General features: G+C 37.3%; 2 protein-coding genes, 3 long non-coding RNA genes and 1 pseudogene across 6 annotated transcripts; 1 reads left to right on the top strand and 5 right to left on the bottom strand.

Moving 5' to 3' along the window:
* The first annotated feature begins 210,177 nt into the window (after positions 1-210,177).
* On the top strand, positions 210,178-849,857 carry LSAMP (limbic system associated membrane protein). Of its 2 annotated transcripts, XM_012463960.2 has the most exons (9): positions 210,178-210,830; positions 556,199-556,431; positions 620,840-620,965; positions 799,796-799,930; positions 810,250-810,370; positions 810,834-810,982; positions 818,627-818,662; positions 835,262-835,294; positions 841,865-849,857. In XM_012463960.2, exons 1-9 carry the CDS (start codon positions 210,676-210,678, stop codon positions 841,960-841,962), a joined length of 1,086 nt encoding a protein of 361 aa, XP_012319383.1. In that variant the 5' UTR covers positions 210,178-210,675; the 3' UTR covers positions 841,963-849,857. The 2 variants fall into 2 exon arrangements, with proteins under 2 accessions (XP_012319383.1, XP_012319384.1); XM_012463961.2 differs by lacking the exons at positions 818,627-818,662; positions 835,262-835,294 and having other exon boundaries at positions 210,179-210,830.
* On the bottom strand, positions 280,556-282,656 carry LOC135274161 (uncharacterized). The gene is made up of 3 exons (XR_010341944.1): positions 282,557-282,656; positions 282,322-282,449; positions 280,556-280,777 (listed from the first exon to the last, which is right to left on the bottom strand). It is a non-coding gene; the product is annotated as an uncharacterized LOC135274161 (long non-coding RNA).
* LOC105725041 (small ribosomal subunit protein bS18m-like) lies at positions 460,840-461,274 on the bottom strand (annotated as a pseudogene).
* LOC135274219 (uncharacterized) lies at positions 496,312-500,880 on the bottom strand. Its single transcript, XR_010342001.1, has 2 exons — positions 498,432-500,880; positions 496,312-497,632 (listed from the first exon to the last, which is right to left on the bottom strand). It is a non-coding gene; the product is annotated as an uncharacterized LOC135274219 (long non-coding RNA).
* On the bottom strand, positions 500,887-841,863 carry LOC105725042 (uncharacterized). Its single transcript, XR_001109193.2, has 3 exons — positions 841,748-841,863; positions 575,714-575,909; positions 500,887-502,733 (listed from the first exon to the last, which is right to left on the bottom strand). It is a non-coding gene; the product is annotated as an uncharacterized LOC105725042 (long non-coding RNA).
* Positions 849,858-899,790: 49,933 nt separating the features above from the next.
* GAP43 (growth associated protein 43) lies at positions 899,791-999,068 on the bottom strand. The gene is made up of 3 exons (XM_021668752.2): positions 998,708-999,068; positions 945,348-945,948; positions 899,791-900,479 (listed from the first exon to the last, which is right to left on the bottom strand). The coding sequence occupies exons 1-3, from the start codon at positions 998,735-998,737 to the stop codon at positions 900,391-900,393; spliced, it is 720 nt and encodes a 239-aa protein (XP_021524427.2). The 5' UTR covers positions 998,738-999,068; the 3' UTR covers positions 899,791-900,390.
* Between the last annotated feature and the right edge of the window lie 154,365 nt (positions 999,069-1,153,433).

Genomic DNA, 1,153,433 nt, shown 5'->3' with positions numbered 1-1,153,433 from the left:
TCTATATTGGGGTTTTATTACAAAGACATGATTGATTAAACTCAGTCTCTAGCCTCTGCCTGGAGTTCAGGCTAGTCCAAAATCCCAACTCTGTCATCACATGTTTTATCTATCTGATGACCAGTCCCCTATTGAAGCTATCTGGGGGCCTACCATGAATCTCATTGTAAACTTAGGTGTGAGCCAAAGGGCTCGTGAATAACCAAGATACTGCTATCGTTAGTTTTTGAAGCTGTGTGCCAGGAACCCAGAACAAAGACCAGAGGAATTTTTAAGTAGACAATAATGTGAAATCTGGATGGGAATCTTGAACGTTGTGCAGCTATAAGAGTGCTATTGTTTTAAACCAGAAAACGAAGGCTCAGGTTTTCTACTTAGCTCACCATGGGTCAAAAACATTTGTGGTGGAAATAGAAATGGTACTACAACACAGGCTCTATGGCTGCCTGCTGTGTACTCTGATCCTCATGTCTCTTTGTATATTAGCTTGCAGCGAAATGCCCTCCTGAAGCTATCTCTATAATATGCATTTTTAAGACAGCTAATTTGAAATTAAGCACAAAACAGTTCAACATCGGGTAGGGTCTTCCTGTTTCCTCTCTCCTTTTCTATGCAGCAGACTGAAGCTCCTTACCTCATGAAAATTAAGAGATGACTTCTTAAGAGTGAACATTTTGAAGTATATGTAATGCATGTTTTGGGAGGACAGGGCACCCCAACATTTTGTCGAGAAGAGTTACATTTTTAAATGATCGTAACAGTTTTTCCCACTTCCTGTAATCTGCTGTACTTAATCCAAACCAGTAACTTCTATATACAAACCTACATGATGGTTTGATTTTCAAGAGGATATATAGAAAATGGCTTGTCTGTGATGATGGACTGTTCAAAGCTATTTCATCTTTCCCTTCATCCTTCAAGGGAGAAAAACCAACACTTTCCATTTTCTGGGAATTCATCAATTCTACAATACCAGTGTCTAGATGAAAATCATACTTAGTTTGCCCTTTGTAGACTTAGCTCTCTAGTCCCAAATAAGAAAAAATTCTTCCTCTCTCTGCTGATTCAACTGCAGGAGACACTTATAAACCACTTTCGTTGTTTGCTTTTGCAAACACATGTGGCCGTATTTACACATTATCAGGATTATGAAGTTCCTAGTGATAATTTATGGTTGCAGATAATTGTGGCTTAGATTCAAGGCCTATTTTGGCTTGATTTCAATTGTTTAAAATCAAGCCTGCCCTCATACAGACACTAAGCCTTCTTGTTTCTCTTCATTACCCATTCAGTTTTTTCCTTCTACTTTTCATCATCCCAGATATTTAAAGATATTTATATAGTGACAGATTTTAGCTTTTGCTATTATAAAGACATCAAAATCTTCCATTCTTATTTATCCTATATATGACTACTTACTTTTTAAAAATGAATATCACCAATCATGTCATTTTTTCCTCAAAAACTTTTATGGTCTCCCATTACCCTCCATTAATTTTAAACTGAAGTACAAATTTAGCTTGGCTTTCAAGGTCTGTCATAACAAAATTTCTTTCTAGTATACGATTCCTTCCATATATGTTTGGTCTGCTTCCAATTGGGTCTGTAAAGTATTTTCTGTATTCCTGTCAATGTTTTACAAATTGCTTCTGTTATTTCCATTTTTTTAAAATAACATTTCTTCAAATGATAAAATTTTGTCGTCTTGAAGATCTAACTCAAATGCCGTCTATGCCAGAAAATCATTCATTTCGTTCCTCTGACCTTTCTTTTTTCTTTCTATGGACAACAGACTTTTATTGATAAACCACCATATGTCAGGTACAGCAGTAGTTGCTGGAAATTCAATGGTGATTAATTTGGGAATAGGAGCCTCCCACCTCCAGAAATTTTAAAGCTCAGATAGAGGAGACAGAGCAATACCACAAAGTATAAAGAATAACGAAGGAAATACAGGGTTCTATGGGGACACATAAAAAGGGAACTTGGACCAGTCTTGAGCAATGAAAGGATTCTAAGAAAAAGTAATAACTTTGCCAAAACTAGAATAAGAATTTACCACATGCCAGGATAGGGAATAAGGAAGAGGGAGGAAGGCTCCATGCAGATGGAAAACATGTGTTAAGGCCCAAAGGCGAGAAAAGCCACAGTGTATTTGAGGAATACACATAATTTCCAAATAATCAAAGCCTAAGATGAATGAAAGAAGTGATGAAAGCTGGCAGTGGGAGGAAGGTAGGCGATTATTTCAGTTGCTTTTGAACAATAGTGGGAAAGTTTATTCAATAGATAATTGGATTTACAGGTCAAGAAAAAAGATTCAGTTAAAAAATTTTGTATTTGAGGATCTTCCATATATTGTTGGTCACTAAATAACTTGAGTGAGTGTGGATATCACTCAAGATGAGTATGCACAAATGAGACCCTAAAACAATCCTGAAGAATGCATTGGCGTTTAAGGAATGGTGAGGTAGTCTAAAGAATGGCCAGATAACTGGGGGAAACGCCAGAAGAATCTGATAGCATATCAGCGAGACACAAGGCAAGGCTGGGCAAGAATCAGATGCTCCTAAGAAGTTATGTAAGAAGAGAAATGAGATATGCCCAATGGATTTAACCAGAACAAAATCACTGGGAGCTCTGAAACAGAAAGCATCTTCAACCAAGCCTTGAGTTGAGATGAGATTGGAAAATAAATGGTAACATTGCAAGTGAGAACTGTTACAAGAAGACTGGCTGCAAAGGGGTGGGAAGAAAGACAATGGTAGCAAAGTTAAATATGGGTTGAGAGAAGGATGTTTTACATTACAAAGGAAATAATATGTTTGGTCAGTCCAGAGGAAGGTACAGAAGAAAGATGAGCAATACAGGAGAGGGATAAACTCTTATTAAGTAGGTCTATGGAAAGAAAGCAAAGCACAGCAAAGGATTACTTTACTCTTAGACAAGAGACTAATTACTTATTTGTAGCCAACAGGAGAAGCAGAAAGTTAGGTGTGGATTTCTCATAATGTGCAGGTTTGTGGGAAAGCGAGTTGGGAAAAATCCCGGCCTGATGACTTACCCTCTTTCCCAATTTCCATTATATTTGACTTGCAGCTTCTTTCAGCACTTACTGCATTATCTCATAGGTTTCTGGTTTACTCATCCTGTCTCAACCAGACTATAGATCAGTGCCGTCCAGGAAAATTTGAATGCAAGTCACAAATGCAAGCCCCATATGTAATTTTAAATTTTATAGTAGTCACATTAAGAAAAACTGAAAAAGAAAAGTAATGTATTTTATTTAACCAACATAACCAAAATAAAATAATTTTAACACATTCTTAAAGTTATTTATGTGCCCCCTAACAATGTTTTGGTCAATGACAGACCATGTATACAACAGTGGTCCCATAAGATTATAATGGAGTTCAACATGTTTGTGGCCTAGTGATGTGGTAGCTATCATGATGTGGCAGCACAGCACACTACTCATGCCTTTGTGGTGATGCTGGTATAAGCAAATCTACTGTGCCGCCTGTCTCATAAAAAAGTATAGCACATACAATTCTGTTTAGTACATAATACTACATAATTATAAGTGACTATGATAGTTATTTACTATAGTATATTCTAAAATATTATTTTCGAGTGCACTCCTTCTACTTATGTAAAAGTTAACTGTAAAAGGGCCTCAGTCAGGTCCTTCAGGAGGTATTCCAGAAGAAGGCATTTTATCATAGGAGCTGACAGCACCATGTGTCTTATGGCCCCTGAAAACTTCCAGCAGGACAAGATGTGGAGGTGGAAAACAGTGATATTGATGATCCTGACCCTGTGTAGGCCTAAGCTAATGTGTGTCTTCATTTTTAACAAAAAAACTTAAGAAAAATTGAATAGGAAACGCTTACAGAATAAGCATATAAGAAAGAAAATGTTTGTACAGCTATACATTATGTTTGTGTTTTATGCTTAGTGTTTTAAGAGTTAAAAAGTTTTTTAAAAATTAAAAGTTTATAAAGTAAACAAGTTACAGTAATCTAAGGGTAATTTATTAGGAAGAAAGAAAATGTTTAAACTTTAATGTACTCTAAGTGCACAGTGTTTATAAAGTCTTCAGTGGTAAATAGTAGAATCCTAGGCCTTCACGTTCACTCATCACTCACACCCAGCACAATTTCCAGGCCTGCAAGCTCCATTCATGGTAAGGACTCTATAAAGGTATGCCATTTTTGTCTTTTATGCTGTATTTTTATGGTATTTTTTCTATGTTTGAATACTCAAATACTTAACATTGTGTTACAATTGCCTACAGTATTCAGTACAGTAATATGCTGTACAAGTTTGTAGCCTAGAGCAATAGGCTACATCATACAGCCTAGATGTATAGTAGGCTGTACCGTCTAGGTTTGTGTAAGTACACGCTATGATGTTCACACAATGACAAAATGCCTCACAACACATTTCTCAGAATGTACTTGCGTTGTTAAGCAATGCATGACTGTATATTTAATCGATCCAATAAATGCAGATCAGAAATATCTACATAGTGTTTGTCAGCTTAGTGCTGGAAAAGTTATTTTTTGTTTCTTCTTCAAAGACCTTTGGGAAACTGAGCTTATTTTAACAAACAAAACTGATGCAATGTTAATTTGAGCAGCCTAGATGGGATTAGGAAGCAACCTGACCGAATCAGTCAGTTGTTCTAGCTTAGGCTTTCCAATGTCTGCCTTTCCAAAAGAGATTCTGATTCAATGAATATAAATTAATACAAAATGCATCTTATTTGATATTAGAGGAATTTGTCTTCTCTGAAGTAAACTGTACCATCTCCCTGACAGGTGCAAGATCTGAAAGACCTGGGGAGGGGTTTCAGGTTCCTCATCATTGGCTAACCATACCCATGAAGCAAATAAACATCAGAGTTTCCGCTCCAACAGTCCTTTCACAAATAGGCTACTTTTGCTTAAAGATATATCCTTTGGTAGTGTCTCTGTGCTACATGAATGAATGAATCATGGGGTTACAGAATATTATAGTTGGAAGTGACCTTGGAGATCATCTTATTAGTACTTCTACACTCTCCTCTCCCCAAATTCTTATAAGTGAGAAAGTCATCATAATATCACATTTATTTTCCTGATATCAAAAGCAGAATTGAGACCTGGCATAAGACATTCCTTAGAAAACATTTTCTTTAAAAGTGCGGCCCCCACCAGACAGAATGCATGTTACACCTTACAGGATAATTCTTACAAATGTGGCTTATATATTTGCAACTGATTTTTAAAAATTACTCTGCTGTAATCTTAGCACTTAGGGAGGTAAAGATGTGAGGATCCCTTGAACCCAGGAGTTTGAGACTAGCCTGGAAATATAGTGACCCTGTCTACACAATTTTTAAAAAATTAGTTGGGTGTGTTGGTTGCACACCTGTGGTCCCTGCTACTCAGGAGGCTGAGGAAGGGCAATTGCTTTAGCTAGGGAGGTCAAGGCTACAGTGAGCTGTGATTGCCCCAGGGCACACCCTGTCTCCCTTTCTCTCTCTCACACACACACACAAAATCACTGCACATATTCTGTTTCTCTAAATAGTTAAGTTTTATGTATTCTTGAAGCATAAAATGTGTCCCTTTAAATGGATTCTCCCGTTTCTTTTAAATTTCCTAAAATAAAAAGATTCCCGCTATGTATGGACTTCTTTGTCAGTTCCTGCCACTGTACTCCCAGCTGTGGCTACTGAAGAGCTCCTAGCAGATTGCTCAGCTTTGCCTAATGCCTGAATCATTAAGATTCAGGCCTGGTGGTATATTAGAAACTAATTCTCCACCAGCAGGAATAAGAAAATTAGTCTGTAGCCCTATGCCAGGTGTCTCTTTTCTCCCAAGGACGACATCAGCATCAAGCTAAGCTTTCTTTATTTGGCCACCCTCCCCCGTCTTCCCTCTGCATTTCTATTCCATTCTTCTGAGCTGCCTGCCCTCCTGGGCCCCTTGTAATAAATCTTAACCACAAGCTAAGTTTTCTAGGGCTCTCCCCTGCTTCCCGCTCCCGTGAGTCTCTTCCTCCAGGGTGTAGTTCCTACTCTTCGCATCCTCGGCTGCTGGCTGTGGCTCTGCTTCAATCCCCATGGAACTCCCTAACAGCATGGCTCAGTTCCCTCACCCAATGTCAGGTACTAAACCAATCCCTGTTTGACCTTTCTTGCTTCTCTTCCCTTAAAGCAGATCTTTTGGAAACCAGATGTAGCCTGGAGGATTCACTGTGTCACACTAGATCCAGTGATTTTAACTTTAGACCCTCTTCCCCTTGAGTTATAACATATACCCTAGGATTATTCTTTCTAGCCTTTATTTTATTGTTTCCAGATAGCTTCTTTCTTTCCGCTATTATGCTGCAGGGCACAGCTCGGGCTGAAGTTATGCAGAGTATCAGATTCTAGCAATTTTTCAGAAGCAGAATAAGAAATACTTGTTTGTATTATAATATAGTATCTCATTTCAGTTATCCCTAGGAGTCTTTCTGCAAGGTTATTATACTTTTATTATCTTTGATGGCTGCCTTACCAAGAAAAATTAAACATCTGTCTAATTTTAAACATCTAGTTTAAAAGGCACTATCAAAACTTTGGCTATGGTATAGAGGCCCATAAAGCTGAGAAAAGAGATTCTAATATTTTGAGTTCTGTTTTTGCAGAAAATCACAGATACTCAAGTTAGTTCTGTAAGAATGGAAACCCATGCCATATAATGCTATATAGCATCATTGATTTTTTTTTTTTTTTTTGCTTTCATGTATTTTTGCTTTTTGATGCTAAGAAGAAACTCATATAAAGACAGAGCTATTTAGGTACAGATATCTTTATTAGGAATATGCATACTAAAACACACCCTGGCTCCATATATTAGCCTGCAGAGACTTCATCATATATTAGGCTGCAGCAAAAAATGCATTTATATAGCCGTCTTGAAAATTGTCAGACAATATATCACTCCAAGGCTTGTCACATAGAGTAAAACATTAAGAAGAATATTTATGGGGTTTTTGTGCTATCCTAGCATTACAAATCCAATAAATCATTCTGCAGCATGTACCCCTCTTTCCTCTCTGCCTTTGTAAAAGCTGTGCAGCCTAATAGATGGTTAGAACTTGGGAAGTCACAAGCCTGATGGAATCCTGAACTGGATGGTGGTGATTTAACTGCCATCCTGCCTGATGTCAATCCCTAGCCTGTGAGCACCAAACTGACGTTCCCCCTGTGTACACTTTGCACACACTTTGCAGGAAATTAAAACTAGTTCGGTAGGGGAAAATGACTGCATAATTTTAAAAGGCTTTCTAATTCCCAAATAGCACTAGAAAGCTGCAAATTAAAAACATATCAAGCGGTAGTCACATCTTTGACAAAGTACTGACACCGAGAAGTTAGACGTATCACGCTAGCAGTTTGGGTTTGGGAAGTGCTACTAAGTAAGTAGCCTATCTTATAGCAGCTGGAAAGTTCTGCCCTTTCTGGGGCTTTTCCGGTCTGTGTTGATTCTTGTGTCAGGCTCCATACCACTCTTGGTGAATGCTTAGAAGTCTAAAAGTCAGCAGCTTTCATTCTGGCAGACCCTACAGAAAAGGGGGGGGATATGAAATAGTGAATAAGATTCTATATGTGATTTCTCTTTTTTTCTAGGTGTGATTTATAACAGTCTATGTGGGCAACATTGTTGACTTACCATTCAAAGGCACCTTTACTGTGTTTTAATTTTCAACTTGGATACATTGTACAGTGCGGCTGGGTACTGAGTGAGCCTGAAGTACTAATGAATTCAGAACTTAGAAGTAAAAGAAAAGGAAATGGAGTTGGGTTTTGAGTGTCATTAATATTCAGTTCAGAGCTTTCACAGTGGGGACCCTGGCCAACATGACAGGCAGATATGAGGGGCAGCTACAAATTCAGGAGGGGAGGGTGCTATCCAGGTACCTACCTTCATCTGTATTTCATCTCTGTGCATTAGGCCTTGCAAAAGGGAAAATGGCAAGAACCTCTAGGCTTTTCTTATTCTTCTTCCCTGTTTAGTTCTTCATTTATACAGAGACAAGGATGGATGTTCTCTTGTTTACAAATCTCATATCTTCTTTTTAGGGTTGCTAGGATAGCAGATACAGAATTCAAAACAAAACCCACCAAAAGACTGAAGGAAAGAAAGAAATTAATTCCATAGGTAAAAGTTGACTAAATATGACACAAATATTTACTCCATTTTACTCTATTGTTTAAGGAAGCCACACCTAATTATATAGCATTTTTCTGTAATGTTATAAACATTGTGAAATCTGAAATATAGATTTGCAATAAGGACATATTCTGATCTATAATTCAGTGTAGTGAGCCTGATCAACAGTGACATGACTGCATGATAATTGTTTCTGCATTTTTAAATGCCAGATAATATGCTTCCTTGCTAAGTTAAAACACATTCCGTAGCTGTTCAATTTTTTCCTGATTAAAGGCATTTTTTTAAGTGCCTTGTGTTTCAATCCAAATTTACAACTTGATCTAAGCTTCTTTAGATCAAATTACAAATTTATATAAGTGAGTATTAATATAAAATTTATCAACATTTACCTTAAAAAACAAATTGGCCCATATTTTGCATATGAAATATAAAAGTTAAAATAATCCGGATTTTCATGCATTTACTAATTTGTATATTACCCACAAGTGCCACAAAAATGGAAGGAGTGGGTATGTTATGTAGGAAGAGAGCTAAAGATAAAAGATCATAATTCAGGGCCTCCCAATCCATTTGTGATCTCACTGAAATTATTTGACTTTCTGAGTATTTATAAAATAGAGATCTGATAACAACACTCAGTACTAGTACTCCTGAATAATTACACAAAATTATATAAAGAACCTGGCTAATCTATAGCTCCAAATATTTCATAACACTGTCTTCGCTGACTCTTCATCTGCTCTGTGAGGTTCTTGGAAACAAGCATCATGGTCATATAGTCCGGGCACCTATAGTGACTGCCATATAGTAGTCACTTGATGAGAATTATTGGATCAACGAATGAGAGCTCATTGGCTCTGTTGTCATAACTAAGATCGGAAACTTTTTTAATACTACATGTGATCCAGGTGACCTTGAGTAAGTTACTCAACCTCATTGTACGTTGGTTTTAGCATCAAGAAAAAAAAGAGGAGCCTCCCCGTACTTCTTATGGTAATAGTGAACTTTAAATAAAAGTAATTTACGTTAAAAGAGATGGCACACTTTCACGGCTCAAAACATGGAACTTCTTTTCTCACTCCCACCCTTTACATGGCTATCATACAGATTGGAATTCAAGTCTTATGTAAGAAAAACTTGGTAATACATGGCTCTTTGGTCTTTCCAGTATATAGTCTTTCTTTCTTTCTGTGTAAAAGTGTGAAGAGAATTTGCCTGGGAACAGGAAATGTCAATAGTCAGAAAAGAAAGAGGGAAGAACAAATAAAAACATGTTGACTTGGCCTTTGGAAATTCCATAAATCAAAGGTGCTGGCTTTCCTACCACTGATTTAAAATACCCATATAAGACTAAGTTGAGAAGCAGATGTCTGTCCCTGACTGCTCTGCCTCTTCCACGCTACCAGTTCTCTCACTTTATTGGTCAGGTTCTTGACTTCCCCACGGAACTACAGGCTCCTTCCAGTATACCTTGCTGGGGCTTCCTGCTTAGCCCTTCCTTTTTCCTGTTTTCTGATTAAACCCTTATTAAACACTATCCAGTACTTCAGGCCTCTACTCTTCTTTGCTAATCTGATAAATTCATCTCTACCAGGGAAGATATAAAGCACACTACGATTTAATCAAGTTAAGTTTCTGTTTCGGTGTTACTGTTTGTAGAGAACATGCCAGGCTTTTGATGAAATGTTTTTGGCTGGTGCTTCTTAGGTCACATAAAACCACAGATTTTGTGCTTCTTGGTGCTGACACTTGAATCTTGACAGTGGTTGATGGGAGCATTGCGCCTTCGAAAAGCTAAAAAACTCTAGAAAGGACATTCTTTCTCATTCAAAATGAAAATAACTTTATTCACTGTTTTCTGGCTATTAAAGCAATCTACACACATACTATATTAGTGGGGATTACGTATAGGGGAAAAAAGTACAATCTTTTATAAGACGCTTCTCTACTCTTAACATTTTGGAATATATATTTTTAGTATTTTTCTCTGCTAATGTAGAAGAAAACTGGATCATATCATATTTTACTCTGTCTTTTTTAGTAAACAATATGTTATGGAAAGATTTTAATGTCAATAAAGATAAACCTACGTGATGATTTTTAATGACTACATAGAATTCTATTGCCTGTTGTCTTACTCTGTTCAGGCTACTATAACAAAATCCCATAAGCTGGGTAGCTTATAAACAGTAGAAATTTATTTCTCACAGTTCTGAGTCCTGGGAAGTCCAAGATGAAGGCACTGACAGATTCAGTGTCTGATGAAGGCTTGCTTTCTGGTTCATAGGCAGGACCTTCTCACTGTGTCCTCACATGGGGGTGGTGGGAATGCATGCGGGGTCTCTCTCTTGCCTTTTTTTTTTTTTATAAGGACTATAATCCCTTTTATGAATGCTCCCTCCCCATGACCTAGTCATCTCCCATTGCCTCACCTCTTAACACCATCACCTTCGGGGTTTGGACTTCAACATATGAATTTTGAAGAAACATAAACATTCAGACCATAGCAGGTATTACTATCAATGCTTGCTTAACCATTTCCTTACTAAAGAGCATTGTGGTTGTTTTCAGTTTTTTGTCCTTGTAAACCACACCTATGAACTTTGTTAAAAATACAACTTTGATATTAATCTGATTGCACTATGATAGATAATTATGAATGATATTCTTAGTGATTTGTTTAATATAACAGAATATATATTTAGATTTATGATTTATTTTACCAGATTGTCCTTTCAAGTGTTTGAGCCATTTATCCTTTCCACTAAAGAGAATGCCCAATGGATCTAATCACTAATACACATGCACACAGACACACACACACAAAACACACACACAAGATAATAACCAAACACCTTTTAGTGTTTATATAAAATGCTTTCACATTTACTGAACGATTTGACCCTTATAACTATCATTTGAAGTAGGTAGGGAAGGTAATATCTAGTTTTTATAGTTGACTAAGGCAGCCTAGCATGTTCACTTCCTTGATAGTCTAACGAGTGTTGCTTTCAGGATATTTTCATCATCATCTCTTCGTGGAGTGCCTTAGTTTGTTTTGTGAAGCTATAACAAAACACCTGAGATAAGGTAACTTATGAAGAAAAAATTCTCTCCTACAGTTCTGGAGGCTGGAAAGTCCAACATCAAGGAGCCTTCTTGCTGCATCATCAAAAGGGCAAGTGAGAGAGGAAGGAAAAGGGGGCCAAACTTTTACCTTATAACAAACCCACTTCTAAAACAATGGTATTAATTCATTAACTCTGCCCTTGTGACCTAAGCACCTTTCATTAGACCCCACCTCCCAGCACTGTTGCTTTGGAGATTACATTTTTGACACATTCAAACCATAGCATGGAAGGAAGATAATATTTTACTGTATGTAAAGTATAGATTCAATATTTTGAAAATTCCTGGTCTCTGCTAAAAGAAAATAACTGGTGCCAATTGGCTTTTAATTTGCTTATAATTTTAACTAGCTCCTTGGATTTCACTATGTATAGGAATCCTCTTAGCCTCTCATTTTAAAAAGCTACCTATTTTGGTAAAAGTAATACCAAATCACTAAGGCTGGTACTGATAAGATACAGTGCCACTCTGCCTCTGAGACCCACCTGCCATATGGATTTTCTTACTAATAATGCTGCCATTTCAATAATGCCCATGAGGCTTGATTTCTCTTAATACATTGGTCCTAGCCTTTCATTTAATATATGTAACATAGCTGAGAGAAGTCTGTAGTATATAAACAATACACTACTAAAAAAAATCAACAGAGGATGATTGTTTTGTTTCTGTTGTGTGCCGTTGTAGGCACTTGTGAATCTAATGTAAATCATGGATTATCTTAATGATTAAACTACACATAAACAGTACTGCAAAACATTTTGTATATTAGTAAATAAAATTGATGAACTCTCTAGAGTCCACACATGGACCGTAAATATCAATCTGAAATTCTTTGCTGAGATAAATCTGATTTGAAAACCTGTATCTGACTCTCTTAGTTTATTGTTGATTTATTCATAATATTTGTTCCTTCTTGAATCTTTCTGTATCTTAGTAGCCAGTACTACATCCCTATGCACCAAGACACTCTACAATACAGAGGAAGAGGGGCCAACCTCATTACTACCTAACTCCAGGTCCCTTTCCCAATAGTTTACAGTTTCCCTCCTGACCTCACCTATCAACCAATGCCCAAGTTCCACCAAACATCAGAAAAAGAGCTTATGTGTCTATACAACACAACCATCATAGCACACACACAACAAGAAGAGATAAACCCATACAGAGCTTAGCCGGGGAAGACCTTCCATTTCTACTCTTGTTTTCTGTTTTCTTCAACCTTTTTCTAAAGTTTGATGTTTCCTTTTTGTTTGCTGAAAGAAAGAGTTTAAAGTTCTATATTATTTGTAGTCTAAGAAATTCTATAACTTGAAAAAGCTCTTTTTTCCTTTTTCATAGAAACAGTTGCTAGGAAACACTGGCTAAACAGCTATAAATCAATAAGCCTGTGGTCTAGTGTTCCCTGGTAGTAGAGGTATAGTGTATCCTTCTGCAGCAGAGAATATACTAGAGAGAACTGAGCAATCTACTCAGAGACAAGATCTAGTTTTAGCAGAGGATGAGAAAGAATGAGAGAGAACAGAATAACAAAGATTATTTTCTGAAACACTGAGATGATATTAAAAACTGGAATTTGATACAGAACTTGAGAGTTAAAATTCAAAGAGAGAAATGGTTTCTCTTATTTTCTGAAATACCGAGATGATATTAAAAACTGGAATTTGATACAGAACTTGAGAGTTAAAATTCAAAGAGAGAAATGGTTTTCTGCAAAATCAAGTTAAAAAAAAAAATAAGGGGATGAATAAGGTTTTCAGTTTAGGACATTGTGTCAGAATGCTGTGTGGTTGTGCAAATTGCAGTGATTTAAGAGTGAATGCCTCTGTCTGAATGAATGGTAATTTAGTAGAACAGTTATCCTTAATTTTCCGCTATTTAGTGGTGCTTGGACTGTGGGTTCCCCTGTTAGTGCTCAGTAGCTCCAGGGCTAAGCTAAAGTAAGGCTTCACCTTCACCTTTGTATGATTTGAGAAGCAATGAAAGGACTATGCTAGTTATCATTGCTTTTTCATTGTTGGTCACTCATTCTGCCTATGACTGAGTTTCCTCAATTATTAATTTGTTTCCTTGTCTATTAAAAGACTGTGACATGTGAAGCGTACACTGTTTGGAAGGAAGGAAGGAGGGAATAAAGGAGGGAGGGAGGGAGGAAGAAAGGAAGGAAAGGAAGGAGTGAGGGAGGAAGGGAAACAGGAAAGGAAGGAAGAAGGGAGAGAGGAAGGAAGAGAGGGATGGAGGGAGGGAGTGAGGGAAGAAGGAAGGAAGGACAGAGGGAGGGAGGGAGCGAGGGAAGAAGGAAGGAAGGGAAGGGGGAAGGAGAGAGGGAGGGAAGGGGGAAGGAAAGAGGGAGGGAGGAAGGAAGGAAGGAAGAAAGAGAGGGAAGGAGGAAGGGAAAAGGAAGGAGGGAAGGAAGGAAGGAAACGACTCTCTGGTGAAGCATAATACTTCAGTTGTATCAGTACATACCTCAGAGGAATTAATTGCTGCAGTCTGAGCCGGGAACTGAGTAGGATGAATATTTGGGAAAGGGTTGAGACCTGAGTTGGGAAATAGGTGAATTACTTCAGCAATTTTACCAGAGGTCAATCAGGGCACACCTCTAAGGATTATATGAACTCTGAGAAGCAAAAAAGGAAATTAAAATATCCATTTTTGGAGGCCAATTTGGGCTGTTCACTTATTTCAGGGAAGAATTAGTGTTCCATAACTCTGATTTCCATGAGCACATTTCATCTCAGTGGCCCCTAGATATTAGTGTTTTTAAAACCTTATGCTTTCTTAGCAGTTTACGGTCTTGAATAACACCTTTTCCAAATCTGTACCAGAGAAAGCCCCATCACCATACAATTAATAATGACCAAAGCATTTTCTCCATCATCTCAGTACAAAGGGTGACTGCTTTGTCCTTTTAGTGTATGTTCAATGACAGTTCATAAAAGCCTTGGCTTGCTGCCCCCCAGGTGACCTCAGAACCAGGCCTTACTTAACCCTTAGCTCCAGGAAATCTTCATGTTCCCCTGTAGGATTAGGTGACAGAGTGACAGCCTAAGTGTTTTAACCTTGGAGAAAGCTGGAATTTAGTCATGACTATGCTCTAACATTTTAACTTTGACAGCTCATTTCCCCTATTTGAGACTTAGTTGCTTCATCTGTAACAAGGAGAATTCATTTATCCTTATTAAGCGTAGCTTCTGAAAAACCTACTTTGCATGGGGCACTGTGAGCCTAGATAATTTTTAACTCCCTTTTTGATCTCTTATCCTCCAGCTTTGTTTTTCAGCCGCAGCCCAGGGCAGGACTCATCGTTGGGTACATTTTGCTAAAGATGTTCATGATATGTATCCAATCAAAATATTCTTTCTTACCCAACGAGTACTACAGGCTCTATATGCAGTCTTCTCAGATACTGAATTTTTCTCTATGTGATTTCCAGTTTCCCTTCTCATTAGTTGCTACTAGAAGCTCTATTTCTTGCTGTCCTTCCTCTGCTTAAACAAACACTTTGGTCTGGCCCTTGGCCCTGAGTTCTTGAGATCTGCATCCTGTTTTCTCTGTACATCGGTCAGAGTCTTGATTCCTGAACAACCACTCTTCCGATAATCCACCCGACCTCACTTCTGTACCCCAGATTGGCTCCGCTGAACATAGTTGATGCTGGCTTTCCCTCAGCAGAATGATGCTGTCACGTTCCATTCCATGTTCTGACAGAACTCTGATTAAATACACCAACCAAAAAATAAAATATGTTTATGGCAGATCTTCGGGCAAATATAGCATATTTGGTTTTTTGTTTTTGTTTTTGTTGTTGCTTGTCTTAGTAGAAATGCTAAACAAATACTTCCTGTTGTAAGTGGTAACAAACCGAAAGGGAAATAAGTGCCACGTTCCTGTTGTTTCATTATCCCCTTTTCTGTTTCCCTCTATTTTTGATTCTGTGTCAATTATTTGTGTATTGTCCTCGTTCCTTCCAAGCACTGGCTCTCTTTGGAGCTTTGGTTTTAGAAACATGCACACATATATATGCAATTAAATGCAGGCTTTGACTTTTCGCCTGGGAAACTGGAAGGATAAGGTGAGCTAAGCTTTTAATTACAAGTACCCATTCTGGGAGGCAGGGAGTTTGAGCTTCTGACAGCTACCACTGCTCAGACTAATCCCATCTTTCAGGGAAGGAAAATAAAAAGCTCACATGTATCTATCTACAAAAATGTTGACTTAATATATTTGACATTTTAAAAAATATTTGCTACAGTAAATACTGCTTTAAAACCAGCAAAAATATTATTATTGTTGTTAAATTGAAGGCTTTATGTAGCTATGTTTCTTTGATTCCTCTTAGGTTACTCTATCTGTGTTATGTTTAAAGTGATTCTTGATACACAGAATCTAGTATTCTGCACTTTTATAACTGCTTTCATCCGGAGCCCCAAATCGCTTTACAAATACTAATTACTGTGGTCTAATGTCACTGGAAATTGTTTAATATGCTCCAAAGAGGTTAAACACTTTAAATCCCGATTTACAAATTAAAAAATAGAATGTGGAAAAGTTAAGTTGCATTTGGGGATTTAAATAGGGTTTTGGTTGAAACAACTGGAAGTGACAGCTGTCAACCCAGTCCCCCAGTCCTTGAACTCATTTGATATCTTACACTTCTTGAATTATTATACATGTAGAAAGACAGGTTGCCACTGTGAATTCAGACACTGAAGACGTCTTTTCCTCCAAATAATACATAACACCTAAAAGTATTACTGTAGAGTAGTGGCATCTTCCCAGGCCAAAATTTAAAATATTTTTTTCTTAATATAAGTCATTTTTTAAAACCAAGGATTGTAGTAAGTGAAATTATTTTTCCCCCTTTTCAGCAATTTCTAGCTATCCACCGACCAGATTCAATTTTGTAAATATTAAAAAAAGATACATATTTGATGCATAGGTATGTTTGTGTGCATGCATGCACATACCTATATATACATATATATCACATATACATATACACACACAGAATAAAACAAACAAAAATTACTTCCATGTAAGATCTTGATATAATGCCCAAGCAGATGAAAGTCTCTTGTATGTCATGTTAATATGAATCAATATATTTCTAGTGTTACCTTCTTATCTCTAAAGGCTCGTCTGTATGTAGAGTTTTGTTGAAGCAGCAGGAAGCAAAATCTACACATGAGCTCATAGCCTAACTTCATTTCATTATTATCTTACTGTATTTTCTTCTCAAAAACTATTAAGCTAGAAAAAAAAAAAAAAACAACTATTGTCCTAGAGGAACCTCATTGACAAGACTGCAAGTAGGCATCCGTAGACTAGAAAGTATGTCTGATGAATGAGGCTGAACTTAGTATACATAATAGATGTGATATGGTTTGGCTGTCTCATCTTGAATTATAATCCCCGTAACCCCCATGTGTCATGGATGGTACCAGGTGGAGGTAATTGAATCACTGGGGCAGTTTCCCCATGCTGTTCTCATGATAGTGAGTCTCATGAGAGCTGATGGTTTTCTAAGTATCTGGCATTTAGCCTGCTTGCACTTCTCCTTTCTACTGCCCTGTGAAGAAGGTGCCTTTCTTCCCCTTTGCTTTCTGTTATGATTATAAGTTTCCTGAGGCCTTCCTAGCCATGTGGAATGGTGAGCCAATTAAACCTATTTCCTTTATAAATTACCCAGTCTTGAGTATTTCCTTATAGCAATGTGACCACAGGCTAATACAGATGGTCAGAATTGTATTAGAACTTTCATAGGCGTGAGGTAAATAGGTGTGATATCAGGCGATATTAGACTTGATATTTGGAGAGTGAGAGTAAGAATATGCAATATGTTATGCTGTGTATTGATAGGGAAATTAAAAGACTAACATTGGCACAAGTGAATTCTTATTGGGGTTGCAAAGATGCCTTGCCAATATAACAAGGAAGTATTGCATCATTTCCTCCTAAGCTCCATCCTAAAATGTTGGACCCTTGGTGTCTGAATCCAAGAAACATATTTTCCTACCTGAATGGAAATCAGTGTATTTAGATGACTTCTTTGGAAATAGGGATGTTATATAGAATAGATATGCATTGGTGAATGGGAGAAGCCAATAAAATATTTTATTTAACTACCAGAAACTCTTTGTGCTTGTCAAATTATTGTAGCAATTTTATTCCTATTCACAACCCCTACTTAGACTACTTAGCGTTTCTTTTTCTTTATTTTAAAATCCTCCCAAATATTCCCCAATTATAATCTAGTATCTCTCCACCAATAATAATTTCCCTTAAAACTTAATTTTGGTTAAAAGTTTATCTTGAATTTTCTGATCTCAAATTACACATGTGAAGTACCATTCTCTAAAGGAACCAGTTCCTACCATAGTCCAACATTAGAAAGTCTCTAAAAGTTTTGCTCAATTCCACGTTAGGTTTTGTCACATAATTATAGGCAAAGATGTCCTTAGATCTGGACCTTGTAGACTCTCAGATTCAGGTTTCTTCAGTTCTATGTGGTAATTGGATAATTTGGACATAGGTAATGTATGAGGATTGAGGTGAGTTTGAGCTATATAATACTTACATCTATATTTATATACCTGCATCTGTATGTGGTTATCTGTATTACATGAGTTAATTGATATGAATCACATAAAGGAGTTCCTAGATCATGCCAGCTACAAGGGTTAGCTGTTGCTGCTGTTGATGTTACTTTTGTTTTGTTTGTTGTTTTGGTTGTAGGGGTTATGAACTAAGATTTGAAGAAAGATGGGAGTCTTCATAGCTAGAAACTCTTAGATTGGAACATCACACACTGAAAGTCATTCTAACAAACTCTTCCCCAAACAAGAGTGCTTTAACTCACTAAAGGCTGGTATCTTTCACCCTAGAGCCCTCCTCTGTGATTGACAGCCCTATTTCTGATGCTATCTCTGGGGAAGGAGCTGAAAACCATTTAGATTGTGAACCATTGTGTCAGACCTTCTATTCACCCATGAACAAGCACTCTTTATGGAGGATGGGTTTTTGGTCTGGCCTGGTATTATTAGGACTCATAGGATAAACTACAAGGAGATATTTTAGTGTCCCTGGGCTTTTCCTTTGGCTTGATGAAGCCCAAAGAAATCTCACAAGCTGGCCCTAGAGATTCTGATACTGCCTACTAGTTGTTGATCAACATGAAAGAAGGCTTATACCTAGAGTTAACCAGCGTTCTGATTGGTGTAATTAAAAAGTGAAATTACATCTTGCTTGGAACTAAGCTTTGTACCAGAATAAACTCTGAGTCATACTCCATAGCCCGGGGTTATCATCTGTTATCACACATGTGAGTAACCTCTCCATCTTGTCACTGCCTATGCACCATCTTCTCTAATTTCTCTCATCACTGCAGGTTATCTCTTCACTCTCCTTCCCCAAAATGCTACCTCTCTCAATGTATTCTAGATTCACATCCCACTTCTGCGGGTCTCCGTCTGGTGCTGATGTATTAAATATAGACTTCCTTGTTCTGGTCTTCATTTAGTAAAATGTTTATTTAACACCTCCCCTTTAAAGTATTTTCTCATTCATAAATCTATGCATGCAAAATAGTCTTAATGCCTCCTATGTGACTAGCAGTTTATACTATCTGTTCCCATCATCGTTTATCCTAAGAGCATGTACTGTTAAGTCAGATTACTTCAGTCAAATTCATCAAATCTCCACAAATTAATAATGTTGCATGCTGTTTAGATCATGGGCTTTGAAATCAGTCTGATCTGGCTTCATGTCCCTTTTCTAACTTGCTGATTGGGTGAATTTGGGTGGTTATTTAACCTCTTTGACTCTTTCTTTCATTGTTTATAAAATGGTGATATTGATAACAATGTAAAGAATTGCCATGGGAATAAAAAATAATGGTATATGTTATTTTGTTTTGGTCATAAATATTTGATTAATAATGAGGCACTTCTTTGGATTGTATCTAAAATGATATTATCAATAATTGCTCCATTCCATGTACAATCAATTTTGAAGTGTACAATGGATTTTCACATTTTTTTAATCTTATTTTGTCTTTAGAAAATATTCATCTGGTAGATTTATATTATCTCCATATTTTCAAATAAAAATTAAGTCTCATAAAGACTAGGTAACTGCCTCATCCTCATTCTAATTTGACTTGCTGAAGCAGAACTCAAACCCGGATAATCTCACTTCAAGTTCAGAGTTCTTTCTAATCTTTTCACTGCTATTCTTACTGCTAGTCACATAGGAGGTATTAAGACTATTTTGCATGCATAGATTTATGAATGAGAAAATACTTTAAAGGGGAGGTGTTAAATAAACATTTTGCTAAATGAAGACCAGAACAAGGAAGTCTATATTTAATACATCAGCACCAGACGGAGACCCGCAGAAGGGGGATGTGAATCTAGAATACATTGAGAGAGGTAGCATTTTGGGGAAGGAGAGGTTACAAATGCCCTGGAATGGAAATCCTTCACCAAGCTTGAAGCAGAAGATGCTGACCAGCAAATTCTGAAAATGTCATATTATTAAAATGTGAGCAGATAGATAATAAAGCAACAAATAACAAACAAAAAGATCCCAATGGTATATGTAAGGTTCTTGGCACATAGCTAGTAATTGAGTAAATGAGGTGAATATGCAAAATACTTATTATAATATTTTGGCATTCATGAGCATTCAGTACATCTCAGCTATTACTAATATTTCCTTCTTAGCCCTTTCTCCTTCCCTCAATCCCTTCCGCTAGCTCTCCTTCCCTTTTTTAGGCTCTTTGGGATAGAATAATAGAATAATTTATGATTGCTGATTTCCTGCTGTTGGGAGTGGGAAGGAGTCTGAGGTGAAAAAGAGTCAAGAAGTGGAAAGATGAGAAATATAAGGAAAGTATTATGATAATTCTTAGTAGGGAAAAATCGATTCTGACTAGGGAGTGGAGTGTCAAAGAACGCTTAACATAGAAGGTATTATTTGAACTGGCTCTTGAATGACTAAAACTGATTGCTTAATGATAAAAAGAAACAAGAGAAAGCCAGGAAATGTGATCACAGTCAAACATATTTGACCTGCTATAACTTGTCAGGTAATAAGGGAGAGGTGAGCAAAATAAAAACTGTGTCTTGAGACTCTAAAATAAGCATTTCTTCAGAAAAATTTGATTAGGTATTATTTTACTGTTTTTCTCTTGACTTCAGAAAAGACCTCGTAGTGAGTAAGAAGAGGACAAGCAGTTAAATTCATATTTTTGTTGTTTTAAGGCAGTTATAAAATCTGTAATGTAATAGATTTTGCTCCCAAGAGGCAAATTTTTCGGAGTCTGAGATAAAGGGGTACTTCGTGGCTTTATTTTGGAGGCACCCTACCCACCAACCCATACCACATAAAACATCCATCTACATCTAATACGTTTGTTGAATCATAAATAAAAATTACAATGAAAGTCTAAGCATTTCTTTGAATACCAACCATGATTAACTAGTAGTAGTTTTGGTTTTTTTGAGACATTTAAAAAAAATTCTTCTTGACATGCAGTTGCTTGTGCTTACACACATGTCATTTCAAAGAGCATTACAAGAGCCAGAACAGTTGGTGTTAGACTTAGATGAGAGATTAGCAAGACTCCATTCCAGGAAGATCATTATAGTGATCACTTGTCACTTGTCATTACATATACATCTTACTGGTCTTGCTTCAGTTTCAGTTTAGACTTAACTTACACTTGAAAAATCATTCTTTATCGTCTTCTTTTCTTCTAGAATTCACTGGATTCATCTGACTGGCTGCCAATTTACTCTGGCTATTCTGTTACCCGCCTTCGGGCTCTTTTTTATTCCCTTCCCTAAAGCCAAAAGAAATAATTTTTTTATATTTACGTATAAGAATCAATAGCACACACATATGATATTGTGTTTAACAGGATGTCTCAAATGAAGCAATACATAAACAAGGTACTTGGGACACCACAGATTGAGTAAAGTATTGTTGGAATCCCCCTAAAGATGTTTGTGTTTGTAGAATGTTTAGAAATTTCATAATCAATCATGGCAAAAGTCCTCTTTTTCCAAGTTTATACTGAACTTTGGGATAAAACTCTAACCTCACTAATATCTTAGGGAATGAATGTTGTCCTATATTAATCAACGTTCTCCAGAGCAACAGAAACATAGGCTATATAGAGATATATAAAAATAAATTTATTATGAGAGATTGGCTCATGCAATTATAGAGGCTGAGAAGTCCCATGGTCTGCTGTCTGCAGGCTCTGGAGGCCCCGGAGGCTGGTGGTGTATTTCCAGTCCAAGCCTGAAGGCCTGATAACCAGAAGGACCAATAATCTTAAGTCCCAATATAGGAAGTGGGGAGGGGCTCAAGAAGAGATAATTCACTATTACTTCATCTTTTTGTTCTGTTTGGGCCCTCAGTGAGCTGGATGATCTTGGTGAGTATGATTTGTTTTACTTGTTCTACCAATTCAAATGCTGATCTCTCATGGAAACACTCTCACAGACACACCCAGAAACAATGTTTTACCAGCTATCTGGACATCTTTAGCTTAGTCAAGCTGACATATAAAATTAACCATCACATGTCCTATTCCTTTTTCAATGATATTTCCTTGCTCCATCCTATTTATATCTTTTAAAAAATATGTATTGTTGCCATGACCTAAAAACAATCTCTTTCTTTGCTATTATTTACTAGCTTATCTCCCATGTGACTATATGACTGCTCCTGATGTACACATTCAGCGCTTATTGGAACTTTGGCCTTTAAACAAGCTATAGTAGGAAAAAAAATATATCTGTATTCAATACAAAGCTCTATGTTGAACATATAGAGATGTCAGTGCCCATTGAATAAATAAATGAGTAAATGAATGAAAATAGCCAGAAATGCCAGATAAAAGGTAAAGTAGAATGATAGTAGATTATGTACTCTTTCTGTAATCCTTTATGCATACTATAGAACAATAACACTTGTTGGGGTGCATTTCTGTGAGAAAACTGCAAAAGCATTTTGACTAATACATTAGTGAATTAGCTTACAGACATAGGAAGAAACCCAGTATTTCAGACCAAAAATGGCTAAACTGCTGATGACCACTGAGTTTACTTGCAAAGTTGATACAGAATACTTCACATTGAAGCACAACTAGCATTGCCTTCACTACTCCTTAGAAATATTTTATGCCCCAAATTTATAACTGGACTCTCACTTTGAGATACACCCCCAGTTCCCTAGATACTTCTTTGAGAAAGAACATATTCTTTCATAAATTTCTGCAATAAAAAGTTTTCTGCACTTTTTTGCAAAGTTACCTATAATTCCATCTTTCAGTTAAGGAAATGTTCCCTGTTGAAAATATTAAGAGAAGTGGCATTAGCTTCCATTATCAGATCTTAATAGCTTAGGTGGGATCTATTCATCATAACCTGGGATTTCATTCTACCAAAGGAGAAAGGAGACATAAACTTTAGTGGGTTGACACGTTATAAAAAAAAAAAAAAAAAAAAAAAAAAGTAGATTGAGTGTAATATATGCAGGTAGAAATGGGCCAGGGTTTTAGACTTGGAAGTAGGTCTAACAACCTGGCAATGTAAACTCAGAGTTGATTGGTATAGGGGATGGATGGGTTTGGTGACCAGATAAGTAAAGAAGGAACCAAAATAGTGTTTTAAACAGAAAGGTTGTGATAAGGATGCCCATTTTGTTTAGGGCAGGACAGAAATACTTTCCTGAGGTGAATTACACTTGTACTATACATATTAATAAGATAAATACATTCTTACCTGCAATGGATAGCTTGTTGAAAATGAATAATATCTTCTTCTAAGCAGTAATTTCTACTGATTTACTATTAAGATGGCATTCCTGAATAACCATGATTTGTGTCCTACATGACAAATAATCTTTCCTTTTGGTCTGTAAGAATATACATAGAACTCAATGGTAGAGTCAAATAGAGCAGAACTGACTTCTGAGATTTTTAAAGTTCTTTACTAATATTTAATACTTTCTCTAATTAGGATAAACTTTGCACTCTTTTTCAGCTCAAGTTATTTTTCTTAATATGTTCTACCAACCTGCAAATGAAGCATTTTAAATTATGTTAGTAATAATTTTACTATACTGTGAAAATTTTGCCATTACTTAGATGTCAAAAGATTTGACATCTTGGTATTTATTGAACACCAGTATATACGTAGGCATTGGCTAAAACACAAGCCTCATAATTTACCGGCTTTAAGTAGGCAGAAGTGAAGACTGCATAATAGTCTGTTTATTTTATGGTACTTAATTATAGTGTAACTACAGAAGAGAAGAGCTCCATTAAGCAATTCTTTCTTAACGTATGAATGACTGCACTTGTAAAGGTATTATGATTCTTACTTGATCACTCAAAAAATAGTAAGAATTTTTTTTAATTCCAGCGCGATTATATGTGGGTAGTTTACACTTTTTGGTTCCAATCACATTCCACTTATACCCTAAGAGTTTCCTAAGGCCTGGTGCGGTGGCTCACACCCGTAATCCCAGCACTTTGGGAGGCCGAGGTGGGCAGATTGCAAGGTCAGGAGTTTGAGACCAGCCTAGCCAACATGATGAAACCCTGTGTCTACTAAAAATACAAAAACTAGCCAGATGTGGTGGTCTGTGCCTGTAATCCCAGCTACTTGGGAGGCTGAGGCAGGAGAGTCACTTGAACCTGGGAGGCGGAGGTTGCAGTGAGCCGAGATTGTGCCACTGCACTCTAGCCTGGGTGACAGAGCAAGATTCTGTCTCAAAAAACAAAGAGTTTCCTTATCTTTTTCAGTATCTTGAATGTACACACTGCTTTCAACAGAGACTGTTATTGCCCTGACTTTTCATGACTACTCCTCTCTTCTTAACCAGCCCTCCACCCTCCACTCAGTATTATTTTATTCTCCCCCATGCTCAAACACGTGTTTTCTCCTTGTACTTATTTATAGCTTTCATGGCTAATTTTCCCAGGGCTCTATCCTTTGATTAATAACATCCAAGCTCAAGACTAAGAAACCCATAAGGATAGGAGTTTCTGTTTCAAATCTTTCCCCATTCCTTTTTCCTCAGATTAGGCTATACTTCTTTCATTTATTCTAAATTAAACTTCTCCTCAGGAATGGATTTTACGAGACTTTCTCTGCTTTCTAAATCCTAAATCTACCTTCTCTTCCAAATCTGTAAGCCAAGTGTTACTTGTCAGTTCATTGATTCTGGCTTGAAAGTCAGGAAAAGCAAAAGCTACCTACCAGATGACTTACTTGTTCCACTCTCTCACTTTGGGGAAAAAAGACAAATTCTGTGTCAGATTTTTTTTTAGAGTAGTACTTTTCCTAGGGATAAAGACTTGTAAAGAATGTGATCTTCTTAGAAGAATTATGCCACATCAGAAGGTGCCTTCAAGTGTGGTTTTTGAAGTGCTTATAAAGCATGTCCTAGAACTTTTTCTCATCACAGTTCACAACGAAAATAACAATCCAATCTATGGCCCTAGCTAAAGTAGATTAGTTATGAAAACATCAATAGCAACTTAAGGAAAGATGGTCTTACCTAAAAGGAGGTTCCATTGGCCAAGATCCCAGAAATAGCTGCAGGTTTATTGTTATATTTATTAAATGAGATCCTGCAACTGCAGGTCAGAACTGTGTCAGGCATATAGAAGGCACTCATTAAATGTTAGTCCCCTTTCTCCCTTTCACATTTGTGGCTGTTCTATGTGATCAGTTTCCTTTTTCTCTCTCTATGTACATATGTATTTGTACTTAAAATCTACCTGAATATTTGTTTGTAAAATTTAATAATTATCTTTAAAATCTGAGGACATTTAATGACCTGCATATGGCATATAATGTGACTTTATGAATTTTGAACTTAAAAGTAAGAATCAGCACCTTGCAACCTAGATTGCATAATGAAATGTGTAATGGGAAGTGGTAAATCTCATGTATTCAGGTCCTAGAATGCACATTTTTAGTAACATTTTTTACTTGAGAAACTAGTGGACATAGACCTTTCTTCTCCATGCTTTTTGACTGTAGAATATAGGACAGCCACAAGTAGAGTTTATGTTGTTAGCATAACACTTGGCAGGTCACCCACCCCTCTTTTTTGGTAAGCTTTAAACTGTTCAAAATGGTGTGTTTCAGTGACTACCTCTTGCCTCCTACTATATCTGCAAGATTTCTAATCCACTCCTTACAATTTTTGGTCTCATTATTATTTTTGGTTGTTGAATAAATTAGAAGAATATGAAAGAATCATTTCTGTTTAAGTGGTTTCACAGCATTTCTTTAAAATGTTTTTACAATAGCCTTTACCTTCTTTCTCAAATTCCAGTTTCATATCTATCATCTTCCTTAGAGTCTTTCTTTTAATCTCTGTCTTTGCTTTGCCTAATTATTTTGCCCATTCTGAAGTACAACTGAGGTGAAGGGAATATACTTATTGCTAAATTCTGAAAGAAAAAAGAGGGGTTAACTATAACAATTATAATTTAATTTGGATAATTAAATTAGTATGATTATTTATAAAGGAAAGTCCCACATAGACTTAAATGTACTTTCTCTTCAGATACAAAATGTTTTATTTCATTAAAATTAGCATTATTATATAATCACTTTATGAACATGAAAAAAGCTTGAATGTATTAGAAAATAAAACACCTTCCCTCAGTAGTCGTGCATGCTTTACTACTTCGTCATTCATTAGGATACAATTAACAGGGCTTTCAATAATATTGAACACAACCACATGCAAGGCTTTGATGGACTGATGTGTTTCTCCATCTAGAATAGTTGTAAATGTGTATGAGTTTAGTTTATTCAAACCTTTAGGATGTGACTACCTGAGTCACAGACCTTTGCAGAATTTTAGCTGTTCTATTATTAATTTCATATTACATAGTTGCTTATATTTTTATATACTCATTTTGTTCCTTGGCTATAAGTTTTATTGTTTTCAGATTTCATAATGAATTATCTCTATAAAATAATGTTTACCCAATAAATATTTACTAGGAGCTTATTATATACATGTTTTAGTTTGGGCTGCTATAACAAAGTACTGTAGACCGAGTGGCTCACAAATAATAGAAATTTATTCATCATAGTCCAAGACGCTGTAAAGTGTAAGCTCAAGCTGCCAGCAAGTCAGGTCTGATGAGGATCCACTTTGTTTTTTGCAGATAGCCATCTTCTCGTTGTATTCCTACATGGTGAAGAACAGAGAGAGAGAAAGCAAGTTCTCTTGTGTCTCGTTATTATTATTATTATTTTTTTTATTTTTTTTATTTTTTATTTTTTTTTTTTTTTTTTGAGGCGGAGTTTCGCTCTTGATACCCAGGCTGGAGCGCAATGGCGCGATCTCGGCTCACCGCAATCTCCGCCTCCTGGGTTCAGGCAATTCTCCTGCCTCAGCCTCCTGAGTAGCTGGGATTACAGGCACGCGCCACCGTGCCCAGCTAATTTTTTGTATTAGTAGAGACGGGGTTTCACCATGTTGACCAGGATGGTCTCGATCTCTTGACCTCGTGATCCACCCGCCTCGGCCTCCCAAAGTGCTGGGATTACAGGCTTGAGCCACCGCGCCCGGCCTTATTATTATTTTTTTTTGAGACAGAGTCACAACTTGTTGACCAGGCTGGAGTGCAGTAGCAGGATCTTGGCTCACTGCAGCCTCCATTTCCCAGGTTTAAGTGATTCTCCTGCCTCAGCCTCCTGAGTAGCTGGGTCTGCAGGCCATACTGCCACTCCCAGTTAATTTTTGGGTTTTTTTTGTTTTTTGTTTTTTTTTTTGAGACGGAGTTTCGCTCTTGTTACCCAGGCTGGAGTGCAATGGCGCGATCTCGGCTCACCGCAACCTCTGCCTCCTGGGTTCAGGCAATTCTCCTGCCTCGGCCTCCTGAGTAGCTGGGATTACAGGCACGCGTCACCGTGCCCAGCTAATTTTTTGTATTTTTAGTAGAGACAGGGTTTCACCATGTTGACCGGGATGGTCTCGATCTCTTGACCTCGTGATCCACCCGCCTCGGCCTCCCAAAGTGCTGGGATTACAGGCGTGAGCCACCGCGCCCGGCCTTAATTTTTGTATTTTTAGTAGAGACAGGGTTTCACTATCAGGCTGGTCTCAACTCCTGACCTCAATTGATACGCCTGCCTTGGCCTCCCAAAGTGCTGGGATTATAGGCTTTCTTGTATCTTTTTGTAAGGGCACCCATCCCATTCATGAGAGCTCCATCTTGATTATCTAATTACATCCCAAAGTCCTGTTCTAATAAGCCCTTATTCAACTTAGTGGAGATACTTGGTACAGAATAAATAGTTACATTTTATAGTTAAGTTGTGTGGCGTTAAGTGCTGCAGAGAAAAACAGATCGGTTAAGGGGAATAGAATGGTGGGTGATGTTGTATGTGTGTAAATTCAGGTGTGTAGGCATGTGAATTTGCATCCATGTGTACATGTGTGGGGTTATTTTTTAGTAGGTTTGGTAGGAGAGGTTTCATAAGATGACATTTTGGTAGACACTAAAGGAAGTAGTAGAGCAAATTATGAAACTCTAGTGGACTTTCCAGGGGAGGGGAACAGAAGATACAAAGAGTGACTTCATTTGGCATATTCAAGGAACAGAAGGAAGGCCAGTTTGGCTGGAACAGAATAAAGGAAGGAATAGGGATATGTACTCCCGGCAGAGATGAGGTCTGAAAGTAACAGATCAGTGGGGAGGGATGAAAGATCATGTTTAGACTTTGAAAGCTTTTGTAAAAATAATGATTTTCTTATAGAACTGACATGATTTGGCTTGCATTTTTATTGTATTTCTTTTTAATTTTTGAAGTATAATTGATGAACAATAAAATATACTGGTCTTAAATGATCAGGTCTAAAATTCTTGACAATTATGTGTTTCTGTACACCATGTGATGACCATCCAGAACAAGATATAGAACATTTTCATCACACCAGAAAATTTCCTTAGGCCTTTCCTATTCATCTCCTCCCTTTTTCTGTTCTTAAGCTTTATATAAATGGAACGATGTAGTATGTACTCTTTTGTGTCTGGCATCTTTTGTGGAACATATGTTTATGAAATTCGTCCTTGTTTTTACATAAATTAACAGTTCATTTCTTTTTATTGTTGTGTAGTATTCTAATGTTAATTTGTTTATATTTTCATGTATTCATTTTCCTGTTGGTGGTTGGTAGATATTTGAGTGCTTTTGAGTTTGAAGCTGTTATAAATAAGGCTGCCATGATGTCTTTTTGAGAACATACGTTTTTAATTCTTTTGAGTATTTACTTAGCTGTCATGCTGGGTCATAGGGTAGATGTATGTTCAACTTCATAGCTAAATGCTAAATAGTTCTTCAAAGGAGTTGTGTCATTTTAAACACCCACCAGCATTGTAAAAAGTTGTGGTTGCTCTCTACTAGTATTACTTTGCTTTTTTTTTTTTTTTAAACCTTAGCCACATATGTCACACAGGTGGGCGTAAATGGCTTTTGTTGTTTTAATTTGTGTTTCTTTAATAGCTAATGCTAATGCACGCCTTTGCTGTGCTTACTGACCACTCGGATGTCTTCCTTTGTGATGCACCTGTTCAAATTTTTGTCCATATTATAAATGAGTAGACGGTCTTTGTATTGTTGATTTGCAGAAGTTTTTTATGTATTCTCCTGAGAAGTGCTGTTTTCAGGCGTATGTAGTACAAGTACCTTTTCCCAGTGTATAGGTTTTCCCTATTAAATTTTTTAAAAGAGTCTGTTGAAGAGCAGAAATTTCTGCTTTTGAAGAAATTTATCATTTTTGTTCTGTTTGTTTCAGTAGTACTTGTGCCCTGTTTAATCAAATTTCACAAGGTTTTAAAGCTACTCTTCTCTGTTTTCTTCTAGAAACTTTGTATTGTTAGCTTTTATATGTAGATTTATGATCTATCTCAAATTAATTTTTGTATATTAAGTTAGGAAAAGATTGAGGATTTTTATCCTATGTAGCTATCCATATGTTAAAAAAGATTTCTTTTTCTTTATTGCATTGGCTCAGTGATTTGATTGACTGTTAATTGACCGTGTATACGTTACATGTTACAAATATCACTTGTTCCTGTCTTGACAACATACTGTGGTAGGCACATCAAGAAGAGAAACAGGTTACCATTAAACGGCTATTAAAATAATCCCAATGATAGGCTTGGACAACAGTGACAGCAAATCTAATTTCAGATATACTTTTAAGGTAAACTAAGGAGATTTACTCATAGATTTGATGTGGTTTTGAGAGAAGAGGAGACATCAAGACTGGCTCCAAGTTTTCAGGCTAGACTGTCTTGTAGAAAGCTGAAGGGGTGAAGTTGTTATTTATTGAGATGAGGAAGACAGCATATAATAGATTTGAAGGGCAAAATTTGGAGATTGTATGTGTATCCATACACACATACACACATATTTGGTCTCCAACTGGAGAAATAATCATTACATCCTTTTTTTTTAAAGCCATATATGATTTGTTCATTAGGTGATTTTACTTGTATTTCCTCTAGTCTTCACTTGGAGATTTTTATGGAAACCTAGATTCACAAATTTAAATGTCTCCTAGGTATTTCCACTTAGAATGCACTCAAGTACCTCCAGATCACCATTTTAAAACTAAACGTAACAACTTGCCCCCAGTATATTGTCCCCCCAACATTCTTTCCACAATTATTTTCATGGCAAGATAACGTTCTAAGACAAACAAAAACGGTGCAGTCAATCCAGATGTTTCCCTTTCTCTTGCTGTCATTTCTAAGTCTATTTGCCAAGCCCTAGCAAGCTATATATTAAAAATATAACAGAAACCCACTTTCATTTATATCTCTTTTGTAGGTATTGCCTAAGCATTTTTGAGACCACATTCATAAAAATTTCTATTAAGCTGTAGCCCCAGGTTTTTGCTCCCTAACGAAATCTGGCTTCATTGTGTGGATGTTAATACAGCACATGTTGGTTGACATGGATTCAATTCTGGCTTAGGTTGGAATCACATTTCTGCCTTTTCCAGTCTATGAAATCTCAGTCAGATTAGGAAGTATCTCTGTGAAATGATGGTAACATTGGCAATGATATCATAGAATTTGTTGGTAGATTGAACTGGTTGGAAAGTATAAAGTGCTTTAGTGCTTGGCACAGGGTACTCAATAGATGCTAACTCTTTCTTGCCTCTGTTTTTATTATTTCTAATAAAACCATGAACTCCCCCTTTAAATTCAGGCTCATCAGTTCCCTTGTATCACTTGTATTATTTGTTGAACTAACCTCCTATCTGGCCTCCCTGACACCAGGTAGCAAACTCTTGTTAGTGATTTTATTTTTCCTCTAAAATGAGAACTCGTTTAATTTCTTCAGCAAGTTTAAAATCCTGCTATGAATCCCACATTACCTGTACAGTAAATGTTCCTATTAAGAATGAGGCATTTATAACATTCCCTTGCTATCCTTCTCTCTTCCTAGTCCTTTATCCCCTCCAGTCTCATTTCCTATTGCTTCCTCCAGTCACAACGGTTAGTTTCCACTCAGGTACTGACACGTGCCCTGTTTGCCTCTCCAACCTTCTTTCTTATGGTGACAAACAATTGTTTCTTTTTCAAGATTGTCTTTCAAGACTTTGTGAATTTTCTTTGTCTAACAAACCAACATAGATATGCTTTCCTTCATGTTTTCTTTCTTCGTATCCTCCAAATGACTCTACCACAGCATAGAAAGGTAAAGTATTATTAAGAGTTGGCACCAGAGTTTGGTTCACACATAATCTTTATTCAAAAAAGCAAAAAACAAACAAACAAAAAAACCAAACTTAGTAAGTTACTCTCATTAGAAGTAGAAACATTGAGTGTCTAGATGTCAGTAGGAACCCAAGTAACAGAGTCAGTAAAGTTTCTCTGTGTGAGAAGCTGGAGTTTTATTTTAAACTGGGTCCTACAAGAAAGAGGGGAAAAGTTAGTGAGTGTGAGATTAAGGAGTTTCTAGATGATGGCCCAGTGGACATACACGTGTATAGAGGAGTTTGAAGGCCATTTATGTACAGATCTGCTAAATGTTTACCCTCTCCTCTGCCTGCTCCTGACATCTTCAAGAAATGTTTCTGCATGCTGTCTTGTGTACACGATAGGTATGTTGGAGGGAGTTGGGGAAGAGTTCGGGAAGCATCAAGGAAGGGCTGAATTTCACAGCAAGGACAATGTGTCAAGGGTCCAGATGAGAGGAAGTGTACGGAGAGGAAGGTTTGTATTTAGAGCAAAGGTATGAAGGTTCTTGCTGATAGCTTGGTTACAAGAGCAGACTCTCCTGCTACTTCTTTACCTAATTAAATTTCTCACATTCACCTCTCAACCTAAATGTTTCTTCCTCAGGAAAGCGGGCTCTGACCCTGGGTTAGATTAACTTCCTTGGTTCCAAGATCTTTTGACACTATGTATTACAGAGCTAGAGTCCTTAGTTTAAGGTAGTATTCCTCCCAGAGGCAATTTGCAGTGTTTGAACCATCTTTATTACCACTGCAGGGCATGGAGACAGGGGTGCTACTTGCATCTAGTAGGGTGGAGTACAGCAATGCTGCTAAATATCCTAAAATTTACAAAGAATTATTCAGTTCAGTATGTCAATAGTTTTGAAGTTGTGAAGCCCTAGTACAGAGTCTAATATAATTATATATGTATATAGTTCCCCACTAGACTCTGATCTCTGTAAGGAAAGATTTAGGCAGTTAGTCAACTAAGGCATTCTCATTGCCTCAGCTACTGAGTGGCACATAGTACATGCTCAGTTAAAAGCTGGTTGATTGAATGATTGATTGCCATTATATTTGTTTATTCATGTGTCTGTTTTGCACTAGATTTCACTCTTCCTGAAGCCACAACAAGTATCTTTTCATCAATGAGACAGTACCATGAAGCATAGTTTCTAATACACAGTAGATGGATTAGAATATTTTTTCAGTAAATAAAAAATTATACAAGTTCTGTGTGGTTTTCAATAGAAGAAAATGCAAGGTTAACACATTCTCTCTTTACTTTTCCAAAATTCTCTTCAAATCCAATTTTTTTGCATTCCCAAGCCAAGAAAACTTGGCCACAGGAATAATTTTTCTATGGTGATAATTAGTCCAAGACTGAAAACATTGTTTTAAGGCAGAAAATTAAAAAAAAAAATTATCTGTAAAATAATGACTTTTTCAGCCTAATTCTTTCAGGTCTAAATAATAGAAGGGGGTGGTATTTTAAATATCAGAAAAGGAAGCTGCCTCCCTTGGCGATCTTTTGCATGTTCTTAAAGAATTCATAATCTAGGAAGAAGGTAGAGATGTAAACAAACCATCATAATGCAATGAGAAAGAGGAGAGGCTATGTCATTGGGATCTCATTGCCTGAAATAGTGCTTGCTTCCAGTAAGTACTTGCCAGATGAATTTGAAAGTAGCTGGCATAAGCCTGACAATAATAAGGTTCAATAAATAACCACATTCACTTTTCTCCTAATGGGGAAAAACTTGATGTATTCAGGATTCGTTTTGTGTGTGTGTTTTCTGTTTTCTTAACACTTCTACGAGATCTTTCACAAAGGATCTGACTGTATTCGCTGAGGGATCAAGGAATCTCTATTTTATGTTTGCTGAGGCTCAGTCTAAATTTGGGGGATGAGGGACAGTGAGGGAAAAAGAACTTTCACTGGTTTTGTCTCTATTCTTACAGATACACACTACCCTCTGTCCAAACTGGACCAACTGTAATTCCCAGATCCTATTTCATGGGGTTTCATCCGTATGCCTGTGTTTCCTTCTCATGAAATAGCTTTCTTTTCTGTAACCAAAACAAAAACAAAAACATGCTCAACTCTTCATATCCAGCCTAAAACAGCCTAAAAGCCTCTTCCAGTATAAAGCCTCACCTGTTCAACCAGTAGCTTGTTCCTTCCTGACATATCAATAGCACTGTTTTGTTTTGTTTTTTTGCTGTACCACTCATGGCACATAATGCCAGCTATCTTGAATTCTATGATCTGAGTACCTACCTATCCTGTCCAATCAGGTGAGGGGACCCTCTCCAGTGCAAGGGGTTTGGGCTTTGAGTCATATAAATTTGGGGTCTCAGGATGGTTATTTATCCTTCAGAAAACTATATAGTTTAATTTAGATTTACTTTCTTCATCTGCAAAAGGGACATAATAATGTGCAACATTGAATCAAATATTATTTAAAAGGTACCTAGTGTAGTGACAGGATATGTTAAAATCTCAATAAATTTTACTGTTCTATTGTGTCTTTGTCACTAGATTATAAGCTTCTAGATTCTTTTTTTTCTCAGTTTGGAGCAGAATATAACAAAATCAGTATGTAATATCTTTAAAGTTTTCTAAAGAACTGTTTTAGATTTACAGAAAAATTGCAAAGAAAGTTCCCTCTTACTTCCCACTATGTTTTGCATATAATTAATGTTACCTTAGTATGATACATTTGTCACAATTAACAGACCGATATCGACGAGTTATTAAATTCATACTTCATTCATATTTTCTTAGCTTTCCTCTAATGTTCTTTTTCTCCTTCAAAATCCCATCTACAGTTCAGTACATTCAATCATACCTTTTCAGGCTCCTCTTGGTTGTGACAGTTTTTCGGATATTCCCCTTTTTGATTAGTTTGTTTCTTTTGAGAATTATTGGTCAGTATTTTGCAAAATCTCCCTTAACTGGAATTTGTCTGATTTTTCTTATGATTAAACTGAGGTTATGTATTTCTGAGAGGAGGATTACAGAAGTCAAGGGGATTTTTCATCATAATGTCGAGGGCACATATTATCAGTGACTTATCAGTGTTATTGTTGACCTTGGCTGAGGTAGTATTTGTCATGTTTCTGCATTGCAAGGTGACTGTTTTCGCTCCCTTTTTCATATTGTATTCTTTCTGAAGGATGTCACAATCTACAGCCCACATTTTAAATATGGGGAGTTGTGATCCACCTCCTGGAGGGTAAAGTATCGAAATATTATTTGGAATTGTTCTGCATAGAGGATTTTAAGGTTCTACCAGAAAAGCAGAACTAATACGATATATGCAGACAGACAGACAGATAGACAGACAGACATGGCTTGTGTGATTATGGGAGCTGGCAAGTCTCAAACTTGTGTAGGACAGGCAGGCATGCTGGAAATTCTTATTACTAGAAATAAGAGTGTTCTCATACTGGAAATACTACAGCCCAGGGAGTCCAAAATTAGAATTTCTCCTTGTTCTAGGAAACCTCAGTTTTTCTTTTAAGATACTTCAACTCATTGAATGAGACCATCGAGATTATCAAGGATAATCTCCTAAGTGAAAGTAATTCTTACTCCTTTATTGATCATCAACTGATTGTAAATATTAACTACATCTACAACATAGCTTCACAGCAACACCTAGATTAGTGTTTAATTGAATAAGTAGGCACTATGGCCAAACCAAGCTAAACATCAACTGACCATTATAGTCTCTTCTCTCTGTTTATGCAATTGCTTATTTATATCACTGTGAACTCACAGTTACTTACTTTTTACTTCAGCTTACAAACCAACATTACTTTATTTTGCTGCTCAAATTGTTCCAGCTTTGAACTCCTTCACTTGGCTATGGTGTCCCTTTAAAATAATCCCCCCCTTTTCTCTCTCTCTCTCTCTCTCTCTCTCTGTGTGTGTGTGTGTGTGTGTATGTGTGTATATTTAGCATGTCTTCACTTTGTAGCACTACGAGATGCTTCAGGCGTATTTTATATATGTCCTGGATAAATGAATTAGCTATTTATCCCAAGTCCCAGGTTCCCTTTATTGCAAAGTAGTATTAGAAAACAAGATTTCAGTGTCACATGTGCCTGTCATTATAAAGTACCCTATTTCTCTTCTTTCTTTCTTTCCTTTTTTTGTTTAGATAGAGTCTCACTCTGTTGCCTAGGCCGGGATTCAGTGGTGCAATCTTGGCTCACTGCAACGTCTTTCTCCTGGGTTGAAGTGATTCTCCTGCCTCAGCCTCCATAGTAGCTGGGATTACAGGTGTGTGCAATCATGCCCAGCTAATTATTTTTTTTTGTATTTTTTGTAGAGACGAGAATTCACCTTGTTAGCCAGGATGGTCTCGATCTCCTAACCTAGTGATCTGCCCACCTTGGCCTCCCAAAGTGCTGGGATTATGGGCATGAGCCACTGTACCTGGACAGAGTACCCTATTTCTAATCCTCTCAACTCACAGGACAAAAAGTATATGTGAGTCCACTTGCTAACCAACATATATACATGATATGGTTTGGCTGTGTCCCCACCCAAATCTCATCTTGAAATCCAGTGTGTCATGGGAGAGACCCAATGGGAAGTAATTGAATCATGGGGGCAGGTCTTTCCCATGCTGTTCTTGTGATAGTGAATAAGTCTCACAAGATCTGACAGTTTTATAAGGGGGAGATTCCTTGTACAAGCTCTCTCTCTTTGCTTGCTGCCATCCATGTAAGATGTGACTTGCTCCTACTGGCCTTCCACTATGATTCTGAGGCCTCCCCAGCCACGTGGAACTGTAAGTCCATTAAACCTTTTTGTCTTCCCAGTCTCAGGTATGTCTTTATCAGCAGTGTGAAAATGGACTAATACAATACACATACCTATAAATATTTCTTTATGCCTCCAACTCTAATATATTGCTACAGTGAATCATCCTAGACTCTTATTTGTGACTATCTGTAGACTCTTACTCCAACAGTAAGAAACCTGGCTTCTACCATCTGCCATCCATTTATTTACTTTCATTTTCACTATACATATATAGTGGTTTGAGAATTACTAACCTGTCCCCTCATGGGAAGCAGCTTTATCAACTTCCAGGGTTACTTAGATCATTATGTTTCCTCCCTACCCTCTTCAATGAGGTAGTTTTATACAGACAGGCTATAACACAGTTAGATTTTTTCATTTTCTATGTTCCGTTCTGCTTTTCTCAATCTCAGAAGTAATTTTTTAAAAAATTTGCAAACATTAAGATTCACTTTGAATTTTAACAAATTTAAAATATGTATCCAGCATTACAGTATCATAAAATATAGTTCCACTATTCTGAAAACATCCATGCTTTACCTATTCACATGCCACTGAATCCATAGCACTGCCAATCATTTTAAAGTCTTTATAGTTTGCCTTTTCCATAGTGTCATATAACTGGAATTAGACAATATGTAGCCTTTCAGACAGATGTCTTTTACTTAGCAATATGGGTTTAGGGTTCATCCATGTCTTCATATAACTTGATCACTCATTTCTCTTTTATCACTAAACAATATTCCCTTGTGTGAATATGCCACAATTTTATTATCTATTTACCACTGAAGCAACATCTCATTGTTTGGTGCTTTTAGCACAGTTAAGTCTTGATCAATAAAAGAATGGAGTGTGGTACTGAATGAGAAAGACAGTGTCTTCAGCCTTGAAATTAAAAAAAAAAAAAGGAAAAAACCTAACTTCTTTAATTTATTTCAACTCCAACTTCTCTGATGCTGCTGCTTCTTTGCCTACCCCATGCCCACTTAACCGGGAATTCATTTCTACTACTTATCTGAGAGGATTGTAGCTTTTGCAGCAAAAAGGATATTTCACAGAACTATTAGGTGTAGTTTGAATTGAATCGGAACCCCCCCAAAACAAAGCTGCATTATCATTTTATTTGCCCTGAAAAATAAAGCCTATTAAACATAAAAAGGAAAAACAACCCATACATAGAGCCATCATAAATAATCACAAAAGGACTAAAACGATTACATTTTTCTTCAGATACTACAGTTAATATTACCTATTTCAGGGCTCTCATGGATAAGGATTTTAAGGTAGACAAGATGTCAGGTGAATAGGAAGTAAAGTATGTGGAGATGATTTTTATATCAAACATTTACCTTTAATAGCACATTGACAGAAGATGCATATGCAATGCTATTTATTTTTTTTTTCAATTCTGTTCTCAGAGACCCTCAAAATTTCTCCAAATTGGATTGCAACACCCCTTATATCTTGGAAACAGGAATTGCTTTGGGACACCATCTCTGAAACAGGAAAAAAAAAATACACTATCCTCACTGAAGCATGTCAATTCCAAGGCTGATTTATATTCCAAATTGAGTTGTTTTGCCTCTCTTAGCTTTCCTTTGAATCTTTTTCCAAACCATAATCTGTAGACAACTGTTCTCCCACGTACCTGTGGTTAGGGCATTGTGAGACAGATTTGCCTTTATTCCATATTAAATGCAAAAATTACTTTAATGCAGTAGTGAAGTAAAAGTGCTGTAGGCACTCTAGAAAATAAAAGCCAGAAATTTCTAACTTAATGGTCCTGGAGAAGAAAAATCTAAGTTTCATTGTGTATCCTATGCATATCACAATGTATGTTTGACATCAAGCTGAAAGATAAATAAGATAAGCCACTTTCATCTTACTACTTATTATGAAGGGTTAGAAAAATATATTCAGGACAAGCTGGGGTCTTCTTACTTTTTCCCCTGTTTTGTTCTTGTGTATTTTTCTGGGCAGGAAGTTCTAAAGTCAGATTTCTGAGATGATCTCAGGATGAGGGCAGAGAAGAGAACTAAACTCAAATGTACCACTTAGCTATACTTTCAGTAATGTAAGTTTGTTTGAGACAGAGTCTTGCTCTGTCTCCCAGGCTAGAGTGCAGTGGCAAGATCTTGACTTATTGCAATCTCCTCCGCCTCTCAGGTTCAAGCATTTCTGCCTCAGCCTCCTGAGTAGCTGGGACTACAGATGATGCCACCATGTTCAACTAATTTTTGTACTTATAGTAGAGATGGGATTTCACCGTATTGTCCAGGATGGTCTCAATCTCTTGACCTTGTGATCTGCCTTCCTTGGTCTCCCAAAGTGCTGGGATTATAGGCATGAGCCACCATGCCCAGCCATCCACCTGGTTTTTGAACTAAAATTGTTTAATATTTTTTAATTATTAAAAAAAACTTTCATTTAATCAATAATTTTTTTTTTTGAGATGGAGTCTTGTTCTGTCACCCAGGCTGGAGTGCCTATGGTGCAATCTCAGCTCACTGCAACCTCTGCCTCCTGGGATCAAGTGATTCTGGTGCCTTAGCCTCTTGAGTAGTTAAGATTACAGATGTATGCCACCACACCCGACTAATTTTTGTATTTTTATTAGAGATGGGGTTTCACCATGTTGGCTAGGACAGTCTCAAACTCCTGACCTCAAGTGATCTGCTCACCTTGGCCACCCAAGGTGCTAGGATTACAGGTGTGAGCCACCACCCCAGGCCAAATAAATATTTATGGAAAGCCTACTTTGCCAATAGAATGCTGATAAATTCTGAAGAGATACCGACAGATTAAGAAGATAGATCAGATTAATTATCTATTTGGAGAAAATAGATTTATAAGACATGAACAGGCCAGGTGCAGTAGCTCACGCCTGTAATCCCAGCACTTTGAGAGGCTGAGGCGGGTGGATCACAAAGTCAGGAGATGGAGACCATCCTGGCTAACACAGTAAAACCCCATCTCTACTAAAAATACAAAAACCCAGGCGTGGTGGCATGTGCCTGTAGTCCCAGCTACTCGGGATGCTGAGGCAGGAGTATCGCTTGACCTCGGGAGGTGGAGGTTGCAGTCAGCCGAGATTGTGTCACTGCACTCCAGCCTGGGGCACAGAGAAAAACTCCATCTAAAAAAAAAAAAAAGACATTAACAACAAGACAGTATACAATTAAGTACTTGATAAGTGGTATAGACCTGTTGTTCCTATAAAAGAAGCACTGGTAGCATTGTGTGAGAAAATAGAATCTCCTGAAATTGCTGGTACAGTTTGAATGTCATAAGAACTCAGAAAAGAAAAAGAGAGAAAAAGAGCTTGCACACTGTGGAGCCAGAGTATTTCCAAAAAGACATCAAATAGAATAGAGAGAGGAAGTGAAGCAAGATGACTGAATAGAACCCTCCAGCCATCTTCTCCCCGCAGGAATACCAAATTGAACAACTATCCATGCCAGAAAGCACCTTCATAAGAACCAAAACATCAAGTGAGCAATTAAAGTAACTGTTTCAACATAATATCGAGGAATGAGGGATTGAAGAGGATACGAAAGACAGTCTTGCATCATCTACATCAACCTCCCCTAACCCCAGGCAGGGCTGCATGTAGAGAGAATCTGTGTGCCTGGGGGAGGGAGAGTGAAGTGAGTGTATTGGCTTTGCATTAGGACTCAGCGTTGCTCTGTCATGGCAGAACATAACAGAGGACAGAATTCTTCCAGCACCCATGGAGACAGCATTTAAACCAGCCCTTAGCCGTAAGAATTCTCAGCACCAGCAAAAGTAATCTGAGTCCTGGCTGGTAATACCACAGGCTGGCTCTACCACAGTGGCCTGGCACCCAGAAAAAAATTTCAGTGGTAATCAGTCCACAGGGATTGCAGTCCTTGGGCAAGCCCTGGTGTAGCACTGGTCTCAGAGGCAGTGGACTGACTTCGCGTATGCACAACCCAGTGCAACATCAGCTGTGTCAGTCAAGAAAGTGCCTGCATCAAGGCAGTGCAGCTTAGGGAGAGTATTTTTCCACTTGAGGAAAGGAAAGGGAAGGGTATAGAAGGCTTTATGTTGCAACTTGGGTACCAGGTCTAACGCTATAAAATAAAGCACAAAGCAGTTTCTAAAATCCCTGTTTCCAAGCCTTAGCACTTGGACAGCATTTCTAGACCCATCCTGGGCCAGAAGGGAATCTACTGCCCTGAAGGGATTGATCATCTGCTGAATAAAAAGCCTTTAGCCTTGAATAAATATCAGCAGTAGCCAGGCAGTACTCACCATGAGCCTTGGGTGAGACCCAGTCCTGTGCTGTCTTCAGGTTTGACCCAGCATAGAGCCAGCTGTGGTGACCATGGGAGAGCTCATGTTACTTCTGCCTAAACTCTAGGCAGCCCAGCATAGAGAGAGACCTCTTATAATTAGGAGAAGGAGAGACAAGAGAGCTAGAGACTTTGCCTGATAACTCAGAGAATTGTCCCTTATCTCACCAAAGTTCATCAAGGAAGTCTGCCAGAGTCACAGCATTCCTGGGTTTAGGGTACCCTCCCTAGTGCTAATAAGGTTTGGCATCCACAGGCTTTTACATCACAACACTCAATCCTGTTTGAATATGTGGAAAGCCCTCTCAAGAATGACAGGTACGAATAAGTCCAGACTGCAAAGATTGCAATAAACACCTAACTCTTCAATGGTTAGACATGGATCAACATTCACAAGCATCAAGAACATCCAGGAAAATGTGACCTTGCCATATGGACTAAATAAGTCACCGGTGACTAATCCTGGAGTGATAAAGATATGTGATCTTTCAGAGTGGGAATTCAAAATAGCTATCTTGAGGAAGCTCAAAGAACTTCAAGATAACACAGAGATGGAATTCAGAATTCTATCAGGAAAATTTAACAAAGAGATTGAATTAAAATAAAAATCCCAGAGAAATTCAGGAGCTGAAAAATTTAATTGACCAAATGAAAAATACACCAGATTCTCCCAAGTGCAGAATTGATGAGCAGAAGGAAGTATTAATGAACCTGAAGACAGGCTATATAAAAATTCACAGAGGAGAAAAAAGTCAAAAAGAATAAAGTATACCTACAAGATCTAGAAAATAGTCTTAAAAGGGAAAATCTAAAAATTACGTATCTTTTTTTTTTTTTTTTAAGATGGGGTTTCACCATGATGGCCAGGCTTGTTTTGAACTCCTGACCTCAGGTGATTCACCCACCTCAGCCTCCCAAAGTGCTAGGATTACAGGCGTGAACCACCGCGCCCAGCTAAAATTACACATCTTAAGGCAGAAATAGATTAGGATGGAAAGTTAAATCAAAAAAATAATAACAGAAAACTTTTTAAACCAAGAGAAATATATGAATATTCAGGTACAAGAAGGTTATAGAACACCAGAAAGATTCAACCCAAATAAGAGGACAGCATAATAATCAAACTCTCAAGGCATATAATAATCAAACCCTCCAAGCTCAAAGATAAATAAAGGATCCTAAAAGCAGCAAGAGAAAAGCTAAAAGCAGCATATAAGGGAGCTCAGGTAGGTCTGGCAGCAGACTTCTCAGCAGAAACCTTATACGCCAGGGAAGACTGGAATAACATATTCAAAGTACTAAAGAAAAAAAATTCTTCCAACTTAGCATATTACATCCAGAAAAAATATGTTTAAAGCATGAAGAAGAAATAAAGACTTTCCCAGACAATCAAAAGCTGAGGGATTTTGTCAACTAGACTATATTACAAGAAATGCTAAAGGGAGTTCTTGATTGGAAAGAAAAGAACATTAATGAACCATGAGAAATCATCTGAAGGTGTAAAATTTACTGGTAATAGTAAGTACACAGAAAAATACAGAATGGTCTAGCACTGTAATTGCAGCATGTAAACCCTTTGTATATTTTGTAGGAAGTATAAAAAATAAACAACTTTCTAAGAGAGAGACAATATAAAAAGATATAAATCGAAAAAACAAGTCAAAAGCCAAGGGGAATGGAGTTGAAATTTAGTGAGTATTTTTTTGGTGGTGGTGGTGGTTGTTTTTTACCTTTCTCATTGCTTGTTTGTTTTTTCTTTGTAATCAGAGCGAAGCTGTCATTAGTTTAAAATAATTGGTTATAATATGTTATTTGCAAGCCTCGTGATGACCACAAAAGAAATACCTATAATATAGATGCAAAATTATAAAGTTAGAAATTAAACCATGCTCCTGGAGAAAATCACTTTTACACAAAGGAAGACAAACAAAAGAGAGGAACAGAGGACCAACAAAACAATGAGAAAGCAAATAACAAAATGGCAATAGTAAGTCTATATCTATCAATAATAGCATTAAATACAAATGGACAAAATTCTTCAATCAAAACAGAGTGGTGAATACATAAAAATATATATATATAGTGCCTACAAGAAACTACTTTTTCTGTAAAGATATACATAGACTGAAAATAAGGAGATGGTAAAAGATATTCCATGCAAATGAAAAATAGAAAAGAGCAAAAGTGACTATATTATATTAGACAAAATAGATTTAAAGACAAAAATGATAAAAAGAGACAAAAAGATCATTATGTAATGATAAAGGGGTCAATTTAGCAAGAAGATAAAACAGTTTTACATATATGTGGATCCAATGTTGGGGCAAGCAGATACATAAAGTAAATATTATTAGTGCTAAAGAGAGAGACAGACCCAAATATAGTACTAGCTGGGGACTTCAGCACCCCTAACAGCATTGGACTAATCATTTAGACAGAAAAAGCAATGAAGAAACATCAGACTAAACCTGTATTATAGACCAAAGGGACTTAATAGCCATTTATGGAACATTTCATTGACCAGCTGCAGAATACACATTCTTCTCCTCAGCTCATGGGACATTCTTAAGGGAAGATCATGTGTTAGGACACAAAATAAGTTTCAATTTTTTTTCTAATCGAAATCATATCAAGTATCTTTTCTGACCACAGTTAAATACAACTAGAAATGAATAACAAGAGAAACTCTGGAAACTACAAACACATGGGAAATAAACGATATGCTCCTGAATGACCACTCTGTCAATGAAAAAATTAAAAAGGAAATTTATTATGTTTGGAAACAAATGAAAACAGAAACATAGTATACCAAAACTTGTGGGATACAGCAAAAGCAGGGAAGCTTATAGCAATAAATGCATACATTAAAAAAGTAGAAAAACTTTCAATAGACAACAATGTGTCATAAAGAGCTATAGAAGCAAGAGCAAACCAAACCCAAAATTAGTAGAAGAAAAGAAATAATAAAGATCAGAGCATAAATAAATAAAATTTAAACTAAAAAAGTACAAAAGAGCAAAAAAAGTTGGTTTTTTGAGTTGATAAACAAAACCAACAAACCTTTAGCCAGACTAAGAAAAAAAGAAAAGAACTAACTAAAGTAAGAGATGAAAAAGTAGACAACTGATACCGCAGAAATTCAAAGGATTATTAAAGACTATTATGAGTCAATACATAAATAAATGCAGTTAAACTGGAAAACTTAGAAGAAATGAATAAATTCCTAGACATATACAACCTACCAAGTTTGAATAATGAAAAAATCCAAAACTTGAACAGACCAATAACAAGTAACAAGATTGAATCAGTAGTAGAAATTTTTCCATCGAAGAAAAACCCGAGACCTGATGGCTTCACTGCAGAATTCTACCAACCATTTAATGAAGAACCATTACCAATCCTACTCAAACTATTCTAAATCTATTCTATGAAGCCAGTATTGCCTCCATACCAAAACAAGACAAAGACACAACAACAACAACAAAAGAAAACTGCAAGTCAATATCTCTGATGAACACACATGCAAAAATCTTCAAGAAAATGTTAGCAAACCACATTCAACAACACATTAAATATATCATTCATCATGACCAAGTGGGATTCATCCCAGGGATTTGAGGGTGATTAGTATATGCAAATAAATCAATGTGATACATTATATCAATAGAATGAAGGATAAAAAACATATGATTAAAAATTCAACATCCCTTCATGATAAAAACTCTAAAAAAAATAAAGAGAACACAGCTCAACAATATAAAAGCAATATACAACACATAGACAGCTAGTATTATACTAAATGGGGAAAAACTTAAAGCCCTTTCTTTAAAGTTTGAAACAAAAAGAATATCCACTTTCACCACTTTTATTCAACATAGTACTTGAAGTCCTAGTCAGAGCAATTACACAAGAAAAGGAAATAAAGAGCATTCAAATTGAAAAATATTAAATGTTACAATGCTTATACTACCCAAGCAATCTATAGATTCAAGGCAATCCCTATCAAACTACCAATGAGATTTCTCAAATTTTTTAAAATTCTAAAATTTATATGGAACCACACATGACTCAGAATATTTAAAAGTATCCTGAGAAACAAGAACAAAGCTGGAGGAATCACATTACCTGACTTCAAGTTATGCCGTAGAGCCATAGTAACCAAAACAGCAGGGTACTGACACAGAAACAGACATGTAGACCAATAGAACAAAATAGAAAATACAGAAATAAATGCATAATTTACATTTAACTCATTTTTGACAAAGATGCTAAGAACATACACTGGGAAAAGGGCAGTCTCTTCAATAAATTGTGCTGGGAAAACTTAATGTCCATATCAAAAAAGTTTCATGGTGAAACTATACCCCTGTTTTTCACCATGTACAAAAATCAAAATGGATTAATGACATAAATCTAAGACCTGAAACTATAAAACTACTAGAAGAAAACTTTGGAGAGACAACACAGTACCTGAATGTACAACTTTTTGGCTTCCCTAGACCACATTGGAAGGAGAATAATTGTCTTGGGCCATGCATAAAATACACTAACAATAGCTGATGAGCTAAAAAAAAAAAACAAAGATTCATGAAAATTTTTATGGTATTCTCCAACACAGATAAGCAAAAACGTCCTCCCTTCCAAAGTGTTGGACACCCTTGATCCAGTACATTGGTCTAGGCAAAGATTTCTTGAGTAAAACCTCAAAAGCATGGGCAACAAAAACAAAATGGAGAAATGGGATCACATCAATCTAAAAATGCTTCTACACAGCAAAAGATACAATCAATGAAGTGAATAGATAACCCATAGAATAGGAGAAAATATTTGTAAACTACCCAAGGAATTAATGCCCGGAATATATAAAGAGCTCAAACCACTCAGTAGGTAAAAAAAAAAAAAAAATAGTAATAATAATCCAATTTGAAAATGGGCAAAAGATCTGAATAGACATTTCCTAAACGAAGACATACAAATGGCCAATGATATGCAAAAATAATGCTCAATAGCACTAATCAGAGAAATGCAAATCAAAACTACCATGATTATCATTTCATCCCAATTAAATGGCTACTATCCAAAAAGACAGCCGATAACGAATGCTGGCAAGGATCTGGAGAGAGGCAGACCCTTTTATACACTATTGGTGAGAAAGCAAATTTGGTATAGCCACTGTAGAGAACAGTATACAGAGGTTCCTCAAAAAACTAACAGTAGACCTACGATATGATCCAGTAATCCCACCGCTGGGTATATGTCCAAAAGAAAAAAAAATTGTAATATTGAAGAGATATTTGCACTCCTGTAATTATTACAGCACTATTCACAATAGCCAAGATATTGAGGTAACCTAAGTGTCCATCAATGGATGAATGGATTAAAAAAATGTCGTGCATACACACAATGTAATATTATTCAGCCAAAAAGCAAGAATAGAATACTGTCATTTGCAGCGACATGGATAGAACTAGAGGACATTAAGTGAAATAAGCTGAGCACAGAAAGAAAAAGTTTACATGTTGTCACTCGAATGTGGGAACTAAAGAAAAAGAAATATAATTTATGGAGATAGAATAGGATGATGGTTACCAGAGGCCAGCAGGGTAGTTGGGAGGGAGGTGATGAAGAGGAGATATTTAGTGGGTAAAAAAATACAGGTAGATAGACTGAATAAGATTTAGTATTTAGTAGCACAATAGGGCAACCATAGTTAAAAATAAATTATCGTGTATTTTAAAATAGTGAGATTGGAGTGCCCCTAACACAAAGAAATGATAAGTGCTTGAGGAGATGAATACCCCAGTAACCCTGATTTAATCATTAGACATTGCATGTCTGTATAAAAACATCACCTGTACCCCATAAATATGTATACCTGTTATGTATCCATAATAATTAAAAATAAAAAGACATCAAGTGGGGGCAATTAAATCATAGGTTTTGATTAACTTTTGCTACATAAGAAAACATACCAAAACTATTGGTTTAAAACTAACTTATTTAGTTCATAAGTTTGTGGATGGCCGAGTCTAGGCTGCTACTGCTGATTTCTACAGGGTCCTCCATGCATGTGTGGGCATCATGGTGGTTGGCTGTTGGCTGGTAATTCAGGATGGCCTCGTTCACATGTCCAGTGATTTCTGCAGTCAGATGGAACACTCCTCCAGTATACTAGATTGGGCTCATTAACACAGTGTTCTCAAGGTTCCAAGTATAGCAGGAGTGGGCAAGTCCTAATGCAGAACTACTTTTCAAGTCTCTGCTTGATATGCGTGATATTATTCCATGAGCCAAGGCTAATTGAAAAGTAAAATGGAGAGACAGATGCCATACTTTGATTAGAGGAGCTATAGATTGACCTTGCAAAGTATCATTCATGTGAGAATGGGAAAAAAATATATGGCCATGTTTCTGAATGTACCAAAATATATAAAGCAGTGAGCAAAGATATAGTTGTGGTAGAGTTGAGTTTATGTTGAAAAGAAGTGGAGAAATATAGTCAGGTGTCCTTGATTGAGCTACTGAAGGGATTTTGTCAGGGGAGAGAGGAGGTGGTTAAATTAGCAGTTTATTATCTAAAAGTTGGATTTAGGGTAAGTTGGAAGAGAGAGAATATCAGGAAACACTCAATGTGTGTGAAAGCAGCTAACAGTAGCACACACAGTCACTGGCAAATCCCAAATATTTGTTTTACGGAAAGGTAAGGCAAGGAAATCAGTAACTAGAGAAAGTTGTGAATAGATTTTGAGTTTGTTTTTTTTTTTAATGAAAGAAAATAAGTAGATGAGATCCTCTTAATAAGAGAGCTCATTTTGGAAAGATTTAACTTACAAATCGCTTTCATATCTTAGTCTGAATCTACATGTAAGGTAGTAAGGACATGTCGTATGTTAATGGCATAAATGTGTGTTTTTTTAACTGTCAGGTGTGATAAGTAATTTAGAATGAATTATTGGGTTACTTTGATTATTGATGAATTTGTGGGTTAAGGGTGATAGTAAAAGGAAATAAAAATAACTTTAAGGTTTCAATTCTTGGTGAGAAGAAGACTAGTAATATGTTAACAGATATAGAGAAGGAAGGAAGAATCTAGTCTGAAGGAAAGTCTTGTTTGGACACATTAAGTAGATGGCATTGTATCCCATTCATCATGTTCAGTACAATATTGAATATGTGGGTGCAAAGCTTGAGACAGGGCCAGGAATATATGGATAAACATATATTCTGTTCATCTTCCAGATAGAGGTGATCAGAAAGTGTAATAATTGGATGAATTGTCTGAGACAGCATATACAGAGAAAAACACAGGGTGTTTTTTGATACAAACCTTAAAGGATGATCATTAGGGGTACAAAATAGTAAAGAAATCAGAAAAAGATAAGAGCAGAGAAAAGAGTGATTAAAGAATTGGGGGTCAAGGGGGATAATATAATGTCAGCATAAATTAGGAAACATTTCAAAATTTTCTGGGGGTTTTGGTTTTTTAAAATCGGAAGTATTGGAAAGCGGGAGTTAAATTGTGTTGTTTCATAGGACCAATGATAACAAACCAAAGAGGTTGGCATGAGGTCGTCAGCAATGCCAATGAGCAGTCTAGAAAGATGAGGAGAATGATAGTAATAATTGCAGTGGAAGATAATTAAGGCCAAACTCTCAGTTGCCAGATGCTTCCTTGCATCAAGGAGAAGAGCAAACCATGAAATCCTCTGTGTTTTGGCTGATCAACAAGGCTTACCATTGCACCATTTGATACAAAGAAATTGGACATTCGAAGATTGAAGTTAAGAAAGTTATCTGACCTTGGCAGATAAAGTGTGAAGAGTCAACCCATTTTCTTCATTAATTTTGTTCTCACTTTTGGCTTTTTTTTTTTTTTTGAGACGGAGTTTCGCTCTTGTTACCCAGGCTGGAGAGCAATGGCGCGATCTCGGCTCACCACAACCTCTGCCTCCTGGGTTCAGGCAAGTCTCCTGCCTCAGCCTTCTGAGTAGCTGGGATTACAGGCACTCGCCACCATGCCCAGCTAATTTTTTGTATTTTTAGTAGAGACAGGGTTTCACCATGTTGACCAGGATGGTCTCGATCTGTTGACCTCGTGATCCACCCGCCTTGGCCTCCCAAAGTGCTGGGATTCACTTTTGGCTTTTTATAATGATGCAGAAGTTTATTTCCCAGTGTGTGTGTCCAGTGTTTGCTCAGCCATTTGTTGATTATAATTTATAGTGGAAACAAACTGACATTGCATTGTGGTCATTGTGAACAGGGTTGCCTAGAGTTGTGCAGCATAAAATGTGTGACCATTTGCAGCACCTTACGGTGGAAGGGAATTATTCTGAATGACTTATACTCTAATGCGGGGAAAAGACAGATGGAAAGTAGAAAAACACAGGCATTGTATTTTTTTCCCAGATTTTTATTTTGAAAGGTAAGGCAAATGGATCAGTGACTCAGGAGACTTGTAATGAGATTTTGAGAAGTTTTTGTTTAGAGGAGAGTGTAAGTAGATGAGGTCCTCTCAAAGAGAGCTCATGTTGGGACAGGTAGATGACAAAGTGGAAAAACCAAATACACAGGTCTCCCAAATGCCAGAATATTCAGCTTGCATATCATCAATAGGTTGCATAGAAACTTGAGAGATAGTAACATCTTCAGGAGAATTTAGAAGAGTGAGGGAAGCAGTTAGGGGATGCTTTGGAGCAAAATAATTACTTTATTTTTTCTTAAGAGTTACACATAAGTAAAATAGCATAAATTTATCTGATCTGCTTAGCCAAGGTAAATATTCTGAGATGAAGAAAATCTGTGTTATATGCCCTTCAGATTTATTTTGCAATTTATTTTTGGATTTCCAGGGACATTTTTGTAAGTTGAGTATTATTCACATGAATTCTGATTTTTCATTCTGGTAATGTAAGAAAACTTAAGTACACATATTATATAAAACTCAACTGTTACTTAAAATAAATTTACACTAATCAATGTCAAGAATATTGTCTTAGTATGTTCTTATACTTCTAATTAAAATTAAATGATATAAGTTAAGTATGTCATATTCTTGTTGGCTTAATTTGAGAAGCCAAGTTGTCTTTGAATTGATATGAGCATATCAATGGCTAATCAGTTTAAAAAGCAATCATTACTAAACGTATTTATGGTAACTTAATTATTATACAGTAGTGCCATGTCAAGTGTGAAAAAGCATTAAAATATACTAGGATGTGTCAACAGGCAATGTCAGAAAATGCAACGGACTAAGAACCCATTAAACTTTATATTTTTAAGCACTTTACTTGGACAGATCATCAAATCTCAGTGATAACTTGCAAAATATGCAAATTAGTAATATTGCACTTCCAGGCAAGCCATGACATATTCTTGGCCTATTTGCACATTCACTGTATTCAGCACAACTTACCATCAGGGTTGTTGTTGTCGAGTACAGATTCTAGAGCCTCTCATCTGAAATTCTGGTGATCTTATGGGCAGGTGGTAAAAACTACATTGTCTATTTAAGCAATATCATCTAGAGCTATCTTACTTCATTGCAGTGTTTTATACTTTATAACGTAGCCTAGTTCATTGAGCAAGCTTGTCATAGAAAACAGTCAAACTTTGTGCATGAAAGAATGGAAAGGCAAATGGTAAACCAAAGTTTCAGAATTTTAAGACTTATTAGCATTGCCAGGAAAGATTGGATCTGAGTTAGAAGCTGAAGTGGTAGCTCTGTGGGCAATAAAGGAAAGAAGGACATTTCTATGGAGGTATGGGAGTAATGCAAGTGTTACAATCTTGCCAATGCACCATAATGTAGCAGCCTTGCATTGTGAGGTATCACCTGGAGGTGTGTCTCACGACCAAGAGAACTAAGGTATATGGACACAGAGGATGAGGTTGGAGTGAAAGTTTAATAAGTGAAAGAAAGGTCTCTGCAGCAGAGAGGGGGCCTGAATGGGTTGCTGTTTTTATAGATGAATGCAAAGACTTTTATAAAAAAAAAAAAAAAACTTGTGAGGACTGGGTGTCTCATTTGCATAAGGCACAAATTTCTGGTAGCTCCACCCCATCCTCCTAGTGTGTATGTGGGCTCTTTCTTAGCTTGAGTTACTCTGTGTTGCTTTGTTCCCCTGACTGTGCATGTATTAGGGAACAAAATTTTCCATTGCAGGCATGCCTGGGCAAGTCACCTGTGTACCCTTTCTTATCCATGTGGCTGTGGTATGTCTTAGGCAAGCTCCTCTATGCAATTTCCCTTATCTGTACCTGTGGCTTGATATTTTAGGCTGTTCATTTGTTTGAAAGAATTCTACCTAGGACCCACCCTAACTGCCTGCCTGACCGATTTCTTCCTTTCTCCTCTCTCACAAGGTGCCTACTTCAGAGTTCTGAAATAATGTTATTATCAGAAATCAAAAACATATTGATGGCAGGAAGCCAACTCTTAGGGATGTTTCTACAGCTGTCAGTTCTATCCATCTCTCACTATGTCTGATATAAGCACATATATGCTATACACACACACGTGCACACACACACACATTCTCTCTGTCTCTCTGTCTCTCTCTCTCTCTCTCTCTCTCTCTCTCTCTCTCTCTCTCTCTGTCTCTCTCTCTGTCTCTGTCTCTCCCGGCCCCCTACCCCCAGGTATACACATATCCTCTTTCATGGTTAGAGACTATAAAATAAACATTGTTGCTACCCTTATCTCTTCACCACCCCCTCCCCAAATTCTTCTGCTGAGCTTTTATTATGAACTCTATTCCAAAAGCTAGATGGAAGAGAAAATTGTCTGCTGTTAAATGGAATCTTTGTCTCCTATTTTTAAGCAAAGGTAGAAAAGGAAATAAATGCAGTCTGTTTTTTGAGTCATTCTTTTCTGACAGTCTGTGAACCTTATTGGTAACAACAGCTGTGTCTTGAGGGCTGTATTTTTTGCATCTATTCTTTCCATAGCTTCTATAAGAGATATTTCTTTTTATTTCCATCTTAATTAAAATGGAGCTTTAAAAATGAGAGAGGAGTGAGGAAAAAGTAAAAGCAAAAATTAATTTTAGTAAGAGGATAGATTTAAAAAATAGAGGAAGATAAATCGACTTGGCCAGAGAAGCAAAAATCAGAACACATGGTGATTGGGATAGCCAAAAAAATAAAATATGAAGATTTGCAAGCTTCGGCCAAAGGCTACAAAACAAATCTACCTGATACAGGTTTGGTTTTTTTTTTGTTTGTTTGTTTGTTTTAAGACAGTCTGGCTCTGTCACCCAGGCTGAAGTGCAGTGGTGCAATCTCGGCTCACTGCAACCTCTGCCTCCTGGGTTCAAGTGATTCTCCTGCCTCAGCCTCCTGAGTAGCTGGAATTACAAGCACATGCCACCACACCTGGCAATTTTTTGTTGTTGTTGTTTGGTATTTTTAGTAGAGTCAGGGTTTCACATGTTGGTCAGTCTGGTCTCGAACTCTGGACCTTGTGATCTGCCTGACTCGGCCTTCCAAAGTGTTGGAATTACAGGCGTGAGCCACTGAACCTGGCCCCTCATACAGGTTTTTTAGTTTTCAAGTCTCAATTGCTCCTACATTCACTCAGAAGCTTTAGTATCCCTTTTTATTTTCCTAAAGAAAAGAACAACCTCTTGATGGATTGATTGATTGCTGTGATAATTGCATTCCAAATGCAAAGCCCTCTTTTCCCAAGTTAGCGGGAAGTAGGGCCATGGCCATGCAAATAGCTTGGGGATAGCTGGCTTCTAGTCAAAGATATTTCGGGTCAAAGTTAAACTCCCCAGTCTCCTGAAAACATAGAATTTATACCTTCTCACCTCTGCATGCTTTTCTTTGAGAAAAGATGCACAATTCTGTTTGTGTGTGCTCACAGAACTTATAACACCTAAGAGTTTAACTTATCACGGATTCCCTCCTTGATTCTGAAATATTTTTAAAATTCAGGCTTATAAAACATTGTCAGGGAGAAGACATATTAGTCAATTCTAATAAATTACTTAAAACAAATAGAAAGGGAGTGGTGAGAGTACAATCAACACCACGGTGTAAATGGTCTTGCCCTTTGTGTTACTTGGTAAACATGAAACTGATGATATCTCACATCATATATACACAATATAATATCCATATGAATATTACTGTTGAAAAGCATAACTAAATAGGTGAAGAGAAAAGCATTCAGCTAAGTTCAAAGAAAATATGTTCTGGAAACTGGAGGATATTATAAATATTTCTTTTAATATTTTATATAGGCAATGTAAGAAAAGAGTATAGGCAGCTAGATATTGAAAGCTGTTGGCAAAAGAGCTCTGAATTCTCCTTGCTAAATTCCTAATAAATCAGATTTCATAGAAAATTATTTTTTTTCTCCTACCCTAATAATCTGGATTTTTGTGTTTTGTCCTTTTAACAAAATAAGACTTTCATCCAAAGGGAAACAAGTTGATCTTAAATTTTTAGGTTCATTGGAATCCATCTCTGAAAGGAGCTACACTGTCTCTCAGATCAAAAGTAGAACATAAAATTCATGCTGGCTCATTACAACCCTAGATTTTTCAAGCCCCATCTGTAATGATGACAAGTAGTAATCAATGTGATTGCAATGTGCACTTAATGCTTTTGCATGTGGCGTGGTTTGGAGACACTGGAAATACTTCAAGATTGCTTTGAACTGTAAGATTTCAGACTGTATCACTGTTTTTGTTACACAATGTAATCGAAAGGGGTGATGATCTAGGTAGGAGAGGAGAAGCTAGCAATGTGACTTTTTCCCCCATTGTGGGCTTTTTGGGTTTCAGCAGCCCAACACTCTTAGTCCCTAATATGATTCCCAAAGATACCGAACATAAGCCACACCACTATCTAGTGTTAGCACCCAGAGATGATACAACCAGAAAATGTTTCCTTTTGGGAAGCCTCAGAGGATCCCAATTACTCTGAATCAAGAGAGAAGTCAGTCAGGCTTGAAGTAAGGGGCTTGCATTTAAAATCAGCAGAGAAGGAAAAGTGTGATGAACAGATAAAGTTTCTTGGCTTGTCAGAGCTGCTGAAAACTATTACTGTCAAACTTACCACCTCCTTTCAGCCCCTCCTTCTCTTTTACGGTATCTATAGGAAATGCAGTCAGATTCATTCCTCTTCATCTTCCTGCAAGAGCGTGAGGTCACTTATTGACATTCTCTAAATTTCAACTCAAGAAGTTATTTTTCAGGACAGGATCCTAAAGAAGCCCCTATGTCTCTCCTCATTCAGAATTAAAACTCAGGAGGTGCTTCTCAGAGAGCAGAAAAGAAGAAATGCCTACAGCTGTGTTTGCTGCCAAACGACTTAATGAAAGATTGCAGGAGCCACAGCCTCTTTAATTGAGTTTCAGCTTATTTCACACATGGGAGTCCAGTTGTCACAAGGGAATTATAAACAGATGCATTGCCCTTCATGGCTCTGGAGGCCACTGGAGTGGAGGGTGGAAAGAGCATTATTCACAAAGATTGTCCATGCCTCCTTAGGAAGGGTCAGATGGCAGGAGTCCTTGAGCATGAAGTTAACATTTCTAGGATGCTTTTGACAGTCTAGCTAGTCAAATACTGCTCATTCTTTAAACATTCTTATCTCCCCCTAGTGGTTGCAGTAAAAAAAATGTATAGAAATGCTGAGTAAATAATTTTATCCTTACCTTGTAAAACCAGCAACCCATCTGGATCCTTAACAGACTTTAATCTCTTTGGTCAAGAAGCTTTATTATTGATTATGTTTTTTGGTTTTGTAAAATAATTTTTAATTGTTTAATTATAATTAAAAAAACATATAACACAGAATTTACCATCGTAACCATTTTTAAGCATACAGTTCAGTATTGTTAAGTATATTCATATTACTATGCAATGGATGTCCAGAACTTCATCCTACAAGTCCGAAACTTCATACCCATTGAACAATAACTGTATTTTTCCTTCTGCCCCTATTTCCTGGCTACTTTCTGTTTTTATGAGTTCGATTGCTTTAAATATCTCATGCAAGTATAATCATGCAGTATTTGTGTTCTGTGATTTTACTTAACTAGTTGATAAGTAGCTACTACTTACCTAGCATTAATTCCACAAAGATTGAGTTTTTGCATTCTAACTACTACAGTAAGTCCTGAGAAATAAGTTTCACCTCTTATGAAACTTACAATCTAGTGGAAAAAATTCATATCTGAATAGTGACTGCAATACAATCTAATATAAACTATAATGACATATGCACATATAGTAATATCGCTGTTATTAATAATCTTAATTTTTCTCACTAAAATTCTTTTCACCCATGTTTCTAGTACCAGATCAAAAATTTTTATTTCCATGTTCTTGCCAGAGGTTTTATACCCTGAAAATTAAGATCATATTTAAATTCTTGTATTTAAAAATGCAAAGGTTACTTTTTATTTTCCACACTTTGTGCATCAATTTATATTACCTTAAGTCATAAGTATTGTCACCTTTTATTTTTAGAGAATCGTATGAAAAGTCCCCTTTCCACCCTTTTTTTCTCCTTTATCTGTCAGTTCTGTGGTTCTCTGACATTGTATAATCTTTCTTCTTCATCGTTATGAGATTTCAGTATAAAGACCACTCAGTCATATCCAGAGGACTTCTGCCAGACATTCTTCCCAACTCTGTGAAATGTATTGTTTATTTCAAAAAATCCATATTTTTGGTATCAAAAGTTGCCTTTTGATATTTTTAAACACCCACATAACAATCTTGACTTTGAATATCTGCATTCAAAAATATCTTCCAAAGCAATAATCTTTAAAATTAGATAAAGATTCTAATTGTACTTTTATAATTTCTACTCAGGTTTTTAAAAATCAAAAAATTGGAGTTCTTTAATGAACTCTAAATATCATTGGCATCAGTGCTCCCATTTTGAAAATAAAAATGAAGCCTGGATATAGGAAATGATTTGTACAAGGTCAAAGTCGTTAAATATACATTTTAGAATTTTTTTTCTGGTTCAATTATTTTTTCTCATTTGAATCAACAGAAGTGGATAGCAAAGTTTGATGAGTCTTGTGAGGCAAAGCATCACCTTTGGATAAATGCTCTGGGAAAATAACAAACCTCTCAATCAGCCTTGTCAATCTGTAAAAAAAGACACTTCTATAAGTTACTGTTCTGTCTTCCTCCTAAGGTCTGTAATAAGATGCCTTGAATTTATTAGTGCCTATAAATTCTTCATTATATAATGTGGCTCATGGGAAGTAGCTGCTTCTCTAACTACTGTGGGAAGAGACACATAATAGCTTTATGTTAGGTGAGACAGATTTCTTTTCTCCCTTTTGTCTGTGTCATGTCCCTCCTCTAAAACACTCTAAATCTCCTTTACCCATTCATGCATTCATTCCACAAGTGATCATTGAGCTCCTAATGCATTCCAGATACTTTATTTGGCACTAGACATAAAAGAGTGAATAAGATAGACTTGGTCTCTACCTTCAAGTCTCTGCTTTCAGAACAGTCTAACAAGACTATTATTTGTCTTTTCTACCTGTATTGTTTCTTATAGGTAACCTAGGAATACTTTGTTTTTTAAATAAGTGAGAGGGTAAAGAAATATTCCTCATGCTTTTTTCGTATTCGCAAACATAGAAACAGCTCGTGCAAGAAAACTAATGTAATAGAAATACCCTATAACACCAAAATCAGTTCCTTGTTTATTCTCAATTGGAAATTTTATTTTTTATTTTTATTTATTTTTATGAGACTGAGTCTTGCTCTGTCGCCCAGGCTGGAGTACAGTGGTGTTATCTCAGCTCACTGAAGCCTCTGCCTCATGGGTTCAAGTGATTCTCCTGCCTCAGCCTGCCGAGTAGCTGGGATTACGGACACATGCCACATGCCCAGCCAGTTTTTGTATTTTTAGTAGAGACTGGGTTTTGCCATGTTGGCCATGCTGGTCTCGAACTCCTGACCTCAGGTGACCCACCCAACTCAGCCTCCAAAAGTGCTTGGATTACAGGCATGAGCCACCGTGCCCAACAGCAAGATAAATATTGAACTGAAGTTCTCTATTGTTGGCTCACACCTGTAATTGGAACACTTTGGGAGGCAGAGGTGGGAGGATCACCTGAGGTCAGGAGTTCAAGACCAGCTTGGCCAACATGGTGAAACCCCATCTGTACTAAAAATTTTAAAAAAATTAGCTAGGCGTGGTGGTGGGCGCCTGTTATCCCAGCTACTCAGAAGGCTGAGGCAGAAGAGTTGCTGGAACCCAGGAGGTGGAGGTTGCAGTGAGCCGAGATTAAGCCACTGCACTCCAGCCTGGGCAACCAAACTGAGACTTTATCTCAAAAAAAAAAAAAAGTTCTCTATTGTTAAAATTACCAATGTGAAGGTCAACTATGTTTCTTCTTGGGAGTGAGGGGAGGAGGTCCCCTCCTATGCTTGTTTACTTGTGGAGTGCTTACGTGTTCAATAGCCCATAAATTATTAACATGGTCCGTAGGTAAAATAATATGTCTATCTAGCCAACCACTATGTATCCACTGTTTCTAAAACAACCTTGGAACTTAGCAAATATTAATAAATACTGTAGAATAAGTGAAAAAAAGGAATGAATGAACTTCAGGAAAATACTGGTTGTTTGCTTCCTGGTCCTTTTTCTTTTTTATTCCTTATTTTTGGAAACTGCCCGTTAACCTGAAAAGGGTGAGTAATCAGATTTAATTTCATGAACCACCTTGTTAAGGAAAAATGATTTTGAGGAGTCTTTCTGAAAAATTCAATAATGTTTCTCCTACATTCTAGTACTTTCTTTTCTACTCACCTTCTTTTCCCTAGGCAACTGCCATCCTAGGAGTCCTGACATGTGCCCAACCTGAGGGAGCCCACCTGGAGGCATCTCAGCAAAGTTTGTTTTAGGGCAGGGGCTGGAATGGGGGCTGTTATCATTACAAAGTGAAGTTTGGTTTCGTATAGCTGCCACCCACAGTCCAGTACATATTCTCACTTTGTGCTTCATTTCTCTGCCTGGATGGTGGACTAGTTTAGAGAGAGCATGAGGAAATAAAGAAAGAAGTATATTGGATTAAAATTTTTTTCATTTAGTAATTACTACACTGCAACAAACAGAACTGGGTCTGAGTGAATGCTGACATCTAATTTTCAGGTTTTGAATTGCTTGGGGAAAAAGCAGATCTCACTGTTTTCATCTACTAACTTTTCACTGTGAGGTAATTATGCAGAACAGAGTATGGTCTTGGGCAGTGTTTAACACAGGCAGGTCATAACTAGACAGAAAATGGACCCTTGCTTTTAGAATAGGAATAATTAAAGGTAAACAATCTTGCAGAAGCAGTGGTGATGTCATTTAACAGACATACCCTTGCAGGGAATTGCCTGCTTGAAAGGCTCGCATTTTACCACACTAGGGCATTCATAAACACAACACGGTTTGGAAGCAAAGCCTCTCTTATCTAATGCTTTGTCCCATTGTTGGAGGTACATTTCCATCTCCATGAGCAAGACCATGCTTTATGAGCATTTTGTGAGTTATTATTTCACGTGCATGTTTTTCTCAGATTCCGAATGAACAAAAACACTGGGAAAATGGAAATGGAAATGAAAAGTAGCATGGAGTCATGGAACTGAAATTTTAAGGCTGTGAGAAGTTTCAGTGACCACATTTTAATTTCTTTTTAATGCATTGCAAAGTATTAGACAAAAAGTACAATATAGAGGGACAGCCCCGCAATACTGCCAGAATGGAAGACAGCGACCACAAATCCATCTGTCTTCAGAATCACCGTCGCTTCAGACAAACTGGCTAGAATTTCAGGGATTTCTATGGACAACTATTATCAAGTCTGATAACAAGAATAGTTCACAGAACTGAGGAAAGTGCTATATTTATGACTAGTTTTATTATACTGAAATAAAGTAACTTAGAACCACCCAAAGGAAAAGATGCTGAGAGGGTTCAAAATGCAAAGTTTACATTGTCCTCAGGAAAATACTTTCATCCCAGCACTGATGTGTGACAGTATGCAAGAAATACTGTCAAACAGTGAAGTTCACCTGAGCTTTGGTTTCCAGAATTTTTGGGGGATGGGGGTGATAATCACATAGGCATGATTATTTGAATTACTGCCCATGTGGGTGAACTCAGTACCCAGCCTCCCACCCCCATGCCCTGAACTCTCCAACCCTTTAATCATGTGGCTGATCTTTCTGACATGGCCTAACCTCAACTTGAGCCATCTCATTAGTATAAACTTTCTAGGCATCCACCATGAGTTCCCAGGTTAGCATAAACTATTGGGTATGATTGAGGGGCCTGCCATCAATAACAAAGACACACCTGTCTTTCAGGAAATAACAAGGGTTTAGAGGCTGCCTCCCAAGAGCAAGGGTAATGAATAGATTTCTATTTTAGATGAGCCCATATTTCTACTACATACATGCAAGCCAAGATTGCTAATTTGCTTTAAGGAATTCAAATAAGTTAGAGGAAAGAACTGAATCTCGGGGAATACCTCTTGGCTTCTTATCAGAATTTTTTTTCCCTACTGCCCAAAATTATTACTAGGATGTTAAATTTACTCCATATCAGTTGCTACAGGAAAGTATCCTGAAAAATACACAATTTATAAGACAATGATGGGATGATTCTTGATTTTAGACCTGTCAGACTTCATTTGCATACAATGACCTCATCCAGGTTTGAGGGGGAGCCTAATAATCAGGACAAATCTGTTAGTAAAGAGACAGGGATAATGAGTGGAGAAGTAGAAGATAAGTGGGCTTTCTCCTTGGGAGTACAAGAACAACAACACAGATTTGGGGGAAGATTAAAAAAGAGGTAGTACAGGAAATTAGAGGAGATTTAGCTTTAATGAACCTAACAAGATTTTGAGCGAGTGTAGTTGAAAATGACATTAGAGTTAAGTAACTAGATAGAAGACTTGAGAATTTAAGAATAGTTCAATTAGAAGTTTCTTTATCTTGTGTCTTTATTCATTGACTGTAGTCAATGGGTAATCTTAAAAATCCTTGCATCATAGAAGAAGATCTTTCATCCTATTCAAAAGTAGGTTACTATAAAAGCACATACTTTTCATGCTATATTTTGTGTAAGAACAAAGGGCAAATAAGAAAACACAAACACATCTGCTTATTTTTACAAAAGAAATACTATAGCTGTAAACTGAACAACGAAAGAAATTGTCCATAAGGCATTTTCAGTAGAAACAGAATGTAAGGGATAAAGGAGAAAGACGCTTCTTTGAGTATAATTTTTGGTATAGTTTTAACTTTTGGAAACTTACATTCTACATATTCAAAACTAAAAATTAAGAATAGGAAGAAGAAAACCAATGACTAGCTACAAACAGAAACAATGTCCACTGTCGTTTAAATGAATGGCATAAGGACATTTAGAAAAAAAAAGCAATAATGTAAATGCTTTAAGATTATTATATAATTATCAACGTGTACTTTACATATGATAAAATTATCATTTTTCCCTTATTTATTTTATTTAGTTCGTGTATAATTTACTTCGTACAGCATTCGTAAGGGAGATAGAAAATAGATTAAAAGAAGTGGCAATAGCAAGTCATTCTGTAAGACATACCAACTAAAATAATATGTTTAAATTGGTCTTTAAATTTTTTGTGGTATTTCAAAAATTACGATTTGTCCTAGATTTCTCAGGGCAATGATTGTTTCAAATAGCTTATTACATGGTACGAGTATTTTCTCTATGTTTAGACTTGGACAATTGATTACCATAAGCATACTTTATTCATTTAATAATAAAATGAGTTGTTTGGAGAACCATGATTTGTGAATGGCTGCTTTTCTACGAGTGTTGGTTTAGTCAGCATGAGCTGTTATAACAAAATTCCGCAACTGGGTGGCTAAAACAACAGACATTTATTTCTCACAGTTTTGGAGTCTTTGAAATCTAAGATTAAGGTGCCTGCTGATTTGGTTCCTGGTGAGGGTCCCCTTCCTGGCTTACAGGCAGCCATCTTCTTGCTGTGTCCTCACAAGGCAGGGAGAGAGAAAAGCTGAGGACAAGCTCTCTGCTCTCTCAGGACAGCACTAATCCTATTATGAGCATCTCACCCTGAATGACTTCTTCTAAACTTAAATAATCTCTAAACCCCCACCTTCTAATACAATCATATTTGGGTTTGGTGCTTCAACATATGAATTGTGGGGGACATTCACATTTAGTCCATAACAAGTGTCTACAACTGTGTTTTAAATACAGTCTTTTGACTGTATATCCTCAATCTAGAGGGAAAACTGCAAACCATATTCTTTTTATGTTGTGTAGATTTTTGTTTTTGATAAGGATATAACAACTCTTAAAGTACTTTGTGTGCATTGTAGGACTCATAAAATATATATTGATAAATGTGATGATGCTGAAAATCATTGTTTTTACTGTGATGAAAGGGAAGTTAGAATAAAGGAAGGCAAGGAAGAGCACTATGGAATTATATTGGAATGGGAGATATCAATAGAAACATACATTTCCTGTGTCCCCTAAAAGGGCAAGATACAATAACATCTCAGGAAGAATGAGCATACTTGATGTAAAGATGTCGGTTTCTAAGTGTCATTCTTCACTAAATGAAACCAGCAATAATTGAAGATATGATTAATACCGTGACTGGGGCAGAGAAGGTGAAGCAGGATATTTCCCTGACCCCTTCTTAAGACTTGTGACAAGGGTGCCTCCTTTCCTCAGCCCAGTGCTCTCAACTCCTTGAGGGAGGGAGCAGCTGAGTGAATGAGTACAGGAACTCGAATCAGCCGCTTCAGTGCTGATGAGATTAAACTCCACTTGGATTTGCTGCATTCCACCCTTCATGGGAGGGAGCATGCAGGTGAGTGGGTGCAGGAACTGGAGCAGCCACTTTAGGGCACCAGCAGTAGCAAACTCTGTGCAGGCCGTGTGGAAGCATCCAGGCAGGGGTGCCTGCGACTCTTGAGGCTCCTAAGAGCATGTTATGGTGCTCTTTTAGCTCTGCCTCCCATGGACAGCTTAAGTGTTAACAGTTCAGTGGGCTTTTTGCTTTTCTGTGTGAGGCAGCAGCCCTCTACCAGCAAGGGCAAAGGTCCAGGGGCCAGTGTAACAGCCTTTTGTATCTGCATTTGTGGCTCCCGACCTCTTGCTTGGCATCCAGGAAAAATGAGGTCTCATGAACAAATGAAGGATGGTAAATAAGGGAGATTATATTGTGGATTAAAGTGACTCTGAGACAGAACAGGAGCTGAAAAGTGGATGGGGCAGGTACATAATCTTCCCCTGAAGTCCAGCCTTCTCCAGCTAGATTCTTCTCCAAAGTTACGCTGTAAAGCAGTCCCTCTGAAGTCAAGCTGCTGCTTCTTTCCATTGTCTAGCTGTAATCCCATCTATTGGCTGAGTCTGGGGTATTGGCACAGGGTGGAGTGGAGCAGGGGCATGGGTGGTTTAGAAGAAGGCAACATTCGAGTGGGGAAACAGAAATACAAGTTCTCACTTTGGGCCACAGTTTCAACCTTTTTGGCCTGAGGGTGGGGTTTCACCAGGGTCCTGTCCTTTTCTACCTAGAATTTCTCTGCCCCCTGTTCCTATCAGAAGTATGAGTCTGGAACAGTATATTGTTCAGGAAGTACTCTAAACAAAAACAGAAACAAAAACCCAAACAAATACACGGAAAAACAAAAATCCTAAAGAACTGCGTTAAAGGACACAGAAGCTAGCTTGCATGCATCTAGGTAATATCTGCATCAGAAATTAAGGAGTATAATGGGTTAAAACACAGAGAGTAATGAGTTCATCAGTGCGTACTAATAAACAACAAACAAATCAATAAATGGGGAAAAGGGGAAGACTCTTCCTAACAGTAGAATGACAACTGATAAATGTGAAAAGAATAGTGGAACTGGAAAAACATCATTTTGCAACCATCACAGAACAAATTGCTATAGGCAAGAATCATTCATGGAGACTAAGTCTAGGAAGAAACGTTTGGCAGATTGCTTATTAGCTGCAAGGGAGGGAAATACTTATTATACAGTGGAGAAACTGGACAACACTTTGACCTGGAATCCAAATTAACATCACTAATAACTGGGGATGGATAAGATGCCTTCAGATTTGGTACCATAGAGAGAATGTATGACTTATGTCATATCCCACCTGGGCATATATTACTTGAATAGAATTAAAAGGAAATATCAGATGTGACAACTAAATGCAATGAATGACCATGAACTGCTGGATCTTATACTAAAGAGAAAAAAAGTGCTATGAAGGGCAGAACTGGGTCATTTGACAAAATTAGTAGATAGGATGTAGATTAGGCAATCATTGTATCAAAGTTAAATTTCTTGAATTTGAAATGTATATATGTATAAGTATATATATTTAATATTATATATATTTTAATATTAAGTTATATAACTTAATGACAAAAAGAACAATGGTTAGCAAAACAATACAAATTGATTAAACTGGGAAAGGGTGTACAGAAGTCCTCTATACTAATTGAGCAACTATTACAAGTTTGAAATTGTTTCAAAATTAGAATTAAAAAAAGAATGGACTTTTATGAATTCTTTACTATTCAAGAGAATGCCCCAGGAAAATAAAGAAGGGGCTAAATTTCCAAGGAATGAGTCCTTAAATTCTTGACTTGCAGCAAGGTAGATGAGGATTTCTTTTTTTTTTTTTTTCTTTAAAGATTCCTGTTTGGATGAACCTCTGAAATCACTTCTTTTCACATTAGATGGGCTGCCTTTTGTTTTCTTGTCTCTCATTTCCTTTTTTATTCCTTTTAGCACAGTGATCGTGGGCATGTGTGTGCTTCCCCATTTGTTACCCCTGAATTATTATAGTCCAGTGGAGGACCCTGGAAGACCATGCGGGTACAAATGCCTCATAGCTTGAGCAGATTCCCAGGTCATTCCTTCTTTAGTGGCTCTTTTTCCTTTCAGCCCCAAATCCATTTTTTTACTCAGTGTAAGAAACCAGATGGCTCTCTGGGCCTCCAAGGAGCCTCCACTCTAGTGAGATCTCACTTTACATCTTGTATGGATAACGAGGATTAACAATCCTGACCAGCCAAATTATATATTGCCTTGCATTTGTGATGCTGCCAGCAGCTAAGATAACTTTAGGGATTTCATTTTATTTACTCTGTCAAGGTCTCTGAAAGGTAGATGTGGGACATGTCCCACAAGCTTCTCTCTTCAAGAGAATCAGTTGGTGCCCAGATGTATATTATGTGCACTATTTACCAATCTGGCAAAGCCTCTTCAGAAAAGAGACATTTTATTCTGTTTGATGGCAGAGTTTTCCTCTGAAAAGTCCTTTTTGAAGATACAAGATAATTTTAAAAAGCCATTCCAAATATTATTTTGTATCCATCTCAGGTCACCATCAGTGTAATACCCCATAGCACCTATTGGAGTCTTCATATGTACATAGGACTTCTAGGGTGTGACTGTGTGTCTGTCTGTCTGTGTGTGTGTGTGTGTGTGTGTGTGTGTGTATTTATGTTATAAGTGTCCCAGAAATGATTTAAAAATGATTACTCTTTGAGAAAGATGATGCGATTTTGAAATACATATAACTCTTGCTTTGGGTTTTGCAGAGGTTAGATGTCTGCAAATGCTGCAAAATTGTAGGGCTGAGAAGAACCTGAGATACTGCCACATCTGGTACATTTCATTCTAGCAGGCTTCTTTAAAAAGTAATCCATGAAGATTACACTATTTATTATTCTAGAGATTAAGGAGACAGTGAGAATGCAATGTGGAAAGGAAAGTCATTACCAGTATCAATGAGTATGTTTCATCTTAACAACTACTTTTTTTTTTTTTTCTATATATCTCATTGGGGACCTCAAGCATTGTTACTCAAATCATTTATTCTTCAATTTGATCATAATGTATTAAGAGTGTTGATTTTTCTTTCTGTCCCCTTTGACTCCACTTCCTTTTTCACTTTTTCTTCAGCCTGATTCTACTGCCATGTGTTTTTTCTTCTCAAACCCTTTGAGTGTTGTTTGAGAATATATTATCCTAAACCAACTCCTTTCCTTCTTTCAGATTTAAGCCTGAGTCTTTGAGTCTGACCCTAAGATTTAGTTTTTCTTTCTCAATTGTTAGTTAAGAAAGATATAACAAGAATGCTGTGATCTTGGAGTAATTTCAAGCCTTTCATTTCTAAAGTTATTAAGCATAGTCATTTTAATAGGACTTCAACATGGTAGTTCTTAAACATTTTCCCTTGTGGGTTATGCTGTGATTTTTTTATTTCTTATTTTGTGGACTCAAAATTTTCCATTGAGATTTGTGAAATGAATGAGTATGGAATGTTTATTGATGGTGTTCAAAAGCTAATCTCTCCATAATGCAGTGCACTGCTACCAAGAGAATACAGAAGCCTGGGTTCTGGGATTTTTGTAGGCAAAAATAATTGAGAGACAGAATTTAGTACCGTTACCCACTTAACTTTTCTTTACATAGCATAGCATTACATACAGCCAGTCTAAAACTGTAATGATTCAGGGAAATTGTTGCTTTATCAGTGCTAGATGTTGAACCAGTTTGCTACTACATTTTACAAATATTTACTGAGCACTAAAATTATGAGACATTGTTTTGGCTAGCAATCTAGATGTGGGATATATAGTGGTCAATGTAACACTGCCCTCACTAAGCTTATATGACATAGAAAAGGACAAATAAAATATACTGGCAAACAGACAATGAATAGGGTAGCTTTAGGGAGTTAGAAATTCTCTGAAGAAAAACAACAGAAGGAGATATATATGAAAGTGACATGGTGGGGTAGGGTGGAGCTGTGGTTAGATTTGGTATTCAGGGAAAGCCTCTTGGAGAAAATATCTTCTGAATTGAGTCCTGGATACTAAGGGGCCTGCCACTGAGATAGTGTGAGTATAGACACAAAGGTCTTAAAGCTAGAAAGAAGTTGATGCATTTGAAGAACACAAAAGAAGATGAGGGTACAGAGGGCAGGCAGCAGGAAGGGTAAGTGGCAGGAGATGATGTCAGGACAGAAGGCAAGGATATTGGACATGGTAGGCCAAGATGAGGAATTCACCATGTGTGATCATATGCTTATTTTGAATCCATAACTAGCAGATACATTGGAAGAGGGGAGGTAATTGAATAAAATGGATGAAGCAAGGTGAGTTACTGATCTAAGAGAATAGCTGTACTAATAAGCCATAGGACAATCTTCGTTTTTGGTAGGCCCTTTACCTGAAACCTCCAGAGCTACATGTGAGGAATTGTGAGTTTTTTTTTAAAGAAGGATGGGCTGTGGTTTAAAACGTCATGTCATTTTTTTGAGCTCTAGATGGCCCTCCTACAGGCTGGGATCCAACAGCCCAGCCTACCCTAACACCCAAAGGGTGTATGTTAGATGGATATCCATTATCCTTTTTTTAAATTATCACAGGATGACATTTCCTGAAGCTTTCTTAGAGTAAAAAGGATTTATTTAAATAAAATTTCATTCATCATGCTTTTGGAAGAGAAAAGTGGTAATGATGATCCTAAATAGAAACTAATACAAAATTTCATCTGTATTTGGTTCCTAATTATATGATATATTGATTTGGCATCAGGTTTTACCTCTTCATCATTTAGTAGCTGCAAAACACTGGCCAAGTTGCTTAACCTCTCTAAGACTCATTTTCCTCTTCTGCATAACTAGGATAATAATACTCACCTGACAGTATTGTTGAGAGAATTATATTAAACAAGATAATATATGCAAAGCACGTAGGACAATGCCTGTTACCTAGTGACCACTGTGCATAGTTACAGAAGTTAGCAACAATAACCATTCATATTTGCATAATGTTTAAATTTTACAAAACACTTTCACGTACATTATTGCCATTTGATGCTTACAATAATTCTGTGAGGCTATATTACACAACTTTATGCAGCTTTATGTAGTCAAAGCTGATTTTGATATAAATTCCTACAGCTAAATCTATTAGAAAAAAGGAGATAAAGGAGGCAAGAATAAGGGCCTAGAAGCCAACTAAGTCTTAAAGAGGAAAGTTAGTAAAGGCTTCAGTTTTACAAAAATCTACAAACTGATGTTTTATATGTGAATCATGAAATGGTTAATCCATTGTGTACGTTTATTAAAATGTCAATGCAATATCTTTTACTGTGTTGGAGAAATCATGTTAAAAATTCATAGCCAAATTGTATTGTGAATTAGATTCACATACCAGTCATTAAGTGATGCAGATGATATGGTATATTCTGTTTTAGACTTAGTTCTCTGACATGAAGCCAGTTCTGGGAAGCAGCATGGCCACTCTTCATCAGATACGTGGCTATGTAAATGCTTTACGCAGAAATGGAAGATCTCCTACCTACTTCACGTGGCAGGGAGATCTGGGGTGACATCACCAGTAGAAATGCCTCATTAACGTGCTTCTGTGCAGTACATGTGGTACTTATAAGAAGCCCTGTAAGTGGTTAAGCATTCAAACTGGGATTTGGCTAATGCTCTAGAATATTCCTTCTCTGGCCCAACTGTTTTCTCTCTTAGGGTAGGAATAGGGCCAAGTAGAGCAGAAGTGGCACTAACTGGATGGATGGGGGAACGCCTGCCACTGAAATACTTCCCTGTGTGTTGCAGCTGTGTCATCTTCATTCTCATCATCCTACCTTCAGGCATTCTCTATCTTTTATTCAAGTAATATGACTCTACAAAAGAGATACTATCCTTGACAGCCTTGTCATGCCTTCAGGTCAATGTCAGACACACAGAGGTCACTGACTTACAAAGGAAAATCTATATTTTGCACTCCCTCAGGCAAAATACAGGACTGGAATGGCTCAGTAAGCTACCTTTATGTTTCTTTCTAGCCTGAGTTAACTGTAGGCAAAACTGTAAAATAGTTGAAATCTGAGGTTGATCTTTGTTTTCTACTTTTCTATTGTGCATTTCTCTTGTTTAGACTTTCTCCTGTTACTTAGGACCTATACTGTGCCAGACACCGTGGGGAAGATTATACCAAAGTACAGAGAATTTTACGACATACTCTTGCTCCAGAGGAACTTTTGTGACCTAAATAGCTAATGGTGACATTTCTAACCTGATAGCATCTGAGAAGGAAGGCCAGTTTAGGATGGGGAAGTAGTCTCCAAATTATATGTAGCTGAGAGTCACCCAATCTGCCTGTGAGTCAGATGAGCACACTAAAAGTAAGAAATGACTATAAATGACTTCACCTGTAATGATTTGTTTTTTGGATAAGCCATTGCATTGACACATCATACTGAATGTCCCCAAATCATTGCTTGTCTCTGGAATAAAACACAGGTAGTAAAAACCAGGAATCATGATTTAAAACTCTCTGCGCCGGGCGCGGTGGCTCAAGCCTGTAATCCCAGCACTTTGGGAGGCCGAGGCGGGTGGATCACGAGGTCAAGAGATCGAGACCATCCTGGTCAACATAGTGAAACCCCGTCTCTACTAATACAAAAAATTAGCTGGGCATGGTGGCGCGTGCCTGTAATCCCAGCTACTCAGGAGGCTGAGGCAGGAGAATTGCTTGAACCCAGGAGGCGGAGGTTGCGGTGAGCCGAGATCGCGCCATTGCACTCCAGACTGGGTATCAAGAGCGAAACTCCGTCTCAAAAAAAAAAAAAAAAAAAAAAAAAAAAAAAAAAACTCTCTGCATATAGCAGAGGTACCTCATTACAGTAGCTGACTGCTGTTCACAATAAATGATTTTTAATAACTGTTGATAGTTTTGGTTACAAATGCTAGAAAATTATAATTTGCTGTACCTCAGCTTGATTTATTTATTATATTTATATAAACTGGCTCTCCAAACTTCTACCTAGAATTCAATAATGTCGTTAACTTTTCTAGTAACAAATAATAGCCAAAAAGAAAAAAATACTGGGAAATGACATAGAGAACATGGAAAAATATTTTTAGCTCAAGGTATAAATGAAATGGAGAGTCAACAGTGTTTTCAGTAGATATCCAATAAACAGAGGATTCACACATAGAAAAGGTCACACTGCTGAAAAGAGCATAAAACACCAAGACTCTTAGAGACAACTCAGAGCTCTAATTAACAAGATTGTCCCCCACCACTCAAACACACACACACAAACACATACCCCTGCATAGACCAAGCTCTCTTATTTTAGCCAATTTGACATGACCTTATGACACTTACAGGTTTGGAGAAGAAAAACTTTCTACTTGTGGTATTGAAGTCTGGAATATGTTCCTTTTATTACTTCTTTTTGACACATATACAGTATATTAAAGAGAAAAAGCTAGTTGGAACTAGAAAATTTGAGCTTGAGTTTCATGTAGCCATTTATTCGCTGTCCTTTAAAACAATGCTTGTCCTCTCTCACCCTTAGTTTGTTTTACTTAGAAATAGAGGCTAATTAAAGGTTGTATCAAATAAGCAATCCTCAACTATGCAATGTGTATCAGAAAACTCAGCTCAAAACTATAACTCAAGTGGTCATATAGTTATAATGGGTTTAAATGGAATGAGCTTCAGAAGCTGTTTTGTGGTCATAATGGCTGACATTGTTTTCTTTCACCTGGTGATTAGAGACTTTAGTTGTGCTTTTAATCAGAATGGAAGAAAGTCAAGTCCGTGTGTCAGTTTAATGTGTTCAACTGCAAGTCAGAGAATACTCATTCATTTTGTAGTAATTTTTAAAATAAAGGTTTTTTTTTTCTTATAAATCGGGAAGGCTAGATATAGGAGGCTGTAGCTCTTGCCTCTATATCTCCTTGCTGCCAGTTCTATCATCTCTGCAGTATTCTTTGGCTTTCCTTTATGAGTGTAAAATGGTGTCCTCAACCCTCCATATCAAGTTCCATTCAAGGTGGAAAGAATTACAGGGGTACGTGCCAGCATGAGCAACAGAGAGAGACCCTATCTCTAACAAGAAAAAAAAAAAAGAGTGGACGGGAATTGCAGGGTATGATAACTACTTTTTCTAATGAATCTATCAAATACAGAGATACTTCTTTTCTTTCATCAGTAAATCAAAAGCTTTCCCAGAAAACTACAGCAAATATTCACTTCTACCCATTGATTACAGTAAAGTACTGTGGCCACGTCTTGGTGCAAAGGGGAGCAAAAATAGAAAGTTTTTACCTAAGTACAATATTGCTCTGAATTTAATTTGGGATTTTTAGCTAAATAAATAAATAAATAAATAAAAGTGGGGTGGGGGAATTTGGGCAGCTGATTTTATGTATCTGTCATAAACTAAAGCCTCAATGAAATAATTTAAAATCGAGTAATTTTCCTTAATCAGGCACCAGTATTTTTGTTACATTGATAGTTTAGTCACCAACATCTGGTGGCAGATTCAGGTGTGAATTTCTATTTACCCAAATATATCAGTTCCCAGACAGGATGACTGCATTTGGTGTTAAACTGGCTTTTCTCATTAGATACTCTCATTGAGGAATATTTAGCTTCATGGAACAGAAACCATCCAAATCATGTTTTTTTCTGATACGTCTGTAACTATAAAATCAGCAAATAAGAAGAACCAGACCAGCAAGGTATGACTTGTGCACACATCTCAGTTTACCAACAGTAGCTATTTAGTAGTTGTATCTAGATGAATTATAAATGGCGAAAGCACTGCAATTAACAACTAGGACTCTCATGTAGGCAGCTGATCTCAGTTGCGTCTGTAAATATGACAGGAACTGGTATTGTGCTTCTTGTAGGTTTGAAGAGAGAAATACAAGCTAACTTGTGTGCATAAAGACCTTCTGCTCATTTGATAATGGTAATAGAGTCATACCCTTTATATCTCATTGTATTTACCCATGAGCATAACAACTGCTATGTGTATCCATAGTGGCAAATGCAGTAGCATCATCTATATGGTTAGTATACAGCACTTGCAGGGCAAGAATTCTGCCCTAGTTTCATGATTTAAAAGGTGATTGAGGAAGAGCTAATATATAAAGGAGAGAACAGCCTGGAGGAAAAGTAGTGCATAGAGTGACATTTAAAACAAGAAAAATGATCTATCTATATTAGCAAAGGCCTAGAATGTATTTCTTTAGTTTCTTTTCTCATCAGTCTTCTTGGGCGTAAGTGTAGAATGGTGAGAGTAACATTAGATGCAGCTTGACCTATGGAATTACAAAGAAGTTAGGCTACATATGTGCACTTTGAGACTTCTTGGTAAGGAACATAGACATGCATGACCCTACCTGTCTCAAAACATTTAGGATTAAATATCAATTTTAAAAAACTACGTATTTGTTTCTATGGACATTGAACCATCCCTTAGCACCTTGATTCATGAGTAGGAAAAAGATGTCAGATTTTTCCAGAAGCTGAAGGCACTTAATATTAGAACAATTTTACATTTTGTATTGTAATCAGCAAGACCAAAACAATATCTGACTGTCTTGGTGGAGGGCATTAATTCAGTTGAGATCATGTCCAGTACTGGATATTTGGTAAATTTGGGTTAGCATCCTCGTAGATTTCTGTAGGCCATCACCGATCAGAAAGCCATAGGATAACAGAATGCTATTTGTTCCAGTTTAGTATGTGACTTTCCAAAAACTCCAAATGCAGGAAAATGGATTAAAATCAACTCTATTAATTTGCTTTAAGGTTCAGGAACATTTAGTAGATATATAAAACTATAGTTTTCATACAAGCTGGGTTGCTCCAAAAAACTCACCAAGACCGCTTGATGGGTTTTCATCCAGCACTGTTGATGCCTTGCCTGCCTTGTCCTCATAATTGGTAAAGTGGAAGACAGACACAATAGACATATTAGTATGCTAGTATTTACAGCATTGCACTGCAAGCCGTGAGAAGTTTAAAGGACAGCACCAGAACACATACCCTGTGTGAAATCTTTTAAGCTCAAGAAGAATGTAAACATTATAAACCCTTGAGACATTTCACCAGGGATATCTGTAGACAAAAGACTTCTTTAGTAGTGCCTATACACCAGAACATGAAAATATGCAGACTACTTCAGTGTACAACTAAAAACAAGGAGGTTGTACATTTACCTCCGTAAGAGAAAACCAGTCTAAAGTATAGTTTCCATTTGGGTTGTAAAACTAGGCTGAGCCTTGGATGGTGATAAACTGATTGATCGTGGCCAGTAATGTGAAATGTGATTTTTTTGCCTGTCAACCATCACTTCTTTGAGAAATCATTATGCTCCATTCTCTCATAACCCCTGCTTACCCATGTAAACCCAGGAGTTGGTATTTGACTCAAAATTAGTCAATTAGAATAACTTAATGCCCTACCCCAGTCACAGTGATTGATTCAGATGTCATGTGACCTGGCTTGATGTCTGATGTTTCAGAGTCCTCACCAGGACATTTACGAAAGCTGTGAGGTGAAAATATGTCCTGGAGCTGCATGTAACAACCTTTCACTCTACATGGAAGAATAATGAGCCTAAGAATGAAGCCAATGTAGACAAAAGCTGAGAGATGGCGTAGTGGGGTGGGAGAAGAGAGAAAATGAGAGACTATGAATCATTTCAAAAGCTGCAACCAACTGGAGTTGATCCTGAATCCATCTTTAGGGTTTTAATGCCAAGATTTATTTAAAGCTATTTTGAGTGGGGATTCTCTCACTTGAAATTACAGGTATGCTGTCAAATACACAAAATTGAAAGCTCAATGAATTCCAAAAATTGGCTTATCTTTTAAAAGGTTTTTAGAACACAGCCAAAATGCCATATAGTATATATGGCATTTAGCAGGAATCCAGACCTGCTAAATGTGTCACACCTGAGTCTTTACATGATCTCATCATTGTTACTATGCCATACCTGCAGCAGCCTCCGACTTCATTAGCACCATGCTCTGAGATAACTGACAGGAGAACACTTCATGGCAATTTAAACTCAGGGCCTAACACAGTGTTAACACTACCCAGGGAAATAAATACTCAGCAAGAGTGAGCAGAACTATATCTGTAGTTGGAGGTTGCGATTACTTTTGTGAGAAACGCTGAAAGCCGAAGCTATTTTGCAGAAAAAAATGCAATGGGCCTGAGTTTAGTGCTCACAATTTATGTGCTTCACTGAAATTTTTCAGTGTTTCCTGGTTCAAGGCAGGAAATGGTCCTATGTTTATGCCAAGAATATACATTTGAGAGGAGTGGATCTTTTCTGGAGTTTTTCTTTGCTTGGAGCCTAAAATTTAATCCTGTACCACTGCTTCTCTACCTTCTACTTTTCACCATAAGCTGTGTGGAGTGCAGAGACTTAATGTATAAATAGCCTGAGATAAATGCGAATCTTGAATTGTGACTACAAAACAAAGCCTAAGGAAAAACACATCTACTTAGTTGAAAAAAGATGACTATCAGTGCTTATCTGTCAAAGCTCTTAACTAAAAAGCTACAGGCCAAAAAAAAAAAACACTGCAGATCAGAGGTTAAAATATTTTTCACATCAGGTTCTTTTTGCACCTAGCTACTTTTTAGGCATTAGTCCATCGTTTTTTGTTTTGTTTTGTTTTGTTTTTGTTTTTGTTTTTCCTTAATAAGCATGTTATGAGGCTCATTTGGAGACTAGAGTCCTGTACACATTGGCTTTGTAACAGCTCCTTGAGAGAATCAATCACAGATACTCTCTAGTTTTAACCTCAGAGCATGGGGTGGGCTTAGTTAAGTGTGCCTACTGTCAATATTTCTCCTCCAAACATAACGCATAGTACACGCTCCAAGTCCTAACTGGGTAATTTGAGTCAATACTTAGAAAAGTGAGAGAAGGAAAATCTCACGTTACACTTTATAACCATTGCTGTTTAACACTTACATGAAAAGCTTTATGGTGATCACACCTTTAGCGCATTTTACTTACACGGGAATGGCTGAAGGTGATTTATTTCTATTATAGTGTATTCCCCATGGAAAAAAGTAAATGTCATCGGCCTATGTATTAAAGTTTCATGCTCTGTATGATTGTGGGGCTAGTGGTGAGGGAAAGAGAGTATGCTGGTCTGTGGTATTCTCGATCACAATTGCTGTAGAGTTTGTACATTCTTGTTTGGCAAAAACAGATAATATCACCACTGTTTTTTTTCTTATAATATATACATGCATATATTCTATGTGTGTATGGAATAAAAGATTTGAGGGAGTATTTAGCAAGCTATTTTAGATAGCTGTAATATACTCAACTCTGCACAGGTAACTGGAGAGTCAGTTAGGAGTCTAGAGACTCCTAACAAAGGACTTAGCAGTCCTTTGCCTGCAGTCAGTGTCATCTTTTAGGGCATCATCTTGATTGGCTCCCAGAATCAGGACATCTTTGTCTACGTTATTCTTCTTGGATTTTCCCAAAGGGAAGCTGGTGGTGCAATTGGCAAAGCAATGTAATGTTTGTGGTGTCTCCATTTGTACTCCAGGGGACTCTTGTCTCTAGGGGAACTCCAAGGAAGCAGGAAGCCAGGGATTCCAGTGCCAACAGGGATGTCGAAACACAGATCTAAACCCTAGAGTTACGAGGAGAACTCAGTGTCTGCTCAGAAAAAACTCTAATTGGACTCTTCAGGACATCTCCAAGGACCTCACTGAATCTAGTAATATTCAAGGATTTGCTTGAAATCTTGCATTTAAAACAGCAGTTGACCCATTAAAAAGTGGACAAAGGACAAGAACAGACACAGCTCAAAAGAAGAAAGCAGCCAACAAACACATGAAAAAATGCTTAACATCATTAATCATTAGAGAAAGACAGATCAAAACCTCAATGAGATACTCTGTCTCACCAGTCAAATGGCTAATATTAAAAAGTTAAAGAATAACAAGTGTTGGTGAGGATAGAGAGAAAAGGGAATGTTTATATGCTGTTCGGTGGGAATGTAAATTAGTTCAACCTCTGTGGAAAGCAGTTTGGAGATTTCTCAAAGAGCTAAAAATGTAACTACCATTTAACCCAGCAATCCCATTACTGGGTATATACCCAAAGGAATATAAATTTTCTGTCATAAAGATACATGCATATGTATGTTCACTGTAGCACTATTTATAATAGCAAAGACATGGAATCAACCTAGGTGCTCATCAATGGTAGACTGGATGAAGAAAATATAGTACCTGTACATCATGGACTAGTACACAGTCATAAAAAACAATGAAAGCATGTTCATTGCAGTAATATGGATACAGCTGGAGGATATTATCCTGAGCTAATTAACACAGAAACAGAAAATCAAATATTGTATATTCTCACTTAAAAGTGAGAGCAAAATCTTGGGTTCACACAGACATAAAGGTGAGAGCAGTAGACATTGGAGATTCCAAAAGGAAGGAGGAAGGGAGGGCAGCAAGGGCTAAAAAACTTCCTGGTGAGAACTATGTTTAGTGTCTCAGCGATGGGATCAGTAGAAGCCCAAATCTCAGCATCACACAATATACCCTTGTAACAGACCTGCACATATACACCCTCAATCTAAAATAAAAATGGAAATTTAAAACGAATGTATACACAAATAAAACAGCAGTTGGATAGTCCCACAGATCTGGGATTGTTGCAAACCATGAATCAGAATTTATTCTAGTTTTATTGTATAAGTTGAGTATCCCTAATCTGAAAATCTAAATTCTGGAGCATTTTGAACACCAACATGATACTCAAAGGAAATGCTCACTGGAGCATTTTGGGTTTCAGATTTTTGGAGAAGGGTAGCTGAGCCAACATAATAGAGATATTCAAAAATCAGACAAAATCCAAAATCGGAAACACTTCTAGTCCCAAGCATTTTGAATAAGACATACTCAACCAGTATTTGTAAAAGGTATTTGAGACAATATGCTAGGCCAGTTTCACAGTGGCCTTTGTCACAATAAGCAAGGTGTGGATTATAAATGTACTGTTTAAAGTCACTATGAATTAGGCGAGGTATTCATTTCTTGATCTTTAACTTGTCCTTTTAAAGAAATCTGGTATAGAAGAAAGAGCTGGAATGTAACTTAGGAGTCAGAAACACTGGAGTTCAGTCCTTCCAAACATAATCACTGTGTAATGAGCCAGTCACGTAATTTTCTGAGTCTGTTTCCCTTTCAAGTAAAAAATAAGAAAATTTACATTTGAGCTTGTGTTAAGTGTCAGACATTGTGATGACCAAATATTTTGCATTCATTTTATTGAGTTTTGTTACAGCCCCATGAGGTAAGCATTATCATTGTTCCTAGTACACAGATAGGGCACTGAAACCCTGAAAGGTTAAATTTTTCACAAAGGAAGGAAGTGACTAAAAAGAGATTTAAACCCAGAAAAATTGGACTTGAGACATTTTTGCTAATTATTACACTTCTGATACTATACGTTTCTTTACTGGATGGTCATAAACAGAAACTTTTTAAAGTGTACATGAAAACACATTGTAAACTGGAAGGTAATATGGAGGTATGGTCATTATATTATTCAATCATATCTAGAATTCCTGTTCCTTGTACCTCCTCATTGATTGTTTACTCTTCCCTCGCTTGCCTGAACTCCTATTGCAGTAACTCATTCCAAATGTTTCTAACCCCTTTCCATTAATGTTTGCTTATTCTAATTCCTTGCAGTTCCATTCCTGATGGAAGCCTAGCAAAATGTTTTCTATGCTCAGTATATTGGTAGTCCCTGACATACCAAATACATTTATTTTTCAGGTTAACATACTCACATTTTAAGAGATAGTGCCTGGTAGCCTCCCAATACCTCCATAAAAAAAAAACTTTATATTGGATGACATGGTAAGCCTAAGGAGGAACTTACCTTTAAGTGAGTGTGGTTATTCCATAAACTTTTCATGGAGAAGTCAGTTCTGTGAGCCAGGGCCTTCCTGGGTCTGGCCTGTAAATCATTTGCATCAAATTCATCCAGCATGCATGATCAAAATTCAGACTCTCAGGCCCCACTTTGAGAATTTGATTCAGTTACTCTAACGAGGGCCTTAGTTGAATCTTACACACACTATAGTTTAATGCCAACTGCTCTAGAGTTAATTATAGATCCCACTCTGTAATCTCTTACAGACTATTTAATACATTAATAGGTATTTCCCATGAGGGATGTCAGGGCCAGTTTGCTCAAAAGAGTGTTGACTGTCAAGGATAATCATTATAGGAAAAAGTGTGTGTGCATCTTGCATGATGGAGTAGATAAGTTGTGCAATGTATAGAAACGATCCATTCATTTAAAAGGTTGCTTTCCTAGTTGAGGTCAAATGACATTTAGAGTTGGTTTGCATAGCATCCTATTTGGAATGAACCAGTAATGCAAACCCAACTGTTCTGTGTAGCCGCATGTGAGGTAGATGACTGGTCAATTCATTTGCAGCTTTGTTTTGAAAAATTTTAATTTTCCCTGGGAAAATTTTAATAAATGTACAGAGATATTTATTTTTTAAAGATGTGATTTTTTATCCTCCCCCTGTGCAGCACATGACAGACATGAAATGAAAGAAGCCTTCCTCTAGGTCTGACGAGATTCACGAGCAGTGAGCAGGAGTAGAGGGGTTATTGAAGCAGTGTCGCTCTGACACGGTACTGAGTTGTAACATAGGAGCTTTTCCTGTGACTAAAAGGATAGAAAAAAAATCAACCGTCCAGGAACATTGAGGTCTACTGAACCATGTACTCTAAGTAGCCGAAAAAATCTCAAGTCTCTCACTTCAAAGGTGTTGGAAAACTTTCAAGTGCAAATGCTAGAGAGCTAGGACCCAGAGTTGAAAGAGAAGATCATGGTTTTTGTTTTTATTTTCAAAGGAGAATAGTGTCTTCTGGAATCACGATGAGTACATTATTTTGAGTGGAGGGTAGTTTTTATTTAAGGGCCTCTGAAACCAAGACAAAATATATAAAGACGATTGTGACACTAGAAAGCACTCTTGTTCCCAAGGGTCTGTCAATCATCATATTCCGTGCCCATTCTCCCCCAGCTGTATAAATTGGCCCCAGGGTACAGTATTTGACAGAGAAAGCTTCAGTCTCAGAATATTTCTCTCAACCCAATTTTTCTTAAAATTGGTCTGACTGTTAAGTTAGAAGACAGAAAATATAACCTTAGTGAGGGAGATACATTCACAGGGACATCTGCCAATCAAAGTAACTACATTTCCACAGACAAGTCTGCTGTCCATAACATGCTGAAATAAATGCCTATGTCCATAGAAGAACATCTGAACATCAAATTTTGGAGACTGTTAGCAGATGAGTTCATGGGATTGCTATAGGTTCCTTTGTTTGAATGAATTGGAGGCTACTTCCTGGAGCCCCGACTCATAGAATTGTAAAGGTTACACTGAGTTACAAAAACAAAGGGAATAATATCGTGGGTCAGTGGCTACACTAGTAAATCATTTATTTACAGAGGCTTACTACAAAAACCCCTTAAAATCCCATAAAATATAAATACTGTAAAATAGTTCACAGCTTTTGGAAATCTGTGCATAGACTTGATTCTCTGCTAATGGATGTACTTGGGTAGCTTAGGAGTTTTAGCAACTCCTTCCTCTTGGTGGCTGCACATACAAAGGGGACACTGTTGTCTCTTGTGGTTGGTGTTCTGAATAAAATCAGCATGTCTTCAGGAACAATTGAAAATAGAAATCGGTTATTAAAAATGAGTTGTTCAAATTCCCGAATGAATTACCTTAGAAATGGTTATTTAAAAACCATTTGTCATGATCTGACACAGCCTCTTGTCAAGGTTTATTTGCTATCAATGTTATTAGAATTTTTTTTGTGCTTTTTTTCCCATTAAGCTGTAAAGGTATTTTAAGACTTTATTATTTGTAAAATATGCCTATGCTGTTTTACTGGATTTTCAGCAGTTTATTTCCAATTTTTTTTTTTTGCATATGGCTTCAGGAGAGTCTATATTCCCCCATTACTGTCTACAGGACAGTGTCTCATTTCTTTCTATTAACTATCTCATTAGTAGTTAGGACAGCAGGACTCATATCTGAGAGATGCATCAAAGAGAATCTTTCATTTACTCATTCAACAAGATTTTATGTAGTTTCTAATACACGCCAAGCACAATTTTGGACATAGAAGTAAAACTGTGATCCAGAAGACAAAGTTCCTCCTCTTAGGGAGCTGACTTTCTAATTGAAGAAGAAAATAAACAAATTATTTCATATATAGTATACCTACCTGTAAGGAAGGAGAAATAATCTCTTCTTCTATCCATCATAGGTTCCCCAGCTGGGCCCCTGGAAATAAAATTGACCAAAGACATATTCATACGAGAAAAGCAGAATTTTATTAACTTGAGCGTTGTACTTTCAAGTGGGAGTGCTCAGAGACGTGTAACTCAAAGTAGTGGTTAGAACTTGTTTGTATGTATTTTCTTAGGCTATAACAAGCAAAAAGGGGATTGGGGCTTCAAGTCATAGGAAGGTGATCAAGACAAGTCTGGAGCATTGAGTATACCTGGACTTAAAGATGGGGACAATGGACACAGGGGACTCCTAGAGGGGTTAGAGAAAGAGGGGGTGAGGACCAAAAAACTACCTGTGGGATCTGGGTGATGGGATTATTCATGCATCAAACCTCAGTCACATGAAATTTACCCATGTAACGAACCTGCACATGTATCCCTGAGCCTAAAATAAAAGTTGGAAATAAAGTCTGGTGAACAAGAGTTTTTAAATAAGTTTTATTGTGCAAATTTAAGTTTCTCCACTGATAAAAGCTAAGATCCCTCCTTTCCCTGGTAAAGAAGAGGGAGACACCGCTACAATTGGGTTTTTAAAAATTAAATATAACTTTTATTTACAAATGGAAAACTTGGACCCTGTTTTAGAGCTTTTCTTGAGTCTGCTGGTTCTCAATGACCTTTAGCTCAAAATAATCTATATGCCCAGGAGGTATATTTTGGAGTGGCACAACCTGTTACTGTTCGTACATCTGGGTGACATGAAGAAAAATAAAGTGGGCAAAAAGGGCATGCTGCAGAAAGAAACAGGTAGTGCTAAATTGTTACATTTCATTAAACCAAAGACATCAACAATTGCAAATATGTAACTATATTAAATACCAACTAAAAGAAGAGCTTCCAATTCTAATAGTAAAATGTCACCAATCCTAAGATGCATCCAATTCTCAGAGATGTTAAACAGTAAAAAAGATCATCTTAAAATATTAATCAAAGAAACATGAGTTGTCAGGAAGGCTTTACTGACAAAGTGATATTTAAGTACAGAAAGTGATATTAAGTAGAGAACTCGAGAAAAATGGATAGTGAGAGATGTATGATTATTGGAGGAAGTGCATTTTGAGCAGGGGGACCAGTAGGTACAAAGTGCCTGAGGTGGAAACATACTTGGAATTCTTTTTTTATTGTATTTTAGGTTTTGGGGTACATGTGAAGAACATGCAAGATTGTTGCTTAGGTACACACGTGACAGTGTGATTTGCTGCCTTCCTCCCCTTCACCTATATCTGGCATTTCTCCCCATGATATCTCTCCCCCACTCCCCACCCCATGCTGTCCCCTCCACTGTTTCCCCCCAACAGACCCTAGTGTGTAGTGCTCCCCTCCCTGTGTCCATGTGTTCTCATTGTTCAACACCCGCCTATGAGTGAGAACATGCGGTGTTTGATTTTCTGTTCTTGTGTCAGTTTGCTGAGAATGATGGTTTCCCTGTCCCTACAAAGGACACGAACTCATCGTTTTTGATGGCTGCATAATATTCCATGGTGTGTATGTGCCACATTTTCCCTGTCCAGTCTATCATCGATGGGCATTTGGGTTGGTTCCAGTCTTTGCTATTGTAAACTGTGCTGCAATGAACATTCGTGTGTATGTGTCCTTATAGTAGAATGATTTATAATCCTTTGGATATATACCCAGTAATGGGATTGCTGGGTCAAATGGAATTTCTATTTCTAGGTCCTTGAGGAATCGCCACACTGTCTTCCACAATGGTTGAACTAATTTACACTCCCACCAACGGTGTAAAAGTGTTCCTATTTCTCCACATCCTCTCCCGCATCTGTTGTCTCCAGATTTTTTAATGATTGCCATTTTAACTGGCGTGAGATGGTATCTCAATGTAGTTTTGATTTGCATTTCTCTAATGACCAGTGATGATGAGCATTTTTTCATATGTTTGTTGGCCTCATGTATGTCTTCTTTTGTAAAGTGTCTGTTCATATCCTTCACCCACTTTTGAATGGGCTTGTTTGTTTTTTTCTTGTAAATCTACCTTAGTTCGTGGTAAACTCTGGATATCAGCCCTTTGTCAGATAGGAATTCTTATGTTGGAGGAACAGCAAGTGGGCTGGTATAGCTGAAAGGAATGGACAAAGAGCAGACTCTGCAGGGCCTTCTAAACCGTGGTAAGGAGTTTAGATTTTACTTTGAGTGACAAGGAAAGACAGAAGAGGCCTTGAGTAGATGACGAAGACACAATCTGATCTGATTTAGAATGTCAAAGAATCGCTCTGGCTTCTCTCCACTCTGAAAAGTAGACAATAGGGGACAAATGATGAAAGCAGAACAGCAAGGTTAGAAGCTGTTGAACCAATTCATACAAGAGATGATGGTGATTTTGTGGGTTGGGAGCTAGCAGGGAATTTGCTGATAAATGGGAGATTATTAGTGAATTTGAGAATCTGTATATAACCAAATATTTTCAAAAGGGTGTACTATTCTTTAGGAATCCCAAATTTGTTATGCAATTGAGTGGAGACTCCAAGATACTCTTCAGATACCCCAAAAAAAAAAAAAATGAAATTAAAGAAAAAATCCCAGTGAAAAAAGTAACATTTAGATATCAGAAGATGTCAATGGCCAGGACCTTTGATGGAGAAGCTCAGAGGGATTACCCATTTGGGCATAGATGCTAGCTTTAAACTCTGGATTAAGAAGTAGAATTTCTTTGGAGCATAAGACTAGCCTGTGTGTCTAAGCAGAGAATGTATTGCTGAAAAATTAAACTAGTTGAAATTGGATGAGAAAAAAAAGCCCTGACAATCTGTGAACCTAATATCTTCATCCAAACAAGCTGATGGTCTCAGTCCACATTATATTTTATGAATTCTTCTTGGTAAATCTATCTACTTACCTATTTTTATAATTTTTTAAAAATAATATGTCACTTAGTAAAATTTCACCTCCTTATTACCAAAAACTGAGGGATAATAGTAAATGAGTGAAAGAAATTTTAACTTTGGGGTGCACATGCCTGGGCTTGAATGTGAGGGCTGCAACCTCCTGTTTACCTGGACTTTGGACATTTACTTACCTTCTCTGAACTTTCAGCATAATCTTCTGAGGCTAGTAATATTCTCATAGCATTTTTGTAAGAGGTAAAAGAAATGACATAGTTTTGACTTCCAGAACCACAAGTAACGTGTAGTAAGTTTTTAATAAATAGGTATCATCATAAAGGTCTAAGTATATAAAGAAGAATGTAATGCCCTGAAGACCAACTCGGTAGCAGCAGCCATACTCCCAGATAGAGGACTAAGGAAATCAACTGGTCTCCTACAGACAGACAAACCTAATTTAAAAATGAAAAGAAGAAAGATTTCAAGTCTTGGCTCTTTTCACATCTGGGTTTTCTTCCTCTCACAATGCCTTCCATGTACTGGACTTGTATGATAATGTTGGCTCTCCTTAATCTGAAGTCTCCCTTGAGTTCTGCTTCTCACTAGGATATCAGAATTAGCCAGTTAGAGTCTGCTGAGTTGATTAGGTGAGCAGGTGGAAAACTTAGAGAAATAATAGAACACTTGCTATTGTGGGACATTTAGGGGATTTCTTCAGTGGTAAACTGGAAAGAATTGTGCACATTGAGTGGACATCTCAGAGAATCCTGCTGAATTAGGCTGTGTTAAATCTGTTGAACTAAACTGTTTGAATTTAGTTTGGTGTCTCTCCTATTCTGTCTTTGACTCTTGCTTTCTCCTTCTGTTGCCTGTGTAAAGCATCATCCAGTTCCTCTCATGCCTCTCTCTCCCTTTCATTTTCCATCTGTTTGTCTCTCACTTTTCCCCACATTGGTTTGTCTCTATGCCTCCCTATGGCACCTTTCACCAGAGATCCTTGGAGCTCAACATAGTTGTTACTCAGTGGGCTCTACAGAGCACTCATCAGGTTTTTTTTTATCAAAGGACAAGTCCCTGCTGCCCTTCACTAACTTGTAGCAAGTGATCATGCTATTCCTAATTAGTTTAAGGCAGCAGGGAGCTAAGTGTTCCCTTAGTCAATATAGTGGTAAACTCCTTTTATTATGTTCACAGGTTCACACTCTGCTCTTAAAAGAACTTATTCTTGCTAACTTCTTGGCTGATTACCGCCCTGCCTGTAATCCATTCTTATGGCAGGAAAGGTGCTGTCAAGGCACCTCCAGGCAAAGTGGGATAATACAGTGTTTTTTGACACCTTTCAGTGTGAGCTCTGGCTTTCTTAAGTAATGGAGACAGCCTGCATCATTATTTTTAAGGAGAAAGATGTCACTGTATGGCTGAGTTTGTGTTCACTAATGTGCAGATTTGGGAGGCCATCATTTTCTATTTTCCTCGGATGCATTGTCAAGAGATGGATAGAGCAGAGTGGGCTCTGCTTCACATTCAGTGCTACAGGGACTTAAACAATGTGGCATTCTACAAAGGCTACAATTTACAAACAGTGTGTTCATATCCACCTATGCATTTGTTAGGCTGTAGTTAACACCTGAATGCATTGTGAATGAGTATTAGAAATATTCATGAGAAATACTAAGTGCAGGAAACACATTTCAGAAATCTCTCCATTCCTATGAAAATTCTTCGTGTTCTTGATATTACGGAGGCAAATATGCACAGCAAAAACATTATCTTGTTCCATAAAGTCCAATTATCAATTAACACCTTCTAGTTCTACCTGAACAACATACATCTTAGGATACTGCCAGCAACAACATACAGATTTTTCTACCAGTACTCAGTATACTGTGGGTGTACAGTAAATATAAAGCTACTGCTGAGGTAATTGAAAGATAAAAGGAAATTTTGTAGAATTGATTAACTGACAGTACTTATCATGACCATAATGATTCTTTTAGATTAATCACAACACACACACACACACACCCTCCCCGAAATTCTCCTTTTTCTTTTCTACTTAATCCTCCTCCTCCTCCTCCCCTCCTCCTCCTCCTCCCTCTTCCTCCCCCATCTTCCTTTTCATTCTGGGAATAAGAATACTCCTCCTCTCCCAACCTCCTCTTCTTCCTCTTCCAAACAGTCCTTCAACTCCTTTTCTAATGGCTTCTTTCCCTTGGTCCTTTAATATTTATTCTCCAATAAATTATTTCAAATGAAAAATTTAGGGTTGCCTTAATAACTTCTTTTTTAAAAAATATATTTTATTGCACTATAGATTCTGGGGTACACCTGCAGAACATGCAGGATTGTTGCATAGGTACATACATGGCGATGTGATTTGCTGCCTCCATCCCCATCACCTATATCTGGCATTTCTCCCCATGTTATCCCTCCCAAACTCCCTACCCCCAGCTGTCCCTTCCCTAGTCCCCCACAACAGACCCCACTGGGTGATGCTCGCCTCCCTGTGTCCATGTGTTCTCATTGTGCAACACCCACCTATGAGTGAGAACATGTGGTGTTTGGTTTTCCGTTGTTGTATCAGTTTGCTGAGAATGATGGTTTCCAGGTTCATCCATGTCCCTACAAAGGACAGGAACTCATCGTTTTTTATGGTTGTATAGTATTCCATGGTGTATATGTGCCACATTTTCCTTGTTCATTCTATCATCTATAGGCATTTGGGTTGGATCCAGATCTTTGCTATTGTAAATAGTGCTGCAATGAAATACGTGTGCATGCGTATTTATAATAGAATGATTTATAATCCTTTGGATATATAGACAGTAATGGGATTTCTGGGTCAAATGGAATTTCTATTTCTAGGTCCTTGAGGAATCGTGACACTGTCTTCCACAATGGTTGAACTAGTTTACCCTCCCACCAACAGTGTAAAAGTGTTCCTATTTCTCCACATCCTCCCCAGCATCTATTGTCTCCAGATTTTTTAATGATTGTCATTCTAACTGGCGTGAGATGGTATCTCAATGTGGTTTTGATTAGCATTTCTCTAATGACCAGAGATGATGAGCATTTTTTCATATGTTTGTTGGCCTCATATATGTCTTCTTTTGAAAAGTGTCTGTTCATATCCTTTCCCACTTTTGAATGGGTTTTTTTTCTTGTAAATCTGTTTTAGTTCTTTGTAGATTCTGGATATTAGCCCTTTGTCAGATGGGTAGATTGCAAACATTTTTTCCCATTCTGTTGGTTGCCAGTTCACTCTAATGATTGTTTCTTTTACTGTGGAGAAGCTCTGGAGTTTAATTAGATCCCATTTGTCTATTTTGGCTCTGGTTGTCAATGCTTTCGGTGTTTTAGTCATGAAGTCCTTGCCTATGCCTATGTCCTGAATGGTTTTGCCTAGGTTTCCTTCTAGGGTTTTTATGGTGTTAGGTCTTATGTTTAAGTCTTTAATCCATCTATAGTTAATTTTACTGTACAGTGTCAGGAAGGGGTCCAGTTTCTGCTTTCTGCACATTGCTAGCCAGTTTTCCCAACACCATTTATTAAACAGGGAATCCTTTCCCCATTGCTTGTTTTTGTTATGTTTGTCAAAGATCAGATGGTTGTAGATGTGTGGCGTTGCCTCTGAGGCCTCTGTTCTGTTCCATTGGTCTATATCTCTGTTTTGGTACCATTACCATGCTGTTTTTATTACTGTAGCCTTGTCGTATAGTTTGAAGTCAGGTAACATGATACCTCCAGCTTTGTTCTTTTTGCTTATAATTGACTTTGTTATACAGGCTCTCTTTTGGTTCTATATGAAGTTTAAGGTGGTTTTTTCAAATTCTGTGAAGAGGGTCATAGTTAGCTTAATGGGGATAGCATAGAATCTATAAATTACTTTGGGCAGTATGGCCATTTTCACATTATTGATTCTTGCTAACCATGAGCATGGAATATTTCTCCATCTGTTTGTGTCCTCTCTTATTTCCTTGAGCAGTGATTTGTAGTTCTACTTGAAGAGGTCCTTTACATCCTCTGTTAGTTGTATTCCTAGGTATTTTATTCTCTTTGTAGCAATTGTGAATGGCAGTTTATTCTTGATTTGGCTTTCTTTAAGTCTGTTATTGATGTATAGGAATGCTTGTGATTTCTGCATATTGATTTTGTATCCTGAGACTTTGCTGAAGCTGCTTATCAGTTTCAGGAGATTTTGGGCTGAGATGATGGGGACTTCTAAATACACAATCATGTCATCTGCAAATAGAGACAATTTGATTTCCTCTTTTCCTAATTGAATACCCTTTATTTCTTTTTCTTGCCTGATTGCTCTGGCTAGAACTTCCAATACTATATTGAGTCGGAGGGGTGATAGAGGACATCCTTTTCTAGTGCCAGATTTCAAAGAGAATGCTTCCAGTTTTTGCCCATTCAGTATGATATTGGCTATGGGTTTGTCATAAATAGCTTCTATTATTTTGAGATAAGTTCTGTCAATACCTACTTTATTGAGAGTTTTTAGCATAAAGCGCTGTTGAATTTTGTCAAAGGCCCTCTCTGCATCTATTGAGATAATCATATGGTTTTTGTCTTTGGATTTGCTTATATGGTGGGTTATGTTTATAGATGTGCACATGTTGAACCAGCCTTGCATCCCTGGGATGAAGCCTACTTGATCATGATGAATAAGCTTTTTGATGTGCTGTTGCAATACTTCAATAAAAGTGTTTTATTGAAAATTTTTGCATCTATCTTCATCATGGATATTGACCTGACCTTTTCTTTTCTTGTTGAGTATCTGCCTGGTTTTGGTATAAGGATGATGTTGGTCTCATAAAATGATTTGGGAAGGATTCTCTTTTTTTGGATTGTTTGGAATAGTTGCAGAAGGAGTGGTACCAGCTCCTCTTTGTATGTCTGGTAGAATTCAGCTGTGAACCCATCTGGACCTGGGCTTTTGTTGATTGGTAGGCTATTAATTGCTACTTCAACTTCAGCCCTTGTTATTGGTCTATTCAGGGTTTTGACTTCTTCCTGGTTTTGGCTTGGGAGGGTGCAAGTGTCCAGGAATTTATGCATTTCTTCCAGGTTTACTGGTTTATATGCATGGAGTTGTCTGTAGTAATCTCTGATGGTAGTTTGTGTTTCTGTGAAATCTGTGGTGATATCCTCTTTATCGTTTCTTATTGCATCTATTTGATTCTTCTCTCTTCTTTTTTATTAATCTGGCTAGTAGTCTATTTTGTTGATCTTTTCAAAAAACCAGCTCCTGGATTTATTAATTTTTTGAAGGGTTTTTTGTATCTCTCCTTCAGTTCTGCTCTGACTTAATTATATCTTGTCTTCTGCTGGCTTTTCAGATTTTTTGATCTTGCCCCTCTAGCTCTTTCAATTTTGATGATAGAGTGTTGATTTTAGATCTTTCCTCATTTTTCATGTGAGCATTTATTGCTATAAATTTTCCTCTAGACACTGCTTTAAATGTGTCCCGGAGATTCTGGTACATTTTGTCTTCATTCTCATTGGTTTCAAAGAACATCTTTATTTCTGCCTTCATTTCATTGTTTATCTAGTCAACATTCAAGAGCCAGTTGTTCAGTTTCTATGAAGCTGTGTGGTTCTGAGTTAGTTTCTGAATTCTGAGTTCTAACTTGATTGCACTGTGGTCTAATAGACTGTTATGATTTCCGTTCTTTTGCATTTGCTGAGGAGTGATTTACTTCCAATTATGTGGTCAATTTTAGAGTAGGTATGATGTGGTGCTGAGAAGAATGTATATTCTGTGGATTTGGGGTGGAGAGTTCTGTAAATGTCTATTAGGTTTGCTTGGTCCAGGTCTGAATTCAAGTCCTGGATATCCTTGTTAATTTTCTGTTTCGATCTGTCTAATATTGACAGTGGAGTGTTAAAGTCTCCCACTATTATCATGTGGGAGTCTAAGTCTCTTTGTAAGTCCTTAAGAACTTGCTTTATGTATCTGGGTGCTCCTGTATTGGGTGTGTATATCTTTAGGATTGTAAGCTCTTCTTGTTGCATTGATCCTTTTACCATTATGTAATGTCCTACTTTGTCTCTTTTGATCTTTGTTGGTTTAAAGTCTATTTTATCAGAGACTAGGATTGCAACTCTTGCTTTTTTTCTGTTTTCTATTTACTTGGAAAATCTTCCTCCATCCCTTTATTTTGAGCATATGTATATCCTTGCACATGATATGGGTTTCCTAGATACAGCACACTGATGGGTTTTGACTTTTTATCCAATTTGCCAGTCTGTGTCTTGTGATTGGAGCATTTAGCCCATTTACATTTAAGGTTAATATTGTTACATGTGAATTTGATCCTGCCATTTTGATGCTAGCTGGTTGTTTTGCCCGTTAGTTGATGCAGTTTCTTCATTGTGTCCATTCCCTTTACCATTTGGTACATTTTTGGAGTGGCTGGTACTGGTTGTTCTTTCTATGTTTAGTGCTTCTTTCAGGAGCTCTTGTAAGGCAGGCCTGGTGGCGAGGAAATTGTTTGCTCAGCAATTGTTTGTTCATAAAGGATTTTATTTCTCCTTCGCTTATGAAGCTTAGTTTGGCTGGATATGAAATTCTAGGTTGAAAGTTCTTTTCTTTAAGGATGTTGAATAGTGGCCCCCACTCTCTTCTGGCTTATAGGGTTTCTGCTGAGAGATCTGCTGTGAGTCTGATGGGCTTCCCTTTGTGGGTAACCCAACCTTTCTCTCTGGCTGCCCTTAGCATTTTTTCCTTCATTTCAACCCTGGTGAATCTGACGATTATGTGCCTTGGGGTTGCTCTTCTTGAGGAATATCTTTGTGGTGTTCTCTGTATTTCCTGGACTTGAATATTGCTAGGTTGGGGAGGTTTTCCTGGGTAATATCCTGAAGAGTATCTTCCAGCTTGGATTCATTCTCTCCATCACATGCAGGTCTTTTCACATAATTTCATATTTCTTGGAGGCTTTGTTCATTTCTTTTTACTCCTTTTTCTCTGATCTTGCCTTCTCGTTTTATTTCATCGAGTTGATCTTCAGTCTCTGATATCCTTTCTTCTGCTTGGTCGATTCGGCTATTGAAACTCGTGTATGCTTCTCGAAGTTCTCATGTTGTGTTTTTCAGCTCCATCAATTCATATATATTCTTCTCTAAGCTGTTTATTCTCGTTAGCATTTTGTCAAACCTTTTTTCAAGGTTCTTAGTTTCTTTGATTGGGTTAGAACATGTTCTTTTAGCTCAGAGAAGTTTGTTATTACCCACTTTCTGAAGCCTGTTTTAGTCAATTCATCAGACTCATTCTCCATCTAGCCTTGTTCCCTTGGCAGTGAGGAGTTGTGACCCCTTGGAGGAGGAGAGGTGTTCTGGTTTTGGGTATTTTCATCTTTTTTGCACTGGTTTCTTCCCGTCTTTGTGGATTTATCTACCTGTGGTCTTTGTAGTTGGTGACTTTTGGATGGGGTCTCTGTGTGGACTTTCTTTTTGTTGCTGATGAAGTTATTTCTGTTTTTTAGTTTTCCTTCTAACAGTCAGGCTCCTCTGCTATAGGACTGCTGGAGGTCCACTCCAGACCCTGCTTGCCTGCGATGACTGTAGAACAGTAAGGGTTGCTGCCCGTTTCTTCTTCTGTTATCTTTGTCCCAGAAGGATAGCTGCCAGATGTCAGCCTGAGCTCTCCTTTATGAGGTGTCTCTTTGGATATACGGGGGTTGGGGAGCTGCTTGAAGAGACAGTCTGTCCCTTATAGGAGCTCATGGGCTGAGCTGTGAGCTCTGTTTTTCCATTTAGGGCTGCTGGGCAGGTATGTTTAAGTCTGCTGCAGCGGAACTCATAATTGCCTTTTTCCTGGGAAGGTGGGGCTTTATTTATAAGTTCCTGATGTGCTGCTGCCTTTTTCAGAGATGCCCTGCCCAGTGAGGTAGCCTAGTCACAGTCTGCCAGCAGAGGCGTTGCTGAGCTGCTGTGGGCTCTGCCCAGCTGCTGTGTGAACTTCCTTGTGGTTTTGTTTATAGAGGTATAGTTAGAACTACCTTGGTAATGGCGATCTGCCTCAGTAATAGTGGCCTGTCTCAGTAATGGCAGACTGCCTTGGTAATGGTGGAGTGCCTCTTTAATGACAGACTGCCTTGGTAATGGTGGACTGCCTCAGTAATGGCGGACTACCTCAGTAATGACAGACGCCCTTCCCCCTACAGAGCTGGACTGTTCTGGGTCCAGCTGTACTTGCTGTAAAACTCTCAATCCAGAGCATTTCAGATTGCTAGTCTTCGTGGGGGTGGGACTCGTTGAGCCAGATCACCTGGCTCCCTGTTTCAGCCCCCTTTTTTTCAGTCAAAGGGGCGACTCCATCTCCCTGTTGTTCCAGGAGCCAGTTGAAATGGCCGCCCAGATTCGTGTGAATTTTTGTGTGGAGGCTCGCTGCACCAGCTGAAACAGCCATGCTGGAGACTCGTGGCACTTTTTTTGCCCAGGAAGCTTCTGGTCTGTGGACAGTAAAAATTCATTTGGAAATGCAGTGATCACTCACCCTCTGCATTCTCACTAGGAACTGGACTCCAGAGCTATTCCTATTCAGTCATCTTCCACAGGGACCTCCTGCCTTAATAACTTCTAATCAGTCACTTGGCCATTCCCTTGCCAAATCTCTCAACCTCAGCTCTGTTTCTAAATCTTACAGTTTCTGTCTTAGCTTTGGTGTCCAACCACTTTGAGTTGTTGACCTGCCATCAGTCTTTCACACATACTCTTATTCATCCTTCGTACAACTTCCAGACAATCTTTTCTTTGCTCTCCTATTCCAATTTACCAGTGTGGTTCCGAAATGCCTAATGAGTCATATTTCAGCTCCAAGCCCAGAATTCAAGACTTTCTGTTGACTGCCCACACCATTCTTTCCCAGTAGCATGATATGTTAGCCTAATCCTTTGTGTATCTCTATTGTGCCAAGTCCAGTTGCCTTGCATGCTCTCCTACCATCAACTCATTTCCTTCATGGCATTTTGGAGCACTTTGCACAGATTGTCCTGTGGTATACTGCCAATTAATGCTTCATTTCCTTATGAGTGGTTCAAACTTCTCATTTTCCTGGAAGTGTTTCTGGGGATTTTTATATCTTTATGAGTATTCTACATAGTTTCACTTTACGTATCAACATTTCTGGTAGCGTGCTTTCATTTGTTGCTTTGTTACCTGGCAGTCTTTCTGAAGGAATGTATGATTTCTGTTTCCTGTTTAATTATAAACTAATGCTTATCACTGACCTTGCTTACAAGATGTTTTGCATTTTGCTATTCTTGATAAAGAATTATATACAAAATAGACATAGATGAGTGTTTCTTAACTAATTCTTCTCTTCCTTATTTAAGTCTTGTATTGCTGTTTCTTTCCACATAGGTGTAAAACATATCTCCAGTTAGATTTTTTAACCTATCAGTTGTGTATTTTTTAGCCTTTTTAGAGTTCTGCATCCATTGAGTAATCAAAATTTTCTTGACAAACTAAAATAATGAAATTAACTATGATTTTATCATTATTAACAAAAAGGCTTATTGCTTTTTCATTACTACTTCTGCAGTTGATCTTGCTATGCTTTCCAATTTGTTTGAAGTATTATCTTTAAAGAAAAGTTGTAAGCCTCTTTAGCAAAAGAATTTTGACTTCTGTCTGTTTTGGTTTTGTTTTGTTTTCTGTTTAATACAGAACACTGAAAAAGTTGAGCTGGAAAGCTATTAGATGCTAAGTAATAACTTGCTGAATAACCTTAATGAAAACAAGGCTGTCTTTTGTTTTGCTAGTCAATGACATGACACAGTCAGCATTTAGAAGCTTGGATTTTGAAGCAAAACTGTCTGAGTCTGAATTTGAACTCTATCCCGTTAAACTGTGTGACTTGGCCAAGTTACTAAACCTTTCTGTTTCTCAGCTCATAGACTTGTAATATGTAAATCACAGTAATGCTCACCTCACAAGGATGTTGTAGAGATTAAATTGAGTCACTATATATAAAACATTTATTTTATTTTATTTTTAAAAAACCTGGTTGTGTAACAATTGCTAAAATGTGTTTGCTAACATCTTGTCCCCAAGCACTGTATTCTAGTAGGGTAGTTCTCAACTTTATTTTAATCTTTGATGGCTGGGACAATCAAACTCTACTTTGGATTTTTTTCTTATGAATAAACATTGTAAAGAAATAACAGCATTAATAGGGCCTTGTGCCCTTTTTTTTCTGTAGAATGCTATTAATGATTGATCTGATCCTGTTAACATAAGCAGATCTAGGAATGGTAGTCAATAAAATGACAAAAATAAATAGTGCAATCAAATAAGACCTTCAGAGAACATACAAAACATAGACCTATAAAGCATAAATGTAACTAGTGTTTAAATTGCCACTCCAGTATTCTGACCTCTTGACAAGAAGGATTTGTAAAGAGGGACATTGACATTTTCTGGATGATGGCTTTGCAGAGAAGTGCTTTTTTAGAGTTATCCTTGGGAAATTATACTTCGAACTTATGCCCTGACTAGCTGGATCATGCATGATATATTTGCCCTCAGCCCGGAATCCCTTTTTCCTCCCATAACCGTCTTAAGTCTCCACCCACCAGGCAGAATCTTATTTATATTTCAAAACTGAACTCAGGTGTAATTTTTTAAATTTTTTGTCCCTCCACCTTTACCCGCACCCCCCCAAAAAAATAAATCAGTTCTTAAAACTGTTTCTATTACATACCCATGTTCCTACCATTGTATTTATTACCCATATTCTAATTTATTTGTTTACATGCCTGTCTTCTTTGACGTAGTTACTTTATGGACTGGACTTTAATAAGTTCTCTATACCAAGTTTCCAGCCCAGTTTCTAGTACATTATACCTGTCTGTTCCAGTGTTTTTGTTTTGCTTTTCTTTGTTTATTGATGTTTTTAAGTCATTTATAAAAATATTGTTCGGTTGTTGGATGGGGAATCAAATAAAAAGCACCAAGAGCATGAATCCTGTAGTGACAAGAAAAACTCTAACAATCAGTTAGAGCAGAAAGTGAGAACTTACAAAGATCCTACAAATGAAGCATGTCTTCTGGAAGATACATGTAAAACTCTTTAGTATTGTCTGCTGCCTGTAAAACAAGTTGGAATGACATAAACAAACAAAAAAAATTCAACAGTATTTGCTCACATAAAACTAAAGGCTTAAAAGCAGAAGTCATAAAGAGCAGAATAGGAAAAGTGTCCAGGGTCCAGGTTATGGGGTGGAGGGGAGGAGGTGGTGGTGATATAGGATGCGCTTTAGGATCAGATGAATTTGGTTTCTAATTCCAGTTCAGCAACTAATATGGCTTTAGAAAGTTAAAATATCCTCGGGTGTGGTGGCACGTACCTGTAATCCCAGCTACTTGGGAGGCTGAGGCAGGAGGATCGCCTGAACCTAAGAGTTCTCTATGGCGATCTGGTGTTCGTACTAAGTTGGTCATCAATATGGTGACCTCCTGGAGCAGGGAACCACCAGGTTGCCTAAGGAGGGGTGAGCCATCCCAGGTTGGAAACCGAGCAGGTCAAAGCTCATGCACTGATCAGAAAGTTAAATTATCTTTTCTTAACCTCAGTTTCCTCATGTGGAAAATGAAACCTACCTCTGAGTGCTGCTATGAAGTTTAAATGCTTGGCATAAATAACCACCGCTGGATAAATGTTAATTATTATCATCATTAAAGCAGATAAAATATAGGTTCATTAGTGGAAGTAGTGTAATAATGAAACTGTTATCTTAATAGTTCGATTTCACAAAATTTTTGAGAATAAGATCCATAGAACCTTGTTAAGTGATATCCAAATAGAGGTGCTACTAGAAATGTATTATTTGATATCCATATACTTATAGAACCAGTTTATTTTCTGATTGTATACCAATTTATTGTTGCATATAGCTTGTACTTTTTAAAAGGTAGTTTCTTTATTACAGAAAAGATTAATTTTGGTACAGTTAGTTCAGAGTACAATGAAATAATGATGAGCTATCCTTGTAACTGAATTAATTATATGAAGTATATGTCTTCTGTTTTGAGGTTTTCTATAATTAAGTATTTGATTAGGTTCTGGGTTCATAGCTCATCCATATTTTAAAAGAAAAGGTTGCATTTAAGCAACATCAGTCTTCCCACTGCTAGTGGATAAACATGGTGAACTAACTGCTAAGTGAACACAGACCAAGCAACTAGTGTTAGTTTCATGTATGATTAAAGATTTGAAGCCTCCCTCAAGATATCTAGCACTGAATGCCCCTCTTAAAGTTAAGACTACTGAGTTATACCATAAATTCAGAAAATGTTGGACACAAGATTTATTTGTATTCCTCTCTTTTCCCAACAGAGCCCCTCAAAATAAATAAAAATGATGCTTTTGAAAAGTTCAGGCATTTCCTCATGCCAAGAGAAGTAGAATTGGCATTTGAAATTTTAACAACAAGGCTACTTCTAAGGAAAGATAATTTAACATTGTAACCTGCTTTTATGAACAGTCTTATATCAGTAAGTTCAAGGGACTGGCAACTGAACAAAAACAGAGCAAAATCCTTGTATCTTCTGTCATATTAAATTCCATTAAAATAAGACTAACTACAAGCCTGATTTTGGAGACCTGATTAACAGATATAGAAAATAGTCTATATCTGTTATGAAGATCCTCTTCCACCCAATGTGAGATTAGAATCTTAAACAGTACTTAATATGACTGTATATTATTTTTACATCAGATTGTTAATTGTATGTTTCTTTATAGTACTCCTCTGTGGTAGGTTTTACTTCCATTTTCAGAAAAAAAAATAAAAATAAATAGTAAATTTTTCAAAATCATAGGTGAACTGAGGCACAGAGAAGACTTAATGGGCAATATCAGATTGACCACTGAAACTTTGTAAGTTTGCTAGTTATTAGCTACAATATAATTCTTAAAATATACAGAAAACATGCTAACATAGAGAAGGATTAGGACATATTTAAAAGCTTGAAAGTTCCCTTAATAATGAAGTTCTTAATGGACACATTCATTTAGACATTTCTCTCTCCTCCTTTTTTATTTGCCACCTCCTACCATTTCTTAATTACAAATGACTTTCAAACAAAGTTTCTCTCAGAAGAGGAAGAGGCTGTGCCTCTCACAGTACTCATCTGCTTATATACATACTGTTGTAGTTTGACAGCTCAGTCAATTAATCATTACCAGGCTCCTCCTGGCACTGACACACAGGGCTCTTTCACTTGGCAGAAGACAAAAAGAAAACAAAATATATAAAGATGAGGCAAAAAAACCCACAAAAGTTTTAGTAGATTAATGCTTCATTTGCACTTACCTCTATCTCACTCACTTATGAATGGAATAAGCTAAGATTTCTGACTAAAACTTCCCACTGATATAAAAATACTAAAACCACCTTAAAATGTAATAATGTAGTAATACCTCTTATTTCTAATACAGTGCTCATATTGAAAGACTACAAAGCAGTTTAATGATTTTCAAAATAAACACTATTTCTCACTAGTCCTTTTGTGTATAACGTTAAATATGTTTGACAGTCACCATGAGGATTCTGAAATAGAACTTATGCCCATGCTTCCTATTCTGGTTTTCTTAAGATTGATTATACCTCACTTTCGAGCTCACCAGAGATAATTTCTATTTCTTGGAAGTAATGAACAAATTCTCCCACAGGAAATAGTTAAGGGTAAGGTTCCAATTTCCTCCAATATTTAGGGGGAATCTTGAAAACTCCAAAAGTATGGTATAGGTAATGGTAATCTTTGAGCTAAAATTAATCTGCTAGAAATGCCCCATGCTAACAACCACTATAAAGATAGACTGCCTTCAGGATAGATGGTGTTACAGATGGAGAAGCTCTTTCCATATGGGACTTGGGTGGCCCATTGGAGTCAACATGAATGACACTCCAGGGGTCATCCAGCAGGAAGTAAATATGAATCTTAATAACTCCTCCTAAATTCATTCTTATTCTGTGTTTGAATATTGTTGCTGGACCAAAACAGATATCAGAGTTCTTGTAATGGCCTAGTTCACTCTGAAGTTGGTTTTATAGAGTAGGTAGTGCAGATCCTAGAACTGAGGAAAAAGCAGGAGCCCCGCTTCTTCATTTTGGCACTATGCCAAATCCTTAACAGAGCAGAAGTATTTCAGTGATTATCGCCACCTTTAACAGGCACAGGACACTTTGCATCTCTGTCCATGGTCCTGAAGCAAAAACAGACAAACCATGCAATTTTAGATTTCCATAATAGAGTGAAAACACTGTTTAACAAAAATGTTTTGTAACAGAAGTCTTCAAATTGGTCTAGAGATGTTTAGCAGAGAATGAGGGGAAAAGTAAAGTTCCAATAGATGCAAATTTAGCAGATTAACTTGACATGTATTTAGAACAGGTACTCAGTTGAATACACCATTCAGTGTTAGCTTCTAAATTTATAAAAATACATTTAAAATAAAAGGAAGATAGTACAAGCATCATGTGATTTCTTGAATATTCAAAGTATATCTGTTAGAAAACCTGACAACTTTACTAATTGAGATGTGCAGATTTTACACTGTTTATTAGGTTGACTTAAGAACAAAAAAGAGAAAAATGGTTTTGCTATTTTATAATTGCACTCAGAATATTTAGTGATACTTGGATTGCGAAACTTAATTTAAAATATTCAGGTGATTCCAACTGCTATACCAGTGGTAAGGATCCATGGATTCTGCAGCAGAAATGTTTAATGCATCAATTTAAATCAGTTCTGTTCTTTATGGGAAGGGAAAATAAAATATTCTCCTAGAGGGCTGCTAAAGAGAAAAGTGCATCCTTCTGCCACCTGTCGGGTATTCCGATAAAGCTGAGATTGTAGCTGCTTCATCTTTAAATGAGCACTGACTAAATTGTGTTTCCTACTGTGTGGATTTCCAAAGCACATTTTTTAAATAGTGTTTTTTCTCTCTCTTTGAAACCTACCTACCACTCTTTCTCTTGTCATGTTAAAGAATTACTATAGATGAAAACATAAGAAGAATCTATATAGGAACATAGGGAAGGAATTAAATGTCTCCAAAACAACTACGCTTTTTTGTTCGTTTCATTTTTATTTCTTTAATTTTTTTTCTTTTCAGTGCTGACTTTCATTAGCCTCAGGGTTGGAGTGGATTTGAACACAGGGCTTCTATTTATCACTAAAGCCACTGGCAATGTGTGAAAGACGAAGGGTCCCAGATACTCTCTTACTATTCTGGAAAAATCTAAATCTTCCAAAAATGTCGTAATATTTCTAAATAATCCTAAAAAATATTTGAAAAGGAAAAAATTCTAACAGCAAAATATTGTTGGAGGATATTGACATTATTCTATATCGCCCTATAGAGAAATGTTACGTGGCTTGTTTGAGGATTTCAAGACATTGATACCGTTATTTGGCTTATGTCTTAGAGAAATTTACACACTTTATGTATGCAAAATTTAGAAGGAAAACTACTTTTTTTTTAATAAAAATTTAATCTGGAATGAGTCTGTGCCCATCCTTCTTTTGAGTTTATCCATTCAAACACAAATAATAGAGAGATGCTTTTAAAAACTTAAAAGCTAAATTTTATGCCGTTAGTTCATGAAACACTTTGGTATATGTTATTTCTTTGGTGACTTGTGATCACTTTTCACGTAGTCTACAACAATTTCAAAATAATCGAAATACTGCTGTATTAGTAGTCAGGGTTCCCTAGGGGAACAGAACTAATAGGATATAGTTATGTATTATATATATCCTACATATTATATATATCCTATATATAGGATATATCCCTTATAGGTATGAGAATTTATTGAGTATTAACTTACACAGTCACAAGGTCCCACAATAAGCTCTCTGTAGGCTTGAGGAGGAGAACCAGTTTGAGTCTTAAAACTGAAGAACTTGGAGTCCAGTGTTTGAGGGCAGGAAGTATCCATCACAGAGAAAAACTTGACATCCAATGATTTAGGGCAGGAACCGTCCAGCATAGGAGAAGTATGTAGGCTGGGAAGCTAGGCCAGTCTCACCTTTTCATGTTTTTCTGCCTGTTTATATTTGCTGGCAGCTGATTAGATTGGGCCTGTCTGATTAAGAGTGGGTCTGCATTCCCCAGCCCCCTGACTCAAATGTTAATTTCCTTTGATAACACCCTCAAAGACACACCCAGGGTCAATACTTTGCATCCTTCAGTCCAATCAAGGTGACACTTAGTATTAACCAACACAACTGCTTTTATTGATTGTTATTGAGTTTGAGTTATTTTGACTTCTCTTTTCCCACCCATTATGTTTAATCCATTCACTGACAACTGCTATTTCTCTGCCTGTGCCATCATTTTCCCTTCTGTCTCCATAAAGGAGGTACTCACTACCAGAATCCTGAATTTTTGCAATGACCCTGAAACACCTTTCTCTCACTTTTCTATGTGGCCTTAAATGTATCCTGCTTCCCAGAGTTAAAAGCATTTATAGAACACTATTTTGATGATAATTCGCTTTCTCTTAAAATGTTTAGGGATATTCTTCTTTTTTTGTAAACTGTTTTAACATGACTTCTGAAACCTAGATTTATGTAACAACTATCTGTTTTCCCAGTCTTTCATTATGTTAATCATTCACATGCATTCATTCCTTTGAATAGAATGTTCTATGGGTGATCTACCGAACATTTTGTTCTTACCCCTGCCTTTGGGAACTCTACTCATGGTATGCTCAGGCTTGGATTCCCTGCCCCTCTCCCTTCACCAATAAACATTAAACATAAGCTCCTAGCACTCATTTTTGTCTTTCATGAGGCCTACTCTTGCCACAACTTCACAGGGTAATCTCATAGCCAATGCCTTTATCATTCATTCTGTCAGCAATTTCCCCCCTTAGATTATTATACAAGTATTTCTCCCTGAGTATCATCTAAACTAAAACCTCTCCAGCATTACTATTTATCTTGCATTCTCTAATCATCCAGCAAAGTGCTAGGGTTGCGGGAGAAATGTATGCTTAGACACATAAGCATAAATGCATTGATAGATGAAAATGTTTGATAATGAGATACTCTAATTTTCATTAATATAAAATGTTCCAAATAACTGTATTCACTGTTTAGGTGTTAAGCATTCAAAACAGTGAATCAGTAGTAGGGATAGGAATTTTGGCTAATTGTAGCTTTAAGGTAACAAAACTGATACTGGTTTATATCTGGGCTCTCTACTTGTTTTAATATTGTTTAGCAAGCTGTTATACTCTGTTTAAGCTCCCCATTACAGTATTTTTCTAATAAATGTTTTCTACTGTTTCTTTCCTTTATGCCATTTCTGAACCATTTCAAGCTATAGTGGTAGTAAATTACTTTGGTCTGATCATTATATGCCCTATTCATGACTACCTCAGCACTGTGTTTTATTTCATTTCATTATATAGCCTGAAACATCTAAACCTTTCACTACTGCCCCAACCTGTAAGTCAACCTTTAAATATAAACCTAAAAATTGTCTTTGTCAAAGAAGACACTAGAATTCATGAAACTCCTTCTTTACTAATGCTTGGATAGAAATCATAAAAAGTCACCATTTTATACCTACCTCCATTACTATTTGAATAAATAACAATTTTCTAGTTTCAAAATGGGGCATAAAGTGGAAATATACAATGATGCAGTGACTGAAAAACTTTAATTGTTCTTCTAAAAGTTATACATGGAATTACATATGACCAAATAATTCTACTCTTAAGTATTTGACCATAATTGAAAATAGGTTTTCAAGTAATTGTACATAAATGTTCATGGAGTCATTAGTCACGATATCCACAAAGTGAAAACCACCTGAATGTCCATAAATGGGTGAATGAATAAGCAAAATGTGTATATCTAGATAATGGAATATTATTTAGCCACAAAAAGGAACAAAACACTGATTTGTACATGCTACAACATGGATAAACCTAGGGGAAAGAAGCCAGTCACCAAAGACCACATATTTTGTAATTCCATTCACATAAAATATACAGAATAGGCAAATATAGACAGACAGAAAGTAGATGATTGCTTCCTTAATGCTGGAGGCAGGGAATAGGAAACAAAGGATAGCTAAAAGGGTACAGGATCTTTGTGGTGATGAGATGTTGTAAAATTCACTATGGTGACTATTGCTCATATCTATGCGTATACTAAAATGATTGAATTTTACATTTTAAATGGGTGGATTAAACTATTTAATAAATTGATCTTAGCATTTTCTTTTTAGTTAAATGATCATCTACACTGAGACGTGTATTTATAGATAATGGAAGCGTAAAAAAAAAATGCACAAGCCAATTTCAGTGCTTCTTCCTGACATCCTAATCTCATTGGAAAGAAAGAGAAGGAGCTGTTCCTGAAGAGGGGATTGCATTAAAGGCTATGGTTTCTATCCAATTCAGGGCAGCACTAATGTCAGTGCTAACTAACAGTAACTTTAAGTTAATGTTAAAGAAGCCAAGAGTCCTCAGAGAGGTAAATTCTTTCACTAGAAGTCAGAGGAAAGACAGGAAGTCTGGGAGAAGGTCCAAGGCAGGTATCATAGCACTAGCATGTGCCAACTGTGTGTATAATTACCTTAAATTTTGTGGGAGTCAGCAGATCCTCCTTTTTCTTATGTGGTCAACTGGAACTAGTCAGATTTTTATTGCCAGGGGACAGCATTTGAGTGTCAAATAACCTAATCATTTGGAGGCTGAGCATATGTTTAAGAGTGCTGGATGCAGAAGGCTCTGAAGATTGTAGCATCCTAGGTAAAAACAAAAAAATCATTAGACCTTTTAAAACAAATACCATGAATGCTGAAATCTAAATTATTGTGTTTAAGAAATTGTTTTTAATTCCTCTATATGATGTCCTGTTAGACAGCTTTGTATAGAGAGTTCATAGCCTTTATTTTGGGAAATGATCTAAGAATCAAGAGAGAATCACATTACTTAAGAAGATGAGGACTGTGAGTAGGCAAGTTTTAGGGACTATTGACCAAAACTTTGCAGTATTGTTCATGCCTTCCTGGCTTCCACCCTGATTTATCTCATTTTCACTAATGTACAGAATGATTGTTCTAAAAATAAATCTCACATGTCCAGGAAAATGGTCATAAATGATATCTGGGGCTGCAACTTTTGTCTGATAATTCTTTCCTTTGAATCCATTCCAAAACATAAAAAATAAGGAAATTATAAATGCAAACACCACCTGTCATCAGTTGGAAACCATCTCTTCCTACTACCAGAGGCTTTCTGTGAAAGAAAAAAAAATTCTCTACATTACACTTTTTTTAAAAAAGTAAAGGAATTAGGGAAGAGTAATGTTTGAGAGCTCCAGATTCTGATTAACTTAGCTAATTTCCCACTGTTGCTTACTAAATTGGATTGTTAATATAAAGGCCAATGAATTTTGTAATAACTATAGTAGAATATAGCCCACAAGTGGCATGACTTTCCTCCTTTCACCTACCCAATTTAGAGTGAAAATATTAGGCCACTGGAGAAGAGACTTTCTGAATAAATGTTTTAAAATGCTATCATTTTCAATATAAAAACCAAAAATTTCTAATAATATAGGCAAAATATATCATCTGGATTGTATACTAGTCTTATATTACTAGTAGCCTTGATGGCATGTACATAGACCTGCATCTTGTAAATTAAAAATAAGAGCAAATGTATACCCAGGGCAGTTGGCACCAAACATTGCCCTGCTCACAAGTGCTGTCTATCGTAGAAACTTTTAAAAACCATAGACGCGTATACACATGCATGGCATACATTTTCAAATCTATCTCTTTTTTCTGTTTTTCTTGCTTTCTTTGTTTCTCCTCTAATATTCTACCACTTCCCTTACTCTTGATATATTTAATATAATGCTGATATATTAGGAAGAATTCAAATGCCATGCTGCATTCTGGTAAATGTTTGTGATTAGCCACAGTCACTCATTTATACCCCTTCGGATATTTTTACATACCTCACTATGAAGTAGTTCCTGTGTGTGTATGTGTTTCTTGGCAGTCATAGCATATGGCATTGTAAAATCACTGGTTTGACAAATGACTGTATATTTCTCTTGGGCAAAATTTTTTTAAAAGTGCCCACATTCATTCTCCTTCCATCTTCCATCTCCTTCTCCACACACTGTGCCCTATTGAGTGGTGTCTTTGATTGGAGTACATGAACCAGAAAAGAAAAATGGGCTCCTGCTGTAAAGAAGAAAATCCCATTGATAATTCTTGGGTTGTTAACTCACTTACCTGGAAATGGCTCAACAAGGCGTGGTATTAAAAAGAATGTTGGATTTTTTTTCCTGTGCTTCCCAAGCAAAGGATTAGAAAACACTAAGTTTCTGTAATTATAAGTAAAACTGTTAAAGTTTGCCTAGACTGAGATTAAATCAGGAGCATAAAATATAATCAGGTCCCGGCATAAATTAGCCATAGTCAGCTAACTGAGAAATATGCCAACAGGCTGAGAGATATTTGATTCTTCTTTTATCTTAATTTTTTTTTCTATTTTTATTTTTTTCTCATTGTTAAGTCTTATAAATGTATACATTTCATCGCCCACTGCTGGTTTTCTTCAGAAGTAAATAATTTGTTACAAGTCTTCTATAATAAGAGAAATTTGTTATCACTTGCTTTTTATTTTACCAAACCCCCGAGTCCACAAAATTAATTCTTCCTTTCTATTCACTGTAGAAGAAAAGGCAGTATAATGTACAGCTTTGTTTTACAAGCGATCAAATCTTTTTCTATAGTGGTGACAACATGAAACTATGCATGGAACTATGTATCACTTCTTCCTACAAAGAAAGTTGTTCTATGTTCAAGACAGACTCCAATGGGTGTGAATGGCACTGCCAAACTGGTCATACAGATTAGGTCTTTATCATAAATTCATAAGGTTGCTTTTTAAGGGCATTATATAAGTACTTGAAGTGTGTTTTACGCTGTTTTCTGACCTTGGAATGCAAACTTAGGACTAACACTCATATGGATCAAACTTGATATTCACAAAAGAAGTATCTCATGATTTTAAATTGTAAGCATCTTGCCCAACACCTCTCCTTGGGCCTGCCATCCCTGCCCCACTGCATATTGAAAGTAATGGGAACAGTAAAATGCTTAGGGATAAGTGTGAATTCCTAGGCTGTAGATACCTACATGGTATCATCTACCCTGGGTTGGATGGATGACAGTTGGAGTCTAATCACTTCCTGGATAGACAAGAGCAGAACCATCGACTTCTACTAGGAAACAACTCCTGGAGTGCTGGGAGCCATCTTTGCATTCTCATCATGCAGAGCACAAATACGTTTGTTGAATTTAAAGTGATATACTGAAATTTAAGAAAATTTAAGAGGCCTTTTATCTCCTTTCTTACTCTTCTTTTTCCTCAGAGCTCAGGGTGAAATGCTGTTGACATTTTTTTGATGGAAATGTGATTGGATGTTATGTAAACTTTAGTGTGTTCCTTATCTTAGAAGACTAAATTAGTGCCAGACATAAACATGAGTTAGCGCATAATAGTGGATTAGATTTCTGATAAAAAGAAAGCCCCAAAGAGTGGAGCAAAAAAGATAATGATCTTGGACTACTGCAGTGGAGGCTGAAGCAGCTGGCAGGCAAAGTGGTTGGGGAAAAAGAAGATAACTATGAAGACCTTGAATGCCCATGGGGAGAAAGCCTGGCTGCAAGGGAGCAGGAAAAACAGATGTGACCTACTTTTTAATTATACCTCAATAAGGTATCCTGGGGCCTTAGTTTTGGGATCATATATATGTAAGCCTTTCCTTGAGTCATTTTATACCTAATATTTACTCAAACATTTTATAATAAAATACTCAAATTTCTATATTTATATAAACATATCTACCCACATACATATGAATGGTTCAAATTTATTTTCTTTGAATAGGTAAGGTTTTGTCTGAGAATGAATGATAATATCAAGAGAAACAATTCTCGATTAGAAAAGAATTCTTCATATACAAACAAAATGATTCACAGTCAAGATCAGCCATTTCAGGCCAGACACTACATAAACTTAGATAAATACCCAAATCAATCAACTAAACCATCTCCTATACTTGGAGTCTGAAGGAAAAATGTGGTTCTTTAATAGACCTTGAGACTTTAACATTAAAAAAATGTTTTTAGTTCTGTTGCCAGTTACTTGGCATTTTTAACCTTAGAGCAAAGACACAAGCCTATTTTCATATTGTTCAGAGAGCTAACTATGGGCATATAGCTGTTCCACAAACATTGAGTGACTAATGTATGTAGGGCACTTAATGCTCTCAATATACCCTTGAATCGCATAAATTTCTTGCTCTAGAAGCTCAAACAATTAGAAGATAGATGTATAGACATATGTATAAGTTAATGACAACAGTAAGTTTATGTACCATGTTTGCTGTGTGCCAGTTTCTGTTCTTATATATTCTCATTCAGTCCTCAGAGAGGCCCTATGAAGAGGCAACAATATTATCCTAGTTCACAGATAAGAAACACAGAAAGATTAACTTGTTCAAAGTTACACAGCTATTAAATAATAGAGTGAGAATGTGCACCTAGGCAGTTTAGCTTCTGAGTTGGTAATTTTAACCACAATTTCACGATAGAAAAATGTGGGACTTTAAATGAATGAAATTGTTAGGAGTAAGTAAAATATAAGGAGAAATAAAACTGAGTTTGTTCTTTAAAAATATGTAAATAAGAGGGTCAGGTAGAGAGGAAAAAGTTAAGGATGTACATTTCAAGCAGAGGTATTTTTGCTAATAATTTCTTATTTTACGAACCAGGGCTTCTATATAATAGATTTGGCTACTTGTATTCAATTAACTACACTTCAATTAAGAATAAGGAAAAATATTGTTTTCCTAATATACCATGCTTAAATAAATTGGCCACTGTTACAGAGTGAGGAAATAAATAGTCTGGCTGATCAATTCCACATGGTGGAGTAGGGTAGGCCATTACTAATTTGATGTAATATAGAGCTGATAAGAAAACATCTACCTGATGTAAAATATTTCCACTACCACTCTACTTAGGCCTTGATGTTACACTATTTAAGGCAGAAGATGTTATCTGGAAGGAATAAGCCCTTTGATGATCAACACATTAGCTCACATTAGTTTTATCAGTTCCCTAGCAAACGGCCGAAGGCTAGGCAAGTGAGGCAGAGGATAAGTATGTTCTGACTGGTAAAATTTAGGAGGAGAAGAAAACAGTGGGAAAAGGGCCTCTCTGTGGGAGCTGTAGTAGACGGAAATGGGCAACGGCGCTGCGTCAGAGGAAGTGGCAAGGGCATTACTGAAGTATTAGTTTTGTAATCAAATGTACTCAAATGCCCATGAGTGTTGACCTTGGTAATACAGTTTCAAAAGTTAAGAAATAAATTTTTTCCTTCTTGTGAGTGAGGAGCTGGGACAATCATCTACAACCTGAAGGGGCAGGATGGGAGGAAACAAACAAATCCTGGGCTACAAATGTCTTCCTTGACTGATCATATGTCGAGTAGAGAGTGTCTGAAAATGTTAGAGCTTAGAGGTCATCCAGTTCCCTCCACTGGGTGTCAGGCTTGAGATCCAGGGGTTACCCTGTCAGTTCAGTTGTCCCCACAATGTATGGTGTAACCTCCATATGTTTTGCTATCCTTGATATCCTTGATGGAATAGGTCACCTTATCTGCTGCCAGACGTTATCCTACAAACTCTGATCATCTTCTCGAGAGCATAATACACCTTGCAGAAACATGCTGACACTGAGTGGGGTAGGTGCCTCAGTTCATTCTCCCCTCTTCCATGAATGAAGAATGTCTTTCCCTTTCACGGCTTTACTTCCTCTCAAAAAGAGATACAGGGAACCAAAGAAGATATATGGTGAAGGATGCCAGAGTCAGCAAATAAAAATAAAGGATGTCCAGTTAAATTTTAATTTCAGATAGTAGTACTTTGGGGGCATGAGTATATCTCATGCAAGATTTAAGACATAACTGATGCCAAAAATAATTTGGATTCATCTGAAATTCAAATGTAACTGAATGCCCTGTATTTTATCTGGCAGTCCTCCCTATATATGGCAAAGTAGAAATAACATAGGCCTTGGTGTTTAACAGAACAAGAATTTCATTCCCTGCTTTGCTACCTAGCAGGTGTGTGCGTTTAAAGAAAGTACTTAGTCTCTCTGAGCCTATTTCCTTCCTTGAATAATGAAAATAATATTAATATCTATCATAGGGTTGGTGAGAGTATTAAATAAGCTAATATATGAACTGTATGGTGGAATGTCTGCAAATTGAAGTTGATAAATGATGGCTCCATCTGGAACACAGCAGCTTTCAGAGGGTCCTATGAAAACTGATAACAGTTATTATGGATGGAATTTAGTTCTCTAATTTTCTAAAAGTGTTTTTATTGTCTAGATGCATGATCAATGTTTAATTTTTATGTAAACTTCAATATGTTTTAAATTTCTGAAAGACAGGGGTTGTTTTTATGTAATATATTTCATAATTGAATAGAGAAAGCTATCAAGGCTGACGTTTCTTTGCAAATCTCTAAAAAGTTGCTTGTTGTACTCCTCTGTTTCATTGCCAAAGCTGTACAGTAACTCTGCCAATTGCCACTATCCCTTTATATCCTATTAGTTCAAGTGAATTCTGCAGTACTACTTTCTGCCTGTGCGTTCTCTTTGTGTGTGTCTCTCTCTCTTTATCTGTCTTTCCTTCACATACACACACACACACACACACACACACACACAGAGAGAGAGAGAGAGAGAGACAGAGAGAGAGAGAGCGCACGCGCAAGAGAGAGAGACACTTACCTGCTCTTGTCTAAGAAAAAAAAATCCCATTTATCTGTTTCAGAAAGAATAGAGTAGGTATTCTAGAGATTTTTTAAAAATGTATTTTCTATTTAGAGAGGAGAAAGAGAACGAAAGAAGAAGAGAGATAACCCCCAAGAAAGTCAAACTATCTATTTATTTAGTTATGTGTTTTGGGTTGCATTTTGCATTAATCACTGCCACACACAGGAGCCCTGCAATTTATTATTGGTGATAAGTGTGGACAGTAGCTATTATTTTCTCTCCCTGTTCTAAAATGTGGCATAGTGGGACACTTAGATTTATGGAACATGCATTATTCAAAACTCTAGTTCTGGGATGGCTCAGCAGGAAGACTCTCAGCTATTTCCATAACCCTTTTTCAAAATTCCTCCTCTCTTGCTTTCTTCGTTTCCATATCATGGTGTCAGAAATCGCTCAAAACTCAGAAGTGGGAGAATTCATCATGGAACTGTTTCACTCCAGCATCTTTCACAAAGGGGAATGAGTAGGAACTCCCTATTCTACAAAATCCACAGAAAACCTTAAAGGAAGCAAGTAGATTTTTATTGGTAGCAAAGAGATGAGCACCTAATACTCTAGGAGATTCCTTAGGTGTTAGAGACCCACATGATACAGATAATTTCCTCCCAAACTTGAGTATGCTTGTGCTGATAATTATTTATCATCAGTCATGTTCAGATACATATTTTACTCAATATTCTAGGGTTATATATGTGCAAGATACCTGAAAGGAAGAAAAACAAATTAGAAATTTGAGAATGGTCATCAATAAAAATAAAAAGTAGAAAATATATCCGCCTATATATATTAACACTGATACATGTAAAGTGAATGAATGTACAAATGTAAACCATTTAGAATTGTCAAAGTAAAATACAATTGCTACTAGTAACAATCATCACTGTATGTGGACACTTTTATGGGTGGTTCTATATAAGTGTGAATAAGGCATAATTTAAAAATATTCAGCTGGGGCCAGGCGTGGTGGCTCACACCTGTAATTCCAGCACTTTGGGAGGCCGAGGCGGGTGGATCAAGAGGTCAAGAGATCGAGACCATCCTGGTCAACATGGTGAAACTCTGTCTCTACTAAAAATACAAAAAATTAGCTGAGTATGGTGGTGCATGCCTGTAATCCCAGCTACTCAGGAGGCTGAGGCAGGAGAATTACCTGAACCCAGGAGGCGGGGGTTGCGGTGAGCCAAGATAGCACCATTGCACTCCAGCCTGGGTAACAAGAGTGAAACTCCTTCTCAGAAAAAAAAAAAAAAAAAAAATTCAGCATGTTGATTCAGCATAAGAAATCTCTCTGAAAATGCCTCTGGACTAATAGGAGAGGTGTAAGCTGTAAGCTCTAACAAGGGTGAGTTGGGATACCTGCCAATGGGAGAAGATTGAAAATGGCATTTTGATGTCATGGTAACCTAAAAAGAATCAATAGGACAGTGTAATCCTTGGCTAAAAGCAACAGAGAAGAGACAGATAATACAGGGGTGTGGTTAGCAGCCTCAATTCAAAATAACTACTCTATAGTTGTAATCCTATTTGAAAATTATTTCTCTAGTTTTCAAATGGCTAGTTCTCTACTCCCTTTCTTTGGATGTGTGAGACTTCTGTTCTTTAGTTCCTAAATGCTCAACTTTGTGCCATCATAGGTACTCTGTTGTGTTTGTGTATGACAGATAACCATGTATGGATGCCTACTATATGTGATCCATTCTGCTCTATATTTTAAAAATATTTAAGATCATAGTGAATTTCATAACATTCTGAAAAAGTTTTTCTTAATATTCCCATTTTAGAGATGCAGAAAAGGTGGGGAAAAGTTTGGTTGCTGAATTCTTAAGGAATTTCTCAATATTGATAAATTTGTTTCTCAACATTACAAGAGAGAGTATGACTTTGGTTCACAGAAAATAGCAATTAACTAAGAGTTAATACTGTGATTTACTGCAATTCCCTTAGCTAGAGGATTCGGGAAACAACTCAGCAATGAAAGTACTATACAAGGGATTCGAGTTGCAGCTACTGGACCTCCCTCTCCAGGCCTACTTCAGTATAGCACAGTGGTTAAAGACTGGGAGCAGACTACTTAGGTCTTAATCCCAGTCATGACTTGCATGTATGGTCTTGAGCAGGTTACCCAAGTGGGAAGAGTGATAGTCGTTATGTCATGGGCTTGTTGTAAAGAGTAAATGAGTGAATAACGATATAGTACTTAAAGCAGTGGCTGACACATAGCGAATGCTGTGTAACTGTTAGTTATTTTAGTTACCTGCACTCTTGTATTCTGAGCTGTTTGAGACTGCAACATGATTTTTTTCCCCTGCTAGGAATAAACAGAGATGTTTAACCAAGAGCAAGGCTCTGCTAAGTTGTGGTGGAGAGGTAATACATTACCTTGGCTCTCCACTCCTGTCTTCTCAGGCTAGTTCACAGTTTTCTAGGAAAAGTAGGAATGACAATTCAGACCATTTGAATATCTTATGATTCTAATTGGAGAGAATGAGAATATGCAATCAGATTTCAAATAGTCAATGTCACCCCTTTCGTGGTAACTTTCTGAAAAGAGCCTCTTCCCAAAATGGCGACTTTTTCCTTCATGGTCCTTCATGGCTTATCATATTGTAGAATATTTTGCTCAGTAGGGTGAGAAGCAGTCTTAAAACAGCACTCCTTTCTTCATTTCTTTGTTTACTTGATAGGTTCGCGTGTGGGGGTGGTTTGGGGAAAATGAGGATTGCTAGGAAAAAAGAGGAAACAGGACAATAGTGTTTAGAAAAAGTCAACTCAGTTTTTCCATGTTTGTTTTAGAATTCCAGGTGAGACTAAGACCTCTGGGGTCAATATTGGGTTGAGGAAGGTGATCAAAATAGTGGACTGAGGAACCTGCAGAAAACTCAAGAGAAATTACCATTTGGCCTATGAGCTATTTAAGAATAAGTTTAAATTAACTTTAAAGCATGAATTCAACTTTTCAGTTACTAAAGAAATAAAAGGATAGGCTAGACAAAGCCATGTTTTTATAATATTCCTTCTATATATTTTTTGTTAATACTAAATACATGTACATTGATGTATGTCTAAAATTTATCTCTATCTCAACACCCAGATATAACCAATCTTAACATTTTTGTGTATAGTTTCTCACCTTTTTCTATGCATATATGCAGTGGTGCTATTAATACTGTTTAATCAGTATGGAAATATAAATTAATATATAAAGTATATGGTATATATTTATATATACCATTGAATAAATTTAGAAAATATGGTGGAATTTAAATTTTGGGGATTGATAGATCATATATTATAAATCTGCTTACCAAGCAACATAAGCTATGGTATAAGTTTTTCATTAACTCATTCTTAATAATTTCCAAATAAGTGAATTTTTAGAGATAACTACTGTACTCTGCTCTATCACCTATGGCCTTTTATTTGATGTTTCTATTGACAAGGAAATGATGATCCAATGTTCATCATGATTTGACATAGCAAACCCTATCAAATTATCCCAGTAATGTTTCTGTTAAAGTGATAGTCATTGGATGATTGCAGTCCCAATTAAAGGCTTTCTCTTAATTTCTATTATATTGTCAATAACACTTAATCTGTTTTCAGCTTCTGTTCAAATAGACAGGACAGTAAAGGCATTCTAGCCCTGAACATATTTCCTGATATTTTAAAAGTATAGTAAATACCTTGATTATTGAGTGATTCACAAATACCTTTTATTGGAAAGATATATTTGAATTGATGGAACTTACTTTTTTTATTCCATCAAGAAGTAGTACAGTAAGACAATAAAAATAGATCTTTCATTAGGCTTCTTGGACTAAAATTCTTTCTCTGCTACTTAAATTTTAAATAATTCTCTATGCCTCAGTTTCCTTACCCAAAATATGACAGTATTAATTGAATTTATAGTACTGAAGTGAATGTATTGTAAAACAGGTGCCTATAAAGTATATTTTATATTAGACTGGCTCTAAGGTTATACATAAAATTAATGTTAATATCCATGACAATCAAGCATTTGATGATTTATCTTAAGGTCTTATTAAATAGAGGTAAACTGTCCCATCAAATTGATATTACATTCAACAGGATGGAAAAATGGATACTTCCACATGAGGCTTCCACTTGTCTCCAATGGAGTAGATACTCATATGTCCCATCTATCCCCTTCAGCCTTCTTCCTATCTTTAGATTGTTGTCCATTCCATCAGAGCCTGAAATATTAGGCTCTGATTTATGTTAGTGGCAGCTCCCATTATTCCTTCTTTTTTCCCCCTTGACTTTTCCAGATGCAAAGTATTTCAATTTTATTTTATTTTATTTATTTATTTTGAGATGAGTCTCACACTGTTGCCCAGGCTGGAGTGCAATGTTGTGATCTCAGCTCACTGCAACCTCTGCTTCCCAAGTTCAAGTTATTCTCCTGCCTCAGCCTCCTGAGTAGCTGGGATTACAGGTACGCACCACCAGGCCTGGATGATTTTTGTATTTTAGTAGAGATGGGATTTCCCCATGTTGGCCAGGCTTGTCTCGAACTCCTGACCTCAAGTGATCCACCCACCTTGGCGTCCCAAAGTGCTGGGATTACAAGCATGAGCCATGGCACCTGGCCCCAGACCCGAGGTATTTCAGAAATGGGCCAGTTGAGTATCAAACACATGTCCACTAGGACATTCATTAGCCACCTCCAGGAGAGCTGGAGCTATCATCAACAGCTGGCTGGCTGGTGGGTGAGAGATTAACATGTAACAGTGTGACTCCCTGGGGTGCATGCCTAGGGCTCCTAGGCTAGGCTCCATTGGTCCTTAAGGATATGGCATTTGAGAACCTCGGGACAGTGTTTATCTGCTCACCTGTATAGCAGATTCACTATATATTAAAAGCTGCTAACACTTATTGGTGTGCTTGTTGAAAATTACCCATGTGCCAATGTATATATAAGTTCTCATGCTTCTATTAATATTTAACAGCATATGGTAAACATTTTATGCAAAGCCACTCTTTAATAGAAAAACATCCTGAATAAAATTTAAGACTTCTCTAAGTCTCTTCATTCCTCTTGAGAGTCATGGATTTAGTCTTAAGAATGAGGGGGTGTCTTATATCAGAGAAGTTATCAAAATATTTTGAAAAAGGTATTTTTAAATTTTCTATTCTCAAATGTATCAATAACACTATTTTGAGATTTAAAGACTTACTAGAACCTTATGTCTACTTGGAAGGAAGTCTGAACAATAGACATTGCAGAAAACACCATGCTAACAAAACGATTAGCAAAAATGTTGAAAAAAAAATTCTGTGAACTCTGTCTCTTTAAAGTGTTGTGTTTTTCATAGTTCCCTTGGTTTATATTTGATTTTTAAATAGGGGGATACTGTCACAGACTGGACTTATGGAATGCAAATGTTGTACTATATCATCCATTTACTTCCTGCTCATTGGTCATGAATATGGATGACATTTACTCCTGTAATTAAAATATAGTCTAGCAATTTACACCTGAATTCAATTACAGCCTTAAAATAGGTTTTCCACTGAGACCTTTTAAAGTAACTTAGAGTTATTTTGTTCGCATGCTGAGTAATAATACTGGCAAAGTCTTGGTCCAACACTCCTCCAGTTCTCTTGCTGTCACCCAAAGGCACTCCTAAATGCTTCTTTCCATGTTTCAGATTCATTAATGACAGTTTGATTATATATTTGCTTGGTGGACATCTAGTCTACTTCTAAACTCATGAATATAAGCAAAATATACTTGTTTCTATATTTTTATACCACTTTTGACATCCTTTTGTTCTGATGCTTGTCACTTTGTGACTTGTTTTTCTGTTTCTTACCTTCACTAAAATATATGGTTCTAGAGAACAGATATTTATCTAATTCATGTTGCTACCTCTGTATTTAGCATAGTGGCTTATGCATAGAAGATGTTTAAAAATGAATTGGTATATAACTAAACAAGCAAGGAATGCTATAAGAACTTCTACAGAGGATAAAACTATGAATTATTATCTCAGATTATTTTGGATTATAGTTTTAAAAAGAGATAAAGAGGTACACTTAGAAGAATATAATTGTCTTCAATTACAATTGCTTAAAAATGTGAAGGATGTATTCTAAATACCTATAACTCCCTCCTAAAAACACTTTATAAATCTGTCATTTATACTTTTACCTAAACCCTTCTCCATCTGTGTTTTCTAGAGTAGTAAGCTGCAATGTTTATTTTATAAAGCTACTTCAAGCCTCACAAGGTGTCCTCTGTTTTATTATATGGGAATTATGTAGGTAAGATCCCTTTTATCTGATCCATAACATTTATTGGTTTAGGGTTCATATCTCTCAGCCACCTCATTGTGGTAGTGTGAAGAGCTCCTCCAGCTGTGGTCTGCCATCACCCTGCATGCACATCACTGCCCGCTTTAATTCCCTTGGCAGTTTTAACCACCCAGGTTTGTATTTTATTTCTTTTAAAAAGTGACAAAATAAGGTATGCCATTTTAAGAGAGAAAAAATTGTGATTTTGTCATAAGTAAAATGATGATACAAATTTTATTTATAACCCTTTTCCCAATGAACATCATCTTCTTTTTATCTTTTTATTCTATGGAAATGTTAGTTCAGGTTTCCCAAATATTAATCAAGACAGGATATAACATCCTTTCTAGGTTGTACCTTTTAGGTATACCCTTAATGAAAGGCCCACAATATACTTCTGAAGATTTTTTATAAAGGTATTTGAACATGGTCAAGTAGGAGCCATTTATTAGCTACTCGTGTGTGTGTGTGTGTGTGTGTGTGTGTGTGTGTACATTTAAATGTACATTGAAAAATGTATAAAAACTAAACCTGAAGTTTTAGTGTTCATCTCATTTTCCAAAACCTAAAAACAGTAGTTGAAACAGGACACAACAAACATAAATGGGTAAATCCATCAAACTTTTCCACCCAAATATATACAGGTTGAGTATTTCTTACCTGCAGTGCTTAGGACCAGATGTGTTTTAGAATTCAGATCTTTTGCTAAAAAATTTTGGAATATTTGCATATATATAATGAGATTTCCTGGGGATGGGACCTAAGTCTAAGCATGAAATGCATTTGTTTCTCATATGCCTTATACACACAGTCTGATGGTAATTTTATATAACATTTTTAATAATTTTGTGCATAAAACAAAATTTGTATTAAGTACTTATGTGTAGAATGTTCACCTTGTGGTATTATGTCAGTGATCAAGAGCTGTAGATTTTGGAGTATTTTGAAATTTTGACTTTTTCAATTCGGGTTGTTCAACCTGTGTTGACTGGTTTGATTTCTATCTTTACCTACTGTCTTAGTCCATTTGTGCTGCTGTAATGAAATACCATGGACCGAGTAATCTATTAGCAGTAAAAATGTATTTCTAACAGTTTCGGATGCTGAGAAATCCAGATCAAGGTGGTGGCAGATTCGGTATCTAGTAAGAATCTACTTACTGTGTCCTCACATGTTGGAAGGAGCAAATGCTGTGTCCTCACATGGTAAAAGGTGGAGGAGCAAAAGGGGGTCTAAGCTAGTTCCCTCCAGCCCCTTGATAAGTCACTAATCCTTTCATGAGGGCTGAGGCCTCATGACAATCATTTCTCAAAAGGCTCCACCTCTTAATGCCACCACAACAGTAATAAACTTCTGACACGTGAATTATGGGGGACATTCAGACCATGGCACTTACATTTGCCTCCTGTCATTATTGGCCTATATTTTGTTAATGTTGTCAACAACTTTTTAACTAGCAATTATCATAAGATACTTTTTACAAAGATCTATAGAAATAGCTTCTAATGATTTTTCTTTAGTCATATTTATTCACCTTTTTTAAAAAACCATACCTAATTAATGACCACATACCTTCATTAACTTTTACTTATTCAGTAATCCTACACATCAATACTTCAATAGATAATACATTTGGGATCTCTTTCTCTTTCTTTCTTTTCCTCCCTCCCTCTTCTCTCTGTCTCTCTTTTTAATTAGAACTAGAAGGGATATTTTAGAATTAAAAGTAGTAGTATGACCGTAGCAAGAAAAAGAATTTAGAGAAATAATAGTAGTAGTATAATAATAACCAGCCTCTGTTGTATTTTATCTTTGTGTTCATAATTTAAAGTGCCTCCAAAGTACTTTAAATATATTTTGTGATTTAATCCTCTCGACAGCCTCACTGAAGCCCAGAGAGGTTGAATAACTTGGCCATGGTCTCTTAGCTAGTTAATAGTGGAGTCAGTATTCCAACCCAGAGAGTCTGGCTTCAGAGGTTGGCATGTAAATTTTGGTGACCATAGCTCTCAACTCTTTTTATTTTTTTGTGTGGTGGAATTCAGAGTGTGCTATTTACACAGATGTCTTTGAATGAGACAAGAGTTCATTTTTTATCCCCAGAGAAGAAGTGAGTCACTTAATACTATTTTTACTTTTGTTCCGGGATGATTGAGTTCCAAAGAAATGTCTCCGTATGACAAATTTTTAATGGCTCAATTTATAATGCAGTTGTCATAATGTATTAGTTATAATATTTGTCATAACAGGATGTTTTATTTTTTCACTATTTTTTACTAAACAACATATGAAAAAACTAAAAAACCTGAACATAAAGAATATTTTCATTATGCCTCCTTTTGGGTGTTTGTAGTTATGTACCTTGAATATTTTACCCTAATTTTGAGATTCCTGTCAAGGTAACTTGTATACAACAGTTATCAAGGAAGCTTTTTAAGAATGAAGGAGTTATCTGAACTTCTTGCACACCTCAATGAAATTCACAGTTTTGAAAATTCATCTCTTTTGCCTTCTCATATGACACTGTTGTTGCAACATTAATTTTATCGTAAGTTTACATTTACTTTGGAAAACTTTTTTAAAAAAGATAGCAGTCAGATAGATGATATGGATTCAAAGCTCATGGCTATTAGCTGGGTGATATTGGATAATCACTCATTTTCCACCAGACTAAGTTCCTTCATCTTTTCTTCATGAATGGTAATAGTTACTATTTAAGAGGACCTCTAAAAGAACAAAATCATATAATACATGTGAAGTGCTAAACACACTGTCCATACATAGCAGGCATGACATTAATATAGTATGACATAGACTGATCTTGAGAAATTATTAACAATGACTGTTTTCAGACTCAATTACTTAATCTTTTGCCTCATAGTATGCTCTTAAAATACAATTTTATTGACCAAACTTATGTAGTGCTGAACTTAAATATCTTCTCTGATATGGCCTTATTTTGGTATGTGTATCAGTTCATTGATCAGAAGCTTCTTGTAGAAAATATATTTCTGAGGACCATCAGGTTTTTGATAGATGTGTTTATTTTTGATGAGTAAGAGTAAAAGAAAATGGTAAAACATATTGTCCATAAGATAAAATAAATGTATTCCTGAGCCCTGGGTTTTCCCATGAAGAATCTGTTGCCATGGAGGATCTGCTCCCATTCACTTCCACACTGTCTGTGAACACACCAATTCTGCCATGCTCCTTTGAGACTGAGGGGCTGTCATCATCATTCTGATACGTGCATAATTACACATAATATGTGTCCAATCTGCCAGTCTAAATGTGGAGAGCTGACATCCTGGCTTGCTTATGCATGTATTGCAGCCAGTCCTCTAAACCCTGTGGCTCCCTTCGGCACAGCTATTGAGTAATCTTTAGGTCAGAATTAGATGTACAAAAAGAATGGGGACATAAGGAAAAGGAACAGTTACACTGGGGTCTTGGCTGTGATTTTTTTTTTTTTTTTTGAGATGGAGTTTTGTTCTTATTGCCCAGACTCGAGTGTAATGGTGCAGTCCCGGCTAGTGCAACCTCCGCCTCCCAGGTTCAAGCAGTTCTCCTGCCTCAACCTCCTAAGTAGCTGGGATTATAGGTGTGTGCCACCACACCCAGGTAATTTTTTTCCTATTTTTAGTAGAGACGAGGTTTCACCATGTTGGCCAAGCCAGTCTTGAACTCCTGACCTCAGGTGATCTGCCCGCCTCAGCCTCCCAAAGTGCTAGAATTACAGGTGTGAGCCACCACACCTGGCCTTAGCTCTGATTTAAGCTCCAGTGTTCAGGAAACTACAAGATATAGCTGGTAAAGATTACGCTTTTTCCATTTTTGAGTCAAAATAATCATAAAGATGTTGAGACATTACTTGGCAGAAAGCATTATAAGAATATAGTGGAAGCAAAAAGTGAACATTTGCTGGATTCTTATAATGTTCTAGATAATGAGCAAGGTATTTAAATACATCATCACATTTAAGTCTCAGAACAGTCTTACAGAGCAGGTAGCATTTGATCCATTTTGGAGACGACACTTACGGCACAGAGATGTTAAGTAGCTCACCAAAATACATTTAGTTGAAATCTGAAAAAAGCAAAACAAAAAATATTTCTGATTCTAAAGCCCATGAGTGTTTTTAGTGCATAGCAGTGCCTCATCAGGAATTCTGTGTCAGTATTTAAGGAAATAATTAAAGTCCCTAAAGAAGATACAGGGAGAAACTATAAATTTCAATTCTTTAGATCTCTCTAGGGTCCCAGCAGAATCAGGTTACAACTGCATTCCTTCCACTACAGTCCTGAGGGGTTAGTCTGTGAGTCATGATAAAAGGGAAAGGAAATGGTTGAGTGGTGGATAGGAAAGAAATTTGGTCCACTTGACCTTGTGTTGAAAGTTCTCACCTTGAAGTTGTCCCAAGTCTGCCTGAATAACGAGGGCTGTCATGAGGGAGACTGATAAAGACTGAAAGTCTGACACTGACAACAATAACATTTCATCATTGGTAAAAATGTTCCACAAGGGGCTGATAATATACCCAGGGATCATGCATGACTTATTCACATAATGGCAGTGGCTCCTATTCAGAATAGCTTCTGAAGACAATGGAATATGGGCTGGCAAAGCGTTTCCGCTCCATCAGTAAAGACATCTTTGTCCAGGAGAGAAGCTGATGAAATAACATTACTCGAATCTTTTCTTTTTTTGTGTGTCAAAGGTGGAAGGATGAAAGTTTAAGGCAAGATTTAATGGTCTCATGTACTTTTATGTGAAATATGGAATTTGGTGGTTCTTCTGTATATTGGGACATGAAATAGACTTTTAAAAAAAGAAGCAAGAAGAAGATAAAGGTAATTTGGTGTTCTAGAATTGATTGTACAGGGGATACCCACTTACATCTCAGGCCCTGTGTGATATCCTGTGATATCATTAGCATAACGACCTGTAGGTCTTGTAGAGTTCAAGTACGCCATGCAAAAGACATTTTATCTGAAGAGTTTGCTTTACTTTAAACTTCGTGGAAAAGCCACAGATATAGTGGCTTAGCTTTATTCACTTGTTCAGTATGCATCTAAACAACCAGACAGTGGTGTAGAGAAATGAGTACTTCTTTTACTGTGGGTAGAAATGTTAATTGGTATAATTATTTTTTAAGCAATTAAAATATACTTATTAAAATATAAAACTTGTTTTATTTAGAAAGTCACATTACATAACATTCTCACAGAAATAGTCATAAAAGCACATGAAGACTTATATATACATGTGATTTTCTATTTTTGCAAAATACGTACTTACATAGGTATAATTTTTGTGTAATTGCACATGTATATACACACGTACACATACATGCACATAAACATTTTCTTTCCAGCACTCATCACAATGGTCAAAATTGTGTATAAACCTAATTAACAGGAAATTAAGCTATGTAAATTAGTTCAGCCATTATGGAAAGCAGTTTGGCCATTCCTGAAAGAACTTAAAACTGAATTACTATTTGACACAGAAATCCCATTATTGGGTATATGCACAAAGGAATGTAAATCATTCTACCATAAAGGCACATTATAGATGCAAATATATGTGTATGTTTACTGCAGCACTATTCACAATAGCAAAGACATGAAATCATTGTAAGTGCCCAACAATGGTAGAGTGGATAAAGAAAATGTTTTGCATATCCACCATGGAATACTAGACAACCATAAAAACAAATGAGATCATGTCCTTTGTAGCAGTGTGGACAGAGCTGGAGGCCATTATCCTAAGCAAAGTAAAGGAAGAACAGAAAACCAAATACCACATGTTCTCACTTACAAGTGGGAGCTAAACATCGAGTACATATGGACATAGATAATAGAACAACAGACCAGGGCCTACGAGGGTGGAGGGAGGGAGGAAGGTAAGGATTGAGAAACTATCTATGGGGTACTATGTTTATTACCTTGGTGATGAAATAATCTGTATATCAAACCCCCATGACATGCAATTTACCTGTATAATAAACCTGCACGTTTGCCTGAACCTAAAATAAAAGTTAAAAAAAAGTAAATTAGATACATATAATAGGATACTAAACAACTGTTATAAAGAGTAAGAAAAGTCTATGCCCAGATACAGATAAGTTTCCAAAACATGTTTAAACCAAAAAAAAAAAAAAAGCAAACTTGCTGGAGGCACAGTCTTATTTCATTCTGTAAAACTTGAAAAAGAAGAAATGTCTGTTTCCCAAAAACAGGAAATTTATAGAAAAAAAGGGGTAAATAGAAGATAATTATTCATGAAATTATAGGGGATTTTAAATATTCTCCACTGGACGCTTCTGTATCATCTTATTTTTCATTATATGTATATTTATATCTATATCTTTATAATCATAAAAATAGATATTTATTTGTGAAAAGCTTTAGAGTAAACAAAGAAAAAAGAGCAGCAATCTAGGCCTAGAGAAGCTTTTAAAGCTAGTCGTTGTGGCAGATGTATATGGATAATAGTATCAGGGTCTCCAGTGTGTACTAAAGAAAACACCGTAACACCTCAAAAGCACAGGTCAAAAATACCTGGGATTTAGTGTTCTTTGACATTTCCCAGCTCTCTCTAAATAAATTTCTGAGTGTCTTCATAATTCTTTATCCTCTTCTGTTTTTGCCGGCTGGTGTTCTTACTTGGCTCTTGATGGATCAGAGGATAAGTAGAAAAAGATCCCTTGTAAGAACAAAGTAACACTCAACAGTAGAAGAAAAGCCATTGAAGGTTTTGACGTCTGTAGCCCAGATTGAGGGAGGTAGGGGTTGATGCCACTTTATATTTTTAGGTAAATTATGAAAAATATTCTCAGCAATGCCTATGAGATGGTAGGTGACCAAGGTTGTTAAAATAAAGGATGTCTCTGATATCCTTTCTTCTGCTTGATCTATTCGGCTACTGAAACTTGTGTATGCTTCCTGAAGTTCTTGTGCTGTGTTTTTCAGCTCCATCAGTTGTCTATGTTCTTCTCTAAGCTGTTTATTCTAGTTAGCATTTCTTCTAACCTTTTTTCAAGGTTTTTAGTTTCTTTGCATTGGGATAGAACATGTTCCTTTAACTCAGATGTTTGTTATTACCCACCTTCTGAAGCCTGCTTCTGTCAGTTTATCAAATTCGTTCTCCATCCAACTTTGTCCCCTTGCTGGTGAGGAGTTGTGATCTCATGGTGGGGGAGAGTCGTTCTGGTTTTTGATAGTTTCATTCTTCTTGCACTGGTTTCTTCCCATCTTCTTGGATTTATATAGTTTTGATCTCAGGTAGCTTCTTGGGGAGGTGGCCTTTCTTTTGTCTGCCTGCAGAGGGGCTGCTGGGCTGCCACTGATTCAGTGGAGCTCCTGCGTCTTTTATTCACTCAGGAAAATTAGGCTGGGTGCTGTAACGGCGGCTTCCCCTCCCCCTGCTGAGCTGGATCATTCCTGGTTGCTCTCCAACTGATGTTCTGGATGCGAAACTCTGCAGTGAGAATTTTTTAGCCTGCTGGGCTTTGTGCGGGAGGAACCCGTCCTGCTGTATGGGCTGTTTCCCTGCTTTCAATTCCCCTTCTTTCTAGGGGGCGGATAGCTCTGTCCAGCCAGCTTTCCGGCTTTCAAGTCAGCCAGTGTTTCCGCCTAGACCTATTTTAAGAGCCCCAGCGCTGTCCTAAGTTGCTCTTCTGACCTGTTCAGGCAGCTCACTAAGGCTTTTCACCCCGGCGAAGATCTCCTGCTCTGTGGATTGTAGAGGGCTTGGGTGGAGCACTGTATCTGATGCGAAGCCCCAGAGTGGGAGATCCCTTGGTCCTCTGGGCAATTGCACACACCTCCTTGGTGGGGCAGTGCCCCACCTTGCCTCAACTTGCCCTATTTGATTTATATCCACTGTCCAACCAGACCCACAAAATGAACCTGGTACCTCGTTTGGATCTGTGGAGACCACTCGGCTTCTGCGTCTCTCTTGCTGGGAGCTACTTTCTGGAGCTGCCTCTTATTTGGCCATCTTGGGATCCCCCTAAGTGCAAGTTTCCCTTTGCTCACTTTTTAATGGGCCTGTTTGTTTTTTGCTTGTTACTTTAAGTTGTCTTATTTATTTTGATTTATTTATTTTGAACTTTGTCAGATTCATAATTTGCAAAAATATTCTCCCATTCTGTAGGTTTTCTGTTTACTCTGTTGATAGTTTATTTTGTTATACAGAAGCTCTTTAGTTTAATTCGGTCCCATTTGTCAATTTTTTTCTTGCAATTGCTTTTGATGTCTTTGCCACAGAAACTTTGCCATAGTCAATGTCCAGAAAGGTATCTCCTAGGCTCTCTTCCAAGATTTTTATTGTCTTAGGTTTTACATTTAAGTATTTGATTCATCTTGAGTTGATTTTTGTATGTGGTGTAAAAAAGAGGCCCAGTTTTAATCTTACTCATATGGCTAGCTAGTTATCTCAGCACCATTTATTGAATAGAGAGTACTTTCCCCATTGTTTGTTTTTGTTGACTTTGTCTAAGATCAAATGGTTAAGCTGGGTGCGGTGGCTCACACCTGTAATCCTAGCACTTTGGGAGGCTGAGGTAGGTGGATCACCTGAGGTCAGGAGTTCAAGACCAGCCTGGCCATCATGGTGAAACCCCATCTTTAAAATAAAATAAAATAAAATAAAATAAAATAAAATAAAATAAAACGATCAAATCGTTGTTGGTATGTGGTTTTACTTCTGGCTCTTTAGTCTTTTCCACTGGTCTACATGCCTATTTTTATACCAGTACTATACTGTTTTGGTTACTATAGCCTTGAAGTATAGTTTGACGTCAGGTAACGTGATGCCTCTCAGTTTGTTCATTTTGCTTAGGATTGCTTTGGCTATTCTAGCTCTCTTGTGATTCCATATAAATTTTAAAATATATTTTTTTCTAATTCTGTAAATAATGTCAGTAGTTTGATAGATATAGCTTTAAATCAGTGAATTGCTTTGGACAGTATGGCCATTGTAACAATACTCTTCCATTCTTGAACATGGAATGTTTTTTTCATTTATTTGTGTCAGTTCTTATTTCTTTTAGGAATGTTTTGGCAATATTGATGTAGAAATTTTTCACCTCCCTGGTTAGTGTATTCTTGGGAATTTTATTTCTATTGTGGCTATTGTGAATAAGATTGCATCTTGATTTGGCTCTCAGTTTGGACACTGTTGGTGTATAGAAATGCTAATGATTTTGTGCATTGATTTTTGTATCCTGAAACTTTGATGAAGTTGTTTATCATCTGAAGGAGCTTTCGAGCAGATACTATGGGGTTTTCAAAGTATGGAATATTATTTTCTGCAACAGATGTAGGTTTGTTTTCTTCTCTTCTGCGTTGGATGCCTTTTACTTATTTTTTTTTCTCTTGCCTGATTGTTCTGTTTAGAACTTCCAGTAGTATGTTGAGTATGAGCGGGAAGGGTAAGTATCCTTGTCTTCTTCTGATTCTCAAGGGGAATGCTTCCAGCTTTTGCTTATTCAGTATAATGTAGGCTGTGGGTTTTTCATGAATGGCTGTTACTATTTTAAAGTGTGTTCCTTTGCTGCCTAGTTTGTTGAGGATTTTTCACATGAAGGGATGTTGAATGTTAAAGAAAGACTTTTCTGCATCCATTTAAATGCCCATGTGGTTTTTGTTCCTAGTTTTGCTTATTTGATGAATCACTGTTACTGACTTTTTGTTTATGTTGAACCAACCTTGCATTCCAGAGACAAAGCCTACTCAATCTTGGTGGATTAGCTTTCTGATGTCCCACTGGATTTGGTTAGCTGTTATTTTGTTGAGGATTATTCTAGATATGTTAATCAAAGACATTGGCCTGAAGTTTTCTTTTTTGTTGTTTTCCTGGCATGTCTTGGTGTCAGCGTGATATTGGCCTCATAGAATGACAGGGAGGAGTCCCTCTCCCTTAATATTTTTTGGAATTGTTTCAGTAGGAATGGTACTAGCACTTCTTAATACATTTGACTATCAGTCCCTCTGGTCCTGGGCTCTTTTTGGTTGGTATGCTTTTTATTGCTGATTTGCTTTTGGAACTTGTTGGTCTGTTCAGGGAGTCAGTGTTTCTCTGGTTCAATCTCAGAGGGTTGTATAGATCCAGAAATATATTCATTTCTTGTAGGTTTTCTAGTCTTTGTGCATAGAGGTGCTCAGAATAGTCTCTGAGAGATCTTTGTATTTCTTTGAGGTCAGTGGTTATGTCTCCTTTGCCATTTCTGATTCTGTGCTTATTTAGATCTTCTCTTTCTTTCTTTATTGGTATAGCTAGTGATATGCCTTATTTATTCTTTCAAATAGTCACAACCTGGATTGTTTTATCCTTTGGATGATTTTGATGTCTCAGTTTCACTCAGTTCTACTCTGATTTTGGTTATTTCTTGTCCCACTAGCTTTGAGGTTGGTTTCCTATTTTTTTAATAGTTCTTTTAAGTTTGATGTTACATTGTTAATTTGAGATCATTATAACTTTTTGATGTGGGCATTTAACATTGTAAGCTTTTTTTTCCTTAACACGGCTTTAGCTATGTCCCAGAGAATCTGATATATCTGTTTCCTCATTAGTTTCAAATAATTTCTTGACTTTGGCATTAATTTCATTGTTTATTATAAAATCATTCCAGAGAAAGTTGCTTGATTTCCATGCAATTGTATGGTTTTAAGCAATATTCTTACTGATTTTTATTTTTATTGTGCTGTGCTCAGAGAGTATGCTTGATATGATTTCAGCTTTTTATTGAATTTGCCAAGAATTGTTTTATTGTCATTTGTCTGCTCAATTTCAGAATATATGCCATGTGCAGATGAGAATAATGTATACTCTGTTGTTTTGGGGTGGAGAGTTCTGTAGATGTCTGTTAGGGCTATTTAGCCAAATGTAGGCTAAGGTCTTGAATATATTTGTTTTCTGCCTCAGTAATCTTTCTAGTACCATCAGTGGGGTGTTGAAGTCTCCCACTATTATTGTGTGGTTATCCAAGTCTCTCATAGGTCTCTGAGATCTTGTTTTATGAATCAGGGTGCTAATGTGTTGGGTAAACACATATTTAGTAGAGTGAAGTTATTTTTTGTTGTTGGAAGAAACCATTTACCATTATATAATGCTCTCCTTTGTCTTTTTTGACCGTTATTTGTTTAAGGTCCACTTTGTCTGAAATTAGAATAGCAACCCTACTTTTTTCTATTTCTACTCCATCTCTTTGCTTTGAGCCTATGGGTGTCATTGCATGTCAGATGAGTGTGTTGGAGACAGAATATGTCATTGCATGTCAGATGAGTGTGTTGAAAACAGAATACAGTTGGGTCTTGCTTTCTTTTCTAACTTGCCACTCTGTGCCTTTTAACTGGGTCATTTAGCCCATTTACATTTAAGGTTAACAACGTTGATACGTGTGCATTTGATCCTGTCATCATGTTAGCTGGTTATGATCCAGACATGATTTTGTTGTTGCTATATAGTGTCAATGGTCTATATATTTAAGTATATTTTTGTGGTGCCCAGTAATGGTCTTTCATTTCCATATTTAGCATTCACTTGAGGACCTCTTTCTTGTAAGGTAGGACTGTTGGTAATGAATTCCTTTAACATTTGCTTGTCTGAAAAGGAGCTTATTTCTCCTTTGTTTATGAAGCCAAGTGGAGTTGGGGAGAGATAGCATGAGGAGAAATGCCAGATATAGGTGAAGGGGAGGAAGGCAGCAAATCACACTGCCACGTGTGTACCTATGCAACAATCTTGCATGTTCTTCACATGTACCCCAAAACCTAAAACACAATAAAAAATTCTTTATGGCAATTTATTTTCTTTAAGAATGCCGAATATAGTCCCCAGTTTCTTCTGGCTTGTAGGGTTTCTGACCTTCTTGTAAGGTATGCTGTTAGCCTGATGGGGTTTCCTTTGTAGGTGACCTGCTTCTTCTCACTACCTGCATCTAATATTTTTTCTTTTATTTTGATTCTGGAGAATCTGAGGACTATGTGTCTTGGGAGTGATTCTATTGTATAGTATCTAAATGCATTTCCTGCATTTGAATGTTGGCCCCTCTAGTGAGGTTGGAGAAAATTTCCCGGACAGTATGCTCAAATGTGTTTTCCAAGTTCCTTGCTTTCTCTTTCTCTCTTTCAGGGATGCCAGTGAGTTATAGATTTGGTCTCTTTACATAATCCCATAATTTTCAGATTTTGTTCATTCTGTTTTATTCATTTTTAAAATTTTTATCTGACTAATTCAGAAACCATTCTTCAGGTTCTGAGAGTCTTTCCTCAGCTTGATCTATTCTGCTAATACTTGTGATTGTATTATGACATTCTTATAGTCAGTTTTCAGCTGTATTAGATCAATTTGGTTCTTTCTTAAAAAGGTCATTTTATCTTTAAGCCTCTGTATCATTTTATTGTGTTTCTTTAATTCTGTGAATTGGGTTTTGACTTTCTCCTGAATCATTCCTATCCATATTCTGACTTCTATGTCTGTCATTTCAGCCATTTTAGCCTGGTTAAAAATCATTGCTGGGGAACTAATATAGTCATTTGTAGGTAAGAAGGCACCGTGGCCTTTTGAGTTGTCAGACTTCTTTCATTGGTTCTTTCTCATCTTTGTGGGCTAATACTTCTTTTGTCTTAGAAGTTGCTGTCCTTTGAATTTTTAAAAATCTTTTTGATGCAGTCTGGTTTTTGATTGTGGTATAAGATGGGTTCAGGTGACTGGTTTCATTTCTGGAAGATTTTAGGGGGTCAAGGTTAAACTTAGCACTCCTGGGCTATATGCTATACTCTGGGTGACTGGTAAAGAAACCCAAGCTTTGTTCCATGGCCCCTTAAGGTTACAGATCTGCTGTGTGAGAGGTGCTGAGGTGTTCCCATTTCACTGGTCACAACATTATGGTAGGGGGTGCATGTGAAAATGCTTAGCTGGGGTGGTGGTAGTTGGATCTATGCTTGCTCATATGTGCCTGATGCCACAATGCGTTAGGGTGCCCATGTGTCAGCTGGGGCAGGTCATTTGTGGGAGTAGGGCAGTGGCACTCCTGCATGTTCTTGCACTAGTGATGGTGGTGGTGGTGCAGTAGAGTTGGGGAGCTGATGAGGGCAGAGTTAACAGTGTTTGCACTGGCAGCAGTAGGTTGGTGGGAGGCCTGTGTGTCAGCAGGTGTGGGGCTATGGGGTGCACTTAGACCATCATTGGTAGAGTGACAGGATGTGCATGCACATGTGCACTGGCTTGAGAGGGGAGGCAAGATCTGCCTATGCTTGTATGCTGGCAAAGCAGTGGCAGGGGAGGTCATGGGCAAGTTCATGCTGACAGAGTAATGGGTGGAGGCTGTAGGAGGGGCAGGCTGCAGATGGATTTTTGTGTGTTGGCTGGGGCTGGTCTTCTGGAGCTCTCCAATGGTCATGTCTGGCTTGCTGGTGAAGGAGTTATGATGCATGACCCATTAAGCACCCTGGCTAGGCATTTATGGCTGTGCTGCAAGCAGGGATGGCCAGAGAGGCCAGCAGAAAGAGGATCATTAAGATCAGACTGGCCCTGTCCCACAGGCAAGACCACTCTGTTATGTCAAGGTCTTAGAGTCACCCAAAGGCCAAAGCTCCTAGAGGAGCATGGTGAGCCCTGAAGAATGGGAATCCCTGGCCATGCCCCTCTACAGCCATTCCACAGCAAAACCTCTGGGCTTTACACAGACTGGAGTCATGTTCCTAACACCTCTCCAAGCAGCTTTTCCTGCCAGCTCAAGTGTCCTTGAGGGTTGTGGAGTCTCCTGCTGCTAGGATTCCAGACATCTGTGGTGAGAGCAGGCCACTTCTCATCTTGTCAACTCACTCCTTCCCCAGGAGTTACCTGAGGCCAGCAATGAGTCCCAGTGCTTGGCAGCCCCATGCAGTGTTCCCAACTTCCTCCCCCTTCAGCCCAGTGTCTGATTTCTGCCTCCATCCACTCCCAATGCCTTCCCACTGTTCTGCATGGAGTCTGCCCGTCTTCCTGATGTCCCAGCCTCTGCATAGGAGATGTTTCTCTTGGCTGCATCCAGTAAGTCATCTTGGCTCCCATCAGAATTTTTATATTTATGAGTGATATTAACCTCTAAGTTTCTTCATTCATTATGTCTTTGTTAGGTTTTAGCATTGGGTTTATGTTGGCCTCAGAAAACAACTTGACAGTGTTTATTCCATCTCTATTTTCTGAAAAATTATGTGAAAGTCTTATACTTTGCTATATATTTTCTTCCTAAAATCTTTGATACAATTCACTAGTGAAACTAGTTATATATGAGTTTTTTTAGGAAAGATTTTTGAGATTAAATTGAATGTTTTTAATTTTTGAGATAATTAAATTTCCTTAATAGCTAGAAAACTATTCATGTTTTCTTTTTTCTTGTGTTAATTTATATTTTTCAAATGTACTTTTCAATATATTTTTCCGCTTAATCCAAAATAATGAATTTGTTGTTCTTGATAATTACCATGTTGTTAATGTCTTTTTTATGATTATAGGATTTTTATTGGTAGCCTCTTCTTTATTGCTGACGTTGATGATATGGGTTCTCTTTGTTTTTCTTATTTCACCTACAGATAAAACCAAGTTCTATCATAATTTTTGAACAGCCAAATTTTGATATCGATAAACATTTTCTGTATTATCTGTTTTCTCTTTCACTGATTTCTGCTCTTATTTAAATTTTTTTTTTTTTTTTTTTTTTTTTTTTTGCTACTTCTACTTACCTTAGGCTAATTTGTTCTTTTTTTGATTTTTCAGTGTGGACATATAGGTCATTTATTTTAGATCATTTTAGGTTTTGTTTGTAAAATATATATTTAAAGCTATAAATTTTCCTTTAAGTAGTGCTTTATATGCCTTTCACAAATTTTCATATGTTTTCATTTTATTACCACTTGGTTCAATGTATAATCATGCATCACTTAACAATTGGGATACATTTTGAGAAATGCATCATTAGGAGATTTCATCCTTGGGCAAACATCACAGAATGTACTTACACAACTCTAGATACTATAGCCTGTTTAACCCACGTAGGCTATGTGTTATAGCCCTATTGCTCCAAAGCAACTAACCTGTACATCATGTTATTGTACTTAATACTATAGTCAATTACACAACAGTGGTAAATATTTGTATACCTACACATAGGAAAAGTATAGTAAAAATATGGTATTAAAATTCTATGGGACTACCATCATATATATGGTTTATTGTTGCAGAAATGTAGTTATATGTGGTACATGACTATATTTTCAATTTATCTGATGATTTCTTCTTTGATCTATGATATTATTAATTTGCAGATAATTGAAGTGTCCTTGATGTCTAATAGACTTTTTATTTAATTCCAGTGTATTCAGAAAATATTCATAGTATATATTTGTGTATCTTTTAAATGTCTTGAAATCTGTTTTATAGCCCAACATAAAGTCTATCTTAATGAATATACCAAGTAAACTTGAAAAAAGATGTGTATTACAAAGTTGTTATATGAATATTTATTTATTTTTGAGACGGAATCTCACCCTGTTGCCAGGTTGGAGTGCAGTGGCACAATCTCATTTCACTGCAATTTCTGCCTCCGGGGTTCAAGGGATTCTCCTGCCTCGGCCTCCTGAGTAGCTGGGACTACAGGTGTGCACCACCACACCCAGCTAATTTTTGTATTTTTAGTAGAGACATTTCACCATGTTGGCCAGGATGGTCTTGATCTGTTCACTTCATGATCTGCCTGCCTCAGCCTCCCAAAGTGCTAAGATTACAGGTGTGAGCCATCATGCCCGGCCTATATAAACATTTATTATATAAATTTGACTTGGATAAAGACGGTTGATAGGACTTTTTACATCTTTTATGCATTTAATAATTTAATCTTTTTTATTAAATTTAATAATTTAATTTTAGCCTTATTTTACTTTTTGCATGGTATATATTTTTCAACCATTTCTTTGAACCTATTTTTAAGTTTATATTTGAAGCATGTCTCTTATAGGCAGCATCTTGTTGGGTCTTACTTATTTATTCACTCTGATAATCTATGATTTTCAATTAAAGCATTTAACTTATGAACATTTAATGTAATTATTGATATAGTTAGATTTAGCCTTGCCATTTTAAAATTTGTTTTCTGATTGGCATTTTCATCTATTTTTGTTTTCCCTTTTCTACTTTACACCTTTCTTGGATGATTTGATTATTTTTATATTACATTGTAATTTATCTATTGGCTTTTGGTTATATCTTTGTATTATTGTTTTAGTGGTGTGTGTGTGCGTGTGTGTGTGTATTTTTCATTACAGCACTGGTTCTGCAGACAGTTCTTTTTTATACATACACATGTGTTTCTTATGTGCATATGCATCACTATAATGTGTGTATATATGTGTTTACTTAGAGTTAATACTACATTACTATAAAGTGTGAAAATATTGGCAACACAAAGGGTGATGCCTCAGTCTTTTATTGTATAGCTGTCATTTATAAAGTATATCTGTATACATCTATAATGTACATTTATACACTTCAAAACATCAATCTTATAATGTTTGATATAAGTAATCATACGTATTTTAAAGAACATAAAAGGAAAATAGTATTTTATATCTATTCCCATGTTTATTGGCCATTTCTGATGCTCTGCATTAGTTTCTGAAGTTACCAGTTGTTTTTGCGTCATTTTCCTCAGTTTGAAAAACTTCATTCAGCATTTATTATAGAAAAGGTCTGCCTTCATCAAATTGCCTTCATGTTTTTCTCTTTTTATAAAATATGCTTATTTTACCTTCATTCCTAAAAGATATTTTCATTGAAAAAAGTTTAATTTGACAGGAATTTTGTTGTTTTTGTTTAATTCTTTCAGTATATTAGGCATGTTTTTTCATTGTCTTCTGGCCTCCATTGTTTCTCAAATAAAACCATTAAATCTGTGTTTACTGAAAATATTATTACCTTACACAAGATGTAAATTGCCTTTAACTTCTAAGATATTATTACTTAGCTTTCATTTTCGTCAGTTTGATTGTAATGTACTTACACATAGTTTTTTTTAAAAAAATTATCTTTTGTGAGGTTAACTTAATTTATGGATTTATGGCTTTTACACAATTAGGAAGGCTTGGACAGTTATTAATTCAATTATATTTTTTACCCTTATGTCTTTCTCTCAGGCTGAGATTGCAATTCCAGTTTTAACCCTTTACCTGTTTGCCCCCAAAATACTCACTAGCAGTACTTGTCGCTGCACCATTTACATGGAGACAATTTTGCCACAAAATATCCTGCTTGTATTATTTCAGTGGTAGAAATTGCAATTATGTTTGCACAAACCTAATACTTTTCACAATGCTCTAGTATAGGGACTTTGGAAAGAAAAGGCATCCTTCTATTTATAGTATTCTGTTTTTAGTACTGTTATCTTCATTTACAAAATATAATAAATCTCAATTACTGAAAATATCAGATCCTAGAAAATACTGCATCATTCCCGAACATTGTTGGCTGGAGATTCATTTGATGAATCCAATTTTTCTGAAATAGATGATTCAGACAATTCTGATGTTAGTTCTTTTTAGAAATAACTTCAAGAACAGTTTTTTATATTTTATTTTCACATTGAAAATCAGTCAGATTTTCTTCAGCCTCTAAGAACGTTTTTATGTAAAACTAAATGAGCCCTGGCAGCAAGCTGTATCTTTTTTTTCCTAAACAGTAAAAGGTTAAAATCTTTTGATAATGTCCCCCCCCAGATTTTTAATTTTTTTTCTCTGTTTATGATAGATCATTTCTATTGCTCTATTTTCACGTGCACTCTTTACTCTTTTGACTATCATTTATGAGATTGAGTCATATTTTTCTTTTTATCTGTATGCTGAGTAATTTTAAATGTGGTGTGTATGTTCTGGGTTTTGCTATAATCCTGTGGAAAATGTTGAGATTTTTGTTTTTGTAGGAATTAATCTTAATGTTAAGATCATACATTTGGCTTAATTTTCAGTGTTCATGCCTCGGCTTAGTTATCTTAGACTTGCTTGTGTTGTTCCATGTTGGTCCACATGTGTGTGGGTCATGGTCTAGGCTAAGACTTGTGCAGGTTCCTACATAGAACTTGAGAGTTCCCTCTGCCTGTCCTGATTCTTCCAGGATTTCCTCCCGATTCTCCACTGCTCAGGTTCTCTCCTGTGGTTTCTCTGGACAGAAGGTGTGCAGGTTCTTCATTAGAACATTGGTTGTCAATGTACCTCCTTATGGAATGGGGCCTCTTTCTGAGTCAGAGCTATGAGGGGGAATGAAAGAAAAGAAGACTCAGCCCATGCAGGTTGCCTCTTGTATTAGTCCATTCTCATACTGCTGATAAAGACATACTGACACTGGGTAATTTATAAAGAAAAAGAAGTTTAACTGACTCATCGTTACACATGGCTGGGGAAGCCTCACAATCATGGTGCAAAGCAAAAGGCACATCCTACGTGGAGGCAGACAAAAGGGAGAATGAGAGTCGAGCAAAAGAGATTTCCCCTTATAAAACCATCAGATTGTGTGAGACTTTTATTCACTACTATGAGAACAGTATGGGGCAAACTGCCCCCATGATTCAATTATCTCCCACCAGGTCCCTCCTACAACATGTGGGAATTATGGGAGCTGTCATTAAAGGTGAGATTTGGGTAGCAACACAGCCGAACCACATCACCTCTCCAAGGTTTATTTTTTATTCATATTCTGCCTGATTTTGACTAATATTTGAGTCCTCAGATGTTGGAATCTTTGTATTGTTTCCTCAGAAGTTTTTATTTGTAATAATGAGTGCTCCAGATGAACAGTAGGTGTTTTATGCCACTATAATGGAACCTGAACACCCTGGTTTAATCTGTCCTGCAACTCACTAATTTGTTATTGGGTAAATCATCTAATTTCTCTAAGCCTTGATTTTATCACTTCAAAATGTGGATAACAAATCCACCATTTATGAAGATTAAATGAAGTACTGTGTATCAATGCCCCGCAGGTTTAGGCACACAGTTCTCTTGTTCCACTCCTTAATTTTCAGATCTGTGAAAGGCTATTTCCTTGAGTTAAACTAGAACTCCCAATTGGGTCCTTCAGAGAGCTGAATTGTTAAGACTCCTTCCCAGTAAGGCATTACTTTTCTAAATCAGGTCTGGTATGGACTCTACTATATTAGAGGAAAACTCTCTGCTCTTTTCTACATAAACATACTTAATCTAGATGTTTATATCTTTGTAGTGAAAATTAGCAAGAAATAAAATATTAGAGTTGGAGGGAGTTAGGGAACCCTTCAATATAATCCTTAAAGAGAGATTGTTTGACTTTGCTAAAGTCACAAACTGAACTTCATCTCCACTTACTACTCAAACTCCTTTGTCTTTTTTTTTTAAATGAGTTTTTATGTACTCATTTTGAGATATTAAAGGGAGGAGACCACTTCCACACTTTCACTTCAGTTCTTTAAAATTGTTAAGAGCTTATTATTAAATTTTATCAAGGCCTCCAGATGCTAAATAAATGTAAAAACTCAGGAGAAAATGTTCTGCCCAATGTGAATATCTAATAATTAACCAAATGATATTTGACAGTTTGCCTAAAAAAGGATCCTGTTATCTATTTTGGAATGTATCAGAATCAGATGTATATTTAACTTATTGAAATGCAGCAAACCCTGTTTTCACGGAAAGGTCACATTCCCTTCCTAGACACTCAGAAGTGATATTGGCAGAACAGATCTCCTTCTCACTAAAATCCTGTGCTATAGTTTTGAGTTTTTGTGATTATCAGTTTTGGACTCTAAGACTTTCCAAATGAAGACTATGATGTAGTTTTGGCTGTAGGTATAATTAACAGCTTTATACAACCTTTCTACATCCAAGTGCCATGTCAGAGGCTTATGGAGGATAATAATTTGTGATGAGGCTCCAAGGCTTATGGTGAGGTTTTAAATCTATTTTTGTGCAAACAAGGGTGGGGACAGTTTTTGTATCTGTACCAACCACACAGATGTTGAAAGGGGATTATCAATTATTACTCTGGCAGGACGATATCATTTCAAACACAGTCATGGGCAACACAGTTCAGGCAATAAATATTTCTGCTTTAAAGACTTCGCCTCCCCAAATTTTGGGCTAAGAGAGATAATATTGGGTGCTATCAATATAATAATGTAGGTCACATAAGATTTTACCTCACATCCTAGCTGTGGCACTAATCTTATTTTTGTGTCTTTGCTTGTCATTCTTCCAGTTAGTCGGCAAGCTCCTTGAAGGTAGAAAGCATGTTCCTCTTTGATCGTCTTCGACACTGTCCTCATAATGTAACTTAATGCCTGACACAAATTAGGCTGTCATCTGGGTGCAGTGGTGCATGCTTGTAATCTCAGCACTTTGGGAGGCTGAAGCACGTCAATCACCTGAAGTCAGGAGTTCATGAGCAGCCCGACTAACGTGGTGAAACGCCGTCTCTACTAAATAAAGAAGTTTAGCTGGGTGTGGTGGCACATGTGTGTAACCTGAGCTACTTGGGAGGCTGAAACAGGAGAATTGCTTGTACCCAGGAGGCAGAGGTTGCAGTGATCTGAGATGGCACAATTGCACTCCAGCCTGGGAAACAAGAGAGAAACTCCGTCTCAAAAAAAAAAATTAGGCTGTCATATTTTTTGAGTGAATTATAAAATGACAACAAAAGGCTACAATTAATACATAATTGTTGAATTATCCTCTGAGCCTTTTTGTTGATTTACACCCAGTCTCACTTTTAAAATGATATGGAGAAATTTACACACTTGGATACCAATAGAAAATAAATATATTTTTAAGTAGGGAAAGAGGAAAATGGGTACAAAGATGGAGCAAAGGGTAAGGAGACAAAAATATATAAAATACTATCGTGTATATTTGTTAAATATGGGCCCATTTTTTACTATGTATTTTCTACATGCCAAAACAAAATAAAACAGCAACACTGTAGCTGATGTTGCCAGTGCCCTGCCATGTTGCCTAAACGTTTCTGTGTGTTCCTGACAACATTCAGGTAACTTGGGATCATCTGTGCTTAGGATTATTTCCTCAAGAACTTATGAAAGAAGATGGAAGTACTGAGAACTTATCATACCAGAGGAACTTCATTCAAAGACTTGTCTATTCCCCCACCACTTGGCAATGACCATTCTAGGGCATCTTTTTTCTGTCATTTCCCAGAGTTTCTCTGTGGGACCGAGACTCCATGGCTCACTCTGCTAGTGTTTTTCATCTTATCTTTCACTGATTGCACCACCTCTCCACTTCATGGCCCTTCCCAAATAAACAACTTTTACTTTAATCCTTGTCTCAGAGTGTGCCTCTGGGAAAAGCCAAACTAATACAGATATATAAATCAAAATGGGATTCTAAATATAACGAGTATAAAATAAATCATATTGGCAGGAATAATTTTTTTCTGGAAATAAAAGCTTTTTTCATGGATACACATAGAGTGGGGCACTGAACAGTTTGTAAAACATCTTTGATGACATTGATCAGGCAGTATCTGTCTCCTCTGCTCATGATGGCCTTTGACTCTTAAAAGAAACTGAGGAAGGAAAAAGAACGTTTTGTCCAGCTGCGGAAAGCAGAAAGCAAAGCTCACGTCTCTTTATTCGGGATTCTTTATAGATTAGGCTTCAGATTGTTCTATTAGTGGTCACTTGACTGTCATTGCATTTTCGAGCCAATCATGACTTGCTTTTGTCACTTTACTCATTAGAAGGCTGCTATTCGTTAGCTACTTTGTTACAGTTTTGGCTGACAAGCTGCTCACTTTCCAACTCTCTCCACACATTTGGTGTCACATATTTTTCTTGTAAATTTATCTTTTAAAATAAAATTGTCATGCATGATTCCTGTAGAGATGAGCAGACTTTGTTTTCTCCTGGAGAAGAAAAGAAACAATAAAAGAAAGGATGATGTGCTGACGCATCGAATCCTTAAGCCAGACACTTCACTAATATAGCTGGAAGTTTTTGATCAGGAGTCTGATGGACAGTGCTCATCCATGTCTCTTTGCTGCCCTTGGACACTACGAGTTGTCGTTGTCTCCTGAGTACTTCCTGTACAATTCTGTCAAGTAACTATACTTAACTTCTTTTATACTCCTGTTTCCTTTGCCATTTCCTAATTATTCAATAAAAAATAGAAAAGCATCATGCCAGGAGAGTGAGAGTTAACAAAGAATTAAATGAAGTGAGAGATTCAGGCCATGCTTAGACATCTGAAAATAAGCAGATTGTACCATAGTTGGTCTAGTCATTTTAGCTTCTTTGATAGCTTGTTCAGCACACAGTAGTCTATCTGTGATTAATTGTTTGGCTACCACTTGCTAATATGGCAAGATAAAAAAAAATCAACTCTAAAGCTGCAGATTAGGCATGTCATGTAGACTTAGCAAAAATTTGGATTTATAGACTCAAGATAAAATATTTTGCTGAATAATTAACTGTTGACTAATCAGTGCAAACCACCAGTGTGGAAAATTTAGCTTTTCTCAAAAACGACCACCCTCTTTCCTCTCTTCTTCCCAGCAATCCTCCTTTTTATATGTCTGAATATGAGCTATCCAAATATGTGCTATTCAAATGTGTGCTATCTGAATACATGCTATCTTTGGTAGGAACCAAAGCTGTCAGTTTGTTTATATATGGTAGACACTATAACTAAATGTTAATGGAAAAAAAATAGCAGCTGCTTCTGTCTAATTTAGGTAAGGCACTATTATTCTGGGTCTTAGAAGAGTAGATTAAAAGAATGTAGGTCCCTGGTGCAGAGGTCAATACAGTGCCAGAGAGAAGGACTATTATTGAGAATTTTATTAATAATAAACATTCACTGAAAACTCATTTAGTGCTAAACTATCTACTAAGTCCCTTTATGCCATTTCTTGTTTAATTCTCACAACAATTCTCAGGTAAAAATCATAACTGCACTTATTTTACAAATGAGAGAATTGAGGCAGAGAAATTAAATATTTTACATATTATTAGGCATTCTCCGTGCTAGGCATTCAAAGAATGCCTAATAATATCTAACTGTTGAATCTTTGATCTCGTTTTAGGAAAGACTTTGTATTGTTAAATCACTTTATTTCAGAGAAGAAGAAATAAAGAGGTAATTCATTTGTAAATATAAATAAGTATTATTTATGGAGCACCATGTGCCAGGCACCAGTCCAGCTCTTTGGTAGTGACAGCAATCCCTGCCCTCACAGAGGTTGAAGGGTTGTCTTCTCTATCCGGCAGAACAGAACAACCTCATTGACAAGCAAGAGACTTCAGTCTGTGACTTTCAGAGCCTTCCTGAAAATCAAACTGATATTTCAAAGAGATTAAAAACTGAAGGGAACATATAATATTCCCTCAAAGCTGAGACTTCAGATTTAATGAAGGCTGTATCAGAGAGATATGTCTCAGATATCAAATTACATTTATTTAGTCCAGCACAGCTTAATAAATCACAGCCACATTTAATAAATATTTATCTTGTTTTAATCATCATTTGGTGTGTTTCAGTGGTCTCATCTCTCTAAACAGTTCACTTCAATATTTATTTGATATGATTTCTATTTCTAAATTAATCTATACATCTTTATTTTTATCACTCAAATTCCCTTTGCTCACTTCTGTGAGATTTAATTAAGATCCTTTTTTCTTCTAATTTTTAAATATAAATTTCTACATTTTTACAATTAAATCATCGAGTAACATAATTTTGGTATGGATGTCCTATAGGGCAATAACAAATTGCAGGCATAGCATTAATTATTGCTGGATAAGGAAATTCATCTTAGGTGAAGTTATTTTATAATAATTATGCCTCCTGATATAGAAAAGGTTATATAAAGTTATATAGAAAAAAATACAATCGATAATATTATTTTCTATTTGTATTTGATACAGTTCCTAGGTTTTAATTGGTAAATGACAAATGAAATATTAAACAATTTCAAAAACTGTCATCATCCTAGAGGTCAAACTAAGAGTATATTAAGATTCAACTTCTCACATTTTCCTGAATTCCAATCTGGTTGAGAGCTTTATTGTTATTATTATTTTATAATAATAAAATGTATTGGGTTTTCATTACATGTAGAGCACTGAATTTGTATTAGGAGTATCTAGAAGATGAGTAGCTGTTGAAAAGTGAAACCAGATTGTTGTAAATCACCCTGTTTGCATTAGCTACATAAGCTCCTTGAGGACAATCTTGAATCAACTCTGTATTTTTCCATGGCCAAGAGTATTAGATGAAGGTATTAATAAATAGTTTTCAAATGAACAATAAATGAATTATTTGGTCAATGAATACAGTAGAGAATCCTGATCACCTTTAATAACCCTTTTCCAAACTTCCCTAGATTTAGAATTACAAGTTTAAAATATGAGATTTATTTGTTACTTGAATTTTTTGGTGTGGAGAAACATAGCCAGTGATTTTAAGGATACTTGCTTCTTATTACAGCCTACAGAATAGCCATCCTCTTCTCAGAGGCAATACCTGAGAGTAGTGACAAACTACTATTTCGTACGTTTAGACATTGTTCAAGGTTTTGTTGATACTATAGTAAGCAAACCAAAATGAATCTTCTTAAAGAGTTTATGGGGTTTTAAATAAAAGTCGGATGGTAAAAGCCGTTATCAATTAAAAATAAGGTAGGACAAGAGACAGAGAGAGGAAGGAGGTAGCACATCTGAAATGAGATGTTCGGGGAAGGGCTTCCTTATGTTATTTAAATGGAGACCTGAAGAAAGCCAAGAAGCAGGCCATTCAAGATACCTGGGGGAAGACTTTTCATAAACAGAAAATAGTGAGTAAAAATGGTTTCAGGCAGAAGGCAAAGAGTAGCAATGAGGCTAGTGTGTCCGAAAGAGAGTAAATAAAAGAAAATTAATAGGCGATTAGGTCAAAGAGTAGTATGAGGTAGATAATGTAAGACTTTGTCTGAAATTGGAAGCCAATGGGTAGTTTTAAGCAGAGTGGTAAGACCTGACATATATTTAAAGGATTATGGATTTGCTGAGTGGAGAATAGACTGTGCTAGAGAATTCAGTATGAAAGGAGAAAGGCTAGTTGAGATCATCGCAGTTGTCCAGACAAAATAAGATAATAGCTTTGACCATGTTTGTAGGCATTTTAGTTGTAAGAAATCATCTGTTTTTGACATATTTTGAAGAAAAAAGACAACATGGTGTGTGCATGGGTTGAATATAGGGTGTAGGAGAAAAAGATGAGTCTAGAATCACATTATGGTTTTTCACATGAGCAACCAGAGTAATGGATAAATTATTTACTGAGATGGGAAAAGCCAGAGACAAATCTGGCTCAGCAGTGGCAGAAGTTGAAATTCAGAGTTCTCTTTGTGATGTTACTTTTGAAATGCCTTGTTAGACTCTCATGTAAAGACATTAATTAGGCACCTATAGGATTCTGTATAAAGAAAAAGGTGCTGTGTGGAGATACACATTTGGAGTCCATTAGCATAAAGGTGGCATGTAAGGGACTGGAAGAGATTACCTGAAAATTAAGTACAGATAGAGAAGTGATACAAAACTGGGCTCTGAATTATGGAGTTATAGAAGTCACACATAGAATGATGAAATTTGATTAATATGAAACAATCAGAATTCTAACAAAACAACACTAGAGAAATGAAATATAGACTTTGTATTTTGAAAACCAAGTCACAATCAATCCAGTAATGTATTTTTCTTCAAAGGTAAAGCATTGGAATAAACTGCCATCGTTTAAGGTCTCACCCAGCCAATTAGGCTATTAATCTTCCCTTAAAATTCTACCTATACAGGCTCCTTTCACATTTTTTCTCTGCACTTGAGTCCCAAGTATTGTTAAGATGAGCTAAAATCAGAACTCTTCCTGAGATAGTGCAATCATTGATACCACTAGGTCCAAAATCAGATATAAGGTAGACCTTTATTATGCAGCCTATCATTGATGGTTTGAGAAACATGGCTCTTGGTTGTTCATACTACTCTTGAGGTGGGGCCTTGATTGCTGGCAGGGTCAAGAAACCCCTGTCCTCACAGCATCTTCTTCCTCCTAAGGTAGTGAATGCATTCCTTTAAGTGTATGAATGGGAGAAACAAGTCTCTGACTTTTCTCTTTTGTTCCTATAGGAAGAGAGACCTTGTAAGAATTACATATAGCCCAAATTATTGACTGTATTTCCTGGTTTTATTAAGAAAGAACATGTAAAAATAAGCTATTGGAATTGAATTCAACATAGAGAAGACTGTCATGACGAGATGATACCATGCTGAAATACGTTATATATGTTATCATTTTCTAAAAATGTTAAGCATTTGAAGAAGTAGTTGGGCTCCATGTTTTTTCTACTAGACTTTCAAAAACACAAGTATTTCCATTTTAGAAATGTTGTAGGCATAATTTGGATTAAAGAGCAGTGACCATCCTAAATTAACATCTTCAAAATTCTCATATAATACATGATTTTTTTTTTAAAAAAAGTGTTTCCTTAGACAGATTAACTTCATTCACCATCAATATGTCATAATCTTTCTCCTTTCATTGTATTTTCCAGATGACTGAGAAAACAATAAAGATATGCCTTGTATAAAGAATAAGAAGGAAAAAACACAGCAAAGAAAGCACACAACAGAATAAACCAAGTTAAACAAATAGATTTTCTTTCATGTTATGAGAATCAAACAGCTCTCTCTTTATCATAGCAGGTAGGGAGAATAGAGATCTCTGTGGGTAATTACCTGCTCTGTTGTCTTCTAAATCTAGATACAATCAGCTCTAGTCTTTGTCTGTTACAGTGCAAAACGAAAATAAAGTTACAATTTCTAAGGTACTTAGGATACAAAAAAGCTACAGATTAAAATGTTGGAAGCATGCTCAGAAGCAGACAGAATATTGTAGAATATTTCACCATGCATCAGTGATGAAATAACAGTGTTGCTCTATTTGATTCTAAATCATAAAAGTGTAGCTAGTCAAAGACAGATCTATATTATGAAGAAAGTATTTCATTACTTGAGACAAATGCCAATGGCTACAGAAAGCTTGTCTGCCAGGATTTCAGATACTGTGAATCCACCTCAAAATTGTGCAATTTTATTACAAGAAAAACACATACACTAAGGCAGATTTTCATTGCTCCTCACCCCTCTTGTTTATGGTTACATTTGGTAAGCAATGAGAGCTATTTTAATCCTGTGGTTCTCTCTTCTTTTTTGCATCTCTAAGAAAGTTTTTCTTCTCCATTACTTACTGCATCTGTGTTCCACTAAGAACTTACAAAGAACAAATAATAAGGATTTACTATGTTTGTTGCACCTCATTCTCATTTTAGTTTTCATGGTATGTCATCCTACTCTTTGACTGTCAAGACCAACATCACAGAATTTGCAAAATGTATCAAGGAATCATAGGCTTGTCCTACAATGAATCATTAACTAACACAACAGAATTACCTTTATCTCCTCCAAGTATTCTGGGCATGAAGTAGAGCCACTAAAAATCTTAGTAACACATTAGCTTTGTAGCTCAATCTATCCCCATTTTGTAGTCTTTGAATTACACAATTGGAAAGAGCAGAGCCTCTTGGTGTCATAGAAGAGTCTAGATGGAGAGACTACTGTTTGTTCAATATCATGGGTAGAAAGAGTTTATCACTAAAATGTTTCACCATAGTTATCTCTACCTTTTCTATTTTCTTTCAATTTACTATCTATATATTTATTCATCTGTCTTTTTCCATCTATCTGTATATACCTACTGACCTAGCCACCTATCATCTATGCTGTGGAGTATGGACATAGGTTTGAGAGCTCAGAAAATTCAGCATGACTTTTGGGGCAGGATCTATAGAGGTAGGGCAACAGAATTCCTGCAGATTCTACCTTAGGATCCCGTGTGTTTGAGTGTGGGCATCATATATATATGTGTGTGTATATATATGTATATGTATATGTTTATATATATGTTTATGTGTGTGTGTGTGTGTGTGTATAAACTTTAGCTTTTCTTCAGCATCTTTACTCAATGTGAGGTTCAAGACTTCCACTATCAGAAGTATTTCACGTAACTCTGTGGTATAAGTCTCCCTAGAAGTCTTAAGATCTTGGACAGTTTAGGTGACACCACCATTAACAGCAGAGCTTGTATCCTATACTCACCCCACCCCCGACTCTTCAATCAATCATAATCCTTTCCCTCCACCCCAGCTTAAATCTAAAAGTTCTTTCTCTTTTAGGAGAAACATAAATCAAATATAAATGACTATAAAGTGCAGAAGTATTTTAAAAAGGGAACGATGAAGGACAAGTACAAGTACAGTTGAAAAGTTATCAAGTTTTGCTTATTTTTTCTATATTTAATATTTTAACTCATGTAAAATCAAGATGACAAAGCAAATTTGATGTAATTAATACTCTGAAATGTATTTATCAAAAGTTGTAGAATATATTGCCTATCAAAATAGAGTATTTTACAAAGAAACTGACAGTTCTTTTTGTAAGGTAGTTGAAAAAGTCATGTAATAAGCAAAGGTTAATACAGTAATATTATATTTTTATGATTTCCATTAGTATGTGAAGGACTTAGAATAATCACAGGAGAACATAATGATTTTTTAGTATTAAAAATAGTGTTTTCATTAACTTGTACCAAACAGAAAGTTTCCTGATTCTAGACTAAGAAACAATTGTAACCAATTTTTCATTGACTTATGTCTCCTTGTAGCCAAGGCTGAAATATCTTCAGAAGTGCCCAACAAAGTACGTGACATTTAGCTGATCTTTTGGTCATAACTGTGGAATGACTGGTTTCTATGAATTGAGTTGCTTCCTCCCTAGCTCACAAATTGTGCTGATATAGAACATGCCCATGGTTCCTTATGGTCAGTGGAGCAATGTCTTTCACATAATATCACATACACGTTCTGCCTCAATTCTCCCAGTTTACTGGGAATTACTTATGGCACAAGTGGAGCATCTAATCTTACATAAAAGAAAATAAAATTCGAGGAAGCTAACTGTGGAGAGAGACCTCTAGACAGGGTGCCTGAGTTTCCCTTTACTAAGCACAGTTCCAACTCTGAAGTTCTATGGTAAGGCTCATTCTGTACATACATTAAGGATTCAAGACTTTCTGTCAACCAAATTTTAGGGTTTTTTTGTTTGTTTATTTTTCAATGAATAGTTAACAAAACAACCTACTGTTATTTATAATCAGCCTTTGACCTTATGTAATATTTGATGAATAGGAAAACATATTTTGTCAGAAATGCATACTCTAGTTTATAAGTTTGTTGAACTTTATCAACTAATTGTGTTGTTAATTCTTGAGGATTCAGAAACAGCAAATAATTCAAATATCTTTAGGAAATAGTAATTTTGATTGCTTTTTGTTAATTTTTTTTTCAAAGTTAGCCACAATCTCATGACCATGTATTACTTAAATTGTTTTCTTTCAGATGAGATGTAAAGCCAAATACTATAACACGTTTATTTTTGTAAAATAAATGCATCTGAACTATCTGAATTATTTATTCTACTCAAAAGTAGTGAATTCATTTTCTTGGTCCCTTTTTATGAAGAAAATTAAATAATGTGTAATAGTACAATAAAAGTCTTACCCACTATTATTATTATTTGCTTATGAGAGGGAAAGGCAAATTACAGTTTATGGGCCAAATCTGGCTGGCCACCTGATTTTGTAAATAAAGTTATTTTTTTAACGCAGCCATGTCGATTCATGTACATATCATCCATAGCTACTTGTGTGCTCCCACAGGAGAGTTGAATAGTTGGAACTTTACTACAAAGTCAAAAATATTTACTATCTGAACCTTTACAAAACTGGTTCCTGAGCTCTGGCTTAAGCTATGATTCAATGGGTAGGTAGCCTTTATATATATTTCCCACTGTTTTCTGGTCTGATATCCTGGTCAGAAGATGATATTCTTGATACTTCATAAGCAGTAATCTGAAATCCTTATCAAATTTTCAAATGTCATGACATATGTATTGAAAAAGTATTTTCCTTGACTCCAACATTATTATGCAAAGTCAGCTTGTACATTTCTAACAAAATGATTTATTAATGTGTATTTTGTCCTTATTTCCATGAGGATATATTATTTACCTGTAGTTGTCTTTTCCTCCCCGTTTTCTATTCTTTCCATAGCATTTAAATAAGATGTGTGTGTCTGTGTGTGTGTGAGTGTGTCTACTGTCTATTAGATGAAAAAAATTTTTCTTAACTTTTCATGCATTGGCCTCTTCACTTGTCCTGGAAACTATCTCTATTTTTATTCCATAGCAGAATACCTTCATAGGAGATCATTCAGGATTTCACTGCTATTACTATGTGTTATCATCTTCTATTTTGCTCCTTTCTTCAATTCACAGCCACTTTCTTTTTCTATGTCACACTTGTTCTTCCCCAATGTAGTGATATATACCCTTTGCATACTTAATTCCAGTTGAGTAAAAGAGATGCAACATAGCAATGCAGATCTGTGAGCAAATCGTCCTGTAGTTTTCTTGGACTTCACATTTTTCTCTTAAGTGGTCTCTGACATTTTGACTTCTATTAATTGTTATTAACAAACTTTCTCAATTTAAAAGAGCCCTAAAAACAAAGTATAATGTTGGCCACTACCATAATATTAACCACTGCTAATATCAAGCCAGTTCCAACTTGACCTATCACTGAATAATCTGACACTAATGATAAGCCTAAGAAATCTAATATATGGCGAATGAGGTAGCAAAATCTATAGCAGTAATTACAAAGAAACACTTAGAAATGTCTCAAATAGAGGATTATAAGCTTTTTAAGGGCAAGAAGCTTATATTTAAATTCTTTCTGATTCTCCACTAAGTTCACTGTTTAACAAGAATGAAATAAGTGCTAAAAGCTGACTAATGTGGTGTGGATGTCCTGTAGGAAATTACGTCTTTCTCAGTAGCTGCATAACAGAAGTTAAAAATGTTATTTTGAGTCCGTTGTAACTGCTGTTGACTACTCACTCATTCCCTGTTCCACCACTGTGGTTATCTTGCATATTTCATTGTAAGACAGTCAATTAATCATTAGCTTTTCTGATCTTTAATGACACACACACAGAGAAATTAAGCAATTTTAAATTTGTCTTCTTATAGAAGAGTATACCATTACAGGTAAAATCAGTTGTGGAGCAAGACAAATATAACATGAAGACTGAGTGTATGAAATACTCTTGAAATCATAATAAAGATGTACCAAAAAATAGAAAGAAAAATTTCCATTTGGTCACAGTCAGATAAAACATTTCATTACACTGTCATATGAGTCATATAGCATTCATTTCACGGACATCTAAAGTCAGAATCACTAGGGCAATATGAGAAGTAGACGGCATATTTGTATATAACAGTTTTAACCACCCCATGAAAGCATTCATTTTAAGGTATCTGCTGTCATAGGTTTTAATTCTACAACAGAGGAATGGACACAGATTTTTGTTCTTTGGAGTGTCTCCCACTCAATTCACCTCCAACTCTTAACTAAATACTTAATGGCTACTTTGTGTCAGATACTGTCTTAGGCACATTCATTTATTCAGTATAGGTTTATGAAGTCTCTTGTGTAATTTTCAAGGGTTAAATATGAGAAATGAAAGTCCCTACTCTCAAATAACTTGTAATCCTTTTGAAGAAATAAGACAGATGCATTGAGTAAGAAGTGTGGGAAAAGGTAGTATGTGAAAAATATTGTTCAGATTTTATAATCAATAAATTTTGACAGCAACAAAAACTGAACTAGAGAGAAATTACCTGTAGCTGTAGGAATCTGAGGCAGTCCAGGAGGAGAGGACACCTGACCTCTATTAGTGAAGACCTAATAATAATAACAAATAAGTTCATGAAGGTGAGGGGAGAGACTATAAGAGAAGAAAAAGATGCTGAAAAAGGGAGTTGGATCAAGCAGGTGACTAAGAACTCCCATTTTATCTGTGTTATATACTTTTAAATTTGCTAGCAAGTGTGATGAAAAGTAGGGAAAATAATGCAGGAGAACCCATAGATAAGAGACAATATTATATAGTAGGAAATTTATTACTTGCAAAAAAAATCTTGGCAAAAATCACTTTTCTAATTTTAAAATGCTTTTTGGTATAATCTTTGGAACTCTATGACATTTAAAAAAATTTTATATCACCAAATACGTATGGTGTGTGTGTGTGTGTGTGTGTGTGTGTGTATGTGTATGTATGTATATATCCACAAAATTTTATGTATTTAAAATTTTTGAACTTAATGAAGTTGGATATACACTTAAAATTTTTAAAGTTGTTACAATTTTAGACATAATAAACTGACAGGTTTTCTATTAAGTTAGTTTTGAGAAGAATAATGTATTTTTTCTGTAAATGTATTTAGTTAGCTAATGTCTAAGGTTCATTACATATTATAATGGTGGTTATTAGATTATCAATTTAAATAAGTGATGATTGAAAATATACAGATCTTTTTGTTTGTCTCAGATGTGTTAGGCTTCATTAAGTAGCTTCCAAATCAGCCTTGATTGTTTTCCATACATTAGTTCTTCAATAAAAATGCTGCTATTCTAGTTGAAGTTTCTCTACTATCCCAACTTTACAATCCTAATGAATCTCTCCTTGGAGACATATCCTTCTGTGCCCTATCTTAAACACAATCAGTTCACTTACAGTATATACATATTTTTTGAGACACAGTCTCATTCTGTTGTCCAGGCTGGAATACAGCGATATGATCATAGCTCTCGGCAGCCTTGGTACCTGGGGCTCAAGCAATCCTCAGGTTCCCAAGTTGCTAGGACTACAGGCCACATGTCACCATGACCAGCTATTTTTGTTTTTTCAGTAGAGATGAGGTCTTTCTATATTGCCAGTTGGGTCTGAACATGAGCCACCATACGCAGCCCATTTGCAGCACACTTTAATGCATAGCACATGAAATAATGTTGGTACAGAGGGCCCAGGTTTTAACTGCAGAGAAATTAAGATAGACTTTTTTTCCTGGGATCTTGCTTTGGTGATGGCTTCCTTCTACACTTGACTCTTTTTCCTGCTTTCGGGTGACTCCTAGTTGTTTTTGGTATGTGTTAGGCCGTTCTTGCATTGCTATAAAGAAATACCCAAGACTGGTTTATTTATAAGTAAAGAAGTTTAATTGGCTCACAGTTCTGAAGGCCATACTGGAAGCAGGGCACTGGCATCTGGTTCTGGGGAGGTCTTAGGAAGCTTTTTCTCATGGCCTGTGGTGAAGCAAGAGCAGGCATTTCACATGGCAAAATAGAAGCAGGGGAGGGGAAAAGGGAGGAGGTTCCACATACTTTTAAACAACCAGATATTGTAAAAACTCACTCACTCTGGTGAGGACACCACCAAGCCATGAAGGATCTGCCCCTATAACCCAAACACCTGCCACCAGGCCCCACCTCCACCACTAGGAATTACATCTCAACATGAGATTTGGAGGAGACATCCAGACTGTATCACAGTAGGTTTTAGAAATGTTTAGAAGCCTTCCTTCTTTGATTATGGGCACACTCTGTCCTGATTTAATGTCCCTTTCTTCCTGTTCATGGTACCATATCTGGCTTCAGGGCCTCATTGATCCCCCTACTTATCCTAGACAGTGTGTGCAAAAATAAAGTTTTCCTAGCATTTAACTAAACTAAGATTAAACTTTACTTGATTTTTTTTAAAGTTTAAATAAAAATAAAATATAAGAGCAATAGGTGGATTTTAAAAAACAGAGATTTCAGAACTGACTCACTAGCTAAAAATGGACTTTGCTTGGCTTGGTTTAGGAAGCTGCTAATTTCTCTAACCTCAAATATAAGATAATCCCATGTGGAGGCATACACACTTAACTGAAATACTCAAACAGCTACCCAAAGCCTCATTGGTTTAACAAAGATTTTTATCTTCAGGCTCTCTCATAAGCTATTTTGTATTTTTATTTAGAGGCAGAGATCCCAGGGTTATTCTTTTCATACTAGGCTAGGTTGAAGTTTGTGCTGTTTGGCTGGCCTTAACCTTATTGATCTTTATTTCTCAAACACCAAAATATCTGCTCCCCTGTGTTTCTCTATACTTGGAAACTCGACCCAATTTCCCAACTCATTGCTCTTTTTTTCCATCTGATTTACCTTCCAAAATGCATACCAACCTGCTGATGGAACTGGTCCTGCTCTCTGGGGTAGTGATTTGTCCATAAAAGCCCTCTGAGCTTCCTGGTGGAACAACTTCCTTTCTTGGGGGTAAGTCCCCCTCACATCACCTTTCTATGTTTCCTGCACCTTCTCCATAACTAAGTTCCTATTTAATACATGAAATTTGGCTTATTGACTCCTAAGAACCAGATACTAAAGGAAAGATGCAGAACTAATGTGTGGTGCCTGCCTTCAAGGTGCTTATACTCTAATTGGAGGGATTACTATATATTTACATCATCGTTTTTTCTGGCCACAAAAACACATGTTTTTGTGTTCTATCAAAACAGTGTCTGTATCCTTGTTTATTTGCAAAGCAGAAATGATTAACATTTTTTTTTTGTCCAGTTAGTCATTAGGTGTTTCTTGGCTCAGATTACTAGATTACTTCTCCTGGTTCTCTTTGCTGAATCTACCCTTATTTAGATGGTATGATGGTACAGCATCCCATCACTGTAGATATACAGTATCAAAACTATTTTAAACCCAGACTCTAGGTCCTAGAGAAATAGTGAAAGTCAAATGTTTCTATGAAAAGAAAAGAAAGGTCATGAAAAGGAGGTCCATGAAATAACCAATCAAACTTTAATATGCTTATATGTTAAACTATTGACTACTTTTGCAGAGGGAGGGGGAAAATGCCATAATATGAAATTGAACTCATAAAATGGCTTTGTTGTTACTGAAAGTTTTTAAACATTGTTCCCTTTCTACAATAGTCAAAACTTTCACTCATGGCCCATGAAAGCAAACTTATAAATATGAGAAGTTTGCCTGTTCACTCTGATGATAGTTTCTTTTGCTGTGCAGAAGCTCTTTAATTACATCCCAGTTGTCAATTTTAGCTTTTGTTGCAATTGCTTTTGGCAATCTCATCATAAAATCTTTGCCCATGCCTATGTCCTAAATGGTATTGTCTAAGTTTTCTTCTAGGATTTTTATGCTTTTGAGTTTTACATTTAAGCTTTAATCTATCTCGAGTTAATTTTTGTATAAGGTTAGGAAGGGGTCCTGTTTCAGTTTTCTGGATATGGCTAGTCAGTTTTCCCAGCACTATTTATTAAATAGGGAATCCTTTCCCCATTGCTTGTTTTTGTTGAAGATCAGATGGTTGTAGATGTGTAGTCTTATTTCTGGAAGAAAATTTTTGCAATCTATCCATCTGACAAAGGTCTAATATCCAGATTTTACAAGGAACTTAAACAAATTTACAAGAAAAAGAAAACCCCATCGAAAAGTGGACAAATGATATGAACAGACACTTCTCAAAAGAAGGTATTTATTACGCCAACAAACATAGAAAGAAAGGCTAATCATTCACTGATCAGATTACAGAAATGCAAATCAAAACGACAATAAAATACTATCTCATGCCAGTCAGAATGGTGATTCTTAAAAGTCAAGAAACAACAAATGCTGGCAAGATTATGGAGAAATAAGAAGGCTTTTACATTGTTGGCAGGAATGTAAATTAGTTCAACCATTGTAGAAGACAGTGTGGCGATTCTTCCAGGATACAGAACCAGAAAGAAATAGAAATTATCATAAAATCTTTATGATAAAGATATGTGTATATATCTTTATAACAGAATAATTTATATTCTTTTGGAGTATGATGCTGGCATTGATTAATAAGTATGGTTATGAGGTGTTGAGCATCTAGCAGGTACCAAGCCCTGTACTAAAGAATATAAATTACTCTGTTATAAAGATACACATGTATGTTTATTGCAGCACTATTCACATGGAACCAACCGCAATGCCCATCAGTGATAGACTAGATAAAGAAAATGTGGTTACATATATACCATGGAATACTATGCAGCTATGAAAAGGAATGAGATCATGTCCTTTGCAGGGACATGGATGAAGCTGGAAGCCATCATCCTCAGAAAAGTAACACATTAACAGAAAACCAAACACTGCATGTTCTCACTCATAAGTGGGAGCTGAACGATGAGAACACATGGACACAGGGAGGGGAACAACACACACCGGGGTCTTTCGGTAGGGGTAGGGATGAGGGGAGGGAGAGAATCAGGACAAATAGCTAATGCTTGTGGGGTCTAAAACCTAGATGACAGGTTGATAGACACAGCAAACCACCATGGCACATGTATACCTATGTAACAAACCTGCAGGTTCTGCACATGTATCTCAGAACTTAAAGTTAAAAAATAAAAATAAATAAATAGTAAAAAGAAATATGACGTTTTATATTTGAGTTGTCATTTCTAACCCAGAGGTTGATAGTGCTTTTATTTTTTTCAAGAGTCACCTTTATTTTCTATAAAATATTATAATCTCAATATTATATTTACATTTCATACCTATGTTAAGAGGGCATAAGGTACCAACACACCTTTTATGCAAATAGTATAAAAATGTACAGAGTGTGTTTTGTTTTCAAATGTTGACTCATATGCTCCCTGCTTCAAATAGTAAGGACATGCAGATACATGAGAAGTACAGTTCTTTAACCTTAGCATCTTGACTCCAGCAGGCATCTTCCTTCTTTTAGGAGGTAGAAGCCAATGGTATCTCTTTCTGTTTAACAATATGTAACCACAAATTTGCATTCTTTCAGAATATAGTATTGCTCTTACATGTTGGTATCTATGTATTGAAGATTTGGCGAGTATTTAGTAATATTAAGGAATCAACACAAGTCTTTTCTTTTGTAGTCCTTTTAGATGTCATATCAAATTTCACAGAAGTTCTTAGCATGCAGGTATTTTAGCACCAACTTTTTAGTACTATTCATGGTTTGTTAATTGGATTTAAGATTTTGTGGCCAAGTCCCCTGCTCCCTTTCTTGCTCATAACTAATGTTTCTTTATGTTCAATGTGTTTGAAAGGCCTATTTTTTGTTCCAATGCCTAAAAAATAAATCTTAGCTAGCTTACCCAGAGAATATACAGTAATGCATGGTTGTTAAAGGCATGGGTTTGGAAGACACACATATCTTGGTCACATATCTTAGAGCAACAGTGAATTTTCAATCAAATCTGTACCTTAGTCAAGTTAGCTGACCTCTTCAGGTTCTTCCTTAATAGCACCAATCCACAGGTTTATTGGTTACATTAAACGAGACTGTCCTTGCAAAACACTTAGTACAGGGCCTGGTACCTGCTAAATGCTCAATACCTCATAACTATACTTATTAATCATAGCCAGCATCGTACTCCGAAAGCATGCTCCTCACAGCCCTTCTGTACTACCTAAAATTTCCTCTTCATAATAATTTTAAGATTGAGATACTGACTCTAGCTAGAAAGGCATTAAACAGGAAAGCAACATTACCCACTTAGTGTAGTCCGATTTGTTAAATTAGCTGATTTTACTTCCGTTTCATATATAACCACAAAAAAAAAAAAAAATGGAAGGGATAGACTGATAAAAAAAGATGAGGTTGAAGGATATAGAAAGTCTAGAACTTGAAGTAAGGAATCATGTGTGTGAGAACAGCACTTGGGGGAAGTACAGCAATTAAATTCTGGAAGCCCAGCAAGACCAGGTGCCTGGAGTGCAGAGTTAGACTTTCCTTCCTATTTTTTACTCCCTCTATGTCTCCTGAAATCCAGATAATATTGTCTTATTCAAAATATTCTCATATGAAACATAGGAGATATGATGTTTCTAAATTATAGTAAAATTTACTCAGTGTATCAGCAGCAATAATCACTTTGAATTTAACAAAACGTAAACATGTTATTATGTTAACTTTAATAGTTATTGTTTTTATGTTATAGTTGACAAAATAAAGTTTAGAGAATTGTCTTCTAAGTTCCCAGGAATAAGTAGTATACTTTGGACAACATAGGCCCTAAAATTAGAGAGACTTATACATAACTGTGGCTCAGCCATACACTTGCAATACAACCCAGTGATATTGAAACTGAGTCTCAGCAGCCTCTTACTACAAAAAATTGACAGTGTAGTTTTTCCCTTGCAGAGTTTTTATGAAACCATGTCTATGAAAACCCAAGTATGTACATGAAAAGATGTAGCACAGTGCATGATATATTATGCCTACTTAATGCCATTTTCCATCTGCATATTACGTTCCATACTGTTTTTGATTATTCCATGGAAAGATGGACCATTGTTTAATCCTTTGTACTCCCGAGTTGAGAAAAGAGCTGACCCTCTTATATCCTTATCTAAATTCTGTACTGTCTTCCTACTTTGTTCTGTCATCCATCCATCTATTCCCTTACTTACTCATTCATTCATTATTTTGAAATTTACTGAAGTGCATTATATTCTGCTTTCTTTATCATTTTCTTTTTTCAGTCAAAATATTTTAACTTTAAAAAAGTGGCTATGAGTATGAGAAGATTCTGATTCCCAAAGTCCTGGGACTTCCTATCACTACCACAATATTTGGCTGCAAGTACACATTTTCTATATTAAAGATGGTCCTTCTTGGAAATACTGTAAAAAATAGGCAAGCCATCAATGGATATTTTCTGCTTTCAACACTTAATAAGAAAGATAACCCAACTAGAGGGGGATATATAATAAAGAGGCCATGTTAGACTGCAATAGCAGACATCCAGTTTTCAGTAGTTTAATATTATAACCGTTTATTCCATGCCTGAGTAGGTACTCAGGTCAGCAGAAAAATTCTACCCCAAGTGGTCCTTAAGGGATGCCAGTTTCTTCTTTCTTGTTTCATCATCTTATAGAGCCATATGATAATAATCTGCAGCCAGAGAAAGAATAAAAAGCAATCGTGGAGGATATATACACACTTCAGAATAGCCTTGGTCTGAGAGCTATGCACTCATATATACTCATGCCCATTGTCAAGACATAGTCATACAGACACACTTAATTAGTTACAAGGGGAGGTGTTGAGCCAGAAACCTACTTCTGGAGGAGAAAGCATAATAGGATGCAGTAGACAGTGAGAGATCTCTGCCACAGTGTATTAAAGAGAAACTATTTCTATTGTATTTTTGTTTATTCTAAAACACTAACTTGCTAGTCTATTAGTACATAGACTAGTATCATTTGCTAAAGAATCCCTCAAGGATTAGTAATTAAAATTCTGTCTCTTCCCATACACATAACACATTATTTGGGAGTGTGGGTGGCATTAGTTGTAGAAGGGGGGTAATCTTTCTTGGTCTGATTTTAAATAACAGACCTAATTTAGTGCAGCACCAGCAAAGTATTCAATTAAAATCACATTATTAAAATAAAAATTAATGTTCTGTTGCTGAACTGCTTGGCTGAATGCACCAATTAAAAGTTTTCTTATCTTCCCGACCCCCTCTCCAATCTCTTTGGGAGAAAGAAGAGGCATAAACACAAATGCACACACAACTTTCTGACTAAATAAACTGAATTGAATATAAACTTTGTTCCTCAAATACTGTAATCGTACAATTACCTGTGGTGTTTAAGACATGTGTAATGTGACAAATAAAATAAAAAACCCACAGTGCGAATACTTTACTAAAATGAGCATAGCATCTACCTTCTCATACTTAAAAAAACTAGTTTTTGAAACTATATTTAACCTTAATTGTCTTTCTCTTCTTGTCTTCTTAGAATAATTTGAGATGTTGCCAGAAATAGTTGGAAATGGTTGGGGCTGGGAAGTCAGGGTAATACTGTGGAAAATCCTTGATTTTAGACTGTGGCCTGTAATTTTAAATTCAGTTTTTGTTCTCCTTCAAGTAGCCAATAGACCAGGAAAGACATCATCCTAGAACCCAGATGTCTTAAGCAAGTTTTGGACTCTATATGTGCGGATAGATCTTCTATATCCTCTTTGGCTACTATCAAATAGTTTCCTATCACATGCTATTTTTCCTTACTTTTTAAAATTTTTCACTCTTTTCTTGTAAGACATTCTTGTCCAGAGACTCTTGATATCACTTAAATGTAAATGGGCTATAACAGTCCCCTTTCGCCCCTTGAGAGCCCTACTACAGTGGATATGCTATAGCATTCATCCACCTCCAGGCAATTTCTTTCTTGTCAAGATCTCTTTGTGGATATAAGCAATACAGGGTCTTGTAAAGCAACATGTTCTTCAGTTTGATACAACTGCTATCTATTTTCCTTCTTCTTTCAGCCGTTTGATTTTTCAGGGAGTTAGCTTTTCTATTTTAATGAAAAAATCTGCAAACTTATTTGTAAAGCTTTGAATTCATTTGAACATTGATCGTACCTTCACTATTTTTCCAATACTGTGTGACACTGAAAATACATGGATCACAGCAACTACTGTCAAGATGGAAAGTGGCTTTCCTATTTTTGTGCATTTGTACATCTGATTATGTTTTGTAAACTACACTAAAGTCAAATGTCTCTTGTTTTAAAAGCACTCATCCTCCAGAAACAAAATGGACAGAATGCTAATAATTGTTTTTAAAATGCAACAAGTAGAGTTATTACTAATCTCAATTTTAAAATTGATCCCTTTGATGTCTCTGTGTGATGGGGCAACAAGAAATGAGAAGTAGACATTTAAAATGTACCAAAATGCCAGAAACTGACATCTCTCAGTATTGGCATTTTGCCACATTGGGTTTTAGAAAAAAAATCAGGAAATGCTGTCTGGAAAGATCCAACAATATTATCCATAAACATAGGTGAATTCACATCATGTATACATACCCAACACATTCACACCTGAGTATGAGGACATCTGCATATAAAGACACAGGACACATTCACACACTCCACGTAAAAAGTAATTGGGGGAAATGAAACTAAGTAGAGGAAGAGACTGTCTGGATAGTCTTGAGGTCATATTATGAAGCTGCTCTATTTTTCCAATATTTTGAAATTGTTCAGATACCTCCTGGATAGTGGTTTTAATCAAGACCACATACTGAAGAACGTAGTCCCTCATTCTAGGAAATGTATGCATTTGTTGAAGAAGTATGGGAAGATGGAGAGCCATGAAAACATGCTTAAGATTATGACTTGAAATGCCTGCAGGACAAGCTAATTTAGAGAAAGAGTTCCTTGTCTCCAGGAACTCTGTCCATGGTTAATTCTTCATCTCATGTGAACACACACTGTCCGTCATTTTCACAAAAGCAACATGCATCTGATACTAATGAGTCTCAGTTCATGTTTTTCTGTATCTGTTTATTCATGTGGTTACTAACAGGAAATTGGTCAATGCCTGAAGGCAGTTCATGAAGTTCTTGCCTGGTCATTTCAAGGAGCAATATTCTTTGTTACAAGACGCTACAAAGCCACCAGAGGCCAGGAATACTTTCTGATAAGTTTCTCCACCATCTGAGACACCTTTTAATTCTTAAGCAAACTTGCCTGTCCCTAACCAATTTTACCCAACATGTGGTTTCTTTAGTTGGTCTTTTGTAGACAGGTAAACAACACCTTTCTCAGGAGGTGGCTCAATTTTTTAACTCAAAATTAATCGAATTACCTTAAATGAATGTCCTTTATTCTCTCTTCCAGGTGAAATTTAAAGAGAGAAACTTTATACAAAGCTTTATTTTTATATGTGATTTCTATAAGACTGTGGTTAAACAATAATTGTTTGGAAAAATAAAAAGTCTATGTGAACAGATTCTTTTCCCAGTGGGAATGAACTCCAAATATCAGGGAGAGAAATGACCTAGAATCTTGAAAATCTGAAACATTCCCAGGAGGAGGCAGCCTCTCAAGCTTAGCATAGCTTCTCACCCCTGAGAAGTGTACTGTATTGAAATAGGTCAGCATGTGGAGAGATATTAAAGAGATGTTATCTGCCCTCTGAATCATGTCATTAAGTGCTTTATTTTCCCCTAGAAATTGAGGAAAGCAAAACCTCATTAAAGCAAATCAGGCCCAAATTTACAAGCATGTTTTGACTCTCTTTCAATGCATTCAGCCTTGAACTCAGATTCTGATTACGAGGATAACAGAAATGGGCAAAGGGAAATCTGAATGCACCTGCCATCTTCTATTTGGTAATATTTTTCCTATACCTCAGATATCTATGTCTTCCCTATACATAATACTTGAGTAAATGTTGCCTGGAATACATTAGAACTTGAGTTTCAGGAACCACTTTCAAGGATCTTACAGTCAGAAAAGAGCAAGAAAAAATGCTTATAATGTCTACATTTAATTTGAAGAAATAGTCAAATTATAAATTATAGTTATGATTATAATTTGACTATTCAGCCTGTGACCTCAGAACTATCTCATTTAAGTCTGACAAAAACCTTCTGGTGGTTTGCTGTCAATCTTTGCTGTTCCTGGGTTTTTAGAAGCATCACCTTGATCACTGTCTTCATTGTCACGTGAAGTGAATCTGTCCAAATTTCCCCTTTTTATAAGGACTTCAGTTACATGGGATTAGAGTTCACCCTAATGACCTCAACTTTATTTAACTAATTACCTCTTTAATGCTCTCCCTTTTCCCAAATAAGTTCACATCTGAGGTACTGGAAGTTAGGGCTTCTGCATACTAAATTTCAAGGTTTATATTTTAACTCATAACACTGCCCCAATATTTACCCAGTGCTCTATTTATGGCCGGCTCTGATTTCCTTAGCCACCACCGAATCCTACATTCTTATACCTTTGTTACGTTATGTGGTATCTGGTGACCTCTGAATACTAGCAGGAATTTGGGAAATGAAAGCAGTTAGTGTGGATCCCAGGGTAAGTCAAGTCTGAGAGTTCCCATCCAAGTAATTGCATCACAGATTAGGTTCCAGCGGGGAGCAGAGAGAGAGGTGTAGTCACAATTATTTGGAAAGGAGAGCTTTGCAAAATTCAGCTTCTTTTTGGTTTGCCTTTTAATTACAAACTTGATCCTTTGGGCACTATGGCTATGTCTACAAAGGCCCAGCCTAATCATATAGGATGAAACACAGCTGAATAGTGGAGCTGAAACCAAGAAAAATGTCATTAAGTCCTTCCAAATGTCATTAAGACAATATTTTGGATCAAATCAGATGATTAAATGTTTCCTTCCTGCATCTGGAACAAAAGAGCAAAATATAACTTATCAGTGTCTCTTTGAGTAACCATGCAATTCTACAAACACATTACTTTACCCACGTAACCCATTATAGGGCATTCACAATAACATTTTGGCTTTATCACGGCTACAAATTTGACCTGTTAAATCAAAGAGATATTTTTAGTTTTGGTAGATGCTACTGTGACTGTGTTTAAGAATCACTTTGTCCTTTTACATTTGAACCATTTTTAAAGGTTAAGAAAAGAAAAACCAATTTTCTCGCCAAGATGTAGAAAACATTTGAAAAGATTGTATTGTGGCTTGTAACTAAGTTGTACAAATTTGCTGTGATCCCTATTCAAAAAAATTCATTCAACATTTACTATTAATTAAAAGGAGAGAGAATCTTTTAAAATGCCAAAGAAATGAAAAATAGAGAAGGAAATGAGACCTTTATCTCCAGGTAAGTATATTGAGATCAAAAGCAAAAAGTCAAAAGTTTGTAGATAATTGGTAGAGAACAAGGACTAACTACACTTTTAACTACTTTTCAAATTCTAACCTCCAAGCTCCAACATTAGCTATATAACTGTGGAAAATTCTTAAAATTTCAGGAGAGCTGACTCAAGCCTATTCCTGACCCACTGATAGGCAGTCACTAACATTGTTGGTAAAATATAAAGAAGGAACTAACTTGTGAACATAATATGCAAAGCTAAGCCTATATTTTGAGATAATATCTTGGCTTCAGACTCCATCAACATCATTTATTCCATAAGCACCGATTGCTTTGTTCAGTTACCCAATTCTTTATTAAATTTAGTTGAATTTGGTCTACAATACAGTTTGGGAGATTTTAACATTTGCTGTCAGAGATTTAAGGTGTTACCATGACAGAGACATGAAAAGTTGGCAACACAGGCAGAAAGGGGTAGTGGCCTTTAAGGCTTTTTTTCAAAAGAAACCAGGCTAATAATATTGAAAAATGATGGGTCTATGCCAAAATACAGTAGATTTTAAAATACTGGCCCTATATCCTGTGGCTTTGCTAAATTCCCTTATTAGCTCCAGTAGTTTAGTTTTGATTATTTTGGACTGTCTATGTACACAATCATGTCATATACAAATAAGGACCATTTTACTTGAAAAAAAAAAAATAATGGGTCTATGAAGAGGACTAGGATTGGGAAAATGACAAAGAACAGAGAGAATTTTCACAGGACAACACAGGGAAGAAGTCTCAGAGGAATGCAAAATGTGACATCAAGGGGCTTTATTGCTCTAAGTTTGAAACATGTTTTATACGTTCAGTTAAAAATGAAAAGATGAGAAGAGTATCATTTTTCAGTATGGTTACAGAAAAGTAAATAAGTCATCCCTTTTTTGTTTCCAAATGAGTACATTGTGCTATATTTCCCTTAAGCAGCAAAGGGGTTGTTTAAAGTTTAAAATTCTGTATTTGGAATTTTCTTGAAGAATACAGATGGGCTCTTCAGCAGTCAGTTAAAACTTTTCAATCACAAGAGAAAAGGAAGAAAATAAGGAGGAATTCAGAACTGGTAAAATGCCAAGAGGAAGATGAGTACAAGGAGGTGAATATTATCCAAAGGCATCTTTCAGGCAGGAAAAAGTCATGCCCTTTAAACAATTTCCCAAAACTTTTTTTTTACACCAATATCCACTATCTTAAAATAATTCTTACCAATTATTAAAGGTTGTTTTGGACAAGTTTTGTATCTTTTCAATAAAAATGTATTATCTTATATGGTATTTTTTGCTCAGAACTCAAATTCTTTAACCTCTATTTTCTTTATTATTCTCATCTGTGAAATCTAGATAATGCTAGTAACTAGCTCTTAGAGCAGTGTATATCAAAATTGTTACTTTTAAGAAACTTCAAGCATGAAAAATACTCCTTGAGAAGTACCTGTATTTCTGACAATAAAATAATTACTTCTTATATAAATTAAATAAGCCAAAAATATTGCCACTTTATTCTAAATGGAATAAAAGTGTGTGTATGTGTGTGCGCAATCACACTTTTATATTCTAATGTTTTGGGGGGATGCTGTGAAGATAATTTTAAATTTCATGAAATATCTTATTAAAATGATTTTATAACTATTATTTTCTGTGTATGTTAAAGGCTATTTTAGAATGTGGTGTATATCAAAGCTAGTTTGGAAACGTCCCATAGTAGTATGATACTAATAGAAGTGTAAGGTAAGGATACAGATACGTACAGAAGCATACACATTTTCTCTCTCATATACATATATACATCAAATACTATCTAGTAGAATACACCACTAAAAAAAGTATTTTTTACATTTTAATGTGTTTTGGTATATATATATATATGTGTGTATACATTGTACTATAGTTTTATATATAAATATATATACTTAAATATATATAAATATATATATTTTTGGCCGAGCGCGGTGGCTCACTCCTGTAATCCCAGCACTTTGGGAGGCCGAGGCGGGTGGATCACGAGGTCAAGAAATCGAGACCATCCTGGTCAACATGGTGAAACCCCGTCTCTACTAAAAATACAAAAAATTAGCTGGGCATGGTGGTGCGTGCCTGTAATCCCAGCTACTCAGGAGGCTGAGGCAGGAGAATTGCCTGAACCCAGGAGGCGGAGGTTGCGATGAGCTGAGATCGCGCCATTGCACTCCAGCCTGGGTAACAACAGCGAAACTCCGTCTCAAAAAAAAATAAAAATAAAAATAAAATATATATATATATACATATATATATTTAAACAAAGTGGAGAAATTGACTTTTTTTGAATGGCAAAATAACTTTGAGATAGAACTTTATATTTTGAGTATCTTAAGACAAGAACTAGATATTACTCGTCCTGCATACTCCCTGGCTCATATGTATTTATGAATGGATGAATGAATAAATAAATAACTCAGTAAATCAATAAGTGAATACATGAATAGGAGAATGAAAGGCAAGACGTTAAAAGCTGAAAACCACAAAAGGAACAGAGTAGTGACCACACCTGTCATTCCTTTCTCACCAGTTGTTTTCCTTTTGCTAGTTAGACGGGGAGATCCTGGGGAGATATATTTTTAGAATGCTGAGAGACTATTTATTAAGCAGGTAACACCTATCTGTTAAAAGACGGCAGTGGTAGTTGGCAGCCTTGAGAGAAGCTTTGTGTACTTTAATACCTTGAATCGGAAGACCACTGAAAAACAAATCTAAACACACATTCACAGACCAAATTTAAAGGTTGCAAAAGGACTTATTAAAGAAGAATAATTATACTTGAAATTATTTTTAATATGTCCTAGACTATGAGATTTAAGATGGTAGGAAAACTCTTCACCATTCTATCCTTAGCACCTAGTCTATACCTTGCAAATACTATTTGTGCTTTAATAAGATTTTGCTGAATGAATCTATGAAATAATTAATATATTGGAAAGAGATGTTAAGAATGAAGCAAAACTAGTTAAGTGTAGAGGCTGATAGAGAAAAGAACTGGTATTAAATTAAAAATTGCTTAAAAAGAAAGGAAAGACATTGCATGGATATGAAGAAAGGGTGAGAAGAAGGGATTACAGAGTCTTAAACAGAAAGTGAACGGCATGGGAGACAAGTTTGTTTAAAGGTTTGGTAATACTGAGTGTGAGTATATTTTCTCTAATGAAAAAATGTTTAAGCAATCTGGGAGAAAAATGAAATTTAAAAAATTACAACAAATGCAAGTTATGTATTATGTTTCTCTGCAGACCTCATAAAAGAGCAATTTACTCTTGCATGTACTCTAAATGTTTATGAGAGAATGGTTTATGGGCATACTGATTTTTTAGATTTCCTTCCCATCTCTGACTCTTGACTAATTCGCTTAAAAATAAAAAGTTTCTACACTTGGAAAACTGAAAAGGTCTTTCTATGACTGGGGCTTTTTGAATTGAAGCTGGGGGTTCTGGCTTGATTACTCTGTCTCAGAATTAAAATAATTGAAAAGCTCATTAAAAAGGCAATTAGATTTCAAATAAAGGCAAGACTAGTTACACCTAAGTTTCTTCAAAATGCAGTAAGCCTGTTAGTTTCTTGGCTTAACTCACCAAAAATTAGTCAGTGGAGGTGCCATAGAACATCAGGTGATTGCAGGTATTATATTAGGGCCAAAAAAATTAGGGCTGTCTCCTTCTATGATGAACAATTTCCCCCCAGGTTTATTGCTTGATAGAAAATGGTTGTTATTATCCTTATTTTATATAATAAGAATAAAAACAAGATATAAGGCTTAAAAGATACTAAACTGTTGTCCTTGTTTAGTAAATTAGGACATTAAGGAGAAATACAGAACTGTGATTCAGGAAACTACTCAGGGACAGAAATGTGAAGAAAACTGAAGACTCCTGACTCCTTTGTAACACTTTTTTTACTCTATGATGTACTATTTAAAAAGATAGTTGATAATGTTGATTATAAAAGAGAAAGATGGAGTTGAAGTCTAAGTCCTTGAAGAGCCTAGAAAAGGACATTTATTGGATATTCTAGTCTCATGAAAGCAAAGTCTTGTAACATCACTGTATTTACAGTTGTTTGCACAGAATCTGGCACTTGGTAGGTGCTCAATATATATTTATTTTTAATTGAGGCATAATTTTGATACAATGACATGTACAGATTTTGAGTATTCAGTTTGATAAATTTTAGCAATGTTATGTATGCATGTAGCCACGTACAGAATACAAATATTCCGTATATGAGTTTTTGTCAGCTATCTGTGTTAGAAAGAATTTTTCCATTCTGTGGCATGCCTATTCTTTTTCTTAATGATGTTATCTACACTACCCCAGAAAATTTCTTCATGCCCCTTTTAGGTCAAATTCCCCTTCATTCTGCCCACTCACAGTAGACCACTTTCTGGTTTCTTTCTTTTTATTTAACTTTTATTTTAGGTTTGGGGGTTCATATGAAGGTTGTTACATAGGTAAACAGGTGTCACAGGAGTTTGTTGTACATATTATTTTATCACCTAGGTATCAAGGACAATACCCAATAGTTATCTTTTCTGGTCCTCTTCATCTTCCTACCCAACCTCCATCAAGTAGACACCAGTGTCTGTTGCTTCCTTCTTTGTGTTCATAAGTTCTTGTCATTTAGATCCCACTTACAAGTAAGAACATATGGTATTTATTTTTCAGTTCCTGTGATAGTTTGCTAAGGATGATAGCCTCCAGCTCCATCCAAGTTTCCGCAAAAGACATGATCTTGTTTTTTTTATGGCTGCATAGTATTCCATGATGTATATGTACCACATTTCCTTTATCCAATGAAAATGGATAGACATTTAGGTTAATTCTATGTTTTTGCTATAGTGACTAGGGCTACAGTAAACATTTCCATGCATATGTATTTATGGTAAAATAATTTATATTTGTCTGAGTATATACCCAGTAATGAGATTACTTGGTTGAATGGTAGTTCTGCTTTTAGGTCTTTGAAGAATTGCCATATTCCTTTTTGCAATTACTGAACTAATTTAAACTCCCACCAGCAGTTTTTAAGTGTTCTCTTTCCTTAGCAACCTCACCAGCATCTGTTATTTTTGACTTTTTAACATTTTGACTGATGTGAGATGGTATCTCATTGTGGTTTGGATTTGAATTTCTCTAATAATCGGTGACATTGTGCTTTTTTTCTTAATGTTTATTGGCCACATGTGCATCTTCTTTTGAGAACTGTCTGATCATGGCCATTAGCCACTTTTTAATGGAGTTGTTTTTCTCTTGTAAATTTGTTTAAGTTCTGTATAGAAGCTGGATATTAGAACTTTGTAAGATAGCATTGTTTGCAAAAATTTTCTCTCATTCTGTAGGTTGTCTGTTTACTCTGTTGGTAGTTTCTCTTCCTTGGCAAAAGCTCTTAAGTTTAATTAGATCCAACTTGTCAATTTTCGCTTTTGTTGTGGTTGCTTCTAGTGTCTTTTCATAAAATCTTTATCCAGCAAGGTATTGCCTAGGTTGTCTTCCACAGTTCTTATAATTTTGGGCTTTACATTTAAATATTTAATCCCTTTTGAGTTGATTTTTGTATATGGTGTGAGGAAGTGAATCCAGTTTCAGTGTTCTGCATATGGCTAGCCAGTTATCCTAGTACCATTTATTGAAAAGGGAATTTTATCCCCATTGCTTGTTTTTTCAATTTTGTCCAAGATCAAATGGTCATAGATGTATGGCCTTATTTCTTGGCTCTTTATTCTATCCCATTGGTCTATGTGACTATTTTTGTACCAGTACAACACTGTTTCGATTACTGTAGCCTTGTAGTATAGTTTGAAGTCAAGTAATGTGATGCCTCCAGCTTTGTTCTTTTTGTTTAGGATTGCCTTGGCTATTCAAGCTCTTGTTAGTTCCATATGAATTTTAAAATAGTTTTTTTCTAATTCTGTAAAGAATATCTTTGGTAATTTGATAGAAATAGCATTGAATCTGTAAATTGTTTTGGGCAGTATAACCATTTTCATAATACTGATTTTTCCTATCCACGAGCATGGAATGTTTTTCCATTTATGTCTTCTCTCATTTATTTGAGCAATGTTTTATGATTCTCATTTTAGAAATCTTTCACCTCCCTGACTAGCTGTATTCCTAGGTATTTTATTATTTTTGTATTTAATCTCATTTGTGAATGAGATTGCCTTTCTGATTTGGCTCTCAGTTTGGCTGTTGTTGGTATATTAAAATGCTAAAAATGCTAAGGACTTTTGTGTGTTGATTTTGTATCCTGCAACTTTGCTGAAGTTGCTTATCAGATCAAGGAGGTTTTGGGCCCAACTGTGGGATTTTCTAGGTATAGAATCATGTTGTCTGCAAAAAGAGATAATTTGACTTTATCTCTTCCTATTTAGATGTCTTTTAGTTCTTTCTCTTGCTTTATTGTTCTGGCTAGGACTTCCAATACATAATGAATAAGAGTGATGAGAGGTCATCCTTGTCTTGTGCCAGTTTTCAAAAAGAATGATTCCAGCCTTTGTTCTTTCAGTGTAATGTTTGCTGTATGTCTTTCATAGATGGCTTTGATAAATTTGAGGTATGTTCCTTTAATACCTAGTTTGTTGAGAGTTTTAAACATAAAGAGGTGTTAAATTTTATTGAAAGCCATTAGCAATCTATTGAGATAATCAAGAGGTTTTTGTTTTTAGTTCTGTTTAAGTGATGAATCACATTTATTGATTTGCATATGTTGAACCAACCTTGTATCCCATGGATGAAGCCTTGATCACGGTGGATGAGCTTTTTGATATGCTGTTGGATTTGTTTTGCAAGTATTTTGTTGAGGATTTTTGCATGGATGTTCATCAGAGAAATTGGACAAAAGTTGTCTTTTTTTGTTGTATCTCTGTCGGATTTTGGTGTCAAATGCTGGCCTCATAGAATGATTTGAGGAGACTAATAATTTCTGTAGAAATGGTACCAGCTCTTCTTTGCATACCTTGTAGAGAAGTTGGCTGTGAAGCAATCAGATCCCAAGAAGTTTTTTTGTTGGTAGGCTATTCATTAATGATTCAATTTTGGAGCTTGTTATTGGTGTTCAGGAAATCAACTTCTCCTGGCTGAGTCTTGGGAGGATGTATGTGTCCAAAAATGTATCCATTTCTTCTATATTTTCTTCTGGGTTTGTGTGCATAGAGGTATTTGTAGCAGTTTCTGATGATTGTTTTTATTTCTGTGGGGTCAGTAATATTTCTGTGGGGTCAGTAAATGATAAAAGGAATGTTAATTCCTTTTATCACTTTCTAATTGTGTTTATTTAGATCTTCTCTCTTTGCTTCTTTGTCTAAGTAGTTGGCTATTTTATTTATTTATTTATTTATTCAGAAAATCAATTTCTGAATTTGTTGACCTTTTGAATGTTTTTTGTGCCTTAATTTCCTTCAGTTCAGCTCGATTTTTGTTATTTTCTTATCCTGTGCTAGCTTTGAAGTTGACTTGTGCTTAGTTCTCTAATTTTTTCAGCTGTGAAGTTGTTAATTTGAGATCTTTCTAGTGTTTTGATGTGGGAATTTAGTGCTATGAATTTCCCTCCTAACAATGCCTTAGCTGTGTCCCAGAGATTCTAGTTGTTGTATCTTTGTTGTCATTATTTTCAAAGAACATCTCGATTTATACCTTAATTTTATTATTTACCCAAAAGTCATTCAGGAGCATGTTGTTTAATTTCCATGTAGTTTCATGGTTTTGAGAAATTTTCATAGTCTTCTATTTTTATTGCATTGTGGTCTGAGAGTGTATTTGGTATGATTTTGGTTCTTTTACATTTGATAAGGATTATTTTATGTTCAATTACATGGTTATTTGTAGAGTATGTATCATATGTCAGTAAAAATTATGTATATTCTGTTGTTTTGTGGTGGAAAGTTCTGTAAAGGTCTATCAGATTCATTTGGTCCAATATTGAGTTCAGGTTCTAAATATCTTTGTGAATTTCCTACCTCAGTGATCTGTCTGATACTGTCAGTGGAGTGTTAAAGTCTCTCACTATTTTGTGTGGGAGTCTAAGTTTCTTTGTAGATCTCTAAGAACTTGCCTTAGGAATCTGGGTGCTCTTGTGCTGGTGCATATATATTTAGGATAGTTAGGTCTTTGTGTTGAAATTGAACCCTTTACCATTATGTAATGCCCATCTTTTCTTTGCTTTTTTTTTTTTTAATCTTTGATGGTTTGAAATCTGTTTTGTCTGAAATCAGGATTGCCCGCCACCCCACCTCCTTGCCACTGCTTTTTTATGTTTTCCATTTATTTGGTAGATGTTCTTCAGTTGCTTGAGCCTATGAGTGTCATTATGTGTGAGACAGGTCTCTTGAAGATAGCATACCATTTCATCTTGCTTTTTTATCCAGTTTGCCACTCTGTGCCTTTGAAGTGGGGCTTTTAGCCTGTTTACATTCAATGTTAATATTTATATGTTTGGATTTATCTTGTCATTGTGTTGTTAGCTGGTTATTATGCTGGCTTGTTTGTGTGATTGCTTTATAGTGTCAATGGCTTGTGTATTTAAGTGTGTTTTTATACTAGCTGGTAGCTGTCTTTCCTTTCCATATTTCCTTTCAAGATCTCTTGTAAAGCAGGTCTGATGGTAACAAACTATCTCAAGGTTTGTTTATCCAAAAAAGATTTTATTTCTTCTTCGCTTAGGAAGCTTAGTGTGACTGGATATGAAATTCTTGGTTGAGAGCCTTCCAAGTAGCTGGGGTTGCAGGCACATGCCACCATGTCCAGCAATTTTTTATATTTTTAGTAGAGATAGATTTTCACATGTTGGCCAGGCTGGTCTCGAACTACGGACCTCAGGTTATCTGCCCATCTCGGCCTTCCAAAGTGCTGGGATTACAAGGGTGAGCCATTATGCTCCCCTAATGATTTTTTTTTTCTTTTATAATGTTGAATATAGGGCCCCAATCTCTTCTAGTTTGTAGGGTTTCTTCTGAGAGGTCTACTGTTAGGCTGATGGTGTTCTTTTTGTAAGTGACCTGCCTTTTCTGTCTAGCTGCCTTTAGCATTCTTTCTTTCATTTCATTTGTGGAAAATCTGATGATTATTTGACTTAGGGATGATCTTCTTGTGTAGAATCTTGCAAGAGTTGTCTGTGTTTCCTGAATGTGACTGTTGTCCTCTCTAGCAAGGCTGGGGAAGATTTCATAAGTGATATCCAGAAATATGTTTTCCAAGTTGTTTGCTTTCTCCCTCTCCCTTTTAGAAATGCCAATCATTCATAGATTCGGCCTCTTTACATAATCCCATACTACTAGGAGGTTTTATTCTTACTTTTTCTTTCTTTCTTTCTGTCTAATTTCAGAGAACCTGTCTTCAAGTTCTGAGTTTCTTTTTTCAGCTTTCTCTGTTCTGCTGTTAATACATGTGATTGCATTGTGAAATTGTTGTATTATTCAGCTCTGTCAGACCCGTTATGTTCTCTTTTATACTGGCTATTTTGTCCTTCAGCTTGTGTCACTTTATTGTGATTCTTTCTTTGGATTGAGTTTTGCTATCTTCCTGAATTTTGATGATCTTTGTTTCTATCCATATTCTGAATTCTATTTCTGTTATTCCAGCCAGTTCAGCCTAGTTAAATAAAACTCTTGTTGGAGAATTGGTGCAGTCATTAAGAGAACATATGACACTCAGGCTGTTTAAATAACCAGAGTTCTTGTGTTAGTTCTCTCTCATCTCTGCATGTGGATGTTCCCTTAACTGCAGTGTAGGTTGAATACAGTCAATAGACTTCTTTTCTGGGTAGTTTTTATTGGGTCAAGGCTTTGTACAGTATCTTTATTTGAAGCTGACTTCTTGTCTCTGCTTTCAGAGGGAAGTATGTTGGTTAGGTATTTTGCTGTTGAGGCTTTGGGTATGATCCAGCAGGTGGCACTTAGGCTTATCGGTTAGTTGGTGGAGTCTTGCTTGGTTGTGTGGCTTCCCTGTGTTTCCTTGCAGTTATAGCCATGTTCTCTCTAAATGGTCAGAAAGTGCAGATTACTCTCTTTGTTGAGTGCTGGATGTAGACTCTGACTTGACGCTCCTGGGCTGCCCACTGAATCTCTGGGGCATCCTCAGCATTTATGTTTCTTCTCTAACTTGGAGGCAGCAGAGTAAAGGATCTTACTAGGGGTAGTGACCAAGGGTTGTTTGCTTGTCCCCTGTGGACTTCACTCCAGAGAAATGAAGATCAGCACTCAGGGCAATCAGCCCAGGGTGGAGGGTCTGCGCTGTGGGCCCAAGCCAGGGGGTTCCTATCTGGTGACAAGCATTTCAAAGTGTTTTGGACCTGAAGGAGATGAACTGGCCTCCTCTCCTTAGGTCAGCTGCAGCTTGTAGGTGTGAATGGGGCAATTTGGGTCTTTGATCCTTCATTAGTCCAAGGGTGACAAGAGCATTTCCACTGCAGAGGGAGTGGCAGAGAGGCTTTCAGTTGCCCCTAGAGGCTCTGTCCACGGAGTTGCCAAGTTGCTGCTGGCTCAATAGCTCTGGTGAGGACTGGCAGGAGGCCCAGGCCATAGGACCTGCCCTGTAAGGAGATATGGGAATGGGTACCTGCATGAAAGTCTGGTCACTTTTCCATAGAGCTGCTGCCATATATGGGGCCTGCTCCAGTCTCTAGTCACCTCAGATTTTCCAGTATCTGGAGGTATCACTGGTGAAGGCTACAAAACAGCAAAGATGGCAGCCTATCCCTCCCTCTGGGAGTTTTGTCCCAGGGAGATATGGGGTTGTTCCTGGCCCAAAGACACCCATAGGAAGTGGCTGGAGACCCCAGTTGGAAGGTCCCACCCAGTGAAGAGAAACACAGTTGGGAACCTGCTTAAAAAAGGAGTTTGGCCACATTTTGATAGAGCAGCTGTGCTGTGTCCATTTCAACTTCAGTCGCCTCAGACACTTCTAAGCCCAAAGGCAGGAACAGCAAAAATGGTGTCATATCCCTCCCTCTAGGAGCTCTGTCCAAGGGAGGTTCCAAATATCTGTCAGCCAGAGAACACCAAGGGAGGTAATTAAAAAAATGTCCTTGGTTAGTCCTAGTGTGAGTGCCTGGATGTTTCAGTTGAAGGTGTTGTATCTACATGCCCCTTCTGTTCCTCTCTATGAGAGCCACACACACTAGCTACTTCTAGTTGTCCATCCTGGCCACCTCATTGTTTTCACCATAAATTAATTTTGTCTTTTCTTGGGAGTTATATAAATAAACTAAATGAGCAAATACATTTTTTATTTGCTGTTTCTTTTGTTCCTCATGTTTTTGAAATTTGTTCATGTTATTGCTTTTATCAGTAGTTTCTCTCTTTATATTATACAGTAGCATTATATTTTGTGACTATTACATTTTGCTGATTTATTCTCCTGTTGATGAATATTTGTGTTATTTACTTTTGGGGACAATTATGACTCTAAAGGTTGCTAAAACATTCTTTTATAAAATGTTTTTTTTAACATTTTGAGCACATGTTCATCCACATATTGGCCATTTGTATTTCTTCTTTGTGAAGTACCTGCCTAATTCTTTTGCCTATTTCATAATCAGGTTGCATTTTTATTATTGATATGTAGGAATTCTCTATATATTCTGGATATAATTTATTTTCAAATATAGGTACTATGAAAACTTTCTCATGTTTTTTGCCTATTGGTTTTCTTGAAAGATGTTTCTTTTAGTGAGCAGCACATTTCAATTTTGATGAATGTCATTTTTCTTTATTTTAGGGTTGCTGATTCTGTACCCTTTTGAAAACTCTTTTCCTGCTCCCAAATTTACAAACATATTATTCTTATTTTTCTTCTATGCATCATGGTGCCAATTTTTATATTTAGGTCTAAGATTTATCTAATTTTAAAAATCTGAAATATAAGGGTTGAGTTGTTCCAGCACCATTTACTAAAAAGACTTTTCTTTCCTTCATTAAATGAACTCAATGCCTTGTCTGAAGATTAGTTGACACTATACGTATTGTCTATTTCTGGACTCTATTCTCCTCCACCAATCCATATACTATGTGATTAAGCTAATTATTATACTGTCTTACTCCTTATAGGCTTATAGTAAGTCTTGAAGTTAGGTACTGTTAAATCTTCTTAATTAAAATATTTATGTGATTTTGGCTTTTCTAGATCCTTCATATTTACACCTGAATTTTAGAATCAGCTTGCCAATGACTTCAAAATGGGCTGTTTGCAACATAATAGATATTATATTGAATATATAGGTTGATTTGGGGAGAACAGACAACTTTAAAACATTATATTTTGTCAATGAACACAAGCATGGGTCTTCATTTATTTGAGTTATTTAAATTTCTCAGCAATGTTTTATAGTTTTTGCTGTGAAAATCTTGCATATTTTCAATAAATTATTGCCTGTATATTTAATATTCTTTGACGGCATTGTAAATGATGTTTTAAATTTTGTTTTCTATTTTCTTTTGCTGTTTGTATCTCAAACTGCCCTTGATTTCTGTGACTTAACTTTGAGTCCTGAAGTCTCACTAAATGTACTTATGTTCTTGTCTTTTTATAGATTCCATGTGATTTTCTACATATATAATAATTTTACCTACAAATAATACAGTTCTAATCTTCCTTTTAAAGCTATAAGCTTTTTATAAACTTTTCCTGTCTTATTGCACAAGAGGGAAACTACAGGAAAATATGAAGCATAAATGATGAACCAAGATGATTTTCTTTGTTTAGGAGAGAAAAAAGTATAAAATATTTTACAATTAAAAATGTTAGCTATAGGGTTTTTGAGATGTTTTTTATTAGGTTGAAAAGGGTTCCTTCTATTCTTAATTTGCTGAGTTTTTATTCAGAATGTATATTCCATTTTGTCAGATGTTATTTTCTACATCAATTGAGATGATTATATGCCTTTTCTCCTTTATTCTAACGTATGGTGAATTACTTTAATTGCAATTTCAAAATGTTCAAACACATTTGCATACCTGTGATAAAATCCATCTGTTCAGGATGCATCACTCTGTGTGTATGTGTGTGTTGGGGGGGAGGGGGGTGTGTGTGTGTGTATGTGTGTGTATATACCCTCAATTTGTCTCTATGTTGTTAAAGACTTTGCATCAGTGATGATAATATATACTGGTCTATGTGTTTTTCTCATAATATCTTTGCCAGGTTTTAGCATCAGACTTATACTGGCCATACAAAAAAGATAGAATAGTTTTAGAAATAATTTGTGTAGAGTTGGGATTGTTCATTATTTCAATATTTTATAAAATTTCAGTAAAGTCATCTGAGCCTTGAGTAACTTTGTAGGAAGCTATTTAGTATGAACTCAATTCCTTTTGTAATTATGGGGTTATTTAGCTATGCTATTATTTATGTCACTTTAGATAAGTGTGCTGTTCATACTTGTGGTCCACTTCATCAAACTTGTGGACTGTATTGGCATGAAATTGTTTATTATTATTATTATTATTTCCTGTAGAATCTCTGGTGATGTCCCCTTCTTGTTCTTGATGTTGGCAATTTGTATTTTCTCTCTTTTCTTTTGATCACCTTTGCTAGAAGTTCATCAAGTTTATTAATTTTTTTAATGATCACACTTTTGACATTTTGATTTTGGATTGCTTGTTTTATATCTCATTGATTTCTGCTTTTGTCTTCATTGATTCCTTTTTTACATGTACTTTGGATTAATTCACTCAGCTTTATCTAGATTCTTTTTTTTTCCTTTTTTTTTTTTTTTTTTTATTGCATTTTAGGTTTTGGGGTACATGTGAAAAACATGCAAGGTTGTTGCTTAGGTGCATACGTGGCAGTGTGATTTGCTGCCTTCCTCCCCTTCACCCATATCTGGCATTTCTCCCCATGCTATCCCTCCCCAATTCCCCACCCCCCCGCTGTCCCCCCCACTCCCCCACAACAGACCCCCATGTATAGTGCTCCCCTCCCTGTGTCCATGTGTTCTCCTTGTTCAACACCCGCCTATGAGTGAGAACATGTGGTGTTTGATTTTGTGTTCTTGTGTCAGTTTGCTGAGAATGATGTTTTCCAGGTTCATCCATGTCCCTACAAAGGACGCGAACTCCTCGTTTTTAATGGCTGCATAATATTCCATGGTGTATATGTGCCACATTTTTCCTGTCCAGTCTATCATCGATGGGCATTTGGGTTGGTTCCAGGTCTTTGCTATTGTAAACTGTGCTGCAATGAACATTCGTGTGCATGTGTCCTTATAGTAGAACGATTTATAATCCTTTGGATATATGCCCAGTAATGGGATTGCTGGGTCAAATGGAATTTCTATTTCTAGGTCCTTGAGGAATCGCCACACTGTTTTCCACAATGGTTGAACTAATTTACACTCCCACCAACAGTGTAAAAGTGTTCCTATTTCTCCACATCCTCTCCAGCATCTGTTGTCTCCAGATTTTTTAATGATTGCCATTCTAACTGGTGTGAGATGGTATCTCAATGTAGTTTTGATTTGCATTTCTCTAATGGCCAGTGATGATGAGCATTTTTTCATATGCTTGTTGGCCTCATGTATGTCTTCTTTTGTAAAGTATCTGTTCATGTCCTTCGCCCACTTTTGAATGGGCTTGTTTGTTTTTTTCTTGTAAATCTTTTTTAGCTCGTTGTAAATTCTGGATATCAGCCCTTTGTCAGATGGGTAGGCTGCAAAAATTTTTTCCCATTCTGTTGGTTGCCGATTCACTCTATTGACTGTTTCTTTTGCTGTGCAGAAGCTGTGGAGTTTGATTAGGTCCCATTTGTCTATTTTGGCTTTTGTTGCCAATGCTTTTGGTGTTTTGGTCATGAAGTCCTTGCCTACGCCTATGTCCTGAATGGTTTTGCCTAGGTTTCCTTCTAGTGTTTTTATGGTGTTAGGTCTTATGTTTAAGTCTTTAATCCATCTGGAGTCAATTTTAGTGTAAGGTGTCAGGAAGGGGTCCATTTTCTGCTTTCTGCATATGGCTAGCCAGTTTTCCCAACACCACTTATTGAACAGGGAATCCTTTCCCCATTGCTTGTTTTTATCAGGTTTGTCAAAGATCAGGTGGTTGTAGATATGTTGTGTTGCCTCCGATGCCTCTGTTCTGTTCCATTGGTCTATATCTCTGTTTTGGTACCAGTACCATGCTGTTTTGATTACTGTAGCCTTGTAGTAGAGTTTGATGTCTGGTAGTGTGATGCCTCCTGCTTTGTTCTTTTTGCTTAGAATTGACTTGGCTATGCGGGCTCTCTTTTGGTTCCATATGAAGTTTAAGGTGGTTTTTTCCAGTTCTGTGAAGAAGGTCATTGGTAGCTTGATGGGGATAGCATTGAATCTGTATATTACTTTGGGCAGTATGGCCATTTTCACGATATTAATTCTTCCTAACCATGAACATGGAATGTTTCTCCATCTGTTTGTGTCCTCTCTTATTTCGTTGAGCAGTGATTTGTAGTTCTCCTTGAAGAGGTCCTTTACATTCCTTGTTAGTTGTATTCCTAGGTATTTTATTCTCTTTGTAGCGATTGTGAATGGCAGTTCGTTCTTGATTTGGCTCTCTTTAAGTCTGTTATTGGTGTATAGGAACGCTTGTGATTTTTGCACATTGATTTTGTATCCTGAGACTTTGCTGAAGTTGCTTATCAGTTTCAGGAGCTTTTGGGCTGAGATGAGGGGGTCTTCTAGATATACAATCATGTCGTCTGCAAATAGAGACAATTTGACTTCCTCCTTTCCTAATTGAATACCCTTTATTTCTTTTTCTTGCCTGATTGCTCTGGCTAGAACTTCCAGTACTATATTGAATAGGAGTGGTGAGAGAGGGCATCCTTGTCTAGTGCCAGATTTCAAAGGGAATGCTTCCAGTTTTTGCCCGTTCAGTATGATATTGGCTGTCGGTTTGTCGTAAATAGCTTTTATTATTTTGAGATACGTTCCATCGATACCTAGTTTATTGAGGGTTTTTAGCATAAAGGGCTGTTGAATTTTGTCGAAGGCCTTCTCTGCATCAATTGAGATAATCATGTGATTTTTATCTTTGGTTCTGTTTATGTGGTGAATTACATTTATAGACTTGCGTATATTGAACCAGCCTTGCATCCCCGGGATGAATCCTACTTGATCATGGTGGATAAGCTTTTTGATGTGCTGTTGTAATCGGCTTGCCATTATTTTATTGAAGATTTTTGCATCTATGTTCATCATGGATATTGGCCTGTAGTTTTCTTTTCTTGTTGAGTCTCTGCCAGGTTTTGGTATTAGGATGATGTTGGTCTCATAAAATGATTTGGGAAGGATTCCCTCTTTTTGGATTATTTGGAATAGTTTCAGTAGGAATGGTATCAGTTCCTCTTTGTATGTCTGGTAGAATTCGGCTGTGAACCCATCTGGGCCTGGGCTTTTTTTGGGTGGTAGGCTCTTAATTGCTGCCTCGACTTCAGACCTTGTTATTGGTCTATTCAGGGTTTCGACTTCTTCCTGGTTTAGGCTTGGCAGGAGGCAGCTGTCCAGGAATTTATCCATTTCCTCCAGGTTTTCTAATTTATGTGCATAGAGTTGCTTGTAATAATCTCTGATGATGGTTTGAATTTCTGTGGAATCTGTGGTGATATCGCCTTTGTCATTTTTTATTGCATCTATTTGGTTATTCTCTCTTTTCTTTTTTATTAGTCTGGCTAGTGGTCTGTCTATTTTGTTGATCTTTTCAAAAAACCAGCTCCTGGATTTATTGATTTTTTGAAGGGTTTTTCGTGTCTCTATCTCCTTCAATTCTGCTTTGATCTTAGTTATTTCTTGTCTTCTGCTAGGTTTTGAGTTTTTTTGATCTTGCTCCTCTAGCTCTTTCAATTTTGACGATAGGGTGTCAATTTTAGATCTCTCCTTTCTTCTCATGTGGGCACTTATTGCTATATATTTTCCTCTAGAGACTGCTTTAAATGTGTCCCAGAGATTCTGGTATGTGGTGTCTTCATTCTCGTTGGTTTCGAAGAACGTCTTTATTTCTGCCTTCATTTCATTGTTTATCCAGTCAACATTCAGGAGAAAGTTGTTCATTTTCCATGAGGCTGTGCGGTTCTGGGTTGGTTTCTGAATTCTGAGTTCTAACTTGATTGCACTGTGGTCTGAGAGACTGTTTGTTATGGTTTCCGTTCTTTTGCATTTGCTGAGGAGTGATTTACTTCCAATTATGTGGTCAATTTTAGAGTAGGTGTGATGTGGTGCTGAGAAGAATGTATATTCTGTGGATTTGGGGTGGAGAGTTCTGTAAATGTCTATTAGGTTTGCTTGTTCCAGGTCTGAGTTCAAGTCCTGGATATCCTTGTTAATTTTCTGTCTCGTTGATCTGTCTAATATTGACAGTGGTGTGTTGAAGTCTCCCACTATTATTGTGTGGGAGTCTAAGTCTCTTTGTAAGTCTTTAAGAACTTGCCTTATGTATCTGGGTGCTCCTGTATTAGGTGCATACATATTTAGGATCGTTAGCTCTTCTTGCTGCATTGATCCTTTTACCATTATGTAATGTCCTTCTTTGTCTCTTTTGATCTTTGTTGCTTTAAAGTCTATTTTATCAGAGATGAGAATTGCAACTCCTGCTTTTTTTTGCTCTCCATTTGCTTGGTAAATCTTCCTCCATCCCTTTATTTTGAGCCTTTGTGTATCCTTGCATGCGAGATGGGTTTCCTGGATACAGCACACTGATGGGTTTTGGCTTTTTATCCAATTTGCCAGTCTGTGTCTTTTGATTGGGGCATTTAGTCCGTTTACATTTAGGGTTAATATTGTTATGTGTGAATTCAATCCTGTCATTTTGGTGCTAGGTGGCTGTTTTGCCCTTTGGTTGATGCAGATTCTTCATTGTGTTGATGCTCTTTACCTTTTCGTGTGTTTTTGGAGTGGCTGGTACTGGTTGTTCTTTTCTATGTGTAGTGCCTCCTTCAGGAGCTCTTGTAGAGCTGGTCTGGTGGTGATGAACTCTCTGAGTTCTTGCTTGTTCACAAAGGATTTTATTTTTCCTTCACTTATGAAGCTTAGTTTGGCTGGATACGAAATTCTGGGTTGAAAGTTCTTTTCCTTAAGGATGTTGAATATCGGCCCCCACTCTCTTCTGGCCTGTAGGGTTTCTGCTGAGAGATCTGCAGTGAGTCTGATGGGCTTCCCTTTGTGGGTAACCCGACCTTTCTCTCTGGCTGCCCTTAGTATTTTCTCCTTCATTTCAACCCTGGTGAATCTGATGATTATGTGTCTTGGGGTTGCTCTTCTAGAGGAGTATCTTTGTGGTGTTCTCTGTATTTCCTGGACTTGAATCTCGGCCTGCCTTGTTAGGTTGGGGAAGTTTTCCTGGATAATATCCTGAAGAGTATTTTCCAGCTTGGATGCATTCTCTTCGTCACATTCAGGTACACCTATCAAACGTAGATTAGGTCTTTTCACATAGTCCCATATTTCTTGTTGACTTTGTTCATTCCTTTTTACCCTGTTTTCTCTAATCTTGCCTTCTCGTTTTATTTCATTGAGTTGATCTTCGACCTCTGATATCCTTTCTTCTGCTTGGTCAATTCGGCTGTTGAAACTTGTGCATGCTTCACGAAGTTCTCGTGTTGTGTTTTTCAGCTCCATCAATTCGCTCATATTCCTCTCTAAGTTGTCCATTCTTGTTAGCATTTCGTCAAGTCTTTTTTCAAGGTTCTTAGTTTCTTTGCATTGGGTTAGAACATGTTCTTTTAGCTCACGGAAGTTTCTTATTATCCACTTTCTGAAAGCTGATTCTGTCATTTCATCACACTCATTCTCCGTCCAGTCTTGTTCCCTTGCTGGTGGGGAGTTGTGATCCCTTGTAGGAGGAGAAGTGTTCTGGTTTTGGGTGTTTTCATCCTTTTTGCGCTGGTTTCTTCCCATCTTTGTGGATTTTTCCACCTGCTGACTTTGTAGTTGTTGTCTTTCTGATTTTGGTAATTTTAAGTCTGCTGTGGCAGAACTCATAAACCCCCTGCTCTTCCCCTGAGGTGTTCTGTCCCAGGGAGTTACTGTTTTCTGATGTTCCCCTGTGCGGTTGCTGTTTTCCCTGCCCACAAGGTGGCAGCCTAGTCACACTCAGGTTGCAGAGGCTTCGCTAAGCTGCTGTGGGCTCCACCCAGCTTCCGTGTGAACTTCTGGGTGTAGTTAGAACTGCTTCCGCTATGTTGGCCCGCCCCTGTAGTGACGGAGTCTCTGTAGTGGCGGATTGCCTTGGTAGAGAACAGCAGGGTGCCTATGGAGAATGCCCCTCCTCCACAGAGCTGGACCGTCCCGGTTTCAGTTGTGTTTCAGGTCTTCTTGCTGGGTAAGAGGGGACACCGTCTCATCCGATCTGCCTCCGGAGCCGCTGCGTTGGCTAAAGCCGCGGCTCTGAGATTCGTGGCGCTGGCCTGGCTCCCCGTTTCAGCTCCCCTTGCTGGCTTATAGGGGACTCAGACTCTCTCACTTTATACAGTGAGCCGTTGCCTCAGGGTGCCGGCCCAGCGGCTGCGCCGTTCAAGCCAGCGGCGCCAGCGGCGCTGGCGACCCGTGTGGCTTCTCTGCGTGTGAATCTCCTGTTCTGTGGGCAGTAAAAATCAGTCTGGAAATACGGCGTCCACTCACCCTCTGTGCTTTCTCTCGGAGCTGCATTCCCGAGTTCCTCCTAAGCGGCCATCTTGGATCTCCAATCGCTTTATCTAGATTCTTAAGGTAGAAACTTTGATCATTTATTTCTAATATAACCATTTCAAACCGTAAACTTCCCTCTAGCGTACCTTTAACTGAATTCCACAAATATTGATCACTTTTTATTATTTCCTAATATTTTCTAATTTCCCTTGTTAATTCTTCATTGACTCATAGATTATTTAGAAATTTTTAGTTAAATTTCAGATATTTGAGGAATTTCTCTCTATATATATTTTTATTAATTTCTAATTTGATACAATTTTTGTCCAGATAATATATTCTTTATTATTTTAATCCTTTAATATTTTGAGAATTTTTTATGTCCTGGTGTGTAGTCTGTTATGGTTAATCATTTATGCACACATGCAAAGACTATGTACAGTTGCTACTATAGTGTTATGCACACACAGTTGTTTAGTAATATGTTCTATAAGATCTCTGATTATAAAGGTAGATTGTCTGTGTCTCCATATGGTCTATCAGGTTTTGCCCTACATATTTTGAAATCCTATTTCGGATGAATATGTACTTAGAATTGTTAAGACTTGCTGATGAATCAATTTTCAAAATTATAAAATTTTCTTTTTCTGTAGTGATGTTCTTTGTATTGAAGTCCGTTTTGTGTGATATTAATATAGCCACACCAGACTTTTTAGTCTAATTGTAAAAATGGTATATTTAACACAACAAATAATGATCTAAACATTAATATTTTTTAATCTTAGTGTTTAAGTGGCTTATTTTTATTTTTTGTTGTTCATTTTTCTTTATTCCTTTTTCTCTGTTCCTTTTATATGTATTTATTTATCTTTAATTTTAGTTTGAGGGGTATATGTGCAGAATTGTTATATAGGTAAACATGTGTCACGAGGGTTTGTAGTACAGATTATTTCATCAATCAGGTCCTAAGCCTAGTACCCAATAGTTATATTTTTCTGATAGTCTCCTTCCTCCCACCCTCCATCCTCAAGTAGCCCCAGTGTGTATTGTTTTCCTGTTTGTGTTCATGTGTTCGCATTTAGTTTCCACTTATAAGTGAGAACATGCAGTATTTGATTTTCTGTTCCTGCATTAGTTTGCTAAGGCTAATGGTGTCTTGTTCCACCAAAAGACATTATCTCATTCTTTTTATAGCAGCATAGTATTTCATATTGTATATGTACCACATTTTCTTTATCCATTCGGCTATTGGTAGGCATTTAGGCTGATTCCATGTCTTTGCTATTGTGAATACTGCTGCAATTAATGGAAATATGCATGTGTCTTCATGATATAATACTTTATATTTCTTTGGGTATATACCCAATAAAAGAATTGCTGGGTCAAATGGTATTTCTAGTTTTAGCTTTTTGAGGAATCAACACACTGCTTTCCACAGTGTTTGAACTAATTTACACTCCCACCAACAGCGTATAAGGTTTTCTTTTACTACAATCTGGTCAGACTCTGTTAATTTTTGACTTTTTAGTAATAGCCATTCTGACTAGTGTGAGATGGTATCTCATTGTGGTTTTGATTTGCATTTCTCCAATGATCAACATATTGAACTTTTTCTCATATGCTTCTTATCCACATGCATGTCTTCTTTTGAAAAGTGTCTGTTCATTTCCTTTGCCCATGTTTAATGGGGTTGTTTGTTTTTCCTTGCAAATTTGTTTAAGTTCTTTACAGATGCTGCATGTTAGAACTTTGTCAGATGCATATTTTGCAAAAATTTTCTCCCATTCTATAGGTTGTCCATTTACACTGTTGATAGTAATGGTTTATTTTGCAGGATAGAAGATTTTGAGCTTAATTAGATCCCACTTGTCAATTTTTGCTTTTGCTGTGATTGTTTTTGGCATCTTCATCATGAAATTTTTGCCCATTCCTACATCGAGAATGATATTACCTAGCTGGTCTACCAGGGATTTCATAGTTTAGGGTTTTACATTTAAGTCTTTAATGGATCTTGAGTTGATTTTTGTATACAGTATAAGGAACAAGTCCAATTTTAATCTTTTGCATACAGCTAGCCAGTTATCCCAACACCAGGTATGGAATAGTGAGTCTTTTCCTGATTGCTTGTTTTTGCCAGCTTTGTCAAAAATCAAAAGGTTGTAGATGTGGAACTTAATTTCTGGGCTCTTTATTCTGTTCCACTGGTCGATGTGTCTGTTTTTGTACCAGTACCATGCTGTTTTGTTACTGTAGCACTGTAGTGTAGTTTGAAGTTGGGTAACATGATGCCTCTAGCTTTGTTTTATTTGCTTAGGATTGCCTTGCTATTCAGGTTATTTTGGGGTTCCATATGAATTTTAAAATAGTTTTTATCTACTTCTTTGAAACATGTCATTGATAATTTGATAGGAATAACATTAAATCTGTAAATGGCTTTGGGTAATATGGCTGTTTTAATGATACTGGTTTCTCCTATCCATGAACATGCAATGTTTGTCTATTTGTTTGTGTTGTCTGTGATTTCTTTGAGCAGTGTTTTTGTAAATTCTCATTTTAGAGACCTTTTACCTCCCTAGCTAGCTCTATTCTTAGGTGTTTTATTATTTTTGTGGCATTTATGAATGGGATTATGCTCCTGATTTGGCTCTCTGCTTGGATGTTGTTGTATAGAAATGCTAATGCTTTTTGATTTGTTGACTTTGTATCCTGAAAGTTTGCTAAAGTTGTTTATCAGATCAAGCAGCTTTTGGGCAGAGACTATGTGGTTTTCTAGATCTAGAATGATGTCTTCTACAAACAGATAGTTTGACTTCTTATCTTCCTATTTGAATGTCCTTTTTTTCTCTTGCCTGATTGCTTTGGCCAGTACTTTCAATACTATGTTGAATAGGAGTGATGAGAGAGGGTACCCTTGTCTTGTGCCAGTTCTCAGTGGGAATCCTTCCAGTCTTTGCCCATTCAGTGTGATGTTGGCTCTATGTTTGTCATAGATGGTCTTATTATTTTGAGATATATTACTTCAATGGCTAGTTTATTGAGAGTTTTTAACATGAAATGATGTTGAATTTTATTAAAAGCCTTTCTGCATCTATTGAGATCATCATGTGGTTTTTGTCTTTAGTTTTGTTTACGTGGTGAATCACATTTGTTAATTTGTTTATGTTGAACAAACCTTGAATCCCAGTGAAAAGGCCTATGATCATGATAGATTAACTTTGTGATGTGCTGCTGGATTCAGTTTGCAACTGTTTTGCTGAGGATTTTTGCATCAGTGTTCATCAAAGATATTGGGCCGAAGTTTTCTTCTTTGTTATGTCTCTGCCAGGTTTTACTATCAGGATGATTATGGGCTCATAGAATTAGTTGGGAAGAAGTTCTTCCTCCTTGATTTTTTTGGAACAGTTTCAGTAGGAATAGTATCAGCAATTCTTTGTATATCTGGTAGAATTCAACTGTGGAACTGTCTGGTTCTGGTCTTTTTCTGGTTGGTGAGCTATTCATTACTGATTTGATTTTAGGTCTCATTATTGGTCTGTTCAGAGAATCAACTTCTTCCTGGTTCAGTCTTGAGAGAGTATATGTGTTCAGAAATTTATCCATCTCTTCTAGGTTTTCTACTTTGTATGCATACAGGTGTTCACAACAGTCTCTGAGGGTTGTTTTTATTTCTGTGGGGTCAGTGGTTACATCCCCTTTGTCATTTCTAATTGTGTTTATTTAGATCTTCTCTCGTTTCATCTTTATTAGTCTAGCTAGTGGCATATCTGTCCTACTAATTTTTTCAAAAAATCAACGTGGATTTGTTGATAATTTTTTTTCTGGTCTCGATCTCTTTTAGTTCAGCACTGATTTTGGTTATTTTTTGTCTTCTGCTTGATTTGGGGTTGTTTCACTCTTGCTGCTATCATTATTTTAGTTGTGATGTTAGGTTGTTAATGTAAAATATTCCTAGCTATACATTTGTCTTTTACCACTGCCTTAGCTGTGTCACACAGTTTCTGGCATGTTGTATCTTTGTTCTTATTAGTTTCAAAAAATGTCTTGGTTTCTGCCTTAATTTTATTGTTTACCCAGAAGTCATTCAAGAGCAGTTTGTTTAGTTTCCATGTAATTACCTAGTTTTGAGTGCTTTTTCTTTAATCTTGATTTTTATTTTTATTGTACTGTGGCCTGAAAATGTGTTTGGTATGATTTTGGTTCCTTTGCATTTGATGGGGATAGTTTTATATCTAACTGTAGTCGATTTCAGAGTAGGTGCCATATAGCAATAAGAAGAATGTATATTCTGTTATTTTGGGTGGAGAGTTCTGTAGAGGTCTATAAGATCCATTTGGTCCAATGTTGAGTTCCAGGTGCTAAATATCTTTGTTAATTTTCTGCCTTGATGAGCTGTCTAATACTGGCAGTGGAGTGTTGAAGTCTCCCACTATTACTGTGTAGAAGTCTAAGTTTCTTTATAGGGTCTCTAAGAACTCACTTTATGAATCTGGGTGCTCTTGTGTTGGGTGTATATATATTTAGGATACTTGGGTCTTTTGTTGAAATGAACCCTTTACCATTATGTAATGTTCTTTGTCTTTTTTTATCTTTCTTGGTTTAAAGTCTGTTTTGTCTGAAATAAGAATTACAACTCCTACTTTTTTTCTAATTTCTATTTCCTTGGTAGATTTTCCTCCCATAATTTTGTGCCTATGGGTGACGTTGCACATGAAGTGAGTCTCTTGAAGACAGCATACCATTGGGTCTTGCATTTTTATTCAGCTTGCCACTCTGTACTCTTACATGGGGCATTTAGCCCATTATATTCAATGTTAGTATTTATATGTGCGGATTTAACCTGTCATTGTGTTGTTAGCTGGTTATGTTGGATTTTTAAGTGGTTGCTTCATATTATCACTGGTCTGTGTGCTTAAGTGTGTTTTTGTATTGGCTGGTAATGGTCTTTCCATATTTATTGTTCAAGATCTCTTTTAAGGTGATTTTGATGGTAACAAACTTCTGCAGCATTTGCTTATCTGAAAAAAATCTTATTCTTTTTAGCATAGAAACCTTACTTTGGCTCAGTATGAAATTCTTGGTTGGAGATTTTTTTTTTCTTTAGATATGTTGAATAAGGATGTCCCATGTCTTCTGGTTTATAGTGTTTCTTCAGAGAGGTCTGCTGTTAGCCTGATGAGGTTCCCTTTGTAGAAGACCTGTCCTTTCTTTCTAGCTGCCTTTAACATTCTTTGTTTCATTTCAACCTTGGAAAATGATGATTATATGTCTTGGGGATGATCTTGTATAGAGTCTTGAAAGAGTTTTCTGTATTTTCTGAATTTCACTGTTGGCCTCTTTAGTGAGGCTAAGGGAGTTTTGTAGAAAATATTCTGAAATAAGTTTTCAAAGTTATTTGCTTTCTCCTCCTCCTTTTTATGTCCCTTTTAGGGATGTGAGTGATACATAGATTTGGCCTCTTTACATAATTTCACATTTCTTGGAGGGTTTATTCATTTCTTTGCATTGTTTTTTATTTATTTTTGTCTGACCGTCTTATTTCAGAAAGCTGGTCTTCAAGTTCTGAGATTCTTTTTACAGCTTTTTCTATTCTAATGATAATATTTGTGATGGCATTGTGAAAATCTTGCATTGTGTTTTTCAGCTGTTGGGTTCTTTTTGATAGTGACTATTTTCTCTGTCAGCTCCTATATCATTTTATTCTAATTTTGAACACACTGTATGTTCTAATTTTTATTTTTCTCTGGATTGGGTTTTGCTATCCTACATCTTGATTATCTTTGTTCTTTTTCACATTCTGAATTCTATTTCTGTTATTTCTGCCAACTCAGCCTGGTTAAAAAGCCTTGTTGGAGAAGTGGTGAAATCATTTAGAGGACATAGACACATTGACCATTTGAGTTGCTAGACCCCTTGTGTTGGCTCTTTCTCATCTCTTCATGGGGAGAAACTCCACCTGTGATTCAATTATCTCTCTTGAGTTGTAGGTCCTATAATTCCCATGTGTTGTAGGGTTCCTCCCACAACACATGGGAATTATAGGACTTACAATTCAAGATGAGATTTGGGTAGGGACACAGCCAGACTATGTCATTTTACCCCAGCCCCTCCTAAATCCCATGTTCTCACATCTCAAAACCAATCATACCTTCCTAAAGTCCCCCAAAGTCTTAACTCATTTCAGTATTAACTCAAAAGTCCACAGTCCAAAGTCTCATCTGAGACAAGGCAAGTCCCTTCCACCTATAAGCCTATAAAATCCAAAGCAAGTAAGTTACTTTCTAGATACAATGGGGGTACAAAATTGGATAAATGTACCCATTCCAAATGGACAAATTGGCCAAGAAGAAGGGACTAAAGGACCCATGCAAGTTTGAAATCCAGGAGAGCCATCAAGTCTTAAAATTCTAATATGATCTCTTTTGACTCATGTCTCAACATCCAGGTCACACTGATGTGAGAAGTGGGTTTCCTTGGTCTTGGGCAGCTCTGTCCCTATGGCTTTGCAGGGTACAACCTCCCTCCTGGCTGCTTTCATGGGCTGATGTTGAGTGTCTCCAGCTTTTCCAGGTTCACGGTGCAAGCTGTCAGTGGATCTCTACTATTCTGGTATCTGAAGGACAGTGGTCCTCTTCTCACAGCTCCACTCAGCAGTGCCCTTGTGGGGGGCTTCACAGTGCCTGTGTGGGGGCTTTAACCCCACATTTCTCTTCCATGCTTCCCTAGCAGAGATTCTCCATGAGGGCCCCAACCCTGCAGCAAACTTCTGCCTAAAAATCTAGGCATTTCCATGCATCTTCTGAAATCTAGGTGTAGGTTCTCAAACCTCAGTTCTTGACTTCTGTGCATCTGCAGGCTCAATATCAGATGGAAGCTGCCAAAGCTTGGGACTTGCACCCTTTGAAGCCACAGACTAGGCTGTAACTTGGCCCCTTTTAGCCATGGCTAGAGCAGCTGGGATGCGGGGCACCCAGTCCCTAGGCAGCATACAGCAGGGGGCCCTTAGGCCCAGCCCAGGAATCCATTTATTCCTCCTAGGCCTCCAGGCCTGTGATGGGAGGGGCTGCTGCAAAAGTCTGACATGCCCTGGAGACATTTTCCCCATTGTCTTGGCAATTAAAATTTGGCTCCTTGTTACTTCTACAGATTTCTGCAGCCGGCTTGAGTTTCTCCTCAGAAAATATATATATTTTTTTCTATCACATTGTCAGGCTGCAAATTTTCCAAACTTTTATGCTCTGTTTTCCTTTTAAAACTGAATATTTTGGCCAGACATGGTGGCTCATTCCTATAATCCCAGCACTTTGGGAGACGAAGGTGGACAGATCATGAGGTCAAGAGATTGAGACCATCCTGGGCAACATGGTGAAACCTCATCTCTATTAAAAATACAAAAATTAGCTGGGTGTGGTGTCATGCCCCTGCAGTCCCAGCCACTCAGGAGGCTGAGGCAGGAGAATCACTTGAACCTGGGAGGCAGAGGTTGCAGTCAGCTGAGATTGTGCCACTGCACTCCAGACTGGTGACAGAGTGAGACTTCATCTCAAAAAAAAAAAAATGTGTTTAGCAGCACTGAAGTCACATCTTGAATGCTTGCTGCTTAGAAATTTTTCCTCCAGATAGCCTAAATCATCTCCTTCAAGTTCAAGGATCCAAAAATCTCTAGGGCAGGAGCAAAATGTCACCAATCACTTTGCTAAAACTTATCTAGAGTCACCTTTATTTCAGTTTCCAACAAATTTCTTCTCTCTATCTGACACCACCTTAGCCTCAACTTCATTGTCCATATCATTATCAGTATTTTGGGCAAAGCCATTCAACAAGTCTTTAGGAAGGTCTAAACTTTTCCACATTTTCCTATCTTCTTCTGAGCTTTCCAAACTGTTCCAACCTCTGCCTGTTACCCAGTTCCAAAGTTTCTTCCACATTTTTCAGTATCTTTACAGCAGTACCCTACTCTACTAGTACCAATTTACTGTATTAGTCTATTTTCATGTTGCTGATAAAGACATACCCAAGACTGGGTAATTTATAAAGATAAAGAGGTTTAATGGACTCGCAGTCCCATGTGGCTGGAGAGGCCTCACAGTCATGGGAGAAAGTGAAAGTCATGTCATACATGGCAACAGGCAAGAAAGAATGAGAGAAAGAATCAGGCAGAAAGGAAAACCCCACATAAAATCGTCAGATCTCTTTAGGCTTATTTACTACCATGAGAATAGTATGGGGGAAACCACACCCATGATTCAATTGTCTCCCACTGGGTCCCTCCCATAACACATGGGAATTATGGGAGCTACAATTCAAGATGAGATTTGGGTGGGGACACAGCCAAACCATATCACAGAGTATCTTGGATATGTGTGTTACTGTCTTTTAATCCTTTTAAATCATGCCATGTAAATGTATTGAGATTCTCTTTTTTTTTAAATCATATTCTCTCTTTTCTTTTTCTACACTAATAGTAGGTTTGACATTGTCCCACAGATCTCAAACGCTTTTGTCTATTTTTTTCTCTTCGTTCTTCAAACTGAATGCCTTCTATTGGTCTGTCTTTGATAACAACTTTATGTTCTTCTCTTCTTTTAGGCCACTGTTAAGTTAATCTAACACACTTTATTTTGATAGTGTACTGTTTGCAAGAATTTTCATCAGATATTTTTGTTTAATATAGTATCATGCGTCTGCAAAAATTTTTCTGTCTCCTCACTCTTGTTGGCTATTTTTTAATACTAAATCTTTTAAACATTTAATATAAATATTTTAAGAATGTATCTGACAATTCTAACATCTGGACCATCTTTGGCTCTACTTTTCTTGATATATTCTCTCTTGGCCATGAGTTTTATTTACTTGCTTCTTTGAATGTCATGTAAGTTTTTATGTTACTAGAGATATTTTACATATAAAAAAGGTAGAAATGAAAGTAAATCATATTTGTTTTCAGAAAATAGCTAGTTAAATACCATATAAATCTTAAATGTGGTTGATATGTGTTTGGGCTTTGTAGCAAGTTTAATCTGACCATAATCTTTAAATGTTTTGAGAATGGAATTCAAATTTGCCTCTGGTGGGCTTGGGGTCTAAACAGTACTGAGATTCATATGTCTCTGTGCTTTTCTGCCCAAGTGTTAGCATTTGAAAATGTGGAGCTCTCTCTCTCTGTGTTTGCAGCCTGGCTGCCAGCTCTATGAGTTCCTGGGGAATTCTCTTTACTCTCCTTCAGTCCTCCACCAGGCTTCCTATGCCAGGAAGGCCTCCTTTCTTTCAAAATGTCTCAGATAAATCTTTATCGGAACTCTTATCTGCCCCCAGCCCTTGGAAGCTAAAATCCTGAGTTGAAATTGATCACTCCTAGCTCTTCTCTCCTGCCTTCAAGCCTTTGGAAAACTGCCCTGAACACTCGGTAAAGACTCATCATGCAATAGAGTTGGCAAGTGAATGCAGATTTGCTCTGCAGTTAAGGGGCTCAGAATTCCAGTTTTTCTTAGCAGTCCACACATAGGCTTTAAGATTTTGTTAAAAGATTTGGTTGATTTTTCCTTTTCTCTGTCCATAAGGGAATTTTTCTTTTTCTGCCAACCAGCTAAGGAGACCATCTTTGTATGTCTTCTCTCCCATGAAGTGTTCACCACTGAAGTTTAGTTTATTTAAAGTTTCTTTTGCACTGTCGCTTTTTTGATGGGTTCAGAACATCTGATTTTGTGTCTCACTGAATTTGTTTTGTTTGTTATGAGAGTTGCACTTTCTTATAACTTTCTATTTCATAATTGGAAAGGAAACCATCACTCAGTACATATATGTTGACAAAAATGAAAGTAGTAGGTGAGTGGTCTCTATTGTGTTATGTTTTCAAATTCTAGGTCTGTTTCTAATTTGTTCCTTCTTAGATCCATGACAAAGTTTCTTTTAACATTTCTGTTTTCTGAAATGTAAAAAGGGGATAATAATTATGCCTAACTTATATACATTTTGTGAGAATGAAATGAATTACTATATGTAAACCACTCAGAATAATACCTGGAACATAGTAAGAATTATGTAAAAGCTTAATATTTTTATTTTTTATTTGGAATGAAATATTTCTTCAGAAAGCATATAGTGTGTTCGAAAATTTCAGCAAGGAAGAGAAAGGATCAAGATAATTACCCCCTGCTTTGTAGAGGGTAGAGTTAAAAACCACTACCAATTATTAAAACAAAAAGTATTTCCGTAAGTAGAGTAGTGTTTAATCAACCTGAATAACACTTTCAAGTTGTTGGTGAGTGAGGTGTTTCATCACTAGAATTAGGCACTTAGTTGAATGGGGGAGAAAATATGCTGTTATGTAAGTTAAAATAGAAGTGCTAATCAGCCCCTCTTGCTTGAAGGCATAAATAATCATTGCTGATCTGTATAACTCCTAGAGTTGATAGAATGCCCTATGGGACAGTGCACAGCTGATACACTCACTGTTTTTATGCCATCCCTCAAGCAGCACTTGCTGACTTTGTCTGGTTATAGCCTCGGAAGATTCTCTACAAATGAAAGAAATAAGCTGCAAAAACCAGAGGAAACAACTTTTTAGCCTCCAGTTTTTTTCCCCTTTTGGTCTTTCTCTTCAAAGTCTTTCCTCTCCAAAGTCTCACTCCCTATTTTGTCTTACCATTGTAATATCTCTCAAATATCCTCTCATTTTTTCTTTTTTGATGTACTTAAGGTGAAAATAATATCTGATGTAGTATCATTTATGTATTAGATGAATGCATGACATTCTTCGACAAATGTATTTCTTAGTAATTTAGGACTTCAAAACTGTAAAAAAGATATTGAAAATGATCTTACCAATTCAAACAAACAAACAAATAGACAAATCCAGAATTATTATTGAGTTGGATCTAGCCAGTCAGATTTGTGATCTGACAAAATTGTGGCTCCATTCCACCAACTCTTATATTCTTGGCATTCATAGCTCTGTCTTCTCAGTCTTCTCATGCTCTCTGGGTTTCTTCAGTTATTAAACATATACCATCAGCAAGGTTTGTGTGTTTAGTAACATTGGGAGTATTGAACTATTCCATTTTTCTCTCAGCCTCATTCTTCCCTGATACCTTCAAATAACTCTTCTCTGTCTGTCTCTCTCTTCCCCTCTCTCTCTCTCTCTCACACACACACACACACACACACACAAACACACACACACACACACAGAGAGCTGAAAATAATACAATACAGTACATCTATTCTGATGCACTTTCAGGTTCTGTGGTTGCTGGTTTGAGAAGGTATTTTTAGATAAGGGACTCTTCCAGTATAAACAACCACATACATGTAAGTCTGGATCTATTTCTAATGAATTTGCCAAGAAACAAGGGCTTTGGGGATGCAGTATGTATATTTTCCAAGGAAAAGTTGAAAGTGGGCAACCTGTAGTCCCGCCATCTGTCCCTGTGCGCTAGGATAGGCGAACAACCACCATCCCATCGGTCATACAATCTGCCTCACCCACTCCATTAATGGATTGTTTCCTCTTTCGTTGTTTTCAAGGTTGATAGTCTCTGCGCCAGATAGGCAGGCAGGCAGCTGCAGAGGACAGGAGCACAGCTCTTGAATCCTGTAGATAATTGCCAAAGGCAGCTGAGTTCAGGAGCCCCACCTGTTAAAGAGCTGCCAATTATTTATATGCTTATAAATTACCTTTTAAACACTAACAAGCACTAATAAGCCTTGGCTGCCAGTTACCATGGTAACTGACCATGTCCCAAAGGGGAAAGACACTACTGACATATGGACTCCTGGCCAATGGACCACTATCTCCTGCACATGAAACTGTTCTGTCCAAGTACAACCTAAAATCACATGAAAAAGAAACCACAGGACATAATGAAATGCCTGCTTTTTCTCCTGCAGCTCACGGTGTCTAAAGGGAATAGAATTGTGTCCAGCTTCCCATGAGCAATGGGAACAGGCTGCCCTAACTTGTTAAGTGGCAGTTCCTATGTACAGCCACACAGCTGGTCTACTACCCAAGCCACCTGCTGTTAGATGTTTTATTCCCGAAAGCTTCCTGGGCTGCTGGGCCCCACCTCTCTGAAGAGGTTTTTCCTAATACATTCAGTTTGCTGTTGCAAATAGATAAGATGATAAGCTACTTGTGATTTGCTAAGCAATATTTAGTGAGCTGCAAGGAATGGTTTTAGATGAAAAAAAAACATATTTCCACTCCCAGCAAACTGAAGGCATTTGTTTCTTTCAAAAGCCCAATGAGAAAACAACCACCAGTGACCCAAAGCTCTTACTATATAATAGAGAAAGAAAAGTACCTTCTGCCTTCAACTAGTTTTCCACAGTCATTATAAGGAAGCTCACCACAAGTGGTATCTGGTATGAGACAGCAGATACCAAAGAAGCTCATGGATACAGGGATAAGTGAATAGTGATCTACCCAGGCAAGAGGGGATTGTGATTGTAATTGTTTTGTCATGACTCACCCAGAAATGGCTTTTACCGTGCCTTCTAAAAGACACTAGTTTTTAATAGTAAATTGAATTGCTTATACCACAAAGATCTTCCTTTCCTTCAGAAGGTATTCAAATTGATACTTTTAATCTCTCAAGCTATCCACTGTGGGGCAAACAACATTAGTTTAAGAGTAACTAATTCAGGATTTATTAGTATTCTTACTATTTCTGTGCTTCCGTTGAGCTAGAGAATACAGGAAATGAATGAGCCTCTTGGCAAATATTTAGGTTTTGATGAAACTTGTGCTAGTGGCTGGAGTATAATGTTCCTTCTACCTTGGGTTATTTCCTGGTCTCTGCATTCATTACATTATGGAAGGAAAGGGTGTTTAGAGGCTGTATGAGATTTTGTATAATATGTAATTGGATATATGTACATGTTCCCTTAGAGTTATACATATGCTAGTGCTGGGGAATGTGTCCTTTCCCTGGCATTGTTCTTTTCTACGGAAAGTGTCTACTTCATGTTTGGTTCCTATCAGTCCTTCCAATCTCTTATGCTTGTTAATCTAAATAGTCACATAGGGATTTAGAGATAAGATGAGGGTCTTGGGTAGCATATTACACAGACTGGTCCCCAAAATGAGATATTCTGGCATGAGCAGAGTTGACTATGTGAATAAAAATCTGGTGGAAAAGAAGATATAGGACTGATGAGACGTCAAGGGAGAATCGGTTGTACTCAAAACATTGTCATAATTTAATGGTTGCAAGGAATGTATAGGTATTGACATTGATAATAAAAGGATAATCATTCCTGTGGATTGTGGAGAAAGGATTATGGGAGAACTTGTGTCCTCTGGTCTTGCTCTAGCAGGTTGGTGGTGAGATTGACAAGGTGAATGAGTAATTTGTAAGTGTGTGTATGATTGATTTAATAAGGAATCACATCATTTGAAATGTCAAGGGAAAGCAGACCGACTTATCTCCTATACAAGCGAAAATTTAACTGCCCCCACCCCACCCAAACCTCGTCTTCATTTAGAGTGTTTAAGCAGAAAGAGCAAAAACTGGTAACAGGGTTCTAAAACTGCTTGTGCTTCTAAATATGTGTGTATTTAGAATTGCCAGTAGGCAAGTCATTTCTCATTTTAAGCCTGTCGTTTTCATATTCCTCCTCTATGTACTTCATAAGGATGTATATGTTTGTAACTATATAATTAATATGTAAAATCTATAAAAGGTGAATGCCTCCAAATAAAATAATGTCAATGTAAAAGGTGATAATATTAGTAATACTAATAATAGCTCCTCATGTCTTTTGGGAGTGAACTAATACTCTCAGAATTGATTAATAATGGATATTGAATAAAACACATAGAGAATCTAAAAGAACACTACTCTAGACACTACTACAAAATACTGAAAGAAAGAAATAGGGGAAACATTTAAAAAGGGAAAAAGTAGATGCCAACAGGATGGAAAGAGGCATGAGGAGAGGGGGGTGTCGAGTGGCAGGAAGGATGCTTGCTGACAACTCTGGAGACAGCTCCTGGCTCTGCCACTCGCTGAGCGGCCTAAGCAAGCTGCTGAATCTCTCTCCAACTGGAAGTTCTCATCCTCTGACAAGATCTTTTATCAAATGAAATTGAAAATGGAAGTATGAAAGTCGTTGAAAATCTTGTTTCTTTTGTTGAAAGCTTTCTCAGCATTTTCTTTTCTTCTACTTCATGTTGTGGTCTTGGGATACACATATAAAAATCCAAGAATTTGGAAACTCATAGCTTGAAAACCAGGGAACTGCATGGCATCTAGTGGTCTAACTGTACCATTCTCGCTTCTGAGATTCAAACACTCCTAGTGAAATCTGAATTCCTTTGAGAAGGAAATTAAAATGGAAACTAAAGGATGACTCAGGTGGAAAAAGTAACTTATTGTTGACCAAGCTAGTCCGAAGAAACAAACACTGAGAAACAATAGTCACCATAAAAGAGAGAAGAGTCCATGGGCAAGTAATGTCCCTCAAATCAATACTGTTTTAAGAACATTTGTATAAGCAGAGTAGGAAGAGGAGCCATTAAAGAGTCCATTAAAATAACTTACATTGGCAGCCTGAACTCTCCATATTCATTGATATCTAATGCAGGCTGATCAAGTTTGCAACTCAGATAGGGTAAGATCCCAGTACACCTGAGTAGAGGGTTCTTAGGGATATAATCTTAGCCAGCTCTTGTTTACACAGCCTGCTGTGTTATGTTCTTTCCCTTTTTGCCCCGTGAAATATCTAGAGAGAAATAGCATATGCATTGGCCCACTCCTGAAAAGAGACAGCTGAACAGACTTCTGACGAGGTTCATTCAACCTTTTGCAAACAAACAGAAAGAAGGGTTTTGGGGGACAAGATCCACGACCCTTTCCAACGAAGTCATCAGTTTCTATCAAAGTTTTTTGCAAAATGCCACACACAAAAAATCCTTTTACAAGAAAGTTCATACAACTCTTTCCTGAGTTTCAGAATAAGATCATTATTGTTTGGGGTTTTAAACTTTGGGGAAATTCTGAACATTTTCACCTTTTCTTTGAGCCTGAAATTTCAATTTCCAAGTTTGAATTCTCCCAGTGGTCTGTACATGCACTGCCAGATGGGCTATACAGTTGAGAGAGGAAATGGAGAAATGCAGCTTTGGGTGAGAAAACACATTCTCTGATAGTCTTCTGACAGCTCTCGTCTGTATATTGTTGACGCAGTAACAAGCTCATGAAGCTTGATGTTGAAATATTTTTTATCTCAAAAGGAATTTTAAATATTCTGAATTTTTAGAAGTCTATTAATATAAATGTTTCAAGTTTTCTATAACACCCACTTTTGTTGGTTTTCAGATCAGATGCTACTCACTAAGGATTGAAAATCAGACATTTGGCTGAAATCTCACTTGGCACACTTGATGATCTTGGAAAGTCAGCTTATTTTATGGTTAATATCTGAAGGGGCAAAGGAAGAGTTAGAAGAAGTGGCATTCCCATATTTTTAGTTCCTTCTTTTCCAAGCAATTGAAGACCTCACATCTACCCATTCCTCTTTCATTTTTTTTTTCTGTCTTTCCATCCTTTCTTTGTTTTTCTTCTATTGTGCATGCTTATGTGTGTGTGTGTGTGTGTGTGTGTGTGTGTGTGTTGTATGGAGAGATTAAGAAGGAAGGAGTAAGAGTTAGACTTAGAGGTATTTTGTTTTGTTTTGTTTTGTTTTTGAGACAGAGTTTCAGTCTGTCACCCAGGCTGAGTGCAGTGGCTCACTGCAATCTTGAACTCCCAGGCTCAATTGATCCTCCTACCTCAGCCTCCTGAGTAGCTGGAACTACAGGTGTGTACCACCATGCCTCGCTAAAAAAAAAAAAAATTGTAGAGACACGGATCTTGCTATGCTGCCCCGGATGCTCTTGAACTCCTGGGCTCAAGCGATCCTCCTGCCTTGGACTCCCAAAGTGCTTGGATTATAGGCATGGGCCACCACACTTGTCTAGCTTAGAGTTTTAAAAAGAGAAAAAAATAATTTTATTTTTCATTATGTCAAGTCCTTTTTCATGTCCCAGACTGAGCCCCACCTAAAGTGAGTATTTAATTTGGATACTTGATACTATACCTCATTAATTTAGAAAGAAAATGAATGAGGGGTATGTGTGTGCATGTGTGTGTGTGTGTAGTGTGTGGGATAGGTCTGTGTGCAGCTACAAAGAAAATGTGTCCCATGTAAGTATACATGTTGTCTCCCCAACTATTTTGCTGCTAGTAAAATTCAGTGTAAGCTCTCTGTGTTTTGCCTCTTGTGTATCTCTCTAGATGATCTCTCTTACTGATAGCCTTACTCTAGACATACTAAACAGCTTGCATCACCAAATAGGTAGAACAATGTGTAGTTTCCTTCCCACTCCTCCTCCTTCTCAACTAAAAAAATGAAATTTCACTTCATCATCACTTTTACAGTGAAGATTTACTTGAAATGATTTGCTCCATTCAGAAACTTTGAGAAGACTTAATCAGTTTCACCTTTGTGCCTTCATTCTTCCTTTTGCAAATACATGTCCCAGAATCTCAAATTTCTGGTGTGTTAACGTATTTGTTTGAATGCTATTTCCTGTTCTATTAAACTGTAGAAAGTAGTATACCTGATTCCTTCTCATATTCCTAGCATCTGACCAAGTCTATTGACCTAGAAGTTTTATACATCTATAATATATGAATAATATATTTATTATTATAGTCATATCATGATGTATACAGTGTAGTGAGAAATCTCAATTTTATATAAACCTCAGAGCATCTAGTTACTTGGTGATTATTTGGGTTCTGCCTCTGCTATGCTGGATTTTAGGGTTGGCTGGCTTTTGAGGACACTGCTGGGAGGATATAGCAGGGAGGGAAGAGGACATTCTGGGAGGCCAGAACTTGTGTCAGGGCCATGGAGTCAAGATATGAAGGAATGGTGCTACAGACCACTGCACATCCTGCCTTTGCTGAGCTGGTGTTTGGGATGAGGCCAACCTGAATTTCTAGAAGGGAGCTAGAAAAAGATTTCTAGAAGGGAGCTGCATGCGTCTGGTTAAGGCAGTGTGAAGAAAATGAAGCTGTATTTGACGTTTATGGTTTAAAATCATTACTTTACAAAACTATTTTCCTACGGCCTCTGGACAGATTCTAATTTGATCCAGCAAATGTCTGCTTGGCTCCAAACTAATGGGCATCTGCTAATTTTTCTAACTGCTTTAATCATTTTTAGTGCTTGCTTTAGAAACTTTCCAAATATCCTCCTTCTCACTAAAATCCCAAGTCTTCAAAGTCTATGCCAATTTTAATAAAGGACTAGGAGGATTACCTTACATTCCCACATTTAGTATTCCTATCTAAGATTCCGTTCTTTGTCTCACTTAAATATATCAAAATGCAGAATAGATACCCTTTAATTTCCAGGAGCCAATGACTTACAAAACAAAAATTCAATCTGAGATTACATATCAGCAAAAAGCAATTTGTGTGTGTTCCTTACCCACTACAGTAAGATGTTCTTGAGGACAAGGACTTTCCTTGAAAATTTTCCCCCAGCTCTTCGCAGCCTCTGGCTTCTGTTTTTTCCTTTTGTCAAAGGTAAAAATTCAGGATTCATTTATTGCTTTTATCTTTAAACCCTCCTTATCAAGAGTGCTTGGTAACTAAATGCAAAGTTAAAATTAAGAACAAAAAAATTCCTGAAAATGTTTTCAGTAAAAATATTAGATAATTTTAAAAATTTTAATTATATTTTAATAGTCCAGTTTGGGACATAGGGTATAGAGTGAGGGGGAAGAAACAAAAGAAAGAGATTGTACTAAAAAAAAAGAGTGCAGAGAAGGAGAATTTTCAGAAAAGAAATTAGACTGTGAGTCAGAAGTGTAGGGGAAGGGAGAGACAACGAAGTGGAGCCAGTGACTAGGAGCAAAGATGGAGACGCACATGCTAAAATAAAGACGGTGATTAACCACCCTAATTTCCCCACTCATTAAAATCTGTCGTATTTCAGCCTGGAGAGGCCGGGATAGGCAGCCTAAGTTAAATGACCTTCCACTGTCTGTCATCGGAGAAACATTTGAACTAGATGATTGGTCCTGCTTTGTCTTGTTCTTAAAGTTCTCATTCACACATTTCAAAATTGTAGCCTTCTCTAAATAATGTATTTTTAGTCATATAGAATATCTGTAACAGTTCATGTATTCTCCAGTAGCAAATCTTCAGGTTAGTGAATAGACCATTAAGTGAAGCATCACCCATTTAAGATTAATCTTGAAATTCCAGTTTGTCTCTAAGGAGTTTAACAAAATATGTATAAATGAATATAAAATACTATCTTTACATAGGGAGGAAGGAAAGGATTTCAAAAAGTAATGAGAATTGATAGGTGCTATTTCTTTAGAACAATACTTAATGGGAAATGTAGCTACCAGTATTACTTCTGAAAAACAACACTCCATTCACCCCTAACATTCCACTACCAATATTTATGAAAGTTAGGTTCTTATATTTTCCATAAATTTCAGAAAAATGAAAATGAAGTACAATATGATGTCTACAGTAAAGGTATACTTCTTAGTTAAACTAAATAAAGTATAGTGTTCTTCTAAATTTGTCTAAATTGGATTGAACCATTTCTATAAACCCCTAGGGAATCATTACCGTCATCAAGCACTGTGCTAGGCCCTGTGCATTCAAAGGCAACCAGGCTATGATTCATATTCTTAAGGAGTTTGTAAAATACTGAAAATAGTTTATGATCTATTCTAAATTAGTGTACAGATTTATTTTCAAAGAACTCTGATGTGTTTGACAACTCTGCTACTAAAATGATTCGAGTGCAGACAATTCTGCAAGAGTAAAGCAGGGGACACTACCCAAGATGGAGAAGAAGCCAGAAAGAGATGGTATTTAAACTGGGTCTTGATTAAGGAGTAAGAATTTGCTGCATAATTGATATTCACAATAGCAAAGAAATGTAATCAACCAAGATGTCCATCTGTGGTAGACTGAATAACGAAAATGTGACACATGTATGCTGTGGAATACTATGCAGCCATAAAAAATGAAACAATGTCTTTTGCAGCAACATGCATGCAGCTGGAGGCCAAAATCCTAAGCAAACCACTGCAGGAACAGAAAACAAATAGTATATGTTCTTACTTAAAAGTGGTAACCAAACGTTGAATACACATGGATACAAGTAAGGGAATAATAGACTACGAGGACTGCTTAAGGGGGAAGGGTAGGAATGGAAGGCTACCTATTGGGCACCTTGGTAATGAGATCATTCATACAGCAAATCTCAGTGACATACAATTTACCCATGTAACAAACCTGCACATGTGCCCCGTGAACCTAACATTTAAAAAAATAATAATTCTGTATTATTTTGTATATTATTATTTGTGTTAGTGAACAGGTTACTCACTAACATGAACAGGTTAACCTGAATAACCTATTCACTAATATAAAAATAATACACAAAAAATAATTTGTACATAAAGTAAGGTTGAAGGGAGTGGGGGAAGGAAGTAGGAGAACTCTACCCATGAAACAGATTAAGCAAAGAAATACACCCACACATACACACACACCAACACAAACACATACGCGAATATACACAGTCACGTAAGTCCTCTTTTGATATGCTGTCAGTGTGTTTTAATCAGAGTTCTGAACTAAGAATAAGAAGAAATGCTTTTTTTAATCCTTGCCCTCCTACAATCTATTAGGTGACCTTGAGTAAGATCTTTAAAGTCTTAGACTCTGAGGCATTCCTATCATAAAAAGAGAGAGCTGGATTCTATGACAGCTATGGCCCCATTCAATGAAAAAATTGGAAGATACAATGAAAACTGTGTGGTTTAAAATTTATAATTTAGGGGATATAATTATAGTTTATGAGAAGTGATCAAAACCACCCCTTTTTATTTCCTATAAGGGAAAACATTTTAAACTTTGATCAATATAAAAAAATGCAAATTAAATATGCCTTCACTCTGAATGTTTTTAGTGTTTTATAACACAAAACTTTTGGATATTAATTTGACATTTTCTGTATAAATCAAGGACATTTTTTATCTAAATTTCAGATTGAAAAAAAACTGCTGAGAGTCAGGACATTGACATATAGTACATTATAATACTTTGGCTCTGTCTGGGCAAGTGGAGATGATAAAGAATCAGTGCAGTACTCAGCACCAAGTTGCAGATAACAGAGAGAATTTAATGGCTGGAAATACATTGGGGATGTACCAAATCTGCTTATATCTGAATATCTGTAGGATTTTTATTGTCAAATATGAAAACTCAAGCTCAGAACTTATGCATAATACCAAAGATAGCCCCAGACACATACCTTTCTTTCTGCAAACATCCCACAGGACTTGGAGCTCAAGGTTCAGTCTTCAGTTCTCTGGTCCTACATTTGCTCCATCTAGAAACAACATGACCACAACTAAGAACTAGCCTTGGAATCTAAACTTCTATAGTTAGGCTTTAATTAAATTAAGGATGAGTTACTGAATTAATATATTTGCATATCTATTTGTGTGGTTGGGGGTTGTTGGTGATGTTCTATATCTTTTCAAATTTTAAAAATATTTCTTGGGATAAATGATAATTTGTTGCTGGTTATCAGAGATAATATATTAATATTTCATTTGTGAAATGCTTGGATAACATCAGAATCTCATACTGTATTTGCAAATCAGAGAACTATTGTAAAAGGATATTTCAGTTGTTTACAAGAAAAAAAAATCCCACATGTATTTAAATAATTCCCTTCATAAAAGTCCATGATCTTCCACTTCAGTGACAATAGTGATGGTCTGTGATCTAAGAATTTATCTCTTGGGAACAAGAAAGTCCCATTATATATATATAGCAATAAACTATTGAATTAGTGCTAGTACTAGTAAAACTTTGGATGAGACAAAAGGCATATTTGGAGAGGAGATCACCCTCTCACACAGGGTGTTTATCACCTCACTACACACTTAGGAATGCCCTAGATTTCTCCTACTCCGGCTTCCCACCAGCCTTTGGTATTGATCCAAACCACTTAGTGATGAATATAGCCAGTACCCTCCTTCTATTTAAAGGTCTTGCATATCTATTATTGTTTTTATGTTTATTATCTTAATACCTGACATTTAAAACATCTTTCTTCCAAAGAGCTCTCTGGAGTGCTATAAGGTGTCAAGTGAAGACAAATGAATGTGAAAGCACTTTGTGCTGTACAGATGAAAAGAGATCTACTCTGGTCCTGCTGCTTTTGAGGAGCAACTTTTCTTGCTTCTTATTTCTTGCTCCAACATGACAAACCCTATTCAGGATGGAATTCTTAGACTTTACTCTTACTTTTCTTCTTTCAATCTCTGTCTCTCTCTGTCACATACATACACACACACACACACACACACACACACACACACACACCCCTGCATTTCAACTCTTACCTCTCAACTTTACCCTGGTGACTTCTAAATCTGTATTCTACTATGGGATACTTTCTTAAAGCCCAGCTCCATGTTTATAACTGTATTTTGTAAATTTCTTCTTTAATATTTAAACTTAAATCCAACCTTCCCAATGTAAAGGTTATTATTTATTAATATTGAGGAAAGCTTGTCTAACTTTATTTGATATTCAAAATGCATTTTGAAATGTACAGGTATATGTTTAATGGTCTGACTCCAGTTAGAAATATATTAGAATAAAGAGAGGTATGAGATGCCCAAGGGTAGAGGATAATGATGAACAATCAAATTCAGTGAGCATATCCCAGAATATTTTGGACTCCCTAAGAATTTGAAGATGAGATCTAGTTAATAAAAATAAATAAATTCTAGGGTTATATTAAACATAAATTGATGACAGTCAAATTTCGTGGATAAAGTCCACTTAAGCCCAGGTATTATGTATATCGACTTTTCAGAGAGCAGATATTAGAGAATAATTAATGCCATTTTATTTATTAATACTAACAAATACAAGCATCAACACTGAAAGGATTGTATGGCATCTTTTTGCAACTTTTCCTTTCTTCATTGTGCACATCTGAGAAATTCATACTGGTTGAGCTAATGCTGCCAAACCCAGTAACAGGATACCCCATCTCACAGAAGTAACTGACTAGATGGCAGGCCTGATGTTTATGAGGAATTAGTTCCTCACTCCACCACCCTGATATTCTTCATTATGCTTTCTCAACTTCTTGATCTCTATCAATGATGATTCCATTCTTCAGAAACCAAAGTTGGGAGGAAGTGGAGACTTGTGGAACTCATCTTGAATACCTTCCTCTTATTCATTTCATATACTCAGTTGGCCCACAATTCCTTTTTTTTTTTTTTTTTTGAGATGCAGTATCATTCTGTCGCGAGGCTAGAGTGCAGTGGCCGATCTTGACTCACTGCAATCTCTGCGTCCCGGGTTCAAGTGATTCCCCTGCCTCAGCTTCCCGAGTAGCTGGGATTACAGGCATGCACCACCATGCCTAGCTAATTTTTTGTATTTTAGTAGAGATGGGGTTTCGCTGTGTTGGCCAGGATGGTCTTGATCTCCTGACCTCATGACCCGCCCACCTCGGCCTCCCAAAGTTCTGGGATTACAAGTATGAGCTACCACACTCGGCTAACAATTCCTTTTGACTCTTCTGTTATAATATGTGTTACATTTATCTTTCTTCTCTACCCTTGACTGCCAGATCATTACCTATTATGGCTGAATTATTGAGAAAATGTCCTAGCTGGGCCCTCAATATCAGACAGCTGTCAGACCAAGTGTCACTTTCAAGAACTTGCTCAAGAGATTAAAACACTTCTTGTTTATTAATGCATTTCCCTCTTCCTGTCTTTTAAGGCTTTTTATAATCCATCTTCATCCTTTTCATGTAGAGATTCTTGCTACTCTCCGGTGATCCTTCTCTGGTCAGGGCCCCTTCTTTCCTGCCCCATGTCTTTGCTTTATGGTGTTGGCTTCTGACTCCAATCATTTATCTCTGTTGTTAACCCTCTTGAAATTTCTCCCACATTTTTTTCTAACTATCAACACTTGACTCCCTGGTTGCATCCCTAAGTCCCACTTTCTCAGATGACTCCTTTAGGATATAACTCAGCTACTATCTTTTCCAGGAAACTTTCCCTTCAGTCCAGATTGGGTGGCAGGTGGCCTCCTTTATATGAGCAAAGTACCTGTGAGTATTTGCAAAGCTAATACTATATTGTCACTGTCTGTTCATCTGCATCTATCTCTAGGCTATTCACTCTCTTAGTGTAAGAATCTTACTCTGTGGTACTTTGTGACTTCAGTGTTTAGTGTCCTCACTGCCACTTAGAAGGTTGAAATGAACTTTCTGGGCATTTAAGGCTCTTTTCTCATAATTTCAGACTTAATTGTCTACTGTTTTCAGATCACTCAATGTGTTGATCTTCTTTTCCTAACAAGATTTAAAACATCTTATTACAGAGGAATTTTATTATAGAGATCATAGAGAATAATCCCTACAGATCTTTCAGAGTACCCATGTACATAGTAGGTGATCATTGATCAATTCTTGTTATTTAATTAAATAACCAAGCATTATTGGCAATACTATCACAGACCAAAAATAATGTAACCCAGATTGGTAGGAATGAAAAGAAGTTGTGAATTATTACTCAATATTGTTCCTTAATAGCAAGGTGATCATTTTTGTCCCAAGAAAAAGCATTTTGCCAGTTATGATATGCATTAAAACAGGCACCAGCATTAGACGGTCTCACATCAGCTTATGAAGAAAAATGTTCTATCTCGAGAAATAAGTGACCACCTTGCAAGTTTCCCTTCACTGCCTCATATCCTTCTCTTTCACTACTTATATTAGCTTACAGTCTCTCTTTTTCTTTTAGTGCTTTCACAATCCAAATTTTCTCCCCTACCTATCATTTGACCTGCCCTCCTAACTCTTTAAACTGTCTTGTCCATGTATCCAAGATAGATATTTCCTAGATGAAAGCTCTACCTATAACCCAATTCTGTTGAAACAACCAATATTCTTCATACCATCTCATCCCCATTACTTCCAAACATCACAAATGGCGTATAAAGCCACTTACCAGACTGATTCTATCCTAAGATCAATACTCTGTCATGCTTTCTTGAAATAGAAAAGAACACCATAGGAGAAAGAAGACTAATTTTGCTACTGAAAAAAAAAAGCCATGTGAAAATTTTAACTGCTAAATTGTTGTTGGATATGGGCATCAGGAATATTTACCAAGTGTATTGGAAAGTATATATATTTGTGAATTGTCTATAGTGTCTATATTTGTTTATATATACCTATTATATAACGTTTCACTATTAAATATTAGTTTATTTCTCTATTCCTGACTGATGCCTAGTATCTACATAAAATTTATTTATTTATTTATTTATTTTGAGACAGAGTTTTGCTCTTGTTACCCAGGCTGGAGTGCAATGGCGCGATCTCGGCTCACCGCAACCTCCGCCTCCTGGGTTCAGGCAATTCTTCTGCCTCAGCCTCCTGAGTAGCTGGGATTACAGGCATGCACCACCATGCCCAGCTAATTTTTGTATTTTTAATAAAGACGGGGTTTCACCATGTTGGCCAGGCTGATCTTGAACTCCTGACCTCATGTTCCATCTGCCTTGGCCTCCCAAAGTGCTGGGATTACAGGTGTGAGCCACCACGCCTGGCCTATAAAAATTTTTAATAGACACAATGTGTTGAGTTTATGATCTAAGCTAAGCTTTCTCATATGTGAATGGATATTATAATTTGAAGGATTAAAATCATGTAGATTATGTTTGTAATTTTAATTTTGGATCTCTTAAGGTACTCTTAGAATTGTGGATCTAAAATTTTAAAAAAACAAAAGTCTTTATCTCTTGCCAGAAAGAAGCAAGTGCTATTAAAAGACTCTTCTATTCAAAAATGTTTTTCTTAATGTTTTACCTATTAGAACTTTTTTGAGTTTAGGAAACCCTCCTTTTATTATATGTATATCCCTTCAGATGTTAGAACTTGGCAGTCACTCACACACAAGTATAAATTATTTCAATTAAATTTTATTTCCTGCTAAGAGAGAATGACAATAGCCATAAGAATGCAAGTAACTTTGAGGAGCAGTAATTCAGGTGAAAAGCCAGAAAGCCATAGTAGATTATCTATTTAGGACATACAGGGAGGAAGAAAAGAGTGCCCCAGGCAGTGGGAGGGTGAGAAAATGTGACTGGAACTCACCTACTAACACAGTCTATAATACTCTGATGTTCCTGAAAATCATCTCAAGCCTTGCCTATGGTTATAGAGCCCCAGTCTGGGCAGATAACTAGTCTATTCAAATAGATGATTGAGGATTGCCTTATTTATTTGGCCAACTGATGTGAATTCCATTTATTTTGGATTTGTTTTCCTGTTGTTTCTTACTTGATTATAAGTTTAACATAGCTATGGGTTGTTCTGATGCAATGTAGATTTGGCCTCAGAGAAATAGACATTTCCAATCTACAACCCAGCCTACCTATGTAAATGCTTCAGCTATGCTATAAAGGATTTATATCCTGACATTATTAGGCAGGCAGCATGGTATAATAGGAAGAGCAGTGTTTTGAGAGTTGGGCTTTTTTACTACTAATCTCAGTCATCCTAAATAACTGTGTAAAGTGTAAGTTTCCATGTCTCAGCTGTAAAGGGGGAGGATTGAACCAGAAGATTTTCCGGGTCTTTTCTATCTTTAACAGTGTGCAGTTCTTCTAATTACACATGCTTCCTGATTTTCCTCTAATTTCATATGGAATTTACTGGCTTAAAGTCTAAAAGTAATTTTTTGACAGGTGGGGTGATAATACTTGCACTGTTTATCTCAAAAAGTCTCAAGAAGATACAATATTAAATTATGTGTGTGAGTATACATTTGCAAACTGCAAAGCTCTATACTTGCACAAAATACATTATTATTAGATATTTCTATTTCTAATATTACTATGGTTTAAAAAGATTCATGATATCTCAATATGCAGCCAGCAGAGGGAGACAAGTTCAGATGATATTTCTTCTTGAAACATAGAATCAGTTAATTGTTACATGGATGTGTTTTTAAAAATCAAAAACAGATTCACTATTGGCAAATAGGTCACTTGCTAACATGCTGTATATATAAATATATGGAAGTAACAGAAACATATGAGAGAAAGAAAAAGAAAAAAAAGAAACCACAGACAAATATGGGGGAAAGAATCTGAATTTCTGGTCTTAGTTCATTACAGAATGCAGAGACAGCTCCCCTGTTAAGAATGTCATATTCCTTAGACAACTTCCTGAGCCTGTCCATCTGGAAGTGCAGGCTATTTGAGTACCAATTTAGGAACCAATCCAGAATTCTAAAAGTAGAATTTCTAAATTCCTTCTAGCTTTTTTTTTTAACTTAACATTCCCATTTTATGAACCTGGACTTCAAGAAAAGAAAAGGAGAGGCATCTTTTCCTCTCCTATTTCCTCAACTTGCATATCCAGTTAGTTGATATGTCCCATCAGTGCTGTGAAATTTTTCTAAAATTTTTCACCTCTTTTCTTTTTTCACTGTCATTGCCCTGTAGTCTGCTTTTATCCTCTCTTGCCTGTGCTATTTCAGAAACTTTGTAACTGGTCTTCCCTAACTGTGACTTGTCCCAGTCTATCTTCCATTCCATTTCCAGTCAGTTATCTTCTTAAAATACTCCCTTGCTTAAAGTTTTTGATGGCTCCATATCGCATACAGAATAAAGGCCAAAATAATTAACATGCCTATCAAGCCCCTCACTAGCCCCAACTTACAGAAGCAGAGTCACTTTCCATGTTAACTTTTTGCTGTCTCCACCCTTATACACTCCTCTACAACTTACCATTCCCCACGAATGTAAAGTCTCTGAATGAAGGATTTCATTCCTCATCATTATCAGGAAGCAACAGTATATATAATTGATAAGGTTTGCCTCTCATCATTTCATCAACAACTTTATTAGTCTTCTAACTAGTTATTCTCCTTCATTTTGTTCTACTTTCTAATTTCCCATTGCAAAATAGGCTTCTTAAGATGTCAGTATCTCGCCTCAGTCCTCCAGAATCTAAAGTAGCCTTCTAACTATGAGATGAAGTGTGACTCTTCATTCAGGCATTCGGGATTCTTCATTAGGCAGCTTCTCTAACCCACCTTCTTCCTCTCCTCCCCTTCTGTTAGTTTGATGAGCCTTCCTGCAGTTCCATTCTTCTTGCAGACTGATTTTCATGGCCATACTCTGCTTAAAGTGTTGTCTTCCTCCATTCTCTTCTTACACACCTTTCAAGGATTACCTAAAATTCCATTTCCTCTGCAAAGCCTCTTACTGGCTTCCCTTTTCCGAACCCCCAAAGCATTTCGATTCTGCTCCCTTTCAATTTAGTCCTTGGTTACTCACTGGCTAATTTTATTCATGTGTGTTCACCTTATTGCTCTATCTCATGAGTTTCTGGGTTCCTGAAAAATGAGGACTCTGAATTTTACTATTTTCAGTACTAAGCACCAAAGAGAAGACTGGGCATGTACATTGATTAGCTTGCCTCTGTCCTATACTGGAGAGCAGGTTTGAAAGGCCTGCCTTATAATTTTACAAAGACAATATTTAATCTCTCTTGGGAAGGAGATTTTAATGCCATTCCCTCATTAGGCTTGCACAAAGACAGGGTGGTCAGTTTTGTACATCGTTGTTTCTTTAGAGGTTAGCACAGTCCCTGTTGTATGATAGGTCTCAAGAAGTGTTCATTAATTTAATGAATTTCTGTATATATGGCAACACAACTGATGTGGCAGGTCTTGTGAATCCTCTTCCTCTCATCTAGGCAATGCTCTTATATTCAACATTAAAAGCACGGAGGGCTGAGAATGTGAATTACAGACCAGATAAGAAAGGAAGATACTTTTAAGCAGGCAGACTTCTGGGACCCTTTGAATAATATAATGACTTAATACTGGACTTGCTCTGTAGCTCGATATTGTCAGTAAACTCTGGAGAAAACATATTAGTGTTATTTACATGATTTATAGTCTCAAGATATTTAACTAGGCATTTTATTGAGATTTAGCAGGATAGCTATTGCCTGATAAATATAGATATGTAAGAAAATATTTAGTAAAGTGTAACAATTATGTAGCATCTGTTCATCTTGTTATGCACATCTTAATTTTTAACACACTGGCTTATTACACTGATATTTAATTAACATATAATAAATGTATTAATGGTAAGCAAAATTTACGCTTAAAGAAAAGCAGCAACTGAAACACTTTTCTCATCTAGCTGGTATTAATAACAGCCTACTTGACATTCTGTCAGTTCTTATTTGATGATTTGATGAGTGGTGGCTTTCTGCTAGGGTATACCATAGTTGAATTAATACAGTGAGGAGGAATGCTGGCATATGGAAAACTGATCAATTCTGAGAGCACATGGCCTGTTGGGAAAGCTTTTCCCATTATGAGAAAGTTTATTCAACTCAGTCTCCTCTCCATCTCATTTTTACCCCCTAGTCTAAGTCAGTTGCCACTGGATGACTAAGATTTCCTTCTGTTTATTTCCTTGTTTCTGCTGTTGTCCCTTTACAATCCATTCTTCAATCTTGCTAAAATGTAAATCAGATCATGTCAATCCATTGCTTAAAATTTGCTATTCAGGTCACTAGACTAAAATTTAAATTTCTTATGTTGGAACTTCTTCATTATGACCCTGCCTCAATTTCTAATTTTATTTGTCTTTTCCCACTACCTTCACAACATACACACAAACTACATCCCAAGTATGTAGTATTGATGTACATACTGGTGTATGACACACTTATTTCTACCTCTGGGCTTTTGTGAATGCCATTTTGTTTTTTACCTGGAAAGGCCTTCTTGCTGCTATTTGCATGGAAGTCTTCTTAGATTTTGGGATTTAGTTAAAATTCCAACCTCTTCAAAGAGGTGTTGCTTGACCACTTTTCTTTATACACCCCTCACCACATCTCCAGGCCATTTACTCCATATCACACTTTTTTTTATCGTAACATTTACTTTCTGAAAAAATCTTAATATGTATGTACTTGTACAGTGTTCATTTCTACATCTAGAATACAAGTTCAGTAGAGCAGAGTCTTGGCCTGTCTTGATTCACTATTGCATCAACAAAAGCATATTGAATAAATGAATGAACATACATATTCCAGAATATGGGACAAAATATTGTACACCCCCCTCTACTCTTCGTCACTTCTCCTTGGCCTACTTTCTGATTGTAGGAATTCAAATCAGTACAACAACCATAAATAGAGGGTAGAATTTCCTGATTACCTGCTTCTATTAGATGCAGGTAATCATTCTGAAGATGCCACTACTGCCATCTTTCCAGATGTTGCAATGTTCTTCCCATATCTGGGGGGAGTAGATCAATAAGAGTAGTAGCAATGCAGATGCAGCATTATTTGGTCATTTCCACCTCCTCGTACATGGTGGAAGAGTGGACAACCTAGAAAAGAGGACGGTCCAAGGGCTGGTGTATGTATTTCTGGGAAATAATAAGGCATATGAAAATTACTTTTCTGATGTGCAAATACATCAATAAATGTAAGTACATATATGTTTATGGGTAATCAGGAGCAGAAGCAAGAAGGAAGGATGCAAGTAGCAGTTCAAGAATCCCAAAGACCTTTCAAAAACTGGGACAGATCCAAGCATTGATGCCTGCCAAAATAGAACAAGTGACTAAAGTGTACTTACTTAGAAGCAGAAAACTGATATGATAATAACAAACCACAAAGGCATGCACTAAATGCAAACCAAAGAGTGATTTTTAATTGTGCAGGACGTGGATCAAGTGTTTTCCATCACTGAGGGAGAAGGTCTGTAGTAAAGATTTGGACAATATTTAACTGACTTGCAGTTGACTGATTTTCTTAGGCATTGACACATATGCCAATGAAGTGTCTGAATTCGAAGGGTCAGATTCCAGAGAAAACTCACATAAGATAGTGCTGTGTTTATAAGCGTAAACTGGGATGCTTCAATATTGCTAAATTATGATAAAATCATTGAAAATGTCATACCAGGGATCCTCAGGAGAAGTATGAACAATTCTGCATTTCTAGTTCATATGGCAATGCTAATTCCACTTAGAAAAGTAAGGTACAGACATGGTGTTATTATGATTAAGACCTTACAACTGTAGAAATGTAGAGTAGTATATTAATATTATAGACATGTTTAGCATAAAATGCAAGCAGTGTTGTTAAATTAGTTGCACATTCCAGGCTGCATCTGGATTTCATGTGAGCCTATTACCTTACAAAGCTAAACAGAAGAATAAACCTTTCATCCTTCTTAGGATACTCAGACGTTAGCCAGTTTTTGTTTTTACTGCAACATTTGTCCCTTGAGAGTGCCAGAATCTTCTAAAGCCTCTTTTAGAAAGGCAGTATGTTATTTTAAAGTAGTAGTTAAGATCATCTTACTTGGGTGATGATGGCTGTTTCACATGGCTAACAGCCATACTTGCCTCACAAATAACCTGAAAGTATGTTCATTTTTGCCAACCTTCTTGGAAGAATGGATATAGTGGTTTACAGAAAAATAGCTTGTGTAAATTTCAGCCACACATTTATTTGTTTCCTTCTCTACATTTCCGAGGAAAGAAAGCAGAGAAGTTAATATCAGGGTGGATTTAGGGGAGTGACGATTAGGATGAGATACATTATCCAATGTCTATTGACTATTGGATTTTTTTTAGAAAACAAGATCATGGAGGACAAAAAACAGATTCTATCAAGTGGAAAGAGGAAGAACTCTGAGAAAGCATAATGTTGAAATGGAAGTAGATAGTGCACCCTCAAATACTTTTATTATTTTGTAAATGGTGAGGTAAGCCAAGTGAGTGAGCATGAGCATTTAATGACTCTTCCATTCTCATATTTATCAAGTATAGAGTACCCCATCTGGGCCTAGTGCTGGATTAAAGAGCTGTGCTTGAAGTGCTGCCTGAATGTAAATAATAAATTTTAAAGAAATAAAATAAACTTCATAATTTTGAAATTGTTGAGAAATTCAGTCTAATTGAATTAGAACTAATTTCTAAATAGCCTAAATGAGATAATTTAAAAAATAGTCTTTTTTTTTTTTGAGACAAAGTTTTGCTCTTGTTGCCCAGGCTGGAGTGTAATGGCATAATCTTGGCTCACCGCAACCTCCACTTCCCGGGTCCAAGCGATTCTCCTGCCTCAGCCTCCCTAGTAGCTGGGATTACAGGCATATGCCACCATGCCTGACTAATTTTGTATTTTTAGTAGAGATGGAGTTTCTCCATGTTGGTCAGGCTGGTATCGAACTGCAAAACTCAGGTGATCTGCCCACCTCAGCCTCCCAAAGTGCTGAGATTACAGGTGTGAGCCACTGACCCTGGCCTAAAATAGTCTTTTTTTAAAAATTGCATATTACTTTCAGTTGTCATAGTAAGTCAATTTGTTTTTTTAAAAAGTTGCCAATAAATGGACTTTATTTAATAAATATATTTTTAAAAACCTTTAATTACATTATATGATTTTTATACCCATATATGCTTATAATGTTTTTCTTATTAGGTAGGTTAGGCAATTCTATAATTCTGATTACAATCCAGATTTATTTTAATATATTCTTTTCTCAGAGTGACTATAGAGACAAATTCCAGATTTTATTGATTTACTACAAATTCCACATTCCTACTGCTTGATGTAAATTACTTTGTATTTCAGTATCTTAAACATATGTTTTCTCTAACCACCACCAGGCAAGTTCTTGGTAGTATGAGGTTACCAGTACAGGTATTAGCTAACAATCAGGTATAAATATCTTCTGTTTATAGGATGCTACCACCCACCATACTTCTTCCTTGTCCTGAAAAAAACTTTTCTTTCTTCATACGAAATCTAGTTGACTGAAACAGGAGAGTAATCATACTCTTTAAATGTCTAATCCTTCCCCTCAGAGTGTCTGTGCTCTTACCGGAGGTCATACTATTCATGTAGCACCAACAATGGAAATAGATGATTCTTGTAGCTACCAGTCCCTTGCACCAGAGGAGAGCTACTGGTCTCTCTTTTCTTCCACTTGACATGGAAGAAGCACCAAACCAAAGGATATATGTTAATTGAAGCCTTTGTCTAAGCTAACTCTTCATTCCTAAGTGGTTAGAATTAGCCTGACTGAGGATGTTCATGTCTGTTGGTGGTGTGGAGATAGGGAAGGTGCTCTTTTCTCTTCAGTCTTGGCAGAAGTTATGTAATCCTTGCATCTTTTTTTTTTTTTTTTTTTTTTGACACTTGAAGCTCATTTTCTTACTGATACTGGGATTCACAGGATTATGAGTTTTGTAGTTAACTATCAACTTGGTCTGTTTCTCCTATGGCAAAATGGATTCCAAGTTTTAAACAGCTGAGTTATAACTTAGTGCTCAAACATTATTGGTTTATTAATTGGGCACTGCTTATAATCCCTTAGGACACCTTGATTTATATAAAATGAATGCACAGTACACACAAAATTAATTGAACTCCATCAATCATGAATATGTGACAATTCAGATTCCAATCCTCAGTCTTTTCTTAAAAACAAAATAGGTCTTCCTTTCTCTCCTCACATAATCTGTAAGAGTTCATCTATCTTTTAAACTGATAACATACAGCAGAAAAAGTGCTTTGAATATTCGCGGGACAAGCCAGTTTCAGCACAGTGTTTCCGTAAGGCTTGTACTCTGGTGGAGTTTGATAAGGATTCCCAAACATATTTCTTTCTTTTTATTTTATTTTATTTTTGGCAAATGTCCTAGGTTAAACATTTGCTTAAATAAGAGGGATGGGTATAATATCTCTCTATATGTACATATTTATTTTTAAATGTGTGGAATATTTGTGGAAAGATAAATAACCAACTGAAAAAATTTGTTGCCTTCAGAGAAGAGAAATGGGTTACTCAAAGACAGGAATAAGAAGAAAACTGCAATTCACTCTATAGCATCTTGTACCATTTGGTTTCTGCACCATGTGGATACTTTCATTATTTAAATAAACATAATCAAAAAAGAGGGAAAAAAAAGTCCTTGGCTGATGCAAACACATCTTTTATCCTCAACATCAGTACTGAGGGAGTTGTCCAAGAGTTTGGGGCTCTCACTTGAGCGACTCTCAATGGTCTTTATGATCCTCATCACTTTATGGTCCTCATCACTTACTTGGCTCATGGAATAGGAGGAGTGACAAATGATGGCAACCTATCTGCCATTAGCTGGAGTGCTGCATACAGTCTCACTTAGTGTCTCTTTGCAAATGACAAGCTTGCTGATTTACAAATCTCCTTCCTTGCATATGAACATTGTGAGAAGTGCGTGCCAGGAGGAACTTGGGTAGCAATTCAATGTGCCCTTTTAATAATAATCCTTAATACCATTACTCATGTGTAGGATTGAGTGAGGGTTTCCTGGAGAGTGAAGTTGATTTAGGGATCAGGGATCAGCTGCTGAGGCTGGCACTTGGAAAAAACAAGCCAAGCATTCACACCCCAGACCACTCAATACCAGCATTGTCTCCAATCCATCTTTCATAAGGGGGTTCCAAGAGGGGGAGGGGACGAAGGAAGGAGAGAAAATAAACCATTTTAATCCTGTAAGAGAAAGTGCAGAAGAGAGGAGAGAATGAACAAGATTTGAACATGCAAAGCCAGTTGCCAAGAATGTTTAGTTTGAAATCAACTTTGGCTTTTAATCTTAGACTCCACTGTCAAGTTTCTTCTCAGTTTCCTTATCCCATCTTTTAGGACATTCCCCACCCTCACCCCACACCTCAGTGCTTTCCTGTTCTCTGTCCCACTCACCCCATTTGCAACTCTCCTTCCCACCTCCTTTTTCTTCTTTCCTTACCCCTTCCCTCTTCTTTCCCGGACTCTCTCTCCTGTTCTTTTTTAGCTTAAGTCCCTCTCTTTCTCCCCTCTCTCCTGAACAGTACCTCTGAGCTCCATTCCCCTTCTTAAGGAAATCAGCCAGGCCTCAGATGGAGCTGTCGTCCTGACAACCCAAAGGCGCATCAGGCTTTCATTGAGGCTGGCTGCTGCTGAAGGGGGCAGTTGTGCAAAGCGAGGGGCCACGTCCAGGGGAGGGTGGAGGGGCTGTTGAAAACCAGCAGGGTGTGGGGTGTGGGGTAGGGGGGTGGGGGGGAGGTGCTGAGCAGAGAGCGCGCCAGGGACTGGAAGGAGAAACAGGAAAGGGAGGAGGGGGAGAGAGGCTCTGGGTTGCTGCTGCTTCTGCTGCTGCTGCTGCTGTGTGGCTGTTTCTCTACACTCACTGGCAGGCTTGGGGCCGGCTCCCTCGCCTGCCCGCCAGCCTGGGAAAGTGGGTTACAGAGCGAAGGAGCTCAGCTCATACACTAGCAGAGGAGCGTCCAGCCACAGAGAGACCAAACAAGAACCCCTTCCTCTGGCTTCTCTTCGGCTCTTCCAGAGGGCTTGCCATTTGTACTCTCTCTTTTGAAATTGTATTGCTTTTACTTTTTCACCCTTCTGCCTGGGTTTTGTGAGGGCTTTGTTAAGTCTTAGAGGGAAAAGAGACTGAGCGAGGGAAAGTGGAAAGGACCATAAACTGGCAAAGCCCGCTCTGCGCTCGCTGTGGATGAAAGCCCGGTGTTGGTGAAGCCTCTCCCGCGAGCAGCGCGCGCCCCTCCAGAGCACCCCACGGACCCGAACCTCGGCAGTGGCCACCATGGTCGGGAGAGTTCAGCCAGATCGGAAACAGTTGCCGCTGGTCCTACTGAGATTGCTCTGCCTTCTTCCCACAGGACTGCCTGTTCGCAGCGTGGATTTTAACCGAGGCACGGACAACATCACCGTGAGGCAGGGGGACACAGCCATCCTCAGGTAGGGCTTTTGGGCAACTTTTCTGCTGCGCGCGTCCGTGTGTGTGTGTGTGTGTGTGTGTGTGTGTGTGTATGTACACCTGATCTCCTTGAACTCCAGCTCCTGATGATGCAGGCTTGTGGGTTGTGTGTGTGTGTGTGTGTGTGTGTGTGTGTCCCCGTTTTACTGACTGGTTGGCATGAGAGCTAACAAAATTCAAGGGATTCTGGTCCCTGTCAGGGAGCAGTGGTGATGGTTAAATGTTGTTCGGTTCTTAGGACCTTGTTTCTGTTATCAAGAAAGCCTAATTTCACTCATGGCATTGGAGACTTCTGGGCAGTATTCTTGCTATTGTAATTGCTGTTGCTTTGCACTTGAGAGTTTTGTTGGGATTCCTTAATTCTGAAAGAAAGGTTGATGGATTATGGCTCTCAGAGAGTAGTACAGGGTACTGCATTCTCCTTGTTCCTCCCGTGTCTGTGTTTGTGTGTGCTTTCAGGCGAACACACACACACATATCAAGGCTATGTGTGAGGGTTTCTGATAGAAGACTTTCTGTAAAGACCTTCTAATTGATATGGAGGGCAATAAATCAATCTTAGAACTTTGGTTGGTTACTGAGCCTTTTCTGGTATGTGGACATAAATCAACACAAAATACGAAGAGCAGAAAGAAAAGGAACTTGCCAAATTGCTGATATTTAAGAGTGGGAGTGTTAAACACATAGGTTGGGAAAGAATTAACCTGGTATCAAATGGATATTTCAAATTGATTATGGACTTCAAAGTCTTTTTTTTTCTGTGCAACTCTGCCAAACTCTAAAATAATTTGAGATTGAAATTCGGAAAGGAAGAGTCCCAAGTCCTTGGGAGTTTGACCCCTATCAGGTACTGTGAGCTAGAAATACTCAAATGCGACCTAGTCATATTTTTATTTCCAAAATGCTCCAAGGTTATTTTTGCGCTTCTCTTCACTCTTCTCCCTCTCGACCAGCTGTACCTACCCCTTGTTCTTTTTCCTAGCTTCCCTTGAATTTCTGGCAGATTCTAACAGAAAGAATCACTCTCCTTGGAGACCTTTTAAAATCTCATTTCCTCCAAATAAAATGACCCAGTGTCAGTCTGTCTATCTAGCTAATATTGCTTGTTGTGGCAATAAAAGCACAGTATACGATAGAAAATAAACCTCTAATCTGTGTGCAAGGAGCTGATAGTGCATAAACCCAGGGGCATCAGGGAGCAGTTCTCTAGCAGAGCTGCCGACAGCAGCAAAGTTTTCTTTCCTTTTCTCAGAAATAAATTTGGTTGGCTGTCACAGTGTCCTGCTTTGGGAGCTCTGGGCTTGTTAGAGAGGGAAGTGTGTGTTGTGTGCCGTGCATTGCATATGTGTGTGTGTTGTGTGGTATGTGTTTCTCGAGATTGTAAAAAGTAAGAAAATACTAATGTGTAAGCACTCCTTTCTTCATTTCCTGAGCATTGGGTGATTATGAATCTCAAAGATCTTACCATCCAAAGCAGATTTTCCCTTCTAGCTCTTCAGCCTTACAAACCTGCAAGTGTGATTTATCCACATGGAGTAATAAGATTTATAGAGTAATTTATCTGTTTGCAAAGGGATTTGGACATGGTGCAGAAAATGTTTTTGCAAACACACAAGCCTGCCATTTCAACTGCTAACATTCATACTCGCTAACATCATTAACCCTTTAATGGTGAAGCACTCTACATAAATTTATGCTATCCCTAGAAATTTTTTTCACTGGTTATATGATTGAATATGAGAAAAGTGAGTAACTTGAATGTATAAGTTGTTTTTTATCTAAGTGTCCTTGAGCTTTATAAGGTCTTTCTAAGTCAGCATCTCCTGTACCTGAAACTATAGTTATCTAAGAGTTAGGTAAGTATAGGAATGTTAATTCAGAAGAATAAAAACATTCTTATACTTTCATACAGAGGCAGTCTCACAGCATACATATCTATGGATGATACATAGGTGCTTTTGTTTGTCTATGGCTCAATAGAAACAGAGTTTTAAGCATTACACTTTAGCAGACATTACAATATGGAAATAGGGACTATGAGAGAAAAGATAAACACAGAACCATTTATTCTCTGGTAAAGAAAAGATAGACAAACAGAGCATGCCAATAAGTCGCCTATGAAACACCATTTCTTTCCCAGACCTCACCTTACATGCCCTCTTTTTTATTTCCTTGCCTCGGACAAGGGTTTTTTGGGGGGTTGGTGGAGCGTCATCAGAATTAACTATGGAGAGAATTCCCTTTGTTTTCTGAGCTGACCTTCTTCTCAATCTCTTTAAATCCAGTAAGCTTTGTGGGTCAGTTTCCTGGTGAAGAATGGTGCTCTTGCTTTCCGTTTATAAGGCCAGACTGGAAAAGGCATGTTTTCACTTTATTTGTGACATTTTACTGGGCGCATGAGCTTCCAGAGGAGGAGAGGAAGGAGAACTTGATTCATTGGAAGCCACAGTAGATGTCTGGCACTGAGAAAGTGAAATGGCTAGGAGAAAAAAAAATTCTCTTAGTGAGTCTGTGGCCCTGAATAATCTGAGATGGCAACAGGAGACAAGAGAGGTTTGTAATTCTGGTTATCCGGTGACAGAAGTTTGGCTGACTGTCCCCAAAACATTTACCTTCACTGCCTTAAGTTTCCTGTGAAACAAGTGTTTCTTTTGAGGATTGATGCTCATTTTTTGTAATTATGATCTTTAGTGTAATTATGCATCAGATAAGAGAGTACACATTAATCTTGAGGTCTTGATCTGCAGTTTCTATCATTTTGAAAAAAATAAAAACTATATAATTATGGTGACAAAACTGGAGGGAAAGAGAGATAGCCTCATGTATACGTACCTAACTCAATTGTTTTCTAGAGAAGATTACGGACCTGTATAAGAAATTGTATAAAGAACTAAAGAAAACCACAATACCAACTTCTGTCCCAGGGACAAAGAATCAAAGTGTGATTCACACAGTAGTGGCGGCAGCAGCAGCAGCCTTGGAGTTCCTCCCTAAATAGAATAACCAGAATCTGCATTTATATCTGTGTGCACAGTGAGAGTGAGACACACTTATCCACAGGACTTCAGTCATGAAGCACCCTCAGGTGCTTTTCTAAACAGAGTCTACCTGCCTCATTACCAGCTCCCACAGGAGTAAGAGTTCAATTCTGGACCAGTTTCTAACACTGTTTCTTCCAACTCTCTACCCTCATACCCACAAAGATTCACCTCCTGCTTAATAATGGCAAGTTGAGACTACGTATTAATAGTTCTCTTATAAGTCAAGGAATAGTGGAAATAGCATTTCAAACCAACCTTTAAAATTTAATTTTTAATAGTTCTACAGACCATATTTTTAATAGTTCTACTGACCATATTTTTAATATGAGCAGCAGATATGTGAACAGATAATTATAAAATATTTGACCTCAAAAAACCATTCTAGTTTCAAAATACATTATATTATCGCATATCTGTTCATAAGGCAACTTTGTAAAACGTACATACGCATGCGTATCTGGATATAAAACAAGTGGGCATGTGATAAAATACAGGGACTTCACACTTGTGATTTTAAATATTCTAAATTCAAGGTAATGAAATTTTATTTACCTCACAATTCTGACCCTATTTGATATTTACAGGATATTATAATACTTTTAATGATAGTAACATTGTTTCCATTTAAATGTCAGTGTACCTGATAAGTATTAGAGATTCCAGAGGAAACTGAATATCTAAATGAAGAATAGTTACTGTTTAGTTTTTTTCACATTTGGGATCCTTAATTCCCTGTTTGTTTCTACACCAAGATAAGAAGAAACGAAGGATGTGATTATTTGATAGTAAAATATAAAGATCTTATTCAAATTTCTGTTTATCTTCTGTAAGTCATCTGGAATGCCAATATTCACGAATAAAGTGTCAACACTCCAATTCTTGACACAATATGTGATTTTCTATGACTTACAATTCACTGTTTGAAACAAACTGTGGGCATGGGCCTACTGGGTAAGTTTGTGACCATCATGAAGTTTTCTTTTTCTGTAGTTAAATCACAAGATGTAATCAAAATTTGTTGGTTAGCCCTGATACTTTAAGGATCATGCATTGCCAATAAATCCTTTATCAAATATACTTGGTAAATAATGGTGTATTACATACTATATATCATCTAAAAAAATAGCATATTATATACATTTTGTTAAAGAATGTTTATGTACCTGTAAACTATATCCTTTGTTGCCCTTTATGGACTGAGAAACACAGTGGACAAATCTCATAAGATGCAAATTGTGGCCATCTGTGTTTCTGTAAGTATGGAACACATAAGTGTGTCTATATACACATACAGTACACAGGAGACTTTTATTTTATGTAGTTTGACTTAGAATGATATATTTGTAGAATTATGGAAAAAACAAAAGTGACTGACTCATCCACTAAGTCACTTGGTGAGGGTTAATTGCTTGTGTTTCTCAAAGCTGATTCCGCATAACAGCAAACTCAGTCCAAAAAGGATTAGTGCATTTTACTGTGGTCTTTGAGAGTGCCAAATACAAATGACTGTGACTTACCTGATAGGAGGTTGCCTAAATATCCTTGTCTCTCTCCCTGTCATCATCTGAGACTCAGAGATACCCGCCCTCCAGAGCATAACTTACAGCTTACAGCCATTGGCCTTGTTTTTCTCTCAGTGTCCTGCCTGTTAGTTTGTACTACTCAGAGATTCTGAGCTCTGAATTTGGATCTATGCTTGCATGCTATAACTTTAAGCGAGTCTCTTTAATATTTTGAGCTTCAGTTTCATTTACAAAATGCTGCAACTATCTATTTTGGTTACCCTACAGGGTTGTTTTAAGAAGCTCACAAGAGGTAAGGTAGGAAGTTTGTTGAATTGTAAAGTGCTACACAAATGTAAAGTATCAACGGCTTTTTAACCACATGCAGCCAATTATTCAGACTTCAGGGAATTCTTTTCTTCTTCTTTTTATGCCAGTGTTTCTCAAATTTCAGTGTGTATATAAAGTGTGTGAAGGGCTTGCTACAGCAGATTGCTTGACGTCCGCTGCTAGAGTTTTTGAGTCAGTAGTTCCCTGGTAAATCCGAGAATTTGCATTTCTCACAAGTTCTCAGGTGATACTGATACTACAGGTTACTACAAGTGTGATCCACAGATTGGGCATCTTGAGTATCATATAGTTACATGTTAAAAAAACAAAATCTCAGGACCTATGCTGGAGGGAATAAATCAGAGTCCACATTTTAACAAGACTCCCAAGCGATTTGCAAACATATTGAAGTTGGAGAAGCACTGCAGTAGACGGTTCACAGCCATGGGCGCACAGTACCATCAGCCAGGGAACCTTTAAAAAATACTGATGCCACATGTCCTCTGGTCTCAGAAATGCTCATGTAGTTTGTCTGGGGAAGGGACTGGCCACAGGTTTTTCTTTTCTTTTTAATGATTCTGCTATGTACATAGAGGTAAAAAGCAGTGCCTGACTGGATAAGGAATGTCTTTTACAAATAATTTTCAGGGCAGCACTAAACAGATATCTGTAAAAAAAAATTGGAGTCATGTTATATGGTTTGAGAAATATATCAATAGCCAAAGATGAACAAATTTACACAGGAGAGAGGAAATAGATCACCATAAATCCATTTGTTTATTGTGCAATTTCATCATTCTGATGCCATGGAAAATGGGGTGGCTTTATTTACTGTGGATAATATTTACGTAATGTCTATGGAAATAACATAAAGCTTATTATTCTGTGCTGTCTCATTTGGATTAGACAATATACAGAACTGTTCTAAGTTGTGTTTGTTGTTGTTGCTTCTAATGCTATCACTAAAGGAGAAAAGAGACAATATTTAGACAAGGGAAATGGCTTCTGTGCTAACATATTCAAGCATGCTAAATTGTGTGCACTTACATACATGAATATGTGATTTGCAAAATAATGGTGTTTATATAATTCATCTCAATTTTATATAGTGATTTCTCTTTAGTTGAAACTGATAGTCAAGTCTTTGTGTCATAAAAACTTTTCATGAAAAGGACATAAGTTCAAAATATTCAACAAGTAGTCAGAAGACCAACCTCTAAATATCATGAAATAGTCTAATCTACTAAATAAAGATAACTGACAACTGCTTTTGCCTCCTGTACAGCTATTTTTAGATCAAATGAGATTGTATGTATCAAAGTATTTTATAAACTGTATAATGGTACAAACTATAAGCTTTTAAAAAGACTATTGTCATTGTATTTACAGTAGGATACAACTTTTAGAACATTTTTAAAATGTAAGAAAACAAGCCTTTTCTTATTTCTGTCCTACACACTGGCCATTTGCACTATGATGTTTTTATTATTTCAGGTCCTTTAAAGTCACAAATATCTTAAGATATAATTGAGTTTCTTATCAGGAGTGCAGGGCAAGTAGACTTGTTTTTTTTGTTTTTGTTTTTGTTTTGTGTGTGTGTGTATGTGTAGTTACCTGTAATTAAAACTTAATCTCCAATTAATGTATGATTAACCTTCACAAAATGAAACTCTTTACTTCAGATTTTGTTAATTACTATAGGAAAACCTCATAGAAATTTAGAGTCAGAAAGGCCTTGGAGATTAAGCGTCTGCCATTTCATTTTAAAGTGATATAACTGAGAAGAGAAAAATTTAGTTGGTTGTCCAAAAACTTGAGTGATCAAGTGAGAATTAGAACTCATGTATTTTAATTTTCTTTTCACAGTACCACTGAGATTACCTTTGGGTTTTTATTTTATCTGACGAAATGCCATTTTTATTGTTATTCCTAAATGTATGCTTAAAAATGCCTTTCCCTCCTCTTCCTTCGTCTCCTCTTCTCTCCCCTTCCCTCCTCTCCCCTCCTCCTCCCTCCAGTTCTCCCTTCTTCCCTCCTCCCCTCCCTTCTCCTCTCTCCTTCCTCTCCCTTTTTTCCTTTCTCTCCTCCCTGCAAGTCAAATCTGCATTTACCTGTGGAGGATCATCCAGTTAGTGCTGGTCAAGGAGGATTTGTTCTAGGAAATGCCCCATTTTTCACATGTCTGCTATCTGTCTGTACCATGTGGGTTTTCCTTCCTCCACTTGCAGCTTTCAGCTTATTGTTTTTTTAATTATTATTTTTTCATAAGTTATTGGGATACAGGTAGTATTTGGTTATATGAATAAGTTCTTTAGTGGTAATTTGTGAGATCCTAGTGCACTTACCACCCGAACAGTATACACTGCACCATTTTTGTTGTCTTATATTGCTTGCCTCCTTCCAATCTTCCCCCCAAGTCCCCAGAGTCTATTGTATCGTTCTTATGCCTTTGCATCCTCATAGCTTAGCTCCCACGTATCAGTAAGGACATACAATGTTTGGTTTTGCATTCCTGCCAGGTCATTGCAAATGCTGTTAATTCATTCCTTTTTATGGCTGAATAGTATTACATTGTGTGTGTGTGTGTGTGTGTGTGTGTGTGTATAACTTTTTTATCCACCTGTTGATTGATGGGCATTTGTGTTGGTTCCACGGTTTTACAGTTGCAAATTGTGCTGCTGTAAATGTGTGTGCAAGTATCTTTTTCAAATAATGACTTCTTTTCCTCTGGGTAGATACCCAGTAGTGGGATTGCTGGATCAAATGGTAGTTCTACTTTTAGTTCTTTAAGGAATCTCCACACTGTTTTCCATAGTGGCTGTACTAGTTTACATTTGTACCAGCAGTATAGAAGCGTTCTCTGTTCACCGCATCTATGCCAACATCTACTGTGTTTTGATTCTTTGACTATGACCATTCTTGTAGCAGTAAGGTGGCATCACACTGTAGTTTTGATTTTCCTTAGTGATGTTGAGCATTCTTTCATATGTTTGTTGGCCACTTGTTTGCCTTCTTTTGAGAATTGTCTATTCGTGTCCTTAGCCCATTTCTTGATGGGATTGTTTGAGGTCTGTAGATTCGGGATATTAGTCCTTTGTCAGATGTGAAGATTGTGAAGATGTGCTCCCAGTCTGTGGGTTGTCTGTTTACTCTGCTGACTGTTCCTTTTGCTGTGCAAAAGCTCTTCAGTTTAATTAGGTCCCAGATATTTATCTTTATTTTTATTGCATTTGCTTTTGGGTTTTTGGTCTTAAAATCCTTACCTAAGCCAATGTCTAGAAAGGTTTTTTCAATGTTATTGTCTAGAATTTTTATAGTTTCCGGTCTTAGGTTTAAGTCCTTAATCCATCTTAAGTTGATTATTGTATAAGGTGAGAGATAAAGATCCAGTTTCATTCTCCTACATGTGGCTAGCCAGTTATCCCAGCACCATTTGTTGAAAAGGGTGTCCTTTCCCCACTATATGTTTTTGTTTGATTTGTCAAAGACCATTCCCAAAGCTGTTGTGCTTGGTAGAACCTCTTCAAGGATCCCTTGGTCATCACAACCCCGGATCATTTTAAGAAAATTCATTTCCTCTTGTTTCTGGTACTGTCTTCTCATCTGAATTTGACCCTTTCTTCCACTTACTCCAGCTGAGTTTCTAAATCTGCTGCCTTCTTAATGTTATTTATGAACTTCTGCCTGGTTAAGTTTCCAGTGTTTGGTTTTACATTCCTGCCAGGTCATTGCAAATGCTGTTAATTCACCTGTCCCTGTTAGAGGGACCCTGATTACGATAACTGTAGACATTCTTTAAACAGCCTAAAGAGGTGCTCTACTCATTGTAGTCCTTATAGATTTATTATTTAAAATCCTTTGAGGCAGGCAGAACTTTTTTTTGCCCAATATATACAAAAGTTACTTTGGGCTGACAATGGGGCTGATGGTGGCCAATTGGGAGGAACTGGGTATAGATCCAGCTCTGGCTCCCGAGTGGTGAAGGCATTGTGCAAAAAGCCCTCTTGCAGGTGCCTAGTGGTTTCTGGTGTGGCATGCAGAAAAGATCTCCTGAGGCTTTCTGAGTAAGCAAGACATGGAGCCAGAGACATCCGATAAGGTTTTCTCAAGAGAAAGACAAAGCACAGTAAGCAGAAATAACAGGCCAGCATCCCCTAGTTAGCCCCACAGGGAAGCAGGCAGGGGTGACATGGAGGTTGTCATCTGGTAGTGAAGACTCAATTACAAGCCCCAGGAGTTCCGAGAAGAAACAGAGATCTTGGATAAGAGCTGACTTGAACGGAGTCCGGAGTCCTCAGGAATTAGGGACTTAGACCTGAGCACATTACCAAAATGGGTAACTTGGTTAAGGAGTAAAAGAGAGGGACCCAGTCCCTAGAGCTGAAGGTCTGTGTCAAAGCTGTAGTAACCCAGGGATGACTTGAAGGTTAATCTCAGAGCGCAGAGCTCCACCTTTTAAAACTCTTACTGTGTAACCTCAGATCATAAAACCTGGTCTAGCTCTGTGGGGAAAAGATGGAGACAAACATCTGACATTAAGTAAGAACTGTGAACTAGTGTTTCTTCCTGCCTTAGTTAAGTTTCCCAGGTTACATCTTCAGTCTACTTAGAACTTCCAGACTTCATGGAGTTGGCAGAATGAAGGACCTGAGATGGCCTATGCAAGGCCTGTTGTTTTCCAGTATTATTCTAAAAATGTCACTTGATCCTTGAAAGAATATCCACAGCATGAAGTCAAAGCCCTAGCCAGGCACGGTGGTTCACACCTGTAATCCCAGAACTTTGGGAGGCTGAGGCGGGTGGATCACAAGGTCAAGACATCGAGACCATCCTGGACAACATGGTGAAACCCTGTCTCTACTAAAAATACAAAAATTAGCTGGGCATGGTGACATGCGCCTGTAGTCCTAGCTACTCAGGAGGCTGAGGCAGGAGAATCACTTGAACCCAGGAGGCAGAGGTTGCAGTGAGCCGAGATCACGTCACTGCACTCCAACCTGGTGACAGAGCCAGAGTCCATCTCAAAAAAAAAAAAAGTCAAAAAGTCAAAGCCCCTATGCTTGAAAAACTCTCTGTGACCTGTTACCTCGTTGCCTTCTTCAATTCAGAAGCACTTACAGTCTCTGCTCATGAGCATGTGAGCATGTGCACATGCAGTTCTGGTGCTCACCTTTGTTCTTGATACTCTCTCTCCTTGGAACCTCCTCCCTTTCCCCCTTACTCCATCAAACATTTTTACTAGGTTACCTCTTTGCTCCTTCAAGACTTCAGGCTCAGTTCCGGTGCTATCTTATTCAGGACATCTTCCCTAATTCTCCCAAACTGAGCTAAGTATCTTGTTTATTATCACTGATAGCCTCTCTGAATACCTTAAACTTTGCATTTACTACATGTCTTTAAAATATCTTGTTTACTTGTGTTTTGCCTCAAATATAGGCATCTCATTTACTTTACCTTTTCATTCCAGAGTTTAGCTCAGTACCCATGAATGCTCAAATAAATATTTGCCTACTGAATTGAGCAGAGAAAGATGGTTGTACTATAAATCAAGCTGACTGAAGTTGATTCATAAAAGAGGAAACACATTAGAAGAAGATCAGACTGAAGGAAGACATTTTGGTGAAATCGTCTATCACTGGAGTAATTGTGGATGTAGGGTTTAAGAGGGTCTAGTCGTAAAATCAGAGCTAGATTATTATCTGATTATTGATAGGGTAAAAGGTTTTGTTAGAAATACCTTCAGTATTTCCCATGGCAGTTATTCCTTTTGCTAATTTTTTTTTAGAAAACGAGAAGAGCAAATGGGGGTGTTTTGGGAAGGATCCCAAAGCTTCAAAGTTAGAGATATAGGGAACTGGACAAAGCATGCGCTTTTCTTAGATAAGATAGTAGTTTCTGACAGAACATGGAGTCATTCAATGGCCCTGAAGTGAGATATCTGTGAAGAGGTCAGTATCCTGGGTAGCTCTGAGAAGGAATCTCCTTCCTAGAGTGCTAGGAGACTTTCTCCATGTAGGGGTAATTGAATTTTCAGGGATTAAATTGGGGGCTTGGGAGCTACTTAAATAGGATTGTGTGTTACAGGTATATTCATCTCCATTGATCCATTCTAGTTTCTTTTGAAATGAGGCAATGTGCATAACACTTACATTTATTTGACTGAAAATGGTTACTCATACTGATAGTGATCGTTACCTGGGCATTGCATCTTGAAGCCCATTTACTCATTCCTGGAAAAATTAAAACTTGAATGTGCAGTGGAATTTGTAATAATCCCAAATTTCCTTCTGTATATCTTTCCCTATTGCACAAGGGTATTATTTATGTGAGATCATAGGGAAACCGATAACTCTGAGGAAAAATGCAACCTAGCTTTCTATACAAGAAGGCATTACTGTTTATGCTATTGTCATTGTCTGATGATGCATTTCTATATTGAATCTCTATAATTTTTCTAAAATTCTGTCCTTTCTATGGTTGTATTTTAGTTATGCTACTATTTCCCACCCTGTTCTCCTAGAAACAAAATATTTAAAAAAAAAAAGAAAGTGATGCAGCCTAACACTAAGTCATGAATAGCAAGTATCTACATGTGAAAACATGGGCTGGGAAACATAATTGGTTTTCTGACTTCTGATTGTTTTATGTCATTACACACACCCCACTCTAGCATGTGTGTATCAGAGCTGTTCATTTTATGAGACGTAAGTCACATATGGTTGCCAATTTGTAGCTGGTGTTTGTTTTGAGATAATTAAAGATTGCTGTCACCTTATACATGTTCATGATGTAATTGTATAAGCATATCTAAAGATCAGCATTCTATATTGCTGAATCATTAACTTAGCAGAAGAATGGATTTTTTTCTTTGTCTCTCTCTCTGACCTCTGTTCTATCTCTTTTGGCATTAATATGATGCACTGATCATCACCACAACAATAAACTGCTTAAAGTCTACAAGGAATTACTTGATTGTCTAAACTTCTAGATTGGGCATCAAAAAAATTAGTCTTTAGTTCTGCAAAAACCATTAAGTGTAAACTTGGGAATTAGCTTCCATTGTTCCAACCGCTACTTGTCTTGTAAGCAAAGATGTTGGTCTGGTGAAATAGCTTTATGTTTTTGAAGGTACCTGAATTCCCAAGAAGAAGAAATGCAAGAAGTTATAAGTGGAATGATGATACACACAATTTTTTAAAAAAACTCCTAAATTATATTATAAATGTCATAATATAGAAAACTTAAAAAATATGTTTACATTGATACCTTAATCCTTGCATAAAAATAAAACAGAACTCAAAATCTATTTCTTCTAAAAATAAGAGTATATATTTGTACAGGATCTGTTATGAAGTATAATTAATTTGTATCATGAATACACTTTATAATGTGACTATTGAATTCAAGATCTTAACTTTATTTTTTTGTATATATTTATAATTGCATATAAAAAAGTAAAACCATAAATGTGCTTTTTATATGTACATAAAATTTACATACACAAAATATGGACATAAACAGTACTTTGAATTTGGATCACGTTACACTTTAATAGGAACCTAATTAATTTGATGCATAAATTATGCAGAAAACCAAATTTTTTAGGGTATCAAGCATGTAAACAGAATTAAAGTATAAGAATTAAAATTCTTACACTTCAGTATATAAGAAATATCACACAGTGGCTATCTTAATTTTTTTTGATTAATGTGTTTTATTTTTAACTAATCATGCAAGGTGCTAAGATTATATTATTAGGGGAGTCAATTTTTTTGTTTCCGTTAGATATTGACTACCATATAGTTCATAAAAAGTGAAAGAAAATCTAACGCTTTCTTTTTCTGTTAGTTATTATAGGACAAAAATTAATGCTGCCTTAGCTAAAAGAGAAGTAACTATTTGTTAAAAATATAATTTTTAATTCTTTGAATTTGTGATTCCAAGTCCATCCTGAATTTCTATTTTCTTTCAAAGTCACAAAGAAATGTATTGATTTGTTAACTAGTGTGCTTGATGAAGATGGCAGATTGTCCACTGGAAGAGAAGAATAAGAATTTTAATTAAATTTCTATTTGTTTAACAAGTGAAATTCTCAAAATTATGTTATTATACCCTTTGCAATTTTTAAAATCCGTGACATATGAAGATGTGATTAGAATAATATCAAGTTCAACTGTGAGACCAATATGCATTATATCCAGGGCACTAAAATAACTTGAGAGCATAATTATACACACACTATTACTAATATTAGAAAATCTGTAGAAAACAGAAACAACTTCATAATGGTGACATGAAATATTATTCTAATAATAACTACAAGAGGAAAAACAAATCACTCTCCCACAAAAAGCCTACATGCTAAAATGTAGTGTTAAATAGATATTGAAAAGAAAGCAGTGATCACTAGAAGCCAACATATGTTCCCTGGGAACAAACTGTAGCATGGCATATAGGTTTTTTTTTTTAATGAGCAAATATAATTCCAGGCTGTTGGATCAAGGAAATCCCATTCACTTTGAGTATCTGTACTTCAGCAGGCTTCCAATAGACTTATGAATAGATTATGGGTCAAAAATGAGCTAGATAACAATTATGCCAAAGAAATACGATTGATAGTGGTAGAGGTCTCTCTCATTCTGTCTCAGGCCAGGATCAGCACTTGGATAAAACCATAGGAAGCAAACTTTTAATCATGTGTATGAGAGAAAGATAAGTGAAAAACTGAGGTGTTTGTTGATGGAATTATAAGGTAAATATGGATGAAAACTATAGGGAAGAAAATTATAGTTCTGTTAAAAAATGTTATTTACATGTACTTGTGATCATACTGAATCTCATTCAAAAGAAAAACAGGAAGATAAAAATAGGATAGTTTATAACTTAAATAGGACATGGTTTAATTAAATAACCAAATCTGGTTGAATGACATGAAAATGACCATTCAAATGGCATAGCAGAAATAACACAGCTTCTGGGCCAGGATACCTAACTCCAAGTATCCCCCTATCAATTACCAACCCTGCAAACATTGGTAAATTGTTTCTGCCTACTGGGCTTCTGGTTATTTATAAATTAAAAATTATAATAATATTTATCCTCATCTGAGAAGGTTATTATAAGAAGGAATTAGAAGTATCTACAATTATATTTGGGCATATCTTTGGAAAAAGGTGTATTTATTTTATAAATGTCATTTTCTCTTCTGCCAAATGGAATGGCTTTCCTTTTAAGAAACTACATTTTTATCCATTTTAGTATTTAAGCAGACTTCTATTAATAAATATTATTAAAAATTATTATTAAAAATAAAAACATCTTTATGGAATAGAAGATTGAAATGGGTGATTTCGCAGGTCTCTGGTAGTACTTATATTTCATCATTATGTGATATTCTAAATTCCCTCTTTAGTTTATTTTGGATGTGTTTTTTTGACGGAATTCTATTATTACTTTGCTTATGAAGAATTTCATTTAGAAATATGTTCTCTAATAATTTCAATGTGTTTTAATATTCATGCCTCTATTATTTTCTTTCCACTGGAGAATTTGCAAACGTGTCAAGAGAGAGGACTGTATATCATTAAGACTGACTATCTATTTAGGCCTTTCATCTTTCTAGGTAGAGAAATACCAAGACAAATCTGGTCTTAGAAAGTTACTTTTAACATCAGCCAGCTTCATAGAAATGTATAAGATTAATCAGGTCAAATGCTGACCTCATGTCTTACGTCTTGTAATTCCCTCTATTACTTTGGCACACACGTTGATATAATTTTGCCTGAAGTCTACACTATGGTTTTAATTCCCAATATATGTTACATCTTGAACTGAACATCTTGCTACCATCTGAATTAGGAAATTATGAAAATAGGGTTTCTTATGTTAACCATGAAATCTTTACCCTGTGTCAATTTCTTTGTCAGTATGGCTCGAATTGTTTACTCCCTGAAAGAGTAAAACATGATGCCACCTGCAAATCCATGCTTCATATTGGCTCTCTTCCTACTCTGAGGCCTGTTATTCTAGGCCTTGAACCTCTGCAAATCTGTCTCCCTCTGAACCCTGCCAGCACTCAGTCATCTCCCTAGATATTTGATGTAATCCTTCCCTCTACTGATTCTCACAGTATCATCAGAGATGATCTCCAGTAGAATGCGGTAGCAGTGGTAATACATAGATGTTATTTGCCTGTAAGTAAATCTGTTATTCCTAAATTAAGGAATGCTTTGTTTGTTTCACTTCTTTACTTTTCATATCAAGTACCCTCATCAGCAATAATGAAGAAAAATTATTTGCATTTCTCGTTTTCTGATCTTATAATAAAAAAAAAAAGCAAACCTTTTCTCCACAAAATATGAGTTCAGCCTACAAATGGAGGTCATCCATCAATTATTTTACTAAATATATCTCCACCTCTTGCTGAACCCAGTCTCTTTCACCAACACTAGTATTTTGCTTTCTTAGTATTTGTATGCATGATTCATTATTTTATCTCTTTTTGCAAAGTGACTTTAATTTACCTAAAAGTACAACTGTTAAAACTTATAAACAGCAATTATCAGAGTATGAAACCATTCTCTTTCCTGTAGAGCTGACATGTACTTAGCTAATTACCTCATCATTGCTTTAGCTGTATTTACAGTGAAAGAAGCATTTATGCACAGCTTTGACTATGGAGCCAGGCTACTGTTAAATAAAGAATATAGCATTTTGGGTAACAGTTTTGAAATAGCTCAGAAAGCCCAAACAAACAAAATTGAGGACTTACAAAAAGAGTGAAAAGATAAAGTTTAGGAACCAGCAGATTAGAGAAGGATCAGGTATCAGGATTTCAGTAAAACACTAACACCCTCATCCCAAAGTTAGTTATTTGTGTGTAAAACTGACAATATTCCCAATAATGTCACAATTTCCCAGTGGAAAATCTATGAATATTAAAATAAAAATGAGGCTTGTTAAAAGATAATGACAAGAGATCCTAATAATTATCCAATAAAGTCCTAAATATGTCAGAATTGGTTCCTTGAAAATAAAGTACGGTTTCATTCGAATTTAGTCCCAAGAGAAAAGCTTTAGGCAGCCAGTTTCCAAGCCATAGGCTCCTGGGGAGCTCCAGGATTAGTACAAAGGTTCCAAACTTCCATATATACCCTAAGCATTACATGTAGACATACATATCTCAAAAATAAATGAATTACTCTTTTTTGAGTCTGTGTAATCTCTTTTATAATGAAAAATGCATTTTTTTGTCTGAATACTTGGTAGGTTTTTTAAAACACTGGACATTTCCTTAGTTACAAAGAGTTAAGAAAATTAGTTTGATGACAAAAGATCTTCTTAATAAAAAAGTTTGCAGACCATTCTAGACCAGGTAATGATATGTCCAGTTAAAATATAGGTAGAAAATGGACATGAGAAGGTTGGCAGGAGGGTAGAAAGAGGGACAGTCCTAAGTAAATAAGGTAGAGCACAAATGGAAATACTTACATAGCAAAAATGGGGAACAAATACAAAAGACATATGGAATGAAATAGTAGATTTTCAAAGTAAGATTGATTTCGTTGACTAAATTGAGTTTGAAGGACTATCAGGTATTCAGGAAGAGCCTATTGACAAGTGACTCTGAGGACCTGATTAAGAAACAGTTTTGAGTTACGTGGGAACATCAACTGTTTTCCTATGAGAGTATAGTTTAAACTGAGTTTGACGAAATTGCCGAGAGAGAGTGTAACATGGATAGTTGGTACGCATAGGCCTCTGCTGGAAATTCTGTGAGGATTAAATAAATGGTAAACAGAAGTAGATTTACAGGGAAGCTTAGCTCTGGAGCTCCTTACTTGCATGGGCCATTCCAAAGGTTTATCTCTAAATGTCTCTTATTTTTAATTTATCATTTTATATTCTTTTTTTTAAAAGAAAGACTTCACACTGTAGAAATTTCAGGCCCCACAAAAATCTGGATCCATGCACATTCTAGTCCCTCAAGAAACTTACACAAATAAAGAATTAAGTAACAAAAAAAACAGTATGTTCCTAATTGTGGCTTTGATGGCTATTCAGAAAATGCTAGGAGCTGATATATTTATATAGACATGTTTAATCCCTTAAATAAATGAATAAATGAATCAACAAATGAATAGAGAGTAAGAATGAATAGAAATGCAGGCATTTCAATAAAGAAATGGGGACACAATAAACAGAGTTAATCAATCTCAGGTTGTAGGCTACCAGAAAAAAACAAGTTTCTTGGCAGACATTTTTTTTTAACCTCGAGGCAGATTAGTATTATTAATAATAATTACACTCCCCATACTATAGACTACTTTAGCTTGTAATTCTTTACTGTTACATATAACCTCTCTATGCTGTTGACAGCACTGTGTTATTACAGAGTTAGGAAATATGGTAAGATGATGGCCCCAGGGTTCAGGGCAAAGAGAGAAGATACAGGCAGCCACAGATAATGTATTGACGTTTCAGATTTGGTTTCCTAATTGTGCTGCAATGCTGTTAGGGTTTTATTATTAATTATTTTGACTTTATTTTTCTTTACACTTGGTAAATTGAATGAGCTGTCTCTAAATAATGGTGCTTTTTTATTCCCACTGCTATCATTCTATTCCAAATCCTTATCGGCGCATGACTATATTACGGACTTCAGTCTTTCCATGTGTTGAGTTCTTTATTTTTGCTAGGCACTAGTTGAGTACTGGTGATGAACAGTGGATGCGATGGAGTTTATAGTCTAGCCTTTTAGATTTTCACTACTGTTTACATTGTCTTTAAACATAACTTATCTGTTTTTTTCTTTTCTGTTTTTGTTCAGTAAACTTAAGTTGGCCTCCAATTTTTGTTGCATCAGCCTCAATTTCAAGGCACCTTCAGGTCTTAAAGTATGTCTCGCTCATACTCACCCTCTCTTTTTGTTAGGAATGTTGCCTGATATACCATGTCCATCTTTCCTTTTGTGTGTATTAATTTTTTATTTTCCTTTAGGATATATGTTTTTTTTCTATTTACCTAAATTTTCCTTATTTTAAGCCCATCCTCCTCTAAAAAAACATTGTTTTTTTTCCATCTTCAATGTATTGTTTTCTCCTCTAATTTATTTATTTTTTATCATAGGCAATATCAGTTTTATGCCTATGTTTGCTGATAGTATTTTGCATTTTAGCTGTGTATCTTCAACCAGATGGTAAGCTCCCCAAATCATAGAAGATTAGAGATTACAGGAGTAGCTTGGTCTCAGTAACATTTCAATCAATATTTGTATTGACATACTTACCCAAGTATATCACATTCTCTGCATTTTAAAAAAGAGGAAATAAAACTCCAGGAAGAATAAATGCCTTTGCTATGATCAAACAGCTGGTTGTTAGAGAGCCATATTTGCATCAGTACTATTTCCACTAAACCTCATCTTCCATATTCCACATATTACCTAGGCCAGAGGTGAACAGGTGGTAGGTGCTCAATAAATTCTTCTAATGGTAGGTACAGAATGAAGTATATTTGTTGCTAGGCCTCATTCTATGGGTTACACATGGCCAAAGGTAAAGGTTGACAATACAGGATCTGTTTTTCCCTGTCATAAGTAAATAGGAGATGGTGAAACATGAAGGGTCAATGAAAATATCAAAGGTGAGCAATTCTTTTAAACTTGCTTTCTTGCTAATTTGGGGTGATAATTGCATTTCCTGAGTTGATGACTTATCAAATTCTTTATGACTTAGACATCTAGAGGCACCATCAGGTCTAAATGCCCAGCCCCTTGCACAGCTGATAATTCATTTGGCTCGGCGAAATCCACTCTCTTTTTTTCTTTCTTCAACTTCTAGTGAAGTTGGCCTCTTGGAGATGGCATTTTTAAGAGTAATGCAGATACTTCCTTTCCTATCAATAAAGCTGTGATTTACAGTATTTAATCTAGTTGAAAGGGAAGAAAAATGGAAGTCTGCATACAGAAGAAATGAAATTATAATAAAATGGCACACTCTCCAAAGTTTTCCTAATATGTAGAGTATAAACCTGGCACCCAGCCTTATTTGCTGCATACAGAGCTCCATCGATCAGAGAAAATGGAAAGCCTGGCATTTCAGGACTCTCAATACTGCATTTCACTACTAGGTTCTGCAGAACTTATTGGGTAAATAACGTAGTATTTAATCCACACTGTATTCTCTGTTCTGTGTAAGACTAAGTCTCTATGTAAGACCTAGAAATATTCTTTATAATTTCTGCCTCGTATCTATCTGGATTCTACTTTTTGTCCACATACTGCCATATTCTGTGTTGTCCTATGACCTTCAATTGATTATAAAACATTCAGCCTTTTATTAGTAAGAGCTTCTTCTGATTTTTTTTTTTTCCATCAATAATTGCCCCTTGGAGAAGGCAGGACTAAGGAAAATTGGTTGTGTTTTGTCACTAGCTTAGAAATGCTGGAATGAAATTTTAATCTTTCCCCAATGAACTATAAACTGCTCTCTCTTGCTCAGCCTCAAAACGAGTGTGATTTAATGTTTATTCAGCACCAACAATGTACAGCCACTTCAAAAAAGCATTCTGTTTATCTAGCACTCTAAACTTCTAAAGACATGTCACATTTCCTAATTAGTCCTCACCAGACCCTAGTAAAGGAGGAAAGGAGGACATGCACATTATTCCCACTACACACACTGGAAATAAAGCTCAGACTTTTTAACAAGATAATTGAAGTCAAAGGGCCACAGGACATGAACGAAACACACTCCCAACTCATTCTGAACTAACCAATAAAGGACATTGCTTATTTTTCCTTTCTCTATTTCGTTTTTAAACTTTTGTTTCCATCACTTGTTTTAGACTATGGTTTATTCTTAACTTTTTTTTTTTAACTGATACTTTCTTTTTTATCTTGCTGTGTTCTTCTTCCCTTTGTGCAGTATTATTATCAATCTATTTCCTCTTCTCTTTTCACTTACTACTGCATTTAAACTTATTATGGGAGACATCACAGGAGGAAAGCACAGTGAGAACATTAAGATGTTTCTCTCTCTCTCAGTCTTTCTCTCTTGTTTCTGGTGCTATGTTCAGTACTCGCTCTCTATTCCCATTGAGGTTGCAGCTTCTCTGCTGAATCACTGCTTTGTATTCAGCCAGAGACTGAATATTGGAGTATTCCCAGTGTATTTATTTTCTGTCCCTGAGCTGAATGCTGGGTGCTTCTTTGTCCTGATGCCTTCTGCAAAGGAGTTTAGGAGGTGGGGGATGGAGGGGAAAAAAGAGGAGGAGGGGTAGGAATGCCAATAAAGCTTTCTCTAACCCCCAGAGGAATGTGTGCAAACGTCTTTCACATTGCTTTATTCAGTGTTCTCCTCTCTGCCGCCCTTGCTCTTAATTGGATCTAGACCCTAGAGAAAACAACTTTGTTAATGGGATGGTTAAAGAAAAAGAGAGGTGGATGTTGGCTGTGCTCAGTTCTGGCATCGTGTCCTCTTTGGGAATAAAAGTCTCAGAAGCTTGATCTGGGAAAGGAATTCCACTCTCTTGATCATGAGGAAATACCATTTTCCTTCTGTTGTAGTTTCTTTCCCCCCTTAAAATGAAAAATTTTATTCTGTGTCTCCTAAAGATACATGAATTTATTTGCTTAGCAAATGTGGCTCATCTATTTACTCAGCCATTTGTCTAGTCATCCATTAATTTGTTTGTTTATGCATTTGACATATGGCTCTTAAACATGTCTTTGTGCTGGGTACTGTGCAAAATTGTGAGAATTAAAGTGGTAAATAAGAGAAATAAAATAACTACTTCCATGGAGCTTACATTCTGATTGAAGAGGAAGGCAGTAAATAAGTATGTCAATACATAAATAAGATAGTTACAGCCTGCGGTACATGCTAAAATGGAAAATCAACGTATCATAATAAAACTATGGAAAGGATATTTTGGAGAAGGTATCCAGGTAAGACCTTTCTGAAGGGGTAATACTGCAGCAGAGACCTAAAATCTGCTTATATAAGCTTAGCAGCACTATTTATTTTTAGCAGTTTTAATGAGGTATAACTTATATATAATAAAATTCACTTATGTAAAATACTCATTTCAATGATTATTAGTAATGTACAGAGTTTTGCAGCCATCGTCACAATCTAGTTTTAGAAGACTTTCATCATTCCCAATATCTTTTTCATGCTCACGTTTTCCCCATTTGTACCCCAGACCCTGGGCAACTTCCAATTTACTTTCTGTCTCTATTTCTATATATAGTTGTTCCTTGGTATCCTGGTATCCTTGGTATCCTGGTGGGTTGGTTCCAGGATGTCCTTTTGATACCAAAATCTAAGGATGCTCAAGTCCCTTCTATAAAATGAGATAATATTTGCTTATAACCTACACATATGCTTGATATACTTTAAATCATCTCTAGATTATTTATAATACCTAATACAATGTAAATGTTATGTAAATAATTGTGATACTCTATTGCTTTTATTTGCATTATTTTTATTGTTGTGTTGTTACTTTTCATTTTTTTCAATTATTTTCAGTCTGAGGTTAGTTGAATCCGTGGGTGTGGATACAACTATAAAGAGGTAGCATGTGATTCTGTTTAGATGAAATGTCCAGCAAAAGCAAATACAATTACCACAGATATAAAGAGGTAACTGTATTTGCTTTTCCTGGACATTTCATCTAAATAGAATCATACACTAAGAAGTCTTTTGCAACTGGGTTCTTTTACTTAGGTTTTGAGATTCATTCATATTGTAGCATGACTTAATAGTTTGCTCACTTTTAATGACAAAATAGTATTCCATTGTGTAGATATGCCTTATTTTGTTTAACCATTCACCAGGTAATGGACATGTGGATTATATCCACTTTGGGGCTGTTATGAGGAATGTTTCTGGGGCATTGTGGTCAGTTCTTTGAGGGAACATATATTTTCATTTCTCTTCCATAGGTACTGAGGATTAGAATTACTGGTTTGTATGGCAAATCTTTTAACTTTTTAAGAAACTGCTATATTGTTTTCCAAAGTAGCCACACCATTTTACATTCCTGCCAGCAATGTATGACCGTTCCAGTTTTTTCATATCCTCGTCAACACCTATGGTTGTCTGTCTTCTGGGTATAGCCATTCAAGTGGCTATGTAGTGATGTTTCGTTGTACTTTTAATATTTACTTATCTAATACCTAATGTGGTGCTGCATTTATTCTTGTGCTTATCAGCCATTCATATCTCTTCTTTGGTCATGTGTTATTCAAATATATTGCCTCATTTTTGATTGAGAATTTTGTCCCTTATCGAATTTTGAGAATTCTTTATATATTCTGCATATAAGTCATTTATCTTTCAGGATATAGCTTATCTTTTCATTTTCTTTTAAAGTGTAAAAGTTTTGCATTTTGATGAAGTTCGATTTATCAAGATTTCTTTTATAATGCTGCTTTTGGCGTTGTATCTAAGAACTTTTTGCCTAGCCTCAAATTACAAAGAGTTATTCTTACCTTTTTCTCTAAAATTTTATAGTTTTAGTTCTTACATTTGGGTCTTTGATCTATTTTTTATCAACTTCTACGTATGCTATGAGGTAGGTTCTAAATTTATATGTTTTTCAATGTGGAGATCTAATTAGTCCAGCACCACTTTTGAAAAGACTATCTTTTCTCTGTAGAATTGTTTTGGCGTCTTTGCCAATTTATTAAGACAGAGTGTCTCTCTGTTGCCCAGTCTGGTGTGCAGTGGCACAGACTCTATTCACTGAGACCTCCGCCTCCAGGGTTCAAGTGATTTTCTTGCCTCAGCCTCCTGAGTAGCTGGGATTACAGATGCAAGCCACCACACCCGGCTAACATTTTTGTATTTTTTTTTAGTAGAGACAGGGTTTTGCCATGTTGGCTAGGCTGGTCTCGAACTTCTGACCTCAAGTGATCTGCCCATCTCATCGGTGGCATAGAGCCACCATGCCTGGTCCAATTTATTTATTTTTAATTGCTCTGTTTCAGAAGAGAACAATGGTTCATGAAAGCTGAAATATGTTAGTTTGTCCTTAGATCAGTCCTTATTATCTGATGCTGAAATTTTTGGTACTTCATCCCTGCTAATGCCTAGTTTTTCAAAAAATATACAAGATATGGTCTTTTGGTTATCTACTTTGAAAAAAAAAATGGGTCCGGGTTGGGTGCAGTGACTCACACCTGTAATTCTAGCACTTTGGGAGGCGGAGGCACGCAGATCAACTAAGGTCAGGAGTTCAAGACCAGCATGGCCAACATGGTGAAATCCCTTCTCTACTGAAAATACAAAACATAGCTGGGTGTGGTGGTGGGTGCCTGTAGTCCCAGCTACTCAGGAGGCTGAAGCAGAAGAATCATTGAACCCGTGAAGCAGAGGTTGCAGTGAGCCAAGATGGCGCCGCTGCACTCTGGCCTGGGTGACAGAGCTAGACTCTCTCGAAAAAGAGAAAAAATTAGGTCTGTACTAAGTATAGATAGATACAAAGCCTTTTTCTGCTCTCAGTTTTCAGGATGGAAAAGATATATCTGCCTTAGCATTCAACAGGAATAGATACAGTGTCACTTAGATGTTATAGGAACAAAACTTAGAATTTCTAAGTCAAGAGAAACTGACAAATGAGAGTTGTTTTTATAAAAGGTATTATAATAAATATATTACTGGTGGTGTGGCTGTATGTCTAAAATGCTCTGCTCTGATTTTTTTAATGGTTAAGACAAGTAGATGAATGCTCAGAGTTATACATATCTCTATATTGGACAATGAGCAACTTACTCTATCTTTTTTGGCCGAAGTTTGTTGATTTTGCTTTGGTGTTTCTCATCCTTTCCCTGTGAAATTACAGACCTGGGTTTCCATTAGTCTGTCTTGTCCCTGCTGATACCCGTTTTGGATTTTTTAAAAAAGATTGCTGCTTTACCCCAAATAAGTGTCTTTTAGATCTTCTTTGTCTTCATACACTGAATCTTGACCCACTCTGCCCTACTTTTCTCCTCTCCTGGTTTCTAGCTCCCTGCTGTCTAGACCTCAGAGCACCCATTTTCTAAAAAAAGAAATTTAAACAATTCTAAAACCAGTGTTATTTAAAATTTCAATTACCTATTCTCAAACCTCTAGAAACACAGGAGATTATCTAATTTCTATAACTTCCAAATGAAATCGGTAAATAATTTATTGAGTACACATTTAGGGGATTAAAAAACGAGTCACTTTTAACTAGAATTGTCTAAAAAGGCTTTGAAAATATGTGGCAAATGGAACTTCTTTAACGAGGGTGACATTAACTGTGTATTGATATGGTAGGGATAGAAAGGTAGGAAACTCCGGGCAGTATCATTTCATTTATCCCTTCAGTCATCACCAGGTATAATGTCATAGTAGCAGGAAGCGTAGGGTGATTTTGGAAAATATTTATGGACTACCTACCCAGAACAGGAGATACCCTTCTAGAAAAGGTGACATCAATATGATATCTTTAATGTTCAAGTAACAGTTTGCCTATGATGGTTAAAAAGAAGAAGGACACATATGTTGGGGAGAGGAAATAGCACATGCAAAGGCACAGACACAGGTGTATGGAGAGTTCAGGGGACTAGGAATGAGTTGGTATGGATGAAGCATAGTATGCATATGACCATGAGTGAAGGGGTAAACCTGGGAGAGTTGAAGAGATTTTAGGAATAGTAAAGCTCTTTACCTGGCAAATATGAAGGTTGCAGAGAAAATTAAGATAGATATAGATATAGATACAGATATATCTGAAAATGTAGACAAGGATTAGTTCTGAGCCACCTAGAATACCAAGTTCAGGTTTCTGAATTTAATTTTAATTTTATTGGGCAAAGGAAAGTAATTTGTTAATGCACATTGATATAATTGTGTCCCACGACATAGTTTAAAGGTGAGGAATGGCTGGTAGCAGGGCATCATCCAGAAGCTTCTTGAAGTAATATGTGTTTCATGACATGAAGGGATAAGCTAGAATGGTTAGTGTGGCATTGATAAAAAATTTAAAAAGCATGAGAAATATAATGAAAAAATTCAAAAAGAATTTGCAGCTGGTTGGCTTAACATGGCAAGTGTGAGTGAGGAGTCAAAGATGTCATTGAAATTTCAAGCTTGCAAATATTAGGGAATTAAGCAAGGGGAGCATTTTTGGTGAGGAAAAGATGATATATTGGGTTTTATACCTCCTGAGTCTGAGATGACATTAAAATATTTAATAGACCATTTTTGCTGGCAGACTGAGATCAGTAAGTTTCACGAGTGAGATCAGTGCTAAAGATTGGATTGGGAAGGTTTGCAGTGTAATAGAAGAAAGATTTTTACTTTAAAATAAACATAAATGGCATAAAATACATTGGTTCAACTGTGGCTGTACAGGAAAATGACCAATTAAAAAGTCCAGATACCAGTGAGCAGGAAAGAGACAGAATAAACACATATTTACAAAACAAATGATCTAAAATTGGCACAACTTTTTAAGATTGCATCTTTGATAACTCAAGAGAGTTTAGGTTATTAAAGCCACTGTAATTAGTCTCAAACCTCTATCTCTCTAGAATGTAAAATTTTTCTCTGTAGTCTGTAAAAGGGTACAGGCCCTTTCTGTGACTCCTGCAGCAGGAACCCCGTAAGACCTACAGGACCTAGGCACTGATACTTAGAGACACAGCAAAATATTTTTTTTACTAATGGAGCCTTGAAGAAACACAAAAAGTTGGTGCTTTCCTCTTTGTCATCATTTATTTATTATAATCAAGACTGACAAGTGAAACAAAAAGACTCCTATTATTAAAAGAACCCGCAATCAAGCCAGTTGGTAAAAAATAAAAAAAAAAAGGTCAAGATGTAAGCCAAACTCTCCTTCTCTCCCTTTTTCATCCTCTTGTCCTGTTTCTGATTTGTGTTTTCTTGTCAGCATTTTCTCTAGTAGATCGATTCCTCTTCAGCTAGTTCCAGTGAGTTTTAAGCAAAGGAAGAAACCTACTCTTTGCAGGTGAGAGGTAATCAAATTAAATATTACACAGCCCCTGAAGTGCAGGCAGCTGATAACAAGAGCCAAACTCAATATCCTGACAGATGTTGTCTTGGATTGATTAATCTCTTCTCTCACTCTGGTGTAGCCATCCTCCAGCATGGATAGCACAGCCCCTTGGCTGCATCCCAAGTGGGTTTCCACGTGGCTGGGACTGACCCAGAGAAACAACCCTGTTAAATGTGCAATGGAATCCCTTCCTTTTGAGGATGAGGAAATGAAAACCCAGTTACATCTGCTCTGAAATCCACTGTAGTAAAGCCAGATTCTGCCCTTAATTTATGATGCTCAGAACAAAGATATATTTTCTATGAATTTTTGTTTCACACACACACACACACACACACACACACACACGCTCACACTATTGGCTTTTGAACTTCAAGGATTGAGGTATGTACTTTTTTAATAAAGAAAAATGTGGGAGATTTGAACAAATAGAACTTTAAAAAGAAAAAAGCAAATAAATTACAAACTGCATCCAAATTTAAGTGGGAGAAGAAAAAAAGAGATTCCTTTAGTCTTTAACTTTTCCTCCCTGCCTTCCCCTCTCCCTTCCTGCCTCTGACCTTTCTCAGACCCCTCCTGTGTTTTCCTTCCTTTCTGCCTCTTCTCTTATCCTTCTAACTTCCTTCTCTCCATCTTTTATTATATTTAATATGTATTACTTGTTATTAAGGCACTTGCTAAAGTTGAGGACACAAAAAGGGCCAAAAAAATTAGTCTCTACCCTCATGCACATGCCTTCAACTCAGGAGGGGACCCAGGAGTTGATAAATCACAAAACAGCAATGTGATAACCAAACGTACAGGGGCAGGAAGATGCCAGCAGAGGGTTCATAGGTTCATATAAGACATTAGGTTTGCTGTGGCCTTGAAGGATGGTTAGGTGGTCACCAAAAGGGCAAGGAGAGGAGCATTCTAAAAGTAAGCATAAAAGAACGTGGTGTTTTGAGATAGTTTATCAGCTGTATTCCAGCCTTTACAACTGCAGCATATTCACCAACACTCAACTTGACACTTTGAATCACTTTCTAACTCTATTGATTTTTTATCCCCATTTTGTTTCTACACCCCATTCTCCTTCCAAATGTAGTATCTCAACTGGTGATCTAGGTTTTCATTTTATTCCAACTGTAATCATGGTGCTTCCTTAAAATCCTGTATTTAGCATTTACATGTCACTTCAGCTATGAGTAAACATTTCTTACTCCTTTTCCAGTCCGGGTACAAAACGTGTAGGTACCCAGCAGGGAGGGGGGTAACGGTTGGCTTGGAGAGGGAGCAGTCAAGTATGGCTTAGCTGGCACCCAGAAGTGCTCAATTAGTGCTTGTCGTATTATTTATTTCAGTAATGCTGACTGAAGGCAAATGGCCCAGAACCATTTCCCATATTACCTCAGTTTTGCAGAATAAAGTTTTAATCTATGGAAATAAAATCCATGTGAATTATAACTCTGCTGCTTTGAATTTATGTATTGTTTATATGTTAGAATTTCAAGAATATACAGTGAAGCCTTTGTGAATGTCATCATTTTAAGGAAAATGTTTGAGTTGGAATAAACATTTCATTTTAAAATGTATACAATTTATGGAATACATTTGCACTAGCCCTGCTCCTTTCATCCCGATCCCTCATTACACTGCTGGCCTTCCCCTTGGCAGCTTCCCACCCTTCCAATGCCCAACGCCCTGTTGATTTATTCCAGAATCTTTCATTTGCATTCTCTGCAAGGGCCTATATTAATTCAATATCAGCAGCATTACAATGCAGCATGAAGGGTAAAACACTATTATTATTTATTGTGCTTTGAGTTTATACTTTACCTGTGGGGAGTTTCAAATGACTGCACCATGCCAGTTTCCCATAATCATCTGTACACCTAACTGAGAGCATGCCAGCTCTCTCTCCAAGATGGAACGAGAAAACCGAGATGATTTGGGTAATTGTTCCTGCCACATCACCAAAGAGAACAATCTACCCACTCTAGATCGTTTTGTTATGCATGTTGAAAAGCATCAAGGAATGTATTTCTTGTTCTCAATTCAAGTGGCCAATAACTCTGTATCATAGCAAATTTAACTCTGCCCTCCAACCTTTGCCATTTAGGCCTATAGATCTTTGTATCTATAGCCCTCCCTGAGCAACGTTGTGAAGCCCGAAATACTTACCTTTACCTTGCCCAGCAACCTTTTTTTTTTTTTTTCAAATCTATAAATTGCTGTTCTATCCTTTTTTAACTCATAGGAGCTCAAGCCATCTCTGTGAGCCTCAGTTTCTTTCTCTGTAAAATGGTCATAATAATAACTATTGTAAAATAAAAGCAAATTTGGACTGAGATAGGGAGAGCCTTTAGTTAGAAAGACTATTACAATTGGGAGAATGCTCTGATCTCACAAATCTGTAAGCATCTTCAAATTGAGCAGATTTTTTTTTTCATTTTTAGTGTAGAGAAGGGGCAAGCAGAGGTAAGCAGAATCTTTGGAAGATTCTGGACAAGCAAGGGGAGATGGCCAATGAGGTCTGATAGGGAATTACCATGCTCTGGTCAGCCATTTGCCTGGAGAAACTAAGGCAGCATGTTCTTCTTTTTTGTTGCTTGCTCAGCCTTAGGGGCAAGCAGGGTTAAGGGCTTGTAGGAAAGAGCAAAGCCTTAATAAAATTTGGTCAATACAAGGCAGAGGGTAAAAAACGGGCAGTCATGATCACTTGGTCACTACTGTTTATGATTACTGTGGGAATTAAATGGTGGTGCATATGCAAAAAGGCACAGATCACAGAGTGGAAATCACAGAACTCACTGATGTTCTATGAGACAGATAGAAAAAGTATCCAACAATAGTTTGATTTCTCTCAGACTCCATTTACCTCCAGCACCTCAAGATACACTAAAAAGTCCAGTGAAGCTTTTGTGTGAGTTAGATGTGTTTTAGCTGAAATATAATTTCCACCAAGATAAGAAGAACCAAATATTGGATGATTGCTGTCTGCTTCAACTCGGTGAGATGTAAGATTTTTACAGTCAGACCTATGTTTTCAATATATGTCTGATGATGAATGAATAAATGAATAGATGAATGAATGAACAAATGAACTGGAAGACACAGGCTGGGCAGAGCAGGACTGTGATATGTAGAAGGAATTGTTCCATAAAACACAGAGGATGGATGTGTTATTAAAATCCACTGCGTTCCAGGGTAGAGAATTTTGAGAAACCTGTTACTGAAGGAGTAGTGGGTATTTTAGGGAATGAAAAAGAGTCTACTGGATTCTTTTACCTCCTGTAATGAAGGCTTCTGCCATTTTTGCAGGATAATGATCCCCAGATAAGGTATAAAATTTATCCTCCAAAAATATAAATTCCCCAAAATGCAAGGTGATATAATGATCTGGCAGTGTACAACAGTCTGCTTAAAGATGCAAGAAGCGCTCTTTAAAAAAAATAATGTCCATTCCTTCAATTGGATATTTTCATCCAGCTGCCTTTCCTGGCTCCTTCCTTTTCCACCTTCTTAGAATTGATTAACTGTTAGAGACATGCACTAGCATAAAGGAACAAAAAGGACTGATTGCCAAAAGCAGTTTCCTGGGCTTTTTTTGTTTTTTGGGTTTTTTTTTTTTTAATTTTCTACAAGATTACCAGGTGACTATTTTCAACTTTCTTGTGCTTACCAGAGGAAGACCTTTGCTTCTGTCACTGAATGTTCCTTCTCTTGAATTTTTCTCTTTGTTTACTGTACACAGGTGGCCCTGAACTACAATTGGTATCTGAGACTTTTTCTGTGGATAATTTGTACCCATGCCCTTTGATGCAACATGGCCTTTCTCCGCCTGCTGCATGTATATAGGAACCAGTGGATGAGAAAATACACGACTTTGGTGTTGATCCCATTTAAAGTATAGTACCCTTGCTCATGGTGACTTTATCATTTGGTTAAGTGAATATCTAGGCTATGAACAGTCAAATTAAACCTTTCCACCCTCTGTGGCAAGCAAGTAGGGAGCACATAAACACATGGGGAGAGCCTTTGAGTATCTTGTATAAATTTTTTAAGAATTATATAGAATATCTGCAAAGACCAGGACAGTGCTTAGCATAAAATAGGTCCTTAATAAATGAGAAAGTGTTTATTGGGTTTTTAATGTTGTTTTATTAGGGATTTAGGTAGTTTTCAGGATTTCCAAGTAGCTTATTCTTTTGAATAACCTAGTTTATTTTAATGAAATACAGAAATATAAATATATATTTTTCCAACTTCTTGTCCTTTCTTGAACCAGAGAAAGGACCTTTCTTGGTCCTTACTAAAACCACCAATATGCTAGGAAGACTTTTGCTACTGTCAGTGGATCTTCTTTCTCTTTGAATTTTTCTCTTTTTATATACAAGTCGTGTATATGTGTGTGTGTGTGTGTATATATATATATTTGTATGTATTTTTATATACAGTACATATTTTGTATAAATTTTTGTATATATGTATATATAGTATATATTTTATAAATATATTTGCATATATATTTCTCTTCATATATATATTTATATATAAAATATCACCAAAAGTATGCTTAAAGCATGATTAGTTTGAGGTCATTTGTAGTTTTCTTTGTAAGAAATTTGTGGTTTTAATGGGGTAATCATAGGGTTACTGAAATCATTATAAACTATTGATCATCAAACTTTAGACTACATCAGAATCACCTGGAGGATGTGATAATAACAGATTTATAGGCGGAATCCAATAATTTGTATATCTAGCAATTTCCCAGCTGAAGTTGTGGCTGGTCTAGAAAACCACATTTTCAGAATCATTGTAGCCTGATGCTATAGGTGAACAGCATCTGGTTACAACTGTGATTTAGTGAGTATTTAGTGTCTATTTTTTTCTGCCTGGTATATGAAAAAAATAATTAACTTCAAAGAGTAAATTCCTACTTTCTCTCCAATACCAGATTGAGTGCCTCCACCTCAGATTTATTCTCAGGAAATAAAGGAGTCTCATTTCTTTTTGAATCATAGGTTTATCTCATTTTCTGTAATGATCAGAAAGTCACCAAACCATAACAATATTGAATAATAATATTAAACATAAAATTCCCCATTTTAAAAGAATTTGGGGATTAGTATTTCTTTAGATTGTTGATGTAACAGCTTTCTTTGATCCAAGCTCAAATGCAATATAATTCATCATTTCTGAAGATACTTCTAAACTATGAACTTGCTGTCAGTACTTGTTTAATTCTTGCTTGGTAGATGGCTTAGTTTCTCATTAAAAAGCTATTTTTCATTGACCTAGGTCCTTGATTTCTCAAAACACTTTTTATAGGGGGGAAGAGAGTTCAAGTAAGTGATCAGAGATGTAGAAACAATCATGAGTAGAGCATGTGTTTATAATGCCTTTGATGTGGGAATCTGCAATAGTGAGACTGTATGTTTCTTGGGAGTTCCAGACAGAACCAAGAGAATCTTCTGTGATGGTTTCTAGAGGGTAGATCTTTTTAACTTAATCCAACCTATTGCTTTGCCTTTCTGTTTATTTCATACATGTCCATGTCCATTTTGGCTATTGAGTAGAATAATCATGTATGAATAATTACAACTTCTATCTGTGTCCATTGAAGTCCCTCAGCAGAAATAGTTTCAAGGACACAGAATTGGTGATAATAATGGTCTCAATATAATTGCCTTAGTCCATTTTCTCTTGACATAATGGATTGTCACAGGCATTTAATAAGAACAATTTATTTGGCTCACTGTTCTTGAGGCTGAGAAGTCCAAGAGCATAGCACCAGCGCCTGGTGAATGTTGTTCTGTGGCAAAAGGCAGAAGTAAGCATGCAAGACAGATAAATGGGGGTTAAACTTATCCTTTTTTCAAGAGCCCACTCCCTCAATAATTAACCATCTCTGGCAATAACAGTATTAATTCATTCATGAAGGCAGAGCCCCCATGACCTAATCACTTCTTAAAGGTCCCATTTCTTAATACTTTTATGATTAAATTTCAACACAAGTTTTGGGGGTAACGATCATCCACAGCAATAACATTATAGCCAGTCACCTATGGGCCTGGAAGAATAGAGCTGATATAGGGGAGGGTGACCTCTCCCTTTGCAGGAAAGAAGACCCTGTAAAAAGGTGAAAAAGTCATTATGTAATATTTTCTGCTTGTGCTTTGGAAGTACAAATTAGACCAGAGAAAGGACAGCTAAAAAATTCCATCTCTCCTGGCAGGTTACTGAGCTTGATGGGTAGGGAATGAAGAGGAGAGACCTGATGTGGCTACAGGGTTGGATCTCTAGGAAAAGAATTTTAGGAAGCATCATGGAATTTCATGGATGAACCAAATGACAACCATTGTGCACTTGTCTGATCGTGTATTATTTCTGTGACCTGAATTTTGCTATGAACAGTTTTGGTAAGAAAGGCAGTGAAGGAGATGTTTTAAAACAGAGGCTGGAAATAGAAGAAAGCAAAGGAAGTTTATTCCCAGTTTTAAAAAAGTGACTAATTAGGTAATCCTACAAAAGATTTTTAAAACTAGCAGATACTTTTAGAGGTGGATTCTCGCAGGTGATGGAGCTGCCTCTGATGTTAATCCTTCTGGTCTGCAGTGTCCTTCAGCCTCACCAGAGTCCATTAGATAACATAACACTGGAGGTTTTGTTCAAAACTCCCTTTTCTGAGCTCCTCTTGTCATTTCAATATTTAAGCCTTCATTTAGTGAGATCAAAAATCAGGAGTCTTATAAAAAAAGTTCTGTCCCTCCTATTCGGTATAACTGTCTATGAAGAGTGGTAAGAATCTTATTACTTAAAGTCATGATTTAAGTGTTATAGATTTACCAAAAGCAGCAGAAATTGTCTTAATGTGATGAAAATTGTATCCTAATAATGACAACTCAGGAAGGATGGGAAAGTGAGATTCACCTGTTCTGGAAATGAGTGGAACACTTAAGGAAGGACTGCTCTTGAAACAAAGGGAACACTTAAGGAATCCTGTGAGCCCTCTTCCCTGTGGCACTAGCCTCGGTGAAAAGTGTCCTGGCAGAGGAGGCACAGTTAGGAATCTGAGCAGACACCTAGTGGGAGAGCTGGCTCTAAACGTGCCAATGATTCTCATTTTCCTTCAGCATGGCTCCATAAATAAGCATCTTTCTCCTTCCATTCAGCTCCTCCAAAGCATTTACAGCTCCTTAATTAGACATATGTCTGCTATTTATTACCATTTAAAAGGGCAAGTGGTTAATGTCCCACTGTTGAAAATTCCTAGTAATTAATTATTAACTAAATAAGCACAGCTCCTTCTCTACTTACCTCATCTTCAGTTGTGTCTCCTTGTATTTATACATTAATATGGAGTAATTAAATGATGGCAGGAGAAGTGCCTCAGAGCTAGCCAATGTTATCAGCATTACAGTGGATCTATGGCTCACCCTTCCAGGCTCCATTAGTGCTATTTTTAAAGGATGGATTGGAGTTGAGTGATTCCACCAGTTGTCCTGACTTCCTCAGGTAATGAGGGCAATTTCTTATCAATATAAATTGGAGCAGATTACCTTTATTTTCATCTTTAAAAGGGGGGTGGGATAAGTGAAAACTACAGATCCCATCATGCAAAGCAGCTTTGTAGTAATGATCAGAAAAAGACCTTACAAAGAGTCATGTTTCATCTCCTTGAGATGTCCCTCAGCAGTAAAAAGGAAGATGACTGAGGTCATCCTAAAGCACCTCTGTGCCAAATGTGGCCTGAAAATCTACATTTTGCCCACAACTGACTTACATTGTCCCTGATGGATGCAGAGAGAAAATGCTTAAACAAACAGCTGGTGGTTAAGGTTTTCCTGTCTCATAACAATATCAATGATAACCCTCACTTGCTCAAGACATCTGGAGAGCTTTATATGTGATAGACACTTATCAGCATTCCCAACACCCCTCATATGTAACTAGGAGCTATTGTGATCTCTGGTGCTCAGATGGGGAAACCAATGTAGAAAAAGGGCAAATCACTTTTTTCTGTTTCTGCACAATGACTCAACCACAGGGAATAGAATGTATGTATATTTCCTGACTATTGTCCGCATAGGTGGGAACTGGACCACATACTTAATGAGGAATTCCTTGTGAGAAAGATCATATATACAACTAAAGCAAAGAAGGGTTTATGCTTTAGAGCCCTTGTATATCTGACAATCAGTAAGCCAATTCATTTTCAAACTGCCAGTTCTTATGTTTTTATGTAGTTATTATTCTTTTGGTGTGACAGAAAAGCATTGACTTTGGAGTCAGATAGACTCAGCCATTAACTAGCTCTGAGACATTGTGCAATCTCTCTAGCCTCTCTGAGCCTGTTAAATGGGGGAAAATAATATCTATCATGTATGGTGGCTATGAGGATTACATGCCTATTTTTATTCAGCCCATAGTTAAGACTGGATGTTTCTCAATGTGTTGAATGTAAATTGAAAGATTGTGCCAGTCATTCAGGTGTGATTAAGTTACTAGGCAGGAAAACTCAATTTAATGCCCACTGCTTCTTTCTAAAATAAAATGCCAAAAGTATAAGAATGCTAAATATTCTTCTTTATTGAGAATTCACTTTCAGAAGTTCCACACTGTAGATTTGTCAATTTCAAATAAATTTTTGATTTTAGTTAACTTCTCCAAAGAATGAAAATAAACATTCTTTCTGCACTTGTAGAACAAACACATAGTATTGATGAATGTCTCATCTATCCATTTATTTACTTAGAGTAACATCCACTATAACTGTAGGTTTTATATAAATCACATTTTCCAATTGTGGGCAACATATAATAATTAGATAAAATTTAAATGACCATAGATATGTGTAAAGATGGAAAACATTAATAGTATTTGATGCATTTTTCTTTACAATCTCCTCCAAGAACATATTTCTCAGAGTCCATGTTTTGTCCCTATTTATCTTATTGGAAGTATTATGACAAGAAGTTTGTGTGATGATTACCTCAAGCCTACTCCTTAATAAATTTTTATTAGGCTTTTATGTACTTTATCCATCATGGTTCTATAATAGTATATTTTAATACTATATAAAATAGGATGAAACTTGTTAGAGCCTAACTGGTCTACCTGCTGAATGATAGTTAGGTCTGGAGTTCAGAACAAATACCATCAGTGGCTACCTGGGCTTAGTAGACACTGGCCTCTAGATTGCTCCTGTCATGCTCAGTTTATAAATTTTAACATGCAAATTCATCATTTTACATGACAAGGTAAATCAGGCATGCAAATCATGTGCCACAGTCATGAAGATTACTACATAAACAATAACAATTATCTTAAGATTGAACAACCCCAAAGTTGCTTCCATAAGTCACCTTTTGCTTTTATGCAAATCCTCAGGCTATATACTTAGACCTTTTTCCTAACATCAACATTCCTTGCAAAGGCCTGAAGATGGAGAATAGAGTCTTGCTGAATCTTTATGAATCTTTACTGGTGGGTATAGTGGGGAATGGCATAGGGGTTCCTTAAAACCTTGCTACTGTTGAGAATCTATATTTAAGATTTGCAATAATCAGTATTGAGAATCAACTAAAGGTCATTTACATTTGACTTTTATTTAATTACCTTCACATTTTGCCTCTAATAACATAACTATTTCTGCTTTATTCAAAATAGTGTTTTAGGCTTCTCTCTGTATCTGCTTCACATAGGTATTTGATGGATGCATGGTTAGAAAGACACATACATAAATAATATAGGGTACAGACAAGTAGATGGAAGATGAATAGAGAGAAGAATACATAAATGGATGATGAACTGATGAAAATATACTGTGTGTTCCCTTCACAGACAGATATACTTGGCTATTTTCTATCAGTCTTCTTAAAGAACTTGAAATTTAGGGGCTGGGCGCGGTGGCTCACGCCTGTAATCTCAGCACTTTGGGAGGCCGAGGTGGGCAGATCACAAGGTCAGGAGATCGAGACCATCCTGGCTAACACTGTGAAACCCCCACTTTACTAAAACTACAAAAAATTAGCCGGACATAGTGGCACGCGCCTGTGGTCCCAGCTACTGGGGAGGCTGAGGCAGGAGAATCACTTAAACCCAGGAGGTGGAGGTCGCGGTGAGCAGAGATTGTGCCACTGCACTCCAGCCTGGGCAACAGAGTGAGACTTCATCTCAAAAAAAAAAAAGAGAACTTGAAATTTAAATTTAAAAAATTCAATTAGTGAAGGTAGAAAGTTAAATTATCTTTATACTCTTGCAGCAGATGCTTTGAGAATCAAAGACAGGTGGCTTAAGAATTACTAAAAAGAGCCATGGCTTGTCTTTTTTATTTTCCATTCTCTTCTTGCCACAGTTTCTTCCTTTGGACTTTTTCTTTTTACCTCTTTCTAGGCTTCATCTTCCTTTTCTTTATACATTTTCTACTGCTCTATTTGCTATTTTTTCTCTCAGTCTTCCCTGTTACTCTCCTCATTTTGTTCTACCTTAGTTCTGTCAAAAGTTGCCAAACTTTTAGTTTTTACTTTTTATTGTGGGGGTGCTGAGTGAATGGAGAACAGGAGGAGATAGGCTTTCAAAAAGAAATAGAAGTACTGTTCCAAATTTGGCATTTTTTCTCTCTATTGCAATTGCAAGCATTTTCTACTCAATTCTTAATCAAAGAATGAGAAGAAGATGCAAAGAAAAATTGTGAGGTTTGAGTGGAAGTATTTGATTTAAATATCAATTAAAAAGTTTTAAAAGGCAGAAAGCAAATGTATGACAGCAGAGTAAAAAAGGAGGCTCAGCAAAGATAACCAGAAGGGAAATCACCAAGAAAGGATTCATAATTATATCATGCCTCCTGAAAGAGACCCATACCTTTGAAAATTTAAACTCTTTGATGATAAAGCTTTAACTCTGCTTAATGATTCCAAGCTATACTGGATAGTACAAACTTTAACCTGCACCTATGGTATGATTTCCAAGACATAGAAACAGTTGGGTGTTTGGATAAATCTCTTTGTGTGTTAATTTATTCAGTGTTGGTGGTTGTGACCTGTACTGCTTCATGCAATACATCCTCAGAGTTCCCCAAGTCTCGAGTAAGTGAGTATTCAAAATAGAAAGGAATTTCAGGTACCATGTTGTTTGTTGACCTTTTTTTTTTTTTTTTTTTTGGCAGATGTATACTCCCAGATTTTTACCAGAGCTAAAACATATTAAAAAAGAAATTTAACCGCTATGCAAAAATTTTATCGTTTGAATTTGCAGCAAAGCGAATACAGAAAATAACCAGAAATTTCATAAAGTTCTTGCTGAGAGGCCAGATAATTTTCTAGGCTCATATACTAATGATAAACTCAAATCTTACCTGTTTCTAATTTTCCCACCTTCAAGTAGTTATTTCTCTTTTTTCCTGCTATGGTTCACATATACCTCCTTCCCAGCAGATCAGAAAGGTAGATTCTATTTCTCCATTGTTAACTAACTGCATGATCTTGGGCAGGTTTCAAAATCTGTGGATTCCATATCGGCACCTGTAAAAAATAATTAATACCACCTCTAATGAGCCTTATAGAACTCAATATTTATGAGACTCGTTAAAAATTTTTCTCCTCTCTTTTTTCCTTTTTCTTATTTTATAACTTAGTGCTTCTGATGATCACAAAACTGCTCATTTGCTTGGAGTTTTGCATGTTGTTTGCTTGTTGTTCATTTAAAGTCAAGATGCAACACCTCATCTTTAGTTATTTATCATGTTGGAAGCATTTTATGTTGCCAATGTGACTGTTATTAACAGTGTATCCGTCAGACAGAACATCTTACAGTGGCATTTTTGCAAGCCAGACAAAGAAGTTTCTCACACTGTCTCCCAGACACTCTCCACCTGTCTTCTGTTCTTATCAGGAAGATAAGTAAGTAGCTCATGTTCTTCATAGAAATAATTTAGTAACTTGTCTGTCTAGAAGGTAATGGGCATAGCATCTGTAATTCCTTCAGTTTTGATAGTGTAATATAATAGGAAATGAGACACTCCCAAATGGCAACCCAGACAGCCCTGTTGTTCAGAGTGGTAAATTAATCCACTCTCCTACTCACAGAAATATTATGGTCAGTACCATGCATCTATGCCTGTTCTTTGAGTCTTTTCAAGCTGCCTATTTCTAGGAGCAAATATATTACTTATGTACTACCTAAAACTTATAGATAGTCCAATTTGAATAAAACTCTTAGCCTCTGAATTCAATGATTTTGGGCTCTTTTTATTCCAATTTTCCACTGAGTTGCCCTTTTTCAATAAATCCTGGGTCTGTACAATGTTAACATGTCTAAAGTCCTGAGCTGCATTGTTACTCTGACCTCAGGGACTAAAAAATGAGACATTTGGAGGAAGAGAAACAGAATTGGTCACATGTTTGAATGTCTATATAGAAGAAAATTTCTAGCAAAAAAAAAAAGTATGACCTATATTTGTCCTGTAAATTCTAAGTGTGGCTTTTGTTATTTATCACAACAAAAACAATTTTGTCTGCTTAGAATCATGTGATCTGTTTGAGGTTGGCTAATGAGAAGAAAAAGCCATCTGTTTTGTTAAGCTAAAATACAGTATTTCTTGGTTATCTGTAGAGAGAGTTTTATTGTCATCATTATCATTGTAATAATAATTAGAGCATGTCTTCTGACTGTAAAAATTATTAACATTTATTCTCTCATCCATCCGTTCATCTACCCACCACAGTCATCCATTCACCATCCATCCATTAATCTGTTTATTTCCTGAATGTCTTCTGTGCATATACTCTATGTAAGGCACTTTGCAAGAAACTAGAAAGTGCCTTATAGTTTACTATAACTATCTATTTAAGCCAATCTGGTACTAACTGGCATATTTTTACTTTATTAGAAACCCTTCCAAAGCAGGGAAAAATTAATATTTTCTAAAACATTAAAAACAGAGAGAATTCTGACTTTCTCCGTTAAATCCCACAAACTAGATCCTTAACCTTGATTTTGTGTTTGCAACTGAATCTAAAATTTGCAATCAATATAATCGTGGAACAGATAGACTTATTTGCACCCATTTTTGGCATCTAAAAATATACAGTAGCATTTAAAATGTTGAACTTTTTTACCATTTTTTTTTAAATTTTCAGATTTCTTTATGAATTAAAACTTTAAGGGAAAAACACTTTCCCATTTAATCTCCTATTTTAACATATAAAAAAAATATAAGATGACTTTGGGATGCCAAGGCTGGAGGATCACTTGAGGCCAAGAATTTGAAACCAGCCTGGGCAATAGAGGGAGACCCTGTGTCTAGTGAAAAAAAAAAAAAAAAAAATTGAACAAGTACCCATAGTAGTACATGTCTGTAGTCCCAGATCCTCAGGAGGCTAAGGTTGGAGGATTGCTTGAGCCCAGGAATTTGAGGCTGCAGGAGCTATGATCACTCCACTGCATTCAAACCTGGGCAACAGAGTGAGACCCTGTCTCAAATAAATAAATAAATAAAAATAAATTTAAAAAAAAAGTGAGAGAGATTTCTAAGCCAAATCTACATTTTGCTACTTTTAATGTGGTTAATAAATCATGTATGAGACACATTCGCTGCATAAATCTTGAGAAAATATGTAAAATAATAAGCCCATATGTATTTGAACCCATAAATTTTTGAGAGCACACAGAATCATTTCAATTAGACTTTTAGCTAAATTTTATCTTTTAGCTAAATTTTATTAATGTGGATTAAGTTAACATATGCTCTCCAAGTTGTAGATTCATTAAATTTCTACCAAGGGATTTTTTTTTTTTTAAAGAATGCCCTTTAAAAGTACACAAATATTTCCAAAGTTAATTTACCATCAGTGGCATATATTTAAGTGTTTAGTAAACAGAAGATGCAAAAACAAACTCTTAAGATGAATATCTTAATACAGTCACAGTGATTTTTATGGAAATAGAAATACATAGTTTATTATTGAGCTTACATTCAAAATTACATAGTTTTAACTGTAAAGAAAAGGAAACTTTCAGGCTAATGCCATGTAGAAAAATCTTGGGAGAAGGTTACTGCTTAGCATTTATTGTCTAAGACACCGCAAACTTCTTGTTCTAGCATAATTATGAATAACATTCTCTTTAACTCTTGAAAAATCCACTTTGGACAATCAATTATTTTATGACTATAAGTTGAGGAAGACTGATTAGCTTTGTTTAGGTTTCATGCCCTCTCTGGACTAATCACCTGTCAGAGGAATAGGATAGAGTGATTGGCCATACCTGGATCATATGCTGACATTTGAGTCCAGAGACTTGGGGAATTTGGTAGCTTCCACTTGAAATATAGGTGGATTCCAGAGGAGCATTCTCGGAGGGCAAGAGTGGTTTTCACCAGACGAATCGTTTAAAGATGTACTTACCACAGAGGTAAAATACACATATTTCCATTGAGTTATAACAGAGTGCAAAGAATGCTGAGCAGAGGCGTGGTCAGTATTTGATGGAGTTTTATTGTATCCTGTATTATTTAGACTAGTTTTATATTTTAACACTGAAGACAGTCATAGTGCATATTCTGAATAAATCAATCTAGTCAGTTATGTACATATACTCACATAGATATGCTTAATGATGTATATCTGTATATGTATAAAAACACACAGCCTTAGTCTTATTTAATGCTAATAAATAGTGAATTAATTATTAGCATACTTTCTAGGGTTATAATTATGTCTACATTTATATAAGCAATTAAAATGTCTTAGCCTGAATAAAGTTCTTAAGGAGGTTTTGTTTGTATGTTTTTAAAAATTTTCTTACTGTTGGTGATTGAAATAAGCCATTTTTAAATTAGAGTAGCACAGGCATAAGTAACATGCATACATTTTGCTCTCCTAGCCAGGTCTGTCCTCAGTCATCAGTTTCACAAGATTACACTTTTCAGAAAAAGTCAAGATCTTTCTTAAATGAAAAGTGATTATTTATTGTGATAGAATTACAAATCATACCTTAATGAATGGATATGCTAATGTCTACTCACTATTTAGATATATTAGCCTAAATTGGTCTTTAGCCCTAACATGTGAAATCACAAATAAAATACAAAATTATCAGTTTAAAATAGCATATCAGCTATTTCAAAGTTTGAGATGTGAGTCACCAAATGTTTTTCACAAAGGTGTAGTGAAATGTATTATTGAAAAATGACAGTGGCTGAATTTTCTAGTTTGGGTTACTATGTTCGACACTAGAAACGTGAAATAAGATTCTTCATAAAATGGCAAGTGGTTTAATTATTTTCTTAAAAAATATGAACTATTCTACCTACCAGTACTACCTACTTGCATACTACTAGGCAGTCAGAACACAAAAATTAGAAGACCAAGCCTCTTATCTCAAGAAAATCACAATCTACACAGTGAACAGACTTACACAATTTAATAAATGTGTATGTATCTCTTTATATATGCATTTGATATTATATGACAGAACATATATAGCCTTAACTTGGTCTATCTCTATGAATAGTGAACTAATTATATCTATGAGCTGCTGTGCGATTTGAGGGAGAGAAATCCAATTCTGCACAAAGAAAGAGTCGAGGGCTGGTCAGGTAAAACTTGAAAGAGATTACACATGAGTCTTGAAGGATTAGCAGGGATGATCATGTCTGTAAGGGTGAGCCAGGCACAGTGGCTCTCATCCCAGCACTTTGGGAGGCCAAGGCACGTAGATGGCTTGAGTGCAGGAGTTTGAGACCAGTCTGGAGAAACCCAGTCTCTACAAAAAATACAAAGATTAGCTGGGCATGATGACAAGTCCCTGTAGTTCCAGCTCCTCAGGAGGCTTAGGTGGGAGGATTACCTGAGCCCAAGAGGTGTAGGCTACTGTGAGCAGTGATTGCACTATTGCCCACAGCTTCAGAAACAGAGCAAGACCCCAGAGAGAAGACAGACAGAAAGACAGAAAGAAAGAAAGAAAGGAGGGAGGGAGGGAGAGAAAGAAAAGAGAATCAATGAGCCAGCAGAAAGAAAAGGAAGGAAGGAAGGAGGAAGGGAGGGAAGGAAGGAAAAAGAAAAGAAAAGAGAAAGAATGAGCCAGCAAGGGAGGCTGTAGGATGAAATAAAGACATCATTCCAGATGCTGAATACAGCCTGGGCAACAAGTTTTTCTTCAATAAATCTTCCTGGGTTTTATATGGAAGTTCTGAGATATTTAGCATGTGGTAAAGTACAGAGGGATATTAAGTGAGCAATAGTTTATTGTTAGCCCTTATCTGGCTCATATCCTGGATGTCCTGGAGGCCACAGTTTGCCCAGGAAAATATGAAGCTAAAGCAGAACAACTTCACTATTATCAGTGGGTCTTCTCTTGTTGGGATCTGAATTTACATAATTCTTTCTAAGGAGAGATGGGACACTATTTGCTAGAGGAGCCATCCCGTGTTATTTAGTGTATATACACGGGTGACAATAGCAGTACAACCAAACTGTAAAGTAAATACATTACTAAAAAAAGAATAAAAGGTGGAATATGGGGGGAAATGCTCTCAGCAAACAAAAGTGGTGCCTAAAAGAAACAAGATCAAACTTGGCTGAAAGTGGTACTGATGTGGGCAAGCCAGCCACGGAAGGCACATGACTTTTTGAATGTATAATAATTATTTCAAATGTTGACATATTTGCCTATCTAGTGGGCTAAGGCTGTTAGAGAAAAGGGAAACCTCATTAGAAAACTGTAGCCTAATAGTGCAAAGCAAGAACAAAATAAATGATTCAGCTAATTTCTCCTGGTATGTATGAGAAAAGCAAGAAAATTGAGGGTTTTTTTAGATTTGTGGAAAGTAAATTCTAGCCTTAATATTTAGTCCTCAGATTTCCTGAGTAGTTCAGATGAAATGAAGCATAGAAAAAAACATTTAAACCAGAATTGAGTTTTTTAAACATTGATTTTGCAACTTTTCTTTGATTTTTTGTTTTGTTTTGTTTATTTCCTTTTGGCCACCAAGCTCAGAAGCACACACACAGCATTCTGAATGCAGTCTCTTGCTATATCTTGCAAATGCTTTCTACATAAGTGTGTTGAAGACAGACTTTGGATATGTGTATGCTTGTAGATGTGCAATGAGATGTCAGCTTTGATAATTCACATAGGCTCTGGACTGCTGGTCAGTAGCTTTTGCTCAATGGGATATAAACTTGCGGATCAAAAGGAATTCTTTCTCTCCATGACTTCCCAGAGCATATGACTTCAACCTTCAGAGTCAAAAGGGAAGACCCACGCACAGTATTTTTTTTTTATCACTAACTGCCCCCACCTCTGCTTATTGACAGAACCTCTATGATCTCATCAGTCAACAGAAATGTCTCTGTATTACCCATTTCAGGTGCTGCTCCTCTGTGTTTGATCCTCATCACTTTGCAACATCTCTTTTCCTCTCTTTACCAGTGTTTTCTGTAGTGTGTCCCTGCCGGTTTTGCTTAACATCTCTCTTCTTTAACATCCCAATTCTGTTTCTTCTTATTTTCTCTCCCATTATTACTGCCCATACTCGGGCCTATATTATTTCTTGCTTAGATCTTTAAAAGCACCTCCAGTGGAATATTCAGTGCTCTGTGTTGCCCCTCCAATTTATTCTACATTTTGTAATTACTGCTTTCTAAATGTTGATTCTACTCTAATCATATCATTGCCTTCCTTATAATTCTTCAATTGCTCCCCATTATTCTTAGAATAAAATTACATTGTCTTCCAAAGACAATCAAGTCCTTTGTAATCTTGCTCCTACTGACCTGCTTCTCTAGTCTTATTTTAGATCATTTTCTGCCCACTTTCTCTGTCCACCTCTACTTGCTCTTGCTTTCCAGTCCATTTGAAATTTAATCACACTAAACTTCTTCCATGCCTTTCAATGTCCAGGTTTCTCTTTCACATTTCTGCTTCCAATCTTTCCCCTGCCTAACTCCAGCTTTTCCTTCAGTTCTTATCTCACTTTTCACTCCCTCTGGAAAACTTTCCCTAACCTACCAGTTCTCTTGGTTAGGTAACCCTTTTATATTTAACACTGTCTGTTGGATTAATATTGGATTCATTTATATTGTCATGTTTCTGCTTCACAAGACTGCCAACTCCTTGAGAACAGTGAAGTCTTATTCATTTTTAGCATCTAGTGCACAGGCTGGTACATATAGATTCTTAATACATGAATGGCCCATTTATACTGACAACATATTCAAGACACTTATTTTCTTTTTTTTTTTTTTTTTTTTTTTTTTTTGAGACGGAGTTTCGCTCTTGATACCCAGGCTGGAGTGCAATGGCGCGATCTCGGCTCACCGCAACCTCCGCCTCCTGGGTTCAGGCAATTCTCCTGCCTCAGCCTCCTGAGTAGCTGGGATTACAGGCACGTGCCACCGTGCCCAGCTAATTTTTTTTTGTATTAGTAGAGACGGGGTTTCACCATGTTGACCAGGATGGTCTCGATCTCTTGACCTCGTGATCCACCCGCCTCGGCCTCCCAAAGTGCTGGGATTACAGGCTTGAGCCACCGCGCCCGGCCAAGACACTTATTTTCTAAATTACAGACTCTATGCTTCTACCAATTAGAAGCCAAATAGTCTTAACCCTCCTTAAATACACTTTTCTAATGCTTTTCCAAACACATTCATTCTTCAGGTGATTTCCCATGTAGTCTAGGTGCTGCAAAGTCTAAGGACCATCTCTTTCTATTTCATAAAAACAAATAAGAATTATCAAAACCTCTATCCTTCATAGAGCTTTGTCAGCTAATCAGTCAACATTATTGAAATTATCCATTGATTCATGACTATTTGAATACCTGCTAAGCCAGATACTCTCCTATGGACTGGGAATTTAGCAATTAGGGAGACAGTGTCTCTGATCACACGTGATTATCTGATAGAATTTTCTCTCTCTTCGTTTCTCCTTTTCTCAGTGAATACTCACTTTCCACAGTGTTGTATGTGTATTTTTACTTTTTGCTCATTGAACAGATAATGTTGTCTAACTAAGCCATGTTAGATACTGAGAATACAAGTGTAGAGCTCAGGACTATATAGTGATATTATAAATCCTAATTATGTCTTTATTATGTGTCTTAAATTTATGGTTCAGTTTATTATTTGCTTTTCTGCATCAGAGAGTAAACTTTGGGATGGTAGAAATTATCACATTGACCAATCCTGCATCATATGTTTACTACTGGATACAGAATGCCTATGTAAAAGTATATTTAACCCTGTTTTAGAAGTTACATATTCACATAAAAGACGCATAAGAAAAATCTACAAAACAATGTAAAAAGCACTCAAGTGGAAGGCAGGCATCAAAACAAATTTACAGATGTGTGCTGAAGGCAAGAAAAATTTCAGGCCTTTCCTGGGGTTACTCGTGTGACCAGTGAATTGAGCTTGGCCTACAGCCTACCACTTCTGGCCATGTGGGACACATACTGTGACTCGTGCTACAAGAGAAATACGCTTTCTCTGAGTGGTGACTTTCTCTGAGATTTGTGTGTGTGTGTGTGTGTGTGTGTGTGTATAATTCCCATTTATTTTCTACTAATTCATTTTGTAAGAACTTTAGCAAGACTATATTACCGGGCTGTTCATTTCTTCATTTGTGCATTCACTAAAATAATTATTGAGTATTCACTTCTTGCCTGGCAGTATTCTAGCACTGGGCACTAAAGCAGTGAATAAAACACATGGCATTTTTTTTCCTCCAGAAGCTTGCATTGTAGTGTAGGGAGATAGTATTAGAAATACGTAAGTAAATATTATGTTAGATAGTGACAAGTACTATGAAGAACAAAAATTAAGTAAAAAGATATATGGTTATCAAAGGTTTGTATGTGTGTGTGAGGGGGTGTATTTTAAAAAGGGTAGGCTGAGGGAAAAGCACTTCAGGTTGAAAGAAAACCAAGTGAAAACACCCTGAGGCAGGGGCTTGCCTAGAGAATTCTAGGAATTGCAAGGAGATTTCTCTAGCCCATATGGCTAATTTTGTCAACATACCTTGAGCCAGAGGAAAGCTTTTTTGACATTCTCTCCTGAAAAATGACACCTTCCTCCCACCTCCACACGCAAAAGTCCTTTTGTGTAACACGTGCCAACCTGCTGTAATTTTGACTCAATAGTGCATGACTCAGACCAGCCCCCTTGTTATGCTCCCATTCTAATTACTGGGACTGGACAATTTTAAGCAGAAAGAAAAACCACACACTGAGATCTTTGATGCTTGATATCAAGTGACTTTTTATTCTGGCTGTGATTCTTTTCTCCTCCCAAATCCTCACCCTATTCCTGCTTCCTCAATTTATTGAACTAATACATGTTTTTCTTCCACATCCATTGGTAGAAGACACAATCTCTCAGCAAGTGTTAGTATGTAAAATCTTTTCCCCTCACCCTTCACCTTTCTTTGATTATTAGCTTTTGTAAGCCCTGTGGCTACCAGTATACAGTGGCATTTATGTAGACTGACAATGATTTAGCAAAGAGATCTCAAATCCACTTATTTTTAAATATTATCAAGAGCTGTGCACAGCTTCCTACAAGGTAGGCCATTCCTGTCTTTTGCTCTCATTTTTACAGTTATTTTCCCCTTTGCAACCACTATTCCTCTCTATTTTTCATTTCTTCTATCATTCTATTTGGGTTTTTTTTCTTTTTACTCTCACAACCTACCTTGCTTCACATGTAGTGACTTGCACATTCATTTTTTTTTTAACTGAAAATAAAATAAAAACTTCAAAGAAGCATGAATGATCTCTCCGGTTTTAATAATTAAAGATGAATCCACCACAAAGCTTTCTCTGCCATTCCCAGTGTTCACATTAGATCAGGAATGGCATTTGTAGCCCCAAAAGAAATAGAATAGTTCCCACCCTGAAATGCAAGGCACACAGCTCAGCTCTTCCCAGGAACCAGCATGTTACAAATGAGTTTGTTTCAAAGTAAGTGTAGCTTGAATATGGGAAGAGAGGATTTGATAGTGTTTCATAATTCACAATTTAAGGGCTAAGGAAAGATGGCTTATTATTAAATGCAAATAAAATGAAATGAAGTCCGGCTGTCTGGGTGCAGATAGAAATTGCACAAAGCCCATAAGCCACTCTGGAGATCTTAACTTCTAGACAGAACAGAGCTCTGGGAGCTGCCAGCAAGCACAAATCCTGTCTTTGAAGAGTACTGCACCCAGTATTATCTCTAGAGAATGACTCAGATTGTACAATCTGCTTGGAAAACTAAGGTATGATTAGAAACAGGGCAAGTAAAGCCACTTCATGGAAGGGGAATATGTTTTGATTTTTAAAGTATTTCAGCCTCTTTGGTTCCCATTGTTACTTTTCCCTTCTGTAGGTTGGCTTTTACTGGCCACAGGAAAATTGCCTATTTTCTAATAGGGTTGCCTGACAGCCTGCCTAGAGGGAAAAAAAAAAAAGACATATATTGCCCTTGACTATCCAAATATTTAAAAATGATATGACTGCTTCATAATGGACACAAGTGTGAACTCAAGGACACATTAATAATTTTATATCACTATTATTTAAATATTTTTGCTAGCTTTACTTATATTTTAAACCTGTGAAAATACTTCAAAAGCTTTGGAATTGTATTTTTTTTGTTTATTAATTAGGCTTCCAAGGTGTGATGTCTCTGCAGTTTCTTCCCATGGTCTTATTGCTCAGGGGTGGCCCAAGGCTCCCGTCTCTGGGCTCAGGGCCCTGCCTGTGGGGTGCCTCTGGGAGTGGATTGCAGCCCTGGGACTGGCCATTTGGAGCATCAGGGTTGGCAGTCACTCCAATGGGAGATGGACCTCAGGATGCGGCCCTGGGCAGCCCTGCAGAGAGCCTTTTCCCAAGGCGCAAGAAACTGAGGCCATCAGTTGGGGTGGGTGCAGTGGCTACACTGTTGGCCAGATCCTTAAAGCCTGCACCTGTCACCGCTCCCACTTCCCATCCTGGGCCCAGCCCCCATGCTCCATGTGCAAGCGAGGCACTGCCCCTGTCCCAGCTCTGCCTCTGAGTCCCTCCATTCCCCCACCCCCACAACCTTCCTGCCCGATCATATTGCTCCCCTGCTAGTGAGTGACTCCACCCAACCCCACTGTGGAGGCCCCCAGGGTGGTGGGCTCCAGAGGTCTCCCAGGGGCAGGCTCCAAGGACTGTCCACCTCTTTTCTGCAGCAGCAGCAGAGAGAGAGAGGCAATGCAGGGCCAGGGTCTGGAGCAGTGGAGATTGCTGGCCTGCAGGTGGGTCCTACCTGGCTGCACGAGGGTGAGACAGTGCAGTCACCTACCTTGGGGACATGGGACACAGGGGACACAGAGCACAGGGGGCCCACTGCCACTGTTGCTCCCACAGCTGCTCCTGCCACTACTGCCACTGCTCCAGATGGTCCACTGCTGCCTTCAGTAGTATCAACGTGATTTTCCAGGAATCATTCCCTGGAAAAATCAGTACAGAAGTAGAAAAATGGCTAAGTAACAGGAAGAATTCCAAATGGGAGTACAATATGATGTAAAATCCCACTGTGGACAACTTTGGCTCAACACCACAGAGAAGTTTCAAGGGAAATTTAAGTCCTGGTCACTTCGGGAGCTCTATATGTTAGACAGAACAAACCAGCAGCCTGAGGACAGCACCCTGACAAAGACTTTCAGGTGTCAGCTGTTCTCAGTGAACCCCACTGGAAGGCAGAGTACATGAAAATGATAGGAGAGTGGAAGGGATATGAGCAGACCACTGACAAAAATCTGAGAAGATATGACACTTCATAGGCTCCCCACTGACTGCGGAATATGGATATTATTGTTACTGTTAGCATAGTCCTTGCCTTTTTTTTTTTTTTGAGACGGAGTTTCGCTCTTGATACCCAGGCTGGAGTGCAATGGCGCGATCTCGGCTCACCGCAACCTCCGCCTCCTGGGTTCAGGCAATTCTCCTGCCTCAGCCTCCTGAGTAGCTGGGATTACAGGCACGCGCCACCGTGCCCAGCTAATTTTTTGTATTAGTAGAGACGGGATTTCACCATGTTGACCAGGATGGTCTCGATCTCTTGACCTCGTGATCCACCCGCCTCGGCCTCCCAAAGTGCTGGGATTACAGGCTTGAGCCACCGCGCCCGGCCCCTTTTTTTGTTTTTTTGAGATGGAGTCTCACTCTGTTGCCCAGACTAGAGTACAGTGGCACAATCTCGGCTCACCGCAAGCTCTGCCCCCACCCAGATTCAAGCAATTCTCATGCCTCAGCCTCCTTAGTAGCTGGGAATACAGGGGCATGCCACCAAGCCCAGCTGATGGTTCTTGCCTTTCCTTCCATTGCCTACTTGCATTTCTTTCCAACTCTGCAGTACTGCTTCCGTTATCTCAAATGCACCATGCTGTTATATGTTTCCCTGCCTTCATACATGACTATTCTTTGGAGTGCCCTTAACTAACCTCTGTCTTTTGATTGCGTGATAAACTAATTCCTATCCTTGGAGATCCTACTCAAGCTTTACCTTCTATGTGAAGTCTTGTAAACTGAACCGAGAGGAACTGGCATTCACTTTATCATGAAACTATGGCACCTGTAGTCTCTAGCATGAAACATATCCTCTGGATTATAATTTTTAATTCACATGATTGCTTTCAGTGTCTTGGTTATGGTGTCTTTATTTATCTTTGAAAATCTAGATCCTTCAAACCGTGTTTGGCACCTGGTTGCTATTATTGAATGTTGCTGAATAACTAATTGTGTGTGTGTGTGTGTGTGTGTGTGTGTATTATATAAATATATAATTTATATATAATATATATAAATTGTTTATAATATTTTATGTATAAATTATATAAATATATGATTTGTATATAACATATATATAAATTATATACGTACATATGCGTACATATAAAATTTAAATATAGAAGATATATTGAATTTTTTACCTGGAGGCTCCATCTGAGTTAATCAAGGCCAAGTTGCCACCCATTATAGAAATTTCTGTCTGTAGCATTCACAACTGGTAGGCATTTAATGTTGCAGCCAAAACTGTCACCATTTGTTTAAACATTATGCAGCAGTAAGAGTTAGCTGTGGGAGTGGTCATTCCTTGGGCTAAAACCTGCACACTCTACTCTCAGTAATTATCATTTTATTAAGTCTAACACTACCTTTTTATTATTTTAAATAAAAATTTCACAGAATTAGTGATAGTTATATTGATATCAATACTCTCTAGGTTCAGAAGTCAGTAGAGAATTCCAACACAAAATACATATTAACATCATATTCAAAGCTAATACTGTCCACCACTGGACATTTCATGGGCATTCATTCTTGCATGTGTATTTTCCTTCTGATTTATGTCCAGGGAAATGTTTCCTCTTGCTACATCTTTTCCTGTGACCTTGCTGTGCATTAGCAAATCATCTGACCAAATTTAGCAGTGAAGTTTCTGGCTTTTAAGTAGTCCTAATGAGAAATACCCAGAGTGTTTTGTTATTATTAGATGGACAAAAATATAGGCCTGTTTTGGAGGGGGAAATCATGGATGATCCAAAAGAGTTAAGAGATATAACTGATATGAAAGTGATTGCAGTACAACTTTATCCAGCATCACTGTGGCCAAGGCAGGTCCTCTCTGACTATCAGTCTGTTGGAAAGTATCTTTTCTGTTCTTAACACCACTCTCCCACACCGACTAGCACCTTTAAAAAAAAAAAAAAATCATCTTTTGCCTATTCTACCACAGCTGGAAGTAGGCTAGCTTTTGGAAGAGACACTAGAGAGCCCGTGTTTGCATTTTTTCCTCTATGCCATCTGTTCACAGAATGGATTACAGTTGCCTCCAGTTAAAAAGCAGATTGTCTTGTCCCAAGGTCAGGCGAGAAGTCTCAGCATCCTGTCTGACTGCTAAAACCCTTTTTCCCATCCCTCCAAGACACAAATGTAACATCTGCAATTAGAACTTGGGTTTCTTGACTGGTTCCTTTTGCTTTTGCATAGCAGTGCTCCTGGAGACTCGCAAATGCACCTCCTCTTTCTCTGGCCTGGCCTCCTAATTCTTAATTCCAGTTTATTTTAAATTGGGTTCATCTTTATTTTATTTTATTTTTTTAAGTTGCCTGCCGTCAGCCTTGATTTACCTTCAAATGGGCTTGTGCCCAGAACTTTCAAAACTGTGGTCCCAATGTACATTAAGATTGGTGAAAAGAGTTATAGTTATATTTTGCCGGATTACTTTGGCATCATCTTCAAAGGAACATTTTGGATGTTTCAGTCTCTTTACTTTGTTTATTGGGGATAAGGATCAGAGAAAGAGAGAAGACAGTGAAGCTGAAAATTAAATCATTCCCAAATTGTTGGGCAACCACTTTGGAAAAGAAGTAAAGAGATGCGTATAATCTCTCTGTCTCCTCTTCTTCAGAGCTTTCTGTTGGCATCTAATAAAATATTTCATGTGTTTTAGAGCCCTTATTTTCATTTAAAAAAAATTTATGAAACTAAAAATGTCCTTTAGTTAGATCCAGCCAGTACCAGAGTAATGTGCCTTTGAGTGATAGAGGCAGCTTTGGGTGTAAATTGTGCAAAGCTGTAAAATGGCAAGAACAATTGAGAATCAAAAGCTCAAACAAACAAACAAAAAATACTCAACATCGGTCCCTCCACCTTTCCCTTCAAGTGGATCAACCAAAATAGTTTTTGAAATCTGAAAGATAGATTCAATGTATGCATATTGCTAATGACTTCCTAATTTCTTAGTCAGGAGGCCTGTTTTTTCTCTTCGTGCTTCTGCGATATTTGTTCCGCTACTACACCATCTTCAGCGTGTCTGTTTCTTTCTTGGCTACAATGCCACTCTCTCTCTACTCACCCCCACCACCATGAATTCAAATGTGGGTATATTCCTATGGTCTTTTATTTTTATACTTTCTTTTTAGTTCCAATTATGAAAGTAGATATTTTCAATCACATCAAACCTATATCTATTTCTATATCTACATCTATATGCATGTATGATGTGTCAGTGACTCAATCTCAGTTTCTATATTATTTTTATATTTGCACTAGGAAATCCCAATGTTGTTTGCCTTCTCATTTAGATGCTCACATCTAAACCCCAACTTATCTTTTCCATGGGGGGAAAAAAAACCCAAAACACTGCTTTCCTGTTTCAATTTCATCTTTTGTGTATGGAACCATTGGATTATGTTTGTCAGTTTTTGTTTGTTATGGTTGTTAGTTGTTGTTATTATTATTGTAATTATTATTTTGAGATGGAGTCTGTCTCTGTCACCCAGGCTGGAGTGCAGTGGCGTGATCTTGGCTCACTGCAACCTCCACCTCCCGGGTTCAAGCAGTTCTCTGCCTCAGCCTCCTGAGTACTGGGATTACAGGCACCCGCCATCACGCCGGACTAATTTTTGCATTTTGAGTAGAGACAGGGTTTCACCATCTTGGTGAGGCTGGTCTTGAACTCCTGACCTCGTGATCCCCCCAACTTGGCCTTCCAAAGTGCAATAAAAAACTGCACCCAGCCTAGTTTTTTATTGATACATAGTTGTATATATTTTTAGGGTACATGTGATATTTGGACTATGGTTCTTGAGTGCTTAAACTCATCTACCCCGTCAACTAACATTTACTAAACACCTCTGTGTATACTAGGTGTTCTCTGAGTCTTCTCTATCTGACATTAAATATCTAATTAGTTCTAATTGTAATGACTCCTTATTTATAATATTGAGCATTATAAATAGTCAGGCTCAGTCATTTTCTGTCAATATACCTTTATTCCTAGAGCCTCGCCTAAGTTTCTTAAACAGTCACTCTGGATCTAGATTTTTACCTTTCCATTTATCCTACATGTCAGACCCTGACTAATTTTCCTATCTAAATGCTACTCCTGTCAATGCTACATTATTAGAAAGCTTTATTAGTTACATATGCTTACAGTATAAAGTAAATACTTCTTAGCCTGGTATCCATGTTCTCCATCATGTGATACCAAATTTTATTTTTAAATGTAATTGTTGTCCTCCTTGACTCTCTGTATAAGATAAACATTGTGTCCTAATATATTCTGTTCTTCTGTATCTTGGCCCATGACTTTATTTGACTAGACACATTATCCCAGATGTTCTCCTCTCCTCTTTCATTGTTTCAGCCTCCATCTGTCAAAATTCTAGTCATCCTTCAATATCCAGTTGAAATGTCACTTTTTCCATTAAAGCTTCCCTGAACACATAAGCTGCAGGATCCAAATTGAAAATGGTGTCTTACATAAATGAAAAGAATGTACTGGCCAGGTGCAGTGGCTCACACCTGTAATCCCAGCACTGTGGGAAGCCAAGGCAGGAGGATCACTTAAGCCCAGGAGTTTGAGACCAGCCAAGGTAGCATAGCAAAACACCAATTCTACAAAAAATACAAAAGTTAGCCAAGTGTGGTGATGTGCACCTGTATTTCTACCTACTTGGGATGCTGAGGTAGGAGGACTGCTTGAGCCTAGGAGGTCGTGGCTGCAGTGAGCTAGGATAGAACCTCTGTTATCCAGCCTTGGCAACAGACTAAAACCCCATCTCTCTTGAGAAAGAGTGTGAAAGAGAGCGAGAGAGAAGAATGCGTACTATATGACTGTATTAGGATACTGTAGTGGATTAGTGAACAATAAGACTGTCAAAGCAGACCAAGACCAGATGGCGGAGTACCTTGAATGTTTACCTGAGATGGTTGAATTTTGGAGGTAGGAGATATAAAGGCATGAGCATCTTCTTTTAATCAGAGAAGTCTGGTCAGAACTGGATTCAGGAGAAGTAGCCCTGTACCTGAATATAGGATCTGTTGGAGAGAGAAGAGCTTCTTAGATACCCTTTTGGCTCTAAGTCCCATGATCTTAACCATTGTGTTATTGGCAGTTACTATGTGCTAGGAGCTTTAGGGCTTTAAGCAGATCTGGGTTGCAAACCTGCCTCTACTGCTTTACGATCCATGTGATCTTGGGCTTCTCTCAAAATTAGTTTCCTCATCTATAAAATGAAATTATAATAGCATAATTACCCAAAGTTGTTTTTTGAGGATTAAATAAGATAATATATAAAAGGTAATTTAGCACAGTTTCTGGTCCATGGTAAGTACTTTGTAAATGGTGGCTATTTGTATTATTTTTATTATTAATCTCAATAATAATAATAACTATTTCTTGCTTTATTTTATGCACAATTCAAAAATTTTAATATGCACATACCTACTAACACCACAAAGGCTAATCTTCTTTTGCTTATATAAAACACTACCCCAAACAGTACTCAAGGCATTCATTGTCTTTTAAAATTGCTTATTCTGTTCAATTTCCCAAATGGTAACTACACAGAGTAGATATTTAAAAATAGGCAGGCATATTAAGGGAAGGCATTCCAATAAAATGCTGGCTGACTTACAAGCATCTCTTAATAATCATGAGACATATCCTGAGACTTGTGAATCCTTAAATTTGCAAAGTTGCATAGAGAATGGACGCATTGCATTGAAGTAGAGGCTGGACAGGCTTCAGATTCTCTACACAGTAGCCTCTTTGGACTTGAGATTCAACTTGGCCTTTGTGAAGTTACAATGTACTGTTTTCCTTGCACCTTTAAGAGTGCTCTCAAGTAGTGGGAATAATAAAAAATAAATCCTTGCATGGCAAGGATCTATTTTACATTGCTGAAGTCAGCTTATGCGCACCTTACTATTTGTGTTCTAAGAAGTTGTCTCATAGAATCATAACACTTTAAAGCTTGCTGAGAATTAAAGGATTTTAACCAACTTTCTCAACATATATAGAAACTGAATCCAGAATATGAGAAATATCTTGGCCAAGGTGGTGTGGCTGATTTCTGTTCTACCTAATTTCAATCTGTCCTTTTAGACTCTTAGGGAAAGACTCACATAAACACAGCATTTCCTTTTCACCTTCTTTCTCTTGGTTTTGTGTTTTTTTTCATTCCTTCTTCCTGAGTTTCCTGTGGAAATAAAAGGAGCTAGATTCTGACCCTGTGACTGAGTGAAGCTTAAGTGACTTACACGCACCCCTGCTTGTCCTATAATCCAGCCAGCTTCAGTGACTGCTTAGGGCCCAGCACCTCAATAATTCATTTCACATATTCTAGTCAGTGTTGTTTTGACAAGTGAAAGTTAAAAAAGAGAGGGTAGAGCTTTGCCCTGGTATCCATGCTGGACTGCTTTGAATCAGAAAAACATAATTACTCATAAAATAGTATGAGGAAATTGTACCTACTAAAATACATGACTCAAAATTAAATGTGTTTTGTGTGTGGGTGGACAGGTGGTAGTATGCAAGAAAAGGGAAAAAAATCACAAAACGTCCCCTCAAAGTTACCTTTTCTCTGCTTTGGATTTTTAGAACATTTGCATGTACTGAGAACAGTGTACCATCTGTCATCAATATTGGGAGTAATCCAGCTGATTTGTTAACTTTATCACTGTATATATCCCACCTCACTCTGTATCCTAGGTTAATGGGTCTAATTATATGTTTCAGAATACAGCAGTTCTGAACCCCCAGTGTACTTCAGGCTCACTTTGCGAGCATAAGAAAATAAATTAATATGAATACCCAGGTCCCACTTCTAAAAAATTCTGATTCAGTTGGGCTGAGATGTAGGCCATGCATTATAGGATGTCTATGAAATATTTTTAGGTGATCCTAATGTACAGGCTGTTAAGAACAACTAAGCTACTGATTTCAGAAGCCAAAGCAATTGATAACTGAGATGGTTGAAATATGAGAAGATTCTTCAGAATAAAGGCAGTAAAGTAAGAGGTAATCTTATCCTGAATTGAGACATGAGGTAGCAGCAGGCTAGGAAGTAATGAAACAAATTGTGGAGGATACTGGTATGGTATTTTTTTCTAAAGTGCTTAACATGTCATTTTAATCAGGGAAAGATGGTAGATAACTATGCATTGCCAAGCAGAGATAGGCCAAATAATTCTCTGGTTTGATTAACGAGTTTTTTCTTAAACAAGTGAGATGAGCATGTACTTGTTTAACAAAGTCCCTTTACGTGGTTTGGTCTGAGGTTAGCAGGTTTAGATCTCAGCTGAAGGAGGAAAGTGCTAGTTAGATTGCAGCTATTAGACACCAATACACTAATGAGCCAACTATGACATCTAATCAATGTGTGAAAAATGGGTAGTTCTCACTAATGCCCTGCTAATGTTCTCATAATGATCTGTCAAAGTACTAGAGCTAATTATTGTCATGGCAATTTGGCCCAAGTTCACCAGGGATAATCCTGGCCTTGGTGAATAAGAACATACACTGCCAGTATGTCACACACTTTGTATCCACTTTTCTATTTCTTCTCATATGGAGATCCTGTATGTCATTTTCTATATACCTTTAAATGTGTACTTACATACTTCGTTTTTCTTTCATTTTCTTGCTTTTCAAGCTCCATATTTTGTCTTTTCTTCCAATTTCTATTTCTTTTTATTGCAAAAAGTAATGACGAGAATACTGGATAGGCACTTGAGAGCCCTAGGACCTGGTCCTGGTCTACTACTGTCAGAGCAAGGCATTTTATCCTTATAGGAATAAAGGAACTAGATATGGCATCATGTACTTATTGCTTTGAAATAACAGAATTCTACATTTCCCTTAAATGTCTACTCAATGTTTTTGTCCATAATACTGTTTTTTTCCTTCAAGTTTATTCATCACCATGGAAATTTATTTTTGAGTTATGGGGCATATAGCAAGAAAGGTGCCTACTGTTAGTCAATGACACAGGAAATGGAGCTCACCTGCTACAGAGATTTAGAAGAGGGAGGAGGAAATAGTTAGAGGTTTCAGATATGAAAAAATACCTCCAAATATTATACATAGCAAGGTAACACTATTGCCTCAAAACTTTCTCCTAGAGTAGTTCTTCTTGCAGAAGAGTTTCTCATTTATAATCTCTTCAATAATAAATTACCATAGCAACGCTTTAGATCAATATAGCACCTAGGGAAGAGCTCAGATCCCTTTTTATCTCAGTTTACAACATCCTAGCGAGATAGCTGGATAGCTGAGCAGATAATAACGAACGCAGGCAAAGGGAAATTAACATTTATGGACAGAACAATTTTGCATTACACATTTCCTTTTTGAAAGCATTCTTTCTCTGAAGGCTGTTCTTTTCTTCTGTGTGTGTTTACAGAAGATATTTTCAGCAAATGCAACTCAACTTCGTAAGGCACTTTGCCCTTTTTCACCTTGAAATCAAATTAAGAAAGGAGGCAACTTTTATTCCTGTAATAGACAAAAGCTGTAACAAATAAACTTGGGGACTTTAAAAGATTTTTAAAAAATATTTAAACATGACCTTAGCTCGGAGATCAGCAAAATTCTCCTATCAAAGACCAAATAGTAAATATTTTAAGCTTTGTAGACCACAAAGATTCTTAGTTATATATTATTCTTATAATTCATGATTCTTTTCAAATATAAAAACCTATTTTTTTTTTTTTTGGTCTCAAAGCCTGTACAAAAACAAGCCGTGGTCAAATTTAGCCTCCAAAACATAGTTTGCAAGCCTCTCCCTTAGAATATCCATATTGTATGATCCTAAGACACTTAGGCCAACCGGAACACAGATGTTCACATGCCGATGCTCGTAAGAGGGTGTGTTAACATATCTAGATGAATAAAGTCTACCTCTCAAAGGTGGTCTCTATGGTAGTCAACTTTATGAAACAAGACTCATTTTGTAGAAGGAATGCACTCTCTAATAAGCAACATAAACCTGAGTAGCAGATTTCTAAATTCTATCAAAAGTTTATTACAGCTCAAGATGTATGTTGTTGTCTAGATTGTCTCCAGCTTTTATATAACTGATAGGTTTCTGAAAAGTAATCCTAAAATTGAAAGTAGGTTTAGTGAATCATTTTTCTCTTGTCATGTTAATATAATATTACTGATAACTCCCCTGGGAAAAATAGTTTACTGTGGGACATAATAGAGAATGCTCTTCACAACACTGATGTTCTATTCATTTGTGGCAAGTAATTTGTATTCCCTTCATTCCCTATACAACCCTCGATGAGAAAAGTTTGTGAAGGAATAACCTATCTGTGTGATCTTTCATGCATATTCTAATGTACACAAATGCATATGGGTATATGCATAAATACATAATTCTAGATTTTAAATAGTTAATAACTTTTCCATTAGACAGTCTAATGATCCATTGAACTTGTATATTTGCAATAAAGAATTTTTAGTCAAAAGAGACAAATCAAAATGTTTTCTAGAAAACAAGCACCAATTTATTAAATTTAAATTGAATTTTTCTTTCATTTGGATCTGATAAAACCAAAAGGGAGTAACAAACAAAAAGAGGGGATAAACATCTTTTGTAAAATAAATACCTCTTTCCATATGAGTAATAATGAAGGCTGAAAACCTAAATACATTTTATCAGAATTCATTTTAATGTGCATATATTATATACCTGTAAGGAACATAATATAGGAAGTAGCAGTCTTTGAATTATCTTCTGATTTTGATGAATTGATGCTGTCAGTCATAAGTATATAAATTCATGCTGTGTTTAGTATAACAATACTTGTAACAGCAAAAACCCAACCAAGGCAAACAAACAAACAAACAAACAAAAGCTGTACTCATTAGAAATACCCATCAATGGAAGAGTGCTTGAAGATACTGTAATATATTCATATTATGAAATATTTTCCAGTCATTGATAAGAATTAGATTGTAATTTATTCATGTGGAAAAATGTCCAGAATGCATTAAGTTGTAGAGCTCTTTATATAGTGTGAGCTCCACTTTGTGAGTACAAACCCCGCAATATATCTGTATAGGTTTGCACAAAATGGAAAAATATGAGGGAAAACATATACTGAGGCTGCTGAATTGGTTGCCTCAGATAAGTACCAGTGGCAGGGGAGTGGGGTGGGGAGTGTGAGGAGGGCAGGCAACAATGGGTAGAGATTGTGAAACTTTCCTTTATCAAATTAACAACAAAAATAAAGATAAAGAAAAGCATATAGATAAAGGAAATATAGGGCATAATTATATATCCCTGACCTTAAGTAAATACTACCTTTTAGTGAGCAATAAATCAATTTTATGCCAAATGACATGTAAGGAATATTAAAAGTAGATTTTTATAATTCTATATTGACATATAACTAATAATAATGTTAAAAACAGCTCACAGTATCTTCATATGCTCCAAATGCTATGTTCGTACTTTTTATGGATTATACTTTTTGTTGCCTTTAGCAACCCTAGGAGGTATGTGCTATTGATAATCCTTTTTTACCAATGAGAAAACCATGGATCAGTGAGGTTGTCAGTTGATCTTTCATATGGCCTGAAATTGGTAGCGTGGAATTTTAAACTATGGTCTACCTGCATCTAAAGTCCTTGTTCTCAGCAAAATTATGTTATTGCACCCTATATGGTAGTACTCTGGAAAGACTCTGAGGGTATAGAGTTTTAAACATAGGAAAACCAGTGATTATAGATAGATTGCCAAATCAGAGATTCCGAACACAGAAGGGATCTGGATGAAATGAAGGGTTTATGACAATGACTAAGTTTCCATCTTTCCATCCCACATTTGCCTATGAGTGTCTTTTATCAGGTTATCCACGTCTGATTATTCATCTTGCTTGTTCAAATATTTCTTCTAATTTTCACTCTCTTGCTTACCACAAATCTTTTTCATTGTCCTAATTTTTATGGTTTTCACCTCTGGTCCTATAAATATATATATTTTTTCTTTTATACCCTCTGACCTCCTATAAAGGATCCTTAAATACTATTTACAGTTGGCCCAGCCATTATTTCCATTCCAACTGCCCACTTGATCCCAACAGATTTTGATCTGAGCAATCTTCCAAAAATATAGGTCAGATCATGTCACTTCCCTGCTTAGAACTCTTCAAAGTCTTCCCATAGCTGTTAAAATAAACTTGAAATTTCTGTCCCAGCCTATCAAAAACCACACATGATCTGGCCCTTTGCTAATTTCCAATAACATATATTCTACTCTCCATGTCTCAAACTAACTGTATTCATGTTAAAATGTCCGTATCTGGATCTCTGAGTCGTGATTATTCTTTTCCTTTTCACTTATTTAGAGAAACTGTTCTGGCTACCCAATCACTTTTTATCCCAGTGGTTTGTTTTAATTCTCAGCATGACACTGAGAACATATGTGACTGTATCTTCGTTAGGTCAATTAAAAATAATCATCTTTTAAATTTATAATTAACATAGCAATACAATGTATAGTTAACAATACAATTAAATTATTCAATAATAGTGACTGTTATTTATTTAATATTTACCTTGAAAGACAACAGCATTCAGAATGCCTGCAAACTCACAAATGCTGTTCTCAAGAATCAGATTGTCATGATAGGACTCGTGTGTGTGTGTGTGTGTGTGTGTGTGTGTGTGTGTGTGTGTTCTGAGCAATTACTAATAGGAAAAAGAACAGATCAAGCATAAATCCCGGGACATGCGTTACTTCTGCCCTTTACCCACTGTGTGACCTTGACCAAGGTCAATTTAACTTTATGAAGTTTAATTGTATCAGCTATAAAATGAAACAGATCTTATTTATCTTATAGGCATGTCTACCTTATAGACTAGGTGAGGTTGTCTACTAATTGGGAGGAAGGAGGACAAGGAGGTTTCTCATGTCAACTTTACTTCAATTTCCAAAATTGTAAGCAATGACTATTGATTTATGTAATTAGTTTAACTTTTATCTTCACCACTGTATGTTTCATGTTATCAGGAATAGTATATATTTTGTAAATCTATAAATACTCAGCATTTAATTCAGCGCCAAGACATAGAAGACCATCAATAATATTTGTTGAAATAATTTTTTAGAGATCAAATGAAATATTACACAATATAGCTCTTTATGACTTCTAAAATGTACTACAAATGTACAATATTAAATTATTCTCTACCCTAGAACCTAAACTCTTTGGGAGAGAGATGTTTTTACTCATTACTCTTTATACGTAAAAAAGAAAGGCTACCCCTCAGTTGAGTAGGCTCTGGGAAATTATTTTTTTGCAGAAACTTTTGTCCATATGTGTTGCAAAATTACCTAAAATTAATGTGCCAGCAAGAGTCTGGCAATCCAGACTGAGATGACCCCTAGAATAAAATACCACAACAGCTTCCAGGAACAGTTCGTTAGCCTGACGATTTACCTGGAACTGAGCATGGCCACAGGACCCTAGGTTGTTTCCATTGTCGTGAGCCTTCGCACTCTTGTGAACATGTGGTTGAGCCCACACAAAGCAGAGGTTTGGAGAAAAATGTGAAGGAGAGAAACAGTTCTGTCAGGCTTTAAGCCCTAGAAGGAGACACAGAAAATTTGAAGAAGTCACTCTAAAGTTTAGGTGCCCCCTGGAGCACTGGGGCCACACCATGGCTCTGCTTTCTAGAACTGAGGTAGAAGAGCCATGCTGATGAGCTAGAAGAGCCATGCTGATGCCTGGGGAATAGCACTATCAGAGGGGTATGCTAAACTGAGTTCTTGGCTCTAATTCTAGCTCCCAATTAACTGGTTATTTTCAGGTCTACTGTATGTATTCTGTCTTCTAATTGGTTAAAAGAAACAATGATTTTTTCTTATCTAACTCCCAGTATTGTGTATGTATATTTGTGTATTATTGACATACACACTTTATGAAATATATAAAGGGATCTATGGGATTTCAATATTATTAGAAGTCATGAAGAGCATGAAAACAAAAGAAATGAATGGGCCATGACTTAGAAGAAATTGTAGGCTGTTGGCCAGTAAATAGTGAGTTTACAAAGATCTAGAACCACAAATACCGTTTGACCCAGCAATCCAATTACCAGGTGTCTATCCAAAGGAATATAAATCATTCTATTACAAAGATACATGCATGTGTATGTTTATTTTAGCACTATTCAAAATAGCTAAGACATGGAATCCACCCAAATACCCAAGACATGGAGTCAACCCAAATACCCATCAACGATGGAATGGATAAAGAAAATGTGGTACAGGGCCGGGCGCGGTGGCTCAGGCCTGTAATCCCAGCACTTTGGGAGGCCGAGGTGGGTGGATCACAAGGTCAAGAGATCCAGACCATCCTGGTCAACATGGTGAAACCCTGTCTCTACTAAAAATACAAAAAATTAGCTGGGCATGGTGGCACATGCCTGTAATCCCAGCTACTCAGGAGGCTGAGGCAGGAGAATTGCCTGAACCCAGGAGGCAGAGGTTGCAGTGAGCCGAGATCGCGCCATTGCACTCCAACCTGGGTAACAAGAGCGAAACTGTCTCAAAAAAAAAAGAAAAGAAAAGAAAATGTGGTACATATGCATTATGGAATACTATGCCGCCATAAAAAGAAATGAGATTATGTCCTTTGCAGGGACTTGGATGGAGCTGGAAGCCAATTATACTCAGCAAACTAACCTAAGAACAGAAAACCAAACACTGCATGTTCTCACCTATAAGTGGGAGCTGAACAATGAGAACACATGCACACAGAGAGGGGAACAAAACACACTCAGCCTTGTCGGGGAGTAGGGTTGGGGAAGGGGGAGCATTAGGAAAAAGAGCTAATGCATGCTGGGCTTGATACCTAGGTGATGGGTTGATAGGTGCAGCAAACCACCATGGCACATGTTTACCTACATAACAAACCTGCATGTCCTGCACATGTACCTCAGAACTTAAAATTAAAATTAGAAAAATAGTGAGGTTGCATGTAAATAAATAGTGGTAAATATTTGTGGTAAATAAAATAGTATTTGAACAGGTATATTGAAGAGGGAATAAAGAAGAAAAAGAGGAAAATAAGAGTATTTTTAATTTCAATAAAACTCTTTGAAATTGTTATAGTAGTAGTACAAATAGATAAGACAAATTCTGTTGATGACTTTCTTAAAATACAGAGTTTAGAGTTGTGATTTATTTAATATCTGTGGAGAAGTTATTGAACAAGATTCTGATTTGACAAAAAAAAAAGTTAAGATTAATTTGGCATTAAGTGTTGAGTTATATAAACATTTATAGGTGCTAATTGACCCCAAAGGGGTGTCTTTGAAATGTGTTGTCCTTCTTCAGCTTCCTTTAAGTTTTGTTCTGGCATCAGTAAAAATACCTAATCTGTAGATACCCAGTTACGTAAATCAAAAATACTGCTCTTGTTAAATGTAAAAACTGCACTAACAAAAAAGGCTTACAGACAGATTAACTAATAGTACAAAAATATTATTTCTTTGGATGAACCCAAAGAACCATCAATAGCAAGAATTAAACTATGGCTTTCTTGAAGAGCACCAAAAGTCCCTGATGTAAGAAATTTTGTTGTTTGTTTTTGTTTGTTTTGAAACAAGTCAAGCATTGGTATGGCCTGCGAAAGGAAAATATTTTGTTATTGTAATAAGAAGGAACCCCTTTTCTTTCACGTTTTTATACAAAATAAGAGACACAAAGTTCTTGTATTTGAGACATAGGTAATTAGATGCAAGATTATCTCATCATTGGTGTTTAAAATTAATGGATCCAGTAGCTGTTTTACCTTATTGTGGTTGTATTTATCAGAATTCAAAGAATATTCCTTATAAGGAACTGATAAGACTCAAAATATTTAACTGAAGCACCTCGCCAACTTACAGATTGTGTTCCAAAAATTTATTGAGAGACATTATTTTAAATAATTATCTGGAAGTTCTGAAAAGTTCATCCTGGTGTACAAGAGCAGGCCTGCCTGAATATTAGCAAGCAGTGCGTTGATGAAGTCAAATAAAAATCATTAAAAGTTGATTATATACAGAGTAAAAATATGCACAAGTGTTACAATCCTATAAAGGAAGTTGTCATAAATGATCTACAGTTTACATAAAAGTCTACATTTTGAAGTGTTTTTATACAAAATGAAACTTCAGTGCATGCAAAGTATGTAGGGATTTTAATCTTAAAAACACTAAAGAGAGTCAAATGATTCAAATAATAATCTAGAATTATTCAAAGTAAGTTTATCAATTATGTTGGGTTTCTTTTCAACACTTAATTTTAGGATGATTTTATGATCCTCAACTACAAAAGTTAACACAATGTCTTATAGGTATTACAACTAGAAATCTATTATTGAGCACTGTAGTTACTATAAACAACAAAAAATACTTTTGTTAAAAAATGAATAAGAAGGAAGGATACAATATTTTATGTATACTATGATGTTTGAAGTATAAAACAAACCAAACTCAAGGTTAGAAAAAAAAATCCTGTGGGAAAAAATATTAAATGCTAGTGGTGTTTAGCATTAGCTGATAAGCTATGGGTTTTATTTTTATTATTTTTATTTTTTAGGAATTTAAAACATTTCCTAAATGTCTTTTTCTCTTATCCATGAAATTTAGAAAATTTAAATTTTCTAAATTTCATGGATACATTTACTTAAGAAATTAAAAAAATGGTTTGCCTGTTTTTTTAACATTAACAGTTTATTTTCTTTTCCCAATAATTTCCCAGCAACAAACAGCAGCTCAAAAAATTTTCAGCGTGGAACCCTGTTTAGAGTCCTTTTCTCCCAACAGTGGTTGAAATAGCCATTCTTTTTTCTTTTAGTCATCGTATAATAATGATTATAATAGTGATGATAGACAAAGAACACAAAATAGCATGCATTTGAAAATCATAACATGACTTCAAAGCAATTTTCACATATATTTTCTGATTTGTTCCTCATGATATCAACTCTGTGAAGTAGATGACTTATTTATTAAAGGGAATCAACTCTTTTTTTGTGCCTGGGCCCAAGGCAGGAGAAAGATTAAAGGAGCTATGCAGCCTGCAAGAAAGACATCTTAAGTCTTGACTGAGCCATTGTTTGTTCACCTAGGGAGTATAGTCATCACCATTTCCTCATTCTCAGAATCTCTGTTGGTAGCAATTGATGTTCTGGGGTCCTAGGAAAGCTCAATTTGTGATCTTCTAGTTCTTGAGTCTAGAGTCAGTTGCATAGCCTGTAGAGAAATTTTTAGGATGGTTATATAGATTGGGTGGTACCAAAAATACATCAATAAATGAAATAGTGACAATTATGGTTGCTTTGAAAAATAAGAAGTGAGTGCTGACAAGATTAACTGATAATTCACTGTTGTATTTTTTGTTTTTTAATTGAAATTCTATACAATTCAGAGATAATAAAACACAACCAGAAATCCAGTAGGTAAAGTGCAGATGACCACATTTTGCGTTTCATCTCTATGTGATTGACTTTCTTGGTGGCATGGAGTCAGACACTCAATCTTTTAGTATCTCATTTCATTCTTAGTAAAATGTACTTCGTGTTGTAATAATGTCTCCATGCAAAAAGTAAGTCTTCTCTTGAATGCAGTACAAAACAGCTTCTTCTTGTATTGCAACCAAATGTGATTTTATTGAAAATCACTCTGGAATAACTGCTATCCTCAGCAGAATAAAGAAATTTTCAGTGTCCTACAAGGTATTAATCATGTTTTTTAAAAAGAGATTGTTAATGAATTCCACAGTCCAGTCTTTTTACTGCTGATCTTTTTCATCACATAATTTGAGCACTATATGGATGGCATTTTCTTTCATATAAGATATTAGTGATGGAACATTGAACTGGACATTAAATGGAGGACCCTGAAGAGGTCATTAAATAAAATGTGAGTGTTCTCACTTTCTTTGTGTCACAGACTCTGGGATTCTTAAGAGGTTTGCAGATACTATCTTTGATCATGTTGGCCGACTCAGCTAATATGTTCTCCATTGCCTTGACATGTGAGAAATCAACTCTAAGGTCAATAGCTCCATGAAACCTCAGTATTAGTTATGGAGTATCACTTTAGAGTCTGGGGGAATCAAGATCTTCCCATTTGGCCACACTACTGGAATCTCTTTTTCTTAAATATTCAAATAAAATTATTCAGCCCCAATTTTATATAATGGAAAACATTTAGAGTTTTCTTCAAAATTTCTAAAAAATACCAAGGGCATCATTTCGGTAGGTCTGGGCAGAGTCGGGGAAATTAGGTGCTTCTCATAACATTTTTTCAATTTTTAAGAAATTACGATAAAATGCATGTAACAGTATTTACTGTCTTAGCCATGTTTAAATGTGCAGTTTGGTGGTATTAAGTGCGTTTATGTTGTTGTGCAACCATCACTGCCATCATCTCAATAACTCTTTCATCTTTTAAACCTAAGCTCTATATCCGTTCGGTAATAACTCTCCATTCCTTCTTCTTTCCAGTCCCTAGAAGCCATCATTCTACTTTCTGTCCTTATGATTATGAGTACTCTATGTACTTCATATAAGTGGAATAATGGCTTATTTAACTTAGCATAAAGCCCTCAAGGTTCATTCATGTTGTAGCGTATGTCAGAATTTTTATAATTTTTAAGGTTGAATCATATCATCATGTTTGTATGTGTGTGTGTGTGTGTGTGCACATATGTGTGTGTGTATATATATATATATATATATATATAACATTTTGCTTATCAATCTGTCATTGGGCAGTTGGTTTGCTTTCATCACTTTCATGTTTTAGCTATTGTAAATAATCCTATTAATGTGTATATACAAATATATTTTTAGATTATGCTGTCAATTTTTTTGAATATACTTAGAAGTGAAATTGCTGGATGATATGATAAATGTATTTTCAATTTTTTGAGGAATTGCCAAACTGGTGGTAGGAATGTAAAATGGTATAGGTGTTGTTATTCCACAACATCTGTGCCATTTTACATTTCTACCACCGGTGCAAATTTATTTGCATTTTCATCAGCACATGTTATATTCTATTTTTTTTTTAATAGTAGGTATATAATGAATGTGAGATGGCATCTGTTGTGTTTTTGATTTGCTTTTCCCTAATGATTAGGGATGTTGAGCATTTTCCTGTGCTTATTGGTCATTTCTAGATCTTCTTTTTAGAAATGTCTGTTCAAGTCTTTTGCCCATTTTTGAATAAGAGCAATGTTCAATTAATATCCTGAATATTATTTTTATGATAGTATTTGCAAATATTTTCTACCATTCTGTGGATATCTTTTTTACTATGTTGATAGTATCTTTCAGTGCAACTTTTGAAACTTTTATAAAGTTCAACTTATCTTTTTTGTCTATTGTTTTGTTGTCTGTGCTTTTGGTGTCATATCCAATAAATTATTGCCATCCAATGTTGTGATTCACCCTGCTTTTTTCTAAGAGTTTTACAGTTTTACATCTTATATTTAGGTCCTTTATTCACTTTGAGTTAATTTTTGTATGTAGTGTTAGGTCAGAGTCCAATTTCATTCTTTTGAATGTGGACATCCAATTTTCCCAGGACCATTTATTAATACTGTCCTTTCCCCCGTTTAATAGTCTTGGCATCCTTGTTTAAAATTATTTAATCATATAGGCAAATTTTATTTTTGGACTCTCTTTTATTCCATTGGGTTACATATATGTCTTTACGCAAGTACTACACTGTTTTGATTAGTATAGTTCTGTAGTAAGTTTTCAGAAAATATGGATTTTCCGGCTTTGTTCTTTTTCAAGATTGTTTTGCCTGTTTGAGCTTCCTTTATATTCCATATGAATTTTAGGATAAGTTGTTTTTTTTTAATTTCTGCATAAATGTCATTGGGATTTTGATGGGAGTTGTATTGAGCTAGTAGTTCACTTGGGTAGTATTAATATCTTAATAATCTTGTCTTTCAATCTGTAAATATGGGATGTCTTTCCATTTACTTATAACTAATTTCTTTCAGCAATGTTTTATAGTTTTCATTGTACAAGTCTTTCTTATTTTTATTTCTAAACATTTTGTTGTTTTTGATGCTCTCGTAAATTGAATTATTTTCAAAATTTTCTTTTCAGAATGTTCATTGTTAGTGTATAGAAATGTAACTGATTTTGTGTGTTGATTTTGTGTACTACTACTTTGCTGAAATTATTAGTTCTAACAGGTTTGTGTGTGTGTGTGTGTAATCTTAATAGTTTTCTATAGAGAAGATCATGTATCTCCAAAGAGAGATAGATGTACCTTTTCCATTTCAATCTGGATACCTTTAATTTCTTTATCTTGCCTAAATGCTGTTAATAAGACTTAGTATTATGTTGAATAGAAGTGATGAAAGCACACACTCTTGCCTTGTTCTTGATCTGAGAGGAATAGTTTTCAGTCTTTTATCGTTAGTTATGATGTTCACCATGGATTTTTCATATATGGCTTTTCTTATGTTGAGGTAGTTTTCTTTTGTTCTTAGTACATTGATTGTTTTTATTGTAAAAGGATGTTGAATTTTGACAAATGCCATTTTTGCATCAATTGGGATGATAATGTGTTTTTCCCCTTTATTTTGTTAATATGGTATATTATGTTGATCAATTTTTGTTTCAAACCATCCTTTATTCCAGGAATAAATCCTATTTGATAATTGTGTATAATCCTTTTATATGCTGCTGAATTTAGTTTTATAATATTTTGTTAAGGATATTTGCATCAATGTTCATAAGGGATATTGGTCTGTAGATTTTTCTTGCATTCTTTCTCTGCTTATATATCAGAGTAATGCTAGCTTCATGAAAAAATTAGGGGAATGTTCCTTCTTCTTCTAATATTTGAAAAGTTTGAGAAGGATTAGTGTTAGTTCTTATTTAAATGTTTGGTAGCATTTACCAGTGAAGCCATCAGTTACTGGGCTATTATTTTCAAGAGATTTTTAATTTATAATCCAGTCTCCTTACTACTTGTAGATATATTCAGATTTTCTATTTGTCTATGGCCTAGTTTTGGTAGGTTTTGTGGTTCTAGAAATATCTAATTTGTTGGTATGCAGTTTTCCTAGAACTTTCTTACAATCCCTTTTATTTATGTAGAATCAATAGCAGTGCCCCCACTTCTATTTCAGATTTCGGTAAATTTTAGTTTTTCTCTCTTTTTTCTTAGTCCATCTATAGCTAAAGTTTGTCAATGTTGTTGATTTTTTTTTGAAGAACCAACTTCTGGTTTAGTTGATTTTCCGTGTTATATTTCTATTCTCTATTTCAGCTTGCATATGTGGGGGGAGATGAACAACCATGGACGGCACCTCTTTGTCTGCACATCTGTGATCACAGGCAGCAATCAGTGATCAATTCATAGATCCCTGATATTTTGGATGGCAGGATCATTTTTACCCTCCCTTAGACTCCCCACAAAATGTGTGCATGCTGCTTAGGTAATACATGTAAAACTGCCTGCCAAGACCCTGAGAGTTGAGTGAAGGGCAGCTGCTACTCTGAATAGATGAGATTGGACAAAATTAGCCATTTACTCTTCAAGCCTTTCCTGGAAGTTTGTAAACCTTCCGTACACTTCAGAGTTCCAAAATAATTAAGCAGACAGATTCTGCCAGTACAGTTGTTATCTAGATGGAAGGACAGATTTCTGGTGCTTCTAGAATCCTTTCTAGAATCCTCCCATTCTTCTTTTAGCTTTACTAAATTCTCGTTCTTGTTGAATTCTTAATTACATATTTGTAGACTCCTTGCAGCTGATGTCTTCTGTTTCATGTTCCCTCAAACATCTTTTCCCTTTAATTCCCCCAAACACCATAACTACAAAACTGTTATATGCATAGAATTTTTTAAAACTTAATGATAATAAACAAATACAGACTATAGTGCTTACTAAAAATAAATAACAGTATGTTTTGTTCATTTTAATATTCTGTTTTCACCCTGACATCACCATTTCAATGTATTAGTTTGCTATGATTGCCATAACAAAATACCACAAATAAACAAAAAAAAATTTTTTTTCACAGTTCTGGGGTTGTTGGAAGTTTAAAATGAAGATAGCAGCAGGGTTAGATTCTTCTTAGGCCTCTCTTGTTGGCTTGCAATATCTGCCTTCTTGCTGCCTCAGCATGTGGCCATTTCTCTGTGAATGTGCCCCACTGGTGGCTCTTCTGATTCTTATAAAGACACCAGTCATATTGGATCAGGGGCACATTAAAGGACTCATTTAACTTACTTACTTCACTAAAGAACTTAGCTCCCTCTATGGTTCTATTCTGAGGTGGGGTAGATTTGGGAGGGGTGACAGTTCAGACATGAATGTATGGATTTTTTGGGAGAGATATAATTCCAGTCAACAACATTCTATTTTCCTTAACACCTCTATTTTTAGTAACTTCATGTTTTTCCAGTGACCTTCCTCCTCCTCCTCTTCTTTAAATCCCTGTGCCCTTCCCTAAACTCATTCATTCTAGAATGGCAAGAGGGCAAGCCCGTATTTCTATACTTTATATCTCTTGGTCTCTCTTTTCTTTGATAGACCTGCCAGGGTGGGGAGAAGGGACACAGCCAGAAGAGTTACATGAAAATGTTTTCTAGAAGGTAAGAGCAATGCTCTCCTTGGAATGAATACTTCTATCATAGTGGCTCAAACTGCAGCCAGTGTTGTAAATAACATTTTTTTTCCCTTGACTGCTCAATGTGTATCCCATTCAGCCTTTTATTAAAACTATTTGCTGCATCTGTCTGCCTCAACCAGTAAGTTGTAAGGTCTTCATAGGCAGGAGCTATGTCTTATTTACTGTTGTATTCCTTACAACCCCTAGCTGAAGCCTTCATATCACAGGATCAGTCTTCTTTTTTTCTTCTTGCTTTCTTTTATGGAAAATCTGTGAATTTCTTTCAATAAATATAATACAATGATTTCTTCTGTAATTTCTACACATTGGGTCTTAAGCTTTGTTCTTGAATTGTCCTTAAAATCTACCTATGTACTTCAAATACTACAAATTATCTCATACCCATTCTAGAATGTTTGTTAACTTCATTTCTATTTATCAAAAATAACCTTTATTTTCCAGTGAAGTACTAACTTCTTAGTCATGAATTTATATTCCATTTTTTAAAATGCTGCTTGTTTTCTCAAAGTTTAAAAAGGGAAGACTTACAAACAACCCTAGATGAATTTTTGTTAAATGACATGTATTTATATGATCTCCATTGTATCTTATTATGACATTTGGTCACTAATTATTCTTTCATCTTACACTTATAGCTGGTAAATCCCATCAAACAGACTAAGATGATTGTAGACATTTTGTTTTCCTTTGGATTTGGGGGTTATCCGGCCTGTTTGACTGAAACAGCTTGTTTGACTGAAACCAGTCATTTTTAAGAGGAAGCTTATGAAGTAGATTCAGAGCAAGGATCCTCCAACCAAAGACTCTTGATGTAGCTTTGTGAATATTTTACTACATTAATCTAAAATTATTTTCTCTTCAACTGGTCTCCTTTACTTTTTTTAGAATCTTAATCACTATCAGTAATGGATATTAGTAACTTCCCACTAACTCTTTACTTAAAAAAATGATCTATCTTTGGAGGTACAGGTGAGCTACATAAACATTAACAAAAGTGGTTTTGATGGCTTACAGCAGAGTAAACATAACTCCTGCCTCACTTGTGGCAAATGTGTCTTTTGGAGTTATGAGCGCAAGGTTACCTTTAGTCTTCATCATTGTGTATTAGCCTAGTTTTCGCCTGTAGGAAACATTCTCCGCTTCCTCTGTGCATGGCTGCAGTGGAACTCTGTGGGCATCCCTCTGAGCCTTTACTGGTGCTCTGCTCACACTGTTAATTACATGAGAAATATTATTACAGCATTCTTAAAAACCTGTCAGGCAGCTAATATTTTTCACCCACCCACATGTACTAGAAGCAATTTTGCTTCCACTTACCTGCCTGCCACTCATTTCATTAGTTTTAGAGAATGTTGGTTTGTGCTTGCAGACCAGTAGATTTCGAGGTGGCACAGAGCTACAGTCATTCCACCTGAAAGAAATGTGTGTGGAAGTGAAGACAAGAGAAACAGTTGTGTCGTTACTCCTGTTTGTAAGCAGTGGATTTCTTGTAAAGTTTTTTGGTTTTTGTTTTTGATTTTTTAGGGAAGAAAAGTGAGCCGGGCATGGTGACTCTAGTCTGTAATCCCAGCACTTTGGGAGGCTTAGGCAAGTGGATCACCAGAGTTCAGGGGTTTGAGACTAGGCTGGCCAACATGGTGCAACCCCTTCTCTACTAAAAATACAGAAAACTAGGGGGCCGTGGTGGCAGATGCCTATAATTCCAGCTACTCAGAAGCCTGAGGCAGGAGAATCACTTGAACCCGGGAGGCAGAGGTTGCGGTGAGCCAAGATCGCGCCACTGCACTCCAGCCTGGGTAACAAGAGCTAAGCTCTATCTCAAAAAAGAAAATAAAAAAGGAAGAAAAACAATAAATGTGAAGAAGAGAAGGCTATATTCTCTACCTGTTTAGAGGTAAAGAAACAAAAGTGGTGAGAGAGGTAAATCTGATAAAAAGTGAGAAAATAAAAGAGTTACACAAGCTTGTGATTCAGATGGAATTTATTTATATTCTACTGCCTTAGTTAATGGATGGCTTCCTGATTTCTCTTTTTAAATGTTATTTAGTATTTAGCATATACATATTCTATGACTTAGTTTGAGCAACAGAACACTGACACTAATTTGAAAATGCTTCTGGGTGTAATTTCCTTTATGTAATGCCTCATATTCAAGAAAAATAGAATCTTATTGGTCTCTCTCTCTCTACCTATGACTCTTCTAATGAAAGGATCCAATTATCTTAGCATTAATCTGATCAATTGTTATTGAATGGGTTGTTAATCTGTTTGGTCAAGTCTAATATGCCAGTTAGAAGATTTTGGGTGAGGCATAGAAATAATACAAGCAATTGTTACAGGTTTTAGGTATGCCAGCTGTCTTACTCCTAAAGTCTGGCAAATCACATAAATCCACTCTTCCCTACCACCCATATTTTGTGAAGGGGTAGGCAATGCAGTGGCTCAGGAAGATATTGTGGGATGGGAGGGCATGTGTGTTATTGATAAGAAAGACTAAAAAAATATTATGAATGTCCAAATCAGTAGGTCTTGGCTTTTGTACCTAAAATCATTCCCTAATCCTGGCCGCTGTTATTATAGCAAAACAGAGAGGATGGTGACCCTTAGGAGCACAGAGCTTATCAGCCATTTGTGAATTCCTAGCCCCCAGTATAAAATAACTACTAAATAAATGAATAAAAATGCATTACTTCTGAGACACTTCCTCCACACCTTCTTGGGGCCATATGTCAGGACTTCTTTAATCCTTAGATGCTATCCTGTATGTTCATTGAGACCTTTTATTCACTTAACGTAAATATATCTGTGGGGAGGATCCTGAGTAATAGTTCTTTGAGCAGCTAAGTATGGATGTCAATGAAAGTAATCAGTGACAAAAGACTATGCCTATGCTTGGAAGAATACACTGATTCTCATTGCCTATCAGTCTTAGTCTTCATTTTCATGAAAAGTTGATTAGTCTTAAACAGAGGTGCTTTTTGACAGAATTCATATGTTGACTCATATTGGCTTTAGGCAATCCGATATCTCCTTGTTCATTTTCGTAGGAAAACAAAGAAAAAGTTTACTTCTTATGTTTCTTGGCTGCATGTGTGTTTCTTTTGAGAAGTATCGGTTTATGTCCTTTGCCCACTTTTTAATGAGGTTTTCTTTTCTCTTGTAAGTTTGCTTAAGTTCCTTATGGACTCTGGATATTAGACCTTTGTGAGATGGATAGATTGCAAAATTTTTCTCTCATTCTGTAGGTTATTTGTTCATTCTGATGATACTTTCTTTTGCTGTGCAGAAGCTCTTTAGTTTAATTAGATCCCATTTGTCAATTTTTGCTTTTGTTGCAATTGCTTTTGGTATCTAAGTCATGAAATTTTTGCCCTTGCCTATGTCTTAAACGATTTTCCTAGATTTACTTACAGAGTTTTTATAGATTTAAGTTTTACTTTTAAGTCTTTAATTTATCTTGAGTTAATTCTTGTATATGGTGTTAAGGAAGGGGCCTAGTTTCAATTTTCTGCATATGGCTAGAAAATGGTGCAGTTCTTCCAGCACTTTTATTAAATAGAGAATCCTTTCCCCATTACTTGTTTTTGTTAGGTTTGCCAAAGATCTGTGCAGCAGACCACCACGGCATATGCTTACCTTTGTCACAAACCTGTGCATCCTGCACATGTACCCCTAAACTTAAAAATAAAAATAAAAAGTTTACTTCTGTTAAACTGCAGCGTGTTGTCCTGGATAATATGAGTCAAGTTTCCTAAAAATCTGCTTAATGCATAGGCTATGCAACATTTACACGTTAGAACCAGCTGCACTTCTGACATCCAGTCAGTTTTACCCAGATAACTATAGCTGGTCTGGATATGATTCCATTGTGCTTTGTTGGAGAGAAGCCAAGCCTGTGCATTTTTTTATCAGCACCATTTGAAAAGTTTCAGCATCGATCTTATTTGTGCACTTTTTGAGTTGGTATCACACACAAAAATTATATTTTTTCACTACATGCTAATTCAAGGGAAAATATTTATTTATTGATGGACTGATTAATTAAAAATATACTATACACATAGTACAAATGTATCTTATTTTAGAAAAGACTCAACCCAAAAGTAGTATGTATCACAGACTGTATTCTCAATAAGTTTAATATATAAACATAATATTTTATAGTAACCACATTTAGAAAGGTCAAATTAAGCAAACTTTTCTTTCATAGAAACTCGGTTTAGTGTAGTTTAGCATGACAAAAATAACCCATAGATTTTATATGTGGTAAAGATATCAAAGGCAAATAGGCAGACATTTAAATGCAATCCATAGTTTATAACTGGAAATAACTATTTATTTCTTTATACTCTGTATTATTTCAAAAACACTTTTTGAGGGAGAATAATTACCAAATACATGTTTGTTCTATTAACAAATTTTAGCTTTCTATTTGTACATATTACTATTTAAAAAATTTTATTAAAACCAGTAATACCTTTAAGATATGATATTTGGATGACTCACATATTTATACTTTACAGTAGGAACTTTGACTCAGCATTTCTTTGTAGAAACAGGTGTGCATAAAGAGTTAGAATGTCTTTCATCTAATAAGTCAGACATATTAAAGTTAAAAAAGCATTTCAATTGGCGGATTTTATTATTAAACTCTAGTAATGAGTGTGTTTAACAGGCTTCCATTTTTTTAAAAAAAATTGCTATCAGATGTAACGTTGCATAACAGAGCTTTTCTTCCTTCCAAGTGTGGGGAGGGCTTTATGATTCTATGCCATTCCTTTTTGTATGCATTTGCATCTGAGGTTAGTGACTTCTTCCCAAGGCATCTAGACTATTGTCATCCAGCAACTCCCCTATATCCATATATTCTCACACTATATTACTATATATTATATATTACTATATTACTCACTACTGAAGTCCAGCAAACACCTACATTGAGGGAAAAATGAAGAATAAATTCTTTCCTCTATTGCCTTTCCAAGAGGGCACTAGTGTTTTGGCTTGCTAGAATTCTTGTTCCTCCTTCCAGTAAAAGCAGTTGCTTTCTTTGGGGAATAGCTACTCCTCTGTTCTACCTGGTGCCATTCTGCCTGTCAATCATGAAGTATTCTCCATCTCAATTAAAGTGATTAGACTAAGCAATACTTTCTCAGCAGTTTGAATACTAAGCATTCTCATGCAAGGATAGAAAGTAATTGGAACTCATGTATCATAAGGAAGAAACCCAAGGAGATTCTTTATGAGTTTCTGCCTCCACATTCCCTAAAGCTTCCTGGTGTTTTACTTTCCTAAGTCCTAAGTGTTCAACCTCTTTTTTATTATTATTTTTTAATTCTGTGTTTTACTTGATTTGTGAAACAAGTTAGTTTTATTGTTTTCCTCATGTAAGCCCCAGGGGAGATTTTCTGTTGCTTTCAAGGAGGAGAGAACTGATATAAATTCTTTTTAGACTCTTCCTTTTGGGATTTATTTATTATTTACTTATATTAGCTTTGAAACAAGATAATTGAGCTCAGTGGTTGTAAACCTTACCTAAAACCTATGTAGCATATATATAAAATGTGTCTCAAAATAAACTTCTCAATTTGCATGTTAGACCATCTCTTTGAGGAGTGTACTCTATATATGAACTTTTTTTATTGTCTCAAAATGTGCTAGGTAAATAATATTTTGCAATCCTCTATACCCAGTATTCTGGGAATAATTTAGTTACCATGAACATGGTTTAAAATTATATTATTTAATTAGTGTTCAAACCTATAGGTGTCATCTGTACATGCTTTGGACTAACCTCAGTAAGATTCTCCACTGCCTTTTTTAAACTTGGAGAGACTTTGATTCTGTAAAGTCTTCAACAGTTTCACAAAAGATTCCTATTTGTCAAATAAAATTCTGGTAATTTATTTTTCAGGGCAAATGTTAGAGATAATTACTTTTTAATAAAACAATATTTTCATTTAATTACATAGATATTATTTAGATGAGTGAATTCTGGTTTTCTCTCACTATAAAAATATAGTTTTTCACATTAACTCTAAAAAATAATATTGGAGTAGTCATACCTGGTGATCTTGTTTGGCAGTTTAATGATCTTGCTATAAGGTAAAATAAGGACCTAAGTGTTGATTACGTCTATCATTATAAGAAACTGACTTCTTATAGAAAATAATTTTAAGTGAGATTTCTTTTTAATTAAAAAATTGTTGGGCCGGGCGCGGTGGCTTACGCCTGTAATCCCAGCACTTTGGGAGGCCGAGGTGGGTGGATCACGAGGTCAAGAGATGGAGACCATCCTGGTCAACATGGTGAAACTCCGTCTCTACTAAAAATACAAAAAATTAGCTGGGCATGGTGGCGCGTGCCTGTAATCCCAGCTACTCAGGAGGCTGAGGCAGGAGACTTGCCTGAACCCAGGAGGCGGAGGTTGCGGTGAGCCGAGATCGCGCCATTGCACTCCAGCCTGGGTAACGAGAGCGAAACTCCGTCTCAAAAAAAAAAAAAAAAAAAAATTGTTATGGATCTATCGTAGGTGTATATATTAATGGGGTATATTAGATATTTTGATACAGGCATACAATGTTAATAATCACCTCAGAGAAAGCAGGTTTTCTATCACCTTAAGCATTCATTATTTCTTTGTGTTACAAACATTCTAACTGTAGTCTCTCAGTTATTCTAACATGTACAACAAATTACCGCTAACTAGTTAACCTGTTGTGCTATCAAACACTAGGTATTATCCATTGTATCTAACTATATTTATGTACCTATTAACCATCTCCATTTCCCACCACCCACTTCCACCACCTCTATTCTTCTAAGCCTCTGGTAACCATCATTCTATTTTCTTTCTATTTTCTATCTCCATGAGTTCAATTGTTTTAATTTTTTGTTCCCACAAATAAGTGAGAACATGGGAAACTTTTCTTTCTGTGCCTGGCTTATTTCACTTAACATAATGTCTTTCAGTTCCATCCATGTTGTTAACAAAGACAAGATTTCTTTTTTTTAGTCTGCATAGTACTCCATTGTGTATAATATGTACATTTTCTTACTTTTCTGTTGATGGACACTTAGGTTGCTTGCAAATCTTGACTATTGAGAATAGTAATGTAATAAACATTGAAGTGCAGTTATCTCTTCTATAATATACTGATATCCTTTGTTTTGGCTATATAGCTAGCAGTGGGATTGCTTGATCATATGGTAATTGCATTTTTAGTTTTTTGAGAAACCTCCAAACTATTCTCCATAGTGGCTGTACTAATTTACATTCTCACCAACGGTGTCTGAGTGCTCCCTTCTGTCCACATCCTCGCCAGAATTTGCTATTGCCTGTGTTTTGGATAAAAGCCATTTTAACTGGGATGAAATATCTCTTTGTAGTTTTGGTTTGCATGTTTTCTTTTGATCAATGATGTTGAGCACCTTTTTATATACTTGTCTGCCATTTGTATGTTTTCTTTTGGCAATGTCCATTCAGATCGTTTGCCCATTTTAAATCAGATTATTAGATTATTTTCTATAGAGTTATTTGGGCTCTTTATATATTCTGGTTATAATCCTTTGTCAGATGGATAGTTTGCAAATATTTTCTTCTATTCTGTGGGTTGTCTCTTCATTTTGCTGATTGTTTCCTTTGCTAAGCAGAAGCCTTTACACTTGATGTGAACCTTTTGTCTCTTTTTGCTTTAGTTGCCTGTGCTTTTGGAGTATTACTCAAGAAATTTTTGCCTAATTTAATGTTGTGGAGAGTTTTCCTAATGTTTTGTTTTAGTAGTTTCGTAGTTTCAGGTCTCATATTTAAATCTTTAACCTGTCTGTTTTTGATTTTTCTATATGGTGAGAAACGGGTCAAGTCTCGTTCTTCTATATATGGCTATCCAGTTTTCTTAGCACTGTTTATTGAAGAGATTGTCTTTTTCCCAATGTGTATCCTTTGCACCTCTGTCAAACAAATGACATATTTTTATATGGCATTTCCCAATCAGCAGGCATGCTTATTTTTTAAGAAAAGAATTATTTTGAAAATATGAAGTAGACTGTATAAATTTGCTTGCTGTTTTTTTTCCTTACTGCAGATATTACACAAATCTTAAAACTCAGAATAAGTATGCACATATAAATGTGAAAAAAAATATACATATATACATACTAAAGGACAAGTTAGTTTTATGTTGTGGATATTATTTTATAGAATCAATAGCTAATAAAATGAGCTACTTATTTGAATCAATGTCAAAACCAGTCATATATTATTATATAATAAATGAACAGCATCTATAGTGGAATGCTGGAGAATCAGTCATGCCATTTAGATATAAATGTTGTGTTCATCTCAATCGTCTAGATTCCCTCTTCCTCGAGAAAATATAATGCGTGTGCACGTGTGCACACACACATACACACACACAGAGCTTTTTTTGCAGTTTTAAAGTCTTTGATTAGTTTCTCCATATTTCCCTCTGAAAGTACAAAACCATTGGTGATGCCTCAGTGTATATCCTGGTTCTATTACTTTCTTTTGAGGATGCATAGGTAGTAGATATATGTTTAGTCTTTCCTCTGGCAGACTCTGAGGCAACCTACCATAAAACATTGCATGTGCATTCAATACCCAAGTCAGCTTTAAACTTGAAGGATCTCCTTCCAGTTTAAAACTTTATAATTTTGTGATTTTGGCTATGAAGAAATATTTAAGATTTTTTATTCCCAAGGGAAAGCCACTGGGACTATGATTCTGCAAATTCAACAAAGACTAACTCACAGTAATGTTTTGGTAATTGCCAGAGCTGTGTCTCCAATAGTGGTAGAGACTGAAGGCTGAAATGGCTAGGCCTGATGATCAAGGTGTTCGTAAGAAGGTGGTTATAAATAGCAGTACACATGGAGAGGCAGGTAGCATCAACAAGGTGTTGAGTTTGCAGATAAGTGTCTGACCTTGGGAATTCCTGCTTTGGATTTTGATTTGGGGATGTCTTGGAAAGAACCAAGGGCATATGGCAGGAATACTGGAAAAGACAGGACAATCACTTAATTTCAGATCTGGGTATGAGGTTTAAACAAGACCAATTATTCTATTAGCTTACAGCTTTTAAAATATCCCCTGATCAGAATTAAAAGTTCATGTTGACATTAAGTGGCTCCAGCTTCAAGGGTGAAAAGGAAAATGTGAGAAGAGTTCTAGCATATCCTGATAATACTGTCTTCAGTCAAACTCTATTAGTAATGCTCATAGCTGTCAAGTTCAAAATAAAATTTTTTACAAAACCATTGAATGGATATGCAATTGAGAAATCTTACAAGCTCTCCTATAATGATTTTTATGAATTTTATTTTAATTGAATCATTAAGTTAATAGATATAAATGACTATTTCCTGAAGTAGGTTCAATAATTTATAATCCAATGTTCGTGTGAATGTGCTCATATATGTAAACTTTCAGTGGAAATTCATAAAATCAATGCATTTCATTATATTAAAATATGGAATGGAAAATGAATTACTTGATTTTATTACATAATATCCCTATACTCTTTACTTCTTCTCTTCCTCCATTTTTTTTTGTATTGTCACTGGTCTACATAGTACTGGAAAGAGGTTTATACTATCCTAATTTTAAAGATTCATGTATAACCATTCAATTCAGTACAGAGTTATGGAGTGTCCTCTGCATGTACTGGATTATCTGGGTAGGAAGATGTAGAGGAACCCAAATTAGGTGGGAAGACATGATCTCTGCCTTCAAGAAGTATATGGTCCTTTTAAAATATGTAACATTTGTGACTGGGTGTGGTGGTTCATGCCTGTTATCCCAGCACTTCTGGAGGCTGAGGCAGGTGGATCACGTGGTCAAGAGATCAAGATCATCCTAGCCAACATGGTAAAACACCAACTCTACTAAAAATACAAAAAATAACTAGGCATAGTGGCATGAGCCTGTAGTCCCAGCTATTTGGGAGGCTGAAGCAGGAGAATCAAAAGCGGAGGTTGCAGTGAACTAAGATTGCACCACTGCACTCCAGCCTTGCAACAGAGCGAGACTGTCTAAATATATATATATATATATGTGAGAAGTAATTAACAATACCAAGGAAGTTTATCATAAAGTGGTAAATTAAATATTATCAAGTACTATAATTATATGGTTCCAACTATAACTCTAGTGCAGAACTAGCCAGAGTTAATTGATCATTTTCAGTAATTCACTAAAAGAGTAGATGAATAAAATTTATCTTTGTCTGAATTTTCCCAGTTAGGTCACCTAACCCTTTTTATAACTTCAACATATTTCTAGGCATGTGCTATTATTAACCCTCATTTCCTCTTGGTTTGCCTGCAGCTGCATCTCTGTCTCATGAACCTAATGTTTTTGTTTAAGCATACCACCCTGATTGTCCAGAGGTCAGATTCTAACTAAGCAGCACCATCCAGAACATGTCTCTGAACACAAGAACAAGTGAGAAAATTCTAAGGGTACAGAGCCCAGCTGAATGAGTTGTATAAGAAGTTGACCTGTATTTAGAATCTTAACAAAGTTAGGTATGAAATTCTACATTTTATAAAAAGAAGCAAACATCTCTGTTCAGGAAACCAATGACACAGGGAAGAAACTGTACACCTATAAACTTAGACAAGTGTTTGAGCCTTTTCACACTGAGGCAAATAAACCTATATACATATATAAGACATCCCAAAAAGGTCATTATTATACAATGCAGCAAGTGCTTGTTAAAGTGAAATACATGTGAATTAAAGAAAGTGATTGATACATTTTGTAATTAGTTACAAGAAAAACTGTTAAACAAAAGCATGTTTTTTAAGATTAAAGAGACAACTTTCAGTTATTTGAATGTCTTACTTTGAGGCACATCACATTCTCTGGAGAGACTAGGTAAAAGAACTATTACTGTGTATCTAACAGAGACTATTTCCATATTAGAGCACAAAACTTCAAAGGAGATTTATTTAATGACCCATCATTAGACTCAGTTTTGTCCCTAGCTGACACTTTAAAGTAAATGAGGTTGGCTTGCCTTTCCTCAGTTCTTCCGTCTCTACTTGGGACTTCTCTTGCTGCCTTCACTTTCTCTTTGTACTACTCACCATGTGAGGTCCCTAGGGCTCATGTCAGTTAGGGTTGAATGGCAAGATCCCATGCTCTGGATCGATCTCATTGTCTTTTCCCTCAATTCAACTCTTTCATTGTATGTACTTTAGAATTTTATTCTCTGCTAGCTGCCATGATAAAGTAATTCCACATCAATGATAATCAGGTATTCATGGAGTGATGTGTGGATTTTGAAGGATTCCTTTGTGTTGACCGCCCTAGTGGTGGAAATACCAGAGAAGTCATGGGATCATTTTATGACAAGTAGAACCTTTCTGCTTAAATACCTAGAGTTGGTGCCTGCTTCCACTGCCTGAACATATGGTGAAGCCTGTGGAACCTTTTAACCAAATTGTGGAGCTGATGAAGAAGCATGACACAATGTTTGAAGGGTTAGCTAAAATTTCCTCTGATGTTCTAAGTGCTGTTTTACACACTTTGTTCCCTGAAAGAGGATGATATATATCCACATGTTGGGGATATTGATACATTGAAATAAAGAGCTAGTTGGTATTTGTCCTGAGAAGCAATGAGATATACCTTTGTTTGGTTTCTAGTTGAACATTTCCTTACTTCCTTGAACATTTCCAGACCTCCACATGTATTTATTCACATTATATGTGAGCCAGCTAGTTTGAAGGGAATGATATTGGATAGCAAAATCATCTTTCACATTTCAGCTGCAATTCAGATAAACAGACAACAGTTTCTAGGGCTATGCTTATATTTATTTAATTAGTTCATCAGTATAATCCATTCTGTAGTTTCCAGTGGAGTATTCTTATAATTATTGGAAAGTTTGTTTAGTCCAGGCTGATGAACTCTTACTGTATTCAGTTGACAAGGAACATAATTACAAGTATTGTGAGAGCTCAGAATGTTTGGGTACATAAGTGAATATGCTGCTGACTCTGGAAAATTCTTCAGAATCCCTTTCCAACATAGCCATGGTGAACTCTCCTGCCATTCCCCTGTCAGGTTCCAAAGCTACTTCTACGTTACTCAGAGACTAATGCTGCTGAGGTGTCCTCATTCTGTATCTTCTCCCTTCAGATGTCTAGCTTTTGATCATTTTCCTGTTTAATGGCATCTACATTGGAAGGTAAGGTGTGGGAAATAAACAAAGCAAAATTTAAACTAATCAATGATATTGTTTGTAGGACACAGCAGGTGCACTGCCTTCACTCTCAGCAGTGCAGCTCTTTCTTCAGTTCTACTCCCCTAAATCCAAACTTTTGAATCCCTCCTCCTTTATGCAAACACTTTCAATAAACTCTCAGGCAGTTATTGAAATTTTCAGGGCTGCAAAACAAAAACTTCTTTACAAAAAGTACTGAGGATGTTATAAAGGCAAATCCTTGGCAAAAAATGGGTATAGTTATCCCCCCTTCTCTGTGGAAGAAATGCTTCAAGACCACCCCTGGTGATGCCTGAAACCATGGATGGTACCAAACTCATAAATTTAGTGTCTTTTCCATCTTAATCAAGCACTTATCATGCAGTGGCACTTCATAACTTTTACAGTTTGAAGTGACAGCAAAACTAGCACAGATTTTTTTTATCCTCCTTCACAAGTTCACAGATAGAAGAATTGTTTTTACTGTAGACCTAAGCAACCTCAGCTTACAATTTTTTCATCTCTAATTAAGTAAAGAACTTTCACCTTTTTATGTTAAGGAAGCACTTTATGGCTTCTCTTTGACATGTTCAAATTGCTAGCATTACTGCTCATGTGCTTTGGGGCCATTACTAAGTAAAACAAGCGATCATTGACACAAGCACTGTGATACCATGATAGTTGATCTGATAACTGAGATGGCTACTAAGTGACTAATGCATGGATGAGCTGGACAAAGGGATAATTTATGTCCCAGGAAGGGCAGAACAAGGCTAATCTGTGATTTCATCTTCTTACTGAGAATGCAGTGCAATTTGAAACTCGTGAATTGCTTATTTCTAGGATTTTCTATTTAATACTATTGAACTGTGGCTGAGAGTAACAGAAATCATGGAAAGTGAAACCACAGATAAAGGAGGATGGTCATATGGGGTACATAGTGTCAGGAATTTGTATTTGTGTGTCCTAAACCAATAGTCTTATCTCTGCAGGCCTAGGTTGCCTTAGCTGCAGAAATACTTGAATGGTAAAAGGATATAGTCAAACTTTAGTTAGACCAGTATTTATTTAGAACCTGCTATATGCTGTGATTGGAAATTAATTCTTCTGATTCTTGGGCTCATTTCCATCCTCCGCTTACTCTTTTATTTATTAGCTCTAATCTTCTTAATTATTTTAATATCCAAAGCAACATATGTACTAATAAAACTATATAAAGAAGACACAACCTCTTCCAGCTTCACATCCCCAACATGTAGCCTCCCATTCAACAACTTGGTATATTCTCATATATTTTCCTTCATATTCACACAAAATATACAAACACATGCACATGATCAGGAAACATGTAAATATACTTCACCTCTTCATCTCTTTCAGGATTCTGCCCAAATGTCTTCTTTTTTATTTCCCCAGAGAGACTTTTCTTCACCACCCTGTTTGAAGTTAGTATCCTGTCAATCATCATTGCCTCATCGGGAATCCCATGCATGTGACTACATAGCTTTATTTTTTTCCTATAACATTTATCACCAGATATAATATATATATATTATTTATTCGTGTGTGAGAGAGTCCTCACACCTGAGGGTATGTTTTGTGAGAGCGATTATTTGTGTCCGTTTTGTTTATTGCTGCAACCCAGTGCTATAATAGTGGCTGACAGTAAATGCTAAAAAATTCTGAAGGAATATGTGAGTGTGTGTGTGTGTGTGTGTGTGTGTGTGTGTGTGTGCAGCTCTCTTTTGGGGTGTCATTATTCTGTTTTTTTTAAACTTTAAGTGTGATAATACTGAGTAAATAACTGTACAGTTTGCTTCACATACTAAAAAAAAAATCCAGCAAGAAGAATAGGCACATTTACAATATATGTTCTAAATTTTTAGGTACATAATATTCTATAGTATGGACTCCACATTATACTTAATTATTCTGATATTAGTGGATACCCAGTTGTTTTCATTTTTTAAGTTGAGAAACAATGTAATACACTTTTAATATTATCCTTGTGTGCTAGTGCTTTTATTTCTAAAGCATAATAATAATAGCTGTTATTGCTTTTAGTGCAGAACTTTTCTAAACACTTTACATCCACTAACTCATTTAATTTTCCCAATAGTCCTATTCATTAGATATAGTTATTATCTCTATTCAGTGGAATACAACAGAGGGAAATGAGCCACTGGAAGTTTAAGTAACTTGCCCAGTATCACAGGTCTGCTGAGAAGCTAAGCCAAGATTGAAATTCCAGCAGTCTGAACCAAGAGACTGCTTTCCTAAAAATTACACATATTACAAAAGTAGGATTGGCTTCTCAAAGGTAATACATATTTTAAATGTAATAGCTTTTGCCAGGTAATTTCCAAAAATTAATTTTGTCACCGACTATAAATAAGAGTGTCACCAATAAGAAGTAAATTTGTTTCCCTTTATCCTCTTCAGAAAATTTTTGCTATTTTCATCTCATTATGTTTTAATATTTTGCAGAAGTAATAAGTTAAAAGATGGTTTGAATGCAACTTCTAGCGAGAATTAATTCTGTGGTTGAGAATTAATACTAGTTTGCATATATTGCTTTACAGGTAAAAAATGCCTGTCACAAATACTTTCAGTGAAATGGAAATGAAGGCTAATTTCTAGTGGCTACACAGTCATGGCCTCTAAATTACTATTAAGATTACAGGGATAAAAAATGCCTATTCCTAGCAATGAGGCTGTTTTTAACCGCCACTTTCCCTTCTTTCTCATAGGATAGGATGAAACAAACCTTGAGCGTCAGGTTCTTTGTTAAAGAGAAAGGAAGGTGAATGCATGACAATGAAATCATAATGCCAAATACACTTGGGCCGTTGATGTTTTGGTATGGGTTCATTATTCACTTAGTCTGCCATATGAGAGGTTTTCAAGAATGCAATTATAGCTGAGTTTATTCTGACCTGGATCAAATTCATTGTACTGAGGCATGAAGAGAATATGATCCTTTGGCAAAGGAGTCTATATTACAAACAACAGGTCATGAATGGGAAATGAGACCAAATGTATTCATTTGTAAAATTGCCAACCTATCGTGAATAATTTCTATCCTTAGAGTGACTGTACAGTTTATTGTTCAAACTGTGAAACTTTAAAAGTAGAAGGATTACTACCAATAATTATGCTGGAGTATCAGATATACATTGAGACCTTTCCTAGAAAGCAGAGATGTATAGTAACTCTACATACCCCAGATTTTGAGTTTTTATTTTTCTTACATTCATGCTTCAAAATATGCTTGTAAAAAAAAATTGGCTAAGTGATGGACAGTAGTATTTTTCATCTCATTCTCTTTTCATATCTATCTTTCCTTGTCCCTCTTCTCTTTTCTTATTTGATATTTTTCTACCATGCTATATCCTTTCATTTCAAAATATATTTCTATTTATGATTGATAAGATTATAAATAAAAGCAAAAGATGAGCTGGAGTTGGCTGTGGGTTTCTTGAGTTCTAGTGTGGATATACCATGGAGCTATGGTCCAATCCTCTTTGTTTTTCCTGTGCTTACCCTTTTATTTTACTGTCACATGTCCTATAATTTCTGCCTCATAAAATCCAATGTATAGGTTATTCTAAAATACAAATTCCCGAATTCCATGAAAACAAGTATATCTAAATATTTGTAAAGAAATTGGGGTGGGTTGGGGGAAAGAGAGACAGTGGCAGAACTAGCCAGTACAAGGAAGAGAGCACGAGAATGTTTATGTCAGATGTAAGTGGTCAAATCCTTCAACCACAGTTCAATTTTCTATGTACACATTAAGTTGCTGCCTGACCATGTTAAATGAGACCAAAATTAATTTGTCCGTAAATCTGGAGAGAGCCAATATTTGTTTTCTGAAGCAGTTATTTGACTGACCTACTAACCATGAAAATACTTCTTCAAGTTAAGGGTTAGGATAGGGAAGAAGAAGCAAGTTCTGTATGCACAACAAAAAGATTGGCCCTCACCGTCAAAGCTCCAGTCATAAAGAGTGAATAGAAGGAAGGATTGTTATTATTATCACTTTGGTTTTATTTAAGTATAAAAGTATCAGCACTTTAGTACTCGAAGTATAGCTATAAGCAAGATTAGAAAATGTACTTGCTGTATATTGTTCTAGCCACACTCTGGGTTGTCCCTACATTTATGGAAAGTTGGTTTTCTGTATGAGCATTTCATCATAAACTGAGTATCATTTGTATGTTTTTCAAAATTACATAAATAAATCATTTTATTTATTAAGTCCAGAAACTGATTTTAGGGATAGAGGGATGAGTTGTGTTATTTAATCTTACTCTGGTGGGTAAATGAACATACAGATTCAAAGGTGGTGAGTGAGAGAAGGAGACTCTTGATATGTTAGAAGACCACTGCTCTAGGATATGTGTAGAAACAAAACTGACACATAGTAGGTACTTAATGAATGTTTGTTGAATGAATAAATTTTCAGGCCTGCATGAAATACCTGTGTGCCATGTGTCAACACATACAGCCCCTCTGGTACTCAGTATCATCTGCAAAATGAAGGTGTTAGACAAGGATCATTAGCAACTGTTTTATTTCTAAAATTCTGTAATTCTTAATGGTAATTAATAACAATGAAAAAAAAACTAGGAGTTAGTTCCGAAGGCCCATGGATACTCAAGTAAATTATATTAGAACTCTCTGTAATAAGATAAAGCTAGAGCTGGGTATGGTGGCTCACGCCTGTAATTCCAGCACTTTGGGGGGCCAAGATGGGCAGATTGCTTGAGCTCAGGAGTTTGAGAGTAGCCTGGACAACATGGTGAAACCCACCAAAAATACAAAAATTAGCCAGATGTGGTGGGGCACATCTGTGGTCTCAGCTACTGGGGATGCTGAGGCGGGAGGATCACTTGAGCCTGGGAAGTAGAAGTTGCAGTGAGCTGAGATGGTACCACTGGACTCCAGTCTGGGCACAGAGTAGGACTGCATCTCAAAAAGAAAAAACAAAAAGATAAAACTAACCCTTAGGAAAAAAACCATGTTTTCTGAATTTAAGAGAAAAAAATCTCCTTGGGCATATATGTGCACATAAAATTTAAAAATCTTATTAATAGAAACATAAAGTAATGCAAAGTAGAACTCATCTCCTTGAAATGTTTATCTGTGGATATATGGTTGTTTGCAATGAAAAGTTAATTTTTATTTTTGTAAGTTTTGACTGTGATTCTAGAGTCCAATCCCTTTAGGATTCATAGTAATTTTAATAATTTGCACCCAGACATTTTAATTAGTAGAATATGTCCTGGTTTCTTCCTTCATCTCATTTCAGAATAGATTCTGCCTTTAGATTATGTGCATGGCACACCGTATTTATTTCTTTACCAAGTATGCCATTCGTAGTAATGGAAAACACTAGTAGGAAGCAGTCTGTAATTATTATGATTATCTCTAATTCTGTTTTCTGCTTCTCTGGGTTTTTGTTTGTTTATTTTGGTTTTGTCTTGTTTTGTTTCATCACATAAGAGCCTGAGCTTCTCTAGGCCCAGTAGCTGAACCAGTCACTGACACTGCTATACCTAATTTTAGGGAAACTTCCTGGGCTAGATATTAACAAAATATTTTCTTCTTCTTTAGATCAGTACAAACAAGCAAAAACTCAAACAAATCTCAGAAGTTCTAAAAAATTACATTATTATGAAATTAGAGAAAAATACATATCTAAAAGATAAAATTTTAGAAATCAATGAAATTATGAATAGTTTTATTACTGAATGTAACTAAATATCTACCCAGTTGTAGTTTCTGACATTTACTGGAGAAATACCATTTCAGTGATTGCCATGTACAGTCATTTCTCTGTTCATTTATAGAAAAGAGAAGATTGATACACCCCAAGTCCTGAACTATAGGGTAGATATCTAGTTCCTCTCATTTCTCCAGATGACCCCTGCTCTGAGGGGTTGACAGCCCTGCAGAATTCTAATTTCTGCATTTTTATAATATTATATTACTTTATAACCGTAGTATAATGATGATGACAACAGTAGTATGGGATGTTGATATCTCATACTCATTTGCTCTGTTACATAGCCACACATTTTCTTTAATAAATTACTAAGAATAAAACCTCTTCCATTTTTTAGTACATTGAATACTATTTGATTTTAAAGAATCTTGCCTCATGAAGCAGAGCAGACAAGTAGTAATCTCCATGAGAGCAGAGGGCATCCTTATTATTTTATCCACAGTACTTGACATAGTACATAGTACAGAATTATGTGTTCAATAAACATGTGCTAAACAAATCAAATATGTAATATGTACACACACGTACATCCACACAGGGATTACAGTCTATTTGCTTATATCCTAAAGGAGATCAAAACAAGTTTTAAGGAATGCCTACAGTGAATAAAATAGAAATCAGTGAGTGGGATCTAAATGGACTTGCAGAAATGTATCTCTTTTTAGTTGATTCTTGCTGGAAGCTTTGGAGTTAGTCAATCTTAGCTTTGAACCTCAGTGCTAGACTGACCAAATAAATATGTATCTTCCCTGTTTCCTCTTCTTTAACATTAGGGTAATAATACTTAACCTCTTAGGGTTGTTGTAATGATTAAATATGCCCAGAAAGCTAACATATTTTGTGTCTAGGTTAATGGTTGTTGTAGAGCTTGCATGAGAATTAGAGCTGGGGTCATTTGGGATGTGTTTTTTGGGTTGTTGGCACCAGGTGCTTTTCAGATGTGACAATTAAAGGAGGTAGAGTGGAAGAGGCTAGAGGCAGGAGACTTCTTTAATGAATATGGTGTGGTGAAAATAGGGTTATCGGGTACAATAAAAAATTCTCTGTTGAGTGATTTCTAGGATCCCCTGCAAGTTTACATGCAATTAAATTATAATAATGTTCTCCCCCTCACCACCCCTTTCATTCCATCTTTGGCTATCCATCATTTATTCTACCTTGCGTTTAGATTTTTCTTACCCCAAAGCCATAAATGATTAAGAAATTTCTGGGTTATTTGCATTTCTTTCTACACTTTCTTTCTTTCAATGAACTCTTTATATATGCCTCTTGTCTGTACCAGTACAATCACAGCTGAGTTGGACTTTTATGGAGAAAGTTCAGCACACTTGTCACCTAAAACTTGTAACCAATTCATACAGCAGAGCTACTCAGCATTTGGGGAACCATGGGGCCATTACTCATATGCAGCCATAGGAGCCAGGTAAGTTTTTATTTGCTTACTTTTGGTACCCACATGATGAGCTTGAGTTTAAGTCCTTGTATTTCATTAAAATTTTCTTTTTCCATTAATATTGCCTAAATGTTGTGACAAGGAGACTTTCATATATTATCCAGTTTCTCTTTTTCTCAGGAATAATACATTTATACTCTTAATAGTGTTTGTAGAGTGATACTATAATTTGAAAACTACAAGCTACCAGGTTTCTTTGAAAAAATTCAGATGGCTACCCTATCTGTACATAGTTGAAATGAAACTAGACTGTGCAGGCTTCTGTGTGTCTATGCAGTTCGGAGTGACCTGCATTCTACCTCTTGCTTACATAGTGTTGACCGAGGCCATGCTTTTTGAAGATGAAGAAATTTATGAGATACAGCCAAAATAGTTTTTATGTTTAGCCACTGATAATCAAGACAGAGACCCACACTATTAGTAAACCTGGAATGACCTGAATCTATCATAAAGACTGCCTGTGGCCAGACAGACAATATTATACATGGCATGATGCATTTTACTGACCATGTTTAGCTAAACTGGCTGCCTCAGGTGACTGTCTTGTTTCCATTAAAGCACTTGTATTAGGAAATTACCTGAAACCTAAGAAGCTATTTTCTTTACTATTAGAATATAAATAACAAGTGGACCCTGGTGATTATTATATTCTTCCACATTCCCCACCAATCCCTTCAGGCTAGTCACTGGCAGATCTATCTAGGGTGGGTTTTTGCTCTGTTTGCATTGCTTACTTTCAGGGTCACAGACCTGTCCTTTGTGTAACTTAGGGGCTCTTTAGTGACCCATGTTTCACTGTGTTTCCTCTACAGCAGATGTCTGACTTTCTAAAGTTTCCCCTGAGCAAGATACCCTGTCTTTCCAAATCCATCACTGTAGGTGCAGGAATTTCACATTTGCTTTCTTTCCACTCCAGGGATCAGTATTGATGATTAAGTCAGTTTTGTTTGTTTGATTGTTTTTGTTTTTTATTGTCCCCCTTTGCTTGCTAACCCATCATACTACATTACTTACTTTGTTCCTAAATTGTATCTTCTTAGTATTGAAAATACTTAACGCATAGTGGAGCAACTATTCATCTCTCTTTCACTTCCTTTCTCACATTTTAACTGTGGAAAGAATCCATCAGTATTTACTCTTGAATCATGAAAATGATCCTACAGTTACTGAATTATAGAGTCATAGAAAGTTAGAGCTGAAAAGAAGCTAAGTTATATTTCTTTTGCATCCATGCTTCCAATAGAGCATATCTTGGATTGTTGTAACTGCGTGAAAATTTCCCCCATGCAGTTTCCTATGTCATAAAGCATGTCACATGCTCTTGATGTTTGGGGTTTTAATGCAAAACCCCAAATATCTATTAAATTGAGCCCATTCAATCTCTAAGACTATGGCGCAGCTATTTTCACAGCTCTGAATAGTACAGAAGGCATTTCAAAATATAAGCATTTTCCAACTGAAGGCTTAGGGAATGTCATTTGAAGGGCACTGAGATGATCCATATCAAAACATACTCCTCATCTATTGAACAGAGACTTCTTTGTGGAGAAAAAACTGTACTGTCCCTTGTTCATATATTTGAGAAAGGTATTAAAATGTTATCTAATATATTAGCATCTTAGTATAAATTGTTTCAGATCCTCTATTTTCTTTCCCTTATTGTTTTACTTAGAAGAAGAAAGTTTCTAGAGATTGATAATCAAAAGAAAGATTTGATATGCATACTGGAAATAAGGATGAGTACATTAAATTTAGACTAAAGAATGGGGAAATGGAGATCAGTATTTAAAAGGCACTGAAACTACAGTACACAAAACGCAATTGTTCCCAGTACCAACTCCCAACTGCTCAAGTTTCTCTACCTTGCAATTGAGAAGAGGGTCTATCTAGTGTTTTCCAATGACATTATGACAAATAAAGGACTATTGTTAGTTTTGCTGAGGTCAGGATGTTATCTAACAAACTAACCTTATACTAAGTCTGCCCCATCCCCTCTTAGATGCTTTCCCATGGCATTTTAATGCTATTGCTATTATTTTACATTTATGTAGCCCTTTTCTCTGAGGCAAATTACACCTTTCAAATGTTGACTTAGTGTTGCCCTTTCCCTGTTAGTCATTGCTTATCCAGCCAATACATGTTTAGCTCCTTTAATCTTTTTCCATAAATACATCATTCCATTTCTTTCATCATTTCAGTGCTATTCTCTGTACTCAGTCCAATTTCTCAACACATTTCAGGTGTCGAGGAGCCTGATGGTACTTTAGCCTAACTGGAGTCAAGGAAGGCACGAATCATTTCTCTATATTTTTGCTCTGCCCCAACATAATGGATCATTGTATTCAGTTCAAAATAGCATCAGCCCCTTTGGCAGCCATATCATACTGCAAACTGATACCTAATTTGTCCTCCATTATCAGCTCCAGGTCTTTTTTCAGCATTACCACTCACCAGGTTTCTCCTGTCCATTGAATTATTTTGCTCAAGATGTATTGGTTTTCATTTTCCTAGGCTGAATCTTATTTTGTTATTTTCAGCTCATATTACTACCTTCTCTGGTCAATTTATATGACATCTGTGAATCCTCAAACCTGCAAAGTTCATTAATAAGCTATTTCCACTGTTTCCTTATCTAGGAGATCATTAAAATAATGAAAATAATCCTTCCAGGTTAAAAGAGATTTAATAGAACCTGAGCTAACACTCAGCTACACCACCAACAACAAAAAAACACTTAACACTATTTTTATATATAACATTAGTTTTTTCTACTTCTTTGTAGTTTAAATTACCTAAGTTAATTTGGATTACATTCTTAATAAAGGTTTTGAGAGTTTGCTGATATTTTTGTGTATTTTCATAGAGACTCCATTTTATCTATGCATAACTTGGAGTTATTAAAACAAAAATCCGTTTTTAAAGTGTTTAAATGTCATTACCTTAACTACTTGGTCCATCTGGATCTGTAAAAGGATCATTTAGCTTCTCTTGTCTCCATATGCCACACAAGTAATCATATCAACTTCTCTTATGGGGGCTGACAATGGTACATATAGAGCTTATCAGAAATATTTTCTTCTTCTATGTTGAAAGAGTCAGAGAAAATTACAAAAAATGTGCCCAACTGGATGTGGTTATTTAGTATCACTTTCAGAGAGTCTAGACACAGAGAATTGGAAAGAGACATTGATGTGTTACAATAATTCCTAGGTTCTGAGGTTTATTGAGCAGTAAAGACACCTTCTCTAATAGAGCCTTGGATCTGTATTTACACACAGTATTGTCTGTAGGCTGTGTGACAGATCTACTTATATTTTTATATGTAGATGGAATTCATGGTTAGTAACAAAATATGTAGTTTTTTTCTAACATAAATACTATTATATGCATGGCTGATGATTATTTTTAACATTTAAAAAATGACTCATATGGGCAAATGTTGGGTTCACCGATCTGCAGTAAATATTCCAATAAAGTATCTCCTCTGTGTAAGGAATATGTTGGGAAAGACAGATTCTGGAGCACTTTTTTCCATCTTGAGATTTGTTTGGCACGATTTAGATGCATTCTATTGATATTCCTCAATTATAAGGGGTAATAACTTTGATCTGCACTGAGGTATGTAGGGATCTAATTTTCTAATGCTTTGCAATGCCTTGCAAGCTTTCCAGCCATGCTCTATGTTCTACCCCTCAAATTCTATCTGTAAAATGGCCATGTTGTTATACTCTAGACTCTGGGTCAGGAATTTGGGCAGACAGTGGAGACAGCCTGTTCCTGCCTCTTGATATCTGGAAATTCATCACTAAAGCCTGGGAGTGACTCTGTGGCTTGCAATGCATCAGTGGTTAGGAACTGGTAATATCTGGATGAATCTTGACTTACATATGTGGCAATTAACCCTAGCTATTGGCTGGGATCTCAGCTGGAGAAGTCAGCCAAAACACTTAACAGTGACATCTTCATGTGAAGCATGGCAAAACTCAGACTTCTCATCTGGTGGCTCAAAGTTCTGAAGGCAAATTATTTTGAGAAAATCAGGCAGAAACTCTATTGCTTTTTATGATCCAGCCTTGGAAATCATAAAGCATCACTTTCTCTGTGCTCTACCAGTCAATCATTCCCTAAGTTTAGTCCAGGTTCCAGGGGTGAGAATGTAGACCCCACTTCTCCATGAGAAAATGTCAAACAATTTTCAGACATGTTTAAAACATTTACAATTAAGTATCATTAAAAAAAAAACTTCATTAGTGGCTGTGATGGTTATTCATTGTTACTGATTGTTTTCATTTCTTGAAGAACCCTCTTTTTTATTTTTAATTGTACTTTAGGTTCTGGGGTACATGTGCAGATCATGCAGGGTTGTTGCATAGGTACATACATGGCAAGGTGGTTTGCTGCCTCCATTCCCCCATCTATATTTGGCATTTCTCCCCACATTGTCCCTCCCTACCTTTCCCATCCCCTGCTGTCTCTCCCCTAAACCACCCCCTAACTGACCCCAATATGTGATACTCTCCTCCCTGTGTCCACATATTCTCATAGTTCAACACCCGCCTATGAGTGAGAACATGTGGTGTTTGATTTTCTGTTCTTGTGTCAGTTTGCTGAGAGTGATGGTTTCCAGATTCATCCAAGTCCCTACAAAGGACACGAACTCATCATTTTTTATGGCTGCATAGTATTCTATGCTGTATATGTACCATATTTTCTTTGTCCAGTCTATCATTGATGGGCATTTGGGCTGGTTCTAGGTCTTTGCTATTGTAAACAGTGCCGCAATGAACATACGTGTGCATGTGTCTTTATAGTAGAGCGATTTATCATCCTTTGGGTATATACCCAGTAGAACTCTCTTTCTTATGGCTTTGGTTTATTTACTATGGCTCTTAATCATGGCTACAAGTCATAATTGCTGGAGAACATGATAAATTTATCAGTCCTAAAATCCACTTCAGATTTTCTGAAAAAAACTGTAGGAGGGGAGTACAGGAATATGTAGTTTCACCAAGTTCCTGGTGAGTCTTAGGCAGCTGGCCTGACTTACGCACCAAGTTTTACTTATACCACTCTCTACAGATAGAGTTATTCTCAAAAGCCCACAAACTGCCTGGCCTCTGCTTTTAAAGCACCCTCTCTATCATTCTCATATTTTCCCTCTGCCTAGGAAAGGCACCTGAACCTTTATAAAATATCACGTTTACATTTGCATGTGGAATCCTGAGAGCTTCCTTCTTCATCTCATCCGGAATCGATGATGACAAGACACTAACAAAGTCTTTGCTGAAACTATCACAGCAGGAAGTATACCAACTTAAAGCTGTTGGTTGATAATCACCCTCCTGTGAATGGTTGGGCTAGTAGCACCCAGTGATTCAATTTGCATATTTATAACTTGATGTGTTCACAGAAGTGCCACTTTGGGGTGCCACTGCAGCAGCTCCACTCCAATGAAAACATCTTCAAAACATCTTCAAAGAGCCTTATCAGCTTCCTTCAGCATTCTTTTGAGGTTTAGAATTAGAGGAGAATGACAGTCCATACCTCAGAAAGAACTCTGATAAAATCTATTAACTCTTTCTCCCCTTACACATCCATCTTTCAGCTACAGCAGCAACCAGTCCCCTCAGTGGAAATTTTAGTACTACTTCAGCTGAAAATAAAAGAGTAAGGATGCTTCTAGCTTACCTGCCTATTTGTGGTTTTCAGATTATGAATTTTACACACAGATTCATCTCCACATCAAGATTGTACGTGGAGATGTCTACTATCCCTATGTGGAATGGGAAAGAAGAGACTATAAAGGAACAGCTGGGGAGGATAAAGATATTTCTGTAGATTAGAGGCTGAAAGGGCGCTTGGCAGTTTTCTTGAGCAAGGAGTTGGTCACTAAGGAAATTGTCCTGCAATTCAATAGGAGGGTATCACATGAACCTTACAGTATTTATCCACGGGATAGGAAAGGCAAATTCAGCATCCTAAGCTTACAAGACTACAGTCATCCTAAACTCCAATCACTTCCTCATAGCTATGTCTAGAAGAGAATACACAGTGATGATGAGAAAGAATCCTTTCCACAAATCTTCTACAAAGTTGATCATCTTTGGAAAAGGTAGGTAAACCAAGCAAAAATCAATGAAAGCTAAGTTTAATATTTGTGGGACTGGGGTAAGGTTGTGTAGTGCAAGAAGCAAATAGGTAACCTTTTCTCTTCCTTTCTTTCCTCTCGTGTGATTTCAGACTGGGCCTAGCTATCTATTTCTTTAACGTGTAATTCTTAGCTTATATCATAATTCTTTATAGGAAAAACGAAGATATCTGGACCCACCTTACATCTACTGAATCAGCAACTCTGGGCATGTGATCCTAGAATCAGAATTTGTAATGAGTTGTTCACTGACTCTGATATGTACTTGAATTGAAGATTGATTAACCTAGATCCTGCTATTGCTTAGATCTGGAAAGAGTGTCCCTAAATATTTTTGTTAACATGCACCTACCTTTCTCTGTTCTTGACTCTCATGGAGACCCAGGGGCACTAGGAGGGTCTTTTGAAGTTTGATGTTGTTAAGTGGTTTACTTTTACAGGTAGTAAGAGTCATCTTTGATATTAATTAATCATTAGGTCAGGACAAAGCTAGCTAGAGTGCAACATAAAAATACGCTTTGGTTTTTTAAATAAAAGTTAAGAGATTATAAGCATAGGGTGGATTGGGATATCCAATATCTAACTTTTATTTAAAAGTTTTATATTATCTTTTGTTTAAAATCCCAAAAATATATTAAACTTTTTAAAATAAAAGTCAGATATTGGATATCCCAATCCAGTAAAAATGCTTGTCCAAATGATTGTTACCATTTTCCTAATACTAGATGGAGCAGTGGATGCTGTCTAACATTCTAATCGACGTAGGGTTTGAATAGATATCAAATTATGTGTGATTTTCTTTTCCTAGTTTTTTTTATTAAAATTTCCCATTTTAAATGTGTAGTTTGGTATATCAAATACATCATAATGTTGTGCAACAGGTTACCACCATCCATCTCTTAAACATTTTTTTATCTTATAAAACGGAAACTCTACTCAATAAACAATAACTTTCCATATTCCCTGGTTTCCAGGCCCTGCAACCACCACTTTACCATCTGTCTATGATTTTGATACTCTAGTTACCTCGTAAGTGCAATCATAAGTGTTTGTCATTTTGTTACTGGCTTATTTCATTCAGCGTTATTTCTTTAAGGTTCATCCATGTTGAAACCTATCAGAATTTATGCTTTTTTTTCCAAGACTTAGTATCCATTACATATATATATGTGCCAAACATAGTGTATGTATTTGGCTTATCCATTCATTTATTAATGAACACTTGCATCGCTTCTACATTTCAGTTGTTATAATTAGCATTACTGTGAATATTGGGTGTATAAATATATATTTGAGACCCTGCTTTCAATTATGTTGAGTTTATACCTAGATGTGGAATTGCATTATCATATGGTAATTCTATTTTTAATATTTTGAGACATTGCCATACTGTTTTCCATAGCAACTACCATTTTGCATTCTCACCAACAGTACCCAAGGGTTCCAATTTCTCCCCATCCTCACTGATGTTTATTTTCTCCTATTTTGACAGTAGCCTTCTGTTATTTTGATGGTAGCTATGAAGAAGTAAATACTGTGTCAACAATGGATGTGAGCAGGTATCTCATTGTAGTTTTATTTGCTTTTCACTAATGATTACTGATGTTGAGCATCTTTTTATGTGCTTGTTAGCCACTTCTTTTGAGAAGTGTCTATTCAGGTTCATAGACACTGAATCGAGTGTCTGTGAATCGAGTCTCTATTCGTTTTTGAATCGAGTTTTTTGTTTCTCTGGTTTTTTGTTTGTTTTTGAGATGGAGTGTAGTGGCACAATCGCAGCTCACTGCAACCTCCGCCTCCTGGGTTCAAGTGATTCTCCTGCCTCAGCCTCCTGAGTAACTGGGATTACAGGTGCCCACCACCACACCTGGCTAATTTTTTATTTTTAGTAGAGACAGGGTTTCACCACGTTGGTCAGACTGGTCTCAAACTCTGATGATCCGCCCACCTCAGCCTCCCAAAGTGCTGGGATTACAGGTGTGAGCCACTGCACCTGGCCTTGTTTTCTGTTTTAAAGTATTAGGTGCTTTCTCTATATTCTTGATCTTAATTTATCAGACAAAATCGCAAATATTTTCTACCATTCTGTGGGCTTTTGCTGATAATATCTTTCAATGCACAAAATTATTTTTAATTTCCAGAAGTCCATCTTTTCTTTTTTGTCTATTCTTTTGTTGCCCGTGTCTTTGGTGTCATACCTAAGAAATCATTGCCAAATTCAATGTTGTGAAGCTTTTATCCTATGTTTTTTTCTAAGAGTTTTATAAGTTTATGTCTGATATTTTGGTCCTTCGTTATTTTGATTTAATTTTTATATGATATTAGGCAAGGGTCCAACTTCATTCTTTTGCATGTGAATATCCAGTTTTCTTAGCACCATTCGTTGAAGAGACTGTTCTTTTCCTATTGCATGGTGTTGACAGACTCGTCAAAAATTATTTGACCATACAAACTGTTTACAACTTAATAATAGTTCAGTGTATATTTTTTGACTTTACATTGGTGTAAAAACAAACATATTCAATAGAAACTGTAAGTTGGATACCCATACAACCATTGTGATTTTCGCTTTCAGTACAGAATTCAATAAATTACATAAGATATCCAATGCTTTAGTATAAAACAGGCTTTGTATTAAATAATTTTGCCCAACTTTAAGCTAATGTAAGTGTTCTGAGAATGTTTAAGGTAGATTAAGCTAAGCTTTGATGTTTGGTAGGTCAGGTATTAAAAAAAATATTTACCTTATGATAATTTTCTTGTATGATAGATTTATCAGGACATAACCCTGATGAACATATGATAGGTTTAGCAGGTGCCTACCATAAGTTAAGGGACATCTGCATATGCAAAGGTTTTTTTCTGGGCTCTCTATTCTACTCCATTAGTTTATATATCTGTCTATGTGCCAGTACCACACTCTTGATTACTATAGTTTTATAGTAATATTTGAGCTCAGAAAGGTTGAGCCCTCCAGTTTTGTTTTCTTTTTTTAAATGTTGTTTTGAATATTTGGGAGCCTTTTGATATTCTGTATAAATTTTAGGATGTGTTTCTTCTATATCTGCAAAAATGACATCAGGATTTTGATAGGGATGGCATTCATTCTGTACATTGCTTTAGTTAGTATTGACATCTTAACAGTATTAAATCTTTCAATCCATGGACACGGAATATGTTTTCATTTGTCAATGTCTTCTTTAACTTCTTTCAGCAAAGTTTGTTTTCATCACATATTCTTTCACTGACTTGGTTAATTGCTAAGCATTTTATTTGATACTATTGTAAATAACATTGGTTTTATAATTTCCTGTGTAGATTATTTATTATTATATAGAAATGTTAGATTTTTGTGTGTTAACTTTATATCACATTACTTTGCTGAATGTGTTCTAACATGTTTTTTGTGGAGTTAAGATTTTCTACATATAAAATTATATTATATTCAAATAGGCATAATTTTATTTCTTTCTTTCCAATATGAATTCATTTTATTTCTTTCTCTAACCAAATTGATCTGGCTATAACTTCCAGTACTATGTTGAATAGAAATAGTGAAAGTGCAAGTTCTTACTTTGATTCTGATACAGGAAAAGCTTTCAAGTCTTTTGCCATTGATAATAATGTTTGCTGTGTGTTTTTCATGTATGGCTTTTCTTGTGTTCATGTAGTTTCTAGTTGTTGAGTGTTTCTTTTTTCCGTGAAAGGGTATTCAGTTTTGTAAACTACCATCTTTACATCAACTGAGATAATCAGGTGTTTTTTTATTTTCCTTCATTCTGTTAATGTGATATATTATGTAGTATGTTACATTGATTGATTTTGTGTGTGTGTTGAATCATTCTTGCATTCCTGAAATAAATTTCACTTTGTCATGATGTAAAATCCCTTCAATATGCTGCTGACTTCAGCTTTCTAGAGTTTTGTTGAAGTTATTTGCATCAATGTTCATAAGGGATGTTGGTCTTTTGTTTTCTTGCAACATCTTTGTCTGACTTAGGATTCAGAGTAATACTTTCTCCATAGAATGAGTTGGGGTGTTCCCTCCTCTCTGATGTTTTGGAAATGTTTGAGAAGGATTGGTATTCTTTAAATTTTTAAGTAGGATTCATCAATAAAGACATAAGTTCCAGGATTTTTCTTTCTTGGAAGATTTTTGATTACTAATTTAATGACCTTGCTACTTTTAGATCTACTCAGATTTTCTAATTACTCATGATTTACTCTTGGTAGCTGTTGTGTTTCTAGAGATTTGTTCATTTCAACCAGATTTTCTAATTTGTTGGCATATGATTGTTAATAGTTCTGTCTTCTATTATTTTTTTTTTATTTCTGTAGAATCAATAGTAATGGCCCCACTTTCATTTCTGATTTTAGTAATTTGGATCTTTTCTCTTTTTTTCTTAGTCTTTATAGGTAAAGATTTGTCAATTTATTGATCTTCTCAAAACACATTTTGTGCTTTTTTTTTTCTTCTGTATTATTTCTTCCATCTCCGCTTTGTTTATCCTCTAATCTTTCTTATTTATTTTCTTCTTTTTTTAGCTTTGGATTTAGTTTTTCTTTTCTTTTCCTTCAAAATTTGTACAATGAGTTTGTTTTTTTAATTTTTAAAATGTGTTCATAGCATAAGTTTTCTCAGCATTGCTTTCAATATATCCCATATGTTTTGATGTATCGTGTTTACATTTTCAGTTGTCTCTAGGTATTTTTAAATTTCACTCCTGATTTCTTCCTCAACTAATTGATTATTTAAGAGTGAGTTGTTTAATTTCCACAAATTTGTGAATTTTCCAGTTTTAGTTATTTTATTGATTTCTAACTTCATTCTATTTTGATGATAAAAGATATCTGTATGCGATCTATTTTCTTAAATTGCATGAGACTTCAATTGTAGCCTAACATAGGTCAATCATAAAAAATATCCCAGTGCACTTGTGAAGAATATGTATGTTGTTAACATGGACAGAGTATTCTGAATATGTCTGATAGATGTAGTTGGCTTATTGTGTTAGGCTGTATATTTTCTTACTTATCTTCAATCTGATCTGTTTTTGAAAGTTAGGTATTTAAGTCTACAACTATTATAGTATACCATCTATTTCTCCCTTTAATTCTGTAATTTTTACTTTAATAATTTTCAAGATCTATTATTAGTTGCATAAATGTTTATAATTTTATATCTTCCTACTATATTTAATAATTTATTAATATATAATTCCCTTTATTATTTTTTATAAACTTTTTTATTTTAAGTTTAGTTTATCTGATATTAGTATAGCCATCCTGGCTCTCTTTTGATTACTATATTTATGAAATATATTTTTCTATTCTTTCACTTTCAACCTATTTGTGTCTTTGAATCTAAAGTAAGTTTCCTGTAGACAGCATATAATTGGATCATGCATTTTTATACATTCTGCTATTTCATATCTTTTTACTTGAGAGTTTAATCCATTTACATTTAAAGTCATTACAGACAGGAACAGATTCACTGCTATCTTTTTGCTACTTATTTGCTGTATGCTTTGTAACTGTTTTTGTCCCTCATTTTCTGCATTACTCTCCTTTTACATTTAATTGATTTTTCTGTGAAGAAATGTTTAAATTCCTTTCTCATTTTCTTTTGTGCATGTTCTATAGACTTTTTTGTGGTTAGCATGGAAACTATATTTAACCTTCTAAAATTATAGCACTCTAATTTGGATTTATATCAGTTTAACTTCAGTATCATATAAAACCCTGCTCCTTTACAGCTTCACCACCACCTCGTTCAGTTGTGGATCTCAAACAATTTTATCTTTACACATTTTGTGCCCCAAAATATAACCTAATAATTATTTTAAATGCATTAGTTATTAAAATTATATACAGACAAAATGTAGAGTTACATCCAAAGTTTCAGTAATACTATCATTTATATTAATAATTTCTGTCATGCAGAAATTATGACTTTTAAATCATGCAGAAGAGGAGAGTGAAGGCAATGTATGGTGTCTCATACCTGTAATCCCAGAACTTTGAGAGGCCAAGACTGGAAGATTGCTTGAGTCAGGAGTTCTAGACAGCCTGGACAACTTATAGAAACACCATCTGTACCAGAAAAAATAAGCAAAAAATAGCTGATTGTAATGGCATGTGCTTGTAGTCCCAGCTACTTGGGAGGCTGAGGTGAGAGGAACTTTTGAGCCCAGATCTTCCAGGTAAGTGAGCTATGACTGCACCACTGCACTCTAGCTGGACAACAGAATGAGGCCCTGTCTAAAAAAGTAAAATAAAGAGAGAGGAATATAAGTGAATTAATGGAACTGAAGAACACAATATGAGAACTTCACGAAGTATGCACAGGTTTTAACAGTCGAATTGATCAAGCAGAAGAAAGGATATCAGAGGTCGAAGACCAACTTAATGAAATGAGACAAGAAGACAAGATTAGAGAAGAAGAAGAGTAAAAAGGAATGAGCAAAGTCTCCAAGAAATATGGGACTATGTGAAAAGACCTAATTTACGATTGATAGGTATACTTGAATGTCATGAAGAGAATGAATCCAAGTTGGAAAATATTCTTCAGGATATTATTCAGGAAAACTCTCCTAATCTAGTAAGGCAGGACAATACTCAACTCCAGCTAATCCAGAGAACACCACAAAGATATTCCTCAAGTAGAGCAACTCCAAGACACATAATCACTAGATTCACTAGGGTTGAAATAAAGGAGAAAATTCTAAGGGCAGCTAGAGAGAAAGGTCATGTTACCCATAAAGGGAAGCCTATCAGACTCACAGCAGACCTCTCACCGGAAACCCTACAAACTAGAAGAGAGTGGGAGTCAATATTCAATATCCTCAAAGAAAAGAATTTTCAACCCAGAATCTCATATCCCGCCAAACTGAGCTTCATAAGCAAAGGAAAAATAAAATTTTTCACGAACAAGAGATTTCATCACCACCAGGCCTGCTTTACAAGAGCTTCTGAAAGAAGCACTACAAACAGAAAGGAACAACCAGTATCAGTCATCCCAAAAACTTACCAAAACGTAAAGAGTATCTCTATAATGAAGAATCTACATCAACTAATGGGCAAAATAGCCAGCTAGCATTAAATGACAATATTGAACTCACAAATATTAATATTAATTCTAAATTTCAATGGATTAAATGCCCCAATCAAAGACACAGGTAAATTGAATAAATAGTCAAAACCCATTGGTACGCTGTATCCAGATCTATTTCACAAGCAACGACATACAAAGACTCAAAGGGATGGAGGAAGATTCACCTATTAAATGGGGAGCAAAAAAAAAAAAGAAAAAAAAAACCAAAACAGGAGTTGTAACTTTCGTCTCTCACGAAATAGACTTTAATAGTAACAAAGACTAAAAGAAACAAAGAAGGACCTTATGTAATGGTAAAAGGATCAACGCAACAACAGGAGTTAATGATTATAAATATATATGCACCCAATACAGGAGCACCCAGATACATAAGACAAGTTCTTAACGACTTATAAAGAGACCTGGACTCCCGCACAATAATAGCGGGAGATTTTGACACCACACTGTTAATATTCAACGGATCAACGACATAGAAAATTAATAGGGACATCTATGATTTGAACTTAGACCTGGAATAAGTAAACTTAGTGAATATTTATAGAATTCTCCACCCCAGGTCCACAGAACATTCATTTTTCTCAGTATCATATTACACCTGTTTTGAAAGTGACTACATAATTGGAAGTAAATCACTCTTCGGCATTTGCATAGCATTTCACAGACTTAAATGAAATATTGGTTGGCTGTTTGTTTGTTATTTTCTTCCCTTATTCCTTCCTGTCTCCGTTGTTAAGCACAATTATCGGCATAAAAGAGGTTTTTAATACCTATTTTTAGATTGCATTCCAGCTCGGGCAATAGAGCAAGAATCCTGTTCTCTCTCCTCCCTTTTCTTTCTCTTTCTTTCTTTCTCTCATAAAAATAAAAAAATTAAAAAAAATAAAAATAAAATAAAACTTAAAATTTCATTCTAGTTCTAGGAATCTGAATGCTATTTCATACCTAATCCTGAGAGAAGGAAAAAAAAAAGTAAAATAAAGAAAGAAAATAAAAGAAACAAAGAGTGAAACTATAATTCATTGTTATAATGCTACTAAATTTTTTAATTTCCCAGATATGTATCTTTATTGGGGTCATTATTTCTTCATATGGCTTCAGGTTACTACTATCTGGTGTCCTTTCATTTTACCTTACAGAACTCCATGAAGCACTTCTTTCATGGCAGGTCTGCTGGTAAGGAAATTCCTTAGATTTCATTTATTTGGACATGTTTCAGTTTCTTCCAGGCCACTGCCGTCTGGTTTCTAAGTTTGTGATGTGATACCTGTTTTTAATCTTATTGAGGAGCCCTCATATGTGATGTATCACTTTTTTCTTGCTGCTTTCAAATTATCTTTGTCTTTCCTAAGTTTGATTATAATGTGTCTTATCATGGGTCTCTTTGAGTTACTTGGAGTTTGTTGAGCTTCTTATGTATTTATATTTCTGTGTTTAACAATAATTGGAAAGGTTTGTGCCATTATTTTTTCAAATGTTCTCTCTGGTTCTTTCCCTTTCTCTTCTCTATCTGGAACTTCCATAAGGTGTACATGGTCTACTTGATGGTGTCCCACCAATCATTGGGTTCTGTTCTGTTTCTTCATTTTATTTGCTTTATTCCTCAGCCTTGATAGTTTCTATCATCCTATCTTCAAGTTCAAATATTTTCTTTTTATAACTGGTCCCCTATGTCTTTGAATTTCTCTTGTAATTTTTTTTTTTCAGTGATCGAACTCTTCAGCTCCAGAATTAGTTTATTTTTAGGTTTGCTGTTTATTGATAGTTATAGTTTGTTCATACATTTTTTTTTAAAGTTTCTCTACATCTTCCTAAAGATGAGCATCTTTAAGACCATTGTTTAGAAGTCTTTGTCAGGTAAATAAGCCATCAAGCCTTTTTAGGGACAGTTTCTGTTGACTCATTTTTAAATCTCTGAATGTGCCATACTACCTTCTTTCTTTGTGTGCTTTATGATTTGTTGTTGTTGTTGAAAATTGGACATTTCAATCCAATAACAGGGCAACTTTGAAAATATTTCCCATACTTAGTTTGATGTTTCTGTTTATTGATTTCTAAAAATTCGTTTAGATTGTTTCTATGCTGTGCATCAGCTTGAGAGTTAAACTTAGGCCCTTCTCAGGTCTTTTCTGAGCCTATTCTTTTCCCTGGGCATGTGTGGTCACTTTCTAATTTTCCCAGATGTACAATTATTTTTGAATGTGCTAGTTTTAAATGTTTGGCTTCCAAAAGGTAGAAAAAAGAAAAATAAAAAGTTGGGGGAAGCATGCTGGCCTTTTAAATCCTCTGGAAATCTCTTCAGTCACAGGAGGTGGGGCTTACAACAGTGAAGGCAGATGTAACAATAATGGCTACCTGCTTCTTTGTCTGTACCTCTGTGATCAGAAGAATTAATCAGAGATCAGACCAAAGATTCCTCATATTTGTAGGAAAAGATCATTTTTGCTCACCCTTGTTCCCATAAGCTGTTCCAGGAACACCTGCACAGCTGCCTCCCACAGAGCTGGGGATGTGGGATAGGTAGCTGTTGCTGCACTAAAGGCTGTAAATGATCAAAATTAACTCCACTTTACTGTCCAAGCCATCCTCTGGAAGTTACAAGCCTTCAGTAGACTCTGGTGTTCCAAAATATTTACATTAGACAAATTCTTCCAGAGCTATTGTTTGTCTCAATGAGGAGACATATCCTATTGCTTCCTACCTTGCCATCTTCCCAGAATCCTCTCTTGTATGATGTGTTTTAATAACTGAACACTGTACAAAAAAATTATGTGAGTTAATTATCCTTTTGATTAAAGTTCTTGGAGGAGTGATGTAGAAAAGAAACACGGTAAGTAGTAATTATTTGGTAATTGATATGTGCCAAGCCCTGTATTGAATGACACATTAAATGTTAATTTAGTTTAATGTAAGTTGTCCATATTTATTTTTTAAAAGAATCCTTTTATATTAGTTAACCAGCTTTTTTTTTCTGTTTTATTTATTCTGTAACAGTAATTGGTTTTTCTCCCCCGACTCATCTACTAAAAACAGGATGGAATTTACTGGAAATCCAAGATTAGATATTCTGCTCTGTAAAATTTGAAGTATAGGTAGATGGTATATTTGTTCTGCTCCAGTCTTTACCATTATGTTATAATGGTAAATCCTTAAAAATATTTGAATAATATATAAATACTTGGTGTTGGAATAATTACTATTGAATATTGAAAATTTGGACCATACTTCATTTGTGGTTTTTGACAACTAAGAATTTGCCTATAATAACATCACCAAATTTTAGATTTTGCAGAAACATTCACTTTTTTAGTGAAGAAACAAAAGTCTAAAGTTCACATTTATTAAAATGTGTTCTTTCTGCCAACAGTTTTCAATCATATTCTTAAAAAGAGATCTACTTTAATTTCAGAGCTTTTTATCAAGTCAGAAACAAACAACTGAGATTTCTTTCTTTTATAAATTTTTATAGAAAAAATTATACTTTAAATTTAAAAGACATTGCATATGAATGTTTCTACTTACACATGAGCTGCCTTGGGTGACCCTCTGCTTTAGTTTGTCTAACCCTGAAATTGCAATAAAAGATAGATCAAATTCACTGGGCTGTTGTAAGGATTAGAAAATGTACATTCAGAGCTTAGCACAGAGCTTATGAAAGCTCAATACCTGTTTCCAATTATTTTATTATTTAAATATTTAATTCTACCTACAGGCAAAAGCCTATTCTTATTAAAAACTATCCAAGAATTCATAACTTTTCTAAACCAAAAGTCTTTTGCCCTGCATTATTCTGAGTGTGTAACATTTTATATATTTTGCAATTATGAAACCATCTTGATGACAGTGAAATTCTATACCAAAAAGATCTGGAAATCAAACTCATTTGCTTTTATTTCCACATGTATCAAGCTAGACTCCTATATAGTTGAGTCATAAAAATTTAATTTTAAATAAGAATACTATTAATTTTTATAAGTATATAGAAACTACATATTAATTTTTCCAAAAAGTCTTAAATAAAAATTATCCATTTTGATGAATGATAATTAGCTTTTTCTTCAGAGCATTGGTAATGTATAACAGCATCATCTCTTTTCCATTTTACTTTGGCATGTCAGTATACAGATGGGCCTTCTTTGTTGACAAGACAGTAATGATGATGCCCCTATCACTTTTCAGCTCTTCTCATTAGCGTCTAACCACTTTCATTTATTATGACTGATTCCCCCTAGTTCAGTATATTAAATGTTAACAAATGGTTCTCATTTTACATGACAATTCTAATAATTAATGATTATAGAAGCATATTAGGCATGTAATGCCAAAATATATTACCTGTAATGTTAATCTCTAATTTGAGTTTCTTTTGTATGTTAGGAATAGAATATGATATTTAGAAGAAAATGAATATATATGCATAAACACACTTGCATTTCTACAAATCCCTTTCTCAGTCTTTTGCCTATTAATTTAAATCAATAAATAATTTTGATTGCAGTTTCCCATTAACAATGTCAGACTTGCAAGAGAGTTCTTTGTAGCTTAGAGAAGAGCAGCATAGCTGTCATTCATAATGGAAAAGGGTGGGAAGTGGCAAAGGGAAATATATTCTTGGACTTGCACTGCCTTATTGGACAACTGACTATGGGAGAAGATCACTTTCCTTGCATGCTGCATTGCTAGTTTTCCTTCTATCCAGCTTTGGGGAAGAAGGACAAGTGTAGAGATGCAGGCCTAAACACTTGGGGGCTCAACTAGTGGGCACCAAAAAAACTAGACAATGCAGTAGAAAGATAAATCCAGAGAGAAGGGAGGTGAGTGAAGCAGTGCCTCAGGAATAAGGAACAGAACTCAGGAAGTGTCAGAACTTGATCATACAATCATCCATCCGGAGTCCTGATCATTTGTAATGTGTCAGCACAAATAGGACAGGCACAAGAGAGATTCACTGATGTCAAGGCATATCATATAGACTCCAGCCTAATGAATGCTGCCTGTTAATATGTTTTCCATATTCATTTTGTTTTCTTTTACCTCTCTCACAATCACATCCTCTTGCCAACTGTGTGTTATTTCTTAGTAAAATACATAATAAGATGTGATTAGGGACTGACAGTCTACCTGATACTCAACATTTCAGTCAGAAAATTGATCTGAAATTCAGTGTATTCTTTATACACTATTTAGTTGAACAAATATTTGTAAAATACTTTAGCATATCATGAAGAGTACTAGAAAATAAGGTTATATAGTGAAGAACCAAATGAATTTCTTGTCCTTGATAGCTTCAGAATCTGGTAGAGGAGAAATGGCCATATAATCTAAAACCTTGATAGGAAAGTGTCATATAGCAGAGATTTAGGGGATAAAACCATGAAGAAGATTATCTTTTGGTGCAATCTAAAAAAAAAGAGTAAGAAGACTATTCCATAAATAGAGAATAAGATGAACTAGGGTGTAGCATAAACAAAACAAAACAGAACAAAACACTGGAATATTCCAGGCAACTTTGAACAACTTGGTCTTACTAGAAGGTAAAATGCAGGAACATGGGTATGACAGGTCCTAGGAATCGTAGGCAACAGATCATGGAGGGGCACATGGCTCCTTGTTACTCTAAGTGTTATCCATAGCCCTTGGCATTGGCCACTGCTTGAGTTTGTTGGAAATGTAACATCTCAGGCCAGAGTTATTACATCAAAATATGGATTTTAACAAGACCCTTAGGTAATCCTTAGTGATTTTGCACATTAATGTGCAAAAGCTCTGGTGTAGTATGTGGACAGATCTAAGAAAAATATTACTGGAAGTTTGAGGGCTACAAGCTCCTCTCAGCGACAGTCTCCACCTTTCTCTTTTCGTTTCTCACCAAGATTAAACCCCTACAGTAGCTTTAGTTTCAACTTGGACCTTGAAATCCTGCTTTCTGCTGCTTGATTTCCATGATGCCTACCACCACATCCCCAAATCATTAAAAGCCTGAGCATGGAATGCCTTCGGTATATAAGGGTAAAAGGAAGGTGGCAAAGGCATTATGGAAAACCTTGAAGCTTAATATGAAGAATTAATATTCTTTCAGTGCATGATGGTTGTCAGTGTTTTCACATATATCTTTCTCACATCGGCCTGTAAGACCATGATCAATTTCCTCATTTTACAGATGAAGAAATTGAGAAAAATGGTATCAACTGTGGAAAGTCACATGGCTGAGGAAGAAGTAAAATAGAGACTGAAACCCAGCTTTTCTAGTACCAGGCTAAGTGCTGCTACTTCTTCAGGTTGCTCTCCAAGCTCTTGTGCCTCCCTATCCCTGGCCCACCTGTTTCCCATCGCTGCATTGCACTCTAGTGTCATTGTGGGAAAGAGGATCCAGGGACACTGGAGTTGAGAGGGACTCAGGAGAGGTCTGCTAGAGGATGGTTGTGTTCAACCTGTTCAGAGGAATCAGGATTTGGTGACTCTTAAAGAAGTGTGATTCTTTTGTCCTAAGCAATAATGAAAAGAACCAGGAAAAAATTACATTATTTTTAGATTAATTCTAATTGAGAATAGGGATTAAATCCTGATGAAAGTTGTCTTTTTTTCTTTTCCTTTTACTGATCAAGGGTACAAAATACCATGTTTTTAGGGTAAAAACTACTCCACTGGAACATGATCAGGGTAGGGTTGAGAATTCATCTTTAATCATTGAATTAAAATGTCTATATAGATGGTTTGATGGATTAAACTGAGATCAGTTATTACTCAAGTAATTAAGTTAGAAATAAAGAGTATACTGAGAAATAACTGAATGTTCAAATGTGCGTAGAAAATTTGAAGCTCCTCAATTATTCAGCTTTTGATCATCAATTGAAAATGGACAAAAGAGAACCATAGCAAAAAAAATTATGAATGTCATTGGATATGCTTGTGCTTTTTTCACTCAATTTTCTTTGAAGGTTTGAGATCCTAAACTTCTCTTTGGTAGAGAGAAAGCAGAGATGCTTTTCATCATCAAAATAGAGATGCGGTTCTGCTATAGTGCTCCCAAAATAATAATTTGATCACCAAGGGTTCAAAGTAGCTCTATACTCAGATTTTTACATCTTCAGCTAAAAGACAAATGATATTAAACCCTAAAACTCTGCATCTGAAATGAACATAAAGAGAAAATATCTGCTATAAATTTAGGGAAGAAAAAACAGAGGGAGAAGAAACATACTGAGAGATGAGGATAAGAAAGTAGAAATAGAATGGCAAGATCTTCTGTTTCTATTATATATGTCATTTTCAGCTTTGGAAGTCCTACCTCCAGTAGAAATAAAATCTTAATTCATCTCAAACTTGGAGGGACCTGTGTGCCCTAATTGAAATCAGGGATGTTGACTTTTAAGGCAAATGTGTGATTCTCTCTGCTTACCTTGTCATTTACTTTATAAACATGGAGACACTATTAAGACATTGGATAAGAGTATATGACTAAGATAAGATTGCAGTATAGCAAAGGGTAGCTCTAAGAAAGAGATGGTGATTCCTTGTTTAAGAAATAATATTTAGGCCATGTGTGGTGGCATACACCTGTAGTTTCAGCTACTCAGGAGACTGAGGCAGGAGGATTGCTTGAGGCCAGGAGTTTGAGGCTATGGTGCACTATGAACATGCCTGTATGATCATGCCTGCAGTGCACTATGACCATGCGCTATGGAGATGTGGTTAATAGCCACTGCACCCCAACCTGGGCAACATAGTGAGACTTCATCTCTACTATATGTAAAATAATATTTAATATTATCTGGAAACAGAGTCATCTGGAGTCAGATCTTCTAGATATGGCCAAGAAGCATAAACAAAAGTTTTTTAAAGCTATCATTTTGAATAATGCCAGTATATATGTTTATTAACACTTTGCTAGTGTAAAAGACTATGAAGGAGGGCAATAGAAGACATATGAGAGTCTGAGAGGCTCAATATAACCCTAGAAAGGCTAAAAATAATATTGCAGTCCTTACAGCCTATGAAAAGAAAGAGGTAGTTATGAGGGAATGTAATTGGCTGTAAAATCTTAAATGTTATAGATATGCCAAGATACACAGGTTGTTGTCAGCCAACTTAAAAAAGACAAGCTGAAGAAGAGAAAAGTAATTCCTCTTAGCTGGTGAGAAAGTGCTATTCACACAGAGGCTATGGGTACCCAGGATGACTTGTTGCAAAAGGATGAATTCAAGGAAAGCAAGACAAGAGCATCCAGGGGAAACCAAAGCCTTATATGTTGTGATTCAGGTGTGTAGGAATTTAGAATGAACAGAGTATGACTCTAGTATTAATGAAATGTTTAATCACTACATACTCTATAAATGTCTATGCAGATCAGGAGTAGGAACTTTGTATTTCTGTGTCTTTGCTAATCATTTAATCCACAATTCCTGGATTTCAGAAGTAAATCTTTAATTATTTCTTGCTAAGTGAGTAAATGAATGAATATTATGTATGATGATGTAAGATGTTTAGGGAGGTAAGAAATAGTATTACATCATTGTGTTTTATACTCAGTTGATATACAGAGAACATAAGAGTGTGAGGACTGAGTTAGACATCACAACATCCTCAAATTTGTTATTGCCTCTGGGATGAATAATCTTACATTATCACTATAAAGAAACTTAGTCCTTTTATTCATAAAGAACTTCAGAAAGAAGTATTATCAATTACATTTACTTTCTAATAGTAATTTTCAACAAGACATATACAAAAATTAGTCAAATAAACAATACCAAAGCACTTACCCAAATGTCAATTGTGCGAGTCAGATTCTCCTGGTCTTAACAAGGCCAAGACACATAAATTGTTTCTTTTGGTTGAATTATGTTAATGTTCTATGAAAATAATCAATGTCTCAACCCAAAGGCCATTGAATCATTCTTTGAATAATTGCAATTTAAGCTTGGAAAGAGGGTTGAAGATTGTTTTGGATCTTCAGTTCTTACATCTTTATGAGCAATACAGAAAGAAGCTCAATGAAGCTGAAAGAAAGCTATAAACAAGGTAGTTAGTGGTGTCTATGCTCAGAAAGTAGGACAGTGTGTTCTATAAATTTTTAAGGACCATGATTCGAAGTTGCAATTGAGCCTGCATACTTGATGGAAGAGCTAGCAGAAGATGGTAGAATTAGATCTTAGGTGGAAAAATACTCTGCTTTTCCAAGAACCTATGAATCTGAGACAAACAGTTTTGTTCTTTACTGATGGGAGAAATAAGTAAAATTACTAAGATGGGAGAGAATTCATCTATGTACAGAAATATCCATATCAGATTATCTGAAGAATAGAGCAGTTGAAAAAAGGTATTACTTTCTTTCCTCAATTGGTTTGTAATGTTTCAATTAGGTATTTCTACCATGCTGCCTACAGTCATCACAGACCACTCTGAGGGAAATTTTCTCAACTCTGAACTAGAGCCTCTGCTTATGAACTATGTAAATGATCAAGATTTTGTATTCCTGTCTTCTCCTGCCCACACCATTCTCACCTCAACCTTAACACCCTGGAGCAGGCATTTGCTACCACAGAAAGTAATCTATAAACTGGTCTAGGGTACAGCCAATGTAAAATGATTAATTGGGCCAAAGAGATTAGCTCTGGACTTTTAATGGATGTTTTACTACAAAATGGTTTAGTTAGAAAAGAATACTAAAGCTGAATCATGCAAAAAATCCATAACTTAATACTCATAAGAAGCTTGACTTGTGAGAAACAGATGCTATGATTGACCAGATACAGTTTTGGGGAAAAAATGGTATGCAAAAGTAAGGGGAAATAATCACAGTCAAGGTGGAACTAGGAAGAAAAATGGATATTCAGGGATGGATATTTGTGGAAAGTAGCCAAGTCATCTTTATGATAGAAAGATATTAACCAATCCCTGCTCTTTCTGCAACCTTGCTCTGTTATAATTCCTGCTCTAATGGAGCTCTAGTCTTTGTGATAAACCTACTTTATGACCAAGTACCAGATTATAACCTATATAGTAACTAAGCCAGTTTTCATAAGCACTTTCTCAATTTTGTATGTTTTGTCACATTGTTCACACACAATTTGTAGTAAATTCAGTTCTATTTGTGGTTTGGAAAATACAAACCCCGTGCTGTTAGCTATCTTGATGCAATTTACAAAGAAAGAGGAGGGTAAGTGAAGGAAGGAGGAAGGAAAGTAGAGAAGCAGAGAAAGTGGAAGGAAAAGATGAAAGAAGAAAAGGAGAGAAAAAAGACAAATAAAGATTAAAAGATGGAAAGATTTGGATAGGAAAGGAAGAATATGATCCAATAAGTGTTTAGCAGATTCCCCTGAGTCTGGAGTTTAAGATTTGTTTACCTACAAAAAGTATTTTAAAGTTACCATCTGTCAAAAGAAATGTTAGTCAATTTCAGAAAAAACAATTGCCTGCCCAAATATATAAGGCCTGAATCTTCTGGGTAAATAAAATGCTTCCACATATAACACAAGATAAGCATTCTCAGTGTTAAGATAGGGGTGGTGTTTCCTTGTAACTTGTGTACCAATAATCTATCTACCACTAACATTTTCTTTCTTTTTTTAAAAGCATAAGCATGCCTATGGAACCCCAAAATATATTTTTAAAAAGTGTTGTGGATGTTGCTGGTTGAGTTTCTGGATGTTTCTGGTTGAATAACTAGACTTATTTTCATATAATAACTCAATGGAATGGTTATAACCACTTCAATAATATAACAAAATTTACTTTTATATTCCATCATAAAATTACTATACCAAAAGTGTCCAACAGATTATCAGTTATTACAGTGGCTCATATAGAATGCTACTGAGAAAGATGTGAAATCTCTCAGATGTGTCTAAGTATCCCAAGCTGTACACTCAAGGGAAGTATTCTTCTGACTCTTTCTGTTGGTCAGTTTATGTTATAAGACATACGGGTTGATGACCCTTATAACATAGTTTTGCTTCAGTGAGCAGTGTAACTAGAGATTTCTTTTATTGTCCTATAAACACCATGTTTTCCTTGAATGATCATTGTATTTATCATGGGTCTTCTTCAAATTATTTTCTAGTGTTATTATTTCATGTATTAAGTAATCATCACTAAACCATATATAAAATGAATGAATTTGGGGGAATAGCTATTAAATAGGAACTAGCTTAAGAGCAGGGAAGCATGTTGAAAATAATTGGGACAAAACTGAAAAGTCCAAACAATTTCTCACCACCAGCCTCAGACTGCACTAAATTGATTGAGTTTGAAGGAGAAGGAGAGGTCTAGAAGCTATTTTCTCTCTTATCTCATGGTCCTAAGAATGAGCATGCGAGTTTGTTTGTCACAGAGGCACTCTAAAACATTAGCACTGATAGAAAGAATGAAAGTTAAAGTACCTAAATTTGAACCCAGGGTTCATCACTTGTTAGCTGTATGATCTTGGGCAATTAATCCATCTCAACTCAGTTTCCCCAGCAGTAAAACATTAATAATAATATCTTATTTCTAGCTGTTGTGAGGATTCATTGAGAGCCTGAAGAGCCCCTAATATGGTAATTGGCACATGGTAAGCACTAAGCAAAGGTGAATATCCAATAATGATTATGACTATTTTCATGACTATTCTCTTTTTCGTTTTTTTTTTGGCAGAGTCTCACTCTGTTGGCAATGCTGGAATGCAGTGGTAAGATCATAACTCACTGCAGCCTCAACTTCCTGGGCTAAAGCAGTCCTCCCACATTAGCCTCCCAAGTAGCTGGGACCATAGGCATGCACCACCAAACCCAGCTATTTAAAAAACATTTTTCAGTAGAGACAGAGTCTTACCATGTTGCCCAGGCTGGTCTTGAACTACTAGGCTCAAGTAATCCTCCCACCTTGGCCTCCTAAATTGTTGGGATTAGAAGTATGAGCTATCATGCCTGGCGACTATTCTTTTTTTTTTTTTTTTTTTTTGAGATGGAGTTTCGCTCTTGTTACCCAGGCTGGAGTGCAATGGCGCGATCTCGGCTCACCGCAACCTCCGCCTCCTGGGTTCAGGCAATTCTTCTGCCTAGCCTCCTGAGTAGCTGGGATTACAGGCACGTGCCACCATGCCCAGCTAATTTTTTGTATTTTTAGTAGAGACAGGGTTTCATGATGTTGACCAGGATGGTCTCGATCTCTTGACCTCGTGATCCACCCACCTCGGCCTCCCAAAGTGCTGGGATTACAGGCATGAGCCACCGCACCTGGCCAGACTATTGTTTATATAGTCACAATGATTAAACTGGCTCATATAAATAAAACAAAGGATATTTTCTTTTAATATTTTCTATGCAAAGATACCCTCATAAAGAGGCCACTGAAAGGGGTAAGGGACATGTTTGGGGAGGAGGCTCTTGCATCAAAGCAGGTTGGAGTAAAAATATGCAGCCCAGATGATTTCAGAATGATCCTAAGGGACAAAAGAAAATACCCTGAAGCAAATAAAGAAAAAAATGTTGTGAGTAAATTTACCCAAGTGTGCAACTGCATTCAGTGCTTGCTTATGATGTGCCAGTCGCTGTGCTAGTGCTGCCACTATGATGAGGGTGGGGTTTGGGCTATAAATGGTGAGAGACAGAGAAAAATTAGGTCATCCTTAAATATATCGATATGACAGTGAATGAATGAAACAGAACACAGGGTAGAGAGAAGCAGGTAAAAGTGAGAATAAATGACTAAATTTAAGCTCTGTCTTAATATTTGGTTCCTAATTCATGCTGACCATGATTTCTGAGCAACATGATCAGCTATATGGCACAATACCCTAGGAGAATCCAGTACTTCTGACTCACAGCAATTGTCATGTGTAGTGACATAATTGTACAAAGAGAGAAATAGAGGAAAGTTTAACTGGTGGTACAGATTAACACCTCACTAATGCTATTCATTGGTGGTGTTATTTCCAAGGGCTGCAACACTGGAAATGCAACAGCAGTTTTCTTGCACATTTATCTGAAAGGCTAGTGTCTAACATCATTTTGAGGGGAGTAGGAGTCGGGGGCTTACACATATAATGTATTGTTTTGCCGACATATGCAAATGTTTGGAAAGTCTTCCAAATTTAAAGGAGAAAAAAAAATACAACACACATCGTAGTCAAGAAAAAAACAGACCGTTGTTTAGTTTTCCATCTTCCCTGGGGAGCAGCTGCTGATTTCACTCTAATTTTAGCTGCTATTGCTTTGAGCTAAACTTTCCATTTTTATTAAAAAAAAAAAAAAAACAACTTTGAGTCTAGAGGATTACAAGCGCCTGTGCTTTTGATTTTTAATAAAAAGCGAGCATTTACCTCTGAACAGTAGCAGCAAGAAAGGGAATTAAACCTGAGGCTAGTGAGCTGACCTTTAGAGGGGTGCCGATCCAGAGGGAGATGAGGAATTTAACACACATCCCTTTCTTTTCTTTCTCATGTACACACTCTCCAGCTAGTACTCTTTTTCATATATTTATTTAACTGGAAAAATTGATGATATTTTAAAAAATTATTATTCATTAATGTTTGTGTTTAGTGAAAGCCCCTCCAAGTGTTACACAGGCTGGTATGATTAGATTTCCGTATATAATGTGAATGGTAATGGTGCCAATTTAAGGTACGGAGTAGAAAGAGAAATCATGTAACTATCTGTATACAAGATACTACTGAATGGGGAATCTGGGTTGATGTCTGAAGTAGTGAAACTAATCACTCCAACATAGCTGACAAAATACTGCTTTAAACTGGGAATATGTATACCCAAATTGCAGGAAAATCTGATTTTTTAATCCATTAACTTTTTTATAGAGGAAAGGAAGCATAGTAAATTTAGTTTAATTTGCATTTGACTTTTTGGTAAAATTAGTATATTTCTATGGCATTAAATAAATATCACTTTTTAAAGAAAAGTGGTTGATGAACCATGAATTCAGTTTACTAATTACTGTTGCATTATTCCCCAACTTTCCCCAATAATCCCCACTCCACAATTCTATACAACACTGTTTTGCCTCAGCAAAGGGATTCATCCATAACTAGCTTAGAATGTAAAATGTTGAGCCTCTTGAACTGGGCCTTTCATTTCTTTTATTTTCTTCATTCTCTACTCAGGCTTCTTGTGGAAAGAGTGTCAGCCTGATACAATAGAGGTTGGGAGTTCATGTTTCTGTTAGAAATTGCTCATAGTTTTAATTCTCTCTGTCAAATGGATCACTACTCTTACAGCATTTAATTATCTTTATCATCCAAGAAGTTCTACTTTCAGAGAAAATACTTAAAGAGGTCTTGGTTACAGTATCCAAATATAATATATTGTATTGATTTTTGTTTTTATGAATTTTGCTTTCACGTGGGTATTGGTGTTAATTAGTTGTGTGCATTGAATACTAGCTGCATTATGTTTAATTACTTTTGTTATTTAACTTTTCTTGTAATTTTAAGTTAGTTAAAATTATAACCAAGGGATAATAGAAACCTCTCTTGGAGCTAATTAGATGACTAAAGATCATTTGTAAAGGTCAGACTGACAGTTGGCTTGGGACAAGTGAGAGGCTTACTGGGTAATGAATGGCAGTAAGGAGATGCACTCTGTGTGACTTAGAATGTCAGACTGGAAGGACCTCAGAGATGGTTGTGCCCATCCCCTTTCTCCTCCTCCTGGTGTGGAGACCAGCTGGAGCACTAGCTGCTACATCTCTCTATAATTTGCTGTGAAATCTTTACATAAATAATTTAATTTCTTAATATCTGGTTCATACAATCCATTACTAAACTCCAACTTTCGATTAATGTGATGTAGATTGTCTAAGGAACTTAAAAGACATGATACACTTTGCCATGATCAGAGATAAGAGTGCATGTTGTATTACTGATTTTTTTTTTTTTTTTTTTTTTGAGACGGAGTCTCGCTCTGTCACTCAGGCTGGAGTGCAGTGGTGCAATCTTGGCTCACTGCAACCTCTGCCTCCTGGGTTCAAGCAATTCTCCTACCTCAGCCTCCTGAGTAGCCGAGATTACAGGTGCCTACCACCATGACTGGCTAATTTTTGTATTTTTACTAGAGACGGGGTTTTGCCATGTTGGCCAGGCAGGTCTCAAAATCCTGACCTCAAGTGATCCTCTTGCCTAAGCCTCCCAAAGTGCTGGGATTACAGGCATGAGCCACCACACCTGGCCTTATTACTGATTTTATATAAGACATTTGAATTAATTGGTTAAATGAAGAGACTTCTGGCCTCTTAAAATAAATGGATTCTTGATCCAATTGCTCATTAAAAAAAAACTACTATCTTTTTTTCCTGTTATCTTTTCTTGCTACTAATTAAAAACAGAACTCATGAACTATAACTACTGCCTCCAGTTTCCCCCTTAACATCATGCAGATGAGTTTGGGCTTTCTTCTTATCACTGGAGCAGCACTCTTGCAAATCATCCGAACATTCCACTCGCCAAATTGAGTGACCTCTTCTCAGGTTTAATCCTCTTTTATTTCATTTTGGCAATAACTTTTATGTTGACACATCATTGTTAAAGTACACTTATGTGCCTTTCTTCTTTTTCTTTTTTTCTTTTTGAGATGAAGTCTTGCCCTATCACTCAAGCTGGAGTGCAATGGCACAATCTCAGCTCACTGCAACCTCCGCCTCCCAGATTCAAATAATTCTTCTGCCTCAGCCTCCCAAGTAGCTGGGATTATAGATTCCCACCACCATGCTCAGGCAATTTTTGTAATTTTAGTAGAGACAAGGTTTCACCATGTTGGCCAGGCTGGTCTCGAACTCCTCACCTCATGATCCGCCCACCTTGGCATCCCAAAGTGATGAGATTACAGGCGTGAGCCACGGCACCCGACCTTTTCCTCCCCTTTTCATACTGCTCTGTCCCGTTTTCTCCCAACTTTCTTTTTATATATGTTCATTCACTCAATAATCACTTATGATCACCTACCATTTTTCAGATACCTTGCTAGACATGGAGGGTAATTTGATGAATGATAACTCCTAAAACAACCGAAAAAGTATACCAAAACAAAACCTAGTAGAGAATGCAGGGTTGTATGAAATCCTACTTACCAATAGCTACTAATGATTAGTAGTTTGAATTCAGTATCCTACTGCTTCACTAGAACCTATGATGTTTCCCAATTATTTGAGTTGTTACATCTCAGCATTTCAACGTATGGTCAAGGCCCTGAATCAAAAACCCCTTTTTCACCTGTTTCTCTCTAGGACCCTCCACAGGAATTGTAGATGTTCTCACTTCTGTGACTTTATTGACATTTCTTCCTCTATCCAAAATATCACACTTGACCTTCTCTTAACTATTCAAGCTGTACTTTTGGTTTTAATCCCCCTCTTTTTGAACACTTGGATTCTCATTTGAATTCAATAACATTTTTTCCCCTCTGAATGCCATTAGTTTCTGAAACATGTATTTGAAATTCCAAAATTTAGCTATTCACCATATACCAAAGACAGTACATCCAGGACATAAATTCTGGAGTTAGTGTTCTATCACTTACCAATTGAGTGATGGTTCCATGCTTCTAATTTTATTCTCAGTACAATGGGGATAATAATAGTACACACCTCCTGCAGTTATTGAGAGAATAAAGTGAAGAGACAGGTAGATAGCTAGATGGTAGATAAAGACATCACTTTATCATTTAAGAACAATCCTTAAAACAGAGCAAACACTTAGAAAAATAGTAGATACTGTTTTATATTTACATTTATAAATAACTATTCTCTGGGTTGATGTGTCATTTCTTAAAGCGTAAATTATTTAAAAGCAGAGCTACTATCTTTTTTTCCTGTTATCAGTGGAGTTGTCTAGGTCTTTGTCAAATAAGGGATACCAAATTGACAGACTGAAGAGTTTAACAGCTATTACTCTGTCCCCATTTCTAACATAGATATGTAAATTTCCCTCCCCACTTTTTAAAATAATTGTGCCACATGCTGTGGGCCTCAATTTAAGAGGATATCTAGAACCAGCACAGGACAAAGGGACTTTGGAAGAAGACCATGTACACAAGACTGGGCCCCTATTGCATCTGAGGAAATTTTTGTACCTTAAATTGGCTCTAGGAAGAAGTAGGCCTCTGAGTGCATCTTGGAGACTTGGTAGGTAGACTGTAATAGAGAGAAACTGGGATATAGGTAAGAATAACAGGTAGAGGGGATAGAATAAGCAAAAGTCTGGAGGCTAGAAAAGCCTGGAAGTGTGTTTAGGGAAATTGAAAGTCATTCAGTTTAGCTGGCAGGTAATGATCCTACAGTATCAGAGCACAGTATTGAAGCAGAAACCTGAAAATTGAGGTGATTTGCCAAACTGAAAGGACATTCTGTTTTGAAATTGAGGGTCATTCTATTTCAGGGCCTATCATGTTTTTATTCAATGTACATTGCTTAAACATTATCAGTTTATTAAACAAAGAAACCAAAGAATTGATATTGCATTCTGATTCCTGGGAATAGTGGGGGTCTTTATTCTTTTTGTAAGGGAAAAATGTTTCATTCTTAGGATCTATATATGGTCATTTTGGGTAAGATGAGTTCAGTTTTATATAAATGTTGACAGCTCTAAGAATAGCAGTACTAATGGTCAAGCTAAGACTCAGTATAGCAACCCCAAAGGGCTTCCAGTCTCAGGCAGGGGAGCTCTGAGTAAAACATGATTCCTGGAACTACCTTATCTGTCTTTATCAGTTAAACCCATAACTATATTCTGACACAGCCAGTTTCCACAAACCCCATTGTGCGTTTTATTTTCCTCCCATTCAGATAGGCTCATTTTATGTTTTACAGGATGGGAGATGCTAGGTAAATTCTCCTTTGAAATCTCACACCGTTTTCTTTTTAACATTATTGAAAAGTGTCTGGCATGTTTGTCCTGTAATTAATCTGTTTATGCGTTTGTCTTTGCCACCAGCCTATGAGCTCTACCAGGAGTTTCTTGAAATCTTTTGCCATGTTTCTAAGCATTGTTTTACGGATTTTACATGGATTCACCTTTATAACAATTCTATGAAGTTGGCACTGTTATTAATTCCATTTCACAAATTAGGGATCTGATGTATAGAGAGGGTAAGAAAATTACCCTGGTTATATAATTACTAGATGTTGGACTCAATCTAATTGCAGAGCCTGAGTTCTTAAATGCATTGGATTAGGAACTAGGACACTGAGTCTCTAGTTCTGTGTTGGCTACAAATTATCTGAGCAATCCTAGCAATTATCTTAACTTCTCTGTACTACATTTATATGTGTAATATAGCAACTGCATTCTTTTTCTGTATTATTGTGAGAATTAAGTTATATGGCTGTGGGAGAATGCTTCACACAAGACTTCGTATATTCCAAGTTGTTTTTTTTTTGAGACCCTGTTTTGCCCTGTAGCCCAGGCTGGAGTACAGTGGTGTGATCTTGGCTTACTGCAACCTCTGCCCTCCAGGCTCAAGTGATTCTTCTGCCTCAGCCTCCTAGGTAGCTGGGATTACAGGTGCACACCACCACACCTGGCTAATTTTTGTATTTTTATTAGAGATAGGATTTCACCATGTTAGCCAGGCTGGTCTTGGCCACCTGACCTCAGGTAATCTACCTGCCTTGGCCTCCCAAAATGCTGGGATGATAGGCATGAGCCACCACACCTGGCCACAGTCTAAGTTTTCAATAAATGCTAGTTTTTCTTTCTCTCCTGCCCTTCTTGCTCTAAGAGGCCTATGAATCAACCTTGACTTTTCTAAGGCACATGACATCCTGTCTCAATCTGTGCCTAACCCCTGTGGACTAGAAGGTGGTTGCCCTCACTTGAATAAGAGAAAACACAGGCAGTGCCAGATGATTATGGAGAGGGCAGAGCTGCCTGAGGGTTATTGCAGCTGCCCTTCAGTGACCGATGACGGCAAGGGGCCATCACATCTGAACAGGGCCCCATGTGGCCATGCTGGGTGCACCCACCTCAGGTCACTCTGTATTGCTAATATGAGTTACACATGTAATTATCCAGGCAGCAGGCTAAAATATCTCCACAGACAGCAAAGTTTCATCAGCAGAAGGGCACGTTTTGTTTCATGTGACTCCAACAGAGTACTGCCGACTGTTACAGAGCCGTGATGATTGATTGAAGGACAAAGTAGAAAGTTCTGGAATAGTACGTTGTCTCCATAACCAGGCCTTCATGGGTTAAGCAAAGCAAGAGGTTAAAGAGTGCATCTGAGGTTTTTAGAAATAGAAATATCCACGAAGGTGTTTTTTTTTTTTTTTTTTTTTTTTTTGTTGTTGTTGTTTTTTGCTATGGGGTCTTCACCAGAATGTTTTTGTTCCAAAGAACTTTAGGATATATTTATATAACTGTCCTTAACATTGACTAAGACCATTACTGAAAAAAAAAAAAAGGCGAGGAATGACATTTTAGATACAAATTTTGTTGGAGAGCAATGTCATGAGTGGAATGCATGCACTTTGTGAGTTAGATATGTGTCTGCAGATCAAGACACACACACAGACACACATACATACTCACTTGCAAAGACAAATATTGGATTTTTTGGAGCATTTAAATGAAAACCTTATTATTCTCTTATTGCCGTATTATTGTGACTTCTTTCACTCTCCAGTTGACTTGGTTTCCTGAGAGACACCTGGTGGCATGGGCATGAGACCAGTGACCCATACCCCTTCTTGAGGGGAATGTAGATAGCTGCGAAGCTCTGTGTGCTCTGGCATATCTAAGAAATGCCTGTGAGAATTGTGAATAGGTGAAAGGCATAGATGATGGAAAAAAAATACAAAATAAAAAATTAAATGGGTTATTTTAAAAATGCAAAGAAGATGGGGAGAGTAAATAACTCAGAGTGGAAAGGGGAAAAGAGAAGGAGAGCATGCCACTAGTCATTATCTTCATAGCTGCACAGTGTCTGACTCTGTAAAAGGTGCTCAGAATGAATCTTAGAATATTAATGCTCATATTTTATGTCATAGCCTCTAGAGAGATCAAAGAGGAGTCCAAAGATGGTCAGGGTTGCTGAGCCAACGTTGCTAAGAATACCTTTTTGTCCGATTCGCCTACTGTCTGCACCGAACCTCCATATAAATACCTTTTGTGATCAACTGTGATGGATTATTTGTTTGCTTTGGGGGGGGAATAGAGGAAAATGTGGGAGTACATACGAATTTAGGGTGAAGCAAAAGATTTTTGGCTACACAAATCAATACCACCTTTTTCTAGCTTATTGATAAGAATGCCAAATAGAACTGAGTCAAAAACATTATTGATTGATGGATTCTATCTGTTGCTTTTCCCTTTTCTGTATGGCTTCCCACTCCATCAGAGATGAAAATTAAAATGACTTGTCACTGTTTTCTCCTTATGTAGGCATTCGTCATGGTTCAGGGCCTTATTTCTTCAAATTATTCCAATGGATTATTTAACAGATTTAATTTCTTTCTTAGTTAAAGGGTATTTATTTAGCAAGTACTGCTAATACTACCACTGCCACTGCTGGTACTGTTAATACCACTGTCTCTACTACTGCAATGACTGGTCTCATAGTGTTTTAGGCTGCCTTGAAGGTGCATCACCTTATTTAAATTTTATAACAAACCTTTAAGGTCTATACAATTATATGAGGATCTAGGCTCTCAAAAGTTTTATAATTTACTCCAGCTCATAGTGGCAGGGCTAGAATCCAAGCTGAGATGTGTCTGGTTGTCTGGTTCTAAACTTTTGTGCAGGTCACCTTGCAAAGAATGAGGATGGAGCTCAAACACAAATACACAAAGAAATAAAATTAAACTTTGTTCCTGCCTTTAAAATGTAGTGGTTGAAAAGCCAGAAGTACAAATAACTCTAATTTTGTATAAATGGTATTCGCAAATGCTGCATCAGAATAGCTTGGGATAATTTATTTAAAATATAGATTCCCAGACTGAAACCAAGAAACTCTTGGATGAGACTAAGGAATTTATAAATTAAAAAGAAAAAAAAGTGAAATTCTCTACTAATTTCAAAGCCCAGCCAACTTTGAGAACTACTGTTTTTAATATTGAAACTACTGCCTTTAATACTGAGAGTAATATATGAAAGGATGAAGTAGTTCCAACCAGAAGGAATGGGAATCGAGAATGGCTGTTTGAGGTTATCTTCATGGTTTTCAGAGTTATCCAGGTCTTAGGAATTACATAATGATTTCTACAAATGATCGTCAGTAGCTTTAGACTAGCACCTATTAATTTTGTAAGTGATTATCCTCAACCCTTGCTAACTTGAGTAGATCCTGTTATTTCAATGTGCCCTTAAATTGATAAACTTCTCTATAAAACTGTATAGTATGATCTTTCAGGTAACCCATTCTAGTAATCTAGTTATCTGTGAACTATTCACATCCATGAAAAAAAAAACTTACCATCATCATCATCCTCACCATGATAATCACCATTTTAAGTTATAACTGTTAGTATTTTGTTTAGATACATTTTTATACTCTTGGTCAAGTCAGTTAACTTTTCTGGACCCAAAGTTTTCCATGTATATAAAAAGGAAACTGGACTTAGTGACCTCAATTTTGTGTAAATTTGTGACATTAAGATCTTTTGACATCATTTATTAGGAACTCTTGAGAAATTTTTCTTTCATTGGGACTTACTCATCATTTAGTAAATACAGAATTGCAACTTCAAAGGCCAGATCTAGAATAATTGAGAATCTTTCTGGGCAGATTTAAGGTCTGCATCTGAATAGCTATATATACAGAAAGCCTAGAGGATCAAAATCGTCCAGAGCATTTCAGGACTGGACAGCTGGTGAGTGGGTAAAGGTTGCCTGTGCCTTACTGTTGTTAGTCTGTCATTTTAATGAATATCAAAATCACTCATATGCCAAATTGGGAAGGTAAGGATCTCTTCTTGACTGAGAATCGGTACCACCCAGAACCTGATTTAGTTTTGCAAGAGCAGTTTTAGTAGCTAAAAGTTTCACTCTCACCTGCTGCTGCAAGGACTTGGATTGCCAGAGTTGTGTGACTTCTCTTGTCCTTGATTATAATATGAGCAAAAAACTGCCTTGAAAATATAAAGATATTTTACATGATTTACAGTCTGACCTTAAGATGCTCTTGATGGCATGTCTGAAGGGAAAGACAGAATGTTTTTTCCCAGACAGGTTGAGTTCTTTCCTTATCAGAAGGGTTAAAATAAATACTCTCTCTTTTGTGCCTTCCTAGCATTTCTCTAGTTGATAAAAGGGGAGATGTGTGTTGGACTGAGAGTTATGGGGAATCAAATCCAAAGAGATAAGGCAAACCTTTCTCCCGTCCAGTGCAGATCAAGTGTGAGTCTGAAGAAAAAGAGAAGGAAGCATGTGCCAGTCAGAAAAGGTTGCAAAACAATATCCAAGGAAAAGCCTTGGCTGGCAGATTAAGTATTCTAACAGTAGTACTAGTTCACCAGCTATTGTAACCAGATGTCATTAAACATTTCAGTCATCCAGTCATCTTCCTTGTTCTGATTCTGTGCCCCCTTAATCAGCTTCTAATCATAATGTTCTTCCCATGGAGGAAAGACATTGGCCAAACCAACAGTTTGTGTGGGAGTTGTCTTTCACATCATAAAGTAATAAATTCTTGTTCTTTATAAAGCATTAATTTGGCTAAGAAACAAATAAGAAATTTGTATTTAGATCGCATGTGAAAGGGGAGTTCTCCTCTTGAATACAGGGACTGGTTAGAAAGGCACTTCCCTGTATAGGAAGTAGCCACTAGCCAAATGTAGCTATTTAAATTTAAATGGATTTAAATTGAACTAAAAAATTAAGCTCTTCAGTCTCACTAATCACAATTTAAGTGCTGAAAGTCATATGTAGCTAATGGTGACTATATGGAACAGTGCAGATTATCAAACATTTTTATTGCCACAAAAACTTATATTGTGCAGCTCTAGGTTAGAAAGTAATTCTCAATTCCTTTACCAGATTATACTCGGTAATCTGGAATGATATACTTACAACTAGCTGTGCCTCAGCTTGTCTGTGACATGGGAAGAAGGATGCTGTCAACAAAATAGGAATTTTGTGGGCATTTTAATGTAATTGTTAATTGATGCTTTATAAATAAAACAAAGAATAGTGTTTGTATATTTAAAGATTAATGTGAATCACATTTCCATTTTATTGTGTTCCATGGGAGCTTTATTTAACAATTTGAAACCTCTCCATCTTTCCAACAACCTATCTTTCCAACAACCTCTCCGTAGAATGAGGCAAAGGGAAATATTGAAAAATTGTCCTTAATCTTGTCAAAGAATTATAGGCTACTGTAAATTTGTAAAATGTTACTAAATGTAACTTTCAAATAAGCAAAGCTTTACCAGCAAAGTAACTAATTATGATATCTTAACATTTGTGTGCTGCTTTTCTGAAATGCTCTCACATGCATTCTTTATACTTCAATCCTTGAAATAGCATATTATCCTGCCCATTTTACATTTTCATAAGTTATTAAGGTCATAGTGGTAATGTCAGCAGTAGAACCTGGGCTTTTGAATCCTAAGTTCATGTTTTATTCTATTATACCACTCTGTTTCAGTTGTTAGGCCAAGTGTTATGTTTCAGGAAAAGGTGACAATAGAAAGACAATAGAAAATAGAAATTTTGAGAATTTGGCATCATGAAATAAAGACTGGAGATATTGTTCCACCAGGCCAAAGAAGTAGACCTGAACCTTTGGAAGTCACAGGGAAATAAACTGCTGTCTCATCTTTCCTCCTTGCCTGCTTCATTCACAGAACTTATCTTGCATTCATTCATTCATTCATTCATTCAATGTAGACTGAGCAATTGTTTTATGCCACACTTGTTGGGCTGTGATGATACAGAGAAGATCAAGACATGCCCTCTAATTTTGAGGGCTCCGTGTTCCTCCAGAGGAAAAGATACATGTGGATTCACATCTTGTGACATAGATGCTGAGAAAGGGTTTATTACAAAATGCTCTGACAACAAAAAAGCAGGGGTGATTAATTTTGTCTGGAGGGAGCTGGTCCTCAGCAAAGCTTCATACTTTGTAGAGATGACATGTAAGACAGATCTTAGAGGAAAAGTACGATCTAATATGTAAATTTTTAAAGATGCTAGGGAGAAAGATTTCTAGGTAGAAAAAACAGCATAAGCAAGTTTCTGTTGATTTAAAACAAATAAAAATAGTACCATTTATTGTGCTTATTTGGTTCCAGGCATTTTATGAATGCATTAAACATCTCTTTATTCTCATAACAACACTATGAGATGGAGATTATTATCATGTGCATTATACAAATAGGGAAACTGAGACTCAGAAAGGCTAAGTAGTTTAGTCTAGGCCAAATATCTAATAACTGACACAAGCAGAATTCAAAGGTACACAGCTAGATTCCAAATTGTACTCTTAAGCACATAGTGGTAATAATACTGTATAGTCAATTTTATAATGTGAGTTTTTTTTTCTTTTTATGGTATATCATAAGCTGTTTCTCAAGTCATTAAAATTCTCTATAGATGCTATTTTAATAGTATGGAAACCCATCTTATTGATGCATTATGATTTGTTTAACTAGTCCTTTATTGTTGGACATTAAGTTGTCTCCAGTCTTTTACTATTTTGAATAATAGTGCATGACTATTTTTGTGAATCAGGACTTTCTTAACAGGCTCAATCTAAAGGAGGAGGCACCATGAGATTTCCTTGGTACTATCACCAAGAACAAGAGCAGTCAGAGAAAGCAAAAGCACATACTAAATGCACTCTGTTTTGGATTATTTTGCTTTGGGAATTATCCCCAGCGTGTTGAACAACCCAAGTTGGCTCAATCTGAAGGCTTAAATATTTCTAGGCCTCTACTACCCAGTTAGTATATTTTAAAGTATTGCAAATTGGTTTTAATATTAACCTAAAAATAATTTAAAGAGTAAATCAGCTGAAAATGTTATTACAAACCCCAATAGAGGTGATCTTTGGGTTATCTGCTCTTCTAAATTACTTATTATAATGCTCTGTCCATTTAAATGACTGCTGGCAGCTTTTGATTGCTTTGCCCTAAGTTAAATTTGGCAAAGATAATGTGAAAGTTTAGGTTAAAATGTGAACTTTTTTTTTCCTAAATAAATGCAATTTAAATTATTAAGCTTCACTTGACCCATACCGATTATATATCTTTTCTTGCTTAGTGATGGCATCCATTTTAAGGGAGAAACCTGGAAATGCTGAGCAAAGAACACATACCCTTCATTCCGAAGGCTCATTTCCCACTCTTACTTTAGATTGACAATGAGTTGTAGTTCAAAGGCTGCACTGCAGGGAAGCTCATATACCCTATAATTTAAAGGGCCTCAGACGCCTCTTGGGAAACTTGGTAAAACATTCTATTTAGAGACATGCCTGCTGATATGACATATATTTTTATAGTTATACCCCTTTATTGCTGAGACATAAAACCTGTTTTCACTCAAAATGTGCCTGCTTTCAGAAAATAGAACAAGAGACATGCAGAAAACAGTGATCCTATTATTGTGTATTATGACTTTTGTTTTATAGTTCTCTTTTCCAACTCATCTCTTTTCCCTGCAGCTGTGGAATCTGGACAGCAAAATCTTGTGGACATTTATTCCACTAAGCTCAGGGATGAGATGGCTCTCAAGTTAAAGAACTAACATTTCTGAAGCCCTCATTAACTTTTTACCAGCATCAGGCCCTCTAAGTACAAGTGCAAGAATCCTTCATTCAATTCTTCACTTCTTCATTCTCATTAAAAACCATCTATATAATCAAAATTTCAGGAGCACTAGGCATGTGCTCAGAATTGTGTTACAAGTTGCCGAGAATACAGACATGAATAAAATATTCTGATCTGCTCTTTCCAGCTCTCAGTAAATGACTGTCCCTTGTAGAATTTTGCATGTAGGAGTATTCTCTACTGCCTAACTCTAAACATTCTAATCTGACTATGCTTTTATTTGCCTTTTTATCCTTCACAAATTGAAAGATATTTAAGAATAATTTCTTCTTAAGAAATTATTTAAGAGTAATTTAAGAATAGTTTCTTCTATTTAAGAATAATTTCTTCATTCTTCCACCCCACCTCAAACTGCAACCTCTTTTGAGGACAAAGACTGTACCTACTTTCATATACAATTGTTTCTTTAGGGTTTAGCACAATTCCTGGTAAGTGATAGCCTTTCACAAATACTTGTTGAATAAACAAATTAACTTTATTCTATAGGAGATATTAGCTTCCTATCAAAGCTTAGAAATGCACTGGGCACAGAGTACAAATTCAAAAAAAGCAATTGAAGAAAAAGTGAATGTAATATAAAAAAAAAAGCACTGAAATAATTTCATTACAAGAGACAGAGGTAAAATATTATTCTAAAGAAGTTCAGATTATCTCAAACTGGGGAATGAGAGAAGTTTCATATTTGTGTCACACTTCAGTCTATTCTAATATAGGTTTCTCTTGGAAAGTCTTTTTTTTTTCTATTATCTTGTCTAGTTTATATAATTCTGTGTTTCAACATACTATTACAAAATTTTATGAGTACATTTTAGAAATGCATGTAAAATTGTGATTAATACAAATAATACTTTTTTTCTAAAATTAAGAATTTTTTATGTGTTTTGATGTTTGTACTTTCATATCATTGTTATTAATTTTCTCTCTTTCTTTCTGTATTTTTTTTTTTCTTATGAGCTGGCCCATACTTTATTTTAACCTGAAGGAGATGAAGGACTACGGTAGAAATGGAAAATGAGACTAGAGGTGGTAGTTTTTGTTTGAGTCAGATGGTATTTAGTTTAAGGTCATCTTGCCTCAGAATCTGGGTTTTTCTGGACCTCTTTATTCAAGATAAATTACGTTTGGATAGAATAAACCATACAATGTTTTAGTCCTAGATTTTAGAACTGTACAAGGTTTATGGCTGCCCTCTTGCTCGTTTCTATTCCCTTTTATTGACCTGGTTGTATAAATGAGCTGATCTTAAAATGAAACCATCAATACAGTTATAATAAACTATAAGTAAGACATATTATGAGGGAACTATAGTAGAATTATGTGCAAGGTGCATCCCCACTTGTATTTCTTTGGGAATAGGGAAAGATATTGGAGCTCTGCTCTCAAACAAGGAGTATGTCTGTTCTTGACCTTTTTTAAAAGACAAATTTGCTATAATTAGCACTAGATATCTGGTACGATTTGGAAATTTTATAAACACCTTTAGTAGAGTATTTTGACTTATATCCCTTTTCATTCTGGATTCTGTAACTCAGCTTGTGGCTTTCCACCTTTTCTTACATGAGGAAATCATTCAGAAACAGAAAAGTAACTGTGCTCTTTCCTTTCTACCTTTCCGTTCTCCACCTTTCCCACCAATGAGATCCTGGTATAAATTTCTGTTCAATCTACTTCAGCATCACATGTGTACTCACTGTGGGTACCGCCAGCACCATGGCCTTAGTTTAAGTACACACCAGCAGGCACCGGGGCAATTATGATAGTATTCCTAATGTCATCCATACCCCAAAATTCATTTTACTCATTTTCCCTAAATGCTGCTAGAGAAATCTTTCTTTCTGGAAAGTCAAATACACATCTGACTTTCCACGCACCTGCTTGAAATCCTTTCTTTTGTCTTCGTTTGGGATGAATACGTGTGTCATCCTGACCCATGCTTCCCTGCTCAGTTTCCTCTCCCATGTCTCCACATTCTTATCCTCATTCAGCCTTCATACTTTGAACTTCAGCAGATCTCGCTCACTTGTTTCCTCGTAGCCACCATGTTGTTTCAAAAGGTTGTCCCTGTAGTTTCCTTTGTTTGGAACAGCTTCTTCTTCATGTCTGAATGTCTTTCGGGCTTTCACCTGCTAAGGGAAACCTCCTGATCATGAGCTTCCCTTTCAACCCCAAGCCCAACATCTTTACGTATTTCTGCCTCTCCATATAATATTCCCGTATCTTACTCATTTTTTATGATTATAAGTATATTGGATTAAATCTTTTTCATGTCTGATTTCCCTCTAATTAACTCTTAACTCCTTGAGGGCACACAATTTTACTTACTGGTCCTCAAGATGTGGCATAGCAATAGCTTAATATCTTCGTTGAACCACAGAGAATGTCTTACCAAGCAAGCAGACCAAGTGCAGTTAGCCCAGCCAGTGAGAGAATATACATACTATTAACCATGCCACATCCAGTAATGTAAAAAGCATTCATTACCTCTTCAGGATGATTCTTGGGAGATTTTATATCTGCTCTGACCCCTTATCACACTCTTCCTTAGGCATTACCCCAGCCTATTTAAGTGATTCTGTCCCTCAAGTTCTTTTGGCTGCTTTAACACTTCCATCAGTTCACACTTGCTTTTCACAATGGTATAAGGGATAACAACACAAATACCACATACCATGTAAAAGATTGTTCTGCGCATCCAGTTGTTAAATCTGTTGTGCTCCGAGTATGCCCGTGCCAATCTGCACGTACTGATTATTCACTCGCAGGGTTAGTGACTGTAACATTTTTGATTAACCTCTCTGTACACTTCACAAGCACTTACTCTGGGCCATGTTCAGATCATGAAGATGCCCTAAATCACTGAGATGTTGCTGAATATCTGTTGACATAGTTTTTACCAGTGTGGAATAACTCAGTGCTCTTCAAATTCAAGGAAACTCAAAATAGCGTTTTTCTCTACCTTTGTTTTCATCTCAGAGATACTAGACACTGAACTACAAACCAAAAAATAAAAAAATATTTGAGATTACTTATGTCATGCCTACATGCCAAAATTTCTGCGTTCGTAGTTACACATTCGAGTATTTGGCACCAAGTTAGTCAGTCCTTTTAAAGTCTGCTTCTTTAATGTTTGTAATCTGAAGTAAGCAAAATGATTCATTTCTAAACTCTAATGATGTGTGGCAATTTTCTACAAAATCTTTATTTCTCTCAGATATCTTCTATAGGAAGTAAGACTTCTGTCGTTTGCTTAATTTAAGACAGAGACAACTTGACATTTGGGTTGCTATTTACCCTCTTTGCAGATGAAGCCAGGCATTTGCCTGAGATTGAGAAGGCCTTCTCTTGCTATTTCATTTTTTGGCATTCATGGGCACACGTTAATTTCATAGTTCAAAAAATTTAAAAACGAAAACACTTAGGATATATGTAATTTAGAACTTAAAATCACTGATGGCAAATGTCAAAATAGTTTAAAATTGTAGATTCTCTGATTTTAAAAAGGGATATGTTTATTTTATAGACTGACAAAAATGTATATGACTAACTTATACACTAGTCCTTCCCATTTTGTATATCCTAATGGAAACATTGGGAGATCAGTGCTACTAAAATGTCAGCTTTCACCCTGAGTGATATCAGCTCTCCATCCAACCATCCATCCATTCCAATATTCTTTTGATTCCACATCATGTTATTTGTCTTCTGTATTCCAAGCACAAATGGCATTATAGGAGAATGGTTTCAAAAGAAAACAGATCTGCAAGTTTGAATGACTAGTATGTTTTACTAAAGCAAACACATGATAAAACACCATAACCATCTGGACTAAATCAAATACTACTCATATTTTTAGTGAAAGATATTTATTCAACAGTCTACAAAGAGTTATGGGCTACCTCCTATGTGTCAGACAGTGCATTAATCATTGATGTGCTGTTCTTCCTGTTTTAGAAAGTTAGCAGAATGGAGGTCTTACTATAAATTGTGTTGTAGGGAGAGGAGTTTTTAGAGGTGATTACTGTTTTAAATAACTGTTGGAAAAACATTTTAGGGGCTTAGAAAAATGAAGGCTGAGAACTAGGGAATGAAAAGAGAAGCAGGTAAAATGAGCATATTTACAGAGGGTCAGTGAGTCATAGGGAAAAATGTTACTTATATACAATTTTGCCTAGGGCCACCCCAGGCATGCTTATTTGGAAAGCAACATTCTCTGAAAATGTGCTGTAATAAATAAACTGAACCATTCTTTAGAATGTCACTGGTGATTACCATAACAAGTGGACCTTTTCCATTGCATTATTGGGTCACAATTATCAGTATCTTCATATCAGAACACCTTCTTCCTTCTTGACAGATTGCCATGATCTCTACCGTAAATGAGTATTGATTTAATATTTGGAGCCATTGAGCAGTGTCTGTTACAAAAAAGGGACCTGAGCTAGAGTATCTACCTATTCTTGCTCAGCAGAGCTGCTCTGGGTGATGGAAATGTGGGTAAATTTTTACCATGTCCACACAGCTGCAATCAACCATTTTTGTTTACTCTTTCACTGGGAGGAGGAGGGAAGCCCACCAGTTAAGATCAGATCGCCAGTTCTATCATGATAGATTTGTGTCAATAAAATATTTTGCTTGCTTTATCTATAGAAAAAATTACAAGTTTTAAAATCAAAATTTTACACTTTTATTCTAACTTTTTAAATTCACCTTCTGAAGCCTTAATTTCCCATGGTTTGGCAGGAATATATTTTACCGTGAATATATACATGAGAAATGGGGCCCAGTTATATCTCCAGTGACGCAATCCAATGAAATGCATACATTTTAGACCATTATTGAAAATATCTCCTACTCCCTTCAGGGTGGACAGCTTTCTCAAGAAACTGTTTTGGGAAAGATGTATTGTCTTGGAAATCAGCAGTCTACCTCTTTTTCAGATAAACAACATTAAAACATGTTATTGACACGATCTTCTACCATCTTCCCTGATTATAAGTGTTCTAAGTTTTCATTGCTGATTTTATTTTATTTATTTTTGTTTTTCTTTTTGGATGTCAGGTACAGAGTGTTGAATTAATCTTTCTCCAAATTCCGTGTCAACTGTATTAGCAATAAGTTTGATTGTTAGAGAGTCGTATTTTCAGCTATAGCCTACAAGTAATTTAATGAGCTACTCTTCAGCCTTGGTAAAATACTGTAGGTCAGACATATGGGTATAGCTTTTTATTGCATATTCCTGTTTTTGAATTTTCATTTCCATTGACATATTTAGACTAAAATGATCCTGCTTATAGGTGATATCAATTTTTCTTTTTTCCCTTTCATTTCCTTATATTAAAGATGTTATTTTAATTCCCCAAATATGTGAAAAATGTACTCAATATATTAGCTTTTTTATTTTAAGGTACAATAATCTGAGACTGAATAATCACATATTAAAAAAATAATATTTATTATATTTATTTTTCTTTTTTTTTTTTGTTAAAATGGACAGAAATTACTTGGAAGGATTAAGTCATTTCCCCAAAATGAGCATTTTGTTTTCAGAGGTTGGATTGGTCTTTCATGAATATTGCATTCCAACTTAGGTGATGAGATAAAGTGACTTAAGAGATCATTGCTAGAAATTAAAGTCAGCCATCCCTGAACTTTTTGGCACCAGGGACTGGTTTTATAGAAGGCAATTTTTCCACAAATGGGGGTGGGGGAATAGATTTGAGATGAAACCTCAGATCATCAGATATTAGATTCTCAGATCTTCAGGTATTAGATTCTCATAAGGAGTGTGCAACCTAGATCCTCACATGTGCAGTTCACAATAGGGTTCACATTCCTTTGGGGACCTAATGCTGCTGCTGATCTGACAGGAGGCAGAACTCAGGCCTGCCCCTTACCTCCTGCTGTGCAGCTGGGTTCCTAACAAGGCACAGACAAGTATGCAGCTAGGGAACCCTGGTTTAAGTGACTTTATGTGTTACAAATCAAGTTAGTAGGAGAGTGAGCCCATTGTCAGTAAGGCCTCTGAACATTTGCCCAGTGCTTTCTTCCTAGATTGTGTGGTTTATCATGTTCCATGTACCCCGGTTTAAACCCTTGGAAACTGTGGCCTAGCTTTTGTCTTCTGCTATCTATGATGACTTTGCCTGAGCAAGGGGATGTGGCACATTGCTGCTGCACAGCCAGTGTGCTTTCTTCCTTCACCTCTGCTAAACGAATGTGATCAAAATGTGCCTTGGACATGGGAACCTAAATAATGGGACCGTGTTCCCTCATGGAGCTCAGTAACATTTACTGAGCCCAACAGCTTCATTTTACTCAGTCTCTGCTGCCTTAATGTCTGGCTTCGGGGTGGAAGGTGGAAAGGGAGGGAATGAGGAATTGCTGAGAGGTACTCAGACGACACGGTTAACAGATGGCCTTATTAGAGACACTTTCCTTAGGCCTAAGTGAAGCCTTTTTGTCTGAGTCGGCAAGAAGTAGGTCATTTTCCTGAGCTGTCAGGCTCGGTGCTTACCTGACTTGTGGCTGTGGTTGCAGCAAGCTGTTGGTTTCCCCACAGGCTTTTAGTTTCCTGAGATACGCTACGGGTCTTGTCTTTCTGGGCCTTTACAGAGCAAGACTGGACTTCCCTATAGACAATTTGTTTCTTTTCTGAGCTGCAGGTGTCTCATCATTCTGCATGCTTCCTGCACAACTAGTCACAGTTGGAGATCTCTGAATCTCTGCTCTTTAGCTGTGTCCAGTGCTGATGTGGTCTAATGGTCCAGTGATTCTGAAACCTGGAGAGCCAGAGAAACCTTTCAAAGTCTCAAAACCATCTATATACCCAGAAACTTCTGTATGTAGAATAAAAAGCAAGCCCAGTTAATATTTGTATGGCTATTATTCCCAATGTTAGTACATTTTACAATGAACACAATTCAAATTAATTAAAAATATTTTGGAATGCATATTGACTTTTTGTCATTGTGTACTTTCTCAGTCTGTGGATGCTGAAAGAGTGACCATGGTCCTGTGTGGTTCTGCAGAATCCTGTGACAGTGTTTTCATAATATTTGCTAAGAATGTGCTGTCCATCAGTCCTATTTCCAGTATGTGGAACTCTGTCTCCTTTAAGCTCTACCTATCAGAGATTATACGTCAGTGACCTTTTAGCATGTCAATAGTAATCCTTTCCCTACCCACAGCTGTTGTAGAAGAATTCAGTCATTTTGTTTCTACTCCCAATTTCCCAGTTCAAGGTCTTGTGGGCAGTCATGTCCTTTCTTTCTTTCTTTCTTTTCGAGACGAAGTCTCACTCTGTCACCCAGGCTGGAGTGCAGTGGCACGATCTTGGCTCACTGCAACCTCCACCTCCCAGGTTTGGGCAATTCTCCTGCCTCAGCCTCCTGAGTAGCTAGGATTACAGGCATGTGCCACCACGCCCAGCTAATTTTTTTATTTTTAGTAGATACAAGGTTTCACCATGTTGGTCAGGCTGGTCTCAAACTCCTGACCTTGTGATCCACCTGCCTCAGCCTCCCAAAGTGTTGGGATTACAGGCGTGAGCCACCACGTCCAGCTCATTTTCTAGAGACATTGAAAGGGCAGAATACTTAAATGGTGAAAACAAAGAACAACTTTCAGCTGGTTACTTAAAAAGACTTCATGCTCTGAGACATTTGCATAAGGCTGCATTTCTCTATCATTTCTGCTGGCTAAAAATATTCTTTTTTAAATTTTGGTTCCATTCTCTTTCCCACTCTCCACACCCCCTTCTTCATAAGTCCTTAAGTGGTTGGCAAATACCCACATGTAAGGGTATATATTGCTCAATTTTGAAAACCTCTACAAAGATAGATTGTGTCTGTTCCTGCTCCTTGCCATAAGGACCTGGCACAGGAGCGAAAACTCTAAATATACCGGGAAATAAACCAGTAACTCTAGACAGCCTCATGTGAATTCAAAAATTGTAAGTGCTTAATTAAGCCCAACTTGAAAATTATTTCTGTCTCCAACATGAAAAAGAATAGAAAATAAAGTGAAACTGTGCCTTGAAATTTGTTCTTAAAACATATATAACATACATTGATAGATAAAGAAATAATTTTTTGGAGCTATTTTTCTCCCTGTGCCACAGATTAATGGCTGCATCTTTATAGATTGAGAGTGCAGAAACACATTTTCCACTGAACAATATTGCCCATGATCCTTTATATCTCTGTGCTTTCCCCTCCTCCTCCCGTTCTCCAGCAAACTCCAGACATCAGAGAAAAGCCTCCTAACTCCCAGGTTTTTTTTTTCCCCCGTCTGAACACACACATCTCTCAAATGCATTCAGACATGTTGGAGCCAGAAAATATAAAGCTGCTGGGTTTAAGTCCATGATTTATTTGCTAAAACTGGGCATGAGTTTGGGCAGAAGACTAGAGAGGGAAACAGAAGGAGGGTCTCTTCCTTCTGTCCATGGCTCTGCAGGGATTTCTGTTGGAACCAGAAGAGAAAAATTAGACAGAAGGTTTCTTTAGCTTCCAAGAGATAGTAAGTCAATTGTTGTATTATATTTTAGGTGTCTGTGTCTGCAACAAAAGCACAATGGATAGCTAGATAGATTTATAGATAGACACCTAGATGAATGATAAAGAGAAACAGAACATTCGTTGAGGAGTTGTTGAAGAAGCATGCCTTTTGGAAGATTATTTGGGTGCCAGAGATGCCACATATAAGGAAGATAAACGAGATAGAGCGAGAAGCAGGAAAACTAATATGATACAGAATTAGCAGATTCTGGAAGAGGAGAAAGGGTGTTGGTCAATGGGGTATCACTGAAGAAATATAATGAAGATAAAATTAGAAAACATGAGCAAAACTAAAATGCTGTGTTTTTTTTCACTCATCCTATTAGTGCAAAGGATGAATATTTATTTCCTAAAAAATAATTTTCACCTGTTTTATTTTTATTATACTCAAATAAACCAATGTACAGAGAAGTTAGTTGACTTTGTCAATTTAGTTTGTCTTTTTTTTTTTTTTTTTTTTTTGAGACGGAGTTTTGCTCGTTACCCAGGCTGGAGTGCAATGGCGCGATCTCGGCTCACCGCAACCTCCGCCTCCCGGATTCAGGCAATTCTCCTGCCTCAGCCTCCTAAGTAGCTGGGATTACAGGCACGCGCCACCATGCCCAGCTAATTTTTTGTATTTTTAGTAGAGACGGGGTTTCACCATGTTGACCGGGATGGTCTCGATCTCTTGACCTCGTGATCCACCCGCCTCGGCCTCCCAAAGTGCTAGGATTACAGGCTTGAGCCACCGCGCCCGGCCAATTTAGTATGTCTTAATCTCATGCTTTGTTTTGTTTTTCTCAGTCTATCCAGGAGGACATTTCTGGGATAAGACTGATAAAAATAAGATAAATGGATTGAAATGTAGGATAGTATATATTCAACGCCAAACTTGGCATTTAGATTTTAGGTATAGTATGTCAATAGAAAATATCATATTGCATATTATCACCTGTACAAGAAAAATTGCCATTTTGTCCCCAAAGGAAAAACATGAAGGCTTCATGTATCTAAGAAAGTTTATGTTTTTAAATAATCATACAGTATTTTCTTTAGAAGACAATGTTATGTCATACCTCAGATGTCAGCTAGGGATCCCACTATCCTTTGTAATCTAGGGTAAATTTATTTGATCACCCTAATAATATCCAGTCCTAGAAAAGTTCAATGGTCTCTCCAATATTTTAGTGACCCCTTTTGAAGATTGCTAATAATTCCCATGGATTTATTTTCTTAGTTTTCTTCACCTCTACATCTTCTATCTTTATAGCTAATCTGTCTTTCACCTGTTTTCAGTTTGAATCCAGGATTCAGTTCCTTCACTGGGATTCACAAGAAACCCTGCCACAACATTTTATTTTGTTTGTAGACTCTACAGAAAATTAAGAAAGAGCACAGTCCCTGATGCTCAGAGTTCTGACATCTTTCTTGCTATACTTTTCACCTCTGCCAAGATAGGCAACAGATATGAGGATAATAATCCTATGAGAGCATTCAGAACATGTTGTTTTCAATTTAGGTCAGCCCCTAAAACTATGATCTAGGGCTTGTCATTTAAGTTCCACAGGACTGCCTTCTTGTTTATATAAAATAAAAAATTTAGACTATTTTTCCACGTTCTTTCGTGGTTGTAGATTCCAAGGTCCTCCATGGCATAAGGGTTATGTCTTCAAATCTGAATTTTCCTCAATTCTTGATATAATGTATTACCTGTAGGAATAGAACCTCAGTAGACCTTTATGGGTTTCTTACAGATAAATCCTTATTCTGGTACAAGCCTGACATCTGAAGAACTCTGTGGACACTGCCTTGCTTGAACAAAGCAAATATTGCTGTAGTCAAATACTATAGTTCTGGGCTGCTCTTACCAAATCCCTTTCAGTGGGGGTTGTTTGTAGAATATTTTTACAGTAGATTAAAGCCTTTAGGGTTTAAATTATCCAGAAAATGTAGCAACCCTGTCTGGTTCAATATAGTTAAGAAGGAAGTCTTCTTTACACTCGAAGTATCAAAGACTAGGAGAGATTAGCTAAGAAAGTAGAGAGCTATACAATAGCTGTTCACTTCAGGCTCTAGAAATTGATTTGATTTTTCCATATATGATTTGGTTATGGTGACCATCTTCATACTTGAAGTGTTTCAGTTCTTCCAGCATACACAGACATAGACTTGTAAACTTAGCGGGGATGAGTGTTTTATTGTAACCTAGATTTTAATGTTTCATCCAAATTTAAACAAGCAAATACATAAATTTCCTATTGTACGATTTTAAAGGCATAAATAATACTCTAATCCCCTTCTTAATCTGATATCTGAACTGTGAGAGTTTATTACGTTTTCTCACATGGTATCTCATTTATGCATCTATTTACATATCAAAATAGTTGTAGAAGCTTCCTTTCTGGGACTTGAAGGGTCAATACATGATACCTTTTGTTACTCTTCTAAATTCTAATCCAATTAAGACACAAGACATAGAAGACAGCTATCTCCTCTGTCTCATCTGATATGATGAGATGGTGATTTCAGTATTAGCAATAAAGACAACTAAATAATGGATTTATAGAATTGTGACTAGAAGGACAGGCTAACACTTTCTGTGCCCTCTATCTCCCTCCAATTCCCTCTGTTCCTGGTGTCTAGACCTTGGGACTGACCACATAATAGAAAGTTTAAATCTATAGAATGTGTACACTTACCTAGAATTATAGATTTATGCTGTTCAAGATGAAGAAAAAAATAAATTCCTGTAGCTTGCAAATTTTAAATAGATTAGCTCCAGCCAGTCAGGAAATGTGGATCCACGAATGTCACCTGATACTGAAATAACTCAATCTTGGAGAGTCGTAAGGTCAAGGTATTACTGTACTGGAAGTTCTTCCAGATGGAAAATAGAAATCAGCAAAAAGAGGCACCCCTCAGCCTTACCTTTATTCAGAATTAAAGAATTCCTTTAGTGTTGGCCAGATGTATGATTCCCCCTAGAGTAGGATAAATGCACAATGTCAGTTCGGGCAACTTTTTCCTTTTCTTTCAGCTATAAAGATATGATTTTCATGTCCTATTTTATCATCTTCTTTCTTTTAGTATTTCATCAATCTTTTGTGTTCCATACAGGGGCATTCTTATACCCTCTAAAGCCTAAAGATAAAGTCAGTTCTATCAGTTTTTTATTTCCTGCTCTCTTTACAATGAGTTTTAATTGAATTTTGGGAAAAGATTATAAGAAGAACTGTGCAGTTGCTATAACTCCTCTGATCTGGACTGTAGTCAGTATAAATGCTGTAAGTTCAGTTGGTGACAAATTGAATTTTACACACCCTGCCACCCTCCCTCACTATCCCCCATGCTAATCACAGCAGGTTTGAAAGTTAAGTGCAGGTTACCTATGTTATTTGATGTTAATGGTGAAATGGCTGCCCCTCTAATATCCCACATCAGATATTATCCACAGAACATATAAATTAATTTTAGATTCATAACATTCCTTAATATTTAAATTTAAATGGCAATCTAAGCTTGTAACATTGTGTGTTACTTTTAATACTTTGAGGCACAATAGGAAACACTGATTACTATAATGCTGAAATCTGTATGAATAGTATTTAAAAATCACTGCTGCTATGGTAACCAAAAAAAAATCTTTATTATGAGAGTCTGTTAAAGAATTTCTTTTTATTTTGGATTGATTTTCATATGCTTTTATTCATTTTATATAAATTGCTTTTCTGAAAGAGAGGTGATTATTTGTTTTTCTCCTTATTTCTGAATCTTAGAACATTCAAATCCTTTAGTAAACTGTAGTAAGACTCAGCAGTCAGCATTTGGAATAATTATAGTAAAATCAAGACCCCAAATTGCATAGAAATATTATTTTTCAAACATTGTCCTTCTAGCCTATTTTATGAAATTCAACCATTAATAGTTGATAATCTTCATGTGAATAATCCACTGTGTGGACTGTTGTTGCCAGTGTTCAATGTCAAGTAGTTGTACCTCAGCTACCTACTATGGGTCTGGGTTCTTACGCCCTAGTGTTAATAGGGGTATGTAGGGGGGAGGTGTGGATTGAAAATGATGATCATCATCATTATTATGCATTCTATCATGTATTCAATTATTCATTTATTCATCCTTTCAGCTAAAGAATCAAACAACCAATGAAGTAAATGACAAACATATAATGAGGACACATAGCTGTCTTCATACATATAGTATATAGTATATACATAAAGTATATATGTATAGTGTATCATTATGTTGTAGGTCACCTGAAAGAGAAAAGAGTGCATTTCTAGTGTTTGTTTGTGCATTCAAAATAATACTGCATATAACTAAAATCATCAAAGTATAGAACAATTTCTGCTTCACCCCCTACTCAGAATCTTACTTCCCACTTTTAACAGTTTGAGTTCTGGTCTAATTATTATGCTGAATAACTACATATATCTCACTATAATGCTTGTGCTGATGCCTATATATTTATTAACTTTAGATACTATCTATTGATTTCATGTTATAATAGATAACAACTTTGCTTATTCAAACTATGCTCTCATTTTCCTAATGAGATATTATCAATGTGATAATAAATTTCTTCTCAATTGTTTTACTATTCACCTCTGTATGAACTGTTTGTGACTAAATTCAAACCTCCATCTTTTTGTTCTATGAACCATATACAATATTTATTAACCCCTATCTTGTAAGTTAAGAACAATTGGAATTTCTGCCTGTCTCTCCATTTTGTTTCTCACCTTAAAAAATATATATTTAATAAAAATAGGCAATAAAGCATAATTATCCTCCCTTTTGCAGGACAATCTTCAGGACAGCTGATGCCCACCATTAGAATTCAAAATGAAGGGATATCCATATATGGATATCAGATACATCCTTGTTAAAGTTCCCTGGTGTGCATACAATCTGGATCTAGTACTAAGTATTAAGACCTTTGAAATAGAAATCGCCTTAGTAGCAGAGCCTGTAACAGTGGACATCCAAAAGAGATGTTCTAATCTCACAGGGAAAAAAGCCAAACGAGCACTCTGAAAAAAATGATGGTATATGAGAGGGTGAGGGTATTTGAACATCTTTGGGCTGGTTTTCATTCATGACATGGAAAGAAAATAGAGTAATAAATCGTTTCTGCTTCCTTTTGTTAAGGTTGACATAAAAGGTTTCAAGAGGTAACCCTCCCACAGGATATGGACTAAAAAAGGTTAATGTCATAGCCTTTGGTTTATTGCGCATTCATATTATTCTGAGTTTTACCCTAACATGCCCTTAAGTTCACGATGTTGTGAGTGAACACTTTCAGGATAACAGAGAAACTATGTGAGCCAACCATTTAACCTTGCGAGCTTCAGTTATCTTCCATGGAAAATGAAGTTGGGAAGCAAAAATCATTTGTTAAGTCACTTTTTAGTACTAATCTTGATACTGTGGATCACCAGTCAGGAGGCCAGATCAAGTACGCTGAGTTGAACAAAAGATCTGTGAACGAAATCATATATTTGTAAAGCTTGCTACAAATTATGAACTCAAATTTCACTGAGTGCATTTGCTCAAGATTTTACAGTTAAATAATGGCTGGATTCAGATTAGAAACCTGATTTTCTGTTTCTTAGTAGGATTTTTTCTCACCGTCTGAGATAGTCACCACACATTTATACAGTGGCTTTTATCCATATTATTGGTTTATTTACATCAGATCCACACAGTTTGTGTCCTGTAATCACCATTTGAGGACTTAAGGTTGGAATCATCTTCTTTTCATTCTTATGTGCTGCTTTTGCATAGTGAGACCCAGGATTAAAGATGAGTTGACTTGATGCACTCACTGACTATTAATATCTTGAGGAGATTAGGAGCCTTGTCAGTATCATATTATTTTCTACTTGTATTTAATTATAAAGTTCGCATTCCATCTAAACTGGAGAAATGAAATAAATAAAAGAAGTACGGGAGATTACCAAAGATAAATTTTAAATTAACTCACTGCTCTGCAGGTCAGGTCAGAACATACCGTCTCCTGCACATCTTTGCAAGTGGTACCATTTTACATTGATGGTTGCTGAGTGGTGATCTGAAAGCTTGGGAAATTTGTAGTAATGAAGAAGAAAATAAGAGAGATAAAGATCAAAAGTCGAAACAGTTGTTACCTGGCAGATTTCTCTATAGAAACAGGAGCTCTGCTGGGCACTTCTGGATGTCAATTAAGGATTATTTTTCCAGAAAAAAAAAAAAAAAAAACTTTAATGCAACTTCTAAAGTGTGGCCTGAAAATGGATGTGTCTGTTTTACAAGTGGTGGTCACTGCCAATGTTTCAAGTACCTTAGAGTCTGTTTTACAAGTGGTGGTCACTGCCAATGTTTCAAGTACCTTAGAGTCTATCTAAAGCCATGATGAGTGTGGGAAGTAACAAGGGGGCATCGGAAACGCCTGGGCCATAAGGAAGGAAAGAAAGAAACCATCAAAGCTTGCTTATATATCTGAAGTGAAAGTTTGGATAGATCCCTACCCCCTGTTCTAACTCAGGTCATTTCCCAATCTAATGTTATCTGTAGCAAACCAGTTGCAGCCAACTAATAATTAGAACAAAGCATCTATCCCGGTCTCATAGAATGTGAGAAATAGAAAACATTCCAGGTATCATCTAGGCCAAAGCATTTATTTTGTAGATGAAGATACTGAAAGCCAAGGAGATTAAGTGTCTTGCCCAAGGTTAAATAGTTTGTTAGTAGCATATCTGGGATTAGAGCCCAGATCTCATGACTCCTAGGCCAGTGCTTTTGGTCAAATTCGACATAGTCTGTCCATATGGCCAAACCATATGGCAGAGTCCTGAAAGACCTAGTTATACCCCCAGAAAATCTAAGCTGGCTGTTGTCTTCTCTTCAATTTTGTTTCCAATTCACCTATCCAAATATGTGAACCCTAATTAGAAGGGCACAGATTTATAATTTGGAGCATATATATTCAGAGGAGTAAGTAGGTTAGATTAGGGTAAGGAGACAAAGAGGAACATGCCCAGTACAGATAATGACTTGAGAAAAGACATAAATGTGATAATTTGACTGGTGTCCTTAGCAACCATTGCAAAGATTAACAATTCCTTGTTGGACACAAGGGGCACCTAGACTTAGAGACATAGTTCAGAGTTAGGATATGAAGCATCTTCAGTGAAATTTCAGAGTTCGAATAGGACCATGTGTTCAAGAAGAGATACTGGAGATTTTTTAAGAGAACATTGGCTTGTTTTAACCATTATTAATTAGATCAATGTAGTAGCAGACAGAAGGGCCAGTTATATCAAGGAGAGGTTAAAGGCATAAAGACCGACTAGGAATTTTATTTTCTCTTTTAGTTAGAATCTTGCTCTGTCATCCAGAGTGTAACGGTGCAATCTCGGCTCACTGCAACCTCTGCCTTCTGGGTTCAAGCGATTCTCCTGCCTCAGCCTCCTGAGTAGCTGGTATTACAGGCATGTGCTCTCACACCTGGCTGATTTTTGTATTTTTAGTAGAGATGGAGTTTCACCATGTTGGTCAGGCGGGTGTCGAACTCCTGACCTCGTGCGCCTCAGCCTCCCAAAGTGCTGGGATTATAGGCATGAGCCACCGCACCTGGCCAAAAGTATTTTTATGTCTTAATAATTTTACATATGTAGTGGGGAAGATAGGGAGGAAATTCTTCAACTTACAGATTTCAATTTTTAATATCCACTTATTTTTGAATGTGGTACAACACAAGCAGTGAAATTTTTTATTTTTCCTGTGTCAGTGTAACAAGGGACAGTGTGCAGGGACAAGACATTGAAACTACCACATACAATGTCTCCTAGAAACTAAAATACTACCACCCCAATTCCCTTTTTGGAAAGTCACCATAGGCTACTTGAATTAGAGATCTTTTTGACTAAATGAGGGAGTTGTATATCCACTCATCCACTCAAAGTTGCCATTCTAGAGTTCACCAGATTGATACAAAAAACTCTACACCATAGGTCAATTAATGATTTACTAATCAATCAGAGTAGTTGTTTCTGGTATTTATCCTAGGAAATGTAAGAGGATAAGCCAGCAAGTAATGAAAAGAGAAAATAGAAGAAATCCAAAGAGAAAAAGAGATGAGGCAAATAACTAGTTCATATAGCTGCTTTGTACTGTGATAGCTTTTTAATCCAGGTTTAGCTTCAGGCTATGCATGTCTTTACAATAAATCCTCTTTTCCTAAGATAGCATGAGTGACTCTCTTCTTTGTAGCAAACTGATAAGCATATTGAGTTAATTTTTAATATTGCCAATTTGATAATTAAAAACTTAATAAGTGGGTTTGTGCTAGGACAGTGAACTAAAATTTCCATTTAAATGTGCTACCAAGTGACTATTGAATGATGTATTTCACTTATAGGATCTTACCACTGAGGCACTCTGACTTTACAAAAGGTCAGATGGAAGAGTTTTCTGGGCCTGTAGTTAGGAAGTGGCATATATAAAAGGAACAGAGTAGAAAGGTAGGGGAAATTGATTGCAAAGTCAGTGGGTCCTCAGCAGCCTTTGCAGCATGATTTCGCTATTGACCTAATCAAACATTTTCCTAAATTTGCTGTGACAAACTAAGGCATGCTGTAAATGTTAGTGGATATTCTGTTTTCTAGGGGAAAAAAAAAATCTGTTCTAAGTTAAATACAGGTAGAAATTGCTGTTTAAACAAATTTAACAGGTTTTAGGAAAACAGGACTTTTCAGAGCCTTTCATGTGTTGTGGTACACTGTGAATATCTAAAAAAATAAAATAAAATAAAATGTGTAGTGGTTTTCAAATGTTTGACAATGAAAGCCCCTACCTTCAGTTTTTGAGAACTGCTTATTTATATCTCAGGGACATACCGATCTTGATTTACTCCTTTCTTTTATAAATTGGTGTGTTTTCTTTTGTGTTAGGCTTTCTCTGATTGCTATACATGCTACTGGTTTTTTCTCTCATTAAATTTTATAAAATAGATAAATTAACAAAACTCATGGTTCTATGAATTCCGTTTTCATCTCTAAGTGTGCATTGTATTTTAAAATAAATTATTTAAAGCCAACCTAATAAACTCATGGAATTTAAAACTGGGAAAGCACAGATCTGGTTTTACTATGTGTGAAATGGTTTAAACACTTATGAAAAATTGAACTTCATTTATTCTCAAATGAATTGGTGTACTGTTTGTCTCTTTTTGGTATTGAAATATCTCAATAAATACTAAGACAGTTTTGGAAGAGTATAGCTGTTGTTTGAGGTCCCTTTATGAAAAACATTCTACCAGGTGATTTGGTAGCAAAAGAAGTTCTCACTGCCTATGCCAGGAAAATAAATAGTGCTTTGCTGAAAACTCAGGAGATCAAAGTAGCTTGGAAAAAATTTAGATACTGCACGTTTGGGGAAGTTAGCAAATTGAAACTCTCTATTTTCAGGACCTCATCATAGGAAACCTTCGGACTTGTGAGGGAGAGAATGGCATAAATGGAATGAAGTTTTAAATCGGCTTTTTAAAGTTTAAAGATTAGAAGTTTCACTGACCTTCACTCTACAGGTCCCCAGTGAAGAATCAACAACATAAAAGTAACCATATGTGAAGCAGTAAACACACATTTTAATCCATTGCTTGTAATGTTCATAATGGGGGAGCAGGCACTGGCTAAATGGTGGTTCTGCCATTTCTCTAACTGTTCTGTGTTGCCCACAATTAACGATACCTCCTTTCATCTGTCTTTTCTTTGAGAATCCATTCACAGAGGAAAACAGAAGCAGCAGCAGATCTGAATGGGCAGGAAGACAGGGATGGCACTCAAGGGTAGTTTACATCTACTCCAAAGAGAGCATGAGTGCCACCTCCATGTGCCTTTGTTTGCATTTTTTCTTACTCTTTTCTTCATTCCTTCCATCTAGTATAAACAAAACACTGACGACTGGAAGATCATAGGCTCTACCTCCTTCACTCTAAAACAAAGAAAACACATACCTGCCTTCTTTGACACGGTCATAGTATCTGACTTTTTAAAAATCTTTTTGCCTCTCTTCTATGGAGGCAGCACTCTGTCCTCTTTCAAGGTCAAATTTCTCAGAAATGGAGAGGAAATATCATGCTTCCTGGGTCTAAGCAAGCTGGTTTGGAATTACATAAAGTCTGAGACTTATGCAGTGTTCTTAGCTAGGAAGGCTGCCCATTAACACTTCTTGTTGAGGGCAAACTAACAGCTCTATAAGAGCAGGCAGAGAAATCCGCATTGTGAGGTTAATGATTGGAGCACAAAATGATCAAACTGGAAGTGGGACTTTGGGATATGCTGGTGATGAGGATGGTAAAGTTAGATAAATGGCTATTTATTTCAGTTTCTATCTTCAGATAAGGAAGAATATTTTAACATCCCTTTTCTACATTTATTTTTTTCAGGTTTGTTCTTCTAGTGGATTTCATTTTCAGAATTCTTAATACTTTACTCTTTACCTTTTTGTCTTAGGAAATGTTAAATCCACCAAGCTGTAGTAAGTGATAGAGCCAGATTTAACACACGCAGAAAGGAATAAACATTTTACAGGCAGCTGCTCTTCCAAATGCACACAAGCTCATCATTACTGTATGAGAGCCTGATTATTATGCCCTCAACCCACTTGGACAGAGGGATTTGTGTGGATTGCAAATTAAGTCTTCATGCTTGGGAATGCATCTTCTCATATTACAGGGTCATGTTGTGAGAGCTGTAGGTGAGAAAATCACAGAGGAGTGCTAAGCAGTTTTAACCTGATCTCCATAATGCAAAACCACACCAACATGTTAGCTGTAGACATGGATTTATGACTCTCTATGTGTGACACCCTATCCCCCATATACATATACATACACATATACACACACACATAGAAATACACACACATCACCAAGTCATAAACAGTTAACTTTTAAAAATTACACACAAACCTTCCAAGAAAGCACTACCAACTTCATCCAATTCTTGCTATTATCTCTAAGTGGCTATTACAAGGCAAGCAGTGAGAGACTGGAGAGGAATATTCCATTTCATCTCTAGATAGTTGTAGATAGAAAGGGATGAAGGAGTCACAGCTGGTGATGGCAGTGTCCTTTCCATAGGCCTTTTAGGCCCCAGTTACCTTTTTTTTTTTTAACTTGAGAGATAAAACACATGGTATGAGAGGTAGGCAGTGCAGAACAAGGAAAAGTCTATGGCATTAATATTTAATAATACACTCTTCTGATAAAAACTAGATGCTAAACATAATTTTTTATCACCAACCTCTGTTTTTGCATGGTACAGATGATTTATGTAACTTTTGATCTAAATAGTTTAAAAATCACTAGTTCTTATTGAAAAATGTGATACCAGTTCCTCTGCTAATCAAGGTAAATGAGCTGTAGTCAGATAGATAGAAAGACAGACCAAAAAATGAAAGGAAAAAAAAAGCTGGAGGAGGGTGAGTTAGAGGAAGAGAAGTGATTAAAACCACAGAAGCCTCATCTGAGAACATGAGCCTGAAAGAGAACAGCATCACTCTGAGCCTGAATTGCTGTGAGAGCTGTGCCTTTCCGTCATTTTTAATGGAATGTTATTAAAGACAAATCTGGAGTAGTCAACCCTTCAGTGCTTCCTCTTAATTTATTTATTTCTGCTGAAGGAAACCCTGTTAACCCCAGCAGATAATGTATTCAACAGCTTGTATCCATGGCAAGGTTGTTTCCTAAAAATTTTATGGGATAAATTTAGTTCAACATTTGCACATATTTACACATGAGGTCTCCATTTCAAGGTCTTTGGCTTAAGTAAGAAAGTCATTCCCAAGGCAGGATGTCTGCCAGGGCTGCAGAATATATTCCATATGCATTGCAAAGCTTCCCTGTTTCCTAGGACATAGAAAGGACATTGCCTCAAATGCCCCTCTTCTCCTCTTGGAATTTCAAAATTCGTCTAGGACTACTGTGAACCACGGGAAGCTTTCTGCAGTTAGGTCCTCTGGGCTTTGTCTTGGACCTAGACTGGCTCCCCTACAGTCTTTGTCCTCTTTTTTGTAAGCTCTAGAGATGAGGCCTGTTTTCTCTTTAAAAGAACTCTATCCCTTTCTAGACCTCTTCCCCAGTGAAACTACCCTGGAGAGTCACATAGCTTCTCTGTCTCCCAGGTTCCTAAGGCACACACAAACGTACAGGCCTTTTCCCTTTTACGGGTTTTACAACTAATAGTTTTATGTAGTGAGGTGAGGAGTGGTAGTGAAAAAAGAAGGCATTTCTTTTTATTTTCCATTGACATTTAATGAGTATCTGCTATGCGCCTGACCTGATGCTAGATACAAGGGAAAACAAAGTCACTGTTTCCATGACTTTTACATTCTAATGAGAAAAGACAGTAAATACCATCACTTATTTGTTTATAAATTCTGGGATGAAAATGGAAGCACAAGGGTTCAGGGATGTTTTAGAAACTATCCTTTAAAAAAAAAAAAAATTCACATTTCTCAGGAGCTGAGTCCTGAAAGAAGAGGGAATGAACCATGTGAAAGTTTGGGGGTAAAACATTCCAGGGAGAAGAAATGTCATTTCCAGAGGTCACCCGGCATGGATAGGCTTGGGCTGCCTGGGATTGGTAGGCTCACCCATGTGTCTATAAGAGAAAAAGGGAGGCAGAGGCTGGTAGGAGATGGGGTTCCTGAGATAGGGCTCGATCACCTCCTGTAGAGACATATGCCAATCAGGAGTTGTGATTTTATTCCATGTGTGATGGGAGGCCATTGCAGAACAGTGATACAACATGATCTACATTTTAAAAGATCACCTGGTGCAAATGGGGATGAGGTTGAAGGGAGTTCTAAACCACTCAGCCAGTTTGGGGTTGAGCCAGCCCTAACACTCAAGCTTCAAACCAGTCGTAGGGATCAGTGATTTCAGTCTTGACTTTGAGATTTAGACTTTTGCTTTGTTTATTCTTTCTGATATTTGTCTTTGAAAGTAGCTAGATCATTCAGTCATTTACTATGCAAAGATACTTTACTACAATGCAAAGAAGTCTTAGAACATGTACTTGCCATGGTTTATTTTAGTTTCATAATTGTTTTATATTTTGTATTTCTTCAAATAACACTGATGAAAAGATAACTAGATACTTTGGTATTCTGGATGAACTTGTGAACTTGATCATTTTTAGAAATCATGTAGTTGGATTTCAGATGCAATTGGTCATTTTAGAGGGATTCTGAAGTTTGGAAACCATCCTTTGGATTCTTTGGATTGGGAGCCCATGAGATAGAAGTGATTTCCTGGTGGACTGTCTTATATACAGCAGGATGACAGCAACCAAGGAATTAAGTGAAGGGGATATCCTTCCATCAGTATCAAAAAGTGTCAGTGCCTTGGTTTGGAGTTAAGGTTGGAATATAGAGATTTCACTTGATGGAAAGAAAGAAGATAGACTGCATTTCTGAGAAATGGTCCATAGCTTCTGTGATATAGTAGCCTTGGAGATGATAAAATTTAATTGTTAATTGTTAAACCAAAATCATGCAAATACATTACTAGCAAATTACGTGCCTTCCAAGATCCTTTTGAAGCCTAAAGAATGTATGCATTATCTCCTAGAAAATGATTATTTTAAAAAAAGAATCACAAAACTATACTAGTTTCATGATGATAGATGTATGAGATTAATATATTTTTAAAAAGCTCTATTTTTTGGTGTAGAACTTTGAATTTAAATATCAACGTAGTAAATTACCGTACAAGAGGGAACATGAATACAGGTAAGCAATTTCAGCCATGAAACGATAGACTTCTTAGTGGAGGGGCTCTAAAATCAGCCTCCTGATCACCTTTACCATCTTCAATTTTGGAAGTCATAAACTATGAAAATGTTTTCCACACACATCCCAGTCTTCTTCTCCTGACCATACATAAAAAAAATCACAAACTTGTATCAAAGAAATACCTTGAGTAGGTCGAGACTATTTTTTAAATTTTATTTATTTATTTATTTGGAAGACGGAATCTCACTCTGTCACCCAGGTTGGAGTGCAGTGGCACAGCCTCGGCTCACTGCAACCTCCACCTCCCTGGTTCAAGAAATTCTTCTACCGCAGCCTCACAAGTAGTTGGAATTACAGGTGTATGCCACCATGCCCAGCTAATTTTTGGGTTTTTTTAGTAGAGATGGGGTTTTTCAATGTTTGCCAGGCTAGTGAGACTACCTTAATTAGAAGAAAAAGAAAAACTAAGGAGGACTGAGGAGGAAAGTACCATTTTCATTAGACACATATTATCACAACCTCTATCTGGCTCTTACAAAGAGTAAGGTTCATAGGGTTCATTATAAGCCATCTCTATTTTTCAATTCCCAGAATCTCTTTAAAATTTATTCACTGAGATTATTCTCTTCTGCCCCTGACTAGGAATTTTCGGTCACTCAGATAATACAAAGCCAGCCCTAAGGTAATTTAGCCCAAGAGGTTAGATAATACAAAGTCAGCCCGAAGGCAACCTTAAGCACAAAACATAAGACTTGTTTGAAAAGTAAACTGTCAAGCCCTATTAGTCAATAGTTTTTCCTCCATCTCATGCAAAAGTGTACTTCAGTCAGGGAAAAGGGATGATGACTTTTCCTTATTTCCCTCTCCCATTCTTCCCACTCAACAACTGTATACTTGTCATGGTTTATTTTATTTTTATAATTGTACCGTATTTTATATTTCTTCAGATACCACTGATGAACACATAACTAGGTACTTTGAAATTCTGGAATTAGAGGTACTTTTCCTCCCTTTTTCTTCTTATTTTTTCTGGAATTCTAGATTCTCTCTCTCTCTCTCTCTCTCTCTCTCTCTCTCTCTCTCTCTCTCTCTCTCTCTCTCTCTTTACTTTTCTAAACCATTTTTCTGGGATTGAGACTTTGGGGAGGGAGGAAGAGTAAGAAGAACCAGAAACATTATACCTTACTTACTGTTACAATGGCTAGTACTACTCTCTTGTCACAGGTGGGAGAGCAGAGAGATGCATCCAGAAGGTGGCCAGCTGCCAAGGAAAGGCATCTTGTTCTGGAATCTTGATAGGGTCATGGGTGGGCAGGAGCAGGATGAGGGTAAGAAGCAGCTTGCTGGGAGACAGACAGGGGAGAGAGCAAGGCCCTGAAATAGACACTGAAAAGGAGCACAACATTTTCATGAATTTGCATCAGGTTTGTCTTGCCTAGAAGAAAGACAGCAGCTTCTCTTTAGGTCTCAACGTCAACCATAAAATGAGTTATGAGCCTCTCTTTCTTTTTTTTTTTTTTTCCTTCGGAAATATCATTGGGATTCCTAAGTTAATGGGAAACCTTCTATTTGGCAGAAATATGTATCACAACATCCTTAGCTTAGTTACATTCCAGAGCATTTTTTGCTGTGATTGCCGCAGTATTGTATGCTTATAGTTAATGTCCACACGTCAGAAAATGTGGGATTGAGAGACTGGAGGCATCCATGTATACAGACTAAGAGACTCGGAAGATGTGGTCCCCATGACTGCTACACTGAAGCCATTTAAGAAACGTATGTCACAACTGTGTGTTTCACAAGGAGATGCTTCCAAGAAAAGAACATACTAAGAAAAAAAGAGTGTCACAGTGACAGACTGATGTCAGTTAAATTGCTTTTAATGAAGAGTTTATCTGCCATTAGTTAAAAGAACAGATTATTTTTTCAAATCCTCAAACTATAGGCTGTTACCAGGGGCTGCCTCCCAACGATATATTTTGGATATTTACATGGTATTTTTGCCTTACAAAATTGGGGTTGAGGGAAATCAGAGGCAGCTGACTCTGACACTCACTCCTATCCCCTTTCTTTGCATTTTGCCCTCTGTCTTTGTAACATCAAACCAAACTGTCACTATTTCAATTAAGTCCTGCCCAGCATGAGCACAGTCTGTTTTCTGAATATGGAAGTTTATCAAAATTACCCTCACTTTTAGTAACAAGTGAAGATGTTTTTAAAGAGCATCTTGATTTTCTTATAGAAAATAAACAAAGTAGCAGCCCATATGTAATCACTTAAATAGCATCCCTTCCACAACAACAGTGAACCTTCTTATTGACAGTGTAAGAAGGTTAATTAAAAAGCTGTTAATGTGAATATGGATGTTTTCATTTCAGGTTGGTACCTCTCATGATGTAAGTGTAACTAACATGTGTTGGTTAGTACTAAAATATGTCATTGACAATTGGGAAATACCCAACCAGCCACAGAAAATTTAAACTTAAATGTGGAGAGGGGGCAATATGCTTCAGAATGCTGTAGCGCTCTAAATGAAATCATATTCCTCTCAAAAGATAAGTAATGGCTTTTGATGCGAGTGTCAATTTAACATGAAGAGGTGGGCCCTTAGATTTGCATTCATGCTAAAAGTAGTAGTAGTAATAGCATTTTATTATGTGTGTATCTTCTATGTTACAACATGGTTTCATAGTCATGCTTAGGTCTCACAACTAAGTTCTGTAAGGTGGTGTCATCATGTTTATTTTTACAGTTGGTGGTTTACTGCACATTCTAACTACCATGTCTGAATCTGGCAGTTGTAGAGATGAAATATAGCTCTTCTGTTTGCAATTATCAGTTATGATAGCTGTCATTCTTTCTAAGTTTAAAATGAGTAATTGTCATGAATGCAAAGGAAGGTATACTAAGGATTGTCTCACCAGTTTTTCTAATAAGCACTTCTCTTTGAAAACAGCAAGATGGGCCGGGCGCAGTGGCTCAAGCCTGTAATCCCAGCACTTTGGGAGGCCGAGACGGGTGGATCACGAGGTCAAGAGATCGAGACCGTCCTGGTCAACATGGTGAAACCCCGTCTCTACTAATACAAAAAATTAGCTGGGCATGGTGGCGCGTGCCTGTAATCCCAGCTACTCAGGAGGCTGAGGCAGGAGAATTGCCTGAACCCAGGAGGCGGAGGTTGCGGTGAGCCGTGATCGCGCCATTGCACTCCAGCCTGGGTAACAAGAGCGAAACTCCGCCTCAAAAAAAAAAAAAAAAAAGAAAACAGCAAGATGTCAGCCCAGGTGAAACTTGAAAAGTAGAAGGCAAAAGTTTCGAAGGAGACATAAGTTTCCTCCCCTGCCTCCATTCCTCTGCATCTATACATCTTTAATGCACTTCTTTTTCCCTCTTCAAACACCTTCAATATTTTCCTTCAGAAATATCTTCAGTTCTAATTTTCTGTACTCCATGTCTTCCTTTGTTTCAGGAATCCCTTAGCTCTCATGCTTGTATTGTTTCCAAGCTTACAACTGCTGGTTTTTCTTTCACCTTTATTCTACCATTTGCATCTCCTTTCCCTTCACTCTTCCCTTCCCTTCCTGTTTCTTCCAGTTCCTTTTCTTTCCTTCCCTTCTCTATCTCTTTCTCCTTGTCATTTGTGTGTTCAATGTCTTCTAGTTTATTGAGGATAGAATCATTTCTTTTACTTATTAGATGGGTGTTATGTCAGAAGAAAACTGTCACACTATTCTGGGCTTTCCATAAGAGGCACATGTTATTGGCAATCCACTCCTTAAATGTGTGCTGAATGGTCACTTCCACTGGCTAGAGAAGACCAAACTGAGAATCATGATAGAGTGAACCAAGACTGGTGGAAAGAAACAGAAGCCACTGGATATTAGCCAGTCACCTAGCAAATGCTGTCAGTTGTCCGCTCCTATAAGGAAATCACATTCTCAGAAGATGTTTATTTCCAAGTCTATGAAAGTTTGTTTAGAAGCCCCAGGTCCTAAATATCATCAAATAGCACAGCATTTTAAAAACTCTCTGGCCAGCACCATGGAAATAGATGCCAATACTGGGTCTCTTTTCAGCTGATTGAATCCTGACCCACAGCCAAGCTACTTTAGGGAAGGAGAGCAATGTGGTGCATATCAATTGAAAATCCCAGTTGCCAAGTCCTTGAAAATGTCCCTCTTTCTCAGTTTAGTACAAGGAAGAAAGCAGAGGACTAGGGCTCAGGAAGTTGAGTCTAGGTCTCTTAAGGTCTGCTGAGGGGTCATGTGATCCTGAGATGCTTCATTGCTCAGAGCCTCCGTGTCTTCGTCTCTATAGTGAAAATAACTGCCATGCTTTTTTCACTCACTTGTCATGGTGAGAACTAATGTGATTTATGTGAAATATGTGAAGATTAAAAAGTTGTTATGTATTGGTTTAATACTACTGTACTTTCTGTTCCTTTGTCTCCATGGTGTAAATGTTTCTGGTCAAATTTTGTTTACTGTTACGCTATGCCAGAGCAAAAAGCTTATAAGCATCATCAGTAATTAAAACCACCAGTTTTTAATTTTTTATATATGAGTAATCCCATGTAAATGCCTGTATTACAGATGTAATATTTGGCCCAATTCAGATTTCTTAATGTTGGTTTCTTAACCAGGATTGAACTTAAATAATGGTAAATGTTTTCAATGTATTATTAACATTTACAAGAACAGATGACATCAAAAAAATGGGCAAGTGCAGCTAATCTATCATATTATATATAAAAATCATTTATAGCAGAGTTCAATAATCATTAACTTTTGGAATTTGGGGAAAATGCTTACCATTTTCAATGAAATTTTTATGTTGTATATGAAAACAGATTTTCAAAATTCAATACGGATAATATATACTCAGCAGTCAGCAATCTACATGTAATAGTATTATTGAACATAATTTTATGTCTACAGTAATTACAAGCAATAAAATATAATAACCAAGAATATTGTTTCGTTAGGCAAGCACATAATTCTTTTTCAAAATATGAAAAATTTATACCACTTTTCAATATTTGAGACTAGCACAAGTGAAAATCAGTGCAGAGAATTTTTCACATGAGATAGGTTAAATAGGCTCCCTGATCTTCTACCCCTGGCTTTAGTCAAAAACTAGAGTTATACTGAACATGTGATATTTATACAAGGAGAGAAGTATACTTGCTGAACAGTCAAGAAAGCAAGTAGCCAGGGCATGCCATCATTTTGGAAAGCCTAGTTGGAAATCAGGCCTTTTAGTGAGAAGGAGATTATTTTGCTTTAGGCAGTGCTCTTGTGTGATTCCACTTTCTCCTCTAAAGAGAAACTCCTTGTGACTGATAGTTTATTAAGAGGTGATCTGTATTGTTTGAGGGCAAGGCAGAAGCTCTCTCATTCTGTCAGGGTTCCCTCTGTCCCTCTCTTTCTCAGGGACACATAAAATTAATGTACTTTTAAAATACAGGGTTGAAAAATTGGTGATTGCATTCCTGTGACTCATGTCCAAATTTTATTTAAATGGCAAGTACTAGCAAAAGAATCTTAACGAAAATTCTCCTACAGAAAAACTAGGTTCAAAAACTTGCTGACAGTTTTGTAGAATGAAGCCACATATATATTCTTCCAGGGCACTAGCAGAGTAGGAGTTTCCTTTGCTGCCCCTGGAGCAGGTGACTTTAGGCTAACATAGCTATTGATCTTTGAGACAGGTGAGTAAATATAAAAGTATCAACAAAACTCTTAATTTGACAGATATCCATTATAATCTATTTAATATAGTTATATTTATCAAATATCTATTCAACAAAAATCTGAGCAACAGCAATGTGCTAGGTTTGGCGTTGGGTGTTGAGTTTTAACCTTATTCACATTAGGCAAGGATAACATTATTGAAGGAGCTAAATTTTGCTATATATTTTCATGATAGAAAAGGGGTTCCTTTCATTATCTATCTAAGGTCACAATGATGTCACAATGGAAGTAACTTTCAATTACTTCAAAGCTAAAGTAAACTCTCCAATTTAAAGGTGAAAACAGTCATAACTGTGCCCATGTCTCCCCAGGGACCCCACTCCTGGCTTTTTCTGCTTTCCATTTCTCTTTCTTGTTTCCTCCAACTGAATTTATTTTCTTTTTTGGTTGTTTTGCAGATGAGTATGACATTATGAATTGAAGATAATAACTTCAGGTGGAGAACAAGCAGTAAAAAAAAATCAGCTAATAGTTTCATTTAAATGTCCTTAGTAGTAAATAGCAGGAGGAGGAAACCTAGACAATATATAATCTAGGAGCTGAATTATCGAATGGAATAATGTTTAGAGTTCCACAAAGTGACAATAGCTCTTAAATCACACGAAAGGAACAGCTTATTTCAGCTTCTGGGTGTGTTTGTGACTTTTTTTGCTCCCCGAAGCTAGAATTGCTCTGATAATCAGCACAGAGAAGGGTTGTCCTGCTGGGACTAAATTATAAATAAGAACGCTCTCAAAGGATTTTACCGGTGGTAATAGTGCTTTCCATCTTTAATACACTTTGCTTTTATTATAGGACTATTGCTTTCAGTTTCTCTCCTAAATGTGCAGTTTCATCAGCACAGTATCTTATACAGATAAATAATGTTAAATAGTGTGACAGTAATTATTAGACATTGCAGTGACATCTTGTGCATCACGGTACTAATATCATACAAGTGTCTAAAAGATAGAACAACTTCTTTTATTCAGCAGCAAACATAACTTTCTTCTTTTATATGATGAAAACAGGAATAGGCTGAGTCTCTCATGATTCTCGAAATAATTGGTATATTTGTCCAGGGACAGTCACAATCTTTATACCAGGTAACTGTTAAACAGCTCTGAAATGCAGTATTTAAATAGGTAGGCAGACTGTGGTTATACTCTTTAACAGATATATAATAACAAAAAGAGCAAATGAATTCTTATATTCAAAGAATGTTGGACAAATATTAGGACCAAATAGCCTTGGAAATTCTTGTGCCTAGAGTTGTGCTACATACTTGGAAATTTCAGTTTATTATCTGAATAAAGAAGTTTTACTGATAATAATTAGGTAATATCAGCCCATGCTGATCCCATGAAACTCCCTACTGGAGCCTTATAATTAATTTCTCTTTACAGAGCTAATATTACCTGACATCTCTTATCAAGGACCATGTTCTATTTCATGGTATTTGATGATCCCTCAGGTATCCACTGATGCAGGACTGAGTTTCTGCTGCCACTACTGCCCCTGTTCTTGATTTATCTAGAGCTCTGTCTTCTGCTCCTCATGTATTCACTTGTAGTCAGACAGGATCTGCCACAATCATGACTGTCAACAAACCTGAGAAACATGACTGCACTGCAGTACTGTTCATTTCAGAGTCCCTCTGTAGGGACTCTTGTGAATTGGTCCATTCAGCAGTAGTCACTCTGCCTGTCTGCCTCTCTCAGCAGGTTGTCTAGGATGCTGTCAATGAGAATTGTCCTGCTGGGCCTTCCTCTTGTGGTTGGACTTACACTTTGTTTCTTATGGGTTTTCTTCATGGACTTCAGTCTTTTAGATTAAATATCTGCTACAAGGACCCTGTTTTTAATTTTATTTTATTTTCTATTTTTTCCACAAGTTATTAGGGTACAGGTGGTATTTGGTTACATAGCTACTTTAGTGGTGATGTGTGATATTTTGCTGCACCCATCACCTGAGCAGTATACGCTGCACCCTATTTGTAGTCTTTTATCCCTCACCCTCCTCCCACCCTTCCCTCAAGTCCCCAAAGTCCATTGTATCATTCTTATGCCTTTGTGCCCTCATAGCTTAGCTCCCACATGTCAGTGAGAACATATGGTGTTTTCCTAATAATACTTCGTATGTCTGCTATTTATGAAATCTCTTAATTTTTGAACTATATTTTCAGCTTATACTAACTCTTAAAGCATTCTATGTGTTCTGAATGTTAACTAATTATGCAGAAAATCGATCTTTTTGAATTCCAAATGTAGTTTTTGAGGGTTTCAGAGGCACACTCAACTATAACATAATGAAGCAGATGGGTTCATTTGTTTTCATTCCAATCCAGATATTTACTACTTAAAGATCATTCTCTCTTTGTACCTTTTCCCAAGATTTTTTTTAGGTATTAAGGTATAGACTAGTTAGAATATAAAGAAACATCCAACAAGAAAAATCCTGTTGAATCCATCAAATCAATTAGCTCTAATGTTAAAACACAGCCTAGTCACTCTTGAAACGTATTTGTGAAGGTTGTTTTCTTTCTCCTCATGCATGTGATTATACATAGTTCAAAAAGGCTTACATAATTTACATAATTAAATTAAAAGTTTACATAATTTCACCCATTCTATCATCCTTTGATTTGGTTTTGTTCAATTATGTATAGAAAGATTCTATCACTTACTACTTCTTTTACCAGTTTCTCTTTTATAGGAATAAAATTAATTGATGAATAGGTCTCAAATTGAGAGAATGGAAGTAGGAATTAGAGATGGAAATACAGGAGAGAGAGAAGAGTAGAGACAACCTCATCATTGCTAGTGATGATTTAGTCTTCTTGAGAAGCAGATTTTGAATTTCAGGTGGCATGCAGTGCCATCTGTAAAAGTCTGGGAAGACTGTTATTTGGCCTTCACAATTTTCCTACAGCAGTCTATGAAGTCTAAAGAAAGAGGTTTGTTAAAAAATGGAAAATGCAATGAAATTCTATGTAATTATTTTCTATTGTTGTCATGCTTAATAATTAATTACGTAAATAACATTTCTTTTGTATTACAGACTCCCCTTAATCCCCACATACACTCACAAACATTGTTTTTTTCTTTTGTATAAAAATGACCAAGGTGGCTTAAACATATTTTTTAGACATTATTTTAAGGAGAAGAATAGAGAAAACAAAAATTTTGTGGGGGCAGGGTGTGGTGGCTTATGCCTGTAATCCCAGTACTTTGGGAGGCCAAGGAGGGAGGATTGCTTAAGCCTAGGAGTTCCAGATCAGCAAGGACAACATACCGAGAACTGTCTCTATCAAAAAAAATTTTTTTTAATTAGCCTGGACTGATGATGCATACCTGTAGTGCCAGCTACTCAGGAGGCGGAGGCAGGAGAATCACTTGTGCGTAGGAATTCAAGGTTGCAGTGAGCTGTGATGGTGCCACTGCACTACAGCCTAAGTGACAGAGCAAGAGCCTGTTTTTTGTTTGTTTGTTTGTTTGTTGTTGTTTAAATCCTTTGTGTCCATGTTTTTAAGACAGACAACAAAAGTTTTAAGATGCTCAAAAATAAAAGTCTGCTCTGGGCAACAGTTTTTTTTTTTTTTTTGCTGGGGGCTATTTTTGCTTGATGTTATTCCTCTGAATTATAAAAATATGTATGTTATATATAACTATACTAGTACCTGATGAATTAAGTGAGTTTTGCCCATTTAATTCGTTAATGTTGAGAGGGAAAAAAAACTTACAACATGCCTATACATTACATCTTCCCTTGAAATTATTTTTACTGCATTTAGGCAAAAACCTTTTGATTGGAAAATGGTTTAACAAAAAAGAGAAAAGAACAAAAAAGCCAAGGAAGTAAAACACCTTATTTATCAAATCTAGTGACAAATATTTTCTGTTTCATTGCTTCACTATTTTAACCTCACTTAAACCATAGTTTTAAATAGGCTGAGGGATGAGAAAAATCGTAGTTCAGCACCTCGTAAATGTTCAATAAGTATATTTTAAATGATTAACTGAAATTACAGCATATGGTTTGAGGATGTTTATTTCATGTGGACCCATATTTTAGGCATTAGAAAAAGATAGAAAAAATGAATGAAAAATAAACAAATAATACAGTGGCATTAGTTTCAGTCAGACAGCATTTGATACATAGGAAAGGAACCTTTTTATGAACGTTGTTTCCTTGGTATTCCCGACTCTGAAGAGCGCCTGTCATTTACTTATTCTTCCATTACCTAAATCCCAGTGACAGAAGTAGGAAGACAATAATCAAAAAAAACAGAATACAAACTACACAACAGAATAACAATTATTTTTAATCATGTTAAAATAGAAACTATATGTGTGAAATTCTACACATGAACTAAGTATAGAAACTCAGAAGTACAAAGGCAGTTAGAAGGTGGGGTGGGGGAAAATGTTAACTTTGAAAATAGCATCCTAAATGTGAAAGAGAACAGTCCAGAAAACTCTTCTGAAATAATGTATAATGAAGAGGTGACATTTATTGAGAACACAGAGAAGAAGTACTGTAAATGGAAAATAACAGATAGGAAGCAGGGGAGAATCTTAAACTTGGAGGAATATTAGTGGTCCTCTGGGGTTATTCTAATTTACGGTAAATACCTTTTATCAAGCCGTGGTAGGAAGATATTTGATCATGGGTTAGAAGAATAACCCCAGATGAATATCATATATATATATGATATATATATATGATATATATATGAGTGCAGCAAAATATCACACATCACCACTAAAGTAGTTATGTAACCAAATACCACCTGTATATATATATGATATATAAAGATTATAACTCCATATTCTAAAACAGATGACTTCGAGAGAGCAGTAATGCCAAATCAAAGTCTTGGTGTCATAGTGTTTTGTTGCCTAATTTCCATTTTCTTTCTTTGACTAAAACTATAAACCCAGAAGTAATTCTGGGGTTGAATTTTTGAATTGATTGATGTGTAGTTATGATCTCTCTTTAAAGGCTTCTTACCTGACTATTCTACTTCTCTTCGTTTTCCATTAAGATGGAAGCAGGTGTTCCCACTTGAGGGAAGAAAATAAAGAAGTAGATAGTGTGTGACTGGTCAGAGGCTACATAGGGAATCAACTTGGAAGGCAGGATGAGAATATGAAACCATGGGAGTTCTTATCCAGTGCTGTGTCAGTCAAGGATAAGATGAGGTGGAGATAGGATTGATAGGGACAGCAGTTTGCCTGGTGTAGCAGGTCACACATGAACTCACATTTGATATACAGATAAGGTCTTCTGTCCTGCTTATCTCTTTCTGAAATTATTAAGTGCTTTGATGACCTTTGGGCGAACAGTGAGCAACTCTAAGTAGTGTTCAAAGAGTGAATGACAGCACTTAATAACACCAGAAGGACTCAGGAAATCCAAGGGAAAATATTAGCATGTCATAAACCCCAGAAATAATTTACCTGACTCTGAAAGGTTATTTATGCCCAAAATGTTCCTTTCACAAAATAACAGAAAATTAAACAACAAAAATTAGTTTTCTGTGGCCAAGACATTTAAATCAAATAGCAAACCAAAGTTTCATTTTTTGTTTTAAAAAATGTGTTAATAGAATAGTCTTTTCTACCACTTAGGACAGAATCTTACACATACAGGAGTACATTATTTGTGTGTTCTAAACCAAACCTATGGGGCTCAATATCATGCAGAAAATAACGGACTATCCATGAGATTAATAGTTATTCCTACTCTCTTTGAATAAAAACAAAGCAAAAGCAAGAAAACACCACGGCTAACAGCAACATAAATCATCAAAGTAGTCCAAGGCCTTTGCTTCAGAAATAAAGACAAATTAGATTAATTCTTCATTGAGAAATTGCATAGCCCCATTAGCCAGTGGGCATCAGATGACCAACTTGAGGAGTGTATTAAACTGCTACTTCTCAAGCCGTTATCAAAGGATTGACTAGGGAACAGTCATTCAGTGAGTGCAATAAGATGACCTTTTTATCAAACAATGAGACTCATCTTGCCCAGCGACGGAATGCCAACTCAGAGCCTTGGTGTTGTGGTTGTTTTGTTGTCTAGTGTGATTTTTGCTTTTCTCCAAATACTGAATTAGTTGTCTCAGTCCCATGATAAAATGGGACTCAGGAGAATTCCATGTTCATACACAAATGCATCACTGGGCAGAAGTGTTATTCACACATACATAGTTTCTGTGTTTGTTTTTATTATTTATATTTATTTGTTTACGGAACTGCAATTTAGTGAGACATATGCCAGATAGGTGATCAAGGCTTCCACAGACAGAGATGAAAGGGCTTTGAGAATTCCTTCCATCTTTATATCCATCTCTTCTGTCAGTCTACTTGCTTTCCTAAAATCCAATCTCTATTTCATCACTGGGCTTTTAATTCATTTTTCTCTTCACAATTGCATACTAGCCCATGTTCTTGTTTTGTTTTCACTTCAGACTGAATAAATAGGAAAAGAGTCCATTTTACTTCCTTCTATTCTTAGTTTCTAGCTATCCTTCTCTGCAGTACAAAGGAACCCAAGAAGAAGTTTGCCTGTCATTGTATTATAGCTCACAGAATAGTAATGAAAGTCCAGCTTCTCTTTTAAAGTAACTACAACTTGGCTCACTATCCCTCAGCACATTGCATTTTATGCTTTGTCTACAAAGTTTATATTTCTGTGGTGTAAGATGGAAAGTTTAAAGGAAAAAGTTTCCATTTAAAGGAAAAAGTTACTGTCAGTAGAGTAGAATGTTCTTGCTGAGTATTCCCAAAGTACGTGGCCCCAAACGTTTATGAACAAAATCCAGTTTTGTTATTTTAATTATTTCACCTGAAAAAATCTAAAATTTGAAACAAACTAACTGGGAGTAATAGAATCTGGGAGTATTATTTCAAGTTCTAGCAATCTTAAGGAATATATTTAACCCCTTGAAGTTTTATTTCTCTCTTCCCATCTTACACCAAGAAATATAATCTACTTTGTGGAAAAAGCCTAAAATGCGATTTGCTGAGGGACAATGTGCCAAGTTGTAGTTAGTCTAAAAGAGAAGCTGGACTTCCATTACTGCTCTGCATGTAGAGTAATCCAATGAGCATAATTAGCTTATTTATTAGACAGTTATTTTTAAATTGAAAAAAGTATTATGGCAATGGTGGCATGATACCTTGTATTTTTATACTAAAAATAAGCTGTTGTATATGAAATAGCTGAATTTTATTTTTTATTGTCTTAAGTCTTAAATTAATTTCCTTCTTGGCCATCAACTCAGAGTGGAACCACGGCTGCATCATTATCTAATGTGAATTTACATAATCCTATATTTCTACCTTTTTTAAAGGTTCAAGGACTCACTTTTAGCATGCTACTTATGAAAAGAATCTGTAGTATATCTGTTCCAATTCTTTAATTTTACATATGAAGTAACTGAAATCCGGAGAAGTGAGCAAGGTTTGTTGAGATCTCAGAGCTAGTGACTAACACAGCCTGAACTGTGTTTTCTGACTTAAGTTACAGTCTTTTTCACTGCTTATTGTATATAATTATTCAAGTGGGATATTTGGTTTTGTGTGGAGAGCCTGGGTTTACCTTGAACCTTTCCTATAAAGTGACCTTCTGTGTTTGCAGCTTAAACAAGATAAACAGGGAACTCTTAGAAAAGTTATAGCTGAGAGATTTCCTGAACCCTCCAACATTAAACATTAAAGCCCCTTGGGGAAGTCACACTTGTCCAGGCTCCAGCATTTATAATGCCCTGGTATTTCTAGGAATACATTATCTTGGACCTAATTGAGACCAACATAACCAATGTTTCATTTTATTATTAGTTGTTGGTTGCTGAAGGGCTGAGGCTAATGCTGATGGCCTCAGGTCCATCTTTGGTATTACTGAAGTCATTCTGCAAACTCAAATGCTAAGAGCATCACAGTTGTTCTCCAATGAAGTTAAGAACCTTCAGAGTCCATTTGACACTGTAACCTGAATTCCAGACAACCCTGCTTGAGTTGTACTAGGCAGAAGGATGTTAACTCTGTGGTAATCCAGATAAATGGGGTGTTAACTGGGAGGGGAATTGACTTTTCCTATTGTACAGCAGCAGTCTTTTATAATTTCTGTTTATCATCGCAATGAAAATTTTCTATGACTGAAAGGGTCCTCAGTGACTCACTGACCAAAGACACACTTATTAGGACATGTTTCATATAAAAATCTGACCTAAAAATGTATATTACTTTGGAAAACACAACATAAAACCAAAGAAAATAACATTTTATTTTATGAACAAGGCAAATAAATTGGGGAACAGGATTGCAGGTGAGGTGAGGGGTTGATGAGTCTAATTTTAGAAGAATGTGTCGTATTAAAAATGGTTTAGCTTGAAGGATCCTTTAAATAGAATACCCCCATGGGCACATAGATGTACATTCATTTATTAGAAAGCCAGTAAACATAATTGTTTAGGAACAAATTTATTTCATAATGTAGGTATACTTATACAATGTTTGGGCAGTTTCTTTGGTTTAAACCATGAGAGAATTGAACCCATGCATACATAAGCACAAATTTATTTGTGATCTTGATCAATTGATCAAGCAAAGAACCATGTGCCTTTTAGTAAGGTGATCACATATATGTCCGCATTTGCTCAGGATGGTCCAAATTTATAACAGTTGTCCTACAGTAATTATTAATAGTGCCCCTCTTCACTCTTAGAGGTGTCCTGGTTTGGATGATAAATTATATAGGCACTTATTGATATGGCTGCTGTACAATGAAATAAGCCCAATGTTAGCTTGAATATAGAACAGAATTACCAAAGAAAATTCAGCCAGCACTCACAGCAGTGCCATTATGTTTAGCATCATTCATTCAATAGATCATTAGGTAGTATTCAAACTTGAGCAAATATTTATTGAGCATTGTGTACCAGGTAACGTGTAGGATTTCAGAGATCCAACTGTAAGTACACTCCTAAATACGTTCTTAAGAAGGGTAGAATGTAAACGTGACAGAGTATATAATGTGTGTTACATATTTTATTTAACACTTAATAAGAGAGATTGCCATTAGCATTATATAAATGAGGAAGCAGGCTTGCAGACATTTCAAATCTTGCTTATTATCACACAGCTTGTACATAAAAATGCTGAAATTCAAACTCATTTGTTATTAAATTCTTTCATTTATCTCTTCATCATTTTACCTTGAAGGCATAATTGAGAGAGTAATTAAAGCATTTTGTGCTTGGTGTATGGGAGGGAATGAAGAGAAGTGATGATGAAAAGGGGATGGGCAGACTACTATTCTACACAGCAGCTTTCTGAGTTGTCAGGACCACCCAACAGAAGGGCTTCTCTAGGCCCTGACAGAGAAATAATAACTTGATAACTAACAGGGTCAGCCTGGGCCCACAGAGTGACATGATGTTACATAGATTCTTTAATCTGGTTGGACGGCTATTTCACCGACTGTTCAAATCCCAAGGAAATTTAGTTCCATTTCTATTCTCCATGAAAATTCCTGCCCTTTTATCAACCTGTCCTTCATCCTTCAAGAAAAGAAGTATTTTTTTAAATGAGCAATATTTTTAAAATTATAAGAGTAAATTAAAAAAAAACAAAAATAATTGCAAAACTGTTTAATGAAAAAAACCTCTGGAAATCTTAAAACACACACAAATTATTGAGGTCTAGCCAAAAGGGGAGAGCCTCTGTGTTTGTCAAGTTTACCAGAAAGTGAAGTTCTTTCTGATCTCCCCACCAGTTGCAGTGCTCTAAGGATGTTAAAGAAGCGACATGAGCCTCCAGATTTCCATCTGGAAACAGCAGCGTATAAAGAGCTTGCCATCTTCCCCTACCCCGGCCATGCCTCAGATACAGCTGAGAAAGAAAAGATGCAAAAAATTTAATTTATGCCTACATGAAGGATAGGGTATGCATTTATGGCTTGTATTTCCATTATAGCACAGAAAAGGCATTTGTGTTGGCCACGCAGAGGAGTATTTGTAGTGGACATGATCACTCTGCTTATCAAAGACTTCCCTTTATAAACAAAGTAAGAAGGAATGATTGTGTCTTACCTACTATACACACATTTTTTTAAATGGCAAGTTTTAATAGTTTAGGAATAGTATGAAGAAACTCAAGAAAGGATGTGTTAGAATTAGATGTAGTTGCACATTACAGAAAGCTCAAATAAAGTGGCTTAAACAAGTTAGGGCTTTTATTTTTCTTTAATGTAAAATAGCCCAGAAGAGATGTCCAGAGCAGAAATTATATCAGATTGCCAGGGCATATCATTTAACTTTGCCATCTTGAATGTGTTCCTTTCATCCTCCTGGTGCAAGGAAGCGTTTGGAGCTCCAGTCATTACACTCCATTCCTCCTTCGCTAGGACCCCCCTTGAGGCTCTCTCCATTGACTTTTACTTACATCTCATTGGCCATTCCATCAGCATGGACGACTATAAACTGGAGGATTTTAGCTTGGCTGCTCACTCCTTAATACAGATATTTTCCCACAGAGGAAGATGGGAAGAACAAATGCTGGGGAGAATACTGTCCATCCCTGCTGCAGGGGGAGAGTACCTTTATATTACTGAAAAACAGACAATGGCATAAGAACAGATGTTCTTAAACTAATGAGCAGTTCGCTGAGGTTGTGGCTGCTCCAGTGACAGCTTTTTTACCAGCTTAAATCTAGGATTCTCAGAGGGACAGAGACAGTGTCTGCATAGTGTCTTCTCCCTTGGCAAGTAAGAAACCACTCTATACATCCTGACTGCTGCTTTCCTTCTGTCAATTCGTTGATACTAAGACTCCAGGGAAAAGGGAGTGTAGTTCTACCTGAGGTAAAGGAAGCACCCACAGAAATACAACAGGAAACATTGTACAAATGCACTGGGGGAAACAGCAACATAAAATTTCCTGCTATGCTGACTCTATTGCTTCAAAGTTCATCCCTTACTGCAAGTTAATAGATCCAAAATGCATAACATCAGCTTCTGAAAGCCCCTTTTCCTACTATTGGATGCCCCTACTGTTTTTCACAAAAAGGGATGGATCGGTTCAAAGCTCGCTCACATTGCTAACATACCATTGTTCATTTTTATTTCCTCTTAAATGAGCACCTCTTATATTCTAGGTGAAAGGGGCACCACCAACAAAAAAAAGTAACATCTGCCTTCCATTCCAGCTCAGTGTATACAGTGGGAGTCTACATTTCCTGCTCTGTTTCACAAGATCTTAGTTTTGAATCCCTGCTTAGGAATAGTGGTTAGAAATACCTGCATTGATCTTATCACATTGGCCTGTAGGATGAGATGTCTTAAAGAATCATTGAGTTGACACATGTAAAGTGCAAAGCAGTTGGCAGGTGCCTGCTACACAGAAAAGGCACACTCCAATAAGTGTTGGTTTTCATTATTGTTAGCGTTAGTGTTCACTATTATTATTGTTAGTATTAGTGTTGCTGTCTTTTTGCCTCTTGCTAACATCCCTAACAGGGGATCTTTTTTCTCACAGACTAATCACATATATATTATCTAACTAATCTTTTTCATTTTTCCTCTCCTCCTGTATCATCTTTCTTACCTCTCTATATGCTTGTGTGCTTGACCTTGCCTCTGTCTCTGCATGAAATGCCAATATTTTCAGGCTGTCTTTGGTGACTTCTAAACTAATATACTCAAATCTGGAAATAAGGCATACGTACAAGTAACTGGTCAATAGTTCTCTTCCAATGTGCTCATCTCCCATCACTGGGCCTACCAGAAATAATAACAAAAGTTCTCTATTTATTGAACACCCTCTGCCATGCATTCCATATTCTTTGTGGTCTCCTATAAATCAAATACTCACATTCCATTTGTCTCCTGGTTTCAGCTCAGGTGTTGTTTCCTCTGAGTGATTCTGTTGCTTGACCTTTCTGCCCTCTCTTAAAGTTCTTGGCTTGCAAGCACCATAATAAATTCCCATCTCATCATCATTACCTGTCAACTAGAAATCCACAGCCAGGTGAAGAGTAGAATAGAAACCCATGTCTTGTCACTAAAGCATGTTAGATCTCTAATAGCTCATTAGCATACCATACACAAGCATCCTGCTTTTAATTAGTTACGTGGTGTGATAATTAAGTAGTATTTCTCTGCAGTTTCCCCTTGTGTGGGGAAGAGGTTGGCTAGCAATAGAAAGGGGTATTAAAGCTTAAGTAGGAAGTTTTAAGTAATTGTGACCCTGGGGACAAAATAGTCAGCAAATTCTCAAGGGGAGAAAATAAAGTATTTCCCTTCTGTTGAAAAAAAAATCTAGAGACAAAAACTTTTCTGCCCCATTCTTGCTAATAGTTATTTAAAGAATAAATAAACTTTTTAAACTAAAGATAAAAGCAAACAAATAAGATCCAAAGAATGTTTTGTTATTCTGTCTTATATTTTGAGATGAGAGAGCAACTGATGTTATAGGATTAGTCCTTGTCAAGAGAAAGAGGGGAAGACAACTCCCAGCATTCTAAGTTGACTAAAGAATCCTAATGGGATCTTGATATTTCAACACAGAAACTTCAGGAAGCCTGTAGTTGAGTTCTAAAGATTGACCACAATTGTTACCCTGTTCATCAAATCATTTCTTTTCACTGGTGGGAAAGATGATACATCATCTCTTGGGACTGTTGCTATGCTGTTAGTGTGAGACAAGGCGTTGGGGAAAGAAATTGCCCTTCCCAATAACTTCATCATTCTGGAACAAGTATTTAGATTCTTAATGCCAGAGCAGCAGGACATATAAACTGAAGTCATGTTCTGGCATGGTATATGCTATTGAGTTTCTTCTGATGGGAGAGCAGATGGCAGGCTATGAACCATCTATATGTGGATTTGAAAAGTTACTACATTGTTAAAAAGGACAGATGTAAACCTGCCATGACAGAAAACACCAAATGCAGCCCCACGTTGAGCCTTAATAGTAATACAGTCTCTCACAAACCATATCTACTTCAAACAAATACCAAACTCCCAATTAAAATAATTCTAACATGAACCTTAGCCTTTCTCAGTGACCCTTTCTCTGGAAGAGCAGATTCCACAGCATCCTATTCTTCAGTATATGCTTTTTCATGTTGTGACATAAGAAGAATATATTAGGTCTTTGTCCCCATTCCTGGCACTGAGCTCCTAAAACCCTTCAAAATTGCTGGGTAATTGGAATGTCTTTTGTTATTCATAACATGTCCCTTTTGATCATACCTCAGTTTATGCTAATAAGGTGGCTTAGGATGGAGCCTCTAGAGAGCCTCAGGATGGGGCTGCTCACAGGAAAAACCAAATGATTCTGAGGTTAGGATTTTCAGCTCCTTCCACAGACCTCACGGAAGCAAGGCGCTGCTTGAGATTAAGCAGACCTCTATAAAAACTCTTTTTTTTTTTTTTTTTTAAATCCGAGCACTTTGAGGCCAGGGTGGGAGGATTGCTTAAACTCAGTTTTTCGAGACCAGCCTGGGCAACATAGCAAGACCTCATATCTACAAAAATTAAAACTTAAAAAATAGCTGGGCAAGATGGCATGCATCATTAGTCCCAGCTACTGGTAAGGCTGAGGTGGGAGGATTGCTTGAGCCCAGGAGCTTGAGGCTGCAGTGAGCTATGATTACACCACTGCACACCAGCCCTCCCGCCTGGGCAACAGAACAAAGCCCTGTCTCAAAAAACAAAAAAAAAAAATCCACAAAACTGCCACCATCTTCTCTTCTCTAACTCTCTATCCCTTAACTATCTTACTCTTTTATTTTTTGATATTCACAGTAAAGCAGAAACACTAAACAATTTCCCTTAGTGCCCATGAGCCTATCAGGAAGTCTGGCCTCAGAAGGTCAACTGTGCAGCAATTGATGAGGCTGTACGAGAGCCATGACTCAGTGTCTTGGGAGCTACCTCCCACTAGCATATGGGAAACATCATAAGGCTACTTCTTTGCCCGAGTTTGGCAGTCAAGCAATGCCAGACAACCCTCCAACTTGGAACAAAATAAAGTCCAGATTAAGAATGTAATCTGGAAGAAGAACAGAGGGAGAGATTTTTTAATCTGTTTATCTCAGAAGAGTACATTTTTAGGGTTCACTTAGAAATTGAGTAAGAGACCAGGGAGAAAGCAGAATATACTGTTTTAATTTGATGAGCTAGTACACCTAATTAGATTCTGCTAAACTACTAGACAACGTAATACTAAAAGGTGATACTTTCCTTAACCCTTAAATAGGACAGGCCGGTGGTAACAGCCAAGTGTAGGCAGACTTGTTTTATTACCATCCTGCCTAGAAGCAGGACACGAGCACTTTCAGCTGAAGCCTCTCGGAGATGTTCTGTACTTTTCTCCACACTTAGTTCTCATTCTTGTAAGCAGTAAAGTACTCTTTCTCCTCTGAGTAAAGAAGCCATAGATGACTCCCTGAGACTTTAGCAAAACTTTTGGCCTTAAAACTATGTTACCATATATTCTTAGAAGTCAAGGGATGCAACAAAGATAATATATTTTTCTATGAAGATTAGTATAAGTGATATTAGCAGATATAACCCTTACTTATTTGGACTCAGACTATCTTACAAATGCAAGGTCATTTATCTAGATTGGTACTTAAAAATGTAAAATTTTACTCAAATAAAATACAGTATAAAAGTTGGTATAATCTTGGTATGTGCTTCATAGGAGTGAAGCTGAAAATATTTAATCATATCACTCAATATACAGGTTCTTAACATATACATTACTATCAAAATGTCCATCCTTTTTTATCCTTTTGAGATGGAGTCTCGCTCTGTCACCCAGGCTGGAGTGCAGTGGCACGATCTCCACTTACTGCATCCACTGCCTCCCAGGTTCAAGCATTCTTGTGCCTCAGCCTCCCAAGTAGCTGGGATTACAGGCACACACCACCACACTCAGCTAATTTCTGTATTTTTAGTAGAAATGGGGTTTTGCCATGTTGGACAGGCTGGTCTCAAACTTCTGACCTCAGGTGATGCAGCCACCTTGGCCTCCCAAAGTGCTGGGATTACACACATGAGCCACTGCACCCAGCCCCATCCTTTTTTATGGTAGGTTAATCAGTTCCTGCAATTGAGAGCAGACACACTTCATTATGATCACCTTCCTATCTTTGTCCTGATCATGTTCTTTGTTGTGTTTTTCATTCATAAATTAAACAAGTGGTCCCATACTAAAATTTTTTGTTTTTTTCTTTTACAGTATTATCTTCCCTTTGACCATTAGAGAGCAGACAGGCTTCCCCAGGGAAAGTGGATAGAGCTTCCCCAGGGAAAGAGGTAGAGTGACAGAGATCAACCCATAGAAATAAAAAGCTTTGTTTTAAGGGCCTAAAAATTAAGATTTGTTTAGCCTCCTTCTTACTGAGCACTCATGAAAACAGTTTCTGTGAAGGTATCTGAAGTCCTCAGTCCCTTCACCTGCCACAATAAGGGGCCAAAAAGAGCTTTCCAACTGCAGAATATTGCAAGTTATGTGGCTTGCTTTGATTTTTATGATTCCATGTGTCCCTTGTAAATGTCCTTTCCCTCCTTCTGTCTGTCCTCTTAAGCACATGATATCCTCTTCAACTTTTTCCTTGCTTCTCTATCAAGATATGCTGAATGATTTATGACATGAAATTTATTGCATTCTTTTCTGTGCAATGATAGCTTTCCTGACACAATAGTCTGAGTTTTAGAGACTTTATTTTGTCTGTACACATAAGTGCTTGCTGCCTATCTGGCACCTACAGAGAACAACACCAAAGTGAATAGAGTCACATGCCTCCAGCCCAAAAGCCTAAAATCCCAGGCAGGATTTAGGCATCTTTTTTTTTTTTGAGACGGAGTTTCGCTCTCGTTACCCAGGCTGGAACGCATTGGCGTGAACTCGGCTCACCACAACCTCCGCCTCCTGGGTTCGGGCAATTCTCCTGCCTCAGCCTCCTGGGTAGCTGGGATTACAGGCACGAGCCACCATGCCCAGCTAATTTTTTTTTTGTATTAGTAGAGACGGGATTTCACCATGTTGACCAGGATGGTCTCGATCTCTTGACCTCGTGATCCACCCGCCTCGGCCTCCCAAAGTGCTGGGATTACAGGCTTGAGGGATTTGGGCATCTTACACAGTCAGAAGTGGACAAAATATCAACAGAAAAAGATGGATTGATGGGAGGATTTAAGACCTCAATATGGAGTCTGAGAAGAAATTTACCAGCATTTGTGTCACATATCCCATAATATCTAAAAACCTTACCACCAAGAAGACTGAAATGTTCACACATCACAACTAGGATCTATTGTTTTACAATTTCTAATCCCCTGATATTTAAAATGAAATTCTAGATTTAATATCACCAAGTTAATATCAGTAACAGGCACAGCAAGTAGTAACTATTAACTTCATTCACATAGAAAATGGAAGAGAGGCTGGAATGTCTTTTCTTTTTAAAACAATGATCATTGCATTTAGGTAAAAAGGTCCTAAAATGCCAAAGACAATATTAATATTTCTATCCAAATATGGGCTGGAAAAATGATAACAAAATGGTAAAGAAGGTGATCCATTAGGTTAAATAGGAAAGTGATACATTAATTATTACATACTTAAATTATTCTTGTGCTATAGAGATAAGCCACATGGAGTATTAAAAACACTTGCTCAACTGGTCTCTTACTTTAATTTAGAAAAAGATGTGAATGCAGATGTATTTATACATATATGTGTAATTATATATTATATCATAATTTATTAATATATTGCATTGATGATATATAATGTATATTTTATATTTATCATAGTAATCACATATATAACATATCAATAACACACACACATATCACATAGAGAATAACACACATTCAAGTGACAAAGAGAATGAACTAAGTTAGAGCATTTTGGAAAGATTTCCAAGATCAGCCACATTTTGTGAATCTGCTATTAGTTGGCTAAGAATTTTTTGACCACCTTAGTCTTCAGAAAGATGGGATGCAGGACACTGTGCTCGTTTCCTAGATACATCATTGTTTTCTAATCAGAAAATGGTTAAAAATACAGATAACTTTCAGCAAAGCAAAGCTGAAAAAGAAAATGGAATTCAAAGGTATGAGAAAGACTGAGCCAAAGTGGAAGGATGCTATGAAGAAGGGAGCATCAGATGACAGCTTTCTAAATAGCGAGGTGACATGCTGATAATTCAGTGTGATGCCAAGACAATAAAAATGCATAAGAACACTGGGCTCATAAACAGACATATGCTATTACGGAACAGAAGCGCTATACCCTATAGCTCCTATTTATAAGGTAAGGTGAGCTGCTATCTGGCATCCCCCTTCTAGATTTGAATGCCCAGGATCAGAAAGATGCTGATAACTGGAAATGAAAAAGAAACCAACAACAAAAATGATTTAAAAACTTTAGGGTGCATGAGGAAACATTAGAAGAATACAATAGCTCTAGTTTTACTGTGATAACTAGGAGAGAATATGCATGATCACTATCTACAAGTGCTATATCAGAAAGTTATAAACATTAAGGAGGCAAAGGAATAATTTACAGTACTGTGATACCAAGGTGTATGTGGCTAACGGTAACAGGATAGAATTACACTTTGCAAAATATAATTTGAAAGCTTAGGAATATATTTTAGAAAAGTTAATTGTGCACAAACTGTTTTACATGCCCAGAATGTTAATCAGCTGCGTCCTTTCCCAGCTGATGCTCTATCTCTGCCTCCACCTCTACCTCATCAACAAACACTCAAGGAAAAGCACTTAGCTGAAGTCTGAATCTCCCACAGGAAGTGATGCCTTGGACTTTAGGCCTTAGGCTTAGGTTCTCCATCTTTATCCTCAAGGTACAGATACACACTAATTGGCTTTTTCCTTTCTAAGCCTCACGTAGGTTGAGGACTCAGGATAAAGAAAAGGGAGCCAGAGTTAGAAACCTGGAAGTTATGCTGCTATAGGAGGAAAGAAGTCCTATTCTAGCTCCTCCCTTGACCTCCCCCAGGTAACCAACGCTCTTAGTAGGTGTCCAAGTGCAGTTACTAGAGCCCTAGAAGATCATGCAGTGGTCTCAAAGAGACTGAGAACTTGAAGAAATTATTAGAAACCCCATGCATTTTTTATCTCACTCATTTTTATTCCTACTTATATATATTTTACATTTATAATATATTAGCATAGTTTATAGCAAGTGGATATAGCAGTTCATTGTTATGCACATATTATTTGAAATTTTTTAAATGTGTATATGAGGTCATGTGCCCAATTATTATTTTAATAAATCGGTATATTACTGGAGAGAAGGGAGACTCCTGGAAATTAAAGAATTCTACCAACCACTAGGCAGTGTCAGTAAATATCAAATGAGATCAAGTGTGTTTGTTTAAGTCCTTTGGAAAGTTAAATTTACTATACAAATGTAAAGAAGGATCCTTATTGAAAGGATTAGAAGGAAGGAAAGTTTAGCATTCCTTTCCTTAGAAAAAGATAATCACATAAAACCATCTTCTGAATGCAAATAGAAGATTTAGCTCTATAGGTGAGGCAAATACCGAATCTTGGAAATGTAATTTCTCCAAGGAACAACCCATACCTGGGAAATTGCAGGGACAATGTTGAGAAGAAAAAATCTAGAAAAAAGAAAAGAAGAGAATCTGGAAGATGCATAGCATGGGAATAGAAATAGTATTTTGAGATGAGGTAAAATGAGAAAAAAAGAGGAGAAAGCAAGCCCTGATGCAGCTGCAGAGGATAAAGATAGCTGTTAAAAAGGCAGAGAGCTAAGAAAGAGGAGACCCAAGCACTCTTTTATTTCTTTCTTTATTTTGAGAGAGAGAGAGTTTTTTGTTATCAAAAGTATTATCCAGTCACCTGTACACTCAACCAGTAGGAGATAAGCGAAGTTTTGCAAGCAACTTTACCAAATGATTGCATACCAGCACCACCAGCACCACAGCTACACACATCACACATTTATGTCGTGCTTTCTAAGTTAAAAACTAGTTTCATGCATATCATTATTATATTGGCTTCTGGTTATAAAAGACAGAGAGGTAATCTAGAAAAATGACAAAAGCCTTAAATTATGAGAATACACACACATATAATTATTTTTTAAGATGAGCATAAGAAGTAAGCCTTGGTGAAATTTTCCAATTTTAGTTTATCTTATAGACTGTCAAGACTGAAAATGAACCAGTCTAAATTCTTCACCATTGTTCATTTATGAACAAACTATAGCCATTGAATACTGTCTTATACCTCTAAAGCAATGCACAAACCGTATTTTATATGAGTGTTTTTAACTCCTGTCTCTGGTCTAATGTCTCATAAATAAGCTAAAAAAGATTTTTGAATAAATGCCATTGATGGAGGCATGTGCACTGTTGGTAAGATCAGTTTGGCATTTCAAGTCTGACATGTTATCGAATTGCCAAGTATATGCTTGTGAAAATCTAACAGCTGACTGCAGAGCCACTGAACAATTTTATAGAATTTCTCTTGTCCTAATTACTGAATATGTTGAACAGTTTCAACACCAATGAACTGATATGTTCTGATTTAATAAAAAGACAGTCTTTGGTAGGGTCAAGCTAAATCCTAATGTCTACATTAGGTGAAACAAGGACAAAATGAATAAGTTTATTGTAGGAGTTCTTTTAAAAAAGAATTTTTATTGATGGAAAATATCTTCCCAATAGGTTTCAAGTGTTACACATAAACCTTTTGATAAGAAAGTACAAGCTTATGCGTAGATGTCACTGTTCTCTATTTTTTTAATTGAGCAGTTTCTGTATTATTATACATATAATAAGAAGTCTCTTTAGAAGCATGTGCCTATCTGAAAATAACAACTCAATTTTTCATGTGCCTACCTGAAAATAACAACTCAAAGTGTTACGTTCACCATCAGGAAGCAGGGCAAATATGTACATGATTTTAAAAATAATTTTCCTATTGGCCATTATTGCTTCATTGATTCAAACTGTGGACCTCACCGTTACTTAGAACATGATACATTTCCTTAAAAGAAATTTCTATCGGCCAGGCACGGTGGCTAACGCCTGAAATCCCAGCACTTTGGGAGGCTGTGGCAGGAAGATCAACTAAGGTCAGGAATTTGAGACCAACCTGACCAACATGGCAAAACGCGGTCTCAACTAAAAATATGAATTTAGCTGGGTGTGGTGGTGCCTGCCTGTAATTCCAGCTATGTGGGAGGCTGAGGCAGGAGAATTGCTGGAACCTGGCAGTTGGAGGTGGCAGCCAGCCGAGATTGTGCCATTGCACTCCAGCCTTGGCAACAAAAAGTGAAACTCTACCTCAAAAAAAAAAGAGAAAAAAGAAATTTCCATCACCTGATTATAGTACACAATTATAAAGGATGATTTTTTTAAATATTACTTTCTTTTATAATTCTGTTAAAATTTAATTTTAAAAAAGCTTAGAAAAATGTATCCCTGACATTCTGTTTACCGCTTTAAAGATTACGGGTTTCAAATATACTAGCATAGCATTAATTTTTAAAATGGAGGAAATTGTTAACCAATTTAAAAGAAGATACAGAAGAATTAAACATCATATTTAAATAAGTTGTTAGTAATACTCAGATAATAAAAGATATTTTGGGAGCTACTGAGAATTCAAAGGAGACTGATATAAATGGTAAAAAGATTATAATGAGGGTTGGAAAATAATTTGGGAGAAGATAGATTAATCCTTAGATTCACTCATCAATTTTGTAGAAAGGCAGTGGCGTTAAATTTAGTTTAGGAGGCCAAAGAATTGCACGTTCTTCCTTCCTTTATGAAAATGAGATAAAGAACAAGAAAAGAAGCTGAAATCAGAGAATCAGTCAAAAGTAAATAGGATGACAAGCTAAGGTCAATGAGGATCAGTTTTAATTTCTCCCATTTTACCTGATAATTGTCTGCTTATTAATTTTGTAGTGTTAATTAATATTACTCATACTTAATTAGCCACTGCAAAATTCTGAGTCATTAAGGAAAGTCAAAGTATGTTTCCGTGTTTACAAAACAAAGAATACTTCTTTTTTAAAATTTCAATAGGAGAAGTGCAATAAGGAAAACAGACACAGAGAATAATATTCACTTAACCATTCACTGACTTGACTAGTATTTATAGAGTAACTACCATGTATCAGCAGTTCTGTAGGTAATTTGGTTTCAGGAATAAGCAAGACTAGAAATTCCTGGGAGGTCATAGAGCTTAAATTCAAACAACCAGAAAAAAAGTACATTGTTCATTATAATTATCTATCAAATTTCTAAGCTGATTCTGTTTTTTTTTCCTGTTGTTTGCTTATCATTAGCAGCAAATATTCAGAAAAAATCCTTTATTTAATATAAGAAAGTGCAATAACATTATTGCTTCTTATAATCCAAATTTGTTTCATAAAACTGTCACGCTACACCATTCTTTGATTACTTCTTACAAATTGAACCTTGTATGACTATTCAAGAAAATTTTCCAAAGATTGTTGGAAAGCAGAAAATGCAGAAGAGAAAAAAGGAAAGAAAGAGGACTAAGAAAAACAGAAGAAAGGAGTAACCCTACATAATAGAAAAAGAATGTTTTGTGTAGTGAGTGTTTGGCCTATTATTCATGCCTTCACCTCTCAGGTGTCTGAGGGATGGAGTATACATGCACAGATTAGGTATACTCCATTTGTAAATGTGTACCAATTACATTAGTCGGTAAAATTTCCCTGTAACTATAACGCTTGGGTCTCTGCTAAAAGGGAGTTTAGAGAACACAACCTAGATCTGAGGCTGAAGGACATCCTCTGACCTCCCATTCTAAATTTAGAATTTGAGAGCCACAGAGTGTGTTCCTCCTTTGAAGAGCACGTACCTTCCCACGAAAACCACTCTCGGGGTCTTGCCCAGAAGTGCCTCCAACGTGGAGTTTGGAAGCAGACAGCCCAAAGCATAGGAACCCCAGATGTGAAAGCAGGCAAAAGGTGTTTGCTGCACCTGAGTGCAGCAGTTGAAAAAAAGGTAAAATAGGACTTGATTTCTGCAACTGTGGAACAGTAGCCCTTGCCACTGATGACACGTGACTCAGTGGATAGATGTCAGGGTCTGACTCGTCGGATTCATCCTGTCTCCCTCCTCCTCACTTGGAGTGGAGACAGTGATAGGGTGAAATGGATTGAATTATTCCACTCATAAAACAGTGAAGTGACACTGACACACAGAAGAAAGAAAGAAAAGAGGGGACCGGGTACAGGAGAAATGCATAAATTATAAGAGCAATTTAGAGAGAGTCGGATATTTTGAGCAGGCTTTCAACTCTTTACTTTCTATCCTTTACATACTAACCTTTGTGGATATGTTGTATATAATTACAGATAAAGATACGTTATATATTAATTATATCATCAATAGACTGTTTTATTAAATCTTTCAACTAGTTCTTCAATTTTACTCAAGCTGCAAACCACACTATGAAAACTTAAAGATGAAAAACACTTGCGAGGTCACGGCTTGTCCCTTTTCCTAAGTAGGGGGAGGAAAACCAGTGTTTTCCTCAGTATTGTGTAAAAGTTATATTCTGTCTTTCCATGCTTGTGTGCAATACTGAGGTCTGCCCAAATGCTCTTGCTTTGCTGGTTGGTTTTGCTCAGAGACAGGTTTTAAATGCACTAGGGGAAAGCAGCTTTTGCTAAATGTTTTATAATGTGTCAGGAAACCTTTATCGAACATTTAATCCAAAACCTGGCTTTGAACCAGGGAGGCATACAATTTCGTAATTAATTTTTTTAACCTTCTTTTGCTAATCACTGATAAAAAGCTTAATTCTATTAACAACTCGACTTGACAAATTGCACCGCTCAATGGAAGCGTTTAGAAATTAATTACGCATTTTATTGCATTAGATCGGATAAACAAGGAAGGACCAGCAAGGAAAAGGAAAACCCAAAAAGAAAGAAAATGGCCAAATATATACAAGCCATTGGTGTCTGACTGTTTCCATTATGACTCAATGTGTCACCAAAAAAAGAAGTAAACAAACCTCTCAGATAGCAGTACTTCCTACTGAAGTGTGCTTTTGCCTCTAGGATAGGTTAGAAATACATTTTTGTTTTTCCTGAAAGCATTCATTTTTCCTCCACACAGCCCAAGCTGATTTGGATTTCTGCAGGGGATTCTTGCTTAATTGTCATAGAAGCTCCTTACATTCACCAGCATCTGGCTTTAGGTCTCTCAGGGCCTGACCTTTAGGGATTTAACTTAAGAGTAGCAAATTGTAATGGTAGGTATAATAATGTGTAACCACAGTATTAAAAATAAGAGGGAAAAAAAGATTAAATTGGCTTCCACTTCACTTCTCCAGTTAACGTTAAGTGCTCTGGCAGTCAGAAGACCATATGCAATTTTTATGGTTCTCTTTGCCTGTAAATACACGTTTCAAAATGGTTGTTGAAAAAGACTTCTGGCACACAATCAAACTGTTCTAGCTTGTGGACTCCTGCACTGTGTCTGCTCTAACCAAAGACTCTTAAGCTGTAGCAAACTTGTCAATAAAAAGCACCATGTTCTTTTTTTCTCTCTTGTATAATTTTGTAGCTCTCTGGCCAACATTCCTTTCCTTCAGATACTTGATAAAATATAGTTGCTCTTCTGGAATTTCTTCTTTAGTCAGTAGTCCACTCAGTTGTTGAGTTCTTTTTTGATTCAGTAATTCTCATGTTAATACATAAGCATGTTATTAAAACAAACTTCGCTGCTGATGGTGATGGGTGGATCAAGAAGAGAAGGCCTTGTCTACAAAACTGTATAATAGAGCTCTTCTTTGAAATGAGATGGAAATGTAGAGAAAATGCATTCCCATATCTCAGACAGAAGTACTGTATAAAGCTTTATTAAGATCAAAGAGCAAAAGAGAAAGATGCTTTCCTAACATCCAAACTCAGGAATTAGTGAAAAGTGCCCCTTTAATCTTTAAATACGTTAGGGGTTATTTTCTATCAGAAATCAATTCCAAGGAAATAGAAGAAATCTGAGAGATTGCACAACATTCAGTGCAAAATTTAAAATTCTTGGCAAAGTTATTAGTTTTTATCCAGGGAGATTTGTGGAAAAATACGTTGTTGAGCAATCTGAGATTCTGGGAAATACTGTCAACCACTGGTGCTTCCTCCAAAAAGTTAAAACTGAAAAGTCAAATCACTAAACAGATGGTAGACGGAGGCTAGCATCAAACTATAGGTAAAAGTTGCCTTTTTCCAGTTCTGATGATGTCAGTGGCTCTCACTTTTAAGCTTGAGTTCTAACAAAACTGTGCTATAAACTTACTGAAACAAAAAGGTGTTAATAGAAGGAATTGGTCTTGTTTACTCATGAGAGGCAGATAAGGTGGACACCACCCTAACAGCCATCTTATTGCAACACATTGAATTTTCTCTTTTTCCTCCTCCTCCTCCTCCCTTCTTCCTTTTCCCTTTCTCCTTCTCCCTCTATCACCCATCCTCTTTATTTTTTTCTCTTTAATAATGTCTTCACTTTCTATCCTTGGCATGGCCACATTATATTTCTTTTCTGAAAAGCAAGTAGGTAGTGGTGAGTGATACTGTATATAAATCTGTATGTCACATGAATCAATATATGGACTACTAAATACAGCTCTAATCGGTGTATGGACTGATAGCTAAAATATGGATACAGAGCTTTCCTTAATCAACAAATAATTTTTTACCTTTTTCTCTGTGTTGGATGGTACAAGAAGTTTGGGAAATCAAGTGATAGCCCCTGTCTTTAGGGACTATTCCACATATATTCAGGGTGTATTAAAAGGTAAATTACTCCATAAGTTATCAAATTAAATATCCTCTATGAAGGATATGCAGTCAGTGCTGCTGGACGGTAGAAGATGAAAGAACATCATGGAACTGAAGGGAAAGGAAATCATGTGAAGAAGCACATGGTATTTAAATTAGGAAGAACTTGATGGTCTGGAAATGCATATGTAGTTCATAAAATGCTATGGTTATTGGGAAATGAGAACGAGCTTGCTTGGCCCCTTGGAGTAAAGAGAGCTATCATCCTGCCCCTTACAGCAACTTGAATCATACCACTCTCCTCTGCTTTCCCATCATTGTCTTTCATTCTTAAGTTTTAAACTTTGTCGGATTTATTAATTTACTTTCTTCCTGCTTTAAAACTTCTGAGTTCACTGGAGCACAACTACTGCTGATTCACAATGTTAAATAAATGAGAAATGTTCATGCCTAGAAAAGGAAACTCCATAGGCTTTCTTGTAGCCTAGCTCCAGCTATGTGAACAAGTGAGAGAAAATTATTAAGGTTTATTATGCTTAACATTATGTAGGACTCTTTTCTCTTGCCTCTGCAGTCTTATTTCGGGTTGCCGTGAATTACCATCTGCAAAGATATATAAAAGATAAAAGACAATAGTAATAAAAACACGCTATATGAATCACCTATATGTAATGTTCTAGAAAAAGTGTGTTTCTCCAGGGAGTTTAGCTGATGTTTATAACCACCACCACAGAAACTCTGTGTTTGGGGTTTAGATGTGGCTAATGGAAAATATCACCTCTTGTTTTCAGTATTTCCATGGGTGACAGCTGATTACTACAAATCACATTGTATGGCTGGTCGGTATGTGCAAATGGTAAAGAGGGTTTTCTTTCTGTATTTATTTAAGTTGCAAAATGCATCCATTTCTTAGACCCCTTTGCGATAGTAATATATCAGGAAAATTCTGAGCTCTCTTTTTATAAAGAAAGGGGGGAAAAGGTGGGGCCGTGTGCTGTGCTGTTCTGATAATTATCCAAGGCTAGAACATCTTTGGAACTGCTGGTTTAGTTGAATGTCATATTGATTTAAAAAGCCCAGAAAGGGCCGGACTGATTCAATATTTAAAGCCTCTTTCTTAAGATGGTCAGGTTATTGTAGACCAAATAGGTCTCTCCCTTTGGTGATCAGGACTTATGCCTCCAGTTCACTATAGTATGCCCCTAATCCTTGACAATGGGTGTCAGAGTTGGCCTTTCTGGAGGCTGCTGCAAAGCAGAAAACATCCCTTAAGTTTAAGTTCATGATGACATTTGTGGGGCTAGCTGAAACCACACTACAGAAATGGTAGAGTTGAAGTCCTGTTAAGTAGACATTTAGTGCAGTAAGGTTTTCCTCAAGTTATTCACATTCATAATGCTGAAATATTTACTTCGCTGAGAAAATTGTTATTCATTAAAAATGTTTCGTCACTTAGAATCACGGGAATTTGTAAGATTACAAGAGCCTCTAGAGATTTTCAAAATGAACCACCTATCATCATGCTGATAGTGTTCCTTCTATTTTTCTTCCCACACATTATTGAGAAAGGCAGCATGAGAAAAAAAGCAATGACAAAATTCTTTAGCTACTTCAAAGATTGGATAAGCATCTGTCTTGCAGGTCACTGGCTACCTAAAGCCAATTCTATTATGACTGGCTTTAAGTGGACGGCTTGAAAAGACTCACTTTGTCTATACAATTGATTTCATGAGGTTTTCTTTTTGGTGTGAGATTACTGGGTTCTTTCTCCAGCACATTTCAATCGCATTGCCCCCCATGGTGGCAGTACACACTGCCAACTGCCCTGCCCTCCTAAGTGGGTACCATCAGTGTGGCTCTAACATTTGCTTCTTTGTGCTTATGGACTAGACACACATTTGTACACATGTGGCACAGGATAGGCTGTGTATACAGAGACCCCTGAATCCCCCATGTGCTTAAGAAAAATGAATGTTAATGTTGTTTCTAGACAGCAGTGAGAGGAGCAGAGACACTCCTAACGAGAGCTGACACATGGAGAAATACTGGCTTTTTGTCTGTCTTGTATGTTAAACAATTCATGAGATTTGGGGTTGAGTGAGACATTTAATAAACATTGGCCGCTTGGGCTGCCTACAGCTGGTGATTTGTCACTATTGGTCAAATGTATGAGAAGCGGAATGAGTTTTTCAGCTTTTAGGACTTAAGGCTTAAAAAATAATTCTATTTACCATCCATTTAAATTTAGAGGTACCACATGATTTAAGTGCTACATACTGAATTTTGCTTATGTAAAAAAAGTAAGTTTCCCATAAGATAAAATTAAAATCTTTGCAAATTGAAATATTTAATAGAATCTAGGCAGTGGAATTGTTCTTAAATGTCGTTCAGCCTAGGCTCCCACCCCTTGCAGTCATCTCTCCTGAGGAATGGGTCAGTTATCTATTCTTACTGGAACATTTTGCCCTGCTTCATTTAGTTTCTTTAAAGGAGCTGCCCTCTGCAGTCTTGACATAAGAGGAGTGACCCTCTGGGTCTGTACTATCTTATCTCACCCGTCTACATCCGTATTCCTAACCTATCCTTTGCTAATGATTTCGGCTGCTTGTGATTAACCTTATGGGTAAAACGTCACCCATGACCGACTTCTGTTAGAAAGATTTTCCTGTTATTGAGGTATTTTCTGCCTATTTTCTATCTCTACCTTTGGTACTAACCATGGCCTCTTCAAAAAAACCAACATCAAACTTTGTGGCTGAATTAGGAATTCCAAATTTCAGATTACAGAATGCCAGCAAGGATTTCATCAGAGAAATAGTAAGTTAAATTAATGTTTAATCAGCTGTTTCTACCTTAAATCAACAATAATTTATTCCAACAGTTTATTGTTTTGGCTAATCTGTCCAAATGGCAGGGACATGTTTTGTAAAAAGGGAGACTGTTGCTTGAAACCACATACCTTATCAAGGGAGCAGCATGTCTTAGCAAACAGGGTAGTGAACTCATGACAGGATGAAGACAGTTAACCTTTTGTCCCTTCAGTGGATGCCAGCTAAGGAATGAGCTGTTCATCCACTCTTTGCTGAAACATTTTGTCCTGCCTCTAAGACAGATGTACACATATGGACAGCAGTGAGTTTACTTTCCCTTTTCTTTTATAGCTTTCTTTTGTTCTCCCCCAACACCCCCTTTTCTTTTGAGACAGGGTCTCACTCCGTCACCCAGGCTGGAGTGCAGTGGCACCATCTCGCTCACTGCAGCCTCCACCTCACAGGCCCAAGTGATCCCCTACCTCAGCCTCTTGAGGCACTGGGACTAGAGGTGCGTGCCACCACACCCAGCTGATATTTGTAGTTTTTGTAGATACAGGGTTTTGCCATCTTGCCCAGGCTGGTCTCAAACTCTTGAGCTCAAGTGATCCACCCATATCAGCCTCTCTAAGTGTTGGGATGCTGGGATTACAGGCATAAGCTACCATGCCTGGGATTTTTGCTTTTTTGTTTTGTTTTGTTTAAATCACAACCTCAGACATTTAAGGAGGTAGAAAATAGCTGTCCAGTACTGATAATAATTTATGTTTAATTTCTATACAGAAATGGTACTTTCTTGGATATTTTGTAGGGAGAGATGAATTGAAAGTAAATGAAAGTCAAGATAAAGGAGGCAACTCTTTAATAAAGGAAATGTTACCAAATGTGTTCTTTTAGAGTAGATAGAAAGTCTCAAAACTCCTGGTCTGTATTTGACATTATATTTCAGGCAGCAAAGGAAATGCAACCTTACTTGAAACAAGAACTTGCAGGGAAGGTAACAATACCACAATTATATCTACTTAATCTAAGATTCAGGAAGAAATACAGCATGAGTTTTGATGTCAAGCACTCTGTTATTTACTTCATTGAATCTAATACTATATGGCACAGCTCATTATGCAGGGGCAACAAAAGACAATGTTAAGAAGATCTGGAATTGTCTGAACATTACTATGAAATAGCTGAGTTATCCTAGGCAAGTCAGTCATCTTTCTACATCTATGATCTTTTGTTAATAAAATAGGATTTATAATAATTCTTATCCTATGGGTCATAAGAAAATTAAATAAGAATGCTCTTAGAAGCAATTTGTAAGTTCTAGATTAGAATTTTAATGGCAACAGTTTTTGACAGTATGATATTGCCATTGGTAATAATTATGACAGTAATAATAATAAACATATGCTAAAGAGTAGTACCGGCCCATAACTGGGGCTAAGTATGATCTAATGGGACCTATTAGTGATTTTGCTGAAAATACTAATTTTCTGGGACTCTCTTGGGTATACAGTACCCAGAAGCCCAGAAGACTACATATTAAAAAATTTTCTGCTAGTTTCTGAAGCTTCTGAGAACTGCTGGCTTCCAGGATAAGGCAGAAAACTTGTCTTCTCATCTTGGCATGGAGGTGAAAAGAATATCAGATAAAGGGTTCACATGAGCTGTTAATCCTGAAATTAGGGGATATTATTTTGGACATACTTTAGATGAATACTGATTCTCCCTTGACTCTCATAGTATCAAAACTGTAATTAAAGTTTAGTCCATTTTAAAGAATGGATGGGAATTATATTCAAATGCCAGCCTTTCACACATCAGTCTACACAGACATGGGTGTGTTCATGCCTACATATGTGCACAGGCATCCTTGGCCCAGCTTCTTGCTTAAGAAACCTCAGTGAGTCAGGGGAAGGGAAAGGGAGAGATGAAGGCCAAAAGGGTCAAAAGTGACTGGCCTGGAAATTAGGCAGGTTAGCCATGCTTAACTTAAGTGGAGAACACTGCCCTGTCTCCTTTGCCTGAGTTTTTGACAGATCAAGCTAACATTTGCAAAATGGAGAATGTAAACTAAAAGGCTTACTCTGTCCCCATAGTCGAACACACACAGACACACACACACAGACAGACACACACACACACACACAATTTTAGAGACAGGCTCTTACTATATTTCCCAGGCTGGAGAGATTCAAACTCATGGGCTCAAGTGATCCTCCCATCTCAGGCTCTTAAATAGCTGAGATTAGACCTGTGTCCAGTTTTCCCCAAAGTTCTAGCTCAGATATGACAACTACCTAAAATGCCCTTTCTCCTTTTCTAGCTGTGAAAAATCCCACTCATCCCTCAAGGCCCTGAAAGATAAGATTCTATTTCCTTTCTGAAACCATTTCTTTCTCCAGAAGGATGGCCCTCCTCCCTGCTCCCAAGGAAATTAGTTACCTGTGTATAAATCTTTCCCTCTAATCTGGGAGCTTATAGAAATAGGACATTTATCTGCTTCATCTTTGTATCTCTAGTATGTAGCACATTACCTGGCACAGAGTTTGGTAACTGCTACCACCCAGATGATTAATAGTGTCAGCATTAAAGAACATGTTCTTGAAAATATCTTCTCAAGGCCGCCATACTTTTTATTTTTTCCCCATGATTTCTCTGCTGTACTATGTGGACTTAAAGCTACCGTGATCTGAAAAGCTTTATGTGGACATGATGTTTCACTATAATTTAAGTGAGGAGAAGTAAATCATATTAAACTATCTCAGATGAGTCAATATGGCCTGATAAAGATTAACATTGGCCAGGTTCTTATTTTCACTTATATTTAACTACACAATTCACCTGTACGTTGATAGTTGAAAACTAGTGATAAGCCTTAGTTACTAAAGTCTCTTCTTTCTGAGCTCCATACTTGGTTCCAGTCCAAAATTCAGTTTGGTATTTCTCCCTGGTTTTTATCCACTGAAACACTTTTCCCCTTAGTACACTCATAAACTTGCCCGAGTCCCAAAACTTCTTTCTTTCTAAAATGTTACTGACTTTGTTCCCACAGTTTCTTCAAAAATATCTCTAAAAATCTCTATAATGTTTTTCTTCTATGTCATATTTGTGAGATTTTCATTCCCAAGTAAGCAAAAATACCTCTTGGCATGTAAACATTCTTAAATGCTTTTTCAATCTATCAGTTAATATGTTTAGAGGATAACATTGATCCTATATAACAGTTTTCTTTATTCACAAATTAAGAAACTGTGTGACAGGTGCATATTGAAAATCTATAAGACTACTATATACATTCAGTATATATAGAAAGGCTGTGATCGGATAGATTGAAGTAGTGAGTTTTCTGTCACTCATCGTGGATAAGCAGAAACCAGCACAATACAGAGGTAGGGATATTAAGAGAAGCAATTTAAATATTAGACAGGGTTACTCCCAGACTTATAATTCTCTCAACTTTCACATTACTTTGTTGAGCTTGGAGTTCCGTGACCTTACTTTTATGTCTAACTGAAAATGGAATGTAAGCCCTGCATGAATTATTAATACCATACTGTTCTATATAATTTTACCACCTTGTTTTCTAATCACATATCCATTTCCTGACCATGTCTTTATCAGTAAGAAGATGACCACAGTCACAAAAAAAAATTGGGGATGGAAAAGCTGTACGAGCCTTGTTGATTTCAAAGTGTTCTGAAATGAACATTGTGTCCACTCCACCCTACTCTTGTTCTGACTTATCTTCACCACTACCAGGACATTTGCAAAGTATGAGAACATCTTTTGGTTGTATAGCTATTTTGAATTTCTAGGGCTCCTAGCCCATTCATCACTGGTCCAAGTGCTCACTTACTGCTTCTTCCTTCCCTCACTCTGCCATATGTATCACTTTGGATGTAACTTAGGAGGATGGCATGCCCTCCCCTCTTGCCCCGAGGTGCTTGTGGAACTAAGAGAATGATGTGCAGTTTGGTTGTTTATCACGGTGCTGAAAAATGGAAGGATGGCATCGCAACAGGAGCAGATGGCACTGCACGCTTGGCATACTTTTCTCAGACAAACTAGGACTAGGGCTGTGAATACTGGCATTTTCCTACTACAGTCATTCACATCAGAATATAACAATGAAAATAAGATAGTACTGCACAAAAGGCATAGCGATTTTAAATCACATGTATTTAAACATTGTGGAATGCTGTTGTGTGCACACAACATGGTTGCACTCCTGAAAATTTGTGTCAAGAACATATTGTATATGAAAAATTTTTAATATATGTTCCTATGTATTCCCATAAATGTATTCAGGCAATGATACATCAGAAGATTGCATTCAGGAATATAGAGAATGTTTGAAAACATAGAAAGAAAAATGATGGCAGTAAGAATGTGTTTTACACTCTAGAAACTATCAAATGCCTGAAACAGAAATATGATGGGATAAAGGGAATGTTGGTTTTTGTTTAGGAAACTTGAATTCAGGTTCCACTACTCATTAATTGATGATTCTAAGCAGGTCAAACCTACTTGACTTTTCATTTTTTTCTCATTGGGAAGTTAAGAGTTTGGACGGGATGACTGCTGAGATTTCTTCTAATTCTAATATTCTTTGATTTGCCCTTTCTCTGAGAACTAGTGAAGCAATAATGCAGGCCACCTACCTTTTGGCCTACTTTGGGGCTTTTTTTTTTTTCATCTTAAAGAATCATGGAATTAAAGGAGAAAGAACATAAGGAAAATGGCCATAGGACTCAGTATGTATATTATTTCTGAAGTTCATCCCATTTTTCTTGTGTGCCTCAGTTTTGGTTCTCTTTGAGTTATTGGGACAATTTCCAAGAAAATGGCTATAATCTCCCAGGTATTTAATTAACCAATTTACTTTTTCATTCATTCTGATTTTTAAAATTTATAATTTCTCCAAAGAAGAAAGAAAAAAATACTTTATGCAGAGGGAATAATTCATACTAGAATGCAGGGTCATGAAAAGTTCTGGCATATATGGGGGGAATTGAGGAATTTTATATAGCTTACATCTAGGATATAGATGAAAAAGGCAAGAATTAAAGGCTAAGAGTAAACTATCAACCAAATTTTAAAGAGTTCTGTGTTCCTGTCTCAGACATTTGAATTTCAATCCTTGGGAAATACGAAAGTAGAGATTTTTATAAGGAAAACTAACATGATCAGATTATTTGTTTGTAACATGTATTTGCCTGATAGGACAGCCATACCACAAGCTGGGTGACTAAAATGACTGAAATGTATTATCTCACTGTTCTGGGGCCTAAAAGTCCAAGGTCAAGGCGTCAGCAGGGTTGACTTCTTCTGGGGCCATGCTCTTTATCTTGCACGTGGTCATCTTCTCCTGTCTTCACATGATCTTCCTTCTATGGAGGTCTCTGTCCTTATCTCCTCTTCTTACAAAGACATCGGTCATATTGATTAGGGCCCACCCTAATGACCTCATTTTAACTTAATTACCTATTTAGACCCTGTCTCCTAGTATAGCCACAGTCCGAGGTACTGGGGATGAAGACCTCAACATATACATTTTGGAGGAAAGAAATCCCCTCATACAATAATAGCTATGATGATGTGATTTGATGATAATATAAAGGAAGTTTTACCTATAGACTGGACACCAGACACTCAGACCATTTGAAATATTTCAGGAAAACAATTCTAAGAAGAGCAGTTAAAGGAGAGATAGGAGAAGTATATTTCTGAGGTAAGATCAACAAAATTTAGTTACTGACTGGATAACGAATAGAATGAGGTCATTGCCTATTTATTGGAAAGTATTTATTAAACACCTACCATGTGTCAGCAATAAATAAAAGTACAAAAGATTCCTGATGTTTTTTTGGAGTTTATTTTCTAGTGAGGAGGGGATAGAAAATACATCAACCAATAAATAACACAATCTGTTGATGACAGTGCTCTGTGCATTATTAACCCAAGATGCTGTGTGAGAGCCCCTGGGCAGCTTTTTGAAGATTGTGTACTTAGGTAAGTCTCACTGTAGTAAAGGAGAGATTGATAAGAATGATCCAGCCACATAAAGAGTAGGAAGAACATACTCCAGACACAGGAAAGGGTTCCAACCTTAGAAGTTAAATTGGTACTATAAAAGGTTTGGAAGGGAAGATAATGAGGACATGTTAGGTGCAAGAAAATATTTCTATATTTCGATACTAGAAATATACTAGAAATTGGTACTAGAAAATGTTTGGAAGGGAAGATAATGACTTCATAGAGGACATGTTAGGTGGGAGGACATGGGTTTGCCTGACAGGCTTTGGGAAAGATAAAGGATTACGTCAAAGGACTTAAATTTGGGAATAACCAGATTACAGAGGAAAAGAAGTGAGATTGTCATTGAAAAAGAGATAAAATAGAACATTTTAAAGAAAGAGCCTGATATAAGCAATTGCTGGAGGAGTTGAGAAAGGATAGGACCTAAGACTCAGGATAGCATAGGACTCAAGGAAGAAGGAATAGAGTGCTTCCTAGAGATTAAGTAAAGATTAATAAACCTGTAAGTGTTAAAGTACATGGAAGGGATGTTGAGGAAAGTCTGTTACCGAGAGGTCTTTATTTTAAAAGTCACTGGGGTGTGGACTTTAAAGCAGAGTGGTAAAAGTTTAGGAAATCTACCACAGGGAGTGCACAAGAGAATTTACTAGGGAGAAATTTGCCAAGCACAGGGAATGTTCCACTGAAATTAGACTATCCTATTTTTTTCCTACCACCACCCAGATTAATGACTTAGAAATAGAAATTTTATAATTTTGAATCCTCAAATAATTGTTAATAAATTAAGCCTGGCTTTAAGTAAAAAAAAAATTGTCAGAAATGTTATTTTCATTTTCTCCCACATATCTCCTTGCCACATTCCTATAGACATTTAGTTCATTAACATGTGATTTCTGAAATAAATAAAGGTGGTAGCTCCACAGATACCTTTTCTTAGCCTTGATTCTCTTCAAATTCAATGGATACAGAGAGAAAATTTTGTCTACAAGCGTAAGAATTCTTGAGCTCTCACTGTTTTAAGGTAGATAGTTCAAAGCTAAAACATGCATTGAGTAGTTAAGATTTGGAGAACTTAGAAATTTTTCAATATTTTAGATTTTGAAGTTCTTATAGATATTTGAATTCTGTTTCAGTCCAGTCATTGACAAAATGCTAACACATAGAAAATGAAAAAAGAAAAAAAATAGAATAATCAGTTTTCTTCCAATACTAAACAACTAGATTGTGCCGGCCCCAGGGCAATTAGTCCTCAGATCTGATCTTCATGCTGCCCTGCTCCTTTCTTCATGGCAGGAGTTTGACTTTCATAGCTTTGGTTCCCAGGCCCCTCTATTAAGCTGGGCTCAGTCAGTGGAAGGCATTGTGGGAAATTAGAGGTTGGGAGGAAGGGAACAGTTAGGATATTTCTCTGTCCTTCTTGCCTCAGTTGGTATCTTGGGCTACTGCTGAATCTCTTCTATGGCCCCAGATCCCCAGGACATATGTTCATGGCTCTAGGTTTTGCCCCTGGATTCAAGTAACATCATCTTCTCTGTCTTTCTAACCAGAGAGTAGAAGTAGTTTCCTGCCGCGACTAATCACTTTGTTGCCTTGGCATCCCCTGGTTGACTCCTCATTCTCTTCCATCCTCTCTTAATCAAGTCTCTACATTAATTTCCCTCTATGTTAAAGACTCCTAGAGGATTCTGTTTTCCTGATGAGACCTGACTAACTCAGTCAAATTAGGAGTTTACTTCAGGATAAGGAATCTTAATATTTTAATCCATATTTGAAGAGAATTCAATAACCATTTAAACACTTTTTTCTATTTATGATGCAGGTAAGAGTGAAAGTGTTGGAAATATTTTTTAGAAGACAATGTTTAAGTTTTTTATTTTTATTGTTAAAACTCAAATTAGGTTGAACATGTTTGGGCTGCAAAGATCAGTACATAAGAAAAGCAAATTTATTAGGGGAAAGAAATTGGAACCAAAGCCTTGGAACAAAAAAGCAGGAAGAGAAACAGTACTTGGAAAAGCATGTTGGAAATGATTAAGGAGGGGCAGAGAGAAAATAAAGTCCAAAAGAAAGAAGGAATAGTGGGAAGGCAGGGGACCTGGAAAAGGAAAGAGACTCTTTTATAACAGAAAAATAAATGAAGCTGATTCCAAACATGCCCACATGGGATGATGTCCCACTTCTTCAGGACAACTGGGCCTGGCTGGAGTATCCAGAAAGCTTTTTAATTTCAGTGCATGACCAGCCCTTTCCTTCCCCCTCCATCAAACTGCTAATGCTTTTCTAATAATTACCATTTTTTAAACTATTTTGGCTGTTAAAAATGTTTCTTTTTAATAAGCTGATTAAAAGAGGCTGCTTATTAGCATAAGCTCTTTGCCGTTCAGCCCTCTTTCTAATTAAAAGCACTCATCTGTGGAGACCTCGATTTTTCCCTTCTTTCTGTGATGGGTTTTTGGATATTTTTCCTTGGCAATTTGTTTTATTTTCCTCTTCATTCTTGTGGTGGTTTTCTGCTCCTGTGTTCCACAAAGATAGAAGCTAGTGAGCAAAATAAAACATGGAAGGGAATGTGCAGTCTGAATACTTGAGAGAGGAATGAAGTCCCATCCCTCTGATTGAGTCTAAAGAGAGAGCCTCACTTTTATGGTAGTTACTTCAAATTTCCAGGATTACAAGTTACCAAAAGTGATATGTAAAGATGAAAGGTGATTAATCCAAATCTGCTTGCTGTTCTCTGCATAGGGTTATACCCCCAATACCAGTGGCTATGCACTTGGCAATGTTCTTTCTCTAACAGTGATAGTGGTGAGGGCACATATTGGAAGCTTTTGTACAATGCCTCTAGAACATGGGGAAAGCATTGGATGACATTTGCTGATTGTAGACGCACCCAACCCTCAGAAATGGTCCTTAAGTATATGGCTAGCAAACTGGAGAAACAATTAGGTCCAGAGTGCTGTGATCTGTGTCACAATTTTATTTATTTTGATGGGCAGAAGTTTTTAATATAAAGAAAAGTATACTAAGTCATTTTCCACAGAAAGAATATCTATCGATCTATATAAAATTTTTAGATGGACTCTCACGCTGTTACCCAGGCTTCGTGTGCAGTGACACAATCTTGGCTCACTGCAACCTCCGCCTGCTGGGTTCACGTGGATTCTCCTGCCTCACCCTCCTGAGTAGCTGGGTCTATAGTTGTGTGTCACAAGGGCCAGATAATTTTTGTATTATTAGTAGAGACAGAGTTTCACCATGTTGGCCAAACTGGTCTCAAACTCCTGGCCTCAAGTGATCTACCTGCCTCAGCCTCCCAAAGTGCTGGGTTTACAGGCATAAGCCACTACATCCAGCCAACATAAAGAATATATTAACAGAAAGGGTGGCCTGGATGAAACCTAGAACAGGAAGCAAAAGTGAAAAATAGTGGGAATGTCTGCAGGCTGTTTAAGGAAAAGGCATTTTACAAAGATGATACATGTTTTCCTGTTTACCTGCCATAGCCTATTATTGAATGCTTCACATTATTTTATCAACTCTCTTGAGAATCTAATGAAACTATTGCTTCTCACTCCTGAAAATAAATATGTGTATAAAACATATTCTTTCCTTACAACAACTTGGGTTCCACAGATAACTTAAAGCCCAAGAGTCCATGGACATGAGGTTAAAAATTCTTGATGGAACTTCTACAATTGGTGGTGCTAGTTCTATGGATCATTTTTCCTCTTTGGCTTTACTTTAATCTCATGCTTGCCAAGTGAACTTTAATTTCATTTTTTCTTCTCCTAGAGTGTTTTCTCTAGGGGAGAGATTGTGCCAACCAGTCTTAGTACAAATGTTTTTGTTTGCTTGGCAGACTAATATCTCTATGTAAATTTAGAACATTACATTCTTACTTATTGTCTTTTTTAATCTTGCTAGTGTGGATTGCTCCCCTGACCTTTATAACTCTGAACTGACTGCCAAGGTTTTATTTTTGTAACCACATAGCAGGAGATCCAGGTCCAATTACATGGTTTACTCACTAAAGTCTGCCATCTTACAAAAGCTCTTGCTTCATAGATCTCATAAATAGCATGCATGATAGATAACATTTCTGTTCAATCAAGTATTCATGTTATGTAGATTGCAGAGGAAGGATTCAAGGATACTTATAGCCATAAATTTTTTTACCTGTTCTTAGAACCATACTTTCTTATAATAACCATCAATTATATAATTTGAAAACATTTTGTATGTAGATTTTGTAAGAACATGAAGAATTCTTATTATATGATGCTAAGTGTTCTGTGTATAACAACACACAATCACTATGATATAATTTTTTAAAAATGGAAGGAACCAATGATAGCTAATATATATGCAGTGGAGGGGAACTTGAATGGCAGAGTTTATAGATTATAAACTTATTCATATAAAGAAGGATGGAATGTAATTTAACTGATTAAATCTCACTTAGAGAAGAGAGTATAAACATGGCTGTCTCCAAATTAATGAAGAACTGACATGAGGAACAAGAAATATATTTATTCTGCATTAATCCAAAGGTCAGAACAAGAGCCATTGAACATGAAATATATGAAGAGGTAGAGTAAAAAGATACAAGATTAATAGCAAGATGACCTAATGCAAATAGACATGTCAAACAGAACAATGTTGGGTCTTTTAAATAGTGAGCTCTCTATCCCCAGAAGACTTCAATCACAGGTTGTATGACCGTTAGTCAGGAAGCCTATTAAATGCATTCTAAATTTGAGTGAAATAAGAATTAGATTTAAAAAATATTCTAAGTCAAAAATGTAAAACTCTTAGTATACCTTCTATTCTACCACTAATGGGAGTAGATCACATTTTTGTTGTTTAATCCATTGGTCCTTCCTGATTCTCTGCAAATTAATTTGTCTTCCATGCTTCAATAATTTACAATTTAGAATCATTATTTAAATTTAGGGGACAACATGTTAATTTATTTACTGAATTAAACAACATATTCTCTAATATACTGTCAGGTTTTGTCTTATAGACACTAATCAGAAATTTAAGAATAGGATTCCCGGATTTCAATAGATCTTTTTTATTTTGCTGAAATATTTTTCTTTCTCTCTCTCTCTTTTTCTAAACATGTGTTCTGAATAGTATACTCTAGTATTTTTGGAACTGAAATTATAATTCCAAAGGCTTGTGAGCCAGGAAGCCACTTTAGTTTTCTACAGCCTATTAAGTGAAATTTATCAAGACAGAGACATATGGCTATGTGTTTCTCTTGACCACTCAGCAGCGTGTACTGATTGGGACACCAAGTCATCCCCTTTACTCTCCTCATGAGAGATTCTATATATTTCATAGCCCTGTGGTGAGGTCAGGAACCTTACAGAAGAAACCCTGGAATAGATTCTCTTTATTCTAGGCATAGACTGTCACAGGTGAGATGACACAAATGCACGTCTACTACTCATAGTTTCTAAAAGCATAGCTATGCCTAGCCACATGGTGAGAACTAAGCTAAATTTACTCTCAACTTGTGAATCATCAAAACCTTGTCACTTGGGTTATGGCTGTAGAATATAATGTTGATGATACATGGGGTGAGGGGAAAAATAAAAGCACACAATACAGTCTTTTTCTCAGACTGCAGAGGAGTGATTTAGTATTGCAACTTAAAAGATAACCATGTCATTATTTATTTTTATATTGAGCACATTTCCTGCTGAAGTCGGAAAATACCAATACATATGGAATGCTTTGATATCAGGTTTATCTTTTCTTATCTAATTTTAGAGGAGGGGCAGATGGACTGGAATCTTACATGCCAATTTTATTGGTCGTAGAGAAGACAAAATAGAAACTTCATGACAAGTTGGGGAGAGACTCTACTACCATGATGAAATAGGGTTTGTATAGAGGCGTTAGGTAATTTCTTCCTCTCCTTCATTGTCCTTCCTTCCTGGATATATTGCACCCAAGTTGGGGCCACAGGGAAACTGTTCCAGACAGGTGGACTCAGAATGTGCTGTCTGCCTAGTCATAGTCCCATATGTGAGTAACTCTTGCATCAGTCAGGATGGGTGTTTGTATGGATCACAATTATGTATGAATATTTAAACATTTGAAAAATGTTTTCAAAACTGCAGCTATTGTATGCTCCTGTTCTAGAATCTCAACCATGCTTCAAAAATGTCAGGCAGCATCAAAATATTATGAAATGACTAAAACAGCTTAGATTAGTTTAGTAAAGACCAAAATGTTGTGTGCGAACCTTTGAAGGAGCTAGTAACTTGGTAAGAGACAATCAAAAAGGTAAAAACCCCAAAAGGCCTGGTGATAAATATGGGGATTCTATGGGGGTGGATTACTCAGGTGATCGTAGTAAATACATCATTCCTTTAGAATGGAGTTCCTCAATATGGAGTGATTTTTTTCCCCCAGGAAATATTTGGCAATATCTTAAGACATTTTTGGTTACCACAACTTGGTCGGGGAAGGGATAGATGCTACATTCATCTAGTGAGTAGAAGTCAGGGATGCTATTAAACATTCTACAATGCATAGGACTGTCCTTCACAACAAAGAATTACTCATTCCAAAATGTCAGTGGTGCCAAGGCTGAGAAATTCTGCTCAAGAGACTTATTTGTACTGTCCCTTGGATGTCTGCCCTCCAAACTATTCCCTCATCAATTCTAAAATATGCATGAGAACTTGTTTAATGTGTTGTTGAATTATGCAGTGATTAAGAGCATGGGCTTCAGAGTTGAATGGCATGTGTTTGAGTACTAGTCAATAAGATAAGATGTGTGACCTCTGCTCACTTATCATCCTCTCCAAACCTCAATTTCTTCATATACAAAATAGGGCTCACAACGTCTCTAAGGTTTGTGGTGAGGACTCAGTGCTAGCCTAAGTGAGTGTGTGTGTGTGTGTGTGTGTGTGTGTGTATATATATATTTAATTGCATTTTAGGTTTTGGGGTACATGTGAAAAACATGCAAGATTGTTGCATAGGTACATACATTAGCCTAAGTATTAAATGTAGTTATCTTGGCTGGGCATGGTGGTTCACGCCTGTAATCTTAGCACTTTGGGAGGCCGAAGCAGACGGATCACGAGGTCAAAAGATCGAGACCATCCTGGTCAACATGGTGAAATCCCATCTTTACTAAAAAAAATACAAAAATTAGCTGGGTATGGTGGTGCGTGCTTGTAGTCCCAGCTACTCGGGAGGCTGAGGCAGGAAAATTGCTTGAACCCGGGAGGCAGAGGTTGCAGTGAGCCGAGATCTTGCCACTGCACTCCAGCCTGGCACCTGGCGACAGAGCAAGACTCTGTCTCAAAAAAAAAAAAAAGTAGATATATTGTAATAAAAGTACCTCTGTATTGTTGGGTAAGCAGATATGCATGAAGCTGAAGTATTTGGCACTGTGCCTGGTGTTCCATTCCATATTTCTTTACCTTGAATGTATTGCTAAAGCTTCATGCTCTCTTTTTCTCTCCTGATTTTTTCACTTATCAAAAATCATTAGCATTGCCACCATAACCACAGAGGTTAAACCAAGAAAGAAAACAAAGATAAATTTACAAAATTGCCGCCGAATTGAATGTTTTACTTACTTATAAGCACACTGAACAAAGAGTTGCACGTATTACAATAAAAGGAACACATTACTTATTGGGTTTACATGTGTTGTTACTAATACTGATGTGAGAATCGCATTTGTTTTGTTTGAGCCTTTGTGTGGAAGGGTGTAGAGAGTAGAAAATGGATTGTATTACATGTTAAAATAGGACTAGGCCTTACATTCCAACTGGATTATAATCATACAGGCATGTTTTTGATGTCATCGTCAGAAAGTCATCTTAATGTTTTCATTTTACCTTCCAGACTTTGAAATGGTTTACTTCAAACATGTCTACTATATACATATGTGTGTGCATATGTATATATAAATAGGCACACACATACATTAATATGTAGCTTATATTGTAGAGACATTGCATTTTTGGAGTAGGGAATGATCTTATAAATCATCTAGTATAGTTCTTTTGTTTTACAGATAAAGAATCTAAGGCCCATATAGGCAGACTAACTGTCAAAATCTAGCCCAAAAGAGTATGCCTGTATAGTTCTTGAATTCATATGTTGTGTTTCATTCAAATATCTCATGGTAAAGAACTTTAAACAATGGACCTTTTCCAAATACTATAACACTAAAGGTACATTGTGGGCCCACAGGTGTTAACTAAGCATTATGCAGTGTACAATAATTGGCTCGATTGTAATTCTCATTTGCTGTCCTCTTACGATCTTGGTTAGGATACTTTTTATTTTTCCTAATTTTGTAGCCTGGGGCTATAAAGAAGCCATGATTCAATGTTATGTTGTTTAATATTTCAGAAGTGAAATCAAGGTGGGCACCAATAGTGAGTGAAAATCAAGATGAAGGTCAGATGAAGCGTTATGGAGCTTTGAAAATAATTTGAAATGAATTAATTTCAATTAATTTCAAACAATCAAAATAATTCATTGTTCCTTTTTGCATTTGGTATTCTTTTATTTTAAAATGAATCTTAAAACTAATTGGAAAGCATATACTTGAACCTTTATACTACACATTACTGGCCTGGAAATGAATCATTGGCCTAGTCTTCTGACAAATATAACTTGGGTCATTTTTATTTTTTGAGTTTTATGGAAAATGCATAGCCATTAAAAAGAATAAATTAGCAATACTTTAAAAAGCATCGAATTCTAAGCAAATCATGACTTTAGAATAAATAAAAATATATTTTGAAGGTAAAGTGAAAAAATGGATTCACTACAAAGCTGGGTTTTTTTTTCTAGTTACCAATGAATCGGGCTCCATGTGTCTCATTATTTATTCTTTGATTATAGTCGATATAAAGTGAAATAAACACAAGCAGTGTAAAGATGTACTATCAATTTTAATAATAAAAGGCAACAAATAAATGTATTCAGCACCTGTAATGTCCCTGATGGTATTTTCACATGTGTTGGAAAACATGTGAAAAAGTAGTATTTAGAAGTGAGATCATAAAGCTAGAAAGTTTTTAGTCTAAATTCCATCACAGTATTTGGATCAAAATATGCAGCAGAATTTATTCTTCAGTGCTCTATTTATTTCAAATATGGGAACAGAATATAGAAGTTACAGGAATTGTAGAGGTATGCTAATTTTTTCTATATAGTAAGACCATATTTGGGATTTACTTAGATTTCTTCAGAGAAAAATATGCTTTTTGCAATAATTATTCTGATAGTTTCACAAAATAACATATAAGATACCTGAAAAATTGAATGACAATCGTATTTATTGGAATATTTCCTTTTCCTTTATTGAAATGTAGTAATGCTTTCACTAATAAAAAAGAATGTTTGTAGATTCCATTATTTAAGACTTAGAGCATGGTATCTCCCTCTCTCTTTCTCTCTTCTTCTTTCCTTGCCTTTCTCCTTCCGTTTATCCCTTTTGTGCTCTCATGCATGAGTATGTGTAATTCTTAAAGTTAATACAGGCTGGATGTGGTAGCTTACACCTGTAATTCCAGCACCTTGAGAGGCCTAGGTGGGAAGATCACTTGAGCCCAACACTTCAAGACCAGTCTAGGCAATATAGTGAAATTCTGTGTCTATAAAAAATTTTTAAAATTAGCTAGGCATAGTATCATGTGCCTGTAGTCCTAACTACCTGGGAGGCTGAGGTGGGAGGATCACTTGAGCCCAGGAATTTAAAGTTACAGTGAGCTATTTATTATTTATATATTGTAATAAATAAATAATAAACAAAATTAATAAGAACACACTTTAGCAGGAAAACAAGAATTTGAATGTTGGTCTCCTTGAGTCTCAGTCTATTTTCTATAATACTATAATGGTATATTCCAAATTATGTCTTTTAGAATATTTTTTCTGCAGAAATATAATGCTACATTTAAAAAATGCTCATTGTCAAACTGGTAGAGACAGACTGATTTAAAGTCTTTCTTATAGGACTTCTCAGTGCCTTTAGTATCTTTATATGAACTATCAATTTCGAAGAAAGCCTATTATATAGGCCTATAATAAGTTTGGAATACTTAAATGATATTTAATATTCCAAACTTAAATAATATTTAAGTATTCCAAACTTATTTTCCAAAGAACGCACATGTGCAGTGAAATATAATTTTGGGAGGTAAATTCCACTACAGAATTGTAAGTAATAGAAAAACAAATCTGTAAAAATTAGCTGTTTCCATTAGCAACATCAAGAAATCCAGGTACTCAGGGTCTCAATTCAAAAGCAGAGAATTAAATATTTAAATTGAGAAGAAAAGATACATTTAATTTTTTAGAGGACTTGTTTTAGTTATCTTTCAGTTAACACCTGTAGAATATTTTTTAAAAATTTTCTATTGAAACCACTCTATCAGTACTAATGCTGTCAGCTTTGATGTTAATTTTACTATAGAATTTTAGACAAGAGTAATTTTCCTTCAGTGGTAACAGGATTTCTTATTTTAATAAATAAATTAATGAATTTATTTCATAGATATATGATAAATATATCTATGTATTTCATAAATAGATGAAGGAATGAATGAAGTCTCTACACTGGCTACCATGTCCTTCACCATGTGCTTCTATTGCTAAGTTCTACCTTCTTATCAGTCAGGCAGCATTTGGTCATTTCATGAATTATTCTCTGTGTATGCCGTTTCATTCTTTCTTCTTTCTCCTAATATTCATATCCCAAGAGAAGTTAAAATGAAAAATGAATGAGCTTGTGTTTTCCAATCCATGGGATCTGTGATCAGACCTGTAAAAAGCCAAGAAAAGTCGCTATTCAATATATGCAACAGATAAAGACTGAACTATCACCAGAAGAGTATGCATAGAGACAGACTGTGTTCTGGGCAGCCAACTCCGTAATCCTTGATATCACTGTATTTGTTTCTGAAAGCCAAGTCTTAAAAGTATTTGAGCCAGTAGCTGAGCAGGATCCAGCTGCTAGTCAGCAATTTTTTGCTTGAACCAGATTGTAAGTCCAGCACTTCACGTGGAGAGTCTACAAATCAGTCAGCAGGAGAATTTTCTGCTGCTCATAGAGCATGTTGTTATGCCTTCTGGAAGGAGGAGGGGAAAATCAGGTAAACCATGTGACTGTTAAAAACTGAACTGCAATGTGGAATTCATACACTGGAGGTCACAGAATATCAGTAATCACCTAAAACTGGTAATTTACTCTCATTTCTATTCTGGCCCATTTTCTCCTCTACTGCTTCATTACTTCAAGGCCATCTTTTCTTATATATATAAGTATTATCTAGTCCATCATTTCTTAATTAAAATGTGCTTGCACATTTTTTCTCTCAAACTCTCAGATGTTCTAAATGGCAGTTTTTTTCTGTAATACAAGATTCTAAAGAATAATTAAAGGCAGCAAGAAAAGAATCAACTGTGTTTTAGCTTTGTCAATGCCACAAAACTTGACAGAAAATTGACAAATATTATAAAAGCTGGTTGGGGTTGGGAGGTATTAAATCAATTTCTCTGGCTTGCTAATTTCTTACTAAAGTGGCAAAAGAATTCATGCAACTGGTAGGGGCCTTTCTCTAGTTTGAGTAGTTCAGCAGCTGCTCAGAAGCCCATCTGACATCCATCAAAACCCAGCTAGGTACATTTAACCTAATAGTTCTACTTTTTTGGTGTTTAAGACCTATGCCCATCTGAGACTAGGACCTTCCTTGCCTCCAGCAGGAGCAAATCTACCATGCTGCTGGAAAAAAAAAAATGAAAAGGAAATGATCCTTAAATTGTCTCTTTCTCAGACTGAACTAGCTGGAGCTAGGATCGATTTTCCTCACTTGGAAACTGCAAATGCTACATAGCAAAGCCAAAACGTTTATAAAGCAACCAGGCAGGCTCTACAGGGCTGAACAGTCAGCAGGTTTTCTATCTCGATATTGAATGGACCAAGTGAACATTTTTTTCTCTAAACATCTTAGGTTGACGGGACTTTTAGAAATCCCTCTTGTACAAATACAGATGGTTTTACTAAGAGAATATCAACTTATTCTTTAAATCTAAGGAAATCTAATTTTACAATCTGTAGGATTGAGAACAGAAGGAGAAGTAAGTCAGATGATCACACTTACTATCATTTTCTTGGAAAGCTATTACCTGGTGATGCTAGTGAAATGGCCCCAAACATGGGATGGCTATAGAATTTGGAGGACTCTTTTTAGTACTCCCAAAGATTGTTTGGAGGCTCTCCAGCCTCTCTTCTTATACTACCATTAAAAGCTATGCAGAAAGCTGTTGACTTAATGTGTATTTCTGCGAATTTGCTTAGTTCATGCACCAAGACTACAGCCCTGACTTTGAAAGATGACGCATGTAATAAATCCCATTTATAAATTATAGAAATATGTTTCTGGTTGAAAATACAACAGAGGCATATCAGGGATACAAGACTTAACAAGGTGGAATTTTAAAGGTGTGGCAATCTATGGAACACCAAACAGAACTTAGGAAATCTTCTGGATATTGTTAAAGCACAAGAGTACTAGAAAAATTTCACCATTATTTACCTGCTGACATTATTTTTCCTCATTGACGGGTGACTGAGATATATAAAGATGAGTTCTGAGTTGCCATGACAATTCTCTTCTCCTTAACTGTGTCCTTTTTTCTTACTTGAGTTGATTCTCTCTGTGAAGTCATTACTCATTTCCTCAGTCCACTGTGTCCCTTCCCTTTAACAGAACTCTTATTTTACTCCAAGTGCCGGAACCTTTAGCCCTTAATTGCCCACTTCTCTGTGATTTATGCTGCTAAGCTTTCATTCTTCTGGTGACTGTATCAATTCTTTGAAGACAAGGGTTATGTTTTTCACTTACCATACCCACTGAAGCACCTTGACATAGTCCTAAGATACACAGACTAGGATCTCATTAAGCACATGTTTATTGATTACCTGATTGCTACTTCTTTATAAAATTTAGATCACTCGCCATTTTGCTAATCTAAAAGAAGTTGTGCCCTTCAGATAGAAATTGGAAGCAAAATTTGGAAAAATCAGGACAATAGAAGATGAAGAACCTGGTTCTCACTGGGCCTTTGCTTCAGCATAGGGAACAGTCAGATTTTCACACTCAAGCTCTTATTAATGATTGAATATGTCAGGATGGTGTCCTATGTAAAGAACCAGGACTTTCCACTGCATCAAGTGTTAAAAGAAAATCGGGCATCAGATCTAATTAATAATAGTATAAAAGCCAATTTCACAGCCCATTACTTCAAGCAGCTTGGTACTAGAAAATTGAAGGGGGAGCTTAAACAAACATGGGTGTTCATGTTTGTGGTCTTCATAGTGACCCATAGATAAATTGGAGAAAGTGTAGCTTCTTTGTATTCTCCCACCAGCTGAAGGTTTTTGGCTCCATTAACCCAGGATCTAACACAAAGGAAAAAGAGTCAGAAGAAAATTTAAAGCCCAACCTTCTCAGTTTGCTTCATTAATAAGGCTACAAACTTCCTCAGGTTCCTCCTTCCTTTACCCCTCCCTTTCTCTTTCTGTTTCGTTTAACTGAAGGCAATTCATCTCATTTTAATTAATTTTTACTTGCAGCATTATCACCCTGAGTATAAAGGCAAAAAGTTTTTTTTTTTTTTAATTACAAAGCTAACGGCATTAATTACTAGTACAGTAAATGCATCAGCGCACAAAAGCCGAGTGGGTTCCAAGGAGCTGAGGCAGCAATTGGTGAACATTTCAACAACTGGAAAGGCTTAGTCACAAAGGAGAAACCTTTCTATGGTGACAATATGAAGGCTGTCTTCACACTGATTGAGCCACTGTTTAATTGAAGGTGACATAGCCTACAGACTAGAGACAGCACTATTGCATTACAGGAAAAAGGTTATTCACAGAGAGTCTCTCTGGACTTCTTGCTGAGTCTGCTGTCATATTGGAACCAAGAAATCAAACAAGTTTTGAAATATATGAAAACAGCTAAATAACATAGCAGTATGATAGGTATAAATATGATATCAAACATTCGTTTAACCATCCAGTCCCTTTTTGCTGTACTAATTAAGAAGCAATCTCATGATGTACTAAAAAGCTGAAACCCAACGCCGAAGACAAGACTAGGAAGGACTGTCCAACATTGAGTGTTTCTAAGATCACAAAGTTTGCACAATAATAAGGCAAAAAAAAAAATGTATTACATCCAAAACTGTGAAAAACTCAATAAGTGCATTCTACAGCCCAGCTATCTGTGTTCTTGCAACTTGTGTGTATTCTTTGGCAATCTAAATGTCACTAGGAAATGTCCCTGCCACTTTAGACCCCTGTTTCTGCCTCAACACTTTTTCATTCTTCTGCTAAAGGATTTTTCTGTGCCTCTTTCCCTGCTTACAGCATAGTAATTATTTTTCAGTCATTCTTCTTTGCTCCCAAATGTCTGTAAATGCCTGTTTATAATCTTCCACCCACCAGACATCTCCTTATAATTCAGTTACCCTCTCTTTCGGTTCATTACATTTTTTGGTCAATAACTGGTATTTAAATATGCTCCTGAAGACCTAACTGTGCCCCCTGTGCAATCTGAAATTATTTAGAGAAAAAAAATCTGGCCTAATGACTCCTGAAGGCCTTGAAAGTACCCTTAAATCTTCTTAAAAACTTGACCAAAGATACTATATCTCTGATCTTTTTTGAGTTTTGCCATCTTTTTAAAATGTGTGAAATATAAATATAAATGGTACTTTTAAATTTTATTTTAGAGTTCTATTTTTATTTTTGAAAAAGTATAAATTAACTGATTTTCTTCTGTAGATCTAAGATATTTCATAGTGATTTCATATAAAAGTAGCATTTGTGGTCTTACCTACGTACTTAAACACAAATTGTAAAAGTGTTCCTGTGGGAAAACTGTGTTGTCAGTTCCAAATGACTGAATTGTAAATGAAATTCTGGAATGTGCGCTTTGTGTTTTGGCAATTGCCTGTAGTTATTCATCTTCAAGGGTACAACTTAGGGATATCCCTAGCAAATTCATCTCTAGCCTTTCAAAATTTAGCCTATCAAAATTTTTTTAAAAAGCAGGGATTTCCAACTAATTTTAGCTCCATGGTTTAGACTTTATTTAGACTCTCAGAATATATTATGACTTCTAGATTTCCTTTTTTTTCTTAAGTAAATAAATCATGTTAAAAGGATGTAAGAGAAAGGAGAGGCAAATATTTTTATCTCTGAATATCTGAATTTCATAGAATACCACTATACTTCCCCCTAAAGAAAAACTTTCAAGATAAGTTCTGTTGTGTTTTCTTTTGTAAAATTCCCATGAAAAAGCTTACAAACCATACATAAAAAATAAAATTAATTGCTGAATTTATTACAATATTTATGAAATATGACATTTATTTGGGTTTGCACTTGTCAAGCATTTTTACTACTTGTTTAATCCAAGTGAGTTCACTGATCCCTAGAGAAATGTGATAGAGCTGATATTTTCCAAGTGGTCCTGAAGTTATCATTTGAAAGAGCCTGTAGGAAATACTGGATGAGATAGTGAATATGCCACCTGCTTTCCCTAATGCCTCCAGGTTTCTCAATGCGTACAGAGGGGATTAATGCTAATCTTCCTTTGAAAGTGCAGGCTAGTTTTCTTATGGTACCCACATTTGATTTACTTAACATTTTTTTCCATATAATACTTAGAATTGGCCTCTCTTATTTTGCCAAATTGTTTTTACATTTAACAACAAAGTGACCTCTGCTTCTACCACAATAACAACACAGCAATACTGGTGAGAATCATAGTAATAGTAACAGCTATCATTTATTGAGCACTTACTCCATATATTTACCACTGTATTGGATTAATCAATTTCTAGGTTCGTTTAATCATATCAGGTATACACTCTGTATGTATACCCTCGTTTTACATATGAGGAATTTGAGATGCAGAGAATTTAGTGATTTATGTAAGGTTGACCTGACAGTAGGGGTGAAACCTGAACTTAAACCTGGGTCTGTCAGATTTCAGAGTCTGAGCTGTAATTATTCTAGTGATAGTAATGAAAACGTTGTACATTCTACATTTAGGGATGTTATTTCTACTTTGGCATATCCTTTAAGAACAATTAATGTATTGTTTATTCTTAGCCATATTACTTTATCATTAAGTACTATTGCAGAAAACTTTATGAAGGATATCTTTGCTAATACATTGCAATCTCTACAAGAAGAGTTTTGATGAACATTAGAAAAATTGTGGACCACATAAAATAAGGACAATTTTTTTTTTTGAGATGGAGTCTCACTCTGTTGCCAGGTTGGAGTGCAATGGTGCAATCTCGGCTCACTGCAATTTCTGACTCCCTGGTTCAAGTGAGCCTCCTGCCTCAGCCTCCCAAGTAGCTGGGACTACAGGCACGCGCCACCACACCTAGCTAATTTTTGTATTTTTAGTAGAGATGGGGTTTCACCATGTTGGCCCAGATGGTCTCGATCTCCTGACCTTGTGATACACCTGTCTCAGCCTCCCGAAGTGCTGGGATTACAGGCATGAGCCACCGCGCCCAGCCAGGACAATTTTTAAAGGTTTAAGGAAATCAACAGTAACGTCCTTCCTCTCTCCAATTAGAAGGCAAAGTCCACTAATCTTTCACATCTTCTATTTTGGGCCTGGCTTACGCTACCTTTAAAAAGTAATACTCAGACTGGGTTCACTATGTACAAGCACATGGCAATGTGTTTAAACAGTTACAGTTCTATATATGATTAATATTAATTTGTCAAGTGTAGAATGTTTTCAGTCTCCTTTAGACCAATATCAGTCTGTCTGAATTTCCATAAGATGTTTAAAATCTGTTATTGTGATGCTAGGCAAAATCATGCGATTAAAAGTTATGACCACTTAAAATGTGAATCAATCCTTTTCATTCTTCTGTTTATTATTTAATAAACTCCAAATAGGGATATCTCTTCCATGTGTGAGCAGTCATCCATAAAAGTCATCCATACATTGGCAGAGGAGAAAAAAAGAGGAAATATGGAACAATATGATAATAGGAGAAACAAGAGGAGAGGAGAAAGAAAAATGGAGAAGGGTAAGAAAAGGAGAAATTTTGTTCTGAGAGAAGAAAATAGATTGAACTGAAAAATATGTATTCGACATCAGTTAAGCAGGTTAAAGTGTGGCTTTGGATGTAAGCTATACTTATTGATTTAACAGATATTTAGTTTACCATCTGATATATATTTGGTATTGTGCTAAGCTTATAGTAATGAAGAAAGTGGATGTGGAAAATGGCTTGAAGTCAAGGGAAGGAAGTAAAATTTAACCCACAAATACTATCTAAATATATACTATAATTAGTGCTATAATGGGACTTTAGCTGGGAGATATTCCTGAAATTCAATGGTCAGATAAGACTACTCCAAAGAGTGACTAAATTGAGACTAGAAAGATGACTAAGCTCTACTTGACTGTAGTGGAATACAAGAGAAGTTATGTAGGTGTAGTTTATAAGCATATTGGTAGGTTTTCCTTGAAAATGCTAGTAATAGTAGCAAAGTCATTTCATGAATCCTAAAAAAGTGACTCTGTGATAATTTAGACACATCACTATAAAGGGGGCTTGATTCTAGAGGAACCTGAAGCACAGTGGCAAAACCAAAGGTCACTCTCAAGAAAAGACCCTTTGTTCCCTTGGATGTCAGGGATAGACAAAATCAGAATAAAACCTTGGTTATATATTTCTGAAAAAAAAAAGAATCCCAGCTTTCACCTCGTTACAAGTGGAGGGAGAAGGAAGGAAGGGCTACAAAAGGCAATTCAGTGGTGGCATGTATGGAGCTGGGGTGAGAGGAAACTCATAGAGCCCAGTTCCTCTGCATCCACGGCAGGACAGGTTTGAAAAGATAGTCTTCCTATTATAATAATGCAGCCATGCACTTCATGAAGCCTATCCGTGAGATGTTTACACTGCACACACAATGTGAAGCCTGTCTGTGGCATGTCTATATTACACACACAACAAAGAGAGAACAATAATCTTTGAAGGGGTTAAACTACCTTACATGTAATTCAGCAAGAATGTGGGCCTTAAAAACATGAACTGCCAATATTAAATGTCACTGATTCCAGACAAGTGGATTGTCCATGTTCCTGGTGCCTTGAGTGCTATTTCAGTGATGAACAGATAAGTTCTGTGGGACAGAGGATGGTGTCACTGAGAGAGAACAGCTTCTGGTGATAAAATAGAGCAGACAGAGGGCTTTATCCCTCTAGCAAAGATCAGCGCAATGAGATGAGAAGGAACCAAGGGGTGTCAGAAAGAAAATTTTGTTTGTTAGGATTACTTTCTAGTAGAAGTGAAATAAATGGCAATTTATCAAACTTGGTCTTTCTTTCCTTGAGATAGACAATCAGCTGTTTTCAGATTAGGAGACTATTATCTGAGGAAAAAACTTGACCATAAAGCATGAGAATGGCACAGCCTGGTACCTAAAGGTCAGGAGAAGAGGTATGTAGGGGGTTGGGGGTAAGGAAATCATGGTTGCCATTTTGTATAGCAGCTTATCAAGTTTTGGCAGGGGATTGGTTAAATCAATTAACCTGAGAAAAGGAAAATTTGAGGAGGTACGATGAAAAGCTTTTAATTTGATTTTGGAAACCAGACAGAAAGATGCACGAGCAGAAGTTGCAAAAAGAGCCAGTGACAAGGTGGAGAAGTGAAGTTTAGAGCTTTTCTTTTAGATGTTAGAAGATGATTTGTGAGAGTGTTTATTTATTTGCAAAACATTATTTTAGTTAAAGAACCAAACGTCGTAATATAAGAGAGCTTAAGGCAGCACTTTTTGCTAACATTTTATTTAAATATTTTTAATTGCACAGAAAAAAAAATATTCTAAATACCCCAATATTCAATTCCTAGGTTTATCAATTTCTATTATTAGAAAATTATACAAATACTTATTGTCTAATGGCTCTAGAGGATAATCCTTCCTTTCCTCTTGCAATTTCTGCCTGCTTCCAGAATCCCTTGGCTTGTGGCAGTATACCTCCAACCTCAACCTCTGCTTTAAAATGTTCTTTTCTGCTATGTCTCTCTGTGTCTTCTCTTACAAAAATACGGGTCATTAAATTCAGGAACCACCCTAAAACCAAGATAATCTCATCTCAAGATTCTTAACTATATCTACAAAGAACTTATGTTCAAATAAAGTCACATTTATGGGTACTGGGAGTTAGTACTTGCATGTATCTTTTGCAGGGCCCACTGGTGACTCTACTACATGGCCCATATTCAAATTCCTCTCAAATGTCCCTTAAGATCTGCTTTACTGCTGGTTTGCTGCATTCTTGTCAAATTCCTTATTTTATGAGACAAAATAAGTTATAATCTGAGAAAATCTGTCTCTGATGAAGAAATCAAAATATGTAGATTGATTATTTAAGAAATATGTATTAAAACTGAACACTTGGTATAGGCAAGGCTTACTGTTCTAGGTGCTTGGTCATATAGTGGTGAACAAAATAGAGAGTTACTTGGAAGATCATTCTAGGGCTGGCAGCACTATTGCAGAGTAACATGACCCCACAAGTGTTGCTTCAAGCTAGCTCTAGAACTGTGGCTTCCATGGAGGGCTGTAAGATTGCCTATTCCATTGTACTTTTTGACTGGTATAAGCTTGACAAGGCTTTTTCTCAGGTGTCTAAATTTTTGTCATGTGTTATTTCATTAGTTACATGTTTATAGGCCAAAATGATAAATTATGAACTAGAAAGTTAACAGGCTGTGAAGATACACAGAAAAAAAGAAACATTTTTAGACCCAGAAAAATATATCCCTGTTTTATGTTTGCTTTTTTCTTTAAACCAATCTTAGTTGCATTACCTAGTTCTGAGTTCTGTATCCTTCCATCAGATTCCACTGGAATCTGCCAGTGAGTTGAAAAGTTATTCTAAAAGGAAAGGCAGCACCCAAGAATGAGTCTATGCCTTTTTCAAAAAGAAGTCCTTAGAAGTATGATTTTCAGTGTTGTACACTTGTTTCTTAGATGTGTTATGCAAATGACTGTGTAAAGAAATCTTGTAAAGTGCTTGAGGATTCTTGGGTGAAGGGTCTAATTAAGTGAGCATTACTATTTTTATTATTTTCTGGGCATGGAGTAAAATAATTATAGCTGGATAACATGAATAGTTGTTCCTTGAAACAGCTAACCTGGCAGCCTAGTAGGGAGGTTGTGATCTTGAACTTGTAAGCCTAGTTGAGTCATTAAGCAGCAGAGAGCACAATCTAATTAAATTTGACATACTCACATAAGGAATCAGACCCACAGGTAGTACTACAGCATGGAATTTCAGGGAAGATTTTTTTTTAAAGAAAGTTCATTAGAAAGAGACTGAGGGGAAAAGTTTCAAAATGAAAATTTATTAAATCAGCAAAGAAGCCACTTTAAAATATTCCCCTGGAGGAAGAATTAGAGCTGTGAAAGTATCAGCAGTTTCCAAAGGGTTATACAATCTTCTACACAGTTTGTATGCATAAAGGGTCAGACCTCAGGCAGCAACATTGTGGGACTGAAATCACCATGAACCTTAAGAAGACTCTCATGTAGTTAAATGCTGTCTCTTTCAAACCTGTCATTAGGGAACTTGGCACTTTTTATCATTAAGCAAATGTGCTATAGTGTCAACATTAAATAGTATCCTCAAAATCACCTACAGTATCACCACTTTAATAGAAATTGTAAGTTTCAAAGTTTCACATTCAAATATCTATGTGAATACTGTTGAGATACTAGCATGCAAATTATTTTATGATGTTTTTCTACCTAAAATGATAGTCTTAATATTTTCAGTAGTTTTCTTATTCTTATATATTTTAAATATCAGTGGTTCCTATTATTTGAATGAATTGATAAGCCACATTAAATGTATCTCCTAATTTTGGACATTTAGAATGGTTCTATTTTTGATTACTATAGGTGCATTTGCAATTAATTTTTGACCGGTTAAAACAGTTCCTGGTATAATGTCAGTGCTCAATAAATATTTGATAAGGAAACAAATACAACTACTTTTGTGTTCTTAGCCAGCATTTCTAGAAGTCTCATTCTGATTTTGGAATTTCTATTACTTATTCAAAGGATCATATACTATTACAGTGTCTCCAAATTATATCTGTATTATTTAGTCTCAACCTCTTCAGTATTTGTTATCTATGAAACGAACACTTAAAAATGCATCTGGGCTAATAGTCCTTTTAATTTGCTCGCTTGGCACTGTGTCTGTTACACTAGAGAATACTTTATACCCTTTGTGCAGTTTATGTATTTTGAAAAGAATATTTTTATTAAAAAATCCACAGACATTTAAGTGATACTCAAAAATAAGGAGAAGATGATAGGTGAGCAAAAAAGAGCAACAGATAAAAAAAAGAAGATGTTGATTTCCTTCAGAACCCACTCCTGGCTTCTGTAAAATGGTGCACGTTAGCTTTTCCTCTCTTTCTTTCCCATGCTCCAACCTGCACTTTCTGTTCACAGCACAAAACTCTCAAACATAGCCCTTTATTTTACAGACATCACACCCAGACCAAAAGTCCAACCAACAAAATTAGGATGGAAAATTATGAGTTTAAGCCTTTTTCCTACCTCACATTTGAACTGGTAGATATAAAAATGTATTCATGACCTGAAGGGGACATTTTTTAAAAGTTAAAATTGAGTACCAAGTAAGTAGTTATTAAAAAGCAACTTCATCCATGGCAAGCAACTGTCAACCCATAGGATGCAACACTGTGGGCATTAAAAAAAAAAGTATCTAATTGTTTGAGGTTTTATTTGAAGTCATAAAATAAAGATATCATATGATATCTGAGCCAGAAGTCTCAGGGATCCCCCTCCTTTTACACATGAAGAACCATGCCCAGAGAGTTGACATGGTTCTCACGATCTCAATTTGTTAGTATTGGATGGAGGATTAGAACCTGGATCAGTAGGCTTGTATAACCCCATCTTTAGGGATCTTCCTCCCTGAAAGAGAAGCAGTCACCAATATCAAGTGATGGAGAATAGAGGTGAGTCCAGTGGAGTGGGAATAGCTTCTCAGAACAAGCTCATAGAGATAGTTAATTATTGCCTTTTGAATAAATCCCCATGTGATACTATGACCAAAAAGTCTTTTGAGAAGAATAAACAAAAAAAGATCAGAATCATGTGTTTGCCACTCCTCACCTACACACACACACACACACACACACACACACACACACGTACACACACAAGTACACACATGCACACTTCTTTGTAGGATCACAGAATGTTACACAGAGGTTTTCAATCTGTTCTCTGTAAAGTTAATCGTCTAAGTGTTCCTTCGCATCCCTCCAGGGTAAGAGTAGGGATGGAAGTAGTGAGACACCAGGATCTTCACTGGTGCCTTAATCAGAACAGCTCTGACAGAATATATTGCTTATATCAATTATATGTATAAGAATCTGTGTTCATGAAGGCTCTGCCTCTCTCACGCAGAGAGACTTTTCTAGACTTTTCTCTCTAGAAAAACACATGTGGCCATGAACACAAACCTATGTCTTTGTAAGTCACTGATCGAGACAATCTGTCTCAATTTACAGACAAATCCATGGGGGCTCATACAGGTGGAATGGCTGAAAGACTTCCCTAGCTAGTTCAGAAGGGTGGTGGGAGAGTGGACAAGGCTGTAGCTTGGAATCCTGAGGTTCTTGGTTCACCACTTGCCTCCATTAGTTCATCACATGTGTTAACTTGGGCAAGATTTAACTTGCAGTCTCAAATTTCTTGTTTACAAAATGGGGTTAATTGCATTTTTATGTAGGCCAATTTTAAGATAAATCGAAGCAGTAGATGTAAACAAGTAGTTTGTGTATTTTAAATAAATGTTTGGGTTATATATATTGCTTCCCTTTTCTTAGTCAGAACCAAGAGTGGAACCATGCTTTCTGAATCTGATTTAATGCTCTTTTGACTACAGAATGGTGCTTATTCTGGCCATGTCAACATTGTTTTTCTATCCACTATGCTTGATTACAACTGTAGATAAGTGGCCCCCAAATCCCTTACCTCATTCTTCTGTTCCAGTTTGACTCCAGAAGTCCTAAATGTATGATGCTTGAGAATCCATAATGACTGCTCCATCACACAACAAATCCTGACACCTGAAAGGAATAAGAAATTGGTATTTCAAACTGTGTTCCATCTCCAATGCTTGGCAACTCAAAATGTCCCTAAGTCCCAATAGTCATTTTTCCAGTGACTGTTAAATTATCCTCTATTAAACATTTTTCCACTTATGGCTTCTTTTCCAACTTCAGCTCCTCCAGCCATGTGCCACTATTCCTTTGATACTTTGTTCCTTTTAGAAATATCTTTTGTGTGTGTGATATGCCAAAGACAGGGCAAAATGGCAAGATACTTTATTAAAATGAATGTAGTTAGAGTTTCTCCAGATCCTCACCAAACCTTATCTTTTGGTTTTTGATAATAGTTATTTTGACAGGTGTGAGGTGATATCTCATGGTGTGAGTGAGTGAGCGAGTGTGTGTGTGTGTGTGTGTGATGGAGTCTTGCTCTGTAACCCAGGCAGGAGTGCAGCGGCACAATCTTGGCTTACTGCAACCTCTGCCTCCTGGGTTCAAGCGATTATCCTGTCTCAGCCTCCCAAGTAGCTCCGAGTAGCTGGGACTACCAGCATGTGCCACCACACCGGCTACTTTTTGTACTTTTAGTAGAGATGGGACTTCACTATTTTGCCCAAGCCAGTCTCAAACTCCTGCCCTCAGGTGATCCACCCATTTTGACCTCCCAGAATGCTGGTATTATAGACGTGAGCAACCGTCCCTGGTTCATCGCTGTTTTGATTTGCATTTCTCTGGTAATTAAAGATAATGAGCATGTATACACACATATTGGTCATTTGTATGTCCTATTCAGAGAAATGTCTCTTCAGGTCCTTAGCTCATTTTTAATATTAAGTTGTTTTTTTTTTTGAGTAGTATTAGTTCCTTATATATTTTGGACATTATCCACTTATCAGATATATGGTTTACAAATATTTTCTCCCAATCCATAGGTTGCCTTTTCACTTCAATGATTATTTTCTTTGCTGTGCAGAAGGTTTTCAGTTTGATGTAGTCCCATTTCTTTATTTTTGTTTTGGTTGCCTGGATCCTTGGTATGCTGTTTGTGGGAACACAAAATGGTGCAGTCACTCTGAAAATCAATATGGAGGTACTTCAAAAAAAATAAAAATGAATTACCATATGATCCAACAATTGAATTATAGATATATATCAAAAATAAATAAAATCCAGATCTCAAAGAGGTATTAGTTAGCACTCCCATGTTCATTGCAGCAGTATTTACAATACCCAAGATGTGGAAACAAACAAAATGTCCATTGACAGATAGATGAACAGATAAAGACAGTGTGGCATATACACATACAATGGAATACTATTCAGCCTTTACAAAGGAGATTCCACAGTATGGTACAACATAGATGGGCCTTGATCATATTATGCTAAGTGAAATAAGCCAGTCACAGAGAGACAGGTACTACATGATTCGTTTATTTGAGGTACCTAAAATAATCAAATTCACAGAATCAAAAGGTGGTTGTTGTCAGGGGAAAATGGGGAAGCAGGGGAAATGGGGAATTACAAATGAATGTGCATAAAGTGTCAGTTAGGCAAGATTAATAAGCTTTAGAGATCTGTGTTGTACTATATGATAGTATACTTACAGTCAGCAATAATGTAGTACACTTAAAATTTGTTAAGAGAATGGATCTCATGTTAAGTGTTCTTACCACAATGAAGTTAAAAAAAAAAAAAGTATATGGTTCTTTTGTGCTAGGGTTCAAAAGCAGAGGCATACATTGTTACCAATAGAAAATTTGAACCTGCTCAGAATAAGTTGAAAAGCTGAGGACTGATTTCACCGCGCTAAAAATAAAAGCAGCCCAGCGCTGTGGTGTGCACCTTCAGTCCTAGCTACTTGGGAGACTGAGGTGGGAGGATCAGGAAGATCACTTCAGCTCAGGAGTTTGAGACTTTAGTGTGCTATGAGCATGCCTGTGAATAGCTACTGAACTCCATCCTGGGTAATATGGTGACACCATCAGCTCCAAAAAATAAAAGGGAGAGGCAGCCCATTCAGTAGAGAAACACCTGGTAATGGAAGGTTATCAGTGAACTCCATGCATTATTGCTGGGCACAGAGAAGACCTCAATGTTGTACACTAGGAAGTGAATTTGGCAAATCCATATCAAAACTGTTGACATGTGGCAGGAGGGGATAATGGAAATTCACTGGTGGCAAGGAGTGGTTTAAGTTACACAGCAAAGTTGTGAATATAGTTTGGTAACAAATAACCAGGAAAAAAAACAGTGTTTCTGTACTTTTTTTTTTTTTTTTGATACGGAGTTTCGCTCTTGTTACCCAGGCTGGAGTGCAATGGCGCGATCTCGACTCACCGCAACCTCCGCCTCCTGGGTTCAGGCAATTCTCCTGCCTCAGCCTCCTGAGTAGCTGAGATTACAGGCACGCGCCACTATGCCCAGCTAATTTTTTGTATTTTTAGTAGAGACGGGGTTTCACCATGTTGACCAGGATGGTCTCGATCTGTTGACCTCGTGATCCACCCGCCTCGGCCTCCCAAAGTGCTGGGATTACAGGCTTGAGCCACCGCGCCCGGCCTTCTGTACTTTCTAAAACAGAACTCATTAGATAAAATCTCACAATTTATTGCAAATCACAGGTAGTATACATAGGTAGTATGTTGATAATTGATCCATTTTATTTCCTTCTGAGATTGATTATACCATTAGCTTGCATCTTCTTTCTCCTAAATCTAGTCTGTAAGTCTGACTTTCCCAATATCTAATGGGCCCTACTCTTCTTGGAAAATTACAACATGGAAGGAAGGCTCCCATTCCTTCTCTTTCTTCCTCCCTCCTGAATGCCTCACAATTGCCTTCTCTTCCTGAGTACCAAGACCACAGTATCCACAGTGCCCATTCTTTTTAGCATCATCACACAGCTCAGTAGCAACTTCACATGCTGAAAAAGTTTAAGACTAGACATGCTTTCTACCAAGTGTAAAAATGTGGTCCTTTTCACCTGAACCACAGTGGGAATAAAAGTCTCCCCCAATTCTACAAAGGACTCCCTGGTATGGCCTGAGGCAGGAGCCCCTCAAGGGTCTTCATGGTTCCCTCTGCACCTCCTACCTCAGCAGTTATGGATATATAAGCAGTGTGTTTTAGAGACTGGGAACAAAAGCGTCAGGATCAAAATACCTGATTTTAAACATTAACCTGGGCAAGTTACTTGATTTTTCAAATTTGTAGTTTCTCATTTGTAACTGAAGGCACTAATATCTCCATAAAACCTTTGTGTGAAATAAAAGCAAATACTTTGTAAAATGTTTAGCACAGTGCTTGGCACATGGCAACACTTTACAATAAGTGAAGAGAAAACTGCAATCCAATGTACTTCTCACAAGCCTGTAAAATGCCTTGAGGTAGAGACTATATTTTAATACCTGTGTAGAATATAGTAGGCACTTAGTTAATTTGGAAGAAATCAATGCAAGAATGCATGCATTTGTAAACAAACCATAAAACTGGATCTCAGATAATTAAATAACTTGTTCAAAGTTAGCCATTGTTAGAAAAGCTGGAATTTGAGTCCAGATATATTTTAAGTTGCCAGTCACTCTTACATAATGTGAATGCTTTCTTCAGTTTCTTCAGTTTGTGGATGGTTAACTTTCGCTTTTTCAAGCATGATTCCTTGAGCTCTACAGGCTTGGTGATGAAAACAACCATAAATCCTTGGGACTTGATATTAAAGTGTTTTGGCTCAATTACCTGCATCAATTTATCTGTTTGGTGAAGGTGTAGGCTCATACCAAAACAGCCAACAGCAGCGAGAATTAATCTCCTGAGTCTTAATTAAAACAGTCTTTGGAGAATACAACTGCCTCAGAAAGTGCCAGAAATCTCATTTGAAAGCTTCCTGATTGTGATATTTTCAATGTCATCTTGCAGATTCAAGAAACTTGGGTGTTTGGAATAAGCTTAGAATAAGAACAGCCTCACTTTAAGTGCTTATCTTAACCACCAAACCATCTGTTCTTCTTCCATCGTGGTTCTGAACAGTACATAAGAACAAGCATTACTCTTCCTGTCCCATTTTGCATCTGAACACGATCTATTTCCAAAGTAGTTTATTTCTCTCCTTTCCCCATCAAGTAAAGCAGAAACTAGCTGTGAATATTTCAACAGAACTGAAAGAATTTCCACCCCTTTTTAATACCACCTCTCCAACACCTCTTCCTAAATCTCCTGTTTTAAACTCATAGTTATTTCGGTGAAGATGTTGATTTTTTTCACTATTCACATCTAATTTATTACTATGCCTGCTAATTTTTTCCCTAAACAGTTCTTTTTGTCTCCCACTTCCTATTCACTTCATGCATTATATAATTACAAAAATCTTTTTTTTCCTCTTTCTTCTGGATCCTCCCATGCCCCTACCATCATACAAGATATAAGAGTAAATGGTTTTAAATACTAGCAGTACTTCCAGGAAAAATGAACTAATTTGATCCTGAGTTCAATTACAATATGTACACTGCTCAGAACAAGGACAGTTAACGTAATTTTTCTTCTCTGTTCTTATCAGAGCATACCTAGGGTAGCATCTTCAATGCTGGCACATTAGGAACATCAATAAACTCTGAAGAGGACTCATTACAGGGTGGTCCAGACAGTGATGGGCCTGGAAGTCATGGGAGATGAAGGACAAGTGAAAACCTTGAGGAACTTTATTGGAAAATAAAAATGTTAAAAGAAGACACGACTAGAATTTAAACAAAGACTTTAAAAGATATCACATAGTAAGAGGCTTAAACTTATTTTTGTGTCACTTTCATGAATAAAGTGATTCATGCAATCATGAATCACACTGATTTAGCACACTGGGAACTATGGATAGGTGGATTTCAGATTCATCTCAAAACATATTTATAGAGCTACATAATAAAGAACGTGCACCTTTGTGGTACAGTGACTTTTCTGCTCAAGTGGCTGTTGCATCATTACTTATTCCAAATTGATAAATATTATTAACGTGTAGGTAAGGGAGATAGACCACATAACCTTAGAATCCTCTACAATGGTGAATAACTGTAATTCTACAATCATCCAAGCATGTTATTCACCGCCAATTTCTTCATGCCTCTGTTTTGCTTTAATCAAACCAGTTATCCCCGCCTACCGTGGTGTATCCTGATTATTGTTCCATTGTACATCCATACCCAACTTTGGTTAATTCATGCCTATCATCTCACTCAAAATCAATTCAAGGAGTCTTCTCTAATTAAATGCACCTCTGTGATTGCTTGGCAGCTAATTCAAGTTTAGGGTAAGAGTCTGCAACAATACATCAGAAAATCAGATAGACAAAAACCAGTGACTGAAATGCAATAGAAGTTCATTTCTCTCAAGTAAAGTAGGCAGTCACAAGTAGGCGGTCTTGATGAAGTAGGTCAGAAGTAGGCAGTCTTGATGAAGGTGGTTTTGCATTTTCAATAAGTGGTGTCCACCTCTGGGACCTAGGCTGCTGTTTTCTTTCTCTCCTTTTTGCAGCAGAAGGCCAAGAAAAAGGTATCAAGGCAATGAGTGCTCAATACTTTAAAGAGCAAAGTTGGAAGTGGCAGATATCACTTGCACTCACATTGAATTAACCAGAAATTGGTTTCATGTTTATACCCAACTGCAAAGAAGGCAGGGGACTAGAGTCCTACCTGAGTGACTAAGCACCAGCTAAGACTTCATCATAGATGAAAGGGGAATAAATACTGAAGAGCATCTCACAGTTGGCCAGAGTACACTTCAGCAACTTATTCCTTTATCTGTTTGTTTATTTATTTGGTTTTCCTTGTTACGACAGTACATTTCATAAGCATTTTGAGGATAAGGACAATGTCCCATCTTCTTGTTCATCCATCCCCAATGTATCCAGTGTAGTGTTCTGTACATACTGAGTTCTTAATAATGTTTATTGAATTAACAGATAACCCAAAGTATCATTTTAAAGTCTAATTAATATTTCTTGGAGAGGGTGGTTATTTTATTAACTTTTGGACCTTATAAGACTTTTAAAAATATTTAGCCACTGTTCGTTGAGATTTAGTATTTCTCCTCCTCCCGTTACTCTTTACCATTTAGAGATGACCCTGTCATGCCTCTCCCCTGATGGCTCCTTCATAATTTTAAAGAACCCATTCTGGCTGGGTGCATGACTGACACCTATAATTCCAGCACTTTGGGAGGCTCAGGTGGGCAGATCACCTGAGGTCAGGAGTTCGAGACCAGTCTGGCCAACATGGTGAAACCCCATCTCTCCTAAAAATACAAAAATTAGTCATGCATGGTGGCAGGCACCTGTAAACCCAGCTACTCAGTAGGCTGAGGCAGAAGAACTGCTTGAACCTGGGAAGCGAAAGTTGCAATGAGCAGGGGTTGAGCCACTGCAAAAAAAAAAAAAAAAAAAAAGGCCCATTCTTACTCCTTATTTGAGGGCTCACATTATAAACAGGAAGCTCAGGGCCTTGTGCCACAAGATATAACCTGATTCCTGGCATTTCAGCAGGAAAACATTTCTCATAGAGAGGTCAGCAATGTACTTTCACTCTGGGCTGGAGAGTTTTAGAGCATTTTTTGATATGATCAATTCTTTGAACAGGACCTGACCTACAGAACTGAACTTAATATACACATTAGCTGAAATAATGATAAGCTTTTTAGAAAGCAAACAACTTTGAGTCATAATTTGCCATTACATTCCATTAAAAGTTTAGCTATGAATTTATATGTTGAAAATTTTTAGCCTCTGGTTAATAATGTTGACATTTGCTTTTATCAGTATGAGATGTGTATGCTTTTAAATGTCCCATAAATTAAAAAAAATCATTTTATTGTAGTAAGAACACTTAACATGAGATATCTTTTAACAGATTTTTAGATGTAGAATACATTATCCTTTAGTATAGGTATTGTATAGCAGATCTCTAGAGCTGATTCATCTCACTCAACTGAAACTTTATGCCCACTGGTTAGTAACTCTTAATTTCTCCTTGCCACTAGTCCTTGGCATCCATCATTTCACTTTCACATTCTTTAAATTTGATTATTTTAGATACGTTATCTAACTGGAATCATGCATTACTTGCCCATATGACTGGCTTATTACACTTAGCATAGAGTCCTCGAGATCCATCCATGTTATACCATATTGCAGAATCTCCCCTTCTGTGGCTGAATAGTATTCCATTGTGTATATGTATACCACATTTTCTTTAACCATTTATCTGTCAATGTATATTTAGTTTGTTTCCACATGTTGTCTATTTAGTTTGTTTCCACGTTAGCTATTACGTGTCATAATAAACACGAAAATGTAAATATCACCTGAAGATCCTGATTTCAAATTGTATTAGTTAGTTTTCATGCTGTTGATAAAAACACACTCAAGACTGGGCTATTTACAAAAGAAAGGCTTAATGGACTTACAGTTCCACATGGCTGGGGAGGCCTCACAGTCATGGCAGAAGGCAAGGAGGAGCAAGTCACATCTTACACGGATGGCAGCAAGCAAAAAAAGAGCTTGTGAAGGGGAACTCCTCTTGATAAAATCATCAGATCTCATGAGACTTATTCATTATCACAAGAACATCATGGGAAAGATTTGCCCACATTGTTCAATTGCCTCCCACTATGTTCCTCCTATGACATATAAGAATTCGAGATGAGGCTGGGCGCGGTGGCTCAAGCCTGTAATCCCAGCACTTTGGGAGGCCACGGCGGGTGGATCACGAGGTCAAGAGATCGAGACCATTCTGGTCAACATGGTGAAACTCCGTCTCTACTAAAAATACAAAAAATTGGATGGGCATAGTGGCGCGTGCCTATAATCCCAGCTACTCAGGAGGCTGAGGCAGGAGAATTGCCTGAACCCAGGAGGCGGAGGTTGTGGTGAGCCGAGATCACACCATTGCACTCCAGCCTGGGTAACAAGAGTGAAACTCCGTCTCAAAAAAAAAAAAAAAAAAAGAATTCAAGATGAGATTTGGGTGGGGACACAGCCACACCATATCACAACTCTAAATGATAAAACATAATTGGTCATGTCCCATGACCAATTATGCTCCTATAATCTAAAGACCTTATGTTCTTATCTCTAAAGATCCAATGACACTTCAGGATCTTTAAATATAGTTTTAAAAATGCACACAGTACAAAGTGGTCCATTGCAAAATCTTATGTTACTGGAACTTCTTACTGACGAAACTTAAAGTCCTCACATTTTTACTCAGGTTACACCTTTACTGTAGTAAGACAGTAGAACTTTGAACTTAAAGAGACAAATAAATCAAATTCCCTGTTGCCTACTGCTTCCATCCTCCTTGCAGCATTTTCCCCAAGTAGTTAGGTGAGAGTGTAACCCTATGTACATATGTAATGTAACCCTATGTTATACTCTCACCCAACTGCTTGGGAAGAATGCTCTAAGTAACTCCAAAACCAGTTTTGATGATTTTTATAAGCTTTCTACATTAGTTAGATGGTCATTAAATGCTTAAATAAACATATTTAGTATCTAATCAACTCAGAAGGGTGTCTTTGAAGCTAATTTTACTTCTGTCTTTACTTTGAAGTTAATTTTACTTTTAGTTTCTTCGAGGTTTTATTTTGTCTCAAACAAAATTCTCTAAATTAAACCTCAGCCTTAACAGGGTAAATGGTAAAAGTGAAATTGCAAAGTGAATATGCTCAGATAGACTAATTTCTCAATTACTTCCTTCTCTATTCTGTTTAAAATGATCTTTTCCTTTTAATCTGATCTTTATCAGGAAATGCTATTATATTGTCATAAATGAAAAACTAAACAAAGAAAAAAAGAAACCTTCACCTTTAGCATCTTTAAAATTTGTTCAGGGAGTAATTTATTACTCCTAAGTCATTCTGCACCTAGAACTGAACTCTGTGTATCTTTCCAATTATCTGATCATAAGCATTCTCTCAATCCCAACTCCATTTATTTGATACCACAGCACACATGGTTCGTTATTTTCCAGAAGTACTAGGCTGTGAATTGCCTCATGGCTGCTCAACACACTGTGTCAAACAGTAAAATCCTGTGTCACTGGATTGGGTAAAATCCTTCTTCTTTAGCATTCTTTTCATAGTCTTTATCACAAGAACCCAATTGTAACCTGACTTCTCTCTTCCGTTACATGTATGGAAGCACAATCAGAATACTGACATAAGCTGTAACCCATGGAACCAATGTGACCTGCTATCATCTATCTGCTGGCCATCCCTCACATTTCATTTTTATCTGAAACTAAGGGCTGTAAGATGGCATAGTCTTCACTAAACAAGAAGTGCTATAGGCTTCTTCCCGTGAGATAAATTCTGACCCAAAATTACTTTTCACCGTTTTTGCAAGATTGACTAGTTCTTTTACGTTCAGGGCCCAAATATAGGATGTCTAATAAGATTTCAATCACATACATGTAAAACCAGCACATTGCTGCCCATAAACCTATTTGAGCTGTAAGTAATGGATTCGCCCACCTTATCCTCTGTTTGGTTTCTCAGTATTCACTTTGAATCCCCTAAAATCCCTTTGTCTTTCACATATTTCTGTATTGACAGAGTACAAACCCAATTAGCTTAATGGAGTCTTGGTTATTGCTTTATCATTTATTAAATTTTTAACATTAACAAATAACATTGTTTATATTAATGATGTACAATGTGATGCTTTGAAACATGTATACATTGCTAAATGGCTAATTACACTAATTAATATATGCATTACCTCACATATTTGTCATTTATTTGTGGAGAGAACACTCAAGATCTACTCTCTTAGCAATTCTCAAGTATACATTACATTGTTATGAACTATAGTCACCGTATTATAAAATAGATTTATTTCAGTTGTCTAAATGTAATTTTGTATCCTTTGACCAATTTCTTGCCAATCCTTCCCCCTCCTCCCATCCCTGGTAACCATCATTCTTCTTTCTGCTTCTGTGAGTTTAGCATTATTTACATTTTACACATAAGTGAGATCATGTGTTATTTGTCTTTCTGTGATTGGCTTATTTTATTGAACAGAATGTCCTCCAGGTTCATCCATGTTGCTGCTAATGTCAGGATTTGTTTCTTTTTTAAGGTTGAGTGGTATTCCATTGTGTGTATGTACCACATTTTCTTTATCCATTCATCTGTTGATTGATAGACATATAGATTGAATCCACATCCTAGCTATTTTGAACAGTGCTACAATGAACGTAGAAGTGCGGCTCTCTCTTTGACATACTGATTTCCTTTCCTTTGTAGTTATTGCTTTTTTATTACCTGTCTCTGACTTTTCAATGTTATTTACTATTAGAAGTTTGCTCTATTTCTGGTCTATACTACTGTATTTAGGTTTCCATATCATCATCCTTGTATTAGGGTTCTCTAAAGGGACAGAACTAATAGGATAGATGAATATATGAAAGGGAGTTTATTAGGAGAATTTACTCACATGATCACAAAATGAAGTCCCACAATAGGCTGTCTGCAAGCTGAGGAGCCAGGACCAGTCTGAGTCCCCAAATCTCAAAAGTAGGGAAGCCGAGAGTTCAGCCTTCAGTCTGTGGCCAAAGGCCTGAGAGCTCCTGGCAAATCACTGGTGTAAGTTCAAGAGTCCAAAAGCTGAAGAACTTGGAGTCTAATGTTCAAGGCAGGAAGCTTCCAGCATGGAGAAAGATGGGGGCTGGAAGACTCAGCACATCTGCTCTTCTATCTTCTCCTGACTGCTTTATTCTAGCCACACTGGCACCCAGATTGAGGGTGGATCTGCCTCTCCAAACCCACTAATTCAAATATTAAACTCCTTTGGCAACAGTATCATAAACACACCCAGAAACAATACTTTGCATCCTTCAGTCTAATCAAGTGGACATTCAGTAGCAATATTAACCATCATACTCATCATCATCATTACCATCATTAATAGCATCACAAATGAAACATGAGACACCAAAGCCAAAGGCACATTATTTATTTGTAAACAGTTTCCTATTTAATGAACAGTTAAAAAATACAAAAGCCCAAAATGTATTTGTTCAATCTGAGACCCTAAACTAAAGATGTAACACCAACCAAGTCATTGATCACTGTTTGTGTTTGTTTGGGCTCCACCTTAACTCTTCTTAGTTCTCTGACATCAAAGCCCCTCTTATTCTTCCCACATACAAACATACATACATACTGAAACCACAGTGTACACAAGACACATCAGTTTGAACCTTATTGGCTTCCATAATCCAGCATATTTGAAAAGATTGGAAAACTCTGTGGATAGGAACAAACTGAATTTTTTTTTAAACTCACAAACTTCTAAAACTGCAGAAATTTGAGAAAATGTTTATATAAAAATAATTGAGAAAAGACATCTAATTGTATATGTATTCATGATAAAATTGTATATTAGAATTAAGGGAAACTTCCTGACCTCATAAAAGAAATCTGTTGAAGACAAATAATGAAATACCTGATGATGAAATTAAACATTTCCTTTGATATCACAAATAAGACAAACATGTTCCATATGACAACATACTGCTCAAAGCTTCATAGCCGCTGCAGCAAGACAGGAAAGGAAAATAAAAGACATGAAGATTGAGAAGCAAGAAATAAAGCTCTTATTATTTGTAGAAAATATTATTCTCTAAAGCTAGAGGATTTAAACACTCTTAGAACCTCTAAAGTAGTTTTTAAAAATGGTTGGACACAAAATACACAAAAATCAATCGTGTTTGTATACTTCAGCAACAAAGAACACATTTCTATGTGTCTTTTCCTCTACAACTTTAGTGGTGCTTACCCATAATGATTGGGGGCTTGAATGCTTAATTTGCAGAGAAGTGGGAACTTCCAGACCAGAAGGCAAAGTGGCAGCATCCTAGGGGGTTTATTGAAGACTAGGAAAGGCTCTCTGGAGCAGGAGTTACTGGAACTAGTGTTGAATATATGTAGGAATGAGCCAAAGAAAGAGTGGCTGGGCATGGTGGTTCACACCTGTGATCACAGCATTTTCGGAGGCTGAGTTGGAAGGATAACTTGAGCCCAGAAGTTCTAGAGCAGCCTGGGCAAAAAAGCGGGACTCCTTCAGCTGTGTGTGGTGGCTCACGTCTGCAGTCCTAGCTACTTGGGAGGCTGAGATAGAATAACAATTTGAGCCTGAGAGGTTGAGGCTGCAGTGAGCTATGATCACACCACTGCATACCAGCCTGGGTGATGGAGTCAGAGAAACTCTGTCTCAAAAAAAAGAAAAAAAAAAAAAGAGAGAAAGAAACAAAGGATGTGGGCTAGACACAGTGGCTCATGCTTATAATCCCAGCACTTTGGGAGGCTGACCTGGGCAGATCATTTGAGGTCAGGAATTCAAGACCATCCTGCCCAGCATGGTGAAACCCCAACTCTACTACAAATACAAAAATTAGCCAGGTATAGTGACATGTGCCTGTAGTCCCAACTACTCAGGAGGCTGAGGCACAAGAATTGCTTGAACATGGGAGGTGGAGGTTACAGTGAACTGAGATTGTGCCAGAGCACTCCAGCCTGGGCAACAGAGCAAGATACTGTCTCAAAAAAAAAAAAGAAAGAAACGAACAAAGGGTGTGGATGGGTGGGACAAGGGCAGTCTTGACCGAAGTAGGTGAACCTGGAATCATAAGGGTCAGAGAATAAATCAGAGGCCACAGGGGAAGAGGGGAGTTTATGAACTTGTCAGGAAACACCACTAATAGTTGACCAAGGAGGAAATGTTAGGTTTTTCTGATTAATAGAATGAAAAACACTAGTGATGTTTGTGCCAGTTAAATATGAAAAGCTAGCACTCTTGAGAGGACAGAATGAGTCTATTGATCTCTCCACAATTGGTTAAGTAAGTCCCACTTTTCACTGGTCAGGAAAGCGTCTTCAGTTAGGTCCAGGCAAGGTGTTAATATTGAGGGGAAAAGAGTCACTCAAATTCCACGGTACTTGCACAGCTTCAGTTGGTTATATGAGTGGCTAGGAAACACAGCATTCAGTTTCTCTGTCTCCTGGACAAGAGCCTTAGTAAGTAGATCATTCTTCCCCCTTTACAGAAGTAATGCAGGGTGTCTGGATCTAGATTTGAGGCTATTTTAAGGGGTCCATTAACGTGTAGGCAACAAGGAGTCCAAAATACTCTGAGAGAGAATGGCACAGACAGACTTCTGCTGTGGCAACTGGGGCACCCTGCCAGCCATGCACAGGAGGCTCCTGATGGGAGTTGACTATCCATGACTCTTCCAAAGAAATATCAATTTAGTTTTATAAAAAGCCACTAAAGGCACAAAGATGACTAAGACGCTGTCTCTGCCTTCCCCAGCAGTGTTAACATTTTGGATATTTGGATGAGCTTGGTGTAAAGAGGCAAGGCTGTGTTTAAATCTGTACTGGCTGATGCTGCCTGAGCTTTACCAGGGCCTGAAGGAGGCTCTGCTACGAATGGCAATTAACAGTCTGGGCACATGCTAGGAGCCAATGCATGCAGATGAAAAACAAACAAACCTGAAGGTGGGATGGAGGGAAGGAGGTACAGTAGGGAGGGACTAGGATCAGATGAAACAGCTAACCCACCCATCCGGTGAATTCTTCTCTGCTCTCATTTCCACACTGCACAGGGTTGGCTGAGCGTGCTCCTCACTTGTTAATCTCCTTTTTGCATCCCTGTTTTTGTGGCTGTCAGAGCTCCGTATTATGCAAATTGGGCTTAAGCAATTAAGGCAATAATGTTTCCCTTGAAGAGTTTGACAAGGTAGTGGGAGCTTGGGATGAATTTTGTAGACAGGAGCTTGGATGTTTATTTACCTACAAATAGAAGAGAACAAGAAAGGGAAAAACACTGCAGCATCAAGCTTACTTAAGCTGGGTTGCTGCTTTTTCTTGCTTTTTGTTCGGTTGCTTCATAGGAGAACAAAGGGTCACTCCATGGCATTAGTGGGTGGTAAATTTAGAACAAGTGAACACTTTTCACAAGATGTAGCTTTAACCTGTTGAAATCACAGCTGCAGAAGGCCACTGAACCAAGCTCGCTGGCCCAGTTTTAAAGGGAACTGGGTAATTTCATGACAAATGACATTTGAAGCCACTGAGGCTATGTGTCTCCTGTTTGGGGTCATGTGCTGATTTTCTCGAAGCTAGAGAGAAGCAAGTTCAGCAAGCTGGACTTTGTCTTTGATAAACTGAATTGCACAGTAGATGAGAATGTCACAAGTACCTGACTCTGAAGAATCCACTGTTACTAGGAAAACAGACATTAGGATGTATCAGGCTCTTAATTGGGAATGGCACATTCTACAGTTTTATACTTAGGGAACAATATCCAGATGATACTGTCCTCAACCTGAGCATATGGCTGGACAACCAACCACCTCTTATAGCTTGCCAGTTATTATTCGTCTTCTCCCAATAGTGTGGTTGAAGCCTCCTGAAATATCAGAGTTACCATAGGAATGATGCCCTCTCTTCTGCTAACATTTAGTATGAACTGTTTAACCTCTTATTAGTTGATCAACAAGTTGTTAGGAAATTCCTGCTATGCATGTAGCTGTGTGTGTGTGTCTGTGTCTGTGTGCGTGTGATGGAAAATAAGACTGAAAAACAGTAAAACTATATCTTTCTCACACTTTTTGATTATTCTATTACCATTTTCTTCATTCCCAGCTCCTTCTACATTCCTTTCCAGTTTCCATCACATGCAAATATTTATCATTTGTCAAGCATTTTTAAGCTTCTCTCTTCCTAAAATATAAGATATGCCACCCAATATAAACATCTATACATTCACCTTTCCTTAATTTTCTAAATGTATTCATGTATGATCAGTGGTGGCCACAACCACCTTCTCCCTTTAATAAATTCATCAAAGAACCAAATTCTGCCCTCTATCCCCTGAAATAATTTTTAAATCCTACAATTAAATATTGTTTGCTTAATCTAATAATAGAGTCCTTCTTCTAATCTCACTCTATTTGACTGCTGTCTCACATTTCATACTGTTAATCTTATGGAAATTCTGTCTTGTCTTCATCCTACTTCTAGCCTGCACATCTACCTGATAATGCCTGTCTCACTGTTCTTTGCTTTATTTATCCATTTATTTGCTTAATTATTTATCCTAGTAGATTTGTATCGACTTCCACTCTGTGCTAAGAACTGAGGTATGTTCTAGGACCACAAAATCGAATAAGACACAGTTCCACTCTTAGACACTTTACATCAGTGGAGACAAAGTAAAAGCAAATGAACTAACATAATATTGTGATTAAGTGTAATACTAGTATGAAAGAGGTATTATTGAAGGCAGAGAGAAAGAACACCTCACTGCTGGGAGTGAGCATCAGGAAAGGCATCCTGGAAGAAGTGGTAACTGAACTGAGTTTTAAAGTTTTAAGAAATAGTTAACCATGTGTTTCTCAACAGTACATGTTGTCTAAGCTTTCCTATTCAGTCTTCTTCCCACCCAGCTCCAAACTTTCTTATAGCTTTTATCCTACAAAAAAAATTGATGATTCACAAGCAGACATCTCAGCACTAATTTTTCTACTGAGTTCTGATTTTCTACTTTTATTTCAATTTATTTTTGACACAGAGTCTTGCTCTGTCACACAGGTTATAGTGCAGTGACACAATCGTGGCTCACTGCAGCCTGGACCTCCCAGGCTCAAACAATTCTCCTGCCATAGCCTCCTGAGTAGGTGGAATGGCAGGCATGCACCACCATGCCCAGCTAATTTTTAAAAAAAATTATTTGCAGAGATGGGGTCTTCCTGTGTTGCCCAGGCTGGACTCAAACTCCGGAGCTCAAGTGACCCTCCTGCCTCAGCCTCCCAAAGTACTGAGATTACAGGCATGAGCCACTGTGCCCAGTCGAGTTCTGATTCTCTAATAGAAATTTCCTTCTCTAAATAACAAAATTAAACATCACTCCCACCCAGAAATCTTTTTTGTTGGAGTACTCAATCTCAGTTAATAATAAACGATTTCGTCATTCACTAACACTTGAAACAGTGGAGGCATTTTGAGGTTCTCATTCTTCTCCCTTAACCTACACAACACATTAGTCACCGACTACTGGAGATTCTATCTCCCAAAGGAACATCAAATTTATTTTCTCCTTTTTATCCCTCAAACTGTGGTCTTCACTATTTCTCACAATGAACAGTAGCAACTTTCCATCTGATTTCCTATAGAAATGCTCACAAAAGAAAGTTTATGCATTTTTAGCATATCATTCTGCCCTTATCTTTTCAACCTCAACTTTCCTCATTTTTTATTCCAACTTTGCACATCATTGACAACAAATGGCTCCTGCTTACCCAAATAAGATATGTCTGTATCTCCATGCCATTTCTCATAGTGTTTCTTTTTGTGCAGTAACCTGCCTGCCTTTCTTTGACTGCTGAAATTGAATTTATCCTTTATGTTCCAGCTTAAATGTCATATATATGTATATCTATTCATCAATATCTATATAAACAATACTCTGCAACATTTTATAATAAAGTTGTCTGTAAATGTGTTTGCCCACTACTAAACTGTATATCATTGAGAACAAGGATTGGATCTTTTACCGCTGTTTGGTATATGCTCAGAAAACACCTCTGTAAGATAAAAATATGGATCCCGAATGTCACTTTTCCAGTGTTCTTCTGCAGAACCAGAGACTCATTATTAAGAATAATTTGAAATAGATGGCTTGATACTGGAATAGAATTAAGATTATAATGAAAGGAAAACAGAGCAAGTCAAATGACTTGTTTAGAAAATCTGCTGCCCTGCCTAGAAAGTGAAATAAGGAAGACATTGAAGAGTTTGGCACAGTGCTTTAAGCAATTTTTAACTTAATATGCTGAGTCTGTAAAGTTGTAACTTATACGATCTAGCTGAATAAGGTGAGTTTGTATACTTCAAACAAGTTTGTAAACCATGATTGCCCGCACTATAGTTTAAAAAAAACATGATGTTGTCTGCATCTTGAAGCAGCTGGCTCCATCTGAGTTTTGGAGGTGAGACGTTTAGAAGGAGAAGTAACAAGGACAAAGTTATAAATTTCAGGCCTATAGTCTGCACTCATGCAGTTCTTCTGTCTCTAACCTTACCTAACCTTACCCTGAAAAGAGAGGACAGAGAAAGTTTACAACAGGAAGTGGGTGACAGAACCTAGACAAAGACTCTGTGTGTGTGTGTGTGTGTGTGTGTGTGTGTGTGTGTGTGTCACAGTGGGAGTTATTTTTGTTTTAGGCCTGGCCAGGGGACCCCATTTCATCAGAGACTGCTGATAAAAAGTACATGTTATTTGGAAGAGAATCACTGAATCGCTTCTAGTCTGTCCTTTTGTTTAATGAACCTTTGGAGAGGTGCAGACGGCTTGGGCCCAAGATGAAAAGAAACAGAATGAGAGACATGGCAATAAAAAACCTAGTCAATGGGATGCTCTCAGGAGTTACTCTGCAGAAGCAGGCATCTGGCCAGACAGGAGTGGGAGCCCAAGAAGGATGTGAGATCCTGAATGAACGAGTGCCTAGCAGGAGGATAATCCAAAGGAAAGGGCCCCGGAAAACACAATGAATGAAATAATGGGCAGCAAAGTGAGACTGATAAATTCCAGCAGTTTAAAATTCTACCCAGAACAGGAACTAGCCTTATATTTTGACTACGCATGATAAGGCATATTCCTAGGAGTAAGAAATTTCTGCTACTTTTTAAAATCGAAATTATTTCTCTGACCTCTTTTTCCCTACAGTTTTCATATAAAATTGAAGTTTTATCCTGGCAATGAAAAGCTCAAATAAAAATCCCTGGATAATGAACATTATGACTTACATAGTATGTTGGGGAGAAATAAAATCAATACTACTACTAATTATGATCTTGAGATAGGATTCTCAAATGTTTCCGTCTGACCACTGGTAAATTGGCATGACATGAGTGAGTTTAGTAAAATTCTCATCAATTGTTGTTAAAATATATATATTGATAGTTTGACACTGTATTAGGTTCTGTGAATAAAGAGATGAATAAAATAATTAATATTATCATCAAATATTTACAGAAGACTTAATAGAGCCAGGAATTATTCTAGTTGCCGTAATGAAATGAAGCCTAACACCACTCTAACTAAGGATTAAAATCTGTCCCTTGAGTACTTACTAGTAATCTTAGTCAAAATTATATCAAAATTAACTATATAAAAATGTAGCCAAATATTCCTGGTAGTCCTTAGATGGTCAATGAGAAAATGAGGTGAAGAGCACTCACACTTATGGCTCAATCTCTGAAAAAAAAGTGTTTACATTTCTGAAACGGGGACTTTGCACTATCAGATAATTACTAACTCAGCCATTTCTAATGACCAATAGTTTTCTATTTTCATTTTTAGAGCAATGAATCTCAACACTTAATACATATACACATCACTAAGTATGCTTATTTTAAAAATAGATTCTTGGTTCCAACACACCAAAGATACTAATTCAGTAGATTTAGGGTAGGAACTAGGAACAATCTAATATTGTTAGTGATAATCTGGGTGATTCCAACATAATTGATCTATGAACAAAACGTTGAGAAATACTGCCTTATAAAAAGACTTTTCCTTTAAATGTTTTTTCATTTTTTTTTTTTTCTAAAAGACTTTTTTCTCTTAGAACAGTTTTTAAAAAATATGTTCATCGGCCGGGCGCGGTGGCTCAAGCCTGTAATCCCAGCACTTTGGGAGGCCGAGGCGGGTGGATCACGAGGTCGAGAGATCGAGACCATCCTGGTCAACATTGTGAAACCCCGTCTCTATTAATACAAAAAAAAAAATTAGCTGGGCACGGTGGCGCGTGCCTGTAATCCCAGCTACTCAGGAGGCTGAGGCAGGAGAATTGCCTGAACCCAGGAGGCGGAGGTTGCGGTGAGCCGAGATCGCGCCATTGCACTCCAGCCTGGGTAACAAGAGCGAGACTCCGTCTCAAAAAAAAAAAAAAAAAAAAAAAAATATGTTCATCTACTTTTGGGCTTCCATCTTTACCAAAACTAAACTAAGCAAGTGCTACTTCAACTTTCTTTTTGTTAATTTATTTTGCTTCTTGTTCATAGTTTAAACAATATTAGTTGTGGTACATTACAAACTGATGTTGGTTTATTGTCATACCGATTTAGGAGAAACTTAGCAGAACTATTTATGCAAGACAGTTGAATTGTATGTATTGGCTGTTTAATTATATTTGTGATATGTTGATTAATACTAATATGAGAAAAGTTGTTTAATCAGAAATACTAAAATTGATTTTAATAATAGAAAGCCTGGAAAAAAAAAAGATGGTTATATTGGTGAAGACACACGCAGAAAAACAGAAGACAGAAATCACTCAAAATTTTTAATTAAAGAACATTCAATTCAACTAACTTGTAAAGCAGAAGTGATGACATTTTGAAAAGCCAATTAGAGGGCACTGAGTAGTAACCCACTGATTAGCATCACCTGGAGAGACAAAGGAGGGGAACTGGGGTTACCAGAGCCAAGGGGTCGATCTCTAGAGAAAATGTATCCATTGCCAAAAGCTATGACCAAGGCAGAGGAAAAGGGAGAGAAATACACTGCCTACTCCCTGCTGTTATACTCCGGTTTTCTGTTAGCACATTTCTCTGAATGAACCCAGTTAGCAGGGGATCCTGGGAAATACAGCCTGTACCAGTCTGCTGCACAATGATTCAGAAAAGAAGGGAAAGAACGAAGAAAACTCTTAGAATAATAGGTCAAGGACCAGCATGGAAGTGTATATTCTCCCAAATCTACTTTAGTGGTTTTCCCAAATCTACTTTAATAGTTTTTTCAAATCTACTTTAATGTCAAGACTTATGATTGTCTCTGATAATCTTTATAAACCCCTTTTTGTATTGTACCAAACCTGAATCTTAATCAATGATTTAGCTGAGCACAAGGCAGGAATTGGGCAGGATAAGAGGTGTAGTGGGCTATTTAAGAATCCCCCCCGCATCAGTATTGCAGTTTGATTTCTTTGGGATCCACAGGAGAAATTGAAAAGGATGTTGGGGTTTTTTTTTGTTTCGTTTGGTTTTTTTTTGGTTTGTCTCTTCCACTGCCTATATTGCTCTTGGACTCTTCTCCGCATTTCTCTCTGGGGTCTCCCATGGGAGCCGTGAGCAGTTGTCCATCGTCAGCTTGCTATATCCTAGTTTGGTGGAAAAATCTGGCATCCGTCTTCTAATGGACATCACCCCTTACCTCTCTCACCTTTGCCACCTCCTCCTAGTGTGATGTGCTTTTAACCCTGATTTCTCTCCTATAGGAGTCAGATTGCATTAACTGGTAAGCTTTGGAATGGTCAGTTCCAATTGCACCTTGACTGCAATTGGCTTTCTGCTTTCTGTCTGAAACTCATCATGACTTAGCAAACACTGTGCACTGCTAAAGAAGTGGCTGCGTGACTGAACTAGGGTCAGCAATGGGATGATCACTGTAGAGCTGGTGATATTGTGGTGTTTAATTCACAAAAAGTACTGAACTTATTATTTTGTTGTTTTAGCTAGCGTTTTAATGTTTCACTTTCATGGCTTTAAAATCTTCGTTTTACCATAATATTTTATTTAGGTGGTATGGATGGAAGGGTGGGAAATATTAGATGTATTTTCCTACATTCTGGTGGCCAGGCTTTCTGATCTTCTTCAGCTTCTGTTTTAAATATGAATTTGAGCTTGTTTCAATACCAAAATGAAGCATGTGTTACAAAACGGGATCTGCCATTGTCTAACACAGTGTCTGGCTTACTGCAAACATAATTTTTGTTTGTCTGTAAATATACCTTTTTTTTGTTTGTTTTTTATGAGGCTCACCAAGTCTTTCAGATGGGGAGCATTTCATTTAACTTTGAAAGATCATTACATGAAAAGACAAATGGTATCCTGCTTTTCCAAAAACAATTGCTTCTATGAACTTCTCTACTAGGAATTAATGATTCCAAGGCTTTTTGGTTATGTCTATTATGACAAATAATTCCATATATGGGAATTTGAAGAGGACCTTTCTCAGTGAATTGAAGTCCTCCAATTGCCATAACACCAGAGGAGAAGTTGGGCCATGAGGAATTGATTTACTTTCTTTTTGGATGATGAAAAACTGCCTTACTGTCCCTGTTTAACCTTGAACAAATCAAATAATTGCAAGCTCAGCACTCTCATTTGTAAAATGTAAATTTGTAAAACCTTTAGGTCATGATTTTAGGGAGGACATAGTAAGTTTGTGTATATGAAAGTGCTTTATAAATAAAAAGCTTTATAAAAGTAAAGAATAATAACATCACCATCATCGTCACTTTTTTTTTTTCTTTTTCTTTTTTTATTGCATTTTAGGTTTTGGGGTACATGTGAAGAACATGCAAGATTGTTGCATAGGTACACACATGGCAGTGTGATTTGCTGCCTTCCTCCCCATCACCTATATCTGGTATTTCTCCCCATGCTATCTCTCCCCCACTCCCCACCCCTCACTGTCCCTCCCCTATTTCTCCTCCCACAGACCCCAGTGTGTGATGCTCCCCTCTCTGTGTCCATGTGTTCTCATTGTTCAACACCCACCTATGAGTGAGAATATGCAGTGTTTGATTTTCTGTTCTTGTGTCAGTTTGCTGAGAATGATGGTTTCCAGGTTCATCCTCACTTCTAATTGCACAGGAAACTATTCAACTACCATGGAGTTGTTCTATTACAGTGCACTTGTTGGCAAAGCACTGCAAAAGTTATCTAATTAAGTGGTGGTTGAAGTACCTCTGGTACCAGTGTAATCCAATTACATTTACCAGGTAGAGGAAATTAGACTGGAAATTTAGTCTTTATCATGAATAGCTCCCTGATCATTAAGCCTGTCTTTCAGAGCTGAAAAGGTCCTTAGAGATAATCTATTCCAGTAACCTAATTGCTTCATAAGAAAAACCACTGGAAGCATGGAGTAGCACAGCACTAACCATTAACAAGGTTATAACAGAAATGATTTGGAGTGGGGCACAAACTTTACCGTGTTTCTATGTTTGCTGACTCATCACCTAATACGTTTCTTTAATTTTCCATCTTTCCAGGTGTCACTTATTAATATTTTTGTATGCCTTTACATCTTTCAACTCATTCTGATTTCATTCCCACAAGCATATTGGGAGATACAGGGAAAATGAGTGAGACTGAAAGAAACAAAGACTCAGGCAGAGAGAAGAAAATGTGAGAGAGAAAGGTTTACTAAAGAAGACAGAAATTTAGAGAGTAATGGAATGTAAAAATTGGTGAGGATGACTGGGCAGAAAAGCAAGTGATTAAAGAATAGGAAGTAGATGGAACACTAGGATTTAGAATTGGTCTCTGGTATTTCCTCATACATCTGCTCTTGTTCCATTTCCTTCCAATTCTTATGTTTATTCCTGCATCATCAATGCAGCAAAAGGTGCTTCTCAAGCTACCTCTCACTGATCAGAACAATCAGAAAGCCTTTGTCTAAGCCCTTATTTGGCTCACGAATTATTATATTAATATCCAATACAATGACATTTGTTCCTATGAATTTAACAATCACAAAGCCACAGAAGTCACACAAATCTTTTAGTCGCAAGAATAATACATTGCTGTAGTAGAATATTTTAAATGATTATTTAGGTTAGGTTATGTTTGTTGTCTTATTTTTTCCCTCAGTAAATCAGCAATTTAGATGGATATTTGTGTCCCTAGTATGTAGACGGAGAAGCTAAGTCATGTGGCTGTTAAGTAATTTACTGGAGATCACACTTCAAGTTAATCATGTTTATCTAAGTGATGAAGGAGTTAAATCTGATGTTTGGATATGGATGAAAATAATTCAGAGATGTGATTTGTACATTTTTAATATTTATTATTCACTAATCATTTAAAAAAACTATTATAGTTTAGAAAACCTGGCTTTAGAGGCCCCGTCAAGTTCCTGAAATAAGTCATTGGCTAATTGCAGGAATCCCATGCAGGAAGGTTGGGAAAATGGAATGGCACAAAAACCTGATTCAAGACAGAAGAGCTAAACCAGGAAACTAGACAAGCTGAGGAAATTTTTTCTATTCCCTAAACCAAGCTGCTGAATTGTCCTGGGACTCAGTGAAGCTGGCTGGGATCCAAAAGTTGAGTGGAATTCTCAGCCCAAAACTGCCTTGTGCCCTGAAATGTTCTTAACCTTCCTTGGACTGCAGAGTCATTTGGGAATCCCCCCAAAAAATGTGAAGTCCTAAAAACTAACTCAATGAATACTTCATACTGTATCAGGCATTCACAGGCTTCCTAAAACCCATCTGTAGATCCCTTAGGGTTATGTCTCAATGTGTGCCCTTGGGCCACTTCATCAGTGTCTCTTATGTTGCTTTCTTGTTAAAATGCAGATTCGTGACCCTCATCCCAAGCCAATCAAAACAGTCTCTGTGTATGGAAGATAGACGTTTGCATTCTTAACAAGCAAGACAGCTAATTTTTACACAAACTAGAGTGTGAGAACCAATGTTTTAAGTATCCACTGAGCCCAGCATAAAACCGTGAGTCTTAGAAAACTAAATTTGACACTGCCTCACAAATTCACCTATTTTGTTCCATCCTTAAATAAGATTTCATAGTAACACATACTGAAGCTGGAATAGACATGAACTCTTGGAAGACCAGTGGTTCTTTGTTCTTGTGTTTTTCTCCACCAAAGATGTCCAAGATGGGAGAGCATCTGACTTAGCATAGGCCTCAGAAGGCATCTAAGGGTAATTCATTCTCTATTATCTAGCACCAACTGAAAGAGTATTCTAGGAGGCTAAGAAGGCTCGTTAACAAAATGTTATGATCCCATTTATTCCAAAATTACATTCATAATAATAGAAAATATTATCTTCCTTGTAGCTTTCCACTGTTTATGACACATACACTTTTCACTGTATCTCACTGGTTTGGAAATACGAAGCCAGTGTTGTAAAAAAGTGAATAAGCCAGTCCTGTTTACTCCCATTAAAATGCAGGTACACACTGTTTGTTTATCACCCTCTGGGAACAAGCTGGGAAACTGTTAGTGTTGGGGAAAATAATAATAACAAAAAAAAGTCTTAAGTGTTGACTCCACATTTTCAGGGCTTGATAAGTCCTTCTGAGTGTAGCACTCTATCACTTTTCTCAGCGGGTATAATTACTCATAACTTGAGGGTTTTATCTCTGGGCTGTGTCTAATAAAAAGGGCGAAAAGGAAGGTAAATCTATCACTCACAGGAAGTATAAATGCTTAATTACATATCACATATAATTGTTTCAGTCTTTTGTATGACAATTGCACCGTCCAGGAATTTGGAATGGAGGTGCAGAGATCATCCAGCAGACTTAAAAAGATTTTAGCTGTGGCGATCTCTTAATGCATTTGTGTGTGTGTGTGTATGTGTGTGTGTGTGTACATGACTGCATCTGAGGCTCATTGTGGTGTCTGGTTTTGGTTCTGTTCTTTTAAAAGCTTATTTAATTTTTTTATATTGAAAGATAAAATTATATGCATTTACCATGTACAACATGATGTTTTGATGTACACATGCATTGTGGAATCACTAACTCTAGGTATCTGGTTTTTGAATCTCTCATACTTGTTAAAAACAGGAAACTTGCTCAGTATTTTTAAACTACAAAGTGATTGTTTCATCCCTCTGTACAGCTTCTTTGTGTCCCCACTTTTGTACGGGCCAGTGTCTCTTTTACTTGGCATTTACATATGATGAATCTGATGTCACCCCATGACAAAAAGTACAAAAGGAAAATTGGGGTTCTGCAATTATTAAAAGTGAGGATCATTACTCCTTTTGTAATGATAAAGGCCATTTAAAAACATATCAAAATGCATTAGGACCTTCTCTAATGGTTTCTTCTACCCTAAATCCAAGCAGTTTTGGGAGTTTTCAGGCAATGTGGTCACAGGGCTGAGTTTCTGGGACTGTCTATCTCTGTTGAAGGCCTTCCTTAGAATGAGATGGTTTTGCTTTTTTTTTTTTTTTTTTTTTTTTGAGACTGAGTTTTGCTCTTGTTACCCAGGCTGGAGTGCAATGGCACGATCTCGGCTCACCGCAACCTCCGCCTCCTGGGTTCAGGCAATTCTCCTGCTCAGCCTCCTGAGTAGCTGGGATTACAGGCACGTGCCACCATGCCCAGCTAATTTTTTGTATTTTTAGTAGAGACGGGGTTTCACCATGTTGCCCAGGATGGTCTTGATCTCTTGACCTCGTGATCCATCTGCCTCGGCCTCCCAAAGTGCTGGGATTACAGGCGTGAGCCACCGTGCCCGGCCAGTTTTGCTTTTTGAAGTCTAAGAAATAAGTGGGCTTTTCCTCTAGATGTGTCACATTGCCAAGACACAGTATTTTCTAAATGTCATCCAGACTCAGAGGAAGCCTTGATTTGTAGCACTTGCCAATTTCCTTGGTGTAAATTCCCACTATGGCCACTTGAGAGGCTCTGCGGTATCTATGCAGTGTTTATTTGTGATCTGCAAAAATGCCAGCACCACTCTCTTTTCAAAAATATTTCTATTGCTCTTCCTTATACCAGGAAAATTATTTATCTAGACTACCACTTAGGTGCCTTACTTCATTTAAGCTTTCACTGAAATGTCCCCTCCTCAGAGTGGTCTTCATTGACCATATATTAATCTTTATCCACTTTTTGTTCATAGTACTTTCGGTACCATGACCTGAAACTATATGTTCACTTGTTTATTATCTGTTTATTATTCCCCCACTAGAATAGAAGCTAATGAATTAGTTGTTCTTTATTATCGTATCTCCAGCACCTAGAATAAAATTGACTTGTAGTAGGTGCTCAGAAATAATTATTGCATTAATGAATGAAATGCACAAATAATCAATACTGATGAGATGAAGACTGCAAAGACTTTTTACAATTCTGGAATATTTTTAACAAGAACTGTCAATGGTCCATCTCACTGTGCTTTTCCCATTCCTCATTCATCTTTCTATCATAGTATCTGCTGAGTATGTGTGAGTTTTGTGTTAGACTCAGAGCCTCTTAGAGAAAGATACCATTTCTTATTTACTTTTGAATTCCCCCTTTCCTGCAATATAGTAGAAGCTCAAGAAATACATGTTAACTGAGCAAATAAACTCATCACATTGTTTTATTATTACTATCCCGTTTCCCAGGAGTGGTTTACAACGTATCTTTAGGTTATAATAAAAGAAGCTTGTGTGAATCTTGCAAGGCCAGGAAGAACTTCAGAGCAAATAAACAGACTGCATTTTACTCTTCAAACAGGCTAAAGGGAGACTAGAAAGTCAAGAGGATGGAGTCAGTTTTGGCAGCTGCCAATGAGAAGCAGCAAAGTCCCTGGGATTTTAGGCCAAGGAAGAAGCCCTGAGGCATCACAGGTTAATGGCTCCCATGGGGCTTCCCTCGGGAAACATGCAGATACCAGGCATTTATAAATATGTTGTATGGTATCAAATTAGACCTTTAATCGATCGGGCTGCATGTGATCTCAAAGTTAACTATTCCTGGGGGGTCTTCCTGGAAAAGCATGGGTCTGATAGGAGGCACTTTAGATGCAATGGCTTTTGTACATTTGCTTTTCCTTATACATAGAAGGATCACTAATTGAGGCAAAGAATTCCCACTAACAAATGGTCGGGATGGCGACGGCATTTAAGGGCATATAGATATGATATTTGACACCAGTAAGGAGCACCAATGAACTTTGAAAGAGCTTGATGTTTTTATGTGTTGGAATGATATGCAAAGAAAAATGTGTACAAAATACTGTATGTTCTCACTAATCAATGAGAGCTAAATGATGAGAACACACAGACACATAGGGGAAACAACACATACTTGGGCCTATCGGAAGACAGAGGGTGGGAGGAGAGAGAGCATCAGAAACAAATAACTAATGGGTACTAGGTTTAATACCTGGGTGATGAAATAATCTGTACAACAAACCCCCATGATGCAAGGGTGCCAATGTAACAAACCTGCACTTGTGCCCCTGAATGTAAAGTAAAAGTGAAAAAAATGTGTACAAAGGGAAGATTATGCCTTCTGTAACTATGTAAGATAAATCAGAATGTGATATACCTTTGGTGCGGCTATTGTAAAGAAGCTATGTACTGGGAAAAGAAAGATGCTGTGTGAGTCAGAGGGAAGTTTCATAACTCAATACCTTACTGTGTAATATCTGTGAAGGAAGAGTTTTCTGTCAAGTGGAAAAGGAATAGGAAGAATACAAAGCTTTCATGTTTGCTGGGTTCTTGCTTCTTTGAAAAAATGCACTACTGGCATCTGAGGCAATAGAAAGATCACTGTAATTGTGAAAGATGAGTAGAAAGTAGAGACCAAGCAAAGAAAGAATAAAAGGCTGAATTTTTTTCCTTTTCTGTGGTTGTTTGAGATAGCTAGTACTGAAAAGCACTTTAAAATTCAGTAAGTCTAATATCTTAATTTTTCATCCTTTTTCTGGGCCAGGTTTACCATCTGTAATTTGCTCAAAGATACCTATATAGATATCGGCAGTTAGGGCCTAAATTTAGGATATCTTTGGTTTCCTCTTAAGCCAGTCCACTTTTGCATTACACGTCACTAGGATATCCAGCTAAACTAACGTGGCACCACCTATGAACCATGTGCAATATGGAAAGAGTACAAAATAGGCCAAGAAGCTGATATAGAGCTGAAGGATAAAAGAATTGAAAACATTTAATTTAGAAGAACTGTGAAGATCAGAGAGATCAAGATAACAGCATGATACATGCTTTGTTGTGTTTTTTATTGTCTCAGTGAATATGATCGTTATTATTTACACACACCAACACCCCTCCCACCACCTGGTTGCCCCTCCTTCCACCTACTACCGCTAGAAATACTCTCATGCATAACAGGACTTTTCTTTTATGCTGACTCAGCTGTGTCCAAAGCCACAGGCTGAATATACTGAGAGGCATATCCAGTTGATGCAAACCCTGCTGGTCAAATGATTTTCCAGGACAGAGGGATAGAGTAAAATTAAAATACCAAGGAAGAGAAGCCACAAGTGGAAATGGTAATTTAGGTCTTCTGCAAATAAAGAGAAAGATTATATGGTGTAAGAAGCAAGAGTGTGGAGAAATAGAATGCAGTCCTATAATTTTATTGGACTAATTTTGAGTCCTTGAAGCTTGGTTTTCTCTTTATAAAATGAGGAGATATGTCAGGATGTCCTAATGGTGCCAATATGATATAATTAAATCTATTCAAGAAATTATCCTTATCTTGATTAGGTAAATAGATCTTGATTAATTCTACTCTGATTAACCACTGCTTCTCAAAATGTCCTAGAGGCATCTACCAATTCTACAGAAGAATTCACCATTTTCTCCCAGCAGAAACTAAAAATGTTCCCTGTATCACACAAGATAGAGATCAAGCCAAAATCCAAATGCTATAAAACATAAAACACTTCTACAGATGGTTGTGGTTTGCCTTGCAAGAGGAGATGGTATTGGTCAGGACAAGATGATGGAGGAAAAGAGGGAGGGGTAGGTATAAAGGAGATTTTCCTTTAAAACATCAAAAAGACTTTATACATCTTTTCTGCCCTTTCATAAAGACTTCATCTGGCAGCCAGATTGCCTTAATGGTCTGCCTAAAAAGGCCCACCCTGGCCTGACATAGCCAGACACACAATCTCCAGCTTTGCTTCACTTCTTTGATGCTGTCACATGTCCTTCATTTTCCACATTTCATTCATTCTTTGCCTTTATGCTACAAGGATAAAAGTACCTGGCATTAAAAAAATCAGCTTATAATTTTTTTTTAAAGGGGTAGGCATTTCATGCAGCCTTTGATTTCCTTTCAGGAGAAAATCATTACTTTTCTTTAAAGGAAAAACTAGAGAGGTTTTTTTTTTTTTTTTTGCTTCGTTTTCCTCCTTCTCACCTTTTACCCCAACTCCTCCATTTTCAGCAGTAACTAATAGCACTGGGTGTGGTGCAGGTAACAGCTAGATAAATAATTTTCTCCTGGAAAGCTTTCATGCTGCTACAGTGAATTTAAAAAGCCTGAACATTAATTTACTGTTAAAGAATGACAATAGATAATTAGAATGTTTCAAAGCATAGCACCATATTCAACATCTGTTGAATATGTTAAGATAACTGTATTTAATACTAGGTGGCATTAAGGAGGAATGGTAATCAATAGAGTATAATGAGTGTAGCCTGCAAAATCTAAAAGGAGGATACATAAGGGAGATCTGAAGCATTGTATGTGAAGGAGGGTATAAATGAAAACAGAGTAAAAACCTTATAGTACAACGGAAACACTGTATGATAGAATCCCTGTGTGTGGAGGAACACAAATAATAAAATGAGGTCATAGGGATACACTCTAAACTATCTCTTCAAAACCATGAGACTGCTCTTAAAATATGGAGGAACACAGAGCATCTGTAAAAGAAGAGCAAGTAGTAATATTCATGGTTAAGGGTTGGCCATACATGGAGTGTATAAATACCCACACGGGGGAAAAAAAAAGACAAGATAAGATTTTCAGATGAGATAAATGACTACATTCTACAGTAGGTGTTTAGAACTCAAATGAAAAGAATATGTCTGGAGATAATCCTTATATTTAAACAAGAACTGATACTGGAGATATGTGTAAATGTGTAAAAAGTAAAATCACAAAATTCTGGAGGGAGAGGGGAAAAATGAAGAAATCTATCACCAAGCTATTAATCTCCAGGAAATGAAACTGTGCCAAAATGTGAGAACTGAAAAAAAAAATAAGTAAAGAAAAAATATACAAAGTTAAATCACAAGGAATCTGGAAACATTTAGAAGACTTCATTGGAAATTCAAGATATATGGATTCTAAGAATCAAACAGACCAAGGAATGGTGAAAGGAAAACAAAACTGTGACTATACAGTGAAGTCAAAGAATCTCTTGTTGGAAAGAGAAAAATGAAATCTTTGAGGAAGAGAAAAACAATGATAAAGAACTGGAAAAATCAACCAGCAAGATTCAGTACCAAGCAAGGCAAGAATTCTAGAAAGCCTTAAATATAGTAAGATCCCATAAAAGGCACTAAAAACATATATGATACTAAAAATGTCTTTCAATCAGGTAACTGAGTCTGTTAGTAACAATTGTATCTGAAACTCAAGTGTGCTTGCAGGTACCTGAAACACAGGTTTTAAACGCTCCTGCTGAAATATAAACTCTATTGTACCAAATTTTATATTTTTAAAGATATCCCCAAATCCCAGTTACCCCAGGTCAAAATGTCTGAGTTATTTTTGACTTCCTCGTTCTCCCTTATTTCTCACTCAGTTACCTGGTCATATTGATTCTGTCTTAAAATGACAGCGAACTTCTGTACTTACCTCCTGGGTTCAGTGTAACATAATAAGCAAGAATGCAAATGCTAGAGTTGACTGTCAGGATTTATACTCTTGTCCTTTCACTTACTAAGATCTATTAAGTTACTTAACCTCTGTGTGCCTCTCTTTTCTCATCTGTAAACTGGAAATAATTGTAGTAAAATGCATCATGGCTTGTGGTAAAGTTAAATTAGTTAATACATAAAAGTTTGATAAATTTAGCTATAACGATGATGAAAGTGAAGCTGATGATGAAGATATGATGATGATAATAATGATTTCAGAGCCTTCTAATTCTTCATGTGACCTAGTCTTTGAATGAGTCTCCCAGAGTCTACTTTCTGTTCTCCCAGGTTCAAATTTTGTACCTGTTATAAAGTTGACATCATACAGCACATATGATGATGTTTTCTCCTCCTGTTCAAAAGCCTTATTGCTTATAAAATGGCTCCCATATCTATTCACATTAAAATGTCCTCCGTCGGCCGGGCGCGGTGGCTCAAGCCTGTAATCCCAGCACTTTGGGAGGCCGAGGCGGGTGGATCACGAGGTCAGGAGATCGAGACCATCTTGGTCAACATTGTGAAACCCCGTCTCTACTAATAGAAAAAATTAGCTGGGCATGGTGGCGCGTGCCTGTAATCCCAGCTACTCAGGAGGCTGAGGCAGGAGAATTGCCTGAACCCAGGAGGCGGAGGTTGCAGTGAGCCGAGATCGCGCCATTGCACTCCAGCCTGGGTAACAAGAGTGAAACTCCGTCTCAAAAAAAAAAAAAAAGAAAATGTCCTCCGTCATTAGAATCAGTCAACCCAGTATCTACAACTTTTCCTCTGCTCCTTTGCCTATTTTCCTCTCTACTCTGATGTGTCCTACTTGTTCTTCCTCAAAGTGCATCCTAATTTTGATATCACTTTATTTTTTCCTTCTTACTATTTTTATTATCAGGGATGCTTTTAAATCTAATCTTTGCCTATTAGAAACCTTTCTAGGTCTTCTGATTAGAAATGTTGACCATTCACTAAAATATAAAGATGATCCCTATATTAATACTAAATGGGCAACTGTCATTTATTTGAATGATAACAGTATGCCAGAAACTCTATCTTATGTGGTAAATACTACCTTGTCATCATTTTAGAAATAAGGAAACGTATGCTCTAAAACATAAAGTAACTTGTTCAAAATCACCCAACCAAAAAGTTGAAACTGATGTACCAACCCAATCCCATCTGCTTCAAGGTCCCATATGCTCTAACTAACCCATTACACTGCCCTAATACCTGTGTATGTGTTTATTTCCTACCTGATACTATCCTCTATTCCCACAAATTAAAAACCTCTTAAAGTCACTGTCTTACTTGTACGTATCTTGCAACACTTTCTTCCATGCAATAAGCATGCAATCATGCTGAATTGAATTGAATTTCTCTGGTACTTAGAAAAGTGTGCTTGGCTGTGCTGGAGGTATGGGATGTAACCTTATCTTGTTTCCTCGGTTTTAAATCTAGGGCATTTTCTTAAAAAAGAAATCATCTATGGGTTTCGTTTTATCCCCACCACTTCAATCATTCTGGCTCCAGAGGTCACATACAGATAATTCTCTTCTTCAATGTATATCAAAACAGCCTGCATCTGCCTAAAGTCAGAAATCTATCAATAAGGCCAAATTTGAAAACTCGAAGGAGATACTAACTGAAGGAGGTATTTATTATATTTTATGCAGGTGTAAACAGAGACCAGCAATTAGACCTAAGCTTTGACTCCACCCTGTGTTCTTTGTTTATGGACCTCTCTCAGTAATCTATAATAGTCATTGTGATGCTAAAATTTCGACCTTTATTTAAAAAAAAAACCTCAAAAAATATATCCTATTATAAGAATGCACAAAAATATACATTACCAGACTCAACTCTCTCCTAAAATTCAGATTCAGTAGGTCTGGTGTGGGATTCAGATATCTCTAGTGAAAAGACAAGCAAACAACAACAATATCAAAACACGGGTGGCTCTTCATTGCCCTTTCTCCATTCTATTTAGAAATGGTATTAGGAAAGATTTTCTCTAGACAGTCTTCTTATTTTCTTTAACCATTTTGTCTATTCCCTCTTCACTTATATAGAAATACCTACCCTGAAAAAATCGAGTTGCATCTTTGGACATCTCCGTAGCATCTTGTCATAGCATTCATGATGCTCTAATTGCTTGTTTTAATTGGCAGACTTCTAGATTAGACTGTAAGTTTCATGAGTGCTAGACTATTTCTGTTTTATTCACCATCATATATAATATATATATATTTAATATACATATGAGTTTAATATATATTTAATTTAAACATTCAGTGTTTTTATAAACAAATAAGGTAACTAATTTCTAAAATATGGTATCTACTTTCCTGTAGGAAATGTATTTTATGAAAAGCAGCTTAGGAATAACTGAAATAGTTCTTCATGGTGTTATTATTTGGGCACATCATTTGCTACAGAGGCGTCATGAATGTTCTTGGAGTCTACCAGTATCTACCAAGTTATTTCCATGGGAGAATGATTTCTAGTTTTTTTAATTTAAAAGAACCTTTCAAACATAACACATTTGGAGACTACCTGCACAGATCAGGGTAGCAATTCCCATTTAAGCTGAAACAGAATATGTTCTATTCATTTTTAACAAAACTTGTATCTTTTCATATTTAAGTTTTATTCTGTGACTGTTCCACAACAATGATTCCTAAACGCAATCATTGGGTAGACTGAAACACAGTTACCTGGGTGATCTTTATAAAAATATAGATCCCTGATTCCTACAAAAGGGATTTTTATTCAATAAGTCTGTGATAGGATCTGTAGATCTAAATTCTTAAATCTCATTCTAAGGAAATCAGATGCATAGACATCTGATTGGAATATCAGTCTTTGGTCACAGTGGCAATGAAGATGGGAGTGTGGTGTTTGAACAATAATGGCTGTCTGTCTTAGGATATTGTGATGAAGAATAACAATAATTTGTCTGAAAGTGCTTTGTGAAAATAAGGGGACATATAAAGGCTAAGTATTTAGGAGGCTTGTACTTTGCATAAGTTATATTGATGTTATCATTATGCAACACTTGCAAGGGTTTCTGGTACTGTGAACGATGTGCCTCCTTAGGAAACAGGTTCGTTTTGGATATGTTAAGTCATTATAGACATAAACTTTCTGTGTAGATTTAGAAGTATTTTAAAAATAATTACGTCAGTTCAAAACTTCATCATCAATGTTCATTTGGCATTGACGACTGAAGAATTATGTGTTGAATTATGACTTTTCAGTTTGGACTGTAAATCTGCCCTTTGTTATTGTGTTAGCATAACTCTAGGGAAGGAAGGATGAAAGAAGCTGACATAATGACTCGAGTAAGGGTGTTTGAATTGTTTGGCAGTGTTCTGATTTTTACAACTAAGTTATACCTGGATGAAGTATGAATTTTTCAAATTTGTCATTTGATAAAAATAATTGACTGAATGAGCAAACGTCTCCAGATCTGAGTCCAAGTTGTTTGTTATAATGCTATTATAAGGATTTTATATGTACTTAGATCAAATACTATTTCTTTGACCAAGCACAATTCCTACATACAGGGCAAAACTAATGGTTAAAAGAATTACCTGGAGTACAAAACACTATGAAAATTATCTTGGGCTGTTCTTGGCTGACTTTTAGCAGCATTCATTTGCTGCCTTTATTTCAGCAGCTCTTTCAATATTCTACAAATCATATTCATGGAATCACTTAACCAATCTTAAGGATGCAACCATCTTTGTGGTAAAAAGTAATAGCTATTTAACACAGCACTGCCCACAAAACATCACATTGAGGTTATTATTCTCTCTTCAAAACTTTAGAAAAATTTTTATAGTAATAGCCATCATAATGGCTATGTTTTGTATTATGTTGGTTACTTTGTTCTACTTATAGAGATGCAATTCAGTAAAGAAAGCATAACTTTTGTAGGTAACAAAATAATTAGCCTGTAAAACTATTGGTCATCAAATCCAGGCATATCTGACATTTTATCTTTTTCCTCCACTTCCTCAGCCTTGAAAATGAGCAGTTTATTACATCATAAGAAGAATTGTATGATCCTTTTCTATTAACTAAAAGTCGTTTCAAATCACATCACCCATGTTTTTCCCTCTCCCAGAAATCTTCCCTATGGAACAGCTCTTTTCCTCACTGTAACAGGTATTTAACTTGTTTACTATCCTTCCTTTCCTTCCCTTTCCTTCCCTTTTTTTTCTTCTCTTCCCTTTCCTTTCCTTTCTTTTTCTTTCTTTTTTAGATGAAGTCTCGGTCTGTTTCCCAGGCTGGAGTGCAAGGGTGCACTCCTCTTCCTGGGTTCAAGCAATCATCCTGCCTCAGCTTCTTAAGTAGCTCGGATTACAGGTGCCTGCCACCATGCCCAGCTAAATTTTGTATTTTCAGTAGAGACAGAGTTTCACCAGGCTAGCCAGGCTGGTCTCGAACTCCTGACCTCACCCACCTTAGCCTCCCAAAGTGCTGGAATTACAGGCGTGAGCCACCACACCCAGCTAATATCATTTCTAATACTCTAGCTTTTAACAGAAAAATGATAAAAATATCTAGGATAAAAAAATCCAAATCTTCATATCTCCACTTCAGGTAATGAACTCTCCTTGCATCTTGTATTTTGCCTGTCTTTCCTTTATAGTTATAATTATAAATTCATTTGAGCAGTTATTTGAATAGTGTCCATTGCCCCAATTGAACTTCAGGTTCCATGAGCGCAGGGACTGTATTCATGTAATGCATGTATATACCCCCAAGACAAAGCATAGAACCTGACATATATTTATTGTACATATTACCTCTGATGTTCTGGAGACTAAGTATATAATCTCAAAAACATTTGTCATTTGAAAAAATAATTGAATGAAAATAAGCAAACATATTCAGATCTAAATCCAAGCTGTTTGTCCTAATGCTATTATAAATATGTTATATGTACTTAGAACAAATATTACTTCTTTGGCCAACAATAACAAAAACTACTAAAAAGATTAGGCGGTCAAAAGTATTTGTTTCTAGCAGCAGTTGATTAGGTACATTTTCTGACATTGTTTTCTGACAATATTCTTGGGGACTGTCAACATGTCACTGATACGGTTTGGATTTTGTGTCCCTGCCTAAATCTCATGTCAAATCGTAATCCCTAATGTTGGAAGAGGGGCCTGGTGGGAGCTGATGGGATCCTGGGGGCAGATTTTCCCCTTGCTGTTCTCATGACAGTGAGTGAGTTCTCAGGATAGCTGGTTGTTTAAAAGTGTGTAGCACCTCCCCCTTCACTTGAATCTTCCTGCTCCGGCCATGTAAGACATGCCTGCTTCCCCTTCCAGCATGATTGAAAGTTTCCTGAGGCCTCCCCAGCCATGCTTCCTGTACAGTCTGTAGAACCATGAGCCAAGTAAACCTTTTTTATTTATAAATTACATTCAGGTATTTATTTATAGCAGTGTGAGAATGGACTGATAACACTCACCTAATCAATTCTTCCCTCTCTAACCTCTTCCTTCTACCCAAATTCACCCTCTAATGTGCAGCCACCAAGCATAGATGGCATTCTCCAACAGGGAGTTCTTGAGTACAAAAGTTATACCCTTCTATGATCTTACTAGTGTGTTTATTTTCTTTATTTTTTTAACTGTAAAATAAGTTTATTGGTGGTAGCATGATAGAATTTATTCCCTGTATCTGATGTTACAAATTATAGGGTCCTTGAGATATGCAGGAGTTTGGTATGTAACTGGTATAAACCCCATTATTTGAGCTCTCTTACTTGCTTTTGTGATTTCTTTCTGTTTCTTCCCACAAAGACCTGTAATGTGCCTTCCATAAATGCATCCAGTAAATGGAGAAACAAACTGGGACAAAAGCTGTACATTCTTGTAATCTATAAGCTTTCCACACAAGATACATTTCTTAAGGGGTTGTTTATAAGCGTTTTCCATTGGAATGGGCAGGTCCTCCTTGCTGGATACATGTTTATATTGTGAACAACCTCTTCTCTACAGCACCGTATGAGTCCCAGGATGTGTAAGGCTGACAGTAGCTGTTACTAGGTGTGTCAACTTCTTCCTCCTTAGACCACCGCAAATAGCAACCATAGCGACCATAGTTCTGTGTCTCTTCCACCTAGTGTGTTTATTTTCTAAGCAGAGAAATTATTTGAGGAAGTTACCATAGATGAAACTGTTTCCAGATATCTACAAAGGTTTTCATGTTTTGTGGGGACTGAAGTACAGCAGGAAGCAGCACAAGCAGACAGAAAGAAGCCTTGGCATGTAAGTCCTTGTTTTCATCCTGTTTGCTTATATTCTTGAGAAATTTAAACTGCGTCACAATCATAGGGGTTATGCTGCAGGAAGGAGGAGGAGGACACTGCTAGTAAGAGGCATTTTTTTAGGTAGTAGAAGTTGGGTAGCTGAGACCCTTGCAGAGACACTGGGATACAATATCTTCTCATAAAATGTAAAATGATTAAAATCCAATTTGATAAAATCCCAAGGACCAAGACTGCTGCAGGAGGAGGAAAGAGGAAAGAAAACATAGTGAGAACATATAGCGCTAAAGGAACTTCAGGTAGGGAGTTTTATCGAGATAGAACATTGTTTTGCCTAAAACTGACTGCTGAAGTCCTTTTATTTATTTAATTTTGAAATGTATTTATTTTTATTATCTATTTTCAAGGGCAGGATATAGATCCAGATGAGAAATAGGTTGGTTTATCTTAGGCCCCCAAGTGACAAGAATCTGTTTCTTTGCTTGGTAGCCTTTTTTTTAAGAGGTGCAGATAATCTGTTACCCAGATACCTTAAACCATCGTATTCCTTCTTAGCATTCAAGAGTATATTTCCTCTGTTTCATCCTGTGTTTTCTACTCTACGTATTGCTGGTTTAGGTAATAAGGCTTAGATTCATCCCTGCTTCCTAACTGATCTACTTGCTTTAAATCTCTTCCCTTTTGGCCAGGCGTGGTGGCTCACACCTGTAATTCCAGCACTTGTGGGGGCTGAGGTGGGCAGATCACTTAAGGTCAGGAGTTCAAGACCAGTCTGGCCAAATTGGTGAAACCCATCTCTACTAAAAATATTTTTAAAAAATAGCCAGGAATGCTGGCATGTGCCTGTAGTTCCAAGTTCTTGGGAGGCTGAGGCAGGAGAATTGCTTGAAGCCGGGAGGTGGAGGTTGCAGTGAGGTGAGATCACGCCATTGTACTCAAGCCTAGGTGACAGACCAAGACCCTGCCTAAAAACATAAATAAATAAAAATTAAATCTCTTTCTTTTTACATGCCTATGCATTCATACACGAGCACACATGCATGCACAGACACACACACACACGTACACAGGACTATCAGAGTGATTGTCCTCAAAGACAGGTATTATTATGTACTAAACCTACTTTCAGTGTTTTCTCATTTCATCATTTAAGCTCTAAGTTCCTCTCTCCAATTTTCAAGACTGCCCACTGATTTAACCCCAGTATGTCTAATAGAATTTACCACAATATGCCTTGTATCCTAGCAGCGGTTTTATAAAAGCATGATTCTCTCCATTTAGATTGTGAACTTCCACAAGTCAGAGACATTTTGTTTAACTGCTGCATCCCTATAATAACTAATATGCGATTCCGCATGGTAGGTACTCAATACATGCTTAATGAAGGGGTAACTACTTTTCATGAGTTTGAGGGCAATCTCATCTAAGCCACAAGAGAAACCTGATAAAAATACCACCTCCCCTCACTTTTTTGGTCATGATATGAATTTTTAAAAGCTTCCACAAGACTGATTCTACTTCTCATCCTTGAATAATTTTTAAAGAATTATTTTTATCATATTATTTTGTTAGCTTTTGTAATTATCACTCTCGTTTGGTTTATTCACATGTGGCATTTCATATTGTAACATGCACACAACACATTGTTAAAACTTACCAACCTATTTTGCATTTATTGAATCTCAAAAAGCCTGTATCATACTTGCCTTGTGGGAGATTTCTTATGTAGAGTATTCATGTGCTCTATGTTACACAGATTCCTATTAACTTCCATCATGGCAAGATGTCTCTCCTTTGATTTCGACTAGTTTCCCTTGTCACTTATGAAAGGTAGGATCCAAACATTCCTTATCTTAAATCTCTGAGACATACTACAGTTCAGAGATGTCAGCCTTGGAAATTATTGTTCCTTCCTACAATCAGCATTATATAAAGCCCTAACACAAGAACACAAACACTGCACCTTAGATATGTAATTCACTTAGTGAATCTTTCAGGGCAGTGGTTTTAAAACTCTGTTCCAAAGACTTCTAGCATTCATTAGAGGCGTCTCAAGATGTTTCCTATAAAAAAAAGCTACTACTCTTGCCAACTTTGCTTTTATCTATTTATATAACTTGGGTTCCAAGTAGGATTTACTTGGGAAAACAACACAACAACACAATTTTCAAACTTTAATGAAAACGTGAAATGAACTATGTTAGAGGATGAATAGAAAGATATAGAAACCTGATACTAACCGTAAAGAACCCTTCGATTATTGGAAGCTTTTTAATACCCATTTCTCACTTTATTTAATACTTACCCCATTGAAAATCACTTATGAAGACCAGACGTTACTGCTTTCTGTTCCTATTGGTATGATAATCACACCACTTCCCATTAAAAAATGACTCAGGATTTATTTTTTCCTGTAAGTATGAGTCTGTCCATGTGCTAGATATGATACTAGTTATAACAACTGGTTTAAACAAACAAAAATTTGGTATGGTTCCCAACATTATGTACCTTATTATCTAATGGGGCTTGTGTTCTCATACCCATCATTCCTGACACAACAAAGAACCTTTGGTTGCTTAGTTGATTGTTTCATCCTTTCGCTACTTTGACAAAATAAGATCGTGGCAGTAGTTGCAGCCGGGCAACATCATAAAATGGTGCTGATTGCTCTTCCGTATGCAATAATCTTTGCCTATAATGCATTGTGTTCCGATTTTAAATATGGAATTGTTACTTCTGTACTAGTACTATACTTAGAATTTCCTTTTTATTTTTCCATTTTTTTTTCTGTAAACTAATACCTCCCTACCTCTTTTGAGAGCAGAAGTTATTTTTCATAAATCCATGAAATCTTCCATTTCCTTCTGCTTCTGGTGCAATTCTTTACACATATAGAATACTCCATACAGTGTCTGAAAATGCTGATTATATTTCTGCATTTCTGGCTCTATGAGTGAGGTTAATGATTGAACTATTGCAGGTATTTTTGAGCCTCATGCCAAGCTCTATCAAGGTAGAAGATTATTCTTAACAGGGATATTATGTCAAGACTATATATATCAAGTGAAGGGTTAAACTGGGTGACCTCCAAAGCTCCTCTACTTCTTAATTTTATGATTCTGTGTTGTTGCACAAGGATGCAATTTTATGAACAGAAAAATAAGTTTGCCTTTGGGTGTTAGGCTTTCACATCCTTCAATGTGAGTTTTCATTGGATTTACTATAACTATTAGCACAGTGTTCTCTGCATTGTACTGAAAGTACCAGGAACCTTGGCTCTGCTTCTTAGCACAGAAATGTCTTTCACAAATCATCCTGCAAATATGTCTGCTTACACCCATTTGACACTCACTTTGACCCAGTCTTTTTTTTTTTTTTTTTTAATCAGAAGAAAAAGGAAGGATTCTAAGATGTAAATATGTGTGATTGAATGTGGGTATGCATATGTGCTGCCATAGATCTGCTTCCTCTTCACTTTCCTTGGGCATATACCTCTCCTACAGTGAATAATGTTTATGGATTGATATCAATATTTATTGATATTTAGACTTCCTGGCTTCCCAGCACGTCTCTGGATGCTTTGGTTGAATCAAAGCAGGATACAACTAGATAGGACAAATAAGTTTGAGTGTTCTATATCATTGTAGGATGACTATAGTTAACAATAATATATTCTGTTGTTTCAAATAGCTGGAAGGAGGACATTGACTGTTCCCAACACAAAGAAATGATAAATGTTGGAAATGATGGATATGCTAATTACACTGATCTGATAACTATACCTTATATGTATCATACATATGTACAACTATTAAATGTCAATTTTTTTAATTTTAAAAATGAAAAAGTTTACCTCCCAAAGAAAGAAAAAGAAGAAAGCAAGTGTACCCTTGGCCTTGCAGAGAACAAAGAACTATTTATAATAGTGTAACCTAAAAAATAAGAACAATAATCCCAGCTTTCTCAGCACAAATGTTATATACTGTGAGTAAAGGCTCATCATGTAGGTTAAAGAACAATTCCATTGGTGAATGTATTTATTAAAGAATTCTTACAGTTTAGACTTGTCCTCATATTGATGGAGGGGACATTTGAGAAGGTGGGCAGTGGAGAAGTTGGCATAAGCCAGTGCACAAAGGTAAAATACAAAATAATAAGGCCAGGTGATGATAGGATATGAATTGAAGCAAAGAGTAGCACATTTAGCCAAGTTCAAAGACAAGGATGGAAAAGAGAGTGGTGAATAGGCTAAATGATGGGTGATTAAAGGGAAATTGATGGAGTTTTTATATGATGTGGTAGACAGCAGAGAGCCACTGTACATGATTTGGATTGAGTATTCTTTTTGAGACTTAGCTATATAGAGAGAAAGAGCACAGAGATAAGAAAGTCAACTGAAAGATGGTCACAAAAATCACCCTATGATGTAATAAGTTGCTTACTATTATTGTTCAAGTGAAGGAGAAGGGACAAATATAAGATATGGCTAGACTTGATGACCAATAGTTTTATAGGCTAATTCTTTGGGTGCTTGTTAGTGAAGTTATCAGTTTTCTTTACTGAAAAGTGCCTCTGGTCCATGAGTAGGGCAAAAGAATGACCACAATAAAAGACACAGCTATTATGATTGCTATTATTTTATCTGTTTGGAGATTTCAAGAGAGAATAATAGTCTTAATGTGGTATTTGGTAGGCCGGTGCTGTGTTAAACAGCTATTTACTTATTACCCTACGGTGGCTGCCTCCTAAAGATGGGTGAAGTGATACCCAAGAATATGGCTTGCAGAATATTTGGGGATCAGCTCACATAAAAGGCACCATAAAAAAGCAAGGTTTCATTATCAATAGTCATAACAGTGTTGGTTGTTACTGTTGTCTTGGGAAGTTTATAAGAACTAATTGCAGTGGTAGCTCATACTGCAGCTATAAGCTGTAGAAATAATCTTTTGGTTCATAATATTTAAAATGTCCAAAGGCAGCTAAACAGCCTTTGGAAATAAATGAGACTGCTTTGATTTTTACCTGAGACAATGCACAAATCTGGCATTTTCTGATTTGGAAAAGTTCTGAGTCTGGAAATTAAACTGTCAAAGTTGAAAAGTATAGGAATGTGAGGACCAAAAACTGTTTAATCAAAGTGCTGGATACTTTTTCAAAAGGGGTAGGAAATAGATTGTCCAATAACAATGTAGCTGTGTGAAATGCATCTTCAGAACAAGGAGAGATGGAAGAAGAGGAAGAAAGCAAGAGAAACCGAAGATTGCTTTCCCAATTCTTAACAAAAAGGAAAAAAAATGTTTTCCCCTCTTCTTCTATTTCTTCTGTTATGCCAGACAGAACATAAAATGTTAAATGAACTCTAGCTTTATCTTCAATTAAAGCACTTGCCTTTGTAATTCTTCCATAATCCACTGATTCAAATTTCTGAGGTTTCAAAATATTTGATGCCAAAGCAGTATTATACACATAATAGAAATCTAGCATTTGCATAGGTTTGCACACATGTTTTCCATTTTTAACAGTTCTATCCTTGCTATAAAGAAAGTGGTAACAGAAGATGAAAGTAAGTGATTTACACATCTTTTAACTCCCGAATTATTAGTGGGCATTTGACACTGTATTATAAATTCTAGAGTTACTATTAATGTTTTTCTAATGGATCTTTGTTATCCACAAGGAGATCAGTGTTCAGCCATTTAATTGGCAAACTGAAAAGCCCACAGTATATATCACATTCTGTTGCACCAACATTTGGATGAAGAAATAAAAAAAAAAAATGTAGCGGGATTTACCCAAATAGAGGTTTGCTTTGTTATAAGAGGTCTATGCTTGCATCCAGGACAGCTAACCTGCCTCCCTTTTTGTCACTTATTCAGCCAACATTTATTGAATGCCAGTCCTGTACTCAGCTCTGTTTTTGTGCTAAGATTGCAGGGATGTGCAAGATACCCATCACCATAAAGGACTTTTACCACAGCAAGAACACTCACCTGATTCTTTTAGCTAACATAACATTCATGTGTGTTGAAATAAGTAGGTCTTAAGATTTTTGAGAATTTAGTGGACAGCACTATTAACAATTTGCTCAGCTCTTTGTGTCTGTTTTGAGAAGGTGGGACTCTTTTTTTTTTCTCATTTGATCATTTATCTCCCTCCTTCCCAGTAGTCATTATTGATGTGGAAACTGTTATGCTTCCTGTTGTGAAGAGGGGGAAGAAACACTTCACTCAACCATGCCAATATAAGTGAACCAATCCTTACTTTTAGGTTATCAAGCAAAGCTTGAATCATGACACAAAACGTCCATTACATTAATGATTCTGAAAGCACACCTTCTTGAGAGAATAATTGAGAGAAGCTTGGTTCTTATATTTCTATCCCATATCCTCTCAATAACATTGCTACCATCTTTCTTGGGAGTTTTCCAGTGCTCTTATATCTAGGTCTGAAGTTGCCTTTATCCCTACTGCATTTTTTATGCTCTATCACAGGCTAAAGCAAAAAAATAGTAGTTGCTTGGGAAGCCACAGTAAGAAATTCCAGATATTTATATTCATCTTCTATAGATTTTCTTACCTCCAGAAGAAGTGAGAGACACTGACAATTAGGTCAAAAGAACTTAAGAGCTTTCAAGTAAACAAACAAACAAAAAAGGAAATGAAAGCCTTAAAATAATAAAATTGATCCAGTTCTTACTAATTCTGGTATAATTTTAACCCTTTTTGCTGTCAGAATATGGATGGCTGTGAACATATAAATAATTAGCTATAATTGTCACATGGCCAGAAGTCATATTTTTTTAACCATTAATCCATACATAGACACTTAGTACCTGACATGCTATAGAAGCTCAATTGATATTCATTCAATATATTAATTTAATTATTTATTTAGCCTTTTGGGAGAAGGTCGATAAAATTATTCTGTTTTTATAGTGTTGGTGGTTACATGACTCCGCATTCATCAAAACCAATAAAATTGTGCCCTAAAAGAAGTAATTTTATTGTATGTAAATAGAAAGTTTTTGAGTGAATGGATGCTCACCTCACATAGCATCCATGTATGCCTATTCAGTCTTCCTTTTATCGATCAGTCATTTTTGGGGGCACCACAATGAACTGGTCACTATTTGAATTTCAAAGAGATAGAGATAAATAAATGGTCTCCTTTGCTCCTGTCTAGAATTTGATCCTCTCTTCTCCACCTGCTCCCTATACTCCAATCGGTTATAGTTTCCTTTTATCAAAACCTCACCTTACTAGGGTCCCATGGATGATAGTTCCTCAGAGAACAGAAGGGCCCAGAAGCTCTAGATTCTTGGGATTCAGAAATGACTCAAGGCTAAAATAAAATCCTATTTTATTGATATTATGGGCGATAAGAAGTTGTGCTTTGTTGTTGTTATTGTTGTTTTGGTCCAAATACTTGCTGGCAAAAATATGTTCATGGTTCAGATTCACATATTTAAAAAATATCAGGTAGGGCCACCTACAGTTCAGTTATTTAATTGTTATTTGGGAAGGTAATGTGAGGATGTTACTAAGATAATAGGAACAGTATTAAGAGTCATAATACTTTGAGTGTAGTGGTCAGACTTGGTTTCCTATTCAATATAACTCAATTTTGTTGTTAGATTTCTATATTCCTGCATGATTTAATGAAATGTGATCTTATCTCCAGCTAATATAGTCTTATTAATCTAAACCAATAATAATAATCCTATTTCCCTTCTTAGCAACTGGCTTAGAATTTAAAAATCAAATGCTTGTTAAACGTTTTCTATATGCCATCTACTGTTCTAAGCACATGATTTGTATTAACCCATGTAATCATCACAACAATCCAATGTGGAATGCAATATTATGACCTCCATTTATAGATAAGGAATTTGAAGCACAGAGAAATAAAGCAAAGCCCAACATTAAACAGCTATGAGGTACAATGCTGGATTTCAAACTCAAGTCATCTTATTCCAGTTTTCATGATTTTACCACTATATTAACCTGCACACAATCCAATCCAATTCTTGTCCATGAGAAATGAGAAAAATAAACTGTTAAAAATTTCTCAGTTTTCTTGCATCTCAGGATTGAAAGAATAGGGAAGGAAGAGCCAGGAACCACAGAGATAGCAAAGTAATGGTCAGACACGCCACTCTGGAGCCTGCCCAACTTGTGTACTTCTTATTATGTGAGATAATAAAAGTCCTTATTGTATAAATCAGTTTGAGTCAGGATGTTCTCTTCTTTTATAGCCAAAATCATCCAACTAGTTATTAATATATTGAAGGCTAATTTCACTGCTTCTCACGTAGCAAGTGTGCTACATGTAGTGTCTTATATAACCTTCCAACCTAAAACCTGTTTCATTATACCCCTATCCAGACTGAGGGTTAGAAAAGTTAACTAATTAACCACAATCATATAGCAAGTAAATTATAGAGGCTGGTATGCTAGATGTTAGAATACATGTTCTTAAACACTCTGCACAAGTATGTCTGTTTTCCCAATAGTAAACATAATTTCATAATAGCTGTTTTATCCAGTGTCTGTTACACAAAGCAAATTTTAATTTTTATAATAGGAAATGTAATTATAAAATATGGATGTTTCCAGTTGTTAGATTTTCAAAGAGTAGCCACAAAGCGAGTATATTATATATATTCTGCTATCTTACGCCACTGAGCAATTAGATTAAATCAAAAATACTGGTTTCCTCTGATTGGCTCATAAGGCAAGTCAAGGCAATCGATAGGCATTGTGACTTCCTTGTTACTTTTTTCTTGCTTTGTATGTATGTAGATTGGAAAAAAATTTCCAAATTGAATTTTATTTAGTTATGTCTAATCTTATATATACATGCTTGTACCACATTGTCTTATTGAAGAGGAACGTAAAAAATGTTGGCATCTTAAAAATCTAAACACTAAAGCAAAGTACACAGGCAAGAACAATATATAGATTAAAGATTATCAAGAAAGCTGGCTGGCTGTCTCATTATGCTTTATCATACGTGAGGGTTAAGCTCGTTAATTGGCTGGAAATTCTTAGTGCCCATCATTGGAGTTTACAGCCTGTAACAAGAGGCACAAGCCTTCCTCACACTCATGTCCATTTGTTTCAAAAGTTTACTGAATGGTAGGCGTCAAAAATGGATAAATCTATTTTCACAAGATCCACTGTCAGTAATCAACAGCATGAGTGGCGAGAAAAATCAATTAGATTTAAAAAATATTTCCTGCTGAAAAATGCAATAATTCTGTTTCTACAAAAAATGAAATGGGTTTAAGAAAATAAGGTTGTCTTTGGAGGGTGTGATTTTAAGATGAAGAATTTATAAAATGAGTTTAATTTTTGGAAGGCCTTCCTTGTAAACAGTGATGGCTTTCTCTGTGAGGAATGGGGATTCTTCTGTTGGCATTGCTGGGCTTTGGACCTCTGGACACACTCATATGGTTGTGTATTGTTCACTGCTGCATCCTTCATAATAAGAATCAGAAAGGAAGAAAAGTGTGAATGAGAGGGAACAGGCTCTGGAAGCTTAACCTATGATGAATACCTTAGCACATGTATCCATCCCTTTCCTAAGCCTATTTTCCCATTTTTTTCTCTGGTCAGGATGTGGACTAGAAAACAGAAACAGATACTAAAGCACAATTGTTCTACTGCTAGATTCGCTACAGCCATTTTGGGAGAAAAGCAATTTAGGTTTTGGTGTTCCTTGCTATTTTTCCCCCATGTGCCTTATCCTGACTCCCAACAGTAGAGAATAGAGCTATTGATTTATTTATTATTATGAGAGACAGGATCTCATTCTGTCACTCAGGCTGGAATGGAGTGGTGTGATCAAGCTCCCTGTAAATGGAACTCCTGGGCTCAGGAGATCATCCACCTCAGCTTATCATGTAGCTAGGACTACAGCCATGTGGCATCATATACAGTTAGTGTTTTTTTAAATTTTTTGTAGAAACAGAGTCTTACTATGTTGCCCAGGCTAATCTGAAAATCCTGGCCTCAAGTGATCCTCCTGACTCAGCCTCCCAAAGTACTTAATCTGTAATAGCTCCTTGATTTATCCTAAAGTATTAATCACTAATGGTGGAATTGTTGGCATCAGTGGGGAAGATGTTCAGGTCATTGAGGCTGTCCTGCACCCTGTCAACTCACACCATGGGAGCAAACACCTATCGCATAGCCAGGGATATTCAAACCAATCTATGTCAGAACTCTGTAAGTTAGGAAGCAGATACGTGCTGAGAAAGAGCAGAAGGAAATGCGTTTCTCCACAAGACTTTTGGGGGACATTCTTAGAGGTTGTAAACATCAAAATTTCTCATTAAAATTTTACATCCTATCTGTGGGATGAGTTTCTATCAAAGGACGACTTGGCAGTCATGGTGAGGGGTGGACTGATTGGAACAAAACTGACAATAAAATGATGGTACTTTTTTTCTCTCTTGTTTCAAATGTAAATGAATGTTCTTTGATTCTTAGGAAATGCAGCTATAGGTCTACTTCCCCCCATGGCACAGAGAGAGCTCCTCTCCAGGGATATCATCTCTTATACCTGACAGATCCATTGGTCAGTACATAATAATAATAACTTTCAGTATGTCTTTCCTAAAACAAACACAGTGCTGATGGGCTGATGGAGTTCTTCATATTCTTCAGAAAAAGGAACAATCCAAACAACTTGTTTATTTCCACCAATAGATCTTGAAATACTTTTTAAAAAATACTTTAAGATGGACAGTCCTATCTATCCTAGAAACACGGGCCTCACCTTTTGAGTCTGTTGAGACAGAGTTGGTTTTCTTTCTTCAATTCTACTCTTCCACGGGTCCCTTCCTTTTCTTTCATCCCTTGGCTTCGTAGTTGCTCCTTTACTCTCACTGCCCTTTCACCCCTTACCAAATGTTTCTCCTCTTGATGGCTGTGCCTCTGTTCCTGCTCAGCTTTCAGTCTTTATATTCACACACAGGTTTATCTCTGCCCTGTTTCTGAATTGGCTTTGCATAATAACTCTATATTATTATATGTACTATGTTGTATATAAGCAGTGTGCACTGAGAGGTGTTGAGAACACTGCATGCCAAAATGTTTCTCCACGGGGGCAGAGGCAGTATCTGCCTTGGTGACTTACATTCTCTGCTTACATCACTTATATAGTGATTGATCCATGACAAGAATTCAGTAGATGGATGGAAGGACAGATAAATGGATAGAAGAATGGATGAATGAACAGATGGATGGATAAATGAATAGATAGATAGACAATCAGAGAGCTGTATATAGATCAGATATAAAGGCCAGCCACATCTTTGTAAGATCCTGTATCCTTTCTCATTTTGATTAGCTTCATTGTGTCTACATATTCACATCTTTTCCTCTATCCTTTTTGATGAGTGGATTTGTATAATAAGCTCTCAGTCCAAATAATGCTATGAAGAAATATGTCTTTACTCATGTGCAATACAACTGCATAAATTGTGAGCTGGATATGAGGATGCAGAGGCATAAGAATGATATAATGGACTTTGAGGACTCTAGGCGGGAAGGTTGGAAGGGGGATAAGGGCTTAAAGACTGTATAGTGGGTACAGTATACACTGCTTGAGTGACAGGTGCACTAAAATCTCAGATATCACTGCTAACTGCTAAAGAGCCTATCCATGTAGCCAAAAACCTCCTGTACCCAAAATACTATTAAAATTTTTAAAAAATTTAAAATTTTAGATTTAAAATTGTTATCAGGATAGGTTTGATGACGTGACATCAGGTAACAGGATTCTGCCGATGGATTCTAAATGTATACACTGGATTTTTTCTGGATACAAGGACTATATATTTTTTAAGCCTATGGTCCAATGCAATTGTAAAAAATGCATACATATATATGTACACATACACATGCATATATACACAAGCACACACAAGAATAACAAAATGGCATTATTGTTGTTCCAGTGCTGAGTGCTTGCAATTGCTTATAACAGTGCTACAAATTGAGAGCTAGTATAGAATAGTTCCTAGGAGCATAGACTGTGGAGCCAGACTTTCTGGATCCAATGGCTAGTTCTGCTACTTGTAACTTTGTGAATACAGACAAGTCGCTGAAGATCTCTGTGCCTCAGTTTTCTCATCTAAAAAATCGACATCATAATAGTACCTGGCTCCTTAATTTTGTATGAGGACTAAATATGTTAGTATGCAAAGCATTTAGAACTGTGCCTGGCACATGGCAAGTACTCCAGAGAGAGCAGTTGTGAGGAGATAAATTGGGGTATTGTTCTAATGGCAGAAGGCTGCTGAAAGTTTTTCTTTCTGAGTATTTACTACTATGTCAATCATTCATTCATTGATTCAGCCTGTAATTGAGCAATGACATGATAGGTATTATGGTAATCACTGGGGCTAAATGGGGGATAAAATAGACAAGTTCCTTAGCCCGCCAAAATTATAGTCATCCCTTGCAACAAACATATAAACATATAAAGAACAAGGAAATACACACATGCACACGTGAAAACATATGACGTTTTCAGATGGTGATAAGGGCTTTTGAGATTATGCAACAGAGCTAAAGGGATCAGGACACCCTGAATGGGGTGGGAAGGGAACTGAGACCTCTAAGATGAGAAGAAGCCAATTATGCAGAGAACTAGGGAGAGATATTCCGGGGCTCAGCCGTGCAGGCCTCTGGTGATAAGAAGCTTGGCATGTTTGCAGCATTAAAAACAAGAGGGGAGTGACAGCAGATGAGGCCTGTAGGGTAGAGAAAAACTAACCCATTAAGACTAGCCTGCCCTGGTCACATTTCTCTCGTAATTAAACACAATGTAACTGGACCATCCTTAATTTGCAATGCACAGATAGAGCCTAAATTTTCCTTAATTATCATTTCCTCTTTGGTGGATTTCTGAAAAGAAATGTGTGTATGTGTGTGTGTGTGTGTATGTGTGTATTTATACACAACAAACATCTGCCTATCTTTAGCTAAGCTTCTGATTAACCAAGTTTTAATCTATCTACCTCATTGTGTTTTGCTATTTTCTCTTTCTTTCTTCTCCAATTGCTCCACTGGGTGGGTGGTCTGGAGGGCAAACACATTCATTATGTTGCCAGCAAACAAGATAGGAATTGCACTGCAGGGGACAAAATTAAATTTACAGCTTTCCCTTGTAGATGTCATAAACCATTGATTTAACACAAGAGGAGAAAGCTGCCGTGATGGGGGCACAACTGCACTGTAGAGCTGGACTGTGTCTGGGGAGAGGTCGGCAGTGACTGCCTACAGCCAAGCCCAAACATCTGAGATCAGCTCCTTCCTGCAGCCAAAGGGTGAAAGAAGCTAGACTTGGTATACATGCTAGAAAAGCAAAATTTCAAACTAGGAGCCTGGTCTGCTCAGATATACTATCTATACCACCTGGATGAAGCACTGAGTGATTAATATGGGGAGGACACATTCGGTGAATGTTTACATGAAGTATCTTGGAGCCTTTGAGCTGTGGGGATCTGGAAAAAAGTTGCAAGTGAGTCAGGCTGAGAGAGGCAGGTAACCTGATAAAGATAATCTAGCTCATAAATAATAGACAAGTTTAGTTCTTTTCCTATAGGAAGCCTTTTGCTGATACCTCAGTACTAGTTAGCATGGCTCCTTCATGCTCCCCCAACACCGTGTATTGGCACTGACATTGTTTCCTGGTCATCAGCCTTGCTAAGCTAGGTGCTACTTGAGAATGGAAAATACATTATCTTGTTCATGCTTAACACTATACAACTATATAGTTCAAGTGTCTCTCTGTTTCAGATCCCCTCCTTGTTACTTCAGATATAAGCATGAACATGATGTATTTTCCATTCTCAAGTAGCATCTAGCTACTTGAGAGTGTATATGTATGTGTGTGTGTGTGTGTGTGTGTGTGTGTGTATTCCAACTATATATATGTATTTATATATATAGTTGAATTAGTGACCCCATGTTGATTTCAATGAAACAAGATTACTTCCTGAACAGCTTATTCTCCACACTCTTATCTTGATTTGTTTATGTTAGTGCAAACATATTTGCAGTTTTTGCCATTGCTTTTAATGTCAAAAACTGCAATTACGTTTGCACTAACCTAATGGAAACCTCTACTTTTCCTCACTCATTTTGTTTAGTATCTGGCACAACTCTTGCATGATGGAGTCAGGAATGAAAATGAAGAATGATTGCCTCTTTTGCACAGTTTCAAAAGTTTTAAGCAGACTCTGTTGCTCTATCCATCCTAATAGTGCATTGGTGAGTGTTAAATAATCTGACTGTGGAAACGAGACGCTTCTTGCTAACTGCATTTCCAATCAGTAAGTAGGACAGGGATTTAAGAAGCATGGTACATGTTTGGATTAAAAAGCACTAGTACCCAATATTTGTACAAATATTTGGCATATTCATGATTCAAAGGACCCAGCTTAAGCTGATAATTTAGTAGGTACAATGTTAAAATACAAAACAAAAATCGGTAATACATAAAACATTTTTCTAGCAAACTTTAACCTCAGCTATGGATCTGTCTGGATAACTCAGAGATTCCTCAAGATGCATGTATGATCCTTATTTCCAAATGCAAAAGCATTCTGAAAACTGTAAAGTATATATGTGCGGACTTCATTTTAAAAATTACTTTCATTTTGCTGTTTCCCCTCTTTCCCATGTGCCTTCTCTTGTTCCTAGTGAGGATAGTAAGCAACAGGTCCAGGGATGAGAGAACATGTAGGCTGAAGGCCAAACCATGGCAACCACAATTGATCCCGTCAAGGAGCACCTTGAGAGGGAGAACAAAGCCTACAATTTCTGCCAGAACCGTAGGTCACAGCTATTTATCAAAGCTGGGATATCCAGGAGCATTACTGCCTTGGAAAGCAAAGTGTGTGTGTGTTTGAGTATGTGTGTGTATACAATATACATGTATATACACACTCACACACTTTGCTTTCATACTTTACATATATGTATTTGTGTGTGTATATATATAGAGAGAGAGAATCAGTAAAGAGCCACTATATATATATATAATACACACACATATAAAACATACACATTTATACACATGCACATACACACACACACACACCTGTACCCACAGAAAAACAAAGTTGTGTTTGTAAAAGTAACATGTAGAGGACAGCTTAATGAAACATTTTAATAGGGAATAGTTTCTCAACTCTGACAACAAAGTGAGTCTTAAGAAACAAGTGTATATGCTGGGTCCTCACCATATCCTATCATGAGAAAAAGATTTAGAAGTGTTGGTTCCAAAATCCATCCCTCTTCTTGTTTCCTGGCCAGAACTGGTTTTCTAGGGGAGTTTCTCCCAGGAACCAGGCAACTTCACCAGCTGCGCAGGATACGGAATTTCACCAACACCAAACCATGCACAAGGCACGTGTACTGCCAAACACAGAATTTCTAAAAACAATTCTTTAAGACCACTTATTACCAGGCACATAAGCTTGTCTAAGATTTTAGTTTGGAGAGCAGTAATTTATTATAGGCTAGCACTAGCATTCATTTTCATATGCCAAAATGCTAATGTGAATGTGCAGAAAGAACCTTTGTCTCTAGGGGCAAAGGAGGCGGTGGATCCATTAATGTTCTTTCTTTTCTGCCCTACTTCCCTTTTATTTTCTTTTCTGCTTAGGGGTGAGTTATTTTGACATGATTATGCACTCTCATTTCGGCATCCAAATCCACTGTTCCCCACCCTTGCCTGCCAACCTCCATCTATTTAGTCTATGTGTATATGTGTATGTTTTTGTATATGCATTTTCTAGCTTTTCTATCTAAATGCTACTCTGCACAGATCCAATAAATATGAGCCTTCTTATTGCCGCTAAGCCTGACATAGGAATCCAACTAATTTTTTTTTTTTTTTGGAAGAAGAATTGCTGTGTCATCTTTTTTTGGTGTGTGGATTCTACACATTGATGCTCTTTGATTTAGAATATTTCTTGGCACTAAGCCCATCTGTAGACACTTTGGAATGTCAATTTCTTCTGTTGTAACTTTCTTGGCAGTTAGCATTCCTAGTGTTTGCTTATAGCAAAAAGGCCAATGGATCTGGGGAGCTCTTTTCAACCTAGCCATTTCTAACACCTAGTCCAGGCTTATGTACCTGATCTGATCAGCCACAGGCAGAACAGTCATAGAGCTAACTGGTGAGGCTGCCACATCGTCTAATGGCATACCCACTGCTCAGTATTCAGTCATTTCAAGTACAAATAAATGGAGTTAACCACAGATGGCCCATTTAGTTCTCACTATGACTATAATATTACTGGCTATTTACAGACTAGTATAGGAATGAACATGTTTACTCTGATAATTCTGAATACTAATGTAAAATCATACTGCTATATTCACTCTTGGATTGGATGGAAACATTCTGCAGAAAATGTTATTTCATGCTATTCTGGAGATATGTATAGCATCTCTTGCTTCCTCACTGTGGTGGGTACAATGCAAAAACGTTTCATGCTCCTTGTCACCAAAGTACAGTATATTCTAAAGCTAAACTCTATAATGTGGAAGCTACTAGCCACATGTGACTACTTCAACTTAAAATAATTAAAATAAATAAAATTGAAAACTCAGTTATTCACTTGTGCTAGCTACTTTTTAAGTATGAAATAGCCCCATGTGGCTGGAGACCACCTCATTGAATTGCACATTTGTAGAACATTTCCATCATTGCAGAACATTTTATTGGAAAGCAATATAAAGCATTGCTTTTCTCAATTCAGTGTATAGAATTGCTCCTTCTGCTTATTCAAAAATGCAGATTTCTGGCCTCATTCAAGACCTACTAAATCAGAATCTCTAAGGTGTAGCATTAAAATACACATGTAAACAAACTTAAATGTTCTTTATGTGCAATGAAGTTTCAGAATGCTTCATAGAGTACGTCCTCACATCCATTACACATTCATATACCAGTCATCAAATGTTGCCAAATATATTACAAATACATTTTATTTTCAATTTTAGGTTCAGGGGTATATAGATTTGTAATATGAGTAAATTGCATGTCACAGGTGATTGGTTGTACTGATCATTTTGTCACCCAGGTAGTAAGCATGTAAGCATAGTATCCAATAGGTAGTCCGTCCTTCCCTCCTTCCTTCCTCCCTTCTTCTCTCCCTCCCTTCCTCCCTTCCTCCCAAGACAGGGTTTCGCTCTTGGAGTGCAATGGCACAATCTAGGCTCACTGAAAGCTCTGTCTTCAAGGTTCAAGTGATTTTCCTGCCTTAGCCTCCCAAGTAGCTGGAATTACAGGTGTGAACAGCCATACCTGACTATTTTTGTATTTTTGATAGAGATGGGGTTTCACCATGTTGGTCAGACTGATCACAAACTCCAGACCTCAAGTGATTTACCTGCCTTGGCCTCCCAAAGTGCTGGGATTACAGGCTTCAGCCACTGTGCCCAGCCAGTAGCTTTTCAATTACCACCTTTCTCCCACCCTCTACCCTCCAGTAGGCCCCAGTGTCTGTTGTTCCTTCTTTGTGTCCATATGTACTCAATGTTTAGCTCTCATAAATGAGAACATGTGGTATTTTTTTTTCTGTCCTGTATTAGTTAACTTAGGATAATGGCCTGAGGCTCCATCTGTGTTGCTGCAAAAAACATGATCTAATTCTTTGTTATGGCTTTGTGTAGTATTCCATGATGTATATGTACCACATTTTCTTTATCCACTCTATCATTGTTGAGCATTTAGGTTGCTTCACGACTTTGCTATTGTGAACATTGCTGGAGTGAACATAAGAATGCATGTGTCTTTACAGTAGGATGATTTATAGTCCTTTATGTGTATATCCAATAATGATAGTTCTAAGTTATTAGAAAAATCACCAAACTGCTTTCCACGATGACTGAACTAATTTATACTCCCACCAGCAGTATATAAGTGTTCCCTTTTCTTTGCAACCTCGCCAGCATCTATTATTTTTTGACTCTTTAAAATAGCCATTCTGACTGATGGGAGATGTTATCTCATGGTTTTTATTCACATGTCTCTAATGATCAGTGATACTGAGCTTTTCTTCATTTGCTTTTTGGCCATATCTATGTCTTATTTTGAAAAGTATCTGTTCATGTCCTTTGCCCACTTTTTAATGGGGTTGGTTTTTGCTTTTTAATTTGTCTAAGTTTCTTATAGATTCTGGATATCAAATCTTTATCAGATGTGTACTTTGCAAATATTTACTCCTATTCTATAAGTTGTCTGTTTACTCTGTTGATAGTTGCTTATGTCCCACAAAGCTTTTTAGTTTAATTAGATCTCATTTGTCAATTTTTCTTTTGTTGCAATTTGCTTTTGGTGTCTTCTAGGAAATCTTTCCAACGTTCTATGCCCAGAATGGTATTTCTTAGGTTGTCTTCAAGGATTTTTATAATTTTAGATTCTATATTTAACTCTTAAATTTGTCCCTGAGTTTATTTTTGTATATGATATAAAGAAGGGGTCTAGTTTCAATCTTCTGCCCCATTTGTTGAATACGATCCCCATTTATTGGATAGGGATTCCTTTACTGATTGCTTGTTTTTGTTGACTTTGCTGAAGAACACATGATGCCTCCCGCTTTGTTTGTTTGTTTCTTTGCTTATGATTGCTTTGGCTATTTGGGCTCCTTTTTTGGTTCCCATGAATTTTAAAATAGTATTTTTCTAATGCTGTGAAGACTGTCATCGGTAGTTTGATAGGAATAGCACTGAATCTAAATTGCTTCGGGCAGTACAACCATTTTAACCATATTGATTCTTCTCCTCCATAAGCATGAAATGTTTTTCCGTATGTGTGTGTCATCTCTGATTCCTCTGAGTAGAGCTTTGTAATTGTTGTTGTAGAGGTCTTTCACTTCCCTGGTTAGCTCTATTTCTAGGTATTTTATTCCTTCTGTAGCTATTGTGAATGGAATTGTGTTCTTGATTTGTCTCTCAGCTTGGATGTTGCTGGTATATAGATATGCTCCTGATGATTTATATACATTAATTTTGTATCCTGAAACTTTGTTGAAATTGTTTATCTGATCAAAGAACCTTTGGGCAGAGACTATGTGGTTTTCTGAGTACAGAATCATATCATCTGCAAGCAAAGATACTTGAATTCCTATTTGGATGCCTTTTACTTCTTTCTCTTGCCTGGTGGCTCTAAGTAGGACTTACAGTACTAGGTTGAATAGGAGTGATGAGAGAGGGCATCCGTCTCTTATTTTGGTTTTCAAAGATGTTGCTTTAAACTTTTGTCTATTCAATGTAGTGTTGGCTGTGAATTTGTCATAGATGGCTCTTATTATTTTGAAGTATGTTCCTTCAATGCCTAGTTTGTTGAGGGTTTTTAACATGAAGGGATGTTGACTTAACAAAAGCCTTTTCTGCATCTATTAAGATGATCATTTTTTTGTTTTTAGTTCCGTTTTTATGATGAATCACATTTACTGATTTGTATATGTTGAACCAACTTTGCATCCCAGGAATAAAGTCTACTTGAATGTGGTGAATTAGCCTTTTGATGTGCTGCTGGATTTGGTTTGCTAGTATTTTGTTGAGAATTTTTGCATCTATGTTCATTAAGAATATTGACCTGAAGTTTTCTTTTTTTGTTGTGTCTCTGCCAGGTTTTGGTAACAGGATAACACTGGTCTCATAGAATGAGATAGGGAGGAGTCCTTCCTCCTCTTCAGTTTTTTGGAATAGTTTCAGTAGGAATAGTACCTTTATACATCTAGTAGAATTTGGCTGTGAATCCATCTGGTCCATAAGCTTTTTCTGGTTGGTAGGCTTTTTATTACTGATCCAGTTTCAAAAGTCATTATTGATATGTTCAGGATCTAATTTTTTCCTGGTTCAATCTTGGAAGGCTGTATGTTTCCAGGATATTCTAAGTATATAGTGTATCTTATTTAAAATAGTTCTTTCTTTCCTTATTTCTATTTTATGTTTTCTTCCTTTCTTCTTTGTTTTCTTGAAATATGTTTTTGCCATCCATGTATTTTGGAGTCATAATGTAATTCTTCAAGGACAGTAATTACCACATGATATGGTTAAAGTGACTAACAAGGATCTTTATTCCTCCTTATTACCAATGATTGCAGCATTAGGGAATATAGCCAGAGAATAAAGCAATGAACATAGGAGCACCTGAGGTAACTAAAATTTTTCACTGAAATCCTCTTTAACTTCAGAGATGCCCCTCTTCCTTTTTTCAGTACTTTTAATATTACTATCCCTATAAGTTATTGAGAAAGATAGAATCAGGTCTCAGTGAGAAAGGGACTCTTAGAAATCAACTTCCCCTCCCTGCTTGAATTATTATATCTCTACAATCACAGAATGATCATCTAGCACTGGGACTCCACAACTTGCCCAGTCATTAGAACCACCCTGGGACTTGAGTCTGGGTTTGGTTAAGCTCTCCCAGGTGATTCTGACAATCCAAAGGATTTGAAAACCACTAATCTGGGCTAAGATTGATCACCTCCTGTGCTCCACATATAACCTCCTTCCTGAGACTGCCTACTTAGTCATCAGAGTCCTAAGAATATCCTTCCTTATATGAAGTTAAACTCATCTTGGAAGCCTCTATCCATGGGTCCCAGTGCTGCTCGTTAAGGATCTAAAGAATATGCCTAATTCTCTACCTGATATTCCTTTCACGCAACACATTTTTCTACTTGAAATAACCAACCACATTTCTCCACAGCCTTCTTTTCCTGTGATTATATCCTGATTATGATTTGCTTTTTTGTTAACCATTTTATTTTGGGTATCGTATTGTGTCATCTCATCATACTGGTCCTTCTCTTCTAAAAAGTTTTTGGTTTGCTTGCAACATTTTTTAAATGTAGCATTCTGTGTTAGTCACTGTGTAAAAGAAGATTGTTATACTGTTGAATGTAGTGTTGAGATACAGATGAACTGTAGCACGTTGAACCAGTTTTTCCTATCAGTAAAGCCTGACTTAATTCATAACATTTAGTAGCAGTATCCCCATCACACCACACTTTCTGTCCACTGAAATCCAGACATCCTCCTACATACACTGCTGTTCGCCACGTCATTCTTCCCTAATCCCAAGCACGTGTTTTGTTAATTGTTGATTATATGTGTTCAGATAGGAATCAATCAATAAGTATTCAGATAGGAATAAATAGCATTCCTTCCTCTGACCCTACCCCAAATTAAAAGCATTTTACGTGACTTTCTGCATTTTACTCAATGTTAGGATTTCAGCAGTGATATCTGTTCCTTTCTGTAACAGGTAGTACAAGCTGATCTGATCAGTTCTAATATAAGTCAGTCCTGGAGGTCTTTTTTCCTTTCTTTCATTTCCTTTCCTGCAGTGTAGGATTATACGTTTGCCACCCCCTGCCTGGGGACTCTGAATGAGATCTAAAGAGAACTGGAATTTTCACCAGTGTCCTAAATCACCATTATTAAGTCCAAAGAGCACATCCTGTATGGGAAAATTGCAGCAGCATATGGGCGGCCCCTTGCACTTCATATGTTATCCATCACATTACAGAGCCCTGCCACATGTTCCTGAAGCGACCAGGGAAGAACTTGGCTCACTGCTTGCTGAGTAGGGCCTCTTAATCTGTTTTACAGCAAACAGTTTTGCAATTACTGTGGGCATCGTGGACCCAGCTGATATTTGAGCTTTGTCCTAACACATCTGTGGCAAATAAACATATGACACAAAGATAGTCAACTGAAATGAATGGAAAAGGAACTAGAGAAATGGAAAAAGTGCTTTGGTTAGAAATATGGAAAAAATGCAAATCTCCACTTACAGAGCTTTCATCTTGGCTAATTTTTATATGCATATGTGTGTGTGTATATATGTAAATATGATTTATAGACACACACACACACACCCTTCATATGCATCTCTCATTAAATACTTAACAAGTACTTGTGGTAAGTCAGGCAACATGCTAGGTATCATGAAGATAAAACATGATCAAAAATAGGGCTGGGTGCAGCTCACACCTGTAATACCAGCATATTTGGAGGCCGAGGTGGGTGGAACACCTGAGGTCAGGAGTTTGAGACCAGCCTAGACAACATGGTGAAACCCAACCTCTACTAAAAATACAAAAATTAGCCAGGTGTGGTGGCGCATGCCTGTAATCCCAGCTGCTCGGGAGAATGAAGCAGGAGAATCTCTTGAACCCAGGAGGCAGAGGTTGCAATGAGCCGAGATCATGCCTTTGCACTCCAGCCTGGGAAACAAGATTGAAACTCCGTCTCAAAAAAACAGATAGACCTCAATACCTGCCATCATGAGAGATTTCAATAAATAAGAACTGACATTAATCAAATAGTCTCAGAAATAAATGTAAGATTATAACTAGCATAATGCTTCCCAGAAGTGTCTGGTGTTATGTGGGTCTACAAGGTGAGTTTTTCTCTTGGTCTGACATTAAAAAAAAAAAAGACATTCATGAAGAAATGACAGTTGAACTGAGATCTGAGGCAGTGGATTACAAACATTTTTTATACAATATACTCCAAATACGTTTATGTTTATGCATAAATTGTAAATACCCCTGCCAATGGCTATTTCAGTGTCTTTAAAGCATAGTTTAGGTAAAAGTAAGCGAATAAAAGCTCTAATTTTTTTTCCAGACCCCAAAGGAATTGTCTCACATTCCTCAAAGAATGCTCACATCTACTTTGGAGACCTCTTTGAGGTTATCAATAAAATGACTAAGCAAAATGAGTAGGGATGGGGGAAGGACATGTGTGAAGACCTTGAAGAAGAAGGGAGCAAGGTATGTTTCAAAAGCTAAGAGGAGCCCAGCGGGGCTGAGTGCAGGTGGGAGGGAGAGAATGCCATTAGATGAGACTGAAGAACTGAGGTTACAGACCAGGCAGGGCATTGTAGAACCCAGTAAAGAGCATTAACCTACAACCAAGGGCAAGCTGTGAAATGTTTAATCAGTGGGTTAGAGTATTCCATTTGAGTTTTAAAAGCATTATTGTATTTTATTATGGAAAATGGATTTTCAGAGCTCACATTAAATCTTGGGCAACTGATTTTGCTTAAGGTAAATTAAAGTTTATGGGAATATTATTTGTATTCCAACCTTTGTTATTAAAAATGTTTTTCTAAGTTAGTCAAGGAACATAATGTACCAAGTAGCATAATGAGCATAATTAAATCTTTGGTCTTGCAGCTCCTCAAGATAGGTCAATAGATATCTGTGATTGATAATTATCCTGACAATATCCATCATCATCATTCTGAATCACATTTCTCTTAGCATATTGCTTTATTTTCTAAAAATATGTCACAAAACAGCAAGAAAGTGCTTTACTTGCAGCAACTCTGTTAATCCTCACAACCACTCCATGAGGTACATAGGCTCAGGTTAACTTTCATGTTGCTTATGCAACGTAGGCTATTGTTACAAAATATTCCATATAAACTATTTTGGGAGACTGTCAATTTTTTTGAATAAATAAATACAGATTTAGAAAGCTTAGTTCACTAGAGCTAGAATTGCTTGGTTTTGATGCCCTAAAACCAAAGATTTTTATAATAATTGTATATAAAGTGATTTTTACATAAATTTACCTTTTTCTACTTTCTCTTACCTAGGAAATCTATTACATCTCATTATCTAAGGCAACAAATGAGTAGCTGCTAAGTACTGTAGATTTTATAATTTAAACAAAGCTTAAGTGAAAGCCAAAGAGTTAAGACTATATTTAAATTTTTTTTTCACAAGATTGAATTAAAAGGTTATGAAGTAGACTGCCCCTTCCCCCAGGAACAATTTCTGAACCCTAAACAAAAAGTGAGAGACAAACTAATTGTTCCAAAGCCAATTCTTCTTTAAATAAGAGAACACCTATAGTTTTCTATGAATTTGTGAACACATAGTGGTTACCATCCCATAAAAGTCCTTGTTGTTCTCAATTAAATTCACTGTAAGTTTTATATACAATCATTCTATACAAAAACAATAATTATATACACTGCTACATTGAAGTTGCAAAAATAGACTGTAGTGTTTAGTAAAATGGGAGAATGAGGGTTCCCAGTTGATCTTCTTCTTCGTCCTTAAACACTAGAATCATTAGGTTGATCTTCTTCGTCCTTAAACACTAGAATCATTATTAGGAGATATGTGTGGCCTTCTCAGCCCCAAAGCTATTTTCATCCTTGTGGAGTTCTTTCGCCTAGTCAATTCACTAAAGAGATAGCACAGTTTGATAAGTCATCTTTTCTTAAGAAAAAGCAAGCTCTTCATAGCATGTGGCATAATTTGAAACCATTATTCAGGAGAAACCCTGCAAAGCTGAGCTCCTAAATATGGAATCACTCTCATTTTCCTGCAGTCAGCTTGAATCATGAATGTCACGTAGGTGTAGTTTGAAAAATCCCTTTGCATTTCTCAGAGGGTCTGGAGTGAGCCAAAAGGTAATAGAAGGGCTTCAACTTTAGAGGAACTTGAGTAGGGCATGAAATCAAACTTGAACTAATTTTGTAATGGCACATATAGTGTTTGTAAACATTCAGTTGTTTTTCTTTTTTGAGGCAAATATTTTTTCAGTTTATACTTTGATTCTATTAGTATATTCTTAATATAGATATTTTTGAGAGGATAAGAGATAGTTTTTAACAATTATTTAAATATCATAGCAAAGTAAACATCTAAGCTTACTTTTTGACACTTCTAATCTTCTTTTGAGTATTTATTTATATATTTGTATAGCTGAGACCATACACAGAAGCTCTTCTTTAACCAAGACATTGTTTATGTTCTTCATAGTGCATAAGTAATAATGTAGTGAAATAGAGACCCGATTTTAGTTCTCACTTGTCTACTGATCTGTTTATAACTTTAGATAAGCTGTGTGTGTACATATTTATGACAATTCCTATTTGTATACAATGGCTCTGATGAGCTTTGGATCTCCTATAGATCCCAAGTCAAGTGATCTTCCTTCATTTCACTTACTGCCATTAGAATTTAATCTGCATGAAAACATCAGCCATGTGATTTCTCTCCCTATGTATCTATGAGCCTAGCACATAGATGTTGCTCATTAAATATTTAATTAACAGTTACAGTAAATGTCCTAGGTGGTGAGAACAAATGAATAGACTTTCTAAATTATACAAACTCCATTTAGTACACTTAAGTGCAGTATAGCAAATGGCCGAGGCAGTGCAGTGTCATGGTTAGCAGGGCAGGCTGTGAAACCAGATTGCTTGGATGTTCCACTACTGACTAGCTGTGTGACTTTCTGCACATTCCTAAGCTTTAAAACTATTTTTTAGATATTAAAATGTGGGTACCAATTGCAGATACATTTTAGGTGACTTTCAGGAATGAATGCGTTTGTACATGGAAAGCACCTAGAAGGGTGCCTGGCACATGGTATGCCCTCAGTGTGTCTTCTGTCTATTAATAATATAGGGTATTGCAAGACTATGAATGAGAAAAAGCCCCAACATATCTTGGAATTTACAACTTTCAAAACATAAAACGAAAATAATAACATATGCCTCAAACATTTATGTCAGACCTGATCGGAAGCAGGAATAAAACAATCTTGGTATGGAAGAATTTGCTTATATTGGAGGTAAGGAATAAGTTAGGTAGGCCTGAGGTCAAGACCAGATAGATCAGATAAATTTAAAACGTAAAAAATAAACATTGGAGACAAATATAAGTACATTCTTATTGTTTTGTTCTCCAACTAATTGCTGGTCTCATTGTGGCTAGAGTCTTGTGTTACTTTTGGGTGCCTCATTTAAAAAGAAACATGTGCCTAGCCAATCCTCTTCATGTATTGAGAAGCAAGTGGCTACCAGAGTTTGTGGAGTGGGGTGCACAGGGGGTTCTCTGGACTGCTTCATAATGAAGAAGTGACAGAGGCTTGAGGACCTGCTCCTTTGAGGAAAGTTGGTCACGTTTCTGGAGTTTGGTCTTTACAGGCAAGTCCAGTGACATGCAAATACCGTGTTCTCTCAGGTTTCAATAGCAATGTCAGATTTCCCTGCTTCTCCCCCACCCCACTCCTACCTCCAGTTCTTAGCAACATGAGGAAAGCGAAGGAACTAATGCGTGGAAGAGGCATAATAGATATTTTTGTACTTAAACAGCAGAAGCATTTACAGAAGAAAAGGGTATCTGGCCTCCCTATTTAGAGTTATAGTACATTATATGTTCACTCACCACAACAATCTCCCTCCAATCTCTAGGCCTCTGAATATATTATTTATCCCTTGCTTGGGACACTCATTCATTCTTGCTTCTTGTACTGGGTTAACCTCTCCACATTCTTAAAAAGCTCGGCTCACACGTCGTCATTCCCAGAAAACCCCTTCTTATTCTGTCCTTTCCACATCTACTCAGATTGAGATAAATATATGCTCCTTTTTTGTAACTCGGGGTACTCTGTGCATATTTCTCTCATGATCATAAATTCTACTATCACTTTTCTGTTTTCCTCATTGAAATGTAAGATTCTTCATGCCAATGACTTTGGATTTCTACTGTTTATCATAAGGGTCTACCTTTGCTTAATATAAGAATGGATTATTGAAATATAGGGTTTAAAATGGGCTGTGGCAAACAGTTCTACCAGCACAAGTTCAGAATGGAAAACAGGGATTGGCTATGTTCCCTCCCTCATCTGAGATTCTGTGAAATGTCCCATCCAATTCTTAAAACAGATCCAGTCAGGCACTACCTGAGAACACTATTATTAGCCAAAGGCACTTTGCTTTGCATATGCTAAAGTAGTGAAATTACATTTCTATAATATATTTGGCTATTTATATTTTTGCCTAGTCAGCAGGTTTCTCTTCTTTCTAAATTAGTAGTTTTTATTATACCATTACATCCTCTTAATTTTATATTTACTATTTTAAAACTTGCTTGTAACATTTTAGGGTCAAGTTAAAATTGCTTGTCCTCTCATAGAGCATTTTCCAGCCCTTCAGGTAAACAGCTGTGTTTCTTGTTTCACTGCATCTTAGTAACCCTGACTCCTGTCACTGCACATCACTTACCAAACTCTTCCTTGGCCCTCAGCCCCATTCAGACTTCGACTCTTTTTCCCCACTCTAGCTTTTCTCTGGCCAGCCTTTTATTATTGAAAATAGAAACGTTATTTTCACTTTTCTTTCTGCTGCTGTGCAGTTGATATTTGAATGATTTTACCTAAAGCACATATTTATTGTAAAAATGCCACAATAGTAACTCCCTATTCTGAAACTTTTTTCTTTAAACCAAATGTCTAATGATGTTTAAATCAATAGGCACAGGTGTTAGAGACAATTATTTTACACTAGCTAAGATCCATGAGAGGGGAGAATAGCTATTTTATGAATAAAGATCTATTTCTACTTTAGGAATTCAAGCAAAAAACCCTAGGCCTTGATTTCTTGTGTTGGCTTAAATGAAAGTGATGATTAAACTCAGGCCTCTGCTGTGAAAAGCAAGTGTACTAAATTCTAATATTCATGAGGTCAGAAGAGTGTAATTTACTAATTAAAACACACTAAATAGCTTTCATGAAGTCCGCATACTTTTGAATCAGCTTTGTACATTCTGTCCCACATTCTGTAAGTCATCTAATAACTGAACATGTTATTTGCAATCAGATTAATAAATATAGTGATTGCTTTTACTTACATACCCTGAGTAATATTCAATGCTGTAGTTATAGTTAGATATTTGCTGTTTCAACAACATGTATTTTTTGGTAGGGGTAAGGATATACGAGGGGTGTTCATATATCTCTCAGCTGCTGAAGTCAGTATAAGAAATGCTTCCAGTCACTCATAGAGCATTTTATGAAAGATATTTATTCAAGAGCTCATCAAAAAAGAACTACATCACCATTACAACAAATTCTCCTTCCTTGAGATCTTGCCGATTAACAGTACATATTCAGATAAATGAACCATTGAATGTTGTCTGTAATAGCAATAGCTGACACCTTGCAGATAATGCTGAGCTGCCCAGCCCCCATAGATCAGAAAATAGGCAAAAAACTAAGTAGAATTTTTATAGATCTGAAATCTGCTGAATACCCATTGAAAGAGAGCAAAATGTGCGTTAGACCTCGCTGACAAATGCCCTAGGTTCAATCTCTCAAATGGTTTTGCAAACCAACAAAAACAGGAGTGATAGGGATTATCTCCATCCTCGAATTTTCAACATGGTCAAAGGGACTGTTAAATCCTTCTGGTGAGCAAGCCAGGTTTAATGGTCGGGAACAAATGCTTCTTTAGTCACAGGGCAAGCCTTTTGTATTTGTAATTTCCTGTTACGGACAGCAAAGGCAGTGCACACCCTCCACTCCTACTCTGCCCTGCTTTCCAGCCCTCTTTCTTGTATTGTTTTTCCTTCTTTTTTTCTTTTTCCCTTTTTTCTAGTGAAAATCTATACTGCCGTCTCCTGGAGTCTGTACATTGAGGGCATCAGGGACATACTGTGATCTGTTCACCACAATTCTGCACATGAACCCACTCTCTAGAGAAGTAAATATGTACTCAAACTGCTAACTGTAAACATAATTGGTGACTAGTGGAAGGTTGAACGAAGCACTAACAACAGCTCATTAAAGGCTGAATAGATGATCTTATGCAATCAGTTGTTTTGTGGCTGTGCCCCAGCATAGCAGTGGGCCTCCTATTATAACTAGTCTTTTCATACCCTGTGCCATTTTCTCTATTGACTTCTGTGATTGCAGATAGCAGAGAGTAGGTGCTGTTGTCCAAAATCAGTAGTTTGTTAAATGCAAACTACTGATGTTCTTTTGAAACATAGTGAGGACTATTGTTCAATATTGTTATAATTTATTCTGAATCTAGAATAGGCCCCTCTCTGTTTACCAATCACATGTTAAATTACTCTGACAGATGCATTTTAAAAAGCAACTAGATTTAGTCTGAGGTTACATGGAACAAAGATGTTGGATGGCTTATCATTAGTTTCTGGTGTCATTAACTCACTGGAAGTTATATATCTATGAATTTCCCACAGGGCTAGAAACTGTCTTGAACGTATTACAGGTTCAGTTTCTACTTCTCTACTTCTTGATCACTGGTTTGTGCTCCCAAACAACTTTTACTTGTTATTGGATATGACTATAAAGGTAATAGAACGAATATCCTTTATGTTGTAGCAACATGTGGAGTTTTTGCTTCCAAATACAGGAAAACAAAGGTAAATTTCTTGAATTGCTGCTCACTCTGCTAATTTGAGCTCTTTACTAGTAATCATAATCCAGACAAGGTGAGCAGGAGTCACCTGTGTGACATTATGTAAGTATTAACCAGGTCTGCAAAATGATTATTTATTCTAAAAGGACATCCACTAAATGATCAACTTGTATGAACAAATAATTAATGAATGAAATACAATCCCCTGTTCTTTCTTGCTTCTGTTGTTGTTGCTATTATTTTAAATAATCTCTCAAAGAACAAGTGCAAATTGGATAACATTCCTCATGAATTTAAAAAAAGAAAAAAGAAAAGTACAGCTGGGCACAGTGGCTCACACCTGTGATCCCAGCACTTTGGGGGTCCGTGGTGGACAGATCATGAGGTAAAGACATGGAGACTATCCTGGCCAACATGGTGAAACCTTGTCTCTATTAACAGTACAAAAATTAGCTTGGTGTGGTGGTATGTGCCTGTAGTCTCAGCTTCTTGGGAGGCTGAGGCAGGAGAATCACTTGAACCCAGGAGGTGGAGGTTATAGTGAGCCGAGATCACGCCACTGCACTCCAGCCTGGGCAGCAGTGTGAGACTTCATCTCAAAAAAAAAAAGGAAAAAAAAATAATAGCACACATTTTTGTAGAACAAGCAAATCAAGAACTAGATATAATAAAGGAAAAATATTTAAAGATGGCACAAACTTCCAGAATAGTGTTTGAAAGTCTTGTTTTTCTTTTCTTATTTTTTAAATATATATTTTATTGTGTTTGTTTTAGGGTACTTGTGAAGAACATGCAAGATTGCTGCATAGGTACATACATGGCAATGTGGTTTGCTGCCTTCCTCCCCATCACCTATATCTGGCATTTCTCCCCATGTTATCCCCCCTTCCCTGTGTCCATGTGTTCTCATTGTTCAACACCCACCTTTGAGTGAGAACATGCAGTGTTTGATTTTCTGTTCTTGTTTCAGCTTGCTGAGAATGATGGTTTCCAGATTCATCCATGTCCCTACAAAGGACACAAACTTATTTTTTATAGCTGCATAGTATTCCATGGTGTATATGTGCCACATTTTCTCTGTCCAGTCTGTCATCGATGGGCATTTGGGTTGGTTCCAAGTCTTTGCTATTGTAAACAGTGCTGCAGTGAACATTTGTGTGCATGTGTCCTTATAACAGAAGGATTTATAATCCTATGGATATATACCCAGTAATGGGATTGCTGGGTCAAATGGAATTTCTAGTTCTAGGTCCTTGAGGAATCGCCACACTGTCTTCCACAATGGTTGAACTAATTTACACTCCCACCAACAGTATAAAAGTGTTCCTATTTCTCCACATCCTCTCCACCATCTGTTGTCTCCAGATTTTTTAATGATCGCCATTCTAACTGGCATGAGATGGTATCTCAATGTCGTTTTGATTTGCATTTCTCTAACGACCAGCGATGTTGAGCATTTTTTCATATGTCTTCTTTTGTAAAGTGTCTGTTCATATCCTTTGCCCACTTTTGAATGGGCTTGTTTTCTTCTTGTAAATCTGTTTTAGTTCTTTGTAGATTCTGGATGTTAGCCCTTTGTCAGATGGGTAGATTGCAAAAATTTTCTCCCATTCTTTTGGTTGCCGATTCACTGTAATGATTATTTCTTTTGCTGTGCAGAAGCTCTGGAGTTTAATTAGGTCCCATTTATTTATTTTGGCTTTTGTTGCCAATGCTTTTGGTGTTTTACTCATAAGTCCTTGCCTATACCTATGTCCTGAATGGTTTTGCCTAGATTTTCTTCTAGGGGTTTTATGGTGTTAGGTCTTATGTTTGTTTAAGTCTTTAATCCATCTGGAGTTAATTTTAGTGTAAGGTGTCTGGAAGGGGTCCAGTTTCTGCTTTCTGCACATGGCTAGCCAGTTTTCCCAACACCATTTACTAGACAGAGAATCCTTTCCCCATTGCTTGCTTGTGTCAGGTTTGTCAAAGATCAGATGATGGTTGTAGATGTGTGGCGTTGCCTCTGGGGCCTCTGTTCTGTTCCATTCGTCTATATTACTGTTTTGGTACCAGTACCATGCTGTTTTGATTACTGTAGCCTTGTAGCATAGTTTGAAGTCAGGCAGCGTGACACCTCCAGCTTTGTTCTTTTTGCTTAGAATTGACTTGGCTATGTGGGCTATCTTTTGGTTCCATATGAAGTTTAAGGTGGTTTTTTCCAGATCTGTGAAGAAGGTCATTGGTAGCTTGATGGGATAGCATAGAATCTATAAATTACTTTGGGCAGTATGGCCATTTTCATGATATTGATTCTTCCTAACCATGACATGGAATGTTTCTCCATCTGTTTGTGTCCTCTCTTATTTCTTTGAGCAGTGGTTTGTAGTTCTCCTTGAAGAGGTCCTTTACATTCTTTGTTAGTTGTATTCCTAGGTATTTTATTCTCTTTGTTGCAATTGTTAATGGCACTTTGTTCTTGATTTCGCTCTCTTCAAGTCTGTTATTGGTGTATAGGAATGCTTGTGATTTTTGCACATTGATTTTTTATCCTGAGACTTTGCTGAAGTTGCTTATCCAGTTCAGGAGATTTTGGGCTGAGATGAAGGGGTCTTCTAAATATACAATCATGTCATCTGCAAATAGAGACAATTTGACTTCCTCTTTTCCTAATTGAATACCCTTTATTTCTTTTTCTTGCCTGATTGCTCTGGCTCGAATTTCCAATACTATATTGAATAGGAGTGGTGAGAGAGGGCATGCTTGTCTTGTGCCAGATTTCAAAGGGAATGCTTCCAGTGTTTGCCCATTCAGTATGATATTGGCTGTGGATTTGTCATAAATAGCTTTTATTATTCTGAGATACATTCCATCAATACCTAGTTTATTCAGAGTTTTTAGCATAAAGGGCTGTTGAATTTTGTTGAAGGCCTTCTCTGCATCTATTGAGATAATATGTGGTTTTTGTCTTTGGTTCTGTTTATGTGGTGAATTACATTTATAGGCTTGCATATGTTGAACCAGCCTTACGTCCCCAGGATGAAGCCTACTTGATCATGATGGATAAGCTTTTTGATGTGCTGTTGCAATCAATTTGCTAGTATTTTATTGAAGATTTTTGCATCTATGTTTATCATGGATATTGGCCTGAAGTTTTCTTTTCTTGTTGAGACTCTGCTGGGTTTTGGTATCAGGATGATGTTGGTCTCATAAAATGATTTGGGAAGGATTCACTCTTTTTGGATTGTTTGGAATAGTTTCAGAAGGAGTAGTACCAGCTCCTCTTTGTATGTCTGGTAGAATTCGGCTGTGAACCTATCTGGACCTGGGCTTTTTTTGGTAAGTAGGCTCTTAATTGCTGCCTCAACTTCAGCCCTTGTTATTAGTCTGTTCAGGGTTTTGACTTCTTCCTAGTTTAGACTTGGGAGGATGCAAGTGCCCAGGAATTTATCAATTTCTTCCAGGTTGACTGGTTTATGTGCATAGAGTTGTCTGTAATAATCTCTGATGGTGGTATGTATTTCTGTGGAATCTGTGGTGATATCCCTTTTATCATTTTTTATTGCATCTATTTGATTCTTCTCTTTTTTTTATTAATCTGGCTAGTGGTCTATTTTGTTGATCTTTTCAAAAAACTAGCTCCTAGATTTACTGATTTTTTTCAAGGGTTTTTTGTGTTTCTATCTCCTTCAGTTCTGCTCTGATCTTAGTTATTTCTTGTCTTCTGCTAGGTTTTGAGTTTTTTTGATCTTGCTCCTCTAGCTCTTTCAATTTTGACAATAGGGTGTCGATTTTAGATCTCTCCTTGCTTCTCATGTGGGCATTTATTGCTATATATTTTCCTCTAGACACTGCTTTAAATATGTCCCAGAGATTCTGGTATGTTGTGTCTTCTTTCTTGCTGGTTTCAAAGAACATCTTTATTTCTGCCTTCATTTCATTCTTTGTTTATCCAGTCAACATTCAGGAGCCAGTTGTTTAGTTTCCATGAAGCTGTGCAGTTCTGAGTTAGTTTCTGAATTCTGAGTTCTAACTTGATTGCACTGTTGTCTAAGAGATTGTTTGTTATGATTTCCGTTCTTTTGCATTTGCTGAGGAGTGATTTACTTCCAATTATGTGGTCAATTTTAGAGTAGGTATGATTTGGTGCTGAGAAGAATGTATATTCTGTGGATTTGGTCGGGGAGAGTTCTGTAAATGTCTATTAGGTTTGCTTGGTCCAGGTCTGAGTTCAAGTCCTGGATAGCCTTGTTAATTTTCTGTCTCATTTATCTGTCTAATATTGACAGTGGAGTTAAAGACTCCCACTGTTATTGTATGGGAGTCTAAGTCTCTTTATAAGTCCTTAAGAACTTGTTTTATGTATCTTGGTGCATATACATTTAGGATCATTAGATCTTCCTGTTGCATTGATCCTTTTACCATTATGTAATGTCCTTCTTTGTCTCTTTTGATCTTTGTTGGTTTAAAGTCTATTTTATCAGAGACTAGGATTGCAACTCCTGCTTCTTTTTGCTTGGTAAATCTTCCTCCATCCCTTTATTTTGAGCCTAGGTATATCCTTGCATGTGAGATGGGTTTCCTGGACACGGCGCACTGATGGGTTTTGACTTTTTATCCAATTTACCAGCCTGTGTCTTTTGATTGGGGCATTTAGCCCATTTACATTTAGGATTAATATTGCTATGTGTGAATTTGATCCTGCCGTTTTGATGCTAGCTGGCTGTTTTGCCCATTAGTTGATGTAGTTTCTTCACTGTGTCGATGCTCTTTACCATTTGGTACGTTTCTGGAGTGGCTGGTACTGGTTGTTCCTTTCTGTGTTTAGTGCTTCTTTCAGGAGCTCTTGTAAAGCAGGCCTGGTGGTGATGAAATCTCTGAGTACTTGCTTGTTCATAAAGGATTTTATTTTTCCTTCACTTATGAAGCTTAGTTTGGCTGGATATGAAATTCTATGTTGAAAGTTCTTTTCTTTTTTTTTTTTTTTGAGACGGAGTTTCGCTCTTGTTTCCCAGGCTGGAGCGCAATGGCGCGATCTCGGCTCACCGCAATCTCCGCCTCCTGGATTCAGGCAATTCTCCTGCCTCAGCCTCCTGAGTAGCTGGGATTACAGGCACGCGCCACCGTGCCCAGCTAATTTTTTGTATTAGTAGAGACGGGGTTTCACCATGTTGACCAGGATGGTCTCGATCTCTTGACCTCGTGATCCACCCGCCTCGGCCTCCCAAAGTGCTGGGATTACAGGCTTGAGCCACCGCGCCCGGCCGAAAGTTCTTTTCTTTAAGGATGTTGAATATTGGCCCCCACTCTCTTCTGGCTTGTAGGGTTTCTGCTGAGAGATCTGCTGCGAGTCTGATGGGCTTTCCTTTATGGGTAACCCAACCTTTCTCTCTGGCTGCCCTTAGCATTTTTACCTTCATTTCAACCCTGGTGAATCTGACGATTATGTGCCTTGGGGTTGCTCTTCTTGAGAAATATCTTTGTGGTGTTCTCTGTATTTCCTGGACTTGAATATTGGCCTGCCTTGATAGGTTGGGGAGGTTTTCCTGGATAATATCCTGAAGAGTATCTTACAGCTTGTATTCATTCTCTCTATAAGGTTTGTTCTCGCAAAGTTTAAAATGAAGAAACTGAGGCCAGCACAAGAAGATCCAATGCAAAGGGTTTATTCAGGCTCCCAGGTGAGGTTCTGTGGTCTGACAGGAGGGGTTGGAGAAGTCACACGGACTCCTCTCACACATGGGGTTTTATAGGGAGTGAAGGAGCTCGATTGGTTGTAGGAGAGCAGGGTGTGGGCAAAGCAGGACTAGTATTGGGTAAGGTTACAAGCCTTTGTTTGAAGGCCAGGCTGTGCGAGAAGGGGAGAAGGGAACATGCCTGAGCATGTCCGAGCTTGCTCGAGCATGTCCGAGCTTTCGGAAAAAAGAAAAGTGGGGTGCGGGGGGGGTGTGCATCCGAGCTCTCGACGAGGCAACTGGCCTTACATTCTGACCTTTTGATGATAGATAGAGGGCGCCACTCTTTCTGACTACTTCCTGCTGAATAGGGGCGGAGTAAGGGGGACAGGTCAGTTGGCTGGTGCCTCGACTGAGAATTGGATGAAGGGATGAAGCAGCATTTGGTTGACAGCCACTCGTCCAATTTCTCACATATGAGCTTGTAGGGACCTGAGAAGAAAAGGGGCCATTAGTAATAGCAAACAATGATAGGAGTGATGATAGGGGTTAGCCAGGCAAGCATGGGATGCCACCAGTTTAGGGACAAAACTCCTGTATTTTGCTTTTTTCGGAGGTCTTCTTGGAGGTGGTGGAGAGTGTTGATGTTCTCCTCTACTAGGCCTGATTCATGGATGTAGTAGCAGCACTCTTACTGGAGAAACATACAGGTACCTCCTTTTTCCGCCGTTAATAGTTCAAGGGCCCGTCGGTTTTGGAGAGTTACCTGGGCTAGTGACGTGATTCGTCACTGGAGGGAGGCCAGAGAGCCAGCTGATGCTTCAATGGTCACATGGAGCTTGTCTTCCAGTTGGGAGGCTGACGTGACACTGTAGCCCATCGCTCCACTTCCTATTCCAGCGGCTACTAAAGATAATGCTAAAGAGAGGCCAACTACTACTGGGAGGAAGACAGCTCGTTTGTTGTGGCAAACAGGGGTAGGCGTAAGGAGGGATAGGAACTTGGCTTGCCCATATACCTTCAACTGTGGGACTAGAGTAACAGGTACACAAGGGGAGGCAAGGGAGGCATTTATAACTTTGGTTAGGGTCCCATTACACCAAAAGTATTGGCTTGGAGGCACATAAAGGGTGGATCTTACTTTTGCAGCTGTGTTGCAGCTGGAGCTGTTGGTTGTTCCGTAGCAGAGAAAGAGACCTTGGGAGTGTGCCTTGAACAGCAGGATCCCCGTTACAGTGGTGTCAGGTCCCGTAGATGATCATGACAGGTTGAACCCGGTCCGGACGGGAACCGCAGCTAAGGGGGGTTTGTTAAGGGAGGCACATAAAAGCAATTAGTGAAGTTCATGGCTTTGACTAGCGTTAGCCAAGAGAAAGGTTGGGGGTTGTTGCACCTTCATTATCACCCTTATCATCACCACTGTCATTACTACAACCTTTATTATTACCACCTTCAGCATCATCACCTTTACCATCACTACTATTACCATCATCACCATTACCATAACCTTCCTTATGACCACCACTTTTACCATCCTTACCATCGCCTCCATCATCACCTACAACATACTACCATCACCTTCATCATTACCTTCATCATCATTACTACTTTCATTACCACCACCATTATTAACAGTCACCTTCATCTCGAGGGCCTGAGTTGGTTAGTTAAGGTGGCCTTATTCTGTAGGTCCATTGGGGAGGCGACGTGCCTCGAGGGTGGCTGAATCTGTGACTACTGCATAGGCCGCTTTTCGTCGCCCCTTAGCTGTCACTATTGAACTCCCATTTACAAAAAGGCAAGGTCTGGGCTAGAGAGAGGAAGGTTAGACAGGCCTTCCTGATGTGTAACAAATGTATCTATTAGTTCAGGATAGGAATGGGCTGCGGAGGGGGAATGGGATGGAAGAGGAAACAAAGTAGCCGAGTTAAGTAGAGAAGTGGGATGAAGGCTGACTGAAGAATTTTCAAAGAGAAAGTAAGACTCAGAGTGTAGAGGAATGGTAAAGAAGGACTGAGACCTGGGAAGGTATGCTAGGCCCTGAGTAGGAAGGAATAGTTAGCTCCCATATTCACTAAAAAGGAAATGGACTTACCTGCTACCTGCAGCTTTACCCTGGGCTCAGTGAGGGTGATGGGGGTCCTCAAGTCTGGGCTGCATCAGTCATCCAGAAGGCCGAGAAATTCAAGTGAAGGGATTGCTTCCTGTGGACCAGCCTGCTCCTCACATAGAGGTGTGGGGAGTGGGCCTGTGGTCCGGGACAGGCAATCAACCTTCCAGTGTCCAGTCTGTTTGCAGTTTGGGCAGGGTCTGGGAGGTGGACGAGGACAGGGGCACTGCCAGGCCCAATGTCCCTCTTGACCTCTAAAACAGGGCCTGGGCCGGGCCCTTGGAGCCTTTTGGAAGGGTTTCGATGGACCTCCCCCACCGGATGTTCAGTGGGCTGCCGGCCTCAGGGCTGCTACAAGAGCTCAGGCTGCTGTAAAGACCCGGTCCCGCTTGTCTGGGGTGAGGGTGGAGGATAGGATTACATACGCGTCTGATAGATTGGAGAGGGAGAAGGGAACGTGCACTCAGACAATGCCTTCTGCTCCAGCCATCTCACGGAGGGGGCAAAGGAGGAAGGTTTTGTTGTTAGGAGCACAGTGCGAGCGGGTGGTGAGCACTAACAGGAGAGGCCAGGTTGGGATTAGGAGGTGGAGGAGCTAAAGAGGGTTGAGGTCTGTCATAGGGCAAAGGATTATTGGGTCGGGCCAGCAGAAAGGAGAGTTCCTTAGGTGCGTCGGGGGTCAGGAAAGGAAGAGGAGGAGGGTGGAGGGGCTAAGGGTGAAGAGGAGGTTTCTTTGGCTGGGAGCACCTGGGCGGTGGTGCAAGAGGAACAGAGGGTGGGGCAGGAACGAAGATACCAGAAAGCTTGCACGTAAGGGATTTCTGACCATTTACAGTTCTTTTTGCAAAAGTAGTATCTAAGTCTGTCAGGACATTAAAGTTGAATGTGCCCTCCGGAGGCCACTTGGACTGGTTGTCTAGAGGATACTGTGGCCAGGCTACGGTGGAAAGGAAGAGCAGCTTTTTCTTTTTTATGGAAAGAACTAGTTTGGGTAGGTTTTGGACTAGGCATCCTAATGGCGACTTAGGGTCTAAGCAGGACTTCTGGTTCTCCCTAGTTGGCTTTTGTGGGGGCAGTCGGAAGCGAGGAAGGGATAGGAACAGATATCACACCCAACACAGGCAGAAGAGTTCCTTTCCCGGAGGGGGTGGCTGAGAAAACCTATAGGCTACAATGATTATAATAAGGAGGAAAACAAAGAGACAGGGCTAGGACTGTCTGCCACTTGGAAAATTAGAGGCTACAATAAAGACAGACAGTACCACATGTAAGAGTGACAGACAAAGGGTGGGTGCCCCGCAGATGGGAGACCAGTCTGATACCTTTCCGGCCACGTCCCCAAAGGGATGTTTCAGGGGCGTCTTGGCTAAGGTGTACCCATATAACCCCCGGACCTGGTCACCTCAGAAATTTTCGGTTCAGAGGTGAATCACCGTTAGGCCTTATGACGTCCCTGTGGAACCATGGGTTGAGGCCCACACAAGCCCCATAGCTGTTAGGCCGTGGGACTACACATAAATTCACTCACTCGCATCGGAATTAGGAAGAGAAACTAAAGAGAGGGAGAGAGAGATAGTTAGGAGCGGGAAGTGGCTGCCATCTTAAGGGTGAGGTACAGCCGCCATTTTGAGAGAGAGAGAAAAAAAGAAACAGAAAAAGAAAGAAACCAAAAATACAGTTTCTTACTTAACGGGAGCCTTTTATGCCAATGGGCTAGTTCAAAACAAAGATTTTGGTATAAGCCGGGGGGGTTGGCTCTGTCGTCAGGCAGGGCTGCTTGAACGGGGCTTCTGAGTACCCACACCTCAGTCACTGGTGAGGGTTCAGGAAAGTGGGGGATGTCTCCCTCAAATTCCTGACCCTAAAAACCCCTCATGGGGAGAGAACAAGAGTGTAGGCACGTCTCCTCTTACACTCAGGTCCAAAGCAGGAGTCCTGGACCCATGGCCGGAGTCCCAGACTCCCAGCAGGAATCCCTGATGCTGCAGCAGTTTCCGACAGGGACTCCCTGACTGTGGGGTGGTGGGCGACAGAAGTCTTACCTTGTGGTGAAACGGCAGCTCCCTGGTCCAGCTTTGTGTGGAGGAGTCAGTTTCCCCCAGGAGGGGTCTTACAACTCCTCCCGGGTTTCGGCATCATTTGTAAGGTTTGTTCTTGCCGAGTTTAAAATGAAGAAACAGGCCAGCACAAGAAGATCCAATGCGAAGGGTTTATTCAGGCTCCTGGGTGAGGTTCTGCGGTCCGACAGGAGGGGTCGGAGAAGTCGCACGGACTCCTCTCAGACATGGGGTTTTATAGGGAGTGAAGGAGCTTGATTGGTTGTGGGAGAGCAGGGTGTGGGCAAAGCAGGACTACTATTGGGTAAGGTTACAAGCCTTTGTTTGAAGGCCAGGCTGTGCGAGAAGAGGGGAAGGGAACATGCCTGAGCATGTCCGAGCTTGCCCGAGCATGTCCGAGCTTTCAGAAAAAAGAAAAGTGGGGTAGGGGGTGTGTGCGTCCAAGCTCTCGGCAAGACAACCAGCCTTACACTCTCCATCACATTCAGGTACACCTATCAAATGCAGATTAGGTCTTTTCACATAATCCCATATTTCTTGGAGGCTTTGTTCGTTTCTTTTTACTCTTTTTTCTCTCATCTTGCCTTCTCCTCATTTTATTTCATTGAGTTGATCTTTGACCTCTGATATCCTTTCTTCTGCTTGGTCAATTCAGCTATTGAAACTTTTGTATGCTTCACGAAGTTCTCATGTTGTGTTGTGTTTTTCAGGTCTGTCAATTCATTTATGTTCCTCTCTAAGCTGTTTATTCTCATTAGCATTTCTTAGTTTCTTAGGTTCTTAGTTTCTTTGCATTGGGTTAGAACATGTTCTTTTAGCTCAGAGAATCTTATTACCCACCTTCTGAAGCCTGTTTTTGTCAATTCATCAGACTCATTCTCCATCCAGCCTTGTTCCCTTGCTGGTGAGGAGTTGTGATCCCTTGGAGGAGGAGAGGCGTTCTGGTTTTGGGTGTTTTCATCCTTTTTGCACTGGTTTCTTCCCATTTTTGTGTATTTATATACCTGTGGTGTTTGTAGTTGGTCACTTTTAGATGGGGTCTCTGAGTGGACGTCCTGTTTGTTGATGATGAAGTTACTTCTTTCTGTTTCTTAGTTTTCCTTCTAACAAACAGGCCCCTCTGCTGTAGGAATGCTCAAGGTCCACTACAGACCCTGCTTGCCTGGGGATCACCTGCAGTGGCTGCAGAACAGTAAGGGTTGCTGCCAGTTTTTTCTTCTGCTATCTTTGTCCCAGAAGGATACCTGCCAGATGTTAGTCTGAGCTCTCCTTCGTGAGGTGGCTCTTTGGATATATGGGGGTTGGGGAGCTTCTTGAGGAGATAGTCTATCCTTTATAGGAGCTCACATGCTGAGCTGTGAGCTCCGTTGTTCCATTCAGAGCTGCTGGGCAGGTACATTTAAGTCTGCTGCAGCAGAACTCATAACCACCTTTTTTCTCCAGGTGCTCTGACCCAGGAAGGTAGGGCTTTATTTATAAGTTTCTGTCATGCTGCTGCCTCTTTTCAGGGCTGCCCTGCCCAGCAAGGAGGCAACCTAGTCACAGTCTGCCAGCAGAGGTGTTGCTGAGCTGCTGTGGGCTTTGCCCAGCTGCTGTGTGAACTTCCCTGCAGTCCTGTTTATGGGGATATAGTTAGAACTGCCTCAGCAATGGTGGCCTGCCTCTGTAATGGCAGATGCCCCTCCCCTACAGAGCTGGAACATCCCGGGTTCAGCTCTGCTTGCTGTGAAACTCTGAATCCAGAGCGTTTCAGATTGCTGGTCTTTGTGGGGGTGGAACCACCTGAGCCTGATCACCTGGCTCCCTGCCTCAGTCCACTTTTTTTTCAGTTGAATGGGCCACTCTGTCTCCCAGTCAGCAGTTGAAAGGGTGCCTGGATTTGTGTGAAACATCCGCACTGGAGACTTGTGGCTTTTTCACCCAGGAATCTCCTGGCCTGGTTCCCTATTTATCAGTTGAACAGGCAACTCTGTCTCCCAGGCACTCTAGTCACCAGCTGAAATGACACCCGGACCTGTGTGAGTTTTTGTGCAGAGACCTGCCATGCCGGATACCCATGGTGCTCCTCTGCCCGGGAATTTCCTGGTCTGTGGGCAATAAAAATCTGTCTAGAAACGCAGCGACCACTCACCCTCCGCGATCTCTCTGGGAGCTGCAATCCAGAGCTTCTCCTACTTGGGCATCTTCTGGAAGTCTTGATAGAGAATTAGAAATTATTCCCTCATTTCACCTAAGGACAAAAAAGTAGTATATATTAGTTACATTCATATGAAGTGAAAGAAGCTAGACTCAGGCAAAAAAAAAGAAAGAAAGAATAGTATCACTTTTTTCCTGTTTTGTAATTGTCACCTGAGAAAAATTTCAAGATTGCAAAAGATGAAGCTCAAAACAGAAATAGTGACACCATCTGACTATCTTAAGTGAGGTCAATTCCTGTTGGCCAGGTGAAATATGCTCCACTGCCTGCTGATCAAATCAATAAAACTTACTTGGAATTGTTAAAAAATCAAGGATAATGGACTTGAGGACCAAATGTGGGAAAATTCAGCCCTGGTTTTGAAAAAAAAGAGTAAGGAGATCGATATTCCAACCATAAAATATAGGGACTGTTATCAATTCTTGAAAAGTATCATGGACAAATTGCTAACCTGATTGTGAGAAACAAAAGTGATGATCACCATGAGCCAGGATATAGTCACTAAAAATTATGTTATGTCAAATTGAACTTATACTTTCTTGACCATTTTAAAATACTATTGATTAGAAGAATTATTAAGTAGCATAATATTGGAGAATATATCCCATTATTGATGACAGAGAGAGAACAATAAATAGAATGTTAATAAAGCTGGGTTCATCTGGAACAAATTTCTTAAGGCATGTTATAAGGATCAATGTTTCTGTCAGTGGATTGTGTGGGAATATTAAACACAGAGATTCAGTATGCAACAGGAATGTGGATAAGCACATAAATAACATGCTGAGTAGCAGACTTGAAATTTTAAGTTTTCAGGAATTTACAATAATGATACAAATAGAACATATGTCAAGTTTAGCATTTAGGTATGTATAAAAAAAATTGGCTTTTGAGTTGAAAGTACTGAGTTGAAAGTAATTTCAACTCAAATCAGTAGCCTGACATAGTTATGTCAACAATAAAGGTAACTTTCAGTTGTAGAAGAATTTAGGAATATGATGATCCAACTTGACCCTGAAGAGTACAGTTTGTAAGGACACTTAAATGTCATCTTGCTCAAATTTTTTTATGGCTTGTAGAACCAACCACACTTCTAATAAGTAGTGTTCCAGTCTCTTGAATATCATAAAAACAGGTCATTCCATTTTATTTAGTAAAAAAAAAGTGGAAAATATCTTATTTTAGGTCCAAATTGATTTGCCTACAACTTTTATACCAAATTGATGTGATTCTGCTTCTTTGAACCACACGAAACAGTCCTAACCAATCTTCCATTTGACAATCCTTTAGTTATCATCTGATAATCACCTCATTATCCTAATCAATCAGATGGTATTTCCCTGCAAAATATACACTATCATGTCAATATCTTCTCTTTTATTAGTATTACTGCTTATTCATGCAACACACAGTTACTGTTTCTAATTGGTGTGCTAGTATTGGTGATAGAAAAACGAGACTTTTTTCTAAAAGGTGTCAACAAATATTATTGACTCATATTGAGCTTTTGGTCAACTAAAATCTAAGCCTCTCTTTGCTTTTTAAGTAGTAGCAGTTGCTAAGGGATGTTTCACTTACTTCACCCATGCAAATGGTTCTATTCTAAGCACAATTTTAAAAGTAGCAAAGAGCCGAATCAAAAGTAAGAAATGGAAACCTTCGAAAGAAACAAGGACATTCAAAGCCTGAGGATAACATGAGCTGATGCCATGACATGACAAGAGATAAATGACAGGAGATACATGGTTTATAGGGTACTTGTGTGGAGTCAGCCTTTATAGGCCAATATAAATCAGAAAGCAGGAGGAGTCACTACTGAATAAAGCTGGAACTTTAAAAAGTCTGCTTCCTAGAAAAAGAGAGTCATTAAACTTTGCTAATTGGTGCAAAAAGCAACACTAAGTAAGGTTTGCCACCTAGCCAGGCATCAGTGGGAAAAGTCTTCTGTGAAATTGAACTCAAGACTGCACTGACTTAAGTAATTCATAATTTTCAAACAAACAGAGACAATGTAGCGATAAAAAGATTATAAATAATTCTAAGTGATTATGATATTAGAAAAGAAGTTTGTTTTAAAACTAAGTACTAGAATTTCTTGATATATAAACTGTAGTCAATACAATTTTAAAAATACACAGATTCAACTACAGATTAGACACAGTTGAAAGTAAAATTAATAAACCAGAAATTGTATCTGAGAAAGTCATATAGAATGTAGCAAATCAAAATAAACATATTAGTCAATGAGTGATATTTCTATATATCTTTTACACATTCATAAAAGATGATACAATGTATGATGGTTAATTTATGGTGTCAATTTGGATAGGCTACGGTATTTAGCTGCTCGGTTAAACATCAGTCCAGATATTGCTGTGAAGGTATTTTTTTTTAGATGTGATTAACATTTAAATCAGTACACTTTGAATAAAATAGATCAGCCTCCTTAATGTGATTGGACCTCATTCAATCAGCTGAGGGCTTAAGAAAAAATACTGAGGCCCTCCAAAGAAGAAGGAATTCTGCTTCCAGACTATCTTTGGACTCACAAGTACAACATCAATGCCTGCTAGAATTTTTAGACAGGCATTGGCATCATCTGCAAATTACAGACTTGCCAGACAGCACAATCGTATGGGTCAATATTTAAAATCACCCCCTCTCTCTTCATATATAAATACATGTGCTATCAGTTCTTGTTCTCTGCAAAACCATGACTAATACAAAATAAGAATTCCAAAAATGGTCTAATAGAATTTTCAAAAAAAGAAAATAGATAGATAAAATTGGGAAGAAAAAAATTCAAAATAATAAAGAACAAGAAAATCTTAAGATTCAAATAGAAAAAGTCAATTTGCAGAATAAACAAAAGCAAATTTGCACAAAGCCACCTTGTAGTGAAATTAAAAATCACCAAAGAAAAAGAGATATTAAAATCAAACAAAATTAAGACAGAATACCTAAAAAGAACCATCAATTTAGTTCATATGTCATCAGCAACAATATAGACCAGTAGACAATGAAATGTTAACTTCAATGTGATAAAATAATTTTTCTATACTTCTATACCCAACTACATTATTTTATATAATTAGTTCAATTGAGCCTATGTATTTGTATGTGAATAGAAAGAGAAAAAATTTTAAACTATAGTCTATACCTAGAACATAGAAAGCTTTTGAAACAAAGGCACCAGGGAAATTTGAATTAAAAAGATATAATAAATAACAAAATAAATTCTTATCAACAGAATATAATAAATCTGAAATGAAATGTAACCAAATGAAAACTTTAAATTACAGCCAAATAAATTTGTCCAGGTTAATAAAAAATGCTGACAAATATAAATACAGTGGAAAATTTAGTGTACCTTTACTTAAAACTTGTACATGCAAAATACAAAAAAATAAAGTGATAATAAAAAGTATTTTGTTTTGTATTGAGATAGGGTCTTACTCTGTCACCCAGGTTGGAGTATAGTGGCACCTTCATGGCTCACTGCAACCCTAGCCTCCAGGACTCATATGATCATACCACCTCAGCCCCCCAAGTAGCTGGGACTACTAGCATGCACCACCATGTCCTGCTAATTTTTAATTTTTGTAGAGACGAGGTCTCACTATATTGGCCAGGCTGATCTCAAGCGATCCTCGCACGTTGGTCTTCCAAAGTGCTAGAATCCCAGACGTGAGCGATTGCACCCAGCCTGATATACAGTATTTATTTGAACAACAGAGTTAATGAGCTTAAGTGGATGGTTACTTAGAATGTGACGGAGGGGACAAAAACAGCAGATTATAGGTGGAACAAGATGTCTTTTAGAGTTTAAATTTATGAACATAAAAACTATACTTTCTGGGTTTGCCTAAGTGGATCATTCCGGGAAACAGTTTCAGTCATCCCTGGGAAACAGTGTCAGTCATCCCATGCAAATTTAGGATTTGCCTAGGCAAATGCAAAATAAATCTCTAGCCACATTTTGCAATTAACAACTTTTCAATGTCTGGAATGAATGCACTGAACTCCTACAGCACGTGGGTGTGGGGTGTCCAAAAAAATAAACTACTTTCAGTCATTAGTGTCCATGCTATAAGTGTTTAAAACCTGAAGACTTAATTTAGTCATTACCAATTCACCTACAACTATACTATACTCATGAGCATGATTCGCCTCACTGAGGAAATCCAAATTGTAGATTGGATATTATAGTGCACTGCCCAGATCCCCTTTTCAGGTCAGGGAACTCACTCCCCAGCTGCTGCCAATGTTGGTACATTACCCTCAACCAATTTCCTGTCTGGACATTGCTTTCACAAGCAAATCTTGGTCTCTGAGACTGTGTTTTGAGGAATCTGACTTTAAAAAATAGGGTGATTTCTTATGTCTTCAGTGCTCCTTCTTGTGGCATGTGCGCTAGGCTGACCCACACAATCACATGATGACTCCCAGGTGCCATGATTGCATTAGTACAGTCATTCAGAAGTGTTAAAGAGGACCTGAGACCTGGGACCTAAGAATTTTCCTGCCACATTCTGTAATTTAACTTGGGATTTGGGGAAGGATGTAGTAACGAAAAAGGTAGAGTATAATGGAAATGGAGGATGATAGGGAGAAGAAAGGTGAAATAAAAGGATGAGAATGTGCTTTTTTTTTCTAGCTATAATTACATTTTCACCTTTCTTTACTAATGTACATCTTTTTGAAGCATTCCTCCTTCCATTACTTCTCACCTTTCTCCTCACCCACTTCTTTGCATGTCTCTTCCAACTGTCCAAAAATAGATGATGTAGACCACAGATGTATGAGGTGCAATGCAGGGAACACTATTTGTAATCAGCAGGTCTGGATATGTATCTTAACTCTGTCACTTACGGTAAATACATTTTTATATAATATATAGATAGTTTCAAGTAAACTATAAATAAAATTTTAGTCCCTTGGCAGTCAATGCAGATGAGACATTTTTAGTGGAATAAATAGGACTTAAGTCCTCAATTCTAACACAGTGGGCAATGGCATTTTCTTTCTAGATACACGGATGCCTTAGTGCTTACACTAGCTCTAGTGGGCATTATTTTCATAACTCTTCCATTTAGGCCAATCTAAATCCCTTTTAGTAAAACCTTAAGCCTATGGAGAAAATCACTGCTCATTTATCCTTCTCCCTCTTTTCTTCCTATTCTCCTTTTCCAGAAAGCTGATTTTCCTTTGGGTTGGTTTAAACATTTTTCCCTCTATACTTTTACTTTTCTTAAAATTATGAGAATTTGGGCCAGGTGCAGTGACTCATGCCTGTAATCCCAGAACTTTGGGAGGCCAAGGTGGGTGGATCACAAGGTCAAGAGTTCGAGAACAGCCTGGCCGGCATGGTGAAACTCCATCTCCACTAAAAATACAAAAAAAATTTATTGTATGGTGGCACACATCTGAAGTCCTAGCTACTTGGGAGGTTGAGGCAGGAGAATTGCTTAAATCCAGGAGGCAGAGGTTGCCATGAGCCAAGATCATGCCATTGCACTCCAGCTGGGTTGACGGAGCAAGACTCCATCTGTGTGTGTGTGTGTGTGTGTGTGTGTGTGTGTAGGTTGATGGAGCAAGACTCCGTCTCAAAATATATATATGTGTGTGTATACACACACACACACATATATGACCATTTCAGAAAATGAATCTCAGCTACTCATTTTATCTCTATTAGTTCATATACACCCTTGAGAAGATAAATATTCTGGATAAAGCTTCAAGAATGTTTACTTTGCTGTGAATTGATTACTACCTATTGCCTTAAAATATCAATATTGTTTCATTTTGTTGTCATCATATAACAAATATGAATCATATTTTCTAACTTTTTAATTCAGTTTAGCTGATCCAGAGCTTCAGCGGGATTACTGAATGTTAGTTTTTCAAATGGCTTAAGCACTTTATGTTTCTAAGATGATCCAATAATTCTGGCCAATTCAGAACAAGATTATTTTCCACCACGGTCACCTGGGTGTGTGATCTCATCTCGTTTAAATAATTGTAATAATGAAAATAAATTCAGTTAATGGTTTGACTTTCTGTATAAAAAGCAATCATGTGATTGTCCTTTCATGTGTCTCTTAAAATATGGCCCCATAAACAAAAACAAGTCTAGTGACTCTACAATCAAAGATTAATTTTAGAAACACTGTCACCTGGTGGTACATTAGAGTTACTGCACTTGGCTTTCAAGTTTTTTGATGTCTCTGTCTCAAGAAGAATAAATCAACATCTAAGAAATTATACACCACAATCTTAATTTACTAATTGTATTTCAGAGTCAGAACTACACTCACCCTTTCTAGCGTGCCATAAGAGTTTAAGACTATAGGACCTAAGACCATTTCTCATTTTAAGAAGTCTAACCTAGTGTTCAGGGACCATTTGTGTCTCCCCTTTTGTGTCTTTTACCAAATGCATTTGTAACTTGCAGAAATTTGAAGGAAGCTTGGTAACATTTTGGACTGATAAAACCATCTCTGCTTAGTGTGCCCCTTTGTGAGTTTGTGAAAAGTAGGCCATAAATTCTACAAGAACCACAGACAAGATACTGTAACCCCATAGAAAACTCTGTCTACAGGGACAGTGCTCCCTCCTCTATGCTGAAATGAGTCAATGGAGTGCCTGGCTTGCGAGAGAACAGAAAGCAGTTTGTTGTCTCTTGCTGCATCCTTCTCATTTCCCGAAACCAGGCACCATGAGAAGCATTATAGGTCTAAAAATAAGTCCCATGTGTGCTGTAATATATTGGTCTGGATATGCCTTTAAGGAAGCAAATAAAGGCCCATAGGTTGACAATGAATGACTTCAGCAGTACAACCATGCAATGAATCTAGCAGCATCTATTTGGCAATTAACTAGCTAATTTGATCAATGAAGACAGCCAATCCAAACATTTCAAACCACTATATCTGCTTTGGGGATGAAGAGATACAGTTAAAATTTTGAAGACAGAAGTTAGTCTTTACCTTATGCTGTGAGATTCATTTATGGCAATAAAAACAGTCATTTGCCAACTTTATTGATGTCATAATGAAGAACGCTAGGTTGGCCTCAGAAACCGTGGTCCACTAATTGATGGCAATTCATGCTTAATGTGAGAACGGAATATTTTGTGGTCTTAAAAGCTTCCTATCAAAGTAAGTTTAGAGGCAAAGAGTCATCCTTTCAAAATTGGGCTCATGCGTGCCATGGTTCATAATAGTTGCCCTTTTGTAAGAATCTACTTGGTAAAAGTCAGGATATTACAACTTTCTTTGAATCTTCAGGCCTAAAAATTAAAATATACTGCTACTTTTTACAGTAGAATTATGAGCAGATTCCTAATAAGGCAAGTTTTCAGCCCTTTAAAAACTCTCCTAATAATGTATATTATACATACATTATGCATATTATATACATCTATATTATACACATATATTATAGATGTATATAATGCTCAATGTCTAATTTTAGTAGACAGTGCAAACTTATGGATCACTATTATGATCACCATACTCTGATGGATTCTTACTGAAACTGACTCAACAACAACCATAAACAAATTGCTTTGGCTACCACCTGCCCATGAATTCAATAATCTTAAACCAAGCCAAAATGAAAAGAAAAAAAAAAAAGTCAATTTGCATAAGGTAAGACTGCAGCAACTACAGCCATTACTCTCTAGAACATATCTTTGGCAATGCATTAAATTACATTAAATAGAAAACAAGAACGTATTGATTTTCTATCAACTAAAGTGTTTTATCTTCACCTCATGACTGATCCCTATGCATTGCTGCATCTACTGAGACCTCCAGACTGGAACCCACAGCCCCATCCTGAATGTTGCTCCTAGAATCCAAGCAAGAGCTGTATTGCCATGGCATCTCTCTGAACACAATCCCTAAAGGAGACACTGTCCTCACTGCTGAAAAGTTGTATCTTTTCAAATGGAGACCAATTGCATCAATTTTTAGAATATTACTTAAGATTAACTTTTATTTATTTATACAAATTGTATTTCTACGATTTCCCTAATATTTAAAATAGAAAGTTGATGCCAAATCTTATAACTGAGAGAAGATATCCATAGTTGACTAAGAAACACTTGAGGATTGAATTACGAATTATATTTTATATCTTTAACACCACTTGTATAGAATAGGAGCTCAATGAATGTTTGTTGAATGACTAAAAGCAATGTAATTTTTAGCTTGTGTGATGTAATAATTTGCAAGCCCTGTTGGAATAATTTGATTCTTTACAACTTTGATATACAAAATGTGGTCCTTGCTCATTACTTGAGAACTTGTTAGAAATATGGAATCCCAAGACCTACCACTGACCTACTGTACTACAATCTGCTTTTAAACAAGATTCATGGGTGATCTGTATGTGGACAAGACTGCTTCTCTGTAAAACCTACTCCTTTATTAGGCTGATGAGGCTTTATTTTCCTTAGATCCTGCCCTTTGAACATATTTCTTAGTTTTGTGTTGATTCCTATGTGATCCTTACCTGAAAAGGGCAGAGAGGACCGGTTTATATTAATTGTCAATAGGCAAAAACAAAAACATACCCTCCCCTTTTGTGGGTATTCATCAGCCTTTGATAAAGACATCATTATCTAGGTTAATATCAGCCTTATCTTCTCCAACACAAAGCACAGTGGTCTCATCTCTAGAATACAGAATATTTCATTTTGTAAGTATTCGAGTTGTTTCTGTCCTGATTCAAACTCTACTAAAGATCAATCGATAATTTCAGAATGAACTGATTAGCTGGGGCAGCCATAAAAACAAATCAGTTTAAACCCCGTGATTACCCAGCACTTAGGGAGGCTGAGGCAGGCGGATTACAAGGTCAAGAGATGGAGACCATCCTGGCCCACATGGTAAAACCCCATCTCTACTAAAAATACAAAAACTAGCTGGGCGTGGTGGCACGTGCCTGTAGTCCCAGCTACTCAAGGCTGAGGCAGGAGAATTGTTTGAACCCAGAAGGTGGAGGTTGCAGTGAGCTGAGATTGTGCCACTGCACTACAGCCTGGCACCTGGTGATAGAGGAGACTGTGTCTCAAAAACAAACAAACAAAAAACCTTGTGATTATTTTCCAGCATTAAAATTTATGTTTCACTATTTCTCAAAGGCTATATATGTTATATGTAAATCCATTGGAACGATAAAGCAAAAAATAGTGTAAGTAGTTTCTTAATTTCCATGTAGTGAACCAAAATTTATACTTTTGGTTAGTCTTAGCATCCATGTCACTGGCAAATGAAATGTTTATTACATGTTTAAAAAAAAAAAACCTCAGTATAGTTTAGTAAATTACATTGAAGTCTGGAAATCGGTGTGGTGAGTTGAATGATGCCTAAATTACCCCCTTGCAAAGATGTCCACCTGAATCCTCAAAATATAACCAAATTTGGCACAAGAGACTTTTCTGATGTAATTAAGATAGGCATCTCAAAATGAGATTATCCGGGATTAGGGTGGGCCTAATTCAGACCCAATGACAAATGTCTATATAAGAGACAGGAAAAAAAAGAGAGAGAGAGAGAGAGAGACTGGGAAGAAGGCCACCTGAAGAATCCAGCAGAGATTGGAGTGCTTTGTCTATACACCAGGAACACCAAGGATTGCCAGCTGCCATCAGAAGCCTTAAGAAGCAAAGAAGGATTCTTCCCTAGAACCTTTAGAACCTTGCCAAAAGCTTGATTTTGGATTTCTGCTCCTATAATTTTTTTTTTTAAGAAAACAAATTTCTGTTGTTTTAAGCCACCAAGTTTGTTTTAATTTCTTATGGCAGTCCCTAGGAAACTAATGTAATGAGCTAAATAAATAAATGTATTGTTTGGTGGTGTAGTGACTGAATGAGTGACTTTGACATTATAATATTCTTACTTGTCACCATAGCACCCTTACATTAGTTCATATGTTATCTTCTGATCCTCCTCCTGCAAATGCAGAGACACATACATAGGCACAGAGAGCAAGACACATGGACACACATGAAAGAAGACTAAGAAAATAATAAAAAATAGATAAGTGGATAAGAAGAGATGATTCCATCAGGAATAAAAAAAGTTGGCAGAAAAGAGAAAAATAAAGTAAAAAAAAAAAAATTTTTTTTTTTGAGACAGAGTCTTGCTCTGTCACCCAGGCTAGAGTGCAGTGGTACAATCTCACACTGCAACCTCCACCACACAGATTCAAGTCATTCTCCTGCCTCAGCCTCCCAGGTAGCTGGGATTACAGGCACCCACCACTGTGCCCAGCTAATTTTTGTATTTTTAGTGGAGATGGGGTTTCACCATCTTGGCCAGGCTGGTCTCAAACTACTGACCTCATGATCCACCCTCCTTGGCCTCCCAAAGTGCTGGGATTATAGGCATGAGACACTGCACCTGGCCAAGATTTTTAAAGTAACTTTTGAAACTGTGAGGGCAGATGTTTACAAGAATCAAAGATCTGGAACAGATGTATATAGGCCAAAACCTTGGCTTATGATACTTGCAATACACAAGGCAAATTAATAAACAATGCAACAATCACAGATTAACCCAGGACTTTGAAGTCATTAGAGTTATAGCATTTTGTTCTTCTATGATACCTGGGTTGACCTCTGGTTTGAAAGCCCACTCTACTCTTCCAGGAACCCTCTCCTGCACTCTTTTACAGCCAAAATGTGGCTTAGAAAGTAGCTATTGGTTTGGCTGAATGAATACCTTTGTGATTGTTCCAAACATGCTCTGATCCCTTGCCAAAGCTACATGATCCAGTAAGATATTACAATTACTGATAAAAAATGGGTGGTTTTAAAAAAGTTTGTTCCATCTGTGTCACTAATGTGGGTCTTTCCACCTCGTAGCCTCACAAATCAATATCCAAATTCAATGACAAACTTTTTCAAAAACATAACTCATTAAACTTTAGTGCTACTTAAGACAAGGACCTTGCTTGTGTGAGGCCATCAAGTATGGGTATTGACTCTCTAGGACATTTTTAAGGCTATTTATATCACAATAACGGCACTTTATTAGCCTCATCAATCAGGAAAGTACAGATTTCACCCTGGAATCAGTCTGCCTGAGCCTGTGGAACAGGGAAGGATGAGAAATTATGGGATGCATTATCTTCAATCTCATTTGAAACTTCGTAATCGAAACAACGGACAAGCACAGTTTATTGCTCTTAAAATAAATGAAGGAGGTACCACTAATGTAATCATGAAAGTTTAGGCTTCTGGTTGTTTTTCCCCTACTTGACAGAGAGTTGGTGGTCAGCCAGCAGTAATTTCTGCTTTCCATGGTTAGTGACATAACACATCTGTCATTTGACCAAGATGAATGTACTGGTCAGGCAGTAGGGCTGCACCCAGCTTGTAGCAGCAGAGGCCTAGACTAGTGGTTCCTGTCATCTGTGACTTGACAAGTAATACTGTCTTTCACTGGGTCAGGAAAATGCAATCCCATAGTTAACAGTTCAGTCTCCAGAGCCAGACAAAAATTGGGCTGGAATTTTCTCATTTGAATAACAAGGTATCTACAGCATAGCACAGTTATGAGAATTAACATATATAATGCTTGTGCATAGTAAGCACTCAGTGAATGCCCTCTATTAACACTGTTAATTTTAACAGATGTTCACTCCTAGTTGGGTATGTAGGACTGATGTGAAAAGATACATGGATGGTGATGTTTGTAGGAGCGTTGACTTTAGTGTCAGAGTTAGACTTGAATTCTAGTGTTGCCACTTACGAGCTGTGAGATCTTGAGTAATAAATTTATTATGAGTTTTAGTTCCCTAAGCTATCAATGGTTATGAACATAGTAATGCACCCCTTCAAAGTTGTGAAAACCAAATGGAAAATTCATTTCAGTAATGTATGTTGAGTGCTTTCTATATTCCTGTAGTACCTTACACATCATAAACAGTCCATCAGTAATTTTATATAATCATTGAGAGTCCAGCAACATTTCAGAAAGATGTATCAATGTGGATTCCCAGAGAATTATTAATTTCATAGATTTTATACATGTACTAAGCAAATATTTGTTGAGTACCTCCTAGAGGGAGACACTGGGGATACAGGGAAGGACAAGGATAGTAAGTTCTCTGCTTATGGATCTTATGATCTCAATGAAGAAGGACATGCACTATTATAAAGTAACTAAAACAGGGTGATGTAAAAGAGAGTGATTGGAGGATGGAAAGAGGCCATGTGGTCAGCACAGGCCACTCTGATTTGAACCAAGAAAGAACAGTCAATACAAATATCGAGGAAGAGTGTGGATGAACATGTGAAGCCAGGGAACGGCAAGAGCAAAGTCTCTGAGGCAGCAACAAGCCTGGTGAGGAAGGCCAGGGTGCCTGAAGCATGGTGAACAAAGGATGGGTTGGCTGAATATGAGTTAGAGGTCAGGTTGTGTAAGGACATTGAAAATTATCATGACAGTTTGGATTTTATTCTAAGTGCACTGGATAGCCACTGTAAGATTTTTGGAGCTGGTGAGAGTAGGGATCACACAGTATGATTTTTTTTTTAAGGTCATTCTAACAGCTGAGAAAAGATGGTGGTAGTTTATACTAGGGTTACAGAAATGTAAACTAGGGCTGTATCAGTGGAGATGAAGGGAAGTAAATGTAAATGGGCATGTCGTGTATTTTCGCTGTTGGATATGCTGATGAATTTCACAAAGAGAATTTTTAAAAAGAGAAGAATCAAAGATGGCTTGAAAACAGTTTATTTGAGAAAATGTCTTTTTAAACCAATAACTCCTCTCATATTCAGCTTGGACTAAATCAATCCAAATGAGACCCCATCTTTTATTCCAGCTAATGTTGTGGCCTATACTTATCATGTTCTAGCTCAGTCCAAAGCTTATTCCTCCTACCCAGCTTCTTCAAAAACCTCTAAGAGACTGGAAACAGTCATAACAGAAAAAAGAGTTGGGAACACCCTAATTGGGAAGGAGAACTCACCTTGGATATCATGTTTTGATTTTTACCTTGTGGTATACACTATACTCTGGATTTATTTAAATGATATCATTTAGTTCATTCAAAAATGCTATTAAGTGAAATATAAACTTCATGAAAATAGGATTTTGATTATTATTATTATTATTATTATTTTTTTTTTTTTTTTTGAGACGGAGTTTCGCTCGTTACCCAGGCTGGAGTGCAATGGCGCGATCTCGGCTCACCGCAACCTCCGCCTCCTGGGTTCAGGCAATTCTCCTGCCTCAGCCTCCTGAGTAGCTGGGATTACAGGCACGCGCCACCATGCCCAGCTAGTTTTTTTTTGTATTAGTAGAGACGGGGTTTCACCATGTTGACCAGGATGGTCTCGATCTCTTGACCTCGTGATCCACCCGCCTCGGCCTCCCAAAGTGCTGGGATTACAGGCTTGAGCCACCGCGCCCGGCCAGGATTTTAATTATTTTAATCAAAGTGTAACATAGAACCCTAGAATAATGCCTAGCTATGTGCTCAAAAATGTATGTCAAAATAATTATGTATTTATTATTTCTTCAATTTAAATATGGAAAGAGGATGGGTCTGTGGCTCATGCCTGTGATCTCAGCACTTCGGGATGCCAAGGCAGGAGGATCACTTGGATATAGGACATCAAAGCCAGCCTAGGCAACATAGAGATACTTCATTGCTACCAAAAAATTAATTAATTAATTAACTAGCCAGGCATGGTGGCACACGCTTGTGGTCCCAGTTACTTGGAGGCTGAGGTGGGAGGATCACTGGAGCCCAGGAGGTTGAGGGTGCAGTGAGCTGTGATCATGCCACTACACTGCAGCCAGGTGACAGAGTGAGATCCTGCCTCCAAAGCAAAGAAGCAAAAAAAAAAAAAACACAGTAAATGTGGAAAGAGAGTCACCAAGTTTAAGCTAACTACTCAAAGTTTTATAGTTGTGTACCTAAGGTAGAATTTGAATTTATCTTCTGTCCTGCCTATATCTGACTGGACAAGAAGGCAAGTGCTAATCTTTCAAATCTTTATTCTGAAGCTTCCTGTTATGAAAATGTCTATGTTTCCTTCAAATATAGAGAAGAGGCTTGGCTATGTCACAAAACTTGGGTTTAGTGATCTGAAGAGCCATTTATAATCAAGATTTCATTCTGTTGTGTCAAACCCTTCCCTATACCTGATTTATAATAACACGGAAGAGGTGTAGGAGATACTGTGAAGAAACTGAGACTAGATTGATAGGGAGGTCAGAGGGTTTGTCAGGTGAACATCACAGGGTAATTCAAGCACATGTATTTTGGGACATAGGTCTTCTAACACCAACATACACTATAAACTCATTCACTGAAGCAAACCAAGGCATAATTACTAATTGATTAAAATTTTAAAAGTTATTGTTTTTCTTTTTATTTTTTTTTTGAGACGGAGTTTTGCTCTTGTCACCCAGGCTGGAGTGCAATGGCGCGATCTCGGCTCACCGCAACCTCCGCCTCCTGGGTTCAGGCAATTCTCCTGCCTCAGCCTCCTGAGTAGCTGGGATTACAGGCACGCGCCACTGTGCCCAGCTAATTTTTTTGTATTTTTAATACAGACGGGGTTTCACCATGTTGACCAGGATGGTTTCGATCTCTTGACCTTGTGATCCACCCGCCTCGGCCTCCCAAAGTGCTGGGATTACAGGCGTGAGCCACCACGCCCGGCCAATTTTAAAAGTTATTCTAGTTTCAGAGAAATAAAAGTGCTAATCTATTATGAAAGGTAAGAGAGAGAACTAAAGGGAAAAAAGGAGAAAAGAAAAAGGGGACATTTGTTAAGAAAAAAATAAGAGAATAGATTGGCTGAGACTACCTGCCACCTTAAAACTTTGTGGAAATTTCATTCACGAGAAGTTCACAAGAAACATGTTATGTGGCAGAAGATTCTATTCTTTATTTGTGCTCAAGTCCTTACAGTACCTGTTTCACAAAGGAAAGATGAATCAACATGGCTTATTACAAATAATCCATCAGGGGTGGAGCATTGGGAGGAAGGCCACTTGACCTTTTGTATTTTCTTTATCCCAGTTTTTGTAACCAAGGGGTACTGGTTGAGGTGTATAGCTGCTGAGTGTCCTATGGGGAATGGTATGTGCTACCAGGTGAAAGATGCTTGTCTTTCAAGTCCCCTGGCATGTTAATTTGGAGCCAGTTAGACTATTTTGGGTTTTTTTGGTGATAGTTCTATAATTAACATGTTATTGAGTTACAAAAGATTAGAAAAGTAGTTTTCAGTGTATAGCAACAGTTGTTCAAAGGAGTTCTTGGACTTTGAAACTTGGGAGGTGAGGCCAGGAGCGGTGGCTCATGCTGTAATACCAGCATTTTGGGAGGATGAGGCAGGCAGATCACTCGAGGTCAGGAATTCAAGACCAGCCTGGTCAACGTGGCAAAACCCTGTCTCTGCTAAAAATACAAAAATTAGCCAGACATGGTGATGTATGCTTATAATCCCAGCTACTCAGGAGGCTGAGGCTTGGGAATCACTTGAACCCAGGAGGTGGAGGCTGCAGTAAGTTGAGATTGTACCACTGCACTCCATCCAGGGAGACAGAGCAAGACTCCATCTCAAAACAAAAAAGGAAGAAAGAAAGAAATTTAGGAGGCTATTGGTATAGGACTCAATCTCTCTGTTTGGCACGGTTTGTAGGGTGGGTTTATTATTAAGTACTTTTTTTGGCTACAAGACACGAAAAACTTGAGTTAAAGAGCCTAAGCAATTAGGAAGTTTATTGGTTTGTATACACAAAAATAAAAAATGCAGGGTCTATTTGCAAATGTAGGATGACCACTTTTTATATGCCTTGCTTTACTTGTTTTTCAATTGACTTTGTTCCCTGGTAGACTCTGCACATGGTCAGAAGATGGCCATACAGCACTCCAGGCCTTGCATCCTCTGGGCTTTAAGTCCCTTGGGGAAGAGTAAGTATCTCTTTCCCAGAAGTCAGTAAAAGTCTCAAACCATCTCATTTTATTTCACTTACTCTGATTGGGTAACATGCCTGTCCCTGAACCCATAGTACTTCCATTGCTTGGTGGCTCAGCCCTGAGTACCATCCCTACAGTCAGCAAGGTCTTGGCCAACCTACAAAGATTGAGAATGATGAAAGTGTGGAACCTCAAATGGTTGTTACCTAAAGTGAAGTGAATGAATTTTGAGTGACTAAAGAACAACATGTGTTCATTAGAGCAAGACTGCGTAAAAGAAGTAGAAGAATTTGAAAAGGGAGGAGGACAAGGAAGAGGGGAAAAGGGGGAAGAAAAATATTTACATAGATGTGATTTCTACCTACATATATGTTTAGGATTTCTGGGTAGGTGACCTTTTCAATGTGGAAAAACCTGTAACTATATATTATATTAAAAACTATACTTTCTATATTTTTAAATTATATTAATAAAGTACTTAAAAATAGGGAGAATGAGAATAAAAAAGGAAGAATAAGTATGGATTAGTTTTGATTCCCATTATTATCATCAAAAAGAGGCCCACATTCAAATTATATTTTCAGTACACTCAATGTAGAAAATATTACAGGTATCTCTCATTGCAGCTCTGAGGCCTTTAAAATGACAACATTTGTAATCCATGTTTTTTTATTGAATGCTTAATATTTTTACAATCAGGTATCAGATATCTGAGGTATGTTTGAAAGGGCAAGCCATCTCACGTAGGAACTTTGGCTACCTACTTTTGTACCTGTACAGTTGAGATTTAAGCAACACAAGCTTTCTATTCATATGTTTATAATCCTTGTCTTTGTAGGCTAAATTACCCATCAGCTTCTTGCACTCTTTAATTAGACAAACGACCTTCCAAAGGACTCCAGGGACACAGAGACACAATTTTGTAAATAAAGGAACAGGTAATGAGAGGATGAGAGAGGATAGGGCAGATATATGAAGTAAAGGAAAAGAGAAAGTCAGGTAGGTAGGGCAGCCATGAAATGAGCTAGAAAGCGTAGTTTTCAGCACAGTTACCTAGAATATTTGTCTCTTTAAAATACTGTCCTTAAAACTATTGAAAGTTTTCCTTGATATGCTTGGAAAAGCTTCTCATCTTTATGTTTGGACTCAGCAATAAAAGAATATTGGGCTGCTGTTTTCTGGAATTGGTGTCCAGAATACAGTGAATATTAAAAGTGAGATTGATAATCCAGTCCCCAAATCACCCTTCAGATAAACACATAAAATCCAGAGTCGAGTGCCTCTCTTAAGGCTTTACCTTCCACTGGGCTGACCTCCAGAAAGTAAGTTCCCAAAGGGCTGGATGCCTCCCCAACGCCATTCAGGCAGAACCAGGAGCATTTCCATGGAAACACTGCATATGCTCATATGTGCATATATCCATCTGGCATTCCTTCTTCCACTGACCAAGCCAAATGAGGCAATTTGTGCTATGGCCACTGGAAGTAGGGCTTGCTTCATTAACGCCGTATCTTGCTAGCAGTATAGGGGAAAAGGTGTTCATTTCCTTTAGGGAAAGTCCTTTTCTACTGGGTCCTTGCCAAAGGTCACACTGACAATGTTTTGAGACAAGTTGGGCCATACCCTTCACGTAACTGTGGTGTGTTTTGTGGCCAGATTTCCTTTTTGTAAATAAAATCTTATATAAGCAGAGACCTACTTACTTTGGGAGAGGGGTATGCTATTTACCCAAGGTAGGAAATTGGCAGTGTATTATCACAGGGTATTTTCTGAGCAAATATTTAATCAGAACCTATCCTATTTGTCTTTTTTTGGCCCGAGGATGTTCTATGAAGTGCAATGCAGTGCCATTTTTATGTTTATGATTTACTCAGAGCTTTGCCACAAGCTGTTGTGTATGCAATAGAAAGTTCAGTATTTCTAATTATATTGTGCACCTAGTCTATTATCTGACATTCCTCTGTAATGCCAAATAAAAAGTTTTTATTAACACTCCTCATTGAGAAGTATCAAGGTCCTATGAATTCACGTTTTATGTTTTTCAAGGGGTATCACAAATGTAATGTAAATGTAGTCGCTTTTACATACTCGTCATACCATGCACATCTATCTATGAACCCACCAAATCCAGTCTATTTGTGATTTTATATTTTTCAGTAGCCTGAACATTTTTCAATAAATACATAATATAAAAATATGAAATATAAATATTTATTTTACTTAACTCAGGTGATATGTGAATGGCATTGAGCAAAAATATTAGTGACATGTTGTTTTAATGTTCTTTTTATTTGCAGAGGTCATGTGAAAGTGAGAATTTTTCTTTTTCTGCATTGTGTTCTTATGCTACTTCTTAATCTTAGTTGAAGAAATACATTGAGTCTTTTCTCTAAGTTTGCTTATCAAATAGGGGGAACAATGATTCATGCAATTGTAATGGTGAAACAGATTTCAAATATAGTGACAATCGTCACTTAAATGATTTCATTCTTTGGAATACTGTATTCCAGTGTGCAATACAAGTGAGTGGGAGCACAGATATATCCTAGAATTTGTCCATTATATCATGTGATGCATACCACAATGCAATTATGGGAGCCATTACCATTACCAAGAGAATTTTTTTTGAGGGTGAATAACATGATCAAATCCAGCTAACTTCTCACCCATGGACATAGGATGGGAATGTGTGTGTTTCTAAGCATAAAAGGGAGAAAAAGAGAGAAACTGCTCTACCAACTTCCAAGGACATCACTTAGTCAGGCAAAAGTATGGCTTTTGAAGTCAGAAGCTCAGATGTTTAAATCCCATTACCACTCTATCCAACTATGAGAACTTTGCTAAATTCTCTGATTATCTTTCTTGTTTTCTTGGAATAAATAAGTGAAGAGATATCTGTAAAAAGGTTTGAACATCATAGTTGTTCAATCAATATAACTCTTCTTCAACTATGTAATGCTGTTGCTCGGGCAACAATTATAAGTCTACCACCAGTATTTCCAGGCCCTAGGACATTTCCTAAGATACAGAAACTAGTCCATAAGTATTAATTAATGAGTGAATGTTAAAATTTGACAATTATATCCAACCAGCCATTCAAATTAAAAACTGAAACAAACCAATAAAAAGACTCCAAGGGTCCTGATCACCTAATTTGGCCTAGTTATGATAATGAAGACAAAACTAAGACTTGAAGAATCTGATGAACAATTAATACTAAAGATTTTTAAATTTCTATTAGGAATGCTAAGCACTGTGATATATCTTTAAAAATGGTGGTTTTAGAATAAATGTTGCTTAAAATTAAATTAACTCTCCTTATGAATAAAAGGCAGAAATATAGAAATGTCCCATTTTTAGGTATCTCCATTATGTTAAAAAAGGAAAGTCAAATGGTTTCATTACTATTTGCCTCATGAACCAACGTCTGTACAAATATACATATATATATATATTTATGTGTACATATATACACATAAATATATGCATGTACATATATATACACATAAATATATCTGTACATATATATATGTACAAACACTCAAAAGAAAACATTTGCCTACTCAGCTTTTAGTATTTCTAAAGATACTAATTTTCACTTTGAGAGAAGGTATATTTAAAAGGAACTTTCTTTCTCGCTTTTATTTTTAAATGTGAGTATCTTTGTACTTGTGAATTTGCACATCTTCTGAAAATGATTTAAAACTTGCAAATGTACTTTGATAGTATTATTTTGAAAATGTATTTGTCTTCTTTTTTCTGTCCTTTTTGTCACCTGTTGGGAGTTCTTGCATTTCACTAAAAATGTCTTTACTGCATTAAAGAAAGAACATTAGTTGAAGCCTACTATTTGATCAAGATGGGATGTTTGGATGGGAAGAGTATATCCACATATTTTGACCAAGACACACGTGTGTCACTTAGATGTTATTGCCAATAATCATAGAAAATTATCAAAATAATCAGATCTGTCACTACGTAATGGAGAATATAAATCAAACTTGTTTGATATCCAAATTAATTGAAACTTCATATGGTAAATTAGATAATAAAACCCTATGCACTTTATTAGTAGGAAATTCCTAGCAAATCCTGGCGATGACTACTCTATCATTTGGGTTATTCCCTGTAAATAAACTGCAGTAGATCAATCCAGGCATATGAGAATTTTATAGAAATAAATAATTAAGGTCCCAACCAGCAATTCTCATTCTAGTTAGATTTCTATTTTATAAAATACCTTAAATATTTTCAGAGCAGAAGAATTTATTAATGTAATTCCCTCATCTCCCTAGCTGGATTCTTTTGTTTTGTTTTGTTTTGTTTTGTTTTGTTTTGTTTTAAGACAGAGTTTTGCCCTGGCCCCCAGGCTGAAGAGCAGTGTTATGATCCTTGCTCACTGCAACCACCACCTCCTGGGGTTCAAGCGATTCTCCTGCCTCAGCCTCCTGAGTAGCTAGGATTACAGGCATGCACCACCATGCCCAGCTAATTTTTCTATTTTTTGTAGAGATGGGTTTCATCATGTTGACCAGGCTGGTCTCGAACTCCATGGCCTCAACATATCTGCCTACCTTGGCCTTCCAAATTGCTGGGATTACAAGTGTGAGCCACTGCCCCTGGCCCCTACCTGGATTCTTAACCCCTTAAGGGATAGATCAAAATTCTATTTATATATGCAAGTAGGCAGCATAGTGCTCTGACTCTGGACATAGGTGCTCAAAAAAATAAAAATTAGGGGCATAATCCATAATAAATGTTTCTGTCATTCATCATGTCTTGAATCAACACTCCCTGTTTCCAAGAGAAATTTGGCAAGGGGATGGATATACTTTGGTCATGGCCCATTTACAGCACTCTTGAGAGGGTCTTGTCTTCTGGCCTATCTGCTTCTGTATAACCTCAATGCTCATCAGCTCCACTGTGGTAGCTAGGGTGGTCATGTCTCATACTGATGTGGCTGAGATTCAGGTTGAGTTTACACACTGCCAACAGAAAATGCTGTCTAACGTCCAGATGTTTTAGCTCCAGCTTTGAGCTTTCCAGTTTGGTCATGGTTTTTCTTTTCATGAAGACAAAAGTTTAGAAGCTTTGGATCAACATATTTGAAGTCCAAAGCTATGTTTATTCCCATCTTCCAAAGTAAAAACCTTTCCCCTGATTCTTGAAGGCTGCAGAAGAATCCTGTCTGCAAATGGATATAAAATGCTGAAGCTTAGAAATTAAGACTGAGTCCAGATTTCATTATCTATTTCTTCTTAATATATGAAGGAATATTATTTACTATGACAGAGCAATGAGCCCAGGGACAACCACAAATCTTAATCTAACCCTTACTGTCTTTTCTCTTTTGGTTACTAATTATAAATTATTTTCAGTTTTCATTGTTGCCAGAAAAAAATACCATCAAGTAAACTCTAATTTTTTTTTCCGGATTTTTTTAATTGAACTGCCCTAGTTTATAAAGCCCATTATGAGTAGTGGATTGAAGGTGAGTTCAGAACAAAATTTCTAGGAACCAGTTTACAAAATGCTTTTCCATATCATTGTGTATCCCACTGAAATAGGGATGCTAATAAGCAGTCTGCAGAAAACCAATTCCTATTGAGTTCAGGACAGTCAGTGAGGGCAGTCAAAGAAAAGAGCTGGGAGAGTGTTGGAAAAGGGGAAAAGACAGTCAAAGGAGTGCAGGAGAAAAAATGAAGGATACTAACACTGGATGAAACTCTCAACCAGGAAAGAAGGATCACAAGAAATGAACCAAGGAAAGATACAGAAACACACTGAAATAAACAGTGAAGAAAACTTGTGGCGGGGATGGGGAAACTGCTATGAATAATTAATAATTATGCAAGAGAGAGAAGTAGAGAAAGAGGAAGCTAACAAAATATCCCAAAAGAGACTCTTGATTTTTGTTGGGAAAAAATATGCACAAAACAGATGAAGTCTTATTTTGTTCCTGTTAAAACTTCATTATATGTTGACATTTCAGAGCTGGCTTTAGATATGAAAATGACTTTGTCACTCTCTTGTTCCCTATAACAGAAGACATTCTCTGCTTTCAAGTAGGAGAGAGAGACAACAAGGCTAGGATACCACGCTCAATAGGAGTACATCAGCCAAAGATAGAGGTCCCTGGGAAATAAAGGACCCCAAGTGCTGCAGTGAGGAATTTCTTTTCTAACTCTCCTTCCCTCCCAAACCCAAGATCTTAACATTCTTCCAAACACTGTTAGAGGTTTATCCACCCAGAAGCAGCAAAAGCCACTGAGTTCTTTGCTATGCAAAAGTCAGAGGTGAGTTTACAAATGAAAACAATACCCTTTGCATGTGTAAAAGGAATATTTCTCATAAAACTCCCAAGTATTTATGAGCCCAATTGTGTTTTCTTTTTGAGTGTGTATGACCATGTCCCTGTCTATAGCAATCTGACTGCGGTAAATGGCTTCATTTCTTTCACCGGATCTTAATTCCACATATTCTGCAGTTTTAAAGTTTAATGGATAATATTCATTCTTCTCCATATTTTTGCATTTTCATTTTGTGTTTTCAAATCTCTCCTGGCCAGAAATATTTCCCCAAACTGTAATTTACTTTTTAAAATATGGTTGGTGGTACAATGAGTCTTTAAAATGTTTTCAAAGTTATTTACATTTTAATGAATTTAAAATGCTTAAATGCTGAGAATATATATTCAGATTTGGTTTTTCCCAAATGACTTAATGCAAATAAACTTTTCAAAGTTTGAGACAAAGACCACACCTGCATAATTTTTCAAAGACTGGATCAGTGTAAGACAAGAATGTGATACTGTGGTATGATTCTGGAGCAACTCAGAGTCCTGGAGCCCGCAGACAATATTCATGAATGAGAAGCAATGATGTATTTGGTTTCCTGAGGATATGAGTGGTAGGTCTTCTATTCAAACTAGGCAAATTTCAACAGAAAAAGATTTTTACAATGTTTGTGGGACATCCACAGCTCAAAAAATGAGAAGTACCTCAGCAACTTGGATGGAGTAACTCCATCTCCTTTTTGCACATTTGTGGAAAACGCAGTGTGATTCCACTGTTCTTTCTAGATGAAAAGATTGTCACCACGCATATGAAAAGAATGTTGCATTTGTTGCTTTTCTATCTAGAGAGCTCACCATATTAGATGGTAAGGAAATCTTTGCCCCAAAATTATACTCTTATAGTTCCTGAGTGGACAGTCTTTTTATCCACATTATATCTTGATGGTAAGGAAGGCATATATTCTCTTGTTTGATAGTTGTAATTTTACTGTTTCTTAGTTAATACTCCTTTCTCCAAATCATGCCTTATTATCTGGCACCCAATGAATTAAGTCATCTTAACATTCATGGGACATTGTACAGCATCAAAGCCAAGGCACTTAACATATGCTCCAAAGATGGGTTGAATAAATCTGATTAATATCTACCATATTAATAAAGTCTTAAGGCAGATAGTAACTTTTTAAATTGAAGATTTAGCCATGTCGAACCTAGCATCAAGGATACTCTTATCCATTTAAAATAAAAAGATAACCCAAGGAACCATTTTTGATTCACAGTGGTTTTAATGAAAGAAGTGAAGGAAAGAGTGTAGTAATTAAAGCAGAATGGCTTTTGTTCTTCAAGTTCCATAGTCAATTTGTAATTGTTTTTCAACTCCAATTTCCTTCTACATCATCACATTCTTTATATGGCATAATGTTGCCTATTGTTGGAATCTCATCTAAGTTGAAAAACCTAGACTTTTGTTGCCATTTTTTTTCATATGCATTGTGAGAAGCACACGTTAAGTTCAGAATATTATGCAGAGGATAAACTGTATCTCTAAACAAAAAATATTCTGGCTGTGGCCCATGACTGGAGGAGGTGTCATGGCCACCTCTGGTGGTTTTTGGCCACTTTCCCAAAGCTCCATTTAAAACACAGATCACACATATCCAAATGAGAAGGCAGCTCACTCCACCCTTGGTTATATCTATTTACATGTGGGTAGAAGAGACATGATCAAACACTAATAATTTACTGCTGGTTTCCTATTATTGATAATTTCGTGAAAATTGTTTTTATCATTTTTTTGACAATTGATTAAAACAAAATAACTTTTTTGACTTTTCTCAATTAGAAAGTAACTCAAAAAAAAGCTAGTCTTTCCTCGGTGCCTACAGTTTGTAGTACCTCTTGTGTATCTTTTATTACTATACAGTTATGTATTTTAAAGTCTTTCAAAGCCATTAGACATAACCTTCTGGGGGCAGGGAGCATCTCTTCCATGTTTCCCATGGAAACCATAGCTCTTGGCCCAGAGTTTACCCAAGGTTTCCAGTTACCTGTGACAACATGAGTGAAAGTGAAGACTGAACAAAGGGAGAGAATAGAGGAACTTCCTTCGGCTTCTCAATTGAATGAGGTTGAGATTTGCTGTGGTAAAATTATATGCGGTAAATGTAAGTTGAATCCTAGATATATTTATTTTTTATCACTCATTAACTAATTTATTTAATAAATATTTAAAGAGCACTTACACAACTTTCTAAGTGATGGGAATGTAAAAGTGAGTTAGACGGACATAATCTTCACACTCACAGAGATTATTTGTAGAGGGTATGGATTAATGTGAAAAACATACAAAAAAGTACTAACAATAAGTATTGAAGAATGGTAAGTACTATTTAGAAATATAGAGTGACAGGGTCTCTTCTTCAGACAGGGGGTCAGGAAAGACTTTTTGATAAGGTGACATTTAAACTGAGCTTTAGAAAGCAAAAGGGAACCAGCTGTGTAAAGATCAGATCATTCTTGAGAAAATAAATGAAAATAACCTATTTAAACATCACTTGGTAATTATCATCAACATATCCTCTATTTGTGTGTGTGTTTCCATGTGCATGTATGTATAAATGGGTTTTACTATAGAATATGTTTGCTTTATTCATGCAGCAATATATTGGGAACATTTTACCAGCTTATTAAATTTATTTCTAAATTAATGATGGCATAGAATTCCATTGATTGCAGATAATATTTTATTAGCCCTCCCCTCATTGTTCTCATATTTATCTTGTCTCCAATGCTTTGATGCCTTGATTTTTACTTTTGTGCAGTCATAGCCTCTGAAGAAAAGAGTATATGAAGTAATGAATAGCACAACTCTAGAGCAGGGGTATCCAATCTTTTGGCTTCCCTGGGCCACACGGGAAGAATAATTCTCTTGGGCTACATATAAAATACACTAACACTACTGATAGCTGATGAGCTAAAAAAAAAATTGCAAAAAAATCTCATATTTTAAGAAAGTTTATGAATTTGTGTTGGGCCACATTCAAAGCCATCCGGGGCTGCATGTGGCCCACAGGCCATGGGTTGGACAAACTTCCTCTAGAGCCAGTCTATCTGAGTCTTGACCTGGCTCTACCATTTATTATCAGTGTTACCTTAGGTGAATTGCTTAACATATCTGTGCTTCAATTTTGCCATCTCTAAAATGGAAATAATACTAGTACCTACCTCATAAAGTAGCTGGTAGGAAACTTCACTGAGTTAGTACTTGTATTACCTAAAGAGAAATGCCAGCTCCCCCCTGAGCATATTGATAAATGTGAGCTAAAAATTTCAAGTTCTAGAGAACTTGGTGGAAAATGAAATATATGTTTCCAACCCAACATTGCTAGCATCCTAATTATGGAAGAAGCTTATGATTTATTTTTAAAGATTTATAAGAAATTTCAGATGAAGTTAAAATTGTGTAGATTAAAAAATATCCCACTATACTCCCCTAGGAACTTAAGAATACACCAATTTTCAGACCCTGTGATATTCATGGTTGTATTTTCTGGGAAGGTCAGAAACATTGCAAACTTGTTTCTGGGCCTAATATTTGTATGTTGTTAATATGCTTATCTGCTCACTGAGGCCTCAGTGCTAAGCAATCATGCAGTATTTCACTATAAGCTTTAGGTCTTATAGTAAATAACTATTATTGGGTGGAAAGTTCTGCAGAAAGGCCAGTGAGTTCAAGTAATGAGAAAAGTACACACAAATGAAATGTGATTGAGATGAAAAATTGAAGATGTCGGGACCGTCTCAACTCTAAGCCATCCCATTGCCCCTAGTCTGAGTGTTCTTAACCTGGAGTTCCTGTAATGGGCGTCACAGAGTTTGTCATCCACCTAAAATTGTTGACATTCTATAATCAGAAGGTCACTTGATGAACACAGAATTAAAGTAAAGGGAGTTAGCAAGAACAGCTAAATGGCTCCTAGCCTTCAGTTATGATGATAGCCTGATGTATCCATCAAATTTAGTTTGTTTTATTCAGGGTTTATGAAGAGCTCAAAAAGGTCTGTGATATCCTTAAAACTCCTAAACCCAAACCCAAACTTTGCATGTGTTTATTGTTTGGAGTTTTTCTAAGTAGAAGGTAAATAGCCATATATACATATATGTATTTGTTTGTTTGTTTGGTTTTTTTTTTTTTTTTGAGACCAAGTCTGGCTCTGTCACCCAGGCTGGAGTGCACTGGCGTGATCTCAGCTCACTGCAACCTCAGCCTCCCAGATTCAAGCGATTCTCCTGCCTCAGCCTCCTGAGTAGCCGAGACTACAGGCGCATGCCACCATGCCTGGCTAATTTTTGTAGTTTTAGTAGAGACAGGATTTCACCATGTTGGTTGGGCTGGTCTTGAACTCCTGACCTTGTGATCTGCCCACCTCTGCCTCCCAAAGTGCTGGGATTACAGGTAGAAGCCACCAGCTCCCAGCCCTTAGTTTTATTTTAAAAGATACCTTGGAATCAAAGTAGATCAAGGACCACTCATCCAGCCTGCTTAACTGCTCCAGAACCTGGGACTAGTCCTAGCCTTAAGTAATTTTTGCTTTGGGAACCTGCCGTCACCTTGACACCCTAGAAGCTTGTTCCTCTGACTTCTACTGCAAGTAAAAAATAACTGGGCTCTTGTATTATCCCTGAGTACTGTCCCTCACCCATGAATTTCAGTCTCCCAGAAAAACTGTATTTATTGCCAAAATTCTCAGCCCTTCCTCTTCCCCTTCCCTTCCTTCTCTTCCACTGACCACAATGCAGAGCCCTTTTAGATTAAGATATTGTGTTCCTTTATCTTTTTTTTAGACAAAGAATCCACCAGCCTCAGCCCTCCTGAAGTGCTGGAATTATAGGTGTGTGCCACTGTGCCCAACCAGATATTGTATTCTTACAGATTTTGACAATATGTAATATTTGTTCAGCTACAGTTTTATTCCTTATGCCATAAATTAGCTCTTGTCTCCTACCGCCAACATACCTTTTACTTATATCTTATTTGAAATTTCTTGGTTATATATGTCTCTCCATATGACTGTGAGCTCCTTGAAAAACTTTACATGTCTTTATCTCTCCACATTAGCATCTAAATCCATGCCTGAACAAATGTATATTATCTGGCTACCTTATAAAATTTTACTCGAACATTGTCTTTGAAAATATTATGTGGAACATATGACATGACCTCCTCTTTATAAAGGTAAACTAAAGATATTACCTTTTTAGCCTTAGTAACTCATGTAAATGATTATGTGTCCATTTTTGTGCTGAATGTCTAGTGCTCTATTTATAATATCCCTGCTATTAACTGTAGTAGTCATGGCATATATTTTATGTACTAACTCCAATATGTGTTTTATTTTATCTTTCTTATGATAATTTTCTCTTTGCTTGATTTGCTTGTTTCCTTTAATAAATATTATTTGCATGCAAAGTTAAATCATCTTAAATTAGTTTGGTACAACTTAGGATATAAACATACATGTACATATATCTATACAGTCATGACACAATTCCTATCCCTACCATTTCTATAACAGATAACAGTCTTACGCTATCTAGAAGAATCTAGTTCTCACTGGAGGAAGAAAGACACAATTTTTTAAAAGTTGGTTTTGCTCTCACTTAATCTGTAATTAACTTTCAGGTTGACCTGAGTCTGCAGTCCTCCCTTCTCTGGAATAATGCAATGTGTTACTATCCAGGCCCTGACAAAGTTGTGCAAATAGTACCTCTATAATAGAAATAAAATGTGAAATGGCATGTCATAATGTCTGTCAGAATATGTAGTGCTATAAATCTATTACCAAACATTTTGCTATACAAATTTGTGGTCCTCAAACCAGTAGTCTCAACCTCACCCAGACTTACTGAATTGGAATCTGCATTTTAAGAGATCCCCAGGGCATTTGTATGCACATAAAAATTTTGAAAAGCACTGACCTGCATGATCAAATGGATGATAAATTTCATTTTAAATGTTAAAAAATACAAGCTTTATATGAGGGGTGGAAGTTTAATGTAATGTAGAAAATAAAAATTAACTTCAATTTGGATTTGGATTTGAGTCCTGACTTGGCTTTCTATTTTCATTTATGCAAGATTCAATTAATATTTACCTCCTACTCTTTATCGTGTGTGTGTGGATGATGTGTATACAAAGATGAACAGATAGAGCCTCTGGTCTCACGAAGCTAACTCTGTAATCCTGAGCAAATCTGTGGAAAGATGATAGATCAAACACACATCCAATTTTGCTCCCTCCCACCCACCCCCTGCAAAATCTACTAAATTTGCTGTAAAGGGATTTGTTTTTTTCTAAAGACAAATATATAAGAATGGCGACAACAAGAGAGAAGAGCACAGCAAAAACAATTTTGGAAGCTGTAGGGCAGATGGATGAGTAAAACTGACTTAGCAGATGTGAAAATGCTGAAGTGTAAGCCAGTAATGGGAAAAACTGAGAACCAAAGCAATTCATCCCACAGACAGTTCAGGAATTGGCAGCACCAAATACTACTGGAACCAGGGGGAAGGAAGGTTGGGGTTGGGATGGGGAGCAAGTAAAATAAGAGAAATTGTTTGAATGACATTTAAGAGTCAGTTAAATCACTAGATCTTGTCCTCTGCCCTCTGCCCATGGCTCTGGCTGACTCTTCCTGATTTAGGTTATCTGGAGAGGGAAAACAGGTCTCTGTACTGGGGGACCCCAGATATAGTTGAAGGTGTGGTACATGACATATGCATATTAAGTACTAAGACCTTACCCACATCCAACCTCAGCCTTAATTTTCCACTGAGACTACATAGTATTGGCAGCCAGGTTTTTCCCTCTCTGCAGAATACCGTAAGACTCTTTTTTGAGAAATACAAACGACTCAAAAGAAAAATAATCTTAAAAATATATATATGAAATAAATATTTATGAGTCCATACCGACAGTAACTTCACGGTCGATAAAACTGATAAACACTACCGCAGCAAGGTCATCAAGGTCAGAGTCGATAGTGACAAGTTATGTTGATAGTATATACCCTTCTTAATAGAAATAATTAGAATGACAGTTTATTTCTGTGGTTTCCTCCCAAAGACACATAGCCCTAGTCTAATCGTGAAAAAAAAAAAAAAATTAAACAAATGTTACTAATGAGACATGCCACAAAATACCTGACCACAACTCCTCAAAACTACCAAAGTTATCAAAAACATAAAAAGACTGAGAAGCTGTCACAGCCAAGAGAAGCCTAAAGAGACATAATAACTAATGTGGCATACTGGATGGGATCCTGGAATGAAAAAAGGACATGAAGTAAAATATTATGAAAATATAAATAAGGTATGAATGTTACTTACTACGAATGTATCATTATTAGCCGAGTAATTGTGGCAGATGTACCATACCAATAATAAGAGGGAGAAATTGACATGGGGTTTATGGGGAACTCTGTGCTGCTTGTAGTTTTTCAGTAAATCTAAAACTGTTCTAAAATAAAGTTTATTTTAAAAATAATATAGAAAGAAAGAATGGGGGTGGGGGAATGACAGACACAAGGGTCTCCTGCAATAAATAGCACAGCCAGGTCACCCTGCAGTGAAGCCCTTAGCCAAGGAGTCCCACCCACACGCTCAGAGTTTCCAGTCATAATTTCTAAGATAATTATACAAGTTGCATTTTATCTTATCATGCCAATATTTTAGATATCACCTTTCTGTGACAGTCCATGGAAGTTGAATGTTTTGATTATCTCTTGCTGGATAAAAAATTACTCAAATCTTAGTGGCTTAAAACAATCACCATTTTGTTATATCTCAAGATTCAGAAATTTGGACAGAACTTAACTAGGTGATTCTTTTGTTTGATGTGGTGTTGACTGAGGTTGCTCCATGCTGTTCAGCCATGGAGCTGAACAGCATGGAGGGTCCAGGTGGGCTTCACTCCCTTGTCTGGAAGCTTGACAGGGCTGGTTACAAGCCTGGACTGTTGGCCAGCGAACCTATGCATGGCCTCTGCAGTCTAGTGGCCTCACAGTAGTCAAACTTTTGATGTGGTTCCTAGAGAATCTTCCAATAACCCACTTACATTTTATTCCTCATTTTAAATATGAATTACATGTGAAGACTTCCAGAGACCTACGGAATGCCTCAACATGAAGAAACCAAATAAACAAATGATAATGAAAACTTGAAGTAAAAGAAGGATTTGAGCAGGAGAAAACTTTTAAATATTCTTAGACAAGAGAAAATATTGCACCCATGAAATGAGAGGTGTTGGAGGTTACAAACATGATGGTAGACATAAAAAAACCAATAGCCATAATAATAGTAAAAGCTGAGAAAATGTCTCATGAAATGGAGGCAAAAGAAAAAAAAACTAGAAGAAAAAATATATATTATAGGACTGGTCCAGGAGGTCTACCATCCAATTAATAATAAATACAGGAAAAAATATAGAAAAAGATATGAGAAAAAATTAACAATGAAATAGTTCAATGAAACTTTTCCTGAGCTGAATATGAGTTTTCAGGTTTAAAGGATTGAAAGGGGTGGAAGTCGCCCCACCTCAAGGCATTTCAGCATAAAATTACATAGCAGTGAGATAAGGAATAGAACAACAATAAAAAATCTAAGTAGGAGGGGGAAAAAAAGGTCATATTCAAAGGACCAGAAATCATTTTGGACTTCTCAGTAGCAACACTGGCATTTAGAATTCAATGGAAAAATGTCTTCAAAATTATATAGGAAAATGCTTTTTAATTTAGGGTTCTCAACAAAGTTAATTTTTTTTTGCCTTCACTTTTAATTGATAGACACAAAATTCATAAAATAACTTCAATCTCACAAATCTTAAGTAGTCAATGGAAGATGTTTTCTATCAAAGTAATTAAATAAACATTTTAAGAAATGGGCAAGAGAAGAAAGGAGACTGAACACAGGACAGAGGTAAAGAGAGGTTCCAGGATGATAGCCCAGTGCAGATGTAGAGAGCAAACAGTTCAGAACAGACTAGATTCCATTCTCAGTACTTCCATTTATTGACTAGAATTCACTGAGCAAGTAATTGACCTATCTGTAACTCAGTTTTCTATTCTGGAAAATGGGGGTCATCAGGGTACCTACATTACATAGGTTGTTGTGAGAATTAAACCTGACAACACATATAAACATATTTGAGCTATGCATGGCACAAAATAGATGCTCAACAAATATTGGCCTTTACCATTTATTAATAAAGTCCCTTTCAACTTTGCTCTGTCTTCATTCTGTGTTGAAAGTAATGCAAATGACTGGGTGCAGTGGCTCACACCTGTAATTCCAGCACTTTGGGAGGTCGAGGTGGGTAGATCAACTGAAGTCAGGAGTTTGAGACCAGCCTGGCCAATATGGTGAAACCCTGTCTCTACTAAAAATACAAAAATTAGTTGGGCATATGGCAGGCACCTGTAATCCTAGCTACTAGAGAGGCTGAGGCACGAGAATCGCTTGAACCTAGGAGCCAGAGGTTGCAGTGAGCTGAAATTGTGCTACTGCACTCCAGCCTAGATGACAAGAGCAAAACTCCACCTCAAAAAAAAAAAAAAAAAGAAAGAAAAGAAAGTAATGCAAATGTATTGGTTTATTTCAAGAAAAATTAATTTTCCCAAATGTAAGCCACATTCAGTTTTCATTTTAGAATTTCATAAACCCTGCGCTAGATGAAAAATTCTATTTAAAGTGTTTCCAAAAACCTATAAAACCTGCAAATAATTATAAAAAGATGAATAATAAGCAAAACAATTCCTTCCACTTCATAAAATACTATTGAAAAGCATCTACATTTGCAAATGATTCTAGATTCTAAGAGCTGCCATACTTGACTATTAACCTAGTGGCATAAAAGAAAAACATTCTAAAATGTAGGGGACTTTGCATCCCACTGACATAATAGCTGAACTAAATGGACAAGGAATGTGAGATTTCTAACTTTATGACTTGCATGGAGGAATATCCAAAGTGTAGGCAGACCTATTAGAGTCTACAATCTACCCAAGGGATTCACTTTTCACTGTGAGATTTATTTGGTGGACATTGCAAGATTATAAATGTTAAGAATACTACAGTGAGTGTTTTATAAAAGCAACGTTAGTATTTCTCTTAAATATGTGAGTGTAAAAAGTAGTGCTACTGCTTTCTTAAGTGTCTGATTTTATTATATCTCAGGATTTTATTATACCCAGTGTTCTCTGGTTTTCTAATAGCAGTCCCTAAGTCCCCAGGAAAAAAAGAGAAATGCATTTCTGGAATGCATACATTTTGTGAAATAAGGGATAATATAATGAACCAGCTCTTGTTCATTATACAACACAAATAAGAATAAAAACTCCCCTTTTTCTCTTTCCTCCCATCCCATGCATTGCCTAGGATTGTTCTGGACACTGCTCCCAGCCCATTGTTCCCCAGGGTAAGCTAGCTCAGAGAACTTTGTGATACACGATGTGAAAAACCAAAGGCACCAGATAGTTACCAAAATGTGCTTAACAGACTGTTGCAATAAGGATATTCATTAGTGAAGATCACCTCACAGGAAAGGAAGGGAGTATGAGGTGCTATAAGGACAGTGAGTCATTGGAGTCTATAGGAGTTATGAGGAAGGATTGAGACAGGTCTTTTCTGATGTTATATGAGGGCACTGGGGTCCTCTGGTTGCTTAGCCATTTTCTGGAACACAAAAGGGTGGGGATTTCTTAACCAGCCTTGATTCCTGGAAGCACGGGGCTTAAATAAAGTTCAACATTTTCAACATAGTCTTTTACTATTTCCATGTCTCCCATTTAGAAGTTCAACTCAGTAAATCAGGCTTCAATCAGTGTTTGTATCCTCCAAGTGAGTATTCCCGAGACCCTCCTCATTGCTCTTTGTAGCTTGCAATTATTGATCCACCCTTATCAGAAAAAAAGCAGTCTCATATCCATTCTTTGTCATTCTGTTTTTGTAAGTAGTAAATATAATAGTATCACTAATAATAAAAACAGTAGCAATGACAGTATCAGCAGTAGTGTATAACAAATATCATGAAATATAGGGCAAAACTATTTCTAAATTTCTAAACTTCTCTCCTGAACATTATTTGCTGATCCCTTCAAGTTTGTTGTTTTACAGAGGATGGAAGGTAGGGTGTGACTTGAGGTAAAGAGAGAGAATAACTTAACATTGCCAAATACAAACATTCTTATTCTTTTTTTTTTTGAAACGGAGTTTTGCTCTTGTTACCCAGGCTGGAGTACAATGGCGCGATCTCGGCTCACCGCAACCTCCGCCTCCTGGGTTCAGTGCAATTCTTCCTGCCTCAGCCTCCTGAGTAGCTGGGATTACAGGCACGCGCCACCATGCCCAGCTAATTTTTTGTATTTTTAGTAGAGACAGGGTTTCACCATGTTGACCAGGATGGTCTCGATCTCTTGACCTCGTGATCCACCCGTCTCGGCCTCCCAAAGTGCTGGGATTACAGGCGTAAGCCACCGCACCCGGCCCTTATTCTTTTTTTCTATATCTTCTACTTTTAAAAAAATTCTAAATGTCTATTAGAGAATGTTCTTTGGCTTTTCATGTCATCAATTTTTACCTGATCCTTTAGTGGGTGCCCTTAGCCACTCTCTTACTCTCTCTTCACTTCCTTCTCACTGTTTCTCACACTGAGTTTGTATATGCATCCTTCTCTCTGCCTCATATTTCTCTTATGCTTCCCTTACTTATTATCTGTAGATATATTTCTGTCTTTTTCCATCTGTCTGAATCTACTACAAAAACAAAAGGGAGTACTGGAATTCCAAAAGCTTGAACTCATTAGTACTTAAGAGAATATTTTGCAGTCTCCTGTCAGAGCCACAGAATTATCAGGGATATGTCTATAGCACTGAGATTCAAATTTAAAATGTGAAGGGTAAATTCATGGCAGCTAGAGGTATTGTGGGGAAGGTTAACCAGGGCATTCGTGAGAAGTTTCCCTGAAGAGACAGCATAGTTAGTTCCCCTAATTGTTTTCTTTTCATACCAAACTGGCTCCCCCACTTCCTTGTCAGTTATTGGTAGTTCTCAGGAGATCCTAAACCTGCCTTGTGGATTCCACCAGATCCAGTCTTTGCGGTTGCACACTTCCTAGGCTGGTTCCAATGCTACCAAAATCTTTGAGATGTGTCTGAGCCATGGACAGAAAGAGCCATCTATTAAAATCCTGAAGGACTGAGTAGGGATTGTAACATCTAATTGTTAAATGAATGATTCTTTTTCAGATTGTAAGTGATTCTAATTTATAGATCATTTATTAGTTTTATTATCAGAGTCATTTGCAAGCTCATTGCTGATCTCCACACCCTTCCTTTGAGTTCTAGAAAAAGGATGTACTAGCTGGCTATGTTACACTATGTAGCCAGGCTGAATTCTGTTCTCTCTCGTCCCGCCCTCTATCATATATACTCATCCTTTCATTAAGGTGCACATAATTGTACTCTTTATTATTAAAAGTGTGATTGGTTTTAATTAGTTGCACTCCCAAGATACACATTTCTAAGGAGAATCCCTGTACTAATCTTAAACTTCCACACCAAAAGCATTTTTAGGGCTCTAATTTCTCTGCTATAGCTATTTAGCATTCCAGGTTAGAATGAAACTTTCAGTTTTGTTATTCAGCTAGGAAGCCTTACCCCTGCAAGAAGACAGGCCTCATCAAGAACACATGACTTCTGTCCTGGTAAATCCCATTGAGTAATTGTCTTTCACATGCTGGAGAAGGAGCTGTCCTACGTTATCTAAACCTTCTGTTGTCTCCCTACCTTTGCCTCTGAAAATTCAGTGCAGGCTAGTAGAAGCACAGAGGCTTCCACATACCTCCAACTTGTGGCTAGGGTCCCCTTGATTTATTCCACCATCTATTACAAGGACCATCTTAACCTTGTTGAGAACATTTTTAAACAGCTAGTTAATGTATCTCTTTCATTAGAAAACTTTTGTCAGAAGAGCAGTGAAAAGGGAATAAGTGTCATTAGCCAAATTAATTGATAAATTAGCAGAATTAATGAAACAGAAAAGAAACATAGTCTTGCAAATCTGTGCAATATTATACTAAACAAATTTTTCATAACCTATGGCAAAAAAAATGAGTGTTAAAAGGGGGAGAAGAAAGGAAAAGGAAAAGAATAGACTGCTAAGATGATATACCATATCTACTTTTGCATAGGGTATGATAAATCTAAGCTTCAAAAATAAAGACATCTTGAAATTAACATTTATTAAGTGATTCTAAATAAACCTTTGAACACTCTAATGACATTGACGGAAATGAAGAATTAACTCATGTCTCAGTGAAAATTTATGAACCCACGAGTATCAGGAAATGCCTTCTGTTAGGCACCTATCAGAGGGAATAAAACTTACTATTGATCAAAGGCAGACATTTACTACCTGTGTTACCATTTCTCATTGACAGTGTCTGTTTGGCTGTCCAGCAGTCCAGAGCCAACTGCCCTCTAGCTAACTCCAAGACTGTTTCTATTGACAGTGACCATATCTGGCAGTCAGCAGCCCATAGGAGAAACTGGGAGGTCCGTGTGGCAGTTAGTCCTTTCATATCATGCTTCTACTGTGTGTCTGGAACAGTCTCAAAGAATTGACTGTCAGTATTTGTTTCTTTATCCCAGACTGTGTATCACCAGCTGTGGCAGTTTGTTTTTTCCTAGTAAAACTAAAAAATATCTCTTCTGTATCTCTTCTGTAGCCAAGAGTTCTATAAATGCTTTCATCATGCTAATTATCCTATACCCCAGTCAAACTTGCAAAGTCTTTTAGCATATAGCAGGCTTTTCTAGGAGAGTGCTTGCTGATGGTCAAGCACATTTTCTGCCCTATATTTGACACTGGTGGCTGCTATGAAAGTCCCAAAGCAATAGTTCTCTTCCACTGCTATGCTCCTTCTGTGGCTGTATATTTTATGAGGATGACAGGTAAAAGTGTGTGTGATAAGTCTGGAAAAATTCTGGTTTGTAATATATCATCATTAACTTTTCATCTGACAGACAAGGAATGTCTGTAAGGTCTTTTTGTGTAGTTTTTGGTCGCACGTGAGCACCAACTCCTAAAGAGGTAGAGTGAGCAGCGTTAGTATTATGAAGTAACATAAGAGAAATTGCATTTCCCAATTTTAGAGAGACATGAAGTAGTTCACTTGTGAGTGGTTGGCAAAGGATCATACTGTTAGAAACATATTATTTTCTACAATATCTTTGTCCTGTGCAACCCTAGTATCTGACCTTTTATGTTGTTTTAAAATGGATGATTTGGGCAAAAATGATATAATAGAAAGGGTCAGTTACTATTTGGGGCAAGGTTGTTAATATCTTCAGATCTATCTTTATCGTAACATTAGATTTCTCCCTGAGAGACAAAGCCTGGATGAGCTGCATGGAAGAATATGAAGTGCAAACCTCCTTTGCTTTGTTGGCTTGTTGAATTTTTTTTTAACATTGCCTTGGGCATGTTTGCGTCTAACAACATTAGCCTCCCAGAAACACTCCACTACACAATGGAGAGTGTTCTTCACTTATTCATTGCTTGGGGCTAACAGGCTGAGCTGTTTTGCATTGAATATGTATCTTTTGATCTCACTTTCTGTTACTCTCACCGTTTTGTTGCTGTTAAGAGCTGGTGATTAGGACAAATCAGTAAGTGAAAACTGCCAGAAAGGTTTTGAAATTATGAGATTGGACTCTCTGGCCAGTGTTCACACTGAGTTCTGTGTGGGCCACAGAGACCCTGTGTAGAACTCAGTGATGGGGAAAGAAATCTACTGGGCTCACTTAGAGAAAGCTTTCTACTTAATATAACAACACATGCTTTGCCCACTTGTGCTCTGATTCTGTCCTCTCAGGGCAGATTTCATAAAGTTTCTATTTTGTTACCCTCAGTCAGGTGTTATACAGAGGTAGAATGATCAGTCAGAATTTTTATTTTTGAAATTATCTTTAGAGAATTTTTATTGAATACCTGTAGGATTTTTGTGCACTCAAGTCATTACTACACTGGTATACTTAGAACAAATAAATTAGGGACTCTGACTTCCTCAATTTTACAGTCTATTAGAGGTATAAATTTAATGTGAAGCATCATGTGACATGGCATAAGGTCTTACTTAGACTGAAGAAAGTTTATAAAGATTAAGGGATTCATATTGCCTAAGAGCAAAAAGGGAAAGATAAATAAATATGCCATTTTCTTACATTGACTCATGTCCTCAAAGTAAAGAGTATAGCAAAAAAAAAAAAAGAGAGAGAGAGAGAGAGAGAGAGACAGGATGAGAGGAAGTGACACAGAACACATGAACAAAAATTTATGATATATACACTTTTTTTTTTTTTGAGGAGTCTCATTCTGTTGCCCAGGCTAGAGTGCAGTGGCATAATCTTGGCTCACTGCAACCTCTGCCTCCGAGGTTCAAGTGATTCTCATGTCTCAGTCTCCAAGTAGCAGGGACTACAGTCACGTGCCACCATATCTGGCTAATTTTTCTATTTTTAGTAGAGACGGAGTTTTGCCATGATGCCCAGGCTGATCTCAAACCTCTGGCCTCAAGCGATCCACCTACCTGGGCCTCCCAAAGTGTTGGGATTACAGGCGTGAGCCACTTTCTATTATATCATTATATTCTAGTACCAGGACAGGATATAATTAATATAGTAAAGAAACTAGATAATCTACCTCTGACTAAATCTATACACACCAATATTCTTGAAGTTTAAATATAAGGACATATGTTGATGAGCTAGAGTAGTAATTTCCTTTGGTACAGTTTTTTTTGGGGGAAAATGCTGTAATTGAGGATACGAAAATAAGGACTTTAAGAAATATCTTCTTAGAGTGTGATAAAGAGCAAGGTATAAAAGATAATAATGTATTATTATTCATTTGATTGAGCTAAGCTCAGCTTACTTAAAATATTTTGTTAAAACTTACTGTATTAGTCTGATTTCTTCAGAGAAACAAAACCAATGGAAGATAGATAGATAGATAAGTAAGTAGGTAGGTAGGTAGATAGATAAAACTTTTAAATGACTTGCATGATTATGGAAGCTGGGAAGTCCCCAAATCTACAGTCAGTAAAGTGAAGACTCAGGAGAGTGATAGTGCAAATGTAATTTCAGTTCAAGTCCAAGTGTGAAGGCAGAAGACTAAGGTCCTAGGTTGATGGCAGGTAGTGAGAGATAATTCTTTCTTACTTAGCCTTTTATTCTATTCAAGCCTTCAATGGATTAGGTGAGGCCCACCCACATTTGGGAAGTTCAGTCTGCTTTCTCAGTCTACCAATTCAAATGTTAATCTCATCCAGAAACACCCTCACAGACACATCCAGAAATAATGTTTAAACAAATGTCTAAGTACCACTTAGCCCAGTCAGTTTGACAAATAAACTTAATCTCATTCTAAATCTTTTCTTTTGCTTATTTCAGATTGCAGATTCAGACATGATATACAGAATTCTGAGATTGTGTTTTATAATAATTCAAGAAAATAAGTGTAGGACAATATTTACCAAAATTAAGGAATGAAATATAGTTTTATCTAAATAACTACAGTGCCTCTGTTGACTGAAAGAATCTGGACTACCTAAATTTTAGTTGCCTCCCAGACAAAGGATCAGTGGAGAAAATTCCACTCTATGTATCTCTTTATCAGCTCTCCTATTTTTCTTCTTGATCATATTATTACCTTAAAGGAAAAAATAATTGCTAATTTCACAGTGAAATTGAGAAAGAAAAAATTTTAAAGTTCTGTGAGACCAAATTAACCTGCTTCAATAGATCAGTGAGAAAACTGATTATGATATAATCACAAGCCCTCTATAAACTCATAGGTGGTTAGTCCTCAGTGTGACATCTGAGTGTGGATTAAAAAATGTTTTTTGGGATCCTTAAGTATAAGCCTCTAAGGCAAGAGACACTAACAGAAGATAATATAGAAGTTCATATTTAAGGCTACCAAATAGAGAAGGGGCACTGATATATTAGGAATCAGTTGTTTTCACTTTTAAGCATATTTTTGGAACTTATTTGAGTCATGAAGTTTCCCCTGCATATATTTATTTTTAATTTACTGTTTAGATGATAAGAAGAGATTTGTTAAAGAACACAAAATTATGGTTAGATAAGGGGAATAAGTTCTAGCACATTCTATACCACTGTAGGATGACTAGAGTTAACAATAATGTATCATTTCAAAGAGCTAAAAGGTTATTGAATCTTCTCACCACAAAGAAATGACAAATGTTTTCAGATGATGGATATGTTAGTTGCTCTGATCTGAGTACTATACATTATATGGATTGAAACATCACATGTAATGAATTTGCACAATGATTACATGTCAATTAAAAAAATTTTAAGAGTAGCAAAAAATTTACTTTCACATATCTATTATAGTATAACATAGATGTATCATATCATCATTTTTCTATACCTAGAGAAGTAGAGAAAATGATAGGAGCAAATATTAGGAAATAAGATACCTGGTTTAGGTAAGAAAACATTTCTTGTCCTGTCACAACTTCTCCACTTCCAAAACCACTTGGAATAGTAAGTTTCTTTCACTTTCTTTTTTTTGAGACGGAGTTTCGCTCTTGTTACCCAGGCTGGAGTGCAATGGCGCGATCTCGGCTCACCGCAACCTCCGCCTCCTGGGTTCAGGCAATTCTCCTGCCTCAGCTTCCTGAGTAGCTGGGATTACAGGCACGCGCCACCATGCCCAGCTAATTTTTTTGTATTAGTAGAGACGGGGTTTCACAATGTTGACCAGGATGGTCTCGATCTCTTGACCTCGTGATCCACCCACCTCGGCCTCCCAAAGTGCTGGGATTACAGGCTTGAGCCACCGCGCCCGGCTCTTTGACTTTCAAGATGTATCAGAGTGGGGACATTCTTATGAATGTGAGATGAGAGGCAAAAGACTCTCGTATATTCATTCATCCATTCAGTAATTATCCGGAAACTTTTTGTGTAAGGCACTTTGACAGGCAATAGAGATGTGAAAGTTGAGAAGACACGGTTTTGGCCCACTCTTAAAATAGTGATGAAAGGCAGGAAAACAAAGACTTGAAATGCTAGCATAAGCTGAGAATCAACTAGGGAAACTGGAGAGAATGAATCACAGAGAAGGGCGCATCTGAGAGAGATTTTGTATAGTAAGCAGGAGCTTGCCAAACAAGACATTTTAGATAAAAAGGAAAAACCAGAGTAGAAAGAGCGAGATTGAAGTCTGAATAAAGCAGAAAACTCAAAGCAAAAAGAATATAATGTCAAGAGATCAGACTGGAAAGCTAGGTTAAATGAATTGATGTTTTACTAATCTATTTGGATTTGTACATGTAAAAAGACCACACGCATTTAAATGAGTACATGATCAACTTTATGTATGTACATTCCTGTCACTATGAAAGACAGATGGAATAGCTGTGGTTAAAGGGAAACAGCACTGCAGACCAAAACACCATTTGGAAGTCTATGTAGTGATGCTGGTAACAAATGACAAGGCCCTGAACAATGGCAATGGAAGTGATGATGGAGAGTAGAGGTCAATTTATGAAAATCCCAAAGGTGGTATGTGCTAAATTTTTTTTTAATAATTAGAAATATTAGTAAAAAATGTAAAATGTGACTACATACGAGACATGGAGATAAATAAGGAAATAAGAATAACTCAGGCAGGCGTAGTGGCTCATGTCTGTAATCCCAGCACTTTGTGAGGCCGAGGCATGCAGATCACTTTGGGTCAGGAGTTCAAGACCAGCCTGGCCAACATGGTGAAACCCCGTCTCTACTAAAAATACAAATATTAGCCAGGCATGGTGGCATGCACCTGTAATCCCAGCTATTTCAGAGGCTGAGGTGGGAGAATCATTTGAACCTGGGAGGCAGAGAGGTTGCAGTGAGCCAAGATCATGCCATTGCACTCCAGCCCAAGCAACAGAGTTTAGGGTTTGGTGTACCCTAAACCCACCCCCGCCAAAAAAAAATTCTGCGGAGACTAGCTTAAATTTATAGATGAATTACAGTTCCACGAACTGCTAACAGAATTTAGAAGAAGAACCAGAGTAAAGTGGAAGATGATGAATTTCAGCTCAGGACATGTTGAATTTGAGGTACCTTCAAACATCTACATGGAGCAGCTGAGTATGCTGTTTTAGATTTCAATCATATTAAGTGTAATTCAAGCCAAAACTGTATTAGGAGTGCTCTGTGAGGTCAGGAGAAAAGAAAAGTACAATCCTGGAGAAAAACAATATATAAAAATGTGCATGGAGAAAGAGGAGACAATTATGGAAACTGAGAAATTGTGAGAGGAAGAGAAACAAGAAAATGAAGACTGGGTGGTAACTGGTGCTAAAAGCTTTGAAGAGGTTACATAGGACAAATACTTCAGGTAAGTTCATTGGATGTGACAACCAGTGGACCATCACCATCATTCTAAGAGTGGTCGTGATAGAGCCAGACAAAGGTGACTCATCCTTACGGAGATTGGACGTATTAATTACTCAATATAATTCCTGCTGGTAGTCAGGTCAGGTTTCTGCAGAATATTAAGATTTCAACAAAATTTCTGGTGCCATGTCAAGAGGTCTTGACTGTAAAAGGCAATAATTAACCCAGGAAAAATAAAGGAACAATTTCAAAACAACACTTCATTAATATCCATTTGATTCAGCTCTTTCCCTACCAATACCTATCCTTTCACTTAATAGTCATATTTTGGGAGTCATTGTGAGGGAAAATGCCTCTTCTTTAACATAATTTCAAAGCCATACTAGTCCAGGGACAGAGCGGGTGAGAAGGTGGTATACAACTCCTCTGAGGCTAAAGAGATGGTACTTTTGAATCATAGGGTTCTTCTTAGAATTCAAAGTGTGACCTTCATCCTGAAGCATCTAAGCTGTCTCTTTAATTCAGACTGGTGTGAAATTTCAAAAGAACTTATATGTTGAATGCAGTAGTACAAGGGGGTGATGGCCTTTGACTTCTTCTCTCTCCCAAAACCAGATACCAGTTACCCCCTTCACCTCCATCACCTTACTACCATTAATGCTTTATGTAGGTTGGAGACTGTAGTTGCAATCATTCTCAGCTTTCTAAGTTTCAGTAGGCTGAGTTTATTAGAAGAGCTCTCCCACATGGGCTTTCATTTCAAACTCATCAGCTCTTGCTTTTATTCCCATTCTTCTAAAGCTCTTTTTGATCTTCCAGCTCCAACTCCCATTTACAACCTGATGTTGATCTGTTCAAAAGAAACAGGCCTCCAGCAAAAGGGAGGGAAAAAAAAACTTATCTGGGGAGAGAGAGAAGAAAAACACACACACACATTGGTTGTCACACAAAGATGAGTCCTCCTTACACCATTGTCCTTTGGAAGACAATGCTGAAGAAAACAAATAATTTTGGAAATAGAAAAAATAGGAGGTGAAGCGGAGGAAAGTGTGTGATGGAAAAGCAAACACGGAAGCCACAAAAATCCTTATGATTATAATTCTCCATGTGAGAAGTGTCTTTGTAATTTATACGCATCCATCAATGATCTAGTGGCTTCCTGTCATCTGGGGAAGGAGACCACTACATTTCCTTTGCCTGTGATAGATCTGTTTGATTATATCTCCTACAGTTTGCAGCTACTGGAGTCCCATTTCACATTTGTTTCGACAAAATACATTTTGTTTTTTTTTGTTTGTTTGTTTGTTTGTTTGTTTTTGAGACAGAGTTTTGCTCGTCACCCAGGTTGGAGTACAGTGGCGCGATCTCAGCTCACTGCAACCTCCGCCTCCCGGGTCAAGTGATTCTCAGTTCTCCTGCCTCAGCCTCCTGAGTAGCTGGTATTACAGGTGTGCACCACCACGCCCAGCTAATTTTTGTATTTTTAGTATAGACAGAGTTTCACCACGTTGGCCAGGCTGATCTTAAATTCCTGACCTCAGATGATCCACCTGCCTTGGCCTCCCAAAGTGCTAAGATAACAGGTGTGAGCCATGGAGCCTGGCCCACAAAATACATTTTGAAAATAAAGACTTCTGGCCAGATGTGGTGGCTCATGCCTGTAATCCCAACACTTTGGGAGGCGAAGGTGGGTGGATCACCTGAGGTCATGAGTTCAAGACCAGCCTGACCAACATAATGAAACCCCATCTCACCTAAAAGTACAAAATTAGCCAGGTGTGGTGGTGCATAACTGAAATCTCAGCTACTTGGGAGGCTGAGGAAGGAGAATCGCTTGAACCTGGGAGGCAGAGTTTGCAGTGGGCTGAGATCACGCCATTGCACACTTAAGCATGGGCAACAAAAACAAAACTATATGTAAAAAAAAAAAAAAAAAAAGACTTCTTTTGCTCTTCACATGCATCTGCCTTTATCTTTGTCTCTTTTACCTCTACCTCTACCAGGGAAGACAAACCAGACAGAAGAGCCATTTTCTAATGGTAGCCCTGATAAACAGTCTCATTATTTACTTATGTACTTACATATTTATTATGTGCTAACTTCATTATAGCATACATCCTGTATCTATTAATTATCATGTCTTAGAGGGCATAATTTCATCTGAATTATATCTAAATGCATGTAATATAATGATGAGTCATATTATAATATGGTTCTGCCCCAATGATAACATTTACATGATGGTATATATGACAAGACTATACAGTAAGGGGCTGGGTTTTCAAGTGAGCCTTGTGGAAAACAGTCTCCTGACTTAACAGCCATGCCTCATACATCAGAATGCTCATCCTAAGTGCATTGTGGTTTATTGTAAGTGCTTTTATTTCTCCTTACTGCTGGAAAGAGATAAAGAATAAATCCTATATGGAAAAGACCACTTTTTTTGTTCTAGAACTTAGCATGCTTTTTGGTATTTACTTTGCAATGATGCAGAGGTAACACGATTTTCTTCAAATAGCTGTGGAATTGTTTTTAATTTCATAGTGAGTGAGGTTTTTAACTACAAATCTGAGCCAGCATTCCAAAACGAATTTTACTCTTTCAAAGGTACAATCAAAGGCAGTTTTTTCTGTTTCTAAACGAGGAGGGATTTTTTCACAGAGAACAAAGACTCATAGGGAAAATCAAAACAAAAGCAAGATTTGAAGTTGTTTCTCATCTTCTCTCTTATAGGGAGGAAAGAGGAGAATTTGTAGTTCAAAAGAGAGGAAAAAGTTATAGATTCTTGCTACTTTAGTGAGCATATAATTGCCATTCACTCACTCACTGAGGAGGCAGAACAGGCCTTGTTCTTTCACCTGAGAGTCCTCAAAGCATAGGGTATTCTTCATCCAATTCAGGAGGAACCCCAATTCAGCCAGAAGATCTCAGGGGATTACAAAGCACAGCATGGGCCTCTATTTCAGCTATCCTGGAGAGAGAGCCATGTATGAATTCTGCCTTTTATGGAACTAAGTGGATCTGGTTGAAAGAGGTGAGATTATTAAGGCTTGAGCTGCCTATGCACAGGTATCCCAAAAATCTTTTAAAAGTGTTCCAGAAATGGCATTAGAGCCTCAATTTATACCATTGCACTATAACCATGCTGCAACATCCTGCTTTTGATTTAAATTCTGTGGGTGAAAAGAGGCTGATTCCTTACCAGAGGGGACCAAGGGGCTATCAGATGCAAAAGAGCCCAAACCCCTAAAAGGGGGTTTCCCTGAAAATGCTTATTAATAAGCAAGGATTGGATTGAGCCACAATATCTGGGAGTTGCTAGATTTAACCCAAAAATGGGGTTTCTACAGAATGAATGATCAAGATTTGGATTTTGGAAGATATGGAAACAACAATGTATCAGGGTCGTTCAGAGCTCACTGTGTACTCTAAATATATCCTGTTTAATAATCACAACCATCTGAGGAAGTAGCTATACTCCTGTGTTGCACAAGAAAAACCCTGAAGCTTTTTGAAAATATTGGACACATTAGGTCCAGGCACTGCTCTATATGTTTTTTAAAAATCCTTTTAAACATTAGTAGTGCCAAACAAGGTAGATATTATCATCTTTGTTTTATAGCTTAGGAAACATAGGCACAGAGAGGATAAACAAATGTCCCAAAACCACAGAGCAAGTATGTGATGAAGCTAGAATTTAGAGCAGAAAATTGGCTTTGCAGCCTGAACCCATCACCACCCCACCACGCTGCCTTTCTTTGCTAAGTAACTTGCTTAAAGCTACTCAACTACTGAACCCATAACTTTTCCACTTTACCACTGACAAAATAAGGAAGAATTTTGAGTTGTGGTGTGATTAAGAAGAGAATGATTTATTTTCTGACGTGATTCAAACTCTTGGAAAGATCCTAGAAGAGCTGTTTCCAACCACTTACAAATGTTCCTGGGACTGATTCTAACTCCACCTGTGAGTGGGATAGAAATCAGTTCTCTCCTGGTCTCAGTCTCAATATTTATCTCTTTTTAGAATTTATGTCCTATAGTTTCCCATTTGTTTCTTCTATGTGAATGTAGACGTGGCACAGTTGATGTGACAACAATAGGAATATAGATGCTCCTAGAAGAGACAGTTTGTTGAGACACACTCAAGGCTTAGTTGGGTGGTCCTGTTCCTTTTCCATCCACCCTTCTCTTAACCTCTACCATCTGCATGGATACGAATCTATGCTTCCTCAAAAAGATGATTCTGAAATGTAGTCATGCATGTATCATATATAACAATGCACATATGACTGGACAAGGTGTTCCTTAGTGATAATAAGAGACAAAAAGCATGTCTGTGGAGGCCTTTTAATTGCTCCAGGCATGGCACAGCCTATCTGGGTTTTGCCATTTCCCACGGTGAGCTTTCTGCACCTTCAGATGATGATCATTGTAATAAGTGGTAGCCTCATCACAGAAAGGGTGCTTTCCCAGTAGAGCACATGTGAATAACTAATAAAAGTTGAGAATTTAGAGAAACACATGGTTGATCTGAGAGCCTGGGTAATAATATATATATTTAGTGGGTGTCATCACACTCCAAAATATAAAGAAATTCATTTTTTAATGTGACTCAGAGAAATCAATGTTTTTCCCTTAGTTTCCTCTCTTATATGACGTTTTCTTTTAATCTAGTGTCCTTTACAATGAGAGACCATGAATATAGGCATATATATGGCTTTGTGTTTTATGAAATGTTTCTGTGTACCTCACCTCATTTGATTTAAAGAACTATCCTGAGAATAGTTCTAAGAGATTGAACAGGTATTGTTAGCCCCATTTTACTTATGAATAAACTAAGATACACAAAAGTTGAATTACTTATCTGTGTTCCAATAGTAAATAAGCTGCAAGGCTGGAACTAAAATCAGCCTCTTCAGGGGCTAAACCGTTTTTTATACTAGCATGCCATCAGCAATATACAGATTTTGGAATCATTGTGGCTAGTAATATATTTACATGAATCTAGTTCCTGTGGGTTTACCACCTCTGTGTTCTACTACCTTGGTGTTCGTACTCTCCCCTGAACATCCATTACTACTTCTGTGTGTGCATGCACACATGTACCTGCAGCCATTTGCACATGAATATCCACAAAGAAGCAAGAGTGAGGGTAGATGATCTGATCATGTAGATGCTGTCATAGTGTTAACTGGTCTACAATTTGGTGTGAATCTAGAGAAGTCAACCATTACCAAACTAAGATTAGGGTCTGGGTCAAGGGGATGAAGATGAGGAGAACAGACATGCACAAGAGCAAGAGAACGATTCCAAGAGAGAAGACAGGGATCCAGCCAGAGGTCAAGTGTGAAAAGAACTAAAGCTGGGAGCAAGGAAGCTAAGGAACTGAAGCTTTTAGTTGCAGTAAAGGCTAACAGGGCTCCTGAGTGTTAGCAGTGAATTCCCACAGTTCTTTTTTTATTTCTAATTGAGTCTAATCTTAGAAAATGCTAATGAAGCAAAGATGATCCAAAATGATTGATGACTTAAAATTCCTTAAATTTGGTTTTTAACTAACTTGGTATTTATTTTTTCTGATGTGTTTGCATAGTTGTTGGAATTCATTATACTTAAAATAATGTTATAAAACCAGACTAAGGACTTCTGACTCAGGAGAATCTGGGATATTTTCATACTTTATTCCATTCTCTGCTTAGAATTTTTCTGATTCCACATTTTAATGCTGGGAATATATAGCATCACTTCCCAGACCAATTATCTCTCCTTCTAGAGTGAAATGATTCTATGATAGTTTTGCTGATTCACTAAGGGTTTTATTTGTAGGATTGAAGTTACAAAGCAAATAGCATCAAAATAACATTCTTGAAGACATCCTTCCCATCCACATCTTGAATCTTTCCATATCTTACAAAAGTGAGAGATTCACAAATGTGAAAAATAATAAAGGTCAAAACATTTTCAGATGAACAAAAGTTAATTTTTTAAAAAAATCCATGTTTCTCCCACTGATTCTCCTTTACTTATCCTGGTTATTATAAAATGATTATATCATTTTATAATTATGAAACTAAAATGAAACAACAATAGGGGCATGATTAACTACTAACTTACAGACATTAACTATTAACTTATAACCAGAGCCTCACAAGGCCTCATTATTGTGCCTTTGTCATGAACTTTGCTGGTGACAATTAAGTAAAAGACAATTAAAGATGAGGAGAACAGACATGCACAAGAGCAAGAGAATGATGCCAAGAGAGCAGACAGGGATCCAGCCAGAGGTCAAGTGTGAAAAGAACTAAAGTTGGGAGCAAGGAAGCTAAGGAGCTGAAGCTTTTAGTTACAGCAAAGGCTAGCAGTGTAAATTCAGAAGCATAACTCTATGAAAAAACACTATTGCACTTTAGATATTTGCTCTATGCTTCTGGATATGTAAACCAAGAGAGAGAGGTCTAATTCTGGGTATTTCAACCTCGATCCTGTCAACGTTTTTGATAAGATACATCTTTGTGATGGAGGCTGTCTAAGGCCTTATACGATGTTTAGCAACACCCCTGGCCTCTAAGTACTAGAAACCAGTAGCAACACCTCCTCCCTAGTTCTAACGACCAAAAAATGTTTCCAGATACTGCCAATATCATCTAGGGGCACAAATTGCCTTCACTTTGGAACTTCTTATCTGACTGTTCTTTCTTAAGAAGCAAATAGATTTCTCTCACCCATCCAGTTACTCTGCTCCCAGACTCTGCAATGTAAAAATATGAGTATATATAACTGGTGAGAGATTACATAAAATATATTTATTTGTTATCAGTGAATAAATACCAGATTATACCCTTGAGAAACGAAGGAAATTTATGTAGGCTAAGTCTGGATAAATTTGAATGCTAAGTTGGTATGTTTTTTAGCAGCCACTTACGGTTGTTAAATATGAAATGTGTCAGCAACTGGACAGGTTTAATATCTGGTAGATATGCATCAATTACATCATGGATATCTTGTCAGTAAATACACTATTAAGTAATCTAATGGTACAAACTGAATTTAGCATTTCTTTTCTACCTCCAATTATATTCATTATTTTAGAAGCATAACCCCCACCCTTGTGGAATGTTACTAGAATTGTCAATGTACCTGTTTGTATAAGTCCGCATAATAGACTTGGTATAAAGTGTTTGAAGAAATTCAATGCTTAAGATTTGTATGGCTGCATTGATTTTTTGTGACTGTTTTATGGAATCAAATATACAGAACAGGGAACATAAAAATTTGTGTGCTTGCCTTTCCTATTTTTTCTAAAGATGATTTTTAAAAAATCATAGGTTTATAGTTGAGGTAGGTATTCCATCTGATTCGAGGGTTCATGGTTAACATGAGCAACCTACTAAGCACTTATTTAGTAAGTTATATTTATTTTTCAGTTTTTCACATGCAATATAGATCATTAGTTCCTAGAGATAATCTTTCTTCATAGTGGACACAGGAACACATTTTTTCTCTCCTTTGCTTTCATTTTAATACCACACTCAATAATTCTCTTTGAATTTCCCTTTATATCTGATAACTTTAATTATTTCTTAAGAAATGTTAAAAGTTATCCATCTTTACTGTACCTATTAGACAATTAATGAATATTTTATAATTGACCTAATATAATTTGGTAAATTAAATTCAGTTTGTTTATTCAACATTTCAGCATGTATCTAGTACGCACATGGTATATTTATGATGCTAGGCTCATTGAGGGCTCCAGAAGTGAATCACAAGAAGGTCACTGTCTCAATAAGTTTATGAGAAAAGATGAATGCAAATAACTCTAAGCAATGTGGAATATGATAAGGTCATAAAAAGAAAGTTTTAAGAAGGTTACACTAATGAGAGAAGATTTTCTGGAGAGGTGGCACTTTGTAGCATATGTCCATGTAGCTGCCGTCCATAAAACCCACCCAAAGTGGAAGGACGTTCTCTGATCCTCTCCTCGTGGCACTAACACCCACTGTTATTAGGGTCCAGTTCTTTCTAAACCTGGGAATTATTTGCGACATCATGTGTTTCTCAAGCAACAGTCTATTAAAACAACAAATAACACTTAACAGGTTTTTGAAATCCATCTCTTCACATTTTTCTTGCTTTAGCACAGGTTGATTTTGGAGATAAAATCATTAGGTGTAAAGTTTAGAACTAAATTGCAGCAACATTCTAGGTAGGTGATAATTCATTATTATCACATTATAATGGCATGGCCCGAGAATTCTCATTTACTCCACAGGCCTGCTTAACCAACAGTTGAGCCAACATAATCAGAGATGCAAGCCCATGATGCTTATTGGTGAGTCAGTGAATTCTGGAAACCTGGGTCTATATTTATATCAGCGTTTCTTATTTCAGTGTAACTGGGTGGTCTGTCAGTACACTGTATGACTAGTTATTCTCTCTTAATAAACATAGATGGAGCTCCACAAATTGAAATTACTGATTTTGGTTTACTATCTTTTCTTTTCTTTCTATTTTTCTTTTTTTTTTTTAGAGGCAAGGTCTCACTCTGTTGCCCAGGCTGGCGTGCAGTGATGTGATCATAGCTCACTCCAGCCTTGAACCCCTGAGTTCAAGTGATCCTCCTGCCTCCAGTCTCCCAAAGAGTTGGGATTACAGACATGAGCCACCATGCCTGGTCCTACCATCTTTGTTGTGTGTACTTTTTTATGATTAAAACTAGTTGCCACCTTAAATTAACATTTTTAAATAAATAAAATATTTAGTTTTGAAATTGCATTATTCCTTTACCCACTTTTTATTAAGAAAGTTTTAGTCACATTGTAGAAGGATTATTTTCTAGTTTATAGAGCTAATATATTTATTTTGCAACTATTGAGTACATAAAAAGGAACCCCGAAAGATCTGGAGAAGTGGTTTCATTTTTAAAAATACTATACTATATTGTGTTCTGGTGCTTGAAGTTTGGCTAACCATCTGAGTTACTAAAAAGTATATATGTATTTTAATATACTATACACTTGTTTGTCAGTAAAAGATGAATTTTAAAAATAAATATGGATAAAACTCAAAGTAAAAATAAGGTGCCATGTAAACTGTCATAACAAAATTTACACATAATACATTGTTTCGTAGATGAACTTTTATGCCTCTGTCAATTTTGCTGAAATAGTCAATTACTTCTTTATAAGAAAGATCTGAAAACCCTCAAAGAATAATATGGAATAATGATCTGTATGATTTTAACTTTTCCATAAATGAAAATTGCTAAAATGTCAAAGGACCATAAAGTCCCAACTTAGAAACTTTACCTTATGTTGTTAAGGAAATCTGTCCAATTTATTTGTGGATTCTATAGGACTTGGGATGGGGACGTGAAATATAGGTTATCAAATGTCCTGTATCTGCATGTGTGACCCAGTTAGTTCACAAGACAGGCATTTATTAAGTACCTATTTTATCCCGGATTAGTTATTGGTGGTATCCAAATGAGTAAGGTAAAAAATTGCTGTTTTTATTTGATTCACAGGCCATATTTATGTAAACTATATTATATAGTATTTTTTTTAATTTCAAAGTGGACAGATTGGAGCCATATTTGGGGCTAAGAGGCATTCAGGATACATCTATAATGTAGCAAATCTGGCCGTTCTTGTGTTAAGCTGTGCAGATGAGAAACATGCACAGGGATAAACGATAGAAGATTTAAAACACATTTACATGGGTAAATTTCTATCCTTCTTATTAGAATAGAAAAAATATGGTAAATCTACATTTGGCAATTTCATTAATGGCCTAGAGAAAGAGAGCAAACAGCCTATTAATTAATTCATCAATGACTTTAAATTCAGAGGTGCTGCAAGCATCACCATGGACAGAGAAATGATGCCATAAGAGAGGAGAAAAGAAAAAGAAAAACTGAGTCTGGAATGAAGTAGAAAGCATTCATGAAGTTAGCTTGGTGCTCATGATAAAAGGCCTCCAAATTATTAAACACATAATTTACACTCAATAATATCTGCATGGCAGAGAAGCACATACTGGGAAATGGAGATACCAAATGATACCTAAATCTAGTTATGTTTATGAAAACAAATAGGTAAAGAAGAAAAGTAAGACCTGTGTATCTTGGCACCCAACTTATTACGTCAAATTCTTACTCAAGCATGGTGGTTCAATCCCAGTGCTTAAGGAGGCCAAGTTGAGAAGATCACTTGAGGCTAGCCTGGACAACACAGCAAGACCCCATCTCTAAAAAATTTGTTTTCAAATTAGCTAGTCCTGGTGGCATACACCTATAATCCTAGCTACTTAGGAGGCTGAAGCATGAGGATTGCTTGAGCCCAGTAGTTCAAGGCTGCAGTAAGCTATGATCAGGCCACTGTACTCCAGCCTTGGTGACTGAACAAGAACCCGTCTCAAAAAAAAAAAAAAAATTCTCCCTCTAAAAGAAATATACAATTCACTTAAAATTAATAAGATAAGGAGGTCTTTGTATTATTCCATAGATGAGGTATTTAAAAATACTTAGCTTTTCTTTTTCATATAAGAGACACAGTTGGCCTCTACATTCCTATGTGGACAGCCTATGGGTTATGCATCAATTTTCTGTCTATGTTTAGTTGTTTTGACCCAAGAGAAAAGCTGGATTTTACTTGGTTTAGAAAATACAGGGGAACAGGGTGTCTTAATTGGCCTGCTGTGGTGTTCATGGATCTTTCTGTTCATTCCCTTCTGCCCCAGAGTGTGAGCAGCTGGCTTTGCAGCTGTGAACAGGGTTTGGGACATCTCCCTATGGGGTAGACATAAATCTTGCCACAGGGATGCAGACAGAAGGTTTTTTGTGTTTGTTTTCTGCTAGATTTTTCCATTGCAAGACTCTTGATGGAACTGAAGGAGAAAACCCTACTCACTAAAAAGTATTTACCCCTCTTTCAGTAATGCATGTTCTTTGCCTCTTTCTTTCAAATTTCAGAAAGAGACCCTTTTACGTTTAAGCAGCAATTCAAATAAGCATTATTTCTTTACCTTTTTAAATCTATTGGTCTGTGAACTACAAAATTGGTTTCTTCATCTTTGTTAAAGATTGCGTGCATTCAGTGTAACAAGAAATGCTGGTAGCAGCCTAACTTGCCACCAGACAAGCTTATGCCTTCAGCAGCTGTAACCAAACTTATGCTACATGATGTTTGCTTTGATTTCCTTGTCATAACACCTATCCCCTTATGGATCTGCTCACACAATTTTCACTCCTAGAAGTGAGCATTCCAAACTTGTAAAGATTAAAAGTAAACTCAGAAGTCTACTCTAATTCCTATAATGATGGAGTATAACTAGTCTATCATTACAGAATTACTATAGGAGATACTTTATAAAGAGTGAACAGTTCAAGATGGAGTAAAAGTGCCACGATATCCATTGTATAATTCTCAAAATTACATAAACAGATGGAGTTCTGTGTGAATGACCTTTTCCTAAACAAGAAGAAGATAATCCAGTGGGAAGTCAATACTAATTCAAGTTTGCCTTCATTACTCATACTCTCATTGTTTATTGCTGAACTGAGTCTAATATAATGACATCCATCCACTGGATGGTAATTAGATCTTAAAAGAAATAGTGAAAATTCTAAGGACTCCAAGAAATGGCATGGCAATAATTCGTTCTACATATAATTATTTTTCTTGTTTGGACTTGTTGAGTCTGAACGCCTAGAGAAGAAATGCAGAAATAGTTGTTGTTAAGGCACTAATATTGTTACTCTGCTCTGTCAGGTGCGTTGTAGAAGACAAGAACTCAAAGGTGGCCTGGTTGAACCGTTCTGGCATCATTTTTGCTGGACATGACAAGTGGTCTCTGGACCCACGGGTTGAGCTGGAGAAACGCCATTCTCTGGAATACAGCCTCCGAATCCAGAAGGTGGATGTCTATGATGAGGGTTCCTACACTTGCTCAGTTCAGACACAGCATGAGCCCAAGACTTCCCAAGTTTACTTGATCGTACAAGGTAAGGAAAGTGTGGGATACAAGAGTAGTAAGAAAGAGGTGGGATTTGCAGAGTAATAATGTACAAAATATTTGCAGAGTCCTTTATGAAAAGAAATATTTTCAAATATACTATTGCTCTTAAGCATCAATTTTCTGTCTAGAAAGAGTCTTAAAATGAGAGGACCAAAAACAATATAGAGGGTATACTCCTGTTACTGTGAGCCAGTACCATTGGTGAAAATGTTTTCACCCAGCACTGAGTGTGAAAACACACAGCAAAAGCCACAGCTGATGGAACAAGGTAAATCAGGGATACCAGAACACACAGAATGCTTAGAGCTATATGAAGTACACTTTTCCACTCAATTAAGTACCAGATGCTTTGCTGAGTTGAGGGAAGTTTGGGTTTATCTGTCCTCACCCTGGAGATCATCACTAATTATCTTTCTTTTATGATAGCAACATTCTTCTGGAAAAATAAAATTTTCCAGAGGACTTTTTAATTTTTTCAGCAGCCCAGGTTTCCATGTGGTTTGTATCTCTACTTAATGACAAGTTACTGGTGATCAAATCCAGTGACAATGATCTGCAAAGTCATTGGGGACAACTTGCTTCTAGATTGGTGTTTCCAAGGGCATATCTGAGTGATAGTTTTATGGGATAAAAATCCTAAATGGCATTCACATGCCCCCAAACTATTGCTCTGTTGGGTTTCTTCCCTTATCATTGCAGAATGAGAACAAAGCTGATCAGCTGCACAATTTTATTGCAAGTGAAGTCCAACCACCATCAGTTTCAATGTATCTATCAGGAAAGATCTAAGCACTAACAAACATTAGGGCTGTGTTCATGTATTCTTGATTTATAATTTTATGTAAATTTAATGCAAATTAGGCATGGCCCTAGGGCTCCTGTCAAGGTTCCAATGCAGTCAGTGGTGTGGCAAAGTTTGACTGTAGCTTCTATTAATATGTTATGGAATTGATTATTGCAACATTAAATTATTGCTTTCCCAACTCCTCTGATTAATAGATTGAAACTGGAATAAAATACATCAGAGACTGCCTGGTGCAGGGGTGTTTTAGTCATGTGACCTCTATTTTGGTCCATTTGCAATGGCTGACAGCTTCATTTTATTGCTTGTGAAAAGCATGTCTAGTAGCTTGCAAAGTTCCAATCACAGTCAAAGCATAGGATGCTTTTCTTGTAGCTTAGTAGAGAGGACTTAAGCTCCATTACAAGAGCGACACCAGGGTATGGATCTTAGGCAACCTATTTAAATTTGTAAACATAACTAGAAATACATTAATATGTCAAAGGGTTAATTTACCAACTCCCTCAAAACAAATACAAGCACACATTTATTCACACATACACAAACACACATCAAAACAAAATAAAAAATTCTACTAAATTCAATGGCAGAAGGAAAGATAACTAGTTTACTTAGGACCCCTTAGAATAGATTTTACCTACTGACCAGTTATTGAGATTATCTCATGATTTTTCTTCTTTGATTTTTGAGGTAAGATTGTTTATTCATATATTTCTTTATAATGGATTATGCCTGTAAAAAAATTGCTTGATTATGATATTTTATACAAATTTAGCTTTATGGCCTTTGATGTCACTAAAAAGCCACTAGAGACTGTAACTAGTAATTGTGTATTGTCCTATACTGAATAAATTTGACAATCTGACCATTATATCCCTTGGTTTCTAGATGAGCAAACAGAAGTTTATTAAATTTAGATTTCTTGCTCAAGGTCACAAGACAGTTCAGAGAATAGTTGAGTGCCAAGCAGATCTAGAAACCTAAAGCACTCTCCACTGGAATGGAGATTTTTGGGTTTTTGTTTTTATGCCATTACTTTAAAGATTACTTTAAGGATTTATAATTAAGAATTTATATTTAAGTCTGAGCTCTTAGCACCAAATGCCCAGTGTTCCTCTTCTTTTTCTTATTTACCTTTGTATTCTTAAGCTACAAACATGACCATCTCTCAAGGGTTAGAACTAAAACTATGTTGGTTACTGCATGTACCTTCCTGACTTGGCAGTGCAAGTGAAATTAAATTTAACTTAAGGGATAGAGAAGAACCTACTAAGTGCCAAGTACTGTTTATCTACTGTTATCTACTGTCTCATTTAATTCTAGTAATATTACTTTTAAGTAGATATTTATCACTTTATTTTATACATATGCAAAAGCTTAAAGTTCACAGATAGGAAGGAGCCTGCCCAAGGCTCTCTGATGGCTCAGGACAGGGTTTTAAACCCAAATTTGTCCGATTAAAGATATTATTGTATTTTATTCCCAGCCACATTGTTTTGACAGAAAAAAATCAGCAACAAAGCTTGTACTTACAAGGGGGATGAAGAAAGCATGGTCTCTTCCTTAAGCCTGAGTCACCAAGGGAAATTTTTGGATAATTACATACATATTAGATAATTTGATCTCAAGCACCAGATGGCTGAATCACATCGCCTTGGGGCTTTCAGCCTTATGACCATCAGAGGTTCCATCCATTCACACTGTTCCCATTAATTTCTACTCCATTCTTTAACTCCACATTGTTTTCATCACATCAAAGATATTACTAATAGGAATGACTGACATCTCCCTTTTCCCTAACCTCATGGCATCTTTCTTTAGAATCTAAGATACTTTTGATTTTTTATGTCTTGCCTCAATCACCCTCTATGGTTTCTGAAAATGCAGTTCAACTAATCATTATGTAAATACTACCTTTTCCTTACACAATAGTGAGGCCACCCTGAGCTCAAAGGTGCTATGAGATATCACTAAAGAACAGCAGTTTAGAAGGTGGGCTCTGCAGAGTTACATTGCATGATTCAAATCTGTTTTCATTCTTGCTATTTAAATATACTTTGGGGGTAAACCACTTAATTTCTCTAAGGCTCAGTTTTGTCATAAGGAAAATATACATAAAACTAACATTTTAAATCCTCCTAAATTTATTTTAAGGATTAAATTAGATGATCTATTAAACTTCTAGTCCAGTGTCTGGAGATCATATTTTCTTACCCAGTAGGTTAATGATGATGTTGATAACAATAGTGTTGATGATGATGATGAATACCATGATGTTGCTGGTGCTCCAGTGTTTCCATAAAGCTCACTCCTGTCCTAAGGTGCTACCCAGAGTCTAACAGATGCCTTTATTCATTGCCTATTATTCTTGCAGTAGGCTCTTTCAGTCTTTATTTTGGGTCCCTCTAGCCTATGTTTTCAGCTGTCCTTTTCCTTAGCATCCAGTTTTCAGCTTTCCTTCCTTAGGATTCTAGAGAGCTTCTTTTTTAAAAAATTATTTTAGGTTTGGGGGTACACAGATAAACACATCATGGGGGTTTGTTGTACATACTATTACAACACCCAGGTATTAAGCTCAGTACCCAACAGTTATCTTTTTCCATCCTCTCTCTCCTTCCACCCTCCACCCTCAAATAGACCTCGGTGTCTGTTGTTTCCTTCTCTGTGTTCATAAGTTCTTATCATTTAGCTCCCACTTCTAAGTTAGAACATATGGTTTTTGGTTTTCTGTTTCTGCATTAGTTTGCTAAGGATGATAGCCTCTAGCTCCACCTGTGTATTTGAAAAAGACATGATCTCATTTTTTTTATGGCTGCATAATATTTCATGGTATATATGTACCACATTTCCTTTATCCGGTCTGTCATTGATAGACACTTAGGTTGATTCCATGTTATTGCTATTGTGAACACTGCTGCAATGAACATTCACAGCATTCTACCATAGATAGCTTCTTAAACTAACATTTCTAGATATGATTCTTGTATAGCCTTCAGCAAAGGCAACATGTTGGTTTACTTGCTTGTCAAAATGCAGATTCTGGAGAACCACATCCAGAACAATGGAATCAGAATTTCTAAAAATGGAACCTAAACTTCGAATCATTATGCTCTGCAGGTGATTCAGATGCACACATACAAAAATCAAGAACTACTATTCTAAGGATCTAAGCAATCAGTGAGATGCATTTACTGCTGCCTGCCTGCTCATTTTCCTATATGACATTGAATCAAATTATATGTAAAATTCTACAGAGCAGGTACTAGAGCCTTATAATAGTAAAAAATATAGAATATCTATGGACTCATCTAAAACATAGATTAATCTCATGTGCTTGAGCCTGGGGAATACTGGATCCAAAAACTACAGTATTTGTTTTAAATGTTACATTAAAAACTTTCATGTGTGTGTGAATACAAAGGAAATGCTGACATGACAACATTTTTAAATGTGAATCTTATTTTTAAATATCCCATTCACCATAAAACACATCTTTTATCATATTTTCAATTTATGTATTGCCTAATTGTTAAGTTGGTACCAATAATAGAGTGGTCATTTTTATGTTGAATCTTTTGCTCCCATTTTTATACTATTCTAATTTGGTTAATGTTGTTTTTAAAATAGCCTAATCTGCAAATAGTAATATTGGAGATGATTTTTTTTAACATTTTGAAGTTTTAAAATGTATTTCTAAATAAAGACTTAAATTTCACTGTGGTATTAAATAGAATCCCATACATTTTTCTCAGCACTGACTTGAGTCACACATATGGCTTGTGGGACTCTATCCATTAGTTGCCAGAAAATTTTTATTGCGTAATTACTTTATTTAAAATAATATAATTGTGAAAACTATGAGTGGGACTCCTGAGAAGACCAACATGTTTGGTGTGTGTTTTTTAAAATCTCCACATTTAAAAAGCCTCATTTCCTGTATCTCATTAATCCTAGAATTTCTATAATGACTTAAAATTGTAATGTCTCTAAGATGACCTTTAAAGTTAATAATTGAAACTTAAATATTAGGAAACCCAACTCAATTTTTTTTTTTTTGAGATGGAGTCTCTCTCTGTTGCCAGGCTGCAGTGCAGTGGTGCAATCTTGACTCACTGCAACCTCTGCCTCCCGGGTTCAAGCAGTTCTCCTGCCTCAGCCGCCAAGTAGCTGGGACTACAGGCACACGTCACAGCGCTCAGCTAATTTTTGTATTTCACCATGTTGGCCAGGATGATATCGATATCTTGACCTTGTGATCCACCACCTCGGCCTCCCAAAGTGCTGGGATGAGCCACTGAGCCTGGCCCCCAGTTTACATTTTTAATGATTAGTCTAGAACTTACTGTTTCTAGGATTTAAATTTTTAGAAGCAAGTTTTACAATCCTGTTAACTACTCTGAATACTGACCAAAATCTGTTACCCAGAACTCCCAAGAAAGTATCTCGTTTTTCTCTCCGAATCTCTCTCCTTTCCTTGTTATTCTTTCTTCCTTCAGTCCCACCCTTCTTCCTTCCCTTTCTTAATAAGTATCATGTTGCATTGATTATTGTTTTCAACAATTTTACGTTGCCTATAAAATTTTATTCAAAATTCAGCCTATAGCTCTTTTTAAATTTTAAGGCATTCTAATAAAATAAGAATTGAAAGTCTTAGATTTGTTCTTAGTGTTAATTTTGTTTACTATTAAGAATCTTAGTGATAAACTGGAATTTTCTCATTTGAATTTTATATGCTGAAGTGTACCAAGTTTTCTACTCTTCAGCTTAATTTTTCAGACAACAGCCTCTTGATTGACTGCTAATAGATTAGGTTCAGACTTGAAAGATTTCACTGTTCACATCAGCAACCAGACAGCTAATGAAAGGGAAGAACTGAAACTTTTTAGTTAAGATGGTTAGGAATATTACCCCATGAAGTTTTAACTTGATATTCTTCCCTGTAGAAAGGACTTCAAGTTTTATCTAAACCAATCCCATCCATGCATAATTAATTACTATCTCCAAACCCTTTTTATATACCTGTAGTCCATTTTTAGTTATTAAATTATGTAAGCCATATACATCCACATATTTTCTAATCTAAATTGCTTTGTCCTTCTTCAAAGGAGAGAAAATAAGGGAAAAGTGAAAAAGTTATCTTAGTACCAATAGTGGCACCAGAGTTGGCTCAGTATAAAAATCTAGACTTCATGAAAGAAAAGAAAGTTACTTGAAGATAGAGATTAATATTCACCTATATTCAAATCTTGAATCATTGAATCTATGAAGAATTTAATACCTTATGGGCAGAATTTTGAGGGTTATTAGGAAGATGCAGAGGTAGAGATTTATTTCTTATTTTATCTGCCTCTGCTAAATATTGTAGCTACATCCAGTCTATGCCAAGTTATTTTTACTTGGATTTACATAATACCATATGTGGCTATTCACACATGATCTAGTTCTTATACAGGTATCTTAAGTATTAAAATAAGGGTATCTACCCTTTCAAATATGTTTACATAGTACCATAAGCCACTATAAACTATCATTATCTGTAGCATTTATGTTTTCTACACATTACCTTAAAAATATTAAAGGCAATTTTTTGAATTCATGTATTTAAAAAGTCAAGGAAGATGGCATATATATATATATATATATATTCATATGCAATATATAGGTACTTTTATTGTTTTCGGTTTGCTACAAAGAAACAACTTTTTTTTATGACAAAACTCCTCTGTATGACATGGGTTGTCTTTACAATGTTTCCAGTCCTAGGTCTGCCTGAGTGAAAAACAAATTAAGTATGAAAAATATAATAAGGCTGCTTTTGTTCTTATTTGTTAAAAAGCTATCAGGCAGGCTAAAGTGTTGTGGAAGAGCAGCCCAACCTGTACTAAGGCCTGCAGAAGGAGGGATTCTGAGTGGGGAGGCATCTCTGAAAGGCCAGGCCCACCCAAGAGAACAGCTGAAGGGAAAAACATTTGGGAATTTTGTGACCTTGGTTACACTGAAGAGAATTGAGCAAGTAGATAAATATTTTGAGAATAATGATAACCAGTTTCTTAAGTTGGAGAAGACAGTGTAAATGTGGACAGGGAGAAAGCTAAAATGAACCCTGTGGTGTTGGATTGAAGCTGAAGTTATTAGTGATTACTCGTAAGTTTTATTGGGGCGGGGGTGGGGAGAGGGAGAGGGAGAGAGAGAGAGAGAGCGAGAGAGAGAGAGACAGACAGACACACACACACACACACACACACACACACACACAGGAGAAATATATATATATTTCCTAGCCCTGCCCACTAAGAGGCCGTGGAGCAGGGACACCCCAGTAACAATTCATATACCTAAAGTTAGCATCCTCATGTTGGTTTTAGAATATCACTATCCACTAAAAGGAAGGGTTACTTGGAGAAACAGCTGGTACCAGGACTGGGGCAAGAAAGGAACAATATGACCTGGAGCATCTTTTGGGCCAGAATGTACTCAAAAAATGACAAGTCATGCCAAAAGTACACAGAAGCCAGCTTGAGAGGGACTTTCACCAGCCAAGTATGGGACAATTAGTTACTGAAATAAATAATTACAATATATTATAATTCTGATATAAACCAGACACTACTCATTAAAGAGAATATAATGCCCTTTTGTATTACAGAATGCTAATAGAAGGAATGATGGAATTTAAAAAGTACCATTTGGCAAACCTCAAAGAAATAATTATTTCAAGCAAGAAATATCAATGAATACTAACACTTGCAAGCGAAAATGAAATAAGGAATAATGTTAAAGTAGCTACCTGCAAAATATATTCTATTGAAAATAATAGAAATACCTATATATTGAATATATATATAAAGAGAGAAAATAATAATTTAAAAAGTAGCAAAACCTAACTGGCACAATATGAATCAAGTAATTGAAGTTACCACTACCAGTAACGGGACAAATTGACATCATTTGCCAAAAGATAAGAGGCAATGAGCAGAACACACATCACTTCTGTGAAATATTTCCCAGAACCTGAGACTAATAATAAGACATTGGTCACACCCACGTTAAAGGACATTCTATAGAAAGACTGGCCTCTAATCTTCATAAATGTCAAGCTTATAAAAGTCAAGAGAGACTGAAGAACTGCCAAAGACTGAAGGAGATAAGAGAAAAATGACAACTGGGTATACTATGTGATCTTTTTGCTACACAAGACATGATGCAGCAATCGACAAAACTTAAGTGGAGTCTGTGGGTGAAGGATACGTGGGAATTATTTGTATTATTCTTGTAACTTTTCTACAAACTTTGAAATTATTTCAAAGTGAAACATAATAATACTTAAGGCACTAATACTTAAGGCAGGTATTAGGATTAAGAACTTGTGACTAAAGTAAAAAAATTAAATATTAAATGCAATAATTAAGCAGGTTTTTTCAACTCTAATCCATTATAAAAAATGTATGAATAAAATATATTTCATTAAAAGGTCGAGGGACAAAAATCGTGAGATAATCCCATGAGGAACAAAATACATAGGCTATAGTTCTATTCTTGATGTGTTTAAAATACTCCTAAATTTAGTAAGCTAAGTTTGGAGGATTTATTTCTTAACATGAAACAGATGAGTAATTAGACTCAGGACTAATGCAAGTACACCAACAATCATTAACGTTAGTCTAGGAGTTCTAGTCAATGCAATGGAACAAGATAATAAAATAAACTGGGTTAAATATGGGAAAGGAGGAAATACAAATTTATCACTATTTCCAGCTAATATGATTAACTAGAGAAACACTTGTAAATTAATAAGCAAATATATTAACACTAACAATAGTTTGATAACTTGTTCATTTATCTGAAGAAATGTATTAAATCTATAGTTTCTATATATAGCTATAATAAACATGTAAAATATACTAAAAATGGCTATTCACAAAGCTGCAAAAATATAAGAACATTGAAGAACAAATTAAATAAGCAATGTAGAGAACCTAAATGCAAAAACTGAAAGGATAAGAGAACACGCTTGTTTGTGTATTTTTTGTTGTTGTTTTACAATATAATGAAATCTTGAATGGCAAAAACAAATAACATTAAAGATGTAAAGATATTTAAAATGAAAATATAATGATCTCCAATGTAAACTGAATTTTTTATGTATCTAAAATTTACTTTGGGGCTTTTTAAATTGAAATTACACCAAATTTATCAACTTAATTATGAAAATTGGGCAGGCATAAATAGCCAACTTCAAAAAATAATTATTATTTTATTGGGAAAAAAGACTTCTATAGCTAGAAAACTATATCTGCAAAACATATTAAAGAATGATTAAGTCAGTGAGAAAGTGGGATTATTCAACAAATGGTTTTGAATGAATTAATTAAAGAAAAAATAGTTGTATTTTTACTAAACAGCCATTTATGAAAACTAACACCAGATCTCTTAAAGATTTAAAAGCAAAAAGTAAAGAAAAAGGCCAGAAGAATTATCAATAAATGTTTCTCCAGTGGAGTATGGAAGATTGTCTTAGCGTAAAAGTAAATGAAAAGCATAGGAAACAAATCTGGCTATACAAATACAAGTATATGAAATTAAAAGAAGCTATAAACTGGATGCGGTGGCTCAAATGCCTGTAATCTCAACACTTTGAGAGGCCAAGGAGGGTGGATCACCTGAGGTCAAGAGTGTTCGAGACCAGCCTAGACAACTTGGTGAATAAAGTGAAATCCCATCTCTACTAAAAATACAAAAATTGGCTGGGTGTGGTGACACATGCCTGTAATACCAGCTACTTTGGAGGCTCAGTCAGGACATCGCTTGAACCCGGAAGTGGATGTGGCAGTAAGCCGAGACTGTGCCACTGCACTCCAGCCTGGGTGAAAGAGCAATACACCATCTCAAAGAAATAAAATAAACAGATAAAGCTTTAATGCCACTGGTATACGAACAGATTCCAACAGATTAATGAAGACAATTTTTAAAAAAATGAATAAAGAAAATATGACTAAACTTTGTCAAAGACATAAATTGCCAATTTATAAAAGGACTCATGGAAATAGCAAACGTGAAAAATTATTAAAACCTCACTAATAATCAAGGAAATGCAAAGTAAAACAGCAACAAATTGTTATTTTTTAAACTAGTAATACTACGAATTTTTAAAACTAGTAATACTACGAAAGGGTTAACAAAATAAGAATGGCCAGAATTGACAAGTCAGTAGGAAAATTTTTTTTTTCATAAATTTGAAATTTTTTTTTGCAATAAAATTTTATTTATTCCTTTTGTGTGCATTATCCCTCCCCATCCTCCCCACCCCCACCCCGCGGTCGCTCCCCTCCCCTCCCCTCCCCCCACCATCATCCCAGTGAGTGTTGCTCCCTTCCTTGTGCCCAAATGTTCTCATTGTTCATCACCCGCCTATGAGTGAAAACGTGGTGTTTGGTTTTCTGTTCTTGTGTCAGAAAACTGACACTTTTATATCTCCCTGTTGAGAGTGTAAATTAATGGAAACTTTCCCTAGGGTAATGTCTATCAAAGATTAAAAATATATTTGTATCATTTGACCCAATAATTTCACTTCTGTTGTGTATAGAAATAAAACCACCTGAAATACAAATAGTTTTATGCAAAATGGTCATTACAGAATTATTTTTAAATAAAATTATGGAAAATGTCATAAATATTCAGAATAAGGAATTGGGAAGTTAAATTAAGGTTATTTTATGGGAAATACTATAATAATGAACATTATAGTAGCTGCCTAGCATTCAAACTTCTTCCCTGTTTTCAGGAATTTTCTTCCTTGTCAATATGGTTGAGATGCAGACATTACTACCCAATATAAATGCTCAAATAAAATCCAGACATCCTCAAAACTGAGGCTTCAGCATGCGATCCAGGCTTTAAGATTCCAGTGCACCCACCCCAGACTCAGAACTTTTAATAGACATTATTGATACAAGAAACTGAAAACCAAAGAGAATCTATTCAGGTAATTGGTGGCACTTGTACCAGTGAACTTATATGGAAGTGGCTGTATCACTGATGTTTCAGTAAGGCCTGCATCCAGGGCCACGTTGTTGGTGGTGAGAGCTATGGCATTCTCTTTCAGATTCAACAGCAGTTGTGCCCTCTTTATATGATTTTTGGCATAATTCTTATTTTAGACTCTTCCCCGTAATGTGGGTTGCAATGATTTTCTTTTTTACACAGACAGCCAAAGATGTTTTTTCTATTTCTTCCAAAGAAGAACACTGAGTTATACAATTAAGCAGACATTAACTATCATGTTTTATAAAACATTTTATTAAATGATAAAAAATATTTGCAATATATGGACAAATGAAGTGATAGTATGGTCTCAGCCCAAAAGCTTCTTAAGCTGATAAGCAACTTCAGCAAAGTCTCAGGATACAAAATCAATGTGCAAAAATCACTAGCATTCCTATACTCCAACAACAGGCAAATGGCCATATCATGATTAAACTCCCATTCACAATTACTACAAAAAGAATAAAATACCTAGGAATACAGCTAACAATGAAAGCAAAGGACCTCTTCAAGGAGAACTATAAAACACTGCTCAAGGAAATCAGAGGGAACAAAAACAAATGGAAAAACATTCCATGCTCATGGATACAAAGAATCAGTATTGTGAAAATGGCCATACTGCCTGAAGTAATTTCTAGATTAAATGTTATTCTCATTAAACTACCATTGACATTCTTCACAGAATTAGAAAGAAAACTACTTTAAAATTTATATGGAACCAAAAAGGAGCCTGAATAGCCAAGACAATCCTAAGCAAAAAGAACAAAGCTGAAGGCATCATCAGGCTACCTGACTTCAAACTATACTTCAAAGCCACAGTAACCAAAACAGCATGGTAATGGTACAAAAACAGACACATAGACCAATGGAACAGAAAGAGAACTCAGAAATAGGACTATACACCTACAACCATCTGATCTCTGACAAATCTGACAAGAAACAAGCAATGGGGAAAGGATTCCCTATTTAATAAATGGTTCCGGGAGAACTGGCTAGCCATATGCAGAAAATTGAAATTAGACCCCTTCCTTACACTTTATAATAAAATTGACTCAGGATGAATTGAAGACTTAAATGTAAAACCCAAAACTATAAAAACCCTAGAAGAAAAGCTAGGCAATACCATTTCAGAACATAGGCACAAGCAAAGATTTCATGCTAAAAATACCAAAAGCAATTGTAACAAAAGCACATGTTGACAAATAGGATCTAATAAAACTAAAGTGCTTCTGCAGAGGAAAAAAAACTGTCATCAGAGTAAACAGACAACCTATAGAATGGGACAAAATTTTTGCAGTCTGTTCATCTGACAAAGGTCTAATATTCAGAGTCTGCAAGGAACTTAAACAAATTTGCAAGAAAAAACAACTCCATTAAAAAGTAAGCAAATAACAATAACAGATACTTCTCAAAAGAAGACATTCATGCAGTCAACATATGGAAAAAAAAGCTCAACATCACTGATCATTAGAGAAATACAAATCAAAACCTCAATAAGATACCATTTCACACCAGTCAGAATGGCAATTATTAAAAAGTCAAGAAACTTAACAGATGCTGGGGAGGTTGTGGAGGAAAAGGAAAACTTTTACACTGTTGGTGGAAGTATAAATTCATTCAATCCTTGTGAAAGTGTGGCAATTCCTCAAAGATCTAGAAGAAGAAATACCATTTGACCCAGCAATCTCATTACTGGGTATATACCCAAAGGAATATAAATCATTCTGTTATAAAGATATATGCACATGTATGTTCATTGCAACACTATTCACAATAACAAAGGCATAGAATCAACCCAAATGCCTATCAGTGATAGTCTGGATAAAGAACATGTGCTACATATATACCATGGAATACTATGCAGCCATAGAAAGGAATGAGATCATGTCTTTTGCGGGGACATGAATGGAGCTGGAGGCTATTATCTTCAGCAAACTAATACAGGAACAGAAAACCATACACTGCATGTTCTCATTTGTAAGTGGGAACTGAAAACACATGGGCACGTAAGGGGGAAACAACACACACTGAGGCCGGGGAGAAGGAGAGGATCAGAAAGAATAGCTAATGGATGCTGAGCTTAATACCTTGGTGATGGGTTGATCTGTGCAGCAAATCACCATGGTACTTGTTTTCCTATGTAACAAACCTGCACATCCTGCACATGTACTCTGGAACTTAAAATAAAAGTTGAAGAAAAAAAAGTGAAGTGGTAGTTTATAAAACAATAAAATCTGTAACTTCAGTTTTGTAAATAATGGTCAATATACCATATGTGATCATACCTCCACTGGAAAAAAATAATGCAATGTAGCAAAATATTTTTTACAATTTTTTGGGAGGAGGGGTGTCAGCTTTACAAGTAAAATTTTATATTATTTAGTTTATAAATTTGTGTGTGTTTGTGTGTTGTATCTGGAGAATAGCTCAACAAAAATTGTTTTAAAAAATCTCATGATTATTGTGAGGATAACCTTTGAGAAAAATTTTCAGAATAAAAGTTGTGATGCCCTTTTCCTCCTTTTAAAAAGTAAAACTTTTTTCTTCTTTAGCCCTCCATTGTTTCTTCACCTGAGTGTTTTTTTTTCTTAGTGGGAACTCACAAAATCATCTATTCTAAAGTCATTAGGCCCCAAGCTTTTATACACTTTGTGTAGTACTTTTTTGTTTTTTGAGACGAAGTTTCCCTCTTGTTGCCCAGGCTAGAGTGCAATGGCACAATCTCAGCTCACCACAACCTCCGTCTCCCGGATTCAAGTGATTCTCCCGCCTCAGTCTCCTGAGTAGCTGGGATTACAGACTTGCCCCACCACGCCCACCTAATTTTGTATTTTTAGTAGAGACGGGGTTTCTCCATGTTGGTCAGGCTGGTCTTCAACTCCCAACCTCAGGTGATCTGCCAGCCTCTGCCTCCCAAAGTGCTGGGATTACAGGTGTGAGCCATGGCACCTGGCTGGAACATTATTTTTAAAAGAGATATCATAAAGATAATGCTGCCTGCACAGTCACGCACAAGTCTCAGGGAGGAGGAACAAAGACAAAGATTTTGTGTGGGTAGGACCTTGTCAATCTCCTCAAGTACAACTGCAGAATAAACAATTTCCTGCATAAAATTTCTAATTTAAATTTTAAAGAAGAACACTTAAATCAAGACCTCATGGATGCTTCTTTAACCATTTGCTGACATTATTTGCCTGTCTAGCCAAGCTAGAGCTTACAGTCTGACATTTCAGTGTCCCCTTTACTGGTATCCAGATTTCTTATTTGATCTTACCTTGTTTTTAACTCTTCTGTCTCCAACCATGAGCAACTCTAATAATAATTCTCCTTTTCCCTTATTTAAAGGGTGTTAAATATTCCTAGGAAGCTGGATATAGTAACATTTTGCTGAGTACCCTATAAAGACCCTCTAATCTCAGTTGAGTCTATATGCTTTCAGTAAGTCTCTCCATTCATCACTCGCTAATTTTTAACTCAATTGTCTATCTCATTGTGTTCCATATCTTCTACTTTAGCTTCCCAGTGACCCTCCCTTTTTAAAGAGGCAGTCTTATGTCATTCTGCTGTTTGACCTCTATTTAAGCACACTATAAATAATTGCCTTTTTTTCAATTCCTTTTCTCTTTATTTCCTGAAATAATGCCACATTCTCATGTTCCTTCTATCTCACAGACTGTCAACTTGATCTCCTTTAGTTGTATGATCTTCATATTCCTCTATGTTTCATCAGAGCTGTCCTTGCTTCCCCTTCCCTTTCTGATTTTGTCCTATTGATGACTTCATCTTTAACGGTAACATCTATACAGTTTGATTCATTGCCAGCCTTGCCCTTTATTTTTCTGAATTCTAGCCCAGAAATATCTTATAAGTATTTCTATCTCTCATCCACTTCACATTTATTATACTCAAATAAAAATTAATATTTGCCTCCAAAACATGTCTTTCTTTCTGATGTCCCTATTTCTGATAATGGCACAGTTGATCTCCCTGAAAGCAGAGTTGTTTCTAACATCTCCATTCCATCGGTCTCTTCTTTTTAGTCAGTGATAACATTTTTGTAAACTGTGCCTTCTTACCTTCTCTAACATAGAACATTACCTCTTTCCCAGATTTTTTTTTCCTGAGAAAAGAGGTATCTCTCACACCCACCTTTCTGTATTCTAAACTGTCCTGAACATCCCTACAAGACATTTATGAAATATAGCTCTGTCATTTTCATTTCTTGTCTTAAAAATCTTTTGTCTACTCACAATAGTGATAACCTGCTCACACAGAAGAGTCTGGCCCTGCATGAGTCCCAACATTGTTCCAAATTTACTTCTATGTGCATACTTTATATCCTGATAACAAAGTCTTCCCCAAAATTGTGAATGTAGAGTTGGCCACACATGGAGTGTGAGAATGACTGTAGGCAGAACTAGACCATGTGGAAAGGCCCTAAACAGTGAGCTGAAACATGATAAGAAGGGACAGACAGAACACAAGAGGAGGTTGAGGAGGTACCCAGAATCTTGCAGGTCTGTTAGGGTCTGTTTGGTGCTTCTTTTTCTTTTTTGGTGTATATGGATATTCTAAGTGTGAGAGAAACTGACTGAAGGTTTTATGCAGAGGATAACAATGGGTTCCCATTGAAGTTTTTAAAATATCGCCAAGCACAGTTTATATAAAGGGATATCTCGATCATGGCTTACTTGATCTTGCTATCCACAAGCAAGTTCTTTTTGTCTAATATGGGAAGCACATTTAACTCTGTCTTAAAACATATCACATTCCACTTTATAACTTAGCTGTTTCATTACATACCTTATTTCCTCTACTAGTACAAGCTCCCAAAGTATACAGAACGTGCACTGTTTCTCTTTGAAACCACACAGAACTTCACAAAATACTTGGTAATGAATGAATATCTTACTTTCTAACATTAGAACATTCACGTTCACAGGAGAGGATGTGATCATATGTAGAATGTTGAGAGACTTGATGAAAATCTTCGTCTTTATTCATTATGATTCTTCATTACTCTACCTTTGTGTAGATGAAGCAAATCTTTGTAATTATCTACACATTGTTCACTCTATCTTTGAAATGGCAATAAATCTTACCAACTCATTTATAAGGCTGTAATAAACATCGCCCAACTAATAATCATTGAGTACTTTAAGTTTTCTAAAGAAAATACAACAATTTTCTCTCCTAGTTTTTGCTATATTATATTTGAGAAATAACTTACTATATTTTACGACATATCCAGTCAGAAGACCCAAAGTAGACCTACATTTTAGCAAAAATGAGAGCATTTTAAATTGTTCCAAGGAAGAAGAATAGGGATGGATATAACTTTTCTGAATGCAGATTGCTTGTTGAACAGATAATGATTTATGGCACATTTTAAATTGCTCTTCTGGATGGAATGGTTTATAGAGAGGGGAAATGGGATTGTTCTTTAATATCCTGAAGCATGTGAAAACCTATGCAACTTTCATTGATCTGCTCTCTGCTGGATAATACTGCTATTTAAAATCGATGACATATTTACTTCTCTCAGAATGCTTCCATGGTTATAAACCATTATTTGTTGTTTGTTGAGAAGTAAATTTCTCATTCATCCCCTTGCTAAATTGGAGTTTCCATAGATTTTGGGGTACCTTACGTTTGTCAGTATTTGGCTTATTTTTTCATACTTCTCCCCATTCCATTTCAATTTCATAACCATTTGTGATAACTTGAGGGTCAATAGTATTCAATAGTGTCTGAAAAAATTAACAAACTACTAACATTGCTCATCAAGAATATATCAGCAAAATCTTTGCTAATAATTCTTTAATAAAGAGAAATAAAGCATTAATTTGATGCTTTTGTTTTGGGGGATGCAGACTTAAAAAAAGAAAAAATGACAAGATACAGAAAGGTGTACATCAAGAGATGGACTCTCCTATGTCAGACAGTTGCATCAAGTTTTACAGCAGCTTATTTCATCACCTTAAAATAGCGTTCATTAATGGAGTTACAAAGGGGAAAAAAACCTGTTCAAGAATGCTGCCCAGCCAAATGGCCCATGATTGATAGGGCAGCAACAACCAGGGGGTATTTGCCAGTTCACCAGTGCCAAGTCCTCAGAGTGAGTTTGCTGCTTGTGACAGCTGGTGTTCTCTATTGGAAGGCTGTTTCTATATACATCTATGATTTGCATATTTATATACCTCGGCTGCTGTACGAGGTCTACATTTCACAGCAGTGTGGATAAGCTCTGCAGCCTTACTGCTTGAGTGCCTCTAGGCATGAGATGGTAGAATTGGTTTGAGTAAAATGAGAATTTTAGGTTTTTGTGTTTTGCAGCTTAGCCAGTAATGCCACATTTTTGTTCATCTCTCTCTTCATCAACTTCAGTAATATTTTTGAGTCATCTATATGCATGAGCTACCATTTGAAGCAGACACATTATACGCTCTCTAGGAGGGTACAAGCTCAGATATTAAGGCATCATAGGAATATAGAAAGGAAGACATTAAAGGAATATATTTAGTCAAGTTGAAGCCTGAAGTGAGAATTGTGGGATTAGCACATTGAAGGGAGTTACTGATGTTTTTCCTTAAGTTGGGGAGAACTTAGGAAGGTAAGAACTGTTCTGCTAAATTAGATAAATAAACTTCTAAGTTGAGGCTTCTCTTTCTAAATAGTAATATCACAGGGACCCTGTAACAAATGAGATTTCTATATCAAATATAGAATACTTATTTGCAGAAAAGGATGGGGGCAGGCACACTGGACCAAAAAAAAGGTGAATAATGTAGTGTAAAGGAAATAGGAGTTAGATAAATAAACAATGAATATGTGGAAGTAATGTGGTCTTAGGACAGTGACAGTGATTGGTGAATAGGAGGAGATCTATTAGGGTTGAGGTGTCATATAAAGAACTTAGAGGTGGTTGAGAATCTTAGCCTTGATTTGCTGTGAGATTGAAAATTTCAACTGAGGATGCTAATTTAGTAAATATGATGGGTGGGGTCTTCAAATGGAAAACATAATCTGAAGCAGGATGTTTGCAGAGCCACTTTCTGGAAAGCAGCAGTATCAGAAAAAAGGTAACCAGATTATAATTCTAATGGGTGAAGAGGACGGGGCAATTTTTCAACAAATGAAGACTACAATATCTGACAGAAATATTTCAGTTTTGTGTGAAGAACAATAAAGAGTTTACAAGTGAAGTGAAGACGTCGTCTATAGCTCATTCTTCTGTCATGACCTGGAGCATCAGGGGGTTGCTGGTGCAGCAGCTCCTATCTTGAAGAACATCCTTGCATGACTGAATGTTTATGTCCTTGCTAAATTCATGTTAGAACTTTATCCCAGTGTGATACTATTTGGGATTGGGGTCTTTGGTAAGTGATGAGGTTCTTCCCTCACTTACGGGATTAGAGCCTCTGTAAAATAGGCCCCAGAGGGGTCCCTTCCCCCTTCCACACTCTGAGAGGACACAGTGAAAAGTCATCCATCTATGAACCAGGAAGTAGGTCCTCACCAGACACCAAACCTGTTGGCACCTTGATCTTGGACTTCTCAGCCTCCAGAACCATGAGAAATAAGTTCCTGTTGTTATAAATTACTGTCTATGGTATTTTGTTATAGCAGCCTGCATAAAGACACTTACTTATGTTCCAAACACTCATAATCTATAAACCTTACACAAACACATGACTATATATTATCATCCCTAATATAGATGAAATAATAGAAACAGAAAATAATAAATATCCAAATTCATACAACTGATATGTGCCAGTGTCATGATTCAAGCTCAGGTGTATTGGTTTCTATAAGTCATTTTAGTTTATTTCCTTGTTTGCCTGTTTTGCTAACATGCTGCTTCCTTAGACACAGAGGAGGAATATAAACAAAAGGGAGTGAACAGTTCTCTTGGGCATATTTAATTTGAGTTGGCAAGGAAATAGCCATCTGGAAAAGCTGCTGAGACAAAATACTTGTGGGGTTTGCTGTATGCATACCTGTGAAATGTGTGGTGTTAGATACTACAGTCCCTATTTTATAATATAAGAGCTTAAGAAATGGAATGGATTATGATAACATAACTAGTTTATGCTGAAAGTGCTGAAAGTAAAGATGATCCACATGACCAGTCTGAATTTATCCCAAGTATAACCCTCCAATGACCTGTACTAACCTGTAGCACAGTACAGGTCACTGGACAAGCATTTTCATTGTCTAGACAGCAAACAATAATTTTTTACAAATATCAACCAAATATAAAAACATAAAATATTATAACTGCATAAAACTAGAAATATAACTGTCTTTGAGGCATTAGTATCTCATGAAATTATAAATACCATGAATGACATATAAATCTAACTGTTTAAAATTATCAATTTCTCTTATTTCACTTGGCATAAGAATTGTTCGGACCTACCTTCAGCATACTGCTCATACAGTTGGAGTGAACAGCTATTTGTAGAATCCTTTGCTGGCTCAGTCACAAACTCCAAACTGAATGTTATCCATATGTTTATGGGAGACATTTTTTTTTGGATGTGTTATCTTCTAAGTAATATCTGACAAAGTGGCTCTTGCTGAGTTCCATTTGTATGCATCAGGTAAATGCCCATCTGAAAAAATAAATTCACACAAGGTAAATAATTTAAAAATATCATTTTATATTGCATTGAACTTCACATTTAGAGCTCTAGACTATGGACTTGCCAAGATCCCATATCTAGCCTTAATGTTTAGTACATAGTGGCTTAAGACCATAGGTTCTAAGGTCAGACCATGTGAATTACATTCCAGTCTGACTCATTTACTACTTGTGTGACACCATGCAAATTATATTACCTTTTGTGCTCAAGTTTCCTTTTCTATAAAGAAGAATGTAACAGTAACAATCATAGTTTTATGTGTGTGTGTGTGTGTGTGTATGTGTGTATAACCATTAAGAGAAACTGTAATCTAAAGGGTTTACCAGACTGCCTGATACAGTAGGTGCTCAATTTTTATTAGATATTATTATTGTTTTCATTTTAATTTTACCTATTAATACTTTAAAAACATGTTAGTCACATATGGGCTATGCCTTACTGCTTTTTCACTCTCAGAAAATTATTTTCAATAACTCATTAGACTGATTTTTTATTTTTTTAAGACAGAGTCTTGCTCTAGAGTGCAGTGGTGCAATCTCGGCTTACTGCAGCCTCTGCCTCTCAAGTTCAAGTGATTCTCCTGCCTCAGCCTCCCAAATAGCTGTCCACTACTACGCCAGCTAATTTTTGTATTTTTAGTAGAGGCAGAGTTTCACCATGTTGGTCAGGCTGGTCTCAAACCCCTGACCTCAGGTGAGCTGCCTGCCTTGGCTTCCCAAAGTGCTGGGATTACAGGCGTAAGCCACCGTGCCTGGCCCCAGACTGACTTTACATAGAGAAGGAAAAGGGCACAAAATCATTTTCTGTGTTTTTGAAAGCTTTTATATTTATCTTGCGTAGGAAACTCCAAATGCTTATGACATTGAAAAGAAAGAGTGTATACCTTTCAAGACTATTAATAAGATTTTATCTAGTAAATTACTGAGTGCCATTAAGAACCCTCTTCTGAGACCAAACCCCTAAAAGGAGAAAGTAATCCATTAATTCATTTCTCTATGACACTACCCACTTTATTGTGGTCATTCAGAATTTGGACAAAAGACAACAAAAAGAAAAGCAAATAACAGTGGGTTAAAGTATGCTTCGAAGTGAAGGGGAAGAATTTGATATTGGATGGAAAGTGGTTTAGAAGCAACATAATCATTTTAATAGGGTTCCATGCCTTTTGAGGAAAAAAGCTTTTTGTTTTGTTTTTGTTTTTTACAATAGATACCTACTTTACAGTCTATATTAATCTTTATTTTTGATAAACTGTCATTATTATTTAAAAATTTCCTGGTTGATTTTTATTTCACAAAAATTTCTAATAATCTTTGTACCTCTTCATTATGATCTAGTAGTTAACAATTTAAAAAAACATAAATGCCTTGGAACAGTTTTCAGTATTCAAAATTATATTGGTAAATATGTCTCAAAATGAAACATTTATTTGCAACTTTTAATGTAACAATATTCTCTAATTTTTGTTTTGCATTCATGTTTTCAATACAATGTTGGGCTTTCTGAAAGTAGGATATACAACTATTCTGTTTATTTTTCCTACAGGACTGATAAGCCTATTCTTGGACTCATGATATAAATTGAGGTGCCTTTGACAATGGATGAGAATAAATCTGTTTTTTCCATTAATATGAAAAAGGTTAGGCTAGATTTTGTTCTTCAATGTGTACCAAGAAGCTTAACTACTAAAGTACTGTAAGAATTATATCGTGTCTAATTCAGAAGGAGTACTAGAAATTGTAGCAATTTCTGTTGTAAAATATTTAATGAGATTTGTCAAATGCAACAATCAAGACACCATAAATAGATATCCAAATTTGGTGTTCAGATTAAATTAGATAAGAAAACTTACTCTACCTGAATCCAAGGCATTTATGTATAGGCACACACAGACACACACACACACACAATATGTATGTACACAGGAATAATAAAACCAATTTATAAGCAGTGTAAGAATTGTTTATAAAGTCCAAATAAGTTTAATTCTTCAAAATAATTCACACTACGTGAATGGAATACTCTTCTCATGCTGTAGTCTTTTTACCCTTCTGGAGAACTTCTCATTTACTGATAAATTTATGAACAATAAGAAATACATTTTTACCATTTTATGAAAGTTTATTTCTTTACTGAACGCAGTGTTATCCAACTTAACTACACAATTTAATTATTAATATCTGGACTCAGGCTTGATGAATAGGTATTTGCTGTGCTGGTACCAAGATATCAAGGTCTTTGAAGTCAATTTCAAAAATAAATTCCAGGAATAATTTAAACGATAATTACATTATTGAAATAAGGATATATTTTCAGAAAATAAATTTTCAGAAAAGCTCACAGATGACTCCTACATTTATATAACTGGCACAGAGCCCATCTATGTCTGAAGTAAAAGAAAGGGAGAGATACAAAAAGATACCCTCCCGTACTTTGGATTTCACACTGAGTATATATTTTTACATTTTTTTAAATTTTATTTTATTTATGTAGAGATGTAGTCTCGCTCTGTTGCTCAGGTTAGAGTGCAGTGGCACAATCCTGGCTCCCCACAACCTCCACCTCCTGGGTTCAAGCGTTTCTTGATTCTCCTTCCTCAGCCTCCTGAGTAGCTGGGATTCCAGGCATGCACCACCACGCCCAGCTAATTTTTCTATTTTTAGTAGAGATGGGATTTCACCATGTTGGGCAGGCTGGTTTCAAACCCTTGACCTTAAGTGATCTACCCCCTTGGCCTCCCAAAGTGCTGGGGTTACAGGCATGATCTAGCTTGCCCGGCCTGGATCTCACACTGAGTATAAATCAGTGGCTATCTATCATTAAGGAAAGGGCAGGAGAGCTGAGGCCCAGTTAGGTAATGAAGCTGATTCCATTTCATTGGCTTATTAGTACTTATTTTGTGTTTATTTTATAAGTAGTTTATGAACACGTTTTTTGTTTTGTTTTGTTTTGAGATGGAGTCTCATTCTGTCACCAGGCTGCAGTTCAGTGGTGCAATCTCAGCTCACTGTAATTTCCACCTTTCAGATTCAAGAGATTCTCCTGCCCCAGCCTCCCAAGTACCTGGAATTACAGGCACGCACCACCACACCCAGCTAATTTTTGTATTTTTAGTAGAGACGGGGTTTCACCATGTTGGCCAGGATGGTCTCCATCTCCTAACCTCATGATCTGCCCTCCTTGGCTTCCCAAAGTGCTGGGATTGCAGGCATGAGCCACTGTGCCTGGACTTTTTTAAATATAAAATATTCAAACAACACAGATAAATTGGAAGCTCCCTCGTCCATAATTTCTAGTCCAATTCCTTAGAAAAATTGTTATCATTTGGAGTAAGTGTTCCTATTTCACATAGTCACATTGTCTTTCAAGTAGAACAAATAAAATAGGTTATGGAAATAGCAATAATATCCTTGAATTCCTTCTACTTATACCTTGTTGCCTAAAAATTACTAAAGATTAATACATTCAATGAATGTTTAACATCTATATGCCTTCTAGATGCTGGAGATAGAGCAGTGAATATAAATAATTAAGATAACAAAACAAAAAACCAAAAACTGTCCCCTTATGAATCTTAGATTCCAGACCAGGAGACAATTAATAAAGAAAATAAACAAGAAAAATACACAATATATCTGATGGTGATAGTGCTATGGAGAAAAGGAAGGAAAGAGAATACGGGCGATGTTGGAGTTTGGGGGCAAGGGCTATTGCAATCTTCAATGGTGTGACAGAGAAATTCTTCCTGCTAAGGTGACATTTGAATAAAGACCTGAAGGAGATGAGGATGAACACAATTTACCACTGCCACCTACCATACCTCTTACCACATCAGATTGGGCTGTATCACAGAAGCACCACATCCATGCATGGGGAATAATTAAGGCCTGGCCATGACAGGATGTTCCCTCAACCCCCTAAGGAAAAAGAACCTAAGCAGTTTTTCATAGTTAATTACTTAAATTTATTTAAAATCATATTCCATTAAGTGAATTACGGACAGTTCTCTTTCCTGTGTGGTATGATAGAAAGAGCATGGGCTTTGGAGCAGAGAGACCTGGATTCAAATGCTGACTCTGCTAATTACTAGCTATATACTTAATACAGAAAAGCTTCTGTTTGCTTATTTGCTAAATAGAAATATTAATATTAAAATGTTCTTGTGAGAATTGAACAGGTGCTACTAAATGAAATGTGATTAAAGTATGTTAGATGTTCCAGCAGTCTCCTAGTCTTGATTCCATTTTATATGTTTACATTCCCCTGGCAACTTGAGGATGAGTAGTCTCATGTCTTCTGATAGATTTCTGTCTACTGAAAGTGAACTGCAAAATGTTAGAAATTAATTTTTATTTCTCATTGTGGTATTTTATTTTTTATTTGGGTGTCTCTCAAAGTCAAGTGCCTCAGGTATTGTAGGTGCAAACTTTTGCGTAATGAATCAGTACTCTTTTTGAGACAAAGTTTTGCTCTCGTTGCCCAGGCTGGAGTGCAATGGCATCATCTTGGCTCACCACAACCTCCACCTCCCAGGTTCAAGCAATTCTGCTGCCTCAGCCCCCCAAGTAGCTGGGATTACAGGCACGAGCCACCACACCCAGCTAATTTTGTATTTTTAGTAGAGATGGGGTTTCTCCATGTTGGTCAGGCTGGTCTCGAACTCCTGACTTCAGTTGATCTGCCCACCTCGGCCTCCCAAAGTGCTGGGATTACAGGCGAGAGCTGCCGCAACTGGCTGAATGAATACGTTTTGTGTGTGTGTGTGTGTGTGTGTGTGTGTGTGTGTGTGTGTGTGTGTGTATGTGTATGTGTTTAAAAGAAATCCCTCCTTTTTAGAGATTACATTTCAGATTTTGAAACTACCTATTTATTAGCACTTGGGTTTTCTTAACTATTAAAATTTCACCAAATAGCTGCTTTACCTCTTTAAGGGATAGTTATTTATGAGTTTTTTCAGCTTTCTACTTTGATCTGAGAGAAATAAAGGAGAAAAGTCATAGTCAGCATTTATTTGGCTACCTTTACATTGTTGCTAGTGAGAAAAAGTATGTTGCTGCAAAGACATAGGCCGGGGGGAAGAGAAGAAATGAAGGAAGGGGAGGTTAGGAAAGCAGAAAGACGGGAAAGAGAGAAAAGGAAAGGGAAGAGAGAAGAAAGGAAAAGGAAATCCCAAAGCAGGCCTTTGACTTTTCCTAATCCCCCATAGCAAGCAATTATTGTCAGCATTTTCTGCCTGGAGGCGTTGGTGTGTAACATAAATCACAGAACGGCTGTGCTTAGCCAGGAACTGAGTGACTCAGGGAGAACTCCAAGTGGTGGTGACAAGCCAGCCCAACCTCCAGCAGGAGGGCTGCCCACACAGCTGGATCCCTGAAGGTTCCTTATTACACTTCCTGGCGATTCAGACAAGCACTCACATGCTAGGTCAAGGGGTATTTCATTAGACAGCATTCAGGTGATTTTTCATCCTCTAAAGCTGAGATGGAGCCGAGTCAGCCAATGTAAATCCAGATACCTAATTAAAAGACCTCATGTATATCTGTTTGGCTGCTTGTGTGTGAAGGCTCATAGATAGTCTAAGCTGAAGTTTCAATGACAACTCCTTTGTCAGGAGACACTACCTCTATTTGCTGAAAAAGACTCAGCCCCTTGGCTCCTTTGGTGGAACTGTGCTGCATCTTTATCCAGGTGAACCATGGTGTTTGGTGTGAAAAATGTTGGAAGTAAAAGGAAGTTAGCTCAGAAAAGTAAAACAAAAGTGATAATTATTTCATCTTCGGAATTCTCAGGAGCTAGATCTCTTCTGCCACAACTCTTCCAACTTGATAAGCAAAATACCAAGGGGGTTCCAAAAGAAGCAGAGCTAAAGGAACACAGCTTCTTCTGATTATGTTTTCTTGCATTAATCTGTTCAAAAATATGAGTAGTTGAAAAGAGTTGCATAAGGCAAAAAGCTTTGACACTTTATCTCTGCAAGATGCAAAACATCCTCTAATAAAAATAATTTACTTCTCTAATCCTCCAAGAAGTAAAATAAGATTTTCAGGGTGAAGCGTAAATCATTTGTAATTTCAGCCAGCCAGGTTCTAAATGAGTTACCCTGTTATTTGGACATAGAAAAAATTTAATCTCTGAGATTTACCATTTGCAACTTTGCAGCTATAATTATGTTTAAGGCACATGTCTGTTCTTAACTAGATAGGGAATGTGTCACAGCCCTTTATGTATCGAGGGCATCTGCCGTGGTGTCTAGCACAGCATGAGCAAGGAGTCAGTGTTGATTGGAAATGATAAAAAACAAAACGAACAAACAAAACCCTTGTAATAGTTTATGAATATTATTCATCTTTGGTTAGTTCTTTTCCTAGTGGCTAAGAAGCTGAAGACCTGTTTGTATCTTAGAAACATGTGAGTCTTTATCAGTCTTCTCAGTTTAACTTTTATGTCACAATGATATATATAGGGTTTGTGCTTTTTCTGTTCCTAAAGTGTTCTGCATTTGAGTATCTAAAATATGGACTTGAACATCCAAACTAAATTTTCTTAACTGTCATGCAGCATACTTCACAAAAGTAAAGACTCTGAATGTTCAAACGTGACCAATAGGCTTGGATTAAGTAAAAGCAATTACAGAAGATGACGATTTTCTGTGAGTAAATTACTGTATATTCTGGTAGAAACTTTGACTTGGGGATTAACTTCAAAGAGTGTTAAAACTAAAAAGGACCTAGGCATTATCAAACCCAATTTTTTAAACTTCTTTTAAATTTCATTTTTCAAATTTTTATCCTACAGAAACCCTTGGAAACTGACATTCCAGCTTCATAGTAGAGCAAATATGTTAAGAGCTCCTCTGGTTTAGAAAACAGATTGGATATTTCATATTCCATCTCATATTCCACCTCTCATATTCTACGTTTCATGGTGCTCTGTGAAACATCTAGGGATCACAAGAGTCTAGGAGGAAAACCACTACTCTTTACAAAGGAGGAAACAGAGGTTTAAAATGTTACAATGACTTGCTTATACCAAAGAGCTAGCTTGCGTCAGAAATAAAGCTAAAACCCAGATCTTCCCTGTTTTGCTTCCATAATAAAGCTGCCTTCACTCCTTTTCTTTATTTAAAAAGTAAAATATATTCATTGTAGATAATTCTACATACTGTATGGCATCTAACTCCCAGTAGAATTTTCTTTCCACTGCACCATGTTCCATTGTATGTTCACTAGAATAAATACCATTCGCCTGTGTTTGTGTTTGTGTGTGTGTATCTACTATATGGTGTTAAACTTCAAACTGAAGGGAATTCAAACCAGAAGCCATGGTCTTTTAAGTTTTTAGAGCAAATGATTCAATGGCAAAAATATATAAAAATAGGTTAAGTAGAAAGGGGAAAGTATGGTCCATGTAACTAGAAAACACAAGGGTGGTTTAATTTCAGGCACAATTAAATCTGGAAGTTCAAACGACATAATAAGAATTATATTTTTCTTTGTACCTCAGTGCTTCTACATACAATGGAAAAGATGATCCTGGAAATTCCAGACTACATCATACATGAAATCTCAGAAGAAAAAAGAGCCAGTCTTTCTCCTTTCTTTCCCCTTTCCTTCTCTCTTCCTTTTTTTTTTTTTTGCCATTTCAGTTTATTTAAAGAAATAATCTGATTGGCTCTGATTTAGTCAGTGCTCACTCATTATCCAAGTACTCTTTCTAAGAGATAGTACTCTGATTGACTAGTTTGTCAGATGTCCAGTGCCTTATCAGGGGAGGTCAAGTTGTATGATAGCCACACCAAGTGAGTACAATTCTTTGAAGAAAAGATGCTAGGCAGATAAGAGTGAAAGACAACTCTACATGAAGATAATTTCCAGATGCACATATGGCTAAAAATGCCAAAATAGGATTTTACCTACTATAGTTCTTTTACCTGAAATCTAATACCTGGTTGATCAGTCTTGTTTCTCTTCTGTTTCATCTTCAGTTTTTTGGTAAAAGTGCCACTAAACAAAGCAATATCCAAAGTGAGGGTTTTTAGGAACTAGTGGCTCCACAACAACCACACATAAGATATTTTGTCAATGGATCTTGACATTCAGTGGAAAGGTCCTTCAGAAGAGGTCACAGCAGTTGCTACAGACAAGGTCAGGCTTTGGGTAAATGATATGTGCAAACCTCATAAAGGCTCCACTCACAGTTCTTCATAGTTTAATTTTACTATACACTCCTTTGTATTGGACACCAGGCCATTTTTTTGTGTCATTCTCTTTATGAATACCACATCTGGGATGACAATGAGTACATAGTAGCTAGTCACTAAAATTTGCTTAGTGAATCTGCAAATCAATGAATAACTTCTCAGATGATATTGTATCTAGATCCCACTGACTTGATAAAGATTTGTTTCTTGGTGACTTCTTCTCCAATAACAGGACAGATAGGTTTATTGTGAGCACTAGGTATCTCTGGTGGATGAAGGAGACATTAACAACAAAGAAAACACAGAAAATGGAGAGAAGGGGTTCTAAAGTCATATTTCACAGAATTGCCTCTCCAAACTTAAAGGTAACTTTGTTGTTAAAAAATAAACATTGGCAGGGTGTGGTGACTCATGCCTGTAATCCCAGCACTTTGGGAGGCTGAGGTGAGCTGATTGCCTGAAGTCAGGAGTTCGAGACCAGCCTGGCCAACATGATGAAACCCCATTTTTTTGGTACTAAAAATAAAAAAAAAAAAAATTAGCTGGGCATGGTGGCATGTGCCTGTAATCTCAGCTACTCGGGAGGCTGAAGCCGGGGAATTGCTTGAACCAGGGAGGTGGAGGTTGCAGTGGGCCAAGATCACGCCACTGCACCCAGCCTGGGCGACACAGAGAAACTCCATCTCAATAAATAAATAAATAAATAAGTGTTATGCTTAGACTAGTTAATTAGAACTAGTCTTCTTCCCAGAATGTGTTTCTGACTATATGGTTGTATAATATGTTGTGCTTTCTACTTTCTATTAATAATGAGTACCACTATGAAATAGTTGGGTTACTTAGGCCAATTTCTCCATCTGAATCATATATTTAGTTTGGGTTTCTATTCCTAAATTAGCTAGGTAGGTCTGCACCAGATTTCACTTTAGCCCAAACTAGTTCAACATGTATATTTGATTACAGAAGAGAATGGACAGGAGTGTGGATGACTTAGTTTGATTCATCCCTAATAGGAGAAAGATGTGGCCTAGTGACAATAGTTGAGGCAAGCAGACCTTCTTTGTGTTAATATGCAGAACATTATGCATACTGTTAGGACATGGCAATTCTGTCCCCAAGTTTATATACTTTCTTGTAGCAGATACACATTATAGGATGAAAATAAATAAATAAAATTAGTATCAGAGTTCAGACTGAAACCCATGTCTTTCCTTACTGTCATGGAATTAGAAACTTGCCTTTATTTTATGAGGCAAGCCTCCAGGCTTAATGAAGCTGCTCCCTCAACAGTCCTACTGAATCAGAAGAGCTGGGGGGAAAAAAAGCAGAGATCCTTTTCCATCTTTTGCTTAGTTATAATGCTAGTTATACTCCAAGTGCAAACTCTTTGAAAATAGTGATGATGTAGGAACCGGAAGAATTTTAGAACCTACATGGAATTTGCAGCCTTAGCTTGAAAAATCCTCTCTTGACGTATAGACTAAGCAGATTTGCCATATGAGTGATTTACAAAGAAAGCATATGGAATTCACTGTCACTTTTCTCCCATCACTCTTCTTTTCTTCCACATACATTTAAAGGATTATAAAAATGACTGATCCTGGAAAAGGTCCCAGGGTGAGCCAGGGCGAGGAAACATGGTTTTCACTGAGTTCCAAAGAGCCTTATTCTCCTCCATTAGGTTCCTTGTGAGTTGAGGGCATTATCAGATGTAGTAATTTTCACTTTTGTGAGTGTGAGGTAGAGCAGTGTCTTCCAAAGACTGGGCAGGGACCTAACCCCTCAAGTCTTACTTCTAGAGAAAACTTGCCTATATCATTTTAAGGAGACTCCTCACATCCTCACATTTATTTGTAATTATTCAACTACCAAATAAAGTTAAACACAGACACAGTTTATGTGTTTCTGTTATGGCAGCAATCACAACTCACTGTGCTTGTTTCCAGATCACTCTTGCCCACTTTTGGCTTTAGGCTGAGTGTTACTCTCATGCTATCCCCAGTGTACCACTGTGCATGACAAATAGTGCATGTCAGTAACCATGGACAGTAACCACCATCAGTTTTGAACCTTATTCAAAGGGCTTTCACATAAGCAATCTCTTTTTATAGCATATTTCAATAGCATATCAAGAGCCAATATTTTTCTAATCCCTGAGTAACACCCAGAAAGATTGAGGCGTGATAATGTATACTACTCTGCTCCTGATTGCACAGTAAATCAGGGACGAAATAGGGTGTTTGCCTGAATTCCATGCCCAATGTCTTTGTACTACTTTTTTATATCATCTATACTCAGACTTCAGAATAGATTTGCTACATTCTTATATCAGCCATATTCAGATTCAGAATACATTTTCATATACCTGGAGCATGAGAAATAGAATAGAGAATAAGAAAAAAAGATAAACCTTCACCCATCAAGCCCTAGAAATGAGTACCCCAAACACAGGGCACTTTTATTCTTCAATCTTGCAGCAGAACATTACCACATGGTGGTAAATGTGACTGTAAATGTCACACTATGTGTTGCTACTTTTTCAGTCAAGGACAGAAAAATGATTTTAGTTTTCCAAATATTTAATACACTTGTTGCAAAAATTATGCTTTTACTTTTTATATTTAGTACATGTAATCATTTGTATGTTTATTAAATCATTCTGTTCAGTGTCAACTGGAAGTAATATAAAACGGCTTGAAAGTGTTGGTGGAGGAGTGAAGCCCTTTTCTCTCAGTCTACTTTGATTCACTTGTGAGTGACCATGACAAGGACCAATGTCACTGGCTAAAATCCCAAACAGGTCTGTAAAAGCCCATGTTCAGAGCTTCACATTTCACCCTGCTTTATTATCTGAGCTAAGAATGTCTGAGGTAGGCAGAATAATGCTCCCACACAGGAGATGTTTACTCCTAATCCCGGGAATCTGTGACTATGTTACCTCAAATGGCAGATGGGCTTTGCAGATCTGATTAAATTAAGATGAAGAGATTATCCTGGATTATCTAAATTGGCCCAATGTAATCACAAGGGTCCTTAAAAGAATCAGAGAAGGAGATGTGATAACAAAAACATAGCTTCAGAGTGGAAGTCAAAAAGAGATCGTCAATGCTGCACTGCTGGCTTTGAAGATGGAAGGTGGGCCAGGAGCTCAGGAATGCAGACAGCCTTCAGAAGCTGGAAAAGGCAAGAAATTGATTCTCTCCTCCAGCCTCAGAACGACCACAGCCATACCACAACTTTTCTTTTAGCCCGGTGAGGCCCATTTTGGACATCTGATCTCTAAAACTGTAAGATAGTATGTTTGGGCTGTCTTAAGTTCCTATGTTTGACTTAATTTGCTATAGCTGAAATAGGAAAGCAATCTGGCATTTAAAAACAAAGTGTTAAATGTATAAAACTCAAAGGAAAACAGATTGACTAATTTCCTGTCTTCCAAAACCCTCCAGTCCACCTATCACCTCATTATTAGAGCTGCCTTCAAAGACACACCACTGACTGTTACTCTCCCATGCAAAAACACCTGAATGGCTCAACATTACCTACTGAATACAATACCACACTTCAGCCTGACGTTCATCTTTTCCATGAACTTCCTATAACCTTACATTCTAACTATGTTTCTCGTTTACTTACATTTTTCATGTTTCAGTCATATCAAACTACTTGCCAATCTCTGAAAACTCACTTAAGTTTGCCACCTTTGAACCTTCACACAAAGCATTCCTCAGCCTAGAATTTCCTCTTCACCCCTTCTATAGAAAATGTATACATTTTTGTTCACATTACTTGTCCCTAAGGTCCAGTATAATGCTGTATCCTCAAAGAGACTTTTGCAGCATTCATAAACTACCTTTCCTTCCTCAAAACTATTTTAGTTTGTTGTTTTTAATGGAGTCACCCATTGCCTATATTCCTGTCTCACTTCCTGGATTATAAGAACACTGAGGACGGGAAAGAAGGATGAGCAAATTACTCGTTTTCCCCTGAAGTGTCTTGAGCTAGAAGTGCAATAACCACAATTCAGTTGAATTGAAAAGCTGACCTGTGTAGTCGGGGCTGTAGATCTGAGATATATGGTTTTCAGTTACACCATTGAGATCTGTATTTCAAGTATGAAATAAGAATTTTTACGTTGGGTGATAATAAATATCAGGTGATAGCTGGTGCCACTGGGCTTAAGAGTGAGCATCCTCGCTTCCTCCCCATTAACTCAGAGCAGGCTGACTTATAAATAAAGATGTTTTACCCGGATTTTATTTCCAGTGGTTTCACTCTGCATTCCACTATGCACCACTTAATGAAACCAAGTTTTGCTTCAGAACTTGTTGATTCTCTGCACCAGGTTAGAGAGTCTAGAGAGCATGTACAATCAAATTCCATCCAACTAAGCAATGAGATGTGAAATAGGTTTGGGAGCACACGAGCACCTTGAACAACGTCACTCTGTCTTCTTTGCTACCAGAATGAATGAGTGCAAGCCCCCTCTGAAAGAAGTTTCCTGGGTAATTGAGCCCAAATGCTTGGGAACTAGTAGCTAGCAGGTAAATAATTTCTTCTCAACAGAGGTTAAACACAAGAATGCTTTGTCTTGTTTTAGCCCATCATCCTTTAAATTTGAACTTCTTGGCCTCACTGGGACAGTGCCTACCTACCAGAGATCTAGAGGCATTAAAGCCAGTATGGAGTTTCCTGGAAGGAAGAAATTCTTATAATACATTTATATAAAAAACATAAATTTTATATGATTGTCTTCTTCATTGAACATAAATACTTATTTGTGAAAGCTACAACCCAAGAGATTTAATAGAATAAAGGGGAAATTCAAAAACACATATGACGTTTCTTCTGACTCTTTTCTTCTAAATTTTCAGTTGCAGTGTTTATCCCCCACTCCTTTCTCTGTCTCTCCTTTTGCTGCTCTTCCTCCTCTTCTTTATCATCCCCTCTACTTCCATCCTCCTCCTCCCTTTTCTACTCCTTTGCTGACACTAAGCAGAGAGGAGTTTGTTCATAATCCTCATCTATCAGTCACAGAATCCTTGTGAAGCATTCACTGTTGGCCCTCTCTGTCGACAGTGCTGAAGTACTTAGATCACTGGCCATCCCAAAGTGGCAAGTTTCAGCTGATGGCTCTTCTCCCTACTCTTCTATTTTCTACTTTTAAATTTTAGCTTTCTCTATGTTCTTTCTTACTTCACATCTTAGCACTTCTCCTTGCTTTGCTCAACATTTAAAGTATAATACAGGATACAAAGAAGTTCTGAAGCAGTTGGTGGTGGTGTGACAGCTGTTCCACTAGTATTCCCCCAGGGAGCAATTTTACTCCATCAGGAGAGGAAAATTAAATCACCCCCTCCCCAACCCCCTGCACCATTTCACCCATCAGCACCCGCCAGTGCCTTCCAGCTGGTAGCCATGACAAGAGAGGCCTCCATCACTTTCTGCGTGGACAACCAAACTACAAGTGACATCCCTGTGACTCTGCTGGCAGCCAGAGCTAGTCAGGAAGCCATTGCTCAAAACTTTCTACTTTCTGTAAAGCAGGGTCTGGATTCTGTCTGCCCAAAGCTAGTGGGTAAGAAAGCTAGGGTGATGGCTTTAGGGATTGCCCTGTGATTTTTTCACTTCCTGCTATCTCCCCAAAGTAAAGACTGTTGGAGCTGGAAGGTGAAACTCTTAAAACAAACAACAACAACAGCAATCATAAAGGATTCCCAAGGAAAAATTCAATCATTTGAAGGAGAGCATGCTGCTGCCTTTCCTAGCAAGGTCTGCATTTTCAAAGGGAGATTTGTGCTGCAAGAAGCAGCTTTTGGAAGTCATCTCAGGAGAAGATTCTCTTTTTTTGCCTCACTAATCAACCCTTTTGTGCTGTCTGGGTCCAGTGACGAGTCACATGGAACCTGCAAGAGAGCTATTTTAAACTGCTGTTTTGCGTGCCAAATGTATGGGAGGCTAAAACCTGACAAGGGAGGTCACCGTCATTCACCTTGCTGCTCCTGGGCCAGCCTTGATGATTCACAACTTTTAGCCCTGCCAGGTACTGAAGTGCCCTCCTTCTTTCTTTCTTTCTTTTTTTTTTAGAATTGCAGATTCCATTACCTCTGGAGGGGAAAATGAGGCTCCCAAATATGTCCCTCACTTCTCCTGCCACCAGGTTTCTGCTAGAGGCAATGAAAGAAGATTTTATTATATCATCATTTCAAATACTTCGTGCTAGTTTTTATTATTTAACACTTTCTTGGAATTCTGAAATTGTCGCTGAGAGTCCTGTTGGCATTCTGGTGTGTCCTGTACTATGGCCTTATAAGGCACAATTTATCTTCTACAAGATGTCATTGATCATATTGCAGTTAAAAATGATTATATGGTTCTTGGAAAAAAAGACAGCATTTCATAGCAACTCGTATTTGGATCTTTTAAGAAAGAAGTCATTTAGAAGTAACTGGGAAATATGCCCTTGGCCTGGGGAGAGAGAGCAAAACTGACTCCAAACCTTTTATTTTGCTATTAAAACCTTGGCTGGGAAGCATGCTTTAGTGGGTGAATGTGAGCCACAGCATAACGGCCAGTATCTGGCCTAGGAAATTCATCTGATTTCCTGCTGCTTTTCTAGGCTAAAGCACCCATTTTCGATCATGTGACTTAGTGGATACATTTTTTTTTTTTCCCTAATTTCCCTAAGGACCATATTCAGGCTTCAGAATAAAGGTAAACTTGAGTTACAGGGCTTTTTCAGTAAGACTCCCTGTAGGAAACAGATGGCAAACTTAAATTGGATAATGTCAAAGGAGTGTAATAGAAAATATTTTTTTAATGTTCGGGCGAGAGGCAGGGGGTAAGGAAATCAAAGGGGATAGTGCAGTGCTCTGGGGCTAGTAGCATCAGGAAGCTGTTAACACCTTTAGGTCTGAAGAGGGCAATGGGAGGGAGTGGTTAACAGAAGCTACAGAAACTGAGAACCGTGTGCAGAGAGCCTCTGACAAGCACTGGGACTTGTACCAGGAGAACACAGGCAGCCCATGGAGATGTTGTGTTTTGGCAGTCAGGGAAATAAATGCCCAGATATCACTCTGCCACCCTTTCAGAGCTTTTATTAATATTCCTCACTGATTGATCTCATTGGAAGCCAGAGGCAAGGATGCCATTGATATAATGGCTCATCCTCCCAGGGCACAGAGCAGCGGGTATCAGGGGATGGGCCACCCTGTGTAAATGGAAGGTATCTGGTAAAAGAATGATTCCCAGGATTTGTGTAACCTTTAGTTTTTCTTTGAAGAGACAGCTACTCTGTCAAATAGGGTAAGTGGACAGAACCTCTGTCTTCCCTTGAATAAGAAAACATATCTAGTACCTAACTCAATCCTGTGTGTTTGTTTTGATTCAACAATTGATGTTGATTAAAATGTTCATGTGATAGAAATATAAAGTGAAAACATTCGTATTTTTCTCTAATTTCTGAGGGCTTACAATTCATATTACAAATAGATTTTTATAAATCCAGAACTATCCTTCAGAAACAATTGTTTAATTAATCCAGGAACATATGAGCAGTGTCATACATAAGGCAGCTAGAGACCTCTCATATCCATTCAAAAAAATGGTAGTTTTATGAGTAGTCAGCAAAGGTAACCACCCTATTGTAACCGTCATTGTAACTGCCCTACAGATACAGAGTTTGTAAGGCAAATATCTTTTGTTGGGTGAGAGTGGAGGAACAGGTGACAGATGCAACCAACACCTTGCAATTAATTATTGGAATTTTTCAGATACTTTATTTCTCAACTAATGGTCACTGGGAAAAATGGCACACTTAAGAATGTAGAGACTACTGAAGATGAATGGCCTGTTCCCAGGATTTGCTACAGGCTGGCCCTGAATCAAGCTTTACTGTCCATAAATTCTACTAACAGCCACTTATGTGGCCAAAAACTGCTCCTAAATTACTAACACTGATGCCTTCTGATTCTGTTTGGCAGAAAGCAGAGATAGCAAAGCCCAGTCAATTCCATTAAAGCTAGGACAGATGGACATCCCTGGCTTCAAGCTCCAGTTAAGCATTTCAGTGCTCTGTAACATAGACCCTGTATTTACTGTCTCCTAATCATTGCCTGAGAGTGAACCTAGAGGGGGTTCTGTGCTCAAGTGAACTTCGATAGCATCAGTTCCAGTCTGCAGCATCGAAATTCACCTCACTCATTCCTGCGTATCCTTTCACCTCTTCAACTCCGGGAGTCCTTGGCCTTTTTATTTTTAATTGCTATATCTTCTTTACATTACATTTTGTCTCATATTGTGATGGAGAAAGAAACAGGCAGTACTACATAGTGCAAGGAGTCATGGATTTGAAACTGCAACACTGGTTTGATTCTGGCCTACACCTTTAGCTCTGTGACTCGGATGAGTTACATCATCTCACTACACCCCAGTTCCTGAAGTTTGATATTGATAAGACCCTGTTTAAATAACCTGCAACGACATAGCATAGTTTCTAATATGTAATAAGTGATAAATAGTTAGTTCAATTTGATTCTGTCTTCCCTTATCATTAGAGTAGTGTGAATGCAAAAGTAGCTCATACAAAAGACTTGTTAGATTTACATTTGTTCATTTTACTCACAATTCAAGTCATATGACCCTGTTTATATTCCTTCTTGTCCAAATGTATAGCCCGTAGCTAAGTCACACTATTCAGAGATGTGCCTTTGTGGATACTGTGTTACCTATTGTCCCCCTACTTTAATGTGCTGTATTTCAAAATCTCAGATGTAACTCATCATTACTTAGCCCTCACAACTATATTGCACGAAATATTCCTTCCTTAGTAGACTGCATACTACAGGACATTTTGTTTGGTAATTCTTTGACATCTTATATAAAGAATGCACACACATAAGAAAGTTATTCAAGATACATATGTTTGCTAACTCTGTGAAGTGAAAGATACATGATCATTCAGAAGCCCCGTCATTGATTCTCTTCTCTAACAACAAAGCTCTTAAGTATTTGCTACCAAGACAGTTGTATTCACTGGCAAAGTTTATTCACAAAATCATCCCTTCAACAGATATTTATTACTAAGGGCCTACCATATGCCAAGCACTGTGTCAGATTTTGGAAATTCAAAGATGACTAAGAACATAGCCCTGCCATCAAAGGCCAAAGGTGCATCGATGTCAAGGAGGGAAGAACAGACATGCAAACAAAAATAAGTTCAAAGGTATAGTGACTATAGTCAACAACAATATGTTTTTTCTTCAAAAATGCAAAGATAGTGGATGTTAAGTGTTTTCCTCACAAAAGTGACAACTATGTGAGGTGATGCATTTTTTAATTAGCTAAATTTAATGATTTGACAATGTGTATATACTTCAAAACATCACATTGTACACAATAAATAGAATTTTACCTGTCAATTTCAAAAAAAAAAATAACAATTTTAAAATTATAATGTTCAATAACAGCCTCTATGGAAATGTGAACAGGGTCTAGTTGGCACACAGAGGGGAAATGGCTCTTTCCCTAGAATATGAAAGATTTCACCGAGGAGGACATAGGGGCAGGGCCTTGAAGTCAGAGATATAAGGGCAGGGCTATGAAGGATCAAAATAAAGAGATGCATACATGTAGAAGTGGTTGGGATGTTCAGGAAATAACAAGTATCTGTTTTAGATAGAGAAAAAGGAACATGGAGAGAAACTGAAAGAGATAAACCTGGAAAGCAATCAGTTGAGTCCAGAATGATGGACTTTAAACACCTTAAGATACTGGACTTTACCTTACAGACTAGAGTAAGTAAGGATTTTTTTTTTTTTTAAGGGAATTGAAAACCCTAGAGTCGTATGTTATAAAAGATGCTAGGAACAGTAAGGAAAAGATTAACTCTATACCACTCATAGGAATATTTGCCTGTATACAGAATTTTTCTGTTTTGGACTGAGTTGCAGCCTTCTTTTTCTTCAGCTTATTTGTGATGCATAACATTGTGCTGCTTCTGAAAGAGGATCATAATCTTTTAAATGTATTCGTTGAGAGAGTAGTCATCAGTATAGACCGGCTCGTGGAGGATTTTCTTGAGGGCATCAGATGATTTTTTCTGACTTGCTTAACTGAAATACGTGTCCCAAAGGATAGGAACTGCATTCCAGCATCAGTTAAGTATCTGAGCATGGCTGCATAGGAAAGAATAAATAAAACAGGGCTTGTTTCCCAGTGCTTTCCAACGGGAGATGAATTGAAAAACTCTGACCTGATCAGCCATTTTATCATCTGCCTGACTTGGGTATGAGTGAGCCCATGGAATATTGCTGCATACTACTGTCTAAAATGCAGGAATGAATGAGATTTGGGGAAAGAAGCAAAGGGGCATTGACAATGATTATCTTCATTTCATGTGTGTTTTGGCCCTGTTGATATCTAGAGCACTCTTGTTTTGCCTTTGGAAGTTCAGAAGATGCTTATTATTTGGGCAAATGCAAGAAAGGATCAGACTATTACGCACAACTGCCATGCCTCCGTAGCAATTACTGCTTCCTTTCAGGGTTGCTGCAGCAGAAGTATCTGATGTTGCTGGGGTGCTGGCACACTCTATCTGTTGTCATTCCTCCGTCTGCTCCAGCCTCCAAAACCAGGGCCTTTGAGCTCTGCTCCCCATCTAATCTATGCCTCCCTACCTAACGACATCCACTAATGTGTGCTAACAGATGTCTGAGGGAAAATTAGCTGTGGTGTCCAAATCAATTAGACCAGAGTTTTGTGCAGGAACAATTGCTCGGTAGGCTGCAAGGGCTGTATTTTTTTTCCTTGTTTCTTTTTTCCAAAGGTGAAGTCATGTAGCTCAGACTTAGCTTCCCTAGTCCATATTTTCCACTTCCAGGCAGTCTACCTCAGTGTTTAATGGGTTCTGATTGGACCACCAGATGGAGATGCTTCTACCAGGTGCAGTTCCCAGCAAACAAGTTAAAAAACAGGAGGGCTGTATCACCCCAAAGGCGATGTAGCCCAGAATGTCAGCTTCAAAGTACAGCTTTGATGTGTATTTAAATTCTAGGAAATGCTATATTGACTGAGTTGCCTCATATGACTTATTAGAGAAAGACAACAATTTCTATGGATGAAGAATGACTTGAGTAGTGAACATGCCTACTTTAGCTCATAGAAAGGGATTTCTACTTCCTGTCTCCTAATACAAAGCCCAAATTATCAAGAGCATGAGTAAGTGGAGTAGAGTTTCTACTCTGATCTTAGGCAGACCTGGATTCTGACCCCGTAAGCTATGAAACTTTGGGGAGTTTAAAGCTGAGCCTAGGTTTTTGCTTTAACAGAGATGCCTTTTACATTGAAGCATATTTGATCTCTTTAGGGCAAAGTTTAATTATGTGTAAAGTTGGCATAATAATATCTACATCTCAAGAAGAAATCTGGTAATTTAATAAGACATTCTTAAAACAAGGCCCATTCTATAATATATGCTCAATAAATGATAGGCATATAATCATTAATGTTTTACATTTTGTTCTCAGAGACACCTAAGTAACATCCAACTTATGAAGAATTCTCACCTTTTACAAAACAGGGCTTGCTTCTCAGTGCTTTGCAATTGGAGATGATTTGAAAAACTCTGACCTAATCAGCCATTTTAGGCTTTTTTTTTTTTAATCACCTCAACCCAATGAAAAATGTTTTTGAGCTGTCTGTGGTTTTACGCTTTTTTCCTCATCATCTTTTCGCAGGTTTGCTGACGCTTTCCAAAATATGCTAGCAAAACCTCCAACCACTACCATTACTGCCTTCATTCTGTACTTGTTTCCTGCCACATTATCTTCAAAGACATTGAGTGTGATCTCCTGTAAACTTTTACGTCGAGGAAATAATAGCTGTCCCCAAAACAGGACCAATACTCATAATTAAAATTAATAAATGAATACTAAAGATAATAAAGTGCACTATTTACAGGCACTTGAAGAAAGAAGTTAAATTTTTTCTTTTATTCTACATGCCTATATTTGGAGTTTCATCTTGCTTAGGTTACAAGATCCTTTTGAACATTTTCAATAACTGTCTTTATGCTGCTCATAATCCTTCAATACCATACTGCTTATTTATGTATTCCATTTTAAAGCTAAGAGCCTTTGTGAAGCCTACCTCAGGCAACCCATGTATATGGAATGATCCTATTTTCAAGAACTTCTGACATTTGCTATAAAGCTGTTTCAGAAATGGCAGCCTGGGATTTTTTTTTTCCAATCTTGAAATGCAATCACGACTGAAAGGCATCTAGTCTTTTCAGGGCATCTTCCACTGCTGGAAGATGTGGGAGACACAGAAAGAAATGGAAGCCACTCCATGCAGCCTGGGCTCCCCATACTCGCCTCTCCTTCTACAAGCACAAGTTTTGTTCACATTACCCTCCTGTACAGCCTTGGAGTTCTGGCCAACTGGGGCTGTGAGAGCTGAAGATTGCGATGTATGAATTACCTCCTAATCAGAAACCAGTGTGGTTGTTTTACCTTCAAAAATATTGCTTGTCTTGTTTTGAATTAGTGTTTTTATTTTTTTAGGTACAGTTATATTTCTACTTTCACCTGCTAATTGTGGCCCAGAAATAGAGATCTGTTAGACTCCCCATTTCAGTCTGTCCCCCTTTTGTGCCTGAAGTGGTTCTCCATGAACACACAAACATCACACTCAGCTCTGTCAGATCAGCTTCATGGCCACATTTATCAAAATTATCCCAGAGTCCCTTGCAGAGACGAATATTAATAGGGTTCATTTAAAACTAGGAGTGTTACTAATGCTTTTTTCTATGTGCTAAATGGAAGGAAACAAGAATTACACAAACAAACAAAAAAAAGATAGGGTTGTTAGAATAGTTAATAAGGTGAGGTGAAATCTTTGGGCAAGGGAAAATAACGCTGAGCTTTCAGAAATTTTGATACATCAATTTACATATTATTATTCCCACTGCTTTCCATCGAGAAAGCAAAGCAGCCTTTTTCTCCACACACAACACATGACAGGTAATCAAGCCTGAGCATTTTCCCTGAGTACCTTCTCTCTGTCCATCTATCTGTAGCATTCTTAAAAGGTAATATATTAATTAAAAAGGGGATAATGTTAGCTCTGCATTCAATTGATAAAGAGAGCTCCTGAAGAGTAGAGCAAACTTTGAAAGCATAAGTGGACAGACATTAAGAATGACTTTTTTTTTCATTTTCATATGGAGCCATTTGCACACAACAGACCAGGTGTTATTGGCAGGTCTGCTTCACAGAGCAGCAAGCTAACTTAGTGGTATCCCTAGTAAGTTTTGTTGGATAGCATTTCACACTGTGATGCTGCATCTGTGCCCAGGAAATGCCATTTTGTTGCATTGTGTTGAGGTGACATCTGCGCTGAGTTAGGTAGATACTGCCATCACTCCTTTCTCAAGCAAAGTAGAGAATCAGAAGCAACCTATTTGTGTCCATTAGCATTAAGCTGACTTTCATAATTATGTATTATCCTGCCAGAATTCTCATGTTTCACATTCTACATGGAAGGAGGTCAACAGAATATTTGTCTTAGAACCTTATCTGCGATCACCTATATTGGAAAGTTTTTGATGAGCTGATTAGTTTGTTTTTTTTAAAAAAGAATGTGGTAACCAGAGATGAGTGTTTAAAAAGTAAAAAGTAATGGTAATGCGTAAAACCATCACTTTTTAATTAAGTGGAACAGCATCTCAAAAAATTAAATTCCGTCCAAATGGGTGAATACTACTAGTATCCAATACATAGAGGCCAGGGATGTTGCTTTATATCATGTAAAAATTCCGACAACAAATAATTATCTAGGCCAAAATTTTAATACTGCCAGGATTGAGAGGCTCTGTCCTAGAAGGGTGTAAAATTTCCAAATAGATCAGGCATAGATTGAGAAAAAGAAAAAAGGCACTGGATCATTATACTCCTAGAGTTTCTAGAATAGGAACACAGCTGCTTATACAACTGTGACTGAAAGATTATCCCCCTTGTTTTGTAATATCATTCTTTGCTACCAAGTATTTGTGTTAGACAGAAACACATTCATGCAGAATGATGAAAAAGAAGGAAATCATGCGGCCAGGTTACTTAAGACCTGCTCATTATTAGACTGGTTGATAATAATACTGGCAGAGTCTTAAGACACATAGAAAAGAACAGATGTAGAATTCTAACCCAGACTATTTTTTCATCCATAAAATAAAAATATTTGGTATTTCCATTAATGCCATTAATAGCTCCTAGAATAGTACAGAGGATTAAACAAACTAATATGTGCAAAACACTCAGTAAATGCTCAGTGAATGTTAGGTATTGTTATAACCCTTCATATATTATCATAGTGGGAATATGGAAATAGGTAATCCTAAACTTGATAGAGTTACATATGCTTCTATCTGTGAATAGCAGATAAAATGTTAAGGCAGTGAAGCTCCTGTTAATCACCTAATATTATCCATAAACTCAGTGCACAATTAAATCTAAGTGAATTGTATAATATATGCATATGTTGGTTCTATTGTAGCAGTGTGTTGAGATCCATGTCAAGAAAAAATAAGTAATATAGTTTACTTCAAGCATAAATTAATCCTTCAAACATATCCAAGTAAAAAAACCACAGGAAAAAAATGTCCCCCATTTATGAAGTTTTCAAAACTGATTGCTATGTAAAATGATTTATTCAATTTTAAAATCAAGATTTTTTTTTTGCATGCTTTTGTTGACTTTTGTGGTTCCCAAAACATATTTATGACTATGCTTCCTTCTTGCTGAGGAGTTGTAGCTATTGAGAGAACTGAGAGGTTTCTGGTTGGCATCAAGCATTACCTTCTACTATCATTCCTGCTGCTTTATTCATTATGGTATACATCTCTGTGTCATGATCAATGTCATTTTTAAAGTGCAGCACCTAAGTTCTTCCTCTCTTTCTTGACTACAGGAACAAGAAGAGGCTTCATCCCAAGGACACTCAGTTTAATCATTTACTTGCAAAAGGACTGAGTTTTGAATATGAATCATATTCATCTGTCTAAATTCAGAAGCCTTTGATTTTATAAAAGGGGAGAGAGGATTTTGAGATCAGATGTGTTTCATCAATCTTTGACTAAACCTTGGACAAGCATGTCTGATAAATTGATGTTCATTAACAAGCAACTGTACAATTCAGAAACCACTCATTTGTTAAATATTCTTCTTTCTATTGCTCCTCAGAATCAGTTTACCACTTTTTTGGCTAGTGTAGGCCTTAAAAACATGTAGGGTCAGGCATGGTGGCTCATACCTATAATCCCAGCACTTTGAGAGGCCGAAGCAGGAGGATCACTTGAGGCCAGTTGTTTTGAGACCGGGCTGGGCAATTATAGTGAGACCCAGTCTCTACAGAAAAATTTAAAACTTATCTGGGTGTGGTGGCTCACAGTTGTGGTCCCAGCTACTCTGGAAGCTGAGGTGGGATGCTCACTTGAGCCCAGGAGGTTGATGCTGCAGTGAGGTGTAATCACACCACCACACTCTAGCCTAGGTAACAGAGTTAGACTCTGTCTCCAAAAAAGTAAATAAATTAAGAAAATAAATTAGCAAGACATGGTGACATGTACTTGTAGTCCTAGCAACTCAGAAGGACTGGTTTAGTCCAGAGATTTGAGGCTGCAGTGAGTTATGCTCATGCCACTGCACTCAGCCTAAGCAGCAGAGTAAGACCCTGTCTCTAAGCAGGGGGGAAAAAAAGGAAGAAAGAAAAGTGACCACATTTACTCTAGCCACTTTAGGTTTCCTAACATGAAGCTGCTTTGGGAGACTCTTTCATGGCCACTTCCATTCCACCAAAGGTGTTTCAAACTGTATTATCATAATTTTATTTGAGATTATGTTCACTTCTTTTGTGAAATTGCTAGGGTAGTTAATAATGACAGAAACACAGAAGTGAAAAACTAACCAATAGAATAAGAATGGTGGGTACACAGATAAACAAGAGATGACATGTAGAGTGCGTGCATTTCAAGGTTATGTGTGCTTTATGTAGAAGAAAAAAATGAATGTGTGTTTTGTTTTTTTTTGTCCAAACGAACTCTACACAGATAGCAGTCATTTCTCCTTGTTTATCAGAGGGAGTTGGACAACTGTCACCTCCCTTCATCTCCTTTCAGTGAAGACAGATTGTTCTCATCAGCCTTTCCATTCTGAATTCTTCTCCCTTGACCTGTGTCTCTTAAGTCCCATTCTGGCACTGGGAACATAGGCACTGAATTTTCTTCCATCTATAGAAATGCTAGAGTAAGATCAGAATCATAGTGTTTTACCTGAGAGTTCCTCTCCCCTCAGCTGTGTTTACCCAAGTAGGACAAAACTATTCACACATAACAGGAATTTGCTTTCTCTTTGGGTATGTCATTCTACTGTACACTGTGCTTCAATGAGCTGTCCATTGCCTTCTTTTTAATTCCAGTCCCGGTAAGTAGAAAAGGGGACCAGGATTTTTTTTTCCCCAAAGAGAGGCAGAGTAAAGAGTTGCTGTTACCTGGACTGTGGGGACTCAAGATGAGACAGGGCTTTAGTGATGTATGTTGAGGGCAAAAAGGAAGACTTTGAAAGGTGAACCTTAAAGAGACAAGCTGGTCATTGAAAACTAAATTGCCAAACTTGCCTCCAGTGAACAAATGCACCTGCCATTCGTATTGCAGCCAATTTGCTGTTTCTACTTTTATCTCTCTCATGCAGCAGGCTCCAAACTCTCAAAGGTTTTTCTGTGGCTTCTCTTTGTAATGCCCCAACCAGCAGGACTGTTAGAGGCTTCTGTGTATGCATTTTATTCCCACCTTCTCTCCCACTCATTGCATTAGAATAAATTAAAACAATAATATTCACAAGAGAAGTAGAGTTCTAAGAAGCAACAGCTCTTCCTCCAAACTCTAATGCTACTGGAAGCCGTCCAGCTTTTCAAGATGGTGCATGGCACCTCCATAAAATACAGGCACTGGAGCCTAGGCACCAAGGGAGAGACGCTCTGTGCTGTTAACATGTTACTTAGGTGTGAAGTAGTGCTTTTAAACCTACTCTCAGAGAGTGAATAATAGCTTCTGGAGAAAGACTTCCTTTGAAGGATGAAATTTTATAAGCAAGGTCTCAGCCCCAAAACATTTTTTGCCATGTACAGAAATGTTTGATAATAAATGATAATCAAGCAACTACTTTTAATTACCTAAACAGGAGGGAGAAACACCATCTTTCATAAAAAGAATTCAGAATGACAAATGTAGATTTGCTTATGTGAAAACATCCAATTCAATCATTTCCAAAAGATTTAATTATTTCTATGTGTATTGTTGAGCTTTCACAATAGCTTACATTTCTCAACCCTAAAAGATGCTTCCAGTTACAGACTTCTGATTCCCCATGCCTGTGGTTCTCTGAAGACACCTCTATAGATTTAAATATAGGCTATTTCAAACACTGGCAAGGATAAAGAAAGACCTTGGAACTGCATCAAATATAGATTGTTTTTCTTTTCCCCCTCTCTAATGAAACCCTGAAGTAAATGTTATGCAAAGTATTCTAATACTGCCTTAAGGTTGGTATTTTTATTTGCACAAAAGATAAATTATTCAATTGTGGTTTTTCAATCAACTATAACCCTTATCCAATATAAGAGAAGATCTCAGTCTTTTGTCTTATGACATGCAGAAAATGACAAGCATTTGAGCAATATTTCTATTCTGTTGCCCTTCCAGGCCTTTCTGACTTGCACTTCTCTCTCATACTTTAGGCCAGCCAAATGAACAGCCTTCAATTAAAAGTGGAAGTGCTAAGTGACTGTAGTGTGTATCTTAGAGAAGGAGAGGCGGGTGTATATATATAGTATATATCTCAGAGAGGGAGAAAGAGCTCTCATCTGAGAGCAAAGGAATTAGAAATAAAAAGAAAGTATTCAAGGCATTCCATGGTTCAAGAAATAAATACTATTTAATGCTTTAGTTTTCTTTACAGAGATGTCACAGATTAAAGTAAATAGAAGTTGCTGGTTACCTGTTATTTCCCAAAAGTGTATGTCCAGAAAGAGGTCTCTGGCCTTCACTGATACATCTATTTATGCTTTCCCTGTGTTCCAGAGAAATATTTCAAATCACTATTTCTGATGTTCTAATCAGGTGGCACTAGCGTGTTCAGAGATGAGTGACATTTATCATAAGTACTTCCTATATTCCAGGCATCATGTATTTCACAAGCATTATTTTATTTAATATTTGTAAAAGTCTATGAGGTAAGTTAATTTTCCCATTATGCAGATGAGAAAACTGAAAGACAAAGTAATTTCCCCAAGATTAAATAGCTAGTAAATTTAGGAACTGGGATTGAAACAAGGCTCTGAAACCCAGTGTCCAACCACCAAATTATTCCCTATAAATACATATTGAAAAAGATGGTCCCCATCCTCCTGTACCTTCAAATACCCTTGATCAGAACAATTGATCACACTTACATCTTCTATTCTAGACCCTTGACCTCTGTGTTTATCCATATAAGGAAGCATCAACCATGAGACTATGGAGGTTCAGCTCAAGGAGTAATCCTCCTGGTTCATTTCTAAAATGCTCATCTAAACAGAATAAGCTTATACCACTGAAATTGAGTACAATCTTATCACATGGGACATTACTGATATATAAAAACTATAAAGGCCAATTCTTAAATATCTAATTAGTATTATAACATGTGCTAGGCCAAGTATAACCACATAGTCATGGGACATATTCTGCAAGCCCCACAGAAAAACCAGTGATGTTACCATACAATTCTCGCTCAATTTTATCTTCCTTTTGTGCTTTCTGAAAAGAAGCTTACATAAAAGAAAATATTCTAAGCATATACACCCAATATACTTTCCCTAAATGATTCAGTTAATCCTTGTGTCTGTCCTGGAATCTAGAAAATTGGAATGTTATTTTTATCTCTTTGGAGATAAAGACACTGAGCTGTGGAGAGATTTTGTAGCATGAAGGAACCCTACTGAGAGTCAGAGAAAGGATGAGGTTCAAAATCTAGGTCTCCAGAAGCCTTGCGTTTAGTGAATGGGACTGCTCTTAGGTAACTGCTTACTTATGTAGGTCAGATCTTATTTTCTATTCAGAGTCACACATTTTAACTTTGTCCCTCTCACTATTATCCTGAAATTCTCCCTGGTTGGCCTTAAAAATAGCTTCTGTACTAGAAATATATTCAGTTAAATTCCTTTATGTTTTTCTTATGAAGAAGTGATTGTGTAATAAGGAAACCTGAAAAATGCCAAATATAGAATTGTTTCACTATGGGAAACTGAGAACATACTCAATCTATGTTTGAAATCTTATTTGTCCTGATAAAGTATAATTCTGTAGTTCAGTAAGAGAAACTAATACAGAGGCCCCTGAGTCCTTGCATTCATTATGTAACAGAGTTTCCTTAAATAATTCCTGAGGTATTGTCTTTCTCCTCCAGCTGGAGGGAGAAAGAAAAAAAGATCTTCAGGTACAGAAGATACCAAGACAGAGAGAAAGCCAAAAATATTACCCGTAATACTCTTTTATCTTTGTTTAGATTTTACAGAATACTTTTTTTTGACACTGTGCATCTAATAAAATTCCATTTTGAGATTGCCAAATTTCCAGGATCTGTGACTTATAGATTAGGGGCCTGGAAGTGGCTACTTCCAGGTTTTTAGCACTAAAGGTTTATAATCGGGATGGACTCATAGATAGCGAACATCTGACAGGCAGTAAAGACAAAAATGAGGCACAGAATTAGTCAAAGACGTCGATTTCTGACTCTGAACTGTGGCTTCAGAATCACAGAGCAGAGAAGTTCCTATAAGGCCTGTATCTTTTATAAAGTGATGACCTATGTCAGGCAGGAGGTTACAACTGGTCAGAAAATAAAGAAGAAATAGATGAGTAGACTGGAGGATTTATTATGTACTCATTAGCAACAGCCAGTCTCCATTGAATGGATAAAGAAAGGGTTTCCATTCACTTGTCATAGGGGACCTTGAGAGGACATCATTTCAAGTTTCTGACTTTCAGGCCCATACACTCCTAAATAAAAGTTAAGTAATTTGCTCTTCTTAAGGATGCTTTCATCAGAGTCATTTTAGTTGTTAATGTTAGTGGCTGAAGCAGATATTGCTGAGCTCTCCTGACTTAGTTCTTGCTGATGCAGTCCAGTTCAGTTTAGGCATGCCTCTGTTACATAGCAGCTATGCCGTCTTGATCACATATCCACCACAGTTGCTGTGGCAAGGTAGGAAGGGGCTTTTATTTAAGGGCGAGGCCTGCATATTGCTTATTTCACATTTCCCAACATTTTCTTGGCTAGAGCCCAGTTACATGGTTCCAAAGGAAGCCCAAGAGGTTGGGGAATGTCGAGAAGCAAGATAGATACTTGGTGAGCACTGAGAGCCTTCTCCACAACATCCAATGACATAATAGACAATAAATTGGGAATACCATTCAGAAGCACATTGAAAGTAAGAGCACACACATTCATTCTTCCGGGAAGCAGATGGACTAAATGGTGAGGTCCATGGTCACTGGACAGAGTATAAACAGGGCTAATTTAAGAAACGGCTGGGTGGAAGCCTAGTTTACAAACCGAAGATTAAATGTTAATGCGTTTGTCTTTGATTTTTGCATTGTTTAGGAGAGTATGCAGCATTTGAAGTATTTTAATGAAAGATGTTAAACAGAAGAGGCTAGATTGCATTTGGAAAATTCACACATCTATGTAAAATGTCACTCATTTCTCCAACCCCTTTTCCTTGTTTTGACTAATTATTACCATATTAGTAGAGTAATTTGATGTTCCCTTTGTCCAGTGTAAGTGAAACATTCCTGTTCCTCCCATTAGGACCTATAAACCAAGGTGTACTTTGAGTCAAACAATGTAGCATCTTATTGAATCAGAGAGAAAGGTTATAAAGTTTTTAATGTGTGAATGTGGATTCATGTTTCAGTAATAGCCCATAGCATATAAAATTTAACACATATAAAATGTGACTGTCTTAATCCCAAATATGTTATAAATTACCAGCCTAGCAGATTTCTGTTTGGTTCATAATTTTTCTTTTTTACAGTGTTTTAAGGTACTTTAAAAAACATCTATAATAATTTACTCTATTTTGTAATTAGACATAGTGATTAGAATCTTTTTCACTTACATAACTGTTTTCCCTTAAATGGATGGCACCAGCTGGCTTATAGCTGAAACCTGATCTGACTCCCAAAGCCATCAGAGGGACCAGCATAAGGCAAAGCCTAATGTGTTGTAGAGCTTCATGAAAAGTTAGTGGAGAGGAGACGTTTTGCATTCTTTTACGTTTCTTTGGTAACACTATATATATATGTTAAATATGTTGGAGGAGATTTTCTTTGAGACTTAAACCTTAGCTTCTCTGGGCATACCTTCAATTTTTATAACATGGAAAGAGGCTAATATTATGTTCTCTCACACAGCCTGTAATCATTAGAGGAAGGGCACAGAGCTAAAAATTTGCAGTTTGGAGTTGAGCCACGTGGGGTATTTTACCATCAGGAGAAATGTGATGGCTGTATAATTAATGAAAAAGCATTAGCAAAAGGCTAAAAGAGCAAAGTAATCACAAGTGGCCCTGAGTATTGTTTCCTTGTAATTTTACACATGGTACTGAAGATTTGTTAAGTTATTCATTCACTTCCTTATCACACAGTTAATGAAAAGCCCTATCAAACTAGGCACTGTGCTTTCTGCTGGTGTGACAAGTCTGACTCTTGGAAATAAAAGACCCTATGTCGAAAGTCTCTGGTAGCCAAGTTATATTCCAGATGAGGTTAAGTGACTTGCCAAAGGCAGAGGGAGGATGGGTAAAGGAACAGAGAAAGCAGCTCGCCCTTTCCTCATGGATTAAAAAGGAAGAGATATGAGCTGAGAATCAAGAATATTCCTGGTGGCCACCAGGCCTGGTTCTCAGTCCATCTGGAGCTGTTTGGAACTGATAAAAACACAGGAATCCTACTCACTGCTGCAGCATGTGTCTCTGCCTTGTGCAGTCTGTGGCTCAGTAAGAACGAAGGATCCATCATGTCAGGTGCCTTAACTGACTGTGCCAATGTGCACCCAACTGCATGGCTACCATGACCACCTTGTCCTAATTCTTGCTTTGTAACCTGCCTCATGTGCTTGTGATGGGACATAGGCGATAGACAGAGACAGTGGGAGCTACTCACTTTCCTCATCTACTGCTTAATTTCCTTAGAGTTTCTATAGAAACTCAAATGTAGTTTCTATAGACTTCCAGCCCAGGCCCTATGGAAAAGCTACCATGCCTGCTGGCCACAAGGGCAGTGCCAAATATAGAGCTGATGCAAAGTCAAGCAAGAAAAATTCCTCCTTTCTTCCCTTGTGGATGGGCTGCTGATTCCAACCCGTTCTCAGTCGCATCTGCATCACGTTCTCCCCACACCCGGCTCTGTTTTTCCGGCAGTCACTTTTTTTTCTATGTGAACCCAGAGTTACAGTGGCAGTTAAAACCATTTCTTGTTGGAGGGAAGGGTCAGTGGACACATCGTGTTGTATAAGCACAAGCATTACCAGATGGATACAAACATAGTCACAGAGGGTCATGGCTGCCACAGAAATCATTTGCTAGAGTGCTTTGGCCCTGCAGCATGTTACGAAGAGACTGCTTTTTGTGAGAATTGATCAGCTCTCCTAAACACAGGTGTTGTGCATGTTTATGTGTGAGACTGGGAGCCAAGAGGGGGAGATTTCTACAGGCGGTGTTGGTTTCCCTAGGGCATAGAGGTTTGAATAAAACATCAGGACAGGGTGCAGAAGTAAGAGAAGAGGAATCTTTGACATTTTCTCCATAACATGCCCAGGGCTCTGAACAAAGGGTGGGGAACAAGGGGCCCCTCCATGTCTGACTTCACATTTAGCTCAAGATTAATAAGAGAGGCTTGCCCCATTTGGGATTTACTTGTGCAAGCAGAGATAGAACACTCCTTCTCACCATCACCACCATGCCCCCCACTTCTTGAGTTTTAAAAAGAGAAGGGAGAGGGGAGAAATACCACTTCATGTTGGCCAGATTGAGGGAAGGGAAATGTGATACAGGCAGTAAACAGGCTCTTAGAAATGGATCTAGTTTCCATTGCAAAATTGTTCAAGCTTTTCAAGTTGCACATATGATCACCAATATTTAGAAAAATACCTCAAAATCAGAAAAGTAAATTCTTAACCACATAATCCAAGAACTGAATAATCAGGAAAAAAACCAGCTTCAGTAAACGAATCTCCCATAGCTTCGACACAATCAGTGGCATTTTCATTTCTGTGCTCAGCACAACTACCCACTACCCAGACTTTCTTATCTCTAGTTGTGCCCAAGTTACTTAGACCTCTGTTTAATCAATATGACAGCATCTAATCTGTCAGGGTCAATTATCTATTTATTATTTATTTATTTGAGACAGAGTCTTCTCTGTAACTCAGGCTAGAGTACAGTAGCATGATCATAGCTCATTGCAGCCTCTATCTCCTTGGCTCAAGCAATCCTCCCACCTCAACCTCCAGAGTAGCTAGGACTACAGGCATGTGCCACCATGTCAAGCTAATTTTTTTTCTTTAAATTTTTCATAGAGATGGGATCTTGCCCTGTTTCCCAGGCTTGTCTCAAACTGCTGGCTTAAAGCAGTCTTCCCACCTTGGCCTTCCAAAGTGCTGGGTTTACAGACATAAGCTACCATGCCCAGCCAGTAGTAGAAAATTTAGTTTGTGAAATATCAAAGCTTTCCTTTCATCTTGACATAATCAAAAGAACTGGTCATGAACTTAGTACTTTCACTCTCTAGCTTTGTGATTTCAGCCAAGAGACCGAAACTCACTGAACCTGAGTTGTCCAACCAATGTAAGGGCGAGATGTGGTGGGAATGATACCTGTCTGAGCTATCACGTAGGGATATAGTATTGATCAAATCTGACAAGGCATATACCAGTGTTCTGCAAACTGTATAACGTTATGCTAACTTAAATATTATTATTAATGACTATCATCATTATTTTTACTATTTCTTCTTACTTTTCTACTTGTGTGTATCTTCTTTTATTATGTAATATTCCTTTGCCCCTCCAAAGAAGGGCAAAGATAAAAGGGAAAAAAAATCTAACCCATATTCATCAATTCAAGGTTCTGTTTTGGATCCCTCTCCCCCATCCCCATCCCAAACCCTTCATGACGTTATGTACCTCTCTGGAATTTTCACACTTAATTAGATTTACAGAAATTCTACCTCTCTTAGCTATGTTTAACCTCTGCAGCAACAACTGTGTTTTTTATCATTATTATAATTTTTGAAAAAATTAAAATTGATGTGAATGTTTTAATTAATTCACAATGGTAACTTTATTTGTTTAAAAGGAAATACTGTGTATGTTTCACATTCTGTTTAAAATGGTTCACGGTAAGCTTGGAGCAAGGGCAACGCAAAGAAAGAAATTCTAAAACCTCCTGTGAATCCTATTTTTTGTCTAAATATTCTATCTTCTGGGCCCTTAAGCAGTGGCAAGAAACAACTTTTATTACTTTTGTTGTATTCTAGACATGCTTTAGTTCACTCTAGTTGGTTTCTATTAGAATCTACCTCCTTCTCTACATGCAAAGAACACTATTGCCTTAAGCAACTAAAAAAATAAAAGAATGTAGGCTAGTTATGTAGGCATGAAATCATTACATTTAAGAGATTCTTACAAGTACCAGAGTTATCTCTACACATTTCTGATTCCCAAAATGAAATGAAAAATGAGATGAACAGTAAGCCATTTTGAAAATGTAAGAGTAACTCTTCATATTATTTTCATGATAACCTCCTACTAGCCCTTCTCTTGAAACCAGAAAACATGGTTGATCTAAGTCATAATGGTTACTGTTTTAACCCCTCCTCACCTTTTCTCAGGCCTAGCACAATGTCTTTATGTATTGTGGGCACTCAATAAATGTTGGTTTGTATTATCTTTAAGCATAATAGTCAAGGGATTGGTCCCCAGACACTTTATATTTGTATTTTCTATTCATTTATGGGTCCTTTCTGTCTGATTTAAGATCTACTTTGCTTCTGGTATAAGGACTTATCTTTTACTACATTAATAGCTAAATAATTCATTCATAGGATATAGGTAGTATTTCCTCACATTTAATTTTTTTAAAAAATTAATAGAACACAGGAAAAATATTTTGGTTACCCATGAAGTGTTTTGTAGATTTTAAGGATATGTCATGTTTTAGGGATTAATCCTACTGGCTTCTCCTGGAATAAGGAATAAATTTCTAGTAGATGCCAGCAAGGCAACCCGAATTTTCATCTGCTCTAAGAATTATACCACGCAACTTCCTTTCACATAGAAAAATATATCTTTTAGAGTGTAAAGGGGGAAAACTACACTTCTCTTTTCTCTGATAACATCTTAGGGTGCCACTTCACAGACGTTGGAATCCACTCACTTGCTATTTGCCACCTACCCAAGGTAGCCTGATATTTTTGAGGTTCCCTCTGTGTGCTACCCACATTTCTGCCAAGTAAAACCATCTGCTCTGGCTGGACAGTATCTAAATCCGATTCTGTTCGTACCAGAAACATAAAAGACATTTTGCCTAGGTAAAGGCATTCTATCTACTTAAATCAGCATCTGCATTCTTTCCCAAATTAGCAAAAACCAATATCCAAATGGCTGGAATAAGAGTCTGGGAATATGAGATTTCAGAGAAGTTGCTGACTTGCTGAGTAACTGCAGCTTCAGTGAGCACACTCAGAAGGGTTCCATTTACTTTTATTTAGCAAGGCAATGACCCATCCATGGGAACAGCCACTTGACATCCCACAGAGTGCACCTACTGCTGAAGCAGCAATTATGGACACCCTGAGCTGAATGCACATACTGGTGTCTGGATAATTTGTCCCATTTCCAAACTAGAATACTCACTTAGATTCTGGAGTGATTGTGAACACAATATAGAAAAATTTCAATTTAATATACCTTCTTTTTAGGTAGACGAAGGGACACTCAGTTTGCAGCTATCCATGTTATACGTGTCACCATCAGAGAACATTCACCACTGGGTGGTATATAAATGAGCTACATAACATTTCTTTGTCCCATGGCTACCATGTTTAAGTTATTTAGAGCCATCTAATTCAAATTAACCCTGCTTTTTGATGGTGGCAACTGTCTGGATGAGTCTCTAGGGACTGTTTGGTTATAAATCTGACTTCCTGGGACAGTGCTTAGGACTCATAGGGCCACTTGAGAATGTAATAATGTACAGCTCAAAGGCCCAAAAGAGTATGCTTAACCCAGCCTACACCTTTAGCCAGCATAATAAAATGCGGGCTACATCCCAGAGGACTACATAACTGAAGCTTCAGGCACTAACTTTTAGTTACATGTGCAGTTCAGAAACTGCTGCTGTCTGATTAAAAGAGGATTAAAGGAAGATGACTTTTTCTTGACCATACATTGTCTTAATATGTCATTTTTATAGCTTCCTGCTCCAGTTTTCCTGACTTTTCTGCATTACCACACATGGTACCTAGCATTGCTTTGTTTTGTGCATACATTTTATCTTTTCTTCTAAATAGTTAGCAAAGTATCCCTCTTACCTTAAGTTATTTGGAACATCACTTAATGCATGCATGAATGTAGCATTAGTAATCACTTCTGGCAGAGAAATTTGAGTAACTGATACTTATAATGAGTTTTTTCTACCCTCAGCTTCACCTGACACTCAAAGAAGCTATAGTTTCTGGGTTTTTTTTCTACTTGCCCATAAAATTTGTGTCTAAATGAATTCATATTCCGGTAAAATGTGATTCAAATGCCTACTTCACAGGCTGATGTTTCTTGCTTTGCAAATGGATCCTAACAGAAGTGGGAACTAGAGCTAGTGCCAGTTGTATTCTCCTACAAGGTCTAAGCTTCAGAGACTCAAATTACAGCCACAAAACACCTGGCAACATCTGTTGTTTACAAGGACAACAAATTAAAGAAGACCAATTTTTTAGAGACATGACAAATTATGTATAATTATGTACAAAATTTTATTCAGGCTGTTTTTCTTGGAAGCCCAGGAGTCAGCTAAGTTTCTAAAAATTTTGTGAAAATTTTTTCATTCATGGTATATATTCTTGCATCTTTGTGACACTTTTTATTGGAGATATATAGTGTCTAGACATTTATTAAATGGCTCAACATACTGGCAGAGCTCTGCGTAATAGTAGATAAAAGCTCAATACATATATTTGGAGTAATTTATTGTTAATGCCAAAATTAATGATTAATTATAAATTGTAGTAATTATCTACATCTTTTGGCAGTCATGGAGTCTGCAAAAATATAACTAGAATGCCATTAGTCACAGAAACGCATGGGCTGTTTTACCACGTTATCCTAGGAGGGCTCAAGCCAACACTTCTTCATTAGCTAGTTTTAGCATATAATGAATAATAGGTACATTTGTCAGACCTCTTACTGCTTTGTAGATAGACCAAGTTCACATGCGTTATCTTATTTGACCCTAATATCAATCCTGTAATATTGCCTAATGCCAGCCTTGTACCTCCAATTGCTAGGTAAGGAAACTAAAGCTCAGAAGGATTTAAATAATTTGTTATAGTTTGGTCACGTATTCAATCAAAATTGGTTAAGCACCTACAAAGTGCCTGATGATGGGGATTCAAAAAGCAAATGTCAGAGAATATTCCATTGCACTGTGAGCTAGTGCCTGGGCAGGATCACAAATCCCCTGGCTCTCAATCTAGTACACTGTGCTACATTTCCCAGTCCTGTCATCCATCCTGGAAACTCCCACACCATGAAGCAAACATGCTTTAGTGGCATTTTCAGAAACAAAATGCCAGGTTAGATGGATGTTTGATGTTTCACTAGATGACATTTATGTGTTGCATTGTATATTTTTATTCTCATTGTTGAATCCTAGGAGTCTGCTTATTAAACACAGCAAGTGCTGCTCAAGAAACATCCTGTAGATTTCTGAACCCAGTTCTTACATAGACACACCGTACTGTTTTATAGCCTGTGACATATGCAAATAAACAGGGCTTAAGCTTCTCTTGCTGTACCAAAGAAAAGTTAAAAATTAGGAAATTGATGGTGTTTTTTTTTAAAGACCCCACCACCACCATGTACACAGTAGTGTATACACTTTGCCCCATCTTTGAATGAACAATAACTAATAAGACTAATTTGTTGATCATTTGTACCATTAGAAATGGCACTTTGAATTGAGTACAGATAAAATCCGCTAATTATTTGAGGTTAGGGAAATGAGCCAACTGACTACTTTTCTCTCCTACTCTGCAACTGATTAGTTTCCTTCTGTTGGTTGTTCAGTTAGGAACCAAGGCTAAAGACATTAGAACATTCACAACTGGAATTAAAATAAATGGCTTTGTAGATCTACGGTTATTTTAAAGCAACCAGACTGACAGATACAAAATCAATGCTTAACATGCAACAAAGCTGGTATGTGGAAGCAAAAGGGGCATCTAGGCAGAGATGACAATGGTTTACCTCTGTGGAAAGTCTCCTCTTCAAATTTTCCCCTTATTATGGCTGATCCTCAATTTGTAACAATTGGGATTCTTTGGTTTAAGCAACAGAAATTGACTGGCTAATCTGATGTATAAATCAGGTGGTCCACTGGAAGAATATGAAATAAAACGGAACTGAAGGAAAACAGAAAAACCCTACCTCGCAAGTACACAAGCCCCGTATCTCTGGATATCCAAATAATAACCTCAAATAATTAGTGGCAAGAACTAGTGAAGAACAATAGTCCTTTTAGGTGGTTACCTTTTCACGATGTTTACTAACTATTGCTGCTGAACAAACTACTCCAAAATCAGGAGTGTAAAATAATAGTTATTCTTTATTTTGTCGAAGTGTGGAAGTCAGCTGAATTTCTTGAGGTGACTTTGCTCCTAAAGTTACCAGGTTTAACACATAAAAATAAAGGATGCCCAGTTAAATTTGTATTTGGGGTTAACAACAAATAATTTTTCTTATAAATGTGTCTCATGCAATATTTGGAACATATTTATACTAAAGAAGCATTTGTCAGAAATTTATATTTAACTGGGTACCCTGTATTTTATGTGACAATTCAGTCTGGCATCTCCCCTCCTTCTCCCAGGATGAAGACGCTCAGCTGAGCATGTTCTTCTTATGGCAATGATAGAGGCACAAGCACAAGTGAGTCCAGTGGTGCCAGCACTTTTCACAACAATGCTTGTGTTCCAGATGCTGACTTCCTGTCAGCAAAAGCAAGTAACATAGCCCAGGGATGAAAAGTATATGTCACCCTCTATAGGAGACCATGGACATGACAAAGGATGGGGACAGAGGGAGGAGTACAGAATTGGTGCCATTAACACAGTCTGCTAACAAGAGATTAAATCAGTTTCATCCTCTTTTGAATCATTCCTCATAGAAACCAAGTTTGAAGGGGGGATGTCTAATGGTCCAGCTTAGGGTCTTGTACTCAATCCTTGTCCAAGAATTCGTCACTTGATTAAGAGTCCCAACAAACGAATAGCTATGGGTAAGCAGTGGTTTTTCCAAAGAAAAACCAGGATGTTTTATCAGAAGAAAGAGGTATGGATTCTGGGCAAGTAAAACAATATATGTCTACTCCACTTATGTCCCTGACTTTGCCTCCATTTCCGCTTTTTAGCATACGTAAGAAATCTTAGTCTTATACAAAAAGAAGGAAGGATGATTTGTGAACCCAGAAAACTGTACAAACAACTCTGTACAGTCAACTCTGGCTCCATAAGAGTAAGGGCAGACCCTGGAGATTTGGTAAAGAGGGTTGGTAAAGGAATTACAAAGATAAGAAGGAAGGACAGAAAAACTGGTGGCAGAACCAGACTGACTGTGTTATAATCTTACTCAAGCCTGCTCCATTGCACAGCTGAGGGAATCTACATTATTAAGTGCACCTAGATCTTAGCATTATTTCAGAAATCACCATTAAGTTTTTACTAAATAGAAAAAAATTGTAGGCCCAGTGCAATGGCTCGTGCCTGTAATCTCAGCACTTTGAGAGGTGAGGGTAGAAGAGTCGCTTGAGCCCAGGGGTTTGAGGATGCAGTGAACTCTGACCACACCACTGCACTCAGAAAAACAAAAGAAATGCATATTTTTAATGCAGAATTTATGTGCATTTCAATAAATAACATTACCTATTTAATAGTTCAGATTTTAAAATTAACATATAATACTGTGGTATCCAAAAATTAATGATATATTTAAACAATATTTTGGTTTAATTACTTAGCATGGTAAGTAAGGGTTATATTTCCATGTTTCCCAGAAATACTGGGCTGGCCAGGCACTTTATAGGGTGATTCTGAAAACCAAAACAGTGTATGCACATCATTCAACAAATGGTATTGTGGACATTGGCCAAAAAAATTATAGGGAGAAAAAACTGATTTTGTTTCATACCAGAAATGAATTCCATATGATTTAAAGAACTCAATATAAAAAAAGAAACAAAATAAAAAGAAGAAATAGAGATAAGTGTTCAACTGTTCTTGTGTTGGAAAAGGATTATTTATGCACAAAAACGATGGAAGAAATAACAAAAGAGAGATCAATAGATACAACAAGAAAGTTGTAAAATTCAACAAAACAAAAATAATCATAAACAAAACTAAGAGCCAAAGAATAAATTGTAAAAATTACTACATGACAACAAAAGGTCAATTCCTTACAATATAAGTAGCTCTCATTAATCAGTAAGAAAAGCAAAATAATCCAGACAAATGTAGTTATCACTGAAACTGAATAGACTGCAAACACGGAATAAATGGTTCATGGCACTATATATAGGAAAATATAATAAATCACACTAATATTCTACGAACAAGAATTGTTAAGGAATTTTCTGGAAAGGAAAAAACACTATACAGCATACTACGACATTCCAAGAATTGAGCATAAATCAATATTACAGTGATTTTGAAAAATAAACAACTTACCTTTGCTGATTCAAATAAGAGTATTATGTTAAACAGTACTTTCTAGGCAGTGATTCCCACTGAGAATTAAACTAAAGAAAAAATACTATCTATACCACTTTTGCAGAAATGAATATGACCTAGAGGAAGAGTAAAGTTTGTGAAACATGCAAATTGTAGGTTTTGACTCTAGCTCTTTCATTCATTAGCTATGTAATATGTACTCATTTTTGTCCCCTTTGCCCACATGTGGGAAGTGGTAGTAGTAGTAATAATAATAATAATACATTTTACTTCTCAGGATCTTTATAAAATTCATATGGGGTAAAATAATACAATTTTTGAATTGCCACCTGATGTTATCGGTGATTATTATCTAAACTTCATTCTACAAAGGGCTACGGGAAACTAGGAAAGAAGTAGTAAGCTATTACACTAAGAAAGATATATCTATATCTAACTCTCTCTCCCTCCTTATAGAAAAAGAAACGAAGACGTTAAAAGTCAGAAAGCCTGTAGTTGAGGAAGTTAGACACCAAGTTCTTTTTGCTTCCTGTGTTCCTGAAATATACAGACATTTCTCTGCCTCATGGTTAATGCTTTTTATTAAGAGTCAAATAAGTTGATAGTGAAATAAACGACTAAAGGAATTGCTAAGTAAATATTGGTAAGAGCTCTATTTTACTAGTTCAAAATAAAAACTTACTCATTTCTGATAAAAAGTCTATAAGATACCTTCCTTGAGTGAAGTAAAGAGTTGAGGAAAAACTAAGTAAATGTTTTCAAGCGCTTTTGGAGCACCTACTGTGTTCTAAGCACCATGCTCTGTAAGATTCAGTCATTTAGAAAACAAAGGCCCTGCTGTGTGCCTCTTACAGTTTAGTGAATAGCACAGGTAAGTAACTCAGCTGTTATGATTCAGTGCTGTGAAGGTGAGACACAGGGCATTTCACCCAATATGGCCTCAGAAGCCGGGCATGAGGTGAGAACACAGCCTGCTTCACCAAGTGTGGATCCAGGAGCAGAGCGGGAGGCAAGGTGGGGAATGACAGGAAAGTCTTTCACAAGCAAGTAAGGAAACAAGGTGACAAGCTGAAATTTGAAGGGGGAAAGAGGGTAATCCCATGAAGAATTGAAAGAAGAATATTTCATGTAGGAAGAAAAATTAATGTCAAATGCCAGAGCGTGAGGAGAGCACATTCCAGAAGCCAAAACTCGCCTGATCCCACGAGATGATGCAATGCAAATGGATTAGGAAATGAGGCTGGAGAGATAAGCGGGGCCAATCACAAATGACCTATTAAACCTTATTTAAAAGTTTGGATTTTATCTTAAGAGCAATGAGATTAATCGAGAGATATTATTTTCACATTTGCAATTTAGGATTAAAATATCTTGATTGTAGTATGGTGAATGTATGGCAGTGAGCATGAAGAGAGGAAGGCTAGAGACAGAGAAATCATTTTTAATGTCTTCTCATTTCAGTCATTTAGCCCATCCCAGAAAGAAATGTTGATGTCCGAAACAAGGTTAGTGGGAGTAGGGACTGTGAGTAAAGAATTAATCTGAGATATAGATATAGATATATGTATGTATATACCACACTCATATAAAATTGATCAAGTTCTGTGGTTTATGCCACATTTTTATGTCACATATATGACATAAACCACAGAACCTGAGGATCAATTTTATACAAGTGCGGTGAAGAAGAGAGAGCGGTTAAGGGATATGCTTCACTTTTTTTGCTTGGACAGCTTTGCCTGATGACACTGTTAACTAAGATAATAAAACACAAGTGTTTTGTGGGAATGAAGGTGATGACTTTAGTCCTGATTATGTTGAATCTTGGGTATCTGTGAGGCAGATCAGAATAGTCCATTGGAAATGTAGGTGTAACAGTCGTGAAAAAAGTCTGGGCTGCAGATGGTGATTGCTGTAGCTTCAGAAGCTAGAAAGTAGAAAAGATCCTTCAATGAATGTATAGATTGAGATGAAGATAGAGGTAAATGATCAAACTCTTAAATACAGATAAAAGAAAGGACAAAATAGGCTTAAGAGTTAACCTGAGAAGGCTGACTAGAAGGATGAGAGGAAAAGCAGTTAAGTTTGGTGTCCTAGAAACCAAGGGGAATAAAAAATAATGAGTGGAAGGAGCATCAACAGAACCAAATACTTCAGAGAAAAATAAGGTAACAAAAATTATCCGTAGACCTAAAAACAGTATGATAATTGGTGAGCTTCCTGAGAATAAATTTCATTTGAGCTTAAGGAGAGAATCCAGATTGCACTGAAGGTTAAGGTGTGGATGGGAGATGACGATATGGTGTAGAACAATTCCCTCAAGAGATTTAGAAAAAGGGATTGAAAGTTAATAAGATGGGGAAAAAATTAAAAAGGGACACATGTTCTCAGGATCTCCTGAAAGCTATGTCACGGAAAAAAAGAAAAAAAGTTTTTTCCGCATGTTCTCACTCATAGGCGGGTGTTGAATAATGAGAACACATGCACACAGGGAGGGGAGCACTACACACTGGGGTCTGTTGGGGGGAAATAGGGGAGGGACAGCGGGGGGTGGGGAGTTGGGGAGGGATAACATGGGGAGAAATGCCACATATAGGTGAAGGGGAGGAAGGCAGCAAATCACACTGCCACATATGCACCTATGCAACAATCTTGCATGTTCTTCACATGTACCCCAAAACCTAAAATGCAATAAAAAAAATTTAAAATAAAAATAAAAGTTAATAAAAGAGCGATGTGGAGTTTAGGGAGGAATTTCTTTTGAAAGCCAAAAAGAGGCCAGGCGCTGTAGCTCAGGCCTGTAATCCCAGCACTTTTGGGGGCCAAGTTGGGTGGATCATGAGGTCAGGAGTTCAAGACCAGCATAGCTAACATTGTGAAACCCCATCTCTACTAAAAATACAAAAATTATCTGGGCGTGGTGGCGCACACCTGTAATCCCAGCTACTCAGGAGGCTGAGGCAGGAGAATTGCTTGAACCGGGACCCAAGAGGTGGAGGGTGCAGAGAGCTGAGATCGCACCACTGAACTCCAGCCTGGGCTGTAGAGCAAAACTCCGTCAAAAAAAAAAAAAAAAAGCAAAAAAGACTGCATCATATTTAAATGCTTATGGGAAGAAGCTAGTACAAAATAAAGTAAGAAAACAAATGATGGAGTGAGACCCATTGAAAGTGATCCGGAGGCGTGTGGGATACAATGATACAACGTGGTTACATTCCTAACTATTCAGCACAAACACTTTCTGTATCTCCAGTCTCTGAGACTCAGTAATTGAATAGATTGTTCTTCATTTGGAGATGCAGTGTGGTTTGGTGGCCAGAACATAACCCTGAAGTATTCTAGATTTTATTCCCAACTTTATCAGTACCTGTCTATGTGAAGTTGAACAAGTGGCTTAACTAGTGTGAAATGTAAATACAGTCTTTGCTATATGTCCTTCTATTTTTTTTTAAAGAGAAATTGTGAGTCAATTGTACCACAGGTAGTAATTCATTGGGATTTTTTTTAATTGAGTAATTTTTTTCTGTTTTTATAAATTTGCCTGGTTTTATATTAGGGATATAGAGCCCTTTATATTTTTATCAGAACATATCTATATTTCTTCTCCTTATGCTGTGTCCTGTGTTACAATTCAGATATAACTACAACTTTAGTAATGCGGGCTCTTAGAATTACTATATCGCTCTCTATGATAGGTTTTAGATTGTTGAGTATGGCACGTAGTATGTCCAAATTTTGTTCTGAAACTATCACTGATTTATTGTTCATTCCAGTTGTTTTGAAGATGTTCAGAGCAGTAGCCTACTCAGCTGGGAATTAGAAACTGTGAACACGAAACAGCGAAACAATTGGACATTCAGGAGTTCTGAATTCTAAGTCCAGCCATAGTTCTTGGTGGGCTCATCCTTGACAAGCCATTATTTTTCTCTGTGCCTGATATTCTTCTCTATAAAATGTGTATGCTCTTTCAGGCTTTCATTGCAAAAGTCTGTGAGAACATACTGCGAGACAGTGTGTGAATATGAGAAAATGACCCTTAACTCCAATAGATAAAAGGAGGATTAGGAACTCTGTAAACAGAGATTGCTAAATATTTGGAATTAACTACAGTCTGCTGTCATTGGGTTTGACTTGTAATGACCGGTTCCCTACCCAGAGGCCCTATGAGAGTGGAATGCTGAGATCCAGAGAGCCCTCATCCTGCTTCCTCCTTGGGACACTGAACCAGTCAGTTGCCCAGATACCATCAGTGTCTCCTAATGAGGATTTGCAGGGATCATTTGGCTATCAGGTGCTTGCTTCTGCAAGCAGAAAATGTTCCTGTTTTATTTGTCACTACACAGAGTCCCTAATGGACACTAAGAATGAGAAAAAATAAAATTCATTATTGAACTCCTTCATGCTCTTTTATCCTCCTCCTTCCCCCAGACACACACTTACTCAGGGACAGCCTAAACAAGTAAGTAAAAAAGAAGAAAATCACAGTCAAACTATAAACCCTGTTATTTGTAATCAGTACGTAACCTCTGTGATGAAATTTGTGAGTAATTCACTTCCCACTTAAGCCTACCAATGTGTGATCTAATGTTGCCACCCTGAACACTAATGAAGGAAGTCAGACAGCAGTAGAGCTTGCCCTTGGGGACTCATTTCTCACATCACCAAAAACTAATTTCTGTTGTTTTCAGCCATCTGGTAGCCTGGGTTGTGAAGATGAAGTTTCATTCAAGTAGTGCTTATGAGCAAAGGCCTAGAACTGGCTGGGATTCAAACTCATTTTCTGCCCCTCACCTAGCCCCCTCTGTGCCTCAGTTTCCCAACCATAAATAAAATCTTCATAGGATATCATTTATTATAATAAGTTATTGAAGTAATATTTGTTAAATACTCTATGTAGGGTTTTATGCATAATAAATGTTTAAAGTTAGCTATTAATTGCACTGTTAATAGTAGTGGCGTCAGAAGTATTAGAAGTAATAGGATTTTTTAATATCTATCTGTCTGTGACACAGGCCTTACTAATTCACTTTTTAAGTTCTGAGATACTTAATGCAGCCTGTTACACACAGAGATGATATTTAGATGCTTACTATTGTGGTGATTAACCCATGTTCCTTATGTGGCTAGATTATAAGTAACAAAGTATTACCACATCTTAATAACACAGTAATGTAATCTTACGGTAAATCGCATTGTTTTTCTTTTGCTGGTATTTGGAGAAGGGACTGGATTATATTTATTTATATATACATAAGAAAATTAAGTAACAATAAGAAATGATGTATTATTAATTCACATAAATGTGCATGCTCTATAATATCTAAATAAGGTCCATTCTAACATTTTTAAAAGCTAAGATTTTTTTCAGCATACTACTCTATTTCCTACAGCACTCAAATGGCCATTGTGAAGGGTGTTCTTACCTTATGGGAGTACTTTAGGAAAACTTATAGATTTGGTAACCAGATGACAAGCATGGGTCTTAAAAGCACCCTACTTAACACAAAAATTCAAAGTAAGTTATAAAACTTTGAATTTGCACTTCCAGTTATATGGCTACAAGCCTAATCTTACTGACAGGGTTACATATTCCATTTCCTTTTGTTTTCACAGTCCCACCAAAGATCTCCAACATCTCCTCGGATGTCACTGTGAATGAAGGCAGCAACGTGACCCTGGTCTGCATGGCCAATGGTCGTCCTGAACCTGTTATCACCTGGAGACACCTTACACCAACTGGTAAGCAATGCTCCAGGTTCCAATATGCCACATACTGTTTAAGAGATCCTCATGCTCTTGGAATTCTGTTGCATCGGAAGGGCATGCATGTATCTTGTTAGTAACACACCAAGAGAATGGCAACATGGGTCTTATTTAGGGTCCTCATGGTCTTTGCTAATGTCTTCATCTCTATAAAGTTTACAATCATAGTACTGAATATATATGTGTATAGATCTTTCTATCTGTAAAATCTCAGTTTCAACAGAACAGCCCCCCTCTCTGGCAACTCAACAAATACAGAAGCATTAAATGGCTCGATATTATATGTAAACTATATGCCCGTTTGGTGATTGAATGTCTTGGGGCAATATTTTGTCTGAGTTAATTTACATAGTTCTTTGCCTGTTTGCTTTGCTTTGCTTTAATTTTAACTACAGTTTTCTAACTCGTAGCACCTTGTGAGGAAATCTATCAGGAAAATACAGAATTGTTTCTGATTTTTATTGTCCTGTCCTTGGCATCTGGTTCTTTGATGGGCATGAGATATGGAGTAAGCTTCGTGAACTCATTTTGAGTCCCAGCTATTGATACTAATTCAGTCAAAATCAGAAACTCGTTTCCCAGAAATGTCTTAAACATCCTTTCTTCCCCCTTCTCACCACCATCGCCATAAAAAGGTTCCAAGGCCTCCTGCTTTCTGAACTTTATTGAAATATTTGAGCAAATTATTTAAGATTAGCTGCATACATACTCCTATACTCTACCAATTACATATTCTTTTATGTAAAACCATGTCTTTTCAAATAACACAGTCTTTATAGAATGTAGCCTACTATTTAAATCTTCCAGAAAGATAGGCAATAGGTCAATTATTCTTATAAGATATTATTGATTTTGTAGGTAACCCACAAAGTTAACTAATTTATATCTTATAGTCACCTAAAATTTGCTCATAAAAGTAACTAGAGATTTGTTACAACATATTCATTTTACAATGAACACTATAAAAATATTATTCAAAGCTAGATGTACAACAGGAGCTAAACTGAGACATTTCTAAAAGGCCAGGATAATGTTTGGTTACAATGTGTTTAAAAATATATGTATTTTGTGGTGTGAAAAGATGAGTCCTCTGTTTGATGTTAGAACTCAAATTAATTTCTAAAGTAAAATTTGGACCAACCAGGAGAATGGTTTTATACTTAGGCAAGCATTCTTATTAGAGGCCTCTATTTTCTTGAGGAATTGTCACTCAAAACCCATCCTTATTAACACCTGAGACTTATTTATTGATAATATATATATACATGAGACACTTATTTGGGAGAGTAATCTCAAACTCATTGAGTTACATACTTATTTTAGACCTCATATGGAAAAAATATATATAAAGGATTATCTAAAGTACGAACATGCAGATATTATATCTTTTTACTGGAATGAATTAAACCTTCAGACCACATGCTACTTGGATGGCACTGTGTTGGCCCCAATCCCATGCCACCTACCCCTGTCCCAAGAAGCATTGCTTTTACTGAATAGCAATTTCGTATAGAAGCTATTGGCTCATATTTAAGGATGTTATAAAAGACACCTAAAATCATTGTGTTTACTGTAATGTTATTATTGAGAGATTGTTAATTGTTTTACATAGTTTTCCTTTGAAAATACCCTTTGGGCTGGGCGCAGTGGCTCACGCCTGTAATCCCAGCACTTTGGGAGGCTGAGGCGGGTGGATCACGAGGTCAAGAGATCGAGACCATCCTGGTCAACATGGTGAAACCTCGTCTCTACTAAAGATACAAAAAATTAGCTGGGCATGGTGGTGCGTGCCTGTAATCCCAGCTACTCAGGAGAATGAGGCAGGAGAATTGCCTGAACCCAGGAGGCGGAGGTTGCGGTGAGCCGAGATCGCGCCATTGCACGCCAGCCTGGGTAACAAGAGCGAAACTCCGTCTCAAAAAAAAAAAAAAGAAAGAAAAAAGAAAAGAAAATACCCTTTGAAGAAATTTGTTTTGGATTTCAACATCTCTACTTTCTTTTTTCCTAAGAAATTGCTTCTTTTTTAAGAAAGGACCTAGTACATTTTCCTAAGTGATTTATGTCCTTTATTGTTTGACTATTAGCAAACTTAGAGCCAAATTTATGGACCATGTGTAAAAATATATACATTGTTATACATAAATTACACATTAAAATTGATTATAAACAAGCTATATAGAAGTTTATGGTATCAAGTTCATTTTAGACCACACTTCCGCTATCATCTTTTCTTAGCATTATTTTTATTTTGTCTCACCTTTTCTAATTAATGTGAATGTCTATGTAAAGGTATTATTTATAATCTCTTAATCTTTTGTGGAACAAGGTAGGGGTAGATAAAGAAGGGAAATGGGAGTTAGAAAAGAGGAAAGATTCTATTCAAGTAATAATCAAATAATAAACTACATTAATAGAAAGACACTATTTCTTTTGGTGCCATATTGACCAGCAAATAGGCTTTTCGGAAAAAATGTGCTATGGCTGAACTGAACCTAAAGATAGATTCCTTTTTATCCCTTGAGTTTATAAAACTTCTGATGTGGAACCAGAATTTCAGAGTCTTTTCCAGCTTGTCTAGGAGTTCAGGTAGTCATAACTAACTCTCATAAACTTTCCCATGATAATCAACATGTGATTTGAACCCTTAATAACCTGTTTTTCTGTGATGTTTCAAGTCAACAAAAGACCAAAGAACAAGCTCTGTCTTCCAGAGTAAAGGCTGAATTTACATAAACTAAGAGGACCCGGGAGACTTCAATATCAACCAAAATAATAGATACACTCACAGGGATTCTCAGTAGTCAATAACAGAGGTCAGCAAACCACAGCCTGGGTATCAAATTTAGTCTGCTCCATTTATCTACTGCCTGCAAGCTAAGAATACTTTTTTTTAATTGATAAATGGGAAAAAATCAAAATAGTTTTATTTATTTTACATGCAAAAAAAATATATATATAAATCAAATTTCAGTGTACTTACATAAAGTTTTATTGAAACCCAGCCATGCTCATTCATTTACAAATTCTCTATGGTTGCTTTTGTTCTAAAACAGCAGCACTGAATAATTCCAACAAGGATCACTTGGTCCACAAAATGTAAAATATTATCTATCTGGCCCTTTATAGTAAAGTTGATAGACTCCTACTCAAGGCCATGGCTTGGAACATAGGACAAGGATTTGCTGCACTCATCCATGGCACACAGTAGGGCTTTGGGGATATCCTCCATCTAGCTCCTTCAGACATCTCAAAGGAAACAACTTTACTCTTATAGAGTCTTCTGTCTAGGCCCACTTTGCGGGTCAGATTCTATTCTGGCACATGCAAAACTAGCTTTCTGTTGCATTTGCAGACTTGAGGGCAGACTACTATTCTCCCCTACATTCCCCAGCCTCCTCTTTCATCTCTTTCACATCTGACCTAAATAACCAACAGATCATAGTTGTATTCCTGGTGATAGGAGAGAGAACTTGCCTTTGCTATTTTATAAAGAACACTGTGATTTTTGTTTTCATGGGATTTTTAAAAATTTCTTTCAAAATATGGAAACAGTAGGTGATTCTTTTCAGCCTATAATGTGAAGTCTTTCTTGGAGATTACAAACAGGTATATAGGAAAGACCCAAACAAGAGACTCTGCTCCCTGTGTAACAGCAAAGCTGCCTGCAACCCGTGGCCATGTGAGGGGGAAAAAAAAAAACTAGCTTTGTTCAATTATTAATTGTGCCTTCAACAATACAGAGTGTGACTGCCTTGCAAAGGAAATGTACCTGTAATTAGCTCGACCCCATAGGGACAGCGAGCCCTGGATAGGGGAAGATTCTGTGCAGGGTTCACAATACCTGATTATCTGTCATTTGATGACATGAGAGAAAGAAAAAAAGAAATATGCATGGTATATTTTTATGAGGAGAATATTTATTACCTCTTAATTTGGTTTAAAAAATTTGGTAAGGCCATTTTGTTTCTTTTTGCACCTGAAATTTCCTTTTCATGTATACTGCTTTTAAAAAGGTAAATTAGAAGAATGGTGAATTTTTCATATATACAAAATAAAAACACCTAAATTAGATGAACTTGAAGACATTCATGCATTCTGTGTGCCTTTCTTGTATTTCTGATTACTTTTCTTCCCTCTTCAGTTATATAGTTCAAAATGATGTGTCACACATGCCTTTATTAAATGTGACCTATTTTCTCCCTTAATTAAGTTAGACTTTCATAATCCTGTGACTCCCAGAGGGCAATTGCACCATAACGTGTATTTTCTATGGAGTGTTTGATCTTCCTTCTGTGAGCAATGCTGCTCCCATCTTCATTTAACTTTGTTTCTAAATCTTTCTTCTCACATTCATCAGGAAGTCCCTTTCTCAAACGTGCATCATGTATTGTCAGGATTGCTCAGGGTCACAGAAAGAGTTTCTATGCATTTCATTTCCTCAAAGGTTTTCACAGCCTCAGTAGCTTTCTATCACTGAAAAACTCAAAAGATACACTGAGGATTTAACCCTTTAGGCTGGAGAACAACCCAAGACCTACTGTGTAATTTTCTTGTTCAGCCACAAGCCAGATCTCACTTAAAAAATATTTTGTGATTTGATGTAGTGAATGGGAAAATATTGTGCTTGGAGACGCTAAGAGGAATCTGAAGTGTGTGAAAGCCCATTTTCTCATTGGACATTGAGTTTTAACCACTTGATCTGAGATTCCCCTTTCAATTCATTTCCAAGTCTGAACCCTTGACTGATGGTACTTTTTTATTCCATTAATGCTATTACTCCCATCCATTTTACTTCTAATTGTAACTTACCCAATATGACCAGTCTACACTCTCACCTTATGGGTTTGAGAGAGATATATAATGTTAAACTGAACTCATTTATTTAAGTTGAAATACAGAAGTACCTGTTGCAAGTAACTATCATCTGGTTCTTCAGGTTAGCATGTTCAAATTAGTATGATTTCATATTTAACACAAAGAACACATTATCTACAATTTAAGTTTCAGGAAATTATTTTGGACCTTCCAGAAGATTCTTTGAGTCAAATTTGGTAGCATATGGATGTGGAAGAGTCAAACGTATGCATTTCGCAGGTAAAGGCTTTGGACCATGGAGTAATGTTCAAAGGATAATAATGACCCAATTTATTCTATTAATTGCTTTCATTTATCTCTTGCATTTATTTTTTAATATTTTCAATTTTTCTTTAAAAAGAGGGGGAAAAGAAAAATCTCATGTTCTCTTTCCAGTGTCTTCTATATTGGTTTTAAAATATGTCATTTGTCAATACAGAATCATACTCAGATTAATCTTGATCTCCATCTCACAATATTTTCATTTGGCAAAAATTATTTACAGTGTTCACTCTGTAAACAGACACAAGGAAGAGCAAGGAAAACACTGAACTAATTCACATCTTTCTTGACTTAGGATGGGCTTATCCAGATATAACCCTGTCCTAAATTGGTACACCTACTAAATGCATATGGCTTTCATACCATTGTAAAGTCAAAAAATTGTAAGTCAAGCCACCATAAGTCAGGTCATCTGTAATTGCATGAATAGCCCCATAATTAGATTCTTATGAGGAAACATTACACCTTTCACTGAGACCATAAAACAGGGCCATGTAGCAAAACCTGCAAGACCAGCAAAGCTCACCTGAGAGGTATTATGCTGAAACCTCAAGAATGAATAGGACCTGGCCAAGAAAATAGGGGAAGAAAGAGTATCCCAGGTATAAAAAACAATATATATACAGGCCTAGAATGATAGTGCATTTAAGAATCCAGGCAAGCATCTGTATGTGAAATAATGATGTAGGGGTTTTGTTATGCTACTTTTCTTTTAATATTTAAAACTCTTTTTTTAATCGCACTTTTTTTTACTTTTTATCAATTTACTTCTTCCAAAAGCACAAAAATAAATTTTAAAATGTTTGCTATATTTTATTTCCAGTGCCTTACTTGTATACTGATGTTATATATACCAATGTATATACTACTATATATACTGTAGTAAATAACAGTGTATCTACTATATTATATACACAACACACACACACACACACACACAGCTGTGTACTTTCCCAGTAGTCTCAGTATAACAGTAGCAGGTATATAAACAGCTGTTTGTGTGTATAAAATGTCTTAAATTTAGATTTGAAACATATTTTCCCAATACAGATGGCTTTATAATGGCCTAATCAAGTAAATACAAATTCTTTTTCAATAATCTTAGTATTAAAACAAATGGATAATTTAGAAAATGACTACAAAATTTAACCACATGATTACTGGCCTCCCCAGCCCAAACTTTAAAAATCCTGGAGATGCTCATAGTAACTGACATGGATAGCCTTTAAGGCATTGAGAAGATCTGCACAACCTAACGTGCTGGCTATTCTTGCAAGTGTTGGACAAATGCCCTAGCATCACCCTACAACCCCACTCCTACCCTGCATAGATGTGTCATCAGATTTCCAGAGCACTCTGCCTGAAGAGAAGTGAAACAGCCTAGATGTGTTCTCGGGGGACTAACTTGGACATCGATGCTCCAAGACATTGTGGACCCTTGGGTGGGGAGAGGCAATAACTTAACCAGAAACTTTGTACGTGGCCTAGTAAAACAGAAATACAGAGTCCACATCTCTCAGCATCTTACCACTTCAAATACTTTTTGCCACTATTCCAAATAGTCTGTGTTTAAAATACATTTAAAAATAGAATACATATCGTATATTATCTTGAAAATTAAAATATGTAGGCAAAGTTCTTGGTGCACTATTAGCTATTCTTTATATTATTAATATTTATTGTAATTATTAGTTAACTATATATTAGTTGCCAATAGTGATCATTTTGGGTGATATTAATAAGTTGATTGAAAACCACCTCAGTCTCTTCTTTATTCAGGTCTATCCTTTATTCCAGCACAACAACCAAGGGGATTTTTAAAAATCTAACATCTAAGTTAGCCTTAATATTTTATATCTTATATTACGTTTGCATCCCAATGTACCCACTTAAGGTATAGTTTTGAAAAGGGCTTGATAATAACAGTGTCTTGTTTGTTAGAGGGAGAAGTCCTGGCATGGCTTATTCATATATCCAGCCTCACCTGAGAGGATAGTTTTCCCACAGTCTGGTTATATAACAGTAAGTATTTTATTAACTGTAGCTATATAGAACTTATAATAGTGAATTAAACCCTTGTTTTTTATTTTTTTCAAAACTGGTGTTTCAAGAGATGATTATACTGTCACAAACACAAAATGACCTGCAAAGTTCAAGAGTAAGCCACTCAACAGCAACAAAGGGGAGTCACACAGAAAAATAAATAAGCAAACAAATAAGCAAATAAACAAATACATTATAGTTTCTTCAACAAGCGTATTCAGAAATCAAAGTGACCATGGAATTGTTGAAATGAGCAGATATTTTCACAATAAAAGTCCTCACAGGAAGTACAGGTAGATTTATTTGGGAGTTAACCAAGCCACCAAACAACAAGATGCAAAAGGATTCACACTGTGTTGATACAGCTTATGTACACAGGAGCAAGTCTCATTTGGTTGTACAGCTCCTGTGGACTGTCCACAATGGACTTTGCAACGTTGTCTATGGATGTCAGCTAAGATCTATTCTAATATCCCTCGTGAGATGGGAGAGTAGATCTGATTTAGATCCTTGCCAAGGGGGGAAAATCTCAGGTCTCACGAATCAAGGTATGGTACCCATGGTTGTCAGAAGCAAAGGGGCCAGAGGACAAGTTTCAAGAGATGTTCAGGGTAGGAAATAAAAATTGTCTGAGTCAGAAAGTTGAGAGTGATCCTGGCCTCCTTTTCTTTCTTTGCCCCAGCAATGATTAATTTCACACATTATCTTATTTCCTTGTTGACTACTAATTCATTCACCTTCCTTATTGTCATTGTCACAATGTAGCTCAGCCAATATTTCCTCTCACCTGCATTTCATCGGTTTTCCAATTGTACCCTTTGCTACTATTTCTAAGTGTGGAAACGGCCCATTTTCCTGCTTACGTTTCCTATTTCCCAGTGTTTTTGGAATAAAGTTCAAACTACTTAGCATGACATTAAGTCCCTAATTCAAGTGATTATCTTATCCCTAGAACATTCTTGAAATTATACTCTTTTTATATTTCAAGAATGTACTTTATTCACTTGCTTTTGGGCCTTCACACCTCTGGTTTTCTACTTCATACATGATTGTTTATCCTATTTATACTATCATTTTACCAGTATAACTTCTTCCTGCAAGACCTTCAAGATGATAGTTCCTCCAGGAAGGACCATCATAAAATTAATAAAACTGCATATTAACTATGTGCTCATTCATTCTCCCCCTAGTTTATAAGAGCTATAAAAATGAAAAAACCATGCCTTATTCATGTGTATATTTTCAAGATATTAATTGGCAAATTATAGATGTTCAATCAATCAATCAAGTTATTGAATTAAGGATTTTATTCTAAAAAAATAAAAGTATTAGTGGGAAATAACCCAACTTATGTCATGAAGTATTAACTAAATACACACTGATAAATAAAGCATGCATGAATAAAACGGATATTACAAATGGTCCAGTAGAATTATAGAACTGAAGTCTATCCAATTAATAGTTTCAGTAATTTATTGGCAAGAAGATTCTGGACATTTCAGGAAAGTTCTCTGTATAGGTCTAATTCAGATTCTTCTTGCCTTGAGTTTCTCTGGCATGCTGATCTGCTTCCATCTGACTTGCGTCACTTTCCAATGTGCTATGGAGAATCCTCCCACATCTCCACATTCTTGTATCTGGCCCTTTGATAATCTCTTATCACTCATTTATTATGAGCAATTGTTCTGTTCCTCTCAGTAGTTATCACACTCAGCAATTGTTTTAAACATTTACTTTTTTACTGTCTACTTTTCTCATGAAAGCAGCCACCTGCATGTCCTTAGTTCCCATTGTAGTGCCTGGCACATCATAAGTGTCCAATAAATATTTGCTGAATGAACAAATGAATCACTTATTCTAGGGAAACGTCAGACTCTGTGGCAAACTGCTTAAAGCTTACATTTAAAGAACAGAGTCTTCATAAACTATAATTTTATAGTACTGTATCATATACATCTTTAAAATATAGGACATTTTCTTTCCTGAAAACACTGAGAAATATTAGGCCAGGCACAGTGGCTCTTGTCTGTAATCCCAGCACTTTGGGAGGCCAAGGTGGGTGGATCACTTGAGGTCAGGAGTTCGAGACCAGTCTGGCCAATATGGTGAAAACCCATCTCTACTAAAAGTATACAAATGAGCTGGGTAGGGTGGCATGTGCCTATAGTTTCAGCTACTTAGGAGGCTGAGGCAGGAGAATCGCTAAAACCCGGGAGGTGGAGGTTGCAGTGAGCCAAGATCACACTATTGTACTGCAGTCTGGGCGACAGAGTGAGACTCCATCTCAAAACAACAACAACAAAAAAACACTGTGAAATGTCTATTGCAGATTTTGTATCTGGGAAAGGGTTTTTTTCTTTATGTATGTGGTGACAAAGATCTCAACACTGTCATGCAATGAACTTGTGCTATTGTGAGGGTGAAGGTGTGGTAGAGAAGGGTTCAGTCTCACTCTGACAGTTCATATGTTGAGTCAAACTGAAGAAGGAACCCCCATTACAAGAGCTTTAAGTTTTATAATACTTCTTGTGATTATTGTAAAATCCTTCTGGTGGTGACCATCTGGGGCATAATTTTTGTGGTCACTATTAGATGCCCACTGGATTTACAAATTTGGCTGATCATCAGAATTACCCAAAGTAGAAGAAAAGGTATTGAACAATACAGATTCCTCACCTGATCTCACACTTAAATTATCTCTTTTGGTGAATTTAGAATTCTGTAGAAGTAGCGCCTCTCAGGAAGTTAGATTACAAGCCAGGTGAACAGAATGATGACATTGTAAATCACAGGAGGATTGCAAAGATGACTGGAAGAACTCCTCTTACAACTGTGCTAGGAAATCTGAAGAATCGTATTAAAATATGGATTCTGATTCAGTGGGTCCGGGTGGGGCCTGAAATTCTCCTTTGCTGACAGGCACTCAGGTAATGTGAGCACTGCCACTCCATGGACCACAGTTTGAGCATCATCCAGGATCTTCAGAACAAAATAGTTTGGAAGATTGTGGGACACATAAGTAGTCTAGCACAGAGAAACACCTAGTTAAGTCCTACAACGTGCATAGTACTTACCAAATATTGTTACAATGTTTTATATTTTCAATTTTTCTGTTTTATCCTAGAGATTGAGAGGTGGTTCAGAGAATAATGAAAATAATAGTATTTTTGAGAAATAAGGTTTGTTACTTGGCTATCAAGGTTGGACCCTGACCATCAGAATTGGCATCACTGTGGAAAGGTCTAATATTGCTTCTGGAAAAAGTTGTAGAGGAAACAAAAGGAAATGCAGATTATTGGGTCCCATCACTGACCCACTGGATGAAAATCTGCATTTCCTCAAGATCTCTAGGTGCTCATTAAATTTTAAAAAGCTCTGAGCTAAAGGTGGAGAAAGCTGCTGTCCTTAGTATTGGAAGTATAGCAGTTAGGGACCTTTCCCCACTTCCCTACCAATCTGGTAACGCTAAAGTTCATCCTCACCTCCTTTCCCTTCAAAGCATTTCTATCATGGAAAGAGGAAAAATAATGCTGTGGGAGGTGGGGATGGGGTTATAATACTTTGTCACAGAATACCTATCACTGGAAAGAACAGCATCTAATTCTGTACCTGCTACATCAGATGCCACTACTAAATATTTCAGGAAAAAAATGTTGCCTAGTGTACCAAGAGATGCAGTCTGAATGACAGTAGCCACTTTTCTCATCATCTTTTGTAGTAGCTTTATCTGCAAAATGTAGACAATAATACGTGCCCTGCCTGCTGCAGACTGTTGCTTTCAGGGATCAAATGAGATAATGAAAGTAGTTTGAAAAATGTATGGCTCTCTACAAATGTGAAGAACTGAGAGGAAGAGTAATTTGATAGAAAGAATACAGACTTTGGAATCAGAAAACCCTGGTTTGAGTCCCTGCTCTCCATAATTTAGTTTTATAGGGGTTTAAGTAAGTTCTTTAAATCCTTTTCTTTCCTGTTGTTTGTTGTTACTGTCTTAGATTCCACAGAACAAAATGAAGACTTAAATTACAATAGTCATTTTGGTTAGATAGTATAAAGAACTAACTTCATTCTCCACTCCACTTGAGTAAGTAAGTATAAAACCAGAGTTTCTAGGTAGTCCAAAACAGTGGTTCTGGGTATAATTCCTAAACCAGCAGCATCTGTATCACCTAGAAACTTGTTAGAAATGCAAGTTATCAGACTCCACACCAGATCTACCTGAATCAGCAACTCCAGGTGTGGGACCCAAAAATGAAGTTTAACATGCCCTTCAGTTGATTCTGACGCAAAGTAAACTTAGAGAACCCCCGCATTAAAGAAAACATATATTTTTCACATAGTCAGGGTTGTGTACTGTTTCTACCAAGCACAAATATAGGAGCATTTGAGATTCTTCCTGTGCAATAATAAGAAATCAACAGAAAGTGTTTCAGTGAGTGCATGTGTGTGTGTGTTTATAAAAATATCTTGATATATATGCGCTATCACATTTGTTTGGTAAGAATTTCTATCACTTTAGATGAAGAGGTTTAGAAGTAACAACTGCGCAGAAATTCCCACTTTGTCTTTTTCTATCTACATTCTAATGATGTTTGAGTCTAACATATCACTTAAAATGTGCACACATTTCTGAAATCCTCATCATTCTCTTGGCATATTCATTTGCAAGTCTCCCAGAACACTGAGGCTGCAATTCATTCTAATAAAAAAGAGAAACCTCAATAGGTAATTCAGATGGGGTCTTGCTACCCATAAAAGACATGCCAATAAAATTACCCATGTCACTTAAGAAACTTCATGAGAAGCAAACTCCTTGCCAAAAAAATACCTTGTCATTTCCTTTGTGTATCACCTGCCTTCATTTCATGCATCAAGTCAGAAATTTTTCTCAAGTTGGTCAACTCAAAAGCCCATGAGGCTCTGTGAAGTCACAGGATTGTAGCTTTGTCTGCAGTTGACTGCAGTGTTAAAATCCAATGAAGAGAAGAGAAAAAGAAAAAAAAAACTTTAATAATTCAGTTGGCAAATATCAATGCAAATCAGATCTAATTCTTTAAGGTATTCTACTAATAAAAAGTAAAATGTCAGTCTTTGAATGATGTCAGTCTTTTTTTCTTTAATTTTTTTGGCCTGATTGCTGTGTCTTTATGCTGCTTGGGCTATGGAAGACAGATCCAGATCAGGGGATGAGAGATTTGAAAGGCAGATGGGAAAATAGTCACAGAAAGTTAGTCTTCATAGAACAATCCAGGAGACATTTTATGTTTTTCAAAAAATGAGAAAATTGCTTCAGATTGCACCAAATTATATATTCAAGAATTTTACCTCAGAACAAAAGTCATTCTGATGATAACACGGTATTGAGGGCTTAGCTGCCCATTGCTTAGGGTCGCGTCTGTGATACAGACAGAGAAGTGGGCAGGGGGCAATTCTTTGAGTAACTGGAATTTAGACAGGCTTACTTGGAGCCATCTGTGTGAAGATGGATGGATTCCTATGATGAGAGCAGAGATAAACATCTTTTATTTTCTAGTAAAATAATTAAGTGTGATAACTATGCCTGATACATATATAATGACTTCTAAAAGCCCACCTACTTAATATAACTAAATAAGCTCACTTATTAAAAAAAAAAAGTTACTACATTGTATCCATCAGCTGTGGGCTACAATACAATATCATAAGCTGGGGAATTTAAAGTGCAGAGATTTATTTTCTCACTGTTCTGGAGGCTAGAAGTCCATGATCAATGTACCAGCATGGTCAGATTCTGATGAGGGCTCTTTTTGGCTTGTTGGTAGACACCATTTTCCTAGGTCCTCCCATATGACTTCGTGTGTGTGTGTGTGTGTGTGTGTGTGTGTGTGTGTGTGTGTGTGTGTAAACAATGAGCAAACTCTCTGGCGGCCCCTCTTATATGAGCACTAGTCCCACCATGATAGCCTCACCCTTGCGATCTCATCTTAACCAAATTATCTCCCAAAGGCCTTATTTCCAAATACCATCACATTGGGCATTAGGGCTTCAACCTAGGAATTCTAGGGGGACACAATTCAATACATAGTATATAATACCTGCTCACATGACGCTGATCAACAGGACCTTCTGCTCATCTGTCTTTCTTTGAACTCTGGGGTCACAGATTTTTAATTGCCCTATTACCATATTTCTTTATGACTGCTATACCTTAGAGGTAAATCCTCTCTTAAACTCAGAATATGCAGCCATAACCCAAGGACCAAATGGAACCAGCACTGCCCCCTGCTAGCTCCCCACCCCAAAGTCTGAAAGGCCTATCAGCAGAGCCAACCCTGATTGTCTTCTCTACAATGCCAGAAAACATTGTCTTCTCTACAATGCCAGAAGACCCAAAGAACACCCCATTGGATTATTCCTGTGACACACTAAGGCCAGCCTGAAAGGAAATATTTTTTTACGCATGTGTGAGCAGCTATAACTTTCTACCCTTGGCAGTTATGTTACTGATTGTTGCTAGAGGAGATAATTCCCCCGGGAACGATTAAGCACTCTAAGCTCTCCACAGCAGGCTGACTCAGCTGCTGCATGTCAGAGTGGATCACCAGCTCTGCTGAGGCTAGTGTGTGATGCTGCTAAGCCTTTGAGAATCTATGTGAATCTTCACTCAGTTCTGTTTCTTGTCAAAGGTGTGGTTCTGCCAAGGAAATGTCTGGCAGCAGAAGTAACCCATAATGTTCTTCTATCACGCTGTGTAAGGGTGGGAGACTGGGGACTGGGATGTGATAAAGGGCTGCTACCATGGCCCGTCTGTAAGGACTGAATCTTGCTTCTGACCTGATCATAAAGACAGTCCTCATGTGGAGATAGGCGAAGGATTATTTCAAGAGATCCAGAAAATTTATGATTGATCTCAGCTGACTGAGATGGTATCTTTCTGGGTTTGAACAGATTCTCAATATCCATGGAAACACTAAGATAAGGAGTTAGATCTCTTTCCTCAGGCCTTCTTTCTTATATAAGAGAATTCTATAAGATTTGGACAAACCAAAATGATTATTCATGTCTTTCCTCATCTACTATCAATCACCACCAATACTACTATTATTACTACCTACTACTACTACTATTACTATTACCACCACCACTAGAACAATCACATTAGTTTCAACTACTGGTGTCAATGATGGGTGCCTACTTCATGTCAGTCATGTCTCAGGTACTCTCCATTGACAATTTCTCACATATGTGGAAGCTACTAGGAAGCCACAAGACACTCATGTATGATTCTATGAATTTTCAGAACCCAAGCCCAGAGCTCTACAGGTGATCACCTATAAATCACAAATTAGGTCCAGAGAGAATTGCCAAGGAACATTCCTGAGTTTTATCAGAGGAGGCAAATCTACCAGATGTTAGTAGGGATTCCATATGCAATTGTTTCCCTGTTGATCTTTCATAAGAAATCAATCAAATGTGCAAGAAATAGTATAAAAGTGGTACATATATACACACAAGTATATATGTGCTTATGTATACATGTGTATATATGCATATATGTATACATGGAAATGAATCAAATGTATATATATGTACATATACACACCTACCTATATATACACGCACATTTGGTTTCACGTATGTATGCATACATGTTTATATATATGTGTATGTGCATATGTATACATATATACATTTACTTAGATTATGTGTATGAACTTGATATCATTTTTATTACTAGCTTTAATGAAAATTTTTTGCTTGTATCACTGTAATGATGAATATTCAAGTACAATGAAATATTTTTTAGCATTGGCCTGAATTTTTGCCCTGAAAGCACAGGGACTGTGAGTTTTCATTCTGTTCCTGTACTGGGACCACACTGAATATTATATTGAAGCCCTGAATGTCAATTGGAGTTTTAGATTTTTAGTAATAAATATTATAACACTTTACGATTTCTCAGTTTGCATCAGCAAGAAGCTAAACTACAAAAATGTATCCCTGAGACATAGCTGCAGTCATGAATCACACAGGTTTTCTCAGTAATGTTTGTCAAACTATCTTGACATCTGCACCATCAACTACATCTGTGTAATAGTTTTCTATTTTGGAAGCCAGAGGTCCAAAATCAAGGTATTGGCAGGGCCACACTCCCTTTGAAAGATCTAATGGGATAACCTTCCTTGCCTCTTCTAGATTATTGTAGCTCTTGACTTTCCTTAGCGTGTGGCAGCTTATTTCCAATCTCTGCCTCTGTCTTCACGTGGCCTTCTCTTCTGTGTTTTGTATCTGTGTATCTCAACTGTCCCTTCCCTTTCTCTTATTAACAGTTATTGGATTTAGGGTTCAGCTTTAATCCAGGATGATCTCATCTTAAGATCCTTAAATTAATTACTTTGCAAAAGTCCCGTTTCCAAATAAGGTCACATTCACTGGTACTGGGGTAAGGACTTAGGTATATCTTTTGGGGGACCACTATTCAACCTACTGCAATCTGCTTTACAGAATAAAAAGATTAGAGAATAATGAGATTTGAGTGTAACAAACCCAAATGACTTTTGAAAGGCAAAATATGGGAGCTCCAACTCTTGCCATATTCAAATCCAATGTAATTAGATCTTGCCTTTATTATCAAATAATCTGAGAAGAGACTTTCTATACTACACAGTTCTCTTAGTTTACCTATAAAGTAAAAGGTATTAGATAAACAGAGGAAATATGTAATGCAACTAAAAGAATACAATTAGGAAGTAGGCTAACCTACATTTGAGTTTTAGATATGATTTGTAAACTGTGTGACTTTGGTAAAGTGACTTCCTTCAGTCATACAATGATCTACAAAATGGTGCTATCATAGAACTTTCTCATTACTATTGTACATCCTACAGAGATAATCTTCATAAAGTACCTTCCATAGTACCTGACCTGCTAAGCTCTTGGTAAAGATAGTGGCTATATTGTTCTTCCATTAAAATTTCTGAAGTTAAAAAAAAAAAACTATCACAGTTAACAATAACATGTTTGCATCTTTCCTTTCCTAGTGCTTTAGTTATAGCAGACTTCATCTATGTCTTAACCAGTCTTGAAATGATGGATTTTGTTCTTTCAAATATTGCTTATAATAGATGTGTCAGGTATCCTATTTAAACCCTAATGGTTTTGCAAATATCAGGGCTTATGAAATACCCAAATATGAGACAAAAGAGAAACATTTAACATAATTCAGAGGCAAGCAGCCAAAGTGAGCCGAGGGCAAAAGGGTAGCAGAGAGGACATTTGTCTACAGCTGAGAAACAGAAGCCCATTTGGCTCCATTTGCATGTACTTTCTTCCTGTCTGGACATTTTGTACACACAGCTGTAACCTCCACTACCCCTTGGCTAGTATCTCTCTCATAACCTCAGTCATGACTTTCCCTTATTCTGTGAGTGCACTGAGATTTTTTTTTTCTAAAAGATGCTTTCCTGCTCTTCCAGCAATGTACAGAGGGGTGTAGGGGTATGTGGTGCAGCTGGGAAGGCAGCCAAAAGTTCACATTCAAAAGGCCTGTGAGATGGTGTCCAAAGCTTCTTTCAGCCTGGCTTTCTGCCTTTGCATTTCTCCTTCCTAATATCCCCGTGTGTTCTCCACTGTCTGGCACCAAGAAAATATCCTTCATCATTGTTTTTTTCATTTTATGCTCTAACTTCAAGTTCCTCGCATCTTTAAGTGAAGGCTCTAAGAAACAGAAGTCTAAGCAACTGCCCTCTTTAGGGCATAAGTGCTAGTAAGCCACACACAGTGCAGTGGGCAATTGCCAGGGGAGCCTCTCTTCTGCTGGCTTGGACCAGGTCAAGGTGAGAATCGGACAAATGTTAGCAGAGCTTCTGTGTGAACTTGATTCCCATGACCTTAAGGAATTCTATAATTTCATTTCAGGACCACGCTGCTCATCATCTATAGAAAGGGGATATTGTTTTAAAAATTAAAGTCCAAGAGGAAAGAAAGGAAAGGATAACATTGTCATGAAAAGCTGTTGTTAAGAGAAGTGTGATAGACAGAATAATGACCCCCTCAAAGATGTCTGAAACCTGCGAATATATTACCTTACGTGGCCAAAGGGACTTTGCCGATGCAATTAAATTAAAATCTAAAGATGAACAGATTACTTTAGATTATTTGGATAGGCCCAATGTAATCTCAAAGATCTTTATTAGAGGTAAGCAGGAAGGTTAGAGTGCCAAGGGGATATGAAGATGGAAGCGAGGGTTGTAGTTGGAGAGAGAGACTTGAAGACACTACATGCTGGTGTGAAGATGGAGGAGGGGGCCACAGCCAAGGACTGCAGGCAGCTTCTAGAAACTGGAAAACACGAGGAAACAGATTCTCCCCTTCGAACTACCAGAAGGAGCTCAGCTCTGCTGACACTTGGATTGTAGCCCAGTGAGACCCATTTTGGACTTCTCACCTCCAGGACTGTAAGATAATAAACTTAAGTTTGCATAGCAATAAAAAACTAACACAAGCAGTTTCCCCTCAGTGTTCCTCATGGCCAGACACTCAGTTATATAAAATTAGCTTGAGCTTTTTTGGAAGGAAATAAAAGATACGGAATATATGTCTGTACAGAATTTCTTTTTTTGGCATAATGGTGTATAATGGGGAATTGAAGTGCTCTGATCAGTGATGCAAGCACGTATTTTATTACTGGTGACTAATATTCAAAGAATTGTATTATGTTCAATTGTAATGCAAAAATATGACAAAGGAAGCTTTTTTCTTTTTTCTTTTTTCTATGATCTACAAAGCACTTCAGGAACTTGCACTGCCTCAGGGTAATCATTGTGAACATCAATTATCATTGTACCATTGGAGCACAGAAGCACCCGCTAGTAATGGTATTTCTAGGTGATGAACACCAGATAAACCATCGTTTGCTATGATATAGTGCCTAGATTATGTCTGCTGAATTACGACTTTGGGAAAACTGCATAACTGTTTCAGAATTAAGATTTACTCATTTCAGGTATTTGTCTTGAAACTCCATGGAGACAGAGATAGTATGAGAGATAAAAGGAGATCCCACAGTTACTGTTAAATGCAGCTCATAGAATGCTGATAAGAGAACTCCCCATCAGTGGTCTCTATTAGAAAAGGGGTTAGGTAAGCAGGCACTTTGCTTTAGTCTCATTTGGTGAGCATGTGGGTGTCCTCAACTTCAGGGTTATGAACCTGTCATACAGATAAAATATTTTTATTGTCAACACCTGATAAAATGTAAGTTACTTGACAGAAGAGCCAATATCATCTTTTCTCACTCTCCTTTTCCATGTGTTATAACTATAATTCATAGAATAGAACCAGGTCCACCACAAGTACTCAATGAATGAATAAGCTAATGTTGAGTTCTTTAAATAACAATTGCTGACATTGGTGCAGCCTTCAGTGTACCAGATGCTTTCCCACACATGACTTTGGTTGATCACTCAGACACACAGCGAGGTGCCCATCCCTGTTTGAGGAGGCACAGCTGCTGATTCATTATGACTCACAGTCGCACAGTCTGCCATGGAATTCTGACTCCATCATCCCTGTCTAGGGATTCTGGGGAAATTTACTTAACCTTCTCAAGTCTCAGTTTTCGCGCGCGCGCGTGTGTGTGTGTGTGTGTGTGTGTGTGTGTGTGTGTGTGTTGTCAGGTTGTTGTGATGATTAAGTGAGACGGTTTCCACAATGGGCTCTAGAATAGAGCCTGACACTTACAAAGGAGTGCATACATTATAGATTTTTGCTAGAGGCATTGAATGACTTACCCAAAGTCCCTAATACCAAAAGAGAAAATGTGGCTCAAATCTTCTCTTAATGCTGGGTAAATATCTGAGTTCAGAAACCATTGTTTAATCTCTCTTTTCTTTGTTGTCTCTTTCTAATGTGTGCACACACATGCACAGACACAAACACACACATCACACACACCCCGGCATCACTGCCCAGCTTGGGTTGCTGGGGAGGACTGGAGAACTCCACATGTTCTTGTCAGGAACCTGCTAATGGCAGCTGACAGCTGCTCAGTGGCAGAAGCTGTGTGCTTTTGGGGGCCAGTCTCCGACTGAGAGGAGCAGTTTCACACCCAGCCCTAAAAAGGCTTTCAGCTTTTTCCTCCCTCCCATGAGAGCCTGCGGCAGCCTCCTTCCCCGCCAACCACTGTGCTCATACAGCAGTTGGTTTATCTGCCCCTTAGTAACCTGCTAATTCCAGGTAATGGAAAACACACTTGGCAGAAATGGTTTACCAAACCACCTTCAGGATTCTTTAGGAAACGGGGCTTCCCTCACATGTCCAAGGTTTAGAGATAGAGATGGGTACCTTGTCCTATGAATGGTAGCCTCAGGGAATTGAATCTCTTTGTTTTATTCTTCTTTCCCCTGAAGCTCATCCTTCAAACCAGGCTCTTTAATTTAGGACATGATGGGGTCCACATATTAGGATAAGCACAACGTATTAGCTCTGCAGGAGCTGCCAGAAAGGACAGTAGCTATTTTGTGCTTTAGGTTTTGAGGAGAAGAGAATTTGACAAATGGCCCATGTCCCTGGGGGATAACAAAGCAGCAAGTCTAGAGTAGCCAGAGAGGAGAGTGATGAAGACAAGGGGAACACTGACTGATACTCAGCTTTCCAAAACGTGTCTTCCCATGGAGGAAGAAGAAACATTGTTCATGTTGCAAATCCTGCTCCTTGTGATCCGGAAGATTCCTGTTACTGAATAGGTAGCTGAGCAGCCCTCTTTGCAAGGGCTGATCTCAAAGCCTCATCATCGTTGCCCACACGCCAATCCTGGCATCACTTTTCAAGGGATTTGTTTTGTATTTTCAGTATTAACACTCTGAGCTGGGAAAGGATGACAGCCCTATGGGCAGCAGTAACACAGCTTGGTAATTGGTTTTTAAATGCTTTTTGCTTTAAATTGATATCATGGGTCTTTCGTTCTTCCTCCCTGGAGGAATTTCAATCTTTTATTTTTTGAAAGATAACGCTTCCTCATCCTATGAGAATTAAGGGACAGACTGATAATTCCTGGCTCTCTAAGTAAGAATCCTAAGAGGAGAAAGATGTCATCCTGCCAGGCAGGCTGTTAAAACATGGATGGGAGATGGGAGAACTGGGTTCCAGTTCTGACTCTGCTCCTAAATGTCTGTGTGACCTTGGATAGATCACTCTTCATCTCAAAGCATCTATTTTTTTTAATAAGTAAAATAAGAAACTTAGCTTAGACTTGTATGTCTCAAACTTCACCTGCATATCAATCACCTGGTAATCTAGTAAAATGCAGATTCGGATTCAGCATCTCTGGGTGGGGCCTGGGACGGTGTATCTAAACTCCCAGGTGATGACAACGCATCTGGGTCAAGGACAACGCAAGGGTCAAGGATGCTGTTTTTCTGAGCATGGTCTAGTGACCACTGAAACTCCTATCAGGGCTTCTTCCAGTACACTTTCTGAATTCAACATGTTTTCACTAACCTAACTGCTAAACACCAGTTCAATCCTATCATCTCTCTGCTAGACTATTCAGCAATACACCCACTGGTATCCCTTCTTGTACTTTCCACATCCTGTATTCCCTACCCAGCCATCATAGAGACCTTTTGAAAATATAAATCAGATCATATTACTCCCTTTACCCCAATTAAAACCCCCCAGTAACTTCCAGTATCTCTTGGAATAAAATCCCGGGATTATTATGGCCCTACATAATTTAGCCACTCTCTACTCTTATCACCCCACTCCCTATCTTTCTCCCTCTCTCACTGTGCTCTAGTTGAGTGGTTCTCAACTAGGGGTGATTTTGCCTCCCAGGAGACATTTGTCAATGGCTGGAGAACTTTTATGATTGTCACAGCCAGGAAGGTAAAACCAGCATCTAGTGGGTTGAGGCCAAGGATGCTGCTGAAATTACAATGCACAGAAAAGCCCCATACCACACACACATAATATATATATACTATATATAATATGCACTATATATTATATTCACAATGTGTGAATACCCAAATGGTTATATATTATATATTTTATATATATATTATATAATGTACATTCTAATATATGATATATAAAATACATTATAATATATAAAATACACATATGTAAATATATGTGTACACATATATTTAAATATGTGTGTGTATATATGTGCATATATGTGTATAGGTGTATATATGTGTATGTGTATGTGTGTGTATATGTATATATATATAAAAAACGCAAAATGACAACAGTTTCTCTGTTGAGAAACCCTGCCCTAGCCACACAGTCCTGCTTTGTAGTGCTCAAGCTTACCAAGGTCCTTCCAACCTCAGGGCCTTTGCATTTGCTGTATCTCCTATGCCTCCTGTGCTGGATCTCCTGTGCCTCAACCCACTGGATGTACACACACACATACACATTCTTTGCATCATTAAGGCCTCAGTCCAAATATGACATCCAAAAGAAAGCTGTCTCTAATCACCTTAGCTCACACACATCCCCCACACTACCCTTCTCCTATTGTGCTATTTTGTTTCCCTATAGCACTGCCACTATTGAAAGTTTATTATTTATGAGATTTTATCCATAGTCCCACAGTAGAATGTAAGTCTCATAGTCCCACAATGGAAAGTACACTGTCCATCTTATTCACTGCTTTACCCTCGGTGATACTGCTATACTATAGAAGGGTGACCAGGGCATACTTACTGCTCACAGATATATGCTGAATTGCTTAGCATATAAATGAACACAAAGTAAATCTACTATATATTTTATAAATATAGCATTCTAAGCCCCACTCCAGATGTACTGAAACACAAGCTCAGGAATCTACATTTTAACAAGCATCCTTTGCGATTTCTATACATACTGGCATATGAGTTCCACGAGGCTAATTAACAGTTAATGAGTCACGTGGTCACCCCAGTCTGTACGTGGATCTTGCCAGCCAATCAGCTTATCTTTTGTCGTGCTTGGAAAAGGCCAGCAATGCTGTCTTTGGTTTTATCTCTGTGGGTGGGAGATTGGGAGGACTCCCAGTTGGGAAGACAGCTCTGACCAGGACCCAATCCATCCTTACCCTGAGGTTGAAGAGACCTGGTTTATTTTTCTTGATAAGTTAAAGGGAGCCTCAGGGGAGGGGAGGAAATGACCTTTCCTGAGCAAATACTAATAAATAAGAAATGAATAAAGGATAAGCAAAAACTACATAAATTTAACCTCAAATAATAAGTTCTGTATGGACTTAAAAAAAATCGTTGGTTTTTTTTTTACCCACGGCCAAACTAGTGTCTGAGAGATCACAGGCAACTAAAACTTGTGAGTCATTTCGCACACAAAGCTAATGAGCCATGTATTTCCCATTTTGAATTTACATCATTTGTTTTTTTCATGTAAGGGGGAAACTTTACATTTATCTCTGTTACATGTTAGCAGATTTGTTTTATTACTGAAGTCATTATACTGTAAAACAATGATTTTGAAATTCTTGTTACAACAGACCAAAGAAAACCCCAATTCCCTATAGATCTCTCTTGAAATAAAAGATGGTGGGGGGTTTATCTGCGTATGTCAGCCCAGAAGTAGAACTCACAAACTGGATACTATTCTACCATCTAACATTTCCTAACATGTAGTAAATGTTCAAAGTGCAGTTATTACTATTACTGCTATTCTATGGTTTGGCTATTTTAATTGATTCTTCTCTGTAAATTTGATTATCACGTTCTTTTTTAAGTCCCTCAAATTGATATCAATCCTTTAATTAGCACTCTTTAGGAAAAAAATTTAATCAGTTATGAATTAACTTTACTATAATCCAGTTCACATGTTCCTTGTTGCTTATAAAAACAGGTTCTAAATTATTCTTAAGTGTATATGTAAAATGTATTCTAAAGTATTCCTTTAACCAGTTGTTGGGTAATTATAATAAATTAATCTCAGGTATTTGTTCAATCTAGAGTTCTGATTGTTACTATATTGTATCTCAAGCTAAATTTTCTCTAATGATTATTCATATGTCCCCACAGACTAATCACTTGTTATACTCAGGAAAATATTAATATATACAAGTTTCCTCACCAGCTCCTAAAAAATGTCCACTAATTTTCTAAGAAAATTTGATTATGGGGATAAGTCATTGGGAATCAAATGTAATATGAGTTTTCTTAGTTTTGTATTGAATGACACTTCTGTCCTATTACTAGCATGTAAAATAAATTGAACTAAAACATATATCTTCATATTTTATTATTTTCTCTCCACCTCCTTAAGTCTAGTGAAACATTGGTCATTAAATAGGTTACTGGGGGAAAAAAACCCTAAAACTGTCTTCTGAACATCCTCTGAAATGTATGCAGTTTTTTAACTCATTGACAACAAAAACATAAATTCCATAATTAGAATTTGGTGTTAATCAGAGAAGGCACTAGTGGTCTGTAGTATAAAATAATTATCACCATCATCATCAACAAGCATTCCTTGAGTGGCTTCTATCATGTTCCAAGCAGTACTCCAGATCCTGAACACCGTGGAAGAGGAGGGGCACTAAATTAAGCAAGAAGAAAAAGCCCCCCTTGACAGGGATCAGTACTGACCTTCACTATGAACAGGCACTTTTAGGTGAAGATAACAAAGCTCCGGAAGGGGCAAGCCTATTGATCATGTGTATCCTTAATTACCTGGCTACTGGCAGGAATAATGGTGACATTACACAGAAAATGGATGGCCCCTGGGGCAGGACAGGCTTCTTTCCTTATTTTAAAAGAAGATTTATGGAAACATTATTTAATGAATACTATGTATGGAAAGTTGACAAGCTTAGACAGACCAGCACGATTTAAAGATGGTTGGTATACAAGTACAGGGAAGCTTCTAGGAATGTTTTACACAAACCTTTATTTGTATTTTTCTCTGAAAATCTGGGCAGTATGTGATGCCCAGCATCTACATTCTCACCTATACCTGTATCAGACTGGACACAACTGTTTCAGGGAGGGATGAGGAGAAAGCCATCCTCTAATAGATTATCACCCCAGCATCTCCATATGCAAATGCCTGTCATCAGCCAAATCCCCATCTGGGTAGAATGCAAAGATAATTGCTAAACTTCACTATAGTTTCTTTTGAGCCCACAGATTAAAGCTAAGAGTGAAGGCACCTGCGGCCAAATTTCATTTTTCATTCTAGTATAAAACTAAGCTCTCAAATTAAATATTTGATCTTAATGACGCTACATTTGCATTGTTTCTTTTATCTGTTGAAATCCCAAGACATTCCACTACCAATATATGAGGATCACTCACTCCATGCTGAAATGAGGCTAACTTTCAGCAGTTAAAGATGGCTATTCTAATGACTATTCAACAGCACAATATATTAGTTACAAAGACTAAAATACATTAAGAGAAACCAAGCTTCATGAAAGAATCACAAGGGTCATGACTTTCTATAACTAAATAATTTTATAACTGATATAATCCACTTCTCAGTTGCATTACCAAATAAAGTTGCATTTTTGAGGGTAGTAATTGTTTTCATCATAATGACTAGAGCTCCTTCATATCTATAGTGAGACTATTCTTTTCTCCTCTTTAGAAGTCACTCCTCACAAATGCCCAGGTAGTAGACTCATATAATTTCATCCTGGTTCCTCCCTCTTTCCCTGAAGCTGTTTTTTGGTTATTTTTTTCCTGAATATGCCAACAATAAGAGCTGGAGAGTTGAAGAGCTGATGCCATACTGACATCCAGGAAGTCACTCTCCTTAATGCTGTTGTCAGTGCTGCAATGCCAGGTTGTCAGTGGTCATTTCCAAAGGCCAGGTTCAAATCACAAAGGTAGAGAACAAACAAACAAAAAACAACGAAAAAAAAAGAAAACCCAAGGTTTCTTTTTCCCAACTTCCGCTATGTAGAAGCTCTAGAACTTGAACCACTAATTTTTAATCTCCCAAAACAAAGTTCAAACCTAGAAGACATCTCTGCATTTTTTCTAAGAATGCACTGATGTGACCCACAGCACCATTCTCTACAGGTAAAAAGTGCTGAAATAAATCAATATTCTCATTTTGATTCATCCACTTATCAGTAATAAAAAATTGCATACTAATAAGGAAAGGAATTAAAAATATAATGAGATGGGGAAAACTTGATCATTCAATATTTTATACAGATACCACATTTTTTACTTAAATTTCTTTTTTAAAGCCACTATTGCAGATGTCATAAGTTTCAGGGCAAACGTTTTAAAAAATGTATGTCCATGTCTATAATATGTCTGTTCCTTTAAGAACACAAGGAAAATATCATAAAAATAATCAAATTAGCATAACATGTCATGACTTAGAAAACTTTCAGTACACAAGTTATGAACAAATTTCAAAAGTGGAATAGGTGAATTTAGTTTACATAATCATTAAACGTTAAGATTATCTGAACATACAAAATATAATCAAAAATGTTGAGGAATTGGTTCCTTTGTGGAATACTAAATTATTTCTCCTAGATGCACTAAAGAAAGGATGAATACACCATCACAGGCAATACAGCAGTTAAAATGAAAATGCTAGATGAATTTTTTCCTAACACTTTCAAGACTGTTATGAGGATGTATTGGATTTTACAGTGGCACTGAGCTCAGGTTTGTATTAACATATCCAAACTGCCACTAGAAAAACTTACAGGGCTTCTTGTTTGCTTATTTTTCCAAGCATTTATCTATCACCTTCTCCCAAAAATCTTTGTGCTTTATAAACATTCGACTTACAAATAATGGTAACTATATAGAGTATGTAGGAGAAATATAAATGTATTCCTAGCTTACAGAGTAAAAAATACTTAGGCATACATAGCTTTGAAGCTGATGTCTGTGTGCAATATCGAACTTCAGAAACCTGAAAACAAATGCAGGAGAAATTGGCACCATCCATACATCTGGTATCAACTGGGTAGTGAGAGAAATTTCAGAGCAGAAAAGAGGGCTCTCCCAAGTCCTCAAAGTCCTGTGACTAAAGTGGCAGCCAGTACCCAAGGGAGGCCACTGTTACCCTGACAACATTAATTAGAGCAGCAGATATATTAATGAGCAGTCATATCAATGTAACCTTTTAAGTATCTATCTCTAGATGGTATTTTTGTCATAAATTTACTGTTTATTCAGTATATTATCCTTTAATTATCTTTACGAACTCTATCAACATTATCTGATAGTCTTTTTCAATGGTGGCAAGGCCATCAACATGCAAAATAAATGCATTTTTGAAAAGCTTTTTATTTAAAAGGTTTGTGAAATGAATCTTAACTTTTATGTTTATTTGCATCTTATGAGAAGATTTGACTCTGTGTTTTCAAATGACCAAATCTACTCAGTGGTATCATCTAATCTGTATGCTGGTTTAACCCTGATAATAGAAAAGGGAGGGTGTCTTTGATCGTCCTACTTACTTGTAGAAATCCAAACATACATCTTGAAAACAATAAAGAAAGAAGACCAGCAGCCACAGAAGAAAAAAAAAAGGCTTTTGACCTGGAGGAGGAGAGCACCAAGGTGGGAATCATCACTAGGACACCCTTACCCTCCCCTGGCCCTCATTAACTACTGCTGTCATTGGAAATGAGAGCTTAGACTGCCATCTTTACTGGGTCCCCATAGGCTGATGCTGGTGTAAAGTTGGAGCTGGGGGCTGGGGACATCTAATCTGGCAATGACAACCCAAAGTATTATTACTCAGCTAAAATACTTTGTGAAATATTTTATGCAAAATGTATGTGTTGCACATTTTCTTCTCAAACTATACTGGAGGCAAAGACAATAAATAACTTAGTTTCTACATCCATACTGTCTACCTGCCCCTTTCAGAACAAGACATTGGGATAACTGAGGGGTGAAAAATCTAGTTGAGTGTGGAAGAGCAAACAAGGATGGGGAAAAGAATAATCTCCTTTCCTCTTTACCCTAAAGCATGGCATGGCCTTATTCCTGCCATCCAAGCCGGCAATAGTAATAACCTCAGCACATTTAGCAACCTGCAGTGCAATCTGTGGCATTGCTTTCATGGTAGCAGCCTGCCTATCTTTAAATGGCACTTTCTCTTTCTCTGTGTTTCTATTACTTTTACTTTACCTATAAAGAAGACTAGGTTAGAGAGAGTGGCTAGAAGCCACATTTTCTTTTCCCAGGTACACATAATTTGGAGATGTTAACATTTGTCTCTAGCCCCTTGATGATTACAATGATGTAAGATTTCTCTAATTTAATCATTCCATATTGTATTCATGAATTATCACTTTGTACCCCATAAATGTTACAAATTATCAATTTACAATAAAAATACTACTCTGGGTCAGGTAATTTATTAAGCCATACATGTGTGTTTGTGCTGTGTGTCCACAGGCATGCACATATATGTGTCTGTATAATATATAATTGTATATCTATGTATAATATATAATTTTATGGAGTCCTATATGATATGTATGACTATCTCTACATACTGTAGGTGATATTTCAGTCCACATCTCATGCTATACTGTAAGTTATAATCTTGGCAAAGTTTTCCAAAGTCTAATCCCTATTTAGTTTTAAAATCATGCTATGCAAATGAAAAAGTTCTGTATTTTTTATCTTCTTTTTTCCAAGGAAGTAAATGCACTCAAACATTTATTTACAAAATATTTTAAAATGATTATTTAGTTTAGAAGAAATTGAGGCATATTCAGGGGGAAAAAAAGGAAAACCATTTTATTAATGTTTTTATATAAAATGCTGAGATGCCTTTATCTATAGTAGTCAATCTACTAGTAATTGGCCTTAGACAGTATTTCTCAAAACATCATTCAGGGCTACTTATATCAAAATCACTGGGGTGCTTGTTAAATGGAGTTTCCTGGGACCATCCAAGACATAACAAATAAGAGCCTCTGAGGACAAGCCCTAGGAATCTACATTCAAATAAGCATACTCTCCCTGTGATCTTCCCGTCCACTAATGATTGAGAACAAATGTCCTAAGACCTCGTTTTGTTTCTCTTCATATTAGTGTAACAAGTTATTAGACAACACACTTGATAAAAAATGGTAAATTTTAGGTAGATATAGTTCAAAAATACTTAAATATCATTCAATGATGGTAACAGAGCTAGTTTGGGAAGTTCAGTTGCATTTTAAGCAGCCGCTTACAACCAAGCTACATTTGGAATTCCTGAGAATCTAGAAGTTGATTGGTGTGTTCAGACTGTTTTAATGGATGGCTAGGAAGAAAATAAGCAATTTGGAAAAACTTCTCTTACATCATGACCTTGTATGCAAGCTAAGATGCCTACTACTAGGTCACGGAGTTTGTTTAAAAGAAATGAGCATTTTACCAAAGATTTTGCAACGTGTGCTAATCAGAAGCTGCCTGTCAAGTTGAAGTAGCATCAAGAGGCTCAGAATAAGAGCTCTTGGGCGTTAAATGGTTCCTCCCAAATACCAAACCTATTATCATGATTGGCTGTTATAGCCCTCTAAACGGCAAAGTGATTAAATTGGTCATTATGAAACCCTAAAGATGCATAATTATGACAAATAAGACTCAAGTGCACGAAGATTTCTATCTCACTGACTGGATTACATTTCAAAGAAGAATCAAAGAAGGAATGCTTTTAAAACCACAGTCAGCTGTGTGGAGGCTGGTTAAGAACTAGATTCTCCTGATCTTTACACAAATCTCTTTTGTATGTCATCTCAATACACCCCGTTCAGAAATCTCTGCAGCTCTTAACTCTGATTTTAAATTCCAATCCTATGCAGCAATATATCCACTTACATTATAACTCTGAATGTACATGGGATGCTCTTTTTTGATCATTTGTTAAGTGTCAGGTGTCTCTAACATGATCTTGGGTTTATTCTGAGTCACTCTAACCTGCTCTAAATCAAGTCCTCAGCCTGGATGTGCTCATTTGATTCACTTATTATTAATAATAGCAATGGCTAAAAAAGAGGGCTACAAAATAAGCCGTTTCTATCCAGATCTAGTCTACATCTAAGAATTGAGGACAATACATCTGGAGACTAATTACATTACCAAAAAGACAGTGGTTTACTCCTGGAAATGCACACACTAAAAATCCTTCTAAAATATTCCTGGATTACAGACAAAATGATATACCAGACCAAGAAATTCTAATACAGAGTCAAACATTTTTTTCTTTAGCACTACAGAGGAGACAGATCATACAAATTCAGTTTCTTGATAGAGTACTTTTCAATTATTGACAGATGAGCAAAGAGAATATGGAAAGAGAAATAAATCAAGAAGGCTTTCTTGTACTTTTGGAAATTAGCAGCTAGATATAATACTAATGTAATGATCCCTACCAAGCTTCATTGCAATATCAAGCTTTGTTACTAGTACAGCATAAATTACTGTTTACAGAATACTAATATTTTTTAATTGCCAACATCTTCTTTTAAAAAGTCCCTTCTAAGAATGTGCTGTGAGGTACAATACAAATTATAGTTGTGGTGGTTGATATTTCCTTGAAACAGAAAATCACCAGGAATGTGGTTAGCATTTATTTTCTCTGTTCATATTGCACACAGAACATAACCTATTTGCTTTTCTATTTTTCCTTTTCCTTTCTTCTCTCCCTATGAATTGCTTTCACTTTCTTCAGTTCTATTTACCACATAACTTGAACTGTACTCTCATCCTCTGAACGACTCATTTAGTGTGAAAATTGAATGCCCTTTAAGAAATGAATTGTCAGTGTTTGATATCACTGTGCTCCTCTCATTTAGAAAAATGCTATGGTTTTATTGGTGAGAAGGGAATATAGCAAGAGAAAGGGAGTCAAAACATCCTGAAGATTGAAAGAGTTTTGTTTTCAAATATATGTTAAGACTGTCATAATAACATGTGAAAGAGAACAAAATAGATAATGTTGATGAAAATAAGCCATGACATCTGGACCACTTTTATTGTATCTCAACTGCAAGAAACTTTATCAACACAAGGCTTAGAAAACAACAGCCATGTTGATAACTGAAGATATTTTTTTACTATTAAAAATGAAGAAAATCAGAAAAGTATATAAAGAAGTTAACAAGTGTTTAAATGTATCGTTCTCTAATTTTCAACACTAGCGCATTCTGAAGGGTTCATGCTACATTCACTCACAGTTATTGTCAGGGCACTCTCTAGGCTGCAATGGTGTGTACTTGTAATCCCAGCTACCCAGGAGGCTTAGGCAGGAGGATCACTTGAGTCTAAAATTTTGAGTCTAGTGTGGGCAACATAGTGAGACCCCATATTTCCCTTAAAAAAAAAAAAAAAAAAGGCCGGGCGCGGTGGCTCACGCCTGTAATCCCAGCACTTTGGGAGGCCGAGGCGGGTGGATCACGAGGTCAAGAGATCGAGACCATCCTAGTCAATATGGTGAAACCCCGTCTCTACTAAAAATACAAAAAATTAGCTGGGCATGGTGGCGCGTGCCTGTAATCCCAGCTACTCAGGAGGCTGAGGCAGGAGAATTGCCTGAACCCGGGAGGCGGAGGTTGCGGTGAGCCGAGAGTGCGCCATTGCACTCCAGCCTGGGTAATAAGAGTGAAACTCCGTCTGCAGGGAAAAAAAAAAAAAAAAAAAAAAAACTTTGCTCTGCAGACATTTTATCATTTTATTCCCTGACTTGATAGCCAATATTTAAATTTTGTTCCAGAAGCAAGCTTAAGAAACACTATTTCTTGTCTGGCACTACTCTTTTAGATATGCTTGTTTCTATGTGCACATGAAAACAAATTAAACACTATGTAAAAAGAGTTAACCGTGATTTTCAGTGAAATATAGATCAGAATGGAAATATATCATTTATGTAATATTTGAAAGCATGGCAGTGAGATTTTTTTCATGTGATTTTGTTATCCCAAAAATTAAGAAATAAAGGAGTTACTCATTGGAGTAGTTTACCTTTATCTGGTTTACTTGTAGTTAGAAAGCTTTTAGACTAGATGAGTCTTTTCATCTTTTCAGAGGAGATGGGACCATGAAGAGATTAGCAGAATAAAAAGTCAATCCAGTCAGAGAAAGACTAGAAAAATTACGTATTTAGCTTTAGCAAAATCACATACATACAGTTTATAAAATTGCCCTTATGTACATAAAAGCTTAGAAGGAAAGAAGTCTTGCCTGCTGGATGAATTTGAAGAGTATGAAGAATTTTAGGTATGCAATGATAGGAAGTATTCCATACAATTTTTAAATAGGAAATGTTATATTCAAGAATTTTCTCCTGTCTGCAAAATATGCTTGCATTAAAGGTTCTGTATCAGAGATATGATTTGGATGTCTGGTCCAGATCTCAGTATAGACAATAAGTTCTAATTCATAATATTTGACAGCATATACATACATTAACACATCATAAACCATTCTATAAATGAAACATTGTAAAACTATATTCCATCTGGTGAATGTTTTCTAAACTTTGAAGATGATGACCCAAACAGTGTTACTTATGTGATGTGGAGAAGTGGAGGGAAAAATATTTTTATTAATTGGGATAATTAATCCTAGTTGCCACTGTAGTTCCTAAAATCACAATAACACAATGTTAAGCAAATGTTGTTTAACACAATAAAAGTGTATTCCTCCTTTACATGGAAATCCTGTGTCATTCTTCTCTACCTTGCAGCTGTGCCATTGGAAAAACATGGCCTCCAAGGTCACTGTGATGGGGGAAGAGGGAAAGAATACGAAAGGCACTAGCTTATAACTACCTCAACAAGAAACACGTTTCACTTCCACTCACAATTCACTGGCGAGAAATCATTCTTATGGGGGAGACTAACCACGGGGGAGGCTTAGACATGTGATCTTGTTTGTGATCAGGAAGAAGAAAATGAAATGAGGAATGGTAAATACAAAACATTTTTTCTGCCACAGTCAGCACTGTAACCTCCAGAGAGCCATGTACTTCTTTTTTCACATAGCATACCTTCTCCCTAAGGGAGAAAACCCAGTAACTGCAGGCACCTCCAGTCCCACAGTCTTACCAAAATACACAGCCTTATTCATGAGGTTCAGATATTTTTCCTCTTAGTCCAGCAAATAAGGAAACAAAAATAAGCTGTCTGTCTCCTCCCCTCTCTATCACATATATGCCTAATATAAAATGATAGAAGATAAATGGAATGAGTCTCCCTGGGAAAAGGGTATAAATGGGAGAAACATTACTCATTGGTCCAAAGCAATCCCCAAATTCCACTGGGTGTTATGAAAGCCTCCTCCTCCCACCTAGTGGTGAGGGATGACTGTTGTTGAGCCTCTGATTGTGTTCTTCCCCACTGCCTCCTTTTTATTCAGTGGCTCCTAGGTCTGCCATCTAGGGGTAGAGATGATCACTCACCTACTATTTCCTCAATCACATCTGAAATGGGTATTTGGAAATATGCTTTCCTTAGGGGCTACACAACCTTTTCATTCACATTGTTCTCATGGTAGTCCAGGGTTTTTTTTTTTTTTTTTTTTTTTTTTTAAAAAAAAAAAAGCAAACTCTTCAGCCAATTTCTCAATTAAATAAAAATTCAAAAATTATATGTTTTTCCCAGAAATTCTGGCTTTCTTAGTCTGGGCTCATTATTTTTTGGTTATATGTGTATCACCAAGAGTGTGTGTGTGTGTGTGTGTGTATATATATATATATGCCCCCTCTTAGGGATATATATATCTTACGGATATATATAAGATATATTGGTGAAATATGTCTTAGTAGTCTATTAATCTATTTGCTTCTAGTCAGCAACTTGTGCTAACCATGCTCAATGTTCTTTTGAACTCAATGAACTCAAATAGTTCTCAAGCATGTTTTATTTCTTTTGGTTTCTAACCCCTACATCCCCTCTCCAACGAACTAATTGTAGCTACCTTGAACCCCACTCTTAATACAGTCTTTGCCCTAAGTTTCTTTTATCAGCTAATGGTTTCATTGGCCCTTTGTCATTCTAAGTCTTTCAAAATTCCATCTGTTACCATTTGAGATCAAGAATCAGCTGGCTCTTCTAGCCCTTCAAAGCCTCAAACTTCTGGACTCTTCTTTTGTTTCCACTTGCAAACTTGGCAATTTTCTCCTTTGCTCATCTTTTCAAAGGCAGCTGTATTATTTACATATCGTTGGGTAACAAATTGATCCAAAAGTTAGCAGTTTAAAACAACCAACATTTATTATCTCACAATTTCTGTGGTCTGGAAATCCAGGAGCGAGCTGGGTGGCTCTGCCTCAGAGTTTCATGAGATTGCACCCAAACCTTCAGCAGTGGCTACAGTCTGCGAAGAACTGACTGGCACTGAGAGTCTACTCCCAAGATCACCTACATGCTTGTAGATGTTGCCAAGGGTCTTCAGTTTCCCACCATATGGGCCTTCCAGTAGAAAGGCCCCTAAAGGGCTGCTCATAATGGGGCTTCCTTGGGCATCTGTTATCCCAAAACAGTGAAAGCCAGTGAGTGAGCACGACAACACCCAAAACTGAAGCCACAGTCTTTTATGACCTAACCTTGAAAGTGACATGCCACATGACATTGGTCACTCATACCGACCCTAGGATAATGGGTACAAGGTATGAGCATCAGGAGATGAGGGTCACTGGGGATTGTCTTTGAGGCTGTTTTCCACAGGCAGCCAATAGTAGCAAATGCAAGGTTTTTGAACATCTTTTCAATCTGCTTACTCAGTTAAGCATGTAGCCTAACTCGCAAGTAAATAGAGACGACAGTTTTACCACATATTTTGCTGCTTCATATCATAGATCATATACATAGTCCTTAACTGTCCACCAACCTTTCAGTTTGCTCACTAATTAACCCCTAAGCCAATATTCCATTTTATATTTTTGTTCCAGCAATGCTCTGATACTGATTTTTTATTAGCTAGGATATTTAATAACAGCTGTCACAGTAAATGTTAAATTATCCTAAATGTTTATTTCCAGGCTTTCAATAAATCCTTCCTCCATAAAGTGATCAGAATTTCCTCTGTAAAATACCTGTTTGAGCATATTAGTCTAAATGAATACCTTTTGACTCTGGTACCTTCAGGACAAAGTTTATTATTGCTTCTTACAAGGCCCTTTAGCATCTGACTCTAGACTATATTTCCAGATTCATTTCCAACTGTTCCCTATACATAATCTGAACTCTGATCACAAGACTGCCTACCATCTATGGAATATAATAAGCACTTTTACACCTTTGTGTTTCGTACATGCCAATCACTTTACCTAGGATTACATGTCCTCCCTTCAAATCTATATAGAACCCTGATGTCACCCTTACATTCATTTTACCCTTGCAATGTATGCGTACCTTTACCGTAATGGTCTTTACAATGATTTATGTCTACTGCAGTTAGTGTCAACTCCTCAAAGGAGCTACACTAGAAATTACTTACCTTACCATTGGAGCTTTATCAATCTTACTAACTGGATTCTTAGTATTAATACTAAGTACTGCTATTTACTAATTAGCATACTATTTAATTTTTAGTAATATTTATCAAATGCATACATGATTAGATGAATGAATTGACAAGGATCACTCATTTCTTGTTATATTCTTACCTCATAGCTAAATCCCTAACCACCTTGTACCTATAGGAGACTCTCAGTAAATGTTTAGCAACTATAAAGTGGATGAAAATCACTGACTCTTTCTTATTGTACCTGTTCTCCTTGGATGCTCTCGTTTTAGCTTACTTCTAGCCTAGACCTATATCCTGAGTTTAAGGCCCATATATCTAACTCTTTGATGGAAATCTCTAATTCCCAAAATAAACTTGATTTTAATATGTAGACAATTTGAATTCATCATGTTTTCCATCAAATCCATTTTTACTCCTGTATTTTGTTTTGTGAATAGCACCCCCATTCAGGCAAGCCAGAAGTGTGGGTGTCATCCAGACTCTTCCTATTTATTTGCTCCCCATACATAGCTTGTTTCTAAGCTCGTGACTTAGATATCTCTTGAACTGTTTTTGTTTCTTGATTTTTTTTTTCAACTTGGAATTATGTCTCACTTAGAGTACTGCAGGAGCCTCTTAACTGGACATCCTACCTCCTTGCTAACATTCCCTCAGTTTATTTCCCACACTGCTGTCAAACAGTTGTTCTATAACACAAATTTGCCACCTCTATTTCTGTGTAAATGCCATCAGTAGTTTCCCATCGTCTTAATGTTAACATTGCCACTTTTGTGCCAACACTGTGGTTCTGCCCTTGTCTATCTCTGGAGATTCATCTCTTGCCTGTTCCCCTTCTTCCTGCAGGCCCCAGTATAGGGAGCCATATCTTATTAGTCGTCTGTGTTTTCTACTAAGCACTGTCCTCTTACGCGTTTTGCCCTCCCCTCTGTAGGGGTCTTTCTTTGACTATCTGTTAATTACTTATTCTGGAAAATCTTCCTTTTAGGCAGACCTTTCTGTAAATAGTTGTTGGCTCAATGTGTGATTATCAGAAATCTTAATACTGAAGAGCATAAACCAAAAAATAAAATGTACTTCGTAATTTAGTCATTTTTTTTTTCTCTGAGACAGGGTCTCATTCTGTTGTCTGGGCTGGAGAGCAGTGGTGCAATCATGGCTTACTGCAGACTGGACCTTCTGGACTCAAGGCACCCTTTCACCTCAGCCTCAAGTAGCCGAGACTATAGGTGTGCACCACCACGCCAGGCTGATTTTTCTTTTTTAAGAGATAAATTCTGTAGTGCCGAGGCTAGCCCTGAACTCTGGGCCTTGAGCAGTTCTCCCCCTTCAGTCTCCCAAACTGCTGGGATTACAGGCATGAGCCACCATGCCTGGCCATTAATTTCTTTATCGACACTGCTAAATACCACATCAAATGGTAGGATTTTCCTTTAGTGACCCAGATGACCCATACTCATTTTCTTTTTTGTGTCTTAGAAAACCAAGTTTTTAACTTGGCATTTGTTTTGTTGTTGTTGCTATATTTTGGTATTGGCAGGGGCAGCAAAGAAGGAGTGAGATATGGAAGTTGGATTTTTCATAGCATTACTTTTAAATTGAATCTCAGCTGACCTCTCTGGCAAGCTATTCATACTTTACCTTAGACTGGATTAAAAAAGAAAAAAAGTCTCCATAGGCAATGACTGGTTAAGACAGAGAAAAAGAGATAACAATGCACCCATGGGAGCAGGCTGAGGAAAGCAAAGACAGTGACAGGCAGATAAACAGAAAAAGAGGAAATGCTTAAAAATAAAAAATAAAAAAACTCAGGTACTTGAAAAGTCCTGGTTGAGACAGTAAGGGAGATAAAAAGAGAGAGGAGAAATAGAATTGGCACTGCTGGTAACTGGAAAGGCTGGAGGAATGGAGGATGGAGGCTCAAAGGCTTAAAGAAAAGGGAGAGAATGCACAATACAGGGGGAAAAGGAACATGAAAAATGGTTTTAAAAGCCTGATAATCTAGTCAAAGAGTATAGAAAATGGGGATTTGAGACACTGAGAATCTCTTGCATCTTACTTCTCAGCTGTTTTATTAACTTCTGTACCAGAAGAATCATGGGCAATTTGAGGACTTACCCCTCTTATTAAAAAAAAAAAATACATACATATTTAAATAAAGAATCTGTAATAAGTTCAAAATCAGTGTGGGCTAATAGGCATCCAGATGATCTGGAAGCTGTTACTAAACTAGGAAGTTGGAGAACTTGGCAGGCTTATCTCTTGAATGGGAGTCATGCCATCTACATTTCTTGCAATCACCACCCATCCTTGACTTTCTGCCTGTAAATATCTCTTACATACACAGTTCAGTCTTGAACATTCACCAGTTGTAAAAAGTTGTTATTCTCATTCATCAATAGTAGCTGATGAAAGCCTTACAGTGTCTCAACATTATACTTTCTCTATCAGTAGAATCAATTGATAGTGATGATTAAGTTTTATTTTATATCCTCCTTTCTTTGAAGATAAAATGTGGAGGCACTGATGTATTTAAATTATCTAAAGAAAAATATTTTGACTAAGAAGCACGCAAGTGATTAAGATGGGTGCACTTTGGACCTCCAATTTAGACTTTTCCATTGTTAGTAACTCTTGTCATTTTTACCCTTAGACACCTAGTCACACATGGATTGGGCTTCTTTAGATAACTATGTAAAGGTTTTCTTGTGGGACCATTCAAAGGAACGTGGCATAAAAAGAATAATGTAATTTTCATAGCTGGAGGTTGGAAGGAAACAAGGGCTCTTGGTTAGAATTCTGATGTGCAGATTTGATTGCTTTGTTTTGCTGTTGTTGTTAAATAATACTCTCAGAAATCAGGTCTGCAAGAGAACATGGGACAATATTGACTAAAGCACAAACAATTCAGCAAGTGACCTTCATGCTTCTGAGCAACTAGCCAGTCAGAATTACTGACAAGTAGATGCCATCCACATCCAATCAGTATTCATTTCATGTGACTAGTAACCTGCTGATGTCAGAAAATGGATGAAAGGCAGCATTCAGGTATGTAATATGATTATAAAATAATAGATCAGAGTGCATTTCTGTAAAAAATACAAGGCTAAAGAGGATTGGAAAATGTATTTTGTAGCTTTTTCAAGATACGATTTTTTTTGTAAGATCATACCATCAACAATGGGGAAAAAAATAGAAGCTCGAAGCCAAAAATAATGTATTCACAATACTTGTTGCTTTCATCGCAGAAGGTCCAACTTTACATGAATATCTAAGGAATTGCCTAAGAAATTATTTTACTATAAAGGTGCAGTGGGTATTAGTCTCCTGACATCTTTCTGAGAACTCAGCTTTGGAGAGCAGGACCTTTTGGCCCTATCCAGACTTTCAATCTGATTGATAACTGAACTTACTTCCTTTTTTCTTTTTTTAAGTGTATTTTCTATTATGCAGCAACTTCTTATGAAGCAACATTCATTTCACACCATGAATGCCATGCCATTGCTGGTTTATAGTTTATGAAGTTTAAATGGGAAGGGAACTCAGTCTGGGACAATGGCATTATGACCTGGGGTTGAAAACAACTGTTGGAAGTACTCCCCAAAGCTCTGGTTATCACCAGTGAAATGGCAGTTCACCTCTCTGTTTTCTTTTACTGGAACTGACACTGTAAGTTAACAAAACATAGTGAGGTTTCAAAGAAAGGAAAATGACCTTTAAATTTTCTGAAGCATAAAGGCCACTTCATGCAACAGAGAACAGAAAAAGATATATGGCCTTAGGAGGTAAGTGAGATGACTTAGATTAGGAGATAAAAGGGGAACACAGCTGGGACCTTGGGGCTTGTCCTTTCTGAAGTCATAGGACCAAGATCCCCTTTAAATGGAAAATAGGGGAGGATGAATCTCAAAAGACTCGGTAAAGGTGATAACCCAAAGATCTCAATAATTATTCAGGGTATCTAAATGTTCCAAAATGGATTGCCAACTTGCCGTATTCAGCATTTTCCATTATAATTTAATAAAACCAGAATCAAAGGGAATATGTGTGAAAATTAATATAGAAATGTTTTCTGTTATCTATAACCTCAAAGTAGAAGAGTACAAACTCCAAACTGAGAGATCACCATAGGGCTTATTTTACTTTTACACAGAAAAAAGATTGAGGAGTTGAAAAATACTATCTATTTTCAAGTTCTGGAAACTGGAAAATTTCAAAATTACAGAGAGAAGACTTCAACAGCTAAATTTAACAGAAAAAAAACTTGCAATCTTTTTTAGTATTTTTATGAAACTCTAACAAATCTACAGTTTAAATTAAGTGATCATTTGTTAAGAGAGAAATAAAGGATTAATAGTCTGAAAACTTGAAAGAATATTTTACTACGTGCATGTTAAAATCTCTTCTTCCAATTCTAGGCTGAACTCTCAGAATGTAATGGGGTATCTTAAGCATTTTTTTTTTTAATAATAAATGTAACTTTTTAAAAGTTACCATGAATTCAATGTACTAATCTTACTGGAAGTTCAAATACAAGTTGGCTTTAGAGTAAAAAATTTTGTTAATTTAACTAAACAGACTATGTAAAGAAATATGCTAATGATTAAAGGGCACCTTTAAGCAGAAAAACTGTGAGCCTCACTGAAGTATCTCAATCTCTCCAAAAGCTACTTGCATTTACAATTAGTTAGCAAACACTTATGAAACAACTACTATATGCAGCTATAAGTATTTGAGCCAATGGAAGATGCACCATGATTAGAAGGAATAATCTCTGTTCTTTATTTAGCGGAGAGAAACTTGATGTATGGTGATCAAAATCATTATTTATGGAATCACAGTACTCCAAGGGACTTCATATTCTTTGAGATTTTAGGCAAGTGCGATTTTTCAATCTCCCTTGGTAGTTCATTCCAAGGTTACATGAAGAAACTATGTTCCAAGCCTCTAATGTGAATACTAGCCACTGTCTAATCTCTACTTGTACTCCTGGGCCCAACGGTACTTCTAAAGAAAATCATAGAACCATCGAAGCCATGCTTTCTCGTATCAGCTGAACCCTGCTGCTAAGCAATACTTGTATCTAACGCTTTCTGAATATCTCATAAAATTTCGCATTCTCTTCAAATTGGTAAGTCTCACAATACCTTTTTTCTCACATCCTTCTATATAAACTAGAGCCCTTGGACAAGGTCATTTTCACCTTTCTTTTCTCCTCTTTAAACTATTCCTCCTAAAACAAATACTGGTGGAAGCTAATTGTTCTAGGGTTGATGGAGGAGCTTCAAGAGGACCAACTAATCTTTGTTTTCCTCTCTCTTCTCTTTGCTCTTCTTCTCCATGTCTAATCTATTTGCTCACTCCTTTTTAAAAAAAATCTTTTAAATACTCCACATCTTCAACCCTTAGATATTGATCTCCTTTTGCCTTTTCAGTATCTCTCTATTCATGCTTAACTCTCTGCCTTAAAGGTATAAAACTCAGTTTTATTTTTTTTTAATCTACTTTACAATGTCTCCCACTCTACCAATAAACAAATTTCTTATTCCTTTGGTGCCAAAGTTCTCAAGACAGTTGACTTCATCTCCGTATTCACCTCCTTTGGCTTTCAATTAAAGTTGGTTATCACCGCTTTCTTCCTAACTGCAAAATCAAATGGTTTTGGCATCATCTTACTTCTCCTTTTATCATGGTAGCATCAATTTCTCAACCAAAGCCTTCATCAGCAAGACCACTGCTAGGCCATAAGTTGAGAGCCTGCCCTATTTTTTCCCCTGACTTTATCCTTTCTGCCAGCTCCTTAACTCTTCTTTTCATTGATTCGTTTCTTAGTCTCTTGTCTATGAAATGAGATGGCATCTGTTTATTCGTTACCTTGGAGGTAATCACTATAGGATAGAGTTTATTTAGTAGAAATACTGCTAATAAAACTGCATTTCTGGGCTTGTTTTCTCCTTGTAATTTGTCACTGTCATTAAAATAAATAAAATTTCTTACTTGATACCATTGCTATTCAAACATTATTAGTAAATTACTGATGAATAGTTTTTGATGTGGTAGGAAGAGTACTGGATTGCAATGTTAAAGATCTTGGTGGTGACAAACGCTTAGCCTCGTTTATGTTGAGTTTCCTTATCTCAAGTAAGGAAATGCGGCTTATGTCTGCCCCCTCCCTTATTGTCGTGTTTATCAGATAATACATTGTATGTAAAAGCACCCCATAAATGTTAAAGCACCATTTCAATCTATAATCTCTTCTTACTGGGAACCAGTGTAAAGTAGATCCATGTATTACCAAAGTTGTCCTTTACTTTTCTATTTTATAGAATATTTTATATTCCTCTGTTATGAAAAGGAAACAACTACAATTTCCTTAAGAAAGAAGTTGCTGGGTGTGGTGGCAGGTGGTTGTAGTCTTAGCTTCTCTACAGGCTGAGGTGGAAGGATCACTTGAGTCCAGGAGTTCAAGACTGCAGTGAGCCATGTTTGCACCACTGTACTCCAGCATGGTAACAGAGAGACCCAGTCTCAAAAGACAGAAAGAGAGAGAAAGGAAGGGGAGGAAGGGGAGGAAGGGAGGGAGGGAGGGAGGGAGGAAGGGAGGAAGGGAGGGAGACTATGGAGTTTATCATAATATCTATAATTTTTTTTAATAACTTAGGATAAATTTAATCAGTTCTTCAGGGTTATAAAAAACATTATGTCCTCTTTCTACTTTAGTTTGGCTTTCTTTCCTTCCTTCAAAATTGGAACTTGCTTTAGTCAACTATTCATATTTAAATCTGAAAGAAAGAAAAAGAGAGACAGTGAGAAGAAAAGTCAAAGATTTTTTTTTCAGTGCTCTGTTATATTCATTCCTGCCCTGTCATTTAATAAATATTATATCCATTTGGACAAGAAAGATGAGATGTTTAAGTTGGGAGACATTTAGTAAGAAGGAGTCATTTAGATTGGACCTTCAAGAATCAGGACAATACCTGCTGGGGGACTATGTGAGCATTTCAGGCAAAAGACAAAATCTGAGCAACGGAATTGAATTAGGAAGGTGTAAAGTAATCACAAGGGATAGTGCCTAGCCGTGTCTGGCAGAAACTTATGGTAAATTATAGTGGTTGGGCCAAATCTGCTTTAGGTAAAGCCTAGATTCTGTGATTTGGGAAACACCCCAGAGATCATGTAGATCAATTTCTACTCTTGATGCTTGAAATACCCCTATAATATTTCTTCAGAGTTGTTACTTAGAATAAATTTAAAACTTATGATGACAGAAAACTTACTCTTTCTTGAAGTAACCTAGTTCATCTTTTGACAGCAATAAGAGAATTTTCTAAATTGAGCATAAATCTATCTTCATCTACTGGTCTTAATATGATAGCCTGGGCCATACTGAACAAGGTAAAATACCACTCTTCTTGATCATTCTTAATATATGTAAAAGGCATCTTGAAATCTTCTCACTTTCAAGCCAAATATTATTTTTTTAATAATATTTCATATAATATGAAATAGATTTCATTTCTTCCACTCAATGTTATGCTCCCTCTCCCAAGACTGTTACCCAAATTTTTTTGTCCTAAAAGATAATACCTAGTACAGAATGAAATACTCACTGTATTAGTCCATTCTCACATTGCAACAAAGAGTAGATCATTTATAAAGAAAATACACTTTTAATTGACTCACAGTTCCACAAACTGTGCAGGATGCATGACTGGGAGGGCTCAGAAAACTAACAATCATGTCAGAAAGCAAAGGGGAAGCAAGCACATCTTCACATGGCATCAGGGGAGAACCAGAGTTAAGTGGGAGGGGCCACACACTTTCAAACCATCAGATTGTGTGAGAACTCACTCACCATCATGGGAACAACAAGTGGGAAATCCGCCCCCATGACATAATCACCTCTCACCATATTCTTCCCACAACATTGGGGATTACAATTCAACATGAGATTTGAGTAAGGACACAGATCCAAACCTATCATTCACTATGAATCCTGACCAGATGGAATAAAGTAACACTGTACTATTCATCTCCTGGAGATCAACTTTTTTAAATTGCTTCTGAAATATTTTTCTTCAGACAAATAGAAGTCCTTTCAGTGATGATGTCCTCTCTTGTTTGTTGTTTATGCTCAGCCACTTTTGATTCAGATTGAGTTTATTGTCATGTATATATTTTATCTCCCAAAAAAATTAGCTGATTTGTTTTTGCAGTTGCCAAGTCAGTTTCTTGTGTCCACTCCTTTCCATCTGCCCTAATCTTCTCCTTGCGCATTTAACTGTTTTGAATTCAAAGGACTGTTTATTCTCTTGAAAAAAATTGAAATATCTTATGGAGAATATTTATTGAAAGGCTTATAAGTATGCACTTAGTTAAGTAGACAGCAAAACTCCACTGAAAATTTTTGACATGATCCAAATTCTCTTTAAGGAGATTAATCAGGCAGCCACAAATAGAGCAGATTAAAATGGGAAGAGACAGGAATGCAGTTGGAGATTTCAAGTGCCTCCTAGAGTGGTGTCAGAGAAAATGGAGAAGAGTGTTAAGCATGGTGAAAGAAGCAGAAGAACTTATTAATGATTAACACTAAAGAGCAGAAAAAAATTACAGGTCCCTATAAGGTTTCAACCTGTAGTGAGTGGGAGAATGATAAAATGTTGAAACCAAAGAGAGATGTTGCTTTGGAAAGAGGGGACTATTGGGACATGTTGAGTTTGAATGTCAGGTATATGGATGTGAAAATGGCTGTGTGGATGATTAGAAATTATAGGATGACTCTCAGAAAAGAGATAGGGACTAGAAACATAGATACGTATCTTATTTACACAGAAGACTATTGGTTAGAGACTTTCAAGAGATCGGTAAAGTCAGTAAATAACTTGGAGGGTACAGAAGTACAGGAGCCAGGAGAGTGAAGTGTTCGTTTTTGAATGAGTCATCCCCATTCACTATCCCCATGCTATCATCTCCCCCCTCACTTGCTTGAATAACCAGCTGCCTGTTCTTACAGATAATAAAACTCATTTCTCAGAAAATTACTTACTCTCTGTCTCATTTGCTTTTTCTTGTTGTCTTCTAACTGCAAGAGCACCCCAAAGCTCTGTCTCTGTTTCAATCATCTGCATAAACTGGGAAAATGCTAGAACTTTACCCCAACCTCTTTCATTAGTTCCAGACCTGTATTTACAAGCTAAGTGCCATAAAATCCACTTGGATATCTCCCATGTTTTGATTTTTTTGTCATGTTCTTTTAATTTAATTTTTAATTTTTTTTTTAAATTATTAGATGGGAGTCTCACTGTGTTGCCTAGGCTTGTCTGAAACTCCTGGGTTCAAGCCATCCATCTGCCTCAGGCTTCCAAAGTGCTGGGTTTACAGCCGTGAGCCACTGCGCTCAACCAGTCTCTCATGTTTGTGTCTCACACACAAAGTATTCTAAACAGAACCCATAATCTTCCAGTACAATCTCATTATTGGCTCAGGAACACTCCAAGATGCCCACGTTGTAAACCTCCAACATAACTTTGATTTGTTCTTCTGTTGCCCCTTACTGTTGAGAAATAAAAATAAAATCCTAAGCCCTCAACTGACTGAACAGCCCTCATCTTGGCCAGGGGGACCCCAGAGAAACCTTGGAAGCTGTGTTCCCAGTCATGACAGGATGAGAGGTTGGACACACCTCATTATAAACATCCTCCTCCTTATCCACCGTTAGGCTTTTTCCTAAGGGCTAAAGAGAATCCAGCCCCTTCAAAAGACTCCATACTGATAACGTCTATTACCAGCTTATCTTCCCAGGTACAAAACAAAGACAAGATGAGATTAGTTATTTTTCACCCCTTTCTGAGACATCTGCTTCCTCTATTCCCTTTGTCTTCAAACATTCACCTTGTTCAATGTGAAATGAAAATTTGGACACTAACTAAAACCTCACAAATATATAATCATTGTCTCATTGCTGCCCTCGCTTTTAAGAAAAATGTGTAGATACTAAACCTCCTGAGAACCTATTGGGACAAAAATAGTCACAGATGTGTCTGTGATTCACATTTTTTTCTGGGTGCACCCTCAAGCTGGCTCAATATACTGGGACATCTGCCTCAGTCACTCATTTTAGTTGTCACTATCCTCCATTTTTTTTCTTTTTTCTTTTAATTTTATTATTATCTTTTTGAGACAAAGTGTCACTCTGTCGCCCAGGCTGGAGTGCAGTGGTGCCATCTCAGCTCACCACAACACCCTCCTCCTGAGTTCAAGTGATTCTCCTGCTTCAGTCTCCCCAGTAGCTGAGATTACAGGAACCTGCCACCATGCCTGGCTATTTTTTGTATTTTTAGTAGAGAGGCGTTTCACAATGTTGGCTAGGCTGGTCTCGAGCTCTTGACCTCAAGCAATCTGCCCACCTCAGCCTCCCAAAGTGCTGGGATTAAACTATCCTCCATTTCTCTAAGGCCAAATCTTATAAATTTTACCCACAAAATATATTCCAGATCCAAACCTTCAGTGTTTTATTTTTCAAAACTACCACAATTCCTATTCAAGACCTCGTTATTTTACAAGTGGTACAGGTTGTGCATCCATAATACAAAAACTCAAAATTCTCAAAAATTTCCAATTTTTGAGCACCAACATAACATCATAAGTGGAAAATTTCACACATAAGTACTTAACACAAATGTTGTTTTGTGAACAAAATTATTTAAAATGTTGCATAAAATTACATTCAGGCTATGTATATAAGGTGTATCTGAAACATAAATTAATTGTATGCCTAGATTTGTATCCTATCTCCAAGATATGTTATTATGTATATGCAAATATTCCAAAATCTGAAAAAATTCAAAATCTGAAACACTTCTGGTCCTAAGTATTTTGAATAAGAGATACTCAACCTGCCTTCTAGATAGACTTCTCAACATCTAACCCTTCTCATCTCTATTTCTCTTTATAGGCTGTTGCCAAATTAATCTTTCTACAATTTAAATCACGTGATTCTACTACCCCAAAAAAGTTTAATCGCTTTTTTGTTACCCACTGAATAAGATCCAAACTCCTTAAAATAACATTTAGCACCATCACCATCTGGTGATATCCCATATTTCTACATTTATTTCCCATTTCTCCCTTTCAAATATCTAATATTGCATTTAAACTATAACATGTCCTTCTCTTGTCTGTTCAATCTCTTCCTTCATTCTACTATTTTTGCCTGTAACATCCTTTCTTCCTACTCTTCTTTGTGAAGTCTTTGTTGATTGTCCCAGCAGAAAATATTAAAAATATATAATTCAAAATGCATTGGGCTAACAGGTTAAATGTGTTACATGCATTGTCATGCTTAATTCTCACAATGACTGCATCACGTATCTACTATTTTCTATATTGTACCAATGAATAAGCTACTGTTTCTATGGGTTTGTTAATTTAGTCAGCAGTAACATAATTAGTAGCTTTCATATTAATCTAATCTCAAAGTCAGTGTTCTTAACCTTAATTCAGATATTTTCAATTTGATCTTTACCCTAAACTCAATATAGAACAATGAGTTTCTTGGCTTTACTGAAGCCATAGTAATAGGGCCTCAGTACTTTAATTATTTGAATTCAAATAAAGGAGTGTTTATTCCCTTGACAAAATGAAAATATTTTGTGGGGAATAGTTTAAATATATTAAAAATTTTAAATATTTTAAATGTATTAAAATATAAAAATTTTAATAATGATGTTAGACACTGATAAAAATGTCTTTTTTCTCAGTCATAGTTTATTGACATAATTTACATATGATACAATCCATGCTTTTTAGTGTACAGTCCTATTAATTTTGTATTTCTAACTTATTTCTATGCTCTCTTTTTAAAATCAGATGATTTACTTTTGCAGTTCCTTCTCATGTAATTTAGTTGCATAAATGTTGGCTTTCCTCTTATTCTACCATTTCTTTGGAAATGCATGTTGTCAATATTGCTTTTAGTTATCTGAATCTATTTATTTAATATTTTGTTTGGTGCTATCTCTATTGACTGAATCTCCTTTATGAACTCAAGTTTGTTCATAGAATAAAGAGTTTGTAGTTTGTTCATGGAAGAAGATGTCTATAATTATAACCAGAATTTATAGATTTTCTTCCATTAGAGTTTTCCTGTTAGTATGCTAACCCTAATGAAATGCATATTCTTGAAAATTAATTTCTACATCTTTATTTTATAGATGTATAGGATTTATAGGATTTATAGCTAAAAAAATGTGGAAAATATGCTTTCTCAAATGATAGTTGAATGCAATAAAAGAAAATAATGTAAGAATGGAATCTACATTATCAGAAGCTATAATATATTTCTGCTAAACTTACAAAATTAATTGATTTGTTCATTCTTCATTGAATAAGCTTCATTTATTGAGCACCAACTGATGTGAAAGTTACCCTTAAGCAGCTTACCATCTAACAGGTACAATTGATGGAATTATTATTTCTTTTTGAGACAGAGTCTCGCTCTGTAGTTCAGGCTGGAGTGTGCAGTGGTGCAATCTCGGCTCACTGCAACCTCTGCCTCCCGGGTTCAAGCAATTCTCCTGCCTCAGCCTCCTGAGATGCTGGGACTACAGGCACGTGCCACTATGCCCGCTAATTTTTTTTTTTTTTTTGAGATGGAGTTTCACTCTTGTTACCCAGGCTGGAGTGCAATGGCGCGATCTCGGCTCACCGCAACCTCCGCTTCCTGGATTCAGGCAATTCTCCTGCCTCAGCCTCCCGAGTAGCTAGGATTACAGGCACGCGCCACCATGCCCAGCTAATTTTTTGTATTTTTTTAGTAGAGACGGGGTTTCACCATGTTGACCAGGATGGTCTCGATCTCTTTACCTCGTGATCCACCCATCTCCTCCTCCCAAAGTGCTGGGATTACAGGCTGTGCCACCACGCCTGGCCTTGAATTAACTTTATATACAGTAGGAAAAGGAAATCCTCATGGTGATAATCACCTTATAAGTAGTTAATGCCTAAGTTATTTAAGTACTGAAGTCACCAAATTACAGAGAAGTCTTGATGATTTTTACTAACTTTTAGGAAGAGTTAACACAATAATATCTGGCATGTTATTGATGTTCAGCAGCAATAAAATAGTAATTAGGTTTAAAGCCAAGAATGGTTTCAAAGCATCGTAGTATTAGGTCAGTCAGTGCACTAGAAATAAAAGGACTCATTGTATATCAAATTAAGGGTACTTTAGTATTGTGAAACAAAAGACAAAGTATTTTCCTTGAGGGCTTTTAAAGATAAGATAAAGCCCTTTTAAAAGCTTTATCATGAAGTTCTAACAAAAGTTTTGCCTGCCAGTATAGTATAAATATATCATCTGGTTTTGTATCTCTGTTTTATTATGAAACTTTTAATGGAACAAACAACATGTACAGGCATATCTAGTCATTATATTCCTTATTTTTTTTTGAGACAGAATTTCACTCTTATTGCCCAGGCTGGAGTGCTCACCGCAACCTCCACCTCCTGGGTTCAAGCGATTCTCCTGCCCCAGCCTCCCGAGTAACTGGGATTACAGGCATGTGCCACTGCACCCAGCTAGTTTTGTATTTTTACTAGAGATGGTTTTTCCATGTTGGTCAGGGTGGTCTCAAACTCCCAACCTTGGGTGAATTGCCCTCTTCGGCCTCCCAAACTACTGGGATTACAGGCGTGAGCTAGCACGCCTAGCCAATTTTTGAACTTGTAAAAGGAAGTTTAAGAAACCCATTTTACAGCCCTTTCATCACTTCAGGCCCACATTTCCACAGCTTCTTCTCCAGTCCCATGTTCACTGCCTATCCATGCTAGGATTAACCCTTATGCCCCTGAATAATCTGAAAAGGCACTTGAACTGAGAGGCTAAATGAATTGTTCCCATTACTCTGTCTGTCCACCTTCCTCTCTCCCATCCTCAACTCTCATAACATGTCAGTAAAATAAAAAGGATTAAATGAATTATAACATACAGTGATTACTATAAAAAGCACACAACACATATTAATAATTGGTCTTATGACAACATATATGTCACAGAATTCAGAGGAAGAAGTGTTCTCTCACACACTCCACCTGCTAACCAGCATTACCAAAATTACTGTTTTAATAAGTAGATAAATATCCTATTTTTAAAGATTTTTCACAAGTACAAAGTGTAACATTTCCACCCTAACAAACTGAATTTTTACACCCCATAGAAATTTGTACATATATCTGTGATATATACATTCAAATGCATAGCTAAAATATTCACATGTACATAACAAGTCAAAGCAAGAACTTCTTTGTTCTGACCTAAAAGTACCTCATTAGCACAAATGTCCAAGATAGACAGCTCCAAGTACACTAAGGTCCAAGGGCATGAAAGAGCCTTCACTTTTGTAGACTAACAAACAGATTCATGCAAATTAGTGTGTGAACTTGAAGATATTATCCTGCCAAACTGATTGGTACAGACGTACTGCCAAGGGGAAAACACCAGCTAGGCGGTATTATTATTACTGTTATAATTATTGCCAAAATCATAAGACCTTAAAGCTTTCTGGATGAAAGGCTTGCAACGGAAAAACAATCTATCCTAGGGTTCACTATGTGGACTTGAAATTACTTTTCAACCTTTTCTTCTTATTTGTCCAACTCATTTCAAAAGATGAAACACCTATTCCAAGGTGAGGAAAGAGGCTTCCAGGGAAAAGAAAAAATAAATTCTTTAGGATGGTCTTATTATTTTCTGTTCATTCTCCTGATTCTTTTTCTACCCTTCCTGCCCGTTTCCCTGGTTTTAATTTGTCTTGCTCTGTTTCTGTCGTTTCACCCTCAATTTTTCAGAACGTTCTACATCTTTTCTCTATGTCTCATCTTCCAACCTCTCAGAAGTTTTGTCAGTAATCAGTCATATATTCACTCTATTCTTTTGCTGCTACTCCTTTAAAACATCCTTATGAATATTGCTTTGGGGAATTCATGGCACACATTTTTGTTGCTGAAGGGGTGACAGTACAAATACACATATTTGAAATTAGGCAGTACGATATGAGGTTAAAAAGTAACATTTTGGAAACTGATTGGTGTGCATTTGAACCCAAGGACTGCCATTTACTAGCAGTGATAATGTTACTTCATTCACTGTGCTGAGCCTTACCCCAGAAGATCTCATGAAGGATGAATGTATCTAGCTCACTAGTTGTTGAGGATTAATAAATAAAATAATAAAAAAACACCTAATAAAATGTCAGAAGCATGAAAACATTTAAAACAAATGAATGATGTCAAGATGGTAGTGAAGGTGGTAGCAGTGATGGAGGAAGCTGTAATTGTAGTAACTATAGACATGAGCTTTTAAAGAATGTTTTTTGCCAGAAGGGGTGGTCACCTTTGTCCATTTGGATTGTAAGTCTATGATAAACACTTATATATTAAAAAGCAGAGGAAAAGGTGCTCTGCTGTATCAATTGTACTTCAGTATGAAGGTTATGATCAGGCTTACGTCTCTACTTCTTCCCAGAGATAGATTTTCTTCACATCCACATACCAAATTCTAAATGCTACTTTGCCCTGCCTACTCTTTTTCCAACTATTACTGTAAAATTATTCATATATTGAAAAGAATAAACATACATGTGAGGGGAAGTGGCGAAGATGGCAAAATAGAAGCCTTCATCAATTGTCCTCCCCACAGGAACGTCACATTTAACAACTATCCACACACAAAAGCACCTTTATAAGAACCAACTATCAGATGAGCAATCACAGTACCTGGTTCTAACTCAGTATCACTGAAAGAGGCACGACAGTGGTCGTGTGGGGCAGAGAATCTGTGTGCTTGGGGGAAGGTATGCTTAGTGATTGTAGTAGGACTTTGCATTAACTCAGTGCTGCTTGTCACAGCAGAAATCAAGACTGAGTAGATCCCAGCCAGTGCTGGTGGAAGGAGCATTTAGAGCAGTCCTAGCCAGAGGGGAACCGCCCATCCCAGTGGTCAGAACCTGAGCTTCAAGAAGCCTTGCCACTACAGACTGAAGCACTCTGGGGTTCTAAATAAACTTGAAAGGTAGTCTAGGCCACAAGGACTGCAATTCCTGGGCAAGTCTGGCTGCTATGCTAGGCTCAGAGCCCCTGAACCTGGCAGACAAGAGACCTAGTGAGATATCAGCTGGGGTGGCCAAAGGAGTGCTTGCACCATCCCTCCCCCAACCCCAGGCCGTACAGCTCACAGCTCTGGGAGACTCTTTCCCTCCGTTGAGGAGAGGAAGAGGGAAGAATATAGAGAACTTTGTCTTGCAACTTAGATACCAGCTCAGTCACAGTAGAACAGACTATCAGGTGGAGTCCTGAAGTCCCCATTCCAGGTCCTAGCTCCTGGATGACATGTCTAGACCCACCCTGAGCCAGAAAGGAACCTGCTGCTTTGAAGCAAAGGACCCAGTCCTGGCAGGATTTATCACCTCCTGACTAAAGAGCACTTGGACCCTCAATAATCAGCAGCAATACCCAGGTAGTAATTGCCATGGACCTTGGGTGTGACTCAGAGGTGTGCTTGCTTCAAGTGTAACTCAGCCACATTCCCAGCTGTGCTGGCTATAGGGAGGGACTCCTTCTGCTTGAGAAAAGGAGACAGAAGAGGGACTTTGTCTTGCAGCTTATATTCCAGTGAGGCCACAGCGCAGTAGATCACCAAGTGGGCACTTGGGGTTCCTTGTTCCAGGACATGGCTCTTGGATGGCATTTATGGACCTGCTCTTGGCTGGAAGGAGGCCAAATTCCCTGAAGGGAGGGAATTTCTCAGGCCTGCCAGCATTCACCACAAGCTAACTGAAGAGCCCTGGGGCCTTGAGTGAACATCAACGGCAGCCAGGCAGTACTCACTGTGGGCCTAGGATGGTGGTGGCCACAGGGAAGGACTCCTCTGCTTGTGAAAAAGGGAGATGATGTGGTCTGGCTCTGTGTCTCCACCCAAATCTCATCTTGTAGCTTCCATATTTGCCACCTGTGGGAGGGACCCAGTGGGAGAAAGTTGAATCATGGGGGTAGGTCTTTCACATGCTGTTCTTGTGATAGTGAATGAGTCTCATGAGATCTGATGGTTTTTAAAATGGGAGTCTCCCTACACAAGCTCTCTTTTTGCCTGCTACCATCCACATAAAATGTGACTTGCTCCTCTTTGTGTTCCACCATGATTGTGAGGTCTCTCAGCCATGTCAAACTGTAAGTCCATTAAACCTCTTTCTTTTGTAAATTTCCCAATTTCAAGCATGCTTTTATCAGCAGCATGAAAATGGACTAATATAGTAAATTGATACCAGGAATGGGGCACTGCTGAAAAGATAAACAGAAATGTGGAAGTTACTTTGGAACTGGGTAACAAGCAGAGGTTCAAACAGTTTGGAGTGCTCAGAAAAAGACAGGAAAATGTAGGAAACTTTGGAACTCTCTAGAGACTTGTCAAATGGTTTTAACCAAAATGCTGATAATAAATGAAATCCAGGCTGAGGTGGTCTCAGATGGAGATAAGGAATTTCTTGGAAACTGGAGCAAAGATGACTCTTTTTATGTTTTAGCAGAGACTGGCAGCATTTAGCCCCTGCCCTAGAGATTTGTGGAACTTTGAACTTGAAGAGATGATTTAAGGTATCTAGTAGAATAAATTTCTAAGCAGCAAAGCATTCCAGATGTGACTTGGGTGCTGTTAAAGGCACTTGGTTTTAAAAGAGAAACAGTATATAAAAGTTTAGACAATTTGCAGCCTGACAATTGATAGAAAAGAAAATCCCATTTTCTGAGGAGAAATTCAAGCTGGCTGCAGAAATTTGCATAATTAATGAGCAGCTGAATGTTAATCACCAGGACAATGGGGGAAAACGTCTCCAGGGCATGTCAGAGACCTTTGCAGCAACCCCTCACATCACAGACCTGGAGTTCTAGGAGCAATACACGGTTTTGTGGGCTGGGCCTAGGGTCCCTCTTCTGTGTGTAATCTAGGGACTTGGTGACTTGCATCCCAGCTGCTCCAGCCATGACTAAAATGGGCCAAGGTACAGTTTGGGCTGTTGCTTCAAAGGTTGGTGGCCCCAAACCTTGGCAGCTTTCATGAGGTTTTTGAGTCTGTGGGTGCACAGAAATCAAGAACTGAAATTTGGGAACCTCTGCCTAGATTTCACAGGATGTATGGAAGCATCTGGAGACCAGGCAGAAGTTTGCTGCAGGGGTGGGGCCCTCATGAAGAATCTCTGCTAGGGCAGTGCAGAAGGGAAATGTGGGGCCGGAGCCCCCACACAGAGACCTTCTGGGGCACAGTCCTGTGGCACTGTGTGAAGACAGTCACTGTCCTGCAGACCGCAGAATCGGAGATCCACCAAGAGCTTGCACTGCATGCCTGGAAAAGCTGCAGATACTCAATGCCAGCCTGTGAAAGCAGCCAGAAGGGAGCCACAGGAGCAGAGCTGCCCAAGGCCACGGGAACCCACCTTTTATATCAATGTGACTCCAAAGTAAGACATGGAGTCAAAGGAGATCATTTTGGAACTTTAAGATTTGACTGCTCTGCTGGATTTTGGACTTGAATAGGGCTTGTAGCTCCTTTGTTTAGGCCAATTTCTCCCATTTGGATGGCTGTATTACCTATGTCTATACCACCGCTGTATCTAGAAAGTAACTAAATTGCTTTTGATTTTACAGGCTCATAGACAGAAGGTACTTGCCTTGTCTCAGATGAGACTTTGGACTGTGGACCTCTGAGTTAACGCTGAAATGAGTGAAGACTTTGAGGGACTGTTGGGAAGGCATGATTGGCTTTGAAATGTGAAGACATGAAATTTGGGAGGGGCTGGGGTGGAATGATGTGGTTTGATCTGTGTCCCACCCTAATCTCATCTTGTAGCTCCCATAATTTCCACGTTGTGGGAGGGATCCAGTGGGAAATGGTTGAATCATGGGGGTGGGTCTTTCCATGCTGTTCTCCTGATAGTGAGTCTCATGAGATCTGATGGTTTTAAAAATGGCAGTTTCCCTACACAAGCTCTCTCTTTGCCTGCCACCATCCATGTAAGATGTGACTTGCTCTTCCTTGCCTCCCACCATGATGGTGAGGCCTCCCCAGCTACGTGGAAGTTTAAGTCCATTAAACCTTTTATTTCCATAAATTGCCCAGTCTTGGGTAAGTCTTTATCAGCAGCATGAAAACAGACTAGTACAGGAGGGAAGAGTGGGAAGGACTTTGTCTTGTGGTTTGAATGCCAGCTCAGTCATAGTAGAGTCCAGCACTATGTAGACTCCTAATGTTTCCAACTCGAGGCCTTAGCTTCCAGATGTCATCTCTGGACCCACCTGTGGCTAGGGAGACCTCATCACCCTGAAGGGAAGGACACGGGCCTGGCTGGCTGTGCCACCTGCAGATTGTAGAACCCTAGGATCTTGAGTAAACATAGGTAATAGCCAGAAAGTGATTACCACAGGCCTTGGGTGAGACTCAGTACTGTGCTGGCTTCAGGTCTGACCCAGCATAGTACCAGCGGTGGTAACCACAGGGGTACTATGTCACCAATTCCCCAGCTCCAGGCAGATCAGCACAGATAAAGAGACTCTGTTTTCTTGGCAGAAAGAAAGTAAAGATAGTAACAATCTTCCTAGCAATCAAGAAGATTCTTCCAGATTTTATATGAGACAGCCAGGAGATGTCTCTACAAGTCTGCAAGAGCCATGGAGTTACTCGGCTTGGGATGCCCCCTAATGCAGATACGGATGCAAGGACTGAAAACTTAGATGAAAACACTCAAGTACCTTCAAATACTTGGAATGTCTTCACAAGAAGGATGGTTATAAATAAGCCCAGACTGCAAAGGTTACAATAAATTCTCACCTCTTCAGTGTCCAGACAATGATGAATATCCACAAGTATCATCACCATCCAGGAAAACAAGGTTGCACCAGATCAACTACACAAGGCACCAGAGGCCTTGTGGAAAAATGGAGATATATGACCTTTCAAACAGAGAATTCAAAATAGCTGTTTTGAGAAAATTCAATGAAATTCAAGATAACATAGAGAAGGAATTCAGACTGCTATTAGATGAATTTGACAAAGATATTGAAATAATTAAAAATAATCAGAAATTCTGGAGTCAAAAAATGCAAGTGATATAATGAAGAACGCATCAAAGTCTCTTAAAAGTAGATTGATCAAGCGGAAGAAAGAATTAATAAGCTTGAAGACAGGCTACTTGAAAATGCACAGTCAGAGGAAACAATAGAAAGAAGAATAAAAAAGAATGAAACTTGCTACAATATTTAGAAAATCACCTCAAAATGGCAAATCTAAGAGCTACTGGCCTGAAAGAGGAGGTAAGAATAGACAAGAGTAGAAATGTTTATTCAAAAGGCTAACAGAGAACTTCCCAAACCTAGAGAAAAGTATTAATATCAAAGTGCAAGAAGGTTATATAATATACTAAGCAGATTTAACCCAAAGCACACCACCTCAAGATAATTAAAAATCAAACTCCCAAAGGTTACACAGGATCCTAAAGGCAGCAAGAGAAAAGAAACAAATAACATAAAATGTTGCTCCAATATGTCTACCAGCAAACTTTTCAGTGGAAACCTTATAGGCCAGGAGACAGTGAAGAGACATAAAAAGCTGATGGAAAAAACCTCTAATCCCAGAGTAGTATGTCCAGCAAAAATATATTTCAAACATGAAGAAATAATACTTTCTTAAACAAACAAAAGCCGGACATTTATTCAACACCAGACCTGTCCTACAAGAAATGCTAAAGGGAGTCCTTTAATCTGAAAGAAAAAGGACATTAATGAGCAGTAAGAAATCATCAGAAGGTGCAAAACTCTTGGGTAAGAGTAAGGACACAGAAAAACACAGAATATTATAACACTTTAATTGTGGTTTGTAAACTACTCATATCTTGAGCAGAAAGTCTAAAGGATGAAATCATGAAAAATAACAATTTTTCAAGATATAAATAGTACAATAAGATGTAAATAGAAATAACAAGTTAAAAAGTAGGGGATACAAAGAAAGTGTAGAGTTTTTATTAGTTTTTTTCTTTGCATGTTTGTTGTTTGTTTATTCAATGTGTTAAGTTGCCATCAGTTTAAAATAAGATATATTATTATAAGGTATTATAAGATTATAAAATATTATTGATTATAAGGTATAAGATTGTAAGATATTATAATTAGATTATAAGATATTATTTGCAAGTCTTGTGGTAATCTCAAATTTAAAAAAATATACAATGAATACGCAAAAAATAAAAAGCAAGAAATTAAAAATACCAGTGGAGAAAATCAGCTTCAATTTCACTGCAAGGAAGGAAGGAAGGAAAGACGAGAAAACTGCAAAATGACCAAAACACAAATAACAAAATAACATCAAAAAGTTTTTATCAATAATAAAATTGAATGTAAATGGATTAAACTCTTCAATTAAAAGACACACAGTAATTGGATTAGAAAAACACAAGACTTAACAATTTATTGCCTACAAGAAACACACTTCACTTATAGACTTATTCAGACATAGACTCAATATAAAGGTATGGAAAAGATATCTCATGCAAATGGAAACCAAAAAAGATCAGAAGTAGCTATATTTATATCAGGCAAAATATATTTCAAGACAAAAACTATAAACAGGGACAAAAGAAGGTAATAATATAACAATAAAGGGGTCAATTCAGCAAGAGAATGTAACAATTGCAAATATATGTGTACCCAACATTGGAGTACTCAGGTGTCTAAAGCAAATATTATTGGAGCTAAAGAGAGAGAGAGAGACCCCAATTAAATAAATCTGGAGACTTCAACACCCTGCTTTCAGCATTAGACAAACAGAAAATCAACAAATAAACACTACTTAATCTGCACTGTAGGTCAAATGGACCTAAAAGAACGTTTATCCAATGACTGCAGAATGCATGTTCCTCTCAGGTCATGGATCCTCAAGGATAGACCGTATGTTTAGCCATAAAACAAGTCTTCAAAAAGTTTTTAAACATTAAAATTATATCAAGTATCTTCTCTGGCCACAATGGAATAAAACTAGAAATCAGTAACAAGAGAAATTTTGCAAACTAATAAAACACATGAAAATTAAACCATGTGCTCCTGAATGACCAGTGAGTCAATCAGGAAATTAAGAAGGAAATTCAAAAATTAATTGAACAAATGATAATGGAAACACAACATACCAAAACTTATAGGATACAATGAAGGACAAAAACCATATGATCATTGTAACTGATGCTGAAAATTATTTGATAAAATTCAATATCCTTTTATGATAAAAGATTCTTAAAAATTGTGCATAGAAAGAACATATCTCAACACAGTAAAAGCCATATATGACAGACCCACAGCTATTATCATTCTGAGTGGAGAAATACTGAAAGCTTTTCCTATGAGATCTGGAACATAACAAGGATGCCCACTGTTCACCACTGTTATTCAACATAGTACTGAAAGTCCTAATTCGAGCACTCAGACAAGAGAAGGAAACAAGTGTATAAAAATTGGAAAGGAAGAAATCAAATTATCCTTGTTGCAAGTAATATGATCTTGTATTTAGACAAATCTAAAGAATCCAGGATAAACTATTAGAACTGATAAACAAATTCAGTGAAGTTGAAGAATGCAAAATCAATGTATGAAAATTGGTAGCATTTCTATATGGCAACAGCAAACAACCTGAAAAATAAGCCAAGAAATTAATTCCATTTACAATAACTACAAATGAAATAAAATACCTAGTAATTAATATAACCAAAGAAGTGAAAGATCTCTCAAATGAAAACCATAGAATATTAATTCAAGAAATTGAAAAGGACCAAAAAAAAAGAAAGATACTCTATTTTCATGGATTAGAATAATATTGTTAAAACGTCCATACTATCTAAAACAATCTACATATTCAATGCAGTCTGTATCAACCAATGACATTCTTCAAAGAAAAAAAATCCTAAAATTTATATGAAACCACAAAAGACGTACAATAAACAAAGCTATCCTGAACAAAAAGAACACTACTAAAGAAATCATGCTATATAACTTTAAATACTTCCACAAACTAGAGTAGCCAAAATACCATGACACTGGCATAAAAAGAGACACACAGACCAATGGAACAGAATACAGGACACAGAAACAAATTCATACGTCTACAAGGACCTTACTTTCAACAAAGGTACCAAAAACATACACTGGGGAAAAGACAGTCTCTTCAATAAATGATGCTGGGAAAATTGGTTATCCATATACAGAAGAATAAAGCTACACCCGGATCTCCTGCCGTATACAAATATAAAATCAAAATGGATTAAAGACTTCAATCTAACACCTCAAACTATGAACCTACTAAATGAAAACCTTGAAAAACTCTCCAGAACATTGGATTGGGCAAAGATTTCTCAATTAATAAATACCATATGAACATAGACAATCAAAACAAAAATGGACAAATGGGATCACATCAAGTTAAAAAAAGTCTGCACAGCAAAAGAAACAATCAGCAAAGTGAAAACACAACCCACAGAATGAGAGAAAATATTTGTAACTATCTGAAGAGAGATTACCAGAATATTTAAGAGCTTAAACAACTCAGTAGGAAAAAAAAAAATCTATTACTCTGATTAAAAAATGAGCAAAAGATCTGAATAGATGTTTGCCAAAAGGAGACATAAAAATGGTAAACAGGTATATGAAAACATTCTCAACATCATTGATCATCAGAAAAGTGCAAATTGAAATTACAATGAGATATTGAAATGACTTTTGTCCAAAAGACAAGCATTAACAAATGTTGGCAAGAATGTGGAGAAAAGGGAACTCTCTCACATTGTTGGTGGGAAGGTAAATTGGTACAACTACTGTGGAGAACAGTTTAGAAGTTTCTGTAAAATATCTAAAATAGAGCTACCATATGATCCAGCAAGCCTGCTGCTAAGAACATACCCGAAAGAAGGGAAATTGGTATGTGGAAGAGATATCTGCACTCCCATGTTTATTACAGCACTATTTACAATAGCCAAGATGTAGAAGAAACCTGTGTCCATAAACAGATGAATAATTTGGTTCATATACACAATGGAATACTACTCAGCCATAAAACAGAATAAGATCCTGTCATTTGCAACAACATGGATAAAACTGGAGATCATTATGTTAAGTGAAATAAGCTAGATGCACAATAACAAACTTATTCTGTTGGTTGCCAGTTCACTCTAATCATTGTTTCTTTTGCTGTGCAGAAACTCTGGAGTTTAATTAGATCCCATTTGTCTATTTTGGCTTTTGTTGCCAATGCTTTTGGTGTTTTAGTCATGAAGTCCTTGCCTATGCCTGTGTTCTGAATGGTTTTGCCTAGGTTTTCTCGTAGGGTTTTTATGGTGTGAGGTCTTATGTTTAAGTCTTTAATCCATCTGGAGTTAATTTTAGTGTAAAGTGTCAGGAAGGGGTCCAGTTTCTACTTTCTGCGCATGGCTAGCCAGTTTTCCCAACACCATTTATTAAACAGGGAATCCTTTCCCCATTGCTTGTTTTGTGAGGTTTGTCAAAGATCAGATGGTAGTAGATGTGTGGAGTTGCCTCCACGGCCTCTGTTCTGTTCCACTGGTCTATATCTCTGTTTTGGTACGAGTACCACGATGTGTTGATTACTGTAGCCTTGTAGTATAGTTTGAAGTCAGTTAGCATGATGCCTCCAGCTTTGTTCTTTTTGCTTAGGATTGTCTTGGCTATGCGGGCTCTCTTTTGGTTCCATGTGAAGTTTAAGGTGGTTTTTTCCAGTTCTGTGAAGAAGGTCATTGGTAGCTTGATGGGGATAGCACTGAATCTATAAATTACTTTGGGAAGTATAGCCATTTTTACAATATTGATTCTTCCTAACCATGAGCAATAGCAAAGACCTGGAACCAACCCAAATGCCCATCGATGATAGACTGGATGAGGAAAACGTGGCACATATACACCGTGGAATACTATGCAGCCATAAAAAAACAATGAGTTCGTGTCCTTTGTAGGGACATGGATGAATCTGGAAACCATCATTCTCAGCAAACTGACACAAGAACAGAAAATCAAACACCATATGTTCTCACTCATAGACGGGTGTTGAACAATGAAAACACACGGACACTAGGAGTGAAGCATCACACACTGGGGTCTGTTGGGGGAGGGGCTAGGGGAGGGACAGCAGGGGGTGGGGATATTAGGGAGAGATAGCATAGGGAGAAATGCCAGATATAGGTTGATGGGGGGATGGAGGCAGCAAATCACCTTGCCATGTATGTACCTATGCAACAATCCTGCATGATCGGCACATGTACCCCAGAACCCAAAGTACAATAAAAAAATAAAGAAAGAATAACAAACTTAACATGTTTTCATTTACTTATGGGAGCTAAATGTTAAAACAATTGAATGGATTTACATAGAGAATAGAGTGATGAGTACCAGAGGCTGGGAAGGGTAGTGGACAGGAGATGGTTAACAGGTACAACAATATAATATAGATTGATAGAATGAATAAAATCTAGTATTTGATAGCACAACAGGGTGGCTACAGTCAATAATAATTTGTTGTATATTTTTAAATAATTGAAATTATAATTGGATTGTATATAACACAAATAAAGAATACATCATACTTGAGGTGATTATCACATATTATATGACTGTATCAAAGTATCTCATCTACCCCACGTGTAAATACATACATCTACTATGTACCCACAAGAATTAAAAATTTTAAAAATTCATAGTTAATACATAATACAAAATACAAGTTAAGATTAAAATCATAAAATTAGTATTTTTGTATTTAAGCACCTAGCTTAAGAAAAATAGAACCTTACCCAGTATCTTTGACGTTCTGGTCATACCTTTCCCTGGTTGCATCCCCTCCCCTTCCTTCAAGATGCAACCAGGGAGGCGCATAAACAGAATTTCAAAGATACTGATAAGGTTCTATTTTGTTAATCACTTTAATCATTATTCTGAAATTTAGGTTTATTATTGTGTTGCTTTTACTTTTAAATTGCCTATATGTATGTATTCTCAAATAATAAATTGTTTAAATTTTCTTGTTGAATGTTTATTCAATATTATGCTTATGGATTATATTATGCTTATGTTTTCTTCAGAGACTGAATTTATTCCTAGCTGCATATTAGTAGTCCATTGGATAAAAACATAATGAAATGAACTATTTTTTCCAACCATGGATTTGGTTATTCCAACATTTGGTCTTAGAACCATGGTGTTATGAACATTTTTGTATATGTTTCCTGATGCATATAAGGATAAAGTTCTTCAAGGCATATACTTAGGAGAGACAATTGTGGGACTATAGAATTTGCACACCTTTAACTTTATGGAAGAATGTCAAATCTTTTTCTAATGAGGTTTTATTAGTTAAGATTAGTTTAGGCTGCTATGACTAATAAAAATTGCAGAATCACGGTAATTTAAATAAAATAGCCATACATTTCTATCTCAGGTTCAAGAAGCCTGGAGGTGGCTATTCCAGCAATGGTAAGGCAGTCCACAGTGTTGAGATCCAGGCTTATGTACTGTGTAGGTTACCTTGGATGAATGACTTTCATTCCCAAGTTTATCTGTCAAGATCAAAAATGCTGTCTGGAACTCCAGCCAGTGTATCCAAATTTTGGCTGGCAATAGGAGAAAGAACCAATAGGTGCGTAGTTCCTTCCTTAAAGATGCACAGAACACTTCTATTTTCATCCTGTTAGCCAGAATTTACATGGCTATATCTTTACCTTGCCCCACAGGGCAAACTGGGAAATATAGTCTTTCTGCCAGTTTGCCAAGGAGCCAGCTAACAATAGAGAATTCTTATTACTGAGAAAGAAGAGAAAGACAAATACTGGCAGATAACTAACAGGTTCTGCTATTGGGGTTCTATTAATTTATATTAATTTATACATACACCTAAAGAGAATTTGTGTTTCTCTACTTTCCACACTCAAAATTAATGACCTTTTAAAGGTTTGTCAAAATACTATTTATAAAATATTATACCATCTTAAAAATGTATATGCCTTTAATAATGTTTTATCTTTTCATGATTATTTTAATTTTTAAATAAATTACTGTTTTTATTTTTCATTTTGTGTTGTTTGTCTTACTTTTTTGGATTTAAAAATAACCCTTTACCAGTTATATAAACAGCAAAAAAAAAAAATCTTCTAGTTGGTGTCATAACTTTTTTTCAAATTGCTGTTTGATGAACAGAGGTCTTTTGTTTAATTTACTTGAATTTATTAATCTATTCTATTATGACTTAAATTTTTATCTCTTATTTGAGAAACCCTTTTCTACCCCATAGTTATAAGATATTCTGATTTCTTCTAAAAGTCTTGACTTTTTTGCATTTCAATGAGTTAGAATTGATATTTTCTATACATTTTGAATAAGATTACAATTTTAGTTTCCCTCTGGAAAATTAAAACTGATAGTCTCAGCACAATTATTATAGTTTAAATGCTCACCACTTATCTGAAATGCCAACTCTGTAATATTCAAGTTTCCTTTCTTTGTAGATATCTGTTTCTTGGAACTAATTATCTATTCCTATGTCTATTTATACTTTCTCAGTATATATTAAATATATACTTGCCTGATATTTATAAGTAGACATGCTATTTAATAAATCAGGACTCTCCCTCATATTGTATTTTTGCCATCCTGCACATAAATTTTAGAATAATCACTTTTTCAAGTTCTACAATAATTTAAAAAGTCACACATTAAATGTTTTGGTCGATTTGAGAATAACTGGTATCTTAATAATATTAGGTATTCTTATTCATGAGTATGGTACAATTTTCATTTGTGGAGGTCTTCTTTAATGGCTGTCAATAATGTTTTATGATTTTATGCCTAAAGGTTCAGCCTATAGTGTTTTAGATTTATCTCTGTTTGCTGTAATATTGTTGCTATTGTTAATGTTACCTTTTTAGAAATATCCCTGTTGAAGCTAAGTTTTTGCTGCTATCTAGAAATACAGTTGATTTTTGTTTCTTCATTCTGTATTCATCCAGTTTTGTAAACTCTCTAAATCCTAAAAAGGTATGAATTTTATTGACTTTTTATATGGACAATTCTATCATCTGTGCATAATGAACATTTTCTTTCCTGCTAGTTTTTATACTTCTTTTTCTTCTTGTCCTATACTATTGGTTGCAAATGCCAGCCTAATGCTGAATAGAAGCAGTGATAGAGGGCATTCTTGTACCATTCTAATTTTAAAAGAAATGCTTACTAACACTTCACAATTGAGAGTAATTTTCATGTAAGTAAATTAGGTACCTACTCTCATGTACTTTTGTATATATGGCTATTGCTGCATTTATATAGTGACGATTGGACTGTACCATAACTCATTTGTTCAACTAATATTAGTTATCATGCCCAAAGCTTACTCTAGTTGATATATGAGATTTAAAGATAAGACACAAGTCCTACTACTAAATAGTTTACTACCTATAAAAAAGTGACAAGAACTACTTAAAACCAAGTGAAATACACAAAAAAGTAAGTACCATAAGAGTTCAAACAGGGTACAATAAAAACCCTTAAGAGCAGAGCAAAAACTGTCTATTGAACACTATCAGGAAAATTCTAGAAATAGAGATGACATTTAAACTAACACTAAAAAAGGCTGGGTGATGGGGCTTACACCTGTAATTCCAGCACTTTAGGAGGCTGAAATGGAAGGATTGCTTGAGCTCAGGAGTTCAAGAACATCCTGGAAAACACAGGAAGACCAAGTCTCTACAAAAAAATAAAAATCAGCCAGGTGTGGTGGTGTGAGCCTGTGGTCCCAGCTATTTGGGAGGCTGAGGTGGGAAAATTGCTTGAGCCCAAGAGGGCAAGGCTGCAGTGAGCCATGATTGTGCCACTGCACTCTAGCCTGGGCAACACAGCAAGACCCCATCTCAAAAATAAGTAAGTAAATATTAAAGAATGGGTACAGTTTTAATTGAAAAAATCATTCTAAGTATAAAGACAGCAAGGACAAAGGCTTCTATCTCTTATATTGGTATTCTAAGTGAAGTTAAAAGCCTTTTACACAGATTTCAAACCCGCCATCTCTTCAATCAAATTCAATTATATACTGGAGTCACATCTAATGGTCAGAGTTTTGTCTTAGCATGATTTTTCCCATCACTTAAGCACACCTGTAATGGGATGGGTCCTTCAACTGACCACAAGTAAGATTATCCTGCTTGATTACCCACCCAATAGGGTATAATACTTTCCAACTTCTTTTAACTGCCTCCAAATTCAAATCTACTCTCAGAGAACAATTTGGCACCTCTGAGAAGATTCAAAAGAATAAATAAGCATATGAAGGCAATTCTCAAAGGATTCCCTAATTTTGGGTCATAATAGTAGCATTAGAACAAGTGTACAAATTCACACAATGACAATTTTGAATCAACCAATCATTTGGATTAATTATGGTACATGTGTTAAAATTCTATTCTAATCACCTTATTTAGTAGTTGTATTTATATATGATTTCTGGACCCCTTGTTACAGTGAAACATGGAGATCCTGTGGTCCCACACAATCAAGTTGTTCAGAAATTTTTAGGATAGAAAATAAGATGATTGAGAGAAAAAAAAACCTTTAAATATGTAAAAATAACCTGAACCCTTCTCTCATCCTATTGCTCAGTAGTAATTTGGTCCCTGGCTAATGTATTACTCATAATTTATTGCAAATTTATTAAACCTCAGTAGCTCAGAACATAGTAGCTTATGGATGATCCTCTAATTAGTGGAATTAGAGGATGATACTGTTTTCTTTGATTAATTGGCACATGTGGAGACTGGGTGCCCTATGAGGCCTATCATTTGCATATGAAGTTACCACATATCAATGTGCTGAAATCCAAAGGGCTTTCATCTACCCATGCGAAGGCAATGTCCTGTGGATCTAATTAAATCACTATGCTCTGGCCCCTTTCTCTTTTTTACACCCACTTTGGCACGATTTTCCAAGGAGTAACCTAAAAGTTTAAAAGTGAATAAACAGCTTGTTGTATATGTAGCAATTTACCACTTAGAAATTCCTTTCACATATATTATCCTGTTTAACTCTCTCACAACCCTCTTGAGTATACACAGTTTTATTCCCATTTTGCAAATAGATGGTGAGATTGATAGGCCTCCCAATTTACAAGGAAGTAATTGATCAAGCTGGGACTCACACCTGGATCTTCATTCTCCAAGGTCAGAGCAATTTTTGCTATTCCTTGGTATGTCATTAGAGAATGATCCCAAATTGTATAATAAAAAACATGAAGAAAATATTCCTCTTCCAACATTGGCCCTGTTTTGTATAAAGTACTATCATATTCATTGCCTCTGGAGAAAAGGGTCAGTTAGATGGAATTAGTAAAAAGACAGCTTAAGCACATGAAGGAAAAAAACGGTGGTCAGTGACAGCCAGCATGCGGGAGATAGTAACTTCTGTAATTCTTCATGCCATGATTTCAAGCCGAGACTGAATGGCCATTTGATTGCAGTTCTAATTCAAACATCAGCTGTGCAGTTGGGCAAGTCAATCATTAAGGTCTCTTTACTGCTTATGTGATTTTTGAAGAAAAAATAGGAAATCACTTTGCTAGGTCAAAAAAAAAAAAAAAAGTGCAGGCCAGTGCCTTTGCTGGGCATTTGTCAGAATCTGGACACAAATAAGGGAGTTATTTTAGACAACAGGTAGTTCCAGCACCCAAGCTATGCAGCTGTCTTCTAGGCACCTGTCACAAAGCATATTATCTTTGCTGGATAGAAGCAAGAGAGTATGTTTGAAAGGATTTAATAAAGGTTCAGAAAGACCCTCTTGGTATAAATGCCGATTATTGCTGTCAGTGTTATTTAAGAGCAGCAGGAGGGAGGCATTTCAAACAGAAGTTCAGCTTCTATTCCCAGAAGCCCCAGCAGATCCAGAATTACTGTGAAACTGGCCTCTCAGAAGAGAGTGGAGGAAGAAGGCTGAGCTGCCCCTCATGGTGTTCTCATTGCCACCTCAGGGAATTGATTGGGGAAATGTTTTTCAGTTTAGTTACTGAGTCATTTTTTATTTTGGTCCTAGTGCCAGAGGCTAAGGCCCCCCTTCGTTGGCAGCACTGGAGAGAAGGCTAGATCAGCTTCCCTAGTGGTGGTGTACACTGTGAATATGCTTCAAGACAGATTTGTCTAAGGTGCGGGGCGGAAGGAGGGATACAAAAACTCATGCTTTTTTTCATGCTTCTTGCTATGAATTCTAAAGGAAGCTCCAAACCTAAAGTTGTAGCTCATCCTGGGAGAAGAGGAGAATTGGCAGTGTCCTCCAGTTTCTCCATGAAATAAGATTGTGTGAATGTGGCCAGCTCGCTAGGATTTGACACTTCTTAACACATCTCCCACTGTCTCTTCTGACTTTAGGAGACTGGAAAACACATCTGCATAGAAATGACAATATGAGAAGATCTTATGCGAAAAACCCTGTTGCTTAATGGCCTGTATCTAGCTTTTCTCCACTTCCACTCCTCTCTCAGCTTCTCCCAGTCCCTCTGAAATAGCGTTTGCCTTTTGGTGATGCCAGCTCCCTTACCTCGTTAAGCTGCTGCTGAAAAGCAGATCCAGGGATTGATGGCAGACAGGTTTAATGTGGCTTGCACAGAGCAGTCAAGTTGGGCATGTGGGAGGATGCTGGGGAGATATTACCGCAGGCGCAGGCACACCAGCCGATTGAAGTTGCTGTGAACTGATAGCTAATGGGGGAGCTTTCTTTGATAGCTGTTTCATTTTCACTGTGGTGGATTTTAAAGAAAATTCTCCATGGGGAAAAAAATTAACGATTTTGTTTGCCTTTTATTAACAGCTGATTTCAGGGCATTCCAGAGGCATTATTTTGGCAGGCATTATATTATCCGATATAAACCTGAATTGGTAACTCTTTAAGTCTTTCTTGTAGGTGGTGAATATGCCAGGTTCCACAGTGCAGGAGGAAAGGCATGCCAACCATGTGCTAGAGTGGCCATTACAATTACTTAGAAAGGATAGCAGTGATGGGGAGCACCAGATGAAATGCTGGCTGAAAAAATTAACATGCTGACTTGCGGGGTGCCTAAAAGATTACAACATACACCAGTAGAATATCACTTAGGAGAAAAGAAGAGCATAACTGGAATTTCAAAGGAATACCAGGTCCTGGTGGGTTTTCTCTGTATTTGGATTGGTAAAAAAGAAGCCTGTGTTCAGAATTAAACTAAAATGTGAAATCGCCAAGGCTGACATAACAAAATAGCACAGACTGGGTGGCTTAAACAACAGAAATGTATTTCCTCACATGTCTGGAAGCTAACTCTGCTTCACACCTCTTCCCTTGGCTTGCAAGTTGTCCTGTGTCTTCATATTATCTTTCCTCTGTAGGCATTGTGTCTAAACTTCCTCTTTTTATAAGGAAACTAGTTATATTGGATTAGGGCTCACCCTAATGGCCTCATTTTAACTTAACCTCTTTATAGCCCTCACTCCCAAATGCAGCCACATTCTGAGGTACTAGGGGTCGGGACTTTAGCATATTAACTTTGGGTGTGGGGGACACAGTTGGGCTCATAAGAGTAAGGGACACAAATCTTCAGTTTGGTATAAGGCATGTCCACCAGTCAGCATAGCCTAGACCCCAAGACACTATCTCCCCATAGACTCTCTCTATATTCCCTTTGCCACCAGAACAATTCCTACTCTCTTTCCATGAGTGGGGGGACCTGTCATTCACATTCAGATAATCGAAATTTCGTGCCATTCTACCTAAATTGCAAACTAGAAAAAGGCAACAAATCCAACCTTTGAAATAGATGTAATAATAATAGCAAAAATAGTAACAGTAATGATAAAATTATAACAGCAACTACCTTTTAGTGAGTGTTTAGTGTGTGCCAGTCTCAATGTCAAGTATGTCCATATATTACCTCATTTAGGCCTCATTACAAACCTGTGAGGTAGATATGGCTACTATACATAGGGAAACTAAAGCACAAAGAGGCCAAGTAGGTTATCTGAGGTCACAGGGCTAGTTAGATGCAAAGTTAGATTTTTCTTATAACTAATACACATGCTCCAAAATACATCTTATTGTATAGAACCAATGATTCCCTAAACTGGGCTTTTAAAAGTGTCTTTCAGTTATAAAACCCTCAATTTTTCCAACCAAAGTTTTACATTAAACTATTATACTGCACAGACTTATGACATAGAAGAAGAGAAGAAGGGTGCTGAACCTTCCCTATGCAGCCTCTTTGCTTTCCTCTTCTTAATGGATCCATCAATTTGAAAACCACCACCCTAAATCATGCCTAAAATTTTGGACTTTTAGACTTTATGCCTTGAATGCATTGAGCCCTGTCTCCTCCTTACAAACCCGATATTTTCGTGACTTAAAAGAAGAAAATCTCAGGCTAAAATCCACAGTAACTTGCCAAATGTATTGAATGCAGCCCTTAGTGGCATCTAGTAATAGTGAGAAAAGAAATAAATTGGTCTTATTAAGAATGTAGAATATTGCAGATTATTGCTAAAAAGGATAGAAACATCTAGATCAGGAGACAAATCTAGAATTTGTGTCCTAACTACAGGGCGTGGTTTGTTGAGGAAGGAGAAGGAGCTGGCCTTTATTAAGCACTCCTCTCTCTAGGCACAATTCTGGGACTCTGCAAGATCTTTATTTATTTTTTACCATAACCTGTGGGTGGCCTACAGTTCTCCTGGCCCCACTTCCACCAGCTTCCCCTGACAATGAATGCCCAGAAACAGATCTCATTCAAGGGGAAAAGTTGTATCATTTGGAGACAAATTTTATTTTATTTTTTAAGTGCTTAACGCTTCACTTGCTGAAGCTTGTGCAGAAAAACAGCCTTTACAGCTACTTGCCTGCAAAAATGAATCTTGCCATAGAATATTATCTTCTCATCCTTTCTGCCATATGTTCGAGCAATCTGTGTTTCAGTCTATATTAATATACTGAGTCAGAGGCAGTGGGGTTCAGTGGGCTAAGCAACAGCCTGGAAAATTGAGGGGTGTGAGTTCTAATTCTGTCCTTTCCCCTAGCTTGCAGGCTGACCTTCGGGGAAGTTATATCAACCTCATATCAACCTCCATTTTCTCCTCACTTCTCACATAGGATTTGTAACGTCTGAGCAAATTAAAGAAAAATACTAACAGTATTGGCATAGAATTTCATAAACATCTTTGAAACTTTTACAATTCAAAACGTCTACTTAAAAACACAGTTGTAAGGCCATCAAAGAGCCTTAAATAATCTTTACCCTATAGTCATTTGTAATCTAGTTGGAAAATTAAGCATATATGTGGAAAATTGGTCAAAATTAGTATCTCAATAGACATTTTCCCTTAAAAGTTCAAGTTATGTTAGTCTTAAGAAGTTCAAGTTATATTACTCATAATTAAGAGGGCATCGAGGTAGGCACTCTGCAACCCCTATAACAATGTTTTTATGCGATACCTCAAGTCCTTCCTAAAATGAGCCTATGTGCGTGTGTATGAATAGGTTTTTAAAATGTAAATATGTTCATCTAAAAAATAAAACAGGCTCAGAACTAGTTATGACTACATTCCTGACAAGAGTGGGACTTTTTATATCTCCTTTCATTCAGGGCCAGAAAACCTTCAAACCTCTCTTACTCCACCCCTGGGAAACCTAAGCAGCAAACACCTGGAAACGTTGGATAAAAGATAGAGGTGACATAGAGATAGCAGACAAAAAGCCTCTACAACAAGGTGATAACTCAGTTACAGTTGGAAATTATATGGTTTGAGGGAAGCATGGTTTTGAAAGCTCTTCTGGATAAGTGGGTCACCATGTCTTCCAAAAAAGGTACAAAATGGTCTTGCTCTATACACTAAAAATACAACAATGGTACCAGGGCTTTGAGATGGAAACAAGAGAATCATTACATTCATGGAAATTATACCATGCAGGCATTTGAGGCTGATGTGGAGATACAAATTTCCTAGCTCCCTTGTCTTAGCTCAAAACATACAATGATGACATACTTGTCATAGATAGCAACAAAACAATGGTCATAGATAGGACAATTAACTGTTGTCCTAATGTCCCTTTGAGGATCATGTGGTTCCAATAGGTTGCCACAGCTGCATTGGGGGTTAGGTCTTCCCAAATAAGGGATTAAAATAAAAATTAGGTGACAGGGCCTCAGGCTGCTCAGGATGAAGATTGCGGCAAGAACAGTATTGAAAGACGTCATTAAATATTAGTGTATGGCCACAAAGTGCTTATAAAAGTTTCCTAAACAAACAGGCTCTGTTTATCAACATGAGCCATTCGTGTAGTGGCTGTAGCCGTTGGAGACGGATGTGGTATAAAAGGGACTTCTACATCTATAATCAGTGGAGCTTCCTGAGTGTCTGATAGTATGTTTTGACCTCTATGAATACTTGATTTCTTCAATGAAAATGCCAGGATTCTCATGCCTATCATGGGTATTTTTACTACATAAATTATTCAGTTAATTTAAGTTAAACTCTTATAAGATATTCACAAAGAAGAGTAGAACTAGAATCAGAGTACTCTCATTAAAAATCAGGCAAATATAAAAGTTGGAGGTATTAGTTTTGACCATAAATTATTGTTGAGGGTATACTAAATGAGTCCTCACAAAAAGTCAAAGAAAATCTAGCTTTCAGGTTCTAGAAGGCTTCTGGCACCTGAGAAATATTGGAATGACTTCTTCTAGAAGACTGTAAGGGGAGATTAGGGCTGAAGAGATGAAGACCCTAAATCCAAGAAACACTTGAATATCCTTAATGTGCTAGGTTAAATACAATAAATCATCATTTAAGGTTGTTGATATTGAGGACTTTTGATATGCTGATATCTCTTATTGGGAAATAGTAAGAATCATAAAGTTTTAACTACATAAGATTCCATTTTTTTCTCTCCTTTGTTGCCTTTTGAATTTTTATCTTGAAAACAAACTGGCATAAACCTAAATCCAAATATTTAGTGAATTATATTCTGGGTGATAAGTACACACTTGTCTCAACTCTCAGGGAGAACATCTTTAGAACACAAGTATCTTCTACCAAAGAACAGTTTGAACTAAGAATAGAAGTGGACAACCAACTGGACGTTGAGAGTGAATTGAAGTCCATGGTGCAGAAAGAGGGGAATTAATGGGGTAGATTCTCAGTTGTGTCAATCTACCAAGTCAGAGTTTTTCTCCTCTATGGGGATTAAGGTCACTGAGAAGTAACTGGGTGGACTACACTTGTAACTTCTCTCTTTTAGAATTGTTTGGTCAAAATTATACATGGCTGCCCATTCCTGGATGGGAGGCCTACAAGATCAGGTCTGTCTTGCAGAACTCTGTATGTGTAGGTTCAGGTCCCAACCTGATAACCTCAGATACCCTAGTGCTTTCCCAGTCTTCCTCTCTGGTCAGACTCTAAGTTTCTTTATAGCTATATGTAGATAATAATCATGGGAGAGGTCACAGCTCTTTCTAAAAGTTATCATAAAGAATAGTATGTCTCTAGGTGAAGTTTTAGGCAAAGATGTCAATCATGGAAGCCTACATTTGAACTGAGTCACATTTTGAACTGGTAAGCCTCTTCTATGGCTCAGTTTAAGTTTTTATCCTTGGTAGTAGCTTGAATTTTCTATAAAAATTCTTTTAGGAAAAATGCCTGATGCTGGCCTAATGAGAGCTTTGGGAGTTTATTCACAGGATTTCACTCCTTTTATCTGCCCAAATTTTTAAGTGAGGGATACCACTGACCTTCTCAGGACCAATAGCATTCATGTCAGAGATTTTTGTTGGAGGCAACTAAAGCCTTATGAGCTCCCTGCCCAGCTAGGCAGGTAGGGTGTAGGTACCGTAAGAACAGCAACCAGAGAGGATTTCTTTTGCTGCTGTCTATTAAAAGTACCTGGGTAATTCTGACTAAATGTTTTATCTGATAACACACAGGGGCAGACACACACAATTACCTGCTGGGCTAGCAGGCCCTTCTTTACCCATCAGCAGTTAATACAATGACTTGTTTAAATACCTGTCTCTTACATCCAGTTATAAGTTCCCTAAGAACAAGTACCATGCTGATTTGTTTACGGTTATATCCCTAGCACTTAATACGGTGTCTAACATAGTGTCTAGCAGAGTCAGTAGGTGCTTAATAAATATTTGGAAAGGAATGAATGAAGTCTAATACCACCACTACTTTCATGAGATACGAACATGGTCTGCGGGAATATTTTAGTAAAAAAACTATCAGGACTAAACCAGGAGCAAGGGAAAAATAAATTATAATTCTAGAGAATTAAGAAACCAGAAAATCCTATTTAGGATGTAAGAATTGAGTATGAAGTTTAGGTTTACCAACAAATTACAAATAAAATATCAAAAACATTAAGAAGCAAATAGGTGGAAAGGTGATGCCAAATTCAATACAGAAAGCCTGGCAAAAATTACCTAAGACTAAGGGGACCCATTGGCTCAGGAACCCACAGAAGCCAATCTGGCAACAGGATCTGGTGCGTGGAAAAATACATAATTGTGGAGCTATTTTAAAAGCCTCAGCCAATATCTTCCTGATTAAAAACTATCAGAAAGGTGTCATCTAATAAATGCTGGGCTCTAGAGAGAGAATGCCTTTTCTTTGCCAGCCGTCTTAAAATCATATGTTTGGTTAAAAACACATTGCCCTTTTATTCTAATCTATATTTGGCCCCAACGTTGAAAGAGCTTGGCTTTAGTACAAACAAATGCTCTATCTCAGTGCAGCAGCTGATGTGTCAAAGAGGAATGTATCAGACTCTTGTACTTTTTCTGTCTTCATTTGCCATGTCCATTTCAACTTCTCTAGATTCTAGCTGAAAAAGTCCCTTCAAATTCAGAACTTAATTTTTCTTGCTCCTCGTGGTAGTATCCCTGTACTGAAAGGGATACTGAGAACTGAAAGGTCAGAATGAACAAACCATGGAAAGAACTGAGCAAAGAGCATTCCAGGCAGAGGGATCAAGGGGACCAAAGGGGTCCTAAAGCAGGAAATGACTAAAGAAATGGAAACCAGGACAGTGTGATTACAGCACAGTGAGAGGACTCCCTCTTATAAAAAAAGACTTTGGACAAGTAGGCAGAAGTCTATCTAGAGGAGTAGATGGGTCAATTTCATCTCATCAGATGATCTCACAGAGCTAAGTGCATGAATGGCTAAGTGTGGAGATATGGAGGTAGGGCCTGTCCTTCAACAAATAGAACCCAATGTAAGCTGTCCACAGTACAACTGTGCCCCCAGGCTGGCTGTCCATAGAAGCCCATATGCCAGAGATGAATGAAGGAAAGTTGCAGACATTCCAAATAAGCAAAAAATAAACCTTCAACAAATATTCATCCAGTATCTTTTTTTTTTTTTGAGACAGAGTCTCACTGTATCACCAGGCTGGAGTGCAGTGGTGCAATCTTGGCTCACTGCAATCTCTGCCTCCCAGGTTTAAGCGATTCTCCTGCCTCAGCCTCCTGAGTAGCTGGGACTACAGGCATGTGCCACCATGCCCAGCTAATTTTTGTATTTTTTAGTAGAGACGGGGTTTCACCATGTTGGCCAGGATGGTCTCTATCTCTTGACCTCATGATCCACCCGCCTCAGCCTCTCAAAGTGCTGGGATTACAGGTGTGAGTTACCGCACCCGGCCTCATCAAGTATCTTATGGATATAACATAACAACCGGGAATCAGGATGAGTGAGTGGGGAAGAAGACAGAAAATAAACAGTTAAAAAGCAAATAAACAAGATACTCAAATCATATGTGATACAAAAAACTTAAAATTACTAGGAGGTTATAAGAGGCAGTCAAGAGTGCAGGGGTGTTTGCTTTAGCTAAGGAGGACAAGGATGGCCTCTTACAGGAGACATTTGACCGGATAACTGAAAGGTAAGAATGAACCAACCATGGAAATAACTGAACAAAGAACATTCCATGCAGAGGGATCAAGAGGACCAAAGGGGTCCTAAAGGAGGAAATGAAAAATGGAAACCAGGACAGTGTGATTACAGCACAGTGAGAGGACTCCCTCTTATAAAAAAGTCTGTGGAGAAGTAGGCAGAAGCCAGACTCTGCAGGGTAGAAGAATGTAGAAAAAGTAAGGAATTTTGCATATTTCAAGGTCTTGTTACGTTATTAGGATTCCTTAAAACCTTGCCCTTTTAATCAAGTTTTCTTCAGCTCATATTTATGGTACAATCTCTCCTGCTCACCAGCATTTTGCTCAGTGAGTCACTGAGCAAAAATGTTATCCTGATGAGGGAAAAGTTTGGGGAAGGGAAAGCATGACAGCAGATTATATTGCAGAAAACCCCAAATTGCTGATCTACAAGGAATTTTTGACTTATTTTAGACGCGCACACATGTGTGTGTACACACACTACATTTTGTTTCATCCTATTAAATTTGTTTCACTAATCAGTTTTGCTAACTATCATTGGTCTGATTCTACTATATACACACATTCATGACTAGGATATGTAGAATATGGCTCAAAATGAGAATTTACCTTGGAAAATCACCTAAATAATCAATGCTGGTTACATTTTATCAGCAAAAATAAAGTTTAAAAATAGGTGTACATGTGGAAAAAATGTGCAGCAATTGGACGAGGAGTTCTGAGATGCAGACACGAAGGACACACCCCATGGCCATCTCTTCCTGATGAGGAGGTCGAGGAGGTGCAGTACAGTATTTGAAGCAGCTCTGAATCAGACTGAAAAATGTTCAAGCCTCATTTCTACCACTACCTCTTATGACTTTGAGCAAATTATTTCCTCATCTGTAACATGGAATTAACATTGCCTTTGCATAGTGTTTTGGGCAAGGATAAATTAAATAATAAAGCACTTTACAAAGAAACAGTATGCAACGAGCATTCAGCAATTATTTTTACTATTATAGTAAGTTTTCTTATAGCTTGAACTGATTTTTTTCTGTTGTTCTTTACTTTTACATGTTACTTTATCCACTTCTCAAATGTTTTCTGCAAGAAATCAGGCCCTTTACAAGCTTATTGAGCCCAAGAGAACTTCTTGTTTTTTTATTTCAATAGTTATTGGGGAACAGATGGCTTCTGGTTACATGGAAAAGTTCTTCAGTAGTGATTTCTGAGATACTGGTGCACCCATTACCTGAGAAGTGTACACTGTACCCATTATGTAGTCTTTTATCCTTCACCTTCCTCCCACCATTCCTCCTGAATCCCCAAAGTTTATTTAGTGAAATAGGTATTCTTATACCTTCCTGTCCTCATAGCTTAGCTACCACTTATAAATGAGAACATATGATATTTGGTTTTCCATTCCTGAGTTACTTCACTTAGAATAATAGTCTCCAACTCCATCCAGGTTGCTACAAATGCCATTATTTCATTTGTTTTTATGGCTGAGTAGTAGTCCATAGTGTTTGTATACATTTTATTTATCCACTCATTGGTTGATGGGCATTTAGGCTGGTTCCGTAGTTTTGCCATTGTATACTGTGCTGCTACAAACATACATGTGCAAATGTCTTTTTCAGATAATGACTTCTTTTCCTCTGGGTAGATATCCAGTAGTGAGGTTGCTGGGTCTAATGGTAGTTCTATTTTTAGTTCTTCAAGGAATCTTCATACTGTTTTCTATAGTGGTTGTACTAGTTTACATTTCCACCAGCAGTGTAAAAGTGTTCCCTTTTCAACACATTCACACCAACATCTATTACTGTTTGATTTTTAAATTATGGCCATTCTTGCAGGAGTAAGGTGATATCTCACTCTGGTTTTAATTGACATTTCCCTGATAATTAGTGATGCAGAGCATTTTTTCATCTTTGCTGGCCATGTTTATCTTCTTTTGAGAATTGTTTATTCATGTGCTTGCCCACTGTATTAGTCAGGGTCTCTAGAGAAATACAAGTAATAGGATGTGTGTGTGTGTATATCTATCTATATCTATAGATATATATAGTCTATATAGACATATATTATATCTATATAGTCTATATAGACATATATAGACACATAGATATAATAGGATGTGTGTGTGTGTATATCTATATCTATAGATATAGTCTATATAGACATATCTATCTGTAGATATAGATATATATAGACACACATATATACACACACACACATATATATAGGACTTTATCAAGGAGTATTGACTCACATTGTCAATATTTTATTAAGGAGTATTGGCATAGATAGATACATAGATATGACTTTATTAAGGAGTATTGACTCACACTGTCACAAGGTGAAGTCCCACAGTAGGCCATCTGCAAGCTGAGGAGCAAGGAAGCCAGTCCAAGTCTCAAAGCTGAAGAACCTGGAGTCCAATCTTTGAGGGCAGGAAGCATGCAGCACAGGAGAAACATGTAGGCCAGAAGACTAAACCAGTCTAGTCTTCTGACATTCCTCTGCCTGCTTTCACTCTGGCTGCACTGGCAGCTGATTAGATTGTGCCCACCCAGATTGAGGGTGGATCTGCCTTTCCCCATCCACTGACTCAAACATTAATCTCCTTTGGCAACACCCTCACAGACACATCAGGATCAATACTTTGCATCTTCAATCCAATCAAGTTGACCCTCAGTATTAACCATCACACCCACTTCTGATGGGACTATTTTTTTTTCTTGCTGATTTGTTTGCATTCCTTGTAGATGCTGGTTATTAGTCCTTTGTCAGATGCATAGTTTGTGAATATTTTCTCCCATACTGTGGGTTGGCTGTTTACTCTGCTATTTCTTTAGCTGTGCAGAAGCTTTACAGTTTAATTGGGTGCCATCTATTTTTTTGTTGTTGTTGCATTTGCTTTTGTGGTCTTGATTATGAACTCTTTGTCTAAGCCAATGTCTAGAAGAGTTTTTCCGAAGTTATCTTCTGGAGATTTTATGGATTCAGGTATTAAAGTCTTTGATCCACCTTCAGTTGATTTTTGTGTAAGTTAAGAAATGAGGATCCAGTTTCATTATTCATAATGTGGCTTGCCAATTATACCAGCACCATTTGTTGAACAAGATGTCCTTTCCTACATTATATTTTTGTTTGCTTTGTCAAAGATCATTTGGCTGTAGAGTATCTGGCTTTATTTGGCTGTAGATATCCTCTTGGGTTTTAGACTGTATTCCATTGGTCTACATGCCTCTTTTTATACCAGAATTATGCTGTTTTGGTAACTATAGCCCTGTAGTATAGACTGAAGTTGGGCAATGTAATGCTTCCAGACTTTTTTGTTTTTGTTTTTGTTTTGCTAAGTCTTCTTTGGTTATGTGGGCTTTTTTTTGGTTCCACATGAATTTTAGGATTTTTTTTTCCTAATTCTGTGAAGAACGATGATATTTTGATAGAAATTGCACTTAATCTATAGATTGCTTTTGGCAGTATGGTCATTTTCACAATATTGATTCTACCCAATGATGAGCATGGGGCATATTTCCATTCATTTGTGCTATAAATGATTTCTTTTAGCAATGTTTTGTAGTTTTCCTCGTACAGATCTTCCACTTTTTTGATTGGATATATTTCTAAGTGTTTATTTTTGCAGCTCTTGTAAAAAAGATTGAGTTTTTGATTTAATTTTCAGCTTGGTGGTTGTTGATGTATAGCAGTGCTACTGATTTGTGTACATTGATTTTTGTATCCTGAGACTGACTGATTTCATTTATCATATCTAGGAGGCTTTTGGATGAGTCCTTAGGGTTTTATAGATGTATGATTATATCATCAGTTTGCTCATGCTCCAGTTTGACTTCCTCTTTACTGATTTGGATGCTCTTCCTCTTGTTTGAATGTGCTGGCTAGGACTTCCAGTACTATGTTGAATAGAAGTGGTGAAAGTGGGTGTTCTTGTCTTGTTCCAGTTCTCAGGGGGAATGCTTTAAATTTTTCCCTGTTCAGTATAATGTTGGCTGTGGGCTTGTCATAGATAGCTTTTATTACCTTGATATATATCCCTTCTAGGCCAATTTTGCTAAGGGTTTGTATCATAAAGGGATACTGGATTTTGTCAAATGCTTTTTCTGCATCTATTGAAACGATCCTATGATTTTTGTTTTAAATTGTTTATGTGATATATCACATTTATTGACTTGCATATGTTAATCTATTCCTGCGTCCTTCTTATAAAACCCACTTGATCATGGTGTATTGTCTTTTTGATATGCTGTTGGATTCGGTAGTATTTTGTTGAGAATTTTTACATCTATGTTCATCCGGGATACTGGCCTGCAGTTTACTTTGTCATGTTCTTTCCTGGTTTAGGTATTAGGATGATATAGACTTCTTAGATTATTTAAGGAGGATTACCTCTTTTTCTACCTTTTGGAATAGTTTCAACAAGATTAGTACAAACTCTTCTTTGAGTGTCTGATAGAGAATTCAGCTGTGAATCCATCTGGTCCTGGACTTTTTTCTTGTTGGCAATTTTTATTACTGTTTCAATCTAACTACTTGTTATTGGTCTGTTTAGAGTTTATTTTTCTTCCTGAGTTAGTCTAGGAGGGCCATTAATCTAGGAGGGCCATATATTTCCAGGAATTTATCCATTCTCTAGTTTTTCTAGTTTGTGTGCATAAAGGTGTTCACAGTATCCTTGAATGATATTTTGTATTTATGCAATATCTGTTGTAATATCTCCCATTTCATTTCTATTTGAGCTTATTTGGATCTTTTCTTTTCTTGGTTAATCTAATAGTCTATCAATTTTTTTTTAATTGCTTTTTACTTATTTTTGAGACAGGGTCTTGCTCTGTTACCCAAGCTGCAGTGCAGTGGCCTGATCTTGGCACACTGCAACCTCCACCTCCTGAATTCAAGCAATTTTCATGCCTCAGCCACCTGAGTAGCTAGGATTGCAGGCATGCACCACCATGCCTGGCTAATTTTTGTAATTTTTGTAGAGCCAGGGTTTTGCCATATTGGCCAGGCTGGTCTCAAACTCCTGGCCTTAGGTGATCTGCCTGCCTTGGCCTCCCAAAGTGCTGGGATTACAGGAATGCAACACCATGCCTGGCTAATTTTGGTATTTTTTGTAGAGATGGGGTTTTGCTATGTTGGCCATGCTGGTCTGGTCTTGAACTCCTGTCCTCAAGTAATCCACTTGCCTCAGCCTCCCAAAGTCCTGGGATTACAGGGTGAGTCACCAGTCCCTGGCCTTCATTTATCCTTCGTATTGGTATTTTGTTGTTGTTAATTTTATTTAGTTCAGCTCTGATCTTTGTTATTTCTTTTCTTCTGCTGGATTTGAGTTTGGTTTGTTCTTGTTTCTCTAGTACTTTGAGGCATGATGTTATATTGTCTGTGTTTTTTCAGACTTTTTGATGTAGGCATTTAATACTATGTACTTCCCTTTTAGCACTGTTTTTGCTGTATCGCACAGGCTTTGAGAAATTGTGTCACTATTATTGTTCAGTTAAAAGAATTTCTTAATTTCTATCTTGATTTCATTGTTGACTTAAAGATCATTCAGGAGCAGATTATTTAATGTCTATATATTTGTATGGTTTTGAGGGTTCCTTTTGGAGTTAATTTCCAGTTTTATTCCACTGTGGTCTGAGAGGATACTTGATATGATTTCAATTTTCTTAAATGTATTGAGACTTGTTTTCTTATCTATCATATGGTCTATCTTGGAGAATGTTCCATGTGCTGATGAAAATAAGGTATATTCTATAGTTGTTGGGTAGAATGTTCTATAAATCAGGACTTCTTAAATAAGCAAGGAAGAAAGGAGTCAGAAATGAACCAGAAACCAAATAAATGAAATCTTCATTTAGTGAAATCATGTCTTTGACATATGATTTGTTACTTATGAGGATAAGTGTATCTGGAAATTCACATCATTTCAACTACAGCATCTATATTATTAAGACCTGATTCAGAAAAGATTGAAATGTTACTGGACTTTACTATTTTGTCCCAAGATTTTCTTTACTTCACACTCTCACACTAGGGTAAAAGGAACATCTTTCTGAATAGCTCAGTCAAAGGTTCAACCTATACACAGATGTACTTTCTTTGAGTTTGTTTCTTAACGTTCTCTCACATGTGCAATTTTAAGACAGACCCCAGAAAGTGGCCCTCCTGTCAACCAGCTACCTGTATGGAGGCACTTAGGAAGCCGTTATATGACAAAAATGCACAGAAACACAGTCAGAAATATGTTACCCATGAGGCTGACTCATTCAAGTTCATCTCTCTCTTAATCTTTCACCGGCTCATGCACAAGCTTGTATCACATTTAATTGCAAGTTGGTCTTTCAGCATGGTTATATGGCAATAATTTATAGATTGTTTTTGTAAATGTTTTTATTGAATTATAATGTGCATATAATAGAAATTTAAAATCTTATAGTCTTGGTCACTTTTTACAAAGTGAGCATACTAGTGTTACTACAACCCATGTCAACAAATAAAACATTGCCAGAAACCCAAATGTCTCCCTTGTGGCATAACTTCTCCCAATGTAACCACTTCATGAATACTATTACCATAAATAGATTTTTCCTTTTTGATATAAATGGAATCCATAGTGTACACTCGTTCATGTTTGACATCTTTCACTTAGTAGTATGTGTATGATCCATGCACACCATCATGCCATCTGCAAATCATGGCAGTTTTACTTCTTCTGTTGTAATTCTAATTTTCATGATTTTTCTGGCCTTATTTCATAATTTGAGAGTTTCAGTATAATAGTATTAGAAGGAATAGCCAATATCCTTGTCTTGTTTCTGATTTCAAAGGGAAAACTTCCAATATTTCATAATCAAATATAGTATTTACTACAGACATTTGGTTAATTCTCTGTATCAGATTGAGGAAATTCCTTTCTAAAATTCCTAGTTGTTACAAGTTTCTCTCATTAATGAGAATTACATTTTACTAAATCCTTATTTTGCATATGTAGAGAAGAATCATATTGTCTTCTTTATTCTGTTAATATGGTGAATTACATTCATTTTTTTTTTAAATGCTAACCCAACTTTGTGTTTCTTAGGAGACAACCTAACTTGATTCGACATATTACCATATATATATAATTATACGTACATATATATCTAAACATATATGTTTGACATGCTAATATTTTAGTGTCTACATTTATAAAAGAAATAGGCTTGTTATTTTACTCTTTATTTTATTTGAATTTTTTTTTGGCTAGCCTTTGTTATTGAAATTATAGTGACCTCACAAAAATGATTTTGGAAATGTTTCCCTTTTTTGGTATTCTCTGGTAGAGTTTTTCCTTCAGATTTTTATTCTTTGCTTAAATGTTTGCAAAAATTTTCCAATGAAGGGCTTGCAGTTTACTTTGTAAAAAGATCTTAATTATGCACTAAATTTTGTAAATAGATATTGGGCTATTTAGAATTTCTGGTACTTCTTGTGCCAATTTTAGAAAATTATTTTTCAAGGAATACATTATTTTCACTCAGGTTTTTAAATTTACTGGCACAAAATCTCTGTTTCTATTATCTAGCCTTTTAGCAGCTGTTTTCTGCCTGGCTTCTTGGCATCTTGTCCTCACACAGACATCATGGAAACTGACATCTGCCTATAGGGAAACTTTCTTGTAGATCCCAAGATCACAGCCCAGCATGCCCTGGCTGCTTTGGTAACACTACATTCCTTTTGTTCTGTTAGTCTGTCTAACTGAAAGTTTTTATTCTTCGACCTACATTTCCTCAATACCCCCAACCTTACCCACCGAGCCCCTGGTAACCATCATTCTACTCTCTGCTTCTATGATTTCAACATTTTTACATTCCACACATAAGTGAGATCATACAGTATTGTAGGTTTAAAAAAAAAAAACAGCTTTTATAATTTTCCTCAGTGGGTGCGTTAATATAATACCAACCACTTTGTCATACCTAGAAATGGGAAGTCTCCTTATGGTATTAACTTTTATATTGACTATGATGCTTTGTTCAATCAAAACGTGTTAAATATGTAAGCAGAGTTTTCAAGGGATGTTCTATTTAAGGTTTGACTTTAAAACAGTCTCTTTCAAACTCTTACTGTATTTTAAAACTTCAGATGAAAAGTACACTAACTTTGCCTTAACAAAGGATTTAACTGAACTGAGTAGGTAATAATGTCAATAAGAACTCAAAAGCAAAATTTGTTCTTGATGATCCATCTGTGAATAATTGAGAGGTGTCTAGTTCAGCAGAGTTCTAGTGACAGTACAGTGTCTATTAAATTGAAACTTCTTTGTAAAAACTGTTAAAGAATTTTATTTCTTAAAGCTGCGGTCTGATTTCCTTCAAAGTTTCCAGTCACATTAGAAAGGAATAGTGGTTGGACACTAGGACCAGAAAAATTGATGACGAGATATTCTAAATGTCACTGGTCATTCTGTTTGTGTCAGCATGATGTAGTGAAAAGTATATTGCAGGAGTGTGAAGGTGATCTGAAGCTGAGTTTGGTGCCCCTGAAGCTTCAAAGTTGTGTGACCTTTGGTATTTATTTTCTCCTACCTCTCATTTCTCACCCCTTTACAATATCAGAAGGCTTGTAAAGCCCAGAAACTCATATCACCACCCTCTGTCCTTCACACTGGAGACAGACTCATGATCCCAGGCTCCCATATGTGAATACATAACTAGGACAAGTACTTAGTCCAAGCTCTGACCCAGATTAATCCTAGGAATGATTTCAGTGAATTACATTGCATAGATATCTTAGAGAACCTACCCTATGGGAAATATTTAATTTGTCTTTTGGGAATGTATGTGAGCCATAATTTGAAAGTTTATGTTGAATAGCAAAGTAAACAAAGCAAATATGGGAATGTATATGAGCCATAATTTGAAAGTTTATGTTGAATAGCCAAGATAACAAAGCAAATTACGTAAGAACCATGTGAGTTATATGGAAGGTACTGAGATTACTCAAAGATGAAATTCATATCTGGTTGAAAGGATGTAAAGAAGAGGAAAGAAAAATTAGAATAAGCTTCCTAGAAAAAAATCGTACTTAAGATCATCCTTGAAGCAACATATAAACTTTTGATATGCAGATATGGGGAAGGAAAGGAATATACATAAACTATTTAGGTGGCACAAACCTGAGCAAATGCATAGTGGGAGGGAACATGGATGCAGCCAGTAGACTGGAAAGAGGTACCTATACCAATAAAGGTTAAAGAGCTCTCGCTACAATGTTAGATATTCTTGAGTTTTAATTCTAGCTCAGCCACCTATAAGATATGTAACGTTCAACAGGATCTTAACTCATTGGGTCTCAATTACTTTATTTGTAAAATGTGAATAATGATAACTAACACAGAGTATAACTGCAATTAATAACTAAGATAATTCATAAAATATTTGCCACAGTATAAAGCATACTTAGTTTTGCTCCATAAAATGGAGTAAATGGCACTTCATAAATGGTAGCTAAAATTATTTCAGAATTGGCGGAACAAGTCACACTAGGACCTTGGAGACTTTCAAACCCACCATTTGTTGTTTCCATCAGGAACAATTAAACTATAAGAGGATAGAGTTTCAAGGAGCTAATACTTAGCTGATGTATCTCCTTTAAAGTTTTCAATTGACAGTAACCCAAAGGTTCAGTGTGAAACATGAGGCTGAATTTCAAATAGCAAAACTGTCATGTTATTGATAACAATGCATGTATCCAAAGAGACTGTCTTTAATTGCCTAGGGTCGATATGTTTTTAATTTCAATGAGAGCTAATACCTCACCTTCAGACCTTCATCTCCTCAGCAGCATCAGCAAGGACATTCCTACTGAGAAGAGTTTAGCAGAAATTCTAAATGTCTTAGCTAGGAGCAGCTTTCTTCCCTAGAGAGCCCCTGGCAAGAGTATACAGTCAGAAATTTATCATTACCACCAGCCATCATCCTCATTAAGTACTCTGGGAAAACTGCATTAATGATTGTTTTTAATGCTGCATTGCAAATCTGTGGATTTGGTTATGTATCATTTTCTTTTTAAGGAATCCCTGGATTTTGAGCCACCAAGATAGCTTCTGGGGACTTGTTTCTAAATCAGCCTGTAAAAGGAGATATACTTTCCCATGGGGAGAGAGAAAAACAGTTTGAAAGCAGTTGGGGATTTCCCCAAAGGCTTGTTTCAGGACTGGTTCAGATGTTTTCAGTGAAGTGGTATCCTCTAAGAGATACCCACAACCCAGGGTCCTACCAAAGGCTCTCTGGAGGCAGCGATGAGGACTGATAAGAGCAGGAAGCTCTAAATCTCCACATGTACAGTTTAGTTCTGGTTTCAGATTAGATTTGAGAAGGTGAAATAGCATCTCTCAGGCAAGTGCCCTTTTAAGTGACGGTAGCTTAATCAGGACATGCAGATATCTATTAGTTAATGGAAATCTCAGTAGGAGTCTAAGTAAGAAAGATCCCAGGAAGCTGAGAACAGATAGCCTGTCAAGCATGTGCTCATGGTCTCCCTGATTTTAGGAAAACATGGTCAGCCTAACTGTAGGATCAGAGCAGTAAGAAACCAGCATCTATTTTTTTTTTTTTTTTACCAGTATCTATCTTATTCTCTAATTGAGGGTGGTCACCTCAATGAGGGGAAAGAGAGGTCCATTTTGACTTTCCCATTAAAGAGGAAGGAACTACCCAAGAAGGAACTACCCCAACTCCCAAGAAAGATTTATCTAGCTGATCTCAAGGAAGAACCAATCTGCATAAAGTATTCTGAAAAAAAATGACAGCCAAATCAGGAGAAATGAGAATTGATCCATAAAGTAACTCAGCCCAGAAGACCTCCCCAGTCTCTCTTCCCAGTGCTGTCTGACATGGGTCCAGTGCTGCTTTCTAACTAGCTCATCAGCTGCACCACAGGGTGAAACCTTCTTCTTCAAGATGTTTCTTCATACTTTTCTTTGAGACTGAAATGTGCCTCTCCCATAGATTCTCATCTTTTAAATCCTATTTCAAATATGAATCTTGTAACTGAAAATAATTTTTTCTTCTGAGTTCTTCTTAATGTATGTTGTTCATCCATACAAGTCACTAAGTACATTTTTATTGCATTGTATTATTTTTATCTGAGCCTATGCTCATCTCCCTCTACTAAACTATAAAACTGATCGGTTAAAGCACGAATGTTGACAATTGAATGTGAGCAGTCTGTTAAAGTCACGGATGCTTCCCTGATTCTGTTTTCACCTTTAACATAAACCTGAACATTCAAGATAGGTTTTCATCCAGCTTCCCAAATGTGGTCTGAAGCTCGCTTGCATGAAAATTTATTGCAAATTTAAAAAATACTTATTTCTAGACTTTTCCATAGACCTAATGAATCAGAATCTCTAAGGGTGTGATCTGAAAATATGCATTTTAAGTGTTAGCACATCAAAAGTATCTAGTACATACTAAAACATGAAATGCTAGAGTCATGTTTATGCTTATAAAATGCAGCAAAAAAGATGTGAATGAAACTATAAACATTGAAGTTCAAATTTTGTGTACTAGAAAAAGAAACTCTTGTCTCACGTTTGCAGTCTCTTGAAGTACTTATTTTCCACTCCACAGTGTTTCTGTAATAGTGTGAGATAATTATCAGCTTAGAGAGGAGAAACTGACCCAGTTACCACGGCCTGGCTTTGTCTGATGACAAAGTTTTTATAAGTAGACACCTTTTGCTCCTTTGAATTATGAACCTCAGTGATGAGAAATACTTGCACTTTTATAAGGAATCCAGGTTTATATATAAAGGAGAAAGTAGCAAAGACACACACAAACACTTGAAGGTAGGCAGCATTTTATAATGGAACTCAAAATACACTAAATTTGTTTGCAAGGCTAGTTATTTCTTTGTTTTTCTTCCTTAACCTCTCCTTTGTCTTTTTATACCATTTATCTAGTATTATTTCCTTTATTAACTAGCCAACAAGCCAGATTACTGATTCCCATTTGTAATATATTCCTTTTGGTAGAATTTTTAAAACAATTGTCAAGTTATTGTACAATTAATAAAAAAAAAGTCTAATTAAAATAAACTAATTATTTTAGAATATCTAATTGAAATTGTGCAATTCAAGGTATAGAATGTGATTTCATGTATTTATACATTATATAATGATTATCACAATAAAATTAACATATCTATCACCACCAAGTTGTGCGTTAGATCCCCAGAACTTGTTTATCTCATATTTGAAAGTTTCCATTCTTTGATCAGTATCTTCTCATATCTCCATGCCCAAGCTCCTAGCAATCACTGTTCTATTCTGTTTCTATGAGTTCTACTTATTTAGATTCCACAAGTAAGTGAGAACATACAGTATTTGTCTTTCTGTGCCTGGCTTATTTTACTTAGCATAATGTCCTCCAGTTTCATCCATGTTGTTGCAAATTGCAGGAGGTTATTCTTTTTTATGGCTAAATAATATTCTAGTGTGTGTGTGTCTGTGTGTGTGTGCGTATGTGTGCCACTTTTTAAATAAATGTATCTGTTGCTGGACATTTGTTTCCGTATCTTGGTGATTGTTAATGCTGCAGTGAACATGACCGTGAGGGTATCTTTTCAAGACGATAATTTCATTTTCTTTGGATACATACCAAGAAGCAGGATTGTTAGATCATATGGCAGTTCTATTTTTAATGTTTGAGGAACCTCCCTACTGGTTTTCATAATGGCTGTACCAAGTTACATTCCCACATTGTACAGGGGTTCTTTTTTTTCCAAACCCTTTCTGACACTTTACTGTTTTTTTGAGGTTAGCCATCTTCATAGGTTTGAGATGATATTTCAGTTTGGTTTTGATTTACATTTCCCTGGTGATTAGTGATGTTGAGCATATTTTCATATACCTGTTGACCATATGAATGTTTTCTTTGGAAAAAGTGTCTATTCAGGAGGTTCTTTGCTCATTTCTTAATTGGGTCATTTGAGTTTTTGCTGTTCAGTTGTTCTTGTAAGATAAACGGTTTACAAATATTTTCTCTCTTTCTATTGATTGTCTTTTTATCCGGTTATTTCCTTTTATGCACAAAAACTTTTTAGAGAAAAAGAAATGGAACCAGAAAAGACGCTGAATAGCCAACATGATCTTGAGAAAGAAGAACAAAAGTTCTTTGTATCACACTCCCTAATTTCAAACTATATTACAAAGCTATAGTAATCAGAAATATTACAAAGGTAATCAAAACAGCATAATACTGGCGTAAAAGCAGACACATCGATTGATGCAACAAAACAGAGAGCCCAGAAGTAAATCCACACATATGCGGTGAACTAAAACCTTTGACAAGGACAACAAGAATACACAATGGGGAAAAGAAAATCTCTTCAATAAATGATGCCGGTAAAATCTGATATCCACGTACAAAATAATGAAATTGGACCCTTGCCTATATCATATACAAAAATTAATTCAAAATAATTAAAGATTTAAATGCAGTACCTGAAACCATAAAACTCCTAGAAGAAAACATAGAGCCTGTAATTCCAGTGATTTGAGAAGAGGAGCAGGAGGATTGCTTGAGCCCAGGAGTTCGAGACAAGCCTGGAAGAGCTAGCAAGACCCCCATCTCTACAAAAATAAAATAAAATAATTAATCAAGTGTAGTAGTGCATGCCTGTAGTTTCAGCTACTTGGGAGGCTGAAGTGGGAGGATCACTTGAGCCCAAGTGAGTCACAAGGCTGCAGCAAGCTATGTTGCACCACTGCACTCCAGGCCTGTGTCAAAAGAGAAAGGAAGAAAGGAAGAAAAGAAAAGAAAAAGAAAAAGAAAAACAGAGAGAGAAAGCTCCTTGATTGATACTGGTCTCTGAAGAGTCTTTGAATATAACATCAAAAGCACAGGCAACTCCTAAACAAGTAGGACTACATCAAACAAAGATAGCTTTTAAAACAGAAGTAAACTACTACTCTTTAGGCAGCTATCTAATTTGGTGAATAAAGCATATGCTGAGTCCCGAGATGAGGTCAATGCCTACTTGGTTTGTTCTACTCTAGGTTATGTATTTCCCCCTCACTTTTTGTTTTATGTCTTCTTAAGATGGGGAAACTAAGACTGGGGCTTCAGTGAAAACTTATATTTCAATAGTGAATTTTTTTTTTTTTATTAGAACCTGCTTTTCACTAGTTGGACTTTTCACTCATATACAATAAACTAGTCTTGTGACAGATATCAGGTCATTTTATGACTTTCAATACCAGTTTCTAAGGTCAAAGTACATTCCTTTTGTTACTATGTACCTACATATTTGAAAAGTCATAGACCCAACCTCTGAAAGCCAATTAAACACATCAAGTGCTGTATTCTTACAATAAACTGGCATTTCCTAAATACCTACTCTCTGGTGCTAGCAATTCAAAAAAAATTAGGCATAGTACTCAAATGGATGAATTCCTTATCTTTTAAGGAAGATATGTAAACAAAAAATGCACTTCAGTTTGAATGAAGACTTGTACAAATGCTTTCAGTGGCTTTATGCAACAACATGATTGCAATTGTTGACATACTGAAATTCACTACTAGTCCTTCTATATTGACATCTACATTTAATAAGATTTCATTTAATTTGTGTGCATTATGCATCTGCTTTTGTACCTGCATTTTATACAAAAGAAGTTCTTCTTAAAACTTTCTCTAATTTAAAACACATGGTATTCAGGATTAATTCTACCAAAGATGGAATGGATTGGTATTTTTCTTAGTTCAAATTGTACTTCCATGTTATAAGATCCTAAACATTGTTCACAATTTATTCAACATGTAATTTCTGATAAATATGATGCTTGACTTTTTTGTTAAATACTTTAAGTGATACTCATTAAAGAATAAACTCAGTATAGAAAAAATGTAGGGGGAAACTAAATGGTTAAATATTGGATAAGTCATTTCAAACTTGGAAATAATAAAAAAAAAAAAGGATTCCATAAACGTTTCATTATTTCAATGTGGGCAAATGAGTGTACACTGATGTATTTATCTCGTGATTTAGAATCAAGTTAATTTTGGCAAGTATGAGTCTGCTCAGTAGAGTTCTGGGTCATTTTTCTCTCATAAACCACACTCATAATAAATTATCTGTTCATTTTCTGCTTTGGACTCTTTTGAATGCAGTGAAAATCTAAAGACCTTTGTAAAATAACATGAATACAGTGTTTTGATCTATTTTTAGTTGCTTCATTCTTTTATTGTTGTCTTGCCTTCATTCAATACAACAGTACTTTTTAAGCTACTTGCCTTTAATGACTACTTTCAAAGTATTAACTATAGTTTAAATAAAAATGTTTTCTTCCGCACATATATTTCAATGGTCCACACAATAGTAAGTTAAATTACTTAATTAATAGTACAACTGTTAGAAAGAGATTTGATAGTAAACAGAACCATGTCATAGTAAGTATACATCTTCACGTGGAAGAAGTAACTGGCCATACAGTATTAGCCAATATCATTTAGCATGCTGTGAGCTTCCCTTTCAGCAAAGGAATAGTGTGTTTGTTAAGTTAGCATGTGCAAATAGATAAACAACTGTATTTTACAATTTTTACATAATGCAAGACATTACTCTTTTTTTTTTTTTTTTTTTTCTTATTTAGACGGAGTCTCACTCTGTCACCCAGGCTGGAATACAGTGGTACAATCATGGCTTATTGCAGCCTCAAACTCCTAGGCTCAAACAATCCTCCCAACTCAGCCTCCCTAGTAGCTGGGACCACAGATGTGCACTACCATTTTTGGCTAATGTTTTGATTTTTTGTAAAGATAGAGTGTGACTTTGTTGCCCAGGCTGGTCTTGAACTCCTGGGCTCAAGCAATCCTCCCACCTCAGCATCCCAACATGCTGAGATTACAGGTATGAGCTACCATGCCTGGCCAAGACATTACACTTTTATGCCACCATGTTTCAAATTTTAAAACTACAATCCATATAAAATCTTATTGCACTGACTATATCCTTTATTCATTGTGCCTGAAATTCTAGAAGCTGACACTAGGTGCTGCTGTTAATGGTTTTGTTGATTAAATGGTAGGCTCTCTTCAAAGAAAAATTTTATATATAAAACATAAAAGTAGATAGCTGGATAGATAGAGCACATGTTTTCTGGTTAAATTATACTTTGTGATCTAAGCAATCTATTTTTTAATAGGACCTTGTGACGCAACAGTGTAAACCTTAAAGAATACTACGGTTTTAACGATACCTTTATTATAATTTGTGAGTATATGAAAGAAATATGGTACAATGCAAAGAAAATTTTAAAGTAATTAAAATAGTTAATATAGTTTATGCACCTAACTAAATGAAAACTATTAATTGCAGCTCTATCTAAATCTGAAGCTACTCAGATCTAGCCTGTGCATTTCCCCAAACTTCCTTCCCAGAGTCAGAATTCTCTTACTTTCGCTGACTTTAGTGTGGCTACTCTGCTCTTTGCTCCATTATATGTATTTCCAGCACCCGCAACTGTGCCCAGAATATTGCAGGATCTTAATCTAAAAATGTTTAATGAATAAGTTGAAAAAATGAACTTTGGACATGACTTCTTCCTTGGCTTAAAAATTCCTTCCATGTTCCCAAAGGCTAATTTTTTTTAGATTGCTGCTTCTCTTATCACCTAAACGTCTCACTTTTCCTCCTTAACTCAGGAATAGCAATAGGTCTTTGTCACCTCCCTGAAAACTACAAGTAAAAATGACCTTCTAGCATTACTCCCAGAGTCCCACAGTCATTATATGGCCAATCCAAGAGTCTCTTTTTATGACACCTCACTGTGTCTGAATTTTCAGAATAGATTAATAGTTAAAGAAAAGGAATACAAAATTAATAAAAGCATGAAGCAATCAAGCTGGGGATTTATTTTGTTCTGAATTTCTGAAGTGTCAGGGAAGCAGCTCAAATCCACCCTAGTCTTTGCTAACAATTTAAATACAACCTACAGAATCTTGGGCAGGATACACTCTCCCTGCTCAAATAAAGATCCACATGAAATCTAGTCCCTTAGCTTTTCCAGCTACCAAAGAATACCGACTCACAAAAGCAAATCTGAGATACTTTAAGTAGCAAAACACTGAAGGATACTGGAAATGTTGTAAGAAAGTGTGATTCTCTCAGACTTCCAGATTGATTTGCTTGTTTAGAGAGGTTTGGATGTCACGTATAGAGAAGGTTAAAGACCTTGGCTTATGGGTGTTCAAGAAATGTTAACTGAACTGAATTGAATTGAGACCCAAGTTCAAATCCAATTTAATGCCAAAATAGTGGAAGTGTGGTCAGATCGTAAAGTCACAGCTGACAGTATTGCCTGGGACAGGTATTACAGCATGTGTGGTGGGAAGGAAAGGGAGGAGATTGGCAGGACGCTTCAAATTATGTTCCAGGTTCTGAAAGAGTGCTATTTACAGCCAAGAAGTGTCATGACACCTTGCTAGATTTTACAGACACTAAAACATTTTGCTATTTCTTGGAATTGTCATGATGTGAAAAATTCTTGTCTCTTCCTTTTCTGCTTCCCTGAAGACATACCCCCATCCTGTCACTCTGAGATGAGAGTTTCTTTTCATCTAAAAAACAAAAGGTGCAGAGCTATGTCTCAAACCCACAAAGAAGTAAGGTAGTGACTACCCAATCAACTCCTGTAAGAAAAGACTTTTAAATTGTTTCCCAGGAGAATAGAGAACAGCATGAGATAACTCAGTAGAAAATAGCAGAGCCACTGATGCCTAGTGGACTTCCATTCTGCTGGGACCAGCAGCGTGTGAAGCACTGCACTCAGGCTCTGTCCACTGTCCTGAAGGATCATAAAGACATGATTGTGGTTTGCCATTGTCTGTGGTTCATTCCACTTGACTCTCTCAACAGCCTCTTTATCCCACACCACCCTCTCAGAAAGCAGAGAATTCATTGTCAGGGCTTCGGATCCCTCCAGTTCACTCATCATTCTCAGGATCAAGATTTCCTTCCATCTAAAACTGAGCACAGTACAAAACTGCCTGTACTAAATGAACTTCACTACTTCTGCCTGCTCTATTTCCTTCTTTTCATATTTTATTCCTTAAGTTACGTTTCTCTTTCATTTTCTTGTTCAAGATTATATTTAACATTTCAGAAGCTGTCATTAGCTCTCCTTTTTTTCATTATTCAGTAAGTTTTATTTTGTATTTGGTCTCATTCATGCCCTTCCTTTATTTCCAAATAAATAATTTAGTCCTGAATTTTTTTCTTGAAGACTGACCAATATTATAATCTTACCTATCACTTGTACACAGTGTTTTTAAAAACTTTCCCAAAATAGAGCTAGAGCAAGGAAGGGAAGATATATAATATTTCCTAGATCTAATATGCCTAAGAACTCATGAAGTCTGAAATTCTGATTTTTAGAAAATGGCTCAGAGGCCTAGAAAAGTCAATTAATTTGCCCTAGGCCTTAAAGCTGGTCAGTGACAAAGCCAGGATCATTCTTCTACATATGGAGTCAAGCTGATATAAGCAATCTGGGTAGAAAAGAAAATAAATTTTCTCATTTAATGTCAAAACACATACTCTATCTACTCCAGCCATTAGTTCATCAGGTACTGCTATCTTACATAATACAGTGTCCATTTTATTGTGATCCAGAGGTTCAAACAAAATATAATATATGTGTATTTTACATAAGATTTGTCTTAAGTTCCATACTTTTAAAACACCATATCAACTATAAGGCCAAGCACAGTGGTTCACACCTGTAATCCTAGCACTTTGGGAGTCTGAGGCAGGTGGATTGCTTGAGGTCAGGAGTTCAAGACAAGCCTGGCAAACATGGTAAAACCCTATCTCTACCAAAAATACAAAAATTAGCCAGACATGGTAGCAGGTGCATGTAATCCAATCTACTTGGGGGATGGAGACTCGAGAACAGCTTGAACCAGGGAGGTGGAGGTTGTAGCGAGCCAAGATGGCATCACTGCATTCCAGCCTGGGTGACAAAGCAAGACTCTGACTCAAAAAATAAAACTAAATTAAAACACCGTATCAACTATACATTTGAGAAAACCATTTGTGGAAATTATTTTAAGGTAAATAAATTTAAGCTTTTGAGTTGTAAGGTCCTTTTCAAAACACATTGATAGAATTATGTTTTCCATAGCAAAAACTTTTATCAGTGTCGTATCCTCAAGTCACTGGTCTATCCTTCTCCTTTCCTTTTAACACCAACCTTTTTGTTGCTTCTGCCTCCTTATTCCATGTTAAGTCTACCTGCTGACTTCTGTCCAGAACACTCTACTACAGTACTTCCTTCTGGAAGATTAACACCAACAGGCATATTCTCATAGATGGCACTGCAGCTCCAACTCTGCTGACTCTGCTCTGCTAGTTTCAGTAACAGCTTACTAAGGTTCTACTGTTTCCTTAGATGGCTGATCATCTTCTTGTCACCAGAATATGGAGATATTGCTTACACTTCTGCCACTGATGTTTTCTCTACAGACTCTTCCAGGGGTGCTCCTATGCCTATACAGACCAGAGATGAAAAACAGGCTGTTCTGAGCTCTAGATATGAATATTTCTGCCTGATTCTCATGTTATTTGGTGCCTTCTCATGTTATAGGTGTCTCAGTTGCAACGTGACCTATAGACCTTCTAATTTTGTGACAATTAGTTTCTCTTAATGTTAATAATTTTTCCTCCATTCTTCCAGCATTACGTTGAGTCATTCACAAAGCCTGTGGATCTTTGCTCTGTAATATCTCTCAACCCATCCATCCTTTGCATTGCCACTATTATTACCACTTGCCTGAGCAAATGCTGTAGACTTCCAACCAGTCTTTCAAATCTCCAGTCTCTCCCTTCCTGAACCATTCAAAATCACCTCTGTAGACTAATGTTTTTCTAATACTTTGCTGGTCTCCTATGTCACTATCCTATGAACAACCTTCCATGGGCTCCCATTGCCCTTTTAAAAGCTTGACGTTCCTGGCCACAACAGGGTCTCTCCAACCTGTCGAGTGAAACCATTCCCTTTTGTGAGGTCTGTTCTCCAGCCTTCCTTGACTGCCAGCTCTCACTTTGCTTATTCCCTTTCCCCACTTTCTCTTTCCTCCCCCGAAACATTGTCAGTTGATGCTCAAGATCTACTTCAGTTTCACTTCCCTCCTCTAACAACCAAGTCACCACGTCCTTCCACTGTGTGCCCACTGTTCAGCATGAAGAGCTGTTTCTGCCAGTGTGTAATCTCTTCATTTGGATTACATATTCCTTGGCCATGACTCTCTTATTAAGTTACTTGTACATCATTAAGAATTGGAAGATAATTGAATAATATTTCTCTGCTAAATGAAGTCATTATATGTCATTTTAAAAAATGACTACCATGTTGGAAAAAACTAGTAAAAAAAAGAAAAACTAGAGATAGTCAAGAGAACCATACCATAGGTTATAATTCTTCATTCAAATTGACTACTTTATGATTTTTCTAGTGTATAAGTTACACTATACATACAAAAAGTCTATGTGATTATCTTTTAAGTTTAGCTTTAGCAATGGACTATTTCACTTCTCTTCACATCTTTGTCTATTCTGTGATTTTGGAATCTACCCTGCTATCCTATCCCGCTCTGTACCTCTGCACAAATTTTTCCACTGCCTGGAATGAACTATTCCCCTTTCTCACAAGAAAACTTTTTTATTAAAAAAGTATCCATTCATGCCTAACTAAAATTACAATTTGTCTGTAAAATAGTTTTTTTCACTGACAACCAATTAGCGTAATGCAAAAGTTAAAAGCGCAGTTTCTGTGGTCAGAAGACACAGGTCCAGATTTCCCTTCTCTCATTTTCTCAGTGATTTAGGGTAAGACAGAAGTTCAGTATCTATAACATGGGAACAGTCATTGTATCTTTCTTATAAGTTATTGTCACGTTTAAAATCATGTAATGATAGCTATTTTATTATCATCTTACTCTCATCTTAGTGTTATCAAAGCATTTCTTTATACTCCTGTTATGGTATAACACTTTTCACATTCTCTCCTTTTATAATATGTGACTTACATTCATATCTGCTTCAGCAATTACACTGTAAATTGCTCGAGTCTATAACATGGCCTGTTTCATCTTTGAATCCCCCACATCGCCCAGCTCAATTCTAGACATCTATGACTTGCTATTTCAGAGGGTTGGGCTTACATATTTTGAAGACAGATTAAAAATGGTAAAAATCTCCCTTCTGGTATTTACTAGTCCTCTGTTTTAGAGACAGTTACTCAACATTTCTGAGTCACAGTTTTCTCTTCAATAAACTTGGAATACTCACAGTCTACCTCATGGGATTACGGTTAAGTAAGGTAAGGTATACAGGATGACTGATACAGGAATGTACAGATGATAAGCTAAGTGCTCAAAAGAATAGCTATATATATATTACATATTCCATGCATCTTTCTTGAAATCAATTTAAACATTTGCATGAGAGATCCTTTCCATAGTTTTAAAGATGAGTCATGACAAGGGGAAAGAAGAGACATGATGGGGGTGGAGACATGCTCTCAACAGGACCCTCTCTGGCCCAACAGCTCATTTGTGTCTGCAGTCTGACCCTGTGCCTCAGAGAATAAGAGCCACTTTGATCCAACCCCCTGACACTTGATTTCATTCTTCTCTTTGTGAAACAATCTCATTAGAGAAATCGTGCTGCTGAGAAAGCAGGTCACTCAGCTGGGGGCAGGCAAAGAAAGTCTTTCTCGGCTTAGTCATGACCTCCATGAAAAGTGAAGCGTTAGTGAGGGACCCTGGGATTTGCAGCATTCTATGGCCAAGGCTTTCACCAGAGGCTGCTGGGATTTTAGGCAGAAGGAAGAGTAATGAAGGGGTTGACTGAACTGCTGCTGTGGGTGTTGGCGTCAATTCTCTCCTCTGTGTTAGTAATGAGCTCTCTCCCCATCTGGTGGGAAATCCCGGGTGGAAGGAGGAAGTGGGGTGCTGCCAAGGGTTACACTGGCAGTGATATATTTAGAATAAACACCCAACTGGGTTGCCCATAATCTGCAGTCAACAATGACCTTATCATATTTTCTGTAAGATTAGAAGTGTTCATTACAAACCTAGGACTGGCTTCAATTTAAGAGTATTTCTTTTCAAACAATTTAAGTAATTTTTATCTTGTTTTTATAGAATGTGATAGAAAAATAAAACTAAATATGCCATTACGATTTTCAGGCTTCGATCCACATCCCAAGGAAGACCAGATGATCTCCAAAAACAAGCCCAGGAAAGCCTGTGGTGTCAGGGTGTTAGGCAGAGGAACCTCTAAAGACAGAAATTGCTGTTAATCTCCTGTCATCTCCCAAAGTAAAAAATGCGAAGGCTAGCATTTGACCACTAACAAAGTGCTTTACTGCACTTTGAAGTTGTTCAAATCTAAAGATTTACACAGGTGCATGTTTCACTTGGATTGCAGACTGTTGGGTGATCCAAAGTTAAGAAGTAATAATAATGAATGCTAGTCTCATTTGGTTGGAGTGGGTTTTCTTCATCCATATTCCTCTTCTTTTTACTTACTGTTTACAGACTGTTTCCAAGTCTGATTTCCCTAGGAATGTACTGACTAGGGGACTATCCTAGCTAAGAAAACTTACCTCCTTTCCCTACCAGCAAGTTAGCCACCTCATAGCCACATCTTGAATTTCCTAGTATCCCTCCTCGAGATGCTCAGACTTTCACCAAAGTAAAAGTACCTAACCCTGTGTCTGGCCCATAATCCATGCTTATTGGGTGTTTACTCTTTTCTTTTAGCTGTGGAGCCACAAGTTAAAAAGCTACATTCTGACTCTCAAAAATAAATCTGTAATTTTGACCAAGCGAGGTTATTTTCGTAATTCAACGTGCTGAGAAGGGAATACCATTGCCCTTCTTTATGGCATCAGAACCAACTGTAACACAGATGGAGCTGGTATAGAGTCCCACCCCAAGTCACTGGTTATATAGCTAATCCTTTCTCCAGTCCAATTCTCTGCCCATAGGCTTCAATACTTCACAAGACCTATCTGTTACAAAAAAAAAAACTCTACTAAATTTATACACCTGAATAATAAACATTTATTGTATGTATCTTTATCTGTTGGGCACTCTCTCTTTGAGAAGTTTTGCTGGAGTTTTTAAGGTAGTCACTGGAGTTTTTAAGGTGGTCACTAAGTTTTTATGCTTAGTCATAAAAGACTGAAACAAAGAATAGAACTCCAAGAAGCTAGAGGGTGCTCAGAAGAAGGGAATGATTAAATCTTTTCAAATTATTTTGACATTTGCCACTTTTATTAGAACTAGCCCTGTGAATCTCAGGAGGGGCTCTTTTATGCCTTCATCACATTGTTTTCCTTTATAAACATATTTAGAATTTTATAGCATTTTTGGGTAGGAAAGGAATTTATAATCCACCTATTCAACAGGTAAAATTTACTTACCTAAGTTTAGACACTTGGTTACTGAGCAACTTACTGCCAAGAAATTTTAGGAACCGTGTTCTCCCTGTTTGATGTGTACTTTTACCTGCCTGCTCAGTAGATCAAGAGTGTTTTTTCTCTTTGAAGCCACCACAAAGAAACTAAAGAAGAGGATTTGTTTATTTTCTCCATTTCTGTGCCGAATGTACAATTTGTGGAAATATCACCTATCTGAGAATTGAGAATTGAAATAGTGTTACAAGTAAAGTTCCATGTGACCTTCTTAGCTTTGCCTACATTTATAGTTCTTACCAATCCTTACAGACATTTCTTGCCTCTTGAAATATCTATGCCTCTCCTCCTGGCTCTTTGGGATTAAGGTGGGGTTTTGTTTTGTTTGTTTGGGGTTTTATTTTGTTTGTTTTCTTGTTTGTTTTTTGTTTTGACTAGTCTTCCCATCTTTCTACTCTTCATTGCAGAGTTAATCAATTATATTTATTTTCTTCATTTGATGCACTAAAATATTAAGATGCTGATAGGTTCTAGGGACACCCCTTTATCTAGTAATATTTAGGGCCCACATTAATCAGCCAATATTCACATAGACTATTATTACAGCTAAGCACTACCTAACTAGTCTTAAAACAAACAAACAAACAAAAAACCTGCATGATACACCGTACGTCAAAAAGAACAAAGAAAGTATCTTAACATCCCAACATTCATGAAACTGATCTTCTTCCCTATGCTCTCAGCATCTTAAATGAAAATATCTTAACATTCCCTCAGAATTCCCATTTTCTCTTAATTTCTTTTCACTGGCCTGTGATCTGGGATTCATGGTTACAGAATGTAATTCCCACACCTTGGGGTTAAGTTTCCTGAATATTCTTGATTTTTGCTCTTCTTTCTCTTACCCTTTTCCTTTATAGCCCCTCCTCACCCACCCTGCACTCTGTATGATGCTACAGTCCTTCCTGCCAGGGGTCATTTCACTTGGAAATAAATCAACAAATCCTATAAAACATCACTAGAGATTTACAACATGCACTTAACATTTTAAGGGAAGTTCCCATCTTCTCCTCTAAATCCCTGACTTCCATTAAACCATTAAAGCTATTTTGTTTCTCACATTTACATTTTAGCAAAGGAAATACGGCGTAAGCCTTTCTTATAACCCACAGTCTTTGAGAAGGGGACATTTTTATCAATGTGTTCTCTTCATATTCACATTGTGAGCTACTAGGCACCGTCTTCTCTTATTTTTGCCTCCTTCACAAGCTAAGTGGGATGTTCTATACACAGTGGTATTAAATAAGAGCCTTTTGAATAAATTAATCCATGAAGAAGAGAAGCAAATGTGAATGCAAAGGGGAAGCTAAAGTCAAAAGGACCAGAGATTCCCAGGCTTTTTTTCATTTAGATGAGTGTTACTTACTTCTTGGTTTCATTCATTTTTAATATATCATTTATTAATTTTTTATTCAGCAAATTTTATTGAGCATATACTACATGCTAGACACTTTTCTCTGCATGGGGATTACAATTTTAAACAAAACAAATATTTTTTTCACTGTCCTCATAAACGTTCTAGTAGGTGTTGTGGGAAGGCAGATAATCAATTAGACACAATAAATGAAATGTAAAAGTATACTTATCAAGTAACAATTATTTGGAAAAATGAAAAATCTAGAGTATGATAATGGTCTTGAGGTATGTGGCTGGAGCAAGGTTGCTCTTTAGTGTTGTCAAAGTCAGACTTTACAAGAGGGTGAGATTTGAGCGAAGACCTAAAGCAGCAAGGGTGTATGGAGGGGATGAAAGGGCCAGGTGGCCTTCTGGAGAAAGGCCTTTCCTGGCAGCAAGTACAGCCTGTGCAAAGCCCTGAAGTGAGCATATGCCTGGCGTGTTTAAGGAAAAGCAGGAAGTCCAACGTGGCTGAAGCAGAGTGAGCAAGGGCAGGAGTACCAGAGGAGGAGTTAGGCCACCAAAGAGTTAAGAGAAGGAGGAATACAGAACCTTTCCATCAGAAATACAATAAAACACAACCATGTTTATGTGGGGTGGGGTTCTTTCTTTGGGAAAGAAGAAGGGCTTTCTGGGAATAGATGACCAGGCCAGGCAGCAAGCTGCTGTGTGTGGGAGGCAGGTAGGAGGAGGAGGTATAGAAAGCTGCAGATTACAAATGCTCTCACGGATCCCTCAATGCACATCTGTTATTTCAGAGTGTGGTGAATATTTCAGCAAGTCAGCTGCCATAGCCGGCTTCTCAGCAGGCTGTTTCACTCCACTGCTCTCTAGTTCCTTCGTAATTCTGCTGTCTTTATGCCAACTCTCTGCTCATCTTCTTTTTTCACCATGCCCTATCTAATCTTTGTGGCTGGGAAACTTTTGAGATCAATGTCCTTTATGATGTGTGATTTCTCCCAAAGCATCCTTGCTTGATCAGCAAGCCTGGGGTTGAATGTATTTCCCATAAAGAAGGGCACCATTCAATTTGTCAGTCAAACAGTCAACAAATAAGCAGTCATTCATATTTTTATCTTCTTAATTTAAAAAATATTTCTTAAGCATTTATTATTTTCCAGACTTCATTCTGAGCACTAAATATGCAGTAAAGAATAAGACAAAGTTACTGTTCTTATGAATCCTGTATTATAGTGGCAAAGAGACCAATTATCAGATAGATGAATAGAATTTTAGATAAAGAGTAAGTACAAAGAAGAGAAAGGAGTAAAGTCAAGAAGGGATGGGAGATGGCCCTATTTTAGATCGAGTGAAGTAAGGGAGTAAAACTTTCAGAAGCCTGGGGAATAATGTTCCTGACAGAGAGAACAAATTCAAAGGTCCAGAATCAAGAAATTAAGCCGTTAGCATGTGCGAGGCCCTGTATTTTACAGGAGGACTGTGGTTCTCAAATCCTGATGCACGTCTGCATCGTTATGGAGCATTTCAGGACTCCAGAGGAGCACACCCCCACAGGACTCCCAAATCCGAATCTCTGGTGAGAGAATTTGTGTATGTCTGTTTTTTCAAAAGGCTCCACCAGATGTTCATCCATGTTTGAGAACAACTGCACTGGTGATCCAACTGTGAATACAACAAAAATTTTTCTGTCCTCATGACACTTTATTGGTGTGTTCTCAATGCTAGAAAACTGTTTATATATCTATGCTGGTTCAAAATCATTTCCCTGTGACTTCCTGTCCTCTGCCTTTATGTTCTCTAAGACTACAAAGTTGACTCTCCTTGCATGTGGCAGTCCTTCAGGTATCTGAAGGTGGCACTTATTCCAATGAGTTCCCTTAATCCCTCTGTATGAGGGTTATCAGGCACATTACCATTCCATTCACTCTCAACTAGCTTTGCACCATGTGCCCACACTGTTTATTAAGCGCTGTGCCCAGAATTAACACAGAGGTTCCCTTCATGATGGAGGCAGCATTTGCCCATCTCTAGGCACGTTTTTCCTGCATTTTTTCATACATGTCACATAACAGTTTAGCAAACTCCCTTATAAGTTTTTTTATTTTTAATGCTCTCTAGGATGGACTGCTATCCTTCTCTGTTGTTTATTTGTATCATATGTAATTATCATTTGTGTTCAATTCTCTTATCATTTTTCCCTTCGGATCTGAAGTTCTCTACCAAATAGCAGGTTAAATGCTATTTTACAGTCTTGGTTTGTCTTATAAAACCCACTCAATCGATTCAGTCCATCATACTCCTGTTTTTCTGCACTAGGCATGTCAACATCTTCTATCCATTCATAAATATTATTATTCAAAAAAAGGTTAATTGACCCAATTAACTGGAAGACTCAATCAGTGGCATTCCATTTTTAGAATTAAAAATGAAATTTTAATAAATAAGCCAATAACTGAGTGTTTAATTAAAAAGAACTTTCAAGGTGTGTTTCAGGGTCAGTTCATATTAGTTACACTCCAAAAGCTTTTGCAATGTCTTTGATCCATCATTCTCAAATAATTTTATTGTTATACAGGTTGCAGTATCAAATACAGTATTTTTTATAATAATATTACCAAGACAGATAGGTCTTTCTCTAACATCTGTGAATCCTAGAGCAAAAGTGCAAACAGAAGCCCATCATTTAATTGCTACATTCTTTAAAACCAAAAATCAAGCTTAAGAAAATTTGTCTCCTAAGTTATAAAATTATTTCAAAATGGCAGAGATGCCAGGTTTGAATTTATAATTCTTGGATACCTTTGAGTTCTGTGTCAGAAAGTGGTAGTGTTAACAGGTGAATTCCGAACCCTGGCTTGTAGGGATCCCTCTTCTCTTTTTACATCTGACTCTGTCCCACGGCACAAGGAGGTTTGTGAACACATGTGTGGACACCGTAGCCCACGTGTCCAAGCTCCATCTACACTCTCCACAAATAGTTCTCCCGTGTTCACCCCACCCAGGCATAGGAATGCACGCATACCTGGGATATGGCCCAACCCTCCAAGAGTGGACTTGGAAAGAAACCCAGGCAGAACAAAAGGCAGACTATGAGTCCCACAGGAAGGGAATTTTGGAGTCTCATATACCTAGAACACGGTCTAGAATGGGTTGTGGAGTGGGTATTTGCTGAGGGAGGGACTGTCACAATGGTTACATAAACTTATGGGAAAGAGCATAGCACGAGATAGGCCTGAACAACGTCTGTCAAGGTGTAGAGGATTTTCTAGGCTGGGTCTAAGTGTACTGTAGTACAAAGGGAGAAGTAGGACCCTATGTTCAGAAGGACTTTAGTTGCAAAGACTCAAATAAAATGGGTTTCTGATTAACCCCAATTTGACCCAACATTTATTTAAGCATATGTTTAATGTAGGTATTTTTAAGGGTATTGTATTTCCCTATTGTAACTTCCTAAAAAAACTCAAAAGAATTCTGCAGGACAAAAAAACTTTTTCCCTACTTTATCAGCTTATCTTATGTAAAATGAAATAACCTTTCAAAAGTGCCTTCCTTTTAAACATATAACGAGGCAATGTCTTCTCTGTCTCTAAATGTCCAAGTGATTTCAGACAAGTTTCTCCATCACTCTGGTAAATAAGAAGGCAATATTTGGACAATCTGTAAGGTCCCTTTCAATCAAACATTCTGTCACCCTATTTATTCACTGCTCTCCTAGAGGCCTACAAAATAAGTCCATTGGCAATTGTAAAATTTAGTGAAAGGCACATGCAGAAGAAATACAGGAGAACCAGAAGAGAAGATGAAAACAGAAACTGTATGTATCGATGAACTTCTGATCCAAATAATGAAGATTAGATGGCTGCAATGGAAGGGGCCTAAGATAATTAGAATAAGGCTGAACAAATTTTGATGAAAAGGTCAAGAAGCTTACCATTTCGCTCCAGCTAAAAATTTTAGTTAAGGTCAAAAAATCCAGATTAGGGGAAAAAAAAACCCTTCAAAACTTTAGTATCTTTGCTAATGTGAATTAGGATCAGGTTCCTAGGAATTCAAGTTAAAGTTGCATAACTGCCCTACACAATTCACTCAGTAAACATTTAAGAAGCCCTTTATGCTGACTGCCTTGCTAGATACTGTACAAAAAGGAAAAAAAAAATAGGCATCATGAATAGAAACAGATAAATTTAGGTAGTGCTCCTCTCCTGAAAACATTTGGAAACATATAATGATTAAAAACCTATTATAATACAATGCTATATGAAGGCTAATATAAAAATATAAAAAGTGCTATGAATATTTCAGAAGGTGGAGTTATTCTCTGGTAACTTACAATGCAGCTGAAATTCAGGCTCCTTCTAGAAAGCTAAGTAGGAGTTCACTGGGCAAAAAAAGAAGGAAAAGTCATTCCAGGTAGGAGAGATAATACAAAAAATGGAAGCATAGTGTATTCAGGGAATGATATAAATTTTTGTTAAAGGAAAAGCTGATTGTGATAATAGTAATGACAGCCAATAGGATATATTAAACAGATACTATATATCAAAAAATACGTTAAGCATCTCATATAAATTATCTAAATTAAGTCTTACATAGGAGTGATATCAACAAGATAGAAGAATAGGAAGTCTCAGTTTGTCTCCCACAGAAACACTGATTTAACTATATATGGACCAAAATATATTTATGAGAAATCCAGAATCCAGTTAAGAAGTTGCACCACTATAGATAAGCACAAAGACAAAAATAGATGCACTGAAATGGTCAAGAAGAGCAATTTCATTTTATATGCATCAGCCTTTGCCACAAGCCAACACAACTCATAACCCCAGGAGGGAACACACTGGCTTGTAATTTCTCCATCATGGGGAAAAAGGAAAAGTGGAATGTGAGTCCAACAATCTGGCTTTTTGGAGGCTGCCAAAAGGACTATTTTCCATCTCATCTCACCTAGAGTGTTAACAGAACTGGCATTGTTTGAGTGTCTTGGGCAACTGAGAACACAGAAACATGAAAAGAGGCAGCTTGCTACAGCTTGTGCGGTCAGGAGAGAGAACACAATTTGAGGCTTCTCTTTTAAGCGGGGAGAGAGAGAGATAGAGTATGTGTTCAGTGTTCAAGCTTTTCAGAAGACTTCCTGAGGGACTGACAGGTATACTACCGACTCACAGTACTGGAAGACAGTCAGCGTACTTTGGATATTTGGTAGCTACTGAGAAAAAGGGAGAGCTGGGTAGTCGCTGCTATAGAACCAGGGAACTTGCAGTGCTACCAACAGACACCAGAGGGAGGAAGAGATTATGAACTCCTACAAAAGAAACCAGCATACCTCTCTCCTCTTCACACGAGAAATTACACTCACAAGCACAGAGAAGTTGCATCTCCCTGAGACTGAGTAAGATGGCTATCTTTTCAAATGTGTGGACCCAAACAAAAAGTTGTAAGTCAGCAAGAAAACATGGCCCAAAGAAAGAAACAACATAAATCTTCAGAAATTAATTCGTTAAAAATGGAAGTATATGAATCACCTGACAATTCAAAATAAGCATCATGAAAATGTTCTATGAGTTCAAAATAATGATGATGAACAAAATGAGAATGTTGACGAAGAGATAGAAATAAATATATGCGTGTGTATATATATATATACACACACACACATACATATATATGTATATATATAGATATATACACACACACAACAGAAATTTTGGTGCTGGAGAATGCAATATCTGAACTAAATATTCACTAGATATAGTCAGCAGTAGATTTGATCAGGTAGAAGAAAGAATCAATGAACACAAAGACAGGTCATTTGAAAAGATCTAGTCAGAAGAACAAAAAGATAACAAAGAACTAAAACAGTAGAGAAAACCTAAGTAACTTATGGGACTTTGTCAAGCAATATAGGCATTATAGAAACTCCAGAAGGAGGAGAGAAAGGAGCAAAAATTTGTTTAAAGAAATAATTAATGAAAACTCCTCAAGTCTGGAGAAAAAAATCAGCATCCAGATTCAAGAAGCCCATTGAACTTCAACTAAGATAAATCAAAGAAATCCACACTGAGAAATTTTATAAACAAAAGTTCACACCAAGGCATATAAGCAAATTGCCAAAAGTCAGAAACATAAAATTTTGAAAGCAGCAAGAGAGATGCAACATATGACATACAAGGGAGTAATCATAAGATAATTAGCAGATTTCTTAGCAATAACCTTGCAAGCTAGAAGAGTGTGAGATAACCTATACAGAGTACTAATAGAAAAACATCCTGTCAGTGAAGAATACTGTACCAGCAGAACTATTCCTTACAAATTAAACTGAAATAAAGACATTCCACATAAACAAAAATTGAGGAATTTCAGCAGTGCTAGACCTGCCTTATAAGAAAATTAAAAGAGTGCTTAAAGTTCAAATTAGAGAATGCCATATAATAACTTCAAAGCATATGAAAGTGTAAAGCTCACTGGTAAGGGTAAATGTATTAATAAATACAAAATACTGTAATGGTGGTACATAAATCACTTTTTATTCTTATAGAAGTTAACATAAAAAGTTTAAGAATAACTATAATTTTAAAAATACATTAATGAATAATACCATAAAAGGATATGATTTGTGACATCAATAACATATGTATGTGTAGAACGGAGAAATAAAAGTGTAGAGAATTTGTATGCAATTGAATTGTTATCAGCTTAAAACAGACTGTTTTAAGACGATTTTTGTAGGCACAAAGAAAATACCTCCAGAAGATACACAAAGGAAAATGAGAAAAGAATCAATGCATGTCACTACAGAAAGATCAATGAAACATACTGAAGACAACAAGAAGAAATGAAGGACAAAAGAGCTGCAAGGCAGAAAACAATGAACAAAATGGTGATGGTTCTTCTCTATCAATAATTCCTTGAAAGTTAATTGATTAAATTCACCAGTCAAAAGATATAGAATGACTGAATGGATAGAAAAATAAGATCCAACTATGTGCTATCAACAAAACACTTTCTTTAGATTTAAGGATATATATAGGCTGAAAGTGAAAGGACGGAAAAATATATTCCATGAAAATAGTAACTGAAAGAGAGTAGGGGTGGCCATATTTATATTAGTCAAAATAGACTTTAAATAAACTGTCAAAGCAGACAAAAAAGAACATTATATAATGATGGAAATATCAATTCACCAGGAAGATATAACAATTAAAAAAATATATAAACCCAACATTAGAGAACCCAAATATATGAAGCAAATATTGATGGAACTGAAGGGAGAGATAGACAGCAACACAGTAATAGTAGCATATTTCAATACTTCAGTTACAATAATGGATAGAACATCCACATACAAGATGAGTAAGACAGAGGATTGAAAGACACTATTGTCCAAATGGACCTAACAGACATATACAGAACATCTCACTCAACAGGAGCAGCATACACATTCTTTTCAAGTGCACATGAAGCATTATTCGGGAAAGATCACATAATACATCACAAATAAGTTTAACAAATTTAAGAATATTGAACTCAATAACAAAAAACTTGATTTAAGAAATGGGCAAAGAACTAGAATAGACATTTCTTTGAAGAAGACATACAAGGAGCCAACAGGTATATGTAAGATACTCAACGTCACCAATAATTAGGAAAATGCAAATCAAAACCAAAATGAGACATTGTCCTACGCTTATTGGAATGGTCATATTAAAAAGAAAAGGGGGGGAAGAATAGAAAATAAGTGTTGCAGAGGATGTAGAGAAGTTAGAAAACTGTGCACTGTTGGTGGGAATGTAACATGGTGCAGCCAGTGTGGAAACCAGTAAAGAGTTTCCACGAAACAATTTAAAAATTAAGAATTATCATATGACCCGGTGATCTCATGTCCAACTATTTACAAAAAAAGAACTGAAATCAGGATCTTTAAGAGGTATCTCTGCTGCCACGTTCATTGCAGCATTATTCATAATACCCAGGAGGTGGAAACACCCTAAATATTCGTTGATGCATGAAAGGATAGAGAAAATATGGTACATATGCAAGAGAACATTATTCAGTTACAGGAAAGGAAGGAAATTCTGTTATAAGCTACAAGATGGTTGAAGCTTGAGGATGTTATGCTAAATGAAATTAGCCAGTCACAAAATGACAAATGCTACTTCAGTTATATTTGGTGTCTAAAGTAGTCAGAGGGCCAAGTGCGGTGGCTCACGTCAGTAATCCTAGCACTCTGGGAGGCCAAGAGGGGCGGATCACCTAAGGTCAGGCATCTGAGACCAGCCTGGCCAACATGGTGAAACCCCGTGTCTACTAAAAATACAAAAATTAGCTGGGCATGGTGGCACATGCCTGTAATCCCAGCTACTTGGGTGGCTAAAGCAAGAGAATCACTTGAACCTGGGAGGCAGATTGCAGTGAGCTAAGACTGTGCCACTGCACTCCAGCCTAACTGACAGAGTGAGACTCTGTCTCAAAAATAAATAAATAAAAAATTTAAAAAACAATCAAATTCACAGAAACAAAAATTACAGTGTGGTTGTCAGAGACAGTGGGGAGGGTAAAATGGGGACTTTCTGTTCAATTGGTATAGATTTCAGTGATGCAAACTGAAAATGTTCTAGAGCTCTGCTGCGTAACAATATGCTTATTGTTATACTGTACTGACACTTAAATCTGTTAGATGGTAGCTATCACGTTATATAATTTTTACAATAATTATAAAAATTAAGACTTATAATGACTCTACAAATAACTCTCTAATTTTGCAGATAAGGATCCAAATACTTAAGCCAAATTATACAGTCTCACAGCTAGCAAGTGGTGAAGTTGGGATCTAAACCTAGTCTCCAGGACCTATGCTTTAGATTACTATGCTATTCTCCTTTAAATTACCTTAAAGAGTTTTGTAATAAAATATTACATATATCTTGCGAAGGAATTTGCATTTTTCAAGAATAACTCAATCTTTAGATTCAAGCAAACTTAACCAATATATATCTTTTTCATACGCATATATGCTTGTGTGTGTGTGTGTGTGTGTGTGTGTGTGTGTGTGTATGAGAGACATTTTCCTCTTTTAGAGATAAATGATTATACTAGACCCCATTTTTTTTTTTTTTGAGACAGTCTTGCTCTGTCACCAGGTGCCAGGCTGGAGTGTAGTGGCGCCAGCTTGGCTCACTGCAACCTCTGCCTCCGGGTTCAAGCAATGCTCCTGCCTCAGCCTCCCAAGTAGCTGGGACTACAGGCGCACACCACCACGCCCAGCTAATTTTGGTATTTTTTAGTACAGACAGGGTTTCACCACATTGGCCAGGATGGTCTCGATCTCTTGACCTCGTGATCCACCCGCCTTGGCCTCCCAAAGTGCTGGGATTACAGGCGTGAGCCATCGCACCTGGCCCTACTAGACCCCATTTTTAATCTCAGATGTAGCCAAGCCAATGGCTCGACATGTTTTATTCTGTATCAGTCAAAGACTACTCTTGCAAACTGGGGTTTCTACAGAAATTAAAAGACTGGAAAAAAATAAATAACAAAACCTGTTTTGTCACACTTTCATATGCAGAAAACAAGTAACGGAGATAACTGTTCATATCCCAGACCCCCCATTCATACTCATTTATACATATACATTATGTTTATCTATACACATACATGCTCAACCCAAAACTGACCTCTAGAATTACAGTGAAAACAAAGGGTTGGCCAGCAGAAGCCTGGGCCTGCTATAAGCCAGTTATACCCTCTTTCTCAGCTGGTATGGTTGAGCTGCTTTAACTATTGACTATGCATTTATGAGTCTAGCAAGCACAAGAAAGAAAGGTCACCTGCAATTTTTTCCCTCAGGGCCAAAAAAGCCCAGGTGTACTCTGAATGGATCATGTTGGCATTTAACTTCTAGATTCAGGAAGCTAAATTTAGAATGTCCTATTGACAACCCAATATCCATCAGGACAGTGTGGGTGAGGAGTGGGGAGGGAGGAAGCAGAATTTTTTAAGTACTGTGTGGTCTGCCCTACAGGAAGCAGAGAAGCATCAACTCTTCTAGAGCAGATATTTCACCTCTCTTATTCTGTCTCCCAAGAGATATTAAAGATAGTGTTAAGATTAGAGGTGTGAGTCCATTAGGTCTGAGTTTTCCCTATGCCAGGTTTGTAGCCTCAGACAATCATTTAACTTCTATTTCATTAGATTGTTACAAGATTAAATGAGAAAATGCATGTAAGGAATTTAGCACTCAGGCTAGCACATAGAAAGCACTACATAAATGATAGCATTATCTGACCTGGCCAAATTTAATTCATTCCAAATTCCTTTTGAGACAGTTAAGAGTACCACCCATTTCTCTGATCTAAGTACCATGAAACAAGGACAAAAAAGAAAAAGACAAGAAAACTGTTTTAAGATGTTGTCCCTAATCTAAAAATGAAGCTATCGAGGGATTTACTCTGAGCAAAGCAGCCACTGAGAGCTACAGTTCATCATCACTCAACCAAAGACACAGTCAGGGCCAGAATAATTGAGGCGACTGTGGGACTGGTTCCTGTGCTTTCCATCACAGCTATGCCACTGAGAGACTGATGTAGGTAAAAGTCTTGGCCAGAGAGATAACAAAAAGCCCCCTTTTCCCACCTCAAAACTTGGCAGGCTATCCTAAGAGGTTATTATGATTTCACAAAGTGTTGCCTGAGTGATCGAATCTGGATTTGTTTTACTGAAAGAACTTGTAATATCATAACAGATAACATCATTCATTTCTCAGCTTTGGGAAAAATCTTGTACATTTCATTTCACTTGGCTATTTTTTTATCCAGGCCAAGAAGAATAATCCATAACCTTTGCATCATTTGGAATAATGTGATCTTATCTAAGTTATGTGCTAGTAATCTCCCTACATAAGAAGCTACTAATAGACCTGGGGTCTTAACGGCACTGGAAAAATAAAAATCCTTCTTTGTACCCCACTAAGAATCAATGACCAGTGACCTGAAGGATCAGAGATCCAGAGAGGTCAGCAGATAAAAATGTGTAGTTGAACCTGACCTGACCCCTGCCCACAGCCACAGCACTGGCCCCGAGTTCTGCTCTGCTTCTCGAGCAACTTTAACTGAAGAGTACTTGCATTTTGCAGACTGCTCCAATTTGAAACAAGAGATGCTTTTAGAAAATAGTATATAATTAAAACCTTTCTGAAGGATGGAGATAATTTTTGTATTTATGGAAGTTGGTGAGACAGCAGATTTTTTTTAGACATTAGCATATTTGCAAGGTTAATGTATTATGCTTAATAAAGTAAATAAAGTGTTTTATAATTTTTCAAGCAAACTGTAAAAATGGAAAAAGTGAAGAAAATCTTATTCCATGTTGAGTATCTGAAGACATCAAATGAACCCATCTCCCTACTGGGAGTGCTGTTTTCCTCAAAGCATGCTTTTAGATATTTAGTAGTTATGAACTAGAAAAAAAAAAGGTCATAAGAGTGTTTGATGTGAAACGGGAAGGAATGGAATACATTGGAAAATATTTAAATATATAATTACCTTTAGGGATGCTGAAAATGAAAAGATTATGCAGTTTCTGCGAGTTGGAGAAAGTAAAAGGAAATAAGTTTTACAAACATCAGGAACGAATGGGGGTGGTAATAGCAATAGTTTGACGGCTACCTCTGGAAAAGTGATAAAGAGGAAATCGCTGAGAGATGGGTCCTATTGCAGCAGAAGTTCTAAGATCTCTGGACTGAAACATTTTAAATTTCAGAAGGCAGCAACAATATAGAAGCACAGGTATATAATAAACAACAGGCTAAAGTGGCAGAAAGAGGAAGGTTGCTTGCAAGTAAGAAGTATGGAAGCAAGCACCTGCGGATTGCCCACAGCTATTGAGCATTGTTTAATGTCCTAGCTCAACCCTCACCTTAATATTTTATTTTTCTCTTAAGTTTCCCAACCTAGGAAATATCTGAAACCATCTACAGTAAGTCACTGTGTGCCTTGGGATGCAATCATTTCCTTCTTTCCAGCTGCAAGCCCCAGGCAAGTTTCAGGAACTCATTAGCAGAGGCCCTTGTTCCTCTTCTAGGTATTTTGCAGAACTACTATCCTCTTACTCAGACTTTTTAATAATTTACACATTAGGGATCTCATTCATAGAAAAATGAAGCTAGCCCTTATGAGAAGACTATCACCACTTACCACTTACTTTCTATCCTACTACTTTCTATTTCTATCCTCCCCAGGATTTCAGAAATAGAAAGGCATTCATGCAATGTATGTAATGCTTGAGTGACAGAGAGATAGACTTGAATATGATTCCTGACCTTAGGCAAATATGTTCCAATAGAAGAATACTATTCTTCATAGGCTAAGTAACTGGAAAGTTGGATTAAAAATGAATGGATGGATAGATGAATAAATGAGTGAATGAAATTAGTGTAAGAGAAGGTAAAGATGACTACCAGTAAACACCATAGAGATTTTCCTTAATTTGATATACCTTATATATCAGTATTATAAATGATTGGGCCTCTTTTCTCTTGATCTGAGCTGTGCAGAACAATTAACATCTGTTAAATGATGGAAATTTACACTTGAGGGGAAGAGGTGACATTTCACAGATATATTAAATTTCTACCTGCTTTATTGTACATTTCATATGTGTTGACTTTCATGTCCCATTGGATAAACACCTGTTTGTTTTTATCTCGAGTCCCTTGCAGCCCTCCACTGTTTTTCATTCTGAATCCCTCTACTACTCACACTCCAGCTGATTAAGCAGCAGGCTTTGAAGAGAAAAGGCAGGTGGGAGATATCTCCTAAGGTGGGGCCAAGCATTCTCTGTGGCCTTCTGTGTTTGCCTGCATTTATTTCTCCATTGAATGATTGGTGTTGGACCTTAAGCTTTAATATTCTACATTTTCGATGTAGCCTATTCATCTATAAAGTAATAAAATTTCACTCATGCTCTGCCAAATGAGTCTGACTAAAAACAGAATGGCCTTTGAAAGGCATTCTGGTAACGTAGATGTTAAGCACTGTTCCTTCTGGGCCAGAGTTAGCATAGTGTTCTAGGGGCTTATCCAGTAAAAGATATTCCTAATTCCCATCCCCAGATCATATCCATAGACTGCCACTTAAAGGCTGCAGCAAGTGAACTCAGGAGCTTTATGTGCAGTGATGGGAAGAAAAACCTGAGAGTGAGAAGTTACAGATTCTTAATACATTCCCAGCCTTTAGCTAGCTAGCTGGGAGATCTAAGTCATATTGTTTCACCTCTCTAAAATTCTTTTTCCCCCATCTATAAAAAAGGGAAGAACTGACCTGGTTCACATCGAAGGTCTTTTCCAGCAGAAAAATTCTGTAGTCAACAAAACCTTTTACAACTAAACAAACAGACAATGGAGAAACTCCATCTCATTTCTCTACTTCTATATTTATCACTTTAGTCATCAACAAGACATTGCCCAATGTAAGTGAGCTGAGTTAGCCATGTTTAATAACATGGAAGTTGCCTCAGAAAAGTTAGGAATGTCAAATTTCACTCGAGTGTTTGGTCACAATTGAGGAAAACCAAAGGGAATGGAAAGGTGCAGCAAATCCCAGGTGCCCCAATTTCAGTTTATCTTACATAACAGCAAGGAGAGGGTAAGAGGACATCCCTTTTCAAACTGTTTCTATGTCACAGCAAGATGCCAGCCTCTGGCTGCTTTCTGGCTTCCAGGAAAATAAAAGAAGTACCTAACACACCCCTCCACACCTTGCCTCTTTCAAGGTGACTATTCTTGCACCTGCCTTTGGAGTCTAACCCAGGATACAGGCCTTTTAAGTATAAAAATGTACTTCCCGATTCCATCTTCCCAGCAGTGCAGAAGAATCCTAAAAGGTTAGGAAGAATGAAGAAGCCTCTAAACTCTATGCACATGAGAGTACTTACCATCACATTCTTCCTGACACAACAGGTAGGGTTTTATATGATATGCAGCTGAAAAGAAAGATCTGGGGGTAGTGACGAGCAGTTCTGCCTGCTTATGAGAGAGATGCTTATCTCTTCAGTTTTTCTAACTAGAGAAGTAAAATAAATATAATCAGAGAGGGATGGAAGAAAGAGGCAGCCTCTTTAGTCCACTAGTAAATAAAAAATTATCCTGGCACTTGTTACAACAATGTCAAGACTATCACAATAGGGAAGGAAGAGAGATTGGGCTCAACTCTAAACACAAAAAGAACAAGTGGAGATTTACAGACAGAGACTAGGTTCCACCTGGTGGAAAGCAGGGTCAGCGTATGGAAAATTATTTAGAGGAAACACCAAGGATAGGGGGATTCGCTAAACTAACCTAACAGGATTACTGCTGAAGGCAAGCCAGGGTGTTGGGGTGGTGGGAGATGAGAAATTTGATCAGATATTGAGGGCGATTGGATGTTGAGGGTTAAGGGGTTCCCTCTAAACTGACTTAGCAGGATTCTTGCTAAAACTGATCTATGCAAGCTCTGCAAGGGGAATGGGTTGTGGAAGTGGCAGAGCAAAGTCAACATCGATTCAAGGAGGGCTCAGAGGAGCTTGACTAAAGTTTGGTCAGGGATCTCTAGATCTTCCATGTCATTGAGAACCTTTTTTTTTTTTAACCACTCTAACTTGTATCTGCAGAGCTGCCACAGTCCTATGATTATCTTATGAAACGTACTGGTCTTAATGGCCTTTGGTTTGTTATTTTTCATTTTTTAAAAAAGTTTTAATTATGCTTTTGGATTTACAAATACAGTTCCTTAGAATTCTCAAGGTCTACACAGGGTTTCAAACACAATTGTGGTTCATTCAGCAAGACATAGATGCAATTCTGTGCTGGGCATCATGGTAGGCATTTGGGAAGCATGAATGAAAAAGACATAGGTCCTCTTCTTATGGAAAACCCTCATGGCAAAACTTATGTTTTGTCGCAGAGCCTATATAAATGAGGCATTACTCTGTTTTCTCTTTCATTTCCATGTCAAAGAGAGATTCCTCATTAAGATGAGTGTACTTAATTTTATTAAGATAATACTCAAACCAAGCTTCAGAAGAACTTTGTTAAAGAAAGGCATTTCCAGGGCATTTTTTCTAACCTAAAATACCTGTACACCCTTTGGCTGTCTGATAGTCCTTGCCCTGGGGAGGCTGAGGACCATAGTACACTGGCTGCCGTTAGCCTGCTAAGCACGCAGCCGAAGTCTCGACCCTGAGGGGCATTCAATAAATATCTGTAGCCTGTCAGAAGCCTGCAGGTCAGAAAGATCATGGCTGTGTCATGCAGCCAGGTGAGCTGGAGATGTCAATAAAACCAACCGCATGAGATAGATAAGAAACACTAAGGAATATGAAGTCAGAGAGAAACAGAGTATCAGTTACAGTCTCTCCACTAGGTGTCATTATATAGGCAGATTATACAACTGATAAAGACTAGTTTTTTCTCTTATTTTAATCATCAACATGAAAATTCTGTAATTTATTGATGCATCTATCTGTCCTCCCTATAGGCCTGTGCTATGGACTTTGAAGACCATATTAAAATAATAATTGCCTACCAGAATAAACGTCACATATTTTCTAGACCATGAAGTTTTACTTAAAAATCCAACTGGGGGAAATCCACTTCCACATATTTGTCCCTGTGCTTCTAGAAAAACAAAATTAAAACCCCTGCATACTCCATATACAACAAACCCAAAAAGGCTCTGAAAGTTGGAGAGAAGAACAGACTAGGTAGGGACCTCAGGATGTAAGGAACAGCATGGCCATAAGTTCCCTGGGTGTTTTCTTGTTTTGTTTTTGTTTTTGTCTTGTGTATCCCAGAGTTGAGGAAGCCAGCCAGCAACCTGAAAATTCCAATGGACAATGACAAAGGAAGCCTAAACAAAAGCCTGCTCTCTAAAGCCAAAAGACCAAGAAAGAGGCAGAATAGGAAGAAGTAAAACTTTTTAGACAATAACCACTGTAGACCAGTCAAATGCCACAGAGGAAAAAACAACACAAACAAGCAAAAAAAAAACACACACACACGCACACACACAAACTGCCTACAACTCCACTCATGCCAACAAAGGTTAATTATGGAGTCCACACTTCTACACTCATGGGGCTGCAATGAGGCAGCACAGTATCCTTTGCCAAGATGGTGCCAGAGGAGGTCAAGGACAGAGCTGAGATTTTCATATCCCCTGGCCAGTAAGGAGCCACCTCACCCTCTGGGTGTCAGTGGAGTCCACATGGAAAGTCTGGCTTTCCACACCTGCCCAGGAGTAACAAGGGGCCCCTCCTCCTCCCAGTAGGGTTGGTGTCAAAGGGGTTTGCAGCAGTTGGACATGCATGTGCAAAAAGAAAAATTAATCATTGACCTAAGTCTAACATCTGGTACAAAAATTAACTTCAAATGAATCAGACTTAAATGTAAAACTATAAAACTTTTTAGAAAAAAAAATCTTCATGATCTAGGGTTAGGCAAAGTGTTCTTAGACTTGACATCAAAAGCATGATCCATAAAAGGAAAAGTCAATAAATGGACTTTATCAAAATTAAAAACTTCTGCTTTGCAAAAGACCTGTGAAAAAAAGACGAAAAGACACAATTACAGAGTGGGAGAAACTATGTATCAGGCAAAGGAGTGATAGCTAGAATGTATAAAGGACTCTCAAGATTCACCAGCAAAAAACAAACCATATAATTTTAAAATGGACAAAAGAACCAACCATTTCACTGATGAGGTTATATAGATGTTAAGTAAAAGATGTTTAACATCACTAAAAATTTAGGGAAATGCAAATTAAAGCCACAGTGAGGTATCATGACACACTTATCAAAATGGCTAAAATAAAAAATATTGCAACACCAAATGATGGCAAAGATGTGAAGAATCGGAATAATTCATACTGTGTTGGTGAGAATGTAAAACTGTATAGCCATTTTGGAAAATAATCTTGGCTTTGCTTTAAAAATTAAACATACAGCTACTATATGCTCCATCAGTTGTACCCTTGACATTTGTCCCAAAGAAATGAGAGAGTTATAGTCACACAAAAACCCATTCATAGACCTGGTACGGTAGCTCACACCTGTAATCTCAGCACTGTGGGAGGTCAAGGAGAGCAGATTACTTAAGCCCAGGAGTTCGAGACCAGCCTGGGCAATATGATGAAACCTATCTCTACAAAAGAATAGCCAGGTGTGGTGGTGGGCGCCTGTAGTCCCAGCCAGTCAGGAGGCTGAAGTAGGAGGATCACCTGAACCCAGGAGGTTGAGGCTGCAGTGAGAAGTGATTGCTCCACTACACTCCAGCCTGGGTGACAGAGTGAGACTCTGTCTCAGAAAAACAAAAACAAAAACCCATATATAAGTGTTTATAGCAACTTTGTTCATAATAGCTATAAACCAAAAACAATGACAGAATAAACTGTGGTACATCTATTCCACAAAATACTACATAGCAATAAGAAGAAATGACTATTTTTTTTAACTATAGCTATCATCTCCTGAGTTTTTACCATGTGTAAAATGCTTTCTATATAATTTCATTTAATTTTACAACTCTTTGAAGTACATGTTCCTTTTTAAAACTGATACATGACATTTGTACATATTTATGAGATACATGTAACATTTTGTTATATGCATAGAATGTGTAAATGATCAAGTCCAGGTATTTAGGGTATCATCTTCTTAAGTATTTATAATTTCTTTTTTTTTTTTTTTTTGAGACGGAGTTTCGCTCTTGTTACCCAGGCTGGAGTGCGATGGCGCGATCTCGGCTCACCGCAACCTCCGCCTCCTGGGTTCAGGCAATTCTCCTGCCTCAGCCTCCTGAGTAGCTGGGATTACAGGCACGCGCCACCATGCCCAGCTAATTTTTTGTATTTTTAGTAGAGACGGGGTTTCACCATGTTGACCAGGATGGTCTCGATCTCTTGACCTCGTGATCCACCCGCCTCGGCCTCCCAAAGTGCTGGGATTACAGGTTTGAGCCACAGCGCCCAGCCAAGTATTTATAATTTCTAAGTGTTGGGAACATTTCAAGTCCTTTCCTCTAGCTACTTTGAAATATATGTCGTTGTTAGGTATAGTCACCCTGTTCTACTATTGAACATGAAGTAGTTCATTAAGGAATGAACTACTGATAGATGGAGCAGCCTGGGTGATTCTCCAGTGACTTATGCTGAAAGAAAAAGAGTCTATGCCAACAGTTTCATACTCTATAACTTCATTTATATAATACTCTTGAAAGGACAAAATTATAGAAATGAACAGAATTAGTGGTTTAAAGTGTCAAGGAGGGTGTGGGGACAGGAGAGAAGTGGTGTGGCTATGCAAGAGCAACATGTAGGATCCTTGTAGTGATGGAAATTATGTATCTTAACTATATCAAGGTCAATATCTGCTTTTTAATGCTGATCTTATGGTTTTGCAAGATGTTAACGTTGGGAGAAACTAGGTAGAGGATACAGAAGGATCTTTATTATTTCTTACAACTGCATGTGAATTTTTGTCTTTGTTACTGTCTCAAAATAGAAAAATTTAATTAAAACACCAAATGGGGGTAGAGTAGTTAACTGGAGGAGTCATGACTTATATTAAAACACATACTGATATATTAAGAGAAGAAAGCAAATTCTGATTTTTCAAAATAAGATATAAAACGTCAAAGAAAGTCCTGCAATAGAACTTTCAAACTATATTCCAGATTCTTAGGAGCAAATATTTACATGACTCTGTTTCCCAGGTGAAAAACTTTGAGCAGTACTTGGTGGAAAAAAGAGAAGATTGACCAAAAGACCTGGATTCTACTTCTTACTGCAATGGGACTTTAAACACTTTGCTTACTTTCTCTGATCTTCTGCTTCCACTTCAAACTGGGAATAAGAACAATGTTTTCTTACCTTTCTCTCTGGGTAACTATAATGATCAAATGAGAAAAAAATCCATAATCTGAAAAATACTGTTATTATTGAGACAAATAACACTGATATGAGCACATTGCGTCAATGACTTACATGAATTTGCAAGCCCAAATTAACTAACGTAAACATATTTTCACAAACAGAATAAATTTTTGTTTTCTTTTTAGAAGAGTGAAACTTATGTAAAAGGAGCTAGATTAGAGCAAAATTATCCCCTCACTAATAAAGCAAACGTCTCATTAAAGTATATTATCTTGACTGACTGCTTACTACTCCCACCCAAAAATGACAGAGCACAGATTATACTGTCTCTTTAGCTATTTGCAATACGTCAAGCTTTATCTTTGTGGCACTATCCCTCAAAACTCAAATAGAGGAAGACATTCAAAATATTGGACTGATGCGGCCTATGTTAACAAGTGATGCATTTCTTGATTAAAAAAAGAAAATAGAGAAAATAGAAACCCACAGATTAAACCAGTATCTAGCAATAGTAGTTCCCAAACCAAGATGTACTGAACAGGAATTGGAAGAAGTTGGATTCTTATGTGCTGCTGAAGAAAAGACAAGAAGTAATGTAAGCTAGATGAATGATGACACCAAGGGAACAACAACAACCACAAGAGATACCTGAGCATTTGTCATTCATTTGGAGCTCTTCCAGCTTGTTCCTACACTAATATCTCAAGACAAATACAAGCATGAAAGGATCACTTGCAAGACTGTGCAGACTCAGAAAAAGCCAAGATGGAGAACTAGCAGAGATGTGATGCCTGGGCAGAGAATCAAAACTCTAGAACCAAAACACATAGAATTCCAGAAAGCATCAGGCATCCAAAATCTCTGTCTTTGGGATGGCTAAAGGGAGATCAAAGCTAAGGATGGAGGAGGAGCAAATCTGTCTATTGTAAAGCCGATTCCCAGTCCTAGACAGATATTGAACTGGGACGGGCTACTGGGACAGGGAAGGCATTATAGCAACAACACAGGAATTCAGTCATTTTCAGAATTAGGCTCTAAGTTGAGACTTTAAGAAAAAGCCCAAACTTACGCCATTTAAACTTGAGTACATGTTATCATGGGATACAAGACAAACAGCAAGGATGACTTGGTTTGGAATCCTAAAGAGTGACCTAGAACAGCTTACATCACTCTTGACTGAGAACCAAAGTGCTGGAGGGAAGGTCGAACCATCTAGATAGGTTGGAGATGAGGACAGACAAGCTGCAAATAGAGAGGCTTTTGGAAAGAAAGCTGTAAATTCTCTGACACTTATACTTTATTTCTGGCAAATTCCATGTCTAAGATGACTGAAAAATAATCCTTTTTGCACTAGAGGTATAATATTAACAGCAATCAGAGTAATAATGCTACCTCTTGCGCTTTTCCTCCTACGTTATTTCTTTGTGCTCTGATAACAGTGGGAATAAGTTCTATATAAATATCAGAGGCTGCATATCTGAAATATCATGGAGAAAAAAGGTTAGGTTATAAGCAACTTCAGAATCAAGCCTTTGGAGAATCAGAACAAGACTCCACTTCGTCTTCCATTTTGCTAAATACAAAGATATTTTTATGTGTTCAGGTTTTTGCAAATCTGGTCATCTGCAAAGTTCTGTTCTAAGGCTTGCAGGTAGACAAATATACTAGAGCTTCTATGTTAGCAAGGTAATAGCAAGATGAGCTATATTAAGTCTACAACTGAATAAGCTGGCTACAATATTCTTTTGTAAAGTTTAGGGTAAACTAAAATCATTTGATTGGATATCGAGAGGTAGGTTTTGAGTGACAGATGATCTTTTTTTCTTAAATAAAGGTATTTTAACAGCTTTCTTATCTTCCCTGTATGGTCAAACATCAGAATTTCATTCACTGGGCTCAAATTTCCCCAGGAATTAAGTGTAGGTTCCTATCACTATTTTAACATTAAAGATCCTTCTTTGGACAGATGAAGTCACCTGTGACATGAGACAGGGCTACGTTGCCCATTTGGAAACTGTCCAGTAAGTGTCATGTTGATCTTCAGAATAAAAAGGCTTTGAAAAGCCCCAAAATGATGTCACATTTTACTTGGCAATAGCTGGTACATACAACTGTCTGTTTCTTCAGCAAGATACTTTACACAAAAATCTGTGATTGAACTTTGATTACAAACTGAATAATTTCAATGAAAACCTTTCATTTTTTAGTTTACCATAGACTCATAAACCAGTTCTCCATTATTTGAGAACTATTTTTTGCTATTTGGCTCTTCCTAAGTGAATTTTCTTTCATGCATGGTCAGATGGGTCTGACTGGGAAAGTAGCCTGAAGTGAATTTGAAGAGATCAAAGTCAGAAGATGAATGTCTTAGTATGTCCAGGGTACTATAACAAAATTCCTTAGACTGGGTGATTTATGAACACAGGAATTTATTTCTTACAGTTCTGGAGGCAGGGAAGTCCAAGGTGAAAGTACCAGTTGATTCAATGTCTGGTACAGCCTAACTCTCTGCTTCATAGATGACATCTTCCTGCTGCATCCTTACTTGTGGAATGGGGCAAACAAGCTCCCTCTTTTTTTATTAATCCTACTCATGAAGGTGGAGCCTGATGACCTAATCACCTCCCAGAGGCCTCATCTTTTACTGCCGTCACATTGAGGATTAGTTTTCAACATATAAATTTTATGGGGGACACAAACATTCAGACCTTAGCAATGAATAGACAAAATCAGGAAGGAAAACTGGAGCCAATGTCAGAAACTAGGAAGCTAAACAGGATGGTTGTAGTTGTGTGGTGCTCCTTCTGAGGGCTCTGTTCTGTTCCCTTGGTCTACTTATCTGTTTTGGTACCAGTACCGTGCTGTTTTGATTATAGTAGCTTTGTATATAGTTTGAAGTCAGGTAGTGTGATGCCTCCAGCTTTGTTTTTGTTTTGTTTTGTTTTGTTTTTGCTCAGGATTGTCCTGGCTATGCGGGCTCTTTTCTGGTTCCATATGAAGTTTAAGGTGGTTTTTTCCAATTCTGTAAAGAAAGTCATTGGTAGCTTGATGGGGATAGCACTGAATCTATAAATTACTTTGGGCAGTATGGCCATTTTCATGTTATTGATTCTTCCTAACCATGAGCATGTCCCATTTGTTTGTGTCCTCTCTTGATTCCCTGAGCAGTGGTTTGTAGTCCTCCTTGAAGAGGTCCTTCATGTCCCTTGTTAGTTGCATTCCTAGGTATTCTATTCTCTTTGTAGCAATTGTGAATGGGAGTTCATGCATGATTTGGCTGTTTGTCTATTATTGGTGTATAGAAATGCTTGTGATTTTTTCACATTGATTTTGTATCCTGAGACTTTGCTGAAGTTGCTTATCAGATTAAGGAGATTTTGGGCTGAGACAATGGTATTTTCTAAATATATAATCATGTCATCTGCGAACACAGACAATTTGATGTCCTCTCTTCCTATTTGAATATGCTTTGTTTTTTTTCTCTTACCTGATGGCCCTAGCCAGAACTTCTAATACTATGTTGAATAGGAGTGGTGAGAGAGGGCATCCTTGTCTTGTGCCAGTTTTCAAAGGGAATGCTTCCAGCTTTTGCCCATTCAGTATGATATTGGCTGTGGGTTTGTCATAAATAGCTCTTATTATTTTGAGATAAAATCCACTGATAACTAGTTTATTGAGAGTTTTTATCGTAAAGGGCTGTTGAATTTTGTAAAAGGCCTTCTCTGCATCTACTGAGATAAACATGTGGTTTTTATCTTTGCTTCTGTTAATGTGATGGATTATGTTTATAGATTTGTGGATGTTGAACCACCCTTGCGTCCCAGGGATGAAGCTGATTTGATCATGATGGATAAGCTTTTTGTTGGATTCAGTTTGCCAGTATTTTATTGAATATTTTTGCATCAATGTTCATCATGGATATTGGCCTGAAATTTTTTTAGTTGTGTCTCTGTCAGGTTTCGGTATCAGGATGATGTTGGTCTCATAAAATGAGCTAGGGAGGATTCCCTCTTTTTATATCATTTGGAATAGTTTGAGAAGGAATGGCACCAGCTTCTCTTTGTACCTCTGATAGAATTTGGCTGTGAACCTGTCTGGTTCTGGACATTTTTTGGTTGGTAGGCTATTAATTGCTGCCTCAACTTCAGACCTCGTTATTGGTCTATTCAGAAACTCAACTCCTTCCTGGTTTAGTCTTAGGAGGGTGTAAGTATCCAGGAATTTATCCATTTCTTCTAGATTTACTGGTGTATTTGCATAGAGGTGCAACTGACAACCTGACAAAAACAAGCAATGGGGAAATGATTCCCTATTTAATAAATGGTATTGGGAAAATTGGCTAGCCATAAGCAGAAAGCTAAAACTGGATCCCTTCCTTACACCTTATACAAAAATTAACTCTAGATGGATTAGAGACTTAAACATAAGGCCTAACACCATAAAAACTCTAGAAGAAAACCTAGGCAAAACCATTCAGGACATAGGCATGGGCAAAGACTTCATGACTAAAATACCAAAAGCACTGGCAACAAAAGCCAAAATAGACAAGTGGGATCTAATTAAACTTAAGAGCTTCTGCACAGAGAAAGAAACTATCAGTAGAGTGAACTAGCAACCAACAGAATGGGAAAAATTTTTTGCAATCTGCACATCAGACAAAGGGCTAATATCCAGAATCTATGGAGAGCTTAACAAATTTACAAGAAAAAAAAAAAAAAACATCAAAAAGTGGGCAGAGGATATAAACAGACACTTATCAAAAGAAGACATTTATGGAGCCAACAAACATATGAAAAGAAGCTCATCACTGGTCATTAGAGAATAAATCAAAACCACATGGAAATACCACCTCATGCCAGTTGGAATGGTGATCATTAAAAAATCAGGAGACAACAGATGCTGGAGAGGACGTGGAGAAATAGGAATGATTTTTCACTGTTTGTGGGAGTATAAATTAATTCAACCATTGTGGAAGATAGTGTGGCGATTCCTCAAGGATCTAGAAATAGAAATAACCATTTGACCCAGGACTTCCATTACTGGGTATATACCCAAAGGATTATAAACCATTCTGTTATAAAGATGCATACACACATATGTTTATTGTGGCACTGTTCACAATAGCAAAGACTTGGAACCAACCCAAATGCCCATCAATGATAGACTGGATAAAGAAAATGTGGCACATATACACCATGGACTACTATGCAGCCATAAAAAGGATGAGTTCATGTCCTTTGCAGGGACATGAATGAAACTGGAAACCATCATTCTCAGCAAACTGACACAAGAATAGAAAACCAAACAATGCATGTTCTCACTCATAAGTGGGTGCTGAACAATGAGAACAGACAGACACAGGGAAGGAAACATCACACACTGGGGCCTGGGGGGTGGGGAGATTGGGGAGGGATAGCATTAGAAGAAATACCTAATGTAGGTGACAGGGCAATGGATGCAGCAAACCACTACCATGGCACGTGTATACCTATGTAAGAAACCTGCACGATCTGCACGTGTACCCTAGAACTTAAAGAGGAGGGAAAGAGGGAGGGAAGGAAGGAAGGGAGGAAGGGAGGGAGGGAAGGAAGGAAGGGAGGAAAGGGGGGAGAGAGGGAGGGAAGAAGGGGGAGAGAGAGGGAGGGAGGATTAGATCCAAGTGGGAACAGGCTGAAAGCAAGTGACAAGGCTTGAAGGAGACTGTAGTAAGTAACACTGGGTCTGTTGGAGTTGTTTAACAGTACAGGGTTGAGGTGGAAAACCAGCTTAATGGTGCAATTTTTGAAAGGGACTTTGTTTTAAATATTCAAATTATTCTAGTATAGTACTAAGTTAGTAGGATTATTGTTTACCTCTTGAATTTATCTATATAGAACCTGACCAAGAATTCAAACAAAGCCCAAAAAGTTATGCTGCTCATTCTCTGAAATCAAGCTAGCAAAGATATAATTAGCTGCCTCTAATTCAGTTTAATATGTAATACCTGGTTATTGGACCACATCTTTTCTCTGAGCTGTCTTAGAAAAGTCAGTCTTAAAAATAAGAAACAGGGCCGGGCGCGGTGGCTCAAGCCTGTAATCCCAGCACTTTGGGAGGCCGAGGCGGGTGGATCACGAGGTCAAGAGATCGAGACCATCCTGGTCAACATGGTGAAACCCCGTCTCTACTAATACAAAAAATTAGCTGGGCATGGTGATGCGTGCCTGTAATCCCAGCTACTCAGGAGGCTGAGGCAGGAGAATTGCCTGAACCCAGGAGGCGGAGGTTGCGGTGAGCCGAGATCGCGCCATTGCACTCCAGCCTGGGTAACGAGCGAAACTCCGTCTCGAAAAAAAAAAAAAAAAAAAAAATAAGAAACAGGACTTAACACTCAATGGGCACGTGCTGTGTGCCAAAAACTATGCTAAACTCTTTATACCTACTAATATATTTAAAGCCTTCAGCAAACAAAACTATTAGTTTCACTTTACAGATAAATAAATTGAGGCTTTGATGGTGGAAGTAACTTGCTCCTGGATATGCAGCTAGTAGGAAAGAGAAATGGGACTCTAAAGATAACGCTTTGTCTCCTCCTCCTTTTTGCTTCCCTTCTTTGGATTACAGGGCTGTGACTTGCCTTCTCTTCGAAGTCTAGTCTGCAGGAAACTAGATGTTGCAATAACCATAAAAACAACTAATAATGAAGTTGGTCTCTTAGCAATACCTATACCCAGACAATATCTGATTAATTTAAGTCCTATGCTGTCCAGAGCAATATTATCTTTCCCAGGACTTACATGCAAAAACAATAAAAGAGAACTGAGGGGAAATCAAGTGTAATCTCTACACCATGCTTAATAAATGCTGGTCTCAGACAGATGAAATGGCATAATTAGCATTGGTTTCTTCTGCTTTCTCAAAGTGACACATATTATAAATGGCAGAACTCCATCCTTAAATGCATTTCTGGCATAATACTGAAGGAAGAGAGCCACAGTGTGAAATTCCCCAGGCTGGTAACCTTGTCACCTTTTTGACATTGGCAAAAGCCTGTAGTCTGGATGGAAGCTCTAATTGCTCTCCATAAGGTTCCAGCACCTGTTTTCAGGGTCCAGTGGTCAGAGGAACAGACTGAATGCCAAAAGTCGTGTTTACTGTTTCCAGTCTTGTACTAATCTAATGACCTTGGCACTGTAGTGCTCCCTAGCCTCATCCCACTTCTTCAGTTTCCTCCAAAAATAGGAATACCCAGTAATTTTCCACTATCAAGATCCCTCACAAAAAATGTCCTCATGTATTTTGAGTTCCTGACACCCTAGAATGAGAGATGCTCCTGAGGAGCAGCCAGGATGAGACCCCTTCATCTGCTGGGAACTGTAGGTGCCAACGCAGGGGAGGGGAATGAACAACTTGACATCTTTTAGTGGCCTCATAAGTGACTTCTCCATGTAAGGCTGTATTTTCTACAGCACATGTTCTCAAGTAAGTCCTGTGCACTACCTGCGACTTTGATAATTTTTAAAACTTTTTTTTTTTTTTTTTTTTTGTGTGTGTGTGTGTTACTAACTCAATAGCAAAGGATCAAGTTATATTAAAGGCCAAATGTTTAAAATTCTAGGGAGGACTCTGGGGTAACTATTTTCGAATTTAATTGAAATCAGTGTTGTTCACAGATGAAAAATGAACAGGTATATTTGGGGGGCTTATAATGATAGTTCTCTATTGTGAAATGAAACTCAGCAGGGAGGAAGGTAAAACATTGATTTTTTTCAGGATGCCATGTGTCTGTGCACTAAAAGAATGTTTCCCAATATCATTGGTATCTCATATTAGAGCAACTGTGAGTTTTCTGTCTTTTGAAAGTACCTAGGAGAGAAAGGTGATGCTTTTACTGTCTCTCCATATCCCAAACTTGTTGGAAACTTTTCATCACTACAGAGACAGACTCTGACTTAGAAATAGGTTATATTCTAAAAGAGTAATTTTGCCTGTTCATTGTAACCTGGAGTGTAGTTTCCCATAGATATAGGATTCTCCTTGATGATGACTGACAAGCTGTACTAAAGAGCATTTTATCCAAGATGTGCCTGAAGTAGAGCATGTATCCCGCCATGTGCCAGGCATTTGCTGGACCCCAAAGACTCACAAATTCCTTCAACGAGTTTACAACATCACGAAGAAAATAAACTATTATCATAAGCAGAGTCCAATAAGGTGGAATAGGTGTTGTAAAGTCAGACAAAAGTTCTCTACGGGTCCAAAAGACGGACCAACTAAACCTAGTTTTGAAAGGCAGGAGTGTGAAGTCAGAGGGCATCTAAGTAAAAATCAGAGGCATCTTTTAAAAACTGCAACAACAACAACACCACAATGGGAAGTAGTGAATTATGAGGTTGGAAAGGTAGGCAAGAGATGAAGTGAGTGAGGAGACAGGTTACCAGAAGAAGGAACACTAACATTTTGTTCTGGTGATAACGAACCACCCCTCAGTGTCCCTAAAGCACTGGCATGATCAATTTGCATTTAGAAAGATCACACTGAGAGTGAAGGGTAGATCTGGGAGAGATGAGAGAGGGAACAAGGACGCAGGTTAGGAAGTAATTCTAATGTTTTACTAGCCTAATAATATAAGTTGTAAAATGTTTGGTTGCTATTTTTATAAATGCAGAAATTATATTGTAAATTTGGATTGTTATATTTTCCTTCAATGTTGAGAAGAACTCTTTTTTTTTTTTTTTTTTTTTTGAGACGGAGTTTCGCTCTTGTTACCCAGGCTGGAGTGCAATGGCGCGATCTCGGCTCACCGCAATCTCCGCCTCCTGGGTTCAGGCAATTCTCCTGCCTCAGCCTCCTGAGTAGCTGGGATTACAGGCACGCGCCACCGTGCCCAGCTAATTTTTTGTATTAGTAGAGACGGGGTTTCACCATGTTGACCAGGATGGTCTCGATCTCTTGACCTCGTGATCCACCCGCCTCGGCCTCCCAAAGTGCTGGGATTACAGGCTTGAGCCACCGCGCCCGGCCGAGAAGAACTCTTCTATAATTTTATCTGGGACTTATGTTTTTTCTTTGTGGGAAGACTTGTATGCACCAGATCATTTCTTAAATTGCTATAAAACTGTAAATATTCCCTATTTCTTCCTGGATCCGTTTTTCTAAGTTATATTGTTTTAGAAATTAAAATTTTTCATTTACATTAAAAATATTTGACATAAGAATTTCTAATTTTCCAATAATTCCTAAATAGCTCTTTATCTTTTCAATCTATAGCGACATCCCATTTTTGACTAACATCTATAGTCATGTTCACTATATTTGTTGCTTCACTTTTTTTTGCCACTCTTGACAGATGATTTGTAACATCTTTCAGTTTGTGCCATTCACTAACATCTACTTTTGAGAATGAGTTTTATGTTTGAGACAGCGAAATTCAAACCACAACTTCAACTTTCTGCAATAATGTGTCATTTATCCGGAATTACTCATCAATGAACTATGCAAACCCAAGACAGTTTTCCAAAAGAATTTTGGAGGGAAGCACTTATTTTTTTAAAATGAGTTATAATATAATGTCTTCTTTAAGTATTAAGTACCATTTAAATAATAATTTCCAAAATTGTGTCTTAAGGCATAGTAATCCCATAGGTTATTATTTGATAACATAAATTATATTGCCTAACCTATTAAAATCTGTTAAATCTATTAAGATCCTGTAAAATTGTTCCTTTTAAAGATACATTTTATCAGAGGCTAACTTACTTTATTCTCTTTTCAAGTAGTATCTCAATAAGGTAAAATTTATACAGAAAAAAGTTAATGTATCCAAGTGAACATCTCTGAGAAGATATAAAAATCTCCATTATCTTTTAAGGGTTCTTCATGCCTATTTCCAACAAATTCCATCTCTCAAGCCAACCACTTTGTTGATACCTTTAACTTTTATTTTAAATTCAAGTGTACATGTACAGGTTATTTTTACATAGGTAAACTCATGTTGCTGGAGTTTGTTGTACAGATTACTTCATTACTCAGGTATAAAGTCTAGTGACCATTGGTGATTTTTCCTGAGCCTCTCCCTTCTCTAACTCTCCACCCTCAGGGAGGCTGCAGTTTTTCCTCTCTATATGTTCATGTGTTCTTATCATTTAGCTCCCACTTATAATTGAGAACATGTAGTATTTGGTTTTATGTTCCTTTGTTGATTTGCTAAAGATAATGGCTTCCGGCTCCATCCATGTTCCTGCAAAGAACATGATCTCATTTCTTTTTATGGCTGTATGGTATTTCATGGTGTATTTGTACCATATTTTCTTTATCCAGTCTACCATTGATGGGCATTTAGGTTGATTCCATATCTTTGCTATTGTCAATAGTATTGCAATAAATATATGCATTCATTAGGTTCATAATAGAACAATTTATACTGCTTTGGGTATGTACCAAGTAATGGGATTGCTGGTTGAAAGTAATTCTTAACTCTTTGAAGAATTGCCACACTGCTTTACACAATGGTTGAAATTAATTTACACTCCTACCAACAGTTTATAGGTGTTGCTTTTTCTCTGAAATCTCACCAGCATCTGTCATTTTCTGACTTTTTAGTAATAGCCATTCTGACTGGTGAGAGGTGGTATCTCACTATGGTTTTGATTTGCATTTCTCTAATGATCCATTACGTTGAGCCCCTTTTCATATGCTTGTTGGCTGCATGTATGTCTTCTTTTGAAAAGTGTCTATTCATGTCCTTTGCCCACTTTTTAATGGGATTGTCTATTTTTTTCTTGTAAGTTTAAGTTCCTTATAGATGCTGGATATTAGACCTTTGTCAGATGCATAGTTTGCAATTATTTTTCCCACTCTGTAGGTTGCCTATCTAATCTGTTGGTAGTTTCTTTGCTGTGCAGAAGCTCTTTAGTTTGATTACATCCATTTGTCAAGTTTTGCTTTTGCTGCAATTGCTTTTGGCATCTTTGTCATGAAATCTTTGCCCCATTCCTATGTCTAGAATGGTTTTGCATAGGTTGTCTTCCAGGGTTTTTAAGTTTTGCATGATTGTTAATCTTTTTAAAGAGCAAACTTTTAGTTTTGCTAATTTTTATATTGTTTCCTATTGTTCTCTTTTTCCAATACTGTGGGCTTTTATATTTATTATCATTTTCTTCCTACTTTCAATGAGTTTATTATAGAATAATAGTCATATATATTACATATTTCTATGAGCTCTTCTTTTGGCAACTTGAGCTCATTTTCAACAATTTTGTAATATAAACATTTAATGTTATAGATTATCAACATCTGCTTTAACTAAAACCCCTAAGAGTTGATTTGTATTTTTTTTTAGTATTGTTCATCTTACTTTATTATTTTTTCTGTTGCCTTTGAGTTATTTAGTTTTGAACTGGGCAAGGTTTTCCTTATCTAGTTAAATTTTTATTGATTGCCAATGTAATTGCATTTTTACCATAAATTGTTATCTGTAGATAACAATTCTGTGTATTGGTATTTGCTTTATTTCTGACTGTGATCAACTTTTATAAACAACCCATGTGTTTAAGAGAATTTATATTCTTTACTTGTAAAGTGTGATATTTTGTATTTGCCCAGAAATTAAATTGTATCATTTATATAAGGTATTGAACGAAAGCCATGATAAGGGAGAAAGGAAGAGAATGTATTGGGGTAATATTTAGAAGATTTTATTCAGTTAATTAATTGGATGTTAAATATTATGGCAATTAAAAATCCAGGATGGGTTAACAATATCCTGACTTAGGTTACTGAGTGGATTTAGATGCTATACATTGAGATAGAAAATATAGGGAGATAATCTGGTTTGTGGGAGATAAGCTAGTTTGCGGGAGTAGAGTGAGAAGTTGGGTTTTGACATGTTGCTTTTGAAATGCTAGTGTGTCATTCAGGTTAATATGTGTAGGAGACAGTTGAAAATAGGTATCTGTAACCTGGACTTGAACACTATTTTGGGAAGCATCCACTTCAAGGGAGTAATTGCAGCCCAAGTAGGTAGAATGAGAAGAGAAGGCAGCCAAGGACACATTTTGAAACCTACAAAAATGTATTATTATACATATTACCTCCTCACATGCCTTCCTATCTAGTATTTTACCGCTAAATTGGCAAAAGCCAGTGATTATATAAGTTGCTCTTGGCTGCCATAACTGACAGGTTAAACACAGACTCTCAGACCCCAAATGATTCTAGAGGCAGAGCATCCAAAGGTTTGTCCAGAGCAGCTAATAGCAGAGAATGTATCCATAAGCGTGCTCCTGCTGCTTTAGCTTCTCTTACTCAGCTTGCATAGCAGAGCCTGCTACGCACTACTAATGCAAAGGTGAATACAGGAAGGGCAGGGAGAATATGTGTTGCTGGAGGAAATGAAATTTTTTCTGTCTTGCCAAAATTGAGAGGGAAGAAAGTAAGAATCTCAGCAAAAAAGAATACTTCCAAATAAATGAGAAATTTGTTTATGCTGCTTTAGACATTTTTAACTCCAGAATCTATAGCCATAAACCAAAATCAGCTGTTTTCATCCTGATGCAGAATCCACTGTGAGTGCCAAGGGCCCAGTAAGGTACCTGAAAGTGAATAATGATTTTTCTCCATTTAACTATTGTTCTTTCACTGTCAGTGTTTCCCTTGATGCTGAAGACAAGAGACAGGAAACAAAATAAATGGAGCAGCCAACTTCTCTCCTTTTGGTTGTATGCCTGCTCATGTACCCTTCCAACCTATCATGATACAGAACATTAGCAAATGTTGAGAGTTCTCAAATCCCTGGTCTTTTAGGCTTAGGGTCAGAGTTTATGGCAAAAGCTGGCTCTGATATCAAATAGCATTTTTAAAGACAGTCTCACTCTGTTGCCAGTCTCACTCTGTTGCCCAGGTTGGAGTGCAGTGGTGTGATCTTGGCTCATTGCAGCCTCCACCGCCTGGGTTCAAACGATTCTTCTGCCTCAGTCTCCCAAATAGTTAGCATTACAGGTATGTGCCACCACACTCAGCTATTTTTTGTATTTTTAGTAGAGTCAGGTTTCATCATGTTGGCCAGACTGCTCCTGAATTCCTGACCTCAAGTGATCCACTTAACCTGGGCTCCCAGACTGCTAACATTACAAGCATAAACCACCGTGCCCAGCTCAAACAGCAATTTAAACTTAAGTGAAGCTCTTATTTTTGTCCTACCCCAGTTTCTTCATCTATAGCATTTGAACTTAGAGAATAATATCTTTAAGGTCACAACCACCACTGAAATTCTCTGATGTGCTGAGTGTAGGAAGGCAGGTAAAGAAACAAATATCCTAAGAGTGAGTAGTTAAGTGTAATTGTACATCCAAAATTTATCATGCTTACAGCACCACTGTGAGGACATGAAGGATTATAATACATAAAGGCCATTCATCTTTTTTCCATCACATCTTAAGAAAGCAGGTCATTCCTAATGGTCATCAGGAAGACCATCTTTCAATTTGGAAACTGGGTCTGTCCCTCTAAAATAAATTAGATGTGAATAAATATAGACTCCCACACCATTTTTAGAGACTTCTGTTGTCGACAGTAAGCACAATTTAAAGCAGAACCAGATGCCATGTCCCCTTCTCAGGATATTTAAGAATCTAGATTGTTGCTGACTCTGCAAAGTTGATGTTTGGACTATGTATAGAGATACATACAAAATCATTCTAATCAACAGAATAAAACAGCATCACATTTAGATTTTATGGCAATTTGACACATAAGATTTAGTGGATGTACAGGATTGAGTTATTGGAAGAGTTAAGTCTACATCCCTTATTGAATACTCATTGTGTTCCAAGGACATGGTTTAGTAATAGGCATCAGGTAGTTATGTATACAAGGGTAATCACAGTTCTCATAATAATAGTTTTTTAAAGTACCTTTCTCTTGTTCACCAAGGAAAGTAGACTTGGTGATTTATAGGAATTGTGAATGCTCTGCACTGCCTCTTCTTTCCAAAGTAAAGCGTCCTTTCTTTATGTAATTCCTTTTCTGGAGTGTTTCCTAGGAAGGCAGTGCCCTCTGAAACAAACAGGTGTTAAAGAAAATCTGATGCAAATAAGGACTCCTGCTGCCACAGAGACACATGCTTTGTACCTACATAAATGCATTTCTCAGAATGCTCTCACTGTTGAAAAAAACTGTTTGAAAGGAAGCCGAGCTAGCTAAAAATGTTATTCTTTGTACCCTGAATACATCTGCTTCTGTTTCGCATTGGCTGCCTTAGTTATGTGTGTGTGTTTAACATATTAAAATGAGGCTTCTTTATCCTTTTCCATGATTTCAGCACAATTCTCTCCTTTGAGTTTTGGATACTGAACTGATTTGACTATATTTATACTGTGGTGCCATCTGAGACACCCATGGCCATAAACGTTGATACCTGGCTTCAAATGGCCATTGTGTGATTGACAGCCCATTGGCCACTGCAACCCAGACTAAGTGTGTGTGCTCATAGCAGCCAAAGAGAACTTACCACATACTAGTCCCTTTCTTCCTTTTCTCTAATTTCCTTTGTGGCTATGTAGTGGGTGGTCACCACTGGAGATGCCTTACAAACTTCAAACAAGGAAGCATTCCCCATCCTCCACCTTTGAGCTTCCTACTAAGTGAAGTCTGCCTGATTCAGGCACAGCCAGTGGGGCTGGACCATTGGCTGGGTACTAGGTGAGTCTCAATCTAATTGTATCTTGTTAAGATCAAATAAATGTCTTTTGGGTGCCTCTATATATAGGCATCTTTGTGCAAATTAGGCAATCATATATTGGTAATAAAGTAAACTCAGATGCAACCTCAATAGGTTGTTCAGATTTCAGCTGAATTCTCAAATCTACTTTCTTGGCTCTTCTGGAGATTCAACTCTTTCTAGAAAATCCTTAGGAAGACCAAAACAAAAAGAAAATCTGTAGGTGGCCCCAGAACAGTATCTCCCAAAGTGTGCCTTATGGCTTGTCCTGATGAACACTCTGGAAAACAGTTCTACAGTCAAATAAATTTGGAGAACACACTGCCTTTATCTTTTGGAAATTTACAGCTCACATTAACATATGAAAGGTTTTAGGAACTCCTACAGTTGAAAAATAATGTTAATTTTTTTAAAAATCCAGTGTTTCCCAAATTTATCTTGATGTAGAAACTACTTTTTTGCACAGCATTTATCATCATCCAAAATTTGGGAAACATTAAAACCCTAAACACCCTGAGAATGAGCTGAGAGTTCCCCAGTGTCCGAGGTTTCTAAATCCTTAAGCAGGTGGTCTTTCTTGAGCTTATCTTAACCCCTAGGACTTCCTCAGGAGGGATGTTATGGACTAGTGTTTTGGATCTGGAGTGAGATTTGAATTCAGAGTGGAAAGCTAAGCAGAGCTCACCAACTGCTCCCACATGAAGCAGCACTTTGCCTGCCAGCATGGCTTCCTGACATTATTCCTCTCATATACTAAATTTGTCCTCCCGATGTAATTAATGTAGGAATTTGGGGTTGGGAAAACCAGTGATTTTTTAGCCAGAGGTACTTCTGAATTTATTCTAACACAAAGTGAGTCAATGCTCATCTTTTTATTTTAAAGAAAGTCCAGACACTGTTAAAACACATTCTATTTTTAACAAAACACTATAAAACTGTCACACACCCTTCTGTTTTCTTCTCCACCGCTGCTGATGGTGACCAAGATATTTGTATGGGAATAAAAGCTGTCTTCTTTATATTCAACTGACATCTCTACTTTCCTGATATTATTATTTTGCATTTCTATAGACTTTATCTTTCCGAAAGGCTTTACAATTATTCATTAGTTATTCCTCCCAGCTTCTTTATTAGGTAGAACACTGTGATTTACCACTTTTACCATTTCACAGCCCTCCATTTAGTTCCTCTCCTCTTCTCTTCATGGAGAGGAGAGGGAGGTAAATAACCAAATAATTGAGGGCCTACTGTACATCAAGCATTTTTTTTTTAAATCATGTAATCACCATAATTCTCCAACAGTAGTAAGATTTCTTGATGGAATTTAGTGAGTTTCATGCTGCTCTGCTTTTCTCCTTCCAAGTTTGCTACAGAGAAAATTATATACAACAAAAACCCTGTCCAAATGAGGGGACAAATGATCAGCTTTATTAATAGCTGGGCAAGCATCTAAGCAATACCTCCCCACCTCTCGCTCCCCACCACACACATACCATAGCCTAACTCTACCCAGTTCAGAGATTCTCTGGTAAGGGTCACCAATGAAAAGATTAGTCTTGGAATCATAAGCCAGGTTTTTTTTATTCCTTTCCCATCCCCTAACCTTCATACCTAAATGTCTACAGCTGCATTTACCCATCACTGACAAAGGTAAGGAGTGGGAATAGATCCAACCCCAAGGGGGAGGCCTTGCTCAGAATGTGTTTCCAAGGGGGACAAGAGGTTCTCCATGCATGAGCACAATGGAACATAGAAACCCATGTTCAGGGCATAGAAATCCTGTACTTACAAATCATGACTGTAAAAAATGGAGGCTCTCTTCCCTCAAACTTGAAAGTCCCTCCACTGAGGACAATGATATGTGGACCACATGGAAAAACAGTAAAAGCTGCATATCATGAGACCAGTTTAGAAAAATGAGGAAAGCAGTAGAAATTTTCCTCACTTCCTCAATACCTAAATCAATGGTATTGATTATCTACACCATTTTGCAGATGAAGAAACCAAGGCATAGGTTTGATTAAATGAGCGGTACAAGTTCATAAAAGCCACTGAGAGACAGATCTCATCCTACACTGTTTTTGACCATGCAGGATGGCTCCAGTATCCTGGATCCAGAATCACCTGCCTTGCAGCTACTGATTTCATCTTTTTCTACTCTGATAATTTTTATCTCAGAAACTACTACATATATTTACAAGAAGTGTATTACACCTCACTCAACTACCTGGGAGTTGTCCACCTTATAATAGGCCTACCTGGAACAGGGAAGCAATCAAGTTCAGTTTAATACATATGTGGCCAACTATTTTAACAGCAAAAGACCATTATTTTTGGCTACCAATGTACTTTTCTCCTAGAAAACCCTGTTTGGACCTTAATATTGGGCTTTTTAATTTCCAAATGATTCTAAGAACTGGATTTATTTCCTTGCTGTCTTATTTATAAATCTTAGCAAGGGGTAGAGAATTTTAGAAAAATTAGAAAGGAGAAAGAATAACAGTTAATAGCTTGACTGGGGAGAAAACATGAATGACAACATAAAAACCTAACAAAAGCAGATGCAAAAACTTAAAGCTCATACAAGTATAGGTACATTTAATGAAAGGGCAAATAGCCCAACAGATCCTTCAGTGAATTTTAATGATATCAGTGTTGTACAACAATAGATGTTCATAATAATGACATTGGCTCTTCTGGGAAAAAATTAACTGATAGCAGTGTTTTCCTCTTGAAATGGCAAGAATATATATATGACACATTTAATAAAGATTTTCATTCCCAGAAGTTAGAAAGTAAAATGTCTTACTACTTCAAGAGGTAACCCTCAATGATTATGAAAACAAACAAAACATTTCCCTCCAGAATAAATCATTCCCAAAGAGTCCTGGATAAATATGGTGTTACAGATACACTTTGTCTTCTGCAAAGAATAAATGCAATGAAAGGAAATCACAAATTTGTCTCATATTCTTCTGTATTAAGTACACATATCCTTCATCATACTACTCCCCTTCCATTCCATAGATCCGTTCAAAGAAATATTTCCCCTTTTGTTGCACTTCCGAGAAAGTGGTCTTATACTGAACAATTATTTGTTTTTACCTGAAATTCAAATTTAGCTGGGCTCTTTGTTTTTTGTTTCCTAAATCTGGAAACCACACTCAAGAAGTTCTAATAATCAGTCAGTTTGTGAAACCAACAGAGTTTCTGCTATCCCTTTGCTCTCAATACCCAAAGCTTACTAGGAGTCATCTGACCCCATCTGTTTGGTTCCTTAGTGAGTGTCTGGTCTCGTGACTGTCAACAGAAGAGCTTTGACCAACAATACCAAAATGATACATCCCTAAAGTCCTCAGTGATTTTTCTATCCAGCCGCTAAACCCTCACAATTCACAGTCAAGAGATTGAACTGCTCTGATAACAAGCGCTGTGACTTGTGAAATAGAACAAAGAACCGTGGAAGAACAATCTGATAGTTAAAGGACAAAAGCCTGCATTTATACTTGATGATTCTGATAACTGTCAATGGGAAGGAAGCATAACAAGGATTTTTTCATAGGCTGTGAATAAACACGTTCTTTTTTTTTTTTCCTGTTTGTCTGACTTTAGCAAGGTGTATTAACCCTTAATTTTTCTTCCTTTCTATTCTCTATTCTGTTCATCTGCATTTGGTTATCTTGAGAATAATGAAAGGAAATCAAAGTGCCTTTGTGAATTTTGACAGCCAAGTGCAAATAGATTGATTAAAAACATGGTGTTTTTCAATTTAAATAAAGGAGAGATTTGTGGGTAATATGCATAATATGTGTTCACTGGTAACAAGCTAGCAGTGGGAAGAGGGAGGAAATACGGAGGCACCATCAGCACTCTTCTGCTTTTAAGCACAAGATTGATTTTAAATTTTTCCTGTGTGTCAGTTTCATTACAGGCAAATTAATTCTTTCAGTGGCTTGAAATTTTTTTTCTGAACATCTCAAAAAAAATATGTTATCAATGGTTTTCATTTTTCATGAACAATGCATTAAATCTGAATGCTGAATTAGGATGGTCTTAAACTCAGAAGATGGTATTTTTGAATTAGATGGTCTGCCAAAAAAAACCTTTTTCTTCCTACTTTGTTTTCTTCATCCCCAAATTCTAGAATAAAGGTAGAGGGCTCAAAATGAGTTCATTCTTCCATCTCACTTACATAGTATTTTAATAGAAAAGTATTCCTCCATCCAGAGAGCACTGAGAGTCTTGGGCTAGTTTATACATAGTGAGCACATACTTCATTTCCCTTTGCCCTTTAGGTGTTGCATGTAAGTAGGGACAAAACCAGAAATACAAGTATTAGGGTATAGGTAGTGGCCAAAGGCAAGGAATTGTTCGTAGTGAGGAAAATGTTAAAGCTCTATTTAATAAGTCAGAGATCTGAGTAAGGTTACCATGGATGAAGATAGGTACATCATAGACTTTTGTCCAACCAGGCTAGAAGAGAGAGGGTCTAAATCTTGCAGTATGGTTGATGCAATAAAGAGTTATTCATATTTCTCTAATTCAAATAATACTGTAGAATGAGTTTAAATTAAAAGTAAGAAAGTGAAAAAGGAGAAAGCAGACATGAGAAAGGAGAAAAGGAGGTTTGACCTGTGACATAGGAGGGGTCAGAAGCTGAAATGGGATTTGAAGTGGTGACAGTGTGTCTGCCAGGAGACAGCCTTGCGATTGGGTCACATGGCTGTGGAGTATGCATGTTGATTCCTAGTATGGGCATCTATCTCGATTCTGTGGTACCTCAAAGTTCTATAATTTGTAAGTCCTCCTGAAAAAAAGAAGGAATACAAATTGGGTGTAAAAGTCCCTTTTAATTTTGGGTAAAAATATAAGTTAAACATAAAATCAAAAGAGTACCACCATCATTTTATGAATCAATTGCCTGATATACATCTAATACTTTTATTCCTAATTTTTTGGTTGAACATATTTTGATTGCTTCTTCCTAAGACTACATTTATGTAATATTTTATAGAACAACATTTATGTAATATTTTATAGAAATAAAGAGAATTCAATTTTTTTACTATGATTGATCAAAAATTGTATGTTAATATTGATAGTTTTAAAAGATCCTTTGATTTTCAGAATTCTTCCTGCCAATATTATGCAAATGTTTAGGACTATCATCAATTTGGGGAAAAGAAACCTCTACTGAGACTCTTTTGTGTATGAGCTACAAGAGCTAAGTGCATTCAGAGTTTTCTTGTATACTGATCACTTTTAAATATTATGTGAGTCCACAATACCCATTAACCAGTTTGTTGTTAGTGTTCTCATTCTAGTAGCAAACCAAGAGTTATTTTTTCTTGTTGCATTTTATATTTTGTATAAAGTTGATAAGAAATTTAAGGATTTGATTGGATGACATAATGAGATTTCACATACAACTTCACATACTACCATTCCCAATATTTGTAGCTCTGTGATAGGTTTCTGTCCTAAGAAGAGAGTCTGATAAATGCCATAAAGTTTAAATTAAAATAATAATTATATAGGTATTATATATCTTACATAATTGATGTGTATTATATGCATACTTACATATACTACTTCATCAAGTATATTCCTGAAGGTAAAGTTTTTCCATTTTGATGATAGCTGTATCCTCTGTTTATAATTTTTCAAATATTTTATTCAAGTATATACATACTAAAAAGTGCCCATGTTTTAACTGTATGGCTCAACCAACATTCACAAATGTACATCATGACACTGATATCCAGATAAAGAAATCTAACACAAGCACTCCTGAAACCCCCCTTATGCCTTCCTCCAGTCCCTGCCTGCTAAAAGAGTAACCTCTATTTACCTGCTTTTGTACTTAAGTGGAATCATACTTGTAATACTCATTTTTGTGTCTGATTTCTTTCACTCAATTTTGTGTTTGTGATACACATATAGTTTGGACACTTTCTCTAACTCTGTAGGGTTTTCAAATGTGTGAATATACCACAATGTTTAGAATCTATTCTACTATTTATAAACATTGGGTGGTTTCTATTTGGGGATTATAGTAAATAGTGCTGCTGAGAATGTCTTGTACGTGTCATTTAACGAACATATGAACCCATTTCTGTTGGTTATGTTTTTAGAAGTTGGTTATGTTTTTTAGGATCACTGGATCCTAAAGTGTGTAGCTATTCTGCTTTAGTAGACTCTACCAAATAGTTTTTCCAAGTGTTTGAACCACTTTGCTTAAATTTCACAGCTCTGATGCTTGGAAGAATTTTCCACTGACCAGCTTCTGACTTTATACATTTTGTCTTCTACTACTCATATAATTCTTGTACTGGGTAATCTAAGACATGTTCATATCGTATTACAACCTTTGTTCCTGCAATACTAAGTGATACAGTACAGTGGAGAGTAAGTACATTCCAGCACTGGGGGCACTAATAATAACTTACCTATTCGAAGAACCAACTGTGAACCTCATAATGATATCTCTTTCAACTTAACCATATGCAGCACCAACTCGACTTCCCTTTAGCAGGATTCCCAAGATAACTGAAGCAACTAAAATGCCACCTACTACCAGGAGAAGTGTGATGGAAGAGAACAGGGATGGTGGGAGGCAACAATTCTAACCCTGTGATTAAAATATCATACTTCTACAAAATTTACAAAACATCTGACCAAACTGAACAAACAGTTAAGGCCTCTCCTGAGTGGTTTGGAATAGGGCCTAAGCAAAAGACTGGCCCTGAAGCTGAAGCTTCATTAGACTATCCATTATCTGTTGCTTGAACACTGCCATATAACAAACAACTATAAAAACTTACTGGCATTCAACAATAAGCATATTTTGCTTATGTCTCAGCACTGGTGGTGGACCAGGTGACTCTGCTGATTTCACTTGAGATTACTCATGTGTTGAGAGGTCAAATGATGTAGGAAGGCTTTGACTGAGATGATGTAGCTCAGCTCTTTGCATGTCCTTCATCTTTTATCAGGCCAGCCAGTCTTGTTTCCTCTCATGATTGTAGCAGAGAGCATGAAAAGAACAAGCTCCAGTGTGTATGCCCATTTTAAGCTTCTGTTTATATCACACTTACCAGCATCTTGATGGATGCAGCAAGTCCCCAGGCTGAGCCTAGAGTCAGATGTGGAAGGGGCCTACAAAGTTCCATTGCAATGAATATGCATGCATGGACAGAGGAAGACTGAGGCTGTTCCTGACATCATGTCACAACAATTAGGTATCCAGTAAATTTGCCTCTGGTTCCCAGCCTTTCCTCCACATATAACTCAAAGTATTGTTAGGGGTAAGCTAAAGTTGAGTAAGCAAAGTTTACAGAGGGCACAAGTGTAGTATAATTTGTGTCACATGGAAACATTCCTTATCAACCTTACTCCTAGCTAAGCCTCCCACAGACTTTTTCCCATCAGGGCATGCATGGAAAATGTTGATATCTTTACAGGATACTGAAATGGGATGCTCATGATGCAGGGCAAATTGGACAGGTCTTTTAAAGGCTGTGGATCCCAATATCTCTATATACCTGAAATGAATTCAGACTGAGACTTCTCAGATTTTCACCACCATAGTCACCCTTTGGCTGCATGAAACTCTTTTCACACAGAAGCACCTCTAGGATGATGCAGCATAAGCCTCATTGGTCTTTTATACATGAGTACCTGAAGGCTTACTGGCTACATCTTTTACTGAGGTTTCATTTTCACTTGTTTTGTTTCCTGGGAAAAAGGGAAACAGACAAGCGTTAAGCAGTAAACAGTAGGAGAATAGGGGTCTTGCAAATGTAGAGAAGAAAGAAAGGATAGGAACTGAGAGGACTTAAAAGGTAAATGTCTCTCATAATTCAGATTCAACTTCAACTGGCTGTGAGAACATCTTAACTGGAAAAGTGAGGAATATCATTATTCCAAACTAGTGATGCAATCTTTGTGAAAAGCCTAACCTGAACTAGTAGTTCCATGTTGATTAATAGACAGTTTAGAGATAGTAGAGGAGTAAATTGTTCTTGTTGGAATATCATATAGCATTACACCACTATTGTATGACATATAATTACATGACTATATGACTATCTGGTTAGGTCCCTGGTAATCTTAGCTGGTTGATGCTCCAATATTCTCTCTAAAAGTTCAGGAACTTGTTTGCAAAATGTCTGAGAGAGAGCTCATTAACATTGTCTGTATTGAGCCAGCATATAGAGCTACGGTTGCTTCTGAGATTTAGGAATTCATGTAAAATCTTATTTTAACCAACTTGAAAAGAAATCACAATTGCTGTACTGAAGTCAAGTCTCATTAAAATGGAAGTTTACTGCTAGAGAGAATGAAGGGATATACTGTTTATTGAGTTTTTTATTTGTTTACATAAAACAAGTGTTAGGTATGCACTGTGTCTGCAAACAATAACAAACCGGAGAGCTGCAAAAGAGTATGTTTTTGCTAGTTCTGAGGGAGTAACTAAAATTATCTCTTCCACTGTTACTATATTTAAATGCAATATAAGATGCTCTTAATATGATTTGTATGTTTTCATTGTTTTAGTAGTGATGGAAGCATAGGCAGGATTTTTTTTGTAGTGTTCAATTTTTAGGATTATATCTTAGCCTTGTAGAGATGCTTAAACACAATCACTAATGCCATATTGTTTATAGAGAATTCAGATACAGTAAAGAAGTAAACTTTTCTTATAGGATTACCACATAGAGTTACATAATATTAATCTCTAAGATCACTGCTAGTTTTTACTTTCAAAGGTCGTTCCACTGATTCAATGCCACCTTTTCCATTTATGTTATACTTAACTGGGGGCCAAAGCAGGACTGAAAACCAGTCCTTCTGAGATTTAATCTAGTACTGTGTTCATATTAGAAATACTAGTTTTGCCTGAACTTGGATCTGCCACCAGACTCTATAGCATGACTCCCTCTCAAGTTCTTAGGCCTCACATGTATATATTACCCAAGTTCAAGCACCAGTATCCAAGTTTCATTCTTGTGTTTTTCAGCACAAGGAACCTTGCTCATCCTCAGGCTGAGCCTTTCCATTCCAGCCCTGTACTGGATGAGAAGGACCCCAAGTTCCTACCCAACGGAAATGCATGTGCTGTGAGTGCTTTAGAGAGAAGGAGAACATTCACAGGAGTCTCAACAGAGGGCGTAAACAAAGCATGGTTCCACTTTGCTGGCTTTCTTTCCCTTCCTGTCTATTCTTTCTATGTGGTAGAAGAGCGAACCTTGCCCTGAGAGGGACAAGGGCAAATCTTAAGGGTTGGTATGGGGTGGCTGTCTCTTATTTCTCAGAATTTACTTCTTCTAGCCACAGACTTACAATACACTAGGATTCCATTCTAAATAATCTCACCAACCAAATTTGCCACATAGTTGACTTTCCTCTTTTCTATATCTATTATACTTCCCAACAGTCTGAGATCAGGGTGGTAGATGGGAAGGAAAAAAGAAGAAACATAAATTTGTTCAATGTAGGCATTCCTTGGGAGAATTGTTGAAAACAACAAAAAGAAGGTTTATGAGCTTCAAGAGACCCAGCAATAAATGTGGAAATCTGGTTCTCAGAGGAAACAGTGGACCAAATATTGGAGTGGATTAGGATCAGTTTGAGAATATTCCTCACTTCTCTTTTTGAATGTAATTGGAAGGTGTTGATTTAAGACTGAAAATGGAGAAACTTAGAACTCTGAACAGCAGGGAGATTATATATACCAGAAGACTGAGTATGATGTGAGGTCAAATGCTGTGTAGAGTAGCGGAGAGGTGTTAAAGAGGTAGTTAACAACAATATTCCAAGTAAATCTAGGTTTGGGAACAGATGGGACTGGAAGCAAAAGAAAAAGCCTAGGGTGGTTATAGAAACATAAACAGCAATGTATTAAGAAAAGGATGTTTTTCTACAGTTATGTTGATGACAAAATAATTGACACTTAAAATGCATTTACTTCTTTTAAGTCTTGTGGTAGTGTTTCATGGTTTATGAGAAGAAAATGGAACAATGATTTTATACTGCTTTCTAAATCAAAATAATTGTGTATATAAATAGTTATACACACATCCCCGAACAACTAAATGTATTTTCAGTGAAACTATAAAAGGACAACTATTTGCCTTATTCATCAATGCCTGATTTAAATTCAACCAAATGGCAAGATGAATATCACTGTACTTTGCTAAAATATATCCACTATTTAGCCATTGAGACATGGGGATGTGACTGTCTTTACTGCCCATCAGATAGGTTGATTTTAGATTTAATGGTAAAAATATACTAAAGTACTTATTACTTCAGAAACACCAATGAATACTTCATTCTGTGGTCTTCAAGTGTAATTATGCTCACTGTAGCCAGGTGAAGCAGATTTTGTGAATTACCAAATTTCCCCAAGGTCACCTGCTCTAAATCTCTACCTATTTTCTATCCACTCCTCCTTGTCACTAAAAATATTGTGTGTGTGTATATGTATATATATAGATAGATAGATAGATAGATAACCAATGCCTGCTAAACTGATAATTCATTAAATGAAAGTGCGGCCTCATCTTCTGCCTGTGGCTCTGAAAATCACATTTCAGAAATGTTTAATCTACATCTTATCTCTGCCCCCCAACAAATTGACTACAATTTGGTGAAATGAGTTAAATGTAATTAAAATATGCATCTTCCTGCATGAATTCATTCAATATAGCTTTTCTGCTTAATGCAAAACCAAAAGAGCAACATTTGAGTTAAATAAATTATTAAATGGCAGACACTTGTTAAAGTATTTCATTTATTTCATAAAGAGTAAGGTAGTGGTCTTAATATGCAAAATTTTGTTATTGCTAGTTATTAAAATATTTATTTACTTTTATTTCATATTCTAAGATAAAAATTACAAGCTGTTCTTATATATGCATAAATATATGGACAGACAATAAAATTATAAAATGATATATATATAATGGGAGAGAGAAAAGTTGCTCTTACATAGTCACCCCTCTAATCATAATCAGTCTCACCATAGAATATTTATTTAATATTAGAACGTATTAAGAGTCCCTAGAAAAATAAATGAATTTGCTAAAACATAGAAATTGTTTAGGCTTTTATGGCCATTCCTGTTTACATAGGCTATTCCCTTGCCCCATGTTTTAAGGTCAAAGGGGTTCAAAGAAAACCTGTTCTAATATCTATAACCCGTAAAATGCCTTGTATGTTAATTATTGCTGATGCGGGCATGGCATTTCATATTAGGCCTCTGTCATGGGAGAATAGTTTTTAAAAAATAATTAAAGCTGAGCATATTTATCCAAGAGAACATTATTGCTGAACTCTGTTTTCATAAGCAGCAATGAAACATTCAGCCATTTAACAAAAAGTAGTAGACTTAATATCTCAAGGTGGTTTCCAATTTCCAAAATACAAAAAACCCAAAACCAAAAAAAGATAACACAGTGTTAACCTAAAAATGATATCCCATCCTCAAAACAACTGCTCTAGTTCATCTTGGGCCACAAGTGAAGTGGGTTTGTGGAAATGCAGCTTTAGCCTATTCAGCTGGCTCTATTTTTCCACTTTGTTTCTGATACACACTCAATAGAGGATAAGAGCCAGATTAGCCAGAGGCACTAAAAGTCAGGACTGAAAGCAGCAATAACGGTTTTGTTTAGGGAAAATCTAGGAATAAAATGCTACCAGTATTTCAAGTCTGAAGGAAAAACATGGAGAATCTCGAGTTGAATTTTGGAATTTTGGAACTTCATTTGCTTGGATATAGATCTTTCAACTAAATAACCACCTTTGGTTGTTCTGACTTTAAATAGTGCATGTTGTCATTAACATCACTGCTACTTAAAGTGTGACCCATGGACTCGGTCACAGCCACTTGGTAAACTATTAACAGTCCACAGTGAGATAAATACAGAAATTAAGAATACATGTTTGAATAAGCTTACATACCTGGTGTAGTGGTTAATTTTATGTGTCAGTTGGACTGGGCTTAGGGGTACCCAGAGAGCTGTTAAAACATTATTTTCTGAGTCTGTCTGCAAGGCAAGGGCATTTCTAGAAGAGATTAGCATTTGAATCACCAGTAAAGAAGTTGCCCCCTCACCGATATGGATTAGAATGAAAAGACAGAGGAAGGGCAAGTTCTTTCTCTCTCTCTCTCTCTTTTTTTTTTTTTTTGAGCTTATACATGACTGTTCCATTGCCCTCAGACATTAGAGCTCCTGGTTCTTGAAACCACAGAGGGAATCTGTGTTCTCAAAGAATAAATCTTTGCCAAAGGTTTAAACAAATTAACCATTAAAAGTCATATCTGGATAGACAAACCTATGTTGCAGATGAACATTCCGATGGTATCTTTTATTCAATGCTTTAAGAGCTTAAGTACTCACTTTGTAGTTGTAGGGATGACAGGGCAACGTTTTTTTTTTTGTTTGTTTGTTTTAATTCAGGCTCTCCAGCCTCATGAGAGCTCTCCATGGTACTGTTTCAGATCCTGATAGCATCAGCCTGCATGATTACTGTCTCTAACTTAAGCCTTGCCTTTTCTAAGTTCTTTCCAGAATTCTGATTGACAAGAAGCATCTAAATGAGATAAAGGAATATCGTGCTTTATGTAGCAGATAGTTGTCCCCACACTCACCACAAAAAAAGTTGTTTACCTTTCAAATTGACCCGTGGTGGTCACAGCATGAATCCACTCTGGATTCTCACCAGCTACCCAAGACTTTAGCTGATAATAAATTTACCTCTTTTAGTCTGTCCTCATATTTTGTTGGTCAGTATAACCTAGCTTCTCCACTCCTTTTCTAGTTTTTCTTCAGAACTAATAACCACGGAATTGTAATACAGAATGGAACTGAAATTCTCTCTCCTGGGCACTTAAACAATCTCATAATCATAATGAACCCTGGATCTCTGTCACTCCAACTGTCCTTTTTGCAGTTTCTGCACTTACAACTCCTAAAATTCTTGAGCGCAAAATAGGTTCTGTTGTGTATAAATCTCTCTCCCAAAGAAGAATGAAACACTGAAGGACAGGAACAGACAAATGCAAATTCTGCTTTTTCCCATCCGGAACATCAACCACATGGCACTGCACGTTGCAGGTGTTAAATTTAAGTACTTGTTGAATGAGTTTGCATTATTCTCTCAGTTCTTCCTCTCATTTGTGTTTTTCCCTTCTGTAAGTTCCCTAAATGTTTTTTACTTGCATTATAAAGATACCAAGTTCAATTTTGTATATTTAATATACTTTCTTCTGTGAGAGCCTTTTTTTAGTGTTTCGTACATACTATCTATTAAATGACATTTCTTTTCAAAACCAATTTGCCTGACCTTTGAAGAGTGCTTCTTTATACTCCACATCTAAAGAAACAGCTCTTTTATTTACATTTGCTGTATGGAGAATATATTTGTGTTTCTTATAATCATTCATGTTTATTCTTTTTTTATGTTATTGATTTTCAGGTTCATCTTCTTGGTGAATATGTGTGTTTATTAGATTGTTTTGTCCTCTGCTAAAGCATGTATTTTTCAAAGCTCAATCTTATTTTAGATGATTTCTGCCCATCTTTGTAAATGTGTTGGCATTCCTTGCATTATTTTCTGTTCCCTGACATTTGCAATATCTTTAAATCCAGCGCCATCTTCAACCTCTCCACAGTCATCTTCTATACAGTGATGAACCTTATAATAGACTCACTAGAGAGACCACGAGAACCACATCTCTAATCATCCATGATCAACCTTTACTAATTGCCAATCCAATAGCATTAATTTCAGATTGAATTTGAATTGAATTAGAATATTTAATGTCTATTTTACATTTATTGAAATTCAACTATGAGTTGCCCTCTGTTGCCTTTTATTACTTCCTTATAATTCTGTCTACCATAAAGCTATCAGAAATGATGTCCACCATTTGTTCTTCTCGAGAATATATTGCTTACCTGTCATCTTGATGTTTAAGATTGTTCTCTAAGAACATCTGTTTCTTTCAAAAACTGCTTAACTCAGCCTCCGAAATCATTCTCTTTATGCATTATGAAGATTAGTTCTATTCACCCATTATTACTACATCTTTTATATAGACACAGAGTGCTCTCTTTTCTTCATAGCTTTGCAAAAATCAAATTCAATCACTGTGACACCCTACTATCAATTGTGGGCATCGTATTCCCAGAGTCATTGATTTGTTAATGTTCACATTTTCCAATTACTACATTCTCTGCTTTTAGAAGCTGTTTTTGCAGAATCTTAATTATATACTAATCATACACAGTAATTGTTTTCTTATTAAAGCAAGATTTAAGAAACTAGTTGAGTTTCTCAGTTTGACTCATCATTAATGTCTTTCCTTTTTTTCTATTCCATTCACTTTGTTATTTTGTATTTCACTGGGTCCCCTCATAAGATACAAATACTTCTTTTTACCTTTAGCTATCTGTGCCAAATCCCAATTCATTCTTCTTTTTTAAGGTTCCAATTTTTCCTAAGTTATAATACTCTACCATTGCTTTGTATACAAATACAGCTACAATAATGCATAAATAGAGAACAGTCAGGATTACTCGCCCTCACTAGATTTAGATCTGAGATTCCTCCTACAGATGTGAATTCAGTGCTTGCTTGAGGACCCAATCAGTTACAACTTGAACATGATTTCCATGCATATACCATCTACATGCACTGCCTACAGTATATACACTGTTGGCTCAGTAGTATGCCCATCCCTTCCAGTGCATTCAGTCTGATTATTGAGTATTTTCCAGCCCTGGCTCCATTAAAATGCATCACATTATGACTACTGTTTCGACCTCCCTGAGGACCATCACTGGCCAAGTGCAGGTTGGCACTAAGGCATCTACATCATGCAGTGAGAGTTCTCCTCTGTGTTCCTTATTGATCCTCACTCTTGGTTCCCAGTCACTTTTTCTTCTATTTATCTATCTTCTCACCTCCTTACTTTTATACTTCCTATCCCTTTTAGTCACTTCCCTGTCCTCTAACCCAAATGTGTTCTAACAGACGGCAACGTACAAAATTCTCAGTTTAATCAATGTGTTCCCCAGCCATACTCAGTTGCTGTCTTGTTACCGTGGCAATTGATGAAAGAAAGTTTTAAGAACTGAGAAAATATAAATAATGCTTTGGAATTTAGTGGAACAGCAATTGCCCTCTAGTTCTCTTTCTCCTTCAATCTATCTGCTTCATTCTCTCAGCACTAATTCTTCCATACTGTTATCTATCACATGACCTGAGCATAGGATACAAGTGGAGGAAAGCTGCTAGGGTTTTGTTTTGTTTTTTTATCAACATGAGGCAAACTCGGCTTACCGAGTTGGGGAAATTGTGACCAGCTTGTTACAATAAAAACAGACATAGGAGTCCAAAAATAAGAATAGGGTGAGGGAGAGAGGCAAGAGATAGAAAATGCCAGAAAATTCTTTTGGTATCGATGCATTACCCAGTAAAGTAGTCCCTTCTTTATGTCAATGTGACATATGAAAACTCGTATTTCAAAACAGATGAGTTTAGTGGTTAATAATTCAGTTTATGGAAAAATTAACAATGGTACTTAAATAGTATACTCTCTTATGCCATTTCAACAATGACTATTTGTGGAAACTCCATTATGCAAATTTGTAGGAGAATGGTTCTTGAATAAAGTAAGTTATATCAAAAATGTATGGATTCGGATAAATTGGAAATTGTCAATCAAGAAAACCATTTATTATTCAGCAATTATTGAATCAGAATGTATCTGGAAAAATTCAGAAGGAAACCTCAAGCCCTTGAAGGAAGGGACAATCTTATTGAAAAGATTGCCTTAATTACAAAAATCTTAAAAAGATCTTTGAGCAAAAGTCTTACTAAAATATTTAGCCCTAGTTTAGTACCTGGTACAAGGTAGGTAGTTGTCTTAAGTCAGATTTCTTAGTTATAGAATATGAGACAGTGTGTTAGGTATATGTGAGTTACTGAGGAGTGTTCTCTGGAAAAACCTATAAGCAAGAGAGAAGTAGAAAAGGAAAGGGGAAAGGTTCAAAAAAGAATATTGCCGTAGGAAAACTCTCACCTTTTCCTGATACATGGTGATGCTCTAGATTGTAAATAGCATTGCAGAGTTTTCTCACCTTGAGACAAGGGGCTTTACTTTTTAAATCTTGAATCAGTCCATCATTAATCACTTGGGAGCAGGGAAATTGTAACCAGCCAGGAATTTCTGGACATACTGGCCATCATCCACCAACAATTCTCCAGAGAGAGCTCCAGGTGGATGTTACTAATCACAGTTCTAAGAACAGGTGAGAGGCAGGTGCACGTGCACTAAAGGGAATCTGGACTGGGTATTTAAGGCATCTACTGCAATAATCAATAAATATTTATTAGTTAAGTGAAGGGATGGGTATAACCCAATCTGACTCTGAAACAAATTCACATTTTATGGGAAGGGTGATATTTTCCAATTTGTCTTTATGGCAAATGAATCTTATTCAACATATTGCACATATCCCATCTGGCTTAATCAGTGTCATTTTAGAACCCACATTTAAGTAGCAAGTGAATATAAACAACTACCAAGTCCAAGAACACAACCAGTCAAGAAGCAGTAAAAGGATGATTGCTCTTAATATAGCTCTTGACAGGGAAGGCAACGCTATTCATAAGCAACTGGATGTGTGAGATGATTAACAAGGTCGGCAGAAGAAATACTAACCTAGCACATTGAAGCAAGGCTGAAAACTGCAGAATGACTCTATGCTCCTCACCAAATAAAACTGGAAATACAGAGTAGACAAGTAACACCCAAATATGGACTGCTTTTCCTAAATGGGTCCAAGCTAGTCCTCAAACATTAGAAGGCACAGGAATGACAATTTGATTTACTGATGTTCAGGTGGTTTTCAAGAATGTCCAGGCTGGCAAAGAGTAATGGTTATGTGCATAACACTTTTTCTGAACACAGTTACACAGCCACCCTTAGCAGCAGCAGCATTTATGAATGCAAGTGGCAAACTGTAAAAATGCTACTTGTTGAAGTATGACATTAATAACCTGGGTGTAAGGATGACAGAATCTTACTGGAAATGGCATATAAATGCATTATGTACATTATTTTATATTTATTTTTGAAACAGTTTTGCTCTGTCACCCAAGCTGGAGTACAGTGGTGCAATCAGTTCACTGCAACCTCCACCTCCTAGGTTCAAATGCGTCTCATGCCTCAGCCGCCCGAGTAACTGGGATTACAGGCACCTGCCACCACACTCGGCTCATTTTTTTGTCTTTTTAGTAGAGACAGAGTTTCACCATGTTGGCCAGGCTAGTCTTGAACTCTTGACCTCAACTGATCCACCCTCCTTGGACTCCCAAAGTGCTGAGATTACTGGCATGAGCCACTGCACCTAGCCTAGGCACATTATTTTAATAGAGATTTTAAATGTTTAGGCCAATGTAACCATGATCGTTTAATCTGATTTTTGAACTTATTAAAAATATTCTCTATTTACTCAGTGATTACATTAATTTTACTCATAATCCTGACCTTATGTTTTCCCAAAGATGTAGAAGTTTTGATAAATAAACAGAATATTCAGTGTAGTTCTTTATTGAAATAGAGACTCTGGGATATTAAAGTTGTTTCCAAGAACATCTCAAGAGGAAAATTTGGTTGTCAAGTATTTATATTTGTTGATGTCCTTTGATTGTAAGTAACAGAAACTAACTGACCTAATGAAAGGCAAGACAAAGTTTGTTTAAAAATTTGAATTATAGGCAACAAATCACACTGCCATGTGTGTACCTGTGCAACAATCTTCCATGTTCTTCACATGTACCCCAAAATCTAAAATGCAATTAACAAAAAAAAAATTGAATTACAGAGTTAGAGGAAAATTTGAATAATATATTCTTTACAAGGCAAAATAAGGCAACTCTTAAGAAGGAGCTGTTTGGCAAGTTTTTCCATAACATGATGCAAGTAGTAAAACTCATTATCTGAGACACTGCATTCAAGTTTCACATTTCCGGGTGAGGGTTTTATTAGTCTAGCCTAAGTCGTTTTCCCTCCTTGGATCAATTAGTCTGTCCAGAGAATAGTGACACAGAAATGGTCGCCAGAGAAATCATTGATAGCCACTCTGTTGTCCCAAGTTATGTTGGCTTAGAGTCTGTCCTTGGAATATCTGTTGCAATCAATGTATTTAGATATGTAAGAAAGAGATTTTTTATTTTTGTGTTTCTTTGGTGGTTCTTAATGCTTACACCTAATTAGAATTTTTTTTAATCCTAAATTGAATGAATTAGATTCACAAGCACCAAGCTTATGTTTTATGCTAACATTTTAAACTCACATTAAGGGTTTTTATCTGTGATATAGGGATTACCATAAAGATTTTTAATAAGGCCGGGCGAGTTGGCTCACACCTGTAATCCTAGCACTTTGGGAGGCTGAGGCACGCGAATCAGGAGGTCAGGAGATCAAGACCATCTTAGCTAACATAGTCAAATGCTGCTGTCTCTACTAAAAATACAAAAAATCAGCCAGGAGTGGTGGCATGTGCCTGTAGTCCTAGCTACTGGGGAGGCTGAGGCAGAAGAATCGCTTGACCCTGGTAGGCATAGGTTGCAGTGAACCAAGATCACACCACTGCACTCCAGCCTGGGTGACAGACAAAACTCAGTCTCAAAAAAAAGAAAAAAATAATAATAAAGAACCAGAAAAGAAAGGCTGTATTTGTAGTATCCAGTGCTCATATCCCATGGCTCTGAATTTTACCCAGGCCTCCTTTATGAAAAGTTGGCCTCTTTCTTAATAAGATGCCATTATTTCTTATCTACACATTGGTTTAGCCAATTAACCAATTTTAAATTGTTCAGGGATTACTATTAGTCTTAAAATTGTCACTCAACTGTGAGCCCCTGAAGGGCAAGAACCCTGTCCTCCACTGGGACAGCCTATGCTTAGTGGAGCATGTTACAGGCACTGATGATATGTTTGCCTAAAGAGTGAATGATTACATCTCTTTCTACCTTCTAAGGCAGGCTTTTATTTATTATTTACAGTATAAACCAATGTATACAAGATCTATATAAACTTATAAAACCCATATTAGTGACTTTTTCCATCTGATAGTAACTAATAAATGTTTCAGTGACTGGGATAGAATTTGAAATTCTTTACTAGTTCAAACTTTATCATTGAGTTTTATTTGTGCATTTATGATATTCCAAGTCTCCAATGGCTTGGGTAATTTGAAATTGACAATTTCCATTAATTTTGTTAAATGTACACACTTGTAGATCTGTGTCATGGGTAACAGAAAAGGGTAGATAAGTATATCTTCACAATAAATCTGAACCTATTTACCTGCTTGGCTGGACTTGTACTTCTTGGATCATAAAATTTGTCCTCTGTAAGCCAAAGGAATGGTAATAATGATACAAACTTGACTGAACTTGCAGCCCCAAAGGCGTGAGAGTGATTATGTAGGGCCTATCATAAATTTGCTGTCATGTAACTTTCATCCACATTTTGAGACATGTGTCCTGCAGCTTTGGAGTAATGTATTCAACTTACAGACAGTGAAAATACCAAGGTTTCAGAAGCATCAGTCCCCCCTACTCAAGTTGACCCCATAATTCACCAAAACTAGTCAGATCCATTATGTCCTTTATAGCTGCCACACACGTGACATTCCCAAGTAATTCTAACTTATGGAATTGGTGACATGGGCCACCATTTTTATTATTACAGTTCTATTAGAATAGCATGTTCTCAACCAGACATAGTGGCTCACACCTCCGATTCAAGCACTTTGGGAGGCTGAGGTGGGTGAATTGCTTGAGACCAGGAGTTCTAGAGCAGCCTGGCCAACATGGTGAAACCCCATCGCTACTAAAAATACAAAAATTAGCTGGACATGGTGGTACATGCCTGTAGTTCCCGCTACTCTGGAGGCTGAGACAGGAGAATTGCTTGAACCCAGAAAGCAGAGGTTGCAGTGAGCTGAGATCATGTCACTGCACCCTAGCCTAGGTGACAGAGCAAGAATCTGTCTCAAAAAAAAAAAAAAAAAATAGCATGTTCTCAAAGTATCAAGTAAGTCTTTTATTGGTTAATAATGTCTGAGATGCATTCTTTTGTCTCTTCCTCGTTTGTCCCTCTTTATAACCAGAACAACAACACTTCATCATTTTGTTTTTTAAATATATCCCATGACCAGTGATAACAGGTTTGGTACAAAGTGCCCTCTATCACCTTTTCCTTGGTCTCCCTCTGTCTAGATAGCCTCATGCTAAGACATCACTGTTCTGGGAGGATATATATCAAGAGTCTCACCTTTCTGTCATAGTCCCCCTTCTGAGTCCTGATTATCCACATTCATGATGGTGGATGTTGAGAATCCTCATCTTAACAAATCAGCACTGGTACTCCCACACTTCATATATACTGAAGAACAATAATGTCTCTGGGTATGGCCCAGGGGAATGGAGCTCATTGACCTGATGGCACACGTTTTTTACCATGAAGTTTAAAATCTGGACTGTAGTAGAAGGTCAAAACGGTTCAGTTGCTGCACTTACTACTTCCTGTCATCATGTGCTTGCTTAGTTATCTCTTCAGTAGCCTGTGATCTACCTGAGAATGGGAACCACATTCTTCAAACTTTTGCAACCCCCTCCCCAAAATATCACAGCACTGGGTGCATAATTTCTGATGCTCTAACAGACCAATTATTCCCTTGCTGAAGGACACAGAAAGGATGCCCACATGCTTAGAAGTTTTGGCCAGGATGACACATTTGTGGCAGCAAAATGAAAATAAAGCTTCAAAATAGGAGAAAGGAGAGAGATGTGTTAAAAATCCAGAAACTTTCCTCTGCTCCTAGTAGGGAAGGGATGCCTTTTTTGAAACAATATATTACACTCTAGGCTCGTGATCTTGATGAGATCAGCACATAATGCTGACAAGATCTGAGCTACATTGTCGCTCCGTTTTTATTTTTTGTAGGCATTGCACTCATGTATAAATGTTTGAAAAAGAAAAAAACTACTCATTTTGAAATGTTATGTCTGTGAATAAAATATGTACATGTATTGAGACTCGGTTTGACACTACAACAGTATATTTAAGATAAACTATTTATCTTCCACAAACACATTTCACTGTTTTAACACATCCATTTGTTTCTGGAATGAAGGCAGAGGCATGAGGGTGGGAGGGAGGAAGGAGGCAGGCAGGAAGGAAAAAAACAGGGAGCTTTGTGTTGTGATATTTCAGCTTTCCTCTTGATGGCAAAATTCTAACTGGAATAAGGTTTTGTTATCCCTGATGTCAGTTCACAAATCATGAATTAAGCAGCTCAAGCCAAGTGGCACCTAGCAGTAAAACTGGCATTTCTCAAAATATTGGCAGATCAAGCAAGCAACTGTTGATTTTAAATGTTTAATGAGCAATATGTTACTTATTCCGGTAATATTGTTGTGTTTGCCTAACCTTTCTCAGACTGCCTCCTTCTGCTTTATTGCTGGAAAGCTTCCAAAATGTAAGGGGCGAGTTAGGGAGGGGAAAGCATGTGGACAGTTTTTATGAAGAAAAACTCTAAGGGGAAAGAATTCATTAAAATTGCTCTTCTGATGATGAGGAATATCTGTGTCTTCTCAGAATCATAACTCAGGGACATAGATGGTGTTTTAGAATCCCAGCGTATTTTTCCTCACACATTTATGATCACAATGGAGAAAAGAAGAATATAGGAAGAAAAAAATACAATGAAAAAGGGGCAGATAAACCTGCTTAGGGGTGGTTCTAACAAAAGTCTAGAATAACTGGAAAGTGCTGGATGAGGAAGTCTTAAGAGTGAAATCATGATGACAGAAACCTGGGTGAAGTCACTGCACATGGTTGTGATGGGAGAGTTGATCCAGAGAATGAACCTGTGGCAGAATTTTAACAGAAATCGAATCAGTGGAGCAAAAGGGTAAAAGAGAAATCAATAGTAACTTTGTACTCAGTGCTTGGCTGCTTGGCCCCCTCTTATAGTTAAGCACTACAAATACACACTCATTTCTTAGCAGGACTGGTTGTTGAGTGTGAATGCATTACTGATCAGAGTGTGTAAAATATCTGATGGAAATTAAACCTCCGTCAAGGTAAAGTTAATGAGCCCTATGCAAACTAAGATTATCATTTGTAGCCTTAAAAAAAGAAAAAGTTTTTTCTTTTTTTTTAGCAAAAGTAATGAGGAACTTCAGGCATTACTAAGTTTGAAATCCTCTACAGGACTAATAAATATAATTCATGCAAAAGATAAGAATCAGTAAGGGTGTTAAAATGAAGACGACCATGTGATTGATTAGCATAAAAAATTAGCTACAGAGACAAATCTCCTGAACAGAGCTCTCATTACAGTTGGGAACAGAAAGAAATTTCTCAGTGCTCTAAGAATTAAAATAAAAGAAAAAAATAAATTACCTGTTTGTAGAAGTTAGGGGAGAATTTTGCCTTTATAAAAATATACCAGCAGCCTGCTGTTAATTGTGCCTATGGCATTAGGGATATTGTTTCCAAATTTCAGTAGAAAAATACTGTTGTATAGAGCTCATTCAGATCACATTTTTTAGGTTATTTCAAAATATGTATCTATTTGCACTCTTCCAAGCTTGTGTCCATGTAGATGAGAGCTATTATTTTCCTTAACACAATCATAAGGCCTATTTTTTGTATTGAGCTCAAGAACCCTGGAAATAATGCTAATGAGGTAAGAACAATGAGGCCAGTTTTCATAATCTAGTGAGCTTTGCCTGGTCCTTTGACCAGCCTTTAACCCTGGAAGTGACCCCTCACAATTCAGTCACAATAGCAATAGCTTGTCAAAGAAAAATCATTTGAGATTCATCATTAAGGAGTCATCATTTATTGAGTATCTACTATGTGACAGGCCTAGCACATAGTGATATTTGGGATAATACTGTAATTATTCTGTACCCTTTAGTAATAGGTTTCTATTTATAGAGAGACGGCTAGAGTGCAGCAATTTTGATAACCCACCACACTCGTTAAAATAAAATGCAGCAGTCACTTATCAGTCCCCTACTTTAATATTTCGCTCAATTAAATATTTCAGTACAGACTTGAGTGAGAACAGGAGGAAAATCTTATTCAGGAAGGGAAGTTAAAGAACACAATTGGGACAAATACATCCAAATGTTAAGGTTACTCGCCTCGCTTCCGCTGACAGAAAAGAAAAAGATAACATCTCTTCTGAGAAAAATATTTGGGCAAGGATCTCTACAATAATTTGTTATCAGGACTGAAAGTAGGAGGTATTTTGTGTTATCTTTTACTCACTGTCCAATTCCAAATCTATCTTTTGAATTTGTTATAAAAAGAAATAAAAGAAACAATGTTCCTCACATGGTTGAGAATCACCCGAGATAATATTGGTGTAGAAAGCCTTAGGTAAATAATAGCTAGTTTTATTAAAATTGTCTGTTTAATTTGAGGAAAACTTTTTCTTTTTTTAAAGTACCTACTATGTGCTGAAAACTCATTTATAACAAAATACTTATTTGGATCTCCACTTCAGTGGCTTTTTCTGAGGTGATCTTTCTTAACCTCCCTAACCAGGTGAAACCTCTCTTTCATCAACTCTTTCATATGAGATATCTTGCCTGCTTTACGCTAAACAGTTATAACTTAGGCTTAATCAAATAATCATATATACATACATTTCGATGGTAGCTTAATGAAATTGAAGACAGGCTGGTTTACCACTGTGTCTTCACTCAACATCTAGTACAGTATCTGGCCTGTAATAGGCACTATTTAATTGTATGTATAAATGAATGTACAAGTCAATGAATGAATGGGGGAATATATAGATAAGTGGGCCTGGAGCACAGACCTTACAAATCTTAGGGTATAGCTGCAGAGACAAAATGTATACAAATGATGATAGTACAGCCTGATTTGGGCTACAACTACTGCATTAACAAAATTCTTTGAGAGAATAGAGACACACAAAAAACAGAACAGAACAAAACAAAAACCTAGGGGTTGGGAACAGGGATGGTTTCAAGCAAGCAGGGCTTAGGAAGAAGCTGGAGAAGGGAAGATAATGAGAAAGACTTCCTAAAGGAGGGGACATTGGTGCTGATTCCCGAAGATTGAGTAAAGGAGCCCAGAAAGAGAAAGGAATGTCTTTTTGGAGGAAGACAGACAGCATGTACCATTTACATTCATCAATTTATGTGCTAAAATCTAAAGCTCCAACTCTGTTATATCAAACAAAACAAAACTGGTGTTTTGCAATATTCAGAGGCAATATTCAAGGCTTCATTAGATGTTAATATACCTATGAAAAGGCTACAAGAGAGAAAGATAAACTTAGAAGATGGGAGAAGCTCAGAGTATAATATAGTTCTTATTACATGGAGACTCTGGCATCCTGCAAATGGATAGTGGCCAGCACTTTCAGAAATGCACCATCATAGACTGATTCCTAAGTGGAAGATCAAACCCTGGGGCAACCTTTAGAGGGGACATTTGGGAAGCAAGCTAGAGGCTCTCCGGCAGGCTAGGATGAGAGAGCTATTAAATGTAACCATGTGCATTTGCTCACATATCTAATACTTGGTAATTTGCATGTATTATCTCTGGAAATTCTTAGCAATCTTATGAGATCAAAACTGGTAATTATAACCTCTATTTTACAGAAAACTAAATTTCAGAGATTTTCCATAATTTGTTCAAAATTAGTGGCAAACTATGAATTCAGGTTCCCCAAATTCTAATACTCTGTTATACTATACAGGATTATTTTGTAAAACGAAACAGAACAGCAAAATAAGGTAAAATTACTAAAGAATTAAATTACTAAATAGCTCATATTTTAGAAGACCTTCCTCTCTTTTTCCCTTATTTTCTAGACTTGCTCTGTCTTATGCCATAGATCTTCCTTTACTCTAATTCTTTCTTCCTTTTTCTGAAACAGAATTTCTGCCCTAGTCCCCCAGTCTAAAAAGCATAGACTTTTGTTTTGTTTTGTTTTGAGACAGAGCCTTACTTTGTCATCCAGGCTGGAGTGCAGTGGCACAATCTTAGCTCACTGCAAATGTCCCCACCCAGGTTCAAATGTTTCTCCTGCCTTAGCCTCCCAAGTTAGCCTCCTGAGTAGCTGAGATTACAGGCACACGCTACCATGACCAGCTAATTTTGGTATATTTGATAGAGACAGCGTTTCATCATGTTGGCCAAGCTGATCTTGAACTCCTGACCTCAGGTGATCCTCCTGCCATGGCCTCCCAAAGTGCTGAGATTACAGGTGTGAGGCACAATGCCCGGCCTGAACTTAAATCTTGATTCCACTATTTTATAGCTTTATAATTGTGAAAAACTAATTCAGTTCTCTGTTTCAATCACAATTACGAATGGAAATATTTACATATATATGTATGTGTGTGTATATCACATATGTTTCATAAACATGCTATATTTCCTTAATTAAACTAGTATTAGTATGTGTCACATTACTTAGCGCATGCCTAGTTCATAATAAGTTCTCAGTAAATATTTATTTGGTGAATGAGTTTTTCTCTTCTCCTTCCCTACTGCCTGTGTGATCTTGGTCCAGACACTTAACAGCTATGAGACTCAGCTACTTCATCTGTTCAGGGATTAAAATATTTGTACTACAGAGTTTTCAAAATGGTTAAATAATATAATTCACATAAGAATTCCTAGCACATGATTTTCACTAAATATTTATGTTTCTTCCTCTTCGTTTCTTAATTTTTATTCTGTACACCATTTAAATGCTTCTTTCCATTCTTCCATTCTCAGGAAGCTCAATTCTGTTTTCTTTCCCACCCCCTATCGACCTCCTGCTGTTGACATTCACACCCCTCCTCTTTTCTAGACTTCTTCCGGTTTATTTTCCTGTACTCTCTTCTCAAGTTTTCCTTCCTTGATCCCCTTCTGCCTTTCCTCTTGCCTTTGCTAGCTCTTTGAGCTCTAGAGTAAGGTGCAGGTAATGCCGCAGGTTGGCACGTGGAGCAGCTAAAACTGCCCAGAGGACTCTTGAAGCTGTGATAACTACTAAAGGATAAGTGATTTAGGTATCTTTGATTTAGGAAGACGGAGGCAAGAAAACGTACTTAACAGTAGAAATGCTCTTGATTCATCACCTTGCCCATTAGCATACGCATACACACACACACACAGTGCCAGGAATTAGGCATTTTATCACTTCTTCACCCATTCTTGTGGGTCCTTTTATCTTTGTATCTATTTTTAATACTAATTCACTCATTTTCAGAGCATCAAAAATAATTGGGCCTGTAAAATGGAAATCTAAGAAGAGAGAAAACGGAGATAAAAAGGGAAATGCTGTGATGTAAATGACAACTAGACATGAACGTTTTCAGTCTCTGAGAATCAGCACCCTCTTAACTATACCAGCTGAGTTGTACACTTGTTCTAAGCAGTTTGTAACTTTTTCTTCTTTCTCACAAGACTCTCTGCTGCAGAGTGTAGGGATGTTTCTGAGTCCAGTTGGTGATCATTTTATATCCCGAGGCAAAAGGATTGATGGTGTGTGCCATACTTTTTCTAGCCTGTGTAACTCAGATGGTATTCCTGCTTTGCTCATTCACACTGATGTTTAATTCTTCCTGGAATCTTACAAAGCGTCAAAAGGAACCCAGGAAAGTCTACCAATAGAGAACTCTCAGGTTAGAGAAAAATGTCGAGGAGCAGGAAGCTGAAGCCATTTATCGTTCGTGCTTGTGCGCGCACGCGCGCTCTCTCTCGCTCGCTCTCTCTCTCTCTCTCTCTCTCTCGCGCACACACACACACACACACAAATACACATTGATTTACTTTAGGTGGCTTTGTTCTTTGTACACTGAAACAATTTAAAAAGGGGTGTCATATCTTTGTACCCTTCATTTCAGCACTGCACTGCTAATGTTTTCTTTCCTTTTACTCTGCCTTTCCCGAGGCTTTCAAGGGCCTTTGAAACCTATGGTAAGGTTGATTTCCCAGGAATACACCTGTCTAAGGATGATTGTCTTCTGATTCCTTGTAGTCTTTTTTTTTTTTTTTTTTTTTTTTTTTGGTCTCTGCTGAATAAACTTAGTCTTGAGTCTTGACCCTGGGCAAAGAGGACAATTTAAAAGAAGGGAGAAAAATGAATATTTCTATGTTTCAGGGTTGAAACCATATGGCCATTCTAGGCTGCCAATCCCTATGAGAATGCAATGCCATTTTCTCTATGGTCTATCAATTTTAAGAACTCCCAGGCAGCATAAAATGAGAAAGAAGTTTTACTGTGAATTTGGAATAATACTATTCTCAGAGGAAAATCTTTTCAACTATTGCAAATATAATTTCTAGTTCCGTAATTTGAAAGCTCCTTGGCTGATTCCTATGTATTTCCTTCCCATCTTCTTGTTGGGAGTTTGCCTGTGATTTCATATAATGAGTTTTTCTCTGCTGTGGGAAAGGAAAACACTGCGCACCTTTCAGGTTTGTGATCACCACGTCTCCAGCAAGCAAAAGAAACGCCTGGGGCCTTTTTCGGTTTTTTTTTTAGGAAGAAACAAGTATAAGGCTGTTAGTCTGATTCTAACTTTTACTGCATTTCTCCTGGGAACAACCCCACAGCAAATGCAGCAATCTCTTCCCTAGAAAGTCTCAAGATATATGCTGAAATAATTTAGTTCATACCAGGATCCAGAGTGTTTAAAGCTTTCTTTACAGTATGGCTAGTTTGTTGAGGCCAGAGCAAGGGAACCAGTGAGTCGGGCCACCTTTGTGAAGCTTTTGCAGTGAGTGTGTCCATCAAAATCACCACTGGAGTATTAAAATGCAGATTCCTGGGGCTTGCCCTAGACCTAGTAGGTTAGAACTTTTAGAGGTGAGCCTAAGAATCTTCCTTTTCAAGGAGTTCGCTAGGTGATTTTTCTTACTTTGGGATCCACAACCTTTGAAGAATATTTAGGAAGAGCTAAAAATGTGAATGTACTGATAGGCACTGATACCATAATTATTTGAAAATAATTTATTAGAGCCTAGGTTATAGAGTGTTACTTCTGAAATATACTTTTGTTCTCATCTACTATACTTCTCACCTTAAAAAATGGGAACTACAACAGCCCAACACAAAATACATTTCTTCAGACTTACATGTTAGAGTTTGTTTCTGTATACCATGGGTCAACAAACTTTTTCCATGAAGAATAAGGTAGTAAATATTTTAAGCTTTATGGGCCATAGGGTCTCTGTTGCAATTAAATTATCTCACTGTAGCTCAGAGTAGCTATAGACAATAAATTAATGCATGGGCATGGCTGTGTCCCAGTAAAACTTTATTTATAAATACTGAAATTTAAATTTTATATCATTTTTATGTGTCGGAAAATGTTGTTCTTTTAGTCCATTTGACTGTTTAGAAATACAAAACTCATTCTTAGCTATGAGCTGTATAAATGCAGGCAGAAGATCAAATTTGGCTCATGGGCCATAGTTTGCCAACCCCTGCTCTGTAACTCTCCTGGTAAGTTAGACAAATTTGGGAAAAAATAAACAATCTCAGGAAATAATTTTATATATACACATATATGTAAGGATATACATATATATCCTTATAAAGGTCTGTGCCTAGCACTACAAGATTTTTGTTCAGAAAAGACATATGCATTTAATCTTCAAGCTAACATTTTACAAATGATTCACCAGACTTAGGAAGTGTTTCTCTAAGTCTAAGAAGTAAAAGCTCTTGAAAATGATTGTAGCAGAAAGAGAAAGATTTAAAAAAATTTAAATTTAGTGAGTACCTACTGTGTTTGGGTACTGTTCATCATATTCAGAAGTACCAGAACATCTACATGTAATGAGTATTAAGAGCAAATTTAATTATTGTTATCAATATAATGATAATTTCCCAGATAGCAGCATGTTAATTTACTTTTTTAGTATTGTCTTACTATGCCTTCTTTTATCTCTCTAACACAGTGCTGGACATATAACAGTTGTCAAAATAAATTACCTATTACGTTCTTTACTCCAAACAGCTGGTACTTATCAAGTGGGTCTTTCAAGGGGAAAGCCGTTCTTTTTGTATTCGTAGGCAGTCTGTCTCTGTCTCTCTCTCTGTCTTTCCTTTCTCTTTCTCTCTCTCTCTCTCTCTCCAAAATAGAGGTTATGAAGGACCCAAGAGATGTCAAATGATCTCCTGACCTAATTCAGCTTTTTGCTTATGGCTATCAAAGTTGAACAGTTGGCAGTTCTATGCAACAGTCATGCTCTTTACTATACCTCTATTTTATTTTAGTGTAACCATTGAGCATAGTTGCAATTATTTCTCTTTCTGGAAATGAGTTACATAGTTTTCAAACTATGTGCTAGAAAACTGAGCTTAACAGCTTTGTCACTAAAATGAAATATGGTTATTTTTTCCTTGTTTATAAAAGGCAAATATTTTTTAGTAGAATTATGTGTATTAAAGTTTTTACCATATAATATTCTTAGATTTTTTACTGTCTGCATCACTTTTTTAAAATTGTACTTTAGGTTCTGGGATACATGTACAGATCATGCAGGACTGTTGCATAGGTACATACATGGCAAGGTGGTTTGCTGCTTCCATCCCCCAATCACCTATATTCTGGCATTTCTCCCCATGTTATCTCTCCCCAACTTCCCCACCGCCGCTGTCCCTCCCCTAACCCCCACTAACAGACCCCAGTGTGTGATGCTCCCCTCCCTGTGTCCATGTGTTCTCATTGTTCAACACCCGCTTATGAGTGAGAACATGTGGTGTTTGATTTTTCTGTTCTTGTGTCAGTTTGCTGAGAATGGTGGTTTCCAGATTCATCCATGTCCCTACAAAGGAAACAAACTCATCGTTTTTTATGGCTGCATAGTATTCCATGGTGTATATGTGCCACATGTTCCTTGTCCAATCTATCATCAATGGGCAGTTGGGTTGGTTCCAGGTCTTTGCTATTGTAAACAGTGCTGCAATGAACATACATGTGCATGTGTCTTTATAATGGAAAAACGGATAATCCTTTGGTTATATACCCAGTAATGGCATTGCTGGGTCAAATGGAATTTCTATTTCTAGATCCTTGAGCAATCACCACAGTCTTCCACAATAGTTGAACTAATTTATACTCCCACCAACAGTGACAAGTGTTCCTGTTTCTCCACATACTCTCCAGCATCTGTTGTCTCCAGATTTAATGATCGCCATTCTAACTGGCGTGAGATGGTATCTCAATGTGGTTTTGATTTGCATTTCTCTAATGACCAGTGATGATGAGCATTTTTTCACGTTTGTTGGCCTCATATAAATCTTCTTTTATAAAGTGTCTGTTCATATCCTTTGCCCACTTTTGAATAGGTTTGTTTTTCTTGTAAAACTGTTTTAGTTCTTTAGTAGATTCTGGATATTAGCCCTTTGTCAGATGGGTAGATTGCAAAAATTTTTTTCCCATTCTGTTGGTTGCTGGTTAACTCTAATGATTGTTTCTTTTGCCATACAGGAGCTCTGAAGTTTAATTAGATCCCATTTGTCTATTTTGGCTTTTGTTGCCAGTGCTTTTGGTGTTTTAGTCATGAAGTCCTTGCCTATGCCTATGTCCTAAATGGTTTAGCCTAGGTTTTCTTCTAGGGGTTTTATGGTGCTAAGTTTTATGTTTAAGTCTTTAATCAATTTGTAGTTAATTTTAGTGTAAAGTGTCAGGAAAGGATCCAGTTTCTGGCTTTCTGCACATGGCTAGCAAGTTATCCCAACACCATTTATTAAACAGGAATCCTTTCTCCATTGCTTGTTTTTGTCAGGTTTGTCCAAGATCAGATGGTTGTAGATGTGTGGTGTTGCCTCCGAGTTCTCTGTTCTGTTCCATTTGTCTGTATCTCTGTTTTTGTACCAGTACCATGCTATTTTTATTGCTGTATCTTTATAGTATAGTTTGAAGTCAGGTATGTGATGCCTCCAGCTTTGTTCTTTTTGCTTAGAATTGTCTTGGCTATGTGGGCTCTCTTTTGGTTCCATATGAAGCTTAAGGTGGTTTTTTCCAGTTCTGTGAAGAAGGTCATTGGTAGCTTGATGGGGATAGCATTGAATATATAAATTACTTTGGGCAGTATAGCCATTTTCATGAAATTGATTCTTCCTAATCATCAGCATGGAATGTTTTTCCATCTGTTTGTGTCCTCTCTTACTTCCTTGAACAGTAGTTTTCTAATGTAAGAAAAGCACAATCAAATATTTTCTTCTTGTATTTGGACCTACCACTTGAACAATTTTGAGAATCTGTCCCGGATTGTATTTTGGAATAGTATCTTTTCTAGAAGAAGAAGATTAAATCTTTATGGTTTTGATTAAATTACTTTAGAGCTTTCCTTCAACCTTATTTTAAATATGTGTATTTAAAATGAGTTAAGTTTCGTATCTTCAACTCTTTAGTGAAAAAAGTATTTATGCTAGTTTAGGGGAAAATTCCATGTTCCTGCTAACCCAGGGTCAGGCAGGTACCACTCTCCAACTGGCTCTGAATATGTTCCACCCATCCCACATACACACACATACCTCTGTTTTCTTCCAAATACTTTCATCCTTAAGTTGCTTTATAATGTTCCTGTTTTGACAACTTGGTGGAGCGAAGGATAGATTTCTCAATGGCTAGTGCTTGGATTCAGGGAGTGGGAGGTCAAGCACATGACTGTTTTGGAATTGTGTCTTCTGATTAGTGTGAATCCAACATTGCCATGCTCTAACAAATGGTTAACTAGTCCCATCACAGCACATGAAGTTTAAGATGTAGCCAGCACCTCCATTTCCCATGCCAATGGCCCACAGCTCTTTCTGCAATAGCATTCAACAGTTCTCCAGGTAGATAGGACACTAAGCTAAGAGTCAAATGTAGGAAGAGTTGATAACCTTGCCAAGACTAAACCTAAAGCCCTTAGACCACCTGTAACTATCAGGACTAGGGATACTGGTTAAAAACAAACATATTTTGGACCTTCCATCCTTTAAAGAGGACAAAAGCTTATCACTGTATTGTCAGGAATGAAAAATCCAGTTTTGTGAATTGTAAGTTTTCCTCACCCAGCTGCCTTTGCAATCACGTGCTCATCTATTTACTTACTCTCAGATATGTAGAGTGACAGGAGATCACTTCTTGGAATGATTATTTATATCATATCAAAACGAAGTCTCTTAACAAATAGACTTTAGGCTCAACCAACCAAAACAAACCTCTCTGTTTGCCCTGAACACTGACAAAGCTGATGTCTTTTCTGGAGGCATCTGTGAGATTACTTTAGGCTGCTGCAATTCTGATAGCATTTTCTTTCTGCTCTTCTTCCCCATGGTTTGATTGATTTCTTCTGTGGTCTTCCTGGGCCCCACCCTATTACCTTCTTGTTTGCTCAGGATTTCTCCCTCATGTTTTTCTGCATTCACACCGTTCCCTTTGTCTCCTCTGGCCCTCAGCACAGCAGGTCAGATAATGTTCCCTGAGAGCCATGCTAGTTAGCCTTCAGGTAAAGCCAGCTGTCAAAAGCAGAGGATTTGTGGGGCTTAACTTTTTTCACCTTGAAATTGTGAAGTTTTTCCAACTAGAAGATTAAAGTTGCATCAGTATATGATATGTTGAGCGATTGATAAAATCAGGTTTACCCTTCCAGAAACCGACGGTATTTTAGATTAGTATACAAGGTAGGGAAGGCTGAGGAGATTTGAAAGCCTAGCAATTTATTGAAAATATTCCAAGGCCTCCTGTTCATAACTTACCCAGTTATCTTCTGAAAAACTGGGCATTATTGTGCTTATCAAGTTTTAAACTTGGATCCACAAGTTTAAAAGACCACCAAGGCTTACATATTGGAATGATTTTGTCTCAGTATTTGCTACTCACGTCCTAGCTATACCAAGCAGATACACTAAGCCAGGGTTGTATAGAGTTCATGTCCTTTGTAGGGACATGGATAAACCTAGAAACCATCATTCTCAGCAAACTGACACAATAACAGAAAATCAAACACTGCATGTTCTCACTCATAGGCAGGTGTTGAACAACGAGAATATATGGACACAGGGAGGGGAGCATCACATATAGCGGTCTGTTGGGGGGAACCAGGGGAGGGACAGCAGGGAGTGGGGAGTTGGGGAGGGATAACATGGGGAGAAATGCCAGATATAGCTGATGGGGATGGAGGCAGCAAACCACATTGCCATATATGTACCTATGCAACAATCCTGCGTGTTCTTCACATATACCCCAGAACCTAAAGTGCAATAAAATATATATATTAAAAAATATATATATGACATCTGAATTTGTGACCTCCCTCTTCCCCTAGCAGTGTCCTCTTCTTTCATTCTAGTCTTTTTCCAGTTCCACAGAACCTGTTCCCACAAGTACCCATCCTGATTGCCTGCAGGCTGCGAAATCCCTTAGGTGTTAATTGAGAATTAAGACGTTAGCTGATAAAAGGTATAACCACTTGCATTAATATTTGCATTGCAAAAGGAATCTTAATGGGAAAATAATTAAGCTTTAAAGTTTGATATCTTTGAGGTAATTTACTCTGCTTAGCAACCTGTCAGTTCTGCTCACTTTACATCACTTTCCCTTGCCTACACCTCAGGCTGGCCACATGTCATTGGAAGGTAACTTTGCAAACCAAGACTTGAATATGGGGTAAGAGAGCTCAGAATCTTTCACAGCATGATGCAAGGAAACTTTAAATTTCTCACCTATTTACAGATTAACTTAATGATCTTCCAACACTTGAGAATATGAGTAGCCCTCCATCTGTGATTCTTCAAGTTACCAACAGCTTATCCACCATCAAAGGTGCTTTTGTAACAAAATCCATGTATAATGAAACCAAGAAAGGTAATGTGCATTTTCTTGTTCAACTTTGGGTGTAAATGACCTATTCTCAGTGATTTTTACAGTAAGGAAATCTAGTGATTATACCAGGCAACACTGAGAACTGTAGGATGCAGAGGAAAGAAAAGGGTAACCCACAATTGGGAGTTGAGATCCAGGCAGGCCAGAAGGCAGTCAGCATTGGTTTTTATCATGAATCTAGTGTCTACAACTGGGAGGCAAATGAGGATCAATCACGGGAACAGAACTGAGACTTTAAAAATATAGTATAATTGATTAAAACACTAGAGTCATGCAGGTGTCTTAGCTATGCCATTTACTCTCTGTGAAATATTGGGAAAGTTCCTTAACTTTTCTAAACTTCACTTACTTCATTGATTAAAGAGACACACAGAGAGAGAAAAGAGGAAGGCTATATAGATAACTAGCAGATGTAAATAGCCCAAGTGACACGAAGTGCTACCCAACAAATGCAGACTGAATTGTTAGCTCAGAAATGGGAATTGAGTTCAAGGCAGAATGTTGATTCTCCTCATAATTTAACTTGTCTCCTTCCATCTTCCGTGACCTAAATACTAGATTGACCCCTGAGTTCAGTTCAAGCTGGCTCATGTGTCTGGAGTTAACCTAACTTCCTTGAGTAAAGAAAAGGTATGTGTTTCTGAATGCCAGACCACTAAGATGAGAAGGATGCTTACCAAATGTAGGTGTTCTGGAGGATCACTTGGTAGGTTTTATAAACTAATGGATTCCTGAGCCTTACCCCAAGAAATTCTGATTCAGTAAGTCTGTGAAAGAGCCCAGTGATCTGCACATATTAGCAGCCTCCAGCATGATTATTATATAGGTGGTCCATGGATCGCTGTTTGAGAAACACCCATCTGATCAATACAGATGCTGATCAGAATTTGAGGTAAGCTGATCACCACACCTGGATACTATATTTGTGTATTTTTTCAAAATGAAAGCAAAAGGGAAAATAAATAGATTAACATAGCTTCTTTTTTATTTAAAAAAAAAAGTAACAAGAGTTGAAAAAGGGATCTACAGAGACTCTTTTCTGGGAACTAAAAAATCCTTTTATAAAGGGTATTCAGTAATATGTTAGACAACATGTTTGACTGAAATTTAAGAAATTCATAGAAAATGTGCTCATAGGGGTAATTTTTAAATAGTCTTTATAGAAAAGTCCATGGTCTCGCTTCATTGAAGCCATTTCTAGGAAGTGCTGAAATAATTATGGTCAAAATGGCTTGCATTCTAAATATGTGATTCTTGGATAGAATCCAAAGACTTAAATAAACTGATAGTAGCATACCAAATAGATATGCCTTGCAATTATTAAGTATCTTAAACAAGCATTTGATAGGTTGTGTGTTGACATCCATTAGCGAGTGATCTCTAGACAGTCATTCTGTGTGGTTGCAGTGAGGTCTTATGTGATAGGTACAGGAGGCAAGGGGTCAATCTTCTGGTCAACCACTGAGAAGAAGGTTAAATAGCTTCAGCACAAGGCTAAGATGTTGCACAATACTGTTGTTTTATCATATAAACAAATGATTTAGTACATTTGTTAGTTTGAGATCCAAAGTTCTTTCCTATATGTAATAGAAAAATACTGCCCAGTCTGATACTTTGTATGGCAGGTATTAGTTAGCTCTCTCTATCAGTGAAAATTCTCCATGTACACTCTTTTAATCATACACTTTCATAAAAATCATTTTGCAGCTCACACTCTTTAGGCTGGGAGGGTTAGGGGGTGGTTCTAGGACACTAGGGAACTTAGAAATTCTCAGTGAGAAAGGAAGATAAGCTGAGTGTTGCCTGGGCTGAGAGTTTAGACGACAGGAGTTGGAACCAAGGGTGAGTTCTTTCTACCTCCACCTCAGAACCTTTCCCCTTTTCTGTGAGATGTGTAGTTCATATCATTAGGGAAACTCAGGTTGGGTTCATTCTCAGAATGCTCAGATCCGAAGGGATAATTCCAAAGCACAGAGATTTCTAGGGAATTATGCTGCACCAATGCGAGTAGGGTATTAGCCAGCTATAAAATACAGTGAGAAAGGGTCCAGCCCTGTAGGAAAAGAGATGGTGACAACTAAATTATGGGTCAAGTCTATAATTTAGCTCACCTTTAGTCTCCCAACTGGGCACTGGAGTGCAATCTGACTGCCAGTAACAAGGATCAAAGAGCAATCAGGCAAACTGGTACCATGGAGTGGAGAATAGTAAGGAAAATTCATTTGAGTGTGCATGCAGCTACCTGGCACCTTCAGAGTCAGCACTCTCAGTCCAGATACCTCTCAATCATGAGGAGAGTGCTTCTAACAATTGGCCAGGCTCAAGTCTCACTGTGTTCGGGCTAAGTGGACTGGGCATGTGATTACAATTCTTTAATAGCCACCTTTGAACAGTACAGGAGGTAGGTTAGAACATACAATGCTCATGGATAATCACTAAAAGTTTTTGTCCACCTACTTAGAAAACTGTCTGATTTTATATAATATCAACTTGCTTACTGCTACTATTCCTCCTGTCATTTGGAATTGGTATCTAATTTTCCTAATCAATCTTTTTCCCTTATGCCAGAAATAGAAAAATTATAGAGATTTTCTTTTTCATTCTGAGAAACCTATCTTAGAATACAGCCAGAAGGATAGGTATGTCATTCCCTTATACTGAAATTATTAAATTCTGTTTCCTTTCAAAATATTGCATTATAAAAGTAATATATATATAGATATATATGATCTGTGTCATATATATTACATGTAATAAATAATATATGTCAAAATTTCAAACAGGATAGGAAGGCATAAAATGAGAAATTCCCTGACCACGAACTTCTGGCCCTCCTGATCCCATAACCCAGAAGTAAGATTGTTAACATTATGTAAATATTATAAATATATGCACAAATGTGTTGTATACAAGTAAGTATTTTTATCCTTTATTTGCATCCTGTTGTTTAGAAGGTATCTCCATTTGGATGTCCTTCAAGCATTCCAATTCAACAGATACAAAAACTCATATTACCAGCCTACCTGTCTCCCTGCACACATATAAAATATAAAATGTCATCCAGTACACAGATCATTCAAAGCAAGAACCTTGGGGTCATCCCTCTCCCTCACTTGCCATTTTAATTAGAGGTGAGTGTGTGAGAGTAGCACTCTACCTCTGATGTCCACCCCTCAGGGTAAGACAGTCTTGTGGACTTTCTTTATTTCAACTATTTAAACCTCTGAGGTGGGCTTTTCTTCTCCCTTTGTTTTTATTTAAAAAGGAGTGGAGGAAACACCCTCATGCAGCGCTTTTTAAATGAAGTGACTTGTCAAGTCTGAGACTGTAGCAGTAATCTGAAAGGCAGTAAATTTAGCGACCCTCACTTGCACTGACAGCCTGTCGAGCACTTGAAACCTAAATAGCAGTGGAGACAAATCGCTGCTGTTTTCCTATTAAGCTTTGGCCCACTGGTCTCATAGCCTTCCAGGAGCTCCTGGGCCCAGACTGGGAAAGGGACTGCTTTCAAGAGCAGGCAAGTGCTCTCTTCTTTTCTCTCCCACTCCACCTGTACCTGCACTCCTGACACTGCAGCTGGGACCCCTACTCCCTCTGTGATCAATCTGCTTTACAGAAAGGCTAAAAATCCTGAGCCAGGATTGAGGGGTGCTGGTCAGCAGAGGCCTACAACCCAGAATGAATGTTGATGAAGTAATTCATAGTTTGTACCTTTTGGTTAAAATGAAGAAGCCAATGGCTGGACCCTTTACTAATAATTTGTTTTGACCCCAGAGCCACCCACCTTATGTTAAATGGAAACATTCCAAGAACATCACTTTAGTTCACACTTAATTAAACCTTTTCCTCTTCTGCCCTACTCCCGCTCCTTACCCATCTTTTGTCTTCATTACTTATGTATTGACTTTAAGCAAGAACAGTCTCTAAATTGGATCAAATAGCTCATTCAGCACTGGGCCTAGCTGAAGAAGTAGATCTGGGATTTTAGGGTGAACCCAAATGAGGTAACTGCAACAGGAGGGTCTGACAAGAAACGGTGAAAGGCTAGATGGGGTTATTGTCTGCTTTGTTTTAATTACATTTCAAAAGCTGCTGTAGCTGCTTCAAAACTCTGCCTAGCAATCCTTCCATAGTGCAATTGCCCTGCTGAGTTTACCACATTCACTTACTAAATGCCAATTGATTTGTGTGACTCTTAAAAACAGCAACTGCTGCTCTCATCTCTCTTGATATTTAATCCTGAGCCACGGCAGAGTTGCTAATAACAGGTCTGGTAATATCCCCACAGTTCTGACGACAGTGGTGAGTGATCTTGTTTGTTGCTGCCTCTGTCCAGCAATTCTAATCCTTGTCCCTGCCAACCAACCCCTTGCCCCCACGTCTTAGGAAAAAGTCTAAAAAACAATTAACATCTGCAGGAATTTTTACTTCTATTTTATTCCCAAAGGACTCTAAGTGTTCAAGGCTTTTTTGATCCTTTGTTTTCAGTTTTGGCTCTTCTTCTCCACAGCCCTGAGGTCATAAAAATGAAGTAGGAGAGTGAGTGCTGGCTTTATGAGCTATATCCTACAAAGTTCTGCAGCCCCTGCTCCAGTGATTTCAATTACCACCCATGTGTAGATTACAAATTTAAATTCACAGTAAGCTCAAATCTCTTACCAACCCCATATTTCCAAGTACCTATAGAATGTACTCCACAGTATGTCCCAGGAAAACCTAATACCAACCATATCAAGAATGGAACTCATTATCTTCACTCCAAAATAAGTACTCCCTTTGAATTTGCCAAGTGAGTCTGCCTATGTTTACACTTAGGAAGTCATTACCTTGCAACCTACACACTGCATTTACAATACATTTCCTCATAACTGAGAAAACCCAAGCGGACTACAGGAAATTCAGGGCAGGTGATGGTCTGTGTATAGCATCCACATTCCTTTCACTTGCCCTCCTAGGGGACAGTACCACTCTCTCCCATTGAGCCCAAACACTGCCTCAGAATCCTACTCAACATCATTGCCCAGGCAGCCACTGTCAGTTAAACAAGGTTGATCACGATTTTTTGAAATCTTTGAGGAACCCATCTCCACTTTCACAGTAATTCACAGGAAGGCTCATCAAAATACATGTTAGTACTCAGTGCCAAGAAACGGGCACTAAGAGTAAATGGTGTTGGTATATAAAGGACTTCAAACAAATAGAATTTTTCATAGCTTTGTATGCTTACACATCATGTTTCCTATATGGTGTGCAGGAAAGGAAAAGGAAAGAAGAAAAGACGAAAGAGAGAGAGAGGGAGGAAGGGAGGGAGGGAGAGAGGGAAAAAATTACAAAATAATGCCATTGTACTCAGTACCCTGTGGGTGCTGGAAGGCTTAAAGAGAATGTAGCAGTACCTAACATAGCAAATCTGGAGCCTTCATGCCACCCCTCACACCCCAGTGCATGTCCTCACACATCACCATCCTCATTTTTCCTGCTTAGAGACTTCTAATTTAGTCAGGTTTATCAGATTGCCACATCCTTTTACAATTAGCCAGCTCTATTTTTTTCCTCCACTTGCATTTCTTAAGTTCCTGAAAACACACTTCTCCTAGGAAATCTTCCCTACTAGTAAGTCCACTCGACACTGTCCCTGTAGCTCCTTTGCTGGTTGCTGGCATTTTTGTGTACCAATAGGTGTTTGTTGCTAAAGGAAGAACTCCTAACAATAAATGGTTAAGAGGCTAAATTTTTAAAAACCAACTTTTTTCCCCTCATTTATTGGTTCGTTTGATCTTTTCAATAAGGAAGTTAAGTAGGCAAACCTCATAAAGGATGAAGCCTGTCTTTTTACCTCCTTTATCAATAACTGAGCTGCATTGCTTTGGAAATTCCTCATATGTCCTATTCTCAACCTACCATTCTACACTGGAAAGAAAGAAATACAGCAGATTCTGAAAGCTAAGAATTCAGCCAACTGTAGCATCTTTCAGCATTCTAATGATAAAAGTAGGCAAGCTTAGTTAGGAATGAGTCCCAAAAGTCACAGACTTGGGTCAAAGCTCATGTTTTCCTTACTAACAATATAAGCTTGGGCAAATTTCCTGTCCAATCTAAACCTGTGTTCCTATGTGTTACACCTCTGTAAGCAATCTTGAAACTATTGTGAATCAAATAAGATAATATGTCTGAGTCCATTAGCACAGTGCCTAGGAAGTGTATATTAAGCAGTAGCTCATTCCACAGTCACTCTACAGTATTTCTTAAATTTTTAATAGGTTCCAACATTGTGCTACACACTAGGGATACAGTGATGATCAAAACCAAATGCAGTTTCTACAGTGGCAAAGTGTTACAATGTAACCATAGCTATTCTCAGTACAATTCCCTTCAGAGAACTAAATATAGGGGATTCTGACTTCAAGCATCACGTTCAGAAGGGCAGGGCACTTTCTAAAAACTGACACCAAGTAGGGGGTAATGGCTGAGTATGAATACAATAAAAGAATGTCATGGCCCAGGACTGAAAAAAAGATACACGCATGGCAGCCTCAGGTTGGAAGCTGAGCCCAAACCATGTCAGCTAGCTTATTTTTTATATGTGAAAGCAAAAATGCAAATCATAATGAATTGCATCTCTCTGGATGCCAGGAAAAATAATGCCAGGGTGTTCTTTTTCGTTTGGCCCATGTTCATTCATAGAGACGAAGCCAGTTGTGAAACTTCCCTGGCATTGTGCTTGTCACTGGTTTCTGGGTACCAACTACACCCTTTGGGGTTGCAGAAGGCATGGTGCCAATTTGCATAATCCAACCCTATTGTGTCTTATCATTCAAATAGGGAACATTTCTATAGCAGAGTAACCTACCCCTTCCCTTCCATGCAACTCAAATATCTTAATAGTTATATGCCTTTCTCCAGAGAATTGTCTCTCCTTCCATTTCCGTTTCTCCAACTCTTCCCTAAAATCATCCTCATTCTATCACATCTCTCCATTTCTGTTTTTGTTTTGTTTTGTTTTTCTTCATCCCCGTTAACACCTTGTTCTTCCCTGTGCCTCCTTATCCTCTTATGGGTGTTGCTTCTGGCAACTGTGTCTACCCCTTCCCCGCCTTCTTTCAATCCGGGATCATTTACAACTCTTCATCCCTCCCTTCTAGTGGTGAAAAGTGAGGATGAGAAGTGGTTTCAGCCTTTGGACAGCAACATTGTCAAACACTAAGGGATCTCTCAGACGGAATGTGAAGCTGAGAAGCAAAAACTTCAAAGAATCTGGAGAGAAACATGGCTGGAAATACAAACAGAAACCTACTGCAGGCATCTTTTCTAGAGTTCTTGTTTCTTTCTTTCTTCCTTTTCTTAGCATTTTTGTGCAGAATGTGATGTGCAGGAAAGCAGGGAAGAAAGCATAAACAGGAATAGGTGAGCATGTCCTTAGGGGAAAACAAAAGGAAAACATGAAATATACTGTAAGAACAGAAACATGTTACAGCATTTGAAGTTCTCACAGGGAACTTCAAATGGCATCATTGATTCGTGATCTTTTTTCCTTTAATTTTCATAGGTAGAAGTTCATAGCTTGCTTTTCTTGCTTACCTACTTCGCTCACGTTTCCAATCACAGAACCACACAAACACAAACATACATATGCCTCTTTCTCAAACAAAAATATACATACATATATACCCTGCAAGATAAATTGCTTTTCATTTAACTGTGTGTATGTTTGTGTTTATAGCTAATGTGTTTACAGCCACTAACATGTAAATGTTCAAATGTAGGTGGAGTAAAAGGAAGAGCAACCCCATTTCAAGCACATCTTCCCATCAGTGAAAGATTGATCTGCTGAGATGCTGTAAGATTCTTCTCAGAACAGTTATAAAAAGAAAGATCCATTTCCTAACATACTTTACTTGGAATTCTATATTTTTAAAGTCACGAAATGCCTCAATTTAGGAAGTTTCCTAAATTGTATTTTCTGTATCTCAAAAGGAAAAACAGATACTATAATGATGATTACAGTAACAGTCTTTAAAAATGTGTTTTTTAATTCCAAATAAGGGGGCTGATTGTCATGTCCCATGGAGTTTTTGAGGCTAGGCCTGCTCTGTTCAGTAAGCAAATATTTGAGGGTGAGGAAATGTGTGTGCTGCTCCCTAAAAGTTAACAGTAAAAGCTTATATGTAAATACATAGTTCTTTGTTGGGGTGTGTGTGCGTGTGTGTGTGAGAGAGAGAAAGAGGCTGGGGGTAAGAGAGGGAGGAAGAGAGAAAGATGAGAGGATAGAAGGAGGCAGAGGGAGGAGAGAAAGAAAGGGAATGAAAGAAAAAAGTACCATGGAAATGTATTTAATTTCAAATGGCTCCTTGTTACAAATGCCTGGTTGACCTTATAAATCTAAATAAGTCAACATTTTGAATAGAACCTACACTGTTCACTAAAGTATGGAACTCCGAAGGCACTGTACTCAGAAGGCAGCACCTGTCATACTTTAATTGGAGTTATTCCTGGCTGATTTGCCTCCACATTGGGGAAGACAGGAGAGAACACTTTTCTCTTGCCATTAGCTCTAGGCCCTTCTTTCTGACTTATGAAGAAATATTAAAAGAGCTAATATGTACAACTTGGGTAAACAGTGACTAAGAAGGGATATGCTAATTATGTGCAAGAGTTTAAAAGGTGCATACACTGAGGAGGATGAGAAGTTATTTAGCCTGGTAGTTGAATATTGCCAGGAGACACAAAAACACATTAAGCAAAGGGAGATTTAAACTAAACACTAGATCCCAGAATAAATATAACACTCAGCGATGTGAGCAGGCTTGTGGAAATTGGTTGAGATGTTTAAAATACCAAAATACTGAAATTTGCATTTCAAATAAAAATTTATGAAAGGGCAAAAAATAATAGGAACAAGAGAAAGATCCAAATTGTAGCCATAGAACTCATCTACCAGAGAACTTAAACAATAGGTTTTCTGTCTGTTTCTGGCCTGAGAGTCTTTTTAAGGTTGAGAGAATAAAAGACAATATTGGCAAGACCCTTGGGTTGAGAGCAGCCAGTCAGAGAGAACTAAAAGAAGTCGAGAAAGTTGCCCTTTGGGGACAGGCACACTGGGGCAAAGGGAAAGAAAGGAATAGGAGAATCTGAGTGCATTTTGGAATTTTGTGACTCAAAACTCAGGTGGTGTACTCCATACCTTAAAACAAGAAATGGCACTTGCTAAGACTGTGTCGTCCCTGTGTCCACAGGGAGCTCTGCTGGTTTCCGAAACAATAACTCCACATGGCAGACAGTTCCTCCGGACATGACCAGAGATGCCCCTGTGTGGTCCGTCAACAACAGAGTATTCAGCACACCCTTTCTTCCCCAGTGAAACAGAACTCTATCAGGATCACCAAAAGGCAGTGAAGTTTTATGCCAACTTCTCTTACAGAAATATTTAGTCACTTTTCAATACCTGGCTCTATTCTCTTAAACTACACGAAGTGTTGGCAGTAACTCTAGTATCTCTTTGAGTTTCTTAATTCAGTCCAGCTTTATCTCAGTCCATTCAGGTTACTGTAACAAAAATATCATAGACTAGGTAGCTTATAAACAACAGAAATGTATTTCTCAGTTTTGGAGCTTGGGAAGTCCAAGATCAAGGCATCAGTAAATTTAGTGCCTGATGAGGGCGCACTTCCTGATTCAGAGACAGCTGTCTTTTCTTTGTGTCCTTACATAGCAGAAGAGGCAAAGGAACTCTCTGGAGTTTCTTTCTTTTTTTGAGATGGAGTCTTGCTCTGTTGTCCAGGCTGGAGTAAGTGGCTCAATCTCAGCTCACTACAACCTCTGCCTCCCAGGTTCAAGCAATTCTCCTGCCTCAGCCTCCCAAGTAGCATGCCACCACGCCCAGCTAATTTTTTGGTAATTTTAGTAGAAATGAGGTTTCACCATGTTGGCCAGGCTGGTTTCGAACTCTTCACTTCAAGTGATCCACCCGCCTTGGCCTCCCAAAGAGCTAGGATTACAGGTATGAACTACCATGCCCGACCTGGAGTTTCTTTTATAAGGGCATCAATTCCATTCATAAAGTCTCCATCTTCATGACCTAATCACCTGCAAAGACCCCACTACCAAATACCATTATCACTTTGGGGATTAAGTTTCAACATATAAATTTTGGAGAAACACAAGCATTGAGTCTGTAGCAAGCTAACTCAAACATTTATTGAGTGACTAATGTTTATTGAGAGCCAAACCCTGTGCTAGTTTATGAGGATATTAAGAGTAAGACATGGCAGCTGTGTGGCTCATAATCTGAAGCTTTGACTCTCCAGCAACAGAAAAGCCCCCATGTCCTGTTAGATTTCTGTGAATTGGTAGGAAATTCTCAAGTGAAGCAGTAGAGATAATGCATTGTGGGAAAAGTCTCCCGGGTGTTACTAGAACAGACTAGTCAGGAAGGGCCCGGGAATGCAAGTGTTTCGACTGGAGGATCCAGGGGACAGGTAAAGGAAGCACGACAACAGGGAGGGCCCAGGGGTGTCTCTCAATGTTTTAAAGTCAGTTTGTGGCCTAAGAGTCTTAAGGTTGAGCAAGTGAAAGGAAACACTGACAGAACCCCTGGGTTGAGAGCAGCCAGTCCGAACTGAAGGAACTGAAGAAAAATTGCCCTCATGGGGACAGACACACTGGGGCAAAGGAAAGAAAGGAACAGGAGAATTGTTGGATGAGATTGGTTGGATGATGGAATACAGTGTAGCTTCCCCTGCCTGTAATTGGTTTGCACCTTGAGCCTGCCCCTACTCTATTGAGAAAGCTACGCACATCGTGCACTGGAGACAGAGGTGCTATCAGAGAGGAGGAAAGCTATCACAGGAGAAGCAAAAATGATGTCTCTGCCTCCCACGTGGGTCACTTAAGAGAAAACTCTTTTATCCTCAGGTAGTTTAGCGGTAAATTCTAGAAACATGAGATCAAAAGTTTATCTGATAAGGATCTGTTTTATTATCTGTTTATCAGGAACAAATGAGATTGTCAATACTTACAATGGTATGTTAGAATGCCAGGCCCCAAACACAATAAATATTGTTTCACTTTCTCTCCTTCATCTTAATATTTACTTTCATGTTTTCATGGGTACAATCTTCCAGAATTGGTAGGGCTTTAGTTGGTACAGCTAAAAATAATCTCTCCTGCAACTTTTTTTTTTTTTTTTTTTTAAGAAATTCAAAAAGCAAGGTAGGGACCCATAATCCACCATTTCTAGGTATTTCATGGGAATTGGAAAGAATTCAGTGTTGCCAATCATCTGTAAGATTATCCTTGTTCTCTCCTTCTACTGACAACTCTGTCAGCCCAACTAAGCCTAACTAAGATTAAGTGTTATGGGTGGGAATGTTCGAGAAGGTAAGAAATCCTAAAACATTCTGAAATTATTATTAACTATTTTCTCATTATAATCTACCATTATTCTCAAAATAAATAATGCTATCTTACTTTCTATTCTACCTCTGCATTCCAGGTTTTTAATGAGCTTACACGTATTTCTGCCTGTTAAATAAACTAATTGTCAAAGTTGCCATTAGTCTTCAGGGTATTTATGTTCTTCTAGAAGAGTCTTAGCATCAAACAGTTGGCATGACGCTTAGTTCATAGATACAATATACAGGAAAGATTTTTTCCCCCTTCAATCCCAAATCCTGCTCCATTAATCCAAAACAGTGGCCAGTTACCTATTCTGAGAGTACTGTTTTCTTCCCTACTACATTCCACTTCGGTAACATGTAAAATCAGATCTAAGCACTGGTTTTAATGTTAGCAAGGGAGAAGAGAAAAATGTAGACAGGGAAAAATTAACCTCTTATAAATAATATTCAACTATATGCTATAGACACTCTAAAATGTTCTCAGTAGAAGCATGTGCTGGATAGTGTGCAGAACATCGGAACCAAATAATGTTATATTACTCTTGCCTGTTTTTTGTCAAGATTGTAAAGTTTCCTCAAAACTAGTGATATTGACAATTGAGAGAAGACTTGAAGCTTGGAATATCCTATAGAGTTGTGTTGTAGAATGTTAGCAAAGAAGCCCTATGTTCTGTAGGAGCCTAGTTAACAGGTTTAGCTGACATGTTTAGACAGTAAATTTGTCTTCTTGCTAGCTATCTGTTGAGTTGGTCATCGGGGAATTTCTGAAAAAGGAAAACAGCTTATGGCATTTGAGCAGAGCTAATAACTGGTACCATTTAGTGTAGGATGACCAGGAGCAAGATCCCATCATGGTTTCATGATTTGCATGTACCTAGCGCCAGCGCCCACTTTGTTCCAAACCTTTAACCAGTGACTGCTGAGTACAGACCCCTATAAACACTCCAGATCCCAGCCTCATATCAGAATAATTTTGAAGGGGGACATAGCTGTCCCCACGCCTCCCTGAAAGACTGACTCACAGTTGCGCTCTGTGGGACTTAGCCTGGCATTGTACTCTTGCTTGGATTCTTTCTCTTCCAAGTCTCATTTTCGCATTTTCTTTCTGTTTTTTACTGAGGGCATTTTCTACTCAATCACTTTCACAAGACTTTTTGTCTTGAGGTCTGCTTCTGTGGAATCTGATGTCAGACAAAGTACATTTTCACATCATTGAAAAGACATGTGAATTCACTGCTTTTAAAAAGAATAATGAGAGGATCTGCTGCCTATTTCAGACTTTAAAAAAGAATCATGAAAACCTCTGTTTTTCAGGAAGGGAATTTGAAGGAGAAGAAGAGTATCTGGAGATCCTCGGCATCACCAGGGAGCAGTCAGGCAAATACGAGTGCAAAGCTGCCAACGAGGTCTCCTCGGCGGATGTCAAACAAGTCAAGGTCACTGTGAACTGTGAGTACAGCAAGACCCAGCAGGTGCTAGGTGCCCATGGTGCACCTCGACCTCCACTGAGCTCTAAAGATTCCATTAGCAAAAGAGCATTGTATTTCAAGCAGATGCTCCTCTGGCCAGGAATGTACATTTATACATTGAACACATCCAAGGGCAGGACTTGGCCATTGAATTTGATAAATCAACTCTATCAACTCTAAATGTAATCCATAATACATTTAACAATACCCTCTCTCTTTTAATCAGACTGAAGAATTAAGAAAACACGATCAGACAGCACTAACACTGCTGGCGGTCGCTATTCTGCTCTTCGTGGAAATCAAGGTCATACTACTTTAGAAAAAAACAACAATTTGTATCTGGTTTAACAGAAATTTCCATCTTAATGCATTGTTTGTCAGGAAGGAATGCCTCAGGTTTATATTTTGTCCTCCACTATTTAAATAATTGGCCTTGGGAACATATTAAAGCCACTGTGGTCAGATACCATGTGTCCCTGATGGCTAACAAGAATACCTGATAAGTTAATTCCAGTTGCCTATTTGTCCCAAAGTATGGGCATTTAGAAAGGAAGATTTCACTAAGATGCATAGGTAAGTGGGCATACTTTGAACTTCTCGGATGAAAGGATTCTTAGATGTAGTTCAAAAGAGGGTAGGCAGTGGTGGGGGCGGAGAATCTATATGATGTGTGTCACCCGGCACAGGAATAAAGAGAATTCGTTTACCCTGTTCAGTTAGTACTGACTCTACATCACTCAGATTCAAGTTCCCACATCACACAATTGTGGGTAGTGACAGGGACAAAGGGAAGCTTTCACAGTTCTTCCTTCTGTGCATGGAATGTACACACATCCTACATACACACACATAGGCACACGGAGGCATACACGCACAAACATCTTAACCCGTATTTGATACTACACTTGATCTTAGCCAAAAGGTCAAGAAGCTATTTGAAAGTATCCTTTAGGCTGTGAGGAGTACTTTCTGTCATCGCATGTCTTCCTATATGCCAGAGATTTTATATAAATTCTCTTTTTCTCTGCTCAATAACCCCAGTATGGTAGATATCATTGAGTCCATTTCAAAGTTTGAAAAAACCACAGCCCAAGGAGGTAAAACTGCCCATTCAAAGTGACACAGAAAACAAATGTAAGAAAAGGGATTCAGACTCAGGTCCATTTGATTCTAAAGCCCATGCTCTCAGGAGGAAGATAAGGAATTTTCAATTCCACATACCTACTACGTGCACCATTGAGTTAAGAGATATAAATTGGCCGGGCCTGTAATCCCAGCAATTTGGGATTGCTGTATTAAATGTATTATGGATTACATTTATTGCTCATGCCTGTAATCCCAGCAATTTAGGAGACCGAGGCTGGTGGATCACCTGAGGTCTGGAGTTCAAGACCAGCCTGGCCAAAATGAGGAAACCCCATCTTTACTAAAACTACAAAAATTAGCCAGGCACGGTGGCACACACCTGTAATCCCAGCTACTCAGGAGGCTGAGGCAGAAGAATTGCTTGAACCCAGGAGGAGGTTACAGCAAGCCAGGATTGCACCACTGCACTCCATCATGGGCAACAAGAGCGAAACTCCATCTCAAAAAACAAAAAGAAAAAAGAAATATTTATATTTGTTGTTTAATCCCCACAGCCATTTAAACCTATGAGATAAGCATCATTAGTCTTACTTTAGAAATTTGGGAACAGGCTTGGATCGCTGAGGAAACTTGCTAAAGTTTACGCAGGCTGTGCTGGGATGTACTATTACCTGTGGCCTTGCTCCAGCCTTGCAGACTTCTAAAACAAGCAGCAAAACCTCTTTCATACCATACCTAGAGGAATCCAACAGACACAAATGACTCTGCTATAGTTTATGGCACTCATTTCCAAGGAGCAGGGGGCTGCATTTCATGAGTTCTGAAGTGCTTCTATCCCTAGCTGTCTTCAAATTTTTTAGTAATAGAGTTTTGAAATGCAAGTTATTACTATTCTTTTCTAATGCTGGGCGTGTTTCAAAGACACATTAATATTCACAATGTTATAAAATGCTTTAGGACCTTTTTGTCACATGAAAGGCAACTTCTCTGGATGTTTGTAAAAGTTTATAATTAGGTTAGCTTCTTTTATGTACATATAACCATGCCATCATCTTCCATCTCTTCCCTGACTTTTGGAGTCAAGATTTCATTTTCTCTTAATTGACCTTCATCTTAATTAGATTTCTGAAAGTCCAATCATGGTGTACATAGAAAATATTTATGCTTCCATTGTGTGAAACATCAAAGTGGTCTGGATTGCAGATGGTTCCCAAGATCAAAGCTAGCCGCCTGGGTTCTATTATTATTAGTGCAATTAGTCTGACATTGCTTCGTCTTGACTGTCCCCAAAGTGTAATTTAAAGTGGAAGAAAATACTTATAATTTTCAAGAAAATATTTTTATCAAAATGTGAGGTTTTGCTAGTGATGAGTGAACCACAGAAGAATATGGACAGACCTTGAGATTCTAAAAAGATACTTCATAACAAACTATATGGAAAACTATAATGAGTTTAGTCACAGATCCAGTATGTCCTAACAAGCAGGACCTAGCATGTGCCTGACTTTATAAAAATTGCTCAGTAAATGTGTATTGAATGAGTAGGTGAAAAACTCCCAAACTCTGTCCTCTTAACATTTCTCCAAATTTTGTAAATAACATGGTCACAAATCTGGAAAAATATTTTGTGAATTTCCTTTGGAATCACCTTTTTACCAAAACCTCATAAGCTGTGTTTATATATTAAAACCAGTCATCACAGCAGTTGTCCCGTTGAAACAAATTCATCCAACTTAAATATAGTTGTATTAAGTAGATGAAGTCTCTCCAATTGAATTATGGAGCTGAGGCTGCCTAGCAATACTCTTGCATACAGAGAAATGCCCAGGAATCACCTTTGTCACTTTACCTAATCCTACTGGCCATGAAATCAGTTATTTAAACTGATTCTGCTTCTTTTTCAAAACACAGCCTTTGGAATTAGGTCAGGGATCAAGATGGTTAAGATAACTTCTGGCCAAATAGATTATTGTAATGAATAGAACCTGAGTACCATTACAAGAAAAGAACTCTCAGGGCTGCTAATTTCTCCCACCAGCATTTCATTGACTCATTTACTCAGTTGCCAACAGATGTCTGTTGCAGAGCACTGAGAGACTAGAGCAGTAAAGAAGAGAGGAACAACAGTCTCTCCTGTTGAGTTCACAAGCTGGATTCTATGGTCTCTCCTTTTTACTTCTTTTGGATAGCACTTCTCTGCAGTAGGCATACAGTATGCATTACACATAGCCATTTTTACATGCAAAATCTATTTTCTAAGTGGTAGGAGGTCCTGGGATTTACAGAAAGCTAAAATGTTGGCTCAAAATCTCTTCAATTAAATAAGCTTTGTATAATTTAGACAATAGACAGGACTTCTAGCTTTCTGTATTTTACCCACAATGTAACTGTTAATTTCTTTCAGATACCAGTCCTAGGAACGGTCCATTCTTTCATTGCAGGTTCTAGGTGCAGTTCCTCAGTTTCGGTTCTCACAATGCATTAAATATAACTACTTTTTTTTTTTTTTTTTGAGATTTTTTCTCTTGTTGCCCAGACTGGAGTGCAGTGGCACGATCTCAGCTTACTGCAACCTCCACCTCCCAGGTTCAAGCAATTCTCAGCCTCCCAAGTAGCTGGGATTACAAGCATGTGCCACCACGCCCAGCTTATTTTGTATTTTTAGTAGAGACAGGGTTTCTCCATGTTGGTAAAGCTGGTCTCGAACTCCCAACCTCAGGTGATCTGCCACCTCGGCCACCCAGAATTTGTCTCATCCTACTGCCCAGTATCCCTAGAATAATATCTAGCACCTAGTAAATGCTTAACAAATACAGACTATTAATTTTATCTGGACTCTTTCAATACTGGACTCTTCCTATTCCTGGAAAAATTCTTCTCAAAAGCTACTCCCAGCTCTCAAGCCTGTCCCTACCCCATTGACCAGCTGATGTTCCCACCTTCCACTTTCCCACAGGTTTCTTTCCAAATAGGTTCACATTGTCACTTTTCGCAACTCCTTTTCCCTTTATTTGTCTCTTTGAATTCAGTTCTGCCTCCACCCTGGTGTCCAGAGCTAAACAACCCAACCAACACCCAAGCTGGGGCACTTGTGGAGCTGACATTTCTAAATGTAAGCTTGCCTTGCATCTGATAGCTATTTATTTAGAGAAAGAGGTTGCCACGGAATACACAATTGGGACTGGAGACACCTGTTGCCTCCAGATAATGTATATGTATTTTAACTGGAATCTTCAGTGATTTGGTTCAAAAATCACCCAATGAGAAAATATTAGGAAAATAACTTGGCTGTCTGTTTTTGAGACAGGGTCTTGCTCTATCACCCAGGCTGGAGTGCAGTGGCCTGTTGGCTAACTGCAACCACTGCCTCCCAGCTTCAAGCAATTCTCATACCTCAGCCTCCCAGTTAGCTGGGATTACAGGCACATGCCACCACAACTAACTAATTTTTTATTTTTTAGTAGAGACATGGCTTTACCGTGTTGTTGGCCAGGCTGTTCTGAAACCCCTGACTTCAAGTGATGTGCCTGCCTTAGCCAGGAAAATGCCCATTTAATATGGAACCAGACTGGCAAATTTCTCTAGCTACTCATAGCTACATCTATTCAGTCTCCATGCTCATCTTTAGTTTATTCCTGCCTTTGGGAAGGTAATGGTAAAGACATATACTAATATTTATAAATCTGTTATGAGGTCTTCAGAGGAAATACTCAGTAACAATCCAGAGTATTATCATGTTTTATCATAATTTTGCAATATGGACAAGAACCATAATTTTCTGAGTACCTTCAGAGTACCAAGACTCGCTTAGAGATTTCATATCAATTCACTGTAATCATTACACCAACTGTGGCCAACTATATTAATCCATTCTCAAACTGGTATAAAGAACTGCCTGAGACTGAATAATTTAGAAAGGAAAAAGGTTTAGTTGACTCACAGTTTCACACGAATGGGGAGGCCTCAGGAAATTTACGACCACGGTGAAAAACAAAGAAGAAACAAGACACCTTCCTCGCGAGGCGGCAGGAAAGGGAATGAGGGGAGGAGGAGCTACCAAACACTTATAAAACCTTCAGATCTCATTCAGTATCACGAGAACAGTGTGGGGGAACTGCCCCCATGATTAAATTACCTCCACCTGGTCTTTTCCTTGACACCTGGGGATTATGGGGACTACAATTTGAGATGAGATTTTGAACGGAGACACAGCCAAACCATATCACCAATTAAATGGAAAGGTGTATTGAGCCTGGCCTGCCCCAGTGAAAAGTATTTACTTTATCACTGGCATTGTTTAATATACATTGTTTGATATTGCTAGCACATAGTGACTTAAAAAAAAAAAAGCAACTCTAAATCAGTCTTCTTATGATTTCTAAATTATCTACAGACAATGTGTTTTTTATTGCCTACACCCTCTGCCTCTGCTGCTTTCTACATTGCACACTACCCATGGGAGACCATCTATATCATCCCCATGTAGAGAGGACCAAACAAAGCTCAGTGAGTGTAAACATGCTCTGACACAAAATCAAACAGCGTTTGTGCGTGGTAGACTTGGAATTCGAATCCAGGTCTAACTCCAAGGTCCTCTCTTTATCCCTCACACCAAGTGAATAATACTACTATAAATAACAAATGTAATCACTTTAAGTGTTTAAAGTGCTGACATGTAAATGACTTCATTTGATATTGACATCTAACCTGTGAGACAGGCAGGCATCATCATCTATATTCACAGGTGAGGGGCTGCAGGGGATCATTATGTCTCATGGTAACAACCTAAGTGGCACTAGCAGAGACTGAGTCTGCATTTCCTTACTCCTAATACAGGCTTATATCCACTATGTCACTGCATGTTGTGCCACTGTTGGTACCCTGTAAATAATAGAAATATTCAGTGTTTACCTTTCCATCTATCTGCATGCTCCCTCCCCTGAATGGTATTTTTTCCTATTAGAAATTCATTGTCCTCCTTGATGGGTACAGCAAACCACCATGGCACGTGTATACCTATGTAACAAACCAGCACGTTCTGCACATGTATCCCAGAACTTAAAGTATAATTTTTAAAAAATAAAAAAATGAACAAGTCCTTTATACTAAAAAGAAAAAAAAAGGAATTTATTGTTCTCCAAAAGAACTCATTCAAATGGAAGTACCACAGTGGAGAGGTTCAGAGCATGGATTTCAGGACATGATAGACCTGGGGTTAAATCCAGGATCCGTCAAATGATGTGAATTAGACCACTTACTAACCCTCTGTAGGCCTATCTTCTCTTTCATAAAATGAGATTAATCATATTTACCTCCTAGAGCTAATTATTTAAGTAAAGAGGATATCTAAAACCTAGCAGAGTGCTGACATGCAATAAATGACTATACATTAAGTTTGCTATTCAGAATGTTATTCTTTTATACTAATATTCCCAATATTAGTAAGATTAAATGAATGATATTTTGTTTTCTAGTCCTCTGTTTTGTTACCATATTCATTCTGATTGAAAGAGTCTTGTTATTGGTGATGTCAGAAGAAGCAAGGCCCTATTTATATTTTCAGAGCATGGAATTTTGAATTAATGTAAACTGGAAGAGTCCTTTGGCAATTGTAAGCTATTCCAAAGTCACATAAAGAATAACAATGCATCTCTCTGTGCAGCATTTTTATGGAGCCACATTTTTATTATAACCATATTTTGAGTAAGGACATCTATTATTTTAACTACACAAGGCATGCTGCCGTGTGATTTGTAATAGTCTTTCTTCGCCTCACCTATACAGAATTCATTACAAATGAATTTTGAAATGTTCATTTCAACAAGCCATGCAAAAATAAACTTGCACCATGGTGTCATTTGAAAAATATTAGAAACAATGAGCTCTTTATGTATTTATCAGTATTCATAGATTTACCCTGGTACAAGAAACTTCCTAAGTTTTCAGAGAGAAGCAAGTAGTTGGCTTTTGTAGCTGATTAGATTAGTGCACTTGTAAGTGCTCAATCCTACTTTACTACCAGCTTCCCCGTGCTGGGGTCTCTGAGGGGCTAATAAATAGCTTACTGCCTAGTAATTCAGATTCCGAACAAATTGAGAAGTAAGGAAAAGAGTGGTCAGGGAGACCTAAATGTTCGCATTTTTAGAGATCAGGGTGGTTAGAGATAGTAGCTTAGTGTGGCCGACTTACCTCCCCAGTCATAGCAGCCCCGGGGTGGGACAGCCTGCCCACATGAAGGCAGAAAGGAGAGAGTCCAAGTAGGACTTCTGTCATGGAGAAACAGAAGAGAACCTCTGCTACCTGCCAGAAGCTTGGTCCCAAAAGGAAGACAGCAAAGGGATGAGCCAAACAGGCCCAGTCTCTTCTTCTCAAATTTTTCAATCAGAAAAAATCATTTATTTCCCCTGGGTCCCAAGGTGGTAGGGGACTGAGGGGAATAGTCACCAGTTGGCAGTTATAACTGTGTGGCTCCAGAAACTCACAGTGGTTAAAACTTCTTTCTCAAATTGGAAAATTGAACAAACAAAATCATAAGCAAAATTATCTCCAGCCAACATCAGTGGGGCACTGTGCTACAGGTGATGGAGTCATCGGCAGCTTAAGAACCCAATACAGTGAGAAGAATTAAGGACAGGAAACTAGTATTTATTGAGTATTCTGCTGCTGGTTGTCTATTTCTTTACTTATGCATCTTATCTCAGTGAATGGCATTACACAGATGCCCCAGCCAGAAATCGGGGTGTTACCTTTTCAACATTCCTTTTCCTCACCCTTATGAAATCCATTTCCAGTCTCATCAGTTCTGAGGCCTAATATCTTTCAGCCTTCAAATGTACTTCCCTCCCTTGGGTTTCAACATTTTTTATTTTTGAGTGCTCTGTTGCCCAGGCTGGAGTGCACTGGCCTGATCTCGGCTTACTGTAACCTCCAACCCCTGGGTTCAAGCAATTCCTGTGCCTCAGCTTCCTGAGTAGCTGGGACTACAGGCACACACCACCATACCTGGCTAGTTTTTTGTATTTTAGTAGAGATGGGGTTTTGTCATGTTAGCAAGGCTGGTCTCAAACTCCTGACGTCAAGTGATCCACCTGCTTGTGCCTCCCACAGGGCTAGGATTATAGGCATGAGCTATCACGCCCAGCCCCAACATATTATAGATGAGGAAATGGAAGCAATGTGACTATGGGCAAAGTATTAAACTCTCAAGTGATGAACGATAATGAGGAACAGAGCCTGGATTTGAGCTCATGTCTACCAAACTTTAAATCCAAGCCCAGAACCTCTATTCTATGTCCCGTCCCTTTATTAGTATCTCCCCACAGCACCACTACTACCAATTATTGGATTAGCCTTTGAACTGATGTGCTCTAATGATCTGTATAACCAGTTTTAGTAGCTAGCTTATTCTTTTCAAAGATAAAGAAAAGGCTCAAACTAGTACAGTTGTTTGCCTGGACCACAGCTCTGGTTAAGAGTAGAGTCAAAATCAGATCTCAAATTTCCTCTTCTCAACTGCTAATCCTGGTTCCTAACCCATGGAATAAATAAATGAGTTATAATTTGGAAAATTAGCAATTTAAGAGTTAAATTAATTAAGGGTTTGAAAATACACTTGGATCGTAATGATGCCAACTGCCCATTTGTAAAGAATGAGCAGTTTTAACAAGAATTGGGATAGTTTACAGTTGGAAAGGGGATCATTAAAATAGGATCCCCTCATTTTATAGGTAATAAAAGCAAGGCCCAGAAAGAAAATGTATGATGGGAAGTCCAAACAGCCAAACCCAAACCAAATCCCAGGACTCCTAGTTTCCAACCCATGGTTCATTTTACTACAGCATCTTCCCATTTAGTGCTTATACGGAATAAGAATGTAAGTCTAAAGTAAAACAACACTACCAACAGCAATAAAACAACAAAACCCCATTTAGCACGCCTGTTTACATACAAGTGTTTATTCAAATGTGCTCTAACTCTGACAGTGATTTAAAAATGTCTAAGCTTATGGGAAAATAAAATGAGAAAGGAAATTGCAGACAAATCAGATGCTTTCTCATACATTCTTTTAAACTCAGAAAATTACAGTCTTCTATAGGTAGAAAACTTAGGTGATAGTTTTTGAATATGAAAAAAAAAATCAGAAACAAGGAAGACAGACCAAGTGCTGAAGGGCTGGGGTTTAATGAATTTGTGCAGAAACATTCACTTATTTTCCTAGATGAGCTTTTTCAGCTACAAAGTCTAAACAGAGTGTCAGGATCTGTTTTTCCCATGTGCACTTAGCCAAGTTGCCATTTTCTGGCAAACAACCTTTGGACAGGAATGGCCTTCTCTCCTTGAAGGTCCATAACCTGCACAAACACAGCATCATCAAGTGCAGGAGCTTGAGTCTACAATCCTAACACAGTCAAGTGGACGTACAAACACTTTTTCCATCCTCGTAGGATTGTTTGAATGAGTCATGGAAAATTAGAGTGTCAAATGTGTTTCCCAGCTGATTTCAAGCCTGCGATAGTTTTGTAGGCTCATTCCTGGGCATAAAAATCAAGGGCACAACTGCCAGAGAGAATAGAAGACTGATATGCCAGTAAGTCTTCTATGCACCAGGATGGACTTTAAACCATACCCCCACTCATAAAAGCTAAATTTACCTGGGTTGTGGTGATAAGTGAACACATAGGTAATTACCTAATACTAGTTTTGTTTGTTTGTTTGTTTGTTTATGAATCCTGCAACAATATCAGACCAAACTTCGGTTATTAGCCAGCTATCATTTTCATCAGACTCCTCAAAGCCATCTCAAACTATAAGAAGAAGAAGAAAAAGAAAAATGGTCAAATTATACATTGAGATTCCTAAGTCCTTTGGTATCATTGCTTCATTTATAAAAAGACCATAAAAATATTTATAGTCTATGATTGTAATACCATGACCTATTGGAGAAGGGAAAAAGAAATCCTTGTTCCAGTTCCATAAAACCCTGCTAAGTGTCTCATTTAAATAAACCAAGTCTATGTTTTCATAAATTATCTCTTTTTTATTTTTTTTTAGTTTTTTGGTGATCAACCCCATTTAGCTGATCACATAATTCACACAAATGGAGCTTTAAGATGGCTCCCTTCCTGCATCTCTCTAATCAGATTGTCCTTCTTCATTCCTTCCTGATAAGCATGCCTACCCTCATATAAACCTGTGTGCCTGTCCTTCCTACAGATCCTCCCACTATCACAGAATCCAAGAGTAACGAAGCCACCACAGGACGACAAGCTTCACTCAAATGTGAGGCCTCGGCAGTGCCTGCACCTGATTTTGAGTGGTACCGGGATGACACTAGGTATGTGCCAAACCTACCATCCCCTGTGGCTCCACTGCTTGGGCCAGGGGGCACCAGAAACCTCACAACAAAGCCGAAGCCAAGCTAGTTGTAATTACATAGAACTATATTCTTACAATCTTCCTTTTTAATGTTTCTTTCAAATCCTTTGGGGGCTGTAGCTCTTAAGCTGAAGCCCAAAAGCAGCCAGGTAAAATATAAAAACAGTTCAATGGGTGGTTTTCACCTGCATGTCTTTCTTGCCTATAACAGAAACTCAAACCCGTTTCCTGTTTTTCTCTGTTGATGGACATTGATTCTAATAATATGGCACTGCACAATTAAAATAGGAATTGGGCATGGAACAACAAATTCTGGCTACTTCCTTTCTCTCCTTTTCCTCCAGTGTCAGGACGGGGAAAGAATTCCTAAGCTAAAATCTTCATCAGTGTTCCTTTCTATTCTTCTGTTCTTGAACTCTTAGGATAAACAGTGCCAATGGCCTTGAGATTAAGAGTACCGAGGGCCAGTCTTCGCTGACGGTGACCAACGTCACTGAAGAGCACTATGGCAACTACACCTGTGTGGCTGCCAACAAGCTGGGAGTCACCAACGCCAGCCTAGTCCTTTTCAGTAAGTACGCCAAAGCAGGGCCCAACTTGGTGGAATTAAATTGACTTTTCACATGAAAAATGTGAAAACCATTCCCTTGTCTATTAAAAGTTCACTTAAACACAAATAAGGATATATGCCCTGAAACAAAAAGGCAGGGTTCTCAATCTCTGTGTGTAGGCGGGACTTATAAATGGAGCAACTTCTCTCTATATTCTTTCTTGCTTCTGATAACTGCCTAGATTTTGTTTGTTTTCTTTAGTTTTGTTGTTGTTTTGTTTTTTCCTAGTTATTTAAACTGAAAAAGTATTCAGAGAATACAAGTCTCTTTGGCAGTGGTCCTTTAAGAAGCAGAGGTGATGTAAGAGCCTGGAAATGGATAACAGTTTTGTGTGTGTGTGTGTGTGTGTGTGTGTGTGTGTGTGTGTGTGTGTGTGTGTGTTTAAGGCAGTAATAAGAGTGACTAAGGAAGAAATATTCAGTGAGAATGTATAAGGTGATGAGAGAAGGGAGAGGCTAGAAAAAAAAAGTATCTTTTTAACAATACAAGAGGAAGAGTGGAATAAATGATTAAAGCATAATATAAAATCTAAAGGAGGAAAAATGGTTGCAGAAAGCTTTCTGTACGACAGTAGGAGACATTACTTTTCTGATATATTTTTGGAACAGAGATATAATGGTAGGAAAAACGAACATTTCTGAAGACCAGAGAAGATGCTGAAAGTAGACCAAGGAGGGCGTGGTCATTCTAAAGTCACAGATGTTAACAGGAGACCCCACCTTGGAGTCCTGCTCTTTAACAGCAAGTTAGAGTCAAGTCTCTAACTCCCTGCCTTATTGGGCAGGTGACTGTGAGCACAGAAGCAGACGCCCCCTGAGAAACAGAAGGATGTTAAATGGAATCACAGGAAAATGATAACATTTAGAATAGAGAAACATTTATCAGAATAAGCAAAAGAAACAAAAAAGTTAGTCCATGCTGAATCTGAAAGTTCATTTGGACTAAAGGGAAAAGTTAAAAAGAAAAGTACTACCATTATTCTGGAATAACAAACCACTAAGTTCATTCTTGTTTTCTGCACAGGTTCAATTGGAAAAACTAGAAATACTATGACCAGAAGAAATGTCTCTATCTGGCTATATTCCATCTAGATGAGCCTTCAGGAAAAAAATATATTTTTTTTAGAAGAAAAATCAATTTAAGTGAGCGTTCTCTTGAAATGTAGTGTTAAAGCCATTTTAAAACTTTAAGATTGAACTCCACTTATGAAAACAATAACCACAAACAACTCTAACTTTGGCCTTTACTTTCTCATTTATAACTCTCATTGACTTCACTCTGTGACAGTTTGATGAGATACAGCTATACAAATGCTGCATCTATATAAAGCTTAAAATTCACAACCTGTTTACTTGTCTCCAAGGACCAAACATCAGCATTCTTTGCCTCAACTAGAGATATCAATATCTGTAAGACACTTGAGAATATACTACTTAAGAACTGTAGTTACCCGATTCATTCCTAACATTAAGGATTCCATAAATGGTGGGGGTGAAAACCACCCTCAGCTGTGAATTTAAGATTTACCAAATCTAAGTGGACCTGGTTAAGTATAACAACATATACTTAAAAACTTAAAAAGAAGGTTGTATAGAGATGAGTAAGGAGAAGATAGGATAATTGGATGAGTTACAGAAAGTGAAAAATTACACATTTGCATTAAAGTATATTTTCTTTCTATTTAACCTAGACTAAGAACTATACTAATGATATATCAAATAATAAATAAAATGTCACTGATAGATTGAGAGAGAGGAAAAAGAAAGAGGTTGGAAGGATGGAATACTTGAGGGAGGAGGGAAAGTGAGCGTAGACTAGGTCAAAGGCAATGACCTACTGCTAGTGGTCATGGAAGGTAACATCAAGCCCTACAATACCAATGCCCTATAACAGAAGTCCATTTAAAGGACTTAACCCAGCAAAACTGAGAAATATCAAGAATCTTACAGAGTTTCTGTTTGTATACTGAGAATCAGGGGATAACCAGACAAGTGTATCCTATCACACTTCCTTTTAAGATGTAGTAGAGATCACCCTCCATTATACATTTGAGGATTATGTGGTGCAGCAATTAATGATGTACTACTCCTGGTGGTCCCACATAGGCACTACCCCAGTTGTGTCTTTGGCCGCATGCTAGAGCCACCACACGCATCAGCATTTGGTTTAGAATTGATGTCCCGCCTTTATCGTAAAGTTAGGAGGTATAATACTTACTGAAAAATAAAATACGAAAGATCATTAGGCTTTGAGGTGAAAAGGAACGATTCAAATTGCAGAATACTGGTAAATCTATTGCACTATTTCTTAGTTCCAAGGCCTAAGAACAAACCTTTTGGGGGAGAAGCTCTGCTTCTTTTGTAACAGGAATGGCACTTCCTCCACCCACCCACTCACCACCAGTTAGTTTTGGGAGATGCGTTGTTACAGCCTGCATGGCTAGAACTTGATAATTTCACAGAGTTCCAAAAGAAAAGAAAGGAAAAGAGAGGGAGGGAGGTAGAGAAAGAAAAGAAGGAGGGGAGGAAAGATGAAAGGAAAGAAGGAAGGAAGGAAGGGAAAGGGAAGGGGGAAGGAAGGGAGGGAGGGAGGGAGGAAGGGAGGGAAAAAGGGAAGAAGGGAGGGAGGAAGGGAGGGAGGGAGGAAAAGAGGGAAGGAGGAAGGGAGGAAGGAAGGAAAGAAGGGAGGGAGGAAAGGAGGGAAGGAAGGAAGGGAGGGAGGAAAAAAGGAAGGGAAGGAGGGAGAGAGAGAGGAGAAAAGGAAGGAGGGGAAGAGTAAGAGTACTTGTGTGAGTAAATATTATTTGCATTCAAATAAACAGGATTAATGGGAAAAGGAAACACTGTGCAAGTGTCAGCAGAGGTAATTTTCCACAGAACAGAGCCAGGAGGGGAGAAATGCTTGGGGGCGGGTGTCTGTGGCCACAGCCCTGACAGAAGCACTGTATGGGCAGTGGGGTGCTCTGCTGACCAAGCCAGTCCAGAGAATAACAGGCAGCTGGTGAGCCTCTGCCAGCCAGAGGCAGCAGCAGGTAAAGACTCAGAGCCAGAGCCCCTGAAGAGTTGGTGATTATTCATCTTTGTTGGTGTGTCAGCACATTTTCAGCCATGTCCACCACAGCGATGAGCTGACTTTTCACACAGTGTCAACTTGCGGTCACATGCATGCATACACTTCCCCACTCTCTATTCAAATACTGATCTCCAGAGGGGTCAAAATCATGGAATGAGAGTGTAAGAATACATTGGATTCATAGTAGTTTTTTCCTGAGCTGGTGGAAGCATTCCTTTCTCATTCATCTAGTTCTCCACACATTCTAGCACTCTGTTTGTCAAAGATCTGCAATACCTCAGTTTGTATAACCAAGTAATGCCCTGTATATGTTTTTCTTCATCCTTGGGCTAAGCATTACCTTATATAACTTTTTGAATGCGTTAATGCAATGGCACAATGTATGGGCAAAGATTTGGCTCCCCAGTCTTTCTCAGACAGCGGGATATGCATCACATAGATGAGAACTTGGATTTCGAGTGATGCCAAGAGAAGTTCCACTGTCTGCATAAGTAACATAACAGACTGTGTTTCCAGACTAATAACTAAAATTCACCCACAAAGGTGATAGGTTTATCTTGTTTTGTGCTCATGTTGAGTTAGATTTAAAACAATGGACATGGAGGAAGAAAGGGTGATAATTTAAATGTTACCACTTCTTATTAAGTGAGTGCAATGTACTCTGCAGTATCTACTGTGCTAAATGTTTCACATACATGATCTGATTTTTTTAAATTATATTTTTGTATCAGAAATGGGTCTTGCTATGTTGCCCAGACTAAAGTGCAGTGGCCATTCATAGGCATGATTCCACTGCTGATCAGCATAGGAGTTTTGATCTGCTCTATTTCTGACCTGTGCCAGTTTGCCAGTTTGACTCTCCTTAGGCAACCTGTTGGTGTCAGACTCCCGGGAGGCCACCATATTAAATTAGTGCAGACACCCAACCAGCAGAGTACACCACAGCCCAGAACACTTGAGCTATAGACATCCTTCCGCTTCAGCCTCCTGAGTAGCTGGGACTATAGGCACGCATCACAACAACCCTACTATGTACTGTTTCTCCATTACATAAAAAAGTTAAGTGATTAGTGCAACTAAGTAAGGCTGAGCCTGAGATTTAAATTCAGGTAGTCTATTTCAAGAGTGCAGGCCCTAAATCAACACATCTGCATTTGTATACGGGGGCTTAAATGTTAGGAAATATATCTTGTAAGTTTGGAGGTGAGAAGAATCTATTTTTTTCTCCTTTTTCTCACTCAATGAGGCCTTTCCTCTGTCTTTATACTGCTCTATCCCTTCTCACCCAAGAGCACTGCCTCCCACCTCCATTTTCATTAACCCCCAATAGCCTGCTACCACCAGATTAGTTCAGCGATTGGGTTATCTGTGGCATGTTGAAGTTCTCAGTGACTATTCCAGCCTAGCAGTCAGCATTTGGTCTAGGAGGAGAATATTCCCTCACATTAAAGGACAATCCTACTGATTGATTACCTTGTGCTTTAGAGAAATGCGAGGATTATAAACATCTCTTGAGGCTTTGGAGTACAAAAGAAGAAAAATACAAAAAAAAATCTTCACTGGGCTTTGCTGCATCTGTGTGTAGGTGTGTAGGAGGTGCTTTTAATTTTCTTTTTAAACTTTAAAATATCATTAACTTGTAAAGCCATAGTTGACTAAATTTCAAGTACTACCTAAGTAATCCAACACTAGAGGGAGTCTTTATAATCCCCATTTTCTTTAAAAAGCATTTTGTCATCTGAAAGGCTTGCTGTTTAAACATACACCACTTGATGATGCTAGTTAAGACTTGGCAAAGCCTAGGCCAGGCACAGTGGCTCATGCCTGTAATCCCAGCTGAGGCTGAGGTGGGTGGATTTCTTGACCTCAGGAGTTTAAGACCAGCCTGGGCAACTTGGCGGAACCCCAACTCTACCAAAAATACAAAAAAATTTACCCAGGCGTGGTGGTGTGCACCTGTGGTCCCACCTTCTAGGAAGGCTGAAGTGGGAGGGTTGCTTGAGCCTGGGAGGCAGAAGGCACTGAGCCAAAATCAAGCCACTGCACCCTAATCTGATTAACAGAGTGAAGACTTGGCAAAGCCTTTTAACCAGCTACTTTTAGATGCCACACAATAAAACAGTTTGAGCCACTATCTACCCATATGTAGTTTGAAGCATTAGATGCAAACTCCTTAAGTGGGTTGTCTGTGGACACACCTCCCCTCCCCCAACCACTTAACAGATAAGAAACCAAAGCTCAGAGTTAAGAGACCTTCCTAAGGTCGGAAGCGGTGGCTCACACCTATAATCCCAGCACTTTGGGAGGCTGAGGTGGGTGGATCACAAGGTCAAGAGATCGAGACCATCCTGGCCAACATGGTCAAACCTCCTCTCTACTAAAAATACAAAAATTAGCTGGGCATGGTGGCACACGCCTGTAGTCCCATCTACTCGGGAGGCTGAGGCAGGAGAATTGCTTGAGCCCGGGAGGCGGAGGTTGCAGTGGGCCGACATTGCACCACTGCACTCCAGCCTGGCCCTGGCGATGGAGCAAGACTCTGTCTCAAAAAAAAAAAGAGTGACCTTCCTAAGAGACACAGCATATAGTACTAGGGACAATCTTGTAGTTCTGTTTCAGAAATCTCCCAGTCAGCTGCTAAGTGTGTTTTCCTCAAGCAGCAGCAGCCAAAGGAGAAGCCAATGGCACCAAGGGCTTTGCCCTCCCTTATTTTTGAAAATCAAAAGTTGGAAATTTTCTTTTTCCTCCTAAGGTAGTATTTACTTCACTTTACACTCTTACAGGATTCTACAAAGTCTAGCATGAACTATAAAACAGCAACAGAATAATGGTCAAAGAATAAGAATACAAACTGGGATGGAGAGGCATCTAAGAAAGATACATGAATAGGATGGAATTAAGAGAATGAGAATAACTAATGGGGTATGATGGGCCTAAGACAGTGATAACAGGGTGGAGCTAAGACGGTAATAACAAGCTGAGAAGCAGCTGAAAGGCACTGAGAGGAGGGTGGGTGAGATGGTTAAGCCATATAAATGGTCATGTGGAAATAAGGGCAGAGTGCATTTTCCCAGCTGCGAACAGCATGATGAGAAAATACGAAGCTGAGTCATTTAAACAGTCTGAATAATAATAGTAATAATAAAAATTAAATTCAGTAGAAAGAGTATAATATGGGACGGTGGTCTCCAACTGCTACAAAAATGCTAAAAGCAGTTTAGCTATTTATTTTCAAAGCTGGAAACTTAATACCAAATAACTAGTGGAGGTTTAAACCATTTTTTGACTTGACACTTGTGTAACTAAGACACAGTTGTTCACTGGGCTGCTGTTGACCTGCTCCATCTTAATGGACTTAGGAAACTTCCATATTTAAGTGACGACTTCAGCCAAGCTAGAGAAAAGCTGACTCTGCAAAGAGACTGAGTTTTCTCAGTGTGCAGACGCATACAGTGCCCAAAGTCCAGGTGAAATCTACTCTTTTCCTGCACATGGTACAAGATGGTAGGATATCGGATTTGAATATGCACATATGCTTTTCTCATTGTGGTTTTGATTTTTGTTGATTTTCATTTCTCATTGGTCTTTATTTAATCAAGCTGCTAGGAGAAACGTACAAAAGTGTGTGCTAATTATGTTACACTATCACATAATTTGGGGGTTAGCAAATAATACATTCTCCCCCAATACTCCATTCTGTATTTCTGAAACAGCCTCAGAAGAGGATTTAAACTTTTCTTGAGATAGATGAAGGACACCTTAAATTCTGAACTCTGTCAGTACATTCTATTTATGGTAGGTAGTTTATGTATGGGACTACGAGATACTTATAAACTAACACCTCAGGGTGCAAAAAAAAATCTTGTTACACTCAATAGGATGTATCATCAAGCAAATTTGATTGGTTGATCAAATTTCAGGTGAGACTGTATTATAAAAAGAGGGGGATTAAGGAATAGACTAAAAATAAAATTATGCTAAGAAACTTATTACCTTGACTTTACTCCTATATTGGTATCAGCAATGTGGAAGTAAAAACCTGAGGGAAAAGTTGCACTAATATTACCCACAGTAAATTTTTCAGATGCTTGGCTAAAGCTGATATGAACTATAGGGCTTAGAGAGAGGAAAGAAGTCTATAGCTGACACGCATTCCTCTGTCATGAGCTAAAGAGACGAGAACCAAGACCAAGATGTATCACCTGAATTTGATCACGACTATAAACACCCTCAACTCCAACTCTCTAAAAGATGTATACTCTTGGTGGTGGGTAGGATTCTGTATGTAGGGTTACCACAATCTGATGTTGTCCCCTACACTAGCTAAACTTTTTAAAGGCTCTGTATTTTTAATTTCATTAATACATTTCTTTGATAGTTTAATGTTAATAGGAAGTACAGATGAATGTTTTATGAGAGATATGATCCTGTAAGCATGGAAATTCATCTGTTGTATAATGGTTTGAATAAGTAAACATAAGAAAGATATGTATTTAAATTCTCCATGATGATTACTATTTTTTCCCCTTTAGAACGTGTTTTACCCACAATCCCCCACCCCATTCAAGGTCAGTATGATTTTTATCACTGTAGCTCTCTTCCTGGGTCATTCTCCATCATCTATAACATGCAAAACACACAAAGGGAGAAAAACACATTCATAAAATTCACATACAATATAAATCATTTTTTCCCTTAAACCTTTTAATAAAAGTCAATTAGTTGCTTCCAACCATCAGTTGAATAGGCATGGAACAAGACTATCATCCTACTCATCTTCAAATTGGTCAGTAGCTGTGAAGGCAATATTAAACTCAGCAAGCAATTTTTTTCTACAGTCAGTATGTATTATAAGTAACTAGGAACTCACATATTTGGGACACAGCCAGTTAAGTTCTCTAGCCACAGAAATACAAATTTTTGACTGACCACCGTCACAGTTGGAAGTTTATATAATCTGAATCTGAAGGGTATTACTTGTAAAAATTAATGTATATACTGCTAAAGGTTAATCAATGCAACCAGATTATAACAAAGACATTATTTTCTCTTAAAATCTTGGCCAATTCATGGGTATTTTTCTTTCCTTTTAAATATACCTATCTTAGAAAACATAAATGAAAAAAACAGAATAATCATTCTGAATTCCTTTTCATAAACTTTATATGCACTCAAATTAAATTTTGCCTCCTACATCATATTTAGATGCAAGCTGCAGCCACAACTTTCTAGCTTAAGGCTATTTAAAGGGAAATTGGCAAATAAAATTAAAACAATATAAAAAATCCGAAATGAAACCAACCTACCATTGAAATTAAATTCCAGAAAAGTGATTTGCAAATAGCACTCAAAGACCTGAGAAAAAATGGAAACCAGGCCATGCGGGGCCTAGCGTGCAAAAAATAAATCCTATTAAACAAGATTATCATACACACTATAAAGGAAATGTGCTCAGAATTAAAGGTAGAAAGCTGCTGTTTTATAAGTTTGAAGATGAATCATGTTTCATTAACATTTGTCCAAACTATAAATTCATGCAAACTTGTGTGTATTCAGTGTCAATAATGCAATGTGTCGCATGTATATGCATTCACGTATGCAAATGTATTTTAATTATTTTTGAACTAAGGATTGCAAGATTTCAAGGATCAACTAGACAGCTTAATAAAAGAGTTGTCAAATTTTAGAAAGAGGACAAACTATTTTTAGTATGAAAGCTTAGAAGAACTCTGTTTAATAATAAAAAAAAATCTTCCCTAAAACAATGAAATCTGTTTCTAATTCCAGCCACTAAAAATAAGACTGTTAAAATGTGCCTGTTTTTTAAACTTGACATGATACTTACTGTTCACAGCAAATATCCCATTTTGAATTCCTGACATGCCACAATTATTTTAACACATTTATGTTCTAGCGTTGCTGCAGAGATTGACACCATTTTATCATGTTGCCATCTTGCAAATATCTTGATATGAAAAACACACACATAAGCATTTGTACTATTGGATAGCATTTTCAAAGAGGTCATGCCCCATCTGAGATGAGCTTTGTACAGTATCACTGTGATTCTAGGTATCATTTGTGAGAGCAGTTCTGCAGCCACCAACTCAAATATTTATCTGATCACGAAGTATGATATATGTAACTTTGAGCAAAGTGAAGCCAGACACCGTTCACAAAGGACAGCTGTTCAAATACTGAAAAACAGTCTGGACTAGGGATGGAGCACAAGGGATTTTGCTGAACTTTATATTTCCCACAAACTCAACTGTTGATTGGAGAATGACCCTAGTTTGATTTTACATTGTAGGTAGACTGTAGTTAGCTTTCTTAGATCCAATAGTTTTTAGAGAATATAGTTTATCTTATACTAATGCTTTGGTCTTCTGCTAGTGGAAATTGAAAAGCTGTTCATTAAGACTTGGGATGGCTGGTGTAAGAGTCTGCTATACAAAGATAGTCCCCTCTTAAGTTTTCTATTTTTTACAAGGACTTTAACTTCCTTGAGATCGATTCACTTTTCTTCTCTTTCCAATCCAGGGTAACCCAAGAGAAATGCAGCTTCCCATTGAAAAAAACACTAACAATAGGATGCTTAACCCTTTTTATGGTGCCAGTTAAGTACCCAATATCTATGAAAAGCATGCCTCACTCTGATCATAGCTATAATGCAAGGCATCTTCATTTAACTGAATATCATGTATTGTCATCAGCTTTGGGAACTCTTCTGTCTCATAGAAGTTGGTTGATGTAAAATGGCCTAAAGATTTTAAGGCAATTAATTTCCTTAAGGTGTTTTGAAAGTGGGTGTTTCAAAAGTCACAAAGATTTTTTTCTGTCCTCCCATTATAAAAAGGAGAACTTTCTTCCCTAATTTCCAACCTCACAAAGATATATGTTTCATTTCAACTACTTTATTTTTCATATCTCTCATTGGAGGATCTTCCCTCCTATCCCCACTCTACATGGCTCATCAAGCTGACTGGGGATGCACAGCAGAGTCACAGCAGGAATGCAGTTCTAAACCCTTTCAAGCTGTGATTAAACAAAAACAAGGCTCAATAAATCAAATGCATTTCCCTTGGGTTTCCTTCATCATATTGCTTGATTTTCTGCAGTGATAATAATAATGCTGGAATTCCACCAACAGATAATTTATATTGGCTGTGGCCAATCAGAAATTTTCATATGTCCTTCCCCCTCTGCCAAAAAACAAAACAAAATATAAAACCAGTTTGCTTCCCTGCTCCTTAGTTTAAAAGATATAAATAAAATAGTGTTCCATCCTTGATCTGTTTCTGATAGGTGTTTTCTTCCATTAATTTTAATTTAGCTTTACTTATTCTAAAATGAGTCCTGAATTGCATAAATTTGCATAAATACCTCCAACTATATTGCTGCAGAAAATCCACTGAATTGCAAAATAAGGAAAGAGTCAGCTCTCAATGTCTGGGGGAACTTTTCTCACTTTGTGAGGTTGACATTGTTTCCTGAGGTTTCTGGGTACTGAGCAATGATAACATTTCTCCCCATCAGTGTACTCACGCCTAGCTCTTCTTCATAATGGAAGTGCACCCATAGACACTCTCACATTGAGGACTGTAGGTTCAGAATGAAGTGTTGAAATCAGCCTCAGAAAATTAAAATGAAGTGAACAAGGGACAATGACAAGGACAAACAACTGTTTTGTTTATGTAACTCTCAAGCGAAAAATTCCCTTGAGTATGGGGCTCTCTGGACTCAATCAGCCTATCCCTTTCTGATCACTGCCACTTTGAAACAAAACAAAACAAATCCTGGAATGTGTCTCACTTGTTTGCCTCCCATCTGATTATTTATCCCAAGTGAACAGCCTTTCCATTCACTAACCCCATGTGGCAAGTGGGTTTGGGAAATGTTGAGATTATCTTCCAGGTTCAGGCATGGCACTGGGTTTGTTCACAGCTGCTTGCCATTCCATCCCTGTTTTTCCATTGATAAAATGCATTGCACATGGCTGGGTTTGCATGATTAATACAGCTGTCCAAACCTTTTTCAGAAAACAAAACAAACCACCCCCTCCCAAAATTAAAGTTTAAAAAGAAATTAAAATCCAAACCACAAACAAGCCAGGCTTGCAGAAATCTGAAGTCGGCCTGGCATGTTTTCTCCCAAAGGGAGACTGATGTTCTTACAGGCAGGCCTGGCATCAGAGCAGCCAGATTCTATCTACAGTCAGAGGAGTGGATATATCCGCCCTCACCTGGCACTCCCAGGAATAGGTTTTTAAATCAGATTCCAAAAGGATGAGAGGTCAAATGGGAGAAAAATTTTGAACATATCTCATGTTGTGAAGAATACTGAATAGTGTCTAGTTTCATTTATTTTCTGTAGAATACTATCCTTAGTATTATTAAGAAAAAGCTACTTTTCAGCTTCTTAATACAACAGTATTTTGCTTTGTCTAATAATGGTAATAATATTAATAATAACAATAGCTAACATACATAATAGGCTTCTCATGTACCATTACAGTTTTAAGGGCTTTTGCCTGCATTAACTCAATCCCCACAACCCTAAGAAAGAGACATGCACCTTTCTCTCATACTTCTTAATGATGAAATGACACCTAAATTTCAGCCTACCCCTGTTACACCCAGGCACATATATAACTCTGTAGAATATTAATAATCACCCTTGTGTATACATTCATGTTCATTAGATATGCATCTTTCCAGTGAATTTTAAATGTTCATCTAATTTATTTTATATATTACAGAGCTTATAACACTCAGTTACTTTAATGTCCTTAAATTTTTACAGAATCTATTTTCAAATATGCTTAACACAGTGAGAAGTATGCCCAACTCACACAGATTTATATGAAAGCATTCATCTTTTAAAAACATGAGCAGAGCTATCTGGCATCAGCACATCTAATTTCACACACTTATTCAGGCTGATTTACATACACACCTCTATTAATCATGGATAATTACTAGCATTGTTCCTGTAATTCAGTTTTTCCAACTGTGAAATGGGAAAGAAATTATATTTTTCATGCCTACAAGCTCAAAGTGGTATTTTAAATAACACACAAAAGAGAGCTTCAAGTTCCTAGAAAGAAGGTATATTGAATTTTAAAAATCATATTCAAATACACATGTGTCTTATAATTTTTAAAAGCACTGCTATTTACAGGTATACTCATATCATATTACATGGACATTAGCTAGATGTAAGTTCAGTGTGCTTTTATTATAGTTTGATGTATTATGGATTCTAAGGATGTCTGAAATCCCCACACCGCTAAAAAGTTTTAATATAGAAGCATCCTAAGGCCAAATAAAAAATATTTTTCATTATTTTCTTACCAATATCTTAATATTATATTTAAGAAGAGCTGCAAAATTGCACAGTGCCTTGTGGTGTGGCATACACATATACACTCACACACTTTCAGTGGATGCTCATCATACACACTACCACATGACTGCCAGACCATCAACCTGAAAACCTGCACCTTTTGCTGGTCAAGGATATAAGGTATGTCCTAGGAAGGATTTCACTTTTTAAATACGTCTCTCCTTCCCACTGGCTGGCAGAAACAAGGATTTTGTTTCTACGGATAGAATTTAGGCAGCCATGTCAGCACCAATTTAGAGCAAAATCATTGGCTCTGATTAATACCTATGAAAATTATTGAGTCGACCTTCATACCTAATTCCCTGGCTCCTTTATGGGAACAATAGTCTGATTTCCTTCTGATTTTCTTTAGTGGTTAGAGAATCAGTGAGATAATTGTACCAATGTTTAATGTGGAATCAATAGTTCACTCATCAATCCAATGATTTTGACACAGTGTAATAGGTGAGATTTTCTCCCCATTTCCATGTCTTATCTCTCCCCACCTCTTTACTCTTCCTCCTACTGTTTCCTAAACTGTTATTCTCTCCCTTGCTAAAAGTTGCTAGCAAGAATAAATCCAAAATTTATTCACACCACTATTTAAATGTTCAACAAGGGGTTGGAAGTGTTATTTCTCTCAAAATTCACATTTAGCTTCAAGCTCAACGACTAAAAATCCTACAGAGTCAATTTAAAGATAGGAGAACGTTTAGTCCTGGAACTCCTTTCTAATGCCTCTTCCTGTTTTTTGAGTCTGGATCTGCCTACACCAGTCAGCCTTTGCTGGTGATCACTCTGTTCTTAATGCCTTACCGTGCTATTTAGATGTCTAGAGCCAGCAGGGATTTGAAAATGAATATTTTTTTAATAAAAAAATCCAAGCTTCCACTAAATTTTAATTTGATGGAAATATTGCTCTTCTATGAGCTTTATGGAAAAAAAAATCTTTCAAAGTAACAATTACATTTGGGGATTAGGTTTAAGTAATTGGCAGTCTTGTCTTTTTAATTAAAAGGAATAAAGCTGCCTAAGAACAGCTCAATGAGATTTGCAGCAGAAAATGTTGGCATGCTGCCCCAAAGGGTGAGAAGACCGGGATCTTGATGGACAGAAAACGGACACAATCTCTTGTGGTCGTTAGAGTGCACGGCTTGCTTTCGAGGCTGCCTCACGTGCTAGTTAACATGAGCACAGCAGGCGACTGTGAGGAACATTGCTGTGTGTAGACAGGAAGGAAGTCCTTCCTTTGGGAACTTAGTTCTGGGTTCAGAGACTGTATGGAGCTAAAGTCCTTCTTAAAAACTGGTAGTACATGGAGGAAGAAAACAATAACAACAACAAAATTCTTCCAAGTATTAAATCATCAAATACTCCCAGCCCCTGAAAAATGTCTTATCATAGCCCAAAAAGTATAAACGAACCTTAATTTTAATCTGTCCCTTGGCTCCCTTCTCTACATTTTCCTCCATATTCACCATGCATTAAATATGCGTGTTCTCTTTGACATCTTTCAAACAAAACCAAAGAAAAGGTTTTGATAGTATTGGCATTCACTTCTAAACACTGGTTACTAGTCGTGCTAGTACCACCAAGCCATTATCCCATCTGGAGGAAGCATCGACTTCTGAAGAGGCAAGATATAAATTAAGGTTAGTAACAATTTCCCTTATACAGTCACTCCAGCCTCATGATATTCTCTCATCATCATAAGTTATTTGTACATATGAAACTAAACAAGCACCTTGATGGGGAAAAAAATCAGTGTAAGAGATTCCACCTTACACCTCCCCTCGTATACTGCTGTGAAGAAACACACCTGCCAAGTAAGAACACAGCGTGGCATAATGAGTTTGGAATTCCAATTTAAGGTGTTCCTATGTACTGAGATGTATGATGGGAGTAGGCAGACTACTCACTAGGACTCCACAGAGAATGTCAGCTTATACCCACCACAGATCAGTGGGGGAGAGACCTTACAAGTCATTTATCATGCTTCCTAATTGGACCCTGGGGAGCCCAGCAGTGCCATAGTTTACTCTACAGTTTTGCTTATCGCTGAGCTGATTGTAAAGGAAAATGCTTCCCACATCTCTGTAACACATACATAAGATCAGCACCCCGACATTACCACTAACATAGTATCTTTACTATCAATCACAGCTAATAGTTCATTATACTTTGTATCTGCCCCATACTAGCAAAAAAGATTCTGACTTATGCACCCACCTTCTAAACCTCGTAATGCCAGTATGACTTTTTTAACTGCCTAAAAAACCTAAAAAGACATTTGGAAGCAATAGTAGCATCCTGTAGGGAAAAAAAAAAAAAAAAAAAAGCAGTAGCAGGTAGCCGTGCCTTTGCAGAGTGTCCCTTCTGTTTACCATCCCATGCTCTTTAGCTCACACAGCAGCAGCAAGCATTCCCAGCCATGTTTCATGTTGGAAACTTGCTTGGCCATTCAACAGTGGTTTTTCAACTATACGTGTGGGTTTTGTATGACTTGGAAGCTGGGGATGTTTGGAGAGCAGAAATAGCTAGAAACAAAAGAAAACAAACAAAATGAAACCAAGCAGTAACTTGCACTTCTCTGTTGCATTGAAAGCTAGAGTAACTTGGGAAATTTGTTTTATTTTTCTCCCTTGAAGTTCCGGAACACAGGTAAGTTTATCTCTGACAGCTGTTAAGTGCAGCAGTGCTAAAAAAACAACAAAGACACCATGATCCTGTTCATTGGAGGCTGCTCTTCCATTGGGGGGTGAACCTTCCCATCCTAACTTGTAAATAGTATGATTTTTTGCTCTGTATTTAGATGTACTCTCCACTTGCTCTTGCCTTTGCTTTGTAGACTTTCTTTTAGAGGTCACGCTTTCTTTTCATTACGATTTCTAATCACTAGGAACACAAGAAAGAGGCTTAACTCTTGATAGGCAGTTAAAACTCTTTTCTTTTTTTTGGCACAGGTTAAGTTAATCTGACATGCACAATATCTTGATGACACCATTCATTTACTCAAAGAAACATTATCTTAGTATTTGCTGTGAACTGGGTTTTAGGGATGACAAAGGAGACTGAAGCGGGTACAGCCTCTGCACTGAGAGTTTATAGATCAGATGGAGAAGTACTTCATGAACTAAGCAACCACAGTAAACTTCAAGTCCATGTAAAGATAACTGTGAGGTGTTTGGGGAGAACAAACCAAGGCACATTAGCCAGTCTGGGCTGGCTGGGGAAGACTTCCAGGTGAAAGGGAAGTTTTTTAGAAGACGAGGGGAAAGAGAAGAACAACCCAGAACCTTCCTAGAATCCAGAAGGTCTAGAATCCAGAAAGAACTTAACTGACAGGGATCCATTATAAAGCCTAACAAATTTTTTAAATCTAGAAGAATAATATTTTTTCCTAATAGTTTATCCTCTTTTGTACCTGGCCTGTTTACAAAAAGAAACATGATAAACCAGAGGACTTAAAGGTGAGGAATTTCTATAATTAACAATAATGTATTGTATAATTCAGAATAGCTAGAATACTTCTAATATTCCTAGCATAAAGGAAATATAAATGTTTAATGTGATGGATATCCAAATTACCCTGATTTGATCTTTGCACCTCATATGGATATATCGTTTTAAAAATGAAGATGATTTCTATAAAAATGAAAAGAAAGGTTAGAGATTGAGCATTTTCACCTGTATTACACTCAGGACCACAAAGAGCACTTGTTGGCTTAATTGTATGGACACATGTTAATACTGTGTACTGTGTGGTAGGTAGCAGCATTTAGGTTTAGTTTTCTGGAGGATACTGAGTGCCTGTTATCTAGCAGAATGTCTAGAGAAAACTTGCAGCCTTTCAGTAAGGAGGTTAGATGGTAGGCTTTTATTTTAGTTGTAGAAATAGGTTATAAGGAGTCATTGATGTTTTCAGAAAGTTACACAAGAACCTGGCTATAATGCTATATTTGGAGTCAGTGACATGGCAGGAGTTCCAGATAAACCAGACTTGTTACTGAAGCATTCTGGAACTCCAAGGAATAATGTTGCTGGAAATGGTCCAAAGCAGAACTGCATTTACCAAGTTCTGCACTGTGCTGGTTAGTGCAGTACAGGAAGGTCTAAGGGTGACTCGGAGCATACCAACATTTTTTAATCCCTTATCTCCTTACTTCCAGGAGCTTTAAAACCCTGGGAAATCTCACAAATTCACTTGTTATCTTTGCATTCAAATTCCGCAGGCCAGTTACCTCGTTTCATGGTATTTGAACGGTTTTGATTTTAAAACATACAAAATGAAAATGCACATTACATTGAGTAAAGATGGTCTTGCATGCCTTAGGATTTTGAATTTAAAATGTATTCTAAAATGGATCAGAAATTCACAATCTGAGACTGGGAAATAGAAAGTGAGGAGTAAGACCAGAAAGGATGTAAATCTCTAAAGACCTATCCAAACCTGTGTTTTTAATCTTTCTTACCAAGTCAGATAAATGAAAGTATAAAAGGCTTTAGAGTATACATAAAATTTATGTTTTTAAACACAGATGTGACATATATAATCTATTTTATGTTTTGACAACTAAGTAGAATCAACAACTAAGTAGATTTAGGGCTGGAAGATAGTTCTCTATTAAATGAGTTGGCTGGTCCCTTAATTACAATAAAGGTCAAAGGCCAGGTTGTACCCATAGACAAGTACCAAGATGCATTTTAGGCACAAGGACAGAGAAGTCTGTTTCTTCTTTAAGACATAAACTGCATGTCTAGTCCTGAGTACCTTACTGACAGCTGAGCCAAATAAATTTACTTCTGGGATGTATCTAATTTTAAACGTATTTTTAGGTGGCATAGCCCAGAGAAACCCTTTTATTGAACTTAGCCTTTTTGTCATTCTTGACAATTTCAATTCATTGATTATCAAAAATTAAACCTCTCAGGCTAAATAAGAAACTCTCAAAATGTAAGAAAGCTGACTTAGTACAAGAGACTTAATAAAGTATTTTCTTTATGTTGAGAGTATTTAGTGAGACTGCTCTTTCTGTAACAATCCATATCGCCACTGAGCAGAGCCCATAGTGGTTAAAGTCAAATCATACACCTATACTTACTTTATAGGACAATTATCCAGTACATCAAGCCTCTGGTCAGTAGGACCTCATCAACCTGCATGGTGACTTTTTTTTATTGCATTGCCATTTCACGCCGTTCAGATCATATTGCTTTGGAAATTAGCACTCCCCATCCTAGCTTCTCTTTTGCTTTACTAGATGATATTTCCTAACTAATAAAAATGAGGGGGAAAAAAATTATTCTCCTTCTAATGTTGTCAACCCAATGCCAAATAATCAGAAAGTGATCATTTTCTTTTCTCCACATTTAAAGGTATTTTAAAAGATGCATTGATTTGTTTTTATCAATAGTTTTCTATTATAATAATAAATGTTATGCTTCTCATTATGGAAGAATTTGAAAATATATGAAACTATAAAGAAGAAAATAAAGATCATATGTAATCCCTCTCCTCAGAGAGAACACCATTAATGCAATATAAACAAGTGTTTTGTCTGAAGAATGTTTGAGCTGCCAGTGTACTATAGAATGTTCAAGTTTAAAACCTAAAATGTCTTCTATTTCCCACGGTCTCAGAAGCTGGGCGTGTTTCTGTTACTCACTCAATGTTACAGCAGAGGCAGGCCCAAAAGCCCCTCCCCTACCTGGACCAGGGTGCTCTCCACAGTGATGCACACACCCCAAGTGCTTTCAGGTCTAAGTCAAATCTTGACTCACAAGGGATTTCCCTCATGCACCTCCAGGATCCCCAGTAAATAGTCTTCCCTTCAGATGTGGGGGCTCATACGTTCTCTCTCCTAGTTGGTGTTTTAATATTGTCCCCTTAATAGATGTGTTGTTTTTAATGCAATGACTTTTTATTTAAGCATTTTTTTCACATTCTATTCATTATAGAATATTTGATATAAGGAGTAAGGCTTAAATATTTTCACATTTTACAACAAGAAATTATACCAGCATTATTTTAGTTTGTTGAGTCAACAAGGAATTAACACCATCTGTCTAGGGCTGCAGTATTCTGGTACGTCTACTCATGCCTAAGTCATTATTCACTCTGACAGAGCATCAAACTGAAGTCCATTTCTGGTCACAGACAATTATAAGAAGAAAGCCTTTAGCAGTATTTGAAAATAAACTATAGCATTCCTTGCTAGCCCATATCTAGCTAAGGGAGGCCAACTTCCTTTCTCGAATATTGATGCCATGGTAAGATCACTTAGTTTTCTCAGTCAGTTTGATGTATTCTCTTAGTCATGAGGACAATGGTCCACCTATGAACCAAAAAAAAAAAAAAAAAAAAAAAACAGGAAGGCTGGGCGCAGTGGCTCACACCTGCAATCCCAGCACTTTGGGAAGCCAAGGTGGCCAGATCACCTGAGTTCGGAAGTTCAAGACCAGCCTGATCAACATGAAGAAACCCCATCTCTACTAAAAATACAAAATTAGACAGGCATGGTGGTGCATGCCTGTGATCCCCACTTCTTGGGAGGCTGAGGCAGGAGAATCACTTGAACCCAGGAGGTGGAGGTTGCGGTGAGCCAAGATCACTCCATTGCACTCCAGCCTGGGCAGCAAGAGCAAAACTCCTTCTCAAAAAAAAAAAAAGAAAAGAAAAGAAAGAAAATTGGAAGAATCTTAAGGTTGAGATTCAGATCCATTTCTCTATTTTGACTCTTTTCTCACTTCACTAGACCCAGAAGGAATACTCTGATTTTCAGAGAATATTATTCTAGAAATATTAGGCATTGGGGTTTATACAACATGAACATCACACATGGGAGAAAATGAGAAGTTCTAATAATTCAAATAGGAATCACAAGGCAAATATTTTTCTATGGCAAAAGAGAAAAAATTTGCAAGTAGAGTCTGTTAATCCCTAAAGCCTCTGAGTGAAGAAATCTGTGAGAAAGAAATTAATAGCTTTCGAAGTGTGGCTTGAAAATTGAATTAATAAAAGGTACCCCTTTTAAGCCACTATAATTATAAAGGCTTTATTTTTCAAAATTTTGGCCAATAAATAAATAAATAAACAAAAGTCAGAGGCAAAGCCCATAAGTTTCCGTGACAGAATCTTACAAGATGTTATGCCTTAGGTCCTTGGCATCAGTGAGGAAGCGGCAGCAGGTGTGATCCTCCTCCGTTTCTTCTATTACATTTCTTAATAATTTTAACCCTGTCCCTTTCTGCAATTTCCAGGATCTGGAGGATAAAATCCCTACTGAATTTGGACCTTTTCCTGCCCCACTTCTGCAAATACACATTCTTACTAACTCTGGCCCAGAATTTTTAATTCAAAACCTGCAGCACATCAGAGGATTGCCCTTATAGAAAGAGTTGTGTGACACACAGAGAGAAAAAGTTTTCTTTTTCAAATGGCTGCCTCTGCTATAACATTGAGTAACAGAAACACACCCAGCTTCTGAGACCGTGGGAAATAGAAGACATTTTAGGTTTTAAACTTGAACATTCTATAGTACACTGGCAGCTCAAACATTCTTCAGACAAAACACTTGTTTATATTGCATTAATGGTGTTCTCTCTGAGGAGAGGGATTACATATGATCTTCACTTTCTTCTTTATAGTTTCATATATTTTCAAATTCTTCCATTTGAAAAATAAGGCATTTGTGTTCAAGTAAATACTCTGGAAACAACTATGCAAACAGCATAAGTTTCCCAAACTCTACGTTACCTACATGTGAATGCAAATGAGAAAAGTTGTCAAAAGTCAAGATTCAAAGCACTGAAAGTCACTTCTTTTCCTTATGGATGTGTTGTGCCCTCACTTCGTGTCCCAGAGAGAACTCAAAGAAAGCAAAAAAGCCAAAATTTTCCATATATAAAGATATGAAAATTTCCTAAGATAACGAGGGAGTTCCCAAACTATAAATTCTAGAGTTTCCAATGAAGCATCTTTCATCTTTGCAACACTCACTTAGTGAGAGATAAGTGTAAGAGATAATAGTAAAAGGTAAGAGGAAGAATAAATCTTCTGGGCTTTAAACAAAAAGGAAACTTGGGTTTTCAGTTTTATTCATCATGAAGGTATTTTAAAATGAAGCTCATCCCTCCAGAAAATGTTCTCCCTACCAGGATTTGGGAAGTAATGCAAGGACCTCCAAGCCCCATGTGGCTCTTCAAATAACTGTGAATTCCAAACAATAATCTCACCTTTGGGTTCAGGCACTGTAGTTTGAAAAAGAAAATAGAATCTCTCCTGTCTAGACTCTTAGCTGGGGTAATACTTGAGGTATTAATTGATTCATTGAGTCTCTCATTCATTTATTTATTGATGCATTCAGGTATTTGTTTAGCAAATCTACTGGATCCTTCTTCTGTGCTAGAGAAATACCAAGCTGAGGATACAGCAGTGAACAAGGCAGACATATCGTCTGTGCCAATAAGAGAGGCTGAATCAAAGTTTTTAATGGTGCAGGCTAATGTGGCTGGATGTAATGAATCTGAAAGTCAAAAATCAAGGACAGATTAGCTTAAATAAATGTCTCAAGATACTTCCCTTTCCTAATATTAGATTATTTCCCCATTGCCTTCTTCTACCACCTCATCAGAAGCTAAAATCTAAGCATATGATGATAAAGCTCTTAGAGAAAGCCTAGAACATTATCTACACTAGAAGTGCCCAATGTTGTGTTTTGCATTGCTTCAGTCGATTTAGCTTTCTCTATTATACCTTGTACCTTCACTGCCATGCTTACTTGTTAAGTGTATTTGCTGAAGCAAGATTAATAACTAGTTAGAAGTTTTCCTGAAGGGCATAAAAATCATACATTTCAGGTTATATTCGAAGCATAGTGCCCTGGAAATCTTTGCAAAAATAATATCCCTGACAATGCAGTTTGATTCACAAGATTGCATTATCACTAGAAAAGTAACAATAATTTTCAGGTGTTAAATGCAAAAAAAAAAAAAAAAATCTGTCTATAACAAGAGAAAGTTCCCCTCCTGAAGAGTAGTATTGCATGCCTGGCCTTACACTTAAAAAGAAAAAAAAAAGTGTTTACTTCTTTCTCCCACTACTGCCACCTCGTGGACAAAGGTCATTCATTTGGACAGCACATAGGAGCATGTCTTAGTATTGCCACAAGATGGCAACATATGACCAAGTTTGCAAAAAGGCTCAGCAAGTTCTGCTCCTAAAGAAGGTGATGAGCAGGAAATAGTAGTCCAAAATAATCAGTCTATTCTTTTTTCCTAAAGACAAATGGAATTCCAAGTGTTAAAATCTTTAGATTTTCACAAAGAGGTTGATTTATTACGGGCATAGGGAGGAGTACCTAAAATTTAACTGGCAACTTGTTTTGCTTTTTAAAGATATTTCAAGCAAGTGTATATTTTATATCTGAATTTTTCTGATATTAGCTTCGCAGAGTTAAATATTTGGGAATTTTTATATGCTTTTTGTAATCAACTCTCTCTAGTTGATTCATAGGGGAGCATCTGTTCCCTAAGAGACCCATTAGAACATATAGATTCTTACACACACCTATGCCAGTGACAGGGTAATGTGAGCACATTGCTAGACTTTTCCTGATCAAAATGTGCCCTAATCAGTCCACCTTTCTATCACTTTTCTTGTGCTAAAATCTCAGTGGTTCTTCATCACATTGCTGCAATTATATATGTATATAAATTATTTTGACTTATAATCCCATGACTTATTTGTTAAGCTGTATTTTTCTCTCTCCACAAAATTGCACTAATAATCCTTTCTAGAAGGGATTTTACCAAAAAACTGACAATAACTTTTATTTATTGAGCATTTATTATATGTCTGGCACCACTGTAAGTTTAATATGTTTATTAATTGATCTAATTCATAGCACAAATTTATAAGGTGCATGTAAGTAAACTCATTTTAGAGATGATGGAACTGACGCAAAGAGAAAGCTTTCGGCAGAATCGCTGAGCTTCCTACCTATCCGGATTTCTGAACAATTGTTTGAAATTATTCCCACGAAGCCTGTGCACCAGAAACTCAGTGTTCTTTAACTGAAGATGGCCCCATTGAGGCCTCTTTGAGTAAAGAGCATCACTCTGTGGCCTTAAGGGGTTCTTACAAATTATCACCGTTATAAGTTAAGAAGCTTGATGCAAGAAAGAAGGAAAGTTGCATTTTGCACGAGAGTCGCGCTTTTCCAGCCAGTATTGAATCATTTAAATGTCCCATTGACACCTCTTGAGTCATATAGGCATTGCTTTCATAAAAGCTGCCAAAGGGGTGTTGTGGAATAATGGACTAGATTCTGTCTAGAGAACTGGAAGTCCTAAGTTTCAGTCTCAGCTTTGCCTCTCACTTTACAAAGGACCTCTCTGGGCCTCAGTTTCCTCATGTCATCATGAGCACATTCTCCACACTGCCTTTCAGTATTTTTTGATGCAATATGTTGATTCCAAAGAAAAGATGTCAAAGCTGGCATTATGAAAGGAGACAAGTGGCAGTGTGTTTAATACACAACTTAAAACATCAGTGGTCAGATGATGAGACAGATACAGAAAGTCGTCAACAGCTAGAGACCATTGTTTCACATATTAATAGAACCTGGCTTCACTTCCAGGGTGAGTGCTGGCTTCTGCTAGGAGAGAATTCTTAATTCATCTTTCTGTATGAACTTGCAGCATGCTGCAATTGTTAAATAGAAATAACTGCAAATGATGGGCTTCAAGGACAAAAAGGCAGGTGCTGTATTCCACAGGGCAGATTGCGCTCTTCTATCTGACCAGCCACTAAGTTGGTCCTGAGCTTCAGAGTGGTATCCTACAGAAATTTTATATATTTACTTCTAAAGACCTAAGAGCATTGTGGTTTACTTGATAAAGATACTTAAAAGAGAAACCAAATATTTAACCTACATGAGCTCTTCTGACCCTGAGACTTATTTACAAATCAAACAAATATTTATTAAATACCCACTACCTGCCAAACTCTAATCTAAGCACTAGGGATACAGTACTTGAGAAGGAATACACTGTTGCTGCCCTCACAGAGCATATATTCTAATGGAGAAGAAAAACTATAAACAAGCAAAAAGTATACTCGTAACCTGACGTCAGGTTAGAGGTAAGTGCTGTTTAGATTAGTAAAGCAGGGTAAAGGAATAGAGAAAATAACAAAAGTCGCTATTTTTAACAAGATGCTGAGAGGAGTCCTTTTCGAGTTGGTGACATTTCAGCAGAAATCTGAATGAAGTGACTTAAGTGATCAGTACAAAGATCTAGGGAAAGAATATTCCAAGCAAATGAAAAGCAAGTGCAAAGGTCTTAAGTTGGAATAGACTTGACCTGTTGGAAGAAGAGCATGACGACCGCTGGCTTGAGTAGAATAAACCAGGGTAAAAGGGTAGGACGAGGCTGTGGATCAGACACATTCTATTATTCCACTAAATTGCAGTCAAGAGTACCTTTACATTCCATACTCAGAGCTCTTGAACTTGCCTCCATGCATACCATGTAGCATCAGATATTTGTAGTTGCAAATCATTTTTGCTACCTCCAACTGCACAACATTTGTTTGAACAAAACAATCTCTTTCCATTTGCCCTTCTTTCTCTCTCTACCAATATTCTTTCCTATTAAACTGTTCTTTCTTCCTTTTCTCTTATTCTCCTTTCAGTGGAGAGTATCAGACTACCTTTGTGTTTCTTCTTAACTGATAAAGATTTTTTATTTGTTTTTGTTTTGCTTAATGTTTCTTATTTTAGAAATTGGTACCACCGTGCACTTCAAGCAAAAAGGTATGGTTTTTATTTTTGGTTACCTTCCGTTTGTCAAAATTAAGATTTCACAGCAATGTATTGTTGTCTTATATAATTGAATTTCAGTGGAATGATTTGTGCTAACAATTTCCATAACACAGCTGGCTCTATTTTTTTTCCAAATTGTGAACTTCTCATTTACAAAAAGTTTCTGATCCAACCATGACCCTTATATTGCTCTTGACAGTAATTTATTGTTAAATCCCTGGAACAGAGCAAGTTATGCTTTGCCCTACTCTCTGTTCCTACCTTCCCTTTCTTAAGTATTCATGGTTCATTCTGACAGAGATGAAAGTTTGAAAATGCTCACTGCCCAGTGACAGGGCTCTCAGAAGACATGCAGAGTCTATTTTACATTCACTTGTTGGCTTCGTAAAACAGACCCTAAAATGCAAGTAGCTACTAATTCTGAGGTGCCCTCTTTATAAGTACAATAAATCATAGTTTCTAACAGTGTCTGTCCCAGATCAGAGCCACAGAGGCACCTATGTGGCCAATCCCCACCCTCTTTACTTCCTCATGGTTACCCACCTGATTATAATTGGCTCATATGAAGGCATCTTCCTCTCTGAGTCTCAAAGTGGTGAGACAACCAAGATCACTCTGAATTGTGAAAACCTATTCTTATGGGACTAACCAGTGATCAAGAGCCAATGAGATTATGGACACTTGGTTGCTTAGTCCCAAGAAAGGGCCAGCACCATTTATGGCCAGCGCTAGCAGGTCCTCACCGAAGGCAGCAGGGAAGAGGCAGCCATGAATATATATACCCGGGAACAGATCATCTGAGGCCTTCAAGAAGGCATAAAAGATTGTCCTTTTCAGCCCTTCTTCTCTTCCCAATGCCACGATTACCAATTATGTTTTAATAAGTGGCTAGTATTATATGTGATACATTATGGCTTTGATATGTGGATGAAGAAATAGGGCATAGCATTTTTGTTTAATTTCAAAGACAATATAAATTGCCAGTGTCACCAGAAGTGCTATGTATTGGACAAAAAAATTTCAAAAATGTGTATGCCAAAACACTTGATGCTGTGTTGATGAAAAAGATGTGATGATTCTGACATTCTGACTTTACTGTGAGAGTATTTCAGCCTTACCAAAATCTCACTTCATAAAGAGTGAGATTTATGCATAAAAAATGCATAAAGAGCTGAAGAAAATGTAGGACGAGCTCAGATTTGATTGAGTCTAAGACCCATTACTCAAAGAAAACATCGATATAGTATTTCCCCCTTATCCACAGGAGATGTGGCCCCAGGACGCCAGTGGATGCCTGAAGCTGCAGATAGTACAGAACCCTATCTATATGCACTATGTTTTTTCCTATACATACCTTTGATGAAGTTGAATTTATAAATTAGGCCCAGTAAGAGATTAACTACAATAATAATAAAACAATTCTAACAATATACTCTAATAAAAGTTATGTGAATGTTATCTCTCTCTTTCTCTCTCTTTCTGAATATCTTATTGTACTGTATGTACCTCAGGTAAGTGAAACAGCAGAAAGCAAAGCTACTGGTAAGGGAGGAGTACTGCATTTCCCCTCCTCTCCTTTGCTCCACCCTCGGCTTTAATCCCCATTTAATTCACCCAGAGGAAGCTGTACTGGCAGAAAATGGACAGCAGATGGCACCAAAGTCAATTTTATCAGGCTTCCCTTTAAACATGTCTTCCCAGGATACCAACGTGCCTTAGTCGACTGGGCTAGATGATATGGGAGGCAGATACTTAAGGGACTCTGTAGATTTGTGTTCTCCTTTGTTAAACAAGTGTTTTACAGATTGTTTAGAATTTTGTTCTATTTTCAGTCACTCGATCAGCCTTTAATAATTCTAAAATAATTCAAACTTTAACTCCTCTGGTTTTTTTTCGTATGGCTGAACTATGAATTGGAATAAAATTATGATTCACTTTGAGTTCTTAGTGGCTGAAAGGAATATTCAGGAATCACTGAGAGCATGATTAATAGCCACTTTGAATAAATTTACTCCTAAATCCAAGAAATGGGTCCTCAGGAGGAGCAACAGAAAACTGTTGACCAGATTTGAATTACAAAATGTCTCTAAGCAAACCTCTCTAAAACAGGTGTCGAAAAATCATGTGGTCTTTTCCTTGTGATTTTACTGAAATATAAATCAATTGGTTCCAGATCCTGAATCAAATTTGTAGTCTAGAGACTTGCCAAAAAATTCTCATATCCCTCAATTTCAGAATGTTTTATCAATCTTGCCCTTAATCACAAATTCCCTTTCATTGTTATAAGAAAGTGCAATCTGGCATTCACCTAGACACAGAATCTCACTTATTCCACCTTGGGGTTAGGAACCTTGACCTGGTGTGTTGACTTATGATTTGCAGTCCTGCTGCAGCTGAATTTTGGTCCTTAGAGTCAACATTAAAAGCCTTGACCCAATACACAAACCAATGCCTTCGATTCAGGTTAGTATTTCATCTCTTTCTGTAATCCAAAATTCTGCATTTGGATTAATAATAATACAAATTACTGAATGCTTACCATATACACACATATGAGTGGATATGTGCCTATATAACACACATATAGAATGTGGTTAGATACTAAAATATGATTTTTGTCTGTTACATAAAAAAACACATAGCAAATTTTTGAATTGTGGTTCTATTTGCCCATCTATTCTTAAGGCTAATTTATGTTTGCAGACTCTTGCTTTCATTTTATCTGTCAGTATATGAAAGCACTTGCTGAGCCTGGCCATCTGGTGTGGGAAATAAGATTTATCATTTGCATTTCCACAAATAAGCAGAAATTTCATAACTCTGAAGTAAAACATAATTAATGATTTTGCTGATTATTCTTCCCTGAAATAGCCACTAACTGAAGTAGTCTATGCAGTCACATATATCTATATTTGCATACACACTTGTGATGATTTCCCAACTATCACCCATTTACCCTTGTATTTTTAAGCCTATTTATTTACTCACAAAACCAATTATGAAAAGTGTAAGTCATATAAGTACACTAAATAGCTATATGAGAGCACTTAATAAATAATAATTGATAGAGATGAAGATATCTTTAACTGATGCACAAAATACATTTCAACTATATTTATACAGCACTTAATGACTGGGATACATTCTGAGAAATGCATTATTATGTGACTTCATTCTTGTGAACATCATAGAACATACTTACACAAACCTTGATGGTATAGCTGACTACACACCTAGTGTATATGGTATAGCCTATTCCTAGGCTGAAAACCCATAAGCATGTGACTGTACAGAATACTATGGGCAGTGGTAAGTGTTTGTGTATATAAGCATATCTAGACATAGCAAAGGTACAGTAAAAATGCAGTGTTATAACTTTATAGGACCACATTTGTATACCTGGTTCATCTTTGACTGAAATGTCATGTAGCATGTGACTGTATATAATAATATTGTGAAGGATAATATTAAAGATTATTAACATAGTTATACTAAGATTCCCCATTATAACATAGAATAGCATGTGACAATAATAGTTAATTCTGAATTATGTGTAAAAGACCAACAATATGTGTAGATATCATATGCGTACATATGAGTAAGTGTATAACATACATACTTATCTTTGTACATATGCATATGTATACGTGTATTATCAAGAATGTTGTATGTGAATATGTTTATCTAGGTTCATATATTCTGTAATATATTTTCAATGATAGAATTTTGACTTTCTTGAATACTTACCACTGTCAAATAAAATGATAAGACTAGTCTTAACCTTCCCAAGGTATCACTTAGCTCCAGGATGTATGCAAGATAATCTAGCCTATCCTTCACTAAAAATGAGATTAAGGAAATCAGTAGAATTGGACTCTAGCTGAAAACCTTTTGTTTTACACTATCCCTGGTGCAGACAAATATTTTTTGCCTAACCCTCTAAGGCTTTAATTTTTGTGTAGTTTTTCTCTGTTTTGAAAACCTCATCGATGCACAAATACAACCAAATATGCCAAGGAACTCTTGCCATCTAGTGTACATAGAAAGACTATAAGGTGAGGAAAATAACATTCCTACCAGCCCAGAAGCCCTGGGAGAAGTTTCCACTAAGAGAACCTGAAGGTCCCAACAGTCCAGAAAGGTTGGGAGTAGGAGACATGGAAGTGGGTTAGGAAAGGCCTTGAGCTGACTTCAGACACTTGAATTTAAGTGCCTGGTCAACAATTACTAACTGGGTGCTTTCATGCAAGATATAGAATCTCATTGAACCTTAATTTCTCATGCAATGCATGAACCTGAAGGTAGCTAATATGTCTTTTGTTAATATGATCCTATCACAATTCAGAAAATTAGATAATTAATTCATTGAACCTTTATTCTGTGTTTCTATAGATTTACACAATACAGCTCATTTTACACCATAACTATGCTGATCAAAGTTTGTATATGTTCATATTTTTATATTAGGTGAATGTTTTTAATATTCTCAAGAAGATATTCTATCCAAAACTCTCCTATCAAAAATCTTTTTTGCAATGATAATTGTTGTCTCCCTGTTTTTGTTTGTGCTGGCCATTTTAATCAAACCCAAGTTTAATTTACTGACCCAAGTTTAATATACTGAATGTTGACAGGAGACTTATAGGCACCCCTTTCCTGTGTAGTAGTGACAGGCAAAGACTCTAGAGCCAGATGCCGCCTGGTAAAAACCCAGCTCCTCTGCTTACAAGTTGCATAAGTTTATACAGTGCATCCAACATCCCTGTGCCTTGATCACTTCACTGTAAAACAGGTTTCATCAGGCCGGGCGCGGTGGTTCATGCCTGTAATCCCAGCACTTTGGGAGGCTGAGGCGGGTGGATCACGAGGTCAAGAGATCGAGACCATCCTGGTCAACATGGTGAAACCTCGTCTCTACTAAAAATGCAAAAATTAGCTGGGCATGGTGGTGCATGCCTGTAATCCCAGCTACTCGGGAGGCTAAGGCAGGAGAATTGCTTGAACCCAGGAGGCGGAGGTTGCAGTGAGCCGAGATCGCGCCATTGCACTCCAGCCTGGGTAACAAGAGCAAAACTCTGTCTCAAAAAAAAAAAACAAAAAAACAAAAAAACAGGTTTCATCATACTACCTACCTCCTAGCATAGTTGTGTGCTTATATTTATAAGGAAGTTATGACAAAATTGTGTAGTAAGTGCTGAATAATTGTTTATAGTTTTGTTTTATTATTGCTGTTGCTTTTATTATTTACATAAAGCGTAGATTAGGAGATCACAGAATTCGGCATCTTTTCCTGTTATCCTATCTCCAATTGGGTATGTTTGTAAACAGTTTTGGAAAAATTCACATACCAGGGGATGCTTCCATTATACCTGCAAACCATCATAGTTTTACACACACACACACACACACACACACACACACACATAATCGAGCTGTATATCCAGCCTCAAAATTTTAAAGTGACTGACAATTACAGTCACACCAGTTTCTCTTTTGAACATCACTGCTTAAGTATGCAGTCTTAAATCCAAAAGTTCCTGTAGTGAAAAATACTATTTTTTCACTTTAATGGACTATGAGCAGAACTATACAAAAGGAGAAAATGGAACAAGCAAAGTACAGGTGATCAGCTTTTCTGCCAGACCTATGATTCCCTCCTCCGTAATCCTCTTTCTATGAACACACAAGCCCCTTCTCCAGTGGCTTTGTATGCATCCTATTTCCCCTCTCACACCCACACCCACATCTCCCAAATTGTGTCCACATTGGGAAAACTAAGGTGGCAGCAGGAAACACGGAGTGCCATTCCAGGTTAATCTGGGTGACTTCAAATCTCAGTTCTGTTCATGGTCTGGACCTGCCTCTGAACCTCTCTAGGTGTGTCTGTTTATTTTTGTTGTTATCATCTTTTTGTTTTTGATTTTTAAAGTGACAAATGAAGAGTTTGGAGGAGTTGATCCTCTGCTGCCTCTTAAGATTTTAAGATGTATTGACTTCTTTTCTCCCTTGCTAAGGTACCATCTAGCCATAAACGTTACTTTAAAACAGTTCTCCCCATTAGCAAATAAGTAATTACTACCTCTCGCCAGGGACAGAAGGAGTCCTGGATGGTTCCGTGCTTTATTGGTGGAGATGCTGTGATGAATTGGCCAGAAGACCCATGTCTGGCTGCTGAAGGACCCTCACCAATGCTTGGAACCTTAATGAGTGCTGGCACCAGAGGGCTACTTAGGGCAGGGCCAACGGGAGGAGGCTGGGTAAACACGAGCCTCCTGCACCATCAGACACATTGGTGATAGCCAGTTTAAGGACTTACCTGGCGAGAGCATTTTGTATTTAGAAGTGTTTCAACCAATGATACTCCTTAGGATACTTGTGGCCCAGGGAGGAGAAGGATTTAGAAAGGTTTTGAGCCTTTCCTGGGCTGCACATAAGTGCACTAACCTGGAGACGCTGGTATCCGCTTGGGCCTTACCTCTGATACCATCAGCAGTCAGCTGTAACATAGAGTGGGCCCGTGTAACTCATTCTCTTTTCTCTCTCTCCTCTTTTGCTCTGCAGGACCTGGGTCGGTGAGAGGAATAAATGGATCCATCAGTCTGGCCGTACCACTGTGGCTGCTGGCAGCATCTCTGCTCTGCCTTCTCAGCAAATGTTAATAGAATAAAAATTTAAAAATAATTTAAAAAACACACAAAAATGCGTCACACAGGATACAGAGAGAGAGAGAGAGAGAGAGAGATGGGGGGAGACTGTTTATTTCACAACTTTGTGTGTTTATACATGAAGGGGGAAATAAGAAAATGAAGAAGAAAATACAACATTTAAAACAATTTTACAGTCCATCATTAAAAATTTAAGTATCATTCAGGATGGAGAAGTTTCTACCAGGATATGTTTATATCTACTAAGCAAATGTATGCTGTGTAAAGACAACGTCATACTAAAGACATCCGGATGCTGTAAAAATAAGACAAGAACCAGATGGATATTAAGCCCCCAACACACACTTTATCCTTCCTTCCTTCATCCTTTTTCATCTGTGGGGAAAAAAATAAGGTCTTGCCTTTGGTGTTTATATTTCCATAACCTTTTAATTCTGTTTTTCATTTGAGCTGACTTGTAGCCACTTCAGACTATCAATGGAATCTTATGTTGAGCCTTTCTCTGGCTTTCCTTCCTCCACTATTTCTCCAACTTTAGACATCATCCCCTCTCCCTCCAGTGTGTTCCCTCTCCCCCACACCCATCCTAGATATCCCTTTTTTACCCACCTTTCCTCCCCCACCTCTCCTCACCCTCACCCCCTCCCCAGAGCACTAGTCATGCCGCAAATGCTAGGAAGTGCCATTTTAATTTTCTCCACTGTGCGCGTGTGCTCAAGTCTTTCGCTCTCACGTGGGTGTACGTGTGTGAGCGTGTGTGTGTCTCTCTCTAAAGCATGCCAAGGGAATGGTCCATGTGTACATAGACTCACTGTGCTGTAGATACTGTCCTGCATTGTAATTGTGAGATGCGGCTGTAACAAGTTACTGGGGGAGATGGTGGGGAAGGAGGCAAGGAGCAGAGTCCTCCCCCCATCCATGGCTGTCACATGGCATCAATGTGTATTCAAACCAACCTGTGCCCCTTCCAAGGGCAGGACCCCATATTCCTCCTAGTCCCATCATCAGAACCGAGTGGGGAGTCACTCAGAATATCACTGTAAATGAAAGTGCCTACTATCGATGGGGTAAGCAAACAGTATAAGGAATTATGGCATGAACGAGGTGAACTAGGAGAGAAAATTTCAGATTTTACTCTCATTTCATGAGTCTGAGGGTTTCATATATTTCTTGGCTTTTAACAGGGTGGGCCCTGCTCTGCTGCAGAAATGAGCAGCATGTGTTGAGTAAATCCCCAGAAACAGGAAGGTCTCCAAGTGTTAATTCCCAGTAAAAGAATGATGAGCTACTTGGAGATCCTAAGATTAAACCTTCTCCCTAATCTTCAAATAACACTGCATTTGTCCCATGAATTCCCCTGAGTAGAGATTGTTTCCTATTTCAGATAAAATACAGTAAAAGTGAGCAAGGCAGAAAAAGTCAACAGATGTCCAGGCTCCTACCATATTCTGGAGATACTGTCAGAGCTCTAATACAGAGCATTGGCCATAATGAGAAGCAGTTCACTCCTCGTGCTCCTCTGCAGCTGTTTCTCCCAGTGTTCTAGGTTAATATTTTATTTGGTTGCCCACGTAATCCCCGTTCTGTTTCACTGATGGTGTTTGCAGCACCACTGCTCATAGTAGTCCACTGTCATCCTATGCCAGGCTGCTAAGAATTGCATTATATTCACCTTCCCTGCTCTATTTAAATTTACATCTATAAGAGTCACCTTGACATTAACACTGAAATGTGATCTAGGTCCTTAACCAAAATTGCTAGGCAACTTGTAATAAATATAGACAGAAATTTTATGAGTACCACAAAGCTTAGTGTTACCACATCACCAGGATTTCTTAGGAAATGTCTTGCAGAGAAAGCTGGCTCTCTGCATGTAGATATCTTTGTTAGAAAACCAACCGTTGCTTTCACCTACACAATAGGAAACATTGAAAGTGGTTCAGTTCATGAAAGGACAGAGGATTATTTAGAGATTATATTTGAATGTAATCTTGCAGAGCCAAATATGGTACGTCATTAAGTTGGAACCTTGTAAATAGCTGTTATGCTATATAAAATGAGAAACTTTGGAACTGGAATAAAATGAAGGAAGGAAGGAAGGGAGGAAGGGAGGAAGGGAGGAAGGGAGGAAGGGAGGAAGGGAGGAAGGGAGGAAGGGAGGAAGGGAGGAAGAGGAGGGAGAAAGATCTGAGTAGCATTGTTAATTTCTTCTAAGGGATTATATTGTTTGTGTTAGAAGCTTACCACAGCCTTCTTTCATGATTTTGCAGTTTAGACTTGAAACAGAAGGAAAAATTCAGCTTGGGGATGGTTAAGAGTGTTTATAGCGGATTCTGACATTGGGGAGAAAACAAATTCTCGTCCAAGAAGGTAGCTAGTAAAATATAGGGAAGGTGAGCCATATTCCTATGCAGCATCAATTTATTGACAATCAGGGATTTCTCTTAACAGTTTCGTCTTCTTAGTTCAAGAATAAAAGGTTATCATCTTTAATAATAAGCATTCCCCATAAATTGAAGAGGCACTCACACACTTAAGTGTGTGACTTTAGAAAAGTACACGCTAATTTAAAGATATACAGGAAGAGAAAAGTAGAAGGAGTTACATTGGAGGTTGTTAAAAGTTGGATGTTAGTATTAGTTTCAGGAACAGATCCTCATGGCATGTCACGGGCTTTAATTATATACCTGGCTTTCTTGTCTCCACTTTATCATAAGAACAAGGTCTTGGTTTAATGGGAGGAACTTCTCCATTGAAATAAATGTCTTTGCCATGTCAGCACTATTTGTTCCCTTGGTTTTAATATAATTGACCATATATTAAACATAATTAAACACATATTTAAATGTGGTGTTTGCCTATATCTCTAGCAGGATCTGGGAATTTTAAAAATTTGCTTCTGGCTCCTGTTTCAGAGAAAACATTGGTCCCAGAAATGTCATAGGATAGAAAATGTTCTCTAAGCAGTGTGAACAATGAAGGAAAATGTAGTTAAGAGAAAGGTCAGGGAAAGGTAGAGCCGGAGGAGACACCAAGAAGTCACTGAGTCTCAACATAAGACTTCTCGGCATTAGTTCATCATATTGGACTAAATTCCTTCAAGAATCTTGTCTCTTGGTAATCAAAGCTTGAAACCCTGCACTGAGAAACACCAACTGGTTGGAAATAATATACTGAGAGGAGTGAAATGCATCCATTAACCTGAGTGGCTAATATATTTAATATCCTTTGTAGACAAAATAAATCTCCACCATTCATAAAACAAAATCTTTAGACCCAACTGTAACAAAAATAGAAATGACCTGACCCAGGGCGCTTCCTGAAGAATGAGAACTATCCAGGGTTTTAGAACTGCAGAAGTGAAATTATGCTCTGTGCAACTGTTGAGCAAAAGGTTTTGCCTTACTGGAGAAAAAGTCTTGCTTATTTTGAGACATAAAATCCCCCTGTCCTAAAAGAACTAAAGCTTATAGAAAAGCAGATGTGTTTTCTGTCAGGAAGGACTGCCCCATTGACCTTTGCCTTCTCTTCCAAGTCAGACAGACTTTTTGCTTGCCGTGGGCATTCTTTTTTTTTTTTTTTTTTACTACACAGTCAGACAACCGGGGCTATTCATAGAGACCTTGTAAAAGTACTCGTGATTTTCACGTTCTTGGAGGACCGAAACAAAAATCTGTTTCTCCTCCAAAAATGGACTTACCTCCTTTGCACATAAAAGCTAAACTCCTCAGCATGAAATTGTTTGAGTTATTACTTTACCAAGTTGTGAGCTTCTTGCATCCTCGAGTCTCAGATCCCATCCCTGAGTTGGTTGTGGTTTCACTGTTTCTATTGGCTAGTCTCCCTGGATTTTTCATTTTGGTCTCTTGCAGGGCTTGAATTATTTGTGGAAAACAATAATATATATGTGTGTGTATTTTTGTTTTATCTCTATAGATGCTATATTTACAATAATGTATTATAAGACAAATTAAGAATAATGTTTTGAACTTAAAAGGAAGAAAAGTACTGAATTTGGTTGTTTAGAAAAAAGATCTATGCTCATAGAGAAAAACATAGAGCCCCACTTTTTCCATTTTGTGATTATTTACTTAAATTTGCTTATAGACCACATTTAATGGAATTAACCACGTCCTCACTTTTCTTTTCATCCTCATAAACCTTGAGCCTGCATTTAGTCTTGGTTACCAATAACTATCATTTTTTAAGAGAAATGTAAGTACAATGATATATCTGACCTACATAAACTATTAATATTTTAAAGACAAATGTGAAACACACCACAAAAACGGTGAGATAAGACCCTGATTTAAGAAACAAAAATACAGTTTAGAAATCCTCCTTCTTGCTTAAATGCTTAGAATATTTCTTCTCCAAAGACTGCATTTGCCTCAGTGATGTAAATTTTCCATCATGGTTGGCATAATATCTGTAAACATCTCACTAAATGCAAAATGGAGTTTACATTTATGTGCATACTAGCAGAAAAGAAGTAAACTATTCTCATTTGCATGTAGCTATGCTGCTCAAATGTCGCCAACCGAAATTTAGTAAAGAATTTGTTTTCACCCAGCAATGTACATCACTTTTCTCTTGGCAAGGAAGCGTTGTTAACGTTGGGTTTAGGTTTCACATTTACACCGGCAAAAGTGTTTATGAATATTATGGAAAACTTATTTTAAAACCTTGATTTCTTTTCAGCACATTTACATACTGCGTGCTGATTAATAAATTAGGCACCAATCATGTGTAAATCAATGTAAATCACTAGTTTATGTACATAATATAAACTATGTAAACTTCATTTTTCATGCGGTGCGCCCAACTACTGCTAAACCTATGATTCTTAAAGAAAAAGAAAAATAAATAAAAACCAAAACATTTCACAGTTCAGAATGGGAAGAATTATGACTAAAGCTCCAAACAGAAGGTTGGCTCAGCCAAAGGAAGCAGATCCACATGAACAGTTAAAGGTTTATATTCTGCTCAAGTCACCTCTCTGGTCTTTCAGGATCCAAGTGGAGATTGTCCCAACTATTGCTGTGGTTGCCTCACCTGACCCCAAAGCAAAGGAGGTAAAAGGAAAGAGAGAGGGAAGGGTTTTCAGGGCTATGTGTCTGCTGTATCCACTCCCAGGTATCTTCTTGTTCCTTCTTTCTCACCATCTAAGATGTCTTATTTAAATAGCTTCCAAGGAAGTGACCTAAACCTTGATGAGCAAAATATTACTCAGTTTTGATTTTTTATTCAACAAAAGCAGTGAGAAAGCTTCTTTGTCATCTAGAGTCTAAGAAATTGTGCAATATAAAAAGTGAGAAATATCTTGCTGAGTCACTCTAGAAAATAACTACCTTTGCTTTATCTGGTAGCCTAATGTTTCCACACAGTTATCCTGAATATTGCGAGTGAGGGACTGAATCATTTTAATTGGGAGTTATCTCTCTCAGGCATGTTCTCTTGGAGTTTTTTTGAAGTGCCTGACATGTGTAACAGAATGACATATACAATATGAACAACTGGTACATTAAAAAAATCATCAAGGGGATGATTTCAGGAAACAAGTAAACTGTCTCCAAAGACTCATACAAATTTTAGGTCAAATTAACTTCAGACTTTAAATGCACTAATGTACCTAAGAGAATAAACAGGAAAAAAAAAAAAAAAAAAAAAAAAAACAAAGAAGAAGGAGTTTCAAGTGCTCACGTGTCTGTACAACAGACTCCCAACTGTCCTCTTAGCACTGTTTCCTCATCATCTAAGATAAATGACAACTGTAACGTCAGGTAGAAGGTGGATCGAATTGGGATTCAGGAGAATTGGGTTCTAACCCCAGGTTGGCCACAAATAAAGCTGTGAGACATTGGCAAGCCATTTTACCTTCCTGAGTCTTGGTTTTCTCATCCTGAAAGTGAAGGATTCAGGTGATATCTCTAAAATCTCTTTCAACTCTCACCTTTATTCTGAATAAGAATTTAATATTCACTTAGTGCTGTGCTCAGCACTGGTTTGTAAACAGCAGCTGTTTGTTATCTCTAGTTTGGTCTCTGTATTCTCATCACTTCTTAGAACTACCATTCTACCATTGTCAGTTCTAAAGCCAAAACTGCTAGAATACAGGGACTCTGGACTGGGTCTGCAAATCTTTTCTGATCAAAACGTTTTTTCAGTGTAGAGAAGGGACATATTCAGATTATACTAAGGACATTGACATAGCTGGGTTTGTTTCCTTGTTTATAATATTACAGAACCTAAATGTGGAACTATATTCTAATAACCTTTCATAGGAAGGAAAATAGCCAGACTGGGTATTATGCATGCAACAAATGAGGACGTTGTGCATAAGAAAGGAAACAGTTTTCTCTCATCCTGGGCCAAGTACCTCGTTACAGTAAATGTGTGTCCTTGGAAACTCTTTGCTTGTGCTGATGGCGATAAGCATGTGGTCCCAGGCAGGTTCAAAGGCCAATCTGTGAGAAACAGGCAAGACAATACATTTTGTTTTGGAAGGAATTCACCATGGGATAAGTTTCCCAAAGCCTGAATTATAGGCTATGAAATAAAGCAAATAAATGGAGAGAAAACAAGTATCATTTTCAAAAAGTACAAGTCAATTCTATTTTAAAAAGACAAGCTGAAAATAAAACAAAAATAAACACAATTTAGGAGCTTACAGAGTTGAAGACAGTATGAGTTGTGAAAGCCAACATCAAATGTGAAAGTTAGGTTCTCTGAGAAGAGGGTGAGCAGAAAGGATGATTTCTCAAGCAATTAATAAGGAATTATTTGCTTGTGCCATGTTCTAGATGCATTGAGCACAGACCCTCTTGTCCCAAGGTGTCCTAGAGGCTCAGGTTAGCATCTGTCCAAATTATCCTTTGACTTTATTGCCTGAAAGAACAGAAGGCATTGGAGTCTCCAGACACTGAAGAGTTGGGTCCAGTCATTACTTCCCAGCAAGCATATCACTTTGTGTAGGTAAGGATATATGACATGCTTAGAGTACTTATGAAGCTCCCTCTAAGTGGGAGAATGACCTGTCCATGGGACAACTCCCCATTTTCATGGTTATTTCATAGGTACCTCTTTTTGGGCAGTGCTCCTGGATCTACTTCTACAGCCACGTTCTTCTCTGCACAAGCCCTCCCTATGTAAAGCCAGGCACAGTACAAATCTGCTTCTTGCAAGTGAAGAAAACCCATGGAAGTCCTAGCTTCATGGCACGCTGCAGCAATCCCGAGCTACCAGGAGCCTCTTTTGAACCCACTTCCCTAAGTCTTTGCTCTTCACCAGAGAATAGAAATTGTTCATCCTGGTGAACTGTGGCCAAGTTCTGCTCCCTAAGTATTTACTTGGAGGGGGGAAGTTAAAGGGAAGAAATTCAGGGGGAGAGAAGCAAAGGAGAAAAACTTCCAACTTCATCCCCCAAAGCTCCACCCCTTCCTTATCACTGCTCTACTGAAGGGTGTATAAATCCTGCTCTTGGTTAGAATTCTCCTTATTAACAGTGTTATATACATATAAATATATATATATATATATAAATATATTCCTTTTTTTCAGCCCTGTAGACATGAACTGATCTTCCCTTGAAGATACAAACACATGGCCATTTTTTGTTTGGGTTTTTTGTTGTTCAAGGTTTTTATTTTTGTTTATTGGGTGGATTTTTTTCCCTGGGTACTAGCTCTGTGAAGGAAATAAAAAGCGCAGTGTGTGTAAAAAAAAAAAAAATTAAAATTAAAAAAAGCTTTTTTTTTCTTTTCTTTTTAAATGTATTTAAATTCTGTTTCTCTCTTCTGTTACTTTACACGTATGAATGCTCTGCTCTTCTGTGATCTTAAAACAAAATGAAATAAACGTGAAAAGGAGATGTGTCTTCATTGACCTGAGTCAGTGATCTTGTGGTTGACTGCACTGCTCCTTGGAAGTTTTCATGAATAAGACAGAAAATGAAGCCAATGATAATGAATATCATGTAAGGGAAGGGCAGAAAAAATACTGAAGAATCACTTGAAGCCGTTCTAACAATGCTTCATCTGTCACAGAAAGGAATGTGGTATTTACGATAATTTTCTTCACCTAAGCAAAGAGATTCTGTGAACGTATTTTTTTTCTTTTTCTCCCTGAAGGGACCAAAAGAAATAAGTATAAATTATCACTGAAACGCTCTAAGTAAAGCATTTAGATATTTATGAGTGCGACCTTGGGTTATGATACCAAAAACATTAGAAAATATACCCTTTCTTTGAAGTCTCCATAGTAGTGGTTATTTTTAAGGGTTAGTTTTAATGAGATACTACCTCATAGCAGTAGAAGGAACTAAGGTAACTTCTACAGCCTCCTATTATTTCTACTTACAAAAATGCAGTTTGTTTTCTATTACTGCTGAGAGCGATCATCTTCATAAAAGTTTCCAGAATCTCTATAGAACTCCTATTGCATTACACAGGGCACACAGAAAGAAAATAAGAAATAAGCAATCTATAGTCCAAAGAGGTGAGGTTGGCTAATCACACAGCTGAAGTAACTGGGAGCATCTGAAGTTCTACTCTTAGGAGTCAAATTGGCTTTGAAACACTTCCATGAGAATTAAGCCCAAGCTGGGGTGGCTAGGGGATGGAATGGGGGAATGAGCACTCATGATCAGCTTCAATAATGGGAAAAGGATCTCAAACAGAACCAAAATTCCTGGACTTCTCTGGCTCAAACAAACAGATTAAGGGCCCATTCTCTCTCCACATTTTAAATTTTATATATTAAAAAAAAAAAAAAAAAAAAACCTCTGAAAATGCTCTTCTGCAATGAAGAGCAAACTCAAGGTTAAAGACACAGGTCAACAGCAAACTCTTTTTCAATGTCAAGGTTAAAGGTCAAGAGCAAACTTTTTCAACGTCAAGGTTAAAGGTCAAGAGCAAACTCTTTTTCAAACTCATGGTTAAAGACATAGTCCTCAAACAAGACTATTCTCACTTCAAACACCAGCTGCAGGGTTGGGATTCTCAAACCACTCTCATCTCTGATCAGCTGACTACAAATCCAGGGTTCTGACTACCTTTTAGGTTCAATAACTTTCTAGAATGACTCATGGAACTCAGAGAATTTTACTTAGGATTTCAATCTCACTATAGCAAAGAATACAAATCAGAACCAGTCAAAGGGAACGACACATAGGGTAAGGTCTGACAGAGTCTCATACAAGTATGGAGGAGTTTCCATTGTCCTCTTCCCGTGGACTAAAGAAGTACTAACTTTCTAGCACATTGATAGGTGATAACAAACAGAGTATCAACAACCAAGCATCTAGGATTTTTGTTTTTGTTTCTAGATTTCATTACCTAGGCATGATTGATTGAATGTCCAAGCCCCCATCCCCTGCCCAGAGGTCAGGCTGATATCATGCGATTCAATGCCCCAATACTGAATTACATGGGTAGTCTTTCTAATGTGTGCAGCTCCCGTCCTAAGTCATCTAGTTAGTATAAACTATCTAGAGGCCCACCCTGAGTCATCTTATTAGTATACACTATTAGGTGTGGTCCAAGGGGCTCAACATGAATAACAACAACAAAAAGAACTTTTACTTGGAAAATCCCAAGGAATTAGAGCTTATCTCCCAAGACCTGGGGACAAAAGCCAGTCAGTCTTTATTAAGTACTTTATATTACCAACCTTACAAAAAAATTAGTTTGTGCCTCTACGTTTTTGACGATGGCCTGAGATTTTATTTCTCTTAAGCCACAGACACTTCAGGGTTGCAAAAGTCAACACCAACTTGAGACTTTGCCATCTTTAGTGCCTCAGAAGAAATTATTTCTTCTGTACTTCCATTTTATACTCCTTTACATCCATCTATTTTAAAGTATGCCTAAAACAGCATGTGAGAGCTCAAACGAAAGTGAGTCTGTGATTCTAAAGAAAAGGGTTTTGCAAATATTTGTCAATATAGAATTAAGTTGTATTCAATTCAACTATCCATTTAGAACTATCATTCTACCATTGTCAGTTCTAAAGCCAAAACTGCTAGAATACAGGGACTCTGGACTTGGTCTGCAAATCTCTTCTGATCAAAACGTTTTATCAGTGTAGAGAAGGGACATATTCAGATTATACTAAGGACATTGACATAGCTGGGTTTGTTTCCTTGTTTATAATATTACAGAACCTAAACGTGGAACTATATTCTAATAACCTTTCATAGGAAGGAAGATAGCCAGAACTACACTAACCACTACACCTGAAATTCTTTTCTATCATCAATCGCTGTAACCTCCCCCATAGCTGTAGAAGATACCTGAATCCAAATCTATGAAATCTCTCCCTCACCTGCTAAAAGGAAAATTGTTACACAAACATGGAAAACATGGTTGCCTATAAGCCCAAGACTGAAGTCTTACTGGTTGTTGGTATGAAGAGGAAGTGGATTTCTCTTCACTTTCCTTTTTAAATTATTCTCTGCTGTTTCCTAAACAGGCTGCTGGCCAATTGGGATATACTTTTACCAGTCAAAGCTATGTCCTGGTCAATGGATTTCAAACTGTTGAGGATCTATGGTGAGCCCTAGGGACTGTGTCTGAGAACATGCATTGAGGACATCTTCTAACTCACCTTTTACAAACCCAACCACTCTCAGGTGCTACTGAGAATGTAAGGTGCTACTGATTTGCCATGTGCTTTTAAAACAAGAAATTAGTTTTTATTCTATAAGGCAGTATATTAGGGTTCTCTAGAAGGACAGAACTAATGGAATAGATACGTGTATAAAAAGGGAAGTTTATTATTAACTCACACAGTCACAAGGTCCCACAATAGGTCATCTGCAGGCTGAGGAGCAAGGAGAGCCAGTTCAAGCTCCAAAACTGAAGAACTTGGAGTCTGATGTTTGAGGTCAAGCATGAAGCACAGGAGAAAGATGTAGGCTGGGAGGCTACACCAGTCTCTCTTTTCACATTTTTCTGCCTGTTCATATTCTAGCCATGCTGGCAGCTGATTAGATGGTGCCCACCCAGACAAGGGATGGGTCTGCCTCTCCCAGCCCACTGACTCAAATGTTAATCTCCTTTGACAACACCTTTACAGACACACCCAGGATCAAAACTTTGTATCCTTCAATCCAGTCAAGTTGACAGTCAGTATTAACCATCACAGGCAGTGTAAAATTTTGACTAGGGTTGTTATCTTTACTTACTATGTTTACTTACTATCTTTATCATTTTACCTGCCTACCCTGTCGCTGCCTGGTTTCCCAGATCAAATTAGAAATTAATCTTACAGCAAAGACCCTATTTCAAAACCAAACAAACAAACAAACTAAAAACCTCTGTCTCAGGTTCTGCCTGCCCAAAAAAGATGTTTCTACTAGTTGGAACAAATGTCAGAGATGGACCTTGATCAGAAACTCAGAAAGTGGGAGAGGATGCTGGTCAGGTTAAGAGAAATAGTGCAGTTCCAATGCTGAGCAGCCCTAAGTAAGAGACATCAGAAGCTGCCAGGCAATTGTCACTGAAAAATAAGTGCCACAGCACTACCTCAGCTCCTGCAACCACAGACCTCATTCAGAGATCTTTATTGTATTTACCCTTGGACTCTAAATCCTTGGACCATGAACATTCCTCTCCATTTTCTGGCTCTTACACAATTAACTCAACCTGCACTACTCAGGTTTTTCCTTATTCTTAATATATAACCCCCCAGGCTCTATACTAACAATCATGAGATTAGAGAGCCTTCAAGTAGCATTGATTTACCCAAGTAAATTAATATTTGGGCCAACTCTCAAAGAAAAACAAAACAAACAAATAAAACTCCCAGAATCAAGACAACTCAGCAGGGAAAAAACTGAGAACCCTTCCAGATGAAGATACTTTCTAGGTGCAAGAGAGTTGAGTTGTACATTTGAAAAAGTTCTTTATAAATATGCTCCGGGCCGGGCACGGTGGCTCATGCCTGTAATCCCAGCACTTTGGGAGGCCGAGGCGGGTGGATCACGAGGTCAAGAGATCGAGACCATCCTGGCCAATGTGGTGAAACCTCGTCTCTACTAAAAATACAAAAAATTAGCTGGGCACGGTGGCAGGTGCCTGTAATCCCAGCTACTCAGGAGGCTGAGGCAGGAGAATTGCCTGAACCCAGGAGGCGGAGGTTGCAGAGAGCCGAGATCGCGCCATTGCACTCCAGCCTGGGTGACAAGAGCGAAACTCCGTCTCAAAAAATAAATAAATAAATAAATAAATATGCTCCGGAGATCTAGTCAGCTTCTTCGCTTAGCCCTTCCCCACCAGCTATACTGCCCTGAACCTATTTAACCAGGCCTGATGAGTCATGTAGCCCAGCCAAGAAGTAAGGGAGTCAACATGAGGCATGGGCCATACACATTCAATACACGTGGCACTCCCAAGACGCAAAGGCTTCTCTATCTAAATCTCAATCTCACTGCATATCCATGTTCTAAGACTTGGGGAATCTGTCTCAGGGTATAACCGGTGACACCACGTTTCCGTGGTGGAAAGGCACACAGCTCTTGCTATGCATCTGCTACTTCTTTGTTTCACAAACTCCATTTTCCAGTGATAAAGCCTAAACCAGCCTTCCTATTCTTGTTCTGAAAAGATAAAATATTTGTTCTTAAATAAACATCCTGGTATTTTTTTCCCTTTTCAGTCTTAATTTGCGATTGTATGATGATACTTTCAGGAAGACAAAATACTTGTTTACCAACTGGTTGGACTGCCAAGGATCCTACCTACCAAATTCTATCTTACATCCTAAATGAATATTTAAAAGAAATGAAACATGAGAACAAAGAAGAGTTATTCTCCAAGTACGATTGGTGTTAACAATATAGGCATGCAACCTCAGGGCTGCCGTGAACGGAAACTGTCAGCTTTCCCTGTTTAAAACAACATACATAGGCAATAAGTTTCTCACCTTCTTAAAGTCCTTTTGAAAATAAAAAGTAATAGAGCCAGAAGTTTTAAAAAAATCTTGGTGGTTACAATCACTGTTTTCATTAACATTTTAAATGGTTATTCTTAATGGTACATTTAACTAAAGTTAACTTATCCATGGGAAGAGAATGTAGCCATTAAGATCAGCATCTGTTGCACAAACTGAGGCTTCACATTCAGTGATGCATGATTATAACACCAAGAATATTACAAGCTAACAGCAGACTCATTGGTATTAATTGCTGCATTTAGTTCCACTCAAAACCTCCTATACCATTTGCTAAATCTATCATTCTTTTTGAAGTAAATACACCCTAAAATATTATTACCTAAGTAACAATGGAACTAATTTGAGATGAGCATGTGTGTTGCAGTGAGGAGAAGAAAAGAAAGTAATGATGATAACCCTGGACAAACAATTTGATGATGGAAAACTGCCACCTGTTGACATGGCGCAAAACTCAACTTGGAAAGGGGGGTTCATCGGGAAGTGTGTGGCAGCTACTGAAACAAGGTTGCTTCACAACAGTTAACACGTTTTTCAGTGTCAATATTGGAAAGGACCCTGGAGAGGTGTGAATACACAGACGCCTGGGCAGTGCATTCATTCATTGGGTCGTTCTGAAATCTTCATGAAGGAACTGCTGGGGGCCAGGCACCACACCACTCCACATGCTCCCTGAGGGCCAGCTCCTGTCTTTATGGAGCTTATGTCTGGCTAGGAAGGCAAATATTTAACGAAGATTTATGTCAATCTTTTAATGATACAAATAAAGTACTTTAATGGCCCTTTCGTTGTCCTGCCATTTTGCCAGACACATTATGCCTAGAGATGGGTCTAGGTGGAACTGGGGTCACTAAAACATGGGGCTCTGAACACCCCCTATGAATGAAAAGGTCAGCTTCTCAGAACCCTTTACCATGGGTGACGTCCCAATCCCTCCTCTTCCTTATAGCTATTTGATTCTGAACTGTACTTCCTGCTACTCTCTCGACACATCTCTGTCTCTCTCTCTCTCTCACATACACACACATGCACATACACACACACATGCACACACAGGTGTTCATACGTGCACACACACACACGTACACACCCCTCCATGTCAGTATTTCCTTGACTGTAGGCGCCATACTGTTCTCCATCATTATTCCCTCTGGAATTATCCCCACTTAGTAACTGACACTAAAAAAAAAAAGGATTTAGTGTTACATACAGACCATTTACTCATTCATTACCCAAATATCTGTGGGTTCTTATTATTTGGCTGGCACTGCGCTAGGTGCTGGGACACTATGGTGATTGAAGTTAAATACTGTTTTTATCCTCATCTCTATCAGCTTACTCAAACTGCAGGTTGAAAAGAACATGTTTGAAAATGTATAAGTGAGATGAAATCATGCCAACAAGTCAGCATTGCATATTGAAAGAAATGACTAAGACTGGAGTATGTGGTATACCAAGGGATTGCTTTAATAGAAAGGAGACGATAGATCTGCAAAGGAAAGTACATGGATGCTTTTTCTGTCTTCACAGAAGGCCAGAGCTCCACCACCATTGAAAACCGGTTGGGGGAAAAACAGAGGCAAAAAGATCAACTGAAGAATAAATTGCTGTCATTGGCACAAAAGAATACCACAAAGATTATTTACAAAACTCAAGTCAGGAATAGAACTGAACTCCAGTGGATGGTTAAGGTGGTGTGGAAAGAGGAAAGGGAAAGAGTTTATATAAATAAGTTAATGATGACGATAAACTATTTTCAAGCCCTCATATTTTATATGTATTATTTTCCTTAATCTTCATATGAATTTTGTGTGGTTGTTTATATTATTTGCACTATTTTACATAAAAGAAAACTGGATCTTTTAAAATTAAATAATTACACAAAGGAAGTGCTGTGGTTCGAATCTGCTCCCCCAAAGGCATGTGTTGAAAACTTGATCCCCAAAGTAACAGTGTTCGGAGGTGGGGCATGAGGGTGAATGGATTAGTACAGTTTTCATGGGAGTGGGTTGGTCATAAAAGAAGGACGATGCAGCAGGGAGGCCCTTGCCAGGAGCCCCTCAGTTTTGGATTTCCCAGCCTTCACAGCCATAAGCCAAAAAATGACTGTTCATTAACAAAATTGACGAAGACAAGAAGTCAATGGACTGAAATTCAAACTCAACTCTGTCTGCCTTCACAGATATTGCTCTTAAACACTACATTATCTCTCAAACACAAAGAAAAGTGGCGAGTCAGAGGATTAACTATAAAAATACTATGCAATGAAGCAGTACATAGCATTTCACAGAACTTCTTCACATAGGTACCTTAGGCAACCAACTACTAATAATTACATGTAATAATAATATTAATAATAATATGGCAAAACATTGACAGTTAGCTTATGTTTCACAGGCAAGGCAACTGAGCCTCAGGAAATTAACTGTTTCACTCAAGATCACACAGCCAGCTAAATAATAAGACTCCAGCACCCAATCTCTGGGACTTCCGGGTCTAATATGAGTGTTGTTTCTGATACAGACCTCTCTATCCCTGTGGAACCTGGATGACTACTCTCAGTGGCCCATGTGAATATGCTGGAGGAATCTATGGACTAAATTATGTCCCCCCAGATTTGTATGTCAAAACTCTAACCCTTAGTACCTTAGAAAATCTATGACTATTATTTGGAGATAGGGTCTTAAAGAGGGAATTACGTTTAAATGAATCAGCAAGAGTGGTTCCTAATCTACTCTGCTTGGTGTCCCTATGAGAAGAGAAAGCAAGGAAAGTGCATGCACAAGGGAAAGGCCATGTGAGGACACCAGGAGAAGGTGGCCATCTGCAAGCCAGGGAGAGAGCCCTCAGGAGAAAATGAACCTGCTGACATCTTAATCTTAGACTTCCAGCCTCCAGGCAGGACTGTGAGGAATAAATTTCTGTTGTTTAAGCCACCCGCGCTGTGGCATTTTGTTGTGTTAGCCCTAGCAAATTAATTCAAAGAGCAAGTTCACTGCTCTCTGTGAGGTTTTGTTAAATGTTCACACTTTTCAACCCTAGGATGATAGCTACCATAGAGACATGTATTCTACTCTCACTCCAAATATGAAAGCAAACCACTGAGTCTCATAAAGTAACAAATTTTGTGTGTAGGGATAAGAAACAGTGGTAGGTGTGTGTCAAGGTGGGGGAATATATGTACTGTGAGATTTTATATACATATATGGATATATGTGTGTGTATATATACACAGTATACATATATGTGTGCGTCTGTGTGTAATATATATATATATGGGATGGGAACTGCATTTCCTATTGATAGTAGAAATGCAGTAATTATATTTAATATATTATATATATTTAATATATATATTAATATATATATTATTGATAGTAGAAATGCAGTAATTATATTTAATATATTATATATATTTAATATATATATTAATATATATTAAATATAATTACTGCATTTCTACTATCAATAGAAAATGCAATATATATATTATATATAATATAATATATTATATATATTATATTAATATATAATCATTGCATTTCTACTATCAATAGAAAATGGAATTCCCATCTCCATCCCATAAAAACCTAGATTCACAGATATATACATATATATAGATGTAGATATAAATAAATATATATACATATATATATATATATATATATAAATTCTTTGTGATGAGCTCCCTTTATGGCACAGCAGCCGAGCAGGTGAGCAGGGAAATGAGCAGCACTCATTGACTACTGTTGTAGACTCAACTTGGCCACAGCTTCAATGAACCCCAACTAAGAGTTGGCGTTCCTTGGCTGAAACCCTCTGATGGGGAGGTTCCGAAGCAAGTGCACTAAATGGATTCAAGCAGAAAGACATATCATGAAGGAATAAATAGGAAACTAAGGAAGTGAAACATAAATGTTGGTATGTTGAGAGGATAATTAAACAATTATTTAATGATTTGGAGATAACACAGTTCACTGGTTCTGAAACACTTGTGGCAGACATCCTTTCTCTCGATGGCACCATTTTGCCTTTGCTCCAGGGAGCATCCTCTGAGTTTGCAAAGTATGTCTACTTATATTATCTCTTTCGAACTTCACAACAATTGATTGAAGCAAAAATAATATAACTCTCCCCATTTGGCATAACCATGTCAGAAAAAGTTTTTGTATTTTGAAGTCCCAATGCATTTTTCTCTTCTTGTTGCTTATGTGTGTCATAATCCATTTACTAAAATTACAAAAAAATGGTTTATCCCCAAACCGAATTTTTATCCTCAATAACCTCCTGGTATGCCTCACTATGAAGGTCAAACAGCAAGGATAGCCACTCTCCAGAGAGCTCCCTCTGAGTGAATTAAGCAATGCTGACCCACGAGATGTCCATTCTCTCTATGCAATCACACAGATAGGCAACCACCTCTCAGTATGCCAAAATAAGCTATACTGACCAAAATATTTTCATGAAGCCATTTGTTATGGTAAATGAGTTTGGGCATTACTGCCCACGCCCATATGCAATGATTTACCTTCTGCCAAAACAATTTTCATCATCCTGTCCAGGCTTTCTAAATGTGACCCCACACACACACACTTGTGTGGGGGGTAATGTTGGCAAAATAGTAGCTAAGAATGGGGTATAGAAAATCCCTTTTAACTTTTTGCCACCACAACAAGCTATAGCCTAACACAGACCCTGCAAAATCTCTCTCTTTCTTTTGTTCTCCTAGGGAAAGTGAAAGGATTAGGGAAAGAGTTACAGATGTGATTCAGAAGAACCTATTTTTGTGGCTATTTGTTGCTGTTGGGGCTTTGTTTTGCTTGTTTGTTGATGAGTAGGAGGCAGAAGCCTTTTTGAGAGTGTTTGTCACATACATTTGGATTCTGAGCAGCTACTGGTCTATTTCCCAAAGGACAAGTGAGCCCACAGAGGTCAGTGGAGAGAGGGAGAGAGTGTGTATGTGCATGCTCATGAAACGTGGATCAGAATAACAAAAGCAGATGTAGCTGATGGCAGCGGGGCAAGGCTGGAGTTAATAAACCAGCGTGCACAGAGGGTTCTGTCAGATGCAGGGAATGCATGGCATAATTGTTTCTGCCTTTAATGATCTTAGTGATGTGGGAGACATGAGAATATTAAAACAAGACAGAAAAATGGAAACTCATTTCTAGCAGCTGCCAAACAAAATGGGATGTAAAGCAGGAGAGAGGTATATTGAAATGTTCACAAGGTTCACTTCACCAAAATGAAACTTTACCTCTCACGGATGTCAAATCTTCCCCTCTCTCTCATGCAGAAGTCCCCTCCCACTGCCCATCAAACTGTTGCTCCCTGCATTCTTTCTGCATCCTTCCCTGTCACTCTCTTCCCTCATCACTGTCACTTTGCCTCTCTTGCTTTTTAATCTCTTTCATTTTTCCCCTTCCTTCTTCCCCTCTCCATTATCCTGTCACCACAAACATGCTCTTACAGTTGTTCTCCCCCTTCTCTCTCTCTCTCTCTCTCTCACACACACACACACACACACACACACACACACACACTCCTCTCTCTCCCCCTCACACATACACGCACACACAAACATACACGCACAGACCACACCCCTTCTCATTCATCAGTAATCAACCTGGGAGCCATATCTCCTAATCCCAGCAGTTGAATGGAGCTGTAAAAATGCTCCCTTTAAAAAACACCCAGAAGTGAAGCTCCCCGTGCTGCAGGTGGGCGGTGGTGTCGGTGCTGCTGCGATGCTTGCTCCTGCCACGAGGGGGCAGCGGTGCGCGCCAAACGCCGCGCAGCCAAGCGGCGCAGACGGCTGCTCACCCGGTGTCACCCATCACCGCGGCTGACAGCCTGCGTCAGGATTCCGCCTGCGTCCCAGGCGAGCGCGGAGGGGCGCACAGAATAAGCAAACGATTTCTGATGAGTGCGGGCGGGGTGAATTCCGCCTCGGGCTAGTACTGATAGATCTTTTCCAGAAACAAAGGAGTGAGTCAGGCAGCCTGTGATTCGAGAAGGGAGAGAGGCAGGGCTGGGCGCGCCCGCTCGGGCCCCGCCATCTAGCTTACCTCCACGCGCCTGCCCGCGGCCTCCCTCCGGCCCTGCGGCCCGCGTACCGGACTGCCCGCCCACCCGCTCGCACGCCGCGAAGCTCCCTCCCACGACAGCGGCAGGCGCCAGGTCGGGAGGAAGCGAGCTGGCGGCGCTGCTCCGCCACCTGGGGGCGGGGAGGGAACCAGCCTGCAGAAAGGACGCGCCTCTGCGTTGGGGGCAGAGTGGGTTTGCAGTCCTCTCCAGGGGTGCGGCTTCCAGCAGTGACAGCTGGGTGAACTCGGTGGCAGGGGGCGGCAAGGCTTCTGTCAACCCGCAGCCACCGTGTGCCCGGGGCTGGAGCTCTGCACATGTTTGTCATAGGTCAGCTCTCCTGACGCGCGTGTACACGGAGTCCTGGGGTCTCGCTGCGATTTCACCCCCTCTTACTCCAAAAAAGGTTAGAGAAGGGGTAACAGCGTCAACAAGCAGAGTAATAAAAAGCGTTTATCCAGTGCCACGTGCCAGGCAGGCTCTGTTTTCACAGTAAATTTGTTATTAATTTTAATAAAATAGTAAATAATAGCAATATGCCCAAATGTTGCTGATTGATAAATTAACTATCTTATTTCCTTCGTTTTAAGTTGAGAGTATGCAGAGGTGTTTTTTTCTTTTTCAAGAAGATAGCTAGGTCTGGTTCTCCCTATTTCCAGAGGAGCAAGATAACCTTCCTATTTATTTATGTTGGGAAAAACTAGGGTCATAACTACCTTTGAACAGGATTTAGCCTCTACGCTGTTTTCCCTCCTGCATTTTATTTTATTTTTTTTTTCGTTTTGAGACAGAGTTTCGTTCTTATCGTCCAGGCTGGAGTGCAGTGGCGCAATCTCGGCTCACTGCAACCTCTGCTTCTCAGGTTCAAGCGATTCTCCTGCCTCAGCCTCCCGAGTAGCTGGGACTACAGGCTTGAGCCACCATGCCCGGCTAATTTTTGTATTTTCAGTAGAGCCAGGGTTTCACCGTGTTGACTAGGGTGGATTCGAACTCCTGATCTCAGGTGATCCGCCCACCTCAGCCTCCCAAAGTGCTGGGATTACAGGTGTGAGCCACTGTGCCCAGCCCCCTCCGTGCATATTTTTAAATGGGAATTTTTATGTAACTGTCCAATTTACAGCATCCGTTGAACAAGAGAACATCTAGAGACTTGACCTAAATGGTAACCCCTTTGGTGGGAGTTAAGGAGCTGTTACTGCCATTAGAAGGGGCAAGTGGCTCTCCAGTTTGCCACAGTACCCACCTTGCCCTAATATGGACTGTTATTACTTGAAGCTGTACTTCTGAGGGAGGGCTACAAGTCAACCTTCTCTCCCCTAAGACACACACACACACACACACACACACACACACACACACTCTCTCTCTCTCTCTCTCTCTCTCTCTTTCTCTCTCTCTCTTTTAGTTATAAAGGTAAATATTAGATTATAAATTTTTCAAGAGAAGGAATTATGTCATATTTCTTTTGAATCCCTCTTAGAAATTCATTGATCTGGACATATTGTAGGTATCAATAAACTGCTAAATGGAAATTTGTTGAATAAAATGAGCAATGAAACATTATTTAAAGTGTCAGGTTATCATAGATGTTGCATCCATTATTTTTTAAGGACTATAAAAACATTCATACATGGCACAACAATTTCTGCTGTGCATGCATACATAAACAAAATTTGATGTTGAAAGCAAATAAAATGTACAACAAAATTAATGTATGTGTACTTAATTATAAAAATAAACACTTTTGTTTCTTAGTAATCAGACATAGTAATTGTCTGAGAAATACTAAAGAATGATAGAAATACTCTTTTACAAGTATTTCAAACTATAACAAGTTTTAAGCCTGCTATAGAGGTAAAAGAGATATGATATAATAAAAATATAAATCAAAATAGTAGTCAAAAAATAAACTAATACTCTTTTATACTTTATAGAAACTCTAGCTATGTGATACCACATTGCATATGTATCAGGTACAGTTCTGTTGTGGAAGTAGAACCATTGTGAGTGATATAGAACCAGGGATTTTTATTTTTATTTTTTTTAGACAAAGTCTCACTCAGTTACCCAGGCTGGGGTGCAGTGGCATGATCTTGGCTCACCGTAACCTCTGCCTCTCAGGTTCAAGCCATTCTACCTCAGCCTCCCAAGTGGCTGGGATTACAGGCATGCGCCACCACGTCCAGCTAATTTTTTGCATTTTTAGTAAAGACGGGGTTTCTCCATGCTGGTCAGGCTGGTCTCGAACTCCCGACCTCAGGTGATCCACCCCCCTCAGCCTCCCAAAGTGCTGGGATTACAGGCGTGAGCCACTGTGCCCGGCCAAAACCAGGGATTTATTATAGGGCTTAGATTCTATGCAATTATGAGAATGTGTTAAGTAGTCTAAGGCCTCTTCATCTGTTATTGATCTTGAAGTCAGCAGGGCTGACCATCAAGAAGGAAAGATGCCTATGAAATGGGTAAAGCAAAGAAAAAATGAAACTCATACTTGTTTCTCATGGCCTTCATGTAAATGACTTGCAGGATAAACTGATGCTTTTCACCAAGGAAATGTACACATACATAGCCAGGGATTCAGAGAAATGGAAGCAGGAAAATCTACCAGGACTTGAAGGAGCCCATGCCAACAGGGTGAACCAGCAGATCAGTGACAACTTAGGTAACCTGCAACTACGCCTGGCTTCACACCCACCTTCAAATCATAAACATAGCTGGTGACACTCTTCTCCCTTGCAGGTCTTGTTCATTTGTTTCCTGGTGGCCAGCCCTGACCTGAAAACAAAAGAAGTTCTTGGAAACATGGTTACAGCTTAGCAAAACAGACACACACAAGCCATATAAAGGAATCTTTAAGATTGTAGCATACAAATCACTGTGTTGCTTGGGCTAAAGCAGAGTATTTTGAATATTCAAAAATAAATCACAAATATATGGGCACAAATAATATCTTTTTTAGTTATTTATCAGATTCCTTTCTCAATCTGGGGGCATGGGAATTCAGTGGAGAATGGGCAGCAAGAAGAAAAGTACTCAAGGTAGAGGATGGACTCCAGAAGATAGCACAGATGAACTTGGGTAGAGTCACATAGGCCAGGCATTTTAACAGGATTTAAGACAAGGGGAACTCAGTAGGGCCCTATGAGACAGAACTGTAGCTTCAGATCATAAAAAAATAAATAAATAAACATAAAGAAACACCACCTATTATCTCTCTGGCATGAATGGCAAACACAGAAAAGGCCAGCCACCAACAGCGATGCTGGATGATGTTTATCATGTTGAAAACCACTTTTAATTCTGCCCCTCACCACCTGCCCCTCTTTCAGGCTTCTCCCTCTCTGAAACTGACCCTGCATCCACCCAGTTTCTCAAGTCAAAACTCTGGGCATCAACCTTGACTTCTCTTTGCCTCATTCTATCTGCTAATTTAGTCAACTCTATCACCAAAATAGATCTTGAACATTTTCGCTTCTACTGCCACCACCATAAGCCTGATCTACTGTTACAGCTTTCTAACCGATTTCCCACTTTCATTTTTCTCCTTCTAATCTATTATCTGAACAGCAGCCAGCATGCTAGTATAAAAAGGTGAATCATACTATGTATTAAGTACACAGTATCTGTCTTTGATAGTATTATCCTGGATGCCAAAATACGGGTTCTAGAGCAGACTGTGTTATTATTTACTTACACACAGGACACACCAGCTACCCTTTGCCCCAGTTCTTACTCCCAGGGCAATATAGTGAAAACTGCATATCACGATACATGTAGGGAGTTTACTGTAGACAAAGGGCCCGACCACATCAATCTGGGCATTGATGTAGGAAAAAGAGGGGCGGCTGTCCCCCCATGTCTAGCTTTGCATCCCGGAGACGTTTCCATGGTCCTGGTTCTTATCCCACCTTGAAATGTAAACCAATATGCTTCCCTATGAAATAAATCTGCCTAGTACTCAAGGGCTTGTCTCTAACTTCTCCCTCACCTCACTTTTGTTTCTGCTGTGCTCCATTCCCACTGCTGTTCTTTCTAAAACACACAAGTTCGCTCCTTGCTGAGAGTCTGTGCTTGTTGTTCAGTAGTTCTTTGCAAGGCTGGTCTCTTCTCATCATTAAAGATTAAGTTCTAATAAAACTTCTCAGAGAGGCCTTCCCTGACCATGCACAATACTCAGCACCCCAGCATTTCTGTTACAGCATCCAGTTTTACTTCTCTCATCCCAATTAGGATTATGAAAAAATCTTACTTAGGGAATTATTTACTTATGTATGGCTGTCTTCTCAACTGGACTGAGAGAAGGACTTTTTCTTCTTCAGCACTGTGTACCAAAAGCACACCGCAGTACCTGGCACATTGTAAATGCCCCAAAAATACGTGCTACACGGCTGAATAAGTATTTTACAGAGTTTAGTCAGATCCATTTCAGCTGAAAAATCGGAAGCTCACTCAAGTCAGGGATAATTTATACACTTCAGAGACAGTTTGTCATTATATCTACTCATTCACCATGTGGGCTACAGAGAGGAACGATGCCATAGTGGAAAGTGCATGGGCTTTGAATGAGAGTCATGTGTTCAAAAACCAACTCTACCACTTACTTGCAATGTGACCTTTTTTTTTGGAGATGGAATCTTACCTTGTCGCCAGGCTGGAGTGCAGTGGTTCGATCCCAGCTCACTCAAGTCAACCTCTGCCTTCCGGGTTCAAGTGATTCTCCTGCCTTATCCTCCCTAGAAGCTAGGACTACAGGCGTGCACCACCATGCCTGGCTAATTTTTGTATTTTTAGTAGAGACGAGGTTTCACTATGTCGGCCAGACTGGTCTCAAACTCCTGACCTCATGATCCACCCGCCTCGGCCTCTCAAAGTGCTGGGATTACAGGCATGAGCCACTACGCCTGGCCTACAATGTGGTCTTCTATAGATGAGAAATCTGAGGCTTTGAGAGCTGCAGGGACTTGTCTAATGGGGACCATAACACTAACTCTACAGAATCTTTGTAAGAATAAAATGTGAGGTGCCTACATAGATAGCAGGCACTTCCCTTCTTCTCATGCCCCGCCAGCCTCTGTCCTCTCCATTCCCTTACTAACAACTGAGTCATCCTGAAGTCCCCTTCGATCTCCAGCCTCACCCACATCAATAATCATTGATTATTGACATAAGTAAAGAATTGTTCTACCTGTAGACAGCCTGTATGACACACTTCTGGTCATGAGGTATATATAATCTAACAGAGAGATCACAAGATACAGATGTCTGCATTTCGGGTTCTCTGTTTAAGACTTCACTGTTTTAACAAGAATTCCAAGGAACTCTTTAAACTCGTATGTGCTGATACTCAGAAGCACCAGCCTTTGATCACCCTGTGGTGATAATGAACTTGTTTCGTACTTTCTGATTCAAAATTAAACACATAAATAAATTACCATAATTCAATCTGTCTGCTAATATTTCATACTAAATAAATATTTAAATAAACAGTAAGTGGTTTGAAAGCATAACATGCTGAATAATGTAATGTGCTGTGAAACCAGAGTGTATTGAAGAAGTTAAAGTCAGAATTGGCCACAAGCCCTCAGTGGGAACTGTTACTTTTTCTATAGCTATAAAACCAATAATGCTCATTCATTGACATCTCAATACTAATGGGCTCCAAACTTTTGATCACACATACAATCTGGAAAAAAGATACTTTGGGCATATGTCCTTATGTATATTGATTTATAAAGTATGTAGCTGCATTTCTGTACTAATAAATTATATATCATTGAACATATACACAAATAAACCTTTTTAAAGAATAAAGTAAAAATATATAAATAGAAATTTGAATATTTTCTTTTTGTACTCTATTGGATCATCTTGCACATACTCTATCTTAGAGATCACTGATAGACCTAGTTATTTTTTAATATTTTTAACAGGTGGAAAAATTCATGCAAAATATTACAAAATGAGCAATTACACAAGTAAACTGTCTTGTGTTTTGATATTACCAAGGAAAAGGGATGAGAAAGGAACAGTGGATACATGATTATTCCCCCCACACCCATCCCATCACCCATTTCAGTTAATACAGGGAGAAAGTACAGCAAAAAGATAAGAGGAGAAAAGACTTCGCATAAGCTCATTTTGGACATTAGGCACTTTCTCTTTATAGAACTAGACAATGAATATGGGATTCAGATTGGAAAAATGGGCTAGGGACTGAGTTGTGATAAAAATTTGTATCAGTTAGGACTATGGCAATTCCCATTGCTTCGGAGCTTAAACAAAGCTGCTGCACAGTATAGAATTTAGCTTTTAGCAGCTCCACCAAGTGCCTGGGTAACAGAAATTAAAGTGGGGGGTAAATAACACTATGGAGCTAATTCTGACAAAGGAGGTATAGAAAAGGGAAAGGAGCCAGCAGATAAATCTCTCTCTTCCTCCCTCCAAGAGATCATTCTGTATTAGTCAGGTCCACCTTGCCTTGTTCAGAAATTGTGCTGCGTGATAGAGCAATAGGCTGTGTTTTCTCGATCTGTACCAAGTATCTACACACCTCTAGCCATACTCTTTGGACAAAAGATTCAAGGCCATCTCTCCATTACTGGACAGCTGCCTATATCAGGTCAAAAAGAAGAGCTGGGCCAGCTTCTTCTCCTGGGAATCTGAGGTTGGACAATTAAACTGAATGATGTTTGTTGTCTGTGAGTCCTGGAGTTGATAATTCTGAGGGCTGAAGTGGTTGCTTTGGGCCATGGTGGTAACACCTCTCTAGAAAGAAGAAAACAGCAGACATAAAGTCAAGGGTAGAGGTGACTAGATAAGATCAGAGAAAGAGACAGATAAAGAAGCTGCCTTGTTTCTTTGCAGTTCCCAGATACACTTCCCATGGGGCCCAGCTAATCTTTATTATATTTGAATTGTGCCAGTCCTGTCTGTATTCCCACATCTTTTTCTTGCATCAACTTAAATGGGTCTGTTTTCTCCAACCAAATGTCCCTGATTAAAGCATTGTTGCTACCTAATGTCTATCAAAAGCTCAGCTGAGAGAGCAGGTGAAGCCTGAGTTTGCAGTGCATGCATTTCTCTAGATATTATACAAATCCACCTCTGATTAAGTCAAGCCAACAGAAAGCTGCAAACTGGATGTGTTTTGTGTTGTCAATCTCTTTCCAACTTCCATAGAATAACTCTTCTAAATTGTATCTAGGGTAATACCAACAGCCCTGTTTTGAGGGACTCTTTAAGAAGCAATAAAATGCATTGCCTCAAAGATATGAATATTGTTGAGGAAAATGCTCATGATATTATGATATCCTTCTTATAAAAACTCGTGGGAGGCTAAGGTGGGAGGATCACCTGAGATTAGGAGTTCCAGACCAGCCTGGCCAGCATGGTGAAACTCTGTCTCTACTAAAAATACGAAAATTGGCTGGGCATAGGGGCAGGCACCTGTAATCCCAGCTACTCCAGAGGCTGAGGCAGGAGAATTGCTTGACCCCAGGAGGCTGCAGTGAGCTGAGATCACGCCACTGCACTCCAGCCTGACCAATAGTGAGAGACTCCATCTCAAAAAAACAAAACAAAACAAAAAAACCTCTCAGGAAAAATGTCTTTCTTGTCTAAGAAATAAACCTATTTCTTGCTGAGAAAAACTCATATTTTGGCATAGAAATAGTTTCAGAATTTATATAAATGAATGCTAGAAAGCTTACAATAGGAATTTATTTTTATATTAGGTTCATTTCTAATTCTAATTTATGTCCTGACCCACTATTTAACTTTTTAAAAATTTGCTTCTAATTTATGTTACCTATTGTATGACATATATCATTAAACCCATCTTAAATACTTTCTGGAGTAGTGAAGATGCAAAATAAAATATCTCCAATACTGATAACCCAGAAAGCAAAAAACTGTGACATTATTTATAGTAGACTTGAAAAAAATCAGAAGAATCAGACTCAAACAAAGTATTAATTAGTTTTTAATATGTGACAAGCTATCTAAGGTGACAATTTAGAGAAATGCTAGGTTTCAAAATTGCTGTTTGTTTCTACATCAGGGAACTATCAAAGACACAACCCAATACACACACATGGACACACACAGACACATACACACATACACACCGGGGGGGCGCAGAGAGAGAGAGAGAGAGAGAGAGAGAGAGAGAAAGTCATTACAGAATAAACCCAAGGAAGAAATTAAAAAAAAAAAAAAAAAACACCTAGCAACAGTCTATCATACTTTGTCTCACATTGACCTGGAATTTTAACATCAGTCTGGGATTCTCTTATGAAGCATAGTGGCATTTAGCAATAAAAAGAAAGCAACAGAGTGTTATTTCTATCAATATGATCTGTCTACAAAGCTCCATTTGCTAATAGAATTGAGTGAGTTTAGGAAACTCTGTTAACTGTTGATCTCAGGACTCTTTCATTTTTCTTTCCAATGCCTAGGGGAAGGATCAAGCTAATATTTCTGAAGGCACTCTAAATTCATAGAAGAACTAATATTTTTACAATATTTTTCCTTCAATTTATTGACAGATCACATTCTTTCTTTTCTATGATCATGTCCCTGATTCCTAATAAAAAATTATTCTGATCAGGGGAGGTATAGAATGATGATTAAGAGCATATCCATTGTTGAGGAGAAATAGGATATTTGCACAATCTCAAAGTATATTCTCTTAAGACATTTATCAATCACAAAAAAATAATAATTTTATAATAGAGATATCTAGCAGACACTACCACTTAACCAACTGAAAATATACTGAAAAGGATGCTGTATGTTTGGACTGCTGTAAGAAAATAGCATAGACTGGGTATCTTAAATAACAACAATTTATTTCTCACAGTTCTGGAGGCTGGAAAGCCCTAGATTGAAGTGCTAACAGATTCAGTCTCTGTTGAGGGCTCACTTCCTGGTACATAGATGCTGGCTTCTCTCATCACCATTACCATAACCTTCATTATGATCATCACCACTTTCACCATCATCACCATCACCTCCATCATCACCTACAACATACTCATCACTGCCATCACCTTCATTATCAACTTCATCATCACCCTCACCATCATCATCACCTTCATCATTACCTTCATCATCACCTTCATCATTACTTTCATCATCATCAGTTTCATTACCTTTATCACCATTATCCACAGTCACCTTCATCTCAAGGGATAGAGGGTTGAGGCGAGGGGTTGAGACCAGGCATAGGGTCGGTTAGGAGGAGCAGTAGGAGGTGAGTGGGTGATGGGTTCGAGTGATGGGGGGCCAGCAAGTTGGAGAGTGGCCCCCACAGTCTGGAGAATATCTCATCTTAACAGGGGAACTGGTCATGAGGGTATGATTAGAAAAGAGTGAGAAAAGGGGTGTCCTTCGAGGACACAGGCTAAAGGATGAGTTTGATTAGGGCAGGAAGGCTTTCCATTAATTCCCATAACTGAAACCTCGGAAGGTATGCTAGGCCCTGAGTAGGAAGGCAATACAGAATAGGTAGCTCCCATATCCGCTAAGAAGGAAGTGGACTTACCCGCTACCTGCCGCGTTACCCTGGGCTCATCCACCTCCCAGACCCTGCCCAAGCTGCCAACAGGCCGGACACTGGAAGGTTGACTGTCCGTCTCGGACTACGGGCTCACCCCCCATACCTCTATGTGAGGGGCAGGCCGGTCCGCAGGAGACAATCCCTTCACCTAAACTGCTCGGACTTCTAGACTTCTGGACTTCTGGACAACTGACGCAGCCCGGACTCGAGGACTCCCATCACCCTTGCTGAGCACATATTATACTCGTGCTATAATGAACTAAAAAGCATATAAAATGGTAAAATAAAAAATATATATCACATCAAATCATTGTAAGAACCTGAAAAGGAAAGGCCACTCTGCTCCTTAGTTTAATAGTAGAATTTAGTAAAAATAGAATCTTTGTAGCAGACAAATAGAGTTACATGTTAAATAGACTAATATCATAGATAAGTTCTAGTAGCTATATTAGGGAACTTTGATGCTTATAAAGCAATAGGAACATGTCCTGTTGGTAGAAGAAGAACATAGCAAACAGAGATGTACTCAGTAATAGGAGTGATAAGAGAAGAAGCAAAGAATAGATAATAATGTTAATATAGTAACAGTAATCAATACAGCTAACACTTATTGAATATGACATGCATCATTCATTACTTTAGTTATCACCACAACTCTAAGAAGAAGATACAGCAGCTATTATTCCATTTTATTATAAGAATCATAGAACTAGTAGGTGATAGAGCCAGAATTCAATCCTTGGCTGTTTGACTACAACGGGTGTTATAAAGTTTTATGCTCCCCTAAAAACGGTTTCTTGAGAATCACTTGACAGTCCTTAGAGACATGGGAAATAAGCTTCGTAATCATAAAATTACAAGTTGTATTTTTAAGATTATTTTGCATGGCTAAACAGATACTTGGGTATCCCATGGACTATAAGAAAGGTTTTTTTTTTTTTTTTTTGAGGTGGAGTTTCGCTCTTGTTACCCAGGCCGGAGTGCAATGGTGCTATCTCGGCTCACCGCAACCTCCGCCTCCTGGGTTCAGGCAATTCTCCTGCCTCAGCCTCCTGAGTAGCTGGGATTACAGGCACGCGCCACCATGCCCAGCTAATTTTTTGTATTTTTAGTAGAGACGGGTTTCACCGTGTTGACCAGGATGGTCTCGATCTCTTGACCTCATGATTCACCCGCCTGGGCCTCCCAAAGTGCTGGGATTACAGGCGTGAGCCACCGCGCCCGGCCAAGAAAGGTTCTTAATTATGCCTCTGTAGGGACTCATACCGTGGAAGCTCACATGACTTGGACACAGAAGTTTGAAGACCTTCCCTAAGAAAGTTCTATCACTATTATAATCCACACCCAGCTGCCACCCCCTGTATTTCTCAGTTCAAATCTTCCCCCACCCTAAAAAAAAAGATGAATGGTTGAACTTGAATTTGTTATCTAGCTGTGATCAAGGTAGCAAGGTCATAGAGTAGAAATCTGACTCCTAGAAGACTAGAGAAAATAGTCTGATTAGATACCACTAATATATTTATTACATGACTATTTTTCAGAAAGAGTTTGATCATAACAGAATGATCAAAAGGAAGCAGAAAAGGGAGCTTTGAAAAACAGGAACAGGCCTAAAAAGATAGATTCTCAAGTCCAGGAAATCTTGAAGAAGAATTTAGAAATTATATTTCAATTGTAAACTGTCTGTCTAGCAAGGGTCAGGGTGTAGGAGGTCTGGGAGCATCCTTTCAGAAGACCAAGGGGTGAAATCAACCAAAAATCATTAATATGATTTACAGAATTAAAGTTTCATCTGGAAAAGAAAGGTTGAAAAGAAAACTTGAATGAACAAATGTATAAGTGATTTTTAAAAAGAAAGTTCCAAATTAATGAATCTTGGAATCAGAATAATATTTGCCATCAAATGAGATATCTTCATGAGGCCTCCGATGAAGGCGAAATTACTACAACAACCAGCTTCAAAACTGGTCCCTGACATAACTGCAAAGCTGTCAGGGCAAAGTCAGAACTAAATACTTGGAGCATACGATTCAGCAGGCTTTTCCAACATGCACAACAGGAGGGAAGATGAAATTGTTCTGCAGCACGAAATTGATTAGAAGGATCTGTGAAAATAGGAGGGAAATGAGTTTTAGCTTGAACTGATGAAAGCTGAATCATCTGGGGAAAATAGCCAAAGCACTACATATTCAACGAGTGAGAGAACACTGAACAATAATGATAATGAAAGAGACCTTGAGGTGATGGTGGGCAGCAAATTCAGTGGGAGTCGGCAGTCAGAAGTGGCCAATTTGGGATGCTTGACACAGGAGGAAAGGGAGCATCATGGGCCCTTTTAGGCCACCCAGGGAAGTTGTGTCTAGGAAAATATGCTCCACTTCAGACCTTTAGCACCATGAAAATGGACTCATGGGATTACATCATTGAAATAACTTGAAAATCAGGATTTGGTAAAGAGGGAGGTGTAGACACAAAGCCCTGGCCAAAAGGGGGATGGAGACCAGAGGTTTAGTTCAATACCCCCTCTTAACTTGTTGAGTTGATTTGTTCCCAAGCGTAAACAAGAGAGGATTTTTTTCTTTCTTTTAAAATAAAACAGAAGGTTGCTCTGGTTCTTCTCATTTGTCTAAAAATCTAATAGATCGGAAGTTAATGCCTGAAATTCTCCTGTGGTTTTCAGATTGCAGAATTCTGGAAATTGCTTTATCCATGAGAGATGGTTGATTATGGAAGTATGGATTAAAAAAGTGGCATTTGAAGTGAATGCTAAAGAATGTGAGCAGATGAAAGTAGAGGGCCTTTCTGACAGATGGTGTGAGAAATGGCAAGATGTATTTCAGGCCTGGCAAAAGGTTGATCTGGCTGTCCCTAAGGAATATTTATTAGCCAGGGGCTGTTGAGTTGCAAGAAATCCACTCAAACTACCAAATTTAAAGGGAATTTATTCTAAGAACTAGAACCTATGGAAACAAAGGGCAGGAACAGCAGCTAAGCTCATTATCGTACAGAACCGAAAGCAGGCATGCCTTCAAGAACAAAGCCATCTACTTTCCATCTCTTGTCTCTCTTTTCAAGCATCTAATTTTTACCCTCTTCTGGATTTTGGCACCATTTACCTGGTTCTCTCTGCAGAGTGCTCCTTTCTTCTAGGTCTCAGCATACAAATAGCTTCTGCAAAATGAAAGCCACATACTTGTATCTATAATGTCAACCAGGCCCAGCAACATTAGGTAATTGATTCGGCTGAGTTGCTAAGTCTTAAATCCAAACTCCTTGCTCAGATGATCTGATTGGTCCAGCTGGTCTACCCCTGCCAATCAGCTGTGTTCAGGTAGATGGGGCCACAGAGCTACTCAGGGAGATGTGACATTGTGGACTCTGGAGATCCCACAGAAGGAAGTATAGAGGTAGGTGGGAAATGATGGACAACATGAAGATTTATAAAAAGGGATTTAGGCCTTTTTATTGAGGGCTTGAAATGCTAGGATGAAGGGCTTTAATTTTTCAATAGGGAACAATTTAATCTATTCATTTAAGCCAATAATTCAAACCATTTAGGCAAAAGAGAGTTAGACAAAGCATTGCTATTATAAGATTACTTTAGCAGCAAGAGAATTTGAAGAAGGGAATGACTGAAGACACAAAGATCAGGATAGAAACTGCAATAACCGTAGTTCACCATAATAAGATTTTAAACTGGATGATGGTAGTGGGAGTAGAAACAAAGAGAAAGATTTGGGAATCATCCCACTGATAGAATTGGCTACACCCTGGTTGTAGGAACCAAGATAATACATGTGAATGCATGTTAAAACCAAAAAAGAACTGTATAAATATACAAATAAATATGTCAGAAAGGAGAATCATGATATTTTAATCCCAGACATGGATTTGAAGAAAATCCATGTGATAAAGTCTGACAAACTATTGGAAAAGCAGGTTCCCCGGTTAGGAGAGAGTAGAGGCTAAAGACAGGACATGGGGCAACCCTCTTGGACTTGAATTTCGATCATAAGAATGTGAGGGAGTTTTCTTTAAAAAGGTTGATATGGAACATAAGAATGTCTAAGGGGGATAAGATTATTTTCACTTACTTATAAAATAATTATAGTAACAAGACTCCTTCCTTTCACTTTCTCCTCCAAAAGAGTTTAGGATCTTTTTTCTAGCCTGACCATGTGAATCCAGCTATGGTTATGAAGCAAAAATCAATCTTGCTGGTCTTAAAGTGATGACCCCTCCTCGCTGCAAAAGAGGGAATGGGCATGACCTCACATAGCTGCCTTTCATGGTCCTTTGATAAATTTTTGATTGTGTAATTTCCCTATTGCCAGAGGATTATGCATGGCAGGCTGATTCAGAGGCCATTGTCTGTTTTGAAATGAACCCCTAGAGTGCACTAATGGGATTTTATGCCATTAATGCTGAATTGAGTAGGATGAGAAATCACTTTTCTGATCTGTCTGCTCCTTGGTCTCAGTGCTCAATGGGAGTACAAGTGACTACTGTGAGAGAAAGGATTCACCAAGATCTTGGCCCCTTCTATCCTCCCCCTAAATCCCTACACTGAATTAACAGGGCCTTACCTATCCTGTCTTTTTATCTCTTCTGTTTAACGTGAACATACCAAGTCATGAGCTCTAATTTGTCAGGGTGGGTGAGTCATCCGTCACCCTCTCTATAGCCCACTTCATCCAGAATAAAAGGCTTTGTACTATGGGGACATTTTATACCAGGGAAAGTCAGCTTTGTAGATCAGGTCCTTTGCCAAATTTCTTTTCACAGGCTTTCCTTTACAGATCTTCCTCTCCTGGTCCTTCTAACTTTGAAGAATCTGACTGTGTTTGTGCCCTGTGTGAAGCAGTAAAAATGAGCTGAGTCATAGCTGAGGTGTTTATACTTCTTTTGTCTTGCTACCACGTAAATCACCCTCCAAATCTATTCTGAAAGAACAAAACCTGAGAAAGGTTGGAAGCTCGGAGCTGGATTTGGATGCCTCCTTCCCTGCAGAACAACTTTTCAGTTATAAACTTAGAACTTGGAGCTAAACCTGTTGTTCCTTCTCTTCTTGCTAGAGTCTAAGAGCATGTTTGCATTCAGTGTGTCCACAATAAAAGTTGTCTCAGTCCTTTACATGGTTTTCCATATCTAGAGATGGTAAAACAGAGGTAATATATTTTGTGCCTATGGGAAATGGAATTTAACAATATACACCTACACAGAATGAAAACGAAAACCTGACACAGAAGTAATACCCTCATAAAATATAAAACTAAATCTATTTACTGACAAGTACCACCTGGCTTGGGCATTTCCTTCCCATGAGCTAAGGCACTCTGCAGCCTTCGGAGTTTCCGCTGCTCTTCATCAGGAAAGTGTATCCTTTCACCTGCTTTTCACTTCCGGATGGCTCTGGATCTCTAAAAGTTAGGGTGGACAGAAACATGCCACCTTAGCAACATGCCTCTGTAGTACAATGTATGGGAAGCATAGAACACATATGAATGCCTGATAATTGGGATGATTCTCGGAACACTAGGAAGGTTTCATAGCAGCGAGGCACAAGCTGTGAGTGCTTTGATAAACATTTCCCTCTTGGGGAGCATGTAGGCAGTAAGATGAGTATTTTCACGTTATGAATAAATATGTGAATGTCGTTGCCCTCGCCCCTAGTCCACACCCTACCTTCCAACCTTGCTATGAGAAAAGTGAAGGGGGGAACACGTGTCTGTGTAAGTGTATGTATGTATATAGGTGCATGCACACACACACACACACACATACACACTTCCACATAAACATAAATACACAGTTATGCTTAGGAAGAAGTGAAAGAAGAAAAAACTCATATCCTAAAATGGGGGCTTTAAAATATATGTTTGAAAGGATGAGTTCTAGACTCTACCTGCAAGCAGAGTAGACTAGCCCACTGAATATCTTTCCGTAGATTCGAATTTGGTCTATTTTGCTGATCAATGTGGGGAAAGGAAGTGATTCATTTCAGACAACTAGTTGAAGCTTTAGTTGTCCCAATAACTATATGCTACCATCCCTACCCACTCAAATGTTCTGCATTGACTTATATTGTCCTTAAACCAAAGAACAATATCCAGGTATAGAGTGGGCAGTTTGAACCATAAGACTGTAGCTCAGGATAGAGTCTAACCTTGAGATATGGCTTTTGGGACCAAGCACATTGGCTCACGCCTGTAATCTCAACACTTTGGGACGCCAACAGTGGTGGATCATTTGAGACCAGGAGTTTGAGACCAGCCTGGGTAACACGGCAAAACCCAATCTCTACAAAAAATATGAAAATTAGCTGGGTGTGGCAACATGCACCTGTACTCCCAGATACTCGAAAGGCTGAGGTGGGAGGATGAATTGAGTTCAGGAGGTCAAGACTGTAGTGAGCCGTGACCATGCCACTGTACTCCAGCCTGGTGGAGAGAGTGAAAATAAATAAATAAATAAGGCTTTTGAACTTATTGGCATAGGAAGTAGATGAAACAATAGAGGAGGAGGAGATTCCCCAGGGCGGAATGTACTGTCTGGGAAGGGGTGAGAATTGAGAACAAAGTCCAGAAACATCAGAATTAAAGAACTGGTTAAGAAGTCATAAAGAAGGCTGAAAATGATCTTTTCAGAGGTGGAAAGTAATAAGGAGAAGTCAAAAAGAGACGCAGGTTTAAGTGTGCACACGGGGTAGAAATGAAGCATATTTTTTGTTTTTCAAAATAATTAATAAAGAGAGAAAGTATCTTAGTAAAAGTGCCAAAGAGAGGAAGTAATGTTATTTCAGTACCCACTGTATATCTGGCATTGAGCTAATCACTTTGCATGTGTGTTGAAACATGAAAACATTCTCTGAACTGAAGTTTTATGGGTAATAATTCAAGATTTAAGACATTATTTCTAAAATGTGGGACTGTAAGTGTGTTTTCTGAGGAGTCATGAATCCTCAGAATCCGTGATATTCCAGATAAATTCACAGTAACCTGAAACAAAACACTCCATCTTTCTGGAATTCATCATTCTCATTCATAAAATCAATCAAAGAGTTTGGAAAAATCTTTAAGTTTCCACTCAAATCTATGTAAGTGCCCTTACAATATACTATTGCAAGCTGAATATAGCAATATTGCACAATGGTTAATGGCAAGACTCCTGGTGTCCATTAGCCAAAGATTCAATCCTGACTCCACAGCATTGATTTCCTTATTTGTTGAGGGACCTTACAGAAATTAGCTTTTCTGTGCTTTAGTTTCTTCATATATAAAATATAGATAACAATAATGGCTCCTACCTTATAAGGCAATTGTAAGAATTAAATTAAATTAAATAAGATAATACTTATATAGACCTTCAAAGCATTCCTGGAACACAATAAATGCTCAATAATTGTTTTGTACTTGGTGGTGGCGATATTATTATAATCATCCCAGGTAAGGCATTCACAAGCATTGATATTTTTCAAATTCTGTTTCACAATCAGGACTCAGCAGTAAAGAAGCAGTTCAGTAGAAGAATAGTTGTTTTAGACTGTGCTTGATTGAGTGATTAAAATAATAACTTTTAAAATGCCTGGTTGACTGCTAAGGGATCAGCAACAAATTTAAGCATCAACTCTGAGCTATGCTCTTTGTCCTCCTATCCTTGATTATATTGGGAAATTTTCTAAATTCGATTTCAACTAATAAACAGAAGCAGTGGTAAGGCCTGTATCACTTCAGCATGTTATTAATAATAGTGTTGGCACTGTAGTCCACTTTCTACTCATGATGGTAGAGTAGATACTTTATAAAGTTGCACCATGGTCAACCCAGATTAAAACTACTCAAGGCCATGGCAGGATTGTTCTTTACTTAAAATCATATTAAGATTTGTCATCAAGTGTGCACTTAAGCTACAGTTTTGGACACTAAATTTAATGTTATGCACCTGTACTATGAAAAATATTCTCAGAATAAGGGCACATTTCTAAAAAATGTATGTGTAAAATATCCAACTGCCAACTCACCCAGTCTTGTGGGAGAATTTCATGTGTTTTCAGTTTAAGAAGAATTTGGTCAGATTTCTTTGTCCCATTATTTCCTCAATTTTAAATTTAAATCAGAATTAAGAACAGTTTGCTAATACATGATGTCAAGTGAGCTACAAGGCTTCCTGAAGAGCAGGTAATTTAGGCCATCATAGGGAATCTTAATGACCATGCCACACACACCTGTTTAGTTTAGTTTATTTTTTATTTTTTTTTCCTCAACTGAAAATGTTGTGGCACAGAAAAATGTAGAGTTGTGATTCTCAAACTTGGCTACACTTTTGAATCATCTGGGAGAGCATTAAACAATCCCAATGTCCACACCACACACCAATTAAATTAGAGATTCTGGGGCTTAGACTCAAGCTCAGCATTTTTTAAAGCTCCCTCGGCAATTGCAGTATATGGCCAAGCTTTTGAACCAGGCCTTAGAATCTCACCAATAAATCTTGCCAAAATTCGATTCATGAATTTTTATGTATAAAGGTGTTTGTTTGTAAACTATTGAATAGTTTTAGCTGTGAAGATTTTCCTTCGTAATTCAGAAGAAAGGGATTGTACTTTTTAGTTTTAAGTTCTAAGTTCTATGATCCTAACTAGATGGAGATGAGTTCACTCAAAATATGGTATGCACGTTGAAGTATGAGAAGGGAAGACTTAGAACCTTAGTTTTATCTGTCGTTAAGAATCACCTGAGAAGCATATTAAACATGCAAATTCCAGGTGCCTGCACCTCTAATTGCTAATTTAGGCCTGTGATAAATCCTAGAAACATGCATATTAAACAAACATCCCAGATTTGGGTAATGATATTATAAAAGTACAGAATCCTGGGTTCCACCCTTGGGTCTTCTGATCCAGAGGATCAAAATAAGGCTTGATATCTGCGTAATCCCTTGATTCATAACAAACCATCCCCAAACTTAATAGCTTTGAACAACATTTATTATTATCAGAAGTCTATGGGTGGTTCTTCTGTTCTTGACTGGCTTAACTCATGCATCTATAGTCAGATGGGTATTGTCTTTGCTGAAGTGGGCTGGATTCTCTCACATGTTGGGTGCTGACTAGCTGTTGTCTGTCTATGGCCTGGTTTAGGACAATTTTGATTATATTTTGTGTTTCTCTTATGTCCGTCTGACAAACCAGTCCAGGTTTATTCATGGTAAAAGCGGCAAAGCAATAGAGAGGTCCATCATCTCTTCTGCCACATCCTGTTGTCCAATGCAAATAAAAGACCAGTCCAGGACACAAAGTAGGGAACAACACACACCAGGGCCTACTTGAGAATGGAGGGTGGGAGGATGGTAAGGACTGAAAAACTACCTATTGGGTACTACGCTTATTACCTGGGTGACAAAACGCCCATAGCACACAGTTCACCTACATAGCAAGTCTGCACATGTACTCTTGAACCTAAAAGTTTAAAAAATAATAATAATAAATAAATACAGCCAGCCTAGATTCCTAGATTGGGAAATAGACTTCATCTCTTAAAGAGAGGTGCCCCAAAGTCATACTACAAAAAACTTGGAGGTCAAAAACTGCAGCCATTTTCACAAAAAAACCTACCAGATTTGGACATCTATTTCTTTAACATTTCTACATAAATTACTTCTTGTAATTGTCACAATAGTCTGATGATGGATGTGGAATCTCAGAGGATGGCAAAACAGTTGCTAAAGATGTGCAAAGACAGGCTTCAACTACACTTTGCAGATAAATACTTTAACTTAAATGAGCACCAGAAGATGAAGTCATTACCCGTTTGGCAGTGAGGGTCTAATACAAGTGGAAATGCACTGATTATGTGAGATAAAGGTATTTTATGAAAGACAAGGTAGCATTCAAATTCAGTTCATCTAGATCTCACAGAATTCTTCCATTTAACGTGATCCTAATCCAGACTGATTGCATTGGGTCTGACACAGCGGGATGTATGCAATTGTGCCCAATGCTTATGTTCAGCTCCATCCTTGGACTTAGAGGTGGGAAACTGGAAGATTACATTTATTTGACCTTTGGGGAGAAATTGGCTGGTGATCTAGTTAATTAAGGTTGCAAGGAAAACTACCAAACTTCTGACCCAGCTGGGATGGTTTTGTAATATCATTTTGTGTTTTAAAACCTCTGCAAGAAAAGTTAACTTTTACAAAGAAAAGAAATACATAGCAATGAGGGACAGGAACTATGATTCTGACCGTGCACCAGCCCATTTAATCTGCTGTGTCATTTCTCATCCTGGTTCTCTTATCTCAGTAGTTAAAACAGGGGCCTTACCCCCTCCTTATAGAACCAAGGGAGAAAAGCTCTATTTTTATATGTCCAGACAGAACTGCCTTTTCAGCATATCAGGGCAAGTGAGGCAAATGGTTTTTCAGATAAAATCAGAGCTCATTTTTAGACCTAACGTCAATTTTTACCTTTCTACCTTAGGAGGTTCATTATAGAGAATGGTGCAAAATACTTTAATGATCTTTTATACTCATTGGACATTTTTTACCCAAATAGTTCTGTAGCAGTTCAACATTAGCTCTTTACTGGGGAAAAAACTTATTTTTTCCTGGGCTTCTGAGGCCTTTCTTCACTGCTACATGATTATAACACAGGATATTTGGGGGGCTTGGGTTGGAGGACATACGTGACAAGTCTGATCACAGGCTGTATTTCCAAGGAGACTGTGACATCCTTAGGAGAAAGCTGCATGTGTCTTTGTCATCTTGTGGCCTAGTTCAGAGACTGTATCTACTTCATATCACTCTGAGGATTTAATGAAACAGTACATCTAAAGTAATTAGATCGGTGCCTAGAACATAAGTACTTAATAAACATTATTTACCATCACTTGATAAATATATATTCAGTGAATAGAAATGCTATATTAATATCATATAATCTGACTACAGAGTATGCTAAATAGTAACATAATTTGCGGATTGTAAAGAATTTCTAGGAGAAGAGAGAGGAAATTTTAAAGCCTAAAGAAACAATACTAAGGACTAATTTCAGGTTTTTTTCTAGGTATTATTTTCCTATCTTGCTTGCTTATTACTTTTCTTTTTTAGACCAGGTTTTGCTCTGTCAACTCAAAGGCTGGAGTGCAGTGATGTGATCTCAGCTAACTGTAAACTCTGCCTCCCAAGTTCAAGCAATTCTCCTGCCTCAGCCTCCCAAGTAACTGGGATTACAAGCGTGTGCCACCACACCTGGCTAATTTTTGTATTTTTAGTAGAGACAGGACTTCACCATCCTGGCCAGGCTGGTCTCAAATTTCTCACCTCAAGTGATTCTCCCATCTTGGCCTCCCAAAGTGCTGGGATTGCAGTCATGAGCCACTGTGCCCAGCCAGCATTTATTGCATCTTTAAGTTTTGTCTAGCTTTTTCTTTGTACACATCAGTGCAATTTTATGGTGACTTCTCTTAAGAATTCTTCCATTTAACATGACTTTTAGTCTGATTTATGATATGTACAAATCATATATATGATTACAAGGAATAAATTAGGTTTTTGTTTGGTTTATGCTCTTAGTTTATTTTTAACTTTTTAATCTAATTGTGGTTATCAAAGAATTCCCTGAAACTTAAAATTAGAGTAGCCCCATTCAGCTTGATAATTTTTAATTATTAATTTTTTAATGAAATTAAAGGTTAGCACTCTCAAACTTCCCTTAGCAAGAGAGGCAGAAAAGTGGAGATATTGGGTGTTGGAATCAGAGTGGTGTTTCAATCATAGCTTTTCCAATAGAAGTTGATTTCTCTGAATCTTGGTTTCCTTATCTCTCAGAGATGATTATATTTATTTGATAAGATTGTTATGGTACCTGGCACATAATACTCAGTGTTGTACTTATAGTAAGCACTCAGTAAAGGATAGCTTTCTGTTTTCATTTTAGTAAACCAGGATGAAAATCACTGAGGGGCCCTGCTATGCTATAGGTAATTGTTGTTACTCCTGTGATTGACAGGGGACAGCTGGATGATAGCAGGTGAAGAAGCTGGGTGAGTGGTCTAAAGGCAGAGCAAGGCCCCCTAAAAGGTATGAGAAAGTGCTATTTTGAGAACTGTAAGGTCAAATAATGCTGTTTTCTTGTTTGCTGACCTTTCATCAAACCTTTCTATGAAGACAATTTCTCATGATTCTTTTGGACCTGGGTAGATTCTTATCTAACGAAGAGAGAGGAGACAGGTTGAGAAACTACATAGTCAAATCCCTTTTCCCAGAATGTGCCATTTCTACACTCCCTTTAATCTAGGGAAAGTAGACATATCAGCTGTAGGGAAAGAAGACATGCTCCTTGGGAGATGAGTACTTTCTTTTCCCTGCTAGAGCTGGGAGTAGGCAGCCACTACACACACACACACACACACACACACACACACACACACACACACACTGCTCCTCCAAGGTTTCTTTCCTAATGGAGGAGAAGGTGAGCATGAAAGAAACTGCTAGAGGCCCATGAATATTTCAAAGGAAAAAGCCAGGGGACTCCATTAAACCTTGTACCCTATCCTGTAAATGGAGAAAGAGGCTGAATAATGAAATGCTCTGAGGTACTGAGGCAATTTCAGAGAAAAACAGGAAGATACAAAATAAAACGCTTCTCACCATGATGAAGTCTCAAATTTATTTTTTAGCCATCTCTCTCAGCCGTTTCTTTTCAGATCTCCAACTCCTCATGCCTATCACTACAAAAAGGCACAGAGGCCATACTGCACAGTGACTACAGATGAAAACTTTCTAGTCCAAAAGTCTTGGCTGGCATCCAGTGTTTCACACTGATTGTCTGCATTACCTTAGAATTGTAGTATGTTTTATCATGGCATCAAGATGAAGAAACTGAGGGAGAGGGAAATTGTAACACAGTGTTCACTTTAGATGGGAATGACATATGGCAAAGCACGTAAATCTCAGAGCATGGGCTAATCACTTATTAAATGTTTCTTATTATAATCATATGTTCCTCATCCACGATTTTCTACTTTCATAAAAACTGCCTTCTTCTTCCAGCCTCTTTACAAACCACACCTGTGCAAGGCATCTGCTGCATCAGTCAGGTCAGTAGGCAGCCCTGGCATTTTCAGTGGTAATCAGCCAGTCTGCCCAATAGACACATATGTTGTAGCAGATCCAGTCCTGTCTCTAATGGTCCTGGGGGAACAGGGCTTTTAAGCCTGTACATGCATGAGACAGGCTAGAAAGCCTTTATTAATGGCCCATGCACTGTCAGGAGCAGTTAAGTCAGTTGGTGTGTAACAGGCAGTACCTTCTGCTTTCTGGTTTGGGCTGCTTTCTGGTCTCTTTTCTTTCCTTTTTTTTTTTTTTTTTTTTTTTTTTTTTTAGCTACCTCCACAAAATATAAAAGTTGCTTCTGAGTTTCAGGGCATCCATGTTTTTCATTATCACCTCAGAGTGCAATTGGGTATCTGTTTTGAGCTCCAGCCTTGGTGGAATAGGAAACATGAGAAATATTTTCCTTTAAGGTTCTCTGTATAATTTCTTGAGGGCAGAGATAACAAAGGCACTGATCAAGATATTTTGGGATCAGTGAATCTATGTTCTCCAGATTACAGAATTTTCTGAGTCATTAAAAAATACTGCAGTTTCTACTCACAAGTATTATTGCATGCCCACTAAACCATGACCCACAGTGCTAGATGCTGGCGATGTAAAGCAGTCGTGCTCCCAGCACTTTGTGTCTTAGTGTCTAACAGGGAAGGTAGAAAAACTAAATGGGTGATTATGATACAGTGGAGAGCTAGCATAGCAGTTAAATGCCAGAGCAAGACACATGTAGGAGGTGCCCTGAAGTAGATGAGGGAGTCAGGAAAGTCCTCCCAGAGGTGGCAACATCTGAACTGAGCCCTAAAATATGGATAAGAATTAACCAATTGTTTGGTACAATACACAATTTCTACTTTTATCAGAGAAAATTCTTTCAAATAGAATGCTATATATTTGCTTTCAAATTTCATTTTTAATTAAGACTCCTATCCAGCTATTCTATTGCAAATTAATCTCATTCTTTTTGATATTCTATAGCTTACTCATTTACACATACAATTTAGAACATAAACAAAATGAAACCTTGCATTGCTGATTCCCAACCATTTCCAGTCTTTTCAATCCTAAATAAATTGTAGGTTTCCCAAGAGTAGGGGTTTTATTAATGTTAATTTCATATTTCCAATGATTCCTGTGTGGTGGTGTCAAATAGTTGCCTATCTGGAAGTCAAAAAACAATGAGATCGATTACTGACTCTGAAAGTGTTTGTATGACTTGCTGAAATTCTCATGAAGAGCAATTACTGATTTTAGTTGCCCCAACTATAACATGGGGATAATGTCTCTCTTCTAGCCACTACATGGGATTGTGTAATGTTAATGATCAACTAGTTTTTGAAAATATTTAATTAGTAAAACTCTGTAAACTGGTTTATGGAGCAGGCCTCTGATAATTGCCCTTTATTGAATATAATGTTAGGTATTCTGCTCATTGTTCCCTATATCAATCAGAACAGGTAAGAGTTGGCTGTGATCAAGAGCATCCTTAAATACCAGTGACTTAAATCAACTAAGGTTTATTCTTGATTATTTAACTTGTTCCTTCTAGATTGTGGGTAGAGAATGAGAACTCTGCTCATTGCAGTCACTCATAGGCACAAGCTATTAGCCAACCACAATTTTGAGTGTTGCCAGTTGCAGTGACAGAAAGTTAATCTGAAGATCTCACACGGGCACATACTTGCTCATGCCAGGAAGTAACTGCTACTTATAACTCAATGGCTAAAACTAGTCCCATAACCTCACAGAGTTACAAGGAGAACAAGAAGTAAAATCTCACCATGTGCCCAGAAGTCAGAAAGGCATAAAGATTTGGTGAATGGGAAGAATATTCTGAAGCCACAGTATATGAATGGTCTACTGCCTTTGAGCAGCCCTCAGCCAAGTGAAAGAGATGGACGAAGACCATGCAATAGGTATAGTAAGGGGAGACTTCATGAACTAAGGAACACAGATAGTGGACCAATTCATTCAGGCAAAAAACATTTAATGAATACCTGCATAGTACCAAGAACCAGGGATCCCAAGAAACCAATCCCTCCTTCAAGGGGCACATGGTCTTAACAAGATGAAGAAAGAGAGAAGAGCATGAATTTAGTGCCACTATGTGCCAAACTCTGAGGTATATTTCTGATTTAGTCTCTACCACTATCCTGCATAATTGCTACTGTTCTCCCCATGTTATATGTACCCTAATCATTTCTAAGGTCACAATGCTATGGTGACAGAGCTGGAAATGGAACCAGATCTGTCTACTTACTTCATAAGCTGTGCTCTTTTCATCATGTCATACTGATTCCTCGGTCGAAGAGAGAAAATATATAAGGAGCAAATTACAACATGGGAAATATTATGATAGCAACACGAACAGTGTATGTATGGTGTACTTTCACAATACCCTGGAGATGCAACTAAATGCCTGGGGAGTATCTGAAAGGCTTCTCCGTGGAGGTGATTTTTAGCTGGGGCTTTTGAAAGATGAGTCAATATTTGCCAGGCAGAAATCAATTCAGTCTAAGTAATAAAAAATGGGGCTAGCTCTTGTCCACTTCAGAGCTTTGTACCTGCTGTGTTCACTGCCTCATCTTCTCTTCCCCACTTCTTCCCACAGCTTTCTTATTCTCAACTCTTATTTTCACAATTCCATGTATCCCTTATTATTGCCCATCTACACTGTAACTTCAGCATCCTAGCTAGAGTCTTCATCTTCACAACTTCTTTGTATTCTGCAATGTTGCCAGATTTATTTCTAAAAAAAAAATCCAACCTCTAAAATATCTCTAATACAGAGATCTTAACCTTTTTTGTACTATAGATTCTTTGGCAGCTGAATGCACCCTTCTCAGAATATTGTTTGAAAAATTATAAAATAATATGCATACAACACAAATTATTGTTAAATATTTACTATATTAAAATGCATTCTCCAATGTGTTTTTATTAACCCATTAAATAACTATAGATTTTGTAATTATCAAAATTTTGAAGAAGTGAATAGCATAAATATTATTTCAAGATATCTGCAACAGTAATACAAAATGAAAATACCTGATTTTTCCTGGTGATAAAGTCACAGGCCTTGTAGTACCACTGTGGTTTGTTAGCTGCATTCCTAATTGAGGGAAAAGCTAAATTTTACTACATAACAATCATTAAAAGAAAGAAGTATTTCATTTTCCATTCCAGTTTATAAACCCCTTGACTTTTTCCCCAGGTGGATTGTAATAGTTGAGTCTCTAAATACCACTGTTTATACATGAGTCCAGACTCCTTAGTCTTCTACACTTCTTTACAGATCCCTCCAATGGTCTTTCCCTAGCCTATTCTGTATATAAAAACATGTGTCCCCTTGTACTCTCATCTCCAAATGTACAGACTTCCTATGACTTACAATCTAATCAAGGTCTTTTGTATCTTTGGGTCTGAGTAACTGTGGTCTCTCTGGATGGAAATATCTTTTTTCTACCTCTTCACCTGAGAAACTCTTCCACATTTTCTAAGACTAAGGTTTGCTAAATGTTTCTTCTACTGAAAGCCTTCCTTATTCTCTGCAGAGTTTAGATGCACCCTTACTTGGTTCTCCCAGCAATGTTTGTATAGCCACAGTATCCATCATAACCTTTTACTCATATCACAACCTTTTAAAGGGTGTATGTTAACACCCTTTAGTGTATAACCTTGTCTGTCTGTCTGTCTGTCTTTCTTTTTCTTTTCTTTCTTTTTCTTTTTCTTTCTTTCTCTTTCTTTCTTTTCTTTTCTTCCAGAGTCTCACTCTGTCACCAGGCTGGAGTGCCATGGCACTATCTCTGTTCACTGCAACATCTGCCTCCTGGGTTCAAGTGATTCTCCTGCCTCAGCCTCCCAAGCAGATGGGACTACAGGCATGTGCCACCATACCCGGCTAATTTTTTCGGATTGTTAGTAGAGATGAGGTTTCATGGTGCTAGCCAGGATGGTCTCAATCTCCTGACCTCGTGATCCGCTCGCCTTGGCCTCCCAAAGTGCCGGGATTACAGGCATGAGCCACTGCGCCTGACCCATCTTATTTCTTTTATCTCCTGTATCTCAGGGAGTACAAGTGTTTAATAGATTTCTGTGAAATCAATTGGTGATGTCTTGAACTTTTCTAGTAGCTTCTAGGCTCCCATGGAGTAGCTATAAAACAAAAACTGAGGCCAGGTGTAGTGGCTCATGCCTGTAATCCCTGCATTTTAGGAGGCCAAGGCAAGACAATCGCTTGAGCTCAGGAGTTTGAGGCCAGCCTCAGCAACACAGAGAGACCTCATCTCTACTAAAAACTGAAAATATTAGCTGGGCATTGTAGTATATGCCTGTAGCTAGCCAGCTACTCAGAAGGCTGAGACAAGAGGAACACTTGAGCCCAGGAGTTTGAGACTGCACTGAGCCATGATCATGCCACTGCACTACAGCCAGGGGGACAGTGCGAAACCCTGTCTCAGAAAAAAAACATGTCTCAGGAAAAAAAAAGAGAGAAAAAGAAAAAAAGAAAAGAAAAAAAGAGAAAAAAGAGAGAGAAAGAAAGAAGGAAAGAAAGAGAAGAGGAAAGGAGAGGAGGAGAGGAGAGGAGAAGAGAGGAGAAGAGGAGGAGAAAACAGATATTGAGTATGTAGAAATTGGAGAAATGAGTCCAGCCAAGTTGCCCAGGTCATGGCTTTAAAGCAGCAGATGAAGACTTGAACTTAGTAACACACAGCATGATGTGATTTAGCTCCAATTTAGGGCTCGCAAGGGCTATTTGGAGAAAAGTCGCAAAGGTAGGTGGGGACAACAACAATATGACTTTGTGTCCTGAGAAACACAATGAAAACCCTCACCAGGGCAGTCCTTGGTGCTGATTAATGATCCCTACTTTAAAAAATACTCTGGTAAAATGAGCTTTTTTTGTATCCTAATTCTTTTGGAAAAGATCCAAAAATAAGTGCAAGCAAGATCTGATTCTGTGATATAAATGTTGAAGTGAAGCTTCAATGGTTTTGTTTTATCTTGTTTTCAAATTTGTATTTCTCATCTCATTTTCTATATCTTATCAAATTATTACATACATGTATATACTACGTATATACACATTTTTATATATGTACCTGCATGCATATACACATATGTGTGTATATATGTACACAAATACATAGTGTTTTCTACTCTTAGCAACAAAACTATATCGATTTTCATTTCATTAAACACCCACACTATTGTGGCATAACAGTAATATATCCAGAGTAAATATTTAAAAATATTTGTTCAGCATAGTTTGCTAATAGGAAAGGATTCATGTTCAATAAGATGTATAATTACTTTTACACCATATGCCGTTCTGATGTAAAATAAGGTTGGAGTTTTTAAAGACAGACACCTATGGTTTCAAGATTAGATTGCATTGAATATTCTGTTCTTCTAAGCATAAAATGTGCTTTATGACTTTCACTCAAAGTCTGGAGATGGAGAAGTATCATTGGTAACACCTAATCACAGTTCCAACTTTAGTTATGTATTATTACATGTTCCCTTGTCTGTAGACATAATGCTGTTGTCCTTCACCATTTTTAGTTTATGGATTCAATCTTGAAAAAATACTGGACTAGAATCAGCTGCAGTTGGAGGCTCCCGCGGAGAAGAATGAAACCAGTGAGTGAATCCTGCACTAGCAACTAAGGTATCTAGGCTATCTCATTGGGACTAACAACGAGGTTGACACAACCCAAGAGAGCAGGAAAAAGCAGGGTAGAGCAATGGTCCACTCAGGAGCTGCATGGGGGAAGGGGAGTTCCCACCCCCAGCCAAAAGAAGTGGTGAATAATTGTGCTACTTCACCCAGAAAACCATGTTTTTTCTATGGATCTGTGCAACCTGTGTCTCAGAAGATTCCCTGTGAGCTCATGCCACCAATGCCTTGGGTCCCAAGCACAGAGCTGTGCAGATTCTCGGTAGCTGCTTGGCTGGAGACTGCCTAAGACTACTGAATTCCTGGGGGGAGGGCTGGCTGTCATCACTGTGGATGCCTGCTGCCTAAGATGACTGATCTCCCGAGGGAAGAGACAGCAGCCATCACTGCAGCTCCAGTTTGCCATTTTCCCCTGCTGGAGTTGAGGAGATTGGGTGATTTGGACCCAGGAGAAATTCTCCGCAGTGCAGCACAGCAGCTGTGGCAGACTGGTCAGATTGCCTCTTTACGTTTGACCCCGATCCATCCCTCCTCACCAGGCAGGGCCTGGGAATTTCAGCGACTACTGCCATGGGTTTAGGGACAGAACTCTAGTTTCCCGGGGATGGAGGCCCTGCCAGCAGAGGCAGCTGGAGTCTCCACAGATCAGCGAACTTAGTCTTTTCCCTTGCTGGCTCTGAGGAATCTGGGTGGACTCAGTCTTTTCCCTTACTGGCTCTGAGGAATTGGGACAGTCCAGACAAGTGGGATTCCCCCATTGCAGAGCTCCCCAACCACCAAGGGGCAGCCAGAGTGCTTCATTAAGCAGGTCCCTGATCTTATGCCTCCTGACCGGGCGAGACTCCCCAGCAGGGGTTGCCAGACACCTTATACAGGAGCATTCCTGCTGGCATCAGGCTGGTGCCTCTCTGGAATGGAGCTCCCAGAGGAAGGAGCAGGCAGCTATCTTTGCTGTTCTGCAGTCTCCATTGGTGACACCTCCAGGTGTGGAAGGGATCCAGGCAAATAGGGTCTAGAGTGCCCCCCCACCCAGCAAACTGCAGCATCCCTATAGAAGAGGTGCCTGACTGTTAAAAGAAAAACAAACAAACAGAAAGCAACAGCAACAACAACATCAACAAGGAAATCCTGTGAAAACCCTATCCAAAGGTCAGCAGCCTCAAAGATCAAAGGTAGATAAACTTGTGAAGATGAGGAGAATCAATGAAAAAACACTGAAAACTCAAAAGCCAGAGTTCCTCTTCTCCTCCAGATGATCACAACACCTCTCCAGCAAGGGGCCAGACTGGGCTGAGACTGAGATGGATGAACTGGAAGAAGTAGCCTTCAGAAGGTCGGTAAAATGAACTTCACTGAGCTAATGAGTATGTTCTACCCCAAGCAAAGAGGCTAAGAACCATGACAAAATGTTACAGGAGCTGTTCACCAGAATAACCAGTTTAGAGAGGAACATAAATGACCTGATAGAGCTGAAAAACACAGCACAAGAACTTCATAATACAATCACAAGTGTCAATAGCCAAACAGACCAAGCAAAGGAAAGAAAGAATATCAGAGCTGGAAGATTATCTTGCTGGAATAAGACAGGCAGACAAGATTAGAGAAAAAAGAATGAAAAAGAATGAACAAAACTTCCAAGAACTATGGGATTATGTAAAAAAGACTGAATCTATGACTGATTGGGATACCTGAAAGAGATGGGAGAATGGAACCAAATTGGAAAACATACTTCAGGATGTCATCCAGAAGAACTTCACCAACCTAGCAAGGCAGGTCAACATTCAAATTCAGGAAACTCAAAGAACTTCAGTAAGATAGTCCAAGATATTACCAACTGCACGACCCATAATCATTAGATTCTCCAAGGTCAAATGAATTAAAAAATGTTAAGGGCAGCCGGAGAGAAAGGCCAAGTCACCTACAAATGGAAGACCATCAGAGTAACAGCAGACCTCTCAGAAATCCTACAGGCCAGAAGAGATTAGGGACCAGCATTCAACATTCTTAAAGAAAATAATTTCCAACCCAGGATTTCATACCCAGACAAACTAAGCTTTGTAAGTGAAGGAGAAATAAAGTCTTTTTCAGACAAGCAAAATATGTGGGACTTTCACACCAGCAGGCCTGCCTTGCAAGAGCTCCTGAAGAAAGTAGTAAATGTGGAAAGGAAAAACCATTACCAGCCACTACAAAACAAACTCTTAACAAACTAGGTATTGATGGAACATACCTCAAAATAATAAGAGCCGTTTAGGACAAACTCACAGCCAATATCATACTGAATAGGCAAAAGCTGGTAGCATTTCCCTTGAAAACTGGCATAAGACATAGATGCTCTCTCTCACCACTCCTATTCAGCATAGTCTTGGCAGTTCTGGCCAGGGCAATCGGGCAAGGAAAGAAATAAAGGGTATTCAAATAGGGAGAGAAGAGTCAAACTGTCTCTATTTGCAGATGACATGATCCTATATCTACAAAACTCCATCCTCTCAGCCCAAAAGGTTCTTAAGCTGATAAGCAACTTCAGCAAAGTCTCAGGACACAAAATCAGTGTGCAAAAAATCACAAGTATTCCTGTATACCAACAATAGACAAGCAGAGAGCCAAATCACAAATGAACTCCCATTCCCAATTGCTACAAAGAGAATAAAATACCTAGGAATATAGCTAACAAGGGAAGTGAAGGACCTCTTCAAGAAGTAAAAACCCCTGCTCAAGGAAATCAGAAAGAACAGAAACAAATAGAAAACCATTCTATTCTCATGGATAGAAAGAATCAATATTGTGAAAATGGCCATACTGCCCAAAGCAATGTGTAGATTTGATGCCACTCCCATTAAATTACCATTGACCTTCTTCACAAAATTAGAAAGAAAACTACTTTAAATTTCATATGGAACCAAAGAAGAGCCTGAATAGTCAAGACAATCCTAAGCAAAAAAACAAAGCTAGAGGCATCACGCTACCCGACTTCAAACTATATTATAAGCCTACAGTAACCAAAAGAGCATGGCACAGGTACAAAAACAAACACATAGACCAATGGAACAGAATAGAGAACTCGGAAATAAGACCACACATATACAACCATCTGACATTTGACAAACCTGACAACACAAGCCATGGGGAAAGAACTTCCTATTTAATAAATAGTACTGGAAGAACTGGCTTGCCATTGCAAAAAATTGAAATTGGACCCCTTCCTTACACCTTATGCAAAAATTAACTCAAGATGAATTAAAGACTTAAATGTAAAACTCAAAACTGTAAAACCCTAGAAGAAAATCTAGGCAATATCATTCAGAATATAGGCAGTGGCAAAGATTTCATGACGAAAACTTCTAAAACAATTGCTTGTTGCAATTGCTTGTTGTTTCGTCAAGCAAAAATTGACAAATGGGGTCTAACAGGCAACCTACAGAATGGGAGAAAATTTTTGCAAACTATCTATCTGACAAAGGTCTAATATCCAGAATCTACAAGTAACTTAAACAAATTTACAAGAAAAAAAACAAACAATCCTATTGAAAAGTGAAGGGACATGAACAGATACTTCTCAAAAGAAGACATTTATGGAACTAACAAACATGAAAAAAAGCTCAACATCATTGACCATTAGAAAAATGCAAATCAAAACCACAATGAAATACTGTCTCATGCCAGTCAAAATGGCAATTTTTTAAAAGTCCAGAAACAATAGATGCTGGTGAGGCTGTGGAGAAATAGGAACATTTTTACACTGTTGCTGGGAATGTAAATTAGTTCAACTATTGTAGAAGACAGTGTGGCAATTCCTCAAAGACCTAGAACCAGAAATTCCACTGCTGGGTATATACCCAAAGCAATATAAATTATTTTGTTATAAAGACACATGCACATGTATGCTCATTGAAGCTCTATTCACAATGGCAAAGACATGGAATTAACCCAAATGCTCATCAATGATAGACTGGATAAAGAAAATATGATCATATACACCATGGAATACTATGCAGCCATAAAAAAGGAATGGGATAATGTCCTTTGCAGGGACATAGATGGAGCTGGAAGCCATTATCCTCAGCAGACTAACACAGGAACAGAAAACCAAATACCACATGTTCTCACTTATAAGTGGTAGCTGAACAATGAGAACACGTGGACACAGGGAGAACAACACACACTGGAGCCTTTTGCAGGGGTCAGGGGAGTTAGGGGAGAGAGAGAATTGGGAAAAAATAGCTAATGCATGCTGGGCTTAATCCCTAGGTGATGGGTTGATAGGTGCAGCAACATGCTTACCATGGCACACACTTACCTATGTAGCAAACCCGCACATCCTGCACATGTATCCCAGAACTTAAAATAAAATAAAATATAAACAAAATAATAGCAAAAAAAGAAAATCTATTGTCAACCTTTAGGGGAGAAATGAGGATGTGCTATGTACATTACCTTGGACAACAAATATTCTGAAAATGTCCAGGAGCCAAGAAGACAGGACCAGCTAGGTGGAAGCATACCCTGGAGAGTCACTTACGCATAAGGATTTATTGGGGCTGGAGGAAACATGGGAAGGCTAATATATCATGAATCTTTAAAGTTGTAAATAATGGAAATGCAATTCAAGCAAGCTTAAGAAAAAAAGAGTATCAAATACATAACTAAGAGTACAAGAATGTACTTACTTCAGGCATTGTTACATCTAGAGGACCAATGTTACCAGGACTTTGTCTCTTTCCTTTTCTTGGAAAGCCTCTCTCCAGGTGGTAAGCAAACAGTCATTCTCCATAGAAGACTCACATTCCCTTGTTTAGAATCCTGTCAAAATGAATGGTTTTTTTGTGTGTGTTTTTAGTTAGTTAGTTAGTTTTGCTAGCTTTGGCAGAAAACTCCCAAGGGAGAGCATGCCTGTGCTTAATTGCACCAAGAGATGTGGTGGTCTGATCGGCCAGACCTGGTTTTTGTATCTCTTCTATGTTGAGGGGGAGGAGAAGAATCAGAGTCAGCTCCACTGAAGCTAAGCAGAAGATGAAGAGGTAACTTATCAGAGAAATGTGAAAAGATGCTGGGTGGGCCAGAACACAGATGCATCCTGCTAAGGAATGTAACAAGACAGTGGTCCATGGATCAAGCTACAGTTAGAAAGAACCAACTTTAAGGAGCAGGTAAAATACTTAAAATTTTTCTTTTTCTTTTAAACTTTTACATTACGTTCAGGGGCACAAATGCAGTTTGGTTACATAGGTAAACTTGTGTCATGGAGATTCGTTATACAGAATATTTCATCGCCCAGGTATTAAGCCTAACACCCATTAGTTATTTTTTTCTGGATCTTCTCCCACTTCCCACCCTGTACCCTCTGAAAGGCCCCAGTGTGTGTTCCCCTCTGTATGTCCATATTCTCATCACTTAGCTCCCACTTGTAAGTGAAAAGATGTGGTATTTGGTTTTCTGTTCCTGTTGTAGTTTGCTAAGAATAATGGCCTCCAGGTCCATTCATGTTCCTACGAAGACATGATCTCATTCTTTTTTATGGCTACATAGTAACAACACAATTTTTCAAATGACATGTCTAGTTTCATAACTGTACTTTTCCCAAGTACAACCCTGAAGAGTGGTTGGCATTATAAACTGGTGCTTTGGTTTGACAGACCCACTGTTATTCTTGTTTAGTTTTTAATGTATTTTCAGAGGGTTTAGATAGATCATGAATTCTCACTTCTCCATATCCCAAACCAGTTTCTAACCACTCCTTGTTGTCTGTATCCAGCTGTTGTATAGTCTATACTTTGTAAGTCAATTTGGGCTGCAATAACAAAAGTATCACAGACCAGGTGGCATATAAACAATAGGAATTTACTTTTTACCATTGTCTAAGATCGGGTGCTAGCATGGTCAAGTTCTGGTAAGGACACTCTTTCAGGTTGCAGAAGGCTACTATCTTGCTGTATCCCCACATGGAAGAAAGAGAGAAATCTCATGTCTCTTCCTTATTTAATAAGGGCACTAATTCCATTAGGGCAGGGGTAGCCTACCCTCATGGTCTAATTAGTTCCAAATGTTCCCACTCTAAATACCATCACACTGGAAATTAGGCTTCAACATATAAATTTTAAGGGGACACTAAAAGTCAGTTCATAGCAATGCCTTCTCTAAAAATCAGGGAAACTTCTTAAAGTTATCTTATTAACTTTCTAGGAATCTTAGATATGTAATTCCCAAGTCCTCATGCCCCACCCATTCTCAAGCATTACAGCCCATGGGTATCACTAAGACCTCACATAATCATAGCTGCCTAATGGTCCTCAGAAAATGTTTGGGAACCAATGATTCTACTATTCGCTTTGGGAGCAGTAGGGCCAGGATTAGGGTGAGGCAAATTAAGGCTATGTGCCTGAAGTGCAAAATGTAAGGTTACACCAAAAAATTAGTAATCAAGATAGTATTAGGGCCAGGCACGATGGCTCATGCCTGTAATCCTAGTAGGTTGGGAGACTGAGGCAGGCAGATCACTTGAGATCAGGAGTTTGAGACCAGCTTGGTCAACATGGTGAAATCTCATTTCTACCAAAAAAACAAAACAACAACAACAACAAAAAATTAGCTGGGTGTGGTGGCAAGTGCCTGTAATCCCTGCTACTCAGGAGGCCAAGGCAGGAGAATTGATTGAACCCTGGTGACAGAGGTTGCAGTGAACTGAGATCACACCACTGCACTCCAGTCTGGGTGACAGATTGTTACTGTCTCTCACACACACACATACACACACAAAAGTATTTGAATGCAATATTTCAAAATCAAAATTAATATAAAAATATTTATGGAAACACAAATACCAAAATTTTAAATAGAGACAGCCTATTTGCTTTATGAATATATTATTGTGCAATAGAGTAAATCCCTTCCACTCAGCCCTCAGTTTACTGGTCTGGCAAAGCAATAAAGTCCACCAGTCCACCAGCAGGCAGATTTATGAGGGTTGACAACAGCACATCAATGGATTAGGAAACACAGGGTTTTATATATAGTCATGTTTTTGTTTGTAGATCTGTTTTTAACTTTCTCACTTCATTCAAACTATGGGACAATACTTTGATAAGTGTATGCAAAGGGTCTTCAACTTACAATAGGTTGATTTACAATTTTTCAATTTTACAATGGGTTTATTGGGACATAAACCAATTGAAAGTTGAAAAGCATTTGTATTAGGTTGTATATTTTTCCTTTTGTCTCAGGCTTCTGTGAGGCTTGGCATGGCACTAGAAAGCTGCAATGGAAACTACAAGTTTTAAAGTCCTTGGTCACTAACATGGCAATCTATATCAAAAGCACTTAAAGTACTCATGTCCTTTGACCTAATTTTTCCATTTTCACGGATCTGGCTAAAGAAATTATAAACACATTATTAAAAATCTGCAGTTGAATGTCTAAAGTTGTTTACAAAACAATTTGTGTAACACGGAGTCCATGTTTGTCTTAAATAGTTAAGTGGATGACATATGGGAAGAGAGGAGGCAGATAGGCAGGCAGACAGATTATCTTATGCTGAATCTTTAAATAGAAACATTGCTTCATTCTGCATAGCAAACTGTGGATTATTTTTATCTTTTTCCATATTTATATTTTCTACCTTTCTATAATAAAATAATAGTATTGCTTGGATAATTAAACAATCAAATTAATTTAAAATTTCCTTACAATTTATGTTCTTTCATAGCCAGATCTTCTGTAATACGAGATTAACCGATAGTTTCTTCTCTGTGGAGAAGCATCTCCCTTCATTGAAAATATACTTACTAAGGTACATCTGTAACAGTAAACAAACTGTAATTACCAACCATGACACATACCTGTAAGAAAACAAATCAGGTAACCAATCTGTTGGAAAATGTACATTCAAAATGTCCCTGCCACTTTGATAATGTTCTCCAAGAGGATTTAATAACTCGTCATTCTCATAGCTACAATCTTATACTCATTCTTGATGACTGAATTTTTTTTCCATGAAGAAAGGGAAAAAAATGAGGTTATATAGGGGTGGATATGTGGTAGACATGTATACAGACCTTGTCTACATGATAGGCAGACATGGGCTTTGACCACCCAGGAAGAAAAATTAGGCAAGAGTTCTATCTCAAATTAAAGAAGCCCACATTTCTGATGCTCATTAGCTGACATTTATCTAGAAGTTTCACCAATCATCAAGTTATTTTTATATCCAGTTTAATAGAAGCTGCATTTCCATGACAACAGTCCATGTTGGGAAGGTTAAAAAAAAAGAAATTAATGGAACTTGTGGTGATCTTAATAATGCTGCACGGAACTTAATCATTAATCTGATTTTCCTATTGTCTTGGCTTCCATGCCAACTGCAGAACTAACTGGCTTGTCTGAGGCTGTGTGACATTGGGAATAATGTATTTTTGAAAACTTTAAGTCCCTCTAACCCAGGTTGAGACAGAGATTTTTCTACTTTTTCTGTTGATTTTTCTTTTCAGCTGAATATGGGGTGGGATCATTGTAAAAGAACCCTTAGATCACCACAAACTAAGAAAAGTGCAGGATTGTTCAGAGCAACAGGCACATATTTTATCTTTATCTCTTTTGAAATCCACAGCAGGAGATTTGCTCTCATGAATTAAATGTTACGTGAAGGAAAAAAGAGGAATCAAGTTTCTTTCTAGATTTCTGATCTAAGCCATTGGGTAGATGATGGTGTAAAAGACAGGAAAATCAGCCAAATGTGGTTTGGGTGATGGAAATAAAGAGTTCTATTTTAGAAATCCCTCCATTTTCAAAGAGACTTAAATTGTATTACATAATGACTAAACATTTTAGACCCAAATAATACAGCTCAGTCAAGAGATCTTATTTCATACAGACAAGGCCACGGTTTTGCTATCAATGAGATGTTGGGTCTGGAGCCCACTATATGACCGTATTACTATTTGAAAAAAATCACCTGTCAGTGTTGAGGTCTTTTTTTTTATTTGTCCTCAACCTAGTTTTTTCAAAGTAATCCAGATTTAGGTGTTGCAGAATCAACAACTTATGTTGCTTTCTGAACAGAATTTAGAACCTGTGTGTTTCTGTGTCTTGAATGGCCTATGCTTCCCAATTTCTCTCTGACTTTGTGTGTTGTCTGTAAGTTTGAGTCACATTGACTCAGGGCCAGAGCAGAACATGATGTATTAGGAATCTGCACCAGAATTGATTTAGAAAATTTAGGGAGGAATAAAGGGCACAGATACTTCAGGACTTAGAGATACTGCTTTGTTTCTTATAAGAACTATTTACCTTCTAATAGAAGACATTTTAAAAACTGAAACTGGAAAGAAATTTGAAATGGATGTGCTAAATGTACACCTTTTCTTTATATACTATCACCATCAGCAGGTACAATGATTATAACTAATCAAGAATCTGACACCTGCCCTGTGTAGGAACTGTAAATTCAACAGAAATTTATAAGCTGAAAAAAATAGAATGGACTAGCTAAATACTTGGGTTAAAATAAATCAACTAAACAAAAGCTTGGGGGTTTCCAGGAGTTGTAGACATCTCTATAACTAATTTTATTTTTTATAGGCCGGGTCACCTTACGTTGCCTAGGCTGAACTTTAACTCCTGACCTCAAGCTATCTTCCCACCTGAGCCTCCCAAGTAGCTGGGACTATGGGTATGTGCCACCTCACCCAGCTCCTCTTTGTAATATTTACCCTAGCAAAACCTAGAATAAACTTTCATTGGATAAATTAACTTTTCCTGAATAATGAAAATACTTTGGAACTTATTTTAGTAAGAGGGAGTCTTAATTAGTGTCTCTTTTGTTTTCTGTTTTTTGTGTTTTTTTTTAGATAGTGTCTTGCTCTGTCGCCCAGGCTGGAGTGCAATGGCTCACTTGAAGCCTCAGCCTCCCAAGTAGCTGGGATTACAGGTGCCTGCCATTACACCTGGCTAATTTTCTGTATTTTTTGTAGAGATGGGGTTTCACCATGTTGGCCAGGCTGGTCATGAATGACTGTCTCTTATGGGCTGAATTGTGTCCTGCCCCCCAAATTTGTATGTTGAAGTTTTAAGCTCCCATACCTCAGAATGTGACCTTATTTAAATATGGGGTTGAGGCAATTAAAGTGAGGTCATTAGGGTTGGCCTAATCCAGTATTACTAATATCTTTATAAAATGAGGAAATCTGGACACAAAGACAGGCATAAAGGGAAGATGTGAAAAGGCACAGTGAAAAGATGGCCACCCACAAGCCAAGGAGACAGGCCTACAACAGACGTCTCCCTCAAGTGTTGGAGCTATTGGTCCTTCTCAGAGCCTTAGGCTTCATCTGTGTTTTCTTTATCAGGGTTGTTGGTGTCAAACTGAGAGGAGAGGAAACGATGAAATATAAGACCCTAGCGTGTCCAACCAACTAATGAGAAGGTGGAACAAAAACACAGAGCCATTGGACCTTGATTACTCTCATGATTTATTAATATTCAGGTTGAAAAAGGAGCCTTAGAGCCGCAAGTTACGCTAATTGGCACATTTGCTTTATTTATTTATTTTTAAAACAAACTGGGATTTTTGAATTTTTTTCCTTTTTGTTCATTCCATCACATTGAAAAGGAGGAAAACAAAAATGGTTTTGAATTCACTCGATATTTTGGACTCCTCAGATGAACGGAACATTGCACACACACTTGGAACAGAGAGAGAGAGAGAGGAAAGTGGACTCCCACAGGGCCACACGCACCAGATCAAAAAACTTGGATACAGTGCAAGAATTTCCCAAATGATTGAATCATCATTACCAAAAACTCGCCATAACAACACCAAGAAACAAAAAATGTTTAAGCCACACTGTTTGACTTGGGATCTTTCCTGCTTTTTTTTTTTTTTTCTTTTTAATGTTTGCCACACAGAGAGAAAGAGGGCTAGTAGGTGGGAAAGGACAGACTCACAGATGTGAGCAGGATAGGAGGGGCTTCAGAGTGGAGCTGAGAAGAGGGTGGGAAGAGACAGGGCTCAGGAGAGGGGAGGGGGATGTGGAAAGCCATTTCTTAGAGTTCAGGCATGTTCTTGGTCAGCCTCGGGTTCCTCTTCTTTACCCTCGTCCTGCCGGGCACTTTCCTTAGGTTTGGTTTCATCTACAGCTTCTGAGAAAGAAAACAAGATGGAGGGCGGGGGGGAAGGAGAGTTAGTATTTTGCCTTATCTGCTCATACAATGGTGCAATGCACTTTTTCTTTTTATGTCATTACATAAGAGCATTAAGATTAAAAGAGATTATTATTAACCCAGTTAATATAAGTTCCAAGTTCAGAAGGGTTTACCTCAAGGAAGCTGTTCAGTGGCACCTATGGAAGAACTCAGGAGCAAACGTATGTGATTGACAAGGAGTCCACTTAACAGAAGTTACTGTGGTCTTTAATCTTTCAGCCTTACAATCAAGGTATCCACATACAGGATCTTTACATAGGGAATCGACAATAATCTTGCATTTCTGTTCTATTAGTGTCAGAAGAATTGTGGCAGATAATTTATGTGGACCATCGAGCATCCATTCCAAATTTCTTACCACTTGCTTCTAGTACTGGAAAGTAAAATAGTTGAATTCTCAGCTCCTGTGGGACAGTGCTGGTCAATTAGACAGAGATAGAAGTCCTTAGAGAGGGCAGAGTTGGGTTTTGCCCTTCACATTCTCCTGTTCCTGATGACTTGGATCTCAAACAATACATGGCACTGTAGCAGCTGTCTTGTGACCATGAAGACAAAAACTATACACTAAGGATGGTGGGACAAAAAGGAAAAATCATCACTAAATGACTGTAGCACTCCTAGATACCTTTCCCTCAGAGATGAGTCACTAGCTTTTTTAAAGCACTGTAATATACTAGTTTTCAGTCTCTTACAGCCAAGCACATTCCAACTGAATACACTTATCCATAGGGAAAATACTACTTTGCTTAATAAGGAGGATATCATGTCTTTTTGAAGAATAATTTTCCCTTGGTTTCCCGACAGAATTCAATAAACTGATTTTATGCTACATGATAGTTTACTAATATGCCAGCTTGTGGAAAAAGAATTCATTTGCTCTGAAATAACTAGTGTTGCTGAACAATCAACTCCCCATGTCAAGGTCCCCCAAGATCACCCCTAGGTTCAGCGATTTGCTAGGAGGACTCATGGGACTCAGCATTCAGTCTACTTCATAGCTAAAATCAGTGAAAGAACATACATCAAAGTAAGCAAAGCAAAAAGTTGCACATGGGGTGAAGTTTGGAGGAAACCAAACATGTTTCTAAGAGTGTTCTCCCCATGGAGTCACCCAGAATGTGCTTAATTCTTTCAGCAACAAATTACCATAACACATGGAAGATGTCATCTATTAGGGAAGTTTACCTGAGTTTGCATTGGTAGTTGGACATGTAGGCACCCTCTACCTAGAAGATACAAAATCCAGACTCCCAGAAGGAAAACAGATGTTCAGCCTAAACCACATTGTCTGTACAACGATTTTAGGCACCTGGAACCACTCTTATCAGTTAAGGAATGAGAATCTTCTCAAAATCCAAGTTCCCAGATGCCAGCTAGTGGTCAACTTTACAAACAGGCCTTTCTAAGGACGGAAGTTCCAGGCCTACTATATCAACTGTTTTTTTGTTTTTTCTCAACCCCTGATATCGACAATGCCTGTGTCTTAAAATGAAGCTATTGTTATTGCTTATCCTCCTCTTAACACCTACTAGGTGGTTATTATTCTTGGAAAGGTAAACTGGAGTCAATGGAATTTGGTTAGGCTAGCAAATTTGTATTTAATTTGAAGATAATAGACATACTTTGAAAGTACTTGAGCAAGGAACATAATGCAGCTATGTTTTGAGGAGATTAAACTAGGAATATCAAATAAAATGGATTCGCTCTACATAGATGTTGAGATTAGAGAAATGGGGTCATTAAGGAGATCATGAAAAGAACTCATCGCTGGGTGCGGTGGCTCATGCCTGCAATCCCAGCACTTTGGGAGGCCGAAGTGGGTGGATCACGAGGTCAGGAGTTCGAAACCAGCCTAACCAACATGATGAAACCCCATTTCTACTAAAAATACAAAAATTAGCCAGGCGTGGTGGCATGTGCCTGTAATCCCAGCTACTCAGGAGGCTGAGGCAGGAGAATCACTTCAACCCATGAGGGGGAGGTTGTAGTGAGTCGAGATCACACCACTGCACTCCAGCCTGGACAACAAAGCCAGACTTCCTCTCAAAAAAAATAAAAAAGAACTCATCAAAATGTATGTCTCTTTTAATTCAGCAAGCTACATATTTACATTCAGACAAAGCTGAACATTGATACCCACCATTATTAAACACATTTCTGGAATTTCTTCTCTGAAACACCTAACCAAAAACATTCTTTTAAAGCTGTTCAGCAGCAGAAAATGCTTATTTTTTGAAAACAGATTAGGTTTTTAGAATCTAACTAGACTAGTCTGGTAAATTAAAGTAAGCAGCTACTATGGGTAATTTTACTTTATAATACTCACTTTTGACCAAGGTTTTAAAGTCTGACTTATGTTGTAGGGTTCATAACTCACTATAAGCTATTCTTAAAATATAGTTATTCTAGTGATGCTACCTACTACTACTCATAAGGTTTTTTTAAGGCTGTAGCTTTCCAAGGTGGCTATTATTACCCCTTGAACAACAGTGCATCTATTCAAGTTTTGCTTGAAACTAACTCAATTCCGATCATTATGATACTCTATGTATCAGCAGTATTCCTCAGGAATTATAAAGATTTTGGTGTGCTAATGAGTTATTTAATTTTCTACCAGAAGAAAGATTCTAGATTTATTTCAGTGAAGTCCTTCAAAAAAAATCAGGAATTCTTTTGGAGAGTTTGCTTATTTCCCTAACCCTGCTCAAACCTTTGTATATTATAAGTATGCCCAAGGTGGTTTCCCATCCTTATCAGTTACAAGAAGCAATGTTTTTAGCACCCTTTTCAAACTGCAAGAGAAACATGATACTGATTTACACAACCCAGAAACATACAGAAAGATAGTAGTTATAGAAGCAAGAGAAAACTTCAAATCTCTCCTACCAAAATAAAGACAAAGGAGTTATTATTATATATGATTTGAGGGAAATTTGGAAATGAGAGAAAAGGGAAGTGGACTGAGAAAGGTGAGAATTGCATATTTGTTGAATAAAGGGAACAAAACTCAAAAAAGCAGAAATGAAAACTTGAAACTTCAGATGGTTCTGAGATGCAGCTGCACTTTCTGGCCCTTGTTGGAATACAATCAAGTTAAATCCTCCCAAATTCTCCCACTTTCTCTTGTCATCCACTGCCTCGTCCTAGGATGAAAGATGAAATTTGGCACAAATCTGTTTATTACGACGGGAAATTATTGCTGTCTGTTCCCTATTAAGAGAGCTTCAATATATATTCATTTTCTCAAATGTTTGAGGTATTTTAAATGTATGTTATTATTAATTTATTTGTGTAATAAATTGTTACTGGACACCTGCACTGTGCCAGGCATTCTTCCAGGTACTGAGAAAAAAAAAAATAGCAAAATCCTTGCTCTCCTTAAAGGCTTTCATAATATACCTTTAAAAGATAAGAATGTTAGAAATGAGTGGACTCCTTAAGATCATCCAGTCACTAAACCATAAACTCTTCAAGGGTCACAGCTGTACCTACTTCAGCTCAACTTTGAATCCCATGTCTAGCACAGAACCTAATTCAGGAAAGACCCCAGTCAATATTTGTTAGGTGAAAGAATGACTTGACAGCCTCATTTTACAGGTGATGAGACTGAAGTGTAGCTGCATAGAGGATCTTTCCCTAAATCATATTGTTTGCTTATGACCAAGCCAGAACTGAAACTTAGGGCTATTTGTTTAGGTTTTCTGATTCTATCAGGTGGCCAAACTCATTTTATCAGTTCAGCACTAGAAATTAAATAGCTAGAGTCCACAGGCTTTTAGTGACTTAAAAAAACTTGAGATTAAAAATTGTTGGCTCCAAAGTATAGAATAAAAAACATAAAATTAGAAGTGATGAAGTTCTATTAGATGGCTACAAAAGGAAATGTCAGCTAGCTGGAACATATAAAACTGTATATATATATATATATATATTTTATTTGTCTGAGAGTAAAGTAATTTTTATTTGATATTATTGAATATTAAGCAAAATGCTTTGTTTTAAGTGAAGGGATAATTAGTTGGCAGAAAAAAAGTGGGTCAAATCAATGAATATAGTGAAAGTTTTATAGGCCACCTAGAAATTATGGGGAGGAAAACAAAACATGGGCCGAGGAAACAATGTAAAATATCAATCTTTAACAACCTCCAAAGTGAGATAAACTAAGAACTCATGATAACTTTTTAAAAAATTCCATATCCAAATGAAGGAAACAATAGTCAGATGTGAACCATACGCCTGCTCCAGCTAGTTCTACTTTGATAGGAGACTGCATGTGAGTTTGGGAAAGGTTTTAACCTCTGACAAAGAAGAACTTGGAATCCAAGTTTTATATAAATGGGTCTAGTTAAGCCTGAATGCCAGAGGGAACATCTTGATATTGCTAGCTTATTCTCCCACTTACGTCAACCCTTGATAAGTCATTGCAGTGATAAATCATGCTGACCATTTACTTTATATCTACATTTTCTTACCTGTTCTACTCAGCCACTTAAAAAAAAACTGCCTGGAAAGAATTATTAATTATGACTTGCCTGGTCCTTTGTATAAATTATTTAGCTATAGTCAACATTTTCAAGCTCTTACTATGTGCTCAGACCAGTGCTAAGGATACTTGTATCATTGTATTTAATTCTCACATCTACCTTAATCACCCCATTTCACAGCTGGAAAAGCTGAGACACAGGGAGATTGAATAGTTTATCTAAGTCCACACTGTAAATTCCAGCCTAGGACAGAGTTATCTCAGTACCTCTTACTTTAGTTGCTTTCCCTGGTTTTGTCTTTGCCTAAAAAGAATGGGTGAGTTCAGAGTGATAACTAAGGCAGGGAGTCCAGTCCACAGGTATGTAGGCCTGAAGCCTACAAGGTTTAAAAACTGTCCCATTAAAAGCAGCTAAAAAGGAAGGGAAGAATCCTTATTAGTCTTCCATAATATAAAATCTGGCCTTCACACTTTCCAGCACTGATTACATGATTTGTTAATGCTAGAGATGAGTTAATATGCAATCTTTAGTATTTTGTGCAAAATCTTTGATCATCATGGTGAGTGTCAGAGACAAATGAATGGCTGAGGCCAGCCGATCACTCCAATTACCATGATCCAATAAGAGTAAACAATCACAGTCCTCATCTGGCAGATCAACCTCCCTCTGAGACAGTTATTACTTAGAGGCTAAAAGATTGAAGTGTGATTTTTCAACACCAAGTGGCATTTAACAAGTGAGTAGAAGCAATGAACTGGAGCTGGGAAATGAGGAAAGCCTGGAAGTGCTAGTGTGACCACTGAAATCAAGCAAGGTAAAGCATAGAATATGCCTGATCTTTTTCAGTTTGCCTCTGAACAGTATTTTTACTTGTATTAAACAGGAAAACTTAATATTAGTACTGTTATTTTGTTTAAGACATTACAGGAAAAACAAAATTAAATGAGCCACAGTATTATGGACTAAATGCTTGTGTTCCTTCAAAATTCATATGCTGAAATTCTAACCCCCTAAGGTGATGGCATTAGGAGCAGGAATCTTTGGGAGGTGGTTAAATCATGAGGGTAGAGCACTCATGATTGGGATTAGCGTCTTTATGAAACAGACAACAGAGAGCTAGCCAGTCTCTTTCACTATGTGAGGACACAGCAAGGTATTGAGAAAGCTGGACCTTCCCGGACACTGAATTTGTCTGTTGTTTATAAGCCACCTAGTTTATGGTATTTTATTATAACAGCCAAAGACACTCGGGCTCTGTGTGTGTGTGTGCGTGTGTGTGTGTGTGTGTGCGCGCGCGTGCACACGTGTATGTAGGTAGTGACCAGTGAATGATTTTCCTAAGACTATTACTATTATCTACCTAGTGATGGCTTCTCCTCAAATCCATCTTTACCAGGGCAAAATCAATCCCCCAAATCCAATTCTATTACAAAACAGAATGTGTCTAAAACAAAAACTGATGATATGTTTTAGTTTTAGATTTAGTTTCAGTAATTTAGGCTTTTTTTCCTTTAGGGGAAAAAAGTTTTTTTAAGACATAAATTTTTCAAATGGGACATGGTCATATTTCCAGGAGTAAACAACTTTATTTATATGAGAGGCTTAAACTAGAGGCTCAAAAACTTGATTAAATTATTTGATTTACCCTCTTGATGTGCCACATTTTAGTCTCAAAAATTATATTCAGTCATTTAGATAGATAATGTTAGAATCTGATAGAAAGCTGTAACCTGTGCATGCCATGGCATTTTAGCCTTGACAAAAATATTGTTCCTCCAAGCCCAAAGACTGCTTAGAGATTATCATGTTCACTGGCAGCCTCCATGAATTTTGTCATTTCTGTGTTAACTTGAAAAGAGAAAGTTAACATCATCAATAGTAAATTCATACATTCTTGATGTGTCATAGTTCAAGGATCCTTCAAAAGGAAAGAAAAAAATGTGTTCATTTATTCATTGATATAATTCACTGGATGCAGCGAAAGGAATTGAGTCTTACTATGTCGACACACTGTTCCACGAACTGCAAATATAGAAGTGGTGTCATAACAATGAAAACGCAAAGCAAAAACCTCTATGTTCTTCCAATTTATATGCTAGCAAATTACTGTAATAATGTGTTGCTTATTGGAGAAAGAGTGATGAAGGAAAGAGTAGCTAGACAAGAAGCACTCAGCCCTAATGGGCATAATTCGTCCTGGGTCACTTCTCTTGGATTTGCAAAGCTGACTAACTTGAATGAATCTCAAAAGTTTTGAAAAATGAAAAACCATGGTAGTTTCCATATTCTTGATCCACAACCACAATACCTAAGAAAGATCAAAACCACACCAAGACAGCAATAAAGATCTAAGTTATCTCTGCATGTATTTGCAACAACGCAGTGGTAGCTTTAAAAGACTCAGATTAGGGTGGACAATTTCACAATAGTCCTTGAAAGATGTATGCCAAACTTGCTCTCTGATTCTTGCTAAAATAGAGTCTGGAAGCAGTTCTTGCCTTTATGTACTCCATTCATTTCCTCGAAAGGGTGAGAATAGTATGTCTGTGCATTCTGTTGGTGAGTAAATACCAGGAGCATATGCAGTAGCGGCTGCTTGTGCGCTCAGCCAGGCAGCCTGGTTGCAATGCTGCTGGAGGGATGGCGATGTTCCCAGCTGCCGTTGCCTATGCTGAGCTCTAATGGCCCTGTTTTCTGGCTCCAGTCCAGGCCCCTCCACAGCCCTACATTACTGAAATTAGGTTGAGTGGATTTCCGAGTAAAACATTACCTCTTGGGACCTGCCCAGCTCTCCCCAGCCTTGTCAACATTGATTAACTAGAAGCTGCTATCATCCTGGGGCCATGCCCACAATTACTCTACCAATCACCAATGGGCTGGGTGTTTGCTTCCTTTCCCTTTTTATTTTCATCTTTCTTGAATATTAAGCATCATCACCTCAAACGCTCAAAGGAAAGTAATAATAATAATTAAAAAAAAAAAAACCTTTGGCAGCTAACTCACACATGGTCCTTTTGTTGCTCACAATCTTTTTCTTTAGCTATATACCAGATGTCCATCTAAAGACTGGATCATGGCTTTCAGTGGTCACTGTGATCCACATTTTGTTAATTTCATCACCATGTTTCACATTTTAAGTTTCTTCTAAAACACTGAGCCAGTATATTTCATTTTGATGTGAGGAGAATTATGCAAATAACACCTATGCCCCCATTCCTTCCTTATTTTTAAAGCATTTGAAAGAGAGAATGACCCCTTTACTAATAACACTATATACTTTAGGATTTCAAAGAGTAACCAAGAAGAAAAATCAGACAGCATGATGGGGTCCCAGTGATACATGGCTAGTTTTCCCCTCAAGTTTAGGCCTAAGACCAAGCTGATTCCTACTCTATCCTTGACTCTGCCACTAACTAGTCATATGACCTCAGAGAAGATGCTTTTCCTTTCTTTACCTCAGTTTCCCATTCTACAGATGATGTGCATATAATGCCTGCCCTACCCTGTCGTAAGTGTTGGCGTTTGAAGGGAGGTATTTGAAAGCGCTTTATAAACTTTAAAGTGAAAAATGTAGTTTGTCAGGATAGTAATCCAATTTATGGGAGTGTGAGATTTTCTGAATTTTAATTCAAACTTCAGGAAATGAAGGATTTGGGAAATCCACTCAACTTAATTCTAGCTGCCAAGTTTAATAATCTCATCCCAAAAGGAAAAAAGCAGTTCTTTCTTTATCCCAAAAAAACTTATTTCCCAGACAGATGACTAAGAGACCTTCTCCCCTAGAATATTTCTGCAAAGTCTGACTCTGATGAGAAAATAAGGATATGAGTGACTAATTAATTAAAAAGCACTAGTCAGAAAATAAAAATATGAGTGACTATTAATTAAAGGCAGCTACTCTTATAAAAGCTAGGACAGAATATAATATTTCTAACCTATAGAACAAAAGACAGTGTTTTTATCTGAATGGAGAAAAAACCCAGAGATATTTTTCAAAAATTAAAACTAAAGCCAAAGAAGGTTCAAATTGACTAGCCTTGAAAACTTCTTAAAACATTATTTATAAAGAATGTCTACCAAATCATCAAAAATTAGTGTTCTATCTTCTTCGCCAGATGCAGAAATAGCAATAATTATAATTTACCTGGCTTGCCTACTTGCCCTCAATAATTTTTGGAAAAGATGAAGAAAATATATTAAGTTAAATGATGTTAACTTTATTTCTTACCATTATTACAATGAATAGGTCAACTTCTAAAAGTTAAAAATTAAAGCAGAATTTAGGGGTATTCTCACTTTAGTATAACAGTCAGATAAAGTCACTCCCTCATCCCTGCTCCCGGCTAAATTACATGCTGAGCTAGCAGTCGAATCTGTAGGTCTACTGAGGCATTGCTTCAGCTTGTTTGGGATTAAGAGGGAAGGAGTAGAATACAGAGTCAGCCTAAAGATAAACACTGGTGGCCCTATGGTACTGAGAAATTATGAGAAATGCCGTGTCGGGAATAGAAAAGTAATGTGATAATGAGTGTTGTTAACTAATAGTGATGATTAGAAACAGTTCAACCAGGAATTTTGGTTTTCCTCCTTTCCGTAGGATTATATGTGCGTGTATGTGCACATGTGTCTGTGTGTGTATGTATTTAGAACTTAAAAATCCTATGTGCGCCCAAACTTTACCATAGACTTCTAAAGACAAGTTTCAGGAGTTCTGTTCTCTTGGCAGTTTCAAATTCTTATCAACTTGCCATAAAATGATTGCAAGTGGTCATTATCACACTTGCAGTGCTAGCTCACAGCACTTTGCCTTCAAATAATTTCCTGAATTCTTTTTGAAATAAGGACTATTCTATTCTCCCATGGGAATTCCAAATACATGCACACACACATACACACACAAAAAATGATGGTGAAGAATTTATAGTTTTAAGAACTTTGACATATGATAGAACCACGGAATCCTAAATCTTGAAAAACCATAAGAGATACTTTAACTAGCATCCAATTTTTTGATAAGAAAATTGAAGCTGTAAGAGATTAGGTAAGTTCTCTATGGTCATAAAATTGAAAAGGCAGCATCGAAATCCAGGACTCCTGACTCACAGCACAGTACTCTTTTTTTTATCTTATGATACTTTTCTAGGAGACAAGTGCAGATGACATTCAAAACCCAAAAACATGCTTTATTTTTATGCCTTGACAGACTGGATTCACTGAGACAGTGAAGCTGATAGTTTGCTTTAATTATTTTACCAAATGTAAGAATGGAAAAGAAGAAAAAAAAAAAAAAACAAGACAAAACAAAACAGAGGCTTTATGTTCTTAAATAATTTGAGTGGACATAAATCATAAAACCTAGGTTTCATTTTGGGAGGGTTCATTTTTTAACAGAATTTCATTATTAACTACTTTTTTTGCCCAGTTTTCACTATGAAGGGACATTAAATAATGAAAATTTTTGCTATGAACTATAACCATGGACAAAAGCAAGAGGCTGAAGAGCTAATTGGTCTCAATAAAAAGTTTATGGATCCTGGAAATTTGATTCAAAACAATTTTTTTTTTTTTGAGACAGAGTTCACTCTGTCTCCCAGGCTGGAGTGCAGTGGCGTGATCTCAGCTCACTGCAACTTCCACCTCCTAGGTTCAAGCAATTCTCCTGCCTCAGCCTCCTAGCTGAGGCTAAAATATATTATATATATATATAAATATATATATAATTTTTTATATTAGCCTAAAAATATAATTAGCCTAGCCAGGCTAATTTTTAAATTTTTAGTAGAGATGGAGTTTCAACATATTGGCCAGGCTGGTCTCGAACTCCTGACTTTGTGATCCACCCACCTCAACCTCTCAAAGTTCTGGGATTAGAGTAAGCCACCGCATCCAGCTGTTTCAAAACAATTTTTAATGGAATTTTTTAAAGATTTCAACTGAACCAAATTATAAAACAAAGACCAGAATAAGCAGAACCATCTAACTAAAATTTAACTATACAAGTACTTTTTTATACTGATCAATGAATCAGAAAAAGATTGTGTTGTCTCCCTCTTTAAATACTCTACAAATCAGTTTTAATCAGCTTTAAAATCAACAAATACATTTTAACTATTTTAGTTAAAATGTCTAAATTATCTCCAAACAAAATTTGAATTTAACATTTATTACACTCAGTTCAAACTTCTCAATTTTCACAGTAAAAACTAGGTCAAGGTATAGCCTATAATATTTACAGGAAAAAAAAGAATAGGTGAATAATTTTTCTAGGTTGACTTAGAATGTGATTTCCTAGAAAGCAAACTTTTGGGATACTTTTATTTTATATGGTAACCATAAGTTATCTACATTGCTTGGCACATTATAGGGAATCAGCATTTTAAACTGTAGTTCTCAAACCATACACATGAATCCGTGGGAGCCACAGTGAACCCACAGGAGTGCCAATATATATTTTTAAATTTGAAGGAAACTATCTGTTAGATACTGTGCGATATATTATTATTAAGCTATTTGAACCTAACTACCTAAGCAGCAGAGGTTTAGGGGTGCCATGAAAATGTTGTTGAGCCATAAACTGAATACGGTTGAAAATGTCTGTTTAAAATTAACATTAAAATCAATTGCACATATATATATATATATATATATATATATATATATTCATGTATACTTGCAAAATGCAGTAAAAACTGAGAATTGTTTGAGATTTTAATCTGCTATAAAGGACAGTGACAATATAACTGATTATTCAGTAATACCTTTTTTCATATTAGCATTTTGAAAAGTTACTTAGTCAATGTTCATGTATCACCTTGAAATGAAAAAGTGCTTTGTGATTTGGTTCATTAGTATATATTCTTTGACATAGGACTTAGAGTGAAATAAGCAAATTTATGTTATTGTTTTAGAACATGATCAATTTACCAACCTTTAATTCTAGGAGGTCAATGTTAATTGTATGTACTTAAATGTGTTCAACACTCTCAAAAGAAGTTTACAACAAACACATCAGTAATTTCAACTCTACATCTCCCTGTTTCACTCCGCAGGATCACAGCTGAGAATAATCCCAGTTAGGTGAAAATCTGAGCTGGGATTTCAGCCTCCAGCCTGCACAAACTCAATTGCCTAAAAGGCCAGGCAAACAACATTAATGTGAAAATCTGGCCAGGGGTAAAATTGGCAGTGGGGTCTGTGGGGAACTGGAGAGTGCAGATTTTGCCTAAAGGCATTAAAAAATGCTAAAGAACTCTCCCTGGAAAAAGAAGAGAAAGCAGGGTGTCTGGAGTAAGACATGTAAATTTGTGGACTCTGACTTAAAATGAAAGAGGTTTCCTTTAATCAAAATAAAAGGCAGTCTCCTACTTGCCTACAAGAAATAACTGCAAATCTGGGCTTCTGAATGACAGTACTGCTTTTTCTATTTTACTAAATTTAAACTACCCACATTTAAGATTTTTTAGTGAAGTAAAAATAAATAATACCTATTTCAGATTTTATAAATGTCACACCAAAGCAAAAAGAGATAGCAAAATAAAAATAAATAAAATAAATAGCAAGTTCTCAATATTATCTGTTCCCTCACTTGCCACTCAAATATTCTCTACATCTCTACATCCCTCCACACGCCTTTCAGACGTCTTACATTTCTTGTAGTAGATGCTGTTGGTGCCCCTCTCAGATCTTCTTTACCAGGTCCATGCTCCCATCCCCCAACTGCTGTAGGTGTTGGCTGCTAACAGCCCACACCTGCCACTTGGGTAGGGGATTTATAATAGGAGCCATCTCAACCAAAGGATCCTGAGGGGTCAGGCCCCTCTAGCTACCTTGACTCCAGTCTGGCACTCTTGCTTTTGGAAAAACCACCTCTGTGGTGCAATTTGTGCTTCAGAGCTCTCTATTGGATCAGGCTGAGACCACACTTCCCCCGAACTCTCATCTTTGCCTGGTTTCTTCCTCTGCCCTATCCTCTTTTCTCACTCTCTTATAGGTTTCCACCAATAAATTATATGCACAAGAGTTCGCTTCTTGGGCTCTGATTCTGGAGATTTGGACCAAAGATATCTCTTTAACCAAAAATTAAAAACTGGAGGTGGGAGGCAGAGCAGCCAATGATTTCAGTGAAGTATATAGTAAATCTTCAAGGTTGACTCATTTGGATTTACTACTTATAATTCCTATGACCCAGCTCAACTATGTTTTCAACCTCCAAACCTACACCAAACAGAATTCAGCACTTCATTCTTATATGGAAATTATATCCTTTGTATTATATCATAGTTTGTGGTATCTTTTTAGTCTTCTTCAGTTGACTGTGAACTGACTTATCAAAAGAAAAGTATACATTTGTTGGTATTTTAACTCTACAAAGGCAGAGATTTTCTTTTTTTTTTTCTGGAGACAGAGTTTTTTGCTCTTGTTGCCCAGGCTGGAATGCAATGGCACGATCTCAGCTCACTGCAACCTCTGCCTCCCAGGTTCAAGCAATTCTCCTGCCTCAGCCTCCCGAGCAGCTGGGATTACGGGAATGCGCCACCATGCCCAGCTAATTTTGTAGTTTTAGTAGAGATAGGGTTTCACCTTGTTGGTCTGGTCTCGAACTCCCGACCTCAGGTGATCCGCTCGCCTCAGCTTCCCAAAGTGCTGGGATTACAGGCGTGAGCCACTGCGCTCTGCCCAGGCAGAGATTTTTTTTAATTTTGTTCACCATTGAATACCAAGTACCTAGAAACATGCCTGGTTTCTAGGTACTTGGGATATGTGTGTGTGTGTGTGTTTGTGTGTGTATACATATATATATACATGTATATCCCAGTATATCTATCTTGAATGCTTTGTGACATGTACATGTCACAAAAGTAATTGAACTAACCTCAACTACCTCAGGCAGAAAAACTGTAGTCCTATAATGTTACCATGATCAAAGGAAATAGCAGAAGTTTGTAAATTTTAAAATATTGGATTATAAAAAGGAACCCCAATACTATTCTGTTTCATAGCCATGAAAATCATTATCCCATCATTCTCCATTTATTGCTAACTTTAATTTTATATCCATCTTCTAATTTTATAGCCAAGTATTCATATATAAAGAAAAACAAAGAAATAGATATCTTCTACTATAAGCGTTAACTATTTTTACATGCACAGAATAGTAGTTAAGAGAATTGATTCTAGAGCCAGAGTGTTTACATTTAAATTCTTTCTCTCAGGCTGAGTGTAGTGGCTCATGCCTATAATCTCAGCACTTTGGGAGGCTGAGGCAGGAGGATCACTTGAGCCCAGGAGTTCAAGACCAGCCTAAGCAATATAGGGAGACCTGGCCTCTACAAATAATTTAAAAATTAGGTGGGCATGGTGGCACTTGCCTGTGGTCTCAGTTACTTGGGAGTCTGAGGTAAGAGGATCACTTGAGCCACTGTACTCCAGTCTTGGTGACAGAGCAAGAGCCTGTCTCAAATAAAAACAAATAAATAACAAATAAATAAATTAATTCTACTTCTGACACTATGACCTTGAGTAAATCCGGGATCTAACATTGGTTAATGTTTACTATGTGCCAAGCATTGTGCTCAGAGGTTTCACATATAGGTAATCAATATGCATCTTTGCTGCTTTTCCATTTTTTCATAAGTAAATAGGAATAATACTATTTACCTCATTAATTTTTGATGAACATTAAATGACAATAAAAATTTAAAATTGCCACTTCTTTGCTCGCATGAATGCCTAATAAGTGACTTATCTTCTCCCTTTCCTCTCTAATTTATGCTTATCCGATCTTAACTCACAGCCAAAGACAAACGGTCTTCAAATATCTTGACAAAGAAAAGAGAAGAGTCTGGGACTTGTAAAGTTTCTGCTTGTGGAATGAAAAAAAATAGTTTTTTGTAAAAGGCTTTGAAATCAGGGACAAAAGTCCAAAAATGATCACAAAGGCAAAGGTGACCATTGGCCAAACTTGAAGGGCAGCAAAGAAGAAAATCACGATTCAGTGATCCAAGAATCAAGGCTACTAAGCAGTTACGCTTTCAAGGGCAAAGACTTTTCTGATATTGATGGCACTTAAAAGCAGAACAGCCTTCTCTATTTTGCATCTAAAGAATAGCAGTCAGGCCGGGCGCGGTGGCTCACGCCTGTAATCCCAGCACTTTGGGAGGCCGAGGCGGGTGGATCACGAGGTCAAGAGATCGAGACCATCCTGGTCAACATGGTGAAACCCCGTCTCTACTAAAAAAATACAAAAAATTAGCTGGGCATGGTGGTGCGTGCCTGTAATCCCAGCTACTCAGGAGGCTGAGGCAGGAGAATTGCCTGAACCCAGGAGGCGGAGGTTGCGGTGAGCCGAGATCACGCCATTGCACTCCAGCCTGGGTAACAAGAGCGAAACTCCGTCTCAAAAAAAAAAAAAAAAAAAAAAAAAAAAAAAAAAAAAAAAGAATAGCAGTCAGTTAATTAAAAACAAAACAAAACAAAAACCTTATCTTTGAGCTTAGCTTCATTTGTAGAAAATCTATGTTTACCATACTGAATGAGTGAAAAGCCAAGTCACAGCCTACCCCTAGCTGTGTAGTAAATCTTGCATCCAATAGGCAAGTTACAGAGAGGATGGCAATTCTCCAGGATTAAGACATTCCACCCAACTTCAAGAAAAATTCTCTTGTTCAATCATAATGCTGGAATCCTATATTTGAAAGGAACCCTAAGACTTCTTTTTAACAATTAATCCCTTAAGTTTCAGGAAAACAAGTTTCAGGAAAATGATAAGACACAATGAGATTTTTCAGCTTTCTTGTGAGAAAGTTCTTCTCATTTCCAGGAAGTATTGAAGTTACTTGGGGACAGGCATATGATGAAGGAGAAATCCCCAAGAAGACTGCTCTGATGGGGTTATTCTTTGTACTTATGCAAAACACTCTGTCATTCCTGGGCCTTCTCAAATAGGGAATCCCAGCAGACTTTGAAGAATAAAGAGTCGTAATAGGGTAGGAAGCGGCTGTTCTCTTGATTTCTAGGCAAAGAAATGTCACTACTTTTTTTTTTCTTGAGATGGAGTCTTGCTCTGTTGCCAGGCTGGAGTGCAGTGGCACATCTAGGCTCACTGCAACCTCTGCCTCACGGGTTAAAGTGATTATCCTGCTTCAGCCTCCTGAGTAGCTGGGACTACAGGTGTGTGACACCACACCCAGCTAATTTTCATATTTTTAGTAGAGACGGGGTTTCGCCATGTTGGCCAGAATGGTCTTAATCTCTTGACATCATAATCCACCTGCCCCGGCCTCCCAAAGTGCTGGGGTTACAGGTGTGAGCCACTATACCAGGCTCCAAATGTCATACTTCTTTCGGAATCTTGTTCAAATATGATTGAAGTTAGCACCCACCCCTAACCCCCACAAAGAATTTTCTATAATTCCTCCTGCTGCATTTTGGAGGAAGTTAATAATTTTCAAAAAATTATATCTCGTGTATTTGATGTTAATTATTTAGGTCCATACTTAAGAGATGAGGAAAAATTAAACAGGCTACTCATGTTTGTTGGTAATTTTTTATTGAATATACTTTCTTAGCTTTTCCTTCTCGTGCTTTTTCACATTTGTTGAACTCGATTCCTTAGGCATTATACCAACCTTTTCATAAGTTCGGGTTTTTTATGTTTAGGTATTTCTATTATACCCTTCATTTTCAACAGCGTCACCCTAGATCTCATCTAATGAGATCAGTCATAAAAGTGTTAATGTAGTCATTCATGTCTGTCAGACTTTGAGAAAGTTAAAGAACTATCTTTCAGTTATATTGATTTCCATTTAAAAATTCAATAAATTATTTTAAATGCTTTAATATATAGTGAGTTAATATTCCTTATTATAAAGTTGGAATTTCCAATATTTACCTTTAAAAGCAAAAGCAGATCTAAGTTTGCCAAATCACACTATCTGATATTTGATTAAATGATTTAATTATCTGACACCAGGGATAAAACACAGAAACTAAAGCCAGACATAATTTTAGCTTTGTAAGAGTAACACCAATAGTGACTACAGCTGCCTAAAAATATTTCCTATTTATATTTATTTCTTGGGCAACATTTAAATTTTTTAAATAAAAGCACTGCATTTATGACTCATATTCATTCAGCTCATGCTTTGCCATGGTTTGCCATGATGTGTTTGGGTAGTACTTGAGATTAGCCAGACAATTATTTATCTTTGTTGTTTAATTTTCCCTTATGGCTGTATCTACACAGCACAAAGTAAACTAGAGACTTGGCAGTTGTCTTGTTAATTTTATCAAAGCAAATGGCTAAACCACATAAATCAGGACAAAAATACAAAATCTGTATATATTGTCACAGACTCAGCTTGTAGTTGTTCATAAAATCACAAAGTAGTGGAAACTGAAGGAGATCTTAAAGATGATCTGATTTCAGTTCCTTATTCTCTATGAGAAAAGCTAAAGATGAAGAGTTTTTGTGACTTGTCCAAAGACATACAGCTAATTAGAATTCAGTGATCCTCCATTAGATCATATTGCCCTTCATAGCCTTTGGGAAGGAGTATATTATACTGTTTGATTTTAACTTGCATCTCTTCCCAGAGTCCTAAATGTACTGTATTACTCTACTCTTCTCTCCCTTTTTTCTTCCCTCCCTCCATTCCTATTTTCCTTTAAGAAATGCAAGGTAATTCAATATAATTTTGCTTTAAGGCCTACCAAAAGTAATTTTAGATACTCTGGAGGCTTGCAGAATCACAGCTAAGGATTACTATTTTATGAAATTCCAACATGTTATGTTTAAATTGTGGGAGGTGAAGTGGATATTTTTTGTAGAGAGGAAAAAAGTAGAGACATTTAAAATTAGTAACTTAGGTTGAATAGTTAACATCGATTATCGTAGGTTTCATAGACTAAATGCCTTAGGAGTTACTGGAGAATGCAAATCCAGAGATAGCTAAAATTATAACGAATGCTATCATAGCTAAGAATTTAAGAGATCATTTTGCTATCCTGAGGAAGAGGAAATAGAAGTGTAGCTAATTCCTCCCATCTACCACCCCTTCACCTCCAGTGCCAGCAAAATGTTAAAAAATCCAACTGTGAAGGTTTAACTCAGCTTGGGAGTTAATTTTTCAAATATTATTGTAACAAAAAGGCCTTATAAAGGGTATTTGTATTATATGCTTGCATGTGTGTAAATAAATGCAATCTCCATCTCTTACTGGGACAATTCATTTTGCAGTCATTGTGTGCTTTGGCTTCCTGGGGCCTGTCAAATTATGGTGCTGCCTTTGAGTAAAAAATCACTTTAGGAATCAATAGCACTCACTGGAACACAACCAGAACTACGCTTAAAAAGTGATATTAGTATTTGAACTGATTTTTCATTTTTTAGTCAAAGATCTCCAAGTTCTTTACTTATTTTTAGTGGCAAAGAGTGTTATAGATTTGACTCTTTGGGAATACTGAAACAATGAACAGTTAAAGAACAAAGAGTCATGAGTCGTGGAGAGCCCATATTTTTAGAGGATAGCACTATAGAATCATGTAAGCTCTGCCTATCATATAATGCAGCCATTTGAAAAATCATCCCTCACTTTTCTCAACCCAATGTTTCTTTCCTCTCCAATAAAGCCATTTTCCAAGACATACTTTACACCTAGAAACTACCTCCTATTATATATCTTATTTCAAAATCCTATTTATTTGAAAGCAATCAGAATACATACAGAAACTGCAGAGTAGAAAGGGGCTGTGGCAATCCTCTAGCAATTTCCCACCTAATGCAGGAATCCCCTATAATACCCCAGGCAGATGGACAGCCTCTACCTTAACAGCATTCCAGCTCTCCTGTAAATTATTCCCGATATTCAGCTGAAATTTACTTTAAGTTTTTACAGAGTTCTGTCTTCTGGAATAACACAGAACAAATATATATCAAATATAGTCTCATGCACAAGATAGCCCTTCAAAAAGGCCAAAATAGACTCTTTCCTCATAAAGTTACAAACATGTCATTTTCCTCTTCAATCATCAAACTTCACTAAATAATAAACTGGAATTCTGCCATCTTTTCCTGACCTCCTCTCCTTCTTTATTTCTCTGTGAACTGAGTTTTAGCTTTACTGTTTTTAATAACAGTGTTCTCCTTGATTACATATATATCTATATATAATAGATATATAGATATATATATTCCCAATCTTAAGGCCTTTTCTCATTTACCATTGTTCTTTATCTTTCCTTAAGTACTCTTTATTTCGACTGTTGACCTTTACCTGAGCACTGTACTCCAGGAAACAGCAACAATTAGGAAAGTACCTTAACCTTTTGCTTTCTCAAATCCCCCGCATCTTTTTGTACTCCAGGAAATGACTAACCTTGAAGAACACCCTTCTCCATATGACTTGTGTCAACTCTTTCTTAGGACTCCCATAAGACTCAGGGATGATCCCCTTCTTTACCTGTAACAAGGGCAAACATAGACCTTTCCTCTTTTGCCTGAACCTGCTGACAAAATCAAATAGAGATCCTCTAACTTTCCATCCTTTGCCTCATGAATGTTTACCTGAAATTAGAATTGTTTTTCCCTTTGAAATGAGCTACACACAGAGAGAAACCAATCCTGTTTAGTTGACTGGACTTCCCCTGATTGCAAAACAACACAAAATCAACTCACCTATAATTTGCCTACTCCTTCTTATGAAAGTCTAATGGAAAACCACTCTGCCAAGACATGCTCTTGGGACCTGGAGTCTCTATTGCAATAGATTGAGTAAAATTATCCCCTTAACTGTTGGTGCATTTTGCCTTTGACACTTTCTTAAAATATTCCTTTTTTTTTTTTTTTTTGAGATAGAGTCTCTGTTGCCCAGGCTGGAGTGCAGTGATGCAATCTCAGCTCACTGCAACCTCTGTCTCCCAGGTTCAAGCAATTCTCCTGCCATAGCCTCCTGAGTAGCTGGGATTACAGGCATGCACCATCATTGCCTGGCTAATTTTTGTATTTTTAGTAGAGACGGGGTTTCACCATGTTGGTCAGGCTGGTCTCGAACTCCTGACCTCATGATCCACCCCCCTTAGCCTCCCAAAGTGCTGGGATTACAGGTGTGAGCCACCAGTCCCAGCCAAAATATTCCTTTTTCTTATCTTCAATGAACACTACGTTCTGGATTTATTCCTGCTGTTTTCTGGCTTTTCTTTTGCCATTCTGGGTCTAGTTTTCTCTTTCTGTCCCCTAATGTGACCACAATCCAAGATTCAAGTCTCATTATCCTTGTAGACTCTGTATCAGAAAACTCTTTCCCTCTAATGACTTCAATCCTGACCTCTATCCAGGTCAGGATTGATTTATATTACCATTGTCTTATTAATCCTTAAACATCACTGTAAACATATTACTTTCTTTATCATGAAATCTTAACTCCTTGTCTCATATTCATCAATTTCCAAATTCTACTTCCAAATATATATCTACAATCTTGACTCCACTCCTGGCTCCCATCCTATATCTTCATATGAGACATCACCTGACCATTACCACTAGAAGTGTAACCAGACTGGCCTTACCATTCTCTCTCAAATTTAAAATCCTCTCTCTCCACATGCACCTATGTCTGTTGATTTTCTTTCTCAGAGGCACATCTCTCTAATTGAGGCCATAAAATGGAAAGAAAAGATTTAAAAATAAGAACTGTACTAATACAATTGATTTTAAATATATCAGACTCAAAGAGAATTGAGTCTAGCAATACAACTACAGTTTGGGCATGGCACCAGTAATAGCCAATGGGAAGGAGGACAGGTGGATGGGGGTAAAAAAAAGTCTGAGGTTTATGATTAAGGGAAATAGTAAAATAGAAAGTCAATAGCAGAAGTAGTCAACAAGCATTGGAGGTTGGTAGAACACAGCAACTAGGAAAGTCCAATGTAAATCGACCATGGACATTTGGGGAAATTTGTCAGCCAATAATAGAGCCTCCTAATTACAGGTCCAATAACAAGATTACTGTATCTAAGAGAATGGATGAGAATAAGGCTGGGTCTTAGTCTTGGAGAAACCAGAATCTAAAAGAGAGAAGATAGGAATGTAGGTAACGTAAACCAAGCAGCAGTCTAGTTAATGGAACTGTTTCCAAGTAAGAAACCAATTATTGGTGGGTACCAGTTGACTTGATGGTGAGTCAATTGTGTGTAGGGCTCTTTAAATGACCCTACCCCAGGAATAACAATGATATTGATTCCAAAGCCAGGTACAGAACTCACCTGAAAGAGAGATGGTGAGTGGTGAGTGATCTCACAGTGGATCCCAGAGGATATATGACAGTACTCAAGCTGGCATTTCAGGGGGTGGTAGAGAAGATACTAATATCTGAACAAGAACAGTCATATTTTAATCATTCTGTTCCCAAGGTGGACCTCTTCACAACTTCTTCCCTGTTGTGGATAGTGGTAGCTAAAACAGTCACCTAAAGCTGACAGATGATAATATGGAAGGGAGAGGAGATGGTTGCTGCCCCAACAAATTATCTGACACCATTGAGTCTGAAACAAGGACATAACTTTCCTTGATATTTAAGTGAAAGTGTACTAAATTTAAACATTCTGTCATAGTCTTACTGTCATTTGACTGGGTCACGTTTGATCTCTGCTGTTGGTCTGATCTACACGTCCGTGTCATCACTGCTAACTCAGGTAATAAATTTCTCGAAGAGTAGTAAGGAGAATTATAAACTCATCTGTGCCCTGAGGCATCTTGTGTAATTATTGAGACCAAAAAATGGGAAAATACTAGAAATAGAAAAAATAGAGTTAATCTTGTTTTCTACATTAGGTTTTTATGAGGTTCCAGAGGGAGAATTAGTGAATTCAGGAAAGTGTAGCAATAAATTGGGGGTAAAGATGGTATAGAAAATATTCAGATGTGGGAGAAAATGAGAAATAGACTTTTTCACTGAAGTTAACTTCAGTGTACATAAATAGAGAGAAATTCTATGGAGCATCAACCACTTACAGCCAAGACTAAAAGGAACACATGTGTAGTTGAGCACAGGTGGGTTTATTTACATGTGATAGCTCGAAAGATTCTATGCCATGAAGAATCATGAGGCGTCTCACAAGAAGGGACTAGAAAGGGCTTTATTTGGGCAGGTGTTAGGTGATGTGGAGATGGTTTTAGGGAAACGGAACCTTGCTCTGGATTGGAATGCTGTCACAAAACAGGAGTAATTTTATAATTAGGCATCTCAATAAATATAATCTAGGAAGAGGGAGGGGTAAAGTAAGCATCATTATTCATATTAGCCAGGCTGAAGAAATATTCAGACATTTTGTGGTTTGGACAATGTTCATATTAAGTCTGCTTTCAGACATGATTATTATGGTGGTCTTGTTTTGTCCTGATCCATCACACAAAGTGCCCTTGTCTGATGTTGGTGTTCTGCAAAATTGTTTATATTAACAGGAGAACACTAAAGCTAACTTGTGAGCTCCAGGCCAGTTCCTGGCTGTCAGAGGTTGCTTTTCTTTTTCTCAAGAGAAATAAGGAACAGTTAAACTCAACTTTTCCTGATCCGAGGTGTCATTTAAGGCCCTTTCTTCTACTTTCCTGTACGCACTCCATACTTTCCCATCTAGTAATACTATAGGCATGTAATTCTCCTGAGCATCATAGAAAGAGAAATTACATTGATTGCCCAGACACAGTGAAAAAAATTTTAACTCAACCCAGTGCCATCAGCTCAAGCTCTATCCTGAAAATGCTTTTACTGGCTCTTAAAGATGCATATGATTCCCAATGGACTAGTGGCACTGTTTTCTAATTTAAAATATTTTAATTAAATAAAATCCTTCTTAAGGAAGAAAGAGCAAGCCAGATCAGAATCTGTCACCTCAGTTGTCTTCTCACTGCACTGATATGACAAGACAGCAAGTTGGGGGTTTTCACCCTCTCTCTCATCCCCTCCTTCCTTTAATGGCCTGTCAAAAGGAAACTCCATCCAGTGTTGGCATTAATGCCTGCTGTAAATAAAAAGGAAATGGGAGGAAAGAGGAGGAGGGAAAAGAGGGGGTGTTTGATAGAAGCTAGATTTGCAGCTCAATTGCAAGGCATCTCTCAGAGTGTCTAGACACCAGCTGCCTGGTTACCATGGAAACCCACTAACTTTGGCTGATGGGCTGAGTAGTAACGACTCTCAGGAGATCTGGGTGGGAGCATGGTGATGGGGGAAGAGGAAGGTTGGGAGCGATGGCACAGAGGATGTTAGAGCAATATCGGAGAGAACAAGTAAAAACAAAATTGTCTTTGTGAGAGAGTGGCATTAACCCTGTTACTGTTTCTCTCATGCACATCACACATGTAGTGACAAGGTACAAATCTGTCTTATTCAGCAGGTGTCAGGATGCAGGATGCTCAAGATGAATATCTGAGGTGGAATGATTGCATTCTCATTAACCTCCTGCCCATGCCAAACTACTTCCTCAGTAAACCAAACCTTTCCACGGTAAACAGACACAATCAACAATTGTCCAACTAAGAGAAGGAGTAGGGAATTTCAATCCACAAGAATGGCTGCCACTTTTACAAGTACTCAGCAGTAAAGACAAAACACAGTCCTTTATGCCTAAGGTATCGTCCTTCCTGCTCCTCCCATTTTCTCTTGTCATATGTAAGGGTTGAGCACTGATGAAGGATGGTGGTGGGAATGTTGAGGCTATGAGTAAGAAATGAAGGATTACCAGTTTAGGGCCAAGTTATTATGTGTACAAACATATTTTGTTCTCTTACTTATAAACAGATTCCTGTTATCAGGGGTTCTGATCCATAGATTTTAAAGTTTTATAGTTGCTTGCTGTCATCCTGATCCCTTCCCACTTTCCTCTGGGACTGGTATTTTTCAGGTAGCACTGACACCCCCACACCCTCATCTCTCTCATCACCTAATTATGTGCTCATTTCTACCTTTTACCCACACCTTTCCAGTCCACTTTCTAAGTTCCACCACACACAAACATACCCTACAGACATAGGAAGCAGGCTTTTCTCACCAAAGATTGTCTACAGCTATACAAACTAGATTTGTTTGTCTCACAGTATCTTGCCTTTATTCTTACCCACCACAGTAAGAATCTAAGAGAAGACCTACTGGTTTGACTGGAGTTATCTGAGTCACAAAACTGTTTTCTAATTGTGCAAAGCTAATGGATGATATGAGACTTAATCCTTGGACTCTGATCATGACCAACAGAACTGGTTCACACACACACACACACATATTCTGTGAATTTTTATTCAGGGTTCCTTTGAAGAATTGCTCCCATATGAAAAAATGTCCTAATCACATTGATTTATAAGCAATATGTAAGCAAATTTAACATACTAAAAAAGGGTTACTAATAGGTAAATGCTTTGTTAACTATAATTTATGATAAGTGGAAAATTTTAATCCACCAGAGACTCTTTGTTAGACATTAAAGTTTCTATGACTTTGATTTGATGATTCAACATGAAAGAAAGGCAGCTCACTTCTAAGCAAAAGTGTGTTTTGCCATCTATTTCCAGTCTGGGCAGAATTCCCAGTGGTTTTGAATTTGCTAAAATGGTACTCTGCTTTTAGAGACATATCCTTTTCACTGAAAGATGAAACAATTTCTTCCTGGTGTCCTGGACTCCATGTACGGAGGGCTTGTGAAGCAGTGAGGCTATAACAAGGAGCTGCTGCCCTGATGCCACAGACACAACCCAGTTATGGTCCCTGTCCAGTGGCCACCATCTTCCGGTCATTACAAGGATAGTATTACACATGAGAACTATATGAGTCACCAAAGAATGTACAGGGACAAAGGAAGGTGATGAAACATGTGCTTAGGTGGTGGAGAGGAAGTTTCTTCAGAATTGCCTATTTAATACATATGCTTGGTATCTCCTTCACTTATCGAATGAGTTGATATTTATTGAGCATTTACTGATTGTTCTAGTTGCCGAAAATACAACAGTATACAAAATAATAATAAAACCAAAAATACCCTGTCTTCATGAAGTATATATTGTTATTATAAATAAATAAATGTAATGTATAATATATTAGATGGCATTAAGAGCTATGGAAATAACAAGATTGGCTGAGCACGGTGGCTTCTACCTGTAATCCCAGCATTTTGGGACGCTGAGGTGGACGGATCACTTGAAGTCAGGAGTTCGAGACCAGCCTGATCAATATGGTGAAGCCCTTTCTCCACTAAAAGTACAAAAATTAGCCAGGCATGGTGGTGGGCACCTGTAGTCCCAGCTACTTGGGAGGCTGAGGCAGGAGAATTGCTTGAACCCAGAAGGTGGAGGCTGCAGTAAGCTGAGATGGCACCACTGCACTCCAACCTGGGCAACAAGAGCAAGACTCTGTCTAAAAAAAAAAAAAACCAAAACCAAAAACCAAACAAACAAAAAAACCCAAAAATAACAAAATTGGGAAAGAGAAGAGGAAATGCTGGGATGAGGGTGGGGTGACAATATTAAACCAAGAGAAAGTTGCTTTGAGAAGGTGATATCTGAACAGAGAGCTGACGAACGTTAGAGAGAGACCTCTATAAATTTCTAGAGGAGGGAGGTTTTGAGGCAGAGGGAACAGTAAGTTGTGAATGCCCCAGATATGAGCACACCTATTTGTTGGGGGAGCAGGAAGGAAATCAGTGTTGCTAGAATGGACCAAGAAATGGAGAATAACAGGAAAGGAAATCCGAGTGGTGACCTAGTGGATATGCTGATAACATGGAGCTCTGAGGTCACTTTAAGGACTTGACTTTTACTGAAGTGAGATGGGTGCTAAAAAAAAGTGAGATGTGCTGAGATTCTGAATGTATGTTGAAGGTCGTGCCAATAAGATTTGCTCATAAGTTTAATGTTGTCAAGGGGGGAAAAAGAGGAATTATTCCAAGGCATATGGCCTAAGTATGAGGAAATGATGGACTTGTCATTTCTTGAGATGGGAAAGACTGGAAAAGGAGCAGGTTCAAAGAAAAAAGACAATAGTATGGCTTTCAAGAGATTTAGTTTGAGGTACCTATTCAATATCCAAGTAGAGATGTAGAGTAAGCATTTGTCTGCAGTGGGAAGAGAGGTCTGGGCTATAAATGGGAGATTAGGGCTTATCATATGGTAAGCAGTATTTAAAGCCATTAGCTTGGGGAGATCACCAAAGGCACAAATATAGATAAAAGAGAGAATGTGGAAGATAAAAAGAAAAGGACAAACAAGAACTGAGGTGTGGGGTATCTCAATATTTAGAAATCAGGGAAATAAAAAAGGAAGAGCAAAAGAAACTGAATGGGACTAGCTAGTGGCTTAGCAAAAATAATCAGAATAGGTAACATCCTGGAAGAGCAGTGATGAAAATGTTTCAAAGAGTAGAAAGTGATCAACTACGTGATGCTGTTAGTAGGTCAAAGAAGATGAGGCCTTAGAATTGGCCATTGGGTTTTGGCAATGTGGAGGTCATTTGTGAGTTTTGCTAAAGTTGTTTCACTGGATGGGGGGAGGAGGTAGTGGATAGGAGGTAGAGGTGATTGTTGTGGATTAAAAGCAGAATAGGAAGAAACAAATTGGAGCAAGTATAGACAACTTTGGAGCTAGACTGCCTGAGTTTGAATGTGTCTCACAAATGTGATACCTCAGGCATGTTATGTGTTCTCTGTACTTTGATTTCTCCATCTATAAACTGGGGCATACTACTTATGTCATAAGGTTCTTGTATATATATGATACATATAAAATGCTTAGATTATGTGTTTAGTATTAAATAAAATAATCCTTATTGTCACTTCTCTTAATTCTTAAAAAGTTGGGGTGCTTGGAAACAAGTTCTATTTTCACTTCCAGAGACTAAAATAATAAAAAATGTTATTTGAGCAACTATGATGAAAATTCTGGAATTGCTGGTCTACTTTAACAGTGCTTTGTGGCAGATTTGCATTGAACCACCTCAAGGGTGTGTCACATTCCATTTTCCACTTAGTATAAGGTTCCAGTTTTAAAAAGCATAGCCTAAGGATCCAGAGTATTTAACGCATTTAACATTTTCCAAGCACTAATATTCTTAAACTCTGAAAGATCCTAAAATTTTTCTTTTTTGATCACATTGAACTTCTCTGGTAGTTTATGTAAAGCACTTTGAAATCTATAATACTCAAAAGTGTTAAGGCACTGATATTTCCATGCTATAAAAACAGTTCATCTGATATTTTGTCAAACACAAGTCTTTATCAACTAACACTTTGGCCTACAATAAAAATTCACATTCGTATAATGATCCCAAAGCATTTTATGACTATGATTACTATACTTCTAATGTTGTATATGTTTTATCATATCCCAAATCTTTCCCAGAAATCCAATAATGACATGGATAGCAACTGTTAATCAAAACATTTGATAAACCAGAATGTTTCATTCTCCAGTTACATTGGATAGCACATCATTTACTGTAAATGTGATGTTCCTTTTCTATCTTGAGGATACCCATATTGAATAATTATTCTACGGCGAAGGCCTAATAAGTGAAGCCAGACCTAAGACTGAGTAATTCAAAGCTATCGAATATGCATTAGGTTGACTTCACATTTTAATTAAGGCTTGAGTTAATATTAGAAATATAGAGTCACCATTGTCTTTGTGAGGAAGCCCTGATTAATTATAGAAGCTCAATAAACATACAGGGCATGTGATATATTCATATGGATTTATTCCAGATAGATGGCTTTGGGGTGGAGCTGGAAAAAGAAGCTTTGCTTCAATTTCTGGGTTGCCTATAACAGTAGCAGCAGCCACTCAGGGCTTCAAGAGATGCTCTCACAGCCTCCTGAATGACTGCCCCCCTCCCCCCACAAGTGACAGGGGGACAAATGGCTGCTGTCTCACCACACATCTCCTCTTCTCATCTCCTCCACCCTCCGCCAGCCCACCAGGCACGTGCCAACAATGAGCTGCCTGCCTCACTGGGATGCTCAGCTCCATTAATAAGCCCTGGAAGGCTGATAATTGGGGATTCGTGGAGCCTACAGTCTTTCAATAAGCCAGGTTGTTATGGAAACCAGAGGCAGACCTCCATGTCCATATTATTGATCCTAAACAAAATAAAATAAAAGTGGGGAGTTGGAAAGAATCATTTCAATCCATCCTCTCCCCTGCCCCTCCCAGCCCCCATCATTTTATTTCAGAAGTTCACTACCAATTTTCACACAAGAGAATTCACAACTCTTCTCTCTTTTGGTTTCCTTCTCAGCACTCCCCACCCCTTTCTTAATTACAACTGAATGTTTTTTCGCCTCTAGCAGACAAATCAGCTGAGCAGGGTACCAAAGGAACACCAGAGTAGACACTCTAAATCGAATTTAACACCATAGCATTAAAACTGTTTATTTGAGCCAAGAAAATCAGCAATGAATATCAATGTGCTTTCCTCACCATTAAAGTAATAATAAATAATAATAGAACAGGATTTTTTAAATGGTCTCAGAGTCTCCCCGTGGCTCTTAATACGTATTGTTCTGTAGCAAGACGGCCAAGCCACCACCCACGATGAATCCCACGATGAATATAGGCACCCTGTGTGTTGAAAACAGGGCCCAGCTCTCAAACTGTCAGAGAACAGGGCGTCATTTCCTTGGACTACTTTTAAAATTTAGCTGACAATCTTCGTACAATAAAAATCCAATTACTCCTTTTGGTTAATAAATTCAGGCATGATGCCAGGAAGACACCTGACTGGGATGCCTAGAGAGAGCACTAAATGAATCCAGCCTAGAGGCTGCTGTGCGCCCAGAATCGCCACGTTGGTCTCTATGGTGAAAAGACCAGGACGCTATTGTTTCTTGCTGAACTTCCCATCTCAGCCCAGCAGAGGGCACCAGTGTAATTCTGTTCCCAGCTGTGGCGGCTGCATGCACGTCACTCTCCCGGAGGAAATGACCCCAGACAAACTGCATAGCAGTGCAACAGGAACAACTATTGTGATTGGGTCCTATTTTGAAGTTAATCCTAAATCAATTTTTATTTTTTGGCCTTTCAGATATGACCAAAAACTCAGCCTAGAAGTAGATTGTTAAGTCTCTAACAAATAAGCCGAAAAGTATTAATAGTCTTTGAACTGAATTCATAAGTGTGGATTGTGCTTTGTGTACACTTCATAGAGACATCAGAGTCATTCTAGGAGAAAAACTAATGTGGTGAAGTAAAAACTTTAACCACCCTCTATTTGCTGTTGGACCAAGACTGAAAACTTCTGACCACTACAAGGTCCACATGCCCTACCTTCTCCTCACTAACAGAAACTACTAAGGCCAGTATCCTCACCAATGCTTCATCATAATGCTCATTTCTTTTCTTCAGACCCTACCCGCTATCCTGGTCTCTGAATTCTTTTGCCACAACTATAGACTGCAGTTTGCAAACTTACCTCGTTCTATACTGTCCTGAGTCTTTTTTGTTTCCATTTTAAGAGCCTTACTTTTCTTCCCATCCAGACTGTAACATCCATGACAACAGATGTCACTTTTATAATCTACATCCCTCACAATGCCTGTGTAGTATGGAAATGAAATGCATTAATAAGTACAAATTAATTGAATGACAGTAGAATACAGCCCTTGCGACATCTGGGTTTATTTCCTCTATTCTGATGCTAACTCATTGTGGGACCATGGACAGATCATGCAACCTGAATCCCAGAACATGCTTCATTGTTCGTTAAAATGCACGCAGGTACAACTTCTCCTGGAGATTGTTCAAGCACAGTGGATCATAATATTTTCGTGCAGTGGTCCCAGTAGAGTATCTGATGAAAGACAAGGTCATTTTGCCAAGGATCATCCATATACACACACAGTATATATAACATGTTGCAGATAATCTTAGGAGATTAAAGGACCCCTAAACCCTATCCAGTTCCCAGGCCTAGGCAATTTTTAAGTTTCTTTTTAGGTCTAAAACTGTAGGATTGAAATCTAAGATGTGACAAGTTATAGCAAGTATCTACCTGGAAAGAGTGTGTTAGCTATTTCCCTTAAGGTATCCCAACCTTTTCTATTGAATCCCTAGATTGCAGTTTCTGAGGGACCAATTACATGAAGCCCAAATTAATCGTAACATCACTACCTGGTGGCCTTGGCTGACTTCCAGGCTCAATCATTACTGATAATGTAAGGACTTGGTAATGTTGCTGAGCTACAAGGTAGGCCAAATAGAATAGTCTCTGACTCCCAGAAGAGACTGCAAATCATTATATGTCTCTCTTGCTGGCCATAAATCATGTCCTATTTGCACGATTAATTTCCATCATAAAATCAGTTGTAGTACCAAAGAAAAAAAAAGTTTCCCAAAAGCTTCAGCTGAAAGGAACAGGAACAATGGCAACTCTCTATTAGGCACTTACTATGTGTTCAATAAAATACCAAAATAGACCTTTTTTACACATGATCTACTTAATACCGACAACCACCAAGTTCAGCAATGAGGATATTTTATTTCACAATGACAAAGCTTGTGTTGAGTTAATGGCAAGAGCTGGTTAGGGACTGGGCCTTTGATTCAAACATAGATAGGTCCGATTCCAAGACCTCTCTGATATTTCTCCTGTGCTGCAGGCCTCCAAGGAAGAGACTTGGCTAAATTAATGGTTGTTGCAATTCTGTCTGTTTTTGCCATATCTGTTGAATAATACATTTGTCTTTTATATTATTTTGAATACTAAATAATACTTTGAAATACTTTACTTTGGGTCACCAAGAAACCATTGTTCTCTTTATTTGCTGGATGAAATAATTTCCTCCACTAACTATTTCACCTATAGGAAGATGACAGATTATCCATGCTTTTACCATCTTCGATATAAAGATTTGCCCAGAGGGTCTTCGTATGGGGATAGGAGAGTATGAGGATGAAGAGTGATTATTTCAGATTATCAGAAGAAAACTAAGGCAAAATGATATTAATTGAGGACCTACTCTGTACCTGGTTCTTTAAAATAAATGTTACTTTATTAAATCCTCACCCACAACTGCTTAAGGGAAACATTTTAATCTCCATCTTATAGACGAAGACACTGAGGATTATACAAATTATTAAAACCATACAGTGAGGAACCTGGCGTTGAACCTAAGACTGTCCAGTTCCAAGATATTTTCTCTATGAGGTGTTCAAAGTAAAAAATGTTTCTGAAACATGCCTTGTAATCTGAAACTTAGTATCAAAATAGGCCTACATTTAAAATTGTGAGATAATGAAACTCAATCCCTTTCTTTTCCTGTCTGGAAGCAAGCAGAGACAATGTCTCTTGGTTTGTTGAGGCAGCGCTGGCTGGGGACTGATGCTGCAGAAGGGCTCAGACAATCATGGGCAGGGCGTGTAAGGAGGTCTCTCCTAGGGGAGCTGTGCCCCATCTGCTACTTAGATCTGCTCAAAGACAGAAAATCCATTTGCTAAGGAACCCTTTAGCTCCTGCTGCTTGTGAAGCCGAGAACAGAGAGCGCTAGTGCTGGAAGATCCCGTAAAACCATCTTCTTTTACCAGCAAGGAAGGTAAATTGGCCTTGGCCACAGCCAGAGAGCTTGTCAGAAGCAGAGCTACTGGAAAACCATGTCCATCTCTAGGTACCCAGCTCAGTCTTCAGTGCCCCTCCAGTCCTGCTTCTCACTTTTTTGCCTATTGCCCTGCTTCCTCTTTTCTACCCTCTCTGCTTTCTCCACTTTGCCCTTGCTTATTCTTTCTGCCTCCCCTGATCAATTTCTGGTCCCCTTCTGCTTTTTCTCCCCCTATATTTTTTCTCCACTTTCTACCCCATTATTCTTCCCTGCTACTCTCCCTTTTCTCTATAGGAAGAGAAGAATCTCTATCCACAACCCCACCTCGTTCCTCCTAAGGGCCCACCTTCCTTTTTCACATTCTGACCAATTTTCCCTCTGAATCAAATATCCTCATTCAGACTCAGAGTGTCTGGGAGCCTGGGAGATACTTAGAAATAGGTCATGGAAAAGAAGTTGCTGATGTATAAAATTCCAAAGAACCGGGCTGCAAGCAATAAAAATGGACACTCGCCTGAAAAAGTCTCAGCTTTTCTTGTGGGGTTTCCAATTTGAAAACTTAAATGGTTCTTTTCCTTTCAAGCTGTTTATGAAAAGAAATCTCTCCATAGGTGAAATCCATATTATTGGCCAGTCAGTGGATGTCTATTGAGAGCCTTCTATGTGCTGTGCTCTATTCTGAGCACTGGGGCTACTGTGCACCCTTCAAGGAAAGAAAAGTCTACTGAGAGGGAGAAAAACTGAAACAACACAGATAAACACAGTTGTTTTAGGCACTAACAATGCTACGGAGAAAATAAATTAGATAATGTGATATAATTGATGGCATTGGTAGGGGTGGTGCCATTCTGACCAAATAGGAAAGTCTTCTCTGAGTAAGGGACATTCAAATGGAGACCTGAGTGCTAAGAGGCAAGGCTAAGAGGTGACCATGGGAAGTTCAAGGGAGAAAGCAAGTGCAAAGGCCCTGGGACAGGAGCAAGCTGTATGCACTCAAGAGACCTTAAGAGAGCTGTTAGGGCTAGAGAATAGAGAAGAAAGGCAGAGTAGAAGGACATGTTATCAGAAAGCTAAGATATGAGATCACACGACGCCTCATAGACTGTGGAAATAAGTTAGATTGTATTCAGGTTGCACAAAGTAGGCAAGCATTGGGAGGTTTCATGTAGGGCATTGATATGAACAAGTATAAATTCATAGCTTTGTATGAGTGTTTTTTAGAATAGTCTACTTGAATTTATAAGGAGTCAAAGCCCCCTCAAACCCTAAGCCTAAAATGAGCATGGCATTATGGGACCTATCCCTTTTACTTAGCTGAGTTGTGTCTCGTTGTGACGTTAATCACTGAAGAGGCATTTAGGATGTCAGTTTGTGAAGTCAAATAAAGAACTGGCCCCACTGCCCACGCATGTTTCCCTTTGGGGCATTTGCTTCAACGTAGGCACAAACAGCTATTGTCTGCTAGGGCTAAGTGGGAGAAAGAAAGGTGACAGATTTTTTTTTTTTTTTTAAATTTTTGAGACTGATTTTGGGCTTTAACCTTCTAGAAATGTTATTTTTGTAGGTATTTCAAATTGTATACATAGAAATTTTTAAGTAGTATCCCATCAGAAGGAATGCATTATTTATACAATTATGTTGCATATTGGAGTAGAACTAAAAAATATTATGGGCAAGCTAATAAAACAAGCATTATTAGCTTGTTTTTTAAGTTAAACAGCCAGTACCCATGGATATAATAATTTTAATGATTTGGGGCCAGGTGCAGTGGCTTGTGCCTATAATCCCAACACTTTGGGAGGCCGAGGTGGGTGGATCACTTGAGGCCAGGAATTTGAGACCTGGCGAAACCAACATGGTGAAACCCCATCTCTACTAAAAATCCAAAAATTTAGCTGGGCTTGGTGGCACATGCCTGTAATCCCAGCTACTCGGGAGGCTGAGGCAGGAGAATCGGTTGAAATCGGGAGGCGGATGTTGCAGTGAGCCAGGATTGCACCACTACACGCCAGCCTGGGTGATAGAGCAAGACTTCATCTCAAAAATAAATAAATAAATAAATAATTTGGTTAGTAACCCTGGGTGAGTCATTCTAATTATATTTGTTTATGATTTGCACTACAAGTTAAATTTTAGAATTTGAGCAGTATCTGTTTGTAAAATAAACAATTCGAGCTAAGTACAGAGTAGATGCCTACCTGAAAAGATGAGTTTTGAATTATGTTGAGTTTTAATCTTACCAAGGTTCAAGATCTTTTGAATTTGGCCTTAAGTTTAAAACAGTAAATTTCAATTATTATTAGTTAAAATGTCAAATCAAAGTTTAACCAAGATCAGAAAATTGTTTGGTAGAGGTATAGGGGATTGTGAGATAGGACCCTACCCCTTGTTAATCTGGCCTCTGCAAAACAACCCCAGTTCCCAGAAACTGCTGCTGAGGTGCTGCTCAGTGGAACTCCAGGCTCCAGCAACGCAACTCAAAGTTCACAGATTGAGGGCTTTAGAAAATAATTTTTCCTTGGGATTATTATTTGTAAAATATCATTTAGAAAATAAATTTGGTATGGTTTTAATACCAAACGAACTAATATCAAATGGAACAGGGCTTAGTTACCTAAAACCATATTTAGAGGTTACTCAGACCAGTCCTATCTGTGACTAAATAATAGGACCATAATATGAATCAATTTTCTGTTGACCTTATAAGCAATACACACAATCTACTATATCATCAATATGGGTGCAGTTATCCATACTCATTGTGAAGACCAGCTTACAATAAATGAGATTGACTGGCATTGACTATTTTGTTGCTGTCCACATGTAGACAATCAGTAGCTGAGAAATTTCTTAAATATACATTTTTCAAACTATACTTCAGGGCTCAGAAATGATCCACTTCGAGGATAGGGAGAGATGCAGAAAAAAAGGATTTCTGGACATCTTCAGTCATCTCCACTACCCTCTATCATTTTCAACCAAAGCAGCTTTGCTTTGGGGTTTTGTGTATATATTTTAAACTCATTTGAGCAAATAGTGCCTAGGCTAACAATTTTGAAAATGTCTGCCTTCAACAATTACTCACTCATCTGATTCTACCTCTGTGAAGACATTCTTCCACAATGTTCCTCCTAGCACTAAAAGCATCCTTCTCACTAAAAATTAGTATGAGGGAAGGAAATAGTCAACTCTTCCTCTGCATTAAATGTTAAATGGTTGCAAATCAATCTGAACCCTGAATTCATCTCTGAAAAACCAGCTGAGAAGAACTATTGCCTTCATCAACATGTCTATTTTTAAATTTTCCCTCTTTTCTCATGAAAGAACATAATAATTTTCAAACTATGTTAATCATGAGAAAGAGGTTTTAGGAAAATTCTAAAATTTAATATTTTGGGTTCCAAGATTTGAGAATTTTACATCTGATAATTACTTTTAACTCATGTTTAAAGTTCTTAAGTATCCATTTTATTGTAACTTCACAAATATAAGAAATTATGCACTTTTCTTTGAGAAGATAAAAAGCCTGTCAATGCATTAAAAAGATAGATACAGTTCAGATCAAATTTTGAAGACAATGTACGCACTCCTTCAGCAGCAATTGTTTTTCTAATTCAATACAAGAATACCAATTCTAAACTTTATTTTTTTTTTCCTTAACTTTAGCAAGTGTACAATGCTCAATAGGAAAGACTGCAAATGATGAAAATACTTCTCATTCCATGTGCATATATATGCCATCACATATATATGAACATAACTGTGAGATTTTATAAATGGATATTTATATGCTTCTATACAGATAAATTATTTGGAAGTTGATAATTACTATTCCTAGTATTTTAGAATTATCAAAATAAAATTAATCAAATTGCTAAAAATACAATGATTTGGGGTATGCTGGAGCTGACTAACATTGGCTGCTGAGAGCAAGATATTAGCACCTCTTCCCAACTGCTTATTTGGAAATAACACATTGGTAGTCTGAAATTAGCTAGGATGGCAGTATTTATATCATAAAAATTGGCAAAAACTACAAATAAAGGCTTTTAGAGTCTTCTTTTATTTTTTGAAGAGTCAGTTTACCAGCATGCAGCTGCAAATAACTGATAAAATCATAATGAATGGTTTACACCTTTGTGGCAAGAAAAAGAAAACGAACTTGTATCTTCCAATAAAGGTCAGGTTCTCCTATGAATCTATTATAATTAAATTACCAGTATCAAAGGAGGAGATAGGAGGAAATCAAAAATCTTCCATCCATGGTTTTCCTTCTAAAAGGATTTGATTACACTAACTGGGAGAATGCTGAAACCACATTACTGAACTCTGCACTTTCTTAGCCCTTTAAACTGGAATAGAATTTCACAAAGTGGGGCACTTTTCTGTCTTTTTACCAAATAGTTGCAGTTTTTGTGTGGGGAAGAATCCATTCACCCTCCTACTGCAATGTCCCTTATGGTCTGTAGTCTGAGTAGCTCACAGCCTGTACACAAATTACCTTTACACTAAGGAGTGGAAAAGCTTGTTTACTGCTCAGTATCCCAAAACTGTTGGTTTGGGAACACATTAACAATTCACCTTATAGTGGGGCAATAGCAGGTTCAGTAGACTCTTACACACCTTGCAAAGATTACTTAATTATGTCATATGAGGAAAAGAAGCCAAGGAAACTGGCAGATCATTTCTTCCCTGGGTGTTCCTGTCACACACTGGCAAGGGCCACCCACAGGTCATTCATGTGGCTGGAGTGAAATTAATCACCTGCTTTCAGTAGAGAGCAGCCTTGACCTCCTCTAGTTCTCAGTATGTTTCTGAGTATAATGCAATACGCTTACACTGGTCTATGAAGACCTAAATGGTTTGAATTCTGGCAACCTCAGGGATGACTTATGGGCCTGAGTGACAACCAAACTTTCCAGTGAGCTTCTGTATTCATTCTCCTAGGTCACTTTAGGATTTTCTCTGCTGCATAATATTATATACTCAAATTATTGTCATAGATTCAGGAAATTCAATAATAAACAACACAGATATGGAGCTACTTTTTCCACTGAAGTTTAAATAGCTGCTGCAGAATTATGACCTGAATCAATTTATTTGTATGTGTGTGTTAATTTGTAGGAAAGGTGGTTTCTCAAGTTTTTAAATAAATGATATCCCTTTTCATTGGATATATTTTATCCTTTAAGATTCAACGGAAGCAACCTTTACACCAAGAACTCTTCCTGGATAATATTCCCCTAATTAGCCAAACCAGAGTTTTAATTTCTAGGCACTATAAATTTCATCTTAAATAGCTTTAGCCCCAACTCCTAGCTCTCCCCAACCCACTGTAGATTCACAAACATATCCTGGTTACGTGACCAGCCGAGAAAGGACCATTACTCTTCACACACACCCTCAGAGAGACAAGGGGTGTTCCTGGAGCCATTCTTTACTTCTTTTTGGCCTGAAGGGTGAAGAAAATGTGGAACTTACCATTCTTCCAGATTTTCCTTACAGCCTAAACTCTTGAGTAGCCCTTTCCCTACATATCGAGTGTGTGTGTGTGTGTGTGTGTGTGTGTGTGTGTATGTGTTTACATATATGTCTGGAAATTGGCAGAAGGGTATACTTCAGGAATGGATAAGTGCTTAAACATATCTAAATTATATTCTTCACTTTGTCATACACCAGGAAAGAGAACATTTTTTTCAAGGCTGTAGAAATGTTCATCTTCACTTTATCTGAGAGACACATACATTCATCATGCACCAGTAAGAAGGGACTATTTTAGGTAAGTGGCTTCTAGTTTCTATTCCAAATTCCAAAAGATTCTAATAACTTATACTTGAAAACAAAACAAAACAGAAAAAAAAAGCTTTCAAAAGTTATTTCACTGTATATGTGCCACCACAAAAGAACATTTATATTGAGTGTGATTTACAAAGAAAGGCAAAAAGCCTTCCTGGAATACTTTCTTCCCCTGAAGATATCTTAAGAACTGGACAAGGAAAATGTGGCACATATACACCATGGAATACTATGCAGCCATAAAAAACTATGAGTTTGTGTCCTTTGTAGGGACATGGATGAATCTGGAAACCATTATTCTCAGCAAACTGACACAAGAACAGAAAATCAAACACCCCATGTTCTCACTCACAGGCGGGTGTTGAACAATAAGAACACTTGGACACAGGGAGGGGAGCATCACATACTGGGGTCCATTCAGTGGGGCTAGGGGAGGGACAGCAGGGGATGAGGAGGTTGGGGAGGGATAACATGGAGATATGCCACATATAGGTGACAGGGGGATGGAGGCAGCAAACCACCTTGCCATGTAAGTACCTATGCAACAACCCTGCATGATCTGCACATGTACCCCAGAACATAAAGTACAATTAAAAAAAAAGAAAAAGAACTACAGTTTATCTTCCAAGTAGAATGGTGTGAGATGATCAAACTGAAATATTTTAATTCTCACAATCCTCTGATTTGTGATTTGGAGATTAAAAATAAGTTTGAAAATTGTTGAGTAATCACATCTAACTTGTATATCCTTTTCTTGGGACGTCTGATAGCCCAATTCAAACACTCATGCCTGTTAGCCAATTTCACTAGTGGTCAAAGATCCAACTATTGTGAATGTAGAGTTAGAAAAATACAATTTGAAGAGATTTGTATTAGCTTATCCATATAATATTTTATGTTTTAATGACTACTGACAAAATTTTAAAATGCCTATCAGATGTCTATCAGATGTATCCATTGCTCTGCATAAGCATCCAAGGCTTTATTAACTCTCGAAGCTGTTTAATTACTTTAATGAAATAAAAGCATATAAAAATACGCTGATAATGAATTAAGTGTAAGATGGAAATGAGACTATTGATAGTAAATTATGGCTGTCTATAGGCTATAGCCACCTTAGCTATTACAGCTATAGTTTTTCATCCTGAGTCAGGGTTAGGAGGATTATGAATTGGAAGTCCAGTCATATCAGAAAACAGCATTTTTCAACACTTTATATTCAATCTCAAGCATAAGATAGGGTTAGAAACCTCTACTGAGAGGTCTAGTCTAATAATAAACTTTCTTAGGATTGACTCTTCCTAGATTCTTTGCCCCTCTATCTAAACTTCCCTACTATCAGCCCCATCCATTAAACCCATTATCTAATAGTTAGGGGCTACACAAATGTGAGGATGATTAGCTAAGAAGCAATATGCCCACACGTCAAAGATGCCTCCTTAGTCCACCATTGCAAACTTGTTGTGTGTGTGTGTGCGCGCGTGCACACATGTATGTAGAAAAAAAAGAAAAATATTTTATGAATGTGTGTCACTATCTGAAAAATAGTCTACATTTTGAGAAATATTATTTAATTTTAGTTCCAAATAGAGTTTCACAACTTTAAAATTGGGGAAGGAACATGCCTTTCTGTTTTTAGTTTCTTTTATGAGATGATGGTAACAATTTAATATAAACTATGAAAGAATGAATGAATGGCCTCAATTATATGAGTCCTTTGACTCTGCAACACATTCCTTCATCTTGTCTTTTGTCTGCTTACTTTTTTTAACTAAAGAGTTAATGAAAGGGCCAGGCATGGTGGCTCACACCTGTAATCCCAGCGAGGCCAAGACTGAGGTCAGGAGTTTGAGAACAGCCTGGCCAACATGGCAAAACCCCGTCTCTACTAAAAATACAAAAATTAGCTGGGTATGGTGGTGGCTGCCTGTAGTCCCAGCTACTCAGGAGGCTGAGGCAGCAGAATCACTAGAATCCAGGAGGCAGAGGTTACAGTGAGCCAAGATTGCACCACTGGACTCCAGCCTGGGCAACAGAGTGAGACTCCAACTCAAAAAAAAAAAAAAAAAAAAAAGGTAATGATTGCTCTCTAATTTGCCTCTTCTATTATGCTCTTTAATATTTTAGTTTATAGAGATACCAGATCCTTTGGAAATGCACTTGCCAAAGGGGGGTAAACTAAACAAGAATATTAAACAGGATACTAATTCTGATAAATTAAACTTAGGGTAGCAATCACCTACAATAAAATGACTTTCATCTGATTGAGATATGAAAATTTCAATTTCTAATTTTCAGATCCTCCTGGCATAACTGATGTATTTGATGGAGTCAATAATATCCTGTTAAGAACAATCAATTTCAACTGATCTTTATAGCTCTCTCAGGTCTAATAAAACAGTACTCGGAGCATTTTTGAAATATGAATCTAAGACTCAGAACTAGTTTAATATCCCCAATAATTCTGGGATGATGGGGCTGTGAGAGAATTATGATAAGGAATTATGATAGTTACTGGATACTCATCTATAAATGCAATCCCTAATAATTCCCAGAAAAGGGTCTGGAATATCCAATTATCCAAAGAAGAGAGATGTTCCTATATTATAACACATTGTTGGGGTCCTTAGACATTTCTCTTCTCTTTGTTTCTTCCGGAATAGCACTTGGATAAGTGTCAGGGTTCAGCATTGCTAGCTGTCAACAATGATTAAGTGCCATAGTTACTCTAAAGGTAAGGTTTCTCCTTGTAAAAAGGGAAGGGAAAATTACACTACTACATTACTACCACACAGTGGTTATGATGATTAAATGGAACAATCCTCACATAGCACTCAGCACAGGGCCTGGCAGTTAATAAATGCTCATTAAGTGCTACCTATTATTTGTCTTTTATATTTTAACCTTTGAAAGAAAACCTTAAAAACCAACTATAGTAGTCCCTTTTCCTAAGGATGAGATAAATGAAGTCCAGAGAAGCAAAGACTCACCTAAAATCTCACATCTGGTTGGTAGAAATATTGAGACTAGAACCCTGGTCTCTTTATTTCAGTTCAAAATTCTTTTCCCTGCATTGTATTACAGGGAAAGTAGAACAGAGAATATCCTAGTAATGTCCTGGTTGGTATTTCCAATAGCATCAGATCATCACAACAGCTAAGATAAAAAGAAAGTACAGAAACTGAGATGAAACATAACACCTTAATAGAGAGAAAGAACTGTAGGGCTACAGTTAAGGTGAGGATTTAGACCCTTGTTTTGTCACTGAGTGTATCTGTGGGCAGAATACCCATCTACTTTGTCTCTATTCTTGGAATATAAAAATAGAAAGAAAAATATTCTCAAATGACATTGGGTTGTTGTCAAGAAAAGCCAATAAAAATGATTACTCTAGCAATATAAAAGTGCTCCATAAAAGCTTAATAATCAACAGTATTTAAGAGGTATACCACTGAGTATCTGACAGGGTGCCCATGTTTTATAAATAGCATTTATGGACTTCTGCAACCAAAATTTTTATTCTTTGTGAGCTGTGTATAAATTTAGGAAGTGGTTGAAACCGCATTTCAAATCAAAACCACTCAGGAGTCACCCTGCCAAATGGGTGTAAATATCCTTGGAAAATCTGACATCTAACACATAGGTTAGTAGAAGTGGACCTATCTTTTGGAAAGCTGAAAAATAGATGATTACCTTGAGCCTTAGGGAAAATATTGTTCTGGGAAACATAAACAATTTTTTAATCCAGAAATATGAGCTTGGTATTTCATTTTCTTGCACACAATTATTCTGGAAATTATAAATTTTACACCTATTAATTTTGTTAATAATTTGAGTATCAGGACACACATTATATAAAACATTTTTATAGTAAGCAGCAGACTGCATCTTGGCCCCTGAAGCACTGCTTCATATATATTTGGTCCAAAGTGCATTGGCATAGAGAAGGACCCCATACCTATTTGCAGAATTAATTGAGATTATAAATATCAGTGTTTTCAATGTCATTCCCTGAATCTCATGCTACCCCCCACTACCAAGTAAGAATTCATTAAGGTCAAAAGACCATATCTTGTTTTTGTTCTGTTTTGGTTTGGTTTGGTTTTTCTGAGACAGGGTCTTACTCTGTCACCCAGGCTGCAGTGCAGTGTCACACAATGATGGCTCCCTGAAGCCTTGAACTCCTGGGCTCTGGTGATTCTCCCGACTCAACCTCCGGAGTAGCTGGGACCACAGGCACACACCACCACACTCTACTAATTTTTTAATTATTTGTAGAGATGGAGTCTCCTTCTGTTGCTTGGGCTGGTCTCAAACTCCTGGACTCAAGTCCTCCTTCCTCAGTCTCTCAAAGTGCTGAGATTACAGGCGTGAGCTACCACACTTAACCAAAGGACTATATCTTATTTATCTTTGTGACCCCAATACCTCACACAGAAGAAAGTTAATATAAAGGAAGGAAAAAGGAAGGAATAATTGAAAAAAAGGAGAGAGAAAGGGTAAGAAGGAGGGAAGAAGGATAAAAAAAAGACAAAGAAGAGAGGTAGGGAGACGCTAAGTTAATTTTTCTATTTAAAGAATGGCAAAAGGAAACTCCTTCCTCTTTTCTTGCTCATTACTGACGGCAACAATTTGCAAGATGTACTGAGACCTTAAAAATAAAATGCAGCCAAGATCAACACACAGAACATCTAAAGTCACTCAGAGCAGCTACACTTTCAACTAGCATCATTTAAGGACCCTGTGGCAGCCACCCAATGAATATCACTGATTGATAGCCTTCTGAAAAGGTTACCTTGGTAGTGCCACAACACTGAATATGACCACAGCAGAGTCCTCTACTGGGGAAAATCAATTGGCTACCATGGAGAAGAGGAGACATAAAACAGAATTCCTTCACTGAGCACCAATGAGCACAGTGACACTACTCAGCAGGAGATCCCAAGGATATAATCACTAAAGGGGGCTTGAAAGTTCTCTACTCACGGCTGAATGGGGCAGTGTCCCACAGATGTTTTAAACACTCCTCTTCCTCTAAAGGAACCATTATCAGAGGTGCACTGAAATGTTTTGGTCCCAGGCACGTAAAGAGTTGGACAAGCAGAGTGGCAAAGTAGGGAGAGGGTGACATACTTGGAGAATTTAAAACAATGACAATAATCAACCAATTTCAAAGGTCAAAATGCAAATGACATCCACCCATAACAAACAGGTTGGCAGTAAATAGTAAAAGAAGGAAAATAAATAACATTTATAATTCACGAAACATTTCCATAGGTATTAAAGTAATAATCATATCTGATCTAAAATGTTTAAGCCTGGTATTGACAGAAATTATTTTCTTAGATTCTCTCTTTGTACATATTTTGCCCCTTAACCCTACTGCACCCTCTTAGAGTGTTTCTCTATGACCCTCCAGGCAGCCATATAATCCTAAAGCAACCCATGATAGCCACCCATTTCCAAATAGTACAGCCCAGCGGAAAATGCTGCCACTTTAACTCAGATGAAAATGAAATATAGTGGAAGATAGAGGAAATGCTGTATAGGACACCTGGGAATTTGGACCTGATATGATGTGATAGATCTCCTTGTCATCTCTACCTTCTGTGATCCCATGAGATTCATCACAGCAGGGTAATTTGTGCTTGTCACATAGAGCAGCCAAGGCTAATAGAGACCTCAATCCAGAAAGAAAAGACGGGCAGCATTTCAGAATCTAACCAAAAGGGCAATACCTATCCAACTCTAAGAAACAATGTAAATTGCACTTTGTGATTACCTTCAAGTTGAACTTCACCTATGCTTTCAATCACCTTTGAATGCACATAATAAAGTCTGATTAATTAAGATATTTTTCAGTCAGAGTTTGTAACATTTAGGGCAGAGAAGATTGCTGTTTGTTTTCATTGACCAGACACATTTTTAATCAAATAAATGAACAGAGTAAGCAAAGCTACAGGAGAAATATATAAATGAGTGAACAAGTTATTATCTATAACTTAAACTTTATAAATTTATATCCAATATTTGATATTTGTTGACCACCTACTACATAAAATATTTCGTTAATTCATTTGGAGTTAACATAACCTGAAAAATAATAAAACAATTTATTTTAAAATATATATCAGACTTTTTACTGATTCAAGAAGTCCTTCTTTCTATCAATCCAAATCACTTGTGTATACCTAAAATCACGTAAGTTCTCTGTTTCTCACAACTTTAGAAATCTCAGTTTAAAAATATGGTCTGTGCCATGTCAGATATGTTCTGTGTGTAAAAGCATGATTAATTTCTAAGATTTAGGAAAATGACACATTAGGTAACTTGTCTATATGCAAAGTGATTTCCAGACATCACATCTGAGGCTCAAACCTTAAATCTAAAGAAAAGTAGCTAAGTTTTGCTTTGCTGAGTAAATTAAAACCCACATCCCATTTTTTAACACATGCCTTACCTTTTCCAGGGAAAAATTCCCATCTTCTAAACCTCTGTGTCTGGCCCCTTGGACAGTTGTGTGGTTAGAATAAAGATTCAAAATGAATCACTGGTAAAAAGAAGCATGTGATTTATCCAGAGCTGGAATATGCTAATAACAATGTTAATTAATGTAAACTGGCATCTTAGTCACAGAATTTTAGGGATAAGACGAAGAAGTAGATCTAAAATATCTAGAATAGTCACCTGCCATATTGTGGTATTTAATTTTGGAGAAACGTGTATCAAGGTAAATGTCCAATCATTACTTTCTCAAACTGATGCTCAGATGCCAAACCATTTCTCAGACCACTCTCATGGAGTAGGTTTTCTCCCAGGGAGCACACTGTGGTTCAGTCCATATTTGAACACTTGGATGACAAACATCATTGGTTAAACCCAGGTGCTTCTAAAGGAGTAAACTCAATCTTTTAAATGGACACAGAAGAAACTTTATCTTTGAGGATCATTGAGTGTCTATGAATACTTGAGGCTGGGTCATATTAGACTAGAGAAAGATCATGGAAACTGTTGGCCTCCTTTACTACTGTGGATGTATTGGGGTGAGGGAGGGATCTAGTCTCTAGGGATGAAGCTCTGTTAAATTTATTTTGCTCTGGGAATATTCCATTCCAATTCTGCACAATTGAGCAGTAATAGTGAAAACACTCCAACTTTCAAGTTACAGCTCCAAACTGAAGAGAATCCAGTACCTTTTTGTAATCATAGGAACCCTCAATTATTTATGCATATTGTAGAAATTTGTGTCTTCAATAATAAAATGATTATTTATGTTTGACTTCACAGCATGTTCTGTATTGGGGGTTTTTCTTTTGTTTTTGGCAACATCAACAGACTTATTTTCCTAATTATGTTTGACCCCAATTAATGTAACAATTAACATTCTCTGAGGATACCCACATATACACACACTACTCACCAACTGATGGTGGAGAGAATGCCCAGAAACATACTGTGAGATAGGGAAGGGTGGTCTGAGATTATACTTTTGCTGCCAGCAATTCATACACTAGATAATCTGGATCAAGAAGAGGTTGGCTGTATTTATACCAGGCATTTTCTAGAGCCAAATAATTACATTAGCTAATTCCCACCCATAAAATATATGTATCGTCAGTAATTACATATTAAACTAAGTCTATCAGCACACAGAATACTTTTTTAAAGCAGTTTTATCTAGTTCGACTGTATATATCAATCCAATTAAGATAACTGCCAGATTTTTCTAGTACTGGCTGCTACATAGACCTGCCTCAGTCCCCTCTCAGGCGTGGAGATACTTGGGAATGTAACCTTAGCTCTTAGTCCTGCCACTTTGGGAAATTAAGCCCAGCTTCCCTTGATTTCTGGAAAACACCTTCTAGACTGTTTCCTCTCCCTTGATAACCCAGGTGGCCCGGCTTTTTGAATAGCAACTCCCCTCCCCATCCACCCACTGCATCTGACCCTCGAGGTTGCTCACCTATCTTCTCTTCGGCTTGGCTGCTCTCCCCAGTCTCCGTTGGAGGCTGGGCTGTTGCCTTGGCAGCAGCATCCTCTGCGGCAGGGGTGGTGGCAGCAGCAGCAGTGACAGCAGCAGGCACATCGGCTTGTTTAGGCTCCTCCTTGGCTGGGGCATCTTCGGCCTTGGAGGATGGCGAGTTATCAGTGGAAGCTTTAGTGGCACTTTCTGTCTCAGCTGAGCCGGCCTTCTCCTCTGAGGATGCAGGAGCCTGGGGGGTGGCCTGCTCTGCGGCAGCATCACCCTCCCCCTTCTTCTCTTCAGAAGGAGTTTCTCCTGCTTTGCCGGTCTCATCAGGCTTGGAGCCAGTGGCTGGGGCTGCTTCGGTAGTAGTGGGGCCTTCTCCCTTCTTCTCTACCCCATCGGCAACAGGGGCTTCATCCTTCTTCTTACTCGCATCAGCCTCAGCAGCTTGGGCATCATCCTTCTTGTCTCCTTTGAGCTTTTTCCTTGTTATGTGTCCACGGAAGCTAGCCTGAATTTTGGTCGCGGCCTTATGAGCTTTATCTTCTGGTTTGATACCGTCTTGTTCAATCTTTTGGTCCTCATCATTTTTTTCAACCTTTATGGAGAAAAGAGGGGAAAAAAGGAGAGGGCTCTAGTGATGTTCTTCTCCTTTAAATCTCAGCATTCAACAATATTTATTGAGTGATTAATTTTGTGCCAGACATTGTTTTGGTAGTTAAGAGTTCAAGCCTCCTCTTTCTCCCACAGTATGGGAAAAGTACTGTCCTTTGGAACCTTCCAGAATCACTGGCTTTTTCTTTTTTTTTGGAGACAGTCTCAATCTGTCACGCAGGATAGAGTGCAATGGCATGATGTTGGCTCTATAGCAACCTCTGCCTCCCAGGTTCGAGCAATTCTTCTGCCTCAACCTTCCCAGTAGCTGGGATTACAGGCACGTGCCACCATACCCAGCTAATTTTTATATTTTCAGTAGAGACAGGGTTTCACCATGTTGGCCAGGCTGGTCTCAAACTCCTGACCTCAGGTGATCCGCCCACCTCTGCCTCCCAAAGTGTTGGAATTACAGGCTTGAACCACTTTGCCTGGCCACTGGCATGATTTTATATGTATTTCCTTTCCCCAGTTCAATGTTGCTCCATGTCAAACTTAAACCAACAATTTTTTAAGACATACTTTGACAACTCAAATCACATTTACAGGCTCGGTGCAGTGGTTCACACCTGTAATCCAAGCACCTTGGGAAGTGAAGGGAAAAGGATCACTTGAGCCCAGGAATTCGAGACCATCCCTGGCAACATAGTGAGACCCCATCTCTACAAAATATTTTTATATTAGCCAGGTACAGTGACATGCACCTGTGGTCCTGGCTACTTAGGAGGCTGAAGCAGGAGGATCATGTGAGCCTGGGAGGTCGAGGCTGCAGTGAGCTGCTGTTGTGTCACTGCACTTCAGCCTTGGCAACAGAGTAAGACCCTGTCTCAAAAAAGCAAAGAAGCCAGAAACAAAAACAAAAAACAATTCACATTCACCCCAGGTTTTTATTAAAGAGCTCTGAAAGATATAGGGATTTCAGGGCTTTTGAGGAGGATTTTGTATAAAATTTTATGGTTTTAAAAAGATATTATGCAAAAGACTAGTTTCCCCCAAGTTTTAAGCCTGATAAGGAAATTAATAAATGCAAGACAAAGAGTATAGTAAAAGTTTAAACCATAAATCCTATCAGAATTTTATGCAAAATGTAAATGAGTTCCAAGTCTTTAAGGGATTTGTTTAGAATGTGACAACTTAAAATGATGGTCATACAATAATGTCTAACTTTCTCCTGCACGTGATACAACATTAGTAATAAACATACCAAGCATTCAAAATCTGAATAAAAAAAGACCATTATTCCTGAATTTTAAAAAATGATGGAAACACTGTTTCTCTTTTTGAAAAAGCGACATATATTCACTAAGTCACAATTCCTTATGCCCAAAGCAATTGGTAACCTAAAATGTGTTTACATTATCATCAATAGAGCCATCTTAGTACTAAAGACAAGAGACTAGCATAGAGATTTATACCTTTTGATGGCGATATTGGTAGCATAATATACACTGAAAATGACTATTTCCCACAATGAAAATTAAATAAGAGGATAGGAACAGCAGGTATAGTTATAGAAAGAATTGTGTAGGCAAGTACACAAAATTCTATCCGTTCCATTATTAACCATGGTGCCCCAACATGGCTACTGATAGTCTACATTTTTAAATCTCTTTAACTTTTGAGCATTGAACTTTTGTTCACTTTTGTGAACACCATTCTAGGGGAAATAACAGCAGTGAACAACACAGCAACTTTCTCTCAAAAGGCCACTAATAAAATAGTGTTTATCATGTAACATGTTCTATGCCTGGTCTCATTCTTGACCTTTGCTCCAGTATAGGAGGTAAGCTAATACAGGACAACTCAAGACAAGTTTTCCACCTGTCAAACCAGCTTCTGCTAATCATGATGTGGGACTGTTAGACAGTCTTTGGACAAGCATACAGACCTCTTGCTGCATAGGATCATCAACATCCCAGTGATACACAAAAGTATTTTTGAAAATGAGCTACATGTAAGAGTAAAAGCAGGTTTGATAATTTTCTCAGTAAAATTCAAGTGAATTTTTTCCTTTTTCCTTAGTTAACCACGCATGCATACACGCAAAAATTAAAGGAGTATGTAAAAAGCACCTGGGAGATGCCCATCTTGTTCCCTCCTCCACTGCTCAGTTCTCTGATGCACTACCACCTTCTCCCTATCCTGCTGCTCTTGCTGACTCCTACTCGGAGGAGCACAGCCCAGGCTGAGACACGGGAGCAGCTGTCCCTGCCAGGAGCTCTCTCCTCAGGAATGGAAGCATAATCCTGTAAAATTAACAGTTGTGAATGGAGCATGGAGCCAAGATGTTGGTAATTTATTTTACTCAACCTTGAGGATTCTGAATGAAGCATCATCTTATATTCTAGGACACCTGCACTTGGGTATTGATGCCAACTGGTTCTTTAAAACAAATACTGCTCTTTGTGAAACTAGATAAATCAATTGTTTCAGAAGGGGCAGGTGTGCACAAAAGACTCTCTAGTGACTCAAGAAAGCTAAAATTTTAGAGCTCTATCTTTTCTTCATGAACACAAAGCATAGGGGGATGAAACTCTTGAAAAGCTGAAAATCACAAAAAGAAAGAAGCTGAGAGTCTACATGTATAAAGAAATAAACTACATGGGTAAAGAAAGGGCTATCAATTTTCTCTCTCCCTCCTCTCTCTCCCTCTCTCTCCCTCTCCCTCTCTCAATTTCTTAGAGCATCTGCAACTTTGATTTTCTAAATGATCAGAATTTAAGCTTCTGAACACAGTATCTATGTTAAAATGACTTTTTAGAAAGGCTGAGACTAGACTAGAGTGCCAAGATTATGAGACAAATCTCACCTGAACCCAGAAGTATAAGAAATTCAAGGGAAGCAGGAGTAAGCAGAAAGGGGGAGAACCATGAAAAACAAGAGTCAGGAGAGAGAAGTAAAGCCAGGCCCACAAGAGCCAGGTACCCAAATAAGTGACTACACCCAAAGAGATGCTCAAAGTACTCCACAGGCATGTAGCTCATCCTGGAGAAACTGCTGGACTTCATCATTAGAGATTTAAGAAAACTAAATTTTAGAGATTAGCTGGAAAAAAAGACAATACAAGCTTTTCCAGATAGTGGTAAAGTGATAGACACAGGGAAAGAAAAGGAGAAGAAAGGAAAAGGGAGGGGAGGGGAGATGAGGAAATGAAAGAGGGGAGGGGAGGAAAGAAACAAGGCTAAGAAGAGGTCAGATTTCAGTGATTGAACAGAGACACCCAGAAATAAAAATATTTCAAGTTAAAACTGGGTTTGAAGCTAGATAGCTCTGGATTGCATTTGTGTGTGTTTCTTTTGTACCTCCAATTGAATTTATTAATATTCCTTAAATTACAGATTATTTCCTGGTAAAATTCTTTTCACAATACAGTACTAAAGGTAAGGGACTGGGAGTGTATTTTGTTAAGAAAAGGAGAAAGAGAACATTTCCCAAAACTGGCTATGTGGAGTAGCCCCAGGTTCTGAGAACACTTTGACCCTTTCCCCATTAGAAATAGAAGAGCTTACTTAAGACGAAGGACATTCAAGCCCAGAAACCAAAGACCACTCAGCACATTCACAACAATACTTTCACTTTCTAAAAGGGACAGCTCTGGCCCTGAAAAATTAAGTGACTTGCCTAAATTCATAGAGCAAGTGAGGGAGGCAGCAGCCCAGCATGTATTTGACCTCAATTCTTCTCCCTTCCCACCTACATCCAAGTACAATGTTATTGCATCGCTGACCCAGAATAGATTGGACTTACTTGTAGTAGATAGTCCATAAGGCCTCACGTCAGCATTCTTGTTCATTTATTCATTTAAAAATACTCAGCGCCTATGTTAAGCACTATACAAATGCTACTGAATGGAAGGATACTGAGTTTACCCACATAGGATCCTTTTGAAAATACACTTAAATCACATCATAGTAATTTAACAATCAGCAACTTCCCAGGAATTTGCAGTAGACAGCTGATCTTACACTCATCTTTCCAAGTAAGGCTCACATTCTAAAACTGTGAGTTATAGATGGAATGTCCAGTAAGGGAAACCTGGCATCTAATGGCTAAGAAGTCAGCTCATAAATGTCACTAAAGATAGATTTATTTTTTTAAACTAAATCTTGCCACAAATAATCTTTGTAATAAACTCTAATGTTTCTGAGGGAATTTCAAAATTATTTCATTTTTATATAGAATTGTTGATATCTGTGAATTAAGTAAAAAGGACATTCTAATGAAGTACATTGTAGGTAGAAAGGGTATCATTACAAGTTATCATAAGGTTTTCAGAAATCTTTATTGCTGTGGCTTAATATGTCCTACTTATTGGTTTGAGAGCTCTGCAATTTATGAAGTCTTAAAGGAAACCAAGGTATAGGACATCCCTGCTATTTAAACAAACATTCAAATCTCAGATGAGTATTGGTTGGAAAATGAAGAGTATCATTACATTAACTTGTTGACATTAATAAAATTTCTAAATTCATTAGATGAATGAACAATAATTTTAACTGATATTTAAGAGTTACCAACAAGAAAGCCAAATATAAGAAGTAATTACTTAAATATCCAACATTGTTGCTCTGGTCTTCTTTTCCTTTGGGGAAAGGAGGAATGGACAACTTAAGATTTATTCTACAATGTCCAAACATTTGCATTCAATATGTTACAAAAGAGCTCTAGGCAAAAATCCATGAATGGCTAACTGTCAGATCTAAAAATAACATCATCCATTCATCTGGGACACCTCAATGCATTTCACTTTTCCCAGTTATCATAGGAATGCCTCAACCTTCCAAGCAAATTAAAACTTGGCCCTGTATCTACTTCTGCTAGCTATAAATAGTACTATTATAATACTTAAATTTTTTTGAAAAACAGGATTTAATTTTGAATGCATTACAAATCATTGATGTACACAAATTCTTCTTTCTGAGAATATCTTTAGGAAACCAAAATATAGCCCATTTGATCAAGCAAAGTTATTTTTGAGAACAAGCTTGAAAGGCCGGAGATATCCTAAACAATGTTTTTTAAACATGCTATAGTTTCCATGCCTATCAGAATCTTGTACAGCCTATAAAGGAACCAGAATAAAATGTTGATAAATATAAATTAAATCTAGGAAGTATCTACTTATGGCTCACTTTATTTTTTATTAATAAATTATTGAGGTGAAATTCACATAAAATTTTACTGTTTTTCAGCATCATTGATATTATGGCAACTGACTTTAGGGAAAATTTGCAAGTATTAAAGTAGTTCACAGTGGAGCTTCTGTACTTTCTTTAAACCTTGACAAAGATAAAAAATACAGTAAAATACCCCTTATGGAGGAGAGAGGACTGTGGGCCAACCTCCTCCAGTTCTATAGATGGAATGTCTCTGCAGGTTTCTGTGCAGGTGTAAGGAAGAAAGTGCCATTTACAAAGATGAATAAGCACAGCTGGAATACACCAGATCCCTCAACATGCAGTCTGGTTTGAAGACCTAAATAAAGGTATGAGGGGAATGGGGAGCAGGATGCACAGAGAAGCAATGAAATTGTATAAGAAAATAAAATATCTTATACTAGAAACTGTGGTAGTATGTTAACTTTTCAGATAAGAGCTGGTGATCAAAAGATGGGTCTTCAGTCCACTTTCATGTATTATTCATTCAACATGTACAGCATACTTGTTTCCAAAACAGCATGAGGTGGTATCTTCAACATGGCATAAAGCATTATCAGGTTAGAACTCCGCTTCCAGTCTAAAAAGTTATGTTTTATTGTATTTTGTACATTTATAACCCTATTATGTCCCACAAAGACATAGAAGAGGCAAAGAACATACTGCAATTGATGCCTTCAAACAGATAAAAGTCAGCCTTTGAGAAATACCTTGTCTATTTTACTTACAACTGAATGTCCAGTTTCTAGAATGGTACCTGATACAAAGTAGATGCTCAATTAATATTTGTTGGACGAATCCAAATCGGAGCATCTCTGTTAGTGCCATTTCAGAAAGATGATGATAGGAGAAGAAATCTGGATTTGATTTTGTCAATTTTTGTTAAAACCCTTCACTTCTCAGTGGTGGAATTCAAGAGCATCTGACTACAACAGGCATTTGGTTCCCCAATTACAGAAATTCGTAAGCAGAAGTTTAACAAGGAGAGAAATAGCAAAACTGTAGAAACACGATTGATCATAATAATAAAAAAGCACTTGAGAATAACAATACATCTAAGATAAAGACAACTTATTTATATTTATTTATCTATTGACTTGTTAGAGTCATATCAATAAAATTATTTTCCTCTCTCTTTCTCTCTCTGCCTCTGTGTGTGTGTGTGTGTGTGTGTGTGTGTGTATACGCGCATGTGCATAGGCTTTTTCTTTTTTTTTAGACAGAGTCTCGCTCTGTCACTCAGGCTGGAGTGCAGTGGCACTATTTCAGATCACTGCTGCAGCCTCGACCTACCAAGCTCAACCAATCCTTCTATTTTGGCCTCTCATGTAGCTGGGACTACAGGCATGTGCCATCATGTCCAGTTAATTTTTGTATTTTTTGTAGAGAAGGACAACATTTCGCCACGGCCTATGTGCTTTTTCACTAGAAAAGCTGGTGAAAATATTCATGGGAGATTGCTGTAGAATTTCTGCTTCCCTCTATTTGTATTTAATCTGTGTATTGCTCTCCAAGGCTTAAGGGGAGTAGGCTGGGCATAACTAGTCCCTTAGTTATTCAAGGAAGGAAGTCTCCTTCCCTAAACTGGGGTTGGAAAAATCCAGTATTGCGATGAGGCACATTATTTATGCTGGTCATGGACCAAGGCATAAGCCATACAGAATAACTCGACTAAACTCGTCTAGAAAACTTTTGGGTATAGCAGACATAGGTAGGTATAAGTTACCTAACTGAATCAAAGGTCAAAATCACTGACATTCAGGAAAATATCTATAGGAAGTCAGCCCTGGGAGGAAGCATCTCTATTCTTGAGCAGTGGGAGCAAACCCTCTGATGAACACTGCCACTGCAGAAGCATATGTTGACCCCCTCAAGAAGTGACATGCTCAAAGGACAGAAGGGCTGGCAAAGTGAGGGGGACACTAGATTCTGCTCTCAGAGAGGTTTATATGCCTTCCACAGCCACTGTGAGCTAGGAACAAAAGGGTGGAACTCCCCATCACTCAGCTAAAAAGGCTGTCATAGACCAGTACATGAGAGGGACTGCGAGGCTTCTTCTGCTAGCAACTGAAGAGAGAAGAGCTGCAGGCAACCAATGCATCAAGAAAAAGTCAGAAAAGCAGTTTACCAGCAGACAATCCCCAGGACCACCACCAGAGGTGAATCTTTCCCAGTTGAGAGGCTCCATGAGCAAACCACATGCCAAGCTCCTGAAGATGGTCAGAGCTTGGAATGTGACCAGGAGGAAGAGAGCCCCAGAGCCCAGGGAACTTAGCATAAAACAATCTTCCTTCCAGGTAAGACACTGCAAAGTGTCTCTTGTTGGACACTGAAAAATGTGAGATGCAATAAAATGAGTATTTACTTAAATTACTATAGTCTTCCTACTATAACAAATAAGATTGTTGATCTTTTTTTTTAATTAAACCCCCTTCATAAGTTACAGTCTGAGTCAGTAGGTACTTGAGACATTTTTTTCAATGAATAAATGAGTGAGAGACTTTTCTCACCCACTGTACCACACACCCTTCTTCAAATATTGTCACTCTTGGTCCACTGCTCTGTCTTTTCCCTCTTAGTTCTCATGACCATCTGCCATATGTTTTTATTTTATTATTAACCGAATCTTCCCTTGGATTATAAACAATCTGAGAGCAGAACTTTATCTGTTTTTTTACAATCTTCTAAGCTTCCGTGACTAAAATCATGCTGGCACATAGTTGATACTAAAAAATATATATATTTTTAGTTGTTGTATGACCACATGCCACACTGTATTGCTGCTCAGAGAGTGTGTAAATGGGCAGTGCTCAGCTCACTGGCTGGGTGTCCTCGTTCCAGGTCACTAATGCTGGAGCCTTCATCAAGTCACTCTCCAGAAGTCATCTTCCTCTATCTTCTTACATTTGTAAGTGTACAATATATACATTTAGTATTTCAATTCAGTCCTCATGATAATCATGTGAGAAACAAATCACTGTGCCTGTTTTATAAACAACACAGATGAGGAACCAGAAAGGAGCCCAGTGTCATCCAGCTTCTCAATGACAAATCCCATGCTTAGTCCTACTCCTACAGAGGTCAATATTCCCTGGTGCTTAAGAGCATGGGCTGTGGAGTTAGACATGTGTAAGTTTGAATTCCAGCTCTGCCACTTACTTGGCAGATCCTGACCTGGGGCAAGTCAGCGTTAGTGTCCTCATCTGTAGGATGAGGGAATAACAGAACTATCCCATTGGGCTAATACGAGAATCAAATGAGTTAATGTACATAAAGCACCCAGCACAGTCCCTGACACATTGTATGTACTCAAAAAGGGGTGGTTGCTGCCATCATTCTCATCATAATTATTGCCATCATCATTATTATCTCAGAGTAATTTCTACAGCATCATGACACTATGTTAAGGCATATTAATCAGAAAGATACCAGAGGAGATTTGGTCACAAGATAGTATTCATCCTGATGGTTGTAGGTATCTTCACTCAGAGAGTGGAAACCTGCTTCTTAACTCTACAGTACTACTGAGCTATCTATCCTCAGAGAAATAAGCAGAAAACTGTGCAAAATGTGTCATCATACTCAACTCTGTTCTTTGCTATCTTGTGAAGGGGGAAGATCCGTTTACGTTGTCAAAGTTAAATCACAGTCCCACTCTTCTATCACCTGACACACAGCAACTGATTCCTTCTCAGTCTTGTCTACATTATCCATCCCCAAAATCTTCACCTAGTACAGCAGCTTGGTGATGGAAATTCACTGAAACTAGAAATCTATTCATTCCCAAAATATGTGCCCTTCACCTGACATCCCCCAAACACACACACATACACACACACACACACACACACACACAAACTAAAAAAAAAAACTCATTTAGCTACTATTTCATATATAGTATCTGTTCCATTGATCCAACTATATCCCTCACACATCTAGTAAAACAATTGCCTCTGCAGGTTCTGAGAGCTACTCTATGGACTTATGTGTGGTAATACTCAAGCCTGGTAAAAGTTATAAATGAAGCTGCCAGACATTTTCTAAGGAACCAGCTTAGGAGCATCTGGTACTGAGGATCCTCATAATTTAAAATTGCCAAGTGTATCCAATGCACCCCCATTGGATATTAGTAAAGGCCAAATATTATGTACCTAGTATATAGTAAGGATACATAACACGATGTCATCAGAATGCATGCTAAAAGTCTAGTTGGTGGGAGATAGAAGGAATTTAAGATCCCATTTGCCAAAGGATGGGGTTGCTGGAAATGACAGTGGCTTAAATTTATGCATTACAGGTTATGAAGTACTTTCTACTTAAAAATGTTCCTCAGAGAATTATAATGATGTAGGCTAAGCAAGTGTTCTATTGCCTTTAAAAAATAAGGAAACACAGATTGTGGAAAGCCCCACAATTAATAGAATGGGTCTTAAACTTAGCTCTCCAACCCCTTATATTTTAAGGAAACTAACAGAAAATTCAATCTAAGAATTCAACACTAAACACTCAAAAAGTATTACTGAATAAGTAGCAATCCTAATATCAGCTCTAGGATTACTTGAAGTAGTTTTAATAACATTGATCTATATTTCAGATATTCTGAAGGGGGTATCTCCAGAATCTTTGTGTAGGAGGCATTAGGGGAAAGAACATGTTTGCAAGGGAGAGCTGAGTGATTTTTCTTGAAACTGTACTTCTATAGCAAGCATACTGCTTTCTGAAGTATACCTATTTATCTGAGGGGTCCGATGGGATGATTTTGCAGGGACACTGTTATCTATCAGCAGTAATTTGCACACACCTTAACATTCTATATTAGTCACCAGGTAAGTGATTATCTTTACAGAACAGTATTTGAGAAATCTTAAAAAAAAAAAAAAAAAAAAAAAGAGCAAATACATTTCTCCCTGATTCTAGGAGGTATGTTGTTGTATTCTTCCATGTGCAGAAAAAAACAACTGAATGTCTTTTTTTGGGACTGGGATGGAAGGGGATGGCATCAGGTATAGGGCATGTGGTTTGAGCATGCATAGATTTCCATTTTAATTAGATTTCTATCCCCAAGCTGCTGGGCAGTTTAAGGACAAATATTCAGGATCCTAGAAAAATCTGTAACTGTTAACTCTGGATCTAAGTTTGTTCTTGTTGCTCATGTTGCTATTGTCCATTGTTCTTATTTTCTTGACACCCTCTTCTTTTTTGGCACTGAGTTCTCTCTTGATGATCAGTCATTGACACGTATTGATTACTTGTTACCTGGTATGGTTTGCGGGTCAAAAGATCTGAGTTTGAGTCCTGGCTCATGCACTGCTTGAATGTATAACCTGGGATAAATTACTTAATTTCCCTAAGTTTCAGTTTTCTCATCCCCCATATTATGAATCCTAGTACCTATTGTGCAGAATTTTTTTGAGGATGAAAGAAAACAGTATTTGTAAAATGCCTGGAAGAAGACAATATAAATGAAGTGAGAATTGCTACTATCTGAAGACTGGGGAGTGAGTGAATTATATGGTAAAAATATTTTATAGTTTTCTTTTCTTTGATAGCTCCATAAAGCGATGTTTTAGGGCTATTCACACTTTAAAAAAGTGCCTCCCCCCAACACATATAAAAAGGCAGCCTTTAAAAGCAATGACATAAAATACCCTCATATCCTTGGAGAACATAATACTAACAAAAAATTTTAAAATTATATGTCAAGCACTCTTCTAAGCACTTTACTATATGATATATATATATATATATATACACCCCCAATATATTTATTAAATATAGTTTGCATATTAACTAAGTTCTAGGAACAAAACTATGCAATGGGTACTATTATCTTATAGATGAAAAGACTAAGTAGAGACACATTAAGTAAGTAATTTGCTCAAAGTCATACAGCTAGTAAGTGGCAGAGCCAGGGTTTGAACCTAAAATACTTGTATAGCTTACATGTGAGTTAAAATTACCCTAGGAAGCCAGAAAGTCAAGAAGCCAAGTGAATGAGGAATAGGTTGATCTGCTTTCTGAAGGTTTTTCCTCAAGCCTGCCAGGCAAGGTATAAAGTGGAGTGCAGGGTGGAATAATTCAGGGCAGGACTTTGTCATCACCAATGTCTGCCTATGCTGGCCTAGTTCACTGTCTAAAAGACTAGGCTGCAGAGCTGTCACTCCAATTTTATCTTCCTGTTTTGAGATATCTTTACAATAGAAAAGTAGAAATAAATTTTTTAAGCAAGGGCTGAGGTGTTATGACCTCGTCACCCAGGTGACACGGTGACTCATTTTCCTTGTGAAGATTTTGACAGGGAAAATTCACACTTGAGATGTTGAAAACATCCCAGAGACCAGAAATATCAGACAACAGGAAAAGCAATACTGGGAGAAGAGGGAAGAAGAGGGCATCAGGTCAGGAATTACGGCTATTTAATAAATGAGAAAAGCAAACGGATCGACTAGAGTCAGCCTTATGCATGCTTATCAAAAGGACGGGGTTGAGCAGGTGATAAAAAGAAGGTTCTGCGATTTATTCCTGAGTGTGTGGATTTAAATTCAGCCTGAGTTCCTGAATTAAACATTGCTTTTTACTTGAACCAACTATTTCTGTTCCTTTTTTCATAATTGTAGTGAGGTATATAAGGAAATCCATCTAGAACTGTTTCATGCATGCTGTACAAGTTGCTCTGAATCTAATGATACTCAAAAAATATCGTATTATTTATGCAGCATAGATTGTGGGGGAAAATGTTCTATATGTTTGATGACTGTGTGGTTCATGGTACAAAGCACCGGCACACCTCCCACTTTGTGGTTCTACGGGGAGAAACACTGAATTAATTCTTTGGCGCCATCAAAGAGAGAAAATTTCCTTTTATTTGTTTTGGAAACCAGGCAAGCAAATTTTATAACTCCTGAATTAATTCATATAAACCTGCATTCAGGGAATAATAATAATCTAATCTTTGAATGAAAGAATTTGGCTAAATTTGGGTAAAAATAGGAAGATATTGTCTAATTCTGCAGTCTTGAGGTCAATAAAAATAACTTTCTACTTGACATATACACCACTATGAGATGTGCCATAACCCTCTCCTAAGTGATGTCACATGACTCAAAGGGATGTACAGAGCACCAAGTTAGTATAATTCCAACAACAGGGAGCTTTACAGATGTGTTTCTGCATGAAAAGTCCTGGAGACTCTCCTGAGTTCAAGAGGTGATGTCACCACTCTTACCAGGATTCTGATTCATCAGAAACCAAGGATTCCCCATATTACTGTATCAGCTCCAAATTATACTCAAGACTAGGAATAAATGATTCCCAGAAAAATCCAGTGGCCAACTCTCCCTGTGGTTTGCAATTTGACAGTTCCTAGGTAGAAAATTTCCTAATTTCTCCCCAAGCCAAATTTACAATTCAGTCATATCAAAGCCCAGTGAGCTGAACAAACCAAAGTTGCCTGATACCTCTGCAGCCTTTGGTAAACGAGTATACATCTGTGTGACTATGCCATGATACAGAAGCACCCAAGAAACATACAACAGAAGGTTTAAATCACTGCAGAGAATCATGGCAATAAGAGAGGTGGCTGGAGGCAATAGTGTAGTGGGTATGCAAGGAGGACCTAGACGAAGATTTTCCTCTTATCAAATGTGAGAAATTCTACGTAGGAGTACTATTCTCATGTTTAAAGGTTTAAAACTGACAATAAAAGCTAACGCTATAACATTCAGTTTAAGAAGCTCTCTTCCTTAGTCTGTCTTCCACTCTGTGCAACCAATTTTATCAAAGTAAGCTAAAATAGAATTATGGTGTCATTACAATATGCCCTTCCACTTCCCTCCCCCCGCCCCCACCAAAAATGAACTTTAGATATTCCAATTTCTTATCAAGCTAAGAAGATATTCATTGCTTTGGTATTTGAGAAATTCATGAAATGGTCCCAATCTGCCCTTCCCAGTTATCTTATGAGCCCGCCTTGTGGTTTGCAATTTGACAGCTCCTAGGTAAAAAAAAAAATTCCCTAGTTTCTCCCCAAGCCAAACTTGCAATTCAAAGTCATACCAAAGCCCAGTGGGCTTGACAAATCAAAGCCAAGTCAAACCACACAGTTCATAAGCTCCACACTTCCCAAGTTCCATGTCCTTATTTACGATGTAACTTTCCTCAAACACCTCTCTGTCCTATGTGTCTGCTAAAACCCTATACATTATTCACGACTCATCCCAATCCCCACCTCCTTGGTTTTTCTTGCATTGCTCCACTTGGACAGTCCAGGAATCAGCAACCATTTTTTCTACAAAGGGTCAGATAGTAAATAACGTTCATTTTCTGGGCCATATGGTCTCTATGTAATTACTCAACTATGTCACGATAATGTTATATAAGCTACAGATGATATGTAAATTAATAAGCGCAGCAGTATTACAATAAAACCTCATTTACCAACAGTAAAATTTGAATTTCATATAATTTTAAGGTGTCACAAAATACTGTGTTTTGTTTTAATTTTATTTCAATCATTTAAAACTGTAAAAGCCATTCTTGCCCTGCAGGCCATAGTTTGTCAGCCTCTGGGAGAGTTTGACTTCAGTCAACCTCCCATTACATCCATAGTTGTATTTCTTTTTGTATTATAATTATTGGTGTACTTACTTCTCAAAGCCTCCACTATTCTGTAAACTCTTTCAAAGCAGTAATACTGTATTATTATTAATAATAGAGGTTAGCATTTATTGATCGCTTTGTGCTAGGCACTGAACTAAATATTTTACATGGAAAAATCTCATAACAAATGGATATAATAATTATAATGTATAAAATAGCTATACAATATAAAATAGTTTTACAGATAAACTAATACTTGGGTGGTTCCATATTTAATACATGCTAAAGCTAGGATTTGACTGATCCCAGAGCCCAACCTTTCTCTCTCTCTACCATGTGCCTCTGTATCACTGCTTCCTATATTAAGGTCTTAATCAATGCCTGATGAGTGTATATTATAGTTTGAATGAAATTTTTTTTCTTTCCTTGACAACAGACTATGAGAACGATTAAAAATGTGCTCACAAGGCAACTTCAAGAGCCATGGTGGAGACACTTCCAAAGCAGGCAAGCTGCAGAAAACCGAGAAATGGGTGACACTGAAGTTTGCCTGCCTTAGAAGAACCTCTGCCCTGTTATATCTTAGCGTGCTCAACTCAGATGCTGCACAAAGGCACTTAGAACTGAATCTAGGCATCACATGCAGAAGTGCAGGACAGAAGAGAGTGGTGGAAAAAACACAGAAAAAACTTGCTGAGCTCCAGTGGAAAGGCTAGGCCGGTGAGCTAGCAGCATGCCAGCTGCACTCCCAGCTGCAAGGGAGTGCAATGAGCTGCAGCTGGGAGGACACTTGTAGAGGGATAAAGAGTTTTTTAAAACCATCTGAGTTGAGTAGATTGCTTATGTGTGAAAGAAACGTTTTGTGAAACCAAGTTAAATGGTGTTAAATCACTAGACGAAGGATCACACTCTCCAGCTTAAGACACCTGACTCTAGGGACTATTTCTAACAATCTCAGATCTGGATGAAGACAAGGCAGTGAAAGGTACCCAGATTAGCTAAGGGAGCACAGTGACCTCGAAACAGAAACAAAAAGGGCTTCTTAAATCCCCAGGGCTGCTGCCTCAGCAAGAAGGAAAGGCAAGGAAGAAAGATGCTGTCTACAGCCTAGCCATTCAAAACATGGACCAGCAACATCTGCATCACTAAGGGGAGTTTGGACTGGCAATGCAGACTGTCGCCCAGCCCCAGGCCCACTGAACCAGGATCTGCCTTTTAACAAATCTTTTGCGCATTCAAATATGAAACATACTGGCCCACAACACTCAGACTAAACACTCTTGTTCTGAGAAATTTACATTTCTTTTTGAATATCTGTTTAAATAAAAGGACAGTTTTAGAGGTGCCTCTATTATAAAATTCAGAGAAATAATTAGCAGCAAGTAAGTAGTAAAAGCCCTGGATTAATAATTAGGAGGCCAGGGCTGTAGACCTGACATATCCCAACCTGACTCCAAAGTCTCTTCACTTCTCTGGGCCTGTTTCTTTGTCTGCACATTTAAGGGAGCTGACTAGGAGATTTAAGACAAACATTCAAAGTTAAGTTTGAATTATGTGCAAATGTATATATGTTCTGTTTCCCTATTTCCCTAGAAAAGAAACATCTGAGAAGTTATCTGTGATCTTATTCTAGTATCTGGAATGGACAGTGTCTCCCTCACACTGTGGCCTGTATTGTCACTTACCTTCTAAAATTTTACACATATATGTATATGTAAAATTATATAAATAATTATATGTACATAATGCTGGAAGATTTTGAATATGTATACATCATGAGGATCACCAAACCGAGATAGCACCAAACTTCTCCGCTGGCCAGCCTCTCATGTGGCAAGACCCTTGACTCTGCACAGTTCAGGATGACTTGACCTGTATGCTTCTATAAACTGCTAAATAAATCACATCTACAGGAAAGCAGACACTATCCTTTAGGCACCTAATTCCTACCCTCTCAGAATACAGTAACAAACCCTTCATGATTCAGCAAAAAGCTAAACATTCCCCCAAAGCCTCTGCGATGAAAAAGTGAAGGATTCTAAAGAAATGCCTTACTTCACAAATTTTAAAGCCAAGTTTTCAGCTGTGTTGAAAATTTGAATGGAACTTCCTATCCTAGTTGTAGGGGAGGGGGCTGTTAAAAATAAATAAATAAGGTATGTGAATCACTGTTATCCTCTACCACAGTTGATTTCAGCCTATTTAAGAAGAAAAAGAGCTCAGAAAACAGAGAGGGAAGGTTTTAATTCTCATAAGCTTCCTACACTCATCACTGGCAAATGCAGTATTGTCTCTCTACAGCTCGTCTATACTCCTTGGTCTCTTTAATCATCAGCTCCTAGGGATGGGGAGCCATTCTGACCCTAAGAGGCTTGCTGCCTGACACCTTGCCCCTCTTCTCTTTTCTCTCTTTTAATATTTTATTTTAATTTTTGGCTCCCCTTTCGTGTGGACCCGAAGCCACTTACAGCCTGTGACAAAGCCCATCATATCGTTGTGTTCAATGTTCATTCACATTATTGAATGAATGAACAAATGCATGCTGGTGCCATGTGTTTCCAAGCGAAGAGGAAACCTCACACCAAGTCTAAATTTGGCAACGTCTACAATCATCTCACTTCTTTCCACCTGCTTCATTTACCTTCTTCCCCCCTAAAAAAGAAACTTGTGTGCAGTTGTCTATAGAACCTACATTTCATACTGAGAAATGGAAAGTTCAAATAAAAAAGCCCAGAAAACTTTTTTAAAATAGTAAAAATAATGAAGGGCCATTGTTTTCCAAATGGAGTCTCTGGTCTTGACTCCTTAGATGTTTTTCTTTCCTGTGCTGTATTCTAAAGACAGGGCATCGCTGTTTAGTCTCCTAAGGTCCGCTTTTGCTGACATAAAGAAACCTTCCAGCCGGCCGCTCTTCCTCTCCCCTGGCCCTGATAGAGAAAGAGGACAAACAGTTCGAGGGGTGCTAAAGTGCTCTTTGCCGCCTCCAAGCAAGGAAAAACTGGGCGGGGCGAGAAGGTTACTTCCAATTGACCCAGCTTTTGCTCCTCTTCCCCACCCGCTGCGTAACCTTGGCTGACCCAGGGCTGCTCAGTCCCCGGAAGCAGTCTGCTGTTGCTGCTGCGGGCGGGAGGTGCAGCCAAGCGGGCCCAGAAGGGCGGAGGAGGGAGCCCCACGCATCGCCCCTGGGTGCCCTCCTCCCGCGGAGAGACCTGGGGCCTGGGCTGACGCTTTTGTTCGCCAAGCCCCTGAAAGAAGCAATTATCCCCCAAACAAGAGATTGTGGAGATTGGTTAAAAGGGAACTCCCGGGTGTTCCGGGGAGCAAGAGGCCTTCCCAGAGGTCTGTGGAATTGGAAGAGGGGCCCCGCGGACCGCGATCACCGGGTGGCTGCCTCTGGGGGGCTCTCGGAGCCGCAGACGGAGGCCGCGCCACGCCCTGCGGTCCCCAGGGTCCCAGCCGCCGAGGCCACGCCCGCAGCCCGGCCCGGAGCGCGCGCGATGGGGGCGCAGAGAGCAGCTGACTGACGGCAGCTGATGAGAAACAAAGAGATGAGATCACTGCAGAGCCGCCGAGGGAACGCCTAAAGAAGGCAGAAAATGAGACACGAAGAGGGGCTGATGGAGTCAAAACGCAGAGGGCGGGGCCGGAAGGCCAAGGCAGAGAAACGAAGCCCTGATCTGGAGAAGGGAAACCAGGCAGTTTGTAAGCCCAAGAGTAAAAAGAGAAGTGGGGAGACAGAAGGCAAGCCAGAACCAGCCCTGCTTGGTGGGGTGGCGAGGGGGGGATGGTGGAGTTTGCTTCAGCCCTTTCCTCTGCTGCCCGTCACGTTGTTCTCCAAACTCTCACGATTTGTGTCAGTTCTTTAAATCGTATTTTGTTTTGTTTGAGTTTGAGGTCTAAGTATGGGCTTCAGGGTATCCCTGAATCGGTATCCCTGTAGTAGTATGCAGTGTATTTGGTTTATATGATTATTTCACTGTTGAATCTTCATAGCTTTTCTAAATGTCGAAGGTATTTAACACCCAAAAGAAGGTTAACTGTTAGTAGGCTGCACCCCTGTGGAAAAGAAACAACAAAACAACAAACAGAAAACACCCAACATGGAAATGTTACCAAGGATGAGGAATTTAGTAATACCTTGTCTCTTTGGTTAGTCAGATTAATACCAGTCATCTAATCAAAATAAACATTTTTGGCTGAGTACATGACTCACGCCTGTAATCTCAGAACTTTGGGAGGCCGAGGTGGGGAAGATTGCTTGAGCTCAGGAGTTCGAGATCAGCCTGGACAACACAGGCAATCGAATCGTGTCTACAAAATATATTATTTTATATATTATTAATATATGTTATGTGTGTGTGTGTGTGTGTGCATGCGCCAGGCGTGGTGGCTCACACCTGTGGTCCCATCTACTCAGGAGGCCGAGCTGGGAGAATCTCTTGAACCCAGGAGGTCAAGTCTGCAGTGAGCCGTGATGATGCCACTGCACTCCAGCCTGGGCAACAGAGTGGAGACCCTGTCTCAAAAAAACAAACAAGGAAAAATAAACATTTTGAAGGCAAGACGCCAAAGGCAAGTAAGTTTTTATTTGAGGGAAGACTGAAGATTGGATTATGGAAGACCAAGGGGTAGGGAAGAGAAGCCTGCCAGGCACTTCCCCAAGGCATGGGCTGGATAGTAGAGAAAAAGGACTTCTGGGCCTTTCTTTTGGTTTGCCTGGGGCTCCTTGAGGCAAGACACCAAAGGAGCAAGGCTGAATCTCATTACATAAGATTATTAACTAGAAAAGACTAATTTGTTCTAGGGCCATACTTGTACCTGTTAGCTTCTCACCCAACTGTAAGTTGATTGAGGGCAGTGACCTTATCTGGTTTGTCATTTTAATAGCAGCTCCTAGCATAGTCCATGGGGCTTAATAGGAACTGAATAAATATTTGTGAAAGAAATTAATGGATTACCAAGTGAGAGGTAGTCTTCTCCCTACCTCCCCTCGTAAACCGATCAATACCCAAGAGGCTCTGGATCGTTTTCACCATCTGGTGGTAACTATGAGTAATAGGCAAAATCTCACCCAGTGTTCCTTTATTCTGCTTGGGGGTGAACACACACCCAAGCAGTCTTTCTCCTTAGACCTAAGCAACTCACCTCTCCTACACTTCCACTTTAGCTCGTCAGCTGCTTACATAAGCCAGTCATTTCCTCTTTTATTCTCTTTTTATCTGTTTTCTCTTTGCCCTTCCACCCCATGGTGTTTCTTCCAATCTTTGCCCATCATGAGAAATCATTTTATCCATCCTTCTTTTCATTTATCTTGAAAATCTCATTATGACACAAAAGTACCTTATACAAAAGAGTTTTGCTGTAATTTTTATTCTCAGTACTGTTGGGGGGGCTAGCATAATACCTGTAGACTAGAAAAGAGAAATTATATATATACACAAATCTGTGTGTATATAGTTTTTTATATTATTGCATTTTTTTCAAATAAAATTATACATGAAGAAATGGTTCTATTACACTCCAAAGCCCAGTAACACTATTTTCTTCTATATCTCCGTTGCAAATATATAGAATTTCAGTTACATTTTGGATCAATCTGAGTTTTACAGACAGGTCTGGAAATTTTATGTTATTTCTATGGGGGAAGTGTTTTATGTTTCAAGTTTAACAATTCACCTTTGAAATACAATCCATTTTTTACTAGAAAATTGCTTTTTAAAGAAACTTCTCTAAGAGGCTGCTCCACTGATACTAACACTTTTACTTTCTCTATTATTACAAAATTGAAGTTCAGGTAGATTACATAATTTTCTCCCAACCAAATTTTGGATTAGCGGAAAAAGTGCTCTTTTACCTAGATCAGGGTTTCCCCACCCTCGAATATGTATTTACACCAGAAAGGCTTGGTTAACTCTTACTCATAACTTTCAGAGATGCTGACTGAGGGAACCTGGTATAAAGAGCCCAAACTGCATTTTAGTAAATGTGCTAGTGGGCTTCATCTGTGGTCCTTAGACCTGAACCACAGTCCTATCTGGAAACAGCTTCTCTGATTTTATATCAAGCAATTCAGAATTTTCTATTTCTACCCCATTACTTCTGTACTTTTGTGTCAAGTTGATACCCAGCAGCCGCTATCCCACACAAATGACCAAGAATTCCTATTCTAAATTCTGGCATGCATGGACCCACTGCACATAAGACACAAGGCCTAGAAGAGACCATCACACCATGTCATTTCATGGCCATTGAAACTGAGACCAAGAGAGTGAGTCAGTCAGCAATAGAGCTGGGGCCACCCTCATCACCTCCTGTGCTTTTCTTTAAGTCCCCAGGGCACAGAGTATGAGAAGGCTGAATTTTGGACAAAGTAGATAACTGAATTAGATCATTTGTGTCAAAGGCATGCTTTGGCCTAAGGCATGTGGCAGGTCTCAATTTATTATCCTCCATGCCAGGCCTGAAAAATTCAGATTAGCAGACTAGACTGTTCCTGTTGTATTTCAATCATTCTAGCATGCTTTGGTCCTCCTGGGTAATTCGGGTGGAATTATAAAAGCATAGCTTGACAAAAACAGATTATGCTTTTCTGTCCCAGAAGCAAAATTCCCAAGTTTTGCATAATGTCATTGAATATTATAATATACAATGTAAATGCAAATTAACTTTCAGTGTTTTATCACATTTACTAAATTATGAAATACATATTGGTCTTATGCAGTTTTGGTACACGTGAAGGTACGACAGCCCAGTTCAGGAGAAATCCTACCCTTTAGGCAGACACTAGATCCCTGTATATAATATTCTGCACATACTGTTTGACATAATGTAAGAGAATTATACAGAGAGAAGACAGTGAAACTTATAGTGATGTAAATATTTGCAATAACAGACCTGTTCAGTAGCTATTCTAATACAATAAGCTGACTTTGGTGTTGTTTTAATTTTCAGGGATAATACTGATCACCATATAGTCACATAAATATATACCCTGAAGAAAAGCAAGTATCTACAACAAAATAAATTCACTAGTAGAAAGGATTTCATCTAATTCTTGTGTCCAAGGTAACAATGGCTTTTTAAATAAGGAGCCATTGACCCGAGTTTCAGGAACCCTGATCCCTGCCAGACCCTGCAGCAATGAGTTTAGAAATATTCTGGTGTTCACAGATCAAAGGTTTGACTACCTTCATGCAACCTAACCTCACTGAAGTTTAGTTTATATCTAAGTTACACAGATCTCAGAGGTGTACGGGGCATGAGAAGTTTCCTAATCCTACCCTCTACTTAATACATATTTCTTGCCTGGAAAACTTTATAACTGATGATTTGTTACTACTCTCTTTGGATGTGGAAATTTGTCCAATATCACTAGAAATTTTTAAATATACCATACTATCTGAATAATTTCCTAGATGTTTCTGGACTTCCCTGCTAGATGCTCTCCACTTCTGAATTTCCATATTCTTTAAACGTCACCTAGCTCAGTAATAGACACTAACGAGACCTCTGCACAGAATGTTACAGCTGCATTGCACTGTGTACATTTCTGGAAAATGGACTTGGTATTATTTTCCCCCAAGAAACCACCAATTTACACATCTGTTCTTTGCAGCAGTGGATATAATTATCATGATGCTGTTTATAGGAACATGACCCTCTGAAGGGGCACTGGCTAAACATCTGTAAACAGGGATAAACATATTGTGTTTCTTTCTCAAGCAATTTGAGCAATTTTTGCTGGAGGGGGAAAAAAGCCATCTTTTGCCCAGCCAGACTTCAGCAGGATTTGCCTTTCTGAAAGTGTGACTGTGTGTGATTTGTCATGCCCCAGGAAGGCAGATTTACTGAAGCACTCTTTCCACTCAGGAACATACTGTTCAATTAAAACAGAACTTAAAAAAAAAAAAAAGATTGCTAAGAGAGGTGAACTGAAGTAGCATTGGGTCTGCTCATCTTTTCCTCAGATCTTCCTGGGATAAGCTGGGCTCTTCAGGAAGGACCATTTGTATTTTCTAAGTATCCTTCTTCAGAGAAGAGTTTTTCAGATAAACTCTTCTCCTTTGCTGTTTCATCTACTGGATAAGTAGACAAGCATGTGACTTGCTTAAGTTTACATTGACATTGAATAGAATAGTCAATATTTGAATCACTTGGTACTTCATTCTGAGCACCAGGCAATTCTGTTTCATACATATTGCAACCAACTGATGAATAAAAGTGAAAAACAATGGAATTATGGAAGCATTTTTTACACCACAGCAGAAAACTTCAAATCTGTGAAAGTCAATTGTGTTGAATTTTTCAGCCTTTAAAAAAGGCAGAATTATCCTATCACAGAAGGAATGCATAAATGCCTATAGACAGTGGATTTGGTGTTGGGGCAGTGGGAAGGGGAGGTGTGGAGACCAATATTTCCTCCCTATTCTTGATCCACATATTGTAGGAAATGTTCTTCAGGGCTATTTTTTTTTTAATTTCAAATGTTAAGTATCTGAAAAGTGATACATGAATCTATCTTTCATAGGAAAATTTATTAAATATGAACAAGGCAAAATGTTATTTTTAATATAATAGCAATATCTACATTTGGATGGCATTACTCAAACTTTAGGGCCAGTGCAGAGTGGGGACTTCAGAGATAAGGCCCAGAAGCAAGATTAGAAAACCTAACATAGAACCAGGATAAGGAAGCAGGTGGCACGTCTCTAAACAAGGGATTTGAACTAGATGGTTAAGTCTTTTTCAACTTATTAATTCTAAGAACATGTAAACTTAGTCTTGGGAGAAATGAAGTTTAGGAGGCAGAGGTTACCCTCGGTGAAATAATGGTATTTCACTCCACCACACAAAGTGGGGTCAGACACCATTCTTCAAAAACTTTTTGTAGTCTCCTTTGACACTGGAAAAAGTTCCTTATTTAATTAATTAATTAATTTATTTATTTATTTATGACAGAGTCTCACTCTGTTGCCCAGGCTGGAGTGCAGTGGCACGATCTCAACTCACTGTAACCTCCAACTCCTAGGTTGAATCAGTTCTCGTGCTTCAGCCTCCTAAGTAGTTGGAATTACAGGCACGCACCACCACACCCAACTAATCATTCTGTAATTTCAGTAGAGCCAGGGTTTCACCATGTTGACCAAGCTGGTCTCGAACTTCTGACCTAACATCATCTGCTTGCCTCAGCCTCCCAAAGTGCTGGGATTACAGGTATCAGCCACCATGTCCATCCCAGTACCTCATATTTTGGGCAAAAACAATAAAAATGTGTATGCCCTGTTGTCAGTATTCTCCCAAATGATGTATGGAAACCCAGTCTTAAAGTTTTAGCTCAGCCTTATCACTCATTTGAGTGTCTGCTTAGTCTGACCTAACTAGATCCTTCACCTTGTGTCACAATTTCTTTGGCTGTTAACTTCCTCTTTTAGAAGTTCTGAATAGCAGAACACATTCAGTTGCAAAGGTGTATAAAACTGTACAGAATCCACTGTTAGTAAGTTACAGAAATTCTCCTGTCAGTACATTTAGTAGCTACTATTTTGTCTCAAAATGGTGGTCCAAATCAAAATTATACTTCATATCTATTCATTTTCATCAAAATCTGTCAACCCTTTCAAAAATCACCACAGTGAGAAGTATATGCAAAATATTAAGAATTTAGCTGAAACATCTTAACAAAAATCATTTATTGAACACTGCATAGGAGGCTGGGTGCAGAGGCTCATGCCTGTAATCTTAGTGCTTTGTGAGGCTGAGGTGAGAGGATCACTTGAGCTTAGGAATTTGAGACCAGCCTGGGCAAGAGTGAGACCCGGTCTCTACAAAAAAGTTTTTAAAAATTAGCTGGGCATATTGGCACACAACTGTAGTCTCAGCCACTCAGGAGGCTGAAGTGGGAGAATTGCTTGATCCCAGAAGTTGAGGCTGCAGTGAGTTATGATGGTGCTACCACTGCACTTCAGCCTAGACAACAGAGCAAGACTCTGTCAGAAAAAAGAAGAAGAATGCTGGAGAAGAATCATGCGGAATACAGAGATGTAGAAAATTATTTTCCTCAAAATAATTCCTGTTTAAATATGGTAACAACAAATGAAAGAATTAAATAAATAAAACAAAAGATCATATCTTCATAATTAAATGGGTGGTGCAGTTTATTTGTGGAGGAATTCTAAGAGAAAGATGGATTTTGGAGAAAAGTGATGGACTCAGTTTCAGTGGTAAAGGTTTGGAAGGGACAAGACGCCCAGTAAGCAATTAGAAGCATCTCAGTACAGGAAATATAAACTTGAGTGTCTTTTATGAGAAGGGGATAGTTGAAGCTATGAAGGTGGAAGAGAATTCTAATGAAGAGAATTAAAAATAAAAGATCGGAAAAACCAAGATCTTGTTTTATGTATTACCTCTATTTAGAAGACAGAGGAGAAATTAAGCCAGCTTAAAGGAGGGGAGTAACAACTGAAGAGGGCCAGAACCGGAGCCAAGAGTAGAGAGTATCCTAAGAAGGCGTGTTCAGCAGAGGCTGAGAAAGGTCTTTGCAAATGCAAATTACAAGGCCACCAGGGACTTAAGGGAAAGCACTTTAAGAACAGTGGGGGAGGGAAGGAAAAACAGATTACATGTGTTTAAGAAAAGCATGGGCCAAATAAAAATGGAGAAAACTACTATATTATTTTGAGGTGTTTATCAGAAAAAGGAAATAGAGAAACTAAAACCTTCTGTTTCTATGTTGGTAAATAAAATGGAATGCAGCAAGAGAAAAAAATATATATAAATGTACATATGAACTGAGTTTAGGATATATTTTCTCTTGATGCCAAGGTTAAGCATCAAGAGAGGGTTCAACCTTGACTCCCTCTCACTCTAGATGATTGGTAGTAAAATTTATCTTGCCAAACAAACAAACCCAAGCAACAAATTAAAAACAAATGATATACTTTTGAAATACTAACTTAACTTTTCAAACAATAGATCTTTCATATGTGCATGAGTGTGCATGCATGTGTGTGTGTGAGAGCGAGAGCAGGGGACTTGACTTCGCTCAGCAAGAAACTCATAATGTTGCAAAACCCCTCATTTATTCACAGAATCCCACCTCTAATGAGCATGCTTCATTTACTGAGGGCCTCCTGGCATATGGGTTCCAAATAATAAAAGGTTTCTCAGTGTGACAGAATTGGATTTTACTTTCTTTTTTTTTTTTTTAATTTTGTTTTTTTTCAGACAGAGTCTCTCAAAAGGTGAAGTGCAGTGGTAGGATCACAGCTCACTGTGGCCTCCATCTCCTGGGTTTAAATAATCCTCCCACCTCAGCCTCCTAAGTAGCTGGGACTACAGAGGTGTGCCACAATACCCAGTTAATTTTTTTATTTAAAATTTTTTTTTTTTTTGTAAAGACAAGGTCTCACTATCAAGGCTAGTGTGGAACTTGTGGGCTCAAAAAATCCTCCCACTTTGGCCTCCCGAAGTGCTGCAATGACAGGCGTGAGCCACCATGCCTGGCCAGATTTTACTTTCTTCCACACACTTTTTCTTTCCCCTTTACTTTTTAGAGATGGTAATTTTTTTTTTTTTTTTTTTTACAGAGTCTCACTCTGTTGCCAGGCTGGAGTGCAGCGGCAGGATCTCAGCTCACTGCAATCTCTGCCTCCCAGGTTCAAGCCATTCTCCTGCCTCAGCCCCCGAGTAGCTAGGACTATAGACATGTGCCACCATGCCCAGCTAATTTTTATAAGAAATGGTGACTTTTAAAAATCATAGTTATATATCAAAGTTATGCTATGAGAGATGGTTAGGTTAGCAAGAAAGGGCCTGTGGATCTTCCACATGTGCAGATTCTAGTGCTGACTCTTTAGGGTAGAGCTCAGAGCAATGCACAGAACCATAAAGATCTAATGTCCCACCTCAAGTTGAGGATGGAACTGGGACTGGGGAGAAGGAGGAACAGAGGAATAGGAAATGGTATGGGAGGGAAAGAGAAAAGAAAGTGGGTTCACAGAGAAAAGGGGATCACAGATACCTACGCAAAGTAAACTCTTAATGGACTGAAAGGTAATTCAGTAGAAAAAAAATACATGGTTTACATTCTTCTGAAACTCCATGTGTGCATATAAGGTTTTCTTTGGGGTTGTAGATATACTATAATGCTTTCCCTGATATTTATTTTGGACCTAACCAAGAGGTCACTCTGGTGTATGCTGGGATGACTTGCACTCTTTGCATTAGAAATGCACCCAGTGAAGGGAGCCCTGTGAGGAATTTGAAGAGACAAATAGCCATAGGATGAGAGATAATGCAGCGTCCTGCTAGGTTCCTAAGTTAGTCGACGTTTTCAGGGTGGCTCCGCCTCCAACAAGGCACTCTCGCCTGGACATTTGCAAGCATCAGAATCATCTGGGGACCTTGTGAATGAAGTGTCTCCTCCAGAGATTATTTTAAAAACCTTTTCCAGGCGACACTAAGTCAGGTGATCCACAGAACACTTGGGAAAATGCTGCCTAATTCATTCTTGTCACTTAGTAAACTCCCCTGAAGTTTACTAAGGGGAAAGTTTTTGCTTTCCCGTTTTTACTCTGAACAGCCAACTAAAGTTCTTAACTGAAGGAAAAAAAGAGGGGAGGGTTTCAGGATTTTTTTTTAAATTTTATTTTAGAGACAGGGTCTTACTATGTTGCTCAGACTGGTCTTGAACTCTTGGCCTCAAGCAATTCTGCTTCACCCTACCAAGTAGCTGGGATTAAAGGTGGGAGTCATCACATGCAGCATCCAAATTCAGGATTTTAACAGGATCCCTTGAATATAAACCACCCCATTTGTCTTCTTTTTCCTATCTGTTTCAAAGCTATATCATTTCTCCACAAGGAACTCTGCTGAGACCTAAACGTTTGAACTTACCGCTTCTTTAATGTCACATTGATTTCTTCTGTTAGCCTTTCAGTCTTCCCTTCTCTATTATTACCTCTGCTTTAACACAGGTGTCTCCCTACCTTGAGAAATAGCACCCTTTTATTACAATCTCATTTCTCTTTCTCCATTCGACACTGTTATGGTTTGAATGTGTCTTTTCCAAAATTCAAGTTGAAACTTAATCCCTAATGCAATTGTATTAAGAGATGCGGCCTTTAGGAGGTGATTAGGTCAAGAGGTCTCAGCAAGTGTCCTCATAAAAAGTCTTGAGAAAGTGAATTTGTTTCTTGTTGCCCCTCTGCCATGTGAGGAGGTAGTGGCAAAGCACTATCTTGGAGACAGAGACCAGGCCCTCCCTAGACACCAAACCTGCTGGTGCCTGGATCTTGGACTTCCCAGTGTACAGAACTGTGAGAAATAAATTTCTATTACTAATAACCAATCTATGATTTTGTAACAGCAGGAGTTGTCTGAGAGAAACACTAAGTCTCTAGATTTGTGAACTATGCCAGTTACCTGTATTTCTTCCACTTCAATCCTCTTCTAAGTTTTTAACCTTTGGCTGTCATCCTCATGACTCTACTAAACTACCCACTCAGAGATTATCAATGGTCTCTTTATTCCTGTATTCAATGCTCTATTCTCCATTCTCATCCTTTTTAATCACTCTAATTTAATAGTACTGACCATTTATTTTGAAGTTCTCTTTTTGTTGGCTTCTCTGATTCCATATGCTTTTACTAAACACTCTTTCTGTTTCTCTTAATGAAGTATCTTCCGCCATTCAAGGGTGAGTAAGCCCTTCTCTCAGCTCTTTTTTTTTCTTACCCTTCCTTAACTAATGCCATGAAGATGAATAAGCTCTCAATCAGCCTTTGAGTCATTTGCCCCCTGTGCCTCTGCTTCCACTTCTGGACCTCCAATTAGTCATTTCTTTCTGGATGTTTTCCTCATGCTGGCCATGCTGAAAATAAAAATAATTGTCTTCCTCACCAAATCAGCTCTTTCTTTTAAGTTTATCAATTCTGCCAATAGCCCAACCATTCCAATAAATCTAAGCTAGAAATCTTATAATCATATTTATTTCTCCACCCATGATAGGGTAAGATAGGGGATTCACCTAGTTTAAAGGGTGCCATGGGTTTGAAATGGGAAAATGGAGTTCAATGCTGAAGATGGTGTCCAAAGCTAGAGAATAGAGCAGGAGAAAGAGCCCAGTGGACAGAGGATTCCCAATCTCAGAGGCTAAGAAAGCATATCCGATAGGATCTACCTGAAGTACTCAGAGGGAGAAAAGAAGAGATATAGAGCCAGCATTCCTGGACTTAGGGAAATAAAAATGGAATCCAAGTTGATCTGCTGAAGGGCCTAGAGTAACTGCATAAAAGAAAGACTACTTCCATGATGAGCCTTGTCATGCCGTCATACAGCCTAGACTGCAAGACAATTGGTTAGCCAAATTGAAAGGACCATGGACCACATGTATTGGCAGAGACTTTTCTTCATGTGTCATAGGCACTGAAAATGACCCATTTTTCTTCAAAAGATCTGCAATCCATATTGTATTTAAATTTCAATTATGAACACATTAGTCCATAGTTTCATTTTCTCATCTATATACGTGTTTTAAATGATAACCTCTTAACTTGCCTTCTGCCTCCAGTCTCCCAGGCAATCCTGTATGCACAGGTGCCATAAATGCTTTTTACGTCACATTACTCCCCTAGCAAAAGCTGCTAATGGCACAAAATTCTTGCCATATCAGGCCTTTTTTTTTTTTTTTTTTGGCTATGGTTCATCTTACATGCTCATTTCCCCCTCTAATTCTTATTATCAAACACTCTCCACTGTTTTTTAAGATGATCCTCTCAAGGCTCCATGGCCATGCCCCCATGTCATCCCACTTTGCTGGAATGCCTTCTACTTTCCCTTCATACTGAGCACTCTCCTAGTATTTTCCCCCCTCTTTAAAGCTTTCAGTTTCCTCTACCTCCTCCTGTGAATACTCACTGAGCTCTTACAATACTTGTATATTTTAATTACAGACTACTTTGTTTTGTTATTTTTATGACTGTTATTCTTTAATTTGTACACAATTCTTAAATATCAGCCTTCTTTCTCCTCTGTTTTAGTTCCCACTGCTTTTTTAAAAAAACAAAACAAAACAAACATAAACTGGGCAACAGTAGTTAACGACAGAAATTTATTTCTCACCATTCCAGAGGATGGGAAGTCTAAGATCAAAGTGCCTTCAGATTTGGTGCCTGGTGAGGGCCTGCATTCTGTATAACAGAGCAAGCCTTCTCATGTTCTCACATGGCAGAAGGGTCAAGGAGGCTCTATGAAGTCTCTTTAAAAGGGCACTAATCCCATTCTTGAGGGCTTCACTCTAATGACCTAATCACCTTTCAAATGCCCCACCTCCTAATACTGAGAATGAGGATTTCAACAGAGGAAATGTGAGGGGAACAATCATAGCGCCTTCCTTGTTGGTGGGGTTTGTACCCCTCTGCCTCCATCACAATGCCCCATATCACCTCCAATAGACTTCAGTTCATTGTAGGAGTTCAGGAAATACATTTTTGTTGTTTAGTTTCCTGAAAAGAGATACTTAATATATGAAGTATAGTGAGAAGAGGGTTTCTGATACATCTTTTATATTAATGGGGAATCTTAATGGGGAGTTCTCTTGTGGTTCTCTTGCCCATTGTAATTATGTCTTCTTCATAAGAAATGACAATCTACTAACTTAGAGCACTGCAAATATTTCTGAGGATTTATGTTTAATTCAAGATATCCGAAGGACTTTCCCTCTTCTGTCTCAGATTACTTCTGCTTTCCTCTATTTCTTCAGTATGATTTGAAGTTTTCTCTCTCTCTTTCTCTCTCTCTCTTTTATTAGAATCCTTTTAAACCCCCACCTATCCTATTAGGCAATATTGCCGATTGCCTCTCAGGCAATTATCCCTGAGTCCTTGCCATATCACCAAGACGCACTGTGCAAAGTTTAAATGCTATAATCTTGAGGTCTTCTCCTTCATCTTCTATCCTTGACCAAAAAGCACTGGTTAATTGAGCCTTTCTTGGATCCAATAAATAGAAAAAAATCTCTAGCATAGTAATAATTAGTTGTATAAGCAAAGCAAACCTAGGAGATGACAGCTTTGGAAGTTTCCACTGTGCATATAAACAGTTGGCATAAGCAGAATTGCTTGCAGGAAAAAAAAAAAAATCTTTATAGGTCACAAATGTGGACAGATTGGTGGCCTAGGCCAGACAATCTGTTTATCTAAGGCTGACTTACCCTTGGCACTGAGTTTCTGGATCCTGACAGTGAAAGAATAATAGGAGACTCTTAGATCATGGTTTAAGAATAATCTTGGCAAGAGGCATAATCCAATATGGTTTGGTTATAGGAGTATATTTTAAATTTTAAAGTTAGTCCAACACTTAATTTTTTAAAATTATTATTAAACTAAAGTTCGGATAACTGGCAATTGACCATTATCTTAAACCCAAACTAGAAATCTCAAAAATCCCTAAAATTCCAGAGTTAAGAGTTTTATGTCTGCATATGTTTGCATGCTACACTACTTTTTATTTTGTGAGACGTGGAAATGCCTTATGTCTTGCCATAGCCAATGCTGAAAAGCCTCAAGGAATATTTTTCTGGAGATATTTCTAGGCATTTTACAAATGTAGGAATTTCATTTTAATTCTTAAGATTTATTGCAATGCTTGATTAGTCTATGCAAACAAAACAAAACTGAGTTAAGTTTTCATTCAATAAAAAGAAAGAGTCTTCTAAAATAAATTAAGAGGTTTGGAGATTTTTAGATCATTTTTTTTTTTTTTTGGTCACCAAGATACTAGTATTTAGTGGGCTATAAGTATGAAAATTTAGTATTTAGCTTCCATATCTGGATAAGCATAGAGGAGTACAGTGAAGTTTGACAGAAGCCAAAACAAGAAAATAAGGTAAAAGAGTTTCACTAAGTTAGCTGTTCAACACTTCTACATTGATTCTTCCTTGGTCTCTGCATCTGACTTTTTGAATAATGAGGGGTAGACAAGAGTTAGTTGGGCCTCACTACTTTAAGTGAAAGCTAATTTGCTTTCATTCATTTGAGGAGTGTTCTATTAAATGACTAGCATTAATACAAAAATGTTGGAGATACTACACCAAAGCCTGAACTCCAACCTAGCAAGGATGTCATGGAAAATAATTAATCCTGTAAAGGGAATACACATATCTGATTCATATATTTAGCCTATATCCTTTAATTTATAGTAGGCAATAAATAAAGATTTCCTAATGAATAAATGAATAACTCACAGATAAGATGACTTCTAAAATTTCTTCTAACTCTTGTGATACCATGAAAGCAATAGATGATCTATCGATAAACCAAAATAATATAGGAGCCAACAACAGATACACTTTAAAGTTGTTTCTCCCTGGAGAAAGATAAAAGATTGAATAGCTTCTTTAGGCTCCCTGTCTCAATGAGACTGTTAGATGCATTCAGACCTGCTGAAGTTACCTTACATTAGCAGAGCTATAACCTCACTTCTATCTGGCATAAAACCTCTGATGATCCAGTTTTGAGAATGCCAGGGGCACTGGGTTTTGATTTGAGATCAGGTTATAACCACAAAACCCAGTGTCTGACATTGTGCCACTTGCCATTACACATTTTATCCTTCAATTCCCACAAATCAAATTTTCTTCTGGAATGTTTTCAGAGATTCATTTTTTTATAAAATTTGTCTATTTATAAGTCAGTGATGCTGAGAAGAAATATGCAGCATTTTAACTACAACCACAACTGTGCGGATTCACAGCATACTCAGTAACCTTGAGGATTTTTCTTTTTGCCTTGAAACTTAAATCTTTTCTAGAAGATCTTGCTATTTTTATCTTGGAATGTTTTTGCCATGTTGACTCTTTGAAGATTAACCGCGAATGCAAATAGGGTGTGGAATGGATGTTCTATCTTATTCAGTGCTTAGAATGCTTCATGGTGACTGACTTATTGCTACAGGTTTGTTATCCTTTTTTCAACCAGTGTTTGAACTCTTCCTATTCTCACCCATTCATCACCCTGATAGTCTTGTCCAAAGAGTATCAGGTAAATACAATAATCAGTCAAAGCCAGATGGTGCCAGTGGCGAAGCAAGCATTTCCCCCACAGTACTTGCAATAAATAAATAAATAATACAGCTACACTTGACAATTTAATGAGTATAAGTTTACCATAGCAGGACAATCCTCTCCAAATATTTAAACAATTAAAATATAAAAGGAGAAATAAATAAGCATTTTGTAGTGGTAAGCAAGATCAAATTCTTTCATCACTCTTGGAAATCCACTGCATCACATACCTTAGACTGACAGCTAGACTGAAAGAAATATATGGGTTGCTGCTGGTTCAGATTAAGGAACATAAATCAGGAAGGATGTGGATCCAGGTGGAAATGGATGCCTTAGCTGTAGCATGTGCTTAGCTTATTCTTATAATTACATCTGAACAGAATTTAAGTGCATTCCTTTATTCATTCACTAAATATTTATTGAGTACCTGATATGTACCAGGCACTGTACTAGGTTTCAGGAAATATAAGTCACTAAAAGAGTATTGGAGCCCTCATGGAGTTTACATACCACTGGTGCCAGCAGATTATAATAAATCTCAATGTATCTCAAGTAGATACAAGGGCTAGAGAAAATAAAAATGAAAGAGAACAAAAGGGGACAGATAAGGAATGTTAGGTGGGGTGCTGTTTTACATAGGGTTAATGAGAGATCTTCCCCTTGATAACATTTAAACAGGTGAGTTTGAGTAGAACCCATGAGTAAGGGAGCTACTCATGAGAATATGTTGCAACAAAGTATTTTAGGTAGACAGAACAGTGAGTGCAAAGCTCCCAGGCTATTGCAATAATCCAGGTGAAAAATATTACCAGCTTGGGCCTGATTTCTGAGTACAGGGTTACATCAGTAAGATTTTTCAGTGTAAGCCATAGAACCTAAAATGGATTAGGATAATATCAAAGCTCACAGTATTAATGGCACGGCTAGAGAACTAGGCTCAAAAATTAGGCAGGAACCAAGTGAAGGTGGATCCAGGAAACACAGCCAAGGCAAAACCAGCAACTGCTTAGAACATGGGTCCATAGATACCATAGCCACAGATCCTAGATACCACCATCACTGAGGATAATTTGTAATTGTCATTGCATCTTTACGTCATTCCTTGAAGATTCAAAGTGGCTGAGTCTAGGTATTGAGATGTCTACATTTCAGATCCTTGCAAATGGTGAGCCTCCCTGCTTTCTAAGTAGAGGCAGCCTGAAATTTTTATTCAGCCTTTATTAGCCATAACTGTAAGATAAGGCTAATTATGTCTCTGAGTTCTAAGATTGCAAGAAACAACTTATATTAGCATTAAAGAATGTTGAGAGCATATGACATGCAAAGTTTAAGTCAGTGGCATTAATAACTCATTTCTCAGTTAACCAATTGTATGCTTATTTAACTTCAGATGTATATGCATACATTCACACAAACACACACATATACCCCCAATCCAGAAACTAGTCCTTTAAGAATCACTATAAAAAGTTATTTAGATATTTGATTAGATTAATATAGATACAATATCATCATCAACAACAGCATCAAAAACAATGAGTAATATCTAATGTTGTGCTTACTATGTGGCAGGCATAGTTATAAGTATTGTAGGTGTATTAACACATTTAATTCTTAAAAATCTTTTGGAGTTGTGGTACTTAAGTCTTTAGATCTATGGATGTTCTATTATTTACAAAATGTATCCCCCAAACCTCCAAGGCTTGTTGATAGTCGTATTTACACAAGAAGAAACATTAGTGTAAGTCTATACTGGGAAACACTCTTGAACAACTAGGAAAATGCTACCTGAGATTAAGTAAAATTATTTAAGAGCACATTCTAGAATACAGACTTTTAAACTGACACACATATTTCTACTACACTCTACTATGAGCTAATTTAGGGTAAAGAGTGTTTCTTTAAAAAACAAAATTCTATATTTTCCGTACCCAGCATAGTTCTTGGCTCATGGTAGATTATTGATAAATGTTTGTTGCATGAATAATTTTCATATAATATTAGAGGAAATATTGTCTCTAAAATTGATCTTAATGATAAAGCCTAATTGAAAAAGAAGATAAATTAGAACCAAAAGGTGGAAAACAGAAAAATAACTTCTAAGTCTTTATTTGTAAAAGAACCTGGTTTATTGCTGAATCACATAAATGCTGAGTTAACTTTAGAAAAATCAGGCATATGTACATCTAGGTATGGTGTTCTTTTACCCCTCTGAAAAGAGTAGCACTGACATGGGAAGAAACTCCATCTTAGACTTTTTGAGTTAAATGGCCTAAGCACAGAACCTCCTAACATCTACAGCAGGAAGAATTGGCTGTAGATCAGTGTTTCAAAAACTGCTCCCCAGGCTTCATCGGGGTTTCAGAGGAGAGAGGAGGGAGCTGACCAGACAGATCTCTGGGCCCCCAAACTCTGCTTTGGTCACAACACCACCTTTTTATCTGTTTTACATTCTTGGATTCTGAGAAATATTTCAATCTGGGTCAAAAAGATTCTGTGGTTAAATAAATACAAGATAAAAGAAAAACAGGCCAGGCACAGTGGCTCACGCCTGTAATTCTAGCACTTTGGGAGGCCGAGGCGGGTGGATCACAAGGTCAGGAGTTTGAGACCAGCTTGGTCAAGATGGTGAAACTCTATCTCTACTAAAAATACAAAAATTAACTGGGCATGGTGGCACACACCTGTAATCCCAGCTACTCAGGAGGCTGAGGCAGGAGAATCGCTTGAACCTGGGAGGTGGAGGTTGCAGTGAGCTGAGATTGTACCACTGCACTCCAGCCTGGACACAGAGCAAGACTCCATCTCAGAGAAGAAAAAAAAAAATAACTAGGTAATTCCTAAACTCTCTTTAGCTCTACTAGTCAATGATAATTATCACCATCAGGTATAAAGACAAAGAAGGTGACAACTTTTCCGAGGTTAAATAAAAATTTAGTAGCTTTTACTGTAGACCCAGTATGTGCAAACATTACATACTGCCTTGTGAAATCTAAAAGAGAGGAAACCTCAGGAATGAGCCTTTTGGCAGTCTCTAGGGAAACAGGAAAGCACTATGTGTATGTGTGTGTGTGCACACGTGTATATATATATATATATATGTATGTATAATATATGCATAAAGCATATAAATGCACTCTCTATATATAAATGCATGTGTGTGTGTATGTGTGTATATATATATGTGTATGTATACACATACACACACATACTTCTATGTGTGTGTATGTATACACATACACGCACACACACGTACACACATATACTATGTGAGAAAAGGGGAATTGCTAAGGAGGTTACTATAGCGAATGCCATATGGAACCAGATAGGGAATGAGGAAATGTTTAAAATGATTTTATGAAGAAGGTGATTTTTCAACAGAATTTTTGAAGGCAGAATGTGGTTTGATAGAATGGAGGAAAAAGTATTTCAGGGCCAGGTGTGTTAGCACTCACCTGTAATCCCAGCATTTTGGAAGGCCAAGGCAGGAGAATTGCTTGAGCCCCAAGGAGCTTGAGACCAGCCTGGGCAACACAGCAAAATCTCATTGTTTGAAAAAAAAAAAAAAAAGGAATAAAGCAAGAAAGAGAGAAGGAAACAGAGAAAGGGAGGGGAGGAGGGGGAGAAAGAAAGAAAGAAAGAAAGAAAAAAGAAAAGGACTAAAGGGAATGCTTTTCAGGTAGAGAAAATAGTACCAGCTTTATTTTTAGGTGGCAAAAAAAAAAAAAAAACTCATAGAGAGTGCCCAGAAAACATCATTATTCCTTAATTTCCAATTTTCTTGTACCAACATGGGCCTGACCTGTTGACCCTTCACTGGAATCCAAAGGAAACTCCCTTAGTTCCAGAAAATTTGGAAGAAATTTGGTTTAATCAGAGTAACCCAGACTGGTTGGCTGTTCTTGGAATATCATGTAATTACTGGCAATTTAAATGTACAGAGTGAACTGACACTGCAGTGTCTCTGGGTGTCCATCAAGTGAGGGGTCCAGAGCCTTGAGGTGGAAATTGTTTTCCACTCTGTCAATATATAGTTTTGTTAAGGAAACAGACTAATGGAAAAGCCTGTGAAAACTGGAAGCAAAGGAATGTATGGCCAGATAAGTGGAATAGAAAATGTATTCTCTTCTAGAAAAGGCTCCAGGTGGTTTTAACCATGACTGATGGGTCTCTCAAAATTCTACCATATCCCACAAAATCAATCTCTTCAATATTGAATACTTGCCTGTCTTACGTGCTTTCCCAGCAGTCCAAACTACTTATGCATCTTCTTCACCTTCGACATAATTACCAAAATCTTTAAAGTACAATGAAAAAAAGTGACATTTTGTTTTTCAGCTAAAGTATACTTCACCTTGCTTTCCTTATGACTATTCATTCTCTAAATAGAAAAATTATATTCTTTTGGCCCTTCCTAAATTTTATTTTTGAATGAACACTATTCCAACCTACAAATGAAATGTATTTCCAAAATTTATTTTCCAAGTTACCAGTTTGAAGTTTAGACTATCAGTTCCTGAAAAAAATAAATCAAGAATGTGTTCAAGTTTCCCGTCCAGACCCTAAAATGGCATATTCAATTTCTAAGTTATTTAGCTTCACTTCAAAAAGATCTAGCTACCTAATGAGCATGGACCATTCTTTTTCCTTCTTGATTCTCTTAAATATCCCCACAACGGGGACAGATTTAATTGGAGATATTTTTCCCTCACCAGAATTCTAAGGGGAAGCCCATTCCTTCCCAGCTCCATTCTCCAGGAGTTACATTTTTGTGTGTAAGAGATACAAGTTAGATGTTGAGAAGTCATCGATTTTCTGGCCATTTGTTCTTTTATTTTCCTATAAGAAAATCTACTAGCATTTTTCCTCTGTTTATCAGTTTGGGGCTAGATATAATAACATCAGACAAACGTCCATAATAAAGGGGGGGGGCAAGAAAAAATAGCAACAACTAAGCGTTATTGTACATAGTTATTTAACTAGAGAAGGTAAGAGACAGTGTACATGCAACTATAAATTATATCATTGACAAAGGGGAAGGTCTGAAACCTAGCCAGGATTCCTGTGGGAGCAGTATCAGAAAATGTAAGCTTTAGATGTGAGGAAAAGCTAAATGTTTAACATCAAGCTCAGGAAGCAGAATAATTGGCTAAAAAGATATAGCTGTATATTTTACAGAGACTACTCATCCTTAGCCCAGATAATAAGAAGTTTATAGTGTCAAGGATGGCTATCTTTCTGACTATACTAAAGTATCTCTCTATAAAATGGTGGCTGTTATTTGCTGAAGCAACCAGCTGGTATCACTTGGGTGAAATCCAAGTCTGTATGGTCTTAGCGCTGTGTGAAATATCTATTAGCTGCCCAATTATGGACTGTGCCAGAAGTGAACAGTTTCCATGACTGATCAGTGTGAGCTGGCCAACCTTTGCCTTAGTCCTAACCAAATTTTGCCATCTCATACTACTCACTGGACACTGATAGTTGTTAATTCTTGCAGGCTCCATTAATTCTACTTGAATTTAATGAGAACCCATAGTCTGCAAAGCATTCGACTAGACCTATACATGGACAAAAAATGAAACGTAACTCCTCCCCAAAAGGAGCTCCTGGTATAGCAAAAGAGACAAACGTATACATGAATACGTATAATAAAGTCTGTTGAATGTTGTGGTAGAAGTATGTACTAGACTTAATGAAGGCATAAAGGGGAGGATAATTATATCAGACTGCAGGATCAGAGAGTCTCCAAAAAGAAGAAAACAACTCCAGCTACATCATGGAAATAAACTGGAAACGTGTCATGTAGAAAAGGAAAGGAAGGAAGACATTATAGACAAAAGGAACAATGTTTAGAAAGGGAGAAAGGATGAAATAATATGGGCCATTCCATGAAATAACACAATTGCAATAGAGTCTGGGATTTGAAGAGGGGTAGATGTTAAAGTTTGAAGAGATAGGCAGTGAGCAGAATATTGAAAAGTAAATACTTAAAAAAAAAAAAAACAGATTTAGAGCAATCCCAAAAGGAAAAAAAAAAATTGTACTTGGGCATAAGTAAGGTGGGAAGGCTTCTCAAGTAAAGAGCCAGTGAAAGAGCATTCTCTGCACAGGGAGCAACACATGCAAAGGCCTTGAAGAGTGGCCATGCTTTATGTGTCTTACTAACTAAAAAGAGGCCAACAGACTTGGTGACCAAGAGGAGCATGTTGTTAAGTAGAAGCTAGAAAAGGAGGCAAAGCCTGGATAATGTAGGATTTTATAGGCCTTGTAATAAGTTTGGTTTTGATTCTAAGTGAAATAGGATGCCATCAAAGATTTTTAAATAGGGGAGACACACAATCTTATAGATGCTTTTCAAAAGACCACTCTGACTGCTGAGGGAAGGATTGTAAAGGGTTGAGGGTAGAAGGTGATTATAGGGGGAGGCTATTGTATTAGTCTTCATGAAAAATGGCTGGGTTAGAGCTGACTGGAGATGGAGTAGATAGAGTCAACACATAGTTCTTGCTTTTGTTTATTTTGTTACTTATATTTTTAGTATGCCTCCATCTTGCATGAATGACACATTTTTGTGAGGAGGAAAGAAAGGAAGGAATGAAAAGCTTTTTTTTATTTATTTGGTTTTTACTTAAAGAAACCAGAGAAAGAATAGTAGCATCTAATGAAAAAAAGAAGATATAAGGAAGAAATCAAGGGTTCTGTTTCTGAATTACATGACTGGATGAGAAAGAAGAGATTTGGGAATAAGACATGGTGACTTCCTTTTAAGGCCTGTTGAGATTGAGGTTCCTGTGGGTCAGAAAGGAGTTCCAGTAGAGAGTAAGATAAAAAGCTCTAGAGCCCAGAAAGTAGGTTTGGATGGAGAGCCTGGAGAATTTGAGACTCACTAGTCCACAAATTAGATTACTTATGGAGCTTGTGTTGAGTAAGAACATACAAGAACAAGGACAAAATGCTTAAAATTACCAACTTTTCAGAGGTTGGTAGAAAAAAGAAGCCAAGCAGGGGAAAAAAGTGCAACCAAAGATGTAGGTGGGAAAAGCCAGCAGAAACAAATGTTATGAAAGCCAAGAAAATAAAGAGATTCAAGAGGCAAGGAATGTTTGATGATGTCAAATGTCCCAGAGAGGTAATGTATGATAGTTCCACTTGTCTTTCTGAGAGATTATTTGGCTTGTTCATTCCCTCAGATTCTAATACAGAGCTCATCACAGAGTAAATACCAAATCAATATGTATTTCTTGAGCCATGCACTATACCGGATATCTTACCTTCAAAGGGTTTGCAAACTAGTTGGGGGAATCAGGTACATAAAAATGCAAACAGATGGTTAAGGCTCTGTTTGATTAATGACAAGGGAATTGGACAGGTAATATGTGCTACAAAGGATCTAAGAGACAGAACATTTCACAGAGAACTGTGTTAGTCAGGAAAGCCCTCAAAAATGAGATAAGTTTTGATTCAGGGCTTGGAGTTTAGGCAACACTGAGCTAGGCCCAAAAGGGAACTTTTCAAGCAGTGGCAATGACAATGAACAAAAGTATAGGAAAACTAATAAATTTATACTAAGTCTGGCTTGGACAGAATATTCAAGTAAAAGAGGCATTTTGCTATAGAACATGTTTGTTAAAAGTTGGAAAGCCTTAGAGATGATTTCATTCAATACTTTTGCATTTTACGTAAAAGGAAATGACAACTAAGAGAGAGACTAAATTTATTTAAATTCACAAGCCCAGTCAATGCCAGAACCAGTAGGAGATAAGACAAGAAAGGGAGATTGGTAATAGATTCTAAGGAGCCTTGAAACACAACCATAAATAAATGAATTATAATTAACATTGTAAACAAAGAAAAGCCATTGAAATTTGGGGAAAGGGTGAATTAAACGTAAGATTAGTCAGCAGGCAGTATGTAGAGATGATACTAAAAATAGAGAATTCTGGTAACTGTCCAGCCTTTTTTCACCTGGAGTTTCTCATCTGAACCATAGAACATGAAAATGAGCGACTATTTTCTCTTTTTCCAAGGATGGTGAATATATAACTGGTACCCATCTAGATGCCTAAGAGAGGGATTAACTCATTACATACATATGGACATTAGGGCCTTAGGGATTAGGGGTTGGGTTTGGCTCTCTTCTGGAATGCTGGTTAAGAAAGGCTGGCAGAAGATGAAAAGAGCATATGTGAAAGACATTACAAAAAGAATTTGGTAACTGATAGTTTGACTTTTATAAGAGAAGGAGGGTAATCAATTATTTCTGTTATGAGCTGGGAAACAGAATGTGCTGGGATCTCTAAAAGATACTGTTAAAGAGTAGGGGAGTAGAAAGTCTAATTTGCAAAGAAGATAATTAGTTTAATGTGACACTTTTTGAGGTAACCACAGAGAGTAAAAAGAAACGTAGTATTTTTAATACCTTGGATAATGGGAAAGTTAATTTTTCTATTGGTATTCCTATGGTTATTATGGTTTGATTCTTTACAGATGGAGTTTTACTATATATCCAAGTTGAGTAAAAGTAACAATTCGGGTAAGGTGTGATTAATAAAATAGACTTAAGTATGTACACAAACCAATCAGTTTCCAATGACACTGGAATGATAATATAGGAGAACAGTAGAGGCTTGCAGGGAAACCCTTCATTGCTGAAAGATTTGGTCTAGCATAAAATATGACAATAACTATGACAACAAAATTGGCTGTTCTCTTTTTAGCTAAGAATCAATAGTTTCCTTCTGCTAAGTGAAGATAAAAACCGAATTGGGTCCTAAGTTTGGTTATGCATATTTAAGCATACTAGTGCTCACACTTTTTTTTTTTTTTTCACCTAGTCCTGCAGAGTACTTCTTGGATTCTTTTCTGAATACTGTTTCTCTTGGGCTTATTGTGTTTTCCAGATGATGTTCAGAAGTAAGGTCTGAACCATCTGTGGTCATTAATGATCCCATGACAGTTTTTACTAGAAGGTTATGGCCCAATTCCAAACTGAGTAATTTTATTTTATAACTCTAGTTTCCTTCTCTCTTTTCAATTATAGAAATTCTCATGTCCTCCTCTATACTGGTTTCACTCAAGAGGCGTAAGGTATAAAGTTTAAGATGGAAGAAAGAATGTGTAAGCAAGGAAGTCTTGTCCTTAGGTTTTCCATGTAGTTCTCCAATTAATTGTCCATCATTATGGATGCACAAATCTGGCTGAGTTATCAAATAGCTATCACCTTCTATCTTTCAACCAAAGGCAATCAAAGCCCTGAGGCACACTGAATTAAGAAGATTATCGTGAAAGACTTATTCAAATGAATATTTAATACCAACCTGAGTTCTCCAGAGTAACTTTCCCAGGTGATAGAGAAGACAATTTGCTTCTCTTTCATTAGGGTAAACAAGTCCTTGAGAGTTAAGAAAATATTGCAAATGGTTCATTTCAGGAAAAAAAAAAAGTTTGAATGGATCAATCTCCCAGTTTGGATTTTACTGAAGAAGGAATTGGTGTTTCTTAAGTAAAACAGTATCATTCTCCCTTTGCTTTTGAAACATCTCAGAAATGTTAGAAATATTGATTCACTAAAACTTAGATTTGAAATAAAAATTCTCCAAGTTCCTAAGTGAAAATAAAATGGGGGGAGTTTAAGATGGATCCCTTATGATGTCTCTTATTCCTTCCCACCTATCAAATAAAACACTACTTTTTAAAAGTGATTTAAAGAGAAAAGACTGAAATGCAATTCACACAAAACATAACTCAATGCTTATTCCTTTCCCTACTGGAATGTTAGTAGGAGTCTGGACAACCAAAGTGGGCTACCCTCAGTACAACATGGACCTATAAATTTAACTGAAAGTTAATTATTTAGGAACTGGGAAATTTTTACTTTTATTTATTTATTTTTGAGGCAGGGTCTCACTCTGACACCCAAGCTGGAGTGCAGTGATGCGATCACAGCTCACTGCAGCCTATACCTCCCAGACTGAAGCAATCTTTCTGCATCAGCCTTCAGAGTAGCTGGGACTACAGGTATGTACCATCACACCCAGATGATTTTTTGATTTTTGTAGAAACAAGGTCTCACTATGTTTCTTAGGCTGGTCTCGAACTCCTAAGTAATCTTCCAGCCTCAGCCTCCCAAAGTGCTGGGATTACAAGTGTGTACACCATATTCAATTTTTTTCTTGCTTTCCTTTTTAGGTAATAATGAGACAATTGCCTCTGTTAAAATTTGTGTAGAATTATAGAATACATCCCTTGGAAACAGCTGTTATAGGAACTAATTTGGCCATTAAGAGGAGTTTAATTCTCAGCTTATATTCCAAGCAGATACATTGGTTTCAAAATCAAAGCAAAGTAAGAGTGGGAAGAGGATATGCATCTTCACAGCTTCCAGTCAAGCCTAGTTATGCTAAGAAGTTCTGCAGTCACTTAAAAAAGCAACAAATTTCTGAGTTTGCTTAGCCTTTGGAGATCATTTTATTTATTTTTTTCTTTGCCTCATCTAGCTTTTTATCTAGTCATTAATGGAAAGATATTAGGATCCTTCCAACTTTCATTTAAAAATAACATTTTTGAATAGTTATTGGAAATAGAATTATAAATAATGGATATAAGGCTAATTACCAATATTCTACATTTAGAGCAAACTGATGCATATGGAGACAACAGCTCAATATTTTACAAAGTGCCAATTTGCTAAAAATAGATAAATATGGAGATTATTGCTGGAATTAATTCAAGAACATTCAAAATGAGATGACTAATGTCAAGGAGTGGCATTTCTGTAATGTAAATCCAGTTGAGCTGTTTTATACCCATTATTGTCCAATCTTTTTGCAGAAACTAGATCTTACAACCTGAAAAAGAGAAGTTAAAGCAAAGCTACACCATTCCAAATTAGCAAGAATTTATTGTAGCCAGTATTCCTCCTAGACAGGTGGTACCCACCAGAGTTAAGCCTCAGGAGGATGGCAAAAACCCAGTGTCTGTCATCTCTAGGTATGAAGATTTGCTCTGACCTTTCTTTTTCAGGTGTATAAACTCATAGGTTCAGTTATCTGTGTGGTTACTACCTCCTTTTAGAACCATCGGTGATAATAACTCTACCAATAATATGTAATACAGACCAAATCGAAAATAACCAAAAGGAAAATGAACAGTCCACCGCATTCGAGATAAGTCCTTCCTGACTTGGGTAGCTAACCCACTGTAGACATATAGGTATAGATTCAGGAGACTAATTCTCAACCAACTTACCCTCTCACTAGATTTACAAGTGTGGGCTTCCCAAAATTGTCTCTATACTATGTTACCCAGATCTTTTTCCCAGAGATATTGGCCCTGTGGCAGTAACTAGCTGACCCAAACAGGGCCAATAAAATTTATTCATCCTCATTCTCTCTCTCTGTCTCTCTACCTCTGTTTCTCTCTCCCTTTGTCTCTCTCTCTCTCTCTCATCTCTCTTTCTCTCTCATCATTTAGAATTTAGAATTGTAGCTGGGGTTGTTAATAACTGAGTCTTTTTTGAAGCAGGGCCCTAGAAAGAGTTTATGAATTCCTGTTATTGAAATTCTACCCTGGTTCCCATACGCTTGGTTGTTCAACTTATTAATTTCATACGATCTCTACTTTTTTTTCCCCAATAAATTCATTTTATAGACTCTTAAAGTTGGTTTTGGATACTTGTTCCCAATCAAAAAACTCATATATAATAGAAGTAGTGTGTCCTGAAGCAGAAGAGGGAGAAAGGAATATAGCTAGAGTGAAAGATTAAAGGTGATATTCACCATTAACCAGCTATAAATATAATTAAATGAATCATTATTTCCTTCTGGACACTAGTTTATTTTCAAATTTCTAGTTAACATACCTTTCTCTTGCAGTCTCCATGAGACCTTTGTATAAAAGTATTTTGGCAAAATATGTATGATACTAACTTTTTATGCTAAACTTTTGGCTTCTAGGAAAAATAGAATCTCTTAGACTAATTTGATCCAATTATTATACATTAAAGTATTTCTAAATGTTATCCACATATTTAGAAACTCAGTGTCTTTAGTTTGTATAATTCTATTGCTTATATGAGAATCTGATAACTTTTGTTGTTATAAATTGGTAATTTATCTCAGGCATAACCAGGGACACAGGAGAACTATAATGTCCTTTGTGGAGATCCTGAGGGCTCAGAAGATTATGGCATTTAGAGTTGAGTTTGGAAAGGTTTAGGATTGCATATCACCTCTCTAATCAAGGTTCATTCCTGTGGTGTTGAGGAACCCAGATGTAGTTGTGGAAATGGTGATCAAGTGATCATCTTTGAAATGCGCTTTCCCCAACCAAGCTGTATCTACATTTTCAATCTCCCAACCAGCTCTGCATTTTCTCTCTACTCTTCTGCCTGACTGGGCCCTCATGTGATGGATGTGAGCACAGCATGCCTGTTTATCCTAGTGCTGAGAACCCAGTTTGGAGGTGAAGTGGGGGTGGGGATGGAAGGGTAGCAGCAAACTTAGCAAATGGAGAAGAAAAGAGATCTAAGTGTGAAGAAAAGACTATAAAAGAAAAAGATAAAGAGAGAAACATTGGGTATTGCTAATGCATTTGAAGTAATCCTTTGGGTCTTACGACACTTTGAATATTGGCTTATCTAAATTCGGCCACTGAAGTTTTCAAAGGAAATAATAAAGACATACTACGCTCTCCTCCATTAGCATGGTTAATATTTACTCTGGGCCTGGTGGAGTGGCTCACGCCTGTAATCCCAACACTTTGAGAGGCCAAGGTAGGCTGATCACTTGAGCTCAGGAGTTGGAGACCAGCTTTGGCAACATGGTGATACCTCGTCTCTACTAAAAATACAAAAATGAGCCAGGCATGGTGGCATGCATCTGTGGTCCCAACTACTTGGGAGGCTGAGACAGGGGAATTTCTTGAACCTGGGAGGCGGAGGTTGTAGTGAGTTGAGATGGCACCACTGCACTCTAGTCTGGGTGACAGAACAAGACTACGTCTCAAAACAAACAAACAAAAATTACTCTGAAGAGAATAGGAGTGGGGTGGAAATGGAGAATGTGTGTATTTTATACAGAGAGCAAGGGTACTTCTTGTTTGCTAAGAGCCATGAATACTTTAGGGCTCAATCTATGAAATTCCTCAATTAATAATAACTTACATTTCAAAAACACATTGTTGGCAAAACAATTTTATTGTTATCTCTTTAATTGAGACACACCAACCTAGTTTGAAAAAAAAAAGGCAAGACAGGATTTGGAGGGTTCTTTTTATGTGCCCACTACACAGACAGAGACCAGGCTCAGAAAGGTTAAATTACTTACCCAAGATCACATGACAAGCAACAGGCAGAACCAGGTCTAGAACCCAGGAAAAGGGTCTATTCCACTACAAAGACATGAAACAGGACATTAAACAAACAACATCTAAGAAAATAAGATCTGTAAATAATTAAGGATAGGAAATCAGGAAGATCACATTCCCATGCTAAACCCGAATGAAATGACTGCAAGTGTGTCTCTTGGATCTAAGCGGACAGAAGAGGGAACTGAACTTTGACTACATTAATCTTGTGAGGGGGACCAATAGAGCTGAGCTTGCATTTACACAAAGCCCACTCTGAATAGGTACACAGAAGTGGTCATCTGTCCCAAAACATCTCCCCTAATGACCCATCATGATTATTCCTCCCTTCTTACATTTGTTCCTTCAACAAATATTTATTGAGAATCTAAAATGTGCCAGACATAGCTTAAAATACCTGTTTTGCCTAAAAATACTTCTTTAGAAAGTTTGAAGAAGCACACCTTGTCTTAAAGTTCTCTTTCCATAGCCTCACCCACTAAACACTAGCTTGAGCTGGTATTACTTAATCAGAAAAACTCTACCTGAGTCTGAGAGGAGGAGAAAAGAATGGAAAAACTCAATGCCGAAGAGATTGGGAGCAGTGAGCAAGACATCGAGTGAGGGTATGGCAATTGACAAATACTACCGAACTTCATCAGTTGAAGACAAACTTCACTTATAAATTATTTAGGCTTTCTGCTGTTCTCATGGATATGCCAATTTAGTCAGAGAAAATACACTACTTAGAGTCTGGCTAGAGTATTTTCATGGAAAACAGTGGTTGCAATTTGTTCCACGCTGGGCACAATAGGCATACTTCAGAAACCAAATCCCTTCAGTCTGTTTAAACCTAAGAAAAATCCAATTCATCTGACACTAACATTCGTTTAACAGTCATTTGAGGGACTACTTACCATTCACCCTCCCTGTACCTCCAATCATGCTTTCTCTTTGTGAAATATTATTATGTGGATACTTCAGAGGGAAGAAAAGAAATCCAAATGAAGGCGAAATTAATTTTTGAGCACACACTCCTAAGCATAGGCCAGCACTACATGCAGTTTAAAAAAAATAATAATTTTGCTGCTGTTAGTTGATTTATTTCATGGATCACACAGATGGATTTATGGTCTATCTATAATAGTTGTGAAGCAAAGCAGTGAGTTCAAGTACTTGGAGCCTCAAAGGAAGAGCATGTGAAGATCCAAGGCTGTGGTAACCTGAGAGGGTGGGGCTGTAATGCTGGCTGTTGGAGGAGGAGGACATGGAGGGGCGATAGTACCAGCTATGGGAGTTCAGAGAAATGTAGTCTATAAATGGGTTCATTTTTTGTCACTTTTATTAAAAACTGGTGGCTGTCATGTCTATAAGTCAATAACAAGAATCACTGATAATCAATTCCACTTTAAAATTTCATGCTAACATATTTTTAGAAAAATCTCCTAGTTATTCTATCCATTTAGATATGCTACAGCTTGTGAAAAGACTATAAACCTGGTTCCATATTTATTTAGCAAACAGATTATTCATGGTTAACATCAGTTATTTCATGTACCAAGTATTATGGTAGAGATAAAACAAGAATTATGTTTTCATCCTTTTCCCCAAGTAGCTCACAGTGTGGACACCAGAATGTGAAAAAATGAATGTCAAATAGTGCAATAAGTGATAATAAAGATAGTACAACATACAGCATGGGCAAAAGAAGGTGGAAGAAAACAATTAGGAAGGTTAAGAATGGCTTCAAAGAGCTAACTCTTGCAGGGAATGGGAGAACAGTTCAGGCCGAGAGGCAAGCATAATGTGGGCAGAGAGTAGAGTACAAGCAAACGCACCAAGGCCTGAAATCTTGCTATGGTGTCATCAGGTTAAAAAAAGGGGGGTGTTTGAGTTTGGCACTAGAAAGGTAAGCAAAACTAGGTTGTGTCATGCTGAATCATTTATATTTTAACAAGGAAAATAACACAACCAAATTTGCATTGTGTAAAGATACACAGTGTTATTTGCAAGGTAAATCAAAGAACAATGTGGTGGTAGAACTCCATGTAGAAAGTTACTGCTTTTGTAGAGATGAGTAGTCATGAAAAGTCTAAGCCAGGTTATTTATATAAACAGGGTAGAAAAGCAGAGGATTTATTCAATATCTTTTAAAAGAATCAAAGGATTTAGAAACTGGATATGGGAGTTGAAAGAAAGTACATTCAAGATTACTCTCAGGTTCCTAGAGCTCTGAGGCTGTATGGACAGTGTCAGAGCAATAAGTGTAGTGAGGAAGATCAAGTGTGATACGAAACAGAAGACACTGAGTTTGGTTTTGTGTATAATAAGCTTAGACCAAGATAACTACAGATCAGAAGCTAAAAATAGACATCTGGTCCTCAGATCTGGCAATCACACAGGTGGCTAAAGCTTTGGACATGGATGACATGAGGAGATCACCTAGGATTAGTGAGTCAAATGAGAAGAGAGGAATAAATCATGATCATGATCCAGGTTATCATGGATTTTGCAGGGTGGGTGAAGAGAGCAAGAGAAGCTTACAAGGAGACTGAGCAGGGTCTTATCAGAGAGGGAGAACAAAGAAAGCTGTTACTATCATGCAGGCCCAGTAAGGGGACAGTTTCAGGAAGAGGGATGGACAACAACACAAGATGCCAAAGAGACATCAAATAAGATGTAAAATGAAGGGTTGCTGGTTGAGGTGCCCTTTCAGAATATGTTTTTCAGTGAAATTATGAAAACAAAAGCCAATTTAAACTAGATGGAATTGTGAATGGGGAGTGAAGAAGAGGAGAAAGTGAGTGTGGAGAGTACTTGGAACTCTGTTCTAAAGGGAGAGTGAGAGAGAGCACTATAGAGATGGGGACACGGAGTCAGGAGAGGATCCTTTAAGACAGATAAGGCAAAAGCATATTCATAAGCTATAAGGAGAGAAGCCAGTGCAGCACAAGAAGATGAAATCTCAAGAGAGACAAAGGCATGAGGGAGTGGGGTTCTGGGAGGGAAGGGGCAAGAGTACAAGCAGAAGGCTCAACTAAGACTAGAAGGAACTCATCTCTAACTAGGAAGGGTAGACATAGCAGGCACTAGATCATCCTGAAAAACTGGAGGCTCTAAAACAAGCCTCACATTGCAAAACTTGGGGAGAAAAAATTTCTTATGCTTGTATTGATCTTTTTGTTCACATCAAGTATGTTTAAGCCCTACAAAAATCCTTAAGGTGGGATCTTTTCATTTGTGTTTGGCTTTTGGTTTTTACTCTTCATTCTACAGAAGGAAACTGAAGCCCAACATGATGTGATTCATTCAAGATCACAGTCAGTAAGTGGCCTCCACTAAGGACTCACAGTGTAGTATTCTTCCCCACACTTCTGAAAATGTTATGAAGGTACAAAAGACACCTGACCACACTTCAGAAATTCAAAAGGGAGAATTCCTGCACAAAATCACTTCTTTAGTTTGCAGCAGACACTGCTTGCTTGCCCTAATGCATTTATTAAAACTCATAGGGAAATGAATGCTGTTGTACCTTCTCTTGAGATGACCTGGTTATGTGCATTCTTTGAACTATTAACAGAGGAAGACTTGTCTTACTTTATCAATATGATTGGTTAATATATATTCTCTATTCTTGCCTGAAAGAACCTCAGTACCCTTCCTCATGGGGCCAGGTAAAAGTATGAAGTCTGTGGATTAATTCAGCCCCAGGCATAACACTGACAATTTCCCTATGACAGAAGCAAAGGAGACCCCAAGCCACCATCCCTGTTGGTGAACAGGAGCACTGCCCTTTAGCATGAAACATCAAAGAAGGTTTCTGTAGTTTTGCCAGCTCAGCAAGAAAAAAAATTAACTCTGCATTTTCTTATTCCAGTTGCCTCAGCATGGGTTGGTAAGGGAGGGGGCTGGGGAAGAGAGTTACACAGACTCTGTCAACAGGAGAAATCAGGGCTCATTGTGTATAGGCCCTGGCACGCACGGGTTAGAAGGAATTACAGAGTCACCAGAAATGAACACTTTCTAGACTCATCATGAATTTTCTAAGGTTCTCTGCAAGTCCAGATAATTTGGCAAAAAAAGAAAAGAAAAGAAAGTGCCCTTCAAGTATTTTTTTTCTGTTTAAATTTGCAAACCTGTGGTGAAAAACACTATTGAAAAAAAATACAAGAAGCTTCAATTATATTAAGTAAAATGTCTCAGCTTAATTAATTCACTAAATCCCAGGGTGACACTGGGTGTGGCTCAGAGAGCTTTGGGAGGAATCCCATTTATCACTAGGAAGAATTGTCTGCACCAAGCAGCAAGGCAGAATCCTTCCACACCTTCCCAGCACTGCAGGAAAAGGCACAGTGAGGTCGGAATTCTAAATCACAGATCACACTCTCAGAGATAACATTTATTTGTTGCATGAGGTAAAAAACTGATTTTGGCTTGAATAGGGGGCTGGGGAGTAGAGGGACTACTTGCTTGCATGAAATTCTTTACACTTCAATTACAAACTAAAGTCATTCTTTTTCAACAAAAGAAACACCTCATAGTTTTCTTGCTTTGCAGACACAGATCATACCTTGCCAAGTTTTTAATCATTTGGAATCCACATGGCAATTAAGCTACTGAAAGTAAGCCCGAAGATATTTGAAAATCATAAGGCAGTACAATCTTAGGGATTCTTTTATTCCTCCATTGCCCACTCCTTTACCATATTCTCATCTCCACACCACCCTCATTCTCTTCTTCCTGCTATAATAATCTATAGTGGTAACTAATGGCTAATATAGATCATTTATGCTTTTTTTCTCATCCACTAGCAATGTATTCCAACTTAGAAATCCAAGGTTGCTTCTTTATGCCGCTCAAGTGGAAGAGGAAGGAAGTGCAAGCCCTTCAGCCCCCTCCCACATTTCTGCTGGATTTTATGGGTGTGGCAGAGTTTAGACCTTTGCAGGTTTTTGCCCTTGTTTTATTCCCTGTTAAGTATTAGGATGATGAATAGATGCCAGCAGAAGGTTGGACACCACTGGATTTTGTCATAAATGATATAGAATTTCATCCACAAGCAGGAAACCTGCGTGAAACTTAAGTACTCATGCTACATAAATGCCAGTCAGTGTAGTGTGAGCCCACGCCCTGAATACACCATTTCCTTTAGTCTGATTGAATGGTATCCTAAATACTGGCTAATGTGAATGATACACGACAGTGGTATATAAGAAACATGATCATTTCACATGGAAGTACACATTATGAAATGCATGAGCAAAATAAGGACAATTTCTACACTTTTCATTTTCTCTTTTGAGTACAAATGATGCTAAAACACAGGGAAGCATGTGGAAACCACACTTACACATGCAACTGTAGCATATGAAGTATGTGGATGCTGTACACATTTACATGTGAATTTCTACAACTCTAAACACACAATTTCAGCTTCATCACTTTGCACATCAGAGTGAATGCTTGGGGTGGTTGGTGAGATAGAACCCCAGGAAAGGCAGCTGTCTTCATTTTGGGAAGGGAATTCCTTTAGCCCTAATTCCCTTTCTAAAAATCATACATGGTTTCTTTTATTAAAGGAGATGTATGTATACTTGTCTGTGTACATACAGGGTGGGAACAGGTTATAAACCTGAATATTTTTCTTTCCAAAATTAAAGCTTTTTAAGTGAATAGCTTTGGCTTACTTAGTGCTCCACCTTCCTACATTTTCTTTCCCCAGCTCACCAGTGAAGTAACCTCAGGACTTTTCTTTGACAGTGTTCTTAACCCAGACACCTGTATTTATTACATATATATATTAAAATGAAGGAGGATAAGGAGAGAAAATGCCCTGGTTTGAAAAAGCGAGCCAATGGAAGCATCCATCTCTGTAACCACAGGGCAGTTTCAGGAGATGCTGCAAACACCCACTCCTCACAATCCCCCACTATCCGACTTTTCCCCAAATAGCCCCATACAATCCAGGATGGCTGCTACCTTATTTATTTATTTATTTATTTATGCATGCCAAACCTCTACACCCACTGTTCTTACATTCTGCTTCTGTCTCCCTTCCCCTTCCTGTTCCTTCTCCTTCATCCTCACTCCCCACCCTTCCTTCCAGGGTGCTGGCTAAACGTGCTAAGCTGGCAGGCTGCTTCTTCTCCACTCTCTTCCACCCCATTCGGATTCAGGGAGTGTATTACAAATTGTCCAATTTCCAATACCTGCACTGGAAATAATACCCAAATTCTATTTCTTGCACCCCACCCTTAAGGCAATCAGTCTGCAAAGGGCTTCTTTGACCAAGATTGCCCCCACCACACCCCCACCCCCGCCACAGGCACGCACACGCACACACTCACCCATATCCCACACCCATTTTTCTCCTTAACCTTCGCCAAAATCACTCAAATGCATTCCAACAAATGTTTGAAAGCTTCTTTTGGAGACTGTCATGGCATGGTTGGTTGCTGCGGAATACCACACTCATCATTCCTTCCCACTCTCACCCCAATCAAGTTTCTAAAATGTCTTTCAAGAAATAAGCGAGCAATTGGAAATGGCTGTAAAACCTGGGCAGTGGGGGAGGGAAGGAGGGGCTCTGATTCTTGCTAATCTTGGATGTGTCCCTCTTCCTGATGAAAATGAGTCACCATACTTATTATCCAGGATGTTAGTCCTTCTCTGGTCACTGACAATCCCAGGAAAGAAGTAAGAGAAGGGGAGAAGAGAAAAGACCTGGTTTCCAACAGGTAATACCGGGCTGTCTTTCCCATCCCAACGGAGCTCCTAGGGGCGTGGTCCACCCTCTCCTCTGACCAGCTGGTGCACAATCGGCTGCTGATCTTAGGAAGGGGATTTTCCCCTTCTACATGGCCAATTTCTCCACCCCACCCCACCCCCAGCCCTAGTTGTCTTAGGTTCTCTTCAAAAAAAATCTATCAAATCACAGTTTCATTCATTCATTGAAAAATAAATAAATAAATAAAACCTGCACGTTTGTCCATAAATACCTGTGCCCCTTCGAAGCTCATGCATGTACAAAATGAGGCATCTTCCTCAGCAAATGTGAGAAAATTGTATGTCAGAGAGGCAACACTCAGTTCTAAATATTATTTTCTCAGCCCTGCTTTTTGCAAATAATATAAAGAATTGCCTCCCCATCTTGTAGGTAGAGCTCACATCATCTTCCCCACACCCCTTTCTATGTCCACACCCTCAAGACCAGAGACCTCAAATGTTGAGCATTCACTAATAAGCGCTATATATATATATATATATATACACACACACACATATATATATACACATATATTTCTAGCCAAACAGGCATAATTTTTCTACCTTCACTCTAATTACTAGTGGCATTCCAAAACCAAAGCATGAAAGACAGAAAAGAATAAAAGCTGGGATGCAACCGTCAGTTACCATATGCTAAGGAAGCACGAGCACCATGGCCAGAGCAGAAGCAGTAAAAAAAAACTGTTTGCCTTTACAGGGAAATACTGTACTCTGGTTATTTCACAACAGCAAGAAGTAAAAATCTTTAGCTCTACCTGTTTGGTTCTTCTCATACAGCACAGCATGGTTGTCTCGTCCTTTGCCTTCTTCCTGCCTTCTCTCCTTTCCTTCTCTCTCTTTCTTATTCCCCCCCTCTCCACCTCTTTTCTGCTTGCTTGCTCACTCGCTCTCTCGCGCTAGCACGCTCTCTCTCCCTCCCTCCCTCTCTCTCCCTCACACACACCAGGGCAGTTAGCAGCAACTGTAAGGTCCACAGCTATTGCTCAACGCACATGCTCTCTCTCTCTCTCTCTCTCTCTCTCTCTCTCTCTCTCTCTCTCTCTAGCGCTCTCTCTCTCTCTCTCTCGTGCTCTCTCTCTACTGCCTCTCTCCTCTTTCCTCTCTTCTCCTTTTTTCTCCCTTCCCCCAATATCTATCTATCTGTCTTTTTCTTCCCTCTCTCCGTCTCTTTCTCGGAATTGTTCGCTAGCTTTCAGTGACTAATCACTTCCCCTAGCCCCTACCCCCATTCTAGACAGTCACCCCCTCCCAGTTCCCTGCCAGCCTCATGAATATTTAAACACCTCCAATCTGGACCCAATTACCCACCGACTTTTCCACTGCATTGAGAGGGTAATGGGGTGGGGGCAGAGAAGGATATTCCAGTCAATCCAGGAGATATGATAGAGCATGTTTTAGGGAAGAGGGGCTTGAGGAATCCTTGTATTTCTTTAGGAACTCTTTTCCTCTTTTCCCAGTATTACAAAAGCAAAGAACAGCTATTTCTGAAGAGGAATTGTAGTCAGTCCTATGCAATATAAGTCATATCTGCCATTACATTTTATGCATAATTTATAATTGTGGAGGTTAATTTCCCTCAAAAAATGAAATAATATGTAACTATCATACACTGTTTATATATTCTCAGTATACATATAACCTAAAATAAATACACACAATGCTTAGATATGCACAAGCATATTTTATGTATGTTCCAATATCCTGGGAAACCCCACATAAATATATTGCATTTTAAACATTTTAAGCACTTGAGCTCAGAAATAATAAATAATATTTAAGAATTGGCATCTATATCTAAAATCATATGGTAGGTTTTTTTTCTTAATGCACATCTACCTGTTTGTAAATTGTGGGTTTTTTTCTAATTTTACTGAAAAAGTTGAGCACATTCAAACAGGTCTGTATAATACTGACAGTGATCAAAATGATATTTTACAATTTGGGCATGATGGATTTAAGTAAATTCATCTGAGATGAGAAGAAAAGATATGTTAGGAAACCTACTTCTTGAATTCCTTCTACAGTCTTTCATAATTTTGGAGGAGGAACACATGACTCTTAAAGTGTGTATAGCACAATTTTTAGTTATTTATTGTTGAATGAGTATGAGTATGTTACTGAAGCTCCTTGTACCTAATTTTCTCATCTTTAAAATGGAGATAATAATGCCAACCTTGCCAACATGTTTTGAGAACTAAATGATATAATGCATGCAAAGCACAACACAGTCTCACTGAGTGTATAGTAGCTTTACTCCAGAGACTGTACTTTTCTGAAACTCGGGTGACATTTGCAAGTGAATATTTTGAAGAAGTTTTCAAACTATTTCTTGTTGTTCATTAGTGATGACAAGCACCCCTATTAAACAACTCATATTCTTCATAGTCCCTCCTAGACATAAACCTAGCTAATAAGTCACCAGTAGACAGCTTATTATTAGGCCTATTTCAGGATCACTGAGCTCAATAAGTGCTTAGTACATTTTAACAAAATTTAAGGTATATCTGTTTCAAAATGGACTATCTCAGAAAACTACCTGGGGATGATGATGACACCCAGGAGGTGACGCTTAAAATGAGCTTTAATTATTCCTCAGGAGTCTTCCTGAGAATGGCCTGCTTCAGATCCAGCTGACTTGGTCTTTCATTCTTCTCAGATTCCTTCCTAGTTTTCATATTTTATGGTTAAAAAACAGAATTAGTTTCTGAGTTTAATAATTTTTTAATGTTACAATGAGCCCAGTTTTGAAAGTCCAGCTGCTTTAGAACAGCCCTTATGATTTTAAGTGATAGAAGAGGACAAAGAGTGGGTGAGAAATGGCTCCTACAAGAAACATTCCAGGTGCAGATTAGGAACACCCTACTTAGCCTGCGAGTGGCTAAAAAGTAGTGAAGGGAGGGGGCAGGGAAGGTGGGGATTTGGGATGATGGAGAAGGAATCACTCCTTTTGGTGTTTAGACAGGGTAACTCCATAGGTAAGACCATTTCATTAACTGTGTGGCCAAACTGAAAGTAAAGGGTGGGACTACCTCCTTTCCCTTTCAATGTACTCACCGTAGCCCTCCTATTTATATTTTTTCTCCTTTATTTTTGGGAAGGAACTTTGGAAACAAAGTGGCATAATGAAGTTTAAAAACTAGGGCTTAAAACTGGGCACAAGCATTGATGAACTTTGTGAACTACATATGTGAAACCACCCAGCTCAGAATCAGCTTCCTCATCAGTTTACATGCATTATTTTACCTAATACTCAAAATGAGGTAGGCACAAGCAGTAATCCCATTTTGATGGGGATGTTAAAGCTAAGGGAAGTTAAGTGCCTTGACTAAGTCACAGAACAATAAGTAGCAAAGCTAGGACTCTAAAAGGCTCTTAACCACTAGGCTACATCAATCACCACTCAATAGGCCTCTACTCTTCATTATTTCTTGTCCTTAGGAGATTAAACTACATAGTGGAAGTTTCAATGTTGAAATGAAATCAGCAAGATCCATCTTTTAGGCCCAACTCTTACCTCAAGAGCCATGGAGAATGAGCTGATATCTTTATACAATAGAGAGCCCTCCATGTATTTCTGATGAAATGTCTGCTCCTTCAACTACCCTCAGGTGTCAAAGTGTGTAAGGTTCTCACAATTTTAGATGCCTTCCTCTGGACTGACTACATTCTGTCAATGAACCTTTAAAAATTACCTCCCAATTAGGGAGCCTAAGATTCCAAATTTAATTTTAATTATATGGAATCAATTCTAATGCATCTTTTTCTCTAAGCAATGGCAGTTATGGGTGGCAAAAGAATAAGGAAGAGAAAAGTATAAACTGATCTGAGTTTTGCAAAAATAAAAAATAAAGTAACTGATGTCCCAATTTTTGCCAAGCAACTACAAAATAGACTCACTAATCCTCATATCCTTATAACTAATCCTAGAAAATGTATAGGCTTAAACCCTATGACTAACCCTTTTATGATTTTAGATTAGCAAATGAACTCATGAGAATATCAATTAACTTCCTGACTTTAGGATATACAATAATAACATTCTAGAAAAAGATGAAGAGTGGTGGAGGCCAGGTCCCGGTTCCACTCTCAGACCTCTTTGAACTTTATACTAAAGCGATACTGCTTGTATAATAAACCCAGAAGTCACTGACCTTTACTAAGGGCTCTGTCAAATAGTTTACCATTTTAGGATTATGGCTGGTACTTGAGAGAAGACAATGCCATCAATTCAGGTAGAAAATTATGTTAGTATTATTTCTCCCTTATTTTTTCTTTTATTTTATTCTATTTTATTCTGAGACAGGGTTTCACTCTGTCACCCAGGCTAGTGTGCAGTGGTACAATCATAGCTCTTTACAACCTTGAACTCCTGGGCTCAAGCAATCTTCTACCTCAGCCTTCTGAGTAACTAGAACTACAAGTACACATCACCACTTCTGGCTAATTTTTTAAATTTTTAATTTTTGTAGAGACAAGTTCTCATTACGTTACCTAGGCTGTTCTCAAACTGCTGGCTTCAAGCAATCCTCTCACCTCAGCCTCCTCTCTTATTGTTTCAATGCTTAATCTAAGCCTTTTACTTGCTGCATTAGTTTTCTAGCGTTATTGTAACAAAATAGCACAGACTGGGTGGCTTAAAAAAGAGAAATGTAATTTCTCACAGTTCTGAAGACTGGAAGCCCAAGATCAAGGTGCTGGCAGAGTTGGTTTCCTCTGAGAGTCCTAAAGGAAGGTTCTTTCCAAACCTCTTTCCTGGGCTGGCCACCCTCTGCTGCCTCTGCACATGGCATGTGTGTGCATGTGCACCCCTGCTGTCTGTCCCTGTTTGTCTGAAGCTCCCCTTCATAAGGACACCAATAAAATTGGATTAGGGACCACATCTATGACCCCCTTTCACCTTTTCTCTTTAAAGGGTCACATTAAAGATCTACAAATACAGTCACATCTTAAGGTACTGGGAGTTAGGTGTCAACATACGAATTTGCAAATATGGGGACATAATTCAACCCAACACCTGCTTTCTCTGTCCATACTTGCTGTCTTCATTCACTTAATCTACAGTTTCTATGTTGCAAATATCATCCTGCCCTTAAGGAAAGTCACACATACATGAAAAGCAAAGCAAACACTGTGTGCACAAAATATGATTCAATGTCAAATGTGTTTGATAAGAATTCAGAAGAGGAAATAAATCACTGTAGACTGAGATGAGCCTTTCGTTTCATGATTAGGATTTGAATGAAAAGAGAAAACATATGAGTTTTAGACAAGGGAAAGGGATCACCTTAGAAAAGACAAAATGCACAAATAATCACTGCATGATCAAGGGACTGGCAGGATACAGAAGTGGGGAAGTTGTAAAGGGTACTGGTAAGAGACAATCTTGAAAAGGTAGGTTAAAGCCAGATTAAGAGGGATCTGCAAGATCAGGCTAAGGGATATGCTAGTTTCCTATGCCTGCTGGAACAAATTTGGTGGCTTAAAACAACAGAAAATGATTTACTCACATTTCTGGAAACCTGAAGTCTGAAATCAGTTGGCAGAGTTTGTTCCCTCTGGAGGCTCTGAGGGAGGATACATTCCAGATCTTTCTCTTAGCTTCTGGTGGCTGTGGTCAATCTTTGGTGTTGCTTGTTTTAAAGAAGCATCACTCTAATCTCTGCCTTCTTCATAAGACCTTCCCCTCTCTGTGTCCCTGTGTCTTTCCCTTTTTTTTTTTTTTTTTTTTTGAGACAGAGTCTTGCTCTGTCATCTGGGCTGGAGTGCAATGACAGAGTCTTGGCTCACTGCAACATCTGCCTCCCAAGTTCAAGTGATTCTCCTGTCCCAGCCTCCTGATTAGCTGAGACTACAAGCATGTGCCACCACGGCTGGCTAAGTTTTGTATTTTTAGTAGAGTAGTGGTTTTGCCATGTTGGACAGCCTGGACTCAAACTCCTGACCTCAGGTGATCCACCCACTTCAGCCTCCCAAAGTGCTGGGATTACAGGCATGAGCCACCACACCTGGCTCTATCTTTCCCTTTTCTTAGAAACACATCTGTCATCAAATTTAGGGCCCTCCCTAAATCCAAGATGATCTTATCTTGAGATCCTCAACTTCATTACAAATTACATATGCAAAGACTCTTTTCCCAAGTAAGTTCACATTCAGAGGTACCAAGAATTAGGACTTGGATGTAGCTTTTTGGGAGATGCAAGTCACCCCACTACAAGAATTAGACCTAAGATTTGTGGATAGGGACATTTTAAAGAATGCCTGTGGTAATGTTGTATAGTATGAAATGGTGAGAAAGATATACTGGGGTCCTGTAAGAAAAACAGAATTGTTGGCCAGGCGTGGTGGCTCACGCCTGTGATTCAAGCACTTTGGAGGCCAAGGTGGGTGGATCACCTGAGGTTGGGAGTTCAAGACCAGTCTAACCAACATGGTGAAACCCCGTCTTTAAATAAAATAAAAATAAAAGAAGAAAAACAGAATTGTTCTAATGCCTATATCTTGGAGGAATGGTAGAAGAAAAAGTGAACTATCACCTGTTAAGTGCCTAATATGTTCCATATACCACAAATTTTGTGCTTTACATATTTTGTTTCTTTTATCTCACAGGAGAATATCTAGGAGGAAGAGAAGAATGGAAGAACCAAAAGTTGTACAGAGATTGAACCTAGACAGCCTGGAAAATGAGAATTATAAAAGTCAGAAAGGGACCTGGTTTTGTGAGAAAGGTGATGAGTCAAGCTTGAAAGTGTTCCTTTTATGAAAGCTTCGACATGTTCAAGTACAATACAGGATCAGATAGTAAGAAACAAGAGTCAGAATTGTCTTTCTATGGATCATTGTTGGAGCCATCAAAGGGAATTCATTTTGTGAGCTACAGTGTGCTATAGATCAGAGGACCAAAGAATAAACTTGGAGAAATGTTCAGGATTCAGGAACTTAAAGACAGGCTCAAGAAAAGAAGCCATCAAAAAGGTAAACTAGAGGTAACAATTGCCTAAAAAATGCTTGAGAAAGTTTCCTTGCCTTTATCCTCTTAAAATGTCATTTATAAATTCAATTGACTTGTCATTATTTAAATACCTGCACAAGTAAGTAAACCAGGTGTCATTTTTATAAGTATCCATAGTGAGAATTATTCAAGGAGTGACACACCTCTTTCCAGAGGAAGGGAACATTCTACATTGTGCTGTCTCAAGATGTTATTTTTAAACATCCTGAATGGAAACACTGAAAATCAAAAACCATAACAATAGCTGGTCAGAAAACAATATATCATCAAGACCCAAGATTTAAAGTAGGACAACATGAAGGTGCACTGACATTAAACTAACACCCTCTTACCTAAAAAGTAACAAAACAAAACAAAGAACAATCCAAATCAAAATCTTTACTTTTCAGTATTGGGATTCATACAGCACTTGTTTTCCACACCTTCTCAGTTATAGTGGGGCATTTTCTACAGCAGATGCCTCATGTGCATCTACCAGGTGAAGAAGAAACAGCAGCAGAAATCACAAAATTAGATCCTTGTCTATACAAATCAGGCTGCAGCAATAATTATATCTAAGAGTGTATTCAGAAATCTTCAATACTCCTGTGGAATTTTAAATACTTTTTAACAGCATGCATGGCTCAGATGACCTTAGTTTGGGACACATTTCTCAAGGTCTGTTAGCACCATACCACCTCTAAATGTGGATTCTTCATGTTTGCCCTGCTCCATGGCTTGGCACCCAGCAGTACAACATTAAATAAAATCTCTCTCAAATAGAAACTTTAGAACTAGGTATTCAACTACTTGCTGTGAATACACACAGATGGCTCATAGATCTCAATCTCAAACTAAAACTCAACTTGGCCTCTTGGCTGCCAGTGCTTATTCCTCTTCCTGTATTCCCAGTATTAGTAAAGTGTCCCATGATTCATCATTCACCCTAGTCAGCATCACCTCCTCCTTCTCCATGACAACCACCACTCCACAACCAACTAGTTTTCATTTCCTCCTAAATGTTCTGCCCATCTTTATCTCTGAAATATTCTTTTTTAAGTCTTTCTTCTTCAATTCCTCTAACGCAGGCCTTCAGCATTTCTGGCCAAGACTATTGCAATAACATTCTAATTGGTTTTGCTATTTTTGTATTTACCCACCATTTAGTTCTACCTTCCACACTGCACCCAGATGGATCTATCTAAAATGAAAATCAAACAACACCCTTCCCCTTCCTAAAATCCCTCTGTGGATCCCCGTGCCATAATTAGTCTCAAACTTTCACTGCATAAAAGAATCGCCTGGGGAACTTGCTAAAAGTGCAGATTCTCTGGACCTCTTTAACAGATCATTGGACTCAGTAGATGGGAGGAATACTTAGAATCTGCAATGTGTATAGTCATTCCTTTGGGATAAGATTGGCACAGTGATCCTTGGATCACGCTTCGAGAAAGAATGGTCTGAGGAGCAAAGCTCAAGCTCAAACTCATGACTTCTGTTACTGTTCTGGCTGTATCTTCTACCGCTCCCCATTTTACACTTTATAATAAAATGAAGAAATCGTTCAATGAACACCCCATCTTGTTTCCATTCTTGAAGCCATTCTGTTCCATTTGCTTAGAAAAATTTACCCACTTCATATGAGTCTTGAAAACTCAGTAACCAGATAAATAGTAAATTTCTCTGAACAGCATTCCCTGAACTCCCAGAAGAGACTTGCTCACCTCCTCTGGGTCCCATAGCACTCAGGATACAGTATTTTATTGGCACTTACCATACTAATATTATTTACTGTCCTCACTCAGATGTAAGTTTTTGGTTTGCAGGGGCTGTCTCTTATTCATCTTTTTACTCCTAGCACCTGGCCTCGTGACTGGCACAAAACAGGTACTCAGCAAATATTTTCTGACTGGACCTGGATTGTTGCTCTGAGATGCTGCTGCTAGGCAGAGCCTGCCAAAAGCTTCCAGGCAGACATGGCTGCATCTGGTTCCAAGGAGAGGCTTGCCTCTATGATATGACGTCACCATATTAATTACGCTGATAGCATTTCAGTATGGCCTCAGTGCCAGGATTCACCCTGCTTCCTGTAGGCAGACAAGATTTAAGTTAAGATCTGGATGATTTAGGGGACCCTCCAAATCTCCACCCATCTTTCCAGACTTGTCTCAAGTCCTTTCAGAGTTCCTCCTTTCAGCATACCATGGAGGCCACCTGAATTTCTGAATAGCCAATATTCCAGAACAAAGAAATTTTAGTGAGGGAGCCCTGTGCTGGTAGCACTGGAAGAGGAGATTTTCATCTATGTAGCCGATAAGCTAAGACTTAACTTGTCATTCAGCTCTGCAGAGGAAGTTTAAGATTGTCTGAATGAATAAGTCTAACTCAGTGGCTTACTAGTGCATTAAGCAACAAAGGTAAAAAATTCCGTTAAATTACACCAACACATCATCACAGGCTGAAATCAAAGCATTCCATTGGACTTAGTTATTGAAGTAGCCACAGAACTTTTTGCATACCTCTTTTCTATTCCCCCTTCAGTATTGTGACAGTTTGTTTACAAGCCTATACCCTGCCTAAAATGCACATTTCTGTATGGCAAGCACCATGTCTCAGTTTTTAAATTTGTTTTAAATTTAAACAACTTAAACACCAATTTGTTGGTGTTTCCAGGAGGGATATATATGGGCCTTATGAGGCTTAAAGATATATGATTTGGAGGGACCTTCTTTAATAAAAAGAATACAAGTTAAGTATGAAATGAATACTTAGGTAGAATAAGGAAAGAAATCACAAGTTATATATTTTTAAACATTGATATCTATCACAAACATCAAAACATTCAGAAAAATAAATGTAGTATTTTCTTTTTAATTTAATTTAATTTTATGTTCTGGGATACATGTGCAGGATGTTCAGGTTTGTTACATGGCTAAAGATGTACCATGGTGGTTTGCTGTGCCTATCACTCCATCACCTAGGTATTAAGCTCTGCATGCATTAGCTATTTATCCTGATGCTCTCCCTCCTCCACAATCCCCCTGACAGGCCCCAGTGTGTGTTGTTCTCCTCCCTGTTTCCATGTGTTCTCATTGTTCAGCTCCCAATTATAAGTGAGAACATGCGGTGTTTGGTTTTCTATTTCTGCATCAGTTTTCTGAGGATAATGGCTTTCAGCTCCATCTATGTCCCTGCAAAGAACATTATCTCATTCCTTTTTATTGCTGCATAGTATTCCAAGGTATATATGTGTCATATTATTTTTAATCCAGTCTATCATTGATGGGCATTTATGTTGATTCCATGTCTTTGCTACTGTGAATAGTGCTGCAGTGAACATATGCATGCATGTATCTTTATAATAGCATGATATATATTCCTTTGGTTATATGCCCAGTAATGGGATTGCTGTGTCAAATGGTATTTCTGGTTCTAGGTCTTTTAGGAATCACCACACTATCTTCCACAATGGTTGAACTGAACTAATTTACATTCCCACCAAGACTGTAAAAGTGTTCCTATTTATCCACAACTTCACCAGCATTTGTTGTTTCTTGATATTTTAATAATTGCCATTCTGACTGGCGTGTGATGGTTTCTCATTGTGGTTTCAATTTGCATTTCCCTAATGATCAGTGATGTTGAGCTTTTTTTCATATGTTTATTGGCCACATAAATGTCTTCTTTTGAGAAGTGTCTGTTCCTGTATTTTACCCACTTTTTAATGGGATCATTTGTTGTTGTTTTTTTTCTTGTAAGTGTATTTAAGCTCTTTGTAGCTTCTGGCTATTAGCCCTTTGTCAGATGAATAGAATGCAAAAATTCTCTCCCATTTCGTAGGCTGTCCACTCTGATGGTAGTTTCTTTTGCTGTAAAAAAGCTCTTTAGTTTAATTAGATCCCATTTGTCAATTTTTGCTTTTGTTGCAATTGATTTTGGCGATTACATCGTGAAATTTTTGCCTGTGGCTATATCCTGAATGATATTGCTTAGATTATCTTCTAGTATAGTTTTGAGTTTTACATTAAGTCTTTAATCTATCTTAAGTCCATTTTTGTATAAGGTATAAGGAAGGGATCCACTTTCAATTTTTTTTCATATGGCTAGCCAGTTTTCCCCGCCCAATTTATTAACTGTCTCTGGTTGTAGATAACATGATCCTATATCTAGAAAACCCCATCCTGTCAGCACAAAGTTTCTTAAGCTGATAAGCAACTTCACGAAAGTCTCAGGATACAAAATCAATGTGCAAAAATCACTAGCATTCCTATATACCAACAACAGACTAGCAGAGAACCATATTATGAATGAACTCCCATTCACAATTCTTACAAAGAGATTAAAATACCTAGGAATACAGCTAACAAGGGAAGTGAAGGCCCTCTTCATGGAGAACTACAAACCACTGCTCAAGGAAATCAGAGAGGACACACAAATGGAAAAACAGTCCATGCTCATGGATAGGAAGAATCAATATGATGAAAATGGCCATACTGCCTAATGTAAAATGGCCATACTGCCCAAAGTAATTTATGGATTCAGTGCTATTCCCATTAAACTATAATACCATTGACATTCTTCCAGAATCAGAAAAAAACTACTTTAAAATTCATATGGAACCAAAAAAGAGACCGTATAGCCAAGATAATCTTAAGCAAAAAGAACAAAGCTGGAGGCATTACACTACCTGACTTCAAACTATACTCCAAGGCTACAGTAAACAAAACAGTATGGTGCTGGTACAAAAATGGACACATAGACCAATGGACACAATAGAGATCTTAGAAACAAGACCACACATCTACAACCATCTGATCTTTGACAAACCTGACAAAAACAAGCAATGGGGAAAGGAATTCCTATTTAATAAATGTAATATTTTCTAATAACTGCCTAGCACATCTCTGTAATAATTTTTTTTTGCATTTTAGCTGTCTGCTCTTTGATAACTTCTTTATGTGAAAATGACTTTGTAATACAATTTTTTAAGAAACAATGAAAAGATAATCTAGTGTTTCCTCTAAAATAGTTAGATTTGGTTTTTATTGAGAGTTGGGAGGCTTAAAACAGGAGACTTCATATACTGATATATTTGTTGTGTGGGGTACTAGCAGTAATACAAAAATACAGGAATTCTGAGAAATACTATTTCAAACAATTGCTATTGAAAGAGAAAAATATGTATATTTATAGTTGTATACACAGCATTATCAGACTTATTTCTGACAATTTGATTTTGATCAGGCTTTGATAAGAACTAAATCTCTCCCTCACAATTTTACACAGGTAATGATCAGAAGAATTTCTCCCAGACCAGCTTCTGCTTCATACATTTCAAACCTTGATTCTCATCTTTACTATGTGTTTCAGGTGCCAGGTGACATATGACATGCTTATATTGTAATTCAACCTCTGGTCTGCCCTTGTGGTCACAATGCCCAGTGCATTGGCACACTGCATTCCCTGAAGCCATTCCTACATCAGGATGGCTGGCAATAACTTAATTCTCATAAAAGTCCCTAGTTGCAACATCAATATATCCCATTAAACCCAATTTGCATGTAATACCAATACAATTCCTCGTGTTAGCTGATTTCCTAAATTTCCCACAGCCATCCAACACAACCTAACCTGAGGGGAAATATCGCAGAGAGGAAATTTAAATAGAAAGAGAAAGCAGTCTTAATGGATTGCTATTAAACATTTTTGCCATTTCAAATCTTAATACAAAAGTAGAACCATGGACACATGGTTCATCCAAGTGAGGAGCTCTGAAGCTTAGGCCACATTAGCTTCTTGGTTAATGTGATTCTGGCCTCTTGGATTGAATACAGAGCTACTGAATCTTCAATAAACAATTATTAAAGAAAAACAGGAGGGAGGGAGAAAGGAAGAGATGATGATGAAAAAAACCAGAGAATAAGGGAAAAAAGGAGTGAGGAAGGCTGTTTTAACTAAATTTCAAACCCTGATTTTCAGAATACCCATTTGTTTCAATCTGCTATTGTTATTTTGTTCTACACAAACATGGCTAGAGTTCTCACTATGTCCACTCATACCTTGCGTTTGTCCCACTCTAAATTTTCCTCTGGAATGCACATGGTTTGGAGAAATGATAAAACACAGCCTTTCTGGTGGGCTTTAAACATGAAGCTCTCCATTAATTCCATTAAATGCTAACTGTCATCACATGGGGTATCAGAGAGGTGTCTTTCTTCAAAGCCCATATCCCTAAACCCATCACCTTTTATCTTCTCTTGTCCTATGATACCTCTTTTACTGTAACACCTTATGATACCTCCTTCTCAAATACACTATGTTCTACAGACTGGGGAAGTGTCGGGAGGTTTTATATACTATATAATTTACAGTTGTGTGGTAAAAGAAATTTCAGATATATAGCATCATTTTACTTAATTTGCTTTCTTGGCTTGAGGCACAGATACATTTCACTGATTTCAACCCTCATTGAAAGAGGAAAGTTCGTTCTGTAATTTAATCCTTTGGGTTATTGTTCTCTTTCCTCACCCTTCTATAATTCTGTCAAGCCCAAAACTGAGCTTTTTTACTTAACAACCTTGGTCTTTTTAATGCCTGAAATCCATCTATCCTTTTCCTTTAAATTAAAGTTCTTCATAGTGAAGTACCTGAAACACACCTAGAATGTGTCTAATGTACCCCATCTGCAGAATTTTCTTGAATAAACTTCTTCATTTTCTCTCCTTAAAGCACTGGGATAAACATTTCCAATAATCCTCATTCGATCTTCCTATAAATTGTTTCTAGTACCTATTAGTTACTCCAAAATTCTTTTGCTGGTTTTTAGTTCTCTACTTCCAAGTTCTCTATATCAAGTTCTCTATTCCTTTTTCTATCTAAAAATCCCAACCTTCTCTAAAATTCAACCAAAAGTTGCACCATTGAGACTTTTCAAAATTTTTTGTGGATTAAAATGTCTCTCACTGAACTTCAAAGACAATGTTAGCATCTACTAATTATCCCAAGCTATCTGCAACTGCACTATACAGCTGATTCTTGAAAAACATGGGTTTGAACTGCATTGGTTCACTTATACACAGATTTTCTTCCACCTCTGCCACCCCTGAGAGAGCAAGACTGTTGCTCCCTCTTCTTTATCTTCCTCAGCCTATTCGGCATGAAGATGATGGGGATAATGATGGTCCATCCCATCTAATGAAAAGTAAATATATTTTCTCTTTCTTAAGATTTTTAAATAACATTTACTTTTCTCTAGCTTACTTTAAGTCTACAATATATAGTACATGTACAAAATATGTGTTAGTCAACTGTTTATATTATTGATAAAGCTTTTGGTCAGCTGAAGGGTATTAGCAACTAAGTTTTGAGGGCGCCAAAAGCTGTACTAGAATTTTCAACTGGGTGGGAAGTCAGCACTCCTAACCCCAATGTTGTTCAAGGGTCAACTGTATTTCCATCCATACCATGGTCTCCCTAGTCCACATATGAATGTTGAGTACAAGAGGGTGATTTTATACATACATTAGATTATATTTTTAATTTACTTCGTTAGACTATACAGCATTGAAAGGTTAGAATTTCTGAAGTTGAAGCTCAAAAATATCTTCTTGTCTATCTTCCTGCCACTAACTAGTTACTCTGAAGTTTTACTTTTTCTTTTAATCAAGGAAGTCTCTCATTAGTTTTGTCATTCTCATTCCTAATATCTGATATATTAGGAGTATCTTTCCTTCATGTTAGCAAATTGTCATCTTTTGGACCTCCATCAGAGTGGATGTGTTTAATGGTCTGAATGACAATGAGGATACGGGCTCCCTTTTAATAAGCCTTGAAAAATTAACTTCACAGAAATCTATCCCTGCTTAACTTCAATCATTTGTATTGTATGTGCTGAACTTCAAAGATTCCAGATTAGACAACACCTATAATATCATCTGCACAGCTCCCCATTTGATGTTACCAAATGTTAAAACATCCTGTGCTTAAAGGAAAGCGTGTTGCTTCCAAAGCTTTTCATTTTTAACTTTTGGCAACTGTTGGGATTTTTTCCTATAAAAACTGGCATTTGTCTCCCTATAAGGTTCACCTGTTTAGTCCTGTTTGGATGCCTTGGGGCATATCTCTTTCACATCTTATTTCAGCAGGTGGTTTAATACAAAACCTGCATCCTCCCCAAGTCTTCGGATGCTACACATCTCTTGAACTAGTCTTCATTTTACAAGATTTTGAGTCTCCTCATTTTTGTTACTCTCCTATCTTCTTTCAACACACTATAGTTTATTTATATCCTTGAAAATGTAGGATCCATAACTAATAATTATATTTGAAGTGAGAAAGGATGAGATGGGAAAAGTGAATAAATCACTGCCATAATTAATATTAAATATTAAATAATATATCATAGAACTTTAAGAACTGTGTTCTCTCTCTCTCTCTGTGTATGTGTGTGTCTCACTATCATACCAATTAATTGTGAAATTATTAAGTGGCGTACACTGCTAAATGTTTAACAACTGGCTTTCAGGGGGAAGGGGAAGATATTATTGGTAACATTTTTCAATTTCCATGATGTCAACACTCCCACCGTGACATATTTCAAGCCATGAATGTGGCATCATTAAGTGCAGAGCTGGAAAATGATGCACAGCATAACGGTATATAGTACATCTACCAAACAGATAAAATAGACATAAATAATCTCAAGGGCACAGATAATAGTAAAATAAAATAATTAGGAAGTCAGTATTTCTTATCATTGTTTTAATATAATTATTTAATTTTGTGTCCATATAATTTAATTTGTAATAATGATTGTTTACCAACTGGCTTGCAAAATTTCTGAAAACTTAACAATTGGCTCACAAAAAATGACCATATTGCCAAAAGCAATCTACAAAGTCAATGCAATTCCCATCAAAATACCAGCACCATTCTCCACAGAAGTAGAGAAAACAATCTTAATATTCATATGGAACCAAAAAAGAGCCCACATAGATAAAGCAAGACTAAGTAAAAAGAACAAATGTGGAGACATTACATTTCCTGACTTCAAACTGTACTGTAAGTCCATAGTCACCAAAATAGCGTGGTACTGGCATAAAAATGGCATATACACCAATGGAACAGAATAGAGAACCCAGAAATAAAGTCAAATATTTACAGTCAACTGATCTTTGACAAAGCAAACAAAAACAAAAAGTGGGGAAAGGATACCCAATTTAACAAATGGTGCTGGAATAATTGGCAAGGCATGTGTAGAAGAATAAAACTGGATCCTCATCTCTCACCTTATACAAAAATCAACTCAAGATGAATCAAAGACTTAAGCCTAAGTCCTGAAACCATAAAAATTCTAGATAACATTTGAAAAACCCTTTTAGACACTGATTCAGGCAAAGACTTCATGACCAAGAACCCAAAAGCAAATGTAGCAGAAACAAAGATAAACAGATGGGACCTAAACTAAAAATCTTCTGCACAGCAAAATAAATAATCAAAGGTGTAAACAGACAACCCACAGAGTGGGAAAAAATCTTTGCAATCTATACATCTGATATCCAGAACCTACAAGCAACTAGAACAAATCAGCAAGAAAAAAAGAAACAATCCCATCGAAAAGTGGGATAAGGACATGAACAGACAATTTTGAAAAGAAAATATATAGATGGCCAACAAACATATCAAAAAAATGCTCAATATCACTGATTATCAAGAAAATGCAAATCAAAACTACAATGTGATTCCACCTCACTCTTGCAAGAATGGTCGTAATAAAAACATCAAAAAATGAGATGTTGGCATGGATGTGGTGAAAAGGAAACACCTTTACACTGTTGGTGGGAATGTAAACTAGTACAACCACTATGGAAAACACTGTTTAAGAACTAAAAGTAGATCTACCACTTGATCTAGAAATCCTACTCCTGGGTATCTTCCCAGAGGAAAAGAAGCCATTATACCAAAAAGATACTTGCACATGCATGTTTATAGCAGCACAATTTGCAACTGCAAAAATATGGAATCAATCCAAATGCCTAATTTACGAGTGAATAAAGAAAATGTGGTATGCCATGGAATACTACTTAGTCATAAAAAGGAACAAAATAATGGCAATGGCAGCAACCTAGATTAATTGGAGACCATTATTCTAAGTGAAGTAACTCAGAAATGGAAAACCAAACATCGTACATTCTCACTCATAATTGGGAGCTAAGCTATGAGGATGCAAGAGCATAAGAATGATACAATGGACTTTGGAAACAGGGTGAAGGCTAAGGTGGGAAGGAATAAGATACTACACATTCGTACAGTATACACTGCTTGGGTGATGGGTGCACCAAAATCTCAGAAATCACCACTAAAATGCTTATTCACATTACCAAACACCACCTCTTCCCCAAAAACCTATTGAAATAAATAATTTAAAACAACAACAACAACAACAACAACAACAAAAAAAAAACCAATTGGCTCACAAAAGCCACCACTAATTTACTCCAACTAGAATATCAAAACATTTGTTTACACCATTCTGAAGTTTGCAGTTCTATTGTAGTTTTGTTTCATTTTTTTCACCAGGGTAAAATAATGGATATGTATTCTTGTTTATTTTTATCTTCTTAGATAAAACCAATCATTTCACTCTGTCAATATTCTTCAGATCTTAATTCTGTCAGTCCAGATCTCTATCATTTTTACCCCTTCTGTCTGGTACACATTTAATGAGCAAGACTTACATTTTTCTACCCAAGGCATTGAATTGTTTTTTTAAAATATACCTTACAGGACAGAGCCAAGGAAAGAATCTTTGGCCAGGCAAATAGAATCCTCCCTCCACACAAACATCGAATCATTAATCAGCATTGATTCAATAAGGTATTTTTGCCTACTCAATTGCCTTTGCATCTAGTCCAAATTTCTTTCCTCACCTTGTGCATAAGACTCTGAAGAAATTATTTATCAAGTCCATGACTGAGTCCAGAATCCCTCACTTACTTCCTTATTATGTCAGAGAAAAAGGTTACCCCTATGCAAAGCTGATCACACTCTCTAGGATGCATCAATTATGCCTCCTCACTTCTCTCTTTTCAACCTGCCTCTTCTTCTACCTCTATTCTCTAGTATATAAGCATAACATGTAAGCTGTGGCTGAAAATATTTTTTTTTCTCCACTCTGCCTCTTCTCCCATTTAGCATATTGCAGGTTTCAGTTTTTTCCACTCTCTTTGGGCTATTCCATCTGTCCCCCTTTAGTCTCAGCAGATGACTAATACCATGACCCTGCTCCATCTACAAAGTAGATGCATTCAGGCAGGGACTCCACCCATTTGCTGCTTTGCCACCTTCAGACTTATCAGCACCCGAACCTGGCCAAGTGGAGGTGGAAGTTTCCCTTCCATATTTGGAATATCATCTCCTCACAGTAATTCATATTGGTTCTCCTATTCCTTCTCTTATATCATCACCCTCTTGTTCTCAACAGAATCTTTAACCTCATCCTTTAGATGGCTCTAGCCTCTCTCTTCTCTTTATAAGTAAAACATTATCCTTCAACTCTAGTTCTCCATCTTACTGTACCCCTTTGCCCACCATCTGCACTTGTTCCCCTCTTCTTCAATTCTCAGCTTTCAGCAATTTGCCTTTTGGGTTCACCACTCCACTGGGTCATCAGGAAGTTCACAGATGCAACACACACACAAATACATGCATATGTACCCTTTTTATTTCTTACCTTATATGGCTTCTCTGAAGCTTCAAGACTAACCACTCCTGTTTTGTTTGGCTTTGTCTTTAATTTTCTCTTACCTTTGTTTCAATGACATCTTACTCTCCTAATTTTCTTTCTCCATCACTGGACGCCTTCCCTTTCTTTTTGTCAGGTTTGTCCTCCTCAGTCTCCACTTGCCTGGGCATTCTCAGCAATGCCCACAGCTTCCACCACCACCACATCTTTGGGTATGACTCTAATTCTCTATTTTCAGCCTAGACCTTGTTGGAATTTTGCTTCAAATGTAGATCTCCATATGCATGATTCATTCTCTGAAAATGAACATCTTTTCTTCCCCCTGCATCCTCTCACCAAAATATGCACCTCTTCCTGCAATCCTTATTCTTGTTTATAGGACTACTACTCACCCACTTGCCCAGGCCAGAAATATCCTGGAAACCTCTCTCTTCCTCTTCACCCACGTTCAATAAGTCACGAAGTCTTCTAGATGTCAATACTTTAAATTCTAATTTTTTGTAAGATTTTTATAGTGGTAGTTTTCCAGTTACTTCCCCTGCGTGCAGTCTCTCACTTCGTTAATCTTTCCTCTACTTACAACCAGAATCATCTTTCTAAAACAAGATCATGGTCCTCCTCTACTTAATACCCCACAGTGGCTCTCAGTTCACGTCAGGAACATGTCTAAATCCCTCATCATCACATAATCTGTCTGCCTACCTCTCTAATGACATCCCTAAATACCTAATTTACTGCATTTTCTAAATAATCTATGTCTTAATTATCTGTATGTCTTTATACACACTGATTTCAATTCACAGAATGATTTTCCCGATTGTTTAGTGATGGAATTCTCATTTTGTCCAAGTAACAGCTAAAATAGACTATCCTCTGTGAAAAATGACATCCCTTGTATCACCATTTCTTATAGGTTACATTTCTTTCTTGTACAGGCCACTGTCAAGCATTTATCACGTGTTGACGGTAATTATTTACCTACCTAGTTTCATCACTAGATGGGAACTAAAAAAGTAACAAATTTGTTAAAGGAAGAAATTAAATTGTATTTATCTTTGTATATCCAGTTCTTAGTACACGGCCTATCACATCTTAGGTAACTCAGTAAATCTTCACTGAATGAACGACTTTCCTTCATTTAATACAATATAACCCATTCAAAGAAAGAAATGTAGAAGCTAGCATGATTTGTTCTTGGTGAACAGAGGCTGGTACTTTGGGATTAGTACTTTTTTTAATCTATTCTCAAAACACAATTTCAATATTCAGCTCTATATTAAGGAACCAATAATAAATTCATTCATTTTATGAATAAACACTTTTCTCCTCATTTTAATTTTTTGAAAACAGAAATAAAATTTGCTTAAACCCAACTCCCCTGCCCCAGAAATGCTACTATAAATACTCTGCCATTTATATAAGACTCATTACTGTTGGGTAAAATTTTTTGGAGTGTATGTATGTATGTGCAAAACCAGGCACAGAAGGGAGGTATCAGGAAGGCTGTAGAGCAATAAGTAACTGAACCCAATTAATAATGACTTAAAAAATAAAAATTGAAGCAGGGCACAATGGGGTGCACCTGTAGTCTCAGCTACTCAAGAGGCTGAGACGGGAGTATCATTTAAGCCCAGGAGTTTGAGTACAGTCTGGTCAACATAGCAAGACCTTGTCTCTAAAAAATACAAAGTAAAAATAAGAGTTGAAAGTTATTCTATAATAAGAAGCATGGTGGGAAGTAATTGCTTGCATTCATTCATCTCATGGATGGTGTCATTAGGGACCCAGCTCTTTACTTTTGTATTGCTTGGACATCATTAACCATTTTGTATGTGTGTGTGCCTTCGCCCCTCTGCCTTCCTCCCATCCAATGGGTGTTGTCTCTGATGATAAAATGGCTGCTGCAGCTCCAGGTATTACAGATGCTTTTTAAGCAGGTAAGAGAGGAAGGGGTAGTACCAATACATGGCCCTTTTGTAAGAAAGCAACAGCTTCCCCAGAATCCTCCCAGCAGACTACCCTGTGCCGTACTCGTCAGAATTGAGTGGAACGATCATACCTGGACAGCAGGGTTGGTTGGAAAAGTAAATATCTTGCTTTTCTCACCACTGGGTTCTTAACTGAAGAAAAGCAAGAGAGAAGGGGTTGGAAAACAGCTCCTGTCTGCCATCGGGGATAAGATCAGGTATCACTTTCTAATCATTGCTTTGTTTCCCAGTTAGAATTGTTTTTCGTCTTATATTATTCCAGTGCTTTCTTAATTCAAAATTTTTATGGAACTTGTCTCTGAATAGTTTGGACATGGATTCTACTGTTTTTTTCACCTGTGTAACATCTATTTGAATAACATTTCCCCCTGATATATTTGCTAGTGTTTTTATAGCCCAAACACTAATATTTTCTACCTGTCTTCCAAGCAGTTTAGGTTCATTTATATCATTTTGTCTACAATAAGTTAAATTTCAATATAATTTACAAATTTCACTGTTTGCTGCATATTCCAGTCTAGATCATGAATATAATACTAAATAGAACTAAATCAGAATGTATAATATTGACCTTTATGTCATCCTAATGGGAACATTTCTCACCAATTTTATGAATGCTCATTTTACAATTTCTTCACATTTCTAAACAAAATATTAAGGCTTTCTGTAGAATAAATGAGGATCAAAACCAAATCGAGCTTTTGGCATTGTGCTCCAACACCCTTTATTTTGTAGTACAGATAACTGAGACTGAAAATTTAAAAATGACTAGTTAGTGTTTGAAATAATGCTAGAAACTGGATTCTGGGGCCCCCAGTTTGATGTTACTTCTACCAGGTTGAGGTATGAGTGGGTTTGGTTTGAGAAAGATGTCAGATATTAGAAGCATCAGACCAGCAGAGCAGAAGCCAGGAAAATGGAACTGTAATATTAGTTCCCGAAATGGCAAGAACAAAGCCCTGCTGAAAAACATGGAGCAAGCTCAGGCATGGTTCAGGCAATCTTAGACACTAGGTCCAATGTGGTAGGACAGAGCACAGCAGTGGGTGAGCCCTTGGGAGCCAGGCAGGTGGCAGTCATGGTTCTGGGAGATGTGCCCATATGTTGCAGAATCCCCTCCAGAAGGATGAGTTTAGGCAAAGCTCCAGTTCCTGGGGTGGAGCGCTGACAGGTGCCAGGTGGGGTCCAGGCTCTAGCCAGATGTACTACAGTGCAGAATTGGGCTCTGGGCATAGGGAGGGGGGTGCCTGTCTCAGGATATCTGGTCACAAGCCAAAAAGAAGTAAGTTAAGCAGAAAGTAACATAACACAGCCAGGGCTAATTATCAGGGGGAGTACTCTAACATGGGCTACAAGGACACCTACAATTCACCCTAAAATTACAGTTTTTGGGCCAAACGGGCAGGAAAAGATAGTAAGGCATGAAAAAACCCTAGCAATCACAGCTAAAATGTCAGGCCTCCAGTCTAGGTATCCAGATTTATTTCAAGACCTCACCAGTATCAGTAAGCACTGCCTCAGAATGGGAGACAGAGCTTGAAGCTCTATTGAATGCAGTTGGGAGATCAGGACACCATAATCTGCAGTCGCTGAAATCTAATTTACACTTAATGTTTGACCTAAAATTATACTGTGGGTGGAGGATGGAAAAAGACATGCTGGGATCTACTAAATCTCAATTTAATGATTTCATAGTGAAAGTTTTATCTTATAGCCTTTTTGTTTTTCAAAGCATCTTAGTTGTAGGTGCTATTTTTAAATTCTTTATCTACAATATGCTTATGGATTTATGTCTTAATATAGTTGTGTTATCAGTTTATGTTCATTTTAGACCTTCTATAGCAGCAACTTCGTTTTCTGAGGCTTTTTAAAAAATAGAGGCAGCATAAAAACAGCTAGAAGGACAGTATATGGATTGTAAGAATATATCCATTGAAGATGGAGAGGATGCCTGGTAGTCAGGCTTCTCCACGGTCAATGCAATTGGGTCATTAAGGTGACCAAGATCACCAGACCATGAAACACTTGGTCCAACCATTTCATCCATCTTAATGACCAAATCCAACCAACTGCACAATGATACAATCAATTGCTCAGTAACTATCCATTATAATGGCAGAAAACAAAACAAAACAAATTGGCAGTGTTCTGGTCAGTTCAGTAAAGCTACACAGACAAGATTGCCAAGCATATGCTTGCTCCTAGTTTTTATGCCTTTTGTGGTTCAGATGCATTTCCCTCATTCCAATTGTTTAGAAATACTCAACTCCCCAAGTTTTAATCTTCAACCTTGTTTATTACCATTAGTTTCTGTTTATTTTACTTTTCTTAGTTTATTCTATTAGGACAGATTTTTAAAGCGATTGGTACTTTTTTTTTTTAGTCAGCTTTCATTTTATGTCCCTACTTATTTATCATGCCTTATTAGAAAACTTATTTTCTTCTGTTTCAGTTTTCTCTACTACATTTTTATGAGCCTTCAGATTTCCTTACTTGTCTTTGAAAGCATTAACTCAAGCAAAACATTAGTATAAATTACATATTTTACATATTAGCAAAGATATAATAAATGCATCTGACGTTTATCCATTTACCTAAATGTACTCAGCTTAAATATATACCCACCTAAGTATTTTTGGATTAGCTGTAAACCACATCCAAATACTTAATCATCTATTCTAGATATGCCATCTCACATCTTGCAAGTGGATTGGTCTGTTTGTTTCCTCATGAATTCTACCTAACTGTATATCCAGCTTTAATATTGCATATCTTTTTATAGTGCTAAGATTCCACTGCTTTATCATGGCTTTGTACTCAGCTTTTCTAGGCTGAGTGTACACAACACTTCATCAGCCAGAAGTTAAATGTTTGGTAAACTAATAGTTGTCTTTTTGTGTGAATTTGGGGGAAAAATTAACTTTATTCTGATTGATTTAATGAAATGATTAGAATTGACTAAATGCTTAGTACATGTAGTCACAGAAAATAATTTTGTAAAACTTTTTTTTCCTGAAAACACTCTGACTCAAGAGAATGTTTTATATCAAAAATATACCTTTCTTTCTTTAGAAAGAAAACCAGATCAGAATTATCTCCATTTTCTGTTAACTTTCTTTCTTATAACCTAACTTTTGAGTGTTGCACTATTGGTGTGTGTATGTGTGTGTCTCTGTGTGTGTGAATGCATATGTGTAGGTGCATTGTTAATGGCAGTTATCATAGTTAAAATAGTAGCCATAGGGACTCACTGCAACCATGTTAGTACAGATGCAGTTGCCTCATGTTATGCTACAGGAATGGATGGTAGTTGAGGTTAGATAAAGTCATGGTCAACCAATTGGATCAGGAAACTGATTATAAGGATTAATGATGGGCAGATGTGGATGTGATGGGGTCATGGTGAGCAGCTGTTACCAAGGGTGCTTGAAGTCAGAGAGATAAAGTTCCAGGCAAGGCAGTCAGATGGGTGCATGGCTCTGGATGTATAAGACAGCGCTTGAGACAGAATCTACCCATGGTCTGGACAGTTCCCTAAAAGTAGCTTTAACACATCTGACAGCCTGAGAAGACTTTTAGTCTCGAAATCTCAGACTTCTGGGTTGTTTCTTCGAGAACAGTGGTCCCCAACCTTTTTGGCACCAGGGACAGGTTTTGTGGAAGACAATTTTTTCCATGGAGAGGGTGGGTGGGGATGGTTCCAGGATGAAACTGTTCCACTTTAGATCATCAAGCATTGGTTATATTCTCATAAGAAGTGTGCAGTCTAGATCCCCCACATGTGCAATTCACGATAGGGTTAGCGCTCTTATAAGAATCTAATGCCGCCACTGATTTGACAGGAGGTGGTGGAGCTTAGGCAGTCATGCTGGCTCCCCCATGCTCATTTTCTGCTGTGCTGCGAGTTCCTAACAGGTCACAGAACAGTACCCATCCATAGTCCTGGGGTTGAGAATCCCTGTTCTAGAGAGCAGAACTCCAATTAGCTTAGTCAACCCAAACTCTTGTCCCTATATAGATTTCCTCTTACAATGAGTATACATTAACTAAAGAATCATCTCCATAATCTAAAAGACAGTTCTCATGGTAGTGAGTAAGTCTCATGAGATCTGATGGTTTTATAATGAGAAACCCCTTTCTCTTGGATTTCATTCTCTCTCTTACCTGCCACCAAAGTAGGCTGTGTCTGTCTCCTTCTGCCATGATTGTGAGGCCTCCCCACCCACACGGAACTGAGTCCATTAAACCTCTTATTCTTTATAAATTAAGGGTATTTCTTTATCAGCAACATGAGAACAGACTAATACAAGAATTATCTGAAGAGTTTAAAATTGGCTACCATGGCTTCTTCTTACAGATATGTATGAGTCCATTTTCATGCTGCTGATAAAGACATACCTGAGACTGGGAAGAAAAAGAGGTTTAATTGGACTTACAGTTCCACATGGCTGGGAGGCCTCACAATCATGGCAAAGGCCCTTCTTACACGGCCACGGTAAGAGAAAAAGGAAGAAGCAAAAGCGGAAACCCCTGATAAACCCATCACATATCTTGAGACTTATTCACTATCATGACAATAGCATGGGAAAGAACACACCCCATGATTCAATTACCTTTCCCTAGGTCCCTCCCACAACACACGGGAATTCTGGAAGATACAGTTCAAGGTGAGATTTGGGTGAGGTTACAGCCAAACCATATCAAGATGTAAGAGATGAGAATTTTATGAAGTTCATACTCATTTCACTAACTGCTGGAGAAAATACTCTAGACTTTGTGTATATATCATTGCTGTGGTTAGATAGAGGAAGAAAAATGAATGAGAATGTGTAAAGAAATACATTTGTTCTTTGTCTCGTTTTTGGCACAGAGTGTCTAAAACTCCAGGAATTTCTTGAGTGATAAGAATGTCTATTGTTATTCATAAGGAGCCCCTTTGGTTCACAGTCTTTTTGTGAGGTGATTTATGTTGGGGCTCTTAGATAGCCTCAGGATGAGAGCTGGTCACCACAAAGACCAAACATGTATTAAAAGAATGGGAACTCTCAGCTCCACCTCCTGATCTCTGGGGAGGGAAAGAAGAGCTGGAGATTGGGTTACAACAGGACCCCCACTACCCGTTTTTTTTTTTTGTTGTTGTTGTTTTTGAGACGGAGTTTCACTCTTGTTGCCCAGGCTGAAGTGCAGTGATATGATTCCAGCTTACTGCAACCTCTGCCTCCTGGGTCCAAGCGATTCTCCTGCCTCAGTCTCCAGAGTAACTGGGATTCCAGGTGCCTGCCATCACGCCTGGCTAATTTTTGTATTTTTAGTAGAAATAGGGTTTCACCTTGTTGGCCAGGCTGTTCTCGAACTTTTGGCCTTAGGTGATCCACCCACATTGGCCTCCCAAAGTACTGGGATTACAGGCATGAGCCACTGTGCCTGGCCATAGAAAAGGCATGGAAGTTCCATGCCTCACTCCTTGTACCTTGCCTTGTATCTCTTCCACTTGGCTAGTCTTGAGTTGTATCCTTTATAATAAACTGGTAGGAGTAAGTAAAGTGTTTTCTTGAGTTTTGTGAACCAACCTAGCAAATTATCAAATATCAGGAGGGTGTCATGGGAACCTCCAATTTATAGCTGGTTGGTTAGAGTTTAGATGGTCCCTGAAACTTACCATTGGTGTCTGAAGTCTTGTGGGGCTGAGCCATTAAACTGTGGGGTCTGAGCTAACTCTAGATAGTGAGTGTCAGAATTGAACTGTTGGACACCAGGTTGGTGTTATAAAATTGGAAAGCTGGTTAGTGTCAGAGAAAACATTCCAGAGGGGAATATTAGTTTAAAAGTCATTGACAGATTCAATCAGTCAATTCACAGGTTTTTTAAAAAAGTAAGACAGAGAGAGAGAGAGTATTCGATCTAATGTACCATAAATCTTTCCAATAAAACATGAAAAATCTATCTACCTGAGTAGTGGATTATAAGGAACATACAATTTAGGGACAATTTATGGTACATTAGTTTAAGCAGTTTAATGTAATTTTGTTAGCAATTAAGTTTAATTTCTGTTTCTCATTCACAACAAGCCAAACAAAGTATCAGAAGAATGCACTTACTCTTTATCACTTATAAAATGATAAAGCAAGGGCTGCTTGATCAACAGTAAATTATAGCTAGAGAGAAAAAGAGAGCAGCTCTCATGTTGTATCCCTATTGTTCATCCTTCAGTCTGCCAACTCTCTGAAGATAGGGCTGGATAACTCAGGAAAGGCGAGAGTATTATCCATATCAGTTATGATTTATTTTTGCTGTAAGTAACGAAAGCCTGAAAAATAGCGGCATAAACAGAGAAGGGACTCCTTTTTCTCACCTAGCAAAAAATATGAAGGTAGATAGCCTAAGGCCGTTGTGGCCATTCAAAGGTGCTCTTATGAACTGAGGCTCATTCTATCCTCTTGTTTCTCCATCTCTATCCAGGGCTTCTATCTTTGTGGCTACAAGATGGCAGAAACTGTTTAGTAGACAGTTTCAGGCTTATGGGGCATATATTTTCTGCCATTGTAAAGCAAGAGCAGCCATATATAAGATGTAAACAAATGAGCCTGCCAGTGTTTCAACAAAACTTTATTTACAAGTAGGTAGTAGGCCAAATTTGGCCTGCAAGTCTGTAGTTTGCAAATTTCTGGCTTAAAACAATAATGGCTATATCATTTCTCACAATTCTTGGAGTTGACTGACTTGGCAGAGCAGTTTTTCTGTTCCATAGGGTAACTGAGGTCACTTATGTGGTTGCATTTAGCTGATAGTTTAACTACATATGGAACATCAAGGGTGGCTTCTTATCCTCCAGTGCCTCTCTTCACATAGCTTCTGATGACTCCTTAGTCAGATCTGAGCCTTTTTATCTCATGGAATATGGCTTCCAGGAAGAAATAGACTAAAAGTTCAAGCCCCACAGTGCAAGTGCTTATCAAACCTCTTCTTCCATCATTTTGTAAAAGTCTCATGGGTTAACAAAAGTCACATGGCTGATCCCAGAGACAAGATGGGAGGGGATACACAGGAATGTGCTCCTGGGAAGCATGGATCACTGGGGGCCACCAATATAACAGACCACCACACTTGGCCTTCAGGCCCTCAATCATTCATGTCTTTCTTACATTCAAAATATACTTACCTGCTTTCCAGGACCCATAAAATGTCTTTATTTTAGCCTCTGGTTCAGGCTTGGCATCTAGCCTCTTGGCATATAAATCAGCTTTGCTTCCAACTTTATTGCTGCAAGGTGACAGTTGTGTGAAATAAAACAAGAACTCTTCCCCTATACATCCAATGTTCAATGATAAAAAAGAGAAAGAATCACTGCAATAGACATTTCCTTCCCAAAAACATGAGTGGGGACAAGGGCCAGAAGTACACAGCTATCGCCCCCATAGCAATTCTGTCATCCACTGAGCACACGTCACTTGGAGAAAGGAAATGTTTGTTGTGCTTCCTGAGAGCAGTTTCTGAATCCATTGCTTTCCTCAACTCTGATCTTCTGTGTTCTTGGCTCCACTTTGTGAGATGGCTTTTCTTTCCCTAAAGAATGGCTCATGCCTGCAGCTGAGTAGTACTCTCTGGCCATTTCCTGCTGAGAGTAAGTTAGTGACTCAGAGACTTCTTTTGATTTTGACCTGTCCCTTTGTATCCAAGCTGATACAACTCCTTTAAAAATGGTATGGGCTTTCTATATATCAAATTTAAAATGTAAAATTCATTGCATTACACAAAATCTTGCACACACAAATCTCTTTACATAGGTCACTCTCTAAGTTTGGCTGAGAATAAGTATGCTGCAGTAAAATGTCCATGAGATCTTCAGAAAGCTTTTTTTTTTTTTTTTTTTTAGGTGAGAGGTTGTCAATCTTTGACTTCTTATTTACTCTTTGGCCTCATTTTACTGATAGCCCGGTGGAGTTGATCTTTATACCTGAGGACATTTCTTATTTATTTATTTATTTTTTTGAGACGGAGTTGCGCTCGTTACCCAGGCTGGAGTGCAATGGCGCGATCTCAGCTCACTGCAACCTCTGTCTCCTGGGTTCAGGCAATTCTCCTGCCTCAGCCTCCTGAGTAGCTGGGATTACAGGCATGCGCCACCATGCCCAGCTAATTTTTTGTGTTAGTAGAGACGGGGTTTCACCATGTTGACCAGAATGGTCTCGATCTGACATTTCTTATTTTAAAATGTTTTGCCAGTTGGAGATAGAATAAATGAGAAACAGTTATATTGTCTAACCCAAAAAGTCCTGAGTTGGAAATATTTTCTTTAAATTCTGTTTGAAAATTCAACAGTACTCTAGCTTCTCTCTATTTTTCTTGCAATATCTTATCATAGATAATGTAAAACACCAGTTCACACATTCAACATTTTGCTTGGAAATCTCTTTAGCTAAATTTTCAAGTTACTAGTTATATTATTTTATCTTGTCTTCTACTTACCATAGGTGACAATATCCTTCATTTTTCTACTAGTATATAACATAGATTTCTTTTTCTTCAGCCTTCAGTAGAAATTTTACAGTTCTTCCAGCCTCTACCCATCATTTTGTCACTTTTCAGGCCTCTGCCTTCCATCTACTCCTAAATCCTATATTAATAATGTCTTTTATATTTTGTATTTGATGCTGCTTTAACATCTTTAGGGCCTTGCTGACACAGGAGAGACTGCCCCTTCCAGAGCTAGCTTATTGCCAGAGATAGCAAGAAATCCCCCCAAGAGCACACTTTGTCTATGCAAACAAACTTTCTTAGTTTGCTTGGGCTGGTCTAACAAAAGATCATAGACTGAGTGGCTAAAACAACAAACATTTATTTTTCACACTCGAGGCTGACTGGAATATCCAAGATCCAGGTTCCAGCATGGTCAGATTGTTGGCAAGTCCTGGCTTGCAGATGGTTGCCTTCTCACATAGCCTCTCATAGCAGAGGGGGAAAAGGTCTGGTCTTTTCTTCTTCTTATAAGGTCACTAATTCCATCTGGGAGACCCCACACTTATAACCTCATCTAAATCTAAGTACCTCCCAAAGGCCCAAACTCCAAATTCCACCACATTGCAGGTTAGGGTTTCAACATATGAATTCTCGGTGTGACACAAGTACTCAACCCATAATACCAATCAATCTGGAGCCCATTCCCAAATTACCTCCTTTATGAAGATTTCACCTGTCATTCACTGCTCTAATCACTCCAGGGATAAATATGAGGCAACGCAGGACAGTTCCTATACCCCAGAGCCCACTAAAATCATTCTGATTCTACAATCCTAAACCTGCTTAGCCTAATTAGCCTGCCTCACTCATTGCTTACCGTGAAGAAAACCATAAGAGCTTTTGCCCATGCTTTACCCTCACTTCTTTTGCTTCCTGAGAGACCCTAGTGCTTCCTCACGTGTCCCTGCATAGCATGGCATGCCATCTCCTCTTGACAACTGTGGGTAACCAACTGTCTTTTTAAGACATCGCTGTTGTCTTTCATTTATACTTGAATTAAATATATATATATATATATATATATATATATATATATATATATCCCAAGTGTACTGTAAGACAATTCAATGCCATTTGCTTTAGATTTTTGTAGGTAATTGCTATGTTAATTATTTGTTACTACGTAATAGTGATCCCAAACCCAATGGCTTAAAACATTAATAATTTATTATTTCTCTCAATTCTGTGGGCTGACTGGTTCAGCTGAGCATTCTTTGGCTTCATGTAATACAGCTGAGTCACTTAAGTGGCTGCGTTCAGCTGGGAGTAAGCTGGGGCTGGATGCCCAAGTGGTGGTCCTTCAGGGGTCCTCTCTACTTGTCTTCTCATATTCATCATCAAAATCAAGCTTCTTTAAAATGTGGTAGCTGGCTTCCAAAAGCAAATGTTGCAAAAGAGAGTTCAATCTGCAAATGTTGGGCCTCTGCTTGAATCATGTTTACTAATATCTCATTTTCCAAACCACTGGCTTCCAACTTCATGTGGGTAGGAACTACTGAAGGGCTGAATATCAAGAGTTGTGAGTCCTTGGGGGCCACCAGTGTTGTTATAGTCTACCACACTGCTATACGTAATGCTACTCCAAGTTTCTTTTTGCTTTGGGGTATAGCCCATGAACAACAGCAGAAAATGTATACATGCAAGGATGTAGTGAAGACAGAAGACCTGAGAAACAAGGATGTAGACAAAACAACCCTAGCGGCTTGATTTTTTTTTAACTACTCAACTGCACATTTTGGCATCCTAAAGATTCATTTTGCTAGAAGGCATCTTCATTTAGGATTATTTGGCATTGCACTGCCAGTAAGCTTTTATTTAATTGATATCCCCACCACTATTAAATAGGCCTACTGTGGCTATTTGTTGGACCACAAGATTTTCCTTCTAGTTATAAAAATGTTTTTCATTATTGTCATTTGTTTCTGTTCCCTTTTCCTACATAGATTCCTCCTGTTACATTGACATTCTGAGAAGAGATAGTCCTCAGCAATTACCCACAGGGAAACATGTACTACTTATGGCAATCTGCTCTTGCTTATTTCCTGTCTTGCTAATTTTGTGAAGTTGGTTATTTATGAAGAGTCACTTGATTACAGAAATAACTTGCGTAAGCCTAGAACTGTGGTAAAGACTTGGACAATTAAGGTCATCTACATGAGTCTGAATCATTGAGATGAATAGACGAAAATCCAGGCTACCATCTGACTATCAAACATCTAGATACTTGGGGATAGCTTTAGAGTTTTAAGTCACATAGTCAAAGTCAAACTGAGAGTTGCTTTATTGAGAGAATGAAAAATAGCGGGGCCTCTGTTCATGAGACAACTCACTCCGGAGGTAGTCCTGAGCCAAGCTTCTCTCAACTATAATTACTACTACACTCTGTACATTAACCTCTGCTTACACCTTCTATTTACCATGCATTGTCACTTCTGTGTCTCAGATTAATTTACATAACCTCTGTCTTGAAGTCCTCTGCAAGTTTTACAAAGTAGGATCCACCAATAACATGCATGAAAATTACTGTAAGTGTCATTTTAAAATATAGATCCCTGGGCCTTGCCTCAGATTTGCAACATTAGAGTTTCTTAGGTTTGAATTCTGTAAACTGCATTTTTGCTTTCATATATACTAAAGTTCAAGAATCACCATTCCAAGGGAAAAGACAAAAATCAGGCCTGAAACCCAACGTGAGTAAAGTAATGTCTATGTTTGGCATTGAGAGGAGGGACAAGATCTGGTCTTGGCAAAATCCAGAACTGAGACTTGTCTGTGGGACCTCCTTGTCACTCTTTCATATTTGCTCCCTTTTATTCTTCAGTAGTTCACCAGTATTGTCATTTGTCTTGCTTTTACTTTGAGGTAGGCACTGGGTCTTGGGCTTCACTAAATTGTGTGGGATGAGCTACAGTTTCATCCCTCCATTTTGCAAGTGAGGATAATGAGGTCATCGCATTTGTTTAAGACCAGGAGCTAAGAAAAAGTAGAGTTGCAATTTAAACTGAAATCCGTTCCCTAGTCACCTCCTTGAGAAACTAAATCACATCAGCTTGTTAGGGGGATTAGGTTTTCAGGTCCTTGAGTGCCCCTGCATCTGCCCTCTGGCTATCCCCCGTTTTCCAGGACCTTCAATGCCAGCACCCCTCAGAAGCACCTTTCCTTTTTCTTTTTAAGCCACTCTGCAGCTTCTTGTGTGTGAGTATTTCCCAATTCTTTATACTAAAGATTAGAGGCTCCCCTCCTCAGCCCTCTCTGGAATGTTTGTAGGCAAAATGCAGCCTCTTTGGTTATACAACTAGCTAAATATATTCAAGGAAAGAAAATGAGTATGGGGTCTTTTTGCAGAAACCTGTCTTGTTTGTCCATGACTCCAAAAAGCATAAACTCCGTGTCTATGTTTCAGTCATTGTTCTGGCTCCAGCACCTAGAAGAGTGGTGTACCAGGACTCACTAAGCATTAATTGAATAAATGAAAGAGTAAACCCATTTTAACTTTATGGTTCTCACCAGAAACTCAGAAGGTAGAATAACTGAGATCTGGATTTAAAGTTCTGGGAAGGGAAAGTTGACCTCCTGGACAGGACAGCCCTTACCCTATGCATTTACTTTAGTAAGCAACAAACTGTAACTGTAACCTAATGTGTGGTCAAGGAATTGGAATTTCAGTTGTTTCACTAGGAATATTTGGCCAAATGCTGATGGGTGTCTGCATTAAAGCTAAGCGCGCTCTCTCTCTCTCTCCTCTCTCTCTCCCTCTCTCTCCTCTCTCTCTCTGTCTCTTTCTCTCTCTCTCTCTCTATATATATATAATTTATTTATATATATATAGTGAAAGAATATATATATATATTATTTCCCTTATTAAACAAATGTTTATTGAGCACCTACTGTGTACCAGGCACAGTTCTAGGCACTGGGAATACATAAGTTAAAAAAACAAAATTCCTAGCTTTCATGGAGTTTATTATATTCTGTTTGGGGAGTGGGAATGAGGTAGCTGTTGGTAAAATGGAAGCAGGGACTGTGACTAGTCTGGTTAACAGAAAAGAACAGAAGAACAAACACTCAGACCATATATTAAGGAGGGAGGAAAACCACTTGAGCATGATATATGAGAGAGTTGCACAGTGCATGGTCCTTTCTGCACAGGGCTATTGCTCCAGAAAGGGGTGGGCTCTTGGGGATGGGCTTGGTCTGAGGGAAAAAAAAATGATGCCAGGAAAGTAGTTACCATGGTAATACTCTCCAGGTTCCCCTCCTCCTCTCTCCCCAATTCCCTCTTCCTCGGTAGCCTGCATTTCTATGCTGAAAATGCAAGGGTAGAAAGGCTGTTTCCTGCTCACTATGAAGCTTGTATGAACAGAAATCCTGAGCTTGTGCATCAGATTCTACTGTGGAATGGGTGACATATGCAGACAGAGAGACTGTGCCTGCCATACCCTGGGCTAGTGGGGTGCATGAGGTGACATTGCTGGGGAAAACTGCTTCATCTTGCTCCCCCTCCTGGGCCCAGCTGGCCCTGCCTTATCTGGGCCTTGGTGACACAGAAAAGTTTTTGTTCCTCAAAAGCCAGGAACATTTTCCGTTTTGAGACCCAAATGTGCTTATTTGGGCAATCTCAAACAGAATCGGCCTTGGCTCTCCTTCCTCCTCTAATGCATATGTTTCTGAGATTAATCTGAACGTTTGGGTTTTTGTGTTCACCTATTCTGTGAAAAGAACTGGGATTTAGAGTCCCTGAATTATCATTCTGTCTTCTTCCAGAAAATGTTTTGACCTACTCCTGTTTGAAGGACTGGTGTATTTTTATCAGTGTCTCATTCTTTATTTCCCCTTAAAATGCAAATGGTCAAGGGAAAGTTAAACTATTAAATTCTTAACATGTGCTCATGAATTAATTTCTCAGATAAGTGACAAAAGAATTGAGAATAAGAAAACTGCTAGGATAGGTAAAAAGTATATATGGGTGCAAAGAGTTGGGGGATGGGAGCAAGAGATTGAAGATAGAATAAAAATAAGCATGATTCACTTACAGAGACACATACATGCACACAACCTGAGATCACCAAAGCCAAACTTCTCTTTTGCTATTCTTGCTTGGGAAATGCCCAAAGTGTGGCATTTCAACAGTAAGCTGTAGGGATAAGTACTCGAGCTCTGGAGTTAGAGAAAATGGGTTCTGACCCTAATTCATTTCTTTGTATCTATATTACCAGCTACAAGTCATTGAATCTTTGACCCTTAATTTCCTCATCTGTAAAAAGGGATAACTCTTATTTCTTAGGAATGTTGTGAAGATTAAATAAAATGATGCATACTGAGTGACTGGCACAGTGCCTATAATAATCAAATTAAAGGACAGTGAGCTTCAGTATACATTTGGGAGGATTCTCAGCTTTTAGGAAAGAAGTCAGAGGACCCCCAAGTTTTTTCCATCACCTCTCTTGCATTATTTTTCTGGAAGGGATTAGGGAGGGGGTGGCAAGATAGAATAGATGATGTCCCTTTGCTATTCACATTGGCCTAACCAGAATCAGCAAAGATATCTTCAAACTGGGCAGCACTGAGGTATTTACTTCATCATGGAGTGCCTTTCTTCTCTAGCTACTGCTTCTCTAGCCAGCATGCAATCAGCATGATAATTCTTGCTGGGGCCCTGTGCTCCAGGAGATGTTAGGGTGAGGACAGGGCAGCCTTGCGGGAGAGGCTTTCTCAGTGCCAGCCACACTCTTTTCTAGCTGGGAAATGCTGATACTCCAACAATGAATTTAACGCCCCTCCCCCTTCAGACTGTTCTCTTCTTCCTGCTTCCACATAACATGCAGGCATATATCCTCTGGGGTTCTATTTCTAAATTTCATTTCACCTTTTGCTCTCAGCCTCAGGCTTTTGCTTGGGAATTTTGGAGAATGAGAGCAGAATTTGGATTCACCTTTATAAACAGAAGCCAAGATTCCCAGAATCAGCTGCTGGCTCCCCAGGCTCCCTAGCTTTGGCTTCAGATTTTGTCCTCAAGTGGCCTGGTTCATTGACCAGGGAACTTTCATCGAATCCATGGCAATGAAGAGAATGTGTGGCAGCCCCATTGGACTTTGAGCAGGAAGAGAGCAGTTGAAGCAATAATTCCTCAGCTTGTTACTACCAAGGGTGGCTAATGGATTAATCAGTGCCTTCGTAGCAAGCCTTGAATATTAGTGTGAAATTAGCTTTGATAAATACCCAAGGCTGGAGTGTGCATGTTCATGCATACATGAAGGAAAGGGATTTACTGAGCCTCTTGAGAAATGCTCTTTTTTCCAAGGCTTACCTTCTCCACTCACTTCTGCTCTGCTCCACCCCTAGCAAGGTCCTTGGTTTTTAACCCCATGCTGATACCAAGTGTAAATCTGGTCCCCATGCTGACCCCAAGTTAAATCAGGGTTTTTGCTCTTGTCCATTGGTAGAGAATGGTCACTCAACCATTTGGCATCTTCCATAATAATTGATGAGAAAAATGATTATGTGGGGACTGTAGAATATAGTTGCTCAAGCCTGAAATTTCTTCAGGACAATTACTTTTATGCAAATAACTAATGTAAAGCTGAGTTTCCTTCTCAATAAAATGTTGATAGCAGCATCTACCTCAGAAGGTTGCAGAAGGGTTAACTAAGCTAATGAATATAAAGTGCCAGCACAATGCCTGGCACATCATAAGTACTTAATATATGACAGATGCTATTAATAATCCTCTACGTCTTTATAGCACTTAATTATTTTCAAAGTACTTTCATGCAGTCTCACATGAATCTCCTAACCAACTCATGAGGCATAAGAAGCAAAGTACATAGTATTATCCTCATTTTTACAATTAGAAAATTAAGTTAGCACAGGATTAAGTGTCATAGCTGTAATTAATGAGAATCCATTCCTGTCCCACACCCTTTCCACCACCCCACAGCAGCTTAAGAAACCAGACTAGGAGAAATTCCCTATTTACATCAGAAAAAGCAGGAGACCTGAATTATAACATGTGCTTCTCATCAAATAACAATCTATCTGAGTCTAGCTTTTGCATTTGTGATGTTAGAGGGCTCTTTTCAGGGCTAATCTGTTGTCTTCAACTCTCTCTTAATAATGGGGCTGGGTCCAGAGATATGCAGTAAGGAGAGATGGTACTTCTCACTGGTCCTCATCCTTTACCACTCCCATGACCCTGATAATCTATTGCCTGTATCACAGTTACTTCTGTGAATGTATTATCTCCTCAAGTAGAGCTGAGTTCCAGGAGAGCAGGAGAACAATTTTATTTAATTGTGCTTCCCCTAAAGTAGCTAGCACAATACTTTCCACATAGTTAGGACTCAATAACTACTTGTACACTGATGATTTTGTAGTCTGGAGCTCTAATTCAGGGCTAACTAGTGCCTGTGTGAAGGTCAGCCTCATTATCCTATCAAGTATTTGGCGTTCTTAAGATTCTAATCATTTTAGTTTGAAAACTGTAGCTTTAAATGCTGTGTGTGATGTTGTGTGAGGGGCTGTGTGTCATGTATTTCCATTGTAAAGTTACTATTTTCTTAATATGTTAACAAAGTCTGTGGAGAGAGGTTTTGAGTTTATATAAATATCCTGTTTCTTTTCAAACTTTCACCCATTGATGATTATAGTACCTATTGAAGATGGATGATTCTTAACTGATTGCCATGGATGACTAATGGTTTTACCAAGAGGGTAGAAGAGGAACAGATTTCTATAACCTAATATACTGTTTAAAAAATGTCAGCTACTCCACAGGTCCAGAGATACCCATCATAATCCTTGTTAGTGAGAAGAACCAAAACTTTCTGGTATATACCAGCATTAGTGTTTCAAGATATTGGTTAAAAATGTGCTGCTGAAACATGTACTAGGCAAAGCAAAGAACACCCTCAGTTAGGGGTAGCTGACAATCACCTGTTACCTGTGAGACTGGGGATTGCAAAGAGGAGACACACTGCCACCCTCCATCAGGGCTTTTTACTGCACGGTACTCAAGTAGCTTCACAATCTTTTGGATCACAAAGTCTTAAGCAGGCATAATAAATGAACTGAAATTGACATGTCAGATCAAATCTATTTGGCATCTCTGATGTGGGGAACACATTTATAAGGAAAATCAACTATATCAATGGCATTTCACCCCTGATGTAGACTTGGATTCCAAAGCAAATCACTTTGCAACTTTCAGACAAATTAGGTAACTTTCTCTGGACTATGATCATGAGTAATTGAGGACCTGCGTCATTCTATATTTTGTAGGCAACTTGTCTTTTCTTTAAAATTGAATTTCAGCATGACAGCAAAGTTGAAGCGTCAACTAATGAGAAGATGGTATACAAAAATAATAAACTACTCGAAGGAATACAAACAGTATATGCTAAAGAAAGTAAATAAATACATGATATAATAAGACATCAATATGTAACTCTTAACTATTATTAATGTATGTTTAATTTAATTCTCATTCTAGCCCTGGAGAATTGTAAAATAATTCACCCAGAAATTTTTTAAAAGATAGAATTTATGTACAGTTTCTGTTTTTCAGTGTTTGGCTTGTCATCAAAGACCTTTGCAAAAAACTATACTCCATTTTGCTTGGCACCCATATCATTCAATATTTCATTGTTCTGCTTTCCCTTTAAATTCCTTAACTTTCATAATGGTGATTTTTTTTTGCTCCTAATTCTGAAAGCATATTATAAATCAGTCATACAACATGACTGCAAAGATATATGTAAAATCCTTTTTCCAAATAATTTCCATCTAACAACTTTCTTCTACATAAGAACTTCTTTTGAATCCTGGGACTGAACATTAACTTAGAAATTGTTTATTTATTTATTATTTCTTAATTACAAATTTCCAGGTTGGCCTCTGTCAAAACCTAGTGACAAAAATGCTTCAAATATCATTTTGAAAATACATTCAAACAGAATACAAGTAAGTTTAAAAAAATTTTAACTCATTATTCTGAAATAATTTCCAATACAAAAAAGTTTCAAGAATAATAAAAGTAGCTTTTGCATTTTATTAATTCTGATTTACCAATTGTTAACATTTCACCACATTTCCCTTTTCCCTTTCAAAGTATTTGAAATTAAGTGGCATAAATCATGCCCTTTTACCCCTAAATACTTTGATATTTCTTAAGAATAAGAACATGCTTTTACATAAACATAGTGCAATTATTTAATTGAGAATATTTGATATTTATTCAGTACTATTATTATAAGATTCACTATATGAAATTTCACTATTAGGGTGATCCTTCTTGTCCCATTTAGAACCCCATTTTATTTTAAGGGTTTTCTTTTTTCCCTTCTTGTTTACTTTTGTATTTCCTTACTATCAGTATGAACTCATTGGTTCTTATTCAATGGCAATGGATTATAATAAATTACCATAATTATGCATTTCAATGCATAAATCATCACAGATGTGATCAGAGAGTGCATTTTCAATTTGGCCTTTTTAAAAGGTCTCCATCTTTTGTTTTAAAAAAAAATCACTTCTTTACTTTGTAGTACTGTAAGATATTGTAAATTCATCTTGTATTTTCTCTGCCCCAAACCTAGAACCAGTCCTGTGGTTGTTTTGTTTTTGTTTTTGTTTTTTGTTTTCCTCAATTAAGGAATGGTATTTACAAACCCAAATCTAGACATAAAATTAGATTTTAAAAGATATTTAGTGTTTCTTCTGTTGTGGCTAAGTGCCGGTTTGGACAAATTTAATTGTCCATAGAGTCAAACAGTGGGAGAGCTATATTGGCAGACCTAGTATTATAAATCTTAACGAAAATGCAAAATACTACCATCTTTCTTCTATTTTAAGATACTAAGATACACCATAATTTTAATAATAGCTTCTTGGAGAGCGGAAGGAGGATAAAAAACTCTATTTCAAATGTTCATATTGATTATAACGCATCTACTAGTTTCAAAAACATCAAGATGTGAAGAAATTTGCATCTAAGAATCAAGAAAATAAGCAATTTGTTTCAAAGAAAATTGTATCATTGTGGCTTCATGTAGAATCATTCAAATGATTTAAGGAAAGCATTGAATAATATTATAAATAGATTTGTTTATGTTAATTCTTTCTCTTTTACCCTTAACTATACATTCTTTCATACTTGCTGGATTGTAATAAAAATTTAGGGGATAGGTCAAAAGAATCTATTTTATTTTTGAAAGATACATGAATGATAAGAAGAAGTTACAGCCAGGTCTACCCCTCAACAATTGAGCTTAAAGAAGATATTACTAGAAACATGTTGATTTGTTTCATATTTTCTCACGTGTCTACATTTTAATAGGTCTGTTGTATCCTCTCAATGACTTGGAAAACCAAACATTTTAATAATAATAACAAGAATACTTTACGTATTACTATGACTTTATGTTAAACACATTACAAAGGCAATCTTATTAAGGGTAGCATGGTGTACTAACTAATTAGAATTTTATTCCTAGGACAAGTTCCTACTTTGCTACTTACTAGATTTGTACCCTTAGGCAAATTATTTATCCTCTCTAGGCCTCAGTTTTCTCATCTGTCAAAGGAAGGTAATATCCTAAAGGAAACATATCCAAAAAGGTCGTTGTGAGGATAAAATGAGAGAATCCAGGGAAAATGCACAGATCAGTACAGTGCTTGGTATCCAGTAAGCCTCTCAGTCAATGTTAGGTAATGAAAAGTAGTTCAAAGACAGGGGTTTGTACCATTCTAATATCTCAAATGAATATTTTCTTTTTACATCCCTTATAGGACAATAGTGTAATGGCCCAACAGGTTCTCCTTGCCCACTGCCTAGACAGAGCTGATTTATCAAGGCAGGGGAATTGCAATAGAGAATTTAATTTACACAGAGCTGGCTATAAAGGAGACTGGAGTTTTATTATTACTCAAATCAGTTTCACAGAGAATTCAGGGATCAGAGTTTTTAAGGATAATTAGGGGGACAGGGGCAGGTGAGTTGGGAGTGCTGATTGGTTAGGTCAGTGATGAAATCATAGGGAGTTGAACCTGTTCTCTTGCGCTGAGTCAGTTCCCATGTGGGGATCACAACACCAGATGAGCCAGTTTACAGATCTGTGTGGTGCCAGCTGATCCATTGCATATAGGGTCTGCAAAATAGCTCATGCACTGATCTTAGGTTTTACAACAGGAGAAATTTGGAGAGGTTCAGAAATTTGCAGCCTCCAGCTGCATGCTTCCTAAACCATAATTTCTAATCTTGTGGCTAATTTGTTAGTCCTTCAAAGGCAGTCTAGTCCCCAGGCAGGAAGGGAGTTTGTTTTGGGAAAGGGCTGTTATCATCTCTGTTTCAAAGTTAAACTATAAACTAAGTTCCTCCCAAAGTTAGTTAGGCCTATGCCCAGGGGTGAACAAAGACAGTTTGGAGGTTAGAAGCAAGATGGAGTCGGTTAGGTCAGATATCTTCCATAGTCATAATTTTCTCAGTTATACTTTTTGCAAGGACAGTTTCAATAGGAAGAATCTTCTGAAGTTCTAAGTCAGGAATATGAATTAGGAAGCTGCAACAAGGTGAACAAGTACACCTACCTACCTATTGTGGTTTAATTATCTAGCTCTTTGTTTTACTCACCACCAGCAGGTACTAGGCTGACAAACCTATCCTGTGTTCTCATCTATTATTGTCCCATCTACAGGATAACAATGATTCACGTAAGCCATAGGTTTAAAAGACTGAGCAAACGTTTTTGAGACCCAGATAAGCAGAGTAAAGAAAAAAAGGGCACATGCCCAAAAGGTTTAGATTGCCCTGTCTCTCTCTCAGGTTGTGTCACTCCGGCTGACTCAAATTCTGTCATAGTGCTACTCATAAACAGTCCTGAGGGTGCTTAACCCAGGACAATACTGCACAGATGATTAACATCAAAGAAAGAAGAGAAGACATTCTTCATCATCCATAATAAGGGATTCACCATTTCCCTTTTAATTCTTTAATTGGCCTTTCTAATTAGAGGGATTTGCTGCTTTATTTGGCAGTAGTTGGCTGTGATCTGTGTGATTTCTGCAACACTAAGCTAGATTGTTTGCATCTTAAAGGAATTCTGGGGACTCCCTACCCTTTCTGGGATTTGTTTGATGCTCTTTGAGGGTTTTAGAGAACTGAGGTCAAGGATGATCCATTAGCATGCAGAAGGAAACTGGGAATCCACTGCTTATTCCACAGCAATTACATCACTCACTCTGGCTCAATTCCCGGATTGTCAAGTGAAGCAGTGGATGAAGCAATAAGTGTAATCAGGCTGTCACAGGTCCCCTGCCATTTGCACAGCTCTTGTCCTAGGAAGTTTTAACATTGGTTTTTTCCAAAGTTTTCACCTAACTAAAAGCTGACAAAAAAAAATTGTTTGGAAAATATTACAGCATGTAGGGGTATGTGGGAAATCAGCATGAAACATAGTTTACTAGGGGTTGTACCATAATGCTTCTTAAATGCATAAGGTTAGAACAGAAAATGTAATTATACGATCATCATAAGAAGCAATTTGTAACAATTAACTCTTCAGGGAGGCCTGTTTCCACCTTCTCTGTGGAAGCCGCAGAAGTTTTTATTTTCCAAGGGACCAAACTCACAAGTGGTCAAAATCCTTTTAAAACTAGGGAGCCAACAGCATTGAGTTTTGCACTTTACTGCTCAGGCATTTCTGCTCTGTTAACGCCCATCCTGTCCCCACTTTCCCCGGCCCCTATCACCTAGTATTCACTAAAGTTAGACTCAGAAGTGTCTCAATTTCCAATTTTCTCTCATGCTTTGTACAGAAGCTTAATGCTTTGTAGAAGCTGGACCTGTGGCTTCCTTGTCCCCTCTAGCTACCAGTTTACTGACCATGATCTGTTTGACCTTTTGCTATCAGCCTATATCCCTTCAGCCTCAGGGGTTTTCATGGCTATTCCTGGTCTGAGATTTTCATCTTTGAGTTCAGTGGCTTACCAAAGATCTAATTCAGCAGACTGTCTACCTCTGGCTCCTTAATTAGCTCCCAGGAGGCTTTTCTTGAAAGCCTTTCTGGATCATTTTGAAAGGGGCATTTCCCGTGTCTAAAGCTCCCTCCCCATCAGGAGGTATAGCTTAAAGCTCGGCTTACTCACCCTAGACACAGATCACAAGGCCCCTGATTATAAAAACATGCTATGAGAGGGATCAAGGATGAAATAATTTCTCTCTTTATGCCTTTGTTTCCTCGAAGGATGTTATTTGTCCACCTAGTATATTTAATAAACTGAAAAGGCTACAGTAATGAATGTATTTTCATTCCTGCCTTAGAAGATGTACCCTCCAGAGCAATGGTTCTTTAACTTCGTTGTTCATAAGAAGCACCTGGAGAGCCTATTAAAAACAAGACACTCAAGCTCCATAACTCAGATATTATGATTCCGCTATCTCAGTGTAGAAGGTGTAGATGGTGGCTGGAGAATCTGTTTTCTTTTGTTTTGTTTGAAACAGAGTCCAGGCTGGAATGTAATGGCTCCATCACAGGCTCACTGCAGCCCTGACCTCCTGCGCTGAAGTGATCCTCTCACCTCAGCCCCAAAAGTAGCTGGGACTACAGGCACGTGCTACCACACCAGGCTAATTTTAAAAATTTTTTTGTAGGGAAGGGGTTTTACTATGTTGCCCAGGCTGGAGAATCTGTGTTTTGAATAAGCACCCCAGAGAACTGACATGGGATCCTGTGGATTCTTAAATGAACACAACTCTATAAAAGAGATATTTCAAGCTTACATCCCCACTCTCAGGTACACAGTTCTGGAAAACAGTAGACAAAACATGGCCTATATGTTTGGTTTTCCTAAATAAAATGTGGAACTTGTGTTCTATCTGTATAGTTTATTCCCACCAAAATACTCAAATTGCTTTATATCCTTTTACCTTCCTTTCCTTTGTCAATGAATTGAGCATTGTGTGTCTCTATTTTAGAGATGGAGAAGAAGTTACAAACCATCACTTGATCTACCACCCATTCCACAGCAAATTGTAGCAAGTTCAGGTCTCCAGCAAGTAAACCCACCATGTTCACAACATAACAAGATAGAATTATTTTTTAACATCAGAAAATACAGTGGCCTCCCCAAGCTCCTATGCGCATTGATTACTCAATGATGCAGAAATAAGGAACCATTTGACTTTCTCAGGTTCACCAAGCTATGGGTGTTGCCTAGGAATCTGAAATTTTTAAAAGGTCTCCAGAGAAGGATGCTTCTGGGAACCACTGTTATGGGGGAGGAATGAATAGAGGGTACGAAAGAGAGTAAGGTGAGTCTCCCCAACTGCAAGTCCCACCACGCTGTTCAACTTGAGTCCGTTAAACTTTTTGCTCATGTCTATTCTTATTCTTTACTGGGCTCCTACACCTAAACCTTTATTGTTTTTTATTTCCCTTTAGAAATAAGCTTTCTTGTTTTTATTCCCCATTAGAAAAATATTCAGGGCACAATTACCTCTGTCTATTTGGAGCAACGATTTCTATCTTTCCAAATGTGATTGCCCAGGTTTATTTATCTCCAGTGTGAATGAAGCCTGTGGATTTTCTGGTGGTATCTAAATTATTCTGGTGTTAAAAGATGTACTTGGGATTATAGAAAATTCTAAATAAGATAAATATGCATGTATATGTAAATGTGTGTGTGTGTGTGTGTGTGTGTGTGTGTGTGTGTGTGTATTTTGAGATGGAGCTTGCTTTGTCACCCAGGCTTGAGTGCAGTGGTGCCATCACTGCTAGCTAACTGCAACCTCCACCTCCAGGGCTCACATGATCATCCCACCTCGGCCTCCTGAGTAGCTGGAACTACAGGTATGTGCCACCATGCCCGGATAATTTTTGTACTTTTCGACAAGACGAGGTTTTTCCATGTTGCTCAGGTTGGTCTCAAACTCCTGGACCCAAGTAAACAATCAGCCTAGGTCTCCCACAGTGCTGGGATTATAGCTGGGAGCCACAACTTCTAGCCAAATGTGCATATGTTAAATAGATGTTATGAACCTATATATAATAGATACAGATTTCAAAAATCCTTTGAAAGGTACATTTGCCATCAGTTCTTTTATTGCAACCCCTTCTACCACCTTCAACTTCAAATATTATATGAAGCTTTTCTCAAAACAATTTCTAATGGAAACACAAGGATTTATTTGCTGGCTTTCATCCCAGTTAGAGAAATGCTTTGTAGATGGCCATGTCAGACTCATGTCAGGCATTCTAAAACTCTGGAGAGAGGCAGTGGAAAAAAATCTCCAAGTATCTTCATCTATATAATCTCTCCTTGCAAGACTGGTTCACAGTAAAACCATGAAGAGCACCAACATTCTACTGGGCTCCAACTTCTCCTCTTCCTCTCGGCTCTGCAAATATTTTCCTGTTAACAATTTCTTTGGTCTATCTCAAGCATCAGCATCCTCTAGATTTTCTGATTTTTCCAGAGTGTAAGTGATCACTTGAGGAGAATTGGAAAGTCCTTGATAAATGTAAAAAGGTTTCAAAATCTATAGACCTTCCTCCAGTTCCTGCTTTTCCCTGTGCTAGGTCTTAAGCATGGAAAAATTGTGTGGCCTCGCTCATCCTCAGTTTCTTCAGCTATAAAACGAGGTTAATAATAGTGCCTCCTTCAAAGGGGTGTTGTAATGAATAAATGAGAAAGGCACACAAAATCCTTAATATAGCATGGGCTCATAATAAGTATTCGTTAAAGGTTTAATAATTATTATTATTTGTCTTGGGAACATCTGTGTGTTCATTATCAGAACTTTGAGAAAAAGAAATAAAACTTTTTATTAAGATTATCAACAAGGAAATGAATGAGGATTTGTCAGGGATGTGGCGAGGGGCGGGTAGCTCAATAAATGTTCTTGCTTGATATAATTCTTTTAGCTTTTTTCTTTTTTTGACAGAGTCTGGCTCCATCACCCAGGCTGGAGTGCAGTGGTGCAATCTCAGGTCACTGCAACATCTACCTCTAGGGTTCAAGCCATTCTCTTGCCTCAGCCTCCCAAGGAGCTGGGATTATAGGAATGTGCCACCACGCCCAGCTAATTTTTGGTGCTTTTAGTAGAGATGGGGTTTTGCTATGTTGGCCAGGCTGGTCTTGAACTCCTGGCCTCCAGTGACTCGCCTGCCTCGGCCTCCCAACGTGCTGGGATTACAGGCATGAGCCAGCATGCCCAGGCACTGCTACCTTGGTAGTCTGGCGGCTGGATGTCTCAGGAAGTCATTGTTTCATTCAGATGTATTTGTTCAGCAAAACTGTATTGTGCATATACTATGTGAACTATATATCAATAAGTTAAACACACACACATAACTGTACTGTGCACTCTCCTATATGCAGAGTACTGAGATAAGTGCAAAGGATATTAAGATAAAGAAAGCACAGTTCCTACCCCCTGAATATGAATGGGAGATCATCAGAGCTTTGATCATATCTTCGCTCTCCATCTAATACCTCGCTAGAGCACACTTCAGCACTCAAAGGAGAATGTGCCTAAATGAGTCAGTGCTGAAGATGGTACACAAGGTCCCCTGCTCTTAATCACCTAACAGTCCTCTAGCCACCATGGGAGTCAAGAGATGTCCTTTCTCATTTCACTTCCTCTCCTTGCTCAGCCTCGTCTCAGAGTGACCCCTGTCAAGAGTCTCCTCAATAAGGTATTGGGAAGTGGTTATTATGGGAATGGAGATGGTAAGGACCAGATGATTAAAATGGGATTTCTACAAGTGCCATGGCAGGTTGGAGGAGTGGTATGAAAAGCAAAATTGTAAATTTCCTGTCACTTTGAGTTTGAAACTTCACACAGTACAACTTCTCCATTGCTACAAGGCTGCAGAGTGCTCCAGCTAACATTCCCTAGATAGTGTGAAGCCACTTCTACCTCTTCCCTCCCCTCTCTCAGGGCTTAGAAATGCTTAAGTATGAGTTGAGTAGAAGTTTTCCATTGCTTTACCATTTTTTTTTTTTCCCAAAGAAAGGAAAATGTTAATTTCCAGGGCAAGATAAAATGAAAAACATTTTGGGTAAAACAGCCAGGCCAACAAAGAATAGTTTTGAACCAGAAATTATTCTGGCTTTATGAAGCGGAAATTAAACAAAAAAAAGATGATGACTCCTTGGCCAGAATGAGATGTCTTTTTTTCAGTAGCAGGGGAATGTTCTGTTATGTAGCAGAGGAGCCCTGAGCTGAGAGTTTGTTGAGAAGCATGTGTCTTATCCTAGCTATCACTGGTTTCTGTGATCCTAGATAAGCTGTATTACCTCGCTTGCCTCAAACACATCATCTAGAAAAGAAAACAATATAATCTTTAAGGTATCTTCCATCTTAGACACATCATTGGTCTGTGAAATGTGACAGAGAAAGACTCTCTCTCAAAAAAAAATAAAAGAATATAACATTACCGCTCATGGAGCTATTTAAATTACTTGGTGGTCTCATCACAATATAGACATGCAGTTATGACAGAATATTGGACACATACTTCTAACTCTAAATCTTGCCTTTCAAACCCTGAGCCTCAACGATTCCTAAGACTGGCATTAAATTTCTCCCAGCCAGCTATTGCGTTGGTAGCTCACAAATTAATTTTCTACACATTATTTTATGTAACTTTTATCACTACCCTGGGAGGGATTATCTTTCCATTTTGCAGATAAGAAAAAAAAATTATCTCAAAGAAGTGAAATACTCTATCTTCTACAGAAGACAAGTGGCATAACTGGGACTCAGACAAAGATTTTTATTTTCCTGTTAGTTCTCTTATGCTATGTCTTTGTGGTAATCCTGGTTAATGTGGAAAGAGCTATGAAACCTTGCTTAAATAAAGCTTCAAGTTGAAATACTTTTGTCATCTGTTAACTGAGGCCCTGCCCACATCACTTCTAATAGAACTAATTAGCTGCCACCCATCCATACAAGACGCTGACCGTGAAAGACCTAGAGACATTACTTTAATAATACCACTATGTGAGATCATGGCTAATTATTCTTGTCCTCTTCTATTTCTCATCTTGTTAATGCATTATCACCATTTGTGCATTACCCAAGCCAAAACCTCCAGGCATCTTTCACTTCTTTTATCTTATCTGCTATGTCTAACAGGCCACTACATCTTGTACATTTTTTTCCTTGGAAATATGTTAAATCCATCTTTCTCACCTATACCACTGTCCATTCCCAGGGTCAGCTCAAATCACCTGATCTCCTTGACTCAAGCTTTACTGTCACTAGCCCATTTAGAACCCACAAACAATTATTTTTTGGAATAATAATTTTATGCAACTCCTGTTCTTAAGAACCTTTAATCCACACCCACCATGACCCCTAACCTCCAAATGAGACTCTATAGCATGGCATTAACATCCTTCCTCAATGAGCTTCCAACTTAAATGTTCTGGCCTTATATCTTCCTTCTCCCTAATATTTACTTTATACTTAGTCCCCAGGTCCCCTCAGGAAATAAGATATAAAATAAGAAGAGTAAAATCAAATGGTCTAATTCTAGAACCATCAACATTTAAATGTTAATTGAAAGAAGAGGAATCAGTAGAACTGAGATAAAGCAGCCTCACAGGTAAAAGGTCCTGGATTCATTAAACAACAGTGTGTAAGGTCTTTTTCAGAAAAGATCTGAACATAGCTGAAATGTTCTTGGTAGGAAAGCAGGAACTTCAGAGGGCACAAAGGAGCGAGAACAGGAGGAAATGAATCCAGAAATGGAAGGGGCTGAACTGAGCAGAAATGGGAGAGTCAGAACAGACAGCTCAGTACATCTCAGGGATAGGAAAGGAACAACAGCACTGTGATTGGATCCCACCTTAACACAAAGATGTGGTTGCAATCTGACAACTTCCCATAAATAAATTATCCTCAACTGATGATTCATTCATTCAGCTAGTACTTTCTGTGTGCTTGGCACAAGAATAGAAGTTCAGTTAAGCAATGGTGACCCAGAAATCTAAAAGGAAAAAGAAAAAGATAAAAGAAAAGAGAAGTTTGAAAAATTTCACAATCCTTATATCAAGGAGCCTATGACCCAGTGTTTGGGACTGTCAAGTGTTTGGGACTGTTTTGTGATTTTTATCATAAAACAATGATAAAGACAAACACAGGATTTGGGGGTAGATAGAGCCCTGAGGGAGCCAGGAAGTTTTCTTCTTATGGAAGATGTTGTGGAACTGATTTCAGGAGCTTTAGCCTCAATTCAGTTCTTGGGATTTGAAAGAGTTTGACTGATTCACCTGTAGCAAAGAAGGTAAGGACTGACATCCTATTACACTGACAGGTGGGGCTGAGAACCATCATAACTGAGGTACTTAGGTTACTATAACTTTCTACTTTCAGGCTTTCTTTCAACATCTTCCATAGGAAGAAAATTTTCTGGATCCCTCAAGGCTCAATCTATCCCCAAATCCCGTGTTTTCCTTTATGATTGTTATATTTACTTGACAGTCCCAAACACTGGATCATAAGCTCCTTGAATATAAGGATTGTGGAATTTTTCAAAGTTCTTCTCTTAGTCAAAAAGTATGGGCACATTCTTAGTAACCTAAGTACCTCAATTATGATAGTTCTCAACCCTACATGTCAGTGTAATAGGATATCAGTCCTTACACATCCTTAACCTAGTCCTCTCCTCTCCTAGTGTCCAGGATGGTGCTGTCCAACCAGGATCTTCTGTCATTCTGGGCCTCTGCCTCTTTTCCCAGTCATTAGTGCTCTGGACTTACCAGTTCTATTCAATCTACAGACCTATTCCACATCTGCTGATTTCCTCTTGTGATCTGGGACACCTGACCTCCCTGGTGATTTCTGTAACCATCCCACTAACCTTGGAGTGAGATGGAAATGGGGCCAGAGGCTGCTCTCCTGTATAATATTTCATTGAAAAGATGGAATGCACCCTTTTCTTTACTTTCCATAGCAGAGTAGACCCCAGGCTATGTCTTTTAATTGGACTTTATTGAAGTTCCTCATTGACAGAAGGGACTCACAAGTCATAGAGTAACATAGTTGCTCCTGGATGTGGTTGTGCTCAGAGATCAAGGGCCAGTCATGGCACACCCAAAAATTCCTTAGATAGTTCCTGATGAGTTATGAGGCTCCCTGCCTTCTAAGCTTTTCTGTGAGGTAGAGACCAACATAACCTCATCACCAGAAACCTACTCAAGCAAGTCTAAAATCTCTAGAAATCTGGTTTCAAGGAGTCGAAGGCTCTGAGAAAAATAAAAACCTAGACTCAATGAGATGTTTATGTCCTACTTTCCAAGATCTCATTACCTCTCCAAAGGTCAGTTGCTGGCCAGGATGATTGCCAACAGGAATAATGACCTTGTCTAAGAGAATTACCACCTACTCACTGGGGTGTGACCCTGTTCTCAGGTCCCAACACAGCAACACATTAGTAAAGATGATAATGATGATAACAGCAAATGGTTTTATTGTGCAAAGTGTGGGGTACTGTTCTGAGCACTTAAAGTTATGAATTAATCCTCAAGGAGATCTCAAGAGGTGTGTACAATTATCCATCCCTTTTAAAGATAAAGAAATTGGGGAACAAAGTAGTCAAGTGACCTGCATAAAATCACATAGCTTGTAAGTGGCAAAGTTGTACTCAAATCCAGGCAGTCTGGTTCCAGAATCTACACTGTTACCCAGTGCATCATACTGGCTTACATCCACAGGAAGTACATTTCCTAAATTCTGAGTGGTTTATGTTTTTTAACTTGAGATTTAATTTACATACCCTATTATTAACCCATTTAAAATGTTTAGTTTAGAGGTTTTCAGCATATATTCCAAGCTGCATGACCATCATCACAATCTAATTCTAGAATATTTTCATTACTCTCTCAAAAACACTCATATTCATTAGCAGTTACTCTTCATTTCTCCCCTGCCCCACATACCCTGTGGCAACTATCACTTTGTCTCTGAAGGTTTGCTTATTCTGGTTATTTCATATAAAGGGAAACATACAAAATGCGGTCCTCTGGGACAGGCTTAATTCATATACTACAATATTTTCAAGATTTATTCATGTTGAGCATATATCAGAACTTCATTACTTTTCAGTGCTAAATTATATTCTACTGCATTGATATGCCACATTTTGTTTATCCATTTATCAGCAGGTAGACATGTGGATTGTTTCCACTTTGAGGTTGATATGATTAGGCTTTGTGTCTCCACCAAAATCTCATCCTGAATTGTAATCCCCACATGTTAGGGGAGGAACCTTGTGGGAGGTGATTAGATCATGGGGTATTGGGGAGGAGGTTCCCCCATGCTGTACTTGTAACAGTGAGTGAGTTCTCACAAGATCTGATAGTTTTATAAGGGGCTCTTCCCCTTCCACTCTGCATTTCTCTTTCCTGCTGCCTTGTGAAGAAGGATGTGTTCGCATCCCCTTCTGCCAATGATGTAAGTTTCCTGAGGCCCCACAGCCATGCTAAACTGTGACTCTATTGAACCTATTTCCTTTATAAATTACCCAGTGTCAGGTATTTCTTTATAGCCATGTGAAAATTGACTAATACAGGGGTATTATGAATAACACTGCTATGAACATTCATGTACAATATTTTGTGTGGCTATATGTTTTCATTTTTCTCGGGTGTATATCTATTAAAAGAATTATTGGTAACTCTGTTGCCAATAATTACTGGTAACTCTATGCTCATTAGTTTTAAACTGTTCAAAATATAGGTCAACAGGGAGCACAATCTAGGTAAAATTTCCACTGGTTTGCTATTGTTACCTCCTTAAAATAGTTTTTACAGTGAGAAGTAAAAAATTTAACATATTGGTCTTACTAGTTTCTGGGACTCAGCTCAATGACTCAGGAATCTAAGGACACATTGACATACACACTTGCATTCACACACAAACCCATGTGTGCACACTTTTATATATACACATATCATGCTATTTAAAGTGCAAAGTTAACTTCTATAATTGAAGGAAAATTGGGGATATAAAGTCTATGTATTAATAAGTAGACCTGGTAGGTTAACTATTTAGTCACATGTTTAATATGCTTTATACTCGTGTGCCTCCCACATTACCGGGCTCATTCCTTTAATTGTCCCTTATCTTTGCATTCCTGTGGCACCAGTGCCACCCTACAGCTTCAGGTCAGTGTTACTTTCCTCAAAGCCACCTGAACATGCCCCATGTTGGCTCCCTGCAATTCTGCTTAGCAAGCATCTCTTCCTCTGGAGATTTTCCTGAGGACTGAAAAATACAAGTTTGAAAATGACCTAGTGAAACTTTCAGGCATTTTGTCCAATGGTAGAGTCTTGGAGAAAAACAAAGAATGAAAATTCCCCTCACAGCAATGATTTCCAGTGACAGGATGTCGGTTAAACATGATTCCCAAAGTTACCTCAAAATTTTAAAACATTGTTGGGTAGATGCCATGTGATCTTGGTGATTCATCTAAATTTAGTTCATCAAACAGGTTTTGGTTCTACATCTGTCTTGAGCTGCTACCTCTTCTTTTCTTCTTTCCAGTCTCCTTAAATCTTCGAGTTCTAGGCTGTTCATATTAAGGATTTCTTTCCCAATGGAAATCCAAGAAATTTCTGGGTGAGACAGAACCATGTTGCACCACTAAAAGACTAATGATTCCCTGGTTGCGGGGTCTATCTTTTTTAAAATTTTACTTTTTAAAAATGCTACATATTCATGGGGTACACAGTAATGTTTTGATACATACAATATATGGTGATCAGAAAAAAGTGATCAGCATATGCATCATCTCAAATATTTATGATTTCCTTGTGTTGGAAACACACCATTTTCTCCTAGTTATTCAACACTGTATTATTGCTAACTATAGTCATGTTAAGGTAGCAAGGAGCACTAGAATGTGTTCCTCTATTTAGCTGTAATTTTGTATCCTTTAGCAAATCTCTCCCTATCCCTCCTTTGCCACTATACTTCCCAGCCTCTAGTATCCTCTGTTCTACTTTTTACTTCTGTGAGATCACCCTTTTTATTAGATTTGGCATATGAATGGGAACATACACTGTTTAACTTTTTATTCCTGGCTTATTTCACTTAACATAATGTCTTCCAATTCCATGTATGTGGCCATGAATGACAGGATTTCATTCTTTTTTATGGCTGAATAGAATTCTATTGTGTGTTTATCCATTCATCTGTTCTCAGATACCTGGGCTGATTCCATATCTTGGCTATTGTAAATAACATTGCAATAAAATGGGGGTGCAAATGTCTCTGACAGAATAATTTCCTTTCCTTTGGATAAATTCCCAGTATTAGAATTGCTGGATTATATGGTCATTCTATTTGCAGTTTTTCGAGTAACCTCCATACCGTTCTCCGTAGTAGCTGTACTAGTTTACACTCCCACCAACAGTGTTATAAAAATACTCTTTTCTTCACATCCTTACTAGCATTTGTTTTTGTTGTCATCGTTGTGTATATTGCTGTTGTTGTCTGTTTGGAAACAGCCATCCAAACTGGGGTGAGATGATATCTCACTGTGGTTTTGATTTGCATCTCCTTGATGATTAATAATGTTAAGCATTTAAAACACATATTTCTTATCCATTTGTATGTCTTCTTTTGGGAAATATCTATTCAGATTTTTTTTTTACTCGAGATGTTTGGGTTTCTTGTCTATTCTGGATACTAAACCCCTGTTGGATGAGTAGTGTGCATATATTTCCTTCTAGTCTATAGATTATCTTTTCACTCTATTGATTACTTCCTTTGCTGTGCAAAAGCTTTTTAGTTTGATATAATCCTACCTTATTTTTGCCTTTGTTGCCTGTGCTTTTAAGGTCTTATTCATACAATATTTTCCTACACCAATATTGTGTAGCATTTCCCTTGTATTTTCTTCTAGTATCATTCTATTTCTTTCAGTATATTTTCTTTCTTTTATCATTTCAGGTCTTACATTTCAGGCTTTGGTCCATCTTGACTTGATTTTTGTTTAGGGTGAGAGGTAGGGATCTAATTTCATTCTTCTGCATTTTTAACCAGTTTTCCCAGCATCATTTATTAAACAGACTATCCTTTCCCTAGTAAGCATTCTTGGCACCTTTGTAAAAAACATCAATTGGCTGAAAATATCTGGATTTCTGGGTTCTCTATTCTGTTCTATTGGTCTACATGTCTGTTTTGTGACAGTATCCTGCTGTTTTGGTTACTATAGCTTTGTAGTACATTTTGAGGTCTGGTAGTATGATACCTCCATCTTCATTATTTTTATTCAGGATTGCTTTGGCTCTTTGGGGTCTTTTGTGATTTACTACAAATTTTAGTATTCTATTTCTTCTATTTTTGTGAGGAATATAACTGGTATCTTGATAGAGATTGCCTTGAATCTATAGACTGCTTTGGACAGTATTGTCATTTTAACAATATTAATTCTTCCAACTCTAAGCTTAGGATGTCTTTCCATTTGTTTGTATCCTCTTTAATTTCCTTTATCTGTATTAGTCTGTTCTCACGCTGTTGAGAAAAACATACCTGAGACTGAGTAACTTATAAAGAAAAAGAAGTTCCATTGGCTGGAAGGCTTCACAACCATGGCAGAAGGTGAAAGGCATGTCTTACATGGTGGCAGGCAAGAGAGGAAAGAAGAACCAAGTGAAAGGAGTTTCCCTTTATGAAACCATCAGATCTCATGAGACTTATTCACCACCATGAGAACAGGATGGGGGAACTGCCCCCATAATTCAATTATCTTACACCAGGTCCCTCCTCCAACACATGAGAATTATGGGAGCTATGATTTAAGAGGAGATTTGGGTGGGGACACAGCCAAACCATCTAACATCACTTTTTTTTTTTAATAGTTGAAGAGATTTATTCTGAGCCAAATATGAGTGACCATGGCCCATGACAAAGCCTTCAGGAGGTCCTGAGAACACATGCTTAAGGTGTGCAGCTTGTTTTCTTTTCTTTTCTTTCTTTTTAAAAAAAAAAAAAAAAAAACCAAGCTAACATCACTGTTCTTGTAGTTTTCCTTGTAGAGGTCTTTCACTTCTTCAGTTACATTTATTCTTGGGTATTTTTTGTTTTTTGGTAGCTATTAAAAGTTGAATTACCTTCTTAATTTCTTTTTCAGCTAGTTTTTTGTTCATGAATAGAAGCACCACTAATTTTTATATATTAATTGTGTGTTCTGCAACTTTACTGAGGTTATTTATCAGTTCTAAGAGCTTTTTGGTAGAGCCTTTAGTTTTTTCTAGATATAAGATCATATCATCTGAAAACAGGAAGAGTTTGACTCCCCTTATCCAGTTTGGATGCTGTTTATTTCTTTTTCTTGCCTAATTGCACTGGCTAGCACCTCCAGTTTTATGTTGAATAGGAGTGGTGAGAGTAGGGATCCTTATCTTGTTCTTGTTGTTAGAAGAAAAGCTTTCCCTTTCAGTAAGATAATAGCTGTGGGTCTGCCATATATAATCTTTATTTTGAGGTACTTTCCTTCTATACCTAATTTATTGAGAATTTTTATCATGAATTGTGTAATGCTGAATTTTATAAATAGTTTTTCTGCCTCTATTAAAATGATCAGATAGTTTTTGTCCTTCATTCTATTGATGTGATGTATAATATTTATTGATATGCATATATTGACCATCCATGAATTCCTGGGATACATCTCACTTGGATATGGTTTATCATCTGTTTGATTTGTTGTGGATTCAGTTTGCTAGTATTTGGTTGAAGATTTTTGTGTCTCTGTTCCTCAAAGATATTGGTCTGTAGTTTTCTTTTAAGGTTGTATACTTGCTTGATTTTGTTATCATGGTTATGCTAGCCTTATAGAATGAGTTAGGAAAAATTCACTCTGCTTTAATTTTTTGGAGTGGTTTGAGAAAAACTGGTATTAATTCGTCCTTAAAGATTTAATAGAATTCAATAGTAAATATTGCTTTTTGATTATTTGACTTCTTTATCCACTTCTTAACCTGCTCCTCTCTTGGGTTTCTCACACTTGCTGCCTGCTTAGATATGTGGTTATGATTCATTTAATTTATAAGCCATCATTATGCTCTGCCCTTCTTTTCTAGTATTGAGAGTCCAGTCTCCTTCATCTCCTTCATCACCCAACTACTGATGATCCATTGTTGTGTAGAAGCATCACTATCCTTTTGGTCTGTTCACCATTCTGTGGGCTCTCCCCTGGTCTCCTTGTTCAAATATCCTCCTTTATCCACTGGCTCTATTGCTGCTGATGGTGCCAGCATGACCTAGAACATTTACTCCTATTTTATCAAGTGTCTGACCTCTGCTCTGCATTAAAAGATACTTGACCAAGATGAATTCAATTCCATTCCCTTTTCTATTCTCTTTTCACTTCAACAAAATCCATATAGGTTACCACAAGAAAAAGAAAAAAGAGACAGAAAAGAAAATAGCAAAGGAATATCACAGGCAGCATTTTAAGATGATTTGAAAATTTTCAGTGAATCTGTGTAATGAACCATTGTTTGATTAAAAAGATACTGTTTCTCTAAATCTAGCATAACTTTAATTCACTGAATTAAATAAATATGAATACTATTTTTAAAAGGGAAATATCCAAGGGAAATAGAAGAAAATAATTTAAGTCTATGATTGCCTAACATTTTAATATTAATAGACTGATTCTGAAAGCATTAGCAAACCTAGTTTTACATATGAGATAGTATCAGATGTACTATCAGATAAACAATTGGAATCAGACATTTACTCTATTTTGTTCAACATAGTTGCCCAATCCAGATGTTAAACTAATAATGAATTTCATTGGGTTTCAAAATTAGATTGATTAGTCAAGTATTTTGACAATTATAAAACATAGGAGCTAAGATTCCTTTGTGTGTCAAGAACCGTGTTGGAAGTTTCATGTGCATTTCCCGATTTAATTCTAGCAATAACGATATGAGGTAGATAGTATTATTATCACCATTTTCAAGATAGAAATGCTGTTGCCTGGATAAATTAATTTCCTCTCTCAAGGTCAATCATCTATTATAAACTAGATTTGTGATTCCCGCCCAGGCTACCTGACTCCAAAGCCAGTGCAATTAACCACTAAAATGCAGCAGTGAGAGAATTCTTTGATTCTCCTTTTTATTCTTCATGTTCCTATGCTATGTGTTCTGACCTTAACATGAAGGAAAACTACCTTTTTGATTTACTTGGGCTATGTTGCTTATGTCAATGGAGGAAGCAAAAGGTTAGGTCAGTGACCGTGTTCTTAAAATAAATAAAATGTCTTTTCCCAAAATATTTATTCCTCAGTACCTGAGCTGGCTATTAGTACTGGAGAACAAAAAGCAGGTTATGTGTACATTTTCTAGTCTTCAGAAGCAATACATTACTCAGAATGTTCACAAGCTATAATGTGGCCATTGCAAAATTTATAATTTTAAAATAATACTTCTCAGCATGCTTCATGATAGCTATCACATGTTTAGTATACATGTTTAGTATATTTTTCTTCAGTTGAATTGACCATGGTAGACACTCTCTTTCCTTTGATAGTTTAGTAACAGCATCTTTGGCCAATCTGACTTCCTCACCTTTCCTTTTCCTGTTTCCCCTTAACATAATCTTGCTCATCTGTCTCTCAGACACCACCCCCAGCCCTCACCCTCACTATGTTTTCTCAGCATTTGTTTCCCCTGCATACTTTTTAGGCTAAACACATTCTCTTTCATGCCTTCTTTTCTTCTGAATCTATTCTCAGCATAAATTCAGCAAATGGTTGGATTCAAGTATTTTAAAAAGAAATCCATTTTGTTCTAAAATCTACTTTTTAGATGAATTAAACTGTAATTTTTTTCCTTGTCAAATTCTGACCTCCTTGCTTACCTGTTCCACTAACAGGTCCTCATGGTTTTGTTACCTGAATCTCCCTCTGTTTATCATGTTCACTTAAAGCCCCTTTCACTGATTCCTGAGTGTCTAAGCCATCCCGTCTTTGGCAGTAGGCCCATCTCTATTCCAGCTGCCTTGTCCATCTAAAACTGTACTAACCATTTCCATTTGTGTCTGTCCCTGCAGCCATCTTGTATGTTTTCCCTAGGTGGTACTCCCACCTCGGCTAACCTATCTTCCCTAGTTGCCCCCTTTACCTTATCTTCTAGAAAAAAACTCTGAGAGATGAGATCCATTTACAGTCTCTCCACGTTTTCTCTGCAGATCACAGGCATGATTTGTTTCAGAACATTCAAGGGATACAGAGTAGCTGTTGGATGTGGCTGCCCAAAGAAGACCACATGCCTGACATAAATCTAAAGAAAGTGTCCTGATTCTTGGTCTCTTGCCCCTTTCTTTAAGACTTTATATTAACACTGAACAATTTTTTTCAATGTATTGCTCTGACACTGAATTGATGTATACAATTACCTGAAGTTCTACATATTAAGACTCACTATTAAGTTATGTATGCAAAGATAAGCTATTTTTAAAAGAAGGATGAATACTTTCCTTGCCAGTAGTCATGCCAATAATTATATTGTAAAGCATTCTTCTATTAGGTTGATTTCTTTGTATAATGCATTTAGAAGGATTAGAATGAAAAGATTTGGTTAAGTTCAGTACCCATTGCAGCCATTACCAGGGGTTTGCAACCAGCCCACACCAGCATCATCAGGGACACGGTGGATTATAGCTGCTGCATCACCAACCTGTTGCCAAGGAAACAAGAGAGGGCAAAAAAAATCCTCAATGACATTCATGTTCAAGGCAGTCAAGATACCCCTGGAAAGGATGTCAGTAGTGCTATGAAGGAAGCTGAACTAGGCTACTAATTGTAAATTCTAAGCTATCTCCTCTTTTATCAAGTATGCTGTCTGCTTAGATCTCAATCTTTCAGTCATTCTGTTTACCAAGTCATATACTTCAGATGTCAGAATAGCAAGAGATATTTCCTAAAGAAAGGAAGAAGCAAAGAGACAAAAGAGACAGAAGCTAGGGAGGAAACAGGTAATAGTAAAGTAGTTAAATAGTGTAAGACACACTTCTAACGTAAGTGAAGTTGTAAGTCCTCAGCAAAGTAGGGCTGGCATAAATTTCTCTATATTTGTAGGATTTTAAATGCATTTCTAAGTATGTTTGTGTGAAAACAATTGAGAATTTTTATACACCTTTATGCCCATATTAGAATGTATAAACTTGGTCCAGCATTTTGAGTTTTCGATTTTCATTCAGGTACAAAATACGAAGGGCAGAACTTTTGTGCAACTGCTTCGTATGAGAGGCGTCCCCTTCTCTTCACAATATACAGACAACAGTATATTTAACTCACTAGTTTCATTAACGCTTGTAACTTTCAATGTTTGGGGACATATATGTAATTGTGTAGAAGAGCGTATAGATATGTAGCATACATCTTTGTGAAGACATTGATGAATCCATCACTGTGTATGCCAGTGGATATTAATGCCCTGCCCAGATACCCACACTGGGCCCTCCTTAGTGATCTATCCTGGGCTTTTGGTCAGCTTTGTTCTCTCCAGAAGCACTTAACTCATGCCTACCAACCTCCTGACCTCAGGCTCTTGTCCTTGTAGAATATGACTCTTTCAAATTCGTGGGGCTCAGAATAATGTTCTCTGAAGATAGTAGCTATGAAATGCCCCAGTGCTTCTCAACCTTTCACTTACATGTGAATCATTTAGATTCTGATTCAGTAGTTCTGTGTTGCCCATAATCTCCCAGGTGATGCTGAAGATGATGGTCCAAGATAGTAGACTATACGTTTCCTGAAGATAGCAGCTGATGTGGATTAATGTTTAATACAGTGACTCCTGATTAATGTCTAACAGAGTGACTCTCTTACATTGAAATGTAAGAGATGGGAACGTGTTTTGCTACTACATGTAAACTTATCGAGGGAAGAGCTTTTACCTCTATAAATTCCTGGAGCTCTAGAGTACTTGCACATGTACTAATTACATACATAAATACTTGGCCAAATGAATTTTACTTCTTTTGCAGTCTTATATTGCCTGGTACAGTGCTAGGTCCATAGCAAAGTATCTATGCAATACCCATATATGCAGAGTCTTAATTACTCTTTGCTCTATCCTAACTCTTAGCACAGTGAATGGCCCATCAACGGCACTCGATAAATACAAGTTGAGTAAATTAACAGATGTTAAGAATATTTATTGCATGGTTTCCCTGCATTCCCCTTCCATTCCTCTGCATCTACAAAGGAAATCTTGTAGATCAAAGCTTCTCCAATTCTAATGTGCATATAAATCACCTGGGGAGCTTGATAAAATGCAGATTCTGTCTTAGTAGATGTAGGATGAGGCTGGATGTCATAAGTGTGGGCAACGCATCTCTAACTAGATCCCAGGTGATGCCCCAGGAGTCTACAGATCACATTTTCAGTAGCAAGAGTATCGACGAGCCTCCCAAAGATGCAAGCTTCCATATTTAAGTTGAACCCTATCATTGAACTTCAGCACAAGTATTTCATAAAATGTTTTTAACAATTCTTATTTTTCAGCCTCTTGGGTAAGAGATTCTGGGACACTAAATCTGTATGCACCAAGATGAGAATTATATAGTCACTGAAATAACACCACCACCAACCAATCATCCAGATCTGCTACATAGTATTATTCAAGTTTAATTCTCCTCAGTCTTAGGTCTGATGAAAATGGAAGCCCAGAAAGGCTGACATTTGAAGACCAACTAATGATGTTGCCACAAATTTTATGTGTATGACAAAGAAGCAATAACAATGCTGGGAGAAAATAGTTAGGTTATCAATGAGAATGAAGGTTCCTAGCTATTGGAAAAGGGAAGAAAAAAATTTTCCAGTGTTGTGTGAGAGATATTGGCTGAGCTCATTATTCATTTCTGAATTTGTCTTACTGCTGATACCAAAGAATGTCAAACTAACTGAATTGAGTGAAAGTCTTGGGACCAAGAATTTGAATGTAAATGTTTAGCCATAAGTTTGCTACAGAGTAGATAACAATCGAAAGATATATCTTGTTTTTTAGATACTTTATTTCAGATGCAAATGTCTATAACTCACCACACCAAGCACTTAGAGAAATGTACTTATTAGCTGTCATTTGATGACCTCTTATCTCCTCTCATAAAATAATCTTTTACAATTAGGGCTGCTGTCTATCCTTTAAATATTTTTAAATGCTAGTTGGCAAGCTCCATGCTATGCAAAGTAAGCCAGATAATAATAGGTTTTGCTGGTTATTAAGCAGTGCTATGTTGTAGTCAAAAGTTAAAGGGCTCAATTCAGTCATAAAAGGAGCTGATCTTTTATTTGTTGTTATTGCAGTAGAAACCATAGTAATAATCATTATTGCTACTATTCTGTAGAAAGATACTCATTTTGGAAGCTCTGAGTACATTTTCAGAATATGTAATCAAATTTACTCCACCCATTTGCAAATATCATAGAACATTTTGAATCTATTCAGGTAATGCTTTGATATTGAGTCTCATGCATGCCACTTTACACTGTGCCCAAGATGTAAATATACCATGACTATGTCTGACAGGGTTTAATGGATTGTTGAGTAGAATAGATTTTGGGAGTGATAAAAATTAGGTATGTCAGCCTCATTTTCCTCTCGTATTCTTTATCTCTGGCCTTTAACCTCTTCCTGGTCTTCATCATCCCAAACTCCACTCTCCCATTAATGAAACTTGAGCTATGGGAGAGGAATTATGGATAAAAAGAAGTAAAGACAGAATTAGTGTATTAGGAGAGATGGTGCTGAAAGGAAAAATGCAGGTGAGGGAGACAGCAAAAGGCAGGAAAATTTAAGGATTAGTGAGAAGGACATCTTGACCTTGAAGAATCAGAGTAGGAGAAAGAAAGTAATCTTGATAAAGAAAAAAATAAAGCCAGTTTTAATGTATCCCAAAAGTCTCAAGACAGATTAAGACTTATAAGAAAAACAAAAACACAAGAGCAGGTTTTATTCTCTTTCACCCACTTTAACCTCAAAAACAAGTTCCTTGGAGATTTCAGTCATTGAATTAGTCACTATCCTAGACACTACTCGTATTCTAATTCTTGACAATTTCAATATCTATGTAGACAATCCTAATTCCTTCACCTCTGTGCCTTGACCCTTTTTCAGTCATAGGCCTCTTCCTCTTAGACTGCTGTCATAATCACATTTATCTCTCCAGCTCATACCTCTAGAACCATGCTTGCAATGTTCCTTGGATATCACCAGATCATGTGACTTCCTCACTGCCTTTCACCTCTTTCAAGTCAATAGTGCCCTCCTTACACAGCTTAATTCTATTGTCTATTGTTAGAATACATTCCTACACTAGCAAACATTCTTTATTACCTTTTCTCTCTCTTCTTTTGTAATACTAATAATTTTTTAAAAACTTCATCTCTGGTTAATTCTAACTCTGCGCTTACTCTTTGCACTCCTGAGGTGAATACGACTGGAGAAAAATACACAAAAAGCCTCACTATTATTCTCAAACAGCCCTTATTTCCCTGATCTGTTCATTCTGTTGCTCTCCAAGATGGTTATTTCATAACTTCTCCTCTGCCTAAAGCTTCTGCCACCTCCTATCCAATCTTCCATCTCATCTCATGACTTTGCTTTCCCTATTCACTGAGAAAATAGAAATAATCAGAAGAGAACTTCCATAAGCTTGCATCACTGTGTTTAACTAACCTACTAAAGCCTGTGCCCATAAACTCTGCCTTTCTTTTCATCACTGTGGTCCATATTCCTAAAATTAAACTTCCACTTGTACTTTAGGTAAAGTATTTTCTTCTCTTCTGGAAGATCTCATTTTTCCTTGCTATTAAATTATTCCTACCAGCCTAATAAAATGATGTTATTCCTTCAATTAAAAAAAAACATTTCTTGGCCTTGCTTCCCTCTCTAGCTACCTTCCTCTCTTAAATTCATTCCAAGAAGAATTAGTTTTCTTATAAAAGAGACCCCAGAGAGCTCTCTTGCCCCTTCCACTATGTGAGGTCACAGAGGGAAAACAGCTGACTCTGAACCAGAAGAGGGCCCTCACCAGACACCAAATTTGCCAGTGCCTAGATCTGGGACTTCTCAGCCTCCAGAACTGTGAGAAATAAATTTCTGTTATTTTTAAGTCACCTAGTTTATGGTATTTTGTTACAACAGCCTGAAAGATCAAGACAGTCTCTTAACTCTGACCTCCTCATTTCATTCATTTTCCCACTATGTTTGATTCTCAACAGCAAAGTTATCATTTAAAAATACAAATCAGATGATATTACCCTGTTCATAACCTTCTGATTGCTTCTAATCTCATTCTAAATAAAAGAAAAAGTCTATAATGTTTATAAAGCCCTTGGTACTACTTTGACTTTCTTACTATTTTCTGCATTGCTTTGCTCAACTATTCCTTGAATATTCCAGGCATATCTCACCTTAGGGCATTTATACTGTTTGTTTCTTCTGCATGGAGTAGACCTCCTAGATAACATGATTTACTTTTTCACCTATTTTTGGTCTTACTTCCCATGCCACCTTCTTAGGACTTCTCTGGCCAATGTGAAATTGTAACCCCTGACCTCTCCATTTCCATCTCCTGCTTTTTTTTTTTCCCTTCACAGTATTTATCATTATTTGATACTATTTATTATTTTTGCTTTGTTTATTATCCCTCCTCTAGGACGTAAGTTCTATGAGAGCTGTGAATTTTTTCTACTTGTGAACTATTGTATGTCCAGAAATAAAATTCTAGGCCTTTAATGAGTATTTATCAAATAACAAGTAAAGTACAATTGTGGTATTTTTTTTCTTGTGAGTAGCATGTAGTATAAGGAAAATCTTAACCCCAGATACTTTTGCAAGAAGATTCTAAGGTTATTAATCTGACAAAGCACTAAACCATCCTAATTAAGTGAGAACTATCCAGCTGGTTATCCAGCTGTTTCCATGGCTCACAGTAACTCACTATTTCCAATCTCTCACTTTAGTTACTAGATGGGGTTTAGGATCACTAGATTCCTGGTAACTAAAGCCTGGATCAGAATTTCACTGCACAGGCTGAAAAACCATAAGATCAAGGATTTCATTTAAAAGTAGAAACCAGCAGAAAATGGGATCCAACATTAAACTTCACTTTCAGTAAATTGTAATCAATTGAGTAAACAGTACCCGATTGAAATCAATCAATTCGATATCAGGTAATATACAGTCACTAAAAACACAAATATGTTCAGTCCCTCAACACAAGAAATGCCTATGTGCTCAATTTCTATTTGAATCTAACTTTCTTCTACATACATTTGGGAACAAAATATGTACATTGTATTTTGACTGAAAATACATGAATAATTTATGAGCATACCTACTCACTGTCAGGAATTTAGTAGGTTATCATTCTTCCTATTTTCATTGTTTGCAATGATTTTAATACTACTTGTGGAGAAAAGTAGTTCTGTGTTTTCTGTCAGAATTTCAGCCAATACCAGTCAGGTGAGAGAGACTTTTGGTTGGTGTTGTTTTCAGTGAGAACCTTCTTCTTGCCTCTCCACTGATATTAGATTTGGAGACTCATGTTAGTGGCCTAGAAAAGTGGCCCTGGTAACTACTTTATTTGTCCAAGGCAATAAACAGCAGTCTTCCTACTTTTTAACCTTCCTAGGGGAAGACCCTAGATTCATAGAGCTTCACATAGAATGAGAAGGAAGGGAAGATGGAAAGGAGATGCTGGAATCTTTGAGGACAATTTTATCATGCTAAAAATTTCATTGAGATATTGATACTATTTATCTTCTTATGCAAACAGAATTTGGGCTCATGGGCATTTCTCTCTTGAGGGACTGAACATATGTGTATTTCTAGTGGCTGCTGTGTATTTTACCTGGTACATAATTGATTGATTCCAGTACAGTCAACTAGAAAATGAATTTTCATCTTAGTAACATGATGCCCAAGTCCTGCCTCTCCATGTCTCCTTTACCTTAGCTCCTTGTGAGCTTGTCCATTGTTTCAAGATGTCCTGAGGCAGAAGATACTTTTCCCACTCTTACTGTGGTCTGTCCTCTCCCCTAGGCCATCTTGGACTTGGATCTCCCATACTCTATGGATCAGCCTTTTCCCCATAGCCTTTAACCTCAGCTTTCTTAGCTACTCTGCATTGTTCAGGAATTCAGCTGCACATGTGTGGAATAAAGTGGTTGAAGACAGCTTCAGGTATGAAGTAAGAGGCAGGGGAGGCATGGGAGCCTTGGCTGAGCAGGAAGACTAGGGCAGGGATCCTGGCGTAGAGTTGGTCCAAGCCAAAGGTAATCCAAGAAAAGCAAGATGAGGACTTACACCTTCAAAGTTTATGAGAGTCATCATTTTTTAGTAAGAAATGATGAATAACCAAAGAATGCTCTAAGAGAAAAGTGTTATGGAACATACATATATGAGCACTAACAAGTAAGAAGAGACAAATTAAATTTCACTTGCCTGTTTAATTGTAATCTTGAGTGTTCACTGTGGTGTGTTCCGCTTCTAGGGGACAGTTAGCTTTCAGTGAGTTTTCTGGACATGTGTACTTGTTACAAACATTTTATTGAATTATTTCTCTCTCTTGTTCGTGAATATCTTGGCTAACATTATAGAAAACATCATTTCTAAGGAGAAATTGAGGTTTGTATTTTTTTCTGTTTTTAAGATTGTGTGAAGGAATAAATGTCTGATTTTCTCTTGCAGTGCTGTATCATGTGGGTTTTTAAAAAACCTTCACACAGTATGAATGAAAAACCAGAATGTTAGAAACTTGCTAATAATATAGTACTAATCAGAGTTAATTATGTGTTGAATGAATAATTGGCATGTTAGATAAATCATATATATTAGTTTGAAATCAGTATCCATTCCAAAGACATCTTTTGAGCATGCCCTGTGTGTTAAGTGGTAGAGAACAAGAGAAGCATAAGATAAGGCCCTGCCACTGAGGGAAAACCCACCATGGTGATTCTTGGAGTTAGTATATATAAGAATCACTTGAATAATTGACTAAAGTAGAGATTCTCAGGATCCACCCAGAAAGATTCTGATGCAAAGAGAATGAGAATGAGCCAGAAATCTACATTTTTAATAAGTATCTTAGGAGATTCTAATGCAAGTGGTCTTATTATTATGCTTTGAGAAATGCAAGTCTAACAAGATAAACAGATATATGAACTGGCAAACTACAAAATGCAGTATACGCTCTAGCAAAGAAGTCACCCTATCTAAAGAAGTCAGGGAAGGTCCCTTAAGAAAAAAACATTGGGCCAGGGTCCTGAAAGGTGAATCAGAGTTTTTCAGGTGCCGAAGAGGAGGAAGAACATTCCAATCTTAGGCAAAAGAAAAAAAAGTGTGAGAAATGTGATGGTGGCATCTAAAGAATGGCATGAGACTCACTGTGAAAGGAACAACCCAGTGTATGGAGGGCAGCAGCAGAGTGAGGCCAGAAAATAGGTTGAATCCCAATTCAACATATTTGTATATTTAAAACTATAAGCATTGGGTAATCAAATGGGACTTTTGAACAGGAGACAGAAAGAATCAAATTATGTCTGTGAGCCAAATCTCTCTTTGTGCATGGTAAAAGATGAACTGGAGAGATAAGAGCCTGGTGGCCAGTAGAAAAACACAAAATTGTGGCAATAATTCGTCAAGTGGATTACCTTCAAACACTGAAATGACACCAACACCCACACATTTGCTCAGGCCAGATACTTATGAGTCATTTCTGATTCCTTCATTTTTCCCAGCTACCACACACCAACCAAGAAAATCAAGTCCTATCACTTATACTGAAACATTTATGTTAAATCCACCAGCTTCCATTCACATCTGCTGCCATCAGATAGTTCAGTTACACATCCCTCGTCTGAACTCCAACAGCCTCTTAAGGGATCACCAATTCCACTTTCCTCTTAGTAGTAAGAGTAATAATAAAGAAGTGAATTATATTATATTAATACCTTGCTTAGAATAATTCAGTTCCTTCCAAATCTACCTAGAAGGGAATCCAAATTATTTTTCAGGACCTCAAGATCCTGTATCATCACACTATTATGTTTTTCTCCAAACTATTATCACAGTACTCTCTCCCAAGTTCATTTTCATCCAGTCACAAAGGTCAGCAATATTTTCCTACCTCAGCACCTTAGCTTATGCTATTCCTTTCACCTAGGAGAGTCTTCCTCTGAAGACTCTCACAGAGCTGTTTTATGTTTATCATTTAATTTATGCCCAAATGTCCCTTTCACAGAGTCCATCCTCACCATCCTATCTAGTAGTAGATTTCCTACATTCTTATTCTTCTCCCCTTGTTTGTTTCATGTATGAAAACTGTTATAATGTATAATCGTTTTCATTCATTTTCTTGTTCGGTTGTTTTTTGTCTGTCTCCTCCACTAGACTGTAATCTCCATAAGGGCAAAGACCATGTCCTTTTCATGTATTCTTGAATTCCCCAGGATAATGCTTAGAAAAGAGTAAATGCTCATTATATATTTATTAAAGGAATAAATGAATGAATGGATTATTGTGATATGATGCAGAGATAGAGTCATTACCACATTTATGACAGTTGAAGTCTCAGAAGTCAGTGAGATCACAAATAAAGCATGTGGATCTAAGAAGACTATGGACAAAATATAGAAAGAAAATTATAATATTTATGGAGCAGACAGAAAAAAAGGGGCTTGCTAAAGAGGGAGAGGAGCCCCTCAGTGGCTTCAGAAAAGAGGGAGGACTGATAGAAGATAAGGGGGTAGCTGCAACATGCCACATGCTCTGCTGGATCCCCAGCACCCAGCACAATGTCTAGAGTTTAGTTTAGTAGGTACTCCCCAAACATTTGCCCATCTATGAGATGAAAGATAAAAAATAAGGATAGATTCAACAATACCAAATGCTCAGAGGAAAGCAGGAAAGGTGAGGTGTTAGTAATTGAGAGGTTACCAGCCACTTTAACGAGAACGTTTACTTTCTAGCATACTATAAAGTTAATTCGCTTAATCTGTTTATTTCTGTCGTTTGCTTCCTCTGCTAGAATGTATACCCCATGAAGTCAGGAAATCTTTCATTGTTTACTAATGATTCCAAGCTCCCAGAATAATTCCCGAAAAAGGCATGGAGACGAGTATTGGACTTTTCTTTAAAGCCTCAGTGTATATACAAAGAGAATTGTTTTTAAGAACACTTATTTCTTCAGTGAGCATGGATAATAAGAACATCACCATATTATCAAATCAGCCCATTGTTCTACCAGTGAATCAGTTGGCTATTAAATGATTCTAAGTCTTGTGCTCTATCATCCCCACAGATTTACTGTGTGATCTTGAGATAGATTTAAATGTCAGCAGCCATTATTTATTGTTCAATCTGCTCAATGGAAGTCAGTCCTTTAAATCTTTTTATGCAATGACAATAGCAAAGACCAGAAGGCCGTATTTTGTCTTTATCATTATGGCACACATCTCTTCCTGCTCACTGAAGCTATTGTAGATAACATTTTCTCCCCCATCTCCACTCTCCCAATTTATTTAAGGCTAAAAGAGACTGAAGTTTTATGCATATCAAGGGTTCACTACCCCAGAGAAACCTACAACCACCTTTTCTAATCAATATGACTAGTCTCAACAATTGGCAGATTATTGTCAAATGTAATTTATTCATTTTTAAACTTAGTCTATGCTTCTAAAGGCTCTATTTTCTTTCTTCACATTTTTCTTGAGCTTTTCTGAGAAACAGATCTGTTTATATTTCCTGGACTCAATAAAGAAATATGAAATTGCCTTTTTTCATGTGTCTGGTGGTTGACTACTCTTGTAGTTCTGAATATGTTTTTCAATTACTTTAAAAAAATTAACTCTAAAATTGGACAAAGTTTAAAATTGACTCATTGATTTATATTTCTCAATGTTGAGGAAAATACTATTTGCTACTAGACTAAGGAGGTTTGGGATAGCAAAGGTGAGGGAAGGCAAGTGAGCTAGATGGTGTGAGGAAATAGCGAGTAAAAGGATTAGGAGTGATGGATTCACGAGAAATTTAGAAAATACTTTGGAGGGAGAAATAACTGCCTGTGAGAGTGCTTGTACACAGAGGTTGAATATTTTAAGACTAATCATTTATACATCTGATTTTTAAATAACAGGTGTGTGTCATATATTTAGATGTCAAAAAACTGTTGCTACAAGTGGCACCAGAGCCAAAAGGATTGCAGTATCAGGACATCAATTCATCAGGACTGCAGAGGAGAGAAGGCATATGTTCTGACTACTCTCCATTGATTGGTCAGCTGCTGTTTCCATAGCAATCCATTTACAGCTCAGACATTTTTCCCCCATCTGCATTACCTCCATTACATAGCAAAAAACATCAAGATTAACAAACAGACATACTTGGTGAATGTAATAAGATACTGCAGCCATTGTTCTTGTGGCTGATTTTCTAGCTGTAGAATAGTTATAGTCTATATCACATCTCAATCACTGATGAAGCAGCAAATGCACCTTATATTTTGTCATATTGTTGGGAAAAATTACCTCTATCTAGATAGTTTCTTGGACCATACCCATATGCTTAGGATAATAATGGGGTGTGCTTTAAGCTGGAAAGAGCGAATCCACTAGGGTTTCTTCAAATTTCTTCATTTACATGTATATTTAGATTTGCATGTAGAATGAGAACATTTATTTAAGGTGTGGCTGCCATCTAAACAGTTCTTTGAGACTACTTAAAACTATTCCTCTGTATTGTGAATCTGAAAAAGTAATAATTGCTAGTCCTCAGAAACTTGAACTAGAAAGATATTTTTCATCCAAATAGCTTGTTTCACTGTTCTCATCTCTAAATGCAACCAAAAATTTCTGAGTCCTCATTGTAGTAGAATTTGTTGCTGTAGTGGAAGTGACCATCTGCTTTCTATTTACTCTGCTTTTGAAAACAGTACTTGGTTTATCTATAGGGAAGTTATTTCATCCTTACTCTGAAACTCATGTACTTTGAGGCAGCTAACTCCATTCCCAGCTCCAGGGGTGAGTAATAATTTAGCTCAGGAGTGGCCTATCAGGGTTACATGTTCTCCTAGTAATGGGGCCAAGAATGGGGCCAATGCCAAGCCAGGAGGCAGGACCAGAGTTAATCTGAAACTTTTGTCTGAGCAACTGGAAAAGAGGCAAGAGTCATCTTGTGGACTTTGGTCTGAGAGAATGAATCTGGAGCAGCTAGAGAGAGAGAACCTGACTGGGAATGAGGCCATACAGAGGAGAGCAGAAACAAGAGATAGAGAGAAAGCTGTAAAATAGGAATCACAGTTGTATTTTCTTCATAGAACGCTGTGAAAGTTGAATGAGTTAGTTATACAAAGTACATAACAGTTCCTGACATGTAGAAAGTGTTCAAGAAATGTTTACTATTATTGATATTAACATTGTTTAAACCCTTGGGTCAAACTGTATCTAGAGTCAGGCCTTATCCTTGGTCTTTTGAGTTATATGGACCAAAAAATTTCTCCTATCTCATCCCCTAGGTTTAAATTGGGTTTCTGGCTTTTGTAATTGAAAAAGTTTCTGTTTTTTTTTTTTCTTTCTCTCTCCATGTGTGTGTGTGTGTGTGTGTGTGTGTGTGTGTGTGTAATATATATAATGCTATATATATTATATATGTGTAAGAAAGGAATATACATTAATCTGAATTTGTATTCTTTACCCAGCTATTCTACTTACAGGCATATATCTAAAATGTGAATAACGTTTATGCACAAACACAGTCATTGTAGTGTTAAATATAATGACAAAAAACTCCAGATCCTAATTTGTCAAACACATAACAGAGAAGATGAAGTACCTAAGGTCTATCTATAGAATCATATATTGTGCTGTCATTAAAGTTATGTCCAGTAACTATTTTTAATGTGTTAGCTTATGATGTTATGTTAAATGAAAAAAAAAAAACAGAACACACAGCATGTATTTACAGTATGTGTGCATGATCACAAATATATGAAATAATTATATTAAAAATTCTGTTTTCTCTGTGTCTTGGGACTATGATTGACTTGTTTTCATTTTACTTTTCAGCGTTTTATAAATTATATATAATAAGCACTTAGTATCTTAAATATTATTTTTTAATCTATACATTTATAGATTTTACATGGTCCAAAAACAGATTTGCTATTATTTTAGATCTATATTTAGAAAAGGGAATTTTGACAAATGAAGAAATATACAGAACATTTTGAAATGTTCTCTAACTTCATCATTTTTATAGATTTTATTGGAAGTTCAGTCTGAGACGTTGTAGCTTACTCAACATCTCAGTATTTGGCAGACATTTAAGACTCAGAAGACATGGATGTGAATCATATTTCAGTTTTTTCATTTCTATTATAGAATTTTTTTTCTGTACACAGTGAAGAGTGGATGCACAGATCTAAATTTGCATCTGGTTTCCATAGTAACTGCTTTTTGGCTTTTAACATTAGGCACCACCTGTTGTTCTATGGACAAACCTCCAGAAAGCATCACAGATTATGGAGGAGACAGAGGATACACATACCTGTCTAAAAATAGCACTTCTCTAGTGTACTGTTTCTCACTGATAGCCACAGGGTATCATACCTGAAATATCTAACACACTATCATGTACCTTTTAACCATGCTTGTACATACAGCAACTGCACTGTATAAATCTAAAATATTAAATGTTTACTTTTATACATTGCTATGCCAATACAAATCTCTCAACCAAGCATAACAGAACATTAAAGAGCTGCAGAACTATGCTGTGTATTTTATGTGATGCTTGAAGATTCTGAAAATTACAACATAGTTAAAACTCACACAAGCTCTCTGGTTTTCTAGATTTGCACAAGAAAACACACACAGAGTCACACTTCTAAATATATCACGTTATTTTAGAAATTGTGCAAACCCTTTTTCTCTGATTCATTTTTAGTCTTTCCTGCTTGCAAGCAAACCAGCTGTTGGGGAAGACTAAAGGGTTTTCCTTAATTAAGATGATTTCTCTGATTTAAAGACCCTAAATTATGATAGGAGGAGTCTCCCTCCCTAAAAAGACTTTTTTCACAAAGGGCAAAAATAATTTTTAGAAACTGGCTTACTTAGGTTTTATCATCCCTTAGATATATGTGACTAAACTTTTTTTTTCCTAGACATTATATTCAACCTGAATGTGATTAAACTTTTAAAGTCAGTTAGGAAAAAAACTCAAATGCATTTTGAAAAAAAAAATATCAGCTGCTCAAAATGGTTTATAGAATATATTATAAAAGAATGTGACTCACAGTCTAAAACAATCACTTGAAACAGGATTATTTTAGCTGTAAATTGAGTATATGTATTATTTTTTATTTCTCTATTTGCTTCCCAACATGTGATTTTTCCTATCATCAGGTTGTTAACCCAGCTTCCTATCAATCCAGCATCTAAGTCAGGAATTCTGATCAGGTTCTGTCAGTCTTAACTTCTGACGTTCATGTTGCTTTTGTAAATGCATAATTCTCCCAACCATGCCTTTTCTCTTCTTTCCTCTCCATTGTGAGGCAGTGGAAAAAAGGTTATTTTTGAAGGCTAACAGGCCTAGTTAAAGCCCCAGCTTCACAGGTATGTTAGTCCATTTTCTGCTGCTTATAACAGAGTACCTGAAACAGGGTAATTTATAAAGAAAAGAAATTTATTTCTTACAGTTATGGAGGCTGAGAAGTCCATGGTCAAGGGGTTGCATCTTGTGAAGGCCTTCTTGCTTGTGGGGACTCTCTGCAGATTCCCAAGTTAACAAAGGACATCACATAGCAAGGGGGCTGATTGTGCTAGCTCATTTTTCTCTTCTTCTTCTTATCAAGCCACTAATCTTATTCCCACGATAACCTATTAATCCATTAACTAATGAATGGATTAATCCATTTATGAGGGCAGAGCCCTCATGACCCAAGCACCTCTTAAAGGCCCACCTCTCAGTACTACCACATTGGAGATTAAATTTCAACATGAATTTTGAAGGGGACAAATATTCAAACCATAGCAACATGCATTAGCCATATGACTTGTCTGAGCTTCATGTTTCTCTGAAGACAGAGGTAATAAAACAAATTTCACATAGTAAAGTGAGGATGAAATATAGCAAAACATATATTACTAAACATGATTCTTAGGAGGCACTCACAATTTTATTTCCCTGATCCTTCTTCACTCCAAGGTTTTCCAAGATCCTCAATTGGAGGTTAAAGCAGTCAGTTCCTGGTACCGCTAAAAAACCCAGCAATTTTCCCTTCCATACACCTGCTACATGGCCTTTGTCCTTATCTCCACTTTCTTACTAACCACAGAAGTAAAGCAGCAGGGTAACCCCAAGGCTTCAGGGAAATGAAATGCATTTCCTTCTCATAAACAGTTATAGCCTGCTGGTTCAAATCATAGTAAAGCATAGTATAACTTCCAGATCCCTGAAAAGAAGCAATCAAAATAGGATTAAAGGAGATGATATTTGCAAAGTGCTTAGCACAGTGCCCAACACACAGTAAATGCTCAGCAAATGTTATCCCTTCCCATAGATTATTTTTGGAATGAATGGCTAAATAGTTCAGTAAGGGCAACACAAGATGTTTAGTTGAACAGTATTAAATGAACTAGTAATAATGGTGACCATGAGTATGAAACCAATTTCTGGTTATACAAGAATTCTCAGAGATGAAATTTGAGGTGAAACATAAAGGGTAGGATATCTCACTTCTGTCAAGACAGAGTGGTCGATTAAATTGAGATAGAAACCGCAACACTTTTACCTTATTCACAGCTGAAGTCAATATAGAATGATTCCCAAAAAATATTTCATCTTGGATTTTAGAAATATGATTGTGGAACATAATAATCTCTAATGTGAACAAGAGTGAGAGATCAAACTGTTTTGAACTTTTCATGATAACATCAACACTCTGTCAACTTTATCATTAAAACAGAGGAAAAAAAATAGATTAAAAAGAAAAAGCTATATTGCTGGTCTGAAAGCTGTAAAGATGAAAGTTACTCATTCCACCCCCAAATCCTCCCACTGTAGTCTGAGGAAATATTAGTGATAAGAAAAATATTACAGCTTGCTTAGAATGATAACGTTTGACTGGGCATGGTGGTTCATGCCTGTAATCTGCCAGTACTATGGGAAGCTGAGGCAGGCAGATCTCTCAAGCTCAGGAGCTCAAGATGAGCCTGGGCAACAGGTAGAAACCCTGTCTCTACAAAAAAAAAAAAAAAAAAAAAAAAACCAAAAATTGGCTGGGCATGGTGGCACATACCTGTAGTCCCAGCTACTCAGGAGGTTGAGACTGAGGATTGATTGAGTACAGGAGTTTGAGGCTGCAATGAGCCATGAGTGCACCACTGCACTCCAGCCTGGGTAATGGGAGTAAGACCTTGTCTAAAAAACAAAACAAAAAAAAAAAAGAAAGGATGGTAACATTTTCGATGTCAGAAACATCATAAAGATACTCCAGATTAGAGACTCTTAATCTGGAGTGCATGGGATAAATTTGGGGAAGTGTGTGAACCCCCTGAAATTATGTACCAAATTGTGTGGTGTGTAGTATGCGTTGGGGGGAAAGGGGTGTGGGTATGGGGGGTGTGTATATATGGAGAGAAATAATTTATTTGTTGAAACTCTAAAACAGTAGATGTGGCAATCAGGGCATTGATTTTGCTTTTTCTCTAGATAAGACTATGGTTGAGCTGATATCATTTGCTTCAAGACTAAATAACCAATTTTCTGTAAAAAAAAATTCTTAACTGGAAGCTCACAGGCTGTTAGTGTAAGCTCATCAATGGAGGTAAGAGTCTTGAATATAAAAGACAATGGCAAAGCAAGAATTCTCCTCAAGTGAGATCCTAATTTGCACATATAGTGTAATTGGCCTTTATTAGACACCTAGGCCCAAGAGAAACTACACTGTACCTACTTCTGATTTGAGTGGCCACCTCATTTCTCAAATATTTTGTATTTTTGGGAAAATAAATTAGAAATCCAATCTAGTTTTGCAGGTCACTTCTTGCTAATCTGTAATACTGCAACATGCATAAATCTAAGAAGAGAATTCGTAGCTTTTATCAGATTCTCAAATAGCACTTGACCCAAAGGGCTTAAGAACCATCTAGCTATATGAATAAAATAATTTTACAGATATGAAAAGTGGAATCTTAGAGAAGTTAGGAGAGTTCCCTCAGAACAATTGGCAGAACCATGACTAGGAAATAATTCTATCTAGTCCCACTTCATCATTTTTGCCATAAAACCCTAGGAGAAACTAAGGACTTTAGAGGACTCATGGGTGATCAGGTAAGTTAATGTTATCACATCACTCTAAATCAGGAGTCAGAAGTTATTCCATGAGTTGTGTTTCTCCTTTTTCTTAGTCTTTGTTTCAGAAAGAACATGATACATCAGGGCAATAAGATAACTAGACAACAGTCAAAGCATCAGGGACCCATGGAATCTTACAGAAATATTTAAATATATGAATATAGTTGAAGATCCTCTGCTGTTACTCAGTGAATAAACTCTAGGCATAAACACTAAAATTTCTCCCTCGGTTTTAGCTGCACCATGGAATGGCTTTCACAGCCAAGACTACTCTAGTGAACTTGTGCTTCCATCTCTAAAGGTCTTGTCATTTTTATCTCTAATGAGATTAACCCACTAAACTATTACTGGGAGTATTCCAGGGAAGGTCACTTATCACACTAATAGAACTTTTAACTCAAACAGCATCTCAACCCAATGGTTTTTTGAGGTCTTTTCTTCTAACATCCTACTCTTGGTTTTGGTACCCTCTATATTTGTTTTTCTTCCTCTGATATCATCACCTCTTTCTGCTTGGATCCATCTTTCTTGCTTCCTGTGATTACCCATCTTTCTTCACAGATTAAACAAGTATCTGACTGGGGTAACTAAATCACTACCTTGATAAAGAATTTCTTGAGCTATTAATCAGCATGGCAACAAAAAGGGTTTTCTGGAATATAATATTAGGCATGCTATTCTAAAGTCAGACAAATGGCCCATTTTGTGTGCGCTCATGTCATACAGAGTCACAGCAGGATGTCTGTAGAAACACATGGCAGCTCTCTATGAAGTAAAATTCTAATGGGCAAAATATTCTGAACATTGTAAACTTCCCCTTAGTAACCCATTCCATCAGTAACAACATACAAATAATGTTTTTTGAGTACCTACTGTATGTCAGACATTGTGTAAGTTTCTTTAAATACATTTTATTTAATTATCACAATTATATATCACAAGTGCCATAATCCTCCAAATTTTACAGACGTGGAAACCTATTCAGAGAGTTTAAGTAGGTACTAAGGGGCAAAGTAAACTCAATCCAGGTCAGTAGGCCTCCACAGATGTTTTAATCATATGCATATCACACACATACATTTAAATACCTTAAAATATACATATCATTAGTTCTAGTTTTAACCACTTCTTGGTGTTAACAAATTCCATTTTATGACTATAGCATACACTGTTTCTATGTGTCTTTCACGAAAGGAGTACTTTCAAATTTAATAATGCAATTCATCTGGGTTAGCATTTGGTGAGTGAGTCTACATTCATCTTATCACTCCAGGAGACCCAAAATCTAATCGGTAGGAGTCCCACAAAAAGAAAAAAGGAGATGGTAAGAAATAATTTTTTAAAGAAGTGATACAAGATTATTTTCTAGAATGAAAGGACATGAGTCTCAAGCCCACTGAATTCCAGGCATAGCAATTTTTAAAAAGATACTTCTTGTCATGGAAATTCCAAACATCAGGAGTAAAAACAAGATCTTCATAGAAAAGAACAACTTCAAAATTCTTAGCAGACACATGCAAGTATCTAAAAGATAATGGAGACTTGCCTTCTACATTTTCAGTGAGACATGTTTGACCTGGAATTCTTTCTAGAGCTTCTAGAGGATATACTTCACCAAAATGGTAGATAAAACCAAGAATGAAGAACACATGAAACCCAGGAGACAAGAAACGCAATAGTATAGAGGCAAAGGTAATCCCCAGGGTAACTGGCAAGGGAAGGCTCAGCATGGTGATTTTGCAGCAGACCTAGGAGCAACAAATGTAATGCAGTAAGAAGAGAGAGGACTCCAGGAGACTTATCACCAGGAAAAAAAAAAATAGAACTGATGGGAAATATGACAGGCTTAAACATATGGACAATTGAGAGATACTTAATAGAGCCATTGGGGGAGTGTGGGAAAATTTAGCCAGTAGACATCTTAGCATATAAAATATATCTTTTATTTATATATATATATATATATATTTTACATATATTTATTCATATATAATCACATATATATAAATATATACATGAGGCAATTGATGGCTTCAGAAAAACAAAAACATTGTATATAGGTAAAAGTGTGATCGTTTATTAGCACAACTATAAGCCATATTCATAAAGTCATAATAATAAAAATGCTAAATATGAACTAAACAAAATTAAGAAATGTGCAATACTTGAATGAACAAACAAATAAACTTTATGAATAGAATAAAGTAAGTCTTGAGTAAGGAGAGATATGCCATGTTCCTGGATAAGGTGACTGGGTTTTATTTAGATGATATATTAGATGATATATTTCCCAAATGCATCTATAAGTGCAATGCTATCTTAAACAAAATGCCAAAGTGATGTTTTGAATGTAAATTTGTCAGTTGTTTCTAAATTTCCAAAAAGTAAATACATAAGAATTGCATTTAGGGTGCCTGCTCTTTAAAATAGAAAAATTTACTATAAAGTGTTAGTGATTTTGGCATCAGTCAAACACACAAAAAAAGACCCAGGGTCAAATATGGAAATTAAATGATTCATAATTAGGGTATTTAAAAGCAGAAGGTGACATATTAAATTAATAAAAGTCAAAAGAATTTTAGAGCAAACTGCTAAAGAATAGCCAATGCTAATACAGAGAAAGGCAGTCTCATACATTGAGGGGACAGTGCTGCAACTTGGCAATATCTATCCATGTAATTACCCTTTGACCTTGCAAAGGTCATTGCTGAGGATTATTACTATAAAATATAACATATATGGGAATATCAGCACAAGATATTTTATTATAATTAAAGACTTAAAGTGGCAAAAATCTGATAGGAAGTGATCTCCAAGAAATATTTTTAAGTGAAAAAGCAAAGTTCAGAACAATATGTGTATCATGGAGGCATATCTTATTTCGTGTGCTTCACTTTATTATGCTTCACAGTTATTGGATTTTTTATATTTTGAAGGTTTGTGGCAACCGTGCATCAAGCAAGTCTACTGGCACCATTTTTTTCAACAGCATGTACTCACCTCATGACTTTGTGTCACATTTTAATAATTCCTGCAATATTTCAAACTTTCTCATTATTGTTATATCTGCTATGGTGACCTGTGATCCATGAACTTTCACGTTACTTTGTAATTGTTTTGGGGCACCACGAGCAGCGCCCATGTAAGACACTGAATTTAACTGCGTTGTTGTGTGTGTTCTGACTGCTCCCTTGACCTGCCGTTCTCCCATCTCTGTCTCCTCAGGCCACCCTTTTCCCTAAGATACAATGATATTGAAATTAGGCCATTTAATAACCCTACAATAGCCTTTAAGTGTTCATGTGAAAAGAACAGTCAGATCTCTCACTTTAAATCAAAAGCAAGACATCATTAAGCTTAGTGAGCAAAGCATGTCAAAAGGCCAGATAGCCTGAAAGCGAGGGCTCTTGTATTAGCCAAGTTATAAATGTAAATGAAAAGTTCTTGACAGAAATTAAAAGTACTACTTGAGTGAACACAGGAATGATAAAGAAGCGAAACAGCTTTCTTGTTTATATGAAGAAAGTTTTAGCAGTCTGGATAGGAGATCAAATAAGCCATGACATTTCTTTAAGCCAAAGTCTAATAACCCAGAGGAAGGCCCTAACTCTCTTCAATTCTATAAAGTCTGAGAAAAGTGAAGAAGCTGCAGAAGAAAAGTTTAAGGCTAGCAGAGGTTGGTTCATGAGGTTTAAGGAAAAAAGCCACCTCCATAACATAAAGGCATAAAGGGAAGCAGCAAGCGCTAATGGAGAAGCTATAGCAAGTTATCTGGATCTAGCTGATCCAAAGATCTAATAGAGTTGATAAAGATGGCTACAGTGGCCGGACATAGTGGCTCACACCTATAATCCCAGCACTTTGGGAGGCCGAGGCAGGTGGATCATGGGATCAAAAGTTTGAGACCAGCCTGGCCAACATAGTGAAACCCCGTCTCTACTAAAAACACACAAAAAATTGCTGGGCATAGTGATGGGTGCCTGTAATCCCAGCTACTCGGGAGGCCAATGAAGGAGAATCGCTTGAATCTGGGAGGCGGAAGTTGCAGTGAGCTGAGATCCTGCCACTGTACTCCAGCCTGGGCGACAGTGCAAGACTCCTTCTGGAAAAAAAAAAAATGATGGCTACAGTAAACAGCAGATTTTCAATGTAGATAAAACAGACTTACATAACATTGGAAGAAGATGCCATCTAGGACTTTCATAGCTAGAGAGAAATCAATGCCTTAGCTTCAAGGCTTCAAAAGACACGCTGCCTTATGTCAGGGACTAGTGCTTAGCTGGCAACTTTAAGTGGAAACCAATGCTCATTCACCATTCTGAAAATCCTAGGGCCTTTAAGAATGATGTTAAATCTACTGTGTGTTCTATAAATTGAACAACAAAACGTGGATAACAGCACATCTGTTTATACCATGTTTTGCTGAATATTTAAAACCTGCTGTTGAGATCTATGTTTCAGAAAGAAAGATTCCTTTCAAAATATTACTCCTCATTGACAATGTACCCGGTCATCCAAGAGCTCTGATAGATATGTTCATGGAAATTAATGTTGTTTTCATTGCTGCTAATGCAACATACATTCTGCAGTCCATGGATCAAGCAGTCATTTGGACCTTCAGGTCTTATTTAAAAAATACATTTCATAAGGCTATAGCTGCTATAGATAGTGATTACAATAATGGATATGGGCAAAGTAAATTGTAAATATTCTGGAAAGGATTTACCATTCTAGATCCCATTGAAAACATTGGTGATTCATGAGAAAAGGTGAAGATATCAACATGAACAAGAGATTGGAAGAAGTTGATTCCAACCCTTATGGATAGTTTTGTGGAGTTCAAGACTTCAGTGAAGAAAGTAATTCCAGATGTGGTGGAAATAGCAAGAGAACTAGAATTAAAAGCAGAGGCTGAAGATGTGACTGAATTGCTGCAATCTCATGAACAACTTAAACAGATGAGGCATTGCTTCTTATTGTTGAGCAAAGAAAATGGTTTCTAGAAATAGAATCTGCTCCTGTTGAAGATGCTGTGAACATTTGGAAATGACACAGAAGATTCAGAATATTACGTAAGTTTAGTTGGTTAGGCAGTGACAGGGTTTGAGAGGATTGACTCCAAATTTGAAAGAAATTCTGTGAGCAGAATGCTATCAAACAGCATTGCATGCTACAGAGAACTATTTAATGAAAGGAACAGGCAATTGGTGTAGCAAACCTTTTTCTTCATTCTTAGTCAACCTTCAGCAACCACCACCCTGATTAGTCAGCAGCCACCAACATGAAGACAAAACCCTCCAACAAAAAGATTATGTCTTGCTGAAAGTTTAGATGATTGGTAGCACATTTAGCAGTATTTTTAAATAAGGTATGCACTTTTCTTTGGACACAGTGCTTTACACATTTAATAGACTGCATTATAGTATAATCATAACTTTTAAATGCACTTGAAAACTAAAAACTTCACAGGACTCTATTTGTTTTGTTGCAGTGATCCAAACCCATGGAACTAAACCTATGATATCTCTGAGCTATACCTGTACTACTATTTATGGAAAAAAAAAAGAGGCCAATTGTCAGTGTTTATGTGCATGTGAATGTAACTGAAAGTGTACACACAAACTCTCTGTATATAATTTGTTTGTCTATGTGTAAAGTATCCTTGGATACTGGTTACATTGGCTTCTCCAAGCTAAGGGAATGATGGATAGCTGGGTGACAAATATGGGATAAAACTTTTCACATGTACTCTTTTGCGGCTCTTGAATTTTAACCAGAATGCTATATGTAAGCCAACCTCTTTTAAATATTAAAATAAAATTAATATATGATGGGATTTTTATGATTGATTTTGAGGTTTGAGTTGGCTAGTTCTTTGGTATCCTAGTTAAGCATACTAGTAGGAAGCATTTCCTGACACAGCTGCTAGGCAGAATTAATACGTGCCTTCTTTCATGGCATTTTAGACATTATTCTTTTATCCCCTTTTTAATATTGTGTTATAGTTAGATATGTATAATTTTGTCTCTTCTGTTACAGTGTGAGGGCCTCTGTAAGACAGAGATAGATAGATATTCATAGATGCATTTATTCATTCACTTACTAACTGAGTGCTAGACAAGGTGTTTATTCAACCATGTATCTTTGGTACTTGGCCTGGTCACTGACATATAAGAATTCAATGTACTGCTTTTGAATGAATGTATGAATAAATGAAAAACGTGAGTTGAGCAATTTATCATAAGATTCAGTATGATAGCTCCATCAAATCAGTATCGTCCATAATCTTGAGGACTTCCAAAAAATATGAACTCTTCTTGCCTCGAAAATTAAGCTGCAATTATGTTAACATAAATTTCAGATCTTTTGTTAAAAAAACTCTTAATCTACCTGCATGCAGACAGATTAAATATATTCATCCAGACACAGAGGAGACCCTAAAGTTTATTCAAATACTATTTTATTACTTTCCTTCCTGGTATATTTGCAAGTACTATAATTAAATCAAACAGAACAAACTGACATAAGCAATTAACATTTTTTAGTGTAAAATATCTTATAATTACAAGTCTCATGCATCACTTGGGCAAAACCTTTCTCACAATAACCCTGGAAAGTAAGAGGTGTTGCTAGAGATAAGAAGATAAATGCAGCATAATTCCTACCAAGTCAAACAACATGTCAACAGCACAACTAGATTTAACCCAAATGTATCTGTGCTCTAAAGCCACAGTGTAATTTGTTTCCTCTCTCAAATTAAAAAACATATTTAGGCTGAAAGAGAAGAGGTCATAGAAAAATACTGGTAATCTCCAACGCAAATACCTCTGATAAGAGATGTGTTGTTAGAAGTACTGAGTCCCCTCCTAACTGACACATACACAGGTAGGGACTGACTACCTATGTGGTGATGGGTATTTTGCTTGAAAACCACGGTTGTGAGTGGCTTTTCACAGAACTCCTGGGATCTATGATAAAGAAGATTTGTTAAAACACAGACATTCTGAAGGAGTCAAATGGTCTCGCAGCTTCCTTTGCAGAGCTCTGTATTTGCCACTGTATCTTACTGCAATTTCATGAATTTACCCCTCCTCCCCTGAGAGTGCTTCCCAAGGAGATACATTATCATTTTTTGTTTTTAAACCCCAGTGCTTAGCCTAATGCTATGCAGATAATTGTACTTAATAAATATGTAGACCAAAGAATACAGTTCTTATTCAAAGTCAGTATGATATAGTAGAAAGTAGCTTACCCTTGGCTCTGCCCCTAAGAAGTATATTCATCTAACACATGTCACAATAAATCCAGTTTCAATTTATTCTTCTAAAAAATGAGTGGGTCAGTAGTTGACTTCTAGTAATAATTTTGGTTTTAAAATTCTGTGATTTTATGTAAGTGTGACTATTGGAGCAGGAGAGTATAAAAAATAAATATAAATAAAATATATAAAGTAAAATATAAAACAGTAAGCTTATATTAAATCCTTACTATGTACCAGAAACTGTGCTGTGTGTCTTTACTTTCATTTTTCTCATTTACTCTTCACAACAGCCCTGTGATTTAGAAACTATTATAATCCCATTTCATATATGGAGAAGTTGAGATACAGGGAGGTGAGTAACTTGGATAAGTTCACAAAGCAGATTGACTAAGGAGTTTGGGCTTTTAAACCACAACCCTATTTGTACTCTACATAATTACAGTCCCAAAAAGATGGCTGGATTTACACCAACCTGCAAAAGGTGATCTAGCCTGTGACATGTAAGTACTTATGATAGATTCATAACATAATTGATTACGCGTCAGGAAATCTAATTTCTGTAACTGTATAATATCCTTCTCTTCCCTTTTCCCAAGACTTTGGAAGGACATAAATATTTAATCCTCTAGTTCTCTTTATCAGACTCACTGTATACTCAGATATGGGCAGCTCTGGGTGGGCTTAGTCAGCTCTAAGTATAGGCCTACAGTCAGGATGGATGAATTCAATATAATCCTTTCCATTAATACACCACTCATTTAAAATTGCCAAAAGTGTTTAACATAACACAGCTTTCCTAAACTTTATTTGTGACTAAACCTTATATAGTCTTTGAATCACCACAGCATATATGGATTTTTCTGTTTCATAAATCCACTGCTATAGGGAGGCCTACCTAGCTTAGGTGCTGTAAAAGATACCAAGAAAGTCACGGTCCCTGCTTTCAATAAATTCACATCCTGCAATGACTTGTACATAAGTGTGCAATTGAAACTTATGTGTTGATTGAACAGGGAAATTATTCTGTAAAGTGGCAGTACTAGAACACAAATATAGATCTCTCTGTAGCTAGAGTTTAGACTTTATACGTGTGTGTGTGTGTGTGTGTGTGTGTGTGTGTGTGTGTGTGTATGTTTTACATGTAGCTTATTGGTTGAGAAGTTCCTTGAGATCAAGGACTGGATTATGTACTCTGTAATGAGGTCGTAGTATCATATACAGAGCAGAACTCAGTAAATGTTGTGGATGGTAGTATGGAATAAAATCAAACTAAACAGTGATATTAAAGAAAAATGATATTTCCCTACATAATGCACTAAAAAGAACATGGCATCATTTCAGTAGAATTCTTGCAAAGAAAGCATGACCGCGACCTGAAACTAGTCATGAGGAAACAACAGGGAGACCCAGGTCAAGAGTCATTCTGAAGACTATCTTTCTGCATTGATGAAAATGTCCTGTTTTTAGCTGCATTATCAAATTTGATAACCATATGTCAAATGTGGCCATTGAACACTTAAACATGGCTGGTATGACTGAGAAGTGGAATTTCAAATTTTATTTTAATTAAGTTTTATTTTAATTAGGTTATTTAACTTAACCACATGTGCTTAGTGGCTTATAGCTGGGCATATTAGCACAGCTATAGACCCTTAACTATCTGTTGAGAACATGAAAAACAAGAGAAGAGTGAAAAACCCTTCACAGGTTGGAAGAGACCAAAGAGACATTACAAGTAAATGCACTGAGTTTCCAGATGAGATCCTGGAGCAGAAGGAAAAACAGTCATTGCTGGAACAGTTTGAAAATTGAATAACGTCTGTGTTTTAGACAGAAGTGTGGTATTACTATTTCTTGACTTTGAGAGTAAGGAAGTATCCTTGTTTTTGGTAAATGGGAGAATTCTGGGGTGATAGGAAATACCATTTGCAGTTTACTCTCAAATGGTTCATAGAAGACTAGTATTAAAAGAGCAATAAATACAATATGAATTTATATTACATAAGGATAATTCTATATTACATGAAAAGAAAGCTTATTTGGAAGACTTTATCTCTGTTTCAAAGGGTAGAAATAATTTTTTATTTTTATTTTATTTACTTAATTAACTAAATAATTAATTTTGAGACAGGGTCTTGCTCTGTCACCCAGGCTGGAGTGCAGGGGTGGGATTTCAGCTCTCTGCAACCATTGCCTCTCTGGTTCAAGTGAGTCTCCTGCCTCAGCCTCCTAAGTAGCTGCAATTACAGGCATGCATCTCTGCGCCCAGCTAATTTTTGCATTCTTACTAAAGATGGGTTTTCACCATGTTGGCCAGGCTGGTCTCAAACTCCTAGCCTTAAGTGATCAGCCCACCTTGGACTCCCAAAGTGCTGAGATTACAGGCATGAGCCACTGCGCCCACCCAGGAATGATTTTTAAAAGTGAAGATAGTGTAAGAGGCTATTTGTGTCAGTGAAAACAGTATCCCTAAATAAACTTCAGGAGCCTAAAACAAAAATCATGGTAAAGCTCCAGTTCCTTGTCTAGCAATCTCATGAGTATTCATCCTGTACTTGAACACTTCTAGAAACAAATAAATCATTACCCTCTCTGAGGAAGCTCATGCTGTCATCAGACAGATTTAGCCTTTAGAAAATTATTCTTTATTCTAAAACAAAATCTATCTACATAAATTCCTCCACCTTCACTCCCTTAGTCATACTTCTTCTCTTTAAGGCCATAAAGAACAAGTCCAATCCCTCTTCGTCTTCTATATCATGGTTTTCTGTATATTTTAAAACAATGGACTCTTCCCTAAGCTAAATATCATAAATCTCCACTTTTTTTGAATCTTTTCAACTTTAGTTTTCCAAACATGTAAAGATTTTTCTCTATCTTTCTTCAAGTATGGTGAGCCTACAAGAGCCCAACATTCTTTGTGTATCATCTGACCGGGATAATAGGAATTCTGCTTTGGCAGAATTCTTCCACTGAGCTTAACCATAGCTAAGAGTGTTCTTGCTTGAGCTGTCTTGCACATCATTGTGGGTACTTTATTTTCACAACTCAAATGTAGGAACTTACACTTTATCACTGTTGCCTGAATTTTCTTTGAGTCCAATAATCACTCCAGCTTGCAGGGATCCTTTTGGGTCCTGACTTGACATAAAAAATGTTTTATATCCCTCCTGGCTTTATATCATTTTTAATTGTAATGAGATTAGTTGTTATGTGGTTATTAAAATTTAATTATAATAATTACTGTAAAATAAATTAGAAAATGATTTATGTTAAGAAATAAATCACAAAGGATAATAAAATGTAGAATTATAAAAATTACTGAAAAGATAAGGGTTTGTATGAGAGAAATGGAGAGAAAGAAGGAGTTAGAACATGTCAAAGAGAGAATCATAAAGTAAGCAATTGGTAAAACCTAGTAGAACAAGAATTTTACTTGTGAATTAAAAGTCACTAATCCAGAAAGACACAGGCATAATTTCACCTAAATCCTAATGTATTTAATAACAAGGGCTATTTCGCTTCTTTCTATTTCAGAAGATATTGGGACATGCCATCCAAAGTTGGTGTGCTTGAGCTATGTTGTAAATAAGGTCTTAAATCTGCTAAACATTTTTTAATGATTTCTGCTATCATCTAAAGAGAGAACACATGGTAAGGAAAGTAACACTCTCTACATCTAGCTCAGGTGCCTTAATATCTTTCACCCTTATTTGCATGGAGAATTATAAAATATATACACATAATATATATTTTACATATTAATTATATTATTCTATATATTATATATGTCATATATATAATTTCTACGCACCCTTCCTTCCTTCACTTGAAAAACCCCTTTGCTCAGGCTTAGTTAAGGCACCACTTACTTTCAAAATGACTATGTTTCCTCCTCTTGACCTCCATTTATGTGCCATGTGTATCTATTTTGTGCATGTTTGAAAGAGGACATCCCTTATATTACTTCTTTGTCTCTATAAGCTACTGCAGGAGGCTAACAGAGAAGTATCAGGCATATAGTAGATAACTAATCTATATGTGTTGAATGAATGAAGAAGGAATATAGAATATCGAGTCTACAGAGGTACCCAGGCAGAGCAGCTGCCCTGAGAGATCGAGATGACTGGCTTACTCCTAATAGATCTTCAAAGGGAAAGCACTGAAAGTGGATAAAGGGAAGATACAGAAGCTAGGCTGAAGGGAGAGGAAGCTGGGAATCCTGTGCAGAGCAACTGTGCACCAGGATTCATTCCTGGCCCCCAACAATTCTAGAGGAAGGAGTGAGTTGAACTGGCAAGGAGTAACTTGCTTTTGCCAAAGGCCTCTAGAATCCCAGCAGGAGGAGACCTTTCAACCACCATGAACACTTGAGTTGGTGGGGAGAACTGCTTAGAGAAGGAGCAGGGGCAGCATGTCAGGCTTTGGAAAGCCTAGGGGATTTGGTGTGGGAGCATCTGTAAGGAAGCATGGCCAGGGATTCCCATCCCTCCAAACTCTACTTGCTTCCAGAGGAGACTTTAGACCTAGGAGAACTTCAACCTGAACTCTGCAGGGCAATCTTGTCCATCAGATGGGGCTGGTCTGACCTGAGCACCCTTTGATCTACTGGCCTCTCCCAGGGCCCCAGCCTGGCCAAGTGTGCTGACAGTGCAGATGCAGAGGCCCTGGGGGCCCACATCATAGCTCCTGTACTGGCAGACTATGCCTGACCAACAGAGAACTCCAGCAGAGTGCCCCCCACAGCCATGCACCAACTCATCTGATCACTCCCCACCTGGAGCTTGCCCTGGGCCCACTGCCACCCCTCACACTGCTTTGCCAGCACTTGTGTGTAGTTGTGGATTTTGCCTTCCCTAACCCACCAGCATTCACAGGTGGGTGCTCTCTGCCCCATTCCCCTTCCCACCTTACCACCATTGCACTCTGCTCTCCCTCCCTTGCCTTACCACCATTGCATTCAAGCTTTGGAGGGTACAGAGTTCAGCAGCCCCACTGCCACTAATGTCCTGCCCCTGTACCAACACTGCAAACAGAATGAAACTAGGCAAGAAGAACAGCATCCCTCCCCAGCCCTGACTAGCCACCCCAGCCTGGGTAAACATGCACAAATGGCACATTCAGACCCGCTCCTGCCAGCGCCGTGCCCCTGTGCTAACACGACCACCAGTGCAACTAGGGGTACAGTCACCAGTGGGAGACCTATGACCCCCAACTGTACTGACTCTGTTGGTGCTGTGAATGCCCATAGGGAGGCTGACACCCTGGCACCTGCTTTCACTCTGCCACAACTGACAAGCATAAGCCCTGCAGCACTGCTGCTGCTGGAATGTGTGAATGAGGATAGATCCTGCTGCCACTGCCCTACAAAATGCTTTAGCTGGCAACACCTACTGGAGTGTAGAGACCAGAAGTCTGGGAGCACCTAGACCTTCACCTCTAGTGAAGTGGGTTCCTAACCTTGAAGAACCAGAGAACAAATTCAGGACCAGAGCAAGTGCCCCAGAGTTAGAGCACACTGTCCAGAAATTGAGAGCTGAGCCTTGGCCCCCTAAAATGCCCAGAAATAAATGCAGTTGCCTGAACCCACCTTGTACTACAATCAAATCCTCAAAGGCATAAAATAAAATGAAAGAAGAATAAAAAACCATCCAAAGAACAGCAACTTCAAAGATTGAAGGAACACCAGTCCACAAAGATAAGAAAGACCCTTGACAACTCAAAAAGCCAGAGTGCCCTCATTCCTCCAAATGGCTGTGCTATCTCTCCAGCAAGGTTCTGAACTGGGCTCAGGTGACTGAAATGACAGAAATAGAATTTAGGACCAGGAACAGAGGTCATTGAGATGCAGGAGTACACTGAAACCCAATCCAAGGAAGCTAAAAATCACAATAAAATGATACAGAAACTGACAAAATGCCCAATACAGAAAAGAATGTAACCAACATGATAGAGCTGAAAACACATTATAAAAATTTTATAATGCAATTGCAAGTATTTCTAACAGAATAGACCGAGCAGAGGAAAGATTCTCAGAGCTTGAAGACTGGCTTTCTAAAATACAACAGTCAGACAAAAATAGTGAGAAAAAGAAGGAAAAAAACCTCTAAGCAATATGGAATTATGTAAAGAGACCAAATCTGTAACTCACTGGTGTCCTTGAAAGAGATGGGGAGAATGGAAGCTACCTGGAAAACATATTTCAGGATATCTATCATCCATGAGAACTTTCCCTGCTTAGCTAGAGAGGCCAACATTCAAATTCAGAAAATTAAAAGAAATCCAGTAAGATACTTTACAAGAAGATTATCTCCAAGACACAAAATCATCAAATTCTCCAAGGACGAAATTAAAGAAAAAATGTTAATGGCAGCTAGAAAGAAAGGTTAGGTTACCTACAAAGGGCATCCCAACAGACTATCAGCGGACCTTTCAGCAGAAACCCTACAAGCCAGAAAAGATTGGGGGGCCAAGATTCAACATACTTAAAGAAAAGAAATTCCAATGCCAAATTTAACATCTGGCCAAACTAAGCTTCACAAGCAAAGGATAAATAAGATCCTTTTCAGACAATCAAATGCTGAGGGAATTTGTTATCACCAGACCTGCATTACAAGAGCTCCCAAAGGAAACACTAAATATGGAAAGGAAAGGCCATTACCAGCCACTACAAAAACAAACTGGAGTATACAGACCAGTGACACTATAAAGCAACCACATAAACAAGTCTGCAAAATAACCAGCTAACATCATGATGACAGGATCAAATCCACACATATCAACACTAACCTTAAATGTAAATGGGCTAAATGCCCCAATTAAAAAACAAAGAGTGGCAAGCTGGATAAAGAACCAAGACCTATTGGTATGTTGTCTTCAGGAGACTCATCTCACGTGCAGTGACAAGCATGGGCTCAAAATAAAGGGATGGAGAAAAATCTACCAAGCAATTGAAAAGCAGGAAAAAAAAAGCAGGGGTTGCAATCCTAGTATGTGATAAAACCTCTAAGTAATATGGGATTATGTAAAGAGACCAAATCTGTAACTCATTGGTATCCTTAAAACCAACAAAGACCAAAAAGGACAAAGAAGGGCATTACATTATGGCCTTCAATTCAACAAGGGTCGAATTCAACAAGAAGATCTAACTATCCTAGATAAGTATGCAACAAACTTATTCAACAAGAAGATCTTGTTGGGTTCAATTCAACAAGAAGATCTAACTATCCTAAATAAGTATGCAACAAACACAAGAGCACCCAGATTCATAAAGCAAGTTTTTTCTTAGAGATCTTCGGAGAGACTTAGACTCACACACAATAATAGTGGGAGACTTTAACAATCCACTGACAATATGAGACACATCACTGATTATGGAAACTACAATTCAAGATGAGATTTGGGTAGGGACACAGCCAAACCATATCAGGTAACATTTCACACCAGTCAGAATGGGTATTATTAAAAAGTCAAAAAATAACAGTCACTAGCAAGGTTGCAGAGAAAAGAGAATGCCTATACACTACTGGTGGTAGTCTAAATTAGTTCAATCATTCTGGAAAGCAGTGTGGCAATTCCTCAAAGAGCTAAAAACAGAACTACCATTTAATCCAGCAGTCCCATTATTGGGTATATACCCAAAGGTATATAAATTGTTCTATCACAAAGACACATGCACACATATGTTCATTGCAACACTATTCACAATAGCAAAGACGTGAAATCAACCTAAATGCTCATCAGTGATAGACTGGATAAAGAAAACATGGTACATATGCACCATGGAATACTATGCAGCCATAAAAAAGAATAAGATTGTGTCTTTTGCAGGAACATGGATGGAAGTGGAGGCCATTATTCTTAGCAAACTAATGCAGGAACAGAAAATCAAATATCACATGCTCTCACTCATAAGTGGGAGCTAAATGATGATAATACATGGACACACAGAGGGAAAAACAAACACTGGTGTCTAACAAAGGGTGGGGGATGACAGGAGGGACAGGATCAGGAAAAGTAACTAATGGATATTAGGCTTAATACCTGGGTGACAAAATAATGTGTACAACAAACTCCATGACACAGGTTTGTCTATATAACAAACCTGCACATGTATCCCTGAACTTAAAGGGTTTTTTAAAAAGAATATTGAGTCTAGAATCAAGTTATTGTATTATTTAGGACTCTTTAATTGCCAGTGTGAGACACCAAATAAAATTAGTGCAAACATAAAAAAAAGTGAGAAGGGTATAGATTTGTAGAGGTGAAAAAGTATCTCTCAGAAAACTTGAGAAAGAGAGGAAACCTGATCCCTGGAAGATCTGAGATTAGGACCTAAAAGGATATGAAGACACTTTTATTCTCCTTTATTTCTACTTTTTTTCAGATTATCTGTTGTGTTTTTTATCATTGAAGAATAGCTTTTCTCATCCACATAACAGCTTTTGTATTTACATCTAAGGGTTTCAGCTGCATATTATGGCTGTCTCACAATCTTTCTATTCCAATTCCAAATTGAGAAGGAACTGTGCTTGATCCAGGTTGAGTCAGGTATCACCACTGTCCAGTCAGTAAAGATCAGGAAAAAGGTGATATTGTGGTGTAATATGACTGCTGGTCAGGCATTCTCAGAATGAGGGAGTGGCTCCACTGAGCAGGCACCTGAATATGAGCAGGCACCTGAATGTGAGCAGGCACCCGAGTATGATCTACTACAGGCTATCAAGTCTTCAAAGAATGCAGGGAACTGCAGCAAAAAGGAGAGTTTTGGTTAAAAACTTGGATTAAAAAAAAATTCTTTGGCAATTTTAAGTTGAAACAGTGAAAAAAATTATATTTCTTTCTTCTTTTTTAAATCATGGGTGATCTGGGAAAGATATACCTTGAATATTCACTCTTTAACTCAGATAATTATAAATTATGTGTGAAAGATGATGTGCCTACTTATAAGCACTTGGTCTCTGAGATTCTCATGGGACAGGCATGTGGATGTGGGGCAGATACCTATTTTTTAACGTTTATTATAAGTCAGGCAGTTGATGCATTTTAACTCATTAAATGGTCATTTTAACCCTAGGCTAAAACATTTTCTTCATTTTACAGATAAAGACTCTGAAGCTTTGAGACTAAGTAAATTGCTCAGGGTCATACAGTTCATCGAACAGCAGAGTGAGACTTGGAATCTAGATCTGCTGGACTAAAACCTGTGCTCCTATACTATCCAACAGTGCCTCCCTGCAGACAGATACAAAGTCAGGACAGAGCTTAAAATTGTCATTCTAGTCAGTGCCAAACAGTTTAGAGTTGAATTGTTCTGTAAATGTTTTTGTGTTTGTCAGGTCTTCACATGAAGGATGTAAATTTTTTAAGGGTAGTGATGGTGTTATAAATTTCTCTTGCCTCCTTCGACAGCATCTCATGCAGCTCTGGATACTGAAGAGGCCTTACTGAATACTTAGACTGATCAATGATTTGATCCCTGGTGATAATTGCATAGCATCTTCACATTGGAGTTGTAATCCTCATGAATCTTTTATTTAGAAACCTTCCCCTCCTTGGATACAGTGGCAGGTACAACATAGGGGAAGATGGAACATGTAATAATAGTAGCTAAACAACCAGTTTTATTCTCCAAACTTACCACCTCCCAGTCTCTGAATCTTTATCCTTTTTCATGTCATGCAGAGTCATTATAGGGAATGCCAAGGAGCAGTGCTTAGCTGTGTTTTCCAGAGGCTTGGGACATCACTAAGCTGTATTGTCAGTGCTCCTACCACAGATATTCACTATTCTTTCCCATATAATTCGTTAGAACCCAGCCATGACTGAGCTGCAGTCTGACGTTGGACCAATTCAAGTCTGCTGACCCCATACCTCTGCCCAGAAGCAACTGATGACTATTGCCTAAAGTAAGGAATTAGAAAAGTGATTTGAAGAGATCAACAGATTCACATGAGAGTTATTGATAGTCAACATATTTTCCCAACAACAAAAATCATTCAAAATTGTCAGCTGGACGAATTTTCCCCCATGATTTCTTAAAAAGCATAATGGTACTATTACTAATAGCTATTATTTGTCTTATCTAATATGGGGGGACTTGCTAAATGATTTAAATATATTGACTTATTGAAGACTAAAGCCTGTTTCCTTAAAAAAATAATCCTCTGGGTTACCCTAAAGTCTGTGCAAAGGAGTATAGAGGGAAACAAAGAAGGTAGGATAGAGACAACCTGTGCAGCTTAGAGATGAAACTGTTCAAAAGCCCCCAGATAATCCACACATCCCTGAACTTTTTATTTTGTTGGGACCCAGAGGCTCCTGTAAACAACAGCTTACCAAACAACTAGGACTGTACCTGTCTTGTTTACTATTATATTCCCAGTGCCTGAAATACAGTAGCTGTTAAAAAAATGTGTGGAATGTATAAATAAATAATTCATTAAATGAATGACTCCATGAGAGGTCTTCCTCCCATGTAGAAAACATGGGTGATATCTTAAGCTACCAATCTGAGGAATAAAGAGAAATAACTGTAGCATTGCCTATATCCCATTGCCTATATCCCATGATTAGAGAGTGTCTGTTTTAAAATAGTAAATGTCTATCTACTAGCAAAGTCATATTAGGCTCTTTCAGAACTAATCATTCAGAACTTAGAGAGAATCTGGTTATCAATCCCTTTCTGCCCAGGCTGCTGGCTGAGGCATGACTAGGGCCAGAGAGTTCTAGGGAAGAGGGGGAGGTAGGTCTGCAATTCTATGGTTCCAAGAAAAATCAGGGACAGATGTTCTGCCTGAACCATTATACTGTTACTCACTAAAGTAGGGCCCTAAGCTATAGCTGGTCCTGGGAGAATGTAAAGGCCCAGAGTGCATGAGTTGGCTCTCCAGAGGTAGAGCTGAAAGCGTAACCCTCAGCTGTCCCAATGCCAATGGGGTTTCAGGCAAGCAGAATTGATCCAAAAGGAATTTCTGCCAAGAGCTGCTGTCACAGTAGCAGACAGCAGCCACTGAGAGGTCACCCAGGAGAGAATGGCTGACATCATTTTACACCAGAGATACCCATTCTCTTTTTAACATAGCAAAATAGGGAAAACAAGAGATAACTGATAAACTACAATTCTCTCAGGAAAAAAAAAAGATAATGACAATTTCCTGCTTAATAAGTTCATGAGGCAAGGGAAAGGAAGGAAGATCATGTTTTAAACAGTTTTTTGCATCTTGATTCAGATTCCAATATCTTTATTGGATAGCGAGAAGTAGGCAGACACTACAAATACCTAAGGCAGAGATTGCTAAATGTTCTCTAAATTGTCATTTTCTTTTTGATCTTGGTCCATAGACAGACTTGAATTTTTTACATTCATTCTCACAAATAGTATGAATGGAAGGGATATGTGCCACTTTCAGAGCGAAGGCATTTTAAGAAGCAAATGAACTACTTCTATCCTCTCTTTCCTACTTGTATTTATCCATGGAAGATGGTAAAGCCCTAAAAAATGGCAGAGCCACAATATAGAAGAAGCCTGGTTCCCTGAATCACCACATGGAGAAAGCCATTTGCTGACAAGAAGTACCAATCTTGAACTTTTGAGTGAACAAGAAATATGCTTTCATTGTGTGGAGCTACTATGCAATTTAGATGTACTAGTTACAACAGACAAGTTCATCTTAACTAATATATACCCCAAAATATACCTCCTAGATTTATGACAGTAGATGACTGAGCAAAGTTTAATGAGACAAAACCCTTGATGCGGAAGACCTATGATCTCATTTAACAAGATCATACATGAATGAAACAGGGTCAACATCAACAAGAGTCATTTTCTCAAGTTTTATTTCCTCTTCACAGGAGTACTTTGGAGACTCATTGCTGGTATCATCAGGGTTCCGGAAGTAAGTGCAATGAAGGAAACATTCAAGGTAAGATAAGAACCTATAACAGGGATGCGATTACATTCCCAACAAGTAATTGCTCTAGGATGAGCTGCAAAACTGAGTTTCTAAGTCTACAAACCCAAGAATAAGGCCCCAGGGTTTATACAGAAAGCAAAACATGGAGAACTTCAGCATAGTCAAGCTACATCTGCCTCTAGCCTTTTGATCATATCAGATGTTCACAAAGAAGAGGATGTTATATCAGAAAAAAATTGTGGCTAACTGCTGGTCAACTTCCAGTCCATTTATATAAATTAGGTAGGGAACCAAATTCCTTTACATATTGAAAAATAATCTACCTGTAAAATCAAAAAAGTAGTTTCTTTTAGGGTTTTGGAGCATGGAGTAAAGGGCTGGACTTTGAGGAACTGCTAAAATCATAAAAAAAATTATTGCAATATCATTTCAGGGGTTGTTTCCAATTTAGGATTTTGATCACCATAATAAATTCTCAAAAGTATGAATGGAATGAGGACTGATGAGCTATTTTCAGAATTTCAAAATGCCCTAATAAAATCCATCTATCTATAGAAGATTGTGTAGCACTCACTATTTGAAATACTATGTTCTTTGATTTGATAGGAAATATATTGTCTAGCGTGGCAGCAATGCTGGTTATCGTACATCTATCAGAGAATCAGATCAACCATCTTAGATGTCTTAAATTAAAATATACTAGAAACGCATTAATTGTTATTTAACAAATGTTAGATTAAACCTTTTAAAATATGGGACCATTATTTTTAAAACAACAATAAAAGACCTTTTGTAGAGAAAAATGTTAACTAGCATCAAAGGTTAGAATTGAGTCATTCAGCTGCCATTTTATTTTATTTTTTGTTTTTTCAAGACAGAGTCTCACTCTGTTTCCCAGGCTGGAGTGTAGTGGCACAATATCGGCTCACTGCAACCTCCTCCTCCAGGATTCAAGCAATCCTTCCACCTCAGTCTCCCCAGTAGCTGGGATTATAAGAGTGTGCCACCATTCCTGGCTAATCTTTGTATTTTAAGTAGAGACGGGGTTTCACCATGTTGCCCAGGCTGGTGTCGAACTCTACTGATCTGCCCTTGTCGCTCTCCCAAAATGCTAGGATTACAGGTGTGAGCCACTTCACCTAGCTGAGGTGCCACTTTAGATTCAAAGAAAATATATAAATGTCCTCAGCATAGACTACCTTCAATACCTCATTCTATCTATCTTTGAAATGGAAACTTCCTCAATATCTGTCTTTTTAGAGAGCATTCTAGGGAGACTGGTAAGGAAGCCTATAGAAAAGTAGATAGTAGGAAGAAAAGCACAGTGGTAGGGAGAAAGAGAAGAGTGTGTGTGTGTGTGTGTGTGTGTGTGTGTGTGTGTGTCGTGTATGTGTCTGTGTGTCATTGTGTAAAACCAAAAGACAAACAGGCTATCATGGATGTGCACCTCTCCCCATCTCATTGTGGAAATAAATGAAGACCACCCAGACCATCCAAATGAGAACAAGCAGAGGCCATTTATTCAGAGCTTGCTACATAACAAGAGATTCAGCCACCATGACTGGCGTCTGGTAGAGACTCAAAGGCAGACAGAGGAGTAAGAAAATGGAAAAAAGGGAAGGTTTCAGGTATGCTCTGATCTGAGGCTATTGGCATGGGAAGCTGGATGCAGCCTAACTAGAAGTGAGGTGTTTGGGGGAGCATATTTGGCTTTCTCTCCTTGGTCCTGAGTTGGAAGTGGTGGGAATTGGTGGGGGGCAGGGAAAGGGAGGCAAAAATAGGGAAGCTGGTAGTCATTCACCACTTCCTGCCTGTTCTGAGTTGATTGCTGCAGAGCTTGTGGTTTGGCTTCCTGCACACTGTTCGCTGCAGAGGTTGTAGATCAGGGTTCTATTGTCATATGTGATCTGGCCATTGTCCATTTGTATATGGCCTCTCACCCCTCCTCCACCTTACCTCTCACACAAATATACTAAAACCCAGTTTTAGGCCAGAGGTTTTATTTTTTTCTTCACCTTCTACTACTTACTGTTTCTACCTCCTCCCTGTTTCTTGCCATCAGCATTTTACATGCAATCTCCGTAGCCTGGCTAGTCCTGTACCTTCACCTGATTATGTAAACACTATCCTCACATCATGGGCAGCTTAAGCTCCATTTCTGTCATTAAGTTTCCTTGGGCAACATTTGCTTCAAGAAATTTTACTTTTCTTTAAACTCCTGTTTCATTTAGAATTTGTGCCACATCATTAAGCACTTGATTATAACATGTTTTTAACTCATTTTCATTAATTTGTGCATGTTAATCTTTTGTCCCCAACAAAATTATAAAATTTAAGGCTAATATTATAGCTTATGCTTTCTCTTATATTTCACAATAGTTTGCAGTGCTGAGTTCATGTAGCAAATACTCAGTAGATAGTTGCTAATTGAGTATTTTCTATTCAATTGAAGGGGATAAAGTAGAACTGATTCACAATTGTATCCATTGCCATTCTAGGTACTGATTTTACCTCCAGTCATTCCAATTTTCTTTTTTAAAAATTGTATTTATTATTTTTTAGATGGAGTCTCACTGTCACCCAAGCTGGAGTGCAGTAGCATGATCTCAGCTGAATGCAACCTCTGCCTCTTGGGTTGAAGAGATTCTCCTGCCCCAGCATCCCAAGTAGCTGAGAGATTACAGGTGCCTGCCACTACTCCTGACTATTTTTGTTTTTAAGTTTTGTTTTTGTTTTTTTTTTGTTTTAGTAGACATGGGGGTTTCACCATGTTGGCCATCCTGGTCTGGAACTCCCAACCTTAGGTGATCCACCCACCTCAGCTTCCCAAAGTGCTGATTTTATAGGCATGAGCCACTGCATACAGCCCTAATTTTCTTGAAATTGGAAGATTAGGCATATTAAAATTTCAGAACCCAAAAGGGTTTCTCTCACACCCAGTGAAAAGGAGGAAGGATTCCAGTGATACTTTTTCAAATTGTAAACCCTGTATAGCAACAGTGAACCTTCTGAACATTCATGAGATGCATATTGGGTTTTCCAACAGAAAGAAAATGGGGTCCTAGAGGTCAAAATAAAATATGAAGGGTCAAATGGATCCCTGAACATCCCTGGGAGCATCAGAGCTGTGGTGGAAGAAATGGGAGTTCAGATGAAGAGCTATATAAACTGGACAGTTTCCTAATAAGAATTCACATATTTTCTGAGAAGGCTTCACATAAATTAAGAATAGCAACTGGAATAGAATCAAAGAAAAGTTGTGAATATCTTTTCATCCAAAACCAAAAAAAAGATAGATATGGCACATATCTTAGTGTGTGAACAATGCAGCTATGTGTCTACATACAGGAGACTATTCATTGATGCAGCTTTATCTAGATGGGAGAGAACTAGTGGTATCCTGGAGCAACTCATACCAGCTCACAGAAAGTAATCATTCAATTTTCAAAAATTTTGCTAGCTAGTTGTTAAAACATTGATAGCTTGAAATCAGCCATGTTGAGAATACTTACACCAGGAAACTTAGCAAATTCTACAAATCGGTCCTTTTCTTTTCAAAGCACACTAATGGCAGAAGAGTGGGGTTATCTATCTTCCCTTCTATAGATCACTGTCAGGGAAGAGGTGGTGATGACCTGTCAAATTCTGTACCTTTAATTTTCAAAAAGAGTTCTTTAGAGTCAGAAGTATATGATATTAGAGTTGAATAAGACTTTAGAGGAACTAAAGTCCAGAAACAAGAAGTACCTTGCCCAAGGTATGTATCTTGCCTGATCACATAGGAAGGTTGAAGAAACACCCAGATTTTCTTACCCTCACCCATTACTTTCAGGAAATGTAGTGTCTGATTATTCACAATGTTATACTCTTCTCCCTCCTTCCTCTCACATCAAGGAAAGCTCCTGCTGGTAAGGCCAGATCACTCTCTTTTGTCAGAGCCCAGCTCATAAAATGCTATTAAGTAAATTACTGATGACCTAATTCCCAGCTGCAGGACACATTCCATTAGAGGCAGGCTGTCTGCCAAGAAGTGTCAGAGATGACTGGATGGCAGGAGTGATTGAAACCATCCTGCCTGGGATGGCTGGGCCTCTGAGAGTGTAGTTCATGGTAGGGAGGAGGTGCTCTTAGTCTCCAACAACAGTCTTATGCTTTTTTCTGGGAACTGAATTCATCAGCTGTAAAGAGAACTTTCTCAAATTAACAAGGATCACCATTGAAGGAACAACAGTAGATAATACCTCCTCTTTTACAGATGTCTAGAATGACAAGCAAATTTAACCACTATCATCTATGGCATCAACTTGCAAAAGCTGTCCACACCATTTGTTCTTTCTTCCTTGCTTTGTCAGGCTGTCCACTTCTCCTACTTTTGTTTTATTTTCTTAAAGCACAATGAATTCCTAGTTGATAGTATGGTGGAGAAGAGTAGAAATAGTATGGTCTATTTATTTTATTTTTAATTCACCTAATATTCACAAATAAGAGGGTATTTGTGGGGAAAGTATATTACATATAAAAAGTAGATAAGTCCCACGCAGGCCATTTTTTAGCTGATATTTACTTAGATTGATACAAGGGTTAAATTAGATAAAAACACTTTGCATGCTGCAAATAAACAATATAAATGTAAAAATACAATACATTGATATGTTAAATGGAAAAGTGATTAAATTTGAAAGGCACTTTGGATTCAGTCAGCCTTTATAGGTATAAGAAATGATGTAGCAGAACTATCACTGGGCTAGCAGTAAGAAACCTGGGCTTTAACCTTGCCTTTGTCTCTAACTGACTGTGGTATTAGAAAAGTCACTCATTTCCTCCTGGCTCTTGCTTTCTTATCTGTGAAATGAAAAGATGGACTGGATGACCACAGATACTTTTTAGTTCTGAAAGATTTCTTTCTCAAAATAAGATGAAAATAAACTAGAGGATCAATATTTTGAACTGTATCCACACCCAAATCTCATGTCAAATTGCAATTCCCAGTGTTGGAGGTGGGGCCTGGTAGGAAGTGATTGGATTGTGGGAGTGGATTTCCCCCTTGGTAATGTATCATAATAGTGAGTTCTTGTGAGATCTGGTTGTTTAAAAGTGTGTAGCACCTCCCCCTGACCTTGCTGTCTTTCTCTGGCTCTAGCCATATTACATGTCTCATTCCCTCTTTGCCTTCTGCCATGATTGTAAACTTCCTGAGGTCTCCTCAGAAGCAGAAGCTCCCATGCTTCCGGTACAACCTGTGGAACTGTGAGCCAATTAAATCTCTTTTCTTTATAAATTACCCAGTCTCAAGTATTTCTTTATGGCCGTGCAAGAATGAACTGATACAGAAAATTGGTACCAGGAGTGGGGCATTGCTATAAAGATACCTGAAAATGTGGAGGTGATTTTGGAGCTGGGTAATGAGCAGAGGTTGGAAGAGTGTGAAAGGCTCAGAAGAAAGGAAGATAAGGGAAAATTTGGAATTTTCTGGAGACTTGTTGAATGGCTGTGACCCAAATGCTGATAGTGATATGAACAATGAAGTCCAGGCTGAGGAGGTCTTGGATGGAAATGAGAAACTTATTGAGAACTGGAATAAAGATCACTTTTGATGTACTTTAGCAAACAGCCTGGCTGCACTATGCCCCTGCCCTAGGGATCTGTGGAACTTTGCACTTGAGAGTGATGATTTAGGGTATGTGGTAGAAGAAATTTCTAAGCAGCAAATTGTTCAGGATGTGACCTGGCTAACAACCTATGCTCATGTGTGTGAGTCAATAAATGATGTAAAGTTGAAACTTACATTAAAAGGGAAGCAGAGCATGAAAGTTTAGAACATTTGCAGCCTAGCCATGTGGTAGAAAAGAAATGCCCATTTTCAGGGGAGGAATTCAAGCAAAATGCAGAAATTTGCATAAGTAAAATGGAACCACGTACTAATAGCCAAGACTATGAGGAAAAGACCTCAAAGACATTTCAGAGACCTTCATAGCAGCACCTCCCATAACATGCCCAGAGGCCTAGGAAGGAAGAGTGGTTTCATAGACCAGGCCTATGAATGTAAGAATAATAAAACAATAAAAATAAAATAAGTTGACTCTTGGCTTTCTGCCCCTTTTTATTAAAAAATTGCTAATATTCTGCTTCATTGCCAAAACTCTGGGAAGATGATTTTTATTATAGGTATATTCCTCAGCCAACTTGAAAACAAGCCCTTAGTAACTAATATCTCAATGACACAGAAACTATGACTAGTTTGAGCATATATGGCTTCTTTTTCCTGTCCTTTCTAGAAATAATTGCCCCCTTTAATTTCATTACTGTCTGATATCTTCCATTCAAAGGCCAAGAATTAGCCTTTGGCTTCTGTGTCCTTTAATGTATTCCTAGCTCCTAATTTTCTAATGAAAACTTGATAACTCATGACTGAGCAACATGCACTAAATTCAGACCAAAAGTGTTACATAGTTCAAAAATTTCTTCAACATTTGTGATGGAGCTGTCACTCATCTCTTAATTCTTACATGCTATGACTCTGAAAATGAGCTCCAAATGGCAAAAATATCTTCTTTATTTCAGCCCTGTCTCAACCACAAAAGAATCTCAATGCCCTTCATATATCTATGGTTCTTACTCAGCCTAAACCCAAATACATTTTAAAGCATTCTTTCTCAAAATTCTATTTTCTGGGTTTATTTTTAAATGAAACCATGAAAGCTTGAACCTCTAATATCAAAATAAAATGGGTTAGGCAAGTGGTAAAAATGGAATAGAGGCCAAACCAAAGTTTCTTATGAATTGCAGCAATAGCAATACATTATTAGACAGGGAAAAAATTGGAAAATTAGCTTGCTATGCCACTTGACAGACAATTTTACAGAACTGAAACTTTATATCAAATAGGCAATGGGTTAAATTTTTTCTATTCTACCCCTGCAGAACTTTTCCCTGTACTTCTCTGCATCGATTATAAAAGTCTAGACCTCAGAGACATCTAATATGAACTGCTTTTGCCCACTGTATCTAATTAATTGCACTTTCCTTGGAGTTCCCATGATATATATTACCTGATGCCAGGCACCATGAGTCATTTATGAGCATATCTGCCTCCCCAACAGAGTGTATGCACCTTGAAGGCAAAGAACATCTCACTCATTTTGCACACACTTAGCCCGAAGTAGACCTCTTAAAGTGTTTATTAAATTGAATTGCTTTCGCTTTGTAAGATTAGCAGGCATTCTGCTGGCTTATAATGGCTTTTTCTTTTTTTAGAGACTTCCTTTTTTGATGCAAACTCCACGTGACCCACAGTTATCTAGGGCAGTAAGTAATGTTCCAGTGAGTATAGCAGAAAGCTGAGATTCTACCAGAGCTCTGGGAGTTGCAGGGGCGATAAGCAGAATCACATGCTTAATATTTTAAAGAAATGGCACGGTCCTTTCATGGAGGTTTCTGCCATCAATCCCTTCTGAAGATTCAGTCACTCAGACACATTTAACATTCACTAGGTCAGACGTTTATTCAAGCTGACGTCATCTGAACCCTAGTGCAATTCAATCTTAGCATACATTCTGCCCAACCTCCTGCTAGAATGTCAGCCAATAAACAGCAGTTAATCCAGACCCCAAAGCTTTTGGAATCTGTCTTTCCAGAGCTTCTGTTTAGTTATGTTGCAGGGGAAAGGATCGAGAGTGAAAGATAGAGGTGTGCCCCCTCCCATAGCAGCGATTAATCTGTAAGACTTGAGACTCTGGGCAAAGTGAGAACTCTCCCTTGCTTCTTGGAAACGAAACCGAGTAGCACTATCAGCCAGAAGCCAGACACATGAAAAGGAATTCCTAGTTGCCTATTCCTTACTCCTGGATGTCAGAAAGGAGTCGGATATTTATCACGCACGAAATAAACACCTCTCTGCCCCCTGCTGCCTCCTCTGATTTCTCCTGCGATCACAAGATGACTGAGTAACCCAGATGGATTTTTCTAGTCCCCTAAGTCCATGAACACCTGCCGGCTCACCTCCACCATCCACCTCTCTCCTGTTCCCTTCCTCTTGCTTCCCCTTCCCCCACTTTCCCTCATTTAAATACAAACGCTTAGGTTTCCCTCTTGCTCCGGAGCCGCCATTGACACCAAGCAGGGTCTCCATGGAAACCAAGAGGCGCGCAGTGGGCTCCTGCAACCGCAGCACCGTATTCCCAGGCAGAGGTGTGGCTCGGTCCGGAGATGCTGCTGGGAGACCTTCTCCTTATTAAATGTGAATCTGGGAAGGAGGAGAGAGCGTTCAGCCAGAGAGGGCATGCGACGAGGTAGAAACAGAAACGGCTAAAAGAACACATTATCTACTAAGAATGTTTGGTTTTAGCCTAGGAACATTCAGAGGAGAAGTAGTCCAGACACGCCAGGGTCAAGGTCCTCTCCTCTCAATTTTTCATACATTCAACAGAGCTCAGCTTACTGTGGAGATTACTTGGGGGAGCCAGTTTCCAGTGTTGAGTTACAATGAAGTAGCTGCCACGCCCTGGACTGCAGCAAAACATTCTTCCAGAAAGCACTTAAAATGGGCTAGAGAACCACACCTTTGCACTGATCCTATTTGCCTAGCCATTTTACATGTTACTTCATTTTATCTTCATGAACGTGGCATTATGGCCCCCATTTCACAGACAAGGATGCACATGAAAGGGTGGTTTATAGTTACTCTGTCCATAGATTTACACCTAATGTCTTGAAGAAAACTCTGCACCTCCATAGTAGGAGAGTCTATTTTTTCTTCTCATCCTCATTCTTCTTAGGCGGTCACTCTCTGACCTTCTCCCATCTTCTCTCAAGCATGGTCATAAAAAATTCCTCTTAAAATAGGTCATAAGGTCCCCATTCCAGAAGTAAGGTCTTGCCCTATTCCAGGAAGCAAAGAAGAATTTGAATTAACAGGACTTCTGAATTTCCTCCATTTTATTATCATTAGAACATGGGTTTTTGTTCTCCAATCACACTTCTGTATGGCTGTCCATAAAAATACACAGTTTTCTCTGAGGTCTTTGGGTCTTCATTTATGATGCCTGCCATATCACATAAAGCTTTGGTTAAATAAATTTGTTATGCTTTTCTCTTGTTAATCTGTCTTTGTTATGGGAATGTCAGCTGTGACCCTTTGATGAGTGAAGAAAATATATTACTTGCTGTCCCTTACAATTTCTTTGATTCACATATTAAAGATTCTTGTACTAGTTTCCTATTGGTGCCATACAAATTATCACAAACTTTTTGGCTTAAAACAATACAAATTTATCTTTATCTTACAGTTCTGAAAGGATGTCAGAAGTCTCACTGGTCTAAAACCAAAGTGTCTGCAGTGCTGTGCTGTGTTCCTTCTGGATGCTCTAAGGTAAGAATCAGTTTCTTGCCTTTTGTGGCTCTTAGGGGCCACTGGCATTTCTCGGCTCACAGCACTCTTTCTTCTTCTCCTGCTCCCATCTTTAAAGAATCTTTGTGATTACACAGGGCACATCTGAATAATCCAAGGATAATCTCTCCATCTCAAAATTCTTAATTTAATCACAGTTGCAAAGTACTGTTTGCAGGAGGGTCAGGACATTTACAGTTCCAGGAGATTAGGAAAGAAGGAATTATTCTACCTACCACAAACCTCATGTCTTTTGTAATCTTAAAAACAATGACACTTTCAAACTCTTCGTCTCTCCTAAACTGTTACCCAATTTCTCTCTTTCCTATCACAGTAAAATGTTTGTTGTTGTTGTTGTTTACAAACAAACAAAAAAAATTCATTCTCGCTGTGTCTATTTCCTTAACCACCATTTATTTCCGTAACTACTGTTAATTAGCCTCCCAGTATAATTTACTTCTCTCTTCATCATACAAAAACTCTTCTGTCAAAGTTCAAAATTACTTTCAAATTGCCAATTTTGTAGACATTTACCAGACCATTCTTACTCTACTTGTTAGTAGTCTTTGACTTTGTTGAACATTTTCTTCTTTACGAAATTCTCTCTTTTCTTGGATTCCAAGACAATACTCCTATTTATGGTCCCCTAAACACCCCACCACCACCACCACCAACTCTCTTCTTAAATCTTTGACTTCTACTCAATCCTTTTTGTGGACTTTTCTTCATTTTCCTGTCCTTAAACACGAGTGTTTTCTACAGTATTGCTACTCAAAGTGTGGTCTGCATACTTGAAGCATCAGTATCACCTGGAAGCTTGCTGGAAATTATGACGATTAGACCCTACTCCAAGTTTACTGAATCAGAACTTGTATTTTGACAGGATACTTGGGTGATTTGCACATACCCTAAAGCTTGAGAAACACCAATCTTGAATTTCATACTTGATTATTTAATATACTCCTGGAAAGGTCTGTTCTACCAATCCATCTCTGTTCTCAAATTTATATCTTCAGCCTATACAACCTTTTCAGGTTTAACTCATACATGGAGCTATCCATCAGATACTACAACCTCCACCTCCCAGGTTCAAGCAATTCTCCTGCCTCAGCCTCCCAAGTAGCTGGGATTACAGGTGCCTGCCACCACGCCCAGCTAATTTTTGTATTTTTACTAGAGACAGGATTTCACCATGTTGGTCAGGCTGGTCTTGAACTCCTGACCTCAAGTAATCCACCTGCCTTGGCCTCCCAGAGTGCTGGGATTACAGTCCTGAGCCACTGTGCCCAGTTTATAGCAATGTTTTGAAACTATTTCCTTGTCTACAGCAAAAGTTCACTGAGATGGTGATTTTTTTTTTCTTATCTTTACCACTTTACATAATGCTTAGCACATAATAGGCACTCAGTAAATGTTTTATGAATTAATAAATAAAATCAGTTAATCAATTAATCAAACAGCAGCCCTTGAGTCTCAGATTACAGAGCCCCTGACCCATGAAAGTAAGAACCCCTGGACCCACTCACACCACTCAGCTTTCCACTGGCCACTTAAAATGACAGAGATCCTCAAGTCAGTGTTTTAAAGAGCACCTGGATATTGATAAATTCCACTGTGTAATGATACTTTCTCTAATTGTTGGAAGACTAAAGGACATAAATATAAATGAGTGCTGCAATGTGATTATAATTCAGCACCTTAACTTTACATGTAAACATATTTAAAATGTAAGAATGTGCACAATTTATAGTTACATGCTTTTAAGAGAGTGGTGGGTGGGTTTCCTGTGATTGCTCATCCTAACCACTGGTTGCTTGTTCACAATCAGAAATGCGTGGCTTTCTGCATAAGTAAAGACGGCCGTCACTACAGCTATCTCTCTAAAGCGGAGTACACCTCTAGTCTATGAAGCTACCATAGGATCTGCTGAGACTCACTGAGAAAAGTGCTTTTCCTCTCATGTCTGGACAAGGCAGTTCTTGGTTTCTGTGAGGAGCTTCAGGCTGCCATGGCAACTCCCAGTCCTTTCTTTACTCTCTCTGTGTGCTGTTCTACCAGGAGAGGTAGAAAACTGTAATCTTTTCCATTTCGCTTTTGCTCCTCCCCTTTCTTCTGTACTTGGTCTAGGATGGCAAGAGTTTAACACTAAATTCTGCTTGTGATTATTAATTCCTTGTGAGTCTGGTTCTGTGCAAACTGCAGTAGTAAGACAAAAATCACCTGGATTCTAGTTTTTTCCCTAGAAAGATGATGTTAACTCTTAATCAGGACAACACACAGTTCTAGCCCCAGCTCTTCTAGTCAAAAAGGAGAATGGGAGAAAAGGAGTATACATGGTGGAGAGAAACTAACTGGGTAAACGCCAAGTACTAGGATGAGCTTACTGGTATGCATAATCCATTTCAATTCAAAATGGGTAGGGTCATAGGAGACCCTACAGCAGAAGTTCTCAAACAGGTCTGTATGTTAGAACCTACATCACAGGCTTTTAGAAACACAGATACTCTACTCCAAACCACACTAGATCCAAACAGGAGGTGACCCTGTATGGTCAGCACCAGAAAAACCAGAACAACAAAGTGCCTGAAATGAAATTCTTTGAGGGATAAAATGCAAACAAAGGCTGGTTGGAAAAACTAAAGTAGGATGTCAGGACAGAGAAAAAGGAAGTGGATTGTTTTACCAGTATCATAAAATCAAGATGTAAGAAGCCAAAAGTAGAATAAAAAGTGAATGAGGCCTTCTAACTGAGTTAGAATGTCGATATCAATATTGTACATACCACATACCCCAATACTGAGGCTTACTTGATCCTCTCTCTAATGCTGCAGTGTTTTTCATTGTATTATATAATGTGCTGCTTTTTGAATTGTAATTTACTCATTTATTTGTTTAAATCTCAAGGTGTTAATACTTCCTTACAAAGAGAAGATTGTCAAAAAAAGGTTGAATGAGATATTTAATAATCAATGCTTTTGGTACTGTACATGATAATGTGGCAACAACTGAAGGTCAAAAGTCCAAAATATTTACAGAAAATGAAAAAACCCAACCTTAATCCTTGTCATGTAAGAATGAGATGTCTCTATACATTCTTATTAGAACCAACATGCCCACTTCTGGAAGATACTGACTATATTTGGGTTACTGTTTTGGAGACCTGAAGTCAATATTAACTTTCTTTCATTTTATCAAGAATATCAGTAGTAACTAGAGGTATCAGTGAGTTGATAATTTTATAGGAAATAATGTACAATCGTTATTCCAATTTTAAATTCATTCAGTCATTCAACACACATTTTATTTGAGCAAGGAACCGTGCTGGTTGCAGTGAGCCAAGATCATGCCATTGCACTACAGCCTGCGCAACAGAGACTCTGTCTCAAAAAACAAACAAACAAACCAACATTTGGGGTTAAAATGATCATTGTGTTTGTGTGTGTTGTGGATAGATTGTGATTTTATGACCTTTTTTAAGTGAGAAAGTATCATATATGATACACGTGAATGTAAACATGAATATTTATGGATATTAATTTATAACAAATATAGCTTACAGGAGGTGGTATATGTCAAGTACTGTGAAGGATTCATGATTTTGCCCTACTTGCAAAATAATGTGTTAGTCCATATAGTTTTAGGATGCTGACAGAAGATATGAAACTCCTGGTTCAGAGACAAAGGACTTTACTACTGACGGCACAGCAGGTAGCATGAGATTCATGTTTGTGTCAGCTCCTCATGTTCTCTAAGACTCTCAAAGGTGACATAGGTAGCTTTAGATGAATGCTGTGGGTTAGACATAGTTGGTTTTTGTCAAAGCTGAGGAAATCTGAGCTTAGAACACCACAACTTTTTATAGTGGGCTGCAAGCCAATCTACCCAATCTTTGCCCTTTGGGAGGTTGTATTAGTCTGTTCTTACGCTGTTAATAAAGACAGATCTGATACTGGGTAATTTATACAAAAAAAGAGCTTTAATGGACTCACAGTTCCACATGGCTGGGGAGGACTTACAATCATGATAGAAGGCAAAGGAGAAAGATACGTTTCACATGATAGCAGGCAAGAGAGCATGTTCAGGGGATCTGCCCTTTATAAAACCATCAGATCTCATGAGACTTATTCACTACCACAAGAACAGCAGGGGAAAAACCACCTGCATAATTCAATTATCTCCACTTGGCCCTGTCCTTGACATGTGTGGATTATTACAATTCAAGGTGAGATTGGGGTGGGGAACAAATGATATCATTCTGCACTTGACCCCTCCCAAATCTCATGTCCTCATATTTAAAAACCAGTCATGCCTTCCCAACAGTCCCCCAAAGTCTTAATTCACCTCAGTATTAACTTAAAGGCCATAGTCCAGCCTCATCTTAGACAAGGCAAGTCCCTTCCACCTATGACCCTGTAAAATTGAAAACAAGTTAGTTACTTTCTAGATTCAATGGGGGTACAGGCATTTGGTAAATACAACCATTCCAAATGGAAGAAATTGACCAAAACAAAGGGTTACAGGTGCCATGCAGTCCAAAATCTAATAAGGCAGTCATTAAACCTTAAAGTTCCAAAATGATCTCCTTTGACTCCATGTCTCAGGTCCAGGTCATGCTGGTGGGCTTCCATGACCTTGGGCACTTCCACCCCTGTGGCTTTGCAGGGTACACCCCTCACACTCCCCTGCTCCCTGGCTGCTTTCACAGGCTGGCACTGAATGTCTGTAGCTTTTCCAGGTGCATCGTGCAAGCTGTCAGTGGATCTACCATTCTGGGATCTGGAGGATGGTGGCCCTCTTCTCATAGCTTTACTGGGCAGTGCCCTAGCAGGGACTCTGTATGGGGTTACAACCTCACATTTCCCTTCTACACTGCCCTAGTAGAGGTTTTCCCTAAGGGATCCACCCCTGCAGCACAGCTCTGCCTGAACATCCAGGTGTTTCTATATATCCTCTAAAATCTAGGCAGAGGTTCCCAAAACTCAATTCTTGTCTTCTGCACACCCGCGGAACCAACACACATAGAAGCTGCCAAGGCTTGAGGTTTGCACCCTCTGAAGCCATGGCCTGAGTTGTATGTTGGCTCCTTTTAGTCATGGCTGGAGCAGCTGGGATGCAGAGCACCAAGTCTCAAGGCTGCACACAGCAGGGGGGCCCTGGACCCAGTTCAGGAATTCTTTTTCCTCCTAGCCGTCTGGGATTGTGATGGGAGGGCCTGCTGTGAAGGTCTCTGACATGTCCTGGAGACATTTTCCCCATTGTCTTGGTGATTAAAATTCCGTTGCTTATAACTTATGCAAATTTCTGCAGCTGGCTTGAATCTCTCCCCAGAAAATGGGTTTTTCTTTTCTACTGAACCATCAGGCTGCAAATTTTTAAAACTTTTATGTTCTGCTTTCTCTTGAATGCTTTGCTGCTTAGAATTTTCTTCTGCCAGATACCCTAAATCATCTCTCTCAAGTTTGAAGTTCCATACATCTCTAGGGCAAGGGCGAAATGTTACCAGTTGCTTTGCATAGCAAGAGTCATCTTTACTCTAGTTCCCAACAAGTTCCTCATCTCCATGTAAGACTACCTCAGCCTGGACTTTATATTCCATATCACTATCAGCATTTTGGTCAAAGCCATTCAACGGTTCTCTAGGAAGTTCCAAACTTTCCCACAACTTCCTGTCTTCTGAGTCCTCCAAGTCTGTAGGAAGTTCCAGACTTTCCCACATTTTCCTGTCTTCTTCTGAGCCCTCCAAACTGTTCCACCCTCTGCTTGTTACTCAGTTCCAAATTCATTTCCACATTTTTGGGTATCTTTAGAGCAGCACCCCACTCTACCAGTACAAATTTACTGTATTATTCTATTCTCACACTGCTAATAAAGACATACCTGACACTGAGTAATTTATAAAGAACAAGGGGTTTAATGGACTCACCATTTCACATGGCTGGGGAGGCCTCATGATCATGGCAGAGTGCAAAGGAGGAGAAAGGCACATCTTACACAGTTGCAGGCAGGGGAGTTTGTGCAGGGGAACTCCCCTTTATAAAACCATTAGATCTCTTGAGACTTATTCACTACCATGAGAACAGTATGGGGGAAACCATCCCTATGATTCAATTATCTCTACCTGGCCCTGCCCTTGACACATGGGGATTATTACAATTCAAGGTGAGATTTGGGCGGGGACACAGACAAACCATATCAGAGGCATTATTTTTATTATAACAGACAGCAAACAATTTTGTTCTTTGCTCGGGAGCCAGACACTATGTTTTCCAAGGCTGTTTGTGATATAAACATCCTTGAAAAAGATAGTCTAGAACAAAAATCTATCAGTTCTTCTGCTCTCAAGATGTACAGTAACTCAAGGGATTTATGGAGAATTATTTTCCAATAGTATAATGATACAGGAGTGTTCACTTTGATGTGTAAAGAATAGGACAATTAAAAGGAAGAGTAAATTGAGAAAAGCAGATACCAAAAAATAAACACAGCAAAAATAAGAAATCCTAGGTCTAATTAAGCAAGAGCAGGAGCTAGAAAAATGCAGGTAGAATGGTTGACCTATGCTTAAATCATGGAGAGAAAATAACTCAAAGGCTTTCTGTTGGAAACAGAAAATATAAGAAACTTTTTAGAGAATATAGAGATTATCTGAAAGGGCATCCTCAGGTTGCAGTGGCAGCTTGAAAGGACGTTATTTTTTCTAAAATTATGTTGCTAAGAAACAGTACCTAGCAAATCTGGGAATAAATTAGGGTAAAGGTAAAAAGAAAATTCAAGTTTATCTACGTGGCTATTACAAAGATAGAGGCTAACGCTGCTATTCTCTGCTTGTAATTTGACGACTTACAGAAAATAGGGGTGGTGGATGATCACCACTGTCCAGCTTTTTGGAAAAATTTCAAACTGGATCCTTTTAATCCTATCCAGTTTTAGGATCTTGGGAATTTCCCTTTCATGTCATTATAGCGCTTCTGTTTGAGGGGCTAATGGGTCTTCTAAGGTATTGAAAGCGGAGAGGAATTATTATATGAGGGTAATAGTAGTTTTAACAAATAAGTCAAAAACCTTAGGAGCTTAACCCGATAAAGTTCATTTGTCATTCACAAAATCCATTTCTAATGCCTCTGGTCAGGGGATATTTTAGTCAGTTTTGCTGCATTCATATAGAAACCCCAAATCCTAGAGGCTTACAACAACAAACTACATTATATAGTGGTGGCTGCAGATGTTTTGTCTCTGCTTGATTCCATTTGGCTCTGCTCCAAGTGTCTTTTTATTCCTGGGTCCAGAATAAAGAAGAAATATCTCTGTGAGATGTGCCATTTTTCATAGGAGGAGGCAGAAGCAAAAGAACTGGCAGACTTTCACAGTGCCTTCCAAAGCTTCTGGAAGGTGATAGCATGTATCATGTATGCTCACATTGTATGAGCTCAAGCATATCATACAGCTGAGCTTGATATCAGTAGGCCAGGGTTCTTCCAGGGAAGCGAATATACTTGTAAGCTATAATATAACTTATAATGGGTTGTTGTCTTGGAAAATATTTCTTCAAACTGTCACCCAGGGATCTTTCCCCCATCTTAGGGTCAAACAATTGTCTAGGGTCTCTCTGAGAAAAAAGATAAAAGTAGTGAGTAGGAAACCTTCTAGAAAACAATAGACATGAGTGTATGAATGGGCAGGGGGAGGAAGAGTTCTAATCCAAAAGGAAGTTCAAAAAATATATATATGAAAGGAGAGAAGAGGTACCAGTGAAAACATGGTTTAGCATTTGATGACCATTACCATGCTGTGCTGGGGGTTGGGCCACTCAAGACACTTGGGAATTTCTGTGAACATTAGACAGGAAGGAGGAACTTGCAGTATGTTTTTCTGTTTCTAACAGTTCACCAGCTACTCCAAGCAAAATTGAGTAGACAGAGTTCCTTTCCCTTTCCTCAAGTCGTTCAGTGAGGATCTCTTAGTTGAAGCCCATCCTTCTAGTTCCCTCAACTGCATGGGCAGGTACACCTGTTTCCTTTACTCTGTAATCCTGAGTGATTCTGCTGTTAAATTAACTTTTATCTTTATATTTACTAAATGGCTAGAGTTGCCACCGTAGAAATGGAAAAGTAAGGAAACACAGTAAGCCAGGGAATCATGGTTTCTGAAAAAAGAATCTCCCCTTTATTTTTAGATAGAAGCAATAGAAGAAGCTAAATTGACGGCAAGTGATAGGCAGAAGGCACCTGAGGAAACCATCAGTCTTTTAGGTTACTCTTTCTCTAGACTGGAGTTCTACATCCTAATTCATTATATGGGTAAATAAGAGGAATGCGTAGCTAGATTAAGATTCAAATATGCAACCGGATCTTGAGGAAATTTTTTACTCACCAGAGTCCCATTTTTATTTGTTCCCCAGTCCCTAATGAACTTCCAGAATCCCATGATTATACTCCAAGCATAAAAAGGTTCATTATTCATCTATTTATTTGTTTATTAAGCTCACTTCAACATCCCAGCTTTAAATTGAGAGCCCAAAGCTGTTTAAACATCTCTGTTATGCTAGTAAAATCATAGTGCTTCCAGGAACCACAGGGAAAGCTACATGCAATTTGACCTGGCACTTTATCTGAAATTACATGTGTGCATCAATGAATAAAAGAACGCTCTGGTGACTAAAAGCATTGCTCATCATGTTCTCTTAATTCTTTATACCTTTTCTCCAAAAATTACTCTATTGATTCGTTGGCTATTTAAATGTCATTGCTATTCTAGCCATAAATGAGTTTTCGACATTCTGAATAAACAGTTGGCTTGTATGCTCCAAATGGGAGGGGGAATATCAAGAAGATGCTCCTGAGAGTGACAGAGGGCATGGGAGGACATGGTACATGACACCATCTGAGTCATTTTTGTGAAAGGGTTGGAAGCAGCAGCTTTATCTCTATTGTAGTGGATAAACTCCAGATCTCAGTGGCTTTGTAGAAGGGCATAAAATCCAAATGGCTGCAGGGAGGGACCCTCTTGTTTGGTAGACTGCCTTATAAGTAGTTCATATAAGGGGACCTAGACTCTATCTGTCTTGGGGCACTTTCCTTCTCTAGAGTCCCAGGTTCCTCCACATTCAGTCTATGGATAAGGAAAGAGACAGGAGGGGATCCTGAGCCAGGCCTGGAAAATGGCATCAATCACTTCTTTCCATATTCCATTGGCCACATCTCACTGCATGACCCACCTAACTGGAGGTGTGGGATGTCTGGGAAACATAATTTGGGTGAATGATCAAAATAAGTTGGATGGGAATGTAATGAACAGGACAGTTTTTGCAACCAGTCCTAAAATTAAGAATGCATTCTTACTTTGGTTCTTCAGTGTTTATAAATTATTGCTGAACACCGTTTCCTCCAACTTTCTGAGTAAAGCTCCTGCCTGAAAAGATTCTACAGTGCTTACAGACCCTAAAGGCCAGGTCTGTCTCCTACTCACTCACCCCTGTCCCCTGCCCAACATGGTAAAAGTATTGCTGGTGAAAGTGAAGTGTTTCTTTGAGTGGGTGAGGGGCAGTCAACCTATTATAAAATGTTGCTTGGGCCTCTGAATTTATAATAGTACCACTGTCCACTTTTCCAGCTTCATCCACTTCCATGGTATTCCAGAGCTAATTTCTTCCTGTTTTCTAAGCCTACAGTTGTAAGCTTATTTTGAACACCAGTGCCCATCCTCAGGATTTCCTGATCCTCTATGGGCAAGACTGCATTCCCATTTGAGGATATAAAATAGGTTTAAAAATAGTATTTCTGTCTCCACCTATAATTTTTAAGAGAATAAATATAGGAATATTCTTGTGTGAGATAAAATTGATGTTTTTCCTTTGCCCCAAGCTTCCCCTTTATTTTTAATTATTTCCTTCCTCCCACTGTTTTCCAGACTATCTGAACTGTATCAGTCCCAGGCATATGGGAAAGTGGGTACCACCGGATGGTTATTGTCAGTTAGGAAACAGCTACCATTCAAACACTGTTTGCTAATGATCATATTTGATGTGATAAAGTGGATATGAATATTAAATTTGAACCATCTAGGCACCATCTCAGATTTTAAAAACAGGCATGAGAACTGACAGCTTTGAATAAACCTCTTTCTTTCTATTTTCTGTTATTCTGACATATTCACATTCCACTAAATAAGAGTGAACACCACCACCCACCCACTCACCAGGCGTTCACTTTATATATAGCTATAGATATTCAATGCAAAACAAAGAATAAATGGATTCATGTAACATAGCATTTGTGGTGGGTTTTGAGGAAAGCAGGGGCTTAAATTTGTGTTTAATTTTTGGTCCTGGTCTTGGTTCTACAAAGTTCTCTTAGCTAAGGCATTATACATGCTTGCATTTTGGCTACTTGTTCATTCATTCATTCACTCGTACATTCAATATTTACTGTTTACTTTATGAATACCTGGGACTATGCCAAGTTCTAGGGATGCAAAGTGGAATGATCTTGTTCTTGCATAAAAAGCTCAAAGTTTCATGGGTACTATTATAGAAGCATACAATAGCAATTGTTATGTCTGGGGACGAAGGAGAGTGTTGAGTGTTTGTAGCCCTGAATGGTTCTTTAAAGACGTGGTATTATCCAACCAGGAGACTTTATTTTACATGCTTTTGTACTGAGTGCTCATCATGGTCTGGCCACACTGGGAAACTATAAATGCGATGAGAGCTAAAGCTGCAGAGGTTTTAGGCTTTGAGTTTTAGAAGGCCTTAGATATTGTATATGGATTTTGGCCTTCATATGTGAAGATTTTGTGAGTAGAGAGTCATAGGATGGTTTCTCGGAACTACTTTCTTACTCACTGTCATGGTGGGGAACATAAAAGAATTACATAGATTCAGAGATTATGTCAGAATTTGGCAACTCTTTTATTTGTTCATTCTTGGGTCCTTAACTTTATAAAATGAGACATTTCAAATAGTCAGGGTTATTGACTTCTATTTGTGTTCTCACCCTGAAGACATTCCACATTTTAATTATGGTGAGAGAAAACATTACACTTAGCTGAAAGTTCTATTCTCCATTTCTTTTCACTCCTTGGGTATCATGAAGTCTCTGAAATCAAAGGTCTTAGTACTTAATTTGAGACATCTAGGAAATATAGCCCCCTGGAAAAGAGATAGGATGTCAAGGCATGTGCCTTGGATTCTCTGTAGACATCAAAACGTAGAACATGAAAAGGGAAGTCGTGGAAGGCCTTCACTTTGCATGCTTCCAAGAGTGTGGGCCTAGCATTTTAAATAGGTTACACTTGGTTCCAACCACAGTGGGACTCCCTGCTTGCTTTCAAGTTCTAGTTATAACTTACTGACTTCAACCACTGACCACCAACCACTCTCATCTCAAGAAATTCTTGCTCAATAGTCACCTAATTCTTGCCTAGATAAGTTAGTCTTTAGGATGGATATGTTTTACATACAACATCTGGAATACAATGATTTATTGTGACCCACTAAGAATACCCACTCCCTTCTCCTTGCCCTGCTACCTTCACTCAGATGCCCCAGGAGTCCTGGAAAAAATTAAAGCTTACAGCACAGCCTAGCATGGACCTGTTTTCCTTGCTGTCCACGAAAAGTCCATGATCTGCTCTCAAACCCCCAAGTCCTCCAGCGATATTGGGCCTGGAGGACCTTCCTTGTCACATTCCCACTGTGGGTGTTCTGAACTATACCAGTGAGAACTGGCTGGGTTCGTTTCCTCTCAGAAGATGTCAGAATCCACTGGCCTCAGCAGCTGTCCAACAGCCTGTAGCCAAGTACAATAGCAGCTGACTCCAAGAGAGCCTGAATATCTGTGTTCAAGGCCTTTCATTCTTGTTTTACTTTTGTTTCATACCAGTTCCTATGGATAGGTGGGTGGAAGGAAATATTTTGCAGGAAATAGCCACACTTTATTCTTTTCCTTTACCTTGAGTAGTCTTTAACCATTTTGGGGACTGTTCGGTTTTTAACAGAGTTTCTTTAGAATGGAAAGTTCACTGAGAAACCCCAGCCCAGGTTAATGACAGGTAGAATTATTAACAATTCCCATGTTTAAAGCTCCTTGTGCTAATATTCTCTTAGCCAGTTCTCCAGTGCAGGGTATATGCAGGTCACCTCTTACTAATCTCACAGACATTCCAGAGGGTGACTTACCCAGTTTTTCAGTTCTCTTGTCCAAAGATTTGTTCAACAATGCTTAGACATTAAGAACAAAGACCAAAATGTTAATTCAATTTTGGAAAGTTGATGACCTCAACCCCTGGGAGTGGGAGGCTGGTGGCTCTGAGACATGTCATTTGCCTTCAGGACTTCTTAACCTCATGAATCTGGTTATTTTTGAAGCATTATAATGCTATTCCCTAGTTAAGGTTTACATGATTCCTCACCAGCACCCTCACGAAATCTCAACTTGCTAATTGCAATAAGGTCCTTCTCCCTGACTATATTTACTACATCATCTAAGGTCCAGGGCTCTCCTGTAAAAATGAAGTCGTCCTTTTTTAAGATGAATGAAGAGGGGTGGATTTGTGGATCATGATTCATGACCCTCTTAGGGAAACAATTAGGGTCAACAGACTGGGGTACCTTATAAAAATTACACCAAAATCACTATCCTGCTCATATATTAGCCACAAGAAACATATTTCTTGTACGATTCTAATTATGACCTTATGATGCCTGCTATCTTCTAATCTTAATCATAAATTGAAGATTATGCTGACATCTGAAGCACCAAGGAAGAGTTTCTTTCTGTCCTTTTAAACCATTCTGTTGGCAATAGAGTCTTATATAGTATTAAGAGTGGTGTGGAAAAAAATACTTTGTTCTAGTCTATCTGTGTTAGTCTGCCTGTGATGTAACTTAAGCCTCAGTCAGACTAACATGTAATATTATGATGAATGGTGGCTATATAAAATAACATTATCCATCTCCTACCTGCCCAACTCAGGCTCCTCACAGCTACTCCCAAGCCAAAACTCCTTGCAAATTCCTTGACTGGTATCCAGGGGCTACTACTGGAGTTAGGGCTGTCCCAGAAGATGCTGCAAAGAAAAGTTCTGGGTGCAGATGAAGAGGCAGATCAACTCTTAACCTGAAGGCCCTCCCACAGGAAGACAGTCTTTTTGTGGAAAGAATTCTAATTCAACAAGATTTTCAGGGGTTTCCACAGCGCCTTTCATAGCAACTTATCAACTTCAAGGCTCTTCTCTTTTTAACAATGTTTATGCATGTTCTCATCAAATAATTTTTTAACACCCAGTATATGGAAGATATCATTCTAGACCAATGGTTCTCAAACATTAACTTGCACTAGAATTGCCCGGGGAGCTTCTTAAAACATAAGTTGCCAGAATCTTGTTGCCAGAATCTCTAATTCAGTTGATGGGGGTAGGACCCAGGAATTTGTGTTTATGACAAGTTCCCAAGTAATAAACATGCTGGTCTGGAGCATACCTTGAGAACCACTGTTCTAGCTACTACAAGGAAAGAAAAAAGATACACACAGAGAGATTGCTATTCTCCTAAAAATGACATTCTTTTCTATTCTGTCACAATAGCTATCTTGGTGGATTAAAACTATAAACAGTCCAAACCATTAGCATGAGGAAAATTGGCTTTCTTTCCTTCAGTGCAGGATGGACTGTATCTTCAAAAAGCATAATTTCTTGGTCTTCATTCCCTAGGAGATGAAATGGTTTCATCCTTTCCTACAGAGTGGGTCAAATCACTTTTTATAGTGGTATCAAGCAAAAGAGAAAACAAGTTTAATCATCATTTTAAAAACAGATAAACATTTCCTTTTATATGAGTTTTGCAAAGAATTCTATTGTGAAGAGTAGATTGGAAGAAATAAGAAGAAAGATGGGAAAGTAAATTAGGAGACAATTATAGTAAGCTTGATGAATAAAATAACAAATTCTGAGATAATACAATAATAATGCAGATTGGTATTGGGATGTAGGGGCAGATAAAAGAGGGTATAGAAGTTGAAGCAACTAGACTTGGAGCTTATCTAAACTATGATGTGAACATGAGGATGATATCAGCAGTGATTCCTAGATTTTTGTCCGAAAAGTCAGTCATTAACATAACCATGCACTAATTACTAAAATCAGTAGTACTTGAAGGAAAACAAAATTGGGGAGAAGAAAGTGAATTCAGTTTTAGAGATTCCTTAGGACTTCCAGGTGGAAAAGCTCTATTGGGCAGTTGTAGTTAAAGAAGTAGAGATCAGGGTGAATTCTAGGCTGCAGAACCACAGTTTAGACACAATCGTTTCAGAATATAAGTAGTAGGCGGACACCCAGGATTAGAAAGCCAAGGTCATAATTGTGACACATCAATCCTAAATGAGTGGACAAAAGAAAATAATTCCACAGAGAAGACTGGAAAGAAATATCATAGAAGGAGAACCAAAAGGAAAAATTTCAGAAGCCAAAGAGAAGCTTTTTTTCTTTTTTTTTTTTTTTGAGACAGAGTCTCACTTTGTCACCAGGCTGGAGTGCAGTGGTGTGATCCTGGCTCACTGCAACCTCCACCTCCCGGGTCCAAGCGAATCTCCTATCTATCGGTAAAAAGGCAAATAAGTCATCTCTAACTTTTTAAAGAAGTAAGAGGCAAAGTTGTTTCCTGAGATGGAAAGGAGACTCAATACACAGTTTGTAGAGAAAAAAGAGGTTTGGAGAAATCACTGTGAGGAATGGAAAATTCTGCCAGGGACACATGACAAAAATTCAGAGTAGTGCCGAGAACCTGTGATGGCCCTAGCCCATAAATGTGTAATGATATCTTAGTCTCAACAGCATTAAATAGTTCAAATGAAGAGTGGAGATGCAAAATTGAGGAATAATTCAATGGGTGATTTGCATAATCAGAATGACCACAGAGGTAGGAAATTGAGAATGCTGGCAAAAAAGGAACTAAATGATGGACTATGGAGTCTAGAATACTCCAAAAGTAAACAAAACCATGGATAGAATGATGGACTCAGAGAAAAGGCAGGGTTCAAAGGGTTGGAAAGTGAGAAGCTAAGAATTTAAGAGATAAGATTAATAATCTGTAGCTGGTCCATTTATTTACTTTATATTTCTATAACATTATGGTTTAAGTATTATCTAATATTAATTTATTGAATCCATACAACAACCATATGAATAATTATTATGATTATACCTCAAACTATAGATACCTCAACTTACAAATAAATTAGAATTATACCCCAATTAAATCTGATGCATGAGAAATATAGTTGCTTGTGGTCACACAGATATTAAATGGTAGAGCTTGGATTTAAACCCAGGCGATTTAGCCATAGAGGTTGTAACCAAGACATCATGATGCTTCCCCACTGACATCTTAGATTTTAGAGTTGCTCTAAAATCTTGGCTGCACCTTGGATTTTTTAGCCAGGCTGCTCTCAGAATTAAGAATCTCTGGGAAGGGAGTCCAGGAAGCAGTGTATTATAAAGCTCCCCTGGTGACTGCAATGCATAGACTAAATTGAAAACAGTAATCTAAACCTAAATCAAGAGGCATCACAGGGTCAATATGACCATATTGATGGATAAATCAAAGTGGAGGAAACTAGAGTTGAAACACTAACAGGAAAATGCTAGTACCCAGGTAGGATCTAGTAGAACTCAGAACCTCTAAGGACAATTCAATTGTATACTAATTAAGCATTGGAAGTAAGACAAAAATCAAAATGATAATCTCCCTAGAGAATAGTGATGAAATTAATACCCTGTAGAAGAAAAACTTTAGCCAAATTACATTTAAAGGAGTTTAATTGAGCAATGAACGATTTGTGAATCGGGCAGCCCCCAGCCAGAGTAAGCTCAGAGACTCCAGTGCAGCCACATGGTGGAAGAAGATTTATGGAGATAAAAAGGAAAGTGATGTACAGAAAACAGAATCGGGCTGGGCGCGGTGGCTCAGGCCTGTAATCCCAGCACTTTGGGAGGCCGAGGCGGGTGGATCACGAGGTCAAGAGATCGAGACCATCCTGGTCAACATGGTGAAACCCCGTCTCTACTAAAAATACAAAAAATTAGCTGGGCATGGTTGCGCGTGCCTGTAATCCCAGCTACTCAGGAGGCTGAGGCAGGAGAATTGCCTGAACCCAGGAGGCGGAAGTTGCAGTGAGCCGAGATCGCGCCATTGCACTCCAGCCTGAGTAACAAGAGCAAAACTCCATCTCAAAAAAAAAAAAAAAAGAAAACAGAATCGAGATACAGAAACAACTGGATTGGGTACAGCTCAGTGTTTGCCTTATTTGAACATGGTTGGCCAAAACTCAGTGATTGGCACAAGTGTAGGCTATGGTCTATTTACACTTCCACTTGTTATAGTTCATGTTGCACAGAAAACCTTTAGGCTGAACTTAAAATATGCAAGGAGGCAGTTTAGGCTTGGTCATCTTCTAAAATTTGAGAGATTACCAAAATGTTAGTCATTGATGTCACTATCACCATTGGTCTTAAAACCCACTGGGAAACAGTTCTACTAACAGTGAGTTTTGCAAGATGGAAACAAGGACTGAGTAGAGGTTTACCTCCTTATGCTGGAGTGGTCTGTTTACAGAAGAAAAACAAAACCTGGTCTGCTCTAGGATCTCTGTGTTTCCTAAGTTTTAGTTTGATTATGTCACATTTAGTATGACTGAATCCATTTTGGTTTGGGGCCTAGTGCCTGCACTCAATCCAAAACAATGGCTTCCCATAATTTTGTTTTAAAAATTTCCCCTTATTGGTAAGGTTCTCACTTAGGTGAGAGTGTGACCTTAAGGTCGTAGCACTACTCTCAGTTACCATCATTTTGGGTTTCTGGTCTCAGCATGTCATTCATAGGTTACCGTGTCCTCATGATCATGCATTTCTTTCAGTTCTTGCCATTCCAGTTGAAAAGAGACCATTTGACATTCTAGAGATGGCTTTATGCAGACACGTAAAACTTTTGAGACAATACAGCCCACCAGGGAGACTACTATTATGACTATCAAGAGGATAGTACCAAGAGTTTGGAATATGCTCCTTATCCAGGGTCCCCAATAAGCCAAACCACCTAAAGTCAAATAGATAAAAAATTGAGCTATATGAAGAGTCTACTCACTTAACTAAGCAGTCTCTTTATTAATTCCCTACAACTGAATCTCCATAACCTACATTTGATGTATTTCTATTTCTCCATAGGCTGCAAGTGCTGGCACCTACACAGATACTTTTCTATTTAGTCAATTCTTGAACTCCTGATCTCAGGTGATCCACCCACCTCAGCCTCCCAAAGTGCTAGGATTACAGGCGTGAGCCACTGCACCCGTCTATTTAGTCAATTCTATTATTTAGCATAACTTTTGCCAGAGAAATTAAAGTCTGTTGTGTAATCATAGCCTTTACAGTAGAATCTGCAATAGAGAGTATCATGAGGGATATATTTGTAATCATTGTTTCTTTTATTTCAAATCACAGAAAAAGGAGCTAGCGAATGATGACCTTCTAGAATAGTGAAGGCCTCCTGGAAATGTTCTCTTTAACTCATGATGTGAGTTAAGAGGAGTGAACAATTGTTCTGTTTCTGACTGATTATGAGGGAACGTATGTACCATTAACGTTTCTCACCTACATTGGGTCTTCATCTTTCATCTATTAAGCTATAAGATTATCCATGTATAAGGCTGGCTGCAAAATCCTTTACAAATAAAATTATACCCCATAAGAACACACAACAGAGTCCCTTTTCATTACTATTGTTCATAGAGGGATAAGCAAGGGAAAAATATTCAAAGATAAGAGTCTCATGATAGTAGAGAAGTCTTGATACGTGATCTTGGAAAAAGCCCTTCCCATCAAGGAAGCCATCTTTTTCTGGGGAGAAGTTTCCCTAGTTAGCTTTACCTTAAAGGTTCCAATGGGTGTACAATTCCAAGAGTGTGGAGGGACCCTTCTCATTTGTGAGATTATGAACCCAAAGTTCACGTCTTGAAGTTTTGCTGCAGGGTGAATGGCAAGGGCAGTCTCTTTCTGATGCTCTCAGAAAATCTAATCTTTGGGTTCTAGACTGTGAAAGGGTTGACAGTCCTCAGTCAGTGAACCATAAAAAGCTTTCTTTACTTCATGAAAATACACTGTGGCATAATAATCTAGTGCTATAATATCAGTCCTCTTGCAAGGGAAAGCTTTAATACAGAAAACATGCACTAAAAATGACAATTGAATGAAATTCCTCTATAAATGGCCCATCAGATAGCTGTGTGTACCTGAAGATTTGATTATCTTCCCAGGAATGAGTTTGACAAACCAAACATTGGTCATAAACTATTTTAGCAATTTAGAAGTCACCACACCAATGTATATTTAATTTGGATCACTTAATCTTTTCTATGATGTGTTATGAAATGCAGAATTTTTAATAACAAAAGCTTTAAGGACTCAGGAAGGACAAGGAGGTCATCCTGGTTCTCCGTGAGTCCATGTTTAGTTAACAATAGACTTATGTCCTTTTGAATATCAGTTGTTTCTCCAATTTGGGTGCATAGCACTGATAATGGATGGGTTATTGCAGGTAATTTGACTTAGACCACGGAGTTCATTCAAATTGTATATCTAAATCATTTCAGTATTGGCTGATTTAGCATGAAAATCTAGCAAAATATTTTCTTGATATTCAATTAATTTTTGTTCTACATGGGTCACCAATTTTACAAGCCTGTCTTTTCATTAAAGTTCCAGGAATTCTTACCCAGTCTATATGATATGATTCTAAAGTCATCAGAAACCTGTATTCATGAGAACTTTTCAAGGTCCTTTCCATTCTTTCATGAATCTCCTAAAAGACACATATTCTAGGATTTTGGGTGCTCGTGAAGTTTTCAGAAACTTCATCAGCATTAAGCAGTTAACTATGGAAACTATTTTGAATAGTCATAGTTAAAGACACAATTGACAAGGAAATTTAGTTGTTTCTGTGGCTTACAATAATTTAATATAATAACCATTATTATGATTGATAGCATATAGCCAGACACATTAGAATTTTAGAAATCCCATAGAATTCTGGAATATATATTAACATTATTCACTAACATATACCTGAAGAAAGTTAAACATTATTTTTTATTTTGACAATGCTTTCCGTGTAATTTAACATGTCAAATAATCCTGTTTACCTCTCTTTTGTATGCTTCAGGGGCCCTCTGTAGCATCCCAAAGTTAGAGATCAGAAAAGACAATTTTAAAGCTGAAACTTGATTTTCGGAAGCCTATCAAATATGTTAAAGGTTTAAAACACTTGCTATTATGAAACAGAATTCAAGGTCACCATAAGTCATTCATTTAGCCAAAATGATGACTCAAAAATTTTAAAAATGCAAAAAAGCCTTTTGCTCACTGACAGAGGGAAGATTTAGCTTCCCAAACCATCTGTCTTTTATCTTTCCCTTCTTTTTTTCGGCAGTTTATTCAAAAGGCAAACAAAAATCTTTCATTACCCTTTAATAGTACATGAAAATCTTGTTCGAGAGAGAAAGACAAATTTTACCCTTGCATTAATGTACTATTAATGCCAAGCTTAATCTTTAATAAAACCTGATAGACAAATCAATCTAATCATAATCAGTTTGACCATAAGATGAGATTCTCATAAACCTTGTATAACCCTTTACAAATTTTTGTTAAGGAGCAAATCAGTGCTCAAAGAAAACCCTGTTGTGCTTTTATTCTAACGTTCAATTTATAAAAAAACTGAATAACCCCCCTTTAAACTTAGCCCTAGTTCTACACAGAATTTTTTACAAGATTAATTTTTCACAAATCTTTCACAATTTGCTCAGTTTTATCCTATCTAATTTAAAACAATCCTTGAACCCTCTAAACCAAGCAAAAATTTACATTCCCATGCTTTCTTATAATCCTTTACTAAAAGTACATTTTATTTTCCTTACACACCTTGCAAGTAAAACTGTTTCTTCAGTAGTTTCAAGTACATGTTATGTTGTTAACTCTTAGCATCTTTCGGCGAAAAATCTGGTCAGTAAGCTACTTTAAGTATGCACTGAGTTAGAGCCTAGGACACCAGACAGAAGTGCAAATAAGGTCTGACTCTTTCCAGAACAGCTAGGGATATGGTTAATTCCACATGTCCCCAGGCCTTACCTATCTGTAAACAGGCAAATTGAACAAGTTGAACAATGTTCAAAAGCCAAAGAAGCAGTTTATGACCTTAAAGCATTTAGCAAACCTAATATCTGACCTGCCTAATTTAGACCAAGTGTCTTCATTTTACCAATAATCTTTAAAGCTGTTTTTATTTCCCAAAGATTACTAAAGCCATGTGAACTAAAAAGCATTACAGTTTTTATTTTTCTAACAAAATATTTGATTTAAGTGCTTATTTTTCTTTAAACCAATTAATTAGAGTTCTTTATATAAACATCACACATACAACACATATATAATCTACCAAGACAAAGAGAAGATCCAGTAGTTTTAGGATTCTTCATTTGCCAGTTTTTAAGTTTCTTAATTGGTTTACTGGCTTTAGGGTGGACTCTTAGAGCAACTGGGCTAAGAAAACATGTATTCTATAGCGTCTAATAAGCAGGCACAGCTGGAAGGCAAAAACAGATCCCCAAAATTAAGGGTTCCATTTTTATTTTGCATCCTGGATCCCCAAAAAGAGGGAAATGCTATGGGAGAGGATGGTACCATGCTTTTACCATGCATTTTATTGCAAAGCAACCCAAAGTCGATCAGCCCACTCTGTGATTAAGCCATCCCCCATGGGAGTCTTATCTCAGTGTGGGTGGGGACATTTCCATGGCTTCTAGGTGGCCAAGAGCATGCCTCTTTGATCCAAAGGTGCGAAGAATCGAGTATTCCTTCATAACTATTATTAGCCATCCTTAACAGTGTATTTCCTCCCCCTGGTTATATGCACCAAAGCTCTCTCATTACACAAAGTAATTTCTGATTCCCTCAAAACTCAAAACCATCAGATAACACAATGTAAAACATAACAGAGCCCTAGATTTTGAGTGGGATCTATCCACTTTCAATTCCTGGAGTTTCATGAGGAAAACAGGGGTTTTTCCCAAAACAGGATCTATAGTCCCTCCTCTGTTTATCCTAGGCTGATAGAAGATATCTTAAGTCCTCTCATGTGTGCATTAAGAGTAGTAAAACATAACAGAGAAAAACAATTCAGTCAGCTGAGAAGAAAAAATATTTTTCCCAGGAAAACAAGATTTAAGAAGAGAAAAACATAAAGACCTTTTTAAAATGTATGTATAGCTTGGATATCCACTTTTAATTAAGCTGACTTTTAACCATAGTGCTCTCTGAAAAAAAAAAAAAAAGCCTTTTAAAATTTGTTATTAGTCTACTTTAGCCTGGCCAAATGACCAATATTTCTGGCTTTTAAACTTTACCAAAGCTAATCTCACAGGTGAAAGTGACAAGCCTCAATGAAGGTTATAACTTAACTATGAGTATATCAGGTATTTTTAAAGAGGTAGTTAGCAGTTTTAGAAGATCTAGAATCTCCAAAGGTAGCTCACAGAAAGAAAAATTCAAGATGGTTCATGGAGGGAAAGAGAATCAACAAATGGTAAAGGTCATGCAGATAGCGAACCAGAAAGGATTCATTCTTAAAGCCAGAAATTGAACCCTGAACCCAGGCCATCACTGTGAAAAGACAAAACCTTAGCTACTAAGCTACAGCACTGGGCAGTTTCCATTGCTCTTCCTAGGAGCCTAGAGCAGTCACTTTTGTCCTTGCGATGGATTTTAACGATCAAGATAATTTTTAGAGCTAACTATAAAATGAATCTCCAAATTCCTGTTCCCCAGACGGCAGAAACAAACAGAAAGTACCACCACATGGTTATAATGCCAAGCTCCCAAGGACATAAAACAAGATGGAGACCTCATCCAGTTTTTTGTTTGTTTCAGGGACCTACAGCAAAGTTTGTTACTGACCAGCTTGCTGGGCCATCTTGAACAGAAAGCTTTTGTGGTCCTAAGCCCATGTTCTATCCTAAGGTATCCCACTTCATGATAGAACAACACAGAAAGACAAATTCATAGCACAAAGCACACCAGATTCGCTATAGCTTAACACTAGCCTCATGAATCCTTTTTCCCATTAATTAAAACTTTGCAAAAGTTAATGATTTTTACCGTTCCCACATCTGGTTTGCACAGAGAGAGGGCAACAGAGAGAGAAGCATTGCCTGTGGTAGGGTGGGAAAGGAAGAGGTCAGAGAGGCCAGAGAAAGACCCATCCATTGCAGCGATACTGAATCAAAAGTTTAGGTGGCCACTTGTTGGTTGCAAAGGGATCTTTTCCAGCAGTCCCATCAGCTCTCAAGTTTTTCCCTTTGGGGAGAAAAAGTTCTCCAGGTTCTGTGGTCCTATACATGCTTAATCCTGCCATCCATTGCTGTCAGCAAAGAACACAAGGCAGATTAATGTAAAAAGAATAGGGGTTGACATCCCATAATGCCAAATCCATTTTTAACCAAGAGGGACTTTATTGAGGCGAGGGCTTCTAACCCAATTCCATCCTTTACCAAGGTAAAATGTACACCATTACTTACCCAAAGTCAGCCAATAGGTGCTTCAGTTTATTTCCTTTGGATCAGGGTAGTAACTAAGCTAAAAAGTTAGCAGATTTAATTGTTTTAATCAATTAGTCACTTAGGCTTTTTATTTTCCTTTCGTCAGTCTTTAAATAAAAAGATTAAAATCTTGGCTTCTGCATATCAATAGGCATCCCTAGATGAGACTAATTTGGGAGCCCTCATTTTCAAATGCAATTTAGTTCATTGTTTTTCTTTTGGAATGTTCCATTGTAAGATATCTTTAGTAAGATTTTGCCATTTCTGTAAGACTTTGCTCCTTTTAAAGCCTAACACTTACACATGTATAAGCTGGAAGGAACTCAGTTTTTCAGAAATTAAGGATCCCATTTTTACCTCAGATATTGGCTTTGCTCTCAGGTTCCCTTGATTAAGATAACCTATGACTTTTTCCTACCTAAGCAAGCAAGAAAAATAAAATGAACGGATAGAACACCAAAATACCCCTGAGTTTCCAAAAGCTAAATTTTAAACCCCCTGCAATATTACCATTTACTCCCAGTTTCTTTCTTCCCCCAGTCAGATGTAAGAGGTTTCTAACTGGATCCAAGCCAGTTAATTACTGGATCAAATTGAATCCTGAACCCAGTCCAATTTCTGTTGCGACTTCCAAATCCAATTTGGATCAGAAATTTGTTCAAAGAAACTCAGAAAGCTCAAAACACAAATCTGTGGAGCTCCAAAATCTAAGAGAGAACTTACCATGATTCCCAGGTGCTCTGAGAGATCGAAGAACACAAATGGGTCCTTCAGGTACCTCACTTGGTCACTTCGTGCTCCTGTGGGTCGTTAGAAGCTCTACTTCGGATCCCACATCTGATGCCATCTGATAAAAGAAAAAACTTCAGCTGAATTAAATCTAATTAATTGAGCAATTAATGATTTGCAAATTGGGCAATAGGCTTAGAGACTCCAGTGCAACTACATGGTGGAAGAATATTTATGGACAGAAAACGGAAAGTGACCTACAGAAAACAGAAGTGAGGTACAGAAACAGGTGGATTGGTTACAACTCGGTGTTTGCCTTATTTGAACATGGTTTGAACAATTGGCTACATTTGACTGGCCAAAACTCAAGGCACAAGTGTAGGCTACGTTCTGTTTACATCTTCACTTATTATAGTTCACAATGTACAGAGAAACCATTATGCTGAACTTAAAGTAGGCAAGGAGGTAGTTTAGGCTAAACTTGATTTAACATGCCCGACTTCCAGGTTCTGTCCCTGAGTATAGCAGAGGCATTTATCCCCAGGCATTCAAAAATGTTACATCTGTCAGAATACTTTCAGGTGTGCAAATACTTCTAAGCTTTTATCAACATGTCTCATAAATACTACTTGTGAAAGTACTATAGTCAACGGAAAGAAAATGTAAGAAAGAATAGTACATAAGCTTCCAGAACTATGACTCTAATCCAGGGATGCAAGGAGAGGAAAATCCTGGCATGGCTACTGAGAAATAAGGCTGAAAAGTAGGTTAGCCAAATCAGAACAGGTAGTTAGAGGACTCTGAAAAAGATGTTTTCACAAAGAAATTTGATTCTTTGTAACAAGCAGTATACACAGGAAATTTGGGGATAAAGTAAGATTATACATTATTTTAACAACAATAAAAAATAAAAACAATTAGAAATTTTAAAAGAAGCCTATATGAAAGTATAAAAGTCATAGTACATATCTGAAGTAAACAAAAATGGGACAGGATTTTGAGCTATTGATGTTCTTCCAAGAAATATTCTTCTTCAGGAGGAATTTCTTTGGCTTTTGACCCAAAGAAAACATTACCTTCTCCACAGGTCCATTCATACTGCTTCTCTTCAGTGAAAAATATTTATACAAGGCATGTAATTCCAATTTTTACCATTAATTATCCCCATAACCAAAGAATAGATATATAATGAACACTTATATTTTACCTTGCATGGTAAAGAGTCAAAAATAGTGTCTATAATAGACCTAGGTAGGTAGGTAGCTATTAGATAGACAGATGGATAGATAATTTGATAGATATTATAGATGATAGATAGATAATAGAGCTGATATGGCTTTAAATCTACTGTTTAAAGTTATAAAGGTAACCAACTGAAGAGCTAAAAAAATTAAAATGTGCACCAAGAGGGGAGGGAACAGGATACTATCAAGGTGCTAAACTCTTCATCTTTTATAGTTGATAGGTAACACATAACTGTTTAAAGTTGCTAAAAAAAAATAGCCTAGATATATTATTTGTAGTAATGCAGATTACTAATAGAAATCTAAAAACAAAAGTGTCCACAAGTGTCTTTGAAGTGACACTATAGGAGAGGGAAAGAGAGTTTATTCTTATTCATGCCTACATATGATTCTTGGATTTTTATTACCATTGCTTTTATAATTTAAAAAACCAGTCAAGATGGACTCAAAAGTGAATTTTTTTCTACATAGACTACACCCAGTTTCCACAGCTGTAAGATGATCCTAGATAACCAATGTGCAGATAATCCATAAGCCTCATTATAGCCAGGAGCTTCCACACTCTCTCCATTGTTACAATAGCTTATTTTCTTATCCACTACCAGCAAAATAGAATTGATTTTTACATCTGTTTTCCCTGGCCACATACTGGGGGGTTCCAATGAGCAGCAAAAAGACCAAAAGGAAAGCTACTGTAGAAAGGGGGGAAAAAAATCTAAAGAGCCCACTGATTCTCTGACTTGAAAATAAGTCCCTGAATAATTGGGAACTGCATCAGGAAAGGAATGACTACCATAATTCAGAGCTCCTTCACACAATTGGAAGGAAGCATTCCTTTATGAATCCAGTAGGAAATTAACATGGCCTATCGCATGATGAAGCTAATTTTAAGGTCAGGATTAGGGTAGATATACTAAAAAATTTTATTATCATCTCTAATAAAGTTCCAATGGCCAAGTGTGGGGAAAAACTTAGGAGGTGAGCTATGGGTGCACTGGATCATGGGTGGAGCTCAAATGTACTTTCATGACTGAGGCGTAAGTGAGATTGGTAAGTGAATTCACAAACAATGTTTTCATCTAAACCTTGGGTAATCGCTGATTCAGATCTTTGTATAGAACAAGTACCAAATGCCTCTCACATTGTATCTGATGGTTTGGTGATCGACTGAGTGAAGTGTTATGGGAAGGAACAAGAACTCCTACTGGCTAATGTTAAGAGTGCAGACAGGGAAAGCATACCTTCCCATCTGCTGCCTCTGGCACTCATTAATCACACTGGCATTTAAGAAATGGCAGGGCAGGTGCAAGAGCAAGAGCTGGTGGGAAAGGGAAGTTATAATAAGGAAGGAAGAAAAGGAAAGAAGTATTTGTTTCCCTGAACAACCATGTTATGTACTATGAGAAAGGAATGAGGGGAAGTGTGCCTGGCCCAATGATGAATACACCTGCAGCAAGAATATATTTGTATTTGCCAAGTTCCTGCCTCCACTCCAGAACCAGGGGAGACAAGTATATGAAAATTTTAGAAAAATCTTTTTATCCCTGCTTCTAGTTATTAATGATTCAGAAATGTTGAGTTCTAATTTCAGAACAACCTACTATGGGATCAAGTACACTTTTTAAAAAAATAATTAAAGAACAGCTATTTATATCTGGCTTTAATTTTCTATTACTCCAAAAAATCCCCAAATACCAGACTATCTGAGTTGATACCAAGCTCTGGAAAATCTTATTTCAGGCTAGAGTGGTGAAGTTTTTCTAGAATAATTATTAGAGTTTATGTAATTTAATACTATAGGGAAAGGAAAATTATTTTGATGACAAAAGGAACAATAAGAATGAGCACTGAATTTGGAGCCAGGTGGCTTTGCTTCCTCTCAGTACTACTACTCTCTATAATCATTATCTCTCTGAGTCTGAATTTTCTCATCCAATTTTATATTTTAAAAGATGAACTAGGCAATGTATTTCTTTACATCTCTAAGACTACCCATTAGTATGTGTGTGTGTGTGTTTTGAAGGATAATTTCTTAAATCCCTTAATGCAGAGAGCTGAAATGTTGGAAGTGTGGGTTAAAAGTGGATTCACCATAGAGTATTTAATGAACAAAATAGAGAGGAGGACATGGCTGAGATTGCAGGTTTAGCTTGCAAAGCTAAGACAGAATCGGTAATTGAATAATGCATAACTGTAACTTTCTTAATCCAATTATAGTTTCAACTCTCATATTCCTTTGCAGTAAAGAGAAATAGTCATGCCCATTGCAATAGAAAACTGCAGGAAACAACACAAGATAGTGGTGTTTGAAAATATATAAAAGGGGGAAAGACCTTGAGTCTCGGTGTCACGTTCTTTGGAGGAGAAATTAACACAGTACAGAAAGTAGTGGCAATAAAAACTTCTACCAATAATCTAGGGAAATTTCTTTTGGCAGAGCGAATGATGGGAAAAGTGGAACAGAAAGAGAGAAAGAGAAGCTGTTTCATCTTAATTTATTAATTAGAAAAAAAAGAGCAGAAGATGGAAGATTCTGAGCTCAAAACCTTTGACTAGAAGAATTATTATCTACCCCGGCCCCAACACAACTGCTATAGCTTCATTTCTAATCATTTACTATAACATGGTACTTTAAAACTTAGACTTTACCTGTGATCCACAAAAATTAGAAAGCTTCAGTTTAAATTACTCTTTTTTTCTATTTCTTCTCCTATATTAGTTACATTTTCCTTGCTCTTCTTGCCACATGAACCAAAAAAGATCTTACACCTGAGAGTCTAACAATATTTTGAACAGGTTTAAATTCTAATACAATATAATGAAATATATATTGTATCTCAAGGAATGCCCTATATAGAAATGCCACCAAAATCTCTACATTAAGAGAGACCTGAGTTGAATTATCAAAAAGGATGTACTGCAAGTTTTAAAGAATGTATATAGAACTCTCTTCCATATAACAACCTGCGGGATAGATTGGATAGCTTCCTCTGAAAAGATCAATTAGCTTGGGTAATTGTTTTGGCAGTTAATATTATGCTCTCTTTGGCCAACATTTTTGGTAGTCTTAAAGCTAATAAGTCTTAAGCTATAATTTAAAGCTTTTTAGTTAAATTTCACAAGTTTATATCTCACTTCCCCTATCTAAGTTCATTGAGAGCAAAGGCCACTTACACTTTCTTGTGTTAAACAAAGAGCTCTCTGTACCTTGCCTTAATAGATGCTGAACCACTAAATGAGTACCTAGGTTGGCTGACCTGTAATTTACCTAACAACCCAGAAATTATGATTTTATCATTCTGGTGATTCCTTAATGTGATGTGTTCAGATTATTAGGTCTGAATATCAAACTTGTGAAACAGCTTTAATGAACAAATGAGACTCATTTCTAATAAATATTTTCTACTTATATGTCAACAGACAATAAGTAGCAAAGGCCTTGAAAATATTTTCTCTTATGTAACATTGTTTACTTTATCAAAATGTTTAGCAAACATACTATTGCAGATATTGTTAATAAAACCGTAAATCCATGTGTTCAAATTAATACATTGTAAATTAGAAGTGGCAGAATTAACTACTTTTACTAAAATATAAATAATTGAATCCAAGGCCAGAGCATTATAATACAAATGATAAACAAGATGTTTACTCCATTTTCAATGTAGACTAGAAATTTTCAGTTTTTGAGAGCAGTGGGAGCTTTTCAAAACAAAATGTATAGAAATACTTTCAAGTAAAATTGATAAATGTATGTCATTAATGTGAAAGGATTTCATAGTATCAAATTTGCAACACTAACTTATAAATTCATTAATAAGACCAAGACATTTTATGAAGATCAAAAATTAAAATTAGTAACTATAAAATCTTAGTCCCAACAATATAGTTTATTTCCATACTGTATTTTGGGTATGCGGTAGTAGGAAAAACATGACTCAAAGACTAAGAAGTAACAGTGAACAATAGAATATTTTCTTAAGGATTGTTGCTTCATCAGGATATTTCTCAATTAAACCCAATTAGAAACTTGAAAGGAGAGCAGATGAGAATATCTTTTATGTAGGAGTATAACACTAATATCAACTGAACAACAGGATTATCCTGAAATGAGTTGAATGATCATTCAGTCTTAATAATCCCACTACTGTAACAACTTTAAAAACATTTGCTAAAATACAGGGCACATAATGAGGGTGTAAGTCTGACTGAAACTGGCCATCAGTGAGGAGGGTCTAATCAAACATAATTGAATTGGATGGTTCAAATCTGTAATGGCTGAATAAAAAAATTACTCTCTCAGAGGCAGTGAAAATCACTTGTATTTCATGGAACAAAAGTCATTAACTGCTGGGAAGGAGACAGTGCTCTTATGCAACCAAAAGGTAGGCACAAGAAGGAAAGCTCCAGCAAGAACAAGCACATGACAGGCTGTGTCTGACCTTTTCCAAAGGGCGTTTACATCATATTCTCTTTTGGTTTCTGCTGAAGATATAAAAACAGATCCCAATGTAAATGATTTTGTTGCACTTCCATCTACAGACCAAGAATTTCTCAGTAAATAGAAGTTCCATTAAAAACTTATTGCATGGTACTTTCATGATGATTTAGGAAATGAATGGGCATTGCAAATTCTTATTTTGGACAGGAAAATTGATTAACAAAAAATGCTTTTATATTGCCATCACTAAATGTTTAAGATATTGTATAAAGTTTTCTAACTTCAAAAACATCCTAGATATTTGTGATGAATGTGAAAGGACAACAGTTGTTTTAAATTGTTTTCTAATCAATTTACATGATTTGTCCATATTAATTTACAGGTTTCTAAGACACATACTCCTTTTAAAACTCACTTATTTCTTATCATACCTTATAATCTTATCTTATGAATTCAAAAGTTATTTTCTGTGGTTCCTGGCTCTGGGAGCAGAAGTGTGTGTGTGTTTGTGTGTGTGTGTACCATAGGGATGTGGTTGTATAGAAAAGGTGTAACTTTATTGTCGCCCTTGTATTCTGCCCTTGGTTTCACTGGCTGTGGAAGTTCAGTGCTGACTCCTAAAATCAAAAGTGTTATGGATTTTGCAGACACCCCTTCCTCTTAAGTGCTGGGGATCTTCTGCCTGAAGTTCCCTTGACAGTACAAATGCATCTGCCCAAGCTGGTATCTTTTTTTTCCATTAACCCTAGGCCTATTGGTTAAGGTCTCCTAGCTTTTACAAACAACTCTTTCAGGCAGCATAGGTAAAAACACTATGCAAATTTCCCTGGAGTATACATACCAGTCTATGGAAAATAGTTGCACAACTTTGGCTCATCAAACCCAGCATGCAGTCTCTCCCAGACACAGCTATCTATCTCTATTTGCCTCTTGTGAGAGCAAGCAGTTCCAGACATGGCCTTTTGCTTGTGTCAAACACAAGTTCACTGTGCTTCAAACCACAGAAAAATCACTTAAGCCCTTTGGTTGGTCCCACTGACATCTCTTGCACTTACCATGAGGGGACAAAGCCCCATCTTCCACCTTGGGCAGGGTAGAGGTGGTGAATTGACATGACTCGAACAACTCTCTAGGGAAAATCTTTCTCAAACTCCCATATCCCTTTTCTTAACCTCTGTATTTTTTTTTAAATAAGCTAAAGGTATATGGTCAGATAAGGATCATAAGACCAGTATTTTCAAGCCGCCTTTGCAAACCCTTCAAGTATGGTTCATCCTCTCACTTTGAACTATGAATTTGGAATCTGGCAACTTTGTTTTGCTCCTGACCATTTGGGGACTCAGTGTAAACAATGAGCTTAAAAGAGATGCATTTTAACATATTGTGATATGTAAAGGTCTTTTCCATAATGATTTCCAAATCTACAAATAGTACGTAATGTTTTTCATACTCACTTGTTTGTACCCATGTGACTTCTAAACCAGAAATAGAACCTGTACCAAAGCAACGTGCCTAAGCTTTGCTTGGCCTTTAAATAAGCTCTGTAAACATGGGTGGCAGAGATGTGCAGGTATAGATTTTTTTAAAAAAAGATTATTAAAGTTTCTCTAGTCTATGACATGTTACACGAAGCTCAAATGTATGCACAGTAATGACAGAAAATCATTATTCTGAGGATTTGCATAAAATCCAGGTCATCTCATAACATAAACAATGGGTGCAGTGTCCAATACATTAACTTATATAATATGTTTGTGTGTATTGGGTATCATTTACTATAAGATTACAGTTTTATAATTAAAAATACATTTAAAAGATCAAAATATAATGAGACTTTTTTAGAAAGGTACAGAGGAGAAGATGATGGCTCCTGGTTACTTTTATTTAACTGTTATTTTAAAATCTGCTAAGTTCTTTTCTGTATTTTTATTATCAGCATAAATAAAGAGTATCTGCTAAATAGGTATGGTAGCATCCCTATCATTACAAAAGTTGAGGTCTGTAATTGTGTGAGTACATTAAAAATAAAGCATTGATATAGAGAAAATTTTTATTCTTTGATTTGTGATATACATATTTGATAATTTGCCTACCACTACAACTTGTCTTTAAGTCCTATGAAATATAGACATATTTATAGGGGTCCCAACCAGTGGACAGATCAATTAAAGCTGAACCATTCTGAAGCTGGTTGATTAAAGGAAGAGTAAAGATGAGGAGAGGTCTGAACCTTGGGAAAAGCCTTTCCTCCCAGTATTTATCCTAGACCCAGATCATCAACTAGAGTTTCACTTAGGTTAAAAAGTACAAATAATTTCAGGAATTGTTAAAGCCCAGTGTTTAATAATTCAATGTGAATTAGTGTAACTGAGTACTTAAACAAGAATGAAATGAACTGCATTCTGAATCTCCCTTTCCAATGTTAAACCCCTACCCCACTGGATTAAAGTGAGAAGATAAAACAGCTTATTCAAAATAATTGAACAGTAGCCACCTGTTACTATATTCATTCATTTCCTGAGATAATTTAGCAGCCATTTATCCACTCAATTCGAGAGTTTACTTTCAAATTTTATCCCTACTAGGTGAAGAAAAAGACTAAGCTTCACCAACATTTGCAGCCATTATGAGGCTAGAAATGTAATGGGTTATTGGAGCTTGCGGGGAGCTAGTATGTATTGTGAAATTAGCTTCCTTCAAGGCTGATTATAGAACCATTCCTGCTCCCATATCATCTCCTGCCCTCCCTCCTCCACCCAACACATACACATAAATCACAACTTTTTCTTAAGCTTTTATCTAATCAAGCATATTAGTGGCTTTGAAAATAAATTAACTTGCTGATTTACCAGGGGTATAAAAGAAATCAAGTATGAAATAATCTTTTTGAATCTACAGACAGATGTGCAAATGTGTGTCTGAGTACGTATGTGGCAGTGGGGATGAAGGGTGGAATTCTGTATAAGTTTGTCGTATTTTTCATTCAATAGAAATATTAAGGGGATAGAGGAAAGTAGATTTGACTCCTGGGAATGAAAACAACCCTGAAAACCGGGAGTGAGACAAATGCAAATTTGATAAACCAAACAGATTTTTTCCAGGTTTAATTATTTTAGAGGACCATATAAAATGCTGATGTGGCATTTTTATCTTGCAAGCCCCCTTTGGAGCCTCTGCCATCAAAAAAGAGGCCCAATTCCAGATTTCTACCTTAAAAAGCTGGAAGTGGCAGGATTGTCATTTCTATTTTATCTCATGGATATTACTTACTGCTAAACAGCTTACGCAAAAATAAAATGATAGTGAGTCAGGGGGTGACAGGAAGAAGGGACTCACTTGTTTTGAGTGCCTGTAGTGAACCAGTTACTACATTGGTATTTTGCATGCATGTTATCCTTTATCTTGGAATTCTTAGACTGATAAAGAGCATGAATGATTCAACTAACTATGTATTAGCAATAATAATCTAGAAGTGACAGTAGCCATGAAAGCCTTTATGATCTTAACATTTAACATCCAGGGCAGGTCCTGTGTGGCTAATTAATAATAATAACTAACGTCATTCTGACATGGTGCAGGCAAGTGCCTTATCACAGCTCATGGGGATTATCCTAGGTCATATATGCTGTCTCATACCATGCATTAAATCTGTGCAAGAGCACATAATTTCCACCTTTGAAACCTTTATGTTTATTTAAAATCAACACAGTAATAATGTTTCTCTCACAGGTAGATAATCTTAAACCAGCTTTTGTCTTACTCCTACATTTTCTACTATTTGGGTATAATTTTCCTGACTTTTTATATGATATTAGGTGTCAGATTAAAAATACACTCACACATAGTTTAAAGTCTGGCTAAAACAGCAGAATTTATGTTAAGACACTGAGCACAGTGGAGCATTCTCAGAGGGATGGAAATGGCTGACGTGTGGAAGCTGAACATAGCAGAAAAGGGATGCAGGAAGTTATTCACATGATTTAAATCAAGGAAAAGCCTTTAACTTGATAAAATAGGATTATTTTCTCCAATACAAAAGTGTGATCCAATGTTGTGTTGTGTTGTAGAGATTTCTGAAAAATTGTATTTCAACTTGATAATATGGTAGATGGGAAAAGAAATTTAAGGAATTATGAGAAGAAGGCAAGACTTCCTTTTACTTACTTTTAATGCCAATGCCATACTTAATTTTTTGATATTAGTTCACGCTAAATGAAAAAAAACCGCGGAAAACAAAAAGAAAATGAGATTTAGGGATGTGGCTAAGACTAATCATAGTCCTGAGAGCTCGTTATTAGTAGTGTAATAACAGAAACAAATGTTTGCATTGCAAAGTGCAAAGTCAAAGTGGGTGGGGCTAGGAGGGTAGAAATGTGACCATCCTGAAGAGGTTAATTTGGTGGCTATGTTAGGGAGGTTTTATTTTATTTTATTTCTTTTAGTTTAATTTAATTTAATTATTTTTGGTTAGACTTTGGCAAAGAAGATAAAAAGAAATTTTTTATTTTTTGAGACGGAGTTTTGCTCTTGTTGCCCAGGCTGGAGTGAAGTGGCATGATCTCGGCTCACGGCAACCTCTGCCTCCCAGGTTCAAGCGATTCTCCTGCCTCAGCCTCCTGAGTAGCTGGGATTACAGGCACCCATCACTACGCCTGGCTAATTTTTTGTATTTTTAGTGGAGACAGGGTTTCACTATGTTGGCCAGGCTGGTCTCAAACCCCTGTCCTCAGGCGATCCACTCAAAGTGCTGGGATTACAGGCGTAAGCCACCATGTCCAGATGAAAAAAATTTTGAAAATATCATTTCTGAATGATGTCCTCTGAGGGTTGGGAGAGATCTAGGAGGACTCAGTGCTTTAAATTGTGACACTGTAACACTGGCATTCTTTCTCCATGAGTGCTGATGGATGGTCAGCTCCTACCTCGGCATTTCCAGGGACTGTCACATTGCTGTCATTGTTATTAGAAAACTCCTCCAGAAACTGAGTTACAGTTTTTCCCTCTCACTTCCTATTATTAATCTTCATTCTGTCTTCTGGAGCTACACAGAATAATTGCAATCCTTTTCCAGGGAACAACCCAAACAACCTTGGAGAGAAAAGTTAAGACAAAAGAGCAAAGTGATGGGACTGTCATTATTAAGGAAGGACTGTGAGGTAATTTCTCTAACTTTGAAAGGGAAAACTGAGAAAGATGCCCAATGGAGGGAGAGGGAGCAGAAGACTAAGTCAATTTCCAAATGAAGAGAAATTACAATAAAATAATGAGCAAAGTAGTATTCTTATAAATAAAATTGGAAGAAAGGAAGTCGTTCCTAGCATGAAGGCTGTAGAAAATAATGCTTGGAATCTAATTGGAGAGACAGGAAAATAGATAATAAGCATGCATAATAATATGCACTGAAACTAAGATCAAACTACAGTAGATCATTGTCATTAAATTATGATTCATGTGGTTACTGTTGTACTTTTAGTTGTTGGAGTATAAAAAGATGGTCTAAACTGCATTCAAGCTTCATTCTGTAGAAGGAAACAATGAGGAGAAATCAGGCAACACTAGCAGCATCTCCTGGATAAAAGTAAACCAGTGTGGCCTCTAAGATCTGCACTTTATGGTAGTCATACCTTTGTGTATGTAATCTCCTATTCCTTGAGTGTGGGTAAGACCTGTGACTTTTTTCTGATTGATAGAATATAGAAAATGTAATAGGAAGTATGTAATTATGTAAGATTGGTATGCCTGTCTTGCTGGAAGACTCACTTTACCCTGGCTTTGAAGAAGCAAGCTACCATGTTGTGAACTGCTCCCTGGGACCCTCAGCCTAGCAGTCCACATGCCACTGAATGCTGTCCACAACCATATGAGCAAGCAAATAGACCCTTTTTAGGTTGAGTCTCAGATGAGACCACAACCTGGCTGGCACCTTGGTGCATCCTTTCATAGAATCCTGCTAGGCCAGATCTGGATTCCTGACCTACAAAATATGTGAGATGATAAATGTACATTGCTTCAGCTTCAATGTATGCAGGCTGTTGTAATATTATCACATAACAATGGGTAAATAATATTGCCAGCTTAATGCTTTTCAGGCAAAAGAGCCATAGGAAGAGTAGTAAGTATTGACAACTAGACTGATTTTCCCATGCAGAGTTGTACCTCATTCTGGACTACACTAATCTGGACTTCTGCAGGAATCTTTAGACAGGTCTTTCACTATTAATATCAAATATATGACTTATTAATGCATATCTTTGTGCTGATTTGGCATATGGAATTTTCCTACTTATAAATGTTCCTTCTGAGAATGGGATGTATCATGGACAGTCTCTCTTTTATTAAATTTTGAAATCCAGCTGCTTGGGATGGTTTCTATTCTTTTTTACCAAGCTTCAAAGGACTGGAAAAGAAGTGGGCAGTAAAAATGAAATCTTTTCTTCCTGTATGGAGAGCAGAAACAACTTGTCTATCACCTGTAGTTTTCTTAGAAGCTTCAGGGTAGGGAAAAATAAGTTAAAAAGAAATTGAGTTCCAGTTGCTTCTTATCTCACACCCATGACATGGAAGCCTCAAAAGAACTGAGGGATAAAAAGATTAAAGCAATAATTTCAGGAAATTGAAATAAAATATAGCAAAGAATATTTAGATTTGTTCTCATTTTTCTTTTACCCACAGAAATTATTATTGGTAAAACAACACCACTAACTCAGAGAGAAAAACCGTTATTAATTGAGCTTATAGTTTAGTGTTTGCTTGCATAATGATCTGCATTAATGCATTCCTCTCTATGATAGAGACCCCTTAATTTTGTCTGTAAATTCAGTTTTTTTTTTTTTTTTTAGGTAGAGGATAATATGCTCTTTTTTTTTTTTTTTTTTAATTGCATTTTAGGTTTTGGGGTACATGTGAAAAACATGCAAAGTTGTTGCATAGGTGCATTCATGGCAGTGTGATTTGCTGCCTCCCTCCCCCTCACCCATATCTGGCATTTCTCCCCATGCTATCCCTCCCCAACTCCCCCCCCAGCTGTCCCCCCCACTCCCCCGCAACAGACCCCCGTATATAGTCTGAGTTTAAACATAAAAGCAGTACCACCACAGCTTCATCTCTTAATCTCAACCCTAATTTCAATGAAATGAGGTTTACTAGTTCTGCTGTGACTCTGGCCTTCCTTTGTATGCAAGGACTTGTCCTCTTTCTTGCTTCTTCTCACCTTCTTTACTGTCAAGTTCCGATCTGCAGTCTTCTAGGAAAGCAGTATTCGCTGTTAGCTACCAGAGGCCATTTGGGAGCCTGGAATCCTTACTCTTGACTCTAGTGCAGGCTGATTCCCCAGTCCTCACTGCTGGCTCTTCCTAGTGACTTCTGCTCTGCCTATGCCTCCTCCTTGCTGTCAGCTGTTAGACCACTAACCATCTGCCCCTAATGTTCTCTCTGGTTGAAGCTCTCCCTAGATTGCCCAACCAGGAAATCACCAAGCTTCTAGGGTGTGTGCTTATTCATACATTGCAAGTTATTCAGAGAAATCAAGCAATTCATTTCACAGCACTATCGAAAACATATAAATCCCAAATACTTTCAGTTTGACTAGAGAAATTATTTTAGGTAAAGAGTGCCCCACAGAACTTAAACCATTCTCTTAGCAGCATGATGTAGTAGAAAATTCAATGGCTTTGAAGTCAGAACTGGATTTCAGTTTAGGCTTTCTCATTTACTACTGGATCTTGGCTTAATCATATTTTTTTCCCTGAGTCTCAGGTGCATATGAGGTAAGATAACAGTTTCTACCCCCTTTACCTGAATGTAAAAATAAAATCAATTGTATATAAGTGCTGTGTGAAAGAGAGTATAAATTTTATGTAAAATAAATTAGTCTTACTAACAGTGATGAGTAGTATGTTGAAACAGTGTGAGTCATTCTTTCCAGTCTTTTTCTTCAGTAGTTTAACTGAGATATAATTTACATGTTGTAGAATTTTCCTGTATAATTATTAGTATAATTTACAGGGTTGTATAATTATCACCAGAATCTACATTTAGAGCATTTTAATCACCCCCAAGATATCCCATGTCCATGAGCAGTCACACTCCTACTTCCAGCCCTAGGCAAGCACTAGTGTACTTTCTGTCTCTATATCTACCTGTTCTGGCCCTATTCTGGATATGTGGTTTCTGTGACTGGCTTCTTTCATTTAGAATAATGTTGTTGTTGTCATTTGTTTTTTGTTTGTCTATATTGGAGACATAAAATATAACTTGAAAATATAGCTTGTCTGTATTGTAGCATGTCTCAGTACTCTTTTTTCAAGTTATTTTTAAAATCATAGTAAAATACCTATGACATAACACTGAACGTTTTAACCATATTTAAAAATACAGTTCAGTGGTATTAAGTACATCCATATTGCTGTGAAATCATTACCAACATATATCTCCAGAACGTTCTAATCTTGCAAATCTGAAACTTTGTACACATTAAATAATAACTACTGATTTCTTCTTTCCCATAAGTCCCTGGTAATCACCATTCTATTTTCTGCCCCTATGAATTTGACCACTCTGTGTACCTCATCAAAGTGAAATTGTACACCATTTGTCTTTTCCCAACTGACTTATTTCACTTATATCCGAATTTTCTCCTTTTTAAAGGCTGAATAATATTCCATTGTGTGCTTATAGCATGTTTTGTTTATTCATTCATCCATCAATGGGCACTTGAATTACTTCACATTTTAGCTATTGTGAATAATGCTGCTTTTAATATGGGTGTATGAATAACTCTTTGAGATCCTGTTTTCAATTCTTTTCAGTATTTGCCCTGAAGTGAAATTGCTGAATCATATGGTAATTCTATTTTTTTATTTTTTGAGGAACTACAAAACTGTTTTTTTTAAAGTAGCTATATTATTTTACATTTTTAACAACAATGCACCAGGGTTCCAGTTTCTCTAGATCCTCACCAATATTTATTATTTTCTGTTTTTTTTTTTTTTGTTGTTGTTGTTGTTATTTTGTTAGGATGGCTAATAGTAGCCATCCTAATCTGTATGAGGTGGTATATCATTGAGGTTTTGATTTTCATTCCCTAATGATTTAACACAGGTGATGTTAAACATCTTTTCATGTGTTTGCTTGTCCTTTGTCTATCTTTTCTTTAAGAAATGTCTATTCAATTTATTCGCCCATTTTTGAACTGGGTTTTTTTTTGTTGTTGTTATTTCTTTTGAGTTATCTGGTACTTCATTCCTAATTATCTTTTGCAGTTACTGAATTTATTGTCTGAACTCTGTTTCTTTTCAGGACTCAGTAAGGCTATATAATAAAGATTGGACAGAAGCACCAACTAAAGAGAATGAGCAACCCCATAGGAAAGCAGCCATAGAAAAAGCATAAAGAAAGGGTGTGTCTGTGTTCCAACAAAACTTTATTTACTAAAACAGGTGATGAGCTAGATTTGCCTGGCAGGCCATAGTTGGTCAATCTCCACTCTAGAGGGACAGCCTATGTAGAAAGGGAGATGCATTTCTGGAGATGGAAGTACTGAGTCAGCACTAGCCAAAGCAGAGTAAGAACAGATCATTACAATTTAGTTTCTGTGGAGATATGGTCTGTTCATCTTTCATTAGTTATCGCTCCTGAAGTCTCTTCAAGCCTTCATGCAGTTTCTTCCAACTACCTGACATATAATTGTTGATTGATTCTACAAGATTACAGAGACATTTATGATATTTCATAATGTCAAAGTTCTAATAAGGACTCCCAAACACCTCTGTCTTTGTTTATGATCATTTCCTTGAAGATTCTATAAAACCTGTATGTTACAATTCAGTGTAATAGTTCTAGAGTTGTTGCAAAGGAAGTCTATCTAGGGCAACATTTTTTGTCAGCAATGAGAGTCTAAAACTATTTCCTAGAAGACCAAATAACAGCAGACGGACAGGCCACAACTGAGAAAACAGGCAACAACTGAGAAAAAAAATTTACCTGAGAATAATACAGAAGAGTCATTAATTGAGAATATTTGCAATGCAATGTGCTAACTTCATTAGCCAAGAGTATACAGAACAAGACTGCTATGCTAGCTCTCAGTGGCCAAGAGTGAATGAAGTCATAAAGCATATTTGTATGTATATAAATATATGCACTGTGATGAATGAACTATTATGTATGTACCATTTTTTGGAAATTATTTCAGCAATATTTGGTGTTAGGTCAGCACTATGCAGATTTAAAAGGAACATAAATTTTGTGAAAATCATCTAATAGAGAACAAAATCTTTATATTCATGGAACTTGTAATACAGCAGACTTTAAAATGGGGATAATATATTCAAATATATAAATATCTATTTAATACTTCAGCAATTTGTGGTCAGCTAGAATATAACCATTTTTAGAAAGAACCAGGTAATGCGTAGATACACAGATCCATTTTCAGAAATGGGGCTAGATTTGAGATGTAGTATGCAGCATGGTGATAGATCTTATCCAATTTTCAGATAGGGTGATTTAGGTGACATAGGTCAGAGATCAATATATGTCCCTAGAATCCTGTAGTACTGTTCAAGAAAAGCAATTAAACAGCTATAGACTATAGTTGGTTTTACTGTAGGGAGGATGGATGGATGGAAGGAAGGATGATGGATGGATGGATAGATGGATCCAGTTAGGTATTATTTCCACTGAGACATACCTAAAGCACAAAAACACAGTGGGGGAACTTAACAAGAAGAGGGGAGAACTCAACATAATGAACTAATAGGTGCAGTTTACTTGTACAATGATATTACTAAGATTCCAAAGTCAGCCTCTACAATGCGGTCATTTCATCACATTTAAGATGAAACCTCGAAGGTCCTGAAGGAAGCTAAAACTTATAGAAACTGCTTTGAGCTTCTGAAAATAGAACAAGAAAACATATTTCAAATTCTGGAAGGACTGTTACAAACTGCTCACTAATCCTAATTTTAAAGAATAATAATGTGGAAGCAAGCTTATCCTGGTGCCCTTATCCAGGCCAAGAACAGTGCATAAAAGGGCAACAGATCTCCTCCAACCAGCATACTCACCTTGAAACACATAAGACTTGATTTGTCAGCCATTCTTTTCCATGGTTTTACTTACATTTCCTCTCTTATAGTTCTTTGTACTGTTTTGGAAACAATATTCGCTGAATATGTATTCAACATCTGTCTTGGCATTTCCCTCCAAACCTACTTCCTCTCTCTTTCTCCCTCTTTCTCATTTTCCTTAATTTTCCCTTTCCATTTCTACTTTCTTTCTGTGTTTTGTTTTGTTTTGTTTGAGACTGGAGTGCAGTGGCATGATCACGGACCACTGCAGCCTTGACCTCCTGAGCTCAAGCAATTTTCCCACCTCAGCTGGGACTATAACTGCTCATTTTTCTGTCTCCCTTGCCCTTCTCTGTATGTCTTTCTTTTTCTTTTTTTTTTCTTTTTCTTTTTTTTTGAGACGGAGTTTTGCTCTTGTTACCCAGGCTGGAGTGCAATGGCGCGTTCTCGGCTCACCGCAACCTCCGCCTCCTGGGTTCAGGCAATTCTTCTGCCTCAGCCTCCTGAGTAGCTGGGATTACAGGCACGCGCCACCGTGCCCAGCTAATTTTTTGTATTTTTAGTAGAGACAGGGTTTCACCATGTTGACCGGGATGGTCTCGATCTCTTGACCTCATGATCCACCCTCCTCGGCCTCCCAAAGTGCTGGGATTACAGGCGTGAGCCACCGCGCCCGGCCCCTGAAATATATATCTAATTATTTCTTGCAGTTACTGAATTTAGTGTCTGAACTCTGTTTCTAATTTTGAAGTAAATGATGTTATATGTGTGTATGTATACATATATACATACAGACAGACACAACTACACATATAGTCATTATCTATGTTACTTAATGTTGTATACATTCATATTATATCTGTTGCTTAACAACAGGAATACATTCTGAAGGGTGCATTACTAGGTGATTTTGTCATCTGGTGAACATCATAGACCTAGACAGACCTAGATGGTATACTCTACTATACACCTAGGCTTATGGTATAACCTATTGTTCCTAATCTACAAGCCTATACAGCATGTTACTGTACTGATTACTGTAAGGAACTGTAACACAGTTATAGTTCTATGTTTAGATTCTACGTATCTAAACAGAGAAGGTATAGGGAAAATACAGTATTGAAATCTTATAAGATCGCCATCATATATGCAGTCTGTCATTGACTGAAGCATCATTATGCAGTGCACGACTGTGTATAAAAATGTTATGTTTTTCTTTAAAAACAAAGGCAACAAATGGAGTTAATTTTATGTACGGGGCATTCCTTTGTGGCTTTTTTTTTTTTTCATATTGTTTCTTCCTGTGATTCCTCCCCTAACATGGCATCTTAGCTATTCAGAAATAACACCTTGACCTATGAATCTGCTCCTGACCTTTCAAAGATCAATACATCTCTACATTAGCCATTTTTTATCCTTTGAAATGAATGGAAACTGATGACAAACTTTCCCTTTGCAAACATAAGCATTTTGGGAAGGTAAGAGGAAAAAACTGTTCAGTCTTACATTTTGCACAATTAAACAATCTGCCACCTTGGCACAGCACACCAGGAAAATATATACCTCTGAATGGTTCTTTTCTAATGTCATTATCTACTCCAGCCACACAGCATCCAAATACCTCCTCCATCAGGAGAGCCCAGGCCCCTTCACGTAGTATAGAGCTCTATGACATTACAAAACTTCTTATCTCACAACCTATTTCTGGGCTCATTTATATGCATGCAAAAGAGGGTTTCTGTCCTCTGGAGAGCTGGCAGGCACCCTGCGGTCTGATTCCTCTTGTCCCTGAACATTAGACACTCTGTTGCCAACGAAAAGCCGCCAGAGAAATCATGTAGATCGACAGTCTTAGAAATTCCACTTTTATCTCAGTCAATTAGCATGTTTTTTTTCTTCCTACTGTCAGTACAGAAAGATGACAAGTTAAGGAAAATGTAAAGTTAATGCTGATAGAGAGGCAACTTAGAAATAGAGAATTATACAGCTCAGTTTTCAGGAGCAAAAAGACACATTTCTACCACTAGTTTCTCTCCCACAGAAGATTATAGAAGTTCCAGCAAATATTGCTGGAGAGCGAAATTCTCTTGGATGAATCTCACCTATTATCTTTGATTAAGAAATAGGGGGTGTGTAATACTAGAACACTTTAATTTCTGTTTTCAGTGCTAAAGCTCTTAAGCTACGGACCCATGTTAATTGCCCTTGCATTCTTGCCTGAATACTCCCTGCTGTGTTCTTACCCCTTTTGTGTTATTGAATTCTTTCTCAAGTGTCACCAATGAGTTCTTTTTTATCGGATGCAGTCTCTCCTCAGTTTACACCCTCCTGACCTCTCTATGGTTTTTGACACTGTTGAGCACCTGCTCCTTCTTTCTTAGTCTTCTCTTGGTTTCCATGACACTGCACTGTTTTGTTCTCCAACCTTGGCAAATGATTCTTCTTTGTCTTTGTTGCTGGCTCTTCTCCCTCCTCCCACAACTATAGATTTCCTCCAAAGCTATGATCTCAGCCTTCCACTCTTCTTCATCAATAGTTATTCCATCTTCTCATCTTCAAAACCATCCATATATAGTGTATGTGTATATATATCGATATCTATATATGTACATATATAGATACACACTCCAATTACCAACTCCAGCGCTGCTCATCCAAACTACAGTATCTTAATTCAAACTGCCTAACAGAGCCACTAACATCTTAAATTCACCTTCTCTTCTCCCATTTGGTGCACTGTAATGTTTAATTTTATGTTTTACCTTGGCTGGGCTTAGGAACAACCAGACAACTAGTAAAATATTATTATTTTGCGGTATGTCTTTGAGAGTGTTTCAGAAGAGATAATCATTTGATTCAGTATACTGAGTGAAGAAGATCAGCCTCACCAAATATGGGTGGGCACTGCCCAATCTGTTGAGAAACTGAATAGAACAAAGAGGCAGAGGAAGAGTGAATTTGCTCTCTTTTGGAGCTAGGATATCCATCTTCTCCTTTCCTGGGATACTGGTCTTCCAGGCTCTTGGGCCTTAGGACTTGGACTCGGATTTGCACTATTTGCTCCCCTGGTTTTCAGGCCTTTGGGTTCGCTCTGGAACTGTCCCCAGCTTCCTTGATCCTCCAGTTTCAGGCAGCAGATAGTGGGACTTCTCAAGCTCAATCATCACATTAGCCAATCCCTCATAATAAATCTCTTCCCATATATCTATATATCTCTTATTGGTTCTGTTTCTCTGGAGAACCCTGAGTGACACATGCACTCTATGTCTCCCCTGAACACCATCCCCTAAAGGCAACCTACCAAACAATCTCTACTACATCCTGCAAAATGCTGCCTTAGTTTGAGGAATTCTATGACACTCTGATGCCAGCTTTATAAATTTGAACTCTGGAGGGCTACTTCTAAGGCTCTCCACATATGATGTTAGTCTATCTAATCTTGATTTCCATGACTCTTCAATATGGGCCATCATTGCTGATCAAGAAAGTCTCTTCAATATGCATATTCAAGAGACTTGGTAAGGCCACTCCACCAATCTCTACGTCAGTTCTGATTCTCCAGCTTTTGTTTTTTTCCTTAGGTGGAACTACTTTGCCTAGTCAATATATCTATTGCCTGATTCTAATTTCTCATAAGACAGACAGTTGTGTGACAACCAAGTATCACCTGGCAATAATCAGCGGTTTTCTAGAGAGTCATTGTTTACCAGTGTTAAGAACTTAGCCTTAAGATTCAGTTAGGGTTGTGTTGAAAACCCTGTTCTGTTATTTACTTGTGGTGTGATGTTGGGCAAGTGACTTAACCTCTCTAGGTCCCGGTTTTCTCATTTGTAAAATGAGAATAATATACTACCTATCACACAGGTTATTGGGAGGAATACATGAAATAATGCATATATTCCCCTTAGAAATAACCCCTTAGCACAGAGCCCACCCCTTAGTAAGTGCTAAATAAAGTTAGGAATTATCATCTCAAATGTATCTGTCTTCACTCTCCCTAACCCAATTTTATAATTCATTTATTTAACAGATCAATTCTATGTGGGACTGAACATAACAACAGCATTCACTGGAGACTGAAAATGTACAAATGCTGGATGTTATGAATTGCTGGAGACTGAAGGGTCATACAGGAGCAGGACGGCAGGCAGATGCTGGCACCATAGGGTAGGCTCTGTCTCTATTTTGCTGGTCATTATATCTAAGGTGGGCACAGTGATTCAAAAATGGTTAGCTCTTCATACATATGTATTGAATGAACTACAAAGAATCCCTAAATTTGAAATTTGAATTAAAAACTTAATTCCTCTAATTAATACATTTAGGGCTTCTAATTAATACATTTCTGTTAAGCCAAGGGAAGCTCCTTGAGAAACTGGTCCAGAGTTCTTTCTCATTGTGTATCACAAAGAACTTCTCCCATTGGGTGGCTGAGAAGATGGGAGGAATCACTGGGTTTGTGTTTAGAAACTTCAATCGCTCGATGGATTAAAGACTTAAACATAAGGCCTAACACCATAAAAACACTAGAAGGAAACCTAGGCAAAACCATTCAGGACATAGGCGTAGGCAAGGACTTTATGACCAAAACACCAAAAGCATTGGCAACAAAAGCCAAAATAGACAAATGGGACCTAATCAAACTCCACAGCTTCTGCACGGCAAAAGAAACAGTCAATAGAGTGAATCGGCAACCAACAGAATGGGAAAAAATTTTTGCAGCCTACCCATCTGACAAAGGGCTGATATCCAGAATTTACAACGAGCTAAAAAAGATTTACAAGAAAAAAACAAACAAGCCCATTCAAAAATGGGCAAAGGATATGAACAGATACTTTACAAAAGAAGACATACAAGAGGCCAACAAATATATGAAAAAATGCTCATCATCACTGGTCATTAGAGAAATGCAAATCAAAACTACATTGAGATACCATCTCACGCCAGTTAGAATGGCGATCATTAAAAAATCTGGAGAAAATAGATGCTGGAGAGGATGTGGAGAAATAGGAACACTTTTACACTGTTGGTGGGAGTGTAAATTAGTTCAACCACTGTGGAAAACAGTGTGGCGATTCCTCAAGGACCTAGAAATAGAAATTCCATTTGACCCAGCAATCCCATTACTGGGCATATATCCAAAGGATTATAAATCGTTCTACTATAAGGACACATGCACACGAATGTTCATTGCAGCACAGTTTACAATAGCAAAGACCTGGAACCAACCCAAATGCCCATTGATGATAGACTGGACAGGAAAAATGTGGCACATATACACCATGGAATATTATGCAGCCATTAAAAATGAGGAGTTCGCGTCCTTTGTAGGGACATGGATGAACCTGGAAACCATCATTCTCAGCAAACTGACACAAGAACACAAAACCAAACACCACATGTTCTCACTCATAGGAGGGTGTTGAACAAGGAGAACACATGGACACAGGGAGGGGAGCACTATACACGGGGGTCTGTTGCGGGGGAGTGGGGGGGACAGTGGAGGGGGGAGTTGGGGAGGGATAGCATGGGGAGAAATGCCAGATATGGGTGAGGGGGAGGGAGGCAGCAAATCACACTGCCATGAATGCACCTATGCAACAACTTTGCATGTTTTTTACATGTACCCCAAAACCTAAAATGCAAAAAAAAAAATAAAAAATAAAAATTTGAAAAAAAAAAAAAAGAAACTTCAATCGCTAGCTTGGCTTCCGACTTACATTGCATATTGTTAAAAGGTACTGCTTGAAAATAGTCCAGCAGTAATACTTTATGAATAATTACTAGTTTCAACTAGTTTCTTAGAGAAAACACGATGCAACCACAGAAATGCATGTAATCAACCTTAAATGATTCTGTAACATTTCTTTCCATCAAAGTATCTTCAACATCAAAATTTAGATAACAAGATATTCTCATTGCTTTTCTAATTATATGGAAGCAGCACTTCCTTAGTATCCTCTACACATCTTTCTGGATGCTTCTTCCACATCTTAAAGGTAACTGTTTTTTCTCTGTCTCACTCTTAAACACAGCTCTCAGGCTGACAAAAATAAAAGCCACATATGAAATTGCCCTTCTCCAACATATTTTAGGGTTCAATATTACACTTCCTTTTTTACTCTCATATTCTTCCTTTGCTGACATCTCCCATGTTCGGCAAGAGCTGAACAAAAACAGTTATCTGATTATTGTAGTAAAACCCATACATATTGAGGTATAAATGACCAAGAGGCTCAGAATTCTCAGAGAGGCTTTTAAAATATGAGCCAATTAACACACTTGAATCTCTGACTTTTGAGTGGTTAGAATCTCAGATTTGGATATTTCACGTAATCCTCAATAGTCAAATGACTCTTTGAAACTTTATTACAAGGAGGGGGTTTATCACTGACAATGCTATGAAAGGCAAACCAGTTAATTTTTCTCCAGTGTCATTGCAGCGATCCATTTAGTGATGGGTGGTCACTATCAGTAAGCTACCCCTCCTCCTACATGCCATCCTATTTTTGTCAGTTCAGTTTCCCAGGTGCTTCCATTTACAGATAATTTTTCAAGGTACTGTCATACATGATTATGAAAAAATAATAATAAGACACAATCTCTTCCTTCAAGAAGGATTAGTCAGTTTTCCATTCGAATTGCTCTAGGATGGGGATGAAGAAACACATTTTGAAAAGGTCCAGATTACAAATATTTCAGACATTGTTGGCCAAGAGGCAAAATCAAGGGTATTATGTAGGTACTTACATAACCTATAAAAAGATAGAAAAAGATAGAAAAAAAATTTTTGCACATATTTTATTCATGAAATTAAAAACTTCATTTATGAACACCGAAATGTGAATTTCAGTGATGATATTATGTGTCACAAAATATTCTTCTTTTTTTTTTTTCCCAACCATGTAAAAATGTAAAACCATTCTTAGCCTGTGCACTGTACAAAAACAGACTGGGAAGGGTCAATGGGGGTGGGGCATGGTGGTAGGAGTGCTGGATTTGGCTACAGTTTATCAAAGTCTGATCTAGGAAATGCTTTAGGTTGCCCAAATTTATTAATCGAAGTTCATATCTTCCAAAAGAAATAAAATTTGCTGCCAAATATCTTAGAATTGGGCATCTGTAATATGCTAGGTTCAGTAAGTAATATACATGGTATATTGGTCAGGGTTCTCTTTAGTGGTTGCAAATCACAAAAGGCGAAATTAAATCAGCAGAAGCAAAAAAGGAGATGTATACTGGCATAAATAAAAGGAGCAATGGTGGAGTTGATGTTAGGGATGATTTCAAGTGAACTTGAGGCACTCACTGTCAGGATATTATATCCCTATCTCCTCTCAGCTTTTCTCTGAGTACAGATTTCATTCTCTGCCACTGCAAAACAGTCTCCTCTACACAGTGGAGAATACAGCTACAGGCAGCTTTAGGCTCACATTACGACAACTCAACCCATCTCAAGAGGATGGTTTTTCCACCCCTTCTTCAGTATATCAAATCCCATACAGGATAGCTGTAGCAAGTGCCGTCAGCACTTCACCTGTATTTCCTTGAGGTTAGGTCCATTTTCAATGCACATATCTCCCACTGAACCATCACTCCCAACAGCCAGCACCTGCATCACTTTGTTGGCGGACTTGCCCTCAGGCAGCTGGAACCAGCTGAGCCTGCACGTACAGATTGCTAGAAGGGCCTGAAAATCTATGTCTCTGGCAGGTAGCCTTTAAACAATGACTGACAGTTAGGGAAATATATTCCACCTCCTGCATCCAAAAGTGAGGGAGAGCCTACAAGTTTTCAGAGCTTTCTTATGGTGTTGAGCCAAAAGTATCTGTGAAGAAAAGAGTTAACATAGCAAGACTGAAAATGCTAGCCTTAGAAAGGTCTGCTTGCAAGATTAGCCCTTGACTGGCATCTGGGAACTTTTATTTCAGGAGGATTTCCACCATTGTCTGATAAAGGTCTCTTTTCCTAAATTATTTGTACAAATAATGTGATTTATGCTGAACACTTGCTTTCTTTTGGGGAGCTTTAAATTTTTGTACATACTTGGCAGAGTGGTCCCTATGTGACCTCAATAAAAGCCTTGACTCTCAACTTCTAATGAGCTTCCTTTTTTGGCAACATTTCATAAGCAGTCACAATTTGTTTACTGGAAAAATTAAGAGTGTCCTGTGTAACTCCACAGGAAGAGGACCCTTGAAAGCTTATGCCTTGCTTCCTGTGAACTTCACTCTATGTGTACTTTCTCTTTGCTGATTTTGCTTTGTAGCCTTTCACTTTAATAAATCGTCATCGTAAGTACAACTATATGCTGAATTCTGTGAGTCCTCCTTGTGAATCACTGAACCTAGGGGTAGTTTGGGGGACTCCCCAATATAGCACCTATCATAGGCCAATTCTTAACACTGCACCCTCGCATGGCTTTCCCAGGACCACTTCCTTCCGCCCCAACTTTTCTCTAGATTTTTCTTGAGAACATTTCCTATTAAGTCACTTTTACATGACTCCCCATCTTAACATCCACTTTCAGGAAATCACATCTAAGATTAAATCTGATTGTCCCAAGTCTCAGCTAATTACTATGATCAGGAAAATGAGGTCCTATGACTGCCAAAATCTTTGCCATATGCTCTTAACTGTAGCCAGGATGAAAAGGACCTTTCACCAGAAGGTGGGGGAAGGAAGGGCAAGTGCTGGACTAACACAAATAATAGCTAAACTATAGGCAATATGGTCATTTTCCCAAATATAATGGCTTATTGGCTAACATAACATAATATTCTCAAGGGAATAGTCTCACGTGATAATTAATAGCTTTCTTCTCCCTTATTGGCTTTCTTTTTCACAGAGTGGGATCATATTATCTCACAAAGGCTACAGTATATGAAATTAGAGAAAAAAACTAAAGCCTTATTGAAATGAAATGAAGGCCTCTTGCAAACCTTGCTAATAGTTACATGACTTTCTTCCCATATACCAGCTTTTTAGCACCTAACTCAACTGGGAAAATGATCTATTATTTGCACCACAAAATTTCAATGGAAACTCTGAATGTTAAACCCATAAAATACAAAAATATATTACATTTACTTTATCCAGCTAAAATTTCATTATGAGTTTACTAATATTTGTGTTTAAAAAAAAAACCCTCAGGAAGTGGAGTTTCACGCGTGCCCCATGAATCCCAAATCCATAAGCATTTTCTTAGTAGGTGTTTCTCTCCTATCTTTCAACAAGTCACTCCTGGAGCAACTGCCTCTTGTTTTGGTTTTTCTTAACGAGGATTTCTTTTATTCTTTTGGGAAAAAATCTAATTACATAAGAATGCATTCACACTGAAAACATTTCAAAAGATATGTGCAAAATGAAAAATCGAAGTAATTCACAATCTCACCTACCAGAGATAAGCATTGTTAAGGCTTTTTAATGACTATGTATTTACTTACAAAGAAAGGATCATACTACTAACAGCATCTTCTGATTCACTTTTTTACATTTAAAAATATGTTAAAAGTACCTGCTTAGGTCATAATACCCAGAAATCCACCTCATTTTTTATGATGACCACATAGTATTCCATGTTATGACCATCATCATTCATTTAATTATTTCTCTATTAATTGTGGCATTTAGGTTGTTTCAGATTTTTTACCACTCAAACAATCATGCAGTAAAAAACATCATGGTACCTATTCATTTATAAATTTGTGAGAGGTTACTGTAGGGAAAATTTCTGCAAGTTGATTGGCTAAATCAAAACATGTACTTTTAAATTTTTAAAAATAATTTTTAAATTGATTCAACAGAGACCAGACCCATTTTAATCCCCTGAGTAGTATATCAGAGTACCAGTTTCCCTGTACTTTTATCAACATTAAACGTATTTTAGGTCTCTAAAAACTTTTTCAACCTTGTAAGAAAAATATAGTTTTAATTACATGGTTTGATAATTAGTGACTTTAAGCATCTTTTCAACTATTTGTTGGTCATTAATATGTCTACCTTAATATGTTCTTTTTCATGTAATTTTTTATTTAAAATTATACTGAGCACTTTTTTCTAATAGAAGGACTTCACATATTTTGGATGTTAACCCTTATCATTCATATATGATACAATATTTTTCTATTTTTATTCCTCCTTTTGTGTTTTTAATGCAAAAATTTTAAATTTAAGATTCTAAAATGTTTGTTATCTAATTTGTTCATTTTACTCTTATTGCTTCTCATTTTGTTGCCAGGTTAATGAAGTTCTATCCCACCTCCATATTACAAAAATATTGTTCTATCTTTATAATAAATCTGGTACAATGCATGCATCTTTCTCTTTGTATCATTTTATTTCTTCTTTGAAGCTTCACCTTTAAAATATTGTTCCTTATCATCAAATTCCACTTAATCATCACTTAATCTAGCTAAGTATATTTCTTTCCTTTCATCTTTACTCAAAGCCAATCCTCCATTCTCATAAATTCCTTATCTGAATTTCACCCAATTTACCTAATTGGTTTCTCTCTATCCATCTAAAGCTTAAGGGAGTCAGTGTGCTTTTCAAGTACAGATTCATTAGTTACAGGCAGAGGATAAATTCTGCCCTTTTTACATAATGCTTTTCTTTCCAACTAAATTAATGTGGACAATGTTCCCTGCTATATCACCCCAAAATTTCAATTTGCACACGTCTCTTATGATTCCCTTTTAATGAATCAGTTATGCAAAAAACTGAAGCACTGTCTTCTAAACTGAAGCACTGTCTTCTATCTCCCCTCTTCTCTTCACATCAATTGGGTTCCCACTCTTGGCTTCCTTACATTTATTGATAGCATCTAGTAGCCTAGTGTATTAGTTTCCTGAGTCTGCCATAACAAAGTATAACAAACTAGGTGGCTTAAACAACAGAGATTTATTTTCTCATAGTTATAGAATCTAGAATCCAAGATCAAGTTGTCAGTAGTGTTGGTTCCTTCCGAGGGCTATGAGGTAGAAATCTGTTCCATGCTTGTCTCCTGGCTTTTGGTGGATGGCTAACAATCTGTAGTATTCCTACATCCTAGAAATGTATTGACCCTCCTAAATTACAGTTGATAAACTTTCAGTTACTCTTCATTACCTATAAATAAAATGTAGTTGGTTTACCTTGGTATTCAGACATTGATTGGCCTTGGCTCCCCTGAAAAGCAAAGCCTTAGACAAGGACTAGGATTCCTGTAATTTATTTTTGGAAGACATCTTAAAGAACATAACTGTGATCTAAGAAGAATGAAACCAGAAAGGAGGAAATGCCAGTTCAAATTGTGTTACTGAGCAGGTTACTTACTGCTGTGGGCAACTGGGGCTTGATCCAGGCCTCTTGAGGACTCTGAGAAAGTCCATGGAGAACAGGCCCTAGAAATGTCTATCTGATAGGCAAAAGAAATGAGCATTTATCCATAAGCTCCTACACCCCGATTCCCTATTGGTCAAAGGTTGCCCCATATATTTGTGTTAGAATGGTTGAGCAGGTTCTGCAGAAGTCCTGTGAAGCCTAGGAACCCCAGATCAGAAACTGACAGAAATGTGGTGCAGCTAATTTAAGGTGGCTTCAGCTTATAACTTTGTGCAGCTGGTTGCTGTAGCAATGGCTGGAGTACACAGGTGGGCCATTAAGATGTGAAGTGAGGTATTAGGGGTATCCAGCAAAAGTGGGAAGAAATACAGGCTTTGCTTTGAAATCAGAGTTACATGTGTTTGTACAGCCCGTGTTTGTAATCTGCTTAGAGACCACAGATGAAGCCACTGGAGAGGCCCTTTCCAGCACAGAAAAATGATTTCCACTTTCCTGGGGCAAAATTTGGAAAGTTTTCTTGCCTAATGACAAAATTGAACATACAGAACACAGACTATGTTCCGTATGTTCAGATTTGTCAATAGGCAAGAGAATGAAAAATTTGATGTTCACATTATTGATACTGGTGGGGTCCTAATAAAAAATAGGCAGCACAAAACAAGAAAGAGATATGGGTAATGAGAGGAGAAATGATTTTAAGTTCTGTTTGGGGACTGTTGAGTTAGAAGTGCCACAGAGAAGTTAAGACAGCAATGTTCATTAGACAGAAATAATAGGAGCCTAGATGTGGCTTAGAACTGAAACTGAAAGGCCATTTGCAAAGACGTCTTAATTTTTAAAAGTCAGCAT

Source organism: Aotus nancymaae, unplaced genomic scaffold (genome assembly GCF_030222135.1).
Source record: "Aotus nancymaae isolate 86718 unplaced genomic scaffold, 86718_ANA_hifiasm-v0.15.2.pri h1tg000011l, whole genome shotgun sequence".
Taxonomy (NCBI): Eukaryota; Metazoa; Chordata; class Mammalia; order Primates; family Aotidae; genus Aotus; species Aotus nancymaae.
The sequence above is the reverse complement of the archived record's forward strand: the minus strand, read 5'-3'. Positions and strand labels throughout refer to the sequence as shown.

Excerpts from the sequence above, each read along its gene's own strand:
- GAP43 (XM_021668752.2), bottom strand. The coding sequence starts at position 998,737 with ATGCTGTGCTGTATGAGAAGAACCAAACAG. Across the intron at positions 945,949-998,707 it reads GTATGAGAAGAACCAAACAG|GTTGAAAAAAATGATGAGGA; the intron begins GTAGAGCTAAAG and ends TTCTCCATAAAG. Across the intron at positions 900,480-945,347 it reads CCAAGCCGAAGAGAAGATAG|AAGCTGTAGATGAAACCAAA; the intron begins GTGAGCAACCTC and ends TTTCTTTCTCAG.
- LSAMP (XM_012463960.2), top strand. The coding sequence starts at position 210,676 with ATGGTCGGGAGAGTTCAGCCAGATCGGAAACAGTTGCCGCTGGTCCTA. Across the intron at positions 210,831-556,198 it reads GGGGACACAGCCATCCTCAG|GTGCGTTGTAGAAGACAAGA; the intron begins GTAGGGCTTTTG and ends CTGCTCTGTCAG. Across the intron at positions 810,371-810,833 it reads TGGTACCGGGATGACACTAG|GATAAACAGTGCCAATGGCC; the intron begins GTATGTGCCAAA and ends TTGAACTCTTAG.